The sequence below is a fragment of the Vicugna pacos genome, chromosome 5 (genome assembly GCF_048564905.1).
Source record: "Vicugna pacos chromosome 5, VicPac4, whole genome shotgun sequence".
Classification (NCBI taxonomy): Eukaryota; Metazoa; Chordata; class Mammalia; order Artiodactyla; family Camelidae; genus Vicugna; species Vicugna pacos.
In genome coordinates this window covers 33,406,363-34,497,851 of record NC_132991.1, presented here as the reverse complement: position 1 = coordinate 34,497,851, position 1,091,489 = coordinate 33,406,363, and the positions used below count along the sequence as shown (strand labels likewise).

The window sequence follows — 1,091,489 nt, the reverse complement described above, 5'->3', positions numbered from 1 at the left end:
TTAGGGTGACTTGTGTGGCTTTCCTGAATTTTCTCTGCCTCACTTAACTACACACAAACACTCACTTTTCTGGGGCAAGAATGAGCTAAGGCGGATGGAAGGTGTAAGGGGCGTCTCGCCTGCTGTGTCTTTTTCTTTCCCAAACGCGAATTAGGGACGCTTAGGGACCAAAGATTGCCCTGGGAGCCCCCGGGGCCCAGTCTCAGCAGCCTCCCCCGACCGCTCTGGGCTGGCCCTGGGTTGCCTGTGCTCCATCCACGGAGGGCCAACATCGTGCCTGTATCCGCGGGAGGAGCGGGGTATGGAGGTAGGAGAAACACAAGGATGCTATTATTGTTTCGGTCGGTAGCAGTAAATTAAATTCCCTAATTCCAAAATGTTTGTTATTTCCCAGCAGAGCGAAAGCCGGGGTAGGGCCTACAGATTTGGGAGTCCTGGGTTCCCTGGCAGGCAGTTCAGGCCGGGGAGCTCAGCCCACTCCATACTCGAAGCCCTTTAGACCAGCCTTGGTCACAGAGGGGGTCAGTTAGGACTGTTGCTGCCTTGGGTGGCCCGCGGGAATCGTGGACGGGTCACCCCAATGGTGTGTCTGGAGCAGGGAATACAGAAGTTGCTATAAATGGATTTATTGGCAACCCCTAACCTTGCTGTGTGGCAAACTCGCCTTTAAAGACAACTGTGTTTTAAACAAGTTCCCCCATAAAAACTTCAACCTCACACAGAACTTCCCAATATAAAGATAACCCATTAAGAGGAGCGTCCGTATTTAAAGTTCCTGTGAAAAGGGACAGGAAATAAAATGCCACACAATCTCATTACATAAATAAAAGATGACTGAAATTTACTGGATTTTTCACCCACGGTTTCAAAGGCCTGATTATTACTGTGCTGATATTTGAGCAGTAAACGTATCAGCGGCCTTGAAGTCTTCCTAAAACAAAGCAGGATATGAATATTTAAAATAAAATATAAACTTACTAAACGAGGAAAGCTATTGACTTATTTCTTCATTCTGAAATGTCTCATTGCTGAATAATATGGTAATCTGTTTTATTTAATTTCTCTTGAAATGAAATGTATGAAAGTTACCAGTCCTTTCAGTAACAGATGAAAAAGCAGGACAGCAAGCTTAATAATAAAAGAACGACACAAAGAACAGAAAAAAAAACCCCAAAACTCCAGGCTAGTCTAACTAACCTAAAATATTAAGATACAGAAGAAACAATCCTAGGGAAATAGACTGGTACAATCCCCTGCCCCAGGCTTCTTTATAATGGGTGAAATGTGTAATGGATGAAATTTACAATTTGTATCACTTTCTTCTGTCTTTGGCTCTTCTAAGTTGTGTCCTCCAGGTTTTTGATGAAATTCCTCAGTTACATGGGGCTTTGAAGACAATGAAATTCACTTTTTCCCTTCTATCCTCAAAGCTCCCTAAGTAGCAAGTAGAAAATCAGATAAAGTAAATATGGTAATTACCAGCATCATCTTTAAATTATTTTTAGTCGAAAATTTTTTGTCTTTATACCTTCGTAAGTCACAGTCACTAAAGAAGTAACTTCATCACTGCCTATTTAGGAGTGTTTAACATTCTGAACAGGCATACAGCTAGCAATCTGAAATTTGTACACAGAAGGGCCCTGTCTCCCCTTCTTCCTATACTGTTTATATAATCCAAGCTACATATGTTATTATGCACAGTCTGATCTCCAGCTTTAAACAGCTAACATTACATACAGTATGTCATGCTAAGAACATCAAAGCTATCTTAAGCTGTGAGTGAAAATGGTACATTTTATAGAGGATAAGGCCAAAAATACAGAGTAATAAAAATTCATGGGTGGGGGAAAAAAGGGAGCTCCATTAAGATCAAGTCTACAAGAAAAAATTTTGAACATTTTCTAAGCATCTAAATATGTGAAGTATTAGTGGAGCATAGATTCAAAAAATGAATTTTAATGCTTTTAAAAAATCTCCTTTCAAACAAATACAGATGATTTTGGTTAGTTGTTAGGGAAGGGCTTGTTTGCATTTTTAGGGAAAGGGGAGAGCAAGAGTCACCTCTTGCTTTTCATAGGGTATTTCTGCTTATCCCATTCAGTTTCAAAAGCTCACTCATTACATTTCTGTTGATTCCAGCCAAAAAGAGAGAGAGAGAGAAATATAGATCACATGAATATTGTATATTGAACACGTTCACCAAACATACATACAGTACACTGGATTCCATTTTTAAATTTTCTCTCAGTTTGCCAGGAGTGTAGCTTTTCTCAGCAGAGTGGGAAAAAAAAAAAAACAGCAAATAATAAACTGGTTATTTTACCCTACAATTTACTGCCCAGGGCAATAGGCTAAGGAAGGCGTGAGAAAAGAATGTGCCTTGTGAGTGTTAGTATGCTTTTTTCCCTGGCTCAGATTCTTAAGTACTTCTATTTTAAAGCAAGCCTAAGTTAGGATCATAGCCAGTGTTTATTATTGTATGTGTAGTATGGAATACATAGTGAGAAGTGAAATGTTTAAAACAGCGTAGTAATTAAATACAAAAACTGAGACAGGATTGAAAAAAAAAAATTAAGGCAAGGTAGGCAAACCAGACTCAAAAGAATTCAGCCCACAAACACTTTTTTTGCCTACTTCGGAGTGTTGTTTTTTGTTTGTTTGTTTTTAATATTTATAGAATTCATTCTCCTTTGATCCATTCATTCTTCCTTTTCCTTTTAACATTTTGAGGAGGAAACAAAACTTTAAAGACCTGGGGAGTAATGAAATAAGTTGGGTTATTGTTAGAAATCAGTTGGGAAAAGCAATGAAATGACATACCCCGACACAGTGCCTGCATGTGTCATAACCCAGGGTCCCGCACAGAGACAGCGCACAGTCAGATGTGGGCTAATGGCAGACATCCATCCAGGGAAATCAGAAGCCATAGTTGTACACAGTCAGCCAAGCAGTGAAATTAAAAGAGTCACCTAATGGGACATATAAACCCCTCCAAGGGTCTACACATGGCTTGCCAATATTGTAGAAACTCATCCAGTAGGGGCGAGGCAGTGAATTATTTAAACTGATAACGAATCCACTAAGGGAAGAAGGTAGGGAGATAGATTCAAGGGTTCACATTTCCTATTAGAATACAGGAGTAACTAAAATCCTGGGAGAAACTGGTTTAAGATAGCATGCCATCTGACTAACATTTTAAATATAGATTTAGTCCAATCTTCTGATGGGGAAATGGCCTATAGGGGGAAATAGAAATTTCCTGTGTTCAGGAAGGGTGAGGTAATGCAATCAGGCAATAATCCCTCCAGTAAATGTTGTTGAGTCTGGTTAAGACAGATTAAAAAGAAATGAGAAATGTGCTGTTAACTTTGAGTAAAACAAATGCATTTTAATATTCCCCACTTCGGGAGGAGTGCTTTCCTTTTTTAAAAAAGAATGGACATTACAGTCATAATATCTAGACTCCAGTTCTGACTCTGGCAGTTATTGTTGGTGATTCCTGGCAATTCATTTCATTTCGTTTTTTTTTTTTTTTTTTTTCTTTTTTGCACCTTGGGTCCCTTATCTATAGAGTAAGGATGGTGGCAACAGAATTTCTGCCTCACGGGGTTGTTGAAAAGATTAAATGAAATCAGGCGGAAAGCAGAAATAAATCAGAAAATGCTCTACCAAAGCTAATTTTTATATAACATATAATGAGCAATATTTTTCCCTCACCATTACCTGGGACCATGTTGGCTGGAATAACAACCTAAAGGCTAGATCAGAGCAATCCAGAGTGCCCACATGTGCCCAGTGTGAGAGGAGGGGTGCCTTAAGGAGGATTTAGTAGTAGGTAAGAACGCCAATCAAATTCTCAGGGGCTCATCTAGGGGTAAATTGGCAGTTCCTGTTTCAAACAGTAGCACTCAGGAGACATATACAGAGTTATATTTTTTGGAGCCATTTACATTTTTCTTCTATGCTAGTGTTAAAAAGGAACAATTATAATCTATATACCATACAGGTGAACCTCACTTTATGCAAATCAATATATGGAAATTCTTAATTGCACAATATACTGATTAAAAGGAAATTTTTCCTTTTAAAAAATTCTTGCTGAGATTATTTGCAAGTGCCACTACCATCTTGTTTATGTTATTAATTACTAACCATCCTGTCAATTCTGTGAAATAGTACTGATACACTAATGAGATTATAAGCTTGAACCCCTTTAAATATTTTTTTGTGACACCAAGCACTAGTCAAAACTCCTTTGCAGTTGCATATTTATTTGAAGAAATATAAATCGGGGAATAGTACCTACCACAAGATTTGGTTTCAAGGGTGGAGAGCAGGGGGCATAAATGTGGACAGTCTACCCAAAACGGAAACCTTGGTTTTGTTCAAAAATCAGTTTGTTGTTTCCCCTTTGATGATCAGACAGCCTAGTCCAGAAACAGATGAGATACACTGATACTATTGATGATGGTGGTAATCAATTTCCTAGAACAGAGAGAGGTTTCTCTACTAAAGGACAATGCAGAATGGACAGAGACAACTTCCAAGCCAAAATGTGCATAAACCAGGACTCCTCCATTTAGAAAAACTATTTTTTAAACTAGTCTTGGTATTTTAATACAATAATTAGAAGTTCTATCTAAAAACCTGCAGAGTGTGTGTGTCGGGTCTAAATGTTTCCATGGCTTTAACAGGAATCATCTCTGCCTGAGAGAAAATAGGGCATGATGCAATTATCACTGGGCTTCATTAGAGAAGTCACCCCTCACCTAGAGCATTTGCTCTGCAAACCAGCTACTTAGTAAAGACTGATTTGACTACCTAGTGAGCTGTAGCTAAAGCCCTGTTACCTCTCAGTGAATTCAAAGCTCTTTTAGCTTTTACAGCTCATCTATTACCTCTCACTCTTCAAGGTTTTCTGTGCCTTTGAAAAGACCACCTGAAGGGAAAGAGATTACTGATACAATTACAATAGAAACAGGTTAAAACAAGACGTCAGGAACCCAAAATAAGTCAGCGATCACTGAGGGTTAAAATTAGATGATGCCCTGGTAGGCGCTTTGTGTTCTTTCTAATTCTCCACACCCTCAGCCTACCCCCAGAAGCCAACCAGAATGCTAGAGTTCTAAATGTTGTTGACAAAGAATTGGTACCTGCAATTAAAATAAAAACTGTCCTAATATTTATCTGGGAGGCTATATTTAACTTATTCAAAATCAGGTGGCATGCAGCGAAACTGGATCACTCGTACATCGCTGGTGGAAATATAAAATGGTACAGCCACCTGGAAAACGATTGGGCAGTTTCTTTAAAAACAAACAAACAAACAACAACAACAACAAAACCCACTAAATATGCAACTACCATATGACCCAGCAATTGCCCCCCTGTACATTTATCCCAGAGAAATGAAGACTTGTGTTCACATGAAAACCTATACATAAATGTTCATAGTAGCTTTATTCATAATAGCCAGAAAGTAGAAACAACCCCGACATCCTTCAACAGATGGATAGTCAAACAAACTGGTACATCCATGACATGGGCTACTTAGCCATAAAATGGAGTGAACTCCTGGTGCATATGACCTGGATGAATCTCCAGGGAATTATGCTAAATGAAAAAAGATAATCCTTAAAGGTTATGTACTGTATGATCCATTTACATAACATTCTTGAATGACAGTATTATAGAAATGGAGGACCGATTACTGGCTGCCAGGAGTCAGCATTGATGCGAAGGGGAGTGAGGGCAGAATGGCTATAAAAGAATAACAAAAGAGATCCTGGTAGTGATGGAAATGTACTGTTTCTTGTCTACATTGATGTCAATATCCTTGTGGTAACATTATAGTTTTGCAAGATTACTGTTTGGGATAAACAGGGTGAAGGGGACAGGAGAGCTCTATAATAGTTCTTACATCTGTTGTCAACAGTGATCTCAAACAAAAAGCTTTATTTTAAAAAATCAGATGGCAAAAAACTACTCAGGAAGATGAAAACCAGGAAACAGAAAAAATTGCCATTAAACGACTGGGCCTGTGTACCATCACTAAGAGTGACAAGTGTATCAAAAGCAAAGACTGTTCCCATGTGTTGATTAAAACCTAACATCCAGAGGCCCTTGAGAAGAGCGATCTGTACAATAAATAATGCTAATAACCAATTGGCAGAGTGACTTAACAGCTGTCATAGTGAGTCTGGCAGCTTTTTCCACTAGAACCTGAGCTCTGTAAGGACAAGGAACATGTTGCGTGATTGAGTGACTATAGGTTGTGCATTTTAGTCCTAATTATCTATTGCTGTGTATTAAACCACCCCAAACTCAGTGTCTTTACATAATAGCAATCTTGGGTTTGACTGGGCTCAGCTAGGCAGTTCTCACTCAGCAGTTGCAGTTAGAATGTGGCTCTCGTGGAGTCTGGCACCTGGACTAGGAAGACCCGGAAGGGCTGGGGCTCCTTAGGCATCTCCCATCTGTCTCCACGTGGTTTCTCCACACAGTGGCCCCAGCACAGCCCTTACATGGCAGCTGAGAGCTCCCAGAGCGAGTTCCCAAGAGCAACTGTGGCAGGTGCGTGGCCTTCACTAACCGAGACCCCGAAGTCCCACAGCACCTTTATTGCTCCTGTTGGAAGTCTCCAGGGTGTAATAAAAAGGCCTGGCGCTTCAGAGACAAGCAGACCTGCATTCATAGCCCAGTTCTCCCTTCTTAGTTCTGAGCCCTTGGCAAAGTGATTTAACCTCTTTGCAACCCAAGGTGAAACTGTTATCTTAATAACTGGCATCAGAGTTACCCTTTAGATGGTATTTACTGGGAAAACATTTCTTGGGTCAGGAGGTGAGACCTTTGCTCCTGAGTGTAAGTTAAGTGGCCAGGCATCACAGTCAAGGGCCAGATAGCTCCGAGTGTGACAAGGAGTGGAATTTGTGTTTGCTTCTGAGGAGAGGAGGTAAGAAGAGACTGCAAGACAGCAAAAGGTACAAGGCAATGTGAACGAATAAGCCCCCCTTCCCTGCCACTGCTCTGAGAAGTTCCCTACAAGGGAATGGCTAAAGGACATTATAACAATGAGAGGGTGCCTCTTACTAAAATGAAAATTGTTTATGGTGATGCATTGCTTCCGTGCATCCGTCTATGCCTTCTCCCTCCCTCCGCAGCTGACATAGGAATTACACTTTGATGACAACGATTGTAACTACTTTTCAGTTTAATGGTACATAGAATGATACTCAATACATAGTAACAGGTATTAGAGTTATTGATCAAAAAATTCAGAATTCACATGTCTTAATAAAAATAACTAATTAATTATTCTTGATATACCAGTTAAGGCCATCAGAGAAAGCTCAGCTTAAGAAAGGGCTTAACCAAGAAGAGTGTATTATTGGCTCACTTAAGTGGCAAGGCCACAGGAAGAGTAAGCTTCAAAACAGGATGACCCAGCAACTCAACAAGGTCATCAGAGATTGATTTTCTTCCCACCCCCGGCTCAGCTACATACAATGTGAGCTTCATCCTTAATCTTAAAGCTGATTCCCCTTGACTACGGAGCATGGCTGCCAATTGCAACTGGGCTGCGTGTTTCCCTGTTGGCATCTAGTAGAAGAGAACACACATTCCTGTCCCAACACTATGAGCAAGAATCCTGAAAATCACCCTTATTGGACCATCTGAGGTCTAATGTCCACTGCTAAGCCAATGACAGTGGACAGGACCAGGAACGTGCTGCCTGGCCGGGGTCAGTTACGGCCTGTCTCTGGTGTCAGAAGCAGGGGTGGTTAGTTTGCCTTGAAGCATGTGGGCAACACCAGGAAAGGATAAGTTCCCAAAAGAATACCAGATTAGGGAGAAGTAAACCAACAAATATCCACCACAATTGGCAAATATTACAGACAAAAACTCTTCAAATTATGAACTACAGGGGTTCGGGGGGGAATAATCAAGGGGAACTTTGGTGATTAAAAAACAAGTTTTATGGGCTTTTTTACACCACAATTAAAAAAAAAGACCAGGTTGGGAGTTAAGATACAATAAAAAGCAGAATAAAGGGAAGAGAACAGGAATAATACATGGAATGAAAATGATAAAATAAAGATTAGAAAGAAAAAACATAGGCAAAGATAAATTAATTGTAAGAGTTTTGGGTCGGGAAGGAGCTAATAGGTTTTTTTTTTCCTTGAACGTGAGTGACACAGAGGCCTAATTACAAGGTTTATTAGAATTATTAGCAAAATGGAACAAAAAAGAACAGAACAAGAACAACGTGTAACAAATCTCACCTAAAAAAGATGGGGACAAATACTAAATAAGAGATGGCTACAAGTAAAGAAGGATCTGAAACCTAATTATCTAAGGGCAATATTTATGTGAACTTTTCCCCTTTTAACTTACAAATTCTTTGAATACTACAAATGGAATAAAGAAAAAAGAGTTATCAATAAATATTGAAATTGTATAATATTTGTATTAACTTCCTATAGCTGCTGCCACAAATTACCACAACCTTGCTGGCTTAAAACAACAGAAATTAATTTTCCCATAGTTCTGGGGGCCAGAAGTTTAAAGTCAAGGTGTCAGCAGGACCGTGTGCTCTGCTCCCTCTGAAGGCTCTGGGGGAGAAGCCAGTACTTACCTCTCCCAGCGCTGATGGCTCCAAGCATTTCTGCGCTGTAACTGCATCACTTCAGTGTCTGCCTTCATCTTCACATGGCCTTCTCCTCTGTGTCTGTGTCTTCTCCTCTTCTATCTCAGATCTCTCTCTGCCTTTCTCTTCTAAGGATGTTTGTCATTGGATTTAGGTCCCCTACCTAGATAATCCAGGATGATCTAATCCCAATATCCTTAATTGAATCACAGCCACAGAAACCCTTTTTCCAAATCAGGTGACATTCACAAGTTCCAAGTATTTGTACATAGACATCTCTTTTTGAGGGGCACCACTCAACTCACTACAACCCTTGTTAAAGCAGAAAAATAAGCTAACCAAATTGAATCAAGATCCTAGACTAAAATTTACAAATCAGTTGTATTTGCTAATGAAATGTTTGGTTTTAGTTTTTTCTGTTTCTTACAAGTAATTTATTGTATTAACATATATGTAACATATATGTATGCACATATATGTACTCACCTAGAAACTTTTATCATTATTCTTAAAGACATGAAGAGCAATTAGGTTGATGACAAACAGATGAAATCCATTTCCACCAGTAATTTTTTAAAATGCAAAATAAGACTTTGAGGAGCCAGCATACACACACTACCTTAATCAAATATATATTAGAATTATAAAATCCAGCTTACAAGGGTCTAGTCAGGAGCTTGGTATCTCAAAGAGAGAGCATTTCATATAGGAAACTATATTGCTGGGAGAGCTGAAAGGTCAAAAAGGGAAAGGTAGGTAACCCTGAGGTTAGTAGGACAGAAGGACAGAAAGCAGGTGGGAAAACAAAAAGGAGGCAGCACTCCAACAGCACAAGACTGCACCTCTTACTGTGTTACTGGGAGAGCCAAACGGGATGCTGGAAACACCAGGGAGAGGGTATCCAGAGATGGAGTCACTTCTTCGGACACTGCCAGAAACAGAAAGAGAACTACGACTTCTCCACTTTTCCTCTAATGCCTTTTAATTCTCTGCCGGCACCTTCTACTGGCAGCACTCAACAGGAAGCCGGCTAGAAACACAGCTAGAAACGAAGTCTGGGAAATGCACTTTCCAGGCTCCTAGTCCCAACATTTCACAGCAGATTACAGGAGGGTTGATATGGCGCTGAGAGACAACAGGTAAATAGCCAGCACATCCAGTGATTTGGAAAAGCAGGTGCATTTCTACATTGCTGATAACACTGTGAGTCAGAGCACAGTTAGAGATAAGAAACTTCATACTCATTGACTAAATAGTGCCATTTAGGGGAACATAATTGAAAGAAATAACCTAAAGATAAAATAGAAATTAAAAATTTGTACAAAGATGTTGGAAGTGGCATCATTTTGTAACAGCAAAACCATTAGAACAGCCCATATACTCAATAATAGATGATTAAGCAAACCATGGTAGATGGATGTAGTAAAATACTCTAAACCTTACAAAAATGTATTTCAAATAAGTATGAAAATGTTCACAGGAAATAAATGTAAGTGAAAAAGTAGAACCTAGGATTGTATGTGTACTATAATAATCACAGTTGTGTAAAAACGTACACAAGTATGTTAACAAAGATCAGGGGAGACTTGAAATAATGAAACTAGTTTAGAGTTTAATGTTTCTTAGGCTTCTTTTCTTCTATAAAGTTGCTTAAATTCTTAATTAAAAGAGAAAAGTAAGTGGGTCTTTAATTGCATTTTTTGATTGCAAACCATCTGAAAGTTACATCTTTCATGTTAATCTGCTTTGAAGAAAAAAACCAACACACACACACACACACACACACACACAAAAGCACAAAATACAACCTGGCTAACCATTCCCACCATAGCACTTTTTACAACTCTGGCATTAATCACTGCCATGGCCCGAGGCCAGTGTCCAATTGGTCTAGAGATTTTATTTTACAACCTGAGAACACTGGCTGGCTCCCAGCGCCTCTGCTCTCCTGCCCTGAGCTGAGCCTTTCTTCTCGTTGCTATACTTCATGTATTTTACTACAGGCCAGGAGCTATTAAAGTTAACTAACGTAATGAATAAAGATAACAGGGTGAGTACAAAAAAAAAAAATCTCACAGCATGCTAATGACTATTTGGATTTTTGCAAATATTTATTGCTTCAAAATGATGTGTTCTTTCTCAAGCCTGAAGTGCCTTATACTGGTGCCTAAAACAAAAATCCCTAAACCCAGAGGGCAGAAAGGCCACACCTTTTATTCACCCCGCCCCCAACTCATGCTGCTTCCCAGGACCTCGATGTGCCAAGTTTTCTGGACTCATGAACTCTGCCTCATTAACAGGCTCCTCCAGATGCTTGTGACAGCTGCCTCAAGACTATTTGGAGTCTGAGAGTATGTGGTTACAGCAGGGAAAGTATGACAGCATAACTGCCTCCCATAGGGACCTGCTGGCAGATTGCCCAAGAGACCTTGGCCATGCCCTGGGTTGGCCCTCTGTGTGATAGATTAAGCGGTTAGATACCCTCCAGGAGAACCACGCTCCACACTTGATCTGCCTGCCATTATTGCCTTTTGTGATTACTTGGGCATCATCTTCCAGAGGGTGTCTGGTTTCCTCTTCCAGTTTCTCCCCCTACCATCTGTGTGACCCTAGGTAAGTTATTTTAGCCCTCTATGCCTCCGTTTCCTAATGGATACAATGGGGAAATGACAGGAAATAACAGTAGTCACTTCACAGATTTGTTGCAAAGATCTGGGATAATGCCCTAAAGGCCCGATGGAGGATAGTGCTAGTTATCTACCCAAGATCCATTCTTCTTTTCTTTTTTATTAACAGAAACACAATTTTGTTTGAAGTGGCAATGTGCCTGGCTAAAATACTCACTCCACAGACTCTTTTATAGCTATGGTGACCATCTGATTCTGTTCTATAGGAAGAGGCTTCCAAGAAAGTGACAATGTCTGATTAAAAAAGAGAAAAAAGGCCAGCTGGCATGCGTATTTTCCTATTTGCCCTTCCTTTTTCATTCTGTATAGAATGGAGATACCTGCAGGAAAGGCAGCCATCTTGTAACTAAGAGAACAAAAGCTACATGCTAAGGATGGTGGGTCAGGAAGCCACGGGGAACCTGGGTCCTTGATGACTTTCTCAAGCAGCTATACCAGGAGTGGACTACCTACCTCCTAACTTCTTGTTAAGTGGGAAAAATGAACTCCATTTGGCTAAGCCACTGAGGTTGGGTTTCTGTTATGTGCACCTAAATGCAATCCTGATCTAAGCACTCAACATCCTGCCTGCCCAATAAAGGTTGGTTTTTATTTTTCTACAAAACATCATGATTATAAGTCAGCTGTCATTGCAATGAGCGCTAAGAGAGATTCACAATTATTGTTCTGGAATTCAGTTATGGTAAATAGTGCATAAAGCTTTCCATTATCAACTAGGGCTGGTAAACATTCTCATTATTCAGAGACACTGGCTGTAATAACGTTTGTTACAATAGAATTTGACATTGTATTGCAGTTTTTTCTAATTACTGCTAGATTATATTCAATTGGTCCTCTAAGGAGATGATTTTATTGATAAATCTAGAAAACTTATGAGGGGGAAGGGAATAGGACATTTAAGTATTTTGATGAATATTTATTTTGTTTGGTGGAAAGAAATGTTCATTTTCAAGAGATGCTTTATTTTTATTTATGAATATATTAGATTAATTTCTTTGGAATGCAAGGACATTTTAATACTTCCTAAGTAAGATTGGTGGTGAGGGCAGAGAGAAAAGAATGTTGTTGATTCATCCAAGAGTAAATCTGAAATTTACTAAAAACTCTAAGAGATTTCTCAAAACTTTCCCAAAGGTCAGTATATGACACCATAAATAGCTTGTCCTCAAATCTCTGCTTCCCCAAGATCCTCTACTTGGACTGAAATATGGACTCACCGCCCCCAACACCAGAAAAGCTATTTCTAACTTCCATCTGGAAGTATAACCTCACCATATCGACCAGGGTGACATCAGAGAACCAATCAGACATCTCCTCAGTCCAGTAATCAAATTGTGTCCCTCTTTTCTCCATTTTTATACTTGGTTGTTCAAGTAGAGGAAACCAACAGGAAAGGTTGGATTATGCTGCAGTAACAATACTAAAATTTTAGTGGCTGAAGATATCAAAATGTGTTTCTTGTTCATTCTCTTCAGCCTTCACTGGTCAGCAGGGACACTGTCCTCATTATGGTCATTGAACCCAAGCTGAGAGCAGCCACTATCTTGAATGTTTCCAGTCACCATGTCAAAGGAGGACACCTTGCACTGGCAGTTTCAAATATATGTTGCTTTTGCTTGCAACTCATTAGCTAGAACCAGTCCCCACACAACCAATAGTGGGCCATGAAGTGCAGTCCTACCGTGTACTAGGAAGGGGAGCACCACAAAGAGCTGGCGAATTGCACTGACATTAGAGAACTAGCATCACTGAGCACCTGTTATATACCAGCTGCGTGTCATAGCACTGATGTTAGATATCTAATGCTCATAACAAATTTTGATATTAACTTTAACCTCCAGGTGAGAAATCTGAGGCTTAGACAGGTCAAGTAACTTGTCCAAGAGTCCTGCCTCATATGTGGATTTGATTTAAGTTTCATTTGATTCCAAAATCTGTGCTTTTTCCATTATTTTCCCAAGCCTCCTAGTACATGTTCAGCTGCTCACAGCCTCACAAACTTGGGGCAGCAGGTAGAATAGAAGGATTGGGAAAGGAGAAAAGAACTTATTGTTAAGAAATACTTCTCTCCACAAAGCCAAATGGTCCATATTTCTGGGGTGTCATTAGTGACATGAGAGGACAAACCAAACTAAACTAACCAAGGATCTGAAACTGAACCCCACCAGAATAGAAATTAAAAAATGATAAAACGAGATTGTGGAAAAGGAGATACTCAGGATGCCAAGTGAGTTGGATAGACAGTGCCATCAAATTGAGAGGCAGCGTTATGCTATTTCTGTTTCTCTAAAGCCTTCAAGTGATCCCTTCAGAATGCCTCCTATTACCCACGGTGATGCCCCATTGCTATAAAGAGCTCTCTTGGCTTTTCCATAATTCTCACCCTTAATCCTCAAAGATTATTTGTAATTTGGGGAAGTTCATTAAAAGCATCATGTATATATTTTATGCTATTGCTCTGAATATACAAATTCTGAAAGGGATTCACATTTTGATTTGAAATATGTACTGAAGCACTCTGGTGAGACAGATTCTATTCAGAAATCTCCGGTAGAGCCCAGTTGTGTACCATTGACCTGCTTGTATGAGAGATGTGGTTTTCAGCAAGGAGAGGATGGTCCTTTAAGCTTTTAAAATAGTTTTCTCACTGTCTCATTTCTACTACAGAGCTAACAGTGACACCGCAAGTACTCAGCCAAAGTTGAAGATGTGGATATAACATAGCTAGATTTTGATTTCTCTAAGTACACTCTAAAAAAAATTCTAAACTTGAAAGAATATAATTCTTTCTTTGTGAAGACTGTACCAAAAAATGCTTGTGATACAACACTACACATGAAAAGCGGTCCTTTCACTTCTGCGATGCGGTTGGTTCTAGAGCTGCTGGGCAGCCAGTTCTGACCATCTTCCATATTACCAGCCTGGAGGTGCTGGATGGGTCAATGCCCCACCTCCTCTCTGATTAGGTCTATTTTAGCAATAGACTTGTGTCTGAGTTATAGGTTACAGATGATTCTCACCCCAACCTCCGCCACTTCTAATGTTTCTTTAGTATTACTTTTATAACACTTTTATGACAAAATATTTTTTAAACTTGGAAAGAACATTTACAATCAGAGTTCAAACACTGCAGATTATACACTCCAATATTACTATTTTCTTTAATGGAAATCACTGTGAAGATAGAGTATCAAAGACTCAGATAGTACTCTTAAAATAATCAGTAAGGCATGGAAGTCAAAACTCAATTTTAAGAGGAATGTCCTAGAGTTGAGGGTCAACCCCTCCTTATAACAGCCAAAATTTAAGTCACCTGAATAAACAGAGAGACGAGAAGGAAAGGGCAACTGAACTCTGCAACCTCTCATATTTAAAAGAAGAAACAGAAGAGGTAATTCCAATTGACCCCTTGTGTTTTATGGGGTTTGCATCTCTGGGAGGGTTAAGATGACAGCCCATTCTAAACACACGTCCATTTACATTAGCAGCCTTTTCTATGGGTGACTTAAGTGCATATTTGAAACATTCCAACAGAGAAACAAAAAAGACATCAAAGGACCAAATAAATCCACACAAACATGGGAATTTGAGAGCCAGTTTATTTGGACTTTATCTCACTCTTATTTGCCCACCATAATCCAAATGAGACCATAAAACAGTACCCAAAAGGCCTGCTTCCATAGTCAAAACAGTATAGATCTGGACTTTTTTGGGGAATGTTACAGTGGATGCTTTGGCTGTGTTAGCAAAGGAGCCTAGGGGAGGATGTTGGGACAATTATTTTACTAACATATTTTAAATGAGTCAAATTGGTGTCAGGTTCCGTCTGAACGCTAATTAAGCCTGGATACTACAAATGAGTAAGAACAGGTTGAGAGTAGTTTTTATACTACTTGGGTGGTTAGCCGAAATGGCCGTCACTGAAATGGGCCTAAACACCCCAACTCGGGTTGATGATGTAATTTAAGCTGAACAATTACTTTAGCTTTTCAGACAGATGGTCTAGGTCTAGCTAGATTCCTTTGTCTTAGCCTGACATTCTCTTCTTCTCTTACATTCCTTCCTCCCTTGATGGTATCATTGCATATGGAAAATTGCAGATGTTTAGTTTACGTAACAGGCAAGATTAATATTTACTTTTTAAAAAAGCTGGTACGTGGATAAAATCCCATATAACAGCACATACAATACTTACATAAAGAACTCTGGGGCCCATACCTTTTGTAAGCACTAAGGAATGTTTTTAAATGGAAAGGAAGAAATGATGGGAATAGTTGCTACAGGACGCAGACATCAGTCCCCCGGTGCCATTAGCTCAAGAGGAATTAAATGTAACTATGAACAGGAGAAGTCATTAAGTCAGTGGTATTTTTTCAGGAAGTTCTTACTTTGCAACCTGGCTAGACTGATTTCGATTTTCTGAGTTTGCCCAAGGAGTGCAGAGATAAATAATTGGGTAGAAGAGAGGAAATGATGTGAACAGAAGACAAATAGTGACACTCTACTGGGTACAACCCAGAGAATGTAGAGGTGATGAGGGAGAAGCAGATGTTAAAAACTTAACTTCTTTAACTGGTGTCTTAACTAGTGGCGTTACATTCATCAAAACTGCAAATATAAGTACTCATTCTTCAAGGAAAAAAATCAGAAAGGGGTTCTTTGTCCTTTGTTGAACACAAACATAAATATTTGTACAACAGAGAGAAATGTTCTTCTGTGATTTTCTCCTTTGCAAGTCAGGGATGACTGGCTAATATTTAATCAGAAAAACATAATGATCAATGACTGGCAATGTCTTATGTTTTCTGTCACTGGGAGCAGATATTTTATGTTTCTGGCCTGTTTCTCTATATCTGCAATCACCACTATCAGTCATTGAGTTCCTTACATGTTTTTTGAAATAGGCATTATTCTTTCTAGGTCTAGCAAGCGACTGGATTTTCCTTAAAGGTTGCCCTTTTCAACTTAATTTTTTTGTTTGTTTAAAAATCATAGATGCTAATTATAAAAATGTAAAAAATGAAGAGTTAAATTTTTAAAGTGTTCTCTGCTACCCTTCTCTTCATACTCATTTTTGCTGCCTGTTGCTGCATAAAAAATTATCCCTAAAATGTAATGGTCTAAAACAATAAACATAGCTTATCTCACACAGCTTCTTAGGGGCAGAATCCAGAGTGGCTTAGCCGGGTGTTTCTGGGTTCAGAGTCTCTCACGAGTCACAGTCACGGTGCCAGCAGGAACCACAGTCATCTGAAGGCTTGCCTGGGGCTGAGAGATCCACTGACAAGGCAGGACCCACTCACTCCTGACTAGTTAGTGCTGGTTGTTGGCAGAGGGCCTCAGTTCTTTACCACATGTAGCTCACCACGGGACTGCTGGGTATTTTCACGAGGTGGGAGTGCCCAGGGAGAGTGATCCAAAAGACAGAGCAAGGAGGAGGCTGAAAGTCATGTATGACCCAGTCCCAGGAATCACACACAGACACACACTAAGTCCAGCGCACACTCAAGAGGAGGGAAATTGGGCCTCACCTTTTGGAGAGAGGAGTACAGAAGTACTTACAGACGTTCTTTAAAACCACCATAGTGCTCTTATTCTTTACAGGGTAATCACCATTAATATATTGATCATAACTTTCTAGACCTTTTTCTATGCACAACAAATACACATATGAGGTACATGTGAGAGTATATCTATTACATACACGTTTTACATATATTTATAGTTGTTTTACGAAACTCTTAGAAAAATGCTATAAATATTATTTTGCAAAATTTTATTCATTAAATCATGTATTAAGACAGGGGAGGGTATAGTTCAGTGGTCGAGCATGTGTTTAGCATGTATGAGGTCCTGGGTTGAATCCCCAGTACCTCTTTATAAATCAGTCAATCAATCAATCAGCCTATTACTTCCCCCTCTGCCTAAAAAATGTTACAAAATAATGTATTAAGGACATCATTTCTCCTTACAACACATGGATCATTCTTTTTTAGCCACACAGCATTTCATTAGTTACTTAAAATTTATTTAATCATTTCTCCAAAGATGCATATTTGGGTTGTCTACAGTTTTTTGTTACTATGAATAATGTTGCAGTATATATCCTGGTACATAAAACTTTGCCTGCTTATTTAAGTATTTCTGTATGATTCATTCTTATAAGTGGAATTGCTGTATCACAACATTTCTGCTTCTACCATTTTGAGAGGTCCTATCAAATTACCCTTCAAAAGTGCAACATTTGTTTAGTCATTATATGAGGCTAGACTAAGCTGCAGTACTAGTTAAAAATGTCATATGGCTCAAAGACAGTAAATGTATTTCTCTCTTTTGTACTAATTCTAAGCAAAGTTCCCTGTGGGTAGCAGTGGGGCTGGGGGAACGGCAGATACATTTAATCATAGACACAGCTCATATCCACATAGTTCTTCAGGCATCCAGGATTGTAGTGTCTCCACCATCTTTATATTTCAAGATGACTCTGGTTGTCACCACCAATGTTCTAAGCAATTGAGAAGTGGGGAAGAGGATGAGATGAGCTTGGAGAATTTTACTGGCGAGCCCTGGAAGTGGCATTCATTGCTTCCACTCACATTTCACTGAGAAGAACTGCAAAGGATGCTGGGAAATGTAGTGAAGTTGGGCAAATATATGCCCACCTAAATATATCTGCCACAGAGCTTTTAAAACACATAAAATTGATATGCCATGGATATCAAGCAACCAAAACAGATGCTAACTGTAAACAGCCAGAAGAACCAAGCAGTATATACCAGCTAAGTATTAACGCTGCTATACTGTAATGAAAAATTTACAATTAAAATCCAAATTATATTTTTTATAAACTCAAAAGTGGATTTTATTTTCTGAATTAAGTTGTTTTTAGCATACCCAAAAGAGAAAATTTTGAAAAAGAAGGATAACGAGGATGTTCTTGCCTTGCTAGCTACTAATTTCAGCACAGTAATTAAAACAATATAGTTGATTGGTAGGAATCAATGAGACTCATTCTCATAAAGATATAAATTCTGCTAAACTCTCAAATGCATTCATCATCATTTTTCCTGGAGACCACCCTCTGCAAGCTGCCATTATCCTGTTTCAATGGGGTACATGTGAGAGTATATCTATTACATACACATGTAATGCTCTCTTGGCTTCCTGAGCTGTCTGGGAGTCCCTTTTCAGCTTTCCTGTTTTCTTTGTTTTATGCTGCCTTTTTCCTTGGTTTACTCATTCATTTGGCTGGAGCCCAACTTTGAATGACTTCCTAGAAAGGGCACCTAAAAGGTAAATCTTTGGAGGCTTTCAGTGACTAGAGATATTTATATTCTTCTTTTAAGCTTGACTAACAGTTTAGCTGGCTGTTAATTATAAATATTTGTTTCCTCAAAATTGTCTTCTGACATCCAATGTTGCTGTTAAAAAGTCTAGTGTCATTCTCCTACCTATTCCTCTGTGTGTCATTTGTTTTTCCTTTCTTGAAGCTTTTTTAAAAATTGAAGTATAGTTGATTTACAGTGTTGTGTTAGTTTCTGGTGTACAGCAAGTTATATATGTGTGTATGTGTATATATATGTGCTTTTTGAAGCTTTTTTGTCTCATCCCTTTCTCTCTGGTGTTCTGGGATTATGTGACCCCAGATTATGTGGGATTGTGTGGGATCATGCGTTTCATACTTTTTGTTTGTTTGCTTGTCTCATCTGTGTCACTGAGCACTCAGTGGGACCTTACCCTCTGATAATTTATATCATCTAGTTGTGGGGATTTTTCTTCAATTTTTTTTTTTATAATTTCCTCCATTCTATTCTTTTTTTTTTTTTTTTCTGTTCACTTTCCCCCCCCGTATCTCTCTATTCTGTTAATCAGGATATAGACTTCTGGCAGGCGAAAATCCTACCACTGAACCACCAATGCAACCCAGGATATAGACTTCTGGATTGATTTTCTAACTTTCTTTTTTTCTCTCTCTGCTACTTTTCCATCAATACTTGGGGGAAAAAAGGCTTTTCTCTTGTCATTAGACAAGATATAATATTCATTTCCTGGAGTCTTCCTTGATCATTGTCCTCATAACCCGGCCATCTTTTGAAACTTTAAAAAAAGGCGGGGAGGAGAATGAAACTACAGAGGCTAGACTAAGCCCACTCAGCTGCAGGAGTGCTGCTCCCCTGTTATTATGGGAACTTAGTCCCCTGAAATCTTTGCTTCCAGTGCTCCTGCCAATGCCATTTAAATAACTCACCTTCTATTTGTATCAAACAAGCCTATGTTTTCTGTGCGCAGTTACCTTACTTTTACTCATACTCTGCTTATTGATGATTCCTCTGTTATGGTATCTGTGCGAAACTTTCTCATCTCTGGTGTCTTGTAGCTTTTTCTGTTATAACAACAGCTAATTTGTATTTCTCATGAAATGTTTCTGAGATAATCTAATTAGCTACCTAATCACCATCATTCCTGTTTGGGCAGATCTGTTTTTCCAGGCCATCCCATATATCTCAGCCCGATTGCTTGGCTGCCCTTGAGTCAAGTAACCATTTCTGGCAAAATCACCTGTGGGCTGGGGGTGAGGAATGGGTCAGGAGATACCATCAAACCCTGTTTGAGGAACCACCCAGGGCTACTTTTCTACCATGAGGCTATTGATACGGCAAATATTCAGAGACATGACGAGCCCTTTACAGCGATTTTCCCATAGACACTCAAAACTTGAGTCTCACTCAATGACCAACTTGAAAAGTGGAAATAATTTGATATCTTCCACCTATTCCATAGGATTGTTATGAAAATGAAAGAAAATATTGTAAGTTATAAAGCACTGCATGCTGTGAAACAACTAGCAAAACCCCTGGCTTATAACAGATGCTCCATCGACAGGGGTGTAACAGGATGCTGCAAAGTGCCCAGAACCAAAACGGGCGATTCAGCCCAGTGCTGAGAACTACAGCATGAAGCACCACTCGTCCTTTAGTCCAGGGCACTGCCGGGCACTGGGGCTGCCGGCCGGGCGTGCTGACAGTGCCTGTCAGAAGAGCCAGCAAGTCTGCTGTCATTCCTGCCTGGAAGGCCTGAGAACAAGAAGTGGGGGACTTTTGGTGGCAGGATGCAGAGTTCCTAAGAAGAGACTGTTCCCTCTTCTCACCAACCTGGGAAGAGGAGCAAAGGTGCTTCCTCTTCCTGAAGCACAGGGAGGGAAGCTTCATGAGTGTGTGTGTGTGTGTGTGCACATGTAACCACATCCATTCCTGCTCACTGAGTCAGGGACATGTGAGAGTGTCTCTCGTGTGAAGCTGCCAGTGCTGGAACTAGCAGAGATCCTGCTGACACCCCGTATGGAGAAAGGGGTGGGAGAGGGATGATGGAGCTGAGAAAGAACAGATGGTCTTCTTTTAAAAAAAGTTTCCCCTGAAGCTAAAATTTTTAATTAAGAAAACTATTACTTTTCCTTCTTAAAAACCCCTTTTTATGGTAAAATATAGCACACAGACAGAAAAAAATTAAATGTGTAGCTTAGTGAGTTATCAAGGCAATGTATGTGTAACTATCACTAAGGTCAATAAAAAACACATTGTTAGCACCCCAGCAGTCTCCACCTGTGTCTGTTTAAAATCAGAAAACCCCACTCCCCCAAAAGATAACCATGACTTGACTTTTATAATAATTACACTCTTTCTCTTTTTAAAAAAAAAAACTTTTTTTTCAACTAAGCATGCATCCCAAAGCATTATACTTTAATATCACTTGTTTGGGGAATTTATACAAAGGGAATCATACAGCATGAATATACATCATTTTGTCTATCCATGCTACTGTTGATGAACATTTGGTTTGTTTCCAGTTCAGGGCTATCATTAACATGCTGCTATAGCAATTCTTGTACATGATTCCTGGTGTGTGTGTGTACATCTCTCTGGGGTGTATACCTAGGAGTGGAATTGTTGGGTGATAGAGTATGTGAATTCTCAAATTGACTATGGAATGTTTTCCATGTGGATTTCCAATGTACATTCTTACCAGCAGTTTAGGAGAATTCTCCATGTTCTACATCTACAATGATAATTCTTCATTTTTTAAAAAGTATTTGTTTTGGCAGGGGGTGATAATTAGATTGATTTATTTACTCATTTTTAGAGGAGGCGCTGGGGATTGAACCCAGGATCTTATGCATGCTAAGCATGCACCCTACCACTTGAGCTATATCCTCCCCCGATAATTCTTCATTCTGAGACAATGTCCTTCTGTATGAAAAAGCCCTTTTTAAAAAAAATGATAACAATGATAATGGTAGAATTAACAGATTACTCTTTTTTAGTGACTTTACATGGCAAAATGAAGATCTAGTTGTTCTATTTAGGCCTTGTTTTTCCCCTTAAAATTCTATTGGACCATGACTTCCCAAATGCTAGAAATCATTGTCTCACATAACATGATATAGATTATGCCTACTTGCTGTTTTAACATCAAAAACCACTTGATACATGTAGTAGCCAACCTCCAAGATGGCCCCCAGTGAACCAACTCTCTTGGTATTGATATCTTTGTGTAGACTTTGCACAATGAATAATGGCTGATTTCGTGACCAATGGAAGTGTCAGTGTATGAATTCACAAGCTAGGTCATAAAAGACATTGCTGCTTCATTGTTGGTATTTTGGATCAATTACTCTGGGGAAGTCAGCCACCATGCTGTGAGGATGCTGAAGCAGCCCTGTGAACAGGCTCACATTGAAAAGACCGTTTACCAAGACCAACTTGCTAACCAATGAGTGACCCACCTTGAACAAACTTCAGCCTCAGTCAAGCCTTCAGATGATTTTAGTCCTTCAGACTGAATTTTCCAGCTAGACCTCAGAAAACATAGGGACAGGCAATTCCCCCGTGCCCTGTCTGAATTCCTGATGCACAGAAACCATGAGATAACTAACACATGATTATTGTTGGTTTAAGCCACCAAATTTGGGGAGAATTTGTTACACAACAAGAGATAATTAACACATATGGCCACCAAGAAAGTGTCCTTGCCAAAAATTTTAACCTGCATCTGATAATGCCTCTGTATTTAATGACAAGTTTAGAAGAAGTAGAAGTGACAAAGGAACATGTTAAATAGTGTACCACAGAGTTGCAATTAGCAAAATCCGGAATATAGGAAATTCTACAGCACACATGACCCAATTTCTTCAGCCAGTAAATTAGGGAAAAAAAAAAAAAAAAGATGAGACGGGGAACTTATAAATCAAAAGGGATTTTCAAGGTATGGTCGATTGTATTACTCCCAGTATTTGCTGCCTTCTCCTATGGGAGAATTATACATCCCTTTTCCTTTCTGACATCAGCTTTGGCCATGTGATTTTCTTTGACCAGTGAAATGTGATCAGATGTGATGGTTGCTACTTCTGAGCAGAAGTTTTAAAAGTCATTGTGTTTCAATCATTCCTCATTTCCATCTGCCAGGAAGTGGGTGTATCCCAAATAGGGACTGTTTCTTCAGCCCATGGCCAAGAATGAAGAGGATGCAGAGCTGACTCACAATGGAAATTCACCTGAGCAGGAAATAAACCCAATTTGTCGTTAAGCCACTGGGATTTTGGAGTTGGTTGCTACCACAGTATAACCTAATGTAATCTGATTCATGCAAGATACATTTCAATCAAATAGAAAACCTTGTTAGGATTCCAATTTATGAAAACATTCTGGAAATTTGAATATGGACTAGATATTTAATGATAATTAAGCACTGCTATTTAGTTTTTAGGTGGGTTTATGGTACTGCAGTTATGTTTAAAACAACAAAGAGTTCTTTTATTTTAGACACATGGTCCAGGGGGAAGGGAAGGTAGGTAGGAATATAGATTGGTCATGAGTTGATCACTGCTGAGCTGGGGGGTGAGTACATGCCAGGTTTTCACTCTTCTTTCTACTTTTGTTAATGTTTGGAAATGTCCATAATAAAAAGTTTTTAAAAAGTAGTCTATTGACTTGAGTCCCAGAGTTTTCCCCTAACTCCCAAGGGGTTACAGACAATATGGGAGCTGAGAGGATGGAGCTGATCAATTAAGGTTAGTGAGTAAGGACATAAGGGAGGTGTTCGGATCAGGTCTCAGAAAGAAGACATCAGAACTAATTTTCAGTAAGAAAGATGTTTCTTCAGGAGCATTATATCAGGTTAGAGCAATATCAGGGTAAGATCTGGAGCACTGGGGATGGGTGGGGACTTCTGGAGCTATCAGCTTCCACCTCAAGTGTAAAAGGGGACGGGTGTGGCTTAAGCAGAACTGTTATCTCTTCTCTATTAGCTCAAATCAAACGTAGTATCTGTCTTACAAAGTAAAGCACCTGATGTATTTTTTATCTGTGTTCTGGGAATTAAATTAATGTTTGGAATTAGGAGATGGATTGGGTGCTTACTCTATCCGCTCCACGCCTCAACTTGGAATTGCACTACTTCCAGGAATAGTACACTCCTTCTGAGTTAATGACAGATTGTTTTCTATTGTTCCCCCTTTCTCCTACAAAGTGTTCTAATTCACTCTTTTTTTTTTCCCTCTAATTCACTCTTAATGAGGCTCCAGACTGCATTTCCACTGTTTGTACTGCAAGGATAGGATTTCCTGTAAGTGGAGTAGACAAAGTAGCTGAGCTTGAGCCATCCTGCCAGAATTTTGGACAAGAGGACCCCTTGGGCTGAGGGAGAGAAGAGGTTGAGCCTAAGATAGGCCCTGTGTCAGGAGACTGTGTGCTAGGGACATGTGACTCAGGGAGGGCCAACCTGGGCAGCTATAGAGGAGGAAGAAAATCTGTTGGTATTGGAGAGGCAGCAGCAACCTCGGTGGGAGCACCCACCCTGTCCAAAGGAGCCAAGTAAGTAGATCTCATTCCATCCTCCAAACCTAGGGTGGTCCCGTCTGGGAAAGAGAAGACGCAGGTGTGAGAGCAGACACATCTCCCACCCCCACTTCCACTAGATTGACACTGAAGTTTTGTATTGTTTTGTTTTTGATATTTAAGTTTAAAAATGAACAGGGCCGAGCACAGAGATGAGGCTGGGAAGTTGTGGAATTATGGAGATATCACTGAGATATCACTGAGTTAAGGCAGTTCACCGACCAGAGTAAAGAAAGGATTCTACCAGAGGAGGCTGGGTGCAGGTAAACAGCTTCATGTTAACACCCCGTGAATTGCCACACCTTAATAATCACAGGGTTCCTCCATTTCCCCTAACAACACAACAAAAAACAAAACCACAAAAGGTTCAGGCTTTTAGTGATACACCATCCACTTCAAACTAGACAAAGCTTGTCTTCCACAATTGCCCTTCCTAAACTTCCCTTCCTTCTGCCTTCTGTCCCTTACCCTGCAGAAAATCTGTGCCCTCCTGCTGCTCTCTGTGCAATTAACTAGAGCCGAACGTATGCACCATCAAGAACACTAAAAGTAAATATCTGTATTTTCTTTTAATATTTTGCTTACTGTGACCAAATTTTAGTTCAATTTCAAAAGCAAGTGGGTGAGGTGTGGCCTAAATAAACATGTCAGTGAACTCTGTCCTATCATTTTTGGCTGCGTGGCTTTTGTACTGTAAACCAAAGTTTTCTACAGACAGCAAAGGTTGGAAAGATCTTCCGTGGTAATACATTGATATTTAAGTTCTGAAATTCCACTTGCTTCATCAAAAGTCTACCCACTGAAAACCGTTTCCCACTGATAATCCTGGAATTAAGGTCTAGTTAGTGCCTGAGTCGCACATAGGATCACTTCCAACCCACCCACACAGCTGAAAACACATTTTTCACCGATTATAAAATCCAGAGCTGTCAAAGTTCCTTGCAAAGAGAGTATTTTATCAGCTGATGTTATTTTAATTATTCATTTTTAATGAGGAATCTATGAATATCTTCACAAATCAGAATTAACAGGTAGACTGTCACCTAAAAAAAGTCAAGTTACTGTCTAAGGGTTTCACTGGCATTAGGCAATTATTGTCATAATTGAAATACTTCAGCTTAGGAAGGTATATGTGTGTGCTTTAAAAGGTAGTTTTAATATTTGCCTTAATAGTCATTAATGAACACACTGAAGTGCTCTAATGGGGAATACACACTCTAGGGGGTGGTCTGTCAGCACTGAAGGGACCTAATCAGGACCTTGGACTTGGAATCAGTGGCTCCTGCAGCTCCTTCAACTATTTCAGTTTAGTCTGTATCTGCACTAGAGGATATATTCTTTAGCATAAGAGATATTAGAAATAATCTAATAATGTATTAGTGAAGTGTAAGGTTATTGAGGTATGTGTACTACATGGGCATCTTGCCCTTAAATGAATGGGGCATGAATTTGAGCCCAGAATGATGCGCCAGGCCTGGGTGTTTTAGTCCTGTGCTTGCCACTTAGTGCAGGATTCTGTCACCTGATTGGACGAGAAGTGTGGCTGGATCCTGCTCTAGGACACTGTGGCATCTGGTCCAAGTGAACTTTTCATGAAGGGTTCTGACCGGGAGTCACGAGCTCAGGGAACACACATGCCTGCCTCATGTGCATGTCAGCTAATCTGTGTCCACCCGTGGAATTCTGTTGGAGACTGACTTTCATGAACTTTCAGCACCCAGTAGCCCTGTGCAGGGCGAGAAGTCTAAGGATACAAACTGGCAGAGGTCCCACCAAAATGCTAACAAACATGCACCACCAAACTGGCTGAAGCCAATGAACAACATTTGGTCCACAAGTAGTTCTCGTGAGATGTAGTTAATGAAAAAAAAAAAAAAAAAAAAGAGGGTCAAATTGGGGAAAAAAATCTATGTACAATGACAAAAATTTGGGGAAGATTCATAGAAGTGTAGTTTTGTCTACATAACAATAATAACAAAAATTATATAGAGTTTACTATGTGTCTGGCATTGTTCTAAACTCTCTATATCTGAATATATGTATTCATTTACTACTTATCACAACTCTATGAAGAGATACTATTATATTATTAACCCCATTTCACTGGTGAGGAATCTGGGGCACAAAGTGTGACTTGCCCTAGATCATAAGGCCAAGTAAGCGGGGAAGAAGCGATTTGAACCTAGGCAGTCTGACTCCAGAATCCAGGCTCTTACTGTTTTAGACACATTTCCTTTCTGAAAAACAGCTGTCGGTATATGACCAGAAGCCACAGGAGTTTATAGAAATTAAAGAAAACTGGACTGGCTCTAAGAGCCTGGGGGAAAACTAAGGAATTCGGAGGTTTTTCTTGGCTTGGGAAAAGGCCCTTCCCAACGAGAGATTCTTCTGTCAGGCATCATTTTGGCAGTAGGGCTTCTGTGATGAATTAAAAATAAAGACCTGTCTCTTGGTTGATGATGTATATAACAGTTTTCCTAGATGCAACGAAGCTGCCGGGTATTAGGAGACTTAGACGAGAAAGGCAGGCAGCAGACAAGCTGCTTCTCTTTCCCGTATCTGGCTCTGTTCCCTTTCTATCTCCCTATGTCATCCTATACTAGAACAACCACTCACACGCGTGAGGTTACTCATCTAAGTCATAGCAAAACATTCCTTTGTGAAGCCCTATTTTCCTCTGTTCCTTGCAGTCCCTCAGCTAGGGCAAGAGTTGGGATAATCTGATGACTAGCACAGTCATTTGGTGAACTCCTTACCTGTAGCTATAAATCTGATCTTACATCTTGCTTATGCAAGTTCCTTTCTGGGCATGGTTCTTAGAGAGACCAGAAACCTCCCCACCCACAGTCAGCATCCTCTGGATGTCCTTGGTTGATTTACTCATTCTAATTCCAGCAACGTAATTTTACCCACATATTGTATAAGCAAGTGTTTAGAGGTCCACTAGGGTCTTCTTCCATTTCCCTGTCACCGAGGGAACATGGTGTGCATCTCCCACAGTCCTCCTTTTCTCAGCCTAGCTCTGCACTTACTCAGGATGCTGGTAAACCACTCATTCAACCACATCACATAGAACTATAGGAAACTAAGCATAGTAGACTAACAAAATGGTTGAGTGGGCAGCCAGACTCTCAAACGTTTCAAGGATCTAGGATTTTTAGTGTTCTCATAACTGTTACTTACTTGGTGCACTGTTAATTCTTTTTAAAAAATCTCCAATACTTGCATATATCAAATTGCTTTTATGTAAAGATATAATAATTAATTGATGTATTCATTCAACCTGAATTGAGTACGCAGTGCTGGAAACTCCAGAGGAATAAGATATGGACCTGCTGATGTGTTGGAGTTGTTTTGGTTGCTGGTGATAGGAATCCAACTTAAACTAGCTTAAACGAAGAGAAAATTTACTGACTCGGGTAACTGAAAATTCAGGCATGGCTGAATCAAGGGGGCTCAAATGATTTCATCAGAACTCCCTTTTCTCCATTCACCTCTGCTCATTTTTGCTTTTCTTTGTGTGCTGGCCTCATTTTCTCTTACTAAAGATGGCTTCCTCCAGTATGACCTGAACACAGGGCCCTCAGAAGCTCCAGCTAAGATCATTCTTAGAGCTCAAAATAACAAATAGAGACCCCCTTCTCCCCTAGAATCCATATATCAAAAATCAAGGAAGATTCTGATTATCTCCAGTTGATCACATGCCCATTTAACAGACCACTCTGGCCGGATGAATGTAATATTCAAATTGGCCAGGCTTAGGTTATATGCTTCCCCCTCAGATGTGGACAGTTCAATCCAGTTGGAAAACTTGAAATGTATTTTCCACATAGAGCAAAGGGTGATGGATAGAGAAAAAGAATAGATACTGTCTGTGGTAGTCAGCCTCAAAGACAACCCCAAATGAGCCTCACTTCCTGGTATTTAAATCCTTGCATGATTTTCTATACTGTGTCATGGCTGTCCTCTGTGACGAACAGAATCCTACAGAAGTGATGGTGTGTGATCTTCAAGGCTAGGTCATAAAAGACATTATAGCCTTCATCTTGCTCTCTCTTAGAATTCCGGCTCTCTCTTAGAAGGAGCCAGACACCATGTTGTGAGCATGCCCAAGCAGCCCTATGCAGAGCCACCTGAAGAGTAACTGAGGCCCTCTACCCAAGCTGCTACCAGCTTGCTAGCCACTGAAATGTGCCATCAGAGAAGTGGATTTTCCAGCCCCCAGACAAGGCTTCAGATGACTACAGCCCTGGCCTGCACCTTGACTGCGACTCAAACCTGAACTAGCTAGCTAAGCTTCTTTTGAATTCCCAAACTGCAGACATTATGAGATGGGTGAGATAATAAATGTTTATTGCTGTTTTAAGCCATTAAGCTTTGAGGAATTTTGTTACTCAGGAATAGGTAACTAATGCATCCACTATACTTGCTCCCAAGTAGCTCATTGCCCAGCTTAAAGACATAGACATTTAAATTATTAATTGGGATTTGTGAGCAGGAAAGGAGAGAGGAGATGGACGAGAAGCCTCTGTGAAGTTTTACAGAGGAGGCCACCTTTGAGCTGGGCTTCAAGGATGAATGTGAGGAGGAATGGAAATCCAGGCCAAGGTAACAGCACAAGAAAAGGCCCTGAGACTCGAAAGTGGGAAATGCCAACAGAATAATGTGGTTATAGGTAAGGCTATGGTTCATCAGAATCACAAGAAGGGCTTAAAAAATATACAGATACTCAGACCCCACCCCTAGAGAATCTGACACTTACGAAACACTGGTTAGGGTTTCCAAAGTTGTTTTTGGTCTTCAGTTGGTGGGTAAGCTGGTTGTTGCAGAAGGGTGAGTCTGCAACGGTGTTTCTCAGTAGGATCTCTGGACCACTTGCTAGAGAAAGCAGGAAACGTAGGCTCTTGGGCCCAAACCAACCCTAATGAAGCAGAATATATGTGAGGGGGTAGAGTGGGGTCCAGGGATCTGCACTTTAACAAGCACTTTAGGAAAGTTTTGTGTATTAGTGTGCAAGTTTAAAAGATGAGTGAATTATGGAAGACCCAGGAAAGAACTGTTTTGTGGAAATGAGTTTCAAGAAAGAGGCCGTAAATTCCAAGCTGGACATACATTCATGCCATCATGATGTAAAAATATACTTAAGTGAAAAAACTAGCAGGAAATATACCAAAGTGGTCTTGATTGTACCATGGTGGTGACACTGTAGATGATGGGTTTTTGTTTTTGTTTCTTTGTAGTTCAGGTACACTACTTATATAATTGAAACAATGATTTTCAGAAAGTTTAAGAAGCTGTGTTAATGCCGTGGAGAAGTCAAACTGGACAAGGGTTGAAAAGAGGTCACTGGCCTTGGCAAATGGGAGGCCACTGGAGACCTTTGGCTGAGGGGGTGGAAGCCGGATTACAATGGTTGGATTCAGTGGATGGGGAGGAAGTGGAGGGAGCCAGTATAGACCACTAGTTCAAGAAGTTTGGCAGCAAAGGCAAAATTTAAAATAAAATTGTTCTTTTTGAAAAATTGATTATAAAAGTAATACTTGCTTATTATATAAAATTGGGTAATACAGAATATTAAGAACAAAATAATGGTCCCATAATCTCACCACCCAATGCCAAGCCATGCTGAGTTTGGTATACTTTGGAATGATCATTTCTCCTTCACAACAGTGCTTTGAGGTAGAGGGAATGGTCAAAATCACCCACACTCTTCTCAGTTGAGGAGACCAAAGCTTGGAGAGTGACTTCCCTGGGACGCTGAGTCCATAATAAACTGTTCGGTTCCCACAGCACTTTGGCTTGCATTCCCTGTTGCTCTGCCCCACCCCACGGCAGAACTGGCCGGGCAGTCCTTTCCTCGTGCCCTATGGGGTCCTGAGCAGATATTTCAGCTCCAGCGCCTCTGCAAGTTCTTAAATCACCCATTTATGGATCTCTATGCTTAAATCACCCATTCGGCCTGTCCTCGTTGACAGTTGGACCTGGGTCTTATTCATCACGATATTCCCAAATCCTAGCCCAGCACTTGACACAGAATCCCTGCACAACACACGTTTCTAGAACGATAGGTAATGCTTGGTATAGTAACTGAGGCAGTTTTCATTCCCAGTATTTCCTGCTTCTCTGTATTATCTCCCCATGCTGGCAGCAGTCAGGGTGTTTTATGCACCCTGAGGGTGAGACTAACACAGTAGAACCAGGGCCAAATTCTTGGCTTTTGACTTGCAAACACTCAGGTGGGGTATAAACAACAGTTTTGGAAGGCTGGCTGAAAAGCTGTGTTATCTACTCCCCAACTAAATATGGTCTAACTGGGAGGAGAAAGGAAAGTTGAGGAAAAGGAAACAAGTGAGATACGGGTAAGTGGTCCTGAGAGAGGGGCCCAGTGCTACCTCCCACCCTGCTGAACCTCACTCCAGAATAGTTTGTGGAGTCAGTAAAACACCAGCATTGGTGGCACAGTAGGGAAGAAATGGCCACATGGAAAATGTAGACCAGCACCCTGTCCAGCAGAAATACAATTTGAGCTACACATGTAATTTTCCATATTCTAGTAAGTAGCCATGTTAAACAAGGTAAAAAGAAACTGATGAAATTAATTTTAATAAAATATTTTATTTAACCTAATATATTCAAATGTCATCATTTCAACTTGTAATGGATAGGGAAATTATTAATGAGACATTTTGCCCTTTTCTATACAAAGGTTTTGAAATCTAGTATGTATTTTATGGTCCCAGCACACCTGTTTGGAGTAGCCACATTTCAAGGAAGTGTTCAGCAGCCACCGATGGCTGGAGGCTACATCAGATAGTACAGGTCTAGACAATCAGACCGAAAATGGCCCCATGGAATGCCTAATCCCACAGCTGAAAATTGGAGCCATAAAATGTTTCTTGTGTGCTCAAGACTACCATAGACAAGGACCAAAGAGCCAGGTGACCTAAGGAGATCCTGTTTCCGGCTGAGGGGACACTGACCTAGCACTGATCTGTATTGGCCGAGTAGACAGAGGACCACGTAGCTGCTTCAGGGGACGCAAGGGAGAGACGGCAGTCCAGGCACCCAAGACCCACTCCCCGACACGTGTCCACACTCTGTAAACCCCCAGGAGCTTGGATGCCACCCTGGGGAAAGATGAAATCCCAAGCTGATCATGATTAAGTTTCCACCATTTAGTAGAACAGGGCAGAGTTCAAAGTAGAAATTCTGCATAAGGAAAGAAAGTGACACTTATATAGTGGACTGAGATTCAAACTCACTGCAAAAAGAGTGATGAACATGCTAGAATTGAGGCTATTATAAGCCCCATCTGCTGCTTTCTCATAGGCTGCCTGAAGGTGATTTAAAAGAGAATGGTGGCTTTTCAACATGTCAATGTCAGGGGAAAACGAGGGAGGTATAGCATTCTTCTACCTAAAATACACTCAACAGACAAAACAACCAAATGTAATACAGTAAATGGAAGTGTTGTACTGATTGGTTCCTGATTGGAGCAAACAAACCATACAAGAGATTTAGAGGAAATAAGAGAAATTTGTGTCTTGATTGGGTTATATTAGAGGATTGCTAATTTGGATGATATTGTGGTTATGTGGGAAAATGCTTCTATCTCAGAGATGAATATAAAAAAATTAGGGGTAAAATGTAAGGTTACTTGTAGACTGATGTTCATAGCAGCCTTATTCATAGTAGTCAAAAAGTGAGAACAACCTAAGTGGGCATCAACCGATGAATGAATAAATAATACAGTGCGATATTATTCAGACATCAAATATTGACTCATGCCACAACATGGATGAAGCTTAAAAATATTATGTCAGATGAAAGAAACCAGTCACAAAAGGCCACATATTGTAGGATTCTACTTACATAAACGTCTAGACCAGGCAAATGTATAATAGAGACAGAAAGTAGGTTAGTGGTTGCCTAGGGCTGGGGAGGTGAAGGGAAGTGGGGTTAACAGCTTAAGGATTCAAGATTTCCTCTTGGGGTGATGAAAATGTTTTAAAACTGATTGTGACGATGGATTGCACTTATCTGTGAATATACTAAAACTACCTGTGCACTTTAAATAGGTGAATTGTATGGTCTGTGACTTATCCCTCGAGAAAGCTGTACTTAAAAAAGAAGAAAAAATGGAAAAAGTCATGCTCTCTAATTTTGTTTAAAACAATTAAGAGAAAAAAGGAGCAAATATGGCAAAGTTAACATTGTTAAGCCTAAGTGCTACATCTATGATGGTTGTTATATATTCTCTCTACCTCTTTTATATATTTGAAATTGTTTTAAAATAAAAAAAAAATGGAGAGTGGTAGTTCTAGTTGAACATCCATGTCCTTAGGCATAAATCGGAGATGGCATTTTCCTAATTGCAAAATAAAATGGAGGAAGAGAGTATTGTCCCCTCTGTGGGGACCTCCTGCGGGGTAGTAAATATTATTTCATTTCCTTGGCTATTGATAAGCTCTCTGGGGAGCAGTCAGGTGATAACTGGAGAACTGGGCGATGGGGGCCACTGATGGAAATGACCCCTCACACTTCCAGACCACCACATAGCTGAGTGCAGTACAGAATCATGGAAAAGAAATGCAAAAAAAGGAGATGGAGTGAGGGGGGTCATTACAGTTGTGTCTAACTGTAAGGTTTCATGTATAAAAATAAAATCCCAGAAAATAGATTATGAACAAATAACTATGCTCTATAAAAACATAAGATTAAATTTTTTTCAATTGGTAAATATATGCAAATACACATGATAATCAATGCCAATAGTCATATAGCACTATGTTCAGTGTTCTGCTTTCCATATAATTAATTCATTTAATCCTTACTATAATCCTCATTTTACAACTGAGACCACTGAAGGTCAAAAACCCACGCAACCACTAGAGGACAGACCAAAGCTTCCAGGGTCATGCTCTTAACTGCTACACTTGACCACCCCCCTCATAAGACACAAAAGGGCTGCTTCCCTCCCCAGAGGCCACCACAGTTACCAGCTTCCTGGAGATCCTTCCAGAAGATAGATAATTCAAGGAAACTTTTCTTTTGCAGGCTCATTCCAGCCCATTTTTCAATCAGCAGTTTGGAGAATGCCTTTGGATGCTCCTTTCCATCCACGTGGTTAGTTCTGACCCATAAACTCTGAAGTCCCTGAGGCGCCCGCAGAGAGGCACAGCCTGTTACTTTGCCACCTGTAAGCCACAGACCCACAAACAAGGGGCCTCTGATTTACTAGGCTTCTCCCCGCTGGTCCACACAGCCGTTAATCTCCTGCCCTGGGGCAGAGTTTGACAGCTCCCAAAGGTCCCCATGAAGTACTCTTTTCAAAGTGAAATTCTCAATCAAATAAACTTGAAACAGACTTGGTCAGGATCCAGGTACAGACCCCCCCCTCCACCATGCCCCCAGGCAGTCGTTGGCTACACTCCACTTCCTGGGTTTTTTGAGTCCTCTGGTGCAGGCTACATTTTCCCTTCAATAAAACTGTGATTTAAAACCTTCATTCTTCCTGTTTTAAAACTGTGCCAGGGCATAATCATTCTTTCCTCACCAAAGAGCACACAAAACATCAACCAAGACTCTGCAGCCACCCCCACAGTAGATCAGCAGGGAAACATTTTATCAAATCCATCGATCTGCTTTTGGAAAAATTCCTTACTTTTATCCAATAAGAATTCTTCTGTCACTCCTCCTTTGTTTCCTCATTTAAAATTTTATTTTGATTCCTTCCAAGCATTCAGTTTTCCCTTTGACATTCTGATTATTCCTTTTCTTAGATTAGTGGCCCCAGGCTCTCCTCACCACTACCAGGGACCTCAGCTGGTGATAATAAAAAGGAAAGAGTTTTCTTCTTTTTTTGTAAACTCGAACTAAAAATGGTGATTTCTTGTGGGGCAGTGGCAATGGAGCATTTTTGTGAGGGAAGAAGGTGTAGAGTAGATATCTAACATCTCCATGGTTTATATTAACAATATTATTAGAACTCTCCCCACAGGAAAAAATGCTGAATATCACTAATTATCAGAGAAATGCAAATCAAAACTACGATGAGGTATCACCTCACACCAGCCAGAATGGCCATCATTCAAAAGTCCACAAATGACAAATGTTGGAGAGGCTATGGAGAAAAGGGAACCCTCCTACACTGCTGGTGGGAATACAGTTTGCTGCAGCCACTGTGGAGAACAGTATGGAGATTCCTCAAAAGACTAGGAATAGACTTACCACATGACCCAGTCATCCCACTCCTGGGCATAAATTCAGAGGAACCCTACTTCAAAAAGACACCTGCACCCCAATGTTCATAGCAGCACTATTTACAATAGCCAAGACATGGAAACAGACTAAATGTCCATCAACAGATGACTGGATAAAGAAGATGTGGTATATTTATACAATGGAATACTACTCAGCCATAAAAACCAACAACATAATGCCATTTGCAGCAACATGGATGCTCCTAGAGAATGTCATTCTAAGTGAAGTAAGCCAGAAAGAGAAAGAAAAATACCATATGAGATCGCTCATATGTGGAATCTAAAAAACAAAAACAAACAAACAAACAAAAACAAAGCATAAATACAGGACAGAAATGGACTCATGGACAGAGAATACAGACTTGTGGTTACCGGGGGGGGGGGGCGGGGTAGAGGGTGGGAAGGGATAGACTGGGATTTCAAAATTGTAGAACAGATAAACAAGATTACACTGTATAGCACAGGGAAATATACACAAAATGTTATGATAAATCACAGAGAAAAAAATGTGACAATGAGTGTGTATATGTCCATGTATGACTGAAAAATTGTACTGAACACTGGAATTTGACACAACACTGTAAAATGATTATGAATCAATAAAAATGTAAAAAAAAAAAGAAAAAAGAAAAAAAAGAACATAAATACAAAACAGAAACAGACGCATAGACTTAGAATACAATCTTGTGGTTGCCAAGGGGGTGGGAAGGGACAGACTGGGAGTTTGAAATTTGTAGATACTGACAGGCATATGCAGAATAGATAAACAAGATTATACTGTATAGCACAGGGAAATACATACAAGATCTTGTGGTAGCTCACAGCGAAAAAAATGTGACAATGAATACATGTATGTTCCTGTATGACTAAAAAATTGTGCTCTACACTGGAAATTGACACAACATTATAAAATGAGTATAACTCAATAAAAAAAGAAGTCTCCTCTGCTGGGCACCTCATCCTCCGTGTTCATTTTTTCTCTGCAGTGAAAGTTGAAAAGCCCGCATATGATGTGGCAGGCAGGTTCCCTTCCCACTGCTGCAGCGGTTGGAGAGGTAAATGTTAGCTTGGAGTCTCCGCAGCCTGGGTCCTTGAGTGACAGCGATTAAAAGAGCCCCTTGCTGCAGTGAATAGTGAGAAATTCACTTTTGCTAGGTTAAGCCACTGAGGTTTGGGAGCTATTTGTTACAATCTAGCCCCTCCAGACTGATAAAATTTGAAACAACCATAAACAAGTAAGGAGGAGCATTGTGGATCTTTGCCTCAGCCGGTGAGTACAAAAGCTGAAGTCTGTCTTTCCAACTGATTAGGCAATCTCAGATAAGTAACAATTCAACTGATTCATTTAGCAAATATTAATTAAGGACCTACTCTGTTCAAAGCATTATTAATAAGGGTAACAAAAACTTTATTTGATTATCAGGACTATTTATTTCAAAGACACTAAAATCCCAGATAATTCAAAACAGCCAGAATGACTTAGTATCTAAAATGCTGTGCTTAGTACTTTTATGACAATTTCCCATTGCCTCTGAGCATTTTCCAGCTATAAAATTGTTAAAGGGTAGATTGCCAAAAAACGTAAAATCCTGACTCTTATGCAGATATAAAATGAACACATGTTAAAGATTTTACTTAACTCATTATTCAGTGAACAAACTGGAAATCCATTACAATAGTTTCAAAGGAGAAGTCAAAAGAAACACAATTTTATATGGAATAAAGAAATGTTGAAATAAATTTACAAAGGGACACAAATCTGGCATTCCTCACTAGGATGGGTTTTTTTTTTTTAGGGATGTGGGGTCAATTTAAGCAACCACACCACAATTCCACCACAGAACTTATTTGTATGATACTGGATAAAATTTATTGTGCATTGCTGTCAAATATCTACAAATTCAGAATTATAAAATAGCTCAAAGTCAGTGAAAAGCTAGAAATCAGATAAAGGGTGTACTCTAAATGATACGGTTTTCCGTTAGAGACATCCAGTCATCTCTTTTGCTTATGCTAAATTTCCTTACAGACGAAGTCTCAGCTAGACTCAGTGCTAGACAATGTGCAAAGGCCTTTACACACCTTATCATTAGATGGCTACTATCATCACTGTTCTACAGATAGGATAACTGAGGCCTAATTTGCCCAATATCTCAAAATTTAAATGGAAGTCTGATTCAAAAGCTTTCAACAGTTTTCCAAAAATACTTAAGATCCTGACAAAATTTTAAAATAATTAGCATACAGTAAAATTGACATTTTCTTGGTATACAGTTCTACGAGTTTTAACACATGTGTAGATTAACATCACCACAACCACAATCAGGATACGGAACTGTCCCATCACCCCCCAAAACGCCCTGTGCTACTCCTCTGGGGTCACATTCTTCCCCTTCTCTGGGAAACAGCTGATCTCCATTGTTATTCTTTTGTCTTTTTCAGAATATCAAATAAATGGAATCACACAGTATATAAAATTTTGAAGATTTTTTGGAGGAAATAGTATAGAGAGATTCCAGTACCCTTCACCCAGTTACACCAATGCTGATATCTCACATAACGACAGCGTAATAGCAAAACCAGGAGGCTGACCTTGGTACAGGCCACAGCCCTCATCCCACGTTCAACAATTTTACATGCCCTCATTTGTGGGTGCCTGTACATTTCCACACAATTTTACTACATATGTAGTTTTATGTAACCATCACCACAGTCAAGATACAGAATTATTCCATCACTGCAAAAGCCCTTGTGTCAGCCTGTTATAGTCACATCTTGGGGAGTCAGAATTTTTGAAAATCTTTCCTTATGTGTTCACCCTCCTTAAAACAAAAAACAAAAAAAAACCCAAAAAACAACAACAACAAAAAAAACCCTACTTTAAGGTAATGAAACAATTAATTCAGTCCTTCTTTGGAACTGTAATATTTGTTTTTTACTGACACAGTTATATTTAGAAAGTTCCAAAAAATTCACTTTTCTTTGCTATTCTTTTTTTCATTTCAAAATTATTTACTGAAAGATAATTCTGGCACATAGGAAGAATGTGTTAAAAAGTGCTCCATCCCAGGTGTTGTTTGTGCTGTGTAAGTCACAATTTGGAAACCAGAATCTTGGACTTGCCCAGGCGTCAAGGTGAAAATACTAGCCCATCACTTCAAGTGAGTTTAAACTCTTTTTTAGTTGTTGAGCCAAAGGCAGAACCTTAATCATCTACCCACTTCAGTAGTTTTTTAAAAACAAATTTCATCATAAAAAGTACATGTTAAGCTGCTAAAAAAAAGTCATGTTTTGGTAGTAAATAGATGAAATATGGAAATGGAATAAGTCAAACTTATTTTATTAATTAAAAAAAAACTTTTTTTAGGGGAAAAGTAATGTTCAAACCTATAAAATCTCAATGCTTCCTCTGGGCCCTTTTTTCCCCAGTCATTTTTTGTTTTAAGGTAAGAATAGCTACAGATACTTCATCTCCAAGTTTTTTCTATTTGCTTATAAATTAAAATAAACTTTATTCTTAAAGAATATTGCTGCTTTGGAATTACCAGGAATACTATTTCACCACGTTGATTTGTGGGAGATTCTGCTTTCTTATGGACCTCATCCATATTCTTCTTTGTATGTTGTTTCTGTCACTGGTTCGTATTTATTATAAACATAAGGATGGTTCCCATCCTTTGCTCAAGTTATTCCTCTTGCATCCTCTGGTGGGCTTAACCCCTAGCTGTGATGGAATTTTTCTCCTAGAGCCTGGACAGAGACATTCCACTCAGGACTGACGACATATCTTATTTTGTAGACCCCGAGCTGGAAAAATAAAGAAACTAAACACTAACAAGAGGGGGTGGGCACGGGATGATTTTCTTTCCAAAGTTAGTCTTTTAATTTTTTGGACTCTTCTCATATGTAGTCTCTTTCCTATATAATTGGAATTATAAGCTGATGTGTGGGTAATTTTCAGAGCTGATGTAATTAATTCATTACTATGATTGGATAAATATATTGTCTGTTGTTCTTGGTGAATGGCTTTGCCTTGCGGTCCATGGATATAGCTATTAATGAGCAAAGTAAGACGCTAATGTACCTTCTTCATATAAGAGAAGTAGTTTCCATTTGCCCCTCCAGACTGACTCTCTACTCTTCCCCACCTAGAGGTCCCCGATTTAGCAAACAAAAATACAAGATGAAGAGTGAGGTCAGGTGTTTCCCCCATCTCCTCCCTTTCCAGTTTTGGAAGGCTGGCTGTATCCCTCTGCCAAGCCACAGCTCCTATGGGTAGCCTCTCTTTCAGCTAGAGTTACTCTCTGGGCCCAGGAACTGCTTTCTTTCCTTGATCCTCAGGTGGTGATGGCTCTCTTTGCTGCAAGCCTCAGAACACTCACCGTGCATTTCTGGTTTCCCTTAACCCTGATATGCCACTGAAAGTGGTCCCTTCATTCAATTCTCCTCCCTTCCCCATTTGAAAGTCCCATCTGTTTCCTGTCAGCACTCTGATTGACACAAAGTCGTTCCAACTAGTGGAGACATGTTTTGTAAAAATATAAATTGCAAACTGGACCATGGAGTTATTGATTTACACAGCTTTATGTCTAGAGGCTTACATAGCTTCAGGGGTGCTTCAGCTTAATTACTGCACATCTTTAACTGGAGGTGAATCCTAATACCTCAGATTGTGGAGGCAATAGAGATGGCTCTTCTCATTCACTGTTACACAAAACTCAATAGTGAAGATTTCTACATATATAGCATTGTCCTTTTGATCTCTCCCTTACATATATATGATTATTTGATATTTATATAATTCTAGTCACTTAATTTACTTGACTTTTAAGAAGATATATATATATATGTATATGTGTATATGTATGTCTCTGTGTGTGTACAAAGTTTATAGAAGAGAGTGGTTAAATGGTTAAATAAATGATGAATTTATCCTATTAAATATTATATAGTCATTAAAAAGAATGAGATAGGCCTATAGGTACTAATATGGAAATAGCTCCAAAACATTTTGTTAAATGACAAAACTAAAACCAGAACAACAACAAAAAAGTAGAATCAAATAATCTATGTGTGTGTTATCATCAAGAATAGACTTGGGAGGGTATGTGTATCAGACCACAGACAGGGACTGCCTTAGGAGAACGGAGGGCTTGGGAGAACGGTGCTTTCGCATTTTGCTCTCTATACTCAGGTATTGTAAGGATTCTTGTGTATCTATTACAATATGTGTTTTGTGTTCAACTATGCTTTCTCCTAAAATCTCACCAAAATGATAGTAGAGACATAAAGAGACAGTACAAAGTAAATAGACCAGAGACAGCAATAGAGGATTAGAGACATCAACAAAATTTTGGAAGGTTAAAAGTGGGGGGTAAGTGGTAACTGAATGCTCGGAATAGTAAAACTGAAGCTTATGTTTCTGCAGAGGTGGTTGCCAATGAGAAGCCAACTGATTCATGGCCCAGAACACCTGAGAGACTCAGAAATTAGAGATACCATGTACTCACAGGAAGGGTAGATGTGAGATAAACAGGAAAATTAGTTGAGAGTCTGTATGAAAAGCAATTAGACCCTTGAACTTCTACCTCACCCCATGACGGCCAGTGATTACATCCTCAACCTCAGCAGGAAATGGGAGGTTTGATCCATGGAGAGATTATGCCAAAGAGACTCTGGACTCAGGGATGATGACAGGTGCAGCTGAGGGAGGGACGAGGCACCAGACAGAAACAGTGAGACTGAGTGAAAGGCTGCACGCTGCATGGCGACACCCCAGGCCTTCTCCCTTCCTCAGCTCCCAGAACACCGACAGGAAAGCTTATACCCCTCAGTCAGCAGACTGGATAATCCTCTTTGGAGAAGTTCCAAGAAAAAAGACCTATTGACTTTTAGGGTTGTCCCGTAAAATGTCCAAGTTCCACTTAATTACGCTACAGTGAAACTCACCCATTCAACAAGCCCCATTCAAGTTCTTAGAGCTTCCAATCAGCCTTTTAGCACCTCACTTTTAATATGAACTAGCAGACTTCTGAAGAAAGCCTCTGACATGAAAAACTAGGAACAAAACAACAGAAAAAAAGGAACTCAGAAGAATCAAAGACAGTGAAAGGAACGGAAGAAAACTTCAAGCAAATGACTAACATCCTCTGAAAGAAAAGTGATGATATTACATCCTTGAAATAAAAGTAGTATGATAAGACAATGGAATCATTAAAGAGCAACAACAACAACAAAGTGTTAGAAGTTAAAAATATGTTGATTTAAGTAAAAAATTTAAAAGAAGGGTTAAAAGATAAAGTTGAAAAATCTCTCAAAAGTAGAACAAAAAAGCTAGAAAAGGAAAGAAAAGCAAGGTGGGGCAGTTCAAAAGGTTCAATATCTGATTAATAGGGATTTCAGAGAGAAAATGAAAGAAGGAAGCAAAAATTGTCAGCTAGTGTATTAGTCTGGGTTCTCCAGAGAAACAGAACCAATGGTGTATATATTTACATTTATATAAATTTAACATATTTATTATAAGGAATTGACTCACTTGATTATGGAGGCCAACAAGTCCCCAGATCTGCTGTCAGCAAGCTGGAGACCCAGGAGAGCCAATGGTATAATTCTAGTCCAAGCCTGAGTCCAAAGACTCTTCCATATGACGTCCCATATGGAAGAGTCAGGCAGAGAAAAGTGAATTCTCTCTTACTCAGCCTTTGTTTTCTATTCAGGGTTTCAATGAATTGAATGAGGCCTACCCACATTGGAGGGCAATTTGCTTTACTCAGTCTACTGATTCAAATGTTAATCTCATCTAGAAATACTCACAGGCACACCCAGAATAATGTTTAACCAGCTATCTGGGCATCCTGTGGCCCAGTCAAGCTGACACATAAAATTAACCATCACAGACACGATACAGGAACATATCCCAGAATAAAGGATTGACGAATCCCAATGAGAATGAGAAATGAAAAGGATCCATGCCGAGGCGCGTCACTGTAAAATCCTCCATCATTAGGGATAAAAAGAATCCACAGTCTTCCAGAAAGAAAAAAAAAGAAAGGTCACAGGGAAATAGAATGGCACTGGACTCTCAACAACACCAGCAGCTAAAAGCTAATGTCTTCAAAATTCTGAGAAAAAAATTCCAACCTGATTCTCCACTCAAACTACCCAATATGAGGATAGCAAAAAAAGAGTTTTTTTCAAGCCAGCAAATCTCAAAACCTTTGTTTTCTTTGGATCTTTCTTTTCAAGAAGCTTCTGGAGCATGTGTGCTACCAAAGTAGAAAATAAATCAAGAAAGAAGATCTGAGTGGGAAAACAGGGATTCCAACAAAGCAGAGAGGCACGTTCAGTTTCCACAGTGATGATGAAGAAATGTCAGACACTGACAAAATTTAGCAGTTCTAGATGTGAACCAACCCAGACAGAAACAAAAGGATGGAAGGATCCAGTAGAGATGTCTCCATTAAAAAAAAAAAAGAAAGAACTATTAGAATACTTGAGGAGCTTGACTATGTTTTACTGGGAAGAGAACTGGAGCAGTATAAGAAAAGTCTTCTCTCCCTCTCTATATACCTACATACACACACACACACACAAAGAAAAACTAAACAAATAACAAAGCAATATTTAACTCCACGAAAAACAAAAAATGCGTAAGAAAAGAAATGTAAATAAAATGTTGCTTACGGATGAGCAAGATTTGCATTATAATTATGTTATAAAAACTGAATATTCATTTAGTACAAACTTACAATTAAAATACAAGAGAGGGAGAGGTTAGTGTGTGTGCATGTGTAGGAGTAGTGAAAGGATAGTAAGTTCTTATCTTTCATAGCAGGAAGTGAGTAGATAATGTCTAAAATTGCTTAATCAATATATAGTAGCGTAAAATTATTAGGAAAAATAAGGAGTTAAATATAAGAGGAGAGACAGCTAAGTGAATTCGAAATTGCCTCTGCCTTCGGGGAATCTACTTCCGGGACTGAGTGCTGTTTTGTTGTTGTTGCTGCTGTTATTGTTTATGATTTAAAATTCTGTAAGTATTAGTTGACCTTTGAAACCGCATCTGGGTATTTTTTGATTGCCGAAAATATTTTTATGACCGAAAGATATAAGGTGATATAAACATTTCTGTTAAAGGTTTTCTTAATCTCTCTGGAATAGGGTAGGTCTAGACAAACAAGATATTTTGATATTAATTACCTGCTAGTTATGAATCACTATTTTCCCTTAACTCAAATAGCTAAATGCATTAAGGGCATATACTTATAAATTATATTATCTAGAAAGCATTTCTAACAAAATAAAACATTTTCTATCATAGTGGAGGAAAAGTATTTTCCTTCTACCCTTCTGGGTTCTTGGTTGCAGGTCTGCAAGAAATGATGGATTAACAAGATAAAAGCATTCAAATGCGTTTTAAGTGACACAAGAGCCTTCATAAGGAAATGAAGACCCCAGGAAATGGTTAAACCTGAACATTTTTATACTAGGTTTGATGAAGAATGGAAAGTTTCAGAAGAAACATGATAGGACAGAAGGGTATGAGCTGAGAGGACTAAACTGAAGGCAACTTCGGGAGGAGACCTGTTTGTTACGATTCCTCTCAGTGTCCTCCCTTTTCTCTGGGTACAGAGAAAGCACTTCTCACCTGAGGGGCTGGGACCTGCTTCCAGGAGAAGGGAAGATCAGAGCATCCTTTCCACACCTGCCACTTCTCACACTCCTTCAGCTTAAAACATTCAATACGCCAAGATGCCACATTTGGGGGCAGCATGTCCTTAACCCTGTCACTTTCATATATTAAATGTATTAATTCTTTGTAAGTATTGTTGCTAAGAATCTTTACATAGAATCAGATAATTCTCAGATAATTCCGTGATTTTATTTTATTCTTTTTACATAAATTTTCAATCACATTCTCTTGATAACCATCAAAGGGAACAACCCTAGATTAATACTTTAAAAGTTAATAAATTATTTAGACATATCCTTTTGAGATATTTGGGTATATCCTCTCATATAATTTCCTCCTCCTAATCAGGGTAAAAGTATTAATACCCAGTGTGTATATCTTGGCTTGAATTTCTTTAAATTCTCTTTGTATAAGCAATGCTTTTAAAGTAAGCATGTAGTCCTATAGAAAACAATCTAGAGAAATATATAATGAAAAGCTAAGTGGGTATCTGGAAAGTAGAATTGAGGAGGACTTTCCAAAATGTTTTACAGCCTCTGTGTGTTGCTTTCATAATCAGAAAATACTTGTGTCTGTGTATGCATATGTGTGTGTGTGTGTGTATACGTGAGATAAAATGAGAGGTTGTACATGGTAGGTTTGGACTCTATTAATGCGATTCTTTATGGTGTTCACTTTCATCACAAAGGGCTTTCACCCGCACAAACCTGAAAGGATATCCTGTTGAACTTCACATGACATTGTAAGATCTGGTTTAGCTATTTTCACCAAGTGACTTTGAACTGAGGTGACCAAAGGCAAGTGCCCTGCTCTAGGCTGTTAGATCCAAACTGGGGTGAGCATGTGTGGTGTGGCCAGGAATGTCCCTGCTAGGCTAATGGACAATCACTGGTCAGTCCAAAATCAGTCACAGAAAAAACAAGTGCAAGCATTAGAAATGAACTTTACAGATACAAAAACTAATACAAATAAATTACAATGATTTTTTATCAATTAATAAATGGAATATATTTCAGCCAGTTTTTTTTTTCCTCTTCTTTCCTTGTTAGGCCATTTTATGTTGGCCAGAAAATACAAGCAACAGTGTTTTATCTTTTTGCTGTTGCCCATCTAGGGTGGGGAGTGTCTTCATTCAAGGGACCCTTCTTGAGAAGGCCTTGACTGGATTAGTTCTTTGTTTTTTAATTTCTAGGATAAACAGTGTAAAGCTTCTCAGTCTCATAGTCTCCAGTTTTTACATCATTATTCTAGCCCTTAGCCTGTGTGTACAGACTCTGTTGAGGTTCTGCAGGTGATTGATGGTAGAATTAGGGACGAAACTGTTTGACGGTCTTCGCCCTATGCCTGCCTCAAACGGGACACGCTACAGAGTGAACGTTTGTATCCCTGCAGTTCGTACGTTGAAATCTAATCCCCCATGTGATGGTATTTGGAAGTGAGACCTCTGGGAGGTGAGGTGATTGAGCCATGAGGGTGGAGCCCCCATGAATGGAATTAGCGCCCTTATAAAAGAGGCCCCAGAGAGCTCCCTGACCCCTTCCACGTTCGCAGCAAGAGGACAGCCGTCCACACCCAAGGAAGCAGACCCTCACAAGACATCCAGTCCTCCAGTGCCTTGATCTTGGACTTCCTAGACTTCAGAACTGTGAGAAATTAATTGTTGTTTAAGCCAGCCAATGGATGGTATTTTTGTTATGGCAGCCTGAACAGTGTAAGACACAGAGGAATTTAAAACAGCTTTGGAGTCCCCTTTGACAACTGCAGGTCTCTCCTGACCCACATCCTGTGCATTAGCTAATCTTCCCAATTCCCACTCCAAAATACATCTCTGATGGGCCTGCTTCTCTCCGTCTTCACCATCACCACCCTGGTCCCACGTATCAGGAGAGGCGACTGATGGAACCACTGTCACAGCTGCAAACTGGCTTTTACTCTTGCTCCCCCGAGTCTTTTCACCACATGGCAACACAGAATGACCTTTCCAAAGCAGAAACTTGACCATGTCGCCCTCCTACTTATTATTATAATTTTTAACAAAAGTCAGGTTTGTTAAGGTATAATTTACATACAGTAAAATGCACCCCTTTAAGGTATATAATTCTAGAAATTAACAAACACACACTGTTGTGTTAACTTCCACCAAAATCAAGAAATAGAACGATTCTATTCTCCTTAAGTTTCCCTGAAACTCCTTCGTAGGCAAATCTTCTTCCACCAACAGCCCCTGGCCACTGATCTGTTTTCTGTCTCTATGGCAGGACCTTTTTCACAGTGTCACATAAATGGAACTGCACAATATGTAGCCTTTTGATTCTGGTTTCCTTCACTTAACAGAATGCATTTGAAATTTATTCACGTTGCTCAATGAGTCAGTAGTCCACTCCTTTTTACCGCTAAGTGGTATTCCAGCAACATAACTATCTCTCCACCAGCTGGTAGACATTTGTGTTGTTTCCAGTTTTGGGTGACTATGATTAAAGCTATTACAAACATTTGTGTACAAGTGTGTTGGATTCTGGGGGGCTGCAGGGGGATACAAGTATCTAATTCTCTTGGCTAACATAGGAGTGGGATTGCTGGATAACAACGGTAAATGTTTATTAAACACTATAAGAAACTGATGCTCCATTTTCCAAAGTGTCTGTACCATTTTACGTTCCCACCAGCCATATATGAATTCCAGCTGCTTGCTCCACATTCCTTTCAGCACTTGGTATTATTGGGTTTTTTGTTTGAGTCATTCTGGCTTTTTTTTTTTTTTAAATTATGGTTCACCTTTATTCTGAAAACGTGGCTGTTCAGCATCTCACTCCAAACTGCTGGTAAGGGGATTACCAAAGTTCCAACCTAATGGCCCTGCATCTAAACATTTGTGCCCCTCGCTTTGTGCATCTGTCACAATTGAAGGTCAGCCTCTCATCAACCTCTTCTGGATTCACAAAATCAATTCTGGCTTTAATTTGCATTTCTCTAATGACTAATTAGCATCTTTTTATGTGCTCAGTTACTATCCATATCTTTTCCTTGGTGAAGTGTCCAAATTTGTTGCCCATTTAAAAAAAAATTGGGCTGTTTTATTATTGAGTTGTATTATTATCACTTTAAATAAAAAATTATGGATAGATAATACACTCACATAGTTGAAAAACCAAAAATCATTTAAAAAGTCATTCCCCAGGAAGAGCCCACCTCTGTGCACATTCGCCCGACTGTGCAACCTCAGCTGGAGAACTCTTCCATTAATTTATCTTTTCTTCCAGAGTTCCTTTCTGTAACTACAAATACATATTCCTATGTCCTCTCCCTCCTTACACTAGAAATAATATAACATGCACACTGTTCAGCATCAATGTATCCTGGAGAGCATTCCCCTACAGCATTTTTCACAGTCACGTGGTTCTGCAGAGGGGTGGAGGGGCCACTTATTTAACCAGTTCCCTGTTGATGGGCACTGAGTTGTTTTCAACTATTTCTATATAAACAACACCACAATTGATAACCCTGCACACCGGCCCTTTGATATGTGTGCAGTAATTTCGGTGGGATGTATTCCAGAAGTGATTTTCAGATTTCTGTTTCTTAAGCCTGGACCCTTAACTCCTATGTAAGCTCCCTCTGTTCATTTCAACTAAACTCAAGGGGCTTGTGTAAACCCTACTTACAAAAAAGAAAACTGGTGTGTGTGTGTGTGAGGTGCTGTGTGTGGGTGTTGTGTGTGTGGTGCTTTGTGTGATATAGGTGTTGTGCATGGTGCTGTTTGTGGGGATGGTGGAGTGTGTGTAGGGTGTGTGTAGGAGTGGGGTGGGCATGGGGAGACTCCAACTCGGGAGCCCCCGGTGATTCAGGCTCTCCCTGCCAGGAGCGGTGCAGCACCAGAGTCCTCTCCTGACTGTGACCTCACCCGCTTTCTGTTTTCTCCCTGCTTATTTATAGCAGACATTGCATGCTTCTATCTGTGCCTTTTGCTTCTGATCTCTGACTAAAGACTTTTTCTGATCTGTGTTTCAGCCTCACCAGCGATGTATGGAGTTGGCTCTGGTAAGTTTTCCTTTTGATCATCGTTCACTCTCAGTTAATTTGCCCAAGTGAAGAGCAAAGCCTCCGGAGGAGATTAGCGAGGAGAAGAATCGCATTTAGTTTTATCAAATGAAGTGTTTCTGAATCTGATCACTCACTTCTCACTCACGGGGAAACTTAGGAAGTAGTAGTAACCTCTTTGATATTTAACAATCTCATTGATGGTCTCAGTTATTTATGCCTTAGAGGGCCACACTGACTTTAAATACCGATTATTCATTTAAACCCTAGTCATAGGCTAAAAACAGAAGTTGAATGCAAAGCACAACCATTAGCCAGACTGCCTTCTGGTTCGTCCTAAATTTAACTCACATTTACCTTTATTATGAAAGAGACCTTCTAATTTTGGCTTTCTTATGGGTACACAGTATTGCAGTAACTTGATTAGAAAGAGGCAACGGTGAAATGCTGCAGAGAGTGTGGAGAAAAGGGAACCCTCCTACACTATTGGTAGGAACGTAAATTGGTGCAGCCACTGTGGAGAACAGAACGGAGGTTCCTTAAAAAAACTGAGAACAGATTTACTATATAATCCAGCAATCCCACTCCTGGGCATATATCCAGAGGAAATTCTAATTTGAAAATATACATGCACCCCACTGTTCATAGTAGCACTATTTGCAATAGCCAAGACATGGAAACAACCATTGACAGATGACTGGATAAAGACGTGGTGGTATATTTATACAATGGAATACTACTCAGCCACAAAAAGAATAAAATAATGCCATTTGCAGCAAAATGGATGGACCTGGAGATTATCACACTAAGTGAAGTTAAGTCAGATTGAGAAAGACTATTATCATATGATATCACTTACATGTGGAACCTAAAAAAATGATACAAACGAACTTACAAAACAGAAACAGACTCACAGACGTAGAAAACAAACTTAAGGTTACTGCGGGGAGGATGGGAAGAGCCGGGGAGGGATAAATTGGGAGTGAGATTAGCAGATACTAACTACTATATACAAAATAGATGAACAACAAAATCCTACTGTTTAGCACAAGAACTACATTCAGTATCTTGCAATAATGTATAATGAAAAAGAATATGAAAACCAATATATATATGTATAACTGAATCACTATGCTATACACCAGAAACTAACACAAGATTCTAAATCAACTAAACTTCAAAAACAAAAGAGGCAACTGTGAAAGTGATGTCAGAGAGCTTTGCTCGGGTATGTGCCACTAGTTCACCTCTCCTGCACAGCTATTTTCAGAACAAAATGCTGCAAACAGAGACCACAATATTTTTCTTTCCATGTTGTTTATTTCAAGAGACATGGGAACCATCACGAAGAAGATTCATAGGCTTAAAATGTAAACCTTGCAGGGCTGCTTTGTTTGAGTTAATGAAGATGTGATTTTGGCATCTCTTCTTCCCCGATCTCACCTCTGCCCCGAGAAAACGGCAGGCCCTGAAATTTATGGGGATTCTGACCTGAAGGGCCAGGAAGTGCGGGGGGCTGGGGAAGGTGGGTAGAAAGGAGATTGGTTCCCAGCGGGGCACATTTCCCAGGACAGAAAACAGCACTCCCTGTAGCTCTGGTTTCCGCAGCACTTGTTTTTAAACTCGCAGAGATTTGGTGCTCTTCTTAAAACGGCCGCAGGCACGTGGGGAACACTAGCCGTCATTTAAGTGGCTCCCCATCCTTCCCAAGTCTGAGGGCTGATACCCTGTCATTTTATTTGGGGGAAAAAAAATCTTGAAGCAATCAGAAAAATCCCTTGTCCTAACACTGGGAACATAAACTGCACATACCTAGCCCAAACAAAGTTTTAGGGGATGATCAGTTTTAAGTGGAAATTTACTGTGAAAAATTTTATTTCAAAAGATCAAATGTAGGCAGTTCTGTTAGGCTCACAGGGACAGGGTTAAAGGCTGAAAGAAGCCTTAGAGTAAGTCATGAACATTCCAGATTAAAAAATATTTTTTAAATGGTCTCATTGAGCAAATTTTCAAATGAGAGTCACACTTGAATGAATGAATGCTGTATCAAATTATCCGGAGACAAAGAAGAGAAACTATTCTACCAGAACAAATGCAGCCTGCTTTGTCTGGAGGACAAATCATTCTTGCAGCCCGTTTGGAAATGTCACTTTTAAGTCAATGAGAGTTGTGTTCAAATAAGAGGGGGATGCAAGACCCTATTATATTCACTAGGATGTAATCTTTTGCCTCTGAATGGTTTCCACAGTGCATGAAAATTCTTGTTTTTTACGGGGGGTGGTGTCTATCTTTTTAATGTCTTAAACTGTTTTCAGGTTTTACAAAGTGCTTCAGTTCTTGCATTGAAAGGGCAGACATGGTCACACTGGAACACCAGTTGTCCAGCTACAGAAGTTCTGACTTTGGGGGCAAGTCTTTTGAACTTTTAACTTGATGAAAACAGATTCTTTGGTTTGTGTGGGGAAGTTGTCCTCTGGAAGTGATCCAGAGCTTAGAGTAGTTCTACCCAGCCATTTTCTCTGCCTTTCCAAGATATCACCACTGGAGCTCTGTCTGCAACAGGGTTGATTTGAGCAGTGATGGCGTCCAGTTAAAGAGGAAGTTCAGAGCTGAGACTGAGCAAAACTAATGGGGAAGTCAATTCACTGCCAAAAACTGACCAGATTGGCTGGCAACTTCGGGATTTGTTAGGCTGGCCAAAGCAGTTTGGCCGTCTTGGTTCATTTTGACAACCTATAAATCCTCCAGTAACATTGGTGAGCTCATGAAATTAGTTCATTTTTGTTGCCAATATTAATAACATTTCTTTTCATTCTTTTTTTTTTTTGATTACTAAAAGAGACTATATGCTAAGCAACAGTCCAACACCATCACACTGTTTTGGCAGACAAAACACTTAAAATGACTGATGATGTTTCTGTATTTTTCTGAAGTATGATTTCTTAAATGACAAATTTTTCCGTGGAAATAAGATGTAAGCTGGGCTGCCAATGCCAAGCCATCCCTGTTCAATGACGAGTATGAACCCCGGCAGATACCAGTGTAGGGAGAAAGCAGACGCTCACTTTGATCTGTAAGAGTCTGTCTGGAAATACACAAGGGATGACACCTTGTGCACAGTCTTAGAGCAGAAACTCAAAGTTTTTGGATGATCCAAATAAAATGTCTCCTTTCAAAAAGAAAGCAAGTTTGAAAGGGACAAACGCTGTACACATTATTGACAAAGATCAAATTCTCCACTTAATTGCACGAACTTCCATTTAGTTTTCTGGGAGAGGCAGAGCTTCAGAACAGGGCGAGTAGTCCACGGTCAGGAGCCTGTCCAGCCTCAGCAAGAATCAGGAAGTGTATTCCATGTTGCTATTTCTCAAGTTCGCACAAATACCAGGGCCAAATCTTTCATTACAAGTCTAAAAATAATACTGTTAGTAATCACAAAAGAATACTGACAGTAAGCACATATTACATTTTACTAAGTGCCAGGCTCTGTCCTAAGTGCTGATGTACATTTAGTCTTCAAGCAATTATCTTGGGGTTGGTATCGTTAGTCAAACATTTAGCAGATGAGGACACTGAGTTTAAGAAAAATCATTTGCCCAAGTTATTTGTTTGGACCTTGGTAGGTCCAGTATTTGAGTGCAGACAGCATCCCTGCAGAGCCTGAGTGCTTAACCTCTGAGAAAGCTAACATTAACGGAGCAGGCTCACTGTGTGCTAGGCAGGCACTGTTCTAATTGCGTTATTACCATCATTTTACAGATAAGGAAATCAAGAGGAAAAAACTTCCCCAAGGTCACCCTGTCATTAAGGGTGGAGGTCAAATTTAAATCCAGTCACTCTGACCCTAGACTCTGAGCACTTAATATCTAAGGTTGTCTAACTGGTTAGAATTTGCATATTTCTAATGGAAGTTAGTAAAAGTACTTTCATTTCGAATTGTTAAAAAATAGACCTGATTAACAGATACACACCATTATATATAAAATAGATAAACAACAAGGACCTACTGTATAGCACAGGGAACTATATTTCATTTCTTGTAATAACATAAGATGAAAAAGAACTGAAAAGAAAATACACACATGCATGTATATGTGTAACTTAATTACTTTGCTGTACACCTGATACTAACATTGTAAATCAGCTACACTTCAATAAAAAATAAAATTTGTTTTAAAAAGGGACCTGAATTGTTTTGCCTAAATTGGTCATTCTAATGGAATAGCTGTTTGTCACTGCTTAGGTAGTCTGGGGACTACTCTGCAGCCAAATGGATGGCTGGACCTTTTGCTGGTTTATACTACCCTCTAGTGGCTGGTAGAAAATTTGGATGATAATGGATACTCAATGACAAAGAATAGAATAAAGAAGACTCCTTAGAAACATGAACGTAAACCATTAACCTGGATGAATAGTATTTGTACTTTTATTATCTTTTGACTGAGAAAAATACATAAAGACAAAAATCTACTATGAATTTAGTACCTCTTTTATGTGGAAATATTTTTATTAATGTCAAGAGTATACACATACATTGCAAACAAGATATGTATTTATACATATGTGTGTTTCCAATGTATATGTATGTATACATTCACATATTTATATTATACATATATGTGTTTGTGATTTATTTATAAGCCTTAGCTATAGACAATGCTTTGGGTACGGCGATGGATTTGAAAGCCCTCACAACAGACATCGAGCTCTTTGGCTATAATTTCAACACTCAGGCCTAAATCAATCACAGGCAAGGGGGACTGAACACAAAATCTGATTAAATTAATCAGTATATTCTCCTGAATTGGGCATAGGGTCCCCTTCCCTGGTGTTCTGTTTATGAGAAGTCCTGCTATAGGAGTACATCACAGTCTTACTTAAGTCTCACTTGTCTCCCCGTCTCCATCCCTGGCTGACTGTAGGAGCTGGTGGCCTACAAATGGGAGGGCAATGGAAACAACCTTTCTCTTGCAGGTGTAAGAGGTGCATTGTCTAAAGGGAATTTAAAAACAACAATAAAACCTACCCAAAAGGCCTGTTTTTTATTATCACCATCAGCTGTCAATTCTAAACAATGCCAATGATAAAACAATTCCCCCTGAAAAACTTTTCTCTTGTCTCAATTCTAAAAACTACTTTGGTTTCTGTTCAGTTTTAATAACACATGTATCTTTCCAATTACACACAGTATTGTTACGTATCCTTCCATAAACACTGTGTTCTGTATTATGGAAGTTACTGTGGAGAATTTCCAGCCACACAGTTGGCCTATGACACATGCAGACTCAGATACAAGCATTTTTTTTCAGGAGTAAGTCCATGATAAAATTGGAATCACTAGACCTCAGTTTGGGCACAGCTGAACCACACATTCCTGAGTCTAAACTGTAGATTTGAAATAATCAATGATAGCACAGTGATTATAAAGACAAACAGAATTCAAGTAACTTTAATTCTGTCATTCCCTGTAGCCATACAAACATATTTGCCAACAGCCAGGATCAACCTAGAACAATGTACGGTGAAATGCTAAGCTTTAGAATTGGTCACTGAATATGGGCACACAGAAGTAGCAGGGAACACTATTCACTCTGCAAAAACAAAGCTTAAGGAAAACGGACATTTTGAAGAATATCAGGAGAAACAGAAAAAGATGCTGGTCTTTCACTGCCAGAAGTAACTAAACAGACAATGTTTGAAGAGAAAGACACAAATACCATATGATATCACTTATATGTGAAATCTAAAAAATGATGCAAATGAACTTATTTACAAAACAGAAACAGATTCACAGACATAGAGAACAACTCATGGTTACCAAAGGGGAAGGGAGGGGAAGAGATAAACTAGGAGTTTGGGATTAGCAGATGCAAACTACTATACATAAAACAGACAAATGCTGGAGAGGCTGTGGAGAAAAGGGAACCCTCCTACACTGCTGGTGGGAATGCAGTTTGGTGCAGCCACTGTGGAGAACAGTATGAAGACTCCTCAAAAGACTAGGAATAGACTTACCATATGACCCAGGAATCCTGCTCCTGGGCTTATATCCAGAAGGAACCCTACTTCAGGATGACACCTGCACCCCCATGTTCATAGCAGCACTATTTACAATAGCCAAGACATGGAAGCAGCCTAAATGTCCATCAACAGGTGACTGGATAAAGAAAATGTGGTATATTTATACAATGGAATACTATTCAGCCATAAAAACCTACAACATAGTGCTATTTGCAGCAACATGGATGCTCCTGGAGAACGTAATTCTAAGTGAAGTTAGGCAGAAAGAGAAAGAAAAATACCATATGAGATCGCTCATATTTGGAATCTAAAAAAAAAAACAAAGCATAAATACAGAACAGAAATAGACTCATAGACATAGAATACAGACTTGTGGTTGCCAAGGGGGTGGGGGGTGGGAAGAGATAGACTGGGATTTCAAAATTGTAGAATAGATAAACAAGATTATACTGTATAGCACAGGGAAATACATACAAGATCTTACGGTAGCTCACAGAGAAAGGAATGTGACAATGAATATATATATATGTTCATGTATAACTGAAAAATTGTGCTCTACACTGGAATTTGACACACTGTAAAATGATTATAAATCAATGAAAAATGTTAAAAAAAAAACCCAGAAAAACAACAAGGTCCTACTCTATACTACAGGGGAACTATATTCAATATCATGTAATAACCTATAATGAAAAAGAATATATATACACGTATAACTGAATCACTATGCCATACACCAGAAACTAACCCAACATTGTAAACCAACTATACTTCAGTAATGCCAAAAAAAAGGACAATGTTTGAATGCTTCAATCATTTTCACCAAGAACTGGACCCTCGTTCTATAGTAAACGATCAAATACAATCAATGTTTACTATCATTCAGCTACTTTCTGTGACTTTTGCAAAAGAAAAACTGGGGAAATTTAAATCAAATATAGTAGAAATTTATGATGAATTTTTTGGGGAAGACATTTTAGGGGATGTGAGGTGGGGCGGAATGTCGGAAAACTGCTACTATTCATCCTGAGGAAACAAAGACATAAACAACATCGCGATCTCTGGGATTTATTGTGAAATAAGATCATGATAAATCTCTGCGAACCTCAGCCTCATGGCCAAGTTTTTCCCCTAACTCTGTATATGTATTGCCTCATTTGAAAGAAGACTTTCAAAACTAAAATAATTTAAAGTGTTCTTTGTTAGATATGGGTGGAGACAGTTCTGCTGTCCACTAAACATGTGAGAAGGTCGGTTTTGACAATCATTGACAAATCTGCAGAAGTGAAGGCTCAAAAATAGAAACTGGAGCTGTTCGTTTCTGCAACACACCAAATGTAGGTATAAGTTTTAGTTTCCTTTTCAAAAATCCGTTACATGGGGGGTTTCTGTGTGTCCTATAATAGTTATTTTGGTTTTCATTAAAATTCTTGCTTATATGGATGACTGCTGATGCCCTGTGGAGGTCACTGCCTTGACCAAGTCTTAGTAGTGTCTCCAAAGAGGGAGACCAGACGTGGGATGTTTATAAGGTGTCTGGGGTCTGGTTTAAGGTGGGTCTTTCAATGTCAGGCTTGACTGAGGTTGGATGAAGTTCATGATACAATAATTTAGTATTCGTTAATACAGTCAGGCGAGTATTTTGAAGTGAGTCTTCAAACAGTAAGCCATCAATTGCTAAGCACAGCTGTATTCACTGTTATTTTGAGAAGCAGCTAAGCAGCATTTCACCTACTGTTATGGACTGAGTATGTCCTCCCAAAATTCGTGTTAAAGTCCTAATCCCCAGTGTGATGGGATTCGGAGCTGGGGCTTTGGGGAAGTAATTAGGTTTAAATGAGGTCATGAGAGTAGAGCCCCCGTAATGGGATTCGTGTGCTTATAAGAAGAGGAAAAGAAATTACCTTTGTGCAAATAAGAAAAGGACATCTTTCCCTCAGATACCTTGCTGCCAGCTGCCAGGAAGTTACTTTAATGCAGGTACAAGTCCACAAGGATCTCAGCATGAAGGGCGCCCCCTTAGAACTGTGCAGCGTGCTACCTGCATAGTCCATCAAAGAACTGCTGACAGAAAGCTTTGCAAACTGCAAGGGCCCGGCCTCTCCACTTCTGAGAGGCTCTGCAAACAGTCCACAGTGTGCGTGGTGGCTTTTTTAAACTTCAGGAGATGGGAAAAATACAAGGAACTTTTGATGTGGACAGATTGGACTACACAGGATACAGCAGCTGCCAGTCCACATGAACAAGCCGATAATAAGGCTCCCAAGGGGCCCTGCTGGCAACGCAGGAGGCAGCCGTGAGTCAGAAGTGGTGGGCGGCGAGGTGCCAGGAAGGGAAGGCGCCATCAGGGTTGGCCTCATTCACAGATAAACACAGGGACAGACATTCTGTGGGACACTGAAAAGGCCGTCTGCACAGAAATAATGTTGCTGTTAGTTGGGAATGCCTAGAATTCCAATTACTTTCTTTATGCCTGACAGATTGTCGGAACTACGGATAACCTTAGGCATCACCTGGCTCACACCTCCCATTTCTCAGGTGCTGCCTAGAATGGTACAGGACTCGCCCACAGCCGCACACTAATGGTGCTCGGCCATGCTCTCTCTCTGGGCATCTGGAGGAGGAGAGAGTTCTCAAAGAGGGTGGGAGGGAAGGCATCAGAAAAGAGCAGGTGGAAGGTTCCAGAGACATGCATGTCCCACTTCACAGCCATCCTAATTTCCCTTTTCTTATAACCCCTAAGCAAGGGTGAATGGGGAGGGAAAAGGGGGAGGCACAAGAGTATTGATAATATTGAGATGCCTCTTAAAGCCTAAGAAGAAACTATAAGTACAGACTCTGAATTAGACTTTTAACAATTTATTTATTAAATATACCAAACATCAACTTATGACAAGGATTCTGTACTTGGGGACCTTACAGTCTAACGGGGGCAAGAGATATGTAAACAGATAAATTATAATAAAACCTGAAATACATGTTATTAGATGTAGGAATCCAGTGCTGGGGGGACTCTGAAGAGGCAACAACTGTCTTACCACAGAGGCCTTTGGGAAAGCTTTCCAGAGGAAGAAATATTAGAGTGGGTCTTGAAGGGTGAATAGGAGTTTGATAGGCAGGAAGAACGTGAGAGCAGGTCCTAGGAATTCTGGGTGGAAGAAATAGCCTGTGTCCTGGGGCAGAGGCTAGAGAATGGCTGCAGGTGTAAAAACTTTAGGGGTGACAGGAAGGTCAGGAGACAGGAGCACTCTGTGACTAGTGGAGAATGGACCAGGCTGAGAGGTTGGCAGTCTATCCTGCAGCCTGCAGAATCAACAGACTGCAGAGCAGAGCTGAAAAGAAGGCTGGCTTCAGTGGAGGACGAGAGGCAGCAGGAGAGAGTGGAGGTGGCTGGTGCAGTACCCAGGCTGTGCTAGCCAGTGAACTTGCCAGGACAAGCCAGGCAGGGCGGTGGAGTGCGCTCAGCCCCACCCCACTGCAGCCATCTGTTCCTTCATACACAGGCTGTGCCTCCTCCCACTCCTGAGGCAACAAAACTTCTGCCAATGACATTTGAAACAGTGGGGAAGGCTCAGGAAGAGGGGGGCTTGTGGTCACTGTCCCCACCCCAACTCCCACCTTGGGTGGGATCTGCACGTGCATGAGATGTGACGTCTATGGCTCTCACATGCGGCACAGGATTCAAGCAGTAAGTACGTAAACCGGGAATGTCTCTTTATTCCTTCCAGGGAAACCAACAGCCTCTCATTCCTAGAAAAGCAGGATAGAGCAGGCATTTGGGTGCAAAGCAGAGAAGACTGCCAGTGGAAGAGAAATGCTTCAATCTGGACGTGGCTGGATGGATAAATACCAGGAGAACATACTGGGACCAGCCTTAAGGTTGTCGCCAACTGCTGTAGGAACAGGCAGATGGCCAGGGAGTTGGCCGAATCCCAGAGGCCGAGATGACCTACTGGACCCTCAGTCTTTAGGCTTACTAGCCAGGGACACTTTCTAGCTGACATTGGGGAAGAGTCCCTTGTTTGGTAGCCCCCAGCTCAGCATAGTGCTGGGGCTGGTAAATGACTCCTAAGTGGAATTAAACTCAAGTGATTAACTTAATGAGATTCTTTACTTATAACTGTATATCTCAATAGAGCCCCATGGCTTGTAGTGACATTTCTTACAGAGCTACACATTATTAATATTGGGAGAGGAAATAGCAAAAGGGTGTCAGGGTTGGAACCAAGAGCCGAGGCTAGGAGCAGAGGGAGAGCTGTGCTGAGCAGGGTCTGGAAACTTTTCTGGAAGCCTGGGAAAGGTGTCTACCCTTTGGTTGCCTAACAGAAAATTAAGTGTCCCACGGGAGAGGCAGTGCGGCGGTGATAGGGTAGTTGAGGCATGTGTACACCTGGATGGACGTTTCTCAATATTTTAAATAATTATTTTGGCCAGGCTGGTGCACCTGGTTTCTGAGGACAAGAGGTGAGGGGCAGGAGAAGACCAGGGCAGGTGCCTCGGAAGGACTTGCCAGGGTGTGTTCATGGCCTCACAGATGCTGTGGGGTCTGGGCTAGAGAGAAGAGGGGCTCATGATGATAAGCATTTTCAGACTCTTCACACTTACTCTTTTAATTCTCACAACAGTTCCATGGGGTCAATACATTTATTATCGAGAAGTACACTGGATCATAAACTTAACAGAATGAACACAATGAATAAAATACAGAAAGCATCCTATTGTCTCATAGGAATCTAAGAAACAGTAGACACGCCATCACCACCTGCTCTCATAGCCCAAGGTCTCCAACAGCTATGACTCACACCAAAACTGTGCTTTGTGATTGATGGATCTGAAGGTAGGAGAGTAAAATAGATGAGGTGAGAAACTGCTTTAAAATTTTAGAAGTCAACCAGGAAGAACTGAAAAATAGAGTTCTCTGTCCCTGTGTTAACCGACGCTAAGACCAAGCAGAAATAAGTTAGTTGCTCGTTCCAAGAAACTCTTACTCCTAGAAGATAAGAGTATGAACCCACTAAGTATCTTCCCAATCAAGAATAACAGCTGCTCAGAAAGACACCCCTCAAGACCCTGGCCTCACTGAGCCCATGAATGCAAAGCTCTTGTGTCATAAACTCTGCCTAATTCCAACCAGTTTCTCACCCTGCAAGAGCTGCCTGAGAAATTACTCAGCTCAGGTCCTAACAGCCTAAAAATATCCTGCTATACAAGATGATGTTTATCAACAGGTTCTTCTGGTGGTCTTTGGGATGTCAACAGTTGACAGTAAGCATGTATTTAACTATATGTTGTGGTAATGTTGTGACCTCGTCAGTAAGTTGACCAAGTCTTAGAGCAGACTTATGGGTGTAAAACACATGCAATTGGATCCTTCCTGTGGCAGTGATATGTGCTCCAAAACTACAACCAGGGACTTATAAACCGGGGGGGCCAGGGACATTGCATGTGATAGAAAGTGGCCATTACAACGACTGGCTCAGGGACTTCCAAGTACCCACCACCCACAGCCCACTGAGTTCCTGCCTTCCCACCCAAGTTGCCACGAATTGTGTCATGAGACCCTTCCAACCTAGCCATACAAATTGGACTAGAAATAAGGTTTTGACAAATAAAAACACTATGTTAAAGAAGTATCTCCATTCCCACATTCATAGCAGCCTTATTTACAATGGCCAAGACATGGGAACAACCTAAGTGTCCATCAACAGATAAATGGATAAAGAATTTATGGTATATACACAATGGAATATTATTCAGCTGTAAAAGAGAAGGAAATGCCATTTGCAACAACATGGATGAAACTTAAGAGCATTATACTAAGTGAAACAGGTCAGACAGAGAAAAACAAACAGTGTATGATCTCACTTATATGTGGAATCTAAAAAAACTGAATTTGTACAACTGGAGAATAGAATGGTGTTTACTAGGGGCTAGGGTCAGAGGAATTGTGGAGATTTTGTTTAAGGGTAAAAACATGTACATGTAGAGTTAAAGAAACAAGACAAAAAACAATAAAGCCCCAAAAACTCATAGAAAAGGAGATCAGATTTGTGGTTACCAGAGGTAGGGGATGGGGAGTTGGATAAATGTCCTCAAAAGGTATAAACTTCCAGTTACAAGATAAAAAAATAATGGGGATGTAATGTACAGCATGGTGACTGTAGTTAACACTGCTGTGTGGTATATTTGAAAGTTGTTACGAGAGTAAATCTGAGTTCTTATCATATGGAAAAATACAACTTTCCTTTCTTCCTTCCTTCCTTCCTTCCTTCCTTCCTTCCTTCCTTCCTTGCTCTTGCTTGTTTGCTTTCTTTTGTATCTATATGAGATGCTGGATGTGAAGTAAACTGACTGTGGTAATCATTCCATAATATACGTAAGTCAAGTCATTGTGCTGTACACCTTAAACTTACACAATGCTGTATGTCAATTATATCTCAATAAAACTGGAAAAAGAAAAGAAATAGAGTTCTGACAAAAGCAACTCTGTATGTTATAGATAAGGAGAGCGGAGGTTTCTGAGGTGGCTGGATATGAGAAATCACACCAACTAGGATGCCAGACAGAATGCTAACTGACTCACCCAATCATTCTGGGGGTAAGAGAGGGGAGTAGGAAATATTAGAAGCCAAGAGAAGTAAAGATAGAGGAAGCAATAGAAACAATTGGAGACTTGAGAGAAAATCTGAGTCACGAGAGTGCAGTCACCAGGGAAGTCCAGTCCAGTTCAGTTTGGATGGACCATGACGTGCTGCAGTCTTGGAGCTGCTGGTGCATCCTGGACAGCTGCAAAGCGTGTTCCAGTACTGCTGCTGATGACATGATTTGTTGGAATAACAATAAAATAATAAGTAACATTCATTTATTTTTTTACTGGTGTAAAATTTTTTATTAAAGTATATTTGATTTGCAATGTTGTGTTAGTTTCAGGTATACAGCATAGTGATTCAGCCATACATATACATATTCCTTTTCATATTCTTTTTCATTATAGGTTACTACAAGACATTGAACATGGTTCCCTGTGCTATACCATAGGACCTTGTTGTTTATTTTATATATAGTAGTTTGCATCTGCTGATTGCAAGATCTCTCCCCTCACCCTCTTTCCCTTTGGTAACCATAAGTTTGTTTTCTATGTCTCTGAGTCTGTTTCTATTCTGTAAATAAGTTCACTTGTCTCATTTTTTCAGATTCTACATATAAGTGATATCATGTGATATCTGTCTTTCTCTGTCTAACTTCACTTAGTATGATAATCTCTAGGTCCATCCCAATTTAACACAATACTATCCACAGATCTTAAATGTTCAGTTCCATGAATTTGGAAAACTGTTTACACCCATGTCACCACCAATCAAAACTTGACAGAACATTTCACGACCCCGGAAAGTTCTCTTGTGTCCCTTTACAGTCAGTTCCTCTTGCACAACAGCACTATGGTCTCAAGTGCCTGCTCTTGTGCTTCATACACAATGTCCTTTTTGTGTCCAGCTCCTTTCACTCATTCAGAGAGTCATCCATGTGGCTGCAAGTATCGGGAGTTGGTTTCTTTTCATGGCTAAGTAGAAATCCACTGGAGAAGTGTGCTAAAGTTTATCTTTTCTCCTGCTGATGAGCATTTGGATTGTTTCCAGTTTGAGGCTATTAAGAATAAGGCTGCTACAAATATTCATACTCAGATCTTTTGGGGGATATATGTTTTAATTTTCTTGGGGAAATACCAAGGAATATAATTTTTGGGTCAGAGGATTCATGCATACTTACATTTATGAGAAACTGCGAGTCTGTTTCCCAAAATGATTGTACAGTTTGACACTCCTACCAGCCATATGCAAGATCCCTAGTTACTCTGTATCACTGTCAACATTTACTGTCATCAGTCTTTTTGATTTTTCATCCTACTGGGTAGAAATGGTATCTCACTAAACTTAAATATGCATTTCTCTGAGGATTATGATGCTGAGTACATTTTCATGTGGTAATATCCACTTGTACATCTTCTTTTGTGAAGTGTCTGTCCAAGTTTTTTGCCCACTGAAAAAAATTTGGGTGATTCATCTATTTTTGATTTGTAGCAATTCTTTGTATAATATCCTGGATATGATTACTTTTCCAGATAAATATGCTGTATGTATTTTTCCAGTCTGTAGCTTACATATTTATTTTCTTTTTCTTGTTGTTGTTGTTTTGTTTTTTTCTACATAATTATTTTTTTATTCATTTTTTTATTATTATAGTTCGACACCTATTTACTTTCTTAATGGTCTTTTTTTTAATTTTTGATGAAAGAGCTCACATTGTTTTGAGTACAGCCACAGTATTAAGTGCTTCATTGGCACTGTTTTATTTATTCTCAAAATTTTATAAATTAGATAGTAATCTTCCCATTTTACAGATGACACAGGGGAGGGAGGTTAAATAATTTCCACATGGCTCAGGAATCAAAGAGCCAATATTTGTATTAGTCAGCTGACTTCAGAGCCTGAGGTTCTAGCTACAAACCAGCCTTTGGGTCTTCACTCCTCTGTGTTAATCACAAACCATCATCATTACTGAGAACAGAGAAGTACTTAGGGGAAGGGAAGGGGTGGGAGGGAGGGCAAAATGGGTAAAGGGGTCAACTGTGTGGTGATGGATGAAAACAATTTTTACTGGTGAGCACATTGTAGGGTGTACAGAAGTAGAAATATGGTACATATCAAACTTACACAATAAAAAAGTAAAATAAATAATAAAGTTGTGAAGCAAAATCTAAAACAGGAGAATGCAAAACAACATTGGAAGTTGGGAGCTTCAAGAGCTTGTAGAATTGACCTGGTTGTAATATAATATGGGGAGGGGGTTTAGATCCAAGAGAATAATCAATAAAGAGATTATTATGAGTTCAGAAAAACCCCCCAAACCAAAAACCTATCATTGAAGGCAGGACATCTGAGCCTTTTCTCCTGACTCAGGCTGTAGTGAACTCCGTCCCTGGACAGTGCAGACCTGCTTCTGTAAACCCACAACCTGCTTTAACCACTTTGATGCTAGAAAGCTATGGATGAGTTCTTACTAAGATCCTTTGGTGTTGTACTCCACCATCCATAGTTCTAAAGGCAATAAGTTCATTATGCTCATACTGACTAGCTTTAGAATTACTGGCACCATAAAACTGCTTAGAAGTGAGGTTATAGAGTTCAGAGAAAAGAGATTTCCTTCTGGGGTACCATTCAGATTTGAGACTTGCCTTGTCCTCTTCTTAAATGCCCCCCCATTATTTACATATATTAACCACCTCATCCTCCTCGGTGAAGTCCTGCCCACAGTGCTAGCTGGATTCTCCCACGCTGGGTGCTACTGTGCGTACAGACACATCATCCCTGCTAAATATTTATGCTCTTTGATCTCTTAAGAATCTCCTGTGTCCAGTAAAACATCAGCGTCTGAACTTGCATTACACAGATCTTTGCCACAACTCAATGATTTATAAAGGCTTGATCATAGTAATACTTGAGCATGCATAATGGCAACAAGGAAAACCACGCATTATGAAGTCCCGCACTGAGCAGAAGAGTCAGCAAGAGTTCTACAACTGCAGGAAACAAGGGGCTCAGGAAAGCCTGGGTACTCAGGGCAGAACAGAACTGTGCAACAAAGGGAGGGAACAAGGCTTTCCCACAATGATAGGTAGAGAGAAAGCATGTGTAGAAGCCCTGCCCAGCAGGAGGTCTGCAAAGAAAGGGGCCCCTTGCGCTGAGGAAGCTGTTTAATGTACAGTTGACAAAGGGCAGAGGAGGTCCTGGAAATGTTTACAGGGTGCTCTAGAATGTAACCGTCTATCACCAGTACCCCGAGCTTTGTGCTCTGGGGTCCTAATGAGCAGTGTAGAAACGGGATTGCGTTTGTCTCAGTTGAAATGATTCAGTGTTTGTCTTGGCTTGATTGGTCTCAAAGTAATCATTTTACAAAGATGTGAGATGCCTTGAACTACTATTTCCTCAGATTCATGTTCCTTTCCATTCACTCTTAAATGCCAAAATTGGGAACCATAAAAGTCTACTCCTTTTGGCCACCTGGCTTTCTGCTGGCATTGGAATCCAATAAGACAGACAGACAAAATCACCCTGAGACCTCTTTTTTTTTTCCTGGTATAGGGTGAATATCAAGGCATTTAGTGAGTAACTGATGACTTTCTAGTTCAAGAGGGCAGATTAAACATAAAGGTACTGGCTGTGTGACTTTGGGTAACATACTTAATCTTTCTGAGCCTTTGTTTCTTGGGGACAATAATAATTCCTATCTTATATTTTCACTATGGACATTAAATGAAATGATAAATGTATAAAGAAAACCCACCTAGCATATAATAGTGTTTACTAAATGTTAGTTCCCCTTCCTTTCCTGTCTGGGCTTCACTTATTTCACCTGTGAAATTGGCTTGCCTGGTCCTTGCCTCCTAAGGATCAAAGGGAACACCTTCAACCAGACGCTTTGTGAGCTGTGATGTGCTACACGCAATAGCTGTTATTGGGAAACATGAAACAAGTCATTATCTTTTCATCATATTTGAAGCCATCACTCCCCTGTGTTCCAGATACTCCTTAAAGTTAAAAAATAAAAATAGAGAGAAAGAACAAGAATGAGAAGCTACTATGGGTCCCCAAACCTCCATTTTGAAGGGACCAAAATATAAGGCATCAGGACTAAGAGCTTTAAGATTCAGTAGAAAAGAGAAGGACAGCATTTTAATGAGAGGGGAAAAAAGCTTTCAGACAGAGGGCATTTTGACTATTGTGTTCGAAATTCAGCTTGAAAAGGCATTGGATCATAAAAATGAGTTGTTATGTACAATGTTGTAGAAACTCAGAGAACCAGAGTTTCTCTAGTCATTGAAGAATCAGCTCTAAATGATTTGTTTTGAAATAATTCTCTTAATTCCTTATCACAATAGGATTCTAAAACAAAGTGTCAGCTAGGTATCTAGATGCCATAGAGGTGACATTTCAACTGGCGGCCCCATCACCCATCACCACTTGCAGAGTGGAGAAGCAGTTTCCTGACTCATGACCCTTTACCCAGAGGGAGGTGAGCCTTGTTGGGGCAGGGCACTGCCAGGGCAGGGATGGAGGGGAAATGGCCTTGAGAATGGAATGTATTCCATAGTTCCTGAGAGTTCCCAATGATGGAATCTCTGAAAAACCCAAAATAGTCCCCCAAAAGAAAAGTCAGTTGTGATCAAGTCATCAGCAAGAAACTTGGAAGCTTCTCAGCCCTCTTTTCCATGATCCCTCCCTACGCAACTTAGCAAGCTGGGGCCCTGAGGGGGGACAAGGGAGAAGTCGACCACAACCCCCTCCCCTATAACAGATTTCCTCCAGCAGCAGCCCTCAGTCCATCAGAATTCTAATTTTTGTATTGCTCAAGCATCCTAATTACTGAATTGAGGCTGTGTGTGACCTAAAGGGACCATAAAACAATTGCTCCCTGAGGCCCTGAGAGTGAACAGATCATTCACAGGCCTGCTGAGTTTGCGGGCAATGCCGCCCTCCCTGGGGACCATGAGGAAATGTGTGGGAGTGTGTTGACTGTCGCAGTGTGAGGGGGAGGGTGCTACTGGCATTTAGATGGCAAGGGCCTAGAATGCTAAATATTCCAAAATTTGTCCTGCTTGAAATGCTAATAGTGCCGGCATAGAGACACTTGTGGAGGCAGGATCACCCTTTCCCTGAACAAATCTTTAAGAGATAGAGGGAGGCAAAAATACAAGTAGATTTTGATTGAATCATAATTCATCCTCATTGCTCTTATCTGTTTCATTTGGGTTGAAATGATTTTGTGGGTTCTCTGCACTGACTGGAGAGCTCTTCTCCATGGCTGTTCAACTATGTCCTGGTCGCTCAGATGAATTAGAGCAGAAGCAGATTGTGGAGTGGGAGAGAGACCTAGCAGAAGGTGCACTAGACTGTGGGTGTTAGGTAGGTAGATAAGTGCGAGCACTGGGCAGACAAGGTGGAGGAGAAGGAGGATGGTCCAGAAGATGGCGTTATGCCCGCCTTCAGCATAAAGAGGCTTTACTTCCTCTAAACGATTGCCAGCAAGAAACTGGTTAGAACCCAACAGATGCAACTGCACGGTAGCGACAAGGACCTAACTGTACATGAACCAATGCCTGTTGTAATATAGTTAGCATTGGGGTTTGGCCTCCCCTCCACCACACCGTGGGCTTTTCAGTGTGCATCATGGGTAAGGACATGCACAAACTGGGATGAGCATGACTAAGCACTCCAGGGGCAAAAGGCATCAATCAATCAAGAGACCATCTCTAAGCAAAGGTATAAGAGAAGGGGCAAAGACCATTGCTTCCCACACTTGGATCAGCCCGCCTTCCATTCTTGGAGGTGTACTTCCCTTTGCTAAATAAAACCTTTAAAATCTTTCACTAAACAATGCTTCCATCTCCCATCTGAGTTCTTCTCTTTCAGGTGAGACAAGAACTGGGATCTTTTCCCTTCCCCTTCTGGGGTAACATGGGGTGTTCCAGAGCTCTGGCCCAAGTTCAACCTGCTGTGGTGACTGGAGACCAGGCTCAGTTCCAGGTCTGAGGGCAGATGGACCGCCGCAGTGTGGAAGGCTGAACAATGTCCTCGTCCTAATTCCCGAAACCTGTGAGCATGCTACTTCACAAAGCAAAGGGGACTTTGCTGGTGCAATTCATTTAAGATTTCAAGATGCAAAGGTTAACCTGGATCACTTGGGTGGTCCCAGTGTATTCACAAGAGTTCTTGTAAGAGGTAGGCAAGAAGACCAAAGTCTGAAAAAGCAGATCTGACGACAGAAGCAGAAGTTGGAGGGCTATGTTTTGAAGATAGAGGGAGGCAGGTGGCTTCTAGAAGCTGGAAAAGGCAAGAAAATGGATTCTCCTTCAGAGTCTCCTGAAAGGAACTCATTAGTTTAACTCATGAGACGGAATTGAATGTCTGATCTCCAAGACTTGAGAGTCAATCTGTGTTTTTTTAAAGACACTGTGTTTGTGGTAATTTGTTACGGCATCAGTAGGAAAATAATGCACCTGGTTTAAAGTGTAACAGAAACCTCCCTACTCAGGAGGCCCTAGTAGTTCTCAGAATTCTTCCTCAAGAGTCTCCACACACATCACATCCCTGTCTACCGGTTTTAAACATTCCAAGGAGATAGGAAAGCAAGTCTGGCAATATCTCCCTTCAGATCCTATGAGCAACTTGTGGTCATAAGCACGTTGTTGTATTATCTATCTGGACAGGAATTCACGTTAAATAAAAAGTATTTTTTTTAATTGAAGTACAGTTCATTTATAATGTGTCATTTTCTGGTGAACAGAAAAGTGATTCAGTTTCATATATATATATAGGTATACACATATATATCTTTCATATTATTTTTCATTATAAATTATTACACGATATTGAATGAAGTTCCCTGTGCTATACAGTGGGAAACTATTTATTTTATATATAGTAGTTTATATCTGCTAATCCCAAAATCCTAATTTATCCCTCCCCCCAAACCTTTTCCCCTTTGACACCTTTAGTTTGTTTTCTGTCTTTGAGTCGCTTTCTGTTTTGTCAGTAAGTTCACCTGTGTCATTTTTTCAGATACCACATATCAGTGATATACAATATTTGGTCTTCTCTGTTTGACTTACTTCACTTAGTATGATAAACTCTAGGTCCATCCATGTTGCTGCATTATTTCATTCTTTAAAAAAGGGCTTTTATATTGGATATCACATTGTATTTTTCTAACTATGCCCTTTGTATCCATGTGGATAATTGAGCATTTAATCCATCGCATCAAGGATATCAAACTGCTTGCTTTCACTTTCAGGACTCCCTGCACCCAAGAAATTCCTAGGTTAGATCCAACGCAGCCTCAGATCTTACAGAAGTCTTGATTAGCAAAGTAAAGTAAAAATTAGAGAAAATGAAGTTAACATTGTTGGGAAGACAGAAAGAAACCCCTTTACTCGGCAGACCCGAGCATTTAAAATGGCAGTAATTGAGTCACCATCTCACACATTTCTGATGATGTGTGCAGAAAGGCGTTCCATCACAACCAAGTGGACCTTCCCCTCTTTCTCAGACCAGAGATAAATATTTAGCTACAAACTTCAAGATAGAATAAAGCCAGACTTTTCATGTATTTGACAAGAAAGCTTAGTATCAGATACTTAAATCATTAAGGAGAAGAGACAGCCTAATGTGTTATAAAACTAAGGATTAACTAGGAGTCAACAAGTTTTCTTGTAGTCTATTTTCTAGTCATCTCAGCAAGAAAAATGTTAATTCACTCAGAGTTGCACATCAACGGCACTGAGTCTGGATTCTCTGAAAAGGTCTGTTTTCTCTCAGGGATACTTAGTCTGGCACAGGGAAAATGAAAGCAAGTTAAAAAAAATCATTCCTGGGTAGTAATTTTTCTCTAGAAACTTAAGGGGGAAAAAAAAAGAGGCATTTCTGTTGAATAAGAAGCTTTCTCTGCAACCTCATTTTGAATGTCAAGTAAAAATGCACAGAACAATCTCCCCTGGCAGCTTGGGTTCAACTTTAACTGCTTAAAAGCAAAATTTTCAGAAAATAACATATTTTCTTTTGTCAGCTGAAAAACTGGGAAGGAGTTTATATACGTGTTTCATAGGAAACATAGTAAGTAGTAGTTAAAGAGTTAATCTTGCACACAGATCCTAATTTTGCTAAAATCTGACAAATGTGAGTGACAATCAATGTTATTAGTTAATGTGTAATTCTACGAGTATTCTGTGTAAAGCTATTACTCAATATAATTTGCCTTTGGGGCTGCATTAGGTGAAGGTCCACTTATGCAAACATGTGGGTCACAGGTTGTACTCAGCAAACTGACTGCATCTGACCACCGCTCAGCTTTGGGATGTTCTCTGGCTTTCACTGAGACTGGCACCTGACTCATGGTCCTCCTCTCCACCCTACGACCCTTTTTATCCCGGTGACCTCTTCAGTAACCTTGTCCCCTTCTCCAGCTGCACTTAGCCACCTCACCCCATGGCCACAGCCCAGAGCCTGCCCTCAAGTGGGCTCCGACCACACCTTTCCTTAGCCTCCCTCCCAGCATGCCAGCTCTCTGACCTTGAGCCCTTGGAGACCCTGAATCCTTGAGCCCTTTATTTTCTTCTTGTCACCACCTTTTGTTCCTCAGCTTATCCAAATAGGATCGTACAGCTACTCGTCTGAAAATCAGGACCAGATTAGATGCCCTAGGTGCTGAAAAATTATGGTGCCCTTGTCCTAGATGTAATTCAACAAGTACAAAGTAATCCAGTTTCTGATTTGTTTCTCATGGTGACTAATTTTGTTTGTTTCTTTGTTTTGGAGAGGCGGCAGGGAGGAAGTGGTGGGAGAATATAATACTCTTAAAACTTATTTTTTTTTTTCATTTTTGTGCACCCCTACAGAGCTGGTACCTCAAGTATGGATTTGGTCTGTTCATTGAGTGTTTGGAGTCATTCTTTTACAAATACTCTCATCTCCACTGCACACTTTTCCTCCAGTGTCCAGCCAGGTAAAATCCAACATGAGTTCAATTGTGCTCTGACTTCAGTGTGCCTGAGAATCCCAGAAATGCTTGTTCTTATGGCTTGTTACAAATGAGGTGGGGTCACAGCCCACCTCAGCTCCCACTGGCCATGTGGCCCTCCCTGATGTCTGCTGGGAGTTGGACAGTCCGCCCCAAAGCCCTCAGCTACAGGGTGGTTTCATCCCTCACCATGGTGACCCTTTGCTTGCAGGCCAGCCCTCTCAGCTCACCTTCTCCATCTCCTCTGAGGCCTATGGGAAATTCTGGTACCATCCAGGCCTCCTGAAGGTCAGAGAGATTTGTCAAAGGAGAGGTTAACTTGGTCCTTGTTTCTGTCTAGATTCAACCCACTGAGGTTGCTACTCAAATACAGCTGGTCATTGCTGGCAAGGGGCTTGAAAGAGGCTGTCTCCTCCCAGGGGTTCAAGAGGGAAACAGGTTATAAGTGCCCCCCCTTCCCCTCCAGACCCACTTGAAGGATTTAGGAGTCACTTTTCTGTGTAGTACTATTCCTCTTGTCTCCGATTGCTCCTGCCAACCAAGTGGTCAAACTCTTAACTTGAGGGAATACTGCTCCTGTATCTCGCAGTATACCGTGGGCTCTCAGAGAGCCAGCCTCCTGTTATAGATTTTTCAGAGGAAGTTTTACAAAAGGGGAAAGGGGTGGGAGGGAGAGATAAATTAGGAGTTTGGGATTAACATATACAAACTATTATACATAAAATAGATAAACAACAAGGACCTACTGTTCAGCACAGGGAACTATATTCAATATCTTATAATAACCTATAATGGAAGAGAATATGAAAAAGTATACATATATATATAAATATGTGTATATATATATATAACTGAATCACTTTACTGTACACCTGAAACTCACACACCATTGTAAATCAACTATACTTTAATTTAAAAACAGAAGTTTTTAGAATACAGAAAGCTCTTTTCACTCTCAAGAACATGACTCTTGGCAATAAAAGCTTGAATTTCAAAACTATTGTTCCTGTTATGTATTTTTTAAAAGGTCTGTTTTGAATATCACACTGAGAAATGCCTTTTTTGGCTGTTGTTCTGAACCGTATTTCACCTTCCCCTGAAACAAGCTGAGTTAAAAGATGCTGTGCTATAAAAAACATAGGGGAACAAAAAATACATACACACACACATAAATATCCCATAGCCATGGGCTGGCAGGTTTTGTTTGGCTGGGACAGCATTTGAAGCAACACTGAACTAGTTGCCAATACTTTCAGTTGGATGATTTCATCTAAGACGGAAAATATAGGAAAGTATCACATTGAAGTCACAGAGCTGGAGAATCTAATAACAGAACTAAAAAATATCCTGAAGGGGTTCAAAAACAGACTAGATGAAGCAGAAGAAAGGATCAGTGAACTTGAGGACAAGGCAGTGGAATTCACTCAATTAGAGCAGCAAATAGGGTAAAACATTGTTTTAAAGTGAAGATAGCCCAGGGGATTTATTGGACAACATCCAATGGACTAACATCCACACTACAGGGCTCCCAGAAGAAGAAGAGAGAAAGGGGCAGAAAGTTTATTTGATGAAATAATGGATGAAAAATTCCCTATCCTTCCCTGGGGAAGGAAACAGACATCCAGATCAAAGAAGCTCAGAGAGTTCCAAATAAGAAGAACCCAAAGAGACCTACACCAAGACACATTATCATTAAAATGTGAAAAGTTAAACACAAGGAAAGAGCCTTAAAAGCATGAAGAGAAAAATTACTTGTATGTAAAAGGGAACTCCTATAAAACTATTAGCAGATTTTTCAGCAGAAATACAGGCCAGGGGAGTGGCACTATATATACAAAGTGCTGGAAGAGAAAACCTTCTGACCAAGAATACTCTACCCAGCAAAGTTATCATTCAGAATTGAAGGAGAGAGAAAGTTTCAGATAAGCAAAAGCTAAAGGAATTCATCACCACTATACCAGCCTTACAAGAAATGTTAAGAAAACTTCTTTAAGATAAAAGAAAGGGCACTAATTAGTAACAAGAAAGCATGCAAAAGAGTACATTTCACTGGAAAGGTAAATATATAGTAAACATAGTAGATTAATCACTTATCAAGCTAGTATAGGGATTAAAAGACAGAAGCAGTAAAAATAACTTTGATTATAATAGTTAAGGGATACAGAAGATAAAAACATGTAGACTGTGACATCAAAAACATGAAATGTGATGATGGGGAGAATAAAAATGTTGAGCTTGAGAATGGAATCAAACTTAAGTTATCAGCTTAAAATAGACTGTTACAGGTAAAAGCTGTTATAAGCAAGCCTCATGGTAATCACAAAGCAAAAACCTTCTCCCCTATTTCTTCTCACACATGCCCTTCCTGAGCTCCACCATGACAGAGGGATATGTCATGCCAAAACTAATAGTCCTCTGTGGATGGAAATATGCATTTTTCTCTTAAAAAGGGTGGCTTGGGGGCCTATTACTGTGTATATGACACCTTGATGAAAATCTTAATGTTTATATATATTAAATATATCTTTGTTCACTTGTCCTGATTTCTGTAGAGTAAATTTCTAGAAGTGGAGTTGCTAGATCAAAAAGTATGTCTCTTTTTTATGACTTTGATCCGTCCTGCCAAGTTATCTTCCAGGAGGTGAGCACTAACCACAATCTCACTAACAGTGGACAGAGTGTGGCGTCCTACTCTTAGCAACCACCCCACCCCTGGAGTGAGAGTCCTGGAGGAGACATCAGGTCTAATGGGCTTAAACCCTGTCTCTGCAACATCCTCACTTCTCTCTTTAGTAAGGATGTAATCTCATAAATATTTCCTCTTCTTTCCAAGGGGAATGATAATAATACCCTTCTTGCAGGGCTGTCGTGGAAGTGAGATACTCTATGTGATGCCTGCCACCTGTTACTGCTTCTAGCTCTGGTCCAAGTCCCAAGAATAGCTTCTCAGCTGCCCTGCCCCAGCAGTGAGGGCAGCGAGCCTGGCTGGGGATGGGGCCTCAGCTTTGGGTGGTGAGGGAGCTAGAATATAAAAACAGTGCTGACCCTTATTAACTTCTTTATGTGTTTCACAACACATGACTGATGTTTCAAAACGAATTTGTCTTTTCCTTTTTTTGGGTAACAGCTTTTTTGAGACAATTTATGTACCATACAATTCACTTAAGAGTACAGTTCAGTGGTTTTTGTTTTCAGAGCTGTGTGACCATAAATACAATTAATTATAGAACATATTCATTACTCCAAAAAGAGATCACATACACTTAAGATCCTACCCCCAACCCTCTCCACACTCCAGCACCCCTAACCCTAGGCAGCCCCTAATCTACTTTCTGTGTCCATAGATTTGCCTATTCCAGACACTTCTTCATATAAATGGAATTATACAATACGTGGTCCTTTGCAACTGGCTTCTTTCATTTAGTATAATGTTTTCAAGATTCACCCAATTTAGCTGTACTTCAGTTGCCAAATAATATTCCAGTACATGGATACACTACATCTTGTGTTGTTAAGTGGATGGGCATTTGGGTTGTTTCCAATTTTTTTACTATTTTAAGCTGGTTGGAACTAAGTGGCATGTTGGTTGGACACGGGAGTGCTTCCTGGCTTCAGAATCCAGCTCACTTAGAACCACTTGAACCCGTGATGTCACTATCAGAATGCCCGTTTGTTAATCAGCCCACAGCTAAGCGCATCGCTCAGTCTTTCCTTGCACTTGATATGTTTGGTTGAACCCTTCCATTATCTCTAGGATCTCTCTTGGCACCTTATTCTGCCCATTTTAATCTTGTGGCAATCCTCTCTCTTCTCATAGACGTTAGCTTTCGAAAGGAGTGTTTTTGTTCTTCTGTGACCTGTTCCTGCTCTCTCATCGTCTCCATTCTGTTTCATCTGTTCTTTGATTTCACTATTTCTGCCCCAGTGTCTTCATCTTGGTTTTATCTGTCTGTGCTCTCCCTTAAATGCTTTTGTGACAATATCTATTTTATTCTCGAAAGCCTTTGGCTATATTTCTTTGGAGAGCTCTCTTTGTGTCATTTTTAAAAAATGTTTCATTTTTAGGAGAGCTTTAAAGGGGAGCACGACTTCGGTTCTCCCCTTCCTGCCCAGTTCCCTGTGTTTTAAGAAATTCATTTCAATCTCTATGATCGCATGAGCAGAAGTGATAAAACCTTTCACTTTACATTTTATGACCTCTGGCATTTTTGCTTATGATATTCTCAATCCTAATATATTGAAACGGCTAGCCAGCATGGACAGCTAAGTAAATATCCCTCTCTCCGATCTAATGATTTTTAAACTTGAATAACTAATGGACCCTTTTTTTGGAAAAAGGCAAAAAAATTCTTCTGGACCCACAGTGTTGACCTAAATTATTTTACTCATAATAAACTGCTGTTTTAATATGGATGTGGTTCTGGCTAATATGGGCAGTTTCCCAACCCTGGCAAGCCTAGGAAGACTCAGTTCTCTCACATTATTTTTTCTTTTCAAACTATCCTGAAACTTTTGTTCACAAGGAGCATTTCTGTGTTGAGCCTTCCTTTTTTCTTTCCTCACAGGTCTCTGATAATTATAGTACTGGTATGATTGACCCCAGTCATGTTGGGGTTGAAAACACTGGTGCAAGCGTGGAGCTGAGGTCTTGTCTCACACTTGCCCATAAAGTGGGCCTACTGGTCATCCAAACATGCTTTTGCAATTATTTAGATTTATTTGGAAAGCCTTTGTGGAAAACATTCACCTCTCTGTGTCTACATTTTACAGGCAGATAACAAACACTTCATTCAAGGGGTCCCCTTTTGTTTATCCACTGCCCCCAGCCTCAAGCGTGTTGCAGCGCACAAGAGAGGCGTCCTGTGCACGTTTTCCTTTTTTTAAGTTTTTATTCTTTCTTTTGAGGGTTCAGATCTAATCTGGTTCACTTCCACAATCTTTTCAAACTTTTAAACAAAAATCTGGAAATCTGAACTTTGGTGGCTCTTCTTCCATCGAGGAACGTGATTTGTCCCAAAGCAGTCCTTCCTTACACACATTTCTCTCTTTGAATTCAGCTTCATTTCTTAACTTCAAGTTATATTCAGATACTCTCTTTTTAGAGATTTCTAAGCTTCAGCTCCAGCCTGTATTCTTATGGGGTGATGGAGACGGCTCTAGATTTGAGACTAAGAGATTCCCAGAGAATTTCCACCACATAACAAGCTACAAAACTTTGGGGAGTCACTTAACTTCTCTGAGGCTAATTTTTCTCATCTGTAACATGGGATGACAGCTACCATTTCTCACGATCCTGGTGAATATTTCATGAAATACTGTGTGGAGAATCATTTAGTTAAGGCTCTGCCTGCCTTAATTGTGTGTGTGTGTGTGTTTTCTTTCAGCCCTTCAATGTTTCCTTTGCAAGTTCTCCCCTTTTTCCATTGACTCTTCATTTTTCTTGGCTCAGGTTCTCTGTCACTTTGCTTTTACTAATTAACTAATTAATTGATTGATCATTCATCCATCCTATTGTATTTGGATGAAAATGTTGACCTCCTGAGAGTTGGTGTCAGGCTTGCCAGACTCAGGGAGACTATTTTGGGATAAGGTGACTCCCTGAGGATGTGGTTTTCCAGGAGTCAAGAGAACTAGAGAAACTGTTGATTTGGAATGGAATAGAAATTAGGGGGAGAAGGAGGAGAGGAGAAAAGTGGAAAGCATCCAGCAAGATGGTGTGAGGATATGAGACTGCCAAGGGTGCAGTGAGCAATGAAAACAATGGTGGGGGAGGGGGGAGTGGGAATTGGGTGGGGGAAGGGATATCTAATACTCTATTGGAGGTTGTGTGGTTCCTGTGATGTAAACTCCCTGTCAAGTCTTCGGTAAATCTTGTCACCCTCTGGAGTAGGCATTTGAGAAAATCATGGACAAGGGCCAGGTCCCATGCCCAGAGCAGGGTGGTGGGATACAGGCAACAGCAAGTAATGAACAAATTCATTGGAAATTAGAGGTGACCATGGCAGTGTAACCCCCTAGAGACTCAGAGATACTGTGGGGAGGGCTTTGAACATCCAGTGGGGGCAGGATGGATGTTGAGCTAATCTTATCTCTTTGAAGGGAGTGGTGGCTCCAGCTGACATCTAGACATTCATTTTAAAGCACAATATGAACCAGTGCCACATATTGGACTTGGGTTCCATCTAAAGAAAGCCTCTCACATAGGCGGGATCTGATAAATGCTGAATAAATCCATTTTAGTTTTTACTGCCATTAACTTACCCTCCTTTATTCCTATCTTACCCCCTTTCTTCCTCTGAGTGACCTCAGAACCAGCTATTTTTAAGTGTTCTCTATATTCTTTCCTTCAACAAGGAGTAACGTCCCTAGTGTTTTCATCCTGTACCTCTTGTTACCCCTTTTTCTTTCTTTCCACCTGAAAGTCGTCTTCATTTTCTACTTCCCCTCCAGCCAGAAGTTCTACTTCTCATTGCTTTCTCAAATTTCACAGAAGTCTTTTCTGTGGCTGTACTGCCTCAGCTCTGTGTGTGTGTGTATGCATGTGCGCACACGTGCGTGTGTAGTTTTTGGTTTTGTTTTATTTTTGGTTTCTGGCTCTTGTATTGATTTAGCAGTGCCAGTCTCCTTTTTATGGTGAAAGATTCTTGGATGGTTTACATAAATACTTCCTTTTGCTTTATTCAATTTAGAAGAAAAAGAGACAGAGACAGAGTGCATGCACATGCACGCGCGCACACACACACATACGAGCACTTATCTCTTGGTGAAAACATACTAAAGTGTTTCTAGATGAAATCATTTAAGGTTTGGGATTTGTCCTACAGTAATCCAGAAAAAGCAAGGGAAGGTGGAGCAGATGTGGGGGGAGGGAGGGCTGGTATTAGAGGTAAAACAAGATTGGCACATTGTTGAAGCTCTGTGACGGGTACCTGAGGGTTCAGTATAATAATATTCACTCAACTATTTTTATGTTTGAATATTTCCATAATAAAAGTTCAGTATTTATTAAAGATCTGCATGTGAGTCGTTGATTATTGATCTCCACAGCCGACACAGTTTTGTTGTTTTTTGTTTTAAACTGTACACGACCTCATCCCCTGCATGTCCCTCACCCCTCGCAGAGCCATTTCTAAACTTTCCATAGGGCTTTGTCGGCACGTGGATTTCCTGGTGGGCAGGGCTAGTGTCTTACTCATCTTGGTTGTGCCCAGCACAGAGCCTGCTGAACCTGAGCTCCAGTGTCTGTCAGTAAGCCCCCAGCCCTGCACCGACCAACGCGCCATCCCCCGTTGTCGTGGCGTTCCCTGGGCCCGTGACCACATCACAGGGACTGCGGGGGGCACCGTGCACGCCAGGGCCGCAATCCCCCCGGAGGGAGACGGAGCGGCGCTGGGCTTTCCGCACGTGCGGCCCTATCGCCACAGATTGCTCTTCTCCGCCTTGTCCTCTTTCTTCTCCAAGATAGTTCCATTCATTCCAAGACAGTCTCCAAGATAATCCCAATTTCCTTTCAGATCTGGAGTTCACATCAGACTTCTTAGTTCCTGGGATCTGGTGATTCCAGGGGCCGCAACTGTGGGCGTAAGCCCTCACGCCCACTCTCCCTTTGAGTGGCCTCTCTTCCCCTGCAATAGCCCTCTGTCTCTAGACAGAGAGAATGGTGCCCCTTCTCTTCACCCTTCCTTCGGGTGGTTGGCCCTCGTGTCACCCTCAGAAAAGGCTGATGTGCCACCATCTTTGCTTCCCGTGTGTCCAATCATTCCCCCGCTACCAGTTTCCTCCCTGCTGTCATCTAGCCCAGATCTTCTTGAATTTCCTACTCTAGGTTCAGCTTGTTCCATCTCTTATAGCTCTCTCCTGCTACTGTAGTTCTGGTAGCTTCTAGAATAATCATGCTGGTACCACCTTGCTCTCAAAACCCTTTAAATGGCTTTTGACAAATCTCAGTGTCCACTTTGTCTTCTTCCCAGTACACCACTGGGAGGGCTCAGCTGAAGGGCTCAGATGTTCTTATGCCTGTATGACAAGGATCAGAAGGGTTAAGTGGCTTTTGCAAGGTTTACAACCTAGTTAAGCTCAGGAGTAGAACCCCAGTCTCCTAATCTCAGTCCAGTGTTACATCCAGCACCCCCTATCTGGCTTCTCACACTTTGCTACTGTCCCCTGGGGAGATGGTGACTGACATTGAACTTCTGTGCATTTATATGCCTTGCAACACTTCTCTTTCTGGAGTATTTCTGACAATAGTCCCAGAGGACTGAGAACTGAGCTAAGCTGATATGGGGTGATTAGGACTGTCTTACTGATTCATGCTGGCACTGATTGGAAGCTTGATATTGTCTCCCACAGTTCTCTTAATTCTGAAAAAGAGCCAAACAATGCAGGGCAGAAGGTGGATGCATCGTCATGACCGTGGGGCCTTAGCCAGGTGCCTTTGGATTTCCAGGAATCAGAGACAGTCTTGGCACCAGGTCATACCCCAAGGGTTGTCCACTTGTAAAGTGATGAACTGGAGTGCTGACCACTTCCTTGGGCAAAGAGCAATGCTGATTGTTGGGTAGCATTATTAATTAGAGGTACAGAATGGTGGAACTATGAGTGGCAGCTAACTTCTGTGGAAAAAAATGTGGTGGTCCCCTAGTGACAGCTGAAGATGCCCTTGGCTACTCACATGAGTATATGTAGAGTGAGTGTGTGTGTGTGTGTGTTGGAAGGTAGGAAAGCTAGAGCAGGTTTAGCTACAAAACTTTCCCTCTCAGCTCCACCTCTAGTTAAAACCAACGTCTACACCCCAACCACAATGTCCTGTAGCATTAGGACCCACTCAGTTCTAGAGCATGAACTCTGTGGGAGACCCTGAGCAAACCTCCCACTGTAACTAGAATCCTACCTTCTGACCTTGATTGCTTTGCAAAAGAGAATATGTCTATAGTAAATCCAATATTTTCATTTTTTCCCGACCAAACCTTCAAAACAAACTATATATTTATGTGGGAAGCTGTAAAACACATTTCACCTCATGTGAAAACTCGAGCATCTTAAGACAAACACACCCAGAAGAACCACTCCTCATGTTTGCATAGGATGTTGGCCTTTGAAAACCTCAGTGTACTCCTTTTAACCTTTGTCTCCAGGGAGAGCTCGCTGTGGGTGGGGCAACTCAGGTCAGCATCGAGGAGAAAAAGCTTATCCAGGGAGGTGGAGTGGAGTAGTCCCACGTTCTAGGTTCTCCACTTACCTAACAAAATTACACACATCAGCATTAATGTGAGCCTGACCAGGACCAAAATGAGGCCCCCAAATGCACTGGATTTACAACTTTGGATGCTTTATTATCTAAAGTCGAAAGAAAAGATACAAAAGCTGTTTTATTTATCAAGCAAGTTCACTAGGCCTATGGAATGTTTTGCTCCTTTTTGCTAAGCTCTCAGATATTTGAGGCAGTTGGCTAGACGGCTGTGTTTTACGTTCCAGCTTAACATTTTCGAGGCTGTTGAATAATGTAGATCCTTCTCAGTGGAGTGACCTTCTGCAGGGCAGGTCTGGGTTTTTGATGTGCCATGTGCACTATTGCTGGAAATTTATGGCTGAGCTAAAGGTGAGAAGGAAAGAAAAAAATAAGCTTATTGGATCTTTTGGGTCGTAAAGTATTAAAGTAGTAGAAAGCAATACAGTTGGTCGGGGAATTTCACAATTCTGTTTTTTTTTTTTTTTTTTACATTTTTTATTGATTCATAATCATTTTACAGTGTTGTGTCAAATTCCAGTGTTCAGCACAATTTTTCAGTCATTCACGGACATATACACACTCATTGTCACATTTTTTTCTCTGTGATTTATCATAACATTTTGTGTGTATTTCCCTGTGCTATACAGTGTAATCTTGTTTATCTATTCTACAATTTTGAAACCCCAGTCTATCCCTTCCCACCCTCTACCCCGCCCCCCACCCCGGTAACCACAAGTCTGTATTCTCTGTCCATGAGTCTATTTCTGTCCTGTATTTATGCTTTGTTTTTGTTTGTTTGTTTGTTTTTGTTTTTTAGATTCCACATATGAGCGATCTCATATGGTATTTTTTTTTTCTCTTTCTGGCTTACTTCACTTAGAATGACATTCTCTAGGAGCATCCATGTTGCTGCAAATGGCATTATGTTGTCGACAATTCTGTTTTCTTCTTTGACAGTATCTCTTTTTTCCATGCCACTTCCAGCTCTGGACCCAAGGGTGTATGTGTTAACCCGAGTTTTCCTGCAGAACATGTTTCTAACTTTTAAAATTATAAAATAGATTATATGTGATAATATATGTGAAAAATAAATGTGCATTATATATGTTTTGAAGTGACATTTTAAAGGCAAAAATGGTTAACTGTACCCTCATCAGTCCTCTAATGTTAGCAGTTGTTCTCCCACTACTGTGCATACGTGGAACAATACATGCTAAGAAGGAACGGGGACTCTGGAGAAGGTCCGGGGTGAGGAGGGGGAACCTCTCAGATGTCAAAAGATCCAAAGTAAAGAACCTCTGAAAGAAGTTAGAAAGGGTTAGGGTTATTTTTTAGGTTGAAGCATGTGAAATTGCTATTTCTGTAGGTAAAAAATGGTCTAACAGTGGCCATTTTTAATGGTTCAGTCTCAACAGCCTGGTAAAGAGAAGGCTGAGGATGAATTGTTAGCTTCAGGTAACAAAAGTTCTCACTAGCCATCTCCGCAGAAGACATCTATGAGGAAATAAGCTTAAGTAGATTTAAAATAACACAGATTTTGACAATAAGAGGAATTTCATATGGAACCAAGAGACCTTATGGAATTTACATTAAGGGCAGCTAAAGAAAGGCTTCCCAATGCCCTGAGTCTTTCAGATGGTTTTCCTAGGAGGAGAATTTGGACCCAGTGGTCTTTTGGGTCCATTCCAGTTCTGGGTAAGCCCATGGATTCAACATAAATGTATCTAAGGACATCTTTCTTGGCCAGCAAGGAGGGGATGCTTCAGCTCACTAGGAATTTAATTTATCACTGTTGAACTTAGATGCCCTTGCCCTGACACTCAAATCAAATAAAAGGGGAGATAAACTGTTCATGACCCCCAACATCACACTGTTTATGGTTTGTTTGGGCTCTTCTAAGCCAGGGAAAATATATGTGCCTTACATCTCTTCTCAAATGTCCCTGACCTCTAGGCACACAGCATTTTCTTTCATGTGAAACTTGACTCCAGAAAGTTCTTTCTTCTTGGTCTTAAAAAATTAAACACACTAGAAGAACATACATTGATGTGTTAACGATTATCTCTAAGGAGTAGGAAGATGAGCAATTCCTGGTCTTTTTCTTTACTTTGCTTTTGTTTTTCTAAAGGTTTTCTTTTACAATGAGAAGGTGTAAAAGTTATATAATAATTAAACCCAAGGATGGTCTAAGCTGGTATTCTAGTAGAAAGGAAGAAACATAATTGAGGTATTGGTCATAAATGTTGCTTTAGAATCTAAAAAAACAGAGCTAGTGATTTTTTTGCTCAGATCAATTATCATACCACATAACATTTGTTTTATAGTATGGTCAGGGCAAAGTGTTTTGTTTTGCTTTTCTTTTAACATTAGAACCAGGAAGAATCTTAAGAGGTCACTGATTTCAGAAGTTTTCTTCCAGACCAGGTGTCTTTAGTGTCAACTAAAACACATGGATTATTTCAGGTTAGCTCTAAATCACATTCCAGAGATTACAGGCAGGAAGAACAACCTGGCAAGTTACTTAAAGTCAAATGTAAGGTAAAGGGGGTGGTGGTGAGAAAGGAAACAAACAAGTAATTCTTATGTAACAGAAATCTGGGCAATTAGCCAAGGTAGGATGGGGCAAGATGACAAGTTGAGACAGAGAGAGAGAAAGCCACAATGTTGACTGCTGTTCTTAAGAAGTCAGAGTGACGATGGGTGGAGGTGGGAAAGGAAAGGGGAGAGGAAAACTGTGAGGACACACATTGCTTAATTTGGCATTAACTCATTATTTGGTCATTTCCAGAGTTATCTCCACAATTCAGGGGCTACATTTTTCTTTTTAGTCATTTAAAAATTACAGTAAAATACATATAAAATGTACCATTTCAACCATTTTTAAGGATATAGTGGCATAAAGTACACCTACATTGTTGCATAGTCATCACTATCCTTCATCTCCAGAAACTTCTCATCATACCAAAATGAAGTTCTGTGCCTATTAAAGAATAACTCCTTGTTCCCTCCTCCCCCAGCCTCTGATAACTGCCATTCTACTTTCTGTCTCCATGAATTTGACTACTCCAGGTACCTTATCATTGTGGAATCACGCAATACTTGTCCTTTTGTGTCTGGCCTATTTCATTCACCATAATATCTTTAAGGTTTATGCATGTTGTAGTATGTGTCAGAATTTCCTTCCTTTTTAAGGTTGAATAATATACCATTTTATATATAGAGTGAGAGACCGCATTTTGCATATCCATTCGTATGCTGATGGACACTTGGGTGGTGTCCGCCTTTTAACTGTTATGAACAATGCTGCTATGACCACTGCTGCACAGATATCTGTTCAAGTCTCTACTTTCAGTAGTTTTGGGTATATATATGCAGAAGTTAAACTGTTACAATGAATGGTAATTCTATATATTTATTTTTTGAGGAACTAACATATTATTTTTCATAGTGGCTGCACCATTTTACATTCCCAGCAATAGTGTACAAGGGGTTCCAGTGGAACTAAGGGATTTAACTGAGGTTCTAAAAGGTCTGCTCAACTGCTTTTCAAGAGGGGAATGCCACAGATCAGAAAGAATGGGAGACTGTCCCTGGGAGTTGTTGGCCATCTGTGATCTGGTCCGGGAAAGTTAAGGGGGAAAAAAGAAAATCAGCAGGATTGAGAAAAAAGTGGAAATAATTCTAGCAAGGATAATAGCCTTAGAGAAACTGTCCATGATTATTACATTACAAGTGTACAGACTTTGGAGTGTCAAGGCTTCAAAGCAACTCATGAAGATACAACAAGAGAGCCAAGTTCTCTTTTTCATATACCCCACACCTTCAGTCAGGAGCACCCTAATGCAGAAGGACTTGGGGGCTGCGAGCGGAGAGTCTATAAGGGGTCTATCTTCAGAATCAATGAAACTATGAATAAAATAGTCAACCCTTAAATACCCTAATTTTTTTTGTAGATTTTGTATCATTGGAGACAGGAGTACTTTATTTTTAATTCTGAACTAGAAATAAATAGGAACAGCTTTCCAGAGTCCAGCTGGCAACCAGGTGTGCTTTAGTCTGGCATTTTAACTTTGGGGACACTTTGCAGTTTTCATTATTCGTCTGTAAAACGACAGGGTTTGTAGAATGAAAGGTGTTTGTCTGACTCGTTAGGGGAAAAGAATCTAGGGTAACCCCACGAAAAAAGAATTCGAGGCCAGCATATGTGTAAGGATTTTGCCTTGCTGTGGTTCCATCCCGAAAGGGGCAAAATATTGAACCTGAAAAGCAGATCAATAGAAACTTCCACATTGAGAATTTACCATCACCTTAGGTAGCTGTGACTTCAGAACCAACATTTTTAGTTTCAGAGAAGAAGTCAAAGAAGTATGATAAAAGTCTTTATGATTAGAGCTATGAAAGAAATTCTAGATGCAAGAAAATCAGTGGCAGGTTTTGTTTTAGTGCCTGAAGTTAGGTGGTGTTAGCAGACGGATAGCTCTTCCATTCATCTTTCCAGGGCGTTAACTTCCAACTTGAATGCTGGCACTTAGATTTCCACACCCCGTTAAGCAAAGTGCTTAAAAACAAAGCATTCAGTTTGAGTCAATGAAATTCACGGCTACTCCTACGGTGATGTTAATTTACAGAACAAGAGAAATCTTTTTAGATTTGCAGATGCTTTTGCTGTTTTCCTCTCCCCCAGGATCCAATTTCATTCACATCTCACTAACTTTGGCCATGGGGACACAGCTGGCAGCTTGAAAAGTGGCCCCAACCTAACTAGGCTTGAACACTCCACCCCACTCCACACCATAACCCAACCCCATTACTAATGCTTGAACTGTATGCTTTTATGTTCAGAGACACTTCCCAACTATTGCCAAATTTAACATCTGTAACTATCCAGAGTGTTACGGAAACGACAGGCCAGTCAAGAAACAAGCACCACTTGGAGGGTTGGAGTACTCAGATGTATTACGCCGGAGGGCTCAGAGGGGATTCTGCTCCGAAGGGCTTCTGCTCTGAAGCTCTGAGCACCTCCAAGACGTGCGCATGAGATTTTATAGGGTAAAGTACAAGCTTGGGGTATTCGGACAATAGGCATGGAACAGCTTTAGCATCATTATCATCATAAAGGTGGAGGCAGGGAGTCAGCAAACCAACATTCCAAAGCCAGATATATATCTCTGAAAACCCAGCTGGCTAGCAAAAAACATGAACAGCAAACCAACACTAATTAACCTATATTTACAAGTTAGTCTAGCAGAACTCAGATCAGTATTCCAATACTTAGACTTGTGAGTTGTTAGCCCAGCCCAGCCTCTCCTTCACATTCCTAGACTTGTGAGTTATCTTGTTAGACCAGCCCGGTTTTTCCTTCACAAGAGAATTAATATATTTGGCAGCATCATTCTTTCTCACTGCCTGCTATAAAAAAAAACACACACACAAGTAAACGAGCAATCAGAAATCTCAGAGGAGCTACGTGACTTCTAAAAGGTCAAACAACCTCTAAGGAGTAGGAGGAACTCGGTCTAAGACCAGGTTTCCCAGATTTTTAGCTGAGAGAGCTTTGGGTTACATAACTCCTCTTCGCAGGAATAAACACATGCGGCCCATCACTGGGCAACAAGAATTCTCATTATTTGGGGCTGGAAGAGGAGGGTAGGGTAGGAGAAAGGGAGTCAGGAGCGAGGTCTGTGTGGGGAGGAGTGAGAGAAAGTGGGAGGGAAAATTTTAGGCTGCTTCCCACTTAGAGCTGTACAATCCCAACCTTTGGGGAATTGTCTTTCAATCTCTCAAATCTTAAACCCCAGGTTGGTTTTAAAGTAGGGAATCCAGACATGAATAGCAAATAGATAGAAATTTCTTGCCATGGTTCAATGGTTGATGAGGCCTTCTGACTAGGGCTGTCCTCTCTCTGTTTCTAAGTTCTTAAATTGGCATGAGAATTAACATGTGTTCCAGGAACTAGACATAATTCTAGCTGAGGGCATGAATGAATATTAATAAATGCAGAGGCTATGACCCTCATTTCTGCTACTGTATTTCTTTTAGCCAATCGTATATTGTTAGATCTTCATGACAATATATATTGTTGGGAGAATCATTTGTAATGCAGGTGAATATTTATCAGCAGATATATATATCTCTATTTATATACATTAAAATTTTTTTGTATGAGGCTATATAGTTATTCTTTTTTTTCATTAAAAAATTAAGGTATAATCTATCTAGAGTAAAACATATACCCTCTTTAGTATTCAGTTCTATGGGTTTTCACACATGTGTGGTTTGTGGCCCCTCACCAGAATCAAGATAGAGAACCGTTCTTTCACCCCCCAAATTTCCCTCCTGTCACTTTGTGGTCACCTCCTCCTCCCAATCTGTGGCAACCACTGATCACAGCAGATCTATTTTTTAAAAGGCATTGGTCTTTCCACCCCAAGTTGACCTTTATTATGAAATCCTACTACACTTCAGGTAGAATTACAGATTTAGGGAGGATTTTTCTTAGCTGTAAGGAAACATGTGGATCCCGCCAACTTCCATACTCAAGATAGTCACTTATGGTAACCTTGGGAATTGATTTTATTGCTGGCCACTTATCCTTTGCCTGGATTCCAAGAGATGCCCCTAGGATATCTCCCTGGGAATAGATGCTAATGCTTACTGAAGGCTAATGTGGTCCAGTTCTGTGCTGAGTCCTTTGCACATGTTATATAACTTCACTTAATTTTCACAACATCTCTGTGAAGTGGATACTATAGTCACATTCCCATTTCCAGATGATGAAACAGAAGTACAGAAAAGTGAAGAGACCTGCCCAAGGACACACAATGACTAGCAAATGACAGAGCCAGCATAGGACCCAAGCCCCCGACCTCTGATGCCGAAACCTGTTTGAACCAGTTGTCTCTGCGGTCTTACCAACAGCCGTACACCAGTGGGCATTGAGCTAAATGTACCAGTGGACATTAAGCTAAGTGTTAAAGGGCTTTAAAACAGATATAATTGCTGTTAAAAATATTTGTAACAGCACATCAGCTCCATGTTTTCTAAATACAACTTATTATTGTTATTGTTATTTGATTCTTCTTTTTATCTTTGAAACCCAGAAGTGATATTTTTAACTGAAAGGGAAAGAACCCTTTTTGTCATAGACATATGCACATATGTCTATGAAATCAACACCGACTCTGGCACCATACCTAATGTACATAGTCAGCCTTTACTGACCACTCTCTTTAAACATTTTAGTTCAGGTTAACACGTATTCTACAGGAATACCCCATTTAGTTCTACTTACAACCTTGCCCCCGAGGAACGGGCATTTAGTGGAGAGGACCAAGAGAATGAGAGAAGCAGGAGGGAGCAGCCGGCGTTGCCCTGGCAGGTCATCATCCATCCCTGCCCTCCGTCTAAACCCAGAAGGCAAAGAGTCACATGCTGTCACCTCAAATCTATCTGATGAGAGAACAGAGCCCCCATAAGAGAAGGCTCTGTAGCTACTGTCTGTGGTCAACATCTCGCCTGGTTCTACCTGCCTTCTGGACTTCAGACATACCTTCTCATTTGGCTGCCGTAAAACCAATGCTTCTAATCAGATCAGAGAGCTCAGACAGGTCACTCTGTGTTGGGCACTGTTCCAAGAGCGCCCTGTATGAGAACCTTATTTATTCCACACAACAATCATCTGAAGTACATGCTCTTCCTTATCTTTATTTTACAAATGATGAATCTGAGGCACAAGCTAAATAACTTGCTCCAGGTCTTAGAGAAAGTGAGTGGAGACACCAGTGCCAAATAGGGGTCCCAGAAGTCTAGCTGCAACACTTCTACTCTAATCTTTTTCAGACCTCTGATTTTGGCAATAACAGCAAGTCTTCCTTCTGTCAAGGATGCCCAGTAACTGTTCCTTCAGTAAATGTGGGGGCAGCAGAAAGAGTGGTTCTTCAATGCCTGAATTCAACGTATCTGCCCTCTAGAAGCAGAATAAGGACTCTTACTCAGCTCACTTAATGACACTGAAAAACAAACTACTGAATCCAAAACTAAACAATTGTGTATGCAGGAAGAACTTTCTGAGTTTCTTGAGCTACTTCGAAAGAATTCAAGATATAGAAATAAAAACAGCAACGGTCAACTACCTTTATAAACAGACAACTAGATAAAGCCAGCCAGTGCCCAGCCTTCCTCCAGCCCTAAACTGGGCAAACCTCCACCACCCATCCTGGCCTCAAATCAAACATTTCTTTGTGGGAATGCAGTGGTGGGGACTGAGGTCAAAAAGTGCTGAATTCCCAACACACAGGCTGTCTTTCTTATAACAACATGCCAACATTCCCAAGAAATATTTGGGATGGCAAAGCAAAGTTCTGCCAATTTGGCATCATGATTCTTGCTTTATTTTCTGCCTTACTTTTTGGAAATGATTTGTTAGACATCAGGAATTTGGGAGAATCAGCTTTTCTCATTAAAACCACTTCATGTTCCTTGAACTGAGAGCAGATTCTTTTGCAAGGACATCAAACCTCTGAGTTAGAAAAAACCTCAGTGGTCATCAGCTCAGTCACCCATGCAGTCGAATCCACTGAGCAAATACTGGGTGGGAGCATCAGTCACGTGACACGCCTCACCCACAGCTCACCTTTTCCAGCGTGTCACTCAGGGCATCCATCGTCTGTATTTTGGCGACATTTGCAATGGCACTGTGAAGATGAAAAGAGACTTCATATAGAAACAGAAACTTTCCCACGAAAGAGACTAAATGATTTGTACAGTGTTTTCTACTTGGCCTTTAAGCTTTCACTCTGCTTGGCTACTCCTAGAAAACAAAAACAAACAAATAAAAATCTTGCTCTATGTGCCCATGTGCTAGGCCAAACATAATTAATATTTTAAAACTTTTCATCGAAGTACAGTATCCATGCAGAAAAGTACACATATTACCAACATTAAGGTTGGTGAATATTCACAAACTTGTAACACTAGTTAAGCTAGTTGCCCCCAAGGATAATTACTAACCTGTTATAGCCCCATACATTAGTTCTGACTTTATTTATACTTCATAAAATGCACTATCCAGTGTATACTCTCTTGTGTCTGGTTTCTTGTCTTAGGCCAAGTTATTTTGTAGGAGAGTTTCCATCAGGGCTGAGCCTACAGAGCAGTTTCTTGAAGGGAACTCTGCACTTGGCAGATGTTTTTTCTGGACGGTTTGTGTTGGTGAGCAGAAGTTATTAGGAAATGGACATAGATTGATGATGCTTAGAAATTTACTTTCTATGATACCTTTTTCAAAAGCTATTCTCCTAGAAGACATAAGGAGAGTTGTGTGTCCATGAAATCGAGGCAGTGATATCCACATAGACACAAAGCCAACGTTAAAGAGCAGAGGTGGATTTATCAGGGCCTCTCACTGCACAGTCTCCTTCCAAGGCCCTGGGAGGGGCCATAGCCATTTCATATTTGTGATTTTATTATTATTTTTCCTTAAAATAGCCCCATAATTCTATAAGCTTCAGGTCCCACATATCTGTATCTGTCCCAGGTAAATAGGGCAGGAGTGAACAATTTCTTGCTATTTAAGGTCTGTAACAGTGCAACTCCCATCTTCAATAACTTTTAATTAGAAAACAACTGAATTTTTAAAGAGGATTCCAACTGCCACTTTATGACTTTCCAGGCAACTCCTCTCCCCGCACTGTTCACCTGACATTAGAGTTAATAGTAAGTCCCAGTGGTAGAGGTGCAGGGAAATGAATGACTTGTCCCCTGGGGACCAAAGAGGAGGTCATTTCCAAGCTATGAGTCTTTAGTTCCTGAGCCCCTGGCCCAGGGTTGTTAACCGGTGTCACCATAAACAGGCCGTATGCCGAGTCAGACTTTAGCAGTGGGATAGGTTTTGAAATTAACCAGCTGGCAATTCAACGACAGTCTGGTGTCACTTAGGGGTGCTTTCTCTACTCTAGGAACTGTCCTAGCCGCTGGGTCAGGAGAGATACCACGTGTCACCCCTATCCTCGAGGACTTAGAGCTTTGCTTTCAACATGTGATGATTATTTTTTGATTCAGAAGAAACAAAAACTTCACGCCAAAGGGGCAAATTTTAAAAACCTGAGGTGTAATTGACATATTACATTAGTTTCAGGTGTACGGCGTGATGATTTGATATTTGTATATACTGCAAAACGATCACAATAAGTCCAGTTAACATCCCCCACCGTACACAGTTACAAACCTTTTTTCTTGTAATGAGAAGTTCCAAAATTTATTCTCTTAGCAACTTACAAATATACAACACAGTATTATTAACTACCATCACCATGCTGTACATTACATCCCCAGGACTTACTTATTTTGTAACCGGAAGTCTGTATCTCTTGACCCTCTTATCCATTTTATACCCCAGCCCCAAACCCCTCAGCCCAGCTTTGGCAGCCACCAATCGGCTCTGAGTCTGTGAGCTCGAGCTGTTGTTGTTGTCGTTGTCCTGTTTTTTTTCTTTAGATTCTACATGTAAGAGGGGTCATATAGTATTTGCCTTCCTCTGTCTGACTTATTTCACTTAGCATAATGCCCTCAGGTTCCATGCATGTTGTCACAAATGGCAGCATTTCCTTCTTTTTATGGCTGAACAATACTCCTCTGTGTGTGTGCGTGTATCACATTGTTTTATTCATTCATCTATCGATGAACAATTGGGTTGCTTCTGTATCTCGGCTACTACAATGATACTGCAGTGAAAGTGGAGATGCATATATCTTTTCAAGTTAGTATTTTCATTTTCTTCAATTAAATACTCAGGAGTGGAACTGCTGAACCATATGGTAGTTCCATTTTTAATTTTTTGAAGAAACTCCATACTGTTTTCCATGGTGGCTGCACCAATTTATATTTGAAACCAACAGTGCACAAGGGTTCTCTTTTCTCTACATACTTGCCAACATTTGTTATTTCTTAACTTTTTGATAATAGCCATTCTGAGAGGTGTACAGTGATATTTCATTATAGTTTTGATTTGCATCTCCCTGATGATTAATAATGTTGAGCATCTTTTCATGTACCTGTTGGCCATCTGTATATCCTGTCTTCTTTGAAAAAATGTCTATTTAGATCTTCGGCCTCTTTTTAAATTGGCTTCTTTGCTTTTTTGCTACTGAATTGTATGAACTCTTTACATATAATGGTTAGAGTATTTCATTTCATTTATTTTATTTTACTTTTTTTTTTCGGGGAAGGTAATTAGGTTTATTTATTTATTTTGATGGATGCACTGCGGATTGAACCCAGGATCTCATGCATGCTAGGTAGGCACTCTACCACTGAGCTATACCCTCCCCCAACATATTTCATTTTAAAGTAGAAAAATCCTCAAAAAATTTCCTTCCCAGAAATCAGGATGAAAACTTTAAAAGTAATCTAAAAAGTAATTTTGTATGAAAACAAAACAAAACAAAATACCAGAGAAATTCCATAGCCTATTCTGTCCACATTTTCTTTCTGAGACTGTTACCATTTTAACTCACGGACATGCCTGCGCATCCTCCAATTCACTCCTTTTGATCATTCATCAACTCATCTATGGAAACCATCCTGAAATTAATAGCCTCTGAAGTGCCCCTCATTACATTACTTGGAGGAGCCTCTTTCCCATGTTTATTTCTTTTTGAATGCACTGTTTCCCTTCCCAAGGCATAGAGTGGCATAGCCATTTGTGCGAGGGATCCAGCTCACAGCTCTCTGCTTAGCTCTGAGAGCAGCGCAATATATCAAGGTCATGGCGAAGGAGCAGGTTGAAAACAACCTCGGTATCTAGATGCCTTCCGGCTGTGCCAAATATAGTGGCCATTATTTTCTAAATAATTAAGTGATGAATGTAAAAGAAACAAACATAAAAGCACTTATTTTTAATTCAGGAGATTTGCTTCAGCAGAAAGTATATTTTAAAAACAGGGCCAGCGTAGGGATAGTACTTTAAAGGCTAATGTGCAAGTTATAAGATACAGGGATGTGAGTCAGGTTCAGGGACATTCAGGACCGTGCTTTTTAAGTAGGAGGCAGCTGGGCTGGCTGCAGAGAGGAGGAGAATGGGCAGAGAGAGCCCTCCAGACCATAGTTACCTTTCCCCTAAGGGTGCCTCTCACCTGCTGGCCACCACCACCCTCCCCACCTCCCCTCCTCCATCATCATCCATCTTGTCCCCTCATCCCTGCACCCTAACCATGCTGCTTCTGACCCTGGTTAGCAAATGCCTAGGGAGCCTTGGTTTGTCCTACTAGATACAGCAAAGCCTCTGATTCCTGGAAGTAGAGGCACTTGAAACTCCTCTAGAGGAAGAAGGCAAGCAATCCCTTACCTGGTTTTCTCTAATCCTGTTTTTTTGGTGTGTCTCTCCAAGATGCCAATTTCTTGTTTTTTGGAAATTCGCTTTCCTCCAGCTTTTACTGTAAACAAATAAGCATCAACAGGGAGTCATGGTTAGAGCAGCAAGAAGTTTGCTTTCCTATTCAAGGTATGAAGTTAGATTGGAAGAATTTCAGAACTTATTTTTTTGAAGAGCTAAACTTTTATCTATCTAAAACAACACAGTAAAAAGTTACCCTGCACTAGCATAATAGAAGAAAAAATATTTCAGGCAAACAAGGTGGGATGGAGAGAAGGATTGTGGTTTGCTTGTTTGTGTTCAGAGATGGGGAACTGAGGTTAAAAAAGCAAGGGAGTTTACACCCTTTGATTTGGGGAGGAGATAACAACTGTTATATGCCCTTAGGCATTTCACTGAAAAACATTTTTTCTTATTATCAAACCAATTACATTCTTCATGATAGCAACTGACAATTACAATATGACCCTCCTGTTTTCCCACAAGATTAAAGTTTGTGCAAGGCTTGTATTTTTTTTATTTTCCCAACCAGAGCTTTCAAAAACTAGATTGGAGAATGAGCCAAAAGTCAGGGCATGCAGTGATAACAGGCATTTAATTCAGAAGAGATGCTCTGATCCCACCAGATACCCACCTTCCATCCCAGACCCCAAACCTCCGATGCTGGAGGAGCTCAGATGTCCTAATAAGTAATTAAATTGCATTAATAATCCTGCCATTCAAGAGATCAATTAGTGTTAATTAGGCTACAGATGACCTAACAGCAATTCAAGTGTTTAACAATGTCAGATGAAATCAACTTTTGAAAAGGAACAACCCATTTCAGAGTGCAAGTCAAAGCAAATACTCTTTTCTGTTCCCAGGAAATTTGTCACATCTGAAATCTGACAAGCTCAAATGAGAAAAAGCTAAATGAACACTGGTTTGTCTGAACCTGTTAATTCTTTTTCTGGAAATATCAGATTAGCAATTTTCTAAAACTAGTTCCAATAAAGTGAAAAATAGGAAAACTTACTCTATTTCTCAATGCCCTCATGAATTATCTTCATCATTTTTTTAAAATTATGATTTAATTAATTTTTGATTACGTAATAGTACATGCATAAAACACACAGTTCAAAAGGCGTGAAAAGGTCCGCAGTCTCTCTTCTACCATTGTTTTTAAGCCTCCAGTTCATCTCCCTAGATACCACTAATGTTATGTTTCCTCCATATTCATCCACAGATACTCTATACATGTATCTATGTATTATTACTATTATTATTTTAAATGGCAGCATAAGATGCACATTGTTCTACACCTTGTTTATATTTTTCATTCAGCCATGTATTTTGGAGTAATTTCTCAATGTATACAGAGAGAATACCTTTCTTTTTAACATCTACTTTAAAATCTCATTCTATGAACATTGTGTTTACTTAACCAATTCCCAAATGTTGGACGTTTTAGACATTTCTATTCCATTACTATCACAAACAATGCTGCAATGAATATCTTTTTACATACATGATTTTGTATAAGCAGAAATATATCCATGGGATAAATTCCTAGTAGTGATCTTGTTTATTCTTAAGAGTACGTGCATTTGGAATTTTGTTAAATCTTGCCAACCTGAACTTCAGAGGTGGCACCAGTTTACAATCTCACCAGCTATAGTGACAGTGATTGTTTCCTTATCGCAGCAATGCGAGCTAAAGAAGGTTTTGGTTTTGTCAGACAATCAGTAAAAAAAAAAAAAAAAAAAAAAAGGTAATTTCCATTTCTTACATTTTATTAAAAGTCAAGCCTGTTTCTGTGTTTCAGAAGCCAGTTGTATTTTCTTTTTATAAACTGTTCAAATTTTTGGCCCATTTTTCCTGTTGGACTTCTGTTCTCTCTTGTCTGTTTATACACTATTGCAACCCTACTGTAATGATTGTAGCATTACAATATATTTTAATTTCAATAGTCCTTCTAGCTACATTTTCTGTGCAGAATTTTACTAACTGTTCTTACATATTTATTGTTCCACATGAACTTTAGAATTAGTTTGTCAATTCCCTCCAAAAAATCCTGTTGGTAGTTTTTTAAAGGTCTTGCTCTAGATTTATAGATTTTTTTTTAAAAGGGAAAATTCATGTCTGTATATTCCTGGTGGCTCTCTATTCAAGAACATGGTCTGCTTTTCCATTGTTTACATCTTCTTTTGGATCCCTCAGTAACTTGTTCATGTAACTCTTACACATTTATTATTAGGTTTATTCCCTAAGCACTTTATCTTTGTTGTTGCTGTTGAACTAGGATCTGTTCTTCCATTATAGCTCTAATAGACAGATGGTTGTTCTTATATAAATGTTACTGATTTTTATAACCAGATCTTAATTGAATTCTCTTATTGTTTATAATATTTTTGTTGATTCTCTTAGGTTTTCCAGGTTAAAAAAAAGATACAAATAATTGTAATGTTACTTCCTCAGTAGCAACAGTGGACATCTTTGTCATCCTCATTTTTAAGGGATTGCTTTTAGTGTTTTTCCATAAAGTATGATGTATACTTAATTGGATGTATACACACATATTTATTTTCCATACATATATATTCGTATATATTTCTTTCATCATGTTAAGGAAATACCCTTCCATTACTATTTCATTGGGTTTAAAAAATTATAAATACATGCTGAATTTTATCAAATCAATTTTAGCATTTGTATATATGATCATATGATTTTTCTCTTTAATGTGGTTAATTATATTAATAGATGCAAAAGGCTTAAAGATATATTAATGGATATTTTACTATCAAACCATTCTTGTATTCATAGGATAAACTCCACTTGGTCATTTTGAATCACCAAGTTGTTTTTTTTTATTGATTATAAAGGCATCTCACTAGAATTTTGTAAGATTAGATGCAGTCTAGGAAAAAAATGCTATTTCCATACATAGGATGCTTTAAACTCTCACACACACACACACACACACACACACACGGAAAAAAGGCATACAAAATAATCAGCAACAGAAGTGAAATGGTGTGGAAATGTCTTCTGAACAGCTATGGAAAACAGAAGTGAAACAAACCAAGGGATGGCTTTTTCTGGAAGGCTGCTTGAGGAGGGGGTGCCTCTGTTATGGGCAGGGGTGGTATTCAGAGCACTGTTAATCCTCTACCAAGAGGAATCAAGTCACAGTAGCTCTGGGCCCTCCAGCAGCGTCTTTTATCCTCCCCATGACAGAGCCCTTAGAACACGGAGTGCTGTGACTGCTGTCTTCTTAGCGCTCCTTCCGTCGTCTCTGGTGCTATTGTTTTTACACATTTTTTCCCATGAAATATTATCGCCGACTGTGGAAGCAAGCTTGTTAGAGTTAAAACAAGCAATAGTTAAAGACGAGAAGGACTTTGGGATGTTGAGTTCTGTGCTACTCATTTGAAAGGTCATGGACCATCTAGAGAATGTCCAGAGGAGCATGACCAGAGTGGAGAGGGAACCTTGTCACACTAGGAACTGGGGAATCTGGAAAGATCACTTCTGAGGACGCAAAGACTCAAGGGAACGTGTGGGGCCACCTTCCAGAATCTGAGGGGCCATCATATGGAGGAGGAATGGTTTCCTGGTGAGGAAATGTTATGCAGGGTCAGAGAACTCTACCCCTCCTAAGTTCTGTGACCTTGGGCAAGATACTTAAACTCTTCTGAGGCTCAGTTTCTGCATCATTCAAAAGGGAATAATGCTAAGAAGTTTCTTCTGTATAGCACAGGGAACTATGTTCAATATCTTGTAATAATCTTTAATGAAAAAGAAATGAAAACAAAGATATGCATGTATATGCATGACTGGGACATTGTGCTGTACACCAGAAACTGACACATTATAATTGATTGTACTTCAATTAAAAATTTAAAAAAATTTTTTTAATTAAAAAAAAAGAAAATCTAAATGGATCTCAGGATAAGAAAGAACTTTGCAACACTCTGCCCAATCTAAATAAATAAAGGATATATCATGTTAAAAAAGGGAATAATACTGATTGTTTATGTTGTTCTTGAGAACAGAGGTGATATAATCACCTGGTACATGGTAGGCACTTAATAATTAGTAGTTATTATTATTTATACTTCTGTTTTTCCAGAGGAGAGAATGAAAACCAAAGAATGAGAGTTCCAGAAAGGCAGAGTGTGGCTACATATAACTGTGTTACTCAAAGTGAAGTAGGTTGCCCAGTACAATAATATGTCCTTGGCCCCTCCGGTATTAAAGAAAAGAAGTCTATCTGCCATGAATATTTCAGAGAGGTTTTGGGGAATTTGGTAGAAGTTGACCTAGATGATTTTTATTATAAAGTCTTTGCTGTGATTCTGTCTCTTTCCATCTACCTACTAAAGAAAATCCATCACTTCCCTCCTTTTTGAAAGAATATAGAGCACTTAGAGAAACAAATGCCAGGAGAAATTTTAACAGAATGCAAACATGGGAGTTCTTCATTCTTAAGAATAATAAAACAGAGACATCTGATGGGAAATTAAAAATCCTCCCGTAAGATTCATACTTCCATCCAGGAGACCTTGAATCCACCCAGGGCTGTGGGCTCTGAGTGATTTAGGAAGCATAAGTAAACCATACCTCAGATTTTCAGAGCATAGTTCTTCTACCAAACTTGTTCTGGGAGGTAATCTCACTTGGTCAGCCATGTACAGTACAAAGAATCAGAAGAGACTCTCCCCATACTACAGATGGATACACTGAGACAGAGATTAAGGCTCTCAGTACACCGGGGTGATTGAACTGGATGGAACCAGTTTGTGGGAGGGTCATCTTCAAAGCTCTCTGGGTATACTGGTCACACTTATCTCCCTGGATCTAGACAACCCATTGTAAATAAACATTTGCAACCCAACACAATCGGATTCTTGCCCATTTTGCTTACACCAGACAGTCTGACTCATGGGATCTTTTCGGTTTCACAGTAACTAAATTAGTTCATTTAAATTTGTAATCATTTACATAATTCCATGTTTGAGACTATACTGCCTTTGACCCTCTGTAGTAGGATCAACTGGAATTGGGCAAAGTACAAAATGAGCTGATTTACCTTTTTAACAAGACTTTGAATACAGATGCACATGGTAAGATTTTAGGTCCTTTCAATAAGCAAAATGAACTAGAAATTTTAAAAAATGTAAGAGAGAGGTGCTCTTTTAGATAATTTCATTAAAAAACCTTAGTTGATGTGGTGAAAATGAAACTTTGCTTTCCTATGGCTGAGTAAGTATTTCTAACTTTTCAAAAGTAGACCCTTGAGTTTAGAACACTGGATAGTAATTTTCCAGTTAAGATTTTCCAGGCATTTTGCACAGTGTTTGCTAGAGAGGAGTCAAGATAAAGAAAGACAAAGCCTGTAAGAACAATGGAGTGTCTTCCCTTCACTCATCAGTGGAAGATGTACGTGAAAAAGCTGAACTCCACAAAGTTTTGTGCAAACTCTGCCTGTGACTTCCAACTTCCATTTAAAGATTTTAATTAAAAGGTTAGCATGTTTGCCAAACGCTTCCTTTGCATTTGCAGTTGATTTTGGGGGTACAAATTCTAAGCAGCCGATCAAGACCCAAAAGACCCTCATCAGGAAAAACTAGGTTTTGTTTGTTTTCAACAGAGGTACTGGAACTCCCAGGACCTAAGCCTCGAGCAAGCTAAGCATGCTCTCTGCTACCTGCACCCCCACCTCCCCCGAGGAAACATTTGTGAAGCAAGGAGAGAGGGCTTGGCGGGGGCACACTTCATTGTCAAATCTCTGCCCTCCTGCTCACCAGCTATGTGGCATTGGGTAGGTCCGTCAACCTTGCTGACTTTTAGTTTGCTCCTCTGTGAAACAAGGGCGATGGTAGATCATCAGTCTGCAGGGCTGTTGCCATGTCTAGAAGGCTCTGTGCAGTGCCAGGCACACAGGGATGGGTGAAGAGCAGCCATTTTTGCAGTCATCAAATTTCTGCCCCTGTGATGTGTGGGGTAGTGGGTCTCGCAACCTCTCTTTTGGACCTCACTGATCGACTCCCATAAGGTGACATGAGCGGACTGGAGTTGAGAGAATTAAGCCTTTGGTGTTTGCTTTTTAACAAATGATACTGGTCCTTCTGCAGCTATGGTTCCCGCCTTCATCACCATTTTCAGCATTAGTTCCACACTTAGGGATACACTCCCCCAGCTTCCCTCTCTTTAATGAGCCAGAAAACTGATTCTCTCTGGGGGTTCACTGGTGACCCCGCCAATGGCTCTGATTCATTTGCCTTGAACGAAATTAAAAAGTGCAATGAATATGGGAAATACTCACAAACCACTGCTCTTTCTGGTTGATAGTGTATGTGCTTAGCTTCCTTGGATTCCCTTCTAGTCACACGTTTTTGGTCGTTGATATAATGGAGCTCTTATAAAACTGAGTGCAAAGCAAATCAAAACTGCAGAAAACCCAAAGCTAAGCTTCCTAGAGCCCAGGCCTCCTCATGTTTAATGTAGTCCTGTTTCGCAGTGTAAATTTATAACCACGGCTCACAGAGGTGCAATATATTATATAATATACATGAAAGAAAAACCACTAAGCACTCCACCCATAGGTGGGAAAAAGTTACAGACGGCTGACTTTTGAGTGGTTTCATTTTTAACTATGATGGGGCAGGCACATGGATCTACCGCAATTTCCTTCTGTTCTGACAACCGCAGTAGTGCCTCCTGCAACCCTCAAACATCCAGAGGTCTTGCAGTTGGGGAGAATAACTTCTTCTGACAGCTATGTGTTTTATGAGGCCTGCATTTTACAGGGATTAACATTCATGTGCTGGGTACCTTACATAGGCTATCTCCTTTCACAGTCATAACAACCTTACAATGTCGATGTTATTTATTGCCCCCTGTTTCAAAAATGAGAAAACTGAGGCTGGGAGACATGGGAGGGAAGCAGGGTTTAAATCTAGGTCTGTCTGATTCCAAAGGCCATGTCAGAACTTTCCCATCACATCATGTCTGCGTCCCATGTTCAGGGATCTGTCTATTGCCTGTAAAAATCAGGTGAAATTTAATGGAATTCTGGCCCTGAATTCTTTTTGTTCCATAAATAAAATTTGGTACTGTAGCAATCTGGTTTAGACTTAAAATAGGTATCAAGGCAAGTTGAAGGATGAGGCTTCTTTGTTCCCTTGTTCTCTGTGGGGAGGAAAAAGTCTGCCTTCATCTCCATTCTAATTATCCCAAACCTCTTATCTGTGGTGTCACAGTTCATAATAATTAATTGTCATGCCAGAGGCATTGTGACATGCCTGATGGAGTCCTGGTGTGCTGTGTACACAGAGTAATTAGCAATCATTAGTGGTGGGGACAGAAAGTTCCTGGTGGTTTCATTCAAACTTTCATTTGGTTAAGTTTATCTCTGTGTATAAATGTCATTTAGCAAATCAGGTGTTAGTGGAACTATTTAATGAGGGACTGGGGTGGAAGTGGCGGGAAGAAAACAGTGTTTTGTTTTGTCTTTGTGTATAAACTTCTCTTCTAATAATTTGCATAGATGGTTCTTGATCATTAGTTAGCATCATTAACTTTATATATAGAGCATGTTAAATATTACTAAACTCAGTTACAAATATAAAATGTCAGGAGCCTGCCACAGGAGATCAGGGCACCGTGCTGAGAACTGGAAACTCAGAATTAGTAGTAAAAATTCTGACTCTTTTCAGCTGGGCTGCCCACCAGAAAGCTACTGAAACTTGTGTCAGTTTCTGATGCTTTGTGAAGCTTACACCTGCCATCACCCTCTGCAGCAAAGATTACTGAAATAACCTCAGCTTAGAGGAGACAGAGAATTATACCAATAAATAAATTTTGATAATGGAGAAAGGCAAGAACAAAACAGTCAAGCTTTTGAGATCTTTCTTAAAGAAAAAGAAGAAAGGCAGTTGAAAGAACATAAAACCGGCTAAAAATAGGCCTGCATGCCTCAGCCAATCTATATGAACATATGGTTAAGTACAATAAAACTAATTTCCATATTCCAGAAAGTTGATATAAATAGCATACGTTAAAAAAGAAAGAAAGAACTGTGGATGCTTTGCAAAGTACCTTGATAGCTACATTTTCTAGTCAGCCCCTCCCATGCTTGAATCCTTACTGGAAAGTGCTCCTCAGCCCTCAGCCTGGGGACAGGCAAAAGACATCACTGATAACACTGACCAACCCCAGTGCCTGAGGAGGGAGGGAGAAACTGGGTTGCTCTCCTCCGTGTGGAGCTGGTTTGCCTGGGTACGAAGTCAGACGATGTACAGGCATTTTGGAGCGACTGAGTCTGAAAGCTGGAACCTCTAGGGAGGAATGTTTCCATGGCAATAAATCACCTTCCAGGTGAGGATGTGTCCCTGCTAACCTACAGCCAGGGAGGGAGGGTCCAAGCTCCTCACCTACTCTTCCCCACAAGCACGGAATCCCCGTACTCCCAGGTATAATTACGTTTTAATTCAACCGGAGCCTGACAAATTTCCGGGTGGTTTTTATACACAAGCGTAAAAGGATCAGAGATAAAGGAGGAAAGCAGGTTGCATGAAGTTAAAGTAACAATGAGAGGCGAGAGCCTCTGCTCTGCTGGGCGCCTCTGTCGAAGGAGTCAATGGAAGGAGGGGCGGCGGCAGCAGCAGTGCGGCCTTGCTGTGCGCAGGACAGAGGGCAGGTGGGCAGCCTACCTGCGGGAGGATGCCCCCCTTTCAGTGCGGAGAGCGGGGCTTGCGCTTCATTTGCCATAGCGCGGGCCAGTGCGAGTGCGCGCCGTGCTCGGGAGGCTGAGTGCCAGCTGCCGCTGCCCCACCGCACGGGCTTTATGGCTTCACACGGGCTGGGGGCGGGGCCCCTTCAGGGCTCTGCTGAGCAGCAACAGGGCTTGTCATCTAGCTTTTCTGGGAACCTACATCTCCTTGGCAAGTTTTCTCTTAAAAGAAAACTTCTTATTCCCTTCATCTGGTAAGTCAAGGTAGACGGCTAAGGGAACTCTTTCACAGGAGGAAGGGGAAAGGATTAAGCTCAGTGGAATTCTTTTTCTCTCCAACCATTTACCCGTCAAGTATGTATGGTGCACCTTCAATGTGACAGGCTCTTTGTCATTTACAGGCATGACAATGAAGGCAAGATAAGATCTTTGCTTCAAGACATCAGTAATCTTTCTGAAGAGACAATTATGAAACAGTGTTATGCCTTTATTTCAGTCTTTGCAACTGTAAATATTTATACTAAGAAAATAATTGGGGATGTGTACAGAGATTTCTGCAGAGGATGGCAACTGTATATTTCTCTCTCTCTTTTTTTAAGTATGAATTGAAATCAAAATAAACATCCCCAAATAGAGAGGGATAGTTAAAGATAATTATGAGAATACTATGAAAACATTACAAATTGTGTTTTTAAATAACATTTAATGATGTGGAAAATACTCATGATAAGATAGTGAAAAAGTAAGCTGTAAACCAACAGATGCCTATTTTGTTAAAAAGAAAAGGTGCAAATTTACGCTTAGGTATTACTGTGTCTCCATTGCTGATCAAAGGTCAGCATGTGGCAGGTACTCAGAATGTCTCTCTGTTCTTCAATACAATTAGAAAGTTCTGCATTGTTTAGAAAATGAAGACCAGCCCCCAGTTGGGAGAAAATATTGGTAGAACACATTTCTGACAAGTACTGGCATCTAGAATGTATAAAGAATTCTTACAACTCAGTAATAAGAAAACAAACAACCCAATTTAAAAAACTAAAAATGGGGAAAAGATTCAAACAGAAACTCCATGAATAGAGATATTGACAACAAATAAGTACATAAAAAGATACTCAACATCATTAACTATTAGGGAAATGCAAGTTAAAACCATGAGATACACCACGTATGTATTAGACTTAACTAAAAAAAAAAGAAAGGAAACTACAACATGCTGGTGAGGATTTGGAGCAACTGGAACTCTCATACATGGCTGGTGAAAATGCAAATTAGTAAAGCCACTTTGGACGTCAGTTTGGTGTTTCTTATAAAATTAAGCACATACTTACTACATGACTAACAATCCAATTCCTAGGAATTTTCCCAAGAGAAATGAAAACATGTAAACAAAAAAACCCATGTGCCAACATTCATAACAGCTCTATTCTATAACTATTGTATCATTGCCCTAAGTTAGAACAACCCCAAAGTCCATCAGCCGTAGAATGGATAAACAGATAGCAGGATACTCATATAATAGAACACTACTCAGCAATGAAAAGGAGTGAGCACATATTTGCAACAGCATGGGTGAATTGCAAAAGCATTATGCCGAATGAAAGAAATGAGACTAAAAAAGCCACTTACTGTACAACTCTGTTTATATGACATCCTTGAAAAGTCAAAATTATAGAACAGATATCAGACCAGTGACTGCCAGAGGAGGGGTTGGGGAGAGAAGTTTGACCATAAAGAAGCTGGAGAGGACTTTGAAGGTTGATAGAAATGTTCTATATCTTGACTGTAGTGGTGATTACATCATACATCATATGCATATCACATAAAATGGTGAGTTTTACTGTAATTATAACTTAGTAAATAAAAATATCTATTTGTTAAAGAAATGAATGAAAATATTCCAGAATGTTGAGTGATTGTCTGTAGGTGAGAGTATTACCTGTTGATTTTTATTATCTTTTCTCAGCTTTTCTGTATTACTTTTTTAAACCAATAAAAGCCAATAATTTTTTTAGGAGGGGAGAGAAAATTGTGCTATAGTGTTGTGACCAAGGTAGGTACATGCTATGAGAACGAAGAGAAGGGGCCACCTGTATCATTGGCTAATATTTTGTGAGTGGTCTTTTCTTCAGTGCCCTGGACTGTGATCTGGGTTTCAGAGGTCACACAACCCCATCCTTGCTTTCAGAGAATCTCCCTGTCTCATGAGGGCTGAAGAAGATGAGATGAGAAGGTTAAGAGGATTCCTTCTATGACTGACAAAGTCTCTGGCAGCAAACTTCAATAGAAATACTTGTATCTGTTCTGACCAAAATGGTAGCCACAGGCACATGGGACTTGAGCACTTGAAATGTGGCTGGTGCAACTCAGGAACTGAATTTTGAATCTGAATTAACATTAAAGAATTTTAATTGATTGAAATATAAATAGCTACATGTGGCTTGTGGCTACCATTTAGAATGGCACAGGTCTGTAGCATAAAAAACCTAGACGTGAGATTGTTGCCCAGATCTCCCGGATTACCTCTGTATCCACAAGTTACAGAAGGCAAGGGGGACATCGAAGGGCAACTGCTCCTTAGAAGAGTCTGTCCCAAGGACCGCCTAGCTGACTGGGCTAGAATATAATGCATGCCCAAGTGAGGAAGACTTCTGAGCAAATGCTGCCTTATTTTACCAGGAAGTCATAGTGAATAGGTTTCCTTTTCCCCACATTCACGTGCAGAGCTTTCAGTAGTGGTTGTATGTTGTGGACCTCCCTGGGGGAGTTAGTAGGCAACATTTTCAAAGCTGTTTTCATTACGAAACCTTTGTTCTCATGGCTCTGAATAAAACCCCTTAGAGTTTGTGCTCTTGAAATCCAACTAGGAAAACTCTGATCTGTGGTGATGGGGGTCGAGGGTGTTCAGGAAGCGATGGTGAAAGAGAAATAACCAATGGAATATGAAAAATTACTTAGACTCCACAGGGCATCCTCTTTAGCCTCCTCCCAGCCCTACACATTTAACATGAGCCTCGTAGTAGAACAGGTGGTATGCTGACTTTTGTTTTTCCTTTTACCCCAACATGGAAAATATCTCTAAGTTAGTAACAGGACTATAAATGGGAATCTATAACAGAGCAGCATGACCTACAACGAGACAACCTGTTTTACTGTGGAAGCATCAAGAGAGGAGGGGGAGAAGGAAAAATGAGGCCACTGCGTTTTTCCTTCTGGGAGGCCTCTTCCAGTATGTTCCTCCCCACGCTGTCATCACCTGCTTCCACAGGAACAAGAGGCCCGGAGTTCCAATTCTGACTCCCTTGGTGGGCGCGCACCTCTCGGGGTGGAGAGGTCTTCCCTGCTCTCTTCTATTATTCACTCAAAGCCAGGCCTGTTTTGCAAGCTGTGAGGTGAGTGGACCCCAGATTATCTACTTTGGGGCTATCCTAGAGCCTCCATCAGGATCAAAGCCTCATCCAAGGAAAGCAATATGTTATTACCCTTTAAATGGGCTCAAAACCTCATTTTAAGAGAGACTTTTGTCTCGTTAACTGCAGGGAGAGTATAGTTCTCGCTAGGACCAAAGTATTGGGGAATAAGCTTAGTAATGCTAAAAGCCTAGTAAAATGGCTTCTCACGACATTGAGGTGGCCAGAGAGCTTTTTGTCTTTAAAATGAAAGGACAATATAACATTAAAGACATTAATAACATTTTAAAATTATATGACTCTTTCATCATAGTACTTTCTTCTTTTAATGCGTGTGTGGGGAGCCATCATTATCTTCTTCATGCACCTGCAGGTGTACAGTCTGTGTCTCATTTTTATACTTTACCTTTTCTCTTTTAATGTTAGTTACATCCTGCATTGAATCCCCAGTTCTGAAAGTGTGAGAACGCGATGTCAGGAGTGACGGGCCAGAAAGCTAACCAGGGGGCAGTGACTTTCACGTGGTGGCGTGGTTTCAAGGGCAGCTCCCTTCCAGGGGCCCTGTCCCCTGTTTTGCAAGGTGTCTGAGATGCCAGTGCCCGCCTGGGCTCACCAGCTTCCTTTGTCTGTCTTTAAGAAGTAGCAGGCCTTCCTCCCCCCTCTCTCTCCAAAACACTGGGCTTTTCCTTTTCTCTGGGGACATTTTTAATCCCTGGTGTTCTTCAGCAGCCAACTTATGCTGGCGCCTCTCTCCATTTACGGGTCCCAAAACAAAGGCTCCGTTAATAATCCTGAGATGTACGTAGGGATCTTTCTTCTGAGTTGTCACCCAGACACACACCTTTGCAGCCTGAGGATTTCCCCAGCAACCAAAACAAGTCTGGGTGCTGGGTGCAAGATGGCAGAGAGACATAGTCTGGCCGTTAGTCAACCTTGCTAGTAAGGTAAACAGTGAAAGGGACACTTCCTCTTGCCTTGGGCCTTGAAGTTTTGGTGCGGGCAGAGAGGCAGGCAGTCTTCACTAGAAGATAATCAGTCACTTGTTCACAGAAGTTCACTTGAGATGATAAGTGAAAACACCCATTTCTGCAACCCCTGATCTTTCCCAGCTCTGAAAAGGTGAAAATGCAGTTAGCCCATCTGATAGGTGGGGAAAGGCCATGCAAGGAGAAAAGGAGAGGCAGCTGAGTTGTTAAACATGACACAGTGGCAGAGAAATGATTGGCAGCTGCTATTGATCTATTGTTGGCCTGGTCATTACTGTTGTCCTGGTGCTGGGCACGACCAGCACGCCTCTGAAAAGTCCTGCTGGGAATCTGTACCACACGCTGACAAGAAAACAGCCTGAGAGCAGTATTACTCTCTGAGCAGCGGTGCTGAGATGAGGTTATACGTCACAGGGATGAGTGGCCCTTCCACATGTTAGAAAGCTCCAGGGACCAAAGATCCTGAGAGAAGTTCTAACCATGGCCAGACAGGCCGTGGGAAGGAGATACCTTGAAGAGTGGCCAGCCACCAGGCTTCTGTGGACCAGTGTTTGACTGTATCTGCTCTGCAGATGGCTTCCCTCCCCTCCTGCCTGAGGCCCTCCCCGCCTGTCCTGTCAGAGGGAAAAACCATAGCTGGAAATTCATAGACATCCACTGTAATTTTTTTCTTTAATCTGGATCAGTTTCAGTGCTTTGTTTTCTCTTTCAGTATTTCTCATTCAGTATTTTCTCTGCTGTTTCCCCATTAAATGTGTTCTAGGTGAGATGTGGGGTATGGGAGTGACTCTACAGAGAAAACGTACACTTGGTCCTCTGGCTTAAAGGACTAAGACACACTTGCCTGTGGGGGTCTTCTCTTGGTGCCACATTGAGTAGGGAGTGGGTTTCTGAGCCTGGGGATCCCTTCACATGAACTCTGAGACCCTGCAGTCATGTGAGGACCCCCTTTGCTCTGTAAGTCCCATTCCAACCCACCAGGTATTTATTGTGTCTCTTTACCAACAAAGCCCTGTCTTGGGTCTCCTACAAATTAGTCACCTAACTTAACATCTCCAAAGTCTTTTACATTTTACTTACTGAACAAATAACACATTCCTATAATTCAAAGCTCAAAAAATACAAAAGGGTATATAGTGAAACTATATGCTTTTCTGTCCCTGATCCCTGCCTCCCTTCTCCAACTTCCAGGTCTCTCTGTGGGCAACCAAGGTTATCAGTTTTCCTAAGATATTTTATACATTTAGAAGAAATTCATATATAACAGCTTTTAATACCACATATTGTTAATACATACATACATTATTGGGTACCTAACATTTTTCACTTACAGTATATCTTGAAGATAATTTCCTAATTAGACATAAAAGCTTTGCTATTATTTAGTGATTTTTATAGCCTTCTACTTTTTGGATGGATCAGAATTTATTTTACTAGTACCTTGCTGCTGAAGATTTGTTTCTGTCCATATACTATGCCAAATAATATTACAGTGAATAATCTTGTACAAATGCACCCTTGCCTGTGTGTGCCAGTTTACCTGCAAGATAAATTCCTAGAAGTAGACTGCTGTATCAAAGGATATGTGCACTTGTAATACTGATATTGTCAAATTGCCCTCCATAAAGTTGGAGGGCGTTTCCCACCAGAAATACATGAGTGACTTCCCCCGCCACATCTTGCCAATATGCCAACTTTTGACCTTTGTGAGGCTGAGGGGTGAAAAATAATATTTTATTTTATCTTTAATCAGTACTTCTCTTAGCATGAGTGAGCCTGAACATCTTTTAATGTTTAAGACTGATTGGTGTTTTCTTTGTTGTGAATTATTGATTCATAAATTATGCTGTGTCTTCTATTGGTTTGTTGGTATTTTGGTCATTTTTGTTATTGCTTTTTAGAAGTTTTTACATGCTGTTGTCAGTATGACAAGCAACACTTTGATAATTTTCTTGTATAAATTAGAAAATACATGTAGATTATTAACATACATGTCAAAAGTCTCCTCTAGAGAAATTTTTTTTAATTTTTAAATATTCATTAAACAAACCCTTTTTATTAGTAGTATTTTCAAACATATGCAGAAGAAGCGAGAACAGCACAACAAAGGACCATGCTCCCGTTACCCAGCTTCAGCAATTATCCACATGGCCAATCTTCTCTCAACTGTAACCACCTCCCAGCTCCACCCTGCCCACCCCTCAACTCCCCAGCCCCTTGGACTACTTAGATACAAAATCTCTGGTGTTATATAATTTCACCATAATGATTCTGTTGTTTTAAAATATGACTATTATGTTGCGCAAGCAAAATTAATAGTCATTCTTTAAAATCGTCAGATATTTGGTCAGTATTCACGTTTGCCTGATTGTCTCGTAAGTTTTTTGATACCCATGGTTTGCTCACCCCGGAATCCAAACCACTGCACAGATTGCATTCAGCTGATGTGTGTCTGTTAAGTCTTTTTTAAATCTTGATTTTTTTTTTCCTTTTTCTTATCTATTGAAGAATCTGGTCTGTAGCCCTGCAGGACTTGCCACACTCTGGGTTTTGTTGGCTTTGTCATATTGCTGTTTTCCTGCTGACTGTTATTTCCTGCAAACTGGTGTTTAGCTCTAGAGGCTTGATCCGATTCAGGTTTGATTTATTATTTTTTTTGGCAAGTATACTTCATGGGGGTTATTGTGCACGTCCTGCTGAATCATGTCAAGAGGCACATTGTTGTCCCTCTTTGTGTGATGCTGAGGTTGGCCTGTCAGTTTAGCTGACATTCTGCTTTTAAAGAACGTTATTAGACACTGAAAACAAAACTTGTCTCTCCATAGAAAATGAAGTGCCAAAGGAGAAACCTACATCTTCATTTGGGGAGGAGAGAATACATGATTTGGGGAGCAGACTTTCATGTTTAACACTGTGAAAGGCTCAGAACAAAACTGTGTTCTTTTGGTTCAAGTTCCCTTTGGTCCTAAATTCAGATATTATGGGACGTACAGGCTGGCTTGCTGTGTTGAAATATGTTTGAGTTCCAGTCATTTTTCTATCTTCTTTTCTTTCTCATTTGACTTGGAATAAAAATATCTTCATCTTACTTATTACGTCTCACTTTTAAGGATGCTTCTGCCAGTTGCCTCTAAAATGTCAGTGAAAGTTTAGGGGCCTTGGAAAATGTCTTTCCAGGAGCTCTCGATGGCAGAAGTCCCCGCTGTGGTCACAGTGCTGTTGGGTTTCTAAGTGCCTGCTGCTCACTCTGTCTTCCCCGCCCCTGAGCTTTCACTTCCCTCTCTCTCTACAGTCCCCTGCTGCGGTTGACCCCCAGCCTCCCATGACCCCCTCAGTCTGTGAGATACTCCTGCAATCATCCCACTCTCCCCATTCATAATGCTTTGTGGAGTTGATGAATGAAATTTCATAGTATCCTGGATTGGAACTAAAATATAGGTCCTCAGGAAGTACTTGTTTAAAGGCAATCAGGTTTCTTTGCTTTGTGCTACTTTTTAAAAAAAATTATTTTATTTATTTTTTATTTTTATTCAACTATAGTCAGTTTACAATGTTGTGTGAATTTCTGGTGTACAGCACAATACTTCAGTCATATAGGAACATGCATATGTTCATGTTCATATTCTTTTTCACCGGAAGTTACTATAAGCTATTGAATATAGTTCCCTGTGCTATACGGTATAAACTTGTTGTATATCTATTTCATGTATATTAGTTAGTATCTGGAAATCTAGAACTCCCAATTTATCCCTTCCTACTCCCTCCCATCCCAGTAACCATAAGTTTGCTTTCTATGTCTATGAGTCTGTTTCTCTTTTATAAATAAGTTTGTTTGTCTTTTTTTTTTAATTCCATGTATAAGTGATATCATATGGTATTTTTCTTTCTCTTTCTGGCTTATTTCACTTATAATGACCTTCTCCAGGTCCATCCATCTTTCTGCAAATGGTATTATTTTATTATTTTTTATGGCTGAGTAGTATTCCATTGTATAAATATACCACAGCTTCTTTATCCAGTCATCTGTCAATGGATATTTAAGTTGTTTCCAGGTCTTGGCTATTGTAAATAGCGCTGCTATTAACATTGGTGGTGTCTTTTTGAATTAAGATTTCCTCTGGATATATGCCCAGCAGTGGGATTCAGACAACACTACAGAGCTACAGTAATCAAAGCAGCATGGTATTGGTACAAAAACAGACATATGGATCAATGTAATGGAATAGAGAGCCCAGAAATAAACCCACAAACTTTTGGTCAATTAATCTTTGACAAAGAAGGCAAGAACATACAATGGAGTAAAGACAATCTCTTCAGCAAATGGTGTTGGGAAAACTGGACAGCTGCATGTAAATCAATGAAGTTAGAACACTCCCTCACACCATACACACAAAAAAAGTCAAAATGGCTTAAAGACTTAAATATAAGATGAGACACTATAAACCTCTGAGAAGAAACCATAGGCAAAACATTATCCATCATACATCTCAGCAATGTTCTCCTAGGGCAGTCTACCCAAGAAATAGAAATAAAAGCAGAAATAAACAAATGGGACCTCATTAAACTTATAAGCTTTTGCACAGCAAAGGAAACCATAAGAACAAAAAGACAACCTACAGAATGGGAGAAAATATTTGCAAAAGATGAGATAGACAGGGGCTTAACCTCCAGAATATATAAACAACTCATACAACTTAGTAAGAAAAAAACAAACAACCCAATCCAAAAATGGGCAGAAGACCTAAACAAGTGATTCTCTAATGATGACACACAAATGGCCAATAGTACATGAAAAAATGCTCAGTATCACTAATTATCAGAGAAATGCAAATCAAAACTACAATGAGGTACCACCTCATGCCAGTCAGAATGGTCGTCATTCAAAAGTCCACAAACAGTAAATGCTGGAGAGGGTGTGGAGAAAAGGGAGCCCTCCTACGCTGTTGGTGGGAATGCAGTTTGGTGCAGCTGTTATGAAAAACAGTATGGAGATTCCTCAAAAAACTAAAAATAGACTGTGCTACTTTTAAAACTGCATTTCATCAAAGACAATTAGACCATGTGGTTTCTCAATGGAAAATGACTTTTCCCAAGCCATTCTACAATATCTGCAACTTTTTTTTTAAGTAAAGCTGATTTACAATGTTTCAAGTGTACAGCAAAGTGATTCAGTTATATCTATACACACACACACACATTCTTTTTCAGATTCCTTTCCATTATAGGCTGTTACAAGATGTTGAATACAGTTCCCTGTGCTATACAGTAGGTCTTTGTTGTTTATCTATTTTATATAAAGTAGCATATATCTATTAATCCTAAATTCCCAATCATCTCTCCACACCCTTTCCCCTTTGGTAGCTATAAGTTTGTTTTATATGTTTGTAAGTCTACTTCTGTTTTGTAAATAAGTTCATTTGTATCTTTTTTTTTTTTCAGATATTGTGTTTCTAAATGCTCACAGGCTTTGGTGAAAGGAGTATCAACTTCATGGTTATCTTAGATAAGAGATAATTCTCTATCATTCAAATAAATAAATATCATTCAAAGAAACACAACTGTGAATAATCTTATTTTCTGAATGGTTTTATAGTTCTCTCAATCCTATTAGCTAATCCCATTTTAACCATAAAAAATGACTTTCCTAAACATATCTTACGGTAATCCTGTTATAAAACATGATAGAATGATGAAATTACAAGCAAAGTCTTTTTGAAAGATTTCCACAGATGCCCCTACATTGGGCCTTCCCTTCCCTGTGGGTATGAGAGCAGCTGCAATAATCTGTCTTCAGTAAGGATGTGTGCTGTGTGGGTCGGGGTGTGGGCAGGCTAGGAAGGGAGGCACATGTGCTCTGTTCTCTCTTACACTGTGCAGTGGGTATATGTGCTGATTGATGTGCTTTAGAAGTTGAAAAATAAATGAAAATTTGAAGACACTGACAGGCCTTATAGAATTTGATTTCAACTGTTGCTGAAGACAAATTGTGAGAAAATATCCACTTTCTGAAAAATCACCTTCTCTTTAAAGCTTCGGCTGGTGATTAAAACAATAAAACACACATGTACATACTAAACTTGTTGTATTATATCATTAATAAGTTTAGTGAATTATATCAGCTAAAAATCTGATTTCTGAATAAAATATCTTTTCAAGGCAGATAATGACAAAAACAGTTCCTTTTTTCTTACATGACCACAATGAAACAGGGATTTTAAGAAAAGTTTCTTAGTTTGCTTTGCTTTGCTTGGATTATATACGATTTGAAATCCTATATCTGAGTGTAGGTGTGAGAAATACAAAGTCATGAATTTTAAGATGCAGAACAGTTAGGACAAGAATCTTGACTTTGGATTCTGGGTCTCTTCAGCCCCTGGATGTATTTTAACACAGGCTAACTAGCAACATCAGCATTTTTATCTCTGCATGAGCTTGGAAGAGGGTGGGATGGGGATTAGGAGAATGGAGTCTGTTTGTTATGCAGATCTCATGGCACGTGGTTGGCACAAAACAAATGCATGTTATTGATGCTCAACATATAGTAGTTCCACCTTATCTGTGGTTTCACTTTCTGTGGTTTTAGTTGCGTGTAGTCAACCGTGGTCTGGAAATATTAAATAGAAAATTCCAGAAATAAACAGTTCACAGACTGGCATGATGAAATCTCACCCATCCCTCTCGGTTCCACCCAGGATCTCCAGCCACTGATGGGGTCAGGGCTTGCTGATACAGGATCACTGGAAGCAGATGATCCTCCTTCTGATGGATGGTCAGAAGGTCTTTAGTAGCCCAACACTACGTCACATCATCCACATCATCCCCTTCATTCACCTACTTCATCTCATCACACAGGCGGGTTATCATCTTGCATCATCACAAGAAGGGTGAGTACAGTGCAATAAGATATTTGAGAGAGAGAAACCGCATTCACATAACTTATTTTACAGTATATTGCTGTAATTGTTCTATTTTATTATTGTTGTTAATCTCTTACTGTGCCCAATTTATCAATTAAACTTTATCATAAGTATGTACATATAGGAAAAAACATGGTATATATAGGGTTCAGTAATGTCTGTGGTTTCAGGCATCCACTGGAGGTCGTGGAAAGTCCCCCTGTGGATAAGGGGTGCCTGCTATACCAGGAAGCACAACGGTGAGAGGTGTTTTGATCTTAATTGTGTGGTCCCAGTAACAGTCAGTAGGGAAGCTGGCTGCTCCAACTTCCAGAATTCCACTTCAGAAAGGGAGGGCCACCAGTCCAGGTCACTGAAGAATCTTACTGATGTACTTGGGAGACAATATGATAAACAGTTGTGATAAATAGTAACTTCTGGGTTCTCCTCTGCAAGCACTGTGTATTCCATGGAAACAGAAATGACAAGAAGAGACTCTTAAGCCTGTGAACTGTGAAAAGGTCAGAAACAGCCAAGGTGGCAGGTGAAGAATGGAAATGTCAAAAATTGGGCAGAAGAAATGAATTTATTTACAACACAGAAACAGACTCACAGATACAGAAAACAAACTGATGGTTACTGGGGGGATAGGTAGGGGGTGGAGGGACAAACTGGGAGTTTGGGGGTTTGCAGATGCTAACTACCATATATAAAATAAATAAATAACAAGGTCCTACTGTAGAGTGCAGGGAACTATCATTCAATACCTTGTAGTAGCCTACAATGAAAAAGAACATGAAAAGGGATATGTATGTAACTGAATCACTGTGCTGTACACCAGAAACTAACACAGCATTGTAAACGACTATACTTCAATAAAACATAAATGTTGAATCTCAAAAAAATTGGGCAGAAGAGAGGGAAGAAAGTAAAAACAAAGACACAAAGAACACCTTGTAAAAAGCAGCAGTTGCATGTTGGAGTCAGGAGGAGGAGGGGAGCTGGTTTCAAGAGCAAAGCCATGAAGATCACTGGGCCCTACTTACACGCCAGCATTCTGTGTTTTTAATGAGATCAGTTTATGGATAATAGTATGGGACAGACTAAGAAGGTGCAGGGCCTGTAGTGACGAGCTTCCAAGGAACAGATCGACAGACAGGAGTGACCAGACAGATGTACAGAGGGAAAGGAAAATAAAGCCAAATGGGTAAAAGGCCCACAGCGTCCTGTGTTGTTAAGCCAGCAGGAAATGCTTCAGAAAAGCGGGGCTAGGGCTGCACCCCACTCAGTTTGACAGTGGAGATATCAGTAAGGTCTGCACGCGTTTGCTTCCCAAGCAGGGCGTCTTCATGCTTTGTGTTGGGGCATAGAAAACAGAGCCCTTAGGTCTCAGAAAAGTATTTCTTCTAAAAATAAGCCTACTGAAAACAAATTTTATTAAATATTTATGCATAATCCAAATGCATTCTGGTTTCTTTCGGAGCATACCAGATTCTGCTACATTTGGAGAGAAAACCAACTCCATTCTAAGCACCCTATTCATGGTTCTCTCTCTCATGGACTCCAGCTTCTGAGACATTTCATCAGCCAGACAGCATCTGATAAGCAAGTCACGTTCCTGCTTTATCAAATGTGTGGGCATTTTTTTATGGGCATTTCCTCACTGCCGCTGAAATTCCAGCAAACGGTGTCTGCGTTAGCCTGGGAGGCAGAGTTGCAGTCTGGCCCTCTGACTGCCCCCAGATAACTCAGAGTCTATTGGGGAAGTTCTACTAAAACTGAATTTGAGCATTTTTAGATAGGACAAGTGCTCTCTAGTCTGCCGAAGGCTACACCATTCCCCATGGTGTTGCTCCTGCTTCATGCATTTGGATGGATGGTCCGGCTCTTGAAAGCCCCTGCTGGGAGAGTGTGTAATTTGCCTTCACTGAAAATAGCTCTGAACCCTGACTCCTCATCTTTACAGTCCCTAAGCAGCCTGGAGATCCCAGAATGGGATCCGTAATTGTTCCTACAAGCTAATCTGAGTGACCATGGCCGGAGGGCACCTTAATCACCAGCTACCTCTTAGAAGAATGAGTTGATTTATCAATTTTTTCATACCTTGCTTAACCTCTTTGCAAATGCTCACTCAGGCAATATAGAAGAAACTCTCTTATCACAGATCTTTTGTTCTCTGTTGGCTTATTTGTTTCTTTTCATCTTTCTTTGATCTTTAGAGGGCAGTAGAGAGGAGCACCAGTGCTACACAGAAAGGAAATCAAAATAACCTTTTAAAACATACAGTAATATCCTCCCCTGCTAGCACCTCGGGTTAACAAAAAGAAAAAGGAAATTTGATCTGAATCTTAGAGAAAAAAGTATGCTTTAAACTCTGCCTAAAAAGAGTCACACCTATATGATACTGTGGTGCCATTGTACAATTAATGAAAACTTGTTTTTTTAAAGAAAAGTGAAAGCCTGAGTTGTAATCTTCTTTGCTTTTCTTCGTATAACGGAACTTGTTTTTTAATTACTTTGGTATCAAAACATACACTGCAGCTCATTGGCTGAAATTCTGCCTGGATTCAAAATGAGGCAGAAGAATATACTTTCATATGAAGCATTCATCACAAGGAGAAGAAAGAAAACAGCAGGTAGTAAGAATGTGGAAGGAGAATCACAGACTCTCAGAGCAGGAAGAGCCCTGGAAGTCAAGTAGCATCCAGTAGCTTAACCAACTCATTTAACTTTATTTTGGATTACAGTGTCATTTCTGCAATACCTCCAAATTTCTATTCCGTAAGTTCATACAAGATTGAGAATACCATGTATTTTTTTTTAAAATGTGACTAAGAGTTCCAAGCCTCAACTGACAGAAAAGCTCACCCTCTTTTGACCTTAACTCTGTAAATCTGAGCATGATAATTTAGGAGCAGGATAGCATGTGGGCTTTGACATCTGAAGAACTTGGATTTGAACATTGTATTCCCCACTTAACAGCTGTAGGAGTTGGGAAATAGTTCGCTAGTCTCTCACATTTCTGTACATTGTTACAGCTTTTGTATCAGATAATCTTTTCAAAGTCGTTTGTATAGTGAACAGTCTTAGAAGATATAGAAGTGCCCTCTGGGACACTGGACAGATTTGTTTGCTATCCAAGATAATAAAAATAATGTCACGTTTGGGGGCAAAATTTGGACAAGTTTATTAGCAACTTCCTTATAAAAGTGGGGGTCTCCTAAGTTTGGGGTTCCTTAGCTGTGTGGTCACATCTGGGCTGCTCCCCAGTCCCTTTGTAAGACTCAGAGGACAATGGGAACTAGAGTGACCAAGTGCCCTGATTTGCCCAGGACTTTTGGTGCTCAGACTGAAACAATCCTGGGGAAACTGGGATGGCTGGCCACTTGAACTAGGAAATCCACACGTATAGGAAGCTTATGTTGTCCACCACGCCAGGAAAAGTAAAGTCCTTTGTCTCTGACTCGATAGTGTCGTGTCTTTCCACCAGCATGCGTGAAAAGGGGGCAGGCTAAGTCATTAGCTGGCAAGTAGGGTAAAATCTCAAAACCTTTCATGGTTCTTGACAGTGAGATGCTTGGAAAGTACTTCCCTATGCCTCAGTTTTCTTTCCTCTCCTCTTAAAATGGAGAGAAAAACATCTGCTTCAAAGAGATATGAGGATAAAGGAAACAGTACAGGTGGATCCTAAGCACCACCCCCAGGACGTAATAGACCCCCCGAGAGAGAGTGACAGTTGCCACTTTACTACTGTAATTCCTATTACAGCAAATGATTCGAGCACAATCATTTCACTGGTGAGGTTGTGTGTGTGGTTTGCACATGTGTATCTTTCGGTGTCTTCATACAACAGAACACAGCAGATTAAAAAATGCTCAATTAAGTACTTTTGATCATTTTTATCACTAAGATTAGACTAATTCATGGTTGAGTTTAGTTACTGATTAAAGTGTTCCCCAACTGGATAAACTTATATAATTATTACACTTTTTATAAAGCTCTATTTAATCTGGTAAAACAAAATCTAATGGTATCTAATAAATGACCTTTGACTCCCTCCCTTACAGATCTCCAGGAGATAACAAAATTAAAGCTCCAGGTAACACTCTTCAGAGATTATTTGCTTGGCATCACACGGAAGCATCTCACTGCTGTCATATGATGTGAAGTAAATGCCACATACACACATGTTGATCTCAGCTGCTCTGGCAAACAAAGCGGAAAAATAGCTTTCCTATCATTATTTGTATTTCCAAAGATTTTTATAGATATGTTTTGTTGTGAATATGTGATATACTTATGGTCCTATCTTCTAAGAGTTGGAGCTAGTCTTTTTTTTTATTGAAATATAGTCCTTTTACAATGTTGTGTTAATTTCTGGTGTACAGCATGGTGATTCATTTACACACATATATTTATATTCCTTTTCCTACTCTTTTTCATTATAGTCTATTACAAGATATTGAATATAGTTTCCTGTGCTATAAAGTAGGACATGTTGTTTATCTATTTTATATATAGTAGTTAGTATCTGCAAATCCCAAACTCCCAGTATATCCCCCTTTCCCCTAAGTAACCATAAGTTTGTTTTCTATGAGACAGTTTTCTTTAGAAGAAAAAAGGTTCCCAGGCTTTCTCTGAACTGGAGGACTCTGGATAACAACTATCTGGGCAGTCTTTCGCTCATTTGGAGATGTAGAAAATGTTCATATTTTGTATGACAGAGGAATGTGACATCCCTTTTATGGGTTGCAAGGAAAGCAGATTTAAACTGAATGTGGTTTTGAAATGGTTTGAGACTGTCTAGGAAAATGGGCCCATTTGGGACAGTATGATTCGACCTCAGGGAGGTAGTTACTCTTGTGTGAGTGAGACAAGAACGGCGAACAGAAAGGAAACCCAGCGCCTCTGCCTCCCTCAGATGTGGTCAAGAGTGGGTGGAGTTCATGCATTATTCTATTTTTGTTCCGAAACACTGACTTGCCTTTTCCTTGAAGGCTCAGTTCAGTTCCAGGTGTTCTGCAAATGTAACGTGAGACTCATTAAATTGCCTCCTAGGCCATCAGACTTTATCTTTTCTCAACTGGCAACTGCTTTAGTATTTCCTTTGGATCAAACCTGCGATTTACGGCTTGATGTTAATCTGTGGGAAATAGAAAACACTCAGAAATGTGGCCTAAAGGAGCCAATTATGTTCTTGGTGTGATGTAATCATCCCAATGAGGAGTGTCCGTCTCTGGCCAGAGCTGAAAATCCCCTAGTAACCTGCAGTGTCCTCTCGGTTTCTGTGCGTATTAAGGAAAATAGACCGACCAATAATGAATAATTCACACACTTTCATTTTGTATCTTTTTGTTTATTTTTATGGAAGTGAAATCAACATATCATTAACATGTTTTTATTTTTGAAGAACTGTTTGTTCCTGTTTTCCTTCAGCCCAGTTGCTTTGACTCTGGTCAGGAACTTCTTTCTTCATCCCCAAATGGCTCAAGCCTCTTGGCTTCGAATTTGCTTTTCTGACCTCACAGCCTTATCTTTATTCTGCAGACTCAACACTCGACCCTTCTGTCTGTGCAGTCCCTGTGCCACTGGCGAGACATCTGCTGGATGTTCTCCCCAGGGGCCCCCAGTGCAGCCCTGACTCCAACCAGGCTTGCGTTGCCCCCTCCATCTACCTCCAAAGTGGGCCTTCCTCCCTCCCCTGTAGTTTGCAATTCCACATCCCATCCTGAGTCTCATTTTGGCCTCAGCTCCATGGTTTCCACACCCCTGGGAGACAATTGGGTGAGTGGTGGGCTCAGATGAATCCAGACCTCCCGGTCCAGGCCACGCTCAGAGGCTTTGCTTTCTTACTGTTGGTTTCTATATGGTTCCTAGTCTTGCTATAACAAGGTGCCACACACTTGATGGCTTAAACAACAGAGATTTATCATGTCACAATGCCCGTGGCCAGAAGTCCAAAGTCAAGATGTCAGAAGGGCCACGCTCTGCCTCTCTGAAGGTAAGAGCAGATGACCTGCTCTGGGCCTCTCTCCTAGATGTGGTAGCCTCGGACGTTCATGGCATGTAGATGACCTTCTCTTCCCGTGTCTTCACGTTGGTTTTCCTCTAGGTGTCTGTCTCTCTGTGTCCAAATTTCCCCCATTTAATAAGGATACAGTCACATTGGACAGAGGCCCACCCCAATGACTTTATGTTTACTTGATTTTTGGTAAAGACTCTATTTTCAAACAAGGTCACATTCACAGGTACTGGGGGTTAGAATGTCTACATCTTTTGCAGGATGAGACATAACTCAATCCATTATAGTTCTATTGCCTTTATACCTCCACACTCTGCTTTTAGTGCAAGATCAGAAGGGCCCATCAAGAAACTGACCCGAAGCTGAGGCTCTGGGATGACCCTCACCAAGTCCCACCAGGACCTCCCCTGCACCAGGCACCCTGGTGTGCCTTCTTTTGCCTCAGTGCACAGCCATGTTCCCCAAGGTTTCAACTGCCCAAAAGGAGCTGCCTTTTTCTAACTTGCACAAGTTGCTCTACAAGCTAGCCGAAGTCCCATGAGGTCAGCTTCTGACTTATTCATGGACATTATCTATTCTGAACATAGATTTTTTTTTCCAATTCAGTCATTCTGTACTCATTCACAAATAAACTATGTTGTCTGTTTTGATCTTAAAAATAGGCTTAGCCTTTCTTTTAGCAGAAATAGCCTCACTGTCATCACTTTTATGATCAGCCCCAAATCGATTTTCTGTAAAATTTCAAGGTTCAGAGGAAGGAAACATAACAAATCTACACCACGTCTCAGATGAATTAGGATCCAGATAGGTGACTAAGCCGGGCTTCTTGCCTTCCTGTCCTTTCTGGTTTCATGAGCACCTCAGAGGCTCAGCATATGAAAATCCGGAAGCAACAGTGATTACCCTATTTTCTCACAGCATCCAGTTGTAAAGTGCAAGTTGAGACCTGGACTCGCTTATTATTTGCAAAATTTCAAATAGAGTTCACTAGTGATTTGTAATTAAAACAGAAAATTCTGTCTACCACAGTGAGAACGTCCTCTCCCAAGAGCATGACCGAGTGCTGAACACATCTGAATTACCTTCAGATCTCGTCACTGTCCATTAGTCTCGTTGGATGACAGCAGCCAGGCTCAGCTCTCTAATGTGGAGGTTGGCAAGCATAGACAGTATTTTGGTTGCTGGCTGGGGATGGGAATGCCAGCTTCGGAGACACCAGCCTGCACAGCATCTGCCTCTCCGTTTAGTGCTGACTCTGTGCTCTGTCTTCCCATAGATTCGTCTGCCTGAGCGTCTTTGCCAGACCGGGAGGGTTAATGTGACTGGGCCTAGAGAGCGTTTCCCTGCCCGCGACCTCTCCAAAGAGCTCAAAGGCACAGGACTCTGAGACAACGACCTGCTGATGTAGCAAGGTCAGTGGCTCTCGTGTAAATCCCAGGTTGGGCATTGTCCTGAGGAGCTGGACAGTATCTGTAAAAAATTGCTCATTATGAGCCATAAAAAAGCCAAGGTATCACAGAGCCTACTGTGGGGATAGATTTACGGGTAGATGAATGATTTTTTTTTGTCAGTATGTACTGCCTTTCTCCATAAAGTCTGAGCATGTCCCTCTAATATTTCTAGATTAAACAGAGGATTTTTACATGACCCTTTTCTTCTCTATCTATAGTGATGGTCTACAGCTTTACAGAACAGCCTGTCTCGTGCTCACTCACTTATATGTTCATACAAACATCGGAATAGAATATTCCCAGATAGTAAAATCAGAGACCCAGGGACTCCAACGTAGATGAGACTTCACAGAAGCAAAGCCAAAGTGAATATTCAAGAGGTATGTGCACATGACCTAAAGGAGGGGTCACTTGGAGCTCCACTGGGTGACCATCCTGCCATCTGAAGACACAGGGCGTGGAGAGCCCTCTCAGGGCAGTGCCGCCTGCAGCAAGGTCACATCCTAGGGCTTGCAGTGAGGCTAGCTGGCGGCGAGAGGATGCATCATGGTGCTCAAGGGCAGAGCAGCAGCTTCCCTTGCCAGACCACTTATGCTCTGGGATTTTGGATCTTGCTCCAAATGCCGGGCCTCTAAGCATGGCTCTCCAGCTTTTCTGGCAATGTTGGGTGAGCCACCCCATAGCTAAGAACCCTAACTGATTTGGGCACTCTGGTGAGGAAGCCAGAACATGATGGTTGGACCACAGAGCCCACATTCATAAGCCCTCCAGGCACCCCCTCCACTGCAGGCAGTCACTGCACTAGGCTCGGGCTGTAGGTGCCTCCCCCAGCGTGACCATATGGAGTATTGTCCCAAACAGGACATTTTTGAAAATGAAAAGGGCTTCTATTTATAATTATGCCAGAACTGTCCTCGGCAAATGAAATGGTCTTCCTACCCATGTGCCCTGCTGAGGGATTATGCCTTTTGCTTATGCTACAGAGGTACATCAATCTGCTGGAAAGTACATCTAGTTTAAGGCCCAGAGCTAAGGGTCAGACTCAGAAAAACCTTGGTCCTATTTTGCATTTCTCAAGATAAAGTCAGTAATTCCCATCCTGCTAGATGTCCATTTAGTTTCCTTTCAAGCAAATACTGAAACTTAAGAGGAAGTACACTTCTAGAAGGATGACGCCTACCTGACTTCCAATGCCGGTGCAAAACGGCTCTAGATCATGCTCACCATGAACAGCAACTTTAAGAAAAAACAAAGCAAAAGGGAAAGGACTGCATTCTTTTCAATGAGACTATGCAATTGACAAACCATAAAATAAATTGGTAATTGAGGATATACCCAGATAAGATTAGTGGTTCCATGGAAATCCATACGGCAGAAGCACATAAGAGGCGTTTTATTCTCTTAGCTGCTGTTAGATTTCCCCTTGAGAAGGGCATTATATTTGTTCGTTAGAAATACGCATGATAAGCTTGAGAGAAAAGGTGAGGCCCCAGGGGGCAAAGTCAGGTGACAAGAGGGAGTGGATAACTGCCTTCCAAAGAGGGTTTCTGTCAACTGACAGGTCTTTGTTTGGTTAAGCACCTTGGAGAGTGTGAGTCTGCAGAGACAGGTTCTGCCAAAATGAGCTCAAAGCTGGAGCAGAGCTCAAATGCTCTAGAGAGAAAAAGGAGTAGGGAGCAGGGAGGGAGAATCAAGGAGGGAGAAGCCAGAAGGGTGGCAGCCTTACGTACAGGGAAACCCTGGAGAGAAAACCGCTCCAGTGCTCCTGGAGACGAGAAGTACCTCACGTGCTGCTTGGCTTGACCGCTCTCTGTGACCCACAAAGCTTCAGGACAGGCCAGGAACACCAAGTCAGCGTGCTCGGAGTCGTGGGGTTCCCAGGATACTCAGTGAAGCGTCTGCCTTCTGCCGCCACATTGACATGGGATCAATATGTAGTTAGTACCCTTGGATGAAGGGAGGGCTGACCAGAGGGTGTTCTTCTCTGATAAAAATGTGTTTATTTCACATCTTAGCTGAGAGGCGGGAGAGGTGAGGGGCGAAGACGACCGTGACGCTGAGAGAATGAAGTTGATGACGCGAGGAACAACAGAAGGGCCGGTTACAAGGGTGAGAATTCTAGGGAGGCTTTCGGGAGGGAGCTCTGTCGAGAGTCTCGCTCAAGTGCAGGCACCGAGTGACAGAGGATGGCAAGGAAGGGGACAGGGAAAGCAGACACCCTGCATCACTGAAGACGGGTGGAGCTCACACGCCGCCGCCCAGAGAAACATCGTCAAGGGGCCCAGCTGAGCAAACAACCCGGATGCCGGGGGACACCCCAGCGATGCTGGATACTCGCGACTGCCCTGCTGAGCTCCGGTGAAGCCACTTCCCTCCATGTGTTTTTATTTTTCTTTCTCCAGCTATGTCAAGCAGATTAACCGGGTGGACTTACAAAGCGGAAAAAGGCAGCCTGTGACTTGTCTTCTACTCCTGCTTCTTCCTCTAGATTATAGAGGATTTTTTTCCCAACTTCTCAACTTCCAGAGCAAAGTATCCTAACATTTTTGAGGATAAAGATTTTTTTTAACGTTTTTCTAAACAACATAAAAACCACAGCTTCCAATTCCCTTTTCCTCTGTGCACTATTGTGAACTCGCAGGTAAAACTGGGGCCTCGAGATTTGCAGAAAGCTGGTGCTCACCCTACTTAACACTGTCTTTGAAATCCACAAAGGACAATTTAAAACTTGTACCTTCTTAGTGCCTTTAAGAAGGCCAGGTCTTTGTTTTAGATCACAAGAAAGAGGATGCACATAGACTACCACCTTAGATGATCCGTGTTTATTTCTGCTGAGAATTAGTAATAGATACTGAGTTTAGCCTCATTCACATTTCTACAGAAATGAGTGTGGAGGCAACTCAACTCTGTGAAATCTCTTTGGCTGACTGATTGCTTCCAACATGGTGAAGTGAGGGACTCAGTCAGGGTTTCAGCAGGGAAGCAGAACTAGGTGTATTAGGGAGGAAGGGATCATCACACAAGCATGGGAGATGCTGGAGAAGTAAGGGCGTGGTAGGAGGAGCTGGGGGATCAGAGAAAGTCATGAATCTGCCCATCAAGGATGGGCATGGTGAGCCACGTGGAACTTGCAGGGGAATCTCTCTGGGAAACCAGATACTCCAGTTGCCAGAGTAGGACCATGAAGGGGACCCAGTGAAAAGTGTGATTTCTACATGACTTGCTTCTGAAAGTCTGCAGCCAAGCTTCGGTTGAGGGGCATGGGGGCTATTGGTCAGTAGTGCCTACAGTTGGGAAGAGCTGGACCCAGAGCAGGAGAGAGTGAGGAACACTTGCCTGCACCTCTGTGTCCGTCACCAGCGGAGAACAACAGCTACTGCTCTCCTCCCGCCTTCCAAACCTTACACAGATTCCTCTTTTGGCCAGTTCTATCTCTGAACCACAAGGGGATGCTGGAAAAAGCAGTTCTAGCTAAACCAACTTCACACAGTACACATCCCCACAGTAAAATAGCCAAAAAGTGGAAATCATAGTTTGTACATTTCAAGAAAAGTTCTTGAAATTCTAATATTAAATTATAATGAGTTCCCAGTCCACTCATTCATATATTTACAAGTACAAAAAAAAAACACAAAGTTATGGAAAATAAACCAGTTATAAAATATCACATTTATGGTTGGAACAGCTCTAAATTTTGTCCTTAAAATTCCCACCATAGAGACAGTTTTGGTTTCCAGTAGCTACAGAGGAAGAATGTCTAGGAGAAATACTGAATGCTTTCCTGGATTTGATGGAGTATCAAGAACAGAGGGCTGTAGTCTGTGGACCACAAAGTATCCCAGGCCATTTAAAAAGGTGATTTATTCCAGCAACAATCCCACATAATAGTTTCACACTTGGTGCTTATTAATGCTCATTACAGAGTATTTCCCTTAGCTCCATTAAGCTTTAATCTCAGCTGTTTTCTGGCACATTAACAATATGGCAGCCCACCAAAGGCGGGCTGGTCACAGACTTAATGTTATGCACAAAATAATTTGGCCAATGAATTGGATGGACTGGAAAACTGGAGCAGGATCCCATTCTACTCAGAAGATTCCAAGGGGCTGTGGCATCTCAAAGTGTGACGGCCTTGTCCTCTTTGCAGAATGGATGGCTCAGAGAAGCGTTAGGCTGAGAGCATCCAAAGAAGAGGCCTTTCCAGTCTTGGAACAGACATAGGATGGGAGGCCATGCTTGTGCCTTGGCACTCCCCCTCTGCTCCCTCCCAGGCAGAGGCTAGCTTGGGAGGCATGGAGAGGCAGTACCCCTTTTTCCACAGGCTTCCCTTAGCTCTGTTCAGGGCTGTCCAGGGCAAAACTGTGGAGGAGGCCACCCCTTCTCTAGCACCTCTCCTTCCACTCGTTTGCCTTCCCCTGATGCTAGGTCGTCCAAGGCCACTCAGTGTTGTTTGCTCCACAGGCCAGCCTTGATTGGTCAATGCTTTATGCTTCAGACTTTCCATTTTCTCTGCCCCCATAAAAATATACCCTCCAGTGTCCCTCTGAGACCTCTCAGCTAATATCACAATACTGCTAATGGGTCCAGAAAGAATCAACAAGAGTCTCTTTAATAGTAGCAATTAAGTGTGTCAGGCTTCTAGACTTCCCTGCAAGTTCCAAGCTAGGTGATCTGACAGAAAGATAATTTGGGCAAGCCTTTGGCAATTTCCACTGGCCACCTACTCCACCCACACGGAGGGTAAATCACAGACGTAAATGCCTGTTTGGTTAATTATTAATGTGATTAATGGTTACTGATTGCTCAAACTCAAGGTCATAAATGCTTTGCATCTATTTTGCTAAATGTCTTGCTAAATAGATGCTTGTTGGCTGAAATCGTCTTTGGCTAGAATTTGTCCAAAGATTTTTCTCTCTCTTAAATTACAGGGACAGGTGGGACACCAATATTCCAGGAAAGACTGAGCAGTAATTCCAGAGGAAGAGGAGGAACTATGGACGGGTGTATGGAGGGCAGAACTGAGAGCAAGGACATCTGAGACTCTAGCCCAGGTTTGTCAGCACACCTGAGATGGTGGCAAGATTTGGAAAAGGAGGTGAGTCACTGTTGGAGTCTATCATAGAAAAGGGTGGGAAAGTCCCAAGTCTAGTCATGCCAAACAAAACAATTGGCTGAGACCAGCTCAGTTAGTGCCTAATGGTTCAGACCATTCATAGGAGCTAATCCTTTTCTAGAGGGTCTTGGATTTCTCCAGCTCCATTCACAGGTCCTGCCAGGTTGTCAGTCCTATACTGTGTAGGTCCTGCCTGCTCACATGGTACAAAGCATAGGACACTTTGCCTGTTGTATCTGCTGCCTGTAGGGTATAACTGGTGATTGGCATGTGCCACTTAGTACTGACTAAATTCTGCCTTTCTCACTGAACTATCTATTGAGGGCCGGGACGCAGTTTTGGTACTCTAGGGTCAGCTCCAGATGCCACACACAATTGAAAGCTAAAATGGTGGCCACTGATGGTGTTCGGCTAATTGCTTGGACCACAGAGAGCAGTAGAAGAAGGAGCAGACTTGGAGTGGATCTCGGTTTTCTTGATTGGTCACCTCTAACTCTGGGCCACACTCAATCTCTCTGGGCCTCAGTTTCTGCATTTATAACTTGGAGGCTTGATGATCCTGCCTGCCTCCTAGGGTTCTTGGCAAGATCAAATCAGATTATGCTCATAAAAGTACATGGCCAACTCCGAAACACTATACAAATGAGGTGCATATATGCATATTTGTAACTATATGAAAATTTTTCATTTTAACTTTTCTTTACCAAAATATAGTTACAGTAAGTACTTATTTGAAAAGAACTTTCTGATAAGTCTGCTTGGGGAAGAAGTTGAAATTCCAAAGACTTCAGTATTTTAGAGAACGGAGTGAAAACACATACTCTACCTGAGGTAAGTCATGTTTTGTTTGCTTGTCTTGTTTTGCACAGGGAGGGAGAAAACAGAGTGAAGAGGCGAGAGATGAAACAAAAAGATGAGAAATTATCATCTCTAGGTTCTATTTCTAAGTCCATTTGGGCTAGACTCCTTCCACTAAGAACTTTTAAAAACAAAACATGAGCAATAAATCCTGCTCTCTGAAGCTCACTGTCACCCTTGGAATGCTATCTGCCAGGACAGGGAAACAGGCCTTCTACTTGCCCTGTACAGAGCATGTTAGCATGCTTGAGGAGTTTTACATGACGGTAATAGTGAGTGTTGCTAAAATGAGAAGTCAGGATGGGCCTGTGAGGTTAAAATGAGGAGGGACAAGGTCAGTCAAAGATGGCCCGGCCGGAGCCAGCCAAGCAGAGGCTGCCGTGGGTACTGGCTGTGGTTCAGGGAGAGCAGGGGAGGTGCCAGCTGCCACGAGACAAGGAGCGTAAGGCTCAAGATGGAAAATCATGAACCAGGTGATATCATCAGGGAAACTTAACAACTGATGTCATAGCCAGAAAAATTAGCCAAGTTCTGGAAGTAGAAACGGATGTACTATGAACATGGAGCAGTGTGCCTTGAACTTAATGCTGCTCTCTGTGGCCTAAGAACAGTCTTAAAAATTACTGTAAAAAACTATTATTATTTTATTATAATTATTGACAATTTAAAATTTATCATTTTAGCCATCTTCAAGTATATAGTCCATTTGCATTAAGTACACCCGAATTGTTGTGCAACTGTCATCACCATCCATCTCCAGAACTTGTTCATCTTCTCAGACTAAAACCTGATATCCATTAAACACGAACTCCCCACTCCCTGCTTGCCCCAGGCCCTGGCCACCACACCCTCAACTTCCTGCCAGTATGAACTTGACTACTTTAGCTACCTCATATAAATGGAATCATGCAATATTTATCTTTTTGTGACTGGTTTGTTTTACTTAGCGTAATGTCCTCAAGGCTCATTCATGTTGTAGTATGTGTCAGAATTTCCTCTCTTCTTCAGCTGATTAACACTCCATCGTGTGCACGTAACACACTTTGTTTATCCAATCAACAACTTGGATTGTTCCTGCGTTTTGTTTATTGTGACTAATGCTGCCACAAACATGGGTATACAAATATCTGCTGGATTTCCACTTTCACTTCTTCTGAGTATAAATTCAGAAGTGGAATTACTGGACCATATGGTAATTGTATGTTTAATTTTTTGAGGAATCACCTACCGTTTTTCACAGTGGGTGCACCATTTTCTATTCCAACCAACAATGCACATGGTTTCCATTATCTCCACATCCTCATAACAGTCTTCTAACTGCGGCATGGGTTAGAACAGCTGCCAGGTTACCCACGGCAGTGATCTCATTTTTGATGGTGCATGTATCCTACAAAGATTTTCTGTAATTTTACCTTTGGGTGCAGGTGATTTGAATTGTGGTCACTATACTGCAGCACAGTTGATCTTGTTTCTTGGTGGTCTGCTCTCTCCTTTCTTGGTTATACCTCTGAATGGTGGCTTTGTGGCCAGATATAACTCAGCCCTGTTCCCAGAGAAAGGAGTGGAATTCCTACTGGATGAGAATCTCTAAGCTCTCTTTAGAAGGGTGCTATTTTCACTTCACTCCAGACTGTGTTTGCAGCAGACCTTGGGTCCAGGCAACATAAACTACTCATAAAGCCCTTCTGTTACCCGAACCTGGCATAGGAATTTGCTGGTTTTAAGCAAATATATACACAAAGATAGAACAGTTTAAAAAAGAGAGAGAGAGTGGAGAATGAGGACACTGTAGGTGGCAGTGGTGGGAGCAGTCGGGCCAGCCCTTTGATGGGTGGAGGTGATGCGGAGGCGAGTGGGCAAAGAGGAAGCCTCTCAGGCTCCCTTCCTAACAGTCCCCCCCACCCCCACCGCCTTGGGCAGGTGGGGTTCTTGCAACAGAGCTGTTGTCGCAGGATGTAAAGGAATTACCTTTCCTGTTTGGGCTGCCTATCACTGATGTTGACATTTTCAATTTCCTAATATTTAAAGAGCATCCAATATTAATAGAGAGGACAGGCATACCTCGGTTTACTGTACTTCACAGATACTGCACTTTTTCACAAATGGCAGGTTTGTGGCAACCCTGCACCGAGCAAGTCTATAGGCGCCATTTTCCCAACAATTGCTCACTTCCTGTCTCTGTGTCACATTTTGGTAATTCTTGCAATATTTCAAACTTTTCATTATTATTATATTTGTCATGGTGATCTATGATCTGTGATCTTTGATATTACTATTGTAACTGTTTTTTGTTCTGTACATTTAAATTAAGGTATGTACGTTGTTTTTTGACATAACCTTATTGCACACTTAATAGACTACAGAGTAGCAGAACGTAACTTTTACATGTACTGAGAAACAAAAAAACTCATGTGACTCGCTTTATTGCTGTGGTCTGGAGCCAAACCCGCAGTATCTCCAAAGAATGCCTGTTTACTGTTTCCGTTAAAACAATGGATTTTTATGTTTTTATGATTTTTATGTTTAATTTTTCTTAATTTCTTAATTTCCCAAATGAGAATTAAAAAAAAAATCTCTGCCCTTATGAAGTATTTTCTGAGCTAGTTATTCCTGATTCTTCCTGGTTTCTTCTGACTTTTCTAAGGAGGCTCTCAGGATTTATGCTCCCAGGAGCCTTTCCCCAGGCTGGCAGGAAGGGTACCTCAACTAGTCAGGAATCCAGCTCTTGCCAAGGGAAAGGAGTCAGCCCAGAACATGCACCCACCTGCCTTCGAGTCAGAGACAAGCCAGCTTTAGACTTGATCATTGACCTGGTTATGAACTTCATGTTAGCTTAGGTTGGGGATGATAAACTTGGGTTAGTCTGGGCAGAGAGTGTCAAATTCCCCATGAACCTGCTGTAAGTAATCCAGTGCCTGGTCTTGTTTCACAAGTGTCCGTGCAGCCAGTGACCCCCATGTTTACCATTGTGGTAAATCCCTTCTCCTACACATGCTCCCTAGACAAGTTCTTACCTGACCTGGGAGAGATGAAGGAAGACTGGCGGGCAGGGATTTTAGGGACAGGAAGCTGCGTTCTCGTTCAGCCAGTCATCAGAAACCTGTCCTGACTTGGTTAAGACCATCTACATGAAACCATGATGTTCAGCGATGTATGCTCACACACACACCTTGGAAATCTATTAAACATTGGGCTGTCCTTCTAGAATTGATTTTTTTTTGTGGGGAGGGGTAACTAGGTTCATTCATTTATTAATTTTTGATGGAGATACTGGGGATTGAACCCAAAACCTCCTGCATGCTAGGCACAGACCCTACCACTGAGCTATACCCTCCCCCTTTTCTACAATTGATTTAAATGTTCAATGCTTCTCGAAAAAAGTTTTACTTGAAAATTAATTTTTTTGAAAACAGCAAACTATATGGAGGCTAAAAAGGCAGAGCTCTGCATTCCCCCTTCCTCATCCTAGCTTCCAGGGTTGGCTGTACATCCTCTCAGGCGTATTCTAGACACACACACACAAACTTCAGTCATACTATAGTACAGTGATACAACCTACTTTATAGCAGAGATGTCCTTCCATGTCAATTCATTTTTTTTTAAAGGAAAAGATACAACAATAAGAAAAGTAATCTTTCAGATAGGTTCATATTCCAATCTGGTTCTGAAGCTCAGCTGAACCCGAGGGCTTGGCTGAGAATCCCTGGTACAACCAGCCCTGGGCTGTTGGCTCCCACTGTGTCTGCCCCCTGCGCTCAGGTGTGTGTCCACCACAAGGACCGGGCATCCGGTCAAGCACGTGGAGGTGCAGGCAGGGGCTCCGGGAGAGGGAGCGTGTGTGTGTGTGTGGCCAGTTTGGCAGGAAAATGGGAAGATGCAAAGGCATCTGGGCTCCGTGGTCATCCAAGGATTGGCAGGAGGACTTCAAACATTGTCTGGTTCCACGGATCCTGGTGCTGTTTCTCATGCGTGGTCCAATATCGGCTGCCGCCAGAATCTCCAGAAGCTTACGGTTGGTTGGTTTGTGGCCCAGACTTGCTAAGGGAGTCAGATTTCTGGAGTCTTCAGTTTTATGGGGGTGTGGGGCCTAGGGGAGCTTTGTTGTTCACGAGTATGACACATTCCTCTGGAGTATCACAATTTGAACAACTTCTGGCATTTCAGAGGCTAATTCCCTCGACCAGCACCTCTCTTGACGCACTCTCGTGATAACTTCCAGGCCCTCTCATCTTTTGCCCTGTCCTCTTTCTTGAGCTCCTGGTCTGTTAAGCCAACTTCCTTCCAGAAAATTCACTCTGCATTCCCAGGCCCCCGTCTAATATGTTCAAAGCAAGGCCAATATTTTTACCTGAAAACCTCTATCTAGTTCTTAATTCCCACCGGTCTGGTCACCCAAGGGAGAAACCACTTTAATCATTCTTAATTCTTTCCTTTTTTCCGAATTGTTTGGTAAGTCCTATTGATTCTAGCTCAAAAATGTCTTTCAAAATTGCTCCCTTTTTCCCTAGTCCCAATGCTTCTGCCTCCACTGAGTCTGTCATTGTCTCTGTTTCAATAAATATTAACTGCTACCATGTACCAGAGCCATTTCTGCCATCCAGGGGTTCATGGTTTAATGATCCTATTTAACCTACAGAGGGATGTTTCTAAATTACAAATCTGCTCATAGCTCTTCTCTGCTCAATGATCCACACTGGCTCTGTTGCCTCGAGATGAGATCCGATTCTATGGCTGCACAAGGTCTTTTCACAACGTCCTTAAACCCATCTCTATGGTCTCACCTCTCACCATCCCCTCAACCAGGGAACCCACAGGTGTTTCACAGATCCTTGTTTTTACACATGCTCATTTCTCATTCTCCATTTCAAACGCTTGGGACACCCTCACTTTTTGAGGTTCTGCTCAAATGTTAACTCCTTTGTCAAGCCTTCCTCTGTTCTTGGGTCTCCTGCAAAGTTTCTCCCTCTGTCTTCTGCATTCACCTGCACCTTTGCTCAGAGCTCCATGACAGAACCTAGCACTTTTAGTGCATGATTTCCTCCCATCTTTGAATCTCCATCAGTCTGGATTCCAGACAGTCAGCAACTTGAAGGCAGAGGCTGTGCCTTCTTCACCTTGGTATCCCTGGCTCTCCACTTGATGCCTGGTGCACATGAAATATGTAGACACTAGATTGGATTCTGGACTCAATATTGCCTTATGGCAAACAGGGTTTGTGAGGGGAACTATGCTAATATACCTAAATGTATTGGGTGCAGAAAGCCATCTCTACCAAGTTCAAGCACAAGCTGGCTTATAGAATTGGTAACTCCAATGGTACAGCTGGTTGGGGTGGGGTGGGGTGCCCAAACAAGGCTGTCAGGGGTCTCTCACCATCTCATCTCCCATTTTCTTTGCAGGTTGGCCTCATTTTTTCCCTGCTGATGCAAGGAGGCTCTAAGCCTATTTCCTTACAGCTTATGATCCAAAGGAAAGAGACCTTCTCTATCTCAGCATCCACACATCAGATCTCAAGGGAGGCTGCTTGGACCTGTTTGGTCATATGCATATGAGTTGACCAGTCATAGTGGACATACAGACGAGGTACCAGGACTGGCCAGCCCTGGGCCCTGTGTCCACCCCTGCGGACAGGCAGCTGATGGAGCTCCGTGAATGACCAGCACTGTGGGAACCACAGGGGAGGTGCTAGTTCTCGAGCAGGAAAAGGAGCACTGGGCAGATAAAATCATCAGATGTCCACTCCAGTTGCATGTTTTTGGCATAAAAAGCCATTTCAACCAATTTGTTTGTTAGCTCTCAGTATAGCTGAGGTTCATGAGTGCTACAATTTTTTTGTATCAAAAGCAGCATACAGTTTTAAGACAATGCTTCTCAAACTGCAATTTGCTCATGAATGAACCTGTTAAATGCAGGTTCTCATTCAGCCAGTCTGGGGTGGGATGTGGGATTCTTCATGTCTTACAAGATTATACTAGTCTCCTCAGGCTGCCATAAAAACCACAGATTGGGTGACTTAAACTACAGAAATTAGTATTCTCACAGTTCTGGAGGCTGGAAGTCCAAGATCAAGTCTGGTTTCTGGTGAAGACTCTCTTCCCGGCTTGCAGATGGCTCCTTCTTGCTGTGTCCTCAAATGGCCTTGCCTCTGTGCATGAGCGGACAGAGTGAGACCTCTCATGTCTCTTCCTCTTTTTATAAGGACACCAGTGCTGTTGGATTAGAGGCCTGCCCTCATGACCTTATTTGACTTTAATTACCTCCTTAAAGGCTCTATCTCCAAATATAGTTACATTGGGGATTAGGGCTTCAATATATGAATTTGGTGGGGGGTGGGTAATGACTCAGTCCATAACAAAACTTAGAGCTAAGTCTGGGTCCTGCAGCATCAGCACCACCTGCCTGGCCAGCAGTGCTACAGTTGGTCAGAGGAGGGCCTAGAACTGCACGGCAGCAAGAACGCACGGGTTGGAGAAGCTGCACTCCGAGCATCTGGAAGGACCAGACGCTGTGGTTGGTTCTCTCAAGATCCTCTGGATCCAAAGACCCCTCTTCTACTTGGAGGCCAAATTGAAGAGTGATGACATTTAGGCAGAGAGTACAGACGGATGGGAGGGGAGAAGAGGGTGGGGGTAGCCTGGGGCTGCACTGAGGATGCAGCTGCAGGGATGGGGTACAGGAACCAGGACAGAGAGTAAGTCACGCATTTAATAGCCATTCCTTCCAAGTGCCCATGAGGTCCCTACAAGGGAAGGAGGGTCTTTATAACCGGGGGCAGGCTTGCATTTTGGTTGTTGTGACAGAATGAGAGGCACACTGCACTGAGCTGGGTTTCTCCCTCTTCCATCCTTTGTCTGATAAGAGCAATTTCTGGGGAGTTTTTTTTTATACATGTTCTACCCCTAGACACACACACACACACACACACACACACACACAAGTTGCTTGAGCAAAGATGTCATTACTAAACCCTGCTCAGTTGGTGGTACACAAACCTCCCTGAGCAGAACTTTCTTGACCAGTTCTACAGGAGAAAAATGCAGATACCACTACACTCCCAGCCACCCAAGCAGGCAGGAAGCCCAAGTACCTAGATGTGTCCCTCCCGCTGACCATGCCCTTTGAGATCTCCCCCTCCCCAGTGCCCTCCCTCCTTCAACTCATCACCTCTCCCTTGCCTGCCGTCCAGCCTGGATGGGAACAGGCCCAGGCCAAGCCAGCCATGCACAATACTTCAGTTCTTTTTCTTACACACCAGTGATAGTGTGAGGGAGGAGCTGCTGCCCCATAACCTCCCTTCCAGGTTGTAACACAGGTGTTTTTAAGCTGGGGTCTGAGAAATGCATCTTCATTTTTGTTAGCCTCTAATGAAATTCAGCCTTTCCTCTAGCCATGAATAGAGGCAAAAACCACCACAATGTTTGCAACTCCTGTGATTCTGCAGCAGGAGAAATCATGAACGTTTTTGTATCACGTTATAGACACTGTGGATAGCTCAGAATGTCATTTATCCTTATCGCTACAGCATAAGTATTAGGACCGTCACTGGATTAGGTTATTGCACAATTTCTGTTAATGAAGAGGCACAGTAAAGGTTAAGGACCTCTGCTTTGGATTGTGACTTAAAGGTCCGAGAAGGTTCCCCAGCAAAGATGGCTGCAGCCCTGCCCTGTGGGTTCCGACTCTGGGGCCTCAATCACTCACATGTTCCAGCGGCGGCTTGAGACAGACCTAGAGTGGGTAGTTTCTGAGAAGAATCTTGTCTGGGCCTCAGGTGAGGCCTGGTCTGCTCTGTGTAGTGCTGGGGCGCCCCCTTCCCCTCTCCCCGAGTTGGGCCATCTCCAGCCCTCCCTCAGTCTTTTGTCTAAGCATTGGGAAAGGCCTGTGACAGGACAGAAACTGAATGAAAATACGTCTGTAAACTATTTGCCGTCTAATTCTCTACTCCTGGGTAGATCCCTCTCCAAGCCTACCTCCCCCGTGGGCCCCCACCCAGCACAGGGGACCGTGTCAGCCGCCCAGACACACTGTGCGTGTCCTCTGTTCTGTCCTGCTTATCTCTTACACATGAGGCTCTGACTCAGATGCCCTCCTCCCAGCCATCTGTCAAGATCCGGCTGTCCTCCTGTGCCCAGTCACTTCTTGGCTCAAGATTTACTTTAAAAACAAATGATTAAGGTGAAGTTCACATCACACAAAACAAATCATTACAGAGTGAACAATTTCACGGCATCGAGTACATTTACAATGTCATGCAACCACCATCCCTATCTAGTTCCAAAACACTGCCGGCATTCCAAAATAAAACTTCCACTCGTTAACACTCTCATTCAGCACTCTCCCAGCCCCTGGCAACCTCCAGTCTGCATTCAGTCTCTATGGATTTGCACATCCTGGATATTTCCTGTGAATGGAATCACACAGCATGTGACCTTTTGTGTCTGGCTTCTTTCACTTAGCATAATGTTTTCCAGGCCCACCTAGGTTGTTGTGTGTATCAGCACTTCAGTCCTTTTTGTGGCTAAATAATATTTCACCATATGGATGTCCTGGAATTTGTTCATCTTTTCATCTGTCGAGGGACACCTGGGCTGTTTGCACGATTGTGGATACTGCTGCTATGTGGATACCGCTGCTATGAACGTGCACACGCAAGGATTTGTTTGAGTACTGATTTCCAGTTCTTTTGGTTATAGATCTCAGAGTGGATTTACTGGGTCATATGGTAATTCTATGTCTAACTTCTTGAGGAACCGCCAAACTGTGTTCCCCGACAGCTGAACCATTTTATATTCGAACCAGCAATGCACAAGCATTCCAACTTCTCCACATCCTCATTAACACTTGCTATTTGAAGCTTTACGTTTTTTGCAGAGGGAATATTTTTTCTATTTACTCTGTGATTATTAAACACAGCACAGTTTAGTCCTTTTAGACAAATTTGCCAGTCAAGCAGAGAAAATGGGTAAGGCAGTCGTCATTTTGGTGAGTGAAGTGTCTGATTTAATTAACTCAACTAATTAGAAAGAATTTAATACCATCTTTCCAGTTATTTCACTTACTACAACTTATGTTGAAGCTTTACTTTCTAAACTCTTCAGTAACTTCTTCCCTCTTATGCCCACCCCAGACTCTCCATACTCACACCTGACCCAGGCCCGCAGCACTGCCCTTATCACACTACCCGGCAATTCTACACTGTAATTCTGTGTTCATGTGTCTCACTCCATTGTTAGACTTGGCAGGCTGGGCTTGCTTGTGGGCAGAAATGCCCTTGTGCCTGCAGAGAAGTGCTGGCCCCTCAGGTGAGCAATAGGTGTCCGTTGCCTGAATGTGTGACTGGAGGGCTCAAGGGCTCCCCCCTGTGGTGAATAAGGACATAAGACTACATATTCTCTCACCTGCCCTGGTCTGAACACTTGACTGACTTTATTGACTTCACAGGAAAGTCTTCAAACAAAACAAATGAGACACCAGATGGGCAAGCATGCTGAGCTCTTTGAAGAAGAGAGGCTGTGTAAATCCACGTCTTTCTTTTATTGGAGAAACAAAGTAAATGACTCCAAATTGTCTTCACTGTATCGTGCCTGTCCAAGTCAGTCCGGAGGACAGAAATAGCGCTTGGAGGCAGCTGAATGAATCATCAGCAATAAATGTGAGGCTTCCGGGGAAACTGTGACTTGGCTAGTGATGAGGTGAGTGTGTGCCCCTGCACGACTAGCACTTTTTTCTTGTCCTCTCTCGCTGTAAAATTGGAAAAGCTTTAGAATTCCTCTGCCTGCCCACATCGGAGCACTTGCCCACTTTCCATTTATCAAAAGGTGTCAAAAGGTGCTAGGCCCTCAGAAGGCAAAGAGAAGTACGATCTCATTCTGTTCTCAACGTGTCTGTATGTAAGACGATGCATGTTAAGAAGCCACATACCTGGATTATTTGGAAGGAAAGAATTCTTGATGGAAAGGAATAAACTTTGTTTCCAGGCACACATGAACAATATGGGCAAAGGCAGTTATAGTTGCTATATTTTGGTTTTATTTGGTCAGTTGGGTCCCATCCTTAGACGAAGAGCTAAATATTTTTCAGGTGTGTTGGCAGCTTTTAGGGCTGTTATAACTCTGATTTTTCTAGTACCAATAGAAAGGCAGTAGATTAGGTCAGAGAGAAGGATTTGACTGGTGAGCTTTTCTCAGTTGAAGCTACTTCACCATAAAACATCAACACAACAATAAAAATGGGCTTTCTGTACAGGACGAGCAATGTAGGATAGGAAAGGAATGCGGGGTTTGCAGTGAAAGACTTGGGTTTGAGTCCTAGATCTGCTGCTCATTTGTCATATTCTAACAGACAAGTCTCTGGACCTGGGGTGCTCACCCAGGTCTATCTTCCCTGACATCTCTCCCCCCAGTTTGGGGAAATTTAAATAACTAAATCTGAAGGCATTCCAGCAGCTTATTACATTGTTCTATGATCACAGGCCCTGTTTCTGAACCCTAATTCACATGCTTCCTTTCTGAATTGGAATGGACAACCATCAAGGTATCTTGTTGTTAATATAATGCAAATTTTGGCATTCAGGCCGGAGTTGTTGTTAAGTTGGGTAGCTGTCTCTGAAAACCCAAGCCTGAACATCTACTTTAACCAAGTTTAGGCTACTGCACAACATTACCAGCTAGGGTTTTTCTCCCCCACAGAAAGCTGCTTAAACTCAGATAATTACAGTCCAGTTCCTTCCCACCGTACTGTGAGCTCATGGGGCTCACTCCCCTGCTTCTCAAGGCCACACCCCTCCTGTGCCCATGTGCTATTTTCACTTGTGCGCTGACTCCACTGCAGCACTCAGCTCCCCTTCTGAGATGCCCCAAAGGAGCCCCTGACTCATTAGTGGGCCGTAGAGACTAATCTGAAGGCTGGGTGGGGTCGTGGTGGGGCTGGCACTGCGACAGCTCACACATGGAGCAGCAGGCAGCCTTCCCTCACCAGGCTCTTCCACTTTTTCATTCATCCTTTCCATCTTTCGCTTCTTCATCTGCAATAAACAGAACCGAACAGATCCCACCACCACCGCCCGAGTCTAGCCAGAATGATTCTCTCCACGCAAGAGTCAGCTTATCAAATGTTTTCCCACCCAAAACAGCCTTCCCTTCCCAGGAGGAATTCTGGCAAGTAGATTTCCTCCAGCTCTGCACCCTTGTTTCAGGAACACATCCAAGCCTTAGGGGCTCAGTGCTGGGAGGCCAATGCCAGGGCAACGTCAGTGAAACCTGCCAGATTTGTGGACAGCTTAGACGTCTGTTTTAACGCCCATAACCCGTACTCGGCATTTTAAATAAAACTCCAAGGCAAGCAGCTTTCCACCATTAAAGTTGATCATTAAAGTGTTCTGACGCATTCTCTTTTTCTCTCCCACCACTCCCTGCTGATTTCCTGCAGAAAAGACCATCTGGCTGGGACTTCCTCCAGATGACCACTAGAGGGCACATGACTGTCAGCTCACAAGGCCCTCCTGACAGCCAATTCCTGGGGCTTTGCTGCAGAAAGGACAGTTTTTGTTTGTTTGTTTGCTTTTCCCTCAGAAACTTGAGGAAAGCACTTGACATTCCCTGGATGCAGCTAAGGCATTTTCTATGACATTCATCTGTGAAATGTTGGCTGCGAGAGGCAGACATTCTGGTGGGTGGAGGGAAAGACTGCATTCTCTGTTCCTTCACTTCTTCCCACCTCGGGACAAAAGGGCTGCAGAAAGCTGAACAAATGAGTTTTGTTTTTTCTAAGATTACTAGTAGAATATACTTGTAGGCTATCTGTGTCTATGCAGCCTTGTGGAATAGTGAAAATAGTGTGTTTTGGAATTAGATATATATGGGGTTCATTTCCCATAGCCAGGCTTCCTGCCAAGCTGGCAGACTAGCGTGGGCTGCTGGCAACCCTGCAGAAAGTCCAGTATCAACTCGATGGGAGGTAGGAGAGGAGTTGAGGAGACCAAGTGGCATGGATTTGCCCTTGGGTAGGGTCCCTTGGGCACTCCCTTTCCGAGGAGGGGTGATACACACTACTCTGGAGGGGGACACAGAGGTAGTAATGGGATGGAGAAGTTAATTGGGGTAAATAAACCTGAGTATGGGTCAAAAGTCAGAAGTGACCCAGATGAGATCAAAATTGGATTGCTTAATCTCTAAACTAGCAGGCAAAAATTCAGATGTAAATGGAAATGAAAGAAGAAGGGGAAAAGAGGAAATTTAAAAAAACAAAAAAACAAAACACCCTGTGCTATCAATGAGAACTCTCAGCTCACATGCTGAACTGAGTCCTCATAAAACAGTAATTAAATGTTTCCCAGCTCCAGCTCTTACCAACTCTGTGACCTTGGACAGTAGTTACAATTTCTCTGAGCTTTAGTTTCCTCATCTCTAATATGCATAAAACTACCACGGTTACAAATTTGCCGCAAAGATTAAATAACACAGTTTGCATAAGAGTCCTCTCCTACGTGGCTCTTGGTAGCTGGGGAACTTTCTAGTTCTCTCCTCTCTTCTCCCCCTTTAATGTGTTTAGCGTATAAACACTTACTCATTCAAGAATATTTACTGAGTACCTGTATCAGGTTGCTTTCAGCTGTAAGTGATGGAAAACCTCACCTAAATGGTGGTAAAGAGTAAGGAAAAGGTATTACCTCATTACAAGAAGTCCAGAGGCAGGGCAGTTCTAGGGAGGGTTACTGCAGAGTCAGCAAAATTATCAGGGACTTGATTCCTTCCACATTTTGGCTCTGCCGTCCTCAGCACGCGAGCATCTGTCCTGGGGCCTCTCACCGTGGCTGCAGGACGGCTGCCCGTCTGCTCACCTGGGGGCAGGCATGGGCTCTTTCCTCTCACATGACACTTTTAGGATTCTCCTGGAACTATTTCCCAGAAGTTGCCCCAGCAGACCACCCCTCAGGGCTCAGGGACCACAAGTGGGTCACTCGGCCCATCCCTAAATCAGTTCCTGGTGAGACGAATGGGTTTCTGTGATTGAAACAGACCAGCCATCACTCACCCTAAGAGGTCCCTTAGTCTTCCCGAGTCATTGATACCAGAACAAGATCAATTAGTAAAGACAAACGTTAGGCAACCAGGAGTATTTTCTGGGCACTGTCGCTGGTGGTGTGCACACAGTAGTTTTTAAGACAGATGCCATATTCCTGCGGAGCTGGTAGGGGAGGCTACAGACAAGTAAACTGACATTAATAATATAGTGTGTAGGTGCTATGCAGGAAGAACTTTATGAGAATCCGTAATTGGTGGTCAGGGAAGACTTCTTGGAGGAGTTATTCTTGGAGAGTTAAAGTAGGATTTTTCCAGATAATTAGGGGTAGGAGTAGAATGAGAGCTTGCATGAAAGCCCTGGGAGCCAGAGTGATTATGACATATTCAGATAACTGAAAGAAGTTCACCATGGGAAGGAAGACTGGCGTAGAGCAGGCGGGGTGGTTAACACGGGGCTCCATCAGGTAGACCACGGGAACCATGTGGGGAAGTTGAAATTCTATTCCAACAGCAATGGATCAGGTACATTTACAGCAATGAGCTTTAAAATGTAGGTGTGAAATCAATACAGTGGTTCATAACCAGCACATAAAAATAAAATAATAATGGTGAATTCTTACGCAGCAATTACTACAGTCAGTCACAGCACTGTTCTGAGAGTATTATGCATTCACTGTGAACCCACTGATCCTCAGATCTTGGTACCACTGTTATCTCCATTCTGCAGGTGAGGAAACTGAAGTACTTGCCTCAGGTCTGTTACGGGATGATCTGTGACCCCCTCAAAACAGATACGCCGGTGTGCTAACCCTCACTACCTCAGACTGTGTCCTTATTTGGAGATAGGGTAGTTGCAGATGTCCTTAGTTAAGATGAGGTCACACTGGAGCAGGACAGGCCGCTAATCCAGCATGACCGCGGTCCTTGTAAGAAGGCAGCCACGTGAAGACAGAGACGTGGGGAGATCACCGTGTGAAGGTGGAGCGGGGCGAGAACAATGCACCTCCAAGCCAAGGACACCAAGGGTTCTGCCTGTCCCCAGAGCGAGGGGAGGGGGCATGAACATACTCTCCCTCACAGCTCTCAGAAGCAGCCTAACCTGCCAACACCCAGACTTTGGACTTCTGGCGTCCAGAGCTATAATGGAATATATTTCTGTTGTTCCAAGCCGCCCATTTGTGGTGCTTTGTTAACACAGCTAGTAAGTGAGGAACTGAGATCGAAAGCCAGAGTCTGGCTCCACAGTCCTACCGTCAACTGACGTGCCTTCCTCACCAGGAAGGAGAGCACAGGGGAAGGAGAAGAGGGGAGGGCTTTCGTTGTATGTGTGTGTGTACACACGCACATGGGTGCTGGGTCATAACGTAGATGCCTTGCACTGAAGTTTGAAAGCCACTGACTTAAAGGGGTTTGAACAGAGTGATAAGATTAGTTTGCATTTTAGAAAGAACAAAGACATGTCAAGATTTCAGAACTAGAAGTCAAGTAGGATAAACTCATCTTTACGGAAGAATTCAAAGGTCTCATCCCTTGGCAGGATGGGGTGGTAAGGTTTCTACACTGAGCAGATGGTGGTGGGCAGGGGTATCACCTAAGGTTGTGCCGGTCAAGGAGGGCCTGCTGTAAGCTAAGTACATGGTGCCCTGTGGCATTATGCAGTGTACAGCCCATGCGGCCGGCCTTGGTGTTCCTAGGACTGGATTAGAGATGTTCATCAAGGAAGAAATACAGGTAGACTGGGGAGCAGCAGTACCAATCACTCTTCCCAAGCATATTCTTCAAAAAATGGTAACTTTGCAACAGATCCTTAAAGCTAACATGATAATACTCTATGTATAAAATCCATACTGAACAGGAGACAAAGGCAGCAAGACTGTGGGACCCAGGCATGAGAATACAGGCTCCTCCGGGTGGTTAGCTCCCCCACCAGAATGTAACTTTACGAGGACGAGGACTTCATCTATGATGCTCACTGCTGATCCCCAGTGCCTAGAATAAACGCTCAGCAGGTGCTTAACAAACACTGCTGAATGAATATTAAAGGCAATACAGTGAGGAATATGCACGGAAGTGAATCACAGGGTGGTCATTTGTAATGTCCTTGCTGCCCCACCACCCCCTCCCCTGGTCACACATCTCCTCTCTTGTCCCTTCCACCTCCACGACTCTACAATTCCACGTCTATCCCTCCTTCCCGTTACACAACCAGAGGAAAAGGATGCTGGTGGCAGGTGGAACGGCTTCTGCTGAATCACGTCTCCTCTGACAACGAGTCCAACACGGTAACAGCTGCAGGGGCACCTGTGACATTCGTGGATGCCCGGAGCCCTGGTCCACAGCAAGGGATTATAGCAGCGCGCGCAAATCCTTGTCTGCTAAGACCGCGGTGCTGGCTCAGTGACTGACAGAATTAAACACGGTCTCAACTGATGGGAAGTCCAAGGGGGATTTATGGCCCAATACAAAGAGATGTAAATTTTGCTCTTATTCAGACCCTTCCTATGCTACCATCGATTTTGTTTCTCTCGAGGTGTTAGGGTTAATTTAGTTTTCTGCATTAGGAGGTAGACTCAGTCCCAGGCAGCCCCCGGCCTAGCCAGGTTCCAAGTGGCCAGACGTCCTCGTTGCTTGGTGTGCTCTCTGGTGGGGGTTTGTGGCTCATGATGTGTCATGACGTTCCAGTTGTCACCTGAGCTTTGTTCTGGGGAGACTGTCCCTGCATCCCTCTGATGCAGGGGACCATTTATGGTGACCGATTCTCCCAGCGTGCCCGAGACTTTCCCCAGGCACCAAAAGTCCTGTGTGTGAGGACACCTCTCAGACCTGGGTGCACTAGGATGGGTGGTTACCAGAGTATGTCACACTGAGAAGGGAACAAGGGGCTTGGGCCCGCTTGTTGGCACAAGAGTTTAAGGGCTTGCCAAAATTAGGTCTTCCCCCTCCAGCAAGACCACATTTTATTCTTATCTCAACAAAATGGAAACACAAGACACCTAAAGAGAAATAGCCTCAGTGGTTTTACCCTTGACCCCGACCCCCTAGTCCAGTGGGTGTAAAGGGAAACCCAGACCACCTGCACTGGAGTCCGACCTGGGCACTTCCTAACTACAAGTTACTCAGCCACTCAACCACTCGGTGCCTCTGACTCCACCTCTCTTAAGATGACGATAAAAAAGGATGTCTCACGCAGTCATGCTCAGGATTAGAAGAGAAAATCTATGCAACACTCTTCCACCTGTAGCTAGCTGGACAACGATTACCGCCCTCCTCCCACTTTTTTAACCTTTTATGTTAAGTATAGTATCAGTACAGAAAGCAGCATAAAACAAGTGTACAGCTTCATAAATGAGTACACAGTGAAAACTCTCATCCCAAGGAGGAGCACTGTGCCAGCCGTCCCAGGCGTCCGCTCCACTGCTCTGTCCCGCCCTACCCCGCCTTCCCCTGCCGAGGGTGTCTTATTGTTTATTTTATCACGAAACGACCCGTTTTGGGGTTTGTTTATTTTCTTCAGGGCAAAAAAAGTGGCACTGTGGCACTATCCAATCACAAGTCCCTTGTTTCATTTAGAAAACAGAAGGGCCAGGCTCTCTTCTTTTTATGGGGTGGGGGGGAGATAAAGCAGTGTGATTTCTAAAGAAAAGGGTTTAAATAGGAATTTGCAAAGATTACCTTCTTTTTTGTGACTACGCATCCTATTGCCTGGAAGGGGCATGGAGATCTCAGTGTAAGTTGCTTAAAGGAAATAGACAATAGTCACAGGCCATTAAAATCCCATCTGCTTCCCATAAAATGGAAAAGTCATCACTGGCCGAGTCAGGGGGTCTTGGGCTCACGTCGAGGAAGCGATCGCCCCCCAGCTCTCCCCCCTTACAACCTTGCTTCTTGTAAAGGGCAGAGCCACCCCCTTATCTTTCTACCAGGTCAATGCTTTTTACACTAAACCACGCTTCTCCCCAAACGGTCATTAGTAGAAAACATTCCTAATACTATTTTGAATGATGCTGAAAAGAATGCAGGGCCAGATGTGGGTACGGTATTAACTGCAAGATTTAGAAAGGGAGAGGCTGTGCGGGTGTGGAAAAGGTCACTGGGACTTAGGACTTGACTCAGACAGGGAGGGAACATGCTTCCCTGGGGCATGGGGTGTGGAGGGAAACAGAGCTTCAGGGAGGAAATTATTCATTGATGGGCAGGCAGTTAAAAATTCAGACCAGGAAGCACAGTTTGAAATATGACCTGGTATGTCTGTTAGGATTTCAAGTCACAGAACCGAAAGCCCAGATAACAATGGTTTAAATACAATGAAGGCTAATTTATCTCTGGTGGTGTGGAGTCGACAGCGGATGTGTTGGTTCCAGGATCGGCAGGGACTTCTACTTTCCTGCTTTGTCATCCTTAGCAAGGGGAGGTCCATCCTCAAGGACACCTCATGGCCCAAGATGGTTGCTGAAACTCTAGCCATCACCTCCAAGTTTTAGGCAGGAGGAATCAGGAAGAGGTCCACAGGGTGCGTCTCAGCATGGTAGCCTTTTAAACAGCCTTCCCAGAAGTAACACCCAACGACTTCTGCTTACATGTCATCAAACAGGCTGGAAGGGAGGCTGGGAAATATGAAATAAAGGAAGATAGGGAGCATGATTAGGCAGGTGGGGAAACTAGCCATCTTGTCTGTAGGCGACGAGGCAGTAAATCCTCATGGTTCATTAAGCACAGAGCCTCCAAGGTCACTTGGCTTAACATCAGGCTCTATCACCTACTAGCTGTGATCAACAAGAAGACACCTGACACTCCTAAGACACGGTTTCCTCATCTATAAAATGATGATGGTAATAAGACCTCTCCCAAACGGTTGCTGTGAGAGTCAGGTGAAAACGCTGATGGAGAATGCTCAGGACAGCACTCGGCATCCTGAAAGCCCTCCAGAATGGCAGCGATAGTAACTATGATGCTGATTTAAGAGGCTGGGAAAGCAAATTCCAACAACTTTTACACTTATCCACGCTGAAAGTTAAACCCCATTCAAATGAGTATGTCATCCAAAAAGCATGCTTGAGGGGCTTCCCAGCCTGTGTTGAGGGCTCCCTTTAAGGGTGATCTCCATCGGACGACATGATTTGAGGTGTCTTTGCATTCCTGCATGAGAGGGTTTGGCCAGTTTGAGGGACTCTCCGTGAACCTGAGGGGATGTGGGCTCTTCCTGAGGAAGCCCTTGTCAGCTGCTCTCCTCGGGGCTTCAGACCATCTTGCTTAGATCTTTAGCTGCCTTTACCTCTCTGCAGAGCTCTTTGGTTCCATTTTGTGGTGATCCTTGTCTCTCCCTGGACCAAGGGACCCACCTCTTTAGTCCAGACTTCCCAAGCTACATCCTGAGGAACATTCATTTCAAACACTTTTCCATGATAAAATATGTGTGAAACACATGATACACTAACCCCCATTTGGGAAGTCACAATACACACTAACACATTAGAGGCTCTAGGAGTCCTGCCAAAAAATGGTAATTTTTTGAGCTTTTTTTTTTTAAATTAAAGTATAGTCAGTTTACAGTGTTGTGTCAATTTCTGGTGTACAGCACAATGTTTCAGTCATATATGTACATATATATGTTCCTTTTCATATTCTCTTTCATTATAGATTACTATGAGGTATTGAACATAGTTCCCTCTGCTATACAGTATAAATCTGTTGTTTATCTATTTTATATACAGTACTTAGTATCTGCAAATCTTGAACTCCCAGTTTATGCCTTCCCACCTCCTTTCCCCCCTGGTAACCATAGTTTGTTTTCTATGCCTGTGAGTCTGTTTCTGTTTTGTAAATAAGTTTTTTTTTTTTTAGGTTCCACATATAAGTGATATCATATGGTATTTTCCTTTCTCTTTCTGACTTACTTCACTTAGACTGATGATCCCTAGGTCCATCCATGTTGCTGCAAATGGCACTGTTTTATTCTTTTTTATGGCTGAGTAGTATTCCATTATATAAATATACAACTTCTTTCTCCAGTCATCTGTCGATGGACATTTAGGTTGTTTCCATGTCTTGACTATTGTATATAGTGCTGCTATGAACACTGGGGTGCAGGTGTCTTTTTGAATTAGAGTTTCCTCTGGATATATGCCCAGGAGTGGGATTGCTGGACCATATGGTAAGTCTATTTTTAGTTTTTTGAGGACTCTGCATACTGTTTTCCATAATGACTGCACCAAACTACATTCCCACCAGCAGTGTAGGAGGGTTCCCTTTTCTCCATAGCCTCTCCAGCAAGAAATGGTATTATTTAACTCAACATTTTCTGTTAAGCATAGGAGCCATTTCAAATTTGCTATAATTCCCAGTCAAATATGCTTTTTTCTGAGGTCTCGTTTCCTGGTTCCTGGGGGAACCTCCTGTTGAGTCCCTCTTTTCAGCCAAGGAGCTCTCACAGGGCGGAAGCCCATGGGCAGATCTGAGATGACCATCATTAATCAATGCCAGTAAATGATGCATCCTTTTCTGGTGCCACTTGTAAACTCTCCTTACCTCCTTCTGTTCTCTGGGATAAAAAATGAGATCATGCCAGTGAAGAGTGCTTTATAAGCCATTTAAATGCTGCGTGAATGTTAGTTGTTACTATTAATAATGACTCACTCCAGTGCTCCAATCCCCTGCTCCCTGGGAATTTCTGAAATACAGTTTCTTCACATAGAAAGAGTTGAAGCCGACACACATAGTCCTGGCCACTTCTACCAGGGGGTCCACTCTGTTAGTGCAATAAGATGACTGTAAGGTATGCGATCAGCTCTCCATGGAATGAGGAGGAAAGAAGTGGAGACCCTGGCCCCTCACCCTGAATCCTCAGGTTCTCCCCAGACACACAAACCCCAAAACCACTCCACCCACACATCCAAACCCTCAGAGCTGCCTCTTCCCGTCTCCCCCAAACCTCCAGGGCTTGATCCTCCAGTTATCTATGGGCCTGACAGCCCCTCACATCAGATTTCACAGGGACTGCCTTCTCAGGATGCCTGTAAAACCCGGCCAGGAAATGCCAGCCAAGACCTGATTCCCCTAAGCCCCGAAACAATAGACCCTTCCTTGTTTGTTTTGAGAGACCGGAGCTGTGGCTCCTCCTTTCCTCAATACCACAGCAGTTTTCAGAGGCACGCCCAGCCAGAGCGCATAACCAGGCTTGGCGGTGGCTCAAGGGTAAGGTTTAAGTTCATTCTGCTGACTTCTTTCCTATCTCGACTCCAGAGAAAACAGAAACGAAAGCCAGGTCTCTAGAGCCCAAGTACAACAGCCACAACTAAAAATATTTGACTAAGCCAGACACAGAATGACAAAAATGCCATGATTCCACTCACATAAGCTATCTAGCCTAGACAAATTCATAGAGACAGAAAGTAGAATAGAGGGGACCTGGGGCTAGCGGAGGGAGGGGGAGTCATTGTGCAGCGAACGTAGAGCTTTTTGGGTTGGGAATGACAAAAAAGCTCTGGAGATGGAAGTGGTGATCACTGGACAGCATTGTGCGTATGTTTAACGCCAACAAACTGTACACTTGAAAGTGGTTAAAATGGTCAATGTTCTGTCATGCATATTTTGCCACAGTAAAACAGCAATGACCCCAATAAAATATTTGGTATCAGTTCCCCGAACGTGGTGTCCATCCCTGGGGGCAGCTTGTAATCTGTGCTGTGCGGCACAGCTGTGGTCCCAGGAGGGGGATGTGGGGTGCTGGCTGGATCTTCAGTCCTGGGGGACCAAGTCCCACGCAGAAGGACCCAGCCAGAGTGCGGCTCAGATGGCCGCCAGCACTGAGACGGCTTGTGTAGGTCTGGGGCATAAGCAGGAAGGATCTTTTCATCTTTCTTGAGCATCTTTCTGAAGTCTCAAGACAGCCTGAAAAGTTCTTTCCTTCTGACAGAGGCCAGAAAGTCCTGGGAAGACGGCCAGGCCTCCCTTAGGCCGAGGACTCCATGAGAGGAGAGTCTGGGGTCACAGAGAGGCAACACTGAGGAGGCAGAAGCGAAATCGAGTTTACTCAGCAAAGACAGGTTTTCTGAGGTCTTTTGTTTGACACAGAAAAATGAGAAAGGGAAAAGAGAGGACAGGTTGGTGGCTGGAACTGGCTGAATTTAAGGCAGCGGCCTCTAGGTGGCGCACACACCGTAATAAATACCCTGAGAAGATGCGATTTCATCTGCAAATTGAGCTTCAGGGATCAGTTCAGAAGTGGGGGACTTTTTTTTTTTTTAAATAAAGAAGCTACTCCCCACTCCAGCAGAAAAACCCCCAAATCTAAATGCCTCTGGATCCAATTTAAAGATGGTATCATCTTGATGAGGACCAGGGTAAAGGCACTGCATCTACTTGAGAATCACAGACCAAGAGCTGTGGCCTCTCCCTCGAGGAGAGCTAGGTAATGTGCACCCACGGAAACGCTCAGCTAGAGAAGAAAGGGCCCCGTTCACCAGGCTATTGTTACTCCCGAGAGAGTGTCAGCGCCAGAGTTTCAGGTACACAATGGTAGAAGGGGTGATTCAGCGGTCAAGCAAGAATGTATTCAGTCTGCTCAGCTCCTGCAGTAGGTTTTTCTCCCCTCCCCTTTTCAAGCCTGTATCATCTCAGCAAGTGCCCAAGTGAGCAGGAGACCAGGACAAAGGCCATCAACTTGGAAGGCAGGCCAGGTGCCAGGAAGATCAGGAGGGGGCAGCTCCTCTCACCGTCCAGGGCCATTCTTATTTACACGATTAACAGGGCTGCATGCAAACCCAGCCAGGAAGAGACTTGATCATGACCCAGATAATCAAGCAAGCCACTGCTGCAGAGAATGGAGCAAGCAGCACATCACTCTCATGCCCAGGTTAATTTCACTTTCTGCACTCTATCACACAGCTGCGGGGGGGGGCAGGCCTATTCATGATTCAGTGCCAAGGGGCATCACTTAAGTCTATCGGTCAAAGGCACTGATGGAGGGCCCTCCGAGGGCTTGACTGAAGGCTGGGGTGAGACAAAGAGGAAGCAGAAACTCTGCCTCAGCGTTTAGGAAGCTAGAGTCTAGAGCTGCATTATCCATTATGGTAGCCACTAGCCACATGTGACTCTTTATATTAAAATGCAAAGTAACTAAAATTGAAAGTTCAACTCCTAAGTTGTACTAGCCATATTTCAAGTGGCCAGTGGGTAAAGTATTGGACAGTACCAAAACCATTTCATCAATGTGAGACCACTTACAAAGATGGCAATTAACTAAGAGCAAATTAATGGGAGGAAAGGAAGGCTCAGCCACATTGTGTCTTTCAGCCAGGAAAAGTAGTCCAGAGTTTAGAAGCATCCTGAGGATGGTCCTAACTCTAAATACGCTAAATGTTTGTGTTTGAGGGGTGGTGGGTGGTGGACTAATATTGGGATAGAATTTCAAGCAATCTAGAAGCATGTTCTCTAACCTGTAGCCTCCAGATGTGAGGGAGTCATTTCTGCTTCACTCCATCCAAGACATTCTTCCCCACCTTCCACCTGGAGAAACTCTCCTACTGAGATTCACTCTGTGCCAGGGGTGGGGCTGAGTACTTTCACACACCTCATTCAGTTCTTACAATCTTCTGTGAAATGGTTAACATAACACTGCCTACCTAAGCATCGACACCCGTCCCTCTCTCCCAGCCCTTGGCGTTCCCAGGAGGTGGGCCCCACTCCCAGCATTAGCACTACAAGTGGGCCTGTATGATCCAAGAGGAATCATTTGCCATTGATAGGCTGAGGAACTCAGCTCTCTGCCAATCAGGGTATGACACCCTCGTCACCACAGCAATTAATTAAGAAATGGCACATGACTTCTTTGGGCCAACAGGAAACAAAAGGACGTTAGCTGAGGGCTTCTGGGAAATCAATTTACTTTCTCCTGAGAGTTGCTGGAGGAGAGAGTCTTTTTCTCCTGAACCTTTGTGGGCAGGAAAGGCCAGGAACTTCTGCAGCCGTTTCTCTATTGCTGACCTGTAGTGGGGCAGAGAGCCCAGACACAGAGAGAGGGAGCAGGCCCCGCCGGCACCTGCTGCGGCTCCTCTGGTCCTCAGGGATGTCAGGCTCTCAGCCCCTCATTGTCTGAGCATTAAGAGTTAGACTTTCTGTGGCTTGTGGCCCAAGAACCTCAGCTGATAATCCCATCCTGCAGAAAATGAAACTCGGGCTAACAAACCTTAATAACTTGCCTGGTCACCTAGTTAGTAAAAGAGAGCCAGGGCACAAATACAGATGTTCTTGACGCCAAAACAAAACACATGCTCTCTTGTTTTTATCATACCACTTCTTCCTTATGTGAACTATGTCTATATTTCAAAGGGTCTTGGGGAGAAACCGACAAGATAACCAAGCAATGACATCTTTAAGGCCATAAGAAAAATATTTTTCCTTGGATATTACCTGAGCATGCTCTGATTGTCTGGGTTTTTGTAGGCACATGAAAACCAAATGCCGACTCTAAAAGCTCACTGGCAGCTGCACTTTGTGGTTCGTTCTATTTATTGCTCTTTACAAAGGCCCTTAGGAATCACTTTGGGATCCTGGGGGTTTTGTTTTGTTTTGTTTTGTTTTTTTAAGAATGGGTGGGAAGCTTCTAGACAGAACTGCTGACGTTTATGCCTTTCACACCAGCTGAATAAAATTAAGTACACTGACTCCTCCCGAGAGCACAGCAAAGTGAGTTCCGAGGAGCCAGGCCTCACTTCACCCTTTGCTTTTACTTACCGAGCGAGTACACGGGAGCTTGGTGGTGAGCCCTTGACTCTGCAACCGTCAGTGTTGGGAAGCTGTAGTCATTGCCCCAGAGACATTTTTCAGTCTTTCTGGATTTATTCAACACTCTAGGGAAGAGGGGTTCTAACTCCTTTCTCTGTCTTCTTGTTACTCTTATGATGTCTCTTGGCTCCCTCCTCCAATGGTGCACTTGACCCTGCCATTTAATGAAGGTCATTCTCCCCACAAATATCACATTAAATGTATGGGGAACTGATCAGCTGAGAGAGTTCCCAGCAGAAAGGTCACAGCTGAAAGGCATCATTTTCCTCTGCTTCCCTTGGCAATAGCGCTGGAAGAGGGGCCTCAGGGGACGCAGAAGGTGCTCACTGGTAAAGACATGCTGTACCACGTGGGACAAGCCCGCTTGCTGTTGCACTAAACAGAAGAACAGACTTAAACCACGCGGCCATCAAGAACTTTTGTCTGTGCTCTGGCAGAAGGAGCAGTTCACATCGAGAGCCAACAACCTGAAAAAATTGCTTCTTTTGATGGTTGAGCCTAATGACCGAGTTATTTTGTTTGTAAGGTTGTTCTGACATGTAAGGTTCCAAGGAGTTTTTCTCTCTCATCCCTACTCTCCTTGAATTTGCTGTTCTGGAAACATTTACTGATCATGAAAGAACCACATGGGTTTTATTTTCTCCAAATAGAAGACAAGGGGCTACCAACCATATCCTAAGTGTGTGACAAGCCACTGGGATGGTTCTGAACAGGATGAATTGCCCCCAAAGACTTGAGGTGGGTTCTTGGTCCTCCTGTTTGCTCTCCTGGCACTTCCTTGTTCTCCAGCTTCGTGCATCTGGCACATCTTTACTTTCAGCCAAGGTCCCTACGTTCATCACAAGCCCTGCCCGGCAGCGTCTGGGCCAGTGGGGGATAGACCTCATCCCAAAGTTGTGCAAAGAAGAGATGGCTTGATCCCTAGCAGGGGTCTGGTAGAGAGCGCTTGCTGTGTGGTCCCTTGGAGGTGGGGCATGAGCAAGGTCCCTTGGATGGGTTGGGGTTGAACTGGGGCACCTGGATGGGATGAGAGCAGCGGGGGGAGGGGGGAATGAGGGGATGCGTCTGCGTGTACACGCACTGCAGTCAGACAGACCTGGGTTTAAAACCTGGCTCTGACACTCAAGGCACACGTGGGACTTGGTCCAGATACTGAAACTCTCAGAAGCTTAGTTTACTCATCCTTCACAAAGTTGTTGTTTAGGATGATCTGAAAGAATGCCAAAGTAGATAAGGGGTTGCCCGGAGCTGGGGGAGACAGGAATCCAGAGCGATTGCTAAAGGGCATGGGGTGATGCACAGAGCATGGCTTTTTGGGTTGCACAACCTCGTGAATCTACTAAAACCCATGGAATTATACACTTTGAAAAAAGGTTGAAATTCATGGCATGTGGATTATATCTTGATTTTAAAAAGTGGAAAAGAAGAAAACACTTAGCACAATGTCCTGTCCAGAATTCCACTGTCAGTGAACGGTAGTGAAAGTTGTGTTATTATTCCAATTCCCATAGTAACGGAGAGAATAGGTCCACTCTTAGTGCACTAAGTCCAAGAGCAGGCATTTTCCTGGAGAGTCCATTTAATTAGAAGACTTATGGGGGATAGTTGTAATTTAGCTTGTGAATAATTCAAGTATTTTTATATTGAACAAATAAATATAGACTAGAATGCAACATCTGCAAGAAGTAGGAAGACCTATAACTTTAAATAAATTCCTAGCTTGAGAAGAACCCTGAACTACATGTTTACACTTGTCTGCCATTAGGCTTCCTTCTTTGAACAATTTGGGTGGAACCTGCAAGGGCAGATCCTCCCCAGGGGGGATTTTCCATTAACTGCTGAGAATCTGAGGCTCCGGGGATATTCGGCCCCGAGCATTGTGACATCTGTCCCCAAGAGTCTCACAAGGACTTCTTGGACCATGCACTCTGGTGAGGCTGCACTGCTCTCTGAAGCTACTGCGGCCCTCTTCTTCCTCACCTCAGGACTCTGAAGACTGAACAGAGGACGTGAGTAAGAAGACTGACAAACCCCAAAGGCCTCCCAGCTTTGGGCAACACCAACTCAGGGATCCAGGAGATGGGTGTTTGCAACAACAAAGTTCATCTGAAGCATTGGGTTCCTCCACCCCCAATCACAGATAAAAGGTGCACAGGGTACAGGATGGGGTCTGCTGGCCACGGAGACCTCCAGGCTTGTGTGCCTTTTCGTGACCACTGAACTAGTGCAACTGGATTGTTGTTTCTCATTTCCTCTTCACAAACACCCTAAGGGCCTGCCCCACATCCCAGGAGAGAGTTCACCCTGCAAATACACCCGCCACGGCCTCACTGTCTCCCACTATAAAGCAACTGTGATGTGAATGGGGGAGAGAATCTGAGAGCGAAATTGTATAGAATCTAAAATGAAGCGATTCCAACAAGAAGTGATGCTTTAAATAACGATAAATAATGAGGAGCAGATTATGAGTCTGGTTCCAAACCATGATAATTATGCACCATTTCTACCTGAGAAGAACCTCGTGACTCTGGGGTTGAGATTGAGCCATGTCTCCCTTCCAGAATGACTAAAATGCAACTGCGATTATTGGGGAGATTTAGGTGGTGACCTGCCTGTTTCCTCAGGCACTGAGTGGTCATCTGAGATGTTGTCTGTCTTTGTGGTTCTGCTCATCAGCCAGAAACCAACAGTGCCAGCATTCACTGGAGAACAGGATTTAGAATAAGAAGGCCTCACTGGACTTTATCTCAGAGGATACAGTCACTGCCATTCTAAAGTTCCTGGATGAGGTGGGAGCGCAGGTCCAGAACATGGCCCCAAGAATGGAGCTCCAAGATGGGGCCTGCTACCCTGGTGTGGGGCGTGAGTGTGTGTGGGGGCGTGTGTTTGTGGTGGCGCACATGAGAGAGGAGAGAGAAAACGCTCAGCTGGTTGCACATTCACTCACTGTATAAGTTGTACTGAGACTGGGAGCCTTTCCTTTGAGCCTCCATCTGGCACTGGGCCTCACAAATGTTGCCCTCCACCTTTTTCTCTTCTTCTTCTTCCTCAATAAATGCCAGGAGTCTGCCTCAGAGGGCCAGTCTCACGCAGAGTAGCAGTTAAATCCCCAGAGTGACAGGGACTACAGCTCTGTCAGCCCAGGACAGGGCTCTTCCTGGGAGTTCTGTCCCCGAGTTCTGGAATCCTTGTTCCCTTGGTCAAATCCACCTGTTTCCATCTCAGGTCCTTCTTGCCCTGGTTCCCACTGAGTTCCCATTCTCCCACATCCACAGTGCAGCACCCACGGGCCAGGCAGCTTTCTTACCAGCCTCCCCGTCTCTGCATGCTCTCCGCCGCCCTGCTCCTTCTGCTCCACCCACAGAGCCATTCAGCATCTCCTGCTCGCCCACGCCCTGTGTAGGTAGGAACAGGGACTCCTCACAGTGCTTTCAGCTGATTTCCCTCTTCAGGGTCTGCAGGGGAGGGAGCTCCCAGGCAGACACACAAGAGGAGAGGGCAGGTGGCCTTTCTTTCCCTCGCATATGCCCGTGCTTGTGAATTACCCAGAGACAATGCCCGCTAGGGTTGTATGAGGCTGCGTTCTGTGCTTCTATTCTGTGCCTCCAAAGCCTGGCACAGAGAGGGGCCCCCTTCAGGCACCCACCTGAGGTGAGTGGGTCTCCTAGGACCACTCAGCTGCCTAGGATGGGATGTGGAGCTGGCTCTTTTGGAGCCTGGATCTGGTTTCTCCTTACCAATACTGGAACTTGTGTCTGGGGAAAGCAGAAGCTTGAGGTACCCCAGCCCTTCAGCTGTCCATGGTGGGTGGCTGGCTCTGCCTCACCAGCCACACCTGTCAGGAATGCTCTGATGGTGTGTGTATGTCACCCATCACATAGATATGAGTCATGAAAACCTTGACCCCAAGTGCCCAGACTACACCAGTGCTAACCATCCTGCTGGGCAGAAGGTGCCTTTGTCACCACCTCTCTCTGATCAGATGAGTCCCTGAACATGGACGTGACAGAATTACAGACACACTTTGTGCCCTATCCTCAGAGCCAAGCTATGGAGAACTCTGGAGGCAGAACACTGCACCTTTTCCAGCTCCTCCCCCCACTTGCCATGTGACCTCAGACAGGTTACTCAACCTTTCTGTGCCTCAGTTACCTATCAAGTAGGGTAACTTTAGTACCTACCTGATAAAGCTATAATGGGGATTAGTCAGTTAACAACAGGATGTGTTTAGAACAGTACTTAGAAAGTGCCAGCTGTTATCATTGACAGTAGAAACCGCATTGTGGCTGCACACTTCCCAGTCCAGCTGCGGAGACAGCCTACCACACACCGCCTTTTAGGGCAGAGATTACTGCTGCTTGCTTGGAGCCAGCTGACCGGGGTGAAATGTAATCCTTGCCACCAACAAATGCATGACTTGCTTCCTACTGAACTATGGCCAGGCTCTCCCCAGGGATATCCATCCTGCCCCTGTCTCTGTCGGGATTGAGTGTGGCAACTCTTTAGGAGGGTGGAGCCCCACTGGCTTGGGGTGGCTTCCACTTGCCAGCCTCCCACTGAGGTCCTGGCTGGGGTGAGCCAAGCACTGGGTGTGTGTAGACCGTCTCCACTGCCTGCCATGGGTTGCCCCATAGACACTGGCAGCTGTCTTTGTTCCCCCAGTAGTAAGAACTTGGCTGTCCTAGGGACAAATCAGGAGGAGATTCCTGTCAATGTCAGTGAAGGAGAGAATGAAGGTAGTGGGGAAAGTGCTGGTCACTGGCTCCATTCGGCTCTGCAGCACGTGACACCTGATCTTCAGCTGAAACCCATGAGCTGATGGTCTGCTATCGGAGGGGGCCGTCTTCCCTGTCAGCTGAGATCACCTCTCCAGGTTCCTTGGATCTTCAGAACTTTCCTTTCTGTCTACAGAATTCAAGGCTTTGGGAGAAGAGGTGTGGAGAAACACGTGTATCGATCCTGTCCCAGACTGTTGACCACAGATGTCCGCAGGCAGAGCCCAGGTTCCCCTCCCTGATTCTGACGCACCTCCCTGCTGGAAGACCATGAATTTATGGGAATCATCCAACCCTTAGGGGTCTGGAGCCAGATGGCCATTTAGTACAGCCCTAGTGGGTTCTGTCCAAAGACAGACAAAACCGGGCATTTTTCTGTCCAGACTCTAGTTTTCTGGGAACTGCCTGAGGAAGTCAAAATTGCTTTCCCCTCTTTACTCCCTGAATCGGACTCCATACGGGGTAGTTTCCCAGCCCCACTCCTGTAGGGCCGTATGTTGAGATGGGGGCCACCCCTCAGATGCGGGATCTTCGAGTGTCCAGCCTGAGGTATGTCCTGGTCGGAGTGGCAGAGAAGACTGATGCGGGGGAGAAACCCACCAGCCTGGCTGGGAGGCAGAGTGGGAGCCACAGCAGGTCCTTATCCCAGACCCAGGAGAGGCTCCTGGTGGGCTATTGTGCATGCTGCCACGGATGGATGGTGACAGCTCCCAGGGATGAATGAGACCCCCAGGGAGTGCCTGTGGGTGTTGCAGGGGAGCCCAGGACACCACCTCCAGCACAAAGCTCACTCAACACTGCGTGGCAGCCCGGGGCAGACGTGGGAAGTGTGGCTGAGATGTTTCCCTGCAGGCTCCTTCCTGAGTAGCCCCTGGGCTGTCGGCGGGAAGGTGCTAGAAAGACCTCAGACCTAGGAGGTGGGCTCGAGATTGACACAGTGTGAGCCCAGCTCTGAGAAATGAAGCTCACCCTAGGGCAGGTGGCCAGGCCCGTGGGAAAAGCCCAGCAAAAGCATCCTCAGCGGCTCTCACAGGAGAGGAGCCGGTGGGGGCCGAAGGCCACTGTTTGCCCCTCTAAAACATAAGAACTTCCTATCTCACACTGTTGGAGGGGCCGACGGACAACGAGGATTTAACAGCTGTGAAGGGCCGTGTCACTTCGCCAGCCCAATCACAGATGCGTGCGTGGCTAATCCAGGCTCTGTCGGCTGGACGTCTGTTGGTGTCTAATGCCGAAGCACAGCTGTGGTCATCATCTGACTAGTCTCCTCTAGCCTTGCTGCAGATATTTGTAATAGTTGCAAAAGCAGGTGGGGTGCTTTGAAGAAAAGCCAGGGATAAACAGAAAGAACACAAACAGCAGGTGGCTCTGCCTTGAGGCCAAGCCGACCCCACCCTGCCGGGTGCTGGGTTAGCACAGCCGCCCTCAGTCCCAGAGAAGGGCCCTTGGAGGCTGTGCGGAGGACACCAGCATGACACAGCGGTCAGAAGACCTGAAACTGAGCCCTAATCTGACTTGTGACCTTGCCTAGGTCACTCAACATTTTTTCTTCCCCTGAGCCTTGCTTTGACGTCTGGGGGATGTGGGGGAAGCAGAGCTACTTTGCTTATGAAATTCACCGGCTCATGTTGGTTGAAAAGAACGTAGAAAGTTCCAGCTTCAGGCGTCACTTCATTCAGGGCCCTAAGGATGCCACCAGGTTTTGCCCCTTGGTCTTGTTTCCCCTGTGTTGGCCCTGGTTCCAGATACATCTGGCAGCTCTGGCCTCAGCCTCACATCATTACCACCCTTAGGGCAGCAAAGGAGAATGTGTCCCTGCAGTCTGTTGTCCTGGCAAAGTCTGGGGGTTCACTTTGCCTAGACCCAGTTAAGTCACTTGCCCACCCTGAATCAAGCAGTGTGGCCAGGACACTGAATGCGTGGATTGACCTCACTGCTCACTCACTCACTCACCTAGTGTTTACTGCACAGCAACTATGTGCCAGTCACTATTGTATATTCTGGGGACATAATAGGGACAAGACAGATCAGACCCCCATCCTTTCGGGACTTACCAGTAGGGAGAAAACAAACAAGGACATTGTATAAAATGATACAAAATTAGGAAATGACAAGAGCTATTAAGAAAAAACAAACAAAGATGAGGAAGGAGAGAGTGATGTGAGGTGGGGTGGAGTGCTGTTTTAAGTAAGATGGTCAGGGAAGGCCTCTCTTAGGAGGTGGCATTTGAGTAGAGATCCCAATGAAATGAGAATACAGGCTGCATGAACATCTAGGAATAGAATGTTCTGGGTGGAGGGAGGAAGTGCAAATGCTTTGAGGCAGAGTAAGCCAGGCTTACGAAGGAAGCGCCACACAGGCCAGTGTGGCCAGAGCAGTGTGGACCAAGCAGGGAGCGATGGGAGAGGAGGTGGGGAAGGGGCAGAGCCACGAGATGTGGGCCTTGCAGGCCAAGGGAAGGAGAGGGACTTTTATTCTGACTGTGGTAAAGAGATTTCTTTTTCAAAGGAAAGAGACATCACATGAGTTAGGTTTGAAAAAGCTCTCCAAGTACAAATGGCCAACAGGCACACGAAAAGTTGCTCAACATTACTAAGTCAGGAAGATACACATCAAATCCACAGTGGGCTATCACCTCACACCTGTTAGAATGACTTTTATCAGAAACAAGAGATAACAAATGTTGGCGAGGATGTGGAGAAAAGGGAACACTTTATACACTCTTGGTGGGAATGTAAACTGGTGCAGCCATTATGGAAAACAGTATGGCATTTCCTTAAAAAATTACAAGTTGAACTAAAATATGATTCAGCAATCCCACTCCCGGGTATGTATCTGAGGGCACTGAAATCAGTATCCAGAAGGGGAAGCTGTCCTCCCTTGTTCATTGCAGCATGATTCATAGTAGCCAAGCTATGGAAACAACATGTCCACCAATGGATGCATGGATAAAGAAAATGTAGTGTATATATACAATGGAATATTATTCAACTAAGAAAAAGAAGGAAGTCCTGCCATATGCAACAACATGGACGGAACTTGAAGGCTTTATGCTCAGTGAAATAAGTCAGACAGAAAAAGACAAAAAAAAATGTGATTTCACTTACTTATATGTGAAACCTAAATAAAACTGAACTTATAAAACCAGAGAGTAGAATGATGGTTACCAGAAACTGGGGGTGGAAAAATTGGGGCGATGTTGTTTAAGGGTATAAACTTACAGCTAGTAGATAAATAAGTTCTGGAGATTGAATATACAACCTAGTGATTATAGTCAACAATACTGTATGATTATAGTCAACAATACTGTATTATAAACTTCAAAGCTGTTATGAGAGTAAATCTTAACTGTTTTCAACACAAAAAGGAAATGATAAATAGGTGACATGATAAAGTATTACTAAGGCTACTGTAATAATCATAGTGCAAGATATCAATGTATCAAATCAACATGTACACCTTAACTTACATGATGCTATACATCAATTATATCTCGGTAAAGAATATTTTTAAAAATAAAGGACACATATAAAACAGGTAACAGCAACAACCAAAGCTCTCCTTGCTCCTGTATAGGGGGGCTGGGGTGAAACCGGCACAGACAACAGTGGCTGGGACAAGGGGGTGGTGGCAGAGCTGGTGAGAAGAGAGAGACACAGGGTATCTTTTAGTTTATGGGTTCCATCCCTGGAAGAACCTGGTGACCTTCCCAAATGGAAATTAGGGGCTGTTGCCAGAAGTAGTGGTGACAGATGCCGGTGGATGGAAAGCAAGAACTTTACATTATTCCCACCATTTACAGTTTCATGCAGTTTTTCCTCTGCAGCTATATGTTCACCATCATTAGCTTTTTCTGGATTGGAGACTGTATCTGCAATTTCATTTCCTTCCTCCAAGGTCAAGGGACTCACTGCAAAGGATTTTTAGAGATGATGTGGTCCAACCCCAGTCTATTTACAGATGAGGATCCTAAGTCTCTGAAAAACTCTGGGATTGTACAAGCCTCCCCTCCCCCAATCAGAGCTGGAACAAGCCCTCAGCTCTCCTGATTCCCAGGGCTGGCTTCATTCACAGAACAAAGGCTTAATTTGGGGTGCTGCCAAGGACTGGTGGGGTTGATGGGAGAGTTTAACCCTCCCACAGTCTTCATCAGCATCCTTCAAATAGCCAGTGTGCTCAGTAAACAGGGACCTTGCCCTTGACCACAATGCCACCCCAAAGGCCCCCCATACAGAAATCCTGGAGCCACTCCTATGCTCAGTCACCAGCTTTTCATCAGCAACTCTAATGAGAGTCAAGAGTCCAGGCCATAAAAGGCAGGCACACAGATGGGAAACACCAGGGTAGCGCCTTATTTTTATTATTTTGGGGGGGAGGAACTGTATTTGAAGTACAGGGTTTTTCTCTTGCTGGGAGAGCTGCCAATAGACAGGTCATTTCTTCTGAGCCAGAGGAGAGACGTTGGCCTCAGAGGCAGAGCCACAGTTCTGCAGTCTATAAAGCAAGATGCACGGCAGCTTTGCAGGATGGAACAGCTCCAGAGGGAGGACCGCCTGAAATCCTCCCTGAGATGCTCAGAGCTGCGGGCCAGTCTCCCTGCAGGAGAGGGAGCCTGGGGACAACTCGCTTTGCCCTCAGGACCCAGCATAGTGCCTGACACTCAGGGGAAGTTGATATATGCTGGTGAGGGCAGGGCAAGAGGGGCAGCGCCCCCAAGATAGGCACATCTACTGGGCAGTATCCTGTTTTCTCGGGGACCGGGGGGCAGCAGATGTCACCAGAGTGGAGACAGGTGGAGCCATCTGTGGCTCTCACCAAGAACACTGCCATGGAGAGCCCCCCCCACCCCCGTCTCACTGTCTGTGTGGTTTTAATTTTCTTCTAAGAAAAATAATCCAGCTTCTCTTTAATCAGCAACCACGATGGTTCGGGGAAGATGTCACAGAGCTAATGGGAGCAGTTACTGGGTTTAATCATGAGAATGGCTGGGATGTCCTCTCTGAGGGCAGGGAAGAAAGTCTTCGATGGCTTTCTGTCCTAACCCTGAGGCCGCCCTCATTTCGGTGGGGAATCAGCTGGCCACGCAGGCTGCCGGCTGTGGGTCTGTGCAGCGCAGGGGGATGCATGCGGAGGCAAATACTCAGCAGTGCAGGGAGTCTCTATGGAACCTCTTCCAAGATGATACAGGCAAGGAGAGAAGGATATTGGCCAGCTTTTGGACACCTTAAAACAAATAATTTCTAGTATCTCCTCTTGTATCACTGTGAAACCCCACGGGCACCACAGTGAAGTCTCACTCTAAAAAAGTGTTAAGCTGTTGGTGGGATTGTAAATTGGTGCAGCCACTATAGAAGACAGTATGGAGGTTCCTTAAGAAACTAAAAATAGACTTAACATATGATCCAGCAATCCCACTCCTGGGCATATATCCAAAGAAAACTATAATTTGAAAAGACACATGCACCCCAATGTTCATAGCAGCACTATTTACAATAGCTAAGACATGGAAGCAACCTAAATGTCCATCAACAGATGACTGGATAAAGAAGACGTAGGGGTGTGTGTGTGTGTGTGTGTGTGTACACATACATATACACAATGGAATTAAGTAATGCCATTTGCAGCAACATGGATGGGCCCAGAGATCATCATACTAAGTGAAGTAAGTCAGACAGAGAAAGACAAAGATCATATGATATCATTTATATGTGGAATCTAAAAACATTGATACAAATCTTATTTATAAACCAAAAATAGACTTATGGACATAGAAAACAAACTATGGTTGCCAAAGGGGAAAGGGCAGGGGAGGGATAAATTAGGAGTTTGGGATTAACAGGTACACATTACTATAAATAAAATAAATAAAAAACAAGGACCTACTGTATAGCACAGGGAACTGTATTTAATTTCTCATAATAACATATAATGGAAAAGAATCTCAAAAAATACATGTGTATATATGTGTAACTGAAGTGCTTTGCTGTACACCTGAAAGTTACGTTGTAAATCATTTATATTTCAGTTAAGTTTTTTAAAAATAAATAAAATAAAAAGGTGTTAAGCTCACGAAAGACTTTTTGCAGAGCTGACTGAAACGTCTAGAGGTAACGGCACTCCACATCCAGAGCACAAAGGCCGTCACCCCTGATGGAAGGCAGCTGCAATCATTTTGGTCTCACGTACGCAACATAGAAGTGCCCTTCCCTGTGACCACTCCCATCAGAGGTACCTCTGCAGCCTTCCCCTCACAGGTCATTTTAACTACAGGCACGAACGCCCACTGGGGTGGGGGTGCAAACTGGGAGCCTCGGCTTTTAATAAAGTCCAAACTGCTTTGAAATCCAGATACAGCCAACCCTCAATTATCCACGCTGAGGAAAGGGAGCGTGGATAATTCTGAACAGCAGATGATTAAAAATCATTTCTTTTGGCTTCTGGGAGGTACCATATGCTATTTGCAACAGAGCAGCACAATTTCCTCTCGAGCTGTGTTTTGCTCAGATGAACATTGCATTGAGCTTGCATTTCTCCTCATGCGCCAGCTGACAGCAGAGGGGGTATGACACAGGAGTCTGTGCAGAACCGAGCTGCGTGGCAGGGGAAGCCAGCGCCAAGGGGAGAGGGGTATGGCCCATGGTACTGATGGAAAAGCAAAGGCTAGGGGTCTCCTATCTCAATTTGAAATGAGACTAGAATGGAGGAGGAGGAGGAGGGAAAAAGAAAAGGAAATAATCATATTAAAAAAAACTCTAAATGGAGAGACCAGATGCCTTTCCAGGAGCATCACCTTATTCCCATCAAGCTTTGCAAGCTTGCACTTTGTGATTCCGTGACACAAACCATCTCCTTTGAATACCTGGTCTACTGTCCATCTCCGGAAAAGGACTAGGGCTTTCTGCCTCCTTGCCTTTGCTTATCTGTGCCACTTGCCTGAAATGCCCTCTTCCTCTGCTCTCCACACTCATCCCCCTTTCAAGATCCAGAGTGTTTCCCACCTCTCCATAAAGCCTTTTCCAGTCATATCCATTGGAAGCAACCTCCTCTTCCCTCCCTTCCACCCCACATCTGAATGCCCATGACACAGTCCTCCCTCTCTTAACCTATTTGGAGTGTAAGATCCGTGAGGACGGGGAGAAACACTGTCAGACCACGTGGTGCTCCCTGTGACACCTGGCAGTGTTTGGTAGATGGTAGCTGCCCCCACTTGGAGGTGGACAGACTGAATCCTGCAGCAAGGTATGAAGACACTAAACCAGTGGTTCTCAAATTTAAGCTGAGTTAGGCTCTCCCTGGGGGACTTGGTGAAAGAGCCTCCCAGGATCTGCTCCCAAAGATGCTGCTTCAGTGAGGGGGTGTAGCGTGTGCAGGGAATAGATTCAGGCATTTACTACAAGGTTCAGGTGATTTTGACCACCGAGAAGTCAGTTGTCAAACACACGTATCACAAACGCTCACACACTCAACTTCCATCCTCATGCTCCATTCACACAGGTGAAGCCAAAAGGTTGAAAAACACAGACGCTGAGAAACACTCAAGTTATTACTGTTATCTTTCATACTTCGTAAGGCTGATTACAGCATTTTTTTAAGTAGGGAAAAAAAACTGTAGATATTAAAATAGAGACTTGCAACAGATTCTCCATGTTACCTTGAGCTGAAGCTGCAATTTTTGGGATCTTTGACATCAGAGTACAGCTTCCAATCAGCTCTGGAGGCCAGCGCTCACCATCCATGCATTAACTTGGTCCTAGCTATTTACTCCACCATCACAACTATGAATTACATCCATTGCTGGTGCTACACATGTTGAGTTTCACTGCCATTTAAGTAATTTCAAGGAGATTATACTATAATTTGGTACTGAAATGAAAAATTGTTGTATACACAGAAGGGCATGAAAACAGAGCAGCAGGGCAGAAATTTGATATTTGCAAAACAAGTACTTACTGGTGGAATAACCATACTTCCTCATTTTCCCACAAAGAAGCACCGAATGAACCAATTGCTTTATAGCTTTGCTACTCAAACTGTGGTACTGGGACCAGCCGTGTTGGCCTCACCCAGTGATGTGTGAAAACTGCAGAATCTCAGACCTAGCTCAGACCTACTTTCTATCAGCTTTTGACAAGGTCCCCAGCTGACTTGTATGAACAAGAGAGTCTGAGAAGCACAGCGTTATAGCACGTAAGAAGGGAAGATATTCACAGGTAGATAAAGCTGAGTTATGGTTAGTTACTGAGATAGGCCCAGAAAGGCTGCTCATCACATGCTAGGCAAAAAAGCTTGCAAAGAGATGTCAGTGGCTTAAGAAGAAGGTGTGGGAGGTAATGACAGCACATATTACCAATTCACTTGAAAGCCCAGAGGACATTACAGGGTGGAAAAACACATGTGTCAAAGACTGAAAAGTGATTCAGGAGAATTAGACTGAATGTGAACAAGTTCTGCAGAACACCTAAGCAACTTTGCCACTGTTTTTTCCCTTAGATGTGCATGAGTGACAAACAGTAACAACAGATATTTAACCTAAAATGGCTTTCAATAAGGAAAAAAAATTGTATGAGGAAAGAAAGCACTGTGTCATAGTGTAATTAGGAACATTCTTTTTCCTTCATAATACACAAAATGACGATGTATCTTACAACCAAAGGTATCTCAGATTTAATGAAACGTGAGAGTCCCACACACTTTACCACAATTGCCTTTTCTTTCAGAGTTTAAATTTCAGCAATCATTATTTCACTCTGATGATTCCCAACATCAAGTTCTGAGTTTGTTAACTCTGTGTTTTTTTCTTTTTTTGCACTTTTTAGGTCCGCCAACTCCACACTTTTAATCTCCTACTGAGAACAATGGAGTTTGCTCCAGCCGCTGTACTTCAGCATTCAGACAGTTAAAGAATGGGGAAGCTATCAGGCGAGAAATGGAAATGAAGCAGGAAGACATGGATACAGACTGACTCCAACAGCTATTGTATCTCCTGTTCCTATTTCAAACATTGGCAAACACAAAACATCTTAAAAACCTATTAGCGGCTTTCACAATGTTATTGCATTTAATCCTGAGAAACCTGTCAAACAGGTATTATCATCATTTTTTTCACAAGTGAAGAGAGTGAGGTCACAGAAATGAAATAACTCACCCAAGAAGAATGGGGGATCGTCAACGATGGGACCAGAATTCGAAAGAGACGTGACCGCAGCACCACCCAACTAGCGTCTCTGGGAGCACAGCTCTGCCACGAGCACTGCAGCACGCAGCCTGGGGCAGACTGTGTGAAACCGCTCCTCAGCGTCGGTGAATATGATCCACACGGTCTCCTGTGCACTTGAAGGCCTTCAGCCGAGTTGCTGTCCTGACACGGCCTCTTGCTGAGCGACCCGGAGTTCCGTGCCTTTAATATGGTACCAGCCTCCCCACCTGTTGACCACATGAAGGCCTCTGAAACTACAGAATTTCTTGCCACGTAAAATGCCCCCATTTCTTGCAGAGTTTCTCAGAGCTCCCCCTAGCCACCATCACTTTTATTTCCAAAACATTAGAGTTAAGCTCACTTCACCTGGCTCTCATTTGAAAGCATCCTGTGTGACTGGCCTCATGCCTGACCCAGGAGGCTCCTTGCTAGCTTTTGGCCCCTCCTCATAGCCTCGCCACAGTAATTTTCTCCTGGAGATTCTTACTCTTTTCCAGTTAACTCAAAATGCCGCTCTGAAGTGATCCCCTTACTTCTTGTTAATGACTACATTGGTGGTTCTCCATCTTTGCTGATATTAGAATCACCTGCGAGCATTAAAAAAAAAACTCTCCAGAGCTCAGGCCACACCTCCTGCCAATTAAACCGGAATCTCAGGAGGTGGGATCCAGGGTCAGTGTTTGTTGCATTGTGCAGGTGATCCCAATATGCAACCACATTTGACATGGTAAATCATGCCACTTATCTCCCCCAGCGTCCGCTAGCTGGGTTGTTGCTACCATTTCCAATTAAGTGCTTCACTTTAATTTAAAAGCCCTTTAATCATCTTCCCTCACCTACATAGCAACTTTTCAAAAATAACTTGTTTTTATTATTAAAAAAACACACATTTGTTTACAATCTTTAGCTTTGCAAATACAGCCACTCAAGGAGAAGGAAACACAAATCACCAGTAATCTCACTGCTGCTGACCTGGTCATGAAGATACCGCCAGCATCTTTTCTTTGCACATATTTTGTGTGTATTTTATTGTACATATGGTTTTTATAGCCTTCTTTTCTCATCTGAGTATCTTTTCTCTTGGACTTCCCAACCTCTTACCTTTTCCTCCTCTGCCCTGGCCTCCGTTGCTTCAATAACTCAATCTTTCCAGGCCTTCTGCTGTGAATTCTGAAGCCTCCTTTTATCCTAATGGGTGATTCAGTTCAGAAGCACTAAACATGCTCCTTCTGGAGTCACTGCCGTTCCAAACGGCTCTACCATCTGGACGCCCAACTGCTCAAGCCAGACGTACCTGAGGTCATTGTTGGACACTCGGACACTTCACACTTCATTTCAAACCAATTATCAAAGCACATCCATTGTACCTTTTAATGTTTTTTGAATCCATATACATCTCTCCCTCCCAAGGCTGTCACTTCTTTTCACTGAGGCCACTGTCTTCTCCTAATGGGTCTTCTTATCCCTTATTTCTCTCTAGTCCACTCCCCACACCATCTGGGTGGTTTCCTAAAGTCAATCTCATTACCTTTAGGGTAAAGTTCACCATCCTCATTCAGACTTTCCAAACCGCTGTGTCCAGCCCCTGCTTATGTCATGCCTTCTCCGTCCTCCTCCCAGAACCCAACACACACCTGGTCCACAGTGCTTCAGAAACCCTCAACTGTTTCCCTCTTTATTCTGCCTAAAACATGCTTCTCATTCCTTTTTCTGACAGATGCCTACTCATCTTGCAGGCCTCAGCTGGTTCCTCGCTCCACAACATAAGTCTCCTGACTCCTGAGAGCTGGATTAGATGCCCTCTTTGTGCTCCTCTAACATGCTGTACCTCCTCACTCAAAGCACACCTCACACTGCACGCGGTCACCTCTGCTTGTCTGTATTCCTGTCAGCAGCCTTAAGTGACCAGGCCGTGGGGCCCAGGCCAAAGTTCACAATAGCTTACACCTGGTAAGACGTTAAGTGTACGCATGCGCTGGTAGTGTGAGACGCATGCGCCAGAAGCGTAACCACTACGCATGCGCCAGTTCTGTAAGCCTTATGAACAAAGAAAGTAAAGGTACGCATGCGCTAGTAGCGTTATGTAAGCGGTATGAACAAAGAAATGAACAATGAGCTTGTGTGAGCAGAACAGGTAAAAGCAGGACAAGTGCACCACGTGGGCGTGGCCCTCTTGTTGAACTAGAAGAAAGTGCTGAGCTCCACTGCTGCCGCCGCCCGCGCCACACACCACCCGCTTGTACTGCGATAAAGTGTTGTTTCGTAGCCTGTTGGCTGCTCGCGCATTTTTTCCAGCTGGGCAGCTTACCTCGAATCCCTCCTCAGCCCCCCTAGGCTGACAGTTACCCTCCTAACTGGAACAAGGGTCCACATCTGTTTTGCTCACCATTGTAAACCCAGCGTCTACTGACAAATACTTACACCGTTTGTTGAATGAAAAACCAATGACTGAATCTCTTCATAACATTGTGCCATCAGTCTTCTAGCACAGAGCTGGTCTTTGCTGGATGAGATCTCAGTTGCTACTTAAGAGTATTAGCAGGGGCAGGGTGACGTTCTCCCCTGTGCTGTAAGGGGACCCTGTGCGGAGGCTCCTTCCTCTCCTTTGACCAGCCTCCATCTTTCCTTCATAGCCTTTTTTACCTAATTTTTCTCCTCCTTCTGGCTTCCTCCTGCTTCGCAACCTTCACGTCAAATTAGGCAAGCTGAATTTTTTATGAACTTCGTTTTATTTTTCACTGTGGAAGTTCCTCATTAATAAGAGACACCATGGCAACCCAAAGCTCTGTGGCTTTTCAAATAGAATCATGTTCGTGAATGTTTGATGTTAGCTTGCTGTGGATACCGACATCACCAACGTTTTAGTGGTGGAGGGAAAAAAGGAGCTAGTAAAAGCCAGAGACAGTCTCAGGGAGTTTGGGTTCTTTCCTCAAAATATGACTCTTTAGCACCTCTGAACTGGCTACCTGATGCCATCTGGGGTTAGACAAAATTTTAGAGGCTTAGGTGTATGTCATTTGGGGGCCTTTTTAAAGAAAGGAATGCAAATTATATATAGACTACTTATAAGCCTTGAAAAGTGCTTGTGCACGTAGGGGAGGAGTCCTGAAAAATCATCCTTCATCAGGTAAATCTGTTCTTCGCCTTCTATCTTAATTTCTGTAATTGGAGACATTGAGGTCCAGAGTACCTGCTCCACCTGCGAGTTGGCTGAGTCCGGATGGCGGACCCACTCCTCCCCCTGCTACTCGTTGTGGAACTAGACGGACTTTTAAAAATTAGCTAAAGCCCTAGTGCCCTATCTTGTTCACACAGGCCAAGCGAGAAGGGTAAAACATTGATAGATAAGAAATAAAAATCTATTTTTTCCAACAACTTTAGGCTCTGCTTGAACAATGAGCTGCTTGGTCTGGTGGGAAGAGCCCTCCCTGGGCCCAGCGTCGGGAGGGGCTGCTCTGTGGGGTCTTGCTCATACTATGAAGCACCTACAAAAATCGACCTGCTTGCGCTGGTTTTGACGCTGACTGTGAATTTGATGGAGTTGATAGTTCAGACAGCTGTCCAGTTTGTAAGAGCAGGCGGCAAGAGCTGCTGGACACCTTAACCACCTCTCCGATCGCTGCAGCCCTGGTAGGGAAGAGGGCTGCTTCTCTGCCCCACCTCCAGGCCTTGAAGCCAACCCAGGGCCTCGTACCTGGATCCCCTCTGTCTGCCCCACTTTCTTGAAGACACCTTGATCAGTCTGTGCCTGTTTATGACTGGGTTTTGCCTCCCAGCCCTCTCTGTGCATCACCCTGCCCACCCGGGCCCCTGAGTCAGTCCCGTAAGCTCCCGCTCGTCTGGGACACAGGCTTAGATCCTGGTTTGGGGAGAGTTCTGGTAAGACTCCAGTTTCCAACCCTGTCATCCATGTTGTCATCCTGCCAACGGGAATGATGTCCTGGGGGGGGTGTCACACAATTTACACCTCCGGTCCCAGCTGTGTGCCTTGGAGGACGTCCTTGCTCCAGGTTCCTCCTTTGTAAAACGAAGTGCTGGACTTCAAATCCTTCAAGGCCCTTTGCAGCTCCACAGTCTGCAGATGTTAAGTGAAGCTGTAATAAAAACAAAGGAGGGGGAGGGCATAGCTCCATGGTAGAGTGTGTGCTTAGCATGCAGGAAGTCCTGGGTTTAATCCCGAGTACCTCCATTAAAAAAATAAACAGATAAACCTAGTTACCTCCTCCCAAAAAGGAAGTTTAAAAGAAATTGTTAAGATATTTTTAAAAAGAAAACAAAAAAATAAAAGACAAGGAATCTGCTCACATGTCAGGAAGGCTCTGCTTCAGGTCACTGATGTCACACCCGTGGGTCTTGCTGCTAGGCCTGCAGCACTTCTCACTTTTAAGTTAAAGGAGGAGATTTAAGGCATCAGATCATGATGGGCGAGAGCCCTGGAGCCAGGGCACTGGCTGTGACGAACCGGACTGTGCTTGGCGGGCAACCAGCAGGGCGCTGAGTGAGCTCCGAGGGGGTAGATTTGGCACAGCCCCCTCTTTGAGGGACTGGGGCAGAGGCCAGTTATGGGCATTCGGGAAAGGAACCAGAGACAGCAGGTTGGAGCAGGTAGGTCTGGAACGGAGGGCAGGAGGTTCATTTGGGAAAAACTCACCAAGGCCTTGGGCCGAGCCTGGGGCCTTTTCATCTAGCACCAGCCCCTCTCCTAGGATGGGGAGGACAGGGGTTCACAGACAATGGTGCTCAGTAATGAGCAGACTCCCTCCTTCCTGAGCGGGTGTGAGGTGTGCCCAGAGCGAGGCCCGTGGGAATCACTCCCCTCCCCGCCAGGCCGTGGGCGCTTAGCGGGGCCCCTGTGACTTCCCTGGGGCCCACCCCACCCTGGCTAGGTGACCTCCAGAAGCAACGTGAGTCAGGCTGTTGTGGGGCCAGCTGTGTTTGCTAAAACTCTTTAAGACAGCTTGGACAATCACAGGCCTGTCCTGCCACTGTACTCCTGGCTCTGAGGGGGCTCTGTGTGGGCAAAAGCCCCAGGAGACTTGAGCAGGAGGTGGGGTCAGGCCTGCTTTTCCCAGCCTGGCTGCCGGCCCTGCGGTTGCAGCTAGCACTGGGAGAGAGGCTGGGCCCGCTGAGGGCCCCGAGCGAGCTGGATGAACAGTCCCTGATGCCATGGAGACCCGGGAGGGGGTGGTGGGGGTGGTGACCAGCAGGGGATTATCTCGAGGCTTCCCTGCCCTTCCTTTGCTGAGGGTTAGTGATGGGCTCACTGGGGAGGCAAAAAAGAAGGGACCAGAAAGGTCCAGCTGTTGCAAGCCCGGGCGCTCCTCTGTGCAGAAACCCCCTTCCCGCCCAGCCTGCCTTGGGCCCTCCTGCTGGGCAGGGGAGGGAGGGGCCCGGGCCAGGGCAGGCCTAGCTCTCTGTACCTGGGCTGGGCTGGGAATATTAATATCGGTTATCTGGGCATTTTCCCTTGTAACCAGAGCCAAACACCACGCTTAGCGTTATGCTTATGTTCGTAACAATGCACCCCGTGAAGTAGACACTTGCTGCAGCAGTGCCCCCTGGGGGGGGAGCAGAAATGGGGGAGCGGGTGCAGACAGGTGTATTTAAGGCCCCATGGCCAGTAAGGACAGGGGCAGGATGTGAACCCAGGTCAGTCCAGCTGGAACTGGAGCCCTTCAGCTCGACAGGACACAGATCTGCTGTGTAACTATAAGCAAATCACTTTAGCTCTCTGAGCTGCAGGTGCCTCATCTGTGAAAGGGGCCTGACAGACCCCTCTCCTAGGGCTGAAGTAGGGATTTAATGAGATTGAGTATGGAGAGAGCCTGGCTTGATTCCTGGCACACAGCAGGAGCTCAACTTGGCTCTTTGTTCCTCCTATAGATCTCAGGTGTTCTTAGTGGGGTCTAAGGTGGGCACAAGGGAGGTTGTGGTCACTTTCTACTTCCCTTTTGGCTCCAGAGCATGTGACACTGGGAGTGCCTGAGTACCACCAGGTCAGCCATGGAGCATCTGTGAGGCTGGGCAGCGACTTGGCTCCTGGCTGCATCCCGGCCACCCCTTCCCTGACAGGTGGACCCATCTTGAGCTGGTTCCTCCCACTGGGTTGGGACAGCATCCCTGACACCAGGAAACTACAGAGTGGTGCCCTTGCCTGCCCACGATGTTCATCCTTTCCCTGGACCTGCCTCCCTGTGGCCAAAATCCCAGCTCTGTACCTTCTTTTCCTCCCATTCTGGCCACATTCCTTGGAACACTGACAGACCGTGTGGCAGGCTGAAAAAGCCCCCCACAGATACCCATGTCTGGAATCTGTGGCAAAAAAGGACTTCATAGGTGTGATTAGGTTAAGGATCTGAAGATGGGGAGATTATCTGAGTGGGCTCTAAATACAATCAAAGAGTCCTTCTAAGAGAGGGGCAGAGGGGGATTTCACACAGGGAAAGCAGAGAAGAGGGCAATACGAAGGTAGAGGCAGAGACTGCAGTGATGTGGCCACAGGCCAAGGGTGCCAGCAGCCTCAGAAGCTGGAAGAACCAAGGGCCACATCCTCCCCAGAGCTTTTGGAGAGGGCATGGCCCGTGATGCTGATTTTCAACTTCTAGCCTCCAGGTTTGTGAAAGAATAAACATCTAGGTTTTGTTTTTTTTAGCTTCTTAAAATTCTGCTAAAATATCTATAACATAAGATTTATTAATTTTAACTACTTTTAAGTGTACAGTTCCGTGCCATTAAGTACATTCACTTTGTTGCGCAACCATCACCACCATCCAGCTCCAGACCTTTTCGTCATCTCTCAAACAGAAACTCCATACCAGTTAAACAATAATTCCTCCTTCCCCTTCCCACCAACCGTAGCAAATAATCTATTTTCTGCCTCTATGAATATACCTCGTGTAAGTGGGACCATGCAACTTTCATCCTTTTGTGTCTGGCTTATTTCACTTAGTATAATGTCTTTGAGTTTCATCCATTGTCATAGCACGTATCAGAATTTCCTTCCCTTTTAAGGCTGAATAATATTCCAATATATGTATACACATTTTGTTTCCCCATTTATCCATCGATGGACACTGGGTTGTTCTCACCTTTTGACTACTGTGAATAACACTGCAAATTAATGTCATGGTAACTTGTCACAGCAGTCATAGGAAATTCAACACAGTGGGTAATGTGATCCTCGGCACCCCCACTTTCCTCTCCATAGGTCAAACAGAAAAGCAGTGTTTCTAAAGGTGTGATTGACTGATTGCCTGTCTCAGAATCACCTGAGGGAGAGGTGGAGGTGAGATGCTTTTAAAGATTCAGCTTCCTAGGTTTCACCTCAGATCTTCAGAATCAGACTCTGACCAGATGGGACTAAGGAAGCTATGTTTTTAACCTGCGCACCGGAAGATTTTCATATACACTAAAGTTTGAGAACTTCTAGCTCAATGAGTTACTTCTTCCAAATAAAAAATTGAGTATGTGTGTCTTCTGGATATAATTCCTTAACCTGGAGGAATGAGCTTTCTGGTGGAGGTGTCAGGCATGGAGGTGAGACAGCTCTCTGAGCTTTCAAGTTATGTGGCAGATAGAGTGGACCGATGGCAGAAGGCACCTGCTCTTTTAGAAGTTAAGCACAGCTCAACTGGGAGGAAGTCTGGGAGGAAGAATTGTTCTTACCCAGAAGTGTACTTTTTTGGGGAAAACAATTATAAGAACCTCCCAAGTGCTGAGAAAGGAGGTCCATGGTCCTGAGGTGGATGGGTAAGGATGAGACAAAATAACCTAAACAGCTCTTGGAAATCAAGAACCATTAAAGTTTTGTTGGCATGGAGGAGGAGGAGGAGATGAGAGGCTACAAGACCAGGCCAGTGGAGAGGACACAGTGGTCTAGAAAGCACTCTGAGGAGAGCACGGAGCACAGTGATTTGGCATAAGCCTGCAGCACATGGAAGAGAGAGCTAGAGAGAAAGCCCCGCTGGTAAGTAGAAGCAATCAAAATTAGGAACAGCGAAGTCTACCTGACAGTGAATTTACTTTCTACTTTGTGCTGTAGTTACCCTCTTTGGCCACAAAACCTTCAGCAAAATTTGCTTATGTGAGGCTATAGACAAAGAACTTCACAGAAAGGATGAAAGGGTTTTGCACCATTCCAGGACATCTTAAGAAAGGAGAGAGGTGGGCACTGTAGGAACTGGGGTGACAGTGAGGAAGTAGGTGGCAGAAAAGAATGACAAGATGAATGTGGGCTCCTGGAAATTCACAGATACCCTGGGGGATGACAGGCCTCCTGCAGTAGGCCGAGTGAGGACTTTCCTAATCCATTTTATTTGGTGTTGGTGAGAGTCTCTCTGATAGAAGCTGTGTGTGTGTGTGTGTGTGTGTGTAAAACAAAGGTTCATCAAATTGTTGAAAGGCTAATAAAAGATGTTCAAGAGGTGGAAATGAATGAAAAACCACAAACTTCTCTTTTCAATATTTTTCCTTTTTCCTCCTAAGCCAAATGCTCAAGTATGTGGAATTTAAATAATTGTTTTTAAGTCAAATCAATTTTGGAACAGGGAGAGTTAGAGGTTTATAGACTCCTTTCGTCGTCAGCGGTTGCTGATTAATGATGCTAGAGTCTGTAATTATACTGCTGTCAGGAGGCCGAGTGTCCTCGATAAATCCGGGCTCATCTGCCTTCCCAAGACACCGGGAGAGGAGGTTCTTGATTTATCCCCCAATTGGCACATATTCTCTTTACTGTACCTTAGAGAACGCTTGACTATTTAATGGTTTGCGAGGTCAATTTTCATCTTGTATTGAGCAACCTAGAATTTAAGTGTCCTTGCCTATGACTGTGAGGACTTAAATTTGACTTTTTTATTTATTGCTTTTTTGGTTCATTTTTCTCTCCCTAACTAACCTCATTCATTCAAAAACTTGGGTGTGGTAAATTGCAAACATGGCAATAACACCTCACTCCTCTCTGAATCCTGCCTTTTAAAAGGTGACTTTGCCACTCCTCCCATTAAGAGATGGAGTGATGGAATCTACTGTGCTTTCCTTTGAACCTGGCCTGGCCTTGTGACTTGCTTTGGCCAACAGAATGTGGTGGAAGTGATGATGGAAGTTTCCAGTCTGGTCCCCAAGAGGCCTTTCATTCTTCCACTCTGAGGGTTCTGCCAGCTGTCCACTGAACAGGCCCAGGCTCAGTTTCTGTTTGATGAGATACCACGGCTATCACCCTCCCCATCCTCAGGGCAGAGACCACATGACCTGCAGCTGAGCCCAGCCCAGACACGAAGAACCACCCAGCTGAGCCTGGCTTAATCATGAGCTAAATAATTGTTTTAATTTTGGTTTGCTATGCAGCATTATTATGGCCATAGATAACCAATACCTTGGGTACTTACTATATCCCACCACTGCTCTGGAGTCTGGAGCTACAGGGAGTAAGAGATACAGAGACAGCTAAGCCATTGTTCTTACCCTGGAGGAGCTCAGTCTACTAAGGCACACAGGCTGACAAACTTAGAATAGGAAGTGACAAGTGGATTAATTTTTATTGAGTATCACCTACATGCCAGGCATAATGCTAAGCATTTTATCTACATTATCACCTCACTTAGTCTTCACTGCAAGCCTATGAAGCTGGCACTACTATTAGCCCATTTTAGAGATGAGGAATGCCGAGACCTACAGAAGTTAAGTCCTGACTCCAAAGCCCATGATTTTCCTGCCAGCCCCTAATGTTCCTCTATAATCTGAATAAGCCTTAAAGAATCAGAGGAAGGGGCCACTGGCACTCAGGGCAGGAAAGCCTCAGTGGGGCCTGGCTGATGGGGCAGATGGGGAGCCGGGGGTCACAGGTCACTGAATCAGTCCAGGGGTAAGCTGCTGTGTTATGAATTGGAGAAGCCAGGCAGCATGCATTTGGGCAGGGGGGACTGCTGGAAATGTCTTCAACTCATTTTTGGGTGGAGGCTGAAGAAGGCAGGATATAAGTCAGGGGAGGCAAGGGTATATGTGGACTCGATGGATTTTGTTTGTTCTCTGTGTCAGGAAGCATTTCTCTGGGGCAGAGTATTCAGTGCCAGACAATGCCTGATTGGGAATTTCTGCATGGAATGGATTTTAAAAAACTCGTCACTAACCCTAACCCTAACCCTCTGTTGCTTTTTTCGGCAATGCCATTTTCAGATGCTTGTTTTTAAATGGATTGTCCAGCTTTCCTCTGAGGACTCATTTGGCTGAAGGGATTGCATCCTGTGATGTCGCGTGTCAGGCGTGCCAGTCCCGTGCAGCTCCTTACCTACTCTCTGCTCTCACCAGCATTTCCTTCTCTCTAAAATGTCCACACAGAGGGGCATGGAAGAGACACAAAGTGGGTCCTGGCCTTTGCCTGGGCTGACTTTAGACTGTGAGCTCCTTGCAAGTAGCACCCAGGTCTGCTAAATTTACTGTTCCCTTATTACAGGCGGGGGTCTGCTGCAGGCAACTAGCTGGCGGGTACTGAGCGCTGTGTAGCAGGCACTGTTGGACTTAGACGTGTTAATTCACAGTAACAGGCAGGCTCTTATCGTCCTAGTTGTACAGATCAGGATCAGGACAAAAGCAGGAGAGGACAGCTCAAGGCCCAGGGCTGGGAAGGAGAAGGGAATGGATTTGCACCAAGCCATGTGGTTCCAGAGCCCGGGGTCTTAAACTCTCTGCTTTCATTGTGTAGAAATGAAATTCCAGGGGCAATAACCTGGGGCAAGTAGGGCTGGGGAGGTGGGTGGGGTCTTTCGCTTTTTCTGTTACACAGTTCTATCATTGGTTGAGGTGAATATGTAATAAAAATGCATGTCTGGGGAAATAAAATAAAATACCCCAGAATATTTTTTTAAATCATGGAATGTTATTGCTGAAAATGACCTTAGAGATGATCTACCCAAGGAGGAAACTGTCCTGCAGGCGAGGTGGTGATAACAGGATCTGGGGGAGAACCCACGCCGTCCTGACTGTCCTCGCATCATGCTCCACCTGCGGGAGCAGGCGTGGTCTGAGGTGGGCTTGCGGCTCCTTCAGCTGACTCTCTACATTCCTCACTCAGCAGAATATGCTCCAGGTCCATCCATGGTGTGGTCAATGGCAGAATTTCTTTCTTTCTCATGACTGAATAATAGTCTATAACCACATCTTCTTCATCCATTTATCCTTTGGTGGACCCTTAGGTTGTTTCCAGATCTTGGCTATTGCGAATAACGCTGCAATGAACGTGGGAGTGTAGATAGTTCTTCGGTACCGTTTTCATTTCCTTCAGATGTACATCCAGAAGTGGAGCTGATGGATCACATGGTAGTTCTATTTTTAACTTTTTGAGGAATCTCCATACTATTTTCCATAGTGGCTGCACCAATTTACATTCCCACCAACACTGTGTAAGGGTTCCCTTTTCTCCACATCCTCGCCAACAATTGTTATTTTGTCTTCTTGATAAGAGTCATTCTAACAGGTGTAAGTCAGACAGAGAAAGACAAACACTCTATAATGCTACTTATATGTGGAATCTAAAAAAAGCCAAACTCATAAAAACAGAGAGTAAAACAGTGGTTACCAGGGGCTGGGGGTGGGGAAACAGGAGACACGTTTAAGTGTACAACTTGCAATTAGTGGATTAAGTCCTGGAGATCTAATGTGCAATATACTGACAACAATATCATATTATAATAATCAAGCCTGCTAAGAGACTAGGTCTTAATTATTCTCACCACAACAGAGAAGTGATGATGTGATACGACAGAGGTGCTAACTATTGCTACCATAGCAATCACATTACAGTGTACAAATGTATCCCACATCAAAGACGTTGTACACCTTAAATGTACACAACGTTACATGTCAAATCTACTTCAAAAAAAGAAAAACAAATAAAGCACATCCTTCCCTCTTCCTCAGCGTCTCTGAGGCTGCCTCAAGTGCACAGGGCTCTCATGCTGGCCCCAAGCTGCCCACACTGATTTATCTGGGCCCCTCGTGGGCCTATCGTTTGGACATGCTTCGTGTTTTTCTGACCTCCCTCCCAATCAAATCTGCCTTGTTTCCACGTCTGATTTCCTTGAGTCTATCTGGTCAAGCTGGAGAAACTATCTAAGCAAATGAGTAAACGTCTGGCACTACTTTTCCCCTTACAGGTCATAGCTGGATTTTAACAGCAGTCACTAATGACTTCAAGGACTCCTGTAACCATTGCAGCAGCCTGGTCAGTGGGGGAACTCTTTAAGAATTTCACGCCTCAGTTAATGTTCTTTGTAGCAAAAAGCATTGTTAAGTAGGAAGGAGGAACTAATTGTAGGCAACGATGAATTCCATTCTCTGGCGATGTTGACCACAAAATCCCTTGTCCTCTCTCATCTCTTCCCCAGCAAAGAACTGCCCTCTTCTCTGACCATTTGCAGAGGAAAGGGGAGCTATGAACATCACCAGGGAGGAAGGTAAATATTGAGGCCCTCAGACAGGAGCTCTTTTCTGGGACATTTAGTTTTTACAGCATCACCCAGCGTCTCATTTTATTCAGTGATTTTGCCCTCATGCTGAACGTCCTTCAAAAGAGGAGAGTGGTCATTTCCTCCTCCTGATTCCCTGAAGGCAACATGGCAGACAAGCCACTATTGTGTTGTTCTGGGAGCAGGGGGCATGCCACTTGGATGTTATTCTTACTGGGAACATTTCTTCTCAGGAAATCTGCTTTCGGAAGTCCTGGCCGCTTCCCCTCTTGAGCCGCACGGTGGGCTGTGGTGGCTGGAGAGGAAATGGGGGTCAGGGAGCGCTTTGGAGCCTCATCCTGCATTTAGGATTCTAGCTTCCCCTCACCTCCCCGGAGGTTTTGTTCTGGAAAACAGCACTTGTTTTCCATGGAACAAAGGTTTCTGGAAAGCAGGAAGGCCATCCGGGCAGAGGCCTGTGTGGAGCAGGGCGCAGGCAGTGAAGTTCTAGAAGCCTCATAGGTGTGCATCTGCTGGGGAGGCCCGAGGGGGCCCAGCACAGGATCCCGGGGGGCAGGCCCGGGACGTCAGACCCTACACGTGTCTGGCAGGACAGGGCCCTAGTCAGGAATTGCAGGGACTCACTAATTACGAACAGCCTTTGTGGCCCAAAGGCTACAGATCAGACCTGGCTCTTCTAGGAACACACATTTCTTTGGATGTCTGTTCATCATTTGCAAAATGGAACTAGTAATACTTTCCCCTCTTACCTTGTAGAGGTAGTGTACAGATAAGAATAAATCAGCAACTAAAAGAAGGTAAAAGCACAGGTTACCAGAGCTGGGAAAATGCAAAAGATTACTCTGTTCCCTACACTCCTCTACTGTGCATGTTCCATCAAGACAGAACGTCCACCCTCCCGGAGAACTGGGAGGGCAGTTCACACAGTGAGATGCCAGCTGCCTCCCTTGTAGAGCCTGGGTCCTGATGGAACTCCCTGGATTATGTGTGTGGCTCAGTATTTCCAAAGTGGACACTATCACAGGATATGGTCAGATATTCCGGAAAACATGTTTCAGGCTCAAATTAATTTGGAAGACACTGGATTAAAAAAATTAGGACATTCTTTACTGCAGGTCTTCTCAGAACCTTTAATTTACTAATTACATTGAGAATCCCGAAAGGAGGGACACAATATACAGCCTTTCCTAGGTATTTTTGATCTCAGAGAAGTATTTTTCTCATGGCACAACTATTAATGTGTCTCATTAATACAGGGTGGTACATGTCAATGTTCATTCTCATGCCTTTGGCTATACAAAATATCTATCGTTTTTACTGATGTTAACTAGACAAGATTATTCTGTTCTTGATATCAACCTCATTAAAAAAGAAATCCACTGCTAAAAACCATTCTCTCAGAGTTCTGCTTCTGGGAAGGTGGAGCAGACATACTTTTCCCTATTCCACCTGCTAATCACCACTGGAAACCATGAGCATTTGCATATAGCACAAACATAATAAGACTTTAACAGGTGGAGGAAAGAAGGCAGCCTGACTAGGGAACGTGGGACCTGAGGAATGACACAGGAATGAGTTCTCTGGGTTTTCTTCTTGCCTCATCTATCAAGATTTAGAGTTAAAGAAGTGGGAAACAGAAACACAGACCAAAACAAAACAAAACAAAACAATCTCCTACAAAAGCCTGTTCTCTTGCCAAAGGACCAGGAAGGGAGTCTTCTAATAAGAGAGAAGGCTTTTAAACAATAAAAAGTCCACTCCAGCCAGACACCACAGGAAATACTGTGGCCCCTGCCTCCTCTTTACTTGCAAAGGCCAAGTAGGGAGTCCCCATTTGTATCCCTGCTGGCTGGTAATGATGCACCTCCTCCCCTGCAGTGTTACTGGAAACCACACAGGGAGCCTAGATTTCCACCACCACCCAAGAACAATGGCTCACCACCTCCTCCCCCAGCCCTGGCTGGGGTGGTATCCCGGAGACCTATTGGAGTGTCAGGATGTTCAGCCTTGCCCAGTGATAACAAGGCCATCTCCACAATGGTGTTAGTGGAGACCACGGTGGGAGCCAGAACTCCCACCCAGCAGTGACAAGGGGCCACCTCATTCCTGTGTGTCAATGGAGGCTGAATGGAGAGCCAGGAATTGCACCTCCATATGGCAATAATGAGGCAGCACAACTCCTGCTTCCCTTGCTTGAGCAATGTCAAAGAAAGGCAGCTAAAACAGAAGATAATATGAACATATCCACATTTCAGTTGGAAAACAGTCATCATAACAAAACCCAAGAATATCTCAAATGGAATTCAAAGACAGTTGATCAACACTGAAATGATAAAGATGTTGGGATTATCTGATGTGATTTTAAAGTAGTTATGATAAAAATGCTTCAGTAAGCCATTATGAGGATACATGAAACAAGTGAAAAAGAAAGCCTCAGCAAAGAAACAGAAAGTATCAGAACACCATAGTCCATATGAAGAAGAACCAAATGGAATTTCAAGCTGAAAAACACAATAACCAAATTAAAAACCTGGATAGATGGGCCAAACAGCAGAATAGAGGGGACAAAGGAAGAATCAGTGAGCTAGAAGACTGAACAATCGAGATTACCCAGTCTGACCAACAGAGAGAAAACAGACTGAAACAGACAGAACTACAGACACCTGTGGGACTATAACAACAGATCTAACATTTGTATCATTGGTGTTCCAAAAAGAAAAAGAAGAAAGGAAAGAAAAGTATTTGAAGAAACAATCACTGACAAATTCCAAAATTTAACAAGAGATGTAAAACTACAGATTCTAGAAGCTGAGTAAAATCCAAATAGGATAAACTTAAATCTACATCAAGGCACATAATAACTAAATTTCTAGGGTGAGGCTACAGCTCAGTGGTAGAGTGCATCCTTAGCATGTACAAGGTCATGGGTTTGATCCCCAGTACCTCCATTAAATAAAAAAAGATAATAAATAAACCTAATTACCTCTCCTCCCTAAAATTAAAAAAAAAATTTTTTTAAAAATTATAAAAACTAAAGACATAAAAAATCTTGAAAGCAACCAGAAAAAAACAACACCCGTACCTATAAGGAAAAACTAGTTTGACTGACAGTGGATTTCTCATCGGAAACCGTGGAGGCCAGAGGGAATCAGCGTAATTTTAAAGTGCTTAAAGAAAAGAACAGTCAGCATCCTATAGGCAGTGAAAATATTCTTCAGAAATGAAGAGGAAGTCAAGATATTCTGAGACGGAGAACTAACAGAATTTGTTACAAGCAGAACTATCCTAAAAGAATAGCTAAAGGAATTTCTCTAAACAGAAGGAAAATGAAAAAAAGAAGGAACTTTAGAATATCAGAAAGGAAGAAAGAATATGGTAAACAAAAACATGGGTAATGATAGTAGACTTTACTTCTCTTAAATTTTCTAAATTATGTTTGATGGTTGGAACAGAACTTACAACACTGCCTGATGTGGTTCTAAATGTATGTAGAGGAAATACTTAAGGTAGTTAAAATAGAGGAGGGTAAAGGATATAAAGGGAGCTAAGTTTTCTGTATTTCACTCAAATTGACAAGATGATACCACCAGTAGACTGTAATACATTATGTACTACATAATATAATTATATGATATATTACATAATATAATGCCTAGAGCAACCACCAGAAAGCTATGTAAAGAGATACACTAAAAAAATTATAGATAAATCCAAATGGAATTCTGCCTGAGTAACCCAATAGGAGGCAGAAAAAATTAAAATTAAAATTAAAATTAAAATTAAAAGCAGAGAGAACAAATATAAAACAAAGATAAAATGGCAGACTTAAGCCTTAACATGTTAATAATTACTTTAACTGTAAATCGTCTGAAAAACACAAATGAAAAGACAGGGGTTGGCAGACTGAGTCAAAAAATATGACCCAACTCTATATGCTGTCTATAAGAAATTCACTTTGAATAAGACATAGGCAAGTTAAAAGTAAAAGGACAGAACTGCTTCACACTCCTTACTATGGCTATTATTTAAAAAATAAAACAGAAAATAACAAGCATTGGGGAGGATGCAGGAAAATTGGAACTCTTGTCCATTGCTGATAGAATGCAAAATGGTGCAGTCACATGGAAAACAGTATGGTGGTTCCTCAAAAAATTTAACACAGACTTACTATATGATACATTTCTGGGTATATACTTAAAAGTGGAGATATAAAGAGACATTTGTATATCCATGTTTATAGCAGCATTATTCACAATAGCCAAATGATGGAAGCAACCCAAGTGTTCATCAGTGCATGAATGGGTAAACAAAATGTAGTATATACAGACAATACAATATTATTTAGCCTTAAAAAGTAAGTAAATTCTGACACTTGTTAAGAAATGGATGAACTGTGGAGACATCATGCTAATGAAATAAGTCAGTCACAAAAAATATGTACTGTATGATTCCACTTATATGAGATACCCAGAGTAGTCAAATTTATAGAGGCAGAAAGTAGATTGGTGGTTTCCATGGGGCTGGTGGGGGAGGGAAATGGGGAACTATGGTTTAATGGGTATGGAGTTTCAGTTCTGGAACATGAAAAAGTTCTGGATATGGGTAGTACAACAGTGTGAATGCCCTTAATGCCACTGAACTGTACGCTTAAAAATGGTTAAACAGTTAAAAAAAGAAGTAAAGGATATATCTTGCAAACATTAATCAAAGGAAAGCAAGAGTGGCTATACTAATATTAGATAAACCAGATGTCAGAGCAAAGAAAAATACCAAAGACAAAAAAAGGACATTATATCACGGTAAACCAAGAAAACAATTTAGCAGTGCTCAATGTGTGTGCATCCAACAAGAGAGCTGCAAAATACATGATGCAAAACCAAACAGAAGAGGAAGGAGAAACAGGCAAATCCACAATTACAGTTGGAGACCTTAACTCCCCTCTCTCTACACTTGATATAAACAAGATCCCTGCCGTAAGAGTCTGGTTCTGATACTTGCTCCATCTCTTCAAACTTTATTTTTTGCCTTGTAGCATACCTTGTAACTTTTGGTTGAAAGCTAGACATGATGTTCTTGGGTAAAAGGAACTGGGGTGAACGGTGAGTGTTGCTGTGGTAAGGTGCAGAGGGAGAGCGGGTGTTCTAAAGTCCTGCGTTAGGTCTCAGACTTGCAGTTTGCACTCCTGGGCTGTGACCTTCCCAAGTGCTTCTTGGTTTTTTTCCCACTTTAGGTGGAACAGGAAGTTGAGGGGAGTGGAATAGAAACTGGGTATCTGCCTCCCCCGAGGCTGGTTAGTTTCTAGTAAAGCCTCAACAGGAAAGGTCTGGTAAAATTGTTTCTCTTGAGGGGAGGCCTTGTTACGAAGAACAGAATGCTCTGGTGTTCTTTCAAGATGATTGTCATTCTCTTCCTCCTGCTGGAAGCATGAGGGGATCTTCCTCCCATCATCCCTGTGAGAACCTGGTAGGGCTCTGGAGGCAGAACTCACAAAAGTGTGCCCTCCGGCCACCCAAGACCGGGGCTCCCTAGAGTTTTTAGCTCTCAGAGCTGAGACTGGTGAATTTTTGAGCCTCCATGCGTTTGTTAATTACACTTTAGCTTTTCCTACCCCAGCACTTGTTCCCACAGAGGTTTCTGCTCTGATAAATTGTGATTCTCTGTATCTGCCTCTTTGTTTCTCCAACTTTTGGAGCAGTGGTTTTCTCTGTGACCTCAGTTCTCTGGTGAATCTAAGAAAAGGTGTTGCTTCTCAGCTTTTTATTTGTTGTTAGAACAGAGTGGCGACTTCCAAACTCCTTTCCTGGTGGACCAAAAACTGGAAGTCTAAAAGGTTGTGTAAAATAAATTAATATAAAGTTGTTTCTTCAACGCTCCACAAGTTACATGGTAAACAAGTTACTTTTATTTTCATATTGGACATAATTTCTCAGGGGACATGAGGAGAAAACCCTAGGGCCTAGACTTGGAAGACCGGACTCCATCCCTTACAAGGTCTCTCATTGTCAAGAATATTTGCTGGGAGCTTAAAATAAAAACATCCACACAAAAGAGCTAAATGAACATTAGTTTTGCCATCCTGGGGCAAAACATCCCCAGGGATGTTTTGATTCAATTAATCCTTCCTGAGATGCCGTGCCCTTTTCAACAGTGCTCTAATTTAGTTTTCTCAACACAAACTTCCAGGAAATTTCATTTGCCTGAAGAATGTGTAGGTACCCACTCCAGACATTCTGTGCTCCGAGGAAGACAGCGTACAGACTAGGAGCAAGAGCCACAGATTCAGAGGGGACTGGCTCCAAGGTCAGGCTCACTGGCTGTGCCGCTGAACTCCCCCCCCACCCCGGACAAGTCTAACACAAGCTCACCCAGATGCAAGGGAAGGGGACTGCTACGGCTGAATGTTCGCGTCCCTCCAGAGTTGCATGTTGAAACTGAATCCCCAACACGTTGGTATTTGGAGATGAGGCCTTTAGGAGGCTGATTAGGTTATGGGGACGGAGCTCTCACTTTGTTAGCGCCCTTAACAAAGAGACCCAGAGAACTCCCTGACCCCTTCTCCCACATGAGGACACAGCAAAAAGATGGCCATCTATGAACCAGGAAGGGGCCCCTCATCAGTCACTGAACCTGCTGGTGTCTTGTTCTTGGACTTCTCAGCCAGGACTGTGGGAAATAGATTTCTTTACCTATTAGCCGCCCAGCCTAAGTATTTTGTTATAGCAGCCTGAACTGATCAAGACAGGGAACTTTCAATGGGAGGAGTGCCAAAGGATTTGTGGCCAAGCTTTAAAACTGCCACCACAACCATGGACTCCATACAGTCCCTGTGGAGTTCATTTCCTGTGCTAGTCTGTTGGGGGAAAAAGCAAGACTTTGAGCAGAAGGAATACACAGAAGGGGATGGACCTACCTTTTTGGTGTCTAAAATTGGTAAGTTGATCATAGCTACGTCACTAATGATTTTGCCAAAATGAAGACAAGAAAGTATTTTGTGAAAAAATATTTCTAATAATGAATTATGTTTGTCTTTATTATTCATTCAAATAATACCAGCCCCCAGATATGTATAATAATTACATTCAGTCATATTTGACATCTTGCAAACTTTTAGTCATATAAAAACCGTACCTTTGGGTGTACTTTAAAATTTTTGCTGTTATGAAGAAATACTTGTTGGGATCAATATATGAAACATTTTGTATAACAGTATTAACTGACTTATATTTAAAAAATATCTGTATATCTGTGTGGTATATATTCCCTGTGCTCTGCAAATGTTAAGGGTGGGCCTACACTTTTGTGCCTCTAATCATGTTAGAACATGTAAAATCATGGCTAGCAATTATGGAGTAATTATTGTGGGCCAGATACTGTGCTACATGCTCACTTGCACTATCTCAGCAAGTCCTATAATAACCCATTATACAGACAGTAAAACTGAGACTCAAATGACCCTTGTGCTTTGCTCGAGTCACCCTGCTAATAAGTGGGTGAGCTCGGACTATGTCCTATCCACCCAATTGCAAAACCAGAACTTCTAACTTGAGCTTCATAAACACAGGTTCGTGCAGAGGGAACAGGGGTACAGCTACTGCCGTGGTGTTCAGTGGGCTCTCAGGGTTGCATTTCCTCTCCTTTTGGCCCAAGGCAGAAAAACTGTTAATTGTGTCTGATCGTTCACCTGCGGGCTCTACAGAACAAGGACATACCCAGGTCCTACTCATCTAGACCCATCTCTCACTCAGTCTTGGGGGCTGACCCAAGGGAGGGGCTCCGGCAAGCAGGCAGCATGTGGCCTTGATGCTCAGATCTACCAAAGCAGGTGTCTTTCTTTCCCTCTGTTCTCTTCTGTGTCTGGGCTTCAAATTTCCCAGGGCCGAGATGAAACACTGTTTCATCCTCCTCCCATGTGTGAAGAAGAATAAAACACACATCTTTATAAAAGATAGCTGACTTATATCACAGACCCACTCAAAGCCTGCAGGAGAACAGCGCTTGGATTATAGATAGCGCTTAAACCCATCCTTGCAGGAATTTGGTGGCTTACAAATGAAGGCAATATCTGTGTTTGGACAATGGCTACCTTGGGGACTTTATGGTGTTAATGAAATTCTATACATCAAAGCCCTTTAAAAACCTCTGCGTCCAGAACATGCAAAATGACCCCTCCTCTACTGGGCTCCAGTAACCATGATGAAAAGTGGTGGGCAGGGGAGAGGAAGAAGCATCAGCCAGCCCAGAGCACCAGGGCCCACTGAGAAGTGGACGCCTTGGTCATGGATGTGCTCATCTCAGGAGCCAGGGAGATGCATCCATCCCCCAACCCCTCTCCTGTATATGCAGAGGGAGAACGAACTGGGCTGATCATCTGAAGCAGTAGTTCTCCAAGTGTGGTCTAGGGACCCCGGGGTCCTAGAGACGTTTTCAGGCGGTCCACAAGGTCAGAACGATTACTGGCAAAGTACTATCATGTCTTTTCCCCTTTCTACTCTTATTCTCTCACCAGCATACAGTGGCATGTTATGAAGACCACACAACGTGTGATGTCGGAACAGACCGAAGGTAGAGGCAGGTATGAAATTACAACTGTCTTCCATTAAGCCAGATATTAAAGAGATTTGTAAAAATGTAAACAATGCCATTCTTCTTACTGATTTTTTTTGTTCTGGAAAATGATAGTTATTGTTCCTAAAATGTATAACTTGTGTTAGCATGTATTGGGTTTATTTTTTAATGAAATATTAAAATATTTTAAACATTTCTAAATTTTAATTTCTAGTATCATCAACATCAGTAGCTATAACCAACATACACAAAAGTTCTCTAGGATTCTCAATATTTTTTAAGACCATAAAGGGATCTTGAGACCAATAAGTTTGAGAACCACTGACATTATTGAGGGTAAAGAACACCCCTACGTGACTTAGCATCAGCGCCTCTGGGCCACGCTTCAGCCTACTCTCTAGCTCCACAGAATAAATAAATAAATGGGTTCAGATTTTAATTAGACTATCTTGAATTTAAGGTGATCTTACAGTCTATGAAGATCTAATTTAATTATAAAAGTATAGACTGTGTAAGGAAAAAAGAACCTTCACCTATGACTAAGGAAAAATAGCATTTATCTACTCTTACACTGCATGGAGGGTGTTTCATTGAACACTGTTTCTAGAAAAGGTGCCCATTCCCCAAAAGAAAAGGTTCTTGGGTCAAATAAACTTGAGATATACTGGACTTCTGAATCCAGTATTTATTGCTAGTCGTTTCAGAGCCTTCAAAATGAACATTAAAGGTATTGTGAATTTCCACCAGGGAGATAAGATGCTCCATTTTCTGGACTTACCTGACCATAAAACTCTTCTTAGGGACAACTTGTGGAACTAATCTTCCAAGAACATGGGGAACTCTTTTACTCAGCAAAAGGATGAAGTGGTCTCCTGAGTGCGGAGAGCTGCTTAGTATCCTGAAATCCACTTGCTTGCTCCAGCGAGGAGGTGAGGGCTGGCTGCACGCTCACTCCTGGTGTGCAGGTGTGGTTTGCTTGGGGGTGGCGACGGCTGGGAAGCATTCACCCCATCCGGTTGTATAGATGTGACTGGAAGCCCAGGGCAGGCCCAGGGCGGGGGGTGGGGGGAGAAGCAGAAAAGGAGGCCTTCTAGAGCTAGTGGGGAACACCGGGTACTGAAGATGTCTTAGAGGGGGGCAGTGACACAGTGAGAGATGGGAAGAGAGGGCAGGTCTGAGCTGCCTTATCCTCCCAGTCACACGAGGGAAGCTGGAATGGAGTTTCCGCCTGGCCCACAAAGGGTGAGAGAGCTCCCGCCCCTCCTTCCCGGCTCTCCCGGCAGAGGGGCGGTCGCAAATCCGACAGGTGAGAGCCTAGTGTTCATTTTGGGAGGTGACTCCGGCGGCAGACAGTCTGCCATCATCACTTGGGGTGAGTTTCTTAACCTCTCTCCTCCTGGGCTTCCTCGTCTGTAAAATGGGGCCTTTCCCCACAGTCTCCCAGTGAGAGAATGCACGAGAGGGATTTTGCGCAGTGCCTGAGACACAGCGTGAAACACCGCAGCGCTACCACTTCGTGCAGCCATGTCAGCCCGGGGCGCGGGCACCCGGCTAGGGGACGGGCCCCCGCACCCCGGCCCGGCCCGGCCCCAGGTGTTTTGCTCCCACACCCGCACGCCCTCCACCCTGGCCTGTCGGCCTCTGACTGGGGTGGGTAGGTAAGCTCAGACCTGCACTGTGGACTTGACTGTCTTAAATTCCACGTGGGGATGCGAGGGGAGAGGTGGGGAATCCAGCTTCAGCCTCAGGTTCGCGCCATGTTTTTGAAAACAGTCTCTTCAGGAGCGCAGCTGTGTTCCCGGGGTTTGGGGCGGTTGCCCGGATTAGCCAGGCGGGCTCCCGCTCCTGGGGTACGGTATCTGTACCCCAGGCACTGAAGACAAAACCTCCTCTTATCTTTTCCCAGAGAGGGGGTGCTGGTTTCCACCCGGAGAATCAGTTAGGCCTCCGTGCGCCGAGGAGGCAGCCCTCAGGCTGGCGGCGCCAGACGCGCGCCCCTCTGGCGGGACCGCGGCGGGACCCGCACAGGTGTCCGCGCTTTCAAACACGTGTCAGCGATCTCAACTGGGACGTGGATTTAGGACTTACAGCCTGAGCCAGAGCAAAAGCAGGTTTCTCTAGTGAGCTGGGCGAGCGGAACTCACCCAACCAGGACTCGGGGCGTCCCCGAGCGCAGAGCTGCCAGGAGATTCCTTTGCGCTTACCTTGGATTTTCCTGGGCTCATCAGGAGGTCCCTCCCCTGCCCTTGAAGAGGAGTGAGGAGGAAGTAGTGAGTGAAGAATGGAGACATAAAAAGGTTTCTTTCAGCATTTTCTAGAATGTCCAGAGTTCCCGTTTAAGATTTGCAGGGCTGCGAGTCAGCTGACATTGGGGAATGGTCTTCCTCCACAAAAGCTAGGGCAGAGGGTAGGGCCTAGCCCTGGCTGTGAGGCCGCAGCCCCTTCCCCAGGCTGCACTGCCGCGACCCCTGCCCCTCCTCCTTCCTGCCCAGACCTCAGACTGTCCAGCTGAGTTGCTCCTTTTGGCAGCGAGCTGGCGGAGCTGGGAAGGTGCTCTCTTGCGTTCGATTCCATGAAGTCTTTTGCTGCAGATCTGCCGAAACTCAGAGCATAGTTTGTGAACAGGCCACTTTATATATAGTTTTATATAGTTGTAAAAACTTAGTTTGATTTGAGCCAATATGGCGTTTCCTAGCTGTGCTAAGGCAAACGTCAGAGCTAGTTGGCATTCTTTGTCTAATTTGGTTGAGAAGCTAGTAGGAAGCTGGAGAGGGATCCCTGGCTGTATCCATGGAGAGGGCTTACTTGGCATAAATGTGGATTATGTGAAGGCTGGGGGTGACTGCTCTTCTGCTTCCTTGGGGAGACCAGGCTGGGCTCCTGGGGGCTCTAGAGCCTAACAGATCCAGGTTACTGAGGGATGTGACCTTGAGCCACTTACTCTGTTTCTGAGCACAATTTTCTCTTCTGCTCGTTGTTTTAGGATTGTTATGAAGATGAAATGGGATAATGTGGGTAGAGCACTTAGACAGTCCTTGACACCCAGTATCCTAGTAAACACTCAGCAAAGGGTTATTAGGAGGTTTATTCATTATCCAAACTAGTTGAGAGGAACTCTTTGTTGCTTCTTTCTGCCTTTTGCACTTGACCTTCTTCCTGTCCTTGGGTTCAGCAGGTTTTCTCCTTCGCCCCATGCCGTTCTCATTTATTTCTTGATGCCTTTGCTTAGAGTTAACCTGAAGTTAATTAACCCAAAGATGAGTCCCTCTTACTCTGCAAGCTTTACCTTGACAGCCGAACTCAGGCTTGATGGCTGCTGTCTGCTCTGATGGGCTTGGGGGGCTGCAAGCTCTTGGGATGATAGCAGCCTCATCAGTTTTCTGCATTTCATGCAGTGCCAAGGACATTGTCGGGGATGCTCCACAGACGCGCGGTGAATTGAGTGGGTAGCTGAGGGAGGCTGCTGCTGCTATGACTCCACGAGACTTACCAGTCAGGAGCACACACAGACCTCCAGGGAGCTGCTCACACGGTCAGGCATTGGCCATGCAATGGCTATCATTACTTTTGTTTGTTTTCAGCTGTAGAAACTTTGCTAAAATAATCTTATGCGGGCATGTGATGTAGAAAGCTGCTCTTGGTGGGCTGTTTCTGATGCAGTGGGGACACGAGCCCAGATTCCCTCTCCTTGACTCCTAAGGCTCTTCTAAGGACTCCTATGGCTCTGCCCCTCAGAGATAGGAAGCCACCAGAGGGTGGGGTTTCTGACTATAGATTATTGATGGTAACTAACTTCCCATGTTTAACATCTAACCTACGGGATGGGGCAGTAAACAGAAACTGACCTTGTTTCTAGAACCACCTGAGCTTGAGAAATTTTATTCAGCTTTGTTTATCTTCCATATCGAGGCACGAATGGGTACTGTGGCTTCTACCCAAGCACAGAATTAATACAATGTGGGTCTCTGGCTTGGTGCTTACATTCGTAGGAACCCAAGTAATGGAAGTGGAGGGATCACCTCGTAGCATCATCTGGGCAGAGACTTACAGAGCTTTCCCCTTTTCCATTCCCTCATTTTCCTTTCTAACAGAACCCCCTACATGAGTGGAGGTGGCAATGAGTCCAGGTAAAACTGCTCTTCCAGTGAGATGTATTGGTGGATTCTAGAAGCCTCTTTTTTAGGAGGCTGACTTAATTGGCTGGTTCCATATTTCCGACTTCTCTCTCCTTGTTGATGAATGAGGATGTGATGGTGGAGCTCCTGCAGCCAGCTGGGAAGCCATGAGGATAAGGCTATGGCCAGAGATTAGGATGGAGCCTGGGTGCCTGAGGACATTGTAGAACCACTGTGCTAGCATTGATCTGCCTTTCTTTGCTAGTTTCAGTATGTGAGGGAGGAAAAAATCCAAGACCTGCTGTAACTCATCTTGTTAAAGCCACAACTTTGGGGACTTTGTTATTATCATCCAAATAAAATTCCTCAGTGATGATATGTCACTACCACAACCCAGTGATGTGGCCTCAGAGGATAATATTAGCGGTTCCAGGTGGTGTTGGGCCAGCTTTTCTCTAATTAAGGTGTTATATAGTGACAGGCTCGATGATTTTCAGTATCACCGCACCTTTCCTGATAGCTTTTCTCCACAGAAGTGTTAATGATCAAAGAAGTGATTAGAAAGTAGGATGCATGCAGTAGAAGTGAAAAAACGAGCACCTAATTATTTGCAAACTGAATAAACACACCATGATCTTTTGACCACAGCTCTGAGACAAAAAGGAGACTTGTGGTCACTGAGGCCAACCATGATTGCAGGGGTGTTGGTGGATGTGTAAATATTTTAATCATTCAGCTCTAGAATGTGCTTCCTGGTTTGTCTTCACAAAATATTTTGTAAAAGCTTGAAATGCATTCCTCACAGCACAACCATTCTATAATGGCCAGACCCCCTCCTGTTACAGTCATGCCCAACCTGGAGCCCATCTGGATTGAATCCTTTTCTCTATAGGCCCCCAGGAGGCTGGGCACACCTCACTGCACTCATTCTCCCACCTGAAAAGAAAAGAGAGGGATTGGGATGGGATGGCCGCTGACTGCAGAACCCTGAAGAGAGGCCCTGGAAGGGCACCATCCTCCCTGAAGTCATTTTATTAGCTTAGTACTCAGTGGGTGGCAGCTTGGCAAGGCACTGGAGCCAAACACATGACAGGTCATCACCAGCAAATCAGGGCACACTTCAGGGGTGTTGCTTTTTGGGAAGTACGTGAACAGTTCTAGGACATTTCTGAAGGAAGAATTGGAGATTTTCCCACTGATCGTAGAATGACACCTTTGACTCAGAACAAGTTGTGTTTAATTTCTTTTGCAAGACGGTGCATTGGCCAGCTCTGGGGACCCTGGGGTGTGAATGGAGGGTGAAATAGCCCATCATGTCATGAAGTCTTTATCAAAGTTCCCCAACCGTTGGATGGGGCTTAATGATGAAAGAGCTAGTTGTGGCTCACGCAGACGATTATGACAGCACCAAATGCTTCTTAGTGATTTCCAGTTAGAATTCGGCAACATCAGTGGGCACAAATAGCCACTTAGGGGACATGCCAGCTGCTTTCAGTGAAGCTGCTGACATAAAAACAGGGAAAAACACTAAAACAGATACAATTCAAGCCATAATTTGGTTGCTAATAATTTCCTTTATTGTGTCTGTAACCTTGAAGGATTGCCCTGAATAAGTGCATTCATAAAGACCACGAGCCAAGCCACCACACAGATGCCTAACGGCAAACTGTTATCGTGAGGGTGAGTAAGGCTGCAGTCAAAAGTCAGACTCTTCTAACGTGAGGCAGAATTGACAAGCACCAGCTGAGAAGTGTCTCTGTGCGGGTGGCGGCCCGTGGCTGCACCTGGTCTCCGAGGCCCGGTCCAGCCCCTGGCACAGGTCAGCAGAGGGCAGCTCTCCATCAGGGTGGAGGCCTCCCGTGGAATCCCAAACACGCTCTGCATCCTTTGTTCTCCTTCGTCTCCCTCACCGGTTGCACATTAATTAAGACGGTTTCCTCTCCTGCAAGGATTTCCTTGACCTCCAACAAAGATTCCCTTTGAATTCAGTCCACTCTGCATTTGTAGAGGTAAAGAAATCCCATTAGCTGCTCTGCCTCTGATTTCACTGACCTATTTGCTTTTCTGCGAACACCTCTCTGGTGGTTGCTGAAAGGGCTCCTCTCCCACACTCCTTCCCCGCGGCTTGGGTAGCACCGAGGTGGGTGAGGTGGTTTATTTACACATCTCTTTGGATCATTAGATAAAAGGGATGACATGCTTTTCTCTCTTGGCAACATGTTTAAACATGAGCCTGAGTTTTACTTCTCAGGCTCATTTCTTGTCAACACACACACATAAATCTGTCCAGTCATAGCTCGTTCAAAAGGACTCGCCCATATAGTGCTTTTCAAATATAAATTTTCTAGGATTCTGTTTAACTTTGGTAAGCCGTCAGCTTCTAAGTAGACTGGTGTATCTAACTACAAAAATTTCTGTGCTCCAATCTTTTGTGTGAGAAACACTTTCTAAGTGGATGTTTTAAAAGGTTTGAAATATGTAAGTTGGATTTTTCTCAACTTGGGAGACTAGTAATGGTAACTTTGATTCTAGGTCATAAAACCAAGTCTCAGACAGTGTCATCACTCATTTCTTTAGTGACTTCTGAAGTAAGTGTTCTTTTTTTATTGGAGTAAATTTTGTATGTGATGAAATGTATAGATCTTATATCTAGATTTTGATGAGTTTTGATAAATGTACACACCTGTGTAAGAGCCACCCCAGTCAAGATGTAGAGCATTTCCATCATCTCCTAAAGTCCTCTAGTCTATACTGGTACCTACTGGGCAATGGTGGTTCTGTTTTCTATTACCATAGATGATTTTTGCCTGCTCTTAGAACTATCCAGTATGCACTCTTTTGTGTCTGTTTCTTTTTGAGTATGTTTTTGAGATTCACCCATGTTATTATGAGTACCCGTGGGCTCATTCTTTTTTATTGCTGACTAGCATTCCACTACACGAGTGTACTCCAATTTATTTATCTATTCACCTATTGGAGATTTGGGTTGTTTCCAGTTTTTGGCTATTATAAATAATGCTATTATAAACAATTGAAAAAAAACCCTAAGTGAACAGCAATGGCCAAGTTTACAAATATTTTTTCTTTATAATCTGGTTTGATCATGGAAATTAAACCACCATCAGTGGATTTAGATACATGTTCCTCCAAAGGTATGGCTGAGGCCCCAAAATGAGAGGGTCGCCCAGTGGCAGATTTTGTTTTAATGGGCCTTGTATTCATAGATGTGGTTCACAAGGCTTTTTTAAGGGGAGTTCTCAGCCCAGCCAAAATCATCATACACATCAGAACAATCAGGACCCTCATTTCCAAAAATGAAGTTCATATAACACCAGTGGTGGCAGACAGTAAATTTTGATGGTACATGGATACTTGTATGTTTAATAGTTAAATATTCATTTTTATGGTTGCCTTTTATTTACAGCAAGTAATGATGGTTTTTTTCTTTGTGATAAAGTTTCAGGAAAAGAATAGTTCAGTTGGAACTCGGATTACTGAATTTTAGAAACACTGGCATTGTAGTAAAGGTAGACTGTGGTGCTAACTAACCTTGCCCTGGCCACTCACTGTGTCATCTTTTGCAAGTTACTCTCCAAGTTTGCTTCAGGGTCTGTAAAATGGGCTATTAGTACAGATTTAGTACGTTTGCTGTTAGAGTTAAATGATAATGTCTGCGATACTAGTAGCATGTAGTGAGTGCTGGGTAAAGTGACCAAGTAGTATTTCACTGCAAGAATCAGCAGTCGTGTGGACAACCAAGCAATGGCCAGGGACTGATGACTTGAAGAGTTAAGTGAAGTCATCACTTCTGACACTAATGAAACACCCCTGGGCTTTTATAAGTTAAAAAAAAAAAGTATGCATGGGCAAAAGATACATCCTCTGGCAAGAAGAAAAATCTCACTTCTGACATTCTAAGTTTAAGATCTCAATTTTAACACACCAAATCTCTATCACTCTCTTCCAGGTAAACTCCACACCCTAAACTCCAACCGCATTTTCAGGTCACAGGGCAGGAAGGCGGTGAGATGAATGGTGTGCGGGCCAGGTGGCCTCTCACCGTGACTGCACATTGCAGTCTCAAGAACCCTGATGCCTGGACCCTACCTCCTGGGGTTCTGATTGAGTCAGGGCAAGGCCCTCCTTGTTGTGAAAGCTGCCCAGGGGGTTCTGATGTGCGGTCAGGGTGAAGACACTGTGAGAGCTCACCAACATTGCCTCATTTCAGCCTTGACTCACAAGGAGGGGTGGAAAGATGCCAACCTCTGAGTGGAACCACAGCCCTCTTCATGAGGGCTGAATTCTGCATGTTACTTGGTGACACTTTGGGACAGCAACAAAAATGTAACTTTGCTTTAGCAGAGCTTTTTATTCCTATATCTTGGAGGGGGTATGGGCTCAGCTTTTTGCTCCGTGATGCAGTTCTGAGTCTTCCAGTCTCCATCTGCTGGTTCTCTCCTCCAGTCACAAGGAAGGAACCTTAGTGGGTATCTGATCTTCTGCCCAGTCCTCATTCACAGGCTTTTTTTCTGGCCCCATCACGAGGTCTGGCTGGAGGCCCAAATGAGTTCTTTGCAGCCCAAACTTGGATCCGTTCTTGAAATACTGCCTGTCATATGGGGCACCTGGGTCTACTAAGTTACCCCAAAGGCTAATGAAGTCACTAAAAGCAACAGCCACAGTCAGTTTGCTCAGGCCAGCTGCAGATTCCCTTGTATCCTGACTCCTCGGGGTCAGGCCTTTAACCCAGAGACACAAAAGTCAGATTCAGGGAAGTCAGTGATTCAAAACTCAGATGGATACCAGGTATCTCCAAAGTCCTGATTCCAGTCCCTTGGGGGAAATCTGGCAGCCTCTGCCATCTAAAGAGGGCTATTTCCAGGGCAGGTGAGGCCGGGGGCAGCTGGGCAAGCCTGATGGTGGGAGCTGGCTCATTTCAGAAAGCCTGCACATCAGATAGGCTCCCCACTGGCAGACTTTAGGAATCTTACTATACTTGCATTTCCATTTCACTTTGGAGCCTAACCTTGGGCTGTGGTCCATTCAGCAAGGGAAGGCTCTCTTCTCTTGGGCCTCTGTCCGTAAACTCACAAACATGAACGCACACGTTTTATCTAGGATTTGTGTCACATTTGCTGGACATGCTACGTCAGCACCTCTGGGCTGGACTTGCCATACGCGTTGTCTTCCATGTATGATCCAGGGTAGAAACTACAAGACTTGGGAAGGCCTCAGACTTGGCCTCCTGGGGCTGGTGGTGCTTCTCCATGTCTCCAAGGATAGAGAAAGACTTAGAAATAACGCAGCTTGGTGTTATCAGGACCCCTACCTACCAGGTATGCCGGGGCTTCCCCACCTTGTCTCTAAGCTAGGAATTACTGTGTCTCGTGGAATTATGCAGCAAAATAATTATTTAGAATTTGGTCTGGTTTATTACATTGGTACCAGCCAATAAGTGCCCAACAACTGTTCTTAGGTAGTTACTGAGTTCTTGAAATGATGCCAAAAGGAATTTAGGTAGGGCCAGGCTGCCAGATGTAATTTCCCTTTGATGAAGGGAAAATGTACAGCAGTCTGAAAAAACAAAAGCAAAAACAACAACAAAAAAACACTGCAAAATGGCAATGGGCATTAAATTCAAGACAGATCCCAAGAAATAAAAATACTAAGCTAGGTAAAGAGGACGAAAGTTCACAGCTTCATTCTTTGGTATAATCCATCTCACAAAATGTATTAACTATAAAACTAGGAAAAGTCCAAAACAGTTGGATATATTTAAGCTGTCTCCAACATGTAATTGGATTTGCATTTATTCAATCTGCTTTTCTGTATCACACACAGAAAATAAAGCACAGGGAACAAATTTCCAAGGATGAAATCTCCACATTTATTTTTCTTCCATGTGCATAGAAAATGGCAGTGAAGTGTCCTATGAAAGAGGCAGGGAATGGGCATGGCGCTGCTATTCCAGACTGGACTTTGTGCTTCAAAGGTACGCTGTTCATTTGGAAACAAAGCATGTTGTAGTCTGTCTTTAACTGCTGAGAGTTCCTTGGGTTTCCCATTTGTTTTTTAAGCTGTCAGTTTCTTAAATCTCTTTTCAAATGACACACTGCATTACAAATGATGGCACTTAACCAATGTGGCATTTCCATATTTACACCAACAAAAGAAATTTACAAGACATAATAGCATACAATCTTGACATTTAGTAATAGCAATAAAACATGAAGGGCATCCATTTTATTTTATTTTATTTTTCTGTACAAACTATCAGAACATAACTTTATTCACATTAAAAAAATCATCTTTAATTTGATTTGACCTACACATCCCCCATCTCATTTCACCCATTTCTCAAACCTCTCATCACATCGCCCACACCTTCACCGGACTACAGAATCTACAAGTAATTAGATCTAACACCTAAGTAGAGCTTAGAAAGTCCTCTCTCCCAAAGGTTGCCTTACTTCCCTGATAATTCCTCAAAAAAGAAAAAAAAATATGCTCTTCACTCATTCCTTCTGTGTCACTTCCACATTTCATCAGCAAATCAGCAAGACAGACTTCTCATCTCGATCCAAACAAGGTTAGAAAGAAAGAGTTCCTCCACGGAGCATCTTGATGCTACACCCACGAGTCTGGGGACCCGGGGTACTGTTCTGCTCTGTAAGAAGGTCGTTTAGTGGCATAAAAGTCTACGTAATTTGTAGTTGATTTCAGTCCATACTGTGTGGAATAATCAGTAGAAGCTGGAAAGTGAACTCGGTCATCAAAATAAGGATCTTCATAGCTATGAGGAGACTGCAAATACAATCTGTATGCATCAAAGTTCTTTCTGTTGGAGTCATCTTGACTATAGTACAGCTGTTGATGCTGTTGACAAAATGAAAGAGCAAATAAATCAACGCAATTTTTGGAAATACATGTTTAGGGAAAAGTAAGGTGGGCTTCCTTGCTTTGTATTTTTAAAGCAATATTCAGTACTTGTGAATTTATGGTTCAAAGTTGTTTCTGGTGCACGCTGTATGTCTACTAGTTGACTGTGAGGATGTTAAGCTACGTTTACAGGTGGGCTGGCAGAGTTTGCTCAAGTCCTGTCCTAGGGCCACTACAAGTGAGCCCTTCGGGAGAGCTTAAGACAGCCCCTGGCTACCTCCCTCCTCACTAGGGGCCCAGTTCTGTGCTCTGCTATGGAGGCCTGAGTGTGCCCAATGAAAAGATGGCTTTGAGTTTCGCTTTGACACAAGGGACCCATGAGCACATCATGAATTTAGTTAAAGGCTGGATTTTGGGCTTTGGATAGTTGTATAATTGCAGAATTATTTTTAAAAAAATATTTACCTCAGGGATGAAGATTGAGTCCATCCCTCAATTTTAAAAGGAATATGTAGTTTGGTGAACCGTTACCCTCTGGAAACTCTGCTATGCTTTGAAAGGAACAGCAATCTCCAGGCAGGGGAGTAGTGAAATTAGAAAAGACACACGAGCAAATACAATTCTAAAGGAAAAGACCCCTCCCCAACTGGGGTAATAATCAAATTCATCGGTGAGGAAGCAAGGTGAAACACACGTGGGCACACACACCCGGCCCCATTTCCTTTTGTCTTATCTCTGACTTCATGTTAATTTCTTCATAGCTTTGGAGCAAAACTGTAATGGTTCTAATGCCTTTCCTCTTAATCATCCCCAAGCTCCCCACTTCCTAAGATGGAACACAGGTATTAATATCATATTCTGGAACTAAATGCATTCTAACATTATAAGGATTTCAGAGCTAGATTTGTTAAGCTAGAGTTACGGTTCTGAGGCTATTTCTCCTGACTCAAAAATTATAGTCGAGATTAGGAATAATTTGAGTTTCCTTTTCTTCCGTCTACAGAGAAAAGATGATGAGATGGAAGGTCTAAGAGCATCCGAATCTGCAGGCAGATTGCAGGCTTGTTTGGGAAACCCCTGGTGCTCATGTGTTACTAGAAGGTAGGAGGAGTGATCAGATGACCCAGGTGGACATGGCATTAGGAAGGACAGAAATGAATTTTAGGCACCCCATAAAAGCAGAGATTGAATATTACAATCACTCATCTGTGCTCTGATGGAGAGTGGGGTTCAACCCTGCAGGGCTGAGTCTGCTGTGACCTCTGAGCCTAAGAGATCTGGCTGTGGACTTGTGTTTTCCAAGCACAGTGGCTTGGATGAGAGGGAGCCATGAAGATGGAGAAAGGTGTATGTAAAAAAGAGAACAGTAAGATGAGAGAATGAAGTGTGCTTACCAACCTTTCCCCACCCAGAGGATGGAAGAGATTTTAGAGATTAACAGAAGACAAAAAAAAAAAAAAAGGGCGAGAAAAGGAAATTGTTGGGCAAAGAAAAGGAGTTAGACTTCTCAGCTGGTTCCCGTCAGTGGCATGGTGGTACCAATACGGACAGTCCAGGACTTGAGACTACTGTGGAAGTGATTGGCTTATACCCCAGGTGAGCTTCCGAGGAGTGAGACCCCCAGGGAAAGCTCCTCGGCCCCTGCCGTGTCGGCCCAGCTCTGGTAAGTCAACCGGCGCGGACCCCTTACTGTGTTGATCCCTGCTAATCGGCCTTCTGTAAAAATGATATTGCAAATTCACCTGGAGCCGTCTATTTTGTTCTCTTGCTGGTGAGGAATAGGAACTGATGTAAATTGGTGAAGGTTTGCTGGAGCCTGTAAGAAAATATTTTATGAAGTTAAAACTAGCGCTCATTACTCCGGTCCGTTAGGTCGTGTGGACTCCCTGCACTAGGGCTGGTGCCACCCCTGCACAGACCGGGACAGTCGGCAGCCTGGGTTCCCTGGATCCAGCCCGCTTGCTGCTGAGCCGCTTGCTGTTAGGGGCTAATGAACACGGCAGACAGGCTTTGTGTGTTTCATCAAAAAGCCACGCCAGTGCAGAGCTCACCCCAAAAGGGTTTCTTCTCAACCACTGGTCACTGTGGGGAGCTGTTCCTGCTTGTGAAGACTCCCCTGGCTGGTTCCTTGCTCCCTGAGCGGAGGAACATGACTTTGCCACCAGGGCTCTGAGGATGAGCCCTGGGTCAAATGGGGGAAGGGAAACACAGCAGAACAAGCTCCATGCCTTGACAGCAGCTTTGATTCAAAGTCCCAGGTCCTGGAAGGAGCAGGCTGGCCACATGGAGGCACGTTCTTGTGTCTGCCATGTTTAAGTATGTTTTAAAACAGAAAGAACCTGGTAATCAGACAGCTGTTTTCAAGAGTCCACAGTGGACTCCCGATGATGTCACTGATTACCCTTCTAGTATTATTAAGGCTAGCAAAGATTTTTATTTTTGTTTAATGAGGAAAATGAAACATATTTGAGGCAAATTAGTTTATTGAAGCAAGCAAAGAAGATACAGAAGGGCGCGCATGCTAAGGAGGCGACCTTTAAAATAAAGCAGGCTGCTGCAAACCTGAAGCAACAACGCACTTCAGTTTGTATGTGCATTCCCTCTGCAAAGAGCTTGTGTCTCAAATGTAGCGTCTGCAATTTTCTGAGCTATTAATTGCCATAGTAACAACAGTCGATTAGTAAACAGTCTTGTGAAATCACAGTTTCAAAGACAACAGCACAACTGAGACTGCTCCCCCAGCAGTTGTTAAATTGCCACCAGCTTTTATTTTTTCTTTTTAATAAATAGGTTTTGTGAGAAGGGACTCCCACTTTTTGGTAGCTCACACTGCCTTATTTGAGACCTCTAGAGTAGTTATAATCTGCAAGATAGTTCAGAATGGAGACAATATGAAATCTTGGTAACCCTTCAGTTGGCATTCTTTGAATAAATTATATGCACACTTTCTGAATAGGACATAAAAATATTAATACTATGCAAAATCATTTTTGTTATTAAAAAATAATCACTCTGAAGAGAATCACATCATATATGTTGTTATTCATTCAAACTCTCTTTCACGAAAATGTAAATGAAATTGATCTCCACCCACAGGTTTGAATTTAAGAGATGAGCCAGTCCAGGAGATGTGGCCCTGCCCAGGGTCACAGAGCTCAGGGTTCGGGAGCCCTGGAACACACCGGGGGAGACCGCTCGAACGGGGAGAGGGCAGGACAAAGGGCCTGCGCTGCAGGGTGGCTGGAAATGATTTCTCATTTGGATGCAGTGCTCTTTTTATGTGTGGTCACCAGACCACCACCTTATCTTGTGTTGCTTAAAACAAGCAGAAAAGGCAACAACTGCCCCTGAAGCAGGAGGTGAAGAGACTGGACCATGGTTTGCTGCTGGGGGATCGTCTCAATGCAGGCACAGGTTACCTCCCGGGCCACCGGCCGAGTGCCTGGGGACACACGGCTTTTCGAGATACTCTATCACACACCCGACTGGCGTCTTACCAGGGTACAGGCCTCTATGTGTGGCATCCCCTTGGCTACTGTAATACTGCATAGGTGGCTGGGTCCTATCGTATTCAGAGCGAGGGTCTCTGATTCCTAACAGTGCTGGTGAGGAAGAGGTGCTGCCGACTGAAGGGAGAGGTGGGAGGAGGAGGGAGAGAAAAAGAGGAGAAGAGAGAAATCAGACTGTCAGTGTCTCTAGGAAGTCCTCTTTGGAAAAACAAAGGTCAGTAATTTGAAGAGCATGCGGCTGGCACTCATGTCAGCTCTCAGAGGTGCTGTGAGTGGAAGGGCAGCCAGCCCGGGTCCCCGGAAGGCGACCTGCAGGCCGCCCACTGGAAGGACAGTGCCGTCACCTCCCAAGCTTGCTGGGCTGCAGGGCGGGGCCCGTGCAGTTTCCTCATGGAGACAGTGGGGCTCAGTGACCTGCCTGCTGAGGGCTCTGAACCCGAGCGAGTGGCGGGAGCGTCCCAGTCATGCAAGAGTTGTGCTTGCTACTTTATGAGCTCAGTCCAGTTGCCTGTAACACACCCATCTGTTATCCTTTACGTATAGCTCTTCAGTAAATAGATGTTTTATGGCATGTTTCGATTTCTGAAGATTTCAAAAATATCTGCATCTCTAAATGTGTTTGAGTAAGAGCACCCAGCCCATAAAATTTATCGTTCCTTCTATGGTGATCAGCTGTCAGGGAAATTACATAAACTCAGTAAGCCCGGCTCATCAGGAAGCTCATGGTGCTGGGAAGCCCAGCCTCACAAAGGCCCAGCTCTTGTCTCCCATCTGGAACCCAACGTTTAATAACAACTTATCTACCCATGGGTCTCCTGGTGGACATTTCTGCACAGAAGGAAAGCACCGCACATCTTCTTCTGATTAAAAAACTCATCTTGCTTGCACTGAAGTTAATTAGAAGTAAGAGTGGTCACTTATTCACTGGATCCACTTGAACGCAGCAGCCCCCAGCCTCTGCCACCAGTGGTTCTGCATGCACGGATGCTTTCAGGGAAAGACTGACATCGAAATAGTTTCCCTAGAAAGTCACTTCCCTGTCACAGGGTGAGCATGCAAGGGCAGGCTCTATGTGCTTCTCATCCTGTTTACTTTCTAGAAGGCAGCAGGACAGAGCACGTCCCCTCCTGCCTCCCACAATTACATCAGCAAGGCAGGAGGTGTGCCTGTTAAGTGGACACCACACTAGTGCCAAGGGATGGATGATCAACCCTATAATACCTGGAGAAGCAAGTGTGAATTATGTCCTGCTTTTGATGGGAATCCAGAGAGGGACCTAGGAACTTGGACGGCTCATCAGCACTGTCCAGTGTGTACATTTAAGAGGTCCTCAAAACAAGTTCATTGCTTGCAGTAACTATGTCCTAATTTGCCTGAAATTATTCTTTTGCTTGTACACATGCCCTCTGTGAAGCAGCTAAATCTCCTGCTTCCCCAGCACCCCTCTTCCTGAGTCCCCACAGACGGCTGCGCCTTTTTATCAAACAAGACGGCCTCAGGCCACCCCTGGGAGTACAGCAAGAATGTGTCAAAAACCAAGCAGAGGTCTCTCTGAAGAAAACAACTCGTAATTTAAAAACTCAGATATAAATACACACTGTATGCAGTAGGCATAGATAATTTTTTAAAATTCCTGGTATGAGCAGAGCTATCCACTTATGTGGTAGAACCACCAGTCATATGTTAGTCTTTTTGGCCACATTTGTCCACATGAGAAGTAAGACTGCCAGGAGGAGCAGAGTTGAATACAACAGATAATATTTATAATGTCAGAATCGGAGATGTAAAGCTAAATTAAAAAAAAAGAAATTTATTGCTTTTCTGTTTCATTTAATTAAGAATTAAATTTATAGGACTGACTTGACTTAGTAGTCTGTCCTCATATACAAAAAAAATTTAGTTTGTCTCAAAATATTCCTTCTACCAAATTAACCACCACCAATAAAAGTAGGTAATGTGCGTGCCAAGACTCCCAAGTTACAAATCAAAGGGAATTCCTGTAAACCCACCTGGAGGGCCTGTTCCCATGAGCAGTGGATGCTGGGGGCCTGGGATGCAGCCTGGGATGGAGGTTTAACTGGGGAGGAAGGCACAGGTGGAAATCACGGCTCTCCCAGGCTGTGGGTCTTAAGCACGTGTCTAAAGGACTCTGTTTCTAAGAGTTTCCACCAAGAAAACTGAAAAATCATTTTGGAAGAGATGTCAAGCTTATGGCCAGCAGGCAGACGGGGGCAGCCAGGTTCAGGCACAACCTAGTGGCTCTCAAAGCATGATCCTCTACTCTCCTGCATCTGCACCACCGGGCCAGCTTATTAAATGCACATTCCCAGGCCCCTCTGCAAACCCAGGGAAGCAGAATCTTGGGGGAATGGATACCACTGAGGACCATGGAATGCTTTTATGCACTGTGGTTGGTGTAAACATGGCATCAACTTTTAAAACGGAAGGAGGAAAGTGGGTGTGCTGTTTACAACAGCATGTAATTCCCAAAGAAGGCTTTCTACTTGAAGAGCAAATTCTCCTTCCCTCAGTGTTTGGAGGTGACAGGCTTCATCAGCATATGTTTGTTCTTCTCTGGATGGGAAACAACGTTCTGTCACACACGCGCTCTCGCCAAGAAGGGGAGTGTACCCACTGACCTGACTGAATGATGGGTGACATCTGTTGGTTGGTGGTAGACAAGGAAGGATGTGATTTGAATCGGTCTCGTTCTAACGTTGACACAGGTGTAATAAAATGGTTCTGATTCCACCCGTCCTGTGAAGTTAAGAGAAAAAGAAACCTCTCAAAATGAATAACGACATTTCATTATAATAAATGATTACGAACGTGTGCTCCGATGAATGCTTATTATGCTGGAGCTATTCTTGCAAGTTACCTTTTTATAGATGCTCCGGAGGTCCCGATATTGCCATAATGTATTCAAGACCTGGGCTGCTGCCTTCACCACTTTCAGAGATGATCTGGGGAGAGAGCAAGGATGTTCATGGATGTGGGCCGCACAGCCTCCGGCTCCACCTCAAGAGACTGGCAGCAAGCCAATGGCTGAGAGACCATCTCCCCGGGGACCAGGGAACAAGGAGGTGCTGCCAGAAACCACCGCCGAGGAACCAGGTGTACCTGGGAGTTGATCAAGTTTGGGATGAGCTGGTGGCTTTTAACCATGACCGCCCATCCTGAGTGTCGAGCACCCTCCCAGGTTAACCTAAGTACCACCCCCATTATTAGGCCTTCGTATAAAACACCTTCGTTTTACTTCTCGTCAATTATACCTCTTTGCAAACAAATGTGCCTGTGTGCTCTAGTGTTTAATCCGGAAACCATGGCCAGTTGTTACTTCCCTTCTCTGAAGACATTCTGCCGAACGCCGGCTCACGCTCTGAGTGCTGCTGTCCACTGGTCACTCGGGAGCTGCTCCTCTAAATCAGGGGCCCCACTGTTAAGTGAAGAGGGACTGCAGCTTCCCCTCAGCCAAGGCCTTCAGATCGCCAAGTGAGGGTGCATCAGAGCCCCGGGGTAACCGCGCACCTCTGCCCTCAGAATTCATTTTGACACTGAAAATTTGACTTCACATGTGTATTACAGGATCTCAAATCTGATTGCTTCTCCTTATCTTCCCAACTAAACTCTCCTGAAGGGAGGAAGAAGAGAGGTGAGCAGTCTGGAAGGCTTTCTCCGCCTGTAACGACAGAATTTGGGCTATGAGGATTCTGGGGGCTTCTGCAAGGGTAGGGTGCAGGCCAGTGCGAGGGCTTCACCGGCTCTGTTCCTGGAGGTGGGGCACCTCTGCCTCCGCCCCGGCCCCAGACTCACTCTTTTCGGTGACCCTGCCGAGTCAAGGGCAGAACCAGGTCAAACCAACCCCCTGAAAGCCCTTTCCAATTTTGTGTTACCAAAATGGACTACAGAGCAAGGAGATATACCTCCAAGAAGAGAAGAACACAGGGAATTTCAGCACTTGTGATAGCCCCGCAGGGTCTTCACACCTCACAGCCGGGCCGACGCTGCTGCTGGCTTTCCGTCCTTGAGGACTGGGCAGCTGGGAGGGAGGTGGGAAAGGCAGACCCCAGGCCTGGCCCCAACGGCTACCCTGCCACAGCTGACAAAGCAGGGACGTGCCAGGTCGGCACCTCGACGCCAACAGCAAGGCTAGACATTTTTAGAGACGAATTCTATGAGCAGACACCTGACTCCTGAGAAAGCAAGGCAGTTTCTCTGCTCCCGCTTTGCAGCACAACTCCTGGAAGGAGTAATATATTCTTGTCTCTACTTCTCTCATCCTAGCTTCTCTTAAAACCTCAATATTGTTCAACTGGACACGTCTCCGTCCTGGTCCTACTGACTGAGCAGCAGGGGACAGGCGCCCACCCCTAAAACGCCTCCTGAGTGGGGCGTCTGGGGCAGCCCGTGCGGCGGCTCTCCTGAGTGCACTGCCTGCCCTTCTGTGGGATCACCTGCTGGCTGCTTGTCTCCTTGACCTCGAACCATGACACCTTCCTCTCTACGCTTCTTGTTGCTCTCATCCCATTTCCCTCTTCTAAATGTGCCATTTATACCCTCGGACTCTCAAATGGATATTCAGCCTGGACCTCTATCCTGAACTTGACTTCTGACCAGACACTCCACGTGGACGTCACAGAGACATCTCAAGTGTATCATGTCCAGAACAAACTTCTGGTCTTCCCTGAACACCTGCTCTGCTGCAGGCTCCCACATGTCTCGGGGTACGTCCACCCCGTGGCGGTCATCCTCGACATCTTCCTCCTCTCATGCTGCTCAGCGGCTCCTTCAGCAAATTCCATCGACTCTGCCTTTCAACATGTCAGAATTGACTACTCCTTCACCACCTCAACTCCTGCCACCATTAGTCTCCACTAGGAGCTGGGGGAGAAAAGCTTGTTAAGTCATTCTGATTCCTTTCAGGAGAGTCAGATCGTGTCTCTCCTCTGCTGCACATGCTCCAACAGCATCCAGTTTTCCTTAGAGTGAAAGTCCTTACATCGACCCATGGGGTCCAGACTCCTCTCCTTTCTTCCCCCTTGACTTCCTCTGTTTCAGCCTTGCTGGCTTCCTGCTGCTTCTCTCTCTCGCGCACAGCTCCATCTCAGGGCCCTCCCACATGCTGTTCCCTCTGCCCCAAATGCTCTCCCCGCCCTCCTCCAGGTCTGTGCCCAAAAGGCACCATCTCTTTGAGGCCTTCCCTGACCAACCTGTCTGAAATGGTGAAGCCCCCTCCTTATCCAGGCATGCCCTATCACCATCCCTGCTTTTATTATCTGCCCCCACTCAGCACCATCCCACAGGCTAAGAAGTGTGCTTCTCACTCTGCCGGTCCCTCGTCTACTTTGCCCATGGGACGTAAGCTACCCGAGGGCAGGTGTGACCTGCTCACTGCTGTAGCACGTGGCATGTGGGTAACAGACAGATACTTGGTGAATGAATCATAAAGAAAGTTCTTGTATGTTCAAACATATTTGATCCAGGACTTTCTGAATCTCTTGTTTTGAAAGAAAGACTGGGTAGTAATTTAAAAAAATTTCTATACAAAGGTTTTGGCACTGGTTCAGCATTTCTCCAGCCTCTTATGCCTCTCACTAATAAAGGCTATCAGAATTTCAGGAGCACTAAAAGTGACTTCAGTTACTCCTAGGGGAGAGGGGAGGGGAACAGGAGGGGCAGTTAGTGGAATGAGACCTTAGCCCTATTTGTAATGTTTCATTTCCTTTGAAATAAAAAATTGAGTGTGTGCACTTATTACTAATGAGATAAAAAGGTACATAAGTACTGAAAGGAGATATGGATAGTGTTGGTAGCTGTGGTTTCTCAGAGGTGAGAATATGCTTTGTTCCATTATTCTTATATTTTAGAAATTCCTTCAAAAATATACAAAGTGTGTTCTAGCGATGCTCAGCCAATTAATATTTACTAGTATGGGCCAGGCTTTGTTCTAGAGACCAAGGATGCATCAGTAAACAAAAATAAAGTGCCCGCTCCTGGGGGCATCAGATGCCTGAGGGTGCCTTAAACCACCTGGGGAAGCTGGCAGCGCTGGGCCGGAGGAGGGGTGGGGAGAGCAGGGCGGGCCACCTCACCACCATTGGGAAGCGACAAGCAGCTTGACACTTCCCTCCTCCTTGAAGGAGTCTCTGCTCTGATGCGAAGGCAAATTTACTCACTGCTCTAGATCCACAAGAAACCTTCTGTTTTTGCTACCAATCCTCTAAATCCTGCATCACTTGGGTGTCACCCAGAAGAGACATGAAAAGCCCAGGGCACATCCTTAGGCCACACGGCAGGCTCGCTGCACGCAGTGGTCTCCGTACTTTCCAGGCACCTATGGAGGATTCAGTCCCACAACCGAGGCTTCAAGATGTTCTGGTGGAACAGGCCCTGAGCCTGGAGTGGGGCCGAAGGGCAAGAGAGACAGTGCCTCTGGTCACGGCAAGTCTGGTTCATCCAGGGGTCAGCACGACCCAACGTGGCTTTGGGGACAGGAAAGACAGTGGGGGTGAGGGGAGCTCCAAGAAAATAAAGCCCAGAAAAAGGGCCATGTGGCTGCAAATGCCTCTCCCAGTAAAACAGGTTTTAACCGCTGGAAACTGCTTTGCTTATTGGCACATAAGAAATGCAGAAAGAAACCCTTCCCCACAGCAAATGCATCCCCGACATGAAGGCCCCTGTCAGGATGATCCCAGGAGCAAGGGCCTGGCACTAGCGTCTCCTTGCAGCAGACTTGCCTGTCTCCTCTGCCCTTGGTTATGTTCACCAGCTTCTCGATGCCCCCCGAGTCGGCCAGGGCCTTGGCGTTCTCCATGTTCTTGCTGGTGACCTCGTGCAGCGCGCAGCAGATGGCCGCCACGGTCTCGTCGGACAGCACGCTGGGGCCTGCGCCGCCTGGGAGTCGGTTGACCAGGTCCCGCATGGCGTATTTACCTGCCCAAGGCAAGAGAGGTCATTCCGCTTTCAGGAGGGACCGGTTTGTGTGACTGCTGTCACTGAAGGCCTGTGCCTGGGCTGTCTCTCAAAAACAAAGCCTCCAGGGAAGAAAAAAATTCATGCAAAGATGAAAACGACCAACGTTTTTAACTGTCAGGAAAGTTAACGTGGCTGCACTGCCACTCGGAGACATGACTGGTTTCTAAACCATACTGCAAGTTGCTGACAGAAAATGTAAATCGGCACAGAACTGGGTACACCGATCAAGTTGCTTCCGTTCACCTGTTTTCATTAACAGTGAGAATAAAGGAATGATGATAGCAAATTTTAGTCTCCACTGAATTCCTATGCATCACAATGACCTCAACTTCCTCTTAAAGCTTTTAAAAACTTTTCTTTGAATAAGTTTTAAAGCTGGACCAACACTTTTCATGAGATCTTTCTAGACCGCAACATGTGAACTGGCCACAGTTACACAGTTTTTATCAAGTTGAAGGTTTGTATCAGTTGGCCTGACATCAGTAACAATGTGTTCATTTCTTGTAAAGACACAAGTAAAGTTTTGGTATCAGAACTGGCGCATGCTCTCTCCCCGGGGGGAACGCAACAGCAAAGCCCTCGACAGGATGAGCCTGCGGAAGCCCTGCTCCTGAAGCATCTCTTTCCAGACCCGCAACTTCTCTTACTCCTTCCAAAGAGAGATGATCTCCAGCGTTTTCAATTTCAGTTACTAACTGACAAACCGAAATAACTGCACCACAAAGAAATTGACTAAAGCTCAAGTATCTTCTTACTTTGTTTCCCTATGCTAATAATTGAGTGGATTCTAAATGGGTTTTTTATTGAAGACTTATTTACATACAAGGGTAAGCAGTAGGAGACAGGGCCTGACTACACGCTGCATAATTTACGGCACATCAAAGGAAGATGCTGGCTTACTCACAGAGAATGTTGTTATGAAGAATGGAAAACAATGATGACACTGTAAGCCAGGAGATAAATGTGGTTTTTAAGAACAGAAGACAATGTAGCACTGGTGATTCTGAATACTCATGAATGACCAAAAGGTCCATGACATGTAATCTGTCATTTTGCTAAGGCGCAATTTTCAACTGCTCTCCGGAGGCGTGGGATAAGGCAGCTCGCTCTGCCTGTGAGTGACCCTAGGGGTTCCCTCAGAGCCTGCAGCTCAGACAGCTGGGTTGGTCTGACTCCGCTGAATATGCAGTAACTTTTGTGAAGTGACAACACCTTGTTTCTTTGTGAAAAATGACTCTGGGGAGAGAGTCCATCGCTGGTGATGGATGTGAGGAGAGAGTGGAGGGGTCAGATGTTCTTAGGAACAGAAGTGCTGGGTGAATTAGACCAAATATCGAATGCTGGAGGGGCTCAGATCTCATAGGAAGGAAGAGAACAAGAAACAGTGACTCATGAAACAGCTCAAGAGTGCCCTGGCTGGGTAAAATAATGCTCATCAGTGGAGAGAGAAAACATTCATCAAAATTTAAAAGGGGGTTAGGATGTTCACAGAAAATCCGGAGATGCACTGAGAGAAGGCCAGGCCTCTGAATACACATTTGTTCTTCCCAAAGGCCTTGGCACTCATGGAGTTGGCTGTGCCCTCTGCACTCCTGTGTATCCCCTCATTTGTGGGAGGTACAGGCCAGAAGATGGGTGTGGCCAACCCTTTATTTTTTAGCATTAAGATCTCCAAACTGTACGGGCTTCTTATAAGAAATTCAAACAGTATAGATTAACTATTATTATTATTATTATTATTAATTATTATTATTATATTTTTAGAAATAACTTTAAAAATATCTCTTCAGGGACCTAAAGAATTTCTCTCAAGGAAATGTGGGGACTGAGAGATACAGCACATCTGTTGGAATCAGGCATAAGCTGGACCATGAGCAGGGCTTGGGAGAAGCTCCTTTCCTCTCTGTGGGGTACCATTTGACTCAGAGGAACGGTGTGTTAAGAGCAGGCTAAGCTAGGCAATAATTTAAAATAGCACTTCTGCAAGGCACTGGGTGAGGGGCTTCTGTGGAGGTGGCCACAGTGAGTCCCCACAGCCACTCTCTACGGCAAACAGTACTGCCCTTGGTCTTTCTCTCTTTTCCTCTCTCCATCTCTGTCTTGCTCGCTCTCATGGCAGGTGGATTTTAATATGCGCTCAATACATATTCATTAATCCACATAAGAGCTTGTCAAGTCCCCCTCCCTGTCCCCTGACCTGTCGTCAGCTGTGGGCCTGGAGTAGAGCTGGGCAGTGTAGGAGGAGCTGCCCCTCACCCTGCCATCGCATTTTCACAGCAAGCCCATGATGAGGCGAACAGGCGTGGTCAGCTCCCTTTCCGAGATGGGGCCCAAGAGGAGTCTCCAGTTTAGATGAAGGAATGCAGCCAGGTGGGCTCAATACAAGACACACCGGGTTACACAGCCAGTGAGCAGCAGATCCAGGGTTTAACCTCAGGTCTACTGGAGGGTCTCTAATCTGTTCTCTATCCCACACTCTGCTTGGGGTGTGGCCATGCCCTGGAGGCAAGCAAGCTGAGCTGCCTACGGTGCAAACTTGGGAGAGGCACTCATCCTCGAATTCATGTGAGTGCCAACCTGACACTGGGATGGACCCGGGGGTGCACGCCTCCTAGAATTCTGCACCCTGGGTGCCTCGCTTGCCTTGTCCTCATCCTGATCCTCCCCAGGGCTCAGTCAGGCCTTGGGACAGCAGTTCTGTTTTAGAACAAGCATTTATACAGATCTGAGAGGGAAAAGCTACAAAACACTCATGTGATTTCTTTTTTAAAATTTAGAACATGGCAGTTTTGGTGAATAAAGCAAATTTAAGTATCAAAAATCAGAAAAGGGAGAATTAGGCCTTTTTCTGTTCAAGAAATGAATCTCTCTTGGGAAATAGAGACACCAAATCAATCATGTAATGTTGTAATGTGTGACTGAAACTGCTAGCTCTTCTGGAAAGTTACCTTCCTGATCAATGATTACTGAGCCTGCCTCATGCTGAAAAGGAATGGTCAAAAAGGATAGACAAGGGGGTACTAAGTATGCCAAGAAACCAGGGACAAGGACTCAGTGGCTAATCATTTTCAATGCCATGTTTTTTACAAACCAAAAGAAGAGTTTTATAAACACTGTGGTGTCCCTATAGTTTGGACATACCTATGAGCTCCTTGTTGCGAACATCTAAGGCCATATTCCTCAAGGCAGTTGCCACGGAAGAAACAACTCTATCATTGTCCATTCTCAGAAGTTCCACGAGGATGGGGAGGCCCTTCTCTTTGCGGACAGCTGCTCGGATGTACGCTGCAAACTAGGAAGCAAAACGAGGTAATAATATAAAACAGAGTTCAACTCTCAGCTGTTACCACTGCTTAAAAAAGATGTTTCCCAAAGAAGCAACTAATAGATTAAATGGTTTCCTTCCAATTGGAGATTAAATCTGTGATGCTGGTAACGAGAAAGCCATAGTTTGGGAGAATGCTAAGCCACGATGACTGATTTAAAAAGAAATCCTGAAGCCTGAAAACCTCAAACCACCATCTGGCAGATATTTTTGTGCAGAAAAGAGAAGGCAGTGATTACTTTCTACTTTGATACATAAACATGATTAAGGACGGGGATGGCGTGTGTCTTCTCAGCAGTTGGCCCCACGCCAGGTCCAGAGGCTATAAATAGGATCGCAGAGATGGCAACTGATCAGGGCACATTAAGGGAGAACCTATCTCCATCAAGTCATTCTCCCCCTGCATTCTCTGCAACAATATTTAGAGTAACCTTTCAAGCAAATTGCCTGGAAAAAATCCCTTGCCTCAGAAGAAAAGGAATTATCCAGAAACGTCGAGCATCATAATTCATACACACTGGGGAAAAAGTTCAGTATATTTGTGTGCAAGATGCTTTCTCATTCAAGATTAGTTAGCTGCTGCTGCTGCTGCTTTTTTAATCCGCAGTCAGGAACTTCTTTTGTGATTATGAGGCAAGTCTGTCCAGCGAGTCAGTCTGTGCACTGCACCCACTGGAAATGAACACTAAGTCATCCAGGAAAAAACAAACAAAAGTAACATTTGAAAATGGGTCTTTAATCTTGTTTTGAGCTTCCACTGACATTTTTACCAATGCAAACTCTCTTTCAAAATTGAGGATAATTGAAAAATGTTGCTCATAAACCATCTAATACTTGGCTGCTGTGGCCATGAGGACGAAGATCTGCCAGCCCTTGGTATTATTCTCAACATTAAAACATGTGATGGATCACTCAGTTTCTCTAATACCAACAGAGATTATTTTAATAACACAAAATAAAAGGAAAAGATGCATTTCAAAGATCCCATTAGTTTTCTTTATATGAAACGAATACTCCTCTTTTCCAAATCAAATGAAATCTGCAGGGGGAAAGAGAACACATGATTTGCTATCGGGGAAAGCACCTGGGCAGCCTGGCAGCTTCTCCCTCTGAAACCTGCAGGGACAGAAGCAACCCGTCTTACTTGGAGACCAAGTAGCTCAGCCCAGCGCAGCTCCGAGAGCCTCCCTTCCACTCCCAGAGACCTGCGGCCGCACTGCTCCTGAAGTAGCTTCTGACTACATAACATCTGTGGCCATGATTATCGTGTTTTCTTAATGAGGGGCCGACAGTCTGAGTTACTATTTCAGATACTTTTGAAATCATTTCCATATAATGTTTACATTTTAAATGACCTTGCCATTTAACTTTTATTCACTCAGTGATCCCAGAAAATAAAATTCTACAACTCCAATCACATCTATTTTAATTATTGTCTTCTCTATTATCATCAAATGATTCTCAGGTCGTAAGAAGCTAGAGATCACCAACAAAGTACCTATGGCTACTTATGTGCTGGGTGCTGTTCTAGGCCCTCCAGACTTACTATCTCATATAATCGTCACGACCACCTAATGAGGTAGGTATTATTTCCATTTTATAGATGATGAAACTAAGGACAGAGAACTTAGACCTCCAGCTAGCAAGTGGGGTGGGGTGGGCAGGATTCAAAGTCAAGGGGTCTGGCTCCTGAGCCAGTACTTAGATGCTAAGCTACTAGCCCTTTAATCAAGAAGAACAAAACCAAAATAATCATGGTGGCTTAGCGCTAGGCCACAGTTATCTGTGTGTATTCACTGGAGCAGCTGGCTGCGTGGAATGAACCCTTCCTAGGCCTAGCGATGCTTTTCACTCTCATGGAAAAAACGGTGGCCAGAAGACTGTCATTTTGGGAGGCGGTGGCAGTGGTGGTGGTAGAAGTCACCCAAAACCAGCACTGTAATAACCCTACTAAAATACACTTGTCAGGAAATTTCTAGAGGTTGAAAATGTTTCAGAGATAGTCTGGGAAGTTGCCAGATGACATTTAAAAAGTTTTGAGATCTTGCTTATAGTGGTAACAGGAGCAAATCACCTTCAGTTTTCATGAAGAAGTCTCACACATATCACAGGGTGTGGAAACTTTGCCACATGTAGGGATGTATGGTCTGCAAATGTCTGAGGGAGGACTGGTGGCCCAACCTCAGCTCTAATTCAGGCCCTCGGCATCCTTCGCCTGGCTCCCCCAAAGAATTCCCGCCTCAACTTTCCTCTTCCTCAAATTCACCTCCTGTGCTTCTGCCAACGGGACCCAGCAAGGTCCACGTCAGCCTGACTATGTCGCTGGTCTGCTTAAACCCTTTCAGTGGCCCCTCTGGTAGTCTGCAGGTTGGGTTCCAGCTCCTGAAGCTCGGTGGTCAGGCCTGGTCACGATGCTCCAGCAATAGGCACTCCTCGTCCTCGTCCTGCCCCTGAGGTCCCAACAATCAGCCTGTAATCTCTGCCCACAATGCCCTCCCCACAAGGCCTTTCTCTTGGCCTTTTATCAGGGTTGCCTCCTCTACACCCCCGACCCCACTGCACACGTAGCCAGTAGAGTCTACACTGTACTGACTCGGGTCTGTCTGTTTTTTTCACGGGGGAGGGCTATGTCAAATTCATCTCTGGATCTCCAGAGCTGACTGCTGTCTCCCCACTTTTTTCCTCCCACCCTTAACCCAACTCTAAACAAACGTGTCCCTTTCCATTCTCATTGCTGATCTCACTGCACAGGTGGAAAGAAGAGGGGACGAGTGGAAGCCATCCTACCTTCCAGTTTCCAGCAGAGAGGTTCTGGAGAGATCCGGCAGAGCCTTCCAAGGTGGCTGGGTTGGAACTTTCTGCTAGAAGAGTCAGATATGGTTTTACCACTGACGGATGCCACAGCATCTCAACCCCCTTGGGGGACTTTGACAGTCCTGGGATGGGACCAACTCCGTCCCACTGAAAGACAAAGAGCACACATTAGTGGAAGCAAAGTGAACACAGAACCCAACACTTGACAACATCCCTTTCTGCTGGACTCAACTAAAGCTATGTAGAAAACCTGCATCATGAGAAAAAAATTGTATTCTGGCCACGTATGTGACTTCCTTACTCCCAGAAAAATGAAACTTTAGTTTCATGTCAAATAAAATGCTAACTTGATCCTCTTGTGGCGTTTTCTTTTTCTTCTTCTTCTTTTTCCCCCAGCAGCTTGGCTCCGAGTCTTTGCTGGGAGACTCTTTTCCTAGTAAGTCATCCAGTTCGTTCAGCCCCAGCAGCCGGGCCTGAGGCACCTCCAGCTCCAGCCGATAGGACAGGTTCCTCAGGGTGCACACGCAGTTCTCCACGGTCTGAAACCCAACACGGCGCACGATTAGCACCATCAGAGCACATTAGCGCAAAGTGCTTCTGGACCGAGCCCCAGTGATACTAAATAAACTGGAATATGAAAGAACTGCTTTTCACATAGGGGAACCCGAAACAACCTAGAGTCAGAGTTGTGATTCCAGGTGTTTTTAATGGGATACCCAACTGACAGTGCAGAGCCATCCTCAGTGCATCTGAGGATCTGATTTCCTGCTGAAATGTGTGAGGCTCTGGAAGAGAAAATGCCAAGTATTTTCGCTTCAGGGCTGCTGCCGTGGCAGACATGCACCCAAATTTCCAGAACCTCACTCCTTCTCACCACTGGAAATCATTCCTAATCATGACGGCGCCTGTGATCAACCCCTCCCTGGGCACAGCAACCCCCGCCCCTACCCAAGTGTCATCTCTGTCTCCTTCCACTCCCAACTCTCCCCTCTCCCTGTGGAAGGTTCCATGGTCTCTTCTCTGTTGATATCTTGTCTTCTGTATATGGTCATTTGCTCCTTAAAGTCTGAATCACACCTCTAATTGGGAGGCTGTCACCCCAACTTAGAGTGTCTAAAATCAAGTTCAGTTTTGCCCAGCAAGCTCCCCTTCCAACTTCTGATTACTCTTCTCAATTTCATCTGCAGATCTTTTGGGTCAATGAAGCTCAAATAAAAACTTCGCTGTCACTTTGAATTTCTCCTCCACCTCCTCCCAAGCCTAGCACTCATCACTCTTGTCCCTCTCAGACTGGTATTTATGACCTCAGGCCTACTTATGGCCTCTCTTCGTCCAGCCCATCCTGAACAAGTGCCCAGCCTGCTGTGGCGCTCCCAATACTTTTAGTCTCTCCTCTGTTTATACCACCTTCTCTAGCCCTTGTTGCTGGGGCAGAGCCTGGATAGCATCATAGCTGAAAAACGATGAGCAGAATGCCTTGTGTGAGCACGGGGATGGAGGAAACAGGAGGGGAGAAGAGCTCATGCTGGGAACAGACTGACCAGCAGGGCAACAGATGGAGGGGGTGAAGGGCTGAAACCTAGGATGCAGAAAGGGGCATCCAAAGCTGGTGCCGAGGCAAGAAGGGCAGAGACGCTGGAAGATTCCAGTGCCTCGACCAGGAACTTTCATTCAGCAGACACTCAGGTACAGGCGGATCTGATCCTAGCAGCAGGGGATAGAGAATCGGAGGCGGCAGCAGTGGGGCAATCACCTTGACAACGAGCCCAGGAAAAACACAGAGAAGGTCTGGGCCCTGCTAGGTCCTTTACCACATGGAGCCACTGGGGTTTCATCGTTCTAAGGTTCTTTTCTTAAGTCCTCATGTCCCTGTTAACTTGTAATTTTTAGAGACACTCTGCCTTTAAGCTGGACTATAGCCTACTGAGGAGGAGAGGGTTAAGAATTCCAGAAAGAGTCAATGGCATGCAGATAGCGGTGCTCACATGGCGGGGCGGGCACTCACCTTGCTGTCGTAATCGGACGTGTTCACGCACGTGTGGATCACGTACAAGAGCGAGTCCACCAGCCCCTCACAGGATCGCATTTGCTTCCGCGCCTCCTCCCCCGCGGAGCTGAGGTTCCTACACAGGCAGACACGTGTGGGCTCATTAGCACGGAGTCTTAGCTTAATAATCTGAGAACGAGGACAGACTGCAGCCACGTAGCCTGCGTTTTAGTATCGCGAGAGCTCACAACAACAGCCAGCTCCCCGTTAGCCACACACACAGAAGGGAGCAGGGGGCTTCAACTTTGTATCCCTCCCCTTGCCCGCCTCTGCCATTTCAAATGACAGGCTACCTTCAAACCTCCGAAGATACTTATTTTTGGGGCTTATCCTCAGTTTCCTTGTATGTAAAAAAGGGGGGATAACAGTAACTATCTCATGGAGTTCCTGGGAAGGAGAGAGGAATTTCTATGTATGAAGCAATTAGAAAAGTGCCCCCCATGTAAAAGCCATGGCTGTTAGTTTTAGGCGTGCTTTATTTTACCTCCCTCGTTAGGCCATAAGGTGTCTACAGTCCCCTGCACATATTAAAATGTTTTGCATGTAGTCAGTGGTCATAAATGCTTCTTGAATTAACAGTGGAAACATCTCATTTCTTGTACAAACATTTCAAGTTAAATAGGAGCATTTGCTTATGCTATCATTTTTCTCATCTTTTAAATTATAAAAGCACTCTGAAAATTGTTTTAGGTCTCATCCATATTGAAATTTGTGATATCAAGTCACCTTCGTGAATCAATACCAAACTATAAGAATCTATTTTATGTCCCATTAACAAGGGTTCTAGGCTAACACTGAGATTCTGCAAACAGACTAGATAAAGGGGATCTGGAATGACTTTTCTTTTCACCTTTGCTTTTCTTGGGCCAGAGAGATACTATCACTTATGGTCCCTCTACTGTTCTCTGGAGTGACCTCTTAGCAGCTCTTAAGAGCTGCCCTCTTCTGTTCCTCTGCGAGTTCCTGGGACCCCACACCCCTCTGGTTTTCCACCCAAGATTTTCTGCCAAGATCTGCTGCCTTCCCTTCTCAGCCTCTTCAGCCTGTGGGTCCCTCTTGAGTGCCCCAGAGCCTCTGCACTACCTGTTTTCTTGGCCTAAAACCTGCGTTCCCTCACCTCCCCCCATCTACCCTCAAATGAGCAGCTCTTTGTGATATTTCAGACCTAGGCTTAAACTTTACCTTCTATGAGACACCACCTGGACATCAAAGTAACCACCTAATGACTCTTATGTCACCCTATTTTTTTTAGTGGCAACTTGTTATTTTCCTGTTTGTTTATCTGTCTTCCTCAAGAAAAAACTGATTCTATCAGGGCAGGGACCTAGTCTATTTTGTTCATCACTGAATTTACACTGAAGGCATTCACCAAATGCGAAGAGCCCTGAACCACTGGGGGAGCCCGAGCGTATGTCCTGCCCCTGGCCCTTCCTTAAAGCCTGGCAGAACAGTTAAGTGATCACTGTCTCTCCTGACGGGGAAAGGATGAGATGCTGCCTCACCAGTCATCAGTAGAGGCCATGCGACCCCCGCTGTGATGCAGGCATCTGAGTCAGGGAGCCTGCCTGTTTTCCAGGAGCCTGACTCTTGTCACCCCTGCCCCACTGTAGCAGAGGAGGATGACAGTCACCTGTCACAACAGTGGAAGGCTTCAATGCAGAAGCCCAGTCCCCTCTTCTCCTCCTCTCTTGAGCTCCCTGTTGCAGAGATGATCAGACATCTTAGTGTAAATGGTAAATAGCGCTCACTGTGTATTAAACACTACCTGAAGAACTTTATACAAGCTGATTCTTCACAACTCTGAGATGGTATTATTACCCCCGTTCTAAAGATGAGGAAACTGAGGTTCAGAGTGGGACAGGAAGCCAGGCTGTCTGATGCCAGAACCCACTCTCCTTATCACCAGGCCACTTTGGCCCAAGGCTTCTGTTTCAAGTTCTCAGGGCATCTGTAAGCCAAGGAACCTGGGTGGAAATTGAGCTGATGAGAGTTAATGGCAAATAATGAGCAATACTGTGTACATTTAAAAGAGGCTTTATGGATTTTAAATGCTAAAGATAAGGACTGAAAATAGTATTTGGGCTCACTTTCATTTACTTATAAAACTCAAACCCAATGATTATTTAAAACCATATCTTTCTGCACCCTTTTAAAAGCAAAAAAATGTTTCAACCATCACATTTTAAAAACCTGAAGTATAATTAACAGACATTATATTAGTTTCAGGTGTACAACACAACGATTTGACGTTTGGACACATCTGTGGAATAATCACCACAATAAGTCTAGTTACCATCTGTCACCATACAGAATTACCAAGTATTTTTTTCCCCTTTGTGATGAGAACTTTAAAGGTTTACTTTCTTAGCCTCTTTCAACTTTACAACACAGTATTATTGACTACAGTCACCATGCTGTACATTTATCCCCATGACTTACTTATTTTATAACTGGAAGTTTGTACTAGTACATTTTGAATTTAAACAAAAACCAGGCTGCAGACACATTAGCAATCAGAATGTGGTAGCCAGAAAAATGTTGTTAAAGTGGAAAACACTGGACTTTTGACAGTAATTTCAGTCTAGAAGGGTTTTTTGACTAATCTACAGAAGAGACATTTATAAGATAATGTCTTTCAAGCCACTAGTTCATGCTCGTAATGTTTTCCTCACAGGATAACAAAGCCTAGTGGCCTAAATTTTGAAATAAACTTGGAAACTTAGACAGATGAAATGAAATAAATTATCCTCAAATCAACTTGCCTGTGACATATATTTAATCACAGACTTAAGCGGAAAAAGAAATAAAAAATTTACCTCAGGCAACCTGTTGTATTACGCAGAACAAGTGAAGTCTGAAATTTAATTTTATGATCATCATCAAAAGAAGAGTTATTCCATCCAGAATGTGGAACAATCACAGTGTTTGTTAAAGTTGAGAGAGCATCTCGGATGATTGTCATCTTTACAGCATCACAGGAGGATAAATTCCAAAGAACCCCTAAAAAACGAGATTTTAAAAATAAAATCATCAATTTGAAATCCTGCAGTTTTAGTAATGAAAGAAACACATTAGCTTTATTTGCTGCGAACTTAGCTTGTTCCAAACCTAATGTATGGCCTGAATTTACAACCAGACTGGGATGGACCTCTAATAAATGTTGAGTGAATACATGTGAGTTTCTGGCAGCGTATTACCAAGTCGTCCTTAAGTTTTAGAGCCTATGTGTCTATCAGGTAAGATGACTGTGGTCTTGCAAAGCAAATTAGTTACTCTGTGAGGGGGGGAGGGGCACAATCCAATCGAGGATAAATATGATGCATTTGTGATGGTTGTAAAAAATGTGGTTCGTTGTATCATCCCCTACATTCAGTGTTCTGTGTGACAAACAATTTCTTGAATTTAGTACTTGGAAAAAACTTCTCTTTCTCAAAAGACTGACATTTTCTCATCACATTTCCTCTTCTTACTTTTGCTACTGGGAAGCTCAGGCTTAAATATTACACTTGTAGTAACTTTACTGGCACAGACTGTGGTTACATTTGCTTCATCTCCCTTACTGGTAAGGTCTAAATAGTTCTATTTCCATGTTAAGAGTTTTATTAGCATGTGCAAGTTACTACCATTCCTTTTTGGATGTAGGCAAGACTAACAATGAATGAAAAGCTACCTATATTGTAATTCACATCAAGACTGCTAGGACAACAGACCTTAAATGTAGCTTATTAGACTGCTATTTGAGTTCTCAGCAGACTAGAGGGTCTTCATGTCTGTGTCAACTATAAGAGGAGTAAATTATTGTTACAGCACACACATTTTCTTACAATTACTCTTTAAGAAATTAGAGCAAATTCAATATTATACTTACTCCAATGTCATTTTCACTTCAGTGCATTTTCCTAAGTAGAGGGGAGTGGGTGGAGGGGAGACGGTGCAGCTGGCTGACTCTGCACTGAAGCCCCCAGAGCCCTACACTCCTGATGTATCCTTGGTGAGCTGTTCAGTCAGTACAGTGTTTTTAGAATTATCAACACACAAAAACGCTTGAGGCCCTGTGGAAGGGAGGGAGTTAGCGTAATCAGCCCATGTCCATGGAAGCCTGTCAGGCTAGTGAACACGATTAATCAAGAGTGTTGGGCCACAGACAAGACTGAAAACTGCTGCTCAGTGTGCGGTGACCCAGGATCCAGCCTGGAAACTGTCTGCACAGCCTTCTCAGGGCCTGGAGAAATTGTAGGGCCCCTCACAAGGGAGGGAGGCAGGAGACAGCTGACAGGAGCTTTATTTCTTTTTGGAGTAAGGAGGTATAGAAGCAAAGGGCTGAAACTGATGATGGCAAAATGATACTCTGAGGATAAACCCGGAGGCCTGGCCCTGCCCCGCCCACACTGTGGAGAATGGCTGAAGGCAGATGCCTGGGCTCATCCTGGGAAACTTCCGGGTCCCGGCTCTGCGGGAGCGGTGCTGGCTCCTCTTCTTCACTTGGCTTTGATTTCTCAGCCTCACTGATTGGGTTTCCCTTGTTCCCAAGGACTTTCACCCTTTCTCTGCTCCTCCTCTGTGGGTGGGACAGTCCACCACGACCACAGCCTTTTGGGACCTCAGCCTCCATGGTGACCCATCTAGTTAGGCCTGGACTCCAGGGGGACTTGGCAGTTTACAGTCAGGAGAAGGAAAGACCCTGCTTTGCCTCTGCAAGCTTGTTCTGTCCCACCAGGACAGAATTCTGCTTCCATAATCATCTTCTGGCTACTTGTAAGACCTACTTCTGACAAGAGGATATTTTCCAGATTTGCATCTTCCCCAGCCAGGTCCTGGGGAAAGGGCAGCACACCTGAAGGTGCTGACGACATGAACTTAAGACACCACGGGTGGAACGACTGCTCTGTGGATTCGGATGAAACTGGCTACGTCTACATGAATGGTTTCAAACCAGGCTCCCTGGATTCTGGGGGTCTCACTGGGCTCTCAGGGGCAGCTGTGTGAGAGGTGGGGAGAGAACAGGGGGTTGGCCCCCAGACCCCTCCCCGGTTCACCTAGAGTGGTTCTGTTCTCAATACTGGGCTTCACTGTGAGTTTGTTTGAAAAAAAAAAAGGGGGAGGGTTTATGCCTAAAAGACATTTAAAAAGTCCTGTTTTAGGGGGAAAGTATCAGAGGACTGATGACCACGGAAGGGACCTGGGAGATAAGGGTGAAAAACGAGTCTCTGGAGGTCGGTTCTGACCCAAATGACAGGAGCGGGGAGAGGGGAGAGAGGACAGAAGGGGGAGTGGGTTGAGGCACAGAAGGTGGGGTGATAGCAGCTGCTGTGACCAGGGCTTTACCATTTCCTGCTAAAGAGGCCAACCACGCTCCACCCAGGGCTCGGAAGGGGCCTGAGCCACCCACGGGGGCAGCCCACAGGGGCCAGTGTGGGGATGGGTCATTTCCTAACCTCCCCAGCTGACAATTTTATAACATACGATTCCTAAGGGCACTGGAACAAATTTCTGTGAAAGTCTTTCAAATTCCTCACTCCACAAAATTTAGCACATGGGAGAGTGCTGCATTTTCTAATAAGAAGCTATGTTCTACTTCACAGAATAAGTGCATTCCAGAAAAGTTAATTTAAGGCAAGGTTTATGGAAAGCAAAGCCTATCATATCGGAGGTGACAGGTATAAAATTAGATACATCTCCACAGAAAACCCAAGTGTTGAGTCACAAACTTCAGGTGAAAGCATGACTAAGAAGCGGGGTGCTTCTTCAGCACGTTGGGTCTTGGAGCTGATGCCTAGAAGTTCTCTGATTGTTGGCAGAAAAGCTTGTTTTTCATGGTTCCTGCTTTCACTCCTGGCTACTTGTAAGACCTACTTCTGACAAGAGGATATTTTCCAGATTTGCAGGTTCACGTGATTTTCTGCACTGGAACTAGAATTTCGTCTGGCTCTTTCTTTTCCTTACCAGGCATTTAGAATGATCAGTGGAGTCATATGGCATTCTATAGTTTACTATTAGCCATGACATCTACACGGGATTGGACAGCATAAATGTTCCTAAATCAGCATAAACAATAGTAACATGACACTTCCTGTGGTTTTACTCTGTGCCAGGCACTGTGTGCTTTACACATACCTTAGAGTCAAGATACACAAAATGAATTAACTTCCCATTTAATTATTTTGTAGGACTGGAATTCTACATGTTGATGAGTATTTATTTTTCTAAATTTAATTTTGTAGGCAAGTATAAGTAACAGATTATCTATCACCCATTTCTTCACATGTCTGATTACACATATGCAGGGCACATAATAGGTGCTCAGAAATATGTTGATGGATACAATTTAATAGCCTGTAATTGCTTTTAGATTACCCTTTTATTTCTTGCCTGTCAGATTTAGCTGCTAAGTATTCACTCCCTTTCACACTTTTTCTTAAAACCGAGAGTCTTTAAAGTCTGTAACTACGGGGAGAGGGTCAGAACAATGCTCTGGATCTTTAAAGGAATTCACGAGCATAGTTTTGCCTGCTTTTCACATGAAGACCAAAACAGATGGTTGCTGAAATCACCACCCTAGCTATGGAGAATCACGTTGCTGCCCCATGTCCCAGAACCAGAAGTAGAGTTATACCCCAATGCCCAAGTCCCCATCCCTCAAACTGCTAAATAGAAAGGACCAGGGTTGCCCCATTATAAAATATGAATTTAAAAATACATAGTCCTGCAGTAGACTGTAGACGGGCAGATTGGAGTATCTTCTGGTCAACTCAGATGACTTATTGATCATAAAACCAGCCTGCTATAGAAATTAAGGCTTTCTTTTTCTGCAACTTCAAAAAATGTTCAAAATTATTCTTGGTGAGAGAAAAGGAAAGATTCTATTTTTGCAAAGCTTATGGCATTCAAGGGATCCACACAAAGACACCTCTCTAATCCCACACTAAGAGTTATATTATCTCTCCAATCCCAGGTTTTATCATGTAACACGAAGGCCTACAACATTTGGTGTGGATTTAACTACCTACTCCAAATATCAAAGCAAGTCTCAAGACACTGGTTTTTCTTCCCATGTTCTATTTCAAACATAAAGGTTATGGAAAGTTAAAACAACTGGTTCTGATCAACCAATATTGGATGAAGAAGGTTCAATTAAATTTAAAAGCCTCAGCTATGGAATGATTAATTTGGTTTTTCTACTCAAAGTAAAAAGCACCATTCTAGAGACCAACTAATAATACCTGTGTGCACCTGCTTCACTAAAGCAGTAATAAAACAATGTTCTCTCCACTTAGACTGTCAAGGGCTTCATTTAATGGGTCAGGAAGAATGTTCTTAGAGCAGTAAGTAATGAATAGAAAATAGACCAATTCCCACCTGTAGCAAGACTGATGAGAAATAGAGAGCTGAAGGATTAGCATTCTCCATCAACATGATCAACCTCCGTGATAGCCTAATGCAAAATTTGCTTCAAAAATACTCAGCAGCACTCTCCACTGTCTCTTGGTTCCCAAAGAGAAAGTTAAAAATAAACTATAATTCGGTTTAGGAAGCTTGAGATTTTTCTTTAATTTAAAGCAATTAGCTATTTGTTGTGAGAACTAAGAATATATACACACAAACTAATTTAGAATATATTAGGGAATTTCATGCACACTATTGTAGAAAACACTGCTTATTCTCTACCACAGGAAAAAGTACACATAATTATGAGCAACCGATAGGCACAATGAAATACTGCCATAAGGGATGAAAGTTCATTTTCCCCACAAAGAATGAATAAAGTAATTAAAATACCATTTCACATAAATCCTAGGCTGCAGAATTTTGAAAGTGCTCACATTTAAAACTAGCTTTATAGCTATTCTAACAGCCAAATGATAATTTGATAGTTAAATTAGAGACTGATTTTACTTGATTAATTAAAATAATAGCACCATTTGAAAAATGTATTTCTTAAAGGACACTAAAAACCAACCAGACAATATTTGGAAAATGCTATTTCTCCTGTAGCATATATTACAGCCTATGCAATTGTTTTTCTTTCTGATATGAAAGAAATCTGAACTCACTAATTTTTATATAATGTTCAATGTATACTGTTTCCTAATTATCAAAAAAAACCCACACAAAATAAAAAAACTCAACAACATAAATGTTCATGAACACTGCAAAAAAGGAAAAAAAACCCCAATGGCCCCCAAAGTATTAGTTCTTCTTCAAGTATCACCAATGGACATGCCCCTGCATTTTATTTCATGAGTTGGCCTCCTGCTCAGTGTCTGTTCTTGACATTCTTGTTTCAGTCGTGCTCTTTCGTGAGATGTCCTCGAGGCACCCAAGCCTTCACGGTGTGAAGAGCATTAAATGGGAGGCAACGAGGTCTTGGCCCCACCGTCCCTGGCACAGAACAAGCATCATGACAAGCCACTGTCATGCTTCAGCTCTCTGGGGGTCAGATCACTGCCTGGTATATATGTTCATCCCCTCCCGGCTCTTTTGCATCTTTGGGCTCCTTGCAACAGACTGGTGTCCTGTATACCCACCCTGCAAGCATTCTTGAAAAATGGGGGCAGAAATATTGGACTAAAAGTGAAAATATAAAACATCAAGGTGGCAGATTGCATACGAGGGTCCAAGTGTGTGTGTGCATCTCGTAAACCTGCAGTCTGTGGATAACAAGGCAGGAATGTGGGCCTCTGAACCCAGGGCGCCTGCCTGCACCATGCACAGGCCTCCATAGCGATTCCTGAGAAGGTCTCTGGCTGAAACACTCAGGAGCGAGTGAAAACGCATCTCTATTTCTTCTCTCTCCAGCTGCCCTAAAACTCTCCCCTAACCCAGCAGGGTTTTTACAAACCTCTGTGACTTTCTGTTGGGCAGAGAGCAATGACAAGATGCAATGGCTACTATAACCCTTTACAATATGGCCACCTTCATCTCTGCCCGCTGTGGCCATTAAAGCTCTGTATCTCATGCCTTTTAGATATGTGTTACTTACAGCCAAGCACAGCCTAAGCCTGCACTGTCCAATATAGTAACTACCAACTGCATGTGGCTACTGAGCACCTGAAATGCAGCTGGTCCAAACTGAGATATGCTGTAAGTGTAAAATACACACTGGATTACAAAGACCTGCTATGAAGAAAGTGAATGTAAAATATCTCACTAATAGTTTTCATATTGCTTACAAGTTGAAGTGATATTTTAGAACTACTGGCTTAAACAAACTACACTATTGAAATAGCCACCAATTTTTTTTTCCTTTTTAATGTGGTTCTTAGGAAGTTTAGAACGACCCATGTACTGCATTTACACTTCTACTAGAAAGTGCTGGTAGAGACGCTTGTACATCTCACGTCACGAACTCCACAAAAACTCGGAGCAGCAGGCAGGTACTGTGCTGATCACTGGGGAGTTGGCACCGGGCGAGGGGATCTGCCTGGGGTCACAGAGCCGGAAGGAAGCAAGCTGATCTGACTCCAAAGCCCATACTCACTCCTGATACCATGCTGCCTCTCTAAGGATGTTTTTCTGAGCAGGGGAACCTCTGCCTCAGTATAGAACTGGGGACCACAGCATTTGAGCTGGAAGGGAAGGGGCAGAGGCCAGGGAGAAGCGGACAGGGCAGGGGGTGCCCTCCCGGCTGGGAAGGAGCAGGAGAAGGGGAAGCTTGAGGCTGCGGTGGGTCCAGAAGGGGAGGCGGGGACAGGGGCTGCAGGTCCGGACTGGCGGGTGTGGAATGCAGGAGGGACAGGAGTAATCCCAGGGATGCCGAAGAGGCTGACAGACCAGGAGAGGGGCACAGCCTATGTTCCAAGACAGCAGTTTAAGGAGCATGTGATGAGGACCTGAAGGAGTGTGGAGGGGATGCGAAGGCAAAGAGGAAGGAAGAGTGCCTGTGATGAGAATCTGGAGCCTGATGCAAGCTGACGGGGACGTCAAAGATGAGCCAACAGCTTGGCGCATGTGAGTACATGGTGCCCTTAACAGATACGAGGAAATAAATGAAGAGGGGGTTGCGTGAGAAAAAAGTAGCATGAGAAGAAGTGTCTGTCATTTGTGGCTTTAGGTAAGTGACTCAAACTTTCCACCAGGACTAGAATGCTCTGAATAAATTACGAAACTGAAAAGAAATTGAAACAATGAGAAAGCAATTATTGTTAAGAGTGGGACAAAAGTACTGTCTTCAATTATAGGAATGTCTTTCTCTGGATAAGCTCCGAGGAAAACAAGCCATGGTAGTGTATAATCATTCCCAGGGTTCCCAAGACCCTACCATCTCATGCAGTCCTGGTCCTGGCCTACCGGCGCGCCTCCGGGATTTCTTCTCCCTGCACCTCCGCCCCAGGCTAGGCTCTGCTACCCGCTGGCTGGCTGGCAGGGCTGGCCTCCTGAGTGGTGGGCAGCTGCCCCGAGGGCTGGGTCCCACAGGGAGGCCTGGTGGGCGTGCCTTGTTCACCTGCACAGCTGACGCATACTCCATCCCAGGCATGGGAAGGCCAGCTCAGGCCCAGCTGTGGACACTGTGCCCATGACCTCTGGTTTCCACAGCAGCTGCGAATGAGGGCTCAGCTGATCTGCGGGAAGGAGGCTGCCCAGGAAGGGGCTGTGTGGGACTGAAGACCCGTGCTAGCCGCAGACGCTGCCCACGGTGGGGGCCCAGGCTACATATTCAATTTGAAGGGGGCTGCTCCTTCTGTTTAAACTTTTCCCTAGCCGAAGCACACAGATGATAGACCTTTAGAGTCTTTAAAGAACACAAGGGTTAGTCTGTGTTTCTGTGACTTTTCAGGTACAAAGGTGGATCACAGCATCTTTGAAAAGATCTATCAGTTTCTAAAGATTCACATTTGCATTTCACCATGTTCTTTCTTATCTAGGTAATTTCCCAACTTCATGGGTAGGTCTGGGGGAATTAATGACATCATGTAGGCATACAGTCCTACGTTCCCTGGAAAGGTATTTCCACCAAAAATAAATCAGCTTACAGTTAAGAATGCTGACTGAGAACTGTCCAGAAGGGACGTAAAGGATGATTCTCTCTGTGAAGGCGAGGTTACAAATGCGAGCAGGTCACATGAGGGGACATCCTCCTGAGGGAACCACTCTGATGCAGAGGTGGCAGCGCGGGCAGTGGTCCGGCCACCCTGGCTGTTCATCAGGCCACTTCGGTCTCTGGGCCATTTACACTATCACAGAGATTTCCCTGGGAAACATCCTTGAAACTGTAGGTTCCACAGCTGACTTTTGTGTGTTCCAGGCACGGGCTTCTTCATTTGCAACTGCATTAAAGGCCCCCTGGCTGTCTGGTCCCAGCAGAAGCAGCTTAGAGACAGAAATGCCTCCAGCCCTAAGCCCTGGACATCAGACAGACTCAGAAACTGCAAAGTCCCTGAGGGACCTGGGCGGGGTCTCTTGGGCATCTTTTTTAAGAATTTTGTCATCTTTCTCACACTGACGTGCCCTGAGGGAGTGTTACTGTGGGGCCTGTCCTGCGCTGAGGAACCCCACCCTGCCCAGTCTGAGCACCTGAATTCTACAGGGAACTCTACCACCTCATCTTGCTCGGCATTCAGAGGCCTGCACACAGAACAGGAAGTCACATTCCCCTGAAAAGGTTGAATCTTTTCACCCTCTGACTATAAATCTTGAAATATTCACAAGACTAAAATCACATTTCATGTGTAGTTTGCGGTTGCTGTGCTAATGACCAAGTTCAACAATACTCTTCTATACTCCTAGGTGAAATTCTGGGAGTAAAGGAGATACTGTGGCAATTTTTTTCTTTTCCCTTTTTAGTGGTAATTTGAAAGAATAAGGGAAATGACAGGTGAAAACGGGCATTTGCACCCCCAGATCTCAGGGCTGCCTTGCACTTCTTGGTGGCCTGGGGCTGGGCCAGCATGAGCAGGGGCAAGGAAGGGAGGGCTCCAGCCTGCATGTCGGGAACCCAGCCTCGGGACTCAATCTCTCTGCACCCCAGTTTCTCATCTCGTAATACAGGGGGCAGAATAGAAGATTCCTTAAGGGCCTTTTCCAGCTCCAAATTGTATGACTTTGAATTAAGAGTTGTCCCATTTATCAAAAACTATTTTTGTCTTATTACCAATAAAACCTTTGTCATTTTATTTCTCATTACTAATTTTTCTGGTTGGTGATGTTCAGTAAGTAAGAGTGCACGTTTCTGTTGCTATTATTTTACAAAGTGGGCCAGTGGTAAGGCTCCTACTGACTTGGGCTGGGAACTGGGAGGAGGTGTTGCTGGATTTCTGAAAACTACCCGGGCAGCTCCTGACAGCTCTGCGGGCCCACAAAAAGCAGGACAGAAAATAGTAGGCCAACTCCTCTCTGGACCAGAGAATAAATGACTGTTCTGAAGGCACAGTAATTAGGCCAAGGGGACACGTTTACTAATTATTTCATCCTGTTATGGCACGTAACAGTCCAAAGGGCTGAATGCGTGCCTGTTAAGCTCTGGCTCTTTATAGGACGTCCTGCTGTTTGCTAAACTTTCGCCTGGCCCATCTACCCTTCATTGGCGCATGACTATCATGTTCTTACTAATTTACTGTCTAATTAGAAATATGGAGCTAATGATCAGGAAGGCAATATGCCTAATTTCATGTCCTTCATAGCGTCTGGAAGCCATCACTGGCATCCAAAAATTTTAAAATAAACAATGTGGAAATATTTTACTTAGCCATATGGATGAATAATCACTTGCTAAACTGGAAGGAATGTGAATATAGCAGTCATTTAAACAAAGTCCATTATTATTCAAAGGCTACTTTCTGGTATTTAACACCAGTGTTAATGGGGGCAACAGAAGTGTGATAAATTTTGGGACATCTGGTACATTAAAAGGCACGCCTCCAGATTCGATGTGATATCTTCAATTTCTACAGTTTAAAAAAATGATGCTTTCAGGATGCTCAATAACTTGAAACTCATATATTGTAGCTTAGAAGCACTATTTAATTATCTTGAACAAATGAGTTCAACACATCTTTTCTAGTGACAAGATGTTCCTGCTTTCCATCCATAGTTTGTGGCCTAGCAGACATTCGTTTTATAACCCAACTGGGGAACAACCATACTTCTTGCAGCTTTCAGGTTTCAGCACAATAAAGGCAGAAAGTATCTTGATAATAAAAAAACTCACCCAAGCACCTATACATATCAGCAATTACTGGAAGAAAAGCTCATTAGGTTTCAACCTGGAAAGTGTTCAACACAATGAAGAAAACACAAGAATCATGTTACACATTAGAGAACTATTTTAATTAACAATGACAGGCATATTGTCTTGGGAAAATATACTTGGCCAAAAGTATTTTTTCTTTTTTTCCCCCTGCAAATAAAGATGTGGCCAAAAATGCAGGCCCTGGGCAGTTATTACCTTTAAAGCATTTAAAGGCATCTTTTTAAAAGAATGGCTAAAATTTCTTCATTTAAGTACATTAAAACTGCCGAACTGAAACAAAGGAGACTAGAAGAAAAGGCTTTGGATTAATAATTAGGTTGAATTACTTAATATTAAGAACAACAGAATATCTAGTTTCAAGGGAAGTGTAACTTCTTCAAATAATACATTATTTTGAACACAACAGTTCATCATGCTCTAACGTTTCATGATCCTAAGCTGACTACAATTTACACAGAAGAACTCTTAGGCCAAACCTACCAAGGCCAAGCAGCCTCAAGGTTGGCCAGGGCCATAGTATTTTGTGGAGATGCTGGTAGAGCATTAAAATTTGGAAGGATAATGTTCTGTTTTTCAAAGGGGTCTTCTAGGAGATGGGTGGCTGCTGCCCACGTGTGCAGCAGACATGGTTTGCTGAAAATGGTTCAGATTGGGACACACTTTACTGGTGAGATGTCTGGGAGGCTGGATTTAGGACTAACGGGGCTACCCCTAGGCAAAATGCGCTCCTGAGGGCTTATCTTCTTGCCTTCTCAAGTCATATGCAGTGTTTTCTTGCTGCTTTCTGGATAACCTGCTGCTTAGTCTTAACCCCATGAAGTAATGGGCTCCCGTCCCTGTGGATTCAAGCACATGGTGGGTGGGGTGGCTACTTGTGTGTGAAAGCTGTACAAGGGCTTCATAAATTGGATGGCTGATTGGGCAAAATGAATTTTGAGGTCCCCTCCAACCTTGTGATTCTACGATTTAAAGACAGCTTCTCAGGGATTTCTTGATGTTGTCATTCTTTAAAACATATCAAGGGATTAGTTGCTCTTAAAATATTACTGGTTATCAGTTAAAGCTGGTACCACTATATTCTGGAATTGAGAAATGTGAATAATTTTTCATGTCTCCATAAATTTTAAACTATAAATATATGTATACATGTAATACACACCCCACCACCCCTGCCCCAAGCAACTCTGCTAGATTTATATCATGACTTGGTAATTTCATATCAGGTAGGTAATGTTTATATACAAATCAAACTTGGGCTGACATTTAGCATTTTGAAACTGGAAACTCAATTCTGAAGTATTCTAGTCTAATTCCTTTATATATTTTTACAACTCCCATTCCAAAGCAAAGACTAGTTTTGGAGAGAGCATTTCATAAGCAATCAGTCCACATATCAGTGTAAATCGTTAGAGGTAAAAGTACAGAGTTATAAAGCAGTTCTTAATATTCCCTACCCTGTAAGTAAGGCCCACAAAATACTTCAAAAAAAGCCTAAAAGGTACTGGCAGTTGTTTCCAAAAAAGAAATATCAGAGTTTGTTGCTAGTTTTACACTGGAAGTGATACAATTAGGGGAGTAGCTTTTTCAATTAGGAAAACTCACATCCACCTTTCAAGGTCAAGGTCCATGTCTTAAAACATCTTGTGCTCTCAGCAACTTAGTACTGTACCCACACAGAAAGGATGAAATATGGAGTAAAGCATCTAAATCAGCTCTCACATTCAGAGTATGCACCTGGTAAATAAGTGCATGAAAGCCCTTAGTATCAAGTCTGGCTCTACTTCTAATTAATCTGATTTATTCTAAAATGAAAAGGAAATCACCGAACTTTCATGCACTTTACTTCTTGTTTATTACTAAATCACACAAATTCCTTGAGCTCAATTCAGGAAAGGCACTGTAACACTTTCTCCCAAGGATAAAACCTCAGAAACAAAAATCCAGCTAAGACTTACTCCTCCTTTGAGAAATTATGACAGAAGAAGCAAAAAAAGCTCACGGTAAGGATGTATGAAACAAGTTGTGATAGATCTGCCTAGTTAAACGAGAACCAAGTCTGAGGAGAGGCTGTGCTTCCAAGGTCAGGTTGTCCCTGGATTGCCGCAGACCCCTCGGGGAGCTGGTACACATCACTCTGCAGCCTTGCTGGCTGCACGGGTGTGTTACTGGGAGAAAACTCCAATGTTACACAGGAAGTTCAAAGTGATGGGAAAGAAACATCAAGCGAGGGAAGAAAGCGCTCACAGACTGTCTTCTCTGTGTCTCCCTAACAGGGAGCTTAAGACAAATGTTGGGGTGTAATCACAGGGATTGTGTCAACTTCCAGAATGGATATGTCTATAATCTTTTTTCCTTAATTCTATTTAGCTTTTTCTAATTTCATTTTATACACACACACAGAATACTTATGTATGTAAATGTAAATCATTTATTTTTTGGTGTGAGAGAGTCTAATGCCTTAAAAGCATTTTAGAAACAGGGAGTACATACTAAGAAATCAATATGTAATTTAGATGTGTTAAAGCATTAATATTCAAACTACACTGGGGCAGACAATCCATTCTGGAGTTTAAGATTATACATAAAGTGTATTTACTTTTAGTATGTAAATTTCATACCTTATTTGAAGTATGGTGTACTTCTTTTGAACATGAATACCTTATAAGAAAGCTGATTCCCCTTAAGAGAGGGTATAGCTCAAGCGGTAGAGTGCATGCTTAGCATGCACGAGGTCCTGGGTTCAATTCCCAGTACCTCCTCTAAAAATAAACCTAATTGCCTCCCCCGCTAACAAAATAAAATAAATACAACAATAAATAAATAAAATATTTTAAAAAAAGAAAGCTGATTCCCCTTAATTAAATATTAGATTTGAGATGGTCTGCTACATTCCCAACTGTCACTGAATTACAGCTGACAGAACCACAGCTCTGATTTCACACTGGAAGCCAGTGGAGAACGGGATTAATTTCCACAAAATTGTTGTTAAAATTTTTAAAAATTAAGTATCTCAAGCATGAAAAATAGCATAGCAAATATAAAACAAACACCCAGGTGTCCAACCACCACCCCTAGCTTTGCTAAATACAGTTGACCTTTGAGCAATAGGGGTTTGAACTGCACAGGCCCACTTACACGGGGATTGTTTTCCATAGTAAATACACAGAACTGCACCCCTGGTGGTTGGCTGAACCCATGGGTGTGGAACCAGGATACAGAGGAACTACTTAGACAGAGCGCTGGCACCCCCAACCCCCACGTTGTTCAAGGGTCAACTATATTAACATTGTCTTATTTGTTTCAGATTTCTCTTTCTTTTTTAAAGAAACAGACTAAATTATAACCACCAATCCCCCTTTCTCCATCTGCACCTTGAAAAGGTAACCACCACCCTGTATCTGTCTTTTAGCATACCAGTGAAAAATTTTACCTTTATTGCATGTGCCTGTATCAAAAAATAAACTATGGCCTCAACCTGAATATTTAAAACTTACACCACAGTATCATGCTGGGCTTATCATTCTCCAAATGTTTCTAAAGATTTATCTGTTGCTACAGATAACTCTAATGCACTTATTTTAACCCTTACATGTGGTTTCACTGTGCAGACATACTGTCATTTATTTAACTGTTTTCCTAATGAACACTCGGTATTCCCCCCTAATTATAAAAGGGTCATTAATTCACCCTCTTGCAGAATAGTTCTTTCATCTTGACCTCAAGAAAAAGCATCATTTGGTTCCTCTGGGAATCTCACTCCCCACATTGAACCATCATGCTCTGGCTGTGAAGTATTTCTCCCACAGCTCCCTCTTCTCCACTGCCCACCCTTCTTTCTACCGCTGTTAGAGTTCAAGCTGCTATCTCTAGATTCCTGACCTCCTTGTAGGCCTCCCAGTTGCCAGGCTCCTCTATTTCAAATCAATCCCTGATCCGCTGCCTGCTGGAAGGGTGCATTTAAAAGACCAAACCGGCCATGCCATGTCCTGTAGCCACTCCCACTGAGCGTGGGGCACAACCCTCACACGAGTTCCCCAAACCAGGCCTGTGTTTCTATGTGGTCTTGTGTCCTTTAGCATCCTCCTCCTGCCGGTAGCTCCCACCCCGTATCCCATGCTGTCTCTGAGCCTCTGCTTGTGATTGCAAATGTTTCTCCTGCCTACCCAGCTAATGCCTCATCCTTTAGGACAGCTCTGGTTTCACAGTGATAGGGAACTTCCCTGCCCATCCACTGTGCTCCCAACGCAACATCTACTGAGTCCTGGTGCCTGCACTTTTCACTGACATTCACCGAACCACTTGTGTTCCTTCAGAGTCAAAGTGCTACTGAGTTCTTTCATCTCTATGCCTCCAGTACCTAGAAAAGCATCTGAGTTACTAACAGGTATTCAGATTCTGGCCGAACAGAGGGGAAGGTAGCCAATCCACTAAGTACAGTTTGTTTTCATAATGAAGGGGATCCAGTCTGTTTAAAACAAGAATATGTAATAAACAATGACGTATTCAGCCATCTGTGAACAAGACATCTGTTATACTTACGCATTAGCAGATACAGTAAATGACACTAGTAGAGATGACTCTGTAGCACTACAAGACCTGAGTCATCAGATTAACTCACACGCAGCCTGTGTCAGTTGCGAGCGCTGTATCATCACTTCTTAGCTAGAACCTCCAAGTCCTTCATAACACCACTGTACAAGGGCAGAGTCTAGACAGATGGTTTTCAACATTTCCTTTGAGACAAGATCGCATTTTTTACCCACCTGTGACCAGCTCTCTTACTTCTGCATCAACAGATTTTCTCAGCAGTCGCAACAAGGCAGGTATCCCACCGACATTCTTCATCGCTATTTTATTTTCATCTGTAGACTTGCCAAAAACAAGGTTTCGGAGGGCACCACAAGCATTCTTCTGAACTTCTAAAACTCTGTGGTCCAAAAGGTCGACCAGATGCTTGATTCCCCCTAACCTGCACACCTAGAACAGAAAGTATCAGGGACCAGGACTAAGTGACACGTGATGAATCAAATCAGAGATCAAACAAATGTCTGTGAGGGAAAGATCGTGGAAAACAGACAACTCCAGGTCATTTCAAAAGGTTACTTTTTATTCTAAATAACACATTTTATAAATTTTTAAGGACATGCTCCAAGATGAATCTCTTATAATGGGTTCATGGCTTAAAGAAGGGAAGGGAGATCGAGATGGATTAAAGGTCACGTGCAGGGAGCACGGCCATACTCCAACCCTCTGAGCGCACGCAGGGGTTATGCTGTCACCTCCGAGGGAAACCAACAAACACACAACAAAGCTGTACACGGGGTCAAAGACAACACAGGAAGGTGTTTTTACTGGAGCCATTTGGTTTTCAGAATTGTTTCCCCAGGCTATTCTCCCTCAATCTTCTTCTATGTGTCACTTTATTAGTACATTATGAGAATATTTCTGTGCTTTATTTCCTGCATCCACCTTTAGGTCTATAACTGTGTGTTGTTCTGAATATTAAAGTGATGAAAACCCCTAATGTTCTATGTGACACTGCAGGGAGAAAAAAGCCTAAAGTGTTAAATCAGTGACTGTGTTTCTACAAATGCCAAGAAACCTTAAAATCTGAAATAGAATATTCATACATGTTCAGTATTAGTAACAGTTATAAATCCTCTGTAACTTTAATTGTCTGCTGGCACCGATTTTGACCAGTATCTCATAAAATACATGTGTGCTCACTAGTACACACAGTAATTTTTATGTAATAGAGTTTTAGGAAATACTTTAAAAATGCAAGTTAAGTTGATCTTGTTTTATGTTTTGTAAATAAGCTAATGAAAGGACAAAAGATTTGAAAATGCTAAACGCACTCCAAGAAATACACTCCTCCTAGTTTTCCCTGAGAAATGCGGAAATGAATAGTTCTTAACTAAAAAGAATAAAAGAGTAACTAGTATCAAAATACCCCTTTAAAGGGGTCTCTAGATTGCATCTGGTCATTTCTTAAGCACGCAGAGGCTAAAGGGAAAGGCACTGCTCTATCCCCACCCCGCCGACGCCGGCATCCCGGCCGCTGGTCCTGTACCTCCATCTTCACTTTGTTGTCGCCAAAGCACAGGTGCTGCAGGTAGGCTGCCGCATTTGCCTGAACCGACGGGAACTGGTGCTGCAGCATGTGAATGACTTCAGGCAGCTCGGGATCACGCCAGGCAAACTCCCTGCATGAGGAAAACATGGCTTCATAAAGGAAGATTCCTGTTTTACCAATACAAGAATGAAACATTTGTCAGAAAAAAAAAAACCTCAGCTGAGGCCACAATTGGATGACACAAAAATCCTACAATATACATATATATGTAAATTTTCTGCTGATGAATATATGCAGAGGCGCAGATGCTTAGGATCTTAAAGAAATCAGGGTACACAGAATGATTCAGGGGAACAAAGGAGGATCTTCATGTGAGTAACTTTTCCATTCTTGTTTTCCTCCTCCAGATTCTAATTTTACGCCTTTCTACCTATGTAGAGCCTGCAGGTGCAGGGCTTACGTGAATTTCAGCTGGGGAAGATGGCAGGCCCGAGCAGTGAGGAAGAAAGGCTACTGGAAATATTGTGTGCCTGATAATTTTTAAGAAATTGAATATATATGGTTGCTCTTGATAAAAGAAACATAAAAATATATTATAAAACCTTTTTTTTTCAGTAATTCTATATCCAGAGAAAACCACTGCTGACATTTCCTGCTGGTCTTTTTTTCCTACACATGCAAGCAGATGTCAGGTGTGCATTTGCATGTACAGATCTTTTTTCCAAAGATTTACATTATGAAATAGTACGTAATATACGAGCACCTATTCTGTGCCAGGCACTATTCGGTACTTTATGTCTATTAATTCATTTATTCTTATAGCTTATAGATGTGGACGTTGAAGCAGAAAGGCTAAGCAACTTGCCTAAAGTCACCCAGCTAGTCAACAGTAGACCAAGCATTTGCCTTCAGTCTGTGCTGCCACTCCCTATGCTACCCCATTTCATGTACAGTAAGTGTGTAATCGTGCTACTAAATACATTTACACACTGTTATACTACCTTTTCTTAAGGTAACTTCACAATGTCAGAATTTTCTGATGTCATTTGACTGGCTCACTATTTGGAATCCTTATTAAATGTGAATTTATGCTTATGTTAGGTAAAGATCAGCTTCTTACAAATGGTTTCCAAAGAAACACATTTGCAGACTGTGGTAACAGTATGAAGTAAACCGTTAGTCAAAAATGAATTAATCCTGAATAAACCTTTTGAAAAAAATCTTTGAATTACCCAGTGATACTTCTGTTGCCCAGTTTTCAAAGGTCCATGGTCCCTCCTGGTCTGGGAAGCCTCCACATAATCACTGGATTGTCTACTACAAAGGCGAAGGCCACTCCATACCTGAACACACACATTCATATCACCACTAGTGCATTCTCACTCTGCTACAGGTGCCCCAGCAGGTGCCAGAGATAAAAACATGGAATAAGACATGATTTTATGTACAGGGTCTTGTATGTCAAACTAAAAAAGTTTAGTTTTCATATCAGTAACGGAGTTATTACTTACTGAGTTTATCTGTGTCAGGTGTTAAGTCAAGACCTTTTTAGGTATTAACCTCATTTACCTGACTGCTGTCCCATGAGATAGGCACTATCAAATAACATTAGATATCCACAGAAAGGAACCGAGGGCTAGTAACTAAGCAGTGGAGGTTAGTGGTCTATGTTTTCTCCACACACAAAGAACAGAAAGCTGATGGAGGTTTTAAAGCTGGAGAGTGAGAGAAAGCAACACGGTTACATTTCCAAGGAAGATAACGGCTGGTGGCAAGGAGACTAGCCACTATCCTTAGATGTGCTCAAAATAAAATAGAACCATCCTTGATATTTCTCTTTCTCTTATCCTTCTCATCCAATCCATCAGCAAGCTCTGTTGACTATCTTTAAAATATTTAATACAAACCAAATCCATCCCTCTCTCCATCACGCCTCCTACACTTTCTCTCTGCTTCAAATATCACCCTCTCCCCTGTCTGCTCTGCATGGCAGCCAGATGATCTACTGAAAACTGAAGCCGAGTGAGACAGCATTTTCTGGCTTGGGGGACAGACTGGGTGATAATGTCATTAATGGGCATTGAGAAAACCACAAATGCCAAGAAAGGCGGGATAACGGAGCAGAAAAAGCACAGCATTTAGAGTTAGACTGCCTATGGTTAAGTTCCAAGTCCTTCAACTGCCATGTGATTTTGAAAACCAGTTGCTTATTTAGAACTTCAGGTTCCCCAACTGTAAAATAGGAATAAAAAAACTGTCATTTCTAACTTCCTCTTAGGCTGCCTGTGATGATTAAATTGTGATGATGTACATTATAGTGTTTTACATGCTTTGAATTATGATCAGATGTTTTAATATTCATCATCCCTGAAAAGTGAACTATACTAAGTAGGTGCATTCTCTGTAATAAGTGTAGATTTCCTTTTATGCACTGAAACCATGTTAACTACTTCTGATGAAAATCTGTCTAAAGCCTATTATATAAATCTATGATACAATCAACAGACTGCAAGGAGTATGATTTTATCTTTCCTTGATGACCCAATCATCACAAATACGTATTTTTGTCATTTTTAAATGGCATTGGGATGGTCAAGATTTCCTGGCATCCTTGTGTGCCACTGGAGCCAGACAGCACAGAGGGGAGGCTCCAGCTGGAGATGGGCAGTTGGGCTTGGTTGGCGTAACTCCAACCTTGCTATTCAGCAAAAATCTGTCCTGGAAAGACTGCTATCAATTCATGGGCTGGCCAAGTGGCATCAATGCCTGCCAAGATTTACTTCATCAAAACCTAAGCCCAGACTTCTGTTTTGAACCGTAACAGAGTAACTGGTACTGGACTTTGCCTTCCCACCATAAACAACCATTAAACTGGACTAAATGTATGAGGAAACAGTTTTCAGGCTCCAGACAGTAAGTAACACAAAAATGTAATCCTTGAAGGGCATGGCAGGGGGCATCACCCTGGGAACCCCATATTCACTTGGCTTTCTGCCTCAATGCACTTTTTGGATCACAGCACAAGAAGCTGAGTCCAAATGAGCATAATGGTCTTAGTGAACTGAGGGGTAAAGACTGGACTTGGAGATGCCAAAGAGGTCAAAATTTGCAGAGCAGGATCCTGGAGAGGAGAGAGTTATGTAGAGGAGGTTCTACCAGTCTGTACAAGGATCACTCACAAGTCCTGAGCTGAGCCCTGGGCTGTACATATGCAGGCACTTGTAAGTCTGGGGAAAAGTGGCTGCTGCTGGAACGAGAGCTGAACATACACGAGGTGACACTGGATTTGCAGTCTAGTCACAGTGCAGACCTCACTGATAACCTCAGCATTTAGTGTCCACAAAGGCCATGTTTAGGAGTAAGAACCATGCCACAGAGTAAGGGCCATGTGTGAGTGAAATAAATGGAAACAGAACTGTCCTAACAAAGAACAAAACCAACTGTGACAGGATCAAAAACACTTGTCAGTAATTTTGTTATTTGTCACATTCTGAATTTTATATCCAGCCAAACTATCCTTTAAAACCGAGTAAGATAAAAACATAGATAAATTAGAGCTAAGAGAATGTATTGCCAGCAGACATGCAACACAAGAAAGGCAAAAGAAAGTTCCTCAGGCTGAAGGGAAATGAATAGGGATAGAAACTAGAATTTATAGGAAGACATGAAGAGAATTATAAATAAGTATGTAGGTGAATATAAAGACTATCTTTTTAACTTAGCTTAATTTTGTTAAAAGACAACTGATTACAGTAAAAATAACAACACTGAATTATGGGTTTTGTAATCTATGTAGAAGTAAAATATTTGACAACATAAAGTCAAGGGGATGGTAAATGGAATTATTCTGTTCAATGTCAGAGCCGAAGCCCTGCTCAAAAAGAACACTATGGTTGCTGTCATTCTTTCAGACACTGCCACTTTTCATAGGAAGTACCTTGCTACTTGCTTCAGATGAATTATTTGTACTATTAATAAATTCTGCTTCCAAACCAAACAACTGGTAAAAAAAAACTCATACATTTCTTTTTATGTAGAAGACATCAATAACTTCTTCAGTCTTACAGGGATTTTCAGGCTAACTATAATACATAATTAATGATAAAGTAGGTTTAGACGTGAATAAAAATATTAAAACTGCTATTTTAAAACTAAAAATTAAGTAATTGTTATGAGCTTTTTAATTTGGGTTGAATATTAAAACTTTAAATTCACTTGGATTCCAGTTTCAACTAGAATAAATGCACCTGTTATTATAAGATAATCATTTATTCATCTTACAAAATGCATTATCAGTCAAGTTTTTACATAATCAAAGCTGGCACTAACAATTTTATGCATTAGACTATGAAATTATCATACTATGAATAACTGAAGGATATTATCAGACATGAAATTCTTGTTTACTGTGAACAAGCTTCTATGAGAGTTCAAAACTAAAGTCTCCAGGATGCATGTTAAATGCAAAGCTCTAATCGCGCTTCACTGCTTTTCTGGGCAGCTGTTCTTTCCTCTTCAGGATCAGTCTAGGTATGGTCTAAATTACCTACAATTCAAAACCCTTTTGAGAATCTCTGTATCTATACGGACGCCCTAGGATTTTGTTATTTTGAGAATTTAAAAAAGCGGAATCATGTAAAAAGACTTCTGATTTGGCGGTGCTATTAGAGAAATTATTTTTAAAAATCCTGAAAATGACAGAAGGGTAGCAAATAGCAACAGCGGAACCAAATGTACATATAAACTGTGAAGAATTTAAGGCAAAAGAGTGAAGAGGTGGAGCAGTTTTAGTGGGGCACTGGGCTTCCTAATCCACTCAAAAGTGCCTTATTTTGTTTTAATAACCAAAGCCTCACTCATGCTTTTAAATCACATTCATTAGAGTAAGATGGTAGGTTGCTAAAAATGAATTGATAATAATAACAATTTTTCAGTGAAACTACTATTTGCGGGAGATGAGTGAATGAAATCTTGCTAATATATGCCTTAAAATAATTCTCAAGCTGCTTAAAATTTAACAACTTCATTCTTTCAGAAGTTGAAATTCTCTTAGTTTCTAAATTTATTTATTTCCTGAGTATTTCAAATGGCTTTCATTTAAGATGAGGCTAGTTTTTCCAAATCAATCAATTACTAAATGACTCATACTTGTCTTAATAAAATATGTTTTCTACAGGGCCAAATAAAATTAAAAAGAGAAATGTCTATTAATTGCCAAATATTTTTGGCTTATGAGACATGAGAATTGCTTGTGAACTATTTTCCCCTAAATGGCAGAAAGCTTTCCAAAGGACCTAGTTAATAAAAGCCCAACACAGCATTGACCAACATGATCAAAAACGTACATGACATTAGTCTTTCCCACTTTAAAACAACCATATGCATTTTCGGAAGCCATCATCTAAGAAGTCAGCCAGGATGAAGGAACAGGTATAAAATGAACCTTTACAATCCTCTGTGTAGTTCAGACTAAGAGGCCATCCCAGGTAGCTGCCTAGGTGAAGCATTTCAACGATGGATGCAGACACTCACACAAACCTGCATGTTCTCTAACTTTATTACTAAAGCCTGGAAAGAAGGAACCTATCTTTAACATGAAATTAATCTCAGTGCCCACCATGCTGGAAGACAACTGGAAATATGAGAAGTAAGGAGTTACTGGTATTGTAATACACACAGTGACTTGGACAAAGGTCGGAATGAAGGAACTGGTTGACCTGGAGCTACGGCAGCACTCTGGAGACTTGTCAGTAGTACTTGCCTGGGGTCCTTCTGAATGCTGTCTATCGACGGGGATCTCGTGGTGCCATCATCCGCCGGCGCTGCGTGCTGAAGCCTGTTGTAACTGCACTCCTGCACTCGGTACTGTATTGGCCTGTAGGGCTCCGCGTAGGTAGCTGTTGTGTTCAGAGCATAATTATTTCTTTGGTATGTAAGGGTACTTCGTTGGCTGGATGTCCTTTGCAGATTTCCAACACCTACTAGAAAGTCAACATTTTAAAAAAGATTAGTAGGTTCTCTGCCAGGTGATACTTTCCAAAGTAAAAATATTTTCTATTTTAAGGATTATAGTTTTTAACAATGATACAAGTTGCTTACTTTTAGGTCCTACCAATCTAGCTCCTTAGTGACAGAATGGGTGCTGAAGTTTTTAACATACACAAATAATATTTATGTCAATTTTATTAGCAGGAAAAAACAGAATGAAACAATAAATCTGCTAACATAGTAGTATAAGTAAGATCAACAACAAAACTGCAAGCAAAATATAGGAAATAATTAAACTAATCTTAGAAATAAATCGCAAAACTTCATAATTTCATTTTAGCAACAACCAAAGAGATATTTATTCAAGTTTATACAAATTTATTCAAATGTGTAGATAACTGAAACCATCAAACTTCAGACACTTAGTGTATATAGGTTACTTATTTTGGTATACTTTTATTTATAAACCTACGGATTTTGATAACACTGGAAGATACACATCACAAGAAAGAAGACAGATATCAAGTTCTTCTATAGCACTCCCTAAAATTACTGTATAAAGGTATAGGTACACTGTATTTGACATTTCTTTCTGAACTACTGCAGGAGGTATTTTTCCAATGATTGTATATATATTCTTCCTGCAATTAAAATATTTTAACATTACTTCTTAATCCTATTAAAGAAATTCTTCAGTGTATAGAGCATAACAGGTGAAATATTTCTTCACTAACATCCATTAAAAATTGGTACATTCTATTAGGAAAAAAAAACACCTCAGTGGACAGAATTGTCAGTTTTTGGCAAGAAGCAATTCAAACCCAGCCTTCTCCCTCGTGGTATTCTGTGAGGTACGTCTCCTAGAGCTGTGCTACTTTAGGGGGTTATCACTGCTACCAGGAGTTCATTTATGGGCATGTTAATAAGCCTGTACTACCTCTTTTGCATCTGTTTTCTTTTTAAAGAGGGAGCACCTTGAGACTCCATGCGCCAGACCCGCAGCACAGTCTGGCAGGTCCCGTGGCCACAGGCTACAGCTTCCGGGAATGGCAAGTACAAGGGAGAGATGCACTAGCTCCCGATGTTTATAAATGCCATCGCTGCGTTCTATCCCAGACTGAGTCCATCATAAGGAATACTTATTTCATACTCTATCACTTGAATATTCAGAGGAAATCCACTATTTAAAAAAGACTAATACCAAATACACCTGGGCCACACATGTGCTAAATCAAAGATAAGCCAAACAGCTCACACAGGGATTTTCCCTAAATTCATGTTCTAGGCAACAAAAATTATACAGAAATATTCCAAAAAAGGCCTTCCTTTCTATATCTGATATGCGTCTAACCCAAGGAGTCAGATCTATAGCTCTACAAACTTACTAGTCAATTAAAGTATCATCACTATGTTCATTGATTAGACTGAACCAAGGTAAAGATATATCAATCAGGCACTAAATGAACTTCTGTTTTACTGCGTATTGATCTGCTTTCATATAGCTGCTTATCTGACAACCAAATGGGCAATATAAGCTCATTTTAAAAAGAAACCCAATCTCAATAAAATCCTCCTACTCTTGGGCCTGTGAAATTGGGAAACCAGCTAACAGCGCTGACGCCCACCTGAGCCTGCGTGGTACAGCGCTGTCTGTGATCCTTGGAGCTCCACGGTTCCGTGGTTTGGGCTGCGGTACACTGGGCTGTAATAGGTCCTCCCCTCATATATAGGAGTGATGTGCAAGTCGGGAGACACAGCTGAACGAAGGTCTTGTCCAAGCTGGCTGTGCTGACTAGCATAGGAACTCCGTAAGCCTAGAGGCAGGAAAATTACATCATTAAGGAACTGCGGAAACTGTGGTGAGGTTAAAGGAGTAACTCCTAATCAACAGGACCAGATCTGAGTCTAAACACCAAACCTCGTGAGTTCTACAAGAGAAGGATGCCAGACATGAACAGGATGCTATATAGATTCTAAAAATAAGACTTTCTCTTGGCAGCAAAATATAAGTAAATTAAAAAAAATACAAGAAATTATTAAACAATTTGATACTCTGAAATTCACTCCCAACTATAAGCTTTTTTATGATTGGGCCCCAAAAGAGAATGCCATCATGTCCCCCGCCTCTTAAAATCCCAGCACCTAACACAACACCTACATACCAGTGCCTAGAAAGCCTGATGTTCAAGAACTGCTCTGAACTTTGTCTCAATTAATTCATTCATGATTTTTACTGGATTTTATGCTACAAAATTTAAAATATTATTAGTGAACCAGTAAGATTTATGAAGTATTATTTTATTATTTGTTACCACAACTAAAACAAAACAGTTGTTTTCAAAGGAACACACATACCAGATTCTTGTTTACCTTCTTTCTAGCGTGAAGGAAAAGTACAAAGTTAGTGTATTAATATCAAATCATTTCAAATACTCTTTCATTCTAATTGTTAATAAATAATGCAGACTGCAAACCCAAAAGTTTTATTTTCTTTAAAAAAGTGAATCAGCATATTCTATATTGTGATGCTCAGAATTTGTGATTTGTCATCATTAGTAAGTAAAATTTGTCAATACCAGCTAAGGTTACACTCCAAATATGAGCAAGAAGCACAAACTGAAGTTAGTCAGCATGTACCTGCTTTTAAAAACACTGCAAATAATTAACACAGTAAATAAAATTACAAAAAGATACACTCATTCACATCCTGTTAGCTCAGTTAATCATATCACAACTAAAAGCAAATGGGCCTGAATGCAAGTGGTAATTACATGTCGCTTAGTGAGCAGTAGCAAGAAAGTTAATACATAAAGCTGCTAAAATGAATGATTACTACCCACCCTGGACAGCAATGTGACATAGAGAGAAATTAAGTGAACAAATGTGGGCTTCAGCTACTGGCTCCCTATTCCCTAAAATGAAGACCACAGGTTTAAACAACTTTTTAATTGGGAGATTATTCAGCCAAATCTTCCCATTTCAAAATCGAGGAAACAGAGCCCTAAAGGAAATGTGATTCATCCCTCTCAGAGAGCTACTTCTTGGTAAGGCTGAGAGGAAACCCTCTGTGTGCTCTATCACTGAACACCCAACCCTGGACAAAGCTATTTCTCAAGGACCAATGAGACGTGGTAGGAGAAACCTTGAACTGGACAGAGCCCTCCACAAATATAAGGTTAAAGAGGGAGGTTAGCTCTCCAGGGGTCCAGGGAAGCCCATGTAACTCTAAAGACAATATTATGATTGCTATTGTAAGTTATCATTTGAAGATTTCAGCTTTTGATTTACTGGCAGATTTTTCATTTTTAGCATCGTATAAACTCCATTTCTTTACAGAGCCCATGACTATCTTGAACAAAAGAGCAGGCATTGTTTTTAACGATGACATAAAGTGGGTGGATAAAAGCACCTTGTCCCTGGTAATCTTCTCAGTATGAGGTGTTATTTTAACATTCAGCAGAGCCACAGACACTTGGTTCACTGTAAGACTCTGAAGATCACTCACACTTGGGCAGAGCCAAGCAGAACCCTGGATGCTCCTGAAGTTGGACGATCCCCGAGGCCTTGTGCCCCGCCCTGTGCCCCTCATCCCCACCCCACCTCCACTTGTGAAATGGGACCAAAGCCTTCTGTCCCATTCAGAATGTGAGATTCTTACTGTGCAAGGATCTGGCTGGAGTCTTCACTGGAATGCATTTTAATATGAAAACTTTCATGAACACTTACTATAATTTCACAAGAAAGGCTAACAAAATGAGCTTTACACCACTCAGAACTATAAAAAGTATCCAGTAAACAATTCATTGGTGATAGAATTAAGTGAGATAAAATTACGGTATGTGACAGACTATAATGGGAAATAAAAAACTTCAGAATTACAGTGAGATGTAGCAATTTCTTGATATTAAAAATCCTTCTGAATAACATAATGACTGTTACTATTTTTGTTTACCTACTCATGCATTAAAACAAAAACACATAGTCCTATAGACTGACATTTTAAAAATTACACAGCCCCTATAGATTAAGTTAAATGATTATCTGTAGAAAAGCTACTGTAAGTTAGTATCCTTTAAGCTGGAAGACAAGTGATACATGTTCTGTAATTGTTATCTGAAATAATCTTTCCAGAAGTATTTCCACAGATTTTTAATAACCTTACCTCCCTCCAAATAAATGGAAAACTCTGGTGTTCACAGTATTATTTATCCAACCACCAGTTTCATTTGCAATCCCACAAATACATACTAGTTTACCTATTACAATGATACATTCCTTGTGATTTAAAACCTTTGTATTTTAAGATACTGAAAATAAACATATATTTACCTTCCAAATATGAACTCTTTTTATTCTCCAAACTTTTCTTGATGTGCTACGGCTATACTCAAATGAGTATTTTAGGGCAGACATATCTTTTCTTTGGAAGGAAGTAATTCATACATATATTGTATCACCATTTAAATTATGGTCACCAAATAGCCAAGCATCTGAATCCACTAAAAACTACTGCTTAGACTTATCAATTAGCAGGTTATTATTCCTTTGAAATCAAGAACCACAGCAAACAAAATGACAAGCACATCACTTTCTGAAATAAGAATAAAAGAAAGGAATTCACAAATTAGGATCCACATTCAGAATAATTGGGCAGGTAGAGAGCTGATGGGAAACAAAGCTTCCCTAGAACATTTTTAAGAAACTCTTTGCTTCTTTTGAAGATTGCCGTTTTCTAGGGGAAAAAAATCCATAATATGCTAGGTGTAATTTTTTTCTCCCCGAAATATAAAAGTCTAATTGACACCTGCATTGTCAGAGAAGCAGACTTTTTAAAATCAAAGATGAGCCATCAGGGTTAATAAACATGGAGACAGTTCTGTATGTGCTTACTCTTTCCTGGGTTTCCTCTTTACACCACTGCAAGCGTAGATTTCTGTGTCGCTGGTGTATGCATATATGGGGGTGCAGGTCGCGGGAACAGAAATTTTCAGAACTACTTATCTTTTAAGGTTTCCTCTGGAGGCAGAATGTCATAAATAATTCCTACCTCACTTTGCTGCATCCTTTCAGAGGCATGCCAGAAAACATCTAAGCTAAGGATATCCCTCTGGTGGCTGAATGAGAAAGAGGTGGTTTCTCCACAAGGAAGTTTCTTGAGCTCAAAATCAAGTTCAGTACTAATTCTTAGTGCAAAAATATTCAATTAGAAAATCTCAGAAAGGCTTTTACCTTTCCCAGAAGCCATAAGGAAAGGATATTAATTTTACTACACAGAAATCTTAAAAGACTTCTGTAAATAAGAAATAGCAAAATCAAAGTCAAAGACAAAGTATTAAATGAGAAAAATCCTGGAGAAATATATTACAAGGGTTTAATTTATTTCAAGTAAAAAAACTTTTACAAATTATAAAAACAGACAAAAGAACTTGCAGTTTGCAGAAAAGCAATAAAACGGCTGATAAACATGAAATCATCAACCTCAGCCATAACTCAACAGAAGCTACTTACAACAATGAGGTATATAGCCCTTTAACTGCCAGACTGGTGAAGATGAAGACACTTTGACAACACGCAGCGCCAGTGAAGGTGCAGGGAACAGGCACGCTCAAACTATGGGTGGCAAATGTAAATCTCTAAAGTCCTCCTGGGGGCAATTTGACAGTTTCTTTATGAAAAAATATGCCATATTTTGATCCAGCAATTCAACTTCAAGAAATAGATCCCACAGTTTTCTTAGTATCTATGTGTAAATGTGCAGGGAGAATAATACATGTTGCATCCCTGTCTCTAATAGCTAAAAATAAGAAACTATTAAAAATGAGAAATGGACTAAATGTCCGTTAACAGAGAAGTGATTAAACAAACTATAATACATCTATAAAATGGGGTCCTGGGCATCTCTTGAGAGAATGAAGTGGAACTCTCAGACATGTTAAAAAAAAAAGAACAAGGTATAGAAGATCTATATAACAGAATCCCCTCAGCATAAAAGAGAAAACACAATGTGTGCACATTTGTATGTAAACATATGTACTTATATATAATCAAACATTCTGGAAGACACAAACTGGTGAGTGGGACGGGGGGAGAGGAGGTTGAGACTTTCACTTCTCATTTTGTATTCTCCTGCATAGTTTTAATGTTTTACCATCATGCATGTTACATTTAAAATATAATTTAAAACATGAATGAATTTCATTTTAAATGAAAGAAGTTAAAGATGAATTTCATTTTAATCAAAACAATACTACTTCTATATATCATGTGGGAAAACCACCATGGAAAATGCCCAAAGGAAATGGCTGTACCACCAGAGACCTTATTGGTACAATTTGAAGGTAGTTCACAACAACTTTGTGCATTTCATATCGGGATGCTAAAAATCAAGGCAGTAGGTGAGGAAATGCATATTCTAGTCTGTATTACTAAGGAATTTCTTTTAAAATTTTGAAATATTATGATACCACCTTTTAACATAACTTATGGGTTTGGGTATGGGTAGTCCTAGCTAACGAAAAATATTTCATTACAAAAAACCTCCACAAACTGTTTAGAATTCCAACCAATTCTTCTAAAATGCAAAACAGAACCTTTTATACTGTAATATCGTGAGGAACAGGGGAAATGTATTCATTACAAAAGAGGTCTGATGATTTCAATGTATATAATTTGATGCATTAAAAATTATAGAGCCTGAAAGACAAGTCAGCCTGAAGTCTCCAGTATAAATTTTCAGATAAATTTTCCACTTTACATGCTCTGTTTCAGCAACGGCTGCACGGAAGATTTCCCCGCTAGGCTTTGTGTAGTGCTGTCACCTTGTACTCACCTGTCAGGCTGTCTGGCCGAGGTGGAACCATCCTCTCATAAATTTCGTACTGCTGCTGTCCGAATTGCTCCATGTCATTTACAGTCCTTTGCAGTGAAGGTCCCAGATGCTGTGGTACGGCGGTCATCCCTGAGCGTTTGGGGGATGATGACCCCACCTGGCCTTGGGATGGGGAAGCTACTCGAGTCTGTGCATCCGTCAGGGTCAGTGGGGACCCCACTCTGGTGGTGGTTTGGTACTGAGGGGTTGGTCCATTGGGATTGGAGGTCTGCCGGGAGGTGACCGACCCAATCCGACGTACAGCTGATGGGGAGGCGGGTCTCTGTGCAGAGTACGGAGAGGCTGCCCGCTGAGCAGGTAATGTGGTGGAGGAGTATGCACTGGGGTTCAGTGGTCGGGAGTCGGTCACTGACGGAGAGCCAAATCCACCACCCAGAGAAGTTCTCAGTGACCCCCTTGAAGGAGACACGCCTGTGCTGATAACATAAGAAGGAGACTGTGCTCTAGATGGAACTGAACTAACTCTTCTCATGGCCCGATTGGCTACTGATGGCTGATGAAAGGGGGAGAAAAGAGAACGTGTTTATCCAGGGTTTTGTGTCCATTGTCATTACAGAAATAAAATGCACATAGCTCACTACAGAATGTGAATTCACTACTTATTCAGGCATCTAAGTTTCTTTTCCTTTTTATGCTTTCGAGCTGGATCTTAATTTTTCCTTATTCTGTTTTTCTTGTTCTACCTTTTTTTTCATGGTTTAATCTCCACCTCTGCCCTTCAGAATACTAACATCAACCAGTAAAGAGAGATCTAAAGCCATTCAATATTCCCTTTTCTTTCATCTTTACATTTTCTTTACCCTCTGCCTATGCATTTTTTCACCACATAAGATGTTGTATTACAAGTGTGAAGGGTCACTGGAGCAGTGTACTTTTGTATCCTGTGAGTCAAAGCTTGGTCAAGGTAACGCATTTACGTAAAACAAAAAAAAATTTTTTCCAATACATTAATGTAAATATAACTAGAGCAGTATCTATAGTTGTCTTTATGGGCTGGCCCCATTAACAAATGGAATGCATTTTTTCAAAGTAGAATAAGTGAAAATCTGGATAGGGCCTGGGGTCCAATGCAACACTCTCCTCTGTGGATTTAGTCTCAAGGGACAGCGTGATTGCACAGGTGCTTGAGTCAACTCGCTCTGCTTTTAGCTCAGCTGTGGCTGTTGAGTGATTTCAGCCACTTCTTTCTACCTCCTTTGATTTATAAGTTCTTGTCTTTAGCTGGTGGATTTAATGAGATGCAAACAGAGGTACCCTCAAATCTGTTCCAGCAGAAGGAATGCTCAAAATCTCTGCTGGGTTCTTGGCCTAGCCAGCCGGACGACAGCAGACCAGGAAATGAAGAGCATCGCTGCCATGGCTGGTCCTTCTATGAACCTGCAGACTCCTGCAAACAGAGTCTCCAACCCCTTCCTGGCTGCAGTACGATAATGAAGAATGGTGGCTGGGCTGGGGCTCCGGCCTGAGGGAACAGGAGTGGGAAACACACACCAGGGCCCTGGGTTACAAGCCCAGGAACAGGTTGCTCTGTATCTCCTTAGTGACTCCCAGGGAAGAGTTGTCACCAAGCCCTTTCACTTTTTGTTGGGGCAATAAAGGAAGAAACAGGGATGATTTAAGGACTCTGTATAATCTCAGATGTCCTAAGAGGAAGCGTGCTTTGTCTCCAGGTGTCATAAGCAACTGGCTGCCTGAAACACCTGCTCTGAGATCACTCGAGTGCTCAAACTCAACAATTCTGGGAAGGCAACAGCCATGGAGAGAAGATCTGAGGAGGGAAGGGGATTGTAAATAAACAATAAACAAAAGGCACGAAAGAGGGGGTTTAAAAATTAGTAGACAGAGAATTAAAATCTATGCTTGAGGTTTAACAGTGCTTAAGATAACTTTTAAAATCCCACATATAAGCCGTTTACTTTTAAAATGGGATGATACTTGGCCCAGATATCTAGAAATTGTGTTGCCTAGACTACACACAAATTCAGTTTTAAAGACCCCTTTGCGATCTTCAGCTCCAGGAACAAAATGTACTGTAAGTTAAAAAAAAATTAAATAAAATGGTAACATGACCATTTTTAGGGGAAAAACAGACCGTCTCTGTAGTTAAGTATTATTCAGAAGTGTGACTTTAGACCTGCTGACACAGAAATTCACCTAAGCAGATGACCTGTAAATATTTAGTCTGAAGCTGCCCAAACTCTCCCATCAGAGCATCCCTCACAGCAGAGGAGTAAATGTATCACCCAAGCAATGGAGGTGCCACTGGAAGTAGTTTGCTTCGGCAACAAGACTTCCTGTCTCAGCTTAAAAATTTACGCACCATATTTGTGTGAGTTTTACAGAAATATTTCTTAATACTTAAAAGTTTCCCATAAATTGCTGAGCCAAGTCATATTGTGTTTCTCCTTTGGCACCGGGAACCCTGGCCCGCTGCAAGAGTACCTTCAGGGCTTCCTGCGTTGCATTATGAGAAGTTTAGTCTTTGCCTAACTTCTTTGATCATCTTGCCATTATTCAGTTCCAGAGAAATCATGGGGAACTTGGAAGACAGCTATCCTCACTGGTTACTGCCAGTCGGGACTCCTATTACTTCCAGCACATGCTGGAGGACTGATGTAAATAAAGCGGCAATGAGTGGCGAACTAAGGAGTTTTTACGAATACATATGCATCATCATTACTACTGTTGACTATCAAGTAAGAACACCCTAACTTAACACAACGGGTACGCTTCTATACATAGCTTTCTATAGGCAGGAATATCTCTATCCTAACAAAGGGAAGAAATGCGTTTTCAGAGAACAATTCCAGTGATGAAGGCAAAAGCTTTGGTTAGAATGGGCCAGTCCCATTTTTTGCAGGTATGGGAACTGCCTGCCCTCGAGGACTCTTTATAGCACGTTTTTAGCTCTAGTATTTTTAGGAACTCATAACCCCTCAGGGACTAGAACATTCCACCCAGTTCTCTCATACTTTCCCTGGACTACTCTCCTCATGCCAAACTTGCTGCTTTCAAAAAAATTACTCTCCTATGCCTAGGATTAATCAGAATTCATTAATAGGAACTAATACATTTTCAGGTTTCATGCCTAGAAATTCCTTATCACCATGGACTCATACTGTAAAGCAATTTTGCTACTTTATCCATTCTATAACTTCAAAATGGTCGGTATTGGCTTTACTTTTAATAAGGAATACTTATAACAGGTATTCAATTAGGAGGGCATGTCTTTAAGAGGATCTGGTTGTGTTTGGCTTACCTGAACCAGTGTTTGCCCTTCAGCTCTCGAATTCCTCACCAGCTGGCTATTAGTTGATCCTATGAAGGAATGCTGCGCTCTATTATCTGCCTTACTCAAGTTCTGGCTGTTGTGGAAACTCCCTGCTTCCTGGTATCCACTGTCGGAATAAGAATTCATTTGTGTTGAACTTCTTGAGTTACCCAATGATCCTGCAGGAATGAAACCAGCAGGAAATATCTTCATTTTATATTTCTGATGCTCATTTTCAAAAAGGAAATATGAAAAGCAAATCTAATACTTAAAAGATAACACAACAGACCCTCACTTTCATGGAGAGATGTTTGTTCTGGTGAATAGAGGGTCCCTTGTTCTGGCTCTGTCCTGATGAGATAGTTGTTTGGATGGACAGCGTCAGAAACTCTAGGTTTGTTTACAGCACTATTTGGCACATCTGCAAGAAGATAAGTTTAATCAGCTAAACTGAGCGACATTACATAAAAACTCGCTAAAAAAGGTTCAGGTATTTGTCAGTAATATCTTATAATCTTAACACAAGACTGCAAACTCAAGACTTCAAACAAGTTAAAATACAAGCCTATTTTCACCTTAAACTGCACAATCATCATGACCCTTTTCTAAATGAAAGTGTTCCATATACTCAGTTTATTAATATATTTTCCTAAATTTCAGGAATGTTGTTCACTCTGATGATCAGCTACAAATTAACTTATACACTATATTAAATCAAAATCTGAAAACCGACCTTGTTCTCGCTTGGAAAACTCACCTCTCAGACTCTGAGAATGGTGGTTGTTTTTTAAAAACACATCTCAAACTTCTGAAATGAAAACCTGCATGATGTTCACATTATTAAGTCTGTGATGAAACCTCTGAAGGCAGGGCTAGCTTTTGATGTCATATTTCATATCATCTAAAGTCAACACAACTCTAGACAGAGTTGCTAACAATGGAAACTCTCATTTCTTATCCAATTTCTTATTTTATACTTTTGGTCTTCTTCCAAATGAATATAGACAAATCTAACCACATTACTCTTTTCTCCAGCCAAATCTGTCTCTCCCATTATCTTGTTTCATTTTCAACTATACCATTTTGCCATCTTGAACTTAAAAAACAAAACAATTTATCTTCTTCTTTATTCCAACTTCTGTTTTTCATGCTGTGAATTTAGGTGGTGTAGATTATATTGCCTTTTCCAAACTCCATTCAGATATGTTCTCTTTTCTTTACTATCTTCAAAATACATTTGCCCATGTTCTGATTATCCTCATGACAAGTTCTTCTTTCTCAAATTTAACCCTCATGCTGCCAACAAACATTTTTCCAGGAATGCCACTTCACTCCCACCTTAGAAATTTAAAACAAGTCTGCATCACATTCTGAGTTGTGTACACAATCCTAATAATTTCAATTATTTCGTCTTAATTTGCCTTTCTTTTCTGACTTTCTTCCTTTAACTATTTATTAAGGTCCTACTATACACTAGGCTCTAAGAATGCTGCTATGAGAAAAGATATGGTGTTTCCCTTTGTGTGTGTGTGTATGTGTATGCGCATGCACATGCACACATTTGTGTTACTGCCCACGGGGAAGGAGCTTAAGAAAAAATTTCCTAAAGGAAGTGGTATCTAAGCAGTATTCACTTATCACAGGAGGCCAGCCTATCCTTTCTTTACAGCCTTTATCACCATCTCGTTCCATGAGAATATAAGCTCAGTGTGGGCAGGGATTTTTGTCTGCTTTGTTTCCTGTTGTATCCTCAGAGCTTAGCATAGGTGTAGAGCACTCAGTAGGTGCTCAGTAAATATTTGTTGAACGAATTCCCAGTAAGAACAGCAGCTTCTCTTTATTGAATGCTGATTGAAGCCTGGCACTGTGCTGTGGCTTTACTTTATTGCATTCAACAGGGTCTGTCCCTGGAAAGCAAAGTAAAACTCTTTAGGCATTGCTGATCAAGCTAGTATGGAGAGTGAATATGAGGTTTATGGGAGAACTGGGAATGCCACATTCTAAACCTTTAACTTGATGTCAGATTCAATCCACGGTTTTGTTTCCTTGCCTCCAGAAAGATTTGCTGACATTCTTAATATAGGTTGTTAATAAACCTGTCTCCAGATTTATCATTTGACAGTATACTTCTAGGTGGCAGAGTTCTGTGAGCTCTGAATTCTAAAGTTTGGAGTTTCAATACAGATTATAGATTGTATATGGTTTCTCCGGTACACACTGACAGATGATCTAAGTCTCTATCGGCTAACAATACTGGAGAGTGATTTGCTTCATTTTTAAGTCTTCTGTCTTTCCAGAGTTCTAAACATTTGTATTCAGCAATTTGTGAAGGAGTTTTATTAGGGACTAGGTAAAAGACACAGTTTGCTAGGTTATAAGAGTTTACAGGGAACGGAATGCCTTGAAGAAGCTAAACAAGAGACGACCAGAAATCTGAGTTATGCAGCACTCCATCTTTATTTCATCCAGGAATGGAACACTGGAAAAAAATCACGTATGAAATGGCAACAAGCTATAGATATGGAAGTATCACTATGGTAGCCTCAAGACTGCTCATACAGGGAAAAAGGTGCCATTTTAAAAAAGAAGATGTTTAGATAGTTCTTAGCTTCAGCTTTAGTACACGATAAAACCTAGGATACCAATACATCAAAGCTTTTGGCTTGGAAACACTAGGTGGCATGCAGTATTAGAATCTGAAAAATTATCACCATGGAAACCAAAACCATTAGCGTTCCATGTATGTCTCTCTCTCTTTTAACCATTAGGAGATACTATTTAAATAAGAAAAGAGAAAGAGGCACCCTAAAAACCTCTACTTCAGCAATTTTACCCAATGGAACATTTTCTCACTAACCAGGTGACAGGCACTTGTGCTCATTTAAACTCTTTTTAAGAGAAGCTATTTAAAGTGAATAATCTTGGTGGAATCAAGATGGCAGAGTAGAAAGATCCTGAGCTCACCTCCTACACACAACTACAACTATGTATACAACAACTATGAGAATGACCTGAAGACTGGCAGAACAGAATTTATACAACTGAGGACATAAAGAAGAGACTGTGCTAAGATGGGTAGGAGGGAATGCGGTCTAGTCAGAACACACACCCTGAGTGCAGCAACTTACAAGTGGGAGAGATATTATAAACATGGAGGTCTCTGCTGAGAAGCGAGGGATCCAAGTCCCACATCTGGCTCCCCAGCCCAGGGGACCTGCACCAGGAAATGAGCCCCCATGACATCTGGCTTTGAAAACCAGTGATGCTTAAGTCTGGGAGAGCCAGAGGACTGTGGGAAACTGAGAATCTGCCCATAAAGGGCTCAAACACACTCACTCGCTCTAAGTCCCAGGGCCAAAGCAGCTTGAAAAGCATCAAGGTCGTATGAGAAGGAGATTCACTAATTTGGGTGTGTGTGCCAGATGGCAGGGATCTGCTGGAACTCTCTGGGAACAGAAGCACTGGAAGATGCCAGTATTTTTTCTTTTTACTTTCCTTCCCTTATGCTGGCAGGTGCCATTCCTGTCACTCTTTATTCAATCTAACATACACCGTGCATCCTGCCCAAGTGTTCCTGAGGACCTGCCCTGGCCAACCCACCCAGCTCAGCTGGCCCCTTTAAAGTGGTCCTTACTCTGCCCCACCCAATGGTGGCCCTAGCTAATACTGGCACCCCTCCAAAGTGGCTACCACTGCAGGGAGCTAGTCTAGCATACCAGTGTGCCTGCAAAATCTTGCAGCCAGTCGAGCTGGGGACCAGCCCTACACAGTATGTCCACAGCAACTGTGGTCCAAACACAACAAGAGGACACATGCAACTCACATAGGGGATACCCCTGGAGATCCTGTCTCTTGTGACCAGGAGAAATTGTGCCACTGGGCATCACAGGAGACCTTCTATATAAGACCACCATTTCAGCATGAGGGGAAAGAGCTGATATACCTAACTCAGAGAAAAAAAGAGACAACCAGATAAAAAGAAGAGAAAAAGGAATAGCTTCCAAATGAAAAAAAAAAGACAAAACCTCTGAAAAAGAAAGAAAGAAAATGGAGATAAGCAATTTACTAGATAGAGTTCAAAATAATGATCATAAAGATGCTTACCAAACTAGAAGAATGGATGAGCTATGTGAGAACTTCAAAAAAGACAGAAAAAATATAAAAAAGAACCAATCAGACCTGAAGAATACAATAACTAAAGTCTAAAAAAAAATGCCCTAGAGGAAATCAACAGCAGATCAAAGAAAAGGTCAGTGATCTGGAACACAGGGTGGCGAAAAATCACCCAATAAGAACAACAAAAAGAAAAATTTTAAAAATGAGGATAATTTAAAGGCTCTATACGACAACATCAAGTATACTAACATTCACATTACAGGGTTGCAGAAACAGAAGAGAGAGAGAAAAGAAGAAATATACTTGAAGAAATAATGGCTGAAACGTTCCTAACCTGGGTAAGGGAAACAGATATCCAGGTACAGGAAGCATAAAGCTCCAAACAACATGAACTCAAAGAGATCCACACCAAGATATATTATAATTAAATGGCAAAAGCTAAAGATAGAGAGAGAAAAAAAAAGTCACATACATGGGAACCCACATAAGGCTATTAGTTAATTTTTCAGAAGAAATTTTACAGGCCAGAAAGGATTGGCATGATATATTCAAAGTTCTGAAAGGAAAAACTTACAACCATGAATATTATACCTGGCAAGATTATCATTCAGAATTGAGAGATTAAAAGAGTTTCCCAAAAAAAAAAAAAGCCAAAGGAGTTCATTACCACTAAACTGGCCTGATAAAACATGTTAAAGGGATTTTTTTAAATGGAAAAGAAATGCTATAATTAGAAACAAGAAAATAACGACAGAAAAAAAAACTCACTTTAAAGAAAAACATAGTAAAGCTAAAGGATCAATAACCTATAAAGCTAGTATGAAGGTTAAAGAACAAAAGTAGTAAAATCATTTATATCTAAAACAATTAGTTAAGTGACACACAAGATAAAAGATACAAAGTACGACCTCAAAAACATAAAAAGTTCTGGGAGGAGAGTAAAAACCTTCATCTTTTAGAATGTGCTTGAACTTAAGTGATCATCAACTGAAAATATATAGCTATATTCACAAGTTGTTATATATAAAACTCATGGGGACCACAAACCAAAAAACCTGTAACAGATACACAAAAAATAAAGTCATCAAATCACAAGGGAGGAGAAAAAGAGAAGAAGAAAGGAATGGAGAAGAATTACAAAACAACCAGAAAACAACTAAAAAAATGACCATAAGTATGTACCTATCAATAATTACTTTAAATGTAAATGGACAAGATACTCCAATCAAAAGACACAGGGTAGCTGAATGGATTAAAAAAACAAGACCCATATATATGTTGCCTATAATAGACTTGCTTCAGATTCAAAGACACACAATTGAAGGCATGGGGAAAGATATTTTATGCAAACAGAAATGAAAGAAAGTGGGGTAGCAATACATTTATCAGGCAAAATAGACTTTAAAATAAAGACTGTAACAAAAGACAAAGAAGGGCATTACAGAATGATAAAGGGATTAATCCAACTAGAAGATATAGCACTTGAACACCTATGTACCCAGCACAAGAACACCTAAACACATAAAGGGAGATACTGATGGCAATACTATAATAGAGAACTTTAACACCTCACTTACATCAATGGGCAGATCAAACAGACAGAATATCAATAAGGGAACACTGGCTTTAAATAACATGTTAGACCAGATAGACTTAATGGATATGTACAGAACATTCCACCCAAATATAGCAGAACACACATTCTTTTCTACAGCACATAGAATATTCTCCAGGATGAATCACAAGACTCAATAAATTTATGAAGACTGAAATTGTATCAAGCATCTTTTTGACCACAATAGTATGAAACTAGAAATCAATATAAGAAGAAAACTGGAAAAAACACAAATACCTGGAAGCTAAACAACACGCATTTAAACAACCAATAGGTCTATGAAGAAATCAAAGAGGAAGTAAAAAAATACTTTGAGACAAATCAAAGTGGAAACACAATATTCCAAAGTCTATGAAACTAGGCAAAATCAGTTCTAAGAGGGAATTTTATAGTGATATAGAACTACCTCAGGAAACAAAAACCCCATGCTTATATGGTCAACTAACTTACTACAAAGGAGCCAAGAATATGCAGTGGGGAAAAGGCAGTCACTTCAATAAATGGTGTCAGGAAAACTGGACAACTACATGCAAAGGAATGCAACATATACAAAAATAATGTGTACTGTTAATGATATTGTAAACTGGTGCAGCCACTATTGAAAACAGTATGGAGGTTCCTCAAAATATTAAAAATAGAAGTAATCATATGATCCAGCCATTCCACTTCTGGATATCTACCTGAAGGAAACAAACATATTAATTTGAAAAAATATATGCATCCGTATGTTTGCTGCACCATTATTTACAATAGCTAAGATAGGGAAGAAATCTAAGAGTCGACCACTGGATGAATGGATAAAGATGTGATATTCCATTGTGTGAATATTACTCAGCCAAAAAAAAGAGCAAAATCTTGCCACCTGCCATAACACGGATAGACCTAGAGGGTATTATGCTAAGTGAATAAATTACAGAAAGACAAATACCATGATTTCACTTATATGTGGAATCTAACAAACAAAACACAACAGGAACACACGCAGAGGCAGAGGAAAAACAAATAGTTAAGGATGGGGGAATTTTTGGTGACACTGGTAAAGGGGCTTAAGAGATTCAAACTTTCTGTTATAAAATAAGTAAGTCATGGGAATGTAATGTGCAGCATAGAGAATATAATCAACAATATTGTAATAACTCTGTACAGTGACAGACGGTTACTAGATTTATCATGATTAATTTGTAAGGCATATGAATGTTGAATCACACCCTCCAAACTAATGTAATATTATACATCAACTATACAATATTATATTGTACGTTGTGGAGTCCAACAATAATGTGTATCTGCAAAGATAAAAAGATACTGAAATTTCTTCTGATCATCCAAAGGAAATGACATTGTTTTCAAACCAGTTTGACTACTTTTTTATTGTTTCTTTGAAAACCTGTAATTCACAAATTATACACACACATAAATTTATATACATATAGCCACTATATGTCAGATAAGCAAAAGGGTCATTTCCTAATTAATGAATAAAGTATTCCTTATTGTAGTATGGTATGTCACAATTATTAATGATACGTTATTTATGCAATCTTTCTTTTAAAAACATCTGCTATGTGGAATGGAAAAAGATACTAGTCTAATTTACCAGAGAAACTCACAGAGATTTACTGGGTGGGGTTAATCATTTCATGATCAGTGCTGTAAACTACAGTTAAATAGCTGGCATGTTGTGATTTAGCACAAGCAGAACATGAAATTGAGACACATTTTATGAGTAAAAATGGCAAACAGAATGTGAATGCTACCTCCTTAATCTGTGTATTGAAGAACATGTGTTACCTTTTCTAAAAAAAAATCACAAACATGTTTTCTGGGACAGCAGAAATATACTATGGGACATTTTCAAACATCAAATTAGCATCTTCCAAAAAAGTGAATGTCTAAAAATAAAGAACCTGAACAAACTTCAAGGTATAATGAAATAATCTCCATCTGTGTTTAAGACTGGGAGATTATTGGAAACATGGTCCTTTTTGCCTGTTATATTTCATCTGAGTGCCTGAATATTATTTTTGAAAAAAGATGATTAATTAGAAAAAGTAGAAGGTTACAGCTAAGAAAAATATTAGTGGGTAAGGGACAATAATGTTGTAGGGCTATGAAAATGTTATATTATCCATCCCATTAAGCTCACAGTAAAAGATGAAATACAAAGTGAATTGTTTTATCTTTTTTGCGATGTACCCTCTGAAATACATACCAAGTATGCACAAACATATGCTCAGTAAAAAGTCTAAGGTTTCTTTAAGGAAACTGAAATTATTAAAATGCCTCTGCTTTGGTAATCTATGTGTCTGTTATATGAAATGACAGTGGTCTGCACTGTGTGTAAAATCACCATGGAAACAGGAATAGAGATCAGTAAGGAGATTTTTAGTACATGCAGTCCTGTAACTAGTCTTTTACAATCCAGCATGCTATAACCTTACACTAGAGTCTCCTTGTCTGGAGTTGCTACAGTGTTTAGGGGTCTGTTCCTGTATAAAAGGCAGTATAGTGTGGATTTTGGCAGGACTCTTGGGATGGTAATAGTCGGCCATGTTAAGGCAGATGATACTCCCTTTGACAGTTAAGGGAATTGAGTATGTCACATTTCTTCCAACTCCAACCTATGATTTGAGGCAATACTCTCAAAAATATGAGTATAAAATTTTATCTTACAAGAACTTAACTTCCTGTCTGGCCATGGGACTCTCACCTCCTGTAGGACCACAGGCTCGGGGGGCAGTCTACTTGGCACAGAGCCCCTGCAGAAATATTCCAGTGCCTTCAATGGCTAAGAAGTAAAGCTCCCAGCCTAATTCTGGAAGGGGACCTGGAAAACAGTCCCCAGAAGATCTGTCCTCTTCAGTAACTTCTCTGACATACGAGACTCATTTCTACAGCAGGTAACCTTATTATTGGAGGCAATGAGATCATTGGGAAATCCTGTTTCAGGATGAAAGTGTAAACAGGGTGATGAAACTATGGAGCATAAAAACACTCTTTAATCCACAGAAGACGTAGATGGATATTGACTGATATTTTAAGACTATCACAGATACTTGGAGTTTGTTGACTCAACTGAAAACTACTACATACCTATAATATCCTTTAAAAGTTGGGTTTTAATGAGAGTAAAGACTTAGGGGAAATGGGCAGAAGACCATGTTTCTTGAAACTATTTCAAGTCTGGTTTTCTTGAGTACATCTAGGTTCTTGGATCTTATGCACACTTATACCATCTTTAAAAAATTATTAAGATAGTGGCTCTTAAAACTTTTACTCATCCAGAAAACATTGTGTGAAAAGCCTTGGAAAACAGAAACCTTTATTATTGAAGTACCTTCTAGTTCATCTTAAACCTTGCTCTAAACATCAATAGTCTGCCTTGAAATCCACTGTAACAGCTCATCTACCTGAATTTAATTTCACAATTTAAGCAAACTTCGTATCTGTATCAACTGCTATAAAGTGCTTTATTTGATTTCTACAATAACAATCTGAAAAGTATGTTAGGCTTGTATGTCACAGAGAGACCCCCTGGTCATAAATATTTTCAAATTTCTGAATTCTGGTCAGGGAAGCAAAATGACTAGAAATACTTTATAGAAAAAAAATAGGAATTTTCACAGACATATTAAAATGAGTGTTTATTAAGTATTTTTAGTCTGGGTACTAATTAAAATACAGGTGTTACACCTACCATAAAAAATTTATACTCCATTATACCTATAAAGGAAAACTAGAAAAACAAGAAGTTTAGAAATATAAAGATGAAAAGAAATGGATCACACACATAAGTGTCCGACTTTAATAGGTGGCGGTCATAAAAGGCCATGGGGTGCTCACCTCCTAAAGAGCAAAGCAGAAAAAAGAATAAGGGATTTGCTGTGATGTAAAAAGTCTGAAGTCTACAGAAAATAACTGTTCAAAAATCACTCAAATATTTTTTCAAAGACAAACTTCATTCCTTCTAGGGAAAAAAACGTTACCAAAGATAGAAATGAAAATACTTGTTAGTGGGAGATATAAGATACATTCTTGTTAAAAAAAAAAACCCCCAAAACAAAAATCTTCTTTTAAAAAAATCCATACGTATTCCCTATCAAAAGAAATAAATGGGTCTTGTGAAACTAGGTTTTCCCGTATGTTTCTACTGGATTATCATTTTTGGTAAAGATTATCAAGATAAAGCTAAATGCAGGCTACCTTTGGCATAAAAATGAAATGTGGAGATTTATTTATAAATTGTAGCCTTTTTAATGCTCCCCAAAGTAACCATTGTAAACTGGGGAAGCTGGCTCTGTGTGGTGAGGTGGCGGAAGTGGAAAAAGAGGAGCATCCTGACTTGACAATTTCTGTTTTATTTTAGCTAGTTAATAGGATATTTCTTCGCATATCACTAAAAGCAGGAGAAGATTTAAAATACTTATTTGACATGTTTGAATTAAGCATAAAATGTTAAAGGCTAAAACAGGATATTTGATTTTTACACAAAGTACTAACTTACAATTTTAAGCTTTTGGGGGATGTGTTCATATATCGTGAATAATTGGCTTGGGAGCATTCAGGTACACGTTGGCAAAAGCAGAATGCTAACATTCTTATTTGGTGGCTGCCACCCATGGACACACAGAGTGATAATGTGGGGTTCTCAGCTGATGCCTAGCATGTTACAGGTAATTTTGCTTAATAAGAATTCATCTAACCAAATTCCATCTACGTGGAAACTCAAGTGAAATAACACCCACTGGCCGGGGAGCGCACACCATCATCTCTTGTTGGTTTCATTCCTGTTAGGATGAACCCTCATAGTGTGGTCAACAGTTTGCTGGCTTCTATGCATCATGTCCCTCTGATGTACAATTTTAACCTCAATACTTTGAGTCCTTTGTTTAAAGAAGCTGTATGTAATTTTTTAAAATTAAGCTTTTTCAAACATACATAAAAACAGAAAAGCATAACTGACCACCCCAGATTTAATCATTACAACTGTATGCCACACTTCTAACACTCCATTTATCTTTCCCTTTCTTCTGTTATGGTATTCTAAAACAGACCCCTCACACCGGATCATCAGAACTCTAAATACTTCCCTATGTAGCTCTATAAAATAAGGACTTCACAACACTGCCATTATCCCATAATGCCATACAATGAGTTCATATTAAAAATTTTCCTGATGTCTCAAGAAATGTCTTTCTTCAGTGGCTTGTACTCGTCAGTCTGAAGTAAGGTTCACCAATTGCATTTAACTGTGATGGTTACCTAAGTCCTTTAAATCTCAAAAAGATAGCCCATTTCCCCATTTTCATCTTCCTGGCTCACTGCTGGAACCACAGCAATAAACTCAAGAGGATGTGCCACATTCTGAATTTGCTTGATGGGTGTCTCGTAGTGGCATTTACATATCCTCTGGCCTCAATTTTGCTTATAAGGAGAAATTTAGAGCTAAAAGCTTTCAGGTCAAACTTCTGTAGTTATACTGAATACTTTACGCATGGTGCTGTGTACTTCACATCATAGCTTTCACATTTGCTCAGATCAATCAGCCAATTTCAGTGGTGTGGCAGGCTGATCTATTTTCAAGTACTCCATCTTCCTTTCTACTAATGTAATGATTCTCAATCTTGGTTGCACACTGCAACCCCCTGGGGTGGAAGTGGGAGGGTATGGGACTCAGTCAGCAGAAGTGTCTAAAACACTCCCAAGGTGACTCTACTGTGAGGCTAAGATTAAGAATAGAGGTTATTTTTCATACACTGACAATCTTTGCTTGAATCAATGATTTCATTAGGAGCTGCAAACTGGTGGTTTTTCTAATTTTACTGTTCTTTCTACAGTGATCAGTAGGAACTCTTTGGCATATTTTAGAAATCTTTAGATAGCTAGGAATGACTAGGGTTATTTGGCTATTCTGAAATAAAATCTGTACAGGACAGGGAGGATAAACTTTAATTCTTCTCTTTAATTACTAGTAATTAAACTGATTAAATTATGAGTAAGGCAGTGGTTCACACACTGCAGAGTGGAATCACCTAGGGGTCTTTAAAGATTATTGATTTCTGGTTTGTGCCCCAAACTTTTGGATTTAACTATACGTGGGGGAGGCCTGGGAATAAAATTTTAACAGCTCCACAGGCAATTTTAATGTGCAGCGAAGTTTGGGAACCTCTGGAGTAAGGTGTTGGCACCCAAATTACCTCCAATGGTGATAAAGAGTTTGGTTCTTGCTTATTTTGGCAGTGGTCGTTGCATTTTTGTTGACAGAAAAATGTATCTGATCATTTTGAGGCAGATAAGAAGAAAGAAAGTAAAGCTGACAGGAAACATGACAATTTTATTAAATTCCAAGATCAGGCTGATCTCCAGTTTCCATAAGAATTAAATAATATAATGGTCAGTGGTATGCTGAAGTCGTCATGCAATATTCCCATTTAATGAATATTTAATAATTATTTTTAAAATAACTTTATTAATCTGTCCATAAAGCTTACGATACAGGGAAATTAGAAACAATTTTTTAAAAGCCTAATAACTTCTCAAAGTTTTAAACATTCATGAAGATTTATACTTCACATGTCACTATCCACTGTTAACACAGGAAGCACAGACATGCATAACAGTTGGCACAGGTAGGGATACATACTATTGGGACCCCGAGAGTTGGCATGAAGATCATCTTAAACTACAGATACTGGAGATTCAGAAGATACAGAAAGAACTCCTTCTGGAGCTTCCCTTATTTCATGAAAAGCAGAAACTTCTGGGAGTGAGGCTGCCATGGATCCCTTCTGGGGGAGTTTTATGGAATGAAGGGGAGAAAAAAAAAAGCAACACAGAGACAACTCACACCTGGGTAAACAAATGTCATCACAAACTCTCGGCTCCTGTTTGCTCCCCAGAAACCCATGTGTTCTTCCTACAGAAGCCTGTCTGCCTGCCTCCTCTCCTCTATTTAGGGTACATAATCCCCAACCATAGCCATCTGGGGAGCTACTCCTTTGGTGAGCTCCAGATGTATATGAATAATTGTTTTCTTCCTCCTATTAATCTGTCTATTGTCAGTTAAATTCCAGTGACATAATCTAAGAGGATAGAGGGAAAGTCTTCCCATGTCCCACATGCTGTTGCTAAACATTTTTGGTGGGCAATCTGACATTAATGCCAAAATAAAAATGTACACACTTTTGCCCAGGCAGTCTCCTGTAAAAAATGTAATTGACAGAGACACTCAGACAGATGTGTAGAGAAAATTTTTACCATTGTTTGTCAAAGTGCAAAATTGAAAAAAAAAAAGTTCACTAATAAGGGACTGGTTACATGAATTTTCTAAACAACAGACAGCCACTGAAAAGGAGGCAGATCTTTGTATATTGATACAGAAACACGTGCATGGTTTTACTATATTGTTAAGGAAAAAAACTAAGTCATAGAACAATGTATAATATATCCTCATTGTATTAAATACAAAACAAAACAAATGCAAATGTGTGTGGATATTTTACACACATACACACACAATCTCACACACTAATTTACCAGTTTGGTGCATCTTATTTCAGATTTTCTTCTACATTGTTATGTATGGGGGAGCGGCGGGGACCATGGCCATGGTATGGGGAGATGTGGAAATGAAGAAAAATTTTACCTTTCACTTCAAATTCTTCTAGACAATTTTTTCTTTTAAATAAGCATGTCTTACTTTTGTAATAAAACCTTAAAAAGTGTAATAAAACATTAAAAAGTTAAGCGAACTTTTACAGAGGTGATCACGAAGCTATGTTGCTAAAGGCCTGAAAAGGCTGATTTTAATAGAAATTTGTACTCCTCCTGGTATTCAGAAGAATAGAAGTAAAATTTTGTCATTTGTATGGTTTACAGCCATAATAGATCATAACATTCAAAATTCTCAGTAAAATAACAGTCCTTTATACATGATTGCTAATCTAGCATTCTATTTATGAATATGTATAATACAACTTCCTATTGTATCTCCTTTATAAATTCAGTACATTTCTACTGAGGCATAAAGTGTTCCCATTTAAGTTTGCGTCTTATCTCATGACGTGCTGATGCTTTTTTGTGTTGTAAATTACTTGCTCCAGATGGAGAAAAAAGAAAGATAAATTGACTTAAGGCTAGTCTCTCGTTTATCTTTTATCCTCAGTATTTGTGTTTATTTGTTTTTAAAACCCATCCCAGTGGAAGAAACTCATGCTCATACATTTTAGAAACAAAACTTAAATATATAAAGAAAATTTAAAACTTAACTTTTATAAAGCCTTAAGTTTAGTAGTATGTTAGTAACTCACGTCCGTGTATACCACACAATGATGAGTGGCATGGAGAGCACGTTAATGTGGCATATCACACATTCCACCATAAATACATGTGGCACTGCTAAATTAAATAATCTGATCAGCTTAAAGTTTCTACTTTTCCACCATCTTTTTCCTTTCCTTTCACCTTTGTTGTCAAACATCAAATAGTTGAATTGCATGGACTCATTAATATTTTCTCTCCTACTTATTGTGAAAGACTCACCCAAGTCTGCTAATCCCTTAGTGCCTTCTGGGTCAACCAGAAATTTTATGCTCCTATGTCTTTTGCTAACTTGTTCTTTACTAGCGACTCCAATCCTTTGGCCTGTTCAGCTTGATTGGGAGTAGTAACTCCCAATCACCTACTCAACATACATTAGTATCTATTCCTGCAACTGTTTCTTGAGTACTTTCTTCAGATCAAAGTGAGCCTGATTCTCTGATCTGGTGGGAAAAGACACAGCACCCCAGCTCTGTAGAAGGTTCCTGGTCCTAATCTGTAGGAAAGAGGAGGGGAGGAATGGAGTCTCTCGCTGATGCCACTCCCCTACCTGTTACACAGAAGCACTAAAACTGGCAACCATCTAGACTGGTAATTCTTCCTCCCAAACAGAAAAACTGAAATTGTGATTTGTGGCAAAATTCACTTGACAGGATGTGGCTGGAGGATTTAAGTAACAAGCCATGATCACTTTGACAAAAGGACTCAATTTATGGCTTCAACAGCTTCATCCTCGTGGGTAGCGTACACTGTGTATGGTTATTATTATTATTATTTAGGACTGAACTGGTGTGCTTTTTCTTGAAAGAGAAAGTTCAAGATTTTTTTCTTTAAAAGATATCCTCCATAATATGGTCCATCTTGAAGAAGTATAATTACACATACATACATTTGCATTCTCACTTTCCTCAGGTCTTTACTTATTATTCTAATATATATTTTCCGTGATTCTGGAGTTTAGTTTTCGATTTTATCATATGTGTTCTTAAAAGTTACCTCAAATTTTGGTGAAACATAAAAGAGATTGTACAACTCCATATACTGGTAAGAGATATGAAGACGTGAACCATGGAAAAATGGCAGGCTAACAACAGAGGAAACAGAAAAAAACACTAAGACAACATTCCCCCTTCACTCCTTTTTAGCAGAATATACATAAAAACACACACAAAACCCAAGGTCATGGGAAATGCAAGGCTAAGGAAAACACAATGCCCAAACAGAAAATGATAAATTCCTCTCTTCATAAAAGACAAGAGGATGTGCACTTGCGTTTTTAGAAAGTAGGTAATGCTGGTAAGCTAGAAAATACAGAATAATGAAGAGAGAAGGCAACAAAAAGGCAAGATAACAACAGAGCATAAATGCTTCCAAACAACTTTTATTACATCCAAGGAAGCTTCTCCTTAAGACAGTTTCCCAATCAGCCGAGGAAGATAAAAATGTTCTCAAGAATGAATGGTTCTTCCCCATGACTTGGGAAGTTACCTCTTTGAGTGCCCAAGGCTTTGGCCTTTTCTTTCCAATAGCCTATGATCCCTGGTACAAGTTAAAAATCAACCAACCAACCAATCAAAAAACAAGGAAGCTGATTCTCCCAAACTGAATCATAAACAGAAATCTCCTCCTAGGGCATCGAGCTCTTTCTTAGAAAGCGACTCTGCAGTAAGCTAGCTATTTAAAAACAAATTCAGCAGTTGGTCTCAATTTCTGGCATTTCAACAGAATATAACATCCTGAGAACACCTTAGTAGGCAGGGATCTCTCCCAGGTAGAGATCAAACCACTGCCTTGCTAACAAACCCTATTGCTGAAAAGCTTTTCAAGTCAAATTTGTAATACAAAAATAAGGAGAGGGAGAGTAGAGAAATTGTCTTCAAGTAAATGTTAAAGAAGAATGAGGAACAATAACAGACCTTCAATTCTAAACCTTTTCATGTAATCTTTCTTTTTAAAGGAAACCAAGACAATCGAATAAAGTTGTTTGTTTTTTTTTTTGGTCAAGACCTAGCCTAGGACAAAACAGACCAAAGACCTTTTAAATATTTTTTATATTTAATCCACCCCTACCTCATTCTGGGTAGGACCACTAAATTCTAAAAACAAGATTATTTTCATATTATATCCGCTATCTCTGCATCCAAAGTGGTAAAGAGAAGACAAAGTTAAACTTTATAGTAAAAGTAGCAGCGAAACTGTCATTTTATCCTGTTTACTTACAATCAGACTTCTAAAGGGCATCTGTAACTGCTTAGAAAAAGGAACAGGAAACAAACCAGATTTGTCTCTTTTATTCCTACAATCAAACTTCAATTTTCTACCCTTATCATTATAGCTCATTGCCATGGTTACAACTTAAATGCCTTAAGTATGGCTGAAAAGTAGGGAAAGTTAAGAAAACACACAAGTAACATTAATATAGTTAAAATAATAGAAAGTGGATTAACTATTACTTGTATTTGCTGTGTTTGAAGATTAGTATACTTTCCCCTCCCTGCAAAAGGCAGGTAAATGTAACACCTCCCAGGTTCGAATACGAATTTGGGCAAGAGTACTCTCTGACCAAAGTGAGGGGCGAAATATAGTTATTAGGTGTGAATTATGAATGTAGCCGTGGTGAGGACAGATGAATACTGGAGTTGTATTTCCCTAAGACTAAAGTATCTGAGGCACTATTTTGGAATATATATAAAAATATGAGTATACAGTGTTCATACGTTAAATGAAATACATGAATATAATATTTTATCTATAATATTTTGTCTATTTATCTATCTATATTTTATGCATTAGTAAGTCATGAAGATGGCAGTCAAATGACTAAAGTTGAATAAATGCACTGGGGTGCGGGGGAGGTAGAAGGGACACCGAGAGCCCAGATACTCATTCCCTGTGATGTGTCTTCATCATTTAAGCTCGTTCTCTCTAGGTATAAATAGATACCATCATACAATGTGCCTGCCTGGCTTTTGGTAGTAAAAACCCACAACTGCCCCCTCCAGCTCAGCTCAGCCAGGATGTTTCTCCAGCTCGACTTTATGCAGCACTGCTGGTGTGACTGTGTCTCCTGCATGGTTCCAGCTAATGCTGGAAAACTCCCCCTGCCCTACCTTGCACCATGGCTCCAGTTTGGTGGCAAAACCACTGAGCCCTCTGTCCCTGCAGTCCTAGACACGGTAGCAGCTTCCAGGTAAGACTATTCCCTTGGGTGCCTGGACCCTGATGGATACAGCTATTCTCCTTGGGCTACAAAGAATTCTCACCCATCAAGCCCTAGCCCTCCAACAGAAAAAGGTAATATATAGGCTATTTCCATATTTTGTAGCTAGAAATATAAATGATGACACTAATGAGGGGGTATGACAGGACTGACCTCATATACATCTAAAGGGAGGGAGAAGGAATACAGTCTTTTTAGGAAAGCAACTTGGTTATACACATAAAGGGGCTTAAAAATGTTCATATACTTTCAATAATTTTCTTCCTAAAAAATCTGGCCTAAGGTAAATCAAAGGTGCAGATGTAGTTTTATATACAAGGATGTTTAACATAATGTTTTATATAACAGTGAAAAATTAGAAACAACCTGAATGTCCAATTATGGGTAAATATGGTATATACTTACAGTTTTCCTTTACAGAATTTCCCAATTTTAAGTGTACAGAGTTATATACCTCCACTACACCTGAAACACTTAAGAGGGAAAACATTTGCTTTAATCATTGATAACTACGTGCTAGCCAACTAGGCTCTCAAGAAATATTTTTGGAATAAATTAATGATGCAGTATTAAATATGAACTTGCAGGAGAATTTTATATTAAATGGTACATTTTTGCCATAGCCAAGTACTAAATGCAACTACCCTGTGTATTTTTCTTTAAACTGAATTTTTCAAATCACTTTTTAACAGTTCATAGATAGCACTGCGATTTCTCCTGCGGAATGTTTAAATCAGGTGACTCTTTGTTCAAAGGACTTTCAGTGGCTCCCCATGACCTGCAGGAGAGCTCAAAGTCCCTGGTATTTACAGATCTCTTTAATTTGACCCAGTGTGGCTGTCTAAACTTCGCACATCTTATCTCTTCCCAAACCAGTTTTAAATGTTCCCACAAGACATTTCTGTCATCTCCTCTGCTGCCCAATGACAACACCCTTGCTACCTGTCAAGAGCCCCAGGCTACAGGCTCATCTTCTCTGCAAAACTATCTCAGAAGTGGATTGTCCATTTGTAACAATGTTTCCGATACAATACTTACTTGGCAGTTAACCACATATTCTTTCATGGCATGTCTTTCCTTGTATTAAATTGCTGCTTGTAAGTCTTATTGTTACGCAGCTTTTCACATGCCTCTGCCTAATCTACGGTTTGAGTAAAATACTACAATTCTTGGGAACAGCTTCTTTATAAAATAGCAGAGGGCCTCGTTTGCACTATAAGTAACACCAGGTACCTGGTAACATCTTGGTACCGGTTCATGTAAACTCAGATGCCAGGCATTTGGTGATTTGAGTTTTACTCCTTTCAAGCCTTATTTAAAAATTGCCAAAGTATTTCAATTTCAAGGCCTATTCCAGCACTTACACATTGCTGGCACTGTCCTTTACATCATAAACTTCACAGGAGGTGAGGGGCACGTGTATGTCGTGTCCATCACTGTCTGGCCAGCAACGTGGACAGTACTTGGTCCATGATGTGGCTGCTCAGCGACTTTAATGAGTGAGGACTAAGTATGAAGGTATCAAATATCTGTAAAAATGGCAGGCACTGTCTTTAATGTAATTCATCCTTTAAAGGAGGTGAATTTAGGGTAAAAAGATAAATTGCATGAGAAACTTCCAGACTGTATTAGAAGATACCAGATAATCCACACTTGGATACATAAAGAAAATGAACACTTCACGCAACTCTTGAGTGTGAGAAACACTGTGAAACGAAAGACCCTGACTTACACAACTGATTAGCCAACTTGCCCAGATTATATAAAAACCTTTGTGAGGGCATCCCTGTGCTTCTTCACGATAAAAAAAAATTCAGATATTGAGGTGATAATAAAAATGTTAACGTCCAATGCTTTAACTTCTCTACAGCTGATGTATACAAATCTACTCAAGTACTTAAAGAAAAATTAAGCGTATTAAGAAGTACTACTTCAAAGCAAAGTATCTCGATATTGTTACTATTAAAGGTTTTGCCTGGCTGGTTTCACAAGGTAATGAATTAAGAAAGCAGGCTTTTTTTTTTGGTCTGTGCAAAACATAAGAAAGATTTTTTATATGATTCAAAACTCGTACCTGTTGATCTCCAAGGAAATGACTTCTCAGTTGAGCTAGAGAAAAAGAAGGAAAAAAAGGGAACATTTACGTCCTTTGTCATAAAATTTAACTGTGGATCTGTTTTGCATATAAACATTTAATTTTCATATTTAATTATATTAAAGTATAAAAACCACAAATGAAATTTAAAATTACTGTTCTAAGTTAATTTTTAGATAGTATTTAAGCTTCCACATCAATGTGGGACAAAACTGTATTACTACTTGGAAATTAACGCAAGTTATAAAGTGACATATGATTCTCATTGGCTAAGATAAATAGAACACACAACTAACTGTGACATGGTGCTTTATGTGGGAAAATTAATTTGAAAACTACATATAGATGAAAACAACATATATATTATACATTGTACAACATATACACTGAAAAGAACCTAAAAGGCTGTCAAGAAGTTCATTCAATTTACTCATTTTCAGAAGAAACCCTAGACGCTATAATACACATGTACATTAATGGGTTTAGTTTGAATAGGATGTTACTTTATCAAATTCAAATATCATAAAACTTTATATCAAAGTATAAGGTTTTACAAGCCAGGAGAAAATTTTAACTACATATTTTTCTTCATTTACAGAGTACTAATTAAATAAATTCGTGCATAAAAACATACCTGTACCTTCCTGCTCCACCTCAAAAAATACAAGAAATACAAGATAGCATCATGCTGAGGGGATAGTGTGGTAGACATAGAAACAAGAGGCTGGATTATTAAGTATTTGTTAAATACTAGAGTAAGTACCTCACATGTATTATCTCCTTTATATTATTCACAACAACCTTATGATAGATATATTATTATCATCTCCATTGTACAGATTAAAAAACTGGCCAAAGCCTTTTATGCTAGTAACTGGAAGAGCTGGGATTCAAACCTAGGATGGTTTGATTTCAAAGCCAGGGCTTCTCCCCACTGTGCTATATGGTAGAACAGCTTGTGATCCCATTTTTGCACCGAGTACACACACTTATACACATATACACATACAATATCCCCAGGAAGAAGTGGAGAAAAACAAAAACCAAAGTGCTAGCAGCTATTTCTGTGGAGTACAACTAATAGGATTTTTTTTCTTTTCAAACATCTGTACTTGGTTTTTTTTTTGGAAATCAAAACAAACCACATATTGAACATATTGAAGTATTTTGGGAGTGTTTATTCAATTTAAGGAAAAGGTATGTGACTTTGGGCTTAGAAACACTGTAAATTAAAGAAAGGAACAATCCTCTCAGTGCTGTAGTTGTCAGATTTTAACTTCCTGTTAACCCATTGATATTTTCCAAGTCAGTGAGTGGTTAATTAAATTCTGACTGCTTAAAAACTCCAGATTCATTAGGAGCTCCCGAACTTTCATTTTGTCAGTGATTTGCCTCTTTGTCACCAGAGGCACATCAGTTCACATTCCAGGACTTTGAAGGGGCTTCTGCTGCAAGCAGGGTGCAGGCTTCTATGAATGGAGTCAATCAGTTAATGCTCATCCTCAGCACCCGGTGAGGTGATGTTCTTTACCTGATGCACCCCCAACTGGTTTCAAAATGACTGACTGGGGGGGGAGGAAAAAGATGAAAATTTGGTCAAATATCAACAAGGGCGCCTTTGTCTTGCTCCTGAAGATATGCAGTCACATTCTTGTGACTTCAAAAGGGGTCCCCTGGACTGAATTTCTGTTTCTCTTGAATATGTTTTTATTATTTAGTTCTATTACCTCAGTTAATTTTCTAAGCACTGAGGGATTACCCAACTGTGTTCCTATCAACATGTTCATATTTTTTGTCAATACTAAAATACATGGTAAAACAAACTGCCAACCAGAAATATTTAATACACCTCAGGTTTGTTGGGAAGGATAAAGCCTATTATCTTCTGAGTTTGAAATTTACATAAACCTTAATGAAATACCGTTACAAGATTATTTACTCTTGAAATTATAGATCACAGAATACAATTCATGTTAAGTGTTCAGACTGAGTGAGGGCTGCAGCTATTGTGTCCAACTCTCTAAGTCAAGTGCCCAACATATAGCCTGGCACACAGAAGATGCTTAATATACCTTGTAACACAAATTGTAAAAAAGGAACACTGAGTTCTTCACTGTTCTGAAGATCAGCTATATGTTAATTATTACTTACTACTTTGTTCAAACAGGTCAAATCATTCTTCCCCCACTCTAGGTAGGAAATTCCAGTAGCCTCACTGTATAACAACCAGGCAAACAGCATTTTGGCTATTGAAAAGACCTTTAGTCATCACAACACAATAAGGCATTCCTAGTTGAAAGCAAAGGGAAGCCTCAGTTAAAATTATTTTTCCCTACTCTATTGCAGGCGAATAATAAAAATCACTGGGAAAACAAGTTAATACTGAGCACTAAAAAGAAGCAACAAGTTCCATGGTATATTTTAAAGACTATATATTCAGCCCAATTACCTTCACACTAATCCCACAATTCTGTGTAATAACTGGTCATTATATGTTATTCAGAACAGTCTATTTCCTTTTGAACCACTTACTTTATATGATTCTCAAACTGTTCACCACTCTGGGATTCAGGGAGCAGACAGTAAATACATGCAGTTTGGAAAAGCTGTTTTAAGTCACTGAATGTTTTAAGTCACTTTTATTGGAACAATAAAATGAGAGGCAGCTCCACGTTAGACACGGGCGTATTCCTTCTTCCCTCTCTCCCTCCAACTCTCTACTCCTAGAAAATACCGCCCCAACTTTCACTGAATGTCTACAACATGTCCACAGGTCCTGTGCCCACAACTGGCTCCATCTCATCCACTTTCATGTCTCACCCGAAAATGCTTCCACTGGAATATGAAACATTTAAAAATACAAGAATGGAAAATCATCCATAACTGTTTCAGCAGGAAGATGCACTCACAATTTCCAATAACTTAATTATTAACAACCTTCTAGAATGAAATCCATTCATCAATTTGGGACTGTCTGATTAGACAGTGAACAATTAAAAGCAAGTTCACTAGCAAATTAATAAATCAAGGCAGAGGGTGGGAAGGGATAGACTGGGATTTCAAAATTGTAGAACAGATAAACAAGATTACACTGTATAGCACAGGGAAATATACACAAAATGTTATGATAAATCACAGAGAAAAAAATGTGACAATGAATGTGTATATGTCCATGTATGACTGAAAATTGTACTGAACACTGGAATTTGACACAACACTGTAAAATGATTATGAATCAATAAAAATGTAAAAAAATAAATAAAAAAAAATAAATAAATCAAGGCAATTCATTTTAATGTGAAAGATATAAGTTTTGTTTTAAGGAAGATATCAGGCCTTCATCATAATAGTACATCAAAAATGCAGTAAAATCATTGTAAAATTCTATTCACTTAAGAAATTACATTCTTTTTCATGCACAGACGTAAATGGAGGCGAAAATATCTTTGTTGAATAGTTATGACTGTCTTTGAAACCCCCCCTTATTTTGATATTTTTCCATATTATGAGTGAGAAAACTAGCCAGCTCACACTCCTCTGCAGCCAGGGAGCCAGCCAGTGACCAAAGGGTCTACCAGAAGGCACATGAGGGGCGACAGTGGCATAGAGGGGGACATTTGTGGGAGACCCAGCAGTGGCAGCCAGCACTGTTCCTGGAGACCCCTACTCAGAATGTGGCTCTCTCATCTTCTAGAGATTTTGCAAGTTGATACCAAAAAGCTTCTGATAAGTTCCTTTTCTGCTTACACAAGTCAGAGAGGATTCTGTTTGTAGTTAAAGTCCTGACTGATGTTTTATGACTGAAAACAAATATAAACAGGCCTTCTGAAAAAAGCTAAAACCTCACTCCTTAACTCTTTTTTGGGGGGAGGGTGGGATTAGGTTTATTTATTTATTTGTAATTGCATTTATTTATTTATTTATTTATTTGAGGTACTGGGGACCACTAAGCTATATGCTCCCCACCCTCACTCCTTAACTCTTGACCCGTATTTCCAAGTGCATACTGGATAGAACACATTTTGTACACAACATGCTGAAACTCTTTTTTTCCCCAAATGACCTCCCATTTAATCTTTACCACTGAGTCACTCAATTTGAAGAACATGGAGATATTTTATTGTCTACCCCACCGCCCCCCACACTAGTGTGTAAGCTCCATGAGGGCAGGAAAGTCTCTCTTATTCACAGAGACATCCCCAGAAACCACACAGTATCTGGCATATGGCAGTCACTCAAAACACACCTTCTGGATTCATCCCGATGACCAAGGACATAGCTCAGGCCTTCGTCTTCTCAGCGTCTTTTGGCTGAATTAATCCTTCGGTCCCTCTCCTAACTTGTCTGCCTGGCTTTGCGTTCTCATCCCTTCAGGCTCCCTCCCAGTCTGCTGTTACAGTGATGCTTCAAACACTCAGAGCTGAAATCATTCTCCTGATGCTAACGCACAACAGATCCACACAGAGTAAGTTTCCAGCACCTTCAGTAGTAAGGCACAGGTTCAAACATCTCAGGATGGCACAGAAGGCCCTCCACCACCTGGCTCCTCCTGGCTCACCCTTTCCCACACAAACCTACATTCAAGGCACTTCTAATTACTCGCAGTTTCCTCACATACCAGGCTGTTTCATGCTTCCAGTGCTATTTTGAGGGGAGAACGTGTAGGAACACAGTCTGGAAACTCAGAATTACACAAATCCCAGAAAGGTCTATGTGGCACCATGTTAACAATACAGATGGTATATATTCATGGAATGGAACACTCTAACAGTGTTTACCTTCACTTTCTGTCACTTAATAATAGGAATATCTTTCAAAAATAGTCTACTTAATCAAGTCAATACTCAAACTCCTTCTGATTCTACTGTGTCTGATGTGCGCCAGTCTGCTTTAGAGGACGGCAGGAGGGAAACAGCAGGCGAGGCGCAGTGGAGAATCTGATGGAGCTACATGGTAACTTCACCATGTCATTTCCCTTACCTTCTCCTGGTCTAGATGGGGCTCTTTCTATCACTAGTAAGTCCAGGTTATTGTCATTATTCCACTTTGTTTTAGTTTTAATAAAATCACTGTGTTAAGAAATTCTATACACACATATATGTACACACATACACACACGTGTTTATAGATATAGAAACCTTAATAGTTAAAAAAATTAAGCATGGTCAATAGCAAACTGAATTTCACTTAGTATTAATGGACAGGTATCACTGGAACAAATTATTCTAGAAACTTTTATTTATGATAGAGCATGAACATGTACCACTGTCTAGACTACACACCCTGTACAGTGTTTCTCTGATGAACATCAATCATCCTTTAAGAATTAGCTTGATGAAAGTTGATCACTTCTTCCTTTCTGTCAAGAATGGATCCAATAATCTATCTCGATTTTTGTTTTTCATATGACTGTAACTACAGTTACTTGTTTACCTGTCTCCACTACCAGACTATAGCCTTCTTGGGGGTAAAGGCGGCGTCTTAATTCTATCTGCATCCAACCAGCACTGAGCAGGATGCTAAGTAAATGATAGCTGAACTTAACTGTGGGTTGTTCTTTATTAAGGCTAATCCTATGTTATTTTATAAACTGTTTCAATCATTCTATGAAGGAGTCAGATTCCCCACCTTGTTTTTAGCTCTTTGAATATTTTATAGAAAAGATGTTTATTGTACATATTACATGACTCCATTCAAAAAATATGTGTAGACCATCCACTGAGTGCCAGACAGTGTTAGAGGCTGGCATATAATGGGGAGAGGAGGCAAAGTGCTCACAGTTGTCTTGCAATTACTCATTACACTGTGTGACCCCCCCCCCCACTGGATCACGTGTCCTTCCAGGGCAAGAAGATGTCAAGAAACTTTTGAAAGTTTGATCTGAAAGCCAGAAGCCTGTTAAGAGAGTACTCGCTCTGCTGGATCCAGCAGTATTGTGACTGAAGAAGCATTCAAGAATCTCTAGCAACCCAGAACAGCTGTTTTCCAAAACAAAACACAAGACCAAGCTCTCCTACTCTCCTATTAAATTGGTATTGGGACAACCCAGGTGGAATTTGGAACCACAGCCTCTGGGGGAAGAAGTACACAGCAGTATGAAATGTATTGTTATATTCTAGAGTTTGCTTCAACTCCTACAGCTCAAAAATTGTGAAGTGCTAGGAATCAGCCAGTTGGGAGACCATCAACATCACAGTCATACACGTGCAAGTACACCTGACATATCATGTCTCCCCTTTGTATGATGACAGTCTCTTCCAGTGGTTGTTTAAACCACTCCAATTTAGTAGCATTACATAATCTACATATTTTCACTATTACAGCATAGTGTTTCATAATTTGTTAAATGATTCTTAGGTGATCTTCCGTTCCTGAACAGAAGTAATTAACAGATGAATTCTCATTGATTATATGTGCATTAGTCTTATTAATATTTTTAAAGATGCATTGGTACTTTGCTGGTCTGACTTTTTACTCTTGATCTTCTCATTAGTTTTGCTATTTTGAACTCTGATCATAAGTTCTGAGTTACACACAAAAGTTCTGCTATTTCTTCTGCACATATTAACTCTTGAATTCAAGAACTACCACATGCTTATAGATGAAATCTCAGTAACTTCAAAAAATAACAAACTACATTTTCCCCCTTCTCTACAAATTCATTACTATCTTATTTTCAATTTGTGGTTGGCTCAGTTTAAAAATTACCTTTCAACGTCTCCATCTGTTTTGGTGGGCTTTGTTATTCTACTAATTGAAGTTACTCCATTAGCAAAGGTGTAGGTATTCTGGACTCTAAATCCATTGGGAGAAAACTTCTGACAACTCTTTTGTTAAAATTTCCTTTGTAATCCATTGCTCTAATATTGATAAATCAGCTTTTAAAATTGATTACAAGGTCCATCTCTTAGTTAAAAAGAAAAAGGAACATTGGTTTGTTTGGGTTTTTATTTTGAGGCAATTAAGTCATATCGAAATCACCTAACACCTTGTTATCCTCTAGGTATTACAAATTGCTTTTTAATGAACTGCTTCAGAATCTTCTTCCATATGAAAGCTGGGCTCCACAGCTGCCAGTCACTCTAGATTCCCTCTTATGCACCTAGGATTTTCTCCACCAGGAATCTGGCAAAATAATTATTAATGATTCTCAAGTTTTAGTCTCTTTTTCGAGTGCTACCAGATAAATTAAAAAAAAAAATTCCCTTAGCTAACTAGTCCATTCTACCTAACACTTAAATTTCTACATCTTCATTAATTGTAATTAAATCTTCAATTATGATACAGCAATAACATTATACAAATCAAATAAGACTTAAAGTATGGTATCTAGTATTGCTTTGACGTCCCTTTTAATTAGTACACTGAGCACTTCGTTCAGTTTCTCTTAATCCGTCTGTAAAATATTCCATTAGGTTTTTGTGAGTTCTCAGCTAGGGAAAGTTCATTCTGGGCCTTACTGTTCTTGAGTGCTCTTGAATTTATGCTTGAGAAGGCCATTTTTTGAAGATAAAACCTGTGGAAGCTGCAGGTCTTAAAACATTCACCATGTATGCAGGTCAAATTTCCCCTCAACTTGACCTCAACAAGACTGCCCTTGAGCTCATTTTATACTCATCATCAGCATGGTGAGAAGTGGGGTCTAGCAGCCTGAGATGGAATCGAGGGCTCTCTAATGCCATAAACCATTTTCTGATGTTTCAGGAACTCAGATCACCTTCCGGTAGGTAACTGTTAGGTTAAAACTAGTTTTGTTTTTCCTATGTTTGAGAAACAAGGACCTCATCTCTCACTTTCAGTTAGATAAGAATTTAGAGGGGGAGAGTGGTAGAGCACATGCTTACCATGCACAAGGTCCTGGGTTCAGTCCCCTCTACCTCCTCTAAAAAACATAAATAAATAAATAAACCTAACTACCTCCCCCTCAACAACAACAAAACCCTAAAAAAAAAAAAGATAAGAATTAACCAGGAAATAAATCCTTTACATTAAAGAGAGATCTGATCTCTGTCTTACTGCCAGAACTAGGGCAATTAGACAAAAATCAGACAATACATCACGATTATTTTTCCCAGGCCAAGTATGGATAGCTATTTTCCCACGCGGATATTTCAGTAAGGCAGAGACAAGAAGGTAAACGTGTAGAACAGACAACGAAGGTAACTGCTTTGCCCAGCTGGGGCAGAGGAGGGCAGGGCAGAGGAGAGCAGCTGGAAGGCAGACAGCTATCCCCACCCACCACATTAGCATCCCTAAAGGGCTCTGAGAACGCCAGTCTGAAAAAGCACTAGCCTACAGACTATAAGGATATCTTGGCAGTAACACTCAGAAAGCAATCCTTTGTAATACTCAGCTACATTTTGGGGAGCCTCTCCCAAATCTACTTATTGTCTATTCACAATTAATCTCAACAAAACCAAAACCAAAAGCTCTTCATCCAAATTCACAATTTTTCAAGACTGAGGCTCCCTTCTGTGTTCTCTTTATCATGCTAGCAGACCACAGAACATTTTCTATTGGATGGAGATTGATTTCCTTCCTACCAAAGGGCCACTGGATATCAGCAGTCAGAAAAGTGAAACCATGACAACATGCTCATAATTGTAGTTTATTATTCTTTCTGTGTGTTATGGTTTTAAATTGCCCCTGAAATTGGTATATGCGTATAATCAGAACTAAGCAAGGCACAACAAATGAGACAGGGCAAAGGATCTCTTCTTATAACTATTTATAATATTTGAGGGTGATACTGAGATTAGGGGAAAGAGAGGGCACTTGAGTTAAAAGTGATGTCCTTAACGTAGGATGCAGCTGCTCCTGACCCATCAGCAACGGGACATGAGCCCGAATCCCCTTCCACTTGTGGGGTGGATTTGTGCCGATCCACGTGTGCCTATGGGGCAAACACCTGGGTGACCAACAGAAGGAGCAGGCACGAGGGCTGCAGGAAAGCAGGTCTGCTGCTGCATGGAACACGAGAACTTACAGTCTGATGCACATATCTCCTCTCAGCAACACTTTATGTGAAAAAACTGGCCATGCTCTCAGAACGTGCCTTTACAATTTCAGTCTTTAAAATGTCTACCTGAGCACGGTGGGGGCCATTTTTGGTCTCATTACCGACTCTATTTGGTTCTCATCCTTGTTTCCTCAATTCTTCATTCCAGTTTTCCCTTATGCTACTTTACCATATTTTTGGACCCTTTTAACATCTGCTTAAAATGAATTTCAGGAAAAGGTAAGATAAAAAGACATAATATTATAACCAGTCTCTTCAAGAGAAAATTATGGCTTGCTGCACAGCAAAAACATTAAAGGCACAGGACATACCAAATTAGCCCTTTAAACAATTCCAGTAACTTTCACAGGGACTAGAGGTGAACACATTTCAGAAGATGTTAAATATTCTTTGACAAAAGCATTTTGTGTAAGTGCTCTGCATCTATGAATAAAAGATCCAGAGGACCACAGGGGAAGGGGAAGATCAAAAAGAATGTAGTTCTAGACAAAAAGGAGACAAACAGTTCCCTCTGGTGTTTCCATAAATTATACAAGAAGCATGACTTCTGTTTAAGACCACCCCACAACAGGTGTTCCAACCAGTAAAAGCAGAAATCAGTAGAGAAGGGTTTTCTAACATTTCAGCTGACATTTGAAAGAGTGAAAGCAACTGAGATGAAAATAGTAAAACGGCTAAAAACACCAACCTCTCCTTCCTAAGTATTCTGCTATAACGAAGGATCCTATTTAGGCAAAGAGTCAAGCCTTGAAATAGATGGGCTACTATGAATTATTTGTGTTGATGGCCTACAAAATGCTACTGTTTCTCTCCTTTCTGTTCTCTCAAATTCCTCCAGAGGCAAAGAAACAGAAAGGGGGAAAAATTTTTTTTAATTTAAAGTGAGGAAAGAAAGAGCATTCACAAATATATTCTTTTGAGAAATATATAAAACAAATCAGATCTTACATTTTTAAGGAAAGCTGGCACTGGTAAGGAGCAGAGCAAGGGCCTGTTTTTCTACTTGTGCTACGTGAGACCGAGCACAGAGTTAACATGGGACTAGGCCGTAAAGATCTGCAGAGATACACTGGCTGGAATCCCAAACCTTTAAAATCTGTCATTATACATAGCTTTGTTTATGATATATACAATTTCATTCTGAATATGTAGAATTTAAAATGCTTTAAAAAGCCTATATAAAAATTTACCTAAAAGGAATTTTAAGGTGTTATAAAACTAAATGTTAAATTAAACTTGTACCACCCTGATTATTTATACTGTTTAGGCACTCAAAAGCAGATGATTTATTCACATACCATTTTCTAATACTCATTCAAAGACACTATCAAATTTGGTGTGTGTCTAAAGAATGATATTCACTTTCTGCCCACTGATGACCTAGAAGAAAACTGCACTTTAAAATTTTTATAAATAATTAACTTTATTTCTAAGGAAACTTTTATTTTCATTATGAGTGTAAAAAAGGAAGAATATGATATACTTCTTAAACTTCTGCTTTGCTTTGGAAAAAATTATGCTTCTCACTGGAACGGCACTGTCAGCTCTTGATTCGTGGACAAGCACCATAATCAGCTGTTTCAGTGCTGAAGGAGGAATGGATGCACATACGTGGGACAGAGTACTGACCCAGCATCATCAATAACTGTCCAGGAAGAATGGACACAAAAGGACACAGCCAACATCTGGCAGAGCATATGCTGGGCTTCTAGGTAGTAAGACTTACAGGACCCAGCAAAGTGGTTCTAGAACACTCCAAATCTCCCCTGAAAGCTCTCTCGGATCCCTAATTTGTCCCACAACCCCTTACTTAACCTCTTCTCTCTTATCCCTCACACTTAAGTGTACACAGTTTCCAAACTACTGAATAGGGGAATAAAACAGAAAACCGCCTGTTAGAATGAATGATAATGAAAGACCATGATGACACTGGAAAACAAAGTGTCTTAGAACAGCATTCTTGGTACCTAATGGGTGACCCATAAGCACTGCTCAGTATGGAGCAGGCCCTCCACGGCACACAGACAAGGCAAATGGCTGGACCAGCCTGTGTTAAATTCCTTGTTTCAACATCCGGCACTCTCCTTTTAAGAAATATGAATGAAAAGAGGAGTAATGGTTCACATCATGACAGATGAAGTGGCTGACCTGCTTTATCTTTCTTTCCCCTTTGCTCCCTATCCCATTCACTGCCACAATGAGCCAACATTATTGATAGAAAAGGCAGTATGAAGTATATCGCACATATTGTGTAGATTCATAGCCTAATTTAACTTACATACTCTTCATTTAAACTAATGAAGAAAACATCCATCACTAAAATTTTAAGAAATATGACTATCCTAAAAATGAAGCAATTAAGTTTTAACCATAATTTCAGTCAGAAAATTAAAAGCCCAATCACTTAACACTTAAACTTTTTGCTATGCAACATTTAAAACACACATGCTTACATACATATAAAACAAAATAGTGTAATGAACCCCCTGTGTTTTCATTACCCAGCCCCAACAATAAAAAAAATGGGAACATGTGGTGGTCACACTTATTTCATCTATAAATTTGCCCACTATTTTCTCTGCATTACTAGATAATTTTGAAGCAAGTCTCAGATACTACTTCAGTAATAAATACTTTCGATGTCTCTCTAAAATACATACTTTTAAAAGCCCATAACCACAATAACATTATCACACCTAAAAAAATTACCAGTAAAATTCTTCAGATCAACAAATATCTAGTCAGCATTCAAAGTTCCTGTCTGAATTTTTTAAAATAGTTGTTTGAATCAAGACCAAAACAAGGTCTACACATTGCATTTGGTTGCTATGTCTTTAAAAAATTCTTTTCATACCTAGTTTTGCCCTCCCTTATTTTTTTTTCCTGTTTGAAATGATTTCATTTGCCCTGCAGAATTCTCAACAGACTAGATCTAACTAACAGATGAGCACAGTGTCATTTAACATGTTCCTCTGTCTCTGATCTCCTATGAATTGGTACTTTTAGCTAGATGATTGAGCAATTTGGGGGCAAGAATCTGTCATAGGTGATGGTTTGCAATTCCCATTGCATCACATCCGAAGGCCGTAATTTCTGTCTTCTGTAGAACATAAGATGGATCAGTGAGTTCAGGTGCTGTCAGCCTGATCCATTCACTGTAAAGTTTCCCATCATCTTTTCAGCTAATAATTTGCGCAGCCACTGATGATCATTGATCTAGGTACATTATTTTGTTAGTGGTTGCAAAAAAACCCCCAAAATCCAAAAACTCAGCCAAGATTTTAACTTCTAGACTTGTTCTTAATGTACTATTCTGGTCAATAGTACAGTTTCTACCTCTGTATTTATGTTCATAAAGAATACAATATTACTATTAGCAAATAGTCTTTACTGAAAAGTATTTTGCTAATATTGCTCAGGAAATAGATATAAATTTGTAGTTTGTACTTCCTAAGCCCCAGTTCTTATATGATGGTTGATAATTTTACCTGAATTTTCTCTATGGCTCAAAGAGCCTTGCTACTGATAAGGTAACTAAAGTTGGGGATAGAACAGCCTTTAATTGACTTATTTTGAAGCAGAAACAACAGATCATAGGATCCTAGAATAACTGGCTGATATTTGTTCTTTTCCAATTAAAAAAAAAGGCTAAAGGCTAGAAGAAATGAACACATATACCCTGAAGACATTTCTCCCTGGCTTATAAGCAGTCCAATAATGCAAACCAAATAAACTATTTGACAGTGGTTAAAATGTATAATTGTTTAATACAAGATTTTTAGCGTGAAAATCTGTAGCCTACAGGCTTTTTCCCTCTTCAGTTTTAGCGTGTTTTCCTCCCTATTTAATTGTGGAGTAAGACAACAGCAGAGCAGAAAAAAATCTATGTAAAAAACAGATTAGATTGATTTGTTATTAAATAGATTGTGAAACCTCAGGGAGGAGAGCTATAATAACAATTCAGTCACCACAAATTCTGGCAAACTTGTCAGTTGTGTTTCCTCCACTTGGCAGACATGCCATGTTCATTTTTATGGCAAGCTGATTAACTGCTGAAAATGCACTAATGGACAATTCTCACTTTTAGGTAGATAATCACATTTCCAATTTCCTTTTCTATACATCATTGGCTTAGAGCTGTATACAGCAGCAGGTCTCTGAAGGGCTGAGGAAACATCTCATCACCCACATCTTTCTCTGTGTCCTTAACCTGCCAAATGGTAATGAGAATGTGAACTTAACACCAATCTTCCTTTATTTCATCATAATGATTAAAGTCATTAGATGAAGGAATGGTAAATCGCCCCTACCCCAAATAATGAACTGCAGAAAGTACATTAATGGCAAAGTTTTTCAAGATTGTTTTCTAGAATCTTTGAATTAGTTATCTACAAGACTTCTTGTAATGTCTCTGATCAACCAAGAATAGAGATAGCTGTCACTCCAAAGTTTCCATTAGAGACATTTTTGGAGAGACAAAATAGTGGTAGTGAAGTAGGGCTGGGGAGTAAGGGTTTTATAGTTGCCTTTATATAGCAAGAAGTTTCTACATAGACTGTGTCTATCTGCGGTGGTAGCGTGGAGGTAAATGGAGTGCCTAAGTCTTTCCAGATCAATTTCCAGACACCTCAGTGGAAAAACCAATAGAATAACACTATCCTTTGGAGAAAATATCTTAATGTTAAATTCATGTGTACTGTAATAATGAAAACCAAAGCAAAGTAAAACACAAAACAAACCAAAAAGGAAACCCTACTGAACAGTAAGCAGATAACGGGTACAGAGCACTGATCAGCATAAGTGTGTATTATGTAACAGGTGCTCAGTAGCTATTGTTTTCTCCTGTCTAAGAGAGTTACCAAGTATTTTTACTTAAGGATATGAGAGTCAAAGACCTCCCTTGATAGAGCCAGGACAGACAATGTAATCTGATCAATACAGCACTCTTCAAAAATTAAAAATAATAAAATATAGACATATATTTTATGCTGATATTTGGGTGCTTTATCATAGTTACACACTAGCAAGGTCCCTTCTACTAAATTGGAAATCCCAGGCTTTTGTATCTTTGTATTTCTACAAGAAAGCAAAGGCAGAAATATTTATTGAGTGAATTTATAGAAGACATCATAAACATCTGCAGAAAAAAATAAATGCAGAGTTACTAAAGGAAATGTGGAAAGAGAAAGAGAAAGCAATGTCAGCATCATTTGTTTGGTCAGATTAGGAGAATTTGGGGACCACTATCATATATCAGATAAGAGGTTGTTTCTCCTACATATCTGTCATAATACTAAAGATTTTCATTCTAAAAATAGATTAACAGAGTGTACTTTTGTGTTGTGATGTACTAAGGCCTGTACTGTTTTAAGATATATATCCCAGAGTTATTTCAGCGCAATAAAACTAATGACAGAACCAAAAAGAGTAAGCCAAATTACCCATTAGAAAAATGGGCAAAGGATATGAATAAAAGAGGAAATGCAAGTGGATCATAAGGCTATGAAAAGCTACTCAATCTCACTAGTCATCAAGAAAATATAAAGTAAAATGAGATAATGTTAGACTGGTAAAATTCAAAGAGCCTGCCTAATATTAAGTGTTGGTCAAGAAAGAGAGAATGAGAGCCAGAGAGAGACAAAAAACCTGGAACTTTTCCACACACTGCTTAGAGTGTGCAATTGTTGAGGTACCTGAGAAAGTAATTCAGCAAGATCTAGAAAAACTGAAAATGTGCATTCATTATGCCCCAAATATTCTACTTCTAATGATGCCTTTTCTAGAATCTTACTCATGTAAACCAGGAGATAAGTTCCAAGATGTTCACTACTGCTTTACTTTAAATATTTAAAAGTGGAACTTAAATGTTCTGCAATAGGGGAATGGACAGTTTAATTTTCTATGGCATAAATATATAACAGCAGTTGAAAAGTTAAACTAGATCTACATATATCAATATGAATAGAGCTCAAACATTGAGCAGAGGAATCAAGATGCATATTGACACATGGATTATACCACTTGTGTATGTTAAAAAAGCAACACAAAACATGGGCCATGGGAGTATGTGATGTTTACATATTATATAAAAGTATACAAAGTAAGACTATATACTACTATCTAATACCTACTAGGAAGGGAGAATGGGGCAAAGAGGTCTTGAATTTTATGTTTAACGTATTTTTTATATAAAAAAGTCAAAATAATGAATTATCAACACTTTTCAATTCTGAGATGTAAGTACCCGAATTTTTCTCATATTATTCTCTGTACTTTTTAGTATTTTTAGCATTTCTCAAGACAAAGATTAAAAAACACAAAATAATTGTAATAGGAAAATACAGGATGGGGAGAGGGTATAGCTCAGTAGTATAATACATGCTTAGCATGCACAAGGTCCTGGGTTCAATCCTCAGGATCCCCATGAAAAAATAATAATAAAGAAATAAGTTAAAAATAAATAAATAAACCTAATTACCCTCCCCCCAAAAGAAAAAAATAACAAAAAGAAAATATAGAGTTAAAGCAGTCATTAATTTCTATAAAGCAGTAAAGGTAAATTTTCCTAAAAACTATCATGAAATAAACTATATGGCCTATTTAAATTATAATTTATCAATATATATACATGGTTAAAAAAACCTAATGACTAAGAGCAGGGGCTAGTAATATAATCCTTGTATTGATTCAGTAATTCATCACTGTTAAATATTTTAGGAATAGTAATTATAAGATGTGAACTATGAAAAATTAAAGAAAATGAAATAACATTATTTTAATTAAAACAGTTCTTTAAAAGTTAATTAAATAATGGCATGGTACATATATTTTAGATGCATGGGCTTCTGAATTTTTAAAACTATTTTCCTCTTCATTAGTTAGGAAAATTAATACAGTGGGCTGCCTCTATATTTAACCAAATATATTAAAATAGTCTTAATCTGAAACTTTGATTAAGTATGAACTCGATCTCTTTTTATTGTTCTTCCTAACCATATCACCAACTTAACATTTTAAAATGCTCAGTTTAAGAAATAGGTAATTCATTTTGAAATATTTATTCACTATGATTAAAACATTTTGTTTGCATAATGTTCTAGGTCTAGTATTTATGAAAACTACTTGGCCTCTTCTTAGGTTAAAATAATTTAGCTAACTGGAATACTGGTTGAATTACCTTGGGCTCACGCCCTACAGAAGGCTTAGTTTATGTAAGTTTAATTCAAAAGTGTAGAGACAGTTGCTACTTGGAATTTTATGTCCCAGATGAAACTGGCTTATGACTGGAATAGCAATGAGAAGTAACAATTAAAATGCCTTTTGGAAGAACTGTGCTTGAGTAAACTGCTCCAGAAAGTGACTTGTGTAGAGCTGCAGGTCAGCCACAGACTCATTTGTATCTTTCAGATGTGTTACTCCTTACTGTGTTAACACAGGAGAGTTGTATCATAAAAATTCAGTGTTACTAAACTTGCTCAGAAGTGCACCCATTTATTAAATATTTGCTGTAGAGATCCCAAAGAGGGTTTCTGATAATCACATTCAAATATCAAATAGTTTATTCTTCATTTAGTCTGAATTTCAAATGAACTCAAGACAGCTTTTGTTTGTTTGACTACTAAGAGTCACTAGTCACCAAATACAACACTAAGAAAGGAAATTTGCTAAACTATATTCTGATGAACATCAGAGGACTCCCAAATAGCTTACCTACTATGCACATAAAACTAATTCAACTAGCTCAGCAATATACAAGGACTTGCAGTAACAGAAAGCAAAGGAGACAAAAAAGAAAGCAAGCCCTTGTAAGGAATATGAGGATGAATAGAGAGGCTAAGGGGAATCTTTACAACTCCCAGTGCCTCTCCATACCTCCAAACTAAGAATGCCTGAAACAGAATCCTTGGGATTTTCCCTTCTTAAAACCTGAGACATAGTAGCATGATTCTCAATTGCCAAAAAGTGGAAAAAACTCAAATGTCCATCAAGTGATAAAGGATTAAGCAAAATGTGGTATATCCATACAATGGAATATTATTTGGATATAAAAAGGTATGAAGTACTGATACATGCTGTATAACATGGATGAACCTTGAAATTATCATGCTAAGTGAAAGAAGCAAGTCACAAAAGGCTACACACTGTATGATGCCATGTACAAGAAATGTCCAGAAGGGGCAAATCCACAGAGACAGAAAATAGATTAGTGGTTTTGGGGGGCTGGAGGGAAGGAAGAATGGGGAAAGAGTGCTAATGGGTTGAAGGCTTCTTTTTGGGGTGGTGAAAATATTCTAAAATGAGAGTGGTGATGACTGTACAGCTCTATGAATATACTGAAAAATCCTGAATCATACCCTTTAAAAGTTATGAATTTTATGGTGTGTAAACTCTATCTCAGTAAAACTATTATTTAAAAACCTCAGGTTTTGGCTGGTGAGAACACTGAAGGTCAAAGGGACAGAACTTTATCAAGCATCTTCCTGAAGTGGTACACTAAATAAGCAATAAGATGTCAAGTCACAAACATTCCATCTTTTCAAAGACTTCATTTTTAAACGATGTACCATTTGAGGAAGTGTATTTCACAATGACTTAAAAATATCTGCTGAAGGAAAGACCTGACCCATGAAAATGCCTTTTTTGCTACTGTCAGCCCTAAGCCATTTTCAGAGTTTTTAATAGTATCAATGGGAGCCTGATGGGTACTACTAAATGATCCTATAAAGCATAAAAAAAAAAAAAGCCTGAATGGTAGTGGGGAATCAAATCTTTTCATTAAAAAATAACAGTTCTTTTCTTAAATGGAGATAAGAAGACTATTTGTCAAGATGGTATGGCCTTTTTGAAACCATAAAGAATTCTATTTTAGCAGAATTTCAAACTAACTGAAAACAAAGAGATAATCTCAGGAAGAGTGTGAAGTCATTTAATTTCAATATTGCCACCCATTCCCTGCCCCCACATTCAGTGGATACATATGGACAGGTTATTTCTCAGGGTCTAGAGTAACTTTCTAAAACCCATGGCAATCCTTTAAAGGACAGACAATGTGAAGGGGCTAAATGCTTCCAAGTGGCATAAACAAATTTTAAAACAATGTGCAAAAAATCAAAACAAAAAATTTAAACTCTGCTTTAATTCCAAAACTTGCCACCGGTGTTTTTCTACAATTATTAAAAGGTCCACCTTTCAGGTACCTCTTTTTGACTTCAACATAAATGAAAATTTAGTGCTTCATCTTAAGGAGCAGACGAGCCACGTTATTTACAAGATAAAATATGTAGACCCACTTTATGTGCCCCAAGGAAATAAACTTTCTATTTTACCAACAAATGTTCATCTAGAAGTAAATGAGAAGTGAAGTTTCTGTTTCTGGGCAATGGTCAGATTCTAAGCCTGCTATGAGAAACAGTTTTAAACTTCTGTACTATAAAATTTCAGAGATAATTTCTTGAATTCTGAGATGATCAAATTTATATTTACTGACTCTTCAATTTGAAGTATATTTTCTTCTCCTGCCACAGTTTTGTTACCCAATAAGCTGAACCACTGGTGTAATTTGTCTGCTTGGATGAAACACGCAGCACAGGCCGTACCCTGTACACTTGACAGCCGAGCTGGCCTTGTAGTAAGTTGTTCCCCTGGCCAAGGCCTTCACCCACAGAGTGCAGGTTGCCACTGGCAGCCTGTACTGATTCCCAGCCACTGCTAAATTAGCATCCCTTGGGTGCAGCTCCAAGCTACTTACCTCCCTGAGAATTCCTCAGGCAGGTGAGAGCCATTAGAAGTTAGAACAAGCATATCAAAGTGGGAATTTAGGAATAAGATAAAAAGTTAGCTGGAGGGAATTATCTCAATCTTAAATTTTAAAAAAATCTTTTTTGAAGATCATGAAATGCAGCAAACTTTTAAAAGTGGTTGTCTCTTTCTAGGGGCTAATGGAAACGTTCTATATGTCAATCATGATGGTGGTTATGTAACTAAATGTCCAAATGCCAGAAATCATAAAACTGTATGCCACAAAGGGTGAATTTTACTGTAAGTAAATTATACTTCAATAAACCGGACCTAAAAATAAAGTGGTTATCTCTGAATGGTAGAACTATGGATTTTTCTCTTTATACTTTCTTGAACTTTACAAATCGTCTAAATGAGCATTCTGTAACTTCACAGTTAAAAAAAAAAGTTAGAATGCTGCTTTGGCCACCCCTGTCCCCTTCCATGCCCTTGGGAGTATAGATGGGCAGGGGTGGTCCCAGGGTGAGGGTAAGTCCCCTTGCTGTAGCCCCATCCAGAGGAATATGAAGTAGACTAAGGTGAAAACAATATCCCACTGATGATACTACAAAGAGAAAAAGAATAAATTCTATATTCATCAAAATTTGGACTTGAAGGTTTTTGCTTAGCCCAAGAGAATGAAGAGATTTAAAGGGCATTATTGTCCTGTGAGGTGCCTGTGCTATGAGATTCTCCTGGGATGTGCTGTACCTACGTCAGTGTCCCCTGAGGACCATTTCTGTTGCTAAGGCATGCGCACCGGCACAGTGACCTGCAACACAGGACCTCTCACATCTCAGTACCCACTGCCACCCATGCTCTAAAGGCTCTGTGGACAGAAATAGTCATCATGGCATGCTGCTTGCCTGGAAAACCTGAAACTGATCCATCTATACATATGCTAAATATTATCCTCCAGCCAAACTGGAGAGGCAGAGTGGGCCTCTGGGGGGATTTTAGCTAAGCTGTTTTTCCATCCATTTATATTTCATTCAGTAATCAAAGAAAGCACACTACGAGCCTGATTTTGTAAGTTAGAGAGAGACTACTGGGGACACTGTTTGCCTTATCTTGCAGTGGTCTCTCAATGACAGCTCACAAGAGAAACCACTCAAGTCTCAGCCCCAGGAACAGTGAATCCTCCTGAGCAACCTGGTTTGTTTTCGTCTTCTAGACACTGAATCATGTAATTCATTAGTGTTTCTTTCTTTAGCATGACTACTAGGACACTCAGAGCCAGAGTGGCTCTCTACTCGCAGCTAATGCATGGAATATTAATAACATACATTTTGTAAACTATTTAAACCTTGGCTCCATCTTATTTTTCTAGTCTTCCCTTTGCCCTAATTCCCTCACTCCACTGTTGGTTTCTGTATTTTCTAAAGATGTTTCAAATACATTTGGAGAGGTAAAATATTAAATAGTACATAGATAACTACAGTGTTAAACGCAGAAAGGTTGTAACTTTTCAGTTAACTGACTCTACAGCCTACTTTCTATGAGATGAAATATTAAACGCACAGAAACTTTAGTATACTCAAAAAATGCAAAAGTCAGTATCTTCTCTATTGACTGATCCCATAGCCTATTTTAAATGAGGTAAAAATTAAGTATATATATAACTATACTGTACTCAGTATAAATGCAGAAAAGAAATAATTTACTAATTATTTCCACAGTGTACCTTTAATCAGGTCAAGTACTAAAATAGATAACTATTAAATGCACAGATAACTATAGCATACTTGGTACCAAGGCAGAAAGTCTGTAAATTTGTATTAACTCACCCCACAGCTCATCTTCAGGATTTCTCAAAGTTGGAGTGATTATTTTTGGTCTAATATATCATTTTTGGATACAAGCACCATCAATTCCAGATTAAGGATTATTATATATTGATATTGCTTATGCTATTACTTGTGTTAGTAATGCTCTTCTGCAGTCAATAAAACAAACAAATGAACAATCATATTACACATGGGTTTTTATTACATCTTGTTTGGAAGAGTACTACTTCCAAAGGGTCATTAATAGAAAGCCTAGCAATCATTTTAATCACTAAGATTTTTAAAGCTCTCAGGAAGGCGCACTGTAAGGGAACTGCCAGTGGTAATTGTGCAGCTCACTTTTTAGGACACTTCCTAAATAATTACATGCAGAAGCCCAGTTTTTCTACTATAAAATGGGAACACCTCATGGCACAGGTTAAAAAAAACCCATCTTTGGTACTCCAAGTGTGAGGAAACCGAATTTTAGAGCCATTTGGGAGAGGGCTCTACAGTATACTATTTAGCACAATATTAGAATCATTTATTAAACAGGACCTCACGCCACTGCCTCCTCCTTATTCACAGGGTGAAGCCAACATGGCAAAAACTTCGGACAACTGAAAAAGTAAATCAAAGTATTCATTATCCCTTGAGATTATATTTGGACTGGGAAAAATAAGAAAATCTTGCAGATCACCTTACCAACTCTGACACAGAATCTAAATCAAACAATACGGAAGATAACTCGTTTTCAAATCCCCCATCCTGCTGACTAAACTTACTTCCACGTAAGAAGGAGCTGAATCAAAAGGAAGCTTCCTGGCCGTAAGTAGTGACCATACTTTTCATTTCCTTTGAGCTAATCAGACATGGCTGACAGGAAAGAGGGCTTGAGTCTGGGAGCTATTTTCTCTTTTTCTCTATTTTTAGATTTTGGTTCCAAGACTGATGGTGGAGACTGACCAGACACTAGGGGGATCTTTCCAGTGACAGAATAAAAACCTATGCTCCTTTCACTAACACCATTTTCTAATGGGCTCCTGCCAGTGTGCAAACCTCGTGGTCACAGAGCAAAGTAAATGTGTCAACAGTCTTTTTAAGGTTCACTGAAAAGCACACTGAAAGGTGTGAAGAAGGCAGATATGAGAGAGGGTGAATAGAAACCTGGAGATGCCAAGTAGATCACCTAATGGTAAAGCATCCTTATTCGAGAAACTCAGATCACACGGGGCTTCATTATGTTTCAGTACTCACTCAATGAACACTTAGCAAGGGTGCCTGCACTAGGCACTGTGCCAGGGCTGTGGGGGTGGGTGAGCCTTACCACCTCAAAGGAGGGACAGAGGGACAATCATGAAAGTTCAGAGGAAGAGAGATGACTTTCCTGGAGAAATCTGGGAAAGGCTGTAAGAAAGGATTAGCACTTAGAGGTATGAAGAATACATGAGAATCCATAAATTTGTTTTCAGTGTCTGTGAGAAAGGGCAAAGGGTGGAGGGCGGTATAAATTGGGAGTTTGGGATTAGCAGATACAAACTATTATTTACAGAATAGATAAACAAGGTCCTATTATATAGCACAGGGAACTAATTTCAAGAATTTGTAACAACCTAGACTGAAAAAGAATATGAAAAATATAGATATATGTATAATTGAATCACTATGCTGTACACCAGAAACTAACACAACACTGTAAATCAATCATAATCCAATTTTTAAAAAGTAAAAATTAAAGTAAGATAAAGAATACGTAAGAACCTAACGTGAGACGAGAGGAGGGCAACAAAAGTGGATCGATTACCATTCCAACTGGAGTTCACTGAATAGACACAGCCTTACTCCAGTTATGACTCCATTCCATACTAGACTCCTGTCCTGCTGCCTGGCCTCTCTTCACTCTGATCCACATCCTACACTATCAGGACTGCCTCCAACAACAAGTTTCAACGTATCTCCTTTATAGACTTAATGAGGTTGAAGCTTAGCATTCCCTAGTTTCCCACAATCCAATACCAGCTTTCCCTTTCCAATTTCATAAGCCTCTAGGTTCTTTTAGGACATATCCAAGACACTACACGCCTCTTGGGGCTCTAGTACAGCCACAGTGGGGATCACACATGCCCCTGCAAACACTTTCCTTCTTTCTTGGGTCAGCCTGGCTCCCATTTCTACAGGACCCACTCATTCACTGGATGCTCACTGACTGAGCCCCAGTGCACGTCGGGCACCAAGCCAGGCACTGAGGTCCAGACACAAAATCCTAAATCACTGATAGTAAGTATTACTCACAGTACGTATTTTACTAGCAGATTTTTAACAAAGTTATAGAATTAGCTAATTCAGACTATATAACCATAAAATTATTCAACATATTAAAACTTAAATAAAAGTATAGAAAAATAAGCTAACAGTCATGCATGTTATCAATAACCCCCTCACTTAACAGATGTTAACATTTTTTGTCATGTTTGCTCCAAACGGTAATCTTAAATAAAATGTTACAGATTTGGCCAAAGCCTAATTCCTGATAGCTTCCTCCTCCCCTTCCTTTCTAGAAGTACCACTATCTTAAATTGACGTCATTCCAAAATAGTTTTTATACTTTTATTAGACATGTACTGAATCATAAATAATTTCACACACTTTTTAAATTCAGTATTGGGTATATTTTGAAATGTTCATAATGATAACCACCTATGTAACATAGTTTTCACTTGTCTATTTTGCAAAGGTGTCCATGTTGACACATGTAGTTATTCAATTTTAACTGCTCTTGAGTTTACTTATCCACAGTTCATTTCCCATTTCTATACTGATTCTAGTTTTTTACTTTTGTAAATAATGGTACAATAAGCATCTTTGTACCTCTCTTCCTGTGCACACCTGTCACACTTTCTACAATGACATCAAGTTCTTTAAGTTTTAAATTCTATTCTCCTGCCTGCTGATTCTCACTCATCGTTGAGTTTTTTCAACTTGAGTTTTTATTATCTGATTGTGAGTTCATCTTTGGTGATGTTAGTTTCTCACCTGGGGATTCCTGAATAATGCAGACAGTTACATTCGGGCTTCAGACCCACATGTGGTGCACACTGAGGGTTGTCCTTTGAGGGTCATGGCTTAACGCGGTGTTCCTAAGTTCAAGTGTACCACCATGAACACACAAAGCCTCATACGTCGGTCCCTGCAGGTGTATTAAACCTAAGACTAGTGCTTTTTGGGGCTTCAACTGGGTCAGGGCCTCCAGCCCTGGCAGCTCAAATGCTTCTGGCTCCGGCTTTCGGTTCTCTATCTCTAGTATCTAGGGATTTTCCTTTCTCCTTTGCCATTTCCTCCAAGTACTGACTTGTATTATTGATATATCAAGTATTTCTAGGAGTTTATTAAGAAAAGTTTTATGTTAGTTTAGTTGGCTAAACTGTCAGAATGAAAGTCCTAACTGAAATCTTTAAAACTTGATTTAATTTTTCTAATAATACAAAATTATATTTGAAAAAAATCTTTTGGAAATATACAATACTGCATTAAGTTTGTGAATTGCTTTTTATGGTGCTAAAGATATCGATAACCTTTAAAAAATACTGAATAAAATTAAAACAAATTTTTGTTTTGACAATTTTAACATCCTTGATAAATTATATAATTGAGTAGCACAAAGCTAGAGTTAGAAATTTTTGATTTATAATTTTACAGATTGCTTATAATTTCTCTTCCTAGAAAAAAAACCTGCCTGGATATTTTTTAAATGATCACATAGTTTGATATCTGTGTTTAAAATGTTTCTTGATCTTATTTGTTATGTTTTATGCCTTACTAAACATACAAAACTAAAATATGCACAACTGTTAAGAGTCAGAGATAAAAAAAAATTCATGAGAATACAACTTATCTGTCTCCTATTTTAAATGCATAGCAACCAGCTGGGAAAGAGAAACTACAGACAGCATTCTATTCACCAAGAAGGACTTTTTGGCTACAAGTAACAGAAGATACTGAGAAGCAGAACAATTATGATGTTAGGAACAATGGAGAGACAAGTTACTATGGGCACATACCTACTCAGGAGTAAACAAACCAGGCTTAAAAGTGCAAGCAACAGAAGTATTTTATGGTAGGCTTCACTGGAATATGTAAATACTAAGAAAGGAGCCTCCAGATTGGATAAGCAGTGATTTCACCATTTGGAGCTTGTGGCAATAATTTATGTAGTAATGATGTTTTAAAACAGCAGAAGAGGCTATTTAAATATAAAACAATCCTTGTGATTAAATGTGTGTTTTCAGTAATATACTAGCTTTGTATTTACTATATTTGACTGTACAATTACCTCACATAGTATTTTGTATAGTACTTTTACAGAGGTCTGGAAAAACCCAAGGTAAACTGAAGGTATTTTTAGAAGCTGGCTAAATGTTTTCACATAGAAATATTTCTTAGTTAAAAAAAAAATATATATATATATACACACACATATATACACATATATGAGGTTTTCAAAGCCAATCAGCTTTACCAACTAACTAGCAATAACTAGCAATTAATTGTGAAAAACATCCATTAACCATGTCTACATTTAAGAAATCAAATCTCTAAAGGCAGTATAGGAGCTTTTGCTAGAGAAGCTTACCAGTGCCATCCATACAGAACGTTTCTGGCACAGGATTGAAGGTTAATACCACAAGAGGTTTCTCAAAATTAGAATAAATTGACATTTTTGTCAAATTCAGGAAGGCAGGTTAACAGTGACAACACTAGAAAGATCATTCACTGCATCTAGGACAACTTAATATGGCCTGTGACTGCAAGACCTGTAAGAAGATCGAGCCATTGGCCCTGTACCTGGTGCTGGCGATGCTGGGTGATTCTGCTCCAAGCCTACATCTTTCTAGCTGACTGGCCACAATCTGCCTTTCCACCTCCAGTTCTCGGGTGAGTCGCTGAAACTGAAGCTCCTGTGAGTCAAGGAAATAAAAGGCATATAAGGCACCAAGTTTGCTCAGGCAGATGCATAATTCATGTATGTCACAGGAAACACAGGAACATACCCATAACACAATGTTATAGTGTGGCCTTATGAAATTGGGGTTTTGGGTAGAATTGCCGGCCAAAACAACCTACTAATTTATAGCTTTTACAAAGTCAAAGGCACTAGAATATGTGCCTTTGTTTGGAGCTGGAAACATGTAGATCTTTATTTGGCCTTTTTTGGGGGGTGAGGTTCGAATTGAACCTTCAAATGGTACTTTTGCTAGTGACATATTAGATGTAAGGTTTGCAGAGTCCTTACTTGCTGTGCCTGCATTAGAGGCACACCAGCCAATACAAACTCTTCACCCTCAGCAGCTAATTTTTACATCCCTCATGCTGTGCACTAGCACAGCGTTAAAAACAACTGCCACAACAAGACTCACTTGACCGTGTTTGATACAGAGCCTTTTAATTGTTATGAAAAAAAAAAGCACAATCCCACAGAAAAAGTCTTGCTATATTTATCTACAATACAAATTTTTTCTACTGTCACAAATGCATTCATGTGTCACAATATGAAGGGAAAGGAGAAAAAAATAATGAAAAAGTCTGAGCCATAATACAGAATTTAAAATTGTATTAAAAAGCTAGAAAGACTGTCTAAGGAAATTATATTCTTCATTCTATGATGCACTATGAAGGCAAAGAAGTTCTATTCTAGGAGATGTTTTAACATTATTTGTACTTATCTCGTTGATACCTTGACAGGATTTTAACAGGAAGTATGCGATGCTACAAAATATCTACAAATCAAATCAAGTATACTCTGAAGGTGCTAAGCCACAAGTGACATCCCCAGTAACACCCCCAGCTCCCTTGTGCCGCAGTAACTCCTCACAATTCTACTCAAAGCAAATGCTGAACTGTAAGCAGTTTAACTGGACAATGGCTGCGAGTTCAAAATACCCGGCAGATGAACCCTATGCCTAGAAACTACCCTTAGAAAAGTTTTCAGAAATAAAACGACCTTAGTTTTGTTTATAATTATAATATTATTGACAATGTATTTATGACAATGTCTATTTGCTTGCCATGGAAAAATAAAAACAATTTAATTAAAAAGTGTACTAACTCCCTGTGGAATCAGGCAAATGTGCAATTACTTGACAGCACTGGCTGTGCAAATTCTACAAACTATTTTTAGAATAATTCTTAAGAAATAGTCCCTGAAGTCCTTATTGCTTCCTGACATTGAGAATCCTTTTCTAGAGAGCCCAACTGGAGTGAGTGTAGAGGGCAGGGCCTGAATCAAAAACAGCTGGCTCAATAACACTGCACAACAGGACCATAATCTGTGAGTGGGATGTTGCCTACCTCTGCTTAACAATTCCTAGGCCACAGGCTTTTAATAAATGTTCAACAACAAAAGATGAGATCAGCTATAACTGTGCAACACTTGGTAACAGGGTAAGATAATTATTTTAAGGACAAATAGTATGGTTACTTCACATTTAGTCTTTCTTTGCCCTTAAACGGTATCATATTTTTTGTGATACACTTCTATTCTTTCCATTATTTTGCTCAATTGTTTATTATATACCTCTTTTCCCAGAAGAACGGCTGCTTGTATCAAGCTAGCCCAGGAAAGGAAATATTCCCCAAGCCATCAAGTTACTTTTCTCAGTTCTGTGGCTATTAGGGATTGAGGGCTCAAGTGTTTTCTTCATTTTGGGATGGCCAAAATTTACCAATGTAGGATTAAGGCACATTTCAAATTAGAACGTGAAAACAATTTCCAATAATAGAAAAAAAATTCTATTTTAGTGGATTTTTATCATGCTTACAGCTGCCTATGGCCATTTGAGCATCCTTACAAAGAAATGGGGGATTTCCTGCTTGAAGGCAGAAGTCAATATTTACTGTCCCACAATTCCTTCCCTCAGAAGAAGAGACAGGTGACTGGCTCCACCAAGAAGATGCTCGACAGTGACTCAGATGCTGAATCCAAGACGCTGACATCAGAAAACATGAAGCTCGTTTTCTCTCTTTCTTCTCCCTTTCTTCTACTCCCCTACAGTAGGATTCAAGGTCAAGTTTCTAACATGGAAAGGACCTGCACACAAACGATGTTTATGCTTGGTGGCAGTGGTAGTGGCAGTGTTTTCTTTACTTGATCTGACACAGTTCCTGGAAGCTTGGTCTCAAGTCTTGTTCTCCAGTTCTTGCAACAATTGTGGGAATTCACCTATAATCACTTAATAAACACTTTTCTTCTTTCATCATGATCCATCTGTTTCTTGCAACTAGAAACGTTGACCAACACGTGTAGAAACCATTTATGGTTGTCAAGATGCTAGAAGAGCCTATGTACCCACGATGCAGCTACATTTTCTTAGAAGTTGGACTATTCCTTCCACATTCATGTGGACCGAGTAAAGGCCACACTGTATCCCTCCTGGCTGTGGAGCCCATAATACTGAACATCACTGGCTGCTTTTATCAAACCATTCTATCCTTTGTTTGCCCACACTTTCCACAAGTAGGACATCATCAAAGCCCTCAAAGCAGACAGTCAGGAAGCTAATTTGTAATGGTTACCTAATACCTGTGAATATTTACAAGTAACATATATGTATGCTTTGTTGTAAAATTATGAATATTACATCTACAGAATATAATTTGAACTCCCACATGTGACTGGCACCAAGATGGATGAGTAGGATATAAAGATTTAACAATTCTGTCTCTACTGGTTTCTTTGATGTGGAAGATAGCATTACCCAGTCATATAAAAACACATGTAATGATTTCCAAAATCACACTCATTAAGATGATTATGCTGAGATACCACCTATAAATTTTACATTTCAATATTTTATCCTCTAAACATAGAGTGTGAAGGCTGATTCTTACATAGATATCTAAAACTGGACATCTAAATTATAGGGGAGTCCTTTGAGAAGAACAAGGAAATCATGCTAAAACTGCCCATGATTTGGTAGCTGACAATTTCCTCCTAAATTCTGTCCAACAAGACCATAAAGAAACTTAGAAAGCCAAAGCTACTAACATGCCATAGAAATGGAGTCAGTTTGGGGGGACAGTATGCTCAATGGTAGAGCACGTGCTTAGCATGCACGAGATTCTGGGTTCAATCCCCAGCACCTCCATTAAAAAAAAAATCTAATTACCCACCTAAATAAAAACTAAATTAAAAAAAAATGGAGTCAGTTCACATGTGTTTGGAAGCTTTTCTTTATATTGACCTCATCTCTCTCAGGTAAGTATAAATATTCTCTGAAAGTCAAGGTAACAGAAGAACACAAAGATTCACTTTCATGAACTTGGATGGCAACCAGAGATGCACGGTCTGAGACGGCCCAAAGAAGGACTTGCCGCCCCAGTAGTCAGTGCCTTCAGGGGCGCTCCAGTGGCAGAGAACCTCCTTGCCCAAGGGCATGCCCTTCTGGGTGTACTGCATCCAGCTGCCGATTGAGAGGAGCCCAGATTTGCTCCAGAGCTTCCTGTGGGCTTGATCGGCCTACATGGTATTCAGACTTCTCCCCTGCCCAGGCCTGCCTCTCCCCACCCTCTCCTCCACACATGCTGGTCTGTAATAAACACCCTGCATGCAAGACTCCCCTTCCATGAGAACTCACCCTTAGACAGTACTGGTTTTTTGGCTTCCTTTTATAGGATAGAATTTTTTTCTCACTCCCATATCGTGAGATTCTTTAAATGTACAGAAAAACTACAGATAGTAACATAATGAGTTTTGCTGAACCCCACCCAGCTCGAGCAAATCTTACTATTTTGCTACATTTGCTTTAGGTTTTCTGAGAGAGAGAACACAGATACAATGAAGCCCGTGGTTCTCTTTCCTGGGTTCTATTTTTCTCTCTTCCTCCCTCCCCAGATGAAACCATTACCCTGAATTTGGTGTTTAATACTCACATGAATATTTTATATTACTACTACTCCATATATACATATATATATACAGAGTATATATATATACGGAGTATATATATGTATATATATACAATATATACATAATATATATTGCTTTGCATATTCATACAATTTATATTAATAGTATACTACACCCAGTCTTCTGCAGATTGCTTTTATTGTAATACGATTTTGAGATTTAGCAATACCAGGACACATAGATCTAGTTCATTTCCATTGCTCAATAGTATGCTATTGTATGACTCCAGCACAATATATCTGTATGTTCTCATCATGATGAGCCCTTGAGTTGTTTACAATTTTGTGCAATTATAAGAATGCTGCAAAATAAGCAGCCTGTATAAATCACTTTGTGCACATGTGCCAGACCTCTCCAGTAGAGATGGAGAAGTGGAACTACTGGATTGAAGGCTATGTTCATCGTCAACTTGATAATGGTTCTCAAACTACTTTCCAAAGTAGTTGTACCAATTTATAATCCAGTCAGTAGCGCACGTGAGTTTCAGTTTCTGTATATTTTCACTTATACTGACTTGCATTTTGGGGCTTAAATTTCTTCCTTCCCTCCTTCCTTCTCCCTTCCCGTAATCAGATAGGCATAGGATGCTATCTTGCATTCATTTTATTTTGTATTTCCCTGCTAACCAGTATCTTTTCATGTTTATTGGCCATTTAGGTTTTTAATCTCATAGATATGATAAACTCTCAGGGGGAGACGCTTCCCCTAGGGCTACCAGCACCCAACCCTGTCCTCTTCTGTGGGACAGGTTTCCCAATATCCTTACACTAATGTTGTAGCTTTGCAACCTTTGAGGTTTAGGCAAGGGATCTCGCAGAGTCCTCGCCTTGGGCAGCCCTCAGAGGGCGTGCAGCATGTGCTGGCAGACGGCCCCTCTGCGTCCCCTAGGCCTGCCACGTACCTTCAAGGTGGAAGCCAGCTTTACTGCTTGCTTAGCTTAGGAGACTGTCTTTCTTGTTGGTTTTCGTTTCTGTGAATACTTTCTTGCCAGCTCAGCCTTGCTTCTAAAAAAACGACTTAAATACTTTATTCAGCATATTTAATTTCTTTCAGAGGAAAGACTGGTTAGGGTATTGAATATGCCAGCAATGGGGCGTCTCCACAGCTTTTTCATATTTTCTCTTAATTTCTCTCAGCTACTTTCAGGGAGAGTTTCTCAGTATTTCCTTCGGTTCACTATTTCTCTGTTTGCCTCCTTAAGGGTTTACCTCATCTATTTTACTTTTCTCCAATGACAGTATTTTCTGAGACTTCTAGTTGGTCCTTTTTCATATCCATCTGTTCCTGCTGCTCATTTGGAGTGAAACCTCTTATTTCTCCCTTCCTATCTAGGTTTACCTTTACCTCAACTCCAGGTACCTCAGCCCTAAATGAGGCTTTAAATTGGTGACTCCGTGTTCCTTTCAAACAGAAGTAATACTACATACACATCAAGTCACGAGGCGCCTGTCTCCTGCCGCTGGCTTCCAGAAGCCCTGGGAAGCTTTCAGCACTAGGTACTTCCTCTCCCATCTCCTCCAATAAGCAGGAAGAGCACCACTCCAGACCCCGGCTTCAAGGACTCTGGGGTAGCACTGAAAACAGGGCAGACTTCACTTCACCCTCTTGTGGCCTGGTCTCTCTCACCCTCATTAAATCCTCACTGACGGCCAGCAGTGACCTATCTCCTGACCCTTTCCAATTGTGCCCAATTAAAGCCTCATTCCAGTTTCCAAATTCTCAGAATACTCTCCATCTCTGGGTTACTAAGACGACTCTCCACCTACAGGCTTTAATTGTAATGTAGTTCTTTCCTGAAAATACTGCTTTTTCTGACTGCACTCTGGTAAGGACTATGCATTCTGCACACAACACACCTGAGATGCCACAGAGCAGGGAGCTGGCCTTCTCCTGGCTCCTCAGAACCTCTACTTATGAGCGGGAAGTTGTGTACAATATTCTTCATTCTTCTCCTGTCAGTACAATCTGTAATCATACTGCCTCCTACGTCTTTGACATTAATAAGCCATGTTCTTTTTTTCCTAATTGGTAGAGACCATTACTCTTCCAAACATGTGCAAAAGCTCCCCGTGCTTTGGGGCTCGTGCCATCCAACCATAGGTGCCCACCTGTATCACTAGCACCTATTTACTCCAAGTTGTTCTAACTGATTCACTAACTCAGGAGTGGCTACAAGAGTCACCACCGCCATGATGGTAGCCATTAAGAAAGAGCAGTAGGCATTCCTATCAGGCCATCAGCAATGACACACTCAGCCTCCTGTCCCCACATTCTCACTAATTCTCAGTTCCCTTCCAGACGTGGTGGAGGCAGTGTTCCTTCTGGTCTAAGGTCAGCCCCTCCACGCTGTCTTGCCTCTTCCAGGATCTTGCTTCTCTTTCTTGAATTGTCAGTTTCCACTCAGTTTAATGCTCAAATCTTTCTCATCAGGATCTCAGGACTTCTTGATCTCAGTACTCCTCAATCTCTGTTTTCTTCCCTAGTTGACCTATACTACCTTCTATTAAATATTTATCTTTAAATTGACTCCTTTTTAAGATAGTGTCTTCCCAGTATTAAAATCATTGAAATCCTGGCTTCTAAGGCTTCTGTATAATTTTCTTAACATAAATTGAAATACATAGTTTTTAAAGACGTTCTTCTGTGTACTACAAATCAATTTACATCAGCAGTACATGACACCAGGCGTCAACATACCTTTCCCTGTCTATTCATCTCAGTGGGAAAGTTCTGAGTACTGGTTATACCGAAGAAAATAAACTGACATGGTCATTATTTGATGCAATCAGTACTTAACTAAGGAAGCATTCTTATTTCAATCATTGTTGCTTAACAATCTTCCAATAAATAATTTACGTTTCAAATTTAGTATGGTGAAAGAGTTTCATATCACTAAAAGATCAAATATCACTGAATGATAATGTCAGATTTTTAAGGTTCAGAAGATTTGACAGCATATGTCCTATCTAAGGACGTACTACAGCATTTTTTTTCTCTTTCCCATGTTTAAAAGATGAGTAAATTATGGCCATGATCATATCTTTGAAGCTCTTAAATCAGGCCTAGGGAACTATTTTAAAAATGAATATTTAAGAGCTAATAAGAAATCCACAAAACATCCCAAATACCATTCCTTAATTTAGGCTGATACCAAAACCAAAGCAGTCATATTTTCAAAGGGTCCTTGAAAATTCTCAACCTTAAAATAACCACCCTATAGTGCAGAGGTGATCAAATGTCCTGATCGTCTATCACAGTTTACTTAATAACTGACAAGTCATTATTAAGTCTCCTAGGTAGTTGATAAAAATCAAGCACAATTAATTATGGAAATGCTAAGCATATGATGTCTATCCCCTTTGCAATGACTAGATCCCTTTGTTAAAAACAAACACTGCCTTTCTCAACCAAACCACATTCTGAGAACATCAGTGTCCCCACTGTCCCCCAGGTCTGCCCTTAAAGGAAAGGGTTCAAATCTTCAAGTCAGTTTGAAAAATGCTGCCCAGACAATTCCAAGTCTTGGGGGTTGGCAGTGACAATAGCATATTAAAAGTTCTGAGCTGTCTACCAGTAGGAAATTGGCTCACTTTGCATAACCTAGCAATTCTTTGACTTCTTGAAACTACACACACTTTTCCTTTTCCAAGGAGTAACTATTAACATCTCAAGAAATAATACTGTCTTGCAGAACACAACTTAGGCAACACTGAAAAATTCAGCTCATTCTTATTGTATTCAGGGATGCTTGAACTAAGAGGTACTACCTTGTATTGCAAATTAAAAATATCTTACACTGGGAAACAGAATTTTAATTCCTTTTATCCAGGATGAATATTTACAAAGGGAAGGTCACCACAAAGGGTTAACCTTCAAATGGAAACTCCTGACTTCATGCCACTCTGAAGACAGGAAGGGGACACATCATTAGGATGCTTCTGCTGCGTTAGTTGCCCCTCACTGCTTATGTTTAGACTGTCTTTAAGATAAAAGAAAATATAAGACACAACCACCAATCTGATTTTTTGTTATACTAGCTAACATTCTAACAGGAGATGAGATGATCAACATTCAGATCTTTGGTGTTTTATCCTACTATCAAACCACACAAGAATATACCAAGTTCTAGCTTTGATATCTATCCTCCAGTTTTAATGAAGCAGAGAGAAAACAGCAGAGCTTACCAGATGCTCTAAATTTATATTCTGAAGCTCAGGTTCTTATCTGTAACTCTGTCACCAAAGCTCCTTTATGAGGACATCAAAATAAAGGAAGAGGTTTACATTAAAGCTCACTAATGAAAGCTTTGCTTAGAGCCACATGCGGCTAAGAAGACCAAGGCATCGAGGTAAAAGCTCTTTCCATGGCACCACTGACGGCTTCATAAAACCTTATCTACTCAACAGTAACTCATTGCCGTGGCTCTTTAATCTCTCACCTGGTGATCTCTGACCACTGCACGGGTCTATGTACACCAGTGATGTCCAAATCCACCATCTTGAGTCAGACTCAAACTGATGTTTTCAATGGTGATGAGCTAACAGCTCTTCCTGGAGGATGAGCCAAGCCCACACCCACCTCTCCGGCCTGTGTTTTCTATTTCTCCACTGCAGTGGTTCTCACAGTACCGGCCCTGAACCAACAGGATCAGCATCACCTGGAAACTTCTCTGAATCAGGAGTCAGGTCCAACCACTTGTGCTTGAACAGGTCCTCCAGGAGGGTCTCATGCATACAAAAGTTTCAGAAGCACAGACTTAATGGAACCACCATTCCTCTTTTACTCAGGCTCAAACTCCAAGTATTTTAACCTTTCCACCATTTCCTCCCTTTCTCTTACTTAATTCCCCAGTCCTCATATATTAAATGGTTTCCCGAATCTTGTCACTCAACCTACCACTGTTGAATCCATTTCCTCCCTCGCCATTCCTGCCAGTGCTACCTGTGGATGACTGCAGTAACCCCACGCTGTCTTCTCCCCACCATGGTGGTGAGGGGCCTTGCCTTTGTTTTTCACGTTTCTTCCAGATAAATCTGTCGAGGGCGTAATACTACTCATCAATAATCTCTATCCTTTACTGCGTGTTTACTGGGTTCCCGGCTCACTGCTAACTGCTTGATATGCTTTACTTTGTCAACTCCCTAGTCAGCCTGCAAGGTATCAAGGTTTACCCTCATTTGTAGAGGGCTGATTTCCCTGAAGTCATTCAAAACTAGGATTTGAAATCACAACAGTCAGACTCCTAACTCCATGGTGTTGACACTGTGTACCACGCCCTTCCCACCCAACCTGTAATACAACTTATAAACAGCCAACTGCAGTCTGCCCCCCGAGTACCTTTTTTCGGTCTCCTGCCACTCCTCTTCATGACTCTGGATAGAACAATTCAGGATTTCCTACACACATCACTCAAAGCATCTTCTCACACTGCTCCATCCACCTGAAATACAACCCTCCTGTGGGCCTATAGTCCTCTACCCAGCCCTTGGGTCAAGTACTTGGCCATCACACCTGCTCGATTTACTAGGCTGAATTCTTCTTATAGAAAAGTGAAATCTGTATTTCATCCATCAAGCTCCCTGCAAAACCTAGACAAGAAAACCCTGCTAATTCATTCAGGGTGAATTTTACGTGGTACATTTTATTTAGTATGTTATAATTGGTTACATACATTCTTAAATTTATTGATTATTAAGTATTTTTATATAAAGACAGGCATAATATATTATGGCTGATCCTTTATGAAACTCTTAGAGCATTTCAAACATAATAATAATCATATCCTTATAATGTAGGTAAAAGAAATTAGAAAAATCAGTGGTACAAAAGAGTTTTCTACTTTTATTTAAAGTCACAGAGAGATATGAAGGCAGAGCTAGGATAAGAACCTAGGTTCCCCCAAATTTTGTTCTTTTAACAAGTTAGCTCTATCAGGAATTTCATATTATTCATGGTGGCAGGGATAAATAAGGCGTTTTTTTTTTAAGAAAAATAATACTGTGCATAATTTCAGTGGCAGAGTGGCTTCATGCTGTTAACATGACTTACTCCATGTCACTGCGTCCCCTCCCCTCAACTGCTTATACCTGTTTCCATCTGCCAAGTTCCCTGCTCTCTCAGGCATCGTAACCCGCCTCTCAGAAAATCAGGAGTTCCCCAACCTTGGTATGCTGTTCTTGAAAACCTGTCCACCAGTCCACTGACACTTTAAATTATTAAACTAGAAATGTCTTCTTTTATTTTCATTTACCTTCTTCTCTCCTAAACACTGAATATGTGTGTGTATGAATAAGTGTGTGTAAATGAAAATAATGCTAGTTAAGTCTTTTGTTAGTTGACGTTTTACTAATTTATGTTTACTAGTAGTCAAATAAATATTCAGTAAAAGAGCCACAACATGAAAAATGGGTTCTGGGAGCCAGGGCTAGTTGTAGTTGTCAGCGACAAGTCTTACTGTCATTTCCCAACAAAGCAGGTATTTGGTAAAATTAATGTCAAAAACACAAGGTGGTTTTCCTTAAAATGCAATGTCTTAAATATCTGATTAGGCATTACTTTAAAATTCATTAAGATATTATGAAAAATAATAATGAGTTAACATTAACAATTTATCTTGTTTTAGTGTACATAAATATTTCAAAATTAGCAAGACCACTGATGCTTATCACCTAATGTTAGATGCTTATTTGAGAGCTAATTGACTGCACAAATGATAATAATGCATATAGATCATTAATTGCTGAAACGGAAAAGTGAGAGAAATAAATGACCAATCTCCCACTTCCTCTAAGTGGACTAGTTACTGCAAACACAGCAAAGAATATGAAAATGATAAGAGAAACAAAACAAGGCTAAATTTAATCTTCCTTTCTTCAGTAGGTCTAATAAATAGCACTAGGGAATAAGAGGCTAATTTTTTAAATGATTAATTTAAGGTTTGGTTAGCAACTTAATGAAATGTAATGGGGAAAGAAAACAAATACTGTCTAGTGCAGGTAGATCTTTTATGATTATACTTTACAAATTACTACGCTTCCTTCTACAGTTGTTCTTTCTGCTTTGCAGCTATTTTACGGCTAAAGTGTGCGTGTGTCAGGGGGAAGTTACTGGTATAAGAATATACATTTATTAGTTATGCTCTAGTCAATTAAATGGCTCCTTGGGAAGGCTTGTTACTTGGTTCAAGAGGTATAAGAGGTATTCAACTGTTTTGTTTTTTTAACTTTTTAATTTTACATTTTATCTATATGGCTTCACTAACATCATCTGTTTCTAAACCTCTGGAAACCGTCCTGGGAATCTTGAGAAATAAGGTTAAGAAAAAGCAATGTATTATTGATAACCATAGGACGTATCTAACGTAGAAGAAACATTAAAGTCTTAAGACAGAACTGGGGCACGTCAATGCGCCTGCATTCAGACTCATGCCCACCCCAGTCTTCAGGTCCACAAGTCCTTCCACACTCAGTGTTCCTGTTTTTCTCTGATTCTCTTGCTTTCTCCCCTAACATCCAAATCCTTTTACTATTTATGTATATAGAAAAGCAATTTAAATTTCCTCTCTGTTACCCTTATGTAATAGCTGTATTTTTCCTACTTAGCTAAAAAGAAAAAAGCATGCAAGTTAAATAATGCTGTTTTACTAGTGTTAGGTCTATGTGGCTCTCAGCAGAAAACAAAGAAAAAGAAAAAGAGAAAAAGTTCTTAGAAAAAAGTACCAGATTTCATTTCGTTATTTTCATTGTTCAGACTAAATTACTTGTCTGAAAGAATCTTTAAATTATCATATTTTGGATTCTTTTTCTCTTGCACACAACATATATTCATGAAATAATACATCTGCCCCCTGATGTTTGGAACAGGTACAATTTGTTATTGAAAGTCCTCTTATTAATACTAAGTACCACCAAATAAATGCCAACTGTGGGCCAAGCACTCTACATATTTTTTTCTCTAATCCTTACAAAAGTACAGGAACTCGTGAGTTAAGAAATCACAGGGCGGGAAAGGCAAAATAAATGACTCGCTCAAGGTCACATAATTCGTAAGCAAAGAGCTGGGAAAGGAATTCTAAATTCTCGCTCTTTCCGTTATAGGAAGCTGCAAAACTAAAGGTTGTCTCATTTTCTATTCCTGAAGGTTATATTTAGAACTGTAATTGACTTTACTGCTTCAAAACATTTTCTCAAATCAAATAAAGCCCTGGAATGTAATAAGAATTAAGAGCCAGATGCTAGTAAATATGGGAACTTACTAATTATGACAAAGGTAGAATTTCATTCAATGGGAAAACCGCTGGTATAATTAGAGAAAACAGAGCTAGATGACTACCTCAACCACACACACACACACACACACACACACACTTTCTATAAAAAATGTAGGGGGTGGAAAAACCGCTGTATGAAAAGATGACCTAGGAATGTTTATAACCTTGGGCTGACAGAGACCTCCTTGAAGAAGATTAAAAAAATACCCAACATCATAAGGGATAAAATAAGCATATTTAACTACATAAAAATATAACTTCATAACCCACAAGATCATGCAAACAAAGTCAAATGCCAAAAGAAGAGAAATGAATATTTGTAACAAAACTTAACATAATGGAAATTTTAAATCTCATACAAACAAATTTACAGAAACATAGTAAAAATAGGCAGAGTATCAACAAGCAATTCATCTAAGATGAAATGTAAATGCTAATTATAATAACAGAAAAAATGTTCAGTTTCATTCATAAGGAGAAAGAAAACCAAATAACAAGATGGTCAGTTTTCATCACACTGGCAAACATTTCCAAGCATCCTATACAGGGCTGGGGGGAAGGGGAACACATGAGGAGAAGGACACATACACATATTATTCACATTAGTGTGATTTGCTATTATAATCTGGTAATATCTATTAAAATTTAAAATGCATATTCCTCATGACTGTGCAATTCCACTTTTGGACATCTACTCTGCAGAAATAAAAGCACCCGCATGCATAAAATATTAATTGTAGCATTGTTACGAACACTTTGAACCTCTGTCTACATGTCAATATTTTAACAGACTATGGAATCTCCACATTACATGTAATAACTACTATGCACGTGGTTATTAAAAAGAATGAGCTGGACCTTTATCTGTTGCCTCAGAAGGACTGTTACATGCAATTAAGTGAAAAAAGGCAGTTGAAGAGCTGAGTAAAATACAACAAGATAATAAAGTAAAAAAACCTCTACATGGGTTGGTTTGAGTATGGAGAAAACTGTGACAGGAAGGCAGCAGATCAGTAAGACTGGTTACCCAGAAGACGGTGGGAATGAGAAAAGGATCAAGTTATTACTTAAATTTTTATATTATCTCTTTATATTGTTTTACTTGTTACAACTAGCATACGACTTCTTTAATTAAAGTCTAACTAAAAACACTAAGAAGCAAGAAAAGAATAAAAGGGCTAATTAAAAAAAAAAGGTATTGTTTAAATACTATCAGGACAGAACCTGCTCAGGAACCAATCCAATCCCTGGAAAATGGCATTTTGTTTGAGAGGAGAATAGACATTTTTAGCTTTTGAAGTTATTAAAGTACTCTAAAGGGGTTCAATAATATTCTAATGACCTTCAAACAATGAGCAGCAGCACTTAGATTTACAAGTTCCAGGCACTGGTAAGGTGCAGAGAAAAGGCGCTATGGGAATGTAAACTGGTGCCAACTCTTGGGAGGGGAATGTAATAAAAAAAACAAAAACCAAAAACGTATATATATACCTACCTATTGCCCCATCAGTTCTAATGCTGAGACTCTGGATACACTTGGAGAAGTACTCCATGCTAACCAATCAAATAAAACTGGAAACTAACATCCATCAATATTACATCTATAAGCAAGGACTCCATGCAATTGCCAGAAAGGGTTGAAGTAATCTGGACTGTAGACAGATGTCCTGGATTGCATTTTTACTAATAAGCTCTTGGTATTGTACAAGGTTATACCACTTAGTTAATGATTTACTTCTTTCATCTTTTGATCATATTCAGTTCTCAATAGCTCTCCTGTGTCATTTTTTGTTCTCCCCTCTTAATCCTCATATAAAGAGGATCCAATTTTACATGTCAAATCACAGGAAGAAAGCAGTGGCTGAAGCACCACTCATGACAAATGACTAAGAGAAGAGTGGTTACTTCTTGCTACTATCACATGCTCTTCTTTCTACTTACTAAGTTTCAAAACAAGTAATTTCAGCAGATTTAGTGACCCTCACAAAATTAAAATGCCAAGATTTCTTTACATAGTCAGCTTGATGACATCAAAATATCAACGTTGATGAACAGTACTGGGATGGTGGATAAATATATTAAGTTGTTGTTTATTATTCAGACACTGATTTAATCTAATCCAAAATCTGTATTCAATATTTCTCACCATCTTACTCTATTAAGAAATTCCTTAACTAGGCATTATGTTGTAACATTGAAACTAATATATGTCATTATATCTCAATTTAAAAAATTAGGGCAAGGGTATGGCTCAGTGGTGGAGTGTGTGCTTAGCACAAGTGAGGTCCTGAGTTCAATCCCCAGTCCCTCCATTAAAAATAAATAAACTTAATTCCCCACCAAAAAATTCCTTCTTTGTGTCTATTTTCTGAAAATATCCAAAAACAGCCTTTTCCTCATTTTTATAAGATATTCAGGCCACTCATTTTTACACCAACAACTCATACCTCCAGTTAACAGACATAAAAAGATCAAGCTAAATTCTGTGACTGTCTTCTCTCCTTCTAGAAGCAGGAAGTTAACATGGTGAGAGGATGCTACCCTTAAGCCGAATGCTTTGGTGCAGATGGTCCTCAGAACATCAGGTTCAGTTGGTGTTCCTGTCCAGGCCTGAGGCACTGGTAAGCAGAGGCTAGTACACTGGTCAATACCTGCCTTAGAGTGGCACCAGTCTTAGCATCTGGGACCTTGCCTGCCTGCCTGAGTGTGCGAGCCAGGATGAGGAGACCGGTCCCTTTGGGAAGGAAGGATGACATAGGTTGCCACAGGAGACTTTCTGAGCCCATCAGCAGAGTGAATGAAAGGCCGGTGGAAGGGACCACCACACGGCAGGCTATGGCTCTCTCCCACTCTCCTTGAAACTCAACCTAAAATGCCATTTACACTACACATCTGGGAGACCTATCTTTTAAAATAAACTAATGGATTTCTAATTAAAATAAAGCATTTAAACATTACTGTGTAACGAATGTTAAGGATATCAAATGGTAGGTAAAAACACATAATTTAGCAAACCTTATCATTTTCTCGGCAGCACACACTAAATTGGTTTGAACAGCACAGTGTTTTAGAGCAGCACATATGCAGCTAGAACTAATTTAAGAATGACGACACTTTCACTGTAGTGGCTCCTGGGCTGATAACCCTAGGCTGGCAGCCTTGCACTCTAGGACAGTGTGCAGAATGGCTAGGCTGTCTGCGGGCTCACTACCCCATCTCACCCATACGAGCACACTGTTTTATGACCAAATACATCCAATTTAACCATTCTCTTATATTTCCCTCCATGTTGTTAAAAGACTGTATCTAGCACAGATTCACTAAAGGAATTATAATGATACTAGTATTACTAGCTATTTACTAGGTGCTTACTATGAGCCAGACATTGTACTGAGGCTATTATAAATGGTGAGTACAGTCAATACCCAATGAATGACTTCCATGTGCTAAGCATCTCTTAGTTACTTGTTGTAAACACCCCATGAGGTACGTATCATTATTCTCATTGAGATGTAGGTCTTAAGTGTCTAAAGTCACCCACTTGGCAAGTGGCAGAGTGGGGATATGAAGCTAAGAGGTGTCACTCTGGAGTTGGCGCTATCACTGTCTCTCAGCCTCACACCATGACCTACAGAGTGTAGCGATGAAACTGATTTCCAGGTGAAGAGAGGAAGATAATCATCTCTTAAAAACAATACAAGCCCAAGGAATCCATCAGAAGTCTCACTGCCTGGCTTGTTCTTTTCCTCTGATGTGTTCATCTCCTTCAATTTAATAACTGTGACTTGTAAGTCTTTCTTTGGCAGTATCTGAACAAGATGGCACTATTAAATAGTACGCTGATGGTCTCAAGTTCCAGGGAAGCCGCCTGGATGAAGAGAATCAAGTTTGCAGCTTTTTTAGAGATGCGCTTCTCCATGGTTTCCTATCCGATAAACAGGGCCTTCTGTGAGGTCCAGCTCACTTTACAGAAAGAGAAATGCCTTTGGTGGATCTTAAAACTCTTGGGACCACACATACGAACTCGTAAAGGCAAGCAGGAAAAGAAGAGCCCTACTGCTCTAACTGGATTTCTCCATTCTGAATTTTCTATGAGGATTTCTGTTTTTAAGCTCATTATTGTCAATATATCTGATTGAGAAAAATGCTAAACAAGTCCCAGGTGAGACTGCACCATAGCAACAGGCGTGCCATGAATTCTCTGGGGAGCAGAATTTCACAGAAGTATTTGATTGCCTATTCACACCCTTGATTACAACACAACGAGCTGTTAAACTAAACTGTATGCCATCAGTATACTGAATAACTTTAAAAATCCCTCTGTGAAGATATTTTTCACACATACTTTCAACACTGAGATGTGTTTAATTGTATGTAGCCCATTTCACTTTGATTTTGAAAACAAGATAGATTTTTAAACTATTTCAGAACTTGCCAATGTCACAAACTAATACTTCTGATCAAATTCTAAGGGCAGTACATTTATTCTGTCATTATCACAATGGAGAATTAAACAAATATTTATGAATCAGAATAAGGAATCAATATTTACCTGTGAAAAAAGGTAATGCCTTTTTTTAATCACATTAGTAAAGTACTGTAGCTTGAGCCAAATAAACAGTGGCCAAAGTAACTACAGAAAACACCCCCTGAGGTTCAAACCTCAGATTCGTGGTAGATTATATTTGGACGTGGCCTACTGATCAGCTGGGGCAGTATATTAATAACAAAAAACAGGCTACAGAGGAAAAAAAATAGTTTATGTCTGAGGATTATCACAAAATGTCAACCATCCTACGGATTATGTCATAACCAAAAGTAGACCAGGTGAGAATACAGATGGCATGAGCAAAATCCAATCCATCCATCAAAAAATCAACGCAAAGCAAATCCTATTATTACCATCCATCTTCATGTTCAAGTACAATACATTTAACCAACTCTCTCTCCATTTTGGCTGTAAATGATGCTGCAGACAGAGTGAAACATTTTAGAAATATTCAAATCAAAGGACAGAGGAATGTTCACAAAGAGTTATTTTTATGCAACCGTTTCTGTTATTTATGCTACTAGAAACACCCAACGGTGTGGATCTAATCCAAATTATTTACATTTGGTTTTGTGATGCATGGTACGAAGCTTCTGTAGCAGACTGGCCTTTCTAATTACATTTTGCTCTATTATTAAAATCAGTTTACATGTCCTTAATACATACCTGCTGCAAGGGAAAGGCAGTGTTCCTGGAGCCTGCTGGGCAGGACAGATGGCTCACATTTACAAATACACAAGACAGTATCCAGAGAAGAAAGAATTGACAGAACAATCTCAAACCTTAAGTTACTTTCTAAGCACTTAAAGTTTACATAAGATCAGTAAAAGTCCCTTGTTTCCTTCCTTTTATTTTTGCTGATGTTGTATTTGGCTATCTTCTTAGAAGGCTGGGATGTTCCTTGAACTACCTAGAGCACAATTAGAAATTACCATTTCACTAAATAAACATGTACTTATATTTAATTGACTACGCATGGTTTTGAGACAAATTCCTTAAAATCTCTTTATGCAATTAGAATATCTAGGACTATTTATTTCATGAAAGCAAATAGAAAATAACCCCAATACACAGAAATATGAAATGCTGAAAGCACTGTGTAACAGACACCTGTTGCTTTTGCCACCTAGCATCTTTTTACCTTTCTTCTAAATGTGCTATCCTGATTTTTCCAGTGGGGGGACCTCCCTTCCCTATTCTCGGACCATGTGAGTTAGTCTATCAAGAGTAGGGTTGCTGAAGGTATAGAGAGAGTGGCAAGAACAACAAACAGGAGCTTTTAATAAAGATGAGGAATTATTTGGGGGCCAGTAAGAAGGAAGTGAGCTAAAGGACAGGGTTTTTTGGTCTAAGAATAGTGTTTAAGGGAAAGGTCACTTCAGATAAGGAAGCCCCAGACTGCTCTGCCAGAGATTGGATGGGCTGTCCGGTGGACATTGAGGTCACCCAGAGACTCATGGTGGAAGAGCTGGACAAGTGGCCGTGAACTGGGGGCTGAGTGACCAGACAGCTGTCAAATGACAGCAAAGAGGAGGAGGGGGGGGTGGTACAGCCAGGCATGAGGGTCTCAAAGGAGCAGGGCAGAGTGCAGGGAATACATATGTAAATGCCTGGGCAGCAAGGAGAATAAAGACTGTTTCCTGAGCTTAAGAAACCCAGTGGTGAAGAAAATAACAAGATGTCCCTAGAGTGAGTTTCACAGACTGTGGGGTCCCCTTGGGGGACAACCAGATTACTATTAAAGAAAGAAGTGGGGGAAGAAAGACATAAGAAGGTTGAAGACGTGGGATCAGTGGCTGCCCACAGAGCAGGAGTTCCAGAGGACGTGGGAGAAGAGCTCAGCATGGAGCACAGGGAGAATGAAGGTTAGACTGGACAAGGGGATAAACAGAGGATGGGAAAGGGACATTGGCAGTTAACAGGAAAACCAGACAGGCATGGACTTCTGGTGATGAACTAAGACAATGCAAGGTGTGAGACTGAGTGCTTAGGTCTCCAGAAGTAAGATAAAAAGTTGTGGGTTGTCAGGGAGAAGGAGAGCCAGCTGAGCACAGGTGCAGGTGCGGTGGACCTTAGGTCTCAGCGGCGGGTCAGCAGTCCCCAGTCCCTTGGGGTGCCAGGTTTCATGCTCAGTGTGCAGTCACAGCTGGGCAGTTAGCAGGGGCCTGATTCACAGTGTGAGCAGGCAATGCCTACAAACTGCTGGACTCTGGAGCCAAAAGGAAACTCTATGCTTAATATTCCTGTATGGCAGCACTTTGCTTGGGAATCTCTTCAGCTAAATACCAAACTCATTGCTTACATGCTTCCCACACAACTGTGGGAGACAATTCAGTTTTCTCCCACTATGTAACAAGGATCAATTTTTCTCTAGTTTCCAGCTACGTATTCCTCATTTCCTCTGAGCTCTCACTGGAAAAGCACCTTCCATGACCGTATTTTTACCAAGAGTCATTTTATGGCAATCTAGGCATTCATTCCAGAGGCTGAAGGGAAGAATCTGTTCTTTGCCTCTTACGGCTTCTGGCGGTTGCTGGCATACCTAGGCTGGTGGCCACATCACTGCTGTTTCCATCTCCACCTTCACACTGCATTCTCCTCTGTGCATGTGTCACATCTCCCTCTGCCTCTCTCTTGCATGAAGGTCTGTGAAAGCATTCAGAGCTGACCTGAATAATCCAGGATAATCTCCTCCACTGAAGGCCCTTAATTTAATTACATCCATAAAGATTTCTTTTCCAAACAAAGTAACACAGGCGAAGGTTTTAGGACCCTTTATCTTTGGAGAGGGGCGCATTACTCTACCCACCACGATCACAGTACAGAAGCACAGCATATGAATTTACTGCAAGTCTATTATGTCTACAAAAAAGTGTTGAAATTGAATTTGGCTCTTTCAAAGTGACCATTTGTTACTTAATATTGCAATAAAAAGCTGCAGAATTACTTTCCTAGAGCTATTATGCTAATATGAAATACTTATTCTGATTTCTTCATTTACAGAGAAGTGTAATTAACTTTGCAAACATAATTTAAAAGTGAGGTTGATAGTACAGCTAAATAGAGTAAGCACTGGTAAATCAGCAAATACAAATAGTTGCAAAGATTAAAAAAAGTTTTCTGCAGAAAATCAACAGGTTTTAGGAACAGATATGCCTGTATTTCAAGAAACTACTCTTGAGGAAAATACTTTTTTCCCTTAGAAGCCAGGGTAAATAAGTGGCTGACATCTCTCCTTTAAAACTTAGTTACATTCAGTTTACACTTTCACTCTTTGTGATAAAGAAGGACCAAAGGTCATCAAATATCGGATGAGAGAATCCTGGCTGAGATGGTTTTAGAAGAGCAGCAGGCAAACTAAGTGACTGCCAATTTGATCAATTACGCTGGGAGTGGCTTCACAGCCAAGAAACTGGCTGACCCACTTGCATTTGCTGCTACAGTAAAGGGAAGCTGTAGAGAAGCACTAGTAGTGCTAAACAAATTAATGCATTTTCTGTAACCTAGAGGCAAACACTTTGGGGTTCTCTGTCTACAGCTGTAATGGCCAAATAAAAACTGTGTCCTTGTTAATAGCTTTAATTGCTTTGGTAAAGTTAACCCAAAGACCACAGGCCTGGTGGGAATTTTAACACTAAGAAAGGAAATTGTTCTTTTCCATTTAAGCCTAGCAGGCAAACCAGAGTTACATTAGAGAAATGATCATTAATACTTAATAGTGAAAAGAAAAAGTAATGACAACTAGGTAATTGTATTTGCAAAAAGTTATTCTAAAAACAGTGAGTCATACAAGTCACTTTGAATATATTGTATTTTTGATATTAAAAAACATAAATAAGCAGCCTAACCTATTTTCTCTGTTATTCACATCTGTGAAAGGCTAGACTGCCTAGCCTGTGAATTCTTGGTAGGGTGCCCCATTCGTTTTCCAGAAGTATGTAAGTTTTCTCTTAAAGTATTCATTTTGCAAACCTAAACTAACAAAGTAACGATAAAGGTTGAATAGTTAAAAGATAAATACCCAGTCCTGCATAAACTTAAAAACCCACAGCTATAGAATTTTAGTGATGAGAGCAGTTTTGAAGACTGTTTTTCATGAGAACATAGAGGGCCAGGGATTCTCCATTGGAACTGAGAAGCAGATGGACTCCACAAGCCTGTCAAACTGGAAAAGACTTACGTTAAAGCTACCGCCCTAGCAAACAGGGTAGCCAAAGAGGAGGACTGGGGATCACCACAAAAGGGAGTCACAGCCTCGGTGGCAAAGTGCTTGCTGTGTCATAATGTGTCTGTCCAAAGATTCACTGTCACCTTCACAAGACCCCAAGTAGCCAAAAAATCTTGAGAAAGATGAACAGAGCCGGAGGAATCATGTTCCCTAACTTCAGGTTATACTACAAAGCTACAGTAATCAAAACAGTATGGTACTGGAACAAAAAACAGAAACACAGATCAACCAAACAGGAGAGAAAGTCCAGAAATAAACCCATACACTTATGGTCAATTAATCTACAACAAAGGAGGCAGGAATACACAGCATAGAAGACAGTCTCCTCAGTAAGTGATGCTGGGAAAATTGGACAGGTATGTGTAAAAGAGTGAAATTAGAGCATTTTCTAACACCATATAAAAAATAAACTCAAAATGGATTAAAGACCTAAATGTAAGACTGGATACTATAAACTCCTACAGGAAAACACAGGCAGAACACTCTATGATGTAAACTGCAGCAACATTTTTGGGGATCCATTTCCTAGAGTAATGGAAATAAAAGCACCTTTTGAAAAATCTTTTACAGAACATATTCTGGGAGTGATAGAAATGTTCTATACCTTGACCATGATAACATGACTGTATTCATTTGTCAAAACTCATAGAACTACTCACAAGGGTATTTTTTATTGTATGCAAATTACACCTCAATAAAGTTGCTTTAAAAACATTAACACATTGCCGTATTTTCTTTATGTTAAGTTATGACATTTTCACCTACAGGTGCCTTTATCATAATAATGACAATTCTGCTATAGATTCACTCACTAATCCATCTTGATGCACATTACAAATAGACTTCTTGTTTCAGGAAAACATTTCTCCACATCAATAGATTGCCCAATTTAACTTCACACTGGCGGTAGAATATATTTTGTTTCCTGAGAGATCTATAAATGTGACTTTGTTTGGAGCAGAGCCATAGAAAGGGCCAGGGGACAGTGAGGTTTTAAACCTCCATGTGTCCTGACCCTTCTGGTGTTTTCTCCTCTAAGATGTTGCCATTAGCCACATTGCTCTGAGGTAGAATGACATTTACATTAGGTTGAATCTTTTTAGAACCCTTTTAAAAACCACAACCATACACATTAGGCATAATTGTAAATATTTTACACAATTTAGATGTTTTTATTTCCATAAGCCCATACAACTTTTAAGCAATAATTGAAAGAAAAAAGATTTATCAAAGAAAGCTACTACATCTTCAATAAAATCACTGTAATTAAATCAAAAACTTTTTAAATTTTAAATTTTGTTGATAAATGCAAAATACATGCATTGGAATATTAACGATCCTTTCCAAACTAGTCAACATGAAAGATTAAAATTCTGGGCTCAGAAGTTAAATCAATCTCTGCCTTCTCCCTCTGCTTATTAATAAATTATAAATGAGAAAAAAGTTGCCTGTTTTCAGTTCCAAATTTGTCTATTTAAAATGAACTTTAATAGGAGGATAAAACATGTTCTCTACTCATAAAAAGGTAAAAGGTGTTTGAGCTTGTCTCTGGTGATGTGTCAGCATCTCATGTGGAGGGGAACCTTCACTCTTCTAGGAACAGTGAGCTAACAAATGGCAACTTCAGAATCACACTGAGCACTAGACCACTGAAAGCACTGATGTCTGCAGAGTAAATTCATCAAGGAGATGGATCAAGTGTTGGTGGTGAACAATATACCCCAAGAGACATGGAGGTCTCACAGCGATACATGGGTAGTTGCCAAGTAGCCATAACAAATCCTATGTAGGTCTATATGAGTATTTTTGAAGGATCTGTGTTCTTTCAGAGACCCATCTGGGAAGCAAAAAAGCCATAATTTAAATTTAAATTTCAAAAATTTAAAACAGATATTTATACAGAGTCAAACAGCTAGACAAATGACCCAGCGAGGTAAGATCAAATGTGTCAGTACATTGTAAAGGTATAGAAATATACCAGTCAAAAAGTGCTGATATATTAATGGCATATAGCATAATTGGAAAGGCAACCAAAGCTTTTGCTCCATCTTGGAAATCATGGTCCAGAGACACTGGTTGGGATATTTCATGCACAGAGAGGAGCAGAGGGAAGGAAATTATATGTAAATTTAGCTTATTCAAACTCATGGATGCATGTTAAACTGGGGGGGGGGGAGAAAGTGGGAAAAGGAAAATAATGATTTGTTCCATTACTGTTAGTTTTAAATTAGATCACTTGATTTAGATGGTCTGTACCAGATTTTTCCACTGTAAATCTACTTTTTTTTCCTTTTGTAATTAATAATATCTTGTGGGGAGAAACTTTGAGACTATGTAAGTGGATTATGTAAATATCCTATTTCTCATCATCCTTACCCACTAAGTTTTAGCAGCAATTGGTGATTCTTGCCCAAAACAATTATTACTATGGTGACTGCTAAATATGGGGTTTTCCTCTGCTAATTCTATTTTAGGGTTAAGTTTTCACAAGTAGACATACTGGATGACTCCGCGGAAGGCAGTCTACTCCCCACACCACAAGAAATCCTCATCTGTTTTGTCACTACCTGCAAGTAAGGCTGACCAATCCCATAAGACTCTCTACTGTAAGGAAGTGGTCCCATTGGCCAGAATAACCAGGTCTGGTATGTATCGATGAAGCACTAGCTAACTGAGAACATTCCACAAATGGGGGTCAACTTTCTTCTCTCTCCAAGGATGTGTCCATGTCCGGTTACAGGGACACAATGTAATTAAAAACACAAAGATGCATCTCCTGGATTCATGGCATCTTTTGATCCAAACAAGCCCATAAAACCAAATGCTTCACACTACGGCAAGGATGAGTCAATGAGTTATCAGGGTTAAAAGAAACAGGGATGAAACATGGATGGACTTCAGAGAGGTGACTGCACCTAACTACTTGAAGCCCTAGCAGTTCCCAAAGGGTGCAGAAAGAAGTCAAAATCTGGGGACAGTGGGGTGCATATTCAACCAAATCACTTCTCCCTTACAGGAATGTAACTGCAAAGCCACTAAGAATTTTCCCCCAAACTCTGAAATATATTGCAATAAAATCTTTCAAGGATTAAAAAGCAGAATACATTGACTCAGGTTTATTTTTGAGACGTGAAATAAAACATGATCCTTCCCTGTAAAAGTACCCTCTCGTAATACTGGAAACTTAACATTTAGGGAGTTTATAACCTAAAGCAATTTCCTCAGAGTTCACACAGAGAAGCCAGATAGAAATATTAAATTTTTCCACAGGGTTAAAGTTTTACTTATCCACCAATTCTGTTTCTTCTTAAGTAAATATGAATATAACTGTTTCAATCTTAAAATACTCCTGAAGCATAAGATGTTATTTCCATAATCCTGGTCTTCAAATAGATGAGTCAGGCTTGATTTTATTAAAACTACCAACATAGGCTCCTTACGTTATTTCAATAAAATTGTTTCCTATATAAAATACTCCACAGACAGTTAATCGTCTGAATCCCTGTCTGCCATCCGAAAGACGTTATCTGTAATTTCAAACGTGGTGGATTACATGATACACATTCCTCTCCCATAGAAAAATAAACGTTAGGATGAACAAATCTAAAACAAACTTTCATATATGACAGTTTCACCCAGCCTCAGCATACTTGAACTCTGGCCCATGAGCCTCGCTGGCTAAGCTCCAGGTAGCTTCCTTCTCCTACTCTCAGCCTATTACCTCACCTCGCTTCTATCCTTCACTCAAGGTATTTGCTCAAAAATATTGGGCGTCTAGTACCTAGCTAAATGCTGGAGATAAAAAGGTCGCTACCACAGAGCCTGTGCTCTGCTGAAGCTCACAGTCTAGTTTAAGCCAAGCTGCATTAGGATTTGTAAAAACAAATAATGTTTTTACTATAAAGTCATCTTTGAGATATAACTTACATACCATAAAACAAACCCCATTTTAAAGACGCAGAGTTTGATGCGTTTTTACTAAACACACACAATGAACCACAACTCCAATTAGGTTTAGGGTATGTGTTACCCCTCCCAAAACTGCCTTGCCTTCTTTTCAGTACTGCCTCTCCCCTTACTCCTTGGCAACCATGGGTCTGCTTTGTGTTGTTATACGTGAATTTTGCCTTTTCTAAAATTTTATGTAAACAGAATAGTGTAGTGTGTACTCCTTGGTGTCTGACTTAATTCATCATAGTTTTGAGATGCATCCCCACTGTTGTGTGTACTAGTGGTTTCTTTTTTTGTGTTGAGTAGTATGAACATGATACAATTTGTTTACTCCTCTACCTACTGATAGATAATTGCCTTTAATCTAGGAGTACTATAAATAATGGTGCTATTAATATCCACATACAAGTTTTTGTGCAGATGTATTTATTTCATTAATTCCTGGGTTATACTCAGGAGAAATGTTGGATCATAAAGTTAAGCATCTGATTAACTTTATAAGAAATTGCCAAGCTGTTTTCTAACATGGTTGTATCCATCTTACCCTGGAACAGGCAAAAAAAAAAAAAAAAAGTAAAAACCATCTTAGGTCAGAGGTCATACAAAAATAGGTGATGACAGACCAAATTTGGCTGTCGTTTGCTGACTCCTGCTCTAGAGTTTTCTACATATAAAATCATATCCTCTGTGTAAAAGGATAGTTTTAATTTTCCAATTTTTGTGGCCTTTATTTCTTTTTCTTGACTTACTGCAAAATCTTAGAGGCAATTTAGTCTTTCAACAATAAACATAATATTAGCTTTAGGTTTTTCATAAATGCCCTTTATCTGAGTATGCCAAGACACTCCATCATGAATGGGCATTGAATTTTTATCAAATGCTTTTTCTTTATCCACTGAGATAATAACATGAGTATTTTCTTTTTTCTATTACTATGGTGAATTACATTGCTTAATTTTCAAATGCTAAGCCAACTTTGCATTCTTGGGGTAAACCATACTGTCATGGGGAGTTAACTTTTTATATATTGTTGAGTTGAACTTGGTAATATTTTGTAAAAGATTCTTGTATTTATATTTATGAGGGATAATGGTTTATAGTTTTCTTATCTCGTAATGTCTCTGCTGGCATTGGTATAAGTGTAATGTTACATGTACTACTTAAAATTTAGATGTATTTCAGGCTCTTCTTTATTAGTATGCTTTTGTCTTTATAATATGCAAAAGAATACAAATTTGCATTTCACAAGTAGTTTTCTTGATAAAATTCTTGAAACATACTTGCCATGTATATTACTACCCTGATTTAATACTTAACATTTTAAAAATGAGTTCAAAAACCATTATGGAAAACAGTATGGAGATTCCCTAAAAAACTAAAAAACAGATTTACCATATGATCCTGCAATCCCAAATCTGGGTATATATCCAGAGGGAACTTCTAATTCAAAAAGATACATGCACCCCAATGTTACAGCAGCACTATTTACAACGGCCAAGACATGGAAACAACCTAATTGTCCATCAACAGATGACTAAAGAAGTTGTGGTATATTTATACAATGGAATACTACTCAGCCACAAAAGTAATAAAATAATGCCATTTGCAGCAACATGGGTAAACCTGAAGATTGTCATTCTAAGTGAAGTAAGCCAGAAAGATAAAGAAAAATACCATATGATATCACTTACATGCAGAATCTAAAAAAAGGACACGAATGAACTTATTTACAAAACAGAAACAGACTCACAGACATAAACAAACTTATGGTTACCAGAGGGGAAAGGGGATAGGAAGGGATAAATTGGGAGTTCAAGATTTGCAGATCCTAGCTACTATATATAGAATAAACAACAGGTTTATACTGTATAGCACAGGGAACTATACTCACAGGGAATTATACTCATTATCTTGTAGTAACCCATAATGAAAAAGAACATGAAAGGGAATATATGTATGTCTATGTATGACTGAAACATGCTGTATACCAGAAATTTATGCAACATTGTAAACTGACTATACTTGAATTAAAAAAAATGAGTTCAAAGTTCAAGCCAGATTGGTCAGACCCGAAAGACTACTCTCTGAACAGCCATGCTATATCATCTCTGGTTACCATGTTAGTAGGAAAGTTGTAATGCTAAGAAGTCAAGTGCATTTTCTACAATCACCCACCATTCAGTGACAGAATAAACATTAAAAAAAAAAAAGGCTTTGACTTCCTGTTGCCTTGTGCTGTGTGATTCCAATTCATCTCTTACCTTTTGCCACCTGAACTTAAATATTTCAGGCACTTGTGCATATGCACCAGGCCTATTTTTCTCTCAAGCCATAAATCATACCTCACTTTTTCATTCATAATCTGTGCCTCAATGTTTCCATTTTTTTGTTTGTTTTGTTTTTTGTTGCTGTTTTTTTAATGCTTATCTTCTATCCATCAAGCTGAACTGCCTGAGAGGGAATCTTTTTCTCAAAAGTGAAATTAGGTTGAACTTGACACCTCACTTGGGCTGCTTACATTTTTTTGGCTCATGCCCTATGTTGCTATTCTCCCAACGAAAGTTTCAATTTTTTTGTATACCAAGGTTAACTGAACTCCCAAACATCTTGTGACTACTTAGAAAAGGAACGTTCAGAAAGCATCAGGTTTTAAATACCCAGTGCCTTTTGTTTCTGCTATCTAACCATCCTTATGTAAGCATCTTCTGTTTGCAGGTTTCTTTCAATGCAGTAATAGACGGTTTTCATCATCTTTCAAGGAAAGCGAAACAAAAATCTGAAGAAAAATGATGTCTGAACAAAACCCCCAGACAACTATATGAAAAAAATAAATTGGGGAAAGAATTTCACCAAGTTCTTTGGACAAAGGAATCTAAAGATTGATACTTGCAATCTTTTTCTTATTCATCTGATATTACTTAGAGCATGTCACATAGAATTCTCTACTTAAACAAAATTCAGTTTGAATAAATCACAGAATAGTGACACAAATTCAATATACATTTAAAAAATAATCTGACAGTCTACTGCCAAGGGTTTGATGTGTAGTATCCAAATATCAAAAGGTATTCCATGTATAGATGACTGAAGAGATACCACTTCAATCTAAGTTTACAGTTTATCTTTTTTAAAGATTAAAACCAGCAAGAATAATCCAGTATCTACCTCAATCAAAAATATGCTTCTGATTTTGAAAAACTCTCAAAGGTATTGCATAGCAACCTTTTTTGACTGATCATGAGAGAAACCACATGCAGGAGAACTTGAGTCCTGGGAATTACATGGAGAAAGCAATCATAATTCTTCGTACTTAGGTAGAACTCTTACCTTCAAAGAATTTGTATAAACATTAAACTGATAAATCATACAATGCATTTGTGAGAATTTATCAACAGTTTACAGACAGGAAAAACTATAATGCCAGGTTTGAAACAAGTGTGACACTCACTAGGTGGTAAACATACAGAGATCTACGTACCTACGTATCTATCTAATCAATCTATTGATTGATCTAAATTAATAGCTATAATTGTTGTTCTTGGATATGACGATGAATAACAACTTGAAGTAAGTTTAAATAAATGTGAAGATGATGAACTGAATGCAGGTATTAGGAAAATCCTAACTTCTGCACTTGCTTAAACTCCATTATAGTGGTATTTGTAACAAAGTGCAAGTAAAAAGCATTATGTTTAGGAGATTTTATTAATGCTCTGCTATGAATAACACCAAGGGCACTTGCCCTCCAGCAGTTGACAACTTAAAAAACAGACTTATCCATACCTCAGACTTTTAAAACTCTTCTCCATCTCCCTTTCTTTGAACAGGAGGCACTACTGCTGGTGGGCTCAGAGGAAGAGCAAAAAGGACAAAGCTGAGCAAGCAGGAAGGGGAAACAGCTGTTAAAGCTGGAGTTGAGAGAAAGAGGAGAGAGAGAGAGAGAGAGAGAGAGAGAGTGCGCGCGCGCCAACCCAAGTGCCCAGTGAGGAAGCCACGCCCCCCAAAGGGAGAAGCAGAGGAAGGCTTCCTCCTGAGGTAACCAAGCAAACCAGAAGTCGTGCTCAAGTGTCTGGTGCCCAGTAACTCCCAACGAAATGTGGAAGCCAGGCCTGCTCTCTGCCATGCTCTAGAGTCAAGACTACAAGTGCTGGGTCTCTGGGTGCCCGATGGCACTGTGCATTCATTGCAGAGGGTGGGCCTGTGAACGAGAGACCTTTGAGGGTCTCAGGGAACTTGGGGCGAGGAGGATGGGGTGAGGAGTGAAGTTTCATTTATTGAGCTCAGCTTCCTTAAATACCACTTCACCATGGCTACTCCCCATTTGCACCTGCAGGTAAAGAGGGCTCTCTCCTGACATAGTCAGGTGCCATCCTAAAGTCCGGACAGGCAATGAATGTGAACTTATCCAACAGTCGGTTATATGCAGATAACAGATATGTACATGCAGAGATGCGTGAGCCACAATCAGATGCCTTCTGGTGGCATGTTCCATTCAGACCACAGTCAATAATCACTGCAAAAGGAATCACCAAACAAAAGAAATTCTTCATTATTGTCACTGTCCCTTGTATGCAGCTTATATACCAATGTAATGCAAAGAACACAATATAATCAGGACCTTTCCAGATAAGCTAGGAGGCGAGGTGAGGCAGTGAGGGGGATGGGGATGTGGACGAAGATAATATTCATGGCAGGGAGAATGAAAAATAGATTTCTAATCTGAAAATATTTGAGGCCCAAATCACCCTAATCCTATTTCTTAGTGCACAAGGCTACATAGTAATAATTCCTAAATGGATATATCTTTATCCTTATTTTGCTGATTATAAGAATATCATAACAATGCCTTATAACAATTTTTACAAAGGAGAGGATTTCTAAGTGCTTTTTACTCTCACGAATCTCACAATGCCTTTATGTGATAGGGAGTCAACCAATTACTTTTATTCCCATCACTCAACAGAAGGACTGAGGCTTTAGAATACCATGCCATGTGGCTGGCTTAGGGCCACACAACTAGGAAGTGGTCCTGCTTCAACTAAGCGTGGCTCCAGAAGCCTGGCAAGAGCATAGGCTCCACAACTGATGGCAGGAGGGGTTGGGGAGTGTGTGCTGGGGTAAGATTCTTGCTAATTGTTTATGAATTGTGGGAACCACAAAGAGCAACTTAACCCGTTTACACATCAGTCCCCTCACTTCAAATGAGCTAATCTGCATAATTACTAACTTACAAGGCGATGCAGAATTTAATCAGGTACACACACTGCCATCACCTGCACAGGGCCTGGCCCCAGTGCTCAGTAAACACTATTTATTATCCTACCAACAAAATTCTACCTGGCCTCCCTGATGAGGATAACTAGATGGGTAGCACCAGTCTAGTCCCTCAGTGCTGCTCTCCCCAGTTGTAACCTTTCAATGCATTTCTTTCTAAAATTGGCTACATGGATTCTTTGTACTATTTAATAATTTTCCCTTTCTCTGTTACCTTTGAGTAAAGAGCTGTTTCACAGGATTAAAATTTCTGGATATCCAAAGCTGATCCTTCAAATGCCAATTTACTTTCTGCTTTCTCCTGGCCTGTTAAATATACAGAACACACACACTTGTCTAAAAGGTGATAATAATTATTTCACTACAAACTACGCATAACCACAACCAAACAGAGGCATCGCTAATTCCTGGGGCTGGCCTTTCAGTTGTTCTGTCTCCTTCCCTGACAGAAATGTCACCTGGTGCTGTCACAGTTTCTTCTAATTCTTTTTTTTTTTAAGAATTGACATTTTTTTTTAACATTTTTTATTGATTTATAATCGTTTTACAATGTTGTGTCAAATTTCAGTGTTCAGCACAGTATAATTCTGATCTCCATGTTTTCTCTTTCCAGCCCTCTGGTTCCTCTCCTCACCTTGTCCCCCAACTCCTTAGCTACATTTACACATCTAAAACATATCCTACAAAAATGCAAAGATAACCAAATTATATGCTGCAAACTAGAGGCAATAGGGTGAGGGTGAGGACCTAAAGACATTTTCATGGTAAATTTTAGTGTGTTTCAAAGGGCTGAAGTTGCCATTGGCCTGACCTCCAAATAAATGCATGTGTGTACATGCGTGTGGGTGCACGTGCTGGATGTGAACATAGTGGGTGTTTGGGGGTAGTTGCGTAGTTGCTATTACCAAAATATTTTAAGAAGTTATTTTGCAGTATTTTAATCTAAGCATACAGATAAAATTGGGAATTTTAAAAATTTAAATACAATTTAGTCAATAAATATTTGAATACTGTACTTCTCACATGCTGGGCATTATTCTAGATATTGGGAGTAAAAAGTCAAAAGATGATAGATGACTTTCCTATCTTACAGATCAAAATTTTTGAATTAGAAAACATCTTTTGTTTTCCTAAAATGGAGTGTTTTAGTTGAGATTACATTTTAAAATTTACTCATTTCCAATTATGCACTGTAAAGGAAACAGTTTTCAGGTAATAGGGGGGAAAATCTGTGTTCAACATGCTAACAGATGATATTATTAAAATACATTTACATTTAAGGTCCTGGGGGAGTATAATTTTTCCACATGCAGGAAGGCAGAAGTAAAGAAATGAAACATTTAGGATCTCATAGCAACATTACTCATACTAGGCACATGCAACAACTTCCATTACTATTTTACAGGACGGCAATAGCATGAAAAGTTCAATATCAGAATTTTTTTTAATTTAAGCAATATTATTAGGATTTCAAAAATTGTCATAGTTAGGGTTAAAGGGGAAACTGAGAAGCATTTAAAAACAGAAACTTTCTGAGAACACAAGGAAATCAAATTTTTCTACCCTCCAAAGCACCTCTTCAGTACACATGTTAAACAGAGAATATGGCATCAGTTAGTGTAATGACTCTGATTCTGGTCCTTTCTGGACCATGGACCATCCAGCATGGCTCAGCCTGGCCTCATCAACAGGAGGTGCAGTGACGCAGGGAGAACAGAGGGCAGAGGAGCAGCGAGGGCCCGGCGTCAGCACGCCCACATCCTCCCAGGCAGACTGTGGCCAAAACTGCTGGTTGTTGGTAATCATTTTAGCTGAACTCAAGGCTGCCCAGCTGGCGCCCGCATTCTGAACTTTTGGGGCAGCTTGCCATGGCCACATGACCAGTCTGATGCCTGTGAGGAACAAGCCCCCTCAGAGAAGGCCCTCCAAAAGGACTGTGTCTATTCCCCTGGTTCTTTTACCCCTACCTGCTGGCAGGACCTAATGAGAGCTGGGAGCTGCCTCAGACCCAGGGACGGCAACCATGCAGCAAAGCTCTGGACCACTGCTCTCTGGAATTTTTCGGGAGAGAGGAATATATTTCTATCTTTTTTAAGCCTTGATACTCTCATGTCTTGTTGTTATAGCAGCTAAACCTGAGCTGAATTAACATGTTTATGGCAGAGCTGACTGTTTTAGTGCCGAGTTGCCTCAACTACTATTCTGAAGCTTAGCAAGTATATTCTGAACACCTCTACTGGGCTGTAAGCATCTTTGTTGGATTATACATTTGGAGAGTGGGGATCATGTCTTCTCTTTCTCTGAAACTGTCTAATACAGGGCTGACTGAAGAAGGAGAGGGGCAAGAAAATGAAATAAGTTTAAGCTATAGGCTTTAGGGTCCGATGGTCCTCTGGAATTGAATCCTTTGCCAATCCCTGGATTCTCACCAGATGTGTGAACTTGAGAAAGTTCAGTCATCCAACAACTATCAGTTGCGTGTCTAGTATGCAGCAGCCCCCTGCATCCTGGTTCTAGAAACCAGGGCTTTTGCTGTGAATGACAGGATCTACATTCTGGTAGACTTAAGCTTCACAAATTCACTAAGCCTCAGCTGCTTCATCTGTAAAATGGGGACAATGATAGCAACAGATTCCTAGAACTGCTGTGAGGGTTACATGAGGTGACATGTACAAAGTGCTCAGTTAGTCTCATGCACAGTGGTGCTCAATAAATGTTAACGATAAGCAAGGACTGTCAATAATTTGTGCTTGGGATATAGATACTCACTAACTGCCACAGCATCAGAGCACTGTTTCCTACCACCTAGTAGGAAAAACAAGTCAGGGATTGCTATTTCCAGAGTCTGGTACTCATTTCACTTGTAATGTATCTTTTCTCATCTATGCCATCTGTTTGCTAGGAATTGTAGATACGTCTTACGGATAAATAAGGGCTTACTGAACACAAAATCTTGCATAGTACTTGGGGCCTAAGATTTAAAATTGAAAGTATTAAAAACTTTAAAGAAATAATTCCTTTTCATAAATTTATTTTAAGGAAATGAGTAGATTCTTTGCAATATGATGGTTTGGAAATCTCCTTTAAGGGGTTGGAGTTCACAACAGAGCACTCCCCACCCCTCAGGGATGGCTGCAGGACCGGAAGGACACCAGGTGGCTTCAGTGTCTCATCCTGCACCGGGAGTCAGAACCTGCTGCGTCCACCAGCCACGGTGCATATTCTTAAAACAGTTCATGGCTTCCAGCAGAGAGCTCTTTCAGAATAATCATACTACGTTATTTTAGACTGTGGAATGGTCAAACTCATTTCAGGTAAGGAAGAGACTTAAGGCAGGTTTTAACAAGAAAAAGGGGGTGGGGATGGGATTTTCTCAACTTACCAAACAAACCTGAAAGATTGGGAATTAAAGATTTCTGGTAGATGAAGATGAAAAATAAACTTTGCACTCTGCAGGAAATAAAGAGCAACAGAAAAAACAACACTCCACACCGGGTGGGTGGTTTCATTTTGCTGTAGCAATTTCAGGGGCAATTAGATCTGAATGACAGCTTTATCACTAAAAATCCCAAAGACAGAGAAAACTTCAATATTCATGTAACAGCTGAGATAGCTCTGCTTCTTAATAGGGGCCTGACCACCTATTAAATAGCAAGTACTTTATCAGCATTTTAAATATATAATCTATACTTACACACTGGGCTTTATTTTAATTTTACAGAGGAGATAGGCTACGAGAGGTTAAGGGGCTTGCCCAACAGCATAAAGTTATCTGCGGGGACCTGGATTTGAATCCATTCAATTTGACATCAATGTCTGCATTCATCATACCAAGAAACGACGAAATTCTTTACAAGAGTATTGTGAAACTGTAAGAGTTCACCGATGAGTCAGGATTATCAGATTACTACTATTGATAATAACAAGGCTAACACTAAAAATATTCACTGTGGTACAGTGATGTCCTCAGGACAAATGGAGGCCCCCAGGGCCCTGTGAGATTCTTCAGGAGGGTCTCAGGGCCTGGGGGTTGGGCGTGACAGAGTCCTGACGGGCTGATCATGGTTCCCCTGCCCAGAGCCCCTCCAGAGAGTCCAGCTGAAGGGAAGGGAGAGAGCTGAGCTTCTTTGGCTCAGCTTTCCTTGTTGGTAGCCTCCCCAGCCTGGCGTTCAGGTGGCCATCTGACATTTTTTTGAGATGTCCAGGTGCCTACCCTTCCAACTTGCCAGTACTCATCTGCTATGGGAATCGAAACCTGTACTGGGGAACACGGTTTTCTCAAGATGTTTAAAAACCTATTTAGGACAGTCAAAATGCTAGCTAAAAAGGCCAAAGACTAGCAGATCTTGTGTTCTGCAATATTTTGTGGCCAATCTACTCTATTTTGTTGTGCATTTCTAGTCTGCCTGGGGACTTAGAAGCTGGCATGTTATTTTCCAGGTACAAGAACTGTATTGGAAATGGCTCCATATTTTTTGCATGGTTCTAGTCATAAAATAAGACAATCGTAATTACCACATTTACCTTCTTCTGTGCAGGAATATATCATAAGGGAACATTTAGAGTCTACCGATGTGAGCTCTGCCAGTTCAAATAAATCAGTCAGAGTGATTACAATTGGGTTTGGAGTGAATCCAGGTTATGGAAGGCAAGAACAGATTAGAGGTATGTGCCATCACAGCAGTGACAAACTCTCAACTTCTTCGTAAAAGCACCAGGATTTCTTCAGGCTTAGATATGACTCACTAAGGCTACATTTTCAGTGAAATATGAAATATTACTGGAAGCATTTAAAAGCTAGAAAATACAATAATGTCAGTACAGAAGCCTTGCTCCTCACCCCCAAATGAGTGACATCATTTTGAGAAGTAGTCAGCCTGCTGTCACTAGCTGTGGGACTAGAGAGGCTGATGTCTGCACAGGCAGAGGAAGCCAAAGTGCGTGGTCCTGGTCAAAATGCGAGGACCACCAATTCACTACAGAAACAAACATCCATTTTTGAACAAATCTCTTATGACTACCACTTTCGGGCAAAATTGATTTTTCTATAGGAAAAAGGAAAAGATGATCAGGTATAAACAATCATACACGTCATGAGGAAAATTTACTTTTGATTAACTTTGTATACCGCCCCCTAACTGTGTTCTGGGGGAGGGGATTTCTGACTTCCTCCCTCACCTCTCCTAGGTAGTTAATGTGAGTTTGATGTGCACCTGTATGTTTGTGTTTTGTTCCCTCCCTATTTTTCATCAACACACAAACATTTTCAACAAGTACTGAGAGCTGATTAGTACCAGACACTATTCTAAGCTCTGGAATACAGTTGAAAGTGTCCTTGGAGTTTATACCCTGGAGTGTGGCATTACAAAAAAAAAAAAGGGTGTATTTTGTATACTTCTCTGCATCTTCCTTTTCTTATTTAATGATACTTTGTAGAAATTCCCTCCAAGGCAACTGACAAAGATATATCTGAGGAATCTCTGAATGAGATTTCTGAATATATTGTAGAGATACCTTCGAAGAGCTGGGTCTGTAGAATTGCTTTAAGGTGCCATGACACAACCCCTAACTCCATGAGTCCAGACAGGCACAGCCTCCTCAGATCAGCTTCAACAGCAGGATGCCATAAGGGCCCTCTTGCATATAACCTCCACCTGGTCCCCTGGCTGGAACCCCTTCCCTGGGCCAAGTCTTAGCCTGGGCCCTTGCCTTTGAGCATTCTTCAGTTTGGATACAGGTTCCTCCTGAGAGCCCTGGGCTAGAATGAGCTATTTCCACAACCTTTCTACATATCATCTCAAGGATAACAACTGCAGTGAATGTTTGAGGACTTACTATTTTGGTAAGATTGGAACCATTATCCTCATTTTACAAATGAGGACAGAGAAGCGTCCATCTGAAGTAACCTGATCAAAGCCGCAGGCACAGCCAGGGGTAGAAGCGGGGCTAAGCCTGCTCTGAACCACTGTGTCACGATACCCTCTGGGTCTGAAGACTGCCGTCACAGTCCCGCTAAATTTTCCATTTCAACCATGATTCATCTGATAAGTTTTCCACATCCTGCAACCTATACAAACTTACTTCTTTTCTTTCCTTCTCTGTCAAAATCAGCCTATGGTAACTTCTTATCTTTTTGAAAACCTTACCCCTCAGTCATACTATTTAATGGCTTTAGAAATTTTAAATTATATTTAAGTATTGCTTCAGTTCTAGCTATTCTAAAATCTTTCTCAAGAACAATCGTAATGCTTATGTTAGATTTATTCTCTATGGCCTCCATGTCTAGTGACATCTATCATATCCTTTTTGTTCTTTCTTCCATATTCCAAGATAAGTTCTCTAATAATCTTACCATCACCAAGGATTCAATTTTCCTCTGTATCCATTTTGGTCTTTATTGACTCCACTCTAAATTTTAATTTTCAGTTTGAGTCTTTAGAGTATAACTGCCTGGATATGAATCCCAGATTCCCTGCTGATTGTGTAAGCTTGGGCAAGCCACTCAACTTTCTTGAGTTTTAGTTTTTCCATCTGTAAATAGGGATAATAATAGTATCTATCTGCATAATTCAAGGTTTTTAGTTACAAGCAACACAAATCACTCTGGCTAAGGATTGAAAACAACCTCCTGAAACAATTTACTTGTACAGCTCAAGACTATATATTTTCCCATCAAGTCTATTAAGGTGGGAAAATGCATGGAACAAAGAAATTTGGCTCAGATATTCAGTGGCCAAAAAACAGACATTTTCGCAACAGTAACTCATAAAGTTGTGGTAAGTAATATAGGAGGTCTTCCATGTAAAGCACTTAGCACAGTGCCTGGCACATAGTAAATAATTAGTCTCCTAATGTATTTCTATTCCACAGAGTTCATCGAGTCTTCTATCTTACTGACAATGATAAAATCTTAAAAACTTTTTCATTTGTTTCCTGTAGTAGTGGTGGTGGTGGTGGTAGAGAAAGAAGGGATAGCAGGTTGCTTGTATCAAAAAGCCAGCAGGCCCAATAAAGCAATTAGGGTCTTTGCCCTCACAATGGCAGACCTGGCATAGATGACCTACTGATGGTTCTCAGTCCTGGTCTATTGGCCTTAGAGTAGAACTCCTCTCCAACCTCTGACGATACAGTGATGGTCTTCATAGTTTTTAATGGGAAATCAAAAGAAGTTTTATCAAGGGTTAAGAAATTTAGCGGGTGAGTGTAATAGCTCAGTGGAAGAGCATGTGCTTAGCATTTACAAGGCCCTGGGTTCAATTCCCAGTACCTCCATTAAAAATAATAATAATTATTTAAAAAAAGAGTTAAGAAATTTAAAAAAGAAATTCAACCAAATGAAAGTTTTGTATCAATAAAATGTTTTCCCCACCCTGTAGTGCAGATCAAATTAACTAAGTGAAATAGCATTTTGTTTAAAATCCATAGCTATACAAATATAGGTTTCATATTTTTACCTACAGACCATCAAATCTCCTATCAATATGCTTAGAATAATGCTAACAGCAGCAATTATTAAGATACATTTTCCCACAAAATCATTTAGTAAGAATTCACTTTTTCATTATACTTTGCTAAATAAAAGAAAAATGAAGATCTTGCTCTTGTTAACTGTTTACATTGTAGGAAAAAAAAATTCACCTTATTAAGAAACACATGAGAAATTGATGCAATGGGAAAACTCCAGTAAGCCTTCCTTCCAACAACTGTCACTTTAAAGCAAGAAACATATGAGGAAGCTAAGGTTATGAATGAAAAAAGGAGATGCCAATTTATCCCACATCGAGGTAAGACAGGTTTACTTTTTTATTAATAAAACAACTTATGAAAATACTTTGCAAAGGAGAGAAATGATGGTTTATGTCAACTTTGGATAGAAAAGAATTTCTAAAGGAATAATAGAATGCAGAAATGCTAAATAGAGAGGAAATGGTAAGAACTGATTCCTTCAGAATAGCTTGTTAGAAACCCATATGCAGTGGCTAAGGACTTTTATCTTGATTTAGTCTTTAGGAATGATTTTAGGAAAAGTTATAAATCAGATATAAGTTTGTTAGGGTAGATGATACAACATGATGAATACTCTTCTGATGTTATGCTGCTTTATAGGAATTTTCATGTGTAAAAGTCTACAAAATACAAATTTAATAATCTATACATTTGAAATGCCAAGAACTCTAATTTTTAAAGGAAAATCAGATTTTCTTTCAAGAGGCAAGAAATTTCAACTCTAAAAAAACTATTTGCCAATTTATGACAGCCATTTTCATGTCTGAAAAATAACTTATATAGAATTTAATTTTGTAACATGCATTTATCGTCATGTTTCAATAATGTATTCTTTCAATTTGCCTGCAGAGTGTTTCTATTATTTTCAACCCCTATATTACTAAGGTTTCAGTGCATAAAAACTCTTTATATTGTATGAGCTAAGACATAAATTTGTCTTTGAACTACTTGAAAAGAACTTTACATTTTAAATGATTTTTCTTAGGAATGCTTAACATGAAATAATCGAAGCCCACATTACTTTGCTGAGGTACAAGCAGATCTGTTCACTCTGAAAACAATACATGCATCAAATAAAAACACATGGAGCGAGACCGTATGGACCTCTTTTTGCAAAAGTAACAAAAACGACAATTGAGAAATCCCCCATTTAATCGCACCAACTCAGCAGTCACTCATTTTACATTTAATCGCATGAAGTGTGCATGTACAGGGGGAAAATTATTCTTTATGTTCATAATTTAACTCTGAACAGGAATTGTGAACTGAGCTATTCAACTGAAAAGGAAATTATCATTTTAAATATGTAAAGTCAGGGTTGACTTTAAGTGTTAATAAAAGGGAAAATGTTCTGTTACTTTCAAATGTAAACCAAAGGTAAAGAGAATTCAATGGGAAAAATTAAAGTTAATAATGCCCAAGTTAACAAATTACATAAAACTGACAATACATATCTATAGCCTGCTTAACTAAAAAAGGGGCAAAAGTACACATATTCTTGGATTTTGTGGTTCCAATTAATGAATATTCAGTATGTGCCAATGACCACACATAAAAATACACAACATGGTATGTGACTCTGCATTCTTCTGAGGGGAGAAACTGTATGAAACCGTCCATTTTTTATAAATCTCCTTACCACCCCTCTCTACTCTTTGCTGGATAGTCTGCTCACAGGAGGCTTTCAATTAGCATTTTTTTATTTAGTTAAAAGCAAGTATAAGCTGACTATACAGAGGGATAGTGAGCACTTTTACATTTTTAAGTTCATTAACTCAATAAACATTTAGGGGGCACCTACTATATAGTCCACGTCTGCAGGTGTGATCCAACTGTTTGTAATGAGCCAGACAGAATCTGTTCAAATTCCTGGAATTTAAGAGTTCTTCAAACAAAACAAAACAAAACAAAACCACCTACATTGTCAATACATCTAAGATGTCTTCAATGGAATCAAATAGAACAAAAACTCAGCTATTCAAAATGTATGCCTGGGACAAGTAAAATTGGGGAACTTTACTCACAGGTCCAGCTAATCGTTCATCAGACTATTGTAAAATGTGGGCTGATGTAAAAAATGTATATGCTTGTTGTTAGCTAACTTGGCAATCCAAGGGCAAGTTTTTTGTACACTCAAATACTGAACAAACCTGTTGGTTGTACTCTTCTGTACTGTGTAACCACAGAGATACTTCAAGTGGGGAATATCCTACAGCATTAACACAAGGAAGAGAAATGTTAAATTTTGACCATGTCACATGCAACGTAAGAGGACTGATCTCCTGAGAACCAAGTATCAGGGTTCAAGAATTCTTGAATCCAGGCCAAATAGTATCACAAGAGCTCTACCGCTTGACCTCATTTTGAACCTTATTTCCCATAATATTAATGAGGTAGAGCTGTAAAATTTGATGATCCCACAGAAGTCACCAAGAAGAGATCCAGTCTTACCTTGTGTTTGATGACACAGTTCAGGCACAGAAGACTTCCCTGCACACTACACAATAATTACAATTGCCAGGACAGTTTAGTTACCAACAGGAAAAATTACTGAGTTACTAAGAGGAAAGCTGTGAAGTTTTGGGTATTGTACTTACAGCATAGTACTTTGAGCTAAGCTACACACTATGCCTGTTTATAGCTGAAGTAAAAATTCCATCTTCTGCATGTGGTTGAGGTGTGTCAGAGAGAACTATTTCATTGTAAACAAACTTAGGGGCTAAAGAAAAGGAAGTTGCAAAGGCAGGTGTACAACAACTGAGTTGTTTCAGTTTCAGAGAAATAAAATAAATAATTGTGCTGGAATCTGTTCAGTTCTGGGCATTCTGCCATACAGGAAAGGGTGTGTAATTACTGAAGCTAACAGATCCATGTAAAAATGAAGCCACCACTGGGCTCCAAATTTTCCTATTTTATCTTCAAAAATTAAGGATCCCTAGTGACTTTCATTTCACTCCTTGATATTTAAATATCACTTAAATTAACATGGACACACTGAAAGCAGAATTATAATTTTCACAAAGTCAGAAAATACTACCTTGAAAGGTGGTATTCTCTTTGAAAGCCTCACAAGTAAAGAACATTGCAATTTTCACTCATCAAACATAACAAGTGCACACAGTACCTAATTTAGGACTTCACTAGAGTTGAGAGGAGTACACATAAAATTAGCATGTTTTTACCAAATCTATTCTTGCTTATCATTTCATGCTATCTGGAGTGCCCTCAACCTTAAATGTGGATTCCAAACTTCTTAAATCATAAACCAAAAATGAGAGAGTGTGGTTTGTGGGAGAACAGTGGAGGTTAGAGCACTTAGGGAGTACAGCCAAGTTCAAACAGCGATCTCAATTATTCAAGAAATTTCATGACAGAAGATGAAAGAGTATAATAAATACTACATATGTGTTTTTACAGAATGCAAATCAACTTGCACCTTATGTAGTGCTATGAAATATACTTGTTAACCCTACCCAGGATTAGCCACATGGTCTTTTAAAGAATGATTAAAGGATGACATTCTATCAATATAAAAACTACATCACTACTTTGTAATGGCCTATAATGAAAAATAATATGAAAAGGAATATGTATGTGTGTATGTGTGTGTGTGTATGTGTATATATATATACATATGAATCACTATGCTATATATTAGAAATTCACACAACAGTGTAAATCAACTATACTTCAATTAAAAAAAAAAAAGAAAAGAAAAGAGACTATAATACTCTCCAAACTGATAATAATAGCCAGCTCGTGACCCTGGGCTCACTGATTCCTTGTGCCTGTGAAGCTAGCATGCTGACCCATCTAAGTTGCAGGAGGTGGCAGCAAATTTCTGGATGAGTCAACGTCTTATCAAATTCCAGTTTCTCTATATCCAAAGGCACGCTGTTCATTTCAAGGATGAATCAATCACTTTAGTCTTAAGTTTTCACGGAAGAAGGAAAGGCTCTTTGAGGGCACCGCATTTGGCCATATTTCTTTAACTCACTATGTGAAAGATATCAAACTAGGCACTATATCATTCTCAAGTTTGCCTGAAAACTATCAGGATACAAAAAACATTGCTTCCAACATCTGTATTCATCTTGACTACTAGATTCTCAATAGGAGTTGAGTTGAACAGTAGAAGTTGCCAAATAATGATCCTGGTTACAGCCAACAGCCAACTGGTGGCTTAAGTTCAACTGATACTTCCTGTGATTTCAGATTCGAGTCCAAGGATCGCATTACTTTTTTATTCCCACGGACTGACGTTTTATTGCTCTTACAGCATGATCCTTAACTGAAAAACATTTCTTCTTTGGTTATCTGGTACATATGATACTGGTGGATATTTTGTGATATTACCAAAATAACCACATCCTTTCATTTCCTATACTTAATTTTCAGCTAAGTTGGACAGATGGAAGATGACATTTATGTCACCTGTATCATTATTTGACCACCCACGTGAAATGAAATTTTGGTTTGCTCCATGCAGAGATCGTATTTAATTCCTAGATCAACATGAGTAGAGTGCAATTCAAATCGTCTTAAAAGACAAGAACATACAGCAGGGAACTAGTTTTCTAGGTGCCGTCTGTGAGATTCTCTTGCTTATTAGCGATGTTTCTATAAATGTGATGACATATTCCATTATCCTCACAAAACAGTCAGTTGGTGACAAAGTAATCTGATAGCCAGCATTATTTATCCACTCTCTCCTTGAACAATCAGTCACTGCAGCTCTAAAACATTCAAGGGGCCAGGGGAGGCGTGGCCTGTAACACGTGTCTGAAACAACACATACACCATGGCTCTATCCTTAGGTAGCTTTTATTAGACGATCCAAAGGGCACATACGTGGAGTCAGAGCAGTGGTATAAAGGGCTAAAGAAGGTCAGGAGAGAGATCTGTCTCCAGTCTGGGGTGAACTTGGCTTCATGAAAGAGGTAGCCCTTAAACAGAAGTAGATTCCTTCTTTCTATCTGCAAAAGAGTAAGAACTTTTTCTCTAACTGCACACGCATGCATCTACATGACTGACATCAATGTGAAAGGTCATTACTTCATAAGAGAGAGAGAATATGAATTTAATTATTTTGTCAAGAAATAAGGAACAGCTCAGACGCTAAGGATCCTTGGGAAAGAGTGGCCCAGAAGAGGAAGACTTCATTGTTTCTATGACACCCTAAATCCAATTTCAGATATTAATAGACTAGTGATTTGTTAACAAGACCACTACCAGTCGCTTGTCAGTTTCTTCCCTACTACTTACCATGAATTGCCCACAGGGAGTTCGTGTAAGGTATTTCAGTGGCTTGGATATAATTCACAAGAAGAACCCAGGCTCTTCCTCTCAAAATTCAGGTGCATGTTAAAAGATATTGCTTTCAGTCCTTTGATCCTTAGATCAAGTGCCTTGACATTATGTTTGGCACTGTACTACATCAGCATGTTAATAAAACTTATTTTCACATCCTCAGTTTCTTATAATATATACATAGAGCTGTTCTAATTGGTGAGACCAGTATGGAGTTTTAAAAGTTTAACAACATGCAGAAGTAAAATAATGTCCCAGTATGAATATGGCTCACTATCCAGAAAGTTTTTTTGTCTTCAGATCAGCGTCCTGAAAGAAGTCTCACTGAATCCCTATATATACGTATTTAAAAGCAGGATCACCAACTCCTCTTAAGTAGGGCATTTTCTTCTTATCCAGAGACGATGATGATAATAGTAACATTAGCCTTTACTATGAACAATTACTAAGTCCAGGCAGTGTTGTAAAATTTTTACATAGGCTAATTTAATGTCTTCAATAACTATTATTATCCTCATTTTACAGATGAGAGACTGAGGCACACAGAGGTTAATAATCTTCCCAAGATCACACAGTAAGTAGTGGAGGCAGGATGGGAACCCAGCCATTTCCCCAGTTGCACTGATGGGGGTCTTCACCCTAATGAAACACCGTTCCTGAGACACAGCTGTCACCATACAAGGTCTGTTCTTTGAGATCAGCAGAGCTGATCCCATCACTCCATGGCTACGAAAATGAGGTGTGTTTTTTCCCTATAATTTCACATCCCGTCCAAGAATACGGCTCTTTTGATACAAAACATGATCAAGGACATAATCTAAAATTAACTCTTCCATTTGAATTTAACATGACTAAGAATGCCACATACTGACTAGTATCTTAAAATCAAATATATAAGGTAAACAGTAGTCAACCTTCTTATTTAACTTTTCGGTGCTGTCTAATTTGGCAGACAAAAAAAAAAGCAAGTGACATATTTCAGAAAAAAGTCTATGAAACTCTTACTTCAACTACAGAGAAATTAGAGTGTCTTGCCTGGTGCCACAAAATCCTATGGGAACCAAAGTTAGCTATTTAAAATCAGACAAGCATCTTGGAACAAGAGATAGATATGGTGTCTTGGGTTGAGTGATGGAAATGCTGAGTACTGAGCATTGACAATCTTAAAAGAAATTAAGAATGAAACTGTAGAAGTATATTAATGGACTCAAATTCTTAGAACAGCAATAAGAGCAAAGAAGAGAGTATATCTTCCCACTAACTAAATACTCTGGGAGATATGTAAGAATTCTAATAAATAGCAAATAATCTATATTTTTCTTTTATTTGGTTACCTTGAGAAACTTAGACCCCTTTTGCTATCCCCTATAAAACACCCATTCAGAATAGTATTCATTTGCAAATGGTAAAATTTTGAAGTCATCTGAGGTCATCAAGGAATTAAGAGTGCTAAAATCATGGCAGGTTTCCAATTTTCTTCAACATGCAGGGTTATCTGGTTTCAAGATACAAACACAAAGTTCTTGTTGTTATGTTTATTGAATACAGTTTCTGGTCTTCAGTCAGTTCTGAGCATTTTGATGAATTTACTGCCATGTTTCACCAAAACGCAGTGTACACTAAGAGCCCCAAATAAATCAGAGCCTTCTCATTTTACTGCTCCTTGGGACAAATCTTAACAACTATGAACTGTTATAAGAAAAAAGTTCTTTTTTCCCCCTCAAAGATGATAGAAGCTTGGATAATCCATAGTTTGGTGGAAATGAAAACAGTACTGACTAGAATGTCCTTGTATCTTCTCAAATTCTTAGTTTGTGAAATGTTTAAAAACTTCACATTTCAGCGAGGAATGAAAAATATTTGGTATCTTGCTACTAGAATAAGTTGTGAAATCCTTGTTTCTAATGGCAGACCCATCTCCTCATTCTGCAGCAGGCTTTTAGACACATATCTAGCTTTAAGTTACTCTAGCCTTAAGTTACAGCAAACAGTAAAATAATGAAGTATTAAACATTCCTTTACTCTTTGTCATCATTAGTCGCTTGAACTGCCGATTCTGATTTTTCAAAGAATATTCCAGCCTATATACAACATCTAAGTTTGTATCTCTCAAAGAAAAACAAATAAACAAAACCAGTGATTTAATCATAAGATTTAAAAAGAAAATTTTAGTATTAGATTATCTCCAACAAAATAACCCTCACAGAGAGAGGGCGTATCCTTTTTCGGTTTGTTTGTTTTGCTAGGGAGAGGGCAGAGTGTCCCTGGAGCTTTAAATTTACATTCACCTTATTAAGCTTTTAAATCTTAAGCAATTAAATTCAGGAATTCCAATTTCTCTACACACACCAGATAAAAATCTAATTTAGAAGGCTACTTGGGTTTGAAGGATAAATAGTATTAAGTGCCTTAAAAAAATCAACATAAACATGACATTTAAGCAAACTAGCACAATTTGACATGTTTTAGAACATTAGCTCACGGAATGAGTATACTTTAATTCAGACAAACACAACAAATATAGCCTTTGATCCAAAACTCACAGAGACAACCCTACGTAATACCTGTGCTAAAATGTTCAACAGATCTAAGGATATCACAGGCCTCGAGCTGCCAGAGCCCTGACAGAAAGTCAGCAATGTGCGGTACGTCTGATGAAGCTTTGCGTGCATGCACACACTGTGCGAGGTGGGCGAGACAGAGACACCGATCACCATCGATATTGTCCTTACTTGCAGACGCACAAGTATCCTGCATGTTCCGATTCTGACTGGCACCTGGAGCGGCTCTACCTGCCAGTCATCCCAATGTACTCAGGGATGTAAACACCTTATAATTAGAAAACGTGAAGGCGTCAAGGACGTTAGACAAATTTAAAACACATCCAAAGATTAATTTTTAAAGGCATTGAAGAAATCATGAATTGCAAATTCTAAAATAAGAGGCTGTACCTGCTCCTTCACGGAAGCTAGAATCGTGGTGGCGGTGGTCTCGGGTTCCATGCCGGGGCCAGTGGAGGCAGCGTCCTGGCGGGTCTGTGGTTGCCCCTCCTCCACCAGTGAGGCCTGCTCAGGAGCTGGCATTCCTCCTACAATCAAGCAGGCAAAGGGTTAACACTGTCTCCTAAGACCCTGAGCAGGAACAAGGGGGGCTGAGAGTTTGCAGATGGTTCCTCCAGGAACGACCACAGGCTTCCACACCGATGATGATCGATGAGCACAACTCCATACAGCTCTGCAATTCCTAACAGGCAGTATCTAGGGCCAAAAGTGTAGCTAGGGCTACCACGTACTAAGAAACAGCAATAAAACCATAATGATAATAATAAATACTAAGAAAATGTTCAAACAACATCACAGGAAAAAATGACATGACAAAGAGTTGGGGAGGAGGACTCAATGAAATATATGCTGAAGACAATAAAGCTGTTAAGATGCTTATAAAATCGCTGAATTTTCTGAACAGCTAACCATTATGTTAATATGATTATCTTATCATGAACAAAATAATAATAAACACTCTAGACTGCTGTAAGGGTCAGTTTTCAAAGAAGTATACACACAAGAAGACATCTACGAATGTGCTAATGCTTTAGATTACAGAAGAGGCTTATGCAATAGGAAAAAAGGGAGTTTAAAACTCATGGAAGACTTGAAAACAAGCAAAATCCTGCTGTATGTAGAAGAAGTGCAAGGCACTCACAACGAGCAGCAAGGCTATCTTTGGTGGAGCATTATAGCTAGCTTGGTTTCCTAGGAGGAATCTGATTATGCAAAGACGACAGTGGCTATGGAGACGGTGTTCAAAGGGAATTTACTTTTCAGGACCACAGCTTATGACAGAAGAATGGGTTCTTGGCATGCGATGAGGTGCCTCTCCTAAGATAACACATACTGAGAGTGGTATGCTTACTGGGAAACTTACTGATTTGATGTGGACTTTTTACAAATTTGAAAAAGATTGGGGAAAGATGCTCACCTGAAATGTAAACATTTTAAAAACCTGTTTACCTGTCAGTCTTTCTGCCTGTCACCTTGAGAGCACAGTGCATCACATCATGAGACTGGCCCATTGCCTGGCATACATAAGATATTCAATTAATGTTTGCCAAAGAATACATGAAGGAAGAACTGATTGTCTTTTTCATGTCTCATTACATTTATTAGGCAAACCTCCCCAAGTGCTATGATATCCTAAGACCTTATTTGTTCAACGCATTACGCTGTATACTTGTATATGGGCATTCAAGGCCATAAATGACATTCCTCAGTTTTCTCCTAAAAATTAGTCTACTGCTGTATTCTGATTTCTTATCAATTTACACAATGTTCAGTTCTGTAGTATTATCTGGGGATTTTTTTTGCCCATTCCCTCAAACATCAATATCACCTTGCTGTTTATTTCCAAACTCATAATCTGAAAGACAAGAAAAGACGAACATTATCACCTGAGCCTCCATCTCATTCCTTACTCTCCTGACTTCCACATTAGTGAGGATTGGTTGGGTGCTAGGTTGCTTTATTCTTGCTATATTAATAGGCAGAAATGGACAATAGGACTGATGAGTTTATGCATTCTCCCCCAGTGGGACCTTCCATGAGGAGTCCTGGTGTTGGCTCTAGCAGCTAATTTCTTTGTTGCCCACCTGTGGTGCCCAAGGCTAGGATGCCCCCCCAACTGCCAAGAAGAGGGTCTCTTCAAGTATGCATGGGAGAAAGAGCTTCAGATTTTCAATAAGTGGGTCCAGGATCAAAATCTAAGTGCCCCGGAACATGCCCTTTGCTGAACCACCCTTTCCTCACGAAATGACTTACTAATTCTTCAGACAGCACAATGGAATGATTTTATGGTAACCTTTATTTTTCAGTATGTATGTTATGTTAAGATATAAAGTAATATACTTAAAATATCATATCATCAACTGGATAAAATTAAGCATCTCTATATTTACCCGGTGCCCATTATGGACAAGAGATAAAGTCTACGAAGAAAAAGAAGCCACACATAAAGATACTAGATTAGCATTTAAGCCAAGTAAAGATATGAAAATATTCTATGCCATTGAAAAACTACACACCTTAAAATAAGCAGATGGTTGCAAAGAACAAAAATGTTACTATGCAACAGTGAAACAAAAATAATAATGCCAAGATTCTAAATGTCAAGAGTATAATATCATGAAATAACCAATGTGTAAGAAAAAGAGAAGCAAAATGTCAGCGAACAAAGAGAATTTGAGAAAAGGAGAAACTGAAACGTCACTGGGGAAGTAATTATTAATTCTGTACTATAAACAGGAGAAGCCTTACTGTTTAAAGAAAGATATTGAATTATATTACTGTAATTATCTTACACCACCGTGAGTGCGCCACACTTAATTTCATAATATTTATTTTTTGATGACTGTCCAGATTTATGGTATCAGACAGGCACTTTCTGAATACTACTTTGCCCACATCATATGCCGGGGTGATAAGGGAACACAGGTATAAAGCAAGGTCACTGACCATCAGTGGCTCATCATCTAGCTGAGTCAGCAAAATACAGATGAGATCAAGGCACAATATCGCAAGACACAAATGATGGAATAACAACATGAAAATCGATAGGAGGAGGTTGGTGGAGAGTTCATAAATTTGTACAAGAAACTACTACTCAGCAGGAAAGGAGACTTTCATAGGCAGATATGTTTTTATTCCCAGATTCCACAAAAACTAGGAGACATTGCAGACAACTACTAACACCCACAGGATGGAGAATGATGACCATGGTACCCAGACATAACTGAGGGTGAGACACCTCTATGCCTCATCCTGGGAACAGCCCCCAAATACCATCACTAACATGGGACAGAGGAGGGACGTCATAATACTGACAAGTTATAAACCTCTTATTCTGTTAATTTATTGTAGCTCACATAACAATGTGAGGAGTTGGAAGGAATCAAGCTAAGACTAAAGTCACAGAATATTATTACTTCTTCCCATCAGCAAAGAGAAAAAGCAATGAGTACTTATATAGCAAAGAGACTGAGAAATTAGGCTCTGTGCATCCCTCGATGACCTCAACTTGCCCGATTTGGGCAATCCCATTTTAGGGACCTGAGAAAACTTACAAATAAGTTGCTGAACCATTTTGGCTCTTTGGAGAATCACAGAGAATGGAAGAGGTGCCAGAAAACTGGAAGCAGGAAAATGCCATGGCTGTTTTTGGAAAGGAGAAAGTAGACTCTCTTCACGTTACAAACTAGAGAGCTAGACATAGATCCTGGGTGAGATTCTTACAAGGATTTTATCCAAGAGATGATGTGTGAGAACCAAAAAGGAGCACGCCAAAGAAAAGTCACATTAAGCTGGTCTAATTTCTCTCTGGCACTGTACCCATGGAAACGCAGTGTGTCTAGACTCCAGTGAGGCAGGTATGATGTCAGAAGTCCCCTGGTATTATCATCAGCAGAGAAATGGGGCTGGCCAAGGGTAACGGCTGACTTTCACAATCTGTAAATAGCTGAACAATACATCAACCTACAGAGGTTTCTAATGTAACGTCAGAGAGCTCGGATCTTGGCCCAGCCCTAACCAAAAACTTTAGCCATAAGGTACATCATAACATACAAGGTAGGCTCAAATTCTTCAATGACTAAGAATTCTGAACTTATCAGGTGACAAAATTCAAATACAAAAACCACTGCTACACTGCAGTAATGAGCTGCCTCTGATGAGAGAAAAACACCAGGGATAAATAAACGTAGGGTCTTGTGTTTAGGCTAGCTCAGCAGCACCTGGGGGAAGACTTAGGCACTTGAGGTTCAAGAGCAGAGTGAGTGAACTATGAAGGAGACGAGGCTGCGGCAAAGCCACGGTGATGCTGTGCTGCACTGATATCAGTATTTAAGGTGTTAGGAAGGGGGCAAGTGAGCATACGCCTCTCCTTTAGGCGCCCTGGGACATGTCCACTTGTGGTTACAGGGGGCACACTGACAGGAATGGACACAAGTATATCTATTCAAGAGAGGATGATGGGTTGGTAAAGGGCTTCGGTCATTATTTCCAGGCACAGGAACAAGAACGAAATGAATGACAGCTCCTGCTCCTTAAGAGATCAGCGCTCAGTCGAGAACACAGAAGGAACAGTTAATGGAAAAGGAAGAGAGTTTGACCTGAAGATGAGAAGGACTATGCAGACAAGCACATGTCTGTAAAGCTGTTCAGGACTGCCATGCACAAGCAATGCTAGACTTTTTGGTCCCAAGAGGTAGGCCAGAAACTAATGGTTTTGTAACAAACTTATATTAAGCTAAATTATTACTGTCTTTATACTCTGAATCAAATTTCACTAATAGTTACATTTATAATATATTTTATTTATACTTAATTAATATATTATAAAATTAAAAGTTGGACCCCTGAGGGCAAGCTCAGGAAGGTCTTTCTTTTTGGAGTGAACAGTTGTATGTCCAAAATTTCAAGAATCGATTACTTCTAAAGGTGGTACATTTCCCATCACAAGAGATCCTGAACCACAGTTCAGATGACCAAGGAGCAGGAGTGGTACAGAAAGGGTCTTTGCATGTGTTAGAAACGGGAAACAAAGTTCCCTGAATCTTGAGGCTGACACTAAGATAGGACAGCTTCTATATTCTGAATTGATGTGAATGTTCCTCAGGAGTTTTCAGAATGCTGTTCACCACATCACACCTCTCTGTAAAAAGGTACCTGCAGGCCAGGAAGCTGTGCTTGCCCTGAGGAGGGGATGGTACTGGGAATCTCAGTGCTGACAATTTCTGTTTGGCTATTCAAACAGCTCAGAGATGCATTTGTGACTAACTCTTACAAGTGTGTTCTCATCTTATCCCAGCCTTTCCTTACTAAATTTCCTCTTTGCCCAGGTCTCTATTTTCATCATTCTACTGGACTGCATTTTTTTGAGTCTTGTAAAACACTCTTTGGAGAGCTGACTATGAACTGCTATGTGTTTTCACTATTAACTTTATTGAAGACAAGAAGCTTTTACATGAAACTGTTAGGGTAATAGTGTGTGTGTGTGTGTGTGTGTGTGCGCGTGTGTGTGTATCTTAGAGTAAACTCTCACGAATTAACAGGAAATTTTTTTGCTCAAGGATGCAAGCCATATACATTCTAGTGTGACCACTGAAGGCTTTCATTGCAAGCTATGGATGTAATATACAGGCACAACCTAGGACTCAAAAACTACAATCCCTTTTACCACCTATGACACTGACCCACAAAATCACCGTTGCTAAATCTCTGAGCTAGAAGATCAACTAGATATTGGATTTCCCTCTATTTATGCATTTCTACTCTCCTTACTGATAGTTTTTGGTCCAAGTATAATAAGTATACTTTGTTTCATCTTATCCAGTGAAATAAATTAGACATTGTGTATTTATTCTCTGCTCTCTTGCATTAGTAATCTGGAGTCTAACACACATCTCATGAATTCATTTTTAACACTCAGAAAATGTTGCGATGACTGTTAACAACCATTTCAAAATTGATAAGATAAAATAATGTCTAAAAATGAATTAAGAAAAATAATAAAGGACAGAAAATAAGCACAAATACTTAAATTTGACTCAAAGCAATACATTAATAATATAGAATAATAAAAGTTTGTTAAATAAGAATTAGATGAACAAAATATTTTAACAGTAAAATTTTTTAAAAATTATTGAGCATCCTACATAGCAAAGACAAGTTTCATTGCTTTACTTATAATGAAACTGGAACAGATATTACAGAAGAAAAGAATGGAGTACTAAGAATTAGGAATATGCCTCAAAAGTAAAACACCTTCAGCACCATATGGAGTCTATTCTAGAATTCTTAAAAGGAATACTAGATACTTTTCACAGTTATAGTTTTAAAATATCCTGGAAATAAGGAGCACCACAAAAATCTGCAACTGTTTAGGAACCCTAGAGATAGCTACATACTAAAGTCTAATCAGATAGCTCATCTAAAAAAAAATTAAAATTCCTTGGCAAGAATTTATTTAGAAGAGAGCTATATGCCAAACAGCACAATAATTCAAGAGAATGAATTATATACAGCAGATAATTATTCTGACTTATAGATTTATTATTAGAATCAAAAGATCAATGCAAGATAGTCTGATATAAAAATAAGCCAAAAGTATGAATGGGTCATTCAGAAAAGAGGAAATTTAGATGGCCGACAGTGAGTTGCTCAACCTCTTCAGTAATTAGAAAAATCCAAATCTATACTACAATGAAATATCAACGCATAACCACCAAAATGGCAAAACATTTACTAATATCATATTTTGGCAAAGATGTGGAACAATGGTGAAAAAATATCACAGGCTGCTGATGAGTAAGTAAACGGGAACCATCATCTTGGAATACATTTTGGCATTTATCTAGTTGAGCTGCTGATACATATATTACACAGTCCATTAATTCCATTCCTGATTATACAGAGACACTCCTGCACATCAACACCTGGAGAGACATGTAAGTATGGTCTTGTCAGCACTCTTTGGGAAAGCCAAGTACTGAAAATAACCCAGATGACAATTAACAATGGGATGAATGAATACATTGCATACTGTCATGCAATACATTTCACTGATAGCAATAAAGCAAATGAATGACAGCTCTATACAAGAGCAACTCGCACAAGCATAATGCTGAATAAAAGAAGCAAGTCACAAATGAATACAAACAGTTGAATTCCACTTATGTAAAGTTTAAAAGTAGGCAAGATAAAACTGTTTATGAGGGATACATGTGTAGGTACCAAGGAAATGGTTATCACCGAAGTCAGAGGAATGGTTACCACTGTGGGGAAAGAGGCTGTGATCTCAGAGGGACACATGAAGAACTTTTGGGGTGCTGGCCTGGCATGGGCAGTAATTGATGGGTGTGTATGCTTTTTAATGTTTTCTAATTATATTTTATTAACTATCCCAGTTATTTTTTCATGAACAAGGAAAAATATTAATACAGTAGAATAAACATATGCTTAATCCTTACTAGATGTGATCTACAAATAGAATAACTTGAGTATAAGTAGAATAAGACAGTGTTTAACAGCTTAAATATTAAAGATTATCTATTTTTCAGAGAACTGAACTACTTCTATTTATAAAACTGTACTAAGTATAATTTTATGGTTCACAAATGTCTGGAATTCATTTCAATAAAAGGGGCTCACATTATAAAATAGAATGCCCTCAACCCTGTATACTATTTAATAATACTTTCTGAAAATGAAACACACAGTTAATATATAGCACCACTCACACCTCGAGGTGGCCACTCACACTGTGTTCTGTGTGAACAGTGCTCCCTGGAGTCAGGTGGAGGGCTGACATGGTCCCTATCACAGGTTTGCAGGTAACCCCTACAAACTGCTAACAAAAATGAAAAATCTATGTCGGATAAACACAGGCTGCACTTTGGTAATTTTCAACCTTTCCAAAAAACATTTCTTAAAGAGAGTCAAAAAGGGAATCTCTTTTGGAAAACACTACAGGTTCAGTTTTTTTTAGGATTTGGGATCCTTTATGGCATGCAGATGTCTGGCATGATTAAGAGTGTAAAAAGGATGGGGATAACAGGATGAGAATGAAATTATCCCTGAGTTGGGGATGACTGGATCAAGAGGCAAGATGAGCACACATTTCCATTCTTTTTCAACTCACAACGTTATGAAATAATGGAAAAGGTATTTTCTTTTTTCTAAGATAAGAAAATTAGCCAGCCTAGAAATTTTAAAGATGCCATCAGTGTGCCAAAATATCAGAAAAAATAATAGCTGCAGATCTATGGCAAAATAACCAGAAGAAACTAAAACACAAAAGAAAACAAAGTCTGTTGAGGGGGGAAAAAAAAGTCCGCTGAGAGGCTGGAGCAGTTGGTGAGGGAGCTATAGGTTCAGAGTGAGTGGAGTCCAGAATGTTAGGCTTAGGTTGGCCCAGATCAGATAATCAAGGGGATAGAGACGATGCAGCCAGGTAGTCAGCCCCTGCCCTGAACATGCTGAAGCAGCAGCCAAAGCATGAGGGATCAGATAGAGAGCAGGGCTTCAGTCAGCACTGGTGCCCAGAAGGGACCAAATTCCCAAAGTAAAAAAAAAAAAAAAAAAGTAAAGTGGAATAGGTCGAACCAGCACCTTGGTGTTTAAACTGAAAACTGCATGAAAGGGAAATAGCCAGAGACTTTATACTGAAAGAAGTAAGAAATGAAAATTTCTCAGAGCTGAAAACAAATACTTAAAATGGGCCAATAAGTGAATAAATGAATGAAGCAAACTACATCTAGACCCAATCCACTGACATGTCTTAGTTCCAAGGATAAAGGAAAGATTGTAAACGCTACCGTGGAGGAAAAATAAACTGCTTACAAAGGAAGGAGAATCAGTTTGGCATGAGATCTCCTACCAACTACGGTGGATACAGCAATAACTCCTAAGTATTGACCAAAAATTATTATTCAAATATGAAGTCAAAATAGAGGCATGTTAGGACACACCAGGACTCAACAGAATCTGGTTTCAATAATCTTTAAAGGAAGTCCTGCAACCAAATAACAAATACGATCAAGGAATGGTTAGTACACCAGAAACAGTGCTAAGCAAATAACAGGAAATTGAAGATTAAGTCTAAATAAACTCCACATGATATCAACAGGAGAGGTGTGAGGAGCTGAAGAAAGTAAAACTGTACGAATGTTCTATTTAACTCTGTGGGAAAAAGTGCACATGCAGGAACTCCAGGGGACTGCACCTTTGCTCTTATCTCAGGAAGCGGTGGGCCCACTGAATGTGGAAGGTGGCAGAAGTGATCTTGTAAAATATCTGAGGCTAAATCTTAAAAGGCGTTGCAGCTTTTTGGGAACCTTGAGATCACTATGCTGTGACAGAGCTCGGGATTGAAAGATGCCTTGGGAGACCTAGGCCCAGCGATCCCACCAATCCAGCCAAGACCCTGGAATGTGTAAGAAAGGTCTCTAAGAAAGTCCTGGCCTGACCAAGTTGCCAGCTGACTGCAGTCACCTGAGCGAACCCAGGCAAGACCAGCAGAATCTCATTATCAAGCCTAGAACTGTGAGAAATTTTTAAATGGCTGTTTGAGCCACTGAGATTAAGGATGACTTGGTAGATGATGATGAATGAGTAATACTAACTGAAACAATCATCAAGACAAGAAATGAGGAAAAAGAAAAAAATTTTTAGCTTACATAATTTTTAAGTATCCTAAGACTTAAAAATTAAAATTTACATGCAGAATTATCTTCTAAAGATACAATTTACTTAATGTATTACTGATCTTCCACTTACAATGTACCACACTATAAACCAGGTATAATTGAAAGTATAAAGATGAATAAGACCCTGACCTCCAATCCAACTTATAGTCTAAAAGGAAAGAAAAGATAAATAAACAACTACGATAAAATGCAGCTCGAGATACCAAGGCAGTAAGAGTCAAATACAGAAGGCAGGTGCTCAAGGAAGGGTTTCACTGGGCAGGGGTACATGGGGACACTGTACCAAGTGCAGCAGAAGGATCCAGCTGGGGAAAAGCCCATCTATAATGTATTAATTAATTTTGTTAAGCTTTTATATTTAAAATTTTGCTTTAGGTTCATTAGATTTCTCAAAAATCTCCCTAGACTTTTGTTTTATATCATTTGCACCTAAGGGTATGGTAAGCCATATCAAATCTCAAGCTGTTTAAATAAAAGATTTGTTTTTATCATTAGTTTTTCATATCAAATGCTAGTGTTCAAGATTAAAGACTAATAAAGCCACTAGCATAGCACATATGGGGATTTAGAAATAAGGTAATTTATAAGCGAATTACCAGAGGCAATAAAAACAAAGTAAAATTGTTTAATTAAGGACTGGGGCATTTAATAATATTTACAAGGTCTGTTAAAACTAAGAAGTATACAATCTAGTAACAATCTGGTATCTCATACAGTGGTTGTCTTTTTAGTCCAAGATACTGATTTTTCTTTTTATGTGGACTAGATAAATGATCTTTCAGTGCCTTGGGATTTACACAGGCGGTCTAGCTGATAACCTACAAGTTCTGTATTAGACTTTTTAAAGACTTCTATATAAATTATAAATTCATTTGTAACTTGAAAGATTCAATTTAAAATTTAAAATTCTCAAAGCATGCTCCATGGACTACTTCTAACACGTGAAAAACAATGTTTCTCTAGTTAATACTGCCCGAGCATGCTTCCTCTTGAAGAGTCCTAAAAATCGTGCTATTTGAAGTGAGCCCTGTGGACCAGTTACACTGGCAACACTTTAGAACTTACAGGAAATGCAAAATTTCAAGCCCCACCCCAGACCTACTGAATCAATCTTCACGTGAATAAGATCACCAGTGTTTTGTATATATCTTTAAGGTTGAGAAGCAGTGGTACAGAACATATAAAGACTTTGAGAAATCTTAAAATGAACCTGTTTAATCTTATCTAATTCAGTATCTGACACTTATCTGATCCTCAATCTTTCTTTTTTTTTTTTTGAGGGGGGTGGGAGAAGGTAATAAGGTTTATTTATTTGTTTTAATGGAGGTACTGGGGATTGAACCTAGGACCTCATGCATGCCAAGCAGGTATTCTACCCCTGAGCTGTCCTTCCCCCACTGATTCTCAATCTGAGGGCTACCTGTTAACATTCTGAGGAAAATGCTTTGGGAAATCCTACAATAAAATAATTACTATTAAAGAGCAAATGTAACTAAAAGAGATATTGTTCTATCTTTTACAGTTAAAATTTGCTTTTCCAATGACATCAGCCTATTAAAAGAAAAACATTAATTAAGTACTTTTAAGAAAATGGTACAGAAAAATTTAAGCTCTTTTCAGTAAAGATTCCTGCCAACAAAATTAAGCACAAAATTGTGTTTTGGCTGTAAGCTGGGTACCAATTTCTTGGAAAACTTCACTTCTAAATGAAGTAATAAATGATTTTCCAGAAAAAGAACCCAGCCTGCTCCAGGCCAGATGTGAGTTTTAATTATACTTTTCATGCTTGTCTCTTGAACATTCATGTGGAAATAGACCATGTGTATGGTACATACTGGTACTTTGGTTGGGAAGACCAACTTCCCATCTGGGATATATAACAATCTGCCTAAAACATGTTCTGTTTAGGACAGATGTTAATCTATAAGGTGCTTTACTGAAAGCACAGGTGAAAAAGGAAATCATCAAAAACACTGATTTCACAGATGTTTAAAGTCACTTTTAACAATATTGATTTAAGCAATAATGCATCTAATGATTTCCAATTTCTTAAGTAGCTCTTTAGAGTAAAACGGAAAATTCTAGATTTAAAAAGGCATTAAAATTGAAAGTATGATAGATTAACAACTGCAATAACAAGCCTTTCGTTTTGTCCCTGTCTTCAGCAAGTTAAAGTCAGAGAAATTGTGGTTATCTTTCAGTCTTTTTTAATCAGTTTAGATTCTGTACGCTTAATCCCGTATTTTGCTTTCAAGAAGACAAACACATTTTCACACTCAACATCTCCAAACAGCTTTTTGAAGAAAGCACATGAAAAAAATCACAAAGCTTCTAGCATTTTGCTGAGCACAGATGGAGCATGCAGTGGACTATACTGAATTTCCTACTCACTGTTCTGCATCCCCCGAGCATACACTCTAGGTCCAGTGAGAGCAGGGACTGTTTTCAGCTGAATCAGCACTGTAGTCTCAGCATCAAAAAAAAGGGCCTAAAACCTAGTAGTGTGCAATAGAGTTTGTTCAGGGAAGGAATGAAACAAAGTGAGGGAAAGAATGACAATATATCAGCATTTTCATCAAAAAAAACCCATTTACATGCCAAGCAGCGTTAGATTTCAGAACCATCAAGATGCTGAAGGAGTTCACAGTCTAACAGGAAAGAAAGGAATAAAAACAGTGTGATAAATGCAACAGTGAAGATCATAAAACATGCCACAGTAGGAGGGACGTCAGGGAAGATGAGAGTTACTACAAAGACAGAGCTATAAAACATCACCATGTGTTGTGTTCAGAGAACGCCAACAGTCTAAAATTAGGTGGGGAGGAGGAGGAGAAGAAAGAGAGAGAGAGAACTCTGGAGTTGAGAAGGTGAAGGAAACGTGAAGGCAGAAAAAGCATGGATTGTCTACCAGGCCTTACCGTTGCCTAATATGATGGTGAGAGTTGAGGCAGAGTGCAACTGAATCAGGTACCCCCGGCCGGTGAAGGTGGTTGTGTGACCTGGAGTTAGAAAACAGGGCTAAGGAAGAGGAGGAGAAGGTAAAAACTAAACGGTATCAGCTTAGAGTAGCCTTTGACAGGATGCTAGGTTCACCACTGCAACAGTTACCCAGATGCCAAAAGGGAGAAGCCTGTTGGGCAACCATGGACATTTCAGCGATTACGAATTAATGACCTAATAAATGAGTGCTCTGGTTTATAGACAAGCCCCAGCTCCTAGAACTGCAGAACTGAGGACAGGCTCAGGACTACAGGGACTTAAAAGCTCTTTGACGGGGTTTGGGGGAGACCTGGTCTCTACCCCAGACAACCATCGAGTTACTCACTTGACTTCAGAAATGTAAGAGGTTAACACAGAACCCACAGAAATGAAAAGGTTAATCGCCACGAGTAACATGTCTATTAGTCACTCTAGAACATGATGAAAACAGCTTGTACTTACAGAGATGCCTGGGAAGGTTCTCCGTGCCCCCTCCACAGTCTCTACCATGGCTACACACCTGCCATGCACGTACGCGGTGCCACCACCATACACACGGCAACTAAACTCGATTCTTTCAACGTTCACTGGTTTATATCAACTTCTGCAGAACAATGCCTTAATTCTAGGCTATTATTTATGTCTAAAATCTGTTTTTAAAATTTTGCTTTCTAAAACCAGTGCATTTAATCATCTTAAGTGCAAACAATTTCAGAACCAAGAACCAGGAAAACGTGGCTCAGTATTCCACAGGTGACATAGAGAAAGCACTTAGGCAATTATCTCTATTTCATACACTTTAAAATAAAGCCCATCCTCATCAAAATTCAAAGTATTTGTGTATTTCTAGTCTGGTCACCCCAGAAGCACAAATGCATACAAAAGAATATACAGTAATACAGAACTGTCTTCCAATTTGCAACAAGCAACCTGAAAAACTTCTCTCCAGACAAGGTATTATTATAACATTAAAAAAAATTAAGATATAATTAATGCCATACTATTTCTATTGACTTTAATACTACCCATTTTTATGACTAAATATGCTTGACTTGGGATTTTTTTATTAAACACCCAATGGGACTGATTCAGAGTAGGTATATATTATGACTAGCTTGTGTTTACATATGATATTTCATGTGTAAAATTTAAATGGCATGTCATAGAGGAAAGGTAACGAACAAAACTAAAATTGGAAAACAGAAACGTTTCACCCTGAAAACGTCTTCCTAACTGGTCTCAGTGTGTCCATCTGTCTATCTATACATATCTTCCTCTCTCAAATAAAATGTATCACTGCTTTCCAGAAGGAAATTCAGGTAACACAGTTAACCAATCAAATGTTATTCATCAAATAAATAATGTATTAAATTTTTCTAAGTTACGGCAAAATCTCCTCTTCCAAATGGTAGAACATTTATTTGTTTTGAAGTACCTGGAAGTTTTAGCATTCAAATTTGTATGTCTCAAATTAACCAAAAAGCACACTTTTGATCAACGTTATACAACATGTATGGAAAATAAAAATCGTTAGTTTAAAGGATTTGAGAAAAGGCTCCATGAAGACTGGTATCACAGTGGTGGACTCTAACTGGGATTTCTAGACCTTTGTCCCCTCTCCTCTACATTTCTTTCCTTCCTCCACTCACTCAGGCTCATGGAAGTCTTCCTTGACCACTTTGGGAACAACAGGAGTTGAGCAGTCCTTTGAAGGATGAAGAAGACATGGAAGCAGATAGAGCCACACAGATCACTCCAGAAACCAGAGGCAACAGTCAGGGGGAAATCTGGAAGAAGCCCCTCTGTATCTGCTTGTCCCCAAACTGTGGGCATCCCTGTAAGCAGGAGTTCCCTCTCAACACAGCCTCTCTGAATGGTGCTGTTTCCATGCCTTCGATCTGCTGCTTGAGGCAGGATGAGTGGAATCAGCCCCTCGTCTCCCTCCCAGAGCTCCAGCCCTCTGCTTTCTGCTGCTCCCTGAGAGTAGCCACGCCACCTCCTGTCATTTAAACTCCATGAGCAAGTGTAGAATCGGGCTCACTGCCTTCGCTTCACCAAGCCATTTCTTCCTGCTACACACATACTTTGTACGTGCCTGGAAATGTCTTTTTTTTTTTTTTTTTGGATGACTCACCTCTCTGCTCCAACTAATCTAGTTAAAGTCTTACCCAGTACACAGTGCTCATTTCCACCCACTTGTATCTGCTCTATAAATGTTCCCTCATCTATTTAGACTTAAGTTTATTGAAACCAGGACTCTTGTCTTAGATGTCTGTGTTTTCTTTGGTGCCTAACACATGTGCTGAGGCAGTGCACATAGTGCCTGCTGAAAGAATAGGTTTTGCTATGTGAGGAGCTGAAAACAGAAACTGGCACTCTCCTGCTGCACTCACTGAAAAATGTTTAATATATTAGATGGCTCATAGTCAAAGAACTACTGAATAAACAGCTTCTCTAAAGAAGTCTTTTGTTCAGTAGTTGGCACTAAAAATGTCAGAAAGAGTCAGATTTCATTTTCAATCTTACTAGTTAAATAACTCATTTCTTTTTAGGTGAGGATTCTGACTTTCTTGAAGGAAGAACTTAGGAAAATAACCACAAGTCAAGGAAGCTACATTCCATTAGCAGGAGATAACACAGCAATGTCACGATGTGGTCATGCTGATATTTTGAAATCCTCCGTTACAGATCTACTGTATAATTAAAATGTACTTTTAATGAGGCTCTATAAATTAGAGCTATGAATCCCATAGTAATCTAGAAAGCTGTTATCAAAATCTTGGTTATGTTTCAATATATTGAAACACCAACCTGTTCTGATTAAATGGGCAGGAAAATAAAAGGAGTAGATGGATTATTCCATACTTTAAAGACACATTTTTATTGCTGCTAATAAAAATATAGATCTGTGTCTTGATCTAATGAACAGATCAAAAGCAGCATTTAGTGATTATGTTTACATCTCTCAAAATTTTTTTACTTTTAATTTTTAGCTTAATACATCATTATTAACAGTATAAAGATAACCTCAGTCTATCAAAATGAATTGATTACAAATTCATGTATCTATCAGAATCTAAATTAATGTGACATAATCAGACCTCAAAAAATAAGCAAGAAATTTTGAGTTTAAAATACTGTGCCCTGCATGCATTTTCATGTCATTTTAATTTTAGGGGGGAGGGAAGACTTGCTTTTATTAATCTTTATTAATCTGCCTTTATAAATTCACTGATAGGCTGACAGAGGTATGTTCAAGTCTCCTAGACACTGCAGAAAACCTACCTAATGCCCTCTGAAAGGTGGAACATTAACCAATAAAGTATGACATTACAGAGTCTAAATAAGTAATGACTGATAAATATTTAGAACCCTGGCAGTACAACAAGAACACATGTCAGACAACTTTCCACAGCCACCCCAGAATCTCTCTACAATTGAGGTAATAATGCGAATATAAAAATTTGATACCCAATCCAGCCCACTAAAGTTATAAAGGCTGTGTCAAAAGTACCATCTGTCCACATAGAAGTACATACCCTCAGAACTCATAAGAATGACAGCAACATACAGAATTTTGAACATTAGAGGCACCATGATAAATAAGACATTTAATTTAATGTTTTGGTGAAGGTAATGCAAACTGGCACTTTGATGGGATAGAAAAAGGTACTGAACAGGCAATCTGCTCATTTTATAGTTCAACAATTCTCTCCTCTTTCTGAGTTACTTCCCTACTACTCTGAGAGCAGCTGGAGCTCTCAGTATCAATTCTCTACCTATATATCATTTATAAACTATTATAAAACACATGCAAGAATTGTCAGTGGGAATGAGGACTTGCCTAGGACACAAAGTGGTTTCTTACTTTCCCTCATTGGCATCTTCCTTTCTATTTTCAATGTCTTATATGGAATGTCTAAAGGATAAGATGCTTTTTGGGTGGGGAAAATTGGACACACCTATCAAAGGAGAAAGGCAGCAGCTACTCTGTGGCAGAGCCACGACAAGCAGAGGTGGAAGAAGTCTACTCCTGGGGATGGGTCCAGGAACATTTCATTGTGGACAAAAGCTCACCACGGAGGGCACTAGGTTCACATTACGCTGCATTCAACTGGCAACAAAGGTTTAGAGTTCTTCCTAGTGGCAGTCTACATTCAAGAAATTCTAAGGACCCCAACCCCAGACATCACTTTCTCAACAACGGCTTAACAGAATGTATTTCCACTACTCTTCTGCTATCTGTGAGAGAGACAAAAGAAGTCTGAGCAAGACATCAACATTAACTTCAATAATCTGATGATCACAAAAGAACTGAAAAATACTGAACTAACCAAGAAGCCAAAAGTCTGTCCCCTGTCAAGACCTGCAACTCAACCCCCCAAGAAAGTAGCATTTTTCAAATGGAGCAAGTGAAGCAAGGGATGGAGCTGGGGAAGTGTCAGATGAAACACATTCGAGAGTTTGTTAGCTGGGATAGTCTCATGTTGCCATAACCAAGTCCCAGTTTCAAAGCACTCTCTTGATCTTCACCACGGAGATATCTAAACCAGCTGGCTTTCAATTTACGTTCGACTAACAGCTGCCATGAGCAGCTCCTGAAATTACATCACAACAAAGCCACTCCAGTAACAGTATAAACTCATCCTCCTGCCTTTACAATGATCAGTCACAGAGAAACACTGAGAAACACACGGGTCTCTCTCTAGACTTGAACTCAAGCATTCTGACTCAGCATGGGATATCAATCACTTATGGATCAATGTATCTGCACCACTGCAAAATATACAGATTGTGCTAAGTGTATAGAATACAGAAACACCCACATCATGGACACGCCACCTTGGCCTTCAAAGCAACAGGAAGAATGAAACAGTCTATGGCTGGATGGAACAGGCTTTAGGCTGACCAGGGGAATCGCTCAGCTGTTTCCCACACCTGACTTTCCAGAATTCCATGCTGTTATCCATGAGAGACAAAGCAGTAGCAGCATCTCACAAGACTATGCCTCCAAACATGAGTGCAGTCACGAAGGATGACCATAAACTAAATACGGCACTTTTAGAAGGCACTAAGAAGTTCTCTTATTAACCTAACCACTCTGGATTTATCTTTGCTAGTCAGAAATAAAATATTTTAACCAGCAGTTGACTGCTTCATCCCTCCTAAAAGTACACATGGTGAAATTACAGCTATAGGAACGTCCTGGCAACATTGCACATAAGCATTTTAGTCAGAGGAAATAAGGGAAAGTTCCACACTAACCGTTTCCAATTTTCTTCAGCATTTTAGAATATTCTAATTCATAAAGTTTCACCAAAAGATTAAAAATAAATAGACATATGTAAAAATTCTGAAGAGAAAATTGTGTCAATTCTTAATCAGATTTCAAAAGTAATCACAAAACAAATAGTATTAAACACAGTAAAAACTCTTTATCGCTAAAGATGCTCTTGTACCAAGTACATCGCAAGTCAAGAAACTCTTCTGTCATGAACGTCTAAGGTCACCAACATAAATCTCAACATTTTTGTGGCTAAATGATGTGGTAGCAAAATATACTTGAGGACTAATAAAAATAGTAGTTTCACAGAACTTGAGAAACAAGATAGACCTTGATGATTATCTAGTTGAGTGGTTTTCCAAATTCCTGTTTTAACCTTTTTTTCTAAATAAATTTGAGAGCAATACCAATACTTGAAAAAGAAAGAAAGAAAAAGAAAAGCAGGAGCTACTCCTCCAGGACCTTCTTCCTCTCCTGGACTACAAACAGCCAGAAGCTCCCTGAGGAAAATCACTTAACATGAAGGCTCAGGGCCAGGACACAACTTGCCCACAGTCTTGTTAATGGGTTTGCAAGGCAGCTTCCTTCAACTGCAGTGTGCAACCAAAGCAATACAATGCCAGAAGAAACACATGCCTGTTAGCATTCAACGCAAAAGTCCTTTCTTCATACTATACAAGCTTTTTAAAATTCAACGCTCACAGTACTCACAGTACAGCTTTGAGGAGAAAAGCTCAGGCTTGCTGTTTCCAAATGTTGTACTGTTTCATTATGAGGCCAGCTCTAACTCACAGGTGAAGGCTGTGCCCCCTGAGTACTGCAGAGGTAGGCCACAGCCACGTTTCAGGGCCCCTGCCCGGCACCTGCACTGCAGGAACGGTGACACTGCCTCTTCCTCCAACTGGCCCTGGACTTGCTGGTCCAGGCCCTGACATGCTTCCATTCTAGCTCTTTGTCCCTAACCTCACACTACTGAGTTACCTCATCTGAGACCTTCGTGACCTTGAGCCTGACCTCACCACTCACCACCACCCTCTCCCAGGCATTCCAGGGCCCTCACTCCTTTCCCCTCACCTACCCAGCTTTTTTCATCTTAACACTTCTACCCACCTGATCTCATTCCCTCCTTGTCTCAAATCTAAGCTACGTGAGTACAGACTTTGTTCACTAGTTTATCAACAGCAACAGCTGGCAGCAGGCGGCAGAGGAAGAACCTGGGCCTCAGCGAAGCCTGGGTCATGACTCGAGTTCAATTTTCTGATTCCTGATTCATCCTAAGCTCCAGGAGTTCCTAAGGTGTCTGGCTTTCCTAGTAGATCTACGTGGTGGGGAGTGATATCTTAAGGCTCTGATGATCACTTCTAGGCTAACCACTACAAATATGATTTTGGTGCCCTGAGCTCAGTTTCAATTCTCACGTTTCCTGGCCATCAACAGGGTGTCCTTCCAGACACTGAAAGACTCTGCACGCCCACCGCTGAGTTCATCACCTTCCTAAGGCTGTCGCGTTTACGGAGTACCTTTCTTATATCCTCATGAAGTAAGCAGGAGCTGTACAGAAACGTCTCATAAGCTGGAGTCCATGAGATGATGGCATCAGAACCAGGACAGGATGGAAATTTCTCTTACTTTCCACCTGAAGACACCCAATAAGCTCCCCTGTCCGTTTTCCTGTATGGAAGCAGCATCTCTGTCAACCCTTGATATGAGCAGGTAGTTTGGCAGTCTACAGTGACTCAATCTGTCATAATCGACAGGAGTCATTAAAAACTAAGCTGAAACATCACTGAAATTGCACTGAAGTAATGTACTGGAAAATATAACATTATATGGATATTTAATGTATTCAACATTTTGGGAACTATCATAATAAACTTGGTTAGAATGTGATGATAAAGAATTGGAAATATGTAAGAGACATGGAAAAATAATATCTAACTTGCCATGCACTTACATTCTAGGTTAAGAAAACTTTTGAAAATATATATTTAGAAGATCAAAAGACCGGCCTGAATAATGAACCCAAATCATCACAAAGGAGCTTCTTTAAGAAGTTAATACTACCTATTCCAGTAAATAATTATTACTAACGAGTAAGAGAAAAGTGAAGGCTTGATTTTATGTTAAACTTGTTTCCCACTCTTGACAGTAGAATTTTCAGTGAGATAACCATCCCTCAGGAATACAAGCATGAAAATCAAAGACGGCAAAAACAGCGAAGTGACAAACCAGACAACTTTCAGATATTCAAAGCTGGATCAGCCCAGTTTTCAAAGAGTAACTCCAGGATGTTGGGGGAAGACAAACTGCTATATTCATTTGCTCATTTCAACATTTATGGGACGTCCCCTTTACAGAAACCTAGCTCTGGACATGTGCTTTATAGAAACCTATCTATATTGAGGTCCTGACACTGATGCAAAGTTAACAGTATAAAAGTCATTGCAATGCTCCATTCACCGATTATTAATGAAAATTGGCAAATGTACATTTGGTCATTTACCAAGTAATACCAGCCACACTGTCAGTACTATATACATTTAAATCAAAATAAGGAAAATGCAATATCCTGAGAACAGCAAGAAAGGGCATATGGCTAAAAAGTAACTTAACTGTAATTCTGGGAGCCATAAAAACTCTAGTAAATCGTTCTTACCTTTCCTATGTTCTCCTGTTCCTCAAACTCATTATATTTGGAAATCCCAGTAGATGATTACTTACTAGAATTCCTACCCAGTGGTTGTGAAAGTGTGGGCCAGTAGGACCAGCAACACCACAGACCTGCTGAATCAGAGACTCTGGGAGTAGGGTACAGCAGTCTGTTCTCAACGAGCCCTCTGGATACACACTAAAGGCTGAGAATCTCCAAAGTGACAGAATGAAACAGGGCATTCATGACTGTCCACACGAAGATGAAGATACAATTTGGGTTTAAACTTACAGAAAAGTTTATAATAAAAATGTTAAAGATCACAATTTCTTCTTAACTATAGGAATAATCCTGTACCTCTAGAATGTCAATAGTTAACTCAAAAATATTTCATTTATTGGGCTTGAAATGAAAAATCGTTCTGGGTAAAGGAATGGCATGGACTTTGCTCAGCTGCTAAAATTTCCAATTAAAAAATAGGAGGTGTTTAAAATATTTGGAATGTACCAAATTTCAAAGATATGTAAGATCTTAATTTTCCAAAGCACAATTTTAAAAATTAGAGGTGTATCCCTACTAAGAAAATATGATTTGATAAAATACTAAGTTTTATACAAGAATATAAATTCATTTTACAAAATTATGCTTCCCTTTATAAAACTACTTATGGGATTTCATTTTAATCACCAAGTTCCCTTAGTCGGCCATTGAAACAACTGTTTATAAGTTATCAAAATATTTTTGAACCCTCAGAGAGGGAGGAAATTAGAGGAAACAGGAGAATCAAGAGAATTTATGCTGCAGTCTTTCTTAATCTGCTACCAATTAAATGAAATATGAAACAAAGATAAAGCAGCACTGAAATTCCTTCCGACATGTCTTCTACGTGAGTTGACATGCATCTATGAACTATCAGAAGCACAGCTAACAATTTGGATATTGCTTCTATCACCTGACAAATGTCACTTACAGGAGCTCTTCCAATTCCTTCACATGTGTTACAGCTCAAAGTTTTAATTAGGCTAAAGAATTCCTACGAGGGAGGGTCTAACTGGATTTATGCAAAACAGATGTGGAGAGCAAAGCTAAGAGAGGTATAGGATGGGTCTCATGTCTTTAGCACATCTTATCAAGAATTCCCATAGCATTCTTAAATATATAAATAGAAGACACAGAGCCGAAAGTCTCAAGGATTTGTGCCAAAAGTTTATTTTAAAACAGAGGGAGCTTACTATTCTTTGCTTTATGAATGTCTAACTTTTATTCTTACCAAAACTGTCTCTAACACACTATAGAGGCTATAGCACATGTAAACAAACATTCTGTATCACAGTCAGCACCTATTAGCGTGTGAGCTAATTTTGCGAACTACCTTTTGTCTCCAACTGCACCAGGTTCATTTGGGTATTTCTCTAAAGAGTAGCAGTGCCTTGGAGATGCTTTCTGTTTGACAGGGGACTAGCTAGGCCGAGGGACGAGAGAGAAGTCCGGGGGTGGCAGCTAGAAACAAATGTACTGATACACAGGGAAGGTGAGGGATGATGAGAAGACACTCCAGCTGCAGACCAGGTGGGACCAGGAGACAGGCGAGATGTCAGGGAAAGAGCAGCAGCTAGAATGAAGGTGATTTTTTAAAATTTTTTAATACAGAATTTTAAAGCTCAAAGGGACTTCAGAGATGACTGAAACTAAGGTCTCCAGCCGAGGGCACTGGTTTGGGAATGAGAGATCTAGCTTCTCTGAAAGCTTTTTCTGGGAGCCCCACAATAGGAAAGGAAGATAACAATCTCAGAAGAGACTAGAACCAGAGTTCTTATGGACCCTCAGCTACAAAGGCAGGAATCTGGGTTCTAATGGACCTGGAAGTCACTAATGTGTCCAGTACCTTATTTCCAGGAACTATCATCAAGATATCTGCTAAGTTTACATCAACAGCCAACCTGGATTATCCCAGTTCCTAAAATATGCCTGCTCTTATGTACTCACTAAGGTCTTGAGGTTTTACGATCATAGTCTTAAATCCACGTGGATAGTCATGAATGAAGTGAAAAAAAGTCAGATAATGGCTTCCCCTTTATTTTACTTTGCTGAGTGCTTCCAGCCCTCAGAAAACTGGAGTGAGACCGTAAGCACGATCCAATGTGCTTTACAAACATTTCCAGTAGTTGCCGAAGGCCAACGACCATGCTTCTAAAGTGCAGATTTGGGAAAGCCCCTGAGTGATGAGACATGACCGTGCAGTCTTAAAGATACCACGGACTGAAAAGTACAAGGGAAGATCAAGGTCACAACCTGCTTTGGGCAAGAAAACCTTCCCTAAGTAAACAACTGGGTGGTGACACTGTGCATATGCTGAGAAGATAGTACGAAAATGAATCAAAACCAACACACTTTAGAGAGACTGAAAAAATAATCATGCGCCTTTCACAGAGCTATGAAACTTGGTTCTGCTCTCACTGAAGTGTTTAAATCTGCCTTTTCAACAAAACACTTAACATCAGATGGTAAGACCGGAGTGGCAGAGTCCTGGAGCACAGCCAGTTCACGGGAACTGAAGCCATGCTCACTCCAGTTTAGCTCAGTTGGCTGGACATGTGCTGTGGATAGCTGTCGGCAGGGTGTGCAGGCAGCTGCTACCGGAGAACCTCAAGCAGGGAGGCTGTGTAGAGCACGAAGGGAGAAATCTGTGAAGATGTACTAAACCATAGCTTTGAGTAATGTGGCATCTGTGGAACACTGAGAAACAGAAGCACATAAAACAACCTGGCACGCAGCAATTAGAAATAAAATGGTTCCTTCAGGCGACATCAGTGGATACCCAGAAGGGCCAAAAAGGCAGAGTTGAAAGGCAACAATAAATATTAGGAATTCTGTTGTGGTTCTTTTTGTTATATTTTATTAAGTGAGAGGTTATCATTGGTAATGATAACCTTTTTGGTAACACATCTCAGAAGTCAAACAGCCCACTTGAGGCCGGGCCCAGGAGGCAGCAGAGTAGGGAAGCCTGCCCCAGGGAGAGCCACGGAGCCAGGGCCCTCCTTAGGAAGTTCTGAAGATGCTTGTTGTCCCTGCGCTCAATCTAAAACCCATTTGCGCCCAGGTTGAGCAGTCATGGTCAATGTTCCTCGGTTTCTGAAGTCCCAGACAAAGTGAGAACTCTACAAGATGGCTCCTAGTTAAAAGCAGCCTTGTTGGGAGCTATCCCAACAGTTCAGGTAGGAGGAAAAATGAAGTGGGCATTGAGCTTAGAAGATAGGTTTGAGAAATATTACAGAAGTAAGTCAATCAAACATGTAAATCAGTAAGACTTGGTAACTGACTGAACATGAGGGCAGAGGAAGGAAAGAAGTCAAAGACGAGCTATGGTTTGATGTCTGGTACCATTTATGAAACTTGGGAAAAGGAGAGGAAGAGCCAAGTATAGGAGCTCAGTTTGGACATATGGGGTTTGCAGACCTGGTGGGTCACTCTGATGGGGAAGTCGAGCAGAAAAACAGCAAGGACCTAATCTGGAACCACAGCTTCATCAGCTACCAGAGGCTTTTGCTCAATCCAGGTTCAAGCCCTAAAGTGGGCAACTTTACAAGAGCAGCTCCACAGTTCAGAGAGACCCTGGGCCAACAACACAGGAGAGCTGGCTCTATCTCACACCTGCCGTCACGGGCCCAGGGTTGAAGTTAAGCCTTGACTCTGATTTGGAGGTACCTCCGTGGAAAAAATAAAGGCCATTACCATCTGCAGGCTTATATTTTCTTATAGCATTGCCATTGAGTTAAATAAGGACTGCACTTTCTGTTGCTCAGGGAGACAAAATATCTATAAAAAGGGAAGGCTTTTGTGCCTTTTCTTTATAGAACTCAAGTTTCAATAAGGATAAGTTATCTTCACTTTTTGCTATTACGCACGTTTACCAAAGAACAAAAACATACTTGTAAGGCAAAAACGAAAATTCCTGCATGCTTAATAATAGACTTTGACTGGTGTAATCAACAAGGTCGTCATTACTGGCAGTTATCGGGATGATTGCTTTCTCTACGGAAGCCACTGAGCTGACTGGGGCCTTCGCACTTGCCACTGTGCTTGGGTGTGTGCGCTCCACTGCGATCCGCTGTTCCAGTGGAAAGAGAAATGATGGGAGTGCTAAAAATAGAGCAATTAGGAAACAAACAGGCAAGATTAGTCTGCCCTGATTATCCATGAATCTAAAATATCCTAAAGTACCTTACAGACTGTCCATAAAGGTGCCAACAGCTTACTACTGAAGGTGATTTTCATGACTGCTTTCTCTAGTGTTAGTACAATAATCAGAGCTTTCTAACATTTCTGGGGGAGTCCCATCTCACTTTCTGATACATGTTACTGTGCATAATAATAAAATCAGAAATTGCAAATTCAAGTCTAGGGAGGTGAGACTTCGATCAATTCGTGCGTCCTACTCTCTAAGCCCCGACTCTACACTTCTTCGTTCTCCAATATCCCTCATTTTATTCAAGAAGTGTGAGACAAATCTATGGACAAGGGCATTTTTAAATTGGTGCAAGTATTACCAAGTTTTTTTTCCCACAAATAATTGACCTCATTTTTAAGCAAGCGGATGAAGAAGTACTAAGACAACGGCAAGATTTAGAACGTGCTGTCACTGAGCCAGGCCACCCAGCTTTCAAACTGCAGTAGTGTCAGTGGTGCTCTGCTCGGCCACCACACAACCACAAATTTTTCTCCAAGCCAGTGGACATGTGACTAATTTACCTTTAGGATTATCAGAAAGCTGGCCTCTGCTATTCTGACTTAAATGCAGACAGATGCTAAATGTTACCCAGCCAAATCTCAGTGGTAGTACAGTTTCTCTAGAGCTGGAGACACAGCGGGTCACAAGGAGTAAGGACAAGCTGGGAAACTGAGTGCGGTGTGTGACTGGCATGCTTCACTGACAGCGGGTTCAGGCTGGGGCAGGGGCTCAGCAGAAAGGCTGCGGGTTCAGGTGGGGGCCCCACTGGAACACTGCCCACTGGGGTTGGCAGTTGTGCCCAAGGAGGAGATGTTCACATCTACAATGCTGGTGCAAAAGGGGTCCATTTTTTAAATTAAATAAGAGCCCAGTAGGTCATTTGGTCTTACGCATTTAGCCACCTTAGTAAACAGCTCAAATATGCAGGGAATCCAAAGTAATTGCTATTTTGGACCCCTGGGGGCACCGTGATGGCAGCCTCTTTCATGTGGGGTGTTTTACTGTTCTTACTGCGCAAGCTTCCACACTTATCTTGGATTCAGGAGCACTGAAAGCTTGGGTGAGGCAAGGAACTCTGCTCTCTTCTGTGGCCACAGGCTATGATGTCACTGTCACCAGCAGTGCCGGAGAAAGCCACACCTGGTCAGGAGAAGCACAGAATCCCCCAAAATCTCCCAACGTCAAAGGAAAAAACCACTCACAACCCTCCCACTGATGTTACAGAAGCAACAGCACTGTCTGAACAAGAGGAGCAGGAACGCATAGAGGAGCAGAGCAGAGAGGAGGAATTCTGGAACAGCCTCAGACTATGTGCCCTCCCGACTTCCGTCCATGGCTCAACACTGTAGAATCCCCAGATATTAGAAGAAACATCCTAGGGAAGATGGCTACATACCAACATCAGCACAATAAACTAGATTCCCAGTGATTTTTACTACTGAAGTGATGCTGAAAGAAGCCCAAGAAACAAAATTACTTTTCACAACACAATTAACACTTCTGAACACTATGTGAAACTAACAATACGATCAAGTTCTGAGACAAAGCACCAATGTACAGAGTCCATCATGAGAATGTCGGCGACAGTAAGTGTTTTTGTATCTGGATAGGTTTTTTCTGTCCATTTCAAATCATCTTCATATCCACATTCACTTAACATGTGCAAAGCTGCACAGTTTAGCATCCCCTCCCCCTTTGCTGCCCATCCTCCCATTGCCTCAAGGCAGTTGTCTATTCATCATTTATATTTTTCATTTACTTAGGAGCTAAGACTTGTTTTTTCCACCTTCCCATAATCCTTTCCTCATCCTCTTTCTGCCACACTCCGTACTGAAGTTTATAATACTTCCCAAATATCAGATAAAACTTTGAGTTCTGTCCCACATTTCTGTTTTGTTGATTTTTTTTTTTTTTTTTTTGGTTTTTGATGATACACTGAGTAGGCAACATTTACTGGGATTTTAAACACTGACAGTATTTGAAATAAGGTCTGGCCTCTACCGCATCATTGAAAAGTTAATGCAATCATCTACTGAATACTTCTTATGAGTCAGTGCTGAGCACTTTACAAACATTATATCACTTAATCTTCAAGGCAAAATTGAGTTACACAACTGTTTCACTGTTGAGAATACAGAAGCCAGAGAAGTTAAATAACTTCCGTAAGGTCACACACCAAACAGGTGACAGCCTGGATTCAAGCCCAGGTCTACCTGACTCCTAAGCTCTTAACCACCACCCAGTAAGTTTCCAGGAAAAAATGGTAGACCATAACCCCCTTTTCTACAGCCACACTTTATAAAGAACTGAAAGATGATTTTTTTTTAAAGATAACTTCTCAACCAGTATCAATTTTCTCCACATGATTTATATCCAGCTCTGGGCAAGCAAAAGCAAAGGAACGAAAGAGTAGGAAAAGAGGCAAAAGGGAAGAGAATTCAGAGCTATAAACTAGGCCATAAGCCAAAAAGAAAGGGCTCTCAAAAATGTATAAACGCAAATGTAGCCCAGAATAGCAAAAGTTAGCATATCACTATAATCATTAAAAAAAATATGTTTAAACTGCTATCCACTTACCAAAAGGTCAAAAATACGTACATACACCTCTTTTTTTTTTAACATGAGTACCTTTATTGGCTACATAGAAGTATATTGTATGAAATATTAGCTTAATGTTTAGACATTAAGTGATTTTTAATACACTAAACAACTCAGCAGAAAACAGTCTTTGTCCACTTGAGTGATTATCTTACAGTACATTAGAAGTCATGGACCAACCAGAAACTAACACAACACTGTAAATCAAAAAAAGAGTTGTGAACCAAATCTACCTTCTGGATTTTTTACAGCTGTTGATGTCTAGGGCCAACTTCCTCTCTAGAAGAGTTTGGCACTGTGAGCTGGTCTCACTGACCTTCATCTGTACGAGGCTCTCTTTTTTTCCAGTCTTCGTCAGAAAATGAAAAAGTGACTCCATGTTGTTTCAATAGTTTCATTACTAAAAAGGCAGAATTTAAAAAAAAACAGAATGGCCATTGAATTAAAAAAAAATCTAGAGGTAGGAATTATTCTGACTTCACTGATAAGGAAATAGAGGAAATAATTTCAAAGCAGTTGAAGTATTTGCTCAAATTTACAGGACAAGCAAATAGTAAAACTAAAACTTTAAATTGGTTTTAAAATATCATAACTCTTATGAATTAAAAGAAATATTAAATGCATTTTTAGTACCTCAGAAGTCTTTGCAGTTTGCTTAGAAATTTTCATATTAAAAAATCTAAATAAAAATAATGAAAGTAATTTACGATCATATTTTAAAGTGTTTTTACTATCTGTGATTACCTCATTCAAATATTTTATTCCAAAATAAATCATTCTTAATGTTAATAATCATCACTTAAGACATATCAGGTTCATAATTTGCTCATCTACTTTTAAATAACTACGGTATTTTTAAGTTACTTATTCACACTATTGCAAATAACTTCCTAGTTCACAGCATATCTTGGGCACAGTTGATATTTCAACTGAACTTCAGGTAAGACTGCATAAAGGTTACTTTTTTTTTTTTGCTACTATGAAGTCTTTTTTTGTTTTGTTTTAAACATAACTCATTTCCCGCTCCACAATCTAAAAAAACAATTTTAGTGCTGCAGTGACATGATTTTCAGAATGCACATAAGAGAACATATAACCTCTTGTCCTAGAGTGCTGAAAACATAGCAAAATGCCACAGTAATGTAACAGATGACTATCTGGAGTTGTATAATGAGAAATATGCTAAGTGCAGACAGCTTTTCCCTCTTCATCAGTGAAACATCTGAAGTTCCTAAATTTTAAAAAGAAAATGATCCAATTTTTTTACTGGTAAGAGTCTGCCTACTTCCTGAAGTTGGACAATGTCAGTCTTGTTTTAAATGGATCCTGCACCCCTGGATTCCATTCCTTTCTTCCCAAAAGACCAAAAAAAAAATAAAAAGTTAGCAGTGCAATCAACAATCACACAGGAGAGTAAAAGACTGAGAGAAGGGATCTACATAGGGCTGGAGAGGAAAGAGAGGAAACCAATGGTCAGACCTAGATCAGTATTCCTGAGACAGAGTGTCAACAAATGAGCAGGCACACACAGACCAGGATGCCAGGCTCATCCTGCTCACTGTCAGCAGCAAGTGTGTGACACTAGCAGGGACTAGAGACTCTCTGAGACCTTCTCAAATGCCCAAATTTGCTAGCATCACTGTATCACTGAATTTATCTCCTGACATGCCAGAGGCATCAGGGATTCCTTCAGTCTCTTGATGAGGGTTAGTCAGGTGCAATGACATTACGAAGCAGCCCTAGAGAGTAACCAGCCCCGTCTAGAGCAAGAAGACAGAGGGCTGGTCCCGGGAGGGCGACTCATAAGAAAACAACAAAACGCTATTATCTGCTAGATTGACCATTACATGGAAAATGGTACTAAGAGGCTGAAAGAGGGTGTGGGAAGATTCAGCCATAGATCAAAACAAAATTAGGAAATGGGAAAATGAGGTAAGTATTTCCACTGGAGGATAAATACAAAAAGAAAGACAAAAGACTACTTGGCTCATTGGTGAATATTTACATAGTCAAAATAATGCAAACAATTGATAGTAATTTCATTTTTAAAGACTGTGAAAATCCATACTAGGAAAATGGAAAGAAAGGAAAGAGATTCAAGGCAAAAATTTTCACTTACAAAATAATAAGAAGTAAATATATAATGTCTACTATTGATGACTTAAGAAATATTACAACCACGTTATTGAGAAATAAAGAGATAAATATCAGAAAAAAACAGCTAACATAATTAAAACTGTATGCCTCTGGGGGAAAATGAGACAAGGGTACTACTGTAATTTATCACATGCCTTTTAGCATTATTTGACTTCATATGCATAATAATTTAAAAGAATTTTTAAAAGCTGAAACTAACCAATATTGAAACAGTTTGGAAAAGATGTTATGACTAGGAAGGGAGGAAATGAAGGCTATGTGTAAAGACTGCATATGTAGCAAGATCTCATTTTTTATAAAAAATCAAAACATCCAAAATGCTGTTTCTAAGTGATGATACTTTGGACAGTCTATCTTTTTTTTTTATTATTCCACATTTTTCTACCATGAACACATATAACACTTTTATAAGAAAGAAAAAAGGTAACTTAAAGAAAGCATGAAGAAAGTGTCCGTTGGAAATGAAACCTAAGAAACAGAAGTCAGATAAAAGGAGACAGAAAAAGACAGTATCTTAACAGTCAAGGAGGAAAAGAAATTTCACTAAGGAGTCAGTGGACCAAATGCTGCTGGGAAGACATCAAGAGTATGTTCCTCAGCAGAGGAAGCGTGGTGTAGCGAGGAAAAGCAGGGCTGGGGGAGCTGAGCAGGGACAGTGGAAGAGGAGGCAGCATCACTGTAGCATCACTGTATCGGGTAGTGGACTGAAAGGCAGCAGGGAGCGCAGGCCAGCTCTCAGGAGGTGAAGGTTTCTGGCTGTTGTTAACATCTGGGGAGAAAGATGTTTAAGGAGAAGAAAGCCAGAGGAGAGGAAGTGATTGAAGATTAGAAATGAGATGATTTCCCAGGTGAAAATAAAAAAGGCAGTTTTACTTTGAGTAAATTCATTTTTTTGACTTCTAATTTTTACAAACCTTAGTTACAAATGAATAAATACTTGACTATATTCTGTCATTTGGCACAATGAAAACAAAGTACCCATGAGGACTCTGGTCGAATGAATATTATAGATTTTGACAAACCTTGAATCCTAATGTAAAAAGGGAAGAACTTTAGTATAAATACTATCACTAACATGTAAGTCAAAAGTTACCATTATTTCCAAGAATACTTAACCACTTTAATTAAATTATTCTATAATGCTAATCAAGTTGCTTAACAGAGCTGGCATGCTGGATATTTTCAAAATAAATAGAGTTTTTCATTATAGTTGAACTTTAAATCAAAGGTAGGCTTTTTAAATCTCACATAGCAAGTACTTGGGAAAAAAACAAGACGCTGAACAATACGTTTGATATGACCCATTTTTTATTTTTTAAGGCATTGTAAGACATAGTATTTCTAACATTGGTTGCCTATTAGAATCACTTAGGGAGCTATTAAAAATCCCAGTACCTAGGTCTCACCCCTCAGTGATTCTGGTTTACCTGGTCCAGAACACGGCCTGGGCATTGGGATTTCTGACATCCCTCTCCAAGCCTCTACTCAAATAATTATATGTACAATAAAGAGGAAAAAAATAGTATGAAAGGGGTGGAGTTTAAAATTTTTCATTTCCTATTTTGCACATTTCTACTGTTTGACTTTTGAAGCAATGAGAAGGCACTACCTATGCCATTTAAACAGAAGTACTTCTATTAAAAAATTAGTAAAAGGACTACCTCTTTCTAGGCTTTAAAATGATTTAAGTCGGAAAAATACCTTTTCAATTATGTCACAATGCTCACTTTTCTGTTGGGGGTGTTTTTAGACAACATCAAATTCTGTGCACCTGGAATACCAAGGTGAGTAAGGTGCGCAGTGCAGGCACATCCTAACAGGAGGAAAGGTGTGAGACAGACCTTGAGGGGCTTCACATGCCTCTGGATGCTCCAGCATCACCCTGTAGGCAACTTAGGCCACTTGAAGACTTTGAATCAGGGCAGTATGACACCATGGGAACTCCAGATGGAAGAAAGCCAGACTGTGAAAAGTAAAACTATTAAAATTAAAAGAAGAAAACATTGGAAAAACATCTTTAAAACTTAGGGATAGGGAAGGACTTAAACACCTACAAGTCATAAGGCAAAAACAAAACAAAACAAAACAAACTTTCTGAAAGCATATTTTAAGGGTGTCTTTTCCAAGGATAAAGTTTATAGGCAGATGAGAGATCAGAAGATTTTTTGCAACGCCCAATAAAGGCATTTATCCAGAACATGAGAGTATGAGAATGCCCCTCAAATCAACATAAGATGGGAATCCTAACAGAAAGATGGGCAAAAGCTGTATGCAAAAATTTACAGAAGAGGAGACTCTCTCCAAAAACAGTAACAAGCAGATGAAGAAATGGTGAAGTTCACAAGTAGTCAGAGAAATACAAGGTAAGATATTTTATACCTGATACCCTGGCAAAAATTAGAAAGCTGTACCAGCTAAGTGTTGGTGGGGTGTTGGGGCTACATAGGTGGATGTAGCCATTCTAGAAACCACCGTGTATCACATATGCAAATTAAATGCACTCACAGTCTATGACCCAACAACTGTAGTCCTAGATGTAGTTTCCAAAAAACTGTCACACAAATTCCAAGGATCATACAGCCCACTTTGTGATGGTGGGGAGGCAGAAGCAATCTGGACCAACATCACAGGACTGGAGAGGCAAAATTGGATGAACATGCATCATAAAATACTCAGCTGTAGTCAGTATCAACAGGCTAATATTCACATGGGACCAGGGACAGATCTTTAAACTGCTGAGTGAAAATATTAACTGATGGAGAATACTACCATTTATGTAACAATTTACATAATACAAAATATACATTACACGAATGTACATACAAACAAAGAAACACACTAACCACATTAGAATAGTGCCCATGGTAATGGGCGAGGGTATATGAAGGGGATGGTGACAAGGAATTAATAAATAAACACGGGCCTGACCCAGGCCAGTGATGAGAAAGTGCCACCAACCGAGATGGACAAACAACTCAACCCTCACTTAAGTCCAACTAGAAAATTTCTACAAAATAAAGATTAGCAATGTGAACAAAGTGGGGAGAAAAAACAGAAGTGAGAACAGCAGTTTTATCAGTCCTCTAGAGTGTTCACTGCTGAAAACCTCCTCAAGACAGTTTAGACAGATGTTTAAAGCTGTGCCCTGCACCGCCTTCTAAAGGAGCACCGCTATCTGCACTTCCTCCTCCAGAAAAGGACCTCCTTACTCCAACTTACTCCTACTTCCCACTTCCAAACTTCACCCATGACGAATCAGCTATTATCACCACTTAAACCGAAAAGCAATTTTTAAAAACAGCTATTATAAGTGGAAATTTGTTATAGGATTTTTTGAAAGTACACAAAAATACATATACTTCACTTATGTATGTTTTAACTCCCTCAAAAACTTCTAGTAAACATTTTTCCTTGCAGATATCACATTTGCTTTCCCTCCAAAGAGTTTTTTTAATTGATTAGGTAACCAGATCTGTTATCACAGAGGTACCAGAGGCCTAGCAGGAAAAACAGGTGGACAGCTGATGCCCTAAATCCCCTTGCACCGGTGTGTGCACAGTGCACCAGCCAATTTGCAGGCACAATAACTGCTCATAAGCTACATTCACACATTTTGGCTACAAGTATCCCAGTTCCGCCCTCCACAAACCCTAGGTGGGTGCCATCTTGAATGCGTGATTTGTGCACCCTTAAGCTGACAGAAAACATTTTAAGTAAATCCAAATGTTTGATCTAGTATTTCTAATGCATCTATTTAAAAACACAATTTGAGATTTCTCCTAATTGTTAATCCTTAATAAAGACCAACAGTTGAAGAAAAACGATTCCCACTATTAGGTATTTTCTCAAAGGAGGCAGGGGTGGGGTGCGGGAGAGCTGTGACAGCGATTTAGAGCTCCTCTGCGTGCAAGCCAAACCTGAGGAACCCAGGCGCCCCTCACCTTAATGTCCTCCTACTTCATCTTGTTAATGTTCTGCTGGACATAATTATATTTTTACAATATATATGTTTGTCTTATTTGACAAACATAGCCTTAAAAATTATTTCCACTGATTCCCAATGGCAAGAAAATTTTGTCAACCAAATGGGCTTAAATGCAGTGAGTAGAATTTAGTTTCTGATACTCTGACACTGAAAAGAAAGGTTAATAAGTCTTGAAGACCTGAGTGGGAAGGGGCTGGGAAAAGAGAACTCATGGCAAAAAACCATCTGCCTGCATCCAGCTAAGGCAGGAGGCCACAGGGTCAGCGGAACCCCCATCAGTATTCTGAGTGCCATTATTAGATACCAGGAACATTTCAGAGCACAGAAGATGGTTTCAGGCCAACTCCACAGGAGGAACAAAACACATGCAGTGTAGAGAAAGGGACACATATCGTTTTCCCCTAGCAAGTAACGTTTAGACCTTTTTGATTTGTCAGGGACACAAACTCAAAAAGATTAAGATAGTGGGAACACATTAAAACTACCTTTATAACTATAAAAAGTGTAAGTCTAGGAAGCTACTGTAAATAGTAACTCAGAAAAGAGAAGCCCAGATAAGCTAACATCCAGTGAAATAATATCAGAAGATTTAAGATGGTACTGCAATTTCATACCTACAGCATGAGGTTCCTGAAGGAAAAACTTAACTTCACTCTACCTGGATGGGATTTTTTGTTTTTGTTGTAAATTAAACATCCTTATCAAAAAGCAAAACATTAGATTTCTGGATGTAGAGAGTGTGAACTGAAGAGATTTATCAAAATCCTCAAGTCCAACCTCAGCCATTGCAGAGAGGAGAAAATAAGGGCTCAAAGAGATACATAATGCCTTCTCCAAAGCCACACACACAGTCAACAGGAGACAAGCCTTCTTTTGAAGGATAGTGCCTGGCTTACCTGTTCCTACTGTTTCCACATCCCTTCTGAACAGCTCTTTTTAAACAGCACAGGCCTCATCCTTTCCCCTAGAAGCAGATTCTAAGTTTTTTCATCACAAAGCTATCAAGAGTCACATTACTGTTAATACTGCTATTCTTGGAAGTGACATTCCACCATCTTAAGGAATATTTTATTAATTAGAAGCAAACAGTGAATTCAGACCATGTTTGAGGGGAAGGACTGGCACAAAAGGTATGAATTCCAGGAAGGAGGGACCACTGGAGGGTCTCTGAAAAGCTGTCTACCATATTCCACCATATATGGGAAACCTGGATACCTGGATGTGAGACAGTGAGCATCAGAGTCAAGACAGGGTAAGGGATGATCCCTTCTCTGTGAAGTCTTCCTCATATTATTCTGAAGTGGTGGAACAATATAAGTGGTGCAGATAACAAAAATTAAGGAAAGAGCACGTGGTACATACTCTAATTTAGCAAGGCACCATCTCTGGAAAAGCCTCGGTTGTCAGAATAAGACTAAATGAAGAGCCATCTCTGAAGGAGATGAAGGAAGTGCTGAGGAGGTAAAGGAAGTCTAGTAGGGCTGAAGAGGAGGATGTCCAGAGCACACAGTAAGTTCAACAAGCATGTGTTAAATTAAGCTTTTAGACATTTTGCAAGTTTATACTCTATCTGTATCTTATACCTCTCCCTCAAAAATATTTTTATAATCTGGTTTCACGAGCACGTGAAATCTGACTTGTAATGATGCTTGTAGAAATCTGCTACTATACACAGACAACAGTTAGGAATGACTTAGTAGGTGGCAGGCATAAATTTGTGGGAATAGAGGGAAGAAACTGAAAAAAAGTGGAGGGCCTACCTAGATCTCATCCTGTGGAATGAATTCAGAAGTGAGTAACTCCCTAACTGAAGAAACAAATCAACCTTTTCATTTATGATTTAGGCACGTCTCAGGAGTTTTCTACTTAATTTATTTCACACGTTACATTTCCTCACTACATTTACAAGACACAAACATCTGCCAAATCTTTGTTTTCCACTCACTCATTCGACAACACTGAGTCCCTGTGAGCCAGGATTGTGCCTGGCAGTGGGTCACACAATGCCCTTACCTGGCAATCAAAATGTATACAGAAAAGAAGTGCAGAACAGTATTTGCAGAAACTATTCTAATGTTCAAGTTCTTTCAGCACAAGCCTATCAAACTTTAACTTGAATAATTATATAAACATAATACCTGCACAAACCAAAACTCTAAATCCATGGGTACCTTGTACATAGGACATTGCCCATATTAACTCAGAAGTAGCACGATCAAACAGACGCCCTTTCTTTTCACATCAGAAAATTAGGGTTTGAATTTTGATTCTACTACTTACTAGTTGCAGGATCCTAGGCAAGTCACAGATTTTTTTTTTAGTCTTTCCTGGTGAGTAAAACATATGCAATGATAAGAGTGTATACTTTGAAAGATTATGGTGAAGACAACTAGTAAAAGAGAAAATATACATACTCACTGTATGCTTTATACAAATGCAACTTTTAAAAAGGCTCTGTGCCAGTTTAAAATGTCCTATTTATGGCCTGAAGGCACCACTATGTCACTTGCAATTGCTTTTAATGTTTACACAAAGCTGCCAGGCTAATGCTGGAACCACCACTACTGGCTGAATCACTTTGTGATAAACTCTAAGTTCTGGCCAATTCTCTGTGCTCTCTGTCCCACCCCTGTTTACAGTTACACCGAATATAAGAATGTTGCTGTAACATTTCCTAAGGAATGTATCATAGGGCTGGAAACAGGTATATGACTATGGAGTTACATACAAGTTATATGGAAGATACTTTTGTGTTTAAAATATTACCACCATTCTGACAAAAAAACATTCTTTGCATGCAGAGCTATGACTGAAATGATCAGTGTCCAAATAGCCTTACTCAACCTACAAAGATTGTCAATGCACTCACACATTGTCTATGATCCAGCCTCGAGTTTTTCACACTCAAGAGGGACCATCTAAAGCAAAACAGAATGACTTTCAATCACCGTTATTCCATACTTCAGGACGATGGCATGCTGTTAGTGATACAAACGGTACATCTTTTCAAGTATCTTTCTAGATTGCTTCCCAAATTCAGTTTGCCATGTAGCAGATACTAATTCATTATGCTTTATTCTCTGCCTTATGGTTTAGCCGAGAAAGGCTGGATTTGGAATATGGCCCACTTTGTTCTAAACCCCATCCTTTACCTGACCCCCCCCGGTAACTCTCAGTGAGCTGAACCACTGTTTGAAAAGCTGGGCAAGGCCTGTAGGTCCTATGGATCTCAGTCACTCAAACCTTTTTGCTTTAAGTCTTCAGTTTCACCTAAAACTCAGCCCTACATGGCCACTAAACTACTAGCTTTCAAAAAAACTCCATTAGGACAATAGAAAATGTTCGGTCACATTGTGTTAAAATTTCTTGATTTCACCACAATTTATTACTTTAATAAAAACCACAAAGGAAAAAACATTCTACTTTTTATGACACAATTAATAATGTCTCCATACTTCACACAACTTAATATAATAAAATTTTCTTATATCTAACATATTTAAATAGGAAGAAACTAGCTTAATTATAGCCCATGACAAAAGTAAAAATTTAGAAACTGAGCTGCCAAGTATCTCCAAAATAACTTTACTATGACTACAAATTAGAAGCCAAAAAATACAATTATTCTTATCAAATTCCATTTTTGTAATGCTTTTAGTTTAAATTCCACCATTAATGATTACAGATTTAATTACATATAAAAACAATTCAATGTGGCTCAAATCAGTATTTTCCTTTTGTAACGAAACATAAATGCTGTTTAAAAGTTTTAAATAAATCAACAAGTTACTAACCTTAATCAGACTACATATGCTAATGTATTTTAATTATTGACATTATGGATGGGTGTTACTGAAAATAAGCAAATTAATACCTATTCTCACACTCTGATCAAAAGAAAACTACAAAAACAAATTTTTGGCCATTATAAAGTTACACATTTTTTTTGCATTAGAATCTAACATGCTTTATAGAAATTTCAATATCATTCCTTTATTTTATAGAAGATAATGAATTAAAGGATTAAATATTTTTTGCTTATAAAAGATCCTGGTCTCATGTCCAACCTTAGTGATGGGTCACATCAAATCACTTTCATTTATTCCCTCAACAAATATATACTGATCACCAAGCACACATCAGATGCTTGGAATGAGCTCCAAAAAGAAAACGGTCAAGGGGGAAAGGACACATATCTCCTTCATAGAACCCAAACAGCAGAGCAAGTGGTTCTGAGCATGGGGTCTAGGATTAAACGTCCTGGACTGAAACCCCATCTCTGTCACTTCTTAGCTGTGTATTCCTAGATGACATAGTTCACTGCTAAGTGTTTCTATGTTCTCTTCTGTAAAATAGAGCTAATAATTAATACCTAGCTTTTTGGGTTGCTGTGAGAATTAAATGAACTAATTCACATAAAATGCATAGAATAGTTCCTTCCATGTAGTAAGCACTGAATAAACAATGACTATTATTTTAAGAGAAGCCAGAAATCTGGACTTCTGTACAGGCCAGGGTGCCAGTTTAGAACTTCTGCTTAGAGAAGAAGGCACGTCACACAAGGCCTTGCAGATCATGGTCAGGCTTTGAGTCTATCTCAGAGTAATGGCAGGTCATGTAACTACAGAAGCAACTAATTAAATGGCACTTTTTTTTTCTCTTTTTAAAGATCTGGCACTTGAGGACAACTGAACAAAGTAATTCTAGGCCAGCTCCACCCAATCAAACTTCCAGTGACGATGGAAATGTTGTACATTTGTGCTGTCCTGTGTGTGGCCATTGAGCATTTAAAATGTGGCAAGTGTGACTGAAGAAATGAGTTTTTAATTTTAATTAATTTAAATTTAAACTTACACAGCTAAATGTGGCTCATAGATAGACAATTAAGGCATGACAGACCCTAGTTAACAAATCTACAAACTTGATCAATCTTACTCTAAGTAGAATAGAATAAAACATCATATTTTTAAACATTTTCTAGTATTTATTTTTTTCACCTGCAAACTATAGCAAAATATGATCAGCTTTATTATGCAGACAGGTACCCCTTTACATTTTTAAAGAATTTAGGCATGTATAAAGAGAAGAGGTCTTTAGAAGGGAAAAATTCAAGAATGAATAAAAGCTTCCAATTCTAATAATAATGTTTTAAAATCTGACACTAAAGCTATAAACTAATTTGACCCCACTTCAATAATACAAGTGAGTGGGTAATGTTCATTTGTATAATCAAATGTTTTTAATATGTTATGTGGTAGTCAATTCTCCACATGTATTTTCCTCAGACATCATCATTCATTCCTACAAAATTTTCTTTTCCCCAGAATCATAATACTTGTAATAAAAGCATTTGAAATAAGCCAATCAAAAAATGGGCAAGGACATGCATAGATGTTTTTCCAAAGATATACAAATGACCAATAAGCACTTGAAAATATGCTCAGATGTCTTTAATCATTAGGGAAATGTAAATCAAAACTATAATGCGCTATCACTCTATACCCATCAGGAAAGCCTAAATTAAAGACATACAATACCAGGAGTCTATGAGACTATAGAGCAACACACCCTTACCCACTGCTGGTGGGAAAGTAAAACACTACAGCGGCTTTAGACACAGTTTGGAAGTTTCTCAAAAAGCTAAACATAGAGTTATCGTACGACTCAGCAATTCCACTCCTAGGTCTTACCCAGAACTGAAAACTTTAGTTTACATAAAAACACACATGAATGTTCAAAGCAGCATTTTCTTGATAGCCAAAAAATAAAAACAACCCAAATGTCCATCAGCTGATGAACAGATAAGCAAAAAAAGGTCTGTCCAAACAACAGAATATTATTCAATCATAAAAAGGAATGAAATACTGATTTGTGCTACAATTTGGGTGAATCTTAAAAACACTATGCTACGTAAAAGATGCCTGATACAGAAGTATACATATTGTATGATTCTATGTATATGAAATGTTCAGAATAGGCTAATCCATAGAGAGAATAAAGTAGTGGTTCCAAGGGGCTGGGGGAAAAGGAAATGGGGAATGACTGCTTAACAGGTATGGGGCTTATTTGGAGGGTGATGAAAATGTTTTGGAATTAGATGTGATGGTGATTGCCTAACTCTGTAAATGTACTAAAATCCACTGAATTGGTGTGTAAACTATATACCAATTTTTAAAAGCACTTCATTATTTGGTTTTAAAATTATGTTAATTTCCTGTTTATATAATTGTTCTTTAAATATCTTGGGTGTGTTTTGTTCTTTCTCTAATTCAACATCCATTTATGACAAAAACTCACCAGAAGGTGGGCAGGGAGGAAACATACCTCAAGATAATAAAGGCCATATATGACAAACCCACAGCTAACATTATACTCAATGGTGAAAAGCTGAAAGCATTTCCTCTAAGATCAGGAACAAGACAAAGATGCCCACTCTCATCATTTTTACTCAAAATAGTTTTGGAAGTCCTAGCCACAGCAATCAGGGAAGAAAAAGAAATAAAAAGAATCCAAATTGGAAAAAAAGAAGAAAAACTGTCACTATTTACAGATGACATGATACTGTACATAGAAAATCCAAAAGACACTACTAGAAAAATGCTAGAGCTCATCATGAACTTGGTAAAGTTTCAGGATACAAACTTAATATACAGAAATCTGTTGCATTTCTGTACACTAACAAGGAAATATCAGAGAAAGAAATTAAGGACACAATCCCATATATCATCACACCAACAATAATAAAATACTTAGAAATAAACCTACCTCAGGAGACAAAAGAAAAATATACTTGGAAAACTGTAAGACACTGATGAAAGAAATTGAAGACAACACAAACACATGGACAGATATACTATGCTATTGAATTGGAAGAATCAATGTTGTTAAAATGGCCATACTACCAAAGGCAATATACAGATTCAATGCAATCCCTATCAAATTACCAATGGCATTTTTCACAGAACTGGTACAAAATTTGTTAAAACTTGTAGGGAAACACAAAAGATCCCAAATAACCAAAACAATGCAGGGCGTGGGGGTGGACAGAGCTGGAGGAATCACGCTCCCTGACTTCAGACTATACTACAAAGCTACAGTAATCAAAACAGTATGGTACAGTCACAAAAAACAGACACATGGATGAATGGAACAGGACAGAAAGCCCAGAAATAAACCCACACACTTGTGGTCAATTAATCTAGGACAAAGGAGTCAAGAATACATGATGGAGAAAAGACAGTCTCTTCAATAAGTGATGCTAGGAAAACTGGACAGCTACATATAAAAGAATGAAATTAGAACATTCTCTAACACCATATACAAAAATAAACCCAAAATAGATTAAAAACCTAAATGTAAGGCTGGATACTATAAAATTCCTCAAGGAAAACATAGGCAGAGTACTCTTTGACATAAATTGCAGCAATATTTTCTGGATCTGTCTCCTACAATAATGGAAATAAAACCAAATATAAACAAATGGCACCTAATTAAACTTAGAAGCTTTTGCACAGCAAAGAAAACCATAAACAAAATGAAAAGACAACCTACAGAACAGGAGATACATTTGCAAACAATATGACCAACAAGGGATTAATTTCCAAACTGTACAAACAGCTCATGCAATTTAATATCAAAAAACAAACAACCCAATCAAAAAATAGGCAGAAGTGGGGGAGGAGTATAGCTCAGTGGTAACACACATGCTTAGCATGCACAAGGTACTGGTTTCAATCCGCAGTACCTCCATTAAAAAAAAATCACCAATTATTCAAGAAGTAAAAATCAAAACTACAATGAAGTACTGCCTCACACCAGTCATAATGGCCATCATCAAGAAACTCTACAAATAATAAATCCTGGAAAGGGTGTAGAGAAAAAGGAACCCTCCCACACTGTTGGTGGGAATGCAAATTGGTGTAGCCACTATGAAGAACAGTACAGAGTTTCCTCAAAAAACTAAAATTAGACTTATCATATGATCCAGCAATCCCACTCCTGGGCATATATCCTGAGAAGACCCTAATTCAAAAGATACATGCACCCTCAATGTTCACAGCAGCACTATTTACAATAGTCAAGACATGGAAGCAACCTAAATGTCCATTGACAGATGAATGGATAAAGAAAATGTGGTATATAAATACAACAGAATACTGTATTCCATTTTCAGCCATACAAATAATGAAATAATGTCACTAGAAGCCATGGACATAGAGATTATCATATGAAGTGAAGTCAGAGAAAGATAAATATCATATGATATTACTTATATGTGGGATCTAAAAAAAATTATACAAATGAACTGATTTACAAACCAGAAACAGGCTCACAGACATAGAAATAATTAAACAATAGAAACAGAATTCTCCTGTATCTCTAGATCCTTTTCTACTCAGAAGTCAGCGCCAGCTCAGAGGTTTAACTGATTTCTGATGAATGAAGGAGAATTCTGCATTTGGCTGTCCCCATGAAGCAACAGCAGTTTCTGAGCTAAAGTTTAAGACTGGGTTCCTCTTCTCTTTCTGACATCCTCCTGAGATGACAAAGAGATCTGAGAGATGAAGATTTAAGCCACATGGGCAGCCCTAGCTGTTGCTTAAAGCCGAAACAAAACTGAGTAGCAAAGTAATAGGCAAACCTTGGATTTCAACATTAAGTCATGTAAACATGAAAAATGAGCTGAAATTTCTCTCCCTGAAAATACAAACAGAAACTGGGGTAGAATAAGGCAAGTAAGAAAGCAACTCAAGTATCCACCAACAGATGAGTGGATAAAGGTGCAGTGTGTATGTATGTGTATACATACATACGTATGTACACACACACTACGGAATATTACTCAGGCATTAAAAAGAATGAAATTCCATCATTTGTGACAACATGGATGGACCTAGAGGGTATTATGCTTAGTGAAATAAGATACAGAAGACAATTTTTTTTCCCCTTAATATGGTTGCTACTAGTTTAGTACTTTCCTAAAGTGATAAATATATCAGGATTCTCATTTTAAGCACAAAAATGTCAAACTACCTATGGAAGCTTAAATAGGAATATATCAAGGAAAAATAAAATTTTAAATTTATGCTGCATTTAAAAGTTGGTTAATATTTAACATCTACATTGTCTGAGAGCTAAAAAGGCTGAAAAAAATAATAATGCTGCTTAAGTAACTCCCATTAACAGAAAAAGAAAAACAAGAAAAACCTGGAGAATGCTAATGTAGCAGCCCAGCCTAGAAAAGAAACAGGAACGAATCCCCTTCCTTCAAAGTACTTTAGGGGTGGAATTTACTAACTCATAAGTACAGTGGGCTGCAGGGGGCGGGGGGGAATGACAGGAAATCATACAACCATAACAAAGATTTTCAGTATAAAAGCCCACATTTATATAAATTTACATATGTAGTAAAATAAACACATAAGAAAAAGGATAAACACCAACTTCAGAAACCTTAAGTAAATGTGGCAAAACAAGATTTCTTAAGTTTGAAGGATAGTTTCATGGGTGTTCATTACATTATTCTCTGTACATTTCTACCTTTAAAATAGTCCATAAAAACCCTAAACAAAGTTTCATCATCATTAGTGATCACCAGCTTCTATTTACCCCAAAAGTTCAGATTATGTTTTTTTATTGAGGTATAATTGACATATAACATTATATTAGTTTCAGGTGTGAGGCAGTATTTGTACTTACTGAGATATGATCACCACAAGAAGTCTAATTAACATCCATCACCACACATGGTTAAAATTTTTTCTTGTGATAAGAACTTTTAAAAGTTCTACACTTTCAGCAACTTTCAAATATGCAGTATGGCATTAACAACAGTCACCATGCTGTACACTACATGCTCATGATTCATTTCTCTTATAACTAGAAATTTGGCCTTCTTGACTCCCTTTGCCATTATACTCCAAATTATGTTTTTGGACAACTACCAAAATATTACGTAGCTAATCAATATTTTGTTTGTACTTCACCATGTTGATCCTGGTTTAAGCCATTACTAATAAGCTAGGTGATTCAATCAAACATATTTATAAAGCTCTTTAATAGAAAAATGAGATACTGCCAAGGTGGACAGTAGGCAGATGAAAATGCTTGCTGACGAGTCCATCTATCTTGATTAGCACTTAGGTACAACACTTCTAAATTGTGCATCTTCCAGCACAAAGTACTAAAAAGCCACATATACTGTCAGCATAGTCCAAAGTGTTTATTAAACTTTGAAAATCAGTATCATAGCAAGTCATCTACTTGTGCGCATCTCATCTTACAATATTCTAACTCACTGAATGGGAGAAACAAAACATACAACATAATGTGATTATTTTTAAGGCACAGAAATTTACTGAATGCTTCCTTAAGTAAAAAAGAAAATAATAAATAACCTAAGTAACAATTATGTCTTTATGATCTGAGACAAAGCTAAAATTCCTCTTTATTCAACAACCTCACATCTTGTAGCAAACATGAGGTTAAACTTCAAACCACATCCTTTCAAAAACAAAACTGCATATTTAAGATCTCTAACTTTTGCCAGTCTATTTTAGAATACAAAAAATGTTTTTAGCCTGAACCAGAAATTTCTCCCTAGAATACAAGAGCTGAGAATATAAACTTTGTCCTTGGCTTATCAGTTACATATATACGAGGTATTATTATGGTTATCAATGCATTTGTTCGCAAACCTCAGAAGCCACTCCCTACAGCTTACCTGGCATGGGGCTTTAGCCATTTGTTTCTCAAGTGAAATGTTTTATACACACAGCAAGCCATCTTATTATCCATTATCTGTCACTATTCTTTTTGTTTAGTATTTTGGTTTTCCTTTTTAAAAATGTCTAATACATCAGACACAAAAAAGGGAGCTTAATATATTTGTAAAATTTAAAAATCAATATTACAATAAAATGAATATTTATATCCCTACCACTCACAATAAGAAATAAAATATTACTAGCACCTCATAAATCTTCTGTGTGCCCTTTGGTAGAATTTCGCAAGATCTTGTGCTTTGCATAACAGAATTACATTTTTAGCCATCTTTAAAATCAGGGAATTGTTACCAGAAAATTGAACTTCAGCCTAATCCCAGTTGATCGATGTGGTAGAATTCAAGGAAACCTTGCTGTAAGACTTCACTTCTCTTTACAGGGTTTGTCCCTTGTCCTTGGCTTCCAGAGAAATGAGGCCATAATTAATATTTCAAGTGACACAGGAGCTGATACTTCTGGTGCAGTGAAGTAGTTCATTCACTTTGGCAAGGTTTTCTTCCAATTCCTTATTTGTAAAAAGCACACCTCCAGCTGAGCTGGCCTAGATCATTTCCTCTTTTTAAATATTTTTGCAGGGGAGGGAGGGGATTAAAGTCCTGAATTCTCATCTAAATTAGCTAATGGGAAACATGATACCCTGCCCAGGATGCTGACATGCAATCCTACTGGACCTGCAGTTCTGAGAAAGTCTCCTTAGCCTTGAAACAGTTGGGCCACCATCTACTGCTGTCAGCAAGTTTTCTTCCTGTCCTCGGTGCACACAATGGAGGTAAACTGTGGATGAAGAGCTTACAGAATACACTGAGCTCCCGGATGTCTTCCCCATCAGGCACAGCAACATGCACGCAGACACTGAAGGGTCTGTAGCAGCTTCTGGCTAAACCAAGAGGTCAGGTTCAGACTCCAGACATAAGATTTGGTGGTCATTGCCAGTGTTCTCATATCAGAGATACCTAATCAGCACTTAACAATTTCTGTTCATTACTGATGATGGTTTTACTGCTTTACTTTGATGAAATGACTTTAGGATACCAACTGGTTCCTATCCTGGATTTGTTTCTAGTCACCAACAAATTCAGGATAGGAACAAGTCTGGTACTGATGAAGGAAAGGCTTTATGTATTGAACAAATTACAGCAAAAAGTGCCTCACAGCTACACAAATTTGGATAATGTGAATTCACACACAAAAAATTCAAAACATACTGACAGTCAAACTCTGGAGCTGGTGGCTGGTGAACTTTGTAGGCAGACTTGGTTTAGTGACATCACTAACCTTGCAGTGATTCACCTCCGCCTTCCACAGGACTGCATTTTTTGTATTCCACTAACACTATCACGGCAGGGTGTGACTGTGCCTCTAAAGAGATTATTTTCAAACTGACCAGTTAGGTAGCATGAACAGGCCTTCTCCACCCCTTCCAAGTTTCCTAGATTGAAATTAAAGGACCATAGGACATGATACTTGAAGCAAGAAACAATAGAAGACCAATCCTGATGCAAATTTCTTTAGTGTGTCACCCATGGCCACCGCACCAATTTCTTCCAGGGCCTAAGATTTTGTTCAATAGTATCCTTGGTTTAGCTTCTCATATTTACTTGTCAACATCACAACAAACACTAGACCAAAGCTTTAAGTACCGAGGCCAGCTATTAAACATGAAACAGAAAGATTTTCCTGGGCTAGGCCATTTCATCAAGATACTAAATCCAAGAATAGATAGAGGGGGCCATTGGAATGTCTTGGTGACACAGTGAGAATGAGTGATTCAGGGATCAATGATTTGACTCATCTCACATTAAACATTTGAGTCATTCAGGAAAAGTGTGTACCTTGTATTTACTTTTTAGAAAAAGGTACATTTTGAATGTGCAGAAGTTTGATTCCATTTTTTGGAAAACATTTGAATGTCAAATCTGGGGCTATATCTGGATTCCATAGCACTTGTGTGTGTATGTGTGTGTGTGTGTGTTTTAGCACTTCCTCAAATTTAAAACCATAAAGCAGCAACTACTATACAAAGATTAAAAAGAACTCATACAACCTAAAACCTAAATTCAAACACAAAATCTATGAAATGACAGAAAAAGATGTTATCTCTCAGTGAGATCAACATATACTTTACGATTTGGCTGATAATTTGGGAATATGAACATGGTATCTACTTTAAGCCTCAGCCTATGACTTAGGTCTCACTGTTTTTCAGCTTCAAGACTTAAATCTACCTTGGAGACTGGATAACAAAAATGATTATCAGTAACAGATTCTAAACTTGCTACACACCTGTCACTCTTTCCTGCCACCCAGCCAGAAGTCAAGTCTCCCACGTAACTCCTTCACAGTGACCTAAGTCAAGGTGACCACTGGAGCAACAAACTGACTACCTTAAAGTAAAGCAGAGGTGAACGCTGCAGAGAACAATCTGGCATCCATCAAAGGAGGGACCCACTGGGATCCGGAAGGCCCAGCCTACAAAGAATATTTCCACGAAGGATGACCAGGCTGCAGATACACACAGACACAACCATGGAGGAAACACTACACCTCCTAAGCCAGGCATGCACATGGGCCTGGGAGATCACCTCCAGACCTCAGGTTCTCACCTGTAAAAGGAAGGGGCTGCATTTGGTGATTCTATAAACATTGACTTCGTCAGCAGTGTTAAGCTCGAATAAGTGTGATCATGATATCTGTGGCTTAGCCTTAACATAGTCATACATTTAAAAAGAAAATTGACTATTTACAACAAAATACTAACAGCAATTCACCTCTGGACTCAGGCAAATATAGGCAGGTTTCTTCTTTTGTGGTTTTCTGCATTTAAAGATTTTTCTATAACAGTATGTATCACATTCATAATTAGGGGAAAAAACTATTTTAAAAGTGAATTTTCCTATATTTAAAACAGTGGTTCTCTAATCCAAAACTAATGCTATTTTAACTCAAACCCTCAGAGGATAAGCTCCCAATTCAAAATGAGGGAAGGCATGGTAAAATGTGACACCACAGTACATTTTTGCTGTGCATGTGGATGATAATCAGTAACATAAAGTTAAACCTGAAGTCCCATCTTTAAAATCCAGTTAGTGAGATATGACCACATGTGTATCTACAAAGCCCCAGTGATTTCCTGATCACATCTAAAAAGACTCAGTTAAAAAGTCCTCTGAAAGGGAAAGAACTGCTCTAAAGTCTTAAGCTAAAAGAGGGGAAAGGAGGTGTTTCTTTCCCTTTATTGGAATTATCCTCTTTGGAGGGGAGAAGCAAAGAACCGTTTGAAAAATCTGCTGAAAGCTATAAATCTTCTCAAACAAAAAACAAAAAACAAACCAAAAAAGACCCAACTACATACACTCAAATCTCCCTGATTTTGTAGGCTGTTCCTAATGCATAGAACAACTTCAAATGTCTCAATATTTATGTGAATTTTAACTGTTTTGAGTTGCAATTTCCCAGAAGCAGACCCAAGACAAGGATTGGAATGTAAGTAACTGACCCAGGAGGTAGACACTAAGGTAGGCCAGGGAAGGAAGTGAACAGCGGTGCATTAGTGAGTATGTCACTGCTCTGAGCAAAAGGACCTCCTGCCGCTGGGGGCCTGAGGAGCCTGAAGAGGGCAGGACTCAGGGATGCCTCAACTAAGGGGCCAAGAAGCTGGGCTACTGGTCTGGCTCCTATGATTAAAAGCTGGGGGCCGTTCCTAAGGGTGATTACCTCCTGGCACTTCTGACCTGACCCAACTGGTGGCAGAGAAAGCCTTCAGGCTGAAACTCCCAGCGGCCTGCAGTAGGACGCTGTTGGGTCAGAAGACAATGAGCTGACAGAGTGCCACAGGATGCGGGCAAGGCGCAGACAGAATACATTGCCACATTAAGTATCGTAAGAAAGCGCCCTCACTCAGATCAAAATGCCAACTACAATGCCTACAAGCACTGAGCGCTTGCTCTGTGCCAGGCAGTTTCATGACTTCCAATGTACAGTCTAGTGGGGTGACAGCACATAGACAGGTTATTGAAAAATAAAAAAGCGCTAATAAAAAGATTTTAAAAGTTCTTGACTTTTGAAGTGGAAAGATTAGCGTCTTCAAAGCAGCTGTATATGCATATAACATTTCTTTCCAGGACAAAGGAAGAAAGAGCAGAGATCTCACCCTGATGACAGCCACAATAACACCACACAATCTGCCAACTCACAATTTTTTTCAACTCATCAGAGAGCTGAAACCTCTGTATAACCAAATGACCTGAAGTTAAGGAGAGGCACCTCCAAGGATGGGCTTGCTTACCTGGGGCAATTATGCTGAATGCTGGTAAGAAGAAATGAGCTAGAGTTTTTAGCAAATTGGTAAAGGCTGAATGTGGGCAAGCAAGAGAATGAAGAACCCTGCAGGGCCACAGACAGGAGGTGAACCCACAATCAGGTTTTTCTACATGGACCCCCCCCCCACCAGGTGCCACCATTAAAGACTGGCCAGAGGTGGAGATTGCCTCCCACGAGGTGCAGGCCTTGGGGAAGGGAACAGCAGCTGCTCTGGGAAAGGCATGAAATCCCACCTGGATCTCTCCTGTCTCCACTACAGAACAAAAGCTTTAAAGCCTGCTGAGGGCACAGCAAAAACCCCCGTCTTCCTTAGGACACTGGTGAAAGCCCCCTGTAGCTGGAAATCTGTCAGTATAATGAAGTCACTATTTTCTGAGCAGTCTAACTTAAAAGTAGCATCCTTGTCATAAACACAGCTTCAAGCCCCTGGTCCCACCTCCAGCCAGGCCACCTTCTCAACAAACACTACGGAGTCACCCAGCGTAGAGAATCTTTTAGGGCCTTGGAGGTGAAGGAGAGAAAATCTTGGCCCAAGTGGGGACTTTGGTGGAAGGAAAGTTTTAAAGATGAAGACGCGAACATGATTATGGACGGAGTGAGGAAAGTCAAATTACAGGATTAATAATGATCAGGGAGTAAGGAGGCTCGGTTATAAGTCACTTAGCATGAATTTTCTTCTGAATGTTACATCAATGTAGTTGCTTAGACATGCAAGTTTAATTTTTGTTTGAAATAAGGGGGAAAATCCTACATGAATAGATTCCTGGATTAAATTTAGTATCAGATTTAATTTTTACAGTCAAGAACAATTAAATTGTCTGCTCGAATTTTCTGGATCATGAGAGCTATTCACAGTGAAATGTCTAACATTTTGCTCATTGTCAAAAAAAAAAAGCATTCAAGTGCTGACACGAAAAACTGTGCTTTATTTTAAATTGTGCACATCACTGCAGTAACAGAAGCCCGTCACACATATGAGAAGACACAACCGAAAGTAAGATTCATCTCTTCTAGGTGATTTGACATAAGCAGTAGTTTCCAACCTAAATATCAGTGAATACCTGTTTTAAATTTCTCCAATCTTATTCACAGTTACCAAATTAGGATAATTCCCTTCTTCTATTAACTGCCATTTATTGAAGTAAGCATTATTTCGAAGAAAAGCAGCTCTAGTCATTGAAATTTTATTATCGCATTAAACTTAACAAAGGCATTTAAACATTTCTGATTATTGAAAAATTAAACATGCTTAAGTTACTTAGTCTCATTCTACAGATAGGCCAAGCTTCAACTAGTTTCTAAAAGATACAGGGTGAAGATGTATTCTTCCCCAGCTCTTTCTCTGCTCCAGAAAGCTTTAAGAAGCTCAGCACACAACTGAAAATTAAAGTGAATCCAAAAAGGGTGAATGAAAAAGTGTCTTCACACCGACTACCAGTTCTAATGTCTCTACAAAGTGAGGCAGAGGCAGAGAAGGAGCCTGCACACCGGGTACAGGCTGCACTTCCCCTATGAGGAGGGTCAACCACCAGCTTCTCAAGCAGTGAAAAATTAGACCATAGGACACAGCAGAGATTTGTAGCGTGTTAAATATTAAAAATATGAAATGTTAAGATACCTCCATTTAAAGTAACTCAAATTGTATGTCAGGATTTTTTTTTCTTGTTGTTCTGAAGCTAGTTTACGGAAATTTAAAAATCAGATGAAATCTCTGTGTCATAGACTGGCATTAAAAGAAAACTAAGGGGAGGAAGGGGACTGTGCTTTGGTTTTCCTGGGATTATGAAGAAAAATGACACTCTCTATACATACTCAGTGAATTCTGTTTTGCACATGGTTTAACTTACTTTGCACACCCACATCTCTATGTGTTTCAAGTGATTTTTTAAATTAATTTTTGAAGTAAAATGACAAACCAAAGGTTTTCAAAGCAATCATTTTCCTTCTGTTATCCCAGAATCATGGAAAAGCGTTAATACAAGCTTTCTGAGGACAAGCACTCTGCCTTTTACTCCTCTGCCTCCCCTACAGGCCTGAGCAGGTAGATGGAACACGGGAGAGGAAAAGGCTCTGGTGGACATGAGGCTGCTACACCCACAAAGGCAACTGAGCCTTTCTGCAGTCAGTTAAGATACTTCTGGGATCTCTGAGGCTCAACTGCTACTATAACATCACTTCCAAGAGGGAATGTCCTGAGTGCTGGCCGTAACAAAGGGAGTAGGACTTCTCCGCATCATTTCCACAGCCCTTCCCACACCTGGCGCTGAGCCTCCATAATAAATGGTATGGGCCACAATTCCCTGAATTCCGTTGAAAATTTCAAAAGATAAGCCCAACAGATTTTTTTTTAAACTTGGTATTTTAAGTGAAGAAAAAAGTAAGATCACACATTCACATACATCAAACACTTTCCATACTTCAGTAATTAAATATTAACAAAGTACTAAATAACTATTATGTTTCAGTGTGAAGAAGTGAACCACAGATTGAACTCACAGTTCAATAGTTTATTTTAATACCCTTTAAGAGCAACTGATTCTTATTCCTGAGACTCTCTTACACTTTGCTTGCTAGTGAAATGAAGGTAGCAGATCAACTATTTTTACAGTTATTATGAATACTAATAGAAGTGCTTTGGAAACTGTAAACTATTTAATTTTGCTTGTTACTCTAAAAACATTTACAATTTTATTATTTTATTTATAACTGGTCCCAGCTACTCTCTATGCCAGATCCAACAGAACTTCCTACAATGACAAAAATGTTCTGTATCTGCCTATTACTATAGCCACTTGCCCCATGTGGCTATTCAGTACTTAAAATGTAACTAGTGAGGATAAGAAATTGAATTTTTAATTTAAAAATATAAATAGCCATGTGGTCAGTGGCTACCAGATTGGACATCACAATTCTGTAGTTTCAGAAACATATAATCTTTTCATTGTAGAATAAAAATTTCAAGAGATAAAATTTTCTTTGTTTTCTCAGCCTCAGGGTTCACTCTTTTCAACATGGGACAGTATTACATAAAAATAAAAGACAATACTTAAAGAAGCAAAACCTCACTTATTACAGCTTACTTGGCAAAGGGGGTCTTTAAAACCAAACCATCAAAACTACATTTTGATGTAGCTTATTTTAAAACTGAGGTCTCCAAAATACCTGAACACATACCAAAGACTGGCACAAACTAGGTGCTTCGCAAATAACTACTAATGAAAGACATAAGAGACTGTCTTTTCGTACATACCTCAGTATACCTAAATTAGAGCCTTACCCTGCCTAACAACACTACCAACAGAGACGACCCCTACTTGAAATGTGTCACCTGGCAGATAGCAAAGGTACATACAAGGACTCTTCCTCAAGATCTACAATCAACTTGGAGGAAAGAGACAAGAGAAAAGTTAACCAGTAGACATTAACAGCCCAACACAACAACAGAAAGACCACCACGGGAAGGTTATCATTAAAAGGCAGAGAACAAGTAAAGACATTTGGAGAAGGAGAGATGACTGTCAGCCAGTGTTCCTGGAGGATCACACACATGAGGAGGGATGTGAACTAGGTCTTGGAGGACTGTGAAGAGTTAAACAGAGAGCGCAGGGAGGTAGGCAACAGTGAGTAGAAACTGATTTTTCTGATGTGGAAGGTTCAGGAAGGAGAGTAATTAGGGTCGCTTGTGAAGGGCCTTCAATGGTAGGCAGGCTGGAGTCTGAAGCCATCCTGCAGGGTAAATAATCGGGAGTCACCGAGGGTTAGAGGGGAGAGGGATGACTGTGGTTATAAACCAAGTATTTCATTATTCATTCATCCAAAGCAGGCATCTGGTGCTTAATGCATGTCAGGCACATCGCTAGATGAGAGTTACAGTGATAGCTGTGACACAGCTCTCACCCGGACAGCACTCACAACATAGCCAGAAACAATTCAAACACAGTGTGACATATATTTGTGGCAGAGTTACACGTAAAGTGCTAAGAAGCAGAGGTGGGAAGGTTTACATCCAGAGAGAAGGGCAAAGAAGGCTTCACCATGGAAGGGTTGTTAAGTCAGACTTTGAAGGAAAAACCCCACAGGGAATACTAGTGCACAGAAAAGCCTTGAGGAATCTACAGTCTGTTGGGAAGATCACATTTCTGTGAAACTAAAGGGCGCTGATTATATCATTCAAATACAGAGAAAGGATCAAATCCTTAAAAACACAGCATTGAAGAAGAATGTTACCGTATAAGCTACGTTTTGGAATAATTATAGTCATCACTTGTCTTCTCAGCTATGATTTCAGAAGACTGTGAATGCTAAAAGCATCGATAAAAATCTTAGAATAAATATAAGCAATACAGGAAAAAGTAAAAAACTAGTTAAATGTCCTGATGCCATTTTAACTATGAAAAGAAACATCTGACATTCAAGGTAGAAAGGGTATTATTAAAAAAAAAATCAAATTATCAATCGTGATAATTTTATGTAGACCAGATACAATTCCACCATTTTTCTCTGGCTGCAATTGCATGGAACAATCATGCAAAAAGCAGGGGGAAAATTGAGGATGGAGGATGAGAAAATTGTGCTTTGGAAAATGTCTTCTCTTCTAGGAAAGAAAGAAGACTCCTTGCCTTTAAAAGTTTCAGGTATGCTTGTTGGCTTCCACCTAACAACTGGATCGATTCCAATGGCATACAAGGATATTGTCTTTATTTTACATCCCCAGTTTGCCTGTTAGCATGGTACCGAATAAACATTTTTTTTGCAAGAATATTACCTACAATTGTTTACATCATACAGAGGCGAAATTCTGAAAGAACAAATATTAACAATTACATTTTAAAATACAGTATTGTTACTGGAAATTAAATACATCTGCTGCCTAAAACAAAACAGAACAGAAAAAAAGAAACCCTGAACTCAAGCTACAAAGCAACTTAATGAATTCCATTTAAAATCAATGATGGGCTTAAAATTCAAAACAGCATCATTTACAACTACTAAGGATATAGAAGCAACCTAAGTGTCTATCAAAAGATGAATGGATAAAGAACCTATGGTGTGCATGTATATGTAATATGTGTGTATATATATGGAATACTACTCAGCCATAAAAGAAAAGAATGAGATTTTGCCATCTGTAGCAATGTGAATGGAGGGCATTATACTAAGTGAAATAAGTCAGATAAAGACAAAAACTATATGGTATCACTTATATGTGGAAACTAAAGAACACAACTAGTGAATGTAACATAAAAGCAGCAGACTCACAGATATAGAACAAACTAGTTCGCCAGAGCAGTGGGAAGAAGAAAGTGGGAAGTGGCAATATAGGGCTGGGGACAAAGAGGTACAAAGTAATTATTATGTATAAAATAAGCTACAATGATATATTATGTAACACAGGGAATATTGACAATATTTTGTAATAACTAAATGGAGTATAACCTTTAAAAATTGGGAATCACTATATTGTTCACTTGTAACGTATATAATATTGTCCATTTGCTATACTTAAATAAAAAAATTAAAATGATAAGGCTTTGTGAAAAACAAGGTAAACTCATCGGAGGCATTATTTGTAAAACACTTGGCAATAAAAGATACAAGACTTGATTTTACAGGCAAGTTTTTGTAGTTTACCAAAGCTATATACCTAACTTTTAAATTACTGAGGTCATATGTATTTCACTGTATAATATAGAAAGGGAGCTTTAAAAATTATAATTTATTCAAGTAATTAATTGCATTCCTGGACATTTCCCCCAGACAAATGTAAACTTATGATAACACAAAAACCTGTACACAGATATTTCTAGTAGCTTTGTACATTGAAAATAACTCATGTCCTTCAAAGTGTGAATGGCTAAACAAACTATGGTATGTCTTTATTATGAAATACTACTCAGCAATAAAACAGATGAGGACACTGATACATGTAACAACCTGCATGAATTGCTAAAAAATTACATGAATAGAAGCAACAAAAAACTCCAAAGTTACACACTGTATTACATTTATATAAATTCTTAAAATGACAAAATTATAGAATTTATAGAACTGGATATAATTCTTTAATATATAAAAAGAGGACGACTAGTGGTTGCTAGAGATTAAGGAGGGGAGAGATAGAAGAGAAGTGGGGGGTGTGTGACTGTAAAAGGGCAACATGAGGGACCCTTGGAGTGATGGAAATGCTCTGTATCGTGATCACATCAATGTCAATATCCAGGTGGTGATACTGTACTACAGTTCTGCAAGATGTTACCATTGTGGGGAAATGGGTAAAGGGTACACAGGATTGTGTATTATTTCTTATAACTGCATGTGACTTTATAATTACCTCATAATTAAAAATTTAATTGTTTATTCACTCCAGTGTTCATAGCAGCACTATAGACACCATACACAATAGCCAAGACTTGGAAGCAACCTAAATGTCCATCGACAGATGACTGCATAAAGAAGTCATGGTATATTTCTACAATGGAATACTACTCAGCCATAAAAAAGAATAAAATAATGCCATTTGCAGCAACATGGATTGACCTGGAGATGTCATTCTAAGTGAAGTAAGCCAGAAAGAGAAAGAAAAATACTATATGCTATCACTCATATGTGGAATCTAAAAAAAGAAAAAAGAGGACACTAATGAACTCATCTACAAAACAGAAATATACTTGCAGACATAGTAAACAATTTTATGGTTACCAGGGGATAAGGGGTTGGAAGGGATAAATTTGAGAGTTTGAGATTTGCAAATGCTAATGACTATATATAAAAAATAGATAAAAAAACAATTTCTTCTGTATAGCACAGGAGACTATATTCAGTATCTTATAATAACCTTTAATGAAAAATATGAAAATGAATATATGTATATGTATGAATGACTGCGACATTATGCTGTATATCAGAAATTAACACATTATAACTGACTATACTTCAATTAAAATTTTTAAATTGTTTAAAATTATAATTTATTTAAATTTTATCATGGTGATTACTTGAGGCTGGGGAAAGAACCACCAAAATGTTTAAGAGTATTTCTAATAACACTGTTAAAACCAAATTAAAGGTCTGCTGCACACATTAGGTCAAAACAAGGAGTGAAACTTTGTTTTATGACTTTTAATGTTTATGTAATTTTATAGTGCTAATTATACTTGTGTTATTTTAGTAACTTTTTCCTTTGAAAAACTTCATGTGCTTAAAATTGCATCTACTTTTTACCCCAATTTATTAGCTGAATATACCAAAGATACTACTAATTCACAAAAGGCAAGGACCCAAAGTTTGCTCAGTGTCATACTGCTAAAGCCTGGTTAAGCTGGTCTTGGTGCTTCATAGTTACATATTAATAGTTTCAGAAACAGTACCCTATGTAAACTCATCTTACCATAGTTATAATCCAGGCAATAATGAATATGAATCAATCTCTTTAAAAATTTCTAATTCATGCTTTTAATAAGGAATTTGATATAAAGAATTATTTATCTAGCAAGTTGTATTACAAAGGTAGTAAGGCAGAATGCAGTTTTTCCACTGAAACATGCATGATAAGTAGTTTTGAGGGTCTAAGATCAAACAGTTTAAAAGTAGTTTACAAAATGAGACAGGGCTGGCATTAGGCAGAGAGAAGTTTATCCAAGAGTAGCAGGTGAAAGTATTCCAAGATTGGAATTAGAAACCCATTCATTCAATTAAGGTACTAGAAAGACTAAGAGGTCAAGATTAAGACATGCAAAATGACAAGGTCTCTGCTGTCAAGTAGCTCAGGGAAGTAGGAGGACCATGGGAACACGGAACTGATATACTCCAATTATATCTTAGGATGGTGGATTTATGGATTAATGCTGCTTCTATGGAATATTGTATTTAGACATCTGATCGAGTGACTCAGAAACAATATTTTGGAAGATTGACACCTGCCAACGTACTGGCCAAAGATTTCAGACTGACACATATTTTTCATCTGTGGACAGTTTGAGTTAGACTTTAACAGTTGAGTTGCTTATCACAGATCTCAAAATAATAGCAGCTCTTGTGAAAGTCCAATTTGGCTGATTCCTTTTCTGGTGGTTTTTTAAAAAGTGAGTTTACTGCTTATTCAGTCATTGACAAATTGACAATAAGTGGAAAATTCCCATTAATGCATCAGTCTGAGATTCAAGGTAAGATTCAATGAGACCATTTATTCTAGCAGATGTCACAAGAGATTTTCAAAACATTCTTCTGTTTATTCATAACAACAAATGTGAATATTTTCAATAATAGATAATAAGCTTGGACCTATAAAGGGACACAAATTGCACACAAAGAATAAAGAAAAACACAATAAACCAAAGTACTGCTATGTGAAAATGAAAATAAGAAGGTACTCAAAATGGCAGGTCTTAAGGCATAAATTATGGTTCTTGATAAATAATGCATTTTCATTGTGATCAATTATTCCACATGGGCTATGAGATAAAGTATTTCAAGAAACATAAACATAATAATCAAGTTCATGATTAAAATCTTTTCTGAAATCACTATCTCATTATTGGTGGGAAACAGTTTTGGATGCAGGCTTTTTCCAAAGCAAGCCAGACAGTGGTTAATGTGGCTGTCTATTCAGATTCTAGTAATGAATCACATAACACACAGCCAGAAAGTAGGTTTAGCTAAAACCTAGCTAATACAAAATCATTTTGCAGCTCATCCTTAACACTTACAGAACAATTTTGCATGTTTCTTTATATACCAAAGTTTTCTAGGACAGTTTTTTCCCAGTTCATGTGTCTTATCTTTCCCAACTCGATTGTAAAATTAATCACAGGTTCCTCAAAGATGAAGACTCTGAATATTGAACCGAACACAGACTATTAAACTCCCTAGGGAAAAAGCACTTTTTGGCCATGAGGCCTAGCACAGAGTGTGATACAGAGCAGGGGACAAATGAACGTTGACTAAATGCAAACAACATGAATCATGTATCTTTTTAAATAAGAGGGATCTAAAGCAGAACACAAGTCTTCACTAACAGTAGGACTCCAGCAAATATCTGAAGCACTACTTGTATTCAGTCCCTTCACTTGGACCCCTGGTGGTACTTGGGAGTAAGAAGTTACCTCTCACTAGATCAGCCCTTGTTTCCCATTCAATCCAGGTTGCAGGTGTCAGACAATATGATGCACTTCACTGCAAAGTGGTCAATATTGGTGTCCATTTTATATGAGTGTTTATAATTCTCTTGAAGGTATAGAAACTTAAGATCCTATTCCAAGTATTTACTCTGATCATGACACCAAGAATTCAATCAATACTGCATACATTAGTTGTATAACTGATTCTCCTTTTTGAAAATAATGTACCTTTTGAATTAGCATAGGGACACAGCCGGTCTCAATTATTTTAAAACTACTGTATATGGAAGTACACACATGTAAGTTCTATAAGGATTTTTCCCCTTTTGTGGAAGAGAGCAAGGAGAAAATCTCTTCACTGGATTTTTTTAATTGCTTTTTTTTTAAAGCACAGATCCAAGAGCACTAATCTAAGTAAAATATCATCCTGCTGAAAAACACCACAACTTCTGAACACTGATAGGCTGTCTATGTGCAAAAATTTACAGTTAAATAAAAGTACCTGTATTCTATAACAAGATATGGATCAGTGAGATTCTATGAACATAGAGTGTTTATGGAAATTAGTTTCCAGAAGAATAACTCTGTCTCAATTGTTTAATTTCTTTGAGGACAAATCAAACCTTTGAGGACAAATCAAACCAAAGCAAACGGTAAGTGGGTCTTTCTCATTTTAACAAGACTAGTCTCATCTAACCACATCCTAAATTAAATTCTCCTTCAATTTCTATCCAACTACTGGAAAATTTAATTTCAACAAAATTTAGTTTCAACAAGGCACATTTAAGCCTCAAATGTGCACAGCAGACTGACTGTTAACAAATGAGTCCAAGAAGGTAGCCACTAACTCAGCCAATATGGGGCCAAATGTTTGGCTACAACAGCCATGTTTTTAGGAGCTGAGCATTTCAGGTGTACAACTTCAATTTTCTTCCCTTACCCCAGAGGGTAAATTGTAATAAATTCTTAAGAAGAGGCCGGTACATTCTTGCTAAGGAAAAAAAATATAACAGGATGAGAACACTTCCTGTGCTAAGAGCTGTGAAATATAAGTACTAGAAGGACTCTAGAGAGCATCTAGCCCAACCCCTTCATTTTGTAAGATGAGAAAACCAGAGCCCAGAGGAGTTAAGGGACTTGCTTCATGGGACACACACCTGCTTAGCTGAACGGTCAGGTCTAGGACTATAGACTCTATATCTATTAAACCACTGTCTGTTGGTTTACATCAAGTATCCTCTGAACTTTTATTCTAGTCTTGCTTTGGCAGTGTCCTGCCAATTTTAAGTGTGAATTTCAGACAGAAAAGGCAGCCTAAAGAGTCCGTTTACAAGGTGCATTTTAGTTCATAAGTGACTAACAGTAACACTCCCTTCGTGTATTGACTAGCAAAGACACAACCGCTTAGAATGACAAATACAATGGCTGTATACATATTTAAAAGGTATGTTTTACATTTTGCAAGTGTCTCTACTTTGGCTCCTGTAATATAATACTATTAGTCTTTATCTTTCAAACATAACAGTTCATTAAGATGTGTTTACCCAAACCTCCTATACATGTTGGTTAGTGTTGTTTACATGCTCTAAGTATCACCTGCCTAAGGAAGGTCTAACTTCCCTATTTTGAAAAGGCCTGTAGTTGACTTATTTTGCTGGATTATCTTCTTTAAAGGCAATCTCTTACAAACTGTCAAGGTCATAGCAATTTTTCTTCAGTAGTTCATTTCTTCCCTGAAATATCCTACTTAGATTCATAATCATACTGACTAGGATCACAGAAAACAAACCAAAAATTTGCCTGGCATATAGGAGATACTACAGAAAGCATCATTAAGTACCACAATGTAAGAATAAAAGTGACTTAAATGTATTAAGTGCTGGCCCTAAGCCAGGCCCCACTGTAAGTGCTTTACATGTAGTAATTCATTTAGTCCTCACAACAACCATACAAAATGAAAACTTTTGTCATTCTCTTTTACAGATGAGCACAATGACATCCTGAGAGATTATATAATTTACCAAGTTACATGTCTAGTGAATAGAAGAGCCAGAACTGAACCATGACACTCTGGCTGCTAACTATGACACATCACTGCCTTGTAATGACACTTCTCATGGGCTTCACTCAGTATGAATGTGAAATCCCAAAGACTTTCCCTGGCCTAAACTACCACGGTTCACCTTGAACTGGGGTGAGAACAGGCAGAGATCTTAAACACACTGTATGCTTTATTCCCCTCCTCCAACTTCCCAAAATTATACTGTTAAAGAAAACAAACAAAAACACCTAAGATGAACATGAAGGAGATTCAAACGTCTCAAAAGAGAAACTTAACTTCCTTGTTGCTATGATCTGGGGTAGGAGGGAAAACGGGCCTGACTATATACACAAATGCTTATGAAACTTTTTTATTCCTTAAACAAACAACTACCCTCCCCCCAAAAAAAGAAGGACTCTCAGAACTTTGGGAACCTTGAGCGAAAATATATCTTAGATCAATGCAATCCAAACCCTGCAACTTTAAAAGGAAGAAGCTGTAACCCAAATGCCAAATGGTCTGTCAAGGTCATAAGGTTTAATGGCAGATCTCCTAATTTCTAGTTTAGGGTGCTTTTTACCTCCTTCTCATGTTTTCAATTTAAGAGACAGCTTATAGAGGACCAGAATTTCAGACACCACCTACCCAGTGTTTTAAAGGTTTATTTGTAAATGGGTTGTGGGTGTCCATGAAAAACTGTATTCTAAGAGCTGGCCAGGCCCCCAAAGCCTGCACAGTACCCTGAGAGCCCCTCTTCAACCTCACATTTACCTAACTTTCATACACAACATTATTTTTATGATGAAACCTCACATCCACTCTAAATTCAATCTGGAACACTAGGCACCAACTTCTATATTCTAGGCAAATAGCCCCTCAAAAGGGGCTTTCTCTGCCTCTCCAAGCTGACAGATACAGCAGTGGTGGTGGTGGTGTGTGCTGCGGGTTGGGGTGAGGACAGGGGAAGAAATCCAGATTAAGGAAGAGTAGAATAAATGCTGTTGGATATTTGCAACTCACCAAATTCATATTTAATATGACAATAACCGTAAAGTTAAACATGCCTTGGCTGATGAAGAAAAAGGGCCATTGGTTCCCTTGGCCCCCTCCCTCCCCACCCTTTATTTGTGGGTTCTGGACTTTGTGAGGGCCATATGATATAATATCTGCCCACAGGGACTAGCATCTAACCAATCAGCAGGCATCATCCAGTTCATAAAAAATGTTTCACAGTAACATGACTTAAAATAATTCATACTTTCATATTTTAATTTATATATTTTATAGTATTAAAAATTTATTATCCAATCTCCAATGACATTTTATCACCTGTAATGAATCACTATGTATGAGTCATAATAAACTGTAATATTATCAAAACTATGAATAATGAAAACAGCGATGCAGCCAACATTTATCGGTACATCAAAGAAAAGTAAATCTAAATTACAAAAGGAAAAAAACAACTTAGACCAATGACAAATGGAATATCTGTAGCATTCTAAGTTGAATTAAAGATCACCATCATGTAACATACCCAAGTTAATTATGGTAACAGCCTCCAAATGGTGAAGATAATTCCACTGAATTACTGAAGTGACAATGGGAGCAACTTTTGAATGCTGTACAACCTCTCAAGTGAAACCAGCAAGCATACGAATTACTGCTGTTTGTGACTTAGGGTCTTGATCCCCTTACCCTAAAAGAAGCCTGTTATTTTTTATCGCAGGGCATCAAACCGACTTGCTGACTGTTATCATCGCTTACTGGCAGTATAAAAGCCTTATATCCAGGTATACTTAAAGTTTTACTTTGTCTACCTCTGTCTCTCTGTTTGCAGCTATTTGTAGTTATAATCTGGGCATGAAACAGTTACTTAACTCTCCTAACTTACCCAGTCCTTTGGTGTTATGAATCAGATTCCTCTTCCCCCTTCAGTGCAGGAAAGGCACTATAAAACCATTTAACACATTGAGGAATTAATTATCTTCCAGTACACTGAAGGTGTGAAGGCAGCTTCCCCAAGTGACATACAATGCCATGAATGTTTAAGCTCTAGAATAACCTCCACTTCATCTTCCAGTTAAAAATGAAGGAATAATGTCCATTTCAGAATTAAGCAAATTAGGGACATACCTCTAGATTGAAATAGAAAAAAACATTAGATTACACAGCATTCTCAAAATACTTTAATATTTCAAAGCAGTAATTTGAGGCATTGGACTTAACAAATGATCAGCATCATCCAGGGTATGAAAATTCTCTATTTAAATCAACCCCTGGTCAACAGCAAAGAAATACTCAGTCTGAAAACTGGCAATAATTAGACTTTTTAAAATTAAGTGAATTTAAAAGTTTTAAATTAATTACTTTCCCATTTCGTATAGAAAAGAAAACTGCAATTCTGACTTAACATAGACAATCCAAATACTCAAGGTCATACAATTGCTAAAGTTTTATAAAACTGAGTTTGGTAGTAGTTTCTTTAAATTCAAATTACATCAGAACTACTCACAGAATCAGTTTTGGTTTATTCGGTTTGTAAATGCAGCAATATCCATTTTTTTCTTCTTCCCCTCTTGGATGAATGCCAGCTGCTCCTACTTTCTGCTTACCTTCTCTTATGCTTTCTCCATCTCTACCCTGCTCCTCTATCTCCCTCCAAAAGCAGTATAGGTAAGAATTAAGATAAATGGACACTCGCCATCCAATTTAGAATCTTCCATATAAAAGAGTAAGACATGAAATGCAGCACCTCCTTATATAATAACGGAGGTTGGGGGAGGGAATGTACTTTAGTCAAAACAGTTTATTTTATTGTGAACAATCACTAGTTTTAAAACTTCCTTTCTTCAAATATCTATAACAAACAGAGTATTTTTCCAACTGAAAGCCTACTTTTACTTGAAGCACAAAAAACTGCACAGCCAGTCACTCACACACACACACACATATATACATTCTCTATATACTTGAATGGGTTATCACAATTTCTAATGTAGCAGAGAAACTGAATGTGGTTTTACTTTCTAATCTTCACATCAAATCAAATAAGCACGTGTTAAATTCTGCTGTGAGGATAGTGTTACATAATGTTTCCTGTTGGCATCTCCAAACACTTCCCAATATCTAACACAGTGTTACTAACTCTAATTCAGAGCTAAAATCTCTAAATTGGAAGGTCTATTTATTATGAACATGAAAAAGAATGCAGCAGCAAAAGATACAACCTTTCCCAGCACAAAGTTTTCCCTTTTCTATTTTTCCTTTCCTTTGAGTCCTTAACTAAATAAAAGGCTCTCATTTTATACTTTTCAATGCCCTTGATCCCTACCCAGTAAGTGTTGGAAGGCAGTTGGACAATCAACTTAATATCTTTCTGAATCTGATACAAAATACCCAAGTACGGAGAGGCTTATAGTAAATTCAACCTCCAAAGCAAATTGTTTCAAATAAATGTACACACAGTATGCTTTTCCACAACCAGAAACACGTATTTTGGATATCAGCTGTTCTCATTTTCACGTTACCATTTCCACTGTTTCACAGACAATGGAAATGAAGATGCTTTCTATAGTAATACATTGCATTCAAAAGGAGAAGCAGTCTTCTGCTTCACCTTTTAAAATAAGAGAATCTAAGGCCCAATTCTAGAAAAGAACCTTCTGTCAAAAATTTGCTTTCCTGCATTAAGGAAAATAAAATTTGACCAAAAATGTATACTAATCATTTTTTATTCTATACATAATTACCATTCTTTAAAAGTTGTAGGGCTATATTTTTATTTCCCAGTCAAACTCAGTAACAACAACAACAACAAAAAAACAAGAACCGGGACCTCAACTAATAAATTACATCGTGAAATATAAATGATCTTGTAGTACCCATGTAACTTCCAATGGTAACTGACACGCCCAGAATTTAACTGTACCAGACAGTTCTATCTGTCCCATCGCTGACCAAACACTGCTTCTCTGTTTCTATTCATTATGTATTATAAGAGGTCTAAACACAGCCCAGTATGCGAGAAAAAAAATTACAATTCTTATGACAGCAAAGTGATGCATTCAAGTTCTCTCTTGCAGTATATCCCCGTATATGAGCATTAACAGGCATTTTTTTTTTTGATAGAGCTAAAATACGCTGGTTGCAAGCTCATTACTCTAAGAACCTTCGGCATCCTTTCTTGCAGGTTTTCAGAAAACCACAGTAAAAACCAGGCACCATTCAAACCTCGCGAACCAAACTTGCCAAGAACCTTGTGCAATGATCAATAACCTTGGCTACACCGCCATCGGTCCGAAATTCACGGTCCTGGAGACCAATGCAGCAAAATCCCAGACGAAAGGCTAGCTGAAACCCGACAGAACTGCCGCGCTTCCCCTCCACCGCCCTCTCTGCCGCATGGAGAAATGCAAAGGGAGGAGACGAGTGGAGCTAGGCTCACCAGCTCCGAAGATGCTCCGGTGACCTCTGGCAGCGCGGCGAGAGCTGGGCCGGGAAGGCGCTAGTTCTGCCGCGGCGGGCCGTGTGGACTATGCCCCTGGTGCATTCCTCGCATTCCTGCACGATCTGTTGCCAGCCGAGGAGCCTGCGGTGCGCGTCCCCCGCGGACACACACACCTGCTTATTGCTGCGCCCCGCGAGGCCACGGCCGCGGCGGCGCCTCCACTGCCCGCGCTCTCTGTTTGTCGCACTCAGCCAACACGCAGCCAAATCTCGGCCCAGCCGCTCACCCCCTCGCTTCCCGGGTAGGGGGAAAAGGAGAGAGTCCTGGGCAGCCCCAGCGGCGGGCAGGGACACCCAATTCGCCTGGGGAGTGCCGCAGCTCCTCTTCAACTCCTGGCAGGGAGAGAAGGAAGCGGCAGCGCAAGAGGGCGGCCAGGGAAGCTTGGGGCTGGAGAGCCAGTGGGGTGGAGTGTGAGGATACGCGGCGAGGAGAGGGGCGCACTGGACAGAGGAGGATGGGCACGACCGGCACCAAGCGCGGGACTCAGAGGGCAAACGCAAGACAGTATAGACAGAAGGAACGTGGGAGGAAGGGGAGGGGGCCAAGATGCAGGAGTTGGGACTGGAGGGACGGACGGACAGCCCGGAGGGCTGGGGAAGGCGGGCGCCAAGTGGTGTTGGGGGCGCGAGGCTGCGTGCCAAGGCGGGCAGAAGCAGGGAAGCCTCCGAGCAGACCTCCAGGAGGGATCGGAGTGGCGCCTAAGTTTGGGGCTGGGGGCCCTGGATCCGAAAAGGCCAACGTGGGGAGGGGTCGTGCGCGGCATGTAGGAGAGACCCGGGGAGAGTAATCGTCGGGAAAAGCAAATGGAGGGTGAAACTTGTGCGCCTGCCGGGGGGAGGGGAGCAGGCAGGCGAGTGCGGGCAGGAACACGAGGCGGGGCAGGAAAGCCGAGGCGGCCGCGAGGCGGTGGGGACCGGGTAACGGGAGAGAGGCGCCTGTCCCCCACCCCTCACCCCTGACCCCCTCACAGGCATGTCCCGGCTCCGGCCCGAGGGGGTGAGGGCCCGGGGTCTCGAGGGCAGGAGTCTCCGCGCCCTCCCGCTAGCCCGCATACTTACTTTCCAGGTTAGGCAGCGGCCGTCGTCGCTCCGGGGATCAGGAACATAGGCGCCGAGGGGTCGCCGCTGCGACACCCGAAAAAATTAAAAAAGTGCCGCGGCCGAGCAGCTGCCCGCCCCTCCCTCCCCCACCCGCCCCCTACCCCGAAGCGGCTCTCCCACCACCCCCGGCGGCGGCGGTGGCCAACTTGTCCCTCTACCCCTTGCCCATGGTGCCGCCTCCGCGGCCGGCGTCAACGCGGACTCAGCCCCGGAGCCCCCTCTACTGCCCAGAGGCCGCCGCCGCCGCCCGCCGCCCGCCCAGCCGCCAGCCCTCCTGCCCAGTCAGCCCCGGGCTCCCAGGAACGTCAGCACGCCGCCGTCTCCGGACCTGCTCCCTGACAACCCCATTGGTCGAAGGGAGAAGGCTGGCCCTCCCCATTGGCCCGGCCCTCATATTGAACGGACCAATGGGAACTGAGGTTTCAGGTCGCCATAGAGACCGATGCTGTTAAGCGGGAGAGGGCCTGAAGAAGGTGGGGAATGAGGTAGAAGGTATCGCTGGCTTTGGGAGCGGGAGGGGTGGGGGAAAGAACTACTAGGGGATTCCCGAGTGCTGGCTCTGAAATCTGAGGCAGCTTTTGCTCTGCCTTCCTGTCAACCCCAGCTATGCATGATAGGGTTTGTTCCTCGCGTCAAAGGCAGAACAGCTGAGCCCTTATTCGAATCCTTCAGAGCTTGGGAGTGGGCGTTTCACTTTTCCTGCGACTGAGGAGTCCCTGAGCCTCTGCCCTTTGACCTCTGACATGTGTGCAGCTTCTGCTTCTTCAGGTGAGTTTACACCCATCCCTTAAATCATTGCTTCTTCCTGACGTTAGTGATCCATATGAATTCTGCTTGTTCTTCTCAACCACTCCCCCTTCCCTGAGGCGAATTTTGCCTCAAAAATTTGAGTCTAAAGACTTAAAGGAGACTCAAAGACGATTTCCTTCGGATGATATTTTAGTGGGGAAACAGGTTAACGTATTGTTTGATGATGTCATCGAGTCAATTCATAAGATAACGTGTTTCTGCTTCCCAAAGCAAACCTCTAGTCTCTCCATTGAGGGATTTATTAAACAGCCATCTGTGTGTGCATTCTGCGCTGTGATTTTGGCAGGTACATGTTCTTTCCCCTAAGAGTTTACAAGGTGGTAGAGCTGATCCTTCATGTCTCCTGGGACTTCAGAAGAGCGTAAAGGAAATAGATCACAGTTGAAGGATTTTGTTTTCTGGATATTTTCTAATTTATCTCTAAATCTGATAAAGAAATGAACTGAGGCATGGAATCAGTACACGCAGAAATCTTGAGCTTTAATTACAAGTGCTTTGCTTTCATTTGAAGTCACTTTGTGCTAGTTTGTTAGTACCAATTTTTTGTAAATAACTTTCGTATTTAGATAATAGCTATTAAAGCAGGACTTCATGAAAATATTCAGCTTTTAAACCTTATATTGCTCTTATGATATAGCCACTGATACTCTTTGTTCCTTCTTTTTGGTAATTTTGCCATCTTTATGCTAATCCCTTTAGTAGGAAGACTGTTTTTATGTTACTGCCCTTCGAGTTGGAGGAACCATATTGTGTGAAAAAGTTAATAGGATTTTGGAAATTAGAAGTATTTTTTGGAGAAAAAATTAATGCGTGTGCAAGCTACATATGTCTAGCTACTATGTCCTGAATTTTGAGTTGGATAATATTTGCTATTGATTTTTACCTTACTGTAATTGAAAATTACAAAAATAAATAAGAATTGTTAATATGGTATCTTGATTAGAAAAACATCTCTACAATTTGTGGTAACTTTTGAACTTAGTTGATAATTCTGTGCAGGGTTGGACTGTGGAACAAAATGGCTGAACAAATGAGTGTTCCCCCTAAATACTTCCATAACTGGGGAGAAATCATCAGGGGCCCTGGAGTGCTGTTTCATGCCTTGCCATCATGGAAATTAGCTCATCATGCTTTCAATTTCTGCCCTCTTTCTCTCCTTTGTGTTTGTTTATAGGAGAATAGAAAAGGTAAAATGCAAATTTTTGTAAATAAGACTCATTTTTAATGTACTCACAAAATACAGTTTTAAAAAAATTTGTAACAATAATAAATGGAAAATGTGCCCAATGTAAAGTAAAACATTGATACTTCTTTTTTCTTGTCTTAGGCTAGCATGGTAAGAACAAGAACTAATTGATTTTTTTTTTTACCCAGGAATCTTTTCTTTTTGCATTTTTCTCAGATCACGATTGAGGAGTATTTTAACATTGTGTATTTCATGTTTGTAATGATTAAAATGTTACTAAGATCCACTAAGAATAATGTCCTTTAAAAGTCATTCAATATTATTATTATTATTATTATTATTATTATTATTATTGTAATTCCTATATTCCGTTGAAACGTTTCTTTTGAACTTGCTCCTGCACAACTCTAAGCGTTGCTGGATAAAGAAGTCACTTTGTTCCACTAGAAGTTTATGCTGTCCAGGCTTGGCTAGGTCTTCACTGATTCTCTAAATTCCTTTCTTCCTCAGGAGGGTGATTATCCAGAACACTTATCCAAGGACACTATTGATGGCACTTCTCCCAAATCTGTCCTGTTTCTGCTCTCTTCCAGCCTTCGCTGTACTTGGTCTTCTTCCTATTTTGCAAATGATCTTGCCTACCCAACTGAGGCATCCACCATAAGGTTTCTCAACTTAACTTTCCTAAACCTCAGTCTCACTTTTCACACTTCATCACTTCCTTCAGTCCTGGCTGAGAAGGGTGCCAACCTTCTGTTCTAAGCTCACACTCCACTTGTGCTCCTAAACACTGGCCATCCTCCCACCCCAGAATTTTCCTCTGTTGATTATAATTGCTCTTTTAGATCATGTGTTACGTCCTTTCCTCCAAATTTTTTTTCCTACATCTTACAAATATCTGACCTTTGGCAAAAACCACCTTCCTTCTATTCTAACTCCATCTCCATCCATTGGCTTTTCTTTTCACCAAGAGACAATATGAAAGGAATTTCTTGAGGTTTCTATTTTTTCACCTCCAATGTTCTGGCCCTTAAATACAAATGAAATGAATCTGAGGCTCTTTCTCCTCAAAATTCTAACTCATTTTGCCAATAAAATTCTCCTCTACCAAAGTGCCCTTTACCCATAAATTTCAATGCCTCCATTCCAGATTTCCTGAGGAGGGTAGAAACCATTGTCTCCCACCTAGAGGGTCCATAGAAATGCAAATGACTTACTTGAGAAAAGGAAGCATTTAACTTGCTAACCATACCACCTTGGTGAGTGTAACTCCTGGGAAAAAGAGGAAGAAGGGCCTCTGCTTCAGCGGACCGTGGGTCCTAGGACAAGGATAGTAAATTTGATGAACACCATCCTCCAGCACAAAACTAAACTGCAGAAATCCAAGGGACCTTTTAAATGACCAACTCAGAAATAAGTCAACCTGAACCTTTCATGATTATGAAAACTTTGTAACTTTCCAATGTTTGTCATTTTCATCTTAGTCCACAATGACTAACAGTAAATTCCTCATAAGGAATAGCAGAGGTAGCAAGGAAAAGGGAGAAGCAGGAACACTGTCTCTTTTGCCATTCTTGAATGCCCATGGAGAAAGCAGGTGCAGTGAAGATAAGAATTTCACAAAGCACACTAACTGATAGTGTGTGGAGGCCAGAGGAGGTGGGGAAGGCGTTGTTTTTGTTTGTTTGTTTGTGTGTTCGTTTTAAAGGAATGTTAAGACAGAGGCAGGTGGCAAATGAGGGAAAGACAGCAATGGAATAAATTTGTCCTGAGAGAGCATGCTAGGGATTAATAATTGTTCTACTCAGGATTGCTGAATTGGCTGTATCCCATCTCCAGCCCATTCTCTGAATATGCAAATCCTCCCCTGCCTTTAGAGGCAAAGCCAAATAGTTACCTGTAAAGACTTTTCTGAAAATTTCCTGATCCTTCCTCTGAAGAGGATGATTTCTGCTTTAGCGTATTTTTGTGGACTTAACACTTTCCACCCCTGTGGTATAGCTATTTGTATCTGAGCCTTCTCTCCTAGAGGATCAGGTACATGTCATGGTCCTGACTGTAGCCTCCATAGTGCCTTGGAGCACTCAAGGGCCTTACACACTAAGAAAAGCCAACATTTATTAATCCTTCTTTTAGTCTTTGGAAGAATTTGACTTCTAACAATGAAAAATTGGAATCAGTAATGTTGGGAGATAATTGGAAAAAGATGGGACTAGAGGCTCAGTGTGGAAAGTGAGGTAATGTATGGCAGAGCAGAGGAGAGGTTTCTGCCAGGTAGCCTCCTAAGAGAAAGGCCTCAGATCTCCTCTCTAGCAGGACCCATCTCTACTCCTCGGAGGAAGGGGACGTAGGTGAGAAGAACTGGCTGCATGTGCTTTCGCATGAAGTTATCAATTCAGAAGTAATGCCATAAAATTCAGTATATTGGGGAAAGCATTTGAAACTCAGTTTTGTCAAGCAGTTTAAGTAAGGGTTGCCTACATTTTTTCCATCTGAAGCATCCAGGTTGCTCTTTCTTTTGGAACATGGTAGAATCATGCAGATTTAACCATTTCATAAAATCAGAAAGGCATCAAACATCTGGTAGGTACATGTTTCTAAGTACTTGTATCCATAGCCCTTGAAGTAAGCAGTCCTGCATGCCTCATGACCTTGCATCTGGACATGGACTCAGCCCTGGTGGGGACCTGATTCAAAAGTAGTCAATCCATTGGCTGACCGTTGACCCATAACCTGTGATACTGCCAATCAGATTTTTTCCCCTGGAAATTTGGAATTGAGAGAACAAGTGAGCCAGAGAAAACACTGCCTTAGTCCTCATGTTTTCTGGGTTCTTATTCTACCCATGATGACAGAATATCCTTCATTTTTTATTGTTCCATGAGATTTTTTTAATTAAATATATTTGACATATAATATTGTGTTAATTTAAGGTATACAATGTGTTACTCTGATACATTTATGTATTGTAATACATTTGCCATTGCAGCAATAGTTATCACATTACATAATTATAGTACAATATTGCTGTCTGTTTTAATTATGCTGTATGTTAGAGCTCTATGGCTTATTTGCCACCTGTTGCAAATTTATAGCCTTAAACAAAAACATCAGTCATATTTCTCTACCCCTCCCTTTGTAACCACCATTTGACCCTGATTTTCACGTTTGACCTTTTTACATCCCACATGTAAGTGACATCATATAGTACTCGTCTTTCTTTCTCTGACTTATCTCACTTAGCAAAATGTGTTCAAGGCCCATCTGTGATATTACAAATGGCAGGCTGTCTACCTTTCTCATGGTTGAATAATATCTCATTGTATGTATATACAACATCTTTTTTATCCATTCATCTGCTGGTGGACTTTCAGGTTATTTCCAGATCTTGGCTATTGGGAATAATGCTGCAGCAAACATGGGAGTGCAGATATCCCTCTCTTCAAGAGATCCATTACAGGGGGAGGGTATAGCTCAAGTGGTAGAGCACACACTTAGCATGCACAAGGTTATGGGTTCAATCCCCAGTACCTCCTCCGAAAAATAAATAAATAAACTTAATTACCTACCCCCAAAAAGTTTTTTTAAAAATGATCCATTACTTGTATTCACCTCTAACCCATCCTTTCCCTGGTTTGCCTTTAGGGAGTCTTTGTTCCTTACAATCAAAAGGTTACACTAAAATAGTATGCAATTATTTCCAATAAAACAAAACATATATTATGACCATTTTATTGGTCTATGAAGAGCAACAGTCTAAAAATTTCTAAAGAGCAAAGATAGAAAATGAATGATCTGTCTACTTCAAAATATTGCCAACCTAGTTTGAGTAAAAGAACTTTATTTAGTATGGTGTCTATTACTACCCATTACCCAACCTCAAAGCCTTATACTCCCAACTCTCAGTTTTCCTCCTTTGAAGTTAGGAGCAAGAAAAGAATTTTGAGAAGATGAGCAATAAGTTTCCTTCTTCAGGGTAGAGTCATTTTACCACACCATTGATATAGGAAGAAAATACTCAAATTTGTATTTATTTTATACATTTATTTCTACTACTTTTAAGAAACATTTATACTAATTTTTTAGGAACCAGGCTAAATAATAAAAATGTGATAGGAAAATTTATCAGAGACATCAGTAGCCCCATTACTCAGGAGAAACAAGTTTAAGTTCTAGTAATTATTGTTTAAATGAAACATCTCAGAAAGAAAACCAGACTCCATCCAAAATTGTTAGTGTTTTATGTAAAATCCCTAGTGTTCAACAAAAAATTGAAATATGCACAAAAAAAACTGGAAAAGTGTGACCCAAATTCAGGAAAATATGCAGCCAATAGACATGCTGAGTGGGCCCACTTGTTGAATGTAGTCGACAGCTAATCCAAAATAGCTCCTATAAATATGCTTAGAAACTTAAAGAAAAAATGACTCAACAAATGGGGACTCTCAATAGAGAAACAGACATTGTGAAAAAAGAACCAAATGGAAATTTTAGAGCATCAAAAAATATCCAATCTGAAAAACAGAAATTTTAAAAGATTGAGAAAAAAAATGAACTGAGCCTCAGAAACTTATGTGACAGCTGTGAGTAAAAGAAGAAAAGGAAGGATAGAAGGATATATAAAAAATATTTGAAGAAGCAATGGCCTAAAACTTCCCAAATTTTATAAGAATTTTAATCTACAGTCCAAGAAACATATTAAATCCCTAGTAAACATAAGGAGAGCCATGCTAGGTACTAATCATAGATTGCTGAAAGATAAAGAAAAGAAAGTTTTAAATGTGCAGTATACTGAATATATGTATTTACATGCAATATAATGTGTATGTGCAGTCAAACTGTAATAATTCTACCTAATAAAACTGAAAAAGGAGAAAAAAAGAAAAAGTTTTGAAGCAAAAAGAAAATAACAACTCATCACGTACAAGGGAACCACAATAAAATTAATAGCTGACTTTTCATCAGAAACAAGGAAAACTAGAGGGCAAGGGAAAGATGTATTCAAGGTTCTGAAAGAAAAAAAACCTATAAATCAAGATTTCTTTATCTAGCAAAACTCTGTCAAAAATGAATGTGGCAGTCCTCATAAATGAACCTATATTGGAAGCATGCTACTTACTGACAGAACCCATATGGCCACCACCATTGAATGAAGCCCAAAGCAAGAGAAGGCTGTCAGACAGATGCAGGGACCTGGCAAGTCAGCAATCTCTACTTGAAAAGCAGTTCTTGACTCAGTGCCAACCCTAGAACATCAAACGATCATCACACTGAAATGCTGTTTAAAATATTAGATTTGAAGTTCTCCTAAATTAAATTCTGGGGAAATAAGGACCTCAGTATTTTTCTTAACTCCAGAGCTCTCTGCTTCACAGAGGTGGCAATAAGCTGATCAGAGCAGCAGGGGAGAAAAAAATAAGAGCAAGAGGTCTCCCCCTATCCTGTTCTCTGACCGTGGCAGCCAGTCTTTTCCATCTCGGGCCACTGTTTCCTTTACACAGTAAGTCAGCTAACTGTCATCACAGGGCTTCTACAGTTGGTTACAGCTTCTGGGCATCCCTGGAATTAACCTGGGGGAGCAAGTCAATAGCACCTGCTAGTCTATCATCTTGTCAGGGACCAGAAGTCAAGAACTGTTGTATTTTTTTCTGTAGTTTAATAAATTTTTTAAGTAAGAAAAAAATAAAGATAAAAATGGATGCAAAAAAGCAGTTAACAAGATCCAACACCCATTCGTAATAAAAATGCTTAAAAACTAGCAGTAAAAGGAAACTTCCTCAATGTGATAAAGTACATGTATGAAAAATCTACAGCTAACGTCCTATTTGTAAAAGGTTGAATGATTTTCCCCTGAGATTTAGAATAAAATGATGCCCACTCTCATCTCTTCTGTTCAACATTTTACTGGAGGTTTTAGCCATTGTAATAGGAAAGAAAAATAATTTAAAATCATGTAAATTGGAAAGGAAAAGTTAAAGCTGTCTTTATTCATAGATGACATGATCCTATACATGAAAATCCTAAAGAATATACCAAAAAAAAGTAATACTAGAAGTGATTATTTAGCAAAGTCATAAGATGTAAGACAAAAACAAATTTAATCTTTTATGCTAAGAACTAGCAAATTGAAAATGAAAATGAACTTAAAACAATTCCCTTTAAGATAACATGAAAAAGAATATAATACTTAGGAATAAATTTTTAAAAAGAAATAAAAGACCTCTGATTATAGATTCAGTGTGATCCCTATTAAAATCCCAGCTAACACTTTTTGCAGAAATTACAAACCAGTCTTAAAATGAACAAACATAGGAAAAAGAACATCAAATTGGACATTCATGTGCAAAATAATGAACTTATACTCTTACTTCATACCATATGTAAAAATAACTAAATATACACCATAGATCTAAGAACTAAAATTATAAAACTTCTATAAGAATTGTTAGTTCTTTAAGAGCTAAAATTATAAGACTTCTCAAAGAAAACTTAGTGCAAAATCTCTGTGACCCTGCTTTAGGCAAGAATTGCTTAGATATGACACTGCATCATGGTCCATAAAAGAAATTAATAAAATGGACTTCATAAAAAATAGTTTTGTTCTTCAAGAGACATCAGTAAGAAAATGAAAAGACAAGCCCCAGTCTAGGAAAAAATATTTGTAAAGTATAATCTGGTAAAGGACTTAGGTCTAGAATATATAAAGAACTTCTAAACAGCAAAAATAAGAAAGCAAACAAATACATTTTAAAACTGAGTGAAATATTTGAATAGCTACTTCACCAAAAAGTTATACAAGTGATTAATTATCAAATGAAAAGATGCTCAACACCATTAATCATTAGGGAAACTCACATTAAAACCACAATACGATACCACTACACAACTACTAGAAAAAGTATAAGGCAAAAGATTGACAGTACCAAGCGATGATGATAAGGATGTGTAAAAACTGTACCTGTCATAAATTGCTGGTTGGTATAACCACTTTGGAAAACTGACCGTTTCTTAAAAATATAAATATAAACTTACTATATGACCCAGAAATTATACTTCTAGAACTCTATTCAAAAGAGATAAAAACATATGTCCAAAAATTTTTATATGAATTATTATAGTATCATTTGTAATAGGAGAAAAACTGAAATAATCCAAATGTCTATCAACTAGTGATTAGATAAAATGCTGCACAATGGAATACTACTCAACAGTAAAAATAATGAACTACTGATATATGTTACAACATGGATAAACCTCTGATATATTATACTAAGAGGATAAAAGCTGGCCACAAAAGGCCATTATGTTGTATGATACTATCTACATGAAACTTCAAAAAAAGGGGGAAAAAAATAGAGACAGAAAGCAGATCAGTGATTACCTTGGGCTGGGCTGCGATGGGAAGACTGAATGCAAGTGGTTATGACAAAACTTTTTCAGGTGATGGAAATGTTCTAGAACTACAAGGTGGTGATGATTGCACAATTATACATTTAATAAAAATAATTGCATTTTACATTTATAATGGATGTATTTTTATTAGATGTCAACTAGATCTCAGTAAAGCTATTAAAAATACAAACTTTTTAAAATGGCATAAGTACATCACTTTAAAAGTCTCATATATGAACACTTAGTAAATTTGGAAACATTTTTAAGATGATTGAAAATCTTCCAAATGGCATTTTGGTGAATTTAGATCTCATTTGTTAAACATTAAAGGAGGGAAAAAGAAAAAAGCTTTGCAAGGAAAGCTGATTGATATCAGAGAAGTCAGAAAATTACTAGAGAAAAATACTAAGTTACAACCTTTGTACAATAAGTGGATAAAGCTGAAATTTGAGTATCATAATTGAGTACATGAGGCCAATTTTGCACTCCTTCCATATCTCTTTGTGGTGTCTATTTAACTATTATAGTCCTTGTAGCCAAGTATGGGAATTAACTGACCGACATTGAGCCCACTATGATCAGCTATGAAACCACCATTTTCAAGTAATGCAACATTTTCTATCACATAACTCTCAGTAAAATTTACTAAAATTATCAATACTATATACCTTATTTGTATTTGTGGATTTCTCTATATTTGTGTTTTACAATTTACAACATGTTAGTACAACTTCATACTTGAAGAATCTATAACAATTTTACAAGTATGTGCTAAAAAATGCTTAGTTACAAAAGAAATGCTTAGTAATAGTGGTGTGTGATAGAGAATGTTTGGAGACTTCAGTTTTAATAGAATATCTTTAAAGTATACATTTTTTCCCTTCCTATTTCCCTTCCCTTCCCATTTCCCTTCCCTTCCTGTTTTGTTTTTTGTTGTTCATGTTGGGTTTTTTTGGTTTTGGGGTTTTTTTTTAGTTTTTCTTTTCTGTCTCCCCCCGGTAGTAGAAATAAGTTTTTGGAAGGCTGAATTCTCATCTAAATTTTTTTTTCCTTTGGTCTGGAAGATCACTTAGATCATTTGTCTCCAATAAATCTCATTTAAGTGTCTAACTTCATCAGAGATGCTCATCATTATTGTGATCTGACTTGAGAGAGGTCAGTGAGGTCTTCTCTTGAGTATTGAGACGAGTATTCTCTTGATACATCCAAGTGGTGTGACAGTGAGACATAAATAACAGTACAGTGGGAAGAAAGCAAAGGAAATTGCTGTAGATAATTTGAGAAAAGAAAAAAATTCCACCCACACGGAATTAATACATTTTTATGCTCAAGAGAAAACCTGATTTCAAAATCCTAGGTTTTCAGTGATTTATTGGCCTTGGAAATGTTACTTATTTTTCCACTGCCTCTGCCCCACATCCATGAAAATGAGGCTTAATATACTTCTCCATTCTCACAAACAGTAATAATTAACTTTTAAACTTAAAAAATATAAAATGTGTGGACTTCTGAACTTTTAGTATGAGTATGCTATTATACCTACGTCTGACCATAAACACAAGGGTCTTTGGCATCTGAGAGTTTATCTCAGAAAAAGCCTCCTCATTTCTACTTTACATCAACTTTCCTTTGTGCATCCTTCCTTCTGTTTGTTAACATTAACACTTGTTAACATTTCTTTATTAACTAAAATAGTCTAAAATACCATAGATAGCATAATCATTAGCATTTTATGAACTTGCTATATATTTCTGTTTTTTTTTTCTTTTCTTTGTGGAGGGGGAGGTAATTAGCTTTATTTATTTGATTTTTTTTTTTAATGGAGGTACTGGGTATTGAACCCAGGACCTCATGCATGCCAAGCATGCACTGTGTCACTGAGCTATACCCTGCCCCCCCAAATCTCTTTTTGACGCAACTATAAACAATTTTATTATAAGCTTATGTTTGGTAGTATATCCTAATTTCATCAGTCAAATCTTAAATTTAATATTTTAATCCACTGTTTATTTCAATTATCAGTTTTCTAAAGTTATAGAATTTTAGAGCTGGAAAGAACCTTAGAAATTACAAACTAGCATTAAAACTGGCTGTATAACTCCTAGCCTAAGATTCCTCTGAATTCCAACCATATCAGTCTCTAATAAAGAAGAAATTAATACGATTTAGACTTTTTACTGTGTTTACTATATACTATTTGTCTGTGACTAATTTTCCAAAACTAAAATAATGTCAATTTTAAAATGTTTATAGGGAAAGACGATTAGAGAAAAAAAATGTGCATTTATACCAAGAGTTCTTTCTTGCATTTATAAATGACTACTTTATCTGTACTATTCCCTTACAATATTATTTGACTATTGAGAAGATAACTTAAGGGATTTTATATTTAATCTCTAATATGTATACACTGTAATTATTTTTATGTTCTTGAAATTGAGTCAAAACCTACTGACAACCACTTTTGTGTTTTAAAAGCTGACAAGTTGTGTTTGATATAGTTGGTGGAAGAGCACTGAGCTCAAAGTCAGGAGATCTGGTTGGGTTCTAGCCTTGCCTGTGCAACCTGCTTCTTTAAGGCTTGGACAAAGCATTTAATCTCTCTGGCCCTGTGTTTACTGATCTGTAAAATGTATTAGTCAGACTAATATCTTCTCCGGGCTTATGTTAATTCATGTATAAAAAGACATACTGCATGATCTCATTCTAAATCATGGCTGTGTTTTCTTTTGAAATAAATTTACTGAAAATGTTTATCACTTTACTCTAGCCCTTAGGTCTATTTCCACCACCCTCTTTTTCTTTTTTTCCATGAACTATTTTTGTATAGACTACTTTTTCCTTGTTGAGATCCATCTCTTCCCTTAACTCCTACTTCTATCTTGCTTTCCTTTCTTTCCATCTGAGACCTTACTCTTACCTTAACAAGGGAGCCTTTTACTAAACAAAGCATTTATCATTCATGGACTTTTTAATGATGGCCATTCTGACCGGTGTGAAGTGATGCCTCATTGTAGTTTTGATTTGCAGCTGATAAGGAGAGATAATGAGCATCTTTTCATGTGTCTATTGGCCATCTGTATGTCTTCATTGGAGAAATGAGTGTTTAGGTCTTCTGCTCAGTTTTTGATTGGGTTGTCGAGCACATGAAGCTATATTCAATCATTTATAGTAATCTATAATGAAAAACAAAATGAACAAGAATATATATAACTGAATCATTTTGCTGTACACCAGAAACTAACACAACATTGTAAGTTAACTATACTTCAATTTAAAAAAGCATGACAGAGGTCCACTTGTCTGAGTGCAGAGGAGCACCACCACCTGGGAGTGGTCTCCATTCACTGAGAGGGAGCAGAACAGAGAGGTTAGGTCCATGGGCTCTGGAGCCAGACTGCCTGGATTTGCGTCTGGTCTCTGCCATTCAGCAGCTGTATGACGTTCGACCTCAGTTTCCAACTCTGCAATATAGGAACAATGGTGTTACTGAGCATTATTGTGAGGATTTAACGAATCAAAACAGATAAAGCTCTCAGGGTAGTGCCTGGCTAGGAGAAATTGCTCAATAAATGTTGGTGATTATTGTGTCCCACTACACAGACCCTCATAAAATGGTAATGATGTCAGCATAGGGTGCAAGAGGAAAGGGTAAATCTGAGGCAGGGGAAGAGCCCCGGGTGAGTGGAATGGTGTGTCCTTACAGTTCTCAGCCTTTTGCAACAACTCTGTATTCTCTGCTTCCATCCTCCTGGAATGTAAATGTTGGACAACAGCATGATGAAAAGGAGGACTGGCATGATTTGTGGGTGATGTACCTCTCATTTAATTTGCAGGAATGGCTACCTATGGCAAGTAAATTATCTATCTGAAATGTGATTTTTTTGTTTTCTCCCATAATTCAGAACAGGCATGCCATAATTATTGTACTCTTAAGACATCAAAGAAAAAAGCCCAGGAATTGTCCTTTGGGTACGCCTATTTATTATAATACTGTATTTGAGAAATAGCACTGGAAAAAACTGTTCTTAGCAAAGAATGTTAATTGATGAAAACATTTCTTTGCTAACAGTCTAAGGGAAGCAATCTGTGCTTAGCTCTTTCAAACCACAAAATAGATTTAGCTATTCATTGAATAAAAGCTAATTATTTATTTTTGATACTACCTTTAACAAGTCTTTGTTTTTGATAATGGGGTTTTTTTTCTATTCATCAAAGCAGGTTTTTAATATATAACAACTCTTTTAATAAGGAAAAGGCAGCCAAATCTAACAAGGTTCTAATTTCTGTGCAAAGCATATTTTACACCTCAGTATTTAACCCTATGAGTTTTTTAAAGGGGGAGGGGGTGCCAATTTAGGCTGATTTAGGAGTCTCATTATACCTAATGTTCTATAGAGCAAGCATAACATATGTCACATAAACACTAAAAGCACAAGAAAAGATTTTGACTGTTATGAAGCCAAAATTCTATAGTGCTTAGAAAATTATAATATTGTAAATACCTGGTGAATGTAGGAGATATTGAATCTGGATAAATCAATGAATATTTTACTCTTCCTCACACACTTCTAGGATGAAAAGAAAACATATTAAACAATATTGACAAAAGGTTTCTTACTACATGTACTTTTGCAGATCATAGTGTGTTTGAAGCTCAAAAAGAAATGTATCAACAAAAGAGGGAATAAAAATTCCCAATCCATAGGATGTCACATAGCAAATAATTTGCTTTTTAATAAAACATCTTCTGCATATTTTATTTCAATTACTAACGTAAGAGAAAAAGTCACATATTGCATGATTATGTAAGAAATTGATATATAACTCAATAACAAAGAAACAAATGGTCCAATTAAAAAATGGGCAGATGAATGGAATCGACATTTTTCCAAAGAAGACATACATATGGCCAACAGGTACATGAAAAGATGCTCAACATCAGTAATCATGAGGAAAATGCAAATCAAAACCACAATGAGCCATCATCTCACACCTGTTAGGAAGGCTATGATCAATATTCTGCTTCTAGAGTCCACCCTTATAAGCTTCATATTCATGAGAGACTTATAATTGAATTTCTAATTTCCAAATTATCCAGTTTCCTGATAAGTGTTTATCTTTTTTCCTATTTCCTATTTTCTCTATCTTTTAATATTGAACAGTAGGATGGAAATGAGCTGTGTTATTTTAAAAGCAACTTTATTGAATTATAACTTACATAAAACATATACCTATTTTAAGAGAATAGTTTGATGAGTATTGACAGATTAATCACCCACGTAAGCACGAACAGAATCATTTCCATCACTTCAGAAATTTCCCTCACTGCCCCTTTCCAGGCAACTCTTGATCTGCTTTTTGTCATTTTAGATTTATTTCACATGAATGAAATCATACAACATGTAGTCTTTTGTGTCTGACTACTTTCATTCAGTAGAGTGGAGATTCAGACATATTGTGTGTATCATTTGTTCACTTTTACTGTTGAATAGTATTCCATTATATGTATATACTATAATTTGTGTATTCATCTATCTGTTGATAGACATTTGAATTATTTCAGTTTTTGGTTATTTTGAGTAAGCTGCTATGAACATTTGTATAGAAGTCTTTGTAGAAGCATGTTTTGTTTCTCTTGAAATTGCTGGGGCCCTTTGATAGTTTTACGTTTAGCTATTTAAGAAAATGCCAGTTTTCCAAAGTAGCTATACCATTTTCCACTTCCAACAGCAATGTATCAAGTTCTAGTTTCTCCACATTCCTCTCAATACTTGGTATTGTCAATACAGTTGACGATTGAACAGCACAGGTTTTAAAAGGATCCACCTGTACATGGATTTTTTTCAACAGTATGTACTACAGTACTATACTATCTACAGTTGGTTAAATCTGCAGATGGGAAAACTTGCAGGGCCAGCTCTAAGTTACATGTGAATTTTCAACCACATGGAGGGTTGGTGCCCCTAACTCCTGTGTTGTTCAAGGTTCAACTGTATTTTAATTTTTGCCATTCTAATGTGTATGTGGTGGTATTTTAGTATGGTTTAAATTAGCATTTCCCTGGTAACTAAAGATGTTAAACATTTTTTCATGTGCTTATTTGATATGTGTATATCTTTTGTAAAGCATCTGTTCAAATAATTTGCCTTTTTAAATTGGGTTGTTTTCTCACTATTGACATCTAACTTCTTTATGTATTCTGGATATAAGTTCTTTGTCAGATATATGTATCACATATTTTCTCCTAGTGTTTTGTTTACCTTTAAGTTTCTGAAAGTGTCTTTTGAAGAGCAAAAGTTTTCATTTTGATAAAGTTCACTGTGTCAATTTTTTCTTTTAGAATTTGTGTTTTACTGTCTTATCTGAGAAATCTTTACATACTCCAGATTGACGAAGATTTTTCTCCAGTGTTTTCTTCTGGAAGGTTTATAATTTTACTTGTCATGTTAATTTTTATGTATGGTATGAGACAAGTTTTGACATTTGTTTATTTACAATAGGTAGCTAGCATCGTTTCTTAAAGAGACCAGCCTTTCCTCATTGAATTGTCAGCATGTATTTGTGAATATCAGCATACATTTGTCAAAATCAACCTAACATAAAAACACAATGACTGAAGTATTGTGCTGTACGCCAGCAATTGAGACAACATTGTAAACTGACTATACTTCAATTAAAAAAGTAAAAAAATATATCACTTCACATCCATGAGAATGGCTATTATTAAAAACACAACAAAACAAAGCAAAAAACAAACACATCAGAAAGTAGCAAGTGTTGACAAGGATGTGGAGAAGTTGGAACCCTTATGTACTACTGGTGGGAATATAAAATAGTGCAGCTGCTGTGGAAAACAGTATGTCACTTTCTCAAAAAATTAAATATAGAATTACCATATATATGATCCAGCAATTCTGTTTCTGGGTATATGCCCCAAAGAGTTGAAAACAGAGAGCCAAACATATTTGTACATCTATTTTCACAGAAGCATTATTTATAATAGCCAAAGGTAGAATCAACCTGAGTGTTCACTGATAAATGAATAAACAAAATGTGGTATATACACACAATGGAATATTGAAAAGGAGAGAAATGCTGATAAATATTACAACATGGATGAAGTTTAAAGACATGCTAAGTGAAATAAATCAGTCACAAAAGAACAAATTCCAGTTGTATAAGGTACCTAGAGTGGTTACCGGGGGGTAGAGGGTGAGAAGGGATAATTAAAAAAAAAAAAAAGTACCTAGAGTAGTTAAATTTAAAGAAATGGGAAGTAGAATGGTGTTTTCTAAAGGCTGGGAGCAGAGGACAATGAGGAGTTAGTGTTTAATGGGTACAGTGTTACAGTTTGGGAAGATGGAAAAGTTATGAAGATGGATAGTGGTGATAGTTGTGCAACAATGTGAATCTACTTAATGCCACCGAACTATATACCTAAGCATGGCTAAAATGGTAAATTTTATGTCTTGTATATTTAACTACAGTTTAAACAATTGACCATATTTGTGCATTCTATTTCTAGACTCTCTTCTGTTTCTTTGATCATATGTCTATCCTTACATAATACTATATTGCCTTGATAACTACACCTTTTATAGTAAGTCTTGAAATGAGATAGTATAAGTTCTTTAACTCTGTTATTCTTTTTCAAAAGTATTTTGGGACACAACATTGTAAACTGACTATACTTCAATTAAAGGGAAAAAAGAAAACACTGATGAGAAAAAAAAGTATTTTGGCTATTATAAGCCTTTCACCTTACTGGATAAATTTTAAAACCAGCTTGTCAATTTTTGTTAAAAAAAACAATTGGGAAGTTGATTGGATATTTTGTAGTTTTTAATGTAGAGATCTTGAATGTATATTGTTATGATCCCTAAGGATTTCATAGTTTTCATGCTATTATAAATGAGGTATTTCTTATTTCTTTTTCCAAATGTTCATTGCCAGCAGGTAGAAATACAATAGAATATTATGTATTGTCCTGGTATCCTGTGACTCTGCTAAACTATCATATTAGTTTCAGTAACTTTAAAAAATTTTTTAGAGATCCCTTAGTATTTTTTATGGGCACAGTTTGCTGTCTTTGAATAAATACAGTGTTAGTTCTCCTTTCCAAACACTGCATTTTATTTTTCTCTCCTTATTTATACGTGTGAAGATACCAGAACAATGCTGATTTGGAATTGTCAAAGCTGAGTAGTTGCCACAGAGGCCCTGTGGTCTGCAAACCATATTTACTTCCTGGCCTTTTAAGGAACATATTTGCTACTCCTGTTCTATTCATTAATTCTTCTCTTATTTTTAAATTTTTTCTATACTTGCTCCAGGTTTAATTTGCTCTTTTGTTTTCTAGCTTCTTAAAGTAAAAGTTTATACAGTTGATTTTATTTATATGGTTATACAGTTGACTCCTCTCTTTTTTTTTTCATTTCCTGAGTATGAGAAGTTCATGCTATCACTTTTCCTGTGAAAGCACTGCTTGAACTGTATCCCACAAATTGTGATGTATTTTCATTTTCATTTCATTCATTTAATTTCAGTTCAAAATATTTCCAAATTTCCTTTGTGATTTCTACTTTGACCCATGGGTCACCTAAAAGTATCTTGTTTGTGTTAACAACCCCAAAATTTATCAACAGTTGAATATATAAACAGATTGATGTATATACGTACGATGGAGTTCCACCCAGTGAAACAAAGAAGGAATTATTGATAAACACATCTACATAGATGAAAACCAATATAACTATGCTGAATGAAAGAGATACATTCAAAACAGTACATACCATATGATTGTATTTACATAAATCGCTAGAAAAATGCAAACTAATCTATGTTGACAGAAAGCAGATCAGAAGTGCAGAGAGAGACAGAAGGGAGTGATGAAATTCAAGTACATGAGAGAGAGCTCTGTGAAGTGCCTCAGATCCGCTTCCATCTCTTCCATCGTAAGGTCGTTCGTCAGACCCCAGCAGCCAAAATGGTGAAGCAGGTCGAGAGCAAGTATGCTTTTCAGGAAGCCTTGAACAGTGCAGGAGATAAACTGGTAGTAGTTGACTTCTCAGCTACATGGTGTGGGCCTTGCAAAATGATCAAGCCTTTCTTTCATTCTCTCTCTGAAAACTATTCCGCGGTGGTGTTCCTTAAAGTAGATGTCTATGACTATCAGGACGTTACTTCAGAGTGTGAAGTCAAATGCATGCCAGCCTTCCAGTTTTTTAAAAAGGGGCAAAAGGTGGGTGAATTTTCTGGAGCTAATAAGGAAAAATGTGAAGCCACCATTAATGAATTAATCTGATCATGTTTTCTGAAGACATGACCAGCCATTGGCTATTTAAAACTTGTAGTTTTTTAAAAATTATTATTTACAGAAAGGAAAGATCAAGTATGAAAACTATATACTTGACTGCCATCTGATAAGTGACAATAAAATATTAACTGTACCCTTAAAAAAAAGTACATGAGAAAAGTTTTAGGGGTCATGTTTATGTTCAGTGTCTTGATTGTGTGCGGTGATGGTTTCATGAATATTTACATAAGTCAAAACTAACATGTATTACTAATCCTATGTTACAGATTAAAAATTGAGGCCCACAGAAATTACATGAATTACCCAAAGCCATAGTTAGTAAGTACCAGAGCCAGGATTTATGAAGTTCCAGAAACTTTACCCTTTCTGCTACAAATCCTGATTCTACCATGGAAAACTGAGAGTTGACTTCAAATTTGTCTGTTCCTTGGACTTTATGGCATCAAATTAAGTGAAGGGAAAAAATGGTTTTTTTAAATGTCTATGACTCATTCTTAATGTAACCTTTCTACAGTAATTAAATTTTCATAGAGCTATTTCATGACTTTATTATTAGGCCTTGTGATTTTTCAATTCTTTGAGAATCAATAGAATTATTTTGATACTTGCTTGTTTCCAAATATTAAAAGCTAAATGATTTAAGCCCTTTTGCTCAATGAGTTAGAACATAATCTTGGTATTGATCACCGTACAATTCTATTGACCTTCCCCAGAAAAACCCAGCCCAAAGCTAAAACTAATGCTACTCGTGGCTTACATTTGGGTTATTATGTTCTTTAATTGTGAAAAACAATACAAGTTTATAGTCTGGTTCTATGCGACCCTGAAAAAAATTGAATAGGAAAAATTTTTATAGCTCCTTTCACTCGTCTAAAAGTTAAGATGTTATGTTTTCTCATAGGGTGCATCTATTCATTTGCTAACTCCTTTGTTCATGTCACAAGCATTTATTAAATGCTTCCTCCATGCCAGGCATCATTCTAGGGAGACAGTGATACACAAGACAGATGAAATGTTTGCCCCATAGAGACTCTATTCTAGTGGGGAGGAATGGACAACCAAACAATGAAACAGTAATAACTGCTGATGAGAAGATATACAGGATATCCTGATAGAGGGTTGGGGAATGTTGGGGGGGGTAGTAATTTGGACAGAATGAACATTAGGTCTTTCGGCGGAGGTGATGTCTCAGCCAGGACCTGGACTATGAGAAGGAGCCAGCCATTTGAAAAGCTCTAAGAACTACTTTCCAGACAGATGCAACAGAGCTAGAGGCAGGAATGACCTTGTGAGGTACCAGGAACAGAAAGAAGATGTTGCTACAACATAGTGTGTAAGTCCAGAAAAGGAGGCAAGGGTCAGATCTTGAGGATTTTAAATATACTTTAAGTTATGATCAGTTTCCTCTGAAAAAACATTAGTGATATTACTATATTTGCTTTAGAAATAGCTTTATTTCCCTAGCACCACAGAGAGAAACATATATTATCATGAAATTTTAAGAATTTAAAAGTTCCTTAAAAATTACCTAGTTCAACCCCTTCATTTTACAGATAAGGGAATTTTAGCTCAGAAAAGTTGAGTGACTTGTAGGAGGTAACTCAGCAAGCTTGGACAGGGTTGGATTTGAGCTCAGGTTTCAGTATTGCATGGTCTAATGCTCTTTCCAGAAAACAATTTTTAAGAAAACATTAAAAATGTTTTTAAATTTATGGCATTACTATGGCTCTCCTATTTTCCATTAGATTTTTTAAGAAAAATAAGTAACTATGATTTATTGTTACCAATAATATATACCAGTGTTTAGATGTAGTTAATTGATTTAGATTTGGATTGTACATGTTTTTTAAATCATTGACCAAATTCTTATAACTATTAAAGCAGAATTATAAAGATGTTGGCTTAGTATCTTTCATTTCACTTTCATTGTACCATCTGCTTAGGTTCTTAACCTGGTGTTCTTACATCCTAAGGGATCCACAAATGGACTTTTAGGTTCTGCCAACCCTCTGAAAGGTGCATAGCATTGTACATACTTGTGAATATCTTTTTGGGTCCTCCAAGAAACAGACATCCAGACAGGATTAGATAAGCTCAATTTATGGAGAAATCCCCGTGGAAGATAAAAGAGAGGGAGCAGGAATAAACAGCAATGAGTCCACAATGCAAGACTGACATCTGTGAAGGGAGGAAGGGAAAGAAAGATTGGGTAGAAAGTCTCAGAATGCAGAGCAGTTCCAAGAAAGGCTCAGCCAGGCTGGTGGGGAGTCCCCAGGACAAGTTGCTCATTGGAAGCATTCTGTGTCGGGCAGAAAAGCACTGGCACTAGTATCTCTGCCATGCTCAGTTACCGGTTCCAAGCAGCCCCAGGGGAAGTGAGGTTTTGCTGTGAACACTGGCCTAGATCCAAGGGTGCAGTAGCTGGGGCTGTCCATCAACTCTGCTCCTAGCAGGAGTTCTCTGGATGGCGATTAGAGCAGGGTACTTCCAGGGCCATCACACCATACTTATGTGCATTCCTTTGGGGAAAGTTTCTGTGGCTTTTGTCATATTTGCAACAGCTTTGAGTCCCCCTCAAAGTTCAGAGCCACTGACTATTCTAATGCCTGAGTGGTTAAATTGTAGCCCTCAGAAACCAAAGTCTTTCACTAACAAATTCATTACTGAAAGGTAATAAAAGGACTTATTCACCAAACCATTGAAAATTGTGGCCTTGTTTCCATTATTTCTTCATAAGTGGCAGAAACATTCTTTTTTTTTTTTTTTTTTTTGTATTTACATTTACCACAATGAAAGCAAGTAGTGTCAGAATGCTGATGGCAGGGTAACCTGATCGGGTGTTCACACACTTATTTTTCTTAGGGGAAGCACTGAAGGTTCAGAGCGCAGATGATGGAGACAGAATTCCTGGGTTCTTACTTTGGCTCTACCACTGATTGGCTGCTTGAGCACCCATTAATTATTTTCCCTGTCTGTGCCTCAGATTCCTCATCTCTAACATGGACAGAATAATAGTACCTGCCTCCTGGGGTGGGGGTGGATTCAGTGAGATGGTCTCCAGAAATCTCCTCACATAGTGCCTGGCACACGCTATCTCTGCGGTGGCAGACTCTTGGGCTCTGATCACTGCAGCCATCGAAAATGTGAACTTAGAGCGTGAATGAATGGATGTAGCTCTGATCCTTCAAGCTGCAGGACCCTTGGAAGAGTCAGCTATTTTCACACATTTGAAAATTATTCAGTGAAAAAGTAGTGTCTCTGGGTTGGTAGTATTTGAGGCGATAATTTTTTTCTTTGTGCTTATTTGTATTTTTCATTGAAAAAAATGTTTTCACATTACATTTTGATTTTAAGCTCAATTCTTAGACACATCTGCTTTTTAAAGCAAGTTAGAGCTATAAAGGTGATTTTGCATGGAAGTAGATTATTCTACAGTATATTACTGTAGAATATAGTTATTACTGCTATTGTTGCACAAAGGTTTTAAAGTTTTCAGATTTGCTCTATAGAGCTTGACCGCTCTTGATAAACCACTTTCTGTTTGGGTGATGCTGCCCTTCTTCCTCTAACAACTTCCTTAATTTCTTTCAGCCTATTTTTTCCCTGTAATTCTTATTTCCTTAGTATACCCACTTTTAATTATTCCTGGTATTCCTGGTCCTATCATTTTTAGTAAAGCAGATATGAGAAACTTTCAAATGAACATTTAAAAAGTTAAATAAACATTCACAAATTATTTAGTCCAGTGGTTGGCAAACTGTAGCCTAAGAACCAAATCTGACTGTGTAAATAAAGTTATATTGTAACCATGCTTTTTACATTAAATATTGTCTGTGGTGACTTTCATGCTACACAGTGGAATTGAATAGTTAAAACAGAGACTGTATGATTCACAAAACAGAATATTTATTATCTGACTTCTTATAGAAAGTTTGACAACCCTTGATTTAATTTATCCCAAATTTTTAAAATCAGGGGAAAATATTTTTAAAAATTTAAAACAGGATGGCTTCTTAAGGGGAGGAATTGTGCCTTACTCATTGCTTGCTTTATCCTTAGAAGCTAGCCTAGAGCCAGGCTTATAGTAGATACTAAACAAATATTTGTGGGATTGAATTGATTACATTAATTAAAAATTAAATACTTAAAATTAAAAAGAAATTTCCTCCCAGTATGTTTTTATTAAAGTTGACACTGAGGAGTAAGCTAGCTGGGCTAGCCCGTTAGAATGACCATTCTAAATAATCTCCCTGGGGTGATTTTTAATACATTAGAAAATCATTCCTTTTGTGAAAAAGCTATTAGTTTAATGGAATCATGTGTCTGAGAGAGAATACTTGACCCCCTGCTGCTGCTTTTAACATATTGCTTTTTATGCTAAGATTCCTTGAATAATTTCTTAATACTTTAGGCATAATAATTCATCAGATTCCTAGACTCACATGCATGAAGCTATCCAAATATTTTCAGTAGGTGTATTGTACCTGGTTTGAAAAAATTGTTTGAATAGAAAAATCTTTGTACCTACCTGGCTACAGATATATTACAAAATTAATTTTAATACTTGTTGCATTGCTATAAAGGCCAAAATGTTTTTAAAGTATAGTTTATTAATCATTTCTTTGTATTCAAAATTTTGCAAGAAACGGACTCTAATTTTAAGAGATGATACTTTTTAAAAATTAGGGCATGGGTTTCTGGCTTTCCTTTTGTTAGTCCATTCATTTTTTGTGTGATGAACAAGGGTATTAATTAACAGCAACTTGGGGAAATTTTTCATAAAATGCTTCCTACAGTGACACTTGTTTCTAGGGGGAAAGGATAAATAGGTGGACCACAGAGGTTTTAGTGGGCAGTGAAACTACTCTGTTTGGTACTATAATGATAGATACATGTCATTATATATTTGTCCAGACCCATAGAATGTACAACACCAAGAGTGAATCTTAATATAAACTATGGACTTTGGGTGATAATCATCAATGTGGTTTTAGTAATAGTAACGAAGGTACCACTCTGGTGGGGGATGTTAATAATGGCTATCTATGCATGTGTGGTGCAGGACGGGTATATGGGGGATCTTTGTGCTTTTCTCTTAAGTTTGCTGTGAACCTAACACTAACACTACTCTAAAAAATAAAATCTTAAACAAAAAGTAGTAAAAAAATTTCTCATTCAGTATTTGTGGAGTGGGAGCCAGGACTCTTTCTTTTTAGAATATCAGCATCCCAAGTGATTCACATCATCAGAGAAGCATTTAGGAAATGCTACTTTAAAGAATAGCTTCACATTTTCTGGATCATGTATGAAGCGATTTAAGTGGTCTGGAAGAACTTACCTGATCCCATAATATACTCCCAGCAATGATGAGATCATTTTAATATTTACACATAGAATTTAATATTTGCACTTAAAAAGGCTAAATATTAGATGACTTTTATCAATTACTTACAGTGAGTTTCTTTTGATATTTCAGTCACTGACTCTTCTTCAATTTTTAAGCTTATCTGGGTCAAAGATTCCCCCTGAGAAGTTGATGAAATCTGTGTAATTTCTCCCCAGGAAGGTTAACACAAAAATTTTTTGCATATAATTACAAGTTTTCTACTAACCCTGACATATGATAATGGACTCCAACCATGGACCAGTTTGAGAAACATTCTTCAGTTGGAGCCCCTTTTATTTTTAATTTGGCTCTATATATAGATGTCATTATCCTTAATTTTTTTTTCTATCAGATGCTATACAATCAAAAGTTTAATAACTGTCAGTATCCTGACTCTATGTATCTCTCTTTCCAGTTGAATAGGACATACATTGTCATTGTACTTTTTTTGCTTAATATGTCTTAAAAAAAAAAAAAGAAAACACGTGTATTTTGATACAACTATGGATGTGGGGGATGCTATTTATGAAAAGAGCAGGAAGTTGACAGTTTGTTGGTGGAATAACAGAGGGACCATGGCCTTGAGCCTGGATGACTCCTGACAGAGATGTAATGAAAGAAAGAAGATGCCTCAGGAAGGAGCCAAGGGAACTGGAGCCGGTGATAAAAAACAGAGGGCAGCCTGGAGTCAGAGGGGTGAATTCAGATGAAGTTTCCTTGATTCCTCCCATGTTTTAGAAACGGGAATTCAGGGAAGGATGCAAACAGCTTGGGTGGCAGATGGCTTCAAAGAGAACTGTTTCAACCCAAATTTGAGCATTGTATCAAAAACTCGGGCAGAAAGAATCTTGTTTACTTCAAGGTCTTAGGAATGAGGTCGGGGGATGGGAAGAGTGAGTGAGAAATATCCAGTGAGGAAGAGAGGGAAGAGAGAAATGAGACAGAGAGGAAAACAGAGACAGAAGAGAGAGAAATTCAGGAAAGAAAGCACACTTGTGGTAATCTAGACCAAACTGGGCTCATTGGTAACACTGGAAACGTTATCTGCCTACCCAACTGTAGTGTCCAGAGTGTTGTCCTTTAAAATGATTTCCTGAAAGTGTATATTGTACTGTTTTCTGCCTCACTGTGAGGGGAAGAATATCAGAGAATGCAGAAGGGCCAGTCTCTTACCTGTAGGCCAAACGTGACTCAGGGTTCACACTAGCCCCCCGGACACTGTGTGAATTAGAAATAGACAGATGCAGCCCCACACCACGGCATGTGGCTTAGCAAGCACAGCACAGTTGAGATTTCAGCCCCATCTCTCTCCACTGCCAGACCTCCTTGTGCAGTGAACTCCCTGCCTAACCCTATATGTTAGCTCCATTGCAAAGAATTCAATTTCTGCTTAGGCTCCATCCAGGGTAGTAGAGAGGTTAGGGAGAGCCTTTGGATCTGTGTAAAGATTTTGTAGGTCTCTTACAAGCCAGAGCTTCTAAATTATTGTAACTTTTTTTTTTTTTTAGGATTCAGACTATCCAAGTAGATGTGAATCTGGGCAGCAAGGTCACAGAGCAGGCAGGTTTCAGGGAGACAGAGATTGAGATGATGGAGGAAGGAGTGCTGGTCCAGCAGCCACATCACAGAGACCCATCCTGGCAGTCAGCAAGGAGGCAGATGTTTCAGCCAGATTGTTCTCACATCCATAAGCTAGCTATAATTTTCATGTTTTCACAAATAATCACAGAAATAGTTTTAGAAGTCACCATATTCATACATATATTACCATTTTTTGGTAAATTCTTATTACTCTTTTCTATGTTTCTTGATGAAAATACAAAAAAAAACAGGCATTTTTGGCTTTTGCCCTTTCTTTCAGAAAAAAGGAAAAAATTTAAAATTCTATCCATAAGCTCCCCCCTTTTATTGAAGTATAGTCAGTTTACAATGTTGTGTCAATGTCTGGTGTACAGCATAATGTTTCAGTCATACATATACATATACATATTCGTTTTCATATTCTTTTTAATTATAGGTTACTGTAAGATATTGCATAGAGTTCCCAGTGCTATACAGTATAAACTCACTGTTTATCTTTTTTATGTTCAGTACGTAGTATCTGCAACTCTTGAACTCCCAATTTATCCCTTCCTATCCCCTTGCCTGCCTGGTAACTGTAAGTTTGTTTACTATGTCTGTGAGTCTGTGTTGTAAATAAGTTCATTTGTGTCCCTTTTTTTTGTTTTGTTTTTAGATTACAGATATAAGTGAAATCATATGGTATTTTTACTTCTATTTGTGGCTCACTTCATTTAGAATGATGATCTCAGGTCCATCCATGTTGCTGTATATGTTTTTATTATTTTATTTGGCATTATTTTATTTTTTATTGGATGAGTATTATTCCATTGTGGGTATATATGTATACCACAACTTATCAAGTCATCTGTCAGTGGACATTTAGTTTTTTCCATATCTTGGCTATTGTAAATAGTGCTATGAACATTGGGGTACATATATCTTTTCTAATTAGAGTTCCCCATAATGCCCTTTTAATCTTACTACTGATTCATTTGTCAGTTAGTAACTTACCTTATCTTTGCAAAGAGGATTGATGAAATTATCTATATACACATTCACGAGATTTCCATAGAGTTATCAAAGTTAACAAGATGATTTTAAATAAGTGTTCATTGATTGCATGTTTACAATTTTCAGGATTGGTTAATTTGCTGGAAACACAATGCTTGAGTTATGGATGTCAGAGAGGAAGGCTGATCCCCTTTAGTGACTAGAATATTCTGACGCACTATCCAGGTTACTGCCTTCCTGGTTTGATGATTTAGATAACTACTGTGCTATTTCTTACATAATTTTAAAATTAGTTGAATTTCTAACTAAAAGCTATGCTTGAAAACACCACATGGAAAAGTGTATATAAATCTAAGAAATGGTTAAGGATGTTTTATGATAAATGTACATTTTTAAAACTCTCAATTTCAAGGTCCTGTGTAAAGTGATACAAATGAGCTTGACATGTTTAAATTTAGAATGCTGAAACAATTTTGACATTAACAGTTGTTTCTGGTGTGATCATATCAACTAATTGATTTCAAAACTAGAAATTTTCAATTAACTTGAGCTCTTCCTCATTGCTAATATTTCCATTCAAGGGTAGCTTGGCATCCTCATTTGCTAATACGATTTGTATTTCATTTTGCTTATCACTAAAACCTTGTTCTTGGTCCCCAGTGTTTTATGCTTCACAGACAATGATTAGATTGACCTTCCATCTCTGCCACCATATTGCTAATAGAACTCCCTTTCAACCTCAAAAGTGCCTTGGATTAGATAAGAAATTATGTGGTCACTCTTACTAGAGAATAAGTTCTTGTCTCCTGAAGGAAAAAATTCAAGGCATGGTAAAGTGAAAGCAAGTTTATTCAGGGAGATACACACTCCATAGACAGAGGGCGGTCCATCTCACTCAGAAGGGAGAACCACCACAAGGTGGGGGAGTAGTTAGTTTTTATGAGCTGGGTAATTTCATATGCTAACAAGTGGGAAGATTATTCCAACTGTGTTAGGGAAGGGGCAAGGACTTCCAGGAATTGGGTCACTGACCACTTTTTGTCCTTTATGGTCCGCCTTGGAACTGTCGTGGCACCTGTGGGTGTGCCATGAGGCTCAAGGTCTACTGGAAGTGAAATCTTCTGTCATCTTGGGCCTAGTTGCATCATTCTTTTAATGGTTGTGCCTTGCCCCCTTCCCACCTGTCTCAACTCTAACTATGAGATTTCTTGATGATAATATTGACTAACTTTTGGGGATATCTGCTCTATTCTGGGCACTGTGCTAAACTCCTTACATATAATTTCATTTATAACTGCATACAGCCTAACTTCTCTTAGGCGACTAGCATTATAATATTTATATTACAAAAGAGACTGGAAGCTTAGAGGTTAAATAATTTACCCGTGCTCATGCATCTAGTAACTGAGGAACTGAGACTTAAATTCAGGTCTGTTGGATCCACACAGGGACTGTTTGTTACTAAGACTGTGTTACTAGAACCTGTTTGTAGCCACCAGTGCCCAGGGTAGCTTGGCAGCAGCTCGGGGAGCTGGGTACCACTGAGTTTCTTTTGATTGCCTTAAATTTATTCAGTCCATTCCTCTGATAAATAAATAAATCATTTATTTATTTTGTTTTTGTTTTTTTACATAAATGCCAAAGCAAAAAAATGATTTTTTTTTCTTGAGACAGGACCAATAATCCTGATGGTGTCATATTACAATGGCTTTATAAATTTTTTGCTAGATGCCATTTTAATTGTTTAGTGTGACAGGTTCATTAGGGACAGCGGTTCATTGTTTCAGTTTGGAAAAGCTGCCCTGTGCCAGGTTTGTGAATAGCTTTATTGTTTAGTCCACATAAAGGTCAGTAGCTCTAAAAATACACACTTTAATGGATGATATAAGAGATACTTTATATGTTTTGCAGGGGCTTTCCCCAATGGTTGAAATGAGTACCTTTGTGCCTTCTGGAGAAAAAAGGTGTGCGTATGTCTATATGTGCGTACGTTTGTGTGTCTGTGCACGCACACTTGTTTGAGAGCCCAGTCTTACAGACTTACACACTAGATTCTTAAATCTCTATCTTATGAAATACCAACATCCCCTGTGAATCTATTATATGTCATTGGGTTTGATAGGCATTTTGTCTGTATAACTTCAAAATGCAGACTCTCCGTCAGATAAAAAGGAAAAAGATTTGTGATGGGTTTTGTTTGATTAAAAAAATTGAATCAATTGATTCAGTTTACTCTGGCAGCCTTACAAGTAACTTCAGCTTCTGTATCTTCAAACCTATCTCAGTTTTTTCCTGGCCAAAGAGACTATTTCTTTCCTTTTGTTTCTTTTCTTAGCTTAATGAGGTGTTAAGATTTATTCATTTCAAAACAGACCATTTTAAAAATGAAGAAGCTACATTGTTTAGTTCATTGGACTGCGAGCCTTATAGATATGTTCTATTCTCAGCTCTGGAAAAATCTCTGAAAGCAGAATCACAGAACTGAAAAAAAAATTCCTCTAGTTTGAGATAGTCCATTTTACTTTCTAATCAGTGTTGAAAGCTTAGTATTAACTGGAAAGTTCTTGGCAAAGTCTTACTATCTAAACAGGCAAGTTCCAAATCCTGGCAGAGAATATTCCTTTGAGTTACATTTTTCTACAACTTTTCACAGTCTCTTCTTGACTATAATCCTTCATTCTACTAGAATAATACGAGATTAAACTATCCATTGGGAGGATGAAGACATTTTGGATGAAGTTACTATAAGTCCCCAATGGAAATGTTACCACATCATAATCCCCGACTAGTGATCTGAGGTAGTGATGGGGAAATTGGGTTACTCTGGTCTGTAGGTGGGACTATTGGGGACACCCTGCTTGACACCCCAGGGAAACTAATTTCTTTAGCTATACTGTTCCAGGATTTGACATATATTTTCCTTGATCTTTTTCTTCTGTGTTCAACCAAGGCATATCTGCATTAAAAACAAGAAACAAACAAGGACGTCCTGTATAGCACAGGGAACTATGTTCAATTTCTTGTAATAACATATAATGGAAAAGATTCTGAAAAGAAAAAAATACATGTATGTCTGTATAACTGAATTGCTTTGCTGTGTACCGGAAACTAACATTGTAAATCAAATACACTTTAATAAAAAATAAAATTTAAAAAAATAATTAATTAAAAATAAAACTGCTTAAATTAAAAAAAAAAAACAAGAAACAAACAATAAAAAAGAACTTCCTGAAACCAAGCAGGAAAATTATAAAGGGAAAAAACAAACTTGGAAACCACATGGTGAATAAAATTGTTTCTGAAGATGGTGCAGTAAGCAGTGCAAAGTAATGGGTTTCAAAAGAATTAAGCTCTAGCAATCTTCACCATTTACAGGGTTTCTGCCTCTAAGCAATTGATTTAATCTCTTCTCTATTCATCTGTAAAATAGGAGAATTCCACTTAGTAGAGCTAGTCTGGGATCAACTGATAAACAGGAAAGTACTTTGTAAAAGATGGATGTTAGTTGTTGTGTTGGTGATGAACCTCCTGCCTTGGGGCTGCTGAGTGCATTCAGTGCACAACCTGGCTGTGTTCCTCCACTTTGTGGGAGCCCGAAGGAGAAGTCATTTCAGACTGAGTGCCGTCACACTTGGTGGAATTCTGCCTGTCTGCGTGATCTCCCTTCCCTTCTGGTCTTGTCTTGGGTTCTCTAGCGGAGGTCGGGGTTTGTCTACTCTGACCACAGTTTGTACTCCATTTCCTCCATCCTGCCCGCATTCCTGCCCTCTCCCTACTTGCTCTGCCAGCACCTCATTCCCAGAGAGAAAGGCTTGTCTTCCCTGCATCACTATTAACTTGTTGGATATCTCCCTTGTCCCTCTGAAGCTTTCTAGCTTCAAGTCTTTAGAGGGCCTGTCTTCTCCCCACTCTGGTTCTTTCGGCTGGGTCGGTTTATCTAAAACATGTTTCCTGCTGGGATTTTGAGACAGAGTCCTGCCTTCTACACCTGGACTTGAGTGTGGGTCTGGCTTACCAGTGGTCTTGCTGCCTTTGAGATTGGAAACTTTCACTACATCCTGCAGCCGATCTCACTGGGCTCCTGTGCAGCCTCAGATAGAAACTGCTCTTTCCCACTATTAAAAAGCTCCAAGTTCCCTAGGGCTTTCCAAATGAATTTCCATTTCCTGCTTGAGAAAGCAGAAATGAGAATGAAGGAAGCCCATAAATGTTTTTATCCTTCTCCACTACATAACAGTAGTAAGTAATGGTGCTGGTACTACTCAGAGTAGTGGTAGTGACAGTTGCAGCAGCAGCAGCAATCACTGCCATCATCATCCTCCCCTTCGTTGTAGTGGTTAACGTTTACTGCCCCTGGCCGGGTATGATGAAAAGTTCTTTATGTGCATTACATCATTCAGACCTCACCACAACCCTGGGAGATGAATCGGTTACTATTTCTCTGGTAGGATTGAAGAAACTGAGACTCTGAGAGGTGAAGTACTTTGCCTGAGGTCCCCAAACTAGTAATCTGGAGAATCAGTATTCAAACCCAAATTATCTGATTTCAGAACTGAAACATACTGCTGTACATTGTGAAATGTATTAATTTGCCCTTGTGGCAGAGGTCACTGTCTCAAATGCCCATGGGAGCCAGGCCAGAAATGAAAAGTAGAGAGAGCCCTGAGGTAGCAAGTCAACAACAATGCAAGCTGGATGCTGAACGGTAAGTGATGGTCTTCCCCAGTGTTGGGGGACTTTAGGACATGGTGAGGACTGTGGCTTCCTGGAGATCTTATGTTCTCCCCAACAAAAGCTAGCTGTGGCTTACTCCTGCAGTTGCTCTCATGAGGGAATACACTTCTTTAAAAGATTATGGAAATAGGGATTTGATGTCATATTTCTAATTATAAATGCTGACTAACTCCAATTAGAAAAAATAAATTAAGCACTGTGAAGGGTAAAGTAATTCTGTCTGGGTACCAAATTTTGCCTGGTTTGGAACCTCTCTCAGGAAAACATTTTACAGCATTCTAACCATTTCAGTAACAACACAGTGGGAGAGGTGTATTGGTCCCCATGGGCCAGTAGTAGAACCATCCTTCACCACTCCATTAACTGTTGCTTAACGGAAGACTGCGGAAATCTGAAAGAAACAATACCTCCTATTCTTGAGTACCTATTGTGTGTCATGCACTTCATATATGCTATTGTATTCATTTAAATTCCCGTAGTGACCCTGCTTAATGGGTGAGGAAAGCCATTTGAGAGGCTGAATGACAAAAACAGCAACAGGGCAGGGAGGGTACAGCTCAAGTGCTGGAGCACATACTTAGCATGCACTGGGTTCAATCCCCAGTACCTCCTCTAAATAAATAAACTTAATTACCTCCCCCCCAAAAAAATAAATTAAAAAAAAAATTTTAAAACCCACCAAAACATCTGGTCAAAGGCACTCCTCTGGTAAGGGACAGGGTTGAATTCACAGGTGCATTATTCCAAAGCCCATGGTCTTCCTCTTCCAGTCTCCTGCCTTTATACAGTGTAATATTGCAATGAGATTAGCATTATGCTAGAACTCTCGTAGGCGGGGACAGGCTTTCCACTTTTTTGTGATTTTCAGTTTCAATGGGGGATAGTTCCTCTAATCAAAATGATCTTCGGACACTAGCAGAAATTCTCCCATTTCACTTTATCACCCAGACTGAAATTCTAGCCTTTTGAGTTGCTTTTGCTTTAACAAACATACTCCTGGGAAGGTCCCTGCTTAAGCAATCTTTTCTTCATTTGCACATTAACCTGAAGTGAATCAGATTACATCCTTCCAACAACTAGCTGAGATCATGGGAATTTTCCTAGGGCGGCAAGGAGGAAGGGGCCATTTGGAAGTATGGGCCACCATCAGGTGGAGTGACTGGATTGTGGAACCTGGCCCCCCAGGTCACAGGCAGCTTTCTGGTTGTCTCAGAAGCAGGACAGTAGATACACAAGTCTGTCAGCCACTTCTACTTTTTGGCTAGAGCTATCCCCTCAAATAGACAAGGCTATATTATTGCTTAGTGCTTTTTATCCTATTATATTTATAATACAAGAATGCAGCATTTGTGCTTTGAATAGATTTTGAACATCTTATATACTTCTAAGATAAAAATAAAATCTTTTAAAAAATTAATTTTTTTGTTGTTGTTCAGAATTAAGGAACAGACCCAATGAATAATGAAAGAAAGCTGAAGAAATCACCACAAAAAGGCTGTTTCCAAGGGATAGGATTATGATGGACTTTTTATGTATTGTTGAATTTTTTATAATGAGATAACACATTGTAGAAGGAGAACAAACAACAGAGTTTTGTTATTGAAGCAGAATGAATGAAAAAATTCTTAGCTGTCAGGGTCTGGTAAGAATACAGTGGGCAAGTTTTACTGCTTTTGTGAGGTAAAATCTAGAATTGCCTCAAGCAGAGAGGCCCTACTGAGGGCATAGGGCACATGAAAGGGAGCAGTGGAGGGGGGAAGTCCTCTTTGGTCTTTCTCTCCCACTTCTGAAGCCCAAGAGTGTGGGCTTCCCTCAGATCTCTCTTCTTGCCTTCTGCAAGTGAGAGTGAGAAGAGGTTGGAAGAATTCAGGGAGATTCCATGCTAAGAGCTCCCTGGCATCTCCTAAGCCTTAGCACTGACTCTTATTTGTTAAACAACTTTGCCCCAAACATCCCCTTAATGTTTAGTGCACCAGCCCTTGTAGAATTTGCTCAGGCTTCCTTGCAACGTGAATCCTCTTTCTCTCAACTTTTTGGCAATCCCAGAATAGTTCTACTTTCTTCCCGTTTTCTTTCATTTTGGAAAGCAGTTATGAACAGTTTTTATTCTTTCATTGTGGGTCAGATGCAACTCGAGGTCCTTGACTCAGTTCCCTAATTATTTGTCAGTGGTAATGTTGTGCTGCCTTAAGTATATATAGTATATTGTCTTTCTGCAAAAGTTTGAATTTTCCAGGAGTAGAGGAGTAGTATTTTTTCCAGCTTTATCAAGGCATAATTAACACATAAAATTGTAAGATATTTAAGGTATACAGTGTAATGATTTGGTATAAGAGGGGTAGTGTTTGAATGTATGCATATATTAATGTAGAGTAGCCAAGCTTCATTTTTGGCAGATAAACTCAAAACCAGTGGCCAGTGATTGTAAGTGGGATAAGGTTCAATGACATGGACTCAGCTCTTTGAACCTACGCTTTTCTCACGGGTCCATCTCCAGAGTCCCTTAGAAGTATTGAAGAGTAAGAGGCTACAAATAACAGAATATCAGAGGCTAGGAATTTAGAAAGATCTTTGGCCATTAAGCAAAATGGTCATTGTATTCTTTAAAATCCGATTTGGTATGTAATTATTCCATTCGTCTAAGCCACAGATATCTTGTACTAGGAAAGACTTTTATGGGTAACTGCTCCATTCTCTGTGATATTCTTAGCATTAAGAGCCATTTATTTAGCTCCCAAGAAAGCTGCTCTATAGCAGTGTCTTTTAATATGACATGCTCCTCAATGATTTCTCTTTAAAAATCTGTCCACCTCTGTGATCTGCTCTCCCGTCAGCTCATCTCTTTAATTTTGGCTGCCCTTTTCTAAATTGAAGCCATCACTGCTCTTGGCACCAGCAGATTTCTGCCAGTCTCCTTCTCATCTATTATTTCTCTGTCTGTATCTAAGGCTGCCCACTTGGCCCCTAAACTTCCGCCACCCTGAATGGCTTGCTTATGCCCCTCCAAACACGTTCTGCTTCTGTGCCCCACTAACTTAAATAGCTGTGTCTTCTAAAACCTTCTCTTCCCCTACACATAATGAAATCAGCCTACTATAAGCCTCGCCTTGCACATCACCTGCCCGCCCTTTCTCCACCTCTGCCTCCCACCTCTAGAGAAACGAGGCTGTGTGCCCTCTGTGCTCTGATACCTCTAATGTCAGGCTCTTTGTCTTACTCTGCAGACTAGTGTTCTTCTAAATGGAGCACAGGTCAGTCCTATACAGGAAGGTACAGGAAGGCAGTGTTAGATATTCTACTTCAAATCTAAGGAAATAAAGTAAGCGGTTCTAATCTTTAATGCATGGCACTTCCTTCACTCAGTCCCCCATTGTACCAAGTTTGCTCTCATTCATTTGTCATACTCAGCACATTATGAAACCTTATAATTACTTTTTTTCTAGTTTTAAGAGGATCGACTGATTACATTAACTTTTTTCTTAACCAAAACTAACCTTCATAAAATGGACAAGTGTCTTAAATGTGTTTCTGCAAACATCCCTGGATTCTAGATGAGATTTGTAATTTAGGCACAATGAATGATGAGAAAAAGCCAGAAGTGACTCCTCCATCCCTCTGTGAGGGCTTACTCAGCAGCGGGACAGCACAGGGTTGTGTGCAGTAATACCCGGAGATCCCGCCATCAGACCCACTGTAGGTAAAGACAATAGCAATAGCAAACTGATTGCATTTTACAGAAGATTTAAAATAATTAAGATCATTTAAAATGTAGATTTACATCAACTCTTGCTACCTAGGAACATTTTCCTAAGGGTTTATTTTGCCCTGAGGTATGAGATGAAAGGAATACAAGAATAGAAGTCTATAATGATTATAATAAGTTGCAAGTAGTAAATATCCATTACTGACAGAACACACTAAAACATTTACTAGAAGTATGTAATACAACAGTTTAGAGACCACTTCCGTGAGTTTAGACACTATATGCTTAGCGCTGTTGGAGGATGGAGACTGTGCCATCTTCATCTTTGCAGTTCCAGCACCTAGTACAGTGACTGGAATGTAGTATGTGCTCAGTAAATACTGAGTGAATGGAAGAACCAGTGCAGAAAAGTGAATGCTCTGCAGAGAAATGGAAGTAATTTTTTTTTCCTGTTTTAAGCTGGTACCCGATGCAACCCAAAACTAGGGGGGATGAACCAAGATGAAAGAATCATCTTGACTCAGATGCAGAAAGTGGATTTATGTCTGATTACATGATGATCCTGCAGTGTGAATCTGTCTGGTGAGGTCATCGCTTCCTGTCTGATGGAGAGAGTTCAGGGAAGAGCTGGGGATCCACCTCCCTATGATTTCACCCTAAAACTGCATGCCCCCCCGCTCAGATCCTCACCCAGCTCTTGTCCTTTCACACCTTCCACTAGTGCCTCTGTTACTGTGGAAACTTTGTGGAACCTTGAAATGCTCACCTGAATCCCTAGTGTGGTCACAGCCCCAGTGGTATTTCTGGTAAATGCTTACAGGCATACTTCCATAACACTGCAAGCCCAGGCCGCCTCCTTCGGCGTAGCGGGGAAAGTCTTACAAATCATATCATGATACTGCAGCTACAAGTCTCATTTTTGGATTCCGTTGTTTTACTGTTTAAGGATTGGTTATTCTTGGAAGGTCTGGCTTCCTAATAGAGGGATCCTTTAATCATTTCTATTCATAAATAATAACATTAAACGCTAAGGAAAGGCATATGGGCTAGCAATTACCTTTCAGAAGTAAAAGAAAGACATCATTTGCCCCAATATTTTAAAGGAGCCAAACAAGATCAATAACTAGTCGTATAAAACAAAGCCTCATTACTTTGGTAGCAAATGCTTAATTCATCCATGTCATCTTGATTAAATGTTCTCTAAGATTTTATGGTAGGTATAAGCTGACCTAGTATCTCTTAGGACTTGTGATTTAGGCGTTTCACAAATGATATTGATTGTTTAATTAAATGTTCATGATAAATATAGAATGTTCATTTTAAGCACTAACATTTTTCATTGTGTTATTATGAAAGAGTAACAGCCATCAATAACAAGAGAGGTGGCCTTCTGTCATCACTGCCCGTGAGCACAGCAGGCCATTGGACAGCATGCGCCATGAAGACAGGGAGCATGTCTCTTATATCCACTGTTGTAGCCCCGTGTCTAGTGCCGTGCCTAGCACATGATAACAGTCTAATGTGTCAAGTGAATGAATGAAGTAGGTGTAAATTCATCTCTGACCCCAGCACACATCTGCTCATAAAGACAAGTCTCAAATAATAGCTATTAGTTAGGGTGGTAGCTTTCAATCTCTCATCTGGGGAACCTTGGTGCTTTGTGGAGATGCTCAGGTGCTCTGCAAACAGTAAATGACTTCCTGCCAAATCTTTACGTTGCTTGAATGTATTTGTTCAGGATTCATAGTTACAATGCAATCTAGCTTAAGTAAAATTAAAAATTATAGGCTCAGGAATACCAACCAAGGTGGGACAAATGAAGCTGAGGGAAAGGCAGGATTCAACCTTGGCCTCAGAAAAATTCACGCCTTCCATCTCTCAGTATGCTGGCTTCATGCATGCTCACTGCAGACCAGTTTCTTTTAGTGGGAAACATGGTTTGTGACAGCTGTTAAGCTTTATATCTTAGAACTTTAGTCACTGGGTAAAGACTGACTGCAAGCTTTCTTTGGCCTTCAGTTTAAAATCTTGGAGAAGGAATTTTGTTTATGAAAGAATTTGGCTATTGAAAAGATTTTGAACTTTTTTTTGCTCTGAGTAATTAATTTGCAATTCCACTCCTCTCTTCTTACACTCCTTCTTTTAGCCTCATTTGCTTTTCTTCAGCGTCATTTCCCTCATTCTGAACTTGGGTCTCCCTGCCCAGTCTTTCCCCGTTAATAACTCTCCTCCAGGCACATCTGGCCCTTAGATTCCCTGTTCTGTGTGCTTGATGTGCCTTTTGGTCCTTCTCTCCTCTTGTCTTGAGTGAAAATTCCCTGCCCAGGGAGTCAGTCCCCTTCCAACCTTCTGTCTGGGAGGAATTGAGGCATGTAATGTGTGAATTCAAGATGACATAAACCATAGCTGTATTAAATCTTTCTGGTGTTTTAAAACGTTTTTCACTTAAGGACAAAAGGCAGTTATTTTATAACTGTCTACTATAGTCCCAAGCAGCGTGTAGATAGGATAGAAGTTCTTAAAATAACTTTTTTAAAATAATAAAGTGGGACACCTTAAATCATCAGACAACTAGAATTTTCTCTGAAATAAGTGCTAAGAAATGACCTTGGTTAGTAACAAGGTACATACATATGAAAGCATGATCAATGTAGTCTTTCTGCTCTCTTTCTGAATAGTCAATTAAGGCTCCTTCTCTACCAACAGGACCTTAACCCGGGTGATGTTTGGCAATGACATTATTTCTCTATGACCAAAGGAGGTGCCAGCCCATTTTTAGAGCAGAACATTTCATCTTCCCTATTCTACTTAAACTTATGTGCTGAATTCAGAAAATGTGAGAAACTTGTCTTGGAAACTTGTTAAATCTTGAGAAATAATTACCAATTGAGTCAGAGGGCAGGATGGATCTAAACAGGTAAAGTGGTGGTCCTACAGAGCATTCTTCATTTAGCTCTATGGTGAAATTATTTAAAAGTGAAGAAAAAGGAAGTTTTACTTTAATTAGTTTATGAAGATGTGGATAAGAGCTTTTGAAAGAGTACTGATCTAGCCCTTAGGGGAATGTGGGTTGAAAACTGGAGTTGATCTCGGATCTACTCAGTTAACTTTATCATAATCTTCTCATGATCTGCAGTTGATGAACATGAATTCCATCATGAATAAACTTTCTTTTCTTCCAGGTTATTCTTTTTGCTATTGTTGTTCTAGGTTATTCTTATTTAGAATAATTGAAAGAAAGCCTGCCTATTTAAGCTAAAATCAAATTCAGTGAAAGACTGTTTAGTCTTTCTTTATACTACCTCAAGTTGTAGAGAGAATGAAAATATATTATTATGTTATAAGGAGTTATTCTCACTCTGGAGACCGCTAACACATGCTTGGAGATTTGTAAGTTCTCTATGAGAATTTAAATTTTATGTTTTTATTTCAAACACAATTTTAAGGAAGAATATAAGCATATCCTCTTAAATCCATTCATATAATTTTGGTGCCTAGTTTTGTGTTCATGGACTTATGATGACATTAGTGCCAAGTGATCACCTAAGTGACAGAGTCTACGTTTTAATATATTGTTTCTCAAATCAGTGTCTAAGAATCACAGTCTATGGACACAATTTCTGACATCTGTGAGAAACTGGTCATAACATTAATAACTGATATTTCCTGATGATATTTTTGATGTCAGATCCTCTTCTAAAAAATCTTTGTACATTATCTCCTCGTGACTCTAAGAAGTACCACTATTATCTTCATTTTACAAATGGGAAGATTGAGGCACAAAGACGTTAAGGAACTTAGCAAAGACCTCAAAGCTGAGTTTGGAACCTAACATTCCAGCCCCAGGGCTCGCAAGCTTGAGTGGTATGATATTTTTCTTCCCTGGTTGGCATACTGGGTACTGTTCCCTTCCTTTATCACTGGTTACCCATATTTATGATCATTAAAAAGTAATCAATTTCAAATTTAATGGACATAGATATCAATTCTTAGAATAAAAAGGTTTCAGGAAATATTGACTGGTCCCTATTTTAAGAGTATGTCTACTTATAGATGAAATTAATTTATATATCAAATATTTTGAGAGTCTTCAACAGAAAACAGTTAAATCATGATAGCAATAAAATAGAGAATTTCTGTTGAGGTGCATTATCTGTTTAGGAGGAAGACAATGTATCTTCTACCCAATTTTCTCTTCTTTCTCTTTCCTTCCTGAACAATCAGTCCTAAAGCCATTAGATGGGGCAGAGCAGGGCTGCTCTTTCCACTGGAAGGGAGAGGGAAACATGGTGGCCCAGGCCCTGGTACTGGAGCCCAAAAAAGAAAGGAGAGGATTCATTTGGGAGGGTTGACTGGCACTGGTGTCAGAGACCAACCAGGGTAAGAACTGCACCCACATGGAGGAGCAGCCTGAGATGGGTGTCAGAACTCAAATGAAATGGTGGGGGAGGCACCTATGACTGGGAGTGACCCAGCACAGTGTGCCAGAGCCCACGCAGGATGAGGAGAGTGTGAATATACATGGAGGGACAGCCTGACATGAGGTTTTGAAACTCAGCTGGAGGGGGAGGCGTGTCCATGCAGTGGGACAGAGGGCAGCATGGGGAAGGAGTCTGGGAAGGATAGGAGGGAAAGTCCTTGAACAAGAAATGGATAGTTGGTGACTTTGGGGACCTAGGCATTCACCTTTCTCAAGAATTGTGTCAAGGAATAGCAAGAGAAAGAAGAATTTATCCTTGGTTTTTGAATCTATGGAAAAGTGCTATTTCAAAACCTATAGAATGTCTCTCCCTGGCTTGAAAGAACAGTGGGAAGAATTGTTTCAACCTGAACCTGTGGTGTTGTCTGGATCCTCCGGTTAAAAGCACATCGGTTAATTTGAAAGTTGAAGTCTGAAAGGCTGAAATGAAAAAAGCTTAGGAGAAAAAAAATCAATCTGCTCTATAATCACATAGCTTGTAGCTAATTTGCCTTCATGTATAGGAAAGCAGGCATGTGCACTGCCGTATGTCTTAAGTTAGGCTAATTATTAAGATTTCTTGGGACACTTTTGAAATTTATATATATATATATAATCTCACTGGTATCATAAAAAGAGTAAAGCCAATTGCTTTAAAACCTATTTTTACTACTTCCTAAATGTGCATCCTTGTACAAGTTATTTAACCCGTCTGAACTTCAGTTCTCCCACCTGTAAAAGGGACAAATAGTAGCTATTTTAAAGTGCATTATAGTTGCTCTCAGCGATTGTTAACGTCTGTCATCCCCCTTCTCAATTAATACATATATTTTACCCTGGGATACCTCTCATTATAGCTAAAACCAACTGAAAACCATAGTCTAAAATCTTAAGTGAAAGTGTAATTTAAGCAGTTTAGCATAAATCGGGGCTACGCGTTAGAACTGAAAGGCCAGGCCACACTTTCTGCACTTGCAGGAAGGCCTTGGGGAAGACACAGAGCGCCAGGGGAGAGGTCGCAGAGCCTTCCTCTGCAGGACGCCCTTGTTTTGGCAAACGGCACGACTAGACAAGTGGTGTCAGGGAGTGCTTTCTCCCCTTTCCTGTGACCCTCATACTCTGGGGAGGATGCCGGGGCTCCCTAGGGAGTTGCCAGAAGCCTTGTTTAACTAACAGCAATGTGAGAAGGCTAAGATCTATCTTGCCATGTCAAGCTTAACTGTTACCCAGCTCAGGAGACAAAGAGAAAAGTAGAAGTCCATTTGGTGTTTGGATGAAAACTGGGTAAGGCTACACAGGCAATTTGGTAACCTGTAGTTCTTTCACTTGTAACATGAATATGCCTCCTTATATTTTTATGTTTATTTATTACTTTTGTTTTTAAGACTACATAGTATTCCATTGAATAGCTATGCCATATTATTTAATCAAACCCTTAAAAGGAGATTTTGGTTTCTTTTTACATATTTATTATTATAAACATACTATAATTAATGCCTTCTTTCATATATCTTTGGGTATGCCTCTGACTGTGTCCTTAGGATGAAATCCTAGAAGTGGGAATACTAAGCTTTCAATACACGTTGCCAAACCAATCTCCAGAAGCTTTTAGAAATTTGTATTTCTTTGATGGTACATGGAAGTGTCATTTCACTACGCTCTCATCATTCCTGTGTCATTGCTATTTTTTAAATTTCTGTGAATTTGCCAGATGAGCAATAATCATAATAGCTAATGCATGTATAGTGTTTATAATGTGCCAGGCACGGTTCTAGCACTTTACATATGCGTAGGCAGAATTCTGAAATGGCCCATGAGAAGTCCTGCTCCCCAGCAAAAGCACCTTGTGTAATTCCCAGGAGTGTATGTCAGGAGATAGTGCTTCTGTGACTGTGTAATTTTATATGGCAGGAGGAATTCTGCAGAGGTAATTAAAGTCCCAGATCAGTTGATCTTATAATAGGGAGAATATCTAGTGGGCCTGATCTTACCACATAAGCTCTACAAATTTGAGTTGAGAGGTCAGGGACAGAGGAAGTCAAAGAGACTCAAAGCACGAGAGGGATTTAACATGAGAGTGATTATCTCTGGTGATCTTGAAAATGGAGGGCGTCCCATGGCAAGGAATGCAAGCATTAAGTTGCTGAGAGTGGCCCCTGGCTGACAACAAGTCAAGGAATGGGGACCTCAGTCCTATAGCTGCAAGCATATGAATTCAGCCAATGATAAGAATGATCTTGCAAGCAGATTTTCCCCCAAAGCCTCTTTAGAAAAATTCAGCATGGTTGATGTGTTGATTTCACCCTTGTCATGCCCTGAGCAAAGAATCCAGCCATGCCATGCAGACTTCTGACCTACAGAACTGTGAGCTAAAAGATAGAAATGGTTGGGTTTTTTTGTTTTCTTTAAGTAGGACGGATACAAAAGTCGAGGTTTCTTCTGCCAAAGTGAGGATAACTGGAGTATCAAAATAAATAATTATAATAGCAGATTGTAACCCACTGAATAAAATGAATCTCCACAGATGTATAGACAAATACATATACACATGAATTAATTGTTTAATGAGGAATGAGCTCTCTACAGCATTTCGAAGCAACTGTCCGCAAAATACTTACTAATTACAAGTAGGGGAAAAAAGTAACTCTAAGGGAGAAACTTGGCAGATGCTACCTTAATTAAGTGTTCAGAGTGAACATCATCAGTAATGGACAGATGGAAATCAAGTGATAGGATGCAGTGAGTAGAACACGAATCACTTCTGTGATATTCCTGCCAAAGTTGCAAAACCTGAGTCTAATCATGAAGAAAATCATACAAACCCAGGTAGAGGGACATTGGACAAAATAACTGGCCTGTAATCTTCAAAAGTGTCACAATTATGAAAACCAAGAAGACTGAGAAAATATTCCAGACAGAAGGACCACAATTTGTTTATTCAACCCCTGGTAGACATTTAGGTAGTTTCTAGTTTGGGGCTACTAGGAATGGTGCTGCTATGAACATTCTCTTGGGTATCTCCTGGTGAATAAATCTTTGTGCATTTCTGTCGGGTATACGTAGGAGTAGATTGTCTGGGTCATATAACTGAATTGCTGGTAAGTTTTCTAAAGCAGTTGTACCAATTTACTCTCCTACTAGCTGTGTATGAATGCTCTGGTTGCTCCATCTTCTTACCAATATTTGGTATTTTCTGTCTTTTTCATTTAGCCACCTTAGTGTGTTTATAGAGATATTGCATTTTGGTTTTAAAGGATTTTCCTGATGAATAAAGTTGAGCCCTTTTAGAATGTTTAGTTATCGTTTTTGTGTGTGTGGAGTGTCTATTCAGGTCTTCTGCCCCATTTTCTGCCCGTTTTCTATTGTGTTGTCTGTCTTTGACTTATTAATTTCTATGTGTTTTAAAATAGATGTATATCCTGGATACCAATCTTTGTTGAATGTATGTATTGCAGATATATTTTCCTACTTTTGGGGTTGCCTTTTAACTCCCTGAGTGGAGTCTTTGGATGAGCAGAAGTTCTTAATTTTAGTATTTCCCAACTTAATACATTTTCCACTTATGATTAGCCATTTTTGCTGAGTTGTTTAAGAAATCTTTGCCAATTCCAAGGTCATGAGTATGTTCTCCTATGTGTTCTGTTAAAAGCCTCATTTTTTATCTTTCACATTTAGATCTTTAATACATCTGGAGTTGATTTTTGTGACTGTTGGGAGGCGGTCAAGATTCATTTTTTCCATATGGACATCCAATTGACCCAGGACCATTTATTGAAGACTGTATTTTTGCACACTGCATAGCAGTGTGACTCACCTCTGTCATAAATCAGCTGACCATAATGTGTGGATCTGTTTCTTGACTCTATATTGTTCATTGCCTTGTTTATCCATTCTTGCTCCAATAACATGCTGTCTTAATTACTACAGCTTCATAGTGGATCTTATTATGCCATGCTGTAAATCCTCCAGCTCTGTCCAGCTTTGTTCTCTTCTTCAAGATTCCCTTGGCTATTCTTTGTCCTTTGCATTTCTATACACATTAATAAATCAGCTTGCCAATTTTCATATACACACAAAAAAATCTAGGATTGCAACTGAGAGTGTATAAATCAATTTGGAGGAGTTGACATCTTTACAGTATTACATCTTTTCCACCATTTAAATAATTCGCTGACAGTCCCATAGTTTGTAAGTGGTAGCGTTGGAAGTCAGTCTACTGTAGCCTTACTCCAAAGCCCAACACTGCTCTGGAGTTAAGGTACACCTTAGTTTTGAGGATGTGCAGTTTTGATTTCAATTGTATTTTAAATGAACCAATTTTGTTGGTCTAATATAGTGTTCTCTTTAGTACTACCTTTTTAAAACCTCCCATTGCATGGGTATCTTATGTATCTCATGTTTTTGATGACCACTGATAAATAGTAGTCAACTATTTCATATATTATTGACCATTATATTTTGAACCAATGTATTTTGATAGTACTGTTAGAGCCAAGTGGAAAATCCTATACAGCATAATTCTTACTGTTTGTCCGTGTGTTACACCATCAGCTTGTTTCTCTCACCACCTCCTGCCTCTGACCCCCCAGAACTCTTCCTTCCCTATTTCTCTAAGGGAAAGAAACTTAAAAAAGAATTTTTTTTTTTTACCTCCCCAGCTTTCGTAGGATATTCTTGAGATTTTTCCATATAAGGAATTTCCAGTTATTGTTCAGAGAATAGGATCCCTGTGGAAAGAGAACATGAACTAAGGGATAGTAGAGAATTTCCCTTTCCTTTTCTGTGTGAAGGACTGGGTTGAAACAGAAATTGACACAGGAAAAGGCTGTTTGACATCTCTCTACACCCTCCCCATCCAGCCCCTCTCCCCACATCAGAAACTCCTCCCTCTTTTCCAGAGCAAAGCTGCTCAGCCTGTTAGTTCTGTGACTTGTCAATGGAAATCTCACCCAGACCTGCCTTAGGGCCCACCTTTGATGGTTCAGAATTACCTGCCCTGCTGCCTCTGCAGTAAGGCTTGTAGCCACTTCAGTGCAGCTGATCTAAACTGAGTTTGTGGCCTTTCTGGGAGGGAGGATGTCTTTTTCTTGGACCCAAATTTGAAGGAAGTGGAAAGAGGAAGTAAGAAGTAAATAAACACAATCTTTTTTATCTCTTTTGTTCTGTCAGATTTTCTTTGTCCTCACTCTTTCTGTCCTTTCCTCTAAACTTTATCTTAACTCCTTTAATCCTTTAATGCTTTGTTTCTTCACAGCTTAGCCTAGAGATCTTTAACTGGCAATAACACAAAATGAATGAATATTTCTTACCCTATATTACTTCATTTATTCAAAGTGTATTAGTGCTACCACATTCCAGGCACCGTCATTTAAGTTTTATAGTCTTTGTGGTTAAAGAGTGGTGGATTGCTATTTTTCTTTAAAATTTTTTAAAGTGCTTTTGTGTAGCATTTAAAAGAAAATTTCTCACATAATTCATCCTTTGTGCAAAAATGATTTATTTTGGAGTATTGAAAACCCACAGACACATTCGTCTGTTTTACTTTTTGATAGTGGAATTAAGTTTTCAAGGACTTTTTTCTTTCCCCCTCCAGAACCACCTACACATCTTTTTACCTAGTCTCACTCAGCTATGTTGAAACTGCAAAAGAAACTCTACTGGGGATTTAAAATAGGAAGTTTTGCTAACTGTAATTTTCCCATGCTACCATTGAAGAGCAACAGAAGCAATATTTTTTAGTATTTTATCCTGCGCTTGTATTGATGAGTGCTTTTCTAGAAGGATTTTTATACTGTACCCGCTGTGGATGACTTGTCTGCTTTTCTCATACCATGTCTAGAGAGACGTCATCCACAGCAGGTACAGCAGATTCTTGATATCAACAGTGTCCCAGGCTCCCTTTGGCTTTGCTTTCTGCAATAGTTAGTGTGTATCTTTCATTGTGATATTCACTACACAGTCATAGATGGCCGCCCCATACCTCGTTTCACATCCACATTCCAGGCAGGAATAAAGGAGGAAGGACAGGGGAGAAGGGGCAGTGCCCATAGGAAAAAGCAGATCTTGTCCTCAAATTCCCAGCAGACCTGGGCTTGTATCTCATTGACTAGAACTTTGTCACATGGTCACTTGGGTAGCCTCAGGGGTATCAAGGAAGGCCAGTGTTTTAACCCTGAACAAAATTGGGTTCTATTAGGAAGGAAAACAGGGAGAGTAGATATTGGCACCTAGCTGTGTCTGCCACACTTTTAAATGTCAGACAATAGCATTTCCTCAGCAGTAATAGTGAAAAGCCACCTCAAAATTCCATTTAATGGTTGAACTCTGTAACCTGGCTTGTGACCTTGATGTTGGCACTTTTCTCTTAATGAACAAGCTTAGGATCAGAAGAAAGAGCAATGCATTTGTGATCATTAATCAAGAGAAAGAGTGCTGTGTTTCATCTTGTTAAAGAAGATGTCAAAAGAAATTTCTTATACAAGGCACAACAAATTTGTGTAACAATTATTGAATTATAACCAAAACTACAGATAACGTAAACTGGGTATTTTAGTTAACTGGATATTTCAGACTGGGTGCCACTGGGTTGTTGCAAATTGGTAGGGTCGAGCTGCTCCAGGACTTGTCCAAGTGTGGCAGGCTCAGAGGTGAGTGTGATTGGGTGGCCAGGCTGTGGGGTTCTCACCAACAGAACCCACAGGATAATCACTTAGAAATTCGAATATAATCACATTAATTCTATAATAGGTAATATGATTATTTAGGGATAAGACCTTTTGGGATAATATTTATTACTCTTAACATACATATGTGTATGTTCTTTTTGTGAAAAAACAAAAACAAAAACAAGATTTCATTACAGATGGAACTAAAGTCCCCTTTGAAACTAACTGATAGCTCAGTATCCTCTTTAGTTTGGTCTGTTTCTATAACCTGTAGATTTTTCCCTTTGGAAAGAGAGAAAGAGAGGTGGCAGGGGGGTTGTAGAGCATTCTTTTGTGTCTGAGCTTGTTTATGTAGTGGTATCATATGGTATGTATCATAGTGCAACTTGCTTTTTTCACTTAATATATGTTGAAGGTAAGAAAGACCAGATAATCTGTGTCTACTATGCAAAGAATGTCCTTCTTACCCTCAAGCTCTTGGATACCAAAATGGCAGAGACATCCTTTGATTACTAGTAAATAGAGACATTGCCCAGGTTTCTGTGTGTTGGGGATGGGGGTTGTATGCTGTGACTGGCAGCTGAATAGCTGGTCAAGGGGCACCTGCAACTGTAGTTAACATGAATTTGCAGTCAGTGCCGAGATTCACTGGGGTAACATGGGAGTTTTTCTTTTTCCTTACTTCTTAATGTATACTTCAATCCACTGCCCATTTTGGTTTGGAGTTTGTTCTTTATAATAATTTATCTCATACAGATGAGACTAGATTTTTTTTAAAATTGGAGAAGAGGGGGTGAAAACTATGTGTTTGCCTCAAACACCAAGCTTTAGGGACAGCACTATGATCTGAAAATAAAATCACTTGATGCTTTTTTGGCAAATATATATTGAGTGTCTAATATGTCAGCACTATTTTAGGCACTTTAGAGAAACTGAGATGATCAGCCAAAGGCCTTGCTTTCATACATCCTAGTTGTAGAATTGAGCAATAAGTAAATAAACTAATAAATACATAGTGCCTTATAGTGAGAAGTGCTATGAAGGAAAAGAATTCGAATGAGAGGATAAAGAGTCATTGAGGGTGGAAGGGGCTACTTCAGATGAAGTAGAAACTGAGTAAATCTATATCCCTTAGTCTGTGATAGATGTTCAATAACCATTGGATAAATGAATAACCACATCAGAAGGGATATACACAAAGTACAATAGCAACACAAGAGAGGAAAAAAATCGTCACCTGGATTAGGTGAGGCTTCTGTGGGATGCTTAAAATGAGACTGAAAAATAGGTAGGCATTGGCCAGAAGAAGCCAGGGCTGGGAAGGCATCCCCCACACAGGTAACAGCATGTGCAAAGGCAGGGAAGTGTGAAAAAGCATAGTCAGTTTCCCACTGCTAAATAACCAATTGCAAATAAAAACTTAACGGCTTAAATAACACAGATTTATTGTCTTACAACTCCAGAGGTTGGATGTCCCTAATAGGTCTTACTGGGTTGAAATCAAGTTTTCAACAGGGCTGCATACCTTCTAGAGGCTCTATGGGAGAATTTATTTCCTTGCCTTTTCCAGCTTCTAGAGATAGCCTGCATTCCTTGGGTCGTGGTCCCAGCCCTCCCCTTTCAAAGCCAGCAGGGCAGCATCTTCAAATCTTTCTTCTCTCTGACCTCTGCTTCTGTCCTCACATCTCCTTCTCTATGACTCTTCTGCCTTCCTCTTAAAAGGAAGACTTGTGGTTACATCCGGCCCACCTGGGTAATCCCAGGTACTTTCCACAGATAAAACCAGCTGATTAGCTGCAACCTTAATTCTCCCTCACCATATAATGTATTCAAAGGTTTTGTGGATTGGGATGTGGCAATCTTCGGGGAGCCATTGTTCTGCCCTCCGCACATATTGTGTGTTCAGGGATTTGCAAGTGGTTTGGGAATGCAGAGTAGTGTGCTTATGGTGTAATGGGGAAAGAATGGGCTAAATAGGCAAGAGCTGTAAAAGGTCCTTGTCAACTATGCAGAGTTTGAACCTTGTGGTGGAAAGCAATAGGAAACCATTTGTTAGATCAGAAATACGTAGGATTCTGAGACATCACTCATCCTGGGTCTAGGAAAACAAATAAAAGGGTATTGTGAAAATCTGTACAAAAGATTTGCAGGGGTGAATTATATGATACCTGTCTATGAATGAAGAGTTTAGCAGTAAAAGGGGCCAGGAGGAAGCAGACAAGCCTCTAACTTCAAGTCCAGGTATGTAGGATGAGAAAGTGGGTTCCCAAATTGTGTCAGAAGAAAGCTGATAAAGTCTTCAGTTTCAGCAGGTCCAAAATGGCAACTCAAGTAAGCAGGACAAGTAGTGAGTCTTTTCATAACAGAGGATCACTTTTATCTCTTATGGGTTCCACATTTGGAAGAACATTGGGGACAGAATAGTATTTCTTCATAAATAATTACTAAATTTCCCCAGTTGTTTTGCCAAAACTTGAAATTGCCAGTCACAGCTTCTGGTCAGATTTCTGAGACTATCATTGTGAGCTGTGTGAATTCATCTAATCCCCACCCCACCACCTCAGTGTCTGGAAATTCCACCCCACGCCCCCTACTTTTGTGTTTTTTAAACTATGTGCTGCTTTAAACTAGGTATATATGCATTTTCTTCTGGGCTTTTCAAATGATTGAAATAGATTTGAGGACGTAGCAGGAGTAAGGGCCTGAGAGGCCCCACTGAATTCACCTCCACTCTCTGTGGAATTCTCAAGTCCCCAGAAACTTCTAGGTCCCTTGCCTTGGTTAATCTTTTCTTTCTGCTTGAGTCTGCTCCCCAGACTGGAAATGAATATGAGATTAGTAGATTTGTATTTGAATCCTTTTCAATAGTGAGATTGATTTAAACTCTCCTTTTTGAGCTATTATAGATTTTTATAAATAGCAAAATTCATAAAGGTGGACTGTGTAGAATTTGCTTCATTAACAAATTTATAAGAATTATGAAAAAGGCAGGGATTTTAAAGATTTTGTTTTGCAATAAAAGGGCAGAATGTTTTTGGAATTTTCTTTTTCAGATTCTTGTACTGGTTAAATAATATATATTAATAATGATAACATATATATCTATACATATGTGTCATTTAGCAACCATGAAAGATACACATATATATAAACATGGGCACACAAATAAAATGATATAGAAAGATAAGTTATTAAATGAAAAGCAACTTGTAGAACTACATATATCATGATTGCATTTGCATAAAAATTGGATATACACTTGTATGTGCATAAAAGTCTTCAGAAGAATATAAAATAAAACATTAAAAATGACTACCAGGGCTAAATCCAAGTGGAGTATTAGGGCCAAGTAGCCTGAAAATTCTGATTTTTACCTCATAGTTGTCTATACATTTTGATATTATTTAACCAGTACTTTCATGATTGAAAAAATAGTTTAATATATTTATTCCCCATAGAGAATTAAAAAATGACCTTGTAAATATTTTAATACTAGCTTTTCCAACTTTTATAAAATTCTACAAATGTACTTAGTATATCCTGTCTTTCAATAAGAAAAGAGTAGTAAGAAATGTTAATTCAATGTTAGAGTGGAAAATTATGCTCCTGTGTACAAGTTCACATTTTAAAGGATCCTTGGTGTGATGAAATTCAGTTTCTTTTTTAACTGGTAGAATATGAAAACTGTGGTAGCATTTATGCCAATATATAGTGAAATAACTATTGCCCCTGCTTAGTATTTTTTTAAATGTGTTTTCCTTTTTCTTATAAAAAAAGAAAAATTTAGAAAATGTGCTCAAGTAACAAAAAGAAATCAAAATCAAATATAATCCTCCTACCCCCAAATTGCCACTATTAAATATTTGGTACCCAGAATTAGAATTGTTTCTGTCTCTGTTCAAGCTCTGTTTCCTTTACCAAATTGTTGTACTCTTTTAGAGGATGAATCCTACAAACTTCTTGTACAGGTTATGCTTAAATAAAAATTATGTTTATTTTGTTTTGGTTGCTCTGAATGAGAACTTAACCCATTATGTTAGAATTGATTATGAGATGTTTATTATGTAACTGAGCACTTTATGTAACTGTTTTTATTAGCTCTAATAGTTTGTCTTTTGGTTCCATTTATTTTTCCAGAACAATAATTTTACCCTATGCTAACAACAGTGCATAGTGTTTCAAAATGGAAGTAAATGTGCCATTGTGCTTAGAATTTGAAAGAGAATATGGCAGGTTGGAAAAATACTGTGTAAGCGGGACGTTGGGCATAGTTGTTTAACTAATGCTTAAAATGTCATGAGATCTTTCATTTGAAAAAGGCTATAATTTGATGCTACATCCAAGATATTTCTTCAGATTCAGTATTGTTCTCACACTGTGTGGTCTAGCAGAATCCTCATCGTCTTTTAAAATCTACCCTCATGAGGTAATTGGCTAATCTATATACATCTACACAATTAAGCAATTTAGAATTAACAAACTATCCATATGTTGTGCAATTTTAAGCCTAAGTAAACTGACATTTTCTGTTTTTATTTATTTTTTTTTAATTTTTTGGAGGAAGGTAATTAGGTTTATTTACTTATTGTTTTTTAATGGGGATTGAACCCAGGAACTCAGGCATGCTAAGCACGCACTCTACCACTGAGCTATACCCACCTCCTCAACATTTTCTTCTTTGGTGTACTAAAAGAGATTTTCTTAGGAAGGAGAAGAATACAAACTTTAACACCGTAAAAAGATTGCCTTGTTACATAAATGATCTCTTTGCTATTTTTTCTCATCTCTAGAGAAGTCTTGATTGTTTACCTACCCCAAAGAGACTAGTTGAGGTTATGAATTTTTTAAAGTTTAGATTCTCTATCATATATGTTAAAATTAACTTTATATTAAAAGTTTTTTCAGCCTTATTCACCTGAAAAGGCTTCTGGGGACCTGAGGTTTCCAGTTTCTGGAGGGATCAGGTAGAGAGAAAAGATAAATGTTTCAACTCTATTTATGAAGGTATAGTTTACCAAACTACTATAAATCATAATTAGCTTGAGGGAAAGGGTTTCCTTATGTCTGGAACATACAAATAAAAAACCCAGTAATATTTCAGACAAAAAAACTAAAAAAAATTATAACCATGTTCCATGTTCCATCTTCTGAGTCCTAATAGGTGACAAATCCTTGATCTTAATCTTCTGTTAATAGTTTCATGAAGTTGTCAGGATTTCCATTAGACTTCTTTAATTTCCTACCCAGTTCAGTGGTATGATCTAAAACTTATGACACCTGTACTTGTCAAAAAGTCCTTTCTATGTGTCTTGAAGCATTTTTTGCAAAAGCATTGGATCAAAACAATAACTGTCTATAAATGACAAAAGATTTAAAAAGTCATGGTTAGGGGGTGGAGGGATAAATTGGGAGTTCAGGATTTACAGCTACTAACTACTGTATGTAAGATAGATTAAACAATACGGTCTAACTATATACCACAGGGAACTATACTCAATTCCTTGTAATAGCCTATAATGAAGAAGAATATGAAAAGGAATGTATAACTGAATCACTGTACTGTACACTAGAAATTAACACAACATTGTAAACTGACTATTCAATTTAAAAGAAAAGGGATAATTAAAAATCTGATTACAATGCAATTGACAAACTTGGTTATTGCTATGGCATACATTTTAAGATAATTACTAGAATTGTAACTGATAACATTTTTGCAGGATATATTCAACTTTTAGAAATTTCATATAATTTGTAGAACATTTATATTAATAACATTTCCCATACAATATAACCTAGGAAGATTTATTGCCACTCATTTGACAATGCTTCCCATATCATTTAACATACTGAATAGGTGTAATTAGTTTAATACTTCTGTCTCTGAGATATCTCAGGAGCCTTTAGAAAACCTCAAAGTTAGCTAGCAGTCAAACACACTTCAATTAGAATTTGAAATCTTTGGGAAATTTGTCAAAAATACCAAAAATGTTTTAAAACACTTGGTCAAATAGGATCAGAGGTCACAGTGGAACAAAACTTACACACTTAACCAAAGTGACAATAAAAGATTTCAAAAGAAAATACAGAAAGTTATAATATATTACTTACAAGGTAAAAAAACCCTTTATAATTGGTTATCACAAGAGAGGAGGACTAAGAGGTAAGAGATGGAAGAAGAGACCAAGACCAGGAAAAAACTAACTGAAGGAGGCTTCTACAAGCAAGGAGAAACACATTTTAATAAAATACGAAGAATTATGGCACCTAGACCTGGGCTTTATTTTAAAAACCACTACAATGAACATATCTTTAAAACAGTTTTAAGGATAACATTATGAAATTTTAGCTGTCTTTTGTTTCTTTGATAGATACGGAAAACATGAATAAAACAGACCGACCCTTCATGACAATTCAGAGGAATGACAGCTCAGGTATTTTTCTAATTCTAAGCCTGTTTTATGATTTATCGTGGATTATGCATGATATAAAGTTGAAATGTTGATTTTCAAAGTTTTAATAATAGAAGGTTCATCTTTTGGTCACATTGAAGATTTCTCCAGTTCCTTTACAATGGTCAGGACAATCACTCTTTCCTTCATTGAGCTTGTCCTAAAATTGTTTGGAACCTTCTTAAAGTCATGTGGCCCATGATATACTTGCTAAATCTCAAGTGCTTTACAGGGCACAGGTTAATTTTTCATGGAGGCAAAAGTACATTTTTTGCTTGTCGCACTTGGGTTATTGTATTTCATGCTTCTTGGCTTTATAGTATCCTCTATCTCTATTTTATTTTGTCAAAATAGTTAATATCATGTTACTTTATCAAAATAGTTCATATCAAGTTAATATCATGTTAAGGACATTTTATATATTTGGATGGAGAATGCCTACCCAAACATTTTATATCATTTTAATGTTATTTGGCCTATTAAATTTTTTAGCTTTAAGTCTCAGCCTTTTAAAAAATTTATTTGAAAACTATTTCAATTTTTCTAAGTTAAAAATGTAACTATGATTTTAAAAATTCTATTTATTTCTCTTGACTTATAATAATGTGATACTTAAATATTCACAGTTGATGACTAACACTTTTTAAATAAAAAGAATGATCACACTTTGTATCTTGATAATATATTTTCTAAAATTCTCAATATACTAACTTAAAATAGAAGTATTCCTTTTATGCCCTTTTAGAAGTAATTTTTGCAAGAATATAGTGATAATATTTTTTAAATTTCCAGAGATAGAGGTTCAAATATACTATGAATGTCATAATATATTACTTCTCATGTTTGTTTAAAAATCTTTAAAAATAAGACAGGCAGTCAATATGTTGCCATAACTCTATTTTGACTTCCAATAACACAATACTGTTTCTTCATCATTTTCTGTTTTTAATGAAAAACAGATAATCTGGTATTCCATATGAAAAACGGAATAAGAAGCATCAAGTATAAACCAGTAGATTATCAACAATTGTATGCATTAACTGAAGCAAAAAAATTAGCTTCTGCCTCTACAGAGCTAAAGGTTAGTAGCTCTGTGTGTGTGTGTGTGTGTGTTTGTGTATGTGTTTTCTGGGAAATTTTATGGGAAAATCACTTACATAATTATCATAATAAAACTATTTTCATATTTCTGACTTCTATGCTGATCCATTGTATATACACCATCTATACACACATAGACATATAACAAATATTTATTATGTGCCTTGAAGATACAATGGTGAACAAACTATAGCCCTTACTCTCATGGGGTGTACCGTTTGCAGGAGATGGGGAGGGAAGTCAGTGTTTATCAAATAAGCCATGAAATACAATTATATTAAGTATAAGCTCCAATTTAAAAATAGTGTCTCATGTACAATAACAGGACTTGATCCTAATTGGGTGGGAAGCTTTTTCTGACAAAGTGACATTGGAATTGGGATCCCAAGGCCAATAAGAATTAGCCAAAGAAAAACAGGAGTGATGAGTACTCTAAATAGAAAAAGATGTATACCTTATCCCGTCCTGATTTTTGCATATTTAGATTTTTTCCAATCTTGTAATATTGGAAATCATGCTTCCATAAATATATTTATGCATAGACACCTTTTGCAAATAAATTCTCATGATTGGGATGTCTGGGCTAAAAAATATAAATGTTTTTTAGATCTTTCTTAAAGTATCATTGTGATAAAAATATCACCACAAACATTTTGTCTACACCCTTTCCAGCACTGGAATATGTACAGTTGACTCTTGAACAATGTTGGGGGTTAGAGTGCAGACCATCTGCTGGAAGAAAATCTGTGTATAACTTACAGTCAGCCCTCCTAATTGGCCCTCTGAACCCGAGGTTCCTCCATACCTGCGGTTCTGCAACCTCAGATTCAACCAACTGTGTATCATGCAGTACCATAGTATTTAGTGAAAAAAAATGCATGTATTAAGTGGACCCATGCAGTTCAAACCCGTGTGTTCAAGAGTCCACTGTGTGTATATATTCATATATGTATATTGCTAATATTGTCTCTCTCTATATATCTTTTTGTTCAGCTGTCTGTCTTTCTGTCCATCCATCTATGCATCTATCCAAATGCATATTTTGGATGAGTGTGGAATCACTGAATGTTAAAATTAGTATTTGGTCAAAGTGAATTTCTCTTTGATGATAGAATTGCTATCAAAGAATAAACATTTAAGATTTTAAATTACTAATGTGGTTTTTAAAGTTTGACATTAAATGCAGGAATGATAATTTCTCAGCACTGTCAGCTACTATATTGCTTCTCCGGTCACTGTGTGATACATTTGTGAGGTTAAACAGATGATCATTCTCAACTGACATTTTAAATAACATCAATAACCTTTTTGTTCATGGAGTATAATTCATGAAGAAGCTTTTTCATTGTATATTTTCTGGAAATAACTTGGTACCTGGGATTCATAGCATGGCAAATCTCAAAAAATGTCTAGCATTCAACTACTGAAAATGGTTTACAGTCTGTAGCAATCATTTTGACAAGCTTTTTGCTTCCATTTTTAGTCTCCATAGGCTCATAATAATAAAGGATTGTACTTTAAAAGCATTTTTGTAGTATCTGTTGTTTTGAATTTCAGTCAGTGAGAACAAAACGTGTCCTGGATACCTCATCATTTTCTTTCAATGTCTTTTCTTTATAAAATTTTCATTTTTTACTGTATCTGGATTAAGGAAGATGTTTTGGGAATGTTGCTTTCATGAATTTTGGAGGCTTCCTTTCTCAGTTAATTTATGTATATTTTATTTATTTATTTATTTTGAATGGAGGTGCTGGGGATTGAATCCAGGACTTTGTGCATGCTAGGCATGCACTATACCACTGAGCTACACCCCCCCTCATTTAATTTAAAGATAGTAAGTTGACATTTCACTTTTAAATTATTCTTGTAAGATACGAACAATTCTTAAATAGGACTTTTTCTTGAAAGACTCATGGCTTAAATGGAATTAGATAACTGAAAATTAAATATTCTTATAGTTCATTTTGTTTAATATTAGGAATTCTAATATATCAAACAGCCTATACCAACTAGAATTGTGATAATATTGTCTCTATTATCCTTTCTTATATTACTGTTTACTTTTTATAAAATACGTGCTGGCTAAAAATAGTATTTTAGTCTTCTTAATGTTATATAGTTAACACATTCTCTCTTAATATTGTATTAATTATCAATCAATTCCCTATTTATTTTACTAACTTAATGTGCTCATTTTTTGCACATGAAATTAACAGCTTTAACAGTCATTGTTAATTATTATAGCACAAATTGTGGCAATATTAAATGTAAACATAGCTAAGCTGAATGATAGAATGTTAACATTTAAAGCACATAAGAAGATTTTTGCTTCAAATTATATCTAGAATACATAGCTCTATTTGAAAAGAAATTCACAAGTATTTTTAATTAACAATACATTCAGAAGACTTGTCTGATTTTTATTACTGGTATTGTTATACTGATTAAATGTGATGTCACCTGTATAATTGCTGTGTTATTGATCATGCACAAGTTCTGGGATGTCAGATAAAATAACTGATGTGAGCATTGAATGATCTAGTCCTTCAGAGGCTAAGATTGAACCTGAAGCCAGATAGTAGATTCGAACTGAAAACTGAGACCAATTTTTGGTACATTATATGTTAACTGTTCATTACCAATTAAAGTATAAAAGAGATCTTTACAATTATTTTTATTTGAATTTCTTTACTTAGCAAGAATGATTATTTCTTCTTGTCCAACTCAAGTATTCCATGTGCTAATTCTTGTTTTAAAATGTTATATTATGGAAAATTGCAAGAATATGCAAAATTAGAGTGATGGTATCATTAATCTCCATGTAACATTATCCAGTTTTAACTATGAACAACTCTTGGCCATTGTTTCCTCTGTACTCCCACCTACAATTTCCTTCTGCACCAGATTATTTGGAAGCAAATCTCAGACATCATAATATTCACCATAAATATTTCAGCAAGCATCTCTAAAACACTAGGGCTACAAAACCCCGAACCCTATAATGCCATTACTATCAAAATGTTAATAACTTCTTAATTATCAGTCATTGTTAAATTTCTCTGATTGTCTCCAAAGTTTTTCTTACAATTTATTCAAATTGGTATCTAAATATTCATATACTACAATTGATTTTTATTTTTTAGGTTTCCTCCTCCATCCTCTTATATTCTTATAATTTGTTTTTTGAATTGTAGTATTTGTCCTTTACAGTTTCTTACATTTTGGATTTTGCTGATGACATCCTGGTGATGTCATTTAACGTGTTTTTCTGTTTCTTGTATTTCCAGTAAATTGGTAGTTATATCCAGAGACTTGATAAGATTCAAGTTCAACTTATTTTGGCAAGAACACTTATTGAAGGAATTCGTGTGCTTGTCTTTTTCTAGTACAAATAGTGCTGCAGTGAATAGCTTTGTTCATTTATCTTTTTATACTTTCACCAATATAGTTTTCAGATAGATTTCATTTTGTTTATTTGTTTTGTTTTGTTTTGGTGGAGGGGAGGTAATTAGGTATTTATTTATTCCTAATGGAGGTACCAGGGATTAAACCCACAACTTCATGCATGCTAAGCATACACTCTACCACTGAGCTATACCCTCCCCACTAGATAGATTTCTATAAGTAAGTTTGCTAGGTTGGGGGGGGGGTGTTGCATCATTTTGTATTTCCACTAACAACATAAAAAAAGAGCGTATTTCCCTATAGCCTTACACAGTGTCTTGTTAAACATTTGAGCTTTTACCAACCTGATAGATGAGGAATTGCATCTTAGTGTAATTAAAAAAAACCTTTATGTTGACAGTTCTTTACTGAGGTATAACTTACACATAGTAAAGCACAGAAATCTTAAGTGTACATCTCAATAATTTTGACATGTGTACATGTAACCAACACTTAAATTGTCTATTAATTGTTGTTGTTTATATCTAAAGATGGATTATCTGGTCCAAAAGGCTTTCATGGCATTTCAAGGCACCTCATAATAAATCATCATAATAAACCTCATAGGAAACCTCTAGTTTCTGATTCTTTTATGAACGTATTATTTTTGTTATTTGTAATTCATCAGTATTCTGCATAAATCGTCATCCACCTTAAATACTGCTTTCAAATGTCTATTGTTAAGTAAAATGAACTGGAGTCACCTAGAAATCACTCTATTGATAAAGATACAACTTTAAATCTTCTTGTTCTTTTAAGATTATTTTTCTTTATTTTTTTGTCTGAGGGTAGAAGGAGGGTCAGTGAGGGAATTAACAAAAAATCAGGATGTTCTGCAAAATATAGGAAGTACCTAGTGAGAAACAGTAGTTTTATTTTGACTTTCATTGTCTACTTAATTGGTCTTTCCCTGGGCCCAAAGGCAAAAACATTGATTTTCCTTTTTTAAGCTATAAAAATGTGTCTACATCTTTCACCAATATGTTTTAATTTTTTTGTACAATATAGACCAAATATATCAAAAAAATCTAATTTTAAAAGTTGTGCCTGCTGCAACAAACTTCAGAGACTGTCAATGGCAAATAGAATGAGTTTTGTGCATTCTTAAAGCAAACACTAGGGTGTCTTATTTTAGAAACACTTTGTATGTACTTTATTTTTTTTTAGTGAAACATAGATTGCTGAATGTTTTCCTGCAGTGTCCTGTTCTGATTTAAATGTACTTTTCTCCTAAATTTCATAATTGAAGCACTCTTAAGCAAAGATTTGACTTTGACTTTGTGCTTTTTTAAAGTAATGTTTAGGTTATTTTGTTTTCTTGCACCTCTAATTCTGAATCAGTAACCAGCACAGCAGAAAGATAAACTCAAGGTTAAAGTAATCAGTGAATGACAGCTAGAAATAGCATGCATTATAAAGAATCTTTTTAGGACTTCTGAAGTTTTTACATCTTCGGTATTGATCTGTTAAAGCTTTCAGGGTACTAAGTATTCTAGTAGCAGAGAAAATATAAAATATGCATATTTCATCAAGTTTCTGATTTGGGTTTAGCACTTTTACAGATGTTTAAAAGTATGAATGTGTATTGTAGAACAGATAAACAAGATTACACTGTATAGCACAGGGAAATATACACAAAATGTTATGATAAATCACAGAGAAAAAAATGTGACAATGAGTGTGTATATGTCCATGTATGACTGAAAAATTGTAGTGAACACTGGAATTTGACACAACACTGTAAAATGATTATGAATCAATAAAAATGTAAAAAAAAAAAAGTATGAATGTGTAATACACAAGTTCAGCATACACATGAGTGTCCGTCAGAGTCTAACCAGGAGACAGATGCCACTTAGGGATTTAGAGCAGAAGGGTCTTTAGTACAGGAAATGGTTATACAGATGATGGAGCTGAGAAGCTAGAGGACTATGGACCAATACAGGAATTATAATAGAAGGGAGTATTGCCATGCCTGGGTAAGAGGGACATTTAGAAGGAGCAAGTGTGTAGCACATCCCATAGGCTGAGGTTACCTAGAGATAGTTGAAACCATAGTAGAATTGTCAAGAAATGGAGCGATGGAGAGGATGCAGACGCTGGTGGAGACTCCTCTGACAGTAGAGAAGGTGGGAGGAGTACTCTTTTGGCTTCTCCTTCCCTCCCTCCCCTCCATCTCCCACAACCAGTGTCTCCGTCTGGCTGAGCCCAGCTGGAAGCCAGTTGATAGGGGTGTCTGAGAAATACAGGCTAGTCTTCCATGTGGAGCAGATCAGGGAGCTGGCCAAGATTGGATCTTATGGCAAACAGACCTAGGCCTGACACAGCTTATCAGCAAAAACCCCAAAACATGAATTATGTACTGTATTTTTTAAAAGTCATAAAATTTAGAGAAAATTTAAATTTAGTTGAAAATTTGGGTTTCAGAGTTACTTGATTTTTTCACTATTTCTTTGCTTAGTACCTTCATATAAATATTTGCCTAAAATTAAAAAAATTCATTTACAGAGTCATGGAGTTGAAAGATTAAAATTGTACGCAGTGTTTAAGGTCACATTTCTAGCAGGTGCTGAAGTGGGACTAAAGCCAGGCTTCCTAATAACTTATCTAATGACTTTTCCCCACCCTGTGCTGAAGGATCACATAAAACCAACCTGAACACCAAGGTTCTGTGTGATTCTGATGTTTGTCAGCTTGATGATTGTCACCAAGTCTTTTAACCTCTCTGAACTTCAGGGTCCTCATAAAATGGGAATAATGATGCCTGGCAGGGAAGATGTGTAAAAAGGCAAGAAAATATGTGGAACACTCTTGCAAAATTTTCTGGGGCTGGATGAATTAAGATGTTATTTATTGTATGTATGGAAAATAGAATTACTTCGCCTTTCTTTAGAAAGGTTTAGTGTTAAAACATGCAGTAATAGGGTGGAAAAAAATAGGTTTTTAACTTAGAAAATACAGACTAAACATTCCTATTGAGAAAAATACATGTAAAAACATTGAAATTGCTCCCTTTCATTCCCCTAAATCTAGATCAGAAAAGCAGTGCAGACTTCAAAGATATCTAAAGAACAAACACTAATAAAGCAACACAAGCAAGTGTGGTGGCAGGAACACCAAAGACTAAATGAAGTCAGGTAAGAAGTGATGGAAATCTCAGTAAGAACATGTATGAGTTTCACTTATCTAAGTAGATATTCTGTAACTTCCCTGTGAATTAAACCATGATAATCAAAATTTAAAGTTACAGTTGAATGCCAGTCAAATTAAAATCCTTTCGTTTCCTCAATTTAATCTGGAATCCAGTGAATACATTAACATGGCTTTTCCCTTCCTTAGGGAAAAGAAGAGATAATCTTCTCTATCTGTGAATCACGCACTCTTCTGCACTCCCATTCAAACTTGTATTTGTTTATATTGTGCTTAGCACATTGGATTATGGTGTTTTATCTGTATATTTGTCTTCCCTATGATGTAATAAACTTCTCAGGGGCAAGCATCCCATCATATTCATCTTTGTGTAGGATACATGGAAATAGATAAGTGCTTTCAGTAAACGAATGAACAAATGAACGAAGGGACTCAAGTTGAAGGATTTCTAGATGCAGCTGTATCATGACTAACTTGTTCAACTTGGATTTTTGACTTTTTCTGTTGTTTCCATCAGTCACTTCAAGATGAATTAAGACAGGAATAATGATTCTACACTTGATCTCAACTGTAATCTTTGAGATATAAATTTCTTTTCAAAGGTCGGGGCAGAAAGAGAAGGCAGATATGTTTCCTTGAGGCAAATATATTAGCTTTAATGATGGTGGTATTTATAGAGTACTCTTTTTGAAATGTACATTTGTAAGCTGTATTTTATATAAAATAGATAGTTTTTGGTCTCATTCCAAATTAAATTTCTAAATACCATTAACCTTACTTTTGACATTGGTGCTTTTCATATTGATAGGAGTTTCCTGTTCTGGCAAGGGACGCCTACATGTGATGTAAAAGGCCAATGATTGGAAATGGTTTTACATCATTGTATAACTTAAAGAAAAAATAAAATTTTAGACTTTGTCATTCCTACTGCTGTTATAAAAACAAATCAGGCCCATCTTCTCCCTCAAAATGTCACCTTTTACAGAGAGAAAGTTGAAAAAAATTTTTTGAAAATTTGTGTAACTTGAAACACGAGAAAAAGGAAAGCCATTAGGAAGTTTTAATTAACTTGCTCACTGATGCAGCTTAAATGTAAAGACACTGGGGAAAGTTTTTTTTAATCTTGCCTGTTGCACACCTCTCTTACCATGTGTATAAGCTGTTCTTGGGCTAGATAGAAGAGGCACATACATATCATTATAGAAAGTAGTTCTTTTGGCTGACCTGGAATGGCACAAAGACTATGGAAGTGAGGGACATTCAAGTAGGAAGAACCTTCATGTCTTGAAACCTGTATGGCTGAAAATTGGGCAAAAAAAGGATTCCAAGATAATTTTCTGTGTTATTCTAGAATAAGGCTAATTCCAACATGTGTTCAGTAAAGTAAAAACTATTCATGATAGGAAAGTTTGAGAAATGGCTAGATTTGTGAAAAATTTCGGGACCACCATAAAATCAGTTTAAGCTCTATCAGTATCTCTCAACCTTTAAAATCTACATTCCCTTTTAATAAAAGAAAAGAAGTAAAATATTCTTATGCATCACCATAAGAGACTTCATTTGAGAATCTCAGGTCCCAGAAGGTAAGGGCCCACAGTGACATCTGACTTTTGCTAGGCAATTTACTATATGCTGGGGAATATGATACGTACTTTACATGCTTTATTTCATTTAATCCTTACAACAACCCTACAGGGTAGGTTTCATCATTAGCCCCATTTTACACATGAGAATCTTGAGGTTCAGAGGATTAAATTTATTTGCATATGGTAAATAAGCTAGTTTATGTGGAGGTGGTATTGAATCACTTGCCTTTAACTCCTGTGCTCCTTGACCTTGGAGCCGAGCAGTTTCTTTTTTTTTTTCCCACAGAGTTCCATTCACATTACCTGAGATCTACTTGGTCTAGCCTGCTAGGAAAAAAAAGATTTGTCAAACTTTAATTCTTGGAAATCTATAATAAGAAAACTAGACAATTGACATCAAAATATAAAATTACATTTTATATTTAAATTTATAGAATTTAATATTTAAATTTATAAAATTATATTTACTATTAATATACTTGCACAAACTACACCTCTTGATGACCTTGATATACTTTCCCAGGAACACGTGCTCCCTTGTTTCAAAATAATTGTTTTTGAGGTTAAGGAGGAAGTTATTTATATTGGCCATGTGGTAAAGAATTACAATTACTATTTTAATAAGAACCTTTGAATAATAAAGTATGAGTTGTCTATTTGTAAGCCTTACGACTTTTACTATAGTTTCTGTTAGAAGTATATGTGATCTCTCGCTCACAATTTTAGTTTTAAAGCATTATTTTAAAAGTATCACCTTCACAGAGAGGATATCATGGGGTTTTACCAACAACAATTAAATGTTGTCTGGAAAGGTGTCTTTAAAGATGAATTTGAGACCAGTATTCATACTGTGTGACTCAGACCACCTGAGAATTCCCTCTGAGTTCATTCCTTAGCCAACAGTTGTGAGATTTCCTTCTCTGCCCTCTGTGGTGCATAGCTTGGGATACACTCTTTCAAGAGAGAAGCGGATCCAAATTCTGGGGAGGGGGTGGATTGTAGGGAGAAGCAGATCAGATCAAATGCTGAAGCTGCGTCTGAGTTACCAAGCTGTCTGATCTGCTGAGTTCCTTCCTTGTTGGAGGGATGGTTTGGACTTAAGCCAGCTCCAGTGCCCTAATTTTCTGCAGATCTGGCTGTTAGTTCCGCTGAAGAAACTTTAACATCCTCTCTTGTTCTTCCTTTCATGATCCATGGCCCTTTGCATATTGTTTCTATAAATGGATTCTGACTCTTCCATTCTCCAGCACCCCATGTTTCACCTGTTCTTCCGAAATCGGTAACAAAGTGGTTACCCTAGAGATCGTGGGAAGCTCTGGGTAATTTTTGATTTTCTGAGGAGACTGATTCTACCTAGAACTTCGGCAGCATCCTGGAAGGATGAGGACCTGTCCTGGAAATAGACTCCTGAGAGCTCAAAATGTCCTCACCAGGCTAGTTTACCTTGTAGGTGATTGCATTGCAACTGGGCATATCTAGGAAGTAGATTAATATATCATCTAGGCAAACTATCACACAAAAACTCAGGAGGGTTTTTGTAGTACTGTCATATTCAGTGGTACCAGGGGACTTAAATTGGCAGATTTTGACTTGGAAATTTGGCTTACCTGCGGCCCTTCTTCAGATGTGGAGCAGCTGTATGTGCTGCAGAGTTCCAACTTGGTGAACACCTGGAACCAAGTCTAGCGTGTCAGTGGTGAACAGGCAGAGTTCTCTTCCCCAAAGTTATCAACTTAATGCTCTTGAGTCCACCGAGTTTTTATCTATATTACCTAAATTATATCCTAAAAAAATCCGGAAATATTCTTCAAGATACTCCATGGAGAATAATGAATTGCATGGTCCTATAAATTAGGAAAATACTTTAAATTTCATCTCCTTGTTGGAGAACCTCAATGCACTTTGGCATAATCAAGTTTCTGAGAAATCTTGCTCTATGGAAACGTGTCTGATTTTGTTTAAGTCACCATTTTCCACTTTTTCCTAGTATCTTATTGACATTTCTGTTTTGTAGAAAACAATTTGGGAAATGTTAGCCTGCATTAATAGGCTAGTCCCAGAGTCTTGTAGTACTTGCTTCTGGATTTTGTTAGGCAATTAGGACAATTAGAGAAATGGGCTGGTCTTGTCTGATGGCTCAGGTTGTTAACCTAGGAAGCCAGGATGGAACTTACTAGAATTATTACCTGCACAGTAGCAGGTTGATCTCCTATATGAACAAAACCACTTCTCCTGTTGGAGAAAATATAAGGGGGCTGAGCTAGATGGTTTGTAAGTGCTATGTTTTTGTTTAGAATAGCCCATTATGAAATAGCTTCTGGATTTACTCAACTATTATGCACCCGTTCTCCATGTAACAGTTTCATATGTGATCCTAAAAATACTCTGACAAAAACTATATGCTAGAAAAATTGACAGTGAAGTGTCATCTACTATAGCACCCCTCCTTTATACATAAAAACAAAACCCTGTCCCATGGATGTAAATTGTCCTAGAAGATGATGGCACATATATGAAATAGAATATTCTGCAGCCACTGAAATAAATAATTATGAAAATTATTTAGAACTATCTTAGAATATTATTTTAAAAGATCCAATATAAGATGGTAAATATGCCATAATTACAACTATTTAAAATATTCACGCATGTAGACAAGGGCTAGAAACAGGCAGAAATGAAAATAATCATTGTGTTAAAGTGTGGTAATTGTTGCTATTTTCTTATTTTATACCATTTTTAACATTGTATTTTAACAATTATAAAAACTCTTTCATGACTTCATTAACTCTGCCATAAATCAGGGATAGACTACAATATTTTTAGATGTCCATTGAGAGTTGGTTATAGTTTTACTCAAAAATGACTGTATTTAAATGATATAAGAAAGGATTATTGAGATTTATCACTTTTTTGGTGTATACAAATATATACTTTTACTCCCATTTTCCTGGTTCAGGACCTCATTGTATCTGAACTTTATAAGTAGCCTCCTTATCGGTCCAGGTTTGCCTATCCCCTCCTCTTCATCTTCCATCTTTGTTGGTCACCCCTCCTTCCAGCCCATCCTCTATCCTGCTGCCCTAGAAATCTTTCTGAAATGGTCAGCTTAATTAAAGCCCTCAGTGGCTTCCCAAATCTCTGAGCTCACTCCACCTGATACGATGTGATAATGTACCACACTGTTGCCTTGCACACACTATTACTTTTCCTGGAGTATTCACCCAAGCTTCTGTCTCAGTGTCCTGCATGAACCTAATCCATGTTAGGAATTTAGTATATGATCTGAATTAATGAACAGGTGAAAAAATATTTAATTGAGTGTTTCTACTGCTAGTTATTTTTTAAATCTATATATATGTTTATGATGTAGAAGAACTGATTGAGATGTCTATTTCAGATGTAAAATGGAATGTGAAATAAAATCCTTTCTCAATGAAGAGAACATTGGAAATGAATTTCTTTCTGACCTTTTGAATTTTGGTAAGTTTTTTTTTTAATCCTATATTTAAAGGCGAGTTTCATTTTGAAGCTAAAAGTAGGCCACTTGGGATGATGCCAAAATGTCAAAATAGAGAGACTCAGAGCTCACCCTCTCCCACAAATACACCAAGAATTACATCTATAAACCGAATGAACCGCACAGAACACCTACTGAACTCTGGCAGAGTGCCTCTTGCTTTGAAATACAGGAGGATTCTCACAAAATCCGCTAAGAGAAAAAAAGAAAAAATGAAAAATCAGTGTGGGATGGGTCCTGCAGGGACGGAGTGGCAAAGAAAGAAAGGCACCCTCATGCTGGGACGTCCTCTCCAGCTGGGAGATCAGTGGGGACAGAAGCAGAGCTTCTAAGGCTCAGAGGAGAAAGTGGCAGCCACTTGGCACACAGAACCGAAACTGGCACAGAAGGTCTCTGCAATCCCCAGCCCTAGACGCGAGCTGTCAGGGACAAGCCGGGACTGGCTCCTGGAGATCCGTCATGAGCCCAGGGAGAGGGCTGGGGCCCACTGCACAGAGGCAGCCTCAGGGGACTAGAGGGCGGTACGAGCTCTGGCTGGGCATGTGTGTGGAACAGAACTGCCTGGGACCCCCATAAAAAAACCTCCACTGCTGGTGTGCGTGGTGGGGGGAGGGGTGCAAGCAGCCGTGCCGCAGCCCCGCCACAGCCGCTTTCTCCGTTTGGTGCCATCCTTGGTGTGTTCTCGCGAGAAGAGAGGTGCGGCTCAGTCAGAGTTGTGCGGTGGTGGAGCTAAAAGCTGAATCCATACCCAGAGGCCCTGAAGCTTCATAGGCTGGACTGAGAGGGTGAATTTGCTCTCTCTGGCCCTTTGTGGACCTGTTCCCCTGGGAGGAACAGGCAGTGAGCGGAGTTCTGGTGCACAGCCGGGGTGAGTAAAGGTTTTTACAACAGGCCAGTGTACCTTGCCTTACGTAGAGGCGGGGCTGGGGTCTGTGCCGACACTGTGGCACACCGCGGACTCAGGTGTGTGACTGCACGCTCGCCACAGCTGGCCCTAGCACCCAACATTGGCAGGTATGTGCTGGTGGTTCCTGGGGCCCAGAACCTGGGGGACACCAGAGCGGGTGGCCGACATTCCCACAGCTCAGGCGGGGACAACAGCAGTGTCAGCAAAGAGTACTGTGTAAGCCCACATAACAAGTGACAGACAATACCACAGAGGGCACCTCCCAGTGGACATCTCCTGCAGAGGTATGCTTAGCGATTCTTCTCAGCTAAAGCTCTCCAACCCTGCCTACCACACGCCAAAGCTCAGAAGTGGGTCTGGAAGCCTCTATTCCAGCAACGGGGGAGCAGACCTGGCCCCTGTCAAGGCTGTGACAACTACAGAACAAAAAAGGAGGTCCCACTCCACAACAACAATTAGGGCAGGCTCTGATCACCACACCAACCACACCCTCAGTCAAAGGGATAACAGCCAACACACAGGGCCAAAGTTAAAGATAAAGAAATGATTCTAAAGGCAGTAAGAGAAAAACAAAGAGTTAGTTACAAGGGACCCCCCAGCTGATTTCTCTACACAAACACTGCTAGCCAGAAGGAAGTGGCAAGATACTTTCAGTCCTGAATTAGAAAAAGCTTTAGCCTATGGTACTCTTATCTGGCAAGACTATCCTTTAGAGTAGGAGAGGTAAAGAATTTCACAGACAAGCAAGAACTAAAAGAATCCAGCAATACTAAACCTATCCTAAAAGAAATATTGAAAGATCTACTCTAAATAGAAAAGAAGCAGGAAGCTATTAACACAAGAAAACCATAACTGGAAATGCGATAACTACAATGAGTTGCAAGAGAATAAACATGAAGATGTTTAAAAAAAAAAAAGGACATCAAAATCATAAAAGGTGGGAGATGGGAGCAAGAAAATACAGATTTTTTGGTCTCTCTCTTCTTTTTTTTTGTTTTTCCTTCATTCTTTTTAGGATGTGTTTGAGCCTACATGACTACCAGTCTAAAGCAAACAGATACAGTAAGGGGCTGATACACCTGAAAAATAGGGTAACCACAAATCAAAAACATGCAATAAAGTCACAAAAATCAAAAGAAGCCAAGCTAATACAAAGGAAAATGATCAAACCAGAAAAATACCATATGATATCACTTATGTGGAATCAAAAAAAAAAAGACAAATGAACTTATTTACAAAACAGAAACAGACTCACAGACAAAGAAAGCAAACTTAAGGTTACCGGGGGAGTATAGGGGGGTGGGCAGGGATAAATTGGAAGTTCAAGATTTGTAGATACTAACTACTGTATATAAAATAGGTAAATAACAAGTTCATACTGTATAGCACAGGGAACTATATTCAATATCTTGTGGTAACTTATGGTGGAAAAGAGTATGAAAATGAATAAATGTATGTTCATGTATGACTGAAGCATCATGCAGTACATCAGAAATTGAAACGAATTGTAAACTGACTTTTTCAGTAAAAATATATATGAAGAGAAAAAAAGAAGTGGGCCACTCATTTCATGGTGGTTTGTGTGTGTGTGTGTTAATGAAGTTTATTCATCTTTAGAGGAGTACTGGGGATTGAACCCAGGTCCTTGTGTATGCTAAGCATGCACTCTACCATTTGACCTATACCCTCCCGCTTCATGTTTTTTTTAATTTTAGCTGCTGTTTGTCTTTTTTCTAAAGGAATCCCAAAATAAATCTGCATCCCGATGACCTGTTCTTGAAGAAGCTTAATAATGTGTTGCTTTGATTTAATTTTGTTTCACCATAGAACGAGAGTTAGCAGAACAATGGTGCATATATCTTGAAAATGTGATACATCCTATTCAGCAATTGAGAGAAGATCTAAAATACAGACTGCATCCCATTTCACAGTGTTCACACTCACAGAGTGAGTTTAACTCTTTGAAAGTACTGGAAGAGGTCAGTGTATTACCTTTACTTTGTATTTTGGGGGATAGTGGAGATAATTAGGTATTTATTTATTTATCTGGAGGTACTGGGGGTTGAACCCAGGACCTTGTGCATGCTAAGCATGCACTCTACCACTTAGCTATATCCTCACCCCCTTACCTTTACTTTTAATAATGTAATATTTTATTTTTATCCCCATTGGAACAATTTGAGATAAGAAACACATATGTCTGTTGTGCTCTAGACTGGAATTTGACACAACAGTGTAAAATAATTATAAATCAATTAAAAAATGTTAAAAAAAAAAAAAGAAAAAAAAGAAACACATATGTCTGGTGTATTGAAATAGAAGATACAGCAAATTCTGTCTACTTGGTATCTGAAACATATCCCTGAATCTGCAAGCATGCTCACTTCTCACCTGGAATGTTACAGTGACCTCATAACTTGTCTCTCTGCTTTCATTCTTGCCCCTCCATCCACCAGTGTATTTTGAGATCCAGCCTTAGAGGAGGGGGATCAGGTCATCTCCCTGGTAAATGTCTGGGCTCCTGCTCACCCACAATTCCTCCCTGTACATCCAGCCCCCTCTCTACCTCTTCAGTCTCATCCCCTAACTGACACTCTTCTTTTCCTACTCAACTTTGTCTCACTGCTGCTGGCCTTCTTCCAGTTCATCATGTAAACCCGACTCCTTCCTGTCTCAAGGCTTTTACACTGGCTGTCCCACTGATGGCTCTTTTTATCATTCAGGCCTTAGCTTAAATGTCCTCTTTTCTGAGAGGCCTTTCCTGATCAGCCACATGAAAGAAGCCACAGTCATTCGCCATTACCTCCCCCAGTTTTTACGTCACTTACCTCCTCTGGATACTTTCTTACTTTTAAAATTAGTTTATTGACTACCTCCCTCAACTAGAGCATAAGCTTCATTATCATAGTTTCACTAGGTGTAGAGTTTTAGGTGATTTTTCTTACTATATTTTTTTCAATTATTCTGTAGTGTTGTCATACTGCTTTCATGAATAATTAAAAATCCTTGCACAGCTGGGGATTAAAGGCAAGGATGCAAAGAAAGGAGGGGGTGATTGAAGTACAGGCAATCTGATAAATTCTCTGTCTGATCACAGACAAAATCCAAATGTGGGTGCAGAGTGGCTATGACTGAGCCCATTCTTGGGTTATGTGTCTGGAAGCCCCTTTAAGGCTCCTTTGATGATAACTGCCTGGTTAGGGCATCTCTTGAACCCTCTTTCATAGGTCCTCAAAGGGGCTTTCCCTTATCTAATTTGTCATCACTTATTGGCTTTTGTGAAAAATTCCTGTGACATTAAATATAAATATTGGCTAAATCAGAATAATTTGCATACTACTTGTTCTAAATGTCCTCTAGGTTGACTCCGTGAAGAAACAATTAAAAGCTATCTTTGAAAGACTTAGTCTAGAGCAACAGAAAACAGAAAAAAATCTTTCAGAATGGAGTGTGCAAGTAAGTGTGATACAGATAGTAATTTATCAGTTTGTCATTTACAGTAAATAGAACAATCATATATATATTTTTTTTCAGATACTAGATCATTCTTCAGAAGAAGGAATTAACCTACTTAGTGAACTGCCCATGGAATTTGAAACTTTGGAGTGTCCATACTCAGATTTGAAATCTTCAATCCTTAATGAGTTCTGTAGCTTCACAGAGAAATATCAAAAGAAACTTCAAGATTTTGATCTGCAGTTAGAAGACATATACAGGTAAGATAAAGCTACTTGAATTATATAGATTTTTGCCACTACATTTTAATTTTTGTTAGGGGTCACTATACTTCTGACTTACCGTTTTTATAGGTACTATGTGATTGGAATACAATCTATCAATAAATATTTAGATTGACTATTTATTGAATGGAGAGGGTTTTTCTTCCTCTGAAGTAGTTACCCTGAAATAATGTTTTTAAGGTTTTTATAAGGTTGAAACTTGATAAAAATCCTCCTTATTTATCTCTTTACTGCACAAGTAAGAAATAGTTTTCAAACATGAATTTTTGATAACTATGAATTTTCACTTCAAGATTGATGCTCCTCTCCAGTGGGAATTCACAAATCAGTACTAATAATTGATTACAATGGAAATTGTACCCATGGAATTATGTTACTTATAATCTACTGTGATTTTGTCCTATACTGAATACAAAGTATGTTGTATAAATTCTTTCTAGAACGTGCACTTTTAAAAAATTGAAGTCTAGTTGATTTACAATATTGCATTAGTTTCAGGTGTACAGCAAAGCAGCAAAGTGATTCAGTTGTATATTATATATATATATGTATTTCAGATTATATTTTGTTACAGAGTATTATAAGATATTGAATATCATTGTTCCCTGTGCTATATAGTAAATCCTTATTGTTTATTTTATGTACAGCGGTTTGTATCTGTTAATCTCACACTCCTAATTTATCCCTCCCCCTTTCTATTTCCCCTTTTGTAACCATAAGTTTGTTTTCTATGTGTGTGAGTCTGTCTCTTTTTTGTGTATAGATTCATTTGTATTATCTTTTAGATTCCACTTATCAGTGATACTATGTAATATTTGCCTTTTTCTCCCTGACTTACTTCACTTAGTATGATATTCTCTGAGTCCATCCATGTTGCTGCAAATGGCAATAAGAAAATGTACTTTTGATTGAATCCTGAGAATAACAGTCTTATTCTGAATGAGAACTATAGTGTTAAGTGATTTAGAATTTAGTTTTGGCAGGGTCATATTCTCTAGTGTAAATTCTATGTTGAAATTTATTTAATGAACAAACCCAAAGATGCCACCCTGGGTCAGATCAACTGGCTACTTCATGTAGTCTTCTATATATGAAGTTTCTGGGGAACATTTTATAGGAAAACATGCCTTTTACTCTATTATATTGAATTTAAGGTTTTTCCTAAAGAATGTATATTTAAAAGAGAGGAAAACTATTGAAGGGACACATTTATAGTAAATTAGAAGTTAAAGGCTCTTCCTTTGAAGTCAGAGAAGATAAATGTGATGAGTATTAGTATGTCTTACATTTCTTAATGAATTGCTTGTGAATGAAGCTCCTCTATGTGAAATTACTAGCGTTAAGAAATGAATAACAAGGAAAATCTTAAATCCTACCAAGTGTAGTTCTTTTCTTTGGTAGCTTCTTGAGCTGAACTCTTCAGTGACAGCTTCTACTTGTCTCAGCACACTCGGAAAGGCAATCTCGGGTAAAGTCTGTGACTTTCCTGACCTAAGCTGCTTTCTTACTGCTCTGTGGGAATGGTCACGTGTTCCTCCTGGGCAGACACGTTTTTGGTCTCCTAAGAGCCTCCTCCCTCCCTGCCTCTCTGTCTTCCTTTCTTTCTATCTTATAATAAAGTGGAGAAAAACATTAATATATCATTTATAGTTGATTGTTGAATTAATTACACTTTAATTGAAACTCAGTCACAGTGAAATATTAACCATGCACTTAGTTTGTTTCTAACTGTAAAATAAACATCCTCTCTCCCTCCCCATCCCAACCTTGTTAAAGAAATTTTAAAATTCTTCAAGCAAGAAACAGAGGGTTTTTGTTTGTTTTGTTTTGTTTTTTTAGTAATTAGACTGATTGTGGTTGTGAGGGAAATAAATCTGACTCTGTCCTATTAAAGCAAGTTGGCTGCCCCATGACCTCTCCTCCCAGATGGTATCTTGTTCTCTAGGAAAGGTAGCTGAGACTGTGGTGTTTCTAGGCTAACAGCTCCTGAACGTGGAGGAGTTTGCCTTAGCAGCCTGTGGTGGCTCTCTTCCAGTCAGATCTATTCTTTAAAGCCAGTTATCTTGTCTTCATTTTAATCTAAACTCTGTTTCTGCTCCTCCTTTGTGCAACCCTGTGCCTCTCAGAAGTTGAGAGTCATAGCTCCATTGCCATTACTGAAGATTAAATAGTGAGTAAGAGGAATACACATCACATACTAAGATTTCTGCAGAGAGAAGAAATACTGAAGAAAAAAATAGCTTAGAAAGCCTTGATGGGAGGAAGTAAAATTCACTATGGAGTTTGAGGAATGGGTAGGATTAGAATAAGGCAGGAAGGTGGTAATGAGGACATTCTAAGAAGGGATATTAAATGACTAGGCTGTAAACCCCTTGAAGTCAAAGTAATTTATTAGCAATGTTTGTATCCTTAGCACCTAGCACATCCTGGCACATAGCAGCTTCTAAATAAATGATTGTGCAAATTGAGTTGAATTAAAGGTGAAAACAATGAAGGTGAGAGTGGTGAGGCTTGTTATGGGAGAGGTAGGAGTCTACTTCGGAGAAATATAGTTTCATAAATTCTAGTTTAATAGTCTGCTTGCCGTGTATAATTATCCAGAATAAATTTTATGTAGTTAATGATATGTTTCACTTGATGAATATTTATTGGGTAATCCTTAATATGCAGTGGTCTCTGCTAAGCTCCTTGGTAGAGGGTTCAACAGACAGGCTAGACTAGAATATGACCTTGCCTTTGAGAAAGCTTCAAATATTGCGGGGAAGCAACATATACATGTGTACCCTGACCAAATGAAAATTACATGCAAACAACTGCTGAAGAGACTATTTTATAAACATGCTGGCAGGGAATGATGAAGCATCGATAAAATTGAATGAGATTTCAGAAGCAGTTTTATTGAAGAGGAAGAGAGTAAATGGGCTATTTTGAATAAATACACTGCTATTAAATAATATAACAATGCATAAATAGAATAGTAAATACACTGTTCCAATGAGCACAATGAATTGTATGTTCAATTGTAATATTAATTGGACTCTCGTTTGCCAATGTCTGCCTTGATTTTGATTTCTGTTTTTGATTCTAGTTATTTGGCCTTGTGAGAATTCACATAGGTTATGTACCTGTATGTGCATCCCTGCACAAGTGAGCAGGTGCCCACTGCTAAAACATAAGAAGGGTGAACAATCTGGGACATTTTAATTTTATTTTTTCAATTGTTTTAATGGAGATACTGAGGATTGAACCCAGGACCTCGTGCATGCTAAGCATGCACTCTACCATTGAGCTATTACCCTCCCCCTGACATTTTTAAATTATAAGAAATTTTCACTGGGCTAAAGGCAGTGGACACCATAGTTAATCCCAGTATTATTTTAATTCGCCCTATTTTGTGGCAGCTTGCCAGTTTAGGTTGGAATGACTGCATCCCCAGATTCAAAGTTAAGCCTGGTTGGGAGCATTCACCAGTCAGCAACCTCATTCCCCCAGGCTACAGCAACTAGCTTAGGGTGGTCCAGATCAGAGTAAAGCTCAGAACTTTTGTCAGATCCTTGTGAGGGGTAGTGCCTTTTCTCCCCTGTGGATCTATCAAGAACGTCCATAGCTGTGCAGATGGGCTGCTGGCATCTAACTTGTGAATGAAGGAAACAGTGCACAAGGAAAGGAAGGAGCCCAGATTATCATGGGGAAACTGAGCTGGGAACCCTGTTTGACTGCATGGGAAGCCAACCTCACTGCTAGATTTTCGAGGGCAATTAGTCCATATTAATGCCTTAAACCAGTGCGAGTATAAAATTCCTAATTTTATATAGTAGTTGATTTGATTTCAAAATATCCATGACTCACGAAATTAATCTGTCAATCTAATACAGTCACAATTGAAGAATTATTAAACGTTATTCCAAAAACCCATTAGGGTGATTAAGCTTGTAAAGTCACCCAAAGTTTCAAAATGAAGAATAATTGGGGTTAGGGGAGTGGTGAAACTTACACAGCCAAATATAAGCATATATTTTAATATTAAAATACGTTAGAAAGTTTTACATATCTCTGTAATATGCAGCAGATCAGTGGAATAAAATAGAAATACAGAAAACAGAAAATATCTGTAGGAATTTAATTTATTATAAAGGTAAAAATTTTAAACTGAGGGAAAGATTGGATTATTTATATGATAGCATTAAAAACAGGCAATTAGAAAATAAGGTCAGATCTCTTTCTTATTCCATGTGACTCAGTAAACCCCAGGCACATTAAAATGTGAAGAAGAAAAAAATCATGAAAGAATTAGACTAAAAATAAAAACAAGTATTAAGTAATCTTGAAGATGGCTTTTTAAAACATGTTACCTGCAGTGAAAATCATAAAGAAAAAATTTAAATAAATTCAGTGACATGAACATTTAAAAAAATCTAACAGGGTATTTTCTCAGGTGAGTTTTAAATCTTTAAAGAATCAATATGGACTTCCAGTCTTTGGTTCAGCATATAAGGAGCTTAGAATTTGTCACTTTGCTCTAACAAGGAGTAGAAAGTTGAACAAACTGGAAAATCAACAACTCTCCTTAACTACATCAGAGAGGTAATGTCATAGGCAAACCACTGCCCCCAAAATTGGAGACATAGGTGATACAGGAGAATCACAAATTGCCTGAGAAGAAACCCATCAGCAGAAACCTTCAAGGGAACCAAGGCTGGGGTAGGGAAACCTAAACAGTAACTGACAAATTGCTGGAAGCTGCGTGCTGACAACTCTGAAAGTTAAAAGCTCTAGGGGGCCTGAGTCATGCGGGTCCCCTGACTTTTGTTTTACCTCAAGGAGTTCTACCAGGTTCTCACAGTGAATATCTGAGAAAAATCCTCTCTTGCCTCTGGCCAGGGGAGGGGAAAGTGAACTATTTTGAAATACTCCAGAGCATTATGTTCGCAACAAAGGCTGCCCTCAGGGAAACTATTTTATCAGAGCCTAAACTGCTAGCTTTACCAGACCCTAACCTATCTGGGGGCAGGAAAATCCCCAAGTCCAACAGCTCTAGCTTTCCATGTGAGAGAAGGGAACTACCCTCCTCCAGCCCTCTCCAGCCATCCTGTCCCACCAAAGAGGGGGAAAATCCTGAGGATTGGTGAAGTTCACAGTCCAGGGACACAGGCTCCCTAAAAGCCTGAGATCTAATCATAGGACTATAGAAGGCTTCTCCTCTCCCCACATCTTACCACTGTATTACTAAAGGCCTATTTACCATAGTTCCTTTTACCCAGTACATCATGTGTGCCTTTAAACGACGACAGAAAATTACAAAGCATACTGAAAGGCAAAAAGTACTATTTGATGAGACTGAGCAAGCATCAAAACCAGTGTCGGATATGGCAGGAGTGTTGGAATTCTCAGACCAGGGATTTTTAAAAAACTATGATTATTAATATGCTAAGGGATTTGTAGGAAAAATTAGACAACATGCAAGGACAAAGGAATAATGTAAGCAGAGAGATGCAAATTCTAAGAAATAATCAAAGAAATGCTGGTGATCAAACACACTATGGCAGAAATGGAGAATACCTTAGATGGACTCATTAGTTTACGGAACATGGCTGAGGAAAGACTCTCTCAGCCTGTGCATACGGCAATGGAATTTTCTAAAACTGAAAAGCAAGGAGAAAAAAGACTGAAAAAAAATGTCCAAGAACTGTGAGACAGCTACTAAAGGTGTAAGATATATGTGTAGTGGGAATACAAGAAGGAGAAGAAAGAAAGAGAACAGAAGAAATACTTTAAGTATCAGAGACTGAGAATTTCCCCAAATTACTATCAGCACCAAACCACAAATCCAGGAAGTTCAGAGAACAGGAAGCAAGACAAACACCAAACAAAAATAAAAACAAAAACAAAACCCTGCATCTAAGCAAATCATATTCAGTTTTCAGCAACTGTACTCCTTGATAATTACCCAAAGTAATTGAAAACTTTTGTCCACACAAAAACCTGCACGTGGATTTTATAGCAGCTTTATCAATTATTGCCAAAACTTGGTAGCAACCAAGATGCCCTTCAGCGGGTAAATGGATAAACAAACCATGGTACATTCAGACAATGGAATATTACTCAACACCAAAAAGAAATGAGCTATTAAGTGATGAAAAGACATGGAGAAAACTTAAATGCATATTACTAAGCAAAAGAATCTGAAAAGGCTACATTCTGTATGATTCCAACTCTATGACATTCCAGAAAAGGCAAAACTATGGAGACAGCAAGAAAATCAGTTGTTGCCACAAGTTAGGGAGAGGGAGGTATGGATAGGCAGAGCACAGAAGGTTTTTAGAGCAGAGAAACCATCTGTAAAATATTACAGTGGTGGATACATACTATACTTTTATCAAAACCTATAGGATGTACAAAGCCAGGAAAAAATCACAATGGAAACTATAGACTTTGCATGATAATCACATGTTGATTTAGGTTTACTGATTGCAACAAATACACCACTCTGGTCCAGGATATTGACAGTGGAGAAATTTTACATGTGTGGGGACAGGGGGTGTATGGGAACTCTGTACTTTCTGTTCAAATCTGTTGTATATCTAAAACTACTCTAAACAATAAAGTTGGTTAATTTTAAAAATAAATAAAGAAGAATAAATAATTCCATTGCTATTTAACTGTTCCAGAGCATAGAAGAAGAAAAACTTCTAAGTTATGTTTATGAAGCAGACATAACATTGGTAGAAAACTTGATAACTATTGCACAGAAAACTATTGCCCAGTGTCATTTATATCTATTGACACAAAAATATGAAATAAAATATTTTAGTGAATCTCCAGTGTTGATATTCATATACATTGAAATTATGAATCTAAGGAGATCCAATGCAGCTTATGTTTATGGACACTAAAATGCCACTAAAGGTTTTAGCATCTATTCTTAATGTAAAAATGTTAAAATTAATAGATGAATACTTTTTACCATTATAAAATATGTAAACCTTTCAAAATTTAATGGGGAAACAATAGAAGGAAACACCTTTGTAAGTGATGAGTATCTGCAATTACCTCCATTAATTAATCTTATCCTGTAAATAGTAGGCAACAAAATGAGATGAGAAATATATTAGAGTTATAAGACATAGAAGGAAAGGGGAGGGAAATAGCTCAGTGGTAGAGCGTATTAGCATGCACAAGGTCCTGGTTTCAATCCCCAGTACCACCATTAAAGAATAAACAAACAAACAAACCATATATTAAAAAAACATAGAACAAAGTAGGTAAAATTATCTTATTTTTGGATAATGGGATTTTATTTGGAAAATCCAAGGCATTCACCAGAAAAATCTATACAAGTAATAAGATAATTTAGTAAGATGGCTGGATATAAAATTATAAATACAACCAAACATGTTTTTATATATGCAATCAATGGCTATCTAGAAGATATAACCAATGAGGAAACATAGTTTGCAACAGCAACAATAAATATAGAATATCTCAGAGCTCATTTAGCAAGAAATGTGAAAGATCTATACTATAGGAAGAAAACTTTAAAACATTACTTAAGAACATAAAACTTGAACCAGCCATATCTTGATTTTAGAATAGAAGTTTCAACAATTCTAGATATTTACCTCTACTCTATAAATTTAATCTGATTCCAATAAAATTATTTACAAGATTAAAAAAATACTAATCTGAATTTTAGTTTTACATGGGAAAAAAAATAAGCAAAAATAGCCCAGAAAGCCTGGAGGTGGGGAAGCCAATCATGAAGGATGACTCTTGCTATCTTATATTAAATATTTTGTAAATGATACCATGTTGTCATAAGAGATTAGTCAATGGATGTGATTTAGGTTCTAACAATCAAGAATGTTTGCATAATACGATTTGGATTTGGAATTAAGGGAGATAGAGACAGGGAGTGGGGTGCTCATTAAGCTCCTGTGGATCTTGGTTTGCAGTTGCAGCTTCCTGAGGTGGTAGGTGGGGCTTTTCCTAAGCACAACAGAGGCACTGTGATTTTCTGGGTGTTGGAAATTGCTCCTCCAGCCCTTCCAATTATAATGTAAATCAGTTACTATCTAGCCACCGTACATTCCTTTATGCTGAATGAATTTAAGGGGTGTCTGCCATCTGCAACTAAACCTAACAGATGTACAGGTGTGGGAAGACAGGTGTTTCATATTCTGCTGAAAGGGAGTCTAAATTGATGTTAACTTTTCTGCAGAGAGAAGTTTGGTAGGATTTATCAAATCTCAAAGCACATACACCTTGTCCCAATAGTTTCCATATCTTAATAAGGTATCATTCAAATACCGTTAACCTTTGAACAATACGAGTTTGAACTGAGAGGGTCCACTTACACATTTTTTTTTCCAATAGTAAATGCTATAGTAACTATGATCCATGGTTGGTTGAATCTGCAGACACAGAACCTCAGATACAGAAGAACCGAGTCCTAGAAGGACCAACTATAAATTATAATCAGATTTTTGACCGCAGGGAAATTTCAGTGCCCCCAGCCCTCCCCTCCTCACACCACCCTGCCATGTTGTTAAAGGATCAACTATATACTTAAATATATAGTAATTTATTTTTAGTTACTCATTGTAGTAGCTAAAGATTGATGAAAGAATCTCAATATCAATAGGGACTAGTTTTATACATTATTGTGCAACCATACAATGTATTATTTTCCAGATTTAAAAAAAATGTAAATACTTAACATTCATTGACACAGAACACTCTCCAAGGGTAGGGTGTAATATAAGGTTAAGCAAATCTTGTACACAATGAACAGTAAACATTGTGTAAAAGAGGAAAACTTAAATGTGTACTTGCTCATACACATACACACATACATATATATGCTTAAATATGTCTCAGAAACATGCAAAAATTGATAACATTTGTTGCCTTTGGGGAGGGAAGCTAGATGCCTAGGGGGATAAGTGTGAGGGAGAATTTTTATCATAACTCCCCTTTTATTATATAGCTTTTGAATTTTAAAACCTGCAAATATATAACCTAGTCTAAAAACAAAGAATGTTTCGAAGGAAAAAAATACTAATAAGGTTAAGAATTAAATGACAAATGGGAAGTATTGGCAAATACCAGGCACAGAAAATTAAAATCTCTAATATATAAAGACATTTTGCAAATTAATAGATTGGTGAACAGCAAGAAGAGAAAAGGGACCAAAAGAAGTGAAGAAGTGATTTGTCATTTATATTTTCAACAAATATTTGTTGAGCAATTACTGGCATAAAATAGACAAAACTCCCTGTACTCATGAAGCAACTTGGAGACACACAACAAACTATAAACACAATATGTAAGTAAATTACACAGAGTAGTGTATCAGAAGGTGATAAGTGCTATGAAGAAAACAGAGATTAGAGTAGAAGAGGAGTTGCTGGGGTTGTGGGGGTGTGGGCAGATGGCAATTTTGAAGAGAATTTTGGGTGTATTCCTGGCTGAGAGAGTGACATTGTTATCAGGAAAAGAGAAATAAAAATTACCTGGGTTCTTAGTCACCTAAAAAAAAAAGAATTTTTGACAAGAGACAGAAAGCGTGTTATAAGGAAGATTTTTATTAGTGAAATAAAAAAGATAGTGAAAGTACGTGCCTGAGAATTGGGAGCAGGCCAATCCAAGAGAGGAAAAAATGGTGCTGCTCCTTTGTTCTTCCTGTTTTTATATCCTGGTTTCGTGATTGATTGATTGACCACTCAGGTTCCCTGTGCTCTAGCACGCCCATCCCCTTTTGGGCAGGTTCATTGGGTCTAGTTATACCAGGGCCCCCTCCCATGCTCAGCTGCAGCACTTTGATTTTAACTGGCTTCTTTTACTGGCCTCATTTAGAGAAAGTAAAAATTTCTAGGGTCCCTTTTCCTGAATGCAGACACTCTGCCATTTTCTGGGTTGTTCCTTTCCCCTTCCCCTACCCGTGCCCAGTGCTCATTTCTATCCAAACTGCCTAACAACATTGAAGGAAAGTCATGAAGCGGGTGAGAGGACTAACCATGCAGAAATTTGAGATCTAAGTGTGCTAGCCAGTGTTTACTGCATGGGCATATTTCTGGCAAGTGGCTGGCATGGCAGGAACAGAGTGATAGATGGGGAGAGGAGTCGAAGTCGTGGTCAAAGAAGTGAGGGTGAGGGTGGGGTCATTTAGAGCCTGGTAGCCATTTTTAAAATTTCTGATTTAATTCCAAGTGATACAGGAAACTACTGGAAGCAGAAGTGTGAGAGAAGTGTGCAGAGTAAGAAGACCTAACTTACATTTTAGCAGGATCACTTCAGCAGTTGTTGTGCTTAAGATGGAGGAAAGGCAGGGCAAGAAAAGATCGAGCCCTTAGGAAGTTACTGGAATAATCCAGATGGAAGATAATGGTGGCCTGGATCAGGAGGTGGAGGTGTGTGAACTAGTCAGCTTTTGGACACATTTTAAAGGGAGAACCAATAGCATCTGCTGACAGATTTCATATGATGTGTGAAAAAAAGAGCAAGAAAAGAAGAGTCCAAAGTTTTGAGGCTGAGCAACTGGAAGGATGAAGTTACCATCAACTGAGATGGGAAAGGTTGTAAGCAAAGCAAGTTCTGGCTGTGGGGAAAATCAGGTGTTTGGGTTTAGACCGGTTGAGTTTGATACTATAAGACGTCCAAGTAGAGATTTTGTGAAGACAGTCAGTTCTATGAGCTTGGAGTTCGGGAGAGAGATCTGAGTTGCAGATACTTGTTTGTGAGTCATCAGCATGAAACTGGATGTGATCACCAAAATAGTGTGCGAAGGGACAAAGGAGAAGGTACAGACTGATTCCTTGGATCTGCTGGCCTTACAGCGTCAGCAAGAAGAGGGGTAATAACAAAGAACACTGAGAAAAGTTCTGTGAGATATGACAAGGAAACCAAGAGGCTGCTATCCTGGAAGGCAAGGGAAGAGGGAGTGGTCAGCACTGTGAGCTGAGGAGGGGCGATTCACTGAATAAATGCTGCTAAGTCAAATAAAATAGGACGGATAATTGACTGCTGTCTCTACATGGAGGTCATCGGTGACCATTTTCATGGAAATAGTAAGAGCAAATGCCTGGCTGAGTTGGATTTGTGTGGATGGGAGGAAAGCGATGAAGGCAAACGAGCATAGATAACTATTTTGAGAAGTTCTTTTGCAAAGGTTAGCAAGGAATTAGGGCCAGACTTTTATATTGTTGCTTTGTCTTTTGTTTTGCCTAAAATGGGACAAATATTATTAAGTTTGAGGCTGATGAGAATGATCCAGTCAGTAATGGGATTTAGCACACAAGTAGAGGAATAAGCACAGATGGTTCATCTACTGCAGTCACAGGTGGGGATGCAGAGTGCCTGATGCCAATGCGGGAGGCGAGCTGATGTCATGGTGGCTGTCTGTGGAACTCTGGGTGGTAATTCTGAATACAAATGACAGAGATTTATGAAAACCTTGCTATTCATCAAAGCAATGAAAAATTTAAAGATACTTACATTTTTACCTATAAAATGATAAAAACACAAAAGAAATTTATCAAGATGGGAGACATGGGCATTTTTATACATTATTAGCATATAAACTCCTTTGGAAGGCACTCTGGCAATATGTCATGAAATATCTTTATAAATGTAAATAATCTTTGTCTCTTTAGAAATAATCTTAAAGGAAATAATCGTAGAAATGACAAATAGTTGGCTTCAAAGGTTCTCAATATTGTTTTTCTTTCTTTAGTGATAGCAACATCTTCAAAATGAGTAAATAGCCTACAGGTAGAGGATTCGTCTGATCAATTATGATATATCCACACAGTGGAATACCACACTGTCATTAATAATTAATGAACTTTTAATGACACAGGTAGTTGCAATCAGTTGCTATGCAAATAAAAATCAGGCCACAAAATAGTTTGCATAACATGGATTCTCTTTTTTTTTTCCTTCTGAAAATATTACACCCATTTAGCTACAGAAAAGAAGATTGGAAGGTTATATACCCAAATAATAATTATCCCAGTTGGTAACATTATAAATAATGTTGGCATATATATAGCACTGTTTCTATTTTATAAAGCAAAAAAATACAGATTTAAAAAAATCTAAGTTCAAGGGGGAAGAGGAGCCCATTGATATTTATTGACACCTATTAGGTGACGTAACAAGTACATTTCATTTGAATCCTCAATACACCCCATTTTAAAAGCTCTGTTTTACAGATTTATTTGACAGCTGTAGCTATAGGTAAGCAATTTCCCCAGTTTCTGAACTACTAGACAACTGAGCAGGAATGAGTTTCTTGTGCTCATCTGAATAGAAAGGTTTTCCCTCACACCACACCACTTCAAGCATGTCTATGTACCAGGATGTTGGTAAACTGAGTTGACTACTTACTATAGCAGTGCTGTTGAAAAAAAGTGTGATGCGAGCCGCAGGTGTGAGCCACATATATAATTTAAAATTTTTAATTAGCCATATTAAAATATTTTAAAAGATAAAATGCCATGGTGTATTTTAACTTAATAGTTCCAAAATATTATTTCAACATATAATCAATATTTAAAATGTATTAACGAGACATATTACATTCTGCCTGTCACGCTACAGCACACCTGAATTGGGACTGGCCACATTTCAAGTGCTGAGTAGTCACATGTGGCCAGTGGCTACTATCTTGGACAACAAAACTTTGAAAGATATTGGTTTTTACTAAAACATATGTTTTTTAAAAATTGACTGCAGTTGAACCTGTTTATTCAGCACATTTTTGATGCTATTTAGATTCTCTTTGGACTGTATTTCATTAGTAACATGAAGACAAGTTTAATTGCTTGTTTTAGACTCATGAGATGGTGGCTTTAATTTCCTAACATTTGGATGAATTAATCATATAGATGAGACATAATTGTCTGATCTGAAGCCAATATGTGACAAAAGCTCTACAGTGATAACAAGTGATTTCTACTTTATTGTCAGATAAGTATATTAAATTTTATAATGTTGATTCATAATTATCATTCTATTATTTTATGAGTTACAGATCTGAACTGAAATCTGCAATGAATTTAACAGCTTTGTCCCTCTGTGTATACATTGCCAAGGCCCAATAGTTTTATATTTTTTCAACTGAATTATTTTGATTTACCCTTATTATTAGTAACTTTCAAGATGTCTAGATATTATCCTCATATTTTTTCTTTTATTTTTTTCTCATAATACAGAAACAATGACATTTATTAGAGAAAGTTGTTTATAAATTAAGGCAAACAAAGAGAAAAACAAAGTTTGTCTAAGTTTACAGTACCTAGAGATATCCTTTCGTAACATTTTGTGTATTTGTGTTGTTTATAAAAATGAAAAAATACTCTACACATATCTATTGTTTTTCCTGTTTATGAGTCAGATCCAATATTATTTATTTTTTCAATAGATGTTTACTAACCTATGTTTTAGGTCACTGTATTAAATATTCTTTTGTAGCTTATGGTTTATTATGTGCATGATACTACAAAATATGGTTGTAATTCGACTACACAAATTCAACCCATTTCCTAGCTTGGGACAATTATTTATTACATATTTTGATATTTGTTGTAAAAAACTTTGGAACAAATAACTTTGTCACTGTGTTTTGAGTAATCCCATGATTACTCCTTTAAGAGAAACTCCTAGAAATGAAATTCCTGAGTAAAAAGGCATGAAAAATTTAAGGCTTCTGAGGATATTGCCTTATTCCCTTCCAGAAAAGTAGAAACAATTTATATTTTCACCAACAGACTTTTTATCATTTGGTTCATCTTTTGGACTTGTTGATAAGGGCATTGGCTATTGCTGTGTTGTGTATCACCAGGGTCTTGTTCATATTCTCTTTTTCTCTCTTTTTCAATATTGATCTACATAGCATATCTCTATCACAGTCCTTATGTGAATTTTGCCAACAGAATTGGCAGAAAGGTAAAAAAGATAAAAAATGAAATAGATAAACACCAGAATCAGAAGCCCGCATTCAAGACACAGAGCGTGGCCTCACATGATTTTCTTTAAAAAAGTATTTGAACAAACCTGTACTTACATGTGTGACTGTGGCTTGATTAACACGAGATAGAAGAAAGAGAAGGGGGCATAAGAAACAGCTGACATTTGCTTACCTAATGAAGTCATAACAAGTTAAAACGTCGGAGCCTTAATTACCAGGTGGCATTTTTTCTCTGAGAATGTAGTCTCAGAACTTTCAGGAACTTTTAGTGCCTGGGCATGTCCAGTCTCGGGTTCTACATTTCTTGTCTGGGCTGGTTGTGTGTCAAGGGTGGTTAATAAGGGGAGACATGCTCAGAAATAGGAGCATAATTATTTGAAAACTGATGTGTTTGCTTAGTCACATGGGTTACATGACCCACTCAAGCAACATCCTGGGTCACTGCAACTCCCATTTTCTCTTGGCATATTCCCACATGGATTGTCCAACCTTACCTTGGAATTTATATTTCTTGTGGGGAGGTAATAATTGCAGACTGTGATTTTATTTTTTTGTCATGTGCATTTCATAGCTTTCTCTTTAAATACATCCTTTAAAATACTTAATTACTTTAAGATCTTGAATGAAAAGCTACATTTAGTGATTGTTCAACCTACTTGGGGTTTGTCGTGAGAATAAAGTGTATTTTAAATTCTCTTGGCTATGGTGGAATGCATTTTATCAAGAGAAAAAAATGGGTCCAATTTCTGCAGGATATCCCCAAAATGCATCTTAGATTTTGCTTTTGCTTAATTAATAATTCTGTCTGTAAATTTACTTACATGTTATGTTTGTTTAAATGTATTTATGAAAAGTATATTTAAGAATAGTGGCTATAAATTTCTAATTCAGCAGTCACATTGTTAGTATCACTGCAGCCCCCATCTGCCTTCTTGATATAATTGTTTCAACTAAAAACTACACAGTGTAACAGGGCACGAGGTTTCATTTTTTAATACTTCAGGTGACTGAAAAATCAGGATTTTACAGGATGGAGTGAGAGTCATTTACAAGAGGTTTGTTCTTTGCTGGGTGTGAAATCAAATTAAGCTTGAGTGAATCAGGTTGGAGAAAGTGGAAACATAGCAGCTTGACAGATTTGAGTACAGGACAATTGATACATGTTATTTTTTAACCTTGATAATACCTATAGAACTTGTTATTAAAATAATAAAATGTGTCACTATAAGCAGAGACAAGATTAAAATTTCTATGGACAGGATTGTCAAATTTTGACACGGGAGAAATTATAACGCCTATTTTGTAGATCAGATCAATCGTTAATAACAAGTTTTCCCTACTCTTTATATGTTGAAGTCTGACTGTGGGTAAATAGAATCCTTTGAGGAAACCGTATCATTACAACTGAGACTGTGGGGAACCAATAATGTAAGAAATTATAATCACCACACTCACAGGTTTGTGTTTATTTGCCACACTAGTGCCTCTAAAAGAACATAAAATTAACATTGTTAATGTCTAAAAAAATTAACAGACTGAGAGGGAACCATCACTCTTCTATTCCAGTCTTAACAATTTCTTAATCATTACTGGTAGTTGTTTTGAGGTGATAAGTGATTTTACGTGACAATTAAAATTTCAGAAGTCCTCATGACGGTTAATTAAATTTTTCCTCATCTCATCTCAAAGAAGTAGCCCAGTTCTACTATTCTTGCTTTTGAACCTGGAGAAGTGAGTCACAGTATCTATATAAAATAACTCCATTCACTTCAACTTTATTGCACTTAAAAATGTTCTTGTACCCCTAAAGTGAAGAATACAATTTAAATGTGGAGGCAGATTTTGGCTCAATCGAAGGATTTTTTTTTATTTTAATTAGAGCAAATAATGTGTTTGCAGATGATATTGTCTTAACTGATTTTGTTGTTTTGAGTTTGAGCTATTTTTGTTTAGTTTTGGATTTTGCTCTTACAGTCTTTGGTGTTTTCCCAGTCAGCTGAGTATTACTATAGATGCTGGTCTCTGGCCACATTACGTTTCCATCTCTTTAATCTCTACATCCTTCATAGTCCTTTCCTTCCAAAGCAATATCAGGATGCTACATTCAAAAATGTTATTTTTCTCCCCTTCAGTGAGCTATCAAATAGGATATCTTTGGACAAAAGTAAGAGAATACCCAGCTCCAGTCAAAGTAACATAAGTAATAAGGTGATTTCTTATTTCACACAAAGTGCAAGTCCAAGAGAGAAGTCCAGGTACAGTGAGGTCTACTTTTCTGCATTCTCTTGCCCTGCCTTCCTGCAGGGTGGATGACGTCTGCCAGACAACTGCAGCAGTTCCACACCTCAGCACTCAGAAGCAGAAAGGGACCTCATCTTCTTTGACTTGTTTAGAGCTAGGAAACCTTTGCCCCAGATGTCTCACATTTCATTGGGCGGAGTTGGGTCTTTTGTCCATGACTCTATCAAACACTGGCCAGAGGAATGGGAGACTTGAGAATGGATGTTTGTGAATGGCTTAAGATCAATCAAGATTCACCCCTGGGGCTGGAATGGGGCTCACCTTCCCTGAAGTGGGGGGCCTTTGGAGGGAAGTAGATCTGATATAAAATCAGGATTCTGATGAGCAGGAGCAAGAGTACGGGAAATGTCTGCTACAATTGCCTTTTCCTTACATTTCTTATGATGAATATAATTCTTTAAAACCTAGCATTTGGGATGACTGAGCCGTTACATTTTACTTTTAACAGGCTGGTTTGTCTTGATCATATTATCTCAAAACTTCCACTAGGAATTGTATTGCCTCTTAAAATAGTAGCATATGTTGTTGGTAGGGACGAAGGACAGTTTAGATGTATTGCCACCATCCTAGCTACTCCAATGTCAGAAAATATACATTCTAAGTAAAAAATTGAGCTTTCTATGCAAACTACTTAAAAATACCTAAATAAAAACTATACTTGCTATGAACATAGCAATTGCAGCTTCCAAATAAATGACAGCCTCCTCTTCTGATCTGATCCCATCCCTAAACTCTCTTGTAAGAAATTCTGGAGTCATCACTTACAGAACTCTGCCATATTTTCACTTTCCTGTCACCCCTTAGAAGGGGGCTTTGGATGCTGGTGCAAGTTCTGACTTTGACATATGGGGCCCTAGTTGTTGTTGTTAATTCTTCACTTCAGTGGATTTTGACCATACTCCTGGGAGCCCACTTTATCCTGGCTGTCAGCTCCCACCTAGTAGCCAGACTGAGCAGAGCCTGGGGAGTCTGGAGGTGAGGACTGCACAGTGGGAATGCATCTCCCAGAAAGACAATGCACATACCCAAACAAGATCTAAGGAGCAGATTCGGTTGGTCAGAGATGAGTCTGAGGCCAGGGAACCCTCTGTAAACCAGGCTGAAAGTCAAAGATAGATTTATATTTGGATGATAGGCTTGGGGTGGGGTGATGGGTAGCCAGCCGAGAAGACAGTTTCAGGAAACAGGCTAATTAGATTCAGTGTTTGGATGAGTCTGATTTAAAAAGACAGCTTTGAAAAGTGATATCAAGTTGTATTTTCTAGAGGGTCAGACTTACTGCAGCCAAACAAGCAGATTGTGTCAGAGCATCTTTTATCCACGTTAATCCACTGGTGGCTCACTGCAGTCCTGTTTCTCAGTGGAGGAGAACTATGTGTCCCCTGACATTTACACTTGAAGAGATAAGAGTTTCTCTTTGGGGCAGATTCACTGTGGACAGTCAAGGCAGTCATCAGATGCTGATAGTGGCATCAGCTAGCTTCCAGAGGCATAATTACCACTTTGCTGGAAAGCCCCTTTCACTCTGAGAAAGTATAAAACAACTTTCAGCCAGGTTGACTACACAGTGTTTAGTTTCATAGACTTGTTTCAGCTGTTAAAGGACCTGTTACTCTAAATGTCTTATTTGCCACCATTGGTTGCCCAACCCCTCTCCAGTGTATTTTGATGTCATGGAACCAGAATCCTAGGGAAGTGATTTAAACTATGGTGAAAATCTGTAGCTAAATTAATTGTGAGTCAGTTTCAGATTAGGGAGACAGTTGGCCTTGGTCTGGTTGAATTCTCACAGCCTTGTCATCCTCCTTTTCTGAATTACATGTTTTGCTTCATATCCTGGGAAATCATGATGAAATGATATTGGTGGACTTCAGTATTTGGCAGTAGGAGATGGTGGGTGAGGACTGAGTGGTAAATAGCTCCCACTCCTGTAGGCTAAAATTTCTTGAAGTGTTAGAAGTGTCCAATAAACCCAGAAACTGTAAAATCTTATTATATTATAAAGATGTTCTATTATAAAGATAAAAATTATGAAACATTTTAAACTAGGCATTTTGGATGGGCCAAAAAAACCCCAGAAATTGCAGAGACCTACCAAAGATCTTTTGTCTAAAGATATTTTTAAAAATGCAAAAGTTTAGGATAATTTTAAAGTCTTTAAATTTTTTAAAAAATTACAGTCACTTTTCAAATTCAGAAAGTAGAAGCGTAATCAGACTATTTTTCAACATCTCTGTAATTTAGCTCATTCTATCATCATAAACACCAGCGAAGCAGTTAAACAAGAACTTTGGATGGTAAAAGCTAACCTTAGTTATTTTCTATAATTATGCTATTTTATATAGGTTTTTTTTTTTACTATGAAAAAAGGTGAAAGTTTGACTAGGAAAGATAAATATTCAAATTTGAATTTAAAAATTCAGATATATTAAAGTTGATTTTATTTTAGATGCTAAATAGGAGATGGCTACTTCGTTATTGTGAAGAGGCTATCACGTATGAATAGTCCTCTCAGATTCATCCAGATCCATCCAGACCCACCCAGAAGGCTCGGTGTGTGTAGTGGTGGGTGTTTTCTCCCTCACAAACAGCACCCTGATGGAGGTGTCTGACTCTGCCACTACGATGGCCAACGTGAATGTTTGCTTCAGAATTTAAGCCGGAGGCTCTGGAAACTGCTATAAATACTCTAAAAATAATAATATTGTGAGTATTTATATATATATCATTTCTTGTAAGTATGTTTTTCATTTTTATCCTACGTATACTAGAAAAATACCTTACAATTTGGGTAATTGTGGTAATTGGAAAAAGCTGTTGCGATGCGAGGTTTCTAAAATCAATAAGAGCAAAGTGGATGTGATCATTGTTCATGGCATACTTGACTTGAAATATCTAGTTTTAATGTTATATTATCATTTCATATGTTTAAGTGGTTTTAATGTTGTCACTAAAATGTGACCGAATTAATACATTCATGCAAAGTATAAAAATGCACTGAGTGCCACAAATTCTCCTGCTGCTATATTTATTTATAGCAATGTACATTGCTTAATGTGTGCATTTATTTAAAAAGCATTTTTGTAAATATTTGTGACTTGCATTTCTCTTTGAGGATAGCCACAATCTTATACTACAATTCAATATGAGAGATCATCAAAGCAATTAACTTAGAAGTACTTCACCATTTACCAAAGGATTTAAACTATTTCTGAAAATTATGAGTAAAATGGCTCATAGATTGTCTCAGGTCAGGTTCTGTAAAAGCAAATCTGAGGCAGGGATTGCGAGAACAAGTGATTTATAGGACAGTGTTCTCAGGAGAAGGATGATGAGAGAAACAGGATGGAGGAGGGGAAATGTCTGCGCAGAAGACCTCACTAGAAACAGACTACAGTTTGCTCTCCCAGTGAAAGGCTGGAGCGCGAATGGCATCAGAGCTGGTTTCATCTTGAGGCAGGTGGGCTGGCCTTCTGTACCCCCATGTCAGCCAATCATTGGCTGATGTTGGCTCTCAAAAGTGGGTGGGAAAGTAGCCTCCTGCGTGAGGCAGGTCCCATTTGGCCCAGGACAATTCTCTGGAGGAGGGAAGTGTATCTCTGTATTATCAGCCTCTTGATGACGGCAATTCTAGCTCATCAATGTGATCTAGCATGGCACCAACAGCATCCTTTAGATGACAATTTAAAGGAATAGAGAACTTATTGGACCTAGATTCTGTCACTTCCTCCTCCCCAGCACATAACACCCCAACACATTTGTATTTGTAATCAAATAAAGATGGAAATTCAAACCATATTCAAGTCTATTTGATTACAGAATGTTTAAAAGCATTACTGAGGACATGGACTTTGGGTCTATTTTTTTTTTTTGCAGGGGGGAGAGTTGCTTGCTGTGTAGTAATAGAGCATTTCTGTGGCTAACTCTGTTGTTAAAATGCATTTATGTTATCATGAATGAACAAGTTCCTTGAGGGAAGGACCTGAGATCCTGTCCATGAAGACTTGAGGGTGTTTTAAAATCCAAGTACATTCAGGCAAGCCTTTCTCTAGGCTTAAGAGTCCTATTTGAAATGCTTTATTTGCAGAAGCCTTTGGCTGTCTCTACATACATAACTGATTTAGACAGAACCCAAACACGCAGTGTGTTCAATGAATGAACTCATCTCAAATTCTTTCTCTGCGCTCTATCATTATGTCACACGGAAGAACTGTAGGGTTTGCTTCTTCCTGATGGAACACTTCCAGCCCACTTTTTCTTCCTATTATAGAGCTGTTGAATCAGGTTATCTTCTTTGAAAAAGAATTTTTTTTCTTTCTTGCTCCTTATCAGAATAATGAGATACTTTACAGAAACTGGGTAACTTGGATGACGACAGTACAAGTCCCATTAGTATCATTGGTTTACAGAGGTTTTTATTATTTTAAATTGTCAAATACTTTTCAAGGGCATAGAAGACTTTGTAAAAAAAATTCTTTAAATTATAGAATTAACTTTAAACAAGACCATTGACATGGCAGAAATAAACAATAGCAAGTCTGCATTTTAGACCAAAGAAATATTTGTTGCTAATAATATCCCCTCTGATTGCATCTGGATCTGATTATCCCAACAGGAATAATAATATGCAAATAAACTCAGAATAATAAAGAGACATTAATTCAGCCTAGCGTTCAAGCTGACATTGCAACTTTTTCACTCTGTATAGGGCTTTGCTAGTAGTTTGTACAGAAGACAAACCAGGGCAGTGCCTAGGAGTGTTCTGAACTAAAAAGGCATTTTGGAGCATGGTGGACATGTTATTGGGAAGGGATCCTATTTACAAATGACTTCGTTAGTGATCTGAAATTGAATGTCATTGGTTATCTTTCTACTATTACTATGTAGTCTTATCCCCACAAATCAAGAAGTTTAGAAGGGAAAGTAAAAGATAATTTTAGACACTTTAAAAGTCAAACCTTAAATCAGTGCCTTCCTCAGGCCTTCATTTCTTTTGTGTACTTGTTCATTTTACTATCTGCATTTGTATTTTCCTCCTGTCCAGAAATAGGAACTTTGTTGAATTAGCAAAATTCCTTTTTAATCTGTATGCTTAATAATTTATTTCCCAATCTCTGTTTATTTCATTCATTGGTCATGATTTTTAAAATGTTGTTAGAGGCAAGATAGAATAAATATTTTTAAAATATGTCTCGTTGTCAAACTTCAAATTATGCCTAGAGCTCATGGCAAGACCAAATAAAGGACTGAAAAAACCCACTGTGTTAGAATTTAGAAACTCTTCTATAGCAGACATTTAATTTGGATAATGTATTCTTTAAAAAAAAAAAAGACTTCATTTTATGTAATCATTATCACTGCTAGCAGCTTAAACATTTTGAAGTCCCTCAAACTCAATGATTGCTTCACAGTATGTTATACATTTTTGTCATTTCTAGAAACTTCCAGTTAAGTGATGAAGACCACTGGATTTTCCAAGCTGTTTTGGATCAGTATCCTGGGGATCTCTGTGGCAGAAGGACTCTGTATCTGGACATGTTACAAAGATATTTTCCTCGCAAATCGAGGCATGATTTAGTGAGTGCTGGACCCCATATACTAACATGTTAAATTGTTTTAGTGGTTGATAATTATTAAGTGATACACACACACACACACACACACACACACACACACATATGCACACACACTTTAAATGGTGCTCTAAAATTATTTTTTTTCTGCACTCTAGAAAATAATAAGTCTGAAAAATGAAAGTCTGCCATTTTTCAAGTCTATATGGTACATAATAAGGTGTGACGGAGACCCCTCTAGCAACATTTACTCTTCTGTAGTTTACTTGCCTCAGAGAGCTTCAGCATGGCCCCCTGGGTTGCTCTGCTAGTGTTTGACCTCCAGGTGTCTGTATATTCACCTACCCACTTCAGATGTTCTGCCATCTCTGGGTCTTGCCTGTAAGTATGATACGTGATCCACCATTCACATAGCCTGCAACACCTTAGCCCTTCTAGTCATGGGGAAGCCAACACTTGCCTTAGGAGCTGGTGCTTACGTACACCATCTCCTCCACAATTCCACTTGGTCCCCCTAGATGGGCTTGAAACACAAGCGCTCCAAATTCAGAACTCGGAGTCAAGGCTGAAATTTCCCTGAGCAGGGCCTGGGAAATGATGGTTTTATTCTTTAATGGACAAGACCACAAAGACAGGGAAACAAAAGTTACTATGTCACCAGTGAATTTCACAGTAACTCACTTTAAAGTGTATATATAAACAAATATGCAGAGACTCTTGACTTTTAAAAGAGCCATGCTATAAAATATGATCACACTCTTCATGTTTGTAATTGCTTTAAATCAAGCAAGTGACAATACTGACATGTGTATAGAACTTATGTCAGTCATGTGTGAACTCCTGTAACACGTAACAGTGGATGATAGAAGGATGATATCCTTATTCTTCAGATAAAGAAACTGATGCGAAGGTCACAAAGCTAGTATGACCAGTCTCTCCTGTCCTCTCCCTCCCACCCCCCCACCCAACAGTTACTTGTTTTAATTCTGACCTTTATTTCATAGCAAATGCCTGTTATATAAAAAACATGTTATATAAAAATTCATTCTAGATTAGACAAGTCTTGATTTATTAAATTAAATCTTAAAAAAATACCTATTGATTCTATTTGCTTCTGTGACCAGCTGTCATTTTTAACTACATAGATCTTAGTATTTACCTCCTATTAATGTGATAAAGATTTTTATATTTACTTCTTGCTTTGGGTTGATTGACATCATTTCTGCATGGCATATACTTCCTTTCTTAATGTTTGACAGGTTTGAAGCATATTCCTGGCTTTGGGGAATAAAAGCTAAGAAGTTTAGAGATTTTAGTATCTGGTATTTGGTTTAAGTGAAGCCATAGCCTGTTTCATTATGCACTTAATTAACCATACCTGGATTATCATTTTAGGTAGGACCAATCTTATTCTGCTTGCTAGCTTCTTTTCTCACACCACTTAGGGGTTAAATAATGTGTCAAATTCAGAGATGAGGCCTATACTGGCAAAATAAAGAATTATTTAGGTCACTGACTCTCCATTTCAGGAGACACACCTCTATATAAAAAGTATTTCAGGATTACTGACAGAGATTTTTCAAACTTCTCAGGCTATCTCCCTTTCTGTTCTTCTCCTCAAGACTCTGAGATCTCCTGGGGTTGGGATTGATTGCTAGCAGTTACTGTTGGTACCTGTGTTAGAATGTCATCCCCTCAGGAGTGAGGGATGGGAAGGGTTAATGTCATTGCAGTAGTTACTTCAAGTTAGATGTCCTGACATCTGATTGTTTCAGTAATCAAGGGCAAATAGAGTTTTCAGGATTATTGTAGCAATTTTTAATGTTCATTAGCACGTCTAATTGAAGAACTTGAAGTCATTGTTAATATGCCAAATCCGATTTAGAAATGGATTATTTTTGAAATTATATGTGAAGGAGATAATGTTTTCTGCTCATAGAATCATTGCCATACAGAGGCAGAAGTTGTTTTAGGCCTGACTCCATCCTATATAAGGACTTAAACACATTAAATGACTAGTCCTCAGTCACCAGTTAGCCTGGGGCTCAGAACCCTGGGACTGGTACCTGGTCCTGATGGCTGCATTTGCTATTACGATGTTTGTCCCCCATTTTACAAAATCATTGGTTATAATTCATTTTATTCATTTTGATAACAATGACATAAAGTGTAGGCTCACTTTCATAGTAAGTTTTTACCAACTGTTGTCTTTTCAGGTCAAACATGAGAAATATTGTGACCAGTATCGCTTTGCTAAGGAGCAGCGAAGGATCCTGATATCAAGTTGGAATAAGAATAGGAGAGACTTTATACAGAAGGCTGTGCTGACACTCACCGAGGCCTGTGCAGCTCATGAAATGGAAAGCATGATGACTAAGGACAGGAAAAAGCAACAGGAAGTGTGTGCTGATCTGAAAGCCAAGGTGAGATGCTTTGCAGAGTGTGTTTCAGTATTTGCCTGGGTGTTCTTTTAAGAGTCCACTTTTCCCTTTTGTTCAATTCCAACCTAAAGTCTCATTTCTCAAAAAAGCCTATTTTGAATAAAATTGTTAGATTGAACCATATGAAGTTGTAATTGTTTAGGTCAAAAATTGTTAACAATCAACAATTTCATATGGTTCAACCTGAAGTAACTATAGCAGGAAGTTAATATTGAAATTTTGATTGAGGGTACCCAATACCAACCACAAATGCTGAACCAGAGTGAGGTGCTAGATGAAGGTGCAGAGTATGATTATAAAGTAAATGTCTGATGCTGGTTCAGACCCATGGACCTCTCATTCACATTGAAGATGAATAAAAGGGGGTCAAGTTCACAAACAAACTTATTTACAAAACAGAAGCAGACTCAGACACAGAAAATAAACTTATGGTTACCGGGGGGAAAGGGGAGGGTGGAAAGATAAGTTGGGAGTTCAGGATTTGCAGATAATAACTACTATATATAAAATAGATAAACAACAAAGACCTACTGCATAGCATGGGGAGCTATATTTGATATCTTGTAAAAGCCTATAATGAAAAAGAATATGAAAAGTATATATATATATATATATATATATAACTGAATCCCTATGCTATACAGCAGAAATTAACACAGCATTGTAAACTGACTATACTACAATTTTTTAAAAATTTTTTTAAATTTTAAAAGAGTCAAGTTATGAAGAAGAGAGAGGATTTGTGAAGAAGTACATTGGGGAGAGCTTGATGGATTATGTGTGAGCCCTTAACAGAGTGAGAGGGGGAGCAGGTGGGGTTTTTTTCCTCAGAGGCTCAGCAAGGGGCTCCCTGTTGTTGGAAACTTGAGGACTGGTGTCTGACACTCACAGGGAAATACTGAGGGACTGACTGCCTCAGTGGCAGAACTGAAAATAAGAGTGGCTGCTGCATTGGGAGTAACTGCATCCCCCAGACAAGTCACAGGTGCCTGAGTCCTGAGGTCCACGTGGGTCTGGCCTCCCTGGGAGTGTTGGCCAGGCCATCAAAAAAATTGTATCAAGGTACAGCATACATACTGTAAAGTGCACAAATCTTGATTTATTGATAAATAACATGGTAGAAGGATGATGGTGCAATGAGAAATTTTATTCTCTTGATGGAAAAAAATAACCTGGTGGATGTCGCATTATAGCAATTAATAGTATGTAAAAACAAATGTCTCTTTTCCTGTAGTGAAAAATGCCTACAGGAAAAATGTCTGCTCTGCATTTTTTTTACACAAAAAGATATTTCTTTTGACACTGCATGAGCTAGGGACCCAAAAGCAATAGAACCCACATCAAGCCTGATCTACCACAGGCTACAGAACTAATGCATGTTTCTTCTCCATCTGTGGCTGATAAGAAACACTCAGGGGTCAGGGGCCATGATAAGTCCTTATGTACTCCAGTCTGTTTATACTTACTTTGTACATGTGATCATTAACCCTTGAGCTATGCTATAGGTGATTCTTTCTTTTTATTGTATTACATTGAGGTAAACATATATGCAGTAGAGTGCATAGAACGTAAGTGTGCTATTGAATGAAGTTTTACAAATGTATGCCACCCCGTAGAAATACCACTGAGATCAAGATACAGAACATCTCAGAACACTCCCTCATGCCTCTTCTTAGTACATACCAGCCCCACCCATAACCACTATTCTGAATTCATCACCATAGATTAGTTTTGCTTATTCGTGAATTTCGTATGAATTGAATCACACAGTATATACTCCTTTGTACTTCTTTCACTCATCATATCTGTGAGTTTCACCCTTATTGCGTGTTGCAATTATTTGTTCTTCTTGAAGCTGGGTAGTATTTCATTATATATATATATATATACCACAATTTATTTATATGTTCTCCTGTTGATAGAAATTTGACCTGCTTCCAGGCTTTTGCTGTTATGATAATGGTGCTATGAAAATTCTTGAACATTTCTTATAATGGACTTATGCATTTATATCTATTGGATAAATACTTGGGCATGGTATTGCTGGATCATAAGGCTCATGTATGTTTTGCTTTAGTAAATACTGCCAAATAGTTTTCCAAAGAGGTTATACAAATTTGCAACCAGTGTCAGTTACTTCACATCCTCACCAACACTGGTATTGCCAATCTTTAATTTCAGCTGACCTGGTGGATGTGTATAGGCACCTCACTATGATTTTCACTTGTGTTTAAAATCAAGCTGTTGAGCAGCTTTTCTTACGTGTATTGGGCATTTGAATATCCTCTCTTGTGAAATGTTCACTTATGTCTTTTGCCCATTTTTCTATTCCATTGTCTGCTTTTTTCCTTATTCATTTGTATGTTCTTTATATTTTCTATATACAAGTTACACTTTTCCCCTAGTCTGTAACTTGTCTCTTCACTCTCTTAATGCTGTTTTTTGATGAACAAAACTTCTTAATTTTAATGCAATTCTGTTTTTTTTAAATTTTTAAATGTCTTGGAGATATAAGTTATATACAGTGAAATCACCTTTTTTTAGTGTACAGTTCTGTGAGTTTTGACAAATGCCTGACATGTAACCACCACCATAATCAGGATATAGAACTGGTCTGTCACCTTCAACAATCCTTCAGGCCTCTTTGTAGTCAACACCTCACCCACCTTCAGCCTTTGGCAAGTGCTGATCTCTGTCCCTATATTTTGCCTGTTCTAGAATGCCATTTAAATGTAACCATGTCATATGTGCTCTTTAGAGTCTGGCTTTTTTCACGTAGAATAACACCTTTGAGACCTAGCTGTGTTGTTGTATAGATCAGTGGTTTGTTCTTTTTATTGGTGAGTAGTATTCCATGATATGGATTTATCACAGTCCATCCATTCACCAGTTTTGGCATTTAGTGTGACTTTGCTTCTGGCAGGATAGGCTTGAGGCTTTCTCTGGGAGCCTATGCCCCAGAGAGAAACTTGCCGCTCTCACTCCTTTCCCTGCATAGGTTTTTACTAGCCACTTGCTAGCCTGGCAGGGGAAGAAGCATTCTGCCTTCCTGGGGCAGCCTCAGGCTCAGGCAGGACTTATGTCCCTGGGTCTTGAGGCTAGAACCTACCCAGTGACTGTGCCCTCCTCCCCATAGCAGACAAACTCCAAACTCTCAGGTCCTGGTGTTTCTTGTGAGGGAGAGAACTCCCTGCTCTTTCCCCAGGAGAGGCTTTCTTTGCTCCCTTTCCCCAGCGGTAAAGGGTCTACGCTTAGTTCTGGTGGATTTGCTGCTCTGCATCCCTCCCTGCCCACAGTGGCTTTTGTTCTGTAGGGCTTTGTTCCTCTCCCCTAGACTTGCACAACCATAGGAGGCTTCCTCTGCTCGCCTACCCTGACCTCAATCTTTCTTAGGAGCATTCAGTGAGGTTTGTGGAGAAAAGCGAATTCCCCTTGCATCTGTGGCTTCCAGGAGTTCTACACATAAGCTCACACTCTGCTGCAGCGGCAAATTGTTAAAATGTAACTATCACATCATCACAAAGTTTTACCTGCAACCTTCTTTCCCCTTCTATAATGGCCTAATCTTTCCCAGGGGCTCTGCCTCTGGTAAGCCAGTTCTCACGTTGCCCCTCTTCTTAGAGGCATCGACCTTTCTTTAAATCTCAGGCTAGTTTATTGCCCTGTGACCTCTGCTCTAGGATGGGTTCAAGAAAATTTTGATGTTGCAGGCTATTCAGTTTTTCTCTTGTGGTTAAAGGGAAAGCGACCTTCCTTCCAGCTTTCCAGAAGGTCCTAATGAAATACTATCTATCAATCTTTTATGTGCCGTATTTAAGAAATCATTGGCTAGTGGCATGGGGTCATTTTCAAAATCATCCTGCCTAAGGATTTTTGCCCAACAGGCCTCCTGCCAGAGGTTTGGGCTCCACCCAAAACAGTGGGGTGGAACAGCAATAAATGGGAAACTGAAAGGTGGAAGAGAAGTAGCTAAAGGAAAATGTGTATGGTCCCTATCAGGGGACTTTTTCTAGGAACAGTCCAGAGAACAAAACTGATAAGAAGGCAAGAATTGGCATTAAGCACCTGCCAGGTTTACTAGGGTGTCAGTCAGCAGTCTAATGGGAACCCTGCTGTCATCCCCTTTATTTCTCCGCACCTTTTCCCTTCCACTTGTGGACTCTGATGGTGTAGGCATCTAGGGGATGAAGGAAATGTCATCTTTTGAATAAAGAGGGAAGAGTTGATCAATCTCTTGGAACTGGACAATTTAATTTTGAATCAGGACTGTATTTTTCGACTTAAAGTGACTCTGGCACAGACACAGAAAACAAACTAATGGTTATCGGGGGGAAGTGGGTGGGAAGGGATAAATTGGGAGTTAGAGATTTGCAGATACTAACTACTGTATATAAAATAGATAAACAACAGGTTTCTTCTGCGTAGCACAGGGAACTATATTCAATATCTTGTAGTAAGCTGTAATGAAAAGGAATATATGTATGTTTGTATATGTATGCCTGAAATATTATGCTGAATACCAGAAACTGACACATTGTAAACTGACTATACTTCAATTAAAAAAAAAACACCAAAAAACAATAACAAAAAGAAAATGACTATGGGACATTCACCCAAGAGTGAGCCATGGGTTCTGCTTAGTTTTCATCTAGTGACAGGAGAAACATCTGAATAGTGGACAGAAATAATGCTGTGTTTTGATTATTTCCCACACATCATGCTGCCCAATATCTCAGGCATACTCTGCAGAGTGAATTTAACATCTCAGGCATTCTAATAGATGCTTTGTTGCCATTTTCTGATACTACCCTCAGTGACAAATCTCAGTTAAGATGTGCAAGGGTGCAGTAGAGCGCCCACCCATGAAATCAGGGTCTGGGTTCAGTGGAGGTGATGTAATATGGAGTCTCCTTAGAGACCCACAGTCACAAGACGGTGAACAGCTATCTCTGAACGTCTGGAGATGAAACCTCCGAAGGGCAAATGTACGCAGAGAGTGGAGAAATTGGAACATAAAGTGAATTATGGTAAAATGGATTCTATTTCCTACTGAGACAGTGTTATCATTGGAGTCTGTGTTCCCGATCAAGAACTGAGGCTCAATAAATTAGCCAGGACTGAAAATAAATAGCTAGGGTCAAAAATATAAAAGAAAAGGAGTAACCCTATTGATTGTGTAGTAATTAAAAATATTAAATTATGCTCATGGGTTTTTTTTTTTTCAAACCTGGAAGGAAACTTGAAGATTTTATTCCTATTCTTCATTTTACAAATCAGAAAGCTGTAGCCCTGAAAGATTGAGTGACCTGCCTAGGGTTCACGCCAGCTCGTTTGACTCGAAATTCAATATTATCTCAGCCCGACACAGCTTCGCCTACAAGGATCTTACAAAATAACAGAGGATATTTATTATACTGTGGGCCCCAATGTGCTATAAAATAGACTCACAGAATGTGAAAAATATTACTTCATTGTATCATAAATTTGACCTTTCTCGAACCAACATGCTAGCTATAATAAACATTAGTTAAACATTTAACCATAATTTTGTTCTGTCTTGGAATTTAAAAGGGCTTTGGGGGGATGATTTAGATGATTTGTGCTTTGAAGAATAGAGTTAAAGGAATTTTGAAATAATGAATTCTCTTTCTCTCTGTCTGTTTTATTTTATTTTTCTATCAGTAATGGTTGCTGTAGCAAGTAGAGGCTCTTAGGCATCTCACAAGAGGGGCAAGAGGCACACAGGGAAGCAGAGTTCTCATTCTCCTGCTCCAACTAAACCTGCTCTTTGGTCCCCTAAATTTTCCTAGACTAGGAGCCCCTCCCCAGCATCCAGCCTAGAGACCACTCTGTTAGCTGTGCACTTGATTCCTTAACATCCTTACCTATCTGCGGAATGGCTGGGAACCTCATTCTCAGATCTGTCTCACGGTAGACTTTCTCTGTGTCCTTCCTGGGTAGCCAAGTGCTACTAAGGAAACGACATCTTCATCTGGACTCTCAATGAAATGTCCACGTGAGACTCCTCAGTCTTGTCCCTAGTTCACTCATTCTCTCGATTCCTCTTATCAGTGTTTCAAAGGGTCACCAGTCCTCACAAGACTCTTCCCTAACACCAGACACCCTCCCCGCCAAACTCCCAGGAGACAACCTGCTTCTTTCTTCATCAACAAAATGAAGTTTTGGAGGTGTGACATGGACCTCTAATTCCTGCCTCCCTCACACTGTGTCTTTCTGTCTCCTGCTAGTCCCTTGCTTTCCTGCAGATGCAGGATGTGATATCTCCTACATGTTTATATCCAGTCCTTCCCTTTAATGTTTGGGACTCTGACCCATCGAACCACTTTAGAAACTGGGTTCTACTGATTATCCCCTTTCCTTATTTTTTCTCTCTCTTACTCTTTGGAGTATTCCTCTCAGTCATCCTCTAGCTCCTGAGAAGTCCCTATTCTCTACCCTTTCATTTGAAGTCAACCTTTTGAAAGACTAATCTAGATTATTTTTCCTCCAGGACTTCTGACCTCTTCATTTCACTAAAATCCTCTCCTCTTTCCAAGATGAGCAGTAACCTCCATATTAACTCGTCCAGTCACCACTCTTCCCTCCTGATACTACTGAACCTCTCTGCCTCTTTCCTCACTGTTGACTACTCACTGTGGACATTCTTCACCGCTTCAGCTTCTAAAAAATTATTCACTTTGTCATATCTTACAGCAATTCTCAGTCTGCCTGTGAATTTGTCATTGTCAGCCCCTCCTACTCCCCTGGGGTCCTCCAGGTTTCTGTCCTTGCTCTTTGCTCTTCTCTCCCTCTAGTTCACTGATTCCCAACCCCTCTTATGATTTTCCCTACCTTTAGATGCTAATTACCCTCAAATCTTTTTTCTCATCTCTGAACAGCTCTCTTCTGAACCTCATTTATCCAGCTGTATACTGGTTATACCAACATAGAAGCCTACAGATGCCTTAAACTCAGTGTCCAAAGTAGAAGTCTGTTTTCCCCTAGTAAATTTGTACTTCTTTCTTGGAATTTATCTTAGCTTCCTCTTTTTCCACCCTCAAGTGACCTACCAGCTTGGAAAAATTTTCTCTCTTAACTATTTCCCCCTTCCTTTCTATCACGGGGCCCTGGCCATTGTTCCTGAAGCACTGCAGCAGCCTTCTAATGGCTTTGCTTTACACCCTGAATTTCTCTAAGTTTCCCCTAAACTGCAGGGGAGTTACTCCACCCTCTGATGACAACGCCTCAGTGGCACCCCTTTGCTTACAATAATGGCATATTTCCTAGCCTGATTTTGCAGGTCCTCAGTAACACACACCCCAGCTCCCTTCCCAGCCTCCTTTCCTAACACACTCCACCTCCGACTTTATGATTTAAAAATACCAAACTCCTTGTAATCCGCTCTCCAGTTTCCTCTGCTGCTGCATTGTGCGACGTTTTGTTTCCTTGCCCCGTGCCTTTGCCCCTGCCGTTGCTGGTGTTGTCTGGAAGGCCTCTCCTACCTTCCTTTGTCTGGTTAAGTCTCACTCATCTTCAAGATTTAGCCCAAGTATCTGCTGCAGGAAGACTTCCTTGAGTCTCTGGCTAGGTTCAATCCACTCTTGGTTCTCTCGAGTCCGTTATAAATAACCCTGACATGCCAGTGACTCTAGAACATTGAAAAAAACTATGTCCCCTCTACGACTGCAAGCAGCAACCCCATCTTATTTGTCTTGGTATAACGTACACCTGCTCCTTCTGTAATCCCCTTTCTCCATAGATTTTAGCCTCCTTTGCTGTTGGAGAACAGATTTAGGTTTCACAAATCAGTGTATGGTACTTTAATTCAAAATAGAGTTTTTTGAGTTTCAATTCCAGTGATAATGAATAACTGATATCATGGTAAACAACCATAAAAACTAAACAAAATATTATTTTAAAAAATGTTTTCAGCCATTGGACAACCAGTGCATGGATAAGATGCTTGAAATAAGATAAGCTTTGAAAGTGAGCCCTCTATTCAGTCTGGATTTCTTCCTGACATCGTGTTTTAATATAAAGTGGAGAGAGATGTAACCTCAGCAGAAAATTACAGTCTTGATAGGTAACGAAATCAGATATTGGATTTTGGGTTGCAAAAGCACCTAAGATTTGGGGGATAAGGTACCAGAGATGAAGGAACAGCATATGAAGAGCCTCTAAAACACATATAAGGAAATCTCATGAGTCCTTTGCCAGCTTATAAGCTCTGAATGCACAGAAGGGGACATCAGAAGGCCAAGAGAGAACAACTGCTGGAAGACTGAGAACTTAATAGAGATTTTGGAGGCCACACAGTTTTGGGGAGGTGTAGGTATTGGAATCCTAGCCCAGCCAATGTGGGGAAATCTTGGTGAACACTCTGGACAGTTAAAACTCCCAAGAGGTCATGCCTTAGGGGTGTGGGCTGCACTCGAGGATTATGGACAAAACTGAAACAGACTTACCCTAAACAAAACTAAAAATAAAGCTTCAACACAATCCAGGAGATTTTCTGGCAATTTAACTACCTTCCAGACTAAAGACCCAACACCATTTAGAGAAAAAAAATTTAACCTAGAGCCTGTACAATAGATCCGTCACAACATTCAGCCCAAAATAAAAATTACCAAACAGGAAAAGGTGACTGATAGATAATAAAGAAATAAAACAGCATCAAAAATGATCTAGATACTGTAGTTAAAAGATAAAAACTATAAAATAATTATGATTAATACATGAAAGAAAGTGGTAGAAAAGATGGACAAAATGGATGAAAATATGGAACAGCAAATTAGAATATAAAAATGAATCAAGTGGGCATTCTAGAAATGCAAAATATAATACCTGAAATTAAGAGCCCATTGGATGTGCTTTAAGAGCAGACCAGACATATCAGAAGGCAGAATTAATGAGCTTAAAGATAGAGCAATAAAAAATATTCAAACTGAAGCATCTAAAGAGAAAAATATTAATGTGAAAAGCAGACTAGAGAAGAGAGCATAAAAGACATGAAACATAATAAAAAGGTTTAATGGACATATAATTAAAGTCCCAGAAAGAGGAGAGAGAAAATGAGATAGAGGTAACATTGAAGAAATAACAGACAAGAGCTTACCAAATTTGATGAATGACGTCAATCTATATTTTCAAGAAATTCAGCAAACTCTTAAGATGGATAAATACAAAGAAACTTATTCCGAGGCACATCATAATCAAACTACTGGAATGAAAGATAAGGAGAAGCAGTTATGTGAAGAGACAGATGTGGCAAGGGGATCCCCCTCGCTGGTGTGATTCCAGGCAAAGACAGTGTGTTCTGGGGTCATGGTGATGGCAGCAACTTCCCAGTTGTGCCAGAGCCAGTGTGACCTTTACCAGACCAGGTCTGTGATGTGTGGTTCTGGATGTTATTCCTGGAAACTTAGTCTAGTGCTTGCTTCTCAGACCCTTCTGAAGACTTGGAGAACTTTCTGAAGCCCTGTAATTAATACTTTCCTTCTTGAAAGAGAAAGAAAAATACCATATGATATCACTTATATGTGGAATCTAAGGGGAAAAAAGGGACACAAATGAACTTATATACAAAACAGAGACAGACTCACAGACATAGAAAACAAACTGACAGTTACCAGGGGGGAAAGGAGGGGGCAGTGGGGATAGTTCGAGATTTGTAGATACTAGTTACTATATATAAAATAGACAATAAGCACCTACTGTATAGCACAGGGAACTGTATTCAATATCTTGTCATAGCCTATAATGAAAAAGAATATGAAAAGGAATATATCTATGTATAACTGAATCACTATGCTATACATCAGAAATTAACACAACGTTCTATATCAGCTATATTTCAATTTAAAAAAATGCTTTCCTTCTTAAACTAACTAGGGTAGATTCTGTCATGCACAACTAATAACTCTGATGCAGATGATGTCTGGATTCCATTATGCTTTTCTAACTTGCCCGTGTGCAGACTGCAGGTTAAGATGAGCAGGACTCAGAACCAGTGATGACCCACCACTTACCTGATTCAAGCTGTGATTGTTGCTATAAGTACACAGGACTTCCCGTTACAAGATCAGCTCAAAGGGAGAGGTGACCACAAAACCTTACCCATCAGTCACATGGCCTGTGGGACTAGACGCAGCGGAAAGGATGCTTTTACCACATAGTAACAATCTTTCAATGTCCATAGTGTCATTTATTTCTATTTCAATTTCTGGCATCATCTCAGGGGAGTTTTCCTTGGTAATGAGAGAAATTGCAGGTTTCTTCTCAGGAATTCACAATCCACACATTATCTGCTTCCTTGATCAAAAAAGAAGAAAAAGCAATGTAATTGAAAAAATTTGGATGTTTAGTTTACCAAGGCAGGGATTCAGTAGTTTATGCCAATTTAGGACATCTGTCCGTGAATGTCTTGATGTGGTCAACTGTGCCGTGCACCATCCACACACTCAGAGTTACCAATGAATCTCATGCAGTACTGGATGGGCCCAGGGGCCCTGCAGTCTCTGCAGCTGGAGACGTTCACAGAGAAGTTCTCTGTGGTTAACCGTGGGTGTAATATCTGCAGAATCAAGAGAGCTTTGAGGAATCATAGGCAATAGTACTAGAGTGATGTTTGGTCACAGAGGCAGGTGGCATTCCTCTGTTCAGCTATATGATGCTGTCTGTGGCTCTCGGCAGGTAGCTAATTGAAATTGCACAGGGCTTGGGGACCTGATGAATTTACACTAGTTCCAAGTAATATATTCAAAGTAGCCCCACTCTTCAAATGTCTTAGTTGGGGTCTATTTTATAAAGTCTAAAAAAGACTGTACTTCTTGATGTTCTTTACAATAAGAGCCTGTATTTCAGTGGCAAGTCATAACAATATCTCACAAGATGGTTTGCAAATGAGAATACTTAGTGTAAGATGTGTTGTATGGGATGTTCGTATTTTATGGTGAATTTGTGCAGGAAATGATAATTTCAAGGACTGGGTAATTTAAGAGAGGAAGCCACAACTTGGAGTTAGGAAGCTAGTATTTTTTAAAATTCTTATCAAAAATAAATACATAGCTACAAAAAAAATAAAGTGTGTGTCTTGATTAACAGAATAGGGAATCCAGAAATAGACCCACACACTGATGGTCAGTTGATTTTCAATAAAGATACAAAGTCAATTTTGTGGAGAAAGGGTAGTTTTATGAACAAATGGCATGAGAACCATTGAATATCTAGATGCAAAAATAAATGAGCCTCAATACATACCTTATGACCTATACAAAAATTAACTCAAAATGGATCATTGACCTAAATGTAAACTGAACACTATGAAAAACAGGGAAAGACAACGTAGGAGAAAATCTCCATGACTTAGGGTTGGGCAAAAATTTCTTAAACACGACACCAAAAGCACTACCCCTAAAAGAAAAAAAAAGTGGCAATTTTGACTTTCTCAAAATTAAGAACTTCTGCTTATTGAAAGACAGTGTGAAGACAATTAATGATAAGTAAACAAATAACCTAATAAAAAAGGAGTAAAATATTTGAAAAATCCCCAAAGAAGTTATATGGCAAATAAGACAGGAAAAGATGCTCAATATCATTAGTCATCAGTGAAATGCAAATTAAAACTACAATGGGATAGAAGTAGATACCTATTAGAAAGTCTAAAAAAAAAAATCAGACCATGCCAAATATTGACAAAGATGTGGAACAACTTGAATTGTCACACACTGCTGGTAGGAATGGGAGAATGACACAGTCACTTTGTAAAACATAGCAGTTTCTTATACTAATAAACACACACTTTTCACATGATACTACAATGCGACTTCTGGATGTTTACTCATTTAAAATGAAAATATATGTGCACACAGAATACTGTAAGTCAACCTGTATAGCAGCTTTATTTGTAATTGCTAAACCTGGAAACAAGCCAAATGCCCTCAACTGGGGAGGAGATAAACAAACTATGATACTTGTATACAATGGATGATTACTTAGCAAAAAAAGTAATGAACTATTGATAATGTGCCATAGCATGGACAAATCTCAAAAGTATTATCCTAAGTGGAAAATGGCAGGCACAAAAAAGGCCTGCACACTATATTTCGTTCATAAGATCCTCTTGCAAAGACAAAACTATAGGAAGTGGAGGAAATTCCCCAGGCAGCAGGAAGAAGGGAATGAGAAGGCTACGGGACTGCCCTGTAGGAATCGCACCATCTGGTCCACTTGACTTCCCGCGAACTAGTACTTAGTCTTAGCTGCCGTACCTGAATGATGGAGTCTATTTTAGGTAGTTGATGTCCAGCCAAGATAAAGCGATTGTTACTGCAAAAGAAGAAGAGAATAAATGAGGGGCACAATTAGCCGACTGTGACTGTGAGTTACCAGCAAGGGATTTGGGGGTGGCTACTTCCCTAAGACCCCACCTCTGCTCCAGACAGTCCCACAGAGGGTCTCTATGGCCTCTTTCCTACAAGAATAAACCCAGGGTCCTTCGCGTTGCACAGCTCTCCAGGAGGGCTGAGTCTATGGTGTGCTTTAGGGGAGACTTGGGGAAGAAAGAATTTGGTTAAGTGGTGACTGTAGCCCGTAGCCTCTTCTAGCCTCCCCCACCCCGGTGCCGTCTGCTCTTCCTTCTCTTCGTTCCTCTTCTACCTGCACTCGCTCCGTGATGACCAAATATTTGTGGAATAAACAAATGAAATTTTGCTTTGAAACTCATAGGTTAAAATATGTCAAATGACTGTTTTTGTATGTCAGAAACGGCTATCAGCACTTTCCTATGGCACAACTGAGTCTACAGATAAGGGTAAGGTGTATTGGCCCCTCTTACATTATAAATATCATCATATTAACAGTGTGACTTTCTCTAGAGAGCTGATTTTTACATATAATGCAGTTGGTAAGTGTGCCGTTCCCCGCACCCCACATTTACCTCCCATATTACACTTACTACAACTGATGTACATGTTTGTTTATATGTCTATTTCCAGGCTCTAAACATATGAAGAGGAGGGTCCATTTTTATTCATTTGTATCATAATGCTTACCACCAGTTACAATCCATAATAGATGCTCAATAAGCACCAGTATTAACTTCGTATGGCCCTTGAATAGGTTGTATTTGTATGAGATTTATTTTATTAAAACAAAGTGTTATGGAAAGAATCTTGGTTACCCATCTATGTTCTCTGATAATTTACCTGTGTTTCAAATTGTTCACATCTGGCTTTGATGTTCCTCATGGTTTAAAAAGATTTGCATTTTAAAATCAGCTCACGGTGTTAACTCATCTAAGTCTGTTTAAGGCCAGCCCCGTAGTTTTCATCACAACGGCGCTTATACTGGTTTCTATATATACTTTTCTCCCGCTGGAAACTCAGAGGGCAGCCCTGCTTTTGTAGTTGGCCCTCTCACCCCGGCTTTGTTTGACTGGGGAAGCTTTATACAGTGAATGAGAGGATAATTGGGTAGAAAAACTCTAGTCCTGATTCATTGCTCTTACGCAGATAGCTCAGGAGATCTTTTGTCAAAAGAATTTCAAGGGTAGAATTCACAGGTCACAAATGGTCAGATCAGGTCATCTTTTTGACGTGTCGTGTATTTTCACATAATTTTCTGGGTGATAATGGAGAAATTAAATATGTTAATTATTGAAGGAAATCTCTCTTTCCATATCTATGGTATTTGAGTGCATTTCTACATACTGGAGCATTTAGTACTCTGAGCACAACGACTGCTTCGTACTTGTTACCAGGCTGATTCTAACACAGTAAAGTCCCAATAGTGTATTTTCACTGCAGACCACTTGAGAAAAATCCCCATTTTGTAAATGTCTAAAATAAGATGTATTGAATTTCTCCTATATTGTCTCATTATAATGAATGTTACATTTGGTATGGTGGTTTGCTGGAAGTTCTTTATTGTGGATGAGAGAGGCAGACTAGTGAAGGGATAAAGCTGAACAAAAAATGAGAAAAATGATCTGTTAGTGCCTGAGGCATTTATAATAAAGAGAATCAAATTTCTGGGCATGAAAGGACCATAAGAGACATGTTAAAAGTGATTCTTCTGGGTTCTGTACCTATTTTTTACTTGCATCAAAGATGGAATTTGTAAAAGACATATGTTGAATGCCTGAGTGTTTGCAAGTGACGCAAGGGTTTGCGTGTTACTGATTTACTTAGTGATTGTTATAAAAATTATTTTTCTCTGTATGTAGCATAACTCATTCATTTACTCAGTCACCAAATCTTTTTTGAGCACAGTGCCAAGCACTGTGATAGGCATCAGGCATACAGAGATGAATGAGATACCCTCAAGGACCCCAGGTCCCAATAGAAGAGACAGGCATACAAATATATAGTTGTTATGGAGTGTGGTGAGTGCCACAGAGGAGGTGTGTGTGAAACTTATGGGAGCACAGAGGAGGGTATACAGCCTACAGGAGGAGGCAGCAGTAATAAGCACTGGGAGAGGCAACCATTTGGACTAAATCCTAAAGGATGGCATTTGTTAGCTTGGTCAAGTGAGAAGTGGGAACACACTCCAGACATGAGATAGGTGAGCTCATCTCCCACAGATCAGAAACAACATGTCAGGGCACAGAAGCATTTTGGTGTCTCCTCTTCACACATTGTGGACCAGGGAGTAATGAGAGGAGGGCTAAACGACAGGAAGGTGTGTACTGGATCTAGCAGGGCCTTGAGTGCAGTGTCAAGGAGCTGGTGTGTGATGAGGGGTCATCGAAGGATTTTAATAGGAGACTGACGTGTAAGATCAGTCTGATAGCTGTAAAATTTCCTGCTCAGATGATTTGTCCTTTTTTTCCCCTAGTTGGTTGTCTGTCTTTTTCTTATCAATTTGTACTCATTCATTAAATATTTTGCATATAAGCTCATTGTGGGTTATGAGTTTCAGGTACGCTTTCTCATTCTGTATCTTTTATTTTCACTTTCTTTGTAGTACCTTTCCATTAAGAAAAGTTTAAAATTTTTCAATAATGAATTTATCAGTTAGTGCTTTTGTATTTTGGGTAATAAATCTTTCCTTGCCACTGAAATCAGAAATATATTTTCCTTTTAACCTTCTAAAGCCTTTATTGTTTTTGCCTCTGATACTTAGGTCTATGATCCACCTGGAATTTTTTTTTTAATGGCATGAAACAAAGGTCCAATTTTATTTTTTATCCTATAAATAAGTGTTGATTCATGATAGGGTATTTCCTCCTACCTTGTTCTTCTTCATAAATGTCTTAGTAATTCTTGGACCTTTGCATTGCCATAGACATTTAAGAACAGTTTACCACCATCTAACAACAATCCTGTTGAGGGTTGTTTAAGATTGTAATGAATATATAGATAAATCTGGCAATAATGGAGAACATTACAAAATAAGGAACATGGTGTGTGTTTTAATTTACTTAGGTCTTCCTTAATTTTAATTTCTCTCCTAAAGTTATATGGTTTCTTTGCAGAGATCCTATACATTCTTTTGCTAAATGACTGCCAGGTACTTGGTGTTTTTAATGCTATTGAAAATAGTATCTTTAAAAATATTATATCTAATGCTTATTACTAGAACATCAAAATATAATTTATATTAACTATGAACAACTAGAGCATTTTAATATTAATACATTAAGTGTTATTCTAATAATTTATCTATATTATGTTAGGTTGTCTATGTGTCAAATATTACTATTTATGAATGGCAGTTTTGCTTCTTCTTTTCCATTGCTTATACCTCGTATTTATTTTTCTTGCCTTACTGCACTGGTTACAATCTCCAATACACTATTGAATAGAGGTGTTGATAAGGGCCATTTTTGTCTTGTTCCTGATCTCAAACAGAAAGATTTAAGACTAAGGAAGTTCTCTATTCCTAGTTTGCTAAAGGGTAGTATGTATTTATGTGTATGTAAATATAGTATTATTATTATTATTAAATGCTTTTTCTGTTTCTGAGTTTACCTTCTTTTCTATATATCCCCTCTATTTTGTATTCTGTATTTTATTCTGGATGATTTCTTCTAACTTGTCTTTTGGGTTATAAATTTTTTTTTAGCTATTACTAATCTGCAATTAAACCCACCACTGAATTCTTAATTTTGTTTATTCTGATTTTCAGTTCTGGAATTTCTATTTGCTTCTTTTTCAAAATTTGGAATGTCAATATTCATAGTTTGTAGATGTTCATAGTTAAATTCATAGAGCTTAAAATTTTAAGCTCAGCTTTTTATCTCTATAGACATAGGAAGCATAGTTGTTTTACAGTCTGTTTCTGATGATTTTTGCAGAATTTCAAATGCCTTTTGATTTTACTGGTTCTTACTCAGACAGGCTCCCACTGGTGCAGGCCTTCAAAACCCATGTTTTCTCTATGATCTTTCCAAAGCACTGCTTTTCCTCTCCCAGCTGGATATTTGCTAGGTATTGAATTTAAAATGCTGATAGAAATAATTTGATGCCTGGGTGATATTATTCCCATCTAGAAAACATGCTCCGTCCTTCTGGCATATATGTGAAAGCATTAAAACCCCAGGATCGAGGCTTGAAGATTTTTTGAGTCACTCAAATTATCCAGGATCTCAGCCCTGAGCAGAGGCTGTTTCACTCAGATCTCTGCCCTTGGTGAATGCTAGGCTCCACTCTGTTCCTCCAGCCCTAAGAATCTATAGTTGCTTCTAGTCCCATGCCCCCAGGGCACAAGCAGGCTCCCACTGGTACAGCCCTTCAGAATCCATGTTTCCTCCATTATCTTTTCAAAGCATGTTCTTCCTCCCCCATTGGCCAATGCCCCCCAAATGCTCACCTCCCAGTTTTTCAAAAAAGAATGGGTGATTTTGAGTAGCTTTCCAAATTCCCCAAAGGAAATCCTCACTTGATCCATTAATTTTTTTCAATCTTTAAGAAGTTTTCCTAACTCTTTAAGAAGTTACTATCATTATTAAAAAATTTTTTTTTGGCTAGTTATTCTTTTGGTTGTACATCCAAAAGTTTAGTCTGAAATACCTAGTCTGTCGATTCTTTTTTTTTTATAGTCAGTCAAATAACTTTAATAATTTTTTTAAAAAGTGAGTCAACTTAAAGAAAAATACTAATATCCACAGATTATCTGTGAATCTGATTATGAGGGGACACTTTAGTAACTGAGGTTTGTCAAACACTGGTGTGGTGGATAGGGCCAGAGGTACTAAGCAGATTGTTATGGTTTATGTTTCATCTAGATCGGTTATGAGCTCATTAACTTTGAACAAGTTACTCAACCCTTTTTAGCCTGTTTCCTCATTTACAAAACAGAGGAAATAAAAGACCTAACTCACTGTGCTCTAGTGAGTATGAAATGAGGCCACGTGTGTAAATCACGTGGCACAGTCCCTGGCATTTAATGAACATTTCCATAAACATTAGTTATCATTTTCCTTACTTGTTAGAGAGAAGAATAGTAATGATATATGTAGGTCACTCATTATTCTCCTTGATTATGACAAATTGTCAGCCTAATTTGGAGCATTTCTTACTAGGTATGAACCGTTAAGTATCAAGAATGTTGATCCTTACCTCAAAGAAATGTAGGCCACTTTAGAGTAGCTCCTCAAATCCTCCAAAGGACTTTTTGCATGAAATAAGCAGCAAACCCTGCTGTGAACAGTCGTTCAGGTTGTGTACTATCTAACTTTAATTTCTGCAGATGGCACCACTCCCCCAAGGTGTATTCTGCGTCCACCGTGCACAACCACATGCAATAGCCCTGTGAATATTCTTCAATAAAAATGATCAAAAATAATGAATATTCTTCAATAATGATATATTCTTAACACATTTGCAATATTAACTTGAAAACCACAATCTGTTGTAATTACTCCAAATTTTATTTCTTAAGAGAATTTCTTGAATTCCAGTTTCTGCCCTGGCACTACCTGTGCAGACTTGGACAAATCTCTTAATATTCCCCAGGCCTCAATTTCTTTGTCTGTAAAAGTGTTAAACTAAATTATCTCCCTCTAAAATTCTAATATTCACTTGTAAGGTGCAATTTTAGTATCTCTGTAGTGAATTTGCATCGTTAGTGAATTTCTGGTATTAGCTGGACAGCTTGGAATCTGTGTTTATATCTGATAAGGAGCATGAGGCATCCTACTTTTTCCGTTTGTCATATTAACAAAGCATGCATATTCCAGAAAACAATGTGTGACATTTATAATAATAGGGCTTAGTCTGACCTAAGAGGCCTGTTCAAGGTCGGTTCCAACACCATGACTATCTGTGTATAACTGACCATGTTGGATACCTTCTTAGTTCACAGTATTTCATATGGCTGAGAGACGTCCTTATGAGTGATCATGGAAATGCCGTTTTGTGTGTCTGGATGGGGTTCCAGCTCACCTAGCGTAAAACGTTATGCTCAATGGCAGAACGAGGCAGTTTTAAATGCAAACTTAGTAAACTTCTAGTGCCCCACCCTGGCCTGATAAGACTCTTGGAGAGTAGTAAGTTTGATAGATAATTTATAACTAAATATTACCATTTTATACCTTTTAGTTAACTAAATCAATTTACTTTTTTTTTTTTAAAAAGAGAAATTAGACATTTATTTCTAAAAAAAAAAAAAGGGAGCCTGTCAGGAAATCTATAGGTATAATGGTAATTCTTTGACTTTGAATTGAATAGATGCTCGGGTCATAAACCTCTTCGGGTACTGACAAGTACTGCTGATGATACACATGGATGATTCTGTCTGAAACTTCCACTGCCAGCAAAATGCTCGCCGTGTAATATGTGTCTTTCCAGAGTTGTCATGACTACTTACACTTTTCTAAAGCAATAATCATTTCTCCAGAGATATTTTTCAATTTAAAATTTCCCCATCAAGACTCTTTTACAGAATACTTTGAATAAATATAACCAATTGTAACTCTGACTTCCAGCTGTCACCAAAGGTCTCCAAAGAATATACTTTGATTATAAAACGAGATTGACAGGGGTTTGAGAAAAGAGACTTCAAAAGTCAAAGAATTATTAGGCCCCTTTGTCACATAAATTCCCTAGTATGAAGCTGTAGAGAAGTGTTAATATCAGAAAGTCCTTTCTTTTTTGAGAAAGGAAAAACCTAATTACTACCTAGAAGTGAGTGGTGTGACTCCCACTTGTGCATACAGATGCTCAGAATGGAAACGTATTATATCGTCTAAATCGAAACAATACAACAATCACAATTTAGTTATTGTCCTTAACTTTCAAAATATTTTGACATATATTTTTCTGTCACCAAAGTTATCTTATGAGAGAGGACAAATTACTGTCTCTATGCCACAGATAAGGACGTTGAGTCACAGACAATTGGCCTGCCAGAAGTGACGTATTTGGCATTTGATTTAGGATGAGAATTCATTCTGCAATTTTATTAGCCATGCCATTTCCTACAGATTACAGGATCGTTTGCAGGGACATAGGAATAAATGGGAAAATGCTGCTCAGAGAAAAGCAATAAAACATTTCTTGCTCTTTCTTCTTTCCATGTTCAATTCCTTCCAACACCCATGCCAAGGCAAAGAGAATTGGCTTTGTTTTTTCCCAGCTGTGCATGCTTTTGGGGGCCACCTACCTACTAATTTACATAATTCCTCTAAGTCCATTTGACTTTGTTGACTTGCCCCTTTCTTCTTGAAATCCTCTCATCCTTGCTTTTCAGAATCCTCTCTGCCCAGTATTTCTTCTGGTCTGTGACCACTCCTGACACTCACCTGGACTACAGCCACATCAGTTCCTCCGACAGCAGCCGTGTAACCCTAAATCTGTATCCCAAACAGACACCAGAATAATCTACGTGAAACAAAGCCTCTGACCCTGTTACTCCTCTGCTTAAAATCCACATTTCGATATCTCGTAGTAGCTTACAGTGACAAAGAATGTGAAAACGAATATATGTATGTTCATATATGACTGAAGCATTATGCTGTACACCAGAAATTGACACAACATTGTAAACTGACTATACTTCAATAGAAAAAAGTAAAAAGAAAATCCATGAATGGGTTCCCATGACTTTTAGCACTAGTTGTCATTGTCCTCAGACCAAAGTCCCCTATTTGTAACAAATATTCTACAGTATCTCATTTACTCTCCCAAAATGAAATCCATAGAAACTACCATCAACCCACACGTACCTCGAAAATAAAATCAATGTAATACCATAAGAATAATATAAAAAGGAAGTAAAATAAAATAATATGTATTTCAGTGTGCCCACATTTGGGTGTGGCACCACCAAAGACACAGTGATCAGACGCTTGCATGTAGGTGTAGAATCAGTGACCGTGATGAGAGCAGATGCAAGTGGATACATCTGTGTGCATTCACAACTCAAATCCATTAACAGTGTTGCTGTCAGTGATGTCATTTTCTAAAATGGCAAAATTTAGGATACAGTTTATAATATTATCTTTTCATACTCAGTATAAACATGCATCACTTGGAGATCTCCTTAATCTGCACATTCTGGGGTAGAATCTGAGATTATACTTTCCTTCTAATGAGCTCCCAGGTGATGCCTTTGTTTCTGGTCCATGGATTCCATGCTGAATGGTCAGATCCTAGACTTCATTTGTAGCGAGAGGCTAGTGACATCTAGGGATATTCCAGTAAAATCTTAACATCTCGTGTAAGACTGCATAAATTCTAGCATGGGGTCTTCTGTATACTGGAGTAACTGCTGTCCTGGAACATGACTATGGAGGCCAGCAACCTTAGGCTTGGAGCCCATAGCAAGGTCCAGGGAGCTGCAGAAAAGACACTATTGCCTTCTCTGAGAAAGAGTCAGTGGCTGAGGTTGAAATCTCTCCAGTGGACCTGTAATATTTTTCAGGAGGTACAGTGGAGCAACGTAGATCCTGCCGAACCTAAATTGTTCCTCAAATTTTGTGCCATGTACCTATTCAGGTATTCAGGTGCCTGAGACAAATGCATGAGAGATAATGATGGAGGGATGGTACTGCATCTGAGTCCTTTGAAACAGGCAATGACGAGCATAACTCACTTTTATAAGGAACCCAGAATCACTAAGGACTGGAGGGAATGCAGGACTGCTTAGCACCTCTAGAGTTTGGTAGCTTTGCAAGCACCAGTGACGACATTCAAGCAGGGTCCCTGTAAGAGCTGCAGACTTAGTGGATACAAAGTAAAGATACAAGCTTCTCCTCTCCTGTCTAAGAAAGATATAAATACTCATCAGACACGTGATTGTTAGTATACCCTCTGTTAATCCCTAGAAACACTCACGGGCACTTTACAGTGGGCTGAGGAGGCAGTCACAAATGCTAATGTGACTTCATTTGTAGTTGCAGGTTAAAGAGATATGAGGACATTGGGGATCTCCTGTTATTTATTACTGATAATCATCAAATGTCTTCTTCACTGTTGTTCTCTCTAGACGATGCCTGTTGTCACCATAATGTACACTTTTTTACTCATCTTCATCTGCTTTTCGTTTGGCATCTTCTATGTCAGATCTGTATGACCCTTACCAACATTTTCTTCCCGATCTTTGTAAAATGCTCCTGTAGGAGTTCACTGATCTAGAATTGTAGCTTATGGTGCAGAAACCAAATCTTAATGCATTGTTTGAAGCCAGCTACTTCCTTCTCACATTCTGCAGCCTCTTCCAAAGTCATAACCTTTAATTAGAAGAAAAATTAATCTACCTTTTGTGTCTCCAGGGCTTCAGATAATGAGACAAGTTTTTAAGGTCCAAAAGATACACTCTGGATTTTATTGTTTCATTCTGTCCCAGTGAATGAGAGGAAATACGTGTGTGGAGGGAAGGGGGATGTTGGTATGCTTGATTCTAGGCAAGCTGTCCTAGAACCTTGACTGGATACTCCAGCAAGATTAATTTCCACATCGGACTTGCATTCAGCTGCCCCATCCTCTGCAGTAAGCGCCGCACATCCATTCCGGCACAAGCACTGCACGTCCTACTCTCTGGGGTGGGGCTTCTACAGCCTCATCAGAAGGTTTGAGTCCACCCTGCCCGGGGAGAGTTTCATGCCTGATGTACAGTTAAGGCATTATAGTTTCCCTTTTCTCTTGTCTATGACAAAGATAAGAATTGCTGAAGAATTGGCAATAGTTGTGCTCTTTTTCTTTTTGACTTTTGTTTAAAGGTACTTTATTTCATTCATCCAAGAACTATACTTCACCTTCCATAAACCAGAGGTGTAGAGAGGAATTACCAAAGCCTTCTCCTCCAACAGGGAGACCAACTTGCATTGAGGACCCATTTGCATTTGTCTCTACCTCTCGCATGTGCTCTTCTTGTCCCTGTGATTGTTCCAAGATCATTCCTAAGTCTGAAGTGGAGCTACAGCTCTTTGTGCTGTAGAAATTCCCCTTATTAATCTTATGAAAACCTTTTGGAATGCTGTTTTTTTTTTAAATGTAGGTACTGAGGATTGAATCCATGACCTCATGTATGCTAAGCATGCGCTCTACCACTGAGCTATGCCCCCCGCCCCCAGAATGCTGTATTTAAGCTTGTCAGGCAATGTTCATGTCTTCTCAGAGCTCACTTACAATAGATCCCAATATTAAACAGCTGAGCATCAGCCTAGCCTTTTGAACTTGGATAGGAGGAGAGGAAATGGAGAAGAAAAATCAAATAAAACAAATAATGAATTAATATAACTTAATTTACTATAGGGAGGCAAAGAGAATGTAAGATGCTGAAGATTTCCAACATGAAGTGTTTAGGGGAGCAGAGAAATGAGAAGAGCAATTTACATTCATGGCAAAATCACTACGTTTGTTTTCAAGGCATGTTCTTTAAATGATAGTTTTACCCCTAAATGAAAATAGTCAGCAGACAACATTTTATCTGTTTTCAGTATAATAAAATGGATGTATTGCAAGCTACTCAAATGCTGGTGAATTACCATCTGAGAGATTTAGAAGAGTACACAGAAAACCCTCAGAATAGCTTATTAACTTTAAAAATCTGCATCATTAATTCCAGTAGTTGGTAAAAGAGAAGGTGGTGATGATTATGCTGAAACAGGATAGATCTGTTTCACAAAGGCAGTATGTTGTAGATGTTTACAGTGCTTGATTATTGTAAATACTAAGCAATTATTTGTATAATTTTCTCTTGAACATTTTTGTCTGAAGTCACATCCGATGTGAATTGCTCATTTTTCCCAGGAGCTTTTTCTCTACCATTCATCTATGAAGCCTATAAACTGTGAATAAAATCAGGGTTATCCTCTAGGAGTTCACATAAGTGGCTTCTGTTTACCATCATGTCAGCTTTTACCTTTTATGAAAATACTAAGGATGCTTCGATAGTAAGAAAAGAAACCCCACACAAAGAGTGCCTGAAGATATCATCAAAACATACATGTAATGTATACATGCCAGAATAATCTATGCTAAAAAGAGTTGAGTTAGACTTGCATTTTTGTCAAGAAAATTGAGAAATCTATCCTTCTGAATAGACTAGCTTTCTCCTGCTTGCTGACAAAAGCTACTTTTGCATGGACAACTGAAAAAGTGGTATCCGTTGCCAAACAAGATGGTAATAATAATATAAACCTTTTCAAGATCCCAAGTTTGCCTACAAATTATTCTCTCTATGGACATTTCCTAGAGGTAAGTTTTATTGGACCCAGTTGAGTGTAGCTTTAGTAGCCAGAGTTGTCAGGATCAAGGACTCTGTTCCTCATATAAAATAATGTAGCCCTTTCCTTTGTTATTTGCTTCTGTCCTAAATGACACAAGAGTCACTGTCACTCATGTCCTCTCTCCTGACCTGGTGTGAGCCCTTGTACAGAGTTAACACCCCCTTTCCATAGAAGACTACACCTAGGCAAGCCACCCCCGTTGCTTTTCATATTACTCACATGAGGCTCTGTGACAAGATGTGCAAGTAAAATAAGATAATGCAAATTTACAAATTACTTTCATGGGGAATAAAATTTAAATATTAATGTTTAGCAAGTTGACATTAATATTTTATAATTTTCAATAAATCTTAAAATACTATCTTAATATATCTCCTTAAGGTTCTAATTGAAGACATGTATTTAAGTATTAAAAGTCCAACAGCTTAGTCATATAACTTTGCAATCTTCTATCTTGTGCTTGCAGACATGCCTAAATATAGCAGTCATCAAAGAGGGAAAAAGATGTGTCGTGTCCCTATAGAGAATATCAGCATAGGTTCTGCTTTGTTCTGTTATTTACCTCCCCTTTGAGCTGAGATACTTCCCAAAGGTGACTTAGCCTGGATACCACCTAAAGTAGGGCCCAAGACAAGGGCTTTGGAAAGTGACTTCAAGGAAGAAAAGTAGGGGCTTTGAAAGAGTCAAACGAGGAAGAAGGGAATAATACCCATCCCCAGGATATACTATTTTGCTGATCACTGCTGTGGGCAACATAATGTTTGGTCTGTGTTCATTCCCTCTGGGGATCCCGTGAGCAGCCATAGAGAAAATGCCTTAGAACTATTCTCCCAAAGGATGGAACTATTCTTCCAAGGGAAGGAGTATGTATTCACCAGCTTCAGTCCACCATTGGTCAAGAGTTGCCCATTAGGATGTAAACATTTTTTGTATTTCTAGGTTTACACATGTATCAGAAATGAGAAGGTTTTTTTTTTTTTAACAAATATTTCACATGTTGGGTGGGGACAGAGAAGCCATGGGACAGAAAGTGATAGATACATGGTGAAAATGAGTTGAGGTTGAGTTGCTTTCAGGTCCTACCTGTGAGCAGCCGGTTGCCACAACAACAGCTGCGGTCAGAAGATTGGCCAGGGGGACATGAGGTGGGACACAGAGATGTCTGGTCCACCAACTACTAAGGAAGGGTGAAGGAAAAGTGATTTAGAAGAGGTCAGGCAAACTGAAACCACAATGATATACTGCTACACTTCGTCAGAATGGCTTCAGTCACTCCTATTCTCTGTAAAAACTAACTAAACAAAAATCTTACAATATCAAATTCTGGTGAGAACGTGAAACAACAGGAAATGCTGATGGAAATGCAGAATGGAACAGCCATTTTGGAAAAACAGTTTGACAATTTCTTATAAAGTTAAACTTACACTTAACCATATGACTCACCAATCCTACTGGCTACGTATCCAAGTGAAATGAAAGCTTATGTTGACACAAAAACCTGCAGCAAGTGTTTATAAATAGACTAATTGTAATCACCAAAAACTGGAAACAACCCAAATGTCCTACAGCTAGTGAGTGGATAAACCATCTGTGGTGCATCCATACAACAGAATATTTCTAACAACGCAAGAGTCAGCTTCTGTACAGGCAACAACGTGGATGCATCTCAGGTGTGTTACACTAAGTGAAAGAAGCCAAACTCAAAGACTGCATGTGGTATAATCCCTTTTATATAAAATTGTGGAAAAGGGAAAACTATAGGGTCGAGAGACAGTAATCAGGGCTGAAGCCACAGCATAACACATCAAGGACTGACCAGCCTAGGAGAAGAGGCAGGTTACAAGCACTTTTCAGTTGAAGCTGAAGTTGTTATCTTAATGTGAAAGCAAAGTTAAATTCCTTCAGACATCAATGAAGATCTCTGTCTGTTTTCCTCTTGTTAATACTTTGCTATAAACTGGGGGAAATGGTGCAGTCACCTACCTCCAATTCAGTTCTACACTATTATGTGTAGGCTAATAGGCTATGGGCTGAGAATAGAAGTGAAAAGCTGAAATAAGTCTTTGCCCTAAAAGAGGTCCATTGTCTGATAGGGGAGGCAACTTTAAAATAAATAATTTCAATTCAGTGAGATTAATGCTATAAGAAGTATATGTCCTAGATATGGTGGTTACACCAAAGATAATTGTCTTAATTATGGTGGCTGGATCCGGGAAGGCTTTACAGAGAAAGAGATGCTTGAGTCTTAACTGGAGAAGTGAGTAACAATTTTCTACTAAAACAAGAAGTGGGTAGGGAAGCAGGGTGTTCCAGAAGTAGGAAAGACTATTCAAAGCCATGGGGACCTAAAACGGCAGACATGTTTGAAAAACTGCAAGTAGTTTGCCAAAGGTACAGGGAATGTGGTTTGGTGCAGAGAGGGCAGATAAAGAATATTCTCTGACAGATAATGGGGACCTTGTAGGCATGAGTTGGAATTTTATCTGGTAGATGAGAAGTTGAAAACTGATGGCCTATATATGAAATTAGGGCATTTTTTTTAAGAATGTGAATGTATTTTCAATGTTAAAATTTTGGAAAATGTGCATACATATCCAGACTTCTAGCATCTCTTGAAAAACTGGAAAATCTGGTGACTCAGAGCCTACATTTCTGTATGACAACAGCTGGCTAGGGTCAAAAGCAACTGCCTCCCTTAGGTGCCTTGAGGTGGAGTGTGTGCCTGTCCACCTGGGTCCATGCCCAGCCACCACCTGGGTGTCTTACTCTCCTCACTTTTGCTACTTGCCTGGCCCCAGCAGACATTTGAACTTATGCCAATGGGGAGCCACTGAAAGGCTTGAGTCCATGGAGTAATAGGATCAGACTGTTCATTATAAAAGGAGAGGTCAGGCATAATATAAAGGATGGATTGACATGGGGTAAATCTGAAAGTGGGGAGTCCAAGGTCTACTACTTCTCAAGGCCTAGGAAAGGGATGATGAAAGTTTAACTTAACTTAGTAGCTTTAGAGCCAGAGGTGATAGAAAGGAGTCTAGACATCTTAAGGAGAATTTTGTGACAGAATGTGAAAGGTAATGGAGAGAAAGGAGCCTAGAGTGGCTCTTGGCTTGGTGAGCTGGGGGATCTATGATGTCATCAACCTAGACAGGGAGTACAGGTTCTGAGGGAAAGATGCTGATTCTGTCTTTGAATGTGTTGCTTTTATGTGGCTGTGGGTTCCTCACTAGGCGGTTGAAAATATGAATCTGGAGCCATCGATTTGGGAGTTGTGAGCACATTCATGGTACTGGGGGCCCAATAGGCTGAGTAAAAGGAAAAGAACCAAAAAGGAAACCCTGGGAACACTGGAAGGTACAAACAGGAGGTGGGTCCAGCTAGCCGATGAAGATGTACAATGGGTGTTGTTAATTCTGACATGTCACCAACTCTTAAATATGATTTTATTCAATTATAAATTAGAGATACTTTCTTACTAATTTCACAGACTATGTCTCAATTTACATGTTAACAGCAGTATTATTCAAGGACTAGAGCCTCTCCCTATGTGATCCATGAAATATATATGACAGAGGAACCACACATATGAGAAACCTGGAATGCCGTAACTCATCTGACTCCTGTGAAAAGACAAAATAGTTTTAAATGTAAGAAATCCCCAAGGCATTCACACATAATGATGTGTAGAATCATTGGTCAGTTACGTTAGCTCTGTTGTGAGAGATAGGGTCTTTTTCCTAGCTAGGAGTAATTATCCTTAAGCAGGAAACTTGGAATAGAACATAGACTTAAAAGATCAAATTCAAATTTCTAAATTTCCTAGCATAAGTGGCAATTAGATTCACACCATCATGCTTTATATCTTGTATTTAATATGTTTTTATGGATTAGGACAGAGTTGTCTCCTTGGCTGAATAGTATAGAACTTTATGTAGGGGGTCATAGCTATTCCTTTGAGAACCATATGCAGAGTAAGTGCTTAGAAGATCGGGGAAGTTGGAGGAACGTATAAATGAGCTTCAGCGGAGTTGTCATTTAGAAGCAAAACCAGTTAAGTCTTGAACATAAAGCAAATGAATTCAAAATAATGCACACTGTTCTACTGTTTATCTGCTCAGAACATTCATTTCAGAGATCTACCAAGATTTCATGGAAAAGAGTAAGATTCTCCATCTCCATAAACATAATTGTAATACCGGCATCCTGCCTCTTTCTTAGTATCTATTTGGAAAAAGTTCAAGATGATGGGATATATCATCTTGTGAATGCTCAGGGGATTGATGTGTGTGACCTCCACTAGCATTTTGGGGGGTAATCTGGATAAGGTCCCTTTGCATGGATGTAATGGCCCCTTAATTTTTCATTTTACCTTTTCCCTTCCCCTCCTCCCTTTTTTCCTATTGCTTTCTTTTTCCCCCTAAGAAGATACTGCCTATTCTCTTTTCTGATATGTTCCGACTGTTCTTTCTGCAGGAAGGCATTCAGGCAATACATATATAGCAACATGTACCATATCTAGTTTGAAATATTTATTGCTGAATAACATCTTAAGTGAAGGGAGTTATGCTGGTGATAATGGAAATCACTTTCTTTTATGATTTTTTCCAGTTAATCTTGTGATCTCTGCTTGAATTCTCTTCTTGGCCCCCCTATATAGGTAAGATGTAATGAGTTTGTGTGAAGAGATAAGAAGTACTGCCAAGTTCTTTAAATTATCTGTTGTTGATTCTGTACTCTATCTGGAAAGAACTGAGTTGATGGGAAGAAAAATATTCTCATTGAAGGCTTCCTGTTTGGGTCCTAGGAGTTAGGAAATCCATAGACTGTAATCACTTTTTATCACACTCAATAATCACTTTCCTTAATTTTTGTTCTCAGCAGTTGTCCCCATTTCATAGCTCCAAAACTGCCTTATTCTCATAAAAAGAAAAAACTGTTCCAGTGGTTACTGATCTATGAACACTTCTCTTGAAGTTCTGTTTATTAAAATAATAACTCTAAGGGAAAAATACTGGAACTTTGAGATGTCTGGTTATGCTAGAGTAAATTTGTAAACTTAAGAATAGTTTACTCATACTTATTTACATTATGTAATGCACATCTCCCATTTTCTCCCTTTAGGCATCTTACCATTGTAATTACAGGAAAAGATTCTAGATAACTCATTCTCTTCTCTGTAATCTATTTCACTTGCATTAATTAGACAAATGCCTTGTTAGGCAAATGTGCTAGATATTTTATTTGTATTTTATTTTTAACCACAGACCAAGATAAGAATGCTCAGAACTGCAGAATCAAAAATGAAGTAATTTCTGGGGTTGGTGGCTTTATAGAAAATCTCTGTAACTGAAATTAAACTTAGAGCTCAGCAGAAAGTGTCTCAGCTTTCTTAAAGGATGTTCGTGAGATCAAAGGTGTTTATTTTTTTATAAGATTTGATTTAATTTATTTATTTGGGTTGTAATTAGGTTTATTTATTTTTAGAGGAGGTACTGGGGATTGAACCCAGGACCTTATGCATGCTAAGCATGCACTCTACCTCTTGAGCTATACCCTCTCCCCTAGATCATAGGTATCTTTAATAAAGACTTTTATAGAGTACTTTCTTCAAATTCAGCATTGTAGTAGATTTTATGGATTATAAAAATTCTGTAAACCTTGACTTTAGAATATAAGAAGTATATAATCTAGTTGGGAAGTGGGATATGCATGGAAATGGCTAATAACAAAACCATTTTTCCTTTAAAAAAGTTGAGATATAATTGACATGTAATTTTGTATTAGTTTTAGCTATACAACATAATGATTTGAAATATGTGTATATTGTGTGAAATGATTACCAGAGTAAGTTTAGTTAACTTTTATCACCACACATAATTACTATTTTTTCTCTTGTGATGAGAACTTTTAAGATTTACTCTCTTGCAACTTTCAAATATACAATAGAGTACTGTTAACTATAGTCACTATGCTGTGCATTACATCCCTGGGACTTATTTATCTTATACCTAGAAGTTTGTACCTTTTGACCCCCTTTACCCATTTTGATCACCCAGCACCCCTCTGTCTCTGGCAACCAATCTATTCTCTGTATCTAAGAGTTCATTTTTTTGGTTTGTTTTTGTTTCAGATTCTCCATATAAGAGATCATACAGTATTTGTCCTTGTCTGACTTATTTCACAGAGTATAATTTCCTCAAGGTCTACCCATGTTGTTGCAAATGGTAGGATTTCCTTCTTTTTATGGCTGAATACTATTCTATTATGTATATATATGACAATCACATTTTCTTTATCCATTCAGCTGTTGATGGATACTTAGGTTGTTTCCATGTCTTGGCTATTATAAATAATTGTGTGATGAAATTGGGGGTGCAGATGTCTTTTCAAGATAGTGATTTTATTTCCTTTGGATAAATACCCAGCAGTGAAATCGCTGGAGCATATGGTAGTTCTATTTTTTATCTTTTTGGGAGCCTCCATACTGTTTTCCATAGTGGCTGTACTAATATACATTCCCACGAACAGTGCACAAGAGCTCCCTTTTCTCCATGTCCTTGCCAACACTTGTCAATTCTTGTCTTTTTGATGATAATCATTCTAACAGGTGTAAGGTGACATCTCATCATAGTTTAGATTTGCATTTTTCTGATGATTAGTGATATTAAGCACCTTTTTATGTACCTGTTGGACATTTGTATGTCTTCTTTGGAAAAATGTTTATTCAGATCCTCTGCCCTTTTAAAATTAGTTTGTTTTTTCTATTGAGCTGTATGAATTCTTTATATATTTTGGATATTAACCCCTTATCAGATATATAATTTGCAAATATTTTCTTCCGTTTAGTAGTTTGCCTTTTTATTTCATTGATAGTTTCCTTTGCTGTGCAGAAGCTTTTTAGTTTATTGTAGTTCTGCTTGTTTATTTTTGCTTTTGTTGCCTTTGCTTTGGGGTCTAATCCAAAAAATCATCACCAGGACTGATCTTGAAGAGCTTACCTGCTATGTTTTCTTCCAGGAATTTTATGAGTTCATAAATAAAATCTTTTTATAAAGATAATAAAGTGCTAAATATGTTTAACACACACTTAACATTTACTGTGTGTCAGGCACTGAGATAATTTCTATGGGAGATAAAAATGTGAATAAGTCAGTACCTTCTGTCCACTGGGGGAAGACAGCTATATGCATATATAAACCTAATTTTTTTCAAGACCCTCATTCACAGAGTATGTACTCTAGAGTCTTAATGTTTCCTGAATTCTTCTGTTCTCATATAGTCTAACTCCTCCTCCTTTCTTATGAACAGTTTAAAGCTGAGTTCAGGACCCACTAGCTATGTGAAACTTTAATGACTTTAGCCTATCTTGTTGATAAAAGGCCAAAGAGGCAGAGATGGAGAGGGGAGAGATGGAAGGAAGTATGATGTGTGTGTAAGGATTGGGTAGTTTAAAGTTTCCTGTTGAAATTATGGAATCTCAGGAGTGACATGCTAAATGGTAGTCTTCTGTACCCAAGGTTTAGAGACTAAACAGGTATACAGTTGCTAATCTGGGTTTTAGATACTTGTTCATCCACCCAAGAAATAGTCATTGAACGCCTGCTTTGGGTGAGGCCCTGTTCCAGGTGTGGGGTTAGAACAGTGAGTGAGGCCAAGTCCCTGCTATCATGGAGTTTAAAGTCTAGTGAGAAACACTGATAAGAAAATAAATCAGTTGATCAAAAATATACATTTTTTTTGTTTTATTGAGAAATAATTAACATACATCACTGTATAAGTTTAAGGTGTACAGCATGATGGTTTGATTTATACATATTGGAAATGATTACCACAAAATAGGTTTAGTTAACCTCCATCATTTCATATAGATACAATAAAAAGAAAAAAATTTTCCCTCTGATGAGAACTGTTAGGGTAATAATATAATTTAATATAGTGATAAGTGAAATGAAAATAAAGCAAGGTAGGTTAAAGAGTGACTGGATAGCATCTATTTTAGACACTGTCCATGGATGCAGGTCAGAGGTGGGATTGACAAATGGTGAAAGACGTCAGTAGGAAGGGTCCCTGCATGACCCTGAAGGACGGATGAGCAGGAGTGAGGGCTTCCCAGGCAAAGTCCTAGGACAGAGATAAGCATGAATGTAGAGCAGTGGGGAGGACAGGAAGAGGCAGAGGAGGAAGATGAAGGGCTGGTCTGTTTGCTCTGGAGAATAATAGGAAATTCATATGTGCAAAAAAGTTCATATGTGTGGAGTAAAGTTCACATATGCCTTAAAAGATTGAGTCTTCCTTTGAACAAAGTGATGTCCAGATAAGTAAATAGCTATAAAAGCCACTTGAAATGGTGGCCATGCAAAGCCATTATTATTAGAATCATCTGCAGGAGAGCAAAAATACGTGAAAATTAATCCAATAGACAGGTATCTACCAAATGGGTTGAATCAAAGTGACACTGGAGTCAAGAAAGTCAACTGGAAAGCAATTGCAGCAATCCAGGAATGTAGTAAACATTTGTGTAGCACTTATGCTTTCTTATCTCATTTATTCACCCATTCAAACATATTAATTGAGCATCTGTAAGTGTCAGGTGGTGTGTAAGGCACTGAAGATACAGTGGTGAGCCAATTAGATATGGTCCCTGTCCTTATGGAGATCACTGTCTAGTGGGGAAACAGACACTGGTCATATAATCACAAGACTGAATGTCTAATTTCAAACTAGGATAAATACCTTGAACACAAAGTAAACAATGTTATGGGAGCCTGCAACTGGGGCGGGGTTTACCTCATATAAGGCTTTTCAGACAGACACTAGAGCTGAAATTTGGAACTGAGTAAGTATTGATTGGGAGAGTGTATGAGGGAGGCAGAAAGGAGGGGAGGAGAATTCCAAGCAAAGGAAATAGCATGGACAACATCCATCTGGCTTGAGGAAATGTGGCTTGTTTAGAGATCTGTAAGACAGCCAGGGATCCTGGAGCACAGAGGGTGAGTCTGTGATTGGCACGGGGTTATGAGTTGGTTCTGCAGACAGAGGCAGGGCTGAATCCTGGAGGTGCTGTTGTCCATGGTTGGGAGTTTAGACTTCACCCCAAGAGTGGTGGAAGTAGGATGGGGATGTGGGTAGTGTACAGGACATGGCAATGGGTTAAATAGGGAGTGGCAGGGAGAGGCAGTGTCCAGATGAGTCCTGAGTTTCTGGCTTGTGCACATTGATGGTATTTGCACAGCAATCCTCTAAGATATGCGACATTGTTACCCATTTTACATTAATCCTAAGTTATAGGCGGTTAAACAATGTACCCCAGGGAATACCTTGAATACATCTCAGAGGTAGGACTCAAGCTCTGGTTTCTGATTTCAAACCTGGGTTCTCTCATTCATGCTTCTGGGTTGATTGCAGGAGGAATATGGATTGTGGCTTAATGACAGCAGCACAATAGCTTTGGTCTTTATATCACAAAGCCATAGAATCTCAGCATTGGGAGCTATTACAGAGAACTTCCTGCTGTGGTTTTCAAGCTTCTTTCACTGTGACCTACAGTGAGACATGTATTTTATATTTTATATCACAAATGAATACACACACACAGAAAACAAAATTTCTTGAAACAGCATTATTGTAATGATATGAGATGTACTCTGATATTTTCTGTTGTTTTCATCCATAAAAAATGCTAGTTCCCATCCAAAAAATTTATTTCATTATCCACTAATGAGTGTAACCCTTTGTTTGAAAAACTGATTAAGTCCTCTTCATTTTTCAAAGAGGATTGGAGGCCCAGAAATGGGAAATGAGTTCCCTAGATCTCATAGCCAGCAGGCAAGTGATTTCTTGGCTGTTAGCCCCATTTTCTGACTCTATTATACAATTTGGCTTTGTCAACTCATAAATAAAATAGACTGATAGGTTTATAAATTTTGTCCCTTAGGAAAAAAAAATCTGTTGATAGTTTTCTGCTTATTAACATTTAGTTTGTTTCTTCCTCTACAAATCTTGTTTTACACTAAGATGAAGACCCAATTAGATGAAACTTTGCAAGATTTTATTCAAAAAGACATGAAACAGTCAAGATAATAGTGCATAATCATTGATATTCTGAAAAAGACTAATAAAAAAGTCCAGAAAATGGAAAGCACTTATCAAAGAGAGGTGATAAAAAAATGCACTTAAGAAGTCACCCAAGAAACCAAAGGACAATTGTGAAACCAAGAGGAAAAAACAAATCTTTCTGCTAAGCAAAAATGCCAAGGAGAGAATAGAAAGCTTTAATAACGTATGCGAAATCACAGGTACTGTATTTCATGAGTGAGGTTTAAACATAAATGGAACACATAAGATAAAAAAAAAAGCTTAGTTAGGTAATACTGAAAAATGGTGGGACATTTGGAAAGAATTTAATGGAACTATCAGGCTGTGAAAGATTTAATAAAATGGAAATTTGAAATTTACTCAGCTGAACTGAATTTAGGAGCTTATAGGAACATTTAAGGAGAAGACAGAAAGGGATTTGCTTGACACCTTTTTGCACACGTCCTCTAACATTGCTAGAAATATGAGTTTGTTGTTGAAATCCTGATGAGATTTTCTAGATATATTCCCCGTCAGGCAAGCAGAGGTGGAGTTTAGGAATCCGGAAATAGTTTGGACGGGGAAAGCAATGATCACGAGTCCTGATGGAGGAGTCAGAAAATGGTAACATGTGTGTCTGGTGAGGCTACCTTTCTTTTTAAGGACCAATCCACTGGGGAGATGGGGAAACGTTGTAGATCTAACTTCCAAGCATAGCTTCAGAGCTTTATCTCTGCATTTACCGACAAGTAGTTCTTGAAGCCTTACTCACAGCATGCTAGGCAGTGGAGAGAGCCTATGAATAAGACAGATTTTGTTCCTGCCCCTAAGAAGTTTATAGCCAAGTACAGGCACATCCAAAAGGTTTGATGTCAATGCATGCTGTAATAGAAGAGAAAGACAAAGTACTCGGAAAGCAGGGAATAGGCACTCAACCTGGACATGGCGAGTTAGGGGAGGCTTCCTGGAGCAAAGGATGTCTAAGCTTAGGTTTGTGTAAGATAAGCAGAAGTCAGCCAGGAAGTGTGTTTAATGCCTTTACAGAGCATAAGCGTGGCACACAACAAGCCTTCATAAGTGCATTTTTAATGTTTTATTATTGTTAGTTACAGGCACTGGTCAGATGGTACTTTTTCTATATAAAACAACACACATGATATAATGTTTCTGTAAATATGGCTGATGGAATTCACAGTTAATGTTTAATTGCCTATTAGTATTTAACAGGCCTATAAAATGCTGATGCTCCTCATTGCAATTCATTTTGCTCACAGAAGACAATTGCAGGGCATGCCATGTTGCAGTCTCTCTATCTAAGGAAAATATAAAATAGATCAGAGTATTAGAACTTAAAGGATATCGTTTACAATTAGTAATGAAATTGACAGTAATAAAATCGATTACTTCAGCTAAAAAAAAACAAACCTTAAAGAAACTATAGAAGTCACTTGATCCAGTCGTACACTTTAACATGCGAGAAACTAGGTTAGCCATTGCTCAAAGTAACAATGTAGTGGAAGAGATAAGACAAAAAAGCTGGTGTTCTGACCAACAGTTCAATATTCATTCCCTTTATACCGCATTGCTACTTACAATTATTTTCAAACCTCTCAACTTTGATGTAAAATTGTTGCCTTGATCTTAATTTCCATTATTGCCTTTGAAGTTTTCATGGGTTTCATTTTTTGGTTTTCTAGTGCTTTATTCACTCTGATAATATGTATTTTTTAAATTTCACTTGAACCATTTTACTTTTACATTAAGAGCAAAGAGTACATGCAATGCTACTAACCATTTTCAGTATAAATCCTTAATTTATTGTTTGCAACAGATGAACATATTTTAAACTTCATTTGTTCTCTGTTAGGTTAAGGTTTCATTCAAAGACAGTACCTTTGGCAGGAGTATTAAACAAAGTATTAACTAAATAACTGGAAAAATGTCCTGTAGTTAATAATCTAAACAATGTTTTCCTTATAATGTACTCCTGACAGCCACTCTAGTAATGTTCTTTCATGGTTATTATTGTTACACAGTTATGTTCACATGCTCTGTTTAAAGCCACATAATTACCAAACCTTTTAAAATAAAACCACTAAAATGTTCTTCTGGGCTATTCTTCCTTTTGCTCACTGTTCACTCAGAAGTCTTCTGTACTCTAGCCTATTGTGCTAATACTGATTTCTCTGCCCACCTGCCAGCTTTCTTGTTCTTGGGCATCTTGAAAAATATCATAATCGTTTGTCATTCTCTCCACATGGGAGTCATCCACATCCTTTGGCTGCCACTGTGGGAATCCACTGGATGCAGACTTTTTCAATGGCCCTCTTTTCCCAGCAGTCTTTGACGCGTCCATTGTGCATTCCAAAAAGTGCCGGGACCTTCCAGGCTGGATACTGATTGCTGCGGAGCCTGTGTCTTTTTGTCAAGATGTCACAAGTCTAGCTACTTAGGATGTAATGCTGGCTTTGGCAACCTTCTCTCCTTCACTTTTCACCTTTTTTGAGGTGTAAGTACAATTACAGATGATATTGTGACATTGATTCCAGGCAATCTTCTAAAGGTTCCTGACCATTCTCATGATTCCAATATGAAGTGGAAGCAACATAGTTTCTAAAGGCTGGTGCTGACTTGCTCAGGAATATTTTTTGTCCTAGCATTTCTCATATGTGTGTGTGTGTGTGTGTGTGTGTGTGTGTGTGTGGTGTGTGTGTGTATATACACACGCTATATATATATATATAGTTTAACATCTATTACCCATTGGCTTTTGGTTGCCGAACCTAGATTTTGTTTCATGATTTATGGTGTGTGTGCCCTGTTTAAAAACATATAACAATCTTATCTTTTCTGGAGAACAGGAGAAACATCATTTAGACTTGGAAATGACTAGGACAGTAAACTGGGTAAATTGGTGAATAAACTGGGCTAGCCTAGTTTTATTGGTCTGGTTATTTTCTTGCTATCCTTGCCTTTGAAAACAGAAAATCTTCTCCCATTATAGATCTTTGCTCATATATGGCTTCTTTAAATCATATGACATCAGATTTGCAAAGGTCATTCAATGATAATTCCCATAAATTAGTCTTAAATCAAAAGATGAGAAGAGTTAACTCCAAACCCCAAACTTCTTTCTATTGAAACTTTGAGAAATGGTGCTCTGAAAGGCTGAATGTATACTATTTTTCTTTTTATTAGTTCAGTGCGTCTCAAGTCTCATTGTCTGAGAATCTTGAGACTACAATATTTTATTATATAAGTCTTTTTGGATGTACACTATATTTTATGGTTTATTTTTATGTTTTTACAAAATTTTTGGTGTGGAAAAATTTAAACATATACAACAGTCTATCATCACTCAGCTTCAACAATTATCAATGCATTAGTCAAATTTGTTTCTTCTATACCCTTACCTGCTTCCCCATGCCCATTGCACATGCCCACTAGCAAATCCAAACATCATATCTTTCCATATGTATTTCAGTATATACCTCTAAAAGTAAAAGGACTCTTTAAAAAAGCATAACCATACTGTGATCATAGCTAACGACTTTAACAGTATTTCTTTAATAGCATCAACTAACTAATCAGTATTGAAATATCTCTAATTGTTTCATAATTTTTTAAATATTTGGCTTATTCAAATTAGAAACCAAATATTGCTACATATTGCATTTGGCTGATGTTTCTTGAGTCTCTTTTAATCCATATGTCTCCTTTCTTCTTTTTTCCTTGTAATAGGTTAGATCCTTGAAAGTTTTTCGGATTTGTTTTGCTGATGTTATTCCTATAGAGTTCTTGAATATGTTTCTCCATTGACTGAATTTTCTGTAACCTGACAGACAGGTCTAGAGATTTCATCATATTCTTTTTTATTTTTTGGCAAGCATAGCTCATGGGAATGATGTATACTTACATCAGGAGGTCAAAATGTCTGCTTGTTTTCTACAGATATTGTTTCTCAATGTTTAAGATTATTCAGTGTTTTTAACTGTTGCCAGCCTGATCTATCCATTATAACATTTCCTATCAGCTGTTAAATGAAGTTTTTAGTAGCAACTGATGACCATGAACAAGGACTCATTATATCATTAGGTGTTGCAAAATGGTATACTCTAATGCTCTCTTTTCGTTTTCATTTATTATGTTTCATTAAAAATATTTATTTTGGTAAATTAAATGAGAGCTTTTAATTAAGCACCTATGATGTGCTAGCACAGTGCTAGACAGTACAAGGGGAAGATAAAATACTTATATTATCATGGACTCTGCTTTAAATAAAAACTTATGCTCAAAATGACTAGAAAGCAGTTATGATATGATAAGTGAAATAAGAAAAGGGAGATGAATGTGGATTGGAGATTGTTTCATGGAAGATGTGGGACATGTGCTGGGCCAAGAAGCATTTTATGAAATAGGGGGAAATTGAGGGGATTTCAGTTGGGGGAATAGTTTGGATCATACATGAGGCTAAGAACAAGAATGGTCAAGAAAAGGCACAAGAGAAAAACCTACCAAGAGATTACACACTAGGTAGGTTAAAGTGGGGCATTGGTTGGATGTCAGAAAGCTAAATTTTTAGGTCCTATTCAGAGCACTTGACATCACCCCATGAGTGTTCTAGAATTGTTCTAACTACATTTGGCACATAGACTTTGGGTGGACTAGGGAATTACAGCAAAGTGGCCTAGGGAAATTCAGTAGTCTAGAAATTGATTTGTCCTAAGTAAAGGCTCATCTGAGCTTGAGAAATATAAGATTGTCCAAGTCAGAGGTAAAATTTAAAGAATTAGTCATATTGACTGACCCCTATCAAATTGCCCAGGATATTTTTCACAGAACAACAAATGATCCTAAAATTTATATGGAATCACAAAAGACCAAGAATTTCCTAAGCAGTACTGAAGAAAAAGAGTGAAGCTGGTGGAAAAACCCTCCCAGACTTCAGACAATACTACAGAGCCACAGTAATCAAAACAGCATAGTATTGGCACAAAAACAAACATATGGATTAATGAAACAGAATAGAGAGCCCAGAAATAAATCCACTCACCTATGGTCAATCAAATTTTGACAAAGGAGGCAAGAATATACAATGGAGAAAAGACAATCTCTTTGACAAGCGGTATTGGGAAAACTGGACAGTTGTGTGTAAATCAATGAAGTTAGAACACTCCCTCACACCATACACAAAAATAAACTCAAAATGACATAAAGACTTAAACGTAAGACAAGACACCTTAAGCCTCCTGGAAGAGAACATAGGCAAAACATTCTGTGATATAAATGGTAGCAGTGTTCTCCTAAGGCAGTCTACCCAGGCAATAGAAATAAAAGTGAAAATAAACAAATGGGACCCAGTTAAACTTACAAGCTTTTACATAGCAAAAGAAACTATAAATAAAATGAAAAGACAGTCTACAGAATGGGAGAAAATGTTTGCAAATGATGTAACTGATGAGCTTAATTTCCAGAACAGCTCCTACAACTCAATAACAAAAAAAAAAACCCAATCCAAAAATGGGCAGAAGACCTAAACAAACATTTCTCCAACGAAGACATACAAATGGCCAATAGGCCCATGAAAACATGCTCAATATTGCTGATTATCAGAGAAACACAAAGCAAAACTACAATAGGTGTCACCTCACACCAATAAGAATGGCCGTGATTAAAAAGTTCACATACGGTAAATCCTTGTATGGCACGGGGAGCTATGTTCAATACCTTATAATAGCCTATAGTAAAAAAGAATATGAAAAGGAATATATATATATATGTATATATATAACTGAATCACTATGCTGTACACCAGAAATCAACACAACCTTGTAAACCAAATATACTTCAATAAAAAAAGAATTAGTCATACTGATAGATGTACATAGTCAAAAAAATGTAAACTACAGAGATACTTGTAGTTTCTTAGACCAAACCAGGATGCTTGAAAAAAGGGGCAGATATACAGGGCTTGATGTGAGGCTGTGGCATAGTTAAAGATGCTGAGTTTAATTTTGGAAATGTTGTGTTTTGAGTGCACATACATACAGCAAAACCTTGAAGCATTTGTTAGGATGGGGTTGCAAACAGAAATACCGAGCTGATACTGTACATTTTAGAGACAGACCAACAGAAGTGATAGGCTAACTCATACGAGAGGACGAGCACATCAAATAATGAACAGAGAGAGGCAGAGAGGTTGAAGAGAAAGGATAACAGTTGGGTTAGGGGTATAGGGTGGGCACAGGAAGCTGGGGGAAGAGAGTAGTATCCGCAGGTGGAGAAGCGGGAGAGAACGGTGTATGGCCTAGGAAGGAAAGAGTTTTAAACGTGAAGAGATGGTCGACAGGGTTAAGAACTAACGTGAGGTTAAGGAAAGGGGGACTGAGAACTATCTTTTGGGTAGTCAGGAGGGCGATTGCTGGCAACACTTGATAGGACACGATTTTAATATAGTGTATTATAGATTGAAGTTGGGTTACAGGAAGGAACATTTTGGAAACTGAAGATTGGGACAGAAGGCACAGATGATCTTATTCTAGGAATGGAATTCCAAAGAAGAAGGTAAATATGGCCAAGACAAGGAGCAGATGGGGAAGCCTAAGTATGTTTGAAAACCAAGAATCTGAATTTCCTTGGTTATTTTGATAAATATTTTAGAAAACAAAGTTTGAATAATAAAAGTGCAAAAAGAACTTAACTAATCAATTCATCATATTTTAAGGATATTTTAAATATTCAGTTTTCATTTTATACAGTACTATAATGAGTCAAGCTTATATCAAATATATAAGACAATGAGGCATCAAATTGAGAATGCTAGTTTCGTCCTTTTCTAAAAAGAATTCTTCATATCCCTCCATCTCTCTCCTCTGTGCTTTGTTAGCTACATGTCTACATGGAACATATAAAGATATGTTTTTATTTTGTCAGTTTCATTGGTTTAACTGCTTACAGAGATAATGCATATTTATTGTAAAAATATCAATCTGCACAAAAATTCTTAAAAATGAATTTTTATATCCCATGAAATGATATTATTCAGAGATAAACAATGTTATTGTTTCAGTAAACCTCCTTCTAAATCGCTTTCAATGTGCAGTACACAGATGATATTTTATATTAATGAGATCATACTATAAATGTGGTTTTACACCTGCTATTTTGCATCTAATAATACAGTGTGAACATTTTCTGTGTTGGTGAATATGGAAATATAGATCCTTTTTGATGACAGTCATTGTATGGAGGTACCATAATTAATTTAAGTCATCTCCTGCTGCCAAACATTTAGACTCTTTTCCAATTTTTTTCTGTTTAAGCAGCATGGCAGTGAAGATTCCCTTGGGTACATTTTTGTGCACTTGTCCAGTTGATTATCTTCTTTGAATAACTTCCCCAAAGTGGGGTTGTGGGTCAAATACTATGCATATTTCATAGTGTTATACATATTTACTTATTGCCCAGTGTCCTCTAAACTGCTGTACCAATTATACTTCTACCAGTAATACCTCTCAGTACTCAGAAAGTTCTTTTAAATGTCTTTACTTTTTTTTTTCATCTTCATTCAGGCTCGTTTTATAAAGTCAGGATGAACTATATCAGAGATTCTTAAACCACTGATTTTAGGAACTTAGGATCATTGGGAAAAATTTGAAAACTGTTGACCAGAAACTGGAACTGTTGTTCCAGAAAAACATGCCTGTACAAAAACACAAAAACTTTTACACAGTATTTGTGAGAATTCACAGATCCTTTGAAATCAGTTCACAGTCCCTTTAGGATTTCACTCGAGGAATCCAAGTGAAGAATCTCTGAATAAGGTGATTTTCAAGTTTTTTTTTTTCTTTCAACACTTTTTCCTTTTCAATGCTTTTCTCCTAACACAGATACATCTGTTGCACACATCACAAACATATCACACAGTCATGTGCATGCAGAATTTTAATGTGTATGTGGAAAATCTTTGACAGCTGCTTGATACAGAACCTATTCTCACTGTGATCTATGAAATCACTTGAGTGTGTACATTCACTGTAATGAATTTCTATTTATTTCAGGTTCTTAAATGGCGAGCCCATCAGGAAGAGGTAGCAAGACTGGAAATGGAAATTTCTGTCAGAAGAAGAGAAAAGGAAGAAGAGAAAGAGAAACTGTGGAAGAAGAAGGAATTGTTACAAAGAGAAGAGAAGGAAAAAAAGGTATAAAATCTGCAGTTGCTGTGAATGTGTGAATGGGTGCTTAATTGCCTGAGTGAGCTTTGACTGATCTTGGTGTCTGGCATGGAATTCTCATAGGCAGTGGTTGGAAAGATTCAAAAGGTGCTGGTGGAGTCTTGGTTCCGTTTATTTGAGCTTCAAAAGATTTTTGGACATGGAGGAGAATCCACTTTATTGACCTGCACAAGCACAAGTACTTGTGATTAGGGAGATGCTGTAGATAAGGACAAGACAGGGTTTGTGACTGTTGTTAAGCCTTGTACTAAGTATGAGCATGGCAAAACCAGAGGTACTAGGGTAGCATTTTGATTGACTGCTGTGCAGCAAATGACTATCAAAAGATGTCCTTATAGGGAAAATACATTATATCAGGGTCAGTGCAATTCATGGAATACCAAAATGCCCTTTACAGAATTTACTTCTTGGTTTATTATTTGTTAGATTGTTTGACTTTTTTCATACTGATAAAAATTCCTCTTTCTACTTTTGAATGAACATTTGTTTCTCAGTCTTCAAAATATTAATCGAAACACTTCTTAACAGCTTTAAAATGGCTGCTGGCAACCTGTGGAAGAGGGGGTTTTTAAAATATACATAGGACATTTATTTAGATATTTTGTTTCTTCGCACCACAAAAATGATAGAGTTTACAGTAAAAAATATTTTTCTTTAAGGTTTTTTTGACTTCTATGGAAATAATACACAAAAGGCAATTCATGATCAATTCCATCATATAATGAAAGGAACTTCCATTAACCTTTACAGCTGTATTGACTTGATCTGCATGATATAAAAAAATGTTTTCTTTTTGAGCTGCTTAAACTCCTAAGAATGACTGACTAATTCATAGTCCTCGATGAATACGTTTTTGCTTTTGTGAACACAATTGATACTTTAAGCTATGACCAACCATATAGCTATGAGCCAGTTTTTCTGCATGTTGTTATACTTCAGTTGTCATTGTCTTTGCTTACTTTGTGTGTTTATGTCAGCAAGTTGGTGTAGAGTCAGCATGTGCGAAAAAACAACACATACAGAAGTTATACTATTTTTAAGCTGTAAAGAAGATGTAATTTATGGTTTAACTTCGGTAAGTTGGGTGGTTTCATCAAGTCCCCATCAAGAGAGACACTTAGAAATATCAATCATGTTTCAAATGACGCATGTGAACGATATATCTCTATGGGAAAATTTGCCAATTATTTTCTGTTGTGAAGTGGAAAACATGTATTTAGGGTTTTGTCATCTACCTGGGCCCCTTTCATAGTACTTCCTCTCTTCTAATTAGTATGACCATGAAAAACAAAGCAATGTATTTTTAAGCGCTTGTATGCGTGTGGTATTTAAAGTGCCATCTGAAGAGATTTAGATACAGTTCTGCTTTCTGGGAATTTACGAAGACAGCGAAAATATGCATACGTTTCAAGTATTGAGAACTGAAGTAAGTGCATTTAATTGTTTAATTTGAGTTGGAGAATTGGCATGGTTATACAGGAAAGGATGGAGAGACATTGCTAGTTGTTTTCTCTGCAATCTGTAAGATTTCTGGAAATGGGAGAAAGGCATCTTGAAAGATGAGAGACCTTCATGACTTGCAGATAAGCTGTTGACATTTGGCTTGACCTGATACCAAAACAATAACAACAAAACAAACAGTAATAGAAGGAATAATAAAGCTCTAAGCCAAATTCATGGTCAACCTCCTGCAGTTGTATAGAACCAAGGCATATGTTTTACTTTATTTATTCTCTTTTAAAAAATAATTCTTACATTTAGAAAAAAAATTTTAAGTACAGGGATTGATAATAACCACATCAGTACTCATCACCTAGCATTGAAACTTAACATTTTACATTCTGTTTCAGATTCATTTTATTTTATAGATAAAGTTGAAGTCATCTTTGAAGGACTTTCTCAGTACAATTTCCCTTCTTACCGCCCCAAAGGCAATCTCAAGCATAAATTTTATTACTATCTTTCAGGCCATCTATTGCTTTTTTAACATATTTAAATACATATTTTATTTCTTTTACTTTTTTCATGAATATTATCACACGGTATCATTCTGTAGCATCTAGTTCTTCATTTAGCCTTACTTTTTGAGACATAGCCATGTTCATGCACAGAGACCTAGTTTACTCCTTTTAATGTCTACATAGTGTTCCACTGTGGAACTAGGCTACCATTTATCCCATCTTTAGTGGTTGACATTTAAGTTTCTTAAGTTTTGTTCTTGAAACTGTGCTGCAGCAGCCACCTTGTACTATCGACTGGGGCATGAGTGCACAGCGTTCTCTAGGGTGTGCCTGGGATGGGAACCACTCAGTTGTAGGATTTGCATGTTTCCAACTTTATAGGATTTTTTTGACTTTAAAAGATATTAAAACTATTCTATTTGACTTTTGCCCATCTAATAAATGAGAACAGTCTCTCAGTGTTTTAAATTAGATTCTCCTGGTCACTTGTGAGATTGAAAATCTCATATTTATTGGACAGTTTTATTCATCTCTGAATTGCTTATTCATGCTTCCTGTGTCCATTTGTCTATGCCTTCTTTATTTAATCTCTAGATGTTCTTCATAAGCTCTGGATATTATTTTTTTGTTGTTGATCAGGAAGGAAGTTTATTTCATTTTATTTTTAAAATTTTATTCATTTTGGCGGGGAGAAGGTAATTAGGTATGTAAGTATGCATGTATTTAAAGGACTGCGGATTGAACCCAGGACTTCTTATATGCTAAGCACTCACTCTATCACTGAGCTACACTCTCCCCCACTGGATACTATTTCTTTTTGTCAGTTATGTGAGTTGCAGATGTTTTCTTTCATTGGTCATTTGCCTTTACATTTTGCCTGTAGTGTCTGTAGTTTTGTGGAAATTTTTGTGAATTCTGCTTTTCTTTATGAACTATGACCTGGTAGTAAGAACATCTCCACAGAGAGCTTTTATGTTTGCCTCTGGTCAGGGACCTATGCATGTTACTGGCCTGCAACTAGTTTGTATATTAACTTGGAGACTTGGGACCCATGCTGTGAGCTTGGAGTGGGTGCTGACTCAGCACTCATACCCAGCACCTGGGTTCTGCGCTTGAACTTGTCCTCCTCTGGTCCCAAGCAGAAAATTGACACCATGTCACTCCCTGGGGGGGTGGTCATGATGTATCTAGTTCCCACTTTGGGTATGGACAAGCTCTACATAAAGTCTTACTCTTTGTAGGTAGCTTTGTTCCTGCTTCTCTGTGCACAGGTCCCACAGCTAATGTTAAAGGTCCGGCCACCAGCCCCTCAGGCCTGTCTCAGGTCCACTTCTCCCCAGGAGCCACTTGGCCTTGGCTCCCCCTCACTACTCTGATTTTGAGTCCATCTTTATTTTCAGCACTGGGGCACTGGGGATGTGTGTGTGTGTGTGTAGTTGCTGTTGGGATAGCTTGTCCAAAATTTAAAGTGGGAAAGGAAATTTCTATGTCAACTCAGACATACTGACAAAAGTTCTGACTACCTTTATATATGCTAACCACAAATCTAGATTCTCTGTATTTTCTATGTTGGAGATGAATTTTAGTTCTTCAGTGTTTAATAGAAGCTTAACCCCCAACAGGCAACCTCCCCTGACTTGAGACTGGTTGCTGTGTTAACTGGTGTTCTGTTTCTCTCCATTTGCTGTTTCACTTGCCTGACTCACTTCTCATAAGAGAGCAGCAACAGAGATAGAGAAACTATGCCATGTGTAAACCTTGCCGCCCAAGATTTCTGAACAAGAGATCAGCTTTATCCTAATTCTTCTTCCCAGGAATTTATCTTTTAGGAAACAATATTGGCTTTTTGCTGGAGTGACCTTTTAATTTGTATCCAGTGTCAAAGTTTATTCTGGCATCCTGGCCAGTTCCCTGCAAATATACATTTATTAGCTCACTTTTTCCTTCTGTGCTTTAAAACTCTAGTTGAATATAATATTCAGTTTTCATAGTTTTATCTCAAGACTCAAGGAAAATTTTGATTCATAAGCTGTTAGGTGATAATGGTAATATTTCAAAAGCATCTCTCCTCTTTTGAAAGTGTCATGATAAAATCAAGAAATGGTGCCTTTCCATAAACTCTCCCTAGGAGCTATTGTGAGAAAGACAATTACTGTGCCAGTGAACCTCAAAATGCCTGATAAGTAATATTGGTCCCAGAATCACCCTTTCACTAGATGTGGCTCTTCGGATGGCCCAAATAGGAAACAAATTGCTCTGCATCACGGCATTTTAGCAGGTTTTGTTGCTGCATGATGTCTAGCATTCTGTGGGCTCCAAAGGAAGGGTGGTTTCAGCCTCTCTCCCAAAATGGAGATTTTAAGTGAGGATCTCATAGAAAGGAGACATATCTGTTCCTTGATTTAGCATGTCACAGTTATCTCCCAATTTTCCCCAATTCTGAATCCAGCATTGAAGCCACTTCATATTATACAAATGAGAGGTGGGGGACATTATCAGAAAAGTCAGAATAACTCCATTGGCCGTGTGACCTTCATTCAGCCTTACCTCAGAGATGTTTCTGGGGAGGAATTAATCATTTTGTGATGTCTTAGCCTCAAAGGACATCACACCAGTAAATACCAATAGACTCAGGCTTCAGTAGAACCTTGGCACTAGGGTGCTTCCCCTTGTCCTCAGATGACCTGGCAAATACTCAGAATTATATTCATCCAACAGATAACCACGGAAGAGGGGAACAAGTCTAAAACAAAAGAGGGTAGTCTGTCATAAACAGAATGCAGGCTAGAGGGCTGGAACAGTGCTGCTTCTCAGAAGAAACAAAAAGCTCTCTGCTTTCCCAATTCAGATCAAAACCTTTCTCTTCAGTGTGGCAACTTATGGGTTATCAGGGTAATTTATCGTGATATTATGAAATCTCTTCTCCAGTGTTTCTTAGTCTAGTAATATACTGATCTTAAGAGCCAAGAGTGAAAAAAAAGTAAACACAGAATACTAATTTTAAAAGAATTCCCAGACTTTAAACTCTGCTTCTTCAGGACTGTTGGGACTTAAAGGGGCCAATGAATAACACCTGTGATTGAGAGGCTTCTGTGATGGACCCTGAGATTTCCTGCCCTCCTGGGATACATACCCCATATACTCACCAGGACTATAAATACCTAACTAGGTTATGTGGCATGCACACACCCTTAGAAAGGGAGATTACTTGAATGGGCTTGACATAAGCACGTGAGCCCTGTAAAAGCAGAGAGTTTTCTCTGGCTGGTCACAGGAGGGTAGGCAGACATTAGAAGCATGAAAGGTACGTGACTCATATAATTTTTGGCTTGGAGATTGAAGAGGTCACATGGCAGGGAATGTGGGTAGCCCCTAGGAGATAAGAATGGCTCTGGCTGACAGCCAGAAGGGAAAAAGGACCCTATAACCTTTAGTCCTGTAACTGTAAGGAACTGAATTTTGCCAATAAAAGGAACGAGCTTGGAAGCAAATTTTTTCTGTAGCTTCCAGATGAGAATTCAATTTTGTCAACAAATTGATTTCAGCCTCATAATGTCATGAGCAGAGAGGCCAGCCATGCCTTGCTGGACTTCTGACTTATAAGATGCTGAGCTAATAAGTGAGTATTTTTTTAAGCTGCTAAATTTGTGGTAATTTGTGACACAGCAAGTTTAAAAAAAAACTAATACAAATTTTGGTATCTGGAAGTGAAACACTGCTATAACTAATACGTAAAAATATGGAAGTGTCTTTGGAATTGGGAAGTGGGAGAAGCTGGAAGAATTTTGAGGAGCATCGTAGAAAAAAGACTAGAATGCCTTGAACAGACCATTAATACAAGTATGGAGGTTTAAGGTGTGACTGTTGAGGGCTCAGAAAGAAGCAATAGGCATATTGGTGGAAGCTGGAGAAAGGAGGATCACTGTTATGTGGTGGCAGGAAGCCTCAGGCAGTTCAGTCCTGCAGTTAGATGGGAAACATTCCTAAGCAAAAAACTTTGTATGTCATGAACTAAGAAGACTTCCAAGGTTTTGAAGATGCCACCTGGGCTTGGTTTGGTTTGGTTTGCTACTTACAGCAAAAAGGAGAGCGAGGAATTGAGGAAAGAACTGTTACACAGAAAGGAACCAGGACTTGATGCTTTGGGAAACTCTGAACCTATCATGTGGCAAAAGACTCTAGAGTTAAGAGGTTATTAATGACAGCATGGCATAGAGAAAAGGCTGAGAGTATGAAAAAATCAAAAGGTCAGAGTATCCATTCGTATAATGGACCCTTCCATGAGATAAGGGGTGTTTCTGATAGATATTCTCAAAGTAGAGGGCCTCTGCGAAGTTTAAGGGCAATTTCTGTCAGCCACATCAACAGGAGACCAAGAGAGAGAAGGACTTATTTCAAAAGGACCTGTGCATATTGCTTTTGTCTGATGGAGTGAATCCCATAAAATCCACAAAGATCATTTGGTTCTTGAGAAAATTTTGTCAGAAACACTGCCAGATTAGACTGAAAGGGACAGAGGGGGAATAAATTGAAAGAAGGCTAATACCTCCCCCATCTCTCCCCCGCCAAACAATTCTGTCGACAGGAAGCAGGCTGATAACACTACTCGGCACCTGGTACGCCTACTACCCCGACCGACCGTGGAATCAGAGCACCCAGGTGGGCTCAGGAAGAGCTCTGTTCACTCCCCACCACCTCACACATAGAATGATTGTGTCAGCTCCTAGTAAGGGAGCGGTATTGACAGTAAGATTGTGTATAATCCCAAAGGGCTCACTGAAGTTCCAAATAAGCTGACCAGTTATTCATTTTTTCACTTATTCAATAAGTATGTATCAAGTGCCTTTAATGTGACACATATAATGCTGTGTCCCTTCCTGTGATTTTAAGAGGTCACCTCTCTCAAACAGAAATTGCCCTTTTCTAGTATATTTTTAAAGGGATGTATTTAATCCCTGCTCTGCCCCAAATATATAATTCTTGGTTAAGTTACTAGAAGCTCTTACTGAGAGGGGACATTATAGCTCAGTGGTAGAGTGCCTGTTTAGCATGCACAAGGTCCTGGGTTCAATCTCCAGTACCTCCATTAATAATAAAGAAATAAACCTAATTACACCCCCAAAATAAAAAAAAAATAGATGCTCTTACTAACAATACAGAAACATTTCTTTTAACTTCAAACTTTAGGTAGAATAAAAGTGTTAATGGAGAAAAACTGAAAATATAAAATGGAATGAATATGGAGTTTGTAATTAGTTAAATTAAGCCTGACTATAGACAGTAGTAAGTTAAATATGTATGCACATACACATAGAACATACAAATGTGTATATTTGTGTACATACACATGTACAATTATGGGGTGACTTGCCTGCCCCTCTCAGTGGGTATTGATGGTGGTCTAAGCTTGAGGTGGTGGGTAGTACCTTTGCCCTCATAGGTGCCTAGACCTTCTCTTCTCTTATTTCCTGGTCCTATATCATCCAGCCATCCTTTGCGCATCTATCCTCACACTAGCCTATGCTGGTCTGATTGCTTCCTAGTGTGAATGCTCTTGTGCCAATAAAAATTATTAGTTTGCCATAATTGGTCAAAGTTCAGGCCTTAGAGTATAAACTTTCTGCCCTGACTGACTCCAGTAGGGTTCATCAACTCTATTAATTTTTTCCTTTTGTTTAGGCCTTTAATTGCTCTTGTATGCGTTTGTGCCCCACAGGAACTGCAGGATATGGAACTGTCCTCTGCAGTTTCCTTTAAATGCCTGTGACTGATTGCCTTTCATTTCCAGTGAATGCTCTGCTGTTACAGAGGGAGGGTGATACAGATCTTAGGGATTTAGGTAGTGGGAAAAAGAACCTGTAAAATCAGATCACTGCCTGGAAAGCATCTCCTGGTAGAGACACTTCCTGGTCCAGCTCCTCCATTTCTTCCAGGTCCTTTTCCCTCATGCTGCTCCTTCTCAACCTTGAGGTGCAGTAAATGTGGTGGTGGGGGGAGGGAGGGAGGAAGGCGGAAGGAGGGAGAGAGAAATTGATTGATCTAACTGGATCCCACTTAGACTAAAATGACTTCAGAAATAAATATTGTCAATTTATGTAATGTATCACTGGGGACCAACTGAATTGTGAACACAAAAGAAAGCACTGTAGCAGTGCTCAGTAATGCAGTGACATTCAGATGATCTAAAGTTGGTTGATAGCGCTTTTTTATATTTTTATAGAATGGAGAACATGGAATATAAAAACATGTCTTGAACCTCTGAACACGAGTTTGACCTCTGCTCTAACATCTGCCCACTCACAACTCTCACTACAAACATCTTTGCAAAGGAACCACCTGCCACTAGAGCTGAAGTAGTCCCGTCTGGCTGAGGACCAATCCATTGAACAACTTCCCACCCTCAGTTTTGTGGTTCTTTCATTTACTAATTCCTAGAAATGTGATCTGGCAAAGTTAGACTGGGTGTTTTTCTTTTGATTGGTCTTTTTGTTTGGGAATCTGATGAAACACCCCCAAAAGTTGGAGCTGAAACCTAGTAGCTAAATTAATGATCAGGATATTAAGGTGGTCAAAAGGAGAAGATGCTTAATGTGTATTTTATGTAGAAATGACTCTAAAATAAACTGAAGGTTCAGACTTTTATATTCGGAATACTTAATACCAGTCCTCTAGTTTTGCATGAGTAAAGAAATGAATGTGGTATGGGAGAAAAGAAAAGAAATCAAGGATCATATAATTTAAAAGTATTCATAATGTTCCTTATTTTGTTATTAAAATTTAAAGGTGAACATTAACATGGCTTATTAACTGATTACGACCTTCTAATGTGAGTCTAAACGTAGTCTGCACTCGGTGTGTGAGTCAGTAGTGACAGAGCAGTAGGTTGGTAGTCTAAGAAGCTCACTCTTCTGGTTTCCACTGTCCTTTAAAAGTGAAAATTTCCACTAGAACTTCTTTTTTTTAAAGTGGCAAAACTGATGATGGAATCTTCCTACTCTTTGTCAGGATCCAGTTTTAAGAAAAAGTCAGATGGAGAAAATAAAAACACCCTGGATGATCAAGAGCCAGATGTATTTGTTTTTCTGTAAAAGATTTCCCAGTAGGCAGTTTTAAAAGAAAAGTCTTAAAAATTAACTCCAGGTGTCAATTTTTGGCTGTATTTTCTGGCGAGGTCTTGATTATTCATGGCAATTTGATTTAATTAACAGAACCCATACAATGCTTGCTATGTGCAAGGCACTGCTCTATGTTCATTTAATCTTCTTAATAACCCTAAGGGGTGGGTACTAATATGATCTTCATTTTATAAAGGAAGTAACAGAGACACATAGAGAGAACATAATTTCCCCAAAGTCATATAGCCATTAAGAGGTGCAGTTCAGATTTGAACCTGGGAGGTCTAACTCCATCATCCATGATTTTAAACACTGTGCTGTACTGTCCATCACTGGGCTTGCTGTTTGCTGTTAATTTTGTGATTAATTGATTCTGAGAAACCTCCGTTTCGAACCATTTGCTTTAGGGTCTTTGTCAGGGCTTTGGTCCTGTCCTAGTTTACTCAGCGCTGTTAAACAGATAGGTCACTGATCATTTAAAATCTCTTTAATAGTCTGCTTACTAGGAGTATTTCTTTTCTGTTCTACATGTGCACACACTCTGTCTTCTTCTAAATCTTCTCTTAGGATTTCTCTCCTTGGGTTAATGAACCATTACGGCTAAATGCTTTACAAGAAACGAGACCAATATAGTTTGATTACTGTTGAAGTTTCAAGTACAGACATGTGTTATGAACAGATTAAAAACACACACACACACACAATGGCTTCATTGCTTCCTTGGTGGTGTTCTTTTGCTAAGTTGATTGAAGAAAATATTCATGATTTTGATGTGATTTTTTTTTAACCTATTGACATCTTAAGTCACAAGAAGAGAATTTCCAGTCTCCCAATTCCCCATCTACCAACCTGTCAGAGTCTGTACCCTCTTCCCCACCTTCCCTCCTTTTATGGTGCTCCTATCTAGGCCAGCCCCTTCATTTACACATAGAATTTTATTTCCTCTCTCCTACCCAATCTCACTCCCACCACCGTTTCTCCCTTTTCCTATTAACCTAGACCTTTCCTATTAACCTACAAATATGCCACTATGACTTAATATTTTTAAAAATACTCTCCCTTGATCTCACACCACCCACCTTAAGAAAATCTCGCCATTCTGTAGCCTATATACACTGTCTCCATGTCTTTCCCCCCATTGTCTTGAGCCATTTTGTCCCTCAACTCTAGCAAAACTGTACTTTGTCAAGGTCATCAGTGATCTCCATGTTGCTAATTCCAGGGGTCAGATCTCAGTCCTCACTTTATTTGAACTATTAAGATGGAAGTGATCACTGCCTCCTGTTTGGAAAACTTGTTATTTGGCTTCTAGGAAGATGTTCTCCCTTTGTTCTTTAATCTCACTGGTTTCTCCTCAGTGAGCTTGGACAGATCCTCCTCATCATTCTTCCTTCTAAGTTATGAAGTGCCCTGGGGCCTCAGTGCTCTAAGTATGTGTACTTTCTAGGCCATCTCAACCGATCCAATATACTTTTATGCCATGTATATGCTGACTAAAATTACCAATTAATGTCTCTGGTCAGATTTCTCTCTTGACTCCAAACTCACACATCCCAGTGCCTCAAATCTAATATACCCCAAATGTAATCTTGTTTTCCCCTCCAGATCTCTTTCCTCCATATTCCTTTCCTCCACAAATGGAAATCCGTTCTTCCAGTGCTTGGTCTAAAAAGCCTTGGTATTATCTTTGACACCTATTTTTCCCTCCTCACACCCTATATCCCCACCCTTACCTATTGTCATAAGTAGAAGGCTATACCTTTCAAACTAGAGCTATTATATTAACCTCTTATTCTCCTAATTAATTTCTCTGCCTCCTCCTTTTCCATGCCCACTCTCCCCTTCCAGTCTGTTTTCCACACAGCAGTCAGAGTGATGCTTTTAAAAGTCACATCAGATTATGTCATTCCCTGCATCACAGTCAATATCTCTTGGATCTCATATCCTACCACTTTCCCCCTCACTCACCTTGCTCCAAACAACCCTAGCACATGTCCCCTTAGCCTTTCACACTGGCTGTTCCCTCTGCCTGGAAGGGTCCTCTCCCAGATGGCTGCATAACTCCCTTTCTCACTTCATTCAGGGTCCCACTCAGATGTCATCTTATCAGAGAAGATATCCATCCTCAGTGACCAGACTTCAAATAGCATCCTCTTTTCCTGTCACTCTGTCCATTTACTCTACTTAATTTTTTTCTTAGCATTTATCATTCCTCTGACATCTATTCATTTATTTATTGACTGTCTTCTCTTTCTCTTCTAGAATGTAATCCCCATAAAAAGGGGGCATTTGTCCATTTTCTTCATTATCTCCAGTGCCTGATATAAGGCACTTGATAAATATTAGTTGAATGAATGAATTTAGTGAACAAGCAAAATACAACTGTACTTTGATTTTGAGATATAGAGGGAAATATGCCAAACAAGGAAGCCCTAACAAGGTGGGTGACCTTGGGTAAGATATGTAGGCTCTGGGGGATTTTGCCTCCTCAATTGTAAAATTAGGTGTTTGAATTAAATGATTGCTTAAGTCACCTCAGCTCTAGGAAGTCATGATTGAATGACTCTGAGGTTTGATTACTTTTCACTTTTCACTCTCCCTGACACTTCAGGCTTTGAAATACAACCTCCTCAGGATATATACTCCCTTCTTAATGAATAGTGAAAAGAGAGAAATTAAACAAGATTACAGACAAATTCATTTTAGCAATATCAACATATGACATGATCATTATGTAATATTTCAATGCCCCTACTGAAAATAGACCTTCCTCCTAAAGAAGACATTACAGTTATTTTTAAATCCACCTGGCATTTCAATTAAGAGGGAGATAACGAACGTATTTACCCCAGAATACTTTCTTGGCTCATCATGTTCTAAGGACGTAAGACTGCATCACAGCAGAAAATAGCTATTGCCAATTCGAGTAGGCAGCTCTGCTATGGAAGAAAAAAAACTCTCACGTAAGTGACCAAAGCGAACATTACCTAAAAGATTCATGTTATTTATTTACACTATAGACATCACTTACTTCAGAACAGCTTCTAATAAAGGCACTAATGTTACTGAGCTAGATATCTACCTGTTGGGTCATATCTACTGTCCATCCTGCTCTGTGAACAGGGAGTTGTCCTATATAAGGCTCCTTTGTCCTCTGGCTTCTGATTGGGTTCAGTCAAAGTGGAAGACTAGAGATGAGGATGACAGAGGACAGAGAGATTGGGAGAGCTGTTCCCCAGGTCCCAGCCCTGCAGAATCGTGTTGCCTGGCTGTGTCCTCCACCAAAGGTCCCAGCTCCTGACAGGTGGCCCTCCCCACACAACCTTCTCTGGCTCTGGTCTCAAGGGTGAAGCAGCCCAGCTAAGGCCTGTTCCCTCGTGATTGTCGGCATTCCAACCTTCTTTGTCATTGTCCCCTTGTTACATTCTTCTGGATTTATCCTAATTCTGAGTGTGCCATCTGTTTCCTATTAGGAATCATTAAAATAGAAAATTAGTAAGAGAATAAGAGACAAAAAATGAAGAGGATGGGAATACAGTTATGTCAGCAAACCGGGACTAAAAAGGGGTGCTGTAATTGAACATGGTTAAAGTTAAAAGGAAGCATTTAGCTCTTATTTGCTAATAATAGACAATATCCAGCACATCAGGAGCTGGTGGGGGGAGGGAGGCAAACCACCAAGGGGAAAGGATTTTCAGTAGAAGTTTTACTGAGTCTAAATCAACCCTCATAGGATATTGCATTATTGCAAAATTAAGTCATAGTTCTCCGAAATTCTTCTAAAGAAAGTGAATGTGATGCTTCATGCAAGGTGATAAAAAATGAAAATGTTATACACAAGGATATACAGTATTTTTGTTATCTGACTTGATATGGGAAAAGGATTGAAAAACTTCCAGAATGAATAATAATATTTGTGTCCCTTAGATATTTCTTCTAAATTTTGACTTTTTTGGCCAGACTTTTAAAATAAATACTTTTGTAATTATAAAGTATTTTATGTCCATTGTAGATAGTTTAGAAAGTACAAAACAAGCACACAAAATACGATAAAAATCACCCTAAACCACTAACAAAAGATTAATAACAATGGCCTTATATTCTTTTTTCTATATACACAAGTATTTTAATTTAACTAGACTCATACTACATATATTATTTTTTCCGTCTATCAATATATCTTTTATATTTTCCTATCACATAATTTTTAGTGTTTGCATGGTATCTCATGTGAAATATTGCATTTAACTGATTTCTTATTTGGGGGTGTTACATTACTTTCCATTTTTTTACCTTTTTAAGGTTGTAATGAACATCCCTATACATAAATCTTTGCATAGGTGCCTGCTTATTAATTCTTAAACTTTATTTCTTAACTTCTTAAGGCTTTTGCTAGTTATTTTCTTATTTATTCTTCAGAAAGAGTCTGACAATTTACCTTGTTGCCAGCGGTAGGTGTGCTTGTTTATCAGACTGGAGAGTTGTGGCAAAAATGTTCAAGTTTAGGACACTGATAAGCAGCTGAAATACAAATAGTCTAAATTGTGGACTGAAAGGAGATCCATTAAATTCAATTAACCAGGCAGGATGGTGGGAAAACTTGCTTTCTATTTTAAAAACCAAAGAGCTAGCTTTGGATTTTTTACCCACGTAGAGAGTTTTTCCATCTTTGCCTAAAGAATGACCTGCAAAGTAATTATTTTGGAGCCAAATTTTTATTCAGAAGCTTCAGCAAGTCCTGGATTAAAGTCCACAAATATCTCTATTCCATAATGTATAGAAGACATTACATTGGCTGAAAGATTTTGATGATGGAAGTGACCAAGTGTCCATCTTTACGCAAAAAACCTTTAATCTGGCTTCCGTGGACAGTTTATTTTAGGGAAGTACCATGTCACTGTGCTCTGTTGGGATTACATGTACCTCCATACTCCATGTGACTAAATGAGTGGGTCCACTGATTGCCTGTGGTCTGTCATTATTGTCGATTTGGATGCTTATTCATTGTGTTGGATTTATATGAGTTGATATAAGAAAAGTACTATGTGTAATGTTGCTTTTCCATATTGTTTTCCACTGGATTAGTTTAGCGAATATGTAATTTGTACCTCCCATCTGCAAGGTGAAATATGCTAGACACAAATAAATGCTACAGCATAAGGCATATTACTTGCCTTTCAGTTCAAACAAATGTGTGAAAATTTATCTGGCAAAATATAGATGATTGTCAAATTGATTGCATAGGAAGAAGAGTCATACCTCAGTTGGTGATTTTATGTGCTACAGGCTCATCTAAATGAAACAAGTGGGGAAAATTTAAAGTAAAAAAAAACTTTTTAAATAAAGAGATCTTGTTATATTTTCATATGTAGCAATATTACTTTTTTGTGGGGGTGGATATTCCCGGCCAAAGTAGAAAAGATGTAAGATGCAAGGAATTCACTAAATAAATTAGAATCTAGAAAACAGAATAAAAATTGCTCTATCTAAGTGGTTTATGAGGAATCAAACTGGATATTTTGAACTCCATGGTTCATATAATTTGTTTATCTGGTTAAGAATTATGACTTCTTCCTGAATGAGTCATTAAAGCTTTAGGAAAAATGACTGAGGAGCAAGGAGCAGAAGTCTGTTTGTTCAAAGATTCGACATCACATAGATTGCTCGAAATCAGAGACCAAACTATCTTCCTACTATAATATTTTAGTCCTAACTTTCTGGTTTCTATGTGTAAACAAGAAATTATTATTTCATGTTGGACTGAAGGAGTGAAAAAATATAATTTAATGGTTGTGTAATAGTAGTCCAAGTTTTAAAAAATTAATCTCTGTTGTACTCGAATATCATAAGCATCATGTTTACTAATGGAGCTTTTACTAGGAAACAAATTGTTTGCAAGATTACAAAAGTAAGGTGGGATACAAAAACGATCTTATACCCTCTGAAAAGATAGCATAGCATTACTTTGGCCCATAAATCTTATAGAGAATAGTTTTTTCAGTTTGTTTATACTTTTACTGGCTTAACTTTACAAAAATGAACAAAATGTGGGACTATGAATGAGGACTATTCAGTACATATGAGCGATAACAAGAGGAGATGGGGGACAATGAGGGCCCGTTTTATTTTTCAGAAAAGCAAGCCTTTTCTAGAAACCTCATCTGGAAGTCAAGAGACAGGGTTTAAATTCAACTCTTGGCACGTGTGCTTTCTGTTTCCCTTGTCATTAGAATGCTATAAGGATCCCTCAAAAAAAAAAAGGGTCTAAAAGCAGTGTGTTTAAAATCTGTGTCTCAACAGATGTTCCAAAGGTCTAGTTAAATACCCTTAAACTTAACTTTAGTTTGAGGCTTGCCAAGCCAATATTTCATGACACACACTTCCTGCTCTTATTAATTGATGGAGAGTGAATGGACCTGTCCTTAGGGAAGTGTTTAGTTCAGACTTTACCATTCTGCAAATAAAACTGCTGGCCTGGTTCCCATCCACAACTTTGTTATTCTTGGACCAGAGACCAAAAGATACTTCCACTCACCCAATGATGATCACCTAAGTCCTGTTATGTGTCAGACCTGATACAATATACCAGGAATACAAAGATGAATAGTGCAGATCAATATGGAAAATGCTAAGCTAGGAATACAAAATAGTGCCTTAGAAGGTACACTATGTCTGGAGGAGAGGGAGAAGGAGGAAGGCTGAGAAAGCAATGCTAAAATTGGGTCTTAAATGATGGACAGGAGGGCTTTAGCAGGCAACAAGGCAGGGCAGAGCATGCCAGACAGAAATGCCCAAATGTATCAGTAACAATCCAGTGGCAGACCTTCCCACAGATGAACCAAGGAGTACAAGGCAGAACAAAGAAGAGAGGGTAATAAGCCTGAATTAAGGACCCCTGGTGTACCAAAGATGGAGTTAACAGTTTTCCTAGAGGGTTCAGGGGAATATTCAAGGAGATGCCATTTGTTCTGGTCTTAATGGTAGAGTAAAATCAACAGGTGGAGGAGGAAAATGCAGTTAGGCTAATTGAGAAAACTGCAAAAGGCAGATAAGCATGAAAGTGCACGACCACCTTCTCTCTTTGACTTATGTTTTCACTCTACAGATCTCCTCCAGTCCTGTGGCATCAAAGACCATTTTAAGTGAATAGCTCCTTAATTTAGACCTCCAGCCCTGAATTCTCCATTGAGCCACCCATCTGTACCTCCAGATGTTTACTTGGAATCTCTACTTAAATGTCTTACAGTCATTTCAACTGTTTAATGTTCAACACTGAACTCCTGTCTTTTCCAAACCAGTTATGCTTTGAATTTTCCATCTCAGTTGTTAGTCGCATCATCCCACCAGTCGCTCTAGTGAAAACCTAGGAATCACCCTTGACTTCTTTTTCCTTCAATCTCCATATCTAATCCTTGACTGAGCACGCTGACTTCGCTTGAAAGCACATCTCAGATCTGAATACTTTACTTAATTTCCTGAATCCAGGTGATCATTTTTACCTTATTCTATTTGGTCTCCCTGTTTCTCCTTTGCTCCTATACCATCCACTCTTCACTCAGTAGCCTGAGCTGTATTTTTAAAATGTAAGTCACATCATATCACTCCTTGCTTTAAACTCATCAGTGCCTTTTCCTCGTTCTAGAACTAAATCCTTGCCTAATCATCTAGCCCTCATCTAGCTTGCCAAACACGCCTCCAGGCCTAACTCACACCACCTGCTCCAGCTGCACTGGCCTGGCCCCAACTCTGAACACGTGCAAGGTCTTCCCCACTCAGTGCTATTGCACCTGAAGCTCACAGACCCCGCAGTTGTCTCCCTCATCTCTTCCCATGGTTGTCTCACTCGCATGTTTCAAAGTGTAATTCACATGTCATTTAAAAATATGCCATCTAATAGTTCTACCTCAATTTTTCTTAATCATCACCATACTTATTTCCTTCATAGAATTTCACAGGTAATATTCTGTTCTTTTACTTCCTTGTTTATCATCTCTCTCTCTCTCTCTCTTTCTAGAAACCCCCAGCTCCATGAGGTAGAGACCTTATTTCTCGTTAAGCACCATATCCAAGCACATAGCAGAATATCTGGCTTGAAGCAGATGCTTCATAAATATTTGTTGAACAAATGAATGCCAAAGTCAGTAGTGTCTGAAGACTATAGATAAGGGTAGATAGAATCAAATACACAGAGACATCACATAAAATAAGGATTGGAAAGGAAGACTTGATTTGATCATTTGGAAGTCACTGGTGAGAGTAGTGAATTGGAGTGTGGGCAGAGGTAGGAGTGTCATGGGTGAGGAGTAAAATAGGAAATTGGAGGACAGTAAGTATTCTTGACTGAAAGGGAACACTGATGGGTGTGGTATTACAGTCTTGGGGGTCTAAAGAAAGTTCTTAAAAATTTTTCTTGATGACTGAGATTTGTGTAGATTTTCATGTGAGGAGAAGGAAGCAGCAAAGACCAAGAGGTTTAAAGGACAGGGGAAAGAAGGGTAGAAGATGGAGTAAGATTATGGAGATGGAATTGGGGAATAGGATCTGGAGCCCAGGTGAGGGATAAGTCTTGGACAGGATGAAGGACACCTCTTCCTCTCACGAGCAGGACATCAAGGAAGGTATCTTTTAGGGGCTCCATTTCCTCTGCTAAAATGAAGAGCTAGAGACAAATGTGGAGCTTAACATAGTGAACAGGTTTAGGAATAACACCATGAGCAATGGAGAGGCACCGACCAAGAATTCATAAAAGGAAAGCTGATTGTCAATAAAGATTCAGCTGAAACCATCAGTTTGGTACCAGTTTCTACAGTCATATAATTCTTTCATCAATCACATGTTTATTAGGTGTATTCTATGTTCATATAATTCTTTCATCAATCGCATGTTTATTAGGTGTATTCTATGTTCTAGACACTTTAGTTGCTGTTGGAAGTGCCGAGATAAATAAATCACAGTTTCTACAGTCTAGTGGGAGAGAGGAACTAGTATACTAATTAGCAAAGCCTTGTGGTGAAGACTACACTAGATGAATAAAATTATGTGACCAGAACACAGAGGATGATGGGGAAGGGACCGTAGGTTCTGGTCATAAGCTTGATGGCTATAATTGAAGCTTTCAGAGCTGGAACCGTTCTCTGTGATAGTAGAATCCTGGGAGTGGAGGTGGAGGTGGTTCATTGGAATGGAGGGAGTCATGGGACTGGGAGGTTAGCAGGTTGTGGGGCTTCAGACTGAAGTCACCTAGGAAGGTGGAAGTTGTTCTGGACAGGTCTTGTGTGGCTGTGACTCACATATTTGAATTCTTTTTTTTTTAAATTGAAGTATAGTCAGTTTACAATGTTGTGTCAACTTCTGGTGTACAGCATAGTGTTTCAGTCATAACCATATATTCGTTTTCATATTCTTTTTCATTATAGATTATTACAAGATATTGAATATAGTTCCCTGTGCTATACAGAAACTGTTGTTTATCTGTTTTATATATAGTAGTATCTTCAAATCTCAAACTCCCAGTTTATCCTTTCCCACCCCCTTACCCCCATATCTGAATTCTTGATGACTATTTGAGAGTGACCTGGAAGTCCACACATGCCAGTGATAAGGACAGGCAGAGGGTGATATAGGCTAGATGATGTAAACATCAAAGGAAAAAGGCATTATACATGAGAGGGATCGCATCATGGTCTTAAAGTAGCCATTAACAAGGAGGAAAATGCCCAAACCATTCCCCAGCCTCCTGGCACATGGGGCATCAGAAGAAAAGCATCCTTCACTAAGGAGAATTTCAGTCAGAACAATGGGGGGGGGGAGAGAGAGAGAGAGAGCGCGCTTGATTTTTATGCTACAGCAATGGCCAAGGATATCAGAATCAAAAATGGAAATAATTGGTCCTGAGATGCCAAAAAGCCTCAGGGATGACATACTTCTAGGGCCAGCACAGAACACTGCACCAAATGGTGTCAGTGATCTGATGATACCAGCAACCTGGGGTTGGTCTGTTTGTAAACAAGGGATTGTTGGCAAAAAGACCACTGACTTCCCTCCAAGGTCAAGGTCAGTGCTGGGAGTGAGCAACATTACTGGTCTTTCGGAATCCAGAGAAAAATGCTTTTTCATCCAATATCTGTTCTTTCTCAAACTTTAGTTTTGAAGTAGCTTTATTTTCTCGGATTATGAAAGAAATGTATATTCATTGCAAAAAGCAAAGTAACACAGAGAAGTATAAAGAATAAAATAAAGATCACTTACTAACTAACCTGGAGGGAGATGATGCAATGACTGTTAACATTTCCGTACCTGGCACTAATAGAATGCCCTGGCATTTATCAGTCAGGACTCTGAAATATCAGTCAGTGTTTCCTCTTTTCCCTCTCTTACCATCTCTCTCACTTTCCATCTTTGGTGCTGCTACCTTTCTGGTTCCATCTCTGTTCTCTCTAAATGTAGGTCTCAGCCGTCTCTGGAGTGGAATCACTCCTGTGGACTCATCCAGTTATTTACTTAGCGTTGAATGGATGTCACTACTGTGGCCGTTGGTGTGGCAGGCCCCACGGCAGGGTTGCTGTGGCTGTGGCCCTGGTGCTTGGGATGCCTCTCTTGGTTCCCCCAGTGGGCAGAGACCATATTGCTGGGCAAGTTTGGAAACCACTTAGCTCTTCTTATTCATTATCAAAAGGGAAAATGCCACCTTGGGGTGAGGCTAACCCATCCTCTGCTGCAGCCCCTCTGCTGGTGGTCACTCACCACCATTCACCACTGAGGTATTGTTTTTTATCAGCAAGATCCAGTTCTTGACCCAGACACAACATGGCAGATCAGAGTAGTTGAATGGTCCTCTGTCAATTATACATGAATTTCAGCTGCCTCATGATGAGGTGAACCCTGAATAATGGTTTCAGCCCCCTGAAAATAGCTTATGTGTGCTTCAGATTTTCTCATTCTGTCTCCATTCCGAGAGAAGGGAAGGAAAACATGCCTAGTGAGAATAATGCTTTCACCTTTTCAAGCTTGATAAATTTGTCCTTCATTTTACCACATAAGTCAGAACTACTATTTATCACAACCCTGCTAATTTTTTCTTTTCCTCCTTCCTCCCACCTATCTCCTGCCACTTCCCCAGATGCATAAAGCTTTCAACATCCTGCTGTCCATTAGCATAAATAAACCCATGCTTTTAAAGTAAAAATAGGTTTAATGCTATATTTGTTAAAGACTACATTACCATAAGAGGATAAAAATATTTTTGAGTAACAGGTAGATCATATACTTTAGAGACAATACATGCTTTTATTGTGGTTCCCTGAAAGTCGATTATTTTAGCCATAGATGAAAACCTTAGGTCTCAGCACAAGTTATACGTCCACTTCAGAAACTGTTAAACCATGCAGTTTCTCAGGATATGTACTTTTGTGTTTTACTTTATTTTTTCTCTTGACGATATATTGTAAGCAGATCTAAGAGACAAAAATGATGGGAGTGCCATTCAAATTGAATCTTTGCTATATGAACCAATGGATAATGTCATAACTTGGTTCCTTGCTTTTGCATATCTATTGTTAATTTAAATTTTATGTAACATTTATACAATAGATAAGAAAATACTGGGCTGAGAAAGAAAAGAAATGGCAAGAAATGGAAATGAGAGATCTTTGGCGTCTGGAAGAACTGAAGAAATTAATGGCAGAACAGTCAGTAAAAGACAGAGAAAGGTAAAAGAAAAAATTGAAATTGTGTGGTAATGAAGGTCTTCTGTAATGCGTTAGGTGAATGGAGTTTTCTGTAATGTATTAGGACAAACAATATCTATACTTAATATGTCCTTATAATATTTATATTCACTAATGGATAAACTGATATTTGTAGTGTATTTCAGACTCTCGTATTCATACAGGAATCTCTGGTTTTCCATTTTGTTCCTTAGACAGCTTCCTAGTTAGAACCCTCACAGAGGATTTCATAGTATTTGATTGCCCACTGTGTGCATAAAATAATATTGGCTGCTGCTGTGACTCAGTATTTTGACCTAGAAGGAGGAAACCATTATTCAGATAAGATGGGAGACCCATTTATTATGACTGAGGCTGAGGAAGACAATACCCAATAATACTGTGCGATATGGCATTCATTCTAGTATACTTCAGATCGACTCGATATAGGAAAAACCCTGAGTTCCCTAGCACAATGTGATTTTAATGCTGGAAAGGGCATTTGAGATCAGCTTACCAGGTTTCTCCATTTTATGAATGCATGCACCAAAAATTAAAGTTATTTTTCCCAAGGTTATTGTACCAATCAGGGTCAGTGAGGAGACGGAAACAACATAGCAGTTTGAATAGGGAAAGTTTAAGATGAAGAATATTAATTCTAACCAAAAAGTTATGTCATATAAAGGGATAGAGAGAACTTTAAAGAACAGGGCTGGCTGAAGGAGGATTCTCGTGGAAGACACAAATTTGGAAGTGGGGTCCCATTCTCCATGGTTGGGATTCAGATCTCCCTGTAGAAGGTGTGGTTGTGGCCTGCTCCAAGGTGGGGAAGTTCCTGGATGGGCTCAGCCAGGACTTGTGCGCACTCACTGGACAAGCAGGAAATGCCCTACGTGGGTGCAGGAGGCCAAAGCTACAAGTCAGCCATTGCGATGCTCATGCTTGCAAGACTCAGTGGAAATCTGACCATGGGATTACCTCTGGAATTTGATGGGAAGCTAACCATGTGGTGCCAGTGAACTCCATGGGCACAAGCACCACTGGGTGTCCTCCACACATGCTACTGGTATCCATGAAGCAGGAGTAAGAAGGAATAAACATTGGAACTAGGAAGCAAAGCCCCTTATGTCTTCAGCATCTCTCCAGCACCCTTTTCTGACATGGCTAATCACTGTGCCAGCTGCAAAGCAGAAATAGTTACAGGGTCCGTCTCTATTTTCAAAGAGCAGACAGTGAAGGATGGATTTGGAGCTGAGAGTCAATAAATTGGTAACTGGCATAGTTATCTAGTTTAGCTAGCTCCTGAGTAGATTTTCCACAGGAGATAAATTAAAAATAGATCTTTTATTTCATAACATAAATCACAATAAGTTTTCTTTACAGTTAGCCAATGTAAAAAAATTGCCCAGAATTCTTTGTACTTTCTGCTCAGTTTCGCTGTGAACCTAAAACTTCTCTGAAAAATGAAGTCTACTAAACTAATCAAAATCGCATTTTTGACTTTTACATAACTTAGGGTGACATAACCATTTTATACAGCAAGATTCACTTATAACTAGGAAGCTTCTTTTGTGACCCATGGGAGTTATTTCAAACTCCAGTCACCAAGCCTGCAGAGTGAATCTGGGGTTCCACACAGATGCCAAGCAATTCCCAAGGATTTTCTGGATGAAATTCACATGATTTTCCAGGTATCTCAGGACTTAAAATTGAGTTTAATCTGCTATGAAGAAAAAATATAGCAAAGGTATGGCTCAAGGCTAAAAGGTGAAACAACCAATGAGAAACCAGTTAAACAAGCACAGACCAAGATATAAGAGGATACCAGAAGGCAGGCCAGGCCACAGGTCAGGGACAGAAACCCACGTGCAGCTAAAAACTAAAGGCAAGGCACAGGTCGGGGTCAAAAGGCTAGTTGGACAGTCTGAAACTATGCTGGGGAAACAAAAGAGAGCCTCAGGAATTAAAGGGGGTGGAAAAAAGGAACAGATGTGAAGTCCGAGCATGTAGGAGACATGCTTCTAATAGAATCTCCCCTCATAGTCAGGGAGTTTCTTTGATTACAGAGCCATTTCAGCCTTTTGCTTCTTGTCCCAGTAGTTAGCAAGATTAGCTGACTCAGAACTCCAGATGAAAAGAGGAAAAGGAAAATCAGATTGGCCTGCATTACATAACAGGGAGAAAAGGCATATTATAACACAGTGAAAAGTGTACTAAGGACTAGGAACCAGGAGACCAGGGCTTCAGCATGAAATCTTTCAGTAAGTGTATGTCATTGATTTACCTCTCCAAGGCTCTGTTTTGTCCTTTGTGAAACTGAACTGGATAACTTCTGAGGGCTAAGTGAACTATCAACTTTTAAAGGTCTATGATCTGCATATTTGACCCATGTGAAAGGTTGTAGATTCAGATAATTATGAATCCATCCAATCCTTGCATGCAGTGGGACATCAGTGAGGAAGGCCATTAAAATATCCAGATAATATATCAGAAAATAATTCTCAGAAGATTTTGGATGATATTGTAGGTAAAAGCAAAGTCCTCATTTTGTGATTTAGAGAGACAGAATTCAACATGTAACAAATGCTGGTAGCTTTTGCTTCTGACAAGAACCAGAAGTGATGTTCTTTTGTAACCATCCTGACACAAAAATGTGGTTGATTGGTTAAAAGCTTTTTCTCTACTACTGAAATACAATTCACAAATCTCATGTTTCTTTTAACTGTAGGCGCATTTTTCTCATATCAGAATAAGAAGGCTTGAAGCAATTTCCAACTCTGTTAAATCCACATAGCCTTGGGGGTTTGAAAACTTCTGTTGTTTATTTCCTTTTTCTATTTTTTAATTCTAAGATTAAGTTTCTTCTTGAAAACTATACTCATAAATTAGCACATATATTCAGTTGAGCAATAAGATAATTCCATTTTCCTGGGTCAAAAATGGTTAAGTATTGGCAATTTCATACAGTTCAACCTAATAAAGAGATACAGCAATTCATTTCATGTATTAATTATATTTCCCCTCTCAATCTATTACAAGCTGTATTTTGTCCTCATCATTTTTTTTTAATTGAAGTACAGTCAGTTACAGTGTGTCAACCTCTGGTGTACAGCACGATGTCCTAGTCATGCATATACATAACATATATTTGTTTTCATATTCTTTTTCATTATAGATTACAACAAGATATTGAATATAGTTCCTTGTGCTATATAGAAATTCATTTTTTATCTATTTTATATATGGTAGTTAGTATTTGCAAATCTTGAACTCCCAATTTATTCTCACCCCATTTCCCGCTAGTAACCATAAGTTTCTTTACTATGTCTATGAGTCTGTTTCTGTTTTGTAGGTAAGTTCATTTGTGTCTTCTTTCTTCTTCTTCTTCTTCTTCTTCTTCTTCTTTTTTTTTTTTTAAGATTTCACATATGAGTGATATCATACGGTATTTTTCTTTCTCTTTCTGGCTTACTTCACTTAGAATGACAATCTCCAGATCCATCCATGTTACTGAAATGGCATTATTTTATTCTTTTTTATGGCTGAGTAGTATTTCATTGTATAAATATATCACAACTTCTTTATCCAGTCATCTGTTGATGGATTTTTAGGTTGCTTCCATATCTTGGCTATTGTAGATAGCGTTGCTGTGAACATTTGGGTGCATGTATCTTTTTGAATTTGAGCCCCCTCTGGATATATGCCCAGGAGTGGGATTGCTGGATCATATGGTAAGTCTATTTTTAGTTTTTTGAGGAATCTTTGTACTGTTTTCCATAATTTACTGAGTATCTTTTATGTTAGATACATACAGGGAGGAGTAGAAAGTAAGGACTTGTAATGGTCATAGCTCATTTTTTTTTTTTTTGGTCTTTTTAAATGTCATTACTTTCTATTACCACTGAAAGTTGCAGAGTAAACAAACAGAAATTAGATCACCCTTCCATGCATGGGGGCCTTTTTCTCACCGTGTCGTTAGGACATTTTGCAAATCCTTATTCAAATGTTCAGTGCCTAACTTTTCTGAAGTTCAGTTGTCTTGCAGCTAACACATGCTCTCCTTCTGTATTTGCCAATTATTGTTTCTACAAGGATGGATATAATTGTGGGCTTTCACTTATAGTCATTGCTATTTCTTCTAATTTAACAAATAGCCTGCCTTTTCCATTTACCTCCTTTGTAATAATTTTAATGTATTAAAATGTTTTAAACTATATCCTCTAGGAAGTGACTTTACAGATTTCTAAAAGCAGATGAACTTGGCTAAGCCATTCTTCTGCATATAATTTTATAGCTAGAAAACTGAAGCTGGGCACAGCCAACAAGTGGAAGATATGGACTCTGAGCACTTCCTTTGCTGATGCTAATGGAACACTAGAGCGGGATTTCCATTCTTGGCTGCCATAGAATCACCTGGGAAGCATTCGAAAGTCCTGATGTCCAGAGCAAGCCCCAGACCAATTATATCAGAATCTCTGGCAATGAGATTTCTGCCCCAGCAGTTTTTGAAAATCCGCAGGGATTCAGAAGTGCAGCAGCATTTGAGAACCAGTGTCCTTGTGGTCCTTCCATACTTTCTCAAGTATGGGCCTCGAATCATCTACTGGGTTCTTGAGAAGATTCCACTTTTTGTTGATGTGCTCCTTATTTCCCTTTTCCCAATAGTTCAGGGAAGTCATGTAGGTGAAACTTTATATTCACGGAGGAGTTGATTGATTCTAGGCATCCTCTGCAAGCAAAAATCTTGCATGTTTCTCTCCAAGCAGGAGAGTGTGTGTGTGTGTATGTGTGTGTATGTGTGTGTGTTTGCTCACAAACATATTTAACAGTAACAAACCCTAGTTTTTAGTTATTGTTTCCAAAAGAAGAGAGTTTTCCTATGTCATAAAACAAATATCTGAAGTTTAAGATGGCGGTGACTGTTTGGAAGGAAGAAACTAGATCCAGCTGCCTTCCTAACACTAGATTGGCTTTCTTAATCTAGTGTGTGTTTTGGGGTCTTGCCAATAGTGGGGAATTGACAGTTATTGCATTTTCAGAGTCTTATAACCAGCTGTTTCTCTCTATTTTCCATGTCTTGTCTTAATAATATGCAAAACTCAGCATGTTGTATTAGAAGACATTAAGAGCATTTAAAGTGGGTCTAGAGTCTAATCTGAGATTTCTAAAGAATATGTTTAGTAAAGTGACTTCAACAGAAATTTTACAAACATTTGTTGTTTTTGCTTCTCAACACAAGATTCCCCCAAATTAATGTAATGCTCTTGTTCATTAAATCTCTGTCAACCCAATCGCCATTCCAAGTGGTTGTGCCAAATTATGTCAACCAATGAGCACCGTGAGACAGCAAGCAAATATAGATCTTAGTAAGACTATCTATTTTGTGTTTTAAATGATGCTTTAAGTTTCACAAATTAGAGTTAATTTAAAAGACTGAAAGAGACCTCATTGATAGCCAACATGCTATCTTCCAACCTATAGAGGTAATTTTGTCTAAAGAAAAATAGTAACATGTAGAACCTGTTCATCGGTTTAGCATAACTGACTATGACATGTGTGTCTGTATTTTCATATACTGGGGCATTGATGCACAGATTATTTGCACATAATTGTAGCAGTCCTTGAATGGATCTTAGCTGAGCGAGCATGATTGAGACAGACTAAGAAATTTATGGATAAAGCAATGTAGAGTCATTTTAATGTGAAAATGAACAAGGAAACCTGTCCCAGTGGGCAGATGGAGCACCAGCTGGACAGGGATGGCACAGCTGGGGTCATTCTAGAGGTCTTGGATGGCAATTCATCTCCCAAGTTACACGAGTCCAGCTTCAGATCTGTGGCCCTTTCCAGACCACAGGCAACAGGAGAGTGCCTTTTGCATAGTATTTGGGGCTGCTTTTACTTTAATGTTTACAGCTTTGATTTTAAAAATCTTTGCTCATTAAAAAGCTACTGGATTTCTACTAGATGCCAAATTGGTCTGTCTGTTGCATATAGTTGTTTAGGACATAAAATGAAATGTCAGCAGGTATGTTTGGTAGAGAACAGACAATATTCTGAAACCCTTTATGATGTATTTTTATGCAAAATGAGCATGACTGCACCCTTTAGTGCCCACTGTGATTTTTTTTCTTTCATATGTATGTGTCAGTGAAATGATCGCAGAGGCTGTAACTCCAAACAGAACAGCTAGGTGCTACGGTATTTTCAAGATTAAGTTATCTCATGCTCTCTTCCCCAGGAATACAGACTTTTATCTCAGTCCACAGATATTTGAAAGCTTCTCTTCGGGCATTGAGTTGTTTTGAAACTGCATTACCTTTCTCCCATTCAACATTTACACTAATACAGAGAGGTAGATGGTTTACTGTCCCTCTTCTGCAGCACAGGGACGCTGTGTCCTCCAGTGCCCCACATAGTATTTGGGAATGAAGTGGAGCACCACTCTGTCTGGTATTGATGTCTTTTTCACCAACCCCTTTGCTAGGGAGCTTTATTCAGTACTTTCAGGTAATGAAATAGCTTTTAGGCATAAACTTTAAAGAAGATTTTATAAAGCTGCAGGGCTGGATAGATAGAAATTTAGCAGCTATGGATAGAAGTGATAGAAATATAAAGCCACAGGTTGAAAGAAATGTAGTGGCAGCTTTCACAAAATGCTGCCATCATGGTGGATACAATATAGCTTCAAGCACTCGGTGTTTACCCTTTGGAACTACACCTACAAAGAAATGTATGTGTACACACACACAGAGCTATCAGGTGATATTAAACTAATTGTTTTGTTAGTGAAAGGAGCATGTTTACAATCTGGGTTTTCTTACTTTATATATTTTAATATGAGTTTTATAGAGTCATATAATTTTAGAGCTGGGAGGAATCTTGGAAAGCATCTAGCCTAGCCCCCCGGTATTAACTAGAGTTCTAGTTTGCAAACAACAGAAATCATTTCTTGTCAAATTCTGTGGTAAAAAGAGTTTGTTGAAAGATATTTGGGTAGCCTACAGCTCATTGTCATCTGATGTCTTAAAGTCAAAAGTCCAATTGATACCAACTCTCATTTATAAAATGGAGATTTAAAAAATAATACCTGGTTGTTGAGAGGAATAAATGAGTTAAAACATAGAAGCACTTAACTTCAGTGCCTATTACATTGTACCTGCTTAACAGATCATAGTTATCTTAATAATGACGAGGGTCCAATTGCAAGCCAAGAGCTGTTTCTTTAGAGAAAAAGCATAACTTGCAAAGAAAGCATGTGTGCGCTGCCAAACCCTGAGGGTCTCTACTAGAGGAAAACTTATAAATGTTTCTGGCAGGCTGTTAAGAACATCCTGGCCATCCATAATACACCAGTGCACCAGTGAATCCCCAGTGTCATAGGGCCAAGTAGCATTGCTGTCTTCACTGTGGCTTAGACTAGCTGGATAGTTTCTTTTGTTCTGGCCCCTGTTCAAAACTGCGAGCTTTTCAAGTCACCCACTAACCTGACTGGAGAAGCATTTCCAAAGGCCGATTTTGCTGCCTTCACAATCCAAAGAGTATCGCCTGGCATTGTGATTTTTTTCCATTGGAAGTGTACCATGTGTCTTTCACTTTGAACATGGAGTAAGAGGATCTGTGTTGAAATCCCTACCTTACCACTTCCTGTGTCTGTGACCTTAGGCAGGTTACTTACCTCTCAGAACACTCCCACGTGGCTGTTAGCATAATGAATGGAAATAACATCTAAAAAACCTCATATTAAAATACACACTCAGTATTGTAGTTCCTCGCCATATCCTCCTCCTTATCAGTAATGTTTAGCCAGCTGTCTCCTGGCTTTGCACACGGTTGTTTCTCTGGCACTTCTAATTCCCCATGCCCCAGATGGAGCTATTCATCACCCTGCCCGCCTGTTCTTCCTCCCGTGTTTCCATTTCGTAAATGACTCACCCCACTCACCCCACTGCCCAATCAGAAACCCAGGTGACTCCTCCCTCTCTCACTCCCCACCCCCACCGCCAAGGGCTTAGTAAGTTTCATGAATTCCCCTTTTAAATATGGATCCCCCTTGCTATCCTGAGCAGCCTACTACTACCTCACACCTGAGTTAAGGCTACAGCTTCTCACTGCTTCAGTCTCACCTGCTTTGCAAATACATCCAGTCAGGCCATTCTGGTACTGAAAAGCCTTCGGTGGTTGACTTTCACACCTCTGATCAAGTTCAGACGCTTTAATGTTGCTTGTGAGACAAGCCATGTCAGACTCTGCTTCATCTCTTATCTCCCACCTGATGCTTGCAGTTCCCACTCCTCTGCAGACTGTTACACTCTGTCAATTCCTGCGGGCTCAGGGCTTTTGTCACCTCCACTGGCTCTTCAGACTGTTTCTTTTACCCAGAATATTCTTGTGGCTAACTCCTTCTTCTTCTTCCTGTCTTTGCTCAGATGTGACTTCCTCAGAGAGATCTTCTCTGATCCTTGGACAGGCTTAGGTCTTGATAAATCTTCTCACGGTGCCTTTTGCAGTGAACTACTACAAACCACCCTGTAACTGATTGGCATGAAACAACAGCAATATAATTATTATATGTGTGGATCCATTGGCTCAGGAATTCGGACAGGACCCAGAGAGGATGGCTGGTCTCTGTTCCATGATGTCTCTAGTCTCAGCTGAGAAGATGTGAATGGATGAGAGTGACTTGAATGACTGGGGATGGAATAATCTGGTGACTTCTTTCAGACTTCTAGTTCTGGGATATCTAGAAAGCTAGGAGTAGCTGGGAACTGTCAACTGGAGCTCTGCATATTTTCTCCATGAGACTTGACTTCTTCAAAGCGCAGTGGGCTCAGGGGAGCTGGACTTCCTGCACAGTACCTCCAGGCTCCTGAAGCTCATCTCCCATCAAACAAGGCAGAAGGCTTATGACCTTTCATGACCCAGTCCTGGAAATCACAAAGACCCATCAAGGGAATTTAGGGACCCAAACTCCTACCAAAATAGAAGGAGTATCAATGAATTTGTAATCATGTTTATAGACCATCACTGTGTCCTATATCTGCACAATCTCAACATCTTTTTTTTTGTAATTACTTGTTACATTTTTCATCTTTTCTGGAAAATTATTGATTTTATGAGAGTGAAATCTGTGTCTCTTCACCAAAGTAGCCTCATATTTGGCACATTGAGGGTAACTTCATCTCAATAAATATTCATTTAAGTGAAAGAACGAATATAACTAGAATAAACAAATACTATGCAAATAATGGGGATTTGATTCATTGCAGGAGAATGAGCCATGCTTGTCCTTGTTGTAATTAAACTAGAGAAATAAGGAATGGCTTCATTCTTTTGGTTATTTATGCTTGTCTTTTTTTTCCCTAAACAAAGAATGCCATCTCAAAATTGTCAAGCCTAAGGTATTAAAGGTCCTAAGTCTTAAAAGTATTCTAGTTCAATGATTTTAATTTTAAAATCTCTTCTACTACCTCTCCACCAAGTGGTCATATATCTTAGTCATGTTTGTATTTCCTGATATTAAACTTGCTATATTCCAGGGCAGACTATTTCATCTTTGGACAGATATTGGGATTTTTTTTTCTTTTCCTCTATTTCTTTATTTTTAGTCAAACCCAGATCTGTCCCACCAGCTTCCACACATTCATCCTCCTTCTATTGCTTGAGACCATGTGGAACAAGTCTGAACCTTCTTTCCCTTGACAATCATTTAAACATTAAAGATAGTTATGTTTGTCTTTTCCCACATATTCATTCCCATCCCTGTAAGTCCTTCCTTTTATAAGCTGTTTTTGGAAGGGGTATGCTTTCCACTCATTGTCATTTATGGTAGAGGAAGGCTTAGGGGAAAACCCTCACTGGTCAAAGGAGCCCACCAGCATGATTCACCACACATCACGGTTCAGGGTCACTATGGAAGGGTCATAATAATAAAAGGATATAAATTATTGTAAACAAAGGTTATTACTTAAGAAGTTATTTGTATCAGTATCTAATATACATTTGTTTAAATAAGACAAGTTCATATCTGGAAGCAAACTAGTTTGATTACACAGAGGTATTAGTATGACATGGATCTGTCAAGACAAGAGCCCCAGAGTACAAAGACAGTGGGGCAGCTTCACTTGCAAAAGAAGCAAGTGAGACTCTCTCTCTAGATCCTGGGCTGATAGTTCAAGGTTCTAGTTATGATTACTTACATTATGACTCCTCCCAACTACACTGATTACAAATTTGAAACAAGCCTTCCTATTTAGAACAGTTCTTGGACTTATTTAGTCTTAAGATCTGGGAGGAGACTCCAATGGCTGGCTTTGTGGCTTAAGAGCATTGATGTGCTTTTGACCTGTCACATCATCCAAAGGAGCCCCTTTCCTTCACGAAAGCTGAGGAGGGTGGCTAAAAGGCAGCGGACACAAAGGTACAATTGTAAGTTTCCCCTTTTCCCTCTGAGTTGAGCCATATCTAGCCTTATGTCTACGTTTTGCATCGCCTACAAGCTAAGACGTTTGTTTTACATGTTTAAGTGGTTGAAAAAAAAGAAGACATCATGTTGTGTGGAAACCACATGAAATTTAAATTTCTGTGTCCATAAACAAAGTTTTACTGGAACACACCACGTCCAGTCATTTGTCTATGACTGCTTTTGTGTGCCACAGTGACACCTAAGTTTTAACACATACAGAAACTCTATGGCCCACGATGACATGGTGACAGTGACAATATGACATATACATTGACCATATGACCTGTAGACCTAAAATATTTATCTGGCCCTTTACAGAAAATGTTTGCTAACCCCAGGTCTAATGGGATGGTGGAAGGAAAGGGCATTAAGGCTGTTGCTTAAAAAAGCAAAATATTCATATATACTTGATTTCCACCCTTAACCAGCCTCTAGATAGACCAAACTAGAATGAAAGAAAGCTAAGAAAACTTGACAGTCTCTCCTCTCATTGCATTCCTTTTTGTCTATTCCCTTTCACAGTAAAGCACATAGAGCTCTGGGTATGGTCTGACCCTCCTCCAAGAGCAGAGCAGAATTAAAAGCTTCTTCCCCAAGATATACACGTTAATTAATTTTGCCCAAGGTGGCAGAATATTGGTGCATGTGTAAATGATTCATTTTTTAAAATCCATTTAGAACTAATAATCATCTTTCTCTTTTTTCTCCACTTTTTCCTTTAACTTTTAATTTCAGTAAAATTCTTTTTTTTAACATTTTTTATTGATTTATAATCATTTTACAATGTTGTGTCAAATTCCAGTGTTCAGCACAATTTTTCAGTCATTCATGGACATATACACACTCATTGTCACATTTTTTTCTCTGTGAGTTATAACATTTTGTGTATATTTCCCTGTGCTATACAGTGTAATCTCGTTTATCTATTCTACAATTTTAAAATCCCAGTCTATCCCTTCCCACCCTAATTTCAGTAAAATTCTAAGCTTAAAGAGTTTCAGGAATGGTACAAAAAATTTCTACCTAGATTTATGGATTTTTAGTATTTTGCTTTCTCATTTGTAATCTCTCTCTCTCTCTCTAAACACACACACACACACACACACACACACACACACACACAGACACATACCCACTGTGTTTTACCATACTATTTAAAAGAAGGTTGCAGACATCATGACACCTCACCACTAGATACTCTAGTGTGAATTTGCTAAGAACAAAGACAATTATAATAACTAAGAAAATGAACAATAATTCCATTATATCATCTAGCATCCAGTCCATATTCAACTTTTCCTAATTGTCATAAGAATTTTTATAGCCTCCCCAACTGAGGTAATTATAGTCACATGAAGAAAAAAAATTATTTCAAGTGATTTTTGAAAATAATACTCTGTACATCCTTATTTGGATGTATTCTAAGTGAAAAAGTGCTAGAAAGAAATCCTAAACGTCACTCAGTGGGTCTAAGATTAGTGGTAATATTGGTATTGTGACCTTGAAATATTTTACCTTTTTTTTGTGGTAGGATAAAACTTATAAATGAACATTTTAGTGTTAACAGGACTAGGACTCAGTGTATGAAAAAGATTGAATAACATTTTTAAGACACTATAATTTTAAATGTAAAATGACAATATCAATAAGAACTTGTGATTTTTTTCTTTTTTAAATAAACCTTTCTCCCTCTGGAAAGGGTCACTGAAAGTGTCACTAGAAACAATGACACTTTAGTAGCAATGAGCATACCTACTACCATTTAAATGTGTAGTGCCCCTTCCTTCTGTCATCCCACTAGACCTGGTATTAGTAAACTTTTCCTGTAAAGGGCCAGATAATAAAAATTCAGGCCTATAGGTCATGCATTCTGTGTACTAAATCATACAGTCTAGTATCTAAATCAATTTAGATATTGATTCCTCGATACTATTTTCACCTAAAGGAACCAGGGCTAACTGAAAAAAAAAATGGCTGATTTGAAATTATAAGGTGAGCTTAGGCTGTTTTATTGTGTCAGCTGATAAATGTTGACAACATAATAGATTTAGAAAGTGACCTTTTTCAATCCCTAATGTAATGATTATTTCAGGCAATGATCATCAACGGACAGTAAAACGTTTAGATGGAAGATTTTTGAGTAATAGATTTACATAAAGCCAAAATATCACTCCATGAATTACTTACTAAATGAAAAGAGGGGAAAAAAAATGTACCTTTGCAATGAGGCAATCTGGCCATCACCAACTTAACCAAATGAACTAACTTAGCATCACTAAGTAGCTGGGTAGCCTGATGATGTGCCTCGTGAGATGATGAATAGGAAATATGTCACTTTTGTGCCAAAAGTATTTTGCCTCAATCTAACCAGTTTTCTAGCCTAAGAATTGACAAACATTTTTTAGAAAGAGATAGATTGTAATTATTTTAGGTTTTGTAATTAATTTAGGCCATATGGTCTCTGTCACAGCTACTCGACTCTGTTCTTATATAAAGGAGAAAGCAGCCATAGACAATATACAAACAATGGGTTGTGTGCCAATAAAACTTTATTTAAAAAACAAGCCAAGGATGGGCTTTAGCCTTTGAGTTGTAGTTCGTCGAACCCTGTTTGAGACCTAACTTACGGGAAATTCAGGGGGAAGAAGAATAAAAAGAAATAATTAGATACCAAGAGGAAATAATGAAACAAATCCAAAAAGAGAGACATTCTACAAAACAACTTCTTTAAGTGCTTCAAAAAAGTCAGTGTCCTGGGAAAAAAAGTGATGGGACTGTTCAGACTAAAATAAACTGTGAGACATGAAAACCATTTTCAATGTGTGAACCTGGATAAAGGCCATCTTTTTTCTACATGGTACCACTAACCCCTGTCTCCCCACCCCTGTCTTGTGCAGCTAATTTTTTGGACCAAAGTGTAGAATCTTTTCATTTTCCTTCTCCCTCCATCAGAATGATTTATAGCCACTAGTAGAATGACTAGTTTGAGAGTGTCTCAACCTTCTTGGGCTGCTATTCAAAGCCTTGTGACAGAAAAATCAATTCTAGTTTTCTCTGAGCTTTTGATTAAAATCATTAAGAAAGCAAATTTATGAAGAGAGGGAGAGACAGAGAAGAAATGTTTATACTTTAAATGCCAGTCTTTAATTGTCTTCAGTCACAAGCTGGAGGTTGTATCATTTGACCCTTTTCTTCCCAAATGACAAAAAAAAGTACTTGTTCTGAATAACAACCTAAGCAGATAACTATGTTTTTACTAATAATTATAAAATGATAGTCCTTACTCACCTGCAATTTTCCTATGACAGAAAGAACTTAGAGTTAAAAATCTTGATTTATTTCAGAAAATATCATCTAGAAGCATCTAAGATCTAGTCTAGAAAATAATTTAAAATAACATATATACGGAAAACTTGTCTTAATATCAACATATTTCTTTATTTAAACCATTTACAAGAAAGTTATTTTCTAAGCTTAAGGTATCATATACCTTAGAGCAAACTAGTAAAGCTAAGTAGGATCCCTTCTAGACCAAGATATTTTTAAAAATTCATACCTTGCTACATGACCCTCTTCTATTCTCCCCATAAAGCCTACACACAACTTTAGAGCAGACTTCTTTACATTTGAGTAATCTTTACTAGTCTGATAGTCCCTGCCTGTATTTTTCCACTCTAGTTTTGGTTTCCTCCCTTAAGAAGTCATTTTGTGAGGACAAAGCTGTTTCAAAATCAAGATTTGTTTGATTTCCCTCATCACGATGAAAGTTTCTCCTGCTTCTGTTCCTTGGGGGAGGAGATGTTCTTGAACTTTACAGTGGCTTTTTAGTTCTGCTGAACAAAGGGCTAAACTTTGTGCGCTCAGTAACACAGAGAATCAAACAAGATAAATTTAAACTCAGTTCACCATTTCTGCTGCTTCCATCCTACAAACCGCACTTACAGGATGATAGTTCTGAATGGTTCTTTCCAACCTGTAAAAAAGATCTTGAGGCCGCTACATGTGTTGCTTGAAGATATCAGCCAAAAAGTCCAATGAAATCCCAGGCACCACTAGGAAAGAATGCAAAAGCATGAACAGGCATGTATAAGATCATCATAAATTTGCATTTGAGGGACTGCATGATGCCTAGTGGGATTCAGACAACGATAACTATAATGGCCATGAAGTTGTGCCATTCTTGTAGAGGCCAGAGTTGATGGACTGAACCTCTAGTGTATGAACACAGTGGGGGTATTATTTTAAACCCATTGAACTACTTATTTTATAAATTTAACCATTATTATTGAATGCCTACCATCTTGGCATAGAGGGGTGAACAAAAAAGACACAGTCCCTGTTTTCAAGGACCTGACAGTCTAATGGGGAACTCGGATATTCTTCGTGAGGGCCAGCACCCATAGATGGGAACGTCTGGGAGCAGCACCTAAACCAGGCAGAGGGTGAAAGGCGGAATCAGGAAGTGGTGGAAAGAAAACATCCCAGAAATAAGAAGTGTTACCTGCCACATCTCCATGGCAATTTTCAGGAACTGAAAATGATTTAGAACCATTGAAGCATGAAATTTGCAGCGGGTTGGGGAAAGTTTGTGGGGAAAGGATAAGTAGAGGCCAATCTAAGACCTTGGAAAACTTAAATCTGGTAGGATCTGAGTCATGTAAATTCTGTTTTACTCACTTGATTAATTATAATTAATTGTATTAAACAATTAATGAATACATTTGGTGGTTTATTCCGTTTCCAAAAGGATTTTAATGCATGCATAAAGATTTTAAAAATTCCAGGATACTAGAAGAACCTCATATAGAAACTATATCTACCATGAGAGTGGTAGTGAAAATTAGAAAAGTAATTACCTTATGAGGTTGCACATATTAATATATAAATTAGTTCAAAATGTAATTAGACACACAAATGGACTTAGTGGATTATTAAGGGAAGTTTTTGATTTGAGCCCCTCACTTGCCTTCCCACAAAAGGACCTCATTGACATGATCAGAAACTGAGTTTCAGACATAATGTTTCTTTGGTCTGGTTCGATATTGCATGTCTTAGGTACTTATGTCCTTGTCCTTTAATTATACATCCCTATCTATTTGGGTTAGCCTTAGTAAATATGATCTTCAGTTAAGCTTAGAACTCTGAAAAATATTTAGAAAGCTAAAGCCTGTATCTACTTGGGGGGAAAATCCAGACATCCCATCTTCCATTGAGTGCATTTCTGGGTGACTTTTTAGTAATAAGACTCTACCTTCAATTTAAGCTTCCGTGGGATCATTGATTAAAATGGCTGATTAAAAACAACCTTAGGTGAAAGCAACCTTAAGATAATTTTCTCTTACTGAATTCTTGTAAAGTTTTCTCTATAAAGCACTGTAAGTTGAATCCTTCTTGACTTACCCTGAGTGGAAACAGAGAACAATGACTCCTCTGTATGAAATTCCCAATCACTCTCTAATATCACTTTCAGTTTCCCATTAGCCTTATCATCGCCATATAAGGAGTCTTACTTTCCTTAGATTTTCCTGAGTTAGTTTCCTGATCCTTTAATAACGTTTGCTGACCTCCTCCTAAATTCCCTCTTAAGAATCCAAGTATTGATTTTAAGACATTAAATGATCTCCCTTCCTAGTGTTTTAGTAGATACAAAGCTGGGCTTAAATTGTAGTTATGTTAAGTTAAAATTAGCCAGTCAGAAGGAACTATGCAGCTGTTACATAGTGTATACAGATACGCACACACAAACGCTGATGCAGACACACATGTGCAGGGCAAGGTCTAAGAGACAATGCAGGTAAAAGAGCAGGGATTTAAAGCAGGAAAATTTTTAGATATAAAATCTCTGTAGAATTTCTGACTTCATCTTAGAGAGGAGAGCCAATAAGTAAAGTAACAACTCAGACTGCACATTATTCAGATCAGTTATCTGACAGAGGTTCTGCTTCCAAAGACCTTGACTTGGGAGATGTTAGACCACATTGAAAGGAAAGCAGATTGGAGGAAATAGTCAAGCTGGGAAATGTCACGTAACTATACTGTACTTTTGTGTTTTTCCATCTTAATACTAACTGAGTTCAGAGCAATGAAGTACTGGTAAATATTTAACAAATGGCTGGGGGTGGGAGGAGAAGATGGGAGTAAGCCCTGATTTGTTGCACTTGTTGATTTCTAGGGTGTAGATCCTCCCCCCATGGCTTATTTCAAACGACCAACTTGATGTCACTGGACAGAATTGGGAAGAATTACGCCATTGCACACCATTTTATAACATTTCTACCATACAGATACACTAGATGTAAATAACCTCACGAGCCTAGATAATAGCAATTAAAAAATGATGAGTTTTGAGCATTTGTTATCTTTGTTTTTAAATATAGTCTATTTCGCCTTCAGTTCATGTAATGTAATGTTTATTAACAGTTATGTTTAACAACTAGCTTGCAAAGGTCCTAAAAGTGTAGTGTTTGGCTCCCTCCAGCTGGTCTGAGGCAGCTCTGGCACTTGACTAGGGTTCTTAAGCACTCCAGCAGAGGGGGGATATCATACGGCTAAGTCCCATGAAAAGATCATTGTGAGTCCCTACCAGCTGCTATGGAATCTCCTGTGAGCAGACCCGCTGTGCCCTATCTGTGTTCTGCCTGCGCTGTGAATGCTCCCAAAATTCAGAAGTGAGGTCCTAGCCTCATGCATCCACCAGACACTCTACACTTGTTCTGGATAGGATGCTGAGTTTGAAGAAAAGTGTCCAGAAACGTTGATGTCTTGAGTAGAAGACTGAGGAGCTAGGTGTGGAGGTAGTGTTTCTATCTGATCATCCTGTTAATACTGGCAGCTTTGGAAGCAAAGTCAAATACAGAGAATTCTGAGGATGTGCTGTCCATAATCTTTTAAAAATGATTTCCTGGGTGGCCTATGATCATAAAAAGAGGCTCTGAGCTAGGCATATGGGGCCCTCCAAAGTAAAACATCAAGTGAGCAGTGGGCAGAGCACTTGAAAGTGTGACAAGCCCAGGCAAAAACAGGAAGGCATACAGCAGTGTCCAAGAGACTGATCACTGAGCAGTTTTCTACCTTTTTGGTGCTGGGTTTTCTATAGTTCCTGTGCAACAGGCACCAATCCCAGCAAAGCAGGATTGCCAAGCTTTAAAGAGCAAAAATAGCACCTGGTGGGTATATGAAAATATCATCCCCAGAACCCTACCACCAGCCATCCTAGGTCAGGTCCAGGAAGCTGCATTTAAAAAATAAGCACCATTGACGATTCCCATACAATTGGTTTACCAGCCACTTTCTGAGAAATGCAGCAGCATAATTAATCCCGGGACCCTACCGGCAAGACAGGTCTGGAAACATACTGTTACACAGGCCCAGAGGTTCTGCATTCCCACCTGGTGAGCAAATGCTGACTCCTGTGTGAGGCAAGGTCATGGCCCAGCTGTGACAGTTTGCTGCAGGTGCTTAGGGACATCTCCTTTTACCTGGGTCTGTATCCTCTGTGATTTTTAATGTTGCAGTTTTACCATGGGTTTAATATTATAGGTCATTTCAAATCTTGTTTGGAAACAGGTAGGGTATACATCCTAATTAAATTAAAAAATTCTGATACCCTCTCTCATATAATCAGGAGAAGTGGAGGAAGTGAGTAATGAATGCTGTTTAGATAAGAGTTGAATAATAAGATTTTTTTGGTACTGAATCTGTCTTGCTAATATATGTGGGAGTACCTTGAAAACTATAAAGCTTTATGCAAAAAGATGATTTTTAAAACTCTCAACACTTTATACATTCCAAAGAAGTAGGTATATTAATCGATTGTATTCCTGTAAAGTCTTCATATACTCAAATGTTCTTATATTTATAACATTTTATTAATTGAAGGGAGGAAATTCCAAAAGTTTCTATCAAATACACCTAGAGAGAAGAATGTATCACTTAGTCAAAATATTGTGGCTCTTTATAGTTTGTAGCTCTTCCAAATCCTACAAACAGAGAGAGGATTAATCAGTACTATCTGAGTGTGTGTGGGCTTGAAAGCTCTAAATGTTTCTAAAAAAGCAAAGCTTTTTGATGCCTTTTTTTTTTTTTTTTTAATACCGGGAGCTTTTGGTGCAAGTTAATCCTTACGATCTGTCAGAGTATTGCTCCACAAGCCATACCTTCCCAGGCTTCCATGGAAAGGACATAACTGATTTTATGCTGGACCAGGCTCAGGTAGGGTCTTTCTGTGACCCCTGTGTGGTAACTGGCCTATTTGCAAAAAAGCTTGTCTCCATCTACAGTTATGCCAAGTTCTGCATATGAATGCTTTTATGCACAGAAATGGAACAGATCAAGCAAGACTTTCTGCCTGAAGAATATGTATAAGAGAGAAATGTTGGCTGTGCCTGGCTAAGGAGATAAAGTTATTTTCAAAATCAAGGATCCAGGCAGAAGATAGATTTATCAATGTGACAGTCTTCAGGGAAACCAGAGACATGATCTCAGAAAGATGTATATTCAGAAGGAGGCCTCAGGGAATATTCTTGTCTCTTGAAATAATGGGGAATCTGGCAGAAAGGAGTTGTGACATCTGGGAGAGGACAATAAAGATTAAAATTTAGAGTCACTTGGAGAGAAAAATGGAGTTGCCTTTCATATATGTGACAAGGTTGGCTATATCTCTTAGACATTAGAATTGTGTAGACTTTCAGCTAATAGCTTTTAGAGGACCTAAAATAGACTTCTTTTTGCTTTCCAGGCCATTAGACGGCCCAGTAGCTTGGATTAGAGCAAATAATCTACCATCGAGGAGCAAGATTCACGCCCCTTTTGTCATTTTAACGTGGGTTAAGTGGATTTTCCTGCGGTGCACTGTTTGGGGGTCAGGGTCAGGCCCCGTGGGAGAGCCCACTCTGCCTATTTTCTGGGCTCAATTATTGTGAAGTTCTTGTGACAGGAGAACACTCTTCTTCCTAAGGAGCCTCTCATGTAGTTACTTTACACTGTATGCAAAATGTGAATTTGAGACACAACCACTTCTCAGTGTCCTTGTTAGCTGTGTCCAGTTGGGCCAACACTTGTCCATTGTAATGTTTATCAAAATAAAATTTCATAGAAATTAATTATCTCACTCAAGAAACTCCCTTAGGAAACTACCCTACTTCTCTTCAGCCTGTCCACCCTTTCCCCACATTTGGCATTTAATTGTAATTCTGATATATTGTTAAATTGTACAAATTGTGCGTCTTTTGTCTGTTTATTATACTATGGCCCGTGACCTCCTCTAGGAATTTCTCCATTTCCTTTGAAAGCCTTCCAAAGAGAAGTCCCATGGAATATGGGTGTGGACATCTTTAATTCAATGTAGGAAAGGAAGACAGGGCTTTTGGAGATTTATTTCTGCCCATACATAAATAATGCTTTTGAGAAAATATAGGTCTCCTTTAAAAATAAGGCTGAGGGAGGGTCAGGGACCTGGGTATTATTTGTAAACTTATCTGGATCTCCTTCCAGTTTGTTTGATCTTTTCCAATAAAGTCAGTTCCCTATCAATTTAGTCAATAATACTATTTTCAACTTTTATGTGCTCGGGCTCTGGAGAAAACCACACATCTCTCTCTTGACCTCAAGTAACATCCTTTTGAGAACATCAGCTTTTGCCTCTCGCCTGAAGACACTGCCCCAATGGGCAACAGAGCTCACTGAGGCACACTGGGAACAGCCGTCTACCCCAAGATCCAAACACAAGTGTGCACTTGGTGGGACAGTAGGGTGCACCGCTTTGAGGAGGTGTCTGTCTCTAAAGGGAAATGGAACAAAGATTCCAGAGCTCACTCCCAAAGGCTGGATTCTGAAAGGAGATTGCTAAGGGAGGCAAGGCTGGGCAGGAAGTCACTGGAGAAGCTAGTTGAAACCTGAAAGAGGAAACTCCAACTGCAGTGGGAGTAAGTCAGCATTTAAAGGAGTGAAGGAAACGAGGCACTAGAAAAGTCACATCCCAAACTAAATATATTTTACCATTTGTGTTTTTTTTTTAAGTATACTTAAAATGCCTAACCTCAAAGTTCTGGTAAAGAAAATACTTCATAATGTTTGTACGGGGAGGGGGTGCAAATTAGAAGAGTTACTTTGAAAAAGAAGCAAAGAGAAAGGAAACAAAATCCCCAAAGGTATTTATGAAAGTAACCTTTCTGCCATGGTGATTTTTTTTTTTTAACCTCAAAAGTTAAGAGGCTGTTTGTGAAGCCTCTTTGCTGATCTTTTCCTAGGCTGAAGGAAAATCAGGGTTTATTTCATTGCTGTGGGCGGCTGAATCACTATAAAATCTTTGGTTTTTTTGATGTTTGCTGTCTACAGAAGTTCTGAGACCTGGGAAGGAAGAAAGAGAATGTAAGGGGGATTTTCAGACAGTATTAGAGAAGGCAAGCTTTATTCATCTTATTTACATAAATCACTTGTTTGAGGGAGAGGACTGGGTTTCTTTTGTTGTCTCAGTGCTATCCCATCACAGCTCCTGAAGAAGAGAAAGCAGTTCCGTCCTCATGATACAGGTGTCTGTCCCTGGATAAATGAGGACCAATTAAAATCAGAAGTTAAAAAGAGATAAAGCCAGACTGAAGATGATTTGTTAACCCAGTGGCATATTTTATTAGCATGGTTTTTCAAAGTTCTAATGAAAGAAGCAATACTTCTTTCAGAATTTGTGATTCTGAGACACTCATTGAAATTAGGGTTGTCAGAAATTATATATACCTTCTAAGAATTCTTCAGAGGGGAAAAAAAAAGCTCCAATGAAACTAATCACTCATGCCTGTCATTTTCTTGCATTTAAATCATGTCTTTTTCTTTACAAACCAAAGTGGAGAGAATTTAAAGACAGCTTCTAATATTGTGAGGTAAACCCTCAACACAAGCTCCCTTCTTATACAACGGATAAAATGATTATGTAGCATCTTAAAGATTTTTAAAGTGTGATACATATTGTGATGTTAAACTTTACCATAAACCATTTGTGGGTTCAAGAGTCACCGTGCAAATTACCCAGTTAGTGTCAAATAACAGATGCCTTTTCCTAGTGAACTCATACAATGGCAAGCAGCAAGCTCCTATAAATATTCAGAAATCCAGTTATAGGATCTGCCCTTGTACTTGATGAGAGGTGTTTCCAGTTGCTCTGGGCTTTTCCTATGTTTTTCAGAATATAATTTTAAACATTCATATCTGTGGCACTTAATATAAATACATTGAATTAATAAACATAAGGAGGCAATTAGGCAAATAAATGCTGATCTGCCTGGGTTGCCTTTTAAATTTCAGTTCATTCTTTCCTGTGCTGCCCCTTCAAAATCACAGTCTGTTCCATGGATGTCACTTTGAGTTAGCCTTTTAGCATCAATAGTTCCTGATTGTCCAAAGGAACTGGACACCTGATTTGTTCTCCAGTGACTGGACTTCTCTTTAACCCCTCAAATAATTAAATATCTTACAAAGGAATAGCCATTGACTAATTAGAAAGACTTAATAGAGAAGTGTATATTCAATTTATTCTTAACTTTTAATTTTGTCAACTCCTATGTCCTGTTATTTACCTACAACTTAAGAAATTCAATTGAGTGCTTTCCATACCTTATAAAATTCATTCATCTTTCATTATGTCTTTCATGTATTGGTGCATGCCTTCTGTTTTAGGCACTATGCTAGTTCTTGGGGATATAAAGTCAGTTAAGACATAGCCAATGTAGCCAGGAGATGCAGTCTAACAGAAGCAACATGTGAAAACAAATAACTATAATACAAATCAATAAGCATATATGTGTTTATGGCCATTAGTTTGTTTACTTGAATGTCCCTGCTTGTTCATGGAAAGGCAAGTAACGTTTCCCACACTGAGTTCTGTTGTAGAAGGTTTCTAACATCAGACGATTTTGGAAAATAAGCAAACTAAATCCTCCTTCTGGAGATTTGTCATGCATACCATATCATAATAAGTATTTTAAGAGATCCTACTGTAAAGAAACCTATTTCACTTTGTTTCTCTTAGTTTTCTGCAAACCTACTAGAACATTCACCACATTTTTCATGGCAAACGTGTTAACATCCTGTGGGATATTAACATTCCATGGGCCATGAATTTGGGAAATGAACTGATTACCACCTGAAACAGCTCTGATGTGCTCTCCTGTTATAGAGAGTAAAAAGATAAGTATTCCCTTGTAAATAGAAGATATGTTTATTATTCAGGATTCCTGAGAAGCAACTGAGAGAAACCTAACTCAAACTAGCTTAGGCAAAAAAGGGAATGAATTGACTCACATGCACAGGAAGCCAGGAGTGGGTCTTGCCTCAGCTACTCCAATGGCATCTTCAGGTTCTGCTCACTCTCTTTCTACTTATTCACTCTGTACCTGTTTATGCATTGACATGGACTTCCTCACGTGCCTGGGCTGGGGGAAGTGGAAGGAAAAGGAGGCATAGCTACAAGCAGCTCCAGGGTTAAGCATATCATTCAAGCTTAGTGACCTCAGAGAGAAGAGAAGGCTTTTCTTCTTCAATATCCATATACAAATCCCCAGGGAAAGATTCTGATTGGCTCAGCTGAATTCATGTGCTCACTGAGGGCCAATCACATGGTCATATTTGTAATGTCCTACTATTATCCTTGTCTGGTCACATGTAAACCACTAATATCAGGAAATGTGGAGGGATTCTCTGATTAAAGGCTTCAATAGACCTCCATGGAATGAGGAGAGGCGGTGTGAAGGGGATTGATGTTACTAGGTTGATGCTAGATGGTAAAAAAAAAAAAAAAAAAAAGATATCTACCACAGTGTGGTCTAATCTTTAAAACCTAGATTTGCCTATAATAGGTGGTATACAATAGGCCCTAAACAATTACTATCAGAAAGCAGGGATAAAAAAAAATACCAACTCTTCTACTATCAAAGTCATTATTTTTGGAAGATATCTCCCAATTTATAAAATGGTTTATAGCTAATAATCCCGAATGTGCCACCAGTCAATTGTTTAAACACATAAGAGATTTTCTTGGCTCCAAGAAGTTGTGTTGCTCAAAGTTATACATTCTGTGATTTTGAAGTAGCTGAAGTGACTAACTATACTGTAAATATTTAAGGCTAAAATTGCTGCAGCCATGTTATAAGATATTAAACATGGGAACTTAATTCTCTGCCTTTGGATTAGAAGGGACCCAAAATAATTGACTAGGCAGAATCTTGGCCCTGTCCATGGTACCTGTGGTACCATGGTGGCTCATTTCTAAGAGGTTGTGGGGAGGAATTCCAGACTTCTACTTAGGTGTGTATCATTAGGTTTGTTCCTAAGTTTTGATGAAACGATGTCAACATTATACCAAGTTCAGATGCCCATTAAAGCAGAAGCTCTGCATTTAACTATCACTGTAATACAGTTACTTTTGAAGGATTTATTTGAAGCCAATCCTGAAATTACACAGATGAAAAATAAAAGATCAAAGGACTTGGGGCTTTGAAGGAGGTGGAGGCTGCAGCTATTCATGCTTTGATTGTAGCTGAAATCATATTTCCCAGACAATATTTTTAAGCTGTGAAAAGAGGGTTCATGTTGGAACCAGTAAAAGACAAGGAAGAAAAGCAGTGAGAGACAGAACGTGCACTTCATGAAGGAGGTGGTCATTGGTACTAGGCATCGTAGAAAGGTCAAGTCAGTGGAGCTCTAAGAGAAGGCTCTGAGTTTACAATCTGGGGTGGAAAGGTCAGAGGTCAGACTGCACGGGGTTTGTACTAAATAAGAAGCAAAGAACTGGAGGCAGGAAGTATAGCTTTTTCATTTAAGAAAGTTTGCAGTGATGGGGAAATGAGAGTGGTAGCTGAAAAGAGAGAGTTGAGAGATACAGGTTTTACCCATTTGAAGAATTTTGTATGCAGAGGAAAAAGAACTGTGGAGGGGAGAGAGAGAGACTGAAGAAGTAGGAAAGGAAGAGACTCACTTCTGGAGCAAGATCCTAGAGACAACTAGGTTTATGAGATTAAGAGCCCAGGTTTAGGGAGTGAAGGATGAATAAAGATGAGTCCTGACAACTGCAAGTGGGCAAGGTATGGTAGGGAAAGTGAATGCTTATGGCCCTTTTATTTTCAGTAAAGTAGGAGGTGAGGTTCTCTCCTAAGAGGGAGAGTTTTAAGCAGCTGGAGTAAATAAAATCATTCTGGAGGAGTGTTAAATGTCCAGATAAGGTTCAAACCTCACAAATATGTAATAAATTCAATAAAGAGTTAGGGCTGGAAATTGGTAGAGCAGATGTGGAAAGAAAAGAAGACAATAAAAAGATCCTAGTGATAATGCCTTTGAAGAGATAAGCCCATGGATCCAAAGCTGGAGAGAGAATGAAGTAAAATCTGATTGTGTCTCATAGCCTGGGAGAAAAGGAAGAGGTAGATAGTGAAGTTCATGAGGGAAGACCTGGCCCAGTGCCTGGCATATAGTTCACAGTTAAAAATATTGTTGAAAAAATGGAGAGCCTGATAAGCTAAGGTAGTAGCAGGCGGAGTAAGGTTAAATGAGTGAGAACATCAAAAGGGTAGGAGACTGGAAGGCAATCCATTCCTAGAGTCACACAACGTGCAACCTTAATCCGAATATGTGGTGATCCTAGAGACTGGAGTCAGAACAGAATCCCTCCTTTTAAAAATTTAGCAGGAAAATAGTGTCCCCAAACCAGGTTCATTTTGCCTGAGAGGCATCAAGCCAAAACTCTGAGGAGCCTGAGGTTTGCAGCAAAGAGAGAGTTTATTAGCAAAACAGGAGACAGGAGAACAAATCTCAGACCTGCCTCCCCAAAGGCAAGGGGCTTCCAGTACTTGTAGGATAAAGAATAAAGTAGCGGGGCGGTCTGAGGAATGGGGAGTGTGGGGGGAAAGGGGAAAGTTAATTGGAAAAAGGTGCAGTAAGCATGGTTCTGCTCAGGCATAATGAAACTACTGCACGTTAAAAAATGGAGGTGCTTAGCATAATCTGAGGATCTGGAGTGTGGAGCCCTCTGAAATCAAAAGGTCGCTTAGCAGACACTCAAGCATGCCGAGTTGGAGGGCCTGTGGTCCTGTCAAGTTACAACCAGCTCAGCTCGAATTAGACACAGTTCCTGGAAAACAACTAGGGCAAACATCTTACTCTTTGGGATACGTGCAGCTTGGAGAATGGGCAAGTCTTAAAATGACCTTGGTTGGTGAAGGCAGGTGAAATGGATTTGACTAATTATGCATGATTTCAAAAGTTCTAGGTAATGCCAAGCTCCAAGTTTGGTCTAAGGAGTGGGCTGTTGAAGTGGAGGAGAGGTGAATGCTGTTGGGGGTTAAGGGACTGTAAGGGAGGAGTATTGAATAATCCTCAGTAAATGTCAGGCAGTGACCTGGGCAGTCAGTATTTGATCCCAAGAACCCTATTAGAAAGAAGATGGGGTAAGCCCAAGTCAATAGGTAAAACTTTTCTGAAATTGTTGGAAAGTCACAAAAATGCTAGCTTTCTTCCTCCACTATTGTAAAGGGTAGCAATGGAAGGAGTGTCACCTGAGAAGCTCTGGTTTTCAATTAAGGAAAACATTTGAAAGAAGCAACCAAGAGACAGTGAGATGGCCTTGTATGCTCCGATGGAGGGAATTTTTTTTTAAATCACTAACTTTGTTTAGATCTGCTGGTGCATAGTGATTAAAAAGAAAAAAAAAAAGACAGGCTTTTATTATTGTTTTAAATTCCCCATAGACAATGCATCTTTTATATCCTGTACCCTACTTGAAATGCTTTTGGAAAGGACTATTCTAGGAAGATTTTGAGACTATGTGAGGATATAAAAGGATTACTGAAAACTAGATGGAAAGGGGTAGGAACAGTTCAAGAAGTGGAGGATAAATGTGGCAGAAATGTCTTTCTGCACTAACTTGGGGAAAGGGCTAAAACGATATCTGCAATGTTCTTTCTCTCAAAACCCTCTCCTCACATCTTGTCCTGTATTTAACTCTGGATCCCCTGGTTTAAGTCCTTTTTTCACAGCTGTTTATATCTCTGCATTTCTAACTCAAGTGAATTCAGATGGCCAGATTGGAACTGATTACAACCAACAGGAAAACGTTTATCACTCTCATTTATGGGTTTTCATTCCAGTATGGAAAATATTTACCCACCCTGGAGCTGCAAGAACTCTTCCCAAGAGAAGTAGCTCACAGGTCTCTTTTAAGGCTGAAATGCTTTTAAGTTGTTTCTTCCCTCTTTGATTTTACTGAATAGACCCTTTAAATATCACCAGGAGCCTGAGATTTTCAGCTGTCACCAGGATACACCAGTGTTTTGTCCATTGGGAGGAAAGAAAGAGGTTCAGTAACAGCCATTGTTGCAAATGCCCATCACTAATAGTAACCCAAGCCTGGAGGACTATTGTCACTGAGGGAAACTGTCATCCATGTGTGTTAGGGCCATGGGGGTGGGGTGGGGTTGCAAGATTCTACTCTTGAATGTTGTAGCACTAAAGCAAGAGCTTCTAGTCTGGATCAGTCCTGAGGCATTGTGATATCTGGCACATGCAACCAGAAGTAAGAAGCTCTGTCTAGTAGTAATTTGTACCTGGTTTTGTCTGGATAACAGGAGTCAGGCAGAGTCCCTCTAATCTAAATATTTATCTTTGCTGTAGTTCTCAAAGTGTGGTCCCCAGACCAGCAGAATCAGCATCACCTGGAAGCTTCTTAGAAGTGCAGATTTTCAGGTGTCACTTCACTACTGAATCAGGAGCCCTCTGGGTGACCCTGATGTTGGTGCAAATTAGGGACCCCCTGGGCCAGGCAGTGCTGTTGTCAGCCTGGGCTGCACATTAGAATCATCTGGAAAACTTTAACAAAATGCCAGTGCTTGAGCTCCAACACTAAATTCTGATGTAATGAGTGTGGTGCAGGACCCTGGCATCAGAAGTTTTCATAAGCTCCAGGGAGTCTAATGACAGGTACAGTTAAGACCCATCACTCTAAAGCAATATAAGAAGGAGCTGTGTAATTTAGCACTTTGTGATAAATTCAAAAATAATTTATTAAAACCATTTTATATATTTTACTAGGATGTTAATTTAGGCATGCTTATGTAGAACAAACCACAAATGATGTAAGATTTAAGAGGTGGAGGGACTCTTTTTTTTGTCTAGTTTTTATTTTTCACTACTGTATCCTGAGCATCTGGGACAGGGCTTGGCACATGGTAGGTGCCCAAAGAGCTATATGTTGACTAATTTAATTAATCCTTAAAGACAGAGTTCCAATAGGAGCTTGCCTTTACACCTTGTAGAGGAACCAGTAAGCATTCTGAGCAAGAAGAATGGTCTCTGTCTGGGGCTGGCGTGGATTCATCTCCTTCTGGTTCCGCGGGTTCTTTGTGAATCCTCTTTGTTTTTGTCCCATGCTGATCTGTAGCAGGATGTCACCGCCTTGTATCAAGATTCACATTGCATTTGCAGAAACTGGTCTCTGCTTATGCCCTTAGCCAGAACCCGACTGCGTAGAGTCCTGCCGCCCATACTGTTAGGCAGGCGATGCCCCCGATGTGAGCACCGGTTATGTTGTCTCCCTTCTCCTCCCTGGGCTGGCCCCTCCACCTGCTCCCCCCCAGCCCTCCACCTTTGGACAGGCACTGCCACCGGCCTGCCTGTGTTTGGGTCTGCATACTCTCCCCTGTTGGAGTCCCCTGGTGCTAAGGAGGGGTGCTCTGTGCTCAGTGGGAAGAACAACTTTCTGAGTGAGGTGTAGGCCCAAGCTGGATTTCCCAGTCAGCAAAAACAGGTTCACCACAATGCTGCCACCGAAACCCCTCTGGCAATAATACGTCCAGCATGTGCCTGTTTAAAGATTTCTTGTTCAATGGTGACTTAGCCACATCACTTAAAAATGAAGTAGCAAATTTGTTTAGAAACTGCCTTTCATTCAGTTGGGCCAATTACTTTCTGGAAACATATTTGGTGTGAGTTCCAGGCTGGTTAGAGTAACCTAATTAAGATATGTGGTTAATGCTGTTTTATTTACTGCTGAAGCTTTAAAAAAGACAAAGAAAAAAAAAAAAGGAGAACCTGCCACGATCAGCAATTTCTTAGAAGTCTTTTTCCCCCTCTTGGTTGCTGTAGCTTCTTTTTGGACTGAAGTTACCCGTGTCTCCAGATAGGAAGGAGGTCAAGATTTTGTACTTATTATTTTGCCCAGTTCTTACTGAAGTTTCACCAAAGCAAACAGAGGCTGTTACTAAAGTTCATGGTGTTTCCAAACCATCTGCATTTGTATACTCATCTCTTAGAGTGCAATACACACATGAAAAGTCTTCAACATGATACATAAATTCTCCATTTCTATGTGACAGCTTCTCGTCCCTTCATCTACACTCAGGCCCGGAGGCTTAAACAAAATCCTTTTCAGATTATTGTTAATGCTGTGCCTGATTCTGCAGCAGCTGTTGCTTTTGAACAATATGATGCTTCTCCCCAAACAGGAATCCAAAAGGCCTCCTCCGCAGCGCCCTCAGCCTTTGTAGACTCAGGGAGCATGAAGCAGACTGAGAGATGAAGCTAGGATTCCTGTTTGGGAATTCAGTGCACAGCTTAAAGACTGTTGAGTTTTGCCACTTCCTGACTTTGACTTTCATAACAACAGTTTAATTTGGAGAAAATCTGCTCCCTCAAATGGCTAAAGGTATTTATGTGGAAAATTTTCCAAATGATTGACTTTACTGGGTTGCTATTTTCTTTCCCTATGAATATGTGAGTATCTGGCTTTCTCCCAGGGGTTTTTCTGCATCACTTCTCTTTAGGCAAAGACATTTTTCTATCCAGACTGGGAAAAGAAAGAGGCATCAAGAGTTTCCCCCTTGAAAGTAAATTATTATTTGAGCTTAAACTAGAGCATCTCTAAGTGTGAGGACTTTGATTGTATCCGTGTCCCTAAATTTTCCATGGCAAATCTTCACGGTAGTCAAAGCTGTACTGATCATCACTTTGGAGCCAATGCAACTGTGATCAGCTCTGCACTGCCTCCAGCACTACCCTGCTTCTCTCCTCCCCATGGGGAACAGTCTTACTGAAAAGCTTGTCTCTGCTCCCTCTTTATTTCCTTATCTCCTGCCAATCCTTCAGCTGCCTGTCTACTGCCAAGATCACCAGTGGCTCCCTGTTACTTAATCCAATGATTATCTTGGATTATAATTCATCTTCTGTAACTTGTGACATTGCTGATCCCACTTTCCTTAGCTGCTTTGGCACCATTTCTCCTCATTCTCCTTGATAGTTTCCTCCTCTTCTATCCTTTTCTTAGAAGTTGCTTCCTTGGGTTGCAGCAAAGTGGATAAATTCAACTGATAATTCCCCCTTCCTTTCTTTTAAATACATCAAGAAATATATATGTCTAGAATTGAAACACTATGAGAGCAGGGGCTTTTTGTTTTTTTTTTTATTGAAAAATAGTTGATTTACAATGTTGTGTTAGTTTCTGGTGTACAGCATAGTGATTTAGTTATATATATATATATACACATATATATATATCCTTTTCATATTCTTTTTCATTATAGGTTATTATAAGATATTAAATGTAGTTCCCTGTGCTATACAGTAGAACCTTGTTGTTTATCTATTTTATACACAGTAGTTAGCATCTGCAAATCCCAAACTCCCAATTTATCCCTTCCCTCCTTTTCCCCCTGGTAACCATAAGTTTGTTTTCTATGTGAATCTGTTTCTGTTTTTTAAACAAATTCATTTGTCTCATTTTTTTAGATTCTACATTTAAGTGATATCATATGATATTTGCTGTCTTTTGGACTTACTTCACTTAGTATGATAATCTCTATGTCCATCCATGTTGCTGCAAATGGCGAGAGCAGGTTTTTTTAATCAGTGCAATCACCCAACCTGTAACAGCCAGTGGCACAGAGTGGGTGCTCAGTAGTCAATGAATGAATGGTAAAAAATCATAAATACTAAAATATGTAAAGAAAAAAGTTGTTTCCTTGGGAATCAATCCTAGGCCTACCTCTCTTCTTACTCTACAGTCTCTTTCTGATTGATGCCATCTGTCCCATGGTCTTAATCCCATGCCATTGATAAAGACCTACATCCACTTCTCCAGCCCAGATCTTATGACAGCAGGTCTATGTCTAAACTGGACTTAATTCCTTCTTTGCCCTCTGTCTCTCTAAGATCCCAGTTTTAGTGAGGGACACCATTGTTCACCGTGCAAAACAGAAACCTTAACTTCTCTCTTCCCCTCTCTCATAAAATAAAGTAACAATTCCTATTTATTCTGTTTTCTACAAAAATAAACCCATGTCTTCTTCTTAACTCCTCCCAGTACTCTTCCTGCTGCCTTGGTTCAGGAAACCATCAACTTGCCTCTGGAGAATTCTCTCTGGCCTTGCAAGCCATCCTCCTCCATGTTACAGGAGGGAGTTTTCTGATCGCATTTCCCTGATCAAAGCACTCATGCTTGCAAAGCCCTCACAATCTCACCTCTCCTGCCTCTCCAGCCTCAGTTCTTGGCACTCCTCACCTTACATTTTTCATTTTTGGTCATTTCAAACATTTTTCAGTTCCTCAGAAATATTATGTCCTCTCACCTATGGGCTTTCATATGCTTTTTTTTTTTTTTCTGCCTGGAACATTCTTTCTATTCTCTTCCCCTCTGGTGAATTCCTGCTCATTTTTTTAGGTCTGAAATTTAGAGCACTTCCTGTTGGATGTTCCCCTGAATGTCCCAAAGGTGCCTGTCCCATGGCCTCTGTCCTACTGTCTCATCAGAGCAAGAGCCACCCTGTGTCATAATTCCTGGGTCTCTGTATCCACATTAGATTGTCAATTCTATGAGGACAGGAGCATGTCTCCCTGTTGAAATCTATCTCCAGTGACTGATGTAGGGCACAAATTTTTGTTGAATGAATGAGCCTCAAAGTAAAGCGTGAGCCAGCCTTCTTTAGCACACAGGTTCAGATGTCTCATTCGCAATCTTGTCCTCACTAAGCAAGCTCCTCTAACTGAAACAACTACTACTTTTCCACAAAGTAACCAAAACTCTGTTGCAGACAAAGCAACCTATGCATCCCAAAGGAAGAGTTACTTTTCAGAGGTTCTGAGAATTAACATATGTTAATTGTCAAATCCCAAGGTGTCTTTTAACTGTACCTTCACAGTAGCTCACTTAGCTTGTCCTCAGTGCTTAAATTGAGTAGAACCTCACTAGGGAGGTTGTGTCATGCCTTAGTGAAAATGGAGGGAATGAGAAATAAAGCTTTCCATGCATGACAGGGAGGCATTGAAGAAAGGGAGCAGTCTGGACTCAGATTCTTTAATCTGTATACCTGACTGTACTGAGTCCTGAAATAGGGGGTGACGGGGAGAATGGCCAACAGCCATCAAAGGAGCTTAGGAGCTCCCTTCCAGACCCCACTCTGGGTTCTGTACTCTGCAAGGATCTACTGCCCGCTTCTCTCCTCTCCTCTCCCAGTGTGGCTGCTTCTTTAATGCCAGCCTCAGGAGCAACCTGGTTTTAAAGAGTTTTCCTCCCCAGGAGCAAATCACTGAGGGAACCAGGTGACAACCAGGCTCATCCTCCCAGCATTTTCCTGGGCATCTCCTTCTCTGTCATTGGTCACCCACTTGCTCTGTTTCAGCCCCTCTGAACCCTTCCCTGCTCAGGGCTGTGATTAGGTGGGGCAAAACTGAAGAAGTCACCCACTCTTAGATGCCAACCCTGATCTCAGGCTCTGCCACTCTCTGGGTGTGAGAACTTGGACAAGTCACGTCACCTGTCTATGCCTCCAGTTCTTTATCTTTAAAATGGACTCAATAATAGTGCCCCGATGTAGGGTTGTTGTGAAATCTAAGTGAGCTACAACAGGTAAAGCCCTTAGCACAAGACTTGGTGCACAGTGAACACCTCAGCAAATGTCAAGATCCAGAACAAGAAGGTCTAGTGAAGGGACACCCATGGAAAATACAGGTGGGCACACTAAGGGCAAAGCACATTTGTGACCAATGCCATAGAGGAAGTTAAATCTACACTGCCAGTGATTTAAGGCCTCCTACTCCCTGAAGAACCCAAGTGCCCACTTTTTTGAAAAGACAAATCTTATCTCTACAATTCAATAGAAGAATACCTTGGGCAAAAGGAAGCTTAAGAAGGCTGCCCCAAAAAAGGCAGCAGAGGAGGGCGAAATGAACTTGGAAGTATTAAAAAGGTATTTAAATATACCCTGTTCTAATATCTGCTGATTTTAAGGAGGATGGAAACAGAATGCTAAGGGAAAGTCATGTTTTTGCTGCCATCTACAGTCAAAGTGCAATTTTCAAAGTTTTCTAACAAGCACACATGTCCACCCAGAAAGGGCATTCTTGACAAAATGAGTGACAATATAGATGAACTTTGTTTTACGTTCTAGTAATTGAGATACTTTGGGTGTACTGTTACAGTATTTTATTTACTAGTCTTTCTAAAATTATGTATATTTCATCAGTAACATAGACTTCTAACATCTCAAATTGTGTGAAAACGTATCAGAAGACTGCTGTAATAGCTCCAGCGGGACTGTCATCTGTTGGGTTGGATCAGCTGCAGCTGTGGCAGCTGACAGTCTGAGTGTTAATACGATGATTTCAATGAAGAAAGAGAAGATTGGATTTTACCCCAGGTTTTCTGCCCCATGACAGGCAGTTCTCAGACTGTTGTTAGAATTACTGTAAACTGTACTTTATGCACGTGTCCTTTATTGTTTTGCTATGAGAAATCAACCAAAAGCAAGTAAGAACAAAATGACTATGATGCAATTTCTGGGATGCCTTCTGCCCCTACACTCTTATCTGTACAATATCCAGCATTGTCATGATGTGTTCCCCATTTCCCTGTGCATTATTTTTAAAGGGTTAAATACAGACAAGAATTATTGGAAAAGCGTTTGATGGAGAAAAAAGAAGTGGCCCTTCAAGAAGCACTTGAAGAAGAAGAGAGAGAGAGGCGGCTAGCAGCCCTTAGGAAACAGGTGTTTTTAATTTGGAAATTTTCATGGGTGGTTTAAAAGAATGTTCCTAAGTGCTCTTAATAACATTATTACTAGGGCTTAGTTCATGACATCTGCTATATAAAATGTAACTTTTCCAAATTGGGACACTGACCTTCATTCCTGGGAGCAATCAGATTTATGCTGAACCATTTCCAGTTTCTTAGTATATTAAAGGAACTTTATCAGCACCTTTTAAAAAAGCTCTCCCAAGATTTAAATGCATCCATATTATTTCTAGTTTATAAGCTAAATAGTATCCATTTGCAGCAGTGAAACTCTGCTTCTAGCCAAAAGATATTACTCTCCTCAAAAAACTGTGCTGGAGCTTGAGCAAGATAATCCTCTACAGGGTAGAAACCTCTGCTTGGCTGTATCCAGGTTAAAACTCACTTTTTAACAATACTGTTTTTGTGGAGAAATAAGAGCCTCCCATTTCTTTGGCTCATAAAAGGCAAAAGTTTTGATAGACGTGGACGGCAGCAGCAGGAATTTAGGAACTTGGGAAATGGGATAAAAGAGTTTTACTTGGTAATTTTTCAGAGTTTTTAACCTGAAAGTGATTAACTCCACTCATAAGCTGTACTCTGACACCATTTCCCAGCTGATGGGAAATGACTGTCTGGTTTCCCATCCATGTTGGTGGAGGCAGCATTGGACCTGGGATAAGAGCTTGGCCTCTGGTGTTTTTCAAACCTGGTATCACCCAGTTCACTACTTACTGGCAGAGGAAACTTAGGTCTTTTACTTTATCCCTCTAAGTGTCCTCCTCTGAAAAACGGGAATAATAATAATAGTACCAGCCTCACAGGTTTGTAGTAATGTGAATTCACATTTTTTGAGTATTTACTATGTATAAAGCCCTCTTCTAAATGCTCTTAGGTTTTACCCCCATTTAATCTCTACCACAACCCTATGATGTAGATATTATTAATATTCTTATTTTATAGAAGAGGAAACCAAGGAAGCCCAGAGGTTTCCAAAGTCACATAACTAGTAAATGTCAAACTGTATTCAAACCAAGGATGTCTAGTTAAATGAGATAGCAAAGAGGAAGTGTAAATGCATTCAGCTAGTATATCATCTTTGATCAAATAAAATAGATTATAGAAATAAATTCAGAGGATAGGAATGTAAGTCCTGGTCATCTTAGGTTCAACAAAATTTAAATTATTCAATCATTAGCAAATAATAATATGGCATCCTGGGGACAAAACTTAATGTCACTATTACTAAACACATTCTTGTCCAAAATGTGATTTTGATTACTGCAGAGCCCATATGACTGGGATTCTTTCCATCTCTGAGCCCTTTGAAAGAGGAAATATTTGTGCCTGTAATCTGTAATCAGGGTTTAGAACTATAGTATAAGACATTTTGGCTAGGAGACCTATAATATAGCAGTTCAACCCCCAGACATGTCATTACAATTTCTAAATGGTATTAAAAGTGCCATTTTCTTAATGCTAATTCTTGATTTTAGGAATTAACAGGCAGGTGTTATTAATAGTGCATATAATTTACAAAATTAGTGGCTTCATTCCATTAGGATGAGGGTTTGAATGATTTCAATTATCCTAAAGGACAAGGGCATTTGGGTTAAAATGAATCTGCAGTTTTTCAGTAAAAGAGAGAACAATGGCTTATAACAGTCCCTGGAAATCTAGCTGCCTGCTACAGTGGAAACTCGCACATCTTGCTCACTAATGCCAACACACCCGAGTTACCATAAATGATATGCTTTAGATTCAGCTCAATCAGATTAAACTTTCTAGAAAGCTTCATGGGGTTGTTACTGTGGCCATAGATTGCTACTGGCTAAAAATTGATGTGTTTTACTTTTGGTTACTATCAAGGTGGTCGAATATGTGGGTTTTCTATACAAAATTTCCCTTGACTTTGCAGCAGAAAGAAAAGTAACCATAGCTATAATTATGTAGTTTTTAATAAAATTTCTTAACTTTAATGGACATTAAGCATTAATAATGTTGCCCAGAAGAATTTAGCTTGTTTCTTGTTCCAAGTAACCATGCTTTCTTTCTCATAGGTTGCTATTGTCGCTCAATTTGATCCTGTTAGAATGATGTCAGATACAATGGCATCAAAAGCGAGGATGGGTATTGGAATTGAAGAAGAATTTATTCTTCAAAAGCCACTCTTCACATTGAATACATACAATGAACAGCAGGTAAGTACGGAAATTAGCATGACTAATGCAAAAGCCATGATGATGATAAGAACTGTAGAAGTGTGTGTTTTGGGTTACAAATTATTTTCAGTATTTACATTTAAATACCATGCATATTAATGTAATTTTTATTTCTAAGTGATAGTGCATAATTATTGAACAATTCTTAATATTCTAAAATAGTTGATAACGTGACTATAGAACAAAACAGTTTATCTGAGAATGTTATGAATCTGTCACTGAAAATCATTTTAATCCAAAGAAATTTATAAAATTTTACTTTGAAGTTGTGTTAATATTGCATTTTGTTGTATAAATATTAATTATATTCAGAATTTATTTAAGTGAGTAACCTAAATCCTATTAAAGAAACAACTGATGGTACTGATAAGACAAAGCAGAGGGAAGGAAGCTTTTTGAAAGCCCAGTGAACAGAAGATAATATATCAGAACTAATGATAAAATAAAACATTTTCTGTGGCAAAAGGTAATAAGAGGTTATTTATATCTAGGACCTCCTGAATCATTTTAGTCTGTTTCTATAACTGAGAAGAGATTTTTAAGAGATTTTTAAAAATTTTTAAGATGGATGGATTGAAGACAAGGGGCAAGGACAGATGAATGAAAAGTTATCACTGAAATTAAAGGAGAAAGTACTTAACTTTACAAATCTAATAAAAGCTAAATGGTTACTTAATTACTTAAAAAGCAGGAGAATTCATCCATTCACCCGCTGACAAATTTATCATAAATTTATCGAGTGTCCCTCTACCATGTGCTTCATACTTTGCTAGGGGATAAAAAGATGAACAATTCACATATTAACTGGACAGATATTTATGGGACATATACTGTATCTGGCACTGTGGCAGGTGCCAGGGCTGCATCCTGAACAAGATAAACTTGTCCTGTGTGGAAGAAGTGAGCAGGGGAGTTGGTTTGGGAGGGAAAGCAGCCCGCATGAGAATAATGGTGAGGTCACCTTCCTAATGGAGAGCGAAGGGCTGCAGCAGCAGGAGGAAGGGAGTGAACGGGCAACCCTGAATGCCAAGTCAGAGAAAGTGAGAAGGGGAAACTAAGCTCCACCTTAGCTGAGGATTTTTGGCAGCAGTAACAGAATTCATTCCAGATGATTTAAATTAAAAATGAACAACAGGGAAAACAGATTGGGGGGCGGTATGGGCGCAGGGAGAGGGATTAATTAGAAGAGGCATGGGTATCTCCACAAGCCAAAGCAGGGAGGGCAGCTGGGCATGCAAAGAATTGAAGTCGGAAGCTGGGAAGCTTTCAGGTACCTGGGCTGAGGAAACAAGGGTTTCACCAAGCAGAAGAGAGTGGAAAGAGGCCCTTACTGATGTGTCTTCAGTGTAAGGTACAGGGCAAGGGTGGGTCCTGGGAGCTGAGACTGGAAACATAGGTTCCCTTCAGACTGTGAAAAATATAGTAGAGCTTACTTGCTAAGACATTTGACCTTTATCCTGTGAGCAGAGGTGAGACTTTGAAGCTGGTGAATGGTATAATCAGGTTTATGTTACAGCGGCGTGTCTCGAATGAAAAACTGGTGGGGGTGGGGCTGGGGGGGTGAGGGACAGGGGTAGAGGGTGTGGTCAGATCCTTTTAAGATGGTAGAGCCCTCCTAGAAGTGGTTTGGCGTGGCTGCCTCTGGCTGAGAGCAAGACGGCATAATGAAAGAGCGTGATTCTAAACTAGGCAGCCAGGGATGCTAAGAGCCTGAATTTTGGATTCAAATCCACATTCACTATTTACTGGCAGTGTGAACTTGTGTAAGCTATTAACACCTTCCTGTCTTGTTTACTTCACCTGTAAAACAATAATTTGCAAGGTTTTTGTGAGGATTAGGATAATAAATGTCTGTTGCCTAGAATATTGTGTGGCACCTAGTAGTAATTCAGTAAATTATAATCATTAGGTGGGGCTGCTGTTAACCTTACAAGAATACAGAAATTAAAACAGACTTAGGGAGAGAGAATGTGTTTTGTTCGTGTCAGGTTTAGGGTGAAGATGTCTAACACATTCTTACAGGAAACTGAGGGGCTTCCTCTGGGGACAAGAATTGGGAAAAAGGAGGTCAACGGGTGAGGGAGATCTTCATTTCACCTGATATGTGTTAGAATTATGAAAACATTTCAAAACTCACCATTCTGGAGCTGGGGAAAAAGGTAAATCCTGGAGTTAATTAGGACATCAGAACACAGGTGGCACGTGGATCCTTGGGTATGGATGAGAGTGAGCAGGGAGACTCCTGGAGCAGAGGAGGAGAAACCTAGGTCTAAGGCTCCAATATTTGCTTTTCAGATACAAATATCTCTATTATTCTTGACATCCTTGTCCCTGGTCCCTGTATCTGATCAGTCGCCAAGTTCCATTGATCCTTCCCTTCACAGTGTTTTGGACAGTTATCTCCTACTTGCTACCAGCCAATTTTAGGTACCTATTACTTCATGTCTAGACAGTTGTAGTAGACTGTGAGCACTCTGTCTCCATCTCTTCTTTTTCTGCCCCCTTAATTTATCCTGAACTTACAATCAGATGCATCTTCTTGTGCAACAACAATGGTTATGTTAGTTCCAAGCTGAAAACAGAAACACAACCTCAGTAGCTCCCTGGACTCCTTGGCATAGCCTTCAAGCCTTTAAAATTCTAGCCCCAGTCTTTGAAGTGCCCTTTTTCAGTGTTCCCCAATGGTACCAGGTACTCTACTCGAACTACCCTGATTCCAAATCGACCAATTTCATCTCTAAGTTTGCAAAATGTGCCTTCCTTTCTGGCTTGATCTGTCTTCCTCTCCCTACCCCAAGCATTATAGAAGAATAAGCTGGACATTACAGTTAGCTCAAGTGGTCCTCCTTACCTGAGACCATCCTAGTCTCGTCGGCACCAGGAGATGTACCTCCGTGTTCTGCTACTGTTGGAGCATCTGTCACATCTTACCACAGACTGTAGTTATCTGCGTACATTCTTATCACTTCTGTTAGTTTACCAGCTCCTTGAAGGAGGGGCTGCTTTCAACAGCTCACTATCCCATCCTCTAGAGGGACTTTAGGTTCCTGCAAAATGCTTCATTAGCTGAAATCTATATGTGGTACCTTCTTATCATTGCAGACAGTGTTTGTTGACATTAATATTCATAGAAGGAGGAATAAGATCCAATCAGCTATAAATGAAAACAAATTGAACTACTCATATGTCTATTCCCACTTAGGATCAGATTGATGGAACCATTTTCTAGTTCTCTTTGAAATAGAAATCCAGCCTTGGAAGACAAGTTCTATTGATTTTGTTTCTCAAATAGTGGCCGTGTGTTTGAACTTAATTTACATATTGCCAAACGATAGAGAAATTAAAATGTCTGTTTTAAAGACACATGTACAAGTTGTGGTTTAGGTTTAATCAATGATTGTTTATATTTTATAACCCCAGCTATCAATAAATAACAAATAAAAGATAGTACTGAAGTTGTTTCTTTTATCTCATCTTTTAATAATTTTAATGTGTTTTATTTTGACTAATCTAGTATACAATATTCTATACATCTTGTATTGGAAACCACTGGTACACTAGAAAGTGATAATGTCAAAAAAGGTTTGGATATTTTCAGTAAAAATAATCAGGATATAGTCACTGTAAATACACAATTTATTGTCATCTAGTTATCTGTCCAGCAAAAACAAATTATACAGTTTGGGGTAATACAGAACTAAGTGATAAAATTTACTTCAGTGAATTGCTATTTATTTAAATTGTGTTTTATTTCTACAGATAATTTCTGACCCTAGACTTCGTTTTGAGTTAGCACTTCGAGAAGCTGGACTTCATAAAACATTTTATGCCAAAGCGATATTACCAAAAATCAGTCCTCAAAAACCTCCAAGAAAGGATATGAAGTCTACTGTATTTAAAATCTAGAGTTCATCCCCAAATCCTATTACACATAAAGAAGATTTTTCTTTAAATACATTTATATGGATAACAATAATTGCTACCTTCTGAAATTTTAAAATATCAGACATAGAAGTCATAGCATCTATTAAAACAACTTTGTCTTTTATGATTTTTAGAATTTTATGCATTATTTCCAATACCTTTGTTTTTTTATTGAAGTATAGTCAGTTTACAATGATTTGTCAATTTCTGGTGTACAGCATAATGGTTCAGTCATACACATACATACATATTTTTGTTTTCGTATTCTTTTTCATTATAGGTTACTAGAAGATACTGAATATAGTTCCTGTGCTATACAGTATAAACTTGTTTATCTATTTTATATGTAGTAGTTACTATCTGCAAATATCGAACTCCCATTTTATCCCTTCCCTTACTTCCCCCACTGGTAACCATAAGTTTGTTTTCTATGTCTGTGAGTCTGTTTCTGTTCTGTAAATTAGTTCATTTGCCTTTTTTTTTAGATTCCACATGTAAGTGATATCATATAGTATTTTTCTTTCTCTGTCTTACTTCACTTAGAATGAAAATCTCCAGTAAACTGTTACGTTTAATAGTACTAAATTCTCCAAAGACTATGGCACTTATTGATGACACATATGGTACATATATTATCATTTACTAAGTTGCATTTTGGAGTTTGCATTATCCCATAAAAAGAGTTCAAAATAATTATTTGCAAGAATTACAATTTATGTTGCTGCTACCTACTAATGTTCATTTCTTCTTGTTATTTCAGAATGTGACTTTTTAATTATGGAAGTTTCATTATCATTAATACTGCTATTATTTCTTGATTATAAGAAGAGACTCAACCTTTCTCTAAATTTAGAAACCAATTTGGTATACCATGTTTACTGCAAACCAATCATGCAAACAATTTCATTTTGCAAATTAGCCTGTAAGAATAAATTAGAAATTAGAAGTAGCATTTCAAGCATAGGAATATCTCTTTTGCCTTGGAAAAACATATTTGTATGGGTGTTTGGAAGGAATGTTTTAAAATGTGGAATGCTATCGAAATTTCCATGTTATCTACTAAGTATCTAGATGATTTTATAGAAAAGAAGTGTTTCAAATAAAACTTAAGCATAAATTTTTTACTGTTTCTAAACAATCACACAAATACAAGTATTCAAACATTTTTTTTTTTTTTTACTATTTCCAAACACACAAATACCAGTAGCTGCTGACACACAGCAGGAGGTAGTGCCTCCGTTTTGAGAACCATAGAGTAGGTACTTGTGGTTGTGATGAAAATACTAGTTGAGACCTGGGTAGCAGCCTAGATGTTGGCTATGCCCAAACTCATTAATTTTATTTGTTTTTAAAAATAGTAATAGTTATCAATCATTAAACACAAACTGTGTGCTCAGTGCCATATATGTACTTTACATGCAATGTCTTGTTTGACCATTGTAACAACCTTATGAGGTTGTCATCCCCATTTTACAGATAAGAAAATAGATTCAGAAAAGTGAAATATGTCCTTGGTCAGTTGTTTTTCAAACTGTGGGTCATTAAATCAATCTAGTGAGTCCTGACCAGTATTTTTTTAAGTGACACAAAATAAAAGCAATCTAAAATCCAGAAGGCTAATAAACATATGAAAAGATGGAAATGCCAATTAAAACCCCCAATAAAATACCAATGTGTGCCCACCGTTTGGTAATAATACCCCCCCCCAAATCTGACAATATCAAGTAACAATGACACAGAACAGCAGGAAGTTTCTATTGGTGACAGAATGTAAACTGCACATTTGGACTTACCTGGTAAGGTTGAGGCTATTCATACACCTTGATCCAGCAGTTCTACTCCTGGTTACATGCCCTTGAGAAGCCCCTTCATATGTGTATAAGGAGACGTGGACTGGCATTCCCAAATGAAAAAAAGCCAAATGCTCATCAACAGTAGAATGGATATCAGCATTATGGTATATATTCATAATATGAAATTGCACATAGCAATGAAAATGAAAAAAAAAGAACAGGGACATAATATTTAGTGAAAAGAGCCAGATGTAGAAGTATACACACTGGGTTGTGTTTAATTTATCTCAAGTACAAAAACAGGCCAAACTAACCTATATTGTTTAGGGATACATACGTAAGTGGTGAAACAATTGGGGAAAACAAGAATATGATGAACACTGAAATCAAGGTAATGATCACCTCTCAGGGGCAGGGAGATAGATGGAGGTGGGAAATTCCAAGTTACTGGAAATATTTTTGCTTAACTAGGATAGTGATTGTATGATTCTAATTATTCTTTAAAGTGTACACAAGTGTTTTATATATTATATCTCAATGCTATAAATCCCCAGCAAACTGAACAAAGAACGTTAAGAAAGCAAATTATTAAAAGTTTAATTTCTTAGTATATGAGTACATCAGAAATAAGTCAGAGACTGGCTAAAAAGGATAATATCTCTAATTTACAGGAATTTCTGAGATAGCAGGCACAGTCACTGTCTGGGAGTCGTATTTACCCTGGCACAGAATAGGTATCTTCCCCCGCAACCCTTGTGCTCTGCTTTACTTAGGCTCTTGCCAATCCAGTTTGTCAAGTGGCATTAAAAAGGAGAAAAAAAAGTACTTACCCAATAGGAATAAGCACTGTGGCATGAAATTTGATTTCACTTATCCATGTCTGTGTATATAGTTGTTTACAACAAAAAATGTATTTCTTAATGGGTAATGATCCAAAAGAAAAAAAAATTGGAAACCACTACCTTGAATCCCATGGTTAATAAATGGTATAGCCTGATTCAACTCCACATCTTTGAGGGTGATGGGATTGCTTCAAAATAAACGGAAAGAAAGTAATCCATCTGGTAGGAGGTCCCTCACGTCCGCACCACCAAATCTACAGATAAACTCAAGTCTGAGTTTAACCTTTTGCTTCCTCTAGCAGAGGGCGCAACTCTCTTTCAAACACCAATCCTTGCGATTTGGATTTCATTCCCTTGTGGTTCCACAAGAATTTCTCTTGTTGGCTATGCTCTTTCTCTCCCATATCCTCAAGTTCTCCCTTAGCATACACATATGCTGGAATAAATCGCACTTTAAAAGTCAATCTCCGTTAACCCCGTGTTTTCTTCTAGCTACCAGGCTATTTCTCTGCTCCTCTTCTTAGGTAAACTTCTTGGAAGAGTTGCTGGTAGATATTTGGTGTCTTCTCGCTTTCTAGTTACTGTCACTCATCCTGTGTTAGCTTTGCCTCACCCTCCACTGACACTGCTTTTAACAAGGTCACCTGTGAACTCCATGTCGACAAATTTGATGACCATTTTCAGTCTTCATCTTACTGACTTCAAAGCATTTAACTCTGTTGACAACTACCCTACCTTGAACATGTTCTCCCCATGGCTTCTGTGACACCCATCTGCTTTACCTCCTACTCCTTTAGTCATTCTTCATTCTTTTTGCTGATTCCTCCATCCCCAGTGATCTCTGTGTTGGAGAGCTCCAGGATTAGACCTTTTAGCTCTGTCTTCTCTTCATTATTGAATCATGCAAGGGAAGATCCTTAAATACTATATTTTAGTTTTAGCTTTTAAATTATATCTGAATGTCTTTTAATCTATAGGCCTCCCTCTCCATCCTTGTTTTTTCTCTTGAAATGTATTCGTTTGAATAAGTAAGTGTGAATTGTTGTCGAATCTCCTATGTTGGATTTTTTACTGTGTCCTTCTGGTGCAGTGTAATGTGTTCCTCTGTCCTCTGTTCTTTGCATGTGCTATAAATTGGTAATTGAATTTAGAGGCTATATCAGATTGCAATGTTGTGTTATTTTATGTGTTTTTTTTAAATTGAAGTATAATTGTTTGAGTCTTTTTCTGGAAATTTTAGCTGCCACTAATTTTCAATGCTTAGATTCACCAATTATAGATTACATGATAGAAATGCTATAATTCAATCACTCCTTCCTTTATTAATTGGAAACCTTATATAAAGAAAAAATTTCCTCCTCTGATATTTGGTAGTATGAGAAAAGTAAGCTAAGTGATTGAGTCTTTTTTTTGCATATCACTTTTCAAAATAATGAGTTGGCTTTCCAACATCATCCAAGGTGATAATTTTTGTTGCATCTGTATGAAGTCATGGATTTAAAGTTATTTGATGTTTCAGTCTGTTGAAGTATTATCCTTATGGCTGCTCAGATGATCCCCTCCTTACCCAGTGGAAGTCTTTTCAGTTTGGCTCATGGATTCTTTAAAGACAACCTAATAGACTTGATAAATTCCTTACTATTCCAGTTATTTATTGCTTTTTAACAAAACTTAGTGGTTCAAAGCTACAATTTTTTTTTACTGGCTCTCATGGTTTTGTGGGTTGACTGGGCCTGTATGGTTCTTGGTTGGAGTTTGTTAATTTTACATTGCTGTTGTAATAAATTATCACAAATCTAGTGGCTTAAACAATACAAATTTATTATCTTATTGTTCTGAAGGTCAGAAGTCTGACTTGGGTCTCACTGGGCTAAAATCAAGATGTCAACAGAGCTGCATTCCCATCTGGAGACTCTAGTGAAATATCTGTTTCTTGGCCTTTTCCAACTTTTAGAGGCTGCTCACATTCCTTGGCAACAATGTTAGAATTAGAATATGACGTCAATAATTCAGTAACTTCATTATCTCACATTTTACACACAACAGTCTTAGAATAAAAATACCAACTTGATAAAAACAAATAATAAAAATGTTTATGCAATTTCTATTCTTTTTCCTTTTGTTATAGTTGTCCTATATGTATATTGTCAAAGATTATACAAATATTATATTCTCTCCGTTTTAGCCCTAATTTAATCTTCGTTCTATAAATAAACATATATTTACTGATTGCCACCAGTCTTTCAGTTTTTCTTGTCATTTAGGTTGTCTGTTTTCTAGAATACTCTTTAGGAATTATTCATGGAAATAATAATTTCTGAATTCTTGAGTGTTGATAAATTTGTCAGATGTCTTTGTAGATGAAAGTCAGTTTTGCCTGGATAGGAAATATCTTATTTAAAATAATACAATTTGCAGCAGCATGGATGGACCTGGAGATCGTCATTCTAAGTGAAATAAGCCAGAAAGAGAATGAGGTATCACCAAATGTGGAATCTAAACAAAACAAAAAATCAAAAAAGCACAAACTTATTCACAAAACAGAAACAGACTCACAGACATAGAAAACAAACTTACGGTTAACAGGAGTGAAAAGGATGTGACAGGATAAATTGGGAGTTCGAGATTTACAGATATTAACTACTATATATAAAATAGATAAACAAGTTTCTTCTGTACAGCTCAGGGAACTATATTCAGTAGCTTGTAGTAACTTATACTGAAAAAGAATATGAAAACCAATATATATATGTGTATATGTATGACTGAAACATCATGCTGTACACCAGAAATTGATACAACATTGTAAACTGACTATACTTCAGTAACAATTAAAAAAAAGAGAAATACCTTATTTGCATATTCTTTCCTTAGCATAAAATGTCAAAAGGCTATTTAAAACGCTGGTTATAATCTGATTTTAATTTCCCTGATGATCACTTGATCCTTTGCCTGATTACACCAAGGAAATTTTTTTCTTATTATACAGTAGTTGTACTGGACTTTATCTTGATGTTGGCCATTCTGAATCAGTATAACCATTGTAGTATTCCCTTTCACAATATAAATTTGATATCATTTTAGGATGTTTTTTAAATTATAATTTTTAGTATTTGTTATGCTCCCTTTTTATTTTTGCCCCCAGGAACTCCTGTTCTGCTGTTATACTGTATTGAATCTGCTTTGTTCATAGTCTTTGTCACTTTCTCTTGAATCCTCTTGATCTCTTTATTTTTCTTAGGTTTTTAAAAAACTTTTTATTTGAAAATAATTTCAGACATTCACGTTATTATGTGACCATAACCCCTATCCATCTTCCTAACCATTTCATTACCACAAAATAAAATTCTGTATTCATTTAACAAAAACTCTTCCCTCCCCTAGCCACTAGTAACCACTATTCACTTTCTGTTTCTATGAGTTTGCCTATTTTAGGTACTTCATATAAGTCAAATTATGTAGTATTTGTTCTTTTGTGAATGGTTTATTTCACTTACCATCATGCTCTCAAGGTTTATCCATGTTGTTGCATGTGTCAAAATTTCATTCTTTTTTAAGGCTGAATAATATTCCACTGTATGTATATACCACTTTTTAAAACCACATTTTGTTCATGTCTCAGTGAACATGCAGTTTGTTTCTATCTTTTGGCTGTCATGAATAAGGCTGCTGTGAATATTGGTGTACAAATATCTGTTCATGTTCCTGCTTTCAGTTCTTTTGAATATATACCCAAAAGTGGGAACCACTGGATGATATGGTAATTCTGTATTTAATTTTTTGAGGAACAAACTGTTTTGTACACAGCAGCTACACCTTTTTACATTCCCAACAGCAGTGCACAAGGGTTCCAAATTCTCCATGTCCTCTCCAGCTCTATATGCTTGTTTTTTTTTTAATTGAAGTATGGTTGATTTACAGTGTTAATTTCAAGTGTACAGCAAAATGATTCATATATGTGTGTGTGTGTGTGTGTGTATGTGTGCGTGTGTGTATATATATATATATATATTCTTTTTCAGGTTCTTTTCCACTATAGATTATTACAAGATATTGAATATAGTTCCCTATGCTATACAGTAGGTCCTTGTTGTTTATCTATTTTATATATAGTAGTGTATATCTTTTAATCCCAAACTCCTAATTTATCCCTCTCCCCTCTTTCACTTGTGGTAACTATAAGTTCATTTTCCATGTCTGTGAGTCTATTTCTGCTTTTTAAGTAAGTTTATTTGTATCACTTTTTAGATTCCACATATAAGTGATACCATATTATATTTGCCTCTGTCTGTCTGACTTACTTCACTTAGTATGATCATCTCTAGGTCCATCCATGTTGCTGCAAATGGCATTATTTTATTCTTTTTATGGATGAGTAATACTCCATTGTGTATATATGTACATACATACATATATACACACACCACATCTTCTTTATCCATTCTTCTGTCAGTGGACATTTAGGTAGCTTTCAGGTCTTGGCTATTGTAAATAGTGCTGTGAACATTGGGGTGCATATATCTTTTCAACTTAAGAGTTTTTGTCTTTTCCAGATATGCCCAGGAGTGGGATTGCTAGATCATATGGTAATTCTACTTTTAGTTTTTAAGGAACCCCCATGCTGTTTTTCATACTGTCTGTACCAATTTACATTCCCACCAATAGTGCAGTAGGGTTCCCCTTTCTCCACACTCTCTCCAGTATTTATTATTTGTAGACTTTTTGATGATCGCCATTCTGCCTATTGTGAAGTGATACCTCATTGTAGTTTTGATTTGCATTTCTCTAATGATTAGTGTTATTTTTTAGCAGCCATCCTAATGGATATGAATTGATATCTCATGGTTTTGATTCATGTTTACCTAATGATTAGTGATGTTGAGAATCTTTGTGCTTATTGACCATTTGTAGATCTTTGCAGAAATGCCCATTCAAATCCTTTGGCCTTTTTTGAATTATTCCCTGTAGTTAACCTCATTCTGAAATGTTTTTCTTTTGCTTATAATTTTTCCTGAGGCTGTATCATCTAATTTTGAGTTTTCCTAATTCTGATTAATGTTCTTTCATATTTTGTACCATTTTCATATTTTGTTAACTTTTAGGTTATAATTTTACTTTTAGGTTATAATTTTCTCTCTGGTGTTCCTTTATCTGTAGGGATGTTATTCTGCTTTATCTCTTTTTTTCATGTTAATGTTAGGATCTAATTTTTTCTTTACTCATTTATACTTGAACTTTTCTTAACTTTCAGAAGTGGTTGTGACTTAAGATATTTCTTCTAACTTCACAGTGAGAGTTTTTTCTCTTGTTGTATTTGCACAATGTTCAAAAAATTTGGCAGCTTATTTTCTGGAGATATGTCTTCCTCTACTTTTATCTGGACCTGCTATTTCCTTTGACTCTGTTGTTCCTGTGCTGCTTACTTTGTATTCTCTTTGCTGAAGTTTCATTATTGTGGGGTTTTGTCCTAGAGAGTAAGTTTTGACTTATAGTCTAGGAATTCATGGGGCCCAGATTTTTGAGTTCCTTCAGACTTTACTATAAACTCCTATACTCATTTATTATTGAAGAGTGCAAAACTCCTCTCAGTTTTAGCTGAAGTTCCCAGTGAATATTTCTTGGCTCTTTTAGGGTTCTTAGGTCCATCTGATACTCCTTGATTTCCTCTGTCCTGCAAAGATGGTACATTCAAGTCTTGTAACTGTCAGTGATTACTCCTTACCCATTCATATTTTTCAGTGGCAATATCTTGTCACCTACTATTGAAGATTATCTCCATGGTTTTGGGCTTTGCTGTCCTGTTTATCTTTGTTTCTTTTTACAGGCTAATTTGAAAAGATTAAAAAACTCTGCCACTTCTGCTGTCATCTTCCCAGTGTCCCTCCAAACTAAACTCTTAATCCTACTTACCTTTCTTACACTAAACATCTTCCTCCCTCAAGCCCACCCTATCAAAGTTATGGTACCACCATCCATCATATTATGCAAATCTGAAATCTGATTGTCACTCATGATAACATGCTCCCCTCTCTCACTTGTAATACCTAATCTGTCAAGAGCTGTTGCCTTTCTAGCTGTTGCCTAGCTCCAACACTGGACCCATACTGCCAATGGAGGATATTTGCCATGATTTGTGGCTTCCTAGTCACACCATTCTTACAGTTGGACAATATCTCACATTATGCATCAGTCTCCCAGAGTAGAAGGTAGGTTCTCAATTTCTCCAGCCTCTCATGCTATATTATTTGGCAATAAAATGCACCCGTTTGCAACTTCATTCATAAGAGAGCTACAGGAGAAAGCAAGAATCCATTTCCTGTCAAGGGTAGTAGTGGAGGCTTTCAGCTGGAGGTATAATGGTTGCATAGCTTTTATTTCCTTATTTAAATTACATACATACCTCATTTCACTGTGCTTTGCTTTATTGCACTTCACAGGTATTGCTTTTTTTTTTAACAAATTGAAAGTTTGCAGCAACACTGCGTCAAACAAGTCTGTTATTTAGCACTATATTTGCAATATTTGCTCACTTTGTGTCTTTGTCACATTTCTATAATACAATATTTCAATTTTTTATTATATTTGTTATGGAGATCTGTGATCAGTGATCTTTGATGTTACTATTGTAATTGTTTTGAAGCACCACTAACCTTACCCTTATAAGACAGCAAACTTAATAAGCGTTATGTGTGTTCTGACTGTTCCACCAACCAGTAATTCCCTATCTCTCTTCCTCTCCTTGGGCCTCCCTATTCCCCATGACACAATATTGAATTAGGCCAGTTAATAACCCTACAGTGGTTTCTAAGTGTTCAAGTGAAGGGAAGACTTACATGTCTCCCACTTTAAATCATAAGCTAGAAATGATCAAGCTTAGTGAGGAAGACATGTCAAAAGCTGAGAAAAGTCAAAAGTTGATCTCTTATGCCAAGTAGTTAGCCAAGTTGTGAATGCAAAGGAAAAGTTCTTGAAGGAAATTAAAAGTGCTACTCCTAGCTCGGCCGGTTAGCTCAGTGGATTAGAGTGTGGTGCTAAAAATGCTACTCCAGTGAACATACACGGGATAAAGCAAAACAGCCTTATTGCTGATATAGAGCAAGTTTTGGTGGTCTGGATAGAAGATCAAAACTGTCACAACATTCCGTTAAGCTGAAGCCTAATCCAGAGCCAGGCCCTAGCTTTCTTCAATTCTATTAAGGCTGAGAGAGGTGAGGAAGCCACAGAAGAAAAGTTTGAAGCTAGCAAAGGTTGGTTCATGAGGTTTAAGGAAAGAGACTGTCTCCATAAATGCAAGGTGAGGCAGCCAGTGCTGATGTAGAAGCTGTGGCAAGTTTTCCAGGAGGCTTAGCTAATTAATAAAGGTGGTGGTATCAAACCAGGTCCATTTGCCAGATATACTGCAAGCCAAAGGCTGAGATGCTGAGGTTTACGGCAGAGAATTTATTCACAAGGCAGCCAAGTGAGTTGGGAGAGCAAGGCTCAGATCTGCTGGGGGAATTGGAGTATTTATGGGATAAGCAGGGTGGTCTCAGGCATGGGGAAAGGTGAATGGAGGTAGGGAAGACAGTGAGGTAATCGGTGTTCTGTGCAGGCACGTCTGGGTTACGTTTCTGCATGTTCAAAATGGAGGCACTTAGCATGACCTGAGGGTGGAGTTTTCCAGCTTTCTGATGTCAAAAGACCATTTATGGGACACCTGTCCAGGTCCTGTTTTAGGGTCAGTGGTCCCATCCAGCCCCCAGCCAGCTCTCACTGGGCAGGGACTGACTCCAAGTTCCTGTAAAACAACTGGGCTGGTGAAGTCAGAAAGGTATGCAATTTAAGAAAAGGACAAAGGAAAAAAAAATAAACTAAAGTGAACTTAATCACTGAGGGTAGTTTCAAGCAAAGGGGTTTTAACAAACTGTTCCTTTATCTGTTATTCCGTAAGACAATTTCTATTAGTTATTAGCTTCTGTTAACTCTATGGGGCACAGTTTCAGTGGCTCCACTAAAGAGATTTTCAGTGTAGGCAAAATAGCCTTCTGTTGGAAGAATATGCCATCTAGGACTTTCATAGCTATAGAGAAAAAAGTAATGCCTAGCTTCCAAGGACAGGCTGACTCTCTTGTTAGGGACTAATGCAGCTGATGACTTTAAGTTGAAGCCAGTGCTCACTTACCATTTTGAAAATTCTTGGATCCTAAGACTTATGTTCAGTCTACTCTGCTGTGCTCTATATATGGAACAACAAAGCCTGGATGACAGCACATCTGTTTACAACATGCTTTACTGAATACTTGAGCCCACTGTTGAGATCTACTGCTCAGAAAAAAAATGATACCTTTCAAAATATTACTGCTCATTGATAATGCATCTGGTCACCCAAGGGCTCTGATGGAGATGTACGAGAAGATTCATGTTGTTTTCATGCCTGCAAACACAATATCCATTCTGCAACTCATGGATCAAGGAGTAATTTCACCCTTCAAGTCTTATTATTTAAGAAATACATTTTGTAAAGCTGTAGCTGCCATAGCTAGTGATTCCTCTGATGGATCCAGGCAAAGTAAATTGAAAATCTTCTGGAAAAGATTCACCATTCTAGATGCCATGAAGGACATTTGTGATTCATGGAGGAGGTAGAAATAACCAACTTTAGCAGGAGTTTGGAAGAAGTTGATCTCAGCCCTCATAAATGACTTTTAGGGGTTTAAAACTCAGTGAAAAAGTAACTATAGATGTGGTAGAGATAGCAAGAAGACAGGAATTAGAAGTGGAGCCTGAAGATGTATCTGAGTTGCTTCTTAGGGATGAGCAAAGAAAGTGGTTTCTTGAGTTGGAAAGTACTGTTGGTGAAGATGCTCTGAAGACAGTTGAAATAACCACAAAGTATCTAGAATATTACATAAACTTAGTTGGTAAAGCAGCAGCATATTTTGGGAGGACCGACTCCAATTTTGAAAGAAGTTCTGTGTATAAACTGGTATCAAACAGCATTGCATGCTACAGAGAAATTCTTTGTGAAAGGAAGAGTCAGTAGATGCAGCAAACTTCATTGTTGTCTTATTTTGAGAAATTGCCACAGCCACCCCAACCTTCAGCAACCACCCTGATCAGTCAACAGCCATCAACTTTGAGGCAAGACCCTCCACCAGCAGAAAGATTATGACTCACTGAAGGCTCAGATGATGGTTAGCCTTTTTTTTTTAAGCAAGAAAGTATTTTACAATTAAGGTATGAACATTTTTTAGACATAATGCTATTGCACACTTAAATAGACTACAGTATAGTACAAACATAACTTGTATATGCACTGAGAAACCAAAAAATTTGTGCGACTCGCTTTATTTCCATATTTGTTTTCTTGTGGTGGTCTGGAACCAAATGCACAATATCTCCAAGGTCTGCCTGTGTGTATTATTTTTTTCCATCTAGTTCTGCCAGCCAGCATGTCTTCATCATCCCCTCCTCCACCTTCTTCTTTTTCTTCCTTTTAAAATTAAGGTATAATAGATATATAACATTATATTAGTTTCAGATATACAACATAATGTTTTAATATTTGTATGCATTGTGAAATGAGCACCACAATAATTCTGGGTAACCTTCGTTACCATTCTGCATAGCTTCTAGCATCCAGCACTCCGGGTAGGTGATGTGAGCAAAGCTTCATGGGACTAGCAGAGCTGCAGCGGGTCCTCAGGGAAGCAGTCTCCTGGTGACGGTTGAGCCTTTTCCCTCATTGGATAGCCTCAAACACTGATATTTTGACCCTCCCAGAAATTCTAGGAACTACCTAACACCCTTTAATAAATCGCTTTCCTTCTTAAACTAGGAAAGTGGGTTTGTTGTTTGCTGCTACGGATACAGTGATACACGGTTCTTTTTTTCAATTCCTCTAATGCACCAACCACAGTCTCACGCCCTCTGTAGGTAATCCCTCTATCTCTGTAGTAGTCTGTCCTCTCGAGTATCATTTCCTCTGTCTCCAAAAAGTAGGAAGAATTGAACATTTCAGGTTTGTTTGTTTTTTTTTAACATCACCCTAATTGCTGAGTACTGTTTTTCATAACAATGATTTCCACTCTATGGAAGGAAGAACTGAAAATTATTTTCTCTCTTCTCAGAGTTCAGCCCACATATCCAAAGTTCTATGTAGTATTTTTATTTCTTAAAAGCATGAAGAGGGTGGAGATCCCTACATCTGACATATTTTTGGTTATTTTTAATGGGAACTGTATTTTCTTGGGTTTTATTTTGTCCCCACTTAAACAACTCCACCATCTCCTTAGCTGTGCTAGATTTTAAGTCCAGGACACTGAGGTGAAGTATGAAGTCATTTTATTTCTTTATTTTATTTTTTTGGTAGGGGGAGGTAATTAGGTTTATTTACTTATTTATTCTTGGAGGAGGTGCTGGAGATTGAACCCAGAACCTCATGCATGCTAAGCATGCACTCTACCACTTGAGCTATACCCTCCCCCCAAAATATGAAGTCATTTTGAAGGTAAAAGACATTTTTAAGGAAATCTGGGAAAATGGCATACCTTTTAAGACCAAGACTTTGCCTGGAGAAATTAGGAGGAGAATCTAAGATACAGATTTTTAAGATCTCAGTCAAATCCCAGAAATGAGGAAGTTTGATCTAAGAAGAGAAGACGATCTGAGAATTCTACTGTTTCTGACATCTGTTCAATTCGGAAAAATGGTTGTATGTTGGCTGATCATTTGAGGATGAACACTTGACAGATTACTGCCGAGTGCTAGACGGGTCCTGAGTGGGAAAGGTTTCAGGAACTTAGACGTTGAACATTTAGAAACACTGGATATTTCACTTTGAGACTCACCGTGGGACTGGATTGTAACAATAGAATGCACAAGCTGCATGACCTAATGGAATCAAGTCTCAGCCCTTAGGGAGGAATGTGGCATCAAATCTGTCCTGTTATCATATTTTTAAAAAGGAGGGGACAGAAAAAAACTTATTTACAGAACAGAGACCGACTCACAGGCATAGAAAACAAACTTACGGTTTTCAGAGGGGAAAGGCAGGGGAGGGTTAAATTGGGAGATTGAGATTTGTAGATACTAACTACTATATATAAAATAGATAAACAAGTTTATACTGTATAGCACAGGGAACTATATTCAATATCTTGTAATGACCTCCAATGAAAAAGAATATGAAAAGGAATATATATGCATAAATGAATCACTATGCTGTACACCAGAAATTAACATAACATTCTGAATCAACTATACTTCAGTTAAAAAAAATAATCTATAGAAAGATGTTTTCCAACCTCTACAGTAATTCCTCTTTTTATACTAACAAGTGCCTGTGGTTCTTTTCTTTCCTGCCTTCCGTAGTATTTGAGTCTAACTCTTTGTTTTTCTGCCTAACCTGACTCAGGTTCATTTATTTAAATTATTTAAATATATGTTTCTGATGTCACTATAGGCCTTACTAATATTACCAAATACCTTTCTTTGTCCCTCAGAGAATTTGTTATGTGGAAATGTAAGTATGGGGAAAGAGTAGTTGCGTTATTTTCCTTCTATTTTGCACATTTTCCCAGACATGTCAGTATTACTTAACACCACATATGCTTAAAATTCCTAATATTTATAAACAATTTCAAAAATAATTTGCTTACATTTCTTTAGACAATTTATAAATATTGTGTTAATCTGAAATACTTACCTTTGCATTATATTTAAAACAAATGCTGCAAGAAAAAAAGTCATATTACTATTGAAATATTATAAGCTATCTTAGTTTGGGAGGATTATTAAAGATAATTTTTTTTAACTTACTAAAATGAAATAAAGCTTTACTTGGCAGTGAAGATAAGTGACTTCTAAAGGAAATCCAGCACAATGCAATAGGAATTTCTGTCCACATGGATTATTAGGGCCCTGCTATTTGGAAAGAAAAGATCCAGATAATGTGGAGAGAATATTTTCCCAACCATGTTTCATATCAATATAACAGAGTTACTTAAAATTGACTTTAAAAAGCAGTGGAAGCCTCAAAGCATCTTAATTTTTGTGCTTCTAGACAATTTGCTTTTTTCCCCTACTTTCTCAGTCCCAATCTATAGCTTAATTCAGTTTACCAAATACTGAAATTATGGCATAGGATAAAACAAAGGCTCTGCAACCATTAAAAAGAATGAGGATGTGGTGACGGCTGCACAGCCCTATAAAAATTCCAAAAGCCACTGAGTTATACACCTTAAATAGGTGACTTATATGGTGTGTGGATTATACCTCAGTAAAACTGTTACCAAAAAAAGAAAAAGCAAGGAGAGTTACTTGGACTAACATGAAAAGAGAACAAAGATACACCATATAGGTGAGGGATGGGGATCAACAATGGGAAAATAGATATAGAATAATCTCACTTATGTAAAAATAATAATGCTCATTTCTGGAAGGAAATAAAAGAAACTATCAGCAACTGTTGCTTTTGAGTAATTGGAATAGAAAATTTTGGTGGAGTGGTGACCAGGAGAGTTTTGCTTTTCCCTTTATGCCCTTTTATACTGTTTTAATGTTTGCTGTGAGCCTGTATTACTTTTATAATAATGATTTTTAAAGCTAAGTGTTTCATAGGGTGCTGTGTATTAGACGAAGGGGAGTCTAAGCGTTCTGGAACTGCATAAACCATCCGCTGTGATGAGCAAACCCCTAGCAGGGCTGCAAGGTGAATAAGGGTCAGCCAGTAAATGTTCTTTGACTCATTAAATGGGTTGATTGATGGATGGCTGGGTGAACTGTATGAACTTTGCCTTTAATTGGGATACTCAGCCAAGAAATATTTATCTATAGCTTCTCTGGGTAAAGATAAATATACATGGTAGAAAAAGTTTAAAATAAATCCCTTCTCTTCCTAAAGCATGCTCAGAATTTGAAGAGATAGAATATCTCACATATTTAAGGAAAAATATGAGTAAAAGGCAGTAGAGGTGAGAGAACTACAGGGCAAGACACTTCTTGTCCCACATGCTTCCCTAATGGTTTGTGATCCAGCTCCTCAGCTTCTTGGGACATTGAAACAACTCATGTCTTCTCCATTCCTTCTTTATCATCTTTTTCCACCTTATGCATTGAGACAAGAAAGAAGTAGGAAGTAAAAGGAACAGAAAGAATCGACCAGTTTGGATGAGTCCAAAGGTTTATGTCAAGGAAGAGGGGGAGTTTTGAAGTAGACTTACTGTGTGGTATTTAAGTTTAAACATGAAATTGGGGCACCATTACAGAGGACTTCTGTGGTCCACCGTGGCCAAGACGGCCCTCAGAAAACCTCTGTGGAGAGATGGGAAATCTCCTAGCTCTCTACACAGGTGTAGATAAAAGGAACTGCAAAACTTGTGATGCAGGCAGAGAAAGAAAGACTGTAGAATATTATGCAGCAAGAACATGGGGACCCAGAACTCAAACATTAGGCATGGATGATTATTTTAAATGATGTAGCTTGAGTGGCTTTACAAAGTAGCAGAAGTTGATCATGCTACCCATCTAGCAGGAAAGAAAATAAGTTTTTGTGAGCCCTTTTGTTCAGCAGATTTTTCATCCCTGCAGGTTTCTGACCATTGTCGCCTCCTTGGTCTGTCCCTATGATGAAAGAAATTATACAGCATTCAGATGTTTCCTTTGTGCTGTTGGTATACCCTTAGAGGCTCAATAGAGCTAGAAAGCAGTACCTGTTGGTATCTGTGAGTTTCCCTTCTGTCATCCTCCAACCTAACCCTATCCTTCTCAGACACAGTCCTACGGACCCTTGAATAACAGCCTAAGGTGTTTGAACTTTATCATGTTGACAGTATTAATAGTTCAAGCTTTGTTGGGTACCAAAACAAAGACAGTGTTTTTAGAAGGTTAATATGAGGGCAGGATACAAGTTGGATAGAAGCAAGGAGAAGACTGGGATGGGGGAACCATTTATGATTGGTTAGACTAAATCAGGTGTGGGGTGATGTAAAGTGAGGATCAGTGGAGTCTCTGATTCTTATCACTGCAAGAGAAACCTGAATTCTAAGTTTGTTCATTCTGAGCTCTGGAGGATGAGAAACTTTGTGGAAAGAGCTGCTATGTCCTAGAGCACTGAAACACCAGACACAGGAGGGAAGGAGTCATCTGGAACATTCCACTATAGTCAGGCCTCCACATGACTCCAGCTCCAGCCACCACATGACTACAACCACATGAGAGACCCTCAGTGAGACAAGCAGAAAGACTACCCATATGATCCCAGTCAACCAATGGAATTATGAGAAACTGTAATGCATTATTGCTTTAAGGTGGTTTGTTGTGAGAAGCAGATGTCTGAATCAAAACCCTCGAATGACAGATCCTTGACTACATCCAGTCCTTTGCCTGAACTTCCAGTAGGAACATCCAGCATTTATTGAGCACTAACTACACACCAGACACTGTTCTAGGCGCTCTGCACGTATGAAATAATTCAATCTGCAACAACAACCCTGTGAGGTGTGTGCTTTTGTTAGCTGTATTGTGTAACTGGGGAACCAAGGCACAGGGAAGTGACTTGCCTTGCCCAGTATTACACAGCTCATAAGAACCTAGATTTAAAGCCAGGTAATCTGGCTTCTGAGCCCTAAACTCTACTGTCTTCTTGTCTTAGAATGATTTGCCAGTCTGGTCATCCTTCTTTTGTCACAAATATCTAGAACTATGCTGGGAATCTATAGGAAATGATAGGACAAAGCCACCAGTCAGGCATGAGGACTCACTCTAGATTTTGACCTGGGGGTGAGCTCAAATGTATCATAATGGTGTGATTTGAGAAGGCCCCCTACCTATCCCCAATATCTGGAATAGATGCTAAGTTCCTATCAATATTTGAAGCACTTAAATAATGTGAATCCTCAGGAGGGTTATTCCCTTAAGCCATTGTTTCCAAGGTCTATTCCATAGAACTTTCCCAGATCTGTTCATGCACCAAATACCAGTAGTCCTAGCTAGTGAATCTGAAAATAAAGCCTCACTTCTTTTTATATATAAATGGCTTTGTCATAACCACCATTCAGTATTTTTACCTGTTTCTCTTCCACACGTGTTTTTGGAAATGCCTACGTGTTACACAAAAGTGTCCCGGTTGAAGCTTTCATCACAGGCAGCCCCGTGGCTCCATCTGCAGCCCCACTGCCCGGCAGATCATCTTTAGCTGTCCTCCCTCCCAGCTTTGCTCCGAGCATGAAAACAGAATTTCCTTACTTTCACATGCTAGTAGCCTGTGGCAATCCACAGGATTTATTAAAGTCTTAGAGACTGAAGGGGGATTATAATCAGAGAAATATAGAACAAATACACTCGATGTGATCATAGGCCAGCACTTCCCCAGGAGGTCTCCCACCAGCTACCAATTCTCCCTGGCATCACCTGCCATGATGTGGTGGTGGCTGGCCAGCCTGCATCCAGGAGAGAAGCCATGTGCCTTCTCCAGCTGGAGGCAAGGCTCCAACAATCTCAGTTCGCAAGGGGTGAAACTATTCTCCTTTAGAGTCTTCCCAGGACTATTGATGGGGGGGAAGGAAAAGGGGTGTCGGGGAGGTGGTCCAGGGGAAAATGAAAAATCCATCCCCTCCCAATGGGGTTGGCTTGCCCCAAGTTCTTACCAAGTACCCATGAGAAGCTAGCAATCAGTACCTTCTCCAAGGAATTATTCATTATTGAACAACACTGTGCTGGGTACATCAAGAATTCACAGCACCAAACCCAGCTTATTGTTTTTTCAGTCTCTTCTCCATCATGAAGTGAACACTGGTCCAATCCCACCTTCTGGTCATGGTTCAGTCACTGCCCCAAATCTCCTATAATCTTACCTAGGCAAGGACCGAGCTCTCAGAAACAAGGACAGTGTTCCTTGTTATGGTAATCTAAATATAGATTTAGAAAAAAATTACTTCTTAGTGTTATCATTCTGCTAAAAAATAAACCAAAACACATTGCTAAATGAAGCACTTAATATTTCAGTTTGAAGCATCTACATTTAGGTGTTTCTACTGCATTCAGGTCTTCCAAAAAGAATAGTGGTATGTGTGTGTATATGTATATATTATGTATTTTTTAAACCCTGCATGCTGTAATATTGTGCATTAAAAGTAACAGAATGCAAGCAAGCAAGCAAGCAAGCTGGGGACAGATGACTCCAAACATGCAACTTTGTAACCAGAAGAGTAACGTCAATGATAAATGTTACCTGGGGTGTTAACTGGGACCACACAGGTGTCAACCATAGTGAGTGAAATAATGAACAGAAACAAGAGAAGAAAGGCTGCTAACACCTCATTTAGAGTATAGCTGGAGGGTGCTGAGAAATGCCCTTGGAAGTGGACCTCTGAGCTGGCAGGCTGCTTTTACGGTGGGCGTGAGTCCAGGCAGTGGCCACTAAACTCAGTAATCCCAGTAGCAGTGGCAGGCTGCCAGCTAGCTTTCCTCATCTGAGCCCTTTGCAGAGTCAGATTTTCCCTCTACCCATTCTTTTTCATGGAGTGATGTAGTTTCAAGTATTCTGTTTGGAGGGAGTTTCCATTTCACCTCATTCACTGTATGCAGAGCAAAGGCCTTTGAATTTCTATGCCTCACTCCATGTTACCTCACCCTGGGCCCCTGGAACAGGGGTCAGCGAACTTTTTCTGTAAAGAGCTAGATATAAATATTTTCACATTTGCCAGTCATACAACAGAGATGTTGAAATTACTCAGTTCTGCTGTTGTAATGCCAAAGGAGCCAGAGACAGTATGTAAACACTGGGCTTGGCTGGGTTTTTTTAGGAAAACAGGAGAGGCGGGCTTCGCTTCCAGGCCACAGTTTGCTGACCCCTGACCCAGGGCGGCTCCACTCTCTGTGTTTGTGTTTATCTCCTTCTGTGATATGGGCTTCCTCTTTGCTTTTCCTCTCTCTTAAGGATTTCCCCTAATTTCTTATGGGCTTATTTAATAAGACATTTTACAGTGTCTCTGGGTGATTTTTCCAGATCTGGGTGTTTGGGGTGACAGTTCTCCATCCTATTAGAAATATAAGTCTGGTATGCCTTTTTCTATCGCTTCAATGTCAATCTTCAGTATCGTGTTTTAGAAGTTCTCCCATTAATAGGATATAGTTGGATTTTGTTCTTCTTTTCAGGCTGATAATCTCTGCCTGTTAACTGATGAGTCAAGTCAGTTTACAATCACTGTGGTTACTGGTACATTTAGATCTATTTCTGTCACCTGGTATTCTATTCCTTATTTATCATGCTATTTCTAATCTTTTTTGTTCTGTCTCTTTCTTTATTATACAACTTTAATCAAGTTTTCCTTTATTTTGTCATTTCCCCCCTAATTGATAATTCAGCATTCGACTCCCATTCTTTGGATGGTAGCCCTTATATTTTAATACTTGCAAGTAACTTAATAAAGTCTAATGTCATTCCAAGCTCTACTCTCCTCCCAGTGATGGTGGGCCCGCAGGACCCTTCCACAGATCACACTTCAGTTTTCCATTTTAATTTTCTCTAGTACTGGTTTTTAATCCTCCAAATGGATTTTTCAGTGTTTACCAACTTCATTATTCAGCATTGTTTCTTGCCTCCTACACATTCTTCTGAGTTCATTTTCTTCCACCTGAAGCACATCTTTCAATTCGTTGTTCTTTCAGCAAATATCTAAATGTAGGGGACTCTCTCCATCTTTGTTGTTAAAAAAATTTTTTTATTTTGTCCTCATTCCTGAATGATATTCTACCTGGGTGTAAAATTTAGGTTGACACTGTTTTTCCTCAGGACTCTAAATATATAATCTTCTCAATAATCTAGAGTCTTCTAGATTCTATGGCTGCTATTGGGGTATGTGTCATCAGTCAAGCTGTTATTTGCAGAGAACCCCTCTCTTTCCTTTTATTGCTTATTTTGAATATTTACCCTTCATTTTCTTAGGTAATTTCACTATGATATTCCCATGTATGGTTTACCTTTATTTATATTGTGCTTCTTGAATATTTATATCTTTTACCAATTCTGGGTATTTCTTAGTATTATGTTTTTGAATACTGTCTCTTAATTGTTCTGTCTATTCTCTCCTTCTGGAACTTCTTTTAGCAATATGTTGGGTCTCATTTTATTCTCTATGCTTCTTACTCTTGCTTCTATACTTCTATTTCTTTTTCTTTCTGTGCTGTATTCTCACTTTTTTGGGGGGGTTCTCTTTTAAAGGTCACTAAATCTTTCTTCAGCTATGCCTAATCTACTATTTAACTCATCCACTGAATTTTCTTTATAATTTCAATTTTTTTCATTTTCATAATTTTCAAATTTTGAAATATTTGAGATTCTAAATTTTATTTGGAAATAAAAGGGTCTTGGTTCAGTGTAGTGGTTAAGATCCTATACTCTGATGCTATAGACTGAAAGTTTGTGTTTCCCCCCAAATTCATGTGTTGAAACCCTAAACACTGTCTGATGCCTCCAATGTGATGGTATTAGAAGATGGGGCTTCTGGGAGGTGATTAGGTCATGAAGGTAGAGCCCAAGTGAATGAGACTAGAGCCCTTGTAAGAGAGACCCCAAGGATCCCTTACCCCCTTGTCCAAGTGAGATCACAGTAGGAAGACAGCCATCTATGAACCAGGAAATGGCTTCTCACCAGACACCAAATATGCCAGCAGTGAACTTGATCTTTCCAGCCTCCAGAACTGTGAGAAATAAGTTTCTGTTGTTTATAAGCTACCCAGCTTATGGTATCTTTGTTATATATATAGCAGCTCAAATGACTGAGACATTTGGGTAAAGATTGTTTTTGTGCAAACTTCACCTCTGTCACTTATTAGATGTGTGGCCTGGAGCAAGTCAGTTAACCTCTCTGTGTGCCAGTTTTCTCATCCATAAAATGGGAAAATAATAATACCTCATAATACAATCTAACAGTGTTGTGAGGATTAAATGTATTAATATTTGCAAAGCATTTAGAAAAGTGCCTAGTAGGTGGTCAGTGCTGCACTATTATTATTATCATCATCAATGTCATTCACAGCAGTCTTGTCTTTTTCCATTTCTCATTCCTGTGTTTTAATTACTTCTGTTATAACTTTAATAATTTAAAATAATAATTTTCTTTGATAGTCACTTTCTAAGTCCCAGTCTGGTAACTCAAGTTCTCGAATTTAATCCTCCTGTATTTTGTGACCATCGACTGTGCCTTACACAAAATTGTGACTTGCTTATTCTGTGACTTTCTATGGTGAGCTCATGTTCAATGAGGCTGAATATTTTGTGAAAATCCCCCGCCACCCTGGTGTGTCTGTGTTTCCACACGTAGTTTTGCATTTATATATACCAGGAGTGACAAGGGCATCTCTGTTCCACAACCTAATTTTCTGTTTATATTTCGGACTGGGGTTTCCAGGGATTCAGCATAAATTTCAACTGCAAGCCTGAGTAAGGATCAAGCATGGATTTTGGACTTTTCAGGAAATTACATGTTTTTCCCCGCTGGCTGCCTAAATAGAGACAGACAAGATTCACTAGGGTCTCCTGGGTGGGTGGTCAGGTTGTTTTTTCTGTTGGGTCTTAGTCCCAACCCCTCACCCAAAATGTGTCTACATGAACTTTAAGTCCAAGCCTCCAGGTTATCAAGTATCTGCTCAGGTCACTACTCTGGCTTTAAATTTCTTCCTTTTTAGTACCATGTTTTATGTGTGTGTGGTTTTTTTTCTCCCAGATATTTTTTTATTGGCATATAGTCAGTTTCCAATGTTGTGTCAATTTCTGGTATGTTTCAGTCATACATATACATACATATCCTTTTCATATTCTTTTTCATTATATGTTACTACAAGATATTGAATATAGTTCCCTTTGATATACAGTAGAAACTTGTTGTTTATTAGCGTGTTTTTGTTCTCTTCCAGAAATGTTTTATGCAGCTTTGTCGCTATTTCCAGTGCTTTGGGATATATATGTTAGCTCTCCATCTCATGGAGACTTCTTTCTTCTCACAACAGTATTTCACAACTATCTTCCTTCCTTATTTGTCTCCCTTCCTTCTCAATATTTCCTTTTTCTTCTTATCTTTCCCCCACTTCATACCAGTTTCTTTCCTTCTCTAGTAGCATATTTCGATCCTAGAGAGTCTCATATGTGCCATGACAACCTGAAAAGGTAAACAGCCTTATTAATTGGTCTTCTACTGTCATCAAGATGCCAAAGCATTTCTATGTAGGACAATGAATGTTGGGTTTAAAATTTTCATCTTAAAATCACAAAATTTGATCCTATAAGAATATTTCCTGATCCTGCTCTTCTTCTCTCTACTGAGGACTTTAGATTTCATCATTTTTTAAATAGGTATTGATGTGTTGGTCATATTTTCTTGCTGCCTTCCTGACTCTGATAAACTGCTTTGAAAAATAACCTTGACTGGTGACACTGTCTTGAGGAAGAGTGCTCGGACTGACTGATGCAAAGATTCAGGCTTCCTTGGCAGATATATTCCTATATTGAGGATGAGAACATTAGGCAAAATCATCTCTCCACTGGTAACCATCACCAGATCCAGCTCCTTGCTCTGACTTCTCATTCGTCAAGCAAGCTTCTTAGAGCCACGTGACTTCTCCAGTAGACCAGAGAAGCCCTGTAGATTGCCAGTCAGCGGGCATGATTCCACCAGACCATATAGCATAAACTTTGTTTCTAAAAATTAGTAGATTAGAATTTGGTGTTATAATCACAATACAGACTTCATTGAGGCTTTTTTTTTCACTGTAGTAAAATATACTCACCACAATTACCATTTTAACCTTTTACAAGTGTACAAATCAGCAGCATTAAGTACATTCACATTATTGTGCAATCATCACCACATTCCATCTCCAGACCTTTTTCACCACCCCAAACTGAAATTCTGTACCCATTAAACAATAACACCTTTTGCCTCTTTCCCTCAGCCCCTGGTTACCAGTATTCTACCTTCTTTCTCTTTGAATTTGACTGTTCTTGGTACAATCATTGTCCTTATGTGTCTGCCTTTTTTCACCTAGCATAATGTCCTCAGGGTTCATTCATGTTGTAGCATGTGCCAGCATTTCACAGAGCCTTCATTTTTTAATGTATTGAATTTTATACACATAGCCTTTGGGGGAAGTTAATTTTTTATTAGCCACAAAGCCGTAAGGAGTTTTATCTAAATAGATGCTGAGATCACCACTGACATCACTCACTCATCAGCCTTTTAAACGCCATTCTCTTCTATGGCTATTGCTCTGGCTCTGTCAGCTTTGAACTTTCTTTAGCCATTTTAGCAAAAGAGAGAATTTGGAAACACATCATCTTCTCAGGAGAAGGGAATTTTTATTCTGAAATATGTAAGCTGTTTAACTTATTAGGTGAAAATTTGAAGGCACTGACCTTCAGAAGTAGGGGAGCTGACTAGTCGAACAAGAAAATAATGTCTTTGGCAGCCCCATCTTATCTTTACTCCATCTCTGCCCTCCCCCAGATGTGGGGCTATTTTGAGAGGAGCCAGTCAAGTCTTGCTTTTTGTGCAAGCTTCAGGTGCAGCTTCTTGTCACTGGTAACTATCTCAACCTCCCTCCTCCTCCTTACACTCATCCCTAACAGACTTCGGATCAATCCTGCTCTATGCGTTTCAGCTCCTTCCCTTTGCCTAGGAATAAGGTCCCATCTCCTCACTCTGACTTATAGGACTCCATGTAATAGAGCCCCAGATTACCTTTCCAATCCAGGCAAGCAGGATTCTTCACTATTCTTATATATGTCCTGTATTTTCCTCCTTTGTCTTATTTCATGCTTTTTTCTTTGATGGCCACACCCTCCTGAGAGTCTTTCTCAAAATTATGGCCCTTTGAAAAAAAGCTCATCCTGAATAGCCACCTTGTCCACGAAACCCTTTCACATTTTTTCAACTCTACATGATCATTACCCCAGTAACTCCTTAAAACACGTTTATTCCCACATCTCTTCTCAAGTCTATCAGATTATCTTTGAATTGTAGTGATCCACAGTTTGTCTTAGTGCTTCCAACTTAGTAGGCTGTAAGTTGTTTAAAGGAGGTAACTGTCCTGCTCTCCCTCAACACCTCACGCTGTGACTTGCACAAAGTAGATCCTCTGTAAATACATCTGTTCTATCATTTGCATGTTTACGTAGACCAGGTCCATGGCATTGCAACATTAAATCAGTCGTGGAACCAGCTCTAGCGCAGGTGAGACCTCTGGAGTCCAAGGGGAAGAAAGGAGAAGATAGGGCCAGGGAGGGTAGGAGACAGACCTGGGTGGTGGACTGGTGTCCACTGTTGGTTATTTACCCAGAGTAAGTGGAACATGGGTAACACTTTGCCGCATCATTGGTTTTTGTTGGTTACAGTGTTGGGAGGAAATGCAAAGGGCCTTAAATGCAGATGAAAAAATAAAGTGATATGAAAGTGAAAAGAAGAATCCAGATTTTTAAAGATCTGTACTTCCTTTTCCAACAGAGGAAGGGGCAAAATCAGATTACTCAGATGATTTCTGTAACTCTGGAATGTCCTCAGTGCTTCACAATGATAACGATTATGCTATTGTAGAGGGTAACAGATTTTCTGAGAAATTTTAGAAATTTAGGAAAAAATAGACACAATCTTAAGTTACTACCTTTTGGAGGGTAATTTTTGACTAATCCTGTACAGACTATATGACATTGATTTCTAGACTAGTTGCCTGATGATTTTTTAAACTATGTTATACTTTTAAAAATAATGTTGAAATCATATTTAAAGTTTCTGGGGGAAGTGGTTTAATGGTGGGCTTTTGTTCTCAAGTGAAAATTGCTACACTCAGTTTTTAGAAAAACAAATGTTAAGTTGATTCTAGATTGAGTGACACCTGTTTGGGAGGAGTGAAAAAGCACCTCAGAAATAGAGAAAACCCTTGAGGAGTGAATAATGAAGCAGGTTGCAAATTATAAGTATTTTCAGTTATTCATCTTAGAAGACTTGGATGGTAGAGCCACTGGCTATTATTTTAGGATTCTTAAAAGATAGAGAAAGTTCAGGTGGATTGAGAAAGAAAAGTTTACATAGTTTATTTTTCAAAAGGGACAAAGAGAGACCCTAGTCATCAAGGATTCTTGGACTTAAGTGCTAATCCTGAGATGAAGATTGTAGCTTGGATCCTCACAAAAGTCTCCTTGTGGTGTAGATATCTAGAGGCACACAGGATCCTGGAGAGAACAGTGTGGTTTTATGAAGCTCAGTGTGTCAGACAATTTTAATTTCCTTCCCTGACAGGATGACGGAACATGTAGCTTGGAGGCAAGGAATAGAGGCCATTTATCTGTCTCTTACTCAAGCTTTCAGTCCTCTCATACGTGGGATGCCCAGCAGCCAGCTAGGAAAATGTAAGTCGAACACTGTGTTTCTCAAGCTCCCAGCCCTGGAGAGCTTCAGGAGAATTTTCAATACAAGTATACATTCTTGAATAGAGGGTTTTTTTTTTTTTGTGAAGTATTCTACCAGTTAAGAAGAAAAATACTAACTTGTTTTGCGGTAAAAAAAAAAAATTGTAATTGAAAGATCTGCTTATAGAATGACTTTAGTTTCTTAGGTTTTTCCAAATGGTTTTGGGTCCCCAGATGTATTTTGGAGGCTGTATTCATGGGTCCCAGCAGGAACCAGGTGGCACAATTAAACTGGGGAACTGAGAGAATTTACTGAAAGGACCATTTACAGAGGGATGGGCAGAATTTAGGGAACAACAACAGATGGTGTAGCTGGAATAAATGTTACCAGCCCTCATGTGAGGGATCCAGAGGGGAGCAGTAACCACAGCCTAGAGAGGACAGTGATGTGACTAGGGCCACCCAGAGGAGCGGTGGCCTGTGATAGGGGACACAGGTCTCCTTCCATGACTCAGCCTGAGGAAGGTGTACAAACCCATGAAATTATACACAAATTTGGGACTACATGTGTGAATGTGCCTTTTCCTGCTAAGTGGGTCCATTGATTGTATCAATGGTCTGAATCCCAAATGTTAAGAACTATGTTTTTAAACGAAGGAAATAAAATTCAAACTCACTTGTTACATTTCTGAAGTTGATAGTTTGTAGTCCTTGTTAAGTACCTATAGGGTGCAAAGCACTAAATAACATTCTATAACTAGGTAAGGATAAGCCAGAAGTTATCAGGTGCATTTTGGACCAGAGACTGAGTTTTACTAAGCAGTTGTTGTGTGTCGATTGTCTGGTGTGTTTGGGGCTGAAACATGGAGCAGAAGAGCTGATCATGGCTGTTCATGAGCCCACATAGCAAATTACACTGACACATGGTTGTCAAACAAGGTTGGTCAAGGGATGATATTTTGACAAAATTAACTTGACAGGCAGTCAGCTATGCATTTGCTTTAATTGATTGATTGATTGTGCCTGTGTTTTGGGGGGGGTTTCTTTTATATGTATTATCTACACTATACACACACACGCATATATAATTCATGTATATGACATATGTTTTAGTTAGCTGTGGATGTCATAACAAAATACCAGACTGGGTGGGTTAGACAATAGAAATTTATTTTCTTACAGTTCTGGAAACTAAAAGTCCCAGATCAAGAGTCCAGCTGATTCTGTATCTGTTGAGGGCTCTCTTCCTGGCTTGCAGATGGCCACCTTCTCACTATGTCCTCACATAGCCTTTTCTCAGTACATGTGTACATAGAGAGAAAGAGGGTGAGCTCTCTGGTGTCTCTTCTGATAAGGACACTAATTCTATCAGATCAGGGCCCCATCCTATGACTTCATTTAACCTAATTCCTTATAGGCCCCCATCTCTAAATATAACCACATGAGGGTTAGCATTTCAACATATGAATTTGGTGGGAGAGGGGAGTGGAATGACACAAAAATTTAATCCATAACAATATATATAAATATAAAAATGAATTGTATATATTTATATAAATATATAAAAATAAAATATGTATAATTATTTCACTTTTACTATGTGTCAGATACTATGCAAGTTGCTGGGGATCTAAAATTATTAAGGTAATGTTCCTTTTTTGGTGAGAATGCTAAAAATCTACTCTTTTAGGAAATCAAGTATACAATACAATATTATTAGCTATAGTAACCATACTGTATATCAGTTCCTCAAAACTTATGTATCTTATAACTAGAAATTTGCACCCTTTTACCACACAGAGCAATATCTCCCCATCTCCTGTCCCCAGCCCTTGGTAACCATTTTACTGTTTCTATGTGTTTGGCTCTTTTTGATTCCACATAAAATTAATGTTATACAGTATTTGTTTTATTCTGTCTGGCTTATTTTACTTGGCACAATGCCCTCCAGTTTCATCCATATTGTCACAAATGGCAGGATTCCCTTCCTTTTTATGGCTAAATAATATTCCATTATGTATATAGAACACATTTTCTTTATCCATTCATCCATCAACAGATACTTATGTTGTTTCCATATCTTGCCAATTGATGATGGATGTGTTATTTACTTGATGTAGTAGTCATTTCACAATCTCTGGGTTATAAAATCATCACACTGTACACTTCAAAAAATATATACAATTTTATTTGTCAATTATACCTCAGTTGGAAAAAAAAGGATACTGTTCTTGACATCAAAGAGTGAGAGTCGACTAGAAGAGCTTGACCTTTATATAACTGTTCCAGTGGAGATATCATCAAAAGACTTCCAGAAATTTGGCTGGGGGGCTGCCTGCCAGATTCACAGACTGTTCATTCTTTTAAATCATGGCTTTTGACCCAGGCTGAAAATCACTAGGGGAAATTTTTAAAATAGGGCTACCCAGTCCCACTCCCAGAGTTGATCATTTAACTGGTCTGAGATGAGGCCCCAAATAGTGTTTTTGAAGGCCTCCCTGGTGATGCTGACATGTACCAGTCTTGAGAGTGACATGGAGCAAATGCACTGACACACCCCCTAGCCCGCCCCACCTCCCGCACTCACACTGCACTATACCGTGGCCTCGTAGGACCAGGACTGGTTGTTGTTCTTCTGGTCATTAGTTCACATTTTATCTTGGAGATGCTGTAAATGTTTTCTCTTTATGAAGCAACTGCTAGGTAGCCTGGAGCCAATTTAGGGCCTGTTGTCTGCCAGTGCATGGGCTGTAGGGGATGCATCGTGGTGTTAGCTTCAGACTTTGTGCCGACGACACCCCTTCCCTTCCTTTTTCCTTTTTCTTTCCCGCTTAGGTCTAATTTATACTATCTTGATGTGCTTTTATTTATCCTTGTAAGCTGTCTCTGATTCTTTGGGGGAAGAAAGAGGGATATAGATTTATAATGAATGAATGTACAAAGGAAAAAATATTAAAAATGCACATAAACACTGGTACATAGAAATAACCAGAAGAGTTTTTGCAAGCCTATCTATTTCTTGAATGGAGTTCTAGGAGAGCAAGGCTGAATGAGTGGGGATGGTGGGGTGAGAGGTGAGGTGAAGAGCTGGTTCCCTGATGTACGGTAAGCAGAGGTGAGTAGTGGCTGAATGCCTGCAGTGGGCAACTCTCCATGGCAGTTCAAGGGGAGAAAGGAGACATGAGACTCCAAAGACCAGCTGGGCAGCCATTACCCAAGTTCATAAAAAAGGATGAGTGTTCTCAATGCAGCATATACATGAGGACACATTGACATCTTCCTAGTGCAACTCTAGTTCTAAAGGAACTAAGTATGATGCACTGAGAGGGGATTAAACTTGGAGACCTTCCTGAAGGAAGTGAGTCTGGATTTGGGTTTTGACAGAGGGGAAAGCCCCATGCTCTAGGAGGAAACAAGAAGTTCTAGACATCACTGCAACGCTATACTGATGGTACAGGGGACTTTCCACCCCACAAAATGAGATGTGGGAGGGACGGCCAAGGAGAGCTGAGATGACAAAGGACTGAATAAAGAAAGGATGAGTCTTGCAAAGACTAGAGGCATTTTAGTGAGAGTTTATAGGGGAAACATATGAAAGGATTCATTCTTCCTTCATTTATCACTTATTGAGCACCTAGAATGAGGCAGGCACTGTTTGGGTGCTTGGGGGTACAGCAATAAATAAAATAAATGCAGTCTTTGTCCTCATGAACCTGATAGTCTAAGCACATTAATTAAAATAAAGACCCAAGCCATGCCATAATTGCAAGCTGTGATGAGTACTTTTAAGAGGCTGTAGAGAGTGCTGTGGAAGGCTGTGGCAGAGGCTGGGAAGACTCTGGTTTGCGGACCAGGAAGGCTTTCCATTTGTGGACAGGTTGGAGAAATCAGTTAACAGGACTTGGCAACTGGATGTGGGAATGAAGGAGACAGAATCATCAAAGAGGTTTCCCAGGTTTCTGGCTTGTGCGGCTGATACCATTTACTGAGATAGGAAATACTCATGCAGAAAACATGCATACACAAGTGCATATGTCCCACCCCCCACAGCCTTAGACAGGAGCTAAGAAGAGGATTAACTGTGATTATTTAGTTGTTCTCTCAATCATAATCTCCTCTTCTCTCAATAAAGAAGATTTTCCAGGAGTAGATAGATGAAAGTTCAAATTGAAGGCTTATGAAGAACTCTCTGAAGTAGTTTCCACTTGGTCTAAAAAAATATGAAACAGTGAAAACCCCACTAATGACTGCAGTGTTATTCTACCTTACTTTGAGTTCTGATTCTGGTATTTGATGGTTAATTATTGGGATATCTTTAAAAATTGCACATCAAGCACACCTATTGCCATAAAAAGTCCCAAACCTGACTTACCTCTTAGGGGATTGTTTATTGTCATTGATTACAAGGAGGCAAAAAAAAAAAACTCTATCATGGTTAGAATTAAACTTTATTTGAGCCACAGCAATATAAATATATGTACACAACATTACATACTATTCGAGATTGGTAAGCCATCCTCCACTCGTCCCCCATCCACGCTTCCCAATTCCTAAGTGTATCAGCTTCCGAAGAACCTCCTCCAGGTGGCATCCACCCATATAGAGCATAGGGTACCCCCTAAGTCACACCATGCCTCCCAGAGGGTTGACCTGAATAGGGGTACAGGCAAGGTGCAGACAAGATCCAAATTTACCCAAAAGGATGACTTGAACTTCTTGAATTCAAGTCTAAATTCAGTTGATATTGACTCCTCAGCCTATGAGGTTAATGTTAAAATGAAATTTTGAAATTCAGCTTCTTCAAACACATTTCCGTAAAAGAAAAAAAAAAGTTGCTAGAAGGTGATTTAATCATTTGTGATTTCTGGAGAAAAACGATCTTTCTTTGCATTTCCAAAGGTTTTCATTTGAAAAATCAATGTGTGATATAGAGTTGTTATATTTTGTGATAAAAATCACAAACATGAGCAAACCTAAGCCGCTAATCCTGTTCCATGGTGCACTGAAATCTTGCAAGGGGAAAAAAAAGTATGGCCATATTTCCCCAAGGGTAGCTTTTTCATGTAGACCTATATTACACTGACACTTTTTCTGTAAATATTTTGAATGTGCATGATCAATTTCTGTCACTTGTCCAGCACCTAGAAGTGCCTGACAACATTCTAACATGAATTTCTGGACTAGTTTCAGAAACAGAGTGACGGGTAACTATCTACAAGTGGCTGATCTATTTTGATGTGAGCTTAATTAATGCTGCATATGAAACTCCAAATGTCACAATACAGGAGTTTTACAATTTTAATTATTAGACTGACTTAGTTAACTTATTCTAAAATGAAATTTGAATCTGAGTTATTAAATTCTTTTACAAGAAATCCATTTTTTAAGAGAAAGAGTTTTATTAAATCATTCAATTATGATTTTAGCATGTGGATGAGAACTATATTAAAATGCCACAAATTATATAAGACTTCAACATTACGACTAGAACTATAGACTTGTAGGGAAGGACTGGGTTGCCCAACTATGATGTCTGGTCATGAAGCCCGAGCCGCTGTTTGATGAATTTGGAGATGAGGCGCTGAGGCCGTTTCTGGTACTCCACCAGAACATCATGGGAAGAGCTGATTTGGTCACATTCAAGTCTGTCAAGAAGTGTCACGCAGACCACAGCAGCTAGAAGAGTAAATAACACCATTATTGAACAAATGAGTCTATCTCATGTATGGAAGCATTAGCTGAACACCCCCATGTCCCTAGCACACATAATTTGTATTGTTTTCCCTGTCATGTAGATGCGACCCACTGAACCCCTTAGCCTTCCATGTGAATTATAATTCATATTTCTGTGGACTCTCACCAGACACTTCATCTAACTGAAATAATTTTCAAAACTCTCCCTTCTCCTTTTCCTTACAATTGGCTAGATCAAGGCTCGGGAAAGCTTTGTGTTCAAGGTAACAATAAAGAGAGATCTTCACCACCCAAAATGCACAAACCTCCAGCTTTCTATTCCATTTCCAATTCTTAGAGAAGGCTTTTCTCACTTGGGGATATAACTGGAGAGCTAGGCATTTTTCCTCAGGTGACATTTTACTCCTTTGATGCAACGTTTGAGTTTGCCTGCTGGAGAGTGAAGTAAATAGAGAAGAGATATGAACTCTAATCCCAAGAAATACCAATAAAGGAGAGTACTGATCCTTATGAAATTTGAGGAAAAACCAAAGTGAAATGCTAAAACTTATAAGAAGCAACTCCAGGAAGGAGCAAATTTATTAGCATTTAGTTTCTAAAGAATGAGAATAAAACCTCATGATAGTTAGAAAACGAGGGGAAAAGAACAAACATCTTTCTCTTAAAAAAATGAAACTCTCATTTCTGAGAAAGCATCATAAAGGCAGCATCTCTGGATTGTTCCAACAGATCTAGAGAGAAACACTGAGTCCCCTACAAATGCTTTCTTGTCAGTTTCTCATGCAATCTTTGATTTCTACGAATATGGCTACACGTATTGAAATCAGTGTCAACCACTTTGAATGGATAGCAGTATAATAATATATATCTTCATCTGCACCATTTTAAAAAGGATTCAGTGTATCTGGGATTAGATATGGCTACATATAGAAGCTTTGAGGTCATGAAGATAAAGTTGGGTATGAGTATAATATTTGTTACTTTGACTTCTCCACAATTTTAGCTTCTTTATAAGCTCTAGATTTGAGAAGGAGAGATGGACTGTAACTATAATCGATGCTATCTCTTTTGTTTGGTCTAGTTCTTGCCATGTGCTGGGTACTTAAGATACCATTTAGACCTCGTGGCTGTTCCATGAGCTGGCTATTATTTTTATCCCTTTTTGACAGATGATGAAATGAGAGACTAGGGAGGTCAAACAAATGGCCCAGGAGGACCTAGCTAGTAAACAGCCAATCAATTCCTCGCTTCCTAAACTGCTGAGAAGAGTTGTGTACCTCCCATCCCTCCTCCTCCCCAGAGATGGAATGTGGTGAACCATTAGGCAGACCTGCCCTGACCTAGCAGTCAGATGGACCCTCCTGTCCAGTGAAGTGGAAATCAATGAAAATATCTAACTTGAGCTAAGTCAAATATTCCACCGCCTAGGACCCTATTTATTCAAAACTCATTCGGTTGTAAAGCAACTTGGCTGAACAGGTAAACAGGCAAAGGGAAGGGCCAGAAACTTCCCCAGCTTTTTCAAGTTAATAATCAGCATGTCTGCGAAGGCTGACATGGGCTGGTGGTATCAGGGGAAAGATGAAAGTCCTTCTCTAATCCTCCACTTGGCAGCAGGATGAAAAGAAATTCATGCTCGGTACATGTCACGGAGAGGGAGCTGACTTAACTAAGCGTCTTCTCTGGTGATTTCAAGGGTAACACCAAAGAGTGACAGGAACAGGGCATGGCAATCTCAGTGGTGTTTTCTTGATGCCGGAGGACCCATTAACAAGCAGCATATAATAATCTTGTCGCCTAAAATGACTATTTCCACAAGCAATTAAAAGGGACTAATTACCCAAAACAATTTGTCAAAACTAAGCCTGACAGCTTTACTACCATAATCCTCAAATTGGGCAGGGAGGGTTGCTCCTGCGAAGGGACATTTAGTGACCTAGCTGTCACCAAGGCAGTTGCCAGCTCACTGACCACAGGCTGCAATGTGATGGGAACAGACCAGTATGAACATGGACCTCAGTGCACCCTCAGCCGCACCAGGAACTCCCAGGGTTCTCAACTCTTTGGGATCTTTTTTTTCTTTTTTTTTTTTTTTTTTTGGTCCCTTTGCAAATCTGATGAAAGTTGCAACTGGAACCTCTTTTCACACAAAATAATTTTATATTATTTCAAGGGATTTGGAGCCCCTGAAGCCCACCTTGATTAAAATATGTGAAAACCAGCAAAGCAAGAAGAAGTCATTTTTTAAAAACTTGTCTTTATGAAATTAATAAATGAATTCCTTACCACTGATGTCTGATTTCCCAAATGCCCTGACTGATACTCTTGGTGAAAGAATGACTGTGCATACTACTGAATAAGCATCAACACAACACTGCATTTGATTCCAACACTAACCATCTTGGTATACAGTTAGTCCTTAGGGTTTGCTTGCTAAAGTGGCATGCCTATCTGCTCACAACTTTTAAAATAGAAAACTCTGCATTTTGTTGTTGTTGTTGTTGTTCCTCTGAACAGAGACTCTGAACCTTGTGCATCCGTGACAGGCTGTGGAGAAGCAGCAGCAGAGTATGGGCCTCAAGTCAGACAGCACTGGGCTCAAATTCCAGTTCAGCTACTTCTTATTAAGTGTGAGAACCTGGGAAAGTTATTTAACCTCTCTGAGCCTCAGCATCACTGATGAGCTACCATGAGGGTGAAGAGCTACAATTGGTTGCCTTTTGCCTTTGGGTAATAATATTCCAAAACCCCAATTTTCCCCCATTTTTGAGTTAAGAAATGTTCTAGCTCCAGACTGAATATAATCTTTAGACCTTGTTCTAATATCTTTTTCACTTTATCAGTGATCTCCCTGCAGTTCCCAGAGCCCAGCAGCCTCCATTGCTGGGACCAGCAGGAGAATATAAAATGGAATTAAGGCCAGGATTCTGCTCCCTTTCATTGAACTGTAATAAAGTAATTTTATGAAGACTGAATATATCCCCAAAGTTCCCAGTATCTGTCAAAGGAAATAACACTGATTTCTTCCTTTACACAAAGAAAAACCATGTGAGTGCTGCCAACAACTAAAGACAAAGAAGATTTAAGTGAACCTAATCTTGGATAAATATTAGGTTTTCTGTATTGCCATGCAAGCAAGTGGGCGTCAAAACACAGCTAGACTGAAACAAAAGGAAGCCGGCACTGTCTTTTAAAGATGGATAAAAACTGAACAAACTTATCACGAGTTCACAGTGCAAAAGGATTATCATCTTTAATCAGAATGTTAGGGATTTAATTAAAGTAGATTTTGCTTAAGAGAGGGACGTATGTATGCATATTATAAAACCATAGATGAATGCATTTACACAGCATTGTACACTGGGTTTACATTGTTCTGAAGGTTCAGCCTTTGTGAAGGCCACTACTTCCCTCACCTGAATCTTTGTTAAAGCAACAATGGATTCCCACTATTCTCTTTCAGGATAATGAGCTCAGGATGACAACAGTGAGTGGTTGTCCGTGGCCCCATTTCAAGCAGTCTGTCCACCTATCAAATATCAGGAGCTCCATAGGCTGCAGATTTAGCAGAAGTATAGTATGAACCTTATAGCAAAGGGAGGCTTAACCTTACAGCTTTGCTTCTTCCTATTTGGACAATTACTAGGCACTCCAGAGTCCTTTAGACCATTCCCAGCCATAAATGTAGCTGGGGAATGAAGGAACCAGTTGAACTTGTTATAGCTATCTTCCATGGTCCTAAGGGTGGCGTGGTCATCCTGCTCACTCATCTGTTCATTCATTTAGCAAATATTTATTGAATGTCATATGGCAGATATTATTCTAAGTGCTAGAGATATAGCAAGAAAATGATTTTTTAAAAAGGTCCCTGTTCTCATGCTACTTATAATGAAAAGAGATGCTGAATACATACCTTCATGCATTAATATATGTAAAATAATATATGAGTTAAGATACAAAGAAACGAAGTTTGGTCTGGTATAGTGGTAAATATGATGCAGAGCAATGAATTAGAATGAGTGAGTGAGTGAGTGAATGAATGTGAGTGAGTTTAGTTTAGGTAGGCAGGCAAAACTTCTCTGATGAAGCGAGATCATATATGAATCACAAAGACAAGAAGTGGTAGTCCATGTGGACCCCAAACCTCCTTGTCCCAGGTGAGTGTAGAAAGATCTGTTTCTGCACCAGTTCAAACTCAGTGAGTGACTCCTCTGAGTCAGGACACTGAGTCGCTAGAAGACCCTTGTTTAATAAATAAAACATTGTTCTTTATAAGCTGAAACCATCAGCCATCATCACCTTAGTATGAAGTCAAGTGGGTTATCTAGTCATCTGGTAGTACCAAAGGGACATAAAAAGCCATTAGAGAAGGCTGTCTGGAGAGGCTGGGTGGAGGGTCATACTGACCATGGGAGTAGGATAGAGGGGGAGGGGCAACAGGCTTGGGATCCTGGAGCTTTTGATGTCAGGCAAAACATATTTTCCAGTGTTGCTTACTATTGATATATGACCTCCCTAATGTCCTCTATGTTAAGACAGCTGCTTGTGAAGCCTCTCTCAGCCTTCCCCCAAGCAAGCTTTTCTAGCTCATACAAAGCTTTTCCAAGCTTCACTGCTGTCGGGGAAGGATGTGATGAAGTGGGGATGAAAGATGGGAACATGGTAGCATCATATGCATGGAATTTTTGTCTGTGGCCTTGGTGGTTGTTCTTCCTGTACCAGAAATTGACCTTTGAAAACAGTGGTGTCTGAAGGACATAAAGAGTCCCTTTCCTCACCAAGGAATTCAGACAGAAATACTCCCAAGAACTAGAGTTACGGACACAACCTTTAGCATAAGTGTTGGCAGCCTGGAGGGGATCTGTTCAACACAAAGGCTGCAACAGTGGCCTGGAAAAGAGCTACTGGCAGGCTGAGATCAACTCCCAGCAGCTTCAGCAACAGGAGAAAAGGAAAATGCAGCAGGAAGCAAGAAGTACAGCAGGCTAGAGAGGAGAGAGTCCAGGAGGGTACCTGCAGGTGGCAGAGAGAGCAAGGGCACAAGGGTTTGCAGCAAGGACAAAAAAAAAAAATCCCTCCTAACAAGATAACTTCTTTGAGGGTTTGACAACATCTTCAAAGGGAGAAATACTCAGGTCCAGGGTTCACAAGCCTAGAGAACCCTCTCTGGCTGCCTCTTAAGAAAGAACTTATGGTCATCCCCAGACATACATCAGGGCAGCAGTTTGTGACTTGGCGTTTTATGTTTGACTAAACTGGTTACCAAATTCTACTCCATTTGCATATCACGGGGAGCCATGAATCAGGTGACCACTGGATGTTTCCATAAGAAAGAAATGTAAGGAGACATTTCCTGGAGCAGAAATATCTGAATCCAGGTGTTCCTGCAGATCATGTGCAGGGTGGGCTGCCGCTCAGGCAAGGTCAAGCTGCCCCCAGCTGAGGCTCCAGCTTTCATTAGCTTGTGACAAGAAAAGCAGATGCTATCATTCCCCTGAAAGGGGGTGTTAATGATGACCTTCTAAAGATGACAAGGATGTATTTGCATCCTTCGCCCATATATTACAAGCGTTTACATGTCCATGCATTCCGAGAGATGGGAGTAGTTAAGAATAGTGGTTCTGCAATGAATCTCTTCTTATGGCCGAGAACTTCTTTCTAAAATGTGCTTTTAGCAATGTTACCGCATTCATTTTGTCTCTAGTTTTGTATGTTAAAATTGATTGACAATAAGGACAAACATTGGAATTAAAATTGCACTTGTGATCAAATAAGCACTATCGTGCTGTAATTCTTTACTTCTTTGAAGGTTCCTTCTTTGGTGCCAGGACACTGACTCTGCAGGCATAGTGCATTGCACTGGCCACTCCTTAGTTTCTGCTAGAAGCCCCCCGCCACCCCCAGCTTTTTCACCTGTTTCTACCTCATTCGTTTTGTCATCTCATTCGTGGCTTGGCTTTAAATGCCATCTATATGCTGTCAATTGATGATTTTACCTCCCCAGTCCAAACTTGTCACCTAAACTCCAGGTTCAGAAATCCATCTGCTCACTTGGCCTCCATCTGATGTCTGCTACTCCCAAATCCTCACCCACTTTTCTCTATCCCAATCCCGATAACTCCATCCTTTCAGCTGTTCAGGCCAAAAACCTGGGAGTCGTTCTTCACTCTTGCCTTTCTCTCCAAATTCACATCAAACTGTCAACAAATCTTGTTGGATTTGCCTTCAGAAGGTATCTAGATTGTGACTACTGCTTGCTTCCTCCGCTGTTGTTGCACTGGTCTATCCTCTCTCCCTAGACTGCTGCACCAGCCCTCTTCCTTCTCTCCCTGCTCCTGCCCTTGACCCCAGTAGGCTCTCTTCCCAAAGCAGCAGCCAGTGTTCTCCTGTTCAAACACAAGCCAGATCTCCTTACTTCTCTATCCAATGGCTTCTCATTTTGCTCTGATTGAAAGTCACAGTTCTCAGAGTGACCACATCATCTGCACTTCCTCCCTCTCCTCCCCTCTCCACTGCTGTCACTCCCCTCCAGCCACCCTGGTCTCCTTGTTTCTCCAGCACACTCCATATGCTCCTTCCTGGTGGCCTTAGATTTGCATTCCCCAGACTGCTTTTGCTCGGATACCCAGACGGCATTTTCCTAAATGGCACCCTCTCTGTGCATCCTTCCCAGACCAGGCTGTTTTAATTTATGGTTTTCCTCCCTATCTTGGGTGTCCCTGTGCCTTTTCCCTGCCTTATTTTTCTTTAATTGAAGTACAGTCAGTTTACAATGTGTCAATTTCTGGTGTCCAGCATAATGTTTCAGTCATACATACACATACATATATTCGTTTTCATGCTCCTTTTCCTTATTGGTTACTACAAGATATTGAACATAGTCCCCTGGGCTATACAGAAGCAACTTGTTGTTTATCTGTTCCTGCCTTATTTTTCACCACTGCACTCCTCAGCATCTAAGTACCATAGTACCATGATATTATAGATTACTCTTTGCAGTTTTCTGTCTCCACTCTAGGCTCCATAAGGGTGGAGACTCTGTGACATTTACTGCTGTATCCCTAGTGCCTGGGCACTCAGGCCACTACCTGATGCACAGAAAAAAGGTCCTTTCCTTAGGAAGATAATGATTGAGACAAAACTTATCAACCAAAGATCTGATTTGAAAACCTGGCTTCTTAGTATTGTACCAGGCACGCAGTAGGCATTCTATAAAACACGTTTGAAGAGATGATATATTTTATGAACTTTTTCCTGAAAAAAGATAACTGCTATGTGAAATGCAAAACTATGAATTCTGGGAACAGTTGCTCCAACATTTTCTGGGACATCGTTACTGATATTTGGGGACTGCTTCCCACTCAAAAACATTATATTAGATGGTGCTGTCTTGCTTTAGATTGAAGCTTTCATAGTCAATAATGAATAATTAATTTTGCAGCTTTACACTCTTACATCAATAAAACTTACAGTTTTTTTTAATTCTAGAGGATGACTATGAAAATAATTTAAAATCACAGAGAATAGTTATACCAATAAGCCCTTGTGAAAATTATGTTTTACTTCAATAGGTTTTCTCAGTTCTGGCTAAAAGGTTAGTGCTTCTACTGTAATAATTTCACTGAAAATAAAAATACATTATCACACTCGTATCTGGTTTATTATTACCATTCTCCACCCAAAGGAACCAGAGCTTCTTGGAGAAATGGCTGGTCCCAGATCTGAGGCAAAGTGTAAGGGATGCCTGAGAATCCTGTTGTGCCTAAAAGCAAGACAATTCTCAAGAGCTAAGAGGATTATGTCAAAAGGATCAAAGAGTTTGCTAGAAAGGGCTCTTCCTGACCAAATTTGGGATAACTTAAGTATCAAGAAGAATAACAGAAACCGTGTATAACACACTGCTTTGAACAATATCCACAAAACAATAATGACTCCCTGACACCAAAAAGAAAAAGAGAGAGAGAGAGAGAGAGAGGCTCCCCTTAAAGAAGAATTGCAGCTAATAAATGATGGAACTAGAAAATCATCATTTTGCAGCCCATGCTAAAATCCCTAGGAAAAGACGGTAGGGTTACAGGATATTCACTCACACGATGCCAAGTTATCACCCCAGAGTTTACTGGCTACTTACAAAGAGAAAACTTTAACATTTCAATGAAGAGAGACAGCAGTGACCACTTGAACCAAGTGATCCAATTCAAAATTACTAGTAGTAGGATATCGTCACATTACCTCTCCCTGATGTGGGGCAATGGAAATTTTACATTGCTGTAAAGCGTTCTTGCCACATAGCTGAGTCTGGTCAAGCCGTCAGACTTCACCTCCACTTCATAGGAAATATGCGGTGTGGATGCACAAGGGAAACCCTGTGATGATGCGTACAGACAACTCTAGAACATGGGATGTTCTACAAGATCACAGTCCAGACTCTTCAAAACATCCATTGTCCCCAGAAAAAAAGAAAATTAGGGAGACTGTTCTAGATGTAAAAGTCCAAAGATATAATAACCAAGCAATATGATGTGTCAAGTTAATTCAATATTGCATGAGAAAAAATCTTTAAAGATATTTTTAGGAAAATTCGAAAATTTAAATATGGGATGGATGTTGAGTGATGTTATGAAACCAATGATACTTTCCTTAGCTTTCTCTTTCTGTTTCATAATGGTATTGCAGTCATTAGGAGAATGTCTTTATTCTTAGGAAGTGATGCTGAAGTACAAGAGTTAAGTGGTGTGACATTTGCAATTCATTCACAATGATTCAGGGGAAAAAAGCAAACAGGTGTGTGTGTGCACATATTTATTTATGCATACACATAATACATACACATACATATGCGTGTATATATGTATTTAGAGAGTATGCATAGATATGGCAAAATATTAAAAATTTGTTGAATCTTGGTAAAAGGTTCCGTAAGTATTTATTATACTATTCTTTCAATTTTTCTGTATTATTGATTTTTTTTTTCAAAATAAAAAGTTGGAAACAGCAAAAATGCATGTAAACTAACTTTAAAAAAACACTCCGCTAATGTTTTGTCCTTTGCTGGACTACTGTAGGAATATTTTGTGTCAATAAATTCAATTGTGCTAGAAAACAGCAGCCACTAGCAGGGTGAAGAAAGCAGAACTTGCTATCAGGTCTTGGCTACATAGCCCACTAGCCAGTGACCTTGGGCAACTCACTTTTGACCCCTGAGGCTTGGTTTCCTCATTTGCATCATGGGAATAATGTTCCGCATGCTCACAAGATATTATGAGATAATCATGCACTCAACCCCAAGTAATATACAGCTGGATTCCTTTTTCTTCTCCTGCAGAGTGAAAATAACTTCATGAGAGAGGGGAATTTGACCTTAGACATTCATGAACATCTTACCTTTTAGACCACAAAGTCTACACATGGCTGCAAACACTGTAGATTCCATTTCGATATTCCTGACACCGGCGTTGTATGCTCTCTTCAAGTAATCTAACCCCTTTTCTCTGGAAAAGGAGCACAGCGCTCCATCTAGTCGACCTTGGCCTGAAAGAAGAATGGAAACTGTTTAGCGATGTGATGTCCTACCATGGTGGCAGTGGCATCACCAAAGGGCTTGCTGTCAGCCCAAGTGCTCTGTGGCTGACTCTAACTGGTGGGCCTGCACCTCAATAGCATAAACCCAGCCAACTGAATCGTCCTGTCAGATGACCTGGAGCAAGGCTGTTCTCACATTAAGAGGAGTCTCTATGGCACTGAGCACCCCAGCTCTGGGGCGCGTGACCACTGAGTGGCCACAGCAGCCAACACTGTGCCCAGGGACAGCCTGATTTGGAGGGATACTGTGACATCTGCCCTTTGAGGAAAATCTCAGTTTTCTCCTATGGGTGGATGGCCCAGGGACAGATGCTAGGGAAGGAGAAAAAGGCTTGAAGCCCTAGTGATGATCATGAGCTATTTGGGGATGGGGATGGTGGTTGGACGTTGCAACCCCATCTGCCCATCAGGACTGATGGTAGGCAAATACAGACAGTTGATTCACCCACCTTCTTCTCTGCCACACACCTTTTAGGCTGCATGCCACCCTTTTGTGGTCACTTTTCCCCTTCCAGGCTGTTCTCAGTGTTCACTTATCACTTAATTCCACCCGTACCAATTAGTTGGGCCAGAAGGAGGTGGAGAAAAGATGCTGATGCTGTCACTCCTCCTCCACCCAACATGTGCTGGGAACAGACTTCACCATGCCCCACTCCCAAGGGCAGCTGACTTGAAGCTGGGAGGCCAGTAAACTCTGTCACCACCCATTATCTTAACAGTCCCCTTTGCCTCCCTTTCCTCTTTTTTTCATGCAACTTCCATCCTCCCTGTCTGCTTCTCCTGGGTCCTCCTTAGAGCTGCCGGCTAACACCACTAATGCAGTGTTATTTAAGCTGCTTCAAATCAAATGTCCCAGAAACCAAGCAGGTAATGTCCCTGAGGTCCACCTGGTTGGCAGGGAGCAGCCTCGCCTCCTCTTCAGTGAATATAGCCCCAGATGTAGGCCGAGGCTTGCCAGGGCCGCCATGCATAAATTGCCTTATATTTTTTTATGTTATGTAATTTCAATAAGCCCAAAGTATGGATTTTCATATGAAATCTCCAGAAATGATAAATGTTAGCAAAATAAATTCATGTATTTAAAAATACTGTGCAGCCCAAAGAAAACATTGACTCCAACAGGCCACCATTTGCATTTGCCATAGCTTAAAGCCATTGGTAACCCTCCTGACAGAGGGGCCAGTGGCCTGTGAGAGGGTCTCAACACGACCAGACCCAAAGTGCCTCCCACTTCACAACATGTGTGTGGGGACAACACCTCATCTAACCTGAAGGAACATTCATTAGTACTACAATCTACCTCCACACGTAACTGTTTAGGATTCAATGTAATACCTTAAGTTTGATCCAAAGGGAAAAGAAAAGAAAAATAATTTTAAATGTAATAATATGTAGCTTGATGAACATGCTCAAACACAACTACACAAAGTTTCTAGTATGCCCTCCAAGGATAGGCACCAAGACTGGCTAGCGTCTTTCTTGTGGAACGAGCAGGGTCTATCCAGGAGGGTTTTTCCTCCTGGCCCCTCACCCCCTGTAGCAAGAGCTGTTACTTGGCAGTTACCTTCAGTTTGTTCCTAAACTTGATTTGGGGAGCCTTTACTCATAAAGATAAAGGAGAGATAAAAGAACTGCTCTGAGACTACCCCATCCCTTTGGGACTTCCTCCCCTAAAGATTTCTCCCTGTTTCCTGGCTGCCACTCTTTCCTAAGTACAGATCCCTGCCTAGGTACAGATGAATGTACCTCAAAGTGGCAGAAACACAGAATCAACACAGCCCCCTTCTCCTAGAGTCACCAATTTAAATTAAAGTCATAAACAGAGATAAGATTTTGCTAACATCACTAATTGCATTCGAGTATCCAATTTGTTCTTGGAGGATTAAACCCACTCTCGAAATAAATTCATTATGCATGTGTCACTGCGTCTTATTACGTCCTAACATTCCTGTGCTTTAGGAATTTGAAAAGGCTGTTTCAGTTCCTTTTTTTAATCCCCGACTATGCTCTAAAGTGGAGTTTTTAATATAAATTATGGGTTTGAATAACAAAGAGTTGCTAGCAATTTTTGGTTGCTTTCACAATTTATAAATTCTTCTCACCTTCATAAAAATCATAGGTACACATCGTATGTCCAATGAGGGTTGGGAAGTCAGAAATGTCTTTGCTACAGTTGAGTAGTTCCTCAGCCAATTCTTTGTCAAGTTCGGTACTTCTGGTGACGATGTTGTCCAAGATTATCTGTTCAAACTGGGGCTTAAAGAAGGAGTCTACGGCCTCATCTGTTATTACAACAGACCCAGGTGCAATCCCTGCCGTGTGGGAACAGAAAAGTGGTTACGGAAGAACGTCACCTAGGGTTTACTTTCGACACATGGTTTGTAATCTCTTCTGCCAACATTAATTAATGCTGGTTGCTAACGATTCTCCCCATTTTCATCATTTAAATGATTTTCTTTTCCAAATGCAATTAAATAGTAACATTCAGAACAGGCATTTACATTTGCTGTCTTTCCAGATTCACATTTACAATGTGATGGTGCTTAGATTTCAAGACAAACATGACTCTTGGACATGCAAATTAGTACCGGCCTTCGGGCTCAAATTTGAATAAATTAGGTCAGGAATAAACTAAATGAGCCTGCCAGCAAGTAGCTTTCATAAAGTGATGTGACTACTTGATATTTAATCTTCTCTGCAACTCCTTGATTACTATAATTTCTTTGCATCTCTGTCCCCTCTTTCTGATTCTTGTCACGTCTATTCCCTCCCTCCTTCTCTGACCCCATTTAAATTAGTTCTCATGGCTGACCTTCCATTGCTACAAAGACTGGCTTGCTCCTGGGACTCTGGAACTCAAGTCTCAGGGATTCGAGAAACCGTTTTCTGCCAAGTCTTACTCCCTTGGCTTGGCATGCTCTCTCCTCCCCCCACCCCCACCGCCCCCACACACACTTTCATCCGACTAACACCAGCTCATTCCTTAGGTGTCAGCTTAAGTCACTTCCTTCAAAAGGTCTTAATCCACAGAGGGGAAAGGAATTAAAAGGCAATGCAGATAGATTACATCAAATTTCCGCAGGCCCAGCTTTTGACCTAGTTTTTGACCCATTCTGATTTCTGTTTAGAGCCTGGATGAGAGGATATTGATAGTGCCCTAGACTGTCTCTGTCCTAACATTCATCACACTTTCTGTAATTACTCATTTGTTTGTCTATTGCCCTGATAAAACATAAGCTCTGTAAAGGCAAGAGCAGTGTCTGTCCACAATTGTCTCCCCAGGTCTAGCATTATGTCTGTCACATTATAGGTACTCAATAAAAATTTGTTGAATGAGTTAATGCCTCCATAGAGATGCAGTAGACAGAGATCTGCAGACTACAATCCATGGGCCAAATCCACCCATCTTTGTAAATGGAGTTTTATTGGAACACAGCCACATTCATTCATTTGCATATTTTCTATGATTGCTTTCACATTCTAATGGCGAAGTTGAGAAGCTGCAACAGAAACAATATGACCTGTAAAGCCTAAAATATTTACTGTCTGGCCCTGCACATAAAATGTTTATCAACTCCTTTCATATCCTTCTGGGCTCTTAATAAATTCTAATATTGCTCAACATGGGGTTCATTTAGAAGATCCAGCTAGAGACCCAAGGTGGGCTCTGATGATAGAGCCTTTGCAGGTCAGATACTTTTAAAATAAGTCAAATAGGTGGCTTCTTGAATTATTTACAAGACATTAGAAATAGGAAAATGACTGAGAATGAAGTTGAAAATGTGGGCATCAAAATGAAGTCATTCACATGCCATCCTAATATTTGGATGTATTAGAACATTTATATCCTGGTTAAAGTCTTTCAAAGGCCAAAATACTATTTAATCGAGTATTTTATCATCATCAAGTTTTGTTGGCTCATCTAAGGAGTAGTAGCATCAGCAAAAACAAAAAGAAAAACTCAAGCTATATCTCTATCATCTCCAAATCAATGTTTCTTTCTAAAAAATTTTTTTTATTGAAGTATAGTTGATTTACAATGTTATATTAATTCTTGGTGTACAACATAGTGATTCTGTTATATGTGTGTGTATATATATATATATATATATATATATATATATATATTCCTTTTCATATTCTTTTTCATTATAGTCTATTACAAGATATTGAATATAGTTCCCTGTGCTGTACAGTAGGACCTTGCTGTTTATCTATTTCATATATAGTAGTGTGTATCTGCAAATCCTGAACTCCCAATTTATCCCTCCCCCCACCCCCTTCCCCCTCTGGTAACCATAAGTTTGTTTTCTGTGTCTGTGAATCTGTTTGTTTTGCAAATAAGTTCATTTGTCTCATTTTTTAGATTCCACATGACTTCTCTCTTGTTATGTATGAACTGTCCTCATTTCTTTCCCAGTCTAATTGCACTTTTGCACTAATTCCTATCCCCTCTTGCCTATTTAAGAACATAATTCCAGCAGTCTTCCTCTCTTCCCTACATCAATAGTTTTTCCTTTCTATTAGGTAATTCCAAATGACTTTTCAAAAGTGATACATCTCTTATTGTGAAAACGCCTTCTCTTGACTCATATTCTTCTCTAGCTACTGCCTTGTTTCTTTGCTCCCCATAATAGAAAACTTACTGAAAAATTGCAAATCAGTATTTCTTAAAACAAGCAAACACATCTTGTCGATAAGCTGAGAGTTTTTAATGAGAACAGAACTTCAAAATGGAGGTATCCCCAATAGCACAGCGCTTTAATTTCCCACAGTTCATAGACCCTCACTGTGATACATGGGCTGTGTGTATCCTGTTGCCATGAAACAAAACCATGACCGTGAGCTGGACTCTCAGCAGTCTTGCCCATGCTGGGCACTTGTTAATATCAAGGGGCAGCCACAGCAGTCAGGATGGTACGTGGCATGGGCTATGCAGACAGATCCCTGTAACCCACCCCCCAAGAATTATAAGCAATCCTAATAACAATGTTATCCACTGCATCCTCAGACTCGTCGCTCCCTACTATTGCTTGTTTGGGATAATATTGGATAAACAACAGTCCAGAAGGATGCTTGATGTAACAATGATTGCTAACACTTTCCTTCTCTTTCTGGATGGACGTCCATAGATGTCCTTCTTTAATCCACCTGGGAGGGCCTTGGCTGGAAGTTATTCCTGTACTGCAGCTGTGGAAAGGGCGTGATCTTTTTGAACATCTTTGTTTCTAGTGAAGCACGACTCAGCCACCTGAGGCTCTGTAATATTGGACAAGCCACTTCTCTAGTTCTTTGCTTGAGGATTTCTGAGGTCCTGTCTTGCTCCAAAAATGTGTAATTCTAAGGCCAAAATCTCAATGTTATTTACAGTTCCCATTTGGTCCTGTCATTCTGCCAACCAAACCTTTCCAGTTACAATGCCCATGCTCTGAACCTGCATTTGGTGACATAGTAAAATCATCCCCTCATAAGACCTGCTCCTGAAGAAAGGTTGAAAAAGGAAGAGATCTCCTCAGAACTTTACCACAGCCCGGGGGCAGGTCTAAACAAGGCTTCCGAACAGCTGCCTGACCAGCCAAGAAAAAATGGGGGAGAGGGGCTCTGAGAGATCCTTAGGGAGCATCACCTGTCTCTTCCCTAAAAGCCCAGCCTGATCTCTCCTGGTGTATTGATGAGGAAAATACCCCGCCAGAAAAAGGTTGTCACTGACATGAGCTAAAAGCAATGTTTTCCTAAAGCTATTAAAGTCTGCTTACTTAGCTGACAAACAAGGCAAATCTTAGTGATTTTTTTTAACTTGAAAGCACTTCTTTCTGTCACTTATAAAATTCCTAAGCTTCAAAATTTATTCTAACCCTCGAAGTTTATTCTTATCCTCAAAACTTATTTCCTAGCAATTCTTCCCCTTAAGAACACCTAAGTCCATCTGGGCCAGAGACAGGGGCATCGCTCACTCCAGGTTTCCATGCAGGAAAAAAAGAGAAAGATAACAATATATATGTTTCTTTACATTTCTTTCATTTTCTTTAAGTTTAAATTTCTAAATTTCCTCAAGCCCAGCCTCCTGACACTTTTAAGTCCATCTGAGTTTCTGCTGGGCTCTGAGTATGCTGGCAATTGCCCTGTACGGGACATGCATTTGGATTTAACAATGTAAATCAGTACATCTCACCTATTCCCCCCGATGTACCAATTCTGATAATGGTAACGTCACAGCACCGGGCATGGTACAGTAGTTTAATGAGTTCATGAAGCATAATAGAAATGGAGGGGATGCCCATGCCATGCTGTGAAGAGAAAAGAGAAAGTCATTATACATCTCGCAGACTGATAACACGCACAGGACATATTTTCTTCCTTCATTACAAGTTAACAGCCCTCAGATAAATTTACATAATCATTATGACTTTGCCAAAGCTGAGGAAAATGTAAGTCAGCTCTAACTGACGCCTACATGACATGCTGATAGATGGGTCCATCTGTGACGATCAGAGAGAGGTGCCTCCCTGCCAGTTAAACTGAGTTCAGCCCTCCTCACCAAGAGCAGAAGGTGGGGACGGCAGGGCATACTGGTGTGTCAGGGCAGCACCATTTCTCCTCTCCCCACTGGGCTCTTCACAGTGAGCCTTTGAAAAAGAGCTTTTGCAGGATTGACTCGATTTCAAGGAACTAGAGATTTGGCTGCCATGTATTTAGTCCTTTTCCACCATACTAAATGAAAGAGTGAATCCATTTCATTGCTCCGAGGTAGCTTTGTTTGTTTCCTGGTACTTCTGTGTGAGCTCTGAGAGGTACAAGGGTAGAGATGTGGGTTAAATCTCTACCTGCCAATCTGGAGCATACACTGAATGTGTAGGTGAGGTTAAGTTGATGGAAATCATGACCATAAGCCTGGTTTTCCTCAACATTTGGAAGAGTAGAATCAATGTCACAGAAGAGGAGTCAACAGGTTAGGGGACTTAGCTACTTCTGTTGGTTACAATGTGTTCTAAACATGCTCTAGAAAGATTCTCCATGCTGGAATGTGTAGTGGCTGGAGCTAAGTTTAGAATTGATGTCTATTTCATTCCTAACACCAGAGAGTCAAATGTGTTCTTCAGTATTCTACTCTTGGCCACAAAGACTTTGTGTGCAGAAAAGCACCAGGGGCAACATGGAAGATTAGGTAATGGCTGCCACTAATTCTCTCATTAACAAATCTGGAAAAGCCTTACAGCCATAACTATAATGTTTACACCTGAGCTCCGTTCCACTCACCATCAAGAATATTAAACTATGGAAACTCTGAACCTCTGGGTTCCCCATTTTCGGTTCCCCTGGAACACGTCCTGACTTCCAAATGCATTCTAAGTCTCCTGAAGGCATGAATCAAACCTATAATAATTGTATGTCCAAGATTAACAAGTCTGGGCTCTGCCACTAATGAGTAAACTCTCTAAATCTCATCTCCTCAACTGTAAATTAAGAGAATGAACCATTATGTGATCTATTAGGTTCCTTCTAAATCAGATATTTGATAGATTTATGATTATCATTTATTATGCAGCCTGGTGATAAGATGACAAATGGGCTTTGTGTTTCTGCTAGACACTCTCTCTCTCTCTCTCTCTCTCTCTCTCTCTGTCTCTCGCACACACACACACACACACACACACACACACACTCACACACACACACACGCATCTCAGCAGCTGCTGGAGAGGAAAGATTTTTAAAGAAGAGGTCTCAATGGGAAACCCTCTTTCTGCCGAGTGAGGCTCATTTCTCACTGGCTGACCCCTCTGGACATGATGCTTATTTTAGTTCTTTTTCCCCTGGCAGGACAGCAGGATCAGTCTACTGCAGTTTTTATATCTTACTCTGAAGTTTTACTACTTGTTTATGATAGTTTCACATTTTCACAAATTTTACGTTTTTGCCTTTATCCAGTTATTGTGCAAAAAAAAAAAAAGGACAAAGAGCTGTAGTCTCAAAGTAAAGCAAAAATTAGTAAGACAAAATTCACCAAGAGCAGAGGATATTCAGTTTCTTTCTCAAGTAGATATTCTCTTATTGCTGAATGAGCAAATATATAAATGAATGGATTTTCTCATTTGAGTGCAAAGCCAGTTTCAGGCATTCTAGCCCAGAGAGGACATCAACCTAGCTGTCCCATTGGTGTTGCACAGTCTTCCCTTCTTCATTCGGGCTTTCAGCCACCATCATCCATCTTTCCATCTCCAGGTACTATAGAGCAATTGAGGGAGAGCAGCTATTCCCTGGTGCAGGTGTCACAGACAATTCAACTCCTTAGAATTGTCACACCTCTACAGTGGATTCTTCCCTTGTCACCTGGCATGCTCAGCATACCCCTTATAGGGCTGCCATGTCCAGGTGTGTGACAGACTTAGAGTTATTTTTTCAGAATACAGCCCTGTGGCAGAGAGACCAACTTAGAAGGTAAGCTGGGTGCACACGCATCTACACTCTCCTAAGTGTATGCAATCCTGAGTCCAAGAGAGAAAGGGTCTCTGCGTTCCCTAAAATTACAAATCATTCCGCTTTCATATTGTCTCAGGACACTGTGTGTCCAGAGCTGTTAACATATTCTAAATACAGGAGAGCAATTCACAAGAGCTCTGTGTAAATGCATTAGCAGCTTTTCAGAGAGCTTATAATGTCAAATGGCACCACCATGGCAATCCTGAAAATTGGCCCCTGTGTACTAAAATCCCAACATTCCCAAAGCTGGACAAAGGATAGAGGAGAAAAAATTGCTGATAGCTTATTAATTGGTTACCAACTGAAGACAAGCGTGCTTTGAGGCTTTTTTCTCTAACTTGCGTAGCTAAGAGGTAACTAATAAACTAAACCAAGTAGCACTGAATGCTATTTTCTGCCCCTAGGACTTTTTCCAACAATGAATGTCACACCTGGACACTGAATTTAATTGTGTGAAAGTGCAAAGCAGGAGGGGAAAAAACATATCCCTCCTGTATTTGGAAATTTCCACTTTCTTCTAACTTGTGATGACTACCTAACACACAGCCACTGAGCACTTACACTGACGGAGAGCACGGGACCGACTTTGTACATGCAATATCTGTCTGTCCCGGCACAGACGTCCTTCACGTCCTCTTCAGCATCCTCCAGTCCGAGCTCCTTATGCATAAACAGGGCAAATGCTTTCATTCTGTTGGGGCTCCCGCCAATGCAGACAAACTGTTAATAAAAATAAACAATTACCTGCCTTAGTACCTGAAATTAAAAGGCAAGGGTCACCTTTCAACTTTAATGGTTTTATTTTATTTTTCAGTAATAAACTTAAGAGTATATGTAGATATTATGGGTTATGTTCAGGAGTTCGCTAATTTGCATCATTAACCTGTAAATAAGGCAACCAGAAACAAAGTTTGAGGTACTTAGTAAAGAAAAAGATAATCACAAAATCAAAGTAAGTTGATTATGTTTGAGTGGGTGTTTCCTGGTGTTTTTGTTTACAGTGAACATCAACCAGCATTTTAAGTTGATACAGGTAGCACGTTGTTGGGCTTTAAGCTTCGTATGTAAATACGAAGAACATAGAAAGTAAGTAACACGAGAACAAAAGGAGAACTACAAATTTAGAGATATGTTTTCTGATTCCATATTCCCAATCATACATTTTTATTGTAGAACATACTATGTTACCCTAAGGTTTTAAAGAAATCATATCAAGACTTTCCAACTTCTCATTCAGAAGAAATTCTCATGAAACAAGCCTTATCATTGTAGACTAGAAATCTCATTATGGTATTTCATCAGTTCCAATGATTTGGTTTTATTTTTGTCTTATTCACATTTTAACATCTCTGAAATTACAATATGCGTCGCGGTCAAGGGTGTCAAAGCTAATGGTGTAAAATATAGTGATAAAATTGTCTGGTAGCTGTTTGTGCAAGTGCCTATTAGGGGTACATCAGCACCAGGGATGGGAGAGGTGGATGCTGGAGAGAGGATGGGAGTGGCCTAAGAGCAGCGTGGATGAGAGCCCACCTGGCAGGAACCAGGGCTCAGCAGCAGGGAGGAGGAGTGGCAGCAGATGTCAGAGACCCGAGGAGGCACAGACCACAGAAGCGTGCCAGGTGCAGAGTCATTCTGCAATCCAAGCTGAGCAGTGAGGTGCCCAGAGTCTAAAGATCCAAATCAGAGAGCTAAGGCAACACAGTGCTTAAAGGAGTGCCTTTTGAAGCTAGGTTAAACCTGGCTTTGCACCCCAACCCTGTCTCTGATTAAGATGTTCCAGATCATATAGCACCTTCCTGGCCCTACTTTTGAGCTTGCTTATTGTTCCTGTATTTGTGGAATTTAGTATACATGAAGCTAATTTAAAGCTAGTAAGGAAAAGGCAGCTGGTGGTGCCTGACTGATGTTAGCAGTGTTAGGCAGAGCATCAGAAGGACTGCCGGTGAGGTCCCTCACAGGAATAAAGAGCATCTGCCCACAGAAGTACCTATCTGAGGTTGTAGAGTCAGCGCCTGGTTCACACACGATTTACTGCGAATATTGGGTGGTCTCATGACATGATGCATTCTGTTTCCATTTAGCAATAATTGCTGTGCCACCCTCACTCCCAGTTATGGGATGTAATTATCCTTTTATCCAGACCTCTGATTCTCTTCTACCCTCATTATTGTCTTTTCTGTGCCCTCTTATGAGTTTCTCTGTCGGGGCTAGAGTTGGTAATGAACGGCAATGAAAGTTAGCCATCAGGGCTGAATAACAGAGTTATCTTTAGACCATGGTCTAAGGTGAGTTTGTAAATTATTATTGATTATTTGGGAAACCTTCCCCTCTGTTGGTATAGATAGTTAAGACTTGGCTCAAGATCTAAGTATAAGGAGGTCGTTTTTATTGTTGTTTCCTTTTTGCAAAATACAGTAGTTCGAAAATAACCTCATTTGTGTGGTGCCAGTAAATGTAAATTACAACTATTCAGATTGACCATAAAACCAAAACAGATGTTGGAATAGCTTGCGGTTGGAATCCTTCTTTGAACTGTAGATATTGCTGCAATCAACTGGAATTTCTGAATGTTTCTGGAGACATAAAGATGATAAGTATGGACAGAAGCATTTTTGTTCTCAAAGCCCTACTTCTAAATCAGACTTAACTAAATATCACCTCTAGACACAATTTTCAGTCTGGCTGCTTTAATGAGAAGTAAAATATGGCTGAAGACCACCAGCCAACACTGGCCTTAAGTGACAACTTCTGTGATTTATGTACCCCCCCCCCAAATTATCAGTTGTCCTGGTTTTATCAAAGATAGGAATGTATTGGGAAGGAGCCTTTGAAGCATTACAAAAATATGTTAAGGACTTTCCTAATGACTGCCAGGATGAACTCACTTTCAGATATGCCTAGTGTCTTGAAAGACTCAGCTTCACCACGTTGTATTAATCTGGTCCTATTGCAGTATAGGTATTTTGTATGTCAACAAAGGAGTATAGAGACTTTTAAAATGCATATGACAGAGTGTTATAAGATAATGCTTTTCCATGTTACTTGAAATTTCTAGGGAGAGATTAGAGGGTACTAGTTAGTGATTTTATAAAAGACATACTTGGAGATTGAGTTTGAATAGATAACCTTTAAAGATCCTCCACTATATTTTTCAACTGATTTAAATTTTGTTCAATCATTTTTGTGGAATAGCATAACAGATACACTTAAATTTATATAGATTATATCTTTCTAACTTTTGGAGAACCAAAAATATCCTTTCTCTTGTGAACTGATAGAGATTTTTTAAAAAATTATTTCACCTGAAAATATGTTGTATTATTTATCTTTCATTTACATAAATTGCTATTATTTAAATAAAATAGGACTAGTTAACAGTGACAGTTAGTACTGATAAGACTAATTAAGTAAAATATGAAACATATAATAATATTTTTATGCGTTCCCCTCTCATACAGCAATTAAGTTTTTTAAACAATAGAATGTTTAAATTTTGTAGGCTACATTATTCTGTATTCTTAAGATATAAAAATATAAGAATTTTAAAAGGAAAATGTAAATTCAATAGGATTAGCTAAATAAACATTGCTATATTTTTTTCAACAACAGGAAATGAATATGACATTCAAGTCAATATGACAAAAGACATTCATTAGCTGTTCACCAAAGCTCTTTCCCCTTCTTTCTGGGCACACGATGAAGTGCAACTTCCCAGCCTCCTTTGCAGTTAGATGAGACCATATGCCTGAGTTCCAACTACTGGAATATCAGCAGAAGTAAAGAGTGTCACTTCCAGTCCATGCCCAGAGAACTCTCCCATTGGTGATGCTGCAGACTGTCTTCTGTCTGTCTGCTGAATGGGTATTGACACCCAAGGAGACTTTGACTCTGTCTTGAAGGTGACAGAGCAACATGATGAAAGGAGCCAGGGTCTCTCATCACCAGTGGGAGGAAAGCCACCCATCGACCAGGGACACCATCTTTGTACTCAGTGTGAATGAGAAACAAACTTACATTGTGTTAAGCCACTGATATTTTGAAGCAGCAGCTAACAAAACTTTTAAAAATATAGTAGGTAAGGAAATGAAAGAAACAGGAATGATTATCAGACTCTTTAAGATTTAAAATGTACACACCTAAAGTTCTCCTTTCCTTTGAAGATTGGCTATGAGTAATGATTATCATCTTTGTGAAGACAAGGTTGTTTTCAGGTACTGATGGATTATGTCCTCTCTTCTTAGCTAAAACTGCTGCCCTGGGATTTAAGGGGGTCAAGAAATTGAACCTAGCATGTTCTTACTCACAGATAAGAATGGGACTGGAAGAGGGCAGGTTTCTGAGAAGAGCATCTGTAAATATAAGTCAGACTTTACGTGCTGCCTTTATAGAATAGGTTAAACAGCCATCATTTGGAACTATGTCACCTGCTCCCCAGTCTACACATACACACACACACACACACACACACACACGCACTTTTGCCTCCTGTCTATCAAAATGACCCAGTCAATAGAGTTGCTCTCTAGTAGAATAAAATGGGTTCTAAACCAGTGCATATATTTTTCACCCAGAAGAGAACCTACAAAAAGGGTACACAACCAGGTGGGTTGTGAACTTATAAGGTTGGATAGTGGTTTTGACAGATAGAGTATAAATGCTGATAAAAATCAAGTCAGGTAGAGGAGAGACTAATACCTAGATGTGTAGATAATAGATCACCTTTCTGTCTCAAATACACAAGTCTTTTAGTTACTAATTAGAAATTACGATGGGTCTTTAAATTAATCAGAGTTATTTTTATGTAAGTTTCCTGGGAAAATCATTGTGAGGCATGAACCTCAAACCTAACGTTTGAATTCAGATAAAGTCTGGTTAATGAGTACCAAAGACAGCCTTGATCAATTACTCTTGGAGCAGGAACATCAGAAACAGCAGGAGGGAGAGAGGTTACATTGAGAAGATGAAGCAGAAGATGGAGGGAGGCCAAGAAAAGCTGACTGGAGGGGAATAGGGAAATCCGTGGGTCAGATCACATCAGCCCACATCTTCACACCTCATTCCCTAGGGGAGATGGCAGGAGGAGGAAGCACCTACTGTTGATGAACGTCATAGATTTATTTCTTCTCTCCTCCCTCCCTTTCTCTTTTCCTTGCTTCTCCTCCTCCTTCCTCTAACTGACGTCCTCGTCTTCTTCCTCCCCTTTCTTTAATGCCCCCTGACAATTAATGGACTACTCTCAGTTATGGTTACTCTAAGAGTCCACCTAGTGCAGTGGGACCTTCTCAAGTCCCTGGAAATTGTACTTGGAAGATTTTGATCTGAGTCCTAGCTCTGCCACTATATGGTATAACCTGTTAACCACCTTTGACCACTCTGAAATCAATTTTGTTGTTTTATGGAGGAAATAATTATCTGTTAAATCCACTAAAAGAGAGAATGTGAAGATTTGAGACAGTGGATGTGCGAATTTTATTTTTGTTCTTGTAATTGCTAAAGGAGTGGATAAAAGTCAAATTGAAACTACATAGTTCTCTACTGGTGGGATTGTAAATAGGTGTAGGCCATTTGGAAAACAATATTTTTTAAAGTTCATTTCCCTTGACTATTTCCATACATTATCTTAAGCAAATAGACTTAAATGTGAAAAAAATTTAGGTACAAAAATATCCACTTGAGCGCTGTTTATAACAGAAAATACTTCAACATTAAAGTCAGTAGTAGACTACACAGTGTATGGCACAGACCAATGTCAAATTCTTGGCATCCAAAAATTATGTGTTTCAAAGAGAATATAATGTGGAAAAATGGTAATGACATAAAGTTACATGAAAAACACAGTGGGTAAAGTTATGTGACTCCAACTATTTTAAAATCTATTTATTAAAAAGCATTGAAAGAAAAGAAAACAGGCTGATGGTTTCTGTGTCTAGATGGTAGGGTTTTTTTAGATGTGTTTTTAAAAATCATTGTTCTTTTTTTTTATTTTTCCAATTTCAAATAATGAACATAAGCTACTTTTATAATTAGCATATATTTAAGACAAAATAAATAATACAAAAGTATAATTTTCCTAGCAGCATTCCATAAACAATGTTCTCATATTTCATATGAAATAACAAAAATCTTAATACTATGACATATTGGATAATGGTTATTTTTAAGAAATAGAATACGATAGTATTGTTAGTTTTACTGAGTAATTTCATAAAATGAGAATTAGTGAGTTTCTTCTAGAAATGCAGATGTTAAACAGTGAACTGAATCAGAATGAATTCTGAACACCCAGCAGTATTGCCAATAAAATTGTATTTATCTCTAGGGACCAGAGGAGTCCAATACCATGACTGAATTAGATTTAGTTTGGGAAACTTTATATGTTGTTGAGGTGGAAATGATTATTCATCATGTACACATTCTAAATTGTTTCAGAGAATCGAGTGTGGCTTTGGTTCCTATTGGGACCTCCGACATTTCTCTAGCTAAACGTGTAAAGTTTATGTTAGGAAAATAAGGAGAAATATCACCAGAAGAAATAATTGTTTTTCCTAAACAGGAAAGAAATACTTTTACCTTTACATCTCCAAACATTGCTGGTAGGTTGTGTGTTTTTGTTCCTAAATCCAAGTGATAGAGAACATCTTCATCCATAGAATCCAGGTAAGGATTTTCAACATGAACAAAACATTTTCTGAAAAAAATAATACAAAAATGGTGTAAAGGAATTTGAAGAGCTAGTACACAAAAGGGAAATATTAGTCTACGCTTATAAGAAGTGGCTTTCGCTATACCAAATATTGGACACAAACCTTCACTTAGGATTAATTGATTTGTAAGGAAGCAATGTGGTATAATAATGATAATAATGGTTAATATTCGCTGTGCATTTACTGTGTGCCAGCCATAGCATTAAGCATGAAAATTCCACAATGTCATGAAGGCAGCATATAATAAATACATTACCTCATTTAATCCCGTAACATTCTATCTGGTAACTAATACTTATAATTCAATTTACAAATGAAGAAGCCAAGGCTTATAGAAGTTGAGAAATGTGTGCAAGATTATACAACCAGTAGATTACAGAACAGTCATTTCTATCCATTTCTGTCCAGCCCTGATGGTCACTTTCTTTGCATGAGAGTCTGTGTGACATAAGCCACCGATCTCTGGAGCTGACTGCCCGGATTCCACTACCAGTTCAATTACATATATACTAATTGTGCAACCTTGGGTGAATTATTGTATCTTTGTTCTTTACTTTCCTCATCTGTAAAATTGGTACAGTGAAAATAATAGCTACTTTACAAGATTGCCCTGAGGCCTGAATGAGCTAATGTGTGTAGCATTCCCGATGTACCATCAGCATAGAATAACTTGCTCTCCTTATTACATCTCCCAACATGGAGGACCTGACAGGTACTAGCTTTAGTGGGGCTGACATGAGAAAGTAGGGTGTGGCAAAGAAAGCGGTGTGTTCATCAGAGTCCCAGTCTTTTCCCACTGGGGCACATTGCTGGACCATATTCCCAGCTTCCCTTGCAGTAAGATGAGGCCATATAACTGAGTTCTGGCCAATGGAATGTGGCTGGGAGTGATGCGTCTACTTCTAGGCCTGGCTCCTAAAAAATAATAGTATCTCCTCAACTAGATTTCTCTCTGTCTGAATGGCTATGCAGAGCAGACACCCTCCTTTACTCCATCAGCCTGTTTTGGATTGAGCGAGAAGCCACTGACATTTTAAACAGCATGAGCCTACCTGACCAATAAGTTCTTTGTCAACATACTTAGAAATGATCTTTTTTCATTAGAAGATAAGAAATAAATGAAGCAGGATGATGGGGTGGAGGCAGAGAGCTGAGTACGAACCTGGAGAGACTGAATGACAGTATAATAGGTAAAAAGAAAGAATAAATGGGCACAGAGTTCTGGAGAAATAGGATTTAGAGCTTATAAAAAAATGAGATGCTCAAGAAAAAGCATGAAGGAGAAGAAGAGAGACTGAAGAACTTGGAGAAAGGGGGAGTGGTACAGTGAAATTCTTAATGTCAGTAAGCATGTGAAACCATAAGAATATAAAATTATTGTAATAAGGAAAGTAAGACTTAAAAACAGAAGCTAAGATAAGAAGGAGGACACTTCAATGTAGAGACTCAGTGTTCCAGCAACCTTCTTCCACCAGATGCCCAGAAGAGAATGTGTAGATTTACTAAGAAGCCAATGGAAAGACAAACTTACCAAAAAGGAAAGACTACAGCTAGAAAGCCTTAAAGCCATTTTTTTAAATTGAAGTTTAGGTGATTTACAATGTTGTGTTACTTTCTGGTGTACAGCATAGTGATTCAGTTATACATATATATTCTTTTTCATATTCTTTATCATTATAGGTTATTATAAGATGTTGAATATAGTTCCCTGTGCTAAACAGTAGGACCTTGTTTATCTATTTTATATACAATGGTTAGTATCTGCAAATCCCAGACTCCTAATTTACCCCTCCCTCCCCACTTTACCCACTGGTTACCATAAGTTTGTTTCTATGTCTGTGAGTCTGTTTCTGTTTCGTAAATAAGTTAACTTGTGCCATATTTTAGATTCTACATATAAGTGATATTTGTCTTTCTCTGCCTGACTTACTTCACTTTGTATGATAATCTCTGTGTCCATCCATGCTGCTGCAAATGGCATTATTTCACTTTTTTTATGGCTGAGTTTTCTCTCTCTCTCTCTCTCTCTGTATATATATATATATACACACACACATATAAATATATATACACATACATACACATATAAATAAATATATATATGTGTGTGTATATATATACACACACACACACACACACACACACACACATATATATATATATATACACATACACACACACCACAACTTGTAAAACCATTCTTTTAAAATTTATTTTATTACTTTTATTACTTTTAGGGGGAGGTAATTAGTTTTATTTATTTATTTATTTATTTACTTTTAATGGAGGTACTGGAGATTGAACCTTGGACCTCATGCATACTGAGCATGCACTGTGCCACTGAGCTGTACCCTCCCCACTAAAGCCATTCTTGATGTCAGCCCATCACATCATTACCCAGGGCAGTTCTGGGGCCACCTGTTCACTCCCACTCATCTCGGGTGTGACATCCCAGCACAGCCTGGGCACACCATCCAGTCTAGCGACGCCGTGGCTGCCAGCCCTCCTGCCGCTTTCCCCATTGCATAAGCACTGCATCCTGCACCAGTGGCCTTTGGCTCCCGTGGCGATCCTTCCATATACGCTGCTGAGGAAGTATTTCTCACTGCTGTCTCTTCATCTCTGCACACTTCTTTGTCTCCTCAACTTTCCACGGGGCGGTATGTACGCCCGTGTCTGAGTGTAGGTGGGCATGTCATCTCTGAGTCCCATAGAAGCTCTCAATTCTATAGGCCAGTGCTTCTCAAAGTTTAACAAGCATGAGAATCACTGGACATTTCAAGGGCTCCTTTTCCAGAAATTCTGACTCAACAGGTTAGGGGTGTGTGTGTGTGTGTGTCAGAATTTCCCTTTCTAGCAAGCTTTTCATTGGTGCTGCTGTTGCTGGCTCAAGGATCGCATTCTTTTTTTTTTTTTTTTAAGGATCACATTCTTAACATCTTAACAGAAAACTTGCATCTTTCTATATCTCCAGTTATACTCAGCCTGATTGTGCACTAATATCACCAGGGAGCTGTGCGGAAAACAATGGTGCTCAGGCCCCAATTAATTTAGACTTAGAAATTCTTTTGTACAAATCTTCCCGGATGATCTGATGTGCAAAGTTAAGAACCCCAGCTTTAGGCCTTTGTTCCTGAAGCATCCTTCCCCTTTCCCTCCATTTTCCCCCTATTATAATCCTACTCGTTCTTCAAGGTCAAATTCAAATATCACCTCCTGGGTGAAGGCTTTTCCAAGCATCTTTCCTCTCTGGTCAGTACGATTTCCACCCTGTACTGTGCTCCTAAAACATTTATTTAACATTTCACATGTGAATTTTCTGTCTCCCCAGGAAGATGATGAATTCCTTCATGCAGGCTGTCACATATATCCTTCTTAATCCCTAAATCTTAACAGATTCTATTTGTTGAATTAAATTTAACTGTTCAGGAAGTAGAACAGAAATATTATTAATTTCAAAAACATTTAGGGTAACAAATTCTTAATTAGTTAATGGATCATAGCTAGTTTCAAAAATAAAGCACTCCTTGACGTTAGTATACTTTCCTACTTCAGAGGAAGCCTCAAAGCCTCAAAGCATTGGACAAAAAGACATCTCCTTTCTTCTCTTGGTGAAGGGCAAGAGGACGTTACCCACCATCCCTTGCTACACAAATTGTAGTCAGTGACCCAGCAGCAGCTGCAGCTTTACCTGGACAGCTTGTTAGAAATGCAAAATCTCAGGCCCTACCCTAAACCTACTGAATTAAAGTCTGCATTTTAACTAATTCTTATTTAATCCCTATGCACTTTAAATTTAAGAAACACTGCCATCCACTTTCTGTTCCAACTTGTATTACACTTTCTGTCTTACTCTCCCCAAACTGCTTTCACTATCTGGAGATTTTCCTTCTGATTCCCAACTGAATCCATGAATCATTACTCTATAAAAGAGTGTCATTCATCTACTCCAGTGAGTCAGACTCTATATATCAGAATCACCTGGGGTGCTCTAAAAAGTACCACTACCTGGGCCCAACTCCTAGAATTTCTAATTCAGTTGGTCAAGGAGATCTGTGGGCCTTTGTATTTGTAAAATCATCAATCTACTCCACCTCTCCTATCTTCAAGAAGGAATTCTCAAACTAGCATAACCATTAATTATATTCTCTTGCATTAATTATAATATTCCTCTTAATTCATTCTTTAGTTTTCCTTGATGTCTATCCCAATGTCTAATGATCCCTTGGTCAAAATATTGGGGCAAGAGGATGTCTGTAGAAGATTTTTATTCCATTGGGCTCACCGAGAAGCACTCCATCAGTGACCAAAGGAAAGACTAATTTGGGATATCATGCCAAATTCAACCCAGTGTGAATCGGATAATTGCAATACTTCAGCCTTTCCAAAACATATAATTTCTATTAAATAGACTTGCATTTACTGTTTTCTCTTCTACCTTGTTTTGCATTTTTGCCCCTAAAACATGAGCCAAAAATAGGGTTGAGAATAAAGTCTATTAGCAAAACTTGACAAGCTACATAGCATGGTCAGTATTAAAATAACAGTAACCAAAGTAACAAGCTGGCTGAGAAGTCTTCACCTTCATAATGTTTCCTCTTCTCTCTCCTTGGCTACCCTGAAGAAATGAACCCAGTAGTAAGCTACCTCTTTTTGGGATGGGTAAGTGGAGCATTTCTGAAATGCTGACCTGATGGAGGCTCTAAGCCAGACATTTCACACAACTTGCAGAAAACCAGAGGGAACTTGGAAAAATTCTTTAAGCCTCATGACGATTAATGCTCTATTATGTTCTGTGAACCTGGGGCAAGAATTGGAGCTGAATTTGCAGACAGCTTCGGCAGATTTATGTCTACCCCTGAGATGAATAACCTACACGGTACTTTAGAAGTGAATTCTATGTAAAGTCCATCACAAGGCATATGAAATCACTTTGTAATATGCTGCAACACAGTTAAATCTCTCTTAGACACTGGGAGGGCCCTTTAATTATTTCTCAGAGGCAGCCCGTGGTCTTGGAATTAAAGGCTGAACTCCAGGCTGAATTCTAGGTTGAACTGTGAATCTGTTCATTCATGCAGGTTGATTAAACTTTTGCCTATTTTTAGTGACTTCCTTTGTGACACTTTTTTCCCTTTTACTGAGATATAATTGACATATTGCCCTACTTTCTTAGATGGGCCAACCCCTCCCAAGAACTAAGGAATGAAAATACCATTGAGAAGAAAATTTGCATTGTTTTTATTTTGTTTTGCATTCTGAGCTGTGTTCCAAGTATATCATCTTTAAACTTAAGAAAGACGTAACTGTAGAGGTCAGTCTTCTGAACATTTAATGTAAAATCCAAAGAACCTCCATCTCATCAAAACCAATGAAAAATCAAAATTACTCACCCAACATATGTATTCCTGTCAGATCTCATGGGTGTACTGGAAGCAGGTAAAATTGAAGCCATACTTTGTTTTATGAGGATAGTCTCTCTTAAGTTGATGTCAGGAAAGAAAAAACACTGTGATATGCTATTAAATCATAGATCAAATCATAGTCGAACGACAAGGCTGAATGATAATCTCTCTTAAAACTTATGTTTTCTTCCAAAGTTGCTGAAGGAACTTTCCCCTTAGCATTCTAAACTCTCTTATCAATTCAAAAATATTCTCCCTGACATGGCCTTTTATACTGCAGCTCAGCTGTCAGAGCAACACTTCCCCTAGAAGATAGGTTCCCTTGAAGGTGTGGCACCCTACCTCTTTAATAGGATAGGTTGTTTGGCTTGTTAACTTTTGACCAGGGCACCCTTTCCTTACATCTGGCCTTGGTCCCAGCATGGGTCTGGGGTAGCACACAGACTTATTTACTTTGAGACAACTCTGTGTGGTTGCAAGTCCTCCATTGATTTCCATAACAAATCTACCAGGTGGTCTCAAAATGTGTCTAGTACATGTGAAAACTTTCAGTTCCCAAATATTTCATTTTCTCACCTCATCCTACCTGTCACCAACTTGTTTTCATTCTTTGTGATCACAAGTGAGAAAAAAACACTATGTCAGGACCTCAGAACACCCCTTCATCTGAACTTTGACCATCAAATTCACACAGAAAGTCTGATAATTAAACAAAACTTGTTTCCTGGGGCCTCTTTATTTGGCTAAACCCAAGGCTGCCTGCAAAATCCAATGAACCAGCTGTCAGAGATCAACCTAGATAGAATAACAAAATACGTACTAGTACTTTCAGAAAACAGGGTCTCTGTTAAGAAATCCAGGAATTTACTATGTTTGCTGTTGCTTCTCACTTCACACTTCTAGGAACAGAAAAATCTAAAAGACTTTAGAGGAAATTCACCCTGTTTCTCTTTCGCCCCAGCTCCAATGGCTATCAACCGAAGTTCTATGCTGGTGAGAGCATCAAGAATATTAGCCTCATGGCTTTCAGGCAAATCAGAGCATTAAATGTCCATAAATGCCCAAACAGCAGCAGATAAAGGCATTTCATAACATGCATGAATTTCTTTGTAAGAATGTGCATAACAGTGAAGAATCAAATGCCCATGTCTTAACTGGGGTCTCCATGGTGGAAGAGACCCGTCTTCCTGGTCACAGTCATCGTGCACAAACCCCTTGAAATCTATGCCAGCTTCCTTCAGTTCATCTTGATCAGCTAACAAAGATTATAGATCAAGAAGGAAAGAGAATAAATATGGAACCCAGGTAGCAGCCTAAATCTTGCCATTGCTACCAACAAATGGACATTTGTCACCTTGCCCTAGGTATCCAAAAATCTCCAAGGAAACTGAACTTGGGAAAGGCAATGACGACTTTGAGACAGAATAAGCCTGAACATGTGTGTGTTTCTTGTAACTTGGGACAGTAGCTCCTGTTTATAGTTCATCACAAGACACGTGTCTCTTACCTAAAAGTGACCTACCTTTGACCCACCTCAAAGTGGGCCACCTGCTGCTCCTTCCCAACAACTGCTGACAGTTCTGAGATTCATCATGCCCGCTTACCACTGTTGGGACCTTCACACTTTTATTTGGCATTCCATGCTGTGTCTCTCTATTTATTGTTAGGGTGTAATGAAGAGGACCACCCAATGCCAGTCTGGCATTGACCTGTGGCTCTGACAGGTGACAGTGTTAGCTAATTAGATCAGTGTTAGACAGTTATTTCCTCCAGTGAATTAATTAGACTAATTGACATGTTGCTTTCCAGTGCAAATTCTGTCAGCAATAATCTTGATCACTAGAAGTGCCAGGGAGTGCCAGCAAAGATTTGTGGACCCGGTATGACAAACCCCAGGATGTTATGAAAGGTGGTCATTGACTGGGTGGAATGCAGAGTAGTCTTGTAGAATCTATGAAAGCAGAGGACTAATTCATGTCTTCTGGGAAGTCTTAGATTATTTCCCCTAGTTTTCAGTCTTTTTAAGACTCAGTCCTACTCCTAATGAGAGGTTGTTCCTCAATCATTGTTTTTGTCGTTGACTGTATTGCAAAAGGCCAGTCACCTGAACAAGAAGAGGAAAAGTTCTCATTTTAGAAAGCACTCACAAAGCAAACTCGTGCCATTGCTGGGTGTTTTGTAGTCAAAGGCCGGGTGCCAGGAAGAGCCTATGACTCAGCACCGCTTTGAGATCATCGGGGTTGCAGCGGCTCCACCAAATCCATGCCCTGTGGTGTCTGGCCTGAGACAAAACATTTCACTTCCTAACGTCTTCCTCCACAGTGCCAGCATTTTCATATCCTTGCTCTCATAAAAAAATTTCTCTCTGCCTTAATTTTGCGCCTGAACCTCTAATATTGGAAAAAAAGAAATCAGAGTCCCGGTGCATAACTGGGTGGCATTTGGGTCTCTCTCCTGTTGACACTCTTTCTCCCAAATCTGTGCTAATTACTCGTGTAGACTTAGAACCATACCCACCCCCTACAACAGTGGTCCCATCACACTGGGGAGAGGGGCATAACTAGGGATTTGGAGCTCCCATAATCGTGCTGTAAGGACCTTGCATCTGTCCAGTGCCTGGCTCTGTGTCAAATGCTGAGAACACAAAGAGGATGAGATAGGTGATGTCTTCCCTAAAGGAATTTCACTGTAGTGGGGAAGAGAGATGGGTGGTAAGGAACATGGCAGGAGCTATGAAAACTCAAAGAAGAGGCCCCGGACCCAGGCTGGCAGTTGCAGGGCCTTCTGGGAGGATATGATACCTGGGTTGACTCTTGAAGAAAGATGTAGTCAGTTCTCCAAAATATTGCCGAGGGTGAAAGCGGGGTGAACGTGAGAAGACTGTGCTCTCTACCCAGGCAACAACGTGTAAAATGCACAGAGGTGACCAAAAAAAGCATCACATTGAGAGAACTATTAGTAGCTCTATGTGGTTTAACTTGTGTGTATTTGCACCAGGTCATCTCAGACAGGGCCTTGGTGGCTTTCAGTTTTTTAGATTCTGGTATTTTGAAAAATAAAGAAAGGCCAAACAGGCTTATACAAATTGGAATACACTTTAAACATTGACATTTTATGAACTGGCATCTAAACTCTTTTAATAAACAATAGTCAAATTGTGTTAGTCACAAGACATTGTAGGGCCTATTAAAACATTGCTTAATACATCACACACTGTAAGTTTAATGGAACCCAGTTCAAAAGTAACTAACATTCTTCCCTTTCTTCCAGCGCAATCAGCGAGTTACGGGTATATGTGTGTAAAGTCTAATTTGAGACCAAATGGCCTCTGGGCCCACTGGACTAGGCCTGCCTCCCAGAGGCCATGCTGTTCCTTCCTCCCAGACCAAGCCCTTCTGCCCTGGCCCAGAGCCTCTGCTCTTAGGGGGCCTCTACATGAGGTATACCCACTAAAGGTCATCTCAGTTCACCTGAGGTACAGCAATCACCCCTGCCCAAGAAACAATCTCACGCACATGCACATACACACACACACACACACACACACACACACACCACGGCACCAACCTCATAGCCTGGGAGATAGGGATGACAACACACAGCAAAGCTCCCGCATCCACTCCCTTCTGTTTCCCCTCTTTCTGCACAGGTCTCTCAGGATGGGAATAGGGTAACAAAGAGTCCCCACCTCCTGCCATGCCAGATCCTCTGCTCCACCATTTGGCCCATAGCACCATCGATGGCTTGAAAGAGCTCAAAAATGTCTTGTTATCCATTCTGATTCTAAGCAGTTTATTTTTTCTTTTATTCATTCAGCAAATATTTACTGAGCATACACTCTGCTCCAGGAAGTCTAGGAAGTGCTAGAGATGCAGCTGTGACTAGGACCGTTCTTGCTTCTCTGATTTCGTCCCTAAAAATATTGACATTCCATGAACAGAGAAGGTGCAACTTATCATCCATCTCATACTAACCTTCTACAGGTTGAAACATGTGTATTAAGTGACTCTTTATCATTCTACTCTTATGCCTAACAACTAAAACTTATTGAATCTTTGGATCTTTCCTTTAGTGTTTATTTTCCAATACGTAGATTGTAGTTGCTTCAGATCTCTTTTGGAAGGGAGGTATTAAAAAATACACAACTGTTTCCTTTAGAGTGTAGATGTGTTGCAGCTTAACATTTTTACACATATGTGCAAAGATAATGTACCTTATTTTCCAGTGTCCATCTAATCTTTCTCATGGCCACTGGCCTGGAAGTTGGGGCAGAGGGTGGTGACTTTAAACTTGCCAGTCAACAGCATCTTCATGACTTTGGTTTAAATCTTCTCATTTAGACGACCTGTTCTCCTTCAGACGTATGCTCAGTCTCTCTTACTTCCTGCCTCTGCCCACTGTTTCTATCTGAAATGATACCTACTGGATGGAGTGGGTGGGAGGGACTGACTTGATTTCTTGGCAGTGGGGAAGAGGAGGGCTTCCAGATCGGTGTGTTCAGTTCCTTGTCCTTTGGCAGTGGCAGGTGAGGCATTGTCTGCCTTGTCCTTGTGAGGAAACTGTGGCTACCTGGGTTGGTCTGTAAGTCCCTGAATGGGGCCCCTGAGATGTAGCTAGTTCCATCTGGTGCTAATGGAACATCATGTACCCATCTTTGAAGTCTTTTGCCTCTACTCTTTGTCCCCAGCCTCAAAGACCCCTCCCCTTGTGGCCTTGCTATTCAGTCCCCCCGCCTCTGACAGCCCACCAGCATCTGAGAACCTCTGGATCCCTCGTGAGAGCACTCAGGAACTTTCAGGAGCCCCTGTGTGCCAGACCTAGGCTTTGGGAAGCCACTGATGTGGTCTCTGGCTGTCTCTCCTGATTCCTTTCTTTCCATCTTTGCTGTATTAATTGCCCCACCCAGCATTGGATGCGGGCCCATACTGAGTATGGAATTTCTCCTAGAGACTTGCAACCTCCCCTGGGCTGGCTACATGGAAGGATGCGGGCCTTGGGTTTCAGTGTTCTCAGGCTGACCTGTGTCTAGTTGGATATTTATATAGCACTCTCTCCCTTCAATTTTATCCCCAAGGAGGTGGATGGTGACCAGGGACCCTTGTCTGACCTTCTTGCCCTACTCTCCTGCCCTCTCATTCTCATAACTAGAAGGTGATGTCCTCTTTGTACCTCTCCTCCCTGTCTGATGTGAAATACCCTTATATTCTGAATTCTCCCTGAATTCTAGCAATCTCCATGTTCAAATTCCGCAGACCTAGCTTTTGGTATGTTACTAGAAACATAAGCATTTAAAAAATCTTTATTTTCTTTTTTCCACATTGCCTGACTAGGAACTCAAAATTCCTAATCAAAGCATCAGAATTTCCTACTCCGATTCCCATCCCCCAGCAGGTAGGTGGGACTATCAACTATGAAAATAGCCGTGTACTCAGAACGAAGAGGAGAGCTCAGCAGTCTGTTTCACAAGGACTAGCTCCACTACAATTAGAAGAAGTAAGAATCGACCTCCTAGCACAAACGCCAGCAGCACCACAGTGTTTGTGTTTCTCTTTTTTGGACCGCTTCTCCCTCCACGGTTTTGTTAGAACACTATACTCGGTCTGCGTGAGACTCTTCCAGGCAGGACCACATGGAGGGGCAGCAGATGAAGCCTTTGCTGTGAGCAGGGCCCCATGCAGGGGACTCTGGTGGAGGCTGAACCATGCTGAGACCATGGGCAGGATGATAGCATCCCCCAGTCCCTGCACGGGACTGCAGCCTCCTGCTTTCAGTCCCGGGGGGATGCTAGAGTTACTGCGGTCCTGTTTTTAAAGTTCAGTCATTATGTATGAGATTACAAATATAAAACAATGACATATTTTCCAGGACCCACAGAGCACTGACATCTGGAATCTTTATAAAGTTGAAATTCTCTCTAGGAAAATAACTTCTCTTGATTTACAAAATTGCATTGATCTGTTTTTTCCTTACAGAATTATATTTTCTCATATTTAAAGTGTATGTAGCCAGGAATTTCTCTTTGGGCCGTGATTATAAAGAATAAATAAAAGAACACCATTCGTGTGGTATGGACATTTATTTTTAGGGCTTTTTTTAGGGGAGGTGGAGGATTTGACTGTCATCAGCCCTCCTTGACAGGGTCTGTTTTTCAGTCTGTTCAGAGTGCTACAACAGAATACCCCAGACTAACTTAGAAAACAAACACTTATTTCTCACAGTTCTGGAGGCTGGGAAGTCCAAGGTCAAGGCGTCTGCAGATCAGTGCCTGGTGGAATACTGCTTCCTGGTTCATAGACCACATCTTCTCCTTGCGTCCTGGCCCGGTGGAAAGAGGCAAAGAGCTCTCTGGGGTCTCTTTAATAAGGGCACTAAGCCCATTCATAAGGGCTCCACCCTTGTGACCTAGTTACCCAATACCATCACCTTGCTGTTTGGGTTTTAACGTGAATTCTGAGGAGACATACTTAGTCCGTAACAGTCTGTTTTGAGGTGATCCTCTCTATGGGAGGTGTCACACTGATCACTCAGCAAGTGACTAGCAAGCACCTACTATGTCCAAAGCTTGTTCATGGGTGAAGTTGCATAAAAGACATTAAAGAATGGTCCTTGTTCCCAGGCTCCTTCTTCCGGCAATCTCCAAATGGAGAGGGCTTAGCTTACAGCTGCCCTGGCTGCTTCGTTGGCCTTTCTTTCTGGGAACACAACTCCCACAGTGTGACGAAAGCTTAAATTTCCTCTTCCCCAGTGGCTGATCTTGACACCAACACCAGCTCCTCCGTGAATTAACAACCCGCAAAGGTGAGCAGCCCCTCAAGTGGCTTGATCGACAGAGGCACTTAAGACTGAAACCACGTGACTTCTGAACATGCTTGACTTCAACTTTTAGACTGTTTCTGTTCTTAATGATGTTGGAGGAAAGGAAATGGGAGGCACAGAATACCAAATGAAAAATTCAAAAAAAGCTATTTTATTGGAAATGATGCATGATATTTTGAATCAGTAGCAGACAGGAATAAAATGAAAATACTTTTCTCTACATTCAAAATAATCACTCTTGGAATGGAAATCTGAAGGACAAGGGAAAATCACGGAGAGAACAATGAGAAGAGGAAGTCGGTAACAACAGTAATTAATTCACCGTTATGCCAGGCCAGACTCTGGGCTCTCTCATTCAGTCCTCACCACAAGCCTCTGAAATGGTTCTTATTATTGTCCCAATTTTCAGATGAGGAAATTGAAGCTCAGGGAGGTTAAATGAGGTGCCTGAGATCCCATAATGAGTCATCCGAGACTGGAATTCACACCTAGGTCTGCCCAGCAACAAAGCTGTGAGAACTCACTCTGTTTCACCACTATTTTTAAATGCTGCAGTCCTCTAAAGAAGACAAGAGTCCAAGGAGAATGGCATCAACAAGAGAAGGGAATTTGATATGTGTCTTAAAGGTGACAGAGGATTGGCATGTGAAGAGCATCTCTCTACAACATCTTATCCTGTTTTGGGAAAGGAGCTCAAAGCTAAGCTATCATGGGTGTGTGTACTGTGGATGCCTCTGAAGAAAATAGCCCCAATAAAATGGTAATCAAAGTGGGGAGGGTTTAGCTTAGTGGTAAAGCATGTTCGTAGCGTGTTGAATCCCCAGTACCTCCATTAAAATAAAAATAAATAAATAAATAAACCTAATTACCCCCCCTCCAAAAGCGGTAGTCAAGTCATCAAGCTGATTTTAAAATCATCTCATTGCCAAAATTTTAATTGACTTTCAAAATGTGCCTCAAACCCACTGTAATTTATAGTTGAACTCATCTCAGGCTTCCCTATGATTTTAGCCCCAAAGCTGGGTCCAGTTCAACACCGCCTGCAGCAAGTTCTGTCTGCTCCTGAGCCATCCCTGAAAAGGGAGTTAAAAGGCATAGGGCTGAGAGGCTCCTCATCATTCCAGTGACTTTGGGCCCCGGAGATCAAAGCCCGCATTTGTTTCTCAGCAGCAGACGAAAGTGCCCCAACTGGACCGTGAAGAACGTTGGGAGATGAGACTCTCAGTTAGAAGGAAGCTCTGTGAGTTTCACAAATCTCACACTGAAATGGGAAAGGGGCTGTTTCCCTTGGAACTCCAGGAACGTTCAGTCCTAGCCTCTCACAAAAAAACCAAGGTTATTCCTGCTGCAGCCCAAGAGGGCTCAGATGGGAAAATAATGCTAACACATCACGGAGGTGGTGAAGTCCACGCCCAGGAAGTCATGAAATTTCAAAGCTGACTGATTCTAATTTGGGTTTATCTCAGGGACAGAGAATGGCATGTTTTACAGTGCTCTCCTAACACTGCTAAGTGCAGCCCATTGGGTTAAACATTAATTTTTTTCTACAGAAACAGGAAATCTTGAGTACATAATCATGATTACAGTTACATTTCTGTTAATGCCTCACCTGAGGAATGTCATGACTTTCCAAAAGTGCAGTTCCTGGGACCACATCACCTGACTTTGTGTTTCATTCTCTGCTGGATGCCTGTGGGTGTTCCTCTATTTTATGTTAGTCAGTATTCCTTGAATTTTTAATCATGAAATATTTCGAACAAGTAGAAATGTGCAGCTGGAACAAATGCCCGTGTAGCTGCCACACAGATTTTACAGCCGCTAACATTTTCCCATATTTAATACAGATTTTTTAAAAATGAGTCCATTACAACCCTCCCCCCAACACACACACCTTCCTTATCTTTAGGTGACTTTTGCTTTCTCCGCAGAGGTGGTGGATATCCTTCTAGGGCACATTTTATAACTTCCGCTTATAAGTGTGTGCTTATAACTGCATTTAAACTACATGAGCAGATTATATGTACATACTATAAACCTGCTTGTGTGTGTGTGTGCGTGTGTAGTAATTACATAGATAGATAGATAAATCGATCGATCGATCGATCGATCTAGAGGAGAGGGGAGAATACTGTATAGGCTCTTTACAACTTGCTTTTTTTTAGGTTGCCTTATATCTTACATTTTTAGGTTGCTTCCAGTCTTTCCCTGTGAGCATCTGTCCGTATATCTCCTTGTGTATGCACATGAGAGTTTCTCTATTATCAGGACTTACATCCACTTGTATTCAATTTTACTAGGTATTTTTACACTGCCTTATAAAGTACCAGGTTACACTTGTGCCAACAGTGTATGATGTGCCCTAATTTCCCATATCCTCGGCAGTAAATCTGGTGTCATTAGCTGTATAATTCTTTTGACCATGTGATGCTCTTAAGATGGTATCTCTTTGTTGCATTTTGCATTTCCCTGATTATTAGTGAGGTTCCAGCTGCACATTTCTACTTGTTTGAAATATTTCATGATTAAAACTTCAAGCATTTTTTGAGTTTAATACTTTGACAAATATTGTGAGGACTGGTGTGTTTTTATTCGCTTCTAGGTTTTTTTGTGTTTCTAATTACATACATAGAGAGACAGAGAGATAGTGGTTCTTTTCACCTCTCTCCTGCCTTCTGCAGAGTGAGTAGACTCTATTTCCCTCTGTTGATTTTGAAGTTATGTATTCTATTTCTGTTCTTTTAATGGTTAACCTTACATTTTAACAAACATACTTGACTTAACAAAATGTATGGTTAATTAATACCTCAACTCCTCTGCCAAATAACACAAGGAACTTGTAATTCTTGAACTCTAGTTACTACTTCACATTTTCCATGTGAAGTAGCTTAATCTACCCTGTTTTCAGGCCTTCCCTCACCCCCATTAGTCATTGTTATGATTATTGTGGTATTTTCAGTTAATAATCATTTAAATTATCCACATCTGCCAATGTCTTTGATCACTGTTGCTTCTCAGACCTTATTCCTTCCTTCGTGTTTAAGTTCTTTCTTTCTAAAGCACATTACATAATAGTTCTTCAGCGTGGGCTTTTGTCTGAAAACTGCCTTGATTGTGCCCACATGTTGTAGTGATGTGTAGTATGCAATACAATTCCAGATTGCTGGTTACTTTCTCTCCATCCTCACAGGATATTAGTTCGTTGTCTTATGGAAACTACTGATGCTGGTGAAAAGTTTGCTTTCATTTACGAGTTGTATTTTAGCAAGTAATCAGTCTACTCTCCCTTGTGGCTTTGAGATTTTCTCTCTATATTCTCAAGTTTTACTAAAGTGCGTTTCTGTACGACTTTTTAAAAAATAAAGTTCTTCTCACAGCTCATTGTGCTTCCAAATTATGAGAAAGTAGGTCTGTTATAAACTCAGGGAATTCTCACTATTTCTTCCTTGAATATATTGTCCTTTCTGGCGCTGCTGTTAGATCCACAGCAGGCCGTTTCAGTCTGTCCTCCTAATGTCTTAACTTTTTCTTATATCCTATCTCTTTGCTTCTCTGCTACAAACTGAGGCATTTTCTCAGGTTTTTCTTCTTCGCTCATTGTCTGTGTAGGTGTGTTTAACCAGCTCTTTCACTCATCTGCAATCTGTTGCAGTAACATCCTCACTTCTTCACATCTTCTTGTCTCTGTACCCTATTCCACATGGCTGTGCAGCACAGTGCCCTCTCACCATGAATGCAGTTATCCGCCCTGCCCTTGACTCTGGGCTTGGTCATGTCACTGTTCTGATCAAGAAAACAAGGCAGAAGTGACAGCATGTCAGTGGTTCATGCTTTTGCTCTATCATTGTTGTAAGAATATGCCCACTAATCTGCTGGAGGATGAGAAACATGGAAAACAGAGCCTAGTCACGCCCATGAGGCCAGCTGAGGCCAGCTTAGATCAGCCAATGGCCAGCTGACCCCGGGAGCAAACGCAGCCAAGGGCAGCAGCACCACCTAACCCTCCCCCGCTGACCCCAGGCATGTAAGGAATAAATATTCCTTGTTGCTTACCTCTCAGTCCAAGGCAATAGCATTACTGCAGCAACAGATAACTGATACACTATCCACTGAGGTTTTTTTCAAGGAATGTTTTTTCATTTGTAGATATTCTAATTGTTACCTTTTCAAATTGGCCTATTCTTTGTAAATTGTTTCCTATTGTTTCTATATATTCCTACTCCATCTTTTGTCTACTTAATCATTTTAAACATAACCATTTTATAACTTCTTTCAGACTGTTAAATTATCTCAAGTTCCTGGGGGTGATTCCTGATTTCCCTCATGAGGGATTGTTTGCTCATTTTATCTGTAATTTTAATTTTTGAGCCCATACTTGTTTTTTCTATGTGTGTCCAGTCTAGATTGATTAGGAAAGTGTCCCTAAGGTGGTGGTTTTGTGTTTGCTTCTGCCAGGAGCTTCAAGAGTATCCCCAGTCTAGGCCCAGATTTACATTAATTTCCTGTCCTGATAACTTCAGCACCAGGTGACTAGCATAAATTGTTATTCTTTGACTGCATGTCATACTTTGTCTCAGTTTCTCACTAGGAACTGTTTTTCTATCCACATATGCCGACAAGCACAAACTCCCTTTGCATTTCAAGACTGGTCATCTAAATGTTTAATCCTCTTTCACTGAAGTTACCGAAATTTCCAATGTCCCAGCCTAATGCAGGAATTTGAGGTCCAAGTCCTCCCTCCTGCTGGCTGGGACCCTGTGTGTGTGTACTGTGAAACCCCAGCGCCTTGGCATGAGGGTCTGGTCCTCACTGGGCCATGATGACATCAATTCATGCACTGACATTCTTCATTTCTGAAACTTCAGGTTCTCTTTGTTCCTTAAAGTTCATCCAGTGTTGACTTTTACACAATACTCCTTTTGTTTACTTTAGGAGATATGTCCATGTCACTCAGTTTACCATGTTGCCTGCACATGCTTTGTTTAGTAAGCACAGATAATTGACTGTGAAAATTAGACAGATTGTTTTGAACTGACCCGGTCCTCAGACAAAAGAAAAACATGGTTCATTACAAAGAATATGGCTCAGGACAAAAGTTTGTTGTTAGTTTGTTGTTTGTTTTTTTAAAAGCCTTGCTTTTCATTAAGCACTGAAAATAGCCTCCATCTCTGTTAAGCACTAAAGAATTGACATAAGCAGTTTTTGGACTTATGATCATGTTTTTCTGATATCAGCATTTCACACAATTCTGTTGTGTTCTGTGAGTTACTTTATGAGAATGTGTCTGTTCCTTTATTTTCCTGGTAACACTTGATTCTTACATCTCTAACACGTTTGTGATGTAACAACCCTGCAAATCAACATTTAGAATAGGACAAAGGCATGGCACACCGAATATTTTCATAGTAAATTTTACTTGAAAATATTTTAAAGTAAATGCCTTTTAGTGACAACTTAAAAAAAATACCAAAGCATGTGGTTTTCTAGCAAATAGTCTGGGTTACTGGGCGTCTCCCCTCTCTTCTAGTCGGAGCCTGGTCTTTCGCCTTTCGCGGGGTGAGGAACGGGGCAGGGGAACAAGGACCGGAGACATTCCGCCTGATTCTAATCCTCTAAGTCTTTGCTTTAATCATTTCTTCATTCAAACACCAATGAGGTCATAGTCTGGCAAACAAAATGCAGAGGCTGGGATTTTGGTAAGTGTCACAGTTCTGTTTCAAAGTAGAGAAAAAAAAATTTGCAAAGTTTGGCAAGTTTTGCCTTGAGCTAGCCAGGAAAGAAAACTATGGCTTTAATAAGCTTGAAGAAAGAGAGCATCAAGATTTATAAAAATAGACAAACAGTATACCAAATGATGCATTGTCCTTGAGTATAATCAGTGTGTGGATAAACGGAAAGTCATTGAATTCAGAGAAAAGCCTTATTCTTGGCTCTGGAAGCAAATGCAAACAGTAAGCACAATTCTATCATAGTCTGTGGATGCTGTTCTGTTTCAAAATGGTAGACTAAAAACATTGCACCTACAGAGGCAAATATGGTAGATTGCATCTACAGGTAAAGAGACATTGACGAGATCATTCTTTTTAAGCCAAATAGACTCATGTATTGTTGGGCAAGCTCATAATCTCTCCAAACTTTAGGGGTTTTTTGTTGTTGTTGTTGTTGTTTCCTATAAAGTGGAAATGACAGTAATTACAATGATGGAGTGCTGGAAAGATAAAATGAGAAAATATATATTAAATAACTGGTTCATTAGCACATAATAAAGGATGGCAATTATCTTAATACCATTTATTATCTTATCTTATCTTAACACACTCTTTTAAATAAATTATGAAACATGCAAATAAAGAAATGTGAAATGATGTGTGGTTCATGGAATTCAAATCTCTCAGTCAAATAAGAAGGCTCAGAAAGAGGGATTCCATGAGAGCTAAGGCCAGACATGTTAATGTGGCTGTATTACATCTAAGCAAGGCTCTGCCCCAGAGAGACTTCAAACACAAATGGTGATTGCACTGAATGACCTCAATGTCTCTGTGCAAACAGTGCCTGACAGACAGGAAAGTGGTACCTGTGATACCTTTCTCTGACTGCGGTTAACTTTCCATTTATCCACGCTGATTATGTGAAAGAACAATGAATCAGGCAGCATGTGTGCAACCCTCTCTCAAAGACTACCTCATTCCAACTCATTTAGCCTTTCTCTGCTAGAGGCACACTCATCACTGGAGAGCAGAAAAAGTGGCAGGTAAGGATGAAAGTCTCTCCTGCAATTCTTTTTCTTAAAATATATGTGGGATTCTGGGTTTATATCTAAAGGAAATAGAACCAGGATCTGGAAAAGATACAGAGGGATATCAGCACTCTCATGTTCATTGCAGCATGACTCTCAGTAGCCAAGAGATGGAAACAATCTACATGGCCAGTAATAGATGAATGGAGAAAGAAAATGTGGTGTACATGTACAATGGAATATTATTCAGTCTTAAAAAAGAAAGAAATCCTACCACTTGTGTCAGTGTGAATGAACCTTAAAGACATTGTGCTAAGTGAAATACACCAGGCACAGAAAGACAAATATTACAGGATCTCACTTACATGAGGAATATAAAATAGTCAAACTCAAAGAAGAAGAATGGTGACTGCCAGGGGCTGGGGGAGGAATAATGGGAAAGTGTTGGTAAAAGGGTTCAAAGTTTCAGTTATGCAAGATGAGTAAGTTTCAGATATCTAACCTACAGCAATGTGACTGCAGTTAACAATACTGGATTATATACTTGAAATTTGCTAAGATGGTAAATCTTGTATTCTTACCACACCTAGAGAAAAAGGGAAGGAAGGAAGGAAGGAAGGAAGGAAGGAAGGAAGGAAGGGAGGGTAAGTTAATTATGTGAAGTTATGAATATTTTAATTGGTTTGCTTATGGTGATTATTTCCCAACGTATACATATATCAAAACAATATATACAGCCTTTATTTGTCAATTACACCTCAAAGCTAAGGGGGTAAAAATGAAGCCTTATAAACATGTACATGTGTCCAAAGTGCCCTCTTTCTTGAAGATGTGTAGTATCTCCAATTTTATCTTAGTGTAAAATTACATAATTGTGTCCGTGCCCTTTCATCATCTTAGAAAAATACACATGGGAGAAATGTGCAAATGGGAAACATAATTGAGTGAAATGAAATAAATTCAGCATAATTTAATTGCCTTTTTATTTGTCTGCTTCCCCTAAATGTGTCTAATGATGGCAAGTGCTTCATGTGTGTGATCTTGTTTCCTCTTGACAACACTCTAATGTAGATATTCCCATTTTACAACAATGTTTGTCTGTTTGCCCCAGGTCCCTCAGGTGATGACCAGCCCGTTCCTCTTTGATCCCAAATTCCACACTCTCTCCCCAGTCCCTGCTCACTCTGCCTGGGAAGCATAACTAGGATCAAATTTTTATAATTTGTGTATCTTATAGGACCCTATGCAAATAGTTGCTTAATTAATATTTTTGGTGAAAAAAGGTCAGCACAGCAGAAAGGAAGGAGCAAAAGATTGAGAGTCAGAATACTACAGTTCTTGTCCCAGCTCTGTAATTAACTGACTTCATGACTATAAAAAAAAAATCATATAACTTCTCTTGTTCTCTGGTATCTCATCTGTTCAGTGGGATTGGATTCTTTACTCAGGGCAAGAGATCTGAGCATATGTTCAAGGCATGTCTGATGTCTAGGTAGGGATGCCTTATCTGGAATGGGTAGGGATGTCCTATCTGAATGACACCAACACAAATGGGAGAGCTGCTGAGAGCTCCAGGGTAGTTCAACTTGGTTCCATTCATGAGACCAAAACCACACAGTAATTTGAACAAATTCTTTATATTACAATATAAAGAACTGCTAACTCTAAGAAGAGACTAGAGTAACAAGAGATTAACTAGTAAGAAGTGAAGAGAACTCTAAAGAATATAGAAACAGCAGCTGTAAGGATCAGCCACTGCCCTTAGGGCTGAGATAGAGCAGCCAAGAAGGAGTCCCCCCACCAAGGCTGAGATCCAGACCTTGTTGGAGGGCATGGCTGTGGCTCACGGCATGCCAGAGAAGTCACTGTAGTGCCACACCAGTGGAACTTGCTAGGCTGTCAGAGAAAGCTGTTCACCGGAAGGTGTCTTAGCGAGGTACTACACTACAGAAATGCCCAAAGGCTTTCAGGAGAAATTGCTGGCCCCAGTGCACTGCAGGATCCAGGCAATAGAAAAGTTGAGTGCACTGCAGTAGACAGATGCTTAAGAAGCCATCCATGCTGCAGGAGCTGGGTGCTAGAGAAGCTGCACATCCTGCCAAAACTGGACACTGGAGAAGCTGCCAGCCTGCAGGAGCCATATGCTTGAGAAATCGCCCTCAGTGCTGCCCTGGGCACAGAAGCAATCACTGCACTGCAGTAGCTGGCAGTGGAGATGTTGCATGCAGTGTGGGAGCCAAATGCTTGAGGAGTCACCTGTCCTGCAGGAGCAAGGTGCTGGAGAAGCTGTACTTGCAGGAACTGGACACTGCCCACAGTGCAAGAGCTCCCAAGAGAGCTCACTGGAATCAGGAAGCAAACTTCTTCCTCTTGCAGTGTCTCTCCAGCACCACATACTGACACAGCTGAACCTTGTGCCAGCTGGCATAGGAAAACTCTCTGAAGGTCCCACCTCCATTTTCACCGAGCAAGCAGAAAGGGCAAATTTGGAGCTGAGATGCAGTCATACTTGCACAGGTGAACCTCAAAAGCAGTTTCCTAAAAGAAAAGACACAGGTTCATGGAACACAATTTTTCACTCCAGAGGCAGCCAGCCAGAGGCCTGCCAATTAAACCCAGGCCCTAGGGACAGTGAGGTTTTAAACATTTTGAATGTGACAGCTTTAAGGAAGGACGTACATGATCTGGTTAACCACAGTTCTCAATAATACCCTATTATCTTAACCCTCCAGGCAAGCTTCACACAAATACATGCCAGGTCCCTGTGATCATTGGAGTTTGTGATCTTTGACCATCTGTCTGCTTCATTTGACAGTTGAGAAAACCGAGGCTCAGAGAAATGAAATGGCATGCTTACCCTAGCTACTCCTGCCCCTGCTCCGATCTGTGTCATATTCAAACAAAATGCAGAGGAGAGGCAACAAACAAAGTGAACTTCAATGTTGATTTGTCTCAAACATCAGCACTGAACTTGGGCTGTTTGTGTTGCATCGACTTTGTTCATTTACACAAAATCAGGAGATTGTTGGATGAAACATGTTTAAGTAATGCTCTGTGGCAAGAAAATACCAGGAACTTATCAAGACTTGTTTCTCCTCAGGTTAGCTACCCTGATATTCAGTTTGCCCTCATGTAAAATCCCACTCAAAATTTCTTAAAACCACATCAGCACTTCACCATCTGTAATTACTACTGCAAAAACAAGTCCATTGATTCCCCCTTTATCCCTTCTCCTGCATTTTCATAGCCATTACTTTCCATCTGATGAGGTTGTAGAGGTTCCTATCACTTCACCAGAATGGGAAATCTATGCTATTTCATTAAATAACTAAACATTAGGCGATTTCCAAATCTTACATAATCTCACACTCTTGGCAGAGTGAGAAAGAAAACTTTACTGCAAAGTTTTTCAGGATTGCTGATAATGGTAACAGTAGCAATGCCTCACTAGCACAGAATACATCATGGCTTAGGATTTGTTTTCTATGTATTATTTCACTTGAAATAAATCTTCAGAAATTTTATTTGCCAGTTTTATTTTCTAAGGAAAGAAACCTAATTTAAGATACTGTGCAGCTTAAAAGTGCTAGGGCGAGACTTACTTAAGGAAAGATTCCAGTTAATTCGAAACAAAAACTTAAGTAATTTCCACAACTGAATTATTTTACTTGAAAAAATAAAGACACCTCTAGAAGTTGATAACTTAAAATTCTAGGTCAATTAATGAGTTTCAGAAATTAATCTTGGTTGCAGTAGTTATAATCAAGAAAAGAATGGGTGAAAACTTGGAATTTGGGAAACAGGGCATATGGGCCTATATACTTCTCTGCCAGCAATGGGTCATCATCTAACTTCTCGAAGTTTTGGTTTTTTGAGTCTATGATGCAGGTGGGATTCTGTGTTCTTTTACAACTTTGTCCCCTCATTCTCCTCACAAAGGCAGTAAAGAGGGAGCCTCTACAGCCTTCATCTCCTTTGAACTTCTCTATCTTCACCCCTGGGAGGCAAGGAGTTTTGTTTGTTTGTTAAGCATCAAAGCCATACTGTGAGGTACAATTCACATGTTTTTTCATTCAAAAATATTTGAGTAGCTACCTTCTGTCAGGGGCAATTCTGTGTCCTAAGAGTACAGCAGTGAGCCAGATAATTTCTGCTCTCAAGTAGACTATATTCTGAAGGGGAAGACAGGAAACTAAATAGGTAATCATGAAGTTTGATGGGTGATAAGTGTTATATACAATTAATAGTTTAGAAAAATGTAAGTTATTCAAGAAAAGACTATGCTTCTGTTGCAAGTATTTCCTCTAAAACTACTGAAGCGGATTCAATGGGGTGATTGGGAAACTATGTTTTTCAGCTTGGGGAGGGGACAAGAAAAGGGAGAGAAACAGATTGGGTCCTTTCTAGCAATGGGTGGAGGGCTTGAAACTTTAGGTGCCCAGCAAATGCGCAGTGACTCGGAGCATAGTCAAGCCTCTAAGCTTTATGACAGGTTGATGCAGCAGTCCTCAGAAGGACAACGTTTTGGAATGTTGGTATGATGACCTTGACCTTCCCTTACAGTTAGGCTAGTTTCTGTCTCTGCACCCCATCCAACTGATGGTGCTGGAAAGGGAAAAGAATGAATATGAGCGCAGGGAGGAGAGGGATACAGCATCTTGTAAGGGAAGTTGCAGCCACATAAGGAAGAAAGAAATATCTGCCCTCCCCGACCCAGTAGACTATGGGAGAAGAAATTCCAGAGTTTCCTCTTTGCAGCCTATCCCTGGGTCAAAACCTGGGGTACCAGTGGGTGGTGCTGGATAGTAAAATCTCATAGACATGGAGGGGTCTAGAACATCAGGGACTGCTGGCGTGTCCCCGAAGCGATAATGGGAAGCCGAGGGAAGTGGCCAGAGGAGATCCTGAGGCAGAACTCCTGGCTCCTGGAGGCCTGATCAGAGCATCTACAGCTGCACTGCTCAATACGGTAGCCACTAGACACATGAGGCTATTTAAATTGAATTTTGAAGTTATCAAAACTAAATAAAATTTTAAATTTGGTTCCTTAATCGCACTAACCACATTTCCAGTGCTCTACTGAGTATGCGGTTGGTGACTAATATATTGAAAGGCAGATATGAAACATTTCCATTACAGCAGAAATTTCTGTTAGACAGCACTGGTCTAGAGCAGTGAGCAACAAACTGCTTCTCTAAAGAGTCTGATAGTAAATATTTTTGGCGTTGCAGACCAGTTCCCTTTGCAACTACTCAGGACTGTATTTGTAGCATGGAAGCAGCCATAGTCCGTGTAAATAAACAAGCATGGCCATATTCCAATAAAACTTTATTTACAAAAACAAACTTTGGCCCTAGGGTCACAGTGTGTCCATCTCTGGTCTGGAGGATCAGAAAGTTCCCACTTTCCAAGGGACAGCAGCCACTGAAAGAATCAGTGGACTAGTGGAGTCCCGGACTAGGACCAAATTACTTGCTTTTGCACCCAAGGATGATGCAAGTCCAGGTGCAACTAAGCAAATACCAGCCAAGGACCAGACTTAACAGCACAGAATAGCACACAAACTTGTACGCAAAGAGTCAAGGTCATCTTGAGAAAGAGCAGGGCGAGAGGGAAGAAACCTGCAAGACCAACCCCATATAAGCCAAATGAGCTAAAAGGGACTGTTTATGTTTGAAAGACAGTGATGCTGTTTGTTGGCAAAAGCAGATGTTACCACCCACTGTCCCAACCCCACCACTTCGTGGACCCCCACCTCCCACATTGACGGAATAGGCTGGAATTCAGGAGAAACTTTAGCTTGATTCTAGAAAACAAAGAAGCCGTAATTTCTTCACCTTTCTGAGTTAGAGTAGTTAAAAGGTTAACACTGCTACACAACATTTTCTCACATGCACATGAAGCTTAGGGAATTTTTGCACTCTTTCTAGGCGCTCTGGTTTGAGCTAATTCATCTCTGCAGCCCCTCCAGGGCCTCCCTGAGACTGATGAGCTGCACTGAGGTGTTGTGGGAAGAGGACACAGGCCTTGGAGGGAGAGAACCTGGGCTCCAGCTGTGTGGCTTCCGCTAAGCCTCTTAGCCAGTCTAGGCCCCAGCGACCTCATCTGCCACATGGTAATGTGAATCAGATGACTCCAGAGGTCTTATCCACCTCAGAGAACAATTTCAGGATTCATCTAAAAGATATCTGGCTGGGGTTGTAGCCTGAGATTATAATTAACATAGTGAACTTGGTCACATGTTAATGAATAAAGTCTTAGCTTTATTAGTAAGTTTCTACCAGGTCACTGAGGAGTTCTGATGTTTTATACTTGGGTGGTTGTAGGACCATCGCGTCACTCAGACTGTGTTAGTCAGCCTGGCCTGCCATAACAGAATACCACATACCAGGTGGCTTAAACAACAGAGATTTATTTTCTCACAGTTCTGTAGGCTGCAAGGCCAAGATCAGAGTACCAGCATGGTCGATTGCTGATAAGAACCCTCCTCCTGTTTGCAAATAGCCACCTTCTTGCTGTGTCCTTACATGGCAGAAAGAAAGAGAGACAGATAGACAGACAGAGGGAGACAGACAAACAGAGAGAGCTGGTGTCTTTTCTTACAAGGGCACTTACATCCCAAGGCCCACTCTCATAACAGCATCTAAATCTAATTACCCCCAAAGGCCCCTTGTCCAAATACCATCACATTGTGGGTAAGAGCATCAGCATAGGAACTTGGATGTAGTTCAGTCCATAGCACAAATCTTGAAATGACTTTACGCTTGGATGCTGAGTTCTTGGAATTTTTCTCTCTAGTTATGAACAAAACAAAAGGAAATGTTCTTCTCATCAGTAGGAAACTTTTGAGGAAGAAATACGAAATTGAGTTCCACCTTTCCTGAGATTCAAGGCGGAGCTAGGATAGGGGGATGACTGCCTTGGTTATCAGCTAACACGATAGCTAACTTTCACCGGAAAGCTTATTTCCACAAGGCGCTCTTCCGAGTAGGTTCCATAAAGCACCTCATTTCGCCCTACAGCGCCCTTACTAGAGCTGCCTAGAGACGGAGACACTAGTGTGTGGAAAGCCTGAGTAACTCACGTAAAGTCCCATAGCTAGTATGAGATCAAATCTGGATGTGAAACCCAGCAGACTAATTCCAGAGCCTGCCCCCCTAATAACCATGGATACAGGTTACGGGGAGAGTCCACACACACGCATACACCAGAGAATGTGCTCGAACAAAGTAACACGTATTCATGCACTAATAACAAGCATTAATTAATATAGTAATGCCTGTAGGCTATTTACACTTTATGATGGACTTTAATCAACTCAGCAAAATGCTTTCTCTTAATATCTGGCTGAGATCAGAATTTCAGGAAATGGGAATTTTGATGAGTGGTGAAGAGAGAGAAGCTATTTTGGTTTGGGACAACTGTGGGATGAGAGGCCTGAATAGAAGGCTGAATTTAGGAGCCATGAACCGCTACGGTATGAGACAAAGGCTTCAGTGCTCGAAGGGAAGGAAAGGGTGGGAGAGGAAAAGGAGGCCCTACTGAGGATGGGAGTACAGAAAGCGGGGTGTATCCTCTCCAGAGCTCTGTGTACCAGACACTGTTCTCAGAACATTACAAATGCATTATCTCATTTCCACCCACAAGAATCTTTTGAAGTAGATTTTATTACTTCCATTTTGTAGCGATTGAATCCTGGGTATATTAAAACATATCTAAAGTTACATAGCTGGTAAATAGCCAGTGTTTCAGCTAAAGAAACTGTACTCTGTGTACAGCCTCCCTAGGACAGACAAAGTTTATTTACCTTTGCCCTTTTGCCCAACAGAGCCAACGTCAGTCACTAAAGCCTGTCTTTGTGCCAGCCAGGTGCTCAAGGCTGGTCATGCCTTGACGTCACAATGTAATACTTGGCCTGGGTTGAAGTATGACTTCACATGGGACGGCACTCAGGAGAGGCTCAAATTGTGCAACAGTCCAGTTCAATGAACAGCCAGTTATCCTACCCATCAATTCAAATAGCCTCATAAGTGAAATGCTAGTAGGCGTTCGTGTCCAAAATGAAGCTGGCCGAGAGTAGCAGCTTGGATTCCTGATGGTCAAGTTCACTAAATGGCTAGAGATAGGAAACAAAGTCTGTAAGTGCAGAGAATCCCTACCATGTGTTTCTCTGTCTTGCTTGGCTTTTTGAAAGGGTCTATGATATTACAAAATCCTGAAGTTATAACCAAGTAGGTAGTTATTTTTAGGGGTTGGGACAGGAATGGAATATTGCCGTCTTCAATCAGTTATTGAAGATCTCCTCAGTGACTGACAATCAGCCGCTCAGGTAATAACAAGGTCATTTGCTTTGACATCTGTTGGCTGACTTTGGGGCTGTCTGCACTTGTCCTCTTCACTTACGTCCCTCCACTCATGTCTCTCCTCCTTAACCGTTCTGAACTCTAATCAGGAAATCTTTGCTTGGCCTGGGCAATTCCCTTGTGCCTACAACTCTCTTCTCCCTCTCAGCTTCCTGAGTCATTCGCTTCCCTTATCCAAAACCCTTTTCATTGCCCACATCCTTGGTTTTTCATATGATTCTCCAATAAAAGAAATCAGGACTCCTTGGAGAATTGGCTGATATTGGAGCAGGAAATATATAGGATGACCCTGGAGCATCTTACAGTGCCAAAAAATAAAGACCTGCTTTAAAAATTGATTGGATTTATGTCAAAGGGACACAAGACCTGATGAAAAGAGTTCCCAATGGCAAACCTGGAACAATTTGAGCAACAAAATAAATACAATAATATTGAATTATGACCCAAAGTAGAAAATAACTATCCACAAGTTTATACTGAAATAAATAAATGACTGAATAAATTAATAAATGGCCAGAAGAGACAAATATCCCATGGAGATAAATTTCCAATAACTTATGTGTGTATTCCACACTAAATGAACAGGGGCATAACTCTCTACTCCTTAGGGGGAGTGCTCAGTGACTTCCTTCCAAAATGTACAATGTGAAAATGTGAAAGGGGTAGGAAAAAGCAACTTCACAGTGGAGAAACCTGATAAAAATGCCCTCAGACAAGTGCTCAAGGTGAACATCAACAGTGATAAATCATGGTCACAGTATGCACCTTGGATATTATGTGATGACTTTATCTCTGTGGTTTTCTGACTACAAGTAACACATGATCCTGCTCTTATCATGAGAAAAACATCAGACACATTTCAACAGTAGGGCATCTTATAAAGTACTGGAGAAGTATTCATCAAAACTCAAGGTCATCAAAAACAAGGAACGTTGAAGAAACTATCACGACCAAGAGGAGCCTAAGGAGACATGGCAACTAAACATAATGTGGTGTCTTGGATGAGATCTGTTATAGATTGAATTGTATCATCCCCCAAAAACATATGTTGCAGTCCTAATCCCCAATGTCTTAGAATGTGACCATTTTTGGAAATAGGGTGATTGCAATGTAATTAGCTCAGATGAGAGCATACTGGAGTAGGATAGGTCCCTAAGCCGGTACAACTGGTGCCTTTATAGGAAGATGGCCAAGTGAAGAGAGAGAAGGAGAAGGCCCTTGATGACAAAGGCAGGGATGGGAGTTCTGCAGCTGCAAGCTGAAGACACCAAAGATCACCAGCAAACCACCAGAAGCTAGGAAGAGGTAGGGAAGAATTTTCCTAAAGGTTTTAGAGGAAGCATGGGCCCGACTGACATCTGATTTCAGATGTCTAGCCTCCAAAACTGTGAGACAATAAATCTCTGCTGTTTCATGCCACCCAGTTTGTGGAATATTTTATGGCAACCTTAGGAAACTAATACAGTATCCTGGAACAGAAAAAAAAAAAAAGACAGTATGTTAAAAACTAAGTCTGAATAAATGCTTAATTATAACTAATAATAATGCATTGATATTAGTTCATTAATTGTAGCAAGTGTACCATACTAATGTAAGATGTCACTAATGGTGGAAGCTGGGTGTGGATATATGGGTCCTCTGTACTCTCCTCAATTATTCAGCAATCATCTTTTAACGATGTAAAAGTGCTCTAATATATATATGTGTGTGTGTGTGTGTGTATAAATTTTTCTTAAAAACTTCATATTACAGTAATTCTTTTTAGGCCTCTTAATTCCTCCAAGTTTTGGTTTTGAAACCATCTGCTTCTATGTTGATTGTATCAACTTCATTCTAATTTTAAAGAATCAGGAATTGCCCCACAGAAAACCATCCTGAAGGCATCACACTCCTGATTTAGTCTTATCTCCTTCCTCTCCTTTCCTCATCCGCATTTTAGGGCTAGTTATCCACCCATTTCTCCATTCTGTGCCAGGATATATGCCAAGTACATAGGGTGCCCTTGCCATCCAGGGAAAGAGACAGACATTAGAAACATAATTGCACAAGCAAATGTCGAATTGCCCTGTGAGATTTTAAACTGGGACCACTGGCTGTGAGGACAACATAATCTTTGTCATGGGCAGATAGTTTAGCAGAGAAAGAAGCCAACATAGGGGACAGCAGAGGGGAGGTCCTGGGACATTATTAGAGCCTCTGGAGTTGGTTACACCTGAACTTGCTGCTCTCCTTTGACTTAATAGCTATATGGCCACTAAATACCCATTTTAACTTAAAATCTCAGTTTTTGTAGATTCTACAAAAGAGAAGGTCTTAGTCTATGAGAGCATTTTTAGATATCAGTTAATCAAGGAAAACAGCTCTGAGGGTGTAAAACCTGATGTGAGATTTAAAGAATGTATATTAACTAGGCAAAGAATGAGGGAAACAGGATCCCAGGTGGAGGGAACAGCAGGGGCAAAGCCCTTGTGCTGAGAAGGAGCGTGTGGAGTACAAGGAACTGAACCGTTATTGCTTCTGGTGCAGAATGAGGGAGGGTGAGTTGAATATGATGTGCGAAGGTGCTGGAAAGAGAAACAGGGGACTAGACCCCATAGGACATTGAAGCCAAGCCAAGGATTTTGTCTTTCCCTGATGGCAATGGTAAACTATTAGAGATATTAAGAGTTTGTGGGGAGGAAGACATGACATCATTAGATTTGTATTTTTGAAAGCTCACTCTGGCTGCAGTGAAGAGGGTGGATTGACAGGGTTGGGGTGGATCTGGTATACTAGCTACACAGCTATTGCAGGGATCCAGGTGGAGGCTGATGGTAGCACAGACCAGGGTGGTGCTGGAGATGGAGGAGATGGGGAGATGTAGACAGACTTGAAAGATGTAGAAGGTAAAACTAATGGAATTTGATGATTTGGTCATGAAGCTAAGGAAGAGCAGAGGATGATTTCTAGATTGCTGGCTTGACCAACTGGATGGATCTCACTTATTGAGACAGAGGAACGTGAGAAGCCTAGAATAAGACCAGCTATGCCAAAGTCCTTACCACTTCTGAAATGCACCACATTATTTCATGCCTCAGTGCCTTCCAACATTCTGTCCTTGGCACATGGAAACCTGGCTTCTCTCTTCCTTTGTTTTGAGGGAGCTCTATTGTATTTAATGGCACTGGGACTGGTGATATGGTATAGAAGTCAAGCATCCAGATGCTGGAGGCAGATTGCTTGAATTCAAATTCTGGATGATTGTGTGATCATGTGAGTTTTTCCAAATCCCAGTTTCCTTATCTGTGAAGTGGGGATAGTAAAGTAATCGTACCTGTTCTTTGGGAGTCTGGACTGTACAGAATGAGATAATATATATAAAATGCTTATCACAGCAGCCAGCACACAATAAACACATAGTATATCTTAGATATTATTATAAAAATGCATAAAAGTCAACTCTTGTCCTTGGAGTTTTGATAGAAAATCTACATTTTTCATACTTTTTCCTGTAGGTCAGGGCTTCCCAAAAGGCAGGTGTACCAGGAGATAACATTTGCAGAAAACACATCTGATAAAGGGCTGTTATCCAAAATATACAAAGAACACTGAAAACTCAACAAAAAGAAAATAAACACACAATTAAGAAATAGACCAAAGACTTTAACAGACACATCCCCAAAGAAGATATACAAATGGCAAAACAGCATATGAAAAGATGTTCCATATCATATGTCATCAGAGAAATGGAAATTTAAATGACAATGTGATACCAGTACACACCTATTAGAATGGCCAAAATCCAGAATACTGGACAACACCAAATGCTGGCAAGGATGTGGAACAACAGGAACTTTCATTCATTGACAGTAGAAATGCAAAATGTTACAGCCACTTTGGAAGAAAGTTTGGTGATTTCTTGCAAAATGTACTCTTACCATGCAATCCAGCAACTGAGTATTTACCCAAAGAAGTTGAAAACTTACGTTCATACAGAAACCTGCACACAGATGTTTATAGCAGCTTTCATTAAAAATTTTGGCAATTTCATAATTAACAAAACTTAGAAGCAATGAAGATGTCCTTCAGTTGGTGAATGGATAAGTAAACTGATATATTCAGACAATGGAATATTATCCAGTGGCAAAAAGAAATGAGCTATCAAGCCATGAAAAGACATGAAGGAACCTTAAATGCATATTACTCACTGAAAGAAGCAAATCTAAAAAGGCATCATACTGTATGATTCCAACTATATGACATTCTGGAAAAGGTAAAACTATGAAGGCAGTAAAAAGATCAGCAATTGTCAAGGGTTGACAGGAGCAGGATAAATAACTGGAGCACAGAGGATTTTTAGGGCAGTGAGAATACTCTGTGTGATACCATAATGGTGGGTACGTGTCATTATACCATGGTATATACATACATATCCAAACCCACAGAATGTATAACAACAAAAGTGAGTCCTAATGTAAACCATGGACTTTGGGTGATTATGATATATCAGTGGAGATTCATCAGTTGTAGCAAATGTCCCACTCTGGTAATGAGGGAGGCCATGCACATGTAGGTACAGAAGGTATATGAGAATTCTCTGTACCTTCCTCTAAATTTTTCTGTGGACCTAAAACTGCTCTAAAAATAAAGTATTAAAAAAATGAGGCAGGTGCTATTCATCACATACAATTGGTACTCAGTCAGAGATAAATTCCTGCTAATTCACCAGGTCCAGCAGCCCCTCCTTCCTTCTTTCCCCATCCTTTCCCCATGATGATGAGATGTGGGAAGAGACTGGGGAGCCCTGCTTTAAATCAGGGATTGGTATGCTACAGCCCTCAGGCCAAATCCGACCAAGGCGTCTTTTGTAAATGAGGTTTCATTGAACACAGCCATTTCTGCACGTTGTTTGTGGCTGCTTTCTCACTAGAATGGCAGGGTTGAGTAGTTGTGACAGAGCCATTATGGCCCATCAAAGTGAAAATATTTGCTATTTGGGAAAATGTTTACCAGTTCCTACTCTAGATTATGATGAGGAGGAAGAGGAAGAAAATAAGCCACTCCTGCCATTTATTGAGTAAAATAGTTCTTAAAGAGAGTAATATTAACTCGATTGTACAAATAAAGGCAATGAAGCTCGAAGACATGATGTGACCTGCTCAAAATGACAGAGCTAACACGTGGCAGCTAATATCACTCCAAAGTGTGTGCTTTTAATTCAGTGACTCAGGACCTGCATAAGGAGTGGCTGCTGTTGGTGTCCAGGGCACCTGCCATTAGAGATCTAACAGTAAGCACAAACATCCTTTCTGGATAATACTAACCCAGTGCTGTCTCTATTCATTGAACATTTGCCTCAAGCGTACTTCCTCTCAGTTTACACACATCCTGACATCTCCACCATCATCCTTTTTTCTGCAGCTTCATGTGAAAATAAAGTAAGTCAGATGCATCTTTTTCCTTAGGAAGGTTCCTCACTGTTGATTGGATCCTACAGTTATTGTTGGGTTCCAACTTCTTACCTGCTTTTTCCTTCAGGTTCCTCCCTTTCAGCAAGAGCCCATAGCCCCCATCTAGGACTGCCAGATAAAATGCAGGACAGCAGTCAAATTTGAATTTCAGATAAACAGTGAATAATTTCTTAGAAGTATGTCCCATACATATACAGGGTGTCCTACATTTTTATTTGGTAAATCTGAAAACCTTAACCCCATCCCTATATTTTTGTAGCTGGAAGATGAATTATCTACCACAGAGCGGCAGGGCATTTACTTGGAAGGACTTTGGGTTAGGAAAAAGAGTGCATGATTTGTTGTTGGAAGATGTGTGTGCAGGACGGCCAGGAAAATTACCTACATTTTAAAACACCCATATTTCACCCCCATGAAATGGGAATCATACATCCTACTAGCAGGGTTTTGTGGAAACTCAGTGAAATGTTGTCTGTGAATAGCACTGTACTTGGTAAAAGTTAGTGATTGTTGTCTTTTATTCAAGTAACATTTCTAAATTCTTTTTCGTTATTTCCTCTGATAGTCTGGATTCTGAAAAACAGATACTTCTCCATATGCCCTCAGCACAGCTTTGTTAGCTTTCGTTCCCCGGAACCCCTTCCTTTCTCAACATCTGACTGAGGAATTTAAATGATCATGAAAGTTGATTTAATCATAAAGTGTACAAAATCCTCCCCTGGTTTATAAATTTCATAGGAAAAAATTAAATTAAACAATTCAGTTGTTACAAAATTAAGACTATTCCATGTGGGTATTCCTTAGTGTGTCCCTCAGTGAATTTGAATAGCTCATAACCAGTTATAGTACTGCTTCTGAGGGCCAGCCAGTTTCAGATCCCATATTCACATTTGATTGCAGCAAATAAAAACTCATTTTTGAAAGTTCCTTGAATCATAGCATTTTCATCCTCTTTGTTCCCTCAGTAAACACCAGATCCTTCTGATTTCAAGGTCTCTTGTAGAGATTGGGATTTTCCAGAAGTTAATGCAGTTTTTCATCTCTTACCCTATCAGGGAAAAAGGACAGGATATAGGAGTGCATGAAAAAAAAAAAAAAAAAAGAACCTAAGCCAAGTAATCCATGTGAACAAATTGGAGCCAAACTGTTTACTTCTCAGTCTTCACTTAGAGTCTTTGCCTCTATGCTTTTAGCAGGTAGTTGCTAATGGCCCTCACAGGTTCTTAAATATGCAAAAGAAAGAAAATAATATGTTACCTGTCTCCAGGAGATGGTCTTTTCCAGAATACACTCATGGAAAGCCTTAGCCCATAAAGGTGCTTATTTATTTCTCATGAATCTCTTTAGCTAAGCTCTTCTCTGATAAATTTCTGTGTCAGGAACAAAGCATAAAACCCTCCACTTTCCGTTGTTGCCTATTATTCTTAATATTTCCACTTTTCCACTCAGGAAAAAAACAAAAGAAAAAGAAAATTGAGGAAATCAAGGAGATTGACTATTAGAAATAAAAAATGAATCACCACTGTGAAGGAAGAACCCTGGAGCCAAGGAGATTTTTATTTCAAATTGCAATGAGGCTTGTTGGTCCAAATAAATAATATCATCTAAGAGCCATTTTGCTCAAATCTCTTTCAAGTGAAAACTGTCAACAGGGTTTCAGCCTTAAACAAATATGTTTGAATGCTAATGTACGATCATAAGAAACTAATGGAAAGCATTTATACACTTCTCTGCGGGTAATATTCCCCACTTCACTTTAGAATCCCAGATGAAAGCTGACGACCATTCTACTACAGACTTAGACCTTTGAAATGGTCTTAGATGCCAAATGCAAGAGGCAGTTAAAGTGTGGGGCTTCCACTTCCCACAGAGTATGTGAAAGTCTGATGTATGGCTACAGCCTGTTCCCCCTGACTATGATTTCCATGCACCTGTTGTTCACAGTAGGAAAAAAACTCACTGATGTATCACCTCCTAAAATGAAAGAGGCTGAAAAACCATTCTCTGCTATGAAATGCTGGGCCACACACAGATGAGGAAATTTCAAAAGGATAATAGGGGTAAAAACACATAAGACTTGATGTCCTCTGGTTTGCATTGATCCTGAAAACAACTTGAAACTTAATTGATGGGCTAAAAGAGGAGAGAAGGGTTGTGGCATGGAAGGGGTTGCTTTTATCCACACCCCCCCCCAACCAGGTGCTGTGATTTGGAGGGTGTCACTGTCAGATGCACAACCCCCCAAATCACTCTCCGTCTATCCCAGAGCCTGTGACAGCTGCATGTCTTTGAAATAGTTATTTATTTCTCATGCTTTGCTTTTAATTTCTATCTTTCTATGGAGAAGTTAGATGTGGGTCTATGGCCAACCATTACTTTAGAATGTGGTACTTTAGTGAAAGTCGTCTAGTGGGACCAGGGATCAGACACATCACAATTAAATTGTGTACACAGCTGGGCATGCAGAGTGTCTGGATCCACACTGGGGAGACCTCAGTTGCCAGGGCTCATCCCAACAGCCGTGGTACCCAGAGGCGGGGAGGTACTGCAGTGGAAAAGGAGAGATGGCCAAGGACACTGCCACTCACATCACATCTTTCAAGATCCTGCTCTGCCTAGCTAGGAGAGGGAAACAGGTAGAAACTGGGTGGGTCTTCACCTCTATTTCTGGACACCCTTCAGGTCCTCGGCAGGCTTTCTGACTTCCTCCTTTTCAAGCCACTGAAATGGTAGTTCCAAAAGAAACAAGAATATGGTTAAACGTGGAAGCAGGAGTCTTGGATAACTAATAATTTGCAACTCTTTAAATCAATATTTTAAAATATCTGTTTGATTTAGAGAAGAGATAATGTGCTACATCAAGGGAAACTGAGAAGGAAGGGTTAATGGGGGGGCCTTCCGTTTCATCTGCTTTCCTGAGCAGTTCAGTTCAGCCCTGACTATGACTACATGGAGGAGCAGCAAAACAAAACAAAACAAACAAAACAAAAAACACTTAAACATTCATTGTTCCAAAGTCTGCCCATTGGGCAGTCTGAGACTGCCCCGGCCCCGGCTCACTTGTCTTGTCCAAGTATTTCTTCCAACCACAGAGAGTACAAAATAAGTAAAGAGTTCTTGCAAAATCCTGGGTTCTTTCCTATTCTGTATCCAGTAATACTCAGTGTACCCAATTAGGTGTTTGGCTGAGAGGCCAGCAACTTGACCCCTTAATCCATCTTTGGTTGGACAGCCAGCTGTGGATTCTCAGAGGCCCCCACCCTTTCACTCACCCTCCACTGAACGCTGCTCAAGACCATTCACCCTACATACCTCTTCTCTCTTTAGATTTTGAATTGTCCAGAGAGTAAAAATCCAACAAAACAAGAAAATATCCTCATTTATCAGGGCTGAACTAGGAGAAAAGTTAGCTGAGAAAACTTGCGCCCCAGCAACTTCCAAGAGTCTGGCACACAGTAAACGTTCACTAAATACTGGTTGAATAAAAATATATTAATGGATGAGCCACAGGGCCGTGGGATAAGGGTGATGAGCTGTCCCCTTGCAAATATAATTAAAGGTACATTCATTTATAATTTGCCTCGAGCTTAAATTATTTTTCAACAGTTACAGCTGATATTGAAATGAATATTGTCTTCACATATGACGTTAAGGAATGGCATTGAATTAGAAGAAACAACACTTTTCTGTACTTTCCCGTTTCTTTTGGTCTCTTGGTTTGGCCTTGGGCAAGCCCATGTAATGTCTGTGAGGAGACCCTAATAACCAGGTTAAAAACTGATGTCAGCTACCAAATCCTAGTGTCAGCATGTTCTTTTTGCCACCGACATACAAACTTGAAGAAAAGGCAGGTTTAAACATATGCCGATGTTAGATGAATGAGTAACCAGCACCCCTCAGGTCAGCCCGTGGCTTTCCCATTGGCTCCGCATCTCCTCACTCATGCTAAAGTGTGGATCACCTGGGATGGGGTTTACGACTGGTTCCCCTTAAATGAATCTCAACACCCCTGCTGAGTGAACATGTGGAGTTCCTGACAAAGATGTTTATGAGGTAGGAAATACACCACAGGACACCTCAGAGTTGCTTTTGGATGGAGTGAAACTTGGAATAAATGCAATGTGGGATAAAATTATAAACTGACTGAGGCTATTAACCACAACTGTCTCAGAAGCACATGTAAAGAAAATGATAACTCATTTTCATAATCACAGCCTAGAGAGACTGTAAAACACTGAGCTACCTTCTGAATCTTAAAATGAGGACACTGTGTAGTATGGTTTTATTATCTGTGTCAATATACATATTTGAATTCTTTGAAAAATCACATTCCACTATAACATATAATGCCAACATTTTATTAACTATAATATCTGAGTAGGTAGAATATGTAAATGAAATTCTGCATAAGAAAGAATTGACTGATTCCTGATTCTTCATATGGGAAAAGGAGGTGAAATTTACAGAACTCCTTCAGCTTATTTCTGATAGTGGAGAAACTCAGTCACAATTACGTAAGTCTAGTGGAGAGACTCAGAGGAAAGAACGTGTCATCAAGATTCAACATTTTTATACATTTATGGGGCACCTTCCCTAGTTTTTCTTTGGTCATGACTTTAAGCATAGCTGAAAGAGTAGAGAATTGACTTCTATTAATTTACCTACCTCGGACGCTTTCCTAGAACTTCTCTTGTGTACGTCTGGGTTTCCTATTTCCTAACCCAAGAGTCAGGTCCCAATCCACGCATCCTGGCTCAAAAAGGTGATCTGAGCCCAGCAGATTCTCTGACTGCAGAGTCCCTGAACTAACACACTGTGTGCAAAGTGGACATTTAACACTGAGAAATGAAAGTGCAGGTAATGATTTAGACAGCAATTGAGAAGTTGGCTGGGAAGTCGTGATGGACCATGTTCAAGTGAGGTTTTGAGGGAGTGGAAACTATGGGCAAGCAGACACTTTCATGGTAGGGTTATGAATTCATTTAAACTACAAATCCACTGTGCAGAGACAATATAGCTTCCTCACTTCATTTCTAACTCCTTTAATCTTCTTCATGAATCCCCATCCACTGAGTAACAAAAGGAACAGGGCAAAAGAAAACACCTTAGTCTAGTTCTTAGCTTGAGGTAATAATTTCGATATTTTGTTTGTATTACTCAGTTTTTTTAGAATTTTGTGTCTTTCCTTTCCCTATTTCAATATGGTGTCTGGGTCTATGCAGCAAGTGGGGCTTAAGTGACATCGTGGCTCCGAATGGGAAGAGGCCTAAAGGCCATGTGATATCCTGTCTCCTCTAATCACCACAGCCTTGAATACCTGGTCGCAGCTGGCCCTGACGGCACTCACAACAGCCATTGGCAGGTGGTAGCACTTGTGATCTGGTCTCTCGAAGTGTGGAACGTGGCTGGTGGCCCTTCCCTGGCTCATGTGGCCTCTCTCTGCTCTTGTTGATGCTAAAGGGCTGTGACTCCTTCTCATTCATCCACTGTGGCATCAAAACACTCTTGCTAAGAACTTGAGCTCCCCAGATTCTCAGTTTCTTTTATCACTGGAGCACCAAAGGCAGACCAAAAACACTGAAACATCAGAAAGCTCATCTTACTCAGTTGACTTTGATGAAGCTATTGCAGAGCTGCAGAGGGCGACGGGGGAAGTGACTGCCTTCCAGAGTCCCAGGTGTGGAGGACAGCAGAATCCTCATGCTTTCAAGTACCTTAGATTACCTCAGAATTTCCTAAGGCTACCCACTTCCTTTGACAGTTGACCTTAAGGTGGTGGGAGGAGATAAGAGGAAGAGAAAAATAGGTGTCTGATGTCTCCTTCCCTCCACCTCTGCCTCTCTCCTTTCTCCCACAGTCCTTCAGGTTAGAAAGGATGGGGTTTTCTATAGCTTCCCCTGCATCACATTATCTTCCACCACTACTAGTCAAGCCTCGAGACTTGGCTAGATTAGATGGAAAGGGTATCATCCCCATTCCCTGGGAGAAAGTCTATGATCTGACCCATCTAGGTTAGTTCCTAAAATTTGAAAGGGATTTAGAAAATCCTCTCTCTCACCCAAGCCTGGTTTTCAAACTGTTCCTTCCTCATAGGACAAGGGATTTTATGGCTAGAGCTTCAGAGGTGGAAAGCTACAAAGACTATGACTTAAGGGGGAAGAAGATAAAATGTATTACTTTAATATTTTGCAAATAGTATCCCTATTGCACTATAGAGAATAGGAAATATATTTATAAAGGGTGAGGGAGTTGGTCAGAAGTAAGAAAACTGAAATGCAACATGTAGAGCACTAAAATGAAACCCACAAACATCTTACTAGAGCCATTTGGGTTATGGAAGACCCTCCAGTTACTGCCTCCCTGAGGCCTCCTTTTGTTAGTTTGCTTGTTTAGCTTTTCCTGAGTCCCCACGCTTGTGTACAAATCTTTAATTGCTTGATTTAACTTGAGGGCATTTCTGTTCCCTAAAGCCAAAATATCCAAATGAACAAAAGCTTTCAGTTAAAGCCTTCATATGCCACAATGCACACTTTGTGCATGTGCGTGTCACCAAGTGTTATTTCATGTTTCCTGTAAAAGTCGTCTTAATCCATTCCTCGACCCTACCTCACATCCCAGCTGTCTCAACCCCAGATCACCTCCATGTCACCCTAGCTGGCTGGCCTGACTGTAGACTCTCTGTGGTCTCTGCTCCCTGTTATCTTGACATTCTTGCCCCTGTAGTCTTCCTAAAACTCCACCTTCTCCACATCCTCTTCGGTTCAGAGACTTACACGTCCGACTTCTCCCTCCTCCCCATCACGTTGACTTGGATTTGCCTCCATCCAGCTTTCGTTCTCTGCTCTTGTCAACTAAGATGAATCCCCACCATGCTCAGCATCCTCTCCTCCAGGCAGGCTGACGTCCAAACTGGCTCAGGAGGAGACACACTGTTGTTGGTGCCCTCTCTTACTTTTTTGGCATGCTTTGAAATGATTTTTGCCCTTCTCCACTGCTAATGTAAATTCAATCCGTTTTTCCAAGCCCACCTCAAACGCAACTTATTTTCTTTTTCTCAGAACTGTTGGTTACTCTCAGCCATACCACCCTACCTTAGAGCTTCATTATATTCCATCTCTGAATAACACTTAATATCAGTAGCTAGTATTTACTGAGCACCTTTTATGGGCTACGTGCTTCACAGGGGATGGGGTGCTCATTCGATCTCTGTGCCAACCCTGTGGGGCAGGCACTAAGATACGAACATTTGAAGGTGAGGAAACTGGGCCTCGTGGCAGTTCAGAAGCTTTCTCAAACTTGGAGAGCTGGTAAGTTGATGGAGGCACAATTCACGCAAAGAAAGCAAATGCCAGAGGCTAAACTTTCCATTAATATGGCGCATCAGCCCCAGAGAACTGCTCCTTCTAACGTCAGGTTTCCTGGCCTTATCTCCCCACCTGGACTATAAGCACCTGTATGGGCAGGATCTTGGCTTCTGCACTCTCTGTGTCTTCCTGAGCAAGCATGTAATAGACCCTTGAATGACACTGCTTATTGCCGCATGACTGGCCCTCCTACTGAATCATGATTTTTCAGACACAGAGCAACGCGACCTTTCCATTCAAGGCTTCCTCAGACACTGCTGAGCGCCTGCATGCAGGTGACAGCCGCCAAAGGTGGGCGGCATCTGATGCCTCTGTGGAGGCTCCAGTTCTCTCTGCCCGTCTGCCAGGCGTGACTTCTGATGTCCCAGGACCTGACCACCACCTGACACTGTTTTGCAATGCCAGGGTTGCCCAATGCTCCTAAACCCACCTTCCAGACACTCCAGTCCCAAAGGATTTTATGAACAGGTCTGCAAGGTGGTCTCAGACCAGTTCCCCTGAGGCTGGGCTTTTTGAGCAGAGTTTTCAAGGAGACCCCAAAGATCTCTCATTAAAATACTCAGCAGCCCTGGGGTTTCTTTGGAGAGTAACCAGCTGCCCCAGTGAGAGTGGAGAAATGTGTGGTTTGCTAACAGATTTTTAAACAGTAAAGCTTAGTGTTTCAAAGGGATTTTCCCAAGAGGATTTCTCTTCTCTTTTCTAAATGAGAAGCTACAAGCATTTAGAACTGTCTTCAGATGTAATGATGTGAGGCTTCAAGACTGTGAGCATTGGGCTTGGGTCTTTGTGGATGGGACATGGGAGCTTCTGCAGGCCTAGACCTGGCAGGAGGAGGTTGGGCAGCGGGCCCTCGGTCCTGAGAAGATTTGGGGTGATGGGAGGGGTAGAATTCACTCATTTCCTCAAAAGGCCTCCTCCCTAGCATGGCACCTCCCTTCCTCTCCAGCCAGTGTAGCAGTCTCTTCAGAGCCGCCCCCCCTCTCTCCTCCCCTTCCCCTTCCCATCCACTGTCCTTCTTTGGAGGAAGAAAACCAAGCACACTCAAAAGGGTCTTCCCAGTTTCTCAGAGCACAGGCTTCTTTTCATACTGGGGTCAGACTGTGGAAACAGAGTCATAAGGTCAACGGTGACAAGATTATTTCAGGAGCCCCTTAAAAGGCCTGTTGTTTGTTTAAATTTCTGCCCACAACTGCCTGCTTAGGAAATCTGACAAAAGCACCATGAAATCCTGTTTGATCTCAGCTGTATTCACTGCTAATCCCATTGGAGAGGAAAGTGGAGCTTGGTTCAAGATGGGGGAAGGATGGCTTTTGTGATGGTGACAGACATCAGACAGACATGTCAGGGGATGTTATGGGTAATGGGCGGTGCTCAGGAAGAGATGGGGTTGTTCTTTCCTGGCCTGCTTATGTCTTTAATCATCGACTCTTCTTGCCTACAGAGGACAGTGAGGAAAGAAGTCCACAGGCCTGTATTAGTCAGGGCAGCAGGGAAAGGGAGTGGGTCACCACATAAGAATTCACTATTTCCCTGCAAGTGATGGACTTATTCTATACCTGCCCCATCTGTGCCTACTGCAAAATGGTTTTAGACCTGGCCCCATGCCTGCAGGGACAGAAGTGAGACAACATCACTGGCCCCCAACTTGCCAAAGAAATGTGGATGTTCCCTGCTCTAAGAAAATCTGATTCCTGGAAATCCAGATTTAGGAGAGTAAGATTAAGTCAGAGATTAGGTAGGTTTTCATTTTACTTGAGAAACATAAAAAGATGTCTTAAAATAGTGTCTCCCATCCAAGGGCATTTGAAATACAATCTGGTTCTGAAAAATTTGATCCCAAATCAATGTCTTGGGAATTGGACCACACAGTTTTAATAGGAGTAAGGGGACTCATTAACTACATGTCTGCGGTCCCAAGATTAGGTGGGAAAGCAAAAATTATCAGGACAGAAAAAGATTCACTAATCAACGGACCACTTTGACAGTTAGTTCCCATTTAATCATAACTCCCCATTATACTGGTGTCAGCCCTCACACATGGCACCAGGATCTTTGTTGGACACTCCCATGTGGTCAATAATACAATGCAAATCAAATGCAAATTTATTGCAACAAAGTGAAATTGCATATCCTGCAAAAGATGCAGGCTTTCATCCAACTTGGACAAGGAAACAATTTGAGCTTCATAAGAGAGTGATTTAAATATCAGAGAATTAAAAGAGACCCTTGGGAGAATAGGCAAAGTCCTTTAATATTTTTGCAAAAAATGACCCTTTCAATAACTGTGTAGCAAAAGTCAAACATGAAGTAAAGGGGGTCTTAAAATTTTGTCAGTCAAACTTTCTCACACCATATACAAAAATAAACTCAAAATGGATTAACAACTTAAATGTAAGACCTGAAGCCATAAAACTCCTAGAAGAAACATAGACATTACACTCTTTGACATTGATCTGAGCAATATTTTTTAGGATCTGTCTCCTCAGGCAAGGGAAACAAAAGCAAAAATAAACAAATGGGACTATATCAAACTAAAAAGCCTTTATACAGTGAAGAAAACTATCAACAAAATGAAAAGGCAGCCTACTGAATGGGAGAAAATATTTGCAAACAGTATATCTGATAAGGGGTTAATATCCAAAATATATAAAGAACTCATACAACTCAATATCAAAAAAAAAATAACTTGATTAAAAAATGGGCAGAGAACCTGAATAGACATTTTCCCAAAGAAGACAAACGGATGAAAAGGCACATGACAAGGTGCTCAGCATCACTCATCATCAGGGAAATGCAAATCAAACCAAGTGAGCTGTCACTTCACACCTGTCAGAGTGGCTATTATCCAAAAGAAACAAATAGCAAGTGTTGGAGAGGCTGTGGAGAAAAGAGAACCCTGTGCACTTTGGTGGGAATGTAAATTAGTGCAGCTACTATGGAAAATAGTATATGGAGGTTCCTCGATAAATTAAAAACAAAACTACCATACGACCCAGCAATTCTACTTCTGGACATTTTTTCTAAGAGAACAAAAACTCTGATTTGAAAAGCAATATGCACCCCCATCTTCATTGCAGCAATTGCAGCATTATTTACAATAACCAAGATATGGAAGCAAGTTAAGTGACCATCAACAGATGAATGGATAAAAAGATGTGAGAATATGTGGAATATCACTCAGCCATTAAAAGGAAAAGGAAATCTTGTCATTTGCAACAACATGAATGGACCTAGAGAGTATTATGCATATTAAATAAGTCAGAGAAAGAAAAATATCATGTTTTCACTTATGTATGGAATCTAAAAAACAAAGCAAATGAACAAACTTAACAAAACAGAAAGCATCATAGATGCAGAGAATAAACAGATGGTTGCCTGAGAGGGGAGGAGTGGGGGAATGCAAAAATTAGGTGAGGGAGATTAAGAAGTATAAGCTTCCAGTTACAAAATAAATGCCACAGGATGAAAGGTACAACCTGAAGAATATCGTCAATAATATTGTAATAACTTCCCATGGTGGACAGACGGTAGACTTACCGTGGTGATCATTTTGTAATGTATAAACTTAGTGAATCACTATGTTGTGCACCAGGAACTGAGTGTTGTAGGTATTGTACTCCAAAAATAAACTCACAGAAAAAAGAGATCAGATTTGTGGTTACCAGAGGTGGGGGGTGAGAGGAGAAGGAATTGGATGAAGGCGGCCAAAAGTTACAAGCTTCCAGTTATAAGATAAATAAGAACTAGGGATGCCTTGTACAGCAGAATAAATATAGTTAACACTGCTGTATGTGAAATATGAAAGTTGTTTAGAGAATAAATCCTAAGAGTTCTAATCACAAGGGAAAATTTTTTTTCTATTTCTTTTACTTTGTATCTATATGAGAGTTTGGATATTCACTAAACTGATTGTGGTAATCATTGCATGATGGATAGAAGTCAAATCATTATGCTGTACATCTTAAGCTTCTATGGTGCTGTATGTCAATTATATCTCAATAAAGCTAGAAGAAAAAATTTTAATTAAAAAACTTGTCAGTCCAATTAGGCAAAAAAATCAACACTTTGTTTATTTTCCAATTCTAATAATTCACAAATAATTACAATTATGATATAAGAGTCTAGTGAATATAAGATAGAAAACTGTTGTATTGTTAATACTAAAATTCAATCAGTTATTAAAAATGCCATGTATGGTGAGATTCTGGTTCCAGTTTTAAGTGATTTCTCCTTTAATTTTTTAAACACCAATTATCAAATATCAGTTGTCCTCAAGTAATGAGGATATCTGTGGTTCCTTATCATTTCATCTATATTAATTCATTAATACTCAAAGCCACCTTATCTCTTAGACTAAGCAGCTATTAGCACCATTTTATAGGTAAGAAAATTGAAGCCCTGGGAAGGTGATTTAAATAGCACCACGAGGTTAGTAAATATTATCTTCAATTATGTAGGCAATGCATGTATTCTTACTATGTGAATGAGGAAATCATGTCTCTAAGTTTAGTGACTAACCCTTGACCACTTGGTTAGGAATATTAGTCAGGTTTGAACCCAGGCCTTCTGAATTCCAGATCAGGCCTTATTCTACTGTACCATCAGATTTTATTACAGATAAAAATAGCAAATCATGATATAACCAACATTTTGAGCACTTACTACCCACCAGGTACCATCCTAAGTGTCTTAGGTGTTCCTCTCATTGAACCCTTGCAATCATCTTGTGAGACAAGTACTGAGATTTACCTCTTTCTCATTTTACAAACAAGGAAATTGAGGCTCAGAGAGTTTAAGTAAATTGCCCAATATCATGCAGCTGGTAAATAACACCAGCTGGAATTAGAATATCTGTGTGTTTGTCTTTGTGCTCTTTTTGGACACATGCCTGTGTCCCTTTTCAGGAGCAGATGTATTCCACAGAGTGCTACTCAGGGTCTTTGCCCTTAACAGTTATGCTACAACTTTGCATCGTGAAATACATTATATTGCCTGGAACTCTCCTCACCTGGTTTTTTGGAAAGGAGAAGCCTGAAGGAGTCGGGGCACAGGACAGTTAAACTTTACGGAGCAGTTTGAGAGCAGGGATGACCAATAGGCTTCCTCCATGTCAGAAACTGGTACTTTAACTACTGATGAGTTTACCGCTGATAGGTACAGGCTGTTCTAATGTGACCAAAGGCCGAATCTGGGCTCCGTGACGAAGAATAGCAAGAGATTTGAACAAAGCTGCCTCTGGAAGGGGGACTGGCCCTCACAGGAGCCATGTATTTCCTATTTTACCCTAGGGTAGAGTGCCAAAATATGGGCACTTTAAGATTCAAGGGACTCGTAAAAATTCTCTCTCCCAATATTTCACACCAGGATGAGTGTACAGGCTCCCTGAGACGGCTGGGGTGGGGTAGGGTGTAGTGGGGATAGGGGGATGGGAAGTTGGGGGGAGATGAACATAAAAAGTGTCAATACTTCCAATTCAAGAAAGAAAGACTGAATGCCCTTTGATCATAGTAACAAGTAACTACCAAATTCAGGTTTAAACCCTTCCCAATCAATTAATGATAATTTTGAATTTGTAACTATCCTTTTTTGAAAGCCAACCAATCAGCAACAGTCAAACGCTTGTGAAAGTCAGCCAATCAGCAGCAGCCACACTTCAGTAACTGATTTCCATGGCAGCAAGTCGGCCAATCCCTAACCACGCCCCCTCCTAAAAGACCACCAATCCCTGAGCGCCAGGCATTCCCAAACCTCCTATAAGAGCACACATCTGCTTTCTTTAGTCTTACAAACACAGCTCTCCCTCGTTTAGCAAGTAATGCATTCAGTTCTGTTTCCGGTATTAAGTGGTAGCTTCTTCCTCGTCCAGGGGAAGAGCAGAGAAGGAAAAACATTGGGAAAAAAGCCATTATTATCATATATCTGAAAAAGAGGAAAAGAAATCCCCATCGCACATAACGGAAACAAACAAACAAAATCCTTAGAATCCTTACACACGCCGCGCGCACGTACTATCTCTACTTTTTTGTTTTCACCTGAAATGTCAAAGGGGAAGCTCTAGAGCATTCAGGAAACAGGGTTGCAATCTCTAGTGCGACGGAGGGATAATCACTACTAGATTAAAGTATATGTTTAATTCATTTTAGATTGAGTTAAATTGGCACTTCAGTTGTGAATACAGGCTATATTTTTCTTCTTCGGTGACCCACTTGCCAAAAGTACCACAATGATTAAACACTAAGCAAATACATACATAGCTAAGATAAAAAAAAATAGCACCTAAATTTTCCCAGTGCATTTAAGCCTAGTACAGCAAGGCTATGTGGTATCTGTTTTTATTAATGGATTTCTATTTCTAGCTGCTTTTTCCCTTCCTGCTTTGGTAATGCTAGATGTAGGTACAAAAATCTAGATATTTATTAAGAAATTGGTATTTAACTACTGATGAGTTGATAAAACAATATAACTAGGGCCATTATAATGTTAAGTGAGTTTTGAACAAATAGAGTTAGAAATCTAATTATCTTTCCATAGAAAGCTTTTGTGTAGCATCATTGTTATATAAAGGAGAAGAGCCAGTGGGAGAGTTAGAACAGCATTTTCTCCTGCCTGGAAAAGGACATTGGAGAATTTCATCCTGCACATACATTAATCTGTTCATAATGGCCTCCCCCGCTGTGGTTAGATGACAAAGATCTCTTCTGGCTACTGGAAGATTCCTTTTGGAAATGGAGCAGAGAGTCAAACGCAGATGATTTGGGAAAGAAATTAAAAAATGAAACACATATTCTTGGCACTGTGCAAATGGCTTAAAACTAACTTCTGGAAAGAAGGCACCCCTCTCCTGGCACTTCAGCCTAGGGCCTTCAGAGCTTACCAGAAGTGACAGAAAACAGAAATCCCCTGCAGTGGTTCCAATTTGACTGACCAAGAGCCAGCCTTAGATCAGTGCCTCTCAATCTTTAAAAAGCATCCAGTTGAAAATACTGGTTCTGATTAATACATTTGAAGGAGGATCTGATATTCCAAATTTCCAGAAAGATTGCAGGTGGTACCCATGCTGTTAATCCACAGATTTTGAATAGCAAGAATCTAAATTAATTTAAGCCTTAATTGAAACACAGAGCCTTCCTTCCACTTGACTCTCAGCAATGGCTGTCAAAATCACCTTTGGAAAGGACCTGAGAGGAGGGGCTGTCAAGAAGGCAGGAGAGAAGGATGCGGGGCTCACCCTCTCCCATGAATCAAAAGTACATCTACATGTGGAACAATTCTCACAGAATACCTACTGAACTTCAAGAGGCTGAGAGATTCTCTGGTCTTTGAAAATTACTGGCTGTGTGACCTTGGGTAAGTTACTTATCCTCTCTGTGTCTTGCTTGTCCTAGAAGTTTGGTTATGAGGATTAAATGAAATAATGCTCACTGCAATGCCTGATATTCAGCACTTGCTTTGTAAATACTGACAAAAGCCATCTGGCTTGCCTCCTGCATTTTACAGAAGTGAAAATAAGTCATTGTGAAGTGAAGACTTGTGTTCAATGTGATACAGCTCTCTAGTGCCAGAGGTTGAACAGGAACACTGTCTCCTAACTTCTAGGTGAAAGCACTCTCTGCCATTTAGTTGAAGTCCATTGCTAATTGAGAAAGTTGGCCCCAGTGTGCAGTCGGCCCCCTTCCCTGCCTGAGCCTCAGACACCCACAGAGCAACTGTGGCTTAACCCACACACCCAAATATTTTCGCTCCAGCCAGTCCTGGCAGCTCAAGTCTTCTACCGTTAATTATGAAGATTACTCAGATAATTGATTTAATTGGGAACAGAGAGTATCTCAGTGTAATCAGCCGAAATGGATTAGATTTTCTCAGTGCAGCATACAGAACCCTGCAGCTCTCAAGGAAAGGCATTTCCTCCCTGGAGAAAATTATGCATGTCCCAATGGGACCTATGGTATAGACTGCGTATCATTAGTCTTGGTGGCCTAGTCCACAGGGATAAGGTTAAATCTAGTCCAAATGCTGGGCACCTAAAGCCTTCCCTTCTTCCCTACCATCTTTGTAGAAACCCTCAATAGAGCTTTTAATGCCTGCACTTGACAGTGATGTCTTTGGGGAGGTCAGAAAGCAGAAAGAGTAAAAAATTCTCTCCCAATGTGGTTTTGCAAATGGGCATTAGCCACAGGCTGTTCCAGCTCAACAGCAAAGAGTAGCACAAACTCTTTCCTTTCTCTGCAGCAAAAGGAATGAAATGACTTCTTTCTACAACAGTGTTGAGCCATGAATAACTCAACTGGAAAAAAATATTCGCTGTCTGTCTAGTGTTGCTGCGTAAGACAAAATATATCATTCCAGCATCTGCCCAGTGAAAAATTATAAACACACTAGCAAATGAATGACACAAAGTATCATCACTTTGTTCTCATTATTGGTGCAACCAAAACGGGGTGATCAGTCTACTTCTTTGAAATCGACTATTTTAATACCCACTTATCCTAAAGACACAACCCTGTTAATGACTCAGCCTCACATCACTTTAACCTCTGTGGAATATTTTTTTCTATTTCTACATGCACTGAAGCTGTGTGGAAAATCTGGTAGGTGGAAAGCCCTGGGGAGAAAAGGCATCTTAACAAGATACAGAAAGCTGGTGCTACTGATACAAATACTGAACAGTGTGTTCCTGACATCTTCAAATTTGAGAAACTGAAAATAAGGTGGCTCTGGAAATTGGTGATGAGATATGGAGCCTTCATCTTTTAGGTGACTGTTGACATTCTAATCAGAGTTGAGATGGAAAAATAAGAGAACAGGAACATTTCTGTCCTTTGTGAATACATTATTGGATGTCTTAGTTTCTTTCAAAACCCCATGAACCTACTGTCGCAAATCAACCTCTCTAAGATGTTACCTTACATGCTTTGGCAAGATTAATTATTTGGCAGAGTCTGAAATTTGTCATCCCCGATTATGGATTGATTGTGTTCTCCACCCCCTCACCAAATATGTCAAAGTCTTAAGTCTCAGCACCCTGAGAATGTGACCTTATTTGGAAATAGAATCATTGCCAATGTAATTAATTAAGATGAAGTCATACTGGAGTGAAGTGGGCTCCTAGTCCATTACTGCTGTCCTTATAAAAAGATGGCCATATGAAGACAGACACTATGATGAACACCATGTGAAGAAGGAGGCAGAGACTGGAGAGATGTATGTCCAAGTCAAGGAATGCTAGGGATTGCCAGCCATCAGTCCCTGAATGTCACTAGAAGCTAGGAGACAGGCAGTGAACAAATTCTCCAGAGCCCTCAGGAGGAACCAACCCTGCTGACACCTTGATTTTGAACTTCTAGTCTTTAGAACTGTGAGAGAATAAATTTCTGTTGTTTTAAGCCACTCCTTTTGCAGTACTTAATTATAAAAGCTCTAGGAAACTAATATATCCTTTTTATATGGATTGTTACATTTCTGTCCTCTATGTCAAGTTCTCAGAGGGTTGGCCCTCTGCGATAAGAATGAATCTGAGATTCCAGGAAATAAATGAGCTTGAAAGTAGAAAACTTTCTCAGCCCAGTGCAGGCTTCAGACTGAGCCAGCGTTTTGTTGGAGACATGTCACTTTTTTTTTTAAAGTACCTACAGACTACCTTGGGTCTCCTTGACTGTCTGTCTAGAACCTGTCAGTGTGAAGCAAAACACATTTGGAAATGTGAAATTTTGACCCTACCCCTTTCAACTGATCACCACTCTTTGATTCATTCAATGAATATTTATCTTCTGCCCACAGGGACAGGAGACTGACATATTGAGTACTTCAAAGTTACTGGTCTTATCTTCATATGGCTTTCCATAAACATTTATATTCACAGTATCAGTGTCACAATCTACAGTTGATTGATTTTGAAGTTGTGTGCTTCTCTAAGCCTTACACCAGCATAGGAACAGATAAGAGCTAGCAAAATTCCTGCGGGGTCTTTACATAAACCTGCACCACTGGCTATAGTGTTTGCTGGAAAACAGCTTTCATCTTCCATGCCATATAGTAGGCCACCACTAATGGGTTGGCAATGGATGCCAAGGCCAAGAGCTTTGTGTTAAGGCCAGTTGTGAGACCAGCAGGAACACGTTATGTCTCTGCTTAGCACATGGGGGTACAGCAGTGGTGAAAGGGCTGAGTGCTTGCTCCCTCTGCTCTTCAGGCTCAAGTGAAAACACTTTAGGCTCGACTCTGAAAAAGAAAACTGCAAAACACAAAATACAGCTTTACTAATAGAATGTGTAACGTTATGAGTCTTGGAGAATGGTTTACAATATTCAGCAAGCACTTTTCCTAGCCCTTCTCTAATGATAGTGTATCCTTCTCCCACCGTGCAAGGGACTGGCATGTCAGCACAGCATCTCCAAGTGCTTGGAAACTGCTGGCCAGCTATTTGACACAATCCTCGTCCTTCAAAACTCCTAAATCTAGGTTGAATGTGAAACTCAACTTTCTAGGGTGATGAGAGTAGCTGCTAATCAGAAGAAAGCCAGTTTCAACACGTGTGTATTTGACCAAGTGCATCCCATGTTAAATAAGAACATCACTGGATCCGTCCCTTCCCAGGAGAATTTCATGCTGGTTGCTATATAGTGTGAAACAGTGTGGCAGGTCAAATATCAATTGATGGGCTGGTTTCACTCCTTTGGCTGTAGAAAACAGAATATAAGGATGCCGATGTAGACGGATAAGCCATCCTAGGTCACAGTCCCATATCCGGAGCAGTAGTGGGTGATGATCGATTGAGAGACTTATCAAGATCCTATAGCATGGGGGAGGAATTCCTCTGCCTGGAATCAGCACACTGCCGATGGGACAGTGCGCTGGTCAGCAGCAGCTGTGGACACCAGAGTCGGCTTCAAGATCCTGAGCCCCGTAAACTCAGGCACCCCGCATTAGATCTCTGTATACCCTCCAAAGTTTCTAGCCCCACACTTGGAAATAGCAGTCTTTAAATAAATACTGATCAGACAAAAAGGATACAGTGAAGTGAAGAGCTCTTTTTCACACCTCTGCCTCACCTCTTCTAGAACTCGGTCTGATGTGAAGCCAGAAGCAGGGCCCAGGCCAAGCCATAGTGGCTCTAGGGATCCTAGTTTGCACAACTTTATGGGGTGAAGGGTCCCTTTAGTGCAGAACGGAGTCCTCTAGGCTGGGCTGACTGTGCCTGCGCTCTTTGCTGTCAGCCAAGTCCTCATTCAGGCTGGATGAGGAACCTTAGTCTGGTTTGAACAGGCTGCCCCTAGGCAAGGACAGACTGGATTGTACCTGGTGGCAGTGAAATGGGCAGAATGAACTGCTGTCTGGTGCTTCACAGTCTCTGTCTTGACTTTCATCAAGCATTTCTCAGCCTGGGCTCAATAGCGCAGACTTCCTGGAACCCTCAAACACATGACAAATCTCTGTTCTTCTCTGCAAGGACATGAACTTCTATTTCCCCTCCTTGCTGTCCTCTTCAGGAGCTCCGCTACTAAAGGCCTTCTGGTCAGTCACATGCCCTCTGAGTTCTTTGAATGCTGAGCTGGCTTGGAAAAGAGCACCGCTGACTGCCAAGCCAGGCTCCCGGCACATCCTGGAACTTACTGACATCTGCTGGACAGTTTCCCTCTCTCTGAAAAGCATCTGAGCAGAAGCCTTTGCTCTGTGTGTGATGGTCCCAGAACATGGGCTTCTGGACCGGGATAGAGATGGAGAACTTCCCACACCTGCAGAGTGCTATGTCTGCTCAGAGAAAACGGGTTTCCTCCTCACAGAGAACAGACTTGAGAATCTCCAGCCAACTTCAGACAAAAGCCGGGTGCTGAAAATGAATGCAAGAACTCCAGGCAATGCAGGGCAAGGTTGGAAGGGTGGAAGTGGTGATCATGGTCAAACTCTAGATTCTTGTGTTTTCTCCTCCTGGAGAGACTGAACTTAAAACTGGGTTCAGAAGTATCTATTTCAGAGCACAGAACCTTATCCTGGGCTCTGGGTTCCCAGAGCCAGAAGATGCTGCTTGACTGGGTCTGTGTTGGGCCGGGGCAAGTCCTAAAGGAAGTGAATGTGGCCCCTGGTACTCTCTGCTCTCTGAAGTCAAAACATCTAGTTGTCTTCGGCTGCCTTCTCCAGCTCCTCATGCCTTCAGGGCAGCTGCCTTCTCCAGCTCCTCCTGTCAGGGAGGAATGAGCCAACAGACTAATTTATTCTATCCTGATGAAACTGCTTCTTTAAAGAGAACTTCAGAGTGAGATTTATGCTACAAGCCAATGAATCCATCCTGATGGTAGCATCTTAAACCTCAGAGTAGGCTACTGTGGGGCTTCTGGGACCCCTCAAATGAGACCGGGGGGCAGCTGTCTGCAGGCAGCTCCTGCACAGAGCAGGGCAGTTATTGCTGCCATCTTGGCCAGGAAATCACCCTGCATGAAACTAAACTGTTGGACTGCCCACTTCCCAGCTTCTCCTCGTTCTCTTAGGAAACAGGAGAGGCGCTGGCTGACTGGCTGGTTGGCTGCTTATACTGTCACTGGAAGGTCCCTTCTGGAAAAGCTGCCTTTCAGCACTCCCCGTCTGAGCCACCTCTCCCATCTGGGGAAGTGAGTCACACAGGAGCCCTGGGTCTCACCTGGGCTTCCCTCCCAAGATGCCTAGCTAAATACAGAAGCGGGGGGAGGTATGTGCCAAGGGGAGGGGGCCCCCTAAGAGTGGAGCTACACTCCTCCCAACAGGCACACAGCCTGCCCAGGCCAACCTCACAAACCGCACACAGGAAATACCAACCTCAAAGGCCCCCCCACCTTTGGGGCCCCTCCCATTTGGAAAATGCTTCAGGCTGGAGTTTAGGGAGAGCTCTGAAATTTGAGGTCTAATAGCTGGGTGTTGCCTGCACTTGCTCTAAATGACCTCTGGCCTCCTGGGGGTAATTATACAGTGGGCTTTGAGGGTTTGGGGTGGGTAGGCTGATACTGGCAAATGCCAAAAGAATGTACTATTTCCCTTAAGAGCCTGTTAGGGCGAGATCCTCCAGTGATGAAAGAGGTCAGGACAATGCCATGATATTACGTGGCGTCTACCCTAGCATTTGGCCTCTCTGAGGTACTGCACGAAGAGGCCAGCACTGCCTGTCAAACATAAAAGGCACTGCTATTTAGCAATTTAATTGGACTTATTGCAACAACCTGGAGTTAGAGAATTTCCCGGATCTGGCCTTTATAGTGGTCTCTAATCTCAATGAGCCCTGTCCTCACAAACGCTGCTCTGTGTCCTAGGCACATCCATTGTTCTAGCACAAGGGTTTGTTCACAATGTTCCCCACAGCCCCAGCTGCACCTCCAGATTCTCCCTCACCACTAACCTGAGTCCCGGTCACATTTCAGCAGCCACCCCACATCCTACCTCCTAATGAAGCCTTTCACATCCACCGCTACACTCCCCACCCACAGCTCTCCCCTAGTCTTGTTACTTATATATTTATTTAGGCATCATTCCTTGTGAAAGACAGTAAGCCCTCAGAAGGCAGGCGCTTTGTTGTACATTTTTTTATATCCTTAGTTCAAACACAGAGTCTTTCCCTGCAAGTTACCCTGGGAGAAGTCCCTCATACTGCATTGCTGAAAGATGCTCATCCCATCTCTCCATGAGCATTTCTGGGGACAGGATGCTCATGACTTCATCCCAGCCCATTCCAATACTGAACAGCTCTATGTTTTAGTAAGTTCTTTTTTTTTTTTTTACAAAAGTCAAAATAAGCTATAACTTGTCCCTTCTGCATTATGGGCAGCTCGTAACTCTCAGTTTTAAAATTAGGATTCTCTTCTCCAGGCCAGAGATGTTCTGTAATTTTGCCTGTTCTTCGTTTATTCTAGTTTCCAGCTCCTGCACCATCCCGGCAACTCTCTCCTGGGAACTTCCTGTTTTCCAATATCCTTCATGAAATGTGCTGCCCAAAACTGAAGGCAATATTCAGCTGTTGACGATGTGCATTCTGGGTGATGAGCACAAAGCACAGAGCGGGCAGGACACAAGGGAAGCACTCTGATGATAATTGTGATGATTATGATCATGACTGGCATCCAATAATCTTTGCTTAAAACAAGCGGGAAATTGTTTCCAAGAAAGAAAGCAAATGTTTTAAAGTTTTAAAGAAAACCACAAGTGTAGGAATTAGAACCGCCTGGATTGCTGCAGACCTGGAATCTATTTTCTCTTTTATTTCATAACTTTTAAAAAAGTTTTTTAGGAGGGGAGGGGTGGGTACTTAGGTTTGTTTACTTATTTATTTATAATGGAGGTTCTGGGGATTGAGCCCAGGACCTCACGCATGTTAAGCACACGCTCTACCACTGAGCTATACCCTCCCCCAGTTGTATCTCATAGCTTTCTGATGGCGTGCTTGTGGTCCATGTGAGTTCTACAAAGAAGTTCATGTAACTGTTTCCCCAGCTGTAAATGGTGCCAACCAAACAGGGAACTGGAGCAAGCTGGAGAATGAAGGGTGTCAGAGCTGTAAGCCCCCCAACCTGGCACTGGCTGACTCCTCAGATCTTCGTTAGAAAGCAGTTGGGTCAACCAAGTGACCTCAGTGGTCCTGGAGATGCTCCCACACTCTCATGTCCCCATTCCTGCACCCCTCACCCATCCCTAAGCTGGCCCCTAGCACCTCAAAATCTCTGATGTTCCTTTAAAGGACCAACTCAGGGGAAATGAGTCATCCAATTTAAGAGCAAGGCCACCAGGAACACAACTCCCTTTTTCCCAAGTCGCTTCACGTACCAAGTCATGCCTTACTTTCAAGTTTGGGAGACCAGATGATTTTCTTTGGTTCCTAAGGCCCTTTTATGCATCTGTATGGCCTTAAGTACATGGGTGCTCCTCCCCTGACCTTCAGTTTACTTCCTACTCCAAAATCTATGAAACTAAAAGTCCACAGCGAATGGGGGAGGGGAGCCTAATTTTCTTTTGCCAAGAAAGCCTGATCGCTTCAGCCGCCCTGATCCTTGTTTCTTTTTACTTCTTAGGTGTTCATTTTCTGTACCTTTATGTTAAGTTTCCACTGTCCTTTTACATTTATTTTCCCAGATAAAAGGAATAGTCAGCTCTGGAAGGAAACTCATCTCACTCCCTCAGCGAGTTTAAGGGACTGGCGTACAGGCGCAGAGCTGGTCAGGACAGGGGCCTGCCTTGCCCACCTCCAACTAGACGGTAAGCTTCCAAGAGGCTGAAAAAGACCAGGCCGACACAGCCTTCTTTCCAGACCCACCCAGTGTCTGGCTTTTGGTAAATGTGCCCCAGACCATCTTGACACCAAACCGGGTCAGGGCTTGGGTCTGTATTGAGGTGGAAAGGGAGCACCCCACGGCAGTGAGGGTGGCGCGGAGAGAGTTCTGGTTGCAGAGAACCTGGTGGTCATCTTCCGTTTCCCCTGCATGGCGGGGCTTTGAACGACAGCAGCTGAGCTTAGGATAAAGAAGACAGAGCTCACAGGCTTAATGGCTTGCTCTGTCACTTGGGGTCCTGACAACGCTTCTGCCCAGACAGGGAGTCAGGGGGACCCCTCATTCTCCCAGCCTGAATCTTAGAAGCCTACCACTACAAAACTGCACTGAATAGAACCCCATATGGTGATTACAACATATGCCTGGATATAAGCCGACCCCAAATACAGGGTGATTCCTTATAAGAAGAGCCAAAGGACAGTTTCTGGCCAATTTAAATATATAAACTTTCTCAGGGGAGGGTATAGTTCAAGTGGTAGAGTGCCTGCTTAGCATGCACAAGGTCCTGGGTTCAATCCCCAGTATCTCCTCTAAAATTAGGAAAATAAGTAAACCTAATTACCCCTTCCAAGAAATATATAAGCAAATATATAAACTTTCAAGGAGATGGATGAAATATTTGAGTGTCTACTCATAATAATTTGTTAAAGTATTTATTGATACTAAAAACCATGTATTACACAAAATAATGCTTCATTTAGAATTTTTTCCATGCCCATATTCAGTCTCCACCTAGACAGTCCATCTTCATTGTCTCCTTCAACACAATGGCCAATTTTTGTTACCTTTTACTAAGTTGTCCAGAGCACTCGTCTTCATGCTTCATTGTTTGACTATGAGAAATCATGTCTGATGATGTATCTGAAAAATACATTTCAAACCATGAGCTGTCGTAACAATAGGAGCTTCCATTCATCCTAAAGTTGACAGCACAACCACTTACCTTTTCTGCTTTTTTAAATGCTTGCAAAATCCAACAAGCGAAATTTTGAGGGACTGTCCCCAAGAATAATTACTAAATCTGTGCCAAGTTTTTATGCCTCCTTTTAAACAACTCCTTTCCATTAGCTGACCTCTATTAAAAGGCAAAACTTGAAGTGACTGAATCATTTCAGGATCTTTTAAAAATAGTATTTTATTGTTAAAGTAAAAAGAAGTTTGAAATGACCTGGAATATGAGAAACTTCATGAGAACTTGAATAATATCTATATTTATGTCTGTATCTCTCTCCTTTCCGTAAAATACCATGGAAGAAGAAACCTTGCCTAAAAGTAAGGAAGTCCCAGGTTATAGCTGTTTTCCTGGAGTAATTATTAATAGTGCCTCCTTTTAGTTTCAAAAGTTGGAAATATCGTATAGTCACTCTACTTAGAGCAAGGAGTATATATTACTAAATACTGTAATTCTGTGGCCTTGCCAAGGCATTCAACATATTGGCCGTTCAGCAAGTTTTCTGTGATACTAGCATCTACATGGCTGCCAGACAGAACTCAAAGACACAGTTGTTGGAAATTAACACAGCACAGCTAATTATCTAAAGTGAGATCAAAATGTCTAAGATTCTAGTAATTTGACTACCAGTCACACAAAGGAAATGTTATTTTTTTAAATAATTCTTTTTTAAAAATCTAATTACAATTATTTGAAAGGGCTGCTTCGATCTGAGAATAGTGCATTTAGCTTATTATTAGTTTAAATTAAATATTTAGTTTAATAGTTCTAAATAGTCGGAGGGAAATTGTCTTGACTTCTAATTTTATGTTTTGACCATTCATACTTCCAAAATTGTCTCATTTAAGGCAGCATTCATTTCCAGCTGACTGTCTTGCACGTGAGTGTGATGTGTGTAATGAGGGGTGTAGAAACAGGCAGAGCAGCTGCCGAGGGCTCTGGGCCTGCCAGGCTCACATCTGAATTCCAGCCCCTGTGCAAGCCGGTCAGCTTTCCTCACTTTCCTTGGGTTGGGCTACTGCCTGCAGAAGGCTGGCAGTTATGCAGAGACCAAAGGGGAGAATGTGGACAAATCCATGCAAATCCACGCCTACTCATCAGAAAATCCCTCTGAGCACCGCACCCCTGCCTTCTGGATCAGAAATTTCATCTTCAAATATGAAGTCTGCCATGCAAGGTAAAAATCAACAAACAAAAACTCAGAAAGTTGCTTCTTAAAACTGACCTCCTCTACACTTCTCCATTCCTGCCTCAGAGTTGACCACCCGAGTGTAAGAAAATCAGCCCAGGTCAGTGAGACATGTACCCCAAAGATAAGGCATTCGTCACACTGGGTGTGGGACAGGGTTTTCATTTAGAGGGCTAGCAAATAAACTGATTGCCTTTATATCACTGACAGTGTTTTACATTAAACATGGCCCCAGGTCTCACAATCGCTTGGCAAGATTTGAGCTCTCTCTGTGTGCCTAGCTTTGAGCAGCCCATCTCCCTGGATCCCTGTATAATGCCATGGAAGAGGGTCTTGCCAAGGGGGCTTGTCTCTTAAGTATCTTCTCTCCTCAGCCATATAAGCATCTCCTCCAGCTGTTTAGCAACACACGGAAGGCTCTCATGGGCTACAGTCCTGGAGACACACCTGCTATGTGTCGAGAACCTCTATCCTTTCTGCCAGAGCTCTCATCTGATTTCCCCGAACCAAAGGGCAGCTGTCCCTCAAAACAACCAGGACCTTGAGGCTTTGCCCTGGCCCCACGCTGGAGGATAAGAGAAAGGAGAAAGGTTTTCTTTCTCTCCCACATTCTCCAGATTTATAAGACAACAGCCCCCTCAGCTCTTTCTTCTTGAAGGAGTTTTCTTTCTTCTACCATTTCCTATCCTGACCAAGAGCACAATGGGAGAAACAAGGAAAAGTGAGGGTGGGATGTGAAGCCAGCTTTCCCCTGTGCCCTTAGAAAGGATGTGATTTTTATCCCTCTACACCCCCTCCTACTAACCTCCCTAGACACATTGATCCTACATTCAAATGTATGACCCCAGTGTGAGGCTCTGGCCAACAGCCACTCCCCCTACTGGATGTGCACAGATATGTACGTATATCTGGCCCGAGGCCTTTGCTGTCTTTTGCAGCCTGTCCCTCGGAATGATGCCTTGACCTTACTGTAAGCCCAACCAATGGCCTCTCTGTCCCTGAGGTCCCAGGCCTGCAGTGACCTTGACAATGACTTGGCCTTCCAGTGGTCCGAGGCTGTGTTGCTCACTTGAAGTTGTGCTGTGGTGACCCTCAAGGTCTCCTCTCTCTGCTCCCAGCCCGCTGGCTTCCTCACCTGCTCCTGCTCCTCCCGGGGAGCTGAGTAGAGGAGAAACAGCTCCGGTCTACACCAGCCAAGCCTCAGCTCGGCTGTCATTTTTGGTCCAGGACTACCCTGGTGTTATTATGTTTATCCAGAACTCTTTTCTTTTTTTTCTTTCTTCCTGCTCCCCTTTCATTTTCTGATCCTGACTACAGACTAATAAAAAGGAAATCTTCCCAGATGATGTTTTTTTAATGACCAAATTGCATCTACTAGTACTCTGAAAAACCAACTTCTCAGAAAGCTTCTAAGACACTTTTTTTGAGTGACATTTTTCATTTTGCAAAGTCCACAGCCTTTTCTCAAACAGATTTTTATCTTTTTTCTGGGATCTGATGTGGAAATCACACTAAATTCCTCCATCTAGAGCATGTCAGTATTTAACTGAAACGTGAGCTTGAAGGCTCGCCTGTTACACCATTTCTTCTTGCATCCTTTTAAAATTAATGCACACTTTTAAAATTAATGATGTATTTAATATTGAATATAAGCTAAAACTGGATGATAACGTACAGAGCGTTTCAAATAGGTGCAGAAGATCGCCACCTTGTGGCCACTGTGGAATCTGCCACTAAGACTTCTGCTGGGTTTTCCCAAGGTTGGGGCCCTACTCTTAATTAAAAGACTACCAATATTTTTTCCTATGCGGTTCACAACCCAATCCTGCTTCTTCACAGGTCAACTTGTGGAGATTTCCTGGCAGTCTGGGTAAAGGACGCTTTTCGAAGTGGCTTCCGTGGTTTAGTTGGAGGAAGCCTTTTGAGGCCTTAAACTTGTTTTAGTCAAGAGAAGAAACAACTTGCTGGGAGCCCAGGTCTTTGTTTTACTCACACTCAGTGTGCTCTTACTCCTGTATTTTTCAAAATGTGCTTCAAGGGGATACATATACCAGTATCTTTAAGAAAAAGATTAAAAAGCCAGGTTTCTGGGCTTCCCTTCCCTAAGAGCTGAGACTTGGAATGCCTGGGGATGGATTTTGGGATTTATGTTTTTTTAAAGTTCTTTATCTGATTTCTTCTGCACATTAAATTTGTAAGCGTTCTGCATTTTAGTGTACCAAAGGAAGAAATTAGAGGCCTAACAAATTGAATGGGTTTGACCCTAAGGAGTCTCCCCAGGCACTGGGAGGGAGGGGATCCGGAGCAGGAGAGAGAGAGCTCAAGGCACCGATGCAGCGAGTTTCTGAAGCTCCTGCCAACTGGAATGTTTGCCGCTAGAACAAAGGAGAGTCCACTAGAGACTGAAGCGGCCTGCTGACTTCAGCTGAACTCTGAGAAGCCATCATCCACCAAAAGAGTGACCCGGTTGTGCAGGGCGCCGCCCTCCGGCCCGCAGTGGGGATGGCACGCTGGCCCGTGCGCGAGGCAGACGACCAACTTCCGGGGTCTCCCACTGACAGCAGTGTGGACTTGGGTAGGTCGTCCTCGTCTGTAATATGAGAGCAGGTGGATGACCGTTACTGAATTTCTTCCCAGCTCTAACATTCTGTGATCTTGTAATTTTGAGCTTTCAGACGGAGAAGGGGCTCTTCCTGAGAAGCGATCTTGGGAGCCCTATGTTCATTCCAAATTCAGGATTAAGTCTTTGGTGTTTGGAGGAATTAATTCTTGGGAAGTGTCACAATGAAACACAAGATCTTCTGTCAACATGAAAATAACACGCTTTTGCAATGTCAAATCTCCGCGGGAGGAAAACTGAGCGCTGGGCCCAGAGCCCTTCAAATCTCCCACAACCCCATGACCTCATCACTTCCTCTCCTCTCCCTCCACTACTCTCCAAAGACTTCAGCTCACCTGTCTGTGATGACAGGTGCCCTCCCCATGCCCAGCCCAGCCCCTAGGCCCCTGGTCCACGGACCCACCTGCTACCCAGAAGCCTATTTTGGAGGGCACCAAGATGCCTGCACGAGATCGTCTAGTCAGAGGCCTCCTCCGGCCCATTCTCCTTATCCTTTCAAGCTCATTGCCACCAGGTGCCACTCCTCTGTGACCCCCATCGCTACCTGGGCATACCCAGCTCCGTTCTTAACATGTGACGTTATCTGTTTATATGCCTGTAGCCCTAGAGGTAAGACCTGTATCTGCCACATAGTGAATATTCGATAAATATTTCACTGAATAAATGCAACTAGGAATGAAAAAATGAGTGAATAAAGAAATCAAATAATTAAGGGGATAGAAGCTGATTGTTGTCCAGAACCTCCACACCTAGACTTTGAATAAGCCTGGATAAAGAAAGAAGGACCTGGTCCAGACTCGAGGGGCCTTGCAGTTTCTGGAGAGAACCTGGGAATGGGGGGCTCTGCCTCGGGTTGAAAAACCATGCCTAACGTTGTTTGTCATAGTGCAAATCACAGCCCATTAGAGCGTCGTGCATCAATTTAGTGGGTTCAGACCAACATTTTAAAACGAAATAGAACAGGGTAGAATAAATTTAGACAACATGTCTCTTAATAAGGGTAAGTGCTATTTCATGGAACTTTTATCTTTATAAAATATGAATATATGTTATGTCATGCATAAATATATATCATATAAATATATAAATATATAAATAAATGTATGTCATGATGTAAAATATACTTCTCTTCACGTGGTGGTCAAAAATTTTAGAAGCCACTGATCTAGGAAGCTACACACTCCACTGACTCCATTTGAAGAAGTAACTTCCGGGCCTTATGGTGTGGCTTCCGTTTATTGGAATGTGGGCACCCTTTTGTAAGTAAGTGTATATGGATCCCATGACTCTTTGGAGAAATCAATATATTTTCTAATTGTATAAAATGACAATTATCTGATCTTACCTTATTTCAATTCTGTTCAGAACAGATAAAAATCTTTTCTAGAGATTATTATTTTAAGAAATTTTAAGTAGAAATTGAAATAGAGACTTCACCCTCTCTTTTTCCTTTTGTGACTTCCCATATATTACCTTTCTATGCTGACAGCATGACACCAGCTCTCTCCTTTTTTCTATTCCGTGGGGGAGAAAAATCTATTTTCTAAGAGTAAGTAGAAATAAGTGATAAAAGCAAATTAAAAACCTTAAATCCCAAAGTCAAACTTTAACAAATCTATCGAAATATCTCAGTGGGAAATCACGTGAAAGGTGAGATGTTAAAATTGAGATCGCAAAAGAAGGAAAATAATTACTGACCTTGCTGTGTACTTGAATCCAAGCACACAGGATACATACATCCACTCTGCCATGTTTTGTCCTCTTCTATTGGACAAATGGCCATTCATTAGGCTTTCCCTGGTTTGGTCATGACACTGTCCCTGGTCTTATCTGTTGACATCATGTGGGATCTTCACCCTTGTTTACAAGGAGTCTCCTATAGTCTCTAATAAGAAGGTATCAAAGGGGTGACCAGCAGCCATACCCAACTCAGATGTGTGCTTAAGTAGACTGGCTCAATTAAAAAAAAAAATGTGGACCCTTAAAAATCAGAAAATTTGGAACTTGGCTTCTCTAAAAAATCAAACTATTTGGCACTACAAAGCCCATACTGTAGTGAGACAAATGTCCTTAACCTAGATCTATGGATCTCTGTAGTTTGACATAGTTTCCTTTGTAGTCCTATGTGTTTTATTTCATTTAAAAACATCATCCTGAGATGGGATCCAGAGGCTTCACTGGGCTGCCAAAGGGGCCCAATAAATGTTAAGAACCCCTAGTCTGTAGTCAAGTAGCATCTGTCCCCTTTACCCACATAAGTGGCCACCATTCTCACCATTCTTTGCTTGCTGCGAAGCTGGGCGTCCATTTCCATTTTCCATGACACTGAAATATCTCCCTGTAATCACATATCTTTCAAAAGTTGGAAAAAGAGAAATGAGCCAAAAGAATCTTAGAGTTCTTACACTAAGCAGTCCCATTTAGTTATGCTGCCTCAATGGTCTCTGGCCACAGGGGTTACTTTCAACACCACGGAACGTCGGTGGAGCACTTTGTTTCCAGCTGCAAATAGACAATTTCAGCATGTGCCATCTGAACTTTGGCCTGCGCCTGGAGTCCTTCTCATCCCTGCTTCTCCAGCTCCCTGGACGTTACTCCCGCTGCATCCTCCTTTCTTCCTGGGGCATCAGGCTGTGTGAGTGAGGGCTTTTTAGAGAGTGCTTGGGAGTCTCAACACTTACAGTCTCCTGGGGAATAAGAGAAGACCAATTCCGTTTCTGTTTCTCCTTTTCAGCAAAGGAGCAGAAATGCCCCCCCCCCCCGAGCCTGCTGTCGGGTCTTTGGACTTGAGGGAACACAGAGCTGGTTCTATTAATGCCCGTACTTACCCATGGGGCAGTTTACACTGCTCTCTCCCCAGACCTCATCTGAGGGGATCCTCATACCAACCCGGCTGAAGAACCCGGAAAGGAATGAGCCCTGCTTTGCAAAGCAGGACCACTGAGGTTCAAGGAAAGTGAGATGCAAAGTCGAGAAGAGGGCACAGAATTTCGGTCTATTTGAATTTCCTGAATTTCGGTCTATTTGAACACCCAGAGGGGAAAACAAAACACTCCTACTCCTCAAGGAAAGTGACTCTGGGGGACTATCACAGTGTTTAACAAGTGTTGTTTCACTGGGGGCATTATTGTTTTAGTAGAGTAGGTCTGTACCTTTCAAGCACATCTATTCCTTTCCAAACATCCACCTTAGCCTTCATGCTAATTACAGAGAGAGAGACCTTGGATCTTACAAGGGAGTTGGGCTTTTTTTTTCTTCTTGTGGCAATGAAATGTTGTATTTTATTTTACTTTTAAAAATACAGTGAAATTGACTTTTTTCAGTATATGGTTCTATGAATTTTAACATGTGTATATATTTGTGTAACTATCTTCAGGATACAGATCCATCACTCCAAAAAGCGCCTTAATGCTAGTCCTTTGAAATAGTTCAAGAATAGTTACACTACAGGAATATTTGTAAAATAAGGTATGCATTTTGTTTGTAAGTCAAAATTTCTGTGTGTGAATATTTTAGAAGATTTGAATTCCTTCCACTTTGGAGGATATAAAAATTATTGAGAAACATCCTGCGCAGGCCATAGTGGAAGAGCTTTTCAATTTTCCTTTTTAAAGCAAAACGATGGTTGGATTATTTTTTCTTTTTCTTCTAACACCTTTATTGTGGTATGGTTCCTGTGCAGTAAACTACACATATTTCAAATGTACAATTTGATGAATTTTGATAGATGTACGGATTATTTTCAAATTGTGACAGAAGACATTAGAGGTGTCCTGTGTATGATGGAGTGAAGCCTAAAGAAAGCGGTGGCGTGAAAGAGGCCGCGTGCGCGTCCCCGGTCCCCCGCAGCCCCACCAACCAGCGCGCCTTCTCCTCCCCTCGGCCCCGCCCCTCGGGGGCTGCCGCGTCTGCACTGGATCCTGGAGTCTCTCCGGCATCCTCCGCCTTGTGCATCTCACCGTGGCCTTGCCTCTTCCTTCGTTCTCGTCGCCACTCTTCTCTGATTTTCTCTCTCCTACTCCTCCGGTGAGTATGATAGGAGTGGAAGAGTCTATTGACAAAACAGAAAGGATTTCCTTTTTCCCTCTCACTGAAACTTGACCAGTGCAGACTGCCTGTTCACCTAACATTGCCTGAAATGAAATGCGTGTGTCTGCACTGCACACCGGCTCTCCAGCCGGGGGGAATAGGTAGCACATTTCTGCTAAAGGCACATGGGAAACTACCCGGCCCAAACCTTCCAGCCTTGCAGCCTCTGAACCCAGTGGGCTGGGTTCCGCCTTGGCTTCTGCCCTTCGCAACAAACCGAGGCTGCGAATTGAGAGAGAAAAGAGATGGCAGGAGCAGTGGAGTACTGAAAAAAGGAAACTAATGCTCACACAGTAGAGTCCGACTGAGGCAAAAAGACACAGTGCCACGTTCCCTGCCCTCTATAAATTCTGAAGCAGAGGGTGTTAGTCTTAACAAGACCCCCGAATTGGGGAAACAGTTGCAGTCTTAGTAAATGTTTTGGGGAGTAGCTATTTCATGAGAGTTCGCAGAAAGCAGAACTTTTTAGTCAATGGCTAAAACTAGTGTTCTTTGGATAATGCTTAATATGGCATCACATTAAAAAAAACTTAACTGAATGCTTTTCATTGGTTATGATACAGTCTAGTTATTGTAGGTAACTTCAGTGGGAAAGAGAAGAAATAAACAGACGACTTGTTTTCTCATTTTTAAAGCACTGTTGTCATAACATCCAAATGAGGTTGCACATACCGTGTTAAGCTGGGGGCCACACTGTGTGTATACACTTTATATACATAAAATATTTTATACACACTATATATAGATAGATAGATATACAGTGCCTTTGTTTTTTAAAATGCCTCAAGAATGAAGTTTACTCAAAATGTCACACTTTGCCAGCAGCACATTATGCCCATAGAATACACTTACATACACACTATATGTATTTAATAGACTAGAGCTATTTTCAAAGAATGTACACTTGAAAAGAAGAAACAAAGAAAGGTAGAAAGTAAATTGTACTTCACCAAGAAATGTACAGGAGTTTGATATAATCAGAGAATCACAACTCAGTGATGAGACTAAATAAAAATTGAGTATCCTAATTAGTTTTTTAACTTAAAATTAGTTCTTCTTATACGGGCGTGAACTCATCCCAAAGGCCTAAATCAGCCTTCTCACGTCCAAAAACAACAACTCCAAGCCAGGACTTGGGAGTATGAACTTTTCACAATTTCAACACTCAGGTATACAAATATTTGACTTTCTCTAAGTTTCTACAAGTCATGTTAGCTTCTGAATCCTCGTTTCAACTTGGCAGCAAAAAAATGCCCCCCCCAGTATCATATGTTATTTTATTTATTATTGAAGTACAGTCAGTTACAACGTGCCAATCTCTGCTGTACAGCACAATGTCCTCGTCGTGCATTTACATACATATATTCATCTTCATATCAGAAATTTTAAGTTTGCCTATCTGAAGTACAACCCAGTCACTTCTGGAGTTAAAATCAGTAGGTTTTGGGTAAATGGTCAATTCCAGGTTCTTCCCTATTCCCACTTCCATCCGAGAGAGATGTCCATACCAGGAAGGCTTATATATTGGCTAGAGAGGTGAATTTAATAGCTTAAATATGTTGTTTTATTGTTCACAATGTACTTCTGGGTCACCTTTACTATAAACGTGGAGAATATTTAAAAAATAAAGTTAGGGTACACTCCATTAAAGTTTTACAACTCACTTAAAATCGTAGAAGAGCTGTATATTTCAAGATGAAGATTTAAACTCTGGTTATTTAGCAGGGTCTTGGGAGGCAGGAATTGCTGTGTCAACTAATGTTGTGCTCCATATTTCATTACTGCCTTTATGTTTTTTTAAATACCTCAAGAATAAAGTTTATTCAAAATGTCACAATTTGCCAGCAGCACATAATATCCATAGAATATACTGATAGCACTGCTGTTACTCTTATTTATTACGGTAGATTAGTTATGGACCCTCTGCCATAATATCTTGGCTTATTAACATACTGCATGCACAGAAGTGAGTGCACGGCACCCTAATGAGCATTTACAAAGTCTAGTCACTCTTCCCTGGCTCTCCTTTTTGTGCAGGGGGGAGGATTGAAGAGGATTGGACTTACGCCTAAAACATCAACCACCTGATGCAGCTTGTGAGGTGAGGAGGGAAGGGGACCATCTCAACACTTAATTATTGAGAAATCCCTGGTCTCCCTCCAGGGTTAGAGATGAAGGCTAGCAATCATCAAGGTTGCCTGAGCTAATCTCAAGTTCAAATTCCACAGGAAGAGGGTAAGGCCTTGGGTAATCAAAACTACGCCCACAGCGCTTGTTTCCTGAACTCATTTTTTTTTAAATGAAGTAGCAGAAATAGACCAGTGGTGTAGAACTTCATGGGGCTATCTAGCTCACAGAGTATTTTTTGCTAACATAGACTGCCCATCAACTTCTGTACAAGGTGGCACACTGAAGAGTTCCTTGCAAAAAAATAAATAAATAAATAGCTCCCTGCAAGGTACTCAGTAAATACCCGGGACACTAAAAGAGGGTCTTAATGGAAAGGACTGATAAAAATCTTTTCTCAACTGACATTTTAAAAAAGAGATCTCTCAAGATACAAATTTATTTACAAATCAAAAGTAGACTCACGGACATAGAAAACAAACTGTGGTTACCAGGGGAAGGAGGTAGAGAAGGCTAGGTTAGGAGTTTGGGATTAACAGATACACATTATTATATACAAAATCGATAAACAACAAGGACCTACTCTATAGCACAGGGAACTATTTTCAATTTCTTATAATGAGCTGTAATGGAAAAAAATCTGGAAAAAAAAAATATATGTATGTAGATGTATAACTGAATCAAGTTGCTGTACACCTGAAACTAACATTTTTAAGTAGACTACTCTTCAACAAAAAATAAGAATAAAAAAAGAGACCTCTCATTTAAAAAAAAAGTTCTTGTTGTTTTATGACCATAAGCAAGATAAATTAAATGATGTGCAAAAGATTCCTCACGAGATAGGAATATGGGTAATTGTATTATCTTTACTGTTGCCAGACCAAGTTCTCTGCCTCCTACAGATCAGCTTGGCCAAGCATCCAAGGTACTCTATCACCATATAACCCAAGGGCTCCTGCAATGTAAGCATAATTTGCAAAAGAATTTGTGACCCAGCAGTTACCTGGAAACTCAGTGCTTTGGTGGTTGTGTTGTGTTGGGGTGGAAGGTGTGATAGAATTTGGTATGATTCTGCTTGGGGGCTGCTTCTGTGTTCTGATAATAGAGAATAACTCTGTCCACCAGTAGCAAAATAAACAAGGTGCGTGTCTTATGTTTCATTGCTTCGTTTTATGCTATGCGGCAGCAATTTGCCAACCACAGTCCTGATGAAATATAGTTGTGCAGCAAAAGGATCACTGATTATCAGAAACACATTTCTTTTCTGACATTAAGGGGTGGGGGGAGGTCCAGATTAACTGTACTTTTACTGAGATGGGGAGTACTATTGGAAACCTGTGTTAAGGAGACCGTGGCTTTTGCTTGGATTTTGGGACGGCCATAACTCAACTTTACTACCTTCCAGCTTAAAACTGGAGCAAGGCCCATGCTCCAGAGCCCAGCACTGCTTGAATAACTCTGGGGAGTATTGCTAGATGGGGTTGTTCTAGGAGAGGCAATCATCCACTGAGAGGCTCCCCCCCTTCACTTTGCTAATTGATTGCACCAGACCCTCCTAGTGCGCTCGCTGCTACCCGCACCCAGCGCAGCTGTAGTCCGGCTCCTAATGCCGGCAGAGGCTTCAGGGACCACTTGCTGGTTCGGAGCTGGGCCTCAGAGCTGCAGTTCAACCTCGTCAAGCAGATGCGTAGTAAAGGCTGCAGCCAAGTGCACAGCACATTTTCCTACGTGGAAAGACTCTGTTGGAGACAGAACATTACTTAACAGTAGGTGGGTAGTTCATTCCTAAATAGCTCACTTCCTCCCCGTCAGGGACCCTGCTGAAGCAGGCTTCTGCCGGCTCTGGGCGCAAAAGGCAGCTCTCGGAACTGTTCGGAGCAGACAGTGGCTACAGAAGACTGTCTCTTGGGAAGCCCCTGCCTGTGACTTTACTGTGTGAACAACATAAAACCAAACCCCTGGGCTTGCCTTTTGTACAAACAAGCGGTACAAAACGTTCCTTCCCCGGCATGTGCTCATTTGCTGCTCTCTCTTCACAGCCCCCTGTCCTGCTGCGTGAAGGGGTTTTTATCCCAATGTGTAAAGGTGCCTGGAAGACCCGTGGGTAAGCACCCTTCTTCTTTGATTGAGTTCCTGTTGCCAGCCAGGGACTCTGCACCCATAATGTCTCTTCCTCACCAAACACATCTATTCCTAGTGAGTTGCCCCAAATCGCACTGCTGGCTTCCCAACTCGAGGTTATGCTTCAGTTTTCATTTTACCATTCTGGGAGGGAGAGAAGGTCATGAACGATGTGCTGTCCTCTCACCTTACTAAGCCCCTTCCTGCCCAGGCCTTTCCACATCTGGGAGTAAATATCTGATCCTTGTCATCCAGACCAACCCCTAACATCCTGAGGCCCAGGCAAGAGTGCAAACAGAGGTCCACGTACCATAGGTCTAAATCTTTAGAAGTTATAACATACCTCTAAACGTGGGCACTTCATGCCTGCATCGGATATGTGCACCAAGATTTTGTATAAGAATTAATTAAAATAGCATAAATTGAAATCTAAAGTTTCAACAATGGGGAACTTGCTTAGTTACAATATGCATCCACATAATAGGATAGCTGTGTGCCCTTAAAATGTCCATAACACAGAAAAATGTCAATTATTGTTAAGTAAATAAAAATGGCCAACAGGCATCAGAAATCTTGCCTTTTGCAACAACATTGATGGACCTAGAAGGTATTATGCTAAGTGAAATAAGTTAAACATACAAAGACAATACTGTATGAGTTCACTTATCTGTGGAATCTAAAAAACAAATGAGCAAGCATAAAGCAGAAACAGTGAGAGATACAGGGAATAAACAGGTGGTTGCCAGAGGGGAGGGGAATGGGAGAATGAGTGAAATAGGTGAGGGAGATTAAGAAGTACAACTTGCAGTTACAAAATAAATGAGTCACAGGTATGAAATGTACAGTGTGGGGAACAGTCAATAACTATATAGTATCTTTGAATGATAGTAGATGGTAGATTTACTGTGGTAATCACTTTGAAATGTATAGAAATATCAAATCACTGTGTTTTGCACCAGGAACTAGCACAGTGTTGTAGGTCAAGTATACTTCAAAAACAAACTCATAGAAAAAGAGATCAAATTTGTGGTTACCAGAGACAGGGGGTGAGGGGAAGGAGAATTGGATGAAGGCAGTCAAAAGGCACAAACTTTCAGTTATAAGGTAAATAAGTACTAGGGATGTGATGTGCAGAGTGAGTAATACAATTAACACTGCTATGTGTTATATATGAAAGTTGTCAAGAGAATAAATCCTGAGTTCTCATCCCAAAAGGGATAAATTTTTTCCGTTTCTTTTATTTTGTATCATTACGAGATAATGGATGTTCATTAAACTGTTGTGATCATTTCATGCTGTATATAAGGCAAATCATTATGCTGTACACCTTAAACTTACACAGTGCTGTTTGTCAGTTATATATCAATAACACTTAAAGAAAAAAGAGGAAAAACTCAAATAAGTATAACTCTACATCACCATTTTAATAGCTGTATAATATTCCATTCAATGATTCTATCATGAGTTATTTAAACCCTAACTGTCAAAGTGTGTGTTATTCTAAATGTTTCACTATTATGATCAATGCTACATTGAACATTCTTGTACATGTATCTTTGTGACGCAGACTAAATTTCTGTGATCAAGAATTACAAAAAGGTTATGATGAGGGGAAAATGGAATAAATTTATAAAAAGATTCATATGCTTTAATATAATAATCCTGTTTTCAAGATATCTTTTTTTAGGAAAATCAAAGATATGATAAAAGATCACAAGGGAATTCATCACAATGTTATTTATAATAATAAAAATTATAAGTAACCAAAATTCCAAGAACATGGTTATGGAAAATTACATAGTTATGGAAAAAATACAATGAAATATTATAAAGACTCAAAATCATGTTTACAAGATCTAAGAAAACAAATGCTCAAAATGAAATTTTACATTGAAAAGCAAAAGTGAACTTAAATTATTTTAGCAACCTGAGTTGCTTAGGTATTTAAATAAAATCAAAGCAATGTCATGGAGGGAAAACTTCCTTTGGATTTTGTGCATCTTTCTAATATCTTAAAAGGGAAGTTCAGTAAGATTATCAAACATTTGAAACTTCCTCGTTGTTGTTATTTTTTATTATTCTCAGGAAGGCGTGACCAACACCAAAGTCAGAACTGAGGAGGAGAAAATACCCAAAGAATGAAGAATGTATTTTTCTGAGTCAAGTAGAGAAAAACCAGAATTATTGGTTTAAGCTATAATGAAGAAAGAAGAACATATATGACCATATCCAGGGAGGGGGAAAGGCCCCAGAGTTTCCTAAAGGAAGGGAATTTGTGATGTCACCAGCTCCAGAAAATAGCCAACACCCCAACCCCCATCTCAGTACCACTTACACCTACCCTGGGATCTCCTACTTATCTAGAAAATCTTTCATTTATCAAGCAGATATTTACTGGGTGATGTGATGGACATAGACAGGAGAGGGAAGGAGGGAATCTATTTCAGATGGGTGTGTTGATCTTTCCATCTCCTCCTTCTCTAGAGGAACTGCACCTTCTCTGCCTCCTCTGGACAGATGTTCTGTCCTTTCATACAACCCTGCATCCTGTCCACAGTGATTGGCTGACCAGTGGCCAACTCAAGCTTAGCCAATAAATATATCTCCCTCCTTTGGCCATTGCAGTTGCTCAAAGGGTAGTCATGTGGCCCCAAACAGGCCAGTCAGACTTCTTCTCTGGCTTTTCTCAAAGCTTGGCTGGGAAAGAGATCTTCTTCCCTCCAGTTAGAGAGCTGGGAAGATATGAGTCTGGGAGCAGCCAAGCACCAGTTAAGAAGCAGAGGAGAAAACTGAGGCAACAAGCAGAGATACTCAGACACTCAGGATGGAGGAATCCTGCTGGCATTCACATCCCTGCTTCAGCTCTCTCTGCATTGACCACTTCTGTACCTCTGGCTAATTTGGTTACCTTCCTGGAAGCTAGTTCCAGCTGTGTTTCTGCCAGGTGAAACCAGAGTCCTCTCCAGGGGCCTGGCATTGCAAAGCTCCATGTTAAGAGGTAGGGATGCAGAGATGGAAAGCCTCTGAGGTCTGGTGGTGCAGACAGGCACAAGGTGCAGTGCTTTTGCGGGGTAGAAAGGGAGCTGACAATGCTCCCTTGGAGGGACTTTATCGCACTCCCTCTCAGCCTTGAGCCCAACTCTCCCTTCCAAGCAACATTAATTCAACCCACATGTACCGAATCCCTGCCATGTATTCCCCTCTCTGGTCTGTGGCCTTTTAAACTGAACTGATGCATGCTCTTTCCTCTTTCCTGCTCAACTTCCTCCCCCCTACAGAGAAAATGAAAACAGAGGATCCCACTTCTGCCCATGACTGTGAAAATGCAACGTATCTTTAGTGGAAAGTTTACAAATAACCACCAGGTGGGGCTGCTCTGCAATGAAAGTAAAATTTTACGAGGCACGAGGCAAGGATGCAATAGTTTCCAGCATCCAGAACTGAATATTGAAATCTTTCCTCACTAAAAACTGAGGAAAAAATACTTTATGGATGTATATGCTTCTAAACTTTTCACAAAATCAAAGCACTGCTAATAACAAATTTAGAAAATACTTGTTTTAAAAACCAAGTGATTCCTTTTGGTGGGGAAAATGCATGCTTATTACGTTAGATATTTTCCCCTAAGATTCTACTCACACCAAGGTTGCTGGCTTGTCTTTCTCTCTGATCCTTTCATCTTCATCCCTCTGTCTCTTCCAGTGAAAGGCCATAATATGAAATGGAAATGCATTGATTTATTTTTTTGTTACAGACTTCTATGTGCTCTGTATTCAATTTCAAAAATAAATTAATGGTATTTGACTTTTTTTTTTTCCAACATGCTCTTGTTTCCTGGTCTCTTCCATCTCGATCTAAATTAAATCACTTTGACCTCACTGCTTTTGCCTTCAGGTTGACAGTTTGAAGAGTAGGACAACTCTTGATTAATAACCATAACATAAGGTCACCACTCTCTCAGACAATACAAAAAGGACAAAAGGAAGAAGAGCCCGAGTATGCCATTGCCATCTCAGAGACCACCCTGCTTAATGCGGCAGGGTGATCACAGAGGGCGGCCAAGCGGGAGAGTGACAACCCGTCCCTGGGATGCATGAAACAGGAAGTCTACAGACAGAAGCAAGGGAAAGCCGCAGAGAGGAGGCGTCCCTCTTCTTTCTGCAGCACGATGCAGTCTGTGTCACACTAACTCAAAACCAGGAGCTTCCTGTTGAGAAATAGAAAACCTAAAAATAGACCTGCAGAAAGGACTTTGACCTTGGCTTGAAAGTCAGCTCAGTGCTGTGACAAGAAAGACCTTTTCCATGAAGATTATATTCTTAAAAGCCATATTTCATCTACATGCGGACTCTCAGTAAAAACCACACTCAGAAAATGTGCGTCTTGGCTATCCTTCAACTGTAAAATCATTATATTTGGCTCTGGTTATTTTGGATATTAGATGTCTGCGTAAGGGTTTCTTTCTGAAATTCCTCGTGGAAAATGTTAGAGGCTATAAACTGGATTAATAGTGACATTTTAAGCATATCTGCTATTAGTGTATGTATCCAATACTTAATGATTTTTGGAAAGAATTCAAAGACAAAGCAGGAAAATGTTTCATCCAAGGAGTATAGAGTGTATGTGCTTTAGAATTAACTACAATAAATTAATAACTTCTCTTGAAGAAATTTATCCAGAGTACCAAAAGTATGTGTGTGTGTGTGTGTGTATATATATATTTTAAGTTTTAGTAACTAAATCCAAAATTAAAGGGTACTGTCCTATAATTTCTTGCGTATGTGTGAGTTATAATATTTGAAATTTTCAATATCAAAGAACTTCAGGGGATCTTTGTGTACCCCATATATATGTCAAGGATAACTTAAACTGTGATTTTTTTTTAAAGCTATTAAACAGGGAAAAAAGCACTTTTATGTACTTAGGTAACTTTCTAAGGAACAGCTGCCACCAATTAAACAACACATACTCTTTAAAGACCCTTGGGGGTTCAGTATGCTTTCAGTGGCCTGCAAAATCTGGGGAAAAAATGGACTTCATTAGCTACTACAAAATTATTGAAAGGATGTTTGAAATGGCGTTTAATACCTGCAAAGACAAGAATAATCACTGGTTTAAGGTTTCACCGTAAAGATTGGTAAATACCACTGATTGCAGGTCTTATTCAAACAGAAAAGAATGAATATGTGATGAAAGGAGAATAACGATCCAAATTGCTCTTAATCTTGGAATTGTTCCTATTGATTGGCCTAGAAATAATGGTGCTAATCGTATGGTAAGAAAGCCAAATGCTTGAGAAAGTCATTAACTTTGGGGAAATGGGATACCCACTACTTCATTGTACCAGTACAGTATTTTATTGAGTAAAGCCTTCAAACAACTGTGTATTTAGGAAAAATTCCAGTGTTAACCCAAGTCAAATAACATTCCTTTCCACTTCTCCGGACCTTGTAAATGCTATTTAGGTATTCTTTATAATTCATCAAACATTGACTGCACACCTACTCTATGCCTGGCACACAACAGAATCAAACAAGTAATTAAGCATTCCGAAAGAGAATTACTAATCTCACATTGGCTTATTTCTAATAAGCTGAAAAGGTAATGACCTTCTCAAAATAGTACGTTTACACTTTAGAATGGCATTCCTGCAACGCTCCAGCAACGTTTCATGAACAGACATATATACAGCTGTCCTCTCTTATCCAAGGTTTTGCTTTCCATCATTTCAGTTACTCAAGGTCAACTAAGGTCCGAACATAATAGGTGGAAAATTCCAGAAATAAACAATTTATAAACTTTAAATTGTGGGCCGTTCTGTGCAGCGTGATGAAGTCTCGCGATATCCTGCCCGGGATTTGAATCTTCCCCTTGTCCCGCTTATTTTCCGTTAGTCGCTCGGAAGCCCTCGCAGTTACTAAGTCTGCTGTTGGGGTCTCACAGTGCTTGGGTTCAAGTAACCCTTTTTTACTTAATAATGACCCCAAAGCCGAAGAGTTGTGATGCTGGTAATTAAAATACGCCAAAGGGAAGCTGTTATGTGCGTCCTTTAAGTGCAAAGGTGAAAGTTCGTAACTTGCGGAAAGGGAGATAGCGTTTGCTGAAGTAGCTAAGATCTACGGCGAGAAGGAATCTTCTCTCCATGAAGCTGTGGAGAAGGAAAACGAAATTCGTGTTAGTCTTGCTGTCGTACCTCAGAATGGAAAAGCTATGGCCACAGCGCGTGGTAAGTGCTTAGTTAAGTCGGAAAAGGCATTACGTTTGTTCAAGATACTTTGAGAAAGACGCCACATTCACTTAACTTTTATTACAGTGTATTGTTACAACTGTTCTGTTTTATTATTAGTTATTGTTGTTAATCTCTTACTGTGCATAATTTACAAATTAAGCTTTGTCATAGGTGTGTGCATGTAGGAAAAAGCATAGTACATGTAGGGCTCAGTACTATTTGTGGTTTCCCGCGTCCACTGGGGAGTCTTGGAATTTATCCGCTGCAAATATGGGAGGACTACTGTATAAGCGAGAAATCACGTTAAAGAGACACAAAATCTTTTTAAAAATCATAGTTTCTCGTCTCTAGGAAAAGCCTCAAAGGATTTTTGTTTTCTTGTTTTTTGGGTTTTTTTCCCATAATGCTTGAACATTTAAAAAGTCTGTGCCTAAAGTTTTCCTTGTGGAAAGTTTGTTGTTTTTGATGGTTAATTTTTTTATTCCATTTATTTCTTAAATAAGCAATCTTTCTATATTTTTTGTTATTTTTGTCATAGTTTCCCTTAGTTTTTTTAAAATTATATCTTTAATTGTATTTTTTTAGTAACTTGATAATCTTGCTAAACTTGAGGGGGGAGGTAACTGGGTTTATTTATTTGTTTATTTTTTGATGGTAGTACTGGGGATTGAATCGGGACTTCGTGCATCCTAAGCACGTGTTCTACCACTAAGTTAGACCCTACCCCACAAAAAGATTTTGAATTTGAAATACTTCCCATTAACTTTTCTTGAGGATCCATGTATCCAATTACAGGTTAAATTTAAATTCTCTTTAATCCACTTTTGAGACCTTAAATTATTCTTAGATCCTGGTCTTGATGATGTATCACTATTATTTTAATTTAAACAGTAGTACATAAGCACCAGAGAAAAAGAAGTATTTTAAAAAGTCATGCTACCCTTAGCAAATGCGTGTTGACCAAGGAACTAAGCAGTGTTGAGGCTTGCCAGGTGGGGGCAGCAGAGAGCACTTGTAAAGTCACTGCTTTTGGGAGAACCTCAAGGTTTGGGGGTTGCCAGGGAACCCTCTCCGAGTGCTGGAGAACTGGACAAGATCAATCTGTTGTGGGAAGTTAGCTGAATGGAGAAGCTGGTAACAAGAAGCACTGGCCAGGAGAAACAAGGAAAGGGAACTAGAAAGGGCTGAATGCAAAGAGGAAAGAGCTTGGGCGACTGAAATCACAAAAGCCTGACTTCTGACGCCAACTGTGTCATATCAGGCAAAGGGCTTAATCTCAGGGTTGGTCGGTGATTCTATGTACAAAATGAGTATAATGATTTTCTATTATTACTTCAAATACTTACTACAGGGTTACAAAACGATTCATGTAAAGTGCTTGTCACATTGCCTACCAGTATACAGAAAGGGCTTAATCAATGTTGTGAGCTATCATCATTATTTATTGCTGCTGAGGCTGGCAACGTGGAGCTGAGTACCAGCCTCAGAGAAGGAAATGAATGGGTACCTCACAGCCAGGCAAAGGGAGCCGGGATGGTGAGGATTCTCCTAACTACACTTGAGTTAAACTGCTGGCTTATTTGGACTCTTACATCTTTCTTCTAGGGATGTCCACCTCTCCCCACCCTGTCTTAAAGATACCTTTTGAATCCAGTCATTGGTAGTAGCTGCTCTGGAAAGCAAATCTGCTGTCATTTCTGATCAAGACCCCGCTATCTGACATGTGTGTTTATTAAATCAGAACGAGAATGAGAAGCTTGTTCCACAGAAAGGCTTCTTTGTGTACACATGGTAGGACGTCCACTGGAGACTGTTTGTTAGTTTGTTCGCCCAGAAAACTGATTCCTGGAAGTTGATTTTATTTTTTATTTATGTAAATAGCCCCATTATTTGCAAAAATGTGAAGCATGAACCTCTCTCTTATTCTTGGAAAAGGTGGTGAGGTTTCCATATATCTGAATATAGACACCACAGTCCATGACATGTGAAATGTTCTGCTTTGTAATGGGAATTATGGACGTCTTTAATTGGAGTCTGCTCTTGCATCTTCAGGCCAGAATTTTTCTGGCCATAAAATGTTTGTAACCTGGACTATCCTCTACTTATTGTGGTTTCAAACTGAAGAGCTCAGACTTTGGGAAATGTAATTTGGGGTGTTTTGCTGGTCACCTTGGCTAGGCAGTGTAGCTAAAGCCATCCTCTCTATGGGGGATGATTTTTCCCATCCTTAACCATCCTAAAGTGGAAAATAAGCATGCCTCAGGGTAGAAAAGGAGAGAAACTGCTTTGCTCTAAGGGGACTGATGGGTTAGGCACGGGACTGAGGCTTGCAGAGCCCGAGACATTTTACAGGTGGGTTTGAGCTGGTTCTGGCCACCCAGAGGCCTCCAGGGGCTAGCCTGGGACCCTGAGGTTTGTTGCGGGCCAGCTGTAAGCCCCATGAGTACGCACTGGTCATTGCAATGTCAAGCACCCAACTTGAGATTCCTTTAGCACTCAGTCGAATTTTTACTAAACATCATGGTTTTACCCATTTTTAGTAAATGGTACAGTCATATAAATTCACCCAAATGTGTAAGCTGAAAACTTCCCTATTCCTTCCCCCTCCTACATCAAATCCATCAGCAGGACTGTAGTTCTGCTTCCAAAGTGGCTAAATTATCTCAAGCCTGTGCAGTTTCCCTTTCCTCTCTGCCCCTCTGATCCAGTGTCCATCTCCCACCTGGGGTCCAGCAGGAACACCCACTCTCCCTGCTTCTTCTCTTTACTCTTATTCCCCATTCCTTACAGAGCAATCTGAGGATTCTTTTCAAAGTATAAACTAAACCAAGTCATCCCCTTCTTAAAACCTTCCAGTTTTCCTCAGTATTTTCAGGATAAAGACCCAGAGACTCAGCCTATTCTGCAAGGCCAAGTCTGGACTTGGTGTGCTTTGGAGAGTTTAGTGGGAGCCATGGCCTTGGAGGAGAGTTCCCTGGAACCCAAGTACAGGGCGGGGCAAAGAGACTGTTCAAAGTGTGGGCTGCTGGGTAGGTGACAAGAGACCATGACAGGGTTCTTAGGACTCTTCGTGGCAGGCAACCCAGTAGAAGAATGGACTTCCCACTCCTGTGTGTGGGAGGTGTGATAGGACAGTCAAGGAAGTGTGACTAATCAGGAACAGGTTAGTGAGGTCTGGAGACATATCAGTGACACACCCAACCTGGGAAAGGAAACAGCTTCACTGAGAATGAAAGCCACCCTCTTTCTCTTAGTCTCAAAAACAAGAACCAAAAATTGTACAGCTTACAGATAGTGATGGTGTCTGCTCACCAAGTACCTGCTAAGGGGCTCTCGTTATGCTGGGCACTCAACATATTTGATTACAACAACCTTATGAGATAATTTTTATCATCTCCATTTTTGATGTATAGAAACCCAGGCTCAAAAGCTTAGTAAAAGTTAAATGATTGATAAGGCATAAACTTTTAAAAATTACCAAATTACCTTTCTTCATGAAGGGAAGGGACAGATCTAATGTTTAATTTATCACCAACTGATGTATCACCCAAGACTGGGTGGTTGTTCTTACCTATCTCCCACTAGAAGAGAGCCCCAAGAGGCAGGGGCTCTGTTTAGTTCACTGCTGCCTTCAGTGTCTGGTCATAGCAGTCCTTAAATAAGGATTTGTCCACAAATGGAAGAAATGATTGAAGGAATGAATTTTTCCAGCTGCTCTTGTTACCCAATGCTTTTGATTCCGAGCTTTACAAAAGTAGGGAAAATGAGCGAGAACATCTATGTGTCCATAGATTTGGTGTTGGATATTTTTTTCTTATACTCTCCACTAAAGAGCTGCTATTAAAATACAACTCTGCCTGTTCAACCAGAGGTTTCCATTAGCAACAGGAATTAATTAAATTATGAGTCATCAGCCAATGACATACTAAGGCAGATTATCCCCCCCACAATCATTGTTGTTTTGTTTTTCTAATTATAACAGTAATATAATAAAGAACACAAGCTAGCTTTATTAATTTTAAAAAACAAGGTATGCACTGTTATGAAAAGATTTCCAAGATACATTTTTGGTGGGAAAAAACCAAGGTACAGAATAATGTTCACAGTATGCTTCTATCCCAGGAGATAAGAATAGATACTGAGAGCTTACTATGTGCCAGACACTGTATTGTACCTCTGCGTGAATTATGTCATTTAATTCTTTTAACACCACTATGTTGTTAGTCCTATGCCTCCATCTTAAATAGTACTATTATACCATATAAACATTTTTTTCACTTTTTATTTTTGGACGATCCCAAACTTAGAAAAAGGTTGCAACATACAAAATATACAGAAACTCATGTATGTACATTTTACATATATTTACTTCTGTATCTCCATATGCTAAAAACCACGAGATCATACTAATATATGTCATTCAGTTCTTATATCAAGTTTTAGTTTTCTCTCTTTCTATATGTTGTTTCTCATTTCCAATAATGAGAATCCTGACTTCAATTGTCCTCAGTTATTTCTCTTATGGTATTAATCCCCTGCATGTAACCAACTTCCTGTCACTCCCACTGCCCCCATCCCTGGCAAGGACATCTTTCTCCTTCACCAGCCCCCCACAATCCACAGCAGCCCCTCCTATGCTCCTTTCCCTCCCATCAGGGAGCAGTCTCCCCTCCCACCCAGGCTCCCATACCAGCACAGAGCTCAGAGACCCTCCGTGTGCCGGGCTCTCCCTACTCCACTCCGCAGCCCACCCCAGCGCAGCAGGCACAGCTCCCTTGCCCGTTCAGGGATAGCCATAAAAAAGTGGCTCCTGGAGGCCAAAGTTTGGGAACTAGGTCAGGCAAAATATGTGTTAGCATTTTTGATATCCCATTCTTGAAAAGGCCAGAAGCAGGCATGGCCATTTAGCCAGTTATCTGCATGAGGATGAAACACGGAAGGTGGAAGAAGAAAAAGAAAAAAAAAAAAACTGCACCAGGGAGGAAGATATTTCATGAGCTGAATCCCAAGCAGTGGAGTCACCACTGATGTCACAACAGTGTTGCTGGCTAATAATGGGCTGCTTCTTCACTGTCGGGAAATGCAAACAGCACAACATTAAAATGGTTCTATTTTTTCCATCCTGACAATAGCAACACAGCAACAGAGCGCTGAACTCTGAAAGACAAAGGCTGTGAAAGTCAACGTGCACTTCAGCCAAGGGGCACTTGGGTTGTGAGTTTTCTTTTGATATATTAGGTAATGTATCCAAAATATTCAAACCACCCCTGGGACCATCTCTTGAGGTAACCAATCTGAGATCACCACCCATCTCAAGTGGCTCAGCAAAGCTCTGGGTCAGTGCAGGCCTGCCAGACAGCTGGGCTTCCTCTTTTCCTTACTTGCCTTGCTGAGCTGCTTCCAAGGTGTTTCTGAGAGCAAAATGCGGGCTTGGAAATAAAGAGCAGACACGCGGGCCAGGCCTGCATTTCCCTCTAACTGCGTTAATTGGCAGCTGCTTGGCCTCTGGTTCATCTGCCACGGCCAAAGCAGGACTCAGTCCTTCTCTTCCTCTGTAATTACAGGATTGCTTGTGGTTCCTGAGTTGAAAGTTGATCTTTAGTACTTCTCCTTTTCCAGTTTGTCATCACTTCACCCATTCCTTTGACTTCTGTATATTTTTCCAACAACTTATTTTTACCTCATCTTCCTCTTTTTATTATATTATTATTATTATTATTATTATTATCATCATCATCATCATCATCATCATCATCTTTTATTACCTATGCTCCACATCCCTGGCTTCCTTTCTAAGGACTTTGGGAAATGAAGTGAACTTTGTGTCCATGGAAGATGCTGAGAGGGTGGTCTTTAAAGCTAACCCCAGTCGTCTCCTCCTACTTGAGTCCACATAAGGTGACAACTCTCCTTTCTTGATGCAAATTCTCTCCAGTCCACGGATAAAGCCGCCTCTTTCAAGAAATGGTTTGATTAAGGATGCACTCAAGGTTCACAACTGAAGAACAAAACCTCCTGTTATGAGACTGCAGATTTCTAGGCACTTGTGACCAGTCTTTCACTGTCATAAATACAGACTGTCTAGCCATGCTTTTCCCCCATTCCGGGTTATAGATGTTCAGAGTTCCCTACCTTAGGACCAGGGAAATCCTGAACAGACATAAGTTTTGTGAACATAACCCAAAATAGATTGTTTTGAGGACAGAAACAAAATTATGAGTCCAAAGGGACTGGGAAATCAACCAATAAGATCAAACAGGTGTGATATGTACACCCAGGGAGAAGTGTCTAAAGTAAGCCCATGACCTAGGGCTTGCTGGACATTTTCCATTTGTTCCTCTAGTCTCCTCTTTTCCCTTTGCCACCCTTCTCTGTGCCCTAGGCAGCAAGCTGGCCTTCCACTGGAATGACAGACTCCTATGCCCTTTGGCTTCCTGTTAGATCCACCCAGTGGGGAACATAGGAGATCAGAGAGAGGAGAGGTCAAGGTGTTTATTCACTGGCTCCCTCACCATGGGTCACTGTGGGCCAGCTGAACGTCTCCTGTCAGGTGTCTTCTTTCTCAGGCTCCAGTCACCATTCTATCCCTTGTCCTTTCAGGCCTTGAAGAATAGCAGTCCTCTTCTACTAGCCAAGGGCAGTGCACTGCCCCTTGTGATTTCTCCATAACCTGCCAGCACCTTTGTTAATAATCCCTTTATTAAACCCTCTTCAAATTACCCAATTCAAGTGGGCCATCTGTTTCCTGCTACAGATTTGATTCTTACACAAGATCTCTGCTTAGGCAACGCAGAAACAAGGATTTGGGGAAATTGCAATGGGAGATGATCAGGAACCCAGCTACCTGGGAACTGAGGCCCATAGTTAGGAATTTAAGTCACTCTTGACACAGAGGAACAAAGGAGAAACTTCTTTACTGAAGGTTAGTGATGCAGAGAAGTGAATAAATTTACTGACACCTGGAGGTACCAAGCTCGGATTATTGATAATAACATAAAATTTATTGTGATTTCATCATAAGCCAGGTATTATGCTAAGCTCTTAAGACATTATCACATTTTAGAATATTTCATACACTTTACAGATGAGGAAACTGAGTGCAGTGGTCATTGCCATTTTGTCTACTCAACATTTCTCCCTCAACATCTCCCAGTAACAAAACTGTTCTTTCCAAAAACTCTGGTTTTGCCCATCAGAGCAGTACACATCCCATGTGTGATGTATGGTTCAGTGATGAACCTGTAGCCCAAACAGGCCACTAAGTCTTCCTTGAATTTTGATACATGAACTTAGGGAGAGCTAGAAGGATAAGCCGCCACTGCTTGGGGCCACCTTTACCTCCGCTTAGAAGGAGCCATTTCCAGTAAGAACTTACACAATATTATGCAAAGAGAACCAGAGAGAAGAGAGAGATGGAGAAAGAGCAAGAGCAAGCCCACAAGAGATGACCTCATTTGCTCCTATATCAGGGTCTTCAAGGAGATTCTAGCCCTGGATTTTTCTTACAAGCCAACAAATAACTTTTTACTTAACATAAGTTGGATTTCTGTTATTTATCATCAAAAATATCCTGTAAATATATTAAGGCTTACTTAGAGTTTCTTTAGCTGAGCAGTGACCAAGATGTGTGTGAGGAAACCACCTAAGGTTGGGGAAAGACACTCAAATGGAGCAGATGGAACAATCCTTGGAGCCCAGACAGATCCAGAAATAGTTGGTGATCCCACAAGCTAGAATGAAAAAAACCTTCTGATACATGGGACACTAGGGTAGAGTACTCAGAAATATATTACAAGATTAGTATGGAAAAAACATCAATCCAGAGCTTTGTTAGTCCTACATAACATAAAAACAAGCCTCATAAGGCTCAAACTGTCTCCAAGTAAATTGAGTATATCCTAGTACAAAGCTCAAGAATACATACAGAAATACAAGAATATGCAGCATCTAAAAATATGAAGGTAATACTTGCTCGCATCCCATCAGAAACTACCAGATGTTCAAAGAAGTAGGAAAATGCCATAGGATGAAGAAAAATTAATTAAAACTGACCTAGAATGGCACATAGTAAAACTAAGTAGTCCAAGGCAGGATAACCACATGTTCAAGGAAGTAGAGGAAACCATAAGTGTGTTAGGGAATAAAAAATAGACAATGATATGAAATAGATTCAAGTCAAACTTCTAGAGTTGAAAAATACAACGTCTAAGATGAAAAACACACTGAATGGAATTAAGTGCAGATAAGACACTGCAGAATAAAGCACTAGTGAATTCAAAGACATGTCAATAGAAACTATTTAAAATGAAACACAGAAAAATGACTAAAAAATATCAGCAGAGGATCAGTGAGCTGTGGGACAATCCCAGGCAGCCTCCTGCATGTAATTGTAGACCCCAAAGGAGAGGGAACAGGGGACAGAAAAAAATATTTGAAGAAATAATGGCTGAAATTTTTCCAAATTTGTTGAAAAATGTAAACATCCAGATCTAAGAAACTCAATAACCCCTAATTAAAAGAAACATGAAGAACTCATACCAAGGCGCATCATAATCAAGGGAGCCTCTGTCAACAGCAGTATTCCTGATCGTCATACCTGGCTTTCCAATGAGGGCAACCACAGAGTGTTTTAATGATGAAGATAGTCTGTTTGCTAATGTACTTCTCAACGGCTTAATGAAGGGAATGCATTTGGGGCCATCTAGTGGAACAGAGGTGTGGGGATGGATATGCAAGTTGTACATGATCAGTTCAGTCCAACATCCTTATCTCCTTAAGCTTGTGGACTCCCTCCACCACACCATGCCAGGGAATCACTGGCATGTCATCTCATTAAATACAGGCCACCACTGAGTCCAAGTTTTAGTCAGTCAACCAAGGAAGATGTTAGAGCCACCTCCTACTGCACAAGTTGACACATTAAATCCAAACTCTCTAGGAAGTTCACCCATATCAATGAATTCAGCCCAACCTACTGTTATATCTTCTTTGGACAAATGCCCTTAAAATGCACCTCTACGGAAGTTTCCAGGCATCTGTGGATACACATTATTAGTAAGGCCTTGAAATTCTTTGGGGGTTTAAGTTAATTCCTCCTAGATCATAATGTGTACCCATTCCCTGGAACGTGCTGGGTTTGACCAAATCCACAGATTCAGTGGTAAGAGGGAAGGGTTGTAGGAAGTCTTATGAAGAATAGACATCCCCTTTCAAGGTATTTACTCCAGGGAAAGTTATCACACGATTTTCCCAGCAAAAGAAGTACAACAATGGACTAGATGCTCATGGAAATACATGGTCTTACCATAGACCCATTTCTCAGAAAAAGCTAGGCTGTTGAAAGCTGGAATGGCTTACTGAAGACTCACTTATGGTGGCAGTTGAGAGACAACAACCTGAAAAGATGGAGTTCAGGATGTGCTTTGAATCAGAGACCGTTACATGATGGCATCTCCCCCACAGCCAACATACATAGATCTGGAAATTAAGGAGCAGATGTAAAGGAAAATTCTTTTCCTGAAAAGAAAATTCAAAAATTTCTCTTTTGAGAAACCAGGATTTGCTAATAATTTAAAAATAATTTCAATCCCTCGTCCTGCCTTCTCTCCATTACTAGTAAGCAACAGGGTTCTAAAAAATATTGAACTCCAATTTTAGCTTCCTAAAAATATAAGGGATCATTATACATGTTCAGTGTTATAGATTGTAAAAATGATAACCTTATAATAAAAAAATGAGCAGAGATTCCCCAAATGAGCAATAGAGTAATGGTAGCAAAACAAACAAATAGGAGAGCCAGAAACAAAATATTATGTGGCATTCCAAATATGTTTTAATGATTCCCTAATAAGCTTTCTAGTTCATCCTCCTATTTGATCTAATAAGCAAACAGAGAAGCAGCCCCCTGATGTTATAGGCAGACAAATTACCCTTCGTGTTTAGGGCACTATTCCAAAGAAATGTTATAAGAAAACAATAGGGAAGGATCCTGCATGTAGCCCTCTCTTCAGCCCACACCACTCTGCTACGACTGTGATGTGAGGATGCACTGCTGAGACTAAAAGTTAAAAGTCAAGTTGATGTTGTTAATCAAGTTGATGTTATTAATCTCTTGGTCCTTTAGTTGACTAAAAATATTTGCTGAGATGGAAGCAGTTAATGAAAAGAATTATGGTTACTTTATTAGTATCACTGAATAAATGTCTCTTCAGAATGCAGCTTATCACTCAAAGCATATCATATTGTCCTCAACTTACTTATTCAATTTCTGGCCAGAGAGGGTTTCAGTATAATAATTCCCTACTAACCTCATTGATACGGGCCCTGGTCAGTATGGCCTCCAGTGAAGCAAACCTAGGACTTGGAGAAGTGTCTGAACTCCTAAGAGTACTACCTAAGCTCACCCAAAACATTGATTTGCAGGCTGCTCCTTCTCTACTGAATTCTGGAAAGCTCTAGAAGGATTTGATAGCCGTGAAAATCCTCAAAGAACACCACTCAAGCGTAGAAGTGGCTTTCAAAGGTTTAGAATTAATTGAAAGAATTGTTTTCTTTAGGATCTAATTCTTATTTACAAGTCATTTATAGGGGCTTGGACTTAGGTAATAATATGCAACAATGTGACTAACTCTGACTTCAGATTGGAAACCATTTATTTGATCAAGGGTAAACAAGTTCTAAGGCAATAGGTGAGGGAAAACATTAATCATAAAATCATTTAGCAAGAAAAGAAGAGATCAGAGAAAATCCAAAACTAGATTTTTTTTTTAAAAGTATGTTTAGGGAATAGTCATGTCTCCAAACAAGAGCTATGATAAATAAAGATATAGCCAAAGCTCTGGCAAACCATGAAGAAAAGCTCTTCTCTTCAAAGGAGAGAGAATTTACTGTCTCCACAATCATGTGGACAGAGTGGATGAGATGTCAGGCATCTTCTGCTCTCCCAAGATACACAGTGTGCACCTTGGTTTGACAAGCAGTTAAAAGGAAAAAACTAAATAGATTTAGATCCAAACTTTAAAAGAGTTCATGCAAACAGGCATTCTCACACTGAACTGGGACTGTATATTGTTAAACCAATCTGTAGGGCAATTGAACAATATATATCAAGGGCCTTAAAAATGTTCATGTCCTTTGAGTAAGATATTTCACTTTAGCCTAAGGAAAAAAAAGTTTTTTTATTTACAGTGGTCTTCATAAGAAAGAAAGAAAGAAAAGGAAGAAGAAAGAAAGAAAAAATTAAAAGGCCAAGAAAACTATTAAAGTTTTTAAAAATTATTAATCCTTAGTACATCAAGTAGAAAAAAAAAACAGGTTACAAACCATGTGCCCATTATTTTCCATTTTGTAACTGTGTGTGTGTGTGTGTGTATTTATGAAAAAAATATGGAAGGACTTAGAATAATTTTTCTAGAATTTTTCTTTTTGTATTTTCAAATCTTTAATGGGAAAAAAGTCTTTAGAAGAGATTTGGAGTAGCCTCTTACCTCAAAGAATATTATGAATCCATGATTAAAGATGGTGATTAAAAGTAAGGGACCCATGCAATGCTGCTCACATAGCATGCTTTTCTAAAATACTCTCCTCCATCTTCTGTAATAGCTGCCTGTCTTTCAGGGGCCTGTAGCCTCAAAGAAGTTGTGAAATTGTGCCAATGTGTATTCCATCATCCCTTAATTATTTGTGCCAACGGATGGGAGCTGAAATATGGAAAGCATCAAAAAGATAATCCTAAATTAATTTGTATTTGGACTTGGAATACGACCAAACACATGTGTTTAGACATGAATGTATTTACCCCCCAATAAACTTCATACCATGTCCTTACCACTTCTGGCCTGGCTCCCACTTACAGCACTGGGGAGGTCCTGGGAACCAAAGAAATCTGCGAAAGGATTGTTTGGTGATGGAGATTTGGCTTGAATGGTGGATATTTATACGTATAAATGTAAAAACATCCATATATAATTGTCAACATATTTATATTCCACCTACAGTAGTTCATTTTTCATGGTTCTTTGATTAAAAGGAGATTTTTATTTGTGCAGAGTTCTCCAGATTTGGTGAAAGTGGTGACTGGAGTAATGGGGAGAAAAGATATCTTGGCAGGACTGGCTACATAATTTAAGGAGCCCAGTGCAAAACAGAAATGTGGTCCCTCTTATTCTAAAATTGCTAAGAATTTCAAGATGGCAACAACAGAGTATTAAATCAGGAAGAGGACCTTTCTAAGCATGAAGCCTGTTGTGAATGCACAAGTCACAGGCTCATATAGACAGTCCTGAGTCTTGGAGCCAGGGAGACATGAGATCAAATTGCAGGTTTTTCATTTATAAGCTAAGTATCTTGAGTAAGTCACTTAAACTTTTAAAGCTTCCATTTTCTCATCTGTAAAATCATAATAATGATTGTGTATAATTGTCAAGATTATTGTGGTGATTGAGAGAGAGCACTATACTAAGGGCATAGCATAGTGTCTGGCTTGTGGACTCTTTTTCGTCCTATATACTGCAGTTAGAGTTCATGTTCTAAAATGTAAACTTGGGTCTCTCCTCAACTTAAAATTACTTTTGGTTACCCACTGTCTACAAAATAAAGTGGAAGTTCATCTTACAGACCATGAAGACCTTTGCTATTCAGATTCCAGCCTCTTCTCTAGACTTGCCACCTACCACTCTCCCACATGTATCAAGGTCCCAAAACTAATTTGTGAGTTTTTCACTTTTCCTTAAGGGTCAGTAATTATAATAGCATAAGTGACATATGTTAACAAGACAACAAGTTCCAAATGGAGTCACTTATGCTATGTTCCAGATTACCAAACCAAGACTTAATTACAGTTTGTGCTTTCCCAAAAATGGAATCCTAAACCAGTCAATCAGGAATCTCCTAATAATCACTAATTGAGTAATCTGTCCGACAGACCCCTGTCATCCCCTAAAGGAAAGTAACCTTGCAATAACCAACCCACTTTTTTGCCTAGTAAAAAATTGCCGCTCCCTTCTGCCTATAAAAGCCTTTCATTTAGTACAGCTCCTCGGAGCTCCTTTCTGTCTGTTAGAATGGATGGTGCCTGATTCAAATAATTTTTTGCTCAAATAAACTCTTAAAAATTGTAATATATCTCAGTTTATGTTCTAACGCATATAATAAATGTTTCTCTGTGCCAGGCACTGTGCTAAACACTCTGCTGGAGGGAGCACTGATTCTTCACTCCTGATGCTTTCTCCCATGAGAGGGAGCTCCAGGAGCTGTAACCCTCCTGGATACTTCCACCTCCTCACTTACCCTCCCTGGGGGAAGAGTGATTTATTTCAATGATAAGCTTGGAAGAAACTGGGTATTTATCATCCAGCCTCTTCCTCTCTCTGTAGCAAATCTCCTCACAGGGAGATTGCACTCCCAGCTGATCTCAGGCAAGCTGTAAGATTAGTAGCAAAGACCTTTGCCCAGTGGGGGACCCATTGTCTAGGACTATGACCAGGTGGTAAATCTATTTCTGGTGTTCCGGATCTGGAAGCTTATGCTCTCCAATGTCAGTGTTACTGATTATAATGTCTCCTGTTGGCCTTACTCTTTTGTCTCTTTCTTAATTGGTTCAGGACTTGAGTGAGGAGACTGGGTATTATTTATCGAAGCTATGCAAATACCTCAATACAAACTAAATCCATTAGCTCCTTTCAGTCTCATAACTGCCATAGACAAGCATTTTTCTCATCCAATTTTTACAGATAAGTGAGGAATAGTGATCAAGTGGCATAGTCAAGATCTGAACTAGGTCTCTCTAATGCCAAAGATTATGCTCTTAAAATTTCCCATTTTGTTTCTGCGTGCAAGTTTAATAATAAACGATAAGAACATTCAAATTTTGGGTTGAAAAGAAAGCTAACGCAGTATTATATCCAGTATACTTATATTCTGTTTGGCAGAAAAGTAAGCCAAGCTAAACTTAAATTCAGCAAATGCTGAATTTTATTTTAGGAAGAGCAAGCTGCAACCATAATAAAGGACTGTATTTACAGCTAACAGCAATAACCATGTTACTCCATAGGTCTTACACTACAAACTGAAACTATATTTCATGATTTACAAGGTCTGAGATGTAAACAGTAAAAGGTATTTTTTTTTTTTTTGGAGATTTCTCATTAAGAACCACAAAACTAGCAATTTTGTGAGGAATTACATTGTCTATCCTTTCTCAAAAAACACACAAGACATTTCTTTGATGGTGAACCCATTCTGATTCCAACATCCAACTATTTTCAACATTCTGGGAACTCCTCCACACCCCACCTATCTCTGGGAAGGTCTGACTCCCTACCTACTCTGTGAAAAGAAGGGAATTTAGAACATTTCAGGTAGGAGACTTCTGGCCACCTGAAGAATGATCTCTGTCTGCTCCAGTTCCTTCGTGCAGGTACATGAGTGAGGTGTCAAAAATTCACTAATACTTCAGTCATTTATGCTGATGGCAGTTGTGCTAATAAGAGAAATGACAAAAGGATGCAGTGCCTAAGAATTTAGATCTGGCAGATTTAATGCATCCACTTGTATTTATAACTCCACCTCTCCTCCATGTGATCCTGTTATTGTTCCATAAGAATTCCTACCGAGACTCCACCCCAGGGCACCCCCTTCGCTTGTGGTCATAGGAATGGCAGCACTGTCCGGTATTTTCCTCTTTATCGTGTCTGTATCCTTCCATACTTTACTCACCAAGATGTATTTTTCTGTCTGTCATGTTTGTCTAAGCCTATTGATTCAATGCATTATATTTCTACCAAGAAAGCAAACTAACAAAATATGTAGTGTGACACACAAAAAGTACTCCCAAGCATATACACACCTTTTGTATGTATAGATCTTCCTGCCTTTCCCTTATATATTATGCCTGACTTGACACTTCTTCTTTTCAATACAGTGCTGGCCACTCCTAAGTATCTCTTTAACATTCTATCCAAAATTGCAAAAAGAAAGCAGACGGTGAAGGAGTATAATTTGCGTTTCTTGTAACCTTCATTATTTATTGAATACACTTTCTTTTTAAAACCACCTCTGTAGCACTTCAAGACACACCTAACCACCAGTGTTCACTTTGACAGGCCCAGTGAACAGTGGGACTCCGGGAGGATCCTGGCTTGGGAAGGCAATCAGTGAGGTTAGTTTGTGCTCCTCTCTGTTGCAGGAACCGTCTTTTGTGTGAGAGAGAAGGTGATTACAGCAACCTGCAGAGGCTCTGGATGCTCAGAGCATGGAGTCTGGTCTCCGTGGGCGTGGCACCCTGTTTGCAAAAAGGTTTCACTTTGTTGCCTCACTGACATTCATATAATCTGACGACATAGGGAATATTTTGCCTTTTCAAATTGATAACTTGAGGCACAGACAGCTAAATGGCTCCAGAACATGCAAATGTGATCAAGTAAGTTTCAAGTTATAAACTTGGAATTCACACTCTCCTTAGTAACCTGGTGGTGGAAAGAACGTCCAGTTCCCGTATTTCCTAAACTGTGTGATGTAGAGAATTCAGGAGCAGGACACTGGCCTACTTCCTCCTGTTGCACAGAAGGCTATCCAGCTCAAGGCTGAGAACCCCACCCCCGCGTCAGAGGCTTGGGGCCTTTTTCTCTGCGCCTGCCTTCAGTCTCCTGCCCATGTGACCCTTACCTCTCTGGTTTCAGCAGGCAGGTCTCAGTAGTTGTTGTTGGTCACCGTGGTAACAGATGCCTAGGTTTCAGCTTCAAATGCCCCTTTTAACAAGGCAGTTTCAAGAATATTTGTGATAAATTACCAGACCACAAACTTAAGTGTGGGAAATTTTGCTTTGGAAAATCTAATAAGAAGAAGGCAGAAAGAATGAGCAGCAGATGCAATGGAGAGAATGGGGCCAGACCTGGAGGGGCAGATGGAAGGGAAGCCAGGCCTGACTACTGAAAGCCAGATCAGAATCCATTCAGACCAAAGCTTTAAACTATAAATGGTCCCTGAAGGGCTACTTGCTGGATGGAGCCAGAATTCCTCAGGAGGAAGGATGGTGGCGTGAGAGGCAGAGAAGGCAGGGGTTGAGTAGGTATTTTAAAGAGCTCAGTTTCCTGTTTTATTGCTGACTCTGGTGGCTAGACTTCAGCAACAATTTTCCTCTTGTTTCTCGATGTATGAAACCAAGAGTCACTGTGACCTGGAGAGGACACACTCAACTAAACTGGAATTTGGCATGCGTGAATTTCATTAGCGACCTAAGCTATCCACAAATCCCAAAGACATAGCAGACTTGATCATGTTCCAGGATTCTGTTATTAATCTCTTATCTCTTCTACCCACTGAAAATCTCACAGAAAGATAAAATAACTGTAATACATTGCTACACTGTTACATGGAAAAAAACATCATAGTCACTCAAAGGAGGACATGTCAATACTCCTTTGATATTTTAATATATAAGCACGCCTTGTCTATCTAGGAGAGTTTAAATGTATACCTGGTTGAAGGCAAGAGGATAGCCTAAAAGAGCTTACACAGACATTTTTAATTTCTGGCCAAGCTCCTTAGGTCCCTACAGGACTGTCTTACTCTTGCTGCTCATGGAAAGCACCAGAGAACAGATGCATTACAGTTTGTGACAGGAGAACAGCCTGTGGATTCCGCCTACTCCCTCCAGTCCATCTGGGAGGTGGGTGAGAGAGGAGCTCACAGAGAGAGAGGCTCTTCTGGGAATCCCTGGGGGGACCATGGCTATTGGTGCACTATTTTCAGTAGATGGCACTGTGTCTATTGAGATAAGCAAAAGGAGCATGTAGATGGGAAATCTTAATTGTTGCTAGAGAAAGCATATTGCATTTGAGAATGCATGGTATATATACATATATATCTTTTTTACTTAGTAACATGTAACACAAATACTTATTTAGTATTCATGTTAGCACGCTCTTTGGAACTCAAAGAACTTTATAATCTATTATTCTGGCTCAGACTCAGAGCTGTGGTGGAGCCCAGGCTATTCTATGAGGGGTATCACTGGGATAAGCGTAAATCACTGAATGTTCACCCCCTTTATCACCCAAACACGTACCTCACATCTGTACTCTACTGTGCCTGGATTCCCCTTTACCTGAGACGGAAACCTCTGACACCTTGGTTCCCGCCCAGCACACAGGGATCCTCACACCCCCAGAGGCAAGGCAACTGGGTCAGTTCCTTACACGTTACTGGTCCGACGGAGCAGATACTGTTAGTTGTCCATCCACACTTTTTCCTTTATAATAGACATCTACTTATTTTTTTTCCTCTTCTGAGTGCTTGCAGGAAAGTAGACCCCTGCACCAGAAGATGAATCAAATTCCTTTTAAGCTGGTTGTGGGCTCCCATTTGAAAATGGGAAAAGAATCTCAATTTTGCTTTTTAGAAAATGAAACTCTTAACCCAGTATGAAGGATGGCATGGATGAGAAGAGGCTCTGTGAGGCAAGTGCTGTACTATGCACTTACTAGAATAGTGTCTTTTATTCCTTATTATAATTCTTGAGATAGGTACTAGGCTACCTGTTTTACAGATGAGAAAACTGAGGCTTACCAAGTTTAAACAACCTACCTAAAATCACCCTTGCTGTTGACTGAATACATGATGAGATTCTAACCATTAGAGAAGTCTGCTGTGGGACTTCTGGAAAAGGGACATGCAAGGAGAAACCTCCTATTTCTGTCCCTTGACACAACCTTCTGTATATGACCCCTTGGACTGCAGCATTTATCTTGAGATAATTACAGGATCCCATCTAAGAGAGTAAGGCAAAAGTCTGAGGATGACAGAGCAGAATGATGGAAAGAACCTGGGACCCTGATGATGCTGTAGAGCTGCTGAATTAACCAACCCTCAAACTTCAGATTTATGTGTCAGTCTCTTTGAAATATATCTTCTGTTACTTATAGCCCCCCAAATCCTAACTAATACAACCTAAGAGCCTAGCCACAGATAACTAGAAAAACAATTAGTGCCTAAGCCAAGAGCAGCTATCCATAGGGTAACTGCCGAGAAGTCAGGATATGACTATCCACCCATCAGGGCCTCTCTGTGGGTCACAGCTAATGAGACCACTCAGATCCTTTCGGGGGGAGGCTGAATAACATTTTCTTCCAGCTCTTCAGGAACCTCCCTCCATCAGTTAACTCATCTCTCTTCTGTATCGTCACTGTATTCTGTTTATACTAACACCATCTTAAAGATCATTTCAGTTTTTTGTATTGAAATACTAACATAACGCCTTTGTCAAATACAAACCTTACATATAACACTCTAAATAGCTTTTCTCTTTCACACTCAGCTTATTAAAATAATTGTCTTCAGTTCCTATCCTTCAAGTCACTTTTCAGCCTATGGCAGTTTATACCTACTATGCCCCAAGAGGACGTTATTTCTTATAGATGTTACAAAATAGTAATAAAATAAGGTATCAATTGCTGAGTAACAAACAGTCCCATTAAAAACAGCAGCCACCATTTATCGTCTTTCATGATTTTCTGCGGGTTGACTAGGCACAAGTGGTAATTCTGTTCTGCATGGCATTGTCTGCACCTGTGGTCATCTGAAGACTTGACTGGACTAGAACATCCACTGTGGCTCATTCGCATGGCCAGCAGGTGATGTTGGCTCTTGGCTGGGAGCTTAGATAGAAGTCAGTTCTTCTCCTCATGGCACCTCCATATGTGGGCTTCCCACAGCATGAACACTGGTTTTAAGGGGAAATGTTTCAAGCCTGTGAAAGCAGAAGCTGCCCAGACTCAGAAATGAGCAGTCTCACTTCTGCTACATTTTATTGGTTGATAAAACACCATCCAGTCAAGATTCAAGGGGAGGGAAATAGATTTCTCCTTTTGATGGGACGTATAGAAAAAATTTGCAGCAAACTTTAATATGGCACTGTTATTAATGGTCTTCCTTAGTGATAATTCCAGTGAAAATAATACAGTTTTTATTTTATGTGGCATCTCAATTCTTGAAATATTTCATTCTTTCAACTTCCATGACAACACACTCTTCTGGTTTTCTTGATACTTGTAGAGCCACTCTCACTTTCTTGTGAAGAATCCTCTTCTTTTCCTCAAACTCAAAATATTATTGTTCCTTGGGATTCCACCCTTCATCCTCTTCTATTATCAGTTTCTATTTTTCTGTTTATCTTACTAGACATTCTAATAAACTCTCAAGACTTCCATTATTATCTACATATTAATCATTCTCAAATCTTTATTCATAGCTCTTATTTCTCACTTAAGTTCCAAACCTAGATATCCCATCTTCACTAAAGAACTCCTATTTCCATTTAAGTATCTTATAAGCATCACAAAATCAGAATGTCTAAAATTGAGCTCATTGTATTTTCTCCCAAAGCTTCAATTTCAAAGTTATCTCTCTCTCTGTGAATATCACCATAATTCCCTCAGTTACATGATACAGAGAATTAATCATTTTAGATTCTTTTATTTTGCTGACCCCTATATCTAGTCACAGAGCTGGCTAATATTATCTCTTTATTATCTTTCAAATTAGTTAGGTTGCCTACACCTCTTCTCCAGCACTCCAGTACTGAACTCTATCATCTTTTACCTGACACATCGCAGCGTCTTTTATGTAGTCTTCTCTTCCACACTGGCCTCCTCTTTAATTCATTATCCACACTGAAGCCAGAGTGGCAATATTACATCATGTTTTGCTCTATTTGGCAGCATATATACTAAAATTGGAACACTAGAGAGAAGACTAGCATGGCCCCTGTGCAAAACTGACTTACAAATTTCTAAAGCACTCCTTAGTTTTTTCTTTATTGATGGGCACACAGTCTATAAAGGTGTAATTTGTATGACAACAGCAGCACAAATGAAGGGAGAGAAGATGAAGCCATGTAGGAGTAAACTATTGTAATTAAGCTGGTGTTAATCTGAACTAGATTCTTATAAATTAAGATGTTAGTTGTAATCCTCATAGCAGCCACCAAGAAAATGACTGAAAAAATATAGTAAGAGAATCAATAAGGGAATTAAAGTCAAAAATATTCTTTTAACACAAAGGTAACAGAGGAAGGACCCCTCCAAAAAAAAACATAAGATGTATAGAAAACAAATAGAAAAATAGCAAATGTAAACACGACTTTATCAGTAATTTCATTAAATGAAAAGATATTGAATTGAAAGGTAGAGATTAGCAGAATGGAGAGAAAAATAAAATCCAACTGTATGCTGTCTATAGGAGGCACACTTTAGATTCAACAAGAGGCACACTTTGGATTCAGAGACACAAAGGAGTTGAAGTATGGGAAGAGATATACTAGGTAAACAATAACCAGACGAGACCTGGAGTGGCTGTACTAATATCAGACAAAGTAGACTTTAGGAATAGAATTATTACTACAGACTAAGAAGAACATTTGGTGATAACAGAGTTAATCCATTAAGAAGATAGAACAGTTACAAATATACATACACCTAACAACCCCAAACTCTTGAAGCAAAAATTAACAGAATTGGAGGAGAAAATAGGCAATTCAAGAGTAACGGTTGGAGATTTCTACATCTCGCTTTCAATATGGGTAGAACAACTAGATATAAAATCATCAAACAAGTAGGAGACTTGAACAACATTGTAATTCTATTCACAGAGACTTACAGAGCACTCCATTCAACAACTACAGAATATACATTCTTCTCAAGTACACGTGGAACATTTACCACAGTAGAACATATGTTAGGCCATAAAACGAGTGTAAATAAATTTCAAAAGATTGAAATCATATGAAGTATGCTCCCCAACCACAGTAGAATAAAATTAGGAATTAATAACAGAAGGAAATTTGGCAAATTCACAAATACATGGAAATTAAACACAATCAAATAATCAGAGAGTCAAAAGGAAATTAGAAAATACTTTGAGGTGAATAAAAATGAAAACACAACATACCAAATCTTATGGGATGCAATGAAAATAGTGCCTAGAGGGAAATTTATAGCTGTATGTGTCTATATTTGAAAAGAAGAAAGACCTTATATAGGTGTGTTATACTGGAGACTCAAACACCATATGCAGCATGGCTCTCATGATGTTGTAATGGGAAAGAATCAAACTTCATATTTTAAAGATACAACATCTCCCCAGATTAATCAATTTAGTGCAGTTCATCAAAATTCTAGTTGGATTTTGTGAGAAATTTATACTTCAGAGTTCATATGGAAAAGCAATATCCTCAGATACCTAGATTGCCTTTTAAAAGTAGAATAAAACTTTATAATATTAAAATATATTTGAAGCAATAGTAATAAAGAACAGGATGATATTTACATGAATGAAGAATTCAAGAGAAATGGAGAGCCTCTGGTATTGGATTTATCACTGTGTTAGACGCCATGCAGTTGTGGAAGCTGGTAGAGGACAGCTGTTTGACCTGCATCTTGGGTTGAGCTTGAAGTCTTTATAGGTCAGACAGACCAGCAGTTGGAAAGGAAAGTTAGATGTGGATGAGAGCACAAACACATTGGAACCAGTGAGGACAAACTGAGACCCACAGGACAAAGCAGAATTAACATCTGTCTCTCATCACCTTCCATCTCAATGCTGTGAGTGACCAGCGAGGGAAGGTAGCACCTTTCACCACGGAGGTGCCCACACACTTGGGGCAGAACTTGGAGGAGATGTGACAGGAGCTGGAGGAGCTGAATGTCTGGGTTGACAGAACAAGATGAGCCAGTAGATCAGTGACAGCTGTGTAAGAAGTCACTGTACCACTGACCCTCAGAGCATTATAAAGAAAGAAAAAGAAAAGCTGCCCTTTCATTTTCTACTTTTCAAATATCACACAAAACGTCTCTCGTGGCCAACACTAAGTCAGAACCATACAGAAAAGAGAATTGTAGGAGATGTGCTTCCAGCATGGCTAATGTGACACAGTACAAAGCCACCACGGTAAGGCTGGTTTGGTTCAAGAACAGGGACAAAAAGGAACAGAAATGAGTGCCAGGGACATATTCATGTGGGAACTGAGTAGACACTAAACAACAGCTGGCTGTAGGCACACGAATAAGACTGGTCCTCTACACAACACAACAAAAACCATGGAGTCCACATGGATTTAAGAATAAATATAAAAGTTACAACTATTAATTAATAGCATAAAATAGAACAAAACATCTTTGTGGCTTAGGTATGAGGACGAACTGCTTAACACAAAACTTCAGAAGCACAAATCATTAAAAAAAAAAAAAGAATTTGATTGTATCTAATTTGAGGCTTTCTGTTTTTGAAATTTAGTAGATAGATGACCAAGTAGGAAGTCTGAAAATTATAAGAACTCAATATCCAGTATATCTAGTAGACAAAGATCAACTACAAATCAAAATGGAAATACTGTACGCCCAGGGGAAAATAGGACAATGGCTGTCATCGTAGCATGGGTTCCCCCCAAAATAGAATCAGAGGCCAAAGTTTATGAGCTACTGCATTGTTAAGGAGTTAAATCCCAGCACTGAGGGAAAGGCACGTAAAGAAGAAAACCGGAGAGAAAGAGAGACTATTTATTTATTTGTACATATAGAGTCATAGTTTCCTATTTTATTCAATGGGTTATTTTTCTTTACACTAATTGATTATTCTCATGCTCAGATTTTTCCTAATCTAGCCAATGAGCACCCCTTCAAGCTGGCTTCTGTGTCCTTGTTTTGTTTTGTTCTGCTCTTTATTTTTTACTTTTTGAATAGAATTTTGAAAGGTTACTTTCCATTTATAGTTATTACAAAATATTGGCTATACTCCCCATGTTGGACAATACATCCTTAAGTCTCTTACACCCAGTAGTTTGTATTTCCCACTCTCCCACCCCTATGTTACCCTCCCACTGGTAACCACTAATTTGTTCTCTATGTCTGTGAGTCTGCTTCTTTTTTGCTATATTCACCATTTTGTTGTCTTTTTTAGATTCCATGTATAAGTGGAATATAAGTCCGGTATTTGTCTTTCTCTGACCTATTTCACTAAGCATAATGCCCTCCCAGTTCATCCATACTGCTACAGATGACAAAATTTCATTCATTTTTGTAGTTGAATAGTATTCCATTTTATGTATGTATATATACTTAGGTTGCTTCCATATCTTTTCAGATATACACCCAGGAATGGAATTGCTGGGTCATATTTTTAGTTTTTCGAGAAAATTCCTTTTGAAAAGTCTTTATCATTCTTTGGGCAGAGTTGGAAGATAACCTTCCATGGGTCTCTCATATTTCTGGCCATCTTGTGAGCAGTAGTCATAGGCTCACTCCCATATCTCCTTTGCAGTAAAGTGGGCTCCCCTCTCTGACACAATGTTGTATAGGATTCTTGCCCAGAGGAAAAATATTCTGTAAGTTCTTGGACAGTTATGGTGGCAGAGGCCTCGTAGGCAGGAAAAGCAAACCCAGTCCCAGAATATGTGTTTATTCTTGTTAGAACAAGCCTGGGCCTTTCCAGGATAGAAGAGACTCAATGTAGTTAACTTGACACCAAGTGGTCTTCTTGAGGAAGGGTCTTATATATCAGGGACTCAGGATTGGTGTCTGCTGCCGGCATACTGGGCATTAGATGGAGCAGCAACTAATCAGCCTTGGTAGGTGGGAACCCATGCTGTTGGACCCAAGCATTCATCTCTCCTGCCATGGCCACTACATTCATGTACCCACTGAGCCAGCACTGAAATAGCTGGTGACAGGGACTGGCAGAGTAATCTTGTCTACTTGGCTGTTTAGATCTTCCTCCGTAGTTGACACTCTCTGCTGGGCTTTAACATACAATACAAAGATTTTCACGCTTTGTTCCCACTCCCATATGTTCATCCACCTCCTTGTTCCATTCTTTCAATCTTACTCTCTCATGGGTGCCTGCCCATGAGTCTGGATATATTGTAGCCTCAGGCCACCTCTTTCACATAAGGTGGATAAACAGGTGCATTACCCAAAACTCTGCCCACTAGGAGAATTTTCCCTCGCCACTGTCTTTCAAAGCCACTTCAGAATGAGGCTGCCGTGCAGCTGCTCCGATTTTTAAGCACCCACATACTAAGCCTTTCTGTTTGTAAATCAAATTTGGAGGTTTTGCTCTCCCGTCAGCTGGTGATAAGAGATTCCTGATTTGATCGTAGTGAAGTGAGGGAGAGGTGCTGGTGCGCAGTGGCGAAGGTCGTGGGAGTCTGGGCCAGTGCTTGTGCAGCTTGTTTCCGCTCTCTAGTCCTGCTCAGACTTGGGGTTCTCGCTCATCTTACAACAAACTGCTACAGGGCTCAAGCGGTTTGCCTTTCGGACTCTTACGCAAACTGGCTATGACTTGAGGGATCTCTGTGAATCGAGCTCTTGACAGGCAGTTCTGGAGGCATAGCCATTTGGTGTCTCATGATCAGGCACTCCATCTATATCAGTGCCCAATAGCATGCATATGTTGCTTTTTTTTTTTTAATATGTAATTCTTTCTGTGCCAGAATCTCAGGAGTCTGTACTCTTATTCTCCCACTGGGGTTTGCCATAGTCCCTGCTACCACATTGAATCCTTTCCTGCCAGTGACATCTCTAATACCATAGGACCTGCAGGGTCTTGGGGCCCAAGCAACAGGGTGCTGCTTGGATTAGCTACAGAACTCTTTTTTGCACTGGGATGTACTCAAAGCTGGCAATATTCCTTGTCACTTGGTTTATGGGCTGGAGAGCCATGCTCTGGTGTGGAAGATGTGCTCTCTAGAGCTGAGATCAACTTATCAAGCATAGGAATTCCTATGGTGCAAGATACAATGATTTGGCTTCTGCTTTGGAGGGTGTGCCCTGGCACACCCCTGACTACAAAACTACAAAATTTTACTAATGCACCAGGGATACAATTCTTTTTAGGGTTTATTTCACATGGAGCAGGTATGTCTTACTAAGTCCTCCAGTATGCTGGCCACCCCTTATTCCTTAGCCCAACTTAATATAATATCATTGAAATAATGGATCAGTGTGAAGTTCTATAAAATGTCCACATGGCCCAGATCTCTTTTGACGATATTCTTACACAAAGCAGAGAATTAACACAGCTTTGGGAATAAAGTGTAAATATGTGTTATTACCCACTCTGTGTGAATGCTAACTATTCCTGAGGCTATTTTCTGATCATAATGTAAAAGAATGGACTTGCCAAGCCAAAGGCCATGTGTTGTGTACCTGAAACCATGTTCATCTGCTCTAGTAAAGATATTAGTCATACCTACTACTGTGGCTGCAATGAGGGGGACAATTTAAGTTTGCAGTAAACTGTCATTTTCCAAGATTCATCTGGTTTCTTCTGGGAGCCAAACTGGCAAATTAAATAGAGCCCACCATCCCTGCATGTTTTTATATCCTTAGAGATGGCACTAATTTTTTCTGTCTCCCTACCCTCGGGTTGTGATATTGGTGTTGGTCTTGGATGGGACTTGGGGAGTGATGGAGTATTTTCAGAGGCTTCTCCTTGGACTTCCCCACTATGAGAACTCTTACCCCCAAAGGCCAAGAACGCAGAGTCAGATCTCCATTAACTGCTACATAGTTCAATCCCAATTGTGCATTCCCGGATCATGAAAATGACTGCTGGGTGGATCAGCAGATCCCACAGGTCCTGTAAGCAGGACCTTGAGCAAGACTTGACAAGCCTCCATTCTAACACAGAGACTGTGATGATACTTCGGGTCTCAGAATATCAACATCAGTTTAATCCTTTGTTTCCCACAGTGTTCAAAATGATTGAGGTACCTAACTATAGGTGACTACTCAGTCAGTGGGTTTTGTACCTAAACACTAATTCAGATCCAGGAGCTGATCAAGTGCTCGTAACACTTAACTGTCCTCAATCTAGTGGTCATTCTTCTTCTAACGGTACAAGCTGAGTTGTATCTTTGTTGGGTGCCCATCTATTTTGCCCATAGGAATACTGTGTTCTCGTAACCATCTCCATTACTCTCTGCAGGTCAGGCCCCCTTGGCTATCCTGTGACTCTGCCACTTATTAAGAAAGGTACATCCCCCTTACTTCTGGCAGTTAAGTGCCACTACCTACTGTCTATTGATCTGGGGCCCTAACATCCCCACTGCTACCATTGAGCCTAATTCTGTAATGACCTCTCTCATTTAACCCTGTCTTATAAACTTTTGAGTGATGCTGCTTCTCCTCTCACCAGAGCACTACCTATGGCCTTGGCAATGATGAGTCTAGTAGTCCTTCCCATGGTACATATCATCTGCTGTCTCTTCCAGCCTTGCAGGGATATCCACTTCAGCATGCCTATTTCCCTAAACCTTTTAGTTCCTTTCTCCACTGTCTACCATAGAAATTCTGGCATTTCAGCTTCATTTATTATGAGCCATCATTTTTTTCTATGCTTCTAAGATCTGTATTAGTCAACGAGTTTACACCATCTCCTCAGATCCTTGACAGGGTATTAAATCTTATATTTTGATTGTCCACAAATCAATAAACTCTCCTGTATCCAATATATTGTTCCAGTCTGCTTGATGAAGTAGCCTCAGAATCCAGTCCCAGCTCCTACCAATACATTCTAGTTAGGTCTTGCAACTCCTTTGGGTAGGAGTCCCTTCCCTTCCTTATCAGGCCCATTATGTCCCCAGCTATGTTATGTTGGAACTTAACCCTAGTTATAGGCCTTCGTGGCCAGGAAGGAAAATGGGGGCAAATCATGAGGAAGGAGCATGTGGCCTTGTAGGGAAAGGCCTCTGCATGATTTTCAAACAAGGAAAGAGTGCCAGCTCTTAATGGAGAGGGATGGTCACTTCTGCAGGTCAGGAGGATTCAGAGAAGTCTGGGGCTCAAAATCTTAAATAACATCTACCCAGATGTCCCCAGCTCAAGTATAGTTTTCTGTTTCTCCTAACCATGGCTCTAATCTTGGCATAACAGAGTTGCTTTGATTCAGCATTTAACCTTTCCCATTATTGTTTCCAATTTAAAACAAAAAAAGTCTCTGTGTCTGTTTGTGTACAAGTGGACACCCAGGCATGTACATGCCAATGGAGTTTGTGAGCATTTAAAGAAATTTCTGCAAGGAAACATCAAACTTTTAACAGTGGTTAAATATATGGAAGGGAGTAAAATGGGAAGATGTGGAGAGAGGAACTTGAGCTATTTACTATATATTTTTTCACATTGTCTAAATTTTTTCTACAAACATTTGTATGAGAAAAATTTAAATGATCATTACCTTAGGGGAGAGAAAGAAGGAAAGAAAACTTTAGCAGTGTTCTTTATTTCCCCCCAGAGGTTTGACCTCACATGACCCCATCCCAAGGGGAGGGGAGGGTTGGGTGAAGGCCACTGTGCTGTGAACCAGTCTCCTGCTCCTGGAGAAGGTTGAAATGTGGGGGAAAGGCTTATTATCTCAGACAGAGGGGCATTAAGGGCTTCTGCAGAAACTGCATCAGAAGCAGGTCAATCTGTTACAGAAGAGTGATTCAGCGGTGGGTGGTCTGTGAGCCACACCACAGGAGCGGTTGAAACAGTGCAGTAACAACTCTTCTCAGGTGTTTGGCAAGTTAGCAGGAGAGAAAAGGTCCCCCCAAAACCTAAATAAATAGAATGAAGTTTCCATTTCTTACAGCTTTTGGTTAGACAGATTTTCAATACATTTGACAAATGTATTTACGGTGGTGTATTAGTTTCCTGCAGCTGCTGTAACAAATTACTACAAACTTGATGGCTTCAAACAACAGAAATTTATTCTCTCACAGTCCACTAGGCCAGGAATCCAAAGTCAGTTTTGCTTAGCAGAGGTCAAAGCATTAGTAGGGCCGTGCTCCCTCTGGAAGCCCTGGAGGGGCAGAAAATCCTTTCCTCACCTCTTCCAGTTTCTGGTGGCTGCATCATTCTGATCCTTCTCTGTCTTCATGTTGCCTTCTGCTCTGTGTGTGGATATGATCTCCCTCTGCCTTTCTCTTATGAGGACACTTGTGGCATTTGGGGCCCACCCAGATGATAATAATTTGGGCCCACCCAGGATATCTCCCCCCTCTCAAGATCCTTCACTTAATTACATCTGCAAACCCCCTATTTCCTTAACATTTATGGTTCCAGGGATTAGAACCAGATATCTTTGGAGGTCATTATTCAGCCTACTACAGACAGACTGATTTTTTTTTTAAAGAACTTTCTTTCTTTTTCTTTAGTTTTTATACCTTTTGTCTTTACTTTTATTTTTAAAATTTTGTTCTTTCTTTCTTTCTTTTTTTTACAAATCCTTGTGTCGAGGGCTGACTTTCAATAGATCCCAGCAAGGGAGCTGCTCTGCTACATACGAAACCCTGACCCAGAAGCAGGTCGTCTATGAATGGTTTAGCACCAGGTTCCCCAGGAACGCGCGGTGCATGATGGGCGAGGGGGCGGCCGCCTTTCCGGCTGCGCCCCATGTCCCAGGACAAAGGGCTCTCCGCCGCGGACCCTGGTCCTGAGGTGCTGTGCCACGCAAGCACACAGGCAATGGCCTGCCGGCGGGGACGGCAGGGGACTGGCGATCTGGGGCCAACAGACAGACTGATTTGAAACACGTAATACATATGAAATCAATGTTGGGGGCGCTGGCTTTTCAAAGAGCAATCAATCTACTCCTATAGCCCAAAACTGAAAAATAATGGGAGTTTCACGTATCTGCCAATCAGAAGGGATTAAGACACCATGGAGAGAGAAAATAATCGGTAGTTTCAAACTTGAGCTCTAGGCACCCCCTCCCCACCCCGACCTATTGAATCAGAATCTCTCCATCTGATTCTTACCCTCCCTAAAGACATAGGAGTAGACATTGGTGTATAGACTCCAGTTCACAGTCAAGCTGTTTCTCACATGGGCAACTCCATATAGCTGACTTCCGGACAAGCAGCCAGGATTCATTTGTTTAACCACATAGGGTCCACCAAATAAGAAGTCAAATTGGAGTAAAAAATATAGCATTACTGAGCATTTATTTTATCCCTAGCATGAGCAGATTACCTCACGTGTATCTTATTTAATTATCAAAGCTAACTTGTGAGGTACATTGATTTTGCTGAGGATCTTCTGTTGTATCCTATATAAACTAACAAAAAAGATATATCGAAAGGCCTCTGGACCAGCTCCCAGACCAGGAGGGCTGCCCAAGCAGGGTTAGGAAACACAGAAATGACAGTGGCTCTGAGGAGCTCAGTCTCAGCTTTTCTCAGTCTGTGGTGTTGTCATCGGATGACCGTCTCAACCGCTTCTGTGGATTTTCACGAGCAATTCGAATTCCAAGCAGAGTTAGTCTGACCTTGCTGGGACACAGGTGCTCTCATTGGCCCTGCCTGGGACAGATGCCCACGCTGGGCCAGAAGACCAGGTTTAGTTATGAAAAAAGAGTGAAGAGGATGAATGGAGCAGATCAAAGTGATAACTGCTTCATAAATAACATGACCCTCATTTTGCAGGTAAAAACAAACAACCAAACACAGCCTATGCCTCAGAGGTGTTAAAGCAGCAGCGAGTTGTAAGGGCATAATCCAAACCCAGTTCTGCTGAAGCCAGAGTCTGGGTCCTTAATCACTGTTCTCTCCCCAGAATCTGCTCCAGCCTAGGAATCAAAACAGAGAGAGTCTGAAGCAGTTTCCACATGAAGTTACCCGGAAGAGCTGTGGTATTTTAGTGAATTTTGAGCCCCAGAAAAGGATTTGTGCAGTGAGATCTCGCTCTGTTCATGCGTTTGCTGAGTATTTTGTGAGCACGCATTGATTACTAAGCACCGGGGATGCAGTGTTGAACAAGGTGGGCATGTTTCATAACTTGAGTCTCATTGCCAAAAGCAAAAACTCAACTCAAACAAGATTAAACCAAAGAGTATCTATTGACTGAAGGGAATGGGCAATCCAAGGGAGAAACAGGCTTCAGCAAAACTAGATGCAAGGCTTCTCTCTTCCTCTCCACCTGCAGGTTCTATTTCCCTGTGTTAGCTTCATTCCCCCCAATAGGTTCCCTCCATGTGAGGACAGAGATGACCACCAGCATCACCAGGTCTGCAGCATCCCAGCAGCTAGTAACAGAAGAGGGAAAAAACCCACCTCTTTTCTCCCAGCATTTATGGCAATTCTGAAAGAAAAAATCTAACTGACCCTTTGTGGATCATGTGCTGAACAAGTTAGATTTCAATCACTGTGACCAGGGAAGTGGTGTACACATTCTGACCCCTATGTCCTTTCCTATGGTGGAATTTGTGGGGCCACATGATCGACAGACCCACCAGGATCACACAGCGTAAGCTAAAAGCACTCCCCCAAAGTAAAAGAGAAGGGCTGTTGTGGCAAAAAGGGGAAGGGGATGGCAGGCAGGGAAAAATATCCCATTGTGTACAAACCATAGTGTCCTGCCCTCATGACCTAGAGAGTCTACCTTCTCAAAGCTTTTTCTGTCTGTGCCCATCATAGTCGTAGGAACTGGAAGTAAAAGCTGATCTTCCCTCTTGAGGAGAAAGTGAAAAAACATATGAAACCCTTCCTACAGATCAGCTAGTTAGAAAGGCTGAAAAGTGCATCTATGCTAGCATGTTCCAAGTGGCCTCTACCAACCAATGGCAGCACCATCACCTGCCTGCTCCTTTGAATGCAGATCCTTTGTCCCACCTCACCTAGTCAATCAGAATATTTCCATATGATTCTTACACATGCTGAAGTCTGGTCTCTACTGGAGTCTGTAAAATGAAAGGAATTCCAGAAAAGACACTGAGGAAAAATAAGGTCACGTGGGAGAGAAGTAAATCAAAAGTAGGATAAAGCATGAATAATAAAAGTATGAAATAAAGGGAAGAAAGAAAAGAAAGACACCCTCAGTAGCAGAAGCAGCATTTGGATGGACGGGGCATGTTCTCAGGAGGCAGACGCAGCTTTCAAGCCTAGAGGCAACCTCACCCTCCTGTATCCGAGTGTTTCGTGTAGAAGGGATGACTGCGACACGATGGTGGAGAGAGCTCGGGCTCGGGAGGCAGAAAGGCCTGGGTGTGAATTTTCATTTTGCCACAGTCAGTCTTATGAATTTAGATCGATTACTCATCCTCTCTGATATCAGTCTTCTGATCTATAAATTGGAGATAATGATATCTTCCTCACAGTAGCCTCCTGAATCTTATGAGAATGTAGGTAAAATACCTAGCAAAATGGTTGTTCATTGTGTTAGTTGCCTCCTATTTCTCTGAACCCTTTCTGCAGGATGAAGACTAACAAGTAGAAAGAATTTGGAAAGAGATAGTTTGGGGCCCAATATGAAACAGAGCTTCCTAACAATTTGAGTCACACTATACAGCTCAGTGAGTTCTGACTTCCTTGTTATAGACTGAATGTTTGTGTCCCCCCACCCCCCAAACTTGTTGTTGAAACCCCAACCCACAATGTGACTGTATTTGCAGATTATGGCCTTTACAGAGGTAATTAAACTGAAATGAGGTTATAAAGGTGCAACCCCGATCCAATAGGATTAGTGTCCTTATAAGAACTGAGACCAGAGAGCGTGTTCCCTCTCCGCCATGTGAGGACACAGAAAAGAGCGCTTTCCCCAGGCCCTGATCCCGGCTGGAAGCTTGATCTTGGACTTTGCAGCTTCCACAATATGAGAAAGTACATCTCTGTTGTTTAAGTCACTCATCCTATGGTGTTTTACTACTGCAGCTGAAGCAAACTAAGATACTCCCCCTCTTGGCATCATTGAAACAAGCTGACAGTCACCTCTCAAAATGCAGAGAAACTTCCTGCAGAATGACAGTGCCTGAGAGCAGACTATCCCTAGAAGCCTGTCCCAGGGCTTCTCCATTGTGGCTGCGCATTAGAATCACCTGGGGAACTTTAAAAATATACTGATGCCCAAGCGCTCCCTCCCAGACCAATTAAATTAGGATCTCTGGATGTGTGCATTTTTAAATAGTGTCCCAGGTGATTTTAATGTGCAGCCAAAGCAAGGTTGAGAATCACTCCCTTAAGAGGTCTGAGACCCTTTCCAGCTCTGAGTAATTATTAATTTATGGAGACTGACATCTGATGATATAAGAAAGGAATGTGTCATGAACCTCATTTTACGCGTATGGAAGAGGGAAGAGATGAAATTATGAAGGGAAGCTCCCCACGTCATAAGTGAGCTGATAGTGAAGTTATAATAGCGTATCTTTCTGTCTGTGACTGTTCAAACTCTCTAAGATGCAAGCTACCTTTTGCTGCATGGTAGACATCTGTTGTTTTGCTAGGCCAGCACCCCCACCCTTGTTTTGGAAGAAGCTTATTTTGGGGGAGACTACAGCTTCCCAATTCTATGTAGTCTTATTGGGACTGTCAATCACAGGGTCCCCCATATGACCCAAACTAAGCCAATTAGACTCTTTCTTCAGGGAGAATGACAGTGGGAAGCTAGGTTGGTGGATTGGATTGTTCCCATGACATAACCTAAAGAAACAGAATGTACTCCGTGCTAAGAGCATGTAGCTTCCTGCTTTCCTTTCTTTCCAAGACCTGGCTTTCAGCATTTCCTCTAATTTTGTGAACTATAGAGTCTGCTTCCAATAAATTCCTTTCTCCACTTGGTGAGTCAAACCTTTCAGTTCCTTGCAGAACTGGTTCAAAAATTGGTACCTGGAAGTGGACACTGCAAGAACAGACTTTCAGCTGTGTAAATAGCAAAGGTAGGTAGGTGCAAGGCGATGAGAATTCCCCAATTCAGTTGAGAAAATTGAAGCCAGTTCTTTTCCCTGAAATTCCCAATTTTCACATACACCAATAAATTCTCCTTCTTGCTCAGTCTAGTCCTAATTAATATAACTTACTTATTGAAGATGCAAGGACTTAGACTAGTAAGGTGTTCTTTGTGGTTATTTGGGGGACTGGTGGGCTGGGGCTGCACACTGGGTGTGCCTGGTAGCAGTTTTTTGGGGTTTTTTTTAGCCCATTCAGGTAGCATCAGAGCACATCAAGACCTTGGCCCAAACCCAGCCTTTTGCTTTCATAGCCCTCAAACCAATAAATGAGAATTGGGAATGTAGGTACAGAGAGACACACCCAACCAAATGCCTCATCTTTCTAAGATTACTGGAAAGAACCTATGGAAAGCAAAAAGGCAGAGCACAGCAGGCAAGCACCCTAACAAGGATGACGGCCACCATTTGTTAAGTCCTTACTATATGCTAGACACTGGGCTATCATGTCATTTAATCCTAGAAGACCGATACTCGTGTTTTGTTTTGTTTTATTTTGTTACTAAGGTTGAGCTGCAGATGCCCAGAATTGAACTGATTCAATCAGTCTCTCCTTTCCGTTGCTGGCATGATATAATCATCTGTCTAGACATGACCCCTCTTTTTTCTTATCTCCTTTATCCCTCATCCCCAAGTGTATCTGATGTGTGTCCTTCCAATCTATTTTTCATAGACTTACAGATCCGCAAAAATATGTAGTGTAGTGTCTGCTTTTAAAACGTATATAAATGGATCATACAGCACGTCTCACTCTGCAATTTGCTTTTTTAATTCAGCATTACGTTTCTGAGATCCATCCTTGTTGCTATATATAGAGAGCTAGTTCATCTGTTTAAACTGCTCCATTGTATACTGTCACATTGATATACTCTACCTTACCTATGAATTTTTTCCTGATGGATATCTAGACTATCGCTAATTTTTTCCTATTGCACGAAGTGCCTGGATGGATATTCTTGTACATGTCTCTGGATGCACTGTGCAAGAGTCTCTCTGAGATTTACCTGGAAGTGGAATTGCTGCACCTTAAGCTTCATGGATTTTCAGTTTTAGTAAATCCTGCCAAATTATTTCACAAAGTAGCTTTACTAATTTATACTCCCACCAACAGTATATGAAAGTTCTTGGAATAGATACTATTATTATCTCCATTTTGCAGATGAGGAAACATACAGCATATCCAAAGCTAAGCGCTGTATCTATCTGCGCTATGTCTGTCTAGCTCCAGAAGTACATTGTACAATATACTCTAAGTAACAGCTGGAAATGCAAGTGACAGAACTCCCTGACAGTGGCTTAAGCAGTAGGGGCATTTGTCACCTCGCTTGACAAAGACACTAGAGGGAGGTGGTTCCAGAGCAGGTCAGCAGCTCAGCTGTGTCATCAGCACTTTTTAGTTTTTAATTTCACCGTGCTTAAGTGTTGAATTTTCACTCTATCTCCCCTCTGTCCCAGGATGGCGGACATTGCTCTATGTCATGTCTGAGTTCAGAGCAGGGACAAGGGGGAAGCAGTGACACTATGAAGCCCTTTTCTTATTCTTATCCTTTTTATGGGAAAGAAAAATGCCTTCCTGAATCCCCACTCACCCGAGCCTACTTCCTTTTTTCCCCTCATTGATCAGAGCCTGCTATTGGATCAATCTTCAGGCCAAGTGGAATGAGATTATTATGTCTAGATTAAATCAACCATGACTCAGTCATTGGGGCTGTAGGGGGAGTTTATCTTCCTGGATTTCAAACCATCCCTACGTCTAAAACCTGTTCTGTCAGCAAGAAAAGCAATGACTGTTGGCTAACAACTTGGTTTTTCTTCCGTCTCTTTGGCCTTTTCTTTTCAGACTTTTTTTTTTCTTTTTTGCTGGCTTCTCCTGACTGATGCAGGAAAACGGATGTGGGGCATGATAAGGGCCATGTCCCAGGCTTCAGTTGAGCCCCTGGGACGTGCCCCACCAAGTGTGGGTCCTTGGCTTCCTGCAGGAAAGAATTCAAGTGTGAGCCACCATCGAGTAAAGGTAGATTTATTTAAAGAGAAGCGTACTGCACAGAGTGTAAGGCAAGGGAAAGGCAAGGAAAGAGATGTGGGAATTGGCTGCTCAGGTTAAAGTAAAAGTAGATACACACTCCATAGACAGAGCGTGGGCCTTCCAAAGTGGGGAGAGAGCATAAAAGCGCCACTAGGCGTGGTGTTGCCATGTTTTATGGGCTCAGTAGCTTCACAAGCCTACAGGTGCGATCATTCCAACTGCCCTGGAGAGGGGGCTGGGATTCCCAGGGATTGGGCCACGGCCCATTCTTTGGCCTTTTGTAGTTAGCCTTGGGGCTGTCATGGCGCCTGCGGGCATGTTATTTGATCTCGCTGATACAATGAGCATATAGTGACGCTCAAGGTCTACTAGAAGTTAAACCTCTTAATCCTCAAGGCCAAGTAGGAGGTGAATCTTCCACCATTTTGGTGTTAAATTGCTGTGATTCCTTGATTGGCTGTGCCTTGCCCCCTTCCATCCTGTCTCATGACCACTCAGATGTTAAATACATGCTTTGTCTTGAACCTTTTCTCTTCCCAGCATACTTACAAGAAGACCAATACATGGTCAACAGGCCAAATTTGAGTTTCTGACCCCTGCTCTATACTCTCTCCCTACACTGACAGCATCCATTCTCATAGCTTCAGTTACCACTTACATACTGATAATTCCTAAATTGTATCTCCAGCTTCCTCCTCATTCCTGAGCTTCAGATCCATATGTACGATTGCCTCCTTAGATATTCCTAAGACACATCAAACTCAACATCTACAAAACTGAGCTTTTCGTCTCCCACGCAAAGTTGCTCTTTCTTTTCTGGTGTGTCCTGTGTCAATAAATGCCACCTCCTTCCACCAAGTTGTCCAAGTCAGAGTCCTTTGAGACTTCCCACACAAGAGCTCTCAAATTTGTCTGCTTTTCTTCATCTCCATTGCAAACACTTTGATCTAAAATTCTGCTACTAAATTATTTGTGGTATGGACTAGAGAACTGGGTAGCTGGGTTATAAATGCAAATCTCAAGCCCTCCCCTAGACCTCCTGAATCAGAATTTGCATTCTCAAGGCCCCCAGGGAATTCATTAAAATGATAACTCTTACCTATCTTGACTTTTGACAACACTTATTATATGGTCTCCCCTCATCAACCTCTTGCCCTCTAAAACTCTTTCTCTATCCTGCAAAGCACATAAGTCACTTCCCTCATTAACTACCGTAACGAGCTCCCTATCATTTTGGAGATTAAAGGCAAAAGCCTACAAAATACAAAGCGCTGCGGAAGTTCCCCTCCTGCCTCATTCCCAGCCCCATTCTGGCTAGTCCTCTGAGCTCCAGCCACATTTGTATTCTCCTTGTTCCTGTGCCAGGCTGTCTTTTTCCCCAGTCAGGGCCATTTTGCCTGCTACCGCTTGTATCAGCATGATCTCAACCTCCCCTGCACAGAGTTAACTCCTACTCCTTCACTTTGTCAAAGAAGCCCCCTCCCTCACAACCCATGTGAGGTCACTACTCTCCAGTGAAGCTCTCTTTGCACACTGTGCTCCTTCAAACATTTATCACCGTTGTACTTAAATAACAGAGTGTGTTTCATTGTTTAATGCCAGTCTCCCCCCTCCCATTGAATTGAAGCTCTCAGGCGACTGCCTGGGCTCTTGCATTATTACATCCTTCCAGCGCCTAGCACAGTGCTTGATACGTATTACACATCAATGAGTAGCTGTTGACTTGATGAATGTGGATGAATAATCATCCCCAGGGAGTTGTCCTGGCTCAGGGTGGCCCTGCTTTCTTAGTTCAATTGGAATCAACTGAAAAAGACTGAGGAGGGCCAAGGAAGTATAATTTGGCCACCAGTGAGCAAATCAGGATGAAAATGTCCAATTTTGACAGATGTACCCTGTGCACGTGCTGAAAGGAAAACAGAAGCAGTCAGCCTCAGAGTGATGGTAAACATTTTGTTCCCTGGCCAGTGCCCTCCTCCCCGATACACTCCCAAGCTGACCTTTAGAAGGACTTTTGTATAGTGGGAGGTCTCTTTCAACTTCCAGTGAATAAGGGTGTGAAGTGGTGTTTGCTTTTTTCCCTTTGTTCTCTGGCTGAGAAAAGTCTGGAGGCGGTTGAGTGAGGCTTAGTAATACAATTGCCTTCCCTTTCAGATGCTAAAAAGGGTTTTTGCTCCTGGTTTAGTATAATCTGAGCCTTGTAGAGGTCTGGAAGGGATCCACTCCCCTTCCTTTTGGCATCTCATTTCCTACAGACTAGGGACAACTACACAATTAATCAAAAAACCAAAGCTGTGAAAATATAGTCAACATTGCCCTTCCAGCTTCTCTGTGTGGTGAGCCAGCACAGGAGAATTGATTGCTAAATTGACAGAGGAGGCCTCCAGGAGAAATGTAGGGTGTATACAATCACACTGTCCTGGATCTGGCCAGAGATCCTGGCATCCATGGCATTCTCCTCGCTCAGGAGAGAGCTGGAGTCAGGGGCTGACTTGCTCAAGATGGCTGTTGTCACACCTTTTGACTCCCATCCAGACGTGGATCTGGGTTTGGGGGAGCATGGTGTTTACACAGTTTAGAGGGCTCTCTTTAAGAAAGAGAACACAAACTATGAATAAAGTCAGATTCGAGGCTTACAACTGAGGGTCATCATTGGCTTCATGATACTGTTACCCCAAAATAGGGTTTGCCTCTTGCTGGGTGTCAAGCCAAAAGACACAGCCAAGCCAAAGATCAGGAGAAGGAGGGATTTATTAATTACAGCAAATAAGGAGAACACTGAGGCCTTTCCCAAAGCAGTCTCTTCCAATAGCAAAATGGGGGAAGTTTTAAGCTAAGGGTGCATGGATATCCATGAAGGGGCTTGGGCAGCACATGCATATTCATAAAGGGGCTTGCACAGAGGAATATCCAGCATAGAATGGAGCAAAGGTCGACAATGAAGTCACAGGGGTCAGAAAAAGTCAACATTATTTTTCTGTAAGTTCTGACCAGTGTGGGATTCAGCATGTCCCTGGGGTGGGGGCCTTGGTTCCTGCAGAACTCAAGAATATGTACCAGGTTGTGATGTGTATCCCCTGAAGAGGGCCGAGGACTCGGCTTTATTGCTTAACTATAATTTTTTGCCTACTTTTTCTTTGTTCCTGCATTCCGTCACTTCCCCTAAAATCATTAATTGCTAAGATCTGTTCAAAAGCAAAGCATCATGGCCAGGCTTGGATCACAAAATGACTTAGGCAAAAAAGTCTTCTCTTTGTTTTTTAAATACTTTTTTGCGGGTGAAGGGGGCGGTAATGAGGTTTATTTATTTATTTATTTTAACAGAGGTTCTGGGGGTTGAACTGAGGACCTCATGCAGGCTAAGCTCCGTGGAGCTATACTCTCCCCCTGAAAAATGGCTTCTCTTATGTCAAGAAAGCCATTCCTGGTTCTCTTTCTCCAGGGACCCCCAACCCTATCTGCTTACACCACCTCCGCCTCTGCCCCCTAGCCATGTGTACTAGAAAAGCTGAGGCTTGGGGAACCTTGAGCAAGTTACTCCCCCTCTTGAGCCTTAATTGTGTTATCTGTGAAATGGAACCCCCTGGCCACAGAAATGATGTGAGGAAAAGACATAGGAGAGAAAAGAAAGTACCTAGTGTTTGTTTGATAGGTGGTACTCAATAAAAGCACCATTTTGGAGACCTCCTCTCTGGGAAGCTATGGATCCATCCTGGGTTAACTTCTCCTCTTCCCTGTCTCCTTTAGCTTTATTGAAGTTTTTGCAAGTATTGCTGTAATCCATCTGGAATATATATTATTACTGGAGACTTAACAGAAGTTCCCAAACTAATAGGTGAAGTCAATACAGTTTTGAGGAAATTGCAAGGATTTCTAGTAAGTTTAATTCGCTTTACTTTTTAAGACCCAGTCCAGGGTTGTGGTTGCTGCTGTTTTCTCTTTCGGCTTGTTTAATTTGATGTGTTGTTTAATTTTTTTGCCACTGTGCAAAAGGTAATCCAAAGGTCAGTCTGGTGAGGGGGGTGTGTGTGTGCGCGCATGTGCACAGACTGAGAATCATGTTGTTTACCATTCCTAATGTCTGCCATCCCTCACCAGCTCCACGTTTATAATCCTGAAGGCATCTAGTTTATCATAAATCAAAGTCAGCTAGTAAACCTGTAGAGGAATGGGAAAAGAGGAAGGAAAATAAAAGGACAGTGATGCTAAATCACAGGACACAAGTAGGTCAATAGTGTTGGGGTTACTGGGGAGTCCCTGGCTTTGTATTACCTTGTTCAATCCCCAGCCTTGCCACTTACTAGTTATTACCTATCGCTGTATTCATTCAAACTTTTAAAATCTCATTTTGCTCATCTATAAAACTGGGGTATTTATAGGACTTTCCTTAGAGGGTCACTGTGAGGATTAAATGAGAACATCCTCTCAATGTGCAAAGAAGAGTAACTGGAATGGGGCAAACTCAAACACTGAGAGCACCTCCTGGGTAGCTGGTACTGGGCATCACATATGTCACCTCATGTTCACAACCCTGGGATCTCCAATGGCCTGCCCAAGATGGAGAAATGCAGGAGTGTAGACAAGAATCTAGTTTTAACGAGTCCCCATTTACTGCTCTTTACCAAATCAAAGACCCATAGATTTGTAAGATGAATGCCTATTTCCAGGTATTAAAATGTGTGGGAAAGTATGTTTCTCAGAAATGAAATATAGTAGTGCTTTTTCCACTTTGCTATATCTTGCATCTCTCTCTGAAATTTCTCTTCTTTAGAACTGTTAAAAGATAAACTGAGGCATATTAAAAATTTTAAGAGCTTATTTGAGCAAAAATCGATCTGAATCTGGTAGCATCTAATATAGCAGACAGAAAGGAGTTTTGAGGAGCTGTACTAAATGAAAGACTTTTATAGACAGAAGGAAGCAGGAAGAAGGAAGTTATACTAGGCAAAAAATGGGTTCATTGCACGATGACTTTCTTTAGGGAATGGCAGGGATTTGGCAGGCAGATTACCTAACTAGTGATGATCAGGAGATTCTTTGTTTTTTTCCTTTTTTTTTATTAATTTTTTAGAATTTTTCAGGGAGGAGATAATTAGGTTTCTCAGTTTATTTATTTGTTTGTTTGTTTGTTTGTTTATCATGGAGTTACTGGGGATGAACCCAGGACCTCATGCATACTAAGCACATGCTCTACCACTGGGCTATACCCTCCTTCTGGAGATTCTTGATTGACTGGTTTAAGACTTCATTTCTGGGAGAGCTGAAACTGTAATGAAGTTAAATCTCTTGGTGACTTGGTACTTAGCATAAGGGACTCAATTTTGGGCCTGTTGTCCTGTGTTTTTTAACAGCACTTTTTTCAGTAGTAGATGTGCCCATTGCAAAATTATTTATTAGCTGGATTACACACAGAGATGTCAGTGTTACATGTAGAGACATTAGTGCAGGGTTCTCTAGAGTTTTTATTGTACGTTCCATTGTCATCACTATAAGATGTAATCCAGATCCTTGGCAGGTCAAGCTGGCAAGGCCACCTTTTTCTCATCTCAAGAAAACTACCAGGCAACTGCATGGTGACATTCAAATGTGTATCCTAATCCAAATTTTGAACTGACACACTCTATAGAACATTTTAGCTGAGGCTGGGGGGACCTGGATGTGGAAATCCCCCTGTGGGAAACAGCATAATGCAGGAAATGAACCTGTTGTTTGGGATGGAGGACCCAAGTCCGGATGCAGCTTCTTTAGCACAATAGCTTTGAGACTTGAGACAAATGACATTGTCTATCAAATGACACCAACAATCCCACCCTGCCTACTTCTGAACGTAAGAGTGAGGATCTAGGAGATAATGCATGTGAAATATAATGTGTGTGAATGTGCTATACAAATATAACCTTTATTAGTGTAATTGCTCATTGCTATAGCTTGTTATTTTTAGGGGAAATGAGATGGTAGAAGTCAGACAAATTACATATAGAAAATGTCTATGCATATATGATTGTGTATGTATTCTGAAGAGCCTAAAAGGGTGTATACCAAATTGTTTATTATGGTGGGGTTTTCATAGTTACGTCTATGTTTGTGGATTGTTTGAGTTATTCTTACAATAAACATGTATTTTTATAATATTTTTATTTCAATGAATTTCTCCAAAGACACCAAAGAACTCCTGTGCTAAACAGAAGTTCTTTCAGAAGCTGTGATCTGGACAAATTGAACCCACCTTAACATGTCTTATCCTAGCTCCCCACCCCACCCCCAATATGTTGTCAGATCATGTGAAAACAGACCCCTGCTAATGCACTTCTCTTTAAATTCTACAGCCTAATATTTTGTCGTTGTTGGTTTTAGTTAGATATCCTCATACAAGATTGGAATACTTCTTTTGAAAGAAAAATGACTAATTTTCACACCACTGAGTATCAAGATTTATAATCAAAACTGACCCAATTTGAGCAGAGAATCAGCAGTTTCCTCAAGTCAGAAGCACAATATCTCAGAAATGGAAAGTTTCCCAGAAAAGCTTAAGGACAAAAAAAAAAAAAAAAAAAAAAGAAAGAAAGAAAGAAAGAAAGAAAAAAACTCTTAGGAAAACTAAAATGTGTAATTTCACCAGTGGCCAGTCTTTGGCTCTTTTGCTAGTCGAACTTCTTCCTCTCATTTTAGAAATTGGTAACACGTTTATAGCTCTGTCCTCAGACCAGCCTTGTCTCTAAGAGACTTTTCTCTGGACACATCCTCTCTTCCTTGATTCTCTACGCATCTTGTACTATCTCTTTGCATGTAATTTCCAAATATTTTCCTCTAGCCTAACCACTCTATTTATTTCTGTAAGGCTTTAAAATTATCAGCTTGATTTGGGTTCATTGCTGGTATCTCAACCCAAACATACTCAAAGCCAAAAAAAAAAATTTTTTTTTTTTAGCATACTCTAATTTTCCCCAGGCAACAAGGACTGGCCAAGACTGTCATTTTATCTTTAACTTCTCTTGTCTCTGTGTCTCTCTTCCCAACAATGCTTTGCTTAGATTTTGTGACATCCTTTGCTTCTTCCCATGCCTACTCCCACCTCCCTGGTTCAGGCTCTGGCTTTCAGAAAAAGCAACATGAGTGAAGACAGACAAGCAACAGGAGGTCAGAGAAGCCCTCACAACGGGACTAGCACGTGACTCAGAACTTGAAAGGTATTCTCCCTAAGTGGAAAAAATTATTGCAAAATAATGGAAGAGCAGCAATAGAGGCACCCCAGGCATAGAAATGCCTGGCATCATTAAAGAAAGGCAGGGGAGCTAGCAGGGCTCTCAGCTTGAGTAGGTATAGATATTCTTGGGGAGCAGACTGGACAGGTATGTTCATTCCTGGAAGACAGTGAATTTCACTCTGTAAGCAGTGGAAAAATACAGACTTCTGTGGCAAGGAAACCTGTTATAAAACTGCGTAATAGTTAAGGGAACAAATCATGCAAGCATTGATTATGGCAATAGGATCGATACACCGCATACTTAGCTCTTAGAATCAATTATTTTAGTGACTCGTTGCTCGTAGGAGCAGAAGGGTGGGAGATGAAGGTGCCAGAGATGACTGAGTTTAGTAGCCTGGGTGTTTAAAAGCAAGACTAACCTTGAGGAGAAATGCAAATTATGCTTCGTGCTCATGAGTGACAGCAGAGCTCAGTGGTGGGCATGTAGAGTGTGATGTGTCAGTGGGATATACAGGTGGAGGTGTCCAAAACACACTATTACCTCCGTGAGGATGATCACCTAGGAAAACTATTCCTAGCTCTCTGTTGGATATATGGCTTTTATTTATCTATTCCATCAACACAAAGACAACCTGTCTAGCCCTGAACCCATCATGATCCCCTTCCCAAAAGCCACTCTCACCTTCCCACTGGCCCATGTTAGTTAATGACATTTTCATTTCCCAAACTTCCTTGTCTACTACCTATGGATTCTCTTCATTTCCCTTCTCCTTTGCTGCTCATATTTACTTAGGTACCAAATTGTATTGACTTTTCCTCTACAGTGGCTCTCATTTCCATGTATCTTCTGCCTCTTCTTCAAATTGCCTAATTCTGGTCCTTTTTAAAAATTTTTATTTATTTATGTTGTGGGGGAGATCATTAGATTTGTTTGTTTATTTTTAATGGAGGTACTGGGGATTGAACCCAGGATCTTGTGCTTGCTAGGAATACACTCTACCACTAAGCTATACCCTCCCCTGGTCCTTATTTTTTATAGCACAGTAACCACCCTTTGAAGGGACACTTGCCTCCAGTCTGTCTCCTAACAATCATTCTGTCTACTACAATAAAGTTATTACTCTTCCGAAAACCCAAAATTGATCTTATTCCCTTTCTCACAAACTTTCATTGATTTTCTGTCATCAACAAGAGAAAATTTGAATTCCTTAATATTATAAAATTCATAATGCATCTACTGTAGCATTCTCTCCAGCCAAACTGATCTATTTACCATCTGGGAACTTATTTTTCTCTTTCCCAGCCTTGATTTATTGCCTGCAATTTTAATGGAGTATATGGAGAGTGAAAGATAAGTTTATAGAAATACCTTGAACTATAAGAAGGGAGGGTCTTAGTATCCTGGCAAAGTCTCAGATGGGGCTCCACTGACTACACCTGGCTACCCTGCCCTGCTGGTGGGTTCCAATCACAGACCTAAAGTCCAAGGAGGGGAAGGAAAGAGAAAAGAGGAAATAGGAAAAGAAGGGAAAGGAGAGGAGATACTAGAAAGAGGGCATAGGAGTTTGCCAGGAATGACACAAATATCAGAGTTCTACAAAATAGTCTTTATAAACTGAAAAGTGATTATCCTCTTGTCTCTGAGCTTCTTGAGAACCAGGTCTGACTTTATTGGTCTCCCAGCACCTAGCACAAAGACTGGCACACAGATGCCGCTCTGTCAACAATTCTTACGTGAATTGTCAGTACTTACTGCCGTCTTCATTGAAAAGATCTCAGTTCCTTCACTATCCTCTCAAGTTGGATTTTGCAATCATAAAGATTTCTTTTGCTTTCCATGTACCTTTTCCAAAATGCCCAGGACAAGGTTGAAATAAAACCCCACAGCACTGGAAAAAAAAGAGTTTTAAAAATATGGCATATAATGGGAAGATTGATTTACCCCAACCTAGGTCTTATTTTTTCATACATTTCTGGAATCATACGTGGCATTCTGTCTCATTTGCAGCAGCTTAGGAGCAACTTTATCCCCTCACTCTTTCCAGCAACGGTCCTTCATTGCTAGGCACTGCCCTTGCTGTGCCGGTATATAATGTTTTCCCTCTTAATAAACATATTACACCGTGTTAGCTGCTAATGAAGTTCATTCTTTCTGCCTCCACCTCTTCTCCATCTTGCCAGGCCATTTGGAATTCTAATCCTGTCCTGGATGCCCGCCTTCCGAACTGACGATGGGTGTCATCTGCTAACAGCATGTATCATCTGTCAGCTCTAGGAGCTTATTTTCTGTTCTATCCATGCAAATCATTGATGAAATATTAAAGAATCAGTCCCAGAAGAGAGTCCTGTGGGATATGATTTCTAATAGCCCTTGGTTTGACACGAGTGCCATTGATAAGGAACTCAGAAGACTACCTACCGCAGAACCACGCCCCCGCAATATGTTGATTGAATGCAATCTTGGGAAAGATAATTAGAAGTATTTCTGGGGCCAAATAGTTATAGAGAAATTTAAGGAGAAACTTAACACACTGGCTGCCCACTTTTCTGCTAGGCACTTTATGAATGTTGATTCCGTCAATCCTTTCACAACTCTGTAAGGCGGCATAGGATTGTGGTTAATACCGTGGAGTCTCAGGTTGAACTGCCTGCGGTTTAGTGTTCTCTCCATCACTTTCTAGCTCTCTGACTTGACAAGATACTGAAATTCTCTGTGCTGTAGTTCTGTCATCTGAAAAAATAAGGAGAATCGAGTTCACCTCAGAGGATTGTCTTGAGGATTCCATTGCACATAAAGCACTTAAACAGTGCCTGGCACACAGAGCATCTTCTACAAATCTTAGCTATTATTATTATCCCAGATTAAAGTTGAGGAAACTGAAGTGGTGTGGAGCAGAGCCGAAATTTGAGGCCCAGGGGTATCTGACTCCAATTCTTAAAGCTCTTTCTTCTCTCATGTGTAGACTTTTAAATTTATATCCCACATAATTCCAAAAGAGACTTCAGATGAAAATGGCCCTAGCAATCAGAAATGCATTCAATTATACCAAAACTTCATAATTGAAGCCAATATTTTTTTGGCAGGGAGGTGTTTATATTTGATTAAAATCTTTTTAAAAGGCAAATATTGTATAGGAGACAAAGATCAACCTAAGTTTAAAATCAAAATGGTAAGATATTAGGTTTGAAAAATTATCAGGATCATCTAGTTCAAACTACTAGTTAATAAGACTCTTTGGGAGTTTTTTTTTTTCTTTTTACTTTTTTCGCCTCGATTTTGTAAGTGGTAAGTGCAAGAAGTAGAAAATTTGGAAAACCCTGGGAAGCTCAGAGGAGGAAAATCACCTGTAATTCAAACCCTCATGGTAATCACTATTAATGTTTTCATGTATGCACTCTTTAGAGTTATTTTTCTGTTCAAAAAATTTTTTTACACAATGGTATCACAATATACATCCTATTTTAGTACCCTGTTTTTTCACTTAGTAATAGACTATAAGCATTACCCATGTCATTATTTTACTGATTTTTAACATCTGTAAAAATCTGTAAATAATAAATCATGTGAGAGTACCATAAACAGTTTAGCTAATCCCCTATCATTGGACATGTAGGTTGATTCTATTTTCTTTCCTACTATTATAAATAAAACTGTCATGAAGAATCTTGTATTATGTTGTTGCATAATTCTCTCATTATGCACAAATCCTTTTTATACTTAACAGATGGTTAGCCAGCCTCTGTTTGATCACTTCCAGTAACAGGGAGCTCACTTCTTTGCCAGACAGCTCATTCCATTTATGGACAACTCTAATTGTTAGAAAGTTCTTTATTTTTAACCAAAATCTGTTCCCTTTAACTTACACTCATTGATTCTAGTTTTGTGGTCTGGAATTACCCAAAGCAATCTTTCCTTTTTGTACTTGGCAGCCCATCAAATACACGAAGAAGACCATAATGAAACTCCCTAAGTATTCTCTTCCTGAAGATAAATATCCTTGCTTATGAGTCTTATGATAAAAAAGGATGAGGAACTGGTAGCAGTAGGGGGTTCCTTATGAAAGATATAAATTTGGTAACACCATATTTCCCTTTTTGCTTTGGCCTCTCGGAAGCTCAGAGCATTTTCGGTTGCCCTGTCTTTGTAACAGTTTAACCTTATCACCTCCATATATGTGCACTCTTTTCCCTTAGGTCTATTCATCCTATTTTTGCCTATATTTTTTCTAAGAAGATTTTTAAATAATTATATATCTGTAAACTCTATACCTCTATAGTACAAGGTATATCATAATCAAATAACTTTCTCTATCTCTATATCATTTAGCCATTCTTTGTATAAAAATAGTTGATCATTTTTGTTCCCTTTCACTATGTTAGGGTATATGCAAGTCTTTTACTCCCCAAAGCTACCAGAACAATGAAATAGTTTTAATTCCCTGACCTTTTTCTCTGGTGGAGAAGCTTAAAGAAATGGGAAGATAGAAAACATAATCTCAACCCTCCCAAATCATTAATAGTTTCTATCCAATTGACAGTATCTCCTCTGTCATCCAGCAGCACCATTTTCTGCTCTTGAAAGAAATCTGAGTGCATATCTCACCAGCCTTCAGATCAATGATTAACATGTGTGTAACACCACAGGGTTGACAAACCTTTCCATACCCACATGAGGGTGGATAATCCTCCGCACAGCACCTCTGAGAGGGCAGTGGTATTATCCTCATTTTACCCCAAGGGAACAGAGGCTCTAAGAGGGGAGACTTGAACCCAGGTCCTCTAGATCTGAATCCAAGAGTCCAGTCCCGCCCTCAAAGTGTACTGACTTTAGAAGAGCTCTGACCTGCCCCGGGCCACAAGGATTCCACTACTGTTGGATGGGAGGCAGGCGACTCTGCGTGCTCCCCCTTTCATTCGGAATCCGGCTCTGATTATCCTCTTCCCGCAGAGAGAAGCGTGGTGGCTGCCAGTTGCATATGGCTTGACAAAGATAGGAGAGGACATAAAGGCGGCCCCCCTCCTCCCTGTGCTCCCGGATGAGAATCAAGCAGATTGTTTCCTATTTGGAGGAAGTGGATGTGAGAAACCTAAGGCAGCAGGCAAACCTCAAGTGGGTGAGAATGAAAAATACTCCCCCGACCCCCTTGCGAGGTTTTGCCTGGAGGAGCCAGGTATGCAGGCACCAGGGTTGTCTGTGGGCCAGAGAGCTAGTGTGCTTCTGCCCCAGGAGCTTCCTTCCTGAGTATCCCCTCCTGAAGGGAGGCTGTCATTGCCTTCGGCCTCCCCGGAAGACCTCCGTGGCTGGCAGGCTGGCCTGGTGTAACAGCTCAGAGTTGAAACCCTCTTAAAAATAGCTCTGTTCCCTTCTGGGTTTAGCAACTCACACTTGAAAAGCTCTTTATTCTTTATAATGAAAAGAGAGCAGGGACTTTTCATTGAAAAAGAAGAGCTATAACACAAAATAAAGGCAGGCTGAGGGTAGTCATTCTTTTGAAGCGGTGGACAGAGAGGGCCTTAGCACTCAGCTTTCACAGGTATCAACCCTCTCCTTGGATTATTCCTGGAATAGAGGCGTGGAGAGGCTTTTGAGCGGCTCTCGCTGTCAAAAGCGCGTGTGTGGTGGGCAGTATTTCAGGAGACAGCACTAGCTAGAGACCAGCCAGGCAGCCTGAAGTTGAAGTTTCAATCTAATTAATCGACTGAAGAAGCGAAGAACCTGAAAGAAAAGTTTAACTCTTTGCTAACCAGACCGCTAAGGCTTGTTTCCATACCCTGGAAGGACGAGAAGAGCTGAAGATAAAAAGGTGGGAGTGGGAGGTCAGGAAGCTGGAGCTGACCTCGGTGGGAAGCATTACTGTTAGGCGCTTGTTGGGGCATCTTGTCTGTCAGAGAGGCCGGATTCCTTAGTTCTGTCTCTTCCAGAAAGAAAAAGGAGTTCAGATGGAGAAATGAGATAAAACTCTGAGTCTACAATGTCAAGTCTTGTTTCCAAGTAATGTATTTTCTTTACGTCAAATGAAATGCAACTCTTAGGATCCCATTGAGCTGATGAGAAAGTCAATCTCAGCTATTTGTGTCTCCGCCTCTGCTTCAGATAGCGGTATCTGGGAGGCATGTGTGTGGTGTGAGAAAGGGGTAAGACGTGTGCATTAGGCAGGGCAATCAAAGCTAGTCACCAGGCAAAGACTCCAGATCACAGTGTCTTGAGATGAGAAGTTTATTTCTTACTCAGGCCAACATGGATGTTCCTTTGTCAGGAAGCCATCCCAGGCAGCTGTCCTCAGGCAGGAATGCAGAAATCCAGACTCCTTCCATCATGGGTTCTTCCAGTCACTGTCTAGGCTTTGCAGTCCTTTGCTTTCTGCCTCTCTGATGAAAAATGTCACCTTGGAGGTGACAGTGGAGAGATCACGAGGACATCTTTAAGGGCCAGGTCTAAAAGTGGTGTAGGCTACTTCGGCCCACATTCCATCAGCCAGTCTCAGTCACTTGGCTCCACTTAGATGAAAGGTGGCTGGCAGAGAAATAGAGTTGACCTGTGTGCCCGGGAAGGAGAGGCAAAGTAGATACTGACGAAATTTAGCAATCTCTACTAAAATGTCTAATCTTCAGGCCACACGATTCTTTCTGTTATTCTCTCTCTTCACCCCACATGGTCCCTGGAATCCTGGTTCTCTCTGTACGATTGTGGTCTTGCCACTTCTCCTGGTAAGTGGCATCACGGACCCAGCAAATTCTAACCCTTCCCTCTCTAAGGAAAAACTCTTTCTACTTCTCTCTGACCTTCCTGTAGAACTCCTAGTACCACCTCTTCTACATACTCAGCCTTTCACAGAAGATAAGAAGCAAAAGTACCCTGAAACAGCTTCAGGTTCAGCCAACCAACGACCTAACCACCTTCCTGGAATGAAGGGAGGAGAAAAATACAGAGAACACGATGTAAGTCTGTGTTTCCATAGATCATCATGCCACCAAAGTGCATGAGCCCCAGCATTCATGAAGCATCTGACTTAAGATCTTCACAACTTCTAAATTCAAGAATGTCATCTTTTTTTTAGCCTTTTTTACTTCCATCACAGCAATAGGTGATAGCTTTCTGTTCAGCCTCATTTTCATAAAGACAGAGAAGTTGCAGTCACCGTGATGGGTAATGAGTAAGAACACTGAACACACAGTTGAGATGGGGATGTGGGGCAACTGACGAGGCTGTCATTAGCTAGTCACACTGGTGCCACTTACCATTACAAGAGTGGGCTAGAGCCAAGTGCCTCAGCAAAGTTACCAACCGTGGATTGTTGCCAACCATGGATCTCTGAATCCCTCATAGATAGTTGAAAATATGGAGTGATAGTTGCCATAGTTTGTTTTAATTTTCTCAAGAGATAAGATTTGGTGGGAGTTCACCTGGTGGTTTGTATGAGTTCAGGTCTCTGGATCTTTGGAATCCACTCCATGGTACCAAAGGAAACTCTAGTTCTATTTGACAGCCATAGAAACCTCAGAGGAATGGTGGTTCGCGGGAGTGGCTTCAAAAGACAAGATACGGAGGAAGTAGTCTGATTTCCAGGAAGGGGAAAAATGGGAATCATAGAAACGGCAAATGTGTAAATTAAAGGCTGATTTGCTTTAATATTTCCCCCCAAAAATGCATATTACTGTATACAAACACACTTTTGCATATAATTTCTGGGTTTTCAGGACAACTTGGTGTCCATCTGTGGACTCTTGGAGAGTTGAGCCACATATATTCAAGGTTGTGTCCACTAAGCAACAGATGATTTATAACTTTTTAAAAGAACATAGTAATGGCTATAGACTGAATGTTTGTGGTTCCCCCCTCCCAAATCCATATGTTAAAACCCTAATCTTCAGTGTGATAATATTTGGAGATGGGGCCTCCGGGCGCTAAATAGATCATGACAGTGCAGCCCTCATGATGGAATTAATGCCCTTGTAAGAAGAGACATCAGAGAGCTTCCCATCTCCCTCCCCACCACGCCCCCGCCCCGCCCCCCACCGTGTGAAAACATGAGGAGAAGATGGCAAACCAGGAAGAAAATTCTCACCAGAACCTGACCGTGCTGGCACTGTGATCTTCAACTTCCCAGTGTCTAGAACTGCGAGAAGTAAATTTCTGTTGTTTAAGCCACTCAGTCTATGGTAATTCATTATAGCAATCGAAACTATGAAAGTAATCATTTAAAATTATGATGAGTTTACTCGAAATAAGTCATACCAATTTCATTTCTTTTCCCTTTTTAGTTGGTCTATTAAGTTGTCAGATTAGGGGAGTGTCATCAACCTGCTTTAATCTTGGTTAGGTTGAAAGCCTCAGTAACTATACATATTTTTTGATAGATTTGAAGCCATTGAAAAATCAAGCATAGAATGTTGTATAAGATTAAGCTTTGGTAATAGTTTATTAATAATAAATTGCTCCTACCTGTCTGAATTCTGAAGTAATGGATAAATAAAGATAGATGTCATCCTGGTAGAGAAAAAACCCTCAGCTTTGTTTTTTGGTGAAACTGAAAAGAGAACATGGCTGGTTATGTGCCCACAATCTATCCCCTAATCATTCCTGACATTCCATCGCTCACATAGTTAAACTAGTCGTGGGCTTAGCCAGACCACTGTGGGTTTCCCACTAGCAGGCAGCTCAGGGCTTCGTGGAGGAGGAGATTTTACATGTCCTGAGCAGAGGCAATTTCAGAGAACTCACAGAGGACTCAGTCAAGCATTTTCAGTAACTTCTTCAAAATTCACCATTCGCCAAGCATGGTTGGAGGTAGAGGGAGTGGACTAGAAGTGGTAGGTGTCATGATCCTGACCGTTCTGGAAGGGCACAAGTTCTTATTTTCCCAGCCAAGTTAGGGATGCATGAAGAGAAATTGAGTGGTTACTTCTGGCAAAGAGGAGCTTAAGTCGGTCCTCTCTTCTTGCTGCTGTTTCAGTCCACATTTTGCTATTTGACTTATAAGAAGATGTAGAAGGAATGTATTCTCTCTTCAAGTTGTTACCAAAATAGGAAGACTAGCTGCTGTGACAAACGATGGGACCCCAGTTAAAAATCATCTCAATTGAGTGTGTGACCCAGGCTAGACCCTCCTAGAATCTCTTGAATAGCAATAAATATCAAGGCCTTTATTTAGGTTAAATTTTTTTCAAAAGAAAACTCCATACACAATGCAACTGCTCAGATACAAGGTGGAGACAGACAGCTTTGACATAAATTTATATAAAAATGTTCTAAGGGTTTTAGTTCATTGGAACTTAATATGACAACTATTATGTGTCTGCTAAAAATGTTAATGCAGTCTCCAGCTGCATGTGTTCAGTAAATGATTGCTTAGTGTGTATTCCATGGCAGGTACTGTGCTGGGTCCTGGGAGCTGATGGTAGTACAATGTCTAGAATTATCTGTCAGCTAAGGGCACATATTTTAAAAGCATCATTAATGAATTAAAATGGAGCATTGATGGGTAGAGACTGAGTCCTATGTCTTTAGGATTCCCTGAGGAAACTTCTAAACCATGGGAATAATATTTGGATATTTTATTAAGAATTATTTTACCTAAAAATGACAGAAACACTGACATAACTAGCTTAAACAATAAGGAAATTTAGAGCTTAATAATAATAATAATAATAATAATAATAACAATAAATTCAAAGGTAGAGCAAACATATTCTCATTGGAGCCAGGAATCAACTTCTCTGCTCTTCTTTGAACTCTTCCAGCCTCTAGGTGGAGGCTTTTTCTCCAGACTTCCTCCACCTGTGGTTCGAAGATGGCTACCATCAGTCCTGGTACAAAATGCTTCCTTATTAGAAATGCTCTCCTCCAGTCAGTGAATAAAAATTCTCACCTTTAGACTAATTAAGCTAGTTTGTGTCATGCACCCACCCCTGGTTCAACAGCAGGCTTGAGAATAATGCCATGCATTGATTGCCTTAAGCCTGCACTCTGGAACCAGTCCCTTGCGAAGGGTTGGAGTTACTATGACTGCCTTGAGTTGAAAATAGGATCAGCTTCCTGAGACATTTAGGCAACATGAAAGAGGAGGGCTCTTGTCAATAACATCAGGGTTCTTTTTGAAAGGGGGAAGACAGTGGAAATGAATGCCAAATAGATGCTAAACCTGGTTAGAAGAGAAGGAAGATCTTATTGGATGGGTGTGTTTGGGGGAAGAGATGGTAGGTAGCTTTCCTTCCCCTCTTCCAGGGAAACCCGTCCTCTCCTAATGGTGGTGCCTTTATGTGGTAGTAGCTGTAACTCTTACCCTCAAAACCCTGCACGGTAGTGTAGATTGTCACCCTGCTTCTCTCTGACTGTGTCAGATGAATTCAGTTAGGTGGAGGCTTAGTAGGAAGGCTGATTATGGTCAAGGCCCAGGTTCTACTCTCCAGTGTATGTTTACCAGAAATAAAGCTGATCATTTGATCTTCATCTGTTGGATTCCTGTGTCTATTTCGAATTAATTCATAACCAACTGGAGGCATGATTATCACCCTTAAAAATTTCAACAAATGTGCCCTCAGAAGCAAGCCAGAATCTAGAGGATTCTGAGAACTCTGTCACACGGAGGAAGTGTAGAGTTCAATATTGAGACATTCAGCTGCCATCAGATATCTAGATCCATCTAGATAGATCAGATATTCAGAAAGTTCAAGGGTGTGAATTTTCACAGGCAGAGCTGAGGAGAAGGCTGTTCTGCTAGTGATGAGAACCCTGTCACTGGAAGTATTCATGCACAGGCTGGATGACAATCTTTCAAGTATGCTTTAAAATGGAATTCTGCACATTTGGGAAGTTGAATAGTTATCACTATAACATAATCTAACTTTTAGTTCTATGCAGTCCTTTTTGTAGGTGTTTTAGAAAAACCTGTGGTTTCCAAAGTGTGGTCCATTGAGCAGCATCAGCCTCACCTAGCAAGTTGTTAGAAATGCATATTATCAGGTTCCACCCTAGACTCCCCCCCACCCCGTTATGGGTTGAATTATGTTCCCCCACAAAGATAGGCTGAAGTCTTAGCCCCCTAGCACATCAAAATGTAAAATAGAGTCCTTACAGATATAATTAGCTAAGTTAAGATGAGGTCATACTGGAGTAGGACGGGCCCTTAATGCAATATGACTGGCGTCCTTAGAATAAGACGAGACAGACACAGAGAGGAGAATGCCATATGATGATGGAGGTGGAGACTGGAGTTCTGCAGCTTCAAGCCGAGAATCACCAAAGATGGCCAGCACACCACTGAAAGCTAGGAAGAGGCAAGGAAGATTCTTCCTACCTGAGGAAGCTTTCAGAGGGAGCGTAGCCCTGCCAACACTGACTTCAGGCTACTAGCCTCCAGAATGAGAAAGAGAATATGTTTCTCTTGTTTTAAACCATCCAATTTGTAGTCATTTGTTACAGCCGCCCTAAGAAACTAATACACCAGCTGAATCAGAAACTCACATTGATGTCCAGCAATCTGTGTTTCCTCAGCTTTCTAGATGATTCCAATGCACACTAAAATCTGAGAACCACTGACTTCTATTCTAGATGTATTCTAGAGGCCAACGACTCTCACTCTAATATGAATGTGAATGAATTGAGGATTTTGTTAAAATACTGATGCAGTGAACCTGAGGTAGGGCTCAAGATTCTGCATTTCCAGTTAGCTCCCTGGTGATGCCTTACTATTGGTCCAAGGACCACACTTTGCGGAGCAAGGATCTAGACCAGTGTCATCTAATAGAACTTTCTGTGATGATGGACATGTTCTCTATCTGTGCTGCCCAATAAGCAAGTCATGAGCCACATGTAGCTACTACACACTTGAAATGTGGCTATTCTGAGAACTGAACTTGAAGATTTACATTTAATTAACTTGAATTTCTGTAGCCATGTGTGTTCCACAGTGCAGGTCTTCATCTCCTTGTTCTAGACTTCACTGCCATGCTTTGCAGAGCTTGCAGAGCTTGCAGATCTGCTGACTTTTGTTCATCTGCATCATCCCTAATGTACTAGGTAGGACTGGTGGTGGTGTGCACTGCACAAGACTATGTGTGCTCAATAGTCTATTGGGAGCCACCGGAGAACATAAAATAAATAGATTAAGGAGTCTTTGCCTTTAAGGAACTTCCTGTTTAGAACTTGACTCTCATTGTATTTCTACCAGTTTCTGCCAAGCCTGAAAGTATTAGTTCAATGCTTAAGTGGGGGGGGGGGTAGGGGGAAATTAAGCAATAATTAGAAGAGATGATGCTTGGCAGAGGCTTTTTTATCTCAAGGCTACCAGATTTTGTTCATGGAATTTGAGAACATGAGTGATTTGCATATGCTGCATAAATTTGCATCTTGTATTCAAGAGACCTGACTCCAAGTCTATGAAGTACAATTTAATTAATTAGTGGAACCTACTAGCGTTGTATTCAGAACAGAATTCAGGGCATAACACATATGAAATAGCTGGCTGTTGACAACAATTCAGGAGATTCCAGGCCAGGTCAGGAGACACAAAAACAGAGCAGAAGAGGTTCACAGGTGAAGGGGAAGGGGTGGTACCAGGAGTTTGTTATCCTCCCTGCACCCCTGCCTTCTGTGCACCTTTGTGTCTTGGCTGGTTTATCTGCCACAAACTGCACTAGAGCAAGTGAAGTTCCTCAAATGAATGGATTATGACTTTGTGCCAACTAGTGTCCGTTTCCTTGTCTTTGGCATATTTGACCCCTCTTGCCTTGCTTCTTTGCCTACAACTGAAGTCTGCATAGGTGTTAGCAGACAGTTTTAAACAGTATTTTTTTTTTTTTAATGGAGGTCCTGGGGATTGAACTCAGGACCTCGTGCATGCTAAGCATGTGCTCTACCACTGAGCTATACCCACCCTCCAGCAGACAGTTTTAAAGAGAAAAGATAGAGTAAGAGAGAAGGATGCTAGGCTCTAGGGATAGAAAGTTAAATAACACAGGATCCTTGTCAGGAAGGCACTCAACACTATAGCAGAGGAGATGGGTGTTTGAACAGCAGCGACTACATGCTGTGTGAAGAGAGAAATGATGAAGGCAGGCCCTAGGAAGAGGAGGGCCCAGAGGAGACAGAGAGAAACTCTGCTCACGTGGAGGGGTGGGAGGAAAGTTTTCACGCAGGAGTGGTTTAAAGAAAGAGAAGGACTATGGGTGGGGTCGGGGGTTCCAGGCAGAGAGAACAGCATGTGCAGAAACATTATGGTGTGTTTAGCAACCTGTAAGCATCACTAAATGGGAAGGAGAGGAGGGAGGTCAGTGGGAGATACAATGTCCAGATCAGCCTATAAATGCTTTATTAACTTGCTTTCAAGAGCGAGGGGAATGGAACTCACCTAGGAATGAAAACATGCCTGAAGTCCAAACAGAAAGGCTGGGAGATCATCCCCTAGTGACAGTCACCCCTTCCTAGTAGCTCCTGACCTGTGTTTGCTGTAAATCTGCCCTTACCATTTCCCACACGTGCCCCTTTCTAGAAGAATTCTTCTATGACCCAAGCTGACTAGAAACAAGCACTGAAACAACATAAGCTCTGTTTGCTGCCTGTAACCAAATACTGCCCCCGTCTGCTTGGTGGCCTGTAGTGGTCAGTTAGAGCTGAAAGTCCTCCAGAAAAGATCGTGCTAACCATCTAAAAGATTCCCCTCAGATCATCCCATCTCTCCGTTGTGTTATTTACTCCCTCTTTCCTTTGAAACCTCAAAATCAAATGTGGCCCCTGCCTGCAGCTTCAGAGATACTGCAGATTCATCTGGTCCATCCACTCACCTGCCTGAGAGTCACAGACTCCCCATCGCTGTCAAGCTAGCAGGATGGCACCAGGATAGAGACCAAGTGTAGTGCCTCCCCCTGCCTTGTCCGCATAACTGTACTGTGTGGGAATGCTGGTTTCCATATCTCTTTGAAAATATTCCAGAAAAACACCAAGTATAAAGTATGAAAGAACTAAATCTCATGGACCTGCTCCTCAGTTTAAGAAATAGACATTTCAAGATCAGTGGAACCCTCCCATCACATTCCTTTCCTTCCTCTTAAGAAATAATCATTATCCTGAATGTGATGTTTATCACACCAAATACCTGTCTTTATATGATTACTATGGTATATTGTGTTTAAATATTTTAATATTTATAAAAATATTATTAAATAGTATCCCAGTAAATATTTAACAGCATTTACCATGGAGGCTCTCCAAAGAGGGAAAAAAAAAAAGAAAAAAAAAAGACCTTTAAAGCAGCTGCCAGTTTCCGTGGTGTAAACATCCCCACCATGGCCAATTTCAAGCTACCGCGTGATGTCAGGGCATGGAGAGAGGGGAGGAGATGAGCCACTAAGTGTGAGCCAGCTCCAGCACCCCACTGATCTGTTATCCTGCTCCACATGTCCTTCCATAACTTGAATTTTTTTTAACAGGAGAAATCAAACCAATGTTTAATAACATGAACACGTGGGAAAAAGCCAGGGAAACTGAGTAATTTTCCAAAATGGCTGAAGCCCTCACCTTCGATACCATCTTCAGCTAAAGACTAGTATCTTGGGAGGGGTTTTTGATTGGCCTGCCTTGCATCAAGTGCCGTTCCCTAGTTCAGTCATGCCAGCTAGAAGGATGGGCTACTGTGGAGCCAAGCCTGGGGCCTGGGCCCTCATTTGTAGCCAGAGTTGCTCCCGAGGAGGTTTGCATTGTGTTATAATCACGTAATGGGTTTGGGACTGGCAAACCCGCTAAAACCACTTGGAGGGTGGAAGATCAAATCCTCCAGAGAAGGGATCTTGATACACAGAAACGATAGAATCTCCCATGAAGCCACCCTTACTTCTCTAGCCCTCCTCATTCCTCTCCACTTCTGAAACGATACTGTATCTAAAGCATCTTTGCTTCATTATCAGGGATCTTGTGTTTCCTGCTAAATTATGTTCTTACAGTTAAGGATTATGTCTTCACTTTCTGTGTATCCTTTCTAACCCCTAGCAGAGAACTGAGCTTATAGGAGGCATCTGATAAACACTTACTGAATCTTAGAACCTGTGGCCTGCTGTTCCTGCTGGGAGCAGGTCTTTTAAATCCACTTCTACTGACTTCAACCATAGTTTTAACTCAGATTCGAACTTTGACATCATGAGATTCTGGAGATAATAACACTACCAAAAATGTGTATAGTGCATTGCAATTTAGGAAACACTCTCACATTCTTTGATCCTTGCAACTGGACTGAAGGCACATGCTATCTCTGTTTAATAGATGAAGAAACTAGGGCTCAGTGTGGTTCAATGTCTTGCCCAAAGTAGACTGGCTGTTAAGTGGCAGGAACAGATTAGCCACATTCTGACTGGGCTCTGGGAGCAAAGTTTTCTACCACAGCCCCAAGAGAGGGCTGAGTGTTGTGGGAGGTGTGAGGGGCTCTTCTGGAAACATCCCTCCCGGGAGGCTTCCCCCAAGAAGCTGCAATCACCTCTCCATCACGTGAAGGGTCGTGAATGGGCTGGCCTATGGAAACTCTACCTATATTTGGGCAGTTGCCACCAGGAGCATGTGTTCAATGCCTGGAACTAAAGCATCTCCGTGGCCCCGGACGTTACTGAGGAGAGATTCAGCCCACGTTTAAATGCCAGATGATAGAAGCAAGTGGCCAAGCCGTGCAGGCATTTTTGCCAAGTTGGAATGGGAGCAAGTGTGACTAAGCCAATGGGACTAGAGGTGGCAAACAATTCGTGTCTGGTTGGAACCAAGCACCGTGTTGGCGATAACACTTCCAGAACAAGCAAGGGTGACCATACATCCGTGTTCCAAGGAGCCCTGTAAAGGAATGAGCTGCACACACTTCTGTTACTCCTCAGAAATTCACCAGCGGGGCCGTCTTTTAACCTCAGAGAGAACAGAAATGTCGGCAGTGTCGTCCTCAGGCCTTCCCAGCCTGCTGCCAGCCTGGCAGAAGCTTGTAAAGGCAGAACTCTGGGGCCCAGACGTCTTGTTTCTGTTGCTTTTGCCAGAGAGTTGCTCCAGAGGAGGTCTGCATTGTGTTATAATCACATGGTTTGCAAAATGATAGTTAAGAGTCTGTTAGCATTTCCACCCCAAACCTCATATTTTCAGCTGCTCACAGTGACTCAAATATAAGAATTCTCTTTAGGCTGAAATTTGGCACACAGGGTCTCAGGCCCAGCTGGGGAGCAATTTCAACCTTTTTTGGGACCGGATTTCAATAACATCCATTTGGCTGTTTTTGAATAACAGCAGAAGCACAACAGAAGAGAAGTTAGCATTTTTATAGCAAAACGTTGCCATTATGTGACTCAAAAACTGGTGTTGGGGCTGGGGGTGGGGAACCCACCCTAGCAACTCTCAGTAAACCCTGGTAGGCGATTAGCCTTTGAGTGGACTAGGCATGTGTACTATTTTCTTAAATCTATATTAAAAAACAAAACAAAACAAAAAACAACAGAAAACCAAACCGCTAGTCTGTTGTTCAGAATAGAAGAGAGATTTTGTTTAATAACATACTGTGTTTTTGAAAAGCAGAGTTGACTCAGGAACAATGACACATACCAGAGGAGATTGAATTTCTGCTACACCCACTCCTCAGTGCAACTAGGGCAGTGGCAAATTGCAGGACCCAACTGAGTTCCCAAACGTAAAGGGGAAAAATTGCCTGGGAGCAGGGGACAGGGGAGAGGAAGGCAGCACCGTGGCCACAAAGATACGAGGAATGTCGCTGATGATCTAAGATCAGGGACCCGAGATCTGGTCCCTCCTGGAAGGAGGGAGACCTCAGAACTCAAATCCTCTTCCCCACCTCTCTGCTCACTAAGGGCAACTCATCAAATTACAAATGACAGATTCCCAACAAGCAAAACGATACTAAATTTGTTCTTATTAATGGAATATCTCAGAAAAAATAAAGGAAGGCCCAGAGAATAACACATACCTGTCTACCCGCTGCTCAGTAGATGAAATAAAACATTGCACATATGATTGAGTCTCCTCTGCATATTTATCAGCTTTTGTGATGATTTCCTTGTCTCTTAATATGAAGGTTTATTGTTGTTCTAAATATATGCCTCCAGTTTGTATCTCATAGAAGTATCTATGATTCCTCCCCCTCTTCCTCCTACATTATTTTATCTAAATTCTGTTTAAATTGATGCTTTTTCCCCCTCAGAAGTTCCTAGGTTCTACCACTGCATAGTAATCACCTGAATCAAGGTTGGGAACTTGAGATTCAAAAGCACCTTTCTTGGTTAAATAAAATGAAGATAATTTTCCTCCACCTCTGCCAAAATGATGCCTCAGCATACCTTAAGAGCCTTCTGATTGTTCCACTGTGGGGACTTACGCCCAGAGCCTCTAAACTCTTCTCTGTACGCTTTCTGCCGTATCAAACTTCTTCTTCTGGTTTTTTGGAAAACTGCCTGTTGACATGGCCATCAGCCACCCCCTCTTCTGTGCTGGTCAACACCTTTGCAAATAGAAACTTTGACTTACAGGCACCTTGATTCTGTGTGAGCTACCCCCAGGTTCTCTCCTGACCGTGACCTCCAGGACTGCATCTAACCAATAAATAAATGGTCAGTTTTAAGATCTGGAAATACAGTTGTCCCAAGAAGTCCCAATGAAACAGCCTGTAGAAATCATGGTAGTTCCCTCTGTAGAAGAACCCCTCCTACACCTGTTCCTGGCTCACAAATCCTTGATTTTATTCAGGTATCAGGCAACCACATGCGTCAGGGAGGCTTGGCCCCTCCAGCCCCAGAGCAAGAGGCAGCACCATGCACCAGGTAAGAATCTGGGCTCACGATTCCTCCATTAGTAGCTGCAAGACTGTAGGAAAATTACTAAAACTTGTGTGTCTCAGTTCAGTTCCTCATGTCAGAGATTGTTAGAGCTGACATGCTGGGTTTGGCGGAGTTAAAAATAAACAAAAACAAAAACCCTGAGAACTTTTTAATGTTGTTGTGTCCCTGAATTAACCAACCACAGAGCATAAGCTCCCTGAAGGCAGGGACTGTTGTCTGCTGTGCTCACTCAAACGTCTCCAGCACATAAAGCAGCACTGGCATACAGTGGGTGCTCAGTAAATACTGGCTGAATTGAATTGATCTGAATCTGAGACTCACCAAATTTCAGACAAGTCTTTCTGTTATGTGAGGTAATAAAATACCCTCTTACAGCCCAAAGCATCTAGGTACACAGATACCATTTGTCTAGACAGTAGCATCCTTTCCAGGACTGTCCCTTGTACCTAAACAAACCGGGTCATGATGAGAGCAAAGATAATATAGTGTGACTATCGGGGCACAGTTAGTTCGTTCAGGGGTGGGTGCCTGACCCAAACTGGGCCAATCATAGTCCTTCCCCAGGAGTTTGGAGTTAGACTAAGAGATGCAAGCTCAGTCTTACTGCTTTTTAAAGTGGAAGAAAGGTGAACTTGTGCCTGTTGGCAGTTGTATTTCCTGGGTGCACTTGTGAGCACCCCAAACAGGTTGGCAGTCAGCAAGGGAAGAGAGTGGAGCAGATGGATGGAGAAACACAGACAAAAGATAGAGAATGCTCATGGTATTTGTGTGGTTCCAGTTGTTTTTGAGACCCAGCAATGTTTCCATTCTTGGGATATGGAAAAAACATGAATTTTTTCTTCATACAATCTCCTTTTTCCTTGGGCTGTTTTGAGTTGAGTTCCTGCTACTCGCAGAGAAAAACCCTAAGAGTGTTTTGTTTAGGATTATAGCTATGAATTCTGAGCAAACAGCACCTTACTTCCTATAACTTATATGCACCCAAGAAAAGTAAAAATTTTATATAGGTAGAAACACCGAGGGACAAATATAACCCAAAACATAACTATGAACTTTGGGAAACTTGCCTTAAGAACAAACTGTAGGAGGCTGGTTGTCTCAAGTCTGCCTGTAAGCCATCTTTTAGAACCCTTTCAGTCCAGCCCTCTGTTGTTGTCCATATAGACACAGTGACCAGCCTGAGATTGTTCAAGGTTTACAGTGCTGTGCTCCACTACCATGGGGTGCACGCCATAACTGGAAACCCTTTCTACCCTGGCTGTTTGGTACTTGACTCCTGTAGTTCTCTTTTTTGGGGGATTAGCTTCAAATAATTTAATGGTTTTCCTTGTATTTTTCTCTGAGGCTTCCATGTACAATCCTAAGACTGTCTCGGTCAACCTGAAATGATTGCTGGGTTCCACGTCGATAAGTTTTTGCTAGATCACAGGGACCATCCATCTGGTCTAAGGCCGTGACTCTGTTTGCCATTCGTGCAGCTGCCTGCACATCTGTATGTTCTGTTGCATCCTTTTATTATTTTCTGCTTTCTCTTGCATGTTGTCAAAGGCCTGGGGACTGCATCTGTTTGAATTTCGTCTGTAGGGCTCTCAGCATAGAGCAGTGTGTGGCTTGGAAAACAGAACATATTACTCTCTGCAAACTGGATTCAAGGAGTCGTGATAAATGGAAATGAGAGAGAACTGAATCCAGGACCAGGACTGGATTCCATACTCAGCTCCTAGCTAAGGATTCTTGTTTTGAATGTTTCCACACTGAACTGCCTTTTCCATGCTTTGAGCTGAGACCTACTCACACAGTGGTTATTTCCTTGTAAGTGCTTGTTATTAGTTGAGTTAGCTATTTAAATATTAAGAGTTTTTATTTTGGCTTTTTAGAATTGCTCACCATACATTCTTACTGTTTACCATGTATTCCCCTATTCCCTCCCTCTCTCCTTTCTCTTTTTACACACACACACACACACACACACACACACACACACACAGGTGTTCATTTGAGAAATCAGGCCTTAAGGCTGGATCTATACTTGGCCAACATCTTCAAGGTCACTGATTTTACTTCTTGCCTCTGCTGTGTGGAGCCAAAGAGAATGAGTCATCAGGGTGAATAATACCTCTGTAATACTACCAGATTGTGTTTGTCTCCACTTCAAAGCTCTTAGTTTTAACAGAATAGTATTTCTCCATCCCGCCCACCCAAACAGCAGACTGGATGGCTGAGAGGCAACAGTTAGATGAACAGTAGCATCCTTTCCATAGGATGGACTGTGTCCCCCCGCCTCCAGCCCCAACATCTAGCAACACCTCTTACGGAAGTTCTCAGGCCAAATTCTAGTCAGGTTTTGGCTGACTTCTGATCACATATCATCACTGCTTTTCTCTTCTTTTTCCTTCTCTCTTCCCTCTCCTTCTTCCCTTCCTCCCTTCCTCCCTCCCTCCCTCCTTTCTTTCTTTCCTTTCATATCTTCTCTCTTTCTTCCTTTGCTTTCACCTCACCTAGGATTATAAAAGTGCCTTTCTTGATCAGTCTTGAGTCACAGTTTTCCCTTTGTCCCTTTACTTTCTTTTCCTTCCAAAAAAAGTTTGTGATTTTGAGTTTGTCATGAAAGAGAAAAAAAGAAGGAGGGAGGGGGGAAGAAGGGAGGGAAAGAAGGAACGAAGAAAGGAAGAATGTTTTCCTGCCTACAATCTATTCCCATTCTCACAGCACCCTCGTGACTCCTCTTACAAGTCTCTTTATTTTAAAGGTCACTTCTCTTTGGTGGAACCACAGTGCGAAGTGGCCATGATGGAAAGAATAATGGCCAAACTAATGTAAGAACCCAGTCATGGCACCAGGTGCTTTGTACACATGTTTCATTAAATCCTCACAATTGAAGTTCAGCTTTATTATCACTTATACACATGAATAAAGTGAGGATCAAGGATATTGAATAACTTAACCAAGGTCACAGCCAGTAAGTTGAAAGGCAGATAATATCTAACTCTATGTGGTGCCAAGATCTGTGCTTTTTTTCTGTTCAGCTGCTTCGGTGAGAGGGGAGATAGTAACCAGTCTAGAATCCTAATTTTTCCATGCCCTTCTTTTCTTAATGCCAATTTATGGAATAACTTGAAATAAAACAATTTTCTTTGGTCACTCCCATGTCACTTCAGCCAACACACCTCCTCATTGTTGCTGATGGTGTTTAGGAGTGTCTTTCCTGTGCTAGTGAATAACAGATCTTAGATATTTTTCCAGCCCTCATTCATATCCTAAATGTGCTTATCCAGGTTCCTCTAGAACTGGGGTAATGATGTAAGTCATCACCCAAACTGGGACACTTTTGATAATGAAAACAAGTGCTTTAATAACTATATGGGGCACTCCACGGCTGCCCCAGGCAAGCTGGGAGGCATGGCCACCCTCTTCTGATGAACTATAACCACGCGGGTGTCTCCTATGGACAAAGAGAGTGTTGATAATGCAGCCTTAACTAAACACCATGCAAAGCCAGAGGACCATGCTGTGGGGAAGGAAGCTCGGATGGCCAGACCCAAACCTCTGTCTCAATAGCAACTGTTGCATTTCTGGGCCTGCCTGTGTGTGGTGAGAAAGGGGAGGTAGCTTGAAATGGCTCAGAATTACAATTATCATTGTCTCTGTTCCTTTAGGAAGTGGTTCTCCAACTTCCAACATGCTTGAGAATCACCATCATTTTTATTTAAAATGAGGATCCCTCAACTCCATAGCTTAGAGATGTTGCAATGTTAACACCCTCCCATAGAGATTCTGATCTAGGTAGTTTATGAAACAGCCTGGGAAGGAAAACAGGGTTCTCTATATAAAGTCTTTGCACATTTACTCTACAAAGATGGGCCCAATTTCAGAGGAAGTCCCTGCGGGACTTCATAACACGACTATTTACAACATGAAGATTTGCTCACAGATACCATCTGTGTGACCTGAATCACCATTTGAAGCAAATAATTTAAACTGTGTTAACCTTATAATTGCTTTCAACAGAGATTCTCAGGGATTCTAAGCCAATATCTTTACATTGAATTCAAAGAAAAGAGAGAACAACGTGTTCCACGCTTTCTGATGATCACAGTAATTACAGTTGCTGTATATTGAGCTATGCTCTTGTGCCAGGCATTTTTATACATCACCTCAAATACAGACACCCTCAGAAGGAAGTCATGTTAGCTGTTTTTTCAATGATGGACCCCATCCCCCCGACCCAGCTCAGAGAAGGTGACTTGCCTGAGGTCTCACAGCTAGTGGCTGCCATTGAAAACCAGATCGGCTGCCTCATCCCCTGAAATATTTGGTGAACTCACCAGCACCTTGTGAGTCCTGAGAAAAATCCTGCTTTCATCAAGCATGGAAGCCAGGACGACCTTTCTGGAAGAATTCCTAGATGGCACAAAGACCTGAATGGTGACTGAAAAATGCTGAGGCATGGCTTTGCTATAAAAAGGCAGGAGAAAACCAATTCTCAGTTAGCATTTGGGAACCTTGAGGGTACAGCTCACTGTTTTCCAGGCTGGCCTCTGGATTGATTTCTCTTTTGTTGGCTGTGCTGCTGCTATGCTCTTTATTCATATTTTCAAGGAAACACAAGTAAAGCGACTGTTCTTTCATCGCGCTCCCTTCCTGCAGTCAGCCTGCTCCTCCGAGTACCGGGCTGGTTCCATACGCAGCGTGTCGTGTGGAAGGGCTGGTGGCAGCTGCAAGTTGGTGTGTGACACATTGAGTAGTCATATTTCTCTTCTCTGTGGCCCTCCAAAGCCCTTTCCAACATAACTTTTCCCCATCTGTTCTCGTTTGCACTGCATAATAGGGGACAGGTTTTGGAACTTGGGATTCAAAAAAAACATTAAGAGAAAATAAAAATGAGATGGAATTTGAGTAGAAAGAAACTCACTGGCTCCTCCCTCCCCCTCCTCGGGGACTGGGATCATTACCAGAGTATTAAATTGATCAAGGTTTTCCTCTAGTCTAGTTGATTCTCTTTATGTGGTAGTGGGGAAATGTGAGAGCATTTAAAAATCTCTTTAAACTGTCTGCATAGCAATGAGAAACAGCGTGGCCGAGTCATTAGCAGATACAGCATTGCCAGGTACCTGACTTAAAGTTTTCCCCCATTTGCTTAAAATCTCTGATAAGTTGTGTTAATTGCCTCCTGCCTCAGGTTCCTTCCCTATGAAGTGGAATGCATGATGTGAATTTTAGAATACCTAGAGTCAGGGTTTTCTAAAGTGCCCTAAGCCCAACTCTGTGTATGCAAGAAATGATTTTGGAAATGATACAAATATCTTTAAATTTTAAAAGTAATAAATGTCTTCTGGGGAGGAGGCTATAGCTCAGTGGTAGAATGAGTGCTCAGCATGCAGGAGGTCCTGGGTTCAATCCCCAGTACCGCCATCAAAATAAATAAATAAGTACATAAACCTAGTTTACCACCCTCCTCCAAAAATACGTTTCTTCTACCATACATTAGTAAACAAACTGCAGGTGGCACAATATACCCATGATGTCTCAGATGTTTTTGCATAGGATGAGGCTAAACTAGGCATTTAAGTTTAAAAAGTGAACAAACATAAAGAAGATTCAGCAAATAATAATTAAAGTGAATATGGCAAAACAAAAGTCCAAGGCCGACAGCTTAGGAAGCAGCTATTGCAGAGATGTAGTTCTTTTATTCTTTCCTTCTGTTTTCTGGGAAAAGATTTATTGTGTGCACCTCCAGCTCCCGATGCTGGATGACTCACACTATTATCAGTTTAGTGGGGGCTTCTAATTCTTCTGAGATCACAGCCCTCTTTGACAATCTGATGAAAGTTATAAATTTCCCCCCAAAAATGCATATTACTGTATACAAACACACTTTTGCATATAATTTCTGGGTTTTCAGGACAACTTGGTGTCCATCTGTGGACTCTTGGAGAGTTGGGCCACATGTATTCAAGGTTGTGTCCACTTGCTTGACAACCTCATTCTCTGCTTTCCTAAGTTCACAGGTCAGTTGAACCTTTAAGCCACACCTTCTATACTTCTGCAAGGAACACCATCTTCCTTCACTGCTGGCCCAGGGCAAAGCCACCCAGGCTGCTTCCTGCAATCATGTTGGTAGTACAGAAATATCCACTCTCTTCCTTCCCTCCCCATCTTTTTTTTTTTTTTTCCTTTAATCAGAAAGCATAGTAAGTTTTGCAGTTGGGACCTGTTTTTGTTTGCCCCAAGCCAGACACCAATCAGTGTCTTTCCATTTTCCATCAGAGCTTGGAAAAAGAGGTGCATGATATGAAACTCAGGAGAGGGTCTGTCCTTGTCAGTTCTGCAGAGGAGAGTGCCAACGTAGAGAGACGATCTATAAATGCTTTTGATGATGTCGATCCCTTCAGCAAACTCTTTTGGAGCTGGAAACGCTCTGTTTTAGTTATCACTTCCATAACCCATTTCCCACCCTCTTCCCCCAAATACCTAGTTATTTGTAAGAAAGCTCATGGTGATAGTAATTAAGAAGAGTAATGGTGACCACCCGCACTTAATGAACATATCCCAGGCACCGTCCCACGTCCACTCCAGGTTATATGTGTCCCTGATTTAATATCCTCAACTCCCTCATGTGGCAAGTCGTATTATCTTCTCCATTTCACAGATAAGGAAACTGAGGTTACAGAGTCAGAAAGTGCTAGAATCGGTAACCAGAGCTGGGACTGCCTCCCTCCAGACCTAGCAATTTTTTCCTCTGAACTTTTTCCTGTTCCAAGTAGTGAAACATCTTACCCTGTCCTTGCCTTTCTGTTGTTTTCATCCCCCCAACCCAGCCATCTCCAAGAATTTTTGTCCACTTGTACTTGTCAATATAGACGTATGGCTTTCCTTCTTTTTAAACTCGAATGGTAGCATGTGATCCAATTTCCTGAACTTTGCTGTTTCCCTCCAGTTACTGCTATATTGAGGGGTACAGTTCATATCAATACATTAAGAACTTCCTTATTATTACTTTTTTTAACACTTCATAGTATTTCATTGTAAGGATGTATCATAATTTAAGGACTCAGTATCCTATTGACAGACATTTAGGTTGTTTTCAACCTTTTACATATAGCACTGCAAAGAAAACCTTGTACATACATCACTTCACAGTGGATGAGGATATGTGGGGGAGATATGCCTAAAATGGAATTGCAAGGTCGAAGGGTGTGTGCATTTGTAATTTTGCAGTATGCTACTGTCAAATAGTTCTCCACAAATCTTGGATGAACTTCCAGTTTGACCATAATGCATGAGAGTAACTTGTAGTATTCTTGATGATTTCAAGTTCTTTTTCTACTTTCATATCTGTAAGTTTCATCTTCTCTAAGATGTCTCAAATTGTTTTAGTAAAAAGAAAAACATAAGGCTTACACTCAGTTTCTGCCCCCGGTCACATACACATATACACAGAATTTTTCCTGTTATGCATTTTCACCTACTTTGCTTCGAGCTCCCCTGCACTTCCAAAGGAAGCTCAGAGGATAAAGGGTTTAAGGACTGACTCTCAGCACGTCAGTCCCAGTGGGACCACCAACCAGCAGATGGTTGATCTCTGGGCCACTTACCACTAAGCCTTTCCATGGAATTCCCAGTAACATTTTCCTCTTCCCTATCCCCAATCCTCCCTCCCCTCAGTCCAAACTATTAGGAAGTCAAACCATTAGAAAGGTTGGAGGCAGGCATGTTCACCACAAAGACTCCTTGCCTCCAACCCTCCTAATGGTTTGCACAATTCCGCCCACTAATCTTTGGGAGGTTAATGACTTTGTGGAAATCTAAAACAGCTCCACCTCAGGAAGTGGTAAAAGTCTCTTGGAATAACAGAAACCAGTCTTGAAAGAGCTCTTGAATTCATCAGCATTTTCAATTCATTAAAAACCCCAAAGGAGTAATGATATGCATACGAATTCAAGATGGTAGAATGAGCAGTGACCAAAACCTGGTAAATTAATATGGATACTGTAACGTTTAAGTATGAATAAAAAAAAAATATCTAAAGGAGGAACAGAAGCACCCACCCCCCCATCTCTCTTCACAAATTCACATCCCTTCTCCTCCTCTAAATTATCTTTAGCAAAGAGGAGGAACCAGAAGCAGAAGAGACAGAACTCTGCTCTTTGCCGTACTAAGGCTGTGTCTTCACAGGAACTCAAGCTCAGTTCAGAAACTTTCAAATGTGGTTTTAAAGGCTTTTGTGAGTCAACTGTTACTGAATCACACAAAGGGGGCTTTATTAATAAGCATATTCTGTTCATTATAAAGAAATGAAAGCCTCAGAATAATTCGCCAAATGTTTAAAGAGAAAACAAAAAACAATGTGGTAAACATATCAGGACTTGATGAGCTGTCTAGGTAATTGGTTGTTTCTGTGCACCTGGTTCCAAAGACAATATTTAATATGTAATCTGTTTCATTTTGCTTGGGGAAGTAAGTGTAACCCTACCCCCTGGTTCACATCTGCATTAAAATTAGGGGAGGCAGTCTTGTTTCAGTGAGTGGAAATTTATGCACATGAGTTGTCTTTTACATGGAGACAGCAATTATACCCCTAGAAATGCAGTCTGTGGGAGAAAATGACATATTCAAGGCTGGGGAACAAAAGCCTAATGGGAAGGGGACATTAACAAGGTTGGGAACCCCTTCCCAACAATTAACATGATCATTTACAAAATCTGCCCTCCATAAAATTATTTTAAAAACATGTTTTTCAAAACAATGAGTTTTTTCCTCCTTTCTCAAAAGATTCAGCAGCAACCATGCAGAATCTATTCCACTGTAACAAATATTTTAAAATCTCTTCAGATATATTTAAGGACTGAAATAAACAAAATCCAGAGAGTGGTAGGTGACCCCTGGTTTAACAGCCTTATAAGGACTAAGAGGAAAATGCAGCCAAGAATTTTTCATTTTTATGCAAGGAAGTTGTGTTTGAAAGCAACAATTCCTAATCAGAATTCTTGAACACAGGGAGATCGCATATAGCATATGCAAATAAAAGTCTCTATTAGTAAAAACTGGTTTTAAAAAATGATTTCTTGGTTGACTTGTTAAAAAGGACAAAGCTGGAGCCATTAAAATGGATTTGAGTTTTGGTTTCCTCTCTCCATCTGCTCTGGAGACTGTAGAAATGGATGAGGGAAGACGTCTTTTCAGCCCTCATTTGTCCTGTGTCCTCTCTACCTTCACACTTTCTGGGAACATATAAACTACTAACAATCACAATTTATTTCTTGTACTAATTGTATCACTAATAGAAAAAAATATAAGCCCTGCTTAGCTGAATAGATTTCAGTAAATCAATTTGTTTTTGAGGTTTTCTAAATTTCTAATGCTTGATCTTAATTTTTGGTGCATTTTTGTTTGATTAGTTTTGCTTCATGTGTAAAGCTCTAGTACTTTTTATTGATCTGCTATGAGATTTTGGTTCATTTTGGTTTTTGAAAACTTGAGTTTTTCAACTAATTTTGGTATACTTTCAGAAAGCAGCATTTATAGAGTAACTTCAGTGGGTCAGGCTCTGGGGAAGAGCAAGCTGTAAATTCTGACTAACTTTTGGAAAATAGTAGAAATTTTAAATGTAAACAAACATGGAAGAAGTAAAGTTCAAAATGTTTCTAATATTTTCTGAGTCACTAGAACACTAAAATCATCGATAATATAAAACAACATGACTACATGATAATGGAAAAAGGGCAAGATAGAACAGGATTAGGATATCTGAATTTTACTCTGTTGATTAACTACCTCTTCTAGGGGAATTCACTCAAGTTCTTTAAGCCTCTATTTCTTCTACAGTTAAAAGGCAAAATGGAGGTGAAGCCCAGTGACCTGGTCTCATCAACAAACCAGTGGCATCAGCATCACCACCACCACCACCACCAATGACAACAGTAACAAAAATGCACGGGGTTGGGGGAAGGAGAGGGTACTAAGTGATCTCAGAATGAAAAGAGACTTAATCAAAGGCCAAATAACCAAATGAGACAAGCAGGTATTGTCTGGATCCTGATTTGATGAAAGACCTTTCTGAGAAAATCTAGATGATTAGAATTTAACTGGGAATTGGACATACCAAGTAATCATTCATTTTGTTAGGTATGATAGTGGCATTATGGTTAAGAAAATGTCCATATGTTTTAGTGATGCTTGCTGAAATATGTACAAATGGAATGACATGATGGCTAAAGTTTACTGTTAAATAATATCCTCCCCCTCACAAAAAAGGGGTGAGAAAGAGGGAATGGGAAACAGATGAATCAAGTCTAGCCTAATCTTTTTTTTTTTAAATGAAGTATAATTGATTTACAATGTTGTGTTAGTTTCTGGTATCATCATAGTGTTCAGTTATACACATATATATTCTTTTTCATTATAGGTTATTACAAGGTATTGAATATAGTTCCTTGTGCTATACAGTAGAAGCTTGTTGTTTGTCTACTTTATATGTAGTAGTTTGTATCTGCTAATCCCAATTCCTAATTTATCCCTCCCTGCCCATTTCCCCTTTAGTAACTGTAAGTTTGTTTTCTATGTCTGTGAGTTTGTTTTTGTTTTGTAAATAAGTACATTTGTGTCTTTTTTTTCTTTCTTTTTTTTTTTTTTGAGATTCCACATACGAGTGATATCATATGGTGTTTTTCTTTCTCTTTCTGGCTTACTTCATTTAGAGTGATGATTTCCAGGTCCATCCATGTTGCTGCAAATGGCATTATTTTATTCTTTTTTATGGCTGAGTAGTATTCCATTGTGTGTGTTTGTGTGTGTGTGTGTGTATACCAAAGCTTCTTTATCCAGTCATCTGTCGATGGACATTTAGGTTGCCTGCATGTCTTGGCTATTGTCAATAGTGCTACTGTGAACGTTGGGGTGCATGTATCTTTTTGAATTAGAGTTTCCTCCTGATATATGCCTAGGAGTGGGATTGCTGGATCATATGGTAACTCTATTTTTAGTTTTTTAAGGAACTTCCCAACTGTTTTCCATAGTGGCTTCACCAATTTACATTCCCAACAGTAGAGGAGGGTTCCCTTTTCTCCACAGCCTCTCCAGCATTTATCATTTGTGGACTTTTGAATGATGGCCATTCTGACTGGTGTGAGGTGATATCTCATTGTAGTTTTGATTTGCATTTCTCTGATAATTAGCGATATTGAGCATCTTTTCATGTACCTATTGGCCATTTGTATGTCTTCACTGGAGAAATGTCTGTTTAGGTCTTCTGAAGTCTGGCCTAATCTTGATCATTGTTTAACCTAGTGATAGGTACATGGGGCTCATTACTCTACTTTTTTTCTTTTATGTTTATGTTTGAACGTTTTCCTTAAAAAGAAACCATAACATTATGAAATCCTCAAAGGAAAAGTAAAGCAGACAATTCACGGTAGAGGAACTTCTGATGAACATTTGATTTGTCAACAAATCTACACTTGATTTGTCAACAGGGAACCCCGACCTTTAGCAGCCATAGACTAAGCTTTCCTAAATCGAAAGCTCATCTCAGCTCTGTGAGAGGCTGTGTGGAATGGCCTTTGCTGTGTATTTGCTCAGATCAATAAATTGCCTTTTTCCTCTCTCTTCGCCAAATGGGTTATGTGGCAGTTTTCTATCCAGGAATAATCACTGTCATCAATACTTTTTCCTTGCTGTTTGTGGATTTTTTTTTCCCTTCCAAGTTCCTCAAGAGATTCAAATGTTTTCACATTTCACATGTTGAAACACCAGTTTCTTAGATGTGATCAGGATAACATCTTTAGCTGCTTAAGAGTAATAAGTTTACTTCCTTCATTCCAAATTGGATCTCTGTGTTAGAAATTGGAGGATCTGGTAACCTTTTGTACTCTGTGGTGAAGCACTAGAAGGAACTGAGTCATAGTTAAACTTTATACTGTTCATTGGCTTAAAAGCTCATGTTTGTCAAAGAGAAAAATGAAGTGAGACTTGGGTGCATTTTATATACCCTCATATATTTGGCCCAGCATTGATGTTACCTTTTACAGCGATGGATGTACTTGGCTGAACACAACTTTCTCAGCTACTCAGGAAAATCAAAGCTTATTAAAACAGTTTTATGTTATTGGTAGTAAATACAGTATTATTTGGGGAGGTTTAGAATGAAATTGGTGAACTACTGTTTTATCAAACTCTAAAAAACTTCGCAGACTGCCCCACATATCATCCTTAGCAATTTCTTTAGTAAAAGAGAAATGAAAAGAGTCCCCTAAAAGAAAGGCAGCAAGTCCCACTGCAAAAATGTGGGAAATAATAAGTGGAAACCAAGTTTATCTTTAAAACTTGTTTATAGATTGAAATTTCTACCTGGTCAGTGCTTAGTAGGAAAGAAACATAGAAAGCTCTTTATACTCTTATCAATAAAAAATAACACTAACATTCCAATGGAATAATGGGTAAAGGGCATTCACTGCAAGGAAAATTAGAAATAAACAAACGGTATATTTATGAGTAAGGTACAACCTCATTAACAATCAAAAAACGCAAATTAAAACGAATGTTTTAAATGTCCAAATTGGCAAGGATAATAGAGGGTGTGGTGACAAAGACAGCAAAGGGCATGGTGAGATGGACAAGCTACTGGAAGCAGTTCAGATTACTTAGCAATTGGAAATATGATCTAAAGTCCTACTTTGAGGAATCTATCCCAAGGAAATAATGAGATGCTGTCAAGGTTGTGGTATAGCCATAGGTTTAAATCAGTCAAAAGATCATACTCACAGAAAATACCTAGTTACCTGGGAAAATGCTCATAATATAATCAAGATGAGTAAGAGAAAACTATGTTTATTTCTATAAAATATATAAATACATGCACAGAAAAGACTTAAGAGAAAATTATCTAAAATATTGTATCTGTTTATCAGAAAGAGTAAAATTAAGTGATTTTACTTTCTTTGAAATACCTTTTGCTATTTTCTCTGTATCTTTTCATAGTGAATATTGCATTATTTTAATCTTGTGCCTAATAGATTTACTTTTATTGTAACAGTACAACTTACTGCAAAATTGTTAGGAAATACATAAGAATAAGAAGTGTAAATATGGTGAGCTCATGTGTACAGGGTGTCTTTTAAGGGTGATGAAAATGTTTTAAAATTGATTGTAATGATGACTAAAACTCTGAATATACTAAAAATCATTGAATTATATATACACTTCAAATGGGTTAAATGGCAGGGCTGGGACTAGGTGAGATTTTGGTCCCCTCTGACTTTAGACTTCTGTGAGTCTCTGCTTCCTTGAAGGGGGGCCCCAAAATAGTATTAAAAACGTGTTGTAATTACTTCATTGTAATAGCAAAGACTGTATATCACTAGGACTGGTACTACTGATATGTTGATAAATCAAGAAAGCAAAGGACAGAGAGTGCAGAGCATGCTACCCTGTGTGTTAAAGCAAAAGAGAACACGTGTATAGTTGCACAGGTCTACAACATTTCTGTGGGTGAATGCAGAAGTGGAGTTAGGGAGAGGGTGGGTGGCAGGGAAACTGGTGATCCTGAAATTTACTTTTCATTATATGATATATCCTTTTGTTCTTGCATACTTTGTATCTTTTTTAAAAACAAATAATTATTAGGGAAAAAAATCTTGCTAATAAGGAATATAGATGTCTTGGGTTTGATGATAAATGAGGTTAAGCAAACTTGTCACCCACTCCCTTGCTTAAACCACTTTGGTCACTTCCCTTTCCTGGTTCTTGTGAGACCTGCGTGAAGGAACTGGACCACCTCAGTCCTCTGTGGTCATTTCACCACATGCTCCTTTCACTCCAGTCACAGTGGCCTTTTGTCAGTTCCTAGATCTTAAGCTCTTCGTTCCCCCAAATGGCAAACACAGCATCAGCAACTTCAGATAATAAGCTTCTTAGGAACTCTAACTCAAGTCGTGCAATTTTGAAACTGAGAGACCTTGGAAATGCAACTCACCCCTCACTTTACACCGTAGGAGAAGCTAGGCTGAAGTTAGGCTCTACAATCTGAAGTCACGTGCCTAAGGTCACACGGCTAGCTCCCAGCTATATGTAATTAACCTTAGTTGCTGATCTCTGGAGTTTCATTAGACGAAAGTAGGTTAATAAAAAGGAAGTCTTTGGATTTTAGACATTGGTAGAGTAGGGCTACATGAAGACTTGGGAAATTAATTTGATTTCTTATCCATGAAAATATCTTCATGATGCCAATGTTCAGAGGGACCAATCAGGGAAAAGAATGTTCCTTCAAAAATGGAAACCCGCTGTAATGCTGGAACCTACCAAGAACTGCACAATTATATTCAAGATATATTAGTTTAATTTGAGGAAGAAATTAATTTGGTCATCCTGAGGGCATTCATCCATGGGAGTAGCTTTTAAAAATCTCCATCTCTACGATGTAGCTAAATTTACTATAGTTAAGAGAATTAGAAACTCATGCAACTTCAGAATGTGAGCAAGAACTAGACAGGGCTGATGGGCATCTAGCCCTCAAGCCTGCAAGGAAATGGGTCACAAAGAAACAGATGATGGCAAATCAAGAGATAAAGTTCTGAGTCCTCTGGGAAATTTTCTTCTGAAAGAAATGGACCTATCAGGAGAGCACAAAAATGTGCAATTTGAATTCTGTTCTCCACATCCTCACTCCCACTTCACACATATAAATCCATATACTTTCTTCACCAGATAGGTTTTGTTCTATGATTGTCAGACCCTCTTACAATGTATGTATTTCTATTTTTATAACAATCATTTCTGCTTATGAAAGTAATATAGAAAAGTTGGAACATACAGACATGTGCAAAGAATAAAAGTCAATCCTACCCATGATTCAAAGATAATTACTACACATCCTGAAATATTTTCTTCTAGTCTTTCATCTTTGTGTATATGTGTGAAGGATTCATGCCTTTATAAGGGTCTTGGAGTTGGAATATTATCTTTGTATCTCATTTTTTCAACTTATGCCTTATTGTTGGCATATCCAAAATTATTAGATGATGATCATCCTTTTATATAAGTTTTTGTGTGATTGATGAGTCTTTTCATAAATTCCTGAAATGAGGTTAAAGTATCAAAGTGTATAAATATTTTAAGATATATATCACTTAGTTCTCTTTAAGAAACTGTTCTCCAGTTTACACTCTCCACAGCAACTGAATGTTCCTTATAAAGTCAATCTTACCAATACAGAATATGTTCAATTGCTGACAAATTGTGTAAAATATTTTATCTCAGTTTTGACTTCATTACCTTTTCTTCAATTTTTAGAGTAAACTTTTTTCCTAATGTTCATTTGTAAAATTTTATTTTTGCTTGTCAATTCATGACATCTGCCCAACTTTCTATTAAAAGGTACAGTTTGTTGCTTTGTAAGAGTTTTTAAAAGATAGAGTAAAGATTTTAACACTTTGAGTATATATTGTATGTAGTTTCACTACTTGACTCCTTTCCCTTCTTCTTTTGTTTGATTGTTCCCTAAAATATTTTAGGGAAAAAAATTTACAGAGTTAAGCCAACCAATCTTTTTTCTTTCTTCCATCGCTTTTGTTTAGAAAGTCTACCATACAAAGGTCTCTACCTATATTTGCTTTGAGTTAATTTATAATTTTTAAAATGTTTAACCCTTTATTCCTTCTGGAAATATTTTCAGGAATGGTGTGAAAGGAAGCACTAACAAGATTTTTGTCCAAGTGCCTCAGTATCATGTAATGAATAATTTTCCCTTTTTGCAGTGGTCTTGTAATGCCTCTTATCACACGGTTGGCTCATAGCCGCACACTGGTTTGCATGTAGCCTGCTGTGCCAGGAGTGACTGGATGAACTATCCCAAGTGGGGAGTGACTGCAGGCAGGTAGAGGAGTCCTGTGTAGCTCCCACAGGTCTTTGAATATGGTAGATGGCTTATAAAGTCTTGTATGAAATGAGCAACTAATGAGTCATTCATACACCCGGAAAAGTTTAACTGTAAGATAAACAAGGGTCTGACCTGACTGGTTACATGTTTACTTTTTGAAGAAGAGTGCCAGTCCTGATAGCATTTTTAGTGATCCTTTCAGGTTATGATTTTCCCTTCCACTCCTTACTATTCTGATCCAGTCATTTCAATCTTTGGAACGTAACATTGGTTTCTTATGGGTCTCAGGATTAGGACCAAATTCCAGATCTCAAGCTCTTGTAAATCATCATTCTCCAAGAATAGTTATGATGCAGCAGGGTCAGTATTTCTCACACTTGAGAAATCGACACTTTTAAAAGGAAAAAAACTCCATGGACCTTCAGTGATGCCTTATTTTTTTTAAATAAAATTTCATTTCAAATAAACTGCATGTTCTTATAGGTACATAGCAGAAAAGGGTAGTGGAATAATGGTTGCATGGTAGGCATTCATCTGACCCAGAATATGCATCATATTTGTTACTTTAATATGATATTAATTTCTTTTGAAAATACTGTAACTGAAGCAAAAGCATAAATTCCATGGATTTCATAGAGAACTTGGAGATCCCCTAAGAGTATGTGTCCTAGTTCTAGTCTAACAAAATAGAAATAGGAGAATCACTTTACCATACACCACATCCGCCCTCAAACTTTGCCCTTTTTCTAAGCAGTCTGGATGCCTATCGAGTCTTCATGCTCAAGTTAAATGTGAACAATCACTAAATGAGATGTAAACTAATCTCCATATGCTTGTAACCATTACACAACTATAAAACCAAAACTAAATATGAACAAAACTATAAAGCCAATGCTTCAAATAACTGTTTAATGAGACAGATGATATTGTCTTGCTGAACAAAAATGTCTGCCCACATTTTAATCACAATTGCCTGCTGGGTGCAGGGTTCTTTTTTTTTTTTTGTTCTACATGTTTAAATCAAATGGACAGACTTCTCAGAATTTGTTTGTTTTGTTTGTTCATTCCTTCAACCCTTTATCTTTATTTTTCTTCCAGAAATTTCTAGAAATTGAAATACAGCACATCAATCCATCAAGATTCTCAACACTAGCTCTCAGATATCTCACCAATATTCTTCTTAAGAATTTGCTTCTGAAAGTTGATATATATAACTGAGTTGATTTTTGCTTTATAGGTTTTAATCAACCATGTTCTTTTATACCATTATGAAAGGAAAACTCTCTTGGAGCCAAAAAGAAATGGCTTCAAGATGAGTGAAAATCACTCAATGTAGTTACTTAGATATTTTAAACGAAATACTTTAGGGAGGGTATAGCTTGAGTGGTAGAGTACATGCCTAGCATTCATGAGGTCCTGGGTTCAATCCCTAGTACCTCCAAGAAAAAAATAAATAAGTAAACCTAGTTAACTGCCTCTTCCCAGCAAAAAAAAAAAAAAAAAAAAAAAAGCAGGGGGGATAAGATTAAGTGAAATACTTTATAAAAAGTACAATTTACATTCTGTATCACTTACAATCTGCAAAATTTTATGGAATAAATTCCCTCAATTTTATAAGAAGATATTGTACAGAACTCTCTGGTTGCTCAAGACCCTGTTTCCTAATAGTTTTTGAAAGCTGTTGACTTTCAGAAATGAACATGTTGATCTGGGCGTAAAGGAGGAGGATATGCAGAAAACAGAAGAGTTGCCAATTCACAATGCAGCAGGCAATTAATTAGCAAGAGTCGTGCTCCTTGAAACATACGATGGAGGAGATCTGCGAATCTTAGAATAACAGAAGATGTGTTTCCTTCAAGTTACTTTGGTAGTGTGATTTTCCACCAGTTAAATCAATGGATTAGATGTAAAGCAGTGGCTCTCAACCAGCACAGTAATTCTGCTCCCTCCACCCCACCCCCAAAAGACATTTGGCAATGTCTGGAGACTTTTGGTTGTGATGACTGTGGAGGGAGTCCTCTTTGCATCTAACGGATGGAGGTCAAGGATGCAGCAAAACCTCTTACACTGCACAGGATAGTACCCCACAATTATCCAACCAAAACTGTCTATAGAACCACAGCTGAGAAACCTTGGATTAAGGGATCCAGGCCAAAGGACTGTATTTGGGCTGTTTCCTTGTATGGGTGGGGTGTGTGGAGGGCTGTATCCTTGTGTATCCTGTTTTACACACACACACACACACACACACACACACTCACTTTCTCTCTCTCTCTCTCAATCAATTTATCTATGTTACAAGGCCACAGAACTATCCAGAATCCTCCCAGAGTCTCCTGGAATACAGGAGTAGTCACAGGGGGGTTGAGTTAGAGGGTTCTGCATTGAGCCATTCACACAATAAGACCACTACTAAGGAAAAGATAAAAGGAACAGTTAAAAGCACAACAGGATTCATTAGTTCGTGTATTCACTTATTCAGCAGATCTTTATTGAGCACTCACACGTGCCACTCTGCTAAGCATGATGATACATGGTTGGCATACCAAAGCCTAGTCCCTGCCTTCATAAAGCTTACAGCCCAGCAGAGTCTACAAAGGAGGTTACCAAGAAGAGCCCAGTAACATGAGGACTCCGTAAATGGACCTGATTGAGGAATATTTACAAAGCAGCTTGAGAAGCTCCCACATTGAACCTCGCAACAAACCTCATAAGACAGGCTCTTTTCCCTTCTTAAAGAGGCTAAAAATGTGCCCAAGGTCAAACAGTTTGTAAGTGGCAGGGCTCCTTCTTCAGCCAAGTGATACTGAGGTCCCTGCTACATTGTTCTACAGAGTGAGGACACGTACAGGCGCTCTTGCTCGACTGACCTGAAATTTCCTCTCATGATGCTTACCGATCATACAGGTACAAAGCCCTTCAAACGGAAAGATATCCCTAGCCTTCTGCATCTTCTTGCTTATATGATACCTGGGGATTTTTTTCTAGGGGTTTCATGTGTATTTGCCTTGTGTTTCTAATTAGATTTTAAACTCCTGACCTGCAGGGACCAGATCTTCCATTTTCTTTGCAACCTTTTGCAGTACTGCAGTCATCCAGTAAATGCCTGCTGCATGAATGAATCTGTAGAGATAAAAATACTTAATGGTATTCCCATTTATTGGTTTCACGCTCTTATTTGGCTTTGTGATAGGACTACATTCTAACTTCTAGAGGGCAGAGAAAATGGCTTGGTGCTTTCCTTACACTCAGCAGGCACCATGCAAAATTTGATCCTCGCATGCCTTTTTGATGCTCTGGATAATATTAGCACACTGGAGTGTTTTTGTGTATCTAAGGACCGAGGCTGTCAGCCTCTCTTTGGCGGGGAATGTTCCTTCCTTTCCACCGTAAGCTCCCATGGCGCCTAGGACAGGGCTAGATTACCGCAGAAGCACCCCCTCAACCCCGCTCTGTCCCCAGTGCATTTTTATTACTAAGGAGGCCCACTGCGAAAATCGTAAGCTCTCGCATGACCGCAGACCTTGCGAGGAAACGAGCAAAGTGGAAGGGGATATGCAGCCGGTCAGAAATGGCCTGAATGAGAATGCCGAGGCGTCTCTCTGAGAATCCAGCCTAAGTCGGCCAAGCAGGACTCCAGCCGCGCGCCGCCCGCAGTCCCGCGGCCCGGGAGGCGGCCCGCCCGCCGGCCCGCCCGCCCCGCGCGCCCCCGGGAGCTGTCCAGACAGCCCCGCCCGCGCCTACCTGGGCACTCGCCCCGCCGCGCGGCCTCTCCGCCTCCCACCCCGGCCGTGGGAGCCCAGCTTGGCCTGCCCCGCCGCCTCCCTGCCTGCGAGGAGCCCCGCGGGCCGCGCGCCCGCAGCCTCCTCCGGGCCTGCCAGACAGCACGGGGAGCGCCGGGGGCGGCTCGGCGGGGCTCGGCGGGGCTCGGCGGGCTCGCCCCCGGCCCGGCGCCTGCAGGGGGCGCGGGGACGGCCCCGCCCCGCCGCCTTCCCTCTCCCTCCCGGCTCCCTGGATCCGCGCCGGGAGGAAATGATGTGTTGCTGCCTGGTTAATCACAGCTCCAGACACTCATTGGCCGAGCGCTCCGCAGCCACTTCCTTCTCCTCCTCCCCCCGCTCCTCCCGCTCCGGCTCCTGCTCTTTGCAGCCGCCGCCGCCGCCGCAGCCTCCCCCTCGGCGCTGGGGAACTTTTCTACTCTCAGTGACCGTCTCCCCCGCTACCCCCCCGCCCCCGGCCAGCCCCAACCCGGCCCGCCCGCCCCGCCCGCGGCCGTCCTCCCAACCCGTGCCGCGGCGCCTCGGGAAGTTTATTCCGCCCGCCCTCCTCCCCTTCCTTCTCCTCCGCCTCCTCTTCACCCCGCCTCCCCTCCCTCCCCCGGCTCTTTCCCCGGGGTGGCTGCCGCTGCTGCCGCTGCCACCACCAGGCTGCTCCAAGGCCAGCCACGCCGGCCCGAGGGCTGGAAAGCTCCTGGCCCCCCGCACCGGCCCGCCGCACCCGCCACCGCCGCTCGGGGCCGGCTGCCGGCCCTCGGCCCCGCGGAGTTCCGGGCTCCCTCGCCGGCTGCACCGCCCCGCCCCGCCCCGCGCCGCGCCGACCTGCAGCGCCCGGCTGGCTCGCACTCCGCCTTCCCCGGCTCAGCCCCCTGCCACCGCGGGACCAGAGGTGAGGGCGGGTCGCCGGCCGAGCCTGCCGGAGCCGGCAGGACCGAGGGAGGAGGAAGCCTAACGGGAGAAGGGGCAGGGATTGGGGGTGGGAGGGTAGGCGTCTGCGGTGCCTCCCCCTCGCTTTCATTCCTTTCTCCCCCTTGCCGATCCACTCTCGTGGGGGAAGCAGTCGCGGAACGAAACTGTCTTGCTTTGGGCCTGAACTGCTGGTGGGATATGGGAGAGGGCAGAGGGATGGAGTCGGGTGGTCTTTGGTTTGCAGTGCGCGTGTGTCTGTGCATGTGGTGAACTCCTTCAGGGTGTGCGCCTCTGACTTGTAAATCGATCTGGTCGCCTGGCCACGGGGCTCACCTTCCTCGCTGAGCTTGGTCGAGAGTAAAGGGATGGGCGAATCGCCCCCACCCTCAAAATATCCGTCTCTTCCAAGAGGAATTTTCTGCTGGAGAAACAGCCAATAAACTCTGCTCTACGCCCTCCCTCCCTCCGTTCTTCCTAGCTGCAGTTTCTAAAAGCTTCAAAGCCAGGAATGTGGGATTCATCTTCCGATCCCCAGAAGGCAAATGTGGTTACAGATGTTGCACGGTACTTTGCCAAGTTTAAAACCCTTCCTTCAACACTGTAACCAAAACAGTGAGGCTAGAACCTTGGGCGCGCTGGGGAGAGATGTGGGCCTTTGGAGCTCCTGGACTCTCTAACTTCCGTCGGGTTCTAGACTGGCTCAGCTCTGTCCAGTTTGTGCCAGATATGTTTCCCACTCTCCCCCGACTCCCCCCCCCCCTTTTCCCCTGGAGTTTTGAATGCTCCTTGCATAGGAGAGAAGCTATAGAGGAAGCTACTAGGGGAAGAAAACATTCCCCTTAGTAGCAGAAGAAAAGTCTCCGTTAAAAAGTTGTGCTTACTGTGGCTTTGGGAGAGAGGTAACAAAGTAATACAAAGGATTTGTTCATTTTATTGAGCTTTCTTTTCTTTCTTTTTTTGAGGTGTGTGTTATGGGAGTTAGATGATGAGAAAAGGGACTGATCTCATACATAATTTGTATATTTTTGAAAAGAGGCCCTCGGATTTAGACATAGACTAACCCAGTGGTTTTAAAGAATCCTGTCCCAGAGATGCAGACTGCTCTGACAGCCCAAGGAAAGGCGGTGGCAAAAAATAGACACCACCTCCCTTTTCCTCCAAAAAAATTCTTCCTGGAAAGGTGGTGGTAAGAAATTTCAAGAGATGGGTTGATCCAAGTGGCGGGCCTTAAATGGAAACACTATAGTATGTCCTGGCACTTGTCTCTGGAGGTGGGTGGCTGGCTGGGGGCCCGGACTTGGGCAGCCAGCAGACACTAGACTAGTGCTGACCTCAGACCCTGGCCTTGCCATCCAGTTTTACAGTGTGCTGAAGTATTAAATATGGGCCTTACCCATTTCACTGATGGAGACACAGGGGTCAGGCCTAGACGGGACTTGAATCACTTGCCTAAGACCAAATTGCTTTTTTTGTGATTCAGTTGTTTTTGCTTTCTGTCCTGGAATTAAAAAGCAGAAGTCTTTTGAGGCCAAGATGTGTAGGCCTTAAATCGATGGAATTGTGCGTTGGATAATCACATTTCTTCTGTCCCACTTCATGAAAATATCAAAGGTGGTGAATGGTGTTGCAGTCAGTTCTGGATAGACGACAAAAAATCAAGAGCCAGGATGGGTTCATTTTCTCCTTTTCTAGCAGTATTGGTGACTTTTATTTGACATGGAGAGAGTGATTTTAATAAACTGATATAGGTAGTAGTTTTACAACTTTTGTACCTTGGAAGAAAGAGAGTGATCATTTGAATCCAAATAACATTTCTTGTTACCTATAAGTAATTTAAAAGAATGCTAAGGTTGTGGAGTAAGGATGGAGTTGTATGCCATATTCAAGAATGTAATTAATTTCAGAATTAATTTCAGAATTGAGGAACTCAGTTTTATTAATAGTATTTTAATGATTTTTTTTCAGAGTAGTAATTTACCAAATTTTGTGCATCTGTCCACAGAACAGATAACAGTGATTAAATCAGCAAACAGAGACTGTGCCTCTGTCTTACCCTCAGTTGCACTGAACTAGTCCTGTGATGATTGTGCTAGGCTTCTAGGTAAGGTAGGACTGAGTATTCCGGCCTTCTAGAGGAGGGAGGGATGTGGCAGAAATGAGTAGATTTGAAAAATGATCCAGCTATTCAAGGTCATGAGGTGAAGATGGAATCAATGCGTACATACTGTACTTCAGGCAAACAGGAGCTGGGACTGGGAACTGTCCTCTGTGCTTGTTCTGCTGTTGGATTCCCTGCCTCTTGATTTATTTTTACATGTTAGGAATTAAGGAGAAGTAAACTATTGATGGTGGCAAAATCCTCTGATATGTTTTGAGTGAGTTTAATGACAGACATGATGGTTTGGGGAGGAGAGGGACTGGATACATGCCAGGCACCATGCTCAGCTCTTTACATGCACTTGTTTAGTATATTTTCACAACCACCGTATGTTTTGTTATTATTTCACTCCTTTACAATAAGAAATTGAGGCTTGGTAAAATTAAGTGAGTAGCCCAAAGTTGAAGAGCTAGTCAAAGTCAATGGTGGAGCAGGGATTAGAACCAGGAGTTTCTGGGACTTTTGAATGCGTATTCTCGGCCACTCTTGCCAGCATTTGCTAATTTCATTCATTCGTACACTGTCTTTATGAGTTTACCATAGCTAAGTCTGTCTTACTTAGTCTATTAATTAGTATTTTTGTTTAAAGCAATGATTCACCTTTGAAAAAAAAACCTTAAAGTCATCATCTTTTAAAAAGAAATAATATATTACTGCTGTGGCTGGAAAGCCAACTCACCTGTTAATGATTAGGAGATAATCCTAAAGATGTGTTCATACTTATATTGAAACCCAGATTCAGGGTAATGAATACCTGGTGTGTGTGTGTGTGTGTGTTTCAGGGACCTGGGGATGGGTGGGCTGGAGGAGGTAGGTAGATTGTATGGTATTGGTTGATATTCTGGCTTTTAGATTGAGTGATGGGTTCATGGGTGCTGATTTTATTTTTAGCCGTTATAACCTACATACACGATACATACATTTTAGTAAAAAGATAAAGAAAATTAAACACATAACCATTAACATAATGATTACTTGGGGAATATTTCATGGCACTATTCTGACTACAGGCTTAGCTTGGTGCCTGTGTGTAGTAGGCATGCAAGAGCTATTGGCTGATTGACAAGACCCCAGGTGATCATTTTAAAGCAAGCTGATTGTTGTCACACCTGAGTAAGATTGAAGTATGTCTACCCCCCCTCCCCCATCCCCATTTTCTCCTTTCAATATTGTGACTAAAGCATGGGCTGTAGCGTAGTTTCTCGTGATTGCAGTTGTGGGAGACACGGGCTGGGCTGAAGCTGGTACTTCTGCTCAGCATCACCCTGTCTTGTACATCCAGCGCTCAGGATGGGGCAGAGAATGCTGTCATGAAGTGTTAAACTGCTTTTGTTTTTACCCAGTGGTAAGTGTGACCGTTCAGACCAGGAAGCCAGTATTTAAATTAAAGCAATGCCTGGCTAAAATGTTCACTGATGAGGCTGGGAAGTAAAGCCATCAGAGATTTTAATTGGAGTCCACAGAGTCTCCTGTTTTATTTTCCCAAGCAAATATTGAGCACTGTGGCTTTATTCCTGGAAATGAGGATTTGAATTGGGTTTCCTGGTACAAAATGCCTTCTTTGATCTTTCAGAGTGAAAACTTTGTGTTTCTTTCTGTGGCCAACTCCAGCTCTTAGAAGAACCAAGTGGAAGATTTACCTCTTTTTCGGCACTTGGCTGTAGACTGCTCTTGCTGGCCGTGCTAGTTTAAGAATCAGAAGTTCCAAACCAGTATTTGTCTGTTGAGAAGGGCCTTCCAATTAAAGACCCCTTATGAAAGAGCTTCATCAAGTTGGTGTGGTTGGCATATAACGGCCTTTGGTTCGGATGGAAGGTAGTTTTACTTGAACTTATCCTTCCAAAATTAATGAGACCCAGTGGCTTACTTTTTGAAGTTAAAACAAATATTACCCCCATCCCCAGTATTCAAACCGGCTGCACAATCGAATAATATTTTCGTGCCCTTATATGCATTTCTGGAAACCCAAGCTTGTTTTTGTGTCTAAAGACTCGTCTGTGACCCATGAGAGCTTTGTTTTCCAAAGCCACCGCTACTCACCCATTTGGTTTTTGGGTGTCAGTCCCTGAGCAGCGTCCCGCTTTGCCCAGGAGGGTTGCTTCATTGTTTGCTCTCGGTATTTGACCTTTATTTCTGTGACTGGGAAAGTGACTTTAAGTTTTAGCCTTTCCCAGTTTTGTGGAGGTTCACGTAGTAGGTGAAGTTTGTTTTCTGGAGGAGGAGCGAGATCAGAGGGTCCTATTTAGCACAGGTGTCCTGATGGGTTTGTAGGAGTTCAGCTGTCTCATCTTCAGGCTAAGCTTTGGCTGTTCTGTCCCTCTTGTCCCCACTTTTGGGGAGAGCCAGGTCCTTCAGGGCTCAGAGTGGTCTCACTGCAAGCATGAGTGGTCTTGCCTTTTGATGTTCTCCTAGTGTTTTGTCATCTTCACTGCTCATTCTGGGGCTTAATTGATCTCTTTGAGGGAAAGGAATTCAAGTTATTCATCCCTCCATTTTTTTTTTTTAATTCTACACAGTTCATTCCCCATCACCAATTTAAAACTTTTCATATTCTTTCCCTGGGCTCCTTGAGGGTAAGACTGTGTCTTACTCCTCTCTTGTGTATCTCCTGTTCCCAATATAATACCTATCCCAGACCACACTGTCAGTAATTTTCTTTTTTTAATTGCTGAGGGGGTGAATGGATGATTGCACATAGGGGAGCAAAGGAACCCAGGACTTTAGACAATCAGAGAGGGAGTCTCAGAGAAGATGATGCCAGACACAGTGGTCTTTAAGGATGAATTTGGGAACCAGGGACAAAAGACACTCTAGGTAGAAGGAACTGTTTTTGATATCCCTTTATTATGCTTGATATTGTAACTTGTACTTAGTGAATTCAACAAACATCTGTTGTATTCTTTTCAGTATATGTTTCCTTTCCTGATTGTTTTTGGATTTCAGGATGACACCTCTTTTGGGGGGAAGAATATCTCAACTAATTTTTCCTATCCCTTAGAGCAAGAAATCCTGCAGTACCTTGTGTTTGTGTGTCTGGGACTCAAACCCTTGGTGAATTGACTCCCTGACACTGACTTTCTCCTGTTGCATGTGTCCTCAAACAGTTGCCAGTGAACATAGTGTGGGAGGCAGTGCTCATGTGAGAGGTGGAAGATAGATGACCTCTTGGGAAAATGGATGGAATCCAAAGTAAACTCCTCTTTCGGTAGGTTTTTAAGGGCTGAACTGAATGGGTATCCCGTGTAGACCTTTTCTGCTTGTATGCTTGACGGCTGGGTCCCTTGCTTGTCTATGAAAGCCAGGCTGGGTCTTTGTGGCCACCAAGCAGCATGGATGCCATTGAAAATAAGACAACGCTAGTTTTTGTTTCTTTTTCTTTTTGAGCCAATTACAGAAGAATTATTAACTAAACTAAAAAATAACCTTGAGTTTGATGAGAAACATGCGGAGGGGATAAAGGAAGGTAGGAGTGATCTTGGACAACGCTGGGTCTTAGATGTGGGATGATACTTGGAGTTTGGAGAGCAGGTACTGAGAAAAATGTGCTGTAAAAAGAACTCAAGAAAAGGCTTTTCTAGTGTAGAGGGAATGGGTTGAGGAGGTATTTTAAACCAAGTTCTGACTCTTCACTTTTGCATCCATTGATGAGTGATGTTGCACCCCGGGTGAAAATCCAATACACTTGTTCACTTCCCTTAAGTGGTAGGTGAATGTGGATAAGCAGATACCACCAAGAGAGCCAGAGTTTTTGGGCTTGTAACTTAATGTCAGGGACTTACATGAGAGAGAAATGTGTGGCGGAACAACCAGTAGGAAGGAAAAGTGTAGGAGGTTTTCTAGAGTGACCCTTAGCTCCCTTTTTGAGAATAAGGAAAATGGGAAGGGAAAAGTGTGCCAAATGATATTTTTATATGCTTCTTTGAACTTGAAGAACTGAACTATTGTGCTCAACAGGTGGCAAGAACAAACATTCTCTTATTTTACAAGTATGGCCTAGTAAAAAAAATGGAAAATCTTAGTCCCCAGAGATTATGTAAACACGAACGTTCTATTTCAGTGTTTTAAAAACATTTTTGACTCTCGGCAGTTCATTTTACATCATGACTGAGTACACGCACACACACATCCATGTTAAAAATAAAGCCGAATTACACATTTTACAAAACAATGTTGCAGTGCTTTCTAATTTCTATTCAAGTTTCGTTACAAAAAATTCTGGTCTCTATCTGCTACATTGATTTCACAAGTTGCTAATGGGTTCTAAACAGCAGTTTGAAAAAACCTATTCTAGGTATTGTGAAAATCAACCTTAATTTGCTTATTTGCTAATCTGGATGAGAATTTTGTTTTTCATTTTGTATTGAGTCTCAGTAGTTCTACAGATAGTCCTCTCCCACTATATCCCCACTTCATTGTTCTTTTCTCTGTGTAGGGGTCTTTGCTTGCTTCTCCAGATCAGATTAAAGAGACTAGTATGTTTTGGACCAGCTTCAAGAGTTCATCTTTGTCTTGATCCCACTCAGCATTGAAGGTAGGGCTGATTAATTAAAACTGGTGGCAGGAGCCACTTGGCTCCCTGTTTATTAGATGATGTTTGAATGGGATGGTGACTTCCAGTAATATGGGGACAATAGGAGTGCCTATGCAAGTCACGTGTCCCGAACGGATGAGAGGGAGGTGGGGAAGATGACCCCATACATTTAGTGTTCAGATGTACACTAAGGTTACTTAGTAACCATGTAGCATGTGGTTAGTAAGGGACAGCTCTTTGCATTCAGAGATCTAAGTACACGCATAATCCAGTGGCAGCAACCACTGTTGTCACTGTCCTTATCATTAACATTTCCCTGCCTTGCTGCTTGCTGCTCCATCATCATTTCCCCTCTTTGTCCTTCATTTATTAAGCATTTATCAAGTTCAGTAAAATGAAGTTGATCTTAAGGTGTACCTGAATAAGGGGTTGAAGAATTGCACATGTAACTATAAAGGGCAGAACGAGTATCTTGGTCACAAGAAACAGATGGATAAGGATCAGCCAACACCTTTGAGGAAGTGGCTGTTAGGCTGGCCTTGGAGGGAAGTACCAGTTTGACGTTATCCTTTGGCGAAGTATCTATATGCGTGTAGGTTGTGGAATAGGCAACGTTCCAAACCCAGGGAATGGGGCAAGTAAATATGAGGTAGTTGGCTTTTGTTTCAGAGCCAAGTTGTTAAAAAAAAAAAAAAAAGCTGTACGTATTTTCAATCACCAGAGTCAGACTGAGTCTTGAGGTTCAGCTTCTTAGAGAGGCATCAAGATGTGAGACATCTAAAAGGAAGAGCAGACTCATGTCTCCAGGTTTCATTCCAGGGCCAAGGGTCCCGAGTAGAATGGCCAGTGCTATTTAAATGGTTATATTGCATACCCTCCCCCACCTTTCTTTTTCTTTTTTCTTTTTTTTTGTCCTTTCCTTTTCTACTTTTTTGGCCAAGCATATATGGTAACTCCCAGAAGTTAAAAAAGTTAAAAGCTCTTTGTGATGTGACTGGAGTACCTTAAGGTGAGCACTTTAGAAGAAAACTTAGAAAGGGAGATTTAGAGCCAAACTGTGAGATTTAGAGCCAAACTGTGGTTTACTTTGAATGCCAGGCTAGATAGAGGTTTTTGACTTGATTTTAAATAGCAACAATAAAGTGGTCCCTGTAAAGGAGGGCCTGATCAAGCCCCTTACTTGCATTCTCTCATTAAGGCTCACACTTACTCCATGAGGTACTTCCTTTTATAATCCCCCATATACAGAAGGGGAAACTGAGACTCAGAGGGGTGATGGAAGATGTCCAGGGTCACACATCTGAGCTTTACCCAGGCTGTGAATCCCCAGGTCACCATGCTCTATAGCAGAAGTTGAAAACTGATGGTCTCAGAGCTGAATGCTCCTCAGAGTTCTGTCCTGTTTGATATTGCATTTAAAACATTTTAAAAAATGGTTCCCAACATTTAAATATGGGAAAATTTCCCATGAAAAGTCCAGATTTCCACCTGCTTCTGCAAATCTGAATGCTCTGGCAACACTCAGCCTGTGTTCCTGCAGGAACCTGTGACCGTGTCTGTCCAGGGGGGTGTGTGTGCTGTGTGCACCGCAGACCGGGCTCACCCTGTTCTCCCCCCCACACTGAGGCCCGGCGTCAGTTGCTGTTTATTGTTTATTTCTTCATACTCCTGGCCTGCCTCACTCCTGTCTGCTGACTGCATCGTCTCTGTAGGCAGATGAGTTTGAGAGCCCATTTGATAGCCTTCTGTTGTCCATCATGTTTAGTCTAGTGGTGAGGCGAGATGGCTGGCAGCTAAGGGGAAATCGGAGTGGGTAGAATTAGGGTTTTGGTGTTGGGCTGGAGAAGCCATAGACTGAATAAACCATTTTTGTGACAAGAGAGAGGGATGGGTGGTGGGCAAGCATTTCTGACTTTTGGAGACTAGGTGACTGGCAAGATGGTGTTGATCTTAACAGAAAAAGGGAGGTTGACAAGAGGAGCTGGTTTGAGATAGGGCACGGTGTTGGGACTGAGGCTCTGGTGGGACAAGGGCATGGAAGGGCTTACTTGAGTCTTGTGAGGAGTTGGAAATATGGTACTGGAACCCTGGAGGTGAGGGCTTGGAGCTGTGGGAGAGGATGGAAATGCCTTCTGGAAATGAAAGTGGACTAAGGTCTGAATGATAAAGGGAAGCAGCTACAAACAGTCCAGAGTCTCTTATTGACTTTTTTTGGGTCAGATGCCCTGTCTTGCAAATAAACCACATGTTTTTCCTAGCAAAGGAGTACAATAACAATCTTCAACTTTGGAACATGGGAACTGGTGAACATCTGCTCATAGAATCGAAGGCAGATACACTTTTTGATGAGTGACACCTGTAATTTATGTTTAAGCCTATTTTACTGAGCCTTATTAAGATGAAAGAGATTAAAACAATGACTTTTTTTTTTTTGGATTGCAGGTAATGGAAGAAAGTTGCTATAATCCTGAATGGGGAAAGATTGTCCAAAGAGAATGGTTCAGTTTGGGACTTACTCTTGACTTTAGCCAGTTTAGAATGGAATGTCCTTTTCAGATGCAGATGAGCTTTTCCCCTTATCTTGGCTTGTTTGTTTAGGATTCCCTCCGACTCATTGTTACTTAAGCAACCAGGTCCTCTCTCCTCCCTGGTTCCTGTGTGATCCCTAAAGGTTGTATTGTTCGAGGACATTCAAGCACGGGTGGAGTGAATCATTTTCAGATGTGGTTATTGAACATGGAAATCTTCCAGGAGGGCATTGCTTTGGTTTTCATAGAGACTTTTATCTTACGTGTTTCAGTCTCCTTTTTGTGTCATCCTACTCTTTTTTTAAAAAAAAAATTTCAAATTGGCTTTTTATTTCTAATATCTACAGAGCTTTATTTCATTACATGTACATGTTCATATGGGTTCCTGTATATTTTTTCTTAAAAATCATGTTTTTTTATTCATTGTAATATTATGATTGTTATTGTAGTATTGTGTTTTACAAATGAAATGTATGTTATGTTACATATGCTCAAGGGAAGATTTGAGGTGTAGGAAGGGCATATCATGAACGGTAACTTACGTCGTCCAGCCTTCTACTTTTCTTTTCTGGAGAAAAACCATGATTAAAACTCAGTGTATCTTACCAGTGCTAGTCTTTCCATATATGGACACATACTAATGTGTTTTTCATGTATATATTGTATCATATTGTGCACCTTTCAGTTCTATACCTGGCTTTTTTCATTTAATTTATCTTGGAAATGTTTCGCTTACCCATACCACAGGATTTTCTCATTCTTTTGAAAGGTATTTCATTGTATGGATGTATCACAATTTATTTAGCCAGTCTTTTACTTGTTATTTTAGGTAACATGTGTTGCAGTGACTATCTTTACATTTACTACGATATCTACATATTGATTTATATATAGATGGAAATGGAGATCCATCTGGCTTTCTATCTTCTGTATATCTGGGGGTAAATGTTTAGGATTGGAATTGCCGAAGTAAAGGTTTTTTACATTTTGACATTACAGTATAGGTTGTATCATGAGTTGGATTTTGGGTGTGTCAGTGAGGCAAAACGGGCGTGGGGGAGATGAGAAAGCAACGTAAGACTCAAGCATTAGTCCATTCTCTGGTGTAAACCGATTTTGTGGCCCAGGAAAGTCACTTTCTTAACCTTTTTCTTTGTGGTACTTTTTTCCCCTCATCTGTCAAGAAGGGCATAGACTGAGCTATTTCTAAAGTTTGATAATTTGTTGCTTCTCTTTCAGTCTCCCTCCTTTTTGGTCCTTGCAGTAAATGAAGCTGGATGATTTTTTTTCCCCCTGTGAGTTTGAGTCTGTGAAGAATCCTGGGCTTTGGGAGCCTTGCTAATAACCACAGCTTTACTTTGATTGTTTTAAAGCACTGTATCTGGTTTGTGCTTTATGTTAAAAGCAAAGCTTATATGGTTAGTTCTCTCTTTTTTTTTAATATGGTGGGTGGTAAGGCATTTTAGTGACCAAGAAACTCATATAGTCAGCTTTTTATTATTGATCAAGATTAGAGGCAATGGATTTTACACTTAGGGAAAAATGTTTTATTTTCATAATAGCTTTTTTAAAAAAGCAATAGGCCTATGATAGACAGCCTTTAAGAAACAGCAAAATTTTATTTATGACTTCGCAGCAGACCAGAGCAGGTTGCTTTAGCTCCTTCAAACTGTTTTGTAATATGAAGTAAGTAAAATAGGGGATTATTTAAAATTTTGAAATATTTAGCTGGTGTAGTTTAATAAGATGGTTAGATTTCCTGGTGGTTACCAAATTAGATGTATTTAAAAATTCAAACCCAAGTAAATAAAATGTAATATAAAATTCATGTTTATTCCCTGTACTGCATTTTTTTTCTTTAGAATTGGCTCCCCTGAAATTAAGCAGCATGCTTGGATTTTTCATTTGAAAGACTTAGAAATTTTAGGTTGCTAATATAAATGTAATTATTCTAGGAAAGATTTTGAGCCCTTGGTTACTCATCAAAAAAAAAACACTTACTAAAGCTTTTTATACAAATTTATTCTACTCTCTGTAGAGTAGCAAAAAGAAAAAGAAAAAAATAGAAATGACTTAAATGTTCTACAATTACCTATAAAGGTTAGATATATACATACAGGCTATATATAAAAAATATATATGAATAATACGGAAATTATGTAATCACAAATATTATTTTAGGTGACTTTTCAGGGACAGATTCCACCTTAAAAGTACCTTCTCAAAGAGGTTTCTCTTGGCTATTCCATCTAGTTAGAGCCTTCTTTTCTGTACCTTGCACTTAACTATTTTAAATACATACATACATATATATTTATACACACTGCCAGCCTATCTGTAGGGTAAATACCAAGAACAGGGACTGTGTCTGGTACTCTGTATTGTGTGTGTGTGTGTGTGTGTGTGTGTGTGTGTGTGTGTATCCTGGTCCCTAGCCTTGTCTATTGTAGGCACACAGAAGATTTTGGAATGAATAGAATGACCATGGAGATGATACAAGACAACATTAAATAGAAAAAGACATGACACTAAAACAGTACAATCCCATAGACATAAGTTATGTACAATTCCTTAAACATAAACAAATGTAAAATATAGTACAATTCAGGTTTGTAGTTATATTCATATGGATATTGAGAAAAAAAGATTAATAGGAAGTAAGCCAGAATATTAATAGTTATCATCTCGAGGCTGTATGGGTCATACATCATTCTGAGGAGAAAAACTTTAAATACAAACAGGTGAAGTAAATATTGGAAGATTTTGTCACCTCAATAATGTATTTTACCTTTTCAGCATTAAAGGTGGTCACCTTACCTAAAATGATGTATTACAGTACTGTGGCCTTTTATCCTCTTCAGTAAAATGTAGTATCTCTCTAGTGTGACAGGTTTTATATCTACTTCAGAATTAAATTACGATCTGAGAGTTGCATGTTTAAGAAACTGGTTTTAATTTTACATCAGTTGAAGTTAAAGGATAATGAAAGTGTATTAGATCTGGTACAAGTGTCTAATTACAATTATTGACACATTTTCAAATGTTGTCTTAAGTGTGATACATTGCCCATGCTTTTGACAGCTGTAACTGCATTAAACCTGCCGGAGTAGTCTTTTCACAAAGTTTGTTTAAACTTAGACTTGTCAGAAGGCTTCTTCGTAAAGTAAATGAACGCAGACTTAGAGGTCAAATGGTGTTTCCTGTTGCACTGTGCCTGGTGATTTCAGTCTGTTGAATGTTAATCAGAAGATTATCTGGATTTAGATTTCATTTCAAGAAAACTGGGAATTTTATTATTTTGTATGGAGCAAAAAAATAGGCGATGGATGGTATTCCTTTGTGATTTGACTCTCTGCAATGATAGTGTGAATTCTACTTGTTTCTCTTTGCTGAAGATCCTCAACCACAAAACTCCAGACTGATAATTTGTGTATAACAACCCCATTTTCTAAAAGTCTTCCCTAGACCAAGTTCGTGCATCTCTCTTGTGTGACCACCCCTTCCTTCTGTATAGATTTGCTGACTAGCTGTTGTATGCCCGGCACTGGGCATACACAGACGATGAAAAGGCTGTTAGCTCAGCGGGAGAGAGGCAGAAAAATAAATAGCCAAGTCACACCACAGCGAAGCACCTGAATGGAGCTGTAAATGTAAGATAAGGCTGAGATGTGTGGTTCTGTCTGAGAAGGCAACAAGGTCATATTCTTAAGGCAGTGATGCTCTCGAGCATCTTGAAGGTTGAGAAGGAAAGTATCAGGTGGGAAAAGGGCCTTCACAGCACAGAGGCTTACAGAAAGGACAGCGCCCTTAGAACTGAGTGTGACCAGAGCCCTGCTATCAAGTGTGGTCCTTGGATCAGCAGTAGTGGCCCCATTTGGGAGTTGGCATCTCTAGAAATGCAGAGTCTCAGGCCCACCCCAGCCCTACTGAATCAGAATCAGCATTGCAGCAGTATCTCTAGATCATCTGGATGCTTCTGAACATTTGAAATTCATTAGACCAGGACATAGGAAGGGGTAGGATGGGAGAGCTGGGAAGACACAGAGACCACTGCTAAGGAGTTGAGACTTTTTTTTTAAAAAAGCATGAGTTTTCTAATAAAGAAATGACATTATCAGATTTACTTTTTTATGAAAATTGTCTGGAAGTACGAGTGAGGTAACTTTTTTAACAAGAAGTTTCTTGGAACCCTCGATCACAAAGTGCTCCACAAAAAAGGTCCTCAAATGAGCTCGAGAAATGCAGTACATGTCCTTCTTTCAGACAATATAAATGACCAGAGTACAGTTTTGGAAGTTCTGAGAAGCCAGCATTGAGGACAACCATTAATTTAATCATCTATTCTGGGATATCCCTGGGGTCTTTCAAGTTTATTCCACATTGGAACGTTTTCCAGCCGCATAGCTGTCAACATGCCAGGGAGAGTGGATAGTGTTTTGCTGAGCACAGTCTTGTCCCCAAACTTCAGACACTACCTTATCTGAATGTGGTGCCCAACTCTCCTGCTTTGTCTGGGATGGAGAGCTATCCCGGGATCCTGGACTTTCAGTGCTAAAGTCCTGGGTAAACCATGGTGAGTTGGGCACCTTTCCTATCTGTTTACCATGCCTTTGACTAATTACTTCATTTTCTTTAGATAGGTTCGGTCTTTTCCTTTAAATGCCTGGTTCAGGCTCATTCTAATGGAATTTTCCCAAATTTGTCTTCACGTTGGAAGCACCTAGGGAGTTTCCAAACCGATGCCCTTCTCCCCACCCCCCATTGTGATTTAATTGGTTTGGAATGTACCCAGAATTTTTAAAGGTCCCCAGGTTGTTCTAATGTGGATGATTGTTCAAAGCAACTGTACCTGTGAAAATGTGGTCTTGATGTACACCTTAAGAATTTATTTTAACATATAATGAGAAAAACAACTCCTGAAAAGAGAAGTTTAAGAACCTCTGAGCATCATGTTGGGGGACCACCAGTAGAACATGTTGCATACTTCGGGGAACACTCATGTGGAGGCAGGGAGAGCAGCAGTGTGGCCAAGAAACAGTGACAAATGTGGCTGGAGGGGATGATGGATGTTTCAGGGCTGTTTAGGAGGTCGAGCTGGCTGGTCTGATCTGGGTAGTGAGATAAGAGAATTTCAGGCCGCTCTGGGGATAGATGGTGATTACAGAACAGAGGAGGGAGGCCTGGCGAATGCTGGCAGGTGACAGGCTCAGTTTGACAAGCCTGTTTGAGAGGCTCTGGGACATCCAAGGGGAGCTGTCCGTTGGGTTGCCAGAAAAAAAGCACTAGCTCAGGAGAAAGGGCTGGGCTGGAGATGGATGAGAGTCTCTTCCAGGTTCCGGTGGCCTGAAGTTCAAGGTGGGGATCCATCTGCTTGGGAGAAGGGTTGAGGGGGTGATCCACGCCAGGGTCCATGGAATGAGTGCAGGAAGAAGGGACCCTGAGCGAAGAGTGTGGGCCAAGGTGTGGGAGGGATACCAAGGGGAGTGTCTTCTCACTCACTTGAGGGCAGGGAACGCTCCCCAGGGTAGTCCTGTGATCCAAATGGGTAAGAGTTCTCCAGGGAAGTTTGATTTTTGGTAATTTAGGATGGCAAAAGCCGTGTTTGTGTAAGTTTAGCGTGAGGGAGGAAGCAAGATTACAGTGGATTGAGAGGGAGGAGACTTGTTAGAGCAAATGACTAGAAGTTTTAACTGCCAAAAAAGCCTAAGATAGTATGGGACCTTAGGGAATAAATCTCGGTTTGTTTGGGGAGTAGTCATCTTTGTGGTTATTCATGGAAGTTATTTCAACAAGGAATAACGATTACAAGGAATATTTAGATATTCATGGGAAAATTGCCAGGGCTCTCCGGGGCCCCATAAAACTGCTTTACTTTCAGATCATAGCCACACACCTTTTCTTCCCGTCTTTCTCTTATTATTCCCTGGACACAACAATGCCAAGTTCGAAATTTATGTGTTTATAAATGTCATTAACTTTCTTTTACAGCTATGATAAGGCAGCATGTGATTAAGTTTTCACCCTTTGTTCTTACGGAGCTCACGTTTGTGGAGGGCTTTGCAGTTGACCAAAACAGCGCCACATCTTAGGTGAGCCTCTCAATAACTTTTGTACAAAAGGCAGCATCAAAAATTGTATTATTCCATTTTACAGGAGAAAAAAATAAAAACACTGAAGTTTAAATCTATTGAGGAGAACTTGCGCATGGTTAATGACTTAGTGATGGATCACTGATGGATCTGGGATGGAATCCTGGGCTCCTGGTGCAATATTTCTTCCATTATATTGGTAGGGGGTGGGGAACGAGGTTGGAGAGTGTGTTTTTTTTTTTTCCAATTAGCTTGTAAATTCCTTGAGGGCAGAGACCTTGTGTCACTGTTGTTTACTGACTCCTCCACTCACTACTCTGTAGAGACCTTGCTTCATGTTGATCTTGACATTATTTTTGAATGATAGTACCCCCAAACACACCAACAGGATAGAAAGAAGGTATCCTGGATCCTGCAACTTTGAACTTGTGTCTCATTACTGGACCATGTCATTATCTTGAGACCAGCCCAATAATATTGCCTGGAATGTTTTGTAAATATTTAAAATAAGTTTTTGTCCCTCTCTTTTGACATTTCGTTGTATTTTTAATACCAGAAGTCATCACAGTGGAAGAGGCCCAAACGTCTCTGGACTTCAGAGGTGCCCTCCTTGGTGTATGGGATAGTCTGATGAGTTGAGTGGAGGGACGTGCAGGTGAATCAGCCCTCCTCACAAAGCTCGCAGCTTTACTGAAAGCTGATCTTGTTTCGTAGCCCCTACATGGTACACAGTGGGCCCTCAATAAATACTGGTTACTTTGAAACAAGGGAGATGTTATTTTGTATTATGTATTGTCTGTTCTATCACAATGGGCCATTGTCAATTTTTTTTTTTTAAATGATCTTTCCCAGGAGTCGTTAAATGTCTGGTGTTAGGATTTGGGGAAGGGGAATGATGAAAGAGAGTAAAGAAATGGAATCAGCAAGTTTTAGGACAAGAGAGGAGAGGCTTTGAGTGAGCAGTGAAAAGTTGAAAGCAGGAAGGAGTCACTCAGGGGAAACTGGAAAGATGTGGAGACACTTTTAAAAGAGCACACTGAGGGGAGATGAGACAGGAGCAATTCAAATCTGACGATGTCTTAGAGGGGAAAACTGAAGACCTTTATCAAACTTAATTAGAGCCACAGGACAGAGGCATATTAGAGCACCTTTTTTTCTACCTCTGCTCAGGGCTAATAGTGGATAATCTTAGAGTCATGTCTAAAAATCTGCACTTCAGATTACATTAAACATTTTTATTATTTTTTAGGGTGTCATGGGTTGAGGAAGAGGAATACATTTGACTCTCTCATATTTACACTAAAATTTCAAGCTGCTGCCTCATTACAAAGTGAGGAACTTTTTAGTCATTGAAGAGAGTTCAGCAGATGAGTTAATGTTTGGTCATCAGAAAATGTATCATTAGAGCTTGTTTCTCTTGAGAGGAGAAAAAGGCAAAATATGAGTCATGAGCATAAAGTCATTTTCCTCTGCTTAATTCAGCCCCCTCCTACTGAAGGACCAGCAGCCGGCATGGGTAATTCAGATAGTAATGACCGCTGGCGTTTGTAGTGGACTTTCCAGTTTATAAAGGCTTTTCCCCAAGACCACTTACAGGTTTGCTCTGACTTCTGTATATAAAGTTGGTACTTCTGACGAGGGAGACACAGGTGAGTTGTTTTTTTCTAGGGAAGGTGCTTTTTAAAAAAAATTATTATTTTTTTGAAGTATAGTTAGTTTAAAGTATGTCAGTTTCTGGTGTGCAGCATAATGTTTGAGTCATCCGTGAACATACATATATTTGTTTTCGTATTTTTTCATTATAGGTTACTACAAGATATTGAATATAGTTGCCTGTGCTATACAGTAGAAACTTGTTTATCTATTTTATATTTAGTAGCCAGTATCTGCAAATCTCAAGTTCCCAATTTATCTCTTCCCACCTCCTTCCCCTGTAGTAACCATAAGTTAGTTTTGTTTTCTTTGTCTGTGAGTCTGTTTCTGTTTTGTAAATAAGTTCATTTGTGCCTTTTTTTTTTTTAGGCTTCACGTATAAGTGATAAATGGTATTTTTCTTTCTCTTTCTGGCTTACTTCACTTAGAATGATGATCTCCAGGTCTATCCATGTTGCTGCAAATGGCATTATTTCATTCTCTTTTATAACTGACTAGTATTCCTTTGTATAAATATACCACAACTTCTTTATCCCATCATCTGTCGATGGACATTTAGGTTGTTTCCATGTCTTGGCTGTTGTAAATAGTGCTGCTCTGAACAGTGGGGTGCGTGTGTCTTTTCGAATTAGAGTTTTCTTCAGATATATGCCCAGGAGTGGGACTGCTGGATTATATGGTAAGTCTGTTTTTAGTTTTTGGCAATTTATAACCTAAAAGTGCCGCGGCAAGTCTGATTGAGACGTTTTCTTTTGTGAGGGGCCCACCAGTTGTTCATTGGCTTGTATGAAAATTTTAAAAAGATAGTCGACTAACCCGTAACACTGGAAGGGTGTAAAGTGTGTTTTATGGACACGCTGCTGTGAGTTCCGTGTTTGCCAGTTCTAGCCATTCTTTTCCTTTCTCTTTGCTCTTGATCCTTCAGTGATTTCTGTGTTGTGTTCCATTTTGCTGGGGATTGAGATAATTGCCAAAACTTAGTCCAGATTTCTAACTAACTAGAAATATGTCTATGGGAGATGGATGTGAAGTGTTAGGATTAAACAATGCTTCCATCTTCTTTCTTTTTTCCAGTTCTTTTGTGATCTGTTTGATTCATGCTTTTACTGTATTCTTCTACTTTTTACTTTTTTGGAATAGTGACTATGTTATAGGCTCTGTGCTGCTATGTGTTGGTGACACCGGGACCAAAGGTGCTCTTCCTGGCCCCAGGGGAATTCACAGCTTAGTAAGGAAGACTCATGAATCAGCAGTCCAGGTACAGCTTGGCAAGTGCTGCCTGCCACAGAGGTGTGTGGAGGATGCTGCAGCGAGTCCAGGGGAGAAACACCTAACTCCCTTTTGGGGGAAGGGTGTGCGGAAGGTTCTGGCTCAAGGAGATGAAGTGCACAGTTAAGAGTAAATGGAAGTGAGCCTGGTGATGTCAGGGCAGGGTGTTCTGGCGTAGGGACACTCGGCGTAAAGGAGGGAGGCGGGAGGCGCGCGTGGCGCACGCTGGCGTCGCTTAGGGAACGTGTGGGAACTGATGTGACGTGAAGCTGGCGAGGCGGGTGAAGGCTGCATCGCAAGGACTCCTCACTCCGTGCTGAACAATAACTCTTGGGGAATTTTAGGTAAGAAAGGATCTGATTAGGCTTGGATTTTGGAGCCACCACTGGCACGGGTTTGAGGATGATCTTCAAAAATGTTATCTGTCTGTCTGTGCTATGAACTGAATTGTGTGTTTCCCCCAGATTCCTATGTTGAAGCTCTAACCGCCCCACAACGTGATGGTATTTGAAGATGGGTCTTTGGGTGGTAATTAAGTGTAGATGATCATGAGGGTCGGACCTTCCTGGTGGGATGAGTGCCGTTATAAGAAGCCACAGCACAGGGCTTGGTGTCTCTCCACCATGTGAGGACGCAGCAAGGAGGTGGTCGTCTGCCACCAGGAAGGGAGTCCTCCTCAGGGACTGACTTGGCCAGCGCCTTGAGCTTGGACTTCCCAGCCTCCAGAACTGTGAGAAATAAATTTCTGTTGTCTAAGCCACCCAGCATATGGTATTTTATTATGACATTCTGAGCAGACTAATATAATTTATTTTATACATTTGGGTAATTGTGAAACTCTGATCAGGAAGGATATTACAGTAATTCAAGTAAGTAACAATCATTTGGCTACTAGTCTGTTCTGAAAAATGTTTGAGCCTGGAACTATTCATTTTAACTTAAAAAATCTTGTTTTGAGATATTATTGTTATGACGTCACTGCTAAGTCTTATGAGAGAATTTTATTAAATATCTTGGCATACTACCTTTTATTGAAGTAATCCGCTAATGCCTTGAATTTTTATTTTGTTTTATTTTGCATATTGGTATAGCCCAATTATCAGTACCTAATGTCTTGACGGTTAAATCTGTTGGACAGTCCTCCCCTGCTTTGTGTAATTTTGATACCATGACATTTAAATTGTTTTAAAGGAATCTTGATGTTTGTATGGTTTTAGGAATTCCACGCAAGCTATATTTGCTGGGAATTAATACCATTTAGAAGATTGCAGAACTATGGCAGACCGTGATATTTGTTGTAAAATTGGTACCTATCTTGGGTGTGTTTGCATAACTATTTAAAAGAGAACAATTTTAAATACTGTAGTTTGTACATGTGAAGATGTGTCTTAAGCATATTATCCAGCACTTACTCTGGGCCAGACATTTTCAAGTTCAGTCTGGTCTCCTTTCCCAAGGTCTTGCTCTTTATTCTTTCTCTCTGTCCTTTTCTCCCCAACCTCCTCCAATTTGCCCTCTTTGTTGGCTTTTCCCCTTGAGCTTAGAAATAGCTTACATCTTTCCTGTCATTAAACAAAATGTTTTGAACCCTATGACTTTCACAAGCTATTTCCTGAGGAAGCATTTCAGAAAACGAGTCTGTGTTCATTGCTGCAGCCCCCTCTCTAGCCCCCACTCGCCTTCTCTGAAACATCATATTCTTTCTCTCCCCATATTCTTCTGAAGTTGTTCCCATTCATTAAATATTCACAAACTGCCTGGTCAGGACCAGATGCGAGTACCTCAGGGGTGTCCATCGCTTCCTCAGTGGCCTCTTCTTAGTGGTCGCGTCACAAGGTTGGGAGGAGTTATTTAGTCCAACCATCCACGGTCTGCAGTGCTTTGCATCATATCCTCCAAGTGAATCCCTAGGCTGCGCTGAAATTCTGCAAGTTGGGGGATGCAGTTTCTACTACGAGCCCTCTGTGTCTTTGGACAATGCTGACCATCAGAAGGTTGGTTTTAGGTTGGGTTTAGCTTCTGTTTATCCTTTGGTCATAGCTCCTCTTTTTTCAGCTCTAAGGAATAGAGTACAGTACTCTATTTCCAGGATTAGACCCATTGTATTCACCCCGATATTCTTTTATCTGAGCAGAGTGTCTTCAGAGCCTCCGCGTGGTCACTGCCATTCTGCCCACCTTGTTGCTCATGCTTCTGTTTGTTTGAAAGCCTTTAAAAATTGGTATTTAGAACTGATTACCATATTCTTGAGTAGATTTTCTCTCCTATTTTTGTTTGGCTCCCATGCTTGTATTATGCAGCCAAAACGGTGCGTTTCCGAGAGCCACGTTGTCCTACTTATGAGTTGACTACTCACCAAAATCTCAAAATTTCTCGTATCGCATCGGTCTCATGTCAGGATGCTGCTAAGGCCTGTTTCTCTTGAATTCTTCTTGTCTCCTTGTGCCCTTGTCTTTTGTTTCCTTTACTTAAAGTTACCTTGACTAATTTCTAGTTTGTCAGGGCTCACCCACAGTACTAGCCTGTTGAATATGTTGGATTCCATTTCTGTTACTTTGGGAAGACATGAGTTCTCCTGCCCCACCCTTTGAATGTAGTAACTTGTGGATATATCTGCTTACCTTTTGTCCATCTTGTCCACAGATATTTCTTAAGAGACTTTGTTAGACGTCTTGCTAAAATCTATGTTTCCTTGAATTTCTAGTTTTAGAATCTTAGTGGAAAAGAAAGTTAGGTTAACCTTGTATGACCTGCTCTTAGTGCTAGGGTCCCTAGGGATTATCGCTCGCTCAGTATTTAAAATCCATTCTCAGATTTGCCTGGGACTTTGGTCTGTGTCTACAGACTGGCATTTCCCCCTCATTTTTATTTTTCCAAAGCCTCTATTGACACTTGATCCTCTCTGACTTGGTTTTTGCTGACTTCCTTTCTTTTCCCCCTAAATTTCGGAATTTTCTGAGATAGCTTATTCCTCTTTTCCCCAATTTCCATCCTTTAAGATTCTTGATGCTTGGATTGTCCAGTAAGGTAGCCACTAGCCGCAGTCCACATAGAGATGTTATTGGCCTTAAGGAAACTACTGACTTCAAGTGGAAAGCCAGAGCAGGAAACGCTGACACATGGAGTAGAAGGTTAAGGTTGACTATTCTGGGAATCAGGAGAAGAGCACGAAGGAGAGAAGTGGTCACGATTTAATCAGCAGACTTGCATGTTGCTGTTGCCAAGTTATGCTTGTATAGTGTGTTCGTGGCCCTGTCTGCTGTTAACAGTGAGTCACTTTGCAAATAAACATTAATACGTTTATGTGTAGAGTACTTTTAAAGTAAAACCCTATGTGTAGTGTGCCAAGAGATAATAAGTTTTGGAAGCAAAATAAGTCCTTAAATTGGCTATTTTGACATGTGATTCTGCGTGGTGCTGCTAACCTTGCTAAGTTATTCAAATACTATGCAGTTATGTTTGTTGCCATTTTCCACTGTTTGAATGTTTTCTGTATGCTTCAGTTCTTGTAAATACTTCCAGACTTTAACATTCTTAATTATTAAACAGTTTTTAAAAGATACTCCTAATAGTAAAGAGTGCAGAATGTTGGTAGTACTTTAAAAATAATTTGTGACTTTAAGTATTCTCAGGAATCCTATTTTCTTACTTCCAAATCCCAAAGATTGAGGTCTGTAGGGAATTTGGAAACCATAGCCCATAGGGCTAGTCCCAAGATAGGCGATAATGTGATAGGTACAGAAAGTGAGATTATGTGTTTAGAAGCTGTTATGGCAGTTTGACATTGGCATGACTTAACATGTGGTGAGGGGACCCAACTCACTGAATAGGGTATTCTGCAGAGTTATTCACCTATTATGAATGGCAAGTTTAGTTGGATCATCAGTGGTCTAGCTGGGAGATAGTAATGGCTTGGACCAGGCTTGGAGCTATGAGAAGTTGACTGGAATCAGGATGTATTTTGATGACAGAGCCAATGAGTTTTTGCTACTGAATTAGATGTCAGATTATTCTAGATGATCTTTACCTCTTAAGCACTTCATTTGTAAAATGGGGACAGTTATGAGATCTACACTTAAGATTATTGTATCTACTTCGTGTTTCTCTGAGCTTGCTGGAACGCCTCCCTGTATGCTGCTGCTAATATAATCTTCCTAATCCAGTTATATAATTCTCTTGACCTTCAACCCATCAACTGCTCACCATGGCATATAGAAGAAATTTTAAATTGTTCAGATTGACTTGAAGATGTGTGACATCTTCCTTCAAACTCTTTTCCATGGTTATCTTCTACCACGCCCTCTTATGCTCTTGCCTATGCTGTTCCGTCAATCTATTGCTGCACAGTAAATCACCTCAGATGTCGTGGCATAAAACAAAAGTCGTTTTATTGTACTCACAGTTTAGTGAAGCAGGGATTTGGAAAGTGCACAGCAAGGACAGCTTGCCTCTATTCCACAATGTCTGAGGCCTCAGCTTGGAATGCTTGAAGGCTGGGGGCTGGAATCGTCTGAAGGCTCATTCAGTCACAGGTCTGGCTTGTGATGCTGGCTGTCAGCTGACACACCTTCATGTGGTCTGTATGGGCAATTTTGAGCTTCCTTAGAGCATGGCGGCTGAGTTCCAAGAGCAAGTGTTGCAGGAGACAGGAAATGGAAGCTGCTAGTTTCTGAAGGTGTGGTCCCGGAAACTGGTACCGTGTCACTTCTGTATTCTATTGGTCAAGCAGTCACAGAACCCAGATTCAAGGCATGGGGTGAGGGCTATACAGATTCCACTTTTTTTTTTTTAAATATAAGTATAGTTAATTTACAATGTTGTGTTAATTTCAGGTATGCAGCAAAGTGATTCAGTTCTCTCTATATATATGTTTTTTCTTTTTCAGATTCTTTTCCATTATTGATTATTACAAGATATTGAATATAGTTTCCTGTGCTATACAGTAGGTCATTGTTGTTTATTTTATGTATACTAATGTGTATCTGTTAATCCCAAACTCTATAATTTATCCTTCTCCCCTTTCCCCTTTGGTATCTATGTCAACGAATCTGTTTCTATTCTATAAGGAAGTTTATTTGTGTCATTTTTTTAGATTCCACATATCAGAGATATCATGATATTTGTCTTTCTCTGTCCGACTTACTTCACTTAGTATGATAATCTCTAGGTCCATTCACGTTGCTGCAAATGGCATTATTTCATTTTATTTTATGGCAAAGTAATATTCCTGTGTGTGTATGTGTGTGTGACATCTTTATCCAGTCATCTGTTGATGGACATTTAGGTTGCTTCCATGTCTTGGCCATTGTCAATAGTGTTATATGAACACTGGGGTGCATGTATCTTTTCAGATTAGAGTTTTCTCCAGATATATGCTCAGTAGTAGGATTGCTGAATCATATAATAAGTCTATTTTTAGTTTTTTAAGCAACCTCCATACGTAGTTCTTCACAGTGGCTGCACAAATTTACATTCCCACCAACAGTGCAGGAGGGTTCCCCTTTCTCCACACCCTCTCCAGCATTTATTATTTGTAGACTTTTTGATGGAAGCCATTCTGACCAGTGTAGGGTGGTTCCTTATTGTCGTTTTGATTTGTATTCCTCTAATAATTAGCATAGATCCCATCTCTTGATGGAAACAGGGCCAAAGAATTTGACGTCCATGTTTTAAGTCTGCCACAGCCACTTATTTATTTGCCAGCCTCTATCCTCTGCTGTGTCTAAGTCCCTCTATATGTAAACTGCTTTCCCCTCTGTTCTACCCCCTCCTCAGTTCAAATGCCATTTCTTTCTCCATACAGCTTTTGTCATAGTTCATCTTCTGGCTAAAACCAGTTCCTCCTTCCTCAGTGTTCCCACAACATTATTGTTCATAATTGTTCTGTGTTTTTCATTTTTTTCTTTATTGGTAGGTTATAAATTCTTTGAAGGTAAGGATTATATCTTGTTTACCTTTGCATATGTCATAGCATATAAATTCCTTGAATTGAAGATTCAGTATCAAACTGAGTCTCAAAATTGAGATCCTGCTGGGTTGTTGGGACTTGGCAGTGGTTAAGAAGAAAATTTTAATGAGAATATTAAAAACTTTCCTTTTAATACAGATCATTTCCTTTTAATACAAATTGTTTCAAAGATTTTTTAAAAATTGACTCTCTGTTGCAAAGTAAAACTTTTTAAACTTTTCTCCCCTGTAGCCATAAAATTAGAGGAGAGTTGCCTTTTGAAATTGTCTTCTTCCTCCTGTCCAGTTTAGTCCCTACTACCCCGGCTTTATTGTTTTTGCAAACTAGGTTTCAATCTATTACTGAATCATTTTAGTGGGTTAGACTCAGCATTAGAAATAAAGGTTTTAAATAAAAAGTCATGTGTTGCAAGGGAAGAATTGCTTCATGAATTTTTTTTCCCTGATGATGACTTTTTTTTTTTATTGAAGTCTAGTCAGTTTACAATGTTACATCAATTTCTTGTGTACAGCACAATGCTTCAGTCAGTCATACATATATATACATATATTCCTTTTCATATTCTTTTTCATTATGGGTTGCTACAAAATATGCTTCATGAATTGTTTCTTTAGTTTTATATCTGTAGGCATGTAATAAGTTGAAATGTAATGTTTATTACAGCTGGGGTCAAATTTTTTTGGAAGGCACTCTTATGTAAGTTCTTTTTGTCTTTTTTTTTTTTTTTTTTTTTACTTTTAAGGCCACTATTTATTTATTTTTTTAACTGAAGTACAGTCAGTTATAATGTGTCAATTTCTGATGTACAGCATATGTCCAAGTCATGCATATACATACATATATTTGTTTTCATAATCTTTCATTAAAGGTTATTATAAGATATTGAACATAGTTCCCTGTACTATATAGAAGAAACTTTTTTAAAAATCTATTTTTATATATAGTGCTAACATCTATAAATCTCAAACTCCCAGATTTATCCCTTCCCACCCTCTTTCCCCAGTAACCATAAGATTGTTCACTATGTCTGTGTAGATCCTGCATATGAGTGATATATGGCATTTTTCTTTCTTTCTGACTTACTTCACTTAGAATGATGATCTCTAGGGCCATCTATGTTACTGCAAATGGCATTATTTTATTCCTTTTTATGGCTGAGTAGTATTCCATTGTATAAATATACCATAACTCCTTTATCCAGTCATCTGTCAGTGGACATTTAGGTTGTTTACACATCTTGGCTATTGTAAATAGTGGAAACAGCTTCTTCTTAATCCTTCCTGGAACAAAGTGGGTGGGTGAGTAGATTAGCAGATTCTCTCCACCCCCCCCCCACCTTGGATGGCATATATTGGTGATAATGTTGAGTTTTGAGCACAAAAGTCTAAAGAAACTCAGTTAGGAAGTGTTTGAAAACAGAGGACGCTGCACGTGAATGTTGGAAGCATGAAACGGGACTGGCTTGGGTGAGCCAAGGGGAAAACCAAGAAAGAACACTTTTGGAAAGAGTTCAGGAGAGGGGAGATTTATCGTAATTTCAGAGGAGGAAACATAAAACTTAGTCTTCTACTCCTACTGTAACAGAGCGTGATAAATGTAGTGTCTTGAAACAACACAAATGTATCCTCTTCCAGTTCAGGAGGTGCTGAGAGGAGAGACCCTTTTCTTGAGCTTGTTTCTCCTCCTTCCAGATTCAAAGCACATCCCTCCAGTGTTTCCCTTGTCACTTTGTCTTCTCTCTGCTGTGAACCTCCCCACCTGCAGAGCTCCTTTGTCACATCGGGTAACATTCACAGATTCTGGGGATTAGAAGGTGGACACTTGATTTCTGTTCTTCAAGAATCTTTCTTCACAGAAGGAAAGTCTGCTGGATATTTGTTTCTAGTTCAGCCTTCTTTTTAATATTAGATTACTTTTCCTAAAACATGACGTTGTACATTTTATTTCCTTGCTCAGACGTCTTCGGTGACTCCCCTATTAGCTAATAAAATAATGTGACCTAGATAGACATTCAAGTTGCTGTGTCACCCCAAGTACATTTCAGGCTCCTCTCCATCCCTCTCTCTCTGTCTCTCTGTCTCTGTCTTTCAGTCTCTCAAGCAGCAGCATTCATTTCCTCATTGTTCCTCTATGACCAGATTGTCTCTTTCCTTGTGGTCTCTTGTTCCTGCCTGTGGTTCCTTGCACTCGCCCTTTAAGGCCTTCCCAGCAGCATTTTCTCCACCATCTGTATGCGATTCCTAGGGCTCCCATAACAAATTACCACAAACTTGGTGGCTTAAAACAGCAGAAATGTATTCTTTCATGGTTGCGGAGAGCAGAGTCTGAAGTCAAGATGTCGGGCCTGGCCATGTCTTCTCTGAGGGCCTCTTCCAGCTTCTGGTGGCTCCAGGCATTTCTTGGTTTGTGGCTGCATTACTCCAGTCTCTGCCTCCATCTTCACATGGTCTTTTCTTGTTCTCTCTGTGAATGATTCCTTTGTGTGTCTTATCAGGACACTTGTCATTGTATTTAGGAGTCATCCAGATAATCTACGACAGCCTCCTCTTAAGATCCTTAATTTAATTTTATCTGCAAAGACCCCTTTTCCAAATAAAGTCACACTCACAGGTTCTGGGAGTTTAGATGTGGATGTATCTCTTGGGGCTCGGGGTGGGGAGAGGGCACCATTCAACCTTTTACAACACCTCAGCCAGCAGTCGTGGTTTCTTTCTTTGACCTCTTGACATCACTGGCGTAATTACATGATTTGGAACCCCTCATCTCTGTCCTGTTATTTTGCGTGGCCAGACTATAAGGGCTTGAGGGCAAGAAGGCTTCTTTTGCTGTGTAACCCTTAGCTCCTGGTAGGGTGTTTAAGAAAGTGATAAAGGTTTTTTTTTTTTTTAATAAAATAAAAAATGGCAAGGTAAAATCCTGGCATAGTGATTACCAGGGTGCTGTGTTGAAATAGAGCAAGTGATCTTTCTCACTGCAGTTTTTTGTTTATTTTTGGCACTCTTTTTTTGGAGAGGAGCTTTTTATTTTTCAGGAAACTTAGGTGAGTACCTGAGAGAGAGCAGAGTTGGCAGTGGAACTGCAGATCCGAAACAGAGCAGAGAAACGCAAGGGCAAACGTAGTGGGGACAGTGGGTTTGGAGGTTGGCCAGCGAGAGCTTGGACGCCGACTGGCAGATCTGTCACTGTTAGTTGGGTCTACCTGGCCTCTTGGAAGTGTTGATCTTCGCTGCAGTCCTTTCTGGTGGATTTTATAAACCTGGAGGACAGTTCTTATCGGCACTGGAACTTAATCTCCCTCAGCACCGTGGAGAGTCGTGCCGGGGGCAGCCCCCAACCTCACTTTTCCTCAGGAGGTGGCTTCACGGGGTCACCTGCCCTACAGTCTCATTCTCCTTGGCCTCGCCCGGCCCCACAGCTGCTCTTGAAAGCTCAGCAGTGAGCACAGGTCTCAGGCAGTTTTCCCAACTATTTTCTTCATTTGGCTTAATTTCAAGGTTATCTGATAATACCTTATTTTTTCCTTTTTCTTTGGTCTCTCTTACATTAAATGGATGCAGGTGTTCTGATTTGTTTTGTGCTAAACATTTGAAGGTGACTGATTTTTAGCCTTTCTAATATCTTCAAGCTGGTGATACCGCGATTTGGAGTTTTGTTTTATCCATGAATCCTGATATAACTGCTTGAGTCTGTGAAATCTAACCATTGCTCATGGTGACAGCATTCTGTGGCAGGATTGCTCCATAAGGTGCATGTTCACTCTCTGCCGTGATATCATGGGTGGAGACTTTATGAGTAAGAATGGCTGATCGTGTCAGGCGAGTGTGGGTTTCAATTTCATTTTGCCACTTTCCCAGCTTTGTGTCATTAGGAAAGCTACTTAACCTCTCTGAGCTTCAGTTTTATCATCAGCAAAATGGAGATAATAGTTCTTATTGTATTGTCATGCCCTCTGGGAGAATTAAGTGTGGTAATGTGCATGCATATCTCTAGCATAGTAGTCTCTGGTGCCTGAGAAGTGTTAAAGACACTGGTGATATTGAGGGATGTTTCCAAGTCACCCATAGGAAGCAAATAAGCTTCTAACTCGCAGGATTTAGTAACAGTCCAGTGTGTGTTGGGTAGTGTGTGTTGAATACGTTGGCCATTGCAGCCTGGCTGTATGGTGTTTATTTGGCTGGTTTATAGAAAGATAGAAAAATGATATGAGTAAAAACACACTTAGTGACTATATTCCTGAGCTGAAGCATTTGTCATGCTGGCTCTGTGAAGCTACACTTCTCATTAGTTCAAGGCCTTTACCTGCAGACTCAATGGAGGGATAGAGTTTAGAGTATAGTTTAATTAGTGTTCAATTTGTATTTTTAGCAATAATTTTGTGACTGTTAAAGTCTGAGAGGTTTATTCTGTATCACTTGGCTTTTATAATAAAGGTGTGATTAAATGCATTGTTCTTTGTACTAGGAAGCCTTGAATTCATCTGCTGCCTTGCTGGTTTTCAGACTGAAGAGCCTTAGAACAGTTTCCTGCCCAGAGGCAATATTTTGGATTAAAATTACTTCCCTAAACCCCTCTGTGTATCAGATCATTTTGGGGCTGGAGGGAAGATAGGGCACAGAGTGCTAGAAATTGAGTAAACTGGGCCATCATCTGACATTGATATTGGTTCTGTGACTGGATGTTGAAGACTTTTGCCAGAGTTAGTGGGTTCATGAGTTAAAGTAATCCTTATGTAGGGGCATGTGGTGTTCTTAATAATGGAGGCAGGGGGAGGGTAGAGCTCAGTGGTAGAGTATGTGCTTAGCATGCACAAGGTCCTGGGTTCAATCCCTAGTACCTCCATTTAAAAAAAAAATAACCTAATTGCCCCCCGTCCCAAATAAATATACTAATTAAAAAATAACGGAGGGAATCGTCTCAGATTTAGGACCTTAGAGCAGGAGACATAAGGTCAGATGCATGAAAGAACTTCCATGTGGAGTTTTCTGCCTGAATGTGATCTGCACGAGGGTAGGAACTTGGTCTCTCCTTTACCTCCAGTGCCCAGAACCGCGCCTGGCTGCTGGTAGGTGCTCAGTGCATGCTGGTCAAGTGCGTGAATGGCTGCGGGGAGAAAAGGCAGTAGGCTTGGTAGGGTTCAGAATACCCTCTCTACTCTATGCAGTTTGTTTCTAAATTGGCCTTTCCCAAGGGTCAAGAAGTTGTCTGGAGGAGAGACCCATCCACACTGGGACACTGACTGTGCGACAGCGCTGTGCCAGGAATGGGACAGGAAATGGTTCAAAAGACTGTATCCCGGGCCTTCTTCAGGACTTGAATCATGATGGTTTGTTTTTCAGCAGGGGCTGTTACAAGGGGCGTTTCCCTGGGACGACTTACTGCAGCACTGGGATGATCTTTGGGGTCAAGGGATTGGATGGATCTTTAACCATTAAGCCTAAGTCAGTCCTGAGAATTTTGGTCCATTTTTTTTTAATCCCTGAGAAGCAGCTGGGTAAATGCGGTCGTTTGTTTATTTATTTACATGGTTTTCCTATCCCAGTGACCATCTTGTGCTTCCTTCTGCTCTCCAACCACCTCAAGTGAGGAGTCAGGGCAAGGTCACCCCTCACCCCCACCCTGCCCCCTTATATCCTCAGATAAAAGAATGAATACAAGGGTTTGGAATTCCTTAATGACTGTCTTGATGAAAAGGGGTTGAGAGCAAGCTGGTTTTATTCCTTTCTTCCCTCCCTTTCTCTCTCACAATTTGAGCCCTTGTGTTTTTCAGTTTTTTTGCTAAGCACCACACTGAGATCTTGTATGATTTTCAACTTTAAAGTCTCCTCTTTTTGATCTTTGTGGATCAGAAGCCAAGTACAGACAAGAAGGGGGTGAGAAACAGGCTTGCCAGGGCGTTGAGTCAGCTCGTGTGCACATTTCATCGTCTTCACCATACCTGGTGGGCTGTGCCGAATTTCTTGGGGGAAAAGGCCTGCAGCTCCGTTACCAACAAGGGAGCAGGAATTGTGGTTGCTGTCGGGCGGGCAGCCAGGAGGATATTTATAGTCCTAGTGAGTGGCTGTGGGCCCACCGCGGTTGTGGATATGCCTCCTGCCTTAAAGTTCCTGGTGTTCTTGAACTGAACCCTGCCCTTGCTGGCCAGACAGTGGTTAATGATAAAACGGATGGTTGCAGGACGTGGTGCACGCGAGGGCCGTGGCGGCTCACAGCCTGCAGGTGCTGACACTTTGGCCGACCTGAGCCCTTAGCGCAGGGCAGGTGTCCCCCTCCCCTTCTGGTCAGGACTGCATAGGTTTCCTGGCCTTTCCCTGCATTGGCTTCATTGACATGGCGTGGATGGACAACTCACTAACTAGTGTCCACTTTCTCTGTGCCACACGGGCCGGGCCATGTGAAGATTTATGACCCCAAAAGAAAACATGGATCGTGATTTTAGCTTCCTCATCTCTCCTTGAATTCGGGTCAGATATTTATACTTGCCATGCAGAGGAGGTCAGGACCAGATGATGTGTTGTGTATGTTAGCTCATGTTAGGGTATAAAGTCTAGAGGAGAGAAGAGAAAAGAGTAAGTTCTCATAGGAAATGACCAAAAATGCAGAAATTTTCCTTGTTTACATGCTAAGGCATCGCATGAGCTTTTGTGTTCACCAGTGGGTGTTCTTAGGATGGAATGATGTGGTTCATCTGTTAGCTTGCATTTGCAAGGGACAGAAAACACAATCCAGGTTAACCTTAGTAAGAGGAGAATCACACGGCTGCCATACTAGGGAGACTAGGGTAAGGCAGGTTTTAGATCCAGGCTGACCCAGGACTCCACCAGTGTCCCTCGGACCCAGGTATTTTTCCCCCTAATTCCTTTTTGTTTTTTTGGCTCCATTCTCCGGCGAGCTCCCCTGTCGAGTTAGCAAAGTGGCTGTGGCATATTCTCTGAGGTTCAAGTACAGTGAGAAAACCTAACTTTCTTTTCTAGCAATTCCTATAAAATCCCAAGAATCACTGATTGGACCAGCGTGGGCCACGTCCCAACCTCAGTGGAATCCAGCGTGCTGATTAGTCTGGTCCCCTTACCCTGGCATCCACTCAGAACAGGGGGGCTGTACCCCAGCCCAGAGTCAGGGGTGGTTGCTGGAAGGGGGGTGGTGTGGACCGAAGCCAGGGAGGCAGTTTCTCCAAAATTATTCTATAAATCACATATTGGGGGCCTTTTCTTTTTATCATGAAAGAGTATTGTTTTTCCACGTCCTGGATTCCTGGATTGTTGCTTGATGGTTACCGCCTTCTAAGTTCTGGGTGTGTTTTCTAGGTAAGTCTGACATCCCCTAGAAGCAAAGGGCCAGTGATTTTGCTGATGCCTCAGGGATGCTCACTGCGGGGTATCAAATTACAGTAGGTCTTAATGGATGCCATACTAGGTAGCTCTTTGGTGGGACATTAGCTCAATTAGCTTTCACTGTATGCCTTTACATCAAAGGTTGTAGCCGGACAGCTTGACTTGACATATATTTTGTTTCTACCTGAAAGCATGTGTTCTGTTTCTCCGTGGCCATTCAGATTCATTTTTGGGTGACAGTCTTGTCAGCTTGGAGCTGGGGAGAAGGGAGGAGAGGCTGCATTTTGGCCATGCTTCCAGCCCAGAGCAGCATCCTGCAGCCAGCACCATAAGCTGGATAATTTGTCCGCAGAGGCCTATGCATTATAGAAATGAAAATTCCTTCTCTGACAGCATTCACCGCTTAGCACGCAGCAATTTGGCTGTCAGAAACAGCTGGCCCTGCAGGGTGGGACAATGGAAAGGCGAGACCGGAGAGAGGCCAGTGCTTACTCAAGTCTCCCACTGTGAGAGGATCAGGTTACTGAGACTGTCATTAACAGCGGACTGTGAGGGGCTCTAAGGCAAAGCTTCCAGGGAGCGGGAGCCTGTGGCTCAGACAGTCAGTGATTTCCTCCTCTTTTTGCTGAATGGAACAAAAAGAGAAATTAAAAATAAACTATTAAACCTTTGCTGACACTCACATTTTGGCTTTCCTTAAATGCTCAGTTCTGATTGTGTCTTCTACGTGGTGATGAGCATTTCTGGAGAAGTAAATCCCTTCCAGTCTGAGAATAGTTGCTCTTGGTGCATCCTAGAAAACTCAGAAAGGAGTAGTGGGGAGGGGCATGATGGATTGCTGGACACCTGCATATTTGAGGTCTGTAACTTTTAGGTTCTGCTTATGTAAAAGCAATGCTGAAAGGACCAACATTAGGGACCCCACGAGGCATGCTCAAGTGTGAAGTGGAAAGCGGGTGTGTGCTCTCCCCAGGTGCATGTGCCTGGGACCGGAAAGGGACAGCGGAGCTATGTGGCTTGAACCGGCTCTGCTGTGTGAAGCTGCAGCGTGGCCAGCTCTGTGCATTTCCCAGTATTGATTCCATGACTCGTGGAGCATGATCTAAGCAAAAAGCACACTTAAAGGACAGAGGAGACAGCTGTCTGTTACAGGAGGGCATATTTTCTGGGTTTAATGGCGCCAGCTTTTTCCTGCTAGTTTGTACACTGGAGACGTATTCACTAGTGACGTCTCATACAGAGTCATTCTTTTTTTTCTTTTTTGAAAAAAATCATTCTTTAGTAAGTTAAATATTATTCTTTTATTTCACAAGTGAACTTCCCCTCTAGGAAAGCAGCAATACAATTTTCATTTTCCTTTTTTTTTAAAGCTACATGTCAAAATGAGATTTCTTTTCCCCCTCCCATATTGTGAAGGTCTAGAGGAAGTTTAAAGCAATGTGGTGGAAAGTACCTCGCCTTTTGAAGTGAACAGTGTTTCAGTGATATTAGGTGACTCCAGATAAGTTTGGCTGTGGGATTTGGTTGTTCAGTGTGGCTGGAACTGTATCCCCCACCCCCTCTTTCCCTCTAAATCTGTTTCTCTTTTATATGATAGAGGCTGAAGTTCCCAGATGTTGTTTGGATTAAAGAGTGTGTGTGGGGAGGGGGAAAAAAAGCTTTCTTAATGATAATAACAGAGTCAGACTGGCTGGTTCTGTACTGACAGGAAAATGGAGAGATAAAAACTCCATTAATGGTGTGTGCACTGCCTAAGTAGCCAATAAAACAATGCTGTCCTCACTGGAAGCTGGTCCCAGACTGGCAGCGCTCTGTGCCAACTGCAGGAGACAACAGCTGCAAAGAGGGGCAGAAGTGTTCAGTCAGAAGTCTGTGCTACAAGGCTGGCTTGGGGGCGGTTCTTTTGTTCTGTTCCTCATCCTCCTCCTCCCCCTCCTCCCTTCCCTCCTCCTCCTCCTCTTCCCACTTTTGCCCACTTTCCTTGATGAGTCCTTTTTAGTGCTCACTGTTCCAGAAAAATCAGAACCACATCTGATTAAAACTTAATGGTTCCTCACAGAATGAAGTTGGCTGGTAGTTTCCAGACCTATTTATGCTAGTTTGTGACAATAGAAATTGTTGATTTATGCAAAATGTATCTAAGTGTTACAATCCTTAAAGTTTGATAGTTCTATTTAAGAACCAGGAGAAGTCGTTGGTCACGGATGTAATGCTTTAGTTTCCCCCCAAATATGTTTGAATTTCCAGTGTTCAAACTTAGCACGCGCGCGCGTGCGCACACACACAATCTCATTTTGGAGAGTGGCGCAGACTTAGTTTAGTTACATTCATTCTCTGTGTGCTTTCTGATCGCATTCTCTGAGCTCGTCCTCTGCTTGGACCCTGGGCCAGGCAGGGCTGCATGTGGGAGACCTCATCTGGGTCCTTTCCCATTTCACAGCCACGTAAGCACTGGGGTCTCCAGAGAAGGGAAGGAAAGAAGTGCTATTTCAGTGGTGTAGAAAGCAGTTATGAAAATTCAAAAGAGAGGTGTTCCGATGCCCTAGTCCTACCTGTTTTCTGTGATTTTGAAATCTAAATTACTTTGGGTTTTTAATTTGTGGTATATGGGGGGAGGGAACAGATATTTGGATTTTACCTTTGTGCCAAGTCTTATGCCACAGACTTTATATATATTAGGAAGTTGGTATCTGTAGCCTCATTTTACAGGTGAAAGAAACATAAAGCTTGAGGAATTAACTTCCTTAAGGCTGCAGAGTCTGTTCCTGCTGTTCTTGGGTGTAGCTGGAATGAAACAAATTGTATGAACCAATGGTGTGGTATTTTTTGCCCATGATTGTAGCGTGCATCCAGCAGAGGTGGTGGGGTGTTCTTTATCTAGACCTGTCATAATGCTGGCGGGGAGGGCTGGGAGTAGACACTGGTTTTAAATCCTGGAAGGCTCTGTGGAGGAGGAGAGACAGTTATTTTCAGCACACTGCCCTGAGTCAGGCACCAGGGCCTGGGGACTCAGAGCTGAAGGAAAGTCCTGCTGTCAGAGGGTGGCCGTCACTTCCTACGGGGCAAAGCCAGGGCAGGGGATGTGTGTCCAAGCAGCCAGAAGGAAGTGAATCTTGACAAAAATAGCTGGTGGTGGCTTGGCTGGGAGTGAAGCTTGCCCAGGTTACTTTCTTGAGATGGAGGGTTTTGACCGCAGAGGGAAGATGTTGGATAAAATGTGTAGGGAAGAGCAGTGAGTCAAGATTGTAGGTGCTGCCTGTGTTTCCCTGTGGAAATGTCTGTGGATTGTGAGTGGCTTCAAGGGTCTTGACCGCAGATCTCTCCCTCCCAGGCCACTTCCGGCCACATCCAGTGGCAGTGTCTTAAGCACAGTTTCTTCTCTTGTGACTAAGGACAGCAAAGTAGGTCTACGGGCAGACTGTGTTCTTCTAGATAAAGCCTTTATTTTAGTCATTTTTGAAAAGTATGTGGCCTTTCCTAGGATAGTATTTCTTTAGCTGGCAAACTAGAGAGACCATTCTGAGGAAATACGATTCCTCAGTGATTAGTACTAGATATTAAATGGCCTTTATTTAACATATGCTTGCACTACTGTGCTAGCTTGTCTTTTTCTAAATGTTGGGGTATCACTGTGTTTATTTTATATGTTTGAAGGACTTGGGTGAGTTCCAGATGTGACACTTCGGGCTTCAGTTTTAGATTTTATAGTGTGAATGGCTCCATAGTGTCCTTGATAGATGTTCATATGTGCATCCCTACTGATGAAGAGGAGTACGTGTATTACATTAAAGGCGGCAGGTGGTGGGCTGGGTGGTGGTGACTAGCTCTTAGTGTCTCCTCACTAGGTAGCCTTGGGGGATGGAGTCTGCGTACTTGCTATCAGCGTGCGGACTTTCCTGTGGTCCATCAATAAACTACTGGTTGAGGGATCCTCGGACTTACCAGTGGTTTTCAGTCCTGCCCTGTGGCAGAGCTAGAGTTGCTGTTCATCGTGAGCTCTGCGAGTCATTTCTTGCTCATTGTTGAGGTCCGGAGGCTCTGACCAGAGTTAGAGCTGGTTCAGCACCACCCTCTCCTTTGCGTTCTTCCAGAGAGGAGGGAGTTCGGAGACGAGTCTAAGTAACTATTTTTAAGTCGTTAAATGATAAGAACTATTAAGAAAAGCAAGGAAATGAATATCACAAAAGTCAAGATTCTGATTCCAACAATAACAACAACGTCAGTCTCAGTACCAGCTTGCCCTTGCGCGGCGCTCATCTGTCAGGTTCTGCTCTGAGTGCTTGGCCTGTATTCACTCATTTTGCCCTGATGATTATTACTCCGTGAAGCAGGTCCGATTCTTTTTAATCTTAATTTTGCAGATGAAGGAAACGAGGCACATTAAGTTATGTGCCTGAGGCGCTAAAGGTGGCAAATGACTGGGCCTGAAGGGCAGTCCGGCCTCTGTTCTGGGGTTTAGCCACCGTGTAGGGGAGGAAGAAGACAGTGATGGAGGACACCCAGGGGTGGGCTAAGGCGTGGAGTGCTGGTAATCTCCTAAAAATAAAAATAATAACTAGAGCCTTCACTAAAGGTTGTAGTTCCATTTTCATTGTGTATATATTTCATTGTGTATATAAACTGATTATATTCATATCATATATGTTACATGGATATATATCTCTCTCCAGGAATTCATAGTTATTTGAGAAATGACAGTAAATGTATGTGAGATACTAGTTTCCTTACCAGCCTTGACGTTTGGTGTATAATAAGCCCCACAGTTGGGAACCACTTCTCTCTCTCCAGAGAGAACATGTTCACGTATGGAAGCCGTGGAAGATTCTTCCAGCCCTGACAGGCCCCTGCCTCTGTGGAATGTTTCTGTCTTTCCTTTTTTCCCCTAAACTGTCTTACTTACTGGGTCTTGCTTTGCAAAGGCATTGGGCATTGACTGAAACTCTCAAGTTGAAGTTAAAACATTTTTTGTTGTGTGTATGTTGGGAAAGTTCACCATACAAAATTATATTTAAAATAAAATGGCTTCTAGACATGGATCTGACCGACTCTTCAGATGTCCAGCATGAGCAGCCATGGAAGGGCACCTGCCGGGTGTGGGAAGCCAGTCTAAGTCTAAATTTGGCTGTTAAGTTCTGGGAGACTCAGTTGAATTTATGCTAGAATGTGTCGCCTTAAAATAAACCTGACGGCACAGCAGTGCTGGTAGAACCAACAGAAACGCACATGAGACAACTAAGATGTAAAAAAAAAAAAAAAGTTATTATCTGAGAGGTCCCTCCCCCAATACTTAATGCTTTCAAAATTAGAACTAACAGAAGCTAGCCTTTCCTTCCTGCCAATTTTAGAAACTAAGCCACTCTAACACTTATAGAACATTATCATTTCCCTCTGGGATTTAAAAAGTAAAAAAGCAAAATCAGTAGACAAATATTTATGAAGTGGACCAGGGTTTAGTGACCTGAAACTCAGTGGAATTTTTCTCAGAATTGTTGACAGTGTGAATGGTAAACAGACAATTGCTAATGTTTTGTTTTCTTTATTCATTCTGATCTCCCGGGCACTTTAACATGCTGCTGAGGAAGACTGATTTGTTAACCCGTTGGTCTCTTGAGCAACTTGGAGTGAGAGAATTTAGTCGGCTGTGGTGTGGCCTCTAACTTGGGGGAGGACAGTTTGCTCCTCTCTTTAGCTCTTCTTGAATTGCTTTTCAAGGGTAGAAACGTGTGGCATAAAGTTTATATGTTTCTTTTGGCGGGTGGAGGTAATTAGTTTTATTTGTTTATTTTCTTAATAGAGGTACTGGGGATTGAACCCAGGACCTCGAGCATGCTAAGCATGTACTTTACCACCTGAGCTGTACTGTCCCCTGAAAGTTTATATGTTTTTAAAAAATAAATATGTATATGTGTGTACATAACACACAAATTATATATATATATATATATATATATACATGTATATATATAATTTGTTTTTCTTCTTTTAATTGTTGCTTGACAAGTAGTGCACATTTTAAATGAGAATGATGCTAAAGCCATGATAAAGACATTCACATCAGAAATTCTGGCCCAATTGGGAATTTGGGTTATTGATGATAAATATAGATTGTTTGTATTAATTGTCAGGTAAGTTGCTTCTGAAGAGTTGCAATATTGCAAATGATGGAAAAGCTGAAGTTTCAGCTTGTGCTGATGTAAATTAATCACAGGTATGGAATCTTGAGGCTTGTGATGAAAAGACTGCTCATACAATCAACTTCAGGCATGTTTTATTATATAAAACTAATGTATAAAAAATGAATTCTGGTGCAAAACTATGTGTTCTAATTAAAAGCAACCTAAATCAAGAGGCTATAATTCCATTAGTGGACTGATTGCTTAATGACACTTGAGGAGGTTAAAAGTTTAGAAAATGTCTCTGCTTTGTGGTTACTCACATAAAACTACTTGAGTAAGGATCCAGAGATGTAAATGTCATAGATAACCAGTCTGATCACAGTACTTGCTCTGGGAACAGCCGTCTCCCCACCCTCCCACTCCAAGCACCCCCACTCCAGAGCATCATTGGAACCAAAAAGAGGATTCCAGAGGGGTTTGCCCTGATTCTAGGTAAGCTGGCTGTGGCCCTGACTCTGCATTTGCCATATCCTTCCTGCTTTTGCATCTTCCCTTTTTCTTTCTCTTCACCCCTCATATGTCCTTTCTTAGAGTGCACCCCATTTTAATTTTCTGCCAGTTACCATCAGCCTGAGTGTGGTGGTGATTTGCAGATCCTCGGTTTCCTCATTCGACAGGTAGGTAGTGTCTGCTGGTTTTATAGCTAGGGACTGGGGCTCAGACAGTAATGTGCTCAAGTTCCCAGGGCCTTGGAAGTGGCAGACCTTGGTTCAGTTCCCAAACTGTTGATTCCAAAGTTTGGGCTCTTTCCACAAAATGAAATGAGAGACAAAGTATGTCCATGCCATTAACAGGCACAGCACACATTCGAGGTCTAAGTTGTACAGAAAAAGGAGTAAGAGCTTTCAGACTGATTTTTCTAAAGATAATCTTTTTATTGAGTTAGTTCATCTACCAAAGATTTACCCTTTAGTGGTGTACAATTCAGTAGCTTTTAGTAAATCCACAGAATTATGCAACTGTCAACACTATCCAACATTAGAGCATTTTCATCGTCCCCCAAAGAAACCATCAGCATGTAAGACTGATTTTCAATCTAAGACCATTGAAATAGAAGTTGAAGTTTGGGCTCCCAGTTATCCTGTGAACTAAGTGAGGGTAGAAGCCGAGTTCCTGGACCAACCTCCCCCATCCCCATCTCCACTGACACTAGTGTTCCTTTCCTGTCACAGAATCCTCCAGAAAAATAAATCCTCAACCTTTTTTTTTTTTAAACCTATGCTTAATTTTGATAAACTAAGAAATCTCACATTTTCCTGCCCATTTGTAATGAGAAAACAACAAGATTTTAATTTTTATTTATTAAAGAATTATTTTTAAGTGTAAGTAGATTTATTCAGGGAGACACACACTCCATAGACAGAGTGAGGTCCATCTCACTCAGAAGGGAGAGCGACTTAGGAGGTAAACATTCCATAAGCAGAATGCGGGCCGTCTCAGGAAGAGAGGCCAAGAGGTGTGGGGTGTTTAGGTTAAAGTAAAAGTAGATACACACTCCATAGACAGAGTGTGGGCCATCTCGGAAGGCGAGAGAGAGAGCGAGAGAGGAGAGAGTGCGTGCGTGACCATGAGGTGTGGGGTAATGACAGGATTTTTAAAAATTTCTAAACTTTATTTATGGTTTTGATTTTTCAAATGTCTGCCACCTCCCCACCCCTCCTTACTTTGATTGGAGAATCATTCGCGTCTCAAGGCTTCTAGGTCATCTTCGTTGCAGGTTTGCGTGAACACATTAAGTGAATCAATACAGTCGTGATTTGAAATGACTCATGCATTAAGCAATTTCATGTGTAAACTTCAAGTGATCCCAGCCAGCAAGTGCTAATAACAGGCGCGCTCATTCCTTGGATCTTCCTTCTGTTTTCCTTAACGCTCAATTTTGGCCCTGGGCTCCTTTCTCTTACCTTCTCTATGCTTATTAAATTATATAACAATTTATGTATTTTTTTCTTTTCTTCCCACTATGTGGTATAAAAAGGTTGGGGTTGGGAAATTGGGTTGAGGGGGAGAACCATTAAAAAGATAGCATTTGTCATGGTAAGAAGAAGTCATCTTTTCCCCACTCCGGCCCCCAGCACCTGGACTGAAGACGTCTGGAAGGAGGCCAGAGAGTGAGAGCCAAGCCTCGGGGATCGTGTGGGGGCCTGGCTCCACTGAGGGAATAATTTTCTCGGAAAAAAATTAGCATTATTCTCATGAGATGAAGCATTTCGCTTCTTACACTTTACTGACAACATCTTAGTTTCCAGTAATATTACAGTGTGAGCATCGTATTTGAGTGTTGCTCTCAAGCTACTTTTCTATATATATGTAACTTAGAAAAAGATTATGGTCTAATATGTTGGGGTAGGGAATACTTCCTTCTTATCATATGTAAATCAGTAGAAAGCTATGGCTTAGTGTGTACATTTAATTTACATATTATCTTTTTGTATGAAGTAAACACTTTAGCTCTCTCTCAGACTCTGTAACTTGGAATTTGGGGGAGGTTTTTTTTTTTTTTTCCCTTTGAATTAAAAACCATGACAACACTAAAAGTGGATTCTGGTAGGCCTACCTCCTTTTTTCCATTAGCATAATTACTTCTCAATTTTTATTGTTCATCCTTCTTTTGGAGGGTTGTGCTTCTGTTTTGAATCCATTTATCAGGCTTTATCATCCATCAACATTTACTAAGGACCTATTGTTTATAATCCCTGATGTTTGAGAAATGAAAAATATTACTTATCTTCGAGGAAATCAGACTCACTAGACAGTGAAATTTAAAAAATAAATTGAAGTGCACTTTTTAGGTGCCGTGATAATTAAGTTTGGAAACAGCAAATGAGGATGCATACATCTTAGGGTGTGGGCTTGGGGGCTTCAGGGATGATTTCCATTGAGAGGTGATTCTTGAGCTGATCCTGAAGCTTAGGAATTGACAGATGGAAAAAGACATCTCAGGCGGACAAGTACACAGGCAGATGGTGAACAAGATCAAGGATAGAGGTGCCCTCAGGGAGCTGTAAGGTGTAGTGAGGGTCACAGTACCTGTGGGGTGATGACTGGATGAGGTTGGAGAGGTCTCGGGCCAGGTCCTGGAAATTAGGGATCTGCACATGCTCAGGAGAGGAAGAGGCAGCACTGTTGACAGGTACTTAGGGGAAATCATGGAGGAGGCAGTTGGAGTGCTGCTGGTGGGAGACAGGAAGGGCTGGGACAAAGACAGTGGTGGGATTTTTAAAGGCAACTCCTCAGTTTCCAACTTGGTCATCAGTGTTCATTGGTGGTTCCATTGCATGAGGCTGGACGTAAAGAAAGATGATCAGATTTGGTGTGATGGGTGAGGTGGACACCTTGGCTTTAGTTTTGTTAATCCAGGCTCCTTGTCTTGGGAACTGGATGCATTCTCATGCCCCTTGAGAGACTGTTCTTGATAGACCCCCTCCCCTGCAACCCGCACTGTTATTCTACTCCCTTTTGTGCATTTTCTTACTCAGTTATCCTTTGTTTGGCCAACAAATTATTGGTAGGCAAATTAAATTAAAAGCAAACCTCTGTGAGTTAAGAATGAAATTGCTAAATTAAATGAAAGATGTTATTTTTTTTAATGAGTGGGTTGGTTGCCATCTCAGTACAGGAGTAGATTGGAAAACCATCTTTAAGTAAAGGGGTAACCTTTCCTGTTAACGTAATTTTTGACGAATCCTGCTAGCAGTTGTAAAAGAAGTATCTAAACAGAGAATCTCTGAGGAAGAAGGAAACTGTGCAGCTTGGGCCACCACTCTTCATTTCTAGTTAGGAAAAACGGATGCCAGAGGACACAGGTGCCTCCCGGTGTCAGGGGTGCAGGGGTGTATCTTGCTCATCAGGGCGGCGTTTTCTCCACTGTGCCTGATGATTCCCTGCAATGATCCTGTGGAGATGATAGAGCAGAGTTTGAAGAAATCTAATGTTCAAGGCTTCTCAGTCACTGGTAGACCCAGAGTTCCCTGGATTCTTGACTTTAATCTTACTTTAGGTTAATCTCATTGTTCATCAGTCAGCAAATATTTGTTGACTGTGTAGTGTGGAAGGGATGGTACCCAATTATTATAAAGTTAAGTGATGAATAAGAGGCTATTTTTCTCTTCAGTAAGCTTGCATGTTAGTTTTTCAGATAACTTATTACAGGTCTTGCAACTACTTACAATATGCATAGCTTGTTTGGCATAATTATGGAAATGTAATACACATACACACAGCACACAATAACAGCAATAAGAAAACAAAGCCATGAAAAATATTGTTTACTTTTAATATTTTTTAAACTATACTGGGTCTTTTTTTGTTTATTTCCTTGTTCTGTCCGCACAGGGGCAAGCAGTTTCCCGCCTAGCCTTGGACATGCCTATATGCCTGTGGACAAACAATACACTAAACTGAACAATTAGAAAAAGAATGTCGGTTGCCTTTTATTCAGTTTATTCTTGTTGAACCTTAATTAGGGAGAATGATCTGGTTAAAACTTCATTTAGGTTGATAACTGATGTGAATATTTGCAAGAGGGCACTGAAAGAATGGTTTTTAAAAGCGTTAGTTCTCTGTTCATTTATTTGGGTACCTCTCTGTTGTAAAAGCTGCCCCCCACAATGTTTCTAGAAATTTCTATAGATATGGTTCTGAAAAACTTAACCTTAATTTGGAGTAGTTGTTTGGTTAATAAATGTACTAGGAAAACTTACTGCCATTCTAAAATGAAGACTGCTTATACAAAACAGTAATTTTTCTATAATTTTTATTGAAGTATAGTTGATTTACAATATTTTTTTCAGTTGTACAGCAAAGTGATTCAGTTATACATATATATGTATGTATCTGTTTTTTAAAAAAATTCTTTTCCATTATAGTTTTTTACAGTACAATTCATTACAAGTTTCTTTATGTTTGTGTTAACCTGTTCCTGTCAAATAAGACTTGGTACATTTTGTGCTGTTCTGAATTTATGTCTAGGGTAGAAACTTAGCCATTTAGTGCTTGAGACATTTTACTTAGCAAGTTTATGAGCTTGAAATTGTTAAAACTTCTCATTTTTCTATAATTTTAAGCTTCATTCATTTCACAGATAATTAAATAAGCCTGGTGTGATACTGGACCAGGCATTGGAGATACAGCAGGAGGTTGGATATACAGAGTCCCTACTTTCAAGAAGCTCCCTGTTGAAGCTTTGCTAATATCTGTCTAGTAAAGGTATACAGACAAGGAACCCCAGAGTGAAGCTTTGGAGAAACAAACACCCCATTAGAAAACTAGAAAATCTGGTTCCGACCCAGGTGGGTGGCATCCTGCAAACTCTGTAAAAAGGGCTTTGAGGTCATCCACTGATGAAAGCCTCCGTAGCATCACATATAGGGGTAATCATCAAGGATTACCACGTTACAGCAGATAAAATGTGTATGTCTCACTGAAATGGGGAGCACGGAAGTTCTGCAAAAATGGGGTTTACATATGCAAAAGCGGGGCCCAACAGAGAAAGATGATCTGATTACCAGTGAAGCCTGGCCCTGTTTAGAGAATAGTGCATTGAGGGGATGGAAGAAAGACAAGTTACTTCTTTTACCTCTGCCTGTTCTTAATCCCTGTCTACTCAGGGTGCTCTGATTCCTCACTCAGCCCTTTTTGGAGACTTAGACATTGCTGGAATAGAGCTGCTTGGGATTGGACGAGTTCGGTGTCTTGAAACTCAGATCTCATCCAGGAATTGACATGACTCTGTGAATCAACCACAGAACCATTAACTAGGGAAAGACTAACAGAATTTGAGAAAAGTAACACCTGTAGTATGAAGGGAAGATAGAAAAATGAGGGGGGAAATGTGATGGATCCAGTGGATTTCTTACTGAGCTACCAGCTGCTCTCCAGGGCCTGCAGAAAGGCTTGCCATGCAGTTGGTAACATCAGTGGACCAAAAATGCTGCTTCTGTTTCCTTCCCAAAATAGTTAACAAGCCAGCTTTGGGCCTTGTATGGGGAAAGAAATGAGGAGAGAAAAGCAGAGAGCAGGGATAGAGAAGGAAGAGGGAGGACGAGTGAGTTACTGAGCTACCTGTCAGTGAGGTGTGTGTGTATACGTGTGTGTTTGTGTTTCTTTGTCTGTCTGTCTCTGTTGAATCTTCTCTTCCCTGAAGTCACACCTCCTGTCTAGTGAGGAGTTGGTGAAGGTGTATTCTATTTTAGTCTGTAGCCTTCTCGTCTGGTGTCTGGGCTTCTTCTAAGCTGCCACCAGTAGGGGAATGAGTATGGGATATTAGTCTTTCATGTGCTTTCCTTTCAGGATTTCTTTATAATATTTATTTTAAAGTTACAATTTTTTATGGGTCAAAATGGTCAAATCTTGGCACTTTCATATGATTCAACCGATTAATTCAACCTTTGTGAGTCTCAGTCTTACTCACTGTTTCCTCTTCTTACACCTGCTCCTTAAGTATTAAATTTATAATAATAGCTATCATTTATTACCACCCACCATATGCTGTGTATGTCCCATATGGCAACTCGGCAAGGAAGTCATGACGCCCATTTTGCCTGTGAGAGACTGCGGCTCAGACAGCTGGCCCAGGACTACCTGTGTGGTGATGGGCAGGGCTGGGCTTCAACCCAGGACCCTCTTGCTGCTACTACTTCCCACTGCCTTTGTTCTCTTGAGTTTTATCATGATCCTTGTGCTTCATGTTTCTGGCACAAATAAATAAGCCTTTGGCTGGACAGAGAAATGGGAATTTGATGGGCCCCAAACCACTTCGGATGAGGATGTTTGAGGTTATAAGTTACAATCAGGTTATCTTCAGAACTATGGTCTGGTACTTAATTGCACTCACTCATGTCATAGTCCACAGTGGATACTCAGCCAAATTATAATTTAAATTCTGGAGCAGAAAGGTACTCTCATATTTGGACCTTTAATCCATATCAGGTGCCAAAGCATAGGAAATCTCGCCTTCACCCTGTCGCCACTTTGGTTGGTCTTCTCCCATGGCTTTAAAACAGACCTTAATCTTTTCCTTAAAACATCCTGGAGACTTGATCCCCATGCCTGCCTCTTCTCCTCATCTCTTTTTCTAGTGAGTTTGAGCCCTGTGTAGTATCTAAATATACACAGGAAGAGACTAGTGTTTTCCTGGCAGAATTCCTGCCCAGGATTTCTTGGGAAATTTATGTTTTTCCAAATCCCTCCCCACCCACCCGCCAAAATCAGTTAAGAAAAAAGGTAAATGGGGTAAGTGTTAATTCTTCTGTGAGAATTAAAACAATGAACAGAAACGTTAGTTGATGGAAGGAATCTGCTGATGTCAAGTTGAAAGCTAACCTGTGGAGCTGAAGGGTAAGACTGACATTTCCCAGAGCTAGGACAAGATAGGAGCGCAGAGGAGAGAACTGGTCATGATTGCTGCTTGCTGCTGCTGTGTTATAAATGTGTGTCCATGGCCCTGTCTGCTGCTACTGGTGAGTCATCCTTGTAGATAAAATAAATACAAATGTATATGCGTGGCATACTGTATACAAATCCTGTGAGTGGTATTCCAAGAAATACATTTTCAAAGCAAAATCAGCCTTAAAAATGGCAGTTTCAACATGGCAGTTTCTGTGTAGCGCTGTTAACCTTCCTCATAGATCCAAATACAGGTTACTAGAGGGATCAACAAACTTTTTCTTCAAAGGGCCAGACAGTAAATATTTCAGGCTTTGCAAGCTATTTGGACTCTGTCGCAACTATCAATTCTGCTGTTTAGTGTGAAAGCAGCCATAGACTATATATAAAATGAACAAGTGGGCTTGTTCCAATAAAACTTTTATTTACCAAAACAGACCGTGGCCTGGATTTGGCTTGCTATGGGAATACTACCCAATAATGCTCACTGATATTCTCCAGCATTTGAATGTTTGTTATCGGCTACAATTCTTTGTAAATACTATTAAGTTTTATTTAACACTTTTTTAGATGTCCATAATAATGAGTAGAGGATGTTTGAAGTATTTTTTTAAATAACTTTTAATCTGGAAAATTTTGGAGAAATTCTTGGAAATTCCCATTTCTCATTCCCACATTCCAAAGCTTGCGATCTACGGGGAATTTAGAAACAGCTGGAGAAGGGAACTTGCTGTATCCTTGTGCTCTTTGTACTTCCGGATTCAGCCAGCATTTGTCTTTGCTCACCTTGTGAGGGCCTCCTTGTTCTTTGAGCTCTGTGGTGTCCCCGAGCTTATCAGTTGTCTAGGGCACGTGACCTATTTTTTTCCCACTGGGAGACTGGGAATCTTGGCAACCAGTTGATATCTCTGTTACCTGTCTTCAGAATTACTAGTAGGTGATACCTGTCTTGTCCAGGTGTTCAAATGTCTAGAGTAGATTCTTTTTCAAGGATACTTGACATTTATACACTTGGTTATAGAGATGTTACTTTAGAGCCAAAACAAGAGGACAGTTGTAGTGTCATGTGGATGATTTGTGTTGTTTTCTGGAATGGACTTGCTTTGTGTCTTTCTACCCTGCTGCTTTAGCATTTCTATTATTTTAAGGGGTAGGAGACAGGAAAGGATACTAAGAATATCTACTATAAGCACTCAATTCAGTTCTTACAAATAGTCAGGATACAATTATACTTACTGGTAATTAAAACACAGATTTTGGAGTCAGCAGAACGTGGGTTGACTGGTTTTGTCACGTATTATAGAAGTATGATCTTGGACAGTTTTACTTAACCTCTAACACTGTTCTCTTATCTTTCAAATGGGAATCCTAATATCCACCTCTCCATTTTTGTGTTATTAGGATTAAATTAGATAATGCAGGTATGTAGTTAGCACAGTTTTGGAACTAAGGGCTCACTAAATGACAAGGTGGCATTATTATTAACTCTTAAAGATGTGAGATATTAACCTTGTTTCATGGCAAAGGAAACTGAAATGAACAAAGATTAAATGATTTGTGTAAGATCACATTTAACAGATTGGAAAACCGGGTTTGGCTTTTTCCTAAGTCCATGATCTTGCCACCATATGCTGCTTAAAGTAATTTCAGCTAACAGTAATTCTAAAGCAAGATAACAGCATGGTTTATTTGGGTTATGAGGCTGGGTAAGTAGATGGGGAGGATATGGGATGATGTCTTTTTTCTTTTTTTGTTTTTTAAATTCAGGTATAATTGACATTTAACATTATATTAGTTTCAGGTAAACAATTTAGTGATTCAGTATTTGTGTATATTGCAAAATGATCACCACAGTAAGTCTGTTTAACATCCACCACTATACAAGGGATGATGTCTTGAAAAGGTGAGCATTTGTAATGTTTAGAAACCACAGTTTCTAGAAGCCAAGGATATAGTTATAATTAAAAAGTTGAGAAAACTTGCCCTGATTTTTTTCCCTGTTGCTTAGCTGCTGTATTGACTGCTAAGAACATGTTTGATTTTAAGTACCTTTTATTCTTGCCTGTGACTCAGTCCCATCTTATTACAACGGCCTTTAAGGAACTATGCATATTCTCTTAAATTGAATTAAAGAAAAAGATATTACTATGATAAGCCTGAAGTTGCAGTTAGAACATTTTTTTGGATTTCTCGTTTTCCACTTCCTCACACTCTCTTGCCACCACTTCACAGAAGTTTGCCTCTGACCTTTAAGGGTAAGATTTTCACGTGGCAAGATACTTGCCAATAATTAAGCCTCCATAGCTGAACAAATAAACTGGCTCAGGTTTTGGAAAAAACTCAGCTCAATGAAAGTTTTGTGACATGTTGCCACAGTTCGCCATATGCACATGGTCTCTGACTTACACAAGATGAGGCAAAAGGGATACGCATTCAGTAGAAACTGGACTTTGAATTGTGAATTTTGACCTTTTCCCAGGTTAACAACATGCAGTACGATCCTCTCTCATGAGGCTGGGCAGCGGCGGCTCCCAGGTGACCACTCGATCACAAGGGTCAATAACAGTACACTTACAGCTATGCTGTTTTTTGCTTTCTGTACAGTATTCAGTAAAGTACATGAGACAGTCAGCACTGTGTTATAAATTAGGCTTTGTGTTAGATGGCTTTGCCCAACTCTAGGCTGATATAAGTGTTCTGAGCAAGTTTAAGGTAGGCTGGGCTCAGCTATGATGTTTGGTAGGTAAGGCGTAGTGCATGCATTTTTCAGCTTAATGATAATTTCAATTTACAATGTGTTTATTGGGGTGTAACTGCATCATAATTCAAAGAAGACCTGTGTAGGAATTTATCTTACAGCACTGATTTTAATTGGTGCACATGCCTCTTTTTGTTTGTTTTCACTTTTTAAATCACTCTTGGGGTTTTGAGCACAGCCCCTTTCCACTGCCTTTCAGGATCTGTCAGTCTTGCTTATTGGCATGAAGTGTGTTTGTGCGGAGATGGGTCCTGGGTAGAATGTGGGAAGAATTAAGTATTTAGAATTTGCTTTCCATCTTTGCTCTCATTTTACTGACCTGCTCTTCTTTATAGTACACCACAGTTTTGACTTCAGTTCATGAATTATTGAGAGCCTGATAAATTTTAAAACAAGTACTAAATTATCCTTAATTTGAAGACTTGATTTTTATCCAGTAACTCTTGAGCACCAACTATATGCTAGGTACAATGAAAAAAGGCTATTGCAGAAGCATAGTATTTGATCCTTACCTACTTAAAAAAAAATTTTTTTTTTAAGACAAATTCAATTTAAATTTAAGGCAGATGATTAAGTGCCAGGTCCTATAGAATTGAGTCATATAGGCTATAACTACCAGAGGAATTAGAATGGAAAGATCTGGAAAGTGTGAGAGTCATTAGGGCAGGCTGAACCGAGGCAGGAAAGTCTGAGCACAGTCTTGAAGGAATTCCCTGCAGGAACGGTGATAGGGCTGAGAAGTTGGAAGGGAAATTAGAAGTACCTTTGTAATTTAAAAAAACTCTCATTTGAAAAAAGAATCATTTTAAAAGAACTATGCACTAGCATTTCTCTATTTTCTTGCTATCTAAAGCTCCCCCCTAAACAGTCCCTAAAACTTGAAGACACAGCTGGCCCTACACAGGGCAGCCGAGTGCTGGCCCCCTTTTAAAACGCAGTGAATCTTTGGCAGACAGGAAGGCACTTCAGTGTGAAACTGCCAAACTTCCCTGGCCCCAGCATCTTGGAAAATATCAGTATTTCAACTGTTTGTTCTGAAACTCAAGGTTTGTGCATGCTGCTTAGCCAAAGAGTTTGTTTTTAAGGATGTCCATTCTAGAAATGGATCATTACTCTTTATCTTCACTAAATGATTGCTGAAAATGTCAAATTTCTGGTTGACCTTTCTACGGGGGGATATTTTTGTGTGTCTTATTTTTAGTGTCTTATTTTTTGCGTCTTATTTTTACATTCTTGATTCTCTTTTCTTTTTTTTTTACATTTTTTATTGATTCATAATCATTTTACAGTGTTGTGTCAAATTCCAGTGTTCAGCTCAATTTTTCAGTCATTCATGGACATACACACACTCATTGTCACATTTTTTTCTCTGTGATTTATCATAACATTTTGTGTATATTTCCCTGTGCTATACAGTGTAATCTTGTTTATCTATTCTACAATTGATTCTCTTTTCAAATTGGTTGACAGCCTCAATTTAAACTGAAGTGAGGTAAGTTTTGATATTATTTGTAAAGCATTTCCCTTGAATTTCAAGGTTGATGTGATTTTCCTTCCAAATAATTATTGAGGAATGCTGTATTTTGGGTTTATTTTCTGCTTAAATTTATTTACATGAAAGTTTTCTTGGTAAAGTGTTCCTTGAAATTAAAAAAAAGGTGCTATTTTCTGAAAGTAGTAAGTTTTTCAATGTTTTGTGTTACTTAACTATTTGAATGGGAAAGTTTGGTTCTAATAAAAATTTCCTCTTCCTTTGGCAAATGTTGATGTTTCTAAAGTCTTCCTAAAGGAAAAGGGAGCTTGGGTGGTTTTTTGTTTTTTTGATAGTTATCTCGAGCCCCCTTGCCTTCCGCTCTGTGTTCCAAACCCCACCATTGTTTTATGAGTCTTTGAACTAGATCTCTATTACTGAGAATGGTGGTTGCAAATGGACCCAAACCAGATTATATCTGGGTAGCTACACAAGAACCTGGTTACTCTGGTACATGCATGTCTCTGGGAGCAGCTGGGAGTCTGGAGTGAAACTTTCGTTCTATACTTGTGGACTGCTTGAACTTTGTTTTTCCCAGGTACATGTAATAATTAATATAGGCAAAGCCATTTTTTTGTTGTTTGTTTTGGTTTGTTTTGTTTTTGTAATGGGCTGGAGTACCTGGTATATGAACTTGAAAGGAATTGATTTTGAAATTTACCAACTGCAGATTCTACTGGGTTTTGTGTCATTTAGAACAATATTTAAAGACCAGTATGGACCTATGACTTCAGCATACTGCGTGTCTGTTTCCAACCCTTTCCACCCTGGCTTCGATTGATGTAAATCCGCCTTCGTTTCATGGTCCCAGTTGAGAGCCTCGTCAAGTGTGCACTGCCTTTAGCCAGCCATTCACAACTACAGGATTTTCTTCTGCTTAGCTGGTTTTCTTTCTCCTTTCCTTCTGCAGCCCTGAGCCACTTGTGAGTGTCCCGCCGCCAGCGAGAGCTACTGGAGAACGTCCCGTTCCCGGAGACCCCGGGCGCCAGCGCTCTCCCACCGCCGAGGCTCCAGCCAGCGAGTGAGCGGAGCCCCGGGGCAGAGCGGCTGCTGGCAGGACAGCTGGGAGAGATGCCCCGGAGCCAGCGCTAAGGTAGCCGAGTCAGCCTTTACCCGGGAGCGCTCAGAGCGGCGTTGCCGGAGCCGGCAGTAGAGCCCTCGCAACAAACCGCCTCTTTTAGTGCTTTGGCAGAGACCAAACCTACACGGTAAATTCTTAGCCACAGTGATCATTTTGTCGGTTTATATGAATCCAATATAAGAAAGTTAGGATCGAGCCATAAAGTTCCTTTATTCTTGCATTACCTCCAAGGTAGGCTTTTTTTTTTTTTTTTTTTTTGGTGGAACTGCTCAGTTATCTTTTAACTCTGGCTAAGTTGTTTAGATACTACCCGCATTTCCCTACATATTAAATACTTCTGCCATTCTTTTCACCTTATAGAGTCACTATATATTTTTTTCTTTCTTTTTAAATTGACTGTGTTTTAGAACAGCTTTACGTTCACAGCAAAACTGAGCAGAAAGTACAGAGAATTCTTCTCACAGATTCCCTCCCCTCCGCAACCTGTCCCAGACTCGCGGTCTCCCCCAGCAGAGTGGTCCAGTTGTTACAGTAGTGGAACCCACAGTGACACATCATTGTCAGCCAAAGCCCATAGTTTACACTAGGATTTGCTCTTGTCCTTGTACTTTCCGTGGGTTTGGACAAATGTATAATATATGCAGCATTACAGTTTCCTACAGAAAAGTTTCGCTGCCCTAAAAATCCTGTGCTCTGCCTGTTAATCCCTCCCCCCACCTACTCCCTGGCAACCCCTGATCTTTTTATTGTCTCCATACTTTTACCTTTCCCAGAACTACATTTTCATAGTATGCTTCCTTGGAGTACTTTGAAACCTATGTAAGAAGTCTCACTCTCAGGATGAAATGCTATTGAAGTTGTGTTAAGCTATGCTGGTAATACAAAAGTCAGCTTTAGAATAGAGCCTATTTCTATGAGGGAAGGCCTGAAATGCTCAATGTTGGTGAGTGTGTCTCTGTGTTAAATGTCCAGATTGCCCGGATGTGCTTTGAAACTTGTCCATAGACACAGAAGCAGGAGGTCTCTGCCGCTTTCTTAGGTTCAGAACTTTTGGAGGAAGTCTCTAGTAGCTGTCAACTGCTTTCTTTTTAAAGAAAAGTCTAATTTATTCTTTTAAAAACTTTATTCTTTTATGTAAAAGTTTATTTTTGATTATTTGGTTTCAAATAGTACAAAACAGTATAAAGATGAATTTTCCGCCTTTCCTTCTTTTACCTATAGCCAATAATTTGGAACACAATTTTTCACATACAAATATTTTCATGGACACACAAAATATGGATATTAATTATGTTTAAAAAATTGATGGAATGTGACTGAACACTGAGTTTTACAGCTTGCTTTTTCCTTCTGCTGCTGTGTTGTGGACGTTTTTGTGTTTAAGCAGAGTTTTCCCTTTTAAGCAGAATCTCGGTGTAAGTAATGACTGCTCAGTGTTCCTTATATGGCTGCAACGTAATAACAACCAGTCCTCAAGTGAGGGGTTAGCCTGTAATTTAAAGGGAGATGCGGGGAGGAGGGAGGGGAGACCTTCACATTAGGGAAGAAACAGAAGCTATGACTGTTGACATTGGACTTTTATTTGGATGTGAGTTTTTATTTTCTAAAGCAGATGCTGCACAGCTTTGGGCTGTTGACAAGGTGTCAGTTATGTCAAGTTCTCATCTTCTGGGGGCCTAGAAGGAACTTCCTTGGCGCTCAGCTGTGTTAATAGATGAGCATAGTTGTTAGTTCTGGCTAGCATCCTTGGAGCATTTTGAGATATTTTCATGCCCACTTAAGGTAGGATGAGGTTGAATGAGTTTCAAGAGGAAGTAATGAATAACAGGGATGGAATTAAGAGAATGACTATATTTTGCATATATAGTTGAGGGAAGAGGAGGAGATGATGGTATTTGTTAATTGCTAACCTTGTGATTCTTAATTATGAAACAGGGTTAAAATTGTTCAGCTTGATAGCTTCCTAGTGTACTTGACAGTGAGAATCATCAGACAAGTTTTCCGATATCTGGGGCTGAGAATGAATATTTGTATTGTTGTTATTTTATAAAATATTTGTTTTTTAAAAGAGAATGCTGTAATCAATGTTTATAAGATTGAAAAGCTACAAAAGAGTGAAAAGTAAGTCTCCCAAGTGCCCAGTTACCCTCCCTAGGGACAACTTCTTGTTGTTATCAGCTTCTTATGTATTCTTTCAGAGATTTCAGGCATATGTAACATGCCAGCACGTAATCCAAAGATTATTGCCATTTCTTTTTTTTCCCCCAGATGGTAACAACATACACTCTTCTGTGCTTTTTTCATTGAAATAATGTTTCTTGAAAGTTTTTCATATTAATACTACATTGTTTTTTAATGGATGCCTACCATTCTACTGTAGAGATGGGCTGTAATTTATTTAACCCATACTATACTTACGGCCATACAGATCATTTCCAGTTTTATTATCATGAACAAGGCTGTAGGGAATAACCTTATACATATATCATTTTATACATGTTTGTGAGCATATCTGTAGGATGTATTTCTTGTAGTGGAATTGCAGGGTCAAAGGATATCACATTTTAATTTGGATAAAAATTTATTGCCAATGTGCTCTGTCCATAGAGCTTGCAAAGTTTTAGATTCCACCAGCAATGGATGAGAACCCTGCTTCCTCATACCCTTGCCAATCACAGTATAATTGTCAGACTAATAGGTTTTCTTCTTTGCCAAATCAATAAGTGAAAAATGACAGTTTAATGTAGCGTTAATTTGTGTTTTTGCTTATTTCGATTGACATCCAGCATCTTTTTATAAGTTTAAAGGCCATTTGTATTTCCTGTTCTGTTCTTTGTTACTGTTCTTTGTTTTCCTATTGGGTTATTGATTTTCTTATTATCTGTTCATAGGCACTCCTTTGCATTAACAAAATTAGCACACACACCCCCCTCCTTGTGACATATTTATATTTGATCATTTGTATAAAAATAATTACTTAGCTGTGTACATTATTTAAGATTTTATATACTTAAATTTACCAATTCACTCAGCAAATATTTATTGCTTACCCCTTATGCATTAAGCATTTGTTCTAGGCAGTAGGTTTGTACAAATAATGAAAAAAGCAGATCACAATTCTTGCTCCATGGAGCTTGTATTCTGGTGGCAGAGACAGTCAATGAAAGATGTTTTAAAATATAGAGAGAAATATATAACCAAACTTTTTGTGGCTTCAGGGTTTTGTGTCACAGTTAAAAGACCTTTTCCATTCTTAGAGTTAAAAACTTACCGCGTGGTTCCTGGTAGTGTCATGTGGTTCTTTTTTTAGACTTAAATCTTTGATCCATCTGGAATGTTGGGTATGAATCCAACTTAATTTTTCTCTAGGTGCTCTATTAATTAGGGTAAGGCTGAGCTGCTGTAACCAAGGGACTGAAATATGCTATGGTTCAAAGAACAGAGATGTTGATTTTTTCCTCACCTAACAGTTCCACTGTGAGCACAGCAGGTCAGCAGACCTGCCCGTGTCCTGTGGTCTTTTGAGACTCAGGTTCCTTCTGTCCCGTTGCTCCAGTAATTGTCACTGTAGTTGTCTGGGTGGTTGTCGCTGGGTTGCTACCGTATCTGTGTTCCCTCAGTGTGAAGGACGAAGGAGAAAGTCCAGAGCAAGTGATCACATGTCAGTTCTACTTCCATTGGTGAGAACTTAGTCATGTGGGCACATCTGGTTGTGAAGGAGGGTGGGGAATGCAGTGCTGGTCAGCATGTGCCCAGGAAGAAGCCGAGAAGGAGCTTTAGTGGAAAATAAGCTGTGTCCATCACATTGACTAGTCATTTCAATTTTACTGAATAGTTCCAAATTTTCTTTTTTGATTTATTTTGTATTATAAATTCCGTATACACTGTGCTCTATTTCTAGGATATCCATTTAGTTTCATTGATTTCTCTGCCTATGTGTATACCAGGATCACACTGTTTTTTTTAAACTCTTGGCACTTAATATGTTTTTTTCCCTCTTTTGTTGGGGTAGTTTCATTTAACTAAATTTTCATACTTACTTTAAGTTCCCCTTTACAGAACTTTAAAGTTCCAGTTTACTGAATTTTCATATTAATTTGTGTGTGTGTGGTTTTTAAAAAATATATCAGCTTTCAAATGATCATATCTTGTTACCACTCCCTCCCCCCTAAGAAGAAAACCTGTTAATACGATTATTAGGATTGTGTTAAATGTACAGATAAATTTTATGAGGAAAGCTTCACATCTTTGTGATGTTAATTTTTCTTATTTGATGAGAATGTTGCATGGTGTTTGGAAAACATTCATCTCTGGACTCTACAATTTTTCTATCTCCTTGACTCATAAAACTTATATAATTGAAGTAGGAGAGAGGAAGGAACAGTTTATCATAAGCTGTTGTATTACTTTTATTTTAATATCAGATTTCTGATAATGATTAGGCAATATGCCTATTTCTCTATGAAAATTAGTTAACTTAGAGCTTGAAAAAACAATTTTCTTGTTAGAAGGTAAAAAACATTTGACATTTCAGAGAGTTATTATGTAAACTTACTTGTAACACAAACCTGAGCAAATTTTTGCATGTCTATGAGATATGCAATGTTGTAACTTCCTCAAAGAATGTGTGCATGTGCGTGTGCGTGTTAGTCTGCAGCTTTTTTTGAACAACACATTCCTCTTTAGTTTTCTCCTTTTTACCTTTTTATTGTGAAATAAAACACAGATATGGCTATCACACAATGTACACATAGGTTATTTAATTTTTAGAAGGTGAATATTTTTTGTGACCACCACACAGGTAAAGAGACCGAATGAATATTAGCGGTCTCCCTCGAGCCCCTTGCCTTGTTCCATGCCTGTCATAGTCCCTGTCTTTCTCCAGAGGTAACCACTTTCCTCACTTCTATAGTAATTGCTTCACTGCAGTTTTATCACCTGCGTGTGTACAACTAGGCACCATAGTTCAGTCTTGCACATCTTTTTATGTCTTTGAAGTGTCTTAACCCTCAGGTTCTCCCTCCAACCCTTTCCTTTCTTTGCCATTTATCTGTTGAAGAATGCAGCTGTTTGATGTCTAATTTTCCACTGGCTAGATTTGGTGATGGCATCTTCATGGTTCAATTCAAATTGTTCTTTTTCTTTTACTGGGAAATAGTAGTTTTACCCCAAGTCTGGGCATTGGGAATGTTCACTGCTTTTGGGTAGGTCATAGTTTCGAGGCCTTTTTAGTGGACAGAGAATAATAGATACTCCATGAGTTCATCAGTTTATAAGGTTCTTACTTAACCTTTTCTATATCACATCTCTAACTCCTTTAGTCTACACAGAGAGTTCTGGTTCTCTGCAATAGCAGGGGACGATAGAATTTGAATACACCATAGTTACTCATTTGCTGTCTTCCATGGGATTCACACAGCATTCTCAACACCGCCACAATCCTAACACTGCGCCACTAACTATGATAACTGCAAAGCGATAAAAACAATTCCTTTTTGATATGCTATCCCCATTCTCCTCTTAATTTCGGGGGGGAGAAGTAGGGGATGTTTATAGTTGTTGAAAGTTGGCAGATTTAGACACTGATTATCTTTTAGATGATATTTGGAGGAGGAATACTTTTAATTTTGTTAGATGAGACGTTGATTTTATAGTTATGTTTAGAGAAAGTCCTTATCTGTCAGAGAATTTGTGGGTGAAATGCTGTGACTTCGGGGGTTCTCATTAAAATACCACACCCCAGGAGGAAAATGGGAAGAAAAGAGGAAATAAGATTGCTTATTTTTGAAACTGGGTGGTAGGATGTTGCTTATTTTTGAAACTGGGAGGTCAAAAATAGGGTTTATTATCCTTTTTCTCCCTATATAACTTGAAATGCCTATTATAAAAATTTTTTTTAATGAAAATTTTATAAACAGTGAAAAGACAAGGACATATGATAGGGGAAGAAGGTGATAAGGAAGGAATGGAGAAAATGAGTAAAGACTCTTAACCTGGTGGTTTGGTTCAGTGGCCTTGAAGCTGGGTAGCATCTTGATTGAGAAGAAGGGACGGCTGCAATGTGAGGCCTCAGGGGAAACCAGACGAGTTAAGAGATGAGTGACTAGCAGGAGAGGGAACTCCCATCCATGGAAACTGAGAAGGTCCAAACCATAAGAGTAAAGACACCAGCGAGATGGAGCAACTGAATCCCCGCTAGGGAAGAACCAAGGGGTGGAAGGGGGTCTCCAGCACCACCACGCTGCACAGTGGACCAGTGACGCCACCCTCAGCATTCTCTGCCTCACCCGAGTTGCTGGAGGCGGGGAGCTGGGGGCTTCCTAGACCTCATCTCAGGTCAGTGAAATCAAAATCTCTGTGGGTAAAGCTTCAGAATCTGAGTTTTGAGGAAGCCCCCCTTCAAATTAGAAGGATCAGGTGATGTCTACAAAGGGTTAGAACCTTAGTCAGAGGGCATTTCAGTGATGGACTGGATGGAGAAGGAGGATGTGGAAGAAGCTTTGTAGAGTGCTCTTTCTAGAAAGTTGTCTGCAAGATGATGAAGAGGGTAGAAATGGGCGGACTTGGGGCTGAGGGAGGTGGCGGCGGCTGCTGAAATAGTTGTTGCTTCTAATAATGTAAGAGAGGTTTGCCTGTCTGTGTGGAGGACGTGAATGGTTCTTCATGCAGGATGATGACTGAGTGGTCAGGCCAAACATGAAGTTGAGCCCCCCCCCCCAACTGAGAACTTGATTTTTGACGTTCAAGGAAAGCTTGGAAATCGTTGTCATGGATTAGATGTTCTTTCTATTTGCTAATATTTGAATTACATATTAAAATAGGAGAGGTACCCAGGTCTTTTCAGTATCTCTGCTTCTCAAGTTCTGAGTGGGCCTTCTGCCCATGCCCTAGGAAGGAGGGAGTGGGGTCTGTGTGGCCGACAGCCCTCTTTCCTTATTCAGCGCCCCTCCTGCCCCTTCACATTCTGTTTCCTCTTTCTTGACTCCCATCTCTTCGTGTCCAGGTGGCACTCTCATACGTGCAGAACCTCCGAGAGGAGCTGCCGGGTACAGGATGGTATGTTTCAGTTCTTTGCTTGGGGACTGACTAGTGGACGGGCTCCCATGTTTTCCAGGTTTCCTAATGTCAGTCTTGGAAGGCAATGGGGAGAGGACTGAGGTGAGTACCCCGTTCCCCCTCCCCTGTTTTTCTCTGCCTCAGGGTCTTTGTTTTTCATCGCAGATTGGCTTCATCACTTCTGCTCCGTAGGCTTTCTACTGCTGTGTACTTGGGAGCATCCTCTGTTTCCTAGATTTCGTTTCCTTCTCCTCACTTAGTAGAATGCGTTTATTTTTACCTTTAACTTACCATAAATTTCTTATTTAGGTCAAGGAGTGTTTGGGTTGGGTGGGTGGTTTCTCGGTTACCCCAGCTTTCCGGTCACTTTACCTGGTGTCAGAGCCTCTCCTTCTCTGCCTCATCTCCTCTCCTCCTTGTTTTCTGTTGTGGTTACTTCAATGCTAACTTGTTCAACTTGTACACTGACCCTGTGTACACGGCTCATTTTCTTTCTCATGATCGTATTTATACTTTTGATGGATATATTTAAATGAACAGCTGTGCATTTGTTGAGTCATACCGCAATTATCTGATTCTGCTTTAGCTGCTCGACTGGCAAAAGCATATTTCAAGCTAAGTTGTGAGAGAATTCCATTAATCACATTCTGGTCGGGGGAGGGGAGAGGAGAAAGACCACTAAGAAGTCTTTTTAAAGATTAATGTTAATTAGTTGTTCCATTATTTTAGAATAGATTGATTTGGTTGCTATTTAAGGTGTCACCTGGAGAAACATTATGAAGATGTAAGTAACTATAATCAGCCTTGTAGGCTAAATTCCCTGGAATTGTTGATGTGGGGATGAAGTGAGTAGCTGGCCTATTTAAATAGATACAGGGTCTTTGAAAGTGTTTCTTTCTGTCAAGACTGGTATTCTTGACTCAGCATTCCTTGAATTCATTGGCTAAATATTTTGTTTTAAGCCTGAAGAGATAATACATGATTCAGAAGATGTTACAACTTTTCTTTTTCTTCAAATGTATTAATTGCTAATTGTAACCTCTGATTGTGTCTTTGGCTTTCATCAGCCAGATCTATTTTTCTCTTGACACTTCCTCAGGGTTCTTTTTGAACGTTATTAATAGGCATGGAAGCATGGCTTTCCAAATAGCGTCAATAACTGTTAGAAGACTGGCAGGAGGTGGAGGGTGGGGGGAAGATAATGTCAATGTCTGACTTGTAGGAGATGTATTTTCAGGCTGCAGAAGCTGTCTCAGAGGTCACTGGGGATGGCTCTGGGCAGATCAGCTGGTGTCTGCAACTGGAGAGCCAAGCAATCCTGTCCAAATGGGATATTGTCCACCAGGGAGTTGTCTGGTATACCCAGAGTCTGCCAGCCGTCTTTTTGTTTGGCTGCTTCTCTTGGATGACACCCTTGAAAACTGAAGTCCAAGTAACAAATGATATCTTTTAATTTATCTCAAATACCTGGTTGCCACTGTATTACATTGAGGATGAGGAGCAGCCCCCTGTCCCAGTCATTTCCTTGCTGGGCTGTATAAAATTCCTTAAACTTCACCTGCCTCTCCCCACCCAAACCAAAGCATGGCGTAGACTAAGAAGTTAAAATAAATGTGTTCTAATTTATAGTGAGTGCCTAGTATGTGCCCGGCACAGGGATTTAGCCATGAGCCAGACAGAGTTCTTACCCTCATACTGCTTAAATTTTGGTATGTGGAGTAAGGAGGGATGGGAAAGGGTGAAACATAATAAAAAAACAATGAACTAATACACAAGTGACAAATTTCACACCGTGTTGTTAAGTGCTGTGAAGAAGAGGCCCAGGCGATGAAATGCAGGGCCGAGGGTGGGAAGGTCTGGGGCAGGAATGGGCTTGAGTGTGTGGGGGGTGTGGGGGTGAGAAGGGCTCTGGTCAGGCTGGTTTATAAAGGGTGGCTTTTCTCACCACCACAGAAGTATGCTCCAGCATCTCCCATTTTTTGTTTTGTTTTGTTTTGTTTTAAAAAGAGCAGTGTACGTCCCTGGTGCTGACATCTCTTTTATTTAATCCCTGCCCATGCCCCCAGATTATTACAGGTTAGTCATCTGAGCCTTGGATTTGGGACAGTTGTGTCAGGGGGCCAGTGCCTGAGACACCATGTCTGGTAACGGGAGGGCAGAAGGTCTGCAGCCTTAGGCTAACGGGGGAGCTGCAGGCAGAGTTGGACATGAGGCTGAGGGCCGAGAAGGCACCTAGCTGAGGACTTTGGGAGGAAGTGAGATTTTAGATGGACTTCACAGTTTTGTTGGGGAGTGGGTAGGGATACCAGGGTCTTTCCTACCAGTAGGTTTAAAAAAAAAAAGGTCCCAGTCAGTTTGTGGACTGGTGGGAGAGGAGCCCTGAGCTGCCTAGGAGAAGAGAACAAAACAGCTGGGAGATGATGGGGTCCTATCAGTTGAAACAAAGCAGGAGAGCCATGGCTATTTGATACAGAGGGAATGAAGTGGAAAATGAGGGACAGTTTCCATGTAGTCAAGCATGTCAAAATAAAACCTAGTCTCAAGATACCAGCAAGGCAGGCGGTGGGCGGTCTAAACATTGGACTCCCAGAAGCTTAGCTTCATTATTACCTGTATATCTGGTAGGGTGTAACAGAGTCAATTTTATCCCGTATATAATTAAAATAAATTTACTGGGGATTCTTGGGTTCTTCTATGGTAGCTTAATGTCAATCTTTTATTTATTTTCATTCAATTAAGCCTCATTTCCCTGCCTCTTGCCTTTTTTTTTTAAACAGATTATATTATTCTTCCCTGTTCTTTCCAAACCATATCTTGGGTCCATCTGTCACAGCTGGAATGTTTGTAGTGTAACTCTTTCAGTCAAAACCCTTTCTTTCCTGAAATAATCTGTAATTATTTCCTCTAACTACAGGATGAACTGATCCAGGGGCTGGGTTTCAGTTCTATAGGACTTGTCCAAGAAGCTATTTGTATTCATCTATCTCGAAAGATCAAATTACATGCTAATATTCTGAAAGTAACACCCCACCAGCAACCCTCCGGCAGCACTGGGGTCTGTATAAAACCGCACCCTGGCGACTAGCACATTGCCAGTTCAGACAGAGTGTGGTGTTAAAAATATTTCACAGGTCATTTGTGAACTAGAGAAAAGACCCTGACTTAACTTACATGGTATGATGGCTTTGGTTGAGCCTTTCTTTGCAGCTGTAACTGGCAGCCCAGGTCTCTCTTCACCCTTTCCAAAGGCCCAGGTAGTTTGGAGCAAGCCGCCCTTGAGTTCTCTCTCTGTTTGTTGAGCAGAGAAGAGACATAGCTGTTGTCACATAATGGCTGATTTTTGTCCCACTTGGCGGTAGTTGTTGTAAGTATACCTTCCCTCAAAGTTTTATGTCTAGAATTTGTCTTACTGGGTCTAACTTTGCCCCTCAAGTGTGCCTGACTTACACTAATTCCTGCTTTTATTTTGAGATATGAGTCACAGGAGAACTGAAGAATGAAAGGAGGTGGGAGGTAGGGACCACATGTGCACTGGCAAAGTGGCTTGTTTTTCCTTTCACATCAAGTTTTTTTTTTCGGGGGTAAGGGGATAATCTGAGGTTACAGAGTATATGATGTTAATTTTGAGGTTAGAGAAATTGAAAGAGGGCATGATTGAAAGGTGGCCCAAATAACCATGAGTAAAGATTGTTCTCCAAGAGGAAAATCAGGATGGTTAAAGCTCACAACGTGTTGAAGCTCAGATAACATGTTAAGGACAACAGAAGTGGACTGTGGCTGGCTAGTTTAATGAAGGTTGTGAGTGGTGGCTGATTAGGAGCTGAACTCCGGTCAGATGGCCTTGTGTTTGACTTTGTGTCCTTGAGCAACTTACTTCTATGAACCCATTTTCTTAGCTGTAAAATGGGATTAATGTATTTATTTTAGAGTGTTTTGGGGAAGGGTTGAATGAGATAACACGTATAATCCCGAAGCACGTGCCTGGTTGCTTAGTGAGCCCCACTGCGGGTACTGCAATAGCGGTGGAATGTTGACAGTAACTAAGAGCAAAGCAGAGTCACTCTAATTCTTCTTCTGTTTGCCTCTACTTTTTATATTTAAGAGAGTGATTTTTTTTTTCTTATGGAAGGCATAGCATAGGCCAGCAAAAGATATACAGAAAAAACTACTGTGGAACTGTCATGAGAGCCCTCACCAATGGTGAGTGAATGACTTTACATGGATGGTGAAAAAGTCACTCAAAATAGGGGTGGGTGAATGTACAACTTATCTTTCAAGATTCTTTGTAACTTGGGGATTGTTAGAAGTTGAACTGAGAAAGTAACAAGAAAGTCCCTGTTGAATGAGTAGGTGCTCAGTAAATTATGTGCTGAATAAATGGATAAACCAAAAGAGTCTAGGCCACCAGGTCAGGCAGATGAACACTTTCTAGAATTTTCCAATGGGAAAGAATCTGAGAGTTGATCTTACAGCTTTCCCTTCATCCTCAACATACAGATAACAAGTTGTGTATTGTTCATGAGTCTAGGTTTCAGAAATATCTTTTATTCTTATAGTAGATTATCAACTCGACTGCTTAATTTGAGTTCTATAGGTTGAAGATAGAAGTATATTATACCCTTGATTATTCTGTGACTGACATCAAGATGCTTTGTGACTTTGGGGGGAATAATGTATTGCAGTATATGTGTGGCTTTATCCAGCTGTAAAATTGTGATGAGCAAAAGAAGTGCCAAGCTTGGTCTCAAGCCTGCACATGTTAAAAATTGAGCTTAACACTAGCTCCTTAACTGAATATCAGTCTGCTCTATAAATGGAGTTTGAAAAGTCCCATGGGATTTAGAGAGCAGCTCTCTTTTGCCCTGTGGTCTTCTTGTTTTCAGTAAAATATCATGGAACTGTTCTGTCTCCCAAGAGAATAGTCTTGAGACATTGTAAGAGGTGGTACTCATTTAAAGCGGGTATCTCACTTAAGACAGGAGGTCCCTAACCTTTTTCTAAATAGCTCCTTGCCTTGGTCTGAAATAGTAAGATCAGTTACCAGGGATAGAGGGTCCCATCCAAGAACAGAAAGGAGGTGGTATATACTAGGGGCAGAATTCATACTATGAACCTTTCAGATAATAGTCTGTAATCCCTAGTAGCCTATGCATTTTTTCAGTTAGGGATTTTGGCCTTAGAACATTGCAAAAGGATTTGGTTGGACCTAAAAGAGATGGGACACTGGAGTACCTTATCAGAGTTTTATGTCTCATTCAAAAATATTTAGTTCTGTACATAAAATATTATTCCTACATGAAATACATATCTAATGCCTTCTTCCTTGACCATTAGACTTGTTGACTTCCTTGATGTTAGAGAGTTTGATGAGATTTCTAAACCTATGGAGCAGTAACATTTTTGTCAGGTATTGAGCACATACGCAGCCTAAAATACCTGGTACCATCTGGTTACCTGGTATTGTAGAAGGACTGATCATGTAACAGTAAGGCAGTGCATCTCAAAGTGTGATCCAGGATTCTCTGGAGTTTCCAAAACTTTCTCAGGGGTCCCACAAGGTCCTTCTTCTGGTGACATATATGCTTCATGTGTGATGCTGGATTCTCCATATATACTTCAGCCAATACAACATTCAGTCAGTCATAACGGGTTGAATGCAGAGTTATATATGAGAATCCAGTGCTTTCTACTAAGCCAAACATTATAGCAATTTGCAAAAATGCAAAGTAATGCCACTTTCCTCACTATATATATTTTTGGGGGGGAGAAAATGTAGTTCTTTTTTAATTTAAATATATAAAGTAATATACTTATTGTTATTTTAAAACAAATACGGTATTTAAAACATTCTCCATTTTAATTTCTAATAGAGTATGTATTGATAGAAATAGCCCACATAGGCAAGCTCCTTAGAGTCCTCAATAACTTTTTTTTTGTATTGACTTGTTTTAAAATATATTTTTATTGAAGTTTATAGTCAGTTTACAATGTTGTGTCAATTTCTGGTGCACAGCACAATACTTCAGTCATATAGGAACATACATATATTCGTTTTCATATTCTTTTTCACCGTAAGTTATTACAAGATATTGAATACAGTTCCCTGTGCTATACAGTATAAACTTGTTTATCTATTTTATATATAGTAGTTAGTATCTGCAAATCTTGAACTCCCAATTTATCCCCCCCACCCACCAATAACTTTTAAGAGTATAGATTCTGAGACCAAAAAGTTTGGAAACCACTGGAGTAAAACATCCCTGAACTCCTGAAGCATTACCACTCTCTTTTCCACCACCAGTTCCACTTTTTTGCCAACCTACATCTGAAACTCCTTAGCCAAAAATACTTGAGAGTAAAGGGGTTGAAAATTACTTTCAAAAACAATATGTTCTTTTTAGGATATTTTGAAATTAGACATCGATCCTTGGGGCTTCCAGTTGGGACTTAAGCATATTGATTTTTTTTATGACTAAAATATGATCAGGATATTTATTTCAGAACATTCTCCTTTCTACATTCCCCTCCCCAACCTTTCCTTTTGAAAATATCATTTTTAATAGCCGAATTAACTGGTCGGCAGAGACACTGCAGACAATGAACAAAATGGCGACCAAGTGATGCTGACATTGTTTTCCCCAAAGACTTCTGGCAGATTTTGAGCTAGCTATCTAGAAATAGCAGATTAGTTTGGAAGCCTGAATTTATAACTTTTTTCCTCCTATTTTCCGTTTAGGAGCCTAAATTACTGTGTTTTAATTTTGCTTGTACAATAATAATCTGTTAAAAGATGTTTGGGGGCATGGGCTCTTGTTGGCTTTGTGACAGAAAAAAATTGCCAATGATGATTGTCTTTTAGAATTATTTTTTAAATAGTGAAAAGATTCTTGATTTTGAAGCTTGAAGCTTGTTACCTGCTGGCTTTATTTATCACCTGAACTAAGTTCTAGAGATTAAAGTTACAGAGACGATAAATGTCTTAATCGTGCTACTCCTTTGCAGGCGTGTGTGTGCTTGTGTGTTAGGGGTGGGGCGGGGGGGTAGTTTCTAATTCTTTGGGATTTAGAGTTAAACTGAGCTGATTAATTCTTGGAAAATTTGAATTCAATAAGTGTTAAATGTGCACCTACTTGGCTCTGGTAGTGATGAACAGAATAGACTAGATTTTGCTACCATGACGTTTACAGTGTAGTGAGGGAGACAGATGTTCATAAGCATGCACCCAAGTATGAATATATAATTATTAATCATGATAAGTGCTGTGAATGAAAATTAACAAAGTGGTATATGAGAGTGTAATGAGGGCATATGAGGGTTCAGGCAAGCTTCTAGAAGGAAGTGACATTTAAGTTGAGACTTGAAGGATAAGTAGAAACTTGTCAGGTGGGTCCTGAAAGAAGGGCCCAGTCACCGGGAGCATCACATATACAAAGGTCCAGAGAGGGGCAGGAAGCCGGCTGGTTGGGGTGCCTGAGAGAATGGGGTGGGGAGGGGCCTCGACAAGGAATGAAGAGAGGTGAGTAGGGGGCTTGCTAGGGCTTACCATGTTGCACCCGGGTTCTGACCGGGGGCTACCGCTCCAGGCTTTTTGGGTTTCCTCTCCTTGTAACTCCTCTGTAGGCTCTTGGTGTCCTAGCCTGCTTATTTTTTCACGTGTGAAGTATGTCTTCAATCTTTAGGACACACCATGCTCCCCCGGCCACAGGGCCTGTAGAGAAGCTGAGAAGCTGAGAAGCTGTGCCTTTATCCTTAAATGCTCTCCTGTCTCCGCCCCAGCTGGCTACCCACCCCAGCACGCGCACGCGCATGCACACGTGCTGGCTCACGGACACTTAGCCTTTTTATAGGACTTCCTGCTCATCCTCTGGCTCCTTCTTAGATGTGACCTCCCCAGGGAAACTCCTCCACCCTCCAGAATATCTCTAGTTGTTTTTTGGTTTAGCCTTGTTTCTTCCTAACACTTAGTTCAGTTTTTAATTGTGCATCTTCTAGGTGATTATTTGATTACCACCATAGATAGATCATGTAAGGTCCATGATAGTAAGAACCATATTTTTATACCTTTATCATTTTATGTTTCTAGTTTCTAGTATGTAGTAGGCTCTCCATAGTTGTAGAAGTAAGGGAAGATAGACTGGGGCTTCAGAGATAAGACTGAGATAGTATAGTAGTTTTCAAAGGCTTTTAATGGTATGTCCTATCAGTTAAAACGTTTTTTGAGCGTGCACCTTCAATATGTATGTTGGTTATAAGTTTTATAGAAATTAAAAGTAGGTATTATAAAACATATAGAATAGAATTTTAAAAAGATTTAAGATGAAATATTTAACGTATTGCTAATGGTAATGACATTGTATTATGGACTAAAATCTCAAGTCACTCAGGATAAAGTTTATTGTTTATGATACTGGAGGCAAATGAGTTTTTCAGGTATTTTTAAATTTTGAATTTGGGGAGCCTGCTTCATGTCTGGATTGCACTGAGTGTTAATTGCTTTTCTCTAGTAAAGTGATTAAGAAAGAACGACTAGGAATAGAGATACCAGCTCCATCATTTTCTTAACTGTTCTCTGGTGCTTTCATTAATAACATTCAATTTGTAGTTTCTTTAATGTTTTTGAATACTTGCAATTTGGGGAGGGCTCATTTCATTATAACTAGACATTACAACCTGTAATTCCACTTAAATGGACCCTCCAAAGTATAGCACATGGCTGGTATTCTATAAGCAAACCATGTCCATTCTTTCACATTAGGTAACTCCCAGTTTTTCTGCAGGATACCTCTTGTACTAGACTGTCACAAGGAACTGAGACAGAGACCAAATAAAGGCTCAGGTTAATTATTGCTGTATTAGATTCAAACATTTTTTGTGAGATGCAAATGTTAGCATCTTCATCCCATAATTTAATGAATTGTCTTGTGTGATCCTTGGATGCATGTACCCCTTTTGGAGGCAAGTGGGCTAGTGGTGGAGACTGACATAGACACATGATTGATTCCGAGTGGCATTAGATCAGTGCTGGGGGATTGAAATCACTGCTGATAAAGAGTTGTTGCACCAAGCGTTTGCCTTTTGAGCTAGATCGTGAATGATGGGAGGAGGGAATTGGGTAGGAGATGGGTGGAGGAGGAGAGGCCGGGCATTTGAGGTGGAAGGAACCAACGGTGTGTTCCTGCTCCAAGGCACGGAGGTGAGATGGTGATGGAGGAGCCAGTGTCTGGTTGTGAGGGCCCCAAGGTCAAGTGAGGCATTTGTATGTCACAAATAAGAGCTTGCTACAGAAAAGATCTATGTGAACATGGAAATGACGACAACAGTGAAAGGGGATCACTCAGGTTCCATGTGCTTTCAAAACTGTAAAAGCCAGGTCCATTAAACTCTCCTTTACCCCCTCCCTCGCCTTGCTATTAGGGAAGGCATAGTCTGAAATACAATTACGGACAAACTGAAGTGTGGTAAGATAGGATAGGGGCATGGGGAATGAACAATCAGACTAACCAAAAAGTGTGATTTGAAGCTGATGAGTCAAAAGGTGTCCGACATACTAGACCCCTTCAATAGCAGGGCTTCTACTCTTTGCTCTAAAGCTGTAGGAGTAAGATAGCACACTAACCTAGTCATTAAAGGACTTTATCGGCTTCCTCTTCATTTTACCATCCAGAAAATTGCAACTAGCTAAAGGTTTAATTTCTTAAAATTATTCCGTGTAATAAAGAATTCGTATAACCAGACTCGCATCATATTTCCAAAATTTTGCAAGAATTATTCAAATGGAAAAGTTCTTTGTTGTAGTCCTTTGACTCAGAAAATTGAGCTTCTGCCAGTGTAGTCTTAGGGCAATATCAACTTGAAATTTATATCATGTATCTTACGTCTTCTCCATTATAGTTTGGTATGTTAAAATTTTATATGATTTCTTCCTGTCCTGTGTCTGTGCTTTGTAAAGTTGGAGATTCATGTAAGAATGCATTGCTTTGCCATAGATGAGTTTCTGTTTTGTTTTATCTTTGATGTAGTTGCTCTACCTCTAATCCTTTTAAAAGAAAAGTAAGACTCAAACATAGTAGTTTGGCTTGGATTATTCAGTGACTTAATCTTTAACATCATACTAGAACAGTGTGTTCATGCTTCTCAGAGGGTTTAACCTGATGCCAATTTTGCATTTGATAGGATAAGACAAAATTCAAACCTCAGGTCCTTCAGGAATGCCTGGCCCAGCTGAGAATTTTTCATGTCCCTTTTGAGTTCTTTGTAAGACTCAGAGAAAGTTGCCTGAGAGGGGCCACCCGTGGGAAGTAAATCTGATTACCTCTTTAAGATGATTTGTTTAGATCCGTGTAAAAGGGTATATGTTTAAATGTACTAAGAAATAAGGCAACATATGTGAGGGGGATTTGTAAGAAAGGCCTTGAATGGCAATTTGAAGATGGTGTGCTTAATTTAAGTTGTCATCCTACAGTTTCATGTTTTAATTTTCCTGATGTCTCTTTTTTCCCTCCACAGTTGTACAATGGTAGATGGAGTGATGATTCTTCCTGTGCTAGTGATGATTGCTTTCCCTTCCCCTAGTATGGAAGGTAAGTGGCTCACAGCTATTTGGGGTAGGATAAGATACTGTTCTGTTTACACTAGTTCATTCTTAATCCTATCAGATTTAACAATCCTCCCTTCCCTCCGATTTTGAGAGTTTACTTTTTCAAAGCTGTTTTTTAGGTTCACAGCAAAATTGAGAGGAAGGTCCAGAGATTTCTCATATACCCCCTGCCCCTACACATGCATAGCCTCCCCCATCTTCAAGATCCCCCACCAAAGTGGCATATTTGTTATAGTTAACGAGCCTACATTGACACATCATAATCACCCCAGTCCATGGATTACATTAGGATTCGTTCACTCTTGTGAACTCTCTATGGGTTTGGACAAATGTGTAATGACATTTATCCATCATTATAGTATCATATGGAGTATTTCACTGCCCTAAAAATCCTTTGTCCTCCACTTGTTCATCCCTTCCGACCTCCGCAACCCCTGCCAACCGCTGATTCTTCTTCCACTTAATATTATGCATTTAACTTCCCTCCATGTCTCTTGATGGCTTAATAGTTCATTTCTTTTTAGTGCTGAATAATGTTTCATTGTCTGGATGTACCATAGTTAATTTATCCATTCATCTACTGAAGAACATCTTGGTCGCTTCCAAGTTTTGGCAATAATGGATAAAGCTGCCATAAACATCCATGTGCAGGTTTTTGTGTGGATGTAAGTTTTTAAATCCTTTGAGTAAATATCTCAGAGCACAATTGTTGGTTTGTATGGTAAGAGTATGTTTAGTTTTGTAAGAAACTGCCGAACTGTTTTCCTAAGAGGCTGTTCCATTTTGCATTCCCATCAGTGATGAATGAGAGTTCCTGTTGCTCCACAGTCTTGCCAGCATGGGGTGTTATCAGTGTTCTGGGTTTTGGCCATTCTAATAGGTGTGTGGTGGTATCTCGTTTTAATTTGCATTTCTCTGATGACATATGATGTGGAGCATCTTTTCATATGCCTGTTTGCCATCTGCATATCTTTAGTGAGGTATCTTTGAGGTCTTTGGCCCATTTTTTAACTGCATTGTTTGTTTTCTCATTGTTGAGTTTTCAGAGTTCTTTGTATATTTTTGATAACAGACTTTTATCAGATATGTCTTTTGCCTATATTTTCTCCCAGTCTGTGGCTTGTCTTCTCATTCTTCTGACGTTGTCTTTCATAGAGCAGAAGTTTTTAATTTTAATAGAGTCCAGCTTATTAAGTAATTCTTTCATGGATCGTGCCTCTGAAAAGTTATTCCCATACTCAGTGAGGTCATCTAGGTTTTTCCTGTGTTATCTAATAGTAGTTTTATGGTGATATGTTTTACAGTTAGGTCTGTGATTTACTTTGAATTAATTTTTCTGAAGGATATATGGTCTGTGTCTAGATTTCATTTTTTTTAATGTGAACACTTTTTATGATATATATTTGATAATGCCCTTTGATTTTCTTGAAGTGTAATTCTTATACACACTACATCATTCTTATAAACATAAATTTTAAAAATTCAGTATAATTCCCTATCTGAAATAAAGAGAAAATTCTTTTAAAATAATATGTAATTAAATATGTCATGTCATATAATTAAAATGATATGTAAAACAAATGTAATATAGTCTAGTGTAGTTGGGTTTGAGTGCACTAGAAGATATAATGAAGTAATAATATATGTATAAACACACACACACGTACATGATAATCTTTGATGTCTTAGAAAACAGAAAACAGGGTGGTACTAGCGGATTGTATTGGTGACTTAATTATCTCACGCGGTCTTGCCTTCAGTTATTGAATTTTCCCATTTGGTGAACAAATTTTTGTAGTGTCCCAACAGAACAGAGAACTGTTGTCCCCTGATTTTCACAGTAGTTATATTTTGGGACAATTCTGTATATGTTAAGACAGTGATAAGACCTACTTTGTATTTTTATGTATGACAGAGTTAGGTATTAATCTCAATTAATTATACAAAGGTTTTTCATGTAAATGAATGTTCAGTGGGACAGTCAGACCCTGTGGGGGCACAGGGTAACTCTGAGCTTGTGGGACCACACAGGCATTTGAGAGCCTTTGGCATCTCAGGCTCTTCCTCATTTTTGCAATCCTCCCTTCTCCCCATTTGCCAAAAGCTACTTAGAGATGTACTGCCCTATTAGAGTCCACAAAAGAGATAATCAAGAGATAAAGAAAATAAAAGTTGTCTGTAATTCCCTGAACTTACATGTAACTGCTTTTAGCATTAGCATGTTGGTATACATCTTTCTAGATATATAAACAAACTCTATTTTACTGTTCACTGAGCAGTTCACACTATCTTTTACAAAGGTTGCTCCATGAAGAGTGGTGCGTATAGTGTGACTCTCAGCCTTGTTGTGATCAGATAAGACAGTAAGACTGATGGTCCTAGTACAGGCTTTTGTGGGTGTGGTGATCAGCTTTATATACTTGGTAAGTTTCCAAGGAGACATATAATATTAGTGTAGCCAACACTGTGGAGAAATCAGTGCTTAACATACTAGAACTCTATTTTGTTACATATTCAGTTTATAATACTTGATCTGCTCCTACCTCCATCCCGTGTTCATTGACGTGCATCATGGACCTCCATCGTCCTGTCTGGTCGCCACAGGTAGCTGTTGAGCGGTCAGAGTGCAGCTAAGGCAAGTTGAGATATGCTGTATGTGTAAAGTACCCAATGGGTTTTGAAGACAATTAAAAAAGTGAATTTTACCTGTTCCTTTTCACTACTATGAAAATTTACATTTACATAATGTATATGACATAAAGTTTGTGTTGGAAAGTGCTGATGTAAACCAATTTAGGTATCTATAGTATGTCCTTTTCTAAGCAGTGTTGTTTGATACATTCTAATAAGATCACAATCATTTTAATTAGTACCAAAAAGATATGAAATAAGGATTCTACGTGGCAAGTTTAAAGGAATAGGAAGTGTTTTAACTAGAAGAGAGGTTGGCTCCTAGGTTGAAGGAATTAAGAAGAAATGGGCTGGAAAGATTTGCTGGGTTAACTGTAGTTCTCAGCTGAGGGGTGAATTTTATACAAGGACACTTGACAGTGTCTGGAAACTATTATAATAGGCAAGTTGTTAGGATTTTTCCTTTTTTACTTGCTACACAATATGATCATTATTAAAAAAAAACCTGAAGAATGTTGTGACATGAAGTCCCCCCAAATTCCATGCGCCCCCCCCCCCCCCACCTCCTCCCCCAGGTACTGTGTCAGTTCTGGGTGATGGTGCCGTCTTTAAGTTTTTGTCTCCTCTCCTGGTGGACCCATGGTGTGGGCAGGATGGGAAAAAAAGAGTAGAAATGGAGTATGAATAGAGAAGGAGAAGTGGAGAAAGAATGGGGAAGGGAGGTGAAAAGGGCATTTATGGAACAATATTAGCAACCAAGCCATGGGTTGTTTTTTCCTGCTTTAAGCTCTTAAGCTGCCCAAAGGATCCAGCAAGTGACCTCTTAATGCCACAGTGAAGATCTGTAATGAAACACATTAGTCTGGCTGAAATGGAAATGGAAGCCACTAAGGTTTTGCTATTTAATGTAACACCACCACTAGGACGTTTACAAGTATGGAAGAGCACAGCATCCTTCATTTGCAATAGCTTTTTTTTCTTTTCCTTTTTTTCTTTTTTGAGCAGGATATCCAGTGAGTGCTACACCTAGAGTGCTCTAATCACAACGGCGCTTGCCTTAGTCTTATCTTCCCTCTGTGACTCAGCTCCTTGTTAACTGTCAACAGCATAGTCTATGAAAAGGCTCTTTGTTTTTGCATATTTACTGGGAATTTTTAAAAAAAGACCACTGAGAACCCCTCACTGTGTGTAGTACACTCTAATATACTCAACATTAGTCATAAAGCAAATGTTCAGTACAAAATACTTAACCAGTAGAGGGAGATAATAGGGCAGATAACTAAAAGCTTTATATATGGACTGTCCAGTGCCGGGCTTTAGACCGCCACGTTTGGAAGGAAGCAGACCCACGTTTGATGTTTGGAAGCAGCCACAGCACCTTATTAATCGGGCTTCCGTGGAGCTAGATGACATTCTTGAGAAAGTCATAGAGATTTTGTTCTAATATATTTTGTTGGGTATTGTACTCCTCTTAGTCTGTTAAAAACAAACCTTCTTTCCCTTTGTCTCCCAAATTACTTCCAAATGTCTCCTAAGTATTGATTAGGTATAGTGTTAACACTTCAAATAATAGGTCACAAACAGCGATTTTTGGCAAGGTTTGACTAGTGTGAGTGAGAGAAATAGAATTTCTCTATTTCTGTGTTATCCTAAATGGTCTGGGACCAGAAAGACCCCGTAAGTTTGGAAAATGCTGTTTACTATAAATACCTCTTTGATGACTTGTAGCTAATACTTACTGAGTGGGTAATATGTGCCAGACGTTGGGCTCTTTCATCTGCATTAGTTCCCATATTCCTCATGATTATCCCAGTGAGACTGGTTAGTGGGAGTGTGCTTTTGAATTGGTTAAAACTCTTGCTGAAGGTTACACAGCCAGTAAAAGGTGTGATACACTTTTGAGGAATGGTGTTCAGGAGTTTCAGTCACTATCTGTCTTCAGAATTTTGCATTTTTTAGGACCCTAGGTTAACCACATGCATATTCACATTATATTTGGTATGTGCTAGAATCCAGCTCAATCCGATCTACTTCAGAGATGGAGGTGAGAGCTTTTAATAGTAAATGGTGAATCCCTTTTAACTGGTTTGTGTTTTTTATTTCTCGTCTCTCCTACCAGTATTCATTTTTCTTGTTCATTACGTATACAACCTCAGCTGCAGGAAGAGTTTTATTTGCTCTCACCAAGAAGAGCACTTGAGCCCTAATTACCTGTATATCCTTCCTTTCCTTCCCATGAGCAAGACTACTCATGCTGTAATACTGCTGTTGTGCCACCTGGCAGAAGTCCATTTTTGTTCCAGAACCTCCACATTTGGTTTTACCATTGTCCCTGTGAGCATTTGCAGGGACAACCATGACACAAGTAACTTGAAGCGGAATACTGCTTCAGAAATACTTCAAAGCTAAGATGACATGCATTTTATTAAATTTGCAAGCCATGGTTAGATTTTATTGCAGCAAGAAAGACCGGACTTTTGCAGAGTTTGTCACAAGACATGTTGGCCTGTCCTAGAGAAGATTGCTAAGTACTAAATTATTTTCTGGGTTGACTTGATTTTAGTATTTCTGAAGCCATCACTACTCAGACTTTCCAGCCCAATTACCCAATGAGAGAAGGGAGGAGATCACTTCAATAGACTTTTTGTTAGGGTCCACAAAGGTGCCCCTCTTTTGCCACCAAGGATGAAGAATAGAATAAGCCTTTCTTTGAATTTCTCATTATTGAGAATTCAGGAAGTTTGTGAAGGGGTGAATGAATGTAAGAGAAAAGTCTCAGTATTCAGTTTGTTGCTCTCATTTCTTGTTACTATAATTTATCCCTGTCATTCAGAATAAAATCTTTTTCATTGACACATCATCATACTAGGGGTTTGTTAGGGAGAGAAACAAGATGTACTGAGTTATCTGCCACTATGAGGACCTCAAATGTAAATCTCTGATAGAGCTGCACACTTTGGAGATACTGCTTCTTCATCGTCAAACTTCTCACCTCAGCAGAACGTTGGTGTGTTAGTTGAGGCAAAGTGAGCTGTGACAAAACTGCCTTTCAGCCTTTCCTTCCTGCGGGATGTTTGTTTCAGCTGTGGGCAGTTAAACTAAAGCCACGTCCAATTTTTTTCCAGTGAACATTATAAAGTGTTCACATTCAATGCATTTATATGACAGGAGTTAGCAGTAGGGTGTGGAGAGGACTCTAAAAAATTCAAAGTCAAGTATGGAACAGATGGGAAAACAAATCCAAGACCCTAGCTCATTAAATGGTTTCCTTGTGGTCAACAGTGAGTGGGCGTGCAACAGCTTCGAAGCTTCTCTTTTATAGAGAGAGGTCTGAAGAGGGAGAGGATGGATGCTGCCTCCTCTTTATGGAAAAACTGGTGAAGCAGGGGATTTGGCGGAATGTGCAACTTTTGCTCTTGAAAAGTAAACACGAAGGAAAACAAAGCACATTTAAAAATTAATTTATCCCTCCCCAAACACAGCTGACCATCCTCCAGAACTTTCCTCTGCAGACCATCATGACCTCAGGCATGCTTCCGTAGATAATGGTTATATGAAATAGTCATACTTACTCAGAACTCATGCCGATTCCAAGATAGTGTTAAGACACGGGGCGGGGTGGCCTTCAAAATTTTCACTGTGACTCACAGTAAGAGACATTTTAGAGCTGGACGTAGTACATCTACATTTGGAAACATTTTGGAGAAGGACCCGCACACATCTGAAAAGAAAATTTTGTGAAAGAGTGATTACTCTTACTGTGTTTAATGTACTCTTGTTTCTTCTCTTTTTTTATTCTACTTGGTTTTAGTTCATTTGAAAAGAAAGAGAGAAACCTTGTCTTGAACCGCTAAATCGATTTCACTACCCACAAATGGGTCATAACCCACAGTTAAAAAAAGACAACTCCAGCCTGCTCCCAGCAGCTGGCTGCCCGGAAGTCCCCGCCGCCTTCAGGTGGAAGCTCTGGCAGCTCACCCACGGAGTCTCCGACAGTGCTGGCCCCAAACTTTTACTTTTTTTTTTCTTTTTTTGTAACAACTTCATGTAGCCTGACCGTCCCCTCTCTCCAAGCCAGTGATTTGACAGGAAGAGGGAAGTTTACATTTGTGCCTTCTCAGCCGTGGTCATAACACTGGAACAGCTGCTGCCTGATTCTAATCAGCTGAATCTGAGCTCTGCAGAGCGGGGTGTTTCCTAGATCCACGGTAATGCTGCATCTAATTCTTTGTTATGGGTCAGAGTGGAGCATGGACTTTCTGAGGATATGTATCTTTGGGGGATGTGGGAAGGAGAGAAGGAAAGGAGGAAGAATGAGAAATTCCTCTTGGAAGTGGTTGGTGAAATTCACCTTTTAAAAAGAAAAACAAACCCAAACCTCTGCCTGTATTTTTTTTTAATTCGAACAGTGATTTGGAGGGGGAGAGTGGCCTCTTTATTCTTTGCTGCATTTGTTTGACCTTCTGAATTCTGGTACTTACACTAAGCCAGTTTGAATTAAAAGCAAAAAAACAATCCCCACTGCCCAGAACCCAGTCCCATTCAGGAAAGTTGTGAAGAGTAGATAGAAAAAAAAAAAACGAACCACAGTCCAGTTTACAGTTTGACTCCTGTGATGTATGTAATGCTGTAGTCATGGCTTTTGTGTATCTTTAACATCATGTCCTAGTTCATATGTGTCACATTTGCAGAGGGTTAGGGTAATTTTTGATACAGATAATGTTGCCAGTGAGTATCTTCTGAAGGGAAGGCTCTCGACCATGCATAGGAACCAGTAGAGTCAAACACCGTCGGGAGCCACTTTCTTCCTTGTTCCCGTGTCTCTTTGTGTGTGGTTTACTGCACCTCTCAGCACCGTTACCGCAGCACCGTGCTGGCCAGTAATGGGATGGTGGTGAGGCGCCATCCGTGCAAAGTGAGCCCTAGATTGAGAGAGGCTGGGACTTGGTGGTGGTCATCGTTTTATCCCTAGTGTCTGTGACATTGCCTGGTGTGTTGTCGGTGCTCAGTGAGTATTTGATGAATGAATAAAGTACTGCTGGCTACAATAATAATTACCACAATATCAAAAAGATAATATTATAAGAGACTGAGGAACTGATCTGGGCTGAGGATATCGTAAGAAAGCACATCCTTTCGAAGAATTTATTCCGAGTTTGGGAAAGAGAATCAGTTATAAGACAGCCTTACATCCTTCCAGTTGATAAGTAAGTCTGAGCACACGGGTAGGCACTGGTGATGTCAGCACACCTAGAAGGGGTTCCTGCTGTCAGGAAGTCACAGTCTAGTTAGAGGAAACCAAGTTTACAGCACTGCCCTGGGGGTGTGGACAGGAAGGGCCCTTGTGGCACGCTGGGCTAGGATTGAGGACAGTGGTCCAGGGAGGTCGGGTTTGGAGGGATGAACAGGCATCATACCAGCAAAGGAAGGACTGAGGGAGACTTTTTAGAGAGAAGAAGGGCCCAGCCCAGAGACGTGGAGGGTATAGAGGACACCGCCCGGGTGGACCAGCATGGCCGGAGCAGCCTCCAGAAGGCACTCTGGTTGAGTTGAGATCCTACTAGCCCGGCAGGGCCATGTGCCTAAGGTGTTTGTCTTGTATCCTGAGGGCAGTGAGAGCTATTGAAATATTAATGAGACGTAACTTGTGTGCTTTGAAAGGGTTGTGTGGTGGAGGTGGATCATAGGCTCCGGCAAGACAAGAGGTGAAGGGATGGGAAAAACTAGTCCCCCTGCAGGGTTGGGGCAGACAGGCCCACATGCTGCATTTTCAAAGGCATCCCAACTATAGCAACTTGGTGGTGGCCAACAAAACAAAAACAAAACAAAAACAAAACCTTAGGGTCAGGAGTAGACCTTTGTTACAGGTAGCTCACAAATAATCACAACAGCAGCAAACAATGATAATCTAACAGTAAGTCCACTGCTACTTTTATTATGAAGACCGAAGGCTGAGCTGCTGACTTTTCTAGCAACTTTTGCAAGACATGTAAATCCCTCTAGCTGGCCCTTTGTTCCCGTGTTGCCATGGAGTGTCAATAAGCCCAGCTCAGAATAACCCGGGCAGTGAAATGAGAGGTACAGCTTGCTCGCTAGCGTGGTGGCTGGCCAGGTTACACTGTTTTCATTGCTCCCGTCTTGGGAGGAGCACTGGGCAGCTGGTTGCCCTGGCAGCTGTGAAAGGTGGATGTCTCTTGGCGGCCCAGAGCTTGAAATGCAATCAGAACTCGCCTGCCTACTGAGCATGTGCAGCTCGCGCTTGAGCTGATAGCGACTGAAAATAGCCCACTGAGCACCTGTCCCTTGTACACCAGCCCCTGGCTGACTGCCATTTAGGACAGTGTGGGCTCACTTGGTGGATAGGTGAGGGGCTGAGCAGATTATTGTGGTTCTTAGGAAGATCTTGGGAACTCTGGCCCCAGCTTAAAAGGAAACAAAAAAGGAGCAGGCTCTTCTGAGCGGTTCCACTGGGCACTTTTGTGGTTGGTTGGCGGCTGCAGCGGCTGCGTGTGTACAGTGTGTGCTGAAGGCTCCACACTGTTCTCCTTGCTCAGCCAAAGTGTGGTCCAGCAAACAGACTAAGAGGTATAAGTTTTCTCATGGATGGAAAGGCTTTCCTAAAAAACTCCTGGATTAGGGGCAGAGGGTATAGCTTAGTGGTAGAGAGGTCCTGAGTTTGATCCCCAGTACCATTAAAAAAAAATATATATATATGCCTAATTGCTCCCCGCCCCCCCAAAAGAAAACCTGGATGGTAGCCATCCTAGTTTATCCTGCTTCAGTTTTAGAAAGAGGAGACATTGAGATAAATTATTTTGTTTAATTTTCTACCTGCTCTTTAATCTCCGGTGATGATCAGTAGATCACTTCTACAAGGTGTCTCTTTGCTAAATTATTCTTTCCCAGCAGTCCAAGTGTAGGCATGGAATAGAATCCCAGCATGTCAGGATTGTCTGTTTCCCTTTGGGACTGTTCCATTTCCTTCTGGGCTTTCGTCTCTCCAGCGGGCTTGCCATCGTTGGGCAGGCTTGGCACGCCAATGTGGATGGAAGCAGGCTCTGGAAGGAAATACTTCTGAAATGACTGGTGGTATTAAAACTACTATTTAAAAGTGACCCTTCTGAGAGCTTGGGGTTATCTTTAGGCTGTCAGGGCTCTGCAGCCACAGGAGCCAAAAGGGACTCTGCAGAAACCCTGGCCTGTTGCTCTCGCCTTGGTTTGTGTTTAGATATTCTTGCTCCCCAGCCAGTGGCCTCGTGACATATCTCAGATTTAGCTGCCTGTCTTCTGCCAAGGTCCAAGATTATTGTGGAAGCTGGGGATAGTGGGCTCAGCCACAGAGACTCGGTGGGGGCGGGGGTTGGGGGGCAGGGGACGGGTGTTTAAAAAGCCGGTTCTGGTTTGTAGCACTCTGAAGAAATGCTTTCTGTTTCTACCTGGAGTATAGGTACCTGGAGCCTTTCTGTGGGCTCGGGTAAAAAAAGAATAAACTCAAAATGACCCGCATTCAGCTGTCTCGTGGTGACTGGAGGGTCTTTCATCTAGGATGAAGGAGCCAGTCTTCCTAAGTGTGCTGGATCTGGGAGTTAATAAATTCTTGTGGACCAGATTAACTAGACTGATGGGGTAAAGAAGATAGGCAAAGTGAAGATCAAGTTACAAAGGCTGGAATAAAGACACACATGGCATATATTCCTTAAGGGATTGAAGACATGGGACTCTTCTCTCCCCAACCCTTCATGGAGTTCTGGACCCGGCAGGGCCTTGGGACATGATGGGAAATCGGAGGATAAGGAAGTAGCAATATCAGAGGCTTGGGCTCTGCCCCAGTATTTCACCTTTGAGTATCTTCATCTCTTTGGCTTCATTTGGGCTGGAAAGAAACTGGTCTAGACATTACCTTGTTTCCTCTGTGCTTTTCTCTGGGGTTGGGTATGGTAGGGAGCTGGAGAGGAGGAATTGAGCTGAATTTCACTAATTCTATATATTTTCGCCTTTAGCTTTGGGTGCCACGATGCCTAGAGGCTGGCATTCTATGACTGCTAACAAATTGGAGCCCTGCCCATCTTTTGAAGGGTTTATCTCTGTGGTTTGAAAGCTTCCGGAAAGGCTGTGGGGGTGTGGTGGCGGCTTGCTGCTGGTAAGCAGAGCAAAGCTCTGCAGCCTTGGAGGCTCTGTCCCTGATTCCCAGAGAAGAAGGTCAAGCAGGGCACTGGAGGGAAACAGAGGTGGGAGCTGGGCGCTGAAGCGCGCCCCATGGCGCCTTCTCTGCTATCTGGTCCCACGTACAGCCCTCACTTAAGGTTTCTTGTAAAATCAGAATTGTCATTATAGAGCCTGGGTAGGAAACCCTCACTGGAGCAGTGTGCACTCCCTAGATGTCCTGGGGGTAAGGGGGAGCCAACCCAAATGAGTCAGGAGCATGTCTTCCCATCCTGTGAACAGAGCGTCTAGCCTCAGACTTTCTATAGGTGGTACCACATCACTGCCTCTTCTGAACCGAAACAAAAAATGACTTCTGTGAAATGTTTGTAATTCCCCAGCTCTTTTTACCCCCTGCCTTCAGTCTGTGGTACCCCGTCGCTCTTCCAGTAAGTGGAGCTTCACTCAGACTCAAGAATTGTCATTGTGTGGGGGTGGGGTGAAGTTGGGGTGTATTGTGGCTGCTTAAAGAATTCCTTAGTAGGTACTTTTCATTGGACCTTGTAATCATTTGTTTCTCTAAAGCAACGATGCAAAAGGTTTGAAGACAAAATGAAGAAGTCCTTATTTTCCTGCACTTGAAGGAGTGGCTTCATGGACACAGCGCACATGTTAAAGCTAAGTCTGTGCTACATTCAGGGAATCTCAAAAAGCATGGAAAAGACAGACCAGTATTGTCTTGGGTTAGCACCCCACAATGCTCTTTAACTTATTAGTCATTTAAACACAGACTGGGTTTTTGGCTTTGAAATAGGTGTGGCTGCTGCAATAGGCTTAACTTACATGGATGATTTCAGAGACAAGGAGTCAGCCCAGACACAAAATAAACAGATGGAGCTTCCCCCCTCCCCTTACAGCTTCAGCAGTTCAAATGCAGGGTGAGTTAGGAATCCTTATCACCTTCAGCAAAGCAAGAAGGGGAAAATGATGTAATTCACTCTTCCTCACTCCCTGCTGAAAACGCCATTATTTTCATTGATAGGAGGAAAGTGGCAGCGGAGACCAGGGGCATCTGTTTCCCTGCTGAGCAGGCAAGTCCTGCGTGACCTCCCTCCACTGGCTAGAGTGCTTTGATCGTCCTGATCACCGTAGCATCAGAGTAGCCAAAAGTCCTCAAATCAGTCATCCATGGAAGGAGCAGGAGGTAAAAGCCCTGCTGTTCTGTTAATGTATTAAATAACTCCTTGTTGTAGGAACCCTTGTATTTTGCCTCTTTCTTCTAGCACGCAAACAAGCAAACACAAAACCTAGCACACCACAGAAAGTGCTAATTTTCCACCCTTGCAAGCCCGAGTAGGTGAACAGATGTGACGCCGTGGCGAGCTCCTGTGGAAAGAAGAGGTTTGCACAGACATGCTGGCTCGGTGACTAAGCCGTGCCTGAAGATCTCTGCTGACATTTAAAGACTTTATGGGCTCAGGCTGCTCTGAAAGCCAGCGTCATGTCTCTTCCCACCTCTAAATCCTTTCTGTGGAGAGAAAATTCATTCTGAAGCAAATGTTCATCGGGCTTGCCCTCCTGCCAACGCTGAGGCAGGTGTGGGGTGTGCGACGGTGAGCGCGTAGGCCCGGTCCCTTCCCTCAGGGTGCGCACAGTCTAGAGGGAGGCTGGGGTGCTCAGCAGCCAGCAGACTCACATATGCAAGTGTAGACGTATGCGAGTGTAGACGGGTGGCTCCAGCTTTACATTTGGGTGTGTGAACAAAGGCTTCTCTGAGGAAACAGCAAGTGAGGTGAGCTCTGTGGGGAAGCATGGGCACTGACTGGGTGGGTGGGGGTGTTGGCAGGGAGGGAGCCAAGTGTTTCGTGTGGAGGGAATTCCATACCTCGCGGGCCTGAGGTCCTGAAGCAGGAAGAGGCAGTCCCAGAACGGAGGGGATCTGAGGGGAGGAGGAGGAGGAGGAGGAGGCAGGGATCATGGGAACCACAGTGTCTCCATTTTGAGGCTCATGGAATCAGGCTTGTACATCTGAAGGGGGGAGCCATTACTCTGTGAGGGAACCAACACTTGGAGGAAGAACACATGTGGACTAGAGGACACATGAGTTCAAGATCATGGAAACCCTAAAATTATTTTTTGTTGTTACTGTTCTAATGTGTTGGTGATCTTGTTCGGATGTCCGTATTCTCTCTCTTAATTCCTGGAACATACTTCCTTCTTGGCTTTTACAGCTTTACCAAGTATCAGTTTCTCTGATCAGAAAAAAAAATGTGACTTGGGTTCCCTAAGTGGGCATTGTACAATGAGAGCCTTTAGGCACTTGGAGTCTTTTTTTCCTGAGCATACAGCCTGCCTTCTTGCCAGACCATCAAATGCCCTTCACTAGGCATTCCGGATGGACCTTTGTGTTTCTGTCTTAGGAGCAGGCTTTCTGGCTGTGATACCTGGCATTGCAAAATCCATCCATAAGCCTTTGTTTAATGCCAGAGATCTCAAATGCTTTCAGATTCTGGAGAGGTGCCCACCACACTCTCGGATTAGGAATAATGGAAGGACTCCCGTGTCAGTGAGCCTAATATAAGCTGTCATTTCAAATGAATGAATCGTTTATACTGTTGGAAAGAGTCCAGGGATGTTTGGGGTTCCTATTTTAGCCTATGAAGTTCTGAGCTGTTGGACTTTATAACAGTAGTCTAATAGCTGCATTGTTGTTTAGGCTCCTTTGAGGTGAGCCTGTAAGAAATTCAGCCTGTTCCTTTTGCTGACTCCTGGGATCAGCTACAGGCTGGTTTATTTGGAGCATTTTCCCATTTGTCTTTTGTGTCAAAGACTTTAGTGGGAAACGTGGGGTTTGGTGCACCATTTAGAATGATAATCAGTTTAAATGCCTTAAAGCCTTCTGGAGTGCATGACTGGGCAGGTGGGCGGGAGAACGGGGAGATCCGTTCCTCGTGCTGTGCCCAGATTGCTCAAGTCCCACTTAAGTCGTAAATGTGGATACTCTTACTACGAGGCATGAGATTATCCCAAACTGGGGACAGTCTTAAAACGTCCGCGATGCTCTTTGCTCTGCCTCTTCCTCTGCCAGTCGAGGATTAGGCTCTGAGAGGAGGTGTGTCCAGATGGTGAGCTGAGTATCTCTCAGAACCAGAAAAATCTCTTCAAAGATTTGGCCGCGGTGAGCCCCTGGGATTCCGAGCCTGTGCCTCTGATTGACGAGCCAGCCCTGCATCCTTCCAGGGGTGTCGAGTGTTGTAAACTCGTTGCCGCTCCCAGCCAGACGCGGGCCGCGAGTGTGTTCACACAGGCCTGGTTCTGGGGATACAAAGGGCACACGGTGCCAGCCATAACACTGAGCAATGCCAGGGGTGCCTTTAGAACGAACAGTGTGGGTGAGCTCCGCAGAGAGGGAATACCTCTGGCTTGACGTTTCAATTACTGAATTATTTAAATGAGTGTCAGTTAGGAAGAGTAGACTTGCTGCCTTCTGCCAGGACACTTCCTAGTTCTTTGCACAGGCAAGTGTAAAATGTTTCATGTCAGAGAGGGTGCTTCCTGACCAGACTGTAGAAAATCAGCCGCAGAAGGTGATTATCCTTCCTTAGTGTTCCCTGACGTGTAGTGTATTTATGTCACGGTCTGAGAGATTAGAGGTGCACAGACCCTTGCCTATGGCCCTAAAAAAGGTTTTGCGATAGTTCTCACACCTCCCTGCCCCACAAGCCCATCCCAAATAAGATATCACAGGCCCACACATGTTATGGTTATTCCTAAATTTTAACAAGACTAAAACAGTGAGTCATAGACATTTTGGGGCCTGCTGTATTCCTTTGAATTGTGAATATTACGATCTGAAAATGTTACTACCTTGCTTTTAACCTTCTTTGTTGAATTGGTAATCCTAGCCCAGAAAATCCTTTTGGCATCTCTTCAACTAATCCACTCCGTTGGATGAAATTGCCAAAGTGGCATTTAACTAACAAGTGTGCTTATGTGCATATGTGTGTGTGGGTGCATGTGGTCATTCTTATATTTTGTGAATTTAGGGTCTTTATTTATATTTGACTCTATGTTAAAAAAAAATGGATTCATCAAGGATTCTGCTAATTAGTTATATGGGAATATACAAATTAAGAAGATTGAACATTGGTGAGAAGCAAAATAGGAAGCAAAGTTGGTGAAGGTTTTGTACTTTCTTTTGCTAACTGCTGAACTGAGCTCACGGTCCCTCCGTATCAGAGATTGAGTTAATTATTACAGACAATTAAGAACTGTCTTGCTTCCCGTTTTTTTCTTTTTTCTGATTGGGGCAGGGAAGAAATGAAAGACCTGGGTCTGGACTTAGTTTATGACCCGACAGGGTAAGATCTGATTGAGATCTATAGTCTTATGCCTGTATGCATTGCACAGTTGGATAGAGTGGATTGAATCTTACCAAAGATGGTATTTACTGAAGGCTGCCCAATTCTGGCAAAATTCTTTAGGTTATAGTTTAAACATCTGTCAGACCACCCCCACATCCTTTCAGAAGCTGGGGAACTTGGAAAGGCAGTGTGCATCTTGCATCTGTGGACCTAGAGTTCAGTTTGGGGTGAAACTTTAAAACAGAGTTTACTCCGAGAGCGTATCAGAGAAATTATTATTGTTGTTATTTTATATTTTTAAAAATTGACATGTTTTTTATTAGGATCACGGAGTGTCAGTAATTCTTTGGTACCCGGGACCATCCATTTCCGTAGGATCAGTGATGAGTGCACCTTCTATAGTCTGCAGGTGCTTGTTTATTGTTCCTGGTGGACTTAGGTGCAGCGAGTTGAATGACTCATACCCCTAAATTCATTATCAGTCCATGAGCAGCTCCTCTCCTATATTGTTTTCATTTTACCCCTTCATCCCAACTCTAACCCCTCATCCCCAGCCTGGCACCAACAGATACAACCTCCTTAATGTGTTAAGTATGTATTTTTGGATATTACTGACCTTTAAAAATTATTTAGGGTCATAAAATACGTGTTTGTGTTGCAAATTTGTGTAAATTGAACTATCGCACGGTTTTTAAAGTTTGTTTTTTTACAAAAAATTCTCTGCTGTGATCACAGACAAATCAATATGACACCATTAACCCTCCCTCTCCCCCTCATCTGTTTCCCTCCGAAGAATCCTCACCTGTTGGGCAGCATAGTTGGCAGCCCTCAGTCCAGCTCTGTGCCATTTGACAGCGGCAAGCATGTCTAGACTCCCTAGAAATATTATCTTTCCACTTGCGTTTGGCAAGTGTAAACTTTTTGCCGGATTATGTCAACTGATATATATGTTTCTCATCCTCATAGAAAAGAATTGGTGCTGGAACTTCTCTTGGATTTCTCTAGGCAGGGAAAATAAAGACTATCTCTTGGCTCATTAAAATTTTTGCTCATTAAAAATGTCTGAGGGCTCTTGATTCTCGGGGGTGAGACTGGTGACATACATACACTGTCAGCGGCTATTTTAGATTTTCTGCTTTCAGGCAAGTCTTTGCTCTTGGATGAGCCCCTTGTGGTTTTCAAAAGACCTAGCAAGTCAATTATAAATAGAAGCCCTGTGTCTGTGTGTCCGCATGCACTTTACTCTGTGGGCCGAGGCACCCACACTGCAGTGGGCGGTGAACTATTTTTCGCTTCTTTGAAGAGGGAAGAAGAAAGCCTAAGAATGCTTTTCTCTTTTTGAGATAACCCACACCTCTACACACACCCACATAAATCTGTGTAAATGAGCTTGACATTTCCAAAGACCTTACCTGAAGGTCTCCTCTTGGAAGCACGGCCACCTGACCTGTTATTTTAAGAGAGAAGCAGGTGTTTCACAGACCTCTGCAGGGGGTTCCAGGATTAGGAGGCGGCCTGTCTGTGCTGTAGACCTTTGGAGGGAGCTATGAGAGCAGACTTTCCATATATGAACTTGGGTGAGAGTGGCCTCATCTGACTAAATCTGTGGCCTCCAAGACTTGGCTGTTTACATTCTGTCTTCACTTCCCTTCCCCACTAGTGGAAGCTGTTGGGACCAGCAGGTCTGAACTAATTATCCTAACAAGGGAGGGGAAAAGAAAGAAAGAGTGACTTGAAAGATGAAAGTGCACGTGAGTGTTTTGGAAAGAGACAGGAGGTCTGATTAGGTGAGCTTCGCTGACCATCCATCTTGTGCCTTGGACCCACCTGGTATGGGCTGCTCCGTTGGGCCCTCTGGTTACTGTATTGTTCAAGCGTCGTTCTGTTCCCTTTGTCTTTCTGTGCCCTCATCCTCAGTAATTGGTTCCAATTTTTTTTTTCCTACCAGTTGAAGTAAACAGCAATGAGATCCCATTGTATTCAATGTAAAAACTTCAGTGTTACTGCTGTTGAAAAATGATCTAGACATCTAGCTGAAAATATTGATAATATGGATTTGTAGTCAGAGACTGTGCATCCTCATACACTGTCACTATGCTGGTATATTTCTGACGCAGACAGCTGATGGCAGGAACGTCAGCAGTCCTCGTGTTGCTAGTTGATGGAGATTTATCTGGAGCTAGCAAGAGCTGGTATTAACAGATAACCATCTATAGGAGCCTTTAAAAAAAAATAAAGGTAATGAGTGTTATGTTCCGGTAACACAATTTATTTTGATTCAAGTATTGGGATAGGAGAACCCATGAGACCAATGATAACATGAACCACAGTGGAAGAAATTCATTTTCAGAAGCCTGTGGACAGATGATAACCAACCATTCTTTGGCTGAGTAGGTCCTGAAAGAGCACCCAGCTTACATGAACACGTTCGTATCTTGAGAGGTGGTTATTATTTGGTGGTTGGTCAGGTGAGGGATACAAAATAACAGAATATGGACATCATGGTCAGTGGGGTTGCTCCACCTGACTTGCTGTTTGGTTAGTGTGTTTGCTGTAATGGTCTTGGCGAAACTATCATTCCCCCAATGGGGGCAAAACCCATGCAGTGATTTTTGTTTGTTTGTGTTCCTTCCTCTCTCTCCTTTGCAGATGAGAAGCCCAAGGTAAACCCCAAACTTTACATGTGTGTGTGTGAAGGCCTCTCCTGTGGGAATGAGGACCACTGTGAAGGCCAGCAGTGCTTTTCCTCGCTGAGCATAAACGATGGCTTCCACGTCTACCAGAAAGGCTGCTTCCAGGTCTATGAGCAGGGGAAGATGACCTGTAAGACCCCGCCGTCACCTGGCCAAGCTGTGGAGTGCTGCCAAGGGGACTGGTGTAACAGGAACATCACGGCCCAGCTGCCCACTAAAGGTTCCCATGGGCTTTTCTATTTCTAGATCAAGGGTTTTTGTTGGTATTTTCCTGACTCTGTGTGGGTTAAAGATGTAAGTAGCCACAAGGCTTTCCTCCTACTCTTTGAACAGTGGGTGGCAAGGTGGGTAGCTGTAGGGAGGAAGAGAAAGGCATGGCCTTTTGGAATCTACAAGGAGGATGGATGTTTGGGGGAAAGTGAGCAAGGTGATGTCTACCTTGGGGACCGTTTGGCTGCCCAGATCTCTCTTGGTTGTCATGAGAGGTGAACAGTTCCTGGCACCCTTTTCTGTTAAGGAGCTATGATGTCATAATTCGTGAAACAATTCTGCTTGGTTAATAGTCATCTATGTTGAGTGTGTAGGGAGGAAAATGAAACATAAGGCTTCAGTGCCCGAGTGGAATACCTTCCCTTCTTTACGAGAAAGGAGACAAAGACAGTCTCCCATATCTGATGCCCAGTGATCTATCACTGAAACTTGAAGCTGGGTGAGATTTCACATCAACCTTGTGGTTTTTGTGGAATCTTCTCTGTATAATAATCACGATGGATTTCAGTCCTCCTCTGAAACTGTTTCCCCATAAAATGAGCACTAAATTGTGATGCCAAAGTCCCTACAAGTATTAATTAATTAAAAAATTGTCTTTGTGGACTCAGTCGAAGCCAAATTTATTCTCTTAGTATATGGTACATTTTAATAGACATAAATAGTCAATTTTGTACTCACAAAAGAAGAAATAAACTGTAGGAGAGGCTACTAAGAATATCCATGGCCAGAAATGTCAGCCAGTAAGGGAGGAGGCAGAAAAATGAATAAAAGCTGATACAAGATCATATAATTTTTGAAGTTATGGTGAGGACCTTAAGGCATATGGGAAAGGTAAATTCTGATAAGCAAATAGGGTTGAATAATAAAGGAGATTTTTGAAAGAGAGTTCAAGTATTTAAATGGTTACAACTAAAAGGGTGCTAGATGGAATAAACTTTACTCTTAAACTTTGTGAGTTAAATTGTTATCAACAGAGTGGAGACACCACAGAGAAATGTCTGCATTTATACAAAAATTTTATCTACAGTATGAGAAGTTTCTAATCTGCAGAATACTCTGCCAGATTAGAGTTGTAATAGAAAATTTATTTTCTTTACTTAAAGAATTCCTAATTTAATTAGGGAGGCCCAATATTTGTAATTTAATGTTGTATATAATTAGTTTTACACTTTATCATACAAATGACACATACGATGGAGTATTATGTGCCAACTTGTTGATTAATTTGATTTGGAAAGTTAAAAGAAATATCAAAAGGAAGTTAGGGTTGCGATTGGATGGCTGAAGGGGCCAGGGACTTGGAAACGAGTAAAGCATACTTTGGGGCAAACAGGGCTTGGTGACATAATGTCACGAAGGGGCCTGAGATTCATAGGTGATTACGGCTTTGGGATCTTTTAATCTTGGCCCTTACCATCTAACTAAGAAATTTTGATTTAACTCACTAGGCAAGATGAAAGACTTTCTGGATATTTGCTTGAGTGACCTGGGAGTGTTGGGTGCATGCATGCGTTTTTGAAAGGTAATGAACAATGTCTGAGCCAGGGAGTGAATGAGCGATTCGGCAAGTGAGTGAGTAAGTGAATGACTGTTTTGAGCTAATGAATGAATGTTGAATAAGTGAGTTATAGATCAGATGAATGAATAGATTCCTTGGCAAAAATCATGATGTAAAGAGAGCAATGAGAATTCAGCAATGTATGTCCAAGGTACACTGAAGAGCGAGACCACTGATTGGGTAATTTGGTCTTAACTCAGGTAGCACTTTCTCATAGGAATATCTCAGTGTAATGTCCGTCTGTCAGGACTTGATGATAAAAATATCCTTACAGGTCCAATCTAAGTTAATAAGGACAGTATCAGAGATTTGTATAGTACCTTATATTTTAAAAATACTTTTCACATACATGCATTAATACAGTTGGTTCTCAGTGGAATTTTTTCAAACTCCAGTTGTGTCTAAATGAATAAGGATTAAATGACTGGGCTGTTGGCCAGATGTTAGGAAGTGTTTTAGTTTTAACACTTTGTGGCTTGTAAGACAGTGTGGTCAGGAGCAGGAACTACTCGTTAGGTATCAGTTATGCTAAATACTAAGTCAACGATGATCCTTACAGCCAATTACCCTTTCCTCTCCCATCTCCAGGGAAATCCTTTCCTGGAACACAGAATTTCCACTTGGAGGTTGGCCTCATTATCCTGTCTGTAGTGTTTGCAGTTTGCCTTCTAGCCTGCCTACTGGGAGTCGCTCTCCGAAAATTTAAAAGGCGCAACCAAGAACGCCTCAATCCCAGAGATGTGGAGTACGGCACCATCGAAGGGCTCATCACCACCAATGTTGGAGACAGCACTTTAGCAGTGAGTTTGTGGCCCCAGGGGACCCCAAACATAACAAAGATGGCTGAAGATGCTTTCTTATTTCAAGCATAAATGCTAACCAGTAACTGGTGACTAACTAGACGGTGTTTATACATGCCGTTGGTCAATTATGTCCTAAGCAAGCATATGCTGATACTCTATATAAGTTTAGTCTCCTCTATGTGAGAACATTTATCTTAGACATTTACATTAAATGAGGGAGTGTATTTATTTTAGCTGACTCTTGGTAGTTATTTTTCTTTTGAGAGTAAAGGAAGAGGGACAGACAGTGGTTGCCTATAATTTGGGGGGGGCTTGGAGTTTATGCTACTTAGTTACACTATTTTTAGCAATAAAAGTGCTTTCAAAAACAGCATCTTTTGCTTAATATTAAAAATCCCTTCTAGATTATTTCAACACTATAATTTAAGACTTTAAAACCCGACATCCAAAAAAGTGGCTATTAAATTTTTCATGTTCTTGTGCTGCCCCCTTGTGGAGTGCAGTCATTTGGTTAGACCAGGGCAGTCCAATAGAAATGTGCGGCACATGTAATTTAAATTTTGCTAGTAGCCATTTTTAAAAAAGTTAAAAAAGAAAACCACAGGTGATATTAATTTTAAGACTATATTTAACCTACTGTATATAATTATTATCATTTCAACATATAATCATAAATAATTATTAATGAGATATTTTTGCACCCCCCCTTTTTTTTTTGGGAACTGAGTTTTCAAAATCTGCTGTGTTTTTTACATATACAGCACGTATCGGTTCAGATCAGCCACCTTTCTCTGACTGGGTGTCAACATGTGTCTAGTAGCTACCCTAACAGACAGCACAGGGCTAGAAACCATTGTTACTTGTTTTAGAGTTACTCTTTTGCACATTTTTAAATGATGAAATGACATTAAAAAGTGACTGTCTTCCTTTTTTCACTTTTTAAAACAACTTTAAACTTTAAGTGAGGAAAGGGAATCACGTTCTGTGGATGGGGTGCCATCAAGTGCCAAAGGGAAAAGTAATAACATTCTACAGGGATACTGTGCTGAGCTGGGTGCTCCTCTGAAAAAGGCAAAGCTTTGTGACTGTTAGTGAGATGTTACAGACATGCTGTTACCCAGTTGAGACTCTTCTTGTCATAACCTGATGAACTGAAAGATGGTCAAGGGGAGAGGGGTGTAGATCAGTACTAAGCATGCACGAGGTCCTGGGTTCAATCCCAGTACCTCCATTAAAGAAAAAGAAAGAAAGAAAGGTGATCAAGGTGGTAGCTTTTATGTTATTCAGTGTTATTTAATGCCATGACCATGTATCACCTAAGATCATCTTGTATTAAGTCTTGTTCTCCTCGATAACAAACTTAAAAGTGTCTGGGAGTCCTGCAGTTAAGCCTGCCCTGCGACTGCTTTTTTGCTGGAGAAGACTTGACCTCACTAGTCTTCCTAGCTCAGTTGGTACACCTGGACTACAACCCTTGGCGAGTTGTTAAAACATCTGATGATGGCTGATCCAGGCTGGGAAATATCCCATCCTACTGCTTTCCCCATCACTGGACCACAGTTGGGTGTACTTTTTTGTATGAAAAAAGGGGGAGGCAATCTTGTTTGGCTCCTTTAACTTACCTGTTTAAATCGTGGTAGTACAGCGAAACTGGGAAAAGAAGAAATAAGGGTGTTTCATTTAAAAAGTGAAGAAATACAGGTTTTTATTAGAAAGGTACTTGGAATTTTATTTCAAGTTTTAAGGCAAATTAAATGAGTTCATTGACTTAGTAGCAAGGAAGATACAAGGCTCTGCATCCCGACAAAGCTTTTAGCAAAGCAAGATTCTGAGACAGTCAGAACTTTGCTCCTCAGAGCTACTAATGTAGCTGATCACGTTGGGCAATGATTGGGATTTCCAGTGTAAATTACTGTTTCAGTGGCTTCTATAATTTTGAAAGCGGAACAGAAGTATATGTTAAAATAGTCTCAACCCAACCATGTTAGATGACTATCATGATATAATGACACCGTAAGGAACACTGTTTAAAACAAGTTGTCATCATTGGTCTACATACTAGCTTATTTAAGTGAGATGCTCATTTATGTGATTCAGCAATGCATACCTTACTAAACAGCTCCCCTACGTTGAAAAAGAAGCCTTGGGATCCAAGAGTTGAAGTAGATGTTTGTTAGTCTTTGATTGATACCACCCCCTCCCTGAAGTCTGTGAACTAGGTTTAGAACCAGGGTTATACATTATGATGAAACAACACATTAGTTTAATTTTCAGAATTATTGTCTCAAAAAAATTGAATGAATAAAGAGAAACAAAGAACAGCCAAAGAGAGGGTTAAGGAGATATGAAACTCTGCTTCATCTACATTCAGTTTCTTGTTGATTATCCATTTTGTGGCTTTTAAGGATTCTAAATTTCTTCCTTTGGATGTTCAGATTTTGGTAATTTTGCTGATCAACAGTACTTCACAGTGATGCTCAGAGTAAGTAAAAGATGATGAAATTCAAACAAAGAATGTATCACTTTAACAGGCCAGCTAAAATGTTTGGGAAAGGAAGGACAAGCTTTGGGGGAGCGTTAGCTCAACGTCACTGCACCCTTACCACAATCACCGTGGGCACAACATTGCTTATTACAGAGAATCCATTCCTGATTGAGAAGGCTTCCACTTCTTGGCTTGTACTGAGAGTAAGAAGGGAAAATTTATGAATGAACTAATTGGGAATCTTTTTTGTAGTGTGTTCATTTTTAGAAGTAGATTTGGGGTATGGTTTTATGTTTTAATGAAAGATTTTTTTCTCTCCCTGCTTTGTGGGAAATTGACATCAAGAAATGACATAGAGGAATTAATTTTGTGATTCTTTTGTTCCTCACATACCTACAAGGTAACCTTCATCCAGGTAGCCCTCTCCTCTTGAGTGTACCAGTTTAAAGGACCTCACATGGCCACTGGAGTCTTTCCAAGACAAACAGCATTAGAGTTGCTTGTTCCTTATTCCCAGTTTGTTTGTTCCTTATTAGAGTCCCTTAGTCGACATGTCAACTAAAGTGGATCCATCGGTAGATACCTATGAGCAGAGCAGAACACAGTCAGCTTTGCCCAGCTCTTGGATTTGCGTGCCCATTCTCCTCTTTTTGCTCCACTCACTTTTCTGTCTACTGCTTCCCCTTGAGCTCAGCTCTGCCTGCATCTTGGACTTTCTAGTTTGCATCTTTGACTTTGTCCACTCAGCTTCTTTTTTTGTATATTTTATTCTAAAACTCTAGATACAAGAAAGAACTACTTATCCCTCTGAAAAACCTATATCATATATTAGGGAGAATGCTAGCTTCTGAAATAAAAGCAGGCCTTCCTCCGGTGGGGCTTTCCACGCACACGAACAGTCCAGGATTGCTGCCCCCGTGCAAGTTACACCCACGTGCATGCTCATCCTCTAACCTGGGAGCTGTTCCTCAATAGCTTCTCTTTCTCCTTGTTTTGAACCACAGGATTTATTGGATCACTCGTGTACATCGGGAAGTGGCTCTGGTCTTCCTTTTCTGGTACAAAGAACAGTGGCTCGTCAGATCACACTGCTGGAGTGTGTCGGTAATTGTTTTCCCTTTCCTTTGCGGGTTATGTGCGGTGATAGCTGTGGTTCTAGGAACAGAATGGACCTTGGAAAATCTGCTTCTCGTTGCCTGTTGCTTGTTAAAGGTCAAATGTGAGGTAGCTGTGTGGTGTGGCTATGCCTCTAATCTCTGTGACTTGTGTTGGAGCACTAGAACTTGGTGAAGCTCTTGTCAAAGTAGTCTGCCACTAGTTAGGACAGAGAATGCCTCGTCAAAACCTTTTAGTTTAAATTAGACCCTTCAGGATGATGGGATTGCTTAAAAATAAATTAACATGGCTGCTCCTGACATTGGCATTGGAGGGGCTGAGGTAAGTCGGCTTTTGGACAATTAACTTGGTGATTGCAATTCTCTTTCTCACTCTTCCCCTGCCTTAACCAAAAAAGAAAGAAATGTAGCAAAGCTACATCTATAACTGCTTTATTTAAGCAAGAGCTATGTAATTTCTCTATGGCCTCACATTTTTTCCCATATTGGAACCTATTTGTGTAGAGATGTAATCATAGTGTGTATATAATCCGTGCTCCTTTTTTCAGTTTTAAGCTCACACACATTTCCATGTATTTGTACACATAACAGAAATTTGAAAGATTGTGTAATTGTCTGTTGAATGATATCTTTAATAATACTGCTTGAAAAAGTTTTTGCGCCCATTGCTTCTTTGAGTGCACAGAATACATTCCCAGGAATTGGGGTTCCTGGGTCAAAATTTGCGATTTTTTTATGGCTTGTCTTATTTACTGTCGGATTGCCCTCTAGGAAGATGGTGCAAAATGCTTTTTTCCCCGTAAGTCCTGAGTTGTATTAGTTGTAGTATTGTGAGGTGGTCATTTGCAAGTCACATGATAGTTTTCATTCACGTCCCCTTAGATGGCGTGCGGGGTTGGCCACAGTAGCAATGATGGACTAGAAACGTCTCCACGCTCTCCTCCTACTTCTCCTGGTTTCTCTGGGCTGGCTTTGCAGCTCCTGCTGCAGAGGTGGCTGGCCATCATAAGCTGTCTCTACCACTTGTCTGCTATCCTCCAACTTTTCTTCCTGTTTTTCTGGAAACCAGGACACCCTCAAATGCAGGAGTGGAAGAGGGTGGGCAGAGGTAGTCAAAGCAGCGACTGCCACCTTCAGGCACACAGGCGGCCAGCAGGGGCCTGTCGCCTTTTCTCTGGATCTGTAGCTACTGTGGCTATTTCTGAACCCCTGCTTCCTGCTGCTTCTCCACGGTGGACTGGGAGTAGAAAAGTGAGAATGGAGAGCCCCCAGTGTGCTCACTGTTTACAGCTAGGGTTGTCCTCCTGTGCCAGATGACATCCTGTTGTTTTTTTTGTTTGTTTCTTTGTTTTGTTTTTGATGAACAAGGGTACCTGGGTAGGTAGAAGGTGGTGAAGGGGGACATGACTCCCTCCCCTCCTGTCCCAGAGCCTCTCACCCTTCACAGAGCAGCAGCCCTCAAGGTCAGTCCTCAGAGATGGACTCCAGAGTCCAAAGGGCAAAATAACACTGCACCTTTAAAAATACATACTAAAAAAAAATGCATACTATTTCCTGTTATATAGATATTCTTCAGCATCTTTTGAAAGAGTGTAAGTTCAATCAGAGCATTTTGTTGGTTTAGTGCTGAAGACTTTAATAAAAACACTGCCTTTTCAGTAGCTTCTAGTTAGTGCTCATGTAGTACAGCCTTGTTTAAAAATATATGTAATGAATTACTTGGATAATATGTTACCACTTTTGGTTCAGATACATGGGAAGTTGGACTCGATCAGTCGGTACAGATGGTGATCAGTGAACCCTCAAATTTCAGGTACCTTAGGAATCCCCTTTTGGGTTTTCATGGCCTGGACTTTGGGGCAGCTCTGCTTCTGTTTTTAGGGACTTCTGCATTAGGTTGCATTTGTAAAAAGCATTTGACAGCTTGAAAGTGTTTGAAAACCATTGAAGTAGGTTTCTGTTTCAATTCTGCTTGCACTGACGTATATCTTTTTTTCTTGAAAAAAAAAAGATTTAAGGCAACTTTATAGTAATGTCCACAATGCTCTGGGATATTTTCCCTTCTTTCCTAATGAGAATATGAGGACAAACGGCAACTAAAGATACAGAACGGAACCAAAGGCAGAAAGAGATTAGTGTACCGTTTTCTAGGAGCTGATTTTGTAGATCTTAGCAGTAGCCTTCATCTTAAACTACAAATGCTGGGCAATTGCTAGGGCTTTATTAAAATTAATCCTGCACTAAATACTATTTTTGTGACCTGACAGTGACCCACAAAGACCACCTACTGGCTACATTTAACACCCCTTTGGATTAGTCATTAGTATTTAATAGGGACCTTGCTTATCGTAAGGGGATCTAGATTGGGCGGTTTTGATTATATTTTATGACATAATCGCCTGGACAGACATGCTTTTCTCTCCATGTTTGGGTTTTCATGCCTTAGTTTTTCAGCAAAGCTCTGTATTCCTGTACGTGCGGGTGGTGCTTATCACAAGCCATGATTCCCAGCAGCCACTTGCCTTGGTAGAAAGCCCCGTTGCCCTGCCGGTTACATCTCCTGCTGCATCGTTCTCTAGGTGCCGAGTCTGTCTTTCCCCTCAGTTATACCCTGGGTTGATCCCTGTAGTCTCGTGGTAATTACCTCCTCCTCCCATCCTCCCTGATCACCCCTACCTGTAATTAAGAAGAATAGAAGCGGGAGTGTGGAGTTGACAAGCTGACAGTTGTGCTGTGGTTGCAGGAAGGGACATGCGCGCAGTGGTTGAGATCATGACTACTCACTGTGGTTTTGAAAATGTCTTCTCCACGTGGCCTTTTCGAAGTTGCTGCCTTTTGGCATCACGGGGGCTGTCTCACAAGCGAACCCCTATGATCAATGTCAGAAATCAGGACTGTCCTGTCCTGGCATTATGTGTTTAAGACTTTACTAATCCTCTTTTGAAATATATCCCCCACCAAGAAACCCTTTACAGATGGCAGTGGCTGCCTGTCAATCTCCTACACAGCATTGTGTGTGTGTGTGTGTGTGTGTGTGTGTGTGTGTGTTATCTTTAATCCCTCAGAAGACACATCTCAAACTTAATAGTCTCCTTTGTGAAAAATATAGATGCATATGTAAATTCACAAATTTGGACTCTTAGAAAATGCCTATGTTGATCTTTTATGAAGGGAAGGAATCGAGGAAGCTATTCAGTTTAGCCACATACACTTTTTGGCTTTCATCAACATTAAAATCTAATAATCTACCATTTTCTAAATTTTACTTCCACATGCTTTTGCAAACCATATGCATTTCTTACATTTTAATAGAGGAATGTAAATGTAACCTTGTAATTAGCAGCTGATTGTACAAATGCACATTCTGAGAGGATTTAATTTGATAGCACAGTGGGGTGGGTGGGAGGGACAGGTTTCACCTTATTTTTGGATGTCTTTACAGGCAAAAGGTTATGGTATTTATTTCCCCAAATTGTGTTTTTCCGTGGGAGGAGTTAAGAGTTGCAGGCACAAAGTTTATTGGCTGCCTGTCCTGTCCTCCTGTCCAATGTCCCCCCATGTTGCTTTCCACAGGGAAAGGCAGGTATGGTGAGGTGTGGAGGGGCAGCTGGCAAGGGGAGAATGTCGCTGTGAAGATCTTCTCCTCCCGGGATGAGAAGTCGTGGTTCAGGGAAACAGAATTGTACAACACTGTGATGCTGAGGCATGAAAATATTTTAGGTGAGTACAGAAGTAATTCTCTCATTAATTTTTATCTAGAAAGAAATAATTGCCTGCCTTTGCCCTCTCTGACTTGGTGTACGTGAATTTGCAGATCTCTCTTAAAAAGTGGCATAGGGGATTATCAGCATTTATACACTGTCTAATTATCTTTTAACACAAATTTCTTGTTTAAATCTGCAGAGAAGCTAAGTTTGAAGATTTTCTGGATGATGAAAAGGAAATTGTTATTGCTGAGTTCTTACTCTGCAGGTTGTTATTTAAATAACAAAAATTTGCCCCATATTGTTCACTTCAAGGCTTCCTCCATAGTTCTGCCTACCCCACCCTTTTTGAATATTTATTACTTGAATCAAACGAAGAAAGATCTTTGGACGATTTCCTAGAGATTCATAGAGATTCATAGCTCCCAGGGACGTCGTAATTAAATGCACATTCCTTCAAACAAGGCATCGTTTTTAAAGCCCAGATTTAGAGAGGGATTTAGCATACATTTTAATTTGGAAACTAAAGCTTGGAAACATTTGTGAAGTGTGTGACGAGCCCATTGAAATACTGAAGTAGAAAGGGTTAGAAAATTCCTTTAGCCCGTGTGACTTCTCTGTTTTTGAAAGCTTCTCTAAATGTGTTTACACTAATACATGTATGATGAAGGCTGCCTGGAGTGCTTCTCTAATAGTGGATACAGAGTTTCCACAGAATTTGACCCTTTGTAGGATAATGTTGGCCACTGTGTAGCTATTGGATTAGGTTTGGCTTGTAGAAAGGCCATTGCCAGAATTTATTTCTCTTCCAGTACTGCCAATTTAGTATTAAACCTGAGTCAGGTTGTCTGCAAATAATGGTTTGACAGTTGTCCAAAGCTTTGCTTTAACAGTTTGGTGGTATGTTCCATGTCAGAATTCTCAGTTCCTGCTGTCATTCTCTCTCCTTCCCTTACCCCCTGGGCCCTCGCCATCACCTAATCCTCCTCTCTAGTATTGCTGTTGTTGGTCTTCCCTTTCCAGTCCGTCTTGCTGCAGTGACTTATCTTCCACTGGGGAGCTGAGACACTTTGGCTCAGAATATCTTTGGTGACTCCCACGTTGCTTGCAACATTTGTGACTTCCAAGCCTGGCATTCCAGATTCCCTATTTTGGGGTCTCAAAGAGGCTCACTCTGAAGCTTCCTCTATGAATATGCCCACGTGCAGCCACTTCCAGTACTTCCCATTCCTTGGGATCGCCATCAACGTTCACATGTCTGTGCCTTTGTTCATGTTACTCCTGATCATTCATTAACCCTGTCTCCTCTCCAACCGCCCCTTCCTCCATCACAACTTCTCAGTTCCCTTCCAGACTCTCCCACGGGATTTGATTGTGCTTTTCTGTACTCCTGCACTTTGCACATCTGCTGTCATAGACTGCCCTATATTGCAGTTAGATGTGAATGTAACAACAGTAGGATGTTAAGTACATCATATGATGTATGTATGTAACAGTATGATGTATCTAACAGTGTGATGTTATATACATCAGTATGATGATGCAGTTAGATATGTATATAACAACAGTAATGACCAGTTACTGTGCAGTGGGCACTGCTTTAAGTGTTTTATTGCCTTTTCCCATTTAATCTTCACTATGACCATAAGAAGTTAGGTACACGTGTTTTCTTAGTTGTAACTGATGAGGTTTTGAGGTACAGAAAGGTTAACATCACCCAGCAAGTTAAATAATGGAGCTGAGAATCACACCAGATGGTCTGATTTTTAACCACATGGTAGTTAGCTCGTGGAATAGCTTCTTAGATTCTAGAGTCAAGAGTGTGAGGTGAAAATTCATCTACAGTCAAAATTATCTTTAAATGCCCCAGTTTTTCTCTCTGACACTGGAGCAGACTGAGACTGAGTAACAGCTAAAGCCCTGGTTGTGTTAGAAGCTGTGATGTATAAGAAGTACTTACCTTTGAACAGCAGAATTACTCTTAGTGGGCAGGTGCACATATGCTGAGAAGAACATGGGCTCAGAGACTCACTGAAGAAAGGGTGTGTTCAGGCAGCCCCACTCATTCCCCTGGGGCTCACAGGCTCATTGAGCAAAACGCTCTACATAGTGCTGTGGTCTGCAAATAGTCACTTTATCCATGCTCTTGAGTTAAATGACCTGTGATGCCACTCCATTGTACCCCAAGGACACGAATTATTTCCATTGTTTTGGCTTTTACACCCAGTACTGAGGACAGTTCCCTGCACATGGTAGGTGCCCAGTAAGTATTTATTAAATTTGATTTGATCACAAGGAAAATTTGAAAGTTACCTTTGCAATAGGATTCCTGTAAGAGAAGTTAGGTTCCCTTAGTGTGATCACAGAGGGCAAAACATTGACCACTTCTTATTACCTAATGACCCATGGAAATTCTGGATTCATGAGCTCTTTTCTACCCTCATCATAATTACAGCTATATGGATTAATCTTACTGTGTAGTCAGTCCTTTTAGCAGAGAAAGCTTGTAGAAATGCACTATCCTTTTTGATTAAACTTCTTTCACTGCTTTAGCGGTGTTTTGGATGTAGAGACTTGAAGGTTTTCTCTGATCATTTTCTTTTCTGTCAAAAGAGCATATTATTTTGAATATCAGATTATGATTTCCCTCCACCCTTGAGTATTGCTAACTCTAGCCCCTGCAAAATACACAATTAAATTACTCTAGCCCACACTGAATTATAGTTAAATTACCTACACACACACACACACACACACACACACACACACACACACACACACACACACACACACACACACACACACACACACACAAACTCTTGGGTCCTCATTGTTTATCCCCCCAGAATGGTATTTTCCCAGTGATTAGTTTGGATTTCATCTCATCCTTCTGCTATATCGGGTGTAAAAGCCAACAAATAAATGAATAATGGGAGGCTGTGTTGTAGTGGCTGGGACAGTGTCTGGGAGTTTGAGAAGCTGGTTTCTGCTCTAGCATCTTTAGGGACCAAAGTTGTGTGTTTCTGCGCATGCTTTTCCTCACAAAAACCAGGGAGGTTAAGTTAATGAGACTTTCATGCCAAAGTCTCATCTATTACTCCTTTTTTTTTTTATTAATTATGGTACAGTAGCCATTAAGTTTACCATTTTAATCATGTAAGTGACAGTTAAGTATATTCACATTGTGCCATCACCACCCTCCCTCTCCAGAACTGGCTCATGCTCTTAAAAGGTACTACCTAACCATTTAATCAGTCAGACTTTCTTGAGATCAGTTGGAAGTGAAGGAAACTACCTGAAAAAGATATTAAATTACAAAATTGTTGTGGTTTTAATTGAACCCTGAGCTATTTTAAACTATAATAGTAACCAGTTTTCTTCAAAACTTACTGTGTGTTAGGCATCCTCTGAAGCATTTTATCTGTAATAACATTTATCCTTACAATAACCCTTTGAGATACAGGGTGATGCTATCTGTATCTTACAAACGAGAAACCAACGAAGCTGTTTCATGTGGCATACGTGGGATCACCCAGCTCAGGCTGGTGGAGCCCAGTGGGCGCCCAGTAGTGCAGCTCCTGGGCTCAGCGTCTCACCCTCTGTGCTCCCCGGTGTGGTGGCCGCACTCTGCAGCTGTCCAGATGCCCAGAGTCTGGTTCCCGTGAGAGTTGCCAGTGAGAGGCTCACAAAGGGCACTGATTACTTCCCTTAAGATCTGGGGTTTTATTGTAGTTCTTGAGGAGCCTGGGAGGATGACTGTGACTGTTATATAAGAGGTTTTTGCCCTGATCACTTTCTCTCCATGTTATGAACACATCCAGTGGCTGTGCCAGAGTTCCAACTTATAGGCACCTGTTCAGTCTCCACTAGGAGCAAAGTTCTTTGACTCAGAATGCAAAAGTCCCATAAAAATGCTCTAGCATGTTGAAGCAAATGTAGCTATATAATTCATACAAGAGAGAAAGGTTTTTTTTTTAACCCTGCTTATTTAAAACTCATTTTTCTTGAAGGTCTAGAGCATAATTAATGGGACAGACAAAATCCTTCTCTAAGAACTTGGGGACTTAGGGAAGGTGAGAGAATAAACATTTATTTAATCACTTAGTCAGTTAGATGCTGCTCACCCTTGGGCAGAGAAATCAGTAAAGGCTACCCAAATATACGGCAGTAATTTAATTTATTTTGAGTGGTGCTTTTATAGTTTATGATATTTATTTTTGAGAAAGTCTTTAAAGATGAATATCATTTGGTTTAAAATGATAAAGCAGAAACATTTTCTTTAGCAAGAATAACTAATGTCTAAGTGCACATTTTGACTGATATGGCCAGCTGAGGGCTCCAAGAGAATCAGCTCTGGGAGACAAAGACAGACTGGAGAACAGGGAAGAGTGAGAGACTAAGCTGGCCATGGGGACCGGCTCAGGAAGAGGGAGAAAGAGATAGGGGACCAAGGTGCGGAAGTGTCATTCAGTTCACTTTACAGATGTCCCATGGGTACAGATGTCAAATTGTCTTTCTGTGATTTGAAATCAGCTTGTTTGGGGGGTAGTATGGCAGGTAAGAGTATGGGTTCCAGAGCAGGCTGCTGGGGACCATCACTGACCTTAATGTGCGTGATGTACTCTGCCTCCTTTGTGTGGTTGTTGGAGGATGGCTTGTAGGGTGTTTAGAACTGTGCCTGGCCCATTGCTAGTTCTCACTAATTAGTGACTGTTTTCACTGATTGTTGTCAATGATGATTATGATCAAATAGGGAACCTTTCTTTCTCCACAGAGCTTTCCTAGCCAAGGTATGGTGCACCAGATCAGCTAGCACCCAACTTGGAGTTGGTAGCAACTTAATAGCTGTGTTATCCTTGGCACCTCCCAGCAGCGACTTCATTATTTGGAAAATGAATATAATGATATTTATCTTACTGATCTATTGAGAAAAATCCCATGAGAAAATATTTGTGAAAGTGATAAATTAAATTATAAATCATGTTATTATATAAATTATTAAATTATAAATCGAATTTTATATAAAGTACTTTATATAAAGTAAGGAATTTTTACATATTTGCCTTTTCCTTTACACTTGCATAAGTCATTTAATTCTTCATATCATATCCATCTTTTTTTTTTTTTCCCCCAAATCCTCTCGTATTTCTAAGTCCTAAATTTCACTGTCTGTGTGTCCCTAAAGTATATCCCTCATGCTGGGATGGTGCCTCTGTAGCAGAAAAGACAGGCACACATATCACAATTTATTTCATAGATTAGGAAGTGCCTCCGACTTCAAGTTCTTTCAGTGTGCTGAAAAATCCCTTCAGAATGGCCAGAAAAATGTCTGCCTTCCTCTTTATCTATATCTTTCATTATATCACTTCTTTTCAGGACCACTTCAGCTGTCACTTCTTGATGGTAGCTTGTGGTGCCATCTAGTCTGAATTATTATGATTCCCTGCTCTGGGCTCCTCTTGCCCTGTGCAGATATGTACTACAGGATTTTTCACATTATATCACAATTTTTCCTTTTCAAATCTGTCTTCTTTTCTAACCAACAAACACCATCATCTTGGTTTTTCTGTGTGACTGACAAGAAAACATCCCAGGTGCTTGTTATACTTGATGGGTTCCTTTGTTTATTTGATGAATCAGTCAGATATTTAATACAAACGCACCCCTTGATTTTACAGCGAGACAATCCAAAGAGCCCAAATGAGTTGCCCGATATTACACAGCAGGTCACAAGTAGAGCAAGACTAGATTCCAAGTGCTAGGTTCTGGGTTTTAGGGTTCTTCCTGGGTGGTTGCTGAATGGTCTGTGCCTGGAATATCAATGTGATAAAGGGTTTGACACTATCATTACGGGTAAGCACAAAGATACTATTCCTTTCTGAATCGTAATGCAATGTAAAATATTTTAAAGGATTATTTACAAAGGATTATTTAAAGGATTATTTACAATGAATATAAGAATTTCCCATTCACTAGCAGTGCCTTTTTAAGGAATAAATATATTATTTTTCTCTATTGATGTCTCTGTAAACCTCCTCTCATGGTAGTTGGTGAGTTTATTTTTTGTTTTAGGTGATCTCTACTGTATGGTCACTATTTCTGTATACTAAAAGCTATGAGATAGAATTCTCACGTCTCTTAATTTTGTTTTTGCTTTCTTTAGGTTTCATTGCTTCTGACATGACATCAAGACACTCCAGTACACAGTTGTGGTTAATCACACATTATCATGAAATGGGGTCGTTGTATGACTATCTTCAGCTTACTACCCTGGATACAGTTAGCTGCCTGCGAATAGTGCTGTCCATAGCTAGTGGCCTCGCACATTTGCACATAGAGATATTTGGGACCCAAGGGAAACCAGCCATCGCTCACCGAGACTTAAAAAGCAAAAACATCCTGGTTAAGAAGAATGGACAGTGTTGCATAGCAGATTTGGGTAAATTTTTAAAAATATTTTTAAATTACTGTTTTTACTTTTGTTGTATTCCATTGTTTAGCCAGGTTGCATCTTTTTCCCCTTCTAACATTTTGTTATGAAAAATTTCAAGTATGCAGATTGAAAGGACTCCACACAGAACACCTGTATATCTACCACCTAGATGTTCCCATGAACATTTTACTGTTACCGCATATCTCTCCATCCTCCATTTATCAATACATCTTAATCTTTGATACATTTCAAAGTAAATTGCAGACAAAGAGCCCTTCCCTCCAGAGTCTTCAGCATACACACCTCTGTATGAAATGCACGTCTTAATATACATTCTCAGAGTTTTGACAAATGCTGTAAAATCCAAATCTATATCAAGATACAGACCTTCTCATTTTCCTATAAGTCACCTCATGCTTGTTCAGTCAGTTCCCACTCCAGCCCACCCTCAGAGGCAGCCAATAGGGTTGCATTCTGATTTTACAAGTCTCTACACAAAGTAGGTACACAATTAAATAACCTATGGAATGAGTTTGTCTTAAAAACTGGGTTCTAAGTTGTTCTTCTGTAACCAAGGCAAAATGATCAACCAAGAAAGAAGAAAAAGTCCCCAAACCAGTTTACCATTTGCCCTGCTTGGATAGCTCCTTCTTACAGTGTTAGGGTAGTGCTTAATGTAGCTTTAATTGCATTATAAATAAGATTATTTTCATTTCTAGTGGCACTCTATATAAAACCTATTCATTCTAGACCCTTAGAATATTGGCTGAGTATTTATGCTAATGAGAACTGAGTTGTTATGTTGGTTATGCATTTCAGTGGACTACTGAGGATCCGCACTCTAGCTGAATAAAAAAATGGTTTTATCTTATATTCATATAATTGTAGTCACTGTTAAACTGATCAAAGTTTAGGCAGTATTAGCTCTAATTTATGTAGTTGATAAAATCTACTGTTTGTTTTTAAGCACAAGGGAGGCAGGAAGATTTATTTCTTTTGAAGCCCTTTAAAGTCTTTGCATTTACGCTGAAGAATTATTTTACAGTGTTTTCCAGGTATGAACCGGCGTGGCCCTAAAGTTTTTGTGGGCAGTTTGAGTTGTGGTATAGAAGACTTTTATGGCTCTGCCGTGGCTTATGGAGCTAAAGTGATTTGAGTTTCCCAATTATTGGCTCTTTTGTGCAGGTCTTTTCATCTATTTACCTGCCCTAAGTGCTTGGCCTGCTTATACTCAGGGCAAGGATGGGGGCTCAGCATGGGGGACGTCAGGGTTTGACACTCTGTGTGATACTTCTGTGCTGTTTGAAACTTTCATAGTAGTGTGTTTATGTATGTTCATGTTACTAAAAATCAGTTATGCCCACCTCACACAATTCTTACAAGATTCCAAAATTATTATAAATGCTTGGCGGACAATCATTCAGATGATTATGCTGTTACAGTCCAGAGGCCTAGGGAAGATGAACGAATTGAGACAGCTGTTGGTTTTGGTTTATGGGACGTAGGAGTTTTGTACAAATCCAACTAATTAATTCTTTAACTGCATTTGTTTTGGCCTATAGTGTTCCAATTGGATATGTGGTTTCGTACAGAAATCTATGTTAAGGGGTCATTATTTAGGGGAGTAGATTCGTAGTACAGGAGACAGCTCCTATAGGACCATAATTTGTAATTTTTTACTTTATACTCAGAAATTAAGGACCACTTGTTAGAAATTATGTATTATTAATACTGCAAAACTACCAGTATTTTAGCAAAAATGCCAGTATTCTAAACAGAAAGGTTTAAAAAATAGTATAGTGGTCATTGATATCCATAACGCCTAGATTCAATAGTTATTAAAATTTTGCTGTTTTTGCTTTATCTGTATATGTGTCTGTGTGTATATATATTTGCAAATTGGCTTGAAAATAATTTGCAGCTCTTTACTCAGAAATATTTCAAAATGCATCCCTTAAAATACCTCAAAATACATCTCTTGCATAATCACAGTTTATCGCATCTAAAAGTTATCAATTGTTTTTTAATATCATTGCCATAGACTCTTGGGGTTTATTATAAAAGGGAAAGAGGCACCAGTTTGATTTAGTCAAATGTGGTTGCCAATATCTTTGGTAATTATTAAGGCTGAGACGACATATGTGTTATCTCCTTGGCTTTATATAGTCATCATCCCACACTTTCAGAGCCATAGAGTGGGAGGAGAAACATCTCCATCGATAACTTAGATCCCCGTAGTGTTGCCAAGGTTTACATGGCCTTCTTGCCCCACGTTGGCAATTTTCGTTATTTTGAGTGTTACAGGAATCGTTTTCAGTTGGTCTGCATATGCCTCAAAAAGTAATCCCATTCCTGAACAAACCATGCATGTACCTGTCTGTTCCCTCCAATCTGTGAAGAATGCCAAGTCTCTCTTAATTGGCTGAGGAATCCTGAAATGAGTCATGAGTTAAGCAGGTGCTTCAAAACCATTTAACGTGAGAGTTGTGCTTTGAATTGAGATCCAGTTTAAGGTTCTCTGGACCCAAGGGTGTAGAGAAAGGCCAGCGGGTGTGGGCGGTGTTACTGTACTGATGAGCAGGAGCGATGCCCCATGCACCCGGCCCTTCTGTGGTGAGGAATTACCTCAGCATCTCTGCAGTTTGTGCCTGCAGCCTCACTGGAGCTGTGGTGGAGCTTGAGAGCTTAATTAGCTTCTCATTAGGCCACTTCGAGGCTCCCATTTAACTTGTGAGCCTGCTTTCCTGTGAATTTTGGACACCAGCCTCACGTTGGTTTGGTACATTAGTTTATTTCCCCAAAACTTTCTGTCTCTGAGGTTCATGTATTAACCTGATAGCCTCAGAATGTGCCTGGCCTGTCATTTCTGCTCACAAGTCATCACAGTGGCCTCCAGAGATGACTCTGGGTGCAGTGTGGCAGTGACCACAGACACCACAAGACGGCGCTTTTGACTGGGGTTGGTTACAAATCCTTCGGCAACCCTCTGTGAGGAAGGCGGCGAGTGGTCTGACACTGTCATCTTCTTCCCTTCAGGCCTGGCAGTCATGCATTCCCAGAGCACCAATCAGCTGGACGTGGGGAACAACCCCCGTGTGGGCACCAAGCGCTACATGGCCCCCGAAGTTCTCGATGAGACCATTCAGGTGGATTGTTTCGATTCTTATAAGAGAGTTGACATTTGGGCCTTTGGACTTGTCTTGTGGGAAGTGGCCAGGCGGATGGTGAGCAATGGTAAGTATCTGATGTGATGCAGTACTGCCCTTGTCCCTGTCCTGCTGATGCTGCTGCCTTTAAGTCCATGGTGCTCTGTGAATTACACTTGCCAAGCTGTCGGCATTTTTATCTGATTTACGGTTGGTCGAAGGCACATGAAGGATGTCTGCTCTAACTGTGGGATTTCTGGAAGAGACTATGTATTCCCTCTTTGTATGTTTGTTTTTCGTTATTTTGACCAGTCCATTTTTAAATCCTTCCTTCCTCCATGTTCCTTATGCTGCCTTCCTTCCCACCCTTCTTTGCGCTTCTCACAAGGGAGGTTTAGTGCGAGGCGACTGCTCAAGGGAATCTAAGGGTGAAGTCAGCTACTGTAGATTTTTTTTTTTAACTTAAGTTTGGATTACTGAGAAGAGACTCAGGTTGTCCACTCAGAATTCACACCTTTGTAAGCAGCAGGCTGTATGTGCTGAGTAAGTGAAGTTTAAGTTCAGGAAGCCTTGAGTGGGACGCTCAGTGCTGGTCCTCTTGTAAGTGTAAGAAATGGTCTTGCCTCAGCAGTTAGGGAGGCATGTGTGTATCATTTTTAACCCATTACCCGACATAGTAAACTCTCACCTCCATCTTTCAAATCCGCCACAAATACACTGTTGCACTTTAAGTACACTGTACTCTGGAATCTGGGTAATGTAACATAGTTTTAGTGTGCAAAAATTAAAATTGATAAGCTTTTGTGGTAGGTTTCTTTTCCCCCTAAGAGCATAGTATGTTTGCTTTTAACAAACTGTCTAAGGGTATCAAAGCCCATGTTTCAGATTATGCATAAACATACATACATTGTAACCTGACAGTTCTTTTGAAGTACTTTTTTTTGGATGGAGTCACGAACATTTCTTGGTAATTGTTTCTCAATTGTCAGGAGCTACTGACTTGGCATTTTGTGCCATTCCAGTGCCTTGAGAATTGTTTGCAACAGAGAGATTGTTTTGCTGATTTATAAAGTTCTGAACTTTGCCTGAAATTTTGCACAGTGATTTCAGTTCCCCATCCCCCACCCTAATTCTTGAGTACCATGGGACTTAAAATCAAATTCTAATTAGTCAGTCTTAAAAACACTTTTGGGAAGAATTGGTGTCATAATAAACCGTGTGGTGGGGAACTTGCCCCACATGAAGAGGAGGCTAATATTCCATGGCCAGGATGGTAGCAGTCCAGCTGTGGGTGTGCTGGAGCCCCGCCAAGCCAGCCTGCGTGATGAAAGCCAAACTTGGCAGAAACTTGGGATTTCGGCTTTGTAAAAACTCATGTTGCAAATTTGTTCCCTGTGTCACAAGCTTAAACTCAAATGGCTTCTGAAGATCAGCTGTGATGAATAGGAGTCTGTTGGAAATTAAAGCCATCAGTTGAAAATGTAGCTCAGCAAATAGTAGTTTTCCTGATCTTGTGTTTAACGTCTTTTTTGAAAAAAATAGGGAAGGGTAGAGGCAGAGAGACTATGATGGGGGCTTTCTGATCTGATTTCCCCAACACTATGATTTAGGTTGTGCTCTAGTTCCTAGCACTTTGTGGGCTGAGTTTCTGTGGTGTGGTGTGGTGTGATTTTTAGGGGGCGGTAAGGGTATGTCATGTCTCGTTTTAAATCAGCTACTGTCCCTCGGCAGTGACTGATTTGGTATTTTCTCTTCTCTCTCTAGTCCCCCTTCTCCCATGAATATTCACATGGCCATGTGCACACAATACACACAGAAATCAGTTTAAACTCAAACTTGAAAGTGTTCAGTGCTGCTTGCAAACCTATTTTATTAATATTAATATTATAGTTATTACTACCCCCAAACCAAAAAATGAGTAGAGAGAAAAACAAGAAAAATTTGCCTTTACCTTCCAACATTCATCTTTCTTTCTCCTCTTTCTCTATGCAACTATGTACATATTTGTTTACTTAGTTGTAATCTTAGTATAGATACAATTTTGTATCACCTTTTTCATTTGTTTTTTTTTAATGTTGTTAAAAAGTCTGTTTTTATTTTAAATGGTCACATGATATTTCATTAATTTAACCATTTTCATATTGTTGGACATCCTGTCTCCTCCACCTGGGGCCAGTACTAGACATCTTTTCATATAACTTTTTCATTTGGGGAATTGTTGCTAATCTGAAAAAAAATAGACCCATTAGGTCAAAGACTATGGAGGGAGTTTTTAAGACTTGACATATATTGCCAAGTTCCTTTCCATAAGAGTTGTTCTAATTTACAATATCCTGCTCACCCCAGGGTGTGATATACCTATTTCACTTTCTTACCAGCTTTAAGAAGTGTCATTAAAAGAATATATATTTTTGAAATTATTGCATATAAAATGCACCTCATTTAAATATATGAATATCTTATCATAGGCGGTCATTATAATTATGCATCCTTTGAGTTTCTGAGTCCATTATAAAAATTGATGACCAGATAGTTCTCTTGGAGCAATAGGATCCTCAAGTGAACCATGAGTATAAAAATATGTTGCATTTTATATTTTCATGGGAATTTTATATTTATTTGCTACTAATAATAAACTTCATGCTGTGTCTGTACAGGAAATGAGAGCTAAGTCCATTTTCACAGCTGAAAATTTCTCAGTAGTGTCTTTTGGAATTTATTGTTTGTGTTTAGACTGACACTGAGTTTGGAATTGGTTGGAAGGAAAACCATTTTCTCACCATTTTGGGGTGAAATTTCTGTATGAATTTAAGGCAGGGGTTTGCTTGGATCCATAGTTCTTACACTGGAGTGTGCAACAGAATGACCTAGAAACAGAGTGCTGAACCCATGCCCAGGATTTCTGATTTCATAGGTGTAGGGTTGGACTGAGAACCTCCCTTTCTTACAGGGCCCCAGGTGATGTTGATGTGGCTGGGTTAGGGACCGAACTCTGGAGCTCTCATGTAAGACGGAACATGTTACCTCAGTCTCACCCAGGGCAGGGAATAAAGACTGCCCCTGGGGCGCGGACAGAGCCTGTCCAAGCAGGACGTCCCTGATTTACATTCTGGTGCTTCAGGTGAATTGTGACTTCTCTTCCATGCTGAAGAGGGGTCCATTTCTCAAGAGCCTTGTAGCTAAGCCTTGGCCTTTCTTTCTAGTTTTTTGTTACTTTTCTGGCAGTGTACTTCCTTTCCTCCTTTTATAGTTCTGCAGACACACTGGTTTCTGGTTATGTGTGAAGACAGAACTGGACGTGTGGATTCCACGGATGAACGGGTGTATCTTAGCTCTGCACTTGTGCCATTTAGCTTTGGTCTGATCAAGTCCCTCTTGCAGCCCCATCCACACATCCTGCAGGACCTTCCCTCGTGAGATTAGAAGTCCTTCCTTGGGAGCCTCCGCCTTTGGTGTTATACATTGTTTGACTCTCTGTTTGCAGAAACACCAGAGTTGTGTTGCTCTAGCACTGTGGTCATCTGCTTATGGAGTAAAAACTGATCTTCACTGTCTGTCCTCCAGCACATCTTTGATTGTGGCATCATCCAAGCAGATTCTGCCTCTGTTCCCTTCATGAGACCCACCATCTACTGTGTACTTCGACACAGAGTTTTCATTGTGATTCATTGTCTTTTATGTGGCAGGTCCACTTCACTATCATCAATAATCCAGTTATTAAAAGTACCCAGAGAAAATGTGGTGCTAAGGTTCCCAACCTACCATACAGTAGAATTTTTGAAAAGATGGTGTACTGAGATTATACAAGCAAACACACATTTAGAAGACAGGACACATGTTCCTTTTTCATACTTGGTTCCTGCGCACCTCGTTGTGAGCTGGACCTCTGCTTGCCATGGTTCTGCTCGGGGCCATGGTGCTGCACAGGGGGGCTCGTGTGAATAGTGGCACCCTCCATGCAGCTGGGCTGCCGCACCTCTCCCCGGCCTGCCATGACATGTGATCATTCCTATCCCAGGCTCTGGAATCATATTCTGACTCAATTGCTTACGTTAGTTTCATCATCCAAAAAATATTCATAATAAAAACCCACTTTAAAGGGTTCTGATGACTCGATGAGATAATGCATGTAAAACACCTAGTGCATGCCTGGCGTACTACACTAAGTGCTCAATGACAGTGCTGGGGGATTGTTACTCTCCCACTGGAGGTGAGTGCTGGAGACCACGCGTGTGCTTACAGAGCTCAGGTGCCCTCTCCCCACCTCTCCCGCTGCTGCTGCTCCCCCCCCCCCGAGACTACGCATGCTTCCTCTTCACTGCCTCCAGGAGGGCGATGTGGACACACTCGTGTTTCACCGTTCCTGGCTTTGATGATTTTGTGATGGACTCCAGTGTTGGAATGTGTCAAGAAGTATTTGTATCTCAGAAAAAACCCTGGTGGCCAGGCTGCATCTCTTAATGGGGTGGGGACTAGGAAATACTTGTGAGAGAAAGCCTGTGTTTGGCAGACATACTTTGGGAACCGTCCTCTAATTAGTCCTTGGGCTTGCCGAGGACCTGCGTGTGCTTCTGTTCTGAGCAGAATGGGCTTGTGTACGGAAACCATGACAACTTTTATTTCTTCAACAACTTAGTGTCCAATGTGTTTCATGATTTTATTTCACTACTCCAGTGCATGTTAAGATTTGAATAAAGGGAAAAATCATATTAGGGAAATTTTTAATATTCATTCAATATTCAAGTAATTTCTTTCAGGTTTTGTTTTGTTTGAGCCTTTCCTGCCCCCTAACCACTCACAGAATGTGGAGGTAGAGTGGGAAGAAAGGATTTTTTTTCTGACTGATTCCTGGAATTTCATGTCCCTGATTTAAAGATCAGACCAGAGGAGGGCAGTCAACTGACCTCAGGACAAAACACCCAGAAGCCAGCAGATTTTACTGGGTGGTGTTCACTGCTTAGTAATCTCTTTTCTTTGATTCACCTTTAAGAGTAGCCCTCCATCTAGACAGGTGTCTGTGACTCCCACCCTAGAACAGCCCCAGCATTCAGTGAATGATACCTTCTTCTTCCCATGAGGCCTCTGCAGCCACCAAATGCTCAGACTTCATGTGGAGCTTCTCTCAGGTTTGGGGGTGTGAAGTATCAGGCGTCTGGTCACAGCTCATCAGAGCAGGGCTCTGCATCTCTCCTTGGCCCTCTGGCCTCCCCTCTGACAACTGTAATATTAGTAAATGATTAATAAATATTTTTAATAGTGCCTAACTATAATCTGTAAACCATTTACTTTGGCTATTCCATTACCGAGAATCCTAGTAACAGAAGTTACTTTTAACAGGATTTCAGAGAATGCAGTTGTCTTGACTTCGAATGATGTGCATGGTCCCATGTGCCCATGAATGCAGTTGGGGTGAAGGATGAGGTCAAAGCTGCCGCACATGTATTTTACTTAGCAGGGAACAGAGCTGTCTTTCCATCTCCGCTCCCTGGGGTAAGGCAGGGCTTCCCAGCCCATGTTCACTGTAGACTTATAGGAATTCCTGAGGTGCTGATTCTCTGCAGTCTCTGGCAGGGAGGCAGGGTCAGGGGGTACCAGAAACCCCTGGGCTGTCATCATCTCTGCTCTGAGCAGCCTCCTCTATTTGTTTACTGGTCATTTTTTATTTTTAAAGTCCTCCTGTGAGGAATGTCAAGCAAAGTAAAGCATATGGTAGATATACCTTTATGAATCCTATTCTTACCAGGAAAAAAATGCCTCTCTGAAAACAGTGTTTCCCAAGATTCATTCACACATGTACTACCTTTATGATTTTTCATACCCGAGCACCACTTGTACCATTATTTTCTTAATCAGTTCCTCTAAATCGGCTTTTTCAATCTTAATTTCTTTTTAAAAGGAAATTAATGTCAGTCCTGGGAGTGGGAAAACTGGTATCATATGGCATTAAATGGAAGGTGAAGTTAAAAATACATATGCGGTTATTGAATATGATGAAAAAGTTTTGTCCATGAACCGCATCCAATTTTGTCACATGCCATCCCTGAAGGAAACACCATATTAACTTAGAGTCCTCTCAGAAGCTAAACATGAACCATTCTAATTCTCTCTAAAGTGGCTTTAGTTGTAATGTTCTGATCTCTGAAGGATTTCATAATTTGTTTAGGAGTTAACCCTTAGCAGTAGCTCTCTGCGTGGAGGTAGATGCTGGGTATAGTGGAGCCGCCCAGGTTGGAGGGCCATGGAGAGGGAGTAACATGCGCTGCTGAGTGAGATCAGCTCATTTCCCTGCCTCTGGCTTGTTTAGAAGAATTCTAGGATACAAACGGAGAACTGGATTCTGGTTAATTTTTGTCATTGTTAGTTGTGAATTTGGACAAGTAAGTTTTCCCTGGATGGTTCTGTTTCTTCTTCTGAAGGAAAGGATGGCTGTGAGCTACACCTTCGGATTATTCAAATTGTAACCACAATCCCTCATCTGCAATTGAGAAATCCCTACAGCTTTGAAAGCCCAAAACCTTTAGAAAGAGCCTTCTGGTGTTTCCTGCTGTTTGAAGCACCATCTAGGTCGTCCTTGATCTATACATCAGCTTTGGGGTTTGTGCTTTAAAGATGTTGGAACCAGGAACAGGTGATTAAGAGGTTTACTCAGAATCATGCAGCAAATTAATGATAGGGGTATTGGTTGGTAAAGATGTATTTGCTGCAAAGAAAAATTTCAGACATGTGTCCAAGAAAAAAAAATGTATAGATCAGATACGTGTGTCAAAAGTTGTGGAGGAGGAGGTTATAAGTAATTTCTGATTCTTTCCTTGGCCCTTTGAATCACACCCTGTTATGTGCAAAAGCAAGACCTGGGGGGTTGGTCCCTCCTTGACCATTGTTTAAGAGCTCCTCTTCCGCTGCATTCCTGGGTCCTTTGTTGCTTTTACCACTCCTTTGGCACTCGAAGTATTTTGTATTTTAGTCACTTTTCCTGAATTCTTGCCATCATTTGCTGGCTCACAATTTGGCAGTTGCTCACTGGATGCTGTCATAAAAGGACTGAGGTGAGAGTCCACTTTTTTCTGCTATCCAGATTACTTGTCAGTTTCTGGCAGAAGTGAGGAACGATTGTAGTAAGTAACTTTCTACGTTGACAATACAAGTAATTTCACAGTCCAACCTTGACCTCTCACTCTTCCCACCACCATGTGCATTGATTTCAGCCAGAGGGAACTTAATTTCCCTTTGTCTCTCCAACACAGAAGGATCATTTGCAAGTCTTTGTCGTTGCCCCATCCCTGCCCACCCTGCCTTTCTGGAATGCAATGACCCATCTCCATGGTGTATTCTTGTCCCATCGTCTTCTCTGTCTTGCAAATTCATCTTTCCGTGTTCACCCAAGCCCTAGCTCCTGGAAAGCTTACTTGAGCTTCCACGGCACCTGCTTCATATCTGGTACTTAACAAACCCGCTCAGTACCATGTCCTCCACCTCTTCTTTCTGCTCCTAGATTGTAATTTATTTTTTTTGTGTCTTCCTTTCCCATTAGTCTCATCACTAACATTGCATCTTTTTAATTTTTATGCCCCTAGTGCCAGGAACAACCTCTGGCTAACACAGTTCAAGACATCAAAATGGTTTTTGAGCCAGTTTGGGAACTAGCAAATAAAACATAAGTGAGAATTTCTAATCTCTCTTTTCTTTCAAGATATAAAGTAAGCATACAAAGGGATAAAAAAATGTTTGAGGGTTTTTTTTAAAAACAAGATTTCCATTATCTAGGGAAAAAAGAGGCTTGTCCTCATCTTCCACTAGATATTGAGTTCACTGAAGACCAAGAGCATGTCTTATACTTTTATCATCCTCGACATTTAGTATGGTGTCCCACACATTGTAGGTATATTGTGTACTTTATATTGATTGAAATAATTACTTTCCTTGGCCAGAGGGGAGTTCTTTGTGACTGCTGGAGCTTAATCCCAGGTTTATTTTATTCTGAGGAATTATGACCAACATCAGATGGAAACAGTCAACAGTTTGAGCAATTGTTGAAGAAAGAGAGGTGTGACAAAATCCCATGCATAATCAACTAAATGGTCTTTTAAAACTTCATTCCTTTTGTTAAAACGTGGTGGAGTTTAGTAAGATTAAAGTGTGGAAAATGTAAACCCAAGGGAAAACTTGATTTTTGTACAGCGAAGTTTACTGTTGAACATCCCTAGATCCTGTGTATTAAAAGTCCAGCCACGTTCTTTTGCATTTAGAGAAAACTTCAATGTAGTATTACTATTTACGTTCACGTAACCCTTCCCAAGCTAGCCAGGCAACTACTCCAAATAGTGGCTATTATGCTAGATTTTAAAAGAATGAAACCAGGCTTTTAGATGTATTCTCCTTCAGAAAAGTTGAGAGATGATGCAGGGCACAATTCTACTGTTCCTTATAAATTCATGTGGCCTTTATAAAGATATAAATTATCTTGCAGGTCTAGGTCCAGCTCTATTTTATGTGATGTCTCCTAGTAGTACATGTACTGGAAAGAATTAAAATAGTTTTTGAAGGCTTCCTAGGGCCTTTACAAGAGACGTAGATAGGGCCTCTGAGATGAGGCATCCCAGGTCTCCTGAAAGTTTTGATTTGCCAAGAAAGGTTTTAATCCATTGACTAACACACATGACCAACACAGGCAAGCAAAGTGGGTAAGTTATTTAGACTTAATAGCAAGTAGAATTTTTAAAGATATAATTTAGACTCTGTCCTGTTTAAAAAACAAACTTAGTTGAATCTATGAAGTTTAACAAAAAAAATCTGTAGTATTTGTTTAATAGATGTTCCTTATGATGGCTAATTTTTTGCATAACTGGTTTGTATTTATTTATATGGAATTTCTGAGAACAGCTTCTCACTTAATTTCTTTGATAAATGAAAAAGAGACTGAAGCTTTCCAGGTGGCTTGTAGGAACTAGAAAAACTTAATAATGGTTTTAATTATTAAAACAGCCTCCTTCTGTCTGCACCAACAATCTGGTAGGTATTTATAAATAGGAGAAAGTTGCATGGAGGAAAGAAAAAAGGCAGTACACCAAGTAATCCATTGTCCTCTTTGTTGAAGCCTTTGATGGTGGAAGAAAGATAATGGATTTTGTGGGTTTCTTTCTTTCTTTCCTTCCTTTTCTTTCATCAATTTTCTAATTCCAAATTACTGCTTTAACTTTTTCTGTTTGTGGAACTACTTTTCTCTGTGAAAAGTAAGGAACCAAGGTAATTTTGCTGGGGAAAAAGGTTTCTAAGGCAGTGGAAACCACACAGGGGCAGATGCTGAAATCAGCCACTTTCATATTTGCTTGGGAGTAAGGGGAGAGTTTATTCTTTTCAGCCATTCTTCTCCTTCCCAAATGACTGTCCTCTACATTTTGTGCCTGTGCTCTGAGAAGAAATAATAGAGCCATCAAACAGACAGCAGTGTCTGACAGCGGCTACTCAGAACACATGGAATGAGGAATGAATGAGGAAATGAGTATTTCATAGAACATTATTTGCATCCTTCCAATGGGAGGGATTATTTTATAGCAATGATTTTCCCTAACCATATCATAACAAAAAAAGGGTATTTTAGATGATGGTCTTGGATTATTTGTTTACCTCTAGCTCTAGTTTGTGGACAACTTTTTGTTGAAGTTTATGGTTTGAAACCACTAGATTCATGTGCCTTCTTTAGGTGTCTTGTGCCTTTTTAATCACTGAAGGAGTTCTTGTTCTGTCTCCTATGCCCTGCTGGGCATTGAAGAGTTGTTTCTATACACTCTCGGGAGCGTTTTGTTAATAATTATAATTACGTGAGAAGTAGTCACTTTTTTTCTAATAATTACTTTTCCTCCATTTCTCTGCAGGGCTTTGATTTATTGCTTTGTTCTCCACTTATTTTAAGACCTACCCGTAGCTTTCAGCATTACCTTGAATTTTGAGGAAGGTGATTAGTATGTTTTCCTGTCACATGGTGACTTGGGACGCCCATCACTAAAACCCTGGGGAGCCTCTGCCCTCTCGCTAACCCGACACCATTCCTGTCTGTGTGTGCAGGTATCGTGGAGGATTACAAGCCACCGTTTTACGATGTGGTTCCCAACGACCCAAGTTTTGAAGACATGAGGAAGGTAGTCTGTGTGGATCAGCAGAGGCCCAACATACCTAACAGATGGTTCTCAGACCCGGTAAGAGTGCTGCTTTCTTAGTTTCAGAGCTGTTTTCAGCTGTTCGCTTGTTGCAGGCGCTTGAGTTTCAGCTGGTCTAGTTCTTGAGTGCTCTGCCCTAGCTGTTGCTGTCTCTCCCGATTTTACACAGAAGGGCCTAATAGGTTCACAGAATGCTCTCATTCTTGAAGGAGCTACACATCCAATAAGTTTTGCTAATGAATGACAACATTCACAAAAATTTCTCCTATGGACTAGCTCCTACTACGCCACTAGCCCTAGGACTGCAGTTTCACCTGTAAAGCAAGAGACCCAAGTGGTGCTTTTACCCCCTTTTCATCTCTGCATACTTAAAATTCCAAACATAAGCTGTTTAATGCTGAAGATCCTCACTGCTGCTCTTTAGTAGTAGCACATTTATGACACTGAGAAATGGCCTTATCTATACATTCCAGTATTAACTCTGGTTTAGTATTACTGCTTTTAGCACCCGTAAAACCATCAAGGGGTCCAGTCTGGTCTAAGTAATTGGCTTGATAAAGTCAGTTACCAACTGGCTTCAGCATGAGGAGTCCAAAGGACAGAGTTTAAGAAACTCAAGAGTGGCTTCTCTATCAGTGGTCAAGGCTTTCTCTAAGGAAGATGGCAGTATTGTCACTCTAACTTCACAAGACCTGCAGAGTCCTGCAAAATGGTTGACAGAAACACCTGCCCAGCTACTTTTCACTGTGCTGTTGGTTCTTTCTCTCCTCAGACATTAACCTCTCTGGCCAAGCTGATGAAAGAATGCTGGTATCAAAATCCATCCGCAAGACTCACAGCCCTGCGTATCAAAAAGACTTTGACCAAAATTGATAATTCCCTAGACAAATTGAAAACTGACTGTTGACATTTTCATGGTGTCAAGAAGGAAGGTCTGACATTGTTGTCGTCCAGCTGGGACCTAAGGCTGGCCTGACTGGCTGTCAGAACAGAGTCCGTCTGTCTGCCTCCCCAAATGGCTGCTTGGACAAGGCAGACATCTTACCCAGCCACATGCTGGGGAGACACCAAAACCACCCTAACCTCGCTCAATGACTGTGAACTGGGCATTTCACAAACTGTTCACACTGCAGAGACTAATGTTGGACAGACACTGTTGCAAAGGTAGGGAACTGGAGGAACACAGAGAAATCCTGAAAGAGATCTGGGCATTAAGACAGTGGCTTTGCATATCTTCACAGGTCTCCTAGACACTCCCCACGGGAAACTCAAGGAGGTGGTGAATTTTTAATCAGCAATATTGCCTGTGCTTCTCTTCTTTATTGCACTAGGAATTCTTTGCATTCCTTACTTGCACTGTTACTCTTAATTTTAAAGACCCAACTTGCCAAAACGTTGGCTGCGTACTCCACTGGTCTGTCTTTGGATAATAGGAATTCAATTTGGCAAAACAAAATGTAATGTCAGACTTTGCTGCATTTTACACATGTGCTGATGTTTACAATGATGCTGAACATTAGGAATTGTTTATACACAACTTTGCAAATTATTTATTACTTGTGCACTTAGCAGTTTTTACAAAACTGCTTCGTGCATATGTTAAAGCTTATTTTTATGTGGTCTTTATGATTTTATTACTGAAATGTTTTTAACACTATACTCTGAAATGGACATTTTCTTTTATTATCAGTTAAATTCACACTTTAAGTGCTTCACATTTTATATGTGTGTAGACTATAATTTTTTTCAGTTCATATGCAGAACGTATTTAGCCATTACCCATGTGACACCACCGAATATATTACTGATTTAGAAGCAAAGATTTCAGTAGAATTTTAGTCCTGAACGCTGTGGGGAAAATGCATTTTCTTCGGAATTATCCATTATGTGCATTTAAACTCTGCCAGAAAAAAAAATAACTATTTTGTTTTAATCTACTTTTTGTATTTAGTAGTTATTTGTATAAATTAAATAAAATGTTTTCAAGTCAAAAGTGAATTTTTCCAGCATACAAAAAAGACCTACACAATATAAAGCATTTTCTTATAGAAACAACTAGAGCAAAAAACTAGTTTGTAAATCAAATTTGCTTTTAAAGTCTATTAATGAACTTGATGGTTCTATGACAATGCCTTCCAGCTTGAATTTGGTATCAGATAACTTAAATTTTGGGCTTTTTTGGCTGTGATTTTTTTTCTTGGTCAGTTTCCCCAACTTTGAAATGAGAGTAACAGACCTGTCTGACCTGCTTTCCTTACAAGGGAGTTGTGAGTTGTGAGTTGTGGAAGGAAGTCAAAGCATTTTGTTTGGTATAAGGTACTGCGTGATGGGAAAGTGGTTTCATGCATCTCACCTTGCTGCTTGGGGAGAAAAGTCCATTGTTGGCTTTTTTCACTGCTTTTGTTCAACAGGGTTGAAAATGTAGAGTTTAGAGTAGCCCAATAAGGGTAGAGGTGTTCCAATTTTGCAGTATTCACCAGAGGCAAGTTAATAATGTCATTAATATATACCCTCCAACTAAATGAATGCTAAAGTCACATTTAACTTTTTTTTAAGTTGTGGTAAGACACACAGAACAAATTTTACCATCTTAACCATTTTTTGGTGTACAGTTCAGTGGTATCAAGTACATTCACCTTGTGCTGCCATCTCCACCATCTGTCCAGTGAGCTCTTTTTCATCTTGTAAAACTACAACTCTGTATCAGTTACCGAACAAATAGCTCCTCATTCCTCACTCCTTCCAGGCCCTGGCAACCATCATTCTACTTTCTGTCTCTGAGTTTGACTAAGTACCTTTTATGAGTGGAATCATACAATATTTGTCCTTTGTGAGATTTGCTTATTTCACTTAACATAATATCCTCAAGGTTCATCTTTGTAATAGCACACAGCAGAATTTTCTTCCTTCTTATAGCTGATAATATTCCATTGTGTGTATATACAACATTCTGTTTATCCATTCATCTGTTGATGAACACGTGGGTTGCTTCTACCTTTGGGCTATTGTGAATAATGCTGCCATGAATGTAGGTGTATAAATATCTCTGAGTCCTTCTTTTCAATCATTTTGGCTAAATAACCACCAGAAGTAGAATGGAGTCACATTTAATATCTGTTGAAGTTGTATATACATATATAAAAGTATATGGCTTGATGCATTTTGAGACATTTTTATACAGTGGTTGCATCCATGGAAACAGCACCTAGATCATGAAGCAGAACACTGACTTCTCTGGAGTGAAGTTAGGATCATGGCAGCATGAATTGTTCTTTGGTTGTTAACTAATTAGACATCCATAACAGACCAAAAGTGCCTCTGTACATTGTACCAGGACATCTGAGAGTAGGTGCATCTGAAAATAGGTACAAATGACCTCAGAGAGGGCTGTGGATCCAAGGGAGTCATTGAGCCTACCCTACCCCTCCCTGCCATGATCAGGAAAGGGGGAATCTGGAGAGTACAAAACTGAGTGGACACTCATGGGAGTTAGAGAATTTGTAGAGATCCAGCAAACCTGATGGGAGATCCCAGCACACCACTGGAGCTGGATAGAGAGGACTTTGAAAGCAGAGGAGAAAGAGGAACCTCCTTGCCATGGTGACATTGCAGTACTCTAGGCTTTTGTTGGCATCAGTGGCTGCCTCTCTGCCAGAGGAGGTGGAAAGTGCAAGTGATGAGTGACAGGCTGCCCACCTTCATGAGTTGCAGCTGGAGAGACCCATTTGTCTCCAGCAGCACTTGGATTTCTGAGGAGGGATTTCTTTGAGGGGGAGGAAGAGGAAAGGGAAGGAGGCAGACAGGAATGCCAGAGGGCACTGAAAAAATGAGTTTCCTGCTATCTGATTTGAGATTTAAGCAGAAGGTCCACTCACAGATACCTGGCTCTCCCTGTCAAATCATGGGTACCTCCAAAGTCCCGGATGCTAAGCCCACACATCCCAACTCTTTTTGTACACTCCTGAATGCAGCCTTGAGAGCCAACTCCAGTAGGAAAAACCAAAAACTTGAGCTATAGTGTCACCTTCTGGAACACAAAAGAAAGGTTTTTAACTACCAGCCTCTTGACCTGTAACAGCCAATGTAAACAAATCCTTCACTAAGTGTTTGCTGTTTCAAATGCAAGAGCAGAGGTGCATAACCTCAAACATGAAAAAAATCAAAGAAATACAGTACCACAAAAAGAAAACGATAATTCTTCAGCAACTGAACTCAAAGGCATGGAATATTGTGATCTAACTGATAAAGAATGCAAAATAGCTATTACAAAGAAATTCAACAAGCCATAAGAAAACTGAGGAAAAACAATTCAATAAACTCGGGGGTAAATTTAATGATCATACTTTCTTTACTAGAGACTGAAGTTTTAAAAAGAACTAAACAAATCCTAGAGCAGAAGAATTCAGTGAATAAGCTGAAGACTGCAATAGCAGCTAGCATAGGTAACAGATCTGATGGAAGAATGAATGACTCAAAGGATAGGGATCTAGAAATGATTCAGTTAGAAGAGAGAACTAAGATTTTTAAAAAGGGAAGAAACTTTATGAGAGCTATCAGATTCTAATCTACCAGAAAAGCAAATACAAGATTAATTGTACCAGAAGAAGAGAGAGAAGGAGGCAAAGAATTTATTTAGAGAAATAATAGCTGAGAACTTCCTCAACCTGAGGAAGGAATTGGATGTACAGGTCCATGAAGCTAATCAAACATCCTATTATCCCAATGCAAAAACACTCTCCAAGGCACATTCTAATGAAACTGTCAGAAATCAATGATAAGAAAAAATCTTAAAGGCAACCAGGGAAACAAAGTAATCTACAAAGGAATATCCATTAGGCTATCACGAGTTTCTCTGCACAAATTCAACAGGCCATTAAAGAGGGAAATGACATATTCAAAGTGTTGAAGCATAAACATTGCCAACCAAAAATTCTTTACCCAGCAAAGCTATTCTTCAGATATGAAGGAGAAATACTTTCCCAGACAAAGGAAAACAGGAAGTTCAACCCCACAGACTTGCCTTGTAAGAAATTCTGAAAGAGTTCTTCAAGCTAAAATGAAAACATACTAATTAGTGTTACAAAAATATATGAAAGTACATAATACTCTGGTAAAGGTGAAATTAGAACGAGAAAACTAACTTTACATTAGAATGGTGTATTATCCACTTGTAGTATAAAGTTTAAGGAAAAAAATTAAACTATAGCTACTATAATGTGTATTATGGCATAAAAAGTGAATTTTGACATAAAAATATAAAAGGGGAAGAGTAAAAGTGTAGAACCTTTATAGGTGAACAAAGATAAGTTGCTATCAGAATAAAAAAGACTGTTTTATCTATAAGAAGTTTTATGTAAGCTTGTGGTAACCACAAAGCAAAAATCTATAATAGAGACATGAAACATAGAAAAAAATAGGGGAGATTGAGCAAATCATTGAAAGCCACAGATTTACCAAGGTATGCAGAAACAGAAGAAAAAAGACAATAAACAAGCAGAAGGCAAATGATAAGATGGCAGTAGTAAGTCTTTACATAATCTTTCTAAATGTAAATGGACTGAATTCACCAGCTGAAAGGCATAGAATGGCTAGATGGATTAAAAAGAAAACTGAGACCTCACTGTATGCTACCTACAGGAGACTCACTTCAGCCCTAAAGGCACACCAAGGCTCAAAGTGAAAGGATGGAAGAGGATATTTCATGCTAGTGGAAACCAAAAGAAAGCAAGTAGCCCTAATTTTACCAGAGGAAGTATACTTCAAGCCAAAAAAATGGTAGAAAGAGACAAAGAAGGTCATTATATAATGATAAAAGGGTCAATACATCAAGATAAAGCAATCATAAATATATACACACCCAACTGATATATATATACTGAAAAATTAAGCAAATACTAAAAGCTGTAAAAGAAATAGATAACAGTATAGTAACAGGGGATTTCAATACCCTACTGTCAGCAGTGGATAGGTCGTCCAGACAAAAAATTAACAAGGGAACACTGGAATTGAACCATACTTTAGAACAAAAGGACTTGACATTTATAGAACATTCTATCCAACAGCAGCAGAATGCACATTCTTCTTGAATGCACACAGAACATTATCCAGGATAGATTGTATCACAGGACACAAAACAAACTTTAACAAATTTAAGAAGACTGAAATCAAACCAACTGTTATCTTTTCTGACCACAATGGTATGAAACTAGAAATCAACATGGGGAAAGCTGGAAAATCTACAAATATGTGGACTGACACATTTCTTAACAACCAATGGGTCAAAAATGGAATTAAAATGGAAATAAATTATCTCAAAACAAATGAAAATGGAAATGCACCAAAACTTATGCACTGCAGCAAAACTGGTTCTGAAAATTTGTAGTGATAAAAATGCATGTATTAAAAAGTTAGAAGGAGCTTAGATAAACCACCTAACTAGAAAAAGCAGAACACATTAAGCCCAAATTTACCAGAAGGAAGGAAATAATAAGGATCAGGGCAGAAATAAATGAAATAGAAAAGATCAGCAAAGCCAAGAGCTGATTCTTCAAAAAGATTAAAAAACAGACAAACCTTTAGCTTGACTAAGAATAAAAGAAGACTCAAATAAAATTAGAAATGAAAGAGAACACATTACAGCTGATACTATAGAAATGCATATGGTCATAAAAAGACTTATGAATAATTATTGCCAACAAATTAGATAACCTAGAAGCTAAGTTTCTAGAAACACAACCTACTAGACTGAATCAGGAAGAATTAGTAAATCTGAACAGACCAATAACATGTAAAGGGATTGAAACAGTAATCAAAACCCTCCCATCATGGAAAACCCCAGGACCAGATGGTTTCACTGGTGAATTCTGCCAAACATTAAAAAAATTAACACCAGCCCTCCTCAAACTCTTCCAAAAGATTGAGAGAGACGGAACACTTTCAAATTTATTCTACAAGGCCAGCATTACCCTGATACCAAAGCCAGACAAGGACACCACAAGAAAATAAAACTGTAGACTAATATCCCTGATAAATATAGGTGCAAAATTCTCAACAAAATGTTAGAAAACTGAATTCAAGAACACATTAAAAAGGTTTATACACCATGACCAAGTAGGATATATCCCTAGAGTACAAGGATGGTTTGCCATCTGAGAAACAAAAAAGGTAATACATCATACCAAAAAAAAGGTAAAAATCATATTTTCATGATCATCTCAGTAGATGAAAAGCATTTGACAAAATACAATATCCTTTCATAATGAAAATCCTCAACAAAAGATGTATAGAAGGATCATACTTCAACATAATAAAGGCCATATATGACAACCCACAATAAATCATACTTAATGGTGAAAGATTGAAAGCTTTTTCTCTAAGATCAAGAACAACACAAGGATGCCCACACTCACCATTCTTACCCAGTATAGTATTGGAAGTCCTAGCTAAGGCAATTAGGTGACAAAGAAAGAAATGGCATCCAAATTGAGAAGGAATAAATAAAACTGTTGCATATAGAAACATGATTTTGTATATAGAAAATATTGAATCAACCAAAAAATTGAAACTAACCAACAATTTCGTTAAAGTGCAGGATACAAAGTCAATATAGAAAAAACAGTTTCTTTTCTATACACTAATGATGAAACATTTGGAAAATAAAATATCTCATTCACTATAGCTTCAAAAACAATACTTAAAAATAAATTTAACTATGGAAGTGAACAATCTATACAATAAAAACTACAAGACATTGCTGAAAGAAATCAAAGACATCTACAAATGGAAAGACATCATGTGTACTTGGATCAGAAGAATTAATATTGTTATAATATCCATACTACCCAAAGCCATCTATAGATTCAATACAGTCCCCATCAAAACAGTAATGTCATTCTTCACAGAAATAGAGAAAACAACCTAAAATTTGTATGAAAACACAGAAGACTCCAAATAGCCGAAGCAATACTAAAGAAAGAGAACAAAACCAGAGGCATCACACTTCCTGATTTCAAACTGTACTACAAAGCAATATAGTAATAAAAATAGTTTGATACTGGTACAAAAATAGACCAATGGAACAGAATAGAGTGCTCAGAATTAAACCCCTTCATATATGGTCATTTAATATTTGACAAAGGAGCCAGGAAACACAATGGAGAAAGGGTAGTCTCTTCAACAAATGGTGTTGTGAAAACTGGATCAACATATGCAGAACCATGAAAGTGAACCACTGCTTACACCATTTACAAAAATTAACTTGAAATGGGTCAGACTTAAACATAAGACTGGTACTATAAAACTCCTAGGAGAAAATGTAGAAAAGCTTCTCAACATTGGTCTTAGCAATTAATTTTTGGATATGACACCAAAAGCACAGACAACAAAAGCGAAAGTCAACAAATGGGGGCATGACACACTTAAAAACTTCTGCACAGCAAAAGAAACAATTAACAATGAAAAGGCAACCTACAGAACTGAAAAAAATTTTTGCAAACCATATATTGGACAGAGGACTAACATAAAAAATATATAAAGAATTCAACTCAGTAACAAATTAAAATTTGATTTTAAAATGTGCAGAAGAACTAAATGGACAGTTTTCTAAAGACAACCAAATGGCTGATAGGTACATGAAAAATGTTCAACATCACTAATCAGAAATGCAAATCAAAACCATAATGAGCTATCACCTCACATCTGTTAGAATGGCTATCAACAAGAACACAAGAGATAAGCACCAGTGAGGATGTGGAGGAAAGGGAACACTTGCACACTGTTGGTGAGAATGCAAAGTTGTTCAACCACTACAGAAATCAACAAGGAAGTTCCTGAAAAAATTAAAAATAGATCTACAGAAGAAAAATAAGGAGGGGGATCTAGATGGAGTAGGAGGAGGACATGGAGCTCACGAACACATTAAAAATACAGCTACAAATGGAATAATTCTCACAAAAAAAAAACTAACTGGAAAGTGGCAGAAGGATTCCTATATAACCAAAGCTGTAAGAAATATCTCCATGCAAGCAGGTAGGATGGGGAAACAAGGTATCAGGTTAGGACTTGCACCCCTGGGAGAGATCTGTTATGAAGTCTGTGGGTGGACCTTCCCTGCGAGTGAGCAGGTCAAGCCACAATCTGTCCTAAATCCCAGTCCCGACATCCTGGCACAGAGAGAAAAAGCCCCTTTGCCTGCTGGGGAATGGGCTGAAACAGAACGAAGGGCTGGAGAAGCCTAAAGGAGTATATGTGTGCTGGCTTGCTAACAATCAGGGCAGAGAGAACCTTGCACTGGCAGCTGCCACCTCACTGCACTTCCCAGTCCAAAAGGGCAAACACCCTAGCCCTACTCACTCTACACCACAGCCTGGTGTGGGATTTGGGCAAAGATTCAGTCTAGCTATGGAGAGAGAGAGCTGAGTGCCTGGGTTTTGATCTAGGTGGAGCTATGGAATCTATTGTCAGCATGGGCACAGGGCAGCAGGTAAAGCTGCAGCAAATACTGTCAGCGCGTACATCAGGTGGCACCACAAGAGTTCTCAGTGGCTAAATGCTGCACCTTGGGCAGGCAGATCTTGGGCAGGAGTACAGCCATTTGTTTCTCAGCAAGAGTGACCTTGCTCCGTACATCCCACACTGCAGCTTAGCACTAGATATGGGGCAGACAGATCTTGGGAGAAGTCTGCCACAGAGGCAGCCGAGATCTAAGGTAGCACAGTCACCTCAATTCCTGCAGCCACGATACCCCAACCCCAAACACACTCCATACCACGAACTTGCACTAGATCTGGACAAACAGAGAAGGGGACATGACCTTGGGATGCCTCTCAACAGAACTGCAGGCATCTATACAGGTGGCACATAAGTCCTCTAACTGCAGAGACCTCACTTGCTTCAGCAATCGCCTCCTTTGGGGCATGGCACACATTCAAGGGCGACAGAGCTGATAGAACCCAACCCTCCGGGCTTCTACTCCAACAACTGGGGAGCAGACCCTGTCCCCAACAGGGTGGTGACCGCCAAGTAGCAAAGATGAAGCCCTGCCTCAAATCCAGCACAGGCTTTAGATACTACAACACCAACCACACCACTATCAAGGGATAATGGCCAGCCTACCCTGAGGAAAGATGCGGCTGGTGTCCTTACCAAAACCACCCCTTGCAACAAAAATACTGGATTCACACAGTCTACACAGGTGTGCTTCCACATAAAAGCACCTCTTCAAGCCCACAGTAGATAACTGCTTCTTCTAAATTCTTAGTTAGACAAGGTTAAGTAAAATGAAAAGGCAGAGAAACTACTCCAATTAAAAGAACAAGAGAAATCCCCTGAAATAACAAATAACGAAACAGACCTCACCAGTCTTACAAAACTCACCAGTCTACCAGAACTTGAGTTCAAAAAGGAGGTAACAATGCATGACTGGGACATTGTACTGTACACCAGAAATTGACACATTGTAACTGACTATACTTAGAAAACAACAACAACAAAGAAGTAATAAACATGTTAAAGTAATTAAGAAAGATTATCCATAGAAATAAAGATGACTATAACAAGGAACTAGAAAGTATAAAGAGGAGCCAATCAAAAAGAGACAGTTCACTTGCTGAAATAAAAACCAATCAAGAAGCAATGAACACCACAATAAATGACACAAAAGAACAAATCAATGATCTGGAAGATAGAATAACGGAAATCACACAATCAGAACGTCAGGCAGGAAGACAAATGAAAAAAATTGAAAGTAACATATGAGATATAAGGGATAATATATAGCATGCAAACCTATGCATGATAGTGGTCCCAGAAGGTGAGGAGAGAGAAACAAGGGGATTAAGAAAGTATCTGAAGATTTTACAGTTGAAAACTTCCCAAACCTAAAGAAAACAGATATCCAGGTATAGGAAGTACAGAAAGTCCCAAACAAGATGAACCAAACAGACTCCCACCAAGACATTTCATAATTAAAATGGCAAAAGTTAAAGACAAGGAGGGTTCTAAAGGCAGCAAGAGAAAAACAAAAGTCAGTTACCAGGAAACCCCCATAAGACTATCATCTGATTTCTCTGCAGAAACTTTGCAGGTCAGAAGGGAGTGGCATGATGTATTCAAAGCCCTGAAAGGGAAAAGACTGTAACCCAGGATACTCTTGCTGGGGCAAGATTATCAATAGACTAGAAGGAGAGATAAAGAATTTCTCAGGAAAGCAAAAACTAAAAGAATTCAGCAATACTAAACCTACTGTAAAAGAAATATTGAAGGGTTTTCTCTAAATGGAAAAGAAGAATCTATAGGAAAGGGAAAAATCATAATAGGAAAGGCAAATATATAAAACTATTGAAGATCACTTAAATAAGCCAGGACATGGATTAAAAAAAATTGTAAAAGTGATTACAACTATAATAAACAACAGAAGTATAGGCATGAAGATTTAAATTAGGACATCAAAAGCACAAAATGTGGGGAAGGGGAGTACAAAAATATAAATCTTCTGGAATGTGTCAGAACCTGAATGACTATCAGTTTAAAGCTAGTACATGCAGTTTTGGGTCAACATACTAAAATTCCATGGTAACTACATTGCAAAAATATACAGTAGATTTACAAAAACCAAAAAGAAAGGAACTCAAGCATACTACAGAAGAAAAATTTCAAACCAAAAAAGGAAAAACAAAAAGAAGAACTACAAAAACAACTGGAAAAGATTAGAATGGCAATAAGTACATACCTATCAATAATCACTTCAACTGTCAATGGACTAAATGCTCCAATCAAATGACAGAGAGTGACAAATTGGATAAAAAAAACAAAACCTAAAACTTACAATATGCTGCCTACAGGAGGCTGACTTTAAGGTAAAAAACACAGATTTAAAGCGAGGGAATGGAAAAAGAGATTTCATGCAAAACAACAAGAAAGCAGAGGTAGCAATACTTCTATCAGACGAAATAGACTTTAAAACCAAGGCCATAAAGAAAGGCAAAGAAGGGCATTGTATAATGATAAAGGGATCAAAAAAGCAATATTACACTCTTTAAATATACACACCCAATATAGGAGTACCTAAAATGTGTAAAACAAATACTAATAGACCTATAAGGAGAAAAGACAGTAACAGTGGGAGACTTTAACACCCCTCTGACATCAATGGACAGATCATCTATATAGAAAATCAATAAGGTAATAGAGGTCCAAAATGACACAACAGACCAGTTGAACTTAATTGATATCTACGGGACACTCTAGCCAAAAAAACCCCAGAACACATTCTTTTCATATGTGCATGAGTCATTCACTAGGATAAACCAAAGACTAGGTCACAAAACAAGCCTCAATAAATTTAAGAGGACAGAAACTATTTCAAGCATCTTTCCTGACCACAACACTCTGACACTAGAAATAAACCACAGAAAGAAAAATGAGGGAAAAATGAACACATGGAGATTAAACAATATGCTACTTAAAAACCAATGGGTCAATGATGAAATCAAAGGAGAAATCAGAAAATACCTTAAGACAAATGAAAATGAAAACACAAAATCTATGGGATGCAGCAAGAGCAGTTCTAAGAGGGAAGTTCATAGTGATATGTGCCTCCCCTCAAGAAACAAAAATCTGAAATAAGCAATCTAACCAACCACCTAAAAGAATTAGAAAAAGAATGAACAAAACCCAAAATCAGCAGATGGAAGGAATAAAGATCAGAGAGGAAATAAAGATTTAAAAAATAGAAAAGATCAATGAAACCAAGAGCTGTTTTTGTTTTGTTTTGTTTAAGTTTTTTAAAAAATTGGTAAATCTCTAGCCAGGCTCACCAAGAAGAAAACAGAGGGAACCCACATAAAATAGGAACTGAAAGAGGAGGAACAACAACTGATAATACAGAAATATAAAAAATCATAAGGGATTACTATGAACAGTTGTATGCCAACAGATTGTACAACCTAGAAGAAATGGACACGTTTCTAGAAACATACAACCTGCCAAAAGTGATTCAAGAAGAAACAAAATTTGAATAGACTGATCACTAGAAGTAAAATAGAATCTGTAATTAAAAAACAAAAACTCCCTGCAAACAAAAACCCAGGACTGGACAGCTTTACTGGGGAATTCCACCAAATATACAAAGAAGAACTTATACCTATCCTTCTCAAAATATTCCCAAAGACTGAAGAGGAGGGAACACTGTCAAAGTCATTCTATGAAGCTCACATCACCCTGATACCAAAACCAGACAAAGACACTACCAAAAAAGAAAGTTACAAGCCAATATCTTTGATGAATATAGATGCAAAAATCCTGAACAAAATATTACCAAACTGAATTCAACAATACATAAAAAGGATCATACCCCATGATCAAGACGGATTCACTCTGGAGTCACAAGGATAGTTCAACATATGCAATCAAAGAAAGTGATATATCACATTAACTAAAGGAGAGACAAAAACCGTATGATCTTCTCAATAGATGCCCCCCCGGAAAATTGACAAAATTCAACATCCATTCATTATAAAGTGGGTATAAAGGGAATATATCTGAACATAATAAAAGCCATTTATGACAAACCCACAGCCTACATAATACTCAATGGCAAGAAGCTGAAAGCCATTCTGCTAAATTCAGGAACAAGACAAGAATGCCCACCACTTCTATTCAACATAGTGTTGGCAGTCTAGCCACAGCAATCAGGCAAGGGAAAAAACAAGGTATCCAAATTGGAAAGGAAGAAGTAAAACTGTCATTGTTAGAACCCTAAAGTGTCCATACAAAAACTATTAGAACTAGTAAATGAATTCAGCAAGTAGCAGGATATAAGACTAATATACAGACATCTGTCACATTTACTTACACTAATAATGAAATATCAGAAAGAGATAAATAATCCCATTTAAAATCACATCGAAAAAAATAAAATACCACAAATAAACTGAGAAGATGAATGACCTATATGCTGAAAACTATAGAATTTGATTAAGGGAACTGAAGAGGGTTCAAAGAAATGGTAAGATATTTAATGCTCCTGGGTTGGAAGAATTAATATTGTTAAAATGGCCATACTACATAAAGCAGTCTAGAGACTTAATGCAATCCCTATCAAAATACCCATGATAGTTTTCACAGAATTAGAATAATCCTAAAATTTATATGGAACCACAAAAAGCCCAGAATTGCCAAAGCAATCCTGAGGAAAAAGAACGAAGCTGGAAGTGTAGTCCTCCAAGGCTTCAGGCTATCCTACAAAGTTACGGTAATCAGAACAGCATGGTTTTGGCATGAAAACAGACATATAGATCAGTAGAACTGAAGTGAGAGCCCAGAAATAAACCCACATGCTTATGGTCAATTAATCTTTGACAAAAGAGTCAAGAACATACAATGAAGAAGACGGTCTCTTCATCAAGTGGTGTTGGGAAAGCTGGACAGCTACACATAAATTAATGAAATTAGAATACTCCCTCACACCATATACAAAAATAAACTCAAAGTGGTTTAAAGACCTAAATATAAGACACGACACCATTAAACTCTTAGAGGGAAAACATAGGCAAAACCTACTCTAACATATATCGTAGCAACATTTTCTTAGTTCAGTCTTCTAAGGCAAAAGATATAAAAACAAAAATAAACAAATGGAACCCGATGAAACTTAAAAGCTTTTGCACAGCAAATGAAACCATCAACAAAATGAAAAGACAACCTATGGAATTAGAGAAAATATTTGCAAATGATGCCAACTGACAAGGTGTTAATATCCAAAATATACAAACAGGTCATATAACTCAGTATGGGAAAAAAAAAAACCTAATAAAACACATGGGCAGAAGATCTAAATAGACATTTTCCCAAAGACAACATACAGGTAGATGGCCAACAGACACATGAAAAGATGTTCATCATGACTAATTATTAGGGAAATGCAAATCAAAACCACCATGAAGTATCACCTTACAGAATGGTCAAAATGACTGTCATCAAAACGTCTGCAAATAATAAATGCTGGAGAGGATGTGGAGAAAAGGGAATCCTCTTACACTGTTGGTGGGAATGTAAATTGGTACAGTCACTATGGAGAATAGTATTCTTAAAAATAAATTAAAAGTTCTTTTAAAAATAAAAATAGAGCTACCATATGATCCAGTAATCCCCCTTCACAGCATATGTCCAGAGAAGATGAAAACTCTAATTCGAAAAGATACATGAACCCCAGTGTTCATAGCAGTACTATTTTACAATAGCCAAATCATCGAAACAACCCAAGTGCCCATCAACAGGGATTGGCTTAAGAAGATTGATTATTTTATAATTTCATATAGCTAGCTAGCTAGCTAGCTATCTAGATAAAGATTGAAATATTGCCATTTGTGATATTTATACCTAGAGGTTTTTAATGCTTAGTGAAATAATTCAGAGAAAGGCAAATACTGTGACATCACTTATATGTGGAATCCAAAAAATACTACCAAAAAAAGTATATACAAAACAGAAACAGAATCATAGAGAAAACAAACTTATGGTTACCAAAGGATGGGGGAAAAATTAGGAGTGTAGGATTCACAGATACAAACCACTATACATAAAATAGATAAGCAACAAGGACTTACTGTATAGCACAGGGAGTTTTATTCAGTATCTTGTAATAACCTATAATGGAATATAATCTGAAAAAATATATCCCGATCACTTTGTGGTACACCTGAAACTAACAATATTGTAAACCAACCATTCTTCAATAAAAATAAGAATAAAGAGGGAGATGAAGAATAAAGAATTGTTAGTAGTTTTAACAAAAAAAAATAGATCTACTATATGATTCAGCAAATCCACTTCTGGGTATATACTCAAAGGAAATGAAGAAAGGATTTAAAGCAGACATATGTACTCCCATGTTTATTTCAGCATTATTCACAATAGCCAAAATATGGAAGCAACTTAAGTGCCCACGAGAGATGAATGGATAAGGATGATATGGAATATGTATGCAATGGAGTATTTTTCAGCCATGAAAAAGGAGGCCATCTTGCCATTTGTGACACCATGCATGGACTTTGTGCACATCATGCTATCACTTAATGTGAAATCTAAAAAAGCCAAACTAGTAAAAACAGAGTAATAGGTAATTACAAGGGGATGGAGGTGGGGGGATAGGAGAGATGTTTAAGGGTAAAAACTTACAAGTAGTAAATAAGTCCTGGAGCTCTAATGTCCAGAATAGTGGATATAGACAATGATATTGTATTATAATCAACAAACTTTCTCAAAGATTAGGACTTTATTCTACACCACTTATGAAGAGGATCATTCTGTAGTGTGAGAGAGGTGCTAATTATTGCAACAATGGTAATCAAATTATAATATGTAAATGTGACAAATTAACATGCTATACACATTACATTTATATTAAATTTAATATATGCAACATTATATGTCAAGTATATTTCAATTTAAGAAAAAGAAGCAGAACATTACTAGTACTCTAGAAGCCTCTCTTCTCCAGTCTCACTCCAGACCCCAAGACTAACTGCTATCCAGACTCCTAACAGCATAGATTGCATCCACTTATTACTGAGCACTGTATAAAATCATACCATATGGATGGTGGTGGGTACGTATGCAGGAGTGGAATCCTGGTTATATGGTTTGGCATATGTTCCCATTTTCTAAAATGGGTTGTTCAGTTTATATTCGAGCCATGTATGAGTTCTGATTGTTCTTTATCTTCAACACTTAGACTTTTTTTCATTTTAGTCATTCTGCTGGGTGTTGTACACATAGTTCAACAAAACAAAGAAACAAAAGGCCTAGAGTAGTAAATGATACTGTTTAAACATCTCTTACCATTCTTAGCGACTCCTTGGTGGCTCCAGAACTCATATGGGAGCAAGTTCTAAGACATAAATATATAGATTTGAGTTCAATTCCATGTACTGGCTGAGTGTAGTCTAACCATTTAGTGATACGTATGTTTTATACAACATGGCCCTTTCAGCAACCTAACGATTTCATCTGGTACTCACTCACTGCAAGAGCTGTTCTAATTCTAGAGGATAATCTGGCTGTGTAGATGGATAGGTTCTAAGTTGTCCTCAAAATGGCATATTTCTAAGCAATTCTGACCACAGCTCACCTCCTCCTTATTTGCTGACCTTGGAACCTAACCTCACTTAAGGTTTATGTATTTGAATGGGCCAGGGAATGGGTGAACTAAGAAAACAGCCCCTGGGAAAAGCCAGGTTTACACAGAATCATACTATCTTGGTGCCCAGTAAGGAAACTGAGGCTCAAAGAGGTTTGCTGATGTGTCAGGACTAGACCTTCTGATTCTAAAAACAGTGTCAACTTTTCTAGGCCACATATCAGTCTTCAAAGTTAACCTTTTCTACCTTCATTGCACTGGGTCACATCCTCTGAGCTGCATAGCCACTACTGAAAAGTGCTGGGGTGAGCGAGGACACATTTGGTTTGCACAGTTCCTTGAAGCAGCCCCTAGTTGTTCTCTAATATATTAGAGATGCCCTATTTCGAAGCACCTATAAGATAAGACAGGAGCTCTCACAATCTCTCGTGGGCATTGTACCAGTCCTGAAGCTACTGTCTCCCAGTTGAAAACCCTCTCTCTTATATGCTACTTTGTGATCCTTGGGCTAAGAGCACACCAGCCTGGTACTGCCATAATGGCCGGAATTGGGGGGTGGGAGGTATTAGAGGGAAACTGGAGGCAAGAGAAGGAAGAGACTTGCTCCTTGCAGCCTGCTTCCTGTTCTCTCGGCTTCACTCCAGCACTATCACTGCCTTCCATTAGCAGCAGGTGGATCCAGTTTGCAGCTACTCTAAAATTTGCAGAAGTAGCTTTCTTGTGTTCCCACCTCCAGATACCAGCACCAACTGATGAGTGTTCACTCCTCAGAGGGCAGACCCCAGCTATGTGGGGCCCCATCTCTAAACTCAGAGCCACCAGCACCAGCCCCTCAGGACCTTCTCTTCTGAGATCTGAATGTCAGCTCTGTGGTCCTCTGCTTTCAACCTCTAAGTTCTAATAATTCCACCCTCTTCCCTTTGTTGCTCAACCCTTAGGGCTGTAAGCTGCTTCTGGTATTTTCTTCCTTCACCATATCCTAATGTGTCTTTTGGCCTTTTCAGTTACCCTATTAAATAGTTTTTTTTTTTTTATCCTTACTACTAAAAAGTGACAAAAATCTGGTGCGGTCTCTCTGTCCCCTGACTGAACTCTGACTGATGGAAGCACTTTCTCTTTCCTGATCCTTTCTGAGGTAGAACAGATGTTACATCCCCAATTTACTGGTCAGAAAACTGAGACAATAGTGAAGTTAACTTCAGTTAATTAGTAGCAGAACTAAAATCAGATTCTTAAGTTTTGGGGATTTCAGCTAACTTGTGACTCCTCCTGGCCTTTTCCCACCCTCTATCCCTAAGAGAAGGGCTTTGTGTATCTCCCTAAGAGAAGGGCTAAGAAGATGAAGATCATTTGGTCTGGCATTTGTTTTCTTTCTTACTGTGTTTGTACTCCAGAGTGACACATGTCCTGGACTCATCTCCTTCTAGAATATTAGATTCACCACAGAGGAGCTATTCTCCCTTTTTCTCTCCACATGTGTCCCTAAATAAATGACATTTTCTCCACTTAAATTAGAATGCCCTGAAGGATTCTCTTAATTACTAGAGGTCTCTATTATCTTTGGCTCCTAATCTCTCTTTCCAAAGCATCCTGCCTCACACTGTCCCTCCATCAGGGACCCAAGGCACAGTTTTTCCAAACCTAATTAATTCACATGTTTCAGGTGTCCTGCTATGCAAAGCCTAGACTCTGAGTTTATGGCTGCAGTGTGATTTTGACAGTTTGCACCAGCTGAATCACCCTAAGTAGCTGTTACCTAAACCTCCATCCCCATAAAATCTTTTCTTTATACCCAAATCTGATGTTGGCAAAGTTACTCCAAAACTCTTTAGATTTGCTGTTAAATAGATGAATTGTGGATGCACTTTAACAAATAAATATTAAGGGTCTGTTAAGCCTCTCCAGAGAGGAGAGGCTTCCCTCCCATCCTTCCTCTCACACTGACGACCTTTGTGTTTGGTGTGGTTACAGCCCCTTCTTCATCTTATCTGGTATTATATATTTTTGTGGTGTAAATTTTATCCACTAGATAGTTGTTAATAATAAAAATAATAATAATGTTTACTGAATGTTCACTACGTGCCAGGCACTGTGCTCACTGTTCTACAGGTACTCCTTATAGCAATAGTAGCGGGTGGGCACTATTATTATTTGACAGAGAAACTGATGCTCAAGGTGATTCTGACAATGTCCAACCTACAACAAAAAGCAGTAGAGCTGAGATTTGAACCCAGGCACACTGATTCTAGCACCTGTGCTTTTAATATACCATGTACTGCTGCTTGTTAAAAGACATTACTCATTTTTCTACTTTCTTTTTTGGATGAGAATGATGTCATTGACTTTCTTTTCAGTAGAATATGCATAGTAAGTTGCTGTACTATGAGAATGAGAGATTGGCTTTTTTTCCCCCAACAAATGATCTTATATAGCTGCAACATTTTTAGATATGAATATAGGACACAAGTGTGCTTGCCAGATATGAACTGAGTTGTTTAAAAAAAAAGTCTAGAAAAAACTCAGGTTATACAAATATTTAACCATTATCTTTGAGTGGTATTACTTTGGGTTATTTTTTCATATTTACTGTATTTCCCATCTTTCTACAGTGAGAATGTATTATGGAATGTTGAAGGAATGGCACTTTTGTGCTAGTTTGGGAAGTCAGATTGGTCTAATTACCAAGAGACTCAGTGGTTGACTAATAATTCTCTTAGTGAATTTGTAATTTCATTTTTTTCTAAGTTATACATATCCTGTTTAAAATGATTAATAGTTCTTCAAGGTTTAGTCCCTTGAAGTCCAGAGTATGTCGCCAAGATGAAGAAAATCCTGTGGTCCCATCTGGATTCAGTGCACAGTGTTGCCTGATTTACATCCCCAAAATGGGCTGTACAGGTCCTGGGGCACATCATGATGCTTGGCCAAGGCAGGGAAGTTAATTCGTAGTCCGTTACTGCTGAGGATTGTATTCAGTTCCAACTGTCTAGGAAGCCTGATCAAAGAACCTGGAGACTCCTAAAGACTCCACTTGGACCAGCCAGTGGCTCTCCCTACCCCCTGACCTCAGAGCTGAAGGAGTGGCCTAGCTCAAAACAAAGCCCTGATAGCAAGCCAGCCTGATCTGCCCTAGGGCATATCTGGATACTCATATTGAACTATAGTGAAGAAATGTCTTTGCCAAAGTCAGCATGTAATGTCTGGAAGTGGAAGATGCTTACTCAAATGCACAGATACCAACGTAAGGAATAAAGGATAACAGAAAATTAGGTAAACATGACACCACCAAAGGAAACTAATAAAGCTCCAGTAACTGGTCCTAAAGAAGTGGAGATCGATGAATTGTCAGACAAAAAGTTCAGAATGGCCATTTTAAAGTAGTGAAGTCCAAGAACACACAGACAGCTAAATAAAATTAGGAACACAATGCACTAGCAAAAAAGAGTTCAAAGAAATAGAAACCATCAAAACAAATTTTACAGTTGAAAAATACAATGACTAAACTGAAAAAAAAAATCAATGGAGCTTTAAGAACAGACTCAATCACACAGAAGAAAGTACTAGTGACCTAGAACACAGGACATTTGAAATCATATGGTCAGAGGAGCAGAAAGAATGAAAGAGTGACTACAGGAATTATAGAACACAATCAAAAGAAACAAAATCCACATTATGAGAGTTCCAGAAAGAGAAAAGAGAAAGGAACCAAAAGTATATTTAAAGCAATAATGGTTGAGAACTTTTCAAGTCTAGGAAGAGAAACAGACACTCACATCCATAAGGCCCAGAGAATTCCAAAAAGGTTAAACCTGAAAGAGCCCACCAAGACACAATAATTGTCAAAAGTCAAGGACAAAAATTTTTAAGAGTAACAAGAGAAAAAATAAATTATACAAGTGAACATCAGCAGATTTCTTAACAGAAAATTTTCAGGCCAGGAGAGAATGTTATGATTTATTTAAAAATATTGAAAGAATGGAAATTCAACCAAGAATTCTATATTTGGCAAAGCTGTCCTTCAGAAATGAAAGGGAGATAAAGACCTTCCCACACAAAAGTTCAGGGAGTCCATCACAACTAGACCTGCCTTATAAGATATACTAAAGGGAGCTCTTTGAGTGGAAGGAAAAGGATGCTAATTAACATCATAAAAATATAAGTAGGTAGCATAAAACTTGCTGGAATAATAAAGTCAAAGTTCTATTCTATAATATGGTAAAATGATGTGTAATTCAGTTACGATTTTAGTTTAAAAGTTTTTTTAAAAGCATGGTAAAAGTAACCATAACAATAATAATCTATAATTGGTTACATAATTATAAAATATCTAAACTGTAACAATAATAATCTAAAATGTGAATGGTAAGAGTAGTAAAAGTGTAAAGTATAGCAATTCTACTGAAGTTGTTATCAGTTCAAAAGGATGTTATAATTTTAACATACTTTATGGAAGACTCATGGAAGCACAAGGGAAAAGCCTATAGTAATTATACAAAACAACATAAAGAAGTCAAATCTTACTGATACCAAAAGACATCAAAAGACAACAAAAGCAGCAGGATAAGAAAGAAACAGTGGATCTTTGAAATAGATGCAGCAACAGGGATAGATGTAGAGATTATCATTCTAAGTGAAGTAAGCCAGAAAGTGAAAGAAAAATACCATATGATATCACTCATATGTGAAATCTAAAAAAAAGAAAAGAAGAGGACACTAATGAACTCATCTACAAAACAGAAACAGACTTGTAGACAGAGTAAGCAATCTTATTTTACCAGGGAAAAGGGGGTGGAAAGGGATAAATTTGAGAGTTTGAGACTTGCAAATGTTAGCCACTATATATAAAAATAGATTAAAAAGTTTCTTCTGTATAGCACAGGGAACTATATTCAGTATCTTGTAATAACCTTTAATGAAAAAGAATATGGAAATGTACATATGTATGTATGTATATGCATGACTGGGACATTGTGCTGTACACCAGAAATTGACAACATTGTACTGACTGTATGTCAATGAAAAAAATTTAAAAATAAATAAAACAGATAGAAAACAATTAACCAAATGGCAACAGTAAGTTCTTGGCTATCAGTAATTACTTCAAATATAAGTGGATTAAATTCTTCAGTCAAAAAACATAGAATGGCTGAATGGATTTTAAAAATCCCCAAAAACAAGATCCAACAAAATGCTGCTTGCAAGAGACTCACATTAGCCTGAAAGATATACATAGATTGAGTGAAGGAATGGAAAAATTTCAAGCAAATGGTAACCCCCAAAAGCAGGGGTAGGTACACATCTACCATACAAAATAAACAAACTAAAAATGGCTTAAAAAAAAAAAGATTTAAAAGTCAATATATAATGATAAAGGGCATCAACCATCAAGAAGCAATAATAATTGTAAATATTTATGCACCCAACATTGGAGCAGCCAAATGTATAAAGTAAAAACTAATAGCTAAAGTAAGAAATAAACATCAATACAATAATAATTGCGGACTTTAATACCAATGTTTTAACAATGGATAGATCATCCAGAGAATCAGGAAGGAAACAGCAGATTTGAACAACACTATAGACCAAATGAACTTAGTAAATATATACAGAACCTCCACCTGACAACATTGTATTCTTCTCAAATGCACATTATACATTTTCTAGGATACACCATATGTTAGGACACAAAATAAGCCTTAGCAAGTGTAAGATTGAAATATACCAAGTATTTTTCTCTGACCCACAATGGTATGACCTACACTAGAAATCAATAACAGAAGGAAAACTCATTAACACATGGAAACGAACTTTCTTGAACAACAAATGGATCAAAGAAGAAATTAAAGAGAAAACTTTAAAAATACCTTGGGACAAATGAAAATGGAAACACAACATACTGAAAACTATGAGATGCAGCAAAAACATCTAAGGGGAAGTTCATAGCAATAAACACCTATAATATAAGAAACAAAAGAACTCAAACAACCTAACTCTATACCCTAAGGGTCTAGAAAAAGAAGAGCACACAGAGCCCAAAGTTAGCAGAAAGAAGGAAATAAAGATTAGAGCAGAAATAAATAAAATAAAGAACAGTGAAACAAAGAAAAGATTAACAAAGCTATGAGTGGTTCTTTGAAAAGATAAGCCAAATTGACAAAACTTATCTAGACTAAGGGAAAAAAAGGACACAACCCAACAAAATTATAAATTAAATAGGAAACTGACCACTGACACTACAGAAATACAAAGAATAGTAAGAAGCTACTATGAACAACTATACACCAATGAACTGGACAACCTAGAAGAAATGGGAAAATGCTTATTAGAAACATAAAATCTAACAAGACTACGTCAATTAGAAATAGAAAATGTGAAGAAAACAATTACTAGTAAGGAGATTGAATCAGTACTCAGAAGTCTCCCAGCAAAGTAAAGCCCAGGATTAGATGGCTTTACTGGTGAGATTTACCAAACATTAAAAGAAGAATTAACACCAGTCCATCTTAATCTCTTTCAAAACCAAAAAAATAAAAAAAAAAAATTGAAGAGAGGTGGGAACACTTCAAACTCATTTTACAAGGCCAGCATTGCTCTGATACCAAAGCCAGAAAAGGACACCACAAAAAAAGAAAGCTACAGGCCAACATCCATGGTGAATGTAAGTGCAAAATTTTTCAGGAGAACACTAGCAAACTGAATTTGGTAGCACATCATAAAAGATCATTCACTATGATCAAGTGTGATTTACCTCTGGGTTGCAAGGATGAATCAACATATGCAGATCAATGTGGTACATCACATTAACAAAATGAAAGAAAAAACCATATGATCACCTCAATAGATACAGAAATATCATTTGACAAAGTTCAACGTTTGTTTATGATAACAACGCTTAACAATTAAAGTACAGAAGGAATGTACCTCACACAATAAAGGCCATACACAGCAAGCCCACAGCAAACATCATACACAATGGTGAAAGGCTGAAAACCTTCCTTCTAAGATCAAAAACAAGAGGAGGGTATTCGCTATCACAACTTTTATTCAACGTAGTACTAGAAGTCCTAGCCAGAGAATCAGGCAAAGAAAAAAAAACATTCAATTGGAAAGAAAGAAGTAAAACTATCTGTATATACAGATGACATGATTTTATACATAGACAATTGTAAATACCCTACCAAAAAAGCTATTAAATCTAATAGACAAGTACTGTATGATTTCACTTATATGTGGGCTCTGAAAAACAAAATGAACAAATGTGATGAAACATCTATCAAAATTCATCAAACTGTACATCTGAAATATGTGTAGTTTACTGTACAGGAATTATACCACAATAAAGGTGTTAAAAAATATTTAACAAAACAGAAGCAGTTGTAGATACAGAGAACAAATAGGTGGTTACAAGAGGGGAGAGGATCTAGGAAGGAAAGAAATAGGTGAGGGAGATTAAAAGGTACAAACTTCCAGTTGCATAGTGTTGGGAATATAGACAGTAACTATGTAATATTTTTGTTTAGTGACATATCATAACTAGATTATGGTGATTATTTTGAAATGTATAGAAATATCGAATTATTATGTTATGTAACAGGAACTAACAGTGTTGTGGGTCGATTATACTTCAAAAACAAACAAACTCATAGGAAAAAGAGATCAGATTTGTGGTTACCACATGCAGGGGTTGTGGGGAGGGGGAATTGAATGAAGGCAGTCAAAAGGTACAAATTTTCAGTTATAAGATAAATAAGTACTAGGAATGTAATTTATAACACATTACATATAATTAATATTGATGTATATGAGAGAGAGTAAATCCTAAGAGTTCTCATCACAAGAGAAAAAATTTCCATTTCTTTAATTTCCTGTCTATATGTGATGATGGATATTCACTAAACATATTGTGAGAATCACTTCATGATATATGTAAGTCAAATCATTATGCTGTATACCTTAAACTTATACAGTGCTATATATCTTATATCTCAATAAAACTGTAAGAAAAAGAGCTAATAAAAAAATCCAGTAAACATGTCTATACAAAATTACATATGAAAATCAGTAGTTTTTCTATATACACTAACAATAAATTACCTGAAAAAGAAAGAAGTAAAACTGTCTCATTTATAATAGCATCAAAACAATAAAATATTTAGAAATAAATTTAAGGAAGAAGGTAAAATATCTCCACAGCAAAAACTATAAGATATTAATGAAAGAAATCAAAGAAAACACAAATAAATAGAGAGGTATCTTGTGTTTATGGACCAGAAGAATTAATACTGTTAGAACTTCCATACTACCCAAAGCCATCTATAGATTCAGTGCTATACCTATCAAGATCTAATGGCATTTTTACAGAAGTAGAAAAAACAAACCTAAAATTTATACGGAACCACAAAAGATCTTTAATAGCCAAAGCACTCCTGGGAAAGAACAAAGTGGGAGGCATCACACTTCCTGATTCCAAGCACTGTTGTAGAGCTAAAGTAATCAAAAAGTATGATATTTGACAGAAACCCGACACACAGACCCATGAGAAAGAACTGATAGTGCAAAAATAAACCTGTGCATTTGCAGTCAACTAGTATTTGCCAAGGGAGCCAAGAATCCTCAATGGAGAAAAGACAGTCTCTTCAATACACAGTGCTGGGAAAACTGGATATTCATATATAAAAGAATAAAACTAGACCCCTATTTTACACCAATCACAAAAAGTTATTCGAAGTATATTAAGGACTTAAATATATGACTGGAAGCCACAAAACTCCTAGGGAAAAAAATAGGGAAAAAAACTCCATGACATGGGTCTTGGCAATGATTTTTTTGAATATAATACCTAAAGCACAAGCAACAAAATCAAAGATAAACAAAGCGGGACTACATCAAACTAGAAATCTTCTGCACAGCAAAGAAACCAACAAAATGAAAAGGCAACTTAATGAGTGGGAAAAACATTTGCAAACCATATGTCTGATAAGGAGTTTATATCCAAAATATATCAATACTCATACAATAGCAAAAAAAAAAAATCCAATCAAAAATGGGCAAAGGACTTGAATAGATGCTTTTCCAAAAAAGATATACAGATGGCCAATAGGCACAAGAAGAGATGCTCAACATCATTAATCATCGAGGAAATGCAAATCAAAACTGCAATGAGATATCACCTCACACATGTTAGAATGGCTAGCATCAAAAAGACAAGAGATAACTAATTTTACCAAGAATGTGGAGAAAAGGGAATCCCACCCTGTAGGTGGAATTTTAAATTGGTAAGGCCACTATTGAAAACAGTATGGCGGTTTCTCAAAAACTTTAAAATAGAACTACTGTATGATCCAGCAATTACACATCTTTTTTCTTTTTTTTGGTATAACTGTTTCTCCTTTTTTTTTTTAATATTAAAGTATAGTTGATTACAATGTCGTATTAGTTTCTGGTGTACAGCAAAGTGATTCAGTTATACATATACATAGATATAATCCCAAACTCCTAATTTATCCCTCTCCCACCCACTTTCCCCTTTGGTAACTGTAAATTTGTTTTCTATGTTTGTGAGCCTTTTTCTGTTTTGTAAATAAGTTCCTTTGTATCATATTTTAGATTCCACATATAAGTGATATCATATGGTATTTGTCTCTCTCTGACTTACTTCACTTAGTATGATCATCTCTAGGTCCATCCATTTTGTTGCAAATGGCATTATTTCATTCCTTTTTGTGGCTGAGTAGTATTCCATTGTATGTATGTGTGTATATACGTATATATATACATACACATCTTCTTTATCCATTCATCTGTCAATGGACATTTAGTTTGCTTCTGTGTCTTGGCTATTGTAAATAGTGCTGCTATGAATATTAAGGTGCATATATCTTTTTGAATTAGTTTTCTTTGGATATATGCCCAGGAGTGGGATTATTGTATCATGTGGTAATTTTATTTTTAGTTTCTTAAGGAACCTCCATATTGTTTTCCATAGTGGCTACACCAATTAACATTCCACCAACAGTGTAGGAGGGTTCCCTTTCTCCACACCCTCTCCAGCATTTATTTGTAGACTTTTTAATGATGGCCGTTCTGACTGGTGTAAGATGATGCCTCACTGTAGTTTTGATTTGCATTTCTCTGATAGTTAGCAATGCTGAGCATGTTTTCATGTGCCTGTTGGCCATCTGTATGTCTTCTTTGGAGAAATGTCTATTTAGGTCATCTGCCTATTTTTTGATTGGCTTGTTTGGGTTTTTTTGTTATTGAGTTGTATGAGCTATTTGTACATTTTGGGAATTAATCCGTTGTTAATCATATCTTATGCAAATATTTTCTCCAATTCCATAGGTTGTCTTTTTGTTTTGTTTATAGTTTCCTTTTCTGTGCAAAAGTTTGTAAGTTTGCTTCGATCCCATTTGTTTAATTTTGCTTTCACTTCTGTTGCCTTGGGAGCCTAACCTAAAAAAACATTGCTACGATTTATGTCAGAGAATGTTTTGCCTACATTCTCTTCTAGAAGTTTTATGGTGTCATGTCTTATATAAGAGGCTATCTTTTCTCCATTGTATATTCTTGCCTCCTTTGTTGATGATTTTTTTTTTGCATCCCAAAGTGACTTTCTTTAAACATCACTAAGAAAAATAAGGCTTGAAACTCAAGCTTTATAGGAAAAAAAATTGTTTCCCTATATTCTAACCATTCCTTTTATGTTTCAAGTATCAAGGGTATCAGATTTCTATACTACATAATATATTATAACAAAATTAGTGGCTTAAAATAATGTCCACTTATTAACTCACAGTTTTTATGTATCAGGAATCTTGGCAAGGCTTAACTGGGGCCTGTATTCAGGGTCTGCTGGGCTACTACCAAGGTCTTATAAAAATCAGATTCTCCTGTGGAGACTTGACAGGGAATGACTGGAAGAATCTCCTTCCAAGTTCATTCAGGTTGACGACAAGATATATTTCCTTTCAGCTGTAAGATGGATTGCTCAGGCTTCTTACTGGTTGTTGTTAATGATTAATTGACCTCGATGTGTGGGTTTATTTCTGGGCTCTCTACTCTGTTCCATTGATCCATATGTCTGTTTTTGTGCCAATACTATGCTGTTTGGATTACTATAAATTCATAGTATTGTCTGAAGTCTGGGGTGGTTACGCCTCCAGCTTTGTTCTTTTTTCCTCAATTCCTCATCTTGATATTTTTCAAAGAAAACAAAATTCTAATTCGAAAATACTAATTCGAAAAAATAAATACACCCCTTTGTTCATGCATCATTCTTTACAATACCTAAGTGTCCAATAACAGATGAATGGGTAAAGAAAATGTACCTATATATGATGGAATATTATTCAGTTTAAAAAGAAGGAAACCCTGTCATTTGCAGCAACGTGGATGGATTTTTATGGCATTACACTAAGGAAAACAAATTAGATAGAAAACAAATATAGTATGATCTCACTTATATGTAGAATCTTCCAAAAAAAAAAAAAAACCAACCTCAAAGAAAAAGAGATTTGTGGTTATTATATGCCAGAAATTGGGGGAGAAAGAATTGACTGAAGTCAGTCAAAAGGTACAAGATTCCAGTTATAACATAAATAAGTACTAGGAATGTTTATTCTAAGAATTCTCACAAGGAATTTTTTTCTTTTCTGTTGTTTTTTATATCTATATGAGATGATGGATGCTAACTAATTGTGATAATCACTTCATAAAAATTACATAAGTCAAATCATTATGATGTTCACTTTAAACTTATACAGTGCTGTATGTCAATTATTTCTCAGTAAAATGGAAAAAAAATGGCAATTTTCAGCCATTTCCTGCTTCTGTTTTCCCGTTCCACAGCAACAACCACTTTCTCCTTTTAAAATGGTCTCTACTGATCTTTTGCCTTTGTTTTTCTGGATAGCATAATTATATTTGCTTAAGTTGTAGATATTATCTATCAACTTCTAGAGAAGATGAACATTTAGCTCTCTCTCAGTTTCTCCTCACCCTCTTCTTACTTCTGACTACCAAGAAAAGCAGCAGTGATTAAAAAAACAACTCTTCCTTCATAGATTTTTACAGAGTATAATTTTAGGTTGTCAGTATCCACTGTTTATTACCATCAATTAAACATTCACCAATGATTACATTTCCTTTCCTATAAATTTGTTTTCTCTGATGATTTTATTCTCTAGGCATTGGCTTAGTTTTCAATATCCAACCTTTAATTCCTAATCAAACACACTGCCAGTGTGTTAATCCCTTAATCCAGCCACACAAAGTAATTTACCAATATTTTCTCTTAAAGATATCCCTTCCTGGAGCCCTCTATCTTCTTGCTCCAGTTTTAACTAGTTTCTGTCTAGACCCACTACTGTTGTCCTGGGGTCTCCCTTCACAATTATGTTTCCCTTACTTTGTTCCTGTGTAAAAATCCTGGTTCCTAATATCTTCCTTACCATTTACTCCCTTGTTCTGTTGAAGCACATCTTCCAGGAAATTCCTGAGAAAGAGTATGTTAAGTAATTTTTTGAGGACCTTCAGGTCTGAAGTGTCTTTATTCTATTATATCACCAAATTAAGAATTTGGCTTGGTAAAGAATTCTAAGTTAGACTTTTCGCCTAGAATCATCTAGCTTTGTGTGTTGATATTGAAAATCTCATGTAATCTGATTATCAGTCTTTGTTTAAGTGACATTTTTTTCTCAGCAAAATTTTTAGGATTTGTACCCATGTCTTTATAGTTCTCTATCAGGATTGCCTATTATTTGGATGTTGAACCTTTTGGGCTGGTCTTCCAATTAAAAACAATAAACTTTTTATCTGTTTTCCAGATCTTTGTCATGGCATGAAGATTAAGAACATTGTCTCTACAAACACCTGCATCAATGTTTATCTTAGTCATGCTACTTAGTAGCTATTTAACTCTGGGCAAGCCACTTTACTTCTTGGTGCTTTAGTTTCTTCTGTAAAATGAAGATAACACTACCCATCTCAGAGGTTTTTTGGTAAAAGTTAAATGAATCAATATTCGTAAAGTGCTTAGAATAGTGCCTGACACAGTAAATTTAGATATTAATATTTTTGCAGTTTTACCTTCCAATATTTATACTGAAGTTTTCATTTCTCATCAATATTTCATTATATATTTCACAAAATATTGTTTCACATTATTTCACTTCTTGACAATATTTTAATTTCCAAAAGTTGTTTAAAAACATTTTATAGACTTCTTATTTTAGGATGCAGGATTTTCTCACACCACTTAGAATGTTACACATTTTTTAAAAGTTTTTTTGGTATACATTTTTTTAAGTTTTTTTAACTCCTTTGTTTCTATTTCTTAAAAGGTTTTTTTTTTCTAACTTTCTGTGTTTCCCTTTAAAGGAATTCCTAATTGAAGATCCTTGGCTGTCCAGATAAGACACTAAAAAGCTGACTGAAATAAAGTTATGTTTATTATAACTAAAATAATATTTTTATTATTATGTTATATTATTAAAAGTACTGTTTATTATCAATAATAATGTCTGTCAATCCAAATTTAAAAGTCTTCTTGATAATTTTTTCTTCTTTTGGCCTACTTGTTTAAACTTATTTGGTAATAATTGCTTTACCTGATAATATTGCTGATGCATTAATTCATACTAAGAATAGGAAAAGTTTGAGATCAGCCAAGATGGTAGAGCAGAGAAACCCTGAGATCCCCTCCTCTCACAGGCACACCAAAATCACAACTATTTGCAGAACAATTATGAATGAAAAAGACTGGAACATACCAGAAAAGATCTATAAATAAAGATATAAAGAAGGAACCACAATGAGACAGGTGGGAGGGGCAGAGTCATGATATAGTCAAGTCCCATACCCCACTAGGCAACCCACAAATTGCAGAGGTTCCACCAAAGGAGTGAAGGTCCAAGCCCCACATTGGCTCCCCAGCCCAGGGGTCCTATAACCAGGAAGACAAGCCCCCAGAGAGCATTTGGCTTTAAAGGCCAGAGAAATAGAGAATAGAGACTTCACTCTTAAAAGGCACACACAGAATCTCACATGCTCCAGGACCCATGGAAAAAGCAGTAGTTTGATAGGAGCCTGGGTCAGACCTACCTGTTGATCGTAGGGTATCCTGATGAGGCAAGAGGCAACTGCAGGTCACCCAGGGGACATAGACATTGGTGGCAGTCATTTTTGGAGCTGCTTCTGCCATGTAGACACTAGTGCTGGCAAGGACCATTTTGGAATCCTCCCTCTAGTTTACTAGCCCTAGGACTCAGCCCTGTCCCTGCCCACTAGCCTGTAGGGTTTAGTACTGGTATGCCTCAGGCCAAGCAACTAACTGGGTATGGACAGAGCCCCATCCACCAGCAGACAAGCTGCCTGAAGACCCCATGAGTCCACAGCAGCCTTTGGACATGGCCCTGCCCACCAGAGGCCCCAAGACTGGACCCTATGCACCAGTGTACAGGTGTACTAGATTCGAGACCTCTAGAACCCTCCAGCCAGAGACCCTAGGATCCAGTTCCACCCATCAGCAGGTCAAACCATGCCTTCAGACTGGCTGGGCCCCAACCCCACCTGACAGTGAGCCTGCTCTAGCCTCAGGCCTAGCATCACCAACCAACTGGTAGACACCAGCATATGGCACAGCAGAAGCTTCGGTTAGGTATAGGGATGGGTAGAGATGGTTAATTGTAGGATGGATGTAGGGATGTTAATTAGGTCAAAAGGTGGAAGAGGGTAGCAAACAGGTAGCATTTGAAAAGAAGGTCAAATCAGCAAACCCTATCCTGGGACCAGCAGGGCCCTGGTCTTGCCCACCAGTGAGCCTGCTCTAGCCTCAGGTTCAGCTTCACCCATCAGTGTGCAGACACCAGCCACAAAAACCTGCAGAACTATAGCCTGCAGACCTTACCCACTCACTAGCAGTTCAGACTCTGCCCTATGACTGGCTCATCCTTGGCTCTGCCTACCAGTGAGCCTGGTCTAGCCTCTGGACCATCCTTACAAACCAGCAGGCAGACACCAGCTGCAAGAAAACCACAAATGATGGTCCCAGCTCACCTACTAGCAGGCCAGATACTGCCACGGGACCAGCTGGGCCCTAGTTCCCCTCACTAGCAGGCCAACACAAACTTCAAGCCACCACAGGCCCAGTAGCCAACTGTGTCAGAAATTGGCCACATCCACCAATGATCCAACACCAGCTCTGGGACCCTTGGACCTTCCATCCAGATCCCACAACCTGACTCTGCTGGCCAGTAGTCCAGCACTAGCCCCAGTCTGACAGAGAAAGACAAATATCATAGGATATCACATATGTAGAATCATAAGAACACGTGAACATATATACAGAACAGAAAGAGTCACAGACATAGAAAACAAACTTATGGTTACCAAGGGGGGAAGGGAGGAAGAGGAATAATTAGGAATATGGGATTAACAGATGCAAACTACTATACATAAACTAGTTAAGGATTAAAGGTTTACTGTATACCCCAGGGAACTATATTCAATATCTTGTAATAACCTATAATGGAAAACAATCTGAAAATTATGTGTAACTGAATGACTTGCTGTCCACCTGAAAGTAGCACTGTATTGTAAATCAACTAAACTTCAATTAAAAGAGAAAACATTGGCCTTAAATGGCACATTAGAGTAGATAAACTAAATAGATGTGTATAGAACATTCCATCCAAAAGCAGCAGAATACTCATTCAAGTACACATGGAACACTCTCGAGGATAAATCACATGTGCCACAAAATAAGCCTCAGAAAATTTAAGAAAATTGAAATCATATCAAGCATCTTTTCTGACTACTATGCTATGAGACTAGAAATCAACTACAAGGAAAAAAAACTCCAAAAAGAAAAAAACAACAAGAACAAACCAGCAGGTGGAGGCTAAACAGCATGCTACTGAAAAAACAATGGATCACTACAGAAATCAGAGGAAATTAAAAAATCCTAGAGACAAATGAAAACAAAAACATGACAATCCAAAACCTCTAGGACACAGCAAAAGCAGTTCCAAGAGGGAAATCTACAGCAATACAGGTTTACCTCCAAAATAAGAAAAATTGCAAATAAACAATGAAGCCAACACCTAAAGGAACTAGAGAAAGAAGAACAAAACCCAAAGTTAGTAGAAGGAAGGAAATCATAGCGATCAAAGCAGAAATAAATGAAATAGGGACTAAAAATTAAAAAAAAGAATAGAAAAGGCCAATGAAACTAAAAGCTAGTTCTTTGAAAAGATAAACAAAATTCATAAACCTTTAGCCAGACTCATCAAAAAAAAGAAGAGGGCCAAATCAATAAAATCAGAAATGAAAAAGGAGACATTAAAACTGATACCACAAAAATATAAAAGATCATAAGAGACTATTACGAGCAACTATATGCCAATCAAATGGGCAATGTGGAAGAAATAGACAAATTCTTAGAAAGGCACAATCTCTCGAGACTGAAGGAAGAAATAGAAAATATGAACAGACCAATTATCAGTAATAAAGTTGAATCAATAATTTTAAAACTCCCAGCAAAGTCTAGGACCAGATGGCTTCACAAGTGAATTCTACCAAATATTTAGAGAAGAGTTAATACCTATCCTTCCAAAACTATTCCAAAAAATTTCAGAGGAAGTGATACTTCTCAACTCATTCTATGAGGCCACCATCACTCTGATACTAAAACAAAGATATCACAAAAAGAAAATTACAGGCCAATATCACTGATGAACATACATGCAAAAATCCTCAACAAAATATTAGTAAACTGAATCCAACAATGCATTAAAAGGACATATACCATAATCAAGTGGGATTTATCCCAGGGATGCAAGAATTTGTCAATATCTGCAAGTCAGTGTGATACACCATATTAACAAATTAAAGAATAAAAACCATATGATCATCTTAATAGATGCAGAAAAAGCTTTTGATAAAATTCAACATCCATTTATGATAAAACTCTCCAGAAAGTGGGCATAAATGGAATGCATCTCTACATAATAAAGGTCATATATGACAAACCCACAGCTAATATCATACTTAATGATGAAAAGCTGAAAGCTTTATTACCTCTAAGATGAGGAACAAGATAAGGATGCCCACTCTCACCACTTCTATTCAACATAGTTTGGAAGTCATAGCCACAGCAGAGAATAAAAAGATGTAAAAGGAATCCAAATTGGAAAAGAAGTCTTAAAACTGTCACTGTTTGCAGATGACATGATACTATATATATATAAAATCCTAAAGACACGACCAGAAAACTACTAGAGCTCATCAATAAGCTTGGCAAAGTTGCAGGATTCAAAATTAATACACAGAAATCTGCTGCATTTCTATACACAAACAATGAAATATCAGAAAGAGAAATTGAGGAAACAGTCCCATTTACTATCAAAATGAATAAAATACCTACGAATAAAACTATTGAAGGAAGCAAAAGACCTATACTCCAAAAGTATAAGACACTATAAGACAAAAGAAATTGAAGATGATACAACCAGATGGAAAAATACACTGTGTCCTTGAATTGAAAGAATCAAACATTTCTTGTAATGCATATCTGCTGGTGATGAATTCTCTCAGCTTTTTATGTCTGAAAAAGTATTTCACCTTCAGTTTTCACTGAGCATAGAATTCTCAGTAGACACTTTTCTTGTTCCACTATCTTGTTTGCATTTTCCCTATGGGAAATTTGACACCATCCTCATCTCTGTTCTCTCTAGAATAATGTGGGTTTTTACCCTTCTGATTAGTTTTAAAATTGTGTTTTTATTACTGCTTTTGAGTATTTGATTATAATGCACCTTTGTGTAGGTTTTGTGTGTGTTTGGTGTTTGAACTTTTTGAATCCATGAATATATTATTTTCATCAAATTTGAGTATTTTTCACTACTTCTTCAAAATTTTTTTTAGTTCCCCATGTTCTTCTCCTTTCATCTGGGGGCTTCAGTTACATACATATTAGGCCACCTGAAGTTATCACTATTCACTATGCTCTGTGCATTTTTTTTTGTAATTCTCTTTTTGTTTTATTTTTGAGGGTTTGTATTTCTCCATCTTCAAGTTCAGTAATCTTTTTCTCTGTAATGTCCAATCTGCCATTAATCCCACTTAATATATTTTTCAACTCACATGATTTTTTTTACCTCTAGAATTTTAGTTCAAAATGAGTATTTTTAAAAAATCTTCCATGTTTCAAAGTTTTCTCCATAGGGAATACAGGTAAACTAACTGCTTTAATGTCCTTGTCTGCTAATTCTAATATGTGTCAATCCTGGGATACTTTAAATTCACTGATTTTTCTTATTAATAGGTTGTATTTTCTTTTATTTATTTGTTTATATTTTATTGAGCTATAGTCAGTTTACAATATTGTGTCAATTTCTGGTGTAGAGCACAATTTTTCAGTCATACATGAATATACATATATTCATTTTCATCTTCTTTTTCACTGTTAGCTACTACAGGATCTTGAATATATTTCCCTGTGCTATACACTATAAACTTGTTTATCTATTCTATATATACCTGTCAGTATCTACAAATCTTGAACTCCCAGTCTATCCCTGCCCAACCCCCTCCCCCCGGCAACCACAAATTTGTATTCTATGTCTGTGAGTCTGTTTCTGTTTTATATTTATATTTATAAAGAGTGACTATATATATAGATGCTCACTTGTCTTTTTTTTTTTTTTTTAAGATTCCACATATGAGTGGTGTCATATGGTATTTTTCTTCCTCTTTCTGGCTTACTTCACTTAGAATGACACTCTCCAGTGATATCCACATTGCTGCAAATGGCATTATGTTCTCATTTTTTATGGCTGAGTATTATTCCATTATATAAATATACTACAACTTCTTTATCCAGGCATGTGGATGGACATTTAGGTTGTTTCCATGTCTTGGCTATTGTAAATAGTGCTGCTATGAACACTGGGGTGCAGGTGCCTTTTTGAAGTAGGGTTCCTTCTGGATATATGCCCAGGAGTGGGATTGCTGGGTCATATGGTAAGTCTATTTTCAGTCTTTTGGGGAATTTCCATACTGTTTTCCACAGTGGCTCCACCAAACTGCATTCCCATCAATAGTGTAGGAGGGTTCCCTTTTCTCCACACCCTCTACAGCATTTATCATTTGTGGAGTTTTGAATGATGGCCATTCTGACTGGTGTGTAGTTTTGATTTGCATTTCTCTGATAATTAGTGATATTGAGCACTTTTTCATGTGCCTATTGGTCATTTGTATGTCTTCATTAGAGAATTGCTTGTTTAGGTCTTCTGCTCATTTTTGGATTGGGTTGTTTGCCTCTTAAGTCATATGAGCTGTTTATATATTCTGGAGATCAAGCCCTTGTCAGTTTCATCTTTTGCGAGTATTTTCTCCCATTCCATAGGTTGTCATTTTGTTTTGCTTATGGTTTCCTTTGCTGTGCAAAAGCTTGTAAGTTTAATTAGGTCCCAATCTGTCTATTTTGCTTTTATTTCTATTGCTTGGGTACACTGCCCTAGGAGAACATTGTTGAGATGTATGTGAGATAATGTTTTGCCTACGTTTTCTTCTAGGAGGTTTATTGTGTCTTGTCTTGTGTTTAAGTCTTTAATAGGTCCTACTTTTTTGTTCCTTTATAATCCTGGCAATTTTTTATTGGGTGTCAGACACTCTGAGTTTTACCTACTGGATGCCAGTAATTTTTGTATTCTTTTAAATATTTATAAACTTTGTTCTAGGTTGTAGTTGTTACTTGGGAACATTTTAGCACTTTTGGTTCTTGCTTTTAAAATTTGTTTGGTGGGTCTGGAATTTTGCCCTGCCTGGGGACAGTTATCCCCCACTACTGAGGCAAGACTTTTCCATGTACTTTACCCAGTGGCCCATGAATGATCATTTTCAACCTTAGAAATAGGCATTATTTCTGGCCCTGTGTGAAGACCAAGGGCAGTTGCCTTTCATCCTTTCAGGTTGTTTTTTCTCCAGCTTTGGGTAGTTTCCTCACTTCCATGCACTGACCCGAACCCAGGTGAATACTCTTCTTGTAATATAGGACTTTGCTTCCAGATCTCACTTGAAATCTTTTATATTGTTTTACATAGTATGTGTTGTCTCTAGGTTTTAGTGATTAAGTTTTTAGACTGAATTGATACCTTATGACAATGGTTCTCAACATGTGGTCCCTAGACCTATGATATCAGTATCACCTGGTAACTTCTTAGAAATGAAATTAGGTTGCATCTCAGACATACAGAATTGGAAACTGTGGATGGGGAGGCTTTTTGTGGACCTAGAAATCTAGGTTTTAACAAGCCCTCTGTATTGTTCTGATGGTTGCTAAACTTGAGAACCAATGCCTTAGAACCCACAGTTTTAATAAAGAGGGAAGGAGTCTTAGGTAACATTTCAAATGCCATTGAATCCTGTAACCAGGCAGCTGCCAATCTCACTTGCATACAAGTCATCCCTAATCGCGAAGAGAATTAAAGACGATGGGGTTATTCAAGATGTAGAGAATATAGGAAGGAGAAAACAGTCTTTCTTCTTGGAAAGTTTCTCGTTTAGGAAAATTCTTTCCAAATTTCCTCTTCTCTTAGAGCAGAGGGAGGAGTTTGGGAGATGAGAGGGTTTGTAGAGAGCTGAGCACTGGCAGTAACTAATCGTAATATGTACATAAGGCTTTCAAGGGAAACAAACTAAGGAACTGTGTTCAGGGACCATGCCCCCAGCTTTTGGGATTTCTCGGTCCCTAATGCTATGCCTGGTAAACAGGCTATTGGCTCCAGAGGGGACGTTGGCAACATCAAAAAAGAGGAGAGAAGTTCATGACATAGGGCAGCATGCTTTGGACAAGAGTTGCAACAATATTGGGCAAAAGAACTTATCTTGAAAAAATTGGCCTTTTGACAGCAGTGGGCCAGTTTTCCAGGCAGGCAAGGTTTGTTTGTCCAAAAGGCTTCACTCCCTCTCTCTTGGCTACACAGTGGCCCTTCTTATCCTCTTTGCCAGTCAAAAATGGGACAAGGACAGAAAAGAAACAAAAGTTGCTACTCTGTTTCAGTAAGTGGTTTGCTTCTTCCTTGCCAAAGAGTAAATTTATTCATACTTAAATAGGCTCTTCCTGAACAGACCCTAATTTAGGAAGGAAAGATTGTAGCCTGAGGAACACCTTGGGTAGTATGAAAGAGTGACTATAAATAGAGAAAAAGAAGTTGATTTTGTTAATTGCTGGACAATATACACAGCCGATACAATTGCTCAAAAGTTATGAGTACTCAGGAATTGTACCACATATTCTTTGCCCACAGAATTGTTGAGGTCCCCAGCTGGGGCCCCCATCCCCTCATCTCTGTGCTTCACCCTGCCATACCCAGGGCTCTGATAACAATCTAGTTTCAGATTTCCTCAAATGTTCATATACTTTTCTCAACAACCACTTATGGGTAATTTACTAAGAGCTAAGCTTGTAGCAGATCCTAGGAAACATAAAAAACAATTGCCATCCTGCTTTTAAAGAAGACGGTCATACAGAAATGCAAAGGGTCCTCTCAGGGTAACAGGAGTCCAGGGCCAGGAGCTCTTCATTACTACAAGGTCTACACCGTCTCTTCTGTCTGGGTACAGTCAGTGATCTCTGTCCATGTTTTCTGTGACCAAGTGTTGTATCCCCTCACTGCCTCACCTCACCACTGCCACCATTATCAAGTTCCTACCTTAGAGCCCTGTCTTAAAGTTATTATATAATCATTAATAGCTAGCATTTATAAGCTATTTGATATGTGCAAACATTTTCTAAGGGCTTAACATTATCTAACATATTAACTCATTTAATTTTTACAGCAATTTAGTGAGAGACTACTTTAGGTCATTATTATTCCCATTTACAGACGAGAAAATCAAGGTATGGAGAATTTAGGTACTCCTCATTCCTGCCTTATAATGATAATCTCACCTAGTTTTTGAAGCTCTGTCCTAAATGCAGATTCTGATGACTGAGTTTATATTTGCTGCTGGAATCATGCTGTCAGTGCCTGCCTAGAGGAATACTGGTTGCAAGCAAGAACCTGTTTCTTCCCTGCCTGGCTCTTAGCACGCATCGTATTGTACTTGGGCTGTTTGTTTCCTTGGCTGTCTCTCCTACTACAGCATGAGCCTTTTGATAGCTGGGATCACTTGGCACATACTTGATACCTAGTAAATATTCTTTCCCCGCCTCCCTTTGTAGTAGATGCTGAATGAATGTATCTTAAATGCTGCTGGACCTTCCTATAGTACCTGCTTTCCTTGACAGCTGTGTCTAATCTAGGGCTCTTACATATAAATAAATCAGGTAGCCTGAGGGTAATATAAGAGGGAAAGAGTGGGGAATGAGACATACTGAAGAGTATGTGTCCAATCAAAGGGGGCAACTGTTACTCATTTCCAGCTGATTGCTGCGCTACAAAACGATGACCTCAGGCTGCCAAATTTTCCGATTTTTAAGATAAGTCAGAACTATAGATTGTTACATAAAATCTGCCAAATTTAAAAACATTGCAAAACCAAGAGGACCTAAGGTCCAAATTTTCTACATGCATTCTATGTATTTTACTTTTTTAAAAGAGCTAAATAATAGTTGTCTTCTAGATGATTTGTTTAGCATGTAGAGACAAAGACACACAAAAAAAGGTAGTTCATGATAATATGCAGTAACAGAGCCAGACCAAATGTATCATGAGGCTAGTAGATAGAAGCAAAGATTTCAAAAGGAGAGAACAAAGGTGGGGAAAGAGATGAAGGGAGAAGTGTAGAAAATCTAACTGCTAGCTCAAATAGGGCATTCATTAAATCTCTTCTCTCACTAATGTCTGTTCATAGGCTGCAGCTAAGGGGTTATAATGCCTTGCTGTTGTGGTGTCAAAATGACAGGGTGGCAGACTCATCTGTTTGGAGTTTGGGGGAATGTTTTTCTGGGTTGCTTACTTGGGAAAATCTACCTTGTGGAAGTGTTTTCTAGGAATTCCTTTTGCCTACCATCTACAAATCTTTATTAATGTTTCTTATGAGCAAGGCCCACACCTCATACAAGGATATTTTTTTTCACAAAAAGATGATTTTGAAATACCATAGGTTCATATAGAATGCGTTTAAAATTTCTTAAAATTTTTAGAAATCAGAATTTATAGAAAATCTTGAAAGATGGCATCATCTTCAGGAGATTGAGAAACATTTTCTAATATTTATGAATGTTCAACACCTTTTATGCACCATGTATAGTTGTAAGCAACTTTCACCGAGCAATGGTAGGTAAGAAAAGCTGTGATATCTACATTTTCAGAAATGTACAATTGGCTTGGGTAGAAAATAAAGCCAGCTGAAGGGGAGTGTGTTGCAAAATAAGACTGAGGAAAGGAGAGAAATCAGAAGAAAACATGCATTCTGACTTTTGGCTGAGAGTTTCTTTGCCAATTTCTCTTCACACATGAAGGCTTATTCTTTGCACACTCTTGAGATCTGTAATATTACAAAACACAGTCAGCTTTTTCTCTCCTATTTTAATACTCAACAAGGTCTAGGCCTCATTAGCTTTTGTTACTTGCTGCAAAAACTTAATTGGCCTCTGAATAACATCATTCTCAAGCATGTTCCTAATTGCAATTATGGTACCCAAGATCAGGTTAGATGTTGACATACATGAAAAATTAGAAAGATTAACTGAATAAAACCAGGGTGACATCACCAAGACAGCAATATAGGTCATTCCTGATTTTACTCCCCCTCATAAGAATAACAACTACTCATAGACAAGACACTGCTGAGAAAATCCTAGAACATGCGGGTGAGTTTGAGCACCCCCTGCACAACAGAAATCAAAACTGACCACATTAGAAGGGTAAGAAGAATGGCTATATACTACATTGCTCTTCCGTACGCTAGCATAGCACAACATTTGAAAGGTCTCGCTGACCCTCCAATCCTCCAATGGGAAAAGAGCGCCCAGAGTGGACATTCAGCTTTCCTAGCACTGTGGGTCATTTCTTGGAAATCTTGGCTCTAGTCTCACCCCACATAAATTGCAGGGAAGTCTGCTTGTGGACTTGACTACTGGGATTCTGTTTGTGAACAAGAAGGGTATAGGGGCTTGCAACAACTGGCACTTGGATCTTGGCAGACCATGTTCCTACCTGCAGTGCCCAAGCAGTAATCCCAATCAGCAGCTCTGCTCATCTGCAAAACCAAGTCAGTGGTACCGTTTGATCAGGGAATGTGGTGGGGTGCGGGAATGCCTGATTTGAGTTTTTAATGAAGAGTCATGCCAGCCCTGGACATTGCTCTGCCCCTGCCCGGGTAGGGGAGCTGAGTCATAGCCTGACATACTGTTGAGTATAGGTCTTGACCACACCTGACCAAAAAGGCTGGCCAGAACACCTGGAAAGTGTGTAGCCCAGCAGTGCTAGAGTAGAAAGTAGGGCAGGTAGAGCTGATTGTTCACAGAGCAAAGCCATTTGCCAGGGAACTTGAGGAGTGGGTTGGCTTGACTCAAGACCACAGACAAGAGCCTTGCTAGGCTTGGAGTTGATTCCCCTATTCCACCCAGGGAAGAGAACTAATTCGTAACCCTTTCTGTTGCTGAGAATAGATTTTGGTCCCTCCCAACCAGAAAGCCTGATCAGGAACACCTGGGAAGCTGCTTGAACTTGGCCCTCCTGTTCCACCTAGGCAGGGGAGCTAATTCATAGCCTCACCCACTGCTAATAAAACTATCAGCCCTGCCTGACCATAAAGACTGGCCAGAGCACTCAAAGAGTTGTCTAGCCTAGCAATGCTAGAACAAAGTCCAACAGGCAGAGCTGATTATCTGCAGAGTAAGGCCAACCACCCTGTTTGGCCAGGAACCTTGGGGCATGTGTCAGCTAAGAGTTAAGACCACAAACAAAGAGCCTTACTGACTTTGGAGCTGCTTCTCCTGCTCTGCCTGGATAGGGAAACTAATTCATAGCCCCACCTATTACTAAATACAGCCCTCGGCATACCCCACCCAGTGAACCTACCCAGAGAACAAGGAAACCTGTATAGCTCATCCAGTAGCCCTGCTTACAGCGGCACTTGAGCAGACAGCATAGCCCATGATTTTCCCCATCTATAGAAAAAAAACCAGGGTCCCCATCTAGCCAGGAAATTCAGCATATAGTTTGCTTCACTTGGGTTCCCAAAGAGCAAGACATGCGGGCCCTGAAGTCAGTTCTACTGTTCTATCGGGACATGAAAGCTAATTCATAGCTCCACCTATTGTGAGTATAGTATCATCCCTATCATCTAGGAAGCCAGACCAAAGCACCCAGGCAACTGGGGAACCCGTCCTACACAGGGATCAAGCCAGCAGTCCTGTTAGTTTCTTCTCAGTGGCAACTCCCCAAACTGGGAGCTTGGGCAGTGGCCATGACCAACAATAGACAATGATAGTAAGCCCGATCTACCCAAGAATGTTATCAGTTGACACATCCAGAAATACAAATTGAGCTGACAGGTGAAGAACCGTCCCCATCAAAGGGAATCCATAAAGTCTGGAAGAAGATATCGCTCACTAAAATGCACAGATACCAATGTAAGGAATCAGAAAACATAAAAAAAATCTGGTAAACATGACACCAAGGTAAATTAAGTTCCAGTAACTTACCCTAAAGAAATGAAGATCTATGAAATGTCAGAAAAGGAATTTAAAATATTCTCTTAAATTTAGTGACACATATAAAGGCAACAAATGACATTAGGAAAACAATGCATGAACAAAATGAGAGGTTCAAAGAAATAAAAGCCATTAAAAACCCCAGAATTTCTAGAACTGAAAAATACAACAAATGAACTGAAGAACTCAATAGAGAGCTTCAAAAGCAAACTTGACCATAAATAAAACAAACAGTGACCCAGAAGACAGGACATTTGAAATTACCCAGTCAAAAGAGCAAAAATAAAGAATGAAGAGTGAAGAAAGCCTGCAGGACTTATGGGACACAATAAAACCCCCATAACTGCATTACAGAAATTCAAGAAGGAGTAGAGAAAGGGACCAAAAGTATATTTAAAGAAATAATGGCTGAAAACTTCCGAAACTTGGGAGAGAAATGGACACCCAGATTCATGAGGCTCCGACTCCAAATAGGTTGAAACTCAATAGGGCTACACTAAGATATATTATAATCAAATTGTCAAAAACAACAAATTTTAAAAGCAGCAGGAGAAAAGAGAAGTTACATATAAGTAAACCCCATAAGACAATCAGATTTCTCAACAGAAACTTTTCAAGCTAGAATGGTATGATATACCCAAAATACTAAAAGAAAAAAACTCAAACAAGAATTCTATACTTGACAAAGCTGACCTTCACGAGGAGACTTTCCCAGATAAACAAAAGTTCAGGGATTTTATCACCACAGGACCTGTCTTACAAAATACGCTAAAAGGAATCCTCTGAGTGGAAGTAAAAGGACACTAATTATCACCATAAAAACATAAGAAAGTAGCATGAAATGCACTCATAACAGTAAACATATAGTAAAGGTCTGAATCTGTATAATGATAATAATGGTGTGTAACTTACAACTCTAGTTTAAAAGTAAAAGATAGCCTTGATAAAAATAACCATAATAACAATGTGTTATTGGATATACAACATAAAAATATATATAAACTATAACATAGTAACATAAAATGTGAGGGAAGAAGAAATAAAAGTGTAACAGTTAGGAATTCTATCGATGTTAAGTTGTTATCAGTTTTAAATAGGGTGTTATAAATTTTAATATATTTTATGTAAGCCTCATGATTTCCAAAAGGGAAAAAACCTGTAGTTATTACACAAAAGAACACGATAAGAAAAAAAAGTTAGAGCATCCTGCTAATAAAAAGCATCAAAATAACAAAAAAACAGCAGGATAAGAAAAAAGAACTGTGGACCAAAGCAGCCAGAAAGCAATGAACAAAATGGCAGTAGTAAGTCTTTATCGATCAATAATCACTTAAAACACAAATGGATTTCTTTAAACATAAATTCGCCAGTCAAGAGACATAGAACAGATGAATGGAGGAAAAAAATAAGATCCAACAAAATGCTGCCTGCAAAAGACTCATTTTAGCCATAAAGACACATACAGAACTAAAGAATGGAAAAAAACTTCAAGCAATTTACATAATTGAAATGATCAAGTTAAAGAGGATTCTGAAGGCAGCAAAAGAATCAGTTACAAGGGAGCCACCATAAGACTATCAGCTGATTTATCTGCAGAAGCTTTGCAGGCTAGAAAGGAGTGGCATGGTATATTCAAAGTCCCAAGAGGGGAAAACCTGTAACCTAGGATATACACAAAGCAAGATTATCAATAGTAAAGAAGAAATAAAGAATTTTCAGACAAGCAAAAACTACAGTAATTTAGCAGTACTAAACATACCCTAAAGGGTCTCTCTAAATAGAAAAGAAGAAATAATCTATAGGAAAGTGAAAAATCCAATAGGAAAGGCAAATATATAAAAGGACTGAAGATTACTTAAATAAACTAGTATACAGATTAAAAAAAATAATAAAAAAGATTATAAATACACATAGTGAAAGGATACAAAGAAAGATGTAAGATAGGACATCAAAATCACAAAATGTAGGGGAGAGGAGTATAACAACCTAGATATCTTATAATGTTTTTATACTGCTATGACTATCAGTTTAAAGCAAGTAGAGACAGTTATGGGTCAACAAACTTGACCTCCATGGTAACCACAGATCAAAAAACATACAGTAGATCCACAAAAACCAAAATAAAATAAAATAAAAGGGACTTAAGCATGCTACTAAAGGAAATCAAATCACAAAAGGAAAAACAAAAAAGTGAACAAAGAACTACAGAAACTACTAGAAAAAAAAGGATTAAAGTGGCAACAAGTACATACCTGTCAATAATTTCTTAAAATGTTAGAGGACTAAATGCTCCGATCAGAAGAGTGGTAGATTGGATTAACAACAAGAACCCAAAATATACTGCCTATAAGAGACTTACTTCAAGGTAAAAGACACATACAGATTGAAAGTGAGGTAATGGAAAAAGATATTCCATGCAAATGGAAACAAAAAAGCAAGGTAGCAATACACTTATCAGACAAAATACACTTTAAAACAAAGGCCATAAATAAAAACTAAGAAGGGCATTACATAATGATAAAGGAATCAATACAAGAGGAGGAGATTACACTTGTTTACATATATGTACCCAATATAGGAGCGCCTAAATATATAAAACAGATACTAACAGAACATAAAGAGAGAAATTGACTGTAACACAGTAATAGTAGGAAACTAACACCTTACTGACATCAATGGACAGATCATCCAGACAGAAAACAAAACAGAGGTCTTAAATGACATAATAGATCAGATGGAATCAACGGATATCAACAGGACACTACATAAAAACAAAACAAAACAAAACCAGAATATACATTCAAGCTTGCATGGAACATTCTCTAGGATAGACCACATACTAGGTCACAAGCTTCAAAAGGTCTCAAACAAGCCTCAACAAATTTGGGAGGATAGAAATTATTGCAAGTAACGTTTCTGACCACAATAGTTATAACTATATTTCAACCACAGAAAGAATAAATACATGGAATGTAAACAACATGCTACTAAAAAATAAAAAATCAATGGCTCAATGACAAAAATCAAAAGAGAATCAGAAAAGATCTTGAAAAAATAAAAGTATAAACACAACTTTACAAAATCTATGGGATGCAGCAAAAGTAGTTCTAACATCAAGGTTCATAGTGATACAGAACCTCCTTAAGACACATGACAAATCTCAAGTAAACAATCTAACCTACCTAAAAGAATTAGAAAAAGAACAAACAAAACCCAGCAGAAGGAAGGAAATAAAGATCAGAGAGAAAATAAAATGGAGAAAAATAAAACTAGAAAAGATCAATAAAACCAAGAGCTGGTGTATTGAAAGACAAAATCAACAAACCCAAACCAAAAGAAAAAAAGAAAAAAGAAAAAGATATGATACGAAAGAGGAAAAATAACTGATACCACAGAAATACAAAGAATCATAAGAGAATACTATAAACACTTAGATGCTGACAAAATGGACAAAAGAAATGGACCAGTTTCTAGAAACATACAGCCTGCCAAAACTGAATTGAGAAGAAACAACTTGAACAAACCGATCACTAGGAGTGAAACAGAATTTGTAATTAAAACAAAACAAAAAAACTGTCCTACAAACAGAATTTGTAATAAAAAAAAACTCCCTGCAAAGACTCCAGGACTCAGTTTCACCAGGGAATTCTATCAATCATAAAAAGAAATTATACCTATCCTTCTCTAATTATTTCAAAAAATTGAAGAGGATGCACCACCACCAAATGCATTCTATGAGGCCACCACCACCCTGATACCAAAACTAGACAAAGACACTACAAAAAGGAAAATTACAGGTCAGTATCTTTGATGAATATAGATACAAAATTCTGCAAAAATTCTGCAACAAAATATTAGCAAACTGAATCCAACAATACATAAAAAGGATCATCCACCATGAGTAAGTGGGATTTGTTCCAGGGTTGCAAGTATGGTTCAACAGACCCAAATCAATCAGTGTGATCCACCACATTAACAAAAGGAAAGACAAACCACATAGTCTTGTCAAAAGATGCAGAAAAAGCATCTGACAAAATTCAACATCCATTCATCATAAAACCTCTCATCAAAGCGGGTAGAGACAGAATATATCTCAATATAATAAAAACCATTTATGACAAATCCATAGCCAACATAATACTCAATGGTGAAAAGCTGAAAGCCTTTCCACTAAATTTAGGAACAAGACAAGGATGCCTACTCTCACCATTTCTATGTTCAACATAGTACTGGAAGTCCTAGCCACAGTAATCAGACAAGAAATAAAAGGTATCTAAATTGGAAGTGAAGAAGTATAACTGCCACTATTTGCAGATGACATGATACTCTATCAAAAGCCATAAAGCCACATAAAATATTAGAACCTGTACATGAATTCAGTAAGGTAGCCAGATACAATTAACATACAAAAGTCTGTTGTATTTTTTTTCCACTAAAAATGTAGTATAAGAAAAAAGTAGAAAAACAATCTCACTTGAAATAACATCAAATAAGTAAAATACCTAGGAATACAATTAAGCAAGGCAGTGAATGACCTATATGCTGAGAACTATAGAACACTGACAAAGGAAACTGAAGACGCAAAGAAATGGAAAGATACCCCATGCTCTTGCACTGGAAGAATACTGTTAAAATGGCCATACTACCCGAAGCAATCTCTATCAAAATACCCAGGAAATTTTTCACAGAACTAAAACAAACAATCCTAAAATGTATATGGAATTACAAAAGACCCAGAATTGCCAAAGCAACCCTGAGGAAAAAGAACAAAGCTGGAGGTATAACTTTTCCAGACTTCAGAGGTAGAGTAAACATAACAGCATGGTATTGGCACAAAAACTGACATATAGATCAATGAAACAGAATAGAGAGCCCAGAAATAAACCCATGCACTTATGGCCAATTAATCTATGACAAAGGAGGCAAGATCATTCAATGGAGAAAAGACAATCTCTTCAACAAGTGGTGTTGGGAAAGCTGGACAGTTAGTTACATGTAAATCAATGATATTAGAACACTCCTGCACACCATATACCAAAATAAATCTGTAATGGTTTAAAGAGTTGAATGTAAGACATGAAACCACAAAACTCCTAGAAGAGAACATAGGCAAGGTATTGTGACATAATCTGTAGCAATATTTTCTTAGATCTGTCTCTCAAGGCAAAAGAAATAAAAGCAAAAATAAATAAATGGAACCTAATCAAACTTAAAAGCTTTTACACAGCAAAGGAAGCCATCAACAAAATAAAAAGAACCTACAAAATGGGAGAAAATATTTTAAATGATGAAACTGACAAGAGGATAATGTCCAAAATTTACAAACAGCTCATATAACTCAACAATAAAGAAAAAAGAAATCAATTGAAAAATTGGCAGAAGACCTAAATGGACTTTTTTTTTTCCAAAGAAGACATACAGATGGTCAACAGGCATATGAAAAGATGTTCAACATTACCAATTATTAGAGAAATTCACATCAATACCACAAAGAGGTATCAACTCATACCTGTCAGAATGGCTATAATCAAAAAGTTTACAAATAATCAATGCTGGAGAGAGTGTGGAGAAAAGGGAAACTTCCTACATTGTTGGTGGGAATGTAAATTGGTGTAGCCACTATGGGAACAGTACAAAAGTTCCTTAAAAAAATAAAAATAGAACTGACATATGATCCAGTAATTCCACTCCTGGGTATATATCTGAAAAAAACCCTCTAATTCGAAAAGATAACATGCACTCTAAAGTTCATAGCATCACTATTTACAGTAGCCAAGACATGGAAACAACCCAAATGCATATCAACAGATGATTAGCTTAAGATAGGGTATTTATATACAATGGATTACTACTCAGACATAAAAAAGAATGAATTACTGACATTTGCAGCAATGTGGATGGACCTAGAAAATACTATTGTTAGTAAAGTTAAGTCAGATAGAGAAAGATAAATTTTACATGATGTCACTTCTATGTGAAATCATAAAAATACAAGTGGATCTATATACAAAATTCTAACAGACTCACAGACATAGAAAATAAACTTACGTTTCCCAGAAGGGGACGAGGGACAAATTAGGAGTATGGGATTAACAGATACAAACTACTATACATAAAATAGTAAGCAACAAGGATTTACTTTATAGCTCAGAGAACTATATTCAATATTTTCTAATAACCTATAATAGAATATAATCAGAAAAAACACTTCTGGGAATGTAATGGCAATAAATATAATTAACAATATTGTGTGTGTATTTGAAAGTTGCTAAAACAGTAATCTTAAGTTCTTATCACAAAAAATGTATAAAAATGTGAGGTGATGAATGTTAACTATATTAATTGTAATCATTTCACAATATCAAATCATTATCCTGTACACCTTAAATTAATATGATGTTATATGTCAATTATTTTTCACTAAAACTAGGGGATAGATAATAGAAATTGAATCCAGCAACATATACTTTGCATCCAGCCACAAATAAAAAATGAGATGTTTATTTCAAGAATGCAAGTTTGGGTTATCATTCAAAAATCCATGTATTTCATTATATATTAAAAGGATGAAAAATACCATACGATAAGATTAGTAGATGTACAAAATGAATTTGACAAAACTTAATTCCTAAAATGATAAAAAAAAAAGCTCTCAGTGATAGAAATAGAAGGGAATTTCTTCAACCTGATAAATGGCAGCCATGAAGAACCTACAGCTAACGTCACGTTTAATGGTAAAATATTAAGTTTCTTTCCCTCTAAGACTAGAAACCAGACAAGAACATACCTTCTGTTTAACCCTGTATAACCCTGTATAAAAGATCCCAGTCAGGCAATAAGGCAAGAAAAAGTAAAAAGCACATAGATTAGAAAGGAAGTAGTAAAACTACATTCCTAGACAACACAATCATGTAGATAGAAAATCCTAAGGAAATAGCCACTAGAATAAATGTGGTTAGCAAGATCAATTTATAATAATCAATTGTACTTTTACATACTAGCAGCCAACAATTGGAAACAGAAACGAAAAACAGAGTGTATCACTTACAATAGCATCAAGTAGCATCACATCTGAATATTGCAGATGGGATGGTAATTAGTCACCAATTCCACTCTCAGGTATTTGCACAAAATAACTAAAAACATATGTCCACATGCAAATAAGGTAAAAGACATTTATACTTTTGTTAGTAAATTAAAAATAAAACCTATTTCTATAAAAATTGAAAGTGATAATATTGCCTCCTTCCCCAATCCCATTTTCTAGATATATTCACTATTAATAGTTTGTCATATCATTCTAGACTTCAATGCAAAAATAAACACTTAAAGCTATAAATACTGTTACACAGTGTTTTATCACAGCATAATGTAGCATGGCTATTATTTGTGTTAATAACTTGGTATTCCCAAACAGCTGTTGATGGTGCCCCACTGCAATTTGCTTAATAGATTTCTTATTAGGCAATGAGATTAGTGTTTTACAAAGCAGAAGGTGTTCGTATGTTTTTATATACTTGTGCAAATTATCCTTTAGAATTCTTAGAAATGAAATTTTAAATTCTAATAGCTACTGGCAAATTGCCCTTTAATATTTTGCCAAGTACACAACTACAAACAGCTTCATTAAAAAGTTACTTTAAAATTGGATAATGCATAAGCAAATGTGTTTATTTTTTCACTGCTCAGCTTTGAGAAAGTGTCTCTGTTTTGCTTATAGCTGGGTTAGTTAGGGAAAGCTAAGGGACTATACAATCAACTTCTTTGTAGCTTGAAGTTCAAGATACCAATCTTAGAACACTAAATATCATTTATAGGTGTTATTTATTGAGCATTTCTAATTCCAAATATTTAGAAACATCTAGGGGCCCATATTTTTAAATGGTGAATATCAAGTCTAAGACTAGTAGAATTCATTTTCTTGATTTTGATTTTGATTTTACCCTTATTGTTTCTTTTAAGATGTGTTCTCTTATCTACTGATAAACTTCATATTAATGTAGTTTTTCCTTTACGCACTTAATTCACTGAGAATGGAATTCCCTTTTCTACATCTAACACTGCTAAGAGCTAAAGCAAGCACTCAAAATACTTTGGGTGGAAGGGTAAGATTTTCAAGCAGATGGGAGTGGTATTAAAAAAAAAACCAACCCTCAACTAATTAACTTTTATATTAATGGATGCTAATGGGCACTTATAATGATAAGAAATTGGTTAAAAATCACTCTCCATCACTTAGTAAAACTGTAAAACCCTACTGTGTGTAGAACATTGACAGGATTTAAACAGACTGTGTACTTTACCACTCTATTAAGCATTTGATAAGTGAGGTCAGAATCTTTAGTAAACTGAAGCCCTGGAAAAAAAAATCACTTATATGAGCTCTTTCACCTTAAGAGAAGGTAATTACTCAAAGCTATTGCTCCACAGGTGGTCATACAGGAGTCCTGTCTATCTTCCTTTAAGGGTGCAAGACCTTTACTGGATAGGGAAATGAACTTGCTTTTGCTTGAGCAAAACTATAAGGCTGCTTGAAATGTAAGTTGGGCTACTTAAGCACAGTTTTTATTACATGGTCTAACCCACGCATCTATTAGATTATAATATTAAATGATGGAAACACATGAGGTGTGAATGTAAAGTAATATATATTTGGGATTTTTTTCATACCCTTTCTCCCTCCTGACAACCTCACAGCCCAGGAGGACCTGATGCCCAGCTTCTTTAAGGCAAAGCACTGTGCTTGAATTTGAAGAACACTTAATATTAAGGGGGACTGAAGACCACTCAAACATCATTGATTTTGACTGGGGAGAACTGAGAGCTCCTCGATAGAATGAGGTTTGAGGGAACACGACTTTCTCAGTGCCTGACCTGACACAGTGAATTTAGTGTTGGTGCCCGCAAAGTAGGATTTGCTGGTAATGCCTCAAGGCTTCATATATCCGGCGTTGTACCGCTTGATAAGCCTCTGAAAGAAAAGACTCCGGTAGTGGTGTGTAGGGGTAGGTATAGTGGAGGAGGGGCAAGCGGGGGTGGGGGTGGGGTTCCCTGCTCTCTACAGACACTGAAATACAGAATAGACCGTGGGCTGTGCTCTCATAGAGCTTAGAATCTCATACTGGAGACAGATCTCTTTATATTTACCAATGGAAGTAAGTCCTATGAAAGAAAGGAATTCAATCTATAAAGCAAAGGATAAGCTCCCTGGAGGAAGTAATGTTTGAGAGAGTTCTGAAGGAAGAAATAGGGTTTAATCATGTACATGGAGAGCTGGAGGGGGAGGGGAGGAATTGAAACATGAACAACAGCCAGTGTAGCTGGGAGTGAGTGCTGAGGGCTGGAGGCTGGGCTAGCTCAGTGGGCACGAGTCTGGCCATGCAGGCCTTGCAGGCCTTGCAGGCCTTGTAGCCGTGGTAAGGCTTAAGTTTATTTTAAGAGAATGGACAACCACTGAAAGGCTTTAAGTAGTGAGAGTATGAGATCAGGTTTAGCGGCACTGTAGGAGAATGGATCACCACAGCATTCACTCATTTCTTCCCCAAACCTTTATGACAAACCTACTAGAAAAGCACTGCAGTCAACCAAATTATAGAGAATATAGTGTCATCCTTTTGAAATGCTCAGTCTGATTGTGAGACAGGCACCTGTTTTGGGTTCTTAACAAATTACCACGCATTTAAGGCTTAAAACAACAAAATTTGTTATCTTACAGTTCTGGAGATCAGAAGTCTGAAACGGGTTTCACTGAGCTGAAATCAAGGTGTTAGCAGGATCATGGCTGTTCTGGCAGAGAATTGTCGTTTTTCCGTTGTTCACTTTCTAGAGGCCCCCTGCCCCTGCCCCTGCCATCATAGCTCCTCTGATTCTCCTGCCTTCCTCTTTCCCATTTAAGACCTTGTGACTTCATTGGGCACACCTGGATACTCTCCCAGCTCAAGATCCTTAATTAATTCCATCTGTGAAGTTCCCTTTGCCATGGAAGGTTACATATCGACAGGTTTTAGGGATTAGGCCATGGCCATCTTGGGGGAGGGGCACTATTCTTTCTATCACAGCATGTAATTAAATAACAAACATAAGGCTGAAGGAGAAGATTTGAACCAAGACAAGACCATCTCTCCAATTTACCTTATTTTTGGTAGTTACCTAAGAGTTTACTGCCATGATTCTGCAAAGGACAGTTTTCTTCTGTGTTTAAAATCAGACTAATTCTGGAATTGTATTTTATGTCTTAAGTGAAGAAAAATCTACATAGAATTTTTCAAAACATCATTATATAGAGACGAGACTGATTATTATTTTCGTGGTCTGGTAAATAGCAAATTTCATCAAGGTTTATGTCTAGCTCCTAAGTGTACATTGAATGCAGCACAGAGCAGAACTTTCCAAACTTTAATGCACATTCAGATCTGGTTAAAGAGCTGATTCATTAGATCAGGAGTACAACCTGAAACTTTGCTTTCTAAAATGCTCTCAGGTGAAGTGGTGCTGCTTATCTGAGGACTGTATTTCAAATAAGCAAGGACCAAAAGTTCCGTCAAAAATCCTCCTAATATGTACAAAGAACATACAGAGTGCATAACTTGGGGGAGAAAACAGACATTAGCTCATGAAGAACGTAGTGAGGTGTGTGTGTGTGTGTGTGTGTAGATGGAATAGTTTGTTAACTAGTTATACTATTTCATTCAGAGGAAGAGCTTAGTATCTGTGCATTTTCTTAGGACCAAGGATGAAGAAATGGAGAAAATGTTCTGCCTGTAAACTTACCTGGTCTGAGTTAGAAAACTGAAGGGCTTTCACTCCTCTAAGGATTATTACAGGTAAACTGTTTTGTTTTACCTAATCTGCCTGTTAGTTGAAACTGTGGATCCAGGGAGGTGTCAGTGCTAGTGACTGTGAAAGAGTTAACAATTCTGTGAGCTGGTTGCTAATCCATTGGTAGCCTGATATCATCCCTGGTGGAGTATTTACACCATGGAAATTGAGAAGTGCTACAAACAGGGCTGGCTTGCTTTCCTGCTTTCCCCTAGCGAGCTGGTTTACTAGCACACCACTGCCACAAAGCCACTATTTCTTTTAATTTGTACATTTTAGCAACGGGCATAGGTATGCTGGGTCTAGACTCAGTCTTTCTCCCTAGCCCACCTGCCTATCCACGCTGTCAATGGCTTCCCCTCTGTAAGTGCAACTCTATGTGGGCAAGTGGTTTCACACGGCATCCTCTAACCCTGAACTTCTCCTAGTTTCCCAGAGCTTGTTGTTTCGGGCTATAAGTGAATTTCTCAGAAGTAATTTTATATACTTAGAATCGTAACTCCATTTGATTTTTTAGACTCTTCTTGTAAGATGCTCCAAGGGCATTTTGGAACAAGCTATTTATCCACAAACCACCCCTTGTAGGAAGAAAGTTGGTCCAGTCATGATATGTACTCTGTTGTTGGTGGTCTAATCTGAAGAGGAACAATCAAGCCTGGTGGGTGTGAGTGGGAAAAGGGGGCCCCAGGGTGCAGCTGAAGCAGGTGAGAACAGAGTTCTAGTGGTGTGGTATTTGTGTGTGTATGTGTGTGTTTGAGGCATTATGAACAGGGATTAACAGGTAGGGAATGGGGTGGAGGGAGAGAAAAAAAGAAAACAAACGTGGTAGTTTGCCAGGAGACCCAATATTAGTTGGTTAAGCCTCCATGTTTGTGTATTGTTATTAACTAATTACTCTGGCATTAAGCATTTTATAAAGTGATTTTATGAAAATTGTCTAATTTGATCCTTTCTTCTCATATTTATATGTTAGCTGAGATGGTAGCAACATCCTCATTCACTGATGAAGAAAAAAAACTTTAAGTGACGTCCCCCAAGGTCACAGAGCTGTTATTGATACAGGAAGGGGGCAGAGCCCAGCCATTCAAGGAATGCTATAGCAATTAACATCAAAATGGTGAAAGATTCAACCCCCAGTAGGCCTTGAGGCTCAAGATTGTGGGAGATTTAACTTCTAATAGACCTTGAGTTTCATTATACGCCCATTGTAATATATTAGCCTGGTATATAACATGCCCACAGGCGCCATGATAGCCCCAAGGCTAGCCACAAAAGGTCAAAGAGTGGGAAATGGCCAACTTCCTGGGAATCCCAGCCCCTTCCACAGGCTAGTTAGACTGGTCCTTCCACTTATTAACATACGAAGCTACTGAGCCCACGGGCAACACTGCCCCTCACAGCTGCCGCCCTCTCTCTCCCTCTTCGGAGACGGCTCACACTCTGTCTATGGAGTGTGTACCTACTTTTAATCTGGTCACCCAACCCCCACACCTCGTGGCCTTTCTCTTGCCTTTCGATGTATCTCTCTAAATAGATCTACCTTTACGCAACTGTGGCTGGCTCTTGAATTCTTTCCTGCACAAAACCAAGGGCCCACACTTAGTGGGGCACGTCCCAGGGGCTCAACCGAAGCCTGGGACATGGCCGTCCTCACGCCCAAATCCATTTTTCCTGCGTCATTATCAGGCCAAGCTCAGACAAGGGGTGGGCAGACTGCAGTGAGTGCCTGTGTTTATGAGCAAAGTTTTATTGGAACACAGCTACGCCCTACTTTAGACTCCTGCCTGGGGTAGCTTTTGCCCTAGAACAGCAGTTGATTAGTTACGACAAAGAAGTCTTGACAGAAACTGTATAGCACACAAAACCAAAAAAGCTCTATAGTCTGGCCCTTCACAGAAAAAAATCTGCTGACCCCACCTTTAGATTCCTGATTGCACTGTGCCAGCTGAATCAGTCAGACTGATGCCAGCAGTGTATATGACCACAAAGTTGACGTAGCTTTAGGAGTATGACAGACCTCTGGTGCAAAAACAATACCAAAACAATACCATGGTAATTAAAATTCCTACCATTAATCATTTCTGTGAATTAAAGCATAGAAGGTTTTATTTAAAATATTATCTAAGGAAAAATGATAACTTAAGTATTAGTTTTTAACATTGTATGAAATAAACCTTCTTTATTTATTAGCCAAAAGGCAGGTATGTCCTAAGTGAAAGGGCCATGAGGTAGAAAGTTTTGATGAGACAGCAGATGTCATTTAAAGCAGCATGGTGTGCGTCTTAAGATGAAAGCTAAGAGAAAACAAGCTCCTTGGTGGCCAGGCAATCAGTGTTCTAAAAACACCAGTTAAGGGTGGCCTTGGAACTTTCTAGGGTTATAGAAATTTCAATATCTTGACTTGGGTGATGGTTACATGGGTACACCCATATGTAAAAAAAACCCCATCAAGCTGCATACTTAAGAGCTGTGCATTTTGCTATATGTTAATTAGACCTAAATTTTTTTTTAAAAAAGAATAAAAATGAGAGAAGATTGCCATTGGTGGTCAAAAAAAGCATCTGGTGGTTTAAGAAAGCATTTAAATTAGGTTTTCTTTACGGATAAAATAAGCAAATCTCATCATCAGTGATATGCCAATGCTCCCACTCAGATCTCACATCTGATTAACCAGGATGCCTAAACCTGCAAGGGTCTGGAAGTTTATGACACCTGATAAAATAGAGCCTGAATAAAGATCTTAATACAGCCGAGTTATTGGTCTTCAAAAAAGAGTAATAATATTAGCTAACATTTATTGAGTGTTATGTGCCAAGGAATACTGAATTCAGCATGCATTAACTCATTTAATATTCCCAATAACCCTGGTATGTAGGTAATATTATTATCCCATATTACAGATGAAGAAACTGAGACACAGTAAATTGTCTAAGAAATCTAGGCAGATTGGCTCCAGAAGTGCACTTTTTACCACTTGGCTACATAGCTTCAAAATAAAGATTGCCATTTCCTTTGGAATTCAATTTTACATAAGGACTATGATACTTTTTACTGAGAAACATGGGTTTGCTTCTACCACCTCCAGGTCTTTATTTAGATCTCTGGATTATGCTTAGTAAATATGCAATAAATATTTGGCAATTAAATTAAAGCACATGCAGGCCATGACCAAAAGCACAAGCAACAAAAGCAAAAATAGACAAGTGGGACTACATTAAACCAAAAATCCTTTGTGATTAAAGGAATTAATTAACAGAGTAAAAATGCACCCCACAGAATGGGAGAAAATAATTGCAAACCATATATTCATAAAGAATTAATATCCAAAATATATAATGAACTCCTACAACTCAATAGCAAAAACAAACAAAAAACAAATATCTCAATCAAAAAACGGGCAAAAGAATTTGAATAGGCATTTCTCCAAAGAAGACATACAAATGGCCAACAAGGATCTGAAAAGATTCTCAGCATCACTAATCAACAGGGAGATGATCAAAACCATAATGAGATACTACCTCACATCAATTAGGATGGCTATTATCAAAAAAAAAAAAAAGTTAAGCATTGGTGGTGATGTGGAAAAGTTGTAACCTTGTATACTGTTGTTGGGAAGGCAAAATGGTGCAGCCACTTTGAAAAACAGTAGGGAGGTTTCTCAAGAAATTAAAAAGAACTATCATGAGATCCAGCAATTTCATTCAAAAGAATTAAAATCAGGATCTGGAAGAGATATCTATACTCCCATGTTCACTGCACCATTATTCACAATAGCCAAGCTAGGAAAACATCTTAAAAGTTCATTAGTGGATGAATGGATAAAGAAAATGTGGTATATACATACAATAGAACATCACTTGGCCTTAAAAAAAGGCGTCAATCCTGCCGTATGCAACAACATGGGTTTGCCTGGAGGACATTTTGCTAAGGGAAATAAATTAATCACAGATGGACAAATATCACATGATTTCACTTATATGAGGTGTCTAAAATAGTTAAACTCCAAGAAACAGGGAGTAGAATAGGGATTGCCAAGGTCTGGAGGGAGAGGGAAATGGAGAATTACTTTACAAAGGGTATAAGGTTTTCGATGTGCAAAATGAGTAAATTCTAGAGACCTTCTGTACAACATTGTGCCTATAGTTAACAATACTGTATTGTACACTTAGAAATGTGTGAAAAGGATAGATCTCAGATTGTGTTCTTACTACAATAATAATAAAAAAAGGAAGAGAAGCTGGCACCACGCAATATATAATTAGATCATTCCATTTACTCAAAGCTTTATGTCTCTTCCTTTGATGTTCTCCACTCAGCTAAACTAAGTAAACTCTTTTTTATACCATTCTTCCTTTGTTTAGCTCTTTGTTATACCTTATCTATAAAGGAGCTCAAAAAATTTTTTAATAATAAAGCACATAGGTGAAGCCAACAACATTTAGTCAACCCTTAAAAGCCTGTCTCAAATGTTACCTCCTTTGTGAAGTGTTCCCTAAATTTTGAGGCAGGATGAATCGCTCCTTTCTCTCTGTTCTTATAGCTCTGTGGCTGTTGGGTTATTTTGGCATTTATTACATGTGTAACTCCACGTAGAGAAGAAGTGTATCATAAACGGTTTTATATCCCAGAGCCTAGCACACCTGGCTTATAGTAGATGCTCTATAAATATTTGAGTGCTGAATGAAGGACAGCCCTTTTAGAGGTGCTTGGAAACTTTGTGTTATTTCATATATAAAGTAGCATCCTTAAGTTGACTGAGAGGCAACTGAAACTGACAAGCACACTAGCATTAGGCAATGACTGATTGCTAATTAGTAGTCTGCTCCAATCATCCTTGCATTTGTTTGGTTACTAAGCACAAATTCTTACCCCAGAACTCACAGGTGATTTTTGAAGCTATTGACATAATCTTTTCAATGTGTTTCTCCTGGATTCCCCCAAGCCCCATCTCTAACCAACCATCTTTAGGAGTCCACTAATGTCTCAGTTTAATTCTTAAAGTATTTGACAGATTAAAGCATTTTGTAATTCTGATTTCCTGTTTCATGCAGCAGTCTAAATATTTGTGTTTAGGTTTGAGCTTTGGGTATTTACTTAGACTATTCTACCAAGTGGCCTAGAAAGAATAATTGGGTCTGTACATCTCCTACCATGCTCAAGCCCCTGGCTGATCTTTTGAACTGATTATAGCCTTCCTCCCTGCAGCTTCTGAAACTTTCTCAACATATTGCTCAAGACATTTGCTACTAAATAACAAGATGAGGCCTAGGCAGTATTTATGATGCCCAACATTTATCTACCCATACCATTGGTCTATCTTCCATGATTTCCCAATCATTGCCTCTCTCTCTCTCTCTTGCTTTCTCTCTTTCTCTCATTCTCATTCTTTCATATGTGCCTAAACCACCTAAAAACCCAAATCTGAAAAGCTACAACAGTTATCAAGGTTTTCCTTGTCCTGGGGCCTTGAAGTTTTCCCTACTCTTTCAATTCTTGGATGTCTCAAGGCCTCAGTATTTTGCCTGGACTTCAAACAACTAGCATTCCTCTCTCCATGAGTATTTCTTTCCTTCTCACATGGAGTTAAGAAGATTTGGTTCTTCCTCTCAGGCTACCAAGGTCTTACAGATGGGACTTTAGTAAGTACAATTCCCTATGCTTCTGAATCTACAGAAAAAGAAAAGAAGTGTGAAGACTACTAGGAACCATGAGCAAAAGAACCTAAAAAGAATCTTGAGGTCCTATTGAACATGCATACTCTTCATAGTCTTCAAAAGCACATTATCATTGTGAGTGCCAGATGTGTTAATGGTCATGATAGGAGCTGGGTCCCCAAGGAATAACATATTGTCAAGAGTGGGATCTTTGATGATGGGAAATACCTGGAAGATAGGATAATTCATACCTAACATATGTAACATCCCCAGCTGCAACTGTCCATTCTTTCACCTATGTCTAAAGTCAGTGACTCTTGCTATATACAACCTGAAACTCAAGGAATAGCCATATTTAACAGTTGATTGGCATAAATTAAGCTAAAATGAGTAATTTCAGGTCTGTAACAATACTTCTTGACTCCCCCTTTCCAGTGCTCCTTTCCACTGAGAAATTACTCTTTCGTTATCCCAGGTGATTAAGACAAATGGTGTCAGGTTGGCCAAATGGTTTAAGGTACCAGACTCAAGCTCTGCTTCCCATGTAATTAATATTCAGTCAGTCATCCTCTGTCCATCATGACTGGTCCACAAAGCAGGCCAGTAGAGTTCCTCCCAGACACTTCCTAAATATGGGTGCTAAAAAGGAAAGTTCTCTAATCTGAAATGGAAAGCTATACCAGCCACATAAGACTCAAGTTGATGCTCATAACTCACAGCATGTGGAGAAAACCACCAAAAATCAAGCCAACATAGAGTAAAGCAGAACCAAGAGACAGAGAGAAATAAACTCCTCATGACATTACCTGAACATCTAGATCTATTCATACCCGATCCATTTTATCACTGACCTTGTCAATCACATTGATCAGTAGAATGTTTTTTGGCTTAAAGTAGTTTACAATGTGTTTCTGTCACCAGAAGAAACCTGATTAATACATACACATATATGAAATATCTATTATTATATTATATATTTTCTAACTTGCTTCATCAAAATGACTCCCCTGAGTTCCTACCACCCAAGATCTAAGGATGAGCTCAGAAACAAAAGCAAGAACCATCTTGACTAATTTCACCTCTGGTTAAGTGGATCCACCAGCCTCTTGAATGCAGTTTTCCTACCTCCTTTATATTACATCTAAAGCCATTAACATCCCTACCACTAACATGGCATGTACTCTCTTACTTTATAGTAATACTTATATATGATGTCTTTCTCCTTGACTAAATTGTAACACCCTCAGTGACAAAAACTTTGTTTCACACTAGTTTGAATCCATCAGAGCTCAGAGATGAAAGTCTAACTGTCTCAAAAATGTTTTCTCGGTTTTTTGTTTTGTTTTGTTTTGTTTTTTAATTGACATGTGAAGCATTGATTTTCCACAGAAGACTGCTTCGGTTATTCATTGTGATTCTGCAACTTTCATTAGAGGCAACAACTGTAAAGCAATTACTTAAACAGATTCTTAGTGGAAAAGTTTGCTACTGTTGAATGTGGGCTCAAGCCTACAATTCTATAGACTCAGGTTCTTTCATCCCTAAGTTAAATAGTCTGGACAATTGTTAGTTTATTTACTTCTTTGAGGGAACCTAGCATTCTGGTGAATTGCAGTTAACCTGAAATCTCTCCACATTTCACTATTATTGTTAAAAACTTTTCTGAAATGTTTAAGATTCCATCTCATAAAGACAAAACATAATTTTTATTTAATAGAGGTATTAAAATGTCTTAAGGTTATCATTTGGAACATCAATTCTCTTTATCATTTAGATATAAAAAGTGTATAGAATGTGGCCCCACATCTCTTCAGCCTCAAGATAGATACCAGAATGTTAATTTTTATTTTATCTAAATTCCTGTCAGGAACTTGTTTCTCTAATCTAGAAACTGAGTGCAGAGGAATAAAATCAAATAAATTGAAGCATTTGCAGATCTACTATATTGTACTTGAATGGTGTAAAAATTCATGAATGAGGTGTTATATAATGTACTAATTGTGTAGCCTTTTGTAAACCCCCAAAAAGCCAGAATTGACACATTAAGAGACACAAATTCTATTATGCTACAAACACACTGAGACCTAAATTTTTCAAGACATAAGGAACAGTAGAATTGCCTCATACGTAATTTAGTCAGCATCTCTATTTGTTAGAGTTGGGGGAAGAGAAGACCTTCAAGTGTATGTTTACTTTCCACTAGAAAGAGATTTGGGAAAGAATTCCACAGTAAGAACAGTAGAAGAGATTTCAGTCACAAATTTTTGGAAGCTGGAAAACAGATGACTTAGCAGACCCCACAAGCTAAATCCTAAATTGATAGTGAGGGGAGCTAAGAAGTAACTCATTTTATAATGTAGAACCTCCAAAGACTCAGAAATTACTCACACTAGGTATCTCTAGAGATGGTGTGAAGGTGGGATTAAAATTAGAGTGGTTGGTTCCAACTGTGTTTAGGAAAAAGTTAGCTTCCAAGATTCCCTCTCCCTCTTGTGAAAAGATAAGTTATTCTCTAGAGAAGGTAAAATATAGAGTCTCTGGCTGAGGACCCCAAACCCAGTTGACAATGGGTTCTTAACCTGAAAAAGAAGATGTATAAGAGTTTGCATATTAAATGTCCTGCTCTCAGCCGTTTGCCCCATTTGGATTCCAGTGCAGCCTGGCATATACCCTCTGGGTCAAAGATTGTAAGAGTCTCTAAGGAATCTGACCAGCCAAGAGGAAAAGTCTTTGAGACAATGACATTGGAAGCTCTTTAATTAAATGTTTCACCCATGCACAGACAGAGTTCAATCAACTTTTCAGAGTCCCACTCTTACAGATAATCAGCAACACCTGGGGAACAACTCCAACAGGAATACAGAGATCAAAACTGTCAAGAAAAAGATAAAACATAGATAAAACAAAGAATTTATTTTTATGAAGAAGCAAACCTAGAAAACAACACATGAATTATAATTAATATTCAGGAAATTCGAAGACAAATGCTGTAAGCATTGAATAAGATCAGAAATGTGTGTTTGTGTGTGTTTCTGTGTGTGTGTCTGTGTGTACATACATATATTTGGAAACAACAACAATAAAAATTCTTTAGAAATTTAAGTGAGAGTAGAAATGAAGAAATACAAAGAACTAAAAGGTGGGGCTGGGAAAATCTCTCCAAAAGTCAGGCAAATGACATAGTATGGAAATAACTGAAAACAGAAGATTTCAGGAAGAATCTAGGTAGTCTAAAATCTGATTAAGAGGTGTTCCAGAAAGTGAAAACAGAAAATGAAGACAGGTAGTTGTCAAAAAGCAATTTGAGAAAATTTTCCAAGGGGCTCATGAAAAGCTCAGTATGATGGAAGCAAAAAGACCCACACTGTATCAGACACCTCTTAGTAACACATCAGATCCTCCTGATCTCTTGTTTCAGTCACTGCTATGGCAACCAGATCTGCCGGCTCCAACAAGGTTCACATACATCTCACCTCAAATCAATACTGCATGCCTCTTGATTCCTGCTCTGAGGCTTTTCTGTTGGCACTAAAGAGTGGAATGTCCCAGAAATCTATTTGAAGCTCACACAATTTTAACATTTCCTTACCTAGGAAACCAATGTTAAAACACATGAAGCTATATCGTTATGAAATTTTGGAACATTAGGGATTAAAAAAATCCTAAAAGCTTCTGGAGAGAAAAAAAAATACATTACATACAGATCAAATATCACAACACTAGAAAGCTAGAAAAAACATGAAGTCAAGCTTTCCAAGTTCTGAGAGCAAAAATTTTTCTATAACCAGAGTCGTAGAAAAGGCATTTGATAAATTTCAACATCTCTTCATGGCCCGTGTGTCTGGGTGGTGGAGTGGTCGCTCGCGGTCACCTCTGCAAATGGGCTCCGTGGCCTAGCATCCTGCTCCCCGCCACCTGTGATCGTGCACCGAGGTCCACGAGGGGTCGCCACTGAGGTTTCCACCAGCCCACAAGCAAAACCATGGCAGCCACCTACTCCAGCGGCTCGCTCGTGGCCATCCAGGACTACTGCCGGCGCCGCCCGGGCTCCACTTCTAGTAACAGGTCCTGCGGAAGTGCGGCATACCCTGGGGGAAGCCATCCCCCTAACCCGGTCTCCCCAAAGCCAACCCGGGTCACTGGTGGGCTAGCTTCTTTTTCAGGAAGTCCACTCTCCCATTCTCCAACACTCCACAGTGTTGGAGTCCCCAGAGCACCTGGAGTCGCCTGAGACCTCCACCAGCACCATCACCTGTGACCTGGGTCAGGAAGACATGGGGAAGTAGCAGCCTGGCGGCAGCCTGGCAAAACCAACTCCTGGTCTCATCCTGAGTAGCCGCCATAAGCTGCCAGGCTTCCTCCCAAGGCGCTAGGCTCATAAGAGCCCTCCCCGTTCTCTTCCCTCTCCTCCCTGAGACGAAGCAGGCTACAGCCAGCAGAAACAGTTGGGTTCTTTAAAATCAAAACTGCAAAACACCAAAAAGGAAGTTGAGAGAACCCCCTCTTTACTACCCAAGCCACATGAGAGCCTTCCTGACACCTTATAACCCTGTGCCTTGCATCAAGTAGAAAATAAACTCCAAGCAGCAATCAAAAAGAAAGAAACCCCAACCCCCTCAAAACCCACCTATTTATGAAAAAATTCTTAGCAAACAAGGAAAAGAGGAAATATTTTTAATCAAATAAAAACTGTTTATAAAAATATAACCTGCAAAACTGTCGATCAAATATGCACATAAAATAAAGGCATACAACTTCACAAAAAGCAAATAAATAACATAACGAAACAAAAATATTTTCATGTATCTTTTCTCACGTAGTTACCAGAGGATTTGATCCACCAAAAAATGAAGTGGTAAACCAAGAAGAAAGAAAACAAGGGATACAGGAAACAGGCAGTCTTAATCAATAGACAGGCGAAGGGAATCCCTAGGATGATGGTAAAGGGAGATGTCAGGGAAAATGTACAAAGGATCTGGATGACAAGGAGACCAAGTCAGAGAAGATCCAAAGGCTCTAGGCTCTAGGAACTTCTTCAGTAAGATGACAGAGCTAGAAGGGACAGAACTAGAAGGGACAGATGGTATTGGGAAGATGGAATGAGGGCCAAGTTTTACGTATGGAGTAAGGGTGAAAAATGTGACAAAAAGCCAAATCTCTGTGTTCTCTGGCAGAAATTCAACGTTTAAAAACAAAAGACTCAAGAAACAGCAACATAAGCAAAATAGAAGTAAATATGAAAACAATCAACAGAAACATTTGAAACTGATGGCCTTTGTGAGTGAGTATTGCGGTCAACAACAGGGGACTGATATTGTTTTATTTTATGAAAATACTGGAAAATTGACTCTTTAATCTTTGTCCATGTATAACTTGGATAAAAATTAAAATTAGGATTTCTGCTTCTAGCCATTAGGAAGAAATACAGTTTGGACTTACTGTCAGGCCATAATCAATTAGAAAGTTGAGCAAAATATATGAAACAACAATTCTCAGATATTAAAAACAGGTAGCACAGGACTGTGATGGTTGACATATGGGAAACTAACAAGGTACACCCTGTGACTGCCAGGAGTTCTGCCTGGAGGTACTTTCTCAAACTCAGTGCAGAAAGAGGGAACCGAAAGGACTCTAGCAACCTCACTGGGTGAGGAGAAAATTCAGAGTCCAAGGAGTCTGAGGGAGCCAGAGTATACAGGGATGAGTAAGGGAGAGAAAAAAATATCAATAGGGTTTCCTTTAGTGTTTGATTAAATATCAATCTGCACATTCTACAAATATGCAAAGAATAACTTCTAAGGGGAGAACAATTGCCAGGAAGTTGCAAGCAGAACAACCCCAGAGTTCATACATCACTGGAAATATATTGAGTTCCCAATAGTCAGGGTGAAAGTCTTTATTAAATAGAAAAACTCTTTGGTAGAGACCACAGAAGAGTGATTAATTTGCCATAAAGTGACATGTATAGTAGACATGCCCTAATAAAGTCTTTTAAAAATACCCTGGAAAGAATCAAACTGATCTGACAAAAACCTAAATGACTATCAGAACAAAGCTCAAAAAACACTTTTTGAAGGACTACAACAACATTCAGCACTCTGATAACATAAAATTTACAATGATCAGAATCTAATAAAGAATTACTACATATGTATAAAAAAAGAACATATAACCAATAACAAGGAGGAAAATCAGTCTGTAGTAACGAATCTAGAAATTACAGCGATGCGGAGTTAGTACAGGAACTTTAAGGCAGCTGTGATCGTTATGCTTTAGAATTTAGGGGGAAAGTGAATACAAAGAGGAGGGACATAGAAAATATAAAAAGAATCAAAAAGTGACTCCAACATATGGAAACTATAAATCTAAAATAAAAGCTTCACTGGATAGAATTAACAGCAGATTAGAAATTGGAAGGAAAAAAAAAAAAAAAGAAAAGATAGTGGACTAGAAGAAAATTCTATGTAAATTCTCCGAAATGAAGCATAGAGAAGACTAAACTAAACTACAACTAAAACTATAACTCCAACAACTCCAACAACAACATGCATATGACTGGAATCCCAGAAAAAGAAAAAAAGAAAAAGAAAAAGAAACAAGGGGCAGGGGTGGGCACAGAGACATGTGAATGTGTAATGGCCAAAATTTTTTTCAAATTTGAAGAAGACTGTAAACCAAGACTCAAGAAGCTTGATGATCCCCAAGCAGGACAAGTATAAGGAAAACCACAGTGCATCATAATCAAATTGCTTTAAAAAAAAAAGAAAGAAAGAAAACAGTGATAAAGGAGAAACCATTTGAGTCAGCCAGAGACAAAAATGTCATTATATAGAGTGAACAAAGACAAGAATCACAGCAAGTTTTTCATCAAAAACTATGAAATTCAGGAGACAATATAACAATATATTTAAGTTCTGGGGGGAAATGTCAATCTAAACTCTATACGCAGAGAAAATATCTTTCAAAAATGAAATATTTTCATATAAATAAAAGTTGTGTGACTGCATTGCCAGCAGAACAAGAAAATAATTTATATCAGATGCCAGCTTAAATAAGGATGACCAGCAATGATAAATGGGTAGATAAATAGAAAAGGTATCATTTTTTTCATTTAAAAAATTTTAAAAATAGCTATTTAAAGTAATAATGAAAACAATGTATTTGGAGGCTTATAATGTAAAAAGCATAACAATTATGCCACAAAAGAGAGAAGAAAGGATGTTAGTTATACTGTTGTAAAGTTCTTACATTTTATATGTGAAGTTTTGTGATGTAGTTTGAAGATAGACTGTGTTAAGTTTAAAATGCATATTGTAACGCTTACAGCAAACACTTTAAAAGACAAAACACATGGGTATACCTAATAAACCACTAGTGGAAATAGAATGAAAGGGAAAAAATTGGGAATTAATTGAAAAGGCAGGAAAAGAAGAAATAGACAAAGAACAGATAGGACAGATAAAAAACAAATTGTTAGATTTAACCTCAAACATATCAATAAATACATGAAATGTAAAGAGCTTAAACTCTACAATTAAATGTCAGAGATTGTTGGGCTGAGTAAAAAAATGCAAGATGTATAGCAGCTTTCAACAAATCCTTAAATATAAAGACACCAGTAAGTTTTTTAAAAAGCATGGAAAAGCTATATATTGCAAATAGTAACCAAAACAAAGCTGGAATGGCTAAATTAAAACAAGACAATGTAGACTTCAAGACAAGGATCATTGCAATGGGTAAAGAGGTTTATGTAGAAATTGACAAGCTGATTCTAAAATTTATATGGAAACGCAAAGGACCTAACATAGCCAATAGACTATACTCAAAAAAGAAAAAGTTTGAGGGCTTATATACATCTTATTTTAAGGCTTATTAAAAAGCCACAACAATCAAGAGTGTTTGTTGCTGGCATAAGGATAGATATATAGATAATGAAATGGAAATAAATTACATATTTATAGTCATATAATTTTGGACAAGGTGCCAAGTAATTCAATGAGGGAAAAAAGACTTTTCAACAGGCGGTACTAGACCTGGGTATCTATATGGAAAGCAGTGAGATCTGTACCTTATATCATGTGAAAAAAGTAACTTTAAATGGACTATCAGCCTAAATATGAAAGCTAAAAAATGTAAAACCTGTACCACTTCTAGGGAAAAATATATGAGAAAGTCTTTGCAACCTCAGAGTAGACAAAGATTTCTTAAATAGTACACAACGACCATGATAAAAGAAAAAATAATAAACTGGCCTCCATCAAAATTTAAAACTTCTCTTTGAAAAAATGATCTACAGAAAATGACAAGCCAAAAATTGGGGAAAATATTCATAATACATATATCTAAGAAATAATTTACATGGAAAATAACATGCCAAAATTATACAACCCAGTAATTAAGAGAAAAAAATTAAAAATTGGTAAAATATTTAACAAAACCATCACAAAAAATATACAAAAGGTCATTAAAGTGTGAAACAATGTTTAACATTGTTAGTCATCAGGGAAATGCAAATTAAATCATGAGATACATTCACTTCACACCTAGGATGGCTAAGTTAAAATGACAGAGGATGCCATGTGCTGAAGAGAATGTGGGGCAATGGAAGCTTGCCTCCTTTTTTAGGTGGAATGTAACATGATATCAGCATTTTTTATGAAGTTAAATATACACCTAACATATGACTTGGCAATTCTACAAAAGAAATGAGGATATGTATCCTCACAAAGACTTATAAGTGTTCATGGCAGACTTATTCCTAATAGCCAAAATTTGGAAACAAGCAAATGCCCAATATGTGGCAAATGATGAAACAAACTGTAATACATTCATAATAAATAGACTACTTCACAGCAGCGAAAAGGAACAAACCCTGGTGCACACACAATATGGGTAATCTCAGAGACATTATGTCGTGAGAAAAGAAGCCAGACAGAAAAGAGTACATACTATAAGATTACATTCATATGAAACTCTAGAAGAGACAGATTCAGTCTATGCTGACAGAACGTAGATCAATGATTACCTATGCTGGAATTGTGAGGTAAGGATTGACTGGGAAGATGTACAAGGCTACCTTTTGCAGTGACGGAAATGTTCTATATCTTGATTGTGGTGGTGGATTCACCTTTGTACACATCTTTCAAAACTCTTCACCTGCACAGCTAAAATGTCTGCATTTCATTGTACATAAAGTGGACCTCAATAACACTGATTAAAGGATTAAATTAAAAGGGGATGAAAAATGAAGAGACAGCAAAGGGAGAGGAAAAAGAATATGTGAAATAAGAGGAAAACTATGACTGGGTCAGGAAAAGGAAGAGCAAAAAGTAAATTGAAGAAAACGAAAGGGTAAAATGGTGGGGGGGTTTCAAATTAACTCTTACAGTGTACACTACTATGGGCTTGGTCCTTTATTCTTTCCCTTAATCCTCACAACACCTTGCAAGTTAAAGATAATTACCCTCATTTTATTGATATGGAAACCAAGACCCTGAGAGTTCAAGTGTTTTTCCGTATTTTCACTTTTTGTCATTGGCTCCCAAACTCTTTCTGCTACATGGTACTCACTTCCTTTGGAAGTCGATCTTCATCGAGTGGGTTCTCTAGATGCTGAGATGGAGTTTGTATACAGAGTAATAATCAGGGTTCAACCTCTGTAGGAGTCAGGAGGAAGAAGTAGGATTGGACAGCAGGAGAAATCAAACTACAATGCAAGCTCAACAAAGCATCTGCCAACACCAGGGGGAGCACTGAAGAGTATATGGACCCCAGAGTGTCCCATGTGGCATCTGCTGTGGGGGGGAGTCTTTTCTGAGAGATCATCCACCTTCCACTGAAGTGTTTCCAAGACAAGAAAGGAAGGTAAAAGGAATTATATCAATAACCATAATAACAAAAACTGTAGTAAATATGTTTTATGTGCCAGGCATGGTTCAAAGCATGTTTTAACTCATTGAAAACTCACAACCCTCCCAGGTAAACACCATGTTTAATCTCCACTTTATCATAAAAACTAAGGCTGAGAGAGAGGCTAGCCTAAGGCTACACAACAGAGAGAGGAGAGGCAAGGACAGGATACCATAGTCTGGCATCAGACTGTGCTCTCCCAGGGTCAAAAAGACGCCTAGCCCCTTTTAGTGACATACTCCAGATATACTTCATTAAGTGCCACCTGGAATCTCATAGCCCCTCCAAAAAAAGCCACTCATCAATATCCTCAGGTTGCTCTCCATTTGAAAGAACAACCTTCTAATTAAATACATCTTCCTCCTCAGGCAATTGGTTCTGACCCACATGGCGTTGAAGTTGTTGAGCTTTGCCCATAAGAGCCACCTACAGTAAGGCTTTCAGATGTGAGGGGAAAGTTCTAGCGAAAGCAGAGAGCCACCCTGAGGAAAACTGGAGTGAATTTACTTTTAATTTGAAATGCAGGGTTTTTGGGTGCCGTTACCCTGCCTCCTCCAAGCCCAGATTGGTCTGTAACACAATCTGACTCTTGAATACTTAAAAATAGAGATAATTGAACACCCCACGCTGTGATGTGGGGCCTTGAAATTCAGTGCTGAATTCAGTGGTGGGAGTGCTGATTTGCATTAACTTAGTCATGCCCACCTCATCAACTTAGGTAACTGATGTTAGGTCCCTAGAGTTTCCTAGGAACCTAAGTTTCCTAGGAAAACACTAGACAAGGAAGCAGACCTAGATTGTATTCCTAGTTCTGCATTTAAGTAATTCTGTGACCTTAGACAACTCACTCTCACTCAGTTTCTCTGGGTTTCAGTTCCTTTATCCACAGACTTCGGGGCTTGGATTGAATAAGGTCCCTTACTGTTAATTCTGCAATTCTCAGAGATCAAACAGGGAACTTAGAGAAGACTTGAGTATAGGAGCTAAAAGGCTTTAATTGGAAAACCATCCTTCCATAAAATGTTTTTCTGGGACTTGCTTAACAACTGCAGGAGCATATTTCCTTCTTTTATCCCACAGTAAGCCTCTTAAAGCAAACAGTGTCCCCAACACTGTTTAGATAAATAAGGTAACAGACAAGACCTAAAGGGGTCAACACATTGTCAAGAAGCAGCATGATCTGTGGGAAGAGTCAGGACTGGGAGAGAACTCTGGCATAGCTCTGCCATAACTCAACTTACCTTCTTCACTGTCAGACAGGCTTCATGATAACTGTGTCCTCCCAGGAGAAAGAATCAGAGAACAAAAAGAACTCTTAGGAAATAAACTTTGCCTGTAAATGATTTGAGCTCAAGGACAAAGAACACAGAGCTTACTCCAATGAGTATGTAGGATGTACTTTGAGTTCACTAGATTTCATTCATCTAAACAGAAGGCATGTATCCAGTATGGCTACCTTCAACTCCACAGAAAATCAAAGCGCAAGAAGGGAAAGCTGAATGGGGCCTCGTATAGACCAGCTTCCCCGTTTTACTGTTAGGGACAGCTAGCAAGAAAAAGTGACTTGCCCAAGTTTATACAGAAAATTAGCTTACAGGTCTATTACTAGGACCCAGATCTGCATTCATTTATTTATTCAACAAATATTTGTATTGGCACCTGGATGGAAAAGACACCATCTTACTTTTATGGGGAGACAATCAAATAATCCCATCAATAAATGTAGAATTAGAGCAGTGGCAAGTGATCCAAAGTAAGGCACACAATGCTAGGAGAACACCTAATAGAATGTGGTCTGCCCGTAGACCTGAGGAACTCTTCTCTGAGGTTTAAGCAGGAAGGAAGGGAAAGTGTTCCTAGTAGGCACAATAGCATGCACAAAAGGCCCCGGCACAGGAAGGAACAGGGCAAGTTTTAGAAGTTAAGGAAAAAAAAAAAAAGACTGGAACCCAGAGAAGGAGGGGCAGATGGTAAGAGAGAAGACTGGAGGGGGACTTTGAAGGTAGACCATGAATCTGTGAAGGTCATGTTCATTCATTCATTCATTTAGTTATTAATTCTTACATCATTGATTTATTCATTCAACACAGTTTTTGAGCATCCATCAAGAAACAGGTATTGTTCTGAGCACCAAAGTTTGAACAATGAACACAATAAATTCCCTGCCATCAGGGGATTATATGGGGAGGGAGACAAAGATAACAAAGAGATAAATAAAAAATACAATGTGTCAGGTGGTGATATGTGCCATGAGAATTAATGTAGCAGGGAAAGAGGAACAAAGAATGGTGATATGAAGTAATATTTTACAAAGGGTGACAAGGAAAGATTTCTTGTTAAAATAAATTTTTAGCAAAGACAGAAGTAAAGGAGGGAGCCATTTTGCTATATGAAGTGTTCCAAGTAAAGGGAACAGCTCAGGCAAATGTCCTGAGATGAGAACATGTTTAGAATATTTAAGAAACAGCAGAGAAACCTGTGTTCTTAGAACCCAGCCAGCGAAAGGAAGATTGATGGTCTGGGAAGAGATCTTAGAGGGAATCTTAGAATTGGAGCTAAAGTTCTCAACTTGGAATGGGATACGAAGCCTTGGAGCATTTTAAACATAAAAATAAGATAATATGACTTATGTTTCGGAAGGATTACCCTGGCTTCCATGTGGACACAGAGGGTAAATGTAGAAATAAAGAAAACAGTTGGGGATCTATAGTAATAATCCAGGTGAAAAATGATGGTGGCTCGGATGAGGGTGGTAGCAAGAGTGGTGGGGAGTAGTCAGATTCTGGATGCATTTCAAAGATAGACACTACATGATATACAGATAAATTGGATGAAGGATGTTAGAAAAAGAAAAGGAGTCAAGGATGACTCCAAGGGCTTGACCTGAACTGAAGGCTGAATGGAGTTGCCATTCACTGAACGAGGAGAGGCCACTAGGCATTTAAGTTGAAGAAGGAGGACAGCACGACCACATCTGTGTGTCTAAAAGATCACTTGGCTGCAATATGGAAAATGGGTTGGGGATGGTCAAGGTTGGATCTGAGGTGACTAGTTTGGAGACTGACTAGGTAGTCCAGATAAGAGATTCATTAGTGGACCATCCATGAAATTTTTTTTCCTATTTTAACAGTTTAATTTAGTAGTCATAGATATATATTAACGTACATTAGAAAAAACACACCAACCCTGTGACTTCAGAAAATTGCTTAGGAACAGGGAAATATGGTACCTTAAATTTGATCTAAGAAGTATATTTAGTAAATAATGGGGTAGTTGGTTCTTGAAAATGGAAAAAAATTATATTGGTGGTATGCAGATACTAAAATTTGTGAATGCATACTATATTACACTGTCTGTTTGATAAGTCTCATTGGTTAAGTGAGATTTTTTTGAGTGAGTCACACTTTGGGGTATACACCCAGCACATAGACTAAATTATCCCACACTGTCTTGAGAAATTTTCTTTACTTGAACTGCAGCCATGTTTATTTGGTGTGACTCAGTCACCTGGGTATGGCAAATGGGACCAACCAAGAACCAATCAGAATGCAGATTTATGACAATGGCATGCAGATTTATGACAATAACATCAAGCTAGTTTCTGTGTACAGACTAAATGATAATCTCTAAACTCAGAAACTGGGGGTGGTTGTTGTCTGATCTGTAGTCTGGAGAGACAAAGGGAGCTGGCTGCAAAGAGAAAGAAGAAGGAAGCAGATGCGTAGAGAGATGCTGAGGTAAGAGAGAAAGAGGACTGAGATTTTCAGTAACTAGTTCTGGTCTTTTCCTGTGGCTCAGTAGCCTTTCTGCATTGGATGCCTGAGACATTCTATAGCAATAAGAAATACAACTGTTAATTTAGCTCCTTTGATAGTTTTTCATATTTGCTACCAAAAGGTCATACCCAATAGCTACTTCCACAATTAAGAAATGGAAGATAAAATTTTTTCTTTAAAATAAAGAACCACTTAGGGAACTCCTGTGGTTCCTGTATCTAAACTCAAAACTCCAACAAAAAAAAGTTCTAAGTTGTCCAATATTGGGATAGAGGATTCATATGGCTTTGAACAAGCTTATAGAAGCAGTAAAAAGAGTGAATCTAATGGATGGAAGTAAGCCAACACTGGTTGAGAAAAAAATTAAGAGAAGATGCAACAGTAATTCCATTTAGGAGGAAGAAAGAATCAGAGATATTTTTCAATGACGAAGTTGCAAAGGAATTATTTTAAATGAGAAATTTTATTAAAATAAATTTTAAAATTATTTTCAAACATTAAAAATATTAGAAGATGTCACATAAAAAATCACCATTTGAATTTCCATATTGTGTAAGACTAAGGGAAATCATATCAAACTGAGAAGTCTATTCCCAGGTGAAGCAATGTTTTGATGTTTTTGCTTAAAAAATTTTATAAATCATTGTATACTAGGTTTCTTCACCTCATCCCTAACACTATCTTATCCCCCTCTGCCATGACCATTTTCTCTCTTCTCCCCAAAAATCTGAAAGGGAAAAAAAACGTGTGGCTGACAGAAATATTATAGAGCGTGCCAGAATAAAAGAAAATGCACACAGAGAGATCACGACAGTGGAGTAGGAGGACATGGATCTCACCTCCCCCCAAAACACTTCAAAACTGCATCTACATATGGAACAATTTTCACTGAAAATTAACTGGAGACTGGCCGAAAGACTCTCGTGCAGCCAAGGCTGTAAGAAAAATCCACACGGAATCTGGTAGGCAGGAAAGAGAAGTGATCAGGTCAAGACCTGTGGCCTTTGGAGGGGACTCAGAGGAAAAGAGAAATTATACAGGCAGAGGTCCTCCCTGAGGAGTGATTAGTTTTAAGCCACATATTGGGTGTGCCAGTCCTGGGGTCCAACACGGAAAGACATGCCCCCTTGGCTGGACTGGAGGGCCAGTAGGACGAACAGGAGGCCTGTGGGAAGCCTGGACCCTGCTCCCAAGGCGCATATACACACTTGCTGGCTCCTGAATCAGGACAGAGAGGATGGAATGAAAACTGCCTAGGTGGCTGGTCAGTTTCCCACAACTGCCCTGAAGCACACGCCAGCCTCAGCCAAGCAAATGCTCCAGTCCTGCTTGCTTTACAACACAGCTCCACACTCGTGCGAGGGTTTAGCTGTGAGACACAGAGGTGGCTCAGATGTAAAGCGGCATCTGAGCAGGACAGGGGCAGCCACTACTGGTGCTTAGGCAGTGCATAAGAGTATAGATTATACTTCATTTAAAGTTATTATAAAATAATGCCTATATTTCCCTGTGCTGTATAGTATGTCCTAGTTGCTTATCTATTTAATACCTAGTAGTTTGTATCTCTGAATCCCATACCCTATCTTGTTCCTCTCCCCTTCCCTCTCCCCACTGGTATCCACTAGTTTGTTCTTTATATCTGTGAGACTGTTTCTGTTTTGTTATATAGATTCCTTTGTTTTATTTTTTAGCTTCCTCATATAAGTGATATTATACAGTATTTGTCTTTCTCTGATTTATTTCACTAAGCATAATACCCTCTAGGTCTATCCACGTTGTTGCAAATGGCAGAATTTTATTTTTATGGCTGAGCAATATTCTATAGTGTATATACATATACATTGTGTGTGTGTGTATACATACATACATATATATATGTACACACATATATATATCCATTGGCATTTAAAGTAATTATTGATAGGTATGTACTTACTATCATTTTATTACTTGGCTTCTGGTTGCTTTTGTAGTTCTTCTCTATTCTTTTCTTCTTTTTGTTTCTTCCCTTGTGGTTTGATGATTGTCTTTACTGGTATGCTGTGTTCTTTTCTCTTTAGTTTTTATGTATCTATTGTAGGTTTTTGATTTGCTGTTACCAGTTCATATATGTTGATCTGTAACTATATCTACTTGTTTTAAATAGGTAGTCCTTTAAGTTCAAACACATTGTAAAATTTCTGCATTTACTTCCTTCCCCCACATTTTGTTTTTAATGTCATATTTTACATCTTCATGTTTATCCCTTTAGTCATAGTTGATTTTATAATTTTTTGTCTTTTAATCTTTATACTAGCTTATATAAGTGGATGATCCTCAACCTTTATTATTGCCATTATTAGTCAGATTTTTCCTTTTCTATAGATTCTTACTTCTTGTTATATAGTCTTACAGCCTTTTCTACTTAGAGAAGACCCTTTAACACTTCTTTCAGGGTAGGTTTGGCATTGGTGAACTCTTAGTTCTTCTCAGTGTCTGAATAAATTCTTTCTCCTTATTTTTTATTTTTTTAATTGAAGTATAGTTGATTTACAATATTGTGTAGTTTCAGGTGTACAACAAAGTGATTCAGTTATATATTTTTTCAGATTATTTTCCATTTTAGGTTACTACAAGATATTGAATATAGTTTCCTGTGTTATACAGTAAATCCTTGTTGCTTATCTATTTTACACATAATAGTTTGTATCTGCTAACCCCATATTGCTAATTTATTCTCCCCCTCTTTCCTTTCCCCTTTGGTGACCATAGGTTTGTTTTCTGTGTCTGTGAGTCTTCTGTTTCAGTTTTGCATATAGATTCATTTGTATTATTTTTTAGATTCCACATGTAAGTGACAACATAAAGTATTTGTCTTTCTCTGCCTGACTTACTTTACTTAGGATATTCTCTAAGTTCACTCATGTTGCTGCAGGTGACAATATTTTATTTTTTTAAGGCTGAGTAATATTCTATTGTGTATATATTTATCACATCTTCTTTATTCATCTGTTGAGTGACATTTGGGCTGCTTCCATGGCTTGGCTATTGTAAATAGAGCTGTTATGAACTTTGGGGTGGATGTATCTTTTTGAATTAAAGTTTTCATCTTTCCCAGATATATGCCCAGGAGTGGGATTGCTGGATCACACGGTAGCTCTTGTCCTTCAATTCTAAATGATAATCTTGCTAGGTAGAATATCCTAGGCTGCAAGTTGTCCCTTTTCAGTACTTTGAATATGTCATGCCACTCCCTTCTGGTCTGCAATGTTTCTGCATAGAAATCAGCTGATTGCCTCATGGAGGGTCCTTTTGTATGTGATTCTTTGTTTTCTCTTGCTGTCTTTAGAATTCTCTCTTTATCTTTAACTTTTGCCATTTTAATTATGATATCTCTTGGTGTAGGTTCATTTTGTTTGGGACCCTCTGTGCATCCTGTACCTGAATATCTTTTTTCTTCTTTAGGTTTGGAAAGTTTTCAGCCATAAGTTCATCAAATGCATTTTTGATCCCCTTCTTTCTCATTTTTCCTTCTGGGACTCCTATAATGCAAATATTGTTATGTTGATATTGTCTCAGAGATCCCTTAAACTGTTTTCATTTTTCAATTTGTTTTTCTTTTTGCTGTTCTGATTGGGTGATTTCCATTATTCTATCATTTATGTGTTCTGTATCACCTAATCTGTTGTTAATCCTAGATCATTTATGTGTTCTATATCACCTAGTCTGATGTTAATTCCTTCTAATATGTTTTTTATTTCAGTTATTGTATTCTTCAGTTCTGTTTCTTTTTAGAATTTTTAGTTCCTTGTAAAAATTCTCACTGTGTTCACCTATTTTCCCCAATTAAGTTAGCATTCTTACTATGAATGCTTTGAGCTCTTTATCTGGTAAAGTGTTTATTTCTGTTTCATTACTTGCTTTTTCAGGTTTTTTAATCTTGCTCTTTCAATTGAGAAAAATTCTTCTCCCTTCTAATTTTGATTAACTTTCTCTGTCTCTATGAAGTTAGATGAAATAGTTGCTAATTGCAGTGTTCAAGGTATTCCTTATGGCTGTCCCTATTCAGTCTGTGTGTGCCCAGAAGGCACCTAAGGATGGGGCAGATTGCCAGTGGAGCTAATCATGTGATTAGAAGGTTGGAACTTTCAGTCCAATCTGCCCCTTTCCCCACACATGTTCCATCACCCCCATGGGGGTTCCATGGGGAGAAGGGCTGGAGATAGAGGACAAACACCAATGTACAATGATTAAATAAATCATGCCTATGTAGCCTCCATAAAAACCCAAAAGTACAGGTTAGGAGAGCTTCTGGGTTGGGGAACATGTGGAGATGCAGAGAAGAGGCACCCCAGAGAGAGCATGGAATCTCTACACCCTTTCTTCATAACTTGTCTTCCATCTGTCCTGATGTGTATCCTTTTATCATAAGCCAGTAATCTAGTGAGTGAAATGTTTTGCTGAGTAAATTAATCAAAACCAAATAGGATCATTGGAACCACTAATCTACAGCCAGTGGGTCAGAAATACAGGTGACAACCCGGATTTAGGATTGGTGTTTGAAGCAGGGTGGGTCTTATAGGATTGAGTCCATAACCTGTGGGATCTGATGCTATCTCCAGTAGATAGTGTCAGAATTGTGTTGATGTAGGACATCTAGCTGGTGTCTGAGAATTGCTTGGTGATGGGGAAAAAAAAACCCTAGACATCTGAATGTAATTGATGAATGCATATGGTAGTTAGTAATTAGTAAAAATGGGATTGAAATATACGTCTGTTGGAGATTGCTGCATTTGAGTGTCAGGATTGATCTTTACAAAGTAGTAGCTGTCTCTCACTCAGGACTGAGACCCTAGAATCTTAGAATATTCTCCTAGCACATGGGCACATTAAAATTAATACAATCACTTTCAAAGTCAGGCTTCACTCTCCCTGAGTGGACTGCAATAGCATTTGAAATTTGAACCTTGGTAGAGATTAAAATAGGAGAACATCAGTCTCAGTTTCTTTGAGAAAACAGTCTACAATCAACTAAGTTTGGATAATATGTTGTTTCTTCCCTCTTGGGGTTCCTCTTGCAAGTTAGTGTATTAAAGGGACTAAGAAGTAAAGAAACCTTTAACTAAATGTTACATAAAAGAATTCAATCCCAGAATGCTTTTTGTCATTTCTAAAACTTTATCTCCAGCTTAACATTTAGAAAATTGAACTCATTACTTCGTTCCAAAAACTGGATGTCCTTCTTTCCTAACTTTCCCAATTTGATAAAATTACATTCTTGGATATAAGGCAAGATGGCAGAGTAGAAGGACACTGAACTCACCTCCTCTCAGGAGCACACCAAAATTACGACTATTTAGAGAATAAGTATTGATGAAAATGTCTGGAATGTACCAGGAAAATTCTTTTATAGGTAACAATATAAAGAAGAAACCACAACAAGGTGGGTGGGAGGAGTGAAGTCATTGTATAGCCAAGTCCCATATCCCCAGGTAGGGAGAATAATTACAACTGCAGAGATTCTCCCCCAAGTGAGGCATCTGAGCTCTGCATTAGGCTTTCCAGCCCAGCGGTCCTGCACTGGGAAGATGAGCCCCCAGAACGTTTGGCTTTGGAGGCCAATGGGACTTACTTGGATAGTTTCAGAGACTTGTGGGAAATAGAGATTCCACTCTTCAAGGGCACACACAAAATCTCACACACTTTGGGACCCAGGGCAGAAGCAGTAAATTGAAAGGAGCATGTGTCCGACCTACTTGCTGATCCTGGAGGATCACCTGGAGAGGCAGGAGGCAACTGGAGCTCACAGACACTGGCAGCAGCCCATTCTACCACATGGACACTGGTGCTGGCAAGCACCTATTACCTTAATAGCCTCAATACGCAGACCCACCCTGTCCAACAGCCAATAGAAAAGACTGATGAAAAAACTGATGAAAGAGCTAGCTCTTTGAAAATATAAACAAAATTGATAAGCCATTAGCCAGAATCATCAAGAAAAAAAGAGAGAGGGCCCAAATAAATAAAATCACAAATGAAAAAGAAGTTACAACCAACACCACAGAAATACAAAGGCTCATAAGAGACTATTACAAACAACTGCTTGCCAATAAAATAAACAATGTAGGAGAAATGGAAAAATTCTTAGGACGGTACGGTCTCCCAAGATTGAACAAGGAAGAAATAGAAAATACGAAAAGACCAATTACCAATACTGAAACTGAATCAGTAATTAAAATATTCCCAATAGACGCCAGAGCACATTATGGATAGCAAATAACTTTTAAAAAGTTCAGTCACCCTCTCCCCCCTCAAAGCCATCTGTACCAACTACAGCCACAGAGGAAAAGAAATCAGAAACAGTGAGATGGACACAGAGAGAGTGGGCATTTTTGTCATTGCAATAAAATGGAGCACTGAGGCGTGTAATAAAACAGCAGTTGCTTCTGACCAGCACCATGATCCTTCAGAGTCGCTCTGGGATTCAACAAATGCTCAGATTTGGCCTCCTTCAGAGTCCAAGTATGTGGCTTCTTAATAGTGCAATTTGAGGACTACTTGGAGTTTCTCTGGCTCCTAGAATAGTCACCTAGTCAGTTTCCATAGTTTTAAGATTCTATTGTTAAGGTTCTGTTCCTTGAGGTTATGAAGTATGGCTTGTTAGCATAATGATACTCCTGAAACCCATAAACATTAGGCCACTGTGAGACAGCCTGACAGTATTTGTTCGAGCACAAGAAATAAGTTGATTGCCATCAAACAATGCTTCTATGTGAATACCAGTAAAAGCTGTAGAATATTCTGTAAGTTACTTAGAGGCAAGGCAGTGAATGTCTCCAGTAGCACATGGTGTTCCTTCTTAGAGCAGGAGATTTGTTTTCCCTCCCCAAACAATCTGAAATAAAATCTGGAGTCATGGACACAGAGTGCTCTCTTGTTGTGGCAAATAAGTGGTTTCAGTGTGTCAACTGGGAAATTTCATAAATCTCATCAGCTTCGTCACTGTAACATTTAGTCACAGGGAGGAACACGTGAGAAGTTGGTTTGTCTGCCTGCTTTGGTTGCTGTTGCTTTGCCCAAGATTTTTATTTCACTAACCTTGGGCTCAGATCCTTTTGTCAAAGAGGAAAGAACACTCTGAATCTATTAGCTTATTAATTTGGATAAAGCACACTTTGTATATTTTGGACCCTGAGAAGAGTAGTTCTAATCACTCTCAGTTCACCACTGTACCTGGGGACAGGGTTTGTTTAGAAACCGTGGTTTTGATGTCATCTTTTCCTGCCCTTACTACATCCATTTTTATAGCTAGTAACTAATAAATTCATTTGATTTTAATATATTTTTCTTTATCTCACTTTACATTTCCCTGATGCAAATTCAAATGAATCAGTTAAAATAAAAATTATGTCTAAAAGAGAGACAAACAGAAGAGATCTGGATACTCCAAAATGGATACTCAGGCCTTTGAAACACGTAGCTGGTTCTATAGATTTGCTGAAGCAGGCTCTCAGCTGGGCAGGGTGGGGGACGCTGGCCCAAGGGGGTTGACAGACCTAAATGTCAGCGGTGCTCCCTACTACCCTGCACGACACAGTGCCCCGGAGCTCAGGGAGCATTTATATGGATTTAAAATTCTGGACTATGGCAAGGTGTTCTCATCAAATCCTTTGCTGTTATAAATGCAGCCTCCACATCTAGGGAATGAGGACCCCATACAAATGATCCCCACATCAAGGGTGAAGTCTACCTCCTCTTCTTGAAGCAGGCTGTTTCAACCCAAATAAACTCTGCGAATAAGTGGAATCCACGTCTTTTCCTGCTTATTAACTGATTTAAAAGTTTCTAAGATTCTAGTTCAGCAAATACTACCCGCTCTGGGCCAGGTCCTATGTCTGCACATGCTCTTTCACTTACTCTTTACAAATTACCTTGTAGAATAAAATACTATCATTCCTTTGACAGAGGAGGAAACAAGTATTCTAGCCACTTCACCATGCCTCACTGGGTTATGAGTGGGTTAAAAAGACCTCCTTTATTAATTCATTGTCAACAAGTAATGATTAAGGTAACCGACATACATCGTGCTAGCCACTGTGCTCAGTGTTGGGAATGCAGCAGTAAATGAGTCACTGTTTTTGCCCTTATGGGGACCTATGCCAAATGGGAAGACATGAATTTCATTTTTCATTACAAACTTGAGTTGCTGCTTTTGTTGTTTCAAATCTCTTGTATTGCTTTTACTTGGCTTTAAGAGTATACTTGCTATACGGCCCGTGCTGAGTAGAAATAGTACAAACCGGCTTAGGCAGAGCCTCTGCTCTGAACGTTTGCACTTCATGACAGACATCACAGACATGGAGATGACTGAACAAAACTGTAAGGCAACGACAAGTGTGCTCATTAACTACAACAGCTCACTAACTTAAGAATCTCAAATTTTGAAAGATAACATTCATCCAATAAGTAAAAAATAAACCTCTGTGTACCCAAAATAGAAGTCACTGAGTCTATTTACTAAAGCTCATGTACTTTATTTGCAGGGAGACAATTCAGGCCCTCACTTTCAACCATGTTACTCTTATCTCACAGAATTTTAACACAATTGGATATCTGCTTGCAGCTTACAATAAATTAAAAAAGAAACTTGCTTATCCTTGGGCATTGGATGAAAAAAAGAAGAGATTAGATTATCCCCAAAAAACTTATTAATAATTTTGCTGAAGGCTGATTTTCTCCACTGGAACTGGGAGATAGTGTGGAAAATTTATTTAAAAGAGTTTAAAACAAACACATTTGATTTGGCTTTCCTATGAAGCGTATGATTGAGTTTGTCATTTTCAAAACCACAATACCTTTTTCTGAAAGCAACTGCATCCTTTATTTACCCTTTTGCTGCATCCCCTCTCATCTCTCATTGGTTGGTGAGCATGGCTCTCATGTGTTGATAATAGCTCCTGTCAGTCATTACCTGCAGAGTTTCTGCAAACCTGAAATGAGTGGTTTTCAGTTTTGCACCCCCAGTTTCCCAGGGACATGGACTTGAGGTGAACATTAACCTAGATTTTCACCATCTTTTGGCAAAACAGTGCTTCCTGGAGGTTTGCCTAAGGTGTTTCATGTTGTCATTCACTAGACTAGGCTTCTTCAGGGAACAGCTACTCTGATAAGAAAGGACTCCTTATGAAGCAGAGGAGAACCAATGGGCACACTAAATTCAAGGACGAAATTCTAGCTATCTTGGCAGTGGGATTATGGATCTTGGCTTAAGAACTTCCATTTTTAGGTGGTATACAGGTAACTTTGTTGACTTGTGGAGAGTCTTTTTTTTCTTCTTCTTAGGAGTATGTGACTAATTATTTCTGAAAACGAATTTATAAACTAGTATCCAGTGGTGGCTCTGTTCTTGAGGGAGAAAAAGAGGAAGTGAAAAAGGGTACCAGGAGGACTCCATTTTGATATTTTGAAGAATTGTTCTATGTCAGTCACCTAAGGAAAGGTGAATCTTTGAATCTGAGAGTGAATTATCAACTATAAGTTCCTGTTTTTCTTTGAATGATGCAGGGAAGTGTAATGTTCTTTCCACTTTTAAAAATTACATACGTGGACACAGAGTAACGCAGAATTTTGACCAAGGGTAGCAGAGTAAGACAAAATGGGGAGAGCTAGAAATACATCGCAGATCCCTTCACTCAAACATTTACATGTTCTAGTCTCATGTTTTTAGAACTCATTTTGATAAATTGCCCACTCTTCCAAGGTTAACATTTTATGGCCAAGTGACTGAGAGACATTTGTCTCCAAGTCAGGATGGTGAGAGAAGCATGGTGTGGGGGATACTGTGGGATGAGAACAAAGTAAAGAATAATAGACTTGATATCACTCTCAAAGAATCTCTATGTCTAATGAAAAACTTACATTTGACTCTTTTTCAGTGCCTGTAACTCGAAGTCAAATGTTTAAGTTTAATGTGATTGTGTATTTAAAATAATTAATAGAATTGGGGATTTATTTATTCAATGATTAAGTATCTAAGGTAAAAGTTGGCCTAAAAATGATAAACATAGACAAGACTTAACATTACAAAGTTTCTTAACTGAGTTTCTCTTTGATCATTATGTATAATCACATTTTGTATTTTCTAGAATTTTATACAGCTTGTAGATGATCCAAATATTTTTACCTTACTTTTTCCTCTCATAAGGCTCAGTTCATAAAATCACCATCAGTACCACCACCACTACCACCACCACCTTCATCATTGCCATCATTATTATTGAGAATGCTATGCTCTTGACACATATTAACTCATTGATAACTCCCAATAATCAAATGAGGTAGATATTATTGCCCTGATTTTCTTGATGAGGCAACTGAGGCACAGAAAATTAATAATCTGCCCCAATATATATACTTAGTATATATCATTGAGGATAGTCTTTTAAACATTATTCTATATTGCCTTAGGCCTGACAAGACCTTAGGGAAATTTTAATTTTAGCCTTTTATTTTGCAAAATGAGGAGCTAAGGAGCACTGAGAACTGGCTTTCCTTTGGCCAATTCTTGGCAGAACTTTGAGTGCAATTCACATTTTCTGATTTCCAGGACAGTGATCTTTCTAATATTATACTTTGCCTTTTTTTTCTAGGTATACAATCTTCACCAGAATGTCCACTTTATAAGGGAAAAAAATGCAGAAACCAAAGCTCTTTACTCTTCCATAAGTAAAATGTTTGGTAAGGATGGAGACAGCCTATTGATCAAAATAGGATTCTTGGAATATTTTTACATATCTCCCTGGCCCTGTTAGCATGGACATTTCATGGAAGGCATAGAATATCAACCAGCTTTAGCTTTTTAGGGAAGTCATTTTACCACCAATGTCCTTAATTATGAAGGATTGTATAGGTCAGTATTCTTACTCATTCTCTTTAATATCATTCAGAAGTGCTTCAAATTGAGTTATACTGTAAAAACACATAGTATACATTTCTCATATCTAAAATGATAAAGTTAAACATCCACATTCTTGGAATAAAGTTGAACTGTACCTGGGTAACTTTGAACAGGACTTGACTTACCTTCTTCAGTTCTTGGAGATTTCATAACCATCCCAGGACTAGTTCTTTAGGCATCTGCAAGATAAGTGACTTCTTTTGAAAATGCAAAACTCATTGTTGGTTAATATCTGTTAAATACAATTAAAGATTCAAGTACACTAAAGAACATGTGGAAAACATTCTTTCTCTCCAGTAAGAGTTGACATTTTAAAAAATCTGAAAGTAAAGTTCTTCTAGTACTTTGGGGAGTGCTCTAGGGTATTTAATTGTGAAAACTATAGAACATGATTCTTATAAACTGTGTTAACTACAGAATAGAATTTCTGTATGAAACTGAATTAATTTTAATCCTTCTTTGTGGTGAGGAATTTAGATTATGAAATACCCAAAGGACTTCATTATGAGGCAGCTTCACTTACAAGCAGAGCATCAACCTACCTATTTTGCTTTTGAGCAAGATTCTAACTTATGGGTAAAATATTCCCTTGAGGTAAAGCATATGCCTTGAGAAACTGCATTAATAACTATTTGCAGTAACTATTTATGATTCTTGAGCTAACTGGGTTATTTTCCTATGGCTCACCAGACCATCTGTAAATTGGCCTGACACAGGGCTTCAAAAGAATAAATACATAGTGAAAAATTTAGAGTTAGAATTGAGGCTGTTTTCTTTTTTTTCCTTTTTTGGGGGGGAGGGGTAATTAGATTTATTTATTATTATTATTATTATTATTATTATTATTATTATTATTATTATTATTATTTTAAATGGAGGCACTGAGGACTGAACCCAAGAACTTGTGCATGCTTGGCACACACTCAACCACTGAGCTATACTCTCCTCTTCATTTTCTTGACTTAATGTGAAATCCCAGTTGTTGTTTTAACCTAATCAAGCATGTTTTCTTTTCATTGAGGTCTAAATGTTGACTGTAGGTTAATTTCAGCATATAAACTTTAACATATGGTAAACAAGTAAATATTTCTCATTTATTTTACATACATTTCCTAATGTTTGAGTATATTGCATATACTGGGTAGAAAATATGCATGTCTGTGAAACTCAGAGAAAAATTATAAAGTAATAATAAAATAATAATTAAAAATCACAAGGTAGTAATGCTATACAATCACCAGGTCTCTGACTTCTCCATTCTCCAAATACAAATAAGGTCTCAGTGACTTTAATTACATGGATAATATATTTAATGATAAATGTAATACATTATCTTGTACAATTCAAACAACACAGAGGTGAATAAAAAACGAGAGTGATTACCTACCACTACCCTGTTTTTCAAGTATCCACAGAGTGTAAAATTCCAGGCCCGGTTTCACAAACACTCCTAGATATGTTCATATACATATACATACGTAGTCTTTGTTATATAAACATTGGGACTAGATTATACTTACTGTATGGTGACATGTTTTTTAATCTTAAAACTGAACAACCATGTATAAACACGAGTTTAATTTTTTAACAACTACACATTATTCCAGGTAACTTTAAAAAGTTATGTCTTTGTTGATAGACATTGAGGTTGCCTTCAACATTTTTTCTATAAAAAAAGCGCTTCCTGTTGAAGATATCCTTATAAATTTCCATAACATTAATCACTACTATTTTAATAAGTAAAATTTATACTTGATTCAAAATTCAAAAGGTGCACATGAGCATATGATGAAAATGAAAAACCAACCTCTCTCACACTCCTATTTTTTCAAGCACTCTATCTCCTTCCTTTTCTTGTGAATGCTTCCAGAGATTTTCTGTGTGTGTGTGTGTGTGTGTGTGTGCACAAAAATTTCCCTCATATATGCTGCCATAATCTATACACCCCTCTATGCCTTGCTTTTTAACTTCATAATAGATTAGTCTATTTGAACTGCTATTTCTTTTTGTTGACTCTGAAGCATTCCCTTGTATGGATTAGTGTAATTTATTCACCTTATTAAATATTAAATAGTCCCATATTAAGTTGTACATGATTTAGGGAATTAATTGCCACATCATAGAGAAAACATAGAAACAATCTCAATATCCATCAATAGAGGAATGGTTGATATGAAATGTTATATAACAGTTAAAAATCACATGGTAAATTCTAAGAAAAGGTTTCCCAAACATATTATTATAAGAAAAATGCAAGTTGCAGGATGAAATGTATGGTGTGATTCCAGAAGTAATAAGAAATCCTCCAGAGAAAAGTACATACGGTGTATGTAACTATGTAGAAGAATGTCTGGGTAAATGCATACCTAAATATTAGGGTGCTTCTGATGAGGAGGGTGGGATCCTTTGTGGTGAGGGAAGTGGGAGGTAGGAGAGAGAGTATGGGAGATTTTCACTTTTTATTCTCTACACCTTTTGTTGTTTAAAGGTTTCTCACTAGAATGTAGTCAACACTTGTGTGACTAAAACTTAACAAAAATGACATCATGGTTATCCTTACACAGTACTCCTTACCATGAAGTTTAATGGAAGAGTTACTTCTAAAATCTCACCTAAGGTTATTTATATTTTCAGAATACAATTGGAAAACCAATTATGAGATCACAAATAATCAGGGCGTATAACAAGATTGCCACAAACCACTAAATTTTGGACTGGCTTCGGCGCAGCACATGTTAAGAAAATGCCGAGGTCCTCATTAGAGCTGGTGCCAGGTTATAATGAGGTGATTTTGCTGACAAACTGCATGAGCCCCATCATACTAAATTCTGCACTGCAGCAAGTAGTGTCACATTCTGGGATGGACTTTCTTTCTCTGCTGCAATCCTACTGAACTTTTACTCTTTAACATATAAGAAAAACAGTGGCAGAATGAAACTTCCCTGGTATCATTAAAATTGTGAAACTGACTTAACAGTTGTTTGGCAAAGCCATTGCACAAGAACATCATTAATCTTTCTTGAAATTTCATGAGAAAGGGATTGATGCTCTAATATTCATGAATTTTCTGCCTCTAAGAATGGCCTTTATGGTCTATCATTTGCTTTCCTGTTTTTGACAAAGACAAGGGTCCAAAAAATATTTCTTCTTGTCTGTAGACACTACATGCATAAGCAAAGCAAGAGTGAAAGCATAATGTTAAGCAGCAGTGATATTCATCTGCAGTAGCAGGGAGGCATCAGGGAATGAAGAGGACTGTGACAAAATAGTAAGTGCATGCCCCATCCAAAGAGGCGGCTTTGTTCAGTTCTAGCTGGTTGTTATCATGTTGGAATGGAAGTCCAGTGTTCCAGGTTTTCTAATTTTTAAGGAGAAGCAAAAAGAATAAATCCTAATTTTATGTGATTTTCCCTGATTTTTACATATTGGGAAATATAAAATATAAATGCAAAATATAATATATAAAAATCACTTAGCCCTATAAAACATATGAAAGAAATTTAGCTTATGGGCCTACCACTTTGCAACTCTGGATCTATGTCATTCCTTTTGTCCTGAATGCTCTGCATCATAGGTTCCCAAACATGGCAGTGCAAAAGGATTATCTGTGGAAGTTATTAAAAATACAGGCTATCACAAAGACCCATTATCATATGATAACACTTGTATGTGATATCTTTAAAAAATGATGAATTTATTCACAAAACAGAAATAAGACTCACAGACATAGAAATCAAGCTTATGGTTACCAAAGGGGGAAAGAGGAGAGGGATAAATTAGGAATTTGGGATTAACAGATACATACTACTATATATAAAATAGATAACCAACAAAATAGATAATCATAAGGAACTATATTCAATATCTTGTAATAACCTATTTTGGAAAAGACTCTAAAAAAGAATAGATATATATGTATAAGTGAATCATTTTGTTGCACACCTGAAACCTAGTAAATCAACTATACTTCAGTTTTTAAAAAAAGAAAAAGAAGTACATAAAGCTGTAAAATTTACTGTGGTGGTTGGCAATGGTTATATCATAAAATAATGTGAAAGAGCTGAACAGTGTTTTAAAAACATACGAAGTATCAGGGTCCACTCAGTGTACTAAATTTACAACTATATTTTTAACAAGTTCCTCTATTGACTGTATACAGCTAGCCCGACAAGAGCTTCTGGATAGCAGCCCATCAGCTACAATTGGAATGGCAGATGGGATCCATCCTGAATGCAAAATGCAGTCCATTAGTGGTAGTTGCCCTGAGCACTGATTTGAGGAGGGCTGTCTGACTGCAACCAGGTTCAGTGGGGAAAGACTGGTGATCTGTTAGTGATGTCTCCCTTGGGCAAAGACAGGGATAAAGGTGATCTGTGTATAGTTTCTTTGCTGACCATCATCAATTTGTTATAATCTGTGCTTTTAAAAATAATAAATCACTCCATGTCGTGGACCCACCTACTCCTCTAGTCTCATCATCCACTCTATCCTGCCTCATATGTGAAGCTCCAATAACAATAAAGTATTTGTTGTTTCCCACATGTGTAGTTCTGGTCCACTGCTCTGTGGCTTTGCTCCTGCACTTTCCATCCCTTACCCTCTCCCTTTCTGGCCAACTCTGCTCTCTGGTTGGGGCTCAGCTTGGACATCTTCTTCCAGAGGAGGAGGTTTCTGACCTCACCTCCTTCTCCCTTTATTTCAGGAGGAATTTCCTTGTGCTTCCTTGTATGAGTGTCCTAAGAATCTCTCTATTATGGCATTTCTTTCATATTATTAAAATGATCAGTTTACACTTGCCATTTCCTCCCCAAACTTGAAGCTTTCCCATCTTGAATATTTATATGTATAAATGCACAATGCATGATCAATTAAATAACTGAACTACATCTGGTACATCTGCAGTGCTGAATTAATATTTATGAAATTGAACTTTACCATTTTTACCAGGGATAGCCTTGCAGTATATATATTTGTATTGCAGACTTATCTTTCTTGGTGAATTACAGCTTGCTTAAGGGCAAGGCACATGGAAACATAGATATTAAAAAATGCTGACATGTAAAAGAGCCTTGGAAATTATCTTATTAATGTATTTCTCTTGCAATTATATACAAGAGGAAAATGAGGTTAGGAGAGGAGGGAAGATTATGTGGTTAAGCTTAGTTTATGGAATCACACTGTTCAAAAATCACACAGGGTTCAAATCCTGGCTTCACCACTTCCTAGCTGTGTGAACTTGGCTGAAATTCTAGGCTTCAGTTTTCTGATGTGACAATAAAGCCAATAATATTAAGTTCCTACAAGGGATGATAAGTTGTTTAAATGAGAAAACCCCCTTTTTATGCTTGGTAAAATTCCTATCATGTTGCAAGGACTAAATACATCTTGGTTGTCATAATAGGTTAAATAGGTTTGCCCTAAAACACATAATAGTTAGTGGAAGACCCAGAGAAAGACTTCAAGTTTTCTGACCTGCATTCTAGTTACTCCAGCAGTTTAACTGATCCTCTTTTATGGCAGACTAGACGTTTCCTAGTTTTGTCATTAACCTCGCCCCTGAACACCTAAAATTTAGCATGCTTTCTCAGATGAGGGCTTTTTGCTGGAGCCTTTAAAAGTAAGTGCTAGCAAAGAGAAAGCATTCTTAAGCAAAAACAAGACAAAATGAGAACAATGACAAAAAATTTAGACTACATGAATAATCCTAGATAGAAAATTCTTTTTCTCACATGTAATATGTTACGTAAAGCATTTACATAAGCTACTGAATACATTTCAAGTCAGGTTTGCTCACAGCGGTTTAAAAAAATCATCCAAGGTGAATTGAAGGGAAACATGACTGGCTGTGTCCTCTCAATGACATCCTGGTTATCAAATGGTGAGCTCTTGCGAGCCCTTACTAAAATTGTAACATTTATTTGAGCCATGATCACTTTGAATAGTATGAATAAATTGTGCTGTTAAACATTGTCTGTAGCACTTCATAATGTTGAAGTTCTTGTTTTTAAAACAATTTGGCAAGGATTCTCATAATCTGAAGGAACCAAAGAATATTTTACCATTGCAGTGGGGCAACTGATGACGCGTCTCTTCAGCTTCGCATAGACTGTTCTGTCCAGTGTAACCCTGGCATCCATTTCCTTTCCTTGCCTACAATATCCTCTTCAAGACAATTTTGTTAGCCATGCTCACTGGAAACTGATTACTTTGATCATTTATATAATCAAATTAATCAGTTTTTACTAGATATTATTTTTAAATTAATCTGTTTTAATAGATACTATCAAATGTCTTTGGATAATTCCAGCTTTGATGCTGACAGAAATCATTCTGTTTCTATTGAGAACAATAATGCTTAACTATAGATTTAGATCAATGTGTGGTAAGAACCTAAGTTCTTTTTCAAAAAAGTAGGGTATACGTCATTCATGCAGAGTTGAGACTTGCATGGAACCTTGGTTCTTTATGACAATGTGACCTACCAAACCAACGCTGAGACTGCCCACTTTCAATTTTTTTGTTAACGAGTAAGAACTGTGTCATATGCTTATTACTAGACCAATCACTGGCAAAGGGAGTGACTTGAATCAATGATAATTTATTCCAGGGGGCCGGAAACATTGCAACCAACAAATCAGAAGGAAGGAGATAATGAGATAATGAGCGATGGGGCAGTAATCAATAGTATGTGCTCATTCACATAGAGGGATCAATTTGAATAGACTCTAGAGATAGGATGATGAGTGTTATCTCACACTAAGATGGCACTCCTAATGATCAGGCATTTATGTTCATAACGAAAGGTGTACAAAAGCAGTAACTATCACGAATTTAGACATACACTGTTTAAAAACGTCGGTAGCATCTATGCATATATGAGATGTATTTAGGGAAATTTTAGTATTTCAGGCCACCAACGGGTGCTAGTTAGTAAAGAGGTATTAGTTAATAACTAGGATTAGTGTTACACAAAGAGTTTCAGTAAATACTAGTTGTTCCCAAACCTGGCTGTGAATCTGAATCACATGGACTTTAGAAATTCCAAGAAGCTGTGGGATAGATGAAGAAGCATTAGTATGAAAAATGGAGTAGTCCAGAGGTGTTTGTAATTTGAGATATTCTGTGACCTATAGAGTTGAGAGTAACAATATATGAAATAAACACGCCTACCCTGAGCACATTGGTATTCTTGAAAGACAAATAAAGTGTAGTCAGGTGTGAATAGAAACCTTCATTTAAAAAATGGAACAAACCCGCTTGTGTTTGCCCCTATCCAGTGGTTCTTAACTTTCTTGGTTCAAGGGCCTCATTGAGAATCTGAACAAGGTTATGGAACGCTTCCCAGTGAGATGCACATTTGCATATTCACACAGTGCTTTGAATATTAATACATCCTTCTCTAATGTTCTTGGTCTTATTAGAAAAACTGAAGCAGCATAACTAATAATTAACAATAGATACCATTAATCAAGTCCTTACCAGTTTCCCAAGTTCCACTTAGATCTACTGAATTAGAAGCTTCAGGGGCTCAAAAATACACAGTTTTATAAAGTTCTTTTCATTGTTTCTGATGAAATTAATTGTATCCCTCTTGACTAGTCAGAGAAACAAGGGCTTTAGAGTTAGGCAAACTTGAGTTAAAAATCAAAGCTTCACACTCAATGTGCAAGTCACTTAAAATCTGTGTCCACCTCACCTCTAAAATGAGAAGGGTAACTGTCCTCATAAAAGTGTGGTAAAAATAATATGGGCTAATGTATGACAGCATCAGAGCACACCCCTAGCGTACAGTTAGCACTATATGCATCTTTTCTTTATTGTAGGTAGTCATAAGGGGTCTGATATTTTTGCAGTGAGGATATTGTCCAATTATTAAATAATTACTTGAGCTAAGAAATCCATGGCCATAATATTTAAATTGTTACAAACAGAATCATGATACTAAAACAAAGATAAAATAGCAGTGGCAAGAACTGGAGATGGTTTTTATTTGACCCACATAATGTATAAACATATTAGCAAGGCAGAGCTTCGAAAACAAAGGTCACTAACCCCTAGATCCACAGCTCTCATCTTTAACCTTAACTTTGCAAGACTCCAATTCCTAAAACTTAAAAATTTTCATATCAATATAGTGAATTCTTGGCTGTGTGAAAGGAGACTCAAGTGTTCAGAATGGTTCTGAATTGGTAAAAGGATGAACAAATCATGTCTTATGTCTAGCAACAAACAAAAAGATCTTTGAGCATGATGCAATAAACACTGTGGAGAAGGGTCAAAAACCTAGACACTCACAATCCCATATTCCAACCTGGGCTCTAAATATAGTGATTAGTGAACCTTCTAAATTTATATACTACATTGTGCGTGCGTGTGCACGCGCACGCGCAATGTCTGTTTTTCTGGAGACCCACAGCTTTAAGCAGTTTCCCTTCGGATACCTAACCTAAAACCGTACAGAGTCAGTCATCTGGCGATGTCAGAGAGTAGCCGTGGATTAAGTTAGGACATCAGAGCCAGATATTTAGGCCATGCTGACTATCTTCCCTCCACTTCTCTCACCTCACAGAATTGCTGTTATTAAGTTGTTTTTGGAATAATGTCCTAGTCTTGAACTGAAGAATACTGCCAGGAAGGGCTGTATAAAATCTACTACTGCGCTTACTTTAGGAATATTTTTGAGTATGTTTAAAAATATATCTTTCAGTGTCTTCTAAACAAAACACCAAGCAATAAATTACTTTTAGAAGAGAGAAAATATCTTCCTTATGTATAATAAAGAAAGCAATGATGTATCCCTTTACTCGAAAGCCAAATTTTCAGACTCAAATCTGCAATCCAACTTTAGTACCTATGTAGGAGTCTTTGGCGTGCATATTTCCATTATACCTCAATCTCAGTTACAGCCATCTACTCCAATTTGTATTTTCCCTTGTTTTGTATGTGTGCGTGTGTGTATAAATAAATAGATGTATTTCATTCCATGAATTTTGGTAAGGCATCTTAAATTTTTTATGGAACACAGAGGAATATAAATTAAAAATTTAACTTTTTCTCCTTCTCCTTTTATTTTAAACCACTCCTTGCCTTAAGAGGCAGAGCTTTAACCTAGCAAATATTTTTTCTTTAATGCCTTAACTTTCAAAGATCCCCAGTTAAGGCAATATAGCAGATTGAAATAACACAAATGCCTTCAGTGACAAACACTTTTCCTACTGATTAACTTAGTCGAGGACTATATCTTGCTTCTCTCCTCCCCCACAAATATTTTCTCAGACAAAAATGGATTTCTTTCATTCATATTGGATTTTCTGAGAAGTATCTGTATTGTAGCTATTTTGTGTTGTGAATTAAATGAACGCTATATTCAGATTTGAAGGGCAAAGTTCTCTTCCAATTGTGTACACTTGAGTACATGAATGTGAAGTCCATCCCAGTCAAAAGATCAACACACCAGCGCAGGAGTTAGCCAATATGCTGGTATTTATGCATACATTTTTCTCAGGAAATAACTCTGGATTTTCTTAATCAGCTACAATAAGTAATTGGTTAAGAGTCTAAACCTTGATGCCATAGAGTATGACTCTTGAAAACATTATAAATCAGATTGAACCAATTGTGCACTCTGTTGGGAGACTATGAAAAATCAGGAAAAACCCTAAGACAGCTACAGTGCATGTTTGCTCTGAAAAATTGTGTGTAGAAAATCTTATCCACAGCCTTGGTTTTAATTACCTCCTGCATACCTAGAGAATGCTCCAATTTTTGCTTCTAGCCAAGACCAATCTTATAAACCCTACACTTTCATATCTCACTGGCTCCTCAGCCTTTACCCATGTCTCGAAGTCATTTCTAACTCAGTATCTGAAGTGAAATGCATACACATCCAGACTGACTCTTCTCAGGCTTCCCTCTTTGAGTGAATGGCCCACCCAGGCCAGGCATCAGAATCCTGGGGGGTACCTTGAATCATTCCTCTCCTTTCCTGTCCCCTCCATCTCCTTCAACACAATTCTCTCTCTCTCTCTTTTTTTTTTTTTCTGTCTCCTTTGCCAAAATTGGTCCCTGCCAAAAGTCTTTTTTCAGGCAGACGACTGAGTAATCCTCCCAGCCAGCGACCTAGATTTCACTCTGGCCTAGGCACAGCCCCTTCCCCACATTGGAAGCTGGAGTGATATTTTAACATTTCAATCTGATCGTGTCATTCCCTTTATTGAAAATTTTCAGTGACTTTCTACTGCTTTCAAAATTAGGATCCAAATTCTTAATGTGGCCTAAAAGGCACCCACCCGACCTGAACACTTCACACTCATCTCTGACACTCTCCACATCTTGCCACATTGGCCTTACTCAGATTCCTCTAAAACCAAGTCTCTTCTTGCCTTAAGTCCTTCATACAAACACACACAACACCTAACTAATTTCTATCCTACTTTCAAGCTCTGCTCAACAGAAACTTTCCTTGCTGTCTCTGACAGATCCACCCCATTGTAATTTCTAAAATACCCTATATTTGCTATTTCTAATACTTAACACAATTTAACTAATTATGCAACTAGTTGTTTAAGATCTTTTTGTTTTGTTTGACATAAATTTCATAAAAAGTAGAGAACATTTTTCTTTTTCACACTGTCTACCCAGGGTTTGGCATAGTGCATTGCACAAAGTACGTATTGGCTGAAGTAAGTAACAGTTGAGTCACCTGCCTGAGTTAGGTGCAAATTGCCACTTTAAACAGTTATATGATTTTACCTTGTGGAAATTATTAAACATTAATGTTACTAACTATTCGTATTTCATTTAGGGAGAGGTTAATTTGAAACACAATTTTTAATTAAAACTGGGAAAGAAGAGGATGGGGATTTGCATGTACTAAGTGCTTACAATGTAGAAGGGCTTTAGGTCATCAAGTAATACCAGTTCTAGTATAAGTCTCATAACTTTCCAGTGAGAATTCTTGAGAAAGGAATGGAGATCTAAGGAGTAGCTTGCCCATAGTCACACAGTTATCAAAAGGCAGAGATGGTAATCATTCAAAGGTCGCAACAAAATAAGTCCACATTTTGAAAACAGCATGATCAAATTTATCTTCTTACGTATTATGGGATTATGAAATAGTACCTTTTATGTTGTAGGCATTCAATATTTGACAACAACTATGTCAATTTATTTAGATTTTTATTAACAAAGAGATGCTGGGATCTAGTTCTGTTTAACTCAAGTGTCAAGAAACCATTTCCATCATAGAATGGTCACTCCGTTTATGGAATGAACGAAAAGAAGGCTATTAGCAGTAGTGCTTTGATATATACACTGAAGATGTATTAATTGCCCTCAAAACTTAAAAGTAAAGTGAAACTTTGGGGCTTTGTGGGAGCCCTCTTAATTAAATCAAGATAGAAAATAGCACATTTTCCATCTGCTTCTATGCCATGTGCTATCAGATACTTTGACCTTTTAGATTTATGAAAGACTCTGAAAAATATCCTTGTTCTCCATTTTGCTTATCCTAAGGACAAAAGAACTTGCTAATGTGTCTTCCACGACCTTAAGGAAGCAGATGACAACTGGTTGTCCACTTCTCTGCCTCTTATCTTGTATTCTGGGCTTGGTATCTTAAGAGATAGCTGCAGCAGAGTAATGAGACAGGCGCCCCCTTCAGCAAAACTCATCTTTGGTGCTTTCAATTGAAGACTTGACTGTCAGTCATCCACAAAGAGATACATCTGATGCTGAATTAGGTCCCTTGCTACTGTGTGTGTGTGTGTGTCTGTGTCTGTGTACACATGAGTGTGTGTCTCTTTTGATGTTTTAGGTGCTTTGGATTCTGATATGCTTCTCCTATGAAGTGGTAAGGCCACACCTAGGTGGGTGGGAAAAAAGTAAGGGGTCTCACTTTAAAATGGTGGATATTCCTGGAGTCAATGATGCAGTGAAGAGGAGGATTCTCAGAAAAGAATGAGCATTTAGAAGGTAGGCTTTAGAAAGGGAAGCGGGAATGATGGTTGTTCTCTGGGGTCAGCCTCCTCCTCAGTAAAGATGGTGAGAGTTCACAGGGAAAGGAGCCTAGAACTGGTGGGGAAGTGCCTCCTTAGGAGACCACAAGATAAAACACAAATGAATGATAATTTATGAACTATGTTGCCTGATTGTATGTTCCTATCTGGTTTTGTTTCCCTTTCTATTACATCTGAGCTTCAAGCGAAGTTTGTTTAAATCCTCCAGCTCTGCATCAACTCTAGTACTTGGAATTTAGAGAACAGTTGTGTTCCACATTTAAGCTGTACTATCATGGGTGAACATTGTCTTCTATTTATGTCCCTCATGTCCCCACTCTCTAGGCCCATGTGGTGGTGGCCAACTTGGTTTTCAGTGATGGACCATGTACTGGGTGACTTTCTCCCCAAATCACAGCAGAGTTTCTTAAGAAGAATCTGATTCCCAGAGAATTCATAAGCAGAAATATCAGTGTATTTTACATCTCTATACAACAGATAAGGAGAAGGAGCACACCGAGAAAATAGTGTACCTCATCTTCCAAAACATCATGGTTTGCTGTATAGTTAATAATCTAACGTAGGAGTCACCTCAAAGGAAATGAGTGGGTTGATAGACTTGTTATGAACCTCTAAGAGCAGAGGCACGTGTGGGGGCCCTTATTGCAAGACAAGTACCCGACTTGGTCCCAGGATGGTAAAAGCTGTTGGGCCACATGGACAATCCAACAGGAAGTCATTGAGTGTGGATTTTGTGAGACCTCTCAGCATCCTTTGCATCACTCTCAAATTTGCTCCTCTGGAGATTTGAGCAGTAATGCCTTCTACCATTGTTCTTTTTAGTTTCTCATCCTGTTAGGTTGTGAAAGAATCCTTGACTTCTGAGTTTAGGGACAAGTGGCTTACTCTCAGTGGATAGAAAGTAAGTATTTTTGATAAATATTTTTAGGGCTTTTGTCATTTGCAATCTTTTTTATTTTTTGCTTTTATGCTTTACATTTTGTTTTGAAAATCATAGAGAAGTAGGGCTCTGCCAGACAAATACAAAAAACAGGAAAATAGAAAGGAACAAACACAATTATGTGGTCCCTTTCATGTGGAAACAGGTCACTCATGGCAATGAACATCTATCTGTACATAAACTTCATTTATTATCATAACAGAAAAGAAAAACAAACATCCAGCATTTTTTAAAGAATTTCACCAACAACAATACTTGTAAATTTTAATTACATTTAAGTATTATTTTCCTTCTCAGACAAGTGATTAAAAGTTTGTTCCTTGTACTTGTCCAACTTTTTTTTTTAAATTCAAAAAGCCTTCCAGGTAATTTTTATCTCATTATCAAAAATTTTGTGCATGGGAAAGTAGTAGTATTCCCAGTTTGTGATAATGATAGTATTAACACATTTGCATAATAATCCAAAAGTACTGCATTCTCAAAATAAACCTTGGAGGTACATTTCCCCATTTTATAGATGAAGAATGTAAAAGGTGGTAAAGTTGTGTGTAAATAGGGCTTACCGGAGGTCTGAAACCTTAATTTCTGGCTGTAATTTTGTAAGGATTAAGTAACTTCCCTAAATTCCAGAAAAGGGGGATTAGAACGGGCTTCCCAGATTGTCATTCCATATGGACCACCAGTACCTTTGAACATTTCATCCTTTTGAGGGATTTCGAGGGAATTCCCTACTTTATGCATCCTTACCGCTCTCTGTCAAAACCTGATGTTCAGTCCCCAGGCCTCCCTTGAAGCTCCAGTTAGGGAGAAGAAAGCCACAGCCAGTGTTCAGGTGCAGCAGGAGGAGACGTCCTAGCACAATCACTCACTGTCCAGCCTCAGGGTGTTGATGGAGCCAATTGCACTGTCTGTGCCCAGTGCGGAGACAGACCAGAGCATCTCTAGTTCTGTAGCAGGGTGTGGCATATTGTCCCTGCCTGTGTTACTTCCAAGCTTAGTTCATGGGCTTTTCCAGAGAATCTATGAGCAACTTAATATTCTCTAATAAATGTAATTCCTGCTTAAACTTATTAAGGTAAGTTTCTTTTATTTCAACTAAAAAACTCCACTGATATAGAGCTCAAATTTCTTTTACTAGGATGACTTAGCCCCCAAGCCAGAGAGTTCTTTAATGAACATTCTTTGGTCCCTTTTAAGGTTTACTCACTCAGTTTTAACATTTGCTCTCATTATGTGAACTGACCCAAACTACCATCTCTGGTTTGGCAATGTGAATATAAAGAGGGAAAAACTTTAGTTACAAAAATGTTGCTGTAGTTGAGTTAACTCATTTATTTAACAAATACAGTGTTAGTGTTGGGGGAGAGCAAGGGAAAGATGAACATACAGTTGGAAAAGCAGGTTTGGAGCAATATGGTTGAGGGTCTTAAATGTCATTTACTTATTCATTCAATCAGTATTTACTGAGTGCTTATTATGTGCCAAGTTAATTTCAGCTGCCAATGTCAAAACTGCCAGTGTTAGAACTAGCAACATGTATTAGGTAGCTTTCAGTGATATGATCACATTTGTGCTATAAAAATATGCCTCTAGCTGAAGAGTCTGTGAGAACAGAGTGAAGAGGAGTGAACCTCAAGGAAGGGAGACCAGATAGGAGGCATTTTTGACATTGTAAGTAAAACAAGATGATGACCTAAAGCAGGATGGGCAGTGAGGTGGCAAGAAATGAAAAAAAAAATTTGAGAGATTTTTATAAAAGTTAGAATCCATAGAAACTTCTGATTAATTGGATGTAGAAGATGAGACAGAGGGAAGAGATAAGAGGGAAAAAACAAGGCATTTGTCGGGGGTTAAAAATAACTGTAATTTGAGTGATTTACCCAGAAAGGAATGGAGCTGTCCTGAGTCATCTAACTCTCCTACCTAGCTGTGACCTTACTCTGGCAGAGTATAATTATGGGCCCATTCTAAGGAAATGATCTAAGTGGTGGTGGCTTGCTTACTTGGAACTGAATCTCCGACCTGCCTTTCACAGATAAAACCTGTGCTGAATGCAGCCAATCAGCTCAGCACACTATTAGTCATCGGAAGGGGAAACAGACAAAGTTTGAGTTTGTGGAAAGACCATATAAATAGTATTAGAAGCACATGAAAATCAGTGAAGGGGTGCAGGCATTTTCGGAAGGTGGTGAAAACAGATAGTGGGAATACTTAGAAAAGACTTTAAGCTTTAGGCAGTGGCAGTTGAGCTAAGAAACTGATATTTCCCCCATTATCATGTCCACAGAGGAGGGGGGTCATTATTTTTCTTCTTTATAAGACCTGAGCTGTCCTTTGGGGTAGACACTTTGAAGGTACAAATTGTGGAATCTCAACAAAGGTCCTAAAACAGATGACTATTTTCATGGAATGGAATTAACGACAGAAGAAGAAGGTGAAGAACAGAAGTGAAACCAAGATTCCCCAGTGCAAGATTTCTAGGATTAAGAGATGAGAAGAGTGGAGATGAATGTGTCATGCACTTCTTTAGAGAGACTGTGAGTTTAGGGAAGGAAAAATGCAGTAAAATGAGAAAAAATTAGACCTTGATAGTATATAGGAAAGGATCGTAGTATGCCTCCTCACCATATGCTTGTTTCTTGACAAGTTCATGTTCCAAGATGAAATGAGAAATTAAGATGCATGGCATTGATGCTTCTGAAAAGGACAGTAATAATAATACAAGAAACCTGTATGATAAGAATATCCTAAACAACCACACCTACCCAATAGTCATTTTCAAAGTCCAGTTATTACACACATTTATTTCCCTTATTAATTTGGAATATTATTCTGCAAATGTATCAAATCTTAACAATTTAAAGTCCCTTTACAATTTAAAGTCCCTGCTTCTTTTGGTTATGTAAGATTTACTCACCCAAATTCTGTTTTGCTGATGGGCTGAACTCCTCAATTATTGATTGTTTCTGTTTTCCTTTGATGATGAGAATCCAGGAGTCATGATGTAATGTTGCTATGGTAATGAATATGTATAAACAGATGATTAAGGGTGGGGGTAAGGTTAAATCTTGAGAAACATATTTGCATGCAAATTTCTTTCCAGTGAAATAAAAGAAAATGTCTCACATAAATTTTTTCCAGTTATGTACAAAATATGAAAAGTGTACTACATTATATTACATCTTGAACAATGCATTTGTGCTGCTTATATTAAATAATGAGAGTCACTCACTATGCTCCAAAGAGTACTTTCTTAATAATAGTTCATTAAAAAAGATATTGATCATCTGTCGATGGACATTAATGTTGCTTCCATGTCTTGGCTATTGTGGATAGTGATGTTATGAACATTGAGGTGCATGTATCTTTTCAAATTAGTTTCCTCCAGATATATGCCCAGGATCATGTGGTACATCTATATTTAGTTTTTTTGAGGAATCTCCATACTGTTTTCCATAATGGCTGCACCAAACTACATTCCCACCAACAGTGTAGGAGGGGTCTCTTTTCTCCACACCCTCTTCAGCATTTATCATTTGTGGACTTTTTAATGATTACTGGATAAAGAAGTTGTGATATATATATATATACATATACATACATATATATATATATATATATACATACATACACACAAACACACACACATATACACAAAATGGAATACTACTCAGCTGTAAAAAAGAATAAAACAATGCCATTTGCAGCAACACGGATGGACCTAGAGATCATCACTCTAAGTGAAGTAAGCCAGAAAGAGGAAGAAGAATACCATATGATGTAACTTATATGTGGAATCTAAAAAAAAATGACACAAAAGAACTTATTTACAAAACAGAAACTGACTCACAGACATAGAAAACAAACTTATGGTTACCAGAGGTAAAGGTGGAGTGTGGAGGGATAAAATGGGAGTTTGGAATTTGCAGATGCTAACTACTATATATAAAATAGATAAACAATAAGGACCTATTGTATAGCATGGGTAGCTATATTCAATAGCATGTAACAGCCTATAATGAAAAGGAATATATATATGTATAACTGAATCACTATGCTATACACCAGAAAGTAACACAACATTGTATACCGACTATACTTCAATAAAAAAAATTTTTTTTAAAGATATTGGATTAAGACTGGATTGATTTCCATAGGCGTGTTTATGTGTATGTGCATAAAGCGAATAAAGTACACTTTCTTAAGTAAAAATGGGGACATATTAAAAGGATGAAGCTCTTTTCTTGGTTGCTTCAAAAGGTAGCATTAAGGATTCAAGCATATCAGAAATATTTGTAATTGTCTAAGAGTATGCTTTGCCAGCCATTGGAATTCAATACATTAAGAGTGATTAACTCCTTACTTCAAAGTTTCCATAGTACTAACGGAAGAACATGCACTTAGGACAGAGGAAAATGGTATCTGAAGATGTGGTTTAAAATAATCCTACAAATTAAGTATTTAGATTTGACATGTTAAACTTGTTGTTGTTGTTGTTGTATCACAGAACTTTGCACCAAGAATTCAAAAGTTCCCGCATCCTTCATTGGCTGGCCACGTGTTGACTGGCAAGGCACCTAACAACTCTTGGCTTTTTTATACTGTGCTTAAGACAAAGGTAATGATCCTTCCCATGTGAGGAGGATTCATTAGACTAGCACTGACTAATACAGATCGAACGCAAGCCATATATGTAATTTAAAATTTTTCAATAGCCATATTAAAAAGTAGAAAGAAATAGGTGAAACTAATTCTAGTAATATATTTTATTTAACCAAATATGTTCAAAATACTATCATTTCAACATGTAAGCAATATAAATATTATTAATGATATACTTTACATTCCTATTTTGTAGTTAAGTTTTTGAAATCCAGTGTGTATTTTATACTTACAGCACACGTCAATGTGGATTAGACACAGTTCAAGTGCTCACTGTTCGCATGTAGCTACGGATACCACAGTAGACAGTGCATCTTTAGACTAAGGGGAAATTGCTGTGTTTAGAATATTGAGGTTATTCAATACCAGACTTCTTGAGATAATAGCCTTGCTTTCTTAGAAGATGAGCGCTTTCCAACTTGCAGGGACATTGCTTATTGTACTCAAGAGACACAATAAAATGTGGAGGGTGAATAACTGACATTAATTTAATGCCTTACGGTTTGACAGTATGTTCATGTTCACTACCCCTTTTAATCTTGTCGTGCTTCTGAGAAAAAGGGAGGAATGAAATGTCATTGACTTTTAGGGAAGCAGGCCCAGAGAGGATGATAAATTCCCATCTTTAGGCTCCAAGTCTCATGATCCAATGGTGGATACAGTCTAGGGTATAGTTACCAAATAATGAGCAAGCCAAGTCAGCCAAAATATAATGTGGCCTAGCATTTTCTTGCCTTTTTTTTAAGAAAAGCATCTGTTTTGTAGGTGTCTGGAAGGACTCAGGCTTGTCCCACATCTCCATTTTTTGTTTGTTTGTTTTGTTTTGTTTTGCTTGCTTGCTAGCTTGGATCCAGAATGAAATGAGAACAAATTCTTTTTATAATTATTAACGTTGTGATTCATTCACGGTGGTGAGGGGGGGGGATGAGATCCTCAGGACGGATACCATCGTGTCTCGGAGTCCAACAAACAACACAGCCCCAATACTGGGCTTCTATGACGAAGCCAATTGTATACTTCATTTCACCATAGATCTTTCATAGACCTCAGTAAGAATACACATTATTTAGAGTTAGGTGAAAAAGCAAGTAATATGTTTTATTCTAAATTTATATGACAATCACTTTTCAAGGAACTCCCTAACAGCAGCAATACCAACACTACTGGATTCTTGGCTTTTTGTATTGTTCAGTTTAAAATACTCCCATTCACTTTAATGTCTAGGCTACATGCATTGAATTCAGGCTAATGTCTGTTAACTGGTAACTCTGCCCTTATATTTTCAAACACAGTCCACCTGGGAAGCACGCCCATTTGCTAACAAGCCCCAGGGATTTAATCAACACACAAAACAAGTTTCTAATCTATTACTTTAAATTATTCTTCCCCTCGTTTTAAACCGCCCCTCAGTTTATCAGTCGCTGAAATTGTAGTTGCTGAGGTATCTCGCGAGGACGGGCTCTCTACTCCCAAACCCGGATTACACATTGCGGATGACCACATCACCTGACGCAGGTAGTCCAGCTTCGGCCGCCATTCCTGGAGGGAGGGTCGCCTGAAGGCCTCAGACTAGAGCTGAAGTTTGTTAAACCGAACTATAGGTAGCCGGGGCAGTGGGGCAATTGGGTTGTTTCCAGAGCTGGACAGAGAGGGCGCCGGCCACAGTCGCGCGCAGAGCGGCGACGCGGCGGCGTGACGAGCGCGGCGGGAATATCCTGGGTGTCTCAGAGCTCAGTCTAGTCAGAAAACCCTTAGGGCACTGGACGAAAACGAATGTCAAGAGTCCTGGACGCTTGGACCTTCTGTGGGAGACTATAGAGCCGACCACCAGGAAGCAACTGCTGCGGGGTTTAAGTTTTCCTAAAGTCTCAGGAGGGGTTTCCCTCCTGTCCCGACCCCTATCCCAGCGTATCCAGCCTTGGGGGCTCCGCGCCACCCCACCCCGACTCTTACCACCCTCCCACCCCCACCACCCACCTGTCCGGGCGGTCTCACTGCCTCGCTAGCGGGCTGCCTTTGCCCGCCTGCCGGGCAGCGCCAGGCCCCGGGCGGCTGCCAGGGAGCCCTGGGGGCGGAGGCGCGGCAGGGGCGGGCTCTGTCGCCCCCCCGCCCCCCTCGCCAGCCCGGCTGACTGGGCCGGTGGCAGGAGCGCCGCGCGCCGCCCGCCGCGGGGGGCGGGGGATGGGGGAGGCAGGAGAGGTGGGCTCCCGCGCGGATTAGAGCCAACCGCACACTTTGAAAGGGTGTCGAGCTGTGCATCGCTCCTGCGCCCCGGGAACTTCAAAGCGGCCCGCGGTGCCCCGGCCGCCTCGCTCCGCTCTGGGGCCTCGCAGCCCGCGCGCGGCGCCTGGTGGCCATGACCCGAGCGCTCCGCCAGGCTCTCCTGCTGCTCGCCGCGGCCGCCGCGCTCTCCACAGGTACGGCGGGCGCTCCTTGCTCCACGCCCGCGAGGGTGGGAGTCGGGGGCGGTCTGCGTGTGGGCACCAGGGCTGAGGGGGGAAGGTGCTACGAGCAAACTGACCTTCCTCGGGGCGGAGTGGGAAGCGCCAGTTGGACTGAGGGGGGCACCGGATAAGGCGCAGCGTGGGCACCTGACGTCTGGCAGTCGTAGGAGCAGACAGGTGTATTGGGGATGAAGCCACCAGGAGGAGGGAAAAAGCGACAGAGGCGTGGGGGTATGGGATTAGGGGTGAGGTGGGTGACAAATTTGGGGCAGTTTGCAGCGGAGGGAGTCGGAGAGTGTTTGTGGGTGTGCGTCGGGCTGGCAGTTGGGTGGCACCGTGAGTTCACTCTGCAGGGGCTTTGGGGACGCTGTGTGCTGAGCTGTGGAGAGCTGAGCAAGGATGATGGCACAGTGGTGGTGGTGGGAGGGTGGGGAGTGGTGGTGGCGATTCAGTCTGAGTTTTAGGAGATGCGGGATACGTCAAAAACCGCTGCTGCCAAGCTCTGTAGGCGGGAGTGGGAGCTTAAATCTGCGTGGTTTGCAAGGCACAGTGCTTTCGAGGTATGATCTTTACTAAGAATTGCAGGGAAAAAAATTTCTGGCGAACGTCCCAGCTTTTATAACAGGTCTGTTCTTTGATAGGCTAAATAGAGCCCTCGGCCCAGTTAGAAATTAAGCATTTCTTTATAATGTTTACTAGAAACTAGTGCAAATGTATCTTTGGTAAAATCATAGTGTGCTATGATGAAAAACGCTTTAACTCAAAAACTCTTTTCATTACAACGTTGTTCTAGGTTAAGGAGAGAGACCAAGAGCAGATTCCTTCCTAACTCATTCTTCAAACATTTTAGACACTTCAGACGTTTGCACATAAAAAATTTGTGTTTTCCATAGGGCTGTACTTTGTCCGAAGCTGATTTTGATGCACTTTTGTTTTCTCAGATGACAATCTGTTTGACATTAATAGCTATACTCCAGGGTGGGTAGTTTTCCTCTTAGTGACATGTGGGGGAGAATGTTTTGAATAGTATGACTGCTGTCATGTGCAGATTCCAGTGTTTCAGATGGCCTGAGAGAATCACTAACTACAATTTCAAGGGAAAATTTGATTATTGGAAGCGATCAATTGATACAATATGAAGATTAAAGCATTTTGGTTATCTTTGAAAAAGCACAGTCTTTCAGGAAAGCAGTTACCCAAAGGCTTGCCAGAAAGATGATAGGATAAAGGGAAATATTTGAATTCAGAGTTAGTGAATTCATCAATGGGAAGAAAAATGACTATGGAAAAGTCTTTAAAAGAAATGGGTGGAAACTCTGCTAACTTGGAATATCCAAAGTGCTCTTGATGATTTAATAGAATTTACACACATGCACAAAGTTTTCTGGAGATCACAGTTTTGTATGTGTGTGTGTGTATATGTATATTTTTTAATTGAAGTATAGTCAGTTTACAATGTTGTGTCAACTTCTGGTGCACAGCACCATGCTTCAATCATACATGAACATACATATATTTATTTTCATACTCTTTTTCAACATAAGTTATTACAATGTAATGAATATAGTTCCCTGTGCTATGTGGTATGAACTTGTTTATCTATTGGCGATCACAGTTTTGACTCAGCACCTGTGAAATTTCCTCTAAAGGCCATCTGTACAACCCTTTTTTATTTTAGGGAGTTCTAATGGCATTGTTGCAGACATTTTAAAAAGTAGACACAGTTATTTGTTATCCAGCTTGAAAGGTGTGTTTTGTTATATGACAAAATCTTAAGAAGATTTCAGAGACCTTGGGCATAACAACATAAGAAAACATGCCCTACTATGTCCTTAAAAAGTCATGGAAGCATTAGACATTATAATGTATAAAAAAGAAGAAAAAAATAGATCATCCTTTCAAATTTATTTATTTCCTTAAAATTTGAAGGCTAAGAAAAATTCCTGATATGAAGATAAAGTATCAATATAGTAGAGAAATACTTATCAAAATTGAACTTTTACAATGAACCTTTCTATGTCGAATGCAGTCATTTTGAAATCTCTTTAAGAAACTTTACTCCTCTTTGTGTCCCACAGAAAAAAATGTCTATTGCAATCTACACTTTTGATTCTTAAGTTTTATACAGATCTTTGATTATTTAATAGAGGGATTCAAGTTAATTTGTTTATTCCATCTTTTAAATTGTTTTTCTTATGAAGTTGCCTTTATTATTATTATTTTTTTTTCTTTTTTTACTTTTTTTTTATTGAGTAATAGTCATTCCACAACGCTGTGTCAAATTTACCAGTATTATTTTTAACCTGGTCAGTTTTACAAATTTCATTCTTAATCATATTGACCATTTTTGTAAATGTACTTGCCATTGTTGACATGTTATATGAGAAGTGCTAGTGACACAGTGACATAGCAAAACCCCATGACAGAAAACACCACTTTCCACTTTGGCTCTGCTGAGTACCAGGCCTAGAACCCTAAAAATCTGAAGACTTTGATAAACCAATAAACCTTTTTGCTTTGGCTGTTCTTCCCCAGCATTTCTGTCACCTGAGGCCTGTTAAGCATTAACAGAAGAGTAGAAATCATTGCTCCTTGAAGAGAATCTCAGAGGGTAACCGCTGATCTGGTGGAAACTTAGAGAAAATATTTATTGATCTGGACAGGTTAAAAAAATTAGACTGCTCTGAGTTGCTCTAATTATCCAGTTTCTAGGTTCCTTGATGTTTGATAAGAAAGATCTGACATGACCTCAAGACATTTATCATATGTACTCAACAAAGAATTGCCAGAAAATGTCCTAGAGTTCTCAAATTTGAAGCAATGACTTGGATATTATATAAATGTACACATTGTGCATTCTCTACTAATTTCATGAAACTCCTTTATCTTCTGGTTGGAAAAGATTGTTAAGAGTCTGGAAAGCTAGATGCTGTTACTCTAAAAGTAAAAAAAGAACTGTTTTATTTAATAACCAGGGTGGGGGTGGGGTTTCAAGTAATGAATTTTTTTTTTAATCCACTTAACAGCAGTTAGCAGTTCCTACTATAAATTTTAAGCTGTGCTGAAAGTGAAAGCAAAAGCCTTGGATTGACTGAGTTTATAATGCAGAAGATGTCACCTTTGCCCTTCTTTAAGCACAGCCGCTTGTTGCTTGATTGACACAAATGGGGCAAGAGGTTCCCTGGTTCCAAGGAAGAGACATCTCTGGCCTAGGAGAAAGTCTGTGCACAAGTTAATGACTTGTTAATCCCCTAACGTTAGGGGCATATTTCTTCATTGACTGTATTGCCTGAACCTGTTTTCTAGCCAAAACTTACAGAAGTATAAAATAGCAAGTTCTTCCGATTTGCTACAATCATGCAAAAATAAAGGATTTGAGGCGTGAGAATGAGAGAAGAGCAAAGGATGATACCAAATTTTGACTGAAACAATGGAAGAACAGACTGCTAAGTGAGATGAGGCAGACTGCAGGAGGAGCAGGGCTGGGGAGAGGTGGGACACAGTGGCTGACACCTGGAGCTCAGTTTTAGATGGGCTGAGTCTTAAATGTCTATCAGACACTGGAGTGATGTCAGGTAGTCAGTGGGTTTTATGAGCCTGGAGTTCAGTGGATAAATCTGACTTGAAGATAAAGAGTCTAGATAGAGCCAAGGGCATTTCCAGGTAATTTTTAAAGATATATAAAATGGGGCCCCAGATCTAGCAAATCACAGAACACCCTGTTATTTAACACCCTGTTAAATTTACTTTCAGATTAAAGAAACCAAATGATTTAAGTATATGACAAATATGACATGGAGCATATGTATATTAAAAATCAATTGATGTTTAATTCTAGTTTAGCTGGGCATTCTGTACTTTTATCCAGCAACCCAGCATTAAAGAAAAACTCTGGTGAGATGAACTGATTATGATATATAAATTCCCAGCTATTTTCTAGCCCTACTTCTGTTCTAGCTGTGTTGCTGTCCGCATGTGCTATCTCTGAATGGGTCACTTTCAGCTCTTTGCACTGGATGTCTCTACTGCTTCTGAGTAAACAGAGAGGGGTACCTGGCCTTTCCAAATCTTACATAAGTATCTTAACATGAAAGGATGTGTGAAAAAGAATAACTCTCTAGACTCTGCAAATGATTTATTGTTATGTGAAAGCAGTTGGGTTTTGCCCGAAGTCATGGTCTTTTGAATGTGATTGTTATTTTCAAATGCATTTTAGAGTACAGAGGGACCCTTGGGATACCACAATTCAAGTCCTTTGTGTAAAACATTGTAGTATTTGCATATAATCTACGGACATCTCTAGATTACTTGCAATACCTAATACAATGTATGCAATGTGAATAGTTATAAATACAATGTAAAAACTACATGAAGAGTTGCCAATGCATGGCAAATTCAACTTTTGATTTTTGGAACTTTCTGGGGTTGGTTAGTTGAATTTGCAAATGTGGAATGTTGGATACGGAGGACCACTGATATTTTCCTTTTGAATAAATGTCCATGTGTTTCTCTTTAGGAGAAAAACTTCTAGCAGTAGCTGACATCCAGTTTGTTATATTTTTCTTGACAGTACTTGGCATCTCTTATTGTAAATAAGAAAAGGCTAAGAGTAGAGGAGAATGAATACAGTTATACAGGACCTGATAATCTGACCCAGTTAGAGGTTCCAGAGCAGGTTCCTAGGAGAATGATGCCGAGTCCTTCAGGAGAGGGGCAGGGATACAGAAATACCAGCCAGAGGCTGCTTAGTTCCTGCTCTAGCTAAGTCTTGACCTGCTACCAAATTATGAGTATTGGCTTCATTTTGAGATTTGTAGGGAAAATGCTTATAAATGAACTGTAGGCACAAATCATTAAAAAGCCCAAAAAGATATATTCACATGTATATTAAGAGTTTAATTTTAATAAGTAATAAAACAAGAGGGTTAATTTTCAAATAGAAAATAGAAAACAGAACCAAACAGGAAAAAAGGGGAAAAATTCTAAGCACAAATCATGTACGTATTATCTATCATTCCTTATCATTTATACCTGTGAGACTTTTTCTGGATTTTTCATTGTTTAGAACTTTTATGTTTATAATTTTTTAGAGCTAATAGTAAAAATCTCAAGGTTTATCTTTACATTGTTTAAGAAATTGGTATAATGTTGGCATGTGTTTCTAAGTGGTAAGTATCATTTTTGTTAAGGGACCTAGGAATACCTAAATACTGTCTTGGTTCAGCTGTGCCTCTCCAGCCTAAGAGGGGTGACCCTAAGGGGGGCATCTAGAAAAGGGAGGCAAAATAAGGCAAAGAAACTTTTTTGTTTGTTTGTTACTTGATACTTTGGCCACAAATTGCATGGCTGAACTCTAATATACTCTCTTTTTCTAAACTTTTAACAATTAAATAGCCTAGGAAAAAGAAAGAGGGTTGTGATAAATGAGAGTCCTGGATCCTGACACTATGATACCATCAACAGGTCTTGCAGTGCTTAGGTGAAGCTAGAGTGACCTCTGTCTCCAATAGCTCACATTGGTTCAGCCTTCATGGCAGCTGTGACAGGAGTTCCAGGCCATAATCTCAGGGGTGACTGCTAAGTGAGGAAAAGGCAGAGAGTCTATGGAGAAAGGTATCTGGTTCTCTTCTATGAGGAAGCAGTCCCTGCCTTCCCACACTTGTTATGAAAAGAAGACAGAGCCATGACCAGGAGCCCTGTGCCTTTCGTGTTCTTTGAAAGCTGGGTCCCTGAAACATGTAGGCCTCTTGGTTCCCTGGAATCTGAACAATACAAATAACTACTCCTCTCACTGAGGGATCCAGCAAAAAGTAAAAGAGGAGGAGGAGGTGAGTAGGAGTGTGAAAGAGACAAGGAAGACTTTATTTCCACAGAAGCCAACACTCCATTATTTTTCAGGGGACACTCAAGCCATTGCTTTATCATGTGGCTTTTGAATTCATTTGTTCTGATTGGCCAACCTGGCTAACAAGGTTCTGTTCTGCCCTGATGCATCCCTTTTCACCTCTAGAATAACTTCCCTTTTCTGTTGTTTTCTTCTTTTTTTTTTAGAGTAGGTATGTGACAATACTGTTTCTTTGGAACTGTTTTAAATTAATCCCCTCAAGAATTCATGGGTGAATCATTCAGTATGACTCAAGAGCTTGGCTTATTATTTTTTTTTTAAACAATTTAAATTTGCCAGTGACTTAAGCATCCCAAATTAGATCAATGTACTTTTTCATTAAACTTTTCACATCGAGAAAATGATTAGGATGCTCTAATTTTGAAATTGAAACACATGCATTTCCCTAATCTGTGTTATCATCCTTGTCTCATGCAAAGGTAAAATGACAGAGATAAGATGCCACATCTCTGCATGTTGATTAAGTTCCTTATAAATTTTTCATTCAGTACCATGATTTAATTGATACTCTGTGGTCAAAAATAGGATTAGAAACAAAAATCCAATCCATCAGGAACTGGACAATGATCATTTTAATGCAAAATGTTTAGTTTCATAAATGCATGCTTATCCTAGAGATGCTAACTCAGACAATGGTAATCCACATTAACAAAGCTTTAAGGAAACAGATTGTTTTAAAACAGAGCCAAAATTAATTAAAGAATATTAACTCATCACATCTCACAATTTAATATGATGGCATTTTCCTGGCCTGATCCCCTAGAAATGTGTTTTTCTCTTTTCTTCTCTCTATTCCCATTACTGCTCTTCAAGAGTAAAGATCTACTCTGTCAGCACTTGCCTCTCTAAAATCATAGCAAGACTGCATTCTCACTCAAATTCCAGTTGGAATCAAGAGTATGTATTTCCTGGAAATAGACAATACACTCTAAATTTGATACACTGAATAAAGAATAATTATATGATTAGCAGAATATTCATTACAGAATAATAAATGCATAGTTGAATGAACCTCCCTCTCTTTTTAAATCGTTCTTTCCTACAGCCATTCTCTAGATATCCTAGCTATATTATATTAAAAGGTGCTGCTTTTTGACGCAGAGAAAAAAGTTGACTTTGTTAAAACAGCCAGACCTCTTTAAAAAGATTGAGAGTTATTGTGACAAATCAAGATGAAGATACTCCTTTAGAATTTTACTGAACTCTCCTTTGGATATTGTCATTATCATAAAGTTTTTCATAATACTTCTTTATTATCTTTTAAATATCTGTAGTATAGGTAGTGCTGTGCCCTCTTATATTCCTGATTTGAGACTTTTTATTTTCTTTCTTTTTACCTTGATCAGTCTAATTGGAGGTTTATTAATTTTATTGATTTCTTTCAAATAAATAACTTTTGGTTTTATTGATTTTTCTCTATTTTTTCCTTCAATTGTTTTCTGCTCTTATTGTCATCATTTCCTTCCTCTAATTACTTTGACTTTAATTTATCCTTTTGTATTTTAGCTTCTTAAGTTGGTACCTTAGATCAAGAGTCAGCAAACTTTTCCTTAAAGGGTCAGATAGTATATATTTTAGTCTTAGTGGCCATACAGTCTCTTAATTCTGCCATCATAGTATAAAATTGGGCATAGACAATACACAAATAGGTGTTGTTGTGTTTCAATAAAACTTTGTTTATAAGTGGGACAGCCAGTGGGCCATAGTTTGCCGATAGTTTGAAGTCTATTCTCTCTGATATTAACATAACCATACCAACTTTCTTATGCTTTATATTTACATTTATTTTTTTCTCCATCCTTGTACTTGCAACCTATCTGTATCTTTATATTAGAAATGTACCCTTTGTATATAACATGTAATTGGTTCTTGATTTTTATCCTTTAACTATTTGACAATATCAGCCTATTTGAGTGGTTATCCAATTAATATTTAAAGAAATTATTGATATAGATTTAAGCCTACCATCTTACTATTTCTCTCTCTTTCTGTTTTTCCTCTGTTTCTTCCCTTTTGCCCTCTTTTTGTTTAATCATTTTTTGGGTATTCACTTATTTCATTTATTGATTTATTTACTCTCACTTTTAATTATTATTTTTAGTGGTTACTTTAGACCTAACTATATTCTTTCTTAACTTAATGTTTATTTTGATTCAATACAGTTCTATTTCATACTCCGCTCTTTACACCTGACACTTCATTCTTCCTACTTTACTCCCCTCTATCCTGTAACTCCTCCCGCTTTAATATAAAGTCCATATAACAATATGATTATATTTACCAAGAGTATGATTATATTAACATTAACAGAAATTTACTAGAAACACAAAAAATCAAATAAAAAACCTTACTGTCCAGAGACAGAGCACTCAATAGAATCTGATTTAGATACAATGCAGACATTAGAACTATCATACATGGGATTAAAAATAACTAGATTAGAAGCTGTGGTGGAAAAGGTGAAAAATATGCATAAACAGATGTAGTATTTTAGCAGAAATATAGAATGTAGGAAGATGTCAAATGGAAATGCTAGATATGAAAACATGAAAATAAGAATGCTCTTGATGTGCTTATCAGTAGACTCAACACAGCCAAGGAAAGAATTATGAACTTGAAGATGGAACAATAGAAATTACCTTATAATTATGTAATTATACTATTATAAAGTCATTACACTAAAATGGAAGATGTCAGGAGGTAAAGAGGAAATAATGAAAACAAAAACAGAGCATCCAAGAGCTGTAATACAGTATCAAGTGGTATAACACATGTGTAAATGGAATCCTAGATGGAAAAAAGAATGGGATAGAAAAAATGTTTGATGAGATTGGTTAATAACTTTCCAAATATTAATGAAAGTCATCAAGTCACCAACCATAGAGGCTCAGAGAAGCCCAAACAAGATAAATACCTCTCTTCCCAAATTCCACACTGTTAGATATATCATACAAACTGATGAGATTCAAAGATAAAGAGTAAATCTTGAAGGAAGCCCTATAAAGGAAGCCCTTGAAAATAGTCCTATAACATACAAAGGAACAAAGTTAAGAATTACAGTGGACTTCTTTATCCCAGGTATGCAGATTTTTCAATATCTGCAAATCAGTCAATGTGATATAGCACATTAATAAATTGAAGAACAAAAACCACATGATTATCCTAATAGATGCAGAAAAACTTTTAGTAAAATTCAACATCCATTTATGATAAAAATGCTTCATAACATGGGCATAGAGGGATCATGCCTCAACATAATAAAGGCCATATATGGCAAACCCACAGCCAACATCATATTCAATGGTGCAAAGCTGAAAACATTTCCTCTAAGATCAGGAACAAGACAAGGATGCCCACTCTCACCACTTTTATTCAACATAGTTTTGGAAGTCCTAACCACAGCAATCAGAGAAGAAAAAGGAAATAAGAAGAATCCAAATTGGAAAGGAAGAAGTAAAACTGTCACTGTTTGCAAACAATATGATACACAGAAATTCCTAAAGATGCCACGAGAAAACTACTAGAGTTCATCAGTGAATTCTGTACTGTTGCAGGATCCAAAATTAATATACAGAAGCCTGTTGCATTTCAATACACTAACAAGGAAACATCAGAAAGAGAAATTAAGGAAACAATCCCACTTACCATCGCATCAAAAAGAATAAAATACCTAGGAATAAACCTACCTAAGGAGACAAAAAACCTGTACTCCAAAAACTGTAAGACATTGATGAAAGAAATTGAAGATGACACAAACATATGGAAAGATACACTATGTTCTTGGATTGGAAGAATGAATATTGTTAAAGTGACCATATTACCCACGACAATCTACAAATTCAATGCAATCTCTATCAAATTACCAATGGCATTTTTCACATAACTGGAGCAAAAAAATGTTAAAATTTGTATGGAAACATAAAAGACCCTGACTAGCCAAAACAATGTTGAGAAAGAAGAAGAGAGCTGGAGTTTTCAACGAACAATGCTGGAATAATAGGCAAAAAAAAAAAAAAAAGAAGGGACAAAAGAACCTCAAAACGTGCCTTGTAAGCTATAATTGTTAAGTCAGAATGGATCATGGACTTAAAAATAAAACCCCAAACTATAAAAACTCCTAATAGAAAACATAGAAGAAAACCTTCTGACCGTGGGTTAGGCAACATTTCTTAGATGAGAGTATCAAAAGTATGATCCATTAAAGGAAATATTAATAAAGTGGACTTTATCAAAATTGAAAACTTCTATTCCTTGAAAGATGCTCAAAGAATGAAAAGATAAGTCAAAAGCTGGGAGATAATATTTTCAAGACACATATTTGATAAAACACTTGAATCAGAATATATGAAGACTCAGGACTCAGTAACAAGGAAACAAAGAACCCAATAAGAAGTGGGCAAAAGATTTGAACAGATGTAAGGAAGAGATTTGGACAGAAATAAGCACACCAAAAATGAGGCAATGCTTATTGAAATCACAATGGCATACCCCTGCACACCTATGGCTGAAACAAACACGTAACAGTAACAACAACAACAAAAAAAAACCAAAACCAAAGACTGCAACTTTCGTACATTATTGGTGGAAATGTAAAATGGTACAGCCACTTTGAAAAACACTGGTAACTTTCTATAAAGTTAAACACACACTTTCTATAAAACTTAGTAATCCCATTCCTAGATATTTAGAGAAGGGAAATGAAATTTATCTCATGTAAAATCTATATATTAATGTTTATTACAGGCTCACTCCTAATCAGCAAAAACTGGGGGGGAAATGTCCTTTAGTGAATGGATCAACAAACTCTGGAAACTTCATTCAATGCACTATTAATATATACAACAACAGGAATGAATTTCAAATACCATAAAGCAAGTGACAGGAGCCAGAGTCAAAAGGCCACCTTCACCTGACATTCTAAAAAAGGTAAATGTATAAGAACAAAAAAACATTGCTTGCCATGGGCTAGGGCAGCAGGAGGAGTTGTCTAAAAGGGTGTATGAGGAAATCTGGTGGGGTGGGGTGATTGAACTGCAGTTGTCAAAACTCATGAGACTGTATACTAAAAAGGGTGAATGTTACCTATGTAAAAATACATGTCAATAAACTTGACGCTCCTCCCCAAATTGCAGGGCATGTATAAGAAGTCTTATATAAATTAGGAAGTCAGCAGATAATTGTTCAAATTGGTTAATCAAGAATAGCACTATATTTTTAGAGTTAATGTCCTAAAATAATGTTCTAGAAGCAAGAACAAAAATAGTTAAAAGTGGGTGCATCTGGGAAGTTTGACTGGAGAGAAAAGGGTCACTAGACAGATTCTTTTCATTTTAATTCTGTTTTTTTTTCACCACTTGCATTTATAACATTGATTAAACCAACAAGAAAATTTTAAATTGCAAATAATTGATTTACTTTTGTTATATCTTCCACGTAAGTAAGGGATTTCTGTATGTATTAAAATGTTTTTTTGAGTGTATCATCTTCAGTGTGTAAAATGGCGTAAGGTAAATAGAAATGAAATCAAATTAGTATAAATAAGGCTGTGTTTCATTCATTAGCATGGAGTAAGTGATTTCTTCTCTTAGTAAAGGAAATTGCAACTGAGGGACATTATCCATACATAGATAAAGCCTGTTGTAAATGTGGCATTGCTCACCTGCTGTTTTAGGTGAAAGCATTTGATTCAACTTGAAAGGTCATTTGTCACCTACAAGAGAGCACTTATGGGCTGCTTTGGCTCTTTCTGTTGGTTTACTATAGCATTAAGCTTGCTTATGGAGAATTTTGCTTACATCTGCAGTCTATACACAGACCCATTAATGCATTAACAAACCTTATTTTGCTGAGTCAGGATAGAGGTACCCCTTGTTTAGTACAGTATCATGCATATAGTGGGCAGTCAGCATTTTCTTGGTTGTCTTCTACACTGTCAGGGAAAGTCACATGCCTATTTTGATCACCTTCTAAGACAAATTAAAAGATGAGAGGAAAAGTTATAGAAAGATAATCAGGCTAGGCTAGTCTGTTGGTTTATGTCCCTGAGATCAGGTAAGTTTCTGGTGTAGAGTGGGAGTCATTATGTGGTATTTATGTATCTGAATTTTCAGGGATAACCCTGCTTTCAAATATGCTAGCCTGTTTTCAGAGCACAAATTACAGTTCTTGGACTTGAAAATAGAGTGGCTATAAGCAGTGGAGTGACATGGTAGCATGCATGTGGGTGAATACCAGACTCCACCATCAGTGTTACTTTAAAGGCACATGCAGAAGAGCCAACTGAAGATCTCCCTGTGATATCCTCAGTGGCTCCTTATGAACTAAATATTTTGACAGAGCAAGAAGTGATGTTAACAAAATCTTGTTACTTTCTGATTATAGCAATAATATATGTTCATTATAGGAAATTAAGAGAAAGTGTTGAAAAATGTGAAAATCATCTCTAGTTTGACACCTCAGAGATAACCAGTATTAATATTTTGATGTATTTCCTTCTAGTCTTTATTATATATGCAAATTAAGATCATATCCTATATGTTTTATGATTCTACATTTCAGTTAATATTTATAGTGAGCTATTTCTACACTAAATACTATTAAAACAGAATATTATGCCATCATATTTATTATCAAAATTTATTTAAGCATTTTGATTTGGTGTTATTTAGATTGTTTCTATTTTTTATTTTTGTGTATAATAACTCTGCAATGGAAATTTTAAATAAAATTTTGTTTTTCTGATTATTTCATATAGAGAAAGTGGAAATACAACCACAAAGATCATTAACATTTTTAGGACTCTTGAGACAAATATGTCAGATTTTACTCCCAAAAGTTTGTACCAAATGGTACTTCAGCAACTGTGTACAAAGATGAAATTTAATTGATCCCCTGTCATCATTTCTGGGTGTTATAATTTATAAAATAATTTTAAATAAAGTTATTGTCTGTTTTGATTATTGATGAGATTAAACCTTTTGATGTTTATTGATGGTTTTTATTTCTCTGTTCATCTACTTTGTTCATTCTTCTATTGACATATTTGTCTTTTCCAAATTTATTTTTCAAATTCAAGAAATCATTGATTGAGAAAGGGGGAAAATTAGTGTAATAACCAGTATGAGACTTAATATTCTAGATACTTCTACTCTTTGATCATGCTCAGATGCCAAAGTTTTGGGGTTTTTTTTTTTTTTTAAAACAAAAAGAATATTATGCCATCATATTTATTATATATTGTCTGTTTAGTTTTGGAGCTGCTGATTATATCACCATAGTGGGACAGTTTCTCTACCAAAGAAGAAGTTAATGAAAGCCAGAAAATGTTGTCAGCAACACTCAAAGTTGTTTACAAGGAGTGTGACTTGGGCTTTGAATGTTGAATTCCGACCCACCCATAACTTATAATAGCAGGAACTTAATTTTTAGGTTTTTGTTTTAACATCTGCTGTGTGTCAAACGTTTTACATAAAATACCTCTTTCAAACATAAAAACCTCTTGGGCTTGAAATTATTATCCTTGCTTCACCAGTGCACAGTCACATGCAGAGAGGTGGAGAGACTTCTGGGCCATGTAGCTGGCCTAGCCGTGGCTCAGGATTTCAGCTTCCGATGTGGAGTCTTCTGAAGCACAGGGTCTTTTCACTACACCTTGCTGAATTCCCACAATGTTTAACTCTAATGAACAGAGCTACAAAGAAAGGGTTTTTGGGCTTTTTTTTTTTTTGCTGTACCTTTTTGTTTTTGTATTGTTTTATACTGGCTTATCACAGCAGAAGCAGCAAAACTCAGGATGGCTGCCTTAGACTTTCCTTTTTTTCTGGCTTACTATGAATTCTCTGAGACTTCTCTGAGCTCCTTTAATTTCTTTCTTGTATTTCTTCACTTTTCTGTCTTGAACTAGATTTGTGTAGCTGACAAAAGTAAGCAATTATTTTCTTCAACAATGCTTTGATAAACAAAAGGAAAATACAATTCCAGGGAAAGCCATGTAACCCACTTTCTAGAGCAGCTATGATAAATCCCTAGAAGTCTGAGAATTACATATAATTTTTAAATTATAGATTTAAAAATTTTGTCTCCCACTCCTCAGCTCCCATTCCTTCCCCATCTTCTTTGAATAGAGGAGCAGTTAATGCTGCCCATTTTATGCCTGTACAATATGAGTTCTTCATAGTACCCAAGCTAAACCTTTGAATTTGGGGGTCAGTGTTAGGAAGAGGCCCAGTTGGGATCAGCCTTAAAGAAAACTTTCCTGTTAAAGCATTTGCCCTCCTCTTCCCCTTTCAACTCTTCACTTGCCAGTCTATTTATAGTTAAAGCAGCTTCTTACTTTGGATCATTTCTTTTTATTTCTAGATTGAGAATTAACTATTCCTTACCATATCTGATCATAGAAATGAATAACTGTGGATAGTGATAAAAATTTCTGACAAGTGAGTCCTTGAGAACTCTGAGGACTTTAATTTTTCAATTTTCTTTGCTACTTTCTTTCTAAACTTGAGACAATTTTGTCTCTTTTTCTATCTGCATAGTCTTTTAACCCTGTAGTTTGACTATTCATTATTACTTTTTTTATTGATTGTTTTTCATTGCTACCTTTAAATAAGTCAGAGCTTCCTTAGGTTTTAAGACTTTACCTTTTATCAACATTTTGTATTTTATTTCATCTTTCACAAATAGAGTAAATATGTCACTTGCTCCTGTTCTCCTTTCACCACCAAATTCTCTGTAATCCTCTCCCATTTGATTTCTGCTCCACTTCATGGAGACTGAAAACACAAAACTAGGTTTCTGTGACTCAGTGAATTTCCACAGTATGAATTCCATGATAATACACTTCAGTCTTTATCAGACTGATAAAATAGTCTCCTGAATAAGTTTCTTTGTGAACTATGATTCTAGGACAGTGGCTTCTTTGTTCTCTTGGTGTGCAGTCACTCCTATTGCTCTTTCTGATACTGCATGGTGGCCATTGATGCATTCACCTCTTAGAGTCATAGAACTTTAGAACTGGGGGTTACACTGGAGATCATCTAATTGATTTCTTTCTTGGATGGATCAGTTGAGATCAGAGAAGTCTCAAACACCAGGTTAATATAACTAGGATCAACCCCTACCCCCAATCTCCTGACTTGGGTCCAAAATACACTGGACTGAATCAGAACTCCTGAGCCATTCTTTTCTTTACGTAGGTTCATTTCTCCATGCAACAGAGTAGGAATCTCTGCTTATCACTACAAGATATTGCTGGAATTCATATCCTTCAAGAGTTGGTTTAATTGGTAATAATTTCTCATGGAAACAATATTAAACTTATATGATGTGTTCCTGATTAGGAGTTCATCATCAAGTAAATCATAGATTTGAGAAGGAGTATATTGAACACAGATCAGTAATAATTCAAAAATCACCATGTCCAAGAAAATAGACCTAAATATGCAGGTTGATCAAATACAGGGTTAATATCTGTGCCCCAATACTGGTTGAAGCATTACAAAGTCAGTCTCTGGCAGGTGGACATTTGCCTACAGTCAGCTCACCGAGTTGAGTCCACCATGCCCAACTGTCCATTTCCTGAGCAAGGAAGTCCCTTCTTAGCCAAACACTGGTCTCTCACTCTTAGCTTTGTTTGTAGCTTGGGGTGGGCAGTCATTATTATTCAGCTTTACTCAGTTTTCTGAAACAGTCCATACTGAAGAAAATTAGCACTATGGAAGTTTGCCTCATCCATTTAAAAGAACATTCCTATGTGGATTGTGGCCATTGATCATGGATTTTGGAACAAATACAGGAACAGGTTGAACACTCCAGTTCTACTTTCTGATGCACAGTTCACCCTCAGATTAACAATTTGTATCAGGAAAAGACAAAAGAAATGTAACACTATAAAATATCATTATATTTTTCAACATTTGAAAATTTAAAAAGTTATCCTTGATCTTGGTAAGATTCATTCTTAAATCTGTGGTTTGTATCCTCCTTTACTTGGTTGATATTATAGTTCCTTTTCTTTTTTGGAAATGATGGTAATAGAAGGTGCTTCCCCCCACCCCCCACCCCCACCCACCACCGCCCCAGTATTCTTCCTTGGAAAAGCAGAAATTTAGTTCAACCCTTGATTAAGTCCCAAAATTATTTTTGAAATTTTATAGGTGGGTGATATCCCCAAATCTGGTAACCACTACTATCAAGTATGATTTTATGTTCACATCAACGTAACAGCTCTATGGCCAACAGGATCTAAATGCAAATAGTAATAAGTATTAAAGACTTAGTTACCAATTTTTGTTTTCTTATAATTTGGAAAGACTTCACTAGTAATATTTGGATAGCTGGAATCTTTTGGTGCAAGCAAGAGATTTCTCTTAATAAATTCCTGTGTAGCAAGCAGTTTTAAAAACCTTTCCCCTAGGACAGAGCCATGATAGTCAAGGGAGTTAGAGAGCAGAGGACCACTTTTCCAATGGAGAAGCACATTCACGTCACCACTGTGTTGATTTGTTTCTAGGTGAGCTATGTGTTTTATTTCAAATAATATAAAACCAAGAGTGTCTGATTTCTATGTTAAATTATAAAAGATACGAGTTTTTTAAATGCTTGAAAAACACTACTCCAGAATTGAGGTCATTCTGTAAAAAGTAGCCCACGTCATTTCTCTGTTGCTGCTAGATGGTACCCGGGATCACTAGAAAAGTGTCCCAGGAGTAAGGCTCTCTCTGAGGGCGGGGGGTGAAGCCAGCCAGAGGTGACAGGGTCTGGGATTCACTTACGCCAACACCTGTCTGAGCACTTAAAATTGTGTTTATAGCTAGAATTCAACTATGAAGAGTTATTACAGAAAAAAGACTAGAAGAAAATATACCACAGTGAGAATATTATGGGGTTTTGAGTCTTTTTATGAGTTCAGCTATCCTACATTCTTCTGTACTTTGCAGTTTTTTATAATGTTTAGTTTTATCTATGTTTATTGGGCTTTTTTCATATGCCATACCCGCTTCTAGATATTGGGAATATGATAGTAGATAAGGTAGGAAAAGATCCCTGTTTTCATGGAATTTTTATTCTACTGAAAGTAATATAATAATTTCAGTTAGTACCAGATTAAATTGCAGTTAGTATCAGAAAGGATGGAGAGCAGATCATTTGTCAAAAGAGGAGTCTGTGAAGACTTCTTTGAGGTGGTGATGTTCAAGCTGAGATCTGAAGAATTAAAAGGAAAGGAAGAACATGACAAGCAAAGCAACAGTCTGAGCAAAGGCCATGAAGTGGGAAATAATTTGTTATTTAGAGCTACAAAAAGGAGACCAGTGTGTTCGGGGGGCTTAGTTGTAAGAAATGAGGTTCAAGGATTGAGAAGAATCCAGACCTACTAGCCTATTAAATCATAGTAATGATTGTGGATTTTAGTTTGTAAAATGCAATTGGAATCCATTGAGAATCACTCTTCTCCTAAGCAGAAGGCAATACAAAATCTGAAGACTTGAAAGAACAATTTGATAAGGAACCACTTAGGCTGCCAAGACAAAAAAATAACTTCTCAAATTCAGCAAAGTTTATGGGAGGATAGCAGAAGAAATATATCGTGTGAATAAGAACAGCCTTTTTTTTTTTTTGATATGATGATTTGAAATGGGAGACCCCAAATAAGGTCAGTCCTTTTCTTCTTTACATTGCTACAATCAAAGTCTAAAGTTGTGGTCATGTCTGTACTGGGATTGAGGAATTAGTCAAGAGTCTGGCTGTCTAGCCCAACTCAGAAAGGCTGTGAGCTCTCCCTCTACTTCCCAAAAATATCATGCTGATATAGGAAAGAACTTTAGATTCTCAGATGATAAATACAAAGCAAGATAAATCATCTTTAATATTGACTGGAGAAATTTTGTTGGACTATAAACCACTAGGATCCACCAGTCCACTGAAATACCAGTGTGTGAATTTGGGGATGCAAAGCAGTCTTTCACTGGGTGCTCATATTTCTAACTTCAGCTGTCTCTTTATCTATCATAAATAAGATAACCCTAAAGTTACTTATATTGAGAAGTGTGACCTGAGCTCAGAGCAACAGAGGGCTCTAAAACCAGAGGAGTCTTCAGAAATCCTCTAATCTACTACCTGACCTTATGATATTTCAGATGGGAAGTTTAAGATGTGGAGAAGTTGAGAAACTTGTCTGAAGTCTTAGGTGGTTTATGGTAGAGATGGGCCGAAACCTGTTTTCATTTAGTGCTGCTTTTAGATTGAGGACATTCAAAATGGCTAGTACTAAAATTCAGCATGTGCTGAACTCTTCCTAAATTGAACCCTGCAGCTGGAGGTGAAAGTAGTTCTCCTGGACAGAATCCCTTCTGTTCAGATGGTTCCATTCCTTCTCAGCTGGGAGGATAAGGCCTTCTTGAATAGGGAACATAACTGCCACTTGTACAAAGGAACAATTTTCCTTCATGCTGAATATATAGGCCTATATTGTAGGAATTCTGAATTTCTTTGGATACATCTAGGCAAATAGAATTTATAGAAGTTGAATTTGGCCAAAAGTTGGAAAGTTGAATTTATTGAAAGCTCATTTGGCCAGAAGGTTTGCATTTATATTACTCATATTTTATTAATGCTACTTTCTTTATTTATTCTATTTTTCCTTACCATGAGGAGAGACAAATGCTTTGAAATGACCACATGACAAAAAAATAAAATTTTGAAAAGGAATAGAAAGGGAAGACAGATCTTTGCCTGGTTTCCCTTGACCCCATCTAGCTTTACTTCACAGACAGTAGTGTTAGTTGTCCTGGCTCCTTTTCTGTTGCTGTACTTTCATACTCAGCGTACTGATGAGCTTGAATTGTTTCTTTGTTAACTCTGGAGTCTGAAATTGATGGAAGGCAGGAGGTCAAATTTGAGACATTTTTCTGAATTAAAAAATATTTTGTGTTTAATGTTTTGCTCCAAAATTGAAATTGAATCTGGAAAAGAGGAAAGAGTATGTGTCAGAAATTAATGTGAAGCACACTGGCTAGTAGATATTTTAGCATATAGATCCAAAATATAGGAAACCAGCTTATTGAAAATAGTATCTAATTCGAAACAACTAATATTTCCCAGCCAACTATTAGTAAGAATAGCACCCAAATGCAAGTGATGCATTTGGCTCTTTTTTGTACTCTGATAGTTTTACGGTTCTAAACACCAGGGTGTGCTTGCTATCACATGTAAATAGGGATGAACATTTATTTTCTGGTTGATTAGGAATGTGCACATCCTTTGGTTTCATGTGGGTAACAGATGTCTTGTGGGTAACAGATGTCTTGGCTCTTATAGACTAATTGGCAAAAAGGGGGAAGAGGAGGATAATTAAAATTAAAAGGGTGGGAGGAGACAAGAAAAGTACAATCTTCCTTGTAGGGAAAAATCTAATAGACCTCCTTATTACGGATAATTACCTCCTTCTTCAACTTCATTTGCTATCTCTTTCCACATGACTCAAGTACAGTATAATGGGAAAGTATAAAATGAAGAAAACTAAGTCTGACCTGTTGTCTGCTAACAACCAGATTTTTCCTGTCATGGGATATTCTACTATGATTGACTCAACATCATTTAAAAAAAATATGAACACATGTCTAGTCACTAATGGTAACCTATCCTTTAATTGACAACACTGAGGTTCTACATTCAACCTTGCATTTTCCATTTCCCACCAATCCACTATGTGCAAGACTGAATATGTTGTAGGTTATGTGTTAGTTATGCATCATAGGTTCCTTTTGGTTTGCTGTTTCTTCTCTGTCAGTCTACAGTACAGCCAACTGACTTGAAATAATGAGAACATTTAGCAATTGTTGGAAGCCATTATCATCAACAAATTCTCAATTTTGTCAGTGTTTGCCATCGTGCAAAATTTAAAGTAAAGTGTCATTTACTGTGTCTTAACTATATTACCTCAGTGTGTATTATTATTCTTCTGACTGTTACCTTTTACTTTAAACTGAAGGAAATTTTTATAGCCTGCTAAACCTTCAGTGAGTATACACGTTACTCCTTGATAAGAACTGTTATGTAATCATTTTTATAAGGAGTTAATAGTGCTTCGAAGAGAAGGCATCAGGTTAGGTACTTAGAAGCTTAAACTTAATACAAAACTTAAACAGAAAGATAAGATTATTTAAACTACATGTATGATACAAATTTTTATTTGACCATCTGTCTCCTCATAAAATAGTAGGTAGAATTTGTTTAAAAAGGTAATCAAGACAATAAAGATCCAAATCTCAATTGCCAATCATTAAGTAATTATTAATTTCTTTTTGCTGTATTAGGATTATTTTTTATTCTAAAAATAGAATATTTTATTGTATATGAAATATGAATTTTATGAGTTATACTTTATTCACAGTTGCTAGAAACTGGTGAGGTGGGAGAATGGGTTTTGTACGCATCTTTTTTAAAAATGTCAGCTTTGGTAGGATAGAAACAACATTGTTTGAGTAGTCTAATGACTGCCACATAAATTCAGTCACTTAATCTTTTTGAGCCTCATTTCATTAACTTTAAAATGGAGAAAGTGACAGCCAACTCCTATAGTTGTGTCAGGAATTATATGCAATGATACGCACACGTGAAACTAACATATGTTTTTAGTTGTTGAGTGCTTTTATGGTTGTCTCCATTCAGTGGATCCATATTACTTAATTACTTGCCTCGATTTCCATGCCAGGCTTATTTATTTATTTACTGAAGTAGAGTCAGTTTACAGTATGTCAATTTCTGGTGTACAGCATAATGTTTCAGTCATGCATATACATACATACATTCCTTTTCATATTATTTTTCATTATAGATTACTACAAAATATTGAATATAATTCCCTGTGCTATGTAGTAGAAACTTGTTGTTTATCTATTTTATATATAGTATTTAGTATTTGCAAATTTCGAACTCCCAAATTATCCCTTCCCATCCTCTTTCTTTGGAAAATAGAAAATCCAAGGAGACTCTGATGAGGAGTCTGGTAACAAATGATTTGAGATTATGTATCAGGAGAGCTATTCTTCCCAACTTCAGCCCCTTAAAATATGAGACTGAAGAATAACCACAGTGGGGTAAGTTTGTTAGTTGTAAAAGAGTTTTCCATATTTTGTAATTGCAAATTTCAACAAGTTTTAAATTCATAGAGTCATAAAACATTTGCATTCTATGAGACTTAAAGATTTCTGGACCCGCTGCCCCTCCCGTTTCATTTCCTATTTTCAGAGGAAGGCACTAAAGCCCTGTAAGGTTAAATATCTTCTCCAAAGTCAATCAGCAAATGAGTGACAGAGCTAGGACTGAAAACTTTGTCTTTTCCTGAATTCTTTATCTGTACTATCACCAGACAACCCTGCTGTCTGACTGACTGGGATCTAGCGGGGACCATTAAAAGAATGATAGCATCCAACTCACTTGGCAGTGAAGAAACAGATGCATTTCTTTGTTATGCTTTTTAAATGGTCTGTGTACCTTAGTTCATTCAGCCATTCCTCTGTGGATTACAAATATATTTTGATTCATAGGACGACTAGCTTTAACTCCTCCAGTAAAAGACAACATAGTCAGTAATATTTACATAGTACTTCCTATGTACCAGGCATTCTTCTAAGGACTTTTTATATATTAACTATTTTATTCTCCACAACAGCACTATGAGGAGGTATATCTTATCTTTCATATAAGGAAGTGGAGGCACAGAGGAGCCAAGTAGCATCCAAGATTATCAGCAGAATTTGAAGGCTTTTGTCAGATTGGAATCAGAAGATGCTGGAGAGAGATTTTGCTGTCAGAAAATGCCTCAGTGAATGGATCTTTATTATATGAGCTCTCTTTCATAAGACATTTTCAAATCACCTAGATTTTATATATCTAGCTCTACTGAATCAAAATCAATCTAGATTAAAAGGTCCTACTATAGCACATCAATATCAACAAAAGATTATATTTGTTTATATTGATAATCACTGAAATAAATAGAAGAATAAGACCAAGAAGAATTTGGTCTAATGTTGATAACAAAATGGTATTTCATTTCATGATTGAAATTCCCTTAGTGCACAGTAATAAAAATATTTAAAGGGATGATATTTTACTGACCAAGAGAAATTATTAAAAGAAAGGTAATTTCTACTGATCCATATGTGGTTTGTTCTTTCTTACACATGCAGCCATATTGGAATACTATCCATATTGCTTACATTGATATTTAAAGTTGAGTATAAAAATGGCCACTTATGTATCAGGTATTTTACAGGTATAAAATCAGCTCCAGTTTGAATAATTAGCAATTTAAAGACTTTGAGTAAAAACTATTGTATGGAACAACTTTGGACATTCAGAAATCTTAGGGGGCTGTTGTGATTTAACAAAAAGTTCATTAAAATATAATACAAAAGGCTTATTCAGCATTGTTCTATTTTAAAATAATTTAATTAAATAAAATTTGAATAAATTGCAACCACTGGACTTTTCATGATGATGAATATTTTACATCAGAAGTACTCTACCACTTTGAACTTGCAAGTTAATGTGTGTATGTGGTTAGTAAGTGAAGAATGTTGAGGAAACTTGTGAAGGGAATAGATTAATATAGTAAAGTCTAGTTTTTGAAAGTCTTATTGATATAGATATATTATTCTACGATTGATGTGTTTTGCTCTATTGAATAGATGTGTTCGTTAAAAAAACATTACCAGAAGGTCATGGTCTATGTTCAAATGACTCTCATTCGAAGATATATTCTTTAGTGAAGAGGGGGAAGTATAATGGCTCATCAGTGCCTTAAAGGTACTATGACAATAACAATATTGTTAAAATGCCACATAATATAAATGTAAATAATCACACTGTTTTTAAAGCCATAAGTATCTATAGTTAGGTTTGTGTTTGGCACATTCGCTTTGAAGTTTAAAGGAGAAAGTAAATGTACAGAATACACAGGATTGTTTGGTTACTCAGGTCCTGTAACAACACTTTAATATAAGTGATCACTGTAAGTGATGCTGGGCAGCGCCCCTACGTTGCTGAGTTACCGTGTCTTAGCATTTCATAGCAGCTATTGATGTAGGAATGAGCTGGTTGAGCTTAAAAAAGGAGGAATTTAGACCACAGATGAGGAAACTGGTTTAAAATATAGCAGCAACTGAATAAATTACTTGTAAAAATATAAACAATAGTAAATGATGATTGGGCAACCTTTTTGATAAAACACATGACTGAGAGGGAGTAACAGCATTAGCAGTTGTGTTTATCCAGTGCTATTTACTTGTTTGTTTGTTTTCGTGGGGGGCAAGGTAATTAGGTTTGTTTACTTATTTTTAATGGAGGTACTGGGGATTGAATCCAGGACCTCATGCATGCTAGGCATGCACTCTACCACTGAGCTATATACCCTCCCCTGCCCAGTGTTATTTAAATCCTCTTTCAATTTTTGTTAAGATTGAATTTCTCTATTCAAGTATTATGAAATAAATTTGCATGATGTCTTTTGTATCTGAAAGCTTTTTTCCTTACCTTTTCCAGGTTTGAAGTGTGTTTGTCTTTTGTGTGACTCTTCAAATTTTACCTGCCAAACAGAAGGAGCATGTTGGGCTTCCGTCATGCTAACCAATGGAAAGGAACAGGTGATCAAATCCTGTGTCTCTCTCCCAGAATTAAATGCACAAGTCTTCTGTCATAGTTCCAACAATGTTACCAAAACAGAATGCTGCTTCACAGATTTTTGCAACAACATAACACTGCACCTTCCAACAGGTAAGTGGTTTATCTTTGTTCATTCCAAATTTAATTTTACTCTTGAGAAATTATAAGCATGATAGAAATCAAAATGTTTTGTTTCTTTAAATAAGAAAATCTGCTTTACAGTTCTCTCTTTCTTTGACTGGTAAAATTCTCTAGAGCCTAGCTGAGGTTGATTTTTTTTTAATTGCACAAGACTATCAAAACACTGACAACAGCATAACAATTTTGAAGAAATTTGTCCATGTGAATTGTATTTTTTGAAGTGATTAATGGACCTAAGATAAAATGTAAATTTTTATAGATTCCTTTAAAAGGAAGAAACTTAAATGTGTATCAAGAGAAAAGAAAGAAAAAAGAGCAAAACTAAAAATAGTAGATTGCCAACTTCTATGAAGACAGAATCTTTTTTTCATGGGTAACTTCTGCATATCTTCTTTGCCCACACTCAAGTGAGAGCACTCATTAGCAGAAAGACAGATAGAATGGAATTTGATCTTTATTGTACAGATATATTCCCGCCTTTCCCTCAATTTCATTGAGTTTTATCCTAATTTACAAAATACAAAATCTTAATCTTGCCTTTTATCAGTAATCTGGTATCTGAAACTTTGGGGGGTATTAAGATGCAAGTAATTAAAATTAAAAATAATTTATAACATGAAAATATCCTGCTCATACATTTTTTAAAATTTTATTAATACAGTAATGATTCAGTGCTTATTGATATGCTAATACTATATACAGATACATATTCTTTCTTAACAATTAACATTTTAAGGTACTGTTATCCAATCTCAATTATTACTATATCAGTATTCTACTATAGTATTTTTAACCTTTTTTTTTTTTTTTAGTAAATTAACTGCTCTTCCCCCCCTCCTTTTTTTTAACTGAAAACCATTTAGTTTATGCAGAAACTTGGCATTATTACCACAAATGAAAAACCAGTTTGCTTGCCATAAAGAGAAGATAACCACACAAATAAATAAACAAAGGTACCGACTACATTACTATTAGCTATTTTGTATTTTCTTTTTGTTTAAAAGAGAGACTAAAGTGGTGTTAAAGACATAGTAGCATGAAATGATACACAATGATACATAATCAGAAAACTAAGAGAACTAGAGAAGAAATCCTTGTGTGATTCAATGTTATTTAGAATTGTGTTTGTTTACCACTCCAGTTCATGTTAAGAACCCTTAAAATCATTTCATGTACCACCTCTAATACATGTCCCACTCTTTGAGGGTATTCTAAGGCATTATCCTATATGTTACAACCTCAGAAGTCATACTTGGCATATTTCATTCCCCAAAGCTACTTTCAGTCTTGAATTTTAGACCATACTTATTCTGTCTCAGGTTGTATTGGCTTCTTTGGTTTGGTTGTGACCTGGTAGCTATTCTGATACAAGAATTTTACTTTCCTTTTAGAATCAGTTCGATACTTTTCACAATTTTGATTAGATTGAGTTAAATATAGATTATCTGGGGTGAAAAAGTCATGTTAGTAATATTAACTCTATTGATCCACAAACATAGTATGTTTTTCCATTTATTTAGTTTTTCTCCGGTTACTCTTAGTGTTTTGTAGTTATCAGAAAACAGGTCTTATACATATTTCCTTGAGTTTATTTCTAAGAATTTCATGCTTTTAGATGCTACTGTGAATGGTATTTTTAATGTCTCAATTTCTAAATGTTAATTGCTAGTATATGAAAATAAAGTTAATTTTGTATATTGACCTTATATCCTATAAGCTTGTGAAAATAATTTCTATTAGTTCTAGTAGCTTCTTAAAAGATTCTTTGGCATTTTCTACATACATAATCGTCTTATCTGTGAGTATAGACAATTTTATATCTTCCATTCTGATCTCTGTGCAGTTTATTTCTTTTTCTTGCCTTTTTTGCACTAGCTAGGGCCAGTATGATGATGAATGGGAGTGCTTAGAGTAAAGATCCTTGCCTTTTTCCCGGTTCTGGGAGGCACACACTCTTTATTATTAAGTATGAAGGTTTTTGTTTTTGTAGATCCTTGATATCAATTGAGGAAATTTGCTGTTATTCCTAGTTTGGGGAAAGTTTTTTTTTTTAATTGTAAATGAATATTAACATTTCAAGTATTTTCATGATTTTCTTGAGATTATAGCATGATTTTTCATCTTTGGTCTATTGATATGATGGATTAATTTAATTGGTTTTCAAATATTTCTTAAACAAGAAGATATGTTTTATCTAGCCAGTAATTAATATGGCTACAAAAAATGCTTCATGACATTTAGTTGATAACAAGTTTCTTTACATAAACTAAGAATTTGTTTCTTTTAGTGACTTGTTACGGTAAATTGACATTGAATTGAATAGGATTATATGTGCAGCCATCTTGTGTTGGGTTGTTCTCTGTGAGTCAGCATTGAGTGGTTATTAGCTGCATTTGAAACAGCAGCTTTTGGGGAGGAGTTGGGAACCTCCAGAGTGAGTGGTGACACAACCAGTGCCAAGAACTCTGCTGTTTTTGTGTTATCAGTGAGTGTGATTGATACCTCTTACTCTGCCTAGTAGGAATTTATCAATTTCAAATGTGATCATACATACATATATATATATATATATATATATATATATATAATATATAAGCACTCTGAAAAGTAGACAGTGTGACATTTCTATAGTGCTTAATACTCTATGTCACCTTCATGAGCAATACAGTAGGAAAAAAGGTCAGGAGGTGAGCAGAAGAGGTTAGAGAAAATCTAGGATTTACCTTTTCAGTTCCAGCTGAAAGCCAAGTGAAACTTGCCCCTTGGCTCTTTCATTCATCACCCCAGATCGTGGGGTCATTTCCGGATAGTTGACTTGATGTAGGCACAGTAACCCACTCTTGTCATATTTCAGCTGGTCCTTTTCTGTCCTTAGGTCCTGTTTATGATGATGGGGCTCTTGCTTTGTTTCTCTGTGACGAAATTTGTATCTTGAATACAGCTTGTGACATTTTTCTCCCCACTTCCTCCCCCTACTGATGTTGTAGTAACTCAGCAATTAGAGATCTGTAGGCACAAAATGTTGCCCTCCTAAAAATCCTTTTAAGTGTTTAACTCTAATTCTTAGAACCTTAGGCTAGTGGCTTTCATACGGGTTTCCATTATGATATATAGAAATACATTTTATATAATTTCTCTCAATCTGCATCTATACATATCTGAAACAAGAAATTTACAAAACATTCTTATCCTTAAAATGTGTGAGTTACTCTGTGCTCTTCTATGAAGTAAAAATGCTGGTCAAATTCCACTAATAGGTTGTTGATACATTTACAGTTTAAGAAACATCACTTTAGTTGATATTTAAAATGTGTTAGTTTTAAATAAAGCAAAGACACTTATTATTTTAATTTACTAGTTCAAAAATCTATTAAGGATCTACTCACTATTTCAATTTGCAATATTTTCCCTTTAAGTGGCCGTTAGAAGCCTTCTTAACCATTCATTTTGAATACTAAATTGGATTAAAGTTGAATTAATTCAGGTCATTGTAAGCAAGATTTGATTTAGATCACATTAAATTCAATCTCTTGTCCTTAAAAATACTTTCTTGTTTGACTTTGCATGTGGGTTTAATTTTAAGGAGTCAGTTTTTCTTCATAGAAGTAATTTTATGGTTTGGTAGAAATACAGCATTAGAAAAATTACTCCTTTCCCTGAAGCTTATTGAAGTAGATATCTTTGGTGTCACTGGAGTGATCTTCCAAGTTCAACTACTATCACAAATATTTAGATGATTTTTTTCCATGTAGAACTTTAAAGGCAGCAACCATTTCCAAAAACAGCACTTTGAGTTCATGTCTGTACTAACAGTAAATATGTTATTATTTTCCTAAAACAAGCATAGTACTGAATACTTAAAAATTAAAATTAAATATAGGCTATGCAAATCAGTTAAACAAGAGAAATGTATATATTTTATGTAGTGTAACCTATCTAATTCTTATTACTGTTTATTTTTAGACTAGATAAGAATAGCTTTTTCAACTCCAAAAGTATTTACCCACCTTTCTGGTTGCTACTTGTATTGCTTTGATTCCAGTGACCTTTGATTTAGTACTCCCAGACTTTATTAAATTTCCTGCACAGTAACTCAAACAGATTGTTTACTCACAGCTTCCTCTGAAATTAGGAGAGAAGCCACTTTGGTAGGAAAAATTCACCTTCAAAAGTTAATGATATATTCTTAACTCTTCAAGAGTATTTCTATTTCTAAAAAAGGACTTATTTATGCAAATTTGTGGATCCTCTCAGGGATGGAGGATGGGAAGGGGGATTTTTGGTAGGGTAAACAAACACCTAATAGGTGACAAAGTTCCATTCACATTTGGAGATGTTTTGGATGTGTGTCCCTGTAATGGGTATATCTGTGAACCCTCTAAGTTCACACAGTTCCTTCATTGATTTTGTGTATGTTGGGCCTTCTGTATCTATTCTCCAAGCTACTTAAACTCTTTTCCCTATATTTTCTAATATTTAAATCTCAGATAATTTTAATATCTATAGGTTCTGTGTTTGAATCTGCTGACTCATATTCTTGGTGGCTACTTTCTTTCTGTGTTTTGTAATTTTGGGTTGTGAGCTCATGTTTTGAAAACCATATCTGGAGGAAACCTTTGAAGCCTATATTTAAAATATGCTCCTCCAGAGGAGATTTATATTAGCTTCTGCCAGATATCTGGGGCTGCTACCAACTGAAACCCATTCAGTGTTATGATTAGGTTTTTTGGCCAACATATATCATGAATTCTGGCTCTAAGCCTACCTATATGGATGCACACTTGTGGTGAAGAACTCTTAAAGATAATTTTTTTCTGCTTTACCTAAAGTCAAGATTTGAGACAGACAAACAGATGACTATACCCTCTGTCTCTGCAGAACATGTTCTGGTTTATTTTATTCTCAATATAATGTCATTTATATTTGCCTGATTTATAGAAGGATCTCTGATCTGACCTTTCACAATTTCAGGAACCATGTTTTATCTCCTGATCTTGTGATACAGTCTGATAAACTAAGCACTTAACCATCAAGAACCAGCAGATGCCTCAAGGATAAATGGCAGCCCCAGTGCTCAGATATCTCTTTGGATTTGCATTTTAATTTTGGCTGCTGAGCAATTCATTTATTTTCCCACCAGCTTAATCATGTAATGGAAAAAAGAATTTTTCACTTATATTTTATTCAGCATTTGTGTGTGTGCTGTACCAAGAAGGGCTTCTGTGGACATCTAAAGTGTAAATTGGCAGAAGTGGAAATTCCAGGATAGTTTATTTTTGAAATGATGCTGGCATAATTATCTATCCATCTGGAAGAAAACAGGGCTGTACCACAGTGTCATACCATATACAAAAATAAATTACAGCTTGATTAAATATCTGATTGTGAAACATAAAACAAATTAAATGTCAGAGGAAAATTTAGAAAAAAAGATTTTTATGACTTTGTAGTATGGAAGTTGTTGTTAAATAAGACAGGAACTCCAACTACTATAAAAGGAAAAGATGAATATAATTGACTACATGCAAACTAAAATAAAAATGAGTAATAAAAGACAAATAAACCAAAGATAAATTAAATATGGGTTAGAAATATTTATAGCACATATGACTGGAAATAAAGGTAACTATTTAAGAGATAAAGAGCCTCTGTGTGTGTGTATGTGCATATATGTGTGTGTGCGTGGCGAGAGAAAGAGTGGAAAGAAAGAGAAAAAGGGAGATTGCTAAATGAAAAATGGGCAAAATATACACATGAAAATTTTACAGAAGATGATGTTGAAAGTGGTCAAGTGTTGAAAAGATTTTCAACAGCACTAATAGCTGGAAAGATGCAAATTAAAACAACATATCATTTTTTCCACTCATTAGATTTTCAGAATTTAAAAGAGTAATGTATCAGTCAGGATGTTTTCAACTAAAAGTATCAGAAACTTAGATAATAATATCTTATCCAATAAGGGAGTTAACAGCCTCAACATAAGAAATTAGGAAATAGTTTCATTCTATGATTTGTTAACAAAGAGACTTAACAATGTCACCAGCCTACTTCCAGTTTTCTTTTTATGTGAATTGGTGAACACCATTATTGTTTAAGACACAATTATATAACTTTCTGATACTTTAATCTGATATTTTTTTCCTCATATGTGTCTGCTTTTTCTAACAAGAAAAATATTAGGTTCTGCTATTAGTAATTTCAAGATTCAGGGAAGAAAAAAGTCAAAAAACATGGTTTGCTCAAATTGGATATTCTAATAGAAACTGCCAAGTTTAGCAGAGATATCAAAGGTCTCTTTCCTTATTGCAAGTTTAAACCAGATATAGTCCCATCTCCTTCTAACCCCAGGATGGAGGCTTGGGCTTGTTACTAAGCAGAGCAGGAAGCAGGGGGAGAAAAGAAATAAGGAAAAACAATAGCAACCTAAACACAAACCAAAAACCTAACTCTAGAGAAGCTTTGGATATAACCTAGCTATCACATGGATTTTAAGCCTGAGTTCCCATTGCCTGAGTGAAGAAAAAAATTTTTTAAGTAGTCCCAGAACTAATAGTGCTCTCAGTTGCCTACTGGAAGAAAGTTCAAACTCTCTGGAGAAAGGCACTGTAATATTAGGCCTCAAAGAGACACAACAAACACTTTTGCAAGGACTTGAGCAGTATATAATGAAAGACAAGTACCCCAAGTGTTCAAAACAGCATGAACATGAGCCTGCAGAAGACAACACAGTAGAAACATCACAAAGGTTTCATATATTGGAATTAGCAGGTGATAATTATAGACCAACTATTCCAAGTTTAAAGAAACAAAAGGCAAATCTGAAAACATTTTTTAGAGAATAGAAAATTGTAAAAAAGTGACCTAGCAGATTTGAACAATAAAGAAGGAAACTTTTTAAGGTTACAGATACAATAACAAAAAATAGAAAATTAATGGATAGGTGTAACAATTGGTATAACAACACTGAAGAGAGAATTAGGGATCTGAAATACAGGTCAGAAGAAATTAGTTTGTATGTAGTAATATATAGAGAGAATATGTAATGGGAAATATGGAAGAGCAGATGACAAACAGAGGAAAGTATAAGAAGGTTTGATATATATTTTTACATATACCATGCACATATTAAATTAAAATGTTGACATTTATATTAATAGGCAAAATTAACATCAATGCAAAATTTTACTAGAGTTAAAAAAGTTTACCCTATAATGATTAAATTTTCAACTTACCAGGGATTCTTAATAAATTTAAATTTCTGTGTACTTAAGAATATAGTCTCAAAAATGAAGAAAATAGTTACAAATCTATAAGAATAAGTAGAGAAATCCATGATCTCAGAAGGAGATTTTAATATATAACTGCTTTGGTAATTGATATATATAGATAGAAAATCAGCGAGACTATATAAGGTTTAAACAACATGATTTATGAGCCTCATTTTTAGAAAAGTATAATGTAAATTATATTAGTCTTATGACATATCTGTAAGGAAAATTTCAAAGCCCAAGAGGTTCTACCAGAAAATTTGGCTGAACTTCCAGGAATGGATAATTCTTACACAAACTCTTCCAAAACATGGACAAAGAGGAAACACTGCTTAACTCATTTTATACATAACCATGAAATCAAAACCCAACAGAGACAGTATGAAAAAAGAAATTACAAGCCATTCTCATTTATGAATATACATGCAAGTATCCCAACTTTAACCTGTAACCATACAGGAAAAGGGGTTCTGGGAAGCACAGTATAAGCACAAATAAATGATTATTCCCTAAATCAGGATAATGGTTACCCTGGAAGATGGGACAAGGTTCATGTAGGGGTATCTCTAAGTAGGGGAACGGGTAAGGGATAAGGGGGCTGGTGATGGATGGAGGTTTATAGTTACTTTTAAACTCAACCTATATACTGTATGCACATTTCTTTATATTTATTAACTCTCACAACAAAAGAAGAACCAAACATCAAATTTCAAAATAATTTTTGAGTAGGGTAAATATATGGAAATTAAAAAAATTTTGTATTGTATGATTTGGTTTTTTTGCACATATTCTCTCTCTAATGAAAAAAATCTAATGGATCAAAGTTTACTAAGAATATAAATGTGTTTCAGAGACATCTAGTTTCCTCCAATACCCATTTAGTAGCAAACCCTAGACTTAGCTCGGTGTATGGCTGTCCACTTAACAGACAATATTTTCAGCTACTCTACAGGTAAGTGTGGCCATGTGACTACATTCTGGCTAATGAGATGACTGGCAGTGTTTTAGAGAACATCTGAAAAGATTCATTTAAAACAGAATTGGCACCTTATTATGCCATCCTCCATCATGCTGCCTGGATATAAAGGATGGAGTTTAGCACTTGCCTTAGACCATGAGGATAATGACTACATGATAGGGATGGAAACAAGGGAAATGAAAGGAGCCTGACCGAAAACTTCATGGAGCCACCCTGCTGACATTGGACTACCCATCTTCAAATTTCTTTCACATGAAAGAGAAAAGGAAACTTCTATATAGTTTCCTCTGTTATCACTAGCTAAACCCATTTCTAATGAATATAGAAACGGCAAAACAAGTCATCCAGAGTTCTACCTGCTTACAGATTGTATCTGACCCACAGATAGGTTTTGTTTTACCTATGTAGTTTCTGGGGGGAAAAAATGAGTTTCTGTACAATGTTAAAAATTAAAAGTCTTAATATAAAAATCCAGATATCTGGTTTGTCTTGAAAAATTCAGAAGACTTGGCATCCTAGAAGTCTCCTTGCTGTCAATTGGCTGAAGCAGAAGTGACTGACTCCCTTGTTGGGCATGGGCTTTTGCTGTTCATTTGTTCATTCACTCATTCATTCACTAACTATGTATTGAGCTTATATACACTGGTCTAGAGTTCCCACTATCAGTAATTTAGTATATTTTCTATTTTAATATAGTTGAGTTATTCTGTTTAATACAATTTTATATCTGACTTTTCTTTCTTATTATTAAAACATGTCTTTTCCCATGTGAAGTAATCACATTTTGTTGCTTGTTTCTCTCCTAGCTGGGTTGCATTTCGATTTGTAACAGAAATGATTTCTGGTGACTCTAGGTGACATCAGAGACATGCTCAGAAAAATAGTAATGATGTCAAATAGCATCAAGAGCACTCTAAAATTGTCAATGAAAATTGATTCAGGATAAGGTTAGGAGAAGCTGGTTATTTATAGGGTTAATTTTTATAGAAATTGCTATTAGTTTATGCATGCACTAATTACCACCCTTCATATGGAAATAGACTGTTCAACAAAAACATTCATATTCTGGGTATCTTTGTTCCCATTTTGCTACCAAAACACACAGTGCTTGAAATGGTAAGTGTAATAATAATTTCTTATTTTTTCCTTTCAGAGTTCAATACACTATTTTAATAATGCTATTGTATTTTTGACTAATTCAAATTATTATTTTCAATAAAGAAAATACATGCACAACATTAAAATGTGGGTGCTTTATTAACCTCAGTAAAATTTTCACCTTCTTGTTCTCTTCTCAGCTGTGTAAAGAAAAAAGAACAATTTATGATTTATATCAGCTAAGATAAATGAACAATGCATATTGATTAGGCGCATGTCTAAATTAGACTTTAGTTTAAACCAAACTGAAGCATTGCATTTGAAGGAAGATAAACTGCCAAAACATTAGAAGTAATTTATCAAAAATTAGTAATTTTAAAGTGTGCTATAATTATAAAAATTTGCAGACTCAGATAGTATTATTATTTGGGAGGTTGGAAAGTCTTGTTATTTTAATTCCTTTAAAAATCCATTGTATCTTAACTTTTATAGTTTTCTATTTTAAACGTACAAATTCATTGCTGTAGTCAGAGTAAGGTGACATCAGCATGCTGAGAAATACTCATGGGACCCCTTGTGGAATTGTTCTGCCATCACATGAACAAATCCATTTATAGCTCATTCTCTGAGGATTCAGTGCACACCTGACAGGTGTGCCAGAAAGGACTTTTTTCCCCCTGTAAACAGAAAGATGCTATGATTTTTACATTTTGGAAAGCCTGTGCAATATAAGCATTCAAAAAAGTCAAACTTGTGCTTTACAAGTTTGATATAGGAAGCATTTCTTGTCTTAGGGTACAAGTACGCTGATTTCAATGATGACATTTTTGTTCATAGGGATGTAATATGAAATTGAAAGTAAAATTTATAACCAATTCTAAACTGAGGATTTTACACTATGTAAGCCCTACTCTTCTCAGTTATGTAAATACTGTTACCTGTTTACTCAAATATTTTTGGGGTGATTATCACATACAGGATGTTGAGCTGGGTCAAAATATTATTATCTCATGTTGATCTTTCCAAGTGAACAAAGTGCTTTGTGTAAATGTATTACCTGTGGGAGAATTTATATGAGCATGAACTTTAGGACAGAGGGGTATAACTTTCCCTTTGTCATCAATGTTTTTGAGTGCCTTGTCTGAAGAACATGCTCTCTGCCGTGGAATAGGGTGCTGCTTCCAGGGAACTATCCTTTTTCTTATGTAAAGAGTTAGCTTAAGAAAAGAAAAACTAAAACATTCCTTGAATAATTATGATCTAATTTCTTTACAGATATGTATCATTTGAGAATATGTGTTTTGATGGTAGATTAAGAAGGCAATCTGGGTGCATGCCCTGAAATTAAGAAAACCTGTGGAGCTGATTTGAGTTTTTCCTTCATTGTATTAATCTCAAGCCTGCTTGAGTCAAAATTCTTCCCCTTATTCCAAAGATGATATTCTTCAATCTAACATTCCTATTTCCTTAAAATATAAAAAAGTTATTTTTCTTAAGTTCAGTTGCTAGTGGACAAAGATTGGAAGCTTCTCAGTGTTCTTCATGTATTCCCAGAAAACCAGCAGCACAAGGAGAACTAGCCAGGAAATATTTTAATGCGTAGTGCTTCCTGTCTGTTACACACTCATGAAATCAGGCCAGATGAAGACAGTGTTTATAGACTGAACACCAGAGGATGGATGGCCCATCAATATACCATCTGATTGAGTTAAAAGGCACAAATAAATTCTTATGTTATTTCTGTCACTGTCATGGCTCTTGAGTTACAGTGACTCTCTAGATTAGAAAAGAAAATATTCTGCTGTTTTTCAGTACTTGAGGTTCATGTTGATTAGAAACAACCCGTTGGACACAATTATTCTCGCTTTGTGAAGAAGAGAGACCATTTGTTGCTCCCTATAGTGAAGCATGTTGGAGGGATCTAACTGAATTAACTTCTAACTGCGTTTTTCCTGATAACTTTTATAAGGATCACTGTGAAAAAGTAGGAGACTAGGACAAACTCCAGTGGGTGGCAGTCGGGGGGCTTCTTGTAATCACTGAGTGAAGAATTATACATGGAAGTGTTAGACAAATAGAACTGGTGTTTGTGACTTAACTCTTCAGACCCATTCTACTTCCCCTGTGTGTACTTCACACATACAAGTGTAGTTGCATATTCTTTATTGCTGGACTGATTCATCACAAATGAAACTCTTCATGATGATTTTTTTCTTATCTCCCATATTCCTCGCTTCTTATATACTTGCAAAGTTGCTTTGGAATTGTACCCTACCCAGGTCATGTATTCCTTAGTAGATTTGAAATTCCACAAAGATGTGAACTGTTCCTCAGTCTCTGGCACCTTCCTCCCTGCCGCCCCCACCATGAGAGTTGTTCTCAGTTATACACACCAAGCCATTTGGTTTCAGTCTCTGAACCAATTTAAGTAAAGCAACAAGAAGCCAATTAGAAATGTATTTTCATTACATCAAGCAAATGTTTGAAATTATGGTGCCCATATTTAAGGATGCTTTGAAATGGCAGGTGAAGAAAGTTCATCTTGAAGATTTGGGAGATTTCTCATTGCTTGGCATGTCACTCTTTTTTTGACAAAAGAAATTATTCTTGTTGAGCTAATTAGCAAGGTAGCTTTGAATATCTTAGAGGTAATGTATTTCTGTCTTCTTTTTCAGCTGCTCTTATTATTTCCACATTCTCCCCTCTACCCAGAAACCTGTGAACTAAACAAAAAGTCCTTTAATTGAAGTCATAAGTCATAAAGGTTTATGGGGTAGATAGATGGACACTGCATCACCGTGTCTTTCAGTTGGTCCTGGTGTGAGGACAGAAACAGACCCATCAGAAGGTGTCTCAGACAACATCGTCTTTTTGATTGGTTTGTTCTGAGAACATTTCAAAGCCACAAGCTGGAGAAAGAGATACTTCCCTTTTCTGGGAGTGAGGGGACAGTGGGGAGGCAGCAGAAGGCCTTATATTTATACTTTTATGGGTTCAACCTTGAAAAATAATATCTTTTCACTTGGGCAGAATCTTTAATAAAAGGAAGAGAAGTGGTTTTAATGCTAAATTAGTCTGTGGTTTCTTTAAGGGTGTTTTGGACCCTTTTAAATTTATGTAGCTAACTTACTATAGCAACTTTTGGGAGGGAAGCATTAACCTTGAAATGTTTCATAAAAATTCACTTTGTCTGGATGAAGACTCTATTTTCTTTACTCAGACTTGTTTTTAAATAGCTGTGCAGCCAGTACATAATTCTTCAGTCACTCTAACCTCTTTCTATACATTGCTTTGTTGTAATATCTTAGTTCCTAGTCATCAAAATGTCATTCAAATACAGTGAAAAAATGTGCCTTTAAGTTGAACATTAATATTATACTACAAGATTTTTGTGACAGTGGTCAATATGAGTTATTTGAAGTCATTGATGAAGTCCACACCTCCACTTAGTTCTAAGGCATCTCCTCCTAATAGTCAATTAATATAAAGGTCATTAAATCTCATAAACATCAACAATTTTTCATACTTTTAATAAAGAAAGAGAAGCAGTCAGCAGGGGAGGAAACATGGAGCTCATGCCCACATTTTCTCACCTTTTTCTTTTCATTTTGAAGAGTTTGCCTCCATAAAGCCAGAAATAGGAGGTGGCAAGGAGTTAATGGGAACTGTCCTGGGGAAAATGGAGGCATTTAAACTGGTTCTGAACTCCATTTGGAACCACTGACTTTCACCATCACCAGTTCCACTGAGGTCTCTAGGAAAAATTGCAGATTCACAGAAATAGATTTAAAACATTTTTCCTTTCTTCTTTTTTCCCTTCTTCCCTCCCTCCCTCCTTCCTTCTTTCCTTCCTTCCTTTATCCTCTCCTCTTTTTTTTTTTTACAGTCTTTTTGCCTGCTGCACGATTTCCTCCAGCTGCCCAGAATCTGCCACCTCACACATTCCCTTTTTCCCACCTGTTAATACTTCCTTCCCCTGTGTTGTCTTGGTTTAACATGTAGAATTTATAAAGGGGAGATTTTTGTAAACTAGGATCTCATTCCTTTGGGCTAGTGCTTTCTCTTTTTTTTCCATCCTCTTTTATTTAATTTACTAGGGAGTGAAATAACTAGAATTAGCAATGTTGCGCTCCCCAGACCTCACTTTTGGGATTAGCATATGCCTCCATGGAGAAAGCATCTCAGTTAACACAGTCTCAAAAATTGGAAATTATCAAACAATAAGAGTTCTTCTATGATCAAGAATGTAAAACCTGCTAGAAAAATTGATACATGCATCAGAGACAATCTATTAAAATGTATTCTTAACTGCACTGTTGTCTTTTTCTACCATGACTCATTGGGTGTAGACTACAGTTTTTCTTCATTTGTCTCCTGTAGAGAGTACAATCAACATTTGGTTTAGAAGATAGTCTTACAAATGTTTGCTTTAAAAATTGCTCAGTGCTTAAGGAGCTCTTTCTGGATGGTGTTGCTAGCCTTTTTCTAGCCGAGTCATCTTTTTTTTCTTACTAACTTGTATCAGTAAATTTGTTCACAAAAGTAGAAACATTGCCCATCTGTAATAAACATCCCTGAGTGCTGTAGCCATCACTAGAGCAGTGTACTTTTATAGATATTATTCCATTTCCAGGGTTGCTGACCTTTTGCCTCTTTATTGGTTGCCATAGTAATGATCTGAGCTCTGCTTAATAGAGCTTTACTAAAATGATGTATAGAGGCTTTCACAATGCAATACAAAGCTCACTTAAAAATATGCATCCTGGTGTTTGGAACTGATACCTCTCAGTGAAGGAAAGAATTTTAGGGAAAAAGAAAAGGTACAGTGCCAAGTGAGACAAATCAACCAAAAAAAAAATTATATAAAATCCTGTGAATGAAAGACTTGGAAGACAAGTGCTTAGGTACAATCTACAAAATAAAACTATTATCCCCATGAGTCTACCCACATTTTAAATGTATTTAAATATTTTGTGTTTAGCAGTATAGTCTTTTAAATTTTGTTATTATGCATTTTTCATGTTTCATTCTGTCCTTTTTAATGTTCCTTTTTATTTTATATTTATCTTTTCCAGCAAAATTGCCTTATGTCCAATTAGTTATTTAGGAAAAACATTTTTGGCAAAAATGCTGATAGTGAAAATACTGGACACATTGTAATTGGTCTCTTAGCTTTTATTCTTGTACCCCTAGTGTCTATTCACACAGTGGCCACTCAGAATATAAGTTAGATCTTGTCTTTCATCTGTGCAAAACCCTACCACAGCTTCTACTTGGAAAAAAACTCACAGTCCTTTTAGCCTGAGACCCCACATGATCTTTCTCTTTTTTACTTTCCTTACCCCATTTTCACCTACCTTCTCCTTGTTTGCTGCACTCTCGGCACAGGTTGCTCCTGAACATGCCAAGTAGGTCTCCACCTCAGGGCCCCTTACACTTGGTTTCCTTCTGCTGGGAACATACTTCCCTGAGAGACTCCCCTTGTTGCTCCCTGATACCTCCCTGGAGCAGCCTTCCATGACCCATCTGTCTAAAATGGCATCCCACCATCATTGTCTCTTTGCTCTGCTTCATTTTTCTTCATAGCTCTTATGATTTCTTGCTGTTGTATTACATGTCCATCTGTGGTATATGAGAACATAAGCCCCACAAGAGCAAGGATTTGGGCTTTCTCACTGACTGCTCTCTCTCCAGCACCTGCAACAGTGGCAGCCTATTGCAAGAGCTTAGTAATTATTTGTGGCATAAATGAATGAATGTATTTGAAGATGGATTGATTAAAAAAAATGGGAAGAAAATAGTAGAAAATACCAAGTTGTTTGGAGGTTTTGAAAAGGAACTCAGGTGCTGGTGCTTTCCATGATTCTAATTCTGTCTCCCATTGTCAACCTGGCATAACCTAAGCTCTACTGCATCCTAACCTCAACTCCTTTTCCCCATCTTTGCTTTTACTACAGTCTTTACCAACCAATATGAGTGCATACTGTGTAGCTGCATGTTATAGATTCACATTATAAATGTGAAATATTGGTGATTGCATTTCCAATTTCTAAAATACTTAAAATGGGTTGACTCATGGTTATGTTCTTTCTTTTTTTAATTAAGCATCACCAAATGCCCCAAAACTTGGACCCATGGAGCTGACCATCATTATTACTGTGCCAGCGTGCCTCCTGTCCATAGCTGCAGTGCTGACAGTATGGGCATGCCAAACTCGACAGTGCACCTACAGAAAGAAAAAGAGGCCGAATGTGGAGGAACCCCTCTCTGAGTGCAATCTGGTAAATGCTGGAAAAACTCTAAAAGACCTGATTTATGATGTGACTGCCTCTGGATCTGGCTCTGGTATGTGCCTGTCGTTCATTATTCAGTAAGAAAAACTCTTACTTAAAGATAAAAACTATTTTTAACAAGAAAGGGCCCAAACATTATTAATTCCATTGTTTAAAAAGCTTGATATGGTACATGACAAATTCTGGCATAGAAACTCTTTCAGGATTTGATCAAGAGAAAAAACTGTCTTGGCCTAAAGAATTAAATCTTCTCAGTTGCTTTTTGGGCCTTTAGGCATTCATAGTCTCATTTTCACATTTCAGAATTTATTTCTAAGCAAGAAAGAATCTCTTTTCTCTGCCCTCTCCCCCATTATGTGTAGGAATAATTGTTGTTGCTGTCTTGGTTATGTTTCATGGGCACAAAACTGTTGTGGGGTTTAAGCAGTTGAGTTCTGGGGGAAAGATGTTAGTTATGCAAAGGAGTGTTCTTTGCTTGTGATTATGAAGGTCTTTAGAATCTGTAAGCAACCCCTGGGATATGTGTGTGTGAAGTTAATAGGGAGCGGACCTGAAATTAAAATCAAGAATGTGATCCTAAAGCATCAAAATGGAAGATGAAAGGGAGCAGCACAGCATTCCTATGCTGGCTTTTGCTGCTAAGGTTCTATGATAAGCCTCTCCCCTTTTAATGGAGCTCCAGAACCCCTGCTGAAGCAGTTCAAAGTGCCAGGCTATATTATGGCTTCAATGAGTCTTTCTCATAGCACAGAGCATCTGAGGGCTTTTTGGGTTTCAGATGACAGAGCAGAGTTTCCCCTGTATTAAAAAATCTCTCTGAAAGGACAGAGGGCTCCTGGCTCTTATGTTGCGCGATTCCTGTCAGCACATGGTGTTGCAGAAACACGAGCTGGGGTAAGCCTAGGTGAGCCTCTTTAGAAGTGCCTGCATCCCCTCTTGCTTTGGAAAGATCATTAAGGATGATTACCCCAAACAGAATTGGAGAAACTCCCTTGCCCGTGGCCTTTGGGAGCGTCCAGGCAGGCACCATTAACAGGGGCAGACCAGACGACAGAGAGGCGGTAGCGTCTGTATGAGCATCCATATTTAACATGAAGCAGCTTTGGAAGTATTTATCAGAAAAGAGAGGCCTAATTATGTCATCCAGAAACCCCAGATAGTCTGCTGTTTCTGGGGACAAGATTGCCTGTCCCTGTCACTGACCAAAGCCTGCCTCAGTGTTTATACCATTATTGCATAAATTAGATGGCATGTTTTCAAAGGAGGAATATTGGAAAGAATATCTCCAAACTGCAAAGTTTGTGAAACTGAAATCCAAATTAAATTATTGAATGGAAAGTTGGCATTTTTCCTTTAAAAGTAAAATTTGTTAGAAATTAATACTTCTTCCTTCCTTAGTGTTACATTTTGGGGGACACTGTGCTATATTTTCTTAGGCACTGGAAGCATTTTAGGCATAGAGAGCTCTGATTTGTGCCAAGTTCCTTGAAACCTTATGTAATTTGTTAAAAGGTTCAAGCGATTAAATAACCATGTATTTAATCCCCTCCAAAACATTTTAGTTCCTCTAAAGATATAATGCATAAATATGTGTTTAGGAGCTACTCCTTAAGTATGTTTAAGATGTACAAGGATTTCCCTTTCAAATAAAAGTAATGGAGATTTTTTTTTTTGTAGCTAGAGACTGGATATTTAGTTTAAGAAAGTGATCATGAGCCAGAGCATAAAATGAAAAATTAACATTATCTTATTTTGGTGTTTTGGCCCATCTTGAAACCTAAATCGACTTATTGACTACCAGCCCTCTTCTCTTTAGATTAGTTTAAATTCTCTCTTAAAAGAAAGCTGTAAATATACCCAAGCACAGATGACTTCTTTAATGACCAACTTAAAAGAATTCTAGACGCCTTTCCCCAAAGCCAGTTGCATATGTTTGGCAGTGGCCATTAGCTAATAGTAATGGATGGCTGTACTGCCTTTGATCATCAGAGAGAAAGGGTCCATGTGCAGCAAGGCTTCTATCCCAAAAGCTTACCCATAGGAAAGAAATAGGGTGTTCTCTTTCCCCTCTGCTTCTCTTCCTTGGCTGGTGACCTTATGCAAGAATTGGCTTTGTCAGATGTTGAGAGACAAAAATTGTGAAGCATATTCCAACCTGGTCAGGGACAAATTTCAAAGAGATGCAATGCCTATGAGAGGAAATGGACTGATGTTTTACTGGACTGTCTTTGAGATATAATGGTGTCTCAGGTGGCTTCCAAGAGACCGGGTAAGTTGCTGATTTACTGTCATGATATAACACTTCTGAGGGACGGCGGCATTTCCATCAGATAAGCATCAACTTCTACAGCCCCTGGTGAAAAAGAGTAACATAGACCTGCAGGGAGAGCCCAAGTCCATGTGTCTTTAAATAAAATCTTTAAGTGTGTAGCACAAAAATCACTCAGATTATTTGTGGTGGTTGCTTTGAAAGATATTGAAGCAACTTTTATTGAGTTTTACTGTCTCAACTTAATTGCTGTGCTGATACCTTAGATGATACCTTACTTTGTCCCTGGGCTGCAGCATTGATCATATGCTTAATCAATTCGCAGTTTAAAAACATTGGCTTATCTTGTTCTTTAACCACTTGTCTTTGTGTTGTTGTTGGTAATAATTGGTGGTGGGGATATTTCTGTGAGTGTGTGTGCAAGACGAGCGGAGGGAGAAGAGAGATTGAGATTGCAATTTGGCTTGATAATTGTTAGTACAACTTCTGTTGTTTGGTCAGGTAGTGTAACGGAGTGTAGGTTTCAAAAATAGCCTGTATAGTTTGCTGCTAGAAATCTTTCCAGCAGGGGAGTAGCCATATCCACTGAATGGTGAGAGAGCAGGAATTTGGACTGAAAATCAGTGTTTTAGTTATAGGTCTGCCTTCCACTTACTGATTACCACAGGGCCTCAGTTTTCTCATCTCTAAAATGATCGAGTTGAATCAGATAATCTCAGAAGAACTTTCTGCCTGTGGAGCTTTAGGACTAATTGCTGAGACCTGTAATAGCAAACGTATAGTCTGTGCCTATTTAGCCAGAGCCAGAGTGGGTGGTTCTCATGAAGACGAGAACACCTGAATAAACTGCGGCTCATTTCAGGAGTAAAGGTTGAAGCCTGCAGGAGCTTACTATAAAGGCTGCTGTTACCATAAGGGTTTCCCAGCCATCTGAGTACAGTGGCAACAACTAAACATGACTTTCTTGTCTAAATTATACTGTGACCTCTTTAGCTATTTTCCCTCTAATTATGAGAGTAATAAGTACTTGTGGGATATTATGGAAAAATTAAGAAAATGTACAACATTAGAAAGAAAAATATCACAATTCACTTCACTCTGATACCACTAAATAGAAATCACCATCGTAGCATTTAGCATATTTTCTTTTCAGTCTTCTTCCTGTGCATATTTTGAATAGCTAGATATATTTAGATGGATAGAATTTGCTATGCTGTTTTTACATTTAACAAAAGTATTTGTTCATTTAACAAAAGTATTGCTTTTATTATAGCAAAAGTATTTTCCCATGTCATTAAGAAATACCTTCTTCATCATTATTTCCAGCTCTGGATAATCTATCCTAAGACATAATGTTAAGGGCAAACCATTATTGAACACATAATATGCCAGATACCAGGCTAGAGTCTTAACATGCGTATCAATTCTCACAGTATTCCTAGGAGATAGGTAATATTATTACCTGCAGTTTTTCAGACAAGGAAGCCAAAGCTCAAAGTTCAATAACTTGCCCATGGCTACCAGGTGGCACAGCTGAAATTTGAACCGAAGTCTTTCTTATCTGTGGTCTCAATCTCTGTACTATATTTAACAATTTCTCTATTGTCACACTTTTCCTTAGTTTTCCTATGAATAATAATATATTAAATATTTAAACACAAATTTTCCACATTTTGAATTAAATCTTTAGAATAGAATTCTGGAGGTAAAGCTTGTGCTTCAAAAGAATCTAAACAATTTACATACACTCAGAATGTATTTGACTTTCTTTTGTTCCACAGAAAATATCATTTTGATATTTTATACGACTGTACCTTGCTTTTAGTGTAACATGACTGCCTCACTTGACATTGAATTTGGTTCTTTACTTTCCAGTTTTAATTTGGCTTTTTAAAAAATTCATAAAGAATTCTTCTGCATTCTCAGTTGTACCAGGAACCATATATTTTATTTTAGAGGCTAACAACAACATATATTTTTTTAACCTTTGTGTATTTAGTAACCTGACTGGCTTTAATATTCAAATCAGGGAGATTTGTAACAATTCTGGAAAATTAGATATCTGCAATGACAGGCTATGTTCAAGAAATTTTTATTTGTGAATATGAGAACAGAAAGTCACAGTAAGAATTTGGATTATGTTTTAGGCATGCTTTGACATTATATTAAAGTTTGGTATAATGGTGCTTATTTCTTCAAAAGCAGTAAAATTATTAAAGTGGTGAAATGCTTTTTAAGTGAAAATCATGGTCGTTATGACTTATTTTCTGGCAGTTACTTGTTTTTAATGATCAATTTTGTCTTTTCTTTGGTTAGGTCTACCTCTGTTGGTTCAGAGAACGATTGCGAGGACGATTGTGCTTCAGGAAATAGTAGGAAAAGGTAGATTTGGTGAGGTCTGGCATGGAAGATGGTGTGGGGAAGATGTGGCTGTGAAAATATTCTCCTCCAGAGATGAAAGATCTTGGTTTCGAGAGGCAGAAATTTATCAGACGGTTATGCTGAGACATGAAAACATCCTTGGTTTCATTGCTGCTGACAACAAAGGTATTTTCAATCTGATTGGGTTCAGCAAATAATGTATTATGTCTATTATCAGATAAGAATAACTAATCTGTTTGTTTTAATAAAATCTGCATGAAAGTCTGATTTCTTCTTTGAGGAAAGAAAATGCTTTCCTCTTCTTCACAGGTAAATGTGCATAACCATACAATAAAGCAGGGCAAATGAGTGATATGAAATTATGGTGACACTATAGCCAGCTTGATATTGAAAATATTTGATGAATGGTATGGCACAGGAACTAACCAATCAGAACAGCAGCTTCAACTGGAACAAAGTCCTGGGAGAACACTGCCATGCTGGGTTTTAACCCTTTACTTGCTGGGTCGTGAAAAGATCTGGAGGTATTTTGTGGGTTTGGGAGTTGCTTTGGATATCTAGGCAAAGGAATACCATTGGAAGTTTTGAATATCAGCTGTTAACAATTGGCACAGAAATATTTCAATATTTTGATAACTGGTACAAACATACCAACGAATGCTAGCCAAATATTCATCTCTGTTAGGACTGTACTTTTCATCTGTACAACAAACTTTAAGTTTAGGACTCAGGTTTTCTAAGACATTATCAGAATGGTAACAAGCAAGATAATTTTGGTGAAATTTTCAATTAATGTGCTTTGAATATGGTTTATATCTTGAGGTTTAACATTAACAACCCCAAATGGTACTACTTTCTGAGATTTGTGGAACAAGACAGGCCATCAACTTTTTGGTATTTAAGTCAATAGTCATAAAGTATTTTATGTATGTCCATTAATCAGGGACTAGGTATAGAGTTTGTGGATTACCTATGCTCTCTTTCTTCTTTTTGCGTTGCTTTTACTCACTTAACTGTGCAGTACTTCCTTTAAAGGGAATCAGGGAACAAAGGTGAGCAAAACTTGATCCAGTCAATTTTTTTTTATTTGAATCAGTAATACTCGTGAAGAACTTTGGAGAGGTAGAGATTGTAACCTTTACATAAAGAACAAATTATCTGTGGATATCAGATACCTACCATTACCTATGAAAATTAAAAATCTAAGGTTATTTCTATTTAATATAGATTATGAAAGTATTTATTATTAATTAGATGGCCAAAGAGACACAGTGTTATACATTTTGGCCATAGTTACATTTGCTAATGATTTATCTTTTCTGATTTGTCAGGGAGAAACTGAGTAAAGCCAAGTAAAGCCAGGGACAAACTGAGCTTAAAGAAAAAGGTTCTTTCCAAATTCTTAACTGTAGTATTCAAAATGAAACATTTCTTATTAAACTGTTAAGAACTTTTACTTTTCCTTCGTAACATGGAACTAAACTACTTACCGGTTAGCTTAATTTACAGTGTTGTGAAAGCAGAGATGACTGCAGTTATATGGATCATCTTGATGAGGCTAATTTAGTCATGACATTTATTGGGTTATAAAACATTGTGTGCAAGAAAGAGCACCCTCGATTTTCTCTTCTTCAGTTTGACTGGTCTTCCTCTGTTAATGATTTGTCACTGGCTTTGATTCCAAATGCTCTCTAATATCACTTTCTTCATGCATTTCTGTATCTCTTGCAACATTTACAGTTTCACTTTTTAGTCATCTGCCTGATAAACACATTGACAAAGACATTGAAGTGAGAGGGCAAAGATAGCCACTGGTGTTAAGCAGGGAGAGAGGTATGCATAAGAATTGGTTTGATATATGGTCAGTTTATTAGTGAACTTTATCATGTTATGTTGACTTTTGCACTCCCAGCAAATTTTATCACTACCCGGATTGGAAATTAAATATTTGGATAACCAAGAGCTCTTGAACATAAAGCACTAGGTAGAAAAAGTCCTTAGCAAATGTTCATTAATTATAATTTCCTTTCTCTGAACATCAGAACTGGTCAGGACTACCCAGGGCTACTGTAGACATTTGATTCCAAGAGTTAAAACTAACTGTAGGGACACTGATAATACCTAGAGAAATTTTAGGCTGATTTTTCTTCTGATAAAAATCTTTTGTAAGCTGGATTAGCTTTTGGTTAAATGAGGTAAATTATTTGAAAATGTCTAGTAATTGTGTTTGGCACCTAATATAAGCTTTGAGGGAAATCATAAACTTCCTGTTTTGAAAGGTGAATAACATGAACATTCTTAGAATGTTGGAGCTTTTATGTTAGTAATAATGCTTTGTGTAAATTTGTTATATTTCTGTTTTTTATTGGTATAATCTTTTTTAAAAGCTCAAGAATAATTTATAACACAACACTGAGACTAAACGCATCTCTCAGTACTTTCTCCTATAATGTGGTTGCTATTACCAGCAGGTACTGATATAGCGGGAATAAGAAAGGAGTTGTTCAGTTGTTAGAATCACTGCCTCACAGCTCCCTGTAGCTATGGTGGATACATATAACAGGTTCTAATATATCAATAGGAACTCATGGAGAATTTTCACTCTACTAACTTGGACTGTAAGTATTATCACTGAAGGAATTAACTTTGCTTTGTTAACAATACAGATTTACTTTAAACACTGACGTTTGTTAAAAGCTTCTGGCTTCTTTCTCAACATATATTTATAGCAATAAAATAATTTTTTTCCTGTTAGATAATGGAACTTGGACTCAACTTTGGCTTGTCTCTGAATATCATGAACAGGGCTCCTTATATGACTATTTGAATAGAAACATAGTGACAGTGGGTGGAATGATCAAACTGGCACTTTCAATAGCTAGTGGTCTGGCCCACCTTCATATGGAGATTGTTGGTACACAAGGTATGTATTTTCTTTCTAATTTTTTTCTCCTTGAATAAGAGGGTAGAAACACTAAGTTGTATTTCATTGTTCAATTGTGTGTTAGTTTATTACAAACTATTATCAAATGTAAAAAACCACTGAAGGTATCTTATGAAGGTTTTGTCATGATATAGCCAGCTCTCACCTACATACTTGTCATTTATCCGTAATAATATTTTTATTCCTAGTGGCTCTATCTTTGCCATTTAGCATATATACCTGGAAGATCTTGCTTTGGTAGCAAATGCTCTGTTTTCAGAGAATGCAGATAATTTAACTCTTTACCTTTGATAATTAAAATAATTGGAAAAGGTAAGGGATCTTGAAAAAATATTTATATATCATGTACTTAACGCCAAATAATACCCACTGTGTTTTCTATTTATTGAGATAATAGTGAAATGGCTCTAGAAAGTCATTAGTCTAGTCAGGGTAGTGCTCCTCAGATTTGTATCCCTTTAAACTCTGAAAAATTAGTGAGGACTCCAAAAGTTTCGTGTATGTGGATTATATCTATTAACATTTACTATATTAGAAACTGAAATTGAGAAATTTAAAATATGTATTAATTTACTTTAAATATAATAACTAACCAATTAAATGTTAAAATAAATAACATAGTTTTAAAATTTTACATATTTTATAATACAAAAACCAATCTAGTGAGAATAATGGTTTTGTTTTACATTTATGCAAATCTCCTTAATGTCTGGTTAAATGTCTGGATTTTCATACCTGTTTAGTCTGTCCCAGATTGTTGTTTTGGTTGAACTATATGAGGAAAAAGTGATATTACACAGATATGTAGTTAGAAAAGAGCCTCAAGTACCCCCAGGGGAACTTTGGCCCACATCTGAAAACTGCTGGTCTAGGGTAGTACAGGTTCGAAACTTGTTTTGTAAGAGAATATTTGCTATGTTCTTATGTGGATATAGCAATGTTAATTCTTTCCCTATTTATTCAACAAATATTTATTAGTGGTTACTAAATGTTATCTAGTGTTCTAAGCATTGGAGTCATGGTGATGAGGAAGGCATAGCCACTGCCCTTATGTAGCTTATAGTCTAGTTGGGAGGGACAGGTACTTATACATTCATGTTAATAAATGAAATAACTTAGATAGTGGTAAGGACTATGAAGAAGGCAAAATGAGAGACTGTGAAAGGAGAATGACTTGGGATGTAGAATGGGACTTGGGGAAGACCTTTCTTAGAAGGTGACATTTGAGCCAAGTCTTCAAAATGACTCCTTTTGGAGAGATTCAATCTTCAGTAATGAAAAAAGCTAATATATTTATTTCATGCTTCATAGGTAAACCTGCTATTGCTCATCGAGATATAAAATCAAAAAATATCTTAGTGAAAAAATGTGAAACTTGTGCCATAGCAGACTTAGGGTTGGCTGTGAAGCATGATTCAATACTGAACACTATTGATATACCTCAGAATCCTAAAGTGGGAACCAAAAGGTAAGATAACTTACTTTGGTAGCATACTAAGACTTATGACTGCCTTATGAATGGGACATGAATGACTGGGATATGTGTATAGGGAGAGGGTGCTGGATTCAAGTGGGAAATCATTAGGCCCAAGACAACAAGAAGTCTTCTCTGGGTGACTGAGAAATCAGTGGCACAATGGTAATAAAGCAAGGAGAGTTGGCATTTTGGTCATATTGAAAGTAGCGATTTGGGTAGGGAGTCCAGTGGAGATGAATGGTGGAAGTGATAGTGCTATATTATTTTTAATGTGCCACATTCTGAGAATACATTTTTTCACAAAGAGGGGGAAAATGTTAGTAGTGTGTATCTCCTCCAAACCCTTTATATGTTGCAAATGAAGGTGTAGTTCTACACATTCAGGTTCAAAACAACAGATACAGAATCAGCATATGGGACTAGATAGGTGAGGGACTCTATATAATAAATATATTTATGTGCTATTGTATTCTCTCAATATTTAAAAATATTATGTAACATATTCACCTATAGTTGCACTCAACCTTAAATCTCCCAAATTGATGTACATTAAGATAATATGAGTTTGGATACAAGTCCCACTTTCAAAGAACAGAATCCCTGAAAGTTAAGAACAAGTATGACATAAATAGAGCATATCACACATATGTCAGGACAGGCTCATTAGTAATGAGATTTCGGGTGTTTTCTTGTTATAGCTAGACTGTGGCCATATGGCCAGCATACTTCCATTTCTTTTCATTTGAAATTCAGGCTCTGTGCTACTTTGGCATAATTCCAGATTTCTTGACCTTGAAATCAGAAACAACCAAAACTCCCTGGAGTTGTTAAAGGCCCTTTAGAGTAGAGAATTTCTAAGCTGGTATAGTTAGCCTCCAAGCCATATATTTGACATTCTACGCCAGTCACTCTGAGTCCTTCACTTGGTTCCCTGGGAGACTTTAGTGGGACCCCAGAAACACTTCAGGATAGTTTGTTCAGACTAGGCAGCCCTAAGGGATCTCTTCTCTTTTCCCTTTATAAAACGAGACTTAACTTGTCCATCAGGGAAGCCTTGAAGGCTGGATTCCTTCAGAGGATCTAAAACTTTTAAAAGATTTGGGAGAGTATTGCATCTTCACTTCAATATTCTGAGAAATCCTTGAAATGTCCCTTGGACATCTAAGCTCAGTTGGGTCCTGTGGACTTTTCTGATTTAGTCCTATTCAAACAACGATGTGGTTTTCTTGGAGCCAATATAATATCTATATATCTATATATCTTAGAACCAATGTATAATAAAATTGTTCATTGACAGCAAGTATTTGTGGAATGCTGCTGACCTCCAGTTCTATTTAAAATGTTTTTTTTAATTAGTTGAATAAATGTATTATTTAATTTTATTCTATTATAGTGGTACAGAGCTACCTGTAAAAATGATGTAAACTATCTTATATTATGTATCAGAATTTATTAAGATTGTGTTTTACTGGACTGCTATAAAGTCATACACAGAATCTGAAATGTGTATGTTTTTGAAGGTACATGGCCCCTGAAATGCTTGATGATACAATGAATGTGAATATCTTTGAGTCCTTCAAACGAGCTGACATCTATTCTGTTGGTCTGGTTTACTGGGAAATAGCCCGGAGGTGTTCAGTTGGAGGTAAGATTTTGGAAATATTCTTTGTGTCTGCCTTTCCTTGATGCTCTAATTCAGTGTACTATATTGAATCATTTCTAAATATTTAGAAGATTAACTTTTGGTGATATCTTTCCAGTGGCAGAACTGTAGCATCTTGAACATAATGGAGATTTTAGGTTGTGATTACTGCTTAGTTCTCCTGATAATTCTGACTTCTATAATAATACTTTGCAAAGCACTTGAAAGTTTTCTTTCTTATATCCTTGTATCCTTACTTTATACCAGAAATGAAACTCAAAGAGGTTAAGTGATTTGCCAAAGCCACAGGATTTAAACTGATGTCTCCTGGTGCTCACTCTTTTCTTGTTCCTTTCTTTCCTGTGATGATAAGTGTAGGGGGGTTAAAGTGCAGGGTGGAGGTGAGCGAAGACTTAACTTTCTGACTCTATTGCTCCCAGCAGTTTAAAAATAAATAATGAGAGGAAGAATTTGGGCGGATGAAACCCTACATACGCAGTCTGATTAAATTATTGAATCAGTGGAGAAGAGTTAAATCCTGGTAGAAAATGACTTAGAGTTTTCAGTTTCAAGTGAGACAGACTTGTGCCTAAGCTTGGTTTAGCAACTTCCTGAATATCTGACTTTGGGTGAGTTAAGTGGTCTCACTTTCTTCATCTGTAAAATGAAGATAATCAAACTGACTCTTTGGGCTTTAAGGGTTTAATGGATTAATTCAGTTAATTCATGTGACACTTTTAGTACAAAGCCTACTTATAGTCAACATTCAATGGAAGAACTGTCATTATTAAACCACTGTCAGTTTTTGGATTTTGTGCCTTACATCAATCTTATTTTTTTTAAATGAAAAGCTTACAAGGTTAAAATTACATTTTAATGAGAAAATATGCTTTTCCCCTTTGATTCTTAGATAAGATAGATAATAAAGCATTTAGGAAGATGAAACTATACATAAAAGTAATAGAATTATAGTGGTGCAGAAATAACAGGAACACTTGAATCCCCAAGCCTGGGGTTAAGTTGCAGATCTACCACTTACTAGCTGTGTACCTTGAGCAAACTCACGACACTCTTTGTGCCTCAGTTTCCTAGTTCTGTAAAATGGGGTAATATGGTACTTTCTTTAGTCAGTGGTTTTGAGGGATAATTAGTTAAAAGATATAAAGGGCTTAGGATAGTGCTTGGTAAATGGCAAGATTCAAACAAGTTTGTTATTATTTTTTTAAATTTCATACTGATATTTGTCTAGATTTGCTTTTAGGATTTTGTCTTTAAATTTTCTTCAACAGTTGAAATAGTAATTTATTTAATATGATTTGAAGTTTGTTTTCCAAATTATGGCACATCTTAAATATTTTAAATAAAAGAACTATAGTTAATTCAACTGATTATGTAAGGAAATTCTTGAATTCAAGTAATATTCTGATAAGTAAAGTCAAATCTTTGTCTATTATTTGTGACTCTTTAAATGTTAACCTTCATGTTGAACTATCCATCTTTAAATTCTTTTGGCCATTTCTTTGGAACATTGTCAGATGTAGTAATTCTAAAATCCAAATGTAAAAACTCAGCTTTTAAAAGATTGCCTAATAATTTTCAAAAAGAGAAAGCTAATTTGTTTTGAAAAGGAGAAATATACTTTTTCATGGAGAAATATATTTCATTCCCAGAGCAATGGGACCATGATATAAATTTTGCAATTAAGCATTACTTTTGAATTTCACAATGGCATTTTATGTAAATCAAAATTTATGTAATTTTCATAATATAAAATTATATTTTATAATTATTAACAGTTATATACATGTAATATATTTTATATAAAATTATACATAACTATATAGTTATATATTTGATAAAATAATTATATATACTTTTGTTTTATATTATATGAATTATTTAATTATCACATTATATAAATTTTCATTAATTTACATAACTGTTCAACTGAGTGTTTTAAACTTATTTGGTTTCACACTGATACATTATTTTAATAAGCCTGATTTTCCAGTTTTCTAGGATGCCATTTGTGCCTAGAAAACTTAATTGATATTATTTTGAGATAAACATTTTATTTATTATTCATACTGGGAAATTTATTATGCAAATTTTTACAGGAATTGTGGAGGAGTACCAGTTGCCTTATTATGACATGGTGCCTTCAGATCCCTCCATAGAGGAAATGAGGAAGGTTGTTTGTGACCAGAAGTTCCGACCGAGTATCCCAAACCAGTGGCAAAGCTGTGAGGTAAGGCTATGTTCTTATGTGTATTTTTCCTGTTATAATCTTGAAGTAAGTATCAGGGAGGATTTTCAGTGACCATATAGTTCTCTCTTAATCTAGGCATCTAATTCACTTCATATATGTAGGTATATGTCTTTGTGTAAGACTTCAGAAGGATTTTATTCCTTTTGCAGTATCTCTCTTGATGCTGTTAGGTGGCAGGAACAACCCTAACGTTCCAGTGACTTTACATAAGACTTTATTGCTTGCTATGCCACGTGCCCTACAGGTTAGGCAACTTCCAACAGCATCTGTGCTCTCTGTGGTGATTCAGTAATCCAGGTGACTTTGATCTTGGAACTCTGCTATCTCAACACATAGCTTCCAGAAGTTTGGGTCAGGAGAAGAGAGGAGCTGGAAGGTCACACACTGGCTCTCTAATGCATTGGCTCAAGTGACACATATCACTTCCACTCATGGTTCATAGTCCAGAACCAGCCACACAGTCCCATCTAACTGGAAGGGGGCTGGAAATGTCAGGAGCACAGGCATGTCAGCAGGTTGTCAATGTCTGTGCTACACAGGGTATCACAGTTTCAGTTACCCTTACATTCCATCAGTTTTTCCTCATCCCTAACTTGCTGGAGTTTGAGTTTATTCTCTTTCATCAGAAAAGCTTCCCCAGGGCAGGGACCATTGTTGTTTATCTCCTCTTCCTGAACCACACATACAGTGACCATCATAGAGCAGGCATAATGCAAGGCTTGTTCTGCCTACGTGGAGAGAGACTTTTGTAGCTTTCACAAGGAAGTAGAAGGGAAGGTGAGGAAAAAAGACTATAACCATCTAACTAGTTCTAGAACTATTTTAATGCTTTAATCTCCCCCACTCCGGTTATGACTGTTTATCTTCTGCCATATTTAAACATGATGCTTGAGGTCTTTTTTTAAGTAACATCTTTTAGTTTGGCTTTGTCATAGGGATTATTTTATATGGTTGCTTTTTTCCCTCATTTTTTTCTTCTTCATGTTTCACTCAACTCGTTTTCTATTTAGGGCAAGATTTATGTCCTGGTATTTCTGTTTTGTGTAGATATCTTACCTACATACTTATGTGAAAAGCAGAATTTGAGGCATTTAAAATCAAATTGAAATTAATTTTTTTCTAATATTAACCATTTCATGCATATGAGAGAATATGTAACATATATGTAAAATTTGAAGGATAATAATAGAATTCATGACCAAGTTTAAAAAATGAGAACACTTCCAATACCTTTGAAGATTCCTTACCCCTCTGAGAGTTTACTGTTGTAACTAACCAATTTATTGCTGCCTGCTTTTCTTTAGAATCTAGCCATATGGCTTACTTTTGTGTATTTGTGAAACTTATTGAAACTTACTATATTCTTCTTTTTTTTTTACTTTATCTTACATATGTATAGCTATAATCTGTTTATTCTCATATCTGTGTAGTACTCCATTGTATGGATATAGCACAATTTGTTTTTTTCATTGTACTGTTGATTGTCACATGTTTGATTTTTAGGTTTTTTTTTTGAACAATACTGCTCTGTGGGTGTGTGTGTGTGTACATAAAAATTTTTTTTAGGGTGAAAAATATACATGCTTTTGGGGTGTCCATATAGATGGTCACATCACCAGATAATGGGAGTTCTGGAACCAGTCCTCGTGCCTTTCTTTCCTATTGCAGTTTCTAGGACTTCCAGTATAATGTTGCCTGAAAGTGATGATAGTTTTGCTCCTTAAAACTTTGCATGTTTCACCTTTGAGTGTGATATTTACTGTGGGTTTTGTTTGTAAAAACTCTAGTTTAAATATAAGCTGACTTTAGTTTAATGAAAGCTTTCTTCCTGTCTTTGAGGTGATGATATGGCATTTATGCTTTTGTGTATTAGTCTGATAGGTTGCATTTATATTTTGTTCACTGTTAAACCAATCATGCATTCCTGGAGTAGGCCTAACATAGTAATTTTTTATGTGATCAATTTTCTATATTGCTGATATGTGCAATCTTTGTCCATTTTTGCCCAGTATTTTAGTTCTATTTTGTTTTGTATTAATCTCATGTATTAGATAATGGTGTGATTTTATACCATCATTGTTTTTTAGAATTATGACATTTTCTTTGTTCAATATTCCTTCTTGGCTTTCAGAGCTTCCTTTTAAGATTATTTTCTGACTTCCTGATGTGCCAGTTTTGGTATTTTATTTAAATTGCTTTTTAGTTAGGATGAAATGGTTGTAAGTTCTTTCAGTGTTAGATCATCTGAAAATGTCTTTATTTTGTCCTCACTTTTGAACGAGTAGTTTATCTGGGCATAAAAATGTAGGTTCAGTTATTTTCTCTGAACACTTTAAAAGTAGTATCCCACTGGCTTCTGACTTCCATTATTGCTGCTGAGAAGTCAAATTATTTTAGATTCTTTTAAATTAATTTATCTTTTATTCCAGACTCCTGTAAGAATTTCTCCATGTCTTTAGTATTCTGTAATTTCTCTATGATGTGTTTGGTATAGATATCTCTTGATTCATTTTGCCGGGAATTTTCAGACTTTCCTCAGTTCTGCAAAATTCTGAGCCATTATCTTTTCAAATAATTCTTCCTTTCATTGTCTTTATTGCTCACTTTTTGAGAACTCATTGTATGTATGTTAGACCTTTCATTTTACTTCTCTTGTCTCTTATTCTTCCCTGTTTTCCATATTTCTCAGCTCCATATGAGCTCAGTTTTACTGCAACATTTTAAGGCTAAGTCTTGATTTTTTTCTTTACCAAGAGCCAAGATTTAGACAGTTTTCTTTACAAAGTTCTTTCTAAAACCACTTCATCCTTACAGTCTGGACTTTGTAAACATCTTGATCTGATACCTCTGTGTGCTTTGAGCTATGTTACCTGTCTTTCACATGTGGTCCATCAATTCTGAAATTCTAAACTGTGAGATCAGCAGATGCCACCAGAGCAGCCCCTTGCTTCAATGATTTCTTACACTTTTCTGGGTTCATGCATTCTCATTGTTTTACCCTCTGAGTATTTATCTTATTTATTTACCAGCTCACTTATACTCACTTATATTTTTTAATTTAAAATGTTTGATATTTGTACTTAGATAATTATTTTATTTTGGCACAATTTACATATGATAAAATGCACAAATCTTAGTATACAGTTTAATGACTTAAAAAAAAGTGTACATGTGTATACTTACCATCCAGATCAATATACAGGGAACTTCCAATCCATCCCATATCCATTTTTGTCTTTCATGTCCCTTCTTAGAATATTTTTTTTGAAGTATCGTTGATTTATAATGTTGTATTAGTTTCCAGTGTACAGCATAGTGATTCAGTTATACATATATATGTTCTTCTTCATATTCTTTTTCATTATAGTTATTATAAGATATTGATATAGTTCCCTGTGCTATACAGTAGGACCTTGCTGCTTATCTACTTTATATATAGTAGTATCTTCAAATCTTAAAACTCTTAGTTTATCCTTTTCCCTTCCTTTCCCCCCAGTAAGCATAGTTTTTTGTCTATATCTGTGAGTCTGTTTTGCATAAGTTCATATGTGTCATTTTATTTTTAGATTCCACATATAAGCGATATCATATGATATTTATCTAGATATTTTTAAATAGTCATTCTACTATATTCCTGGAATTTTCAATTAAAATAGGATTAATAGCCTCCACAGGATTAGTATCTGTGTTTTGACAGGAATTTTAAAAAATATTTTAATTCCACTCAAAGATTTTTAAGAAAGTTTATATAGTCTGAAAGCCCAGGGGCAGAATTTGTTAGTTTTATACATAACATATATAATTTGTTAGAAAGAATACTATTTTCATGCAGTTTGAAGGAAGAGAAAAATTTTATAAAACATATAAATAAAATACATAAAAAGAATAACTATATTTCCATGATTATTGATCATCTCAAGAAGATGAAGCTATTCAATTGATTTCACTTATTCTAACAGGATGTAGTGTAAAGTGGCCATATTCTCTTTCCTAAAATTACATTCAACATAGTACGTGAAATACAAGTGAACAACTTATCACCATACAGAAAAAAACAAATGAAATCAGTCCATTATTTCACATTATGCCAAACTAATATGCCCTTAAAATACTAGTATAATTCCATTAACGAAAATACCAGTGAACAAAGGCTCCCTGTCATCTCCTATAGCCAACTTCAAGGTACACAAATGATGGCTTCAAAGCAGCTATCAGAGCAATGGACCCCGTGCCTCTGCCTAAAGCCAGAGGAGACCACGTGGTGTCTTTCTGAGAGGAGACTCCATGGTCTCTGTCTGACTGGAGATGCCCTGATCCCTGGCTGAGGGGAGAAGCACTGGTCGCTGTCTGAGGAGAAATGATCTTGTCTCTGTCTGAGGGGAGATGCCCTGGTTTTTTTCTGAAAGAAGCAGCTCTGGTACCTCTCTGAGGGGAGACACACATTTCTCTATCAGCGGGGAGAGCCGTGGTCTCTGTCGGAGGAAAGATGCTTGGTCTGTTTCTCAGAGAAGTTGCTCTAGTCTCTGTCTAAGAAGAGGAGCCTTGGTCTCTTTCTGAAGGGAGATGCACTGTTCTCTGTTGGAGGGGCAGCACTCTGGTCTTTTCCTGAGAGAAGTTGCCCTGGTCTCAGTAGGACAGGAGACATCCTTGTCCCTGACTGAGGGGAGTAGCTCTGATCTCTGTCAAACAAGAGAAGTCCTGGTCATTGTCTGAGGGGAGGTGCCGATGTCTGTGGGTGAAAGCACTGTGAACTCTGTCTGAGAGGAGATGCCCTAGTCTTTGTCTGAGAGGAGTCACCCTGGTCCCTGTCTGAGAAGAGACACTTTGGTCTCTGTCTGAGAGGAGAAGCGCTTGGCCACATTCTGAAGGGAGATGCACTGTTCTGTGTCTGAGGGGCAACACTCTGGTCTTTTTCTGACATAAGTCACCCTGGTCTCAGTTGGAGGGGAGACGTCCTGGTCTCTGTCTGAGAGGAGAAGCCATGGTCTCAGTCTGAGGGGAGATGCCCTCATCTTTCTCTGAAAGGAGATGCCCTGGTCTTTGTCTGAGATAAGATGCCCTGGTCATTTTCTGAGAGAAGTCACCCTGGTCTGTCTCTGAGGGGAGATGCTCTGGTCTCCATCTGAGAGGGGAGAAACTGGTCTCTGTCTGAAGGGAGATGCCCTGGTTTTCTCAAACAAACTGTCCTGGTGCCTGTCGGAGGGAAGACACCTATTTTCTGTTAGAGGAGAAGCCCTGGTCTCAGTCTGAGGGAAGACGCCCTGGTCTTTTTCTGAGAGGGGTCACCCTGGTCTCCGTCTGAGAAGGGACAGCCTGGTGTCTGTTTGAGGGGAGTCACCTTGGTCTTTTTTGGGGAGAAGCTGCCTTGGTAACTGTCTGAGAAGAGACGCCCTGGTCTCTCTTTAAAGGAAGATGCCCTTTCCTTTTAAAAATTGTGAGAATATAGAATTTCTCTGTCAGAAGATAAGCTCTCGTCTCAGTCTGAGAGGAGAGAGCTGTTTCTCTGTCGGAGGAGAAGCCCTCATCTCAGTCTTAGGGGAGACCCTGGTCTTTTTCTGGGGGAAGTCTGTCTCCCTGGCATCTTTCTCATAGGAGACTCCCAGGTCTCCAACTGAGGGGACCCAGCCTCATCTCTGTCTGATAGGAGAAGCTCTGATCTCAGTCTTAGGGAAGAATCCCTGGTCTTTTTCTCAGAGAAGTCGCCCTGGTCCCTGTCTGAGAAGGGACACCCTGTTTTCTGTCTGAGGGAAGACATCCATTTCTCTGTCAGAGCGGAGATCTCTGTTCTATGTCTGAGGGGGTGAGTCTCTGGCGTTCTTCTGAGAGAAGTTGCTCTGGTCTCATTCTGCAGAGAGACACTGTGGTCTTTGAGAGAAGCCCTGATCTGAGTCTGAGTGGAAATGTTCTGGACCCTTTGAGCATAGATGCTCTGGTAATTTTCTGAGAGAAGTCACCCTGGTCTCCATTTGAGGGGGATCCCTTGTTGTTTTCTGAGAAAATTTGTCCCGGGCTCTTTCTGAGGGGCCACACCCTAGTCTCTGTAGAAGCCTTGGTCTCAGTCTCAGAGGAGACGTGCTACTGTCTGAGGGGAGAATCACTAGTCCTCTGAGAGAAATTGCCTTGGTCTCTATCTGATAGGAGATGGCGTGGTGTCTATCTGAAGGAAGACACCCTTTTATGTCAGGGGTGGGAGAACCCTTTTCTCTGTGTTAGCGGAGATGCTCTGGCCTTCTCTGAGAGAATTTGCCCTGGTCACTGAGAGGTGAAGCTCTGGTCTTTTGCTGAGAGAACCCTGGTCTCAGTCTGAGTGGAGATGCCCTGTTCTCTTTCTGCAAGTGGTCCTAATCACAGTCTGAGGGGAAACACCCTGTCTGAGGGGTGACACGTGGTCTGGCTGAGATGAGCTGCCCTGTCTCTGTCTAAGGGAAGGGGTTTTCTTCTCTGTCAGAGGTGAGAACCCTGGTCTTTTTAGGAGAGTCGTTGCCCTGGTTTTGGTTTGAGGACAAACGTCCTCATCTCTTTTTGAGAGGATAAGCCCTGGTCTGTGTCTGAGAGGAGACACCCTGGTCTCAGTCTGAGGCGAGATGCTCTGGTCTGTCAGAGAGCTGGGAGGAGAAGCCCTGGTGGCTGTCTGAGGGGAGTTGTCCTTTACAGGATTTTTGAAGGGGTTTGGCCTTGATATTCTCATATTGTTTTAAGTTGACTATTTTTATATCAGAGCTTTGTATCAATTCCTGGGTTTGTGGTTTTGCTTCTCTTGCACTGTGTTTTGTGCTAAAGTCTTTGATATCTTCCTCTTTTAAAGGCACTCCGAGTCATGGGGAGAATAATGCGTGAGTGTTGGTATGCCAATGGGGCAGCCCGCCTAACCGCCCTTCGGATTAAGAAGACTATTTCTCAACTTTGTGTCAAAGAAGACTGCAAAGCCTGATGATGAGAATCATGTTAAAAAGAAATCTCTTACAGCTTTCTTTCTCATTTTTCCTTTTCATGTGATTTTTTTGCCTTTGTGTTGTCGTTGTTCTACCTCAGAGATAATACAGTACAGTATTCAAGTGCCCAAAGGCACCATGAAAAAGATAACTCTAAAGTCAAGCATGAGAGGGAGTTGACTTCATCCACTCCCCATGTTGTCCTTATTATTATTATTTTTTTTGAGAAGCAACACATCTATTCATCTCTTTATTTAAGGAAGATATTGCAAAAGTGTAAAATAAGCTATATAAAATAATAAAAGTTATTAGGTTTTCCTTTACTTGAATCAGGAGCACATGAATGAATTGAAAAGAAAATGTAAAAGCCCATTTATTTTCCTGAGATGAAAACATGTTCATAAAAAATGTGAACTGGAACATGTTATATCTAAACAAAGCTTTAGATCATATAATCTATGGTTGTCTCTATTTAAAAAAAATTGAACAAGATCTTTAAAAAAATTAAATATTACTCTGAACCTTAGCATACAAAACATGTAAAAGTGGAGCTGCTTATTGGAAGATGGAAGTGAGGTCA

General features: G+C 39.6%; 6 protein-coding genes, 6 long non-coding RNA genes, 2 other non-coding genes and 1 pseudogene across 55 annotated transcripts; 8 read left to right on the top strand and 7 right to left on the bottom strand.

Moving 5' to 3' along the window:
* The first annotated feature begins 23,619 nt into the window (after window positions 1–23,619).
* LOC116280715 (U2 spliceosomal RNA) lies at window positions 23,620–23,806 on the top strand. The gene has a single exon (XR_004190203.1). It is a non-coding gene; the product is annotated as a U2 spliceosomal RNA (small nuclear RNA).
* Window positions 23,807–78,114: 54,308 nt separating this feature from the next.
* Window positions 78,115–99,239, bottom strand: DAPL1 (death associated protein like 1). Of its 2 annotated transcripts, none has more exons than XM_006196194.3 (4): window positions 99,106–99,239; window positions 90,380–90,467; window positions 86,669–86,729; window positions 78,115–78,399 (listed from the first exon to the last, which is right to left on the bottom strand). In XM_006196194.3, exons 1-4 carry the CDS (start codon window positions 99,161–99,163, stop codon window positions 78,283–78,285), a joined length of 324 nt encoding a protein of 107 aa, XP_006196256.1. In that variant the 5' UTR covers window positions 99,164–99,239; the 3' UTR covers window positions 78,115–78,282. The 2 variants fall into 2 exon arrangements, with proteins under 2 accessions (XP_006196256.1, XP_072817120.1); XM_072961019.1 differs by lacking the exon at window positions 78,115–78,399 and adding an exon at window positions 85,340–85,439.
* On the top strand, window positions 99,200–129,639 carry LOC116280628 (uncharacterized). Of its 4 annotated transcripts, XR_012072609.1 has the most exons (10): window positions 99,200–99,379; window positions 102,391–102,514; window positions 117,713–117,848; window positions 118,106–118,267; window positions 119,903–119,996; window positions 120,290–120,419; window positions 121,606–121,742; window positions 122,816–122,982; window positions 123,715–123,831; window positions 129,258–129,639. It is a non-coding gene; the product is annotated as an uncharacterized lncRNA (long non-coding RNA). The 4 variants fall into 4 exon arrangements; XR_012072610.1 differs by lacking the exon at window positions 123,715–123,831; XR_012072611.1 differs by lacking the exons at window positions 99,200–99,379; window positions 102,391–102,514 and adding an exon at window positions 117,475–117,588.
* Window positions 129,640–140,499: 10,860 nt separating this feature from the next.
* LOC140696372 (uncharacterized) lies at window positions 140,500–163,602 on the bottom strand. The gene is made up of 4 exons (XR_012072612.1): window positions 163,462–163,602; window positions 162,735–162,821; window positions 161,583–161,860; window positions 140,500–141,484 (listed from the first exon to the last, which is right to left on the bottom strand). It is a non-coding gene; the product is annotated as an uncharacterized lncRNA (long non-coding RNA).
* Window positions 163,603–172,651: 9,049 nt separating this feature from the next.
* On the bottom strand, window positions 172,652–183,706 carry LOC140696373 (uncharacterized). 2 transcript variants are annotated; one of them, XR_012072614.1, is made up of 3 exons: window positions 183,435–183,706; window positions 179,129–179,914; window positions 172,652–172,928 (listed from the first exon to the last, which is right to left on the bottom strand). It is a non-coding gene; the product is annotated as an uncharacterized lncRNA (long non-coding RNA). The 2 variants fall into 2 exon arrangements; XR_012072613.1 differs by lacking the exon at window positions 172,652–172,928 and having other exon boundaries at window positions 179,090–179,914.
* Window positions 183,707–183,867: 161 nt separating this feature from the next.
* Window positions 183,868–210,624, top strand: LOC140696371 (uncharacterized). Of its 3 annotated transcripts, XR_012072606.1 has the most exons (4): window positions 183,868–183,962; window positions 194,654–194,751; window positions 208,925–209,038; window positions 210,211–210,624. It is a non-coding gene; the product is annotated as an uncharacterized lncRNA (long non-coding RNA). The 3 variants fall into 3 exon arrangements; XR_012072605.1 differs by lacking the exon at window positions 194,654–194,751; XR_012072608.1 differs by lacking the exon at window positions 194,654–194,751 and having other exon boundaries at window positions 183,868–184,028.
* Window positions 193,000–403,802, bottom strand: PKP4 (plakophilin 4). 12 transcript variants are annotated; one of them, XM_072961007.1, is made up of 23 exons: window positions 403,673–403,770; window positions 402,552–402,946; window positions 338,658–338,794; window positions 292,500–292,612; window positions 267,075–267,109; window positions 248,020–248,151; window positions 247,719–247,909; window positions 244,400–244,952; window positions 239,196–239,384; window positions 237,340–237,563; window positions 231,580–231,708; window positions 230,270–230,483; window positions 215,137–215,320; window positions 212,279–212,396; window positions 210,621–210,812; window positions 210,247–210,420; window positions 207,276–207,426; window positions 203,897–204,092; window positions 200,038–200,122; window positions 199,799–199,916; window positions 197,148–197,276; window positions 195,393–195,466; window positions 193,000–193,647 (listed from the first exon to the last, which is right to left on the bottom strand). In XM_072961007.1, exons 3-23 carry the CDS (start codon window positions 338,787–338,789, stop codon window positions 193,399–193,401), a joined length of 3,582 nt encoding a protein of 1,193 aa, XP_072817108.1. In that variant the 5' UTR covers window positions 338,790–338,794; window positions 402,552–402,946; window positions 403,673–403,770; the 3' UTR covers window positions 193,000–193,398. The 12 variants fall into 12 exon arrangements, with proteins under 12 accessions (XP_072817108.1, XP_072817107.1, XP_072817109.1 ...); XM_072961006.1 differs by lacking the exon at window positions 402,552–402,946 and having other exon boundaries at window positions 403,673–403,802; XM_072961008.1 differs by lacking the exon at window positions 402,552–402,946 and having other exon boundaries at window positions 237,340–237,560; window positions 403,673–403,802.
* Window positions 403,803–404,149: 347 nt separating this feature from the next.
* CCDC148 (coiled-coil domain containing 148) lies at window positions 404,150–711,122 on the top strand. Of its 8 annotated transcripts, none has more exons than XM_072960999.1 (17): window positions 404,152–404,206; window positions 404,319–404,482; window positions 456,314–456,376; window positions 457,354–457,475; window positions 463,973–464,076; window positions 469,076–469,158; window positions 471,930–472,081; window positions 473,463–473,558; window positions 473,637–473,818; window positions 495,551–495,689; window positions 497,902–498,108; window positions 539,938–540,078; window positions 560,777–560,895; window positions 594,252–594,369; window positions 596,435–596,575; window positions 626,426–626,535; window positions 634,747–634,937. In XM_072960999.1, exons 2-17 carry the CDS (start codon window positions 404,458–404,460, stop codon window positions 634,907–634,909), a joined length of 1,965 nt encoding a protein of 654 aa, XP_072817100.1. In that variant the 5' UTR covers window positions 404,152–404,206; window positions 404,319–404,457; the 3' UTR covers window positions 634,910–634,937. The 8 variants fall into 8 exon arrangements, with proteins under 8 accessions (XP_072817102.1, XP_072817103.1, XP_072817104.1 ...); XM_072961000.1 differs by lacking the exon at window positions 404,152–404,206 and adding an exon at window positions 434,932–435,086 and having other exon boundaries at window positions 404,217–404,482; XM_072961001.1 differs by lacking the exon at window positions 634,747–634,937 and adding an exon at window positions 711,002–711,122 and having other exon boundaries at window positions 404,150–404,482.
* On the bottom strand, window positions 508,310–531,208 carry LOC140696370 (uncharacterized). 2 transcript variants are annotated; one of them, XR_012072604.1, is made up of 5 exons: window positions 531,121–531,208; window positions 519,653–519,802; window positions 515,691–515,891; window positions 510,396–510,453; window positions 508,310–508,437 (listed from the first exon to the last, which is right to left on the bottom strand). It is a non-coding gene; the product is annotated as an uncharacterized lncRNA (long non-coding RNA). The 2 variants fall into 2 exon arrangements; XR_012072603.1 differs by lacking the exon at window positions 519,653–519,802.
* UPP2 (uridine phosphorylase 2) lies at window positions 630,970–662,647 on the bottom strand. Its single transcript, XM_006196187.4, has 7 exons — window positions 662,393–662,647; window positions 656,866–656,983; window positions 650,854–651,012; window positions 647,984–648,098; window positions 643,914–644,123; window positions 641,614–641,760; window positions 630,970–632,211 (listed from the first exon to the last, which is right to left on the bottom strand). Exons 1-7 carry the CDS (start codon window positions 662,452–662,454, stop codon window positions 632,060–632,062), a joined length of 963 nt encoding a protein of 320 aa, XP_006196249.1. The 5' UTR covers window positions 662,455–662,647; the 3' UTR covers window positions 630,970–632,059.
* A 20,305-nt stretch (window positions 711,123–731,427) lies between the features above and the next one.
* ACVR1 (activin A receptor type 1) lies at window positions 731,428–929,685 on the top strand. 9 transcript variants are annotated; one of them, XM_072960991.1, is made up of 11 exons: window positions 731,428–731,735; window positions 862,366–862,663; window positions 880,099–880,172; window positions 897,976–898,239; window positions 900,436–900,647; window positions 904,140–904,239; window positions 907,824–907,970; window positions 914,118–914,393; window positions 917,424–917,621; window positions 927,596–927,726; window positions 928,460–929,685. In XM_072960991.1, the coding sequence occupies exons 3-11, from the start codon at window positions 880,106–880,108 to the stop codon at window positions 928,592–928,594; spliced, it is 1,530 nt and encodes a 509-aa protein (XP_072817092.1). In that variant the 5' UTR covers window positions 731,428–731,735; window positions 862,366–862,663; window positions 880,099–880,105; the 3' UTR covers window positions 928,595–929,685. The 9 variants fall into 9 exon arrangements, with proteins under 9 accessions (XP_072817092.1, XP_072817091.1, XP_072817088.1 ...); XM_072960990.1 differs by lacking the exon at window positions 731,428–731,735 and adding an exon at window positions 811,750–812,057 and having other exon boundaries at window positions 862,366–862,548; XM_072960987.1 differs by lacking the exon at window positions 731,428–731,735 and adding an exon at window positions 811,750–812,057.
* LOC116280747 (U6 spliceosomal RNA) lies at window positions 751,438–751,544 on the top strand. Its single transcript, XR_004190231.2, has one exon. It is a non-coding gene; the product is annotated as a U6 spliceosomal RNA (small nuclear RNA).
* On the bottom strand, window positions 853,349–1,031,318 carry LOC116280632 (uncharacterized). Of its 6 annotated transcripts, XR_012072599.1 has the most exons (16): window positions 1,031,180–1,031,318; window positions 1,027,458–1,027,553; window positions 1,018,588–1,018,632; window positions 1,015,101–1,015,188; window positions 1,011,709–1,011,762; window positions 922,595–922,751; window positions 910,429–910,557; window positions 904,090–904,190; window positions 903,529–903,718; window positions 903,254–903,332; window positions 902,273–902,300; window positions 897,154–897,546; window positions 889,652–889,878; window positions 886,393–886,541; window positions 882,733–882,839; window positions 853,349–853,675 (listed from the first exon to the last, which is right to left on the bottom strand). It is a non-coding gene; the product is annotated as an uncharacterized lncRNA (long non-coding RNA). The 6 variants fall into 6 exon arrangements; XR_012072597.1 differs by lacking the exon at window positions 922,595–922,751 and having other exon boundaries at window positions 1,011,709–1,011,777; XR_012072598.1 differs by lacking the exon at window positions 922,595–922,751.
* On the top strand, window positions 990,945–991,294 carry LOC140696531 (pancreatic progenitor cell differentiation and proliferation factor-like; annotated as a pseudogene).
* A 1-nt stretch (window position 1,031,319) lies between the features above and the next one.
* Window positions 1,031,320–1,091,087, top strand: ACVR1C (activin A receptor type 1C). 3 transcript variants are annotated; one of them, XM_006196183.4, is made up of 9 exons: window positions 1,031,320–1,031,619; window positions 1,055,096–1,055,326; window positions 1,070,807–1,071,046; window positions 1,075,580–1,075,810; window positions 1,078,401–1,078,568; window positions 1,079,901–1,080,057; window positions 1,081,587–1,081,711; window positions 1,083,826–1,083,956; window positions 1,090,783–1,091,087. In XM_006196183.4, exons 1-9 carry the CDS (start codon window positions 1,031,559–1,031,561, stop codon window positions 1,090,906–1,090,908), a joined length of 1,470 nt encoding a protein of 489 aa, XP_006196245.2. In that variant the 5' UTR covers window positions 1,031,320–1,031,558; the 3' UTR covers window positions 1,090,909–1,091,087. The 3 variants fall into 3 exon arrangements, with proteins under 3 accessions (XP_006196245.2, XP_072817097.1, XP_072817098.1); XM_072960996.1 differs by lacking the exon at window positions 1,070,807–1,071,046 and having other exon boundaries at window positions 1,031,483–1,031,619; XM_072960997.1 differs by lacking the exons at window positions 1,070,807–1,071,046; window positions 1,075,580–1,075,810 and having other exon boundaries at window positions 1,031,483–1,031,619.
* Window positions 1,091,088–1,091,489: the final 402 nt, after the last annotated feature.

Coding starts and splice junctions, on each gene's coding strand:
- DAPL1 (XM_006196194.3), bottom strand. CDS start 99,163: ATGGCAAATGAAGCGCAAGCCCCGCTCTCCGCACTGAAAGGGGGGCAT. Junction 90,468..99,105: donor AGGGGGGCATCCTCCCGCAG/GTAGGCTGCCCA, acceptor ATTTGTTTACAG/TAAAAGCTGGAGGAAAGCGA. Junction 78,400..86,668: donor TGAGTGACACGCTGGAAAAG/GTGAGCTGTGGG, acceptor TCTCACCTTTAG/CTCAGCCATAAATTTCCAGC.
- PKP4 (XM_072961006.1), bottom strand. CDS start 338,789: ATGCCAGCTCCTGAGCAGGCCTCACTGGTGGAGGAGGGGCAACCACAG. Junction 244,953..247,718: donor AAGGGCAAACACTGGTTCAG/GTAAGCCAAACA, acceptor CCCTTTCATCAG/CCATCAGTAGCCAATCGGGC. Junction 207,427..210,246: donor TCTCTGCTGGAAACTGGAAG/GTAGGATGGCTT, acceptor TTTGCTTCCTAG/TTTGCAGCGTACATCCGAGC.
- CCDC148 (XM_072960998.1), top strand. CDS start 404,458: ATGTGTGCAGCTTCTGCTTCTTCAG. Junction 495,690..497,901: donor GCAAATCGAGGCATGATTTA/GTGAGTGCTGGA, acceptor TTGTCTTTTCAG/GTCAAACATGAGAAATATTG. Junction 560,896..594,251: donor TCAGTAAAAGACAGAGAAAG/GTAAAAGAAAAA, acceptor TTATTTTTAAAG/GGTTAAATACAGACAAGAAT.
- UPP2 (XM_006196187.4), bottom strand. CDS start 662,454: ATGGCTTCAATTTTACCTGCTTCCAGTACACCCATGAGATCTGACAGG. Junction 648,099..650,853: donor GTCCCGTGCTCTCCGTCAGT/GTAAGTGCTCAG, acceptor TTCTCTTCACAG/CATGGCATGGGCATCCCCTC. Junction 641,761..643,913: donor TACCTATGATTTTTATGAAG/GTGAGAAGAATT, acceptor TTCTTCTTTCAG/GCCAAGGTCGACTAGATGGA.
- ACVR1 (XM_072960991.1), top strand. CDS start 880,106: ATGGTAGATGGAGTGATGATTCTTCCTGTGCTAGTGATGATTGCTTTC. Junction 880,173..897,975: donor CCCTTCCCCTAGTATGGAAG/GTAAGTGGCTCA, acceptor TCTCCTTTGCAG/ATGAGAAGCCCAAGGTAAAC. Junction 904,240..907,823: donor CACACTGCTGGAGTGTGTCG/GTAATTGTTTTC, acceptor TGCTTTCCACAG/GGAAAGGCAGGTATGGTGAG.
- ACVR1C (XM_006196183.4), top strand. CDS start 1,031,559: ATGACCCGAGCGCTCCGCCAGGCTCTCCTGCTGCTCGCCGCGGCCGCC. Junction 1,055,327..1,070,806: donor AACACTGCACCTTCCAACAG/GTAAGTGGTTTA, acceptor TTTTTAATTAAG/CATCACCAAATGCCCCAAAA. Junction 1,081,712..1,083,825: donor CCGGAGGTGTTCAGTTGGAG/GTAAGATTTTGG, acceptor AAATTTTTACAG/GAATTGTGGAGGAGTACCAG.